At 38.8% G+C, this 1,153,433-nt stretch overlaps 41 protein-coding genes and 3 long non-coding RNA genes across 103 annotated transcripts; 21 read left to right on the top strand and 23 right to left on the bottom strand.

Moving 5' to 3' along the window:
* Window positions 1-26,557: 26,557 nt before the first annotated feature.
* Window positions 26,558-49,624, bottom strand: LOC143351740 (thiamine transporter 2-like). 4 transcript variants are annotated; one of them, XM_076783581.1, is made up of 7 exons: window positions 49,206-49,624; window positions 48,540-48,924; window positions 47,887-48,294; window positions 46,829-47,021; window positions 46,604-46,742; window positions 46,340-46,537; window positions 45,454-46,255 (listed from the first exon to the last, which is right to left on the bottom strand). In XM_076783581.1, exons 1-6 carry the CDS (start codon window positions 49,326-49,328, stop codon window positions 46,355-46,357), a joined length of 1,431 nt encoding a protein of 476 aa, XP_076639696.1. In that variant the 5' UTR covers window positions 49,329-49,624; the 3' UTR covers window positions 45,454-46,255; window positions 46,340-46,354. The 4 variants fall into 4 exon arrangements, with proteins under 4 accessions (XP_076639694.1, XP_076639697.1, XP_076639696.1 ...); XM_076783580.1 differs by having other exon boundaries at window positions 45,454-46,537; window positions 49,206-49,623; XM_076783579.1 differs by lacking the exons at window positions 45,454-46,255; window positions 46,340-46,537; window positions 46,604-46,742; ... (1 more) ...; window positions 47,887-48,294; window positions 48,540-48,924 and adding exons at window positions 26,558-28,693; window positions 31,485-31,860; window positions 32,280-32,633 and having other exon boundaries at window positions 49,206-49,502.
* A 348-nt stretch (window positions 49,625-49,972) lies between these two features.
* On the top strand, window positions 49,973-52,258 carry Tmem43 (Transmembrane protein 43). 4 transcript variants are annotated; one of them, XM_076776730.1, is made up of 7 exons: window positions 50,008-50,050; window positions 50,310-50,385; window positions 50,609-50,791; window positions 50,863-51,095; window positions 51,170-51,470; window positions 51,533-51,738; window positions 51,823-52,258. In XM_076776730.1, exons 2-7 carry the CDS (start codon window positions 50,371-50,373, stop codon window positions 52,103-52,105), a joined length of 1,221 nt encoding a protein of 406 aa, XP_076632845.1. In that variant the 5' UTR covers window positions 50,008-50,050; window positions 50,310-50,370; the 3' UTR covers window positions 52,106-52,258. The 4 variants fall into 4 exon arrangements, with proteins under 4 accessions (XP_076632827.1, XP_076632845.1, XP_076632835.1 ...); XM_076776712.1 differs by lacking the exon at window positions 50,310-50,385 and having other exon boundaries at window positions 49,973-50,050; XM_076776720.1 differs by lacking the exon at window positions 50,008-50,050 and having other exon boundaries at window positions 50,158-50,385.
* A 2,085-nt stretch (window positions 52,259-54,343) lies between these two features.
* Window positions 54,344-66,854, bottom strand: LOC143348434 (thioester-containing protein 1 allele R1). 4 transcript variants are annotated; one of them, XM_076778649.1, is made up of 29 exons: window positions 66,568-66,854; window positions 65,226-65,548; window positions 63,206-63,281; window positions 62,880-63,072; window positions 62,578-62,802; window positions 62,229-62,479; window positions 61,876-62,034; window positions 61,106-61,277; window positions 60,835-61,026; window positions 60,638-60,739; window positions 60,361-60,494; window positions 60,147-60,267; window positions 59,924-60,067; window positions 59,723-59,842; window positions 59,589-59,643; window positions 59,206-59,341; window positions 57,866-57,983; window positions 57,586-57,772; window positions 57,335-57,495; window positions 57,088-57,226; window positions 56,851-56,969; window positions 56,624-56,763; window positions 56,326-56,545; window positions 55,873-56,250; window positions 55,648-55,800; window positions 55,413-55,588; window positions 55,159-55,330; window positions 54,932-55,034; window positions 54,344-54,845 (listed from the first exon to the last, which is right to left on the bottom strand). In XM_076778649.1, exons 3-29 carry the CDS (start codon window positions 63,268-63,270, stop codon window positions 54,643-54,645), a joined length of 4,338 nt encoding a protein of 1,445 aa, XP_076634764.1. In that variant the 5' UTR covers window positions 63,271-63,281; window positions 65,226-65,548; window positions 66,568-66,854; the 3' UTR covers window positions 54,344-54,642. The 4 variants fall into 4 exon arrangements, with proteins under 4 accessions (XP_076634764.1, XP_076634739.1, XP_076634756.1 ...); XM_076778624.1 differs by lacking the exon at window positions 59,206-59,341 and adding an exon at window positions 58,543-58,765 and having other exon boundaries at window positions 66,568-66,853; XM_076778641.1 differs by lacking the exons at window positions 59,206-59,341; window positions 65,226-65,548 and adding an exon at window positions 58,543-58,765.
* Window positions 66,855-67,390: 536 nt separating this feature from the next.
* On the top strand, window positions 67,391-72,230 carry Rpi135 (RNA polymerase I subunit Rpl135). Its single transcript, XM_076778061.1, has 16 exons — window positions 67,391-67,468; window positions 67,553-67,885; window positions 68,003-68,242; window positions 68,321-68,643; window positions 68,974-69,233; window positions 69,313-69,555; window positions 69,665-69,942; window positions 70,009-70,206; window positions 70,277-70,384; window positions 70,452-70,628; window positions 70,701-70,915; window positions 70,995-71,133; window positions 71,207-71,363; window positions 71,440-71,693; window positions 71,755-71,919; window positions 71,998-72,230. Exons 1-16 carry the CDS (start codon window positions 67,400-67,402, stop codon window positions 72,205-72,207), a joined length of 3,369 nt encoding a protein of 1,122 aa, XP_076634176.1. The 5' UTR covers window positions 67,391-67,399; the 3' UTR covers window positions 72,208-72,230.
* Vhasfd (V-type proton ATPase subunit VhaSFD) lies at window positions 72,216-76,799 on the bottom strand. 5 transcript variants are annotated; one of them, XM_076778083.1, is made up of 11 exons: window positions 76,629-76,799; window positions 76,289-76,370; window positions 75,961-76,150; window positions 75,662-75,880; window positions 74,192-74,287; window positions 73,625-73,830; window positions 73,472-73,556; window positions 73,009-73,415; window positions 72,812-72,925; window positions 72,601-72,718; window positions 72,216-72,523 (listed from the first exon to the last, which is right to left on the bottom strand). In XM_076778083.1, exons 1-10 carry the CDS (start codon window positions 76,690-76,692, stop codon window positions 72,625-72,627), a joined length of 1,557 nt encoding a protein of 518 aa, XP_076634198.1. In that variant the 5' UTR covers window positions 76,693-76,799; the 3' UTR covers window positions 72,216-72,523; window positions 72,601-72,624. The 5 variants fall into 5 exon arrangements, with proteins under 5 accessions (XP_076634198.1, XP_076634205.1, XP_076634188.1 ...); XM_076778090.1 differs by having other exon boundaries at window positions 72,216-72,454; XM_076778073.1 differs by having other exon boundaries at window positions 72,216-72,718.
* A 746-nt stretch (window positions 76,800-77,545) lies between these two features.
* Window positions 77,546-97,775, bottom strand: Hr39 (nuclear hormone receptor FTZ-F1 beta). The gene is made up of 8 exons (XM_076783438.1): window positions 97,075-97,775; window positions 85,980-86,527; window positions 85,364-85,785; window positions 84,833-85,195; window positions 84,027-84,708; window positions 82,701-83,578; window positions 82,230-82,520; window positions 77,546-81,964 (listed from the first exon to the last, which is right to left on the bottom strand). Exons 2-7 carry the CDS (start codon window positions 86,317-86,319, stop codon window positions 82,254-82,256), a joined length of 2,952 nt encoding a protein of 983 aa, XP_076639553.1. The 5' UTR covers window positions 86,320-86,527; window positions 97,075-97,775; the 3' UTR covers window positions 77,546-81,964; window positions 82,230-82,253.
* A 3,520-nt stretch (window positions 97,776-101,295) lies between these two features.
* On the bottom strand, window positions 101,296-118,374 carry LOC143351648 (GTPase-activating Rap/Ran-GAP domain-like protein 3). Of its 3 annotated transcripts, none has more exons than XM_076783435.1 (17): window positions 116,635-118,374; window positions 107,950-108,016; window positions 107,443-107,526; window positions 106,684-106,765; window positions 106,445-106,563; window positions 106,145-106,209; window positions 106,006-106,072; window positions 105,836-105,938; window positions 105,671-105,769; window positions 105,302-105,514; window positions 104,910-105,181; window positions 104,455-104,701; window positions 103,926-104,371; window positions 103,515-103,851; window positions 103,358-103,444; window positions 102,631-102,900; window positions 101,296-102,497 (listed from the first exon to the last, which is right to left on the bottom strand). In XM_076783435.1, exons 1-17 carry the CDS (start codon window positions 116,997-116,999, stop codon window positions 102,250-102,252), a joined length of 3,171 nt encoding a protein of 1,056 aa, XP_076639550.1. In that variant the 5' UTR covers window positions 117,000-118,374; the 3' UTR covers window positions 101,296-102,249. The 3 variants fall into 3 exon arrangements, with proteins under 3 accessions (XP_076639550.1, XP_076639549.1, XP_076639551.1); XM_076783434.1 differs by having other exon boundaries at window positions 104,455-104,740; window positions 116,635-118,373; XM_076783436.1 differs by lacking the exon at window positions 116,635-118,374 and adding an exon at window positions 109,955-110,325 and having other exon boundaries at window positions 104,455-104,740.
* On the top strand, window positions 112,568-132,828 carry LOC143351651 (uncharacterized). Of its 2 annotated transcripts, XR_013081789.1 has the most exons (6): window positions 112,568-112,699; window positions 113,629-113,783; window positions 113,856-114,038; window positions 128,156-128,312; window positions 130,277-130,366; window positions 130,470-132,828. It is a non-coding gene; the product is annotated as an uncharacterized LOC143351651 (long non-coding RNA). The 2 variants fall into 2 exon arrangements; XR_013081790.1 differs by having other exon boundaries at window positions 130,277-132,828.
* On the bottom strand, window positions 118,781-133,950 carry Pot (zona pellucida domain protein papillote). Its single transcript, XM_076783437.1, has 7 exons — window positions 133,779-133,950; window positions 128,781-128,858; window positions 126,278-126,362; window positions 125,633-125,969; window positions 125,378-125,534; window positions 124,945-125,302; window positions 118,781-124,861 (listed from the first exon to the last, which is right to left on the bottom strand). Exons 3-7 carry the CDS (start codon window positions 126,281-126,283, stop codon window positions 122,669-122,671), a joined length of 3,051 nt encoding a protein of 1,016 aa, XP_076639552.1. The 5' UTR covers window positions 126,284-126,362; window positions 128,781-128,858; window positions 133,779-133,950; the 3' UTR covers window positions 118,781-122,668.
* A 13,803-nt stretch (window positions 133,951-147,753) lies between these two features.
* Window positions 147,754-149,146, bottom strand: LOC143349126 (mitochondrial import inner membrane translocase subunit Tim17-A). The gene is made up of 2 exons (XM_076780115.1): window positions 149,054-149,146; window positions 147,754-148,248 (listed from the first exon to the last, which is right to left on the bottom strand). The coding sequence occupies exons 1-2, from the start codon at window positions 149,144-149,146 to the stop codon at window positions 147,754-147,756; spliced, it is 588 nt and encodes a 195-aa protein (XP_076636230.1).
* Window positions 149,147-159,543: 10,397 nt separating this feature from the next.
* Window positions 159,544-163,124, top strand: Fd102c (forkhead domain 102C). Its single transcript, XM_076783583.1, has one exon. The coding sequence runs from the start codon at window positions 160,721-160,723 to the stop codon at window positions 161,942-161,944; it is 1,224 nt and encodes a 407-aa protein (XP_076639698.1). The 5' UTR covers window positions 159,544-160,720; the 3' UTR covers window positions 161,945-163,124.
* Window positions 163,125-204,260: 41,136 nt separating this feature from the next.
* LOC143349585 (ubiquitin carboxyl-terminal hydrolase 3) lies at window positions 204,261-214,481 on the bottom strand. Its single transcript, XM_076780933.1, has 6 exons — window positions 213,925-214,481; window positions 210,181-210,328; window positions 207,755-208,547; window positions 207,306-207,548; window positions 207,039-207,232; window positions 204,261-206,478 (listed from the first exon to the last, which is right to left on the bottom strand). The coding sequence occupies exons 1-6, from the start codon at window positions 214,013-214,015 to the stop codon at window positions 206,316-206,318; spliced, it is 1,632 nt and encodes a 543-aa protein (XP_076637048.1). The 5' UTR covers window positions 214,016-214,481; the 3' UTR covers window positions 204,261-206,315.
* An 853-nt stretch (window positions 214,482-215,334) lies between these two features.
* On the bottom strand, window positions 215,335-216,342 carry Rps17 (ribosomal protein S17). The gene is made up of 3 exons (XM_076782837.1): window positions 216,210-216,342; window positions 215,764-215,915; window positions 215,335-215,644 (listed from the first exon to the last, which is right to left on the bottom strand). Exons 1-3 carry the CDS (start codon window positions 216,210-216,212, stop codon window positions 215,404-215,406), a joined length of 396 nt encoding a protein of 131 aa, XP_076638952.1. The 5' UTR covers window positions 216,213-216,342; the 3' UTR covers window positions 215,335-215,403.
* Window positions 216,343-216,379: 37 nt separating this feature from the next.
* On the top strand, window positions 216,380-623,157 carry Fur2 (furin-like protease 2). 2 transcript variants are annotated; one of them, XM_076782798.1, is made up of 18 exons: window positions 216,380-216,614; window positions 216,693-217,568; window positions 231,798-232,293; window positions 603,436-603,540; window positions 606,276-606,479; window positions 609,206-609,500; window positions 611,533-611,705; window positions 612,641-613,306; window positions 614,040-614,256; window positions 615,847-615,926; window positions 616,041-616,312; window positions 618,072-618,259; window positions 618,548-618,796; window positions 618,989-619,457; window positions 619,945-620,144; window positions 620,261-620,542; window positions 620,674-620,891; window positions 620,997-623,157. In XM_076782798.1, exons 3-18 carry the CDS (start codon window positions 232,111-232,113, stop codon window positions 621,102-621,104), a joined length of 3,909 nt encoding a protein of 1,302 aa, XP_076638913.1. In that variant the 5' UTR covers window positions 216,380-216,614; window positions 216,693-217,568; window positions 231,798-232,110; the 3' UTR covers window positions 621,105-623,157. The 2 variants fall into 2 exon arrangements, with proteins under 2 accessions (XP_076638913.1, XP_076638911.1); XM_076782796.1 differs by having other exon boundaries at window positions 615,847-616,312.
* A 4,922-nt stretch (window positions 623,158-628,079) lies between these two features.
* Window positions 628,080-637,233, top strand: LOC143351200 (peroxisomal acyl-coenzyme A oxidase 3). Of its 4 annotated transcripts, XM_076782802.1 has the most exons (13): window positions 628,080-628,308; window positions 628,830-628,967; window positions 634,079-634,225; window positions 634,291-634,413; window positions 634,489-634,647; window positions 634,755-634,902; window positions 634,982-635,272; window positions 635,347-635,510; window positions 635,582-635,825; window positions 636,029-636,262; window positions 636,342-636,496; window positions 636,570-636,863; window positions 637,039-637,233. In XM_076782802.1, exons 3-13 carry the CDS (start codon window positions 634,100-634,102, stop codon window positions 637,129-637,131), a joined length of 2,031 nt encoding a protein of 676 aa, XP_076638917.1. In that variant the 5' UTR covers window positions 628,080-628,308; window positions 628,830-628,967; window positions 634,079-634,099; the 3' UTR covers window positions 637,132-637,233. The 4 variants fall into 4 exon arrangements, with proteins under 4 accessions (XP_076638917.1, XP_076638916.1, XP_076638918.1 ...); XM_076782801.1 differs by lacking the exon at window positions 628,080-628,308 and having other exon boundaries at window positions 628,755-628,967; XM_076782803.1 differs by lacking the exon at window positions 628,080-628,308 and having other exon boundaries at window positions 628,759-628,967; window positions 634,066-634,225.
* Ir68a (Ionotropic receptor 68a) lies at window positions 629,976-632,917 on the bottom strand. 2 transcript variants are annotated; one of them, XM_076782799.1, is made up of 9 exons: window positions 632,813-632,917; window positions 632,558-632,738; window positions 632,354-632,502; window positions 631,811-632,119; window positions 631,645-631,747; window positions 631,298-631,584; window positions 630,860-631,198; window positions 630,353-630,734; window positions 629,976-630,260 (listed from the first exon to the last, which is right to left on the bottom strand). In XM_076782799.1, exons 1-9 carry the CDS (start codon window positions 632,860-632,862, stop codon window positions 629,976-629,978), a joined length of 2,085 nt encoding a protein of 694 aa, XP_076638914.1. In that variant the 5' UTR covers window positions 632,863-632,917. The 2 variants fall into 2 exon arrangements, with proteins under 2 accessions (XP_076638914.1, XP_076638915.1); XM_076782800.1 differs by having other exon boundaries at window positions 631,298-631,575.
* On the bottom strand, window positions 636,649-640,705 carry LOC143351296 (beta-1,3-glucosyltransferase). Of its 5 annotated transcripts, none has more exons than XM_076782813.1 (10): window positions 640,335-640,705; window positions 639,804-639,880; window positions 639,614-639,723; window positions 639,331-639,513; window positions 639,135-639,262; window positions 638,863-639,043; window positions 638,513-638,648; window positions 638,279-638,426; window positions 637,764-638,040; window positions 636,649-637,640 (listed from the first exon to the last, which is right to left on the bottom strand). In XM_076782813.1, the coding sequence occupies exons 1-10, from the start codon at window positions 640,340-640,342 to the stop codon at window positions 637,485-637,487; spliced, it is 1,404 nt and encodes a 467-aa protein (XP_076638928.1). In that variant the 5' UTR covers window positions 640,343-640,705; the 3' UTR covers window positions 636,649-637,484. The 5 variants fall into 5 exon arrangements, with proteins under 5 accessions (XP_076638928.1, XP_076638935.1, XP_076638939.1 ...); XM_076782820.1 differs by having other exon boundaries at window positions 636,650-637,640; window positions 639,804-639,912; window positions 640,105-640,705; XM_076782824.1 differs by having other exon boundaries at window positions 636,650-637,640; window positions 640,105-640,705.
* Window positions 640,706-641,335: 630 nt separating this feature from the next.
* On the top strand, window positions 641,336-649,169 carry Mbd-r2 (PHD finger protein MBD-R2). Of its 4 annotated transcripts, XM_076782641.1 has the most exons (15): window positions 641,336-641,952; window positions 642,324-642,840; window positions 642,935-643,069; window positions 643,280-643,306; window positions 643,957-644,057; window positions 644,201-644,286; window positions 644,758-645,160; window positions 645,245-645,646; window positions 645,882-646,607; window positions 646,757-646,888; window positions 647,043-647,126; window positions 647,360-647,783; window positions 647,861-648,261; window positions 648,332-648,568; window positions 648,641-649,169. In XM_076782641.1, the coding sequence occupies exons 1-15, from the start codon at window positions 641,616-641,618 to the stop codon at window positions 648,763-648,765; spliced, it is 4,137 nt and encodes a 1,378-aa protein (XP_076638756.1). In that variant the 5' UTR covers window positions 641,336-641,615; the 3' UTR covers window positions 648,766-649,169. The 4 variants fall into 4 exon arrangements, with proteins under 4 accessions (XP_076638756.1, XP_076638762.1, XP_076638766.1 ...); XM_076782647.1 differs by lacking the exon at window positions 647,043-647,126; XM_076782645.1 differs by lacking the exon at window positions 643,280-643,306 and having other exon boundaries at window positions 641,337-641,952.
* Window positions 649,170-649,566: 397 nt separating this feature from the next.
* Window positions 649,567-675,851, top strand: Msn (serine/threonine-protein kinase msn). 13 transcript variants are annotated; one of them, XM_076784151.1, is made up of 21 exons: window positions 649,567-650,249; window positions 651,209-651,274; window positions 654,237-654,293; window positions 654,366-654,410; window positions 654,495-654,780; window positions 654,872-655,083; window positions 655,185-655,413; window positions 655,577-655,837; window positions 655,971-656,149; window positions 656,654-656,674; window positions 657,426-657,611; window positions 657,901-658,004; window positions 658,619-658,710; window positions 659,012-659,085; window positions 660,007-660,792; window positions 667,199-667,348; window positions 670,701-670,914; window positions 671,025-671,245; window positions 671,321-671,638; window positions 672,029-672,328; window positions 672,407-675,851. In XM_076784151.1, exons 1-21 carry the CDS (start codon window positions 650,184-650,186, stop codon window positions 672,488-672,490), a joined length of 3,951 nt encoding a protein of 1,316 aa, XP_076640266.1. In that variant the 5' UTR covers window positions 649,567-650,183; the 3' UTR covers window positions 672,491-675,851. The 13 variants fall into 13 exon arrangements, with proteins under 13 accessions (XP_076640266.1, XP_076640271.1, XP_076640269.1 ...); XM_076784156.1 differs by having other exon boundaries at window positions 655,968-656,149; window positions 670,746-670,914; XM_076784157.1 differs by having other exon boundaries at window positions 649,569-650,249; window positions 655,968-656,149; window positions 657,474-657,611.
* An 8,198-nt stretch (window positions 675,852-684,049) lies between these two features.
* Window positions 684,050-813,539, top strand: LOC143351345 (lachesin). The gene is made up of 13 exons (XM_076782827.1): window positions 684,050-684,253; window positions 684,659-685,076; window positions 685,742-685,834; window positions 685,933-686,084; window positions 718,462-720,005; window positions 779,536-779,648; window positions 784,873-785,161; window positions 794,860-795,021; window positions 804,902-805,051; window positions 809,643-809,793; window positions 810,144-810,292; window positions 812,666-812,725; window positions 812,842-813,539. Exons 5-13 carry the CDS (start codon window positions 719,849-719,851, stop codon window positions 812,967-812,969), a joined length of 1,359 nt encoding a protein of 452 aa, XP_076638942.1. The 5' UTR covers window positions 684,050-684,253; window positions 684,659-685,076; window positions 685,742-685,834; window positions 685,933-686,084; window positions 718,462-719,848; the 3' UTR covers window positions 812,970-813,539.
* A 5,964-nt stretch (window positions 813,540-819,503) lies between these two features.
* Window positions 819,504-822,568, top strand: Hd (humpty dumpty). Its single transcript, XM_076782805.1, has 7 exons — window positions 819,504-819,713; window positions 819,917-820,549; window positions 820,634-820,962; window positions 821,022-821,239; window positions 821,297-821,500; window positions 821,559-821,745; window positions 821,819-822,568. Exons 2-7 carry the CDS (start codon window positions 819,918-819,920, stop codon window positions 821,992-821,994), a joined length of 1,746 nt encoding a protein of 581 aa, XP_076638920.1. The 5' UTR covers window positions 819,504-819,713; window position 819,917; the 3' UTR covers window positions 821,995-822,568.
* A 1,498-nt stretch (window positions 822,569-824,066) lies between these two features.
* Window positions 824,067-842,919, top strand: LOC143351260 (uncharacterized). Of its 3 annotated transcripts, none has more exons than XM_076782808.1 (6): window positions 824,067-824,678; window positions 833,839-834,079; window positions 834,625-835,016; window positions 836,771-836,989; window positions 837,671-838,060; window positions 838,597-842,919. In XM_076782808.1, exons 2-6 carry the CDS (start codon window positions 833,860-833,862, stop codon window positions 838,858-838,860), a joined length of 1,485 nt encoding a protein of 494 aa, XP_076638923.1. In that variant the 5' UTR covers window positions 824,067-824,678; window positions 833,839-833,859; the 3' UTR covers window positions 838,861-842,919. The 3 variants fall into 3 exon arrangements, with proteins under 3 accessions (XP_076638923.1, XP_076638921.1, XP_076638922.1); XM_076782806.1 differs by having other exon boundaries at window positions 824,069-824,678; window positions 836,771-837,040; XM_076782807.1 differs by lacking the exon at window positions 824,067-824,678 and adding an exon at window positions 832,744-833,028 and having other exon boundaries at window positions 836,771-837,040.
* Window positions 842,920-843,065: 146 nt separating this feature from the next.
* LOC143349194 (putative G-protein coupled receptor CG31760) lies at window positions 843,066-877,414 on the bottom strand. Of its 6 annotated transcripts, none has more exons than XM_076780258.1 (19): window positions 877,217-877,414; window positions 864,088-864,245; window positions 861,923-862,090; window positions 861,547-861,751; window positions 858,636-858,870; window positions 855,737-855,871; window positions 855,050-855,200; window positions 854,545-854,677; window positions 854,337-854,469; window positions 853,212-853,365; window positions 853,023-853,132; window positions 852,652-852,866; window positions 851,440-851,578; window positions 851,256-851,361; window positions 850,956-851,099; window positions 850,689-850,871; window positions 849,923-850,339; window positions 849,693-849,738; window positions 843,066-849,212 (listed from the first exon to the last, which is right to left on the bottom strand). In XM_076780258.1, the coding sequence occupies exons 3-17, from the start codon at window positions 862,067-862,069 to the stop codon at window positions 849,944-849,946; spliced, it is 2,586 nt and encodes an 861-aa protein (XP_076636373.1). In that variant the 5' UTR covers window positions 862,070-862,090; window positions 864,088-864,245; window positions 877,217-877,414; the 3' UTR covers window positions 843,066-849,212; window positions 849,693-849,738; window positions 849,923-849,943. The 6 variants fall into 6 exon arrangements, with proteins under 6 accessions (XP_076636373.1, XP_076636392.1, XP_076636407.1 ...); XM_076780277.1 differs by having other exon boundaries at window positions 849,923-850,336; XM_076780292.1 differs by having other exon boundaries at window positions 855,737-855,829.
* Window positions 877,415-881,982: 4,568 nt separating this feature from the next.
* LOC143350350 (PDZ and LIM domain protein 3) lies at window positions 881,983-885,025 on the top strand. The gene is made up of 3 exons (XM_076782445.1): window positions 881,983-882,231; window positions 883,158-883,286; window positions 884,714-885,025. Exons 2-3 carry the CDS (start codon window positions 883,188-883,190, stop codon window positions 884,900-884,902), a joined length of 288 nt encoding a protein of 95 aa, XP_076638560.1. The 5' UTR covers window positions 881,983-882,231; window positions 883,158-883,187; the 3' UTR covers window positions 884,903-885,025.
* Window positions 885,026-886,183: 1,158 nt separating this feature from the next.
* LOC143346620 (dual 3',5'-cyclic-AMP and -GMP phosphodiesterase 11) lies at window positions 886,184-972,336 on the bottom strand. 4 transcript variants are annotated; one of them, XM_076774905.1, is made up of 16 exons: window positions 971,922-972,336; window positions 942,023-942,127; window positions 898,901-899,144; window positions 897,622-897,994; window positions 896,775-897,173; window positions 895,502-895,750; window positions 894,670-894,780; window positions 894,429-894,526; window positions 894,260-894,323; window positions 893,858-894,093; window positions 893,687-893,786; window positions 893,228-893,482; window positions 892,732-892,841; window positions 892,085-892,490; window positions 891,618-891,701; window positions 886,184-891,306 (listed from the first exon to the last, which is right to left on the bottom strand). In XM_076774905.1, exons 3-16 carry the CDS (start codon window positions 899,107-899,109, stop codon window positions 891,133-891,135), a joined length of 2,868 nt encoding a protein of 955 aa, XP_076631020.1. In that variant the 5' UTR covers window positions 899,110-899,144; window positions 942,023-942,127; window positions 971,922-972,336; the 3' UTR covers window positions 886,184-891,132. The 4 variants fall into 4 exon arrangements, with proteins under 4 accessions (XP_076631020.1, XP_076631011.1, XP_076630994.1 ...); XM_076774896.1 differs by having other exon boundaries at window positions 898,901-899,141; XM_076774879.1 differs by lacking the exons at window positions 942,023-942,127; window positions 971,922-972,336 and adding an exon at window positions 929,471-931,456.
* Window positions 972,337-973,351: 1,015 nt separating this feature from the next.
* Window positions 973,352-977,422, top strand: Kel (kelch protein). Of its 2 annotated transcripts, XM_076782660.1 has the most exons (9): window positions 973,352-973,786; window positions 973,929-974,075; window positions 974,276-974,680; window positions 974,755-975,008; window positions 975,104-975,331; window positions 975,411-975,583; window positions 975,655-975,795; window positions 976,052-976,307; window positions 977,082-977,422. In XM_076782660.1, the coding sequence occupies exons 1-9, from the start codon at window positions 973,716-973,718 to the stop codon at window positions 977,270-977,272; spliced, it is 1,866 nt and encodes a 621-aa protein (XP_076638775.1). In that variant the 5' UTR covers window positions 973,352-973,715; the 3' UTR covers window positions 977,273-977,422. The 2 variants fall into 2 exon arrangements, with proteins under 2 accessions (XP_076638775.1, XP_076638776.1); XM_076782661.1 differs by lacking the exon at window positions 973,352-973,786 and having other exon boundaries at window positions 973,964-974,110.
* On the top strand, window positions 977,346-981,484 carry LOC143350589 (uncharacterized). The gene has a single exon (XM_076782664.1). The coding sequence runs from the start codon at window positions 977,483-977,485 to the stop codon at window positions 978,887-978,889; it is 1,407 nt and encodes a 468-aa protein (XP_076638779.1). The 5' UTR covers window positions 977,346-977,482; the 3' UTR covers window positions 978,890-981,484.
* A 1,276-nt stretch (window positions 981,485-982,760) lies between these two features.
* LOC143348209 (uncharacterized) lies at window positions 982,761-987,216 on the bottom strand. The gene is given in 4 exon segments (XM_076778195.1): window positions 982,761-983,009; window positions 983,012-983,063; window positions 984,349-984,526; window positions 987,168-987,216. Coding segments are annotated over 4 exon segments (477 nt in total). The 3' UTR covers window positions 982,761-982,811.
* A 1,457-nt stretch (window positions 987,217-988,673) lies between these two features.
* Window positions 988,674-1,004,425, top strand: Spz3 (Spaetzle domain-containing protein 3). The gene is made up of 7 exons (XM_076783464.1): window positions 988,674-989,028; window positions 990,981-991,464; window positions 993,813-994,047; window positions 1,001,165-1,001,289; window positions 1,001,608-1,001,901; window positions 1,002,240-1,002,365; window positions 1,003,001-1,004,425. The coding sequence occupies exons 2-7, from the start codon at window positions 990,995-990,997 to the stop codon at window positions 1,003,191-1,003,193; spliced, it is 1,443 nt and encodes a 480-aa protein (XP_076639579.1). The 5' UTR covers window positions 988,674-989,028; window positions 990,981-990,994; the 3' UTR covers window positions 1,003,194-1,004,425.
* On the bottom strand, window positions 1,004,426-1,009,579 carry LOC143351667 (UPAR/Ly6 domain-containing protein crok). Its single transcript, XM_076783466.1, has 3 exons — window positions 1,009,231-1,009,579; window positions 1,007,699-1,007,857; window positions 1,004,426-1,005,889 (listed from the first exon to the last, which is right to left on the bottom strand). Exons 1-3 carry the CDS (start codon window positions 1,009,289-1,009,291, stop codon window positions 1,005,648-1,005,650), a joined length of 462 nt encoding a protein of 153 aa, XP_076639581.1. The 5' UTR covers window positions 1,009,292-1,009,579; the 3' UTR covers window positions 1,004,426-1,005,647.
* A 2,772-nt stretch (window positions 1,009,580-1,012,351) lies between these two features.
* Window positions 1,012,352-1,015,430, bottom strand: LOC143348202 (uncharacterized). Its single transcript, XM_076778186.1, has 3 exons — window positions 1,014,894-1,015,430; window positions 1,013,564-1,013,725; window positions 1,012,352-1,012,563 (listed from the first exon to the last, which is right to left on the bottom strand). Exons 1-3 carry the CDS (start codon window positions 1,014,940-1,014,942, stop codon window positions 1,012,352-1,012,354), a joined length of 423 nt encoding a protein of 140 aa, XP_076634301.1. The 5' UTR covers window positions 1,014,943-1,015,430.
* Window positions 1,015,431-1,015,553: 123 nt separating this feature from the next.
* Window positions 1,015,554-1,021,493, bottom strand: LOC143351599 (UPAR/Ly6 domain-containing protein CG9338). The gene is made up of 3 exons (XM_076783287.1): window positions 1,021,152-1,021,493; window positions 1,017,423-1,017,656; window positions 1,015,554-1,017,056 (listed from the first exon to the last, which is right to left on the bottom strand). Exons 1-3 carry the CDS (start codon window positions 1,021,210-1,021,212, stop codon window positions 1,016,824-1,016,826), a joined length of 528 nt encoding a protein of 175 aa, XP_076639402.1. The 5' UTR covers window positions 1,021,213-1,021,493; the 3' UTR covers window positions 1,015,554-1,016,823.
* Window positions 1,021,494-1,028,269: 6,776 nt separating this feature from the next.
* On the bottom strand, window positions 1,028,270-1,034,897 carry LOC143351601 (uncharacterized). Its single transcript, XM_076783290.1, has 5 exons — window positions 1,034,475-1,034,897; window positions 1,033,691-1,034,428; window positions 1,033,244-1,033,339; window positions 1,029,183-1,029,317; window positions 1,028,270-1,029,024 (listed from the first exon to the last, which is right to left on the bottom strand). The coding sequence occupies exons 3-5, from the start codon at window positions 1,033,299-1,033,301 to the stop codon at window positions 1,028,804-1,028,806; spliced, it is 414 nt and encodes a 137-aa protein (XP_076639405.1). The 5' UTR covers window positions 1,033,302-1,033,339; window positions 1,033,691-1,034,428; window positions 1,034,475-1,034,897; the 3' UTR covers window positions 1,028,270-1,028,803.
* A 967-nt stretch (window positions 1,034,898-1,035,864) lies between these two features.
* On the top strand, window positions 1,035,865-1,040,762 carry LOC143351600 (uncharacterized). The gene is made up of 3 exons (XM_076783289.1): window positions 1,035,865-1,036,235; window positions 1,038,962-1,039,129; window positions 1,039,687-1,040,762. The coding sequence occupies exons 1-3, from the start codon at window positions 1,036,181-1,036,183 to the stop codon at window positions 1,039,899-1,039,901; spliced, it is 438 nt and encodes a 145-aa protein (XP_076639404.1). The 5' UTR covers window positions 1,035,865-1,036,180; the 3' UTR covers window positions 1,039,902-1,040,762.
* Window positions 1,040,763-1,042,105: 1,343 nt separating this feature from the next.
* On the top strand, window positions 1,042,106-1,048,496 carry LOC143351515 (uncharacterized). The gene is made up of 5 exons (XM_076783081.1): window positions 1,042,106-1,042,695; window positions 1,042,835-1,046,059; window positions 1,046,465-1,047,339; window positions 1,047,439-1,047,582; window positions 1,047,667-1,048,496. Exons 1-5 carry the CDS (start codon window positions 1,042,464-1,042,466, stop codon window positions 1,047,886-1,047,888), a joined length of 4,698 nt encoding a protein of 1,565 aa, XP_076639196.1. The 5' UTR covers window positions 1,042,106-1,042,463; the 3' UTR covers window positions 1,047,889-1,048,496.
* Window positions 1,048,497-1,048,790: 294 nt separating this feature from the next.
* Reps (RALBP1 associated Eps domain containing) lies at window positions 1,048,791-1,055,020 on the top strand. 3 transcript variants are annotated; one of them, XM_076783283.1, is made up of 6 exons: window positions 1,048,791-1,049,085; window positions 1,049,207-1,049,523; window positions 1,050,954-1,052,196; window positions 1,052,282-1,052,346; window positions 1,052,563-1,052,770; window positions 1,052,857-1,055,020. In XM_076783283.1, exons 2-6 carry the CDS (start codon window positions 1,049,350-1,049,352, stop codon window positions 1,053,039-1,053,041), a joined length of 1,875 nt encoding a protein of 624 aa, XP_076639398.1. In that variant the 5' UTR covers window positions 1,048,791-1,049,085; window positions 1,049,207-1,049,349; the 3' UTR covers window positions 1,053,042-1,055,020. The 3 variants fall into 3 exon arrangements, with proteins under 3 accessions (XP_076639398.1, XP_076639399.1, XP_076639397.1); XM_076783284.1 differs by having other exon boundaries at window positions 1,048,791-1,049,523; window positions 1,052,668-1,052,770; XM_076783282.1 differs by having other exon boundaries at window positions 1,048,791-1,049,523.
* Window positions 1,054,855-1,058,142, bottom strand: LOC143351598 (glyceraldehyde-3-phosphate dehydrogenase 1). The gene is made up of 5 exons (XM_076783286.1): window positions 1,058,081-1,058,142; window positions 1,056,587-1,056,680; window positions 1,056,266-1,056,505; window positions 1,055,921-1,056,175; window positions 1,054,855-1,055,821 (listed from the first exon to the last, which is right to left on the bottom strand). Exons 2-5 carry the CDS (start codon window positions 1,056,662-1,056,664, stop codon window positions 1,055,393-1,055,395), a joined length of 1,002 nt encoding a protein of 333 aa, XP_076639401.1. The 5' UTR covers window positions 1,056,665-1,056,680; window positions 1,058,081-1,058,142; the 3' UTR covers window positions 1,054,855-1,055,392.
* A 252-nt stretch (window positions 1,058,143-1,058,394) lies between these two features.
* Window positions 1,058,395-1,060,339, bottom strand: LOC143351597 (glyceraldehyde-3-phosphate dehydrogenase). Its single transcript, XM_076783285.1, has 7 exons — window positions 1,060,182-1,060,339; window positions 1,059,978-1,060,101; window positions 1,059,661-1,059,776; window positions 1,059,222-1,059,485; window positions 1,058,924-1,059,084; window positions 1,058,659-1,058,853; window positions 1,058,395-1,058,576 (listed from the first exon to the last, which is right to left on the bottom strand). Exons 1-7 carry the CDS (start codon window positions 1,060,257-1,060,259, stop codon window positions 1,058,459-1,058,461), a joined length of 1,056 nt encoding a protein of 351 aa, XP_076639400.1. The 5' UTR covers window positions 1,060,260-1,060,339; the 3' UTR covers window positions 1,058,395-1,058,458.
* A 282-nt stretch (window positions 1,060,340-1,060,621) lies between these two features.
* LOC143351454 (uncharacterized) lies at window positions 1,060,622-1,062,622 on the top strand. Its single transcript, XR_013081750.1, has 3 exons — window positions 1,060,622-1,060,865; window positions 1,060,976-1,061,172; window positions 1,061,251-1,062,622. It is a non-coding gene; the product is annotated as an uncharacterized LOC143351454 (long non-coding RNA).
* On the bottom strand, window positions 1,062,614-1,066,134 carry LOC143351452 (putative hydroxyacid-oxoacid transhydrogenase, mitochondrial). Of its 3 annotated transcripts, XM_076782951.1 has the most exons (8): window positions 1,065,927-1,066,134; window positions 1,065,311-1,065,419; window positions 1,064,691-1,064,954; window positions 1,064,378-1,064,610; window positions 1,063,993-1,064,226; window positions 1,063,530-1,063,692; window positions 1,063,072-1,063,353; window positions 1,062,614-1,062,767 (listed from the first exon to the last, which is right to left on the bottom strand). In XM_076782951.1, exons 1-8 carry the CDS (start codon window positions 1,065,977-1,065,979, stop codon window positions 1,062,684-1,062,686), a joined length of 1,422 nt encoding a protein of 473 aa, XP_076639066.1. In that variant the 5' UTR covers window positions 1,065,980-1,066,134; the 3' UTR covers window positions 1,062,614-1,062,683. The 3 variants fall into 3 exon arrangements, with proteins under 3 accessions (XP_076639066.1, XP_076639067.1, XP_076639068.1); XM_076782952.1 differs by lacking the exon at window positions 1,065,927-1,066,134 and having other exon boundaries at window positions 1,064,691-1,064,964; XM_076782953.1 differs by lacking the exon at window positions 1,065,927-1,066,134 and having other exon boundaries at window positions 1,064,691-1,064,938.
* Window positions 1,066,135-1,066,630: 496 nt separating this feature from the next.
* Gp150 (leucine-rich repeat domain-containing glycoprotein 150) lies at window positions 1,066,631-1,086,306 on the bottom strand. 3 transcript variants are annotated; one of them, XM_076783458.1, is made up of 10 exons: window positions 1,086,135-1,086,306; window positions 1,079,338-1,079,558; window positions 1,074,072-1,074,409; window positions 1,071,097-1,071,407; window positions 1,069,744-1,070,327; window positions 1,069,248-1,069,590; window positions 1,068,763-1,069,128; window positions 1,068,415-1,068,588; window positions 1,068,039-1,068,255; window positions 1,066,631-1,067,964 (listed from the first exon to the last, which is right to left on the bottom strand). In XM_076783458.1, exons 3-10 carry the CDS (start codon window positions 1,074,399-1,074,401, stop codon window positions 1,067,557-1,067,559), a joined length of 2,733 nt encoding a protein of 910 aa, XP_076639573.1. In that variant the 5' UTR covers window positions 1,074,402-1,074,409; window positions 1,079,338-1,079,558; window positions 1,086,135-1,086,306; the 3' UTR covers window positions 1,066,631-1,067,556. The 3 variants fall into 3 exon arrangements, with proteins under 3 accessions (XP_076639573.1, XP_076639572.1, XP_076639574.1); XM_076783457.1 differs by lacking the exon at window positions 1,079,338-1,079,558; XM_076783459.1 differs by lacking the exons at window positions 1,079,338-1,079,558; window positions 1,086,135-1,086,306 and adding an exon at window positions 1,075,231-1,075,250.
* On the top strand, window positions 1,080,434-1,083,231 carry LOC143351668 (uncharacterized). The gene is made up of 3 exons (XR_013081792.1): window positions 1,080,434-1,081,758; window positions 1,082,441-1,082,634; window positions 1,082,921-1,083,231. It is a non-coding gene; the product is annotated as an uncharacterized LOC143351668 (long non-coding RNA).
* A 24,387-nt stretch (window positions 1,086,307-1,110,693) lies between the features above and the next one.
* Window positions 1,110,694-1,140,312, top strand: Wdp (Leucine rich repeat protein windpipe). Of its 2 annotated transcripts, XM_076783462.1 has the most exons (3): window positions 1,110,694-1,111,031; window positions 1,131,863-1,131,912; window positions 1,135,907-1,140,312. In XM_076783462.1, exon 3 carries the CDS (start codon window positions 1,135,924-1,135,926, stop codon window positions 1,137,919-1,137,921), a length of 1,998 nt encoding a protein of 665 aa, XP_076639577.1. In that variant the 5' UTR covers window positions 1,110,694-1,111,031; window positions 1,131,863-1,131,912; window positions 1,135,907-1,135,923; the 3' UTR covers window positions 1,137,922-1,140,312. The 2 variants fall into 2 exon arrangements, with proteins under 2 accessions (XP_076639577.1, XP_076639578.1); XM_076783463.1 differs by lacking the exon at window positions 1,131,863-1,131,912.
* Window positions 1,140,313-1,141,090: 778 nt separating this feature from the next.
* LOC143351663 (uncharacterized) lies at window positions 1,141,091-1,146,056 on the bottom strand. Of its 2 annotated transcripts, none has more exons than XM_076783460.1 (6): window positions 1,145,715-1,146,056; window positions 1,144,941-1,145,244; window positions 1,144,381-1,144,609; window positions 1,143,626-1,144,221; window positions 1,142,981-1,143,383; window positions 1,141,091-1,142,582 (listed from the first exon to the last, which is right to left on the bottom strand). In XM_076783460.1, the coding sequence occupies exons 1-6, from the start codon at window positions 1,145,901-1,145,903 to the stop codon at window positions 1,141,961-1,141,963; spliced, it is 2,343 nt and encodes a 780-aa protein (XP_076639575.1). In that variant the 5' UTR covers window positions 1,145,904-1,146,056; the 3' UTR covers window positions 1,141,091-1,141,960. The 2 variants fall into 2 exon arrangements, with proteins under 2 accessions (XP_076639575.1, XP_076639576.1); XM_076783461.1 differs by having other exon boundaries at window positions 1,141,091-1,142,579.
* Window positions 1,146,057-1,153,433: the final 7,377 nt, after the last annotated feature.

The following is a 1,153,433-nucleotide window of genomic DNA, read 5'->3' as shown; positions in this document are numbered from 1 at the left end:
AGGATGTCGCGAAAAATTCGCCAACCGTCGCTCGTAAGGTCTGCGAACGCAACATCGGTGTCGATACACCATATATATCGCGTTAATAATAAATACGATCGGTATTGTACGATCCTATCTTCGTTTTCATCTTCGCGGTAAATAACCGTTCCTTAAAATTTCTAAACTCGTTTACGACTTTCTATTCATGTTTTCCGCGAAACGTTTTCTGATTATCTCTACCAGGCTCACAGGGGATAACCTCGACGCTCCTTTCCCAAGTATTTTTTAACCGTTTAACGCGTTTGTTAATGTTAACTAGCAAAAACTAAAAGTTGAAACCTTAAGATGAAAATAAAAAACATTTAATAACGCGTTCTTATAGTGGAAGATGATTGTATTTATTTAGTAATATGCATTTCTGGTGTTATTGAGAAACGAAAATTACAATATCAAATAGCTGCTTCATTTAACACATTAGAACCCAGTTTTCTCACGGTTCAAAACCACTATGTTGCTAACGACTCTTCTACAGGGCGCTCCGTTTCTTTTCAATCCAAGGAACATTCACAGAGTTATTCGTTTTGTACGATTCAAGTTGACGTGTTTCTGAATATATTTTGTTATCAATGTACATTAAATTCGATCGATATATCGATACGAATATATATTCTGATTTTTAAGAAAATCGTATTTTAATATAACCGTTAAAATAACAAGTTTCGATCAAAAGTACGTGCGTTCGATGTCTGTAAATGTAACGTCAATAAAAATGTTTGCTTATCAGAATATTTACTCTTCGAATAGAACCGTCTTCGCGTACCTTTGCAACGTAGATATTCCAGACGCACGCGTTAAAGGAAAGATCCTGTAGTCGAAAGACTAGTTTCCATACGGGCAGATCTCCGAACGCGGCGCATGAAATTACATAATGCAACGACCACGTTCCTATCGAGAACACGAAACTAAATATTAACGGCCACGGATACGTTAAACTTAAGGCACTAAATGGTATCTTAAGTAAAATCAACGATAAATCATCCTCGAGCCTAAGTACCCGCCCGGTTTAGCGTTAACGATAAAACTGCCGTAAAACATACGATCTTGCCAGTGTTTTCTCTCCTCCCCGCCTGAATACGAAAAGATCGATGCCATTTCGACGAGAGATTAGGTCTTTCTATCGCGAACGCGACGCTGAAAATCGTGGCTGTCGTGTCTTGCGCGTCTTCTTCCGACGAATTCGTGATCGTTCGTGGCCTATTTTTGCCTAATTGGAGCGACCGTCGCTTTGAATTTTACGGCCACTTAATTGCACGGAAGGAAAGTACGCGTACGCGTACGATGCATCTGCTACGCGGGATCTTTTAAGCAAATAAACCGACGACAGAAACGTCTTTTCTCTCGAGGGACACGCGCCGATCGCTTACAGTTACTCGTACCGCGCGTTTATGTTTGCATTCTGCGCTTACGTACTCCGGTGTCGGTAATTATAGGGTCGATGTAACATTGTCCAGACGTTCTCCTGGAAAACGGAGATCGTAATGTAGCAATTATGTCCTGGCCGTTGACTAAAAACACGTAAATCCTCGTCACGAACTCCACGTAACGGATCGGAGAAACTCAGTCTCTTCGTGAAACCTACCCTCGGAGGCTGCGAATGGATACAAGTTCAAGCTATTAGGTCGAATAATAAATTACGACGATTCACTATCTGGAAACTCTATGTTAACTGCGATGGGTTAACGCATCAATTTTAAACGTGGTCCAAATGTACCTTACTTTTTCGTCGAAAAAACAAAATTTCAAATCGTTCTAGAAAAATTATTTTTAGCTAAGAGGGTCAATTACAATCATTTTTGGTGAAGAGGCATACCCTCGAAATCCTACGCATTTTCGAGAAAAAAATTCAGGAAGGTGGACAAATTTTTCAAAAATTTCAAGTCGTTCTGAAAAAATTATTTTCGGTTACGGGGGTCAATTACAATCGTTTTTGGTGAATAGACATACCCCCGTAATACTACGCAGTTTCGAGAAAAAAATTCTGCACTGAAGATATTGTGTGGTCAGAAATGTTTCCCTGAAATCTCAGCGCGAGAAATATTGCTGGGAGACGGAATTACGAGCGGTTAATTTAGGAATATTATTTATGACGTCCCACGTCAAATACGACACGGTGAGAAACTATGAGCAACCATCGCTAGCGTCGCGAGAGACCGTTGAAACCCGAGGAATGCGAAACATTCCGTTCACGAAGATAATTCCGAGCCAAGGGATCGAGAAATTTGTTGATCCTTGTTTCCGTGTACCCCTGTCTGAAATCGTACGGATTAGAACGTTGGACGTTTGCGTTAATTACGCGGCGAAATGTGAAAATTTTTACGTATCATTCTATTAATTAACAGTATTTCATTTTTCCACAGATAGACTTGCGTTTCAAAGAGAATACAGTTTCCATTTTATTTCCAATATCGCAACTCGTAATAATACAATTACAGTATGTGGGTGAAAATTCAGTAAAGTATCGGTATCAGTTAAGATTCGAGGTCGTTTTTGGGGGTTTTCTGGTTGCTTCTGTAAGTCGAATACTCTGTGGCGACGGGAAGATGAAGAGGAAAATGGTCAGGAGTAAGCAACCGGTCGTCGAGGAAAAGAAAAAATCTCATATAGCGGCGTTCAATTTGATACGACAGCGACTCGCGGGTCGATCTCAGGCTGATTAGGCCGCTCCGTGGTGCACCTACTCATTAATGCGCGTACCGGCGGAGGAAGAGGAGTCGGGCACAGTCGAGTCGCGTTACTTTAATAGACGTAGCAAAACTAATGGATGACGGGAATAAGAAAGTCGGACTTCTCGTGGCGCGCACGCTCGAACATCGCAAAAAACACGCCGGCTTATCGCTGCCTTCATCTTATATTCTGTTTTTGCCACGAATAATTGCAACAAACTGGCATACTCCAACAACCCGTGGACGTCTCCGGTTTCTCGAATCCGTGGCACGAAACCCCGTGATTTCGATGCAGACGGCCAAACGCGAATCAACCATGTTAAATTAAAAACGTCGGGTCTTCGGGGGATCTTATCCGCGCTGAAATCGCGCGTATTAGATGGTCATGGCGGTTGAAACCGTCCGATTTGATCGCTTTATTATAACGCTGTTCCGTATCGTTAATTAACGTCTCGAAATGTATAAACTCGACCGCTTTAGTGCAACATTTACCTCGCGAGCGTAATTAGAGTCCGGAGTACTCAGAACGTTTAACCGAATTATTGCGTTCTGACTAACGCTGGGGCTATTTATACATTTTTTATCGAGTACCTAGACTAATTTTTTCATGGTAGATATTTTTTGTAATTTTATTCGTTCGATTCTCTTCCTTCCCGGAGAGAAAGGATTGGAAACTTTGGTATGGCTTTGGCGGCTGTTATATTATTAATATGAAATTGCCAATAGAGTCGCTCGTTCCTGGAACGGTACTGTCAACGCAAAAGCGGCCATATAATTGGTTACTTTACAAGCGTATTGAAAGTACAGCTTTCGTTCGAGTGCTCCGACCCAGAACTTGTGCGCAAGGTTAATGAAAGGCACCCAACTTCTTTCGACATGTCAGCCAGACGAATTCCGCGGCATTTCCTCTTGGCTCTCGTTTAATGGTAAACGTTATCCTCGTTAACTGATCGTTATTGCCGTCTTTAGTTGCAATTTCAGTTCCGTTTCGTTACAATGTCGGTACACTTTCAATCATCTTTCCAACGTCTTAATCGCTGTGAAATTGTTACGCATGACAATCGCGTTAGATCGTCGTTCAATTTTTCTCTTTGAGTAGAAACAATGATCTTCGCGTGCCTCAAGTTATTGGAGACTCAATAAATGTCATCGGATTAAAATAGAAGATTATTTAAATAATTATTGGAATTCTTTTTAAGGAGCAGTTAATGGAACTTTTATAGGTATGTTTATTGACATTCAAGCTTACCGTCTGAATTCCTTCAACGCGTTGTAATAAATATTTTAGTGGCCCACGTTATGTCCAAGCAAAGTTTTTAGTGCCGACACGAAACGGTGGCATTTTGAAGAAGGATCTCGTTATTATCCCAAATCTGTCCGCCTTTCAGAGGATTTAACAAATAGAAGATTTAAAGACATCGACTTTGGTCCGCTAGGGGCTGGAAACAGACCGATTTACATACGAAATTTCAAATCGATCGATTCAGTAGTCCCGAAATATCGCGTTGACAGTTCCGAGAAATGTGGTTTTGCGAAAAAAAAAAACGCTGAAACCTGCCAGACGATGCGCTCGAGCAATCTGACAGGCTCTCGAAAATATTCTGTTACTTTATAATTGTTTTTTTTTGAACGTCAAAATGAAACTTCAAAAGTATATTTTTAAATAATCAAACATTTAATTGAATAAAGTTCGTAGAATATTTTAAAGGACCGCTAAAAATTTATAATTAAATTGATAGCTGTAAAATAATTCATTCCTGTAGAAGTTTATTAATCGATAATAACGATCTTACCAAGAAGCATTTCCTTGTCTGGAGGATGAGATAAAGTTCAAAGAGGGTTGTAAATTCGATCGTTTCGAGATCCTAACGCAATCGAAACGTACGAATTAATAAAACAAAGTGGAGAAAGCGGAAGACAAATAGGGAGAGACACTCGACGTTACGGCACAGAATTTCCAGGAACGAAATGTTCACGATCGAATAAAGTGACTCTGCCGCGGATTCCGTGACTCGATATTGTCCGTACATTTCGCCGCGATCGAAGGAATTTTCGCTCGGGACGAAGTTTCCCCTGGCGAAGTAGGAAGAATCCGTTTCTTGCTTGCGCCGCTGGGCAACATACCCACGATTAAAAATCTTTCTTTTCGTTCTTTCCGTTCCAACGATAAAATAATGCAACGATCGACAGTTCACGGGTGAATTTCAGTCAGAGTTTAAGAAAGAAGTTCGTCCATGTAGCGCGAGCTATTAAAATATTTATGAGCACTAATTCGTAACGCAACGAAACTAATTTTCTGCCTTTTTATCGAAACTCCGAGCAAGGAAACATTCAATAACGAATTTCTTTAACATTGGAATGCAGATCCGTGCTTGTTGAGAATAATCAAGACTTTCTATTGAGTCATTCAAGCATAAAATTGTATTAAACGTAACGTTTCGATTCACCTTGTGTCTCGCTTCCTTGATAAAAAATTCTACCAATTAAATTAGAAGATCAGAATATTGCTTAGTAGACAAACTTAAGAAGAAATTGGTTATTTATGTTGCTATACGAATTCTGACCCACTCCGCGACAATGATGGCAAGAACCATCGAACTCGCCGTAGCAACCCGACAGAAACGAAACCGGAAGTCAGCAAACTGTTTCTCCCGTAGGAATCTGTGCGTACGGCGCATCCTTAACCTTAATGAAGCTGTTTTTTTGCAGCTCGTTAAAGTGAAAACATTTCGGAGAAATTAATTAAAGAAGAAAAATGAGACGTATTGGTACTCAGAGGAATTCAATACACGCGCTCCCATGACGAATGGAGAGAGACTGACACGGGGAAATTGTGATTTAAAAATTATGTATTGTTTTATAGCTCTAAAAAAAACGAAAATTCATCGTAATTCCTGCAAGGTTAATATTTACCTTAATATTTTGAATTATCAAAAGAGAAATATAAATATAATTACTCTACTAACGATAATGGAAATTAGTTATAATTAAAGGTATAAAGTAATAGTGAATAAAAATGTAAAGTTTGTTGATTGACCATAAAAGATATTGCACGTGTCTAGTAGAAAATTTAAACTAAAGTAATATTAATTAACATCTACAGACAGAAGTAATAATGCTTGTTTATAGGTCTTTATTCTGATTACTTTTGAAAATTGGATTCGAAAGCAGACAAGCTAAGAACGGCGTTTTTGTTATAAGTTTTATACAAACGAAGGCTGTATAAATTTTTTTATCGTCGGTGATAGTTATTTCAGACTAGTATAAATTGCATAACATTACGCGGTACGTAACAAGCCTTTTGAAGCTCGATTAACCAGGACCTCGAGGAAAACGTGACCCGCGATAAAGGCGGCGTAAGAAGTAAACATTTTTCTTCGATGTAACAATTCAGCGAAATGCCAGCAAATTTATCACCGCAATTATTTATGACCTCACACTGGGTGTCTCTCGATATCGAGGCATTACGGGTTCGGACAGCCAACTACCATAGGAAAACCAGATCCATTATTAATTGTTAAAGATTTTCCTTTGTCATTCGGCCCGATGGCGAAACGCATTACATAATTGTAAATCACGATACATTAGTCACTTGTTAATAATCTTTTGACGCTCAGGAACGAAATGAATTACTGCGTGTCTGTGTAATACGTCATATTCTACTAGTATCGCTATTTAGAACAGCTCCTGCCCCGGCAAAAAATTAATGAGAAACTAATATCGATATATTCTGACATAATTTTCATTTCGTCATTCTGTCTACTGAATATTACGTCCAATGAAATATCGAGACACTTGAAGCGATTGCTCCGCGATTCTATGTGTTTTCGAAACACGATCACGGTAACAACGCTGCCCGATTGTTTTTATATCGTTTAGCGTTTCAGCCCGTTCAGACGATGGTACTCTAGCCACGCGTTGAAATCACCCGGTTAGCTCTTCGTATTCGTTGCGTTTACGATTTTATTTGTGGCTCGATTTCAAAAACGTTTTATAAATTACTCTCGATGTTACTTTAATAAACGAGGGGTAACAGTGTCTTCGTTACAAGAACAACGTGACTCCTCCGTTTCTTCTCCCGTGTGGCCGTTACGAAAGAAACGGCTCGCAGGTTGTCCTGATTTCGACATTACAAGGCGCGAGCCCGTCGAGACCACGTTACTTATCAATAATTTTTTCGCGTTATTACGGACCGAGTGCTCGATGCACAAAAAAAAAAAAGAAATTACACCGCGATAAACAGCTCTTAAAGCGTGTCGTGTGTCCAGGTCTCGCGAGTACGCGCTTCGAATCCGCCTCGCTTATCGATCATTTTTTGTCCGCGTAATAATCGTACGGCGTGCACCGCTAAGAAAACCTTACACCGATTCTTGCATCCCGTTTACGCAATAAAATAATCGCTGGACGAACGAGCCGCGACGTTAAACATCGACTAATTCGCGGGAACGACGAACCCGGTTACGCCACTTTAAACGAGTAACGAATTATTTATTAAATTCGTTGCTCTTTTAATCCCCAATATTTCGTGATGTCTATAAATTAAATATCGAAATGTGAATGAAATTTGGTATAAAAAGCATCGACCGTTATCGAGTTAGGCCTCTTTTAGACGGCGAACTACATGAGCGAGTATAATTTTCTCTTTCTCGCGTTTTATTTCGTTTGGTCTTTTTTTGCTTTGGCTTGCACGATCACTGGACTTGACATCGATTGGACACGTGTGGGCAGGGCCGTGCCTAGGTATTTTGGCGCTCGAGGCAATAATGGAACACGACGACCATCGTTCATTCGCTTTGCAGCATAAATATGTATACACGAGCATGGGTGTTATGCATCGACATAAAAAAAGAATTTCGATCTAGAATCTTCGGGGAAAGATACGATTATTAATATAGAAATGTAACAAGACGAAAAAAAATCTTATTCTAAGAACAATAGTTATCTTATATTTGTATAAATATAATTTTATGGAACAAGTCGGTTAGAAGCATGATTTCATAATGATAAAGATGTCTGTATGGCTTTCGGTTGGAAGTGCGTATTTCAATGTTGGTAACAATCCTAGTAAGATTACAAGGTAATCCCCGAGTTAATCCGTCACGCGGGAAATTTAAATCTAATACTGTATTTTATGGGAGGCACGATATAATGGAATTATCGTCAACAATAATTCTGGTCAATAGCCCCATTCCTATTAATGCTTGATATATTCAATTACAGAACAACGGTCCCCGGTATTATTTATATTCAACAATGAATCATCGTATCGATCTAATTTTAGGTTATGTTGGTTAACAAAACGGCGGACGCGCGCATGCGCAGCGACGCTGGGACGATTACATTAGAGGTACGGCGATGGCTATCGTTTCGTACGCACGATTAAATTGATTTATGGGTAAACGTTAACGGCGGCGTTTATTTGTAGTTCGTAGGTTGGCCGGCCTGCCGCCGGAGAGTGGGTGAGCCCGCCATAGGAATTCGATGTTATCTACGGACAGATACGAGATCGACGGTTGCATGACGTGCTTTTTTTTCGTTACGATCGCCCGATCTTTCGTTTCCCCCGAGCTCGATCGAACGATCGTACGTGCTCACGGAATCGGAGAGGGAAAGAGAAAAGGTCGTGACAAAGAGAGAGATACGAGGGATAAATGAGAAACTGCGAGGACGTGGACGCGACGTCGCGGCTGGAAAAGAGATAGAGAACTCTTGTACGCGAGTATAGCGAACGGCGAGGGGAAGGGGGCAGATAGAATTCGCGCAATTTGCATTATAAAGAGCGCGAGAAGTCACAGACCATTATCCACCGACACCGAGTCTGCGCGGAACTGTCCCTACGACGATATCTCGTTGACTAGCGGAGATTATGACTGTAATAACAATAATGGTAATAAATGAGAACGAAACGAGGGCGAAACAGCCGCGAACGATGGGCGTGTGCGACGCGTATGGAAAGGCAGAGTTCGATCGTAACCGGTGGACAGCCGGGCGACTTAATTGAGAATCGAACGATAAAAATGTGAAATAATCTGTCGACGGCGTAATAGCCGGGTCACCGGCCCGTCAATCCGCGTCCCGGAACGATAGCGGAATGTAAAAAATTTCAGTCGCGCCTTGTTTCGCAACGATTTATATTATACGTCAAAGCCGCGTGAACTTCTCGTCCGTCTTAACAACGAACGATGGAAATATCGGAGAGGATCGATTAATTTGAACGCGATTCTGTATTTTGCCTAGCACGTACGCTACCAACGTTCCTTGCTGTAATGAATAACCACTAGAAAACTTTAGATTTATAGAAGTTATCGACGGTAGTTGAGTCCAAATGAAAATATTGAGAAATATATGCCTCGTTAAATGGAAAGGACATGGGAGTTCGTTATGTAGTAACTGTTGTTTATATATTGGCTCTGTTAACTACAATGTTTGAAGAACTTCTGCGCGTCGACAGTTTGATATTAATTTCTATTAAACTTATAATGCCATCAGGATCGTATCTAGGAACTTCAGCGTCCTGGGGCAACGATACCATACCGGCACCATTTTGCCCATTTTGAGCGTCTTCGTTTAAGTTCGAAGGTATGACCATAGTTCTTTCAGTAAACAAAAATTAAACTATGATTTTGAAGTTTACGATGAACGTTAATGACATTCGTAAACCTTTCACGGTATAGTACTCATGATTTCATGCCTATTCATAAAAGTAAAAAGTCCATTAGACTACGAACGACTTAATGTTAAAAAATCACGCTATTGAATATGATTGAGAATATGCACCTGCATAAGTTATTCCTGAACTTTTGTCCGTAACTATGTATGCGACTCTGATCGTTTTTCATTTTATATCCGTATAAACCAGTATTTTCTAAACCAGTTTTCCAATCCCAAAGGGCTCGAGAAATAGAGAGGGGCGTGGAAAAAATTAATTTAGTATACAGGGTGTTCGGCCACCCCTGGGAAAAATTTTAATAGAGGATTCTAGAGGCCAAAATAAGACGAAAATGAAGAAAACCAATTTGTTGATGGAGGCTTCGTAAAAAAGTTATTAACAATTAAATTCAAAAACTTCAAATCGTTCTGGAAAAATTATTTTCAGTTGCAACAATCGATTACAATCATTTTTGGTGAATAGACATATCCTCGAAATCCTAACCAGTTTCGAGAAAAAAATTCGAGTAAGTGCTGAAAGTTTTGGGTGAAAAAAAAGACTTTCGAATCGTCTTGGAAAAATTATTTTTAGTTGCAGGGGTTAATTGCAAGCATTTTTGGTCAACAGACATACCCCCGAAATCCTACTCAGTTTCAAGAAAAAAATTCCTTACCGAAAATCTAATGTGAGGTCAGAAATGTCTGTCCGAATTTTCATGTGAATCTTTAAAACGTCATAACTTCTGAACGGATTGGACGATTTTAATGTTTAAAAAAGCAAACTATGCGTATTTTGACGGAGAATATGTATAAATCGCAAAAATATTCGAAAAGTTGGTCCTTGATTCCGAAAAATCAGGAAAACCCAATAAAAATGGTCCAATTTTCAAACAGCCATAACTTCTACAATAGTGAATATATTTCAATGAAACTTTTTTTTAACGTAGAGCTCATGGATACCTACAGAAAAGTATTAGACAACTTTTCCGTAGCGCGTCAAATAAATTTGTTAAAAACGAAAACCTAATATTTGAGAAAAATCGACAGGGGGGTGTGCCTAAATTTTTCGACGAAAAAAAAATTTTTCAAATCGTTCTAAAAAAATTATTTTCGGTTGCGGGGGTCAATTACAATTATTTTTGGTGAATAGACATACCCCCGAAATCCTGCGCATTTTCGAGAAAAAAATTCAGTACGGTTGGAACTTTAAACGTTAATAACTGTTTAACGAAGCCTTCATCAACAAATTGGTATTCTTGATTTTCGTCTTATTTTGGCCTCTAGAATTCCCCATTAAAATTTTTCCCAGGGGAGGCCGAACACCCTGTATATCCTTTTTCCAAAATATTAATCCAAGAAAATTATAAAAATATGTTACTTGAATTTAATTGGAATTATAATTTTTAAATATATTTTCGTGTTCAGTAAAAACTAAAATCTTTTGTCAATAAATTGGAACTTCAGAAATATTTGGAAATTCTTATAAGTGAATGAAGTACGAACTATAGATTCGCGAGTGCATGACTCATTCAAAATATTCCGTTAGCCTATTTAATACATTTTACGTCCACATAGTTAACGCGTTGACTGTCAATCTTCGTAAAGGCGCCAGCTTCGAGATAACTAGTTATTTTTATTTATCTTTTTATGAATGAACATTCAGTTCTCTAATGCATACTGATTTTTATTCTTCCTTCGAACGCCCACTACTGTCCATTATGTGCTCGTAAGTGGCGTCCGGTGACACGTTATCACCTACGAGCAAGCTCGTGCTTGGCAGTATGAAAAAACATATTGAAAGCATGCACTGTGTCAAATAAAATTGCTACAAATGCAACGCGACCTATGACGAACGAGTTAGCGAAATAATGATACTAATTTCAGGATTCGTTATTACATTGGTCACAGATTGGAGGGTTTATTTTAGAAATTAAGTATGAACGATTTTACTCCTTAGGGAATATCCTAATTTGTCTCATCGAAGCGAGACTTGCTCGCAGCCACTTGAGTAAAATTTTCACAGGTGTGAAAAGGCTTTCTAAGCACAGTTCTGAAGCGATGATTTATGGCTGTATCGTATTGGCTCCCCGCTGCGTTTATGACAGTCACTACATTTGTTCCACCGAGTATACAGACGTAGAAAAACGAAAACTTGTATCGAACTCTTATCCAGACACAAATTTCATACGATGAATAGAAAAAGTAAACGATCGTTTTAATTATAAAATCTGAAGCTTCGGTCCACTCATCGGCGATAAATATGTTTACACTTTTTTAATGGATTTTAAAAACGAGGTTTCCTAATAAAATAAAACTAACTTTCGACGTATCGTCGAAAATCTCGAATCACGGGGACTGTAAATTTACAGAAACGATAGATTCTTCCGTTTCGTTTTGTCAGGATTCTGGGATTTTCGATCAGCACGCCTCAGATCGGAAGCGGTACGTCGAAAAGCGAAATGAAATTAGGGGTCTGAGAAGGGACCAGCAAAAAAGTCGACTGTTATTTCTCAATTAAGCCGCCGACAAGTCTCGAAGGAAACGCGCCTCGCACTCCTGTCGCTCCCTCGAACGTTTCTTACCATTATTATCGTCGCTGCCCTCGTAATCTACGACAATCGGACAAACAGTGGGGTCAGACTATCGTAAATTCTGTGGCTGGTCGGTAATAGCCGGTGATTTGTCGCCTCTTTTATAATTATATTAGAATTTATATTGCCCGGTCGCGTAGGTTTCTTTTGGCGGTGTTGGCTTCGTCGTGAAACGGGTTACGTGTTACGGTTCGTATGTCGGCGATATGTCACTTCTATGCGTCCAATAGTTCAAAACATTCGGGAATATAGGCGTAGTAAATGTACCAGACCTACAGGACTCGATGGAAATGACTAATTTGTAATTTGAAAAGCTGCCTTTTTAAACAGATCGCGAAAATTAAAATTAAAATGAGAAAACAAACGCGTATATAAAATAATCGTCTTCAAACCGTTCGCCAATTTTTTAAATATTCTCTGGAATTTCGATCAGAATAAATATACGACGCGTTCCAGTTTCGTGGACCGTTGGGCGAATAAAGGGTCGATTTATAAATCGTAAACTCGTCCAACGTGAAATTTACTCGACGGTCGTAGTCGTTCCGAATGTTCACGCGGCGGATCAATCGCGGATAGAAATTCCCATGGAACGATTAACGCGTGTTAACGTAAAATTTTAACAACGCGTTAATTGGCGACGACCAATTAAAAGGAAACAGTGATTAAGTCGTGTGCTCGCGAGTAACTGCGGGGAAAGAAATCGAAACGAGACAGAAGCGCAGGCAAGATGGAGAAACAACACGAAAAAGAGGACCATATTTATTTATAACCTCAGTTTCTCCCGGCAGAGACGATTATCGGTCGCCAAATGTCCTCCAAAATTACGCAGCCCTGGTTCGCGTTCCTATCTGATGCAGAAATCGCTGTCCGCGCGGTTGTTTGTACGATGGACACGAATCGTTTCCAGAAATAATTGACCACCGAGCTTTCTGTTGGTACCGAACAACCGAATATTGCTGTAAAATCAGATTCTATTACCGGTTGATTTAAACAGTTGAATAATATCTAGGCTTAGGAAGGTGGATAAGAAAATCGAATGCAATCGTTAAAATTCACTACTTGTTTCCAAAAGAGAATTTTAATTTCCCCTGTTCTATAAATCGTTATAGAATTACGGCATTTAAGAGTACTGTTATCATATTTTTCTGATAAAACAATAACACTTACGGTTGAAATGAATTGGTTTGACATTAAGACCAACGTCGTAGTAAGTAGTAAGTAGGAAAATTATCAGTCTCTATACAAGCGTTTGATAGTTGAGATAACGTTTATCAAGATGGGTAATTTACTCCAGCATCGAGATATCCATTACACGGATCGACGAGAAAGTAGAATGTGCAGAGCTTAGAGTAAATTTTGCTCTGTAAAGGCTGACTGAAACGTCTGACCCAATACGGTTCGCAATCCCTTCCAGGATCGACTTTTCTTCCTCCGTACAATATATTTAGTTCGATTCATCGACGACTTAGAGAAATTGGATCATTCTTAACCTGTACAATTGTTGCGTCGTTTCTGTCTCCTCGATCTTTGATTACAACACAATGCTCCGTGACTGAGTGTATTATTTGGTTTGCGCACTGACAGTTAGTATGGATCTGCACGTCGTTCGATTTAAAGAACTTCCAAACGAAGATTGAAATACGATGCAGGTGGCGTTCAAACTGGTTGCAACGATCGTTTCCGTGCCCCGCAATATAAAATTTTTATGAAAACACATTTTCTGAAGCTACGATCTCTCTTTAGACGTAATACATACATTTCCACTATTTTAACCGTTTCATTCGAAATATCTTGTTATATTATAACGTTTCAAAATTTAAATATAAATACTACACGCAATTTCAGTGACTACATTCGTGTACACGTAAGCGTATCCTTGAAGAACAAGTAACGTCTATAAAATTTCGTATAGAAGTTAGCAGTTAATAGATCAAGGTAGGGTCTGTCGCGCCTTGCTCGCGAGTCCATTAGTAAACCTGGAACGAAGCTCTACATTCGTTTAACGTGTCTACATCGAACCTATAACCGGTTATACAACGTCCCTACACTTTTATCGACGATCATAATTACCAACGGATAATCGTGCCAATTATTCAACGAAAGATCTTTGCGTCCGTGGCTTTGATAAAGTATCCTAGCTTCTGCGGTTCGACGAGTCCGGACGACGCGCGAAAGGCGGTAAAAATCACCGAAAAATATGGCGACCGCGATAAATCAACCGATGGACCCTTTTCGCGCGCAACCAGCAATTTCAGTGCGCAGTTAAGCGCACGTTACAAGCGTGTCCCGTACTGTCGATTTCAATATACGCCCAGGTACCGTGGAGGGTCGGTATTAAGCGCGAATAATGGATGCACTTCGCGTCCAAGTGTTTACGACATTTATTAACGCCCGCGAGGATTCGAGAGTGGCTCGTGAAAATTCCTGGACGGAGAAGCGCGCTCGACCAGGTGTCCTCGCGCGTGGAAGCCAGAGGAAGACACCTTCCGCGTCGTTTCTCATTGTCCGTTGGCCCGAACGGTTGCGAAAACCTGTCGACGGGCCGCTTTTTACGCACGGTAGCAGATATTATATGCTCCTCGGTCGCTTTATTCCGGTGCCCGCGCGTAGACCCTGAGGACACGTGCCTGAACTGCCCAAAAACGCCGACAAAACGTAGCTAAATCGATGAAAATAGTAGTGATCGTCTATGGATGGATTTCAGACTCAATTACGTTCGTTAAAAATTTTCCTTTGGTCACAATAAATTTTGATCGAAATAGCAGAATAATTAGGGAAGTGGATACGAAAGGGATAAAGTATTTTAGACTCTGCTTCGACTTTTCAACGTTCGAAGTTTCGACGAAAATAGTCAAATTACGAAAATGGTTCTTGGCACGCGAGGAAGGTTCGATGAAGTGTGTGTACACGTAGATATCGCGATAGGCGAGCGTGTTAAGCACGGCGTTAAGATGACAAGCGGTCGACGATTTTCAGATAATAACTATGTCTAGAAATTTCCCAATGTTTCGCAATCTTTGCAATTTACTAGACGACCGGCTGGGATTAATTATTCACGAGGCCGTGTATTTTACACGATGTCGATCTAGTCTCGCTACCGCGCCCGATTATGCGTCCGGGGAACCATGGTTCTGCTCCCCGGAGTTCGTGACGAAAGTTTCGGAGTAAGGCTTCGATCTTTTAATTTTTTATTGACTGCAACGAGCTAAAACCGGAACGGAAATAACGTTTCATTCGATGTTCGAATATAGACTGTGAAATAAACAAAATACTTACTTTGGCTATCTACGAAAAATATTAAAGTCGTATTATTATCGTTAATTTACACGATACAAATTTTGTTGAATTTTTAATGACTATCGACGAGGCTTGTAAAGTCGTAAAGACGTCTACGTTTTAGTTTATTCGTTATCGAGAATGTTGTTTTATTTGTGAAATTGCTTTCTTCGATTAGTATCAAAGAGTTTTATCGAAAAGTATTGTGACACACGCATCTCTGTTAATAGCTATTTATCCCGACTTAGATATATCTAATCCGAAGTGTAAACGACTCGTGTAGATACATATGGAAGTTTAAAAAAAGGAGACAACGCGGCAAACGTGTTAAACGATCTTGCATGTCTTTTGAAAGTTACGGGATTGAATTTGAATAATCGTTACACTCGGCTGTTCATAACGTTATCTAACGACGAAAACTTTCGTAAGTTCGAGTGATCTGAAACGAAGGTAAAACAACTAACGACCGGAAGAAATAGTTTTAATAACATTTCCTGCGACGGCGACTGAACGTGGCTGTGGCATGAAAACGAGGTCGAATGGGACAATTTTATTGGAACCTGTATAATATGTTTGTGATGTGGAAAATTCAACAATGGAAGCATTTTATGAACTTAAATTTTATATCTCGGTAAAGGGGGGCTAAGAAAATATCGCGAAGAAAATTTCTAGAAATTCTAAATGAAAATAAAAATATTGGAGTTTCACCTATATACCTTGCTATTTAAAGATTTCATTAGCTGTAAATTAGACGGAAGATATTCTAATTTCAAGAGATAGCTGTTGGATAACGCAATCGGAAGTAAAATAAATAACGCGATAAGTCCGAGATAAATACAGCGGAACGTATCATTATTCCGTAAAACGAAGCACGTTGATTACCAGTCAATCCAGCTATTCCCCACTCAGATCCAGCGTATGATATTTAATATATATTTAGATATACATAAAAAATGCTTATATACAGTGTTGTATATAATTACCAGAATATAAAATTAAATTGCTTAATATTTTATTCCAAGGAAAAAAATCGCGAACATCAAAAGCAGTTTCCTAATTGCACGCGAGATCTTTAAACCCGTTTCGTCTTATTGACAGTATTTTATAAATAATTGCCAACTCCAGAATGAACGATCATTTAAAGTAAATAATTCCGTTGGGTACGTTTTGTGTCACGTTTATTTACTTTGTTTACCGATTAAAACTTCACGGAAGCGCGTGTTCTGTTATTCATACAAAACTAACGAGACGTTAAATCGATCTTTAGAAATTAACAGTTGGTACCAATCTTAATGATATAGCGTGTGCGAAGCGATTATGCTTCTTATCGTTGCAACAAAACGTACAAAGTTTAATTTGATGGCTTTAGAGTAAACGATAGCTATAATCGTTCAATTTTCAATCCTTCAGATTACAAACGACGTCCATGACAGTCTGTTCCAATTATAACCACCAACTTACCACTTTAAATGACGTTATTCATATCTCAAGTACCGAAACTAAAACGAAGTTTTCTCGCTCTTTAAGACACAAATGAATTATGTCGGAGCAGTCTCGCTGTCAGGTCCTCTCGATGGGTCCAAATAACAAATAGTGCAGATTTCGCGAAGACAACGTCTTTCGCCGCGTATCTGTTATCGAATTAGTACCAGAGATAAGAGCCCGTGAGTGTTGCGATATCGGATCAAGGCTTTCCGCGGACGTGCGGGCTCGTTCAGCGCGAGTGGAAGGCTGTCCGGCTAAATGTAACATTAGATTGGTCGTGCTACAGGCGTATAATTATGAAACGTTAAAAATTTACAAACCAGCACGTACGCGCGCGCCTCCGTTGTAAACGTAATTACGGGTGCAGCACGCAGGATTATGTTCGGTCAGGAGCTGAACCCTGAACAGATAAATGGCCGGTCCGTGGCTTGTCGCGGCGTATCACGGTTTCTGCTCAGAATGCAAATCAGCCCGGCGAGAACAAAAACGCGGCTTTATCTACAAATCTAAAGACACCGCGACACCGTTCGATAATATTCGTATTTAGCGTCGAACAGGTGAGAACACGGACCAGCCGAGCGAGCGTGGATTTATGAAATCAGCCGATGACGACTGAGAGTAAATATTCATTGTCGGTTCCGAGTAAGCCGCCATAATCGGACCGATATAAACGATATTTAGTGCCTGGAGTCGCTTTACGAGCAACGTTTTATATCGTCGACGCTCGTTACGTTGCGTTTCGATCCATCGTTGGTCTTCGTTCGAACGGTTCATTCGAAATGTAATAAGGTTTTTCGCTTTTTTAAAATTAATTAATGCTACGTTATCTTAAATTGTCAAAAAAACGATAAAACGAGAACTATATAAATTCATGACAACTTCACCGAGGGAAAGGTCACTCGAAACATATAAAGGTTTTTCGTAACATATTTGGAAGTGAACAAAATCTATGAGAAATCTTCTGACAGCCGTTCTCACGTATACGTGACTTCACCACTGCTTAACAAATTGCACAGATTTTCTTTTCCTTTCTTCCCCGGCGCTATAAACGCCCAAATGAATTATTGATTAAAGTAAATAAACCGAGTTCTAAAGTTTTCTAGCCCCATCTTGAAAACTAAAGCTTGTCGCCAATTCGTTCGAAGGAAGAAGTTGCTCGAAATATCGACCTTTGCAGCATATTTAAAAATGTAAAGCAATCGTAAAGAGGATTATGTATGGATAAGTTCGACAAATTTCTTTAATATCGTCGAGTAGATGTTCCCAGAACGGGACAGGAACAAAGCGGCAGCGATCTCGTGGCGCTCACGCGCGTCCGCGCGAGACTTTATCGGACTCATCGGATCGCGAAACAAGCGCGAGTTCGTAAATGAACGTGCAATTATAAAAACGACGCGGATTTACTCCGAAGCGTGTACGGCCGACTATCATTAGCGGAACAGCTGTTAAAGGTATGTACCATTTGCTTATCGTTAAATACCATACGCCGCGCGTTTTTCTCGACCGTTTAACGTCCATTATCGGCCCTATTATCTCGATGTTTGTTCTTCGTTTTCCGTTCGAACGATTTCTCGACAGCAGCCCGGAATACGGTAATCAAATTACGCGTATCTCACGGGGCGCAAGGTATCGGCGCTTATCGAAGCGAAACCGTCGACGTTTTATCGAAAAACAGTAACCAATGATCCTTCGAATAACGATTCCATCCGATTCGTTCCGATGATCGGGTCTCCTGTTGCGTCCAGGGATCTATAAATTCCATCATCGAGCGCTATTGCAGCTCTGAATCGTCCGGTTACGCTATTGAAATCGATTCGAAGTAATGGTAGGAAACTGTGGTAAGAAACGTGGATACAAAATTGGGGCTGGAACTGTTCGACTCGATTGTATTCTTATTTGAATATCACCATTGAATTTTCCGTAATTTTTTACCTTATCCGCGCGTTGTTAGGAAATTTCTCGCGACTTCTAAACAGATGGCAATCTGTAGAGTCCGGGTGAGCAAGACGGATGAAGAATGGAGAAGGAACCTCGTAGCCCCATTGTTGTGATTTTTTTTCGAGATCTGTATTGCCACATGCAGTGTTGCGTTATCGTGACGCAGAACTAGCCCTTGACATCGTACCGCTGTCTACGAAGCAGCTAGGTTTAATAAATCGTAAAATTTCTCGTTTCACGATAATGGATCGTACGCCGTTAAACGAAACGTATTATTTTACGTATATTTTTATCCGCGAAATAGCCATTTTTCTTACGAGTTCCCATCCATCGCATTTTCTGCAAATGATCGTAGTTTGTTACACAGCCGTAGGAACGTATTAAGGTTTTCCAATATCCTTAACTCGTTCGCAGATATTCGCTTGTCACTGTTGGCGCGTCTCGGTCGAGTACATTTAAAAACGAACGCCAGCTTTATCTACATCAAAAACAGTTAATAGAAGCATAGGCAGCGTCATTATTCCCGCGAAAGCATATAGACAGTGATTAATGCACCTTAACGTTCCGGTGGTGAATCTTTACGGATAGGAACGCGCCGGTAAGAACCATCCATTCTGTGGCCCCTCGAACAAACAGTTATGGAAAGAAAAAATAATCGTGATTTAATACGGTAGCCGCGTCGCGGTTCTAATTTGAGAAACGAGATAGAGGCCGGTATTAATTCGTTTCGCAGCGATATGTAACGAAGAAAAATTGAACGTGTCGTGCACGCCGGCCCGATGTTGTCTGTTAGGCGTCGAACTTCGCGCCAATCTTGTCGATTCATCGTAACCACCGTTATTCCGGATATTGTCTTCGTAATAAATATGCGCAGAGGCGGTAATTATTTTAGCGAGCAGTAGCGGGGCCCCGTGATTGCACATCGCAGCTAATGGAACGGTGAATATTGAATTTTAATTCCGTTTAATGCCGGCACCACAATTTTACTATGCTGTTTGTAATTAGCGTAACGGGAACCAGGCACAATGGCCCGCGAAGAAGTTATTAAAGCATTCCGCGGACGGCTACGTTCGCTCCGCGGTTGACAATTATCATTTTTCCCCCCTCCCCCTCTGTCCTCGGCTAATTAAGCTCGGCTTTCGATGATTTATCGATCGCGCGTCGTATAATTACCGACGAAACTATAAACGAATCCCATGGCGGACGCCGTAAACACGGAAGATCGTAAATACGAGGAAAGAGATTTCTTGGAAATTGAAGATTTTCATCGGGATTCGAAGAGTACAGGGAATCGCGCGTAAATAAGATACAACTGATCAAAATAATGTTAGAGCCGCCTATTTCTTACGGTGTTACATCCATTCTAAGCAATAGAGTGATTATACTATTTTAAATAATAGACGAATACTTCGAATAAGGTTTGAAATAACTGACCTGTTACGGTTTCATTTAAAATCACATTATAGACGTTTGGAAATAATAGAAATATTTCAACTGTGATTTTATTTTTTTAAGTAACAGTAAAGTATTAGGAAGAAAATACTGCAGATTTTTTCTATTAAATATTTCAGCAATATTGCATATTCGGAACTCGTCGGTTGCTTTCGAGAACAATTACCACGTCGTTACTCCAACGAAATTATTATTTTGAAAATCGTCGAACAGGGACAACGTAATTTCATCGAAAGAAATAAAATAACAGTGAAATAAGATTACACGTCGTTCGAAATAACGTTTCTCACAGTGTTATTTTAAAAGTGCCCGGGTTCTGGGCGCGAGGGAAAGATATACACATCGTTCAGAACATTCTCGTTCGGTTTTACGAGAAGCTGTCAGACTCGATGCATATTCTAATGGACGTTCAGCGAGATGCCATAAAGACGAAGAGGCGATTATCTGGAAACGGAACTGCGAGTAAATAACCCAGTTGCATCTTGGCCGTGGAAATCAACCTTGTTTCTCTTATCACGATGCAACGTCTGGAGGATGAGACGCGCGTTATAACTCAACCGTCAAAGGAACGATATCCGTTGTTCCATCCCGTTGGTACGATCGTCGGAAAATCGCTTACCGGTAATTTGACTTGTTAATATTTTTTTTTTTTCTCGCCGCGAAACCGATTTATCTGACCGCGTGAAAGTGCAAGAAAGTTCCGACCGTAACTCCGAATCGTTTCGCCGATTCGAACAGAATAGAAACGAACGCCACGTGCTTGCCTCGGAATTAAAACAATTTTAAAGAAACCATCATACCAAAAGTGTTAAACGACGAACAAGAGTATTTTAATTATAAAAGAAAAAGGAATAATGTTCTCGATCGTTCCACCTATTTTCATCGGTTTCAAATCTCGACGTTTCGATCCGTCGTCGAGTCGCGTTTCATCGCCTCGATACGATCCAAGAAAATAACTAATCAAGAAACAGTGGAATCGGGTATCGCTATAAAACGTTTTGTTGCTCCGTTTACAGAAGTCTCTGTTTCGCGTCAATTACAGCGCTTCCCGTTTCTCCGGCGCAATCAAGAGTTCTTGTTATCGGGAACGTCGCGATACAACGTTCAATTTATATCCTTTCTCGCGTCATACGTTCGAAGACAAGAGCTCCGCGAGCCTCCCCTGGAAACGAAATCCACACTTCGATGATTCTGTGAATTAATGCCCGTAATTTAATTCGTCCCAACGAGACGGAGGAACGCAAGCTCGTAATTCAAGTACTGTGCAGAACTGGAAAGACGATGAGCGGAAGGTATGTGGGGCCGCAGTGGATTGATCGCCCCTCCGAGCGCACGCGTTTCCGCTCGTCGTTCAAACTTATTAAATTTATTATTACACGGATAGCAAAAGCTGTTCGTCGAATTTGCGTCAGAATTTCTCGTTTCTCGTTCCCGACGTGAGGCAATATGGGTCAAAACGGACCTAATCTCCGGCGGACGCTCGACGTCCTTACGCAACCTCACGTTTCTCAATCGAATAAATTTAATCGTCGCTAATTGCATCCTCTCGCGGATCAGCCCCGCCGTATCTAGGTTATAATTCAATTTCGAAAGTCTCTCGCCACCGGGCGTGCTTCTTTTTTACGCCGACGACGGTAATTGTCGTAGTTCGCGGGGATTCGTGGAAGTTACGCGGGTACCGACGACCGTGGTGGTAAAAAAGTAGGCCTGTTACAGCTTCGGGAACTGCGACAAAGACTTTTTGACGCGCATGGCTGCTCTCCGGACCGCGTCGTAATCGTTCTTTGGCACATACCTGCCGGGGTCTGCTCGACGGACGCTGACGTCTAAGTATTTAGTACTCCAGGACAGCGGCGCGGACTGCGACATTTCGTTAAGAACAGCTACACCGACCGAGTTCGCGACACCGAACGTGACTTGCCGCGTTTAATTTAAAAAAACCATTTTCAACGAATATAATTCTAGAAAAACGCATTTAAAGTTTGATTGACATACTATGACTATTCAATTCTTGAATCATTTGGAGTGTATCCTAATTTATTTTGCAATACTCAGTCGAAGAATCGATTGTCTACATACGTAACGAAAGACTTAAATTTCATTTAAAAAAATTTGTTATAATCGAACGACTTCGTGTTTCTTAATTTTTAGTGTGAGAATTTTCAATTACGAACTGTCGATTCATGGAGAAATAATTTGTCCAATTTTTTGGTCGGGGAAAAAGGACAACCACTCACGTTACATTACATTAAATTAAACGCGAATATCGCTTATTGCCAAAGCGAGAAGGAAGAAGGATATCAGAATGATTAAACCGTCCTGCGACCGAATATTAAATGTCGCGACGTAAAAACTGATAAATAGGTGTCGCGTTTCGGAGAAAACTGGTTGTCGCAAAAATCACCGACACCAATTATCGGTAGCGCGAAAATAAAATGAAAAGGAAGTCCCGCTCGTTCTTTTTTTCCCCCTCCCCCCTTTCCTGTCGTCCTGCGCCCGTGTAAGTGCTCCTTTGGTATAATTAAGCACCGACGTGCGCGAAAGACGTCGAAACTGGGTCTTGTCAAGGAAGTGGTTTATGTGTTGCACGTGCACCAGCGTAGCACCGTGGCCGTGCGTCCATTAATACACGCTGCTTGTGAATACGATACCTCGACACGCTAGAATTTCGACTCCGTAAGGAAACCCGCGAGCAGCGACAGAATTCCATGGGAAACTGGCTGGGCCAGACCGTGCGACCGATAATTAGGCTCTTTAACGCTTCGACGGCGCTGGGACCGCTCGCCACGCTCGTAGAAACCATGAAAAAGCTGGTAAAAATCTCAAGATACCCTTCGATCGACATGAAAATTCCAATATACAAATTTCTAAAGATGCTGATCACGAATGGGGGAAAAAAGTTTTATAGTTTCGTCGCCTTTTTGGTGCAACTACGATTTAAAAATAACCTTCTATAGAAACCCACGTTATAGAGATTTCATGAAATAAAAATTGCAAATATCCAAAGAACTATCCGTGCCATAAGAAAGAACCATTACAATATTGTGACGCCTCTCTGAAAATGGGGGAAGGAAATTTTATATTTTCGTCGCCTTTTCGGTGCAACTACGATTTTGGAATAACCCTGTATAGAAACGATACGTTATATATTTTATAACCGAACGATATGCGGTTTAATTTCATTTCACTCTTAGGGCGCATAAACTGGAGAGGAACGTTGAGGTTAAAGGGACGTTGAAAATTTATCGACGAGATTTCTTAATTAGCGAAAGAGAACTGGTAATCGAACGATAGCGATCATAACGATCAGGAACACCCTGTAGCAAGCGAAAAGGAGGGTCAGTAACGGTCGAGACCGGAACCGATTTCGATGGAAACGAAATCAGTTGGGTTTACCGTTAGATCGTCTAAGCGTGGAAGCACGTGTTCGCTGATCTTTGCAACGGGCTTGTGCACTTGCCGCGAAAAAGGAGGAAGGAAAGTGAAAGTATCCAGGGAAACCTTAACAATGTTTCCACGTTTACCGAGACTGTCAAGGTTGCCCGATCAACGCCGAGGCTCCGTTAGAATTTTATCTGGCGATCGTTAGAGCGGATGCTTTTTCAAATTGAACGTTATCTGGACGCTGGATCGCGCGAGATTACTCATAAACGGCCGGTCGTGTCGGATCCATTTGTTAATCCCTCGAAGGGATCGGTAACCCAGAAATCGGATTTATGAAAAACACGAGTTAACGCGTCACGTGTCTTTGCGCGGGAATCGTACGATTGCAAGGACGACGGGGACAAGAATTGTTCGCGCGCTGTTGCCGCGGTTTATCGACATATTTGTGACTGCAGGATTTAAAAAATAATAACAAAATTCAATATCCATACTGTCGATTAAATAATTTAAACTTCTATAATAAAAATTATTAGTAAACGATGGAATATAAATTGAAAGGTAAATTCCAGCAATTATGAACTTTTAATTGTACCCACTCTAGTATAAGATATCGTAAAACAATTGTATACTATTGCTTTAAAATCAAAATTGTGACATATTTATGGTAGAATGAAATCAGACTTAAAAAATGTAGTTTACGAAGAGTTAATATATATTTCTTTGTATTATTTGCAATCCTATATATTATTTAGAAAATACTGGCGAGATTCATCACTTTTCTAATGAAAAATGATAGCCTGATTAGCACGATGATTTTGCATCTTTCTCTTCGCGATTCGTACCACTGTGCGGCGATTACGCGAAGAAAAACCACCGAGAACGACGCTTCCCGCACGCCAGATCGAATTTCATCGACGGTTGAAAATTAAAATTTGTATGGTCATTATTTACAATGTTAACGACCTCGCCGATTTCAGTGGTGTTAAAGTGTGCCAAAGGAGAGAGGTTCATAAGTGCTCCGTAGCAAAAAGTAGTGGTCTAGGTTAGGTCTGGGTCTAAGATCAAAACAATAATGACGAATAAACATTTCTGACATCGAAGTAAAATTTGTAGCTGTCAATTATATTTCTTTTGCATTTGAATGCCTGGAACATCAGAACTAGATGCGACGAGCAACCCGTAATCATAGATCGAAGTTACTCGATGATCTACCGCCCTCGACGTACTTCGAGATCATTAACATTTGTCAAGACGTTGATGCGATATATAATTAGCAGTTTTATATTCTTCGTAACGTCTTCATGGCGGTGTTTGTTCTATTTAAATTTGAGAATTTCCATAACGTTCAGGAAAATTATCCAAAAACCCATTCGCGAATGTCGACGCGGTAACAGCATACTTTGCCATCGAGGATGAATGAACAAAATGTCCGAGCGGCAGTTCGAGTGTATGCATTGAGTCAATGCACGCGTAATTACCGGTAAGATAATCGCGATTGAACGTTCACCTATCGAGTGACAAATTTATTCGACAAGATTAATCTTGCTACGGTGAAATAGCCACTTAAGGTATAGTTGCTGGAAAGGCGGTGAATCAAAGACATTTTTTTTCCTCTCCGTAGAGGGAAGTAATTGTAGTTCGATTTCAGAAACCTTCAGCGCTATGTGAACTATCTATTTTATAATTTTTCGACGTTTCATATCCAAAACGTCAGTGAAAATCATTTCAGACCAATCGTAGAAGGCTCCACCTTCGACGGTAACTAAATTAAAATTTAGAGCACTCTATTTTATATTTCACGCAGTATTTAAAGCAAACTCTTTGATCTTCTACGATGGAACATAGAAATATCAATATACTAAAACTCGAGTGACTCGATTAGCATTATACGTACGCGATACATTGGAAAAAAGAATTTATTAGATTTTACAAATTTGTAAAAAGAAAAGTTACAATTTAATAGTAACAACGTTACGAGTAACCCGGTTTGCGTGGTTCCCGGCGTCCGTTAATCGGAATCGCATCTCGCGTCAACGCGCCGGATAAAAATAGAAGAGAAAACCGACCGAGCCGCTTCGATAAGCCCGACGACGATCCGTCGAACCGACGCGGAAACGCGATCGACGAGGATGACCTTCGCTCGGCTTCCCCGACAGCGAGAAAACTCGCGTCTTCGTTGGCCGGGCGATAAGCCCGTCCAGGATGGAGCGAAGAGGCAGAAAAATAAAAAAAGAAAACGAAGCCTAGCGCGGAGATCGATCGACGAAGATTCCGTAGTAAGCGCAATACCGTTCGCGAGCGATCAAACTGGTCGGCGGAGTCGTTCCATCGAGGAAGCGCGTCGAATCTCTCACGGATCTCGGGTTTGCTCATCTCTCGGCGGGATCGAGGCCTGCGTCAAGGACTGCCAGACACAGGACTCGGATGATCCCCGGCGTCGGCAGGCCCCGAGAGAGCCGTTCGTTCATTCGCGAACGAGCGTCCGTGTGCCCGTTCGCTTGTATCGACGCGTGACGCAACCAGATGCCAGATTCTGCCCCGGAGGATCGAGTTCTGCGGACGCTACCGGCTAACGGTCGACAGCCGCGCGCGCGCAAGCGTTCATCGGGGACCTCGGTGGGCCCCGGTGACGTCAGACCGCCGGTGAATGGGACCGTGGGCCCCGAGGACCCAACGCTGCTTCCAAGCGCGACCAACCGAGGCGCTACTTGCCGGTCAAGTCTGATTTATTGTTCGTCGATCAAGGAAACGTACCGAGCAAAACGCATCGTGACCACGGATATTCGTACGATTTTTATATCAATATTATGCCAACGAAGCTATACCGAAATACTGATATTTACCTTTCAATTTATTGGGCTTTTATTTATTGCAAAGCACCGATCAACGTTTACAGTAACGGTTCCCAAACCATATCGGTGGAATGTTCGTGGGAATTAGAGGTATTGAAAATTTTTCTTTTCTGTCGAACAATAAATACTAAGATTCCTTATTTTTTCTTATTGAAATTTAATTTTTATCTAACGTTTAACCTCTGACCACGAGTCTCGTCGAAAGGGAAGGGAAACTTCCTGAACGTTCGTGACTATAAATGATTTACTTATCGTTAACTTTATGATGTCTTACACTTACGTTGCACTACATTCTTTCATTTTACAAGCAATGATCGTCATCGTCTTTATTTTATATCTCGACTAGTCTAAACGTACAAAAATTTCTTTCCGTTCGATAATTTTCTCGTCGTATTATTTATTTATATCTTCCTTTTAAATATAGATGTCGATTTGTACGTTTCTTAAGATGGTCACAAATAGAGGGAAACGTTTAATAATAAATGGTTTCTTACGACAATCGTACGTCAATGAGCGTTTCTATAATTATTCAGAATCCAGAAGGTTTCCTCCTTTTCTGCTCTAACCAAATGATCATGCCAGTTTCTGAACTTGTCACGCATCCAACACACAAACCGCTCACGATAATGTTGTCCAACTCGGATGAACATGTCCGCGCACGCCTGAATCATTGGTTGCGTGTTAGGAACGAGCCAAAACGTTTTTAAATTTTTGGCATCCAGAGAAAGGTAGATTATTAAGGGAATTAAGGTATCGATCGATTATTTTTAACCAATTTACGTAATACGTTCTATCGTACTAACCTGTTTCGTAAGCTTCTAAATTCATTTATTTCTAACAAATAATCGTGACAATTAATATGACGCTGATAAACTTACAAAACGTTTGTTAAGTTCATAACGTCGTAAGAAATTTATAGAACATGATAATACTAATGAATTTAAAGATATTTATAAATACATAACAAACTGATGTCAAATTTGTACGTTTCTAAAAGATGTATCGATTTATAACAAACTCGTAACGAATTAAAAAATTTAAGACACGTTCACGTACTCTTTATCAGTTTACAGAGGATCTATCGTTACTTTGTAAACTTATAAACAATTTTTACGATTAGAAACAATTCATAAAGAATCATTAAAGTTAATACATCCGTAACAAATATTTGCAAAAGAGTTTCAAACCCTAACGAAACTAAAACAAAGATGAATCACCAAAGTCCCTGACGTCGAGTGCAAATTGTGATCAATTTATCGTGGACCCGGGGCATTCTTTCATCTCCAGAGACGAAGAAATAAAATTAAATTTTATACTTATTTTTTCCATAACAAGAACATAAATTAGTGACATTAACGTCGTTATAGCCTTTATTATCATTATCGTCAGGGTTAATATCTTTCTTTTTCCCCATTTAATTTGAAAATGAATAACGCGAAAATAATTCAGTGGAGTACTTGCAGAGTATAAAATTTTCAAGCCCACAATTACAGGAAAAAAATGAAATAAAAGCCTGAATAAAGTACCTCTATCGTCGCTATAAACGTTCGCCAACCGTCACTGACAAAAAGATCACGCGTCCAAAACGAAACGGTGCCCCGACCAATAGATCGGTGCCTAGTCGCCTAACTTCCAGAGCTTTTCTTCCGAGAGGACTACGATACACGTGCACACAAAGCTCTCGCACGCTTTCATCTTGCACTCGCTTCGGAACACACAAAGGGCAAACGAGGAACGACGAAAATCACGCTGACTCAAACATATTAAGCGCCAGTCTGCGCGTTGTTCTGCGACGGATTGGGCGCGCGATAGATCCCGCTGAAGAGGATCGTGCGCATGGGTTTGTCGTAGATCAAGTAAAGGAACGGGTGATTCGCGTTAAAAATGGCGGGCTGTAACGGCCTGCCCGAGCGGAACATGAACAAGGCGGTCGCGGCTGCTGCGGTGGTGCCCTCTTCGGTGACTTCGATTCGCGCGCGGTGAACCGCGTCGCCCAAGTGCAACGGTTTCTCCCCGTCCTCGAGGAATCCCCGCAGATCGGCCGCGTTCGGAACCATCAACTCTCCCGCGCCCAACGCGTTAAGCAACATGCCCAACGGAAGCTCCCTCTCGATCTCGAATCGTGGCAAGAAGACCTCCACGTCCCGTGCCGGGACACCGTAATTTAGGATATGGCGAAGCTCCGCGGATCCTTCGTCGGTGGAAATACGTTCGATCAACTGACGAACGCCATCCCCGTCGGCACTGTCAGCGCCGTTCACAGCCCTCGCGGTGGCGAACGGAGGGAGCATCACGAACATCGATACATCCTCGCCCTTGTAAGGAAGCTCCAGTATATGCGCACCTAGTATCTCGGAAATCACTGCAAAGAAAAAACGGTTTTTAAAGAACCGAAATTCACCCCCTCCCTCGGATCTCTTGGGTTTCTTGCAAATTTTGCGCAATTATTGTAGCAATTTCTTGGTAGATGACGAAAATGTGTAGATTCTTAAGATGACGTAGTGATCTTTACTTGGAACGTTTTAATAGTAAATTAAATATAAATTGACAAATTCATTTTATAATCTTTAGTTGGTACCATATTTTGAATGTAATTTTTGTTTGACCATCCTTTACCTTGGCTAAAACCGTTAACAAATTTTATAATATTTGAGGCTGTACCATCGAAAACATTTAACAAGGTTATTACTTACGAAATTATCCGAATTGTTTTAATAAACAGTCTAGTAACGTGTATTGAAAGTACTCTAACTTTAGACGAGTGCAGTTCCGAAACTATTAGTGTTTTATTAATTATTGAGCCACTGTTGGAAACGGTAAAGCCTCCCCTTTAACACTAAACCTACTGGCACTTCATATATACCCCTACCATGACCGGTCAAATGACCAGTCTTTCTTTTTCTCTTTTACGAGGCAACGTACTTCTAATTTTTGCATTATATGTATAGAAAGTTGCATTTTGATGTTTACTAGTAAGATATCCATCTCTTTTATGTTAAAAAATTATTAATTTTCATCGAATAGAAGATAAAACACCATTGAAAACGAATTTTGTTCCAAGTCGATACCGTAGTTAGTTCTAGAAAAAACAACTATTTAAGAAAAAGTGCTGGCTAGTAATTACGCAAACATCCTGTATCTAAATTCATTTTCAATTAAATAAACAATTTATAATAAAGTTTTATCCCACATCAGTCGTATGATCAATAGGAATTTCTTAAACTTCTTTAAACATATAACGTCAAAGTAAATGTCAAAATAAACATGGAAGACAGCCTAAATTATAGTAGGTGTTACGGTCATCAGATAGAGGATGAAATGCCCTTTAAAATGAGCGTTCGTACGAGTCGATAGCGTAATTAGTTCCGAAGATATGAGGATTTTAGTTTCAAGTCGATGCGGTGGCTAGTTACGGAGATATAAGGGTTCGAAGTTTGTTTACGTTTCACTGTTGCGCTCGCGAGTTCATTGATCAATGCGTAGTAAATTCTTGGAAATACTACGCCCCGAAACTAGGTCACGAGAGTCACGTACGCGGGGTAGGTCAGCACCACGCACGTGCGACAAGGAGGTCCGACTCCGCTAGACGAAGACAGAGATAGTCGAATTAAAAAAATTACCATTTACATAAATTGCGATATCTTCGAAACGAAAAGTCGGATCGACAAAAACCAAAAGCCATTTTAAAGGGGAGGCTTTGCCGCTTCTAACAATGCCTCAATAATTAATAAAACATTATTAGTTTCGGAACTGCTCGCGTCTAAACTTTTAGTATTTTTCATAAGCGTTAATAGCGAGAGATAGCGGAATTTAAAAAATTACCTTTTACATAAATTACGATATCTCGAAAACGGAAAGTCGGATCGACAAAAACCAAAAGCCATTTTAAAGGGGAGGCTTTGCCGCTTCTAACAATGCCTCAATAATTAATAAAACATTATTAGTTTCGGAACTGCTCGCGTCTAAACTTTTAGTATTTTTCATAAGCGTTAATAGCGAGAGATAGCGGAATTTAAAAAATTACTTTTTACATAAATTACGATATCTCGAAAACGGAAAGTCGGATCGACAAAAACCAAAAGCCATTTTAAAGGGGAGGCTTTGCCGCTTCTAACAATGCCTCAATAATTAATAAAACATTAATAGTTTCGGAACTGCACGCGTCTAAACTTTTAGTATTTTTCATAAGCGTTAATAGCGAGAGATAGCGGAATTTAAAAAATTACCTTTTACATAAATTACGATATCTCGAAAACGGAAAGTCGGATCGACAAAAACCAAAAGCCATTTTAAAGGGAAGGCTTTGCCGCTTCTAACAATGCCTCAATAATTAATAAAACACTAATAGTTTCGGAACTGCACGCGTCTAAAGTTTAACTATTTTTAATACGTGTTGTTAATCTGTTCTAAGACAGTGGAAACTGATACATCGGAAATTAACCAGAATTTGGTACCAAATTTTGTCCAGTTCAAATATAAATCAACCGGTCAGATGACAGAAAACGAACAATAAGAATAGAAGTGAATATTGTACAATTCATTGTATGTATACTATAAGAAAAGTCGTGAAGTTAAACGGTGCTAAAATAATACAGTGTGTTAGAAATTCTAAACGAAATTTTGAAACTGGTCATTTGACCGATCGCGGTAGGTTTAGTGTTAAAGTGGCTTTTAGTTTTTGTCAATCCGACTTCCCGTTTTGGAGATATCGCAATTTATGTAAAGGGGTAATTTTTTTAATCCGACTATTCCTGTCTCCGTCTAACGCGTCTAACCTCTTTCTCGCAGGTGAAATGAATATACGAATATACGATATAATATAAACGAATATACCAACTATTATTATTTATGCTATCTTCTATGTTTATTTTAAAGTCTACTTTGACACGATTTACCCAAAACAGCTTCGGCAATTCCTATTGATTATATAACCGGTGCACGATGAACCCTGAGTTATAGATTGTTTATTTAATTGGAAATGAGTTTAAATTTGTACACTGGGTGTAGCCAGTACATTTTTTTTATCGAGTTGGCCCGTAATTCGTTTTCAAGAGAGTTTTAAATCGTTTAAGGACGTTTGAGATATCTGAAATTCAAACGATGGAGATTCTGTTGTAATATTTTATGACTATAATTGTAACCATTCGACTTACGATGATTGAAAGTCCCCTTTTGCCGCATGAACGTCACCATGGAATTCTGTGAGCCAGAGCTGTAGAACAGATCTTTCTTGGATTCGGCTGGATCGAAACGACTCTGCCAGAGGCGTTTGAAGTAAACTGCGTTCGCCAAAACTAGATCAGTGTCCTCGGTTATACTGTCCGGGGAAAGAAGGTCACGAATCTGTCCCTTCGTCGTGTTGCTGACCCAATCGTTAATGCGATCGCGAGCTGCGGATGGATTGCTGTGGAAATCGGTCTTCTCCAGCTGATCGCCGAAAAAGTCCAACATACATTCTCGCACTTTTCGCGTGTCCGTTATCCACAATCTGTTCGCCGACGTGTAGTCGCCTTCGCTCGATGAGTTACCCTAAACGAAGAGTAAGAAATCAATTGTGGTGGCATGTTACATTTCTCTAAGATACCAGAAACGTAGATGTAAAGTACCATTGGATAGACCCTATTTTAATTTAAACGATTTCAAAATTATATCAAATTTCAACGCGATTAAAAAGCATTTCTCTGTATAAAAACAAATTGTCACAACATTTGTCTCGATTAAAAGTTAATAAGCCTCCAAACGCAATTTTGTAATTTTTCATTTGCATCTCCTAAAGGATTGCTCGACCGTGAATAAAGATACGAATCCTTGCTTATTCGATTAATAATATTCGAATAGCGGTATATTAAAGAATTTTACATCCGGTTGTCGGATTACGTGGCTCGCCTTGGAATCGTCGATCGACTTTGTTAATGACGCAATCCATAGAGCAACGAGAGTCTTCTTACCTGAGATTCGAGTTGTTGCCTAAGGGATTTCTCGTAAGCGTAGTATCGCTGCACGTCGACCTTGGACAGATCGTTCGGAATACGCAAGGCTTTCCTCAAGGACTCCTCGGTGGTACCGCGAGCACCAAAGTACGCCAGAGTCAGAGCCTGATGAATACTGTGAGGACTGAAGAAAATGTTGTCGCGCGACTCGATCATCGCCGTTTTCTTCAGGCTCTCCAGGGCGAAACTGAATCGAGCATCGGTCAACGCCTTCTTCGAGCCAGGATTCATCATCGCAGGATTGTCGTCAGCGGTAAGACATTGCGCCGTGACGCTGCTCAGCATGAACAGCGCTGGTATCACCGACATTGCCTAAAAAAATAGAACGATTAGTTGGAGAAATTGAACTTAAAAGCACGCGAAAAAATATAATTTTATCCTAAATTTAATTCTAAATAAACATTTTATTCTGACAAAATACACCAAGAAACAAGCGTTCTTTAAAATTCGATGTCCGTTCGGAAAACTGTGGAAAATTTACAATAAAATTAAGATGAACCAACGTCGATCGTATCGCAAATATTAACTATTAAAAGCGAGCGACGTTTAGTCAACAACCAGTATTTTAATCGGTAAAGTTTCGCAACCTGAACCATCGAGTCGAAGAATGGCTATCGATCATTTTACGACCCGACACGCAAGAAAATTAATAATAATTACGAATCGAAGACTCTCGGCGAAGCGAAACGTAAATGAAACTCGCATCGACCGGAACGCGTGCATAACTTGCGCAAAAATAAATTGCACCTTTTAAAAAAAAAAACGTTCTGGAGACGTCTCGAGCGATTTCCTGTAACGTTACAAAATACCCACGAGTAAACGACATTTCCATCTTCCGCGACCCACCGTTGCGCCTTGATTGGCAACATAATCGCAGTTATGCGCGCGAACCGTGCGAAGAAAATTCGAAAGTGCGAGCCGAGCGCTACGCGATTTAAAATCGCGCTCAAATGTGGAACAATGCGTCCCAAATAAATGCAAACCATTGCCCATACCTAACAACGAATTTCACAATGGCGTGCTTCGTTTAGCAAGTGTTGCACGGAGCCATAAAGATCTGGGAAACGTTTACGATACCAGAGAAATCCCTCTGTGGTGCTATGCTAGTCATTACTTACTACCATTCTTGCTACAATTCGTACAAATATTAATTAATATAATCTACAACAGCATTATAACTTAATACGAATGTATAATATATTTTCACAAAAACTTAAAAAGAATTATACCTACACCCAAAGAGGTCGTAATTTAACAGACCTGAGCAAATTGAAATAAAAGTAACAAATAACTGTTTGCAGTAATTTATTTTCAAATAAATAATTTCAGAAGTATCTAGGTCTACTTAATCATTATATTTTATCGTGACAAACATAGTTTGTTATGATGTAGAAAGTCCAACGATCGTGCTTGGCTAAACAATTGTATCTACGATGCCAAATAGAGCAAATATTGAATTTTCATTATTAAAAGTTACTTTCGCGAGACGCGTTATATTCGTCGAGTCTGCGTCGCTAAAATGGCACGGAACGATAATTTTCTGATACGGGAAAAATATTGTTTCACTGATAACGTATCGATCGGAGGAGCAAATAGGGAGCCGGTTTCGAAGAGAGGACTTTCTCATCGACGACCGGAGAAAGCGACGAGATGCTCTCGAGCCGAGGCGATACGAGGAAAAAGAAATTAAGAACAAAACAGTAACAAGAGCAGCTCTCGTACAGCGTCAGGATTTTGCAATCGGCTTCATTTCGGTCACCGGCACGGCCGTGACCTCTGATAGTAATTTATGCGTGTTTCGAGATCACGCTGCGCGCGAGGTCGACGCCGATACCGGCGAACGAATTCACTAAACACGTCATCGCTATCCGCGACATTTTTTATTCCGTGCAGGAGTCACGGTCTGATTACTATAACTAGGCGTTGCGCGATTACAATAGAACCACGTGAGTATTTTGGCAACGGACAAGCTTTTTTTTAGATCTACGAATTGCAAATTGGGAGATTAGAACGTTGTTATCCGTAGTGAACGAAAACGAGTCGATATTCGTAGAGTTCCCGGGAGTTTTGACAAATTTTCGAAATACACTGTTTTGAAATTAACCTCCAGAGTTATTTGAGAAATAATCTATTTTGAAATGACTCTAGTATCTAGTATGGAAAGTGCTTTTTTTAAACGTTGTAAACATCGATAGCATTCAATTTGAACAGTTCTTTTAAATAAACTAGATACAATAATATATACATGTACAGAAGATGATACAAATCCAAGTGTTCTTGTTCCTGAAAAACTACGATTTATTATAAATTAGACTACTTTATTTGTCGGCTTGCTTTACGTGGAATTTTATTGCAGCGAACATGACATAATTACGGAACCTAGACTTCCGTTATGTATCCCTATTTATGTCAAACGTAACTTGAAAAATTTTTAATTTTATTAAATATAAAAGTGTCCACGTGGATGTACGGCGGTATTTGCGTCACGACGAGGAATTCGGCAAAAAATTTACGATCCACGATCGAAAGAAAACCAAACATCGGGACAGGTGAAAGTAACGGCCACACCGTGACATCATAGAGTCCGACTTTCTTGTCTGAAATTAACGTGTGACGGGTTTCATGTGACGAAAGCAAGAGAAAACCACCGCGCCTTTACGTTTGTTCCTGATAGGATGACCCGGACGCGTGAGAAACTCGCTTGATTATTCCACTTTGGTATCCCCTTATGCAAATAACAGAACGGATTTTACGTAATTTCGTATGCAACTTTCCAGTTCTTCGTTTGACAACATTTAATTTTATCTATAAATTGTATATTCACGGAAAACGCTTGACACTTTGATTTGACACTATCGAGCGCGAATTATCTCTACAACTTCCCTTAATATTTTTTTTTCTTCGCTAACTCTCTATTTCACTAGCACATTTTCAGTTAAGATATTATACAACATGTTTACGTTGATAAGGAATATTTAACGCGTATGAATTTTTCGATTCTAAGCAGCGTGGATTGTACTTGCCATATGCTAATGTATAAAATAAACAAACAAGCTACTGAGTGTGAATACATTTACATACAACCGTATTTATATGTTTATGATAAAAGTTCATTGATATCACTATTTTATATTGAACAGAATCTAAATTGTCAGACAAAAAAGCAAAAAAGTACACTTGTATTTTATTTATATTGACCATATATTGAGATATTGTATGTTAAAGGGCGCCCAAATTAAGAATCGACGCGTTTATCTAAAAATAAGCTTGTTTCGACCATGTTTACTGTAAATATAACAAGCAATAGATGCAATTAGACTACTTTTAAATTAAGAGTCGACACGTTTGCGTGCAAAATAAATAGCTCCAACTACGCTTGTTAGCATTTTGTTTGAACGCTGTTTCACGCGACTAGCGTTTGTTATTTTGTCAAAGGAGCTTCGAAATAGCGTATAATAGGTTTCGCGTAATTTTCCAGATAAACAGCGTGAGCAAGATCGCGCCGAATATCCGCCAATGCCATCAGAAACGACCATGGCGTGACAAGTGAATTCTTCGCGCACGTACGTGTCCGGCTTAACAAATGAAGCACGTACGAGATGCGTAATCGGTCGCTACACCATCTGTCAGCTATACACAAAAACTGAAATTAATATCTAATCATCGACAACGATTAGCCACCGTTCGAACGTAGCCTTCGCGACACGACCAACGTTCGAAGTCTTCGCGGACGTTGCGACGGATGAGAATTTCATGGTATCGTCGCATTATCGGTCTCTTAAAAGCAATAAAAATTACAGGAAATTCGAAAACTGTTCCTCAAGGTCCGCGAAATCTCTGACATGAAGCGACGCGTGAAACGTTTTACAGTTTTCACGCTGGAAAATCGCGATCGAGATGGACGGAATTCTTATTTGAAATGTTTCGTGAACGACGTAGATATTCAGGTGAATAGAATTATAATGCAAGCATTATAGTATGCAATTTTTACGTTTGATTCATTTTTCAAATTGTCAATTTTTTTATAGAACAAATAGAAATCTGTTCGATCGAGTAAATCGTGAATCCGTTGATTATATTTGTTAACTATCGTTCGAATAAAATTTTGCCCATCTCCGAGGATAAGATTAACGTAAAAAATCAGAAAATACATGCAACGCGATAAGCTATCACAGTTTATTTTCCTGGTACCGAGATAGCCAAGGGTCATGCACCGAAAATAATCTTCGCAGATCGTAGGAGACGCTTGAAACTCTGCGAAACGATTGTCATCGACGACTAATTAGACATGTTTTCCTGTCTGACATTCTGTCGGCACAATATTAATGGTTAGCGCCTATAGATAAAGAGGAGGAAGGCTATACGTGGAATTTTGATGATTATTCAGTATTTACCAACGAATAACAAAATCGATTGAAGCAAATAAAAAGGGCAAGCTTCCGTATCCGCTGATGCTATTACGAAAATCATCTAAACTTGATTATAATGGGCACGGATGTGGCAAGATCACGGCCGTAACGAGCGATAGGCTATGATTTTTATTGCCATAGAGCAGTTCGTGTTGTCGTATGAAAAGTTCAAGGAATATCAAGGTGAAATCTTCAACAGGAACATCTGTGTTCATTGTCGAATAATATTGTTTCAGCTCAAGCAGATACGTTAACACAAATATTTAAATATGTAAATATATTGACCCGTCCATCTTTTATTATTTAACGTCGCTGACACAGCGAGTTCGATCGTACTCTACATCGAAAATAACAAACTGGATTATTTCGCAATTGTGAAAACATTTTATATAACTGTTACTAATTTATCTAACTGCAACGTCGTTTCGGATGCGTACGCGAACGTTCCCGCTAACTCTGTTCGTAAACAACGCGTTCGATACAGAGATGGACAAAACAATATTCGAATAAACCTTTCACTTTGATTGTTATTCGACATATTCTATAAATTTTGCGCGTTTTGCTTCGCTAACTTTCGTTTGGATAGAAGAATTTCGGCCATCTCTGGTTCCAACGCGATCGCCGGAGGGTAAAGATCGAAAGAAATTGACGCCACTCACCGGTTGTAGACGCATCGTAGCTGATCCACGCGTTTCGACCCTTCTGTTTGCGACGTTTGCTCCACACGAAAAAACGTCCGGTTATTGCTCGCAACGAAGCTGAACTGAATGCACGATGGAAAAGTAACGCCGAGATGCCAGCGAGTAACTGGCTTCACGACCGGTTCCCCACCACGGTTTTACTCAGGGAGTCGGTGTCGCGTCTACTCATCGGGCACGAATCCTTTCCAGCCGAGCCCGATGTTGATTCTACGATAGTGGAAATGCCCGGTCGTAATAGCTTCATTGTCAGGAAATCCCAAACGAGGACGGCGAGGAGGGGACGCGACGCACGTCACGATTGGAAATCGTTGATACAGTTCGCGGCGTACGCACGTACGCACGATCGCCCACTGGGTCAAAATCCTTGAAACATGACCGAAATCTGTGATCACGAAACTCCTAAAACAGACGTAAGGAAAGTACGTACTCGAGTCCTCGTTTATGCTAGTTCGAAACTAACGAGTGGCTGTCGATAGTGGATCCCTCGAGAAGAGGATCCAGGAGCTGACGAAGAGGAATAGGGAATTTCCTGGGATCTCAAACTATATTTGGATTGACAAAGTGTCTTCGAAATCTCACGAAGCAAAGTATTTTTTGGGACATCGTTGGTTTCGTAGATAGTTGCGTGGATGTTATGAAACATCCTGTACTGTGCGAACACCGGCATTCACATTTTGTGTTATAGCTCGTGGCATAAATCCATAGCGAATAAAAACAGAATGACTAATGGAGTAGAGAAGGGGCTAAGAGAAATCTAAACCCTGATAAAATTCCTCTTTTAGAGGACCTGGTGTAAACGACCGATTGTATCGCGTCTTCTTCCATGCACAATTTAGATTGGTAGTGTCTAAACTTTTTAAAAGACGCCAATCCGAAAGAAAACGGAATGTTCCCGCGTGCAAGAATAAAACGATACGAGAAAAATATACTTCAACAGTTCTTAAACTTCGGTGATCGATATATTGATATAAAGGAATTTTTAAATTATTCGAAATGATTCGATACCATTCCCACCACCGATAATCGCATTTTCGCGTCGAATCGACGCAATTTGGATGCACGAGCGTTTCTCTCCGCTCTTCCGGATTTTGACCATCGCCGTGAATAACAGGCGAGTTCACTTTTACGACGTTGGCCGATCGCCAGAGAAAGCGAATCGAAAAGAAGCTCGTTCGGTTATTCGCGCGAAAATTCTCGAATCTCGCTGGCCAGATCGGAATCATTGACGGGTCAAACGGTACAACGAGCAATTTAAGAGAATAACGCTTAAAAAACGCAGAGGCCAATTAAGAGATGCTGCGTCTTAATTTATGATTCAAACACTCTTACCCTGCGGATTTCTATCCACTTTTGACCCACCGAGTTTAATTCGTTTAAAAAATTTTTTAATCCTACCTTGGAATGCTACAAATTGACTTTTATAGAAGTGGAATTGATATTAAAGTGCATTTACGTATCGAAAAGATAAAATCCTCGATAATTTCAACGTTGCACGATAAACATTGAAGCATCATTTTTATTTAATAGGTACGAGTGTGTAAATCATGCACGGCCGGTTCTGAAACTTGAAATAGCAACTTGTTCCTGCCTCGAGAAATTATTTAAATGGTTTTCTTTACAAATTCTTGAATGTTTGATAGAGAAGGCTTGAAATTACATCCTGAATAGCTTATCTGCACGAAAGTTTGTTTAAGTAAAAAGTTAAGAAAGACTTGCTTTTAAAAATAGTTAAATGGTAATCTCGAATAGCTAACGAGTATAGAATTTCCATAATTGGTTTTACAGCGCCTTGCTGTTGCAGCCAATTAACTATATCGAATGAAACATTGAAACTCAACCGTGGATTATGTAATGTAAGATTACACACGATTGTATTCATTTTGCGGAATTCAAAGGTGATCGTCGTTTCTCGGATTATATCTGAATACATTTACTGTGCAGCTAAAAACATCGCAGAATGCTTCGATATAACTCGCACCGCAAATTTTCATAATTGTTTTGATGAAACGTCAATGACGTCTAATATTCTAGGAATTACTTGCGTTTAAGACCTTTGAGAGTTAATAAAAAAAGATTGCTAGTACGAAACTGAAGTTTTGCTCTTTATCCATTATACATTATTCTTTCTCTTTATGTGACCTTAAAAAAAACGAACGATAAATGATAAAATTTATCGCGCCATCGTTTACGTTTATTCTTATTTATCTGTTCAAACGTCGACTAAAAATCAATACGCATATCGTAACATCGGCGCCATTTGCAGATACAAAGCACACATTAGTCTGATCTTGATACTCGATGACATTTTCCATTTCACGATTGTCAAAGGCGATTAAAACTTATCCAATCAGAACACTTGCCAGTCTAGTTATAATAATACAAAAGGTTCGTTTCGCCAAATTGTAATTTCTTTAATAATGGACGCGTCGATACCAGCCACGTGATTCTGACATCTATAATTTTAAGTTCTGTATTGAAACGATAATTAAAACATTAAATTTTCTGTGACGTTTCAACGCGAACAACAGAAACACGAGAGTTTGTCAATTTGTTGTATTTAAAGAATGTGTTTGGAACTCGTCTTCTTAATTCCACACACGGGATCTTTATTATTCCAAACACGGTGCTCATTCTTCCTGAACTTGACTGAAAGAAATACGACTCTTTGTCACAACTGTTGCTTTACAAGTCGAGATTATGTATTATGCAAAATTTTAAACAAATAACTCGTTATTTCATTTCAAATTTTGCATTTAATATTACTTTGTTTATCGTCAACTTATAAAATGAAAATTTGGAATAATATAAAGTGTTTATTACCTATGATAGCGTCTTAAGATTCATAGTGTATCATTTATTTGACGAGTTAAATTTTCGACATTCTGTTAAGACGTGTTCGATTGTTAGAGTCGAGTTGCAGTTTTCGCAACTTTCCTTTCTTTTATCATTTTTCTTACAATCGACGGCCATCATATTCCCGGAATTCGTGTTTATCGTCAGTACGATCCACGTTGATCTTTAAATGAATGGATTTATCTGGGAAAGTACGTCGGTTTGACATGAATTTAAATTATCTGGAATTTGAATGAGTTCAAGAAGATCATTGAAACGTTTCCCAGAAGAATGTTGATAAAATATGTTTACACGATTCGAATTTACACCGGGGTTACACTGGTCCATCACCGATCAAAACACTTGCTCTGAAGAAAAGGAGGATTAGAAAAAATCAAAGATTCTTCGGTGTCCTCGTTTACTTTTATCAATCAATTATATCATCAAAGTAAACGAATGGTAAGTACTGAGATCTGTGACCTCTTGATTATTATAGTTGACGAATGGTAACACTGTTGACCACTAGTAACTAATATCACTAGAGGTATAAAACAGCGACGCGTACAATGCTTTTTTCTATTACACTGGAATTCAAATTTAGCACTTTTAGTCCTTGACAATAATTTTTCTATATAGAAAAGGCGTAAATTAAATATTCTATTTGATATTCCGCAAGGAATAAAATTCTAATTGTGAGAAAGAAATAATTTTACGTTCGACGAAGAAGAACTTTTCTATCGTGGGTAATACCGAGCTAATGGCCACAAATTTAAAATGGTACCGTTAAATACTGGATAAATGTTTTAGTAACAGTTAGTAATAAAATTACCGATTTCAGTAGATCAATTGACTGTAGTTCCCAAGATCATCGTTCTTTGAGCGAAGAGGTCGCTCGGAAACCACTGGTTTTCTACCAGGTCGGTATTTCAGTTCGCATAAGACCAACGTTTTATTTAAATATTTCTAAGATTTTTACTTTCAAGAAACTTATTTAGATACTATCTTTCACGATAAGGCTACATAATACCAGTCGTTTTTATATAAACTATTTTGTATTATTTTCTGAATTCACATTCCTTAAGTAACTAAAGCGCCAGTTGACTGAATTACTATACAGATTATTAAAAAACGGCAAATCTTACAGAATTTTATTCCGTGAATTGTGCAGATTAAGCCCTAAATTTAAGTAATAAAAATGGATACGTTGCCATTGCAATATCGCGTTTCGCTTGCGCGAGAATTTGCTGTCACTGCTACTTGTGCTAATATTTTTGCATTTTATTATCATCAGTTTAACGATTTTGCTATCGTGACATCTTGTGGGAAATTCCTCTTTCTGGTATTCTTGAAACCTGACACGAGTCGATTGATAGTTCTTGCATACTATGCGTATCGATGAAGGATACGCTTCGACCAATAATTAATCGATAGATACATAATTCTTATTAATTTTTAAAAACAGTTATTTATTGAACCTGATTCTACTATAAATGGATATTAATGCTATGAATTTATAAAAATTATATATTTTGTAAGCGTTAAACCAACAACTCCCGAACTCCGGTGAGCAACAGGCAATTATGTGTAACCTCTCGAACTGTTGACAAGGTCTAAATTGAACAATAAAGGAACGTCTACAGACCGCAGACGTTACGTTTAATTTGTGAGGTCAGTTCTCTTATAATAATTTTCCTACATCGCCGCATCCTTTTCATCATTTTAAATATTTCTCCTACAACTTTTCAATTATTTTTAACGAAATCCGTTATCGCAATCGAGCCGTGTACGAACACGAACAATTGCCAAATTCATGGCCCGCGTCGAATAATCTTTCAGCCCGATAATTCGTAACCTAATCGCAGTACAATGATCAAACGAGTCTAGCGAGTTTTCATCTAGTTAATATAAGATATAAATGCTACATCTTGTATAAGTAGTCTATTAAACTCCACGTTACAAAAAATGTTCGGAGGCCAGCGTCACGTACGATGATAAAAAATTTCCCATGAACTCTGTTAATCAATGCTGAAGCACTTAATAGGAGTCGAATGTATCTTGGTTTGTACGATTATGTTCGATCCCACTTTGGCCAAAGCAACCAAGGCCAACGAGCCTACGAAAAAGTCACAAGTTAATACAATCGTCGTTTATCGACTGGTCTTCTGGGAGACCAAACCGATCGACTCCAATTTTTATAAATTTCTCAATGTTTTAATTAACGTTTCGATCCTTGCATCGTTTTGCAGCAGGTCCTTTTCAAGGTACGAAAGACTAATTTAAATCTATGGAGTCGATCAATTTCGTTTCCAAGAGACATAATTATCGGACGTACCTTCGAAAAGCATAAGTGATATTTTTTACGGTGACCTCAGCGACAGGAGGATTTGACCAAAGAGAAAGAGTCGCCCACAGAATTCCCCAGCTTCAATGACAGAACCTCGCTAAAAATGTTGGACGATATCACGGCAAAGGTATGGCGAGTCTTACCTGTGATCGACATACCTCGTAACTGGGTACTCGCATACTGCATGAAATACATCGAGATTTCCGAGGAAATAGAAAAGGCGACCATGCAATGCCAGCACGATGGAATTGATTGGGATTGCACGTTCATTGAATTGGTACAAACTAATTACACTCTACTCCTGTCGTAACTTTAGCGATTATTATATTGAACTATCGTAAAATACGTCGCAATACTTTCCAACGCATCCACCATGTTCTTTCTTTTCAATAATGTAATATCTAGATAATTTCCTTTGTAAAATTTTTAAAAAATTTCAAAGTAAAAGATATCGTCGAAAGGTAACATTAAATTTGCTAAATGTGAACGAAAGAGAATGTACTACGATGTACACAAACTTGTTATTTTAACAATTTGCCTCGTCGATTTACAAAAATATTTTGCTAATCAAAGAGTTGCGTAACAAAGAAAAGAAAAATGATACTTTCTGGCGCTTTTCCATTGAATTTGTGATTTCAAACGAAAACAGTTTGTTTTGGCACAAACCATTAAAAACCAAAGGGAATGGTTTGCCAGAGTTAACTGGAATAAAAACAAGGAAATAAACGACAAGGCAGGCATGTCGACGAGCGCGGTATTTCATAATATGAAAAACAGGAAGACACTGAAAACGTCATCATAAATTACAACTATAATCACGAACACAGTCCCAGAATAAATACAATAGTATTTTTACTCGACCCTTAGTTTGTGCGGTAGAAATATTTTCCAAGTACCACTGCTTTCCAGAAACTTGAGGAAAAATCAACGAAATAAATATTGTTATCTAATTGTAATTTTTATATCAACTTTGTTTCATGCTACTCAACAATCTTATTCGTGTAATATTACAATTTGTGACCAGGGCGGCGGACAAGACGATTTTAACATGGGTAAAATCGTTTCCTCGTTTCAAAATCTTTCCGATCGTGGCTTAAGATCGAAGCTACTTCGTGGAACCGAGATTTGCGGTAAACTCTGGCAAATATACAAACGCGTTCAAGAGAAACGATTAATTCGCATGCGTTTAAGCAGTCACGTGAGTCGATTGATAAGTACAGATAAATATTCTGCTTAAATATTAAACAAGTACTGATAAGCAAAATTGAATACCAATGTTTTACTCTTAAGTAACACAGAATGTTTCACTTTTAATGCTTATTGATAAGTTTTCAATTAAAGGTAAAAAGCAGGAGGAAACGGTACTTAAAAAAACATCGACGCTCGCGTGGTTCGAAAGCTGCTCGAAAACATTCGAAGAAGAAAAAAGAAAGCGAACTGGACGAAGAATTAAAGAAAGCTAGACAAGCTGCTAAGGAAATGAAAGCCATTCGACGATCGCTAATGAACAAAATAACGGAGCTTGAAAATAAAAGTAAATATTCTACCACTGGTATCATTGTTTAAACGAGACTTGTCGACTTTTTAAAAATATCGTAACAAACATTCGATTCGAGTACGATACTGCAGTACGTTGTTTAACCAACTGAAAAAAAAAGGTACATCGGTACCCTTAAAAAATGCATGCGTTAGTAACAAATATAAAAGAAAGGAATCGTCTTATTTGTGCAGTAATTCCATATCGCGATTTTCCAGAACCTTTAACTCCCGAGGAAGAAACTGAACTCGATCGATTACAGTTAACAGTGACGAGAAAACACCGTGCCAATATAGATGAATACCCCATAGCGGAAGATCGATTAGAGTTAACCCGTCTCGAAGAGATCGGGTTCTGTTTATCGCAACAAGCTGCAAAAGCTTGTGAATCTCTTGTTCTCGATGCGGTTAAAAAATTAATATAACTTGATTCTACGATTCGAGACGCTAATTTTTATTCTGTGACTAACTAACAAAATATTATTTATCTTTTATTCGTTATTTGACATTTTAACTACCAATACGTTCGTTATCGAAGTTTAACAACTGTAAAAGTACATTTTCATCGCGCCATTTTAAATTAAGCATTTCTCATTTAATAAACAACTCACATTTCTTCTGTCTGGTCTTTTGGCTGAAGTAGAATTTAATTATAAGCGCATAGATTACTATGGTATCGATTTTATTGTTTTTACAATTTTAACCACCAATACGTTCATTGTCAAAGTTTAACAACTGTAAAAGTACATTTTCATCGCGCCATTTTAAATTAAGTATTTCTCATTTAATAAACAACTCACATTTCTTCTGTCTGGTCCTTTGGCTGAAGTAGAATTTAATTACAAGCGCATAGATTACTATGGTGTCGATTTTATTGTTTTTACAATTTTTGATGAATGACGCAAATGTTTTTGAGAATGTCTTTTATTACATTTAGTTTACGCGTGTCATTATCTTATCGATGAATTACACAATTTAATAAGTAGATAAAATTTTGACAGCAGCCACGAATTACTGTGACCCGTCAACAAAAACTCTTATTCTTAAAATAGTTTCATGATGATAACGCTACTACTAGGTATGATAATTTCATTAGTATTCGAATAATTTATCGAAGATATTACGTGATGTTGATATAGGCATACCGTTGATATTATTGAGAAACGATGATCGTGCTTCTGAAATATCAAGTATAACGAGTAAAGAAAACACCGATGTAAATACAAATGTTGATCAATTAGACACGAGTCTCTTCGAAACATATCCTGTATTGGTTTCGCCAAACTTGGTAAAAAAAATTTCACTACCGATCGTATGCATTGTTTTTATTACTTGAGAATATATTAAAATACATTTTTTATTCGTTACAATAACCACTCGTATAGATATTAAAAATTTGTTTGAAAGACACTGCGTTGCTTGACAAACTGCACGTCAACATTAACGATTGTGACGATTATCCTTGTATGTTTTCGAAAATAATTGAGGACGAATCAATGAAATCCATTTCGTCTATAATGCGAAACGATACATTGGACAATATCAGCCAGGAATTCAAACAGAGTATTCAAGATTGCTTAGTATGGTGGAAGTTGTTCAAACATTTCGATAAAAATGTAAATCCACGCCGCGAACTGGGAAGGTGTCTATTTCAAACGTTTTCATCCGTAAGCGTTTTCAAACAATTCAAGGAAATAATAATAACAACGTGAACAAATTATATACGAGGAAGAGCAGTTTTAAAGTAAAAAAAATCTTTTATATTCTAGAAGTGTAGGGAACCTGTTTTGGATAAAATAAGGTTACTCTTAATTACCACAGAGGCCAGATAATTGAATATTGCCAAAAGAGTATTTGGACCGATAATGCTTATAAAATAAAGTCATATTTAATAACAAAATCAATATATTTTTTGTACGTATAACAATGACAATAGTAATAATATTTACATCTTTCATTTGTCTAATTTACAATAAGGTAAAAGAATAACAAAGTACCTACTATTATTCGTTGAAAAAAACATTTATTTTAATGGATGCAATTTGAATGGTGTGAATATCAAAATAAATAATAAGGAACTGTTTAAAATACATTAAAAATTCTTCGAACTATCTAAAAAAAATATATCAATTGAATACTTAATAAACGATAATTTTATGGCTATTCTATAGCCACATATTAAATTAGATTAATTACATTTCTAAAATGGAACTACAGCTTTGTCATTTTCACAATTTTTCTATCATCATTAGGTTGTGTTCCTCTTATGACACTCTCCTCCTTTACCCATATGTTAAACTTCATACCGCTTTTAGAATGCTGTACAATATTAAATATGCCCATTATCGTGTACAGCATTCCTATCACAATGAAATAACCACCATAGATAATGTACTAGAAAAAAAAATACAAGATACAAAATTAAAAATTCTAAGTAAATACCCAAATGGTTAATCTTACCTGAGATCTCAGAGCTAATCCTAAATTTCCATTTACTACTATAGCTGTTAATACACTCTGTAGTAACAGTGCAAAAAAGGTATTTATGCCAAATATTAAACCATAACTATCCTCTGATATACATTTTGCAACTTCAAAGCTGTAAATTATTCATATAATCTCATACAAAACCTATGGAATTATTTTGTAATAAAAGGAAATAGTTGGATTTAAAATGATTTGTACCTTGCAACAGTAACCATTGTCTGATAAATGATTCCAAATAATATATAAGAAACATATAATAACCAAATACTGTAACTGTATGAAGATAGTACTAGCAATGCACCTTCCACAAATGACATAAGTGATACTATTATATCCCCTAATAAGGACCAATTAAGTGGTACTTTTCCTATACAAAATACAGTGGTTGCACCTAATAATAGAAATCAGAATTATGTCTGTATTTATCAAATATAATTACACAATGGTAATACATGCAATAATACTATATTACATAGAGACTTTTATTTCAACTCAATTTTTATCAAGAATAAATTCTGAACTCAGAATACGTATCTCTCGTTTAGAGAACTACAAGTTTTAGATAAGGAAATATCCATCTAATTATTATTGAGTCATACTGTTGTTACGAACGCGAGCGCGAGATCCTAGATTCGATCGAGGGCAGTACTCGACCGATGGTTTTAAGTATGGTTGGGAGAGAGAAAGGAGTTTCGGACGAACCAGGGGGTCTATACCCTGGGAGCCACGGGGTTAGATTTATAAGGAAAAAGTATGGTTTCACGGACGAACCAGGGGTTCTATACCCTGGGAGCTAAGAGCAATTAATTATTTATGGTGTACATACAGGGTGTTCGGCCACCCCTGGGAAAAATTTTAACGGGAGATTCTAGAGGTCAAAATAAGACGAAAATCAAGAATACTAACTTGTTGATGGAGACTTCGTTAAAAAGTTATTAACGTTTAAAGTTCCGCCCGTACTGAATTTTTTTCTCGAAAATGCGCAAGATTTCGGGGGTATGTCTATTCACCAAAAATGATTGTAATTGATCCCCGCAACCGAAAATAATTTTTCCAGAACGATTTGAAATTTTTTAATTTAATTGTTAATAATTTTTTAACGAAGCCTCTATCAACAAATTGGTATTCTTGATTTTCGTCTTATTTTGGCCTCTAGATTCCCCCATTAAAATTTTTCCCAGGGGTGGCCGAACGCCCTGTATATTGCTTAGCAATGTAAAGTAAAAAATCAAATTGTATTTACAATATTTGCTCACCTATAATGGTATAAAGAGCATCTACAGCTCCATTATAGACATTATCTCCAGAAGAAACTGCAGTTCGCCAAAGTAATTGTATATAACTACTAATTTGCAAAAATCCACAAGTTGAAAAAGCCCACCATAATGACCATTTTACAACATGACCATTTGAATATGCTTGTAAACAGTCTTTCCATAATAAAATATAGGCCTGTCTTACTTTTTGTATCAATAAATTATCTGTTTTAACAGGAGTATACCCAATATGCTGTTCAGGTGTATGTGATATGTGACTTTGTTGTTCCAATGCTATTGTCATGTTACTATTTGTTACCAAAATACGGTTTTCATTCTTTGCATGAAAATAAATAGATTGGCCAACAGAAGGTAAAAAAAATGCCCATATCGTTGCCAATACAATAGCTACAAAATAGAATTTATTTTATGTGAAACAATATAAATCTTTTTAAATAGATTAAGCATATATATTGGTTGGAAATTTAAAATATGCTTAGAATGTAATAATTTGAATAAAACAAACTATTTTCTACCATCTAAAAACATCTAAATTATTATAAAAATATGTATATTTTTGAATGCTTCATATTAATATAAAAAAATTATTACTCTAATTATATAAAAATTTATAGCTGTATAAAAATAAATACCCGATATTGTGATATAATTTTGTTGATGATAATCTAACACATCTAAAGATATTGTTACTTGTGCAACAACACCAGCCAAACAACGTCCAACAAGAAATGCTGCTTTTGTATGGCTGGTTACTTCTTGATAATGCTTCCTGTCGACTTTAGCATAAATATACGTGTAGTATGCTACCTCGGTGGAAAGAAATAATCCATAAAAGAATTCCATAATTTGCATAAGTAAAACATTTTGCCCAAATATAATTAAAAGATAAGTGATAGTTCCAGAAAAGCCACACAAAATAATGATGGGCTTATATCGTACAAAGTCTGTTATTAAGAATATAACAATTAAAGTGGCAAAATAAGAATACGTAGAAATAGGAAAAATTTCTTGATTAACCTGAAAAATTATTGTACTTCTATAAGAAACTTAACGAAATTTAACTATACTGTACGATGCTTAACCCTTTGGCTGCCAGGCCCATCTATGCAGTATATTGCGAAGACTACCATGGCCAAATTTATAAATTGCTTTATACATACCTCAGAGGAGCGATAATCTGAATGCAAACACACAGGACCATTGCACTGACCAATGACAGTTTTTGTATAGGTACGCTGACAGCCAGAGTTAAACTGACAGTATTTACATTTTAAACATATAACAAAACTTGTACTTACTTGTGTATCTGTAAAATTTTTCCACGGGCCGGTTAAATAATCAGTCACAAAAGATTCCGAAGGTCTGAACTCTTTGAAGCATCCAAATACACACAAAATAAATGAAATAGTTATCCACCTCATGTTAATAACGTTTTACATGTGACTCTTCTTTTCTTTCTTGTTCTCGGATTTTGTCCAATTAACATTCTTTAAATATTTTTGTTATATCACATGTTTGTAACAATGAACCGATAACTATTTCACGACAAACGTCCTCACATCACGAGGCCTGAGTAGCGAGTGCTGCAGCACTGCTTCCCCCACTCCTCGCGTAGCAAGAAGGATCGAGCCCCCACCTACATTTTGGTTCAATCAACGCCATTTATTATAATTTCTCAATGCAACTGCATGTGATTTACAGCGTCATCGACGTCAGAGATGCCAGATTGTGCACTACTCACTCTATGCCAAATCACGCGTACGTAAGCTCGTAGAGTTTCGGAGAGTCGACAAAGGTAAACTGACACATGCTCTCTTTCTCGATTCTCCGAAGCTACCCGAAGTAATTTCGAATCGCCTCGTGGGAGTCGAGAGAGCCGCCCAAGTTTGCCTAGTATAGTTCGTTATTTTCAACGTCAGATGGCGCTTATTTATCGACCTCAGGCCCTCTGGTGCTAAAACGCCCAAGTTTATCGAGAAATCCATCTAGCGTGGACGATACGAACTATTCCACGACAAACTTGGGCGGTTTAACTCCAGAGGGTTTGAGGTTGTGGCGACAGGTGCGTTTTCTATGGTGAGGATTCTGGCATCCTTGATCGACGTTACAACAAAAGAAAATGAATGCAGTTGCATACAATAAAGTATGTCACTACTGAAATTGGAATTTATTTAAGAAATTTCCAGTTCATTAAAGAATTAACTACATTGTCGTATTTTTTATTCAATTGTACTGCAATCTTTGCCTACACTTTTGTACTGCACTGTATATATAATGCGTGCAATTGATTGGACAATATTCATAGTTTAATTTTGAACATAGTTGTTCGTGAATGAAATGCGCTTGAAATATACATATTAAACCAAGACTGATCTAAAATTACGTATAAAATGTTACTTTAGACAATACCAGTTTCAGTGGGCAAGTTGAGCGTTATCACGTCGTATAATGTGATCTATTAAAATGTATCGCGCAAATGTAAGCATGAAAATATCTTATCACATCGTGTAAATAGTTAATTATCTATGAATATGTTCTGAACCTTTATTTGAACTAATATAATATATATTATATAGTATTTAATTAAATATAGATTGTATACTTCGTATGTATTGTTATCTAAACAGCTATATTTTTATACATAACCAATCATCACGAATATTAAAGTATAATTTAGATGAAAGCAGTATAATATTTTTAGCAAAATGGTCAACCTCAGAGGGTGAATGCTGAACCAATTCATCAGAATTTAGCCAATGGAAGACAGCCTGCCCCTATAAATACTCCAATGACAGTTTCCGAGCAATTTAGAGAATCATGGCTTACTGCTATCATTGGACTCATTATGTTTGCAACTGGCATGTGTCTTCTATTTTGGAATGAGGTTTGTAGATATTCTAAATCTTATCAAAATGAAAGAATTTGTATTATCAAGGTGCATTTACAATATTACAGGGAAGAGCAGTGAAAGTAGCAAATTCTTTAGATGAAGCTTTACATAATGTAGCAGTATTTCCAAACTCGATAAAATTATTACCTGAGTACGAAGGACGTTTAATTTATTTATCAGGACCAGTGGAAATATCAGAACCATTAACAGAACCTGACTATGGAGTAATTGTTTCAAGTATAAAACTGAAACGAAGAGTTCAGATGTACCAGTGGATCGAGATCGAAGAAGATCAAAGGTAATTTAATAAAGTAAGTAAACAAACAATTCGCCATTTCCTGTATATTAATTATAACAATTATTGAATATCAGTTTCGGCGGGGTGGCAGACGAACACAAGCATTATTATTATACGACAGAATGGAAGGATAAACTTATAGATTCTGACGGTTTTTATATTAGAACTGGTCATGAGAATCCAAAAGAAATGCCCTTTAAAAGTCAAGTACAAATTGCAGACGAAGCTAAAATTGGAGTGTTCACCCTTGGGACTGAATTGAAAAAAAAATTTAATGATTTTATAGAAGTTACCAGCGATGAAAGACCCGAGCGTAAAGATATCAAGATGCATTCTGGTTTATACTATCATAGTTCCGATTTATGGAATCCCCAGGTATAGTTTTAGTATTATTAAATATTTAGCAAATGTTAAAGAATCAATATATTTGTTGATAGGTAGGAGATATACGTATACAATTCTCCTATGCAGGAAAAGGGGGAGAAGTTTACTCTGTAGTTGGTATGTTACAAAAAGGAACTATTGTACCATATCTTACATCTCACGGTGAAGAAATTTTACTACAGAGAAAGCATAAAGTATCTGTAGACCAAATGTTTCATTTAGAACATGTACACAATTACTGGCGTACATGGAGTATCAGGTAAGATACCCCTTATGAAAAAGCGCTTTTTAATATCTTTTAACTTTCTTGAATTTATTACCAAAATATTCTTATTTATTTCAGAGGTCTTGGCTGGTTAGTCTTGTTTTTGGCAGCAACGTGTTTAGCAAATATACTGAGAACAGTAATTTTAAATTCAGCATTCTTATGCGGAATTATTGCGATTGAATCAATAACAATGTCAGTATCCATGTCTATTAGTATGTTAGTGATTGGTTTTGCTTGGGTATGGTATCGACCAGTAATAGGTCTTTGTCTAGCATTAACATCAATTTTACCATTCATCTATTCAACATTAACATCAGGATCTCAATCGCAACAACGTGACACCTACAGAAGATTATGAATTTTAGTTAAGAAATTGCAATTTATTTATGTACATACAATAATTTACAAAAAAAGTTTTCATCGTGCTTTATATATTATTTTTAACTAGTCTTATAACAAGTACAAATCCCCTTATGCTTATATTAATAAAAAATTAAAATCATAGTACATATTTACCATGCTTTTTATTTACATTCTCCTTTGCCTTTCCCATTTATTTCGATTATCCCTTATAACTAATCGCAATATTATTCATGTAATTAATTAGTTATAAACGATTACTAGAATCGATAGGTGTTTCAATATTGCGCTAAAAAGTGACAAACTATAGTATCGCCATCTAATAACGGGATTCGAACTAAAAATTTCGTGCCAGGATCACAGAATGTTAAAGGAGGTATCCGGAGTACAGGTTCCCCCACTCCTCCTACTCCTGGTACGCAGTATCTTGATTATTCATTAATAACTCCTTTTCTGGGATTAAAATATAAACTTTTAGAATTGAAAAATATAGTATAGACCCCTGGCAACATTCAAGAATAGTTTTTATAACCATTCCGCCAGTAATTAAGACGTTATTAACGAATATCGGAAGTCGGCACACTGTTTTGAACGATTTGACCTCACACCTTAGGGATCTATCGCTAATAACTAATTAATTAGAGCAAGGAGCGTAGCAAAATCGGTCCTTGAATGTTGCCAGGGATGTCGACTTGGTTCCCTAATAGCGGAAATATGTGTGTTGTTGTTGAAAACTTGATTATTTATCGATTAAAGCAGACAGTAATACAGCTGTGAATGTGTCGACTTCCGATATTCGTTAATAACGTCTTAATTACGGGTGGAATGGTTATAAAAACTATCCTTGAATCTAGCCAAGGGTTTATACTATATTCTTCAATTCTAAAAGTTCATATTTTAATCCCAGGAAAGGAGTTATTAATGAATAATCAAGGTACTGCGTATCAGGAGTAGAAGGAGTGGGGGAACCTGTACTCCGGATACCTCCTTTAACATTCTGTGATCCTGGCACGAAATTTTTAGTTCGAATCCCGTTATTAGATGGCGATACTATACGTTGTCACCATTTCATGGGGGGCGAGAGGGGATCTGTACTCCGGATAGTACGAATCCCTGATATTAGATGGCGATACTATACGTTGTCACAATTTCGTGGGGGGTGAGGGGACCTGTACTCCGGATACCTCCACTAACATTCTGTGATCCTGGCACGATTTTAGCAGTACGAATCCCTGATATTAGATGGCGATACTATATTTTGTCACTTTTTAGCACAATATCGAAACACCTATCGATTCTAGTAATCGTTTATAACTAATTAATTACATGAATAATATTTGAAATAGTTATGAGGGATTATTGAACTTCAGAATTTATAAAAATTAAGAAATAGTAAAATTAAGAAAAGTGGGGGAAGTTTAAGCCGTGGTTTGAAAAATTAAAAGGGGTGAGCAGGGGGGTGATTAGGCTGGTCTCCAGGCTAAGGGCAAATCATTATAATCTCAAACGGTCATTGGCAAGGAAAGGGATGATTAGAGACGGAAGGTGTGAGTGTGGGCAGGGGGAGGAAAGTGTGGAACGTGTAATGTTTCAGTGTGGCTTGTATAACTTGGAGAAAGAGGAGATGCGAGGGAGGTTGAGGAAGGAAATAGCGAAGGTAGGGGAAGACGTGGTAGGGTTGCTGGCGATGAATAGGACCAGGGTATATAGGGTAATGAAGGGTTTTTTAATAAGATAGGGAAGGATTTGTGAAGAAAGAAAAGAAGATGGATGGAGGAGTCGGGTCGCGAGATGCGAGGAGAGATAGGACGAAGAGGAGAGGAGAGGAGGATGTTCCTAATGAGGTAGAGATAACTAGTAATTAAGACTAGAGATTAAGTTGTTTTATTTTAGTTTTATTTTCCGATTTATTAGGTTAATTTTATCGTTAACTTTAGTTCTAAGCGACGGCTGGGGTTGTGGGAGAGGGAAGGGAAAAGGAAAAGAGGAGGGGAAGGAGTAAGAATTAAAAGAGTAAAAAAGAGGGGAATAACTGAAAATAGAAAATTCAGAAAGAAAACGAAAAATGGTGTTATTACAGAGAAATAGAAAAATAGAAATATTAATTGAAGTATAAGGAATAGATATTTAATCTTCGGATAGAACCGTTTGAAAGTCTTATTACTGAAGGAAAATTTAGGTAAAAGAATTCATATTTTTTATTCAAGCTAATTATAAATAAATAAACAAATATAAATTAACATGCTATAAATAACAACTAGGTATATTTACTGTAACATAAGAAATATCAATATACAATAAAGATTGGTTTATACTTAATTTGTCAATATACAGTATTTTCTAATGTATTTAAATGTTATTTAATGCGGAATTAAGAAATTTCAATCATCGAATTGAAAGTTTTAATATTAGTTTACTTAAATGTTAAATAATAATTCTTGCATATGCTGTACTTTGGTTGCAAGTTGCTGTGTACACAAAATTCTATTGTTGTACTTTTTAATGAAGCTATACATCATTTTTGGAAAGCTATAATTACAAGTAGTTAAAATATTGAATGCAGAAGAGTGGAAGTAATAACTGTAGATACACGCAAGTAGGTAAGTATGAAGCCGCAGATTGCAGAGAATGCTTTCGTTTGCCAAATTGTGAAACGCATAAATCTTCACAGTCCTCGTTTTCGCATATATCGCAAAGTGTTGCTTTCTGTGGTTCATAAAATACTCTTGCTCTTCTTGCTGAAAATATAAAAAGAAATTATTCAAATATTAAAGAAGTAAATGTTATAAATTAACAATCTTTGTTTAGCAGTCGAATAACTTACATGAATCATAATAGTCATATATGGAAACTGGTACTGGTTTCTGTTTTGCTACTTTGTGCGTTCTGAATGCAGATACTGTGGGGCAATATTCTTGTCTGTCCATCTGTAATTTCAAATTTTGATGTTTAAAAACGACGTACCTACGTTAATTTTTCTTCGTACAAGAAATTTGTATGTTTTGATATATTCTATATTTTTTAATCACTATGTATTTTTGTTCCATATACCTTGTCAAAATATAATATTACTACTGTATCTCCATTTTTCGTTTCTACGCGTTTCACGTTTTGCGATACCTCGAGACTAGGTAGCGAATCTCTATCCACCGTAAAACCAGACGGCAAACTAACTTCCATCACAACCATATTACTTTCATTTGCTTCTTTAGTTGGGACAAATCTATTACAAAAAAAGCAACGTATTAAGTAAATAACATAATTGTAAGCGATATTTTCGAAATTTTAAATAAACTGTAACATACCCAGAACAAATAGAAAGTTGTAAGTGATTGGCATTGGAGTTTTTATCAACTTGAGGGTCTAATGTAAAGAGCGGCCATGCTCCAGTTACGTTCAAATTATATTGAAATGAAATTTGAACTAAAGCGAATCCATTTCCAACGGCTGTTATATTAACCAACCGTACTTTTCTAGGTAACTAAAGATTAAGAAATATTAGGAATATTATTTAGTACAAAGCGCATAATTTATACTTACGACTTGTTTCTGAAGTATCATAGAATTATCGGGATTTATATTCATATGACTCTGTCCACCACCTTCGTACATGAACGTTATCGATATCGAATTATTCTTTGATGCTAGTTTTTCACCTAATTTTGCTAAGGCTTGTATTCCAATTACTGTATCCTAGAAATTGTATTAATGAATTATTCGAGCATTATATTTGTATCATTTGGTATTTGTTGTTATAATATTCACCTGCGTAGATGCAAAACCACCTTCAGCATTTCTCTGTTTTACAAGCCATTTCATTATAGGTATAGAATCAGTGACGGCATTACGTCTTAAATAAGTCAACAAAGTGTAGGATGTCATTTCGACGTCAACGGGTCGTGGTAAGGAATACCATGGATTTTTATCGTCTTTTGGAATAGGTTTACTCCACCATTTAAGATCTTCTTTCGTTATGGCCTTAGATTCTAATAAGTTAAATGCGGTGTTCTCGTATGGATGTTTTGCCAAATTTAAGGCATATGTGCAGATACTCAAAGCATACGTATCATCTAGGTCATTCATATTACGGATAATGTAATCAATTCCTTTATTTATTGTATTTCTGTATTTTCCGTTATTATTCTGTAAAAGAAATGAAAAAAATTGATATCGAGTTTATTATTTCCATAATCTTAAATTAATATTAATTGAACTTACCGTATTTTCTAGAAAAGCAATAAGAGTAAACGCTGTCAACGCAAGACCTTTTGCAGCTCCACCTTGCATGTCGCGATGACTGACCTTCCCTACTTCCGGAAAGCTTCCATTTGGAGCCTGATTATTCGCTAACCACTGAAAAGCTTCATCTATTATTCTATTTTCAATTGGAATGTATTCTACAGCCTGATTAAAAGCCTTTGCTACAAAAGCAGTAAGCCTAATGAAAAACAGAGTTATAATATAATGAAAGATATTGTAATATTTATGAACATAACAAGTAAACAGGTAAGCATACCATGTACTTCCATTACTATCTGACATGCCAAATGCACTAAACGACCCATCATCGTGCCTGTAAGTCAACTCCCGTTGATAGCCTATTTCCATATACTTTAAAGCTTTACCCTGCACTGCTTGCGTTAATTGATTTGTATTCTGAAAATTAATTTTTACACTAATTGATTTTTTATCAGTAAACAAATTATACATTTTGTTCTCTTTTTGCATTATAGATTCACTTACTTTCAGATAATTTAATATCATTATGTTTGGAACAAAATTCAACATATTCTGTTCTCCGCAACCGAACGGTATCTTAATTAAATTTGCCAAATTTAGAATACTTGGCCCCAAAATATCGCCTAATAGAAATATTATTTAACGATCAACGCTTTCCGCTTGTAATTGAATTAAAATTACAAACAAATATATAATAGTTAATTTATTACAATTACAAATTTTAATAGTGAGAGGCCTTACCTACTGCAGAGATTTCAACATGTTCAGAACCTGGTACAACATTTTTAGGTATATCAATTGTAAAATTGGTTGATACGGTGGCGGCACTTCTAAGATCCAAGAAAGATGCTTTGTTTACATACTGTGTTTCCCCTTCAGCCTATGTATATATATACATATATATAGGTGTGTGTGTATGAATATTAATAAACAAAAATTAAATGTTATTTTCGATCAACAATAGATAAAACAATATGAAACACGTTACTTTAACAAACAGTTTATGTTCAACACTATCGCCAGCTAATACACTATTTGCGGTTGCTTTGATTGTAATGTATCCCAAATCTCTTGGAATTATCATGAAAGATACACTAGCACTAGAATTAGCTTTCACGTCTACTTTCTTTTTACGGTACAACTCCAATTCTGAAATATTTAAATACGATTTACGCCTGTTTTATAACATAAATTCTACAAGTTATTTTTAATTATAAAATTTGTCTATTTAAATCTTACTTGGTACATCGTGAACTTCGTTGGAAATTTCTGCAAAATCGAATTGGCCCTCGTGTGTTAGCAAAACTTCAGCCGTTACACTTTTGCTCATGTAATTAAATACTATGATTTGTATTGCAACAATTTCTCCTCGAATTACAGAGTAAGGGAGATCCATAGCAATAAAAAATGGCCTAAAAACCTTTAACTGTAAAGAGATCAATTTCTCTTGTTATATTTGGTATTACATAAATTCACATTATTATCTGTAATTATCTTTAGCATATCATTTTGTAATTACCTTTCGCGGCTCTTCTATAAGACCTAGTCCATGAACGTCATTTACAGAAAATGCAGTTAGCACCCACGATGTGATTGAATCAGGTACATTTCTTTTCAGTTCGTTCTTTCCGTCATACCTAGTTTTAACGTGTATACTTATTTGTTTGTTGAAATTAAATTTTTTTTTATATTTAGAAGCCATACGATTTATAGCAAACATACAATTTAACTTATTAAAAAAGGAAATTTATATATCGTAATTAATCTAAAAGAGTTGTCTAATATTATAAGAAATTAATGTAGAAATTTGCTATTACCGCAATAAATCTGTTCATAAACAAATTCTACACATAAAATCATGTTGATAATAGTCATATTTTACAGAAATTCAATCACCTTATCAAAACTAAGCAATTTACTTTATAACAGTATGCAAGAATGAATGATTGAAAATACGATATAAAATTATGATGCAATGTAAAATGCAAAGAAAATAGCAACGATATGTTATATATAATCGCTGACTATGTGTACCAGTCATATTATAAACACCCAAAACAACATCCCAGAGCTATAATTTACACAGAAACGTTCTGTACAAAACAAAGCGATAATTACATAAACGTTATTTATTAAAGTACTTACTTAAAGCGTGTATATAAAGCTTTGTAAACTGAAAGTATATAAGATAAATACCCTGAAGAGAAGTTTGTAAAAAGCCAGGTGTTTAAAATGTCATGCATTAGGAAAACACGGGGCTTATTCCAGACAGGAGGTGGGATGCGAGAGAAGGCATAAGGACCTGCCAGTGGTGGTCTTGTTGCTAGTTTGTGCGTAACAGGTGGACCAAGGTCTGGTCGAAGTGTGGATGCCCCATGAGGCGAGCCTGTTATTCTACCATCCAGTATTCCCGGTTGTCCTGCAATCCAATTCTATATATTGTAATTATATCAAATCGACCAACGAAAAATCGAAGAATAATATAACGCTACTAGAAAAATATATTTCTCGTTAAACTCTATTCAGAATACGTTAAGAAGATAAATTTGTTCTGTGATTTTTATAACTTTTAGGAATGAACAATAGTGATTTCTACTTTTTAGTATTATTAGGAGAGTAAATTGCAGAGAGAAAAAATGAATTGTAATAAAGCCGTTACCTTGTAGCGTTAGTTACGTAAAGCTAAACACATATTCTCCACCTAATAAATATCGATAATTTAATTTAAAAAACAGTAAAACATAGTACAATACGTGATTTCAAATGGTTAGTACGTAGTATTAGAGTAATATTTCTATGTACTTAACAAGTTATACATTAACAAATATTATTAGCAGGTAAAAATTTCAATGGCATTACCCAGCATCAAGCGTTTGCCAAAGCCAAGTTTCAGGAAAATTCTTGCGTATTTTCATCTTCTCTGATGGCAATACAATTGAACTTGAACTTCCAACAGCAGTTGAAAAGGCGCCCTCTAAACCAGATCTGTAGTATACTATACAGACATAAGCTTTGTTAAATGATAAATACCTTGTCTGATCAGTTCAAGAACTGATAGTAACTATTATATGGAATGCTGGGCTTGGGGATATTACTTTCATGCTACGTTATGATGAGTCAAAAAATTATGGACTATGTTACTACATCAGAAAAATCTTCAGGATCACGTATAATGGAGAGTGTAAATTAATATTAGTAACCAACTTAATAAGCCAAGTAAAAACTTGTTTGAGTTTACTTACGAATTGCAACATTTTCATGAACATATCCATTTGTTATTATAATAGCACCGCTCTCCTAATAAATAAATATACAGATCAACATTTTTAGCAAAAAAATAGATAAAATATTAACAAAAAAATACTGATTTATTTACGCTAAACGCTTCCTTCGCTGTAGCCGATCCAGGGCTCCATAGATATCGATCAAAAATTGAGTCAATGTACGGTGATTTCTGTACTATATCATATGATTTCAACTCTTTGTATACTTGTTCCTGCACATAATCAAAATACGTTACAACGATTGATACTTTCGGTAAGACATAAATTCATGAAATCGTTAAAAAATGACTTACGAACGAAATATCGTTACCAGACTTAAGCAAAATAGATCTCTGATCCACACCTAATAGTCCAACATATGAATTCGGTTTTGTAGTAATAATTAAATTGACTTTTTCTCCTGGCTCAACTTCTTCAGGTGCTACTTCAATGTCAACCTTACATAACAAGTATAAAATCAATAATCACATTCATTAATTATGTTTTATTGTTATTCAATTGTTTAGATTAACTTACAAAATTCTGAAGTATTCCTTCGAGTTCAACATCCAGAGCATCTGCAATAATTTCTCCATCATTTCCTACATAATATACAATAACATGTACAGTAGGAGCCATAACATATGTTGCCAAAAACCTGAAATAAAAAATTTATTTATTATTCCAGACTATGCAAGTAATTAAGAAAGAAATTAAATAATTTTATGTTTAAAAATTCATAAATATTTACTTAAATGTTGTCGTATATTTATTTTGTACATATATTGAACCAGCATCTAATATGTCACCGCGCCCAAATATTTCGTAACTAATATATTTCAGCGGTACAGTGGAATTTACTTCCATTTCGATGTCTTGATTGACCTTAGATGGAAATAACACTTTTAATATCAATATTAATATACAGATTGACCTTAACTTTTTTATGTAAAAAGCATTCTTTGAGATTTAATAATAACGAAACATAACGCATACACCCTGTATATAAAGAAATTAAAAAATCATACCATGGGGTTTTCAGTTTTTAAAATAACTTGTATATATTCATTATTCAGAGACATGGCTTGGTTTGTAGAGGGAAACCACTCGTGAAGATTCAGATATTGTGCCTATTTGTAACAATGTTTTTTTATTAAATAACATTAATTTATAGTTTATTAATCACTGTTAACAGTACTTCTATTATTTATAATAATAGTTTTACCTCGATATTTAAGGGAAGCGAAATATTATCTTTGCTTTTCGGTGGATAGAAATCTAATTTTACCATTCCATTTTCATCCAAGATACCGGTAATATTGGTATATGCAGATTGATTATAAGTGTACCCATACATTATCGTAACAGGATTTATTTTATCCCGAACCGGTGTTCCATCGTGGTATGTTAATTTTATCTATAAAATGTTTGTTTTCATAAAACAACCTTATACGAAAATTTAAATTTATTCGATTAAAATTATTTTGTGCACGTACGAACGCTGTATACTTCAAATTAGGTTTATAATATTCTGATGTTTTTATCAAGTCCATCGTATATTTATACTTATGTAATGTTATTTGCATAGAAGTATTTTGTCTTCTACCAGTTAAAGATTCCTCGACTACAACATCAATCATAACTGGCCTTTCATAGTCATCTGTTAATCTATAGAAAATATATACCGTGTTAAGATATATACTTGCATAACAAAATTATGAATATTATACAGGGCGTTCGGCCATCCCTGGGAAAAATTTTAATGGGAGATTCTAGAGGCCAAAATAAGTCGAAAATCAAGAATACCAATTTGTTGATGGAGGCTTCGTTAAAAAGTTATTAACGTTTAAAGTTCCGCCCGTACTGAATTTTTTTCTCGAAAATGCGCAAGATTTCGGGGGTATGTCTATTCACCAAAAATGATTGTAATTGACCCTCGCAACCGAAAATAATTTTCCCAGAAAGATTTGAAATTTTTAAATTTTGTCGAAAAATTTCACACCTTCTCGAATTTTTTTCTCGAAAGTGGGTAGGATTTCGGGGGTATGTCTATTCACCAACAATGATTGTAATTGATCTCCGCAACCGAAAATAATTTTTCCAGAACAATTTGAAATTTTTGAATTTAATTGTTAATAACTTTTTAACGAAGCCTCCATCAACAAATTGGTATTCTTGATTTTCGTCTTATTTTGGCCTCTAGAATCCCCCATTAAAATTTTTCCCAGGATTAGCCGAACACCCTGTATTATGCAATAACACATACTTAAGTTCAGATTGAATGTCAAAATCGACCGTCACTTTCCCGTCGATAGGAATTACTTTCCGTACAGGTTGTTGATAAATTGGTTGAATAACACCAGAAAAAATATCAGGATAAGCTGTAATTGTTACCTCACCTTTCACTGGCTTGCCATAAGTATACCTAAATGATTTGCACTTTAAAATGAATAATTTTGGTCAAATTTTTAATGGGAATATTAAGATATGAACATTAAATAACATCAAAATCTCTGCTACAGATGTGGAGAATAGGAATTCTAGATACAATCTTTCACGTGTTTCTAAACATCTCAAATAAAAGGATACAAATTTATCTAATTGCTAAGATTTGCTTACTTGGCATAAATTGTTGCAACAATTTTCGAGTCTTTGAATGTAAAATGTTTAGGGGCATCAATAGTTATTTCAAAATTGGGAAGGACGTATTCAGCAACTTCAAAATCTTTTTCAAAAATTTGATCACCGATATTGGCAGTGATTTTCCAAGTACCTAAAACTGGTGATTCAGATAATTCAATTTCTCCATTAAAGATACCATGTGTTACAGGTGGGCGGATCCACTGTTTAATTCTATTTCCTTTTCCATCCTATACAAATTTTATACATAGTATATAATGCAGTGTTATAAGCAAAGTAAATTAAACAAACTAGTTTAATTTAATGCCATTTATCCAAATATATTTACCATAATGTAAATATCTATTAATCTTGCGAGTGTAGGTTTAAGTCTAGAATTCAACAAAATGCATCTAAACATGACCTTGTTGCCAGGTTTATAAATTGCTCTATCAGTTTGAATGAAAACAGAGTAACTTTTATGAATGTATTCAACTGGTTTAGAATCTGAAAATTCGATTCCTGATAGGCCACGCGCGATTAATTGGTACTTGCCAGGTACAATATCGCCAATCTAAAATTTTAAAGATAATTGGTAAATGGAAACTACTTTTATTATGAAGAAATGTCCAAAATGTTAAACGAATTTACCTCTAGCTGTATCGTTCTTGTAAAATACGGCTGTACGCGTGTAATTTGTGAAACATTGAATGTATCTCCATTATCAAGAAATCCATTCAATTCTATGTATATTGTTGATGTTGTTGATATACCAGTAGTACTAACTGCTACGTGATATTCTGAATTAGGTCTAACCACTTTTGGAGCAATTATACTATAATACCTTTCAAAATTAAAGAAGTATTTCTTTATGAAACAATGATGAAGATAATAACATAATACCTAATATTTGATACTTAAAATATTAATCTATTAAAATAAATAAAACAAATGTATGTATGTGAGTATATACTTACGGTTCTGCAAGTATGTTTGTTATTATGCAGGATAGAAAAAAAAAATGAAACCACTGCCAATTCATTTTTATGGCTTCTGTAAAATACATATTGATGTAATTAATTCATATAAAAATATTTACTCTACATTCGTCCCTGCCATACTAATATAATATAACTATAATTTTGTAACTTTTACTTCACAATAATTTAATTTATAAATAAATAAATAATGTATAAATAAATTAAATTATAAATGATTAGTATACTAATTCATTTACCATATAATAATATTGCGATAATATACAACATATTATATAATAATTGTATGGTACACAATTATTGTCTATTATACAACGAAAGATGTCGAAATAAGATAATCTAAGATATACGATGCATGTAAATGGCAATTATTTTGTCGCATGATTATGTTCTACGAAATTCTCTTGAACATTATAAATTTTCAAACTCGTTTCTTCATCATCGCTTAAACATTATACATACATATATCGGCTCCTCGATGTACGCGGCAAATATATTTCAGACCGATCAAATTTATTAGTAGAAACGAAAAATCCGTTTATGTTACAAATTGTTTATTTTACATTTATTTTATTAATATCAAGAAGAATTTCTATCTTGTTGGCTAAAAAAAATAGGTCATATTTAGTCAATTTTTGTTGTTCAAACTATTCAATAGATTATTTTTTTAAATCTATTTTAAACATTTCTAAATTCTAAAAAGTAATTAATCTTTCCTCAACTAAACTTGACTACAGTCATTTACCATTACCTATAGTACAGCAATTGCATAATAACTTTTGTTAAAATTTTAACACCAAAAGCAGGTAAATATTTTATCGATCGCATATAAATAACCATTATTGACCGCGTAAAACGATACCTGCATAAATTGGGGGACCAATTTTTGTCATAAACAGAACAAAATGTGAAATGTTGCTAATAACCCCATAAGGGTTCCATAGTATTAATAATAAAAAAAAACTTGTTTTACGCTATGAATTTATATGGACAATAGTACATCATGCACGGTGAACACCTACGAGCGTTCAATTATACAATTGTATTATGATTTAAATACATCGTATTGTTATCCAACCATTATGCAACGATAAATTTATTTTTTTGTTTATAATTCCTAGAAACATTTGTTACGTATAGTACAACATTGCAATTTGATATTATGTAATTACAAGCCTTGCAGAAAAGTTTGCGAGACATCGTATCTTCGTCATATTTGGTCATCAATGAATCAACGATTATAACACTCGATCGTTTTTTACATCAACAATAGGCGATTAAACGATATTTAGGATTCTTTTTAAATCGTTATTTTTTGTATATTAATAATGAAATAATTCCTTTTTGTAATATAATATGAAATATTGCAAATTATGTACAAGACTATTTTTAAATTAAGCAACTGTTACAAATAAGAAAAAATTTGTAATATAAGAGACTCAGAATATATTAAAAAATTTATGATGTTCAAAATCGACTGCAATATTATTAGATTTTCATTCAACGCGTTTGAAATAATTACCACCGATTATTCCAAAACATGTTTTACTAGTAATTTCATGATATTATCAATTCTTTAATTATTTATTTCAATTCTTTTTGCTGGACGTATAAAAATAGATATTAATGTATTACTTTTTAAGTAAAAAATATTACTTTAAGCGAGAAATAAATTAGTTAATGGTTAGTTTTGAAAATCGTCTGGTCAGTGGAATGTGCTTGTTAATTAGAAAGTAGCACGACAGAAGTTTACATTCTGCCAGTTCTCAAATCCCGATTTGCCGTTAAGATTCGTGTCGATTTTCTAATAAAACTGTAAATTCAGAAAATATCAACTATCCCGTGGCCAATTAAAAAAGAAAAAGTTTCCGGTGATCTGTTATTTTTTTATTATGCGTATCCTCGGCAATAATTCGAACTCAATTCTCGACTTGTATATAATGCGAAGATCAACGGTAAGTCGCGTCATCTCGCAAAATAATCATGGACGATGACTCACCTCGTCAAACAACCTGTTTCGTGATATGTTTTAGGACGTCGTGTGTCAGTTTCGCTGGTCGCATGCGACCGCGAGTTGTACTTTTCTTTCGAAAAATTGCAGATAGAAATATAAAACGTGAAGTCACTAAACTTTCGATGCAACAGTTAGACGAATACTAACGAATACCACCAATCATCCATCCAAGAAACCGAGCAGCGCACGGTTTCCCTTCCTCCTGCCTGTTTGCTTCTACTGTATCTGTCACGCTTTTACCGTTACAGAAGTAACAAACCAGTGGAGTACCACTGCTGTAAACTCCGGCTGTTAGTTTGCACGGATTTCTACAAATTAATTCCAATGCACAACTTACAATTAAACCTATGCCAACGATTACGCACGATGTCATCATCTTTAATTTACAATTTGTTGAGATTGTACAGTATTACTTTGCATTGACAATGAAACGAGAAAATACATATGTATTTAAAATGTATTTATATACATTTATAAATACTTTACAGTAACAACATTGCGTCGTCGGATTTTTTAATAATATACAACAATTCCTGTTGTAAAACTTATTGAAATTTCGACATTTTCAACATTTTATTAAATCTACTGTACGTTACTGGATTTTAGTGGAATCTTCATATTTTTCAATGCACTAAAAGTCTTAGTAAAAAAAAACATGCTAGCTTACGATAAAAAGCAGATCTTTTCTATTTGTCATTGTTAGAAAAATAAATTTTTTACCAATTAACAAGTAATAATCCATTGATTTTTGTACGAAATATTAAAAGACTTGTAAACCACTGGCTGTGTATTCTTAATACCAAAAAAGTCGTTCGCCGGATCTCATGGTCAGTTTTCGCGTAAACATCTGACATAGTTTAATGTGTGTCATACTTAACGATGTATTATTAAAGAAAGCTGTCATATAATTCTTAATATATGCTTAGTACCTACCCAAATTTTCATATTATTAAATAATGAATATTTTCCTGATACACCCATGTTATAAATAGATCGTTAAATGCCTTATTATCATGAACGTTTGATTTTTTACACACACATCATAGAATAATAATATTAATAATAAAATAGTAATAAATAAAATATTGTTTCGCAGAAAGATTAGATTTTAATTTATAGAAGTAACGTTTAATAATGCGTAAAATATGTGACATATTTAAACAGATTGACAATGATGTCAACGCCCGTGTGTAACATGATTAAAGTAGTTTTCAATCAAATTTGTTATGAATATATAGGAGAATTGCGTTATATCGCTTCGTAATATATTGTTGCTTGTTCGACTTCTCCTTCGCATGTGTTTCTACGTATGTATGCATTTACTTACATGATTGCCGCTTTCTCAATGCAGGAGTATGAACTCGACGATGCAACGACATAAATGTCAGACAGCAGACTGGTTCCCTCAGGAAATTGCCCCTCCACTTACACACACTAATGCATAGCTTCAAGGAGTTGAGAAAGAAGGCGAATATCTCTTTGTCACTTTCAAAACACTCCCGGTTGAGTTGTCAAAAAACGGCATACGATTTTCGCTGACTCGCTTACCTTTGTAATCAGTAAACTTTGCTACTTTTTAAATAACGTTGTGTTGTTTCGCGCCTACGTAAACTATTACCGGAGTATCCTAGCCATCTGCTACACAACTATTACTGAAAATGTGGGATCTTCTCTCTTAGGATTAATGTATCATACAGGCATAAATCGAAAACTTTTTAACCGTTTTTCGATTCAAGGCTTCGTTACCGAGATATAAGGCTTGAAATTTATATGCAGACGAGCGCGCGACTGCATGCGACCACACACTAAACCCCAAAAGCATTGATCGATATGCACCACGTTCGAGAATCGGAATCGATATTATAACTATTTTCAATCCAAATTTTGGTCGTTAGAGGCACTTACTCATAACTAGGAAAATCTAGTTCAACTTTCCTTACTTATCACTATTAAAATTCTGAAAGATACCTATCTATGATAATTATTATACCTATGGTTGAAATTCTCCACGTGCTTCACCGTGAGGTGAAGAAATGTTTTGAACTGTCTATAGTCTGTGCTATGCATGTGTATTCTACAGTGTTACAAGACCGGGCACTGGGTAGCGTGTATCGTTTAAATTATACGCAAGGTCTTTCATATTTTTAAACGGTACAAAAATGTTGATTGAGCCGAAATTAACAAACACGTCTGAAAATTTCGGTAAACCGCCCGAAAAGCAAAATCCTGTAAGTATCGATATTTTTAAATTAACCTCAAGTTTTGGTTTTTTGGAAATGTTAAGTCGAACTAAATTATTTGGTATATTTTAGTTACTGCAGAGTTTAGGTTCTCCACATGTAGATTCCTTTAATTATATGTTAGAAGATGGCCTCTCTGAGGCCGTTCGGGATAATCCACATGTTTATATTTATCTTCCAAATGGAGACAAAGTTGCCCTGTGGGTCGATGATGTATCTATTCATCAACCTACTGTTCCAACTGGTACAATCGGAGTAAAAAGTTATAAGATTTATCCTAGTGAATGTCGACAGCGAGGATATACTTATAAAGGAAAGATAACAGCTAAATTGGGTTGGTCCATCAATGACAAAATACAAGAGGCTCTAGAACGAGATTTAGGAGAAATACCGATTATGATTAAGGTATGAAACAATGTCCTATGAACCAGCAAAATGTTAATGAACACAGCATAGCATGATAGCATCAACACAGGGAGATTTTACTCAGGCACTAACTAAAATTCATATTTTATATTGTAGTCTAATCGATGTCATTTGAGTAAAATGAATCCAAAAGAGTTAGTTAGTCATGGAGAACATGAACAAGAGTGGGGTGGATACTTTATAGTCAAAGGACTCGAAAGAATTATAAGAATGCTATTAATGACAAGAAGAAATTATCCTATTGCTATTAGAAGATCAGGATGGAAAGCTCGTGGTATTCAATTTAGTGATCTTGGTTTACTTCTAAGATGTGTACGTGATGATAACACTGCAACTGTATGTATTTTGTATACTAAAACATCTAATATTTTCTACAATTTAAACTATGATACTATAAAACTATATATTTTACAGAATAATACATTACATTATGTAACTGATGGTTCTGCAAAGTTAATGTTCACATATAAGAAGATACTATACTATGTTCCTCTGATTCTGATGTTAAAGTGTTTGGTCGATGTCTCTGACATTTTTATTTATAACGCATTAACAGCTACTTGTGAGGATGACCTGTATTATAAAGGTTGTATCCTAAATATGCTACGAGCGATACACATGCAAGATTTACATAGTCACGAAGAATGCAAAACTTACATAGGAAGGATGTTTAGAATAAAGTTTTCCGAATTGCCTCAAGATGCTACAGACATCGATGTTTGTGATTTTATTATTAAGTAAGTTTAATAAACATAGTAAATACAGTAGTGGCCACTTAGGTGTCCGCAGTTATCCCCACCAATTCTTGGAAGCCAAGCGGCTTCGACATCGAGCGTATCGACCGTAACTTGACGCCGGTCGTTATTGATAAATTGTATATATGTAGGTATATGGTTTCGGGTACCAGCTATTGTATCTCACTCGCACTTATCCTCTTTCCTTATCTCCGTTAAATTCTGAGAAATAACCATGCCCACTTAAGTGACTGCGGCCAGTCCCAAGCGCGGACATTTAAGTGGGCACTACTGTACATGTTGTTCTATATGGTTCATATATATTATTTTCAGGCACTGCATAGCGATTCACCTTAACGAACCATTGGATAAATTTTATTTACTTGTTTTTATGACAAAAAAACTATTTGCTCTTGCAAATAATAAGTGTGCTGTCGAAGGAGCTGATGCTGTAATGATGCAGGAATGCCTACTCGGTGGACATTTGTATTTACAAGTACTGAAAGAAAAGCTATATGCTTGGCTAATTGGTCTTAAAATAGGTATCTTAAAGCGCGCGAGAAGTGCGGGTAATAGATACATTTTAAGCGTGCGTAAGTATTTAAAATCCTAATCTACGGGTTTTTCATATTCTGGACGTTAAATAAAATTATTTTTTTTTTATCGGTACAGAGGAAATGTTAAACGTAATGAAACATGGAAACTCAATTGAATCGCAGATGGAAAATTTCATATCGACTGGAAATTTAAAGTCGCCAACTGGTTTAGGACTGATGCAAAATACAGGTCTTACGATTATCGCTGAAAATATTAACAGAATGCGTTATATGAGCCATTTTCGTGCAATACATAGAGGTTCCTTCTTTCAAGAAATGAGGACTACCGAAGCTAGACAGTTATTGCCAGACGCATGGGGTAATAGTTTATTTATTTGAATCATGTTTGAAATGAATTCGGGAAAGTAAAATTTTACTATGTTAATATAGAAATAATTAATGATAATTTATTAATTATTAAAATATAGGTTTTATTTGCCCGGTACATACGCCCGATGGTGCACCTTGTGGCCTTCTAAATCATTTAACAATGAATTGCATCATTACAAAACACCCAGATCCAAAATTAAAATCCAACATTCCTGTTATATTAATGGACCTTGGAATGATTCCATTATTGATTGCTGACAATTGGAAAGACTCATATGTTGTAATATTAGATGGAAAGTTGATTGGACTAATAGGTGACAATATAATTGCTAGAGTGACGGACAAATTGAGATTACTTAAAATAAAAGGGAAAGAGGTAATGATATCATGAATTTTTTCGATCGAGTAATTAATTTAGATTGTGTTCTTAAATTGTTTTTAGATCCCGTACACGATGGAAATAGCAGTGGTGCCGAAGAAGAATGTCCCAGCCCAGTATCCAGGATTATATTTGTTTACGAATCCAGCTCGTATGATGAGACCAGTAATGAATTTGGCTGCTAAAAAAATTGAATATATAGGAACGTTTGAACAAATTTATTTAGATATCTGCGTGACGCCCGAGGAAGCCTACGATGGAGTAATATATCATTTCCTCTTATGCCTTTTACATATTACTCTTCACATTCCCATTCAATTTATTATTACAGTTGACGTCGCACCAGGAATTGTCAAAAACGGCTTTCTTAAGCAATTTAGCAAATCTCATCCCAATGCCAGACTGTAATCAAAGTCCACGAAATATGTATCAGTGTCAAGTGAGATATTTTACAAATTTTCTTTTACTTGAGAATTTTGTGGAAATTTAATTTCGCTATTTTTCAGATGGGTAAACAAACAATGGGTACTCCGTGTCATACGTGGCAATTACAATCCGAAACTAAATTATATAGATTACAAACACCTGCAACGCCATTCTTTCGACCTGTACATTATGACAAAATTAATCTTGATGATTTTCCTATGGGTACTAATGCAATAGTTGCTGTTATTTCTTATACAGTGAGTAAAAAATGAAGTAAAATATAGAATGTCAAAGTATGTATTTATGTAATATGATATGTACATTTATAGGGATACGATATGGAAGACGCGATGATTATAAATAAAGCAGCGTACGATAGAGGTTTCGCACATGGAACGATTTACAAATCCGAATTTGTGGATTTGGCAGATCAAAAAAGTTATTTTGCACGAAATCCAGATAAACCTGAACTTGCAGAAAAATTGGACGCTGACGGTCTTCCTATGATAGGTACTGTTATTAAGGAAGGTGATATCTACTATTGGTGAGTTATTTATAATATCTTCGACATTTCGTGCAAAAATTGTTAATTCATTTTATGTTAAATGTTAACACCTGAACAGTTATTATGATGCTGATCAATCAACGTATATTACTGGTAAATATCATGGCAAAGAGGATGCTCATGTTGACAATGTAAAACTCTGTGGCACTTTGCATGCCCATATTCCACGTAGAGCTTGCATTACCTTTCGCATTACCGTTAGTAATATAATTTTGTAACATCTTGTAAGCCAATGCATGTTACAGTTACTAATTGATATTTAACATTTAGCGTAATCCAAGCGTTGGAGATAAATTTGCTTCAAGAGCAGGTCAAAAAGGTATTTGCTCGCAAAAGTGGCCAGCGGAGGATTTGCCATTTACAGAAACTGGTTTAATTCCTGATATCGTATTCAATCCCCATGGTTTTCCAAGTCGTATGACCATAGGTAAAATAATTGTCTTTTAAAATGTTGCATCTATGCTCACGCAAATATTCAAATTTTTATTTGTATACATTAATAGCTATGATGATTGAAGTGATGGCTGGAAAATCAGCAGCCATACATGGTTTGGTGCATGATGCAACGTCCTTTCGATTTAATGAGAATGAAACCGCGATTGAATATTTTGGAAAATTATTAGAACGTGGCGGTTATAATTATAATGGAACCGAAAGAATGTATTCGGGTATAGATGGGAGAGAAATGACAGCCGATATTTTCTTTGGAGTTGTACATTATCAACGATTGCGGCACATGGTTTCCGACAAGTGGCAGGTTGGTTAAATTTCTGGTATTATTCTACAGTTTGCTTTTAAAATTGTGCATTTTTTTGTAGGTTAGAAGCACGGGTCCAATCGACATTCTAACGAGACAACCTATAAAAGGTAGACGAAGAGGTGGTGGTGTGCGATTTGGAGAAATGGAACGAGATTCGTTGATATCTCATGGCTGTTCGTTTCTACTTCAAGACCGTCTTTTTCACTGTTCAGATAAGACTACGGTAAGTTTGAATATTTTCGAATTCGCATTATTCTGCTTTTAATAAGATATTTAATTAATGACAATGTTAATATTTTAGACTTCGGTATGTCAAAAATGTGGGACATTGTTGGGTCCGGTAATAGAAATGTCTATGAACGTGTCAAGATTAGATGACAGAAGAAGATGTCGTCTTTGCGGTGATGACAAATCTGTAAGGGAAGTTGATATACCGTACATCTTTCGATACCTCGTAACGCAACTGACGTCTTGTAATATTAATGTGAAACTAACATTTGCGGAAAAATAAAAAGAACATTGGAATGTATATATTTTTATACTATTCTCCATTAATAATACTTTATTTTTTCTAACATTCCATTAAATATTGTAATTATAAATTCCATTAACATTACTCTATAAACACATTCGTCTCATTATCGAGACGACAACAATGTATGACGATTATGTACATTTTTTGATCTGTATATCTAAGATGTCGAACGAGTCGAATTTATTCGGAAACATTTCTTGTATCTATTGTACATGTAACTACACTGGAATACAAAGTCAAATGTAGTTACGAAGTACGTCGTAATTGAAAAAAGCAGTTGTTATACCACTCTCTACGCGCAATGAAAATAGATCGTTTGAAAGTAATACAGAGAGAAAATAAAATGTATAGATTTCAAGCTAAACTTACAATTAGGAAGCTTATGAAGATCATCTAAGCCTTTGCTGGGACTTGCGCACCAGGTTTAGTTCCCGGAGCACTCGATGTTCCAGTTTGTTCTTTTTCCAATTGTTTTCCTAAATACTCCCTATGAACAAAATCCCTCGTATCAGTATTGGAAGATTACGATTATTAAAACCAAGAGAATTTTATTAAAATAGTATGTATCTAAGTCACGTACCAATTGTGCACCATAAGTTTTTGAACAGCAAGAAGGGCTTCGTATCTCACATTAGGATCTTCGTGACCCAGAAGTTGCATTACTCGTTGCTTACCTCCAAGCTGCTCAATTATACTGAAACAATTTTCAAAACACATTGAATAATAAATAACAATGTGTAAAAATAGTTGTAAATAGAAAAATTTCGATAGACATACTGTTTACCACGCGGATAGTGCCTTACATATTCTCCCACATCAAAGCTAGCGACACTGAGTACTAGGGGATCCTTACTAGTTTCCAACAAATGAACCAAAATACGCAGCAGTTCGTAATTCTTCTCGTTAAGACGATTAGCGTTTTCCCGCCAGAATTTACCAGATTTGTGAACAGGAGACCATTCAAGGCGTCCAGATTTTACTTCGGTCGAATACTCGTCGAAGGAACTTAAATCCTGTACAGACGCTTGTAACTTATCGTTTAAAAATTCAATATCGCCGGTAATATCTTCGTCGTCAAATTTACGTTGCCCCAGTATTGACAATTGTTTCAATACTTTGCACTGTACCATAGCGATACAATGTTCTTTAGCAACTTGTCCATCCTCTACTTTTTCGATAAGATTCTACGAAATATCGAAAATAAATAATAAGAAGTGAATATTTCTATTATCTAACTTACCCTAAATACTGCTAAAATAATACGTGTAACTTTCTCCTTAACAGAATCACTTAATATATCTGCTAAGATAGGTATGACATTAAATCTAAAATGTAAAAATTTAATGTTAAATTGACATAATATCTTCCCACGAATTAGACACGACATACGTACTTGTTCATCTTTTCAGCAAGTAGTGGATTAAAAGTAAGTACCCATAAGCAAAATATAAGTTGGTATTGTACTTGAAAATTTACTCTGCCTGTCAATACACTTAGCAAGGTAGAAATTCCATCAACAGATACAAATGCAAAACGATACTCGTCTATGCGAAGCATCATTTGCAAACAGCGTGCCACAGACTGAATATACTCGTTATTCTACATAAAAACAGCGAAATGTATGATACTTGAAAAATATAACTATATGAGGAAAGGGATTAGAATTATGTGTGCGCACAAGAAAAGTGAAATAATGCATTTAAAATATCTAATTAATATATATACCCTACATTGAATTATTTACTTCTCAATCAAGAGTAATTTCGTATACTTACGAGAACATTTTTATACAGTATAATTACATACGAACTTATTAAACTGTTCCCTCTGTATTTGCATTAAAATTTATTGTTTAATATTAAATAATTTATATCGCATGGTTGTGTTTTATATTTGAGATTGGCTCAAAATAATTTAGTTGTGTTATATTTTCGTGTCAGCAATTAGATATAAGACCAACCGGATTTATTTGTTCGTGTAGTTCATTCGCCTCCCTGTCCGTACCGTTGCCTTGCTCTACTCCCCCATGCAAGTCTGTGTCCTGAAGAGCATCAAACTAAAATCCGGCGTGACTTGTTCATATTTTCAAATAATCATACAATTTAAGAACATTTTTTGTATATTCTTTACTTTGCATCAAGCAACATGGACCTGCTGTATGGTAAGTCGCGACACACTTTTTATGTTCTATTGTTAGTTGTCCTTAAAATTTAGTAGTCTGTTTACGTTGTTCTTTGTACAACTGTTCAAACGTGTATACGTGAAAGATATACAGAAAGCATATGTATGATTTCACATATAATAACATGTAACTTTTCAAAGGAATATATGTTTGAAACAGATTTCTAAAGTATGTTGTATGAAATTTGTGTAACTACATAATAAATTTGATCGTATACATAACGAGAAAAAACCATTACCCATATTGTGCACACACATAAATATATTTTATAAAAATAAAAGCAAAGCGACAAATAAAAAGCGCATAAAATTTTAACCATTTTGGTACGGATGTCGACTACGCTCGATGGCTGTATCATTTCAATTCCATCCAGAATATGTAGAAATCTTATCTACAAAATTATTCTATGTAAACTATTACAGTAGTGCCCACATAAATGACCGCGGTTATCCCCATTAATTCTTAGAAGCCAAGCGGCTTCGAAAATCGAGCGTGTCGAGTGTAACTTAATGCCGGTCGTTATCGATACATTGTATACAGGGTGTTCGGCCACCCCTGGGAAAAATTTTAATGGGGGATTCTAGAGGCCAAAGTAAGACGAAAATCAAGAATACCAATTTGTTGATGGAGGCTTCGTTAAAAAGTTATTAACAATTAAATTCAAAAATTTCAAATCGTTCTGGAAAAATTATTTTCGGTTGCGGGGATCAATTACAATCATTGTTGGTGAATAGACATACCCCCGAAATCCTACGCACTTTCGAGAAAAAAATTCAGTATTGGCGGAACTTTAAACGTTAATAACTTCTTAACGAAGCCATCATCAACAAATTGGTATTCTTGATTTTCGTCTTATTTTGACCTCTAGAATCTCCCATTAAAATTTTTCCCAGGGGTGGCCGAACACCCTGTATATGTGGGTATATGGTTTCGGATGCCAGCTATTGTATCTCACTCGCGCTTATCCCCTTTCCTTATCTCCGTTGAATTGAGAGAAGTAACCATGCCCACATAAATGACCGCGATCGGTCCCGAGCGCGGACATTTAAGCGGGCACAACTGTAATTTCTTTTGTGTGAATATGAATTACGAACGAATAATTTAAAATACGATACACTACATGAAATTATAAAAAATAAGTCAGCTCCTTGCGCGTATTAATACCGTCGCTCGATACAGAACGACTCTGCTCATTGTACCAAAAAGGTTAATTCATACATGTAAATAATCATGTTTTTTTGAACTTACACTGAGTTTCAACTGATCTTTAAGCCATGTCAAATAAAACTGAAGATCTGTCTTTTCCATTAAGTCATGACTCCAACAAGCAAGTTTGGCTATAATTCGAGATGTCATATTCATTATAAATCCATCTTGTCTGTTCAATAAGTTCAAGAATGGTCCCCATACTGATTCTCGTTTACGATTTGAATGTTCTTGGAAAATTTCTACACGACTACGATCCTCCTAATATTAAAATACAACTATTTAGAAACATTTAATTGTCATAGGTTGTACATTACCTTATATCAAATAATTTTATGTACCTGAAGCATATCATCGATCATTGTAAGAATATACTGAATAGTCTGATCTTTTGATACATGACCAAGTAAATTAAGAAAAGTTTTAGCAGCTTGATGTGGATCTTCTTTTAGTTTTTCTTCTCGAACGCTAGCATCATTGGTATCAAAAGCAACTATGAAATCATGGTCCTCCTTTGACATCATTTGAGAACTATAAAATATTAAATATTATGTACAACTAATTTACCCTATATGCAAAGAAAAACTTATAGTACAAATGCTATAGTACAACTAAAAATTTTAATCTTTATAACATTACTATATTAAAATCAATAGTGAAACTTCTTACTGTAAATATGTATGCCAAGTAATCCGTTGAGTTCTAATATCAGCTGCTTGTTGTTGAAGAATGCTTGTAGCTGCTAACATATCTAAAATGTTTTCAATATTATTAAAAGAAAAAAAACGTTTTTTACAAAGTGTATTCAAAGTATACATATAATTACTACCTTGAATTAATAAACGAACTTTTTTACCATGACTAATTTACTACTTTTACAATACATAAATGTAAACAAGAGGAAAAAAGGAAAATGATGTTATTCGTGTTTTTTAAAGGTATATAAACACTGACAATATTGGGAGGGGCACTGTCATATTAACAAAAAATTGTATTTCAAAATGTTTACCAATTTTCTCATCCGGCAAAGCCGGTATCATATCCTTAATGTTCGTGCGGTCAACCATTTTCATTTTTGTTCTTTAAACTTTGCGTATTTCAAATAAAAACTTTGTTCAAAAATTAAGGTTCCGATCCTTACACCTTACACTTCTCTTTAACTGTATGGTGTCACAAGACCAACCGATAACCAACCTCGCTTAAAAGTACGCACAAACAATCCCTAGTTACATATATGTTTTCTTGGTTATATAAAATATAAATATTCCTAGGTAACGCAACACAATAGATTAAGAGTACAAATATGCATTACAGTATAAACCTATTATTTAATGCACTTCCGTATTGTTACGTAGAACCTTAATACTTCTGTTTTACACCCAATGAAAGATATAATAATTATTTCTAAAGCAATCAAAATCAAATGATTATCACAATTTTTATTATTCAACCTCAACATATTTTTATTTTTAAAATTGTATTTCTTAACAATTCTAACACTATTTCTTTATATTTTGATGTAAATATTTATAAACTATATTTAGTATTAACATTTGTAAAATGTACATTTATACTAATAATGAATTAAAATTAGTCTTATAAATGCTTTTTATTTACCATTCCATTAATTCCTTAACTTCTATCATTCTTTGTAACGTCATAAATATAATCACTTCCAAAACTTATTGACAAAAATTTAATTCCGGACAAAATGTCTACGAAAAGAGTCCTTGAATATTGCCAAGGATCTATACTTTACTATCAAACATTTCTCTATATTTTCAGAGATATTTTAATGGAAAGATTAAAATAGCACCTTGTATATGTATTTATTTTTATATTAATGTCTTAAAAACTATACTGTTGTTCTTTTATTATTACAAGCGTAAAATAATCTTGCAGAAGCAGAGGTTAAGAAAACAATAGTTTATAAAAATTTGTTTATTTCGTAATAATCATGTTGTATGTATAAAACTACCTTCTAATTGCGTTTAAATAGCCATCTTTCTATGTTGGAAGTATGAAATATCCTTGGATTACATTAGCGCAACCTGTCTTTTCCCGATCAACTAACTTGACAATTGAATACTTTTAACAATAATGATTTTGCAATGTACTTGTGCTGAAAATACAAGAAACGTTTGCTTGTCATTAAAAAGAAAGGAATTATAAACAATTATGCGGAATAATTTTTGCAGTAAAACAAAATTAATTCAAGTCAGTTCATCGTAAGCAATACAAAATTTGTTAACATTTTTACATCGTTTATAAATATATCCGTTGCATTGAATAATGCACCGATTAGAAAAACTATAGGCAAATATCTATAACATTATTTCTAGAGTTCGATCTCTTTCATTTTAACATGTGTGTGGGTATGTGCGTATGCGCACGTTTCTATTAATTATTGTTACAATTTGTTGTATTTAAGCTCTTCGATTAATATATATTATAGATTCCACAGCATTATTCAAATATTGTCATGATTGGCGAAAAAATCTTGATAAATTTTTTTCTCTGTTATTATACGATTAAACATTAAGAATTTATGTATGAAGACCATATTCTTGTAATCGGAAGACTATGCATATTATATCTTGATCAAGTATCAAATTGAATAGAGCAGTTAAACCAAACTCTGTATAACAATCACAGTTATGCGAATGTCGAGTAAAATCGATTAAGCGATCGTTGATTGAATTACAGATATTTTGCAAACGTTCACTTTTTGTTATCATACGCAAATTAGTCATCTTTTAACAAGGCGAATTATCAATTTCTTTAGAAATGTATTTCGTGCTCTTCCGTTTTAATCGAAACTACGTATTCTTATTTTCTCATTCTCTCTCTCTCTCTCTCGCCCGTTTATTCGATCGATCGATTGCTCGGTCTTTCTTTCTTATTTATTTTCCACACACTCATTGCAACAAAATATTCTTCTTCTCTGTATTTACAGTGTTATTTACTTCGTATTTCCTTAACTTTTAATCAATGCCGCCTAATTGTTGATTTAAACTTGCTTGTACTTAATTTCTCCATAAAGTCATTAACTGTTACTTATTTTCGAAATTAAATCCAAAGCAAATTAAAGGTACTGATGAAGATTTGATGACGATACAATAAACGCAGCACTAATTAAAGGTAAAAGTAATTCGATATCTTTCCTCAAAATGTTTTACTCGATCACGAATCCTCGAGAATACTTGCTAGATTTTATTTTTCTCACTATTTAAGTTATCGATTATTACCAGTTTATTTATATTCAACTGAATAGAAGAAAAAGAAGGTTGTTTCATTGTTTTTTTTTTCTACGTATATAATATGAGCATATACGACTGTTGAAAATATGTATAGAGTAATTAGATGTGCCGCATCGGTGCCATTCGCTGTTATCTCAATTTCGTTAAACTAAATTTCATCGAGTTTTTGATAAATTTAAAAAATGGGAGTTAAAAGCAACGATCGATCCAACATTAATTTCCTCGACAAAAAAGTTTTCCTGCATCGATGAAAAATGCGCTGATTTCGATGGTATTTTCAATTCTCGAAGCTTATCGAAGCTTCGATGAACTTTTCGCAAGTTTTTTTTTTATTATTAATCTTAATCAGACTGTCGATTATTAACTCTATATAAAATATTTACATTATTTCTACTCGTTTCTTTATTTAGACCTCTTTGCTTCCACGTTGCATCACAAATTTTATGACAAAGTTTTATGAAAGGGTTAAAGTACTAAATTTTATCGAAGGCACAAATATTTCAGTTTTTATAATACTCGACTAATTACTGTGCTAGTAATACTACTTTGAACAGAAGAATTTCCCATAGATAGCTTCTACAAATTTCGTTTCACGTTTGACGGTGCATCTACAATTTGCTGTAAAATCTTATATATTTTTCAACATAATATACTCTTTACTTTCTCTTTAAATAATTATAATGGCAGTACCAAAAGAATTTTTTTTAAATAGAGATAAACTCAATTATCAAAGTTATGCTTATAATTGAACGTCGTATTTTAATTCTGTTTACTTTATAATACTTAGCAAAAACTATTTAGTAAGATTTCCTTAAAAGAAGGAGAATAAGAAACCTGTCTACTGCAAAAAAAGAAACATCATATATAATTGAATAGTATAGAATTACTTTTCTTCTACAGCTTTCAAATACATTCATCCTGAATTAGATTGTTATTGAATTTGTTCCCCAGTATGCTTAAATATTGAAATTTGAAGAGTATGCAACATACTAAACGGCTAACATATTAATGCGGTCCAAATTTAAGCGTACAGAATTTGATACTTATTCGGGAAACTCGACTTGATAAACGGAACCTTGTATTATTATATGCTGCTCTATGCATACGTTATGTATGCTTACACAGAGTGTCTCATTAAAAGTGACAAGCAAAGAATTCCTTTATTAAAAATTCCATTAAAAGCTAATGATTTGTCGATTATTATATCGAACTGAAATCACGTAGGCATTCGTGGGAATAAGTATCGATAATTACACAACTGCAGTTGTTTATTTGACGCTTTGTGGAACAATAGATATGATATTCCACTTGTACGAATAGTTAGATTTTAATTTGAAAATTTTACAATTAATTTTGAAAAATAAGCAAATTTGTAATGTTATTACTAATGGAAAGTGTGCTTTTCATTGTATTTAATGAATACTCTGTGTACGATAAAAGATCGATTTACTACTTTTATATAAAAAGACCTGGTATAAAAATGGGAAGACGATTCTTATAAATTACATTACAGATTAAGTATTGCGTGTTGTAACATTTTTACCAATGATTCGAAAGAGATGTAATTGTTGCTTTAATAAAAAGAATAATGCGTCGATATGACAGTCTCATTAAAGTACCAACGACAGAGATGAGTATTCTTATTTCTAAACTAGAGACTCCAGCTCCATACTGTAATTGATTTTTAATAAAAATTTGTGCATTTATTTGAATTTAAAAATTGCACCAGTATATGACTAAAGCGCAGTACTTTTTCTTTTTCACTTACATTTGTTTGTAAAAAAAAATTTCTGATCACCGGTTCTAACATTTTAACTTCATTACAAAAAAAATACAGATTTTTAACGTAAACTTGTTAAACTAAATTTAAACCACCTTAGTTTTTCAAGAATAGAATAAACATGAAATTTTACAACAAATAAACACCACTTTTATCAAAGTTTTTTCAATTTCTTTTATAAACAAATGTTTTAAAATAAAATTTATTTACAAAAAAAAAAAACGTCGCAAGCATTTTTTGCGGTATTTAACAAAAATTTATGTTTACCAACATAACACATTTTTCATCCGTCGTTGGTGCGCCATTAAAACATTTACAGAGCACACAAAATGTATTTGTGTAACAGATAAAAACCATAATATTCCACTGATAATATGCAAGGTAGACGTTATTAACTAATAACACTGTCTAACAAATAAAAGCCTTTCTTATATTTTGCAATATTTACTGGGTGACTCTTATGGAATTTCAGAGGAATTCTGATTCCTTATTCGTGTTTAGGACGAGAAACTTCACAAGGCTTACCCTGTAGTAATTGCGAAATAAAATTCGTGTTGGACAGTGTAATTATTATATGATTAACTGTTCTATAAGTAAACAATTGGTCGACTCATATTTTAAGTACACTTTCATTACCGGGATATAAGACAACATTTAGTGTCTTATTCTTAAGTAAGCGCAGAACAATACAAAATACTGGTTGTTTTATCATTATATTAATCATTAAGGGTAAAACTCTGTATTCGCCGTTCATTTGAACAGATCGAATGTTATGTAATAAAATTTTGCATTTTTATGCTATTTGATACCCTCTCTCTCTCGCTCTCTCTCTCGCGCGCGCTCTCTCTCTCTCGTTCTCTCTCTCTCTCTCTCTCTCTCTCTCTCTCTCTTGCTCGCTCTCACTGTACATCGTTATTATTGTAAAAGTAAATGCTCTGCATCCCTCCTTTAATCATACTTTCAGTCTCTTATGCATAGAAATATCTATGCTGAACATTTCGAGCATACCATAGGCCGCTTCGAAATTCGTGTGTTTCAAGGCAGGCTTGTATTATACAACATCTGCGTGGAAGCATTTTAATAAGAAAAAAAGAAGAAAAAAATATAGATGGAAACATTATTTCTCATCTGCTTTTTGCATAAAGTAGATAGTCCATCTCTAATCAGTTCTATAAGAATGTAGTCCCTTCACCGAGAACTAATGTATGATGACTATAATGTTTGTAGTTTCTTTCTAAATTTTTTGCTTCTTGATTCTATAATATATCCGATTCCTTAAGCTTATGGACCCTATAAGCATGGAATCTGAAAAAAGAAAAAAAAACCCGACCTAAAGACTTGTAGTTTTGTAATTGTTTGTCATCGAAGTGATAATAGAAAGTTATTTAAATCGAGGAATGATAGATATGGATTTCATGTATACGGGCAATGCTGCAATCGAATAAACGTTTACAAACTGCTATTCAGTGATTCGTGAATCTTTCTTATTGTGTTATGAATCAGTCTCTAAAATATGTCCAACTTACAAGGATATATGTATACTGTATAATATGTTTATTAGCAAACTTACGGCATTATTAATTGTCGTGACAATTCAGTGATCTCCTCTCAACAGTTCCATTAACAAATTAAATGAGCTGCCTTCTCCTTCAGCACGTTTTGCACTTAATAATTCTTTTCCCGCCTGGCATGTTCTTTGCAAATCTGGAATTCTCAATAGCAGTTCGCCGAACTTAGCAGGCATTTCCGGGTACCTCGCTATGGTGTACTGTTGCAATGCTTGTAAAGCCTTTTCCTGGGAGGCTCTAACCTTTTCAGGTTCCTTTAGTTCACTCGTGTCCGAGGTCAACAGCACTATTACCTTCATGTAACAGAAATTTACGAGAGAACAATATAAAACTGATTAATTATGTTAATACACGTATTACAATATTTCCTCTCATAAAAATCATAGAAATTGTTTAAATTATAACCGATAAATAATAAAATACTCTTTTAAAGAGAAAGATATGTATAGTGCAATTTATTCGAAAATAATTACCTTCATTGCTACGTATTCATACTGATCGACTCTGAGCCTTCTCAGATTGTTAGTAAATGCGAGCATTCTCTCGATGCATGTCGCTAAACCAAGTTGTCTAGCCTGTTCCAAAGTAATCGACTTGCCGAGAGATACTCTAATTTCACCGGGAGTACTCATACTGCGAAAACAACACGAAAAGAGCAGCAATTCGCACCAGGAATTAATCAATAGACATATTTGATCGTCGATCGATATGTTTTTAAATAGCGGTAAACTCTTGCACCACTTGACTATTTTGTAGAGCCGATGATCAGCAATGTTGCAGAGATTTGAAAGAAAATCAGGATGTTGAGTCGGATTGCCATTTGTATTATTACTGATTTGGGAACTGCTGTTGACAGGTGCACTGCGTTGTTCGTTGCTGACGCCAGAAATAGTGGGGCACGGCCTGTTATCTCTCCGAGTATTACTGAGATTTCCATTTCCTGTGGTACCGTTCGAGGGACATTCGATACCTGACCCACCATCGTTTCCGGCTCCAGACCCGACGCCCAATAACATACCATCGTTACTTCTGGCAACGTTTGTTCCTTCAGTTTTTATCCCAGACATACGATCATTATCGTTGTAGTGCCACAAGTGCTCTACATCCATGATATCCTGTAGAAGTTGCGGCACTACTTGCATCTTGTGTGAATGATTCGAGTGATGCCTGATGGAGTAATGATGCTCGCTACCAGCTGGAGCTGGACTGCAATTTCCACTTGCAGCTAGCTTATCGCTAGTCATACTGCACGCTGGACTACCAACGAGGCTCGCTGGAAGAGTGTAGGTACACTGATAGGTACTTCTTCCACCTCTGGTACGATCCTCCCTAATCGCCTCCAGCTTCATACCTGTTAGAGATACCGTATTTAGGCGCGAGTCCCAGCAAGTCACAGTTTTCTGGGTGCCGCGCACGTATAATTTAATGACATGAAACAATTGACTGCACTGTCTGGTAAGTACTCAATGTCCGGTAATGTAATCCTTGTCTCTTCTAATACAAGCTACGTAGTCAATGTTTTGTGTTGAGAAATAACTTTACGTCGAATAATTTTCGTTTTGATAAGTCTGCTATGTTATTTTCATAATATTTAAATACTTTTGTTCGATATTCTTCCTAATACTTAGTAAATTCATCCCCGATCGGATAATTAAAAGCATCACTTAGAAGCGGGCAATGTAATCTAACAACGTAGTTGGAAGACGCGGATCCTTATGGACTTTATATGTCAGCCAAGTAGGCCCCGAACGGGTAACAAGGGTAGGAGTAGTGAACGTGTATTAATTATCTAAACGTACCCATGTTGAGGCACTTGTCGAAACGGCAGGCTGGGCACTTCTTCCTGGTGGCGACAGTGACCGGACAGCCCGCGCCTCTAAGGCACACATAATTCTTCCGATTCTGGACGGTGCGTTTAAAGAATCCTTTGCAAGACTCGCAAGAGAAAATTCCGTAATGGAAACCGCTGATCTTGTCTCCGCAAATTGGACAGGGACTATTGATCAGCTGCTGTCTAGTAGAAATACCAGAAGGTGCCGAGGGTATTCGACAGTCTTCCTGATCGTCTGTGGTAGCATGTCCTTCGGGAGAGAGCTCGGAACCAGGCGCAGAAGGAGAATAATGATGCGCAACGGCAGCAGAGGCCGTTGCTGGTAGATGAAGCGGACTTCCTTGGGCTACTTGGTGCTGATGATGCTGCGGATGTCTTGGCTGCTGGACGGGTGAATGCGTGGGTGGACTAAGAGAACCGTAGCTGTAACAGCTGCTCGAGGCGTCTGAATTGTTTCTCGAGAGCGAATGCGATAGCGACAACGATAACGACGAGGTCGAGTTGTTGAAGCTATGACGGGAGAGAGAAAGCGACGAAGACGGGACTGGACTTCCTGCTCCTAGAGCAGAGTGTCGAGCTGCATGGGGACTCTGCGTTGGCGAGCTAAATACACTATACGCAGAGTGAATTGCGGAATCGGGCGACGGCACCTGAAGAGATGGATAACAAAAAAAGGAACGAATTACATATTTACCGATAACCACTATTAATCGATCACAACTGCACAACTGAATGCAATTAAGGTTCATCGATACGGTTGCATATCGATCTCACCTGTGATCTCGTGTGGCTATGCTTGGTCAAATGATGCCTGGGATTTAACACCGGACTATGATTTGGAGTTGAGCTGTTGTAGCCGCCAAGTAGGTTCCCCACGAGAAGAGGCAAATCGCTTTGTTGTGTCTGTTCGAGGCTCTCGATGTTCCGTTGTTGTTGTTGCTGTTGCTGTTGCTGTTGTTGCTGTTGCATCTGCTGACCGTGAGCCAGAGATAACCCTGTATCGTGGAAAGAACCTAGCCCGAATCCCGGACTGGACCCGAAGTCTGGCTCCGGTTTAATGAGAAACTTCTGCTCCACAGGACTGGGACTCGTGCCGCATACTTGGACACCTTCCATCGACGTCTCCTCGTGCATGTCCTACGGAAACGATCTCAATAACAGCCATCGTAGTGGCGAAAAGAAGAACTATCGAGGTTTAATTGAAGATTAACGAAACCAATGTCCAATGAAACCGTGTATATAAATCTTCTACAAAAAAACTAATTAGTAATTTTATAAACAGGATCGCGCTTAAGCAGCACTTACTTGGTTCGTGATCGTGTTGGAAGACATTTCTTGGTCGGAAAGTTCTCCTTCCCACGACATTGGTCTCTCTGGCTGTTGGTGAGACGTATCGTTCCCGTCGTAACAATTTCCATCTTCAACGTCACCGTCGCCGATTTTCTCGCCGCTGCCCAACACGTCGCGCTTTTTCTTTGTGCGTAAATTCACCCCTCGGAAATCGATCTTGCTTATCTCGCCATCGCTATCTTCGGCGTCGTTCTCTGTCTTTTGGGCCAAGACACCGACTCCTATCCCGATGCCGATGCTGTGCGAGCCGGTGCTGGTGCCGATTCCTGTCGTTGACACAACGTTCGTGTTCCCGCAGTCCAGCACGGAACCACAGCTCGAAACTACGGACACCGTCACGCCGTTTTGCCCGGCAAGATACTTGCAGATACCCTTGCCTGGAATATTCAACAGTCATCTTCGGCTCTCTGTTTTTTTGGGGAAGATACACGCTATTATGTATATGTATGCAACGACTTTTAACGTTCGTTTCGCGTGAGTTTGTTTGCATTTAAATATACGAAGCGATAGGAATAGTTGTTGGATCGTTTAAAGGTTGAAAGTAACCAGGAAACATTGTTCGATCAATTACCGTCGTGTATGTCCTGATTGGGCGGCACATTAATCGTAGTGACGGAAACGTTCTTTCCAGTTTCTGAGGAACGAGCCGCGGTGATCGTACATGAATGTCCGCTAGGAGTCGAGGAACAGCAGCTCGACGAGGCAGTGGCCGAAGTAGTAGTTGCCAAAGAGGAGGTAGAGGTGGTGCAGGATGCAGAGACGGAGGTGGAGTTGTCTGGAGCAGCAGAACCGCTGGACGAACAAACAGCCGCGCCGGAGTTTGTTTTCCAAGACTGCGAAGCCGGCCACCAGCCAGGACTTGGCCCCGGGCCCGGTCCTGGGCCCTCGCTGGGCCCGTTTTGCTCCGACATCCTCAGCTGCTTATCCCGTCGCACGTTCGTGACACGACTCGGACCCTCTGGATAGTCGCGAAACCCTGCGACATCTTGGGAACAACTTCTCTGGTTCAGGTAACTAGTTTCCACGATTCGTCTATCAACTTTCGGCGAGGTCTATCTGTTTTTCACGTTTGTTCCAATCAGAGCATCGAGCATGGAACATCAAGCGACGCGATTGTGTCTGCAACCAGAGGATCGCGTCTCGTTAAAATCTTTTATTATTTACGTACAATTTTAACGCAAACATTTTTTTAAATCTAGGATTGGATCGAAACCATGCTTTAGAAACGTCGTGCTATACGGAATGTATAAGGTAAAGGAGTCAATACTTGGACACTAGTGTATATAATGTTGATTATTATCTCTAATATTCGCTATGTGTAGTGGGATTGTGGAATCAGGACACTGAATTGGATCCCACTGTTTCAGTTGTACAACTATCGAGTTAGTCAAATAGTTGTATATTTATTGTATTTTACAGATTGTTATTCAAGTCAAGGATCCTTTTAATTCTTTTAAAGAACAATATAAACATGGTTTACCATATACTTGGAAAACTCTATAGCGTCTCGTTTGCATCTTGAACCTCCAAGTACGAGATTACCTGTACTCTCAGTTTAACTACTTCGCGACTACGCGATATTTTTGTAGTATCGTGCTGGGGATAAGGTTGACGAGCGCGGTCTGTACAACATCGCTACACTAGCCACTGCACAAGGGTTAACTATGAAATAATAATTATAATGGAAAAATGTCAAGTTGTAACATGACGGCATTGCAAGAAATCGTATCGTGGTTGCGCCGCGCCGCCGCGTCGCATTTACCGAGTGTTCGAAAAGAGCCTGTGGAAGCGGCTACACACATCCAAGTTCCGCTAGTGTGCGCTGACGGTCATCCCGCAAGGCCGGTCCACTTCCGGTCTCGCAGAACCACCGATTGACCTTCATGCGCAAACGTAAACGCGCTTCAGCATTCCCATCTTTTGTTTATAATTGATCACGCAACGCGATATAACACACCGAGCAGGAAAAACCCGGTACAAAATCATAACCCTTGTCCGTTACACCTACGCAACGCGTTAATCGTGTTAGTTAATTATTATTTCCAGAGGACAGCGGAACTCTGTTACGACCAAGTAACTTTTACGATCTACAACTATGTTGCTCCGTCGAATACGCTTCAAAGAAGTAGGAAAATTGCAGCAAACAACGCGACCACTGGGGAATTTTTTAGTACATTCCACTATATTTCAGTGTTAACATGCACTGCTCAGTATTTTGAAACCTAAAACCGTGCAATGGTTGCATAGGACAAAGTTACAAAAAATGTTGACCTCGACAACATACTTAAAAATTATTAATAATTGGTAAGGATTCGTTAGCGTTATCGCGTAAGCATTTTATGTTCTTTTTTTTCAAGGTCATTGGGACTCGATTACTCGTTTTTATTATTTTCCCCGTTATACGCGCATTCAAATGTACTATGTAGGTATGTACAGTATGCTTGCGACGAGGAAACACTTTTCTGCACACAGGCGAGCTGCCTGCCGTGAAGATTAACGACCTTCGCAATCGTACACAGAAATCATATTCAAAGCTTTCTCTCTTTTGACAAGTATATTCCGAACAATTCATAAAAATCCAAACATTTACGGAGATTCTTAAGACGCTTGAAACATAATTAGAGGGTCTTGAAACTTTGCTTACGACGGAGGATTTCAGTTCCCCTTATGGATTTAAAGAGCGTTATCTTTCGATGAAGTTGAAAGATCGAGAAAAAATTGGTCCAAGCAACGCGAGGGAAAGAAAAAGATACCGTCTTATGGCCTCGCTAATAACTACATATTAGGTAGAACATTCTGTAAACGAGTCAAGACGTTTCGAGTACAATTTATTTAAAATTAAATGTTCTTGAATTTTTGTTTCGTTCAAAGCCCAAGGTAAATCAACCAGTCGAACGATGCAACCTGATAAACAATTTTACTGAAATCGTATGTCGCGTGCGTACGATAGGAGTATTTTTCTACCGGACCTCGTCGCGACTATGATTTTCGGTTGGGATAACATTACAAATTACTCGAACCCTTTGCGCGAATAAATTGGTTAAAAAGTTGCAACAAGAACTGTTCGCGAGTGGGCATAATTATACGAACATCAAGCGTCGTGCAGCTGTATTGCTCTGTTCTCCCGGAGGTTTGTAGAGGCCACGACGTTGGTAGCTACAACTACGGCTGCGACGCCGCGCCGCGCCGACGGTAAGGTCAAGGCCCTCTGCAACCGCCCTACCCAACTCCGATGTATATACCTTCGAAGTCACGTGACGCGACTCAAGGTCTTTTCTCCCTACTCTGATCCAGCACACCGACCACGCCACGCCACGCCATGCCACGCCATGCCACGCCATGCCACGCCACGCCACGCCATGCATGCCATCCGCCACAATGCACCTAGATCGCTCTTTTTCGTGTGCGTGGACAAATGTAGGCTTCCCGGTTTGCTTTCCTCGGAAACTTCACAAACCATTTCCACGTTCGATTCTTTCACATGGTTCGAGGTAACTTTAACCACCCAACATCACCTCTATGTATCAATCGATTCGAACGTTGACTCTCGTAATTAACCGAGCTTGTCTAGAAATTATTTATAAATATCGCTACGTCCGGGACAATTAAGAAATTCATTTTGGGTCTCCGGGTATATCGAAACGTGTTACGAATAGCTACAGGTCAACGACATCGCTCAACGGCAGCCTGCATTAACTCGATAATGGAAAGAATAAAATGATTTCGAAAAGTTACAAACGGTTTACATCGTTGTTTATGGGCGCAAAAATTATTCAATGTATTCAACGATTCACAGTTCCAAGCGTGACGGGTGAATCTTGATCATCGAGATAGAATTCTATGCTAACGATATCGATGTTTTAATCGTTTGCAGTTAGAAACGATTTGTCTCAAATTTTATCGGATCGAAGAGAACTAGCGAATTTGGCCTTCGAACGTTAGCTATAAAAAGAATTATGTATTCGATGGGCAGTGTTCTAATGGCTAATAACGTGGGAAGCGTATCGATATCAATATCTCGCAGGACATTCCGTTCTCATTAGACGACGTGTGACGGTGTGAATCTTCATTGTAAGAAAAATATGCGGTTCATCTATTTAAACTCAAATAAATTAAAATTAAATGACAATTTCATTTAGTTGCTTAAATATTTGTTCAAGTCTCATATTAATACACGTTTCAAGAAAATTTTACCTACTCTGTTTTCCATCATTAATGCCAAACAACAGAAATACACTTTATCGGAAAACGATTTTTGTTTGTTTCAGTGTATATACTTATTTCCTACTCGTCTGTCGCGCGATGCTATTATGTCCATGCCTTGATAGTAGGTGTAAGCATGGCAGGTGACGCGGAAGAGGGATCGATGACCTTACGAGTACACGCCGGCTCTATTTTGAGCGTGTTGTATACAGAGTGTTTCATGAAACTCGGTCAGGCTATAACATCGACACGATTTCAGGGACGAAAAAAGATAAGGCTACTTTTCTAGAAAATGGAGAAAATTTTTGGAAATAATCAAGCACCATAACGACGCCAATATGGATACTGGTTACCGTTTAAACCTCATCCGCAACAGGTTCTTCTAAGCGTTTTAATTTCTCGATTCTATATTCAAAACAACTCCGATTAATGTTTGAATTAAACTTAAAGCATATAACACGCGTCAATATTAGTGTGTCGTTCGACTCGAAGAAGGCAGCTGCAATGTCGGCAAAACTGGAGAAGGTGGCAATATGGATTACTGTATTTCTTTTGAAGAAAACACATATTAAAAAAGCTAAAAGTACATTAATTAGAGATGGAAATCAATACAAGACGGGAAGTGTCTACAAAATGGTTTTGAAAACATTTACTCGTGTCATTCGTTAATTTTTCACATCACCAATGTTCCTAATATTTTTTATGTATCACATAACCGATTACAAATGTATCGTTGATGTTTTTAAAATATCAGTCACGGGTTAGGAGATAAGACTGATTCATGTATGCGACACGTATATGATCTGTACAGTTACATATACAATACCTACGATCTTTGAGACCATTTACCATTTTCCCTTCAGCAGTAGTGAACAATTTACTTCTCAAGATTCTTCACATTTACCGATATTAGATACTTTCTCTATTTCAGTATTTATTCGAAATCGTGGGCGACGCAAATATTTTATTAAACCGTTTTTGTAACGCGCATTATACGTGTGGGGACGGTCACCATCGGTATTTATAATTTTGGAGTGGTTGGTTAGACCCTAAAAGTTTTAATTATCAAATAAAGCGTGTTTCGCAGAAAGACCCGCGTATCAGCCATTGCGAGAGGTCGTTTCCACTGGGAAACGGTCTCCACTTTCTAAAACGATATTAACGGAGGATAAATGAACGTAACAGACATTAGACTCTATTATCAAGTACCGACAAAAATTAATCGTACAGTTTGTTTATTTTATACATAATTTGGAAACGGCACGGGTGAAATAAAGAGGGAACGTTGTCTAAAAATTCTTCCGCGTTGTTTGCGTGTCACGGATTTTCTTACTTTTTCCACGACCGACCGATATCCGCGCCTAGTACGTAATATTAGTTCGTACGGCCGTCCATTGCACGGTGAATATGCGTAGGTATTCCATGGAAGCTTTCCTTGTTTCCACCGTTGCATATATAGGTACGAAAAATACTCGCTTCGATGTAAAATCTTTCTCTCTTTGTTTCGCTTACAAGGTAGACGCCAGTTTTCCTTTCACCTAGGCCAGTGGGCCTGAGCGGACCCAACCGTGCATACGTGTAATATCTCATCAATGTATTCACGTAACTTCGCACGCGTGACTCTGTAACTGTACGCGGTTACGAATATGCTACACCGTATTCATTGAGAAGGATAATAAAAAACGTATTATATTCAAACGTATATCTTAATTTTATTTTCGACGCGACGTTTTTCTTTCCAATTATGTAATAAGCGACAAAGAACCGGGAACGCCGTTAACGCTTACATAAAATAAGTAGACAAGCGTGGCGATAAACTTTTTCGTTGTGTCACTTGGCTCGGAGACTAGAGACTGGTAACAAAATGAAAATTCGCGGTTAGCGAAATTCAATCTGTTCTTATCTCCCCCTCGACGCGAGGTTTACACTGGAAACAAGATTGGGAATAGTAAAAGCAAGCGAGACACAATGAAATTGAGTCAGATATAGTTAATAGGCGATCGTTGGTAACTCATTAGTAACCTGAAACACCCTCGGTCGCGTGTTGGAGATAACGCCGAGGCTCGCTCTCGAAGGCGCAAAGTTCCAGGAACTGGCGGGGATCAGTTTGTGACACAACGAAAGGTGAAAATCGTGACACGATGGAAGGAGTTACCGTATTTATTAACGAGTATGCGAAAAGTATCAAGAATGTTCCTTTTTCATTTGCCAGATATGACACCTTGTACGAGCCAACCTGTACGTATATATCTACACGTCGGTCGGGGATACTCAGTGGTCTGGTCTGGGTGTCAATTAAAATTATTATAGCCGGTCGAGGGACATTTTTGAGCAGCATCGAGAACCGGTTCGGTCCTGGACCGGCTGCAACAGGCAGCTACCGTCTCGTATAGACACTGCCCGCATTTTGTTTTCGCCTGCCCCAACGAGATCGCGTCGGATTGGTTCTGCCCTCAGATAACAGTAACATTCGCGATAGAAAACAATCGATTGCTAGCGAGGCTGTCGTTCCTTTCGATGCCGCGGATCAAAATTCTCATAACGCGACAAACTCCCGTGTCGACGTTGCAGGATACATATTTATACTCGCTTACGATCGAGACATAACCTCTTTTTTTGTTTTTATTCTCTATAATAGACAATTATCTTAAAGCGTCTTTAATACGATGATTCGATGATCGATAATAAATGTGAGCATTTTAATCACCAAATAGAACCCTATTAAAGTCGAGAGTAGCATTGTAGATACGTGCAAAGGCGAGCGGGTATCCCTACTCTTCCACTCGGCCTCTCGCAGCTACGCCAAGTGGTTCTCAATATATTTCTTATAATCGATGTCTTCTACGTGTTATTCGAGTATTTTTAAATATTTTTTATTTACGACGTTACTTGTTGTTACCTATCGTTTTAAGTGACATTTTCCCGACCGTATGAGATTTCGAAGGCAATGTTAAACATAGATCGATGCACGGTGTTCGGTGGTACGGAGAGTCAGCGCGTGCCAAGAAATAGTAGTGGGACGAAGAGGAATATGTGACCTGTGGATGCCTACGATACCGCTCGCTGTCGATCGTAATGTCGTTACGTTTAATAGAAATCGAACTTAATCCCAACGATAAGCATTGGTAATAATAAACTAGTAACTATTAAGAGATTAATGTACGACGTATTGTCTAATGCAGCATTCCGATCTCCGGCGCTTTATACGAATATTATAGGTTATGTACGCATACGCGTATCCCAGAATGACAGAACCGAAAGGCAGTCAAGTTTCATTAAAATCAGCATAGTTACAGAACGTTGATATCTTCCATTCTGTGATCGAGCCTACCGATATTATTTATAGAAAAATTAAGTTGAACGCAGAATTTTGTCGAAGATACGCGTACCGATCGTCTTACTTAACTCGTCGCAAACTTGTTTTATTCGACGACCTTTAGAATGCAATGTTCGCGTATTTACAACAGCTACAGTAATTCTAGATCAAAGCCTTGAATTAAACTGTTTTCCACTGCGTGTTAGAATGGAGCGCGAGATATTTTTTTTAAAACAGGACAGAGTTGCATACACATGCGGTGAGTCGGTCCCCGAGTATGCACACGTTTTCTTATACGAACTGCACGCTCGTAACTTCTCAGGTCTTGCACTCTCGCGATACCGTGGGCACGCACCGAGCGAGCGATGTCGGTTTTTCTGTTCGAAAGGTTTGTTGATACGAACACACTCGATACTCGCGTATCAACGTTTATATTTATGTATCTTGTTTATCTTAAGGTTAATTACTACGCGTTGCAAACTTTGTATGCAAAAATATTTAGTCAACACTACGAACGATAAATGTCAATTCGTTTAAACATTTTTCTACTCGTTTCTGCGCTTAAGATAATTGCGTCGATTCGACGACGGGTTAGATGAAACGTAAATAAACGTGTAATCGAGAAGACGTCGAGTTTGGAAAGATTCGTTCAAGAGGGACAGGAGGAAGAAGAGAGGAAGATCGTTGTCGAGTAGGAACGACGAACGATCGAGGTGCGGTCGGGCCGGGCCGGGTCAGTACGTCGAGAAAGGTTCATCAATATTCATAAGTCGCACTAGGCCTATCCGTGTCTCAAGGATCTAGGGAGTTTCCACTACACACTCTTTCTCCCTGTCTCTTTTTTTTCTCTCTTTTCACGTGCAGAGTGTGGGACTGCATATGCACGAGGAGAGACATTCACGCGACATACAATTCTCTACGTAACGTGCACATGTGCTCGCCTAGTTATTTACGTTACATTCTACCTGCACATTGTCATATCGCATTACTACTCTTTACCAAACTTGATGGAAGAATTAAATAAATAAAGTTAAACGACCCGCGATCTAAATACACATACGAAATAGGACATGATGTTTCGATCAATTTTTCTATCGATGAAGTGTTACTAAAACTTAGGACCTTGTTGACTAAGTTATAACACTATGTTTATCAAGACTTATTCAAATCTGGCGCCAAGTTTCTTCATACACCCTATATGTATACATACCTACTTTAACGACGTTTCTTCGTTCGTTTACGCGCACATACTACACGCATATTTGCGTTGCACGTACATGCGTGTCAGTCGTATATGCACGTGTAATATATACATTCTGCGGTCGTGATAAGATCAAGAAGCTTGCGCAATCTCGAGTAGCGATTACCACGAGAGGCAGTGTCGTGGACGGACAGACCCGTCGCCGCCAATGCTCGCGGCTTTTACCTGCATATTCCACTCGGCTTCGACTAATGACAACAACCACTTATTACCTTTGAAACAACACTTCTCATCATAAATACCTTTTATCATATTTCATGGGAAATATATTTCTCGAATTTTGTTAGGTTATGTTAATGTTTAGCGACATATAACCAGTAACAAAACGATGTTAATTTCATCTTATTAATGTTATGGGACCTTTATCGATAAATATGTGATCTCTACGCTGTCAAAGGGTTTTATAAAACGTCAGAATTATATACGTCGAACTGAAACATAGAGCCCGCCCTTTTTCTAACAAATATTGTCCGCAGCTCTGACGACATTTCTTGCCGCCAGTAACACTAAAGTATGACAGTCTTTACATCAGTTTCTTTCTGAACACTATCGTTGATTCCCTGCCTGATTTTTAATAATTAAAAATAATTAATATAGGACAACGTAAATGCAATAATACACACCGATCGACGACTACTCTGTGACTGACTATACAATTTCCACGTTTCGATATAGTCGGTTATGTGTAAACTTTATACCGACAGGTGTCGCCCAAAATAAATTATAACAGAGTTGTTATCAACCAAGGATAACTTGAAACTTTTTTCTCTGTTACTAAATAAAAAGAGTTTTTACATTAGAATATATCCTGTATTAAAAATCCTAAACCAAAGGATAAATCAGTGATTCTAAGGGAGTGGTTGTTGTATAATTACCCCAGAGTATTTATGATTTAAATGCGATTGAAAATGCGTGACACGAATTAAAAGATCGAATTCAACAACATTGCATTACCAATAAGGAAAGAAAGTTGCTTACAGAATTTACATTCTGTATTCATTCATATTTTCATTCTATTTTTCTCCTTCATTCCCGCACGTTTTTTTCAACTTATTGTCTTCTCAATAGCGAATTAAAAAACTGTTGCGTCCAAATTCTATTACATATAAAAATAAGGAGTAAATTAAATAAGAAATAGTAATAGTAAGTAAATGATGATAAAGAAAAACACGTCTAATCGATCTAGTGATTCATACGTAGAAACTACGTTCTGAAAAGAAAATGAGATAGTATAATAAAAATAGTGGGACCTTCGGTAAGATAAACCAACTGATAAATCTGTATAAAAACTGTTAGCTTTTCTGAAAGTGAACAGTTATTTTACTGCTTTGTACTATCGTTTGTTGCTTTTACTGTTTCTAGGTGTTAAATATCGATAAGGTAAATTAACTAAATACTGATTTCCATCGATCAACTTGAATTTCAATTTAGTACGAAGCGTCTCGTAGGTAAAATGTCGGACTTTCGTTCGGTTTGAAGTTCCTGAATCAGAGATAACGCGTCTACGTGCTAGATTCCGTGTTCGACCTTCGATTTGATAACGACAGGATAACGTTTCGACGAGAATGCATTTATCGTTGCAACTAAATGATCTAACATGGCTGTAATTTGTCTGGGAATAAAAATGAAACGACGCATTATCATTTCTTGAACACGTAGAGGAGCGAAACTTTGGTAGTATGTTAAAATCTGTCGTACACGGGCACGAACACGAGCACGGGCACAGGACACGGACACGTGTTTAACGACGAGATAATTCGTCGCCTCTGTTTAACGGGTTCGCTCGGAAGACGAAACGTCCATATGCAGGCGCGTAAGTACGAGAGAAAGAAGTTGATGCGAGCGATCGAAGAAAATCTCCCAGGCACAAACATCCTGCGTTGAGGAGCACTGATTTGCAGTGTATGTATATCGTGTATTAGTTCGATGGTAGGGATGGAGGTGAAGGGTGTAAGAGGAGGACGCGGAGGGGCTCAAGGCCGGTCACGCTGTCAAGCCAGAAAGCCTGCGCGCCGAAATATCAACATGACTGTTCAACTCGGTTAGCATCGCTTGTTGCTTGCTCCCGATTACCTCGCCACGTTCGCAAACGCGTCCGTTTACATCGCGTTTCTTTGTGTACCGAACAAAATATCGCTAAATCATGAAAAATTTGTGTCGTACCGCACCATCATTTTTATGCCCGACGAAAAGTAGACGCGGCCGGTAGCAGCAGCGGCAAACGGGGGGGTTAAACGCAAAGTACAGAAAGGGAGAGGAAATTGACTTTCGGACAGGTGGTACAACTACGGAGGCTGACAGCTGATAGTTCGTGACTCTCGTATTGAGGGAGGTTACGAAACTCGTTACCACGAGAAAGGCTACGACACGGTCTTTCAGGAAAGAAGCGGAATACGTTGGTGTGCAAGCGTGCATGTGCAAGTGCCTCGGCGGCTCGCGGACGAGAAAGAGAAAGAGAAAGAGGAAGGAGATAGAGAGACAAAAGGGAGAGACGCTGAAAGCGGAGATAGATTCTACCGATTTACAACCGATCGAGTTCCCGATCGAAATTCCACGTTCCGCTCGGTTATCGAGGTATCGCGAGTTCCGAGTGTCCGATAAAACTTGAAAACGGTTTTCCATCGGTCGGGAAACGTTCACGGAAAGAGGAGCAAAAGAAAAGAAGAAAAAAAAAAGAGGGAGACGCGGGAAGAAGTGGGAGGCAAGGCAAGAGGGAAGAGAGAAAGAGAACGATACAAGGAAAGGGGGATAACGAGGAAAAGGAGGAGCGAGCCGAGGGGTCATCGGGAAACATAACCTCTGTACGCGCAACGTTCGTGTACTCGAGCAACCGATTTTAGACATTATCATCGTTTTTTCTCTACTTCCGTGCGTCATGTTTGTTACCTTATGTTCTGTGCGATACGACGACCGCGACAAAGATCATCCGAATTTTTCGTATTCGAAGGCAGCGTCTGGGACACGACACTCTTGACAGTTTTCCACGGCGATGTACGTTGCTGGTACAGTTTTTTCGTTGACACACGAGGGTGGACAGGCCGATAGATCACAACACTATCGACACTTTCAATACGCGACACTACGGTAGACTAGTGATCGGGCGTCTTCGGACGGAGTAACAGGCACCCGAAAGAGCTTGGCACACCTTCGCGTCACGTTACAACGAGTTACAACAAGCCACAGGCAGCTACAGGCACGGGCTACCTCGAACTCTCTGTCTCCGTCTCAGTCTTCGTCTTCGTCTCCGTCTCCGTCTCCGTCTCCGCTGTTGACTGGTGGCTACCTCACACCACAACCTCCTCTCGTACCTGTGTCTCTCTTTCTCTCTTTTTCTCTTTCTATACTCGTGTGCGGAGCCAGTGCCACTAGTACAGTGCATCGCCACCAGATGGTCGACATTGGCGCACGTCGATGTATATTAATATAACGAATCTGGACGAAATTGATTTGAAACGATACTTGAAAAATAATTTTCAAACAGAAACTAAACAGGATTCTCTTAACTAACTTTCCTCTATTGTTTTACTCATCGAATTAACGAAAACGGTGTAGTATAGAAAAGTAATAACAAATGTATTTAACGAGATAATGGATATTTCGGCACTTGAATATATTCTTCTTTAAACGAGAATATAATTTAATTTTCTTATTTAATTATCGATGTGACGAAAAGGTTGAGATATCTCCTTTAGAATCCTTTAATGATAGTAGCAATTATTTCTTTTACACTTTTGAAACCGTTTGATATGTATAAATTCGAGCAAGTACACGATTGTAGTTCAGTGGCGATACGTTCACGCAAAAACGTTAAAACCGAACTTCTGACCGAGTACGTAGATCCATGGAGCAAGATAAAACGAATCACATACTAATTTAAATAAAATTAATTATTCAACAATAAATTGAAGATAATGTACTAATTTTCTTTGCTCAAAAAACTTAATTTGTTAATGATTAAAACAAACAAATCGCATTGATCTTTCAGTACAGCGAACGTACAATTTAATCCAGCCAAAGCATTGCTACTAAATCGAATGTGTACATACTAGATTCTCGTTGGTCGACTACGCTTTCGGAATACTATTATACATACCTAACTGTTACTAGTTAGTATCTTCTGTTTATAAACTCGAGTAAATTGCATGTTTTCCACTAGAAAAATTTTGTTTTAACAATATTTTATTAACATTATATTTAAGTTTGACGACCATGTCTTTCCACATACGTTTATGCAACGTCGCTACTAGAAACTAGAAACGTCCTTACGCATGGTTATGTTACTGTTAATATGGAATGTTCAAGGATACATTCAAGTTATTGCCAAAACTAGATAACCTCATTTTTTATTATCTAAGGAATAAAGAAATGAAATTTTCAACACCCTTCATTTTTTTAAATTACCGGTATATTCGTTCCATATATGTTTTATGAGATTTAAATATGCAATCATTTCCATCCGAGTTGGTGCAATTTTACGATATTAGTGCTTCTGTAGAAGAAAAGGGTTTAAACGATAAAATACAAATCTGTAGAGAAATAAGAAATCTTTTCAAGTGGGTGCATATACCGGTCGAAATCGGATCGCTGCGCCATCTAGCGTGAAATATGTGAAAACGTCGCGAAATCTAGTCGTTGACGATAACGTTTCTTAATCATGTTTTTTGGCAATTTCAACTTTTCAGCTGAAATATCTCTGCTCTTGAAACACGTAGGGCAAATGCAAAGACATTTTTTCAGTATAATCAGAGTTTTAGCAATCAATTTAACTTATTCGAAATTCTATTGCTGTGGTTCTTAACTTGCGATCCACGAATGTAAAATTTCGAAAGTTTGAATACTCGAGTAGTTAATTTAATTTTATGTTTTGAGCAGAATACAGGTATAGGATCACAATTAGATCAATTAGATCTGTAGCTCGTACATCTCGGAAACTAAGAATGTCCGGCGATCGCATGTACTGGGCAAAGTTGTCGAGAATATTTAAAAAATCATAGAAATAGGTGTCGTACCTCTATTTCGAATATTCGCCTAATTTTCATTAATATTAATTCATATATCTTTCTTTAATAACCTACGTTTGAAACAAATAATTACATTGTATTGTATAATTACTAAGAATCATATATTTATTTTCAATTAGATCGAGTAATAAAGTTTGAATGTCGAAACACAGATATACAGGGGATTCCAAGGCGAAGATTGCACGTTTGATCCGTGGCTCTTGTCTAAAAGATTTGATGCGATCGATCGTAGGATTAACATAATTAAACTTTGCATAACCGTCTAAAGATTGCCGCATTACGAATTCGAAGTGTGAATATGCGAATAAGTGGCACGATTAATTGATGCATCGCAGCATCACGGTCGCGATGCAGCTACGGATTTAACACGAACACTACACGATCGAACGGCTTTTCATTGTTTAACTCACAAATATTCTGTTTTAATCCAATCTCTGATTTTCCAAATTATTACCGGTGAAAGCAGGTAGGTTCACATCACGGACGAAATCTCGTAATTTATTCTCTTAATAAACTCACGAATATTGAGGTTAAACGAGTTTCTCGCGTATATCAATACGACGCACGGTAACAAGCGCCAAGCGATCGACCACGAACAATCGAAATTCCGGTTACGACGCTTCGTCTTTACTAGCTGATCTTGGAGACTCGCTATTGCGCATAGACTATAAACGAATATAAAGGAAACTCACTACGAGTACAGCTTGTTAATAGTGCCGTTGTTCTCCGTTTGAATAACCGATCCATGATCAATTAATTATTTAATAATTAATTTCTATGGCTATGGGCCCATCTGGGATACAGTGGTACAATTTAAAATAATGTAATTTACAAATTCCATTATTTTACATTGTATCATGTTGAATGTATGCAATGCACATACGGGCACCAATTGAGTATCAAAATTTCGATCAAATAATTTAATTTGAGAGGATTGTTTCGATCGTTAGGTGCCAGTAATCAGTAATTTTATACCGATAAGAATGGGTAGTACGAGGTGTGACACTATGGAAAAAGTAGTTTATGAATGAAAAAGTAATGAATTCCTGCGCGTTTGATTTACAACTGCTCTACTTTGATTCGAACGAATTAGTAGATACGCCGGTAATTTTTCGTAGCAAGAAGGAACTTTTCAATATGATAATGTTGCACACTTTATACAGTAAGGGAATAAAAATCTAACTATCATATTACAACGCTTCGTTGATAGTGGTACAAGTCAAGTAAACGTAAATCATCATGGTTCAATGCTCGAGACTGACCGGGGTCGCCAAAGCATTTTGCTTTAGCTCCGCTTGACAGCGATTGGCATCTATAATTCTCGGCAGCGCGGCAAAAAAGTCACGGAATGCGTTTGATTCGAGCCCGTTTGAACGCGTTTCAGGAAACGTGAGCTAGTCCTTTCCACCGTGACGATTATATCGATTCGTTCGTTCTTACCGAAGTTATTCGAGTAATTGGGTCATTCCGCGCGACAATCGGATATTTTTTTGGATGTAAGATCTCGGATTTAGCTGAAACTTAGATGCGTCGTAGTCTTTTTAAACAATTTTGATAATTGCTCTTTGAAATAGAGGCCAAATTATGCAAATGGGGCTGGAAAATGAATTTGTTGTAATAAAAAGAAAGAAGAGAAGAACAAAGAAAAATTGTACAAGTAAATGTTATTTTGTTTGTTACGAGCTATTCAAATGATAAAAAAATATTACTACCTAGTATTAAAAAAAATCTTGGAGACCTCCTTTTCCCTCCTAAACACTTGTTAGCCTTCGTGAGGACGGACAGTAACGAAGAACTGGAAAAATGATCACAGAAGCAATTCCATCCGATCTCCGTTTTTGATGGTCCTCTGGTCACCACTATTTGGTCCTGGTAGTTTGACATAAAAATAGGTCGGGGTTTAGTAGATGCGATCACTTTGGTCAATAATAAACAACGATCGAAAATATATGTTTTAAACAAATAGTGAATAGACAAGTTTGTGAATTAGTCCGTTTTCACTATAAAGTATCATCGTATCAACAGAATAAAAATAATAGCAAAATCGCAAATTATATTAAGAACGAAAAAGGGACGTGATGCAGAATGATGTTGAAATTTGAAAGAACTTTAATTGTAGGTCACTTTACAAGATTTAAGAATAAAAGTTTCATTTCATAAAATACAGTTTAAGAGTGCAGAAACCCTTTTGTTTAAATTTGCGGTTCCGTATTAGTGGTTAATACACATTCGTAATAGTACAACCCTTGTAGTATTTTTATTTTATTTATAATGGATACATACGCGTAGAAACGGAATAACTCTGAATAAAATAGGATCGATCGCAAAGCGATTTAACGGCGTGAGCAACTTTGCAGCGGAAACGTCATCAACGATGGTATACATTTTATTAATTACTTTTATATGTACACGTGGTCATATTATACATGACTTGCCGATACAGTTGCCAGAGTATTCTAGAGGAAACGATCGACGTAGTTACGAATTCTTTTAAAAATAACTGTATACGCAGCACAGCCCAATAGACGAAGATCTCTAAAAAGTAAATGGAGCTTTTTTCGTTTCCTACCTCCATTATTATTTATATTTGATCATCTTTAATATTTCACGAAACCTTGATGATTCGTTTAATAATAATTTGTAATTCGAATTTTTTTATCGTTTCGATCAGGGTTTCCGGGAAGTCTGATAATGAAATTAGCATCGACGAATTTCCGATGAATGGGGCGATCCGTTTCCGAAGGAAAGTATTTCTATTTAAGAACGAAATTAGATATAACTCAACCGTTTTTGCATTATTAAAGACGTCAAGGTCACTTGTTGCACATGCGGTTACATCTATAGCAAATATCTTGATCGCTGTTGCAACGGCAGTAAATCTAGCTACGATTAGCGCAGAGTATAGCGCGGAGCCGGATACGACGCGACGCGACGCGTCATACGCGGTTACTATTTCCTTGATCGATCTTACCGAGATCCAAGGCGTCAGGTACCTGCAATCCGTCGTACAACCTTCGACAAGATATCGTCGCGAATCGATTTATTTTCTTAATTGCGGTGGCATCAGATTTGTAGGTGTTGGGGTTGGACTGCTGCTACAGGATCTGCTCAACGCCCTGTGAGGCTCGACGGTGAGGAAACTTCTGTCGGTCGTTGGGGGCGCGGAGATGACTTCCGGTTCAGCCGGACTGGGGCATCGCCTTTGGGCGCTGGTCGACAGGGTGCTTCTAGATAACGTTTGCAATGGTATCTGATAGATCCTTATCGGCTTCCAATCGTTCTGGCTGTCTGTGAAAGGAAAGGATACTCGTTTCGAAGAGTCGTGTTTCTTTACAAGCAGCGTTGCGTGAATTACGAAATCGGCCAGGTTACAGAAATAGAAATAGGAAAATTATGATTTCTCTTCAACGAGTGTACATACTTTGCGGGTTAGATCGAGAGGACGAAGACTGTGCGAAAGGAGGCGGACTGGAAACCGGTTCTTCTTTGTCCAAAGGTTTCGCGTCGAGTCGAATTCTTTCGCATTTCCCCGGCAGGAACTCCGGGGCCGTTGTCGTGAAGTAAATGTCCTGCTTCGACGTGATCAGGTTCAGATTTGGCATAGCCATCGTGTGTACCAGATTTCCGTTGATTATTAACCGAATCTCCATGGTGTCGTTGGTAAAGGCAATCACATAAGGGAAGGCACAAGCTAAAAATTCAGTTTAGGTCTGGGTTAGGTACTAGAACCTCCAGAATCGTAAACTATTTATCAGTATAAAATATTGCAATATTTACTTGGAGGAACAAAATAAAAGTAATAATCATAGACATTTGTCAGCTTACAATGAATTAATATGTATTGCATAATCGGTTAGAAAGTGAATTTGGTATAGCTTTCCACTGTGCGTAGGTATGCAAAGGTACAGAATTAAATTATATTAGTTGAAGTTTCGAATCCATCATTACACGCGCTTGTAACATTTAAATATTTAACTAATAACTTTTTGAAAGACAATAATGTGAAAATAAAAAAAAATGTCCTGCGTTTTGGACCATCTATGGCTAATATAAATACAGTTGACACGGGTCTATATCTAGTGTCCCATACCAATTTTATCGACCCCCTTTTTGTCAGAAGCGCCAAGAGTAGATGAAAGCTGCTTTACCTATCGCTGCTGGCACGGAATTCCAGTTGAAATCGAACTCTGTCGGTACGGTACTCTCCTCCGCCAGCTTTTGAAAATGGCACGTGTCTAGAGGCGAGATATACGCGTTAAAAGCTGTCGGATCGAAAAAAAACATTCAAAGGAACGCGCTACTAACTATTGTAACAAAGTAGCAATTCTGGCTCTTCGTCTTCGCAAAGATCCAAAGCTGCTACCAAGTGCGGCTTTGGTGTCCCTTCGATATGAAGAATCCTCGTACTTCCAGTCGCGGAGATTAGTTCAAAATGATGCCGAACACCACAGCAAAGCGTCCATTCGTTTATCGAGTCCGTGCTTTCGATTATCGTCAGCATCGACGGAGCTTCGCTGGCACTGAATTCCTTTAACGTGAGAAAACCGTCGACCGTGTCCGTGTCGGCCGCGGCACACCACGCGGTCCAAGCAGTGCTGTGTTTCCATTGAAGAACCGTCAAACGTCGACCAACCGCTACGCACTGCAACAAATTCGAACGATGATACGGAGCACACGTAGCTCGAGCAAAAGAGTAGAGTAGTGTAGTCAACGTACCATGCGCAGATGAGAACCACCAGGCATGGTGGTGGTGTACAAATGGCAGCCCCGTGTTCTCGGTAGCTTTCTTTCCTTTATGTGGGCTCGTCCTCTAACGGCCAGTGGACGTACGCGAAGACGGCCCTGCGGGCGAATTACAGGCTTAAATTTTGCAGTGGCCCTAGTAAAATTGTCGCAATCGGTATCCTCGTTCTCCTCGACGTCGTCGTCCGCCTCGTCTTCGTCCCCGTTGTCCTCGCAATCCAGATCGTCCTCGTGTTCGTTCAGTACCTCCGTAGATCTGTTGCTCGTGTTGCTCTCGTACTCTCTTAAACGGAACACGTAGACGTTGCTCTCTTTACCTTTGTCACCGGCGCGAAACAACAATATGCCGTGTTGTTCCACCACGGTTAGCTGCTTGATCTGCACGGACTCGTCGAAAATCAGTCTGTGCGACAGATTGTCTGGAACGGTAAGCGGATCGCGTAACGGTGTTCATTTCCTTTTCTTGACACGAAGGCATCGACGGTCGCAAATATTCTCTTACCTTCTATTAGAAATGTCCCGTTCTCGGTAGCAAGAATCACCTTGTTGTCCAACCAAACGTCCCCGCAGACGACTTCGTGGGGGAAGTCCGGATATATGCATCTTGGTTCCCATGGTCTAGGCTTCAAAGGACCGGCTGTAGCCAATGAAGTTGGCGCGAGCCCACGCACGATCGCTTCTAATTTTAAGGCCTGGCCGACGCGCACCATCTCCACGGCACGCGTTTCCTCGTGACGTCGACCTGGAGCCTCCACCACATCCGACAAAGCTCGTCGGTTTAACATACTCTGTGGAAATTCGATCGAATTCTTTTCCACGGGGGAGTGGGGAACGCCATGCCAATACACAACCGAAGCTAACTTTTAGACTTTTAACTCTGACTGGAATTAAAACGGTTTTTTCTCCCTGCTAAGGAAACTTTGGAGCCGGACAGGCACGCTCTCTAGATAAACTTACGTTGCTCTTACTCTCCTGCGTGTGTTCTTGATACATATCGCGCAGGAGAGCATCCAGCGTTCTCTCCCGTTTCCGTGAAAACGTTGGAGTGTTGAATGTGGCCTTCTCGCCGTTAATCAGCTTAACAAGGAGAAATTCCCTTAGGGTGTACGGGTCCTCGAACACAGGTGGACAGGGTAGACTGGGTCCAAATAAAGGAACGCTTTCGTCGCAATAAATAGCCACGCGCCAACCTTTGCCGTTCTCTTCAGTCGATACCACAGCAAATACGTCTGCAATAACACACAAAACCAAACCAGGCTTTTTTAAAAGCCAAAGTGTATTCGCATTTTAACGCTTGCTAGGGTAAAGTATTATTCTGAATGCCCCGTACAAATGTTGAAACAACTCACGTGTAAATTGGCTCCTAATGCAATTTGGGTTGAAAACGTCTATAGCTTCAGGATCGTCGGTATAAACGATATTAACGATGTCGTTGCCGATATGACGCTTTCTCTCCAGCTGTTGCGGGTTGTCTTTTGAATAAGGAAGCATCGTGCTCACATGATACATAACTTCGTGTCCCGCATACACCGTATAGTAACTTTCTTTTCCGGTCATGTCACCTAAACATTTTTGTCGAAAAAAATGATGCACGAAAATCGGCGGAAATGGGAATATTTTACTTTTATTTAAAAGCTGCTACAAATATACCGAAGCAATAAATACTAAGAAAATAATTTTTTAATATTTGCTATATTTTTTCTGTTATAGAAAAGCACCTTTAACGTCCAGGCCACCCCGGTATTTGTCCCAATTCTTCAGTTGTATTCTCTCGCCCAGTATCTCGAGGAAATTTTGGAAACTTGGACTACCCTCTTCTGTAAAAGGACGTTCACATATTACCGAAAATATTTACGCAAAAGTTTAAGCTTTAATCGATTTACCATTAGACAGCATTTCGTCGTCGGTTGTTTGTCCTTTCTTCGCGTATATTACGCCAAATTTGAAGTTTACCGAGCCCTCTTGCTCTTCCAACAGCAGTAAATCCTACAACGCGAAAGTTTCTACATAGATCCTGATCATTTTTACGCTTGAACGGACGTTCGGAACTTACTTTTTGTATCTCCGGCGTGAAAATTTCGCGCGGTGCTTTGTCGAGCTTCTCCAGCCCGAAGAAGTTACTGAAATTTGAATTGCCGGTCACGAATCATATTAAGCTACTGACTTTCGATCCAAGACACGAGGATATTTACCTCAGGATTTGCCTGATCGTTAGCGTCTTGTTTGCGGAGTACGGCAGTGATATCTTCTGGGCGCCCTAAATTGCGTGCTCTTTTATTTATTCTACTTTAAGCCGCCATAATTGATTTTCATTAAAGGGTGTATAAAAGTAAGATAAACATAGCATGAAATTATTTTCAATCGATTAAGAAATTCGAGAAAACCCAAGTGAATGTCTTTTTTAATAGGACTTTTAATAGAATGGAGGGTTAACAAAAAATTTATATATCAAGGATTAGAGAATTCCACTAGGCGAAATGTAGAAAACTCACAGTTTTTCTCCAGAAAATCACTCTGTAATGCGGCACACTTTGGTCACCGACTTCGCTCGTTGCAACCGATAAGAACAAAGGGTTCCTTTCTTGATCCACAGCAACGTAATTCTGGTGTACTGGGGGCAAGGGTCAAGTAAATTTATATAAAAATATATGATTCGTCGCTCTTGTTATCGAACGACCTACTCAGACCTACGTTGAAAATCGTTAAAAATGTTAGTGTGCGTTTTACTCACGTTTTCCGAGAAAGTACTTGAAGTACCAACGCGTTTGGTACTCGGGATTTTCCAATATCGGTGTACTCGGCGAACCGAACATCTGAACAAGTTGAAAATCAATTCGATATGATCTAACTTAATGGAGAACGAAACAGCAAAAACGTAAAGTTGGAAAGAGTCAAACATACAACATGGTAAAATATACAGTATTCGGCCACCCCTGGGAAAAATTTTAATGAGAGATTCTAGAAACCAAAATAAGACGAAAATCAAGAATACCAATTTGTTGATTGAGGCTTCGTTAAAAAGTTATTAACGTTTAAAGTTTCCTCTGTAGAACGGCGATCTGCGAACAGCTGCGTACGCGTGACAGTGATTCTCACTCACAAAACTGTAAAACTGTCGATACGTCACTAAGTAGAGTCTCTCTTGCCGAGTGAGAACCACTATCGCGCGCACGCAGCTGTACGCAGGTTGCCTATCTACAGGCGCAACTTTAAACGTTAATAACTTGTTAACGAAGCCTCAATCAACAAATTGGTATTCTTCATTTTCGTCTTATTTTGGTCTCTAGAATCTACCATTAAAATTTTTCCCTGGGATGGCCGAACACCCTGTATAGAAAGATGCAACGTATCTGAATTTTTTATTGATACATTCCGCCCTACTGTTTCAATGTTTTTAAATTCGGTGTAACAATTGCTGTACTTTCTACATACTAAACGATACAGGCAACAACAGATGGCATGCAAAGAGACGTAATTACATGTTTCTTACTTCTTCTTTCTCGCCTGGAGAATCGCCATTCTCGACCCGAAATCGTCTCCCATTATCCGAGCCATCTTGCTCGATCTGCGGCAGCTAAAAAACGATTTCGAAGCGATACATTAGAAGCCGTCGAAATCGTGTCTTTCGAGAGGCCGTGTTCCAGTTTCAGAGTGGCTACGTTTACGCACAGATAGCCGGAAAAACGAACCCTCTTTCGCGACCCGTTTTCACCACTCTTTGGTAATTAACTTTTATTGTTCCTCGCTTCTGTATCCGTTTTTCTCGATGATACAGTTCGTTGGAGCTCAGTTTTTTGCAAACTTTGATTTTATGCGATATAAATAATCGTATTTTTAACGTACACCCATTTGCTATTATTGTAATTTTAATTTTGGCGCACTTTGCATATTCTTCGTACATATGTACATATATGATAACGATATGTATGTATATACAATTCAAATTCTTTAAACAATTTGTAAAAATGTAATATTAATATTTATCAAATACACTTACCATTTCCACGCTGCCATAATATCGCCTGGAAAGAACTCCTCGTCTGGAAATTGTGTCCGTGGTAGATCTGGAACATCGTACAAATTCGAGGATCGAAGACAATAAAATATAAAATACTGTATTTTTTTCCGAGCTTCCGCCAATGAATGCCTTGTCTTCTTTTTATCACAGGAATATCTAGGTTAACGAGGACTTGGACGATCTGGAGATTTTTTTATCAATTGTGAATGTGTTAAGCTTTGGATTTATACAAAAATTCACACACTGATCGTTCTTTTCTTCCAGAATAATTTCTTTGTGGCAAATATCTATGCCTAGTCTATTCTCTGAAAACTGTACTTTCCTAAAGTATAAAATCCCTATTTTTAACGGAAATTAATTTGATCCAATCACCAGTTTGAGTAGGTAGGAAAATTTTTTTACCCGTAAGCTGGCGCCTCTGGCGGATAAATTTCTCAATTAATAGGCACAATTTTTAATCGCTCGTTGTAAAGAGGACAATGTCATACAATTGGCGGGAAGACATGTGCAAGAGTTGTGATTACCATTTTTTATATTTATAATTAAAATAAATTATAATTGGCCAAATGAATATTATATAATTATTCGTACGTTAATGAAATAGTTTTAAAGTTGTGAGCATTGTACGAAAAGAAGCCCAGAGCGATTACAATTGTGTGCATTAGTTCCAGACTTTGGCCGCTGGGCGCTAGCAGCGTTACTTAACAGCTGGAGAAAGCTGGTTTTATTTGGGCAGTGATTATCGGCGATCTTTTTACTTTTCTACGATGGAAAACCTCTGAAATAGAAGACGATGAGACATGCACGCGTAACAACATACGAGATTTCCATTTAGCAACGAGCATTGTGGCGTGGTAAGTGCTTTGTTCTCGTGTTTCTTTCTGGTTCGTGTGCAATGCTAGTAGACGCGTCGCGAGCGATGATCGTCCGGTGTAGGAAGCTTACGTCGACCAAATGCCAAATCGATCAACGAATTGGAAATTCGCATAAGATATCGCGATGAACAACAGCAGTTACGTAAAGTCGCAGGACCACGTGCAAGAAATAACGAGAAGAATCGCGTATTGTCGCCGATTGAGTAGGGGGATTGTCGTCGCATTCAGTGTGAATTGCATAGCGTTTACAAATATCGAATCTGTCGCCGGAAACCGTAAAACACACTTACGTATGTATCGAGAATTAAGCGCCATTCGGAATCGGGACCAAGTTAGAACCGAATTAGAACAATGGCGTCGGAAAATCGTATCGCGTTCATCAAACCCCGGGAAGAAGACGCGTGATCTTTGTAACGTAAGTATGTACTTCGTAGGAAGCAATACGAATGAGAGTTTATGATGTAACATATTTCTGCATACAATAAAGGAAATATAATACAGTGCCTAACAGGCAAAGTGGCGCTCGAGTCGGTTTACCGACCAACCCTCGTACTTTGTTCATACCACCTTTCCCACTCTTACTTTTTTAACCTATCCTCACTTTTCCTTTTCGAAATTTATAGGACAGAAACAAGAAACCTGACATTCATCAGTTGTAAAGCGAGTTTATTCCGGCTGGAAAATAAGCAATTATCGTAACGGAAAAAAGGTGTTAAGCATCGAGCAACTTGTTGAATATGACGTCATCGAGAGAACCCTACATCGATAGAAATCGATACACATTGGAATTATGGAGAACCAATCGTGTAAATGAATTCTGAAGAAACGTTTGTTACGAGATATACAAAGGAGTCCCAGCTAGAACGTGACAATTCTTAACATTTTACTGCAAGTCAAGGGTACAAGCTTACGTCTTGTACGCATACACGAAGAGATGGGTTGTTTCATTTGCAACGGTTCTTGTGACGGAATCTACGACAGGAATATGCATATACGTGAGTAGTTTTCTAGTACATATTTTTTAGAATACATGAACCTTGATCCGCGGAGGCAGAATAGCAAATGTTCTACTCTGTCACTTTGAAGTTAAATAATATCAAGCAACGTACACGTGATGACTGGCCCGTCGATGCAGATGTCTCAATTGCGACGATGGCAGCGCGGACACGCAAACTGATCTGGATCTATTTCTCTGGATCATCTCTTGACCGACGGGCAACGTTTCCTCTTCGCTGTCGCTTTCTGTCAACGAGTTCCCATTTCCAGTGCTCTCTCTTCTTCCTTTGCTTCGTTTGCACTTCTCTGTAGAGCCGGTCGTCGATGAGGTCGAGGTCGCCGTAGAGGGGACCGGTGACACGCTTGTAGACGACGAGCCACTCGTCAGTGAAACTCCTCGCAACCGGGAGACCAATTTTATGTCCAAACACAACATCTTTGCGTAGTCACCGTACGAGCGTTGTTTTTCGCGTTTCAGATCGCTCTCTGGGACTTTAAATACACGACAACATTTCTTTTCAACGAGTTTGGTACCCTGCACGCGCACCACAGCCAGTTGATACGAGTCGCAGATATTTGGCCGTGAAATTTGGTCACCGACGACGAAACTATTTTACGACGTCGCTTATTCGGCAGTTGCATGTTCGAATAATGGTACTACAATATAAATTTTTCTTTAAATACCGAGTTGGAAACGGGACATTTGCTACCATTCTAAATTGCTTTACTTAAAATATCGAATAAGCCTTACAGAGTTGGATTGAAAAAACTACCATTTCCTTGCCAGCGAAAGGGAAAACACGATAGTAAAGAAAATGCTGTTATTGTAGTAGATGAGTTATGAATATAGTAAAATAAGATTTACCAAAGGAAGAACATATACAGAAAAAGCAACGTTATGTTTAATGAATTGACATTTCGCAACGTCAACGTGGAATACAGAATGCACAGATGTTTCTCAGTCGTTTCGTCCGTGAATGCTAAATGTATTACCATTTCATATTCAATACCTGAATAAGTAAAGAATATATTAGTAGCTTTCAAGTATTCAGCACACTTTCATCTAGATAACGAATAATTTAGGTGTCTAAGTCACGAGTACACTTTTATACGGATAAAAGTTTACTTGGACGACTTATCTACATGGGTGAACATTTATACATTCTGCAAAGAACAAAACTAGTTTTCTTATATACGCGCGTTCTTATGTTCACGATATGTATATCTAAGGTTTGCATATGGCACTTGTTTGTAGCGTGCAGTGTCTGGTTACTGTAACCTTGTACCGTGCAATTTATGTTTTAGATATATTTGTAAAGAAAAACTAACCACGCTGCAATGCGTACTACATACATGAAAATATTCTTTTGTTTTTTATTTTTATTTTGTTTTTGTGCTACCCATTTAAGCGCGTTCTTCCTTATATGATACTCAATTCACGACATTACTATATGTATGTACGTATGCATCAATATCATTGACCGAGTTCTCGAGTTTCGGGGGTCTCCACAACCCTTCCGAATATCACCGACAACAACAGTAAAAACCGATAATAATTATCGAATTTTTTTAACTAATGTTTTTAATATTCTAACTAAATTCATACTGGTTGAAAGATACATGATAATAAAGAGTAAAACTTTGTCTCTTTGTAATTAAAGAACAAAGGATTAAAATATTATTTTGATCTCTATTACGTTTGAACTTAAACCATTATATTTCTATTTCTTTGTCATTACATATACGTGTGAAGTATGCATGTATGCGTGATTTCCCTCTCAACTGTACTTAAGGCTTTTCCGATACTAGTTTTTGTCTTTTGTGGAAGAAGTTCAGAAACGAAAAAGAAATACAATGTCCTTTGTTCGCCGTGGCTACAGTTTCTTTCACCCTGATTTATCAGGCGCCGTGAAACTGATACTGGCGATAATTTAATAGAGAGCATCGACATAGAATTGTTTTCATCGCGAGACACGTACCTCGTTCTAACAAATACATTTTTCTCTCTTATAGGTCGAAAAATAAAAAGTCGAGTTTTATTTAATCGAATGCCCTAAAAGGCGTCGAGACGTCCAACGACAAATATTCGTTGGATGAAGTACGGTGTATCTCTTATCGCGTTATTATCGTTATTCAAGTCGAAGAGCGAAGACTTAGTGGAAAGAAAGAAAAAAGCTAATTTATAGAGTAAGTTTGTCAAGTCACGGACAAAATTAAAACGCGAGGAACCTTGAGACGATAATTTAGCATTTAATTTTTGAGAAAGGTACACCCTCTTACGGCATCCCGTCCACAGTCGCCAAAGAAGCTCCAACCAAACAGTTCACCGTTGTACATAGCTCCGGTGGGAGCAGTTTTTCACACTAGTTCGAATCAAGCGTCCAATCGTCGATCAACAACAGCAACAAACGATCGATCCAAGTGTTTTCGCCGAAAGACACAGCCACCGTTTCTACGAGTATAGATCAAGTCCGGACCACGACCCCAATTACAACGGGAGATCAAACAGTTTACCCAACGAATAAACAAAAAGAAAAAAAAGTACAGTGAAATAGGAAGAAAATAGAAGGCACGATTAGCGGTATTATCGAACGGTTGATCTGAAAGATCCAGAGAATATATCGATTAACGAGGAGCAAAGGAAGAGAAAAGCAGCGAACGATGGGTTTGCCTCGGGTCTGCAACCCCTACTGACGGTGGCGGTGGCGGTGGCGGTGGCAGGACACGACCCTTTTCGAATGAGGACACAGCAACCCACGGCGAGAGAGCAAGTACTGGTAGTAACACGGCGACTCCACGACTGGCGCCGCGTCGTCGAGCTCATTGGCTCTCTTTTCAGCCCCCCCTCTACGCCGATGGTTCGTTTCACCGACGTTTTCTGTCTTACTGTAGCGTTGCTTTTCTAACTTGGACTCGTCTGGTGTCTCGTTTCACCCTTCATCAGCTTCAAACCAGACGTTTTCGCTCTTCTTTCGCCTTTCAACGTATTGTTAGATCTGCGTCTTAAATACACGTATATACTCTTCTTCTTCGTCTCCTTCTTCGTACCCTAGGCTGATCTTTTTCCTTTCGATTTACCTAATTCTAGTCTCTTAATTTCTTCCTTTATATTTTCAATTTACGTTCTGGAAACCCGCCACTTTCTTCTTTCTCTATTCGAGCACTTTAATCTTTTCACTGGCCAGCCCTCGTTTTGTTTACTTTACCGATTGCCTCTTTCTATATTTTCGACAACCGATCCTTTTTTCCAACGGTTCCTTCTCTTTATTCTTTTCATTTTTTACCGCTTCGAACTAGCTATACGTTTAACACCTTTTGATTCTTAAAACGTTTTATTTCAATGTCTCATAATTACTTTTTACCGAATTTTCATAACCGAATTTTCATAATCGTTGCCTTCATAACCGAAGAATAACAAGCTTGAAAACTTGAAGTTTCTTGTATTGAAAATCAATGCAGCGTGAGAGGGTTGCGTTAAATTTACGGTCGGCAATATCTGTCGGACTTATCCGCACTTCCGCAGCTGCAAAAACAAAAAACAGACGAAATTCGTCTGTGCTTATCGTGCTTAAAATTAACCGGGGAAGTACTCGGAATTCGTTCTTTGATTCACACGGTGTCTTGCGGATTGTTTTACATACGAAGAACTCGAACTGATAAACTCGCCGCTTCTCTGAATCGTCGCGTCCTGTTACTCGAATTTCGCAAAGTCCCTGTATGACGTAACGCATAGAAAACACAGATGTTTTCACATTGCTCAAGTTCTAGAAATCAATTATCATTTTAGCGTCACGTGCAACGTAACCGACAAACTCTCCAAGCAGATCATGGTGCTGTACGCGGTAGGAATTATAATTTAACAAGACTTCAGTTCGTGCGACACCACCGACGAGCAGAGTTCGATAAAATGTTATCTGATTATATTTGCTACGATACGAGCAGGTATGTACATATATGTTAGCAACCTCCAAAAGATATGCCTGAAAACTGTCATGGCTGATTTACTTTCATTAGGAGTGTCAACAAAGTTACTCAAGATACAGGATGTAAACTACCCTTCGAAAATCGAAAGAGGAACCCTTCCCCATCCGTTGCATAATTGGAGACGCGACGACTGATGGTATGAAGTACGGAGTCGTCATTCGTCCGGTGGGACTCTACGTAGCAAGGCATGTCGGCAGTCTCGCGTCTATTAAGGTAACCCATAAGTGGATAATACAATTATTAATTACATAGTAAATGATATGAGATAATCGGCTGCAATCTTGTATAGTTTATCTTAAATATAGCTATGTTTCTCAAGATTCCAATCGATGAGATAACTCTTGCTAGATTTAGTTTGAATTCTCATGGCTAATAGCGCTGCAATCCTATTCGACTTGGAATCAATAATGTAGGCTTTGACACCAAAATAGCAAGAAGACGACTATAATAACCGTTTTTCAGAAGCATTGCAACCACTATATCATTTCTACACGTCGATCCCGATTTGAATGTTTAAAATAATTGACGACCGGTAAATGGAACACGTGTAGTTCCTCTAGCGCTGCAGTCATATTCTTTTCTGGATTGGTAACGTCGCATGTGGCGCGATCAATAATGGTGTAGAGATAACCTTCCGCGCCACACGATATGAAAATGCATTGGATGATAGATCTATAGATATATTATACAAGTTACAATATCAAGAAAACTCTTGAAATATGTAAAAACGAACGCGTAGAAAGTATTCGCGATTTCCTTTGAATTTTATGATAGCTTTAACTATACATAATAAAAAAGGAAACCGGTTAAAGTAAATGTTATTTGGTTCGACAAGAGGTACACATATATTGTATATGAAAAAATGTGGGTCCTGTAAAAAACAGGCGTTGCGATAGGTTGGTAAAAATGCTAAATGGTTATTTAGCCTCGCGTCTATGGAAGTTTGGTTATAGAATACACGACAAGGTCGATAGACGTGTATACGTGCCTACGGATGCGGGCCATCGAGATGACGCAATTCTCGATATGTTCACGGGACAAAGTAATCGGAAACGGTCTAGTTCTCTCGCGTTTTTGTGCGCGCGTGCATTATACATTAGAGTTCCTCCGAGTGCATTTTCAACTGGAAATATTCGAGCTGAGAGCGGTTCGGTCCTTACGAACAACTCGGATATACGCACATACATAATTTGAATAGTTTGCTAATTTTATCCAAGCGACTCGAAAAATCGAGTTGATACGGTTGGATGGCTAGTCTTGTACCGCGATATCATTCCTTTCTTAAACGCATCGATGCAGTTGCGCACGTTTTTTTTTTTTTTAAACGGACTCATGTAATTATTTAGGTACAAGTCGATGACTTGGGTTATTTCTGTGCAAAGAGGATTGCCCATGTTCCGGATCATTGCTCGTTGTTCGTGTTTCGGTTCATTGGTCACCGATCAAATTACTTTTTATTTGGTCAGTGGAGCAACGGGACAAAAATGTTGATGTTGTTAGGGTGTTCGAGTATCTCAGCGCTTCTCTGGAAAGTACTCTTCTATCTTGGCGATAATATTTGTATCGTCCAAAAGAATCCTGTGACTGGTAGTTTGTGTTTTGTCATAGGCGATCGAGTGCAACCATTAGTGTTCTTTGAGTCGTATCCTCGCGAGCAGGGTACTCTCAAGGTCACTCGAGACCAGAACTAAAAGAAATTGTCAGCAAAGGGACCGCTCTCTTACAAGTGTACGCATCGAATATCCCAGGGACTAAGGCAAGGCCTGTTAGGATCGATGAGCCCACTATCAGACCCAGGACAAAACGCTCTCCTTTCCTTTCCCCCTTTGATCTGTTATTCCTTGTATTGTTTGATGTTAATCAGTGTCTCCCGATTATCTGAAAGCTTGTTACGTTCGTCCCCTCCGTGGAGCTCGGGTTTCGACGATATTCCGGCGTGTTGTTGTTATTCCTCTCGCGTCTCCCCTGCTTCTTTGCTATTTCGTGTCGTCCGGCGTCGTCCCGTTCGGCCCCCGATCTCTTCCCTCTGTCCACAGTTGAGAGATGCGCCGCGGTCGATTTCCACTTGGTCGAGCATGTGATCGAAATTGATCTACGCGGCACAAAAGGGAAACCGACGGTCGAGACTCCGGTCAGCCCGATAGCAAAAGAGTTAATTATAAAGAGGAGGCGAGCGTCAAAATCCGATACGTCGTCGCGCCGCGCCGCGCCGGCAGCCAATGAAGCCTTATGCGTCCGCTCGATCGCGAATAGTCAGCGATTATCGGAAGAAGATCGATATAGGCCAGATAGCCAGGGAAACGTTCGATTTCATATTAAAATAGAAAGCTTGGAGTTTGTTGTTATTGCTGCACGGATTACTCACGAACGTGTGACACTGAGATACTTTCTTACCCGTGTACCTTATTACTTTTTCCCGATTAATTCGACATTTGTTAAGCACCGTGCGATAGAATTTTACAATTCTGAGGATTTCTCAATCCTTTTACTTCTAATCTGCATATCTACCATATCTACATATTTTTTTAAAGCTTTCACACAGATTTACTGTATAATATAGTTGTACAACGAAATTAACGACGAACAAATGTTTTTAAAGAAACGAAAAAATTGATAGGAAGGTTTGGGTTGTGCAGTGATCGGAGGTTGGATCGAAGCTTGAATATACCTACGAAATTTTGTATCTTTTCCTAAATTCTGGTCTCTTATGTTTTAGCGCATCTCGAAGAATTGAACGTAGATACACACGTATTATGGTCGATGGTAGTGCCAATAGAAAATTAGAATCGAGGATAGAATTTGGACTTACCGCGCTGTCCATGGTAAAACTTTGGTGCCTTCCAGGCTGATGCTTCTCAGCTCGTATTTGGATCTGTGTCGAAGGGGTGAACCCGGTGCGGTGGTCGCGTGGAGAACGTTTCTCATACTCTTGGAATTGATACCAGTTAGCGCGTGCCGTCTGCCAGACGTGCCCTCCCTGGTCGACTGATTCGTCGACCTCCTCAGCGAGTTCATCTTCGACGCCAACATTTTATCCCCGAACGATACCTCTTGCATCTTACTCGAGATTTGAATTTTCCAAGGGATCCTTTCACTCTCGAGGATAAGTCGAACACATGTTTCAAAGATTTCGTTTAAAATCGATCGATCGAAATCGAAATCGGCAACGAGCATCCGTCAAAACTGTTCTACGTTCACCGTCGCGCGTAAATTTTGTTTCTTAAGCCGTCGTAACCGGTCCACGTTCGAAAAGCGTAATCGGAAGATCGGAAACGGCGTCGTTCATCGATCGAACTCTTTCTGTTCTTCGTTTAACTTGTTTCTCCATGCCTGAATTCCAACCGTAACAAACTGTATCCGAAGTCGAAACTTGATCGTACGTTCGTCCGGCTCGCGAGCTTTTTGCCGTTGTCGGGTGGATGTACACTGAACTGTCGGATGAACCGGCAACCATAAATGACTGCGCCACCTTTCAACCCCACCATCCAGCGTTGTTCGCCACCATAACTGGACGCAACCGTCGTACCTTAACAACCCCACCATCGCGTTTCACCGATCCTCTGATCATCGGACTTTTTACCCGGCCGATAACCCTCTTTTCAACTACGTGCTCCACTGATCCGAGATCGATTCGCGCAAGTTTCGAACGCTTCGATTCCTCGGCGTGTCGCCGTCGTGGTCTTGGTTCGATTAAACGAAACCGAGCGTTCTTTTGTGCGTTCGCGTGCTGATTAAACAGGCATGGACCTCCTCATCGCTTACCAAGGCTTCGGAATTTTTTTCGCCGAGTTACACCGGTTGAAATATCGACAATTTTTCGATATACGATTCATGATTCTTCAATTTTGGTACATAGTGTACGTAGTGCCCTTAAAAAATATATAGATACCCTTGAAATATAACATGTTGTGTCCCTTCGAATGTAGTAAGATTGCTTTATTGCAGTTTTTGTAACACGAACCTCGCTAAAACCAATTAAGATTTTAAGATCGTTCGTTCTGCTAGCAGCGCCGTTAAAAATCGACTTCCCATCGAACGAATTCCACTGGCCACGTGCGTACCACAGAGGCCGCCAACTTGATAATTTTATTCACCAAGAACTTGTTGCAATCTCTTATTTCGTCCCGTCGACGATCCGTTTCTTCCATCACGTTCGTTTCCCGGAACAGAAAGTTATATCGGCACGAGAATTATGTTCACGACCGGCACTTTTGTCGGGGAGATTCGATTTTCCAAATTCTCTGTTCGGTACTGTGATTACCTTGAAACGTTAAAGTTGATAAGTTTCGGTACCGAAACATCCATCGACTTGCTTCGTTGCAGAGTTTAAGCGGTCAGCTGTCCTTGAACTCCAAACGAACGTAATTTGTAAACGGAGAACGCGTTGTATTTTAGCCGAAAGACAGTCGAGACTAAGTATACAGAAAGACGTGTTCTTTTTCACCGTGTGACTTTTATGTTAACGATAAATGTTTGAACGTTAACGCGTGTTCGATAGGTAGTCGGAGCTCCGTGGTCGAAGCGGTAACAACGAGACTACGAGAAATCGCAAATGGACGCGAACGAACAGTGAGTCGTTCGTTGAAGACTGCTCGATTCAGGGCCAAGATTGTTCCGCGATGGGTAAAAGCGCCGCGACGCGACGCGCCGCGTGGAAAAACGCATGCGTCGCGCCGATCGGAGAAACGCAGCTTCGCGAGAACTTGTTTTTCGAAAAACAACACCATCCGTGGGATCGAAGCGTTCAGGGTTGAGACTGGACCGTTTGTCGAAATTTTCTGGATCGGAATATTCGAAGCAGCCATTTTTCTTCGTTTTTTACTGTACTGTTTTTTAATTTGGGCAATTAAGTCGAATAATGTCAAAAATCGGTTGTAATTTTCAGTTCATTTTTCTACGTATATTGATTTAGGGATGTGTGAAATTGAGAAAAGCGAAAAGAAAATCCATTGTTTGTTTGACAATTTTAATAGTCTTTTTATGCATGGACCTGAACAATTACTTCGGTCTAACGTTGGAAGGAGATGCATTTTTGTTGTTGTTAGAGATCCTCTACATTTTTAAGACCTCTTCGTTAGTTTTACGCAACGGTAAAAAATATTACAGTAAAATTTAAAACGTCGGCTTGCCGCCATCTTTTGTAAAAAAAGCATACAACATTCTTGGCTTGGAAACGTTGATTGGACGGAAAATTATTCCATGGGAACGATTACTCTTTGTTAATACATTTATATATATATATATAGGATGTCCCATTTTAATCTTTCCACACGGTTAGTTGCGAAACTATTGATCAGTTAAACGAGTGTTTCGGACTAAAGCCAATCTATTTCCAGTAGAACACCTCATGGTCAGCCTAATTATTTTAGGTGTAGCTATTTTACAAATTTTTATCTCTGATGCTAGAGTTTTTCAAGTACCTACCCATTTGTTGAATAAACATTATAAATTAATTTGTACCATTAAGTGATACTTGACGTTGAACGAATAAAAGCTTGTACCCGAATAACTGTTTAAATCGAGGAAATAAATTTTTATTTGCCATATACAGGGTGTTCGGCCACCCCTGGGAAAAATTTTAATGGGAGATTCTAGAGGCCAAAATAAGACGAAAATCAAGAATACCAATTTGTTGATGGTGGCTTCGTTAAGAAGTTATTAACAATTAAATTAAAAAATTTCAAATCGTTCTAAAAAAATTATTTCCGATTGCAAGGGTCGATTATAATCATTTTTGATGAATAGATATACCCCGGAAATCCTACCCAGTTTGGAGAAAAAAATTCGAGAAGATGTGAAATTTTTCAACAAAATAAAAAAATTTTAAATCGTTCTAAAAAAATTATTTTTGATTGCAGGGACCAATTATAATAATTTTTGGTTAATAGACATACCCCCGAAATCTTACCCACTTTCGAGAAAAAAATTCAGTATTGGCGGAACTTTAAATATTAATAACTTCTTAACGAAGCCACCATCAACAAATTGGTATTCTTGATTTTCGTCTTATTTTGGCCTCTAGAATCTCCCATTAAAATTTTTCCCAGGGATGGCCGAACACCCTGTATACAAACGTAGCGAATTTAGTTTAAAACGTTTATATAAATGACAAACTGTTTCGTAGAGTTCGTGGGAAGATTCAAATAGGATACATTTCAAATCGTAGGCTCACAATCACAAATAAAACAGTTTTGAGTGATTTCGGCATAACTCGAACTACGATTTGTTCAGTTATCGATATCAACGATCCAAGCTATACGTAGGACGTGTAATAAAAAGAAAATATGTGACTTTTAGCGAGTGTCTTTAAACTTGAAAGAAACATTCGCGAAATGTTGCCGATTTCGAGTCAAGTTTAAGGGGTGAAACCAGCAGCTAAAAAAAGGAAGTCAATTTGTAGTATACCTGTGGTACGATTCACGTGTATTATTATTATTATTATTATTATTTACTATATGTACATTTTACAAATTGATTCAAACCCATTTTACATTAATTCCACAAAAGTAATTGTAGATATATCGCGCTGATCGTAATGCATTTACGATACATTTACTTTATTATAAAAGTCGAATTTCGCGAAGATTGGTTATCAGTCTTGGAGATCGTTATAATTACTCGTTTCGCGTTTTCTTATTCAAATTCAATTGCAAAGAATATCATTTTCGAATAAAATAGAAACTTTTACAAACCAATTATAAATACAGCATAAAAATATCTCACTGTCTCGTCTTTATAAAAATTCCAAGAGTAAAAAGTCGTATAAGTGTTCGTTTGATTTTCTTATTAATCTTGCGTACACGCTAGTTGCATATACCTTCAACGATAATTTCCAAGATAGCATTAGAGGATTGAAACTTTGAAGGGTAGTTTTACCCCTTAAACTTGAGTTTACGCAGTTAGAAAAGAATACGTGTTTCTTATTCTTGGCTGCTCCGGTAAAAGTGGAAAGTTTCATCGACGTTGGTATCGAACGGTTCGCGGACGTTTCTCGTTTAAAAGAACGAAAAGCGCCTTCGATTCGTTGTACATTGTACGTCGATTGGATTTTGACCGTCGATAACCGAAGGAACATACACTTGTTCGGTATATTTGTTTCTAAAGTTGTGTTATTTGTGGCTCAGGAAGTTGTTACGAGCACGCGTTGCGAGATATCCTGTGTATAAGTAGATGGTTGCGAACAAACTAGTTATTCGCGTGCACGTCGCGCTGCGCTGGTCGATATCTCTCCGGACCAGCACACACACTCTGCATATAGGATACATTTAACTCTGAGAAGATTAACGTACGTCTTGAAGAAGGGAGTCAATCCTATTTAGCTATTGTTTGAAGCGTATAACCCAGCACCGTATGTTTCGTTACGTATTTAAATAGACTATTATCGCAGGCAGCGGTACTACCGACCGAATATTTAACACTTTCGTTAACTCGGTTTACCTTTGTTATTCCCATTGTTTTCTAGTTCAAATAGTCAAGAAGCTCGCTGTTGCCTCTGGGAAGATAATCAGTATAAAGACAGAAGCAGCAGACGATCGTCTAGAAGAATAAGGGTATTATTTACGCAGGGTGTAATAAGGCCAGGATAGATAATGATTATTATTCTGTTCCTCTTTTTCCGTGTATTACTGCGGATGGTTTTCTTTTCGAACTACATACTGTTACGAAGTTCCTTTTCCGTTGGATGTTGCAGTAATTTAAGCAGAAATAATAGAAGGTTGCGATGTAGGATTGTTGCAGTTAATTGGAAGAAATTGTAGCTTTTGTTGGATCTCTTGGATGGATCATGCTTGTGCGTCAACTTTTCTCTGTGGAGATCTGCTGGTTCGTTTCGCTTTGTTTGTTTATTAACCGAGCTTATATCCGAGAGAATTGCGTGTCTATCGTGGATCGAGTAAAAAGAATTGATAATGAGGAGAAATTGAAACTCGAAAACAACGCGGAATGAAAGAATCGTGGTAAGGTTGGTAGCGAACGTGTTAAATACCGCTCCAAAAAGTCATGGTGAATGGACGTTCGGCCATTCGTCGATCGTTAGGAAAAATAATTTGTTGCGTGGTTAATTGTAAATATTACCCTTTAACTTGCTTGGAGCGAATTATTAATTTATGGTTAATTCGATACTTTTTGCTATAATCTACAGTCCCACTCGTTCGTTAAAGTCGCGAATACCTGTTATCGAACACGACTTTCTTCTATTATATTTCGAGTGGCGAGTGTAGAGAATGGCTATCGTTTTTCAACGCATCGACTGCCGTGTGTTAGTGTCGATTAATGTCTTCCAAACATTAAGCTTTGTTATTGGCTGGAACGAAACGATGAAATTACTAACGTTAATCGCTAGTTGTCGGATACGTCCGTAAACATTTCTGTTCGTCGGCGTACTCGAGAAAAACTATCCCTCGTATGGCATCGTCGAAAGCAACCGTTTTTAATCGCGGCTTGGAACGTATAAAATATGGCGGTCGACGCGTTGAGTCGTATAAAAATATTCGTTGGACGTTTGTAGAGACGCTGCTTCCAGCGAAAAGGCAGACTTTCGTTCTTTTGGTCTGCCGGGCGCGAGGAAGAAAAAGGCAGTGAACGTTAACGAATTGTTCTTGTAACCAGGCAGTGAGACAGTTGGCCATCGAACTGGTGTTTTAGATAACAACTTGGTTAAAAAAAAAAAAATAGAAAAAAAAGAAAAGGTATATAGGTATGAAGCGAATACAGAAGAGAGATTAAAGAATAAATATGCTTGTCGGAATGTAGCTATCGAAAGCGACTCGTGTTCTGGCTCGATCGTGGTATCAACGAAACGAGAAGAGCGTAATGAAAAGACACTTGTGAAGAAAATTGGCAGCTCAGATTTGCATCTCTGGCTCAGAATCGTCGTGGAACCAGTTGGTGGTTCTTTGACTCTCGGACACGCGTACGCTGGTCAGCTCTCTTTCCATGTAGCGACTCGATCTGGTCGCCGAGGAGCCTGGTCCAACCGGCGGTTGTCTTCGATCCTCGAACGAAGCGACAACCTCCAAACGATCGTTTCTTCGTACGACTCTGGGCGTAGTTTCGACGGAACTGGTCCCCTGTTCCGCGTCCTCCGCCGCCCACGGTGGAAGGTCGAGCATCCCCGACGGTATACCCCAGTGTTCGGTGAACTCCGAACCGCTTCTGGCTAAGCTAGGCTGACTGAGAGACCTGACCAACGAGTCGGCACCCTCGAACGAGCTCAAACTCGTCAGGTCGTCGCGGTCCACTCTGACGAAATCTCTGACCGTCATCTCGGACATCGACCTGACGTCCACTTCGCTGCTACCGCCTGCGCCTCTGTGACTCGAGCCTAATCTACGCAATCGGCTCGGTTGACCCATCGCCGTGGCCGACTGCGAGATCTGCAACCGGTGACCCTGGCTACGAGCAGAGCTACCTCCGTCGCTCTCGTACTCGTACAGAGTCGGCAGCGACGATCTCCTGGACCTGGTGTCCCATTCAGACGATTTCGACCTCTTGTATCTCTGTCCGTGATTCTTTCCATGATTGGAAGATGACGTGGATCCGGCTTGCGTCGAATGGGGCCCCAGGATTCGAATGATCACGTCCCATTTCGCCGGTGGGAAGAGATTGGTGTATCTGGCGTCTTTGCGTATCAGCTCGTAGTCCTCTTTGACGACAGCTTCGGTCAACAGCGTCCTCAAGGTGCTGTCCGTCGTAATGATCTCCCGCCATCTGGCGCGTTCGTGTTCGGTCAGTTCGGTGGTGTAACGCGGATCCAAGACGCGGGACAGCCTGGTGAACCAGTCGGCGTCGGTCTCGTCGATCGAACGACGCGACGACGGAGCCAGTCTGCAAGGTATCTCGGCGCGAGCCGTGTACGTTGGCTCGATGTTGATGTCGGGCTCCTCGTCCAGCGGCGCGTCGACGTCCGCTTGGATTCCGTTCGTTTCGTTCGTGATAGTTAGATTGGAAGTGGAACTGATGTCGGAGAAGTTCTCCCACTCCGGCGGGGGTGGCGGCAGATTCTCTTGCGGATAGTTCCTGATGGTAACGTCCCATTTCGGGTCGGGCGGCGGTTGTGGTCTGGTTCTGTATTCGGTCACCTGGCGACGATGACGCTCCACGTCCTCGATCGTCTTCTTCTCCGTCACCGTTTTCAAGAACACGTCGTCTACTTCGTGTGTCGTGATCTCTGGACGCCTTGGGGCGACCACCTGAGGCTCGACCAGCGGTTCCGTCGCCTCTTCGCGGAACAGCCGATGTTCGCGGTGTTGTATAGCCGTGTGGGTCGTCGTGGCTGTTGGAACGATAGGCGGGGGCGGTGGCGGCGTCGGCGCGAGGATACTGGCCACTTTGTACTTGGCGTGAGTGTGGTCGGTCACTTCGGTGAGGGAACGCGTCTCCGTTAATTCGGTGTTCAGGGAAGTCAAGGATCTCGGTCTGCGTATCTCGTGGTGTTGAAGAAGAGGCGGTTGTTCGACCGGGGAACCCGCAGGAGAGGGAATTCGTTCTTGTACGAGGCTAGTGCTGGTCGTGGTCGTCTCTCTTTCTGCCTGTTTCCTCAGAATCCTCGAGTAAACGGGCGGCGTTTGCTGGCGGGATATCGTCGAACCGGAAGAGGCTCCTCCCGGTGGTGGTCCATGATGATCCGGAACGTAAGAGAAGGTCGTCATTCTACCGGCTGGACTTTCCAGACCGCGAGTAAGGCTGGACTCTTCCTTCTCTAGGATCGTGGTCAGGTTTCTTTCCAAGGCAACGCTTGCCACGTCGGATTCCGACAAGAGAGACAGAGGGCTAGGCGGGGGCGGCGGAGCTCTTTTCACTCGCATTTGCACGTCGAACTTTGGCTCGAGCGGCATGGCCATCATGTGTCGTGGTATCGCGGTTCTCGAAGCGTTCGCCGCTGTCATGGACGACGTTTCTACTTCGGCGGCCACCGTCTCCGAATACAGGGAACTGTTGGTGCGTATTTCTTGTCGTTGATGAGTTTCGTGGTGAATGAATGCCTTGTTGTCGTACGAGCCGGCCGAAGAGACTGGTAGCGAAGGTTCTTCGTCCACCTGTGAACAAACATTCCAAATTAATCACTCAAATAATTACCCACCATTACTAGCCAGTGTAGTTCATCAGCAAGTGAGCTCACCTCTGAACTTTCGCTTGGGTAATCGCTAGGCAAGGAGTGATCGATCATCAGATTGGCGTCGCTGCCCGTAGTAGACGGAGGTGCGTGAAGAAGCGCGTGAGCCCTAGGTATTTTCAGACCCTCGAACATGGTGATGTTGCTCAGAGACGATGTGGAGAGTTTGGTTATCTCGGAGCCAGAGCTACTGCCGAATGGATGCCGGTGGATGACGCGAACGTTTCTACGTTTCAAGCACATGTACGAGCAGCCCAGACCCAGCAGGAGCAACGACAGAAAGAGGATCGCGCAGATGATCAGCAAAATCTGAAATCCTTTTAGGGGTGGTTCGGCCAACGGAGCGGGCGTCGCGGTAGCCAACCTGTAGGTACACGACAAATAAGTTTTTTAGCTGTATTAAAAGATAAGCTACAGTTGTTTTTTGTTGCATACTTACACGCTAGCAGGAGGCGCGGGTGCTGCTTGCACCACTGGAGGAGGATATCTGCAGACTATCGTAATAACTTCGTCGCCGTCCATTTCGAGGCCCGGATGAAAACGAACTACAACATTATTGGTGAAAACGCGTTGAGGATCCTGCCTCGTGCCACATCCTGCAACATTAACAAAACACAGTGTTGTAGGTTTGCTTCTATCGAACAAGTCAATGGAACCGGACTCCGTAAATCTCGAGCAAGAATATTTTACGTACCTTTTAGAGGTAGTTCCAACTTAGCACTGGTCGCTCCGCGTCCTTTGAATATGCAGGCGCTGTTACGATCGAAATCTGCGTAGGCGACACCATAAAACGGTTCCTCGAACTTCAGCTCGACGTGCATGCTACCCTGGCTGCAGTTCAGGTACGCCTTCGTGCGATTCAGAAATATCATCGACGAGATGTCGTCCAGTTTGGTCACCTTCCCGTCGAGGACCGTACTCGGTGGTAAACCGGGCTGATACTCGATGCTGTTACCGTGCGACGCATAATTGCTCTGCGACAGCACCAACGGAAGTGCTGTGCAGAGCACGGCCAGCAACTTGGACAGCATCTGACGATAAGAAAGGTAGAATGAGGTATTCGTTCCATATGGGATACAAGGATTTCGTTTCCACGTTTTCATTCCTCGAAAGCTTTTGTGGTAAAGTAGTAGTATAAAAATTGTTTCATTTTGTAAGCCGACAGAGGTAAAAAATTTGGTGTCTCGTACACCATAAGTGTGAAGATTGGTCGCGACTATACTGTACTTCCAGTAATTGCCAGACGGATCGTTTGTACTGCACGTGTTCGCGTTCGCTTGAATATTTTAGACACTATCTTTGTAGAGCTTAAAATTTAGTTATTAAGCCACATACGTACAGTCATGGCTCGCTGAACTGCACGTGCATAATCGACCAACTTCCCTTTCCTACCTCTGACGTCACTGGAATTTCAATCGATCTCCCTACAATACCGGAACTGACATTAGCAAACTTTAATTGTGCTCGTATCTCGACAAACGAAGCCTCGTATCGCTGAATGGTAAAGAGCTTTTCGTTTTTAAACACGGTACATATTTGGTTTTGCAACGCGGATCTACGTGGATACGGTTTGTGGGTGGTTGGACGTTTCGAGCATTAAATATTTGATACGTTCTAAAGCGATACCCGGGAAAGTTGTTTCCCATCGACGTAGCTAGCTTCGGTTGTAACCGATGATAACGTTGACGGTATTATTTTGAAAGGCGTGAGTTCGAACTGCTTTGTTCCTGTGCCCGGATCGAAACTGCACAAAACTAGCGTGCAAGGTAAGAACGGCAGGCACAACCGGACCTGGAGCAATAACTGGAACGACGGAGACTGTTCTCCGATGTGTTGTGTCTCTCTTGGATACGTAAATAGCCGTGGCGAATAGCAAACTTGAACGTCGGATCGGATTGTAATGTTTGCGGGTGGAATTCTCATTGTCAGTCGACGTTCACCGTTCACGGCTTCCGAGCAACGCCGAGCATAGTTGCTGGACGTAATTTCTATTACGTTGCTAGTTCCTACGCCAATGTTTGGTAAAAAGAGACGGTATTTGTCACGTAAGATAATAATAATTAACCCGGATCACGCAATCGATGTAGAAGTACAGAATTTCTGACGTGTTAAAGAAAATTATTGTTTTTATCGGGATTGAAATCCAACTCCTAGATCCGATTACAGCGGTTAAGTGGATGTATATCGATAGGCGAAAATGCAATTTCCATATGAAACAGACCGTGCGTTGCTTACAACCGTTGTTTGCATTGTCTTTGATTATTTAAAAATGCACAGATAGTTGATAACGTGCGTATAAATAGCCGTTGATATAATTAAGCAGGGACATGGCGACGTTGCCAATGAATGCATAGGCGTACGATTTACTATTGTCGTCGCTTCCGAATTCATTTCCTGCATGCGATTCGTCGATACGATCGGCTGAATCGAGAGGGAAACTTGGAAAAAACGTTTATCAAATATCTTCTTACGTGTCCAAAATTTTCAATTAGAACTCGAACTGAGAAATTCCTAACCTGGGTCGAAAATTGTAACAAGAGTATGTCTCTATACTCCCGTGTCTGATGGATCGGTCGTTAGTTCCGTTTAAAGTTGTTAGGATGTAATAGAACGTTGCTGCCAAGAATTGCGTGCAACCTCGTCCACTACGAAATTCTATCGCATCTCTGTCGTATTCGTGGAATACTAATGCGCGAAAATCCCAGGAAATTTCAGCCAATGTCGTCTCGCATTCTTTGAATCCTATTTACGGTACATCTGCACGGAGTCACGACATGTCAGTTATCGAACCAATATGTTGCCCTCGAGACGTTGCAACACTGGTTTAGTTTGATAAAACGCTTCTGGTCCTTCTTCTAGTCTCTTGACTAATGTTGGTAGATGTAAATCTAATATCTAGCCTCGTAGGAATATCGTTGTGAACTACTGGTTTCACAGTTCCCTACAGTACGACGGGTCGACCAGAACAGGCCGTTCGGTATTTGCACCGCGTCTACGTTATGCTTTGACACGTACTATGAGACAAAGATTTTGTCTCATGAATACCAGAGCAATGTTCCCAGTTTGTTCGTTAAACAGGGAACAGTGGTTTACTAAAGTCAAGTACGTCTAACAAGTGGTTAATGGTAGGTGTTCGTTATCGTTCTGTAAACGTAAACCTATCGCTCCAAGAACCACAGAGCATCGTTAAAGGATGAAATTTCTTGTTCCGCGTTAGGTTCCAGCAGAGGTCAGACGACAGAGACGATGACAGCAGCGGGTTGATAGTTGGTGACTTATCCGAAAGCCTCTGCTCGTTGCGTAGCGTGATACCTGGAGGACCGCGAAGGAAAGTTCTGGCACGCTTCGATGCACTCGCACCGTTAGATGCCGAGGTAATGTTCGTTCGCTCTACACAGAACCAGTAACGAACCAGTATCTACGTTTTAGCTATTCGCTTGACCTTCTCCAGTTGCGATACCATCGAAAAGGCATTTATTTATGGGATTCGTCGTCGTCGTCGTTCGTTGGACGAGATTAAGAAGATATTCGCGTCGAACGCTTTCGAACGATCGTAGTTTCGTTCGGTTGAAAACAAACACGAAAACTGGAATTTAATCGCAAGGCCGATAAAAGTCACAAAATTCGAATCCGCCGAAGGATTTTCGACGAGTATGGTGGGTGATTTTATCTCGATCCGACTTGGAGAACGAACGTAATAGAATGTGTACAGCAAGTGTGACCGACATACTGATATAACTAGCGATCGATGGAATCGTTAAACGATTAAACAACAATTAAAAAAAATAAGAATCATGCTATTCCGTGCGGCAAAGTGTTTGGATAAGTTTCGTTCAACTTACATTGATCGTTGAAACGTTTCAGATCTCTTCCCCTTGTCCCTCGATTCTCGTCTGCTATAACAATCGCATGCCGGCGATCTGTAAATTACAAGAAAGCAGTTTAATTAGCATTAAGCGTGGATTTTCGAATTAGCCTGATCGCTTCTTATTCTCTTTTTATTCGCAAATCGTTAGATAACTTAGCGATACAAAGAATGGACGCTGTATGTATCGACCTCGACTGTTTCCTGTCACGCATACACGCGTACGCTCTCTTCTCGCAAAGGCCTCGACCGATTCTTTCGAATTCTATATTATATTAATTACCTTTTGTCTAGAAACGATGGACAGTGTCCTAAACAAATAATAATTTACTTCTAAAGATTTAAATCTCTTCTCTAAATAGAACAACATAATATTTGTTGGTCGATTTCATCTTTTTCTTTTTTTCTGTACGTTCAAGATTGCATAATTACTTTCATTCCTGGTTTCGGGATTTTTTCTCGAGATGAAAACACGAGAATATTGTTTAAAATATTGCGAAGCTTTCGGCGGAAATTTAAACGTTAGGAATGTTACTCGGAGATCCTTGAAAATAAAGTTTCATTCGAACGGTAGGAATATAGAGAAGATTTCGCTAAAGTGAAATTCGTGTTGAAACTCTGAACAAAAATACCCACGAACGAACGAACGATTTGGACAAGTTTTCCGAGATCTTGAACTCGTCACCGAGACTTTCGCGATTCTTAAAATGTCAAAGGCGTCAGGTTCGTTCGTTTTTGAAACTTTCAAGGCCTCGAATTACCTATAGATAGTACTGTTCTTACACAGAAATGGTAACGTTGCAAGGTTCACGGTTTAAAGAAACGATGGTATGCAATGGAAAATTGGACGGTTCTTAAAAATTTGAAACGTATGACAATCGAGCAAAGAAACAAATTCTCTAGACAGCGAAGGTAATGACCTCTTCTCCTTCATCGTTCTGCCTTCACTTTCTGCGTACTTTCGAATCATTAACGTCTTTCTTACATAATAATGTAAAACGTTACACGATGGAACGAGGTTTTAAAAGCAGAATTTCAGCTCCACTTTTGTTTTTACAAGTTTATATTTACCGAAAATCCGTGCATCTTCTATGTGTTAGAATGTAACCAAGACTTTACGCGTCTTGTGGTAACTAAAAGATTTTTATTGTCCTGGTTCGATCGGTTGACTTCACCTTTGGCTTACTTTTAACGTCGACGGTCGAGCAAATCGTAAAACCGCAATATCACTGTCTATTGCCTGCAGTCAAACCTTTAATCGGTATAAGAAACTAGTGAAAAAAGTGTGTAAGAAACATAAATTTCTGTTTTTAGAAATATCAAAGAAGGAAGAGACTGTGATGTGCAATTGACCGGCAACCGATCGTTTGTTGCAAATTGTTTCAATGTCATTTTCGATAATTTGTTGGTAAAAACGAAATTTTAAACGTTGCCAAGAAATTCTGATTTTCATTTGGTTTTTTTTTTGTTTAGAAAGAATCCCGAAATTCCACTGTGTCTTGGAGCCCATGAAGGTACTTGGATATAACGCGCCCCTGAAGAGAGAGGCGTCGCGTCGAGCAGGTACTAAATAGCACACAACTGAAAGAAATAATCATGTTGTCGATCACGTTCCAAGCCTCCAAATCAGCTTAACGCATCGGTTATACATGTATTTTTCGTGTAGGAGCTGCGTACGTGTTCGTAATTCGCAATTCGCAATTCAACGTGGAATGTCATGTTACGAGACTGCTCCCACACGATTGTTTCTCTTCGGTGCTAGAGGTCGGTGCATCTTGTCCTTGGTATAAATTCTATACCGATGTAAACGACAGATTTCGTCGTGATTTCGTCGAACAAAGTGGGTGAACATTAGAATTTATAAAATGAAATATTTGTTTCTCAAGCGTGCACGCTTAGATCTAACGTTATAATTAAATTCGTATCGCTAGTATCGGTAGAACGCTCCGTAGATCATTTACACCTGACGTTGAATATGTTACTGTAATGGGGCCACCGCCGGCAACCAGTGTAAATCTAAGTTCATTCGCGATTTAAACATCTTAGATGAGCTGCACTTATTCATTTACCGTGTTAATAATTTTATTTTGTTTGGTTTGTCGCTAATACAGAAAGAGCTTTTGTCATGAACCGGTAAAGCAGGGGATTCTGATCTACGCGTAAGAGAGGAAGTACCGTCGAAGAAAATATCGATTCGATGGAAAAACAAACGCGGCGAGCGTGACAAGAGTGACGTTAACACGCAGCACGCTGGTTGAAAGTCTAGAAGACAAGCATCGAGCCTTTAAAGTCGAACCAGTACCAGTACCAGTACCAGTAAGTATACGAACGAGACAACGTCGTCAGATTGCGCAAACACTTTACTTTCACTGGCCACGCACACGCGAAACTCTGGCTCGTGCATGCGGCTGTGCCCTTGCACGCCAAACCCCGCTTAATGTGTACTATAAACCCAAGCAACCAATTTCCAAATACAAATCAATGGCCATTCGACCGACAATTTCTAACCACTCGATCAGCGAGTTTCATTGCGAACGTTCGACGAACGCGTTTAATGAACGCGATCCATGAGCGTAGATGCACACGTTCAGACTGTAAAAAGGTGGATATACAGCTCGTTGTTTCTTACGTAAAAGTATATAACTGTTTCCGCTGAGAGATCATTAATTTAGTTCGCTTTTAAAGACCAGTCTAAGGTTTTACTAATTTCGTACAAGCATTACGAAATTTAGGTATGCGCATACTATTAATGTACTGTTTAATTGCACCGCAATTAAAGATGGAAGAATCAAATAACGTACCGAACGATATAGTCAGTGGAGTGCGAAATCTTGTAATTACTTTCAGCAGCACAGTTCCAAACGGTAGTGCCTGCTCGAAGCTTTTTCGAAGATTTGTCGGTCATGGTTTTACTTTGCGTGTTTCGGTGATGTTTGCGATGGATGTTGCGCGGATAAACTTTTACCATGTGGAAAGAACACCGAACGGAACAGTAATTAAGAGGAAGAGTCGAGCGTTTATCCATTATGAAACTCTGGCGCTCGTGTTTCAAGATCAAATGTTTGCACAGTTAAACGTTGACTGTCGGTATTTTTTACCTAGTAAAATTTCATACAAATATGCGTATATTTGCTATAAATGGCTGGGTACCGTCGTCGTTCCCCTGAACTCGAAAGAGAAAATTACGTAGAACTGGCAAGTTGGGGCGAAAAAGCTGTTACGTACCGTTGCACGAAACTTTTCGCGTACTTTGACCAGATGCATGCGCGCGAAAGATGCTCGAGGCGAGGTAAGGCGAGGCGTTGCTCGAAGCATTCAAAATATGCCCTAAACTTGTTCCTCGGAACTCTCGTTTATGGAGTAGACAGACAGCAAGTTGCACGACTTGGATTCCAACAAGATCGCTTAAGATCGCTGTCACGGCTGTACACACGCACGCAGATGTGCGTTGTTCGATTCACCGTGGTCACGGCTTTTGACCATTGCTCGTTGTTGACGTTACTCGGCCGTTTCTTTTATTAACGATCCTCGAGGTGATGTATTATCGTCCTCTTTTCCTCGCGAATGCGTTTCTACCATTGCTCGTATAGTAGAATAATGTTGTTAGAGGTAACGGTCGAGTACACAAAGTACATATTTCGTTGCTTTCGGTTGGGAAAAGAAATCGTAGCGATAATTGTGTAAGTAAAATGGAACGAAGCTGGTAAAACGCTTTCCTACGAACGACAATAATGTACCGTTCGTCTATATGTAGGTACGACGAAAATTGTAAAACGGTAAAACGAACGACGAGACAACGAGTGCCTGTAAAAGAACTCCTTGTTTATCCTTGGAGCGATCGTTGGTATAGAAAAATGTAACCAGTTATCGTGTAAAATTTACTGAAAAGGCATAGGCGCGGGACCTCGAGCAACGAGTATCCCACTGTTTACCGGGCGTTACGATTCGTCTCGCGAAGTGTATAATCGAAGTCGAAGAGCACGATCATCGAGAAACGAAGCCCTTGAATATTCGGTAAAGTCGAAGAAAGCTGGAAGAAATATCAACGGGCCGTCCCGAGAAGCGTTAGCATTGGATGCACGTTGCGATACGGCCTCTGTTTCCATCTCTAGTTGCAGCTAGAATTGAGCAAGCGACCGTGCCTTGTACCAATGACGTCATCCCCGGCGGATCCAAGATGGCGATCGCGTGTTCGCCAGGCAAAATCGGCTGGCAGCGGCGAGCAGGACCGGTTTTCGACGGGGGGCGGGACTCGGAGCCGGGTCGTTTATCCGCGCGGTTTCGTCGTTTTGCGGCCGAAATGTAGAAGCTGTGAAATCCCAGGGACCTCCCTTCGTCTCGTGTTCCGTATAATAGCCGTACACGTAGGGATTATTCACCGATTCGGTCGCAAAGTAAGTAAAGCCCAGTGGCGTAGCCACTTTCGATCCTTTTGCGTGGTTCCTCCGTACCGACGAGTGAAAGTAATTAATGTTGATACGTAATCCGAGTACTTTCACGGACGGCTCCGATCGCGCGTTACGAAAAATCCCGTTTGACGCGGGACAGGCGTAACGAGCGTAAATTTTTGCCAAGAGAACGACGAATTGAAAAGCAAGTCGCCCCAGCCACGCACCCGAGCGGACAATAGAAAAAGTGCTGGTAGCACGCGGACTCGTGGATATCGTTGGTACGCCTCGAGGAATGTTCGGCCAACATTCGCGAACCGAGTGGGTGTTTCCCCGCAATGCCGTCATCCACGCAGATCACCGAGTATTTTTATAGCGATCAACGGAATCGATTCGCGTCTCACGCCCATATCGCTCGGACCGAACCTTTCGTCTTTGTGTTCGATGCTTCTGTACGTCTGCTAACCGAGCGTGGAATTGGGCGAACAACGATGGACGCGCTACGTAACGAAAAGCGAAGTTGATCTTGTATAATAGCGGCGAGTCCAGCGATCGACACGCGAGGAAAAAAGGTAGTTTGGTCCTACCTTGTCCGGGTAGCTAGCACGCAGCTAACAGTGCGAGGAATACGGTCTCGAGGCACTCGAGGTTCTCGGAGCCGACGCGACGGTACGCTCCTGATTCCCAACTTGCACGCGCAGGTAAATATCATCCAACGCGATCGCGCGGCCGCGACTGAACTCACTTTCCAGAGGCGGCGTTTTACCTGCGACAGGAGAGACCTCTTAACAGCCCGAGCTGTTCGGCTCGGCTCGGCTCGGTTCCGTTCCCTCTCTTTCCGTGGCGTGCACAGCTCGCGGCCTCGCGTGTACTGTGTATCTTAGTGCCACTCGCGTTCTTACGGCTATCCTTCCTGCCTACCCAGCCACCCACCTATTTACGCCTTCGAGTGCGTAGCCTGGCCTTATGTCGCGCTGCGGGACCTCGAGCTACGCTACCTATTCTCTTGCTCTGTTCTATGTATTAGGCCGTCCCATAAGTTCGCGCCGAGTTTGCAATATCTTAAATATATAATAGAATTTTACGAAAAATTATAATAAACCAGGTTCCTCTTCGGGCGGGCATGTAAAAATCATCGCTTGCGAACCTTTTGACGATGTACCTATGTAGGCTTTTTTAGTAAGATACAATTTTCGATCGTCATTGTCGTGCATTTGTTATTCGCTTGTTCGAGTTACGTGATAGTTGTACTCAATAGTGGTTTACGAGTCATCGTGGAGACATGCACGGTTGGTCGACGCGTTGAAATTATTTATCTTTCCAAGCGAAAAAAAAACGTTAGGTAATCGCTTGCGGTTGGAATGGTTTGCGTTGACGCGTTAAATCAGATCGTCGTCGATGTATTTGCCAGTGAATCAACGCGACGCGTGATGTCGTACGATAGTATTAGCCTGGATCTTATTAATCGACGAGAGTATATTATTTTTGTAGCAATGCATCCCTGGTAACGCCTCTGTCGATGGAAGACTGGAGAGAGCGAGTTCTCCTTGGACCGTTTATACGGGGGTCCGTGTAGCGAGCAGCAAAGAAATGAATTTCAAGGCAAAGATTTTCTCTTTAATTGGTTTATTCAAAAATATATACACGTACAAGGTGTCCGAATGTCTTGAGATCCGATGTTTCGCGGTCAGTCGTCGACTTCTCTATGTAGAATCGAACCGAGCGAAAGAATCACGTGACAGAGTTGAATAATCGCGACTCTTTGCACTCTTGGTACTAAACGAGCTAACTTTTAGTCGTTTGACCTCGTTCCAAAGAAGCGTGTTTAACAGAGACATATGTGAAAATTGTTATAGTTCCTTGGATGGAGCGAAAATACGCAAAGGTGCAAACAACAGATTCGTAAACGCTATCACCGAAACATGCTTCGTTTGTTCGTCTCTGTTCCACTATAGTAATCCGTCTCTGTCTCGTTCATTGCCGCGGCTCTCTATGCCCGGTTTTACATATGGCCGTAAAAGGCGAGCGGAAGACCTTGAGACACCCACGCCCAAACTTTTCTTCTCTTTTCTTTCCATAACACTTTCTTTTCTCTCGTAGTTTTAATAAATTTAAGCTACTTAACGCACAACAACAATTTCTTGCTGTTCGTCTACCTGTTTCTCAGCTCGTTTTTCGTTTAATTCCATTCGATCGACTCCTTTGAGCCTGCTGCGCGTTCCGATGCACGCAAACTAGCATTATTCTTTATTGCAAAATAATTAATTTCTTGGATACTTTCTCTCCATCGCCGATGCGATTTAATGTAGAGTATCGTCGATACGTAACTGGTGTCTCGAACAAACCCCATTGCTGCTAATTGTAGTGAATATCGAATGAGGCAGTATTAAGCCCGATGCATTAGAAATTAGTCAATTTGTTCTTAACCTTAGACGATGCAGAGAAAAGGCGGGAAGTAAAGATCGATCGATAGTAATTAGCATAACAGGATCCGAATGTAGTAACGATACCAAAACGTAATCGACACGGAGAAATATGTGGACAGTGAAAGGGTATAAAGGATCCTTTAAATGCCAATATGTAAATACTTTCGGCGAGATTACGCAGGAGGAACACGTTCACTGCCGCGTCGCGCCGCCTTCTTTTCAAGCAAGCAGTTTTGCGAGCATCGCGTCGGAGGGACCAACCGACCGGTTGCTCCCCTTCGTCGCACTTCCGAATATGGCAACGCGCACACCACAGCCTCCTGATCTTCTTTTCTCGGTTTTGCCACTTGCCTGCGTTCAATTGTATTTACACAGGGCGGAGCAGAAATTCCGTCCACCCGAAACGTTTTTCTCAGTGTTATTATTTTAAATTTCAGTTTTCATTAAAAGAACCTCGATTTAAACGATCCCACATTGATTGTATCGATATTAACGATAGCTTCGAGAATTACTATGTTCGAACAATGTTAATTCAGGGAAATCGTATCGTCGCTCCATCGTTTTCTATGACCTGCTATCAATTTTGAACAACCTAGTATTATACTTTGTTGAGAATCATCTAAGTAGTCGCTTCTCATAATCATAATCTCATTTTTTTTTACTATTTTCGTGGCACAATCTGACTGCCATACCGACCTGAATGATCGGAGGTGATTTTAGCGTCCTCTTCTCATGCATGGCGGTCAGTTGAGAAACTATTCACTGGATTAGATGATGGGGAAACACACCTCGATGTATCATATGGTTTATAACAAATTTGAGTAATGTAAAAGTATCTTGACTTTAGAACCACACGATCGTACAATGCATAAATAATTTTTGATTACAACTTTTGTCGATATCGCAACGGAAGAAAAATTCGTGAATTTACTAACGTTACCGACGTCGACATTCTTTCCAAACACAGAGTGCGCTGTGAAACTACTGATTCTTTATGTGATTAGTGTTTCGGTTCGTTCGAACACAACCTCTTATTGAATCGGTGGTATAAACAATATCTAATTAGCGATTAAACGATTGTTAAACTATTATAAACTATTGTAATCTAGATACAGTGAGTGTTACAAAATGTGTAATGTTGATAGATCCATGATATTCTAACTTTGCAATCGATTGTCATTATCAATAAAATTTGTTTCTTTTGTTAGAACAGAAATTCTTCGATCGACGATCGAATAGAAACGTTTGTCGTCTCACGTACGCACTCTATGTATACGAGTAGATCTTTCACCTTATGGACTTTCGTGGCTCAATCTGTCTGTCATACCGACCTGAAAATTCGGAGGTGATTTTAGCGGCCTCTTCTCATGGATGGTGGTCAGTTGAGAAACTCACTGAATTAGTGTGATAGGCAAACAGGCTAGTTGTGTGTAAATGCATATGAATTAAGAAGTACGAATTATTCGTGATTCTTTGATTAGTTAAAGTTGTAAGTAATTTGCATGTAATCATCGAAGTGAATAATGTTAACAAATTCAAGAATCCTGTCATCTGCATATTATAAATCGACAAAAGTGTGAGTTATATTTAATTTGTACGTTATATGTATCGCCATCCATCAATATGATTCTAAAGTCAAGGTATTATACGTTGTTCTGGTAAGTAACCGAGAAATTTTGTCCTTTTTCCTACCAAGTTGTGAATTCTATCCTCGTCCTTCGTTCATTTGTTTGTATTCGTGGTTTCTATCCGAGGCATTCCTCGGATTCGTAATACAAGCTTCGCGAGACATCGGCCCTTCCCCCACCCCGTCCCCCAATTCGCGAGCGTTACCGAGGTGTCGCCATTTGTACTCTGACGATTAACGTGGTAAGACGCGTCAAGACGTACCGGCGTTTCGCGACCGAGGTGCGTAATTCTAACCTATTCATATTTCGTCATTATTACAACTCGCGTTTTAATTACGATCTCTTGTCATACGGTTTCCATTTATTACTTAATTACAATAAACGTTTATGTACTTTAATGGATCTTTATTTCGTTTCTGTTACAGTCTCTTATTGGAATTCGAAATGAAGAAATTCCCTTTCGAAATACAAGATGTGTCGGTGTATTGCGACCAACGAAGTACGTATTTCTAACCTTTTGATATATTGCCTCATTATTATCAATTATTGTTTAATTATGATTTGATTTGTAGTTTATTTCTGTTGCAGTCTCTGATTGAAATTCGACGCCATGGGAACTTTTATTGGCGCGTAAACGACACCATACAGATGGCAGGCAACTCGACAAATTTTGGAGGGAATATTGGTAACGTTTAAACAACTATAACAAAAATTAATGGGTATATTAATATTTATATATTTTTATTTCTTTATTAAATCATTCGTTGCAAGCATGATTATAATTTTCTAATCGGTCATTGTTAAGATAAAATACGAAAATCGTTAACAAACTTTTTATCCACTTCGATACATATCGAAGTATACAGAAATGGCGTCGGTAGATATCAACGATAAATTGGAATAATTTATATTTAACTGTATTCTGACCGCGATTGAATATTTCCGAGCGTTATTTATTTAATTGATTGTTTATATTCCTTTCTTTATGAATTGTTGTAATTGCAATTTCCATATATATTTCGATACAAGTTTCAGTAAATGTAGTAACTGCGTAGTTGGAATATGCTATTCAAGCATAAATAACCAACAAATTTTAATTCTTGCAAATTTCGGAATATTTATAAACATTACAGGATATTCTCACATTCGATAAAGTAAACATAATCATGCTCACAACTCTAATTATGATATTTGGTGATATAATATTTATAAATTGTAAATAATATTTTATCGTTGAAATTCTCATTGATTGAGAACATTTCGCCTTTGTGGCATTAACCTTTTACATGACAAACTGTGTAGAGTACAGCAGTACTAAGTAAAGCAGTATTTCTGTTGTCGAACTCTAATAAGAAAAAGAAAAGAGAAAAACTGATAGGAAAAGCACACGTGTGCTTGTGTATTTCTTCTCTCCTGTCCCTTTCTTTCCAGGAAATTTGTTGGCCGCGCGCAATGCGGCCGGTAGATTCAGTGTTTGTGCGTAGCAACAAGTTTGTTTCTCGGGGCGAGTGACCCTGAGTCATTTTTGTGTTAGGTTTCGCGATAATAGAATCAGTGTTTCTTACGCAGTTTTAAATTACTTCCAGAGCATCGTGGCTCTCCTTGTTTCCTGAATCGCGAAAATAGAATCATTTGCTCGCCGATTTCAATCTTCGGTCGCGGTACTCTAATTTAATACTTTCTAATCAAATTAATTATTTTTTCAATTTGAAATTTAAACTCCTCGTTACCGGAATTAGAATCAGTGCATCACCGAAGAGGACTATTAGGCGATGCTCCACGAGCAAACAATGTAAGTATAAATTTATACTTTCAAATGTTTAATTAGAAATCTCTAGAGTTTTAAGAATAGATTCTAATTGTTTTTTTTTACAGTTTTCTTACAGTCTCGGAACGTGATCTTGAAAAGCAGCAGCAGTACCTGGGGGGTATCGGGTGATGGGCCACGAGCGAACAACGTAAGTATAAATTTATACTTTCAAATTTGTTAATTAAAAATCTTTATAATTTTAACAATAAATTCTAATTGTTTTCTTGTATTTTTCTTATAGTATCTGGACCTGATACTGAACCTGAACCTAACCAGCAGGACCATACTGACTGATGGATGACTTCAAGAACTTCCAATCATCATTAGTGAGTCGCATGTGACTTTTGTTCCTCTGGTCCCCAACCATGTTGTAGGATGAAAGATCCGAATCAACACGGGTGACCAGTTGTATACTTGCTATTTTTGACGAGTTAAGCGACCACGGGTATGAAAAATACCCGTGAGTAGTAACATCAACTGTTATATTTTTTAGAGCAGGTTTTAGGGTCTTCTTGCACTCGCGTTTCTTAATGCCACAACTAAATATTACACATTATGATTATTATAAAATTTTTACAAATATATATAATACAATTTTTATAAAATATATGAAATATTTTTATTAACTTTGTATGAATTGTATGATTGAATAGAAAATTAATTAATATAATGTGAGAAACATTATATTTATCACATGATCGAGTAGAATATGAATGATAATATGACATTGTACAATAATATTTACAACATTAATATTAATTATTAAATATTGATCGTTTATTTAATCAATACATCGTATGATGTATTTAACGTGCAAGAAGGCATTTCGCGACAGGTCGATTTTCGAGTCAAAGTAACATGCATTTTATACTAGTTTGATCTTTTAAAAAATTTACTTTGACGACAGACTCGACCAAGGATAATTGAATATTTTGAATAACAATTTAATGAATTCATTTCAATTTTTAAAGTAAATTATTTTATCATGAAATATTAATTAAAGTCTTTCATTTTAAGTAATCAAATTTCAATCATAAAAGTTTTTTTGAATAATAGTATTTTTCAATATTAACGTATTTTATTATTGATATATTACATGTAACAAGTCGAGTCATTTTAACTAAAAATTAAATACGAAATACCGTTTAGCTATTAACCAGTTTTTCTAGTTAGGATTTTCAGACTAATTTTTCCGTGTTCGTTGCCCAAGTTCATGCACATGCCCAGGTGCTATTTGCACGAGCGAAGGCAACGGGGCACGATGACTTTATTTATAACAATTCAACGACATATTGGCGACTGACATTGGTTAGTGAATCGTGCGCGACGTACTATCCACATGTGTGTGTTGTGGTTAGGTTGCGGAAGTGCGTCGTTTCAGATGTTTTTATAATTGTAATTTACATACAGAATTTTATAACATTAGATTTTTATCAGTAATAATATCAAATTTCAGTTTACCATTTATTTGAAAATTGTTGACCTTAATTGATCTCAATCTTAATATTTTTCAATTCTCTATAATGGTACATACATTTTATTAAAGTCTAGATTCCACATATTAAAAGGTTCTATACAAATGTTTATCTATATAATATAAGTACGCAAAGATCACTAGCCTTTGCCAGTCGATTTCAGAAAATGGTACGTACATTTAGAGTATGAATGGAGTGTTATGTCCGGGTGTCGGAGGAACCTCGGGGAGTCCTCTCTAGTTTAGGTCGCGCCCGGACATTGAGAATGAGAACCGTGGAGTGATTGTTTGCTTGATTGAGTTTTGCAATTTTTTAAATATAGGGTTAGGTAGGTAGGTAACTTTCTAGTATGTGTGTTAGATTTAAGTAGGTAGGGTCAGGGCAGGACTGTCCACATTAGTAATTCGGGCAGGCGCGTTTTCGTGTGGCAGTCCTGTTCCTGTAGTTACGATTTCGAAAGTAGAAATCTTGCTGATCCAAACGGTGTATGCTGTTTGTTTCGGCTTTATTTTTCACTCCTCGAATCGCGCGACTCTTAAAGTCGCTCTCTCGCGTTCGCGGTCGTGATTAGGTCCCTTACGAAACGCTCGTCCCCCTCGAGATTCACCACGTATGCTCGACCAACAATTCGTATATTGTTGGAAGACTACGTATTGCACAAAATCTCGAGCCAAGTCTTAAGTAAGTTTCAGGTATCGGCAGGACCGCCGAAGAAAGAAAAGGCTCTGTATGAGCTGAAGAGGCTCTAACAAATTGTTTCAAGAGTGGGCTACAACAAATGGCTTTTCATCTTCATCTTTGGATAAGGATGGAAAGTCATTCCTGTTACTACTTTGTCGCTTAACTCGTCTGTAGTTGTAGTTAGTTTATTTTTTTGGCTGGCTCACGTATGCATGTACTTGGTACATGATTGCACCATACATGCCAGCCATGCTTCCCCTGTATTCTGTTGGCTGGTTCACGTATGCATGTATACATGATTGCACCATACATGCCAGCCATCAGGGCAACTCGCGGTTTTAATATCCATAGAGTTGCGAATGTGCAATAATCGCGTTTGCTTTTAGAGTTGCGAACTGTTATTTTTCGCGTTGGCTTTTCAGGGTAGTGTTGCGACTTGACACGATACGCGATTGGTTTTATGCAAACTTAGGTACTAAATGTTTGCTTAAAAATAGCGTTGCGAATTATTGATAAACGCGATTGCTTATAAAGTTGCGAATTACCATTTTTCGCGTTTGCTTTTCAGGGTAGTGTTGCGAACAATCACGATTCGCGTTGCTTTTTTACTCTTTTATATATGTATATAATGGATGTCAACCGCGTTTGCAATTTTCATACTATAAATTAGAGTTGCGTTCTTGATTAATCGTGCGATTTTTTCTTTAGCGTTGCGATACTTTAAATGCCAAAATTCGACCCCAACTGTAGTATTAGAAGTAGTTAGTTTGTGGCTAGTACATGTGAATTTACATGTACCATCACACCCTGATTTAAGTTAGGGTTGCGAATAATATACAATGTTCGCGTTTGCACGTAGAGTTGCGACCAAAAATTTATCGCGTTGATGTGTTAGTGTTGCTTATAAACACGATTCGCGATTGATTTTATGCAAACCTAGGAACCGGGAGTTTGCTTTAAAAATAGCGTTGCGAATTATTAGTAAACGCGATTGCGAATTAGAGTTGCGAATTACTATTTTTCGCGTTTGCTTTTTAGGGTAGTGTTGCGAATAATTACCATTCGCGGTTGCTTTTCTTGTTACAAATCGCGTTTGGAATTTTTCTATTATAAATTAGCGTTGCGATTGTTGATTTATCGCGTTGTTGCCCTGTAGTGTTGCGATATTAAAACGTCTAACTTCATCCCCATATGTGCCACTCTATTGTAGTTTGAAGTAGCTTGAAGTAGTTAGTTTATTTCGTGCATGTATGTTGCAGCTACAACTGAAGACGCCAGCACCCGATCCAGCATTTTTGGGCAACGCGATTTGCATTAGCGTTGCGAAGCATAAATATATTTCCATTAAAAATAGAGTTGCGAATATACAATAATCGCGTTTGCTTGTAGAGTTGCGAATTCCTATTTTCCGCGTTTTCTTTTCAGGTTAGCGTTGCGAATTCCATACGCGATTGCTTTTATTGTTATTTAAGAATAGTGTTGCGAATTAATTGATCGGTTTGCTCTTAGCGTTGCGAATTACTATTTTTCGCGTTTACTTTTCAGGGTAATGTTGCGAATAATTACCATTTGCGGTTGCTTTTATTGTTACAAATCGCGTTTGGAATTTTTATATTATAAATTAGCGTTGCGATCTTGACTTGTCGCGTATTTTACTAATTAGAGTTGCGATCCAATGCCCAAAAGCTGGCCAAAACGCTGCCCACTGCACCTAGGATCATCAAGAAGCAAACTGGGATTCTGCAAAGCCTCGAATGGCTCAACATCGTTATTAAAATTAGTGTTGCGTATTATTGAATATGGGTGCACGCGATTTAATTAATAAGGGAACACCCTGTGTGTTTCATTTAACGAATAACAAGCACCACTCGCGTATACTTTTTTATATTATAAATTAGTGTTGCGAAAGAAAGAATGGTCCACTCACGGATTCTTTGAATTTAAGACGAGTGGACGATTATTCTATGTGAAATGCATCTTTTCTTTATATGTTTGCCAAAGGAAATACTGCTTGAAAGTATTGTTGTAAATAGACGAATTTATAACGTGCTTAAGTCTGTAATCTATGTGAATATATTTTTATCATAGATTTGTGATGCATTTAAAAATGCTATATTATGATTAATTTTATTGTAGATTGAATTCATGATTCCAATATATATATCACTAACTATTCATTATTAGAGTTGGTAATTTTTACGGGATATAATAACTTTTGCAACTCAATTGTTATTTATAAATAGTGAATTTTTTTATAAATATTCTGTATTCTTTGCATAAATCAAAGTTTGTTCGCGATCATTGTTTTAATTGATGGAAAATAGAATGCTTGCATCAAAAGGATATGCAAATTGCAATTCGATATTTCATATTGAGAGTTAATTTCCGCGTGGAATCGAAATTTTTGTTCGTTATTGCTTTGTTTGTACGAACCTAATTTAGTTTTCAATACAGTAAAATATAATTATTGCAATGTATACGTCTTGAAAAATTTTTCATTTGATAAACGAAACGAAAAATAAAATCTACGGTAATAAATGAACAAAATTTTCAATCTATTTCGTATTTATCTTAGAACTGAGACGAGTTTAATTTTTCATTCAATTTCAATTGCGTAATATTTATGTCTTTCAATTTTTTAGTATCAATTTTTACTCGTGGAAGCTTCTTTTTTTTCTGTGCCCATTAATACACTTTCATTTCAGCTATTAATCCTTTGAACAAGTTCTTGTTACAGAATATACATATAATCATTGAAGAATGGAATTGGGAATGGTACACGGATTCTATCTTGATCGTTCTTAGAGAAATATTTCATACAATTTTATTTATTGTCTGAGTTTCTGTTTCAGGGAAACATCGTGGGATTGACGAAGACACCAAGAAGAAAATATTTCCTCGTATTTCTTCGTTTTATGTCGGTTATATTTGTTGTATGTGAGTTTCTATTTTAGAAAAACATCGTGGGATTGACGAAGACACCAAGAAGAAAATATTTCCTCGTATTTCTTCGTTTCTACAAATTGCGTTAGAATATAAGTACAAGTGTACATAGATTATAAGATAAAGAAGTGTTCCCCGGCGTTCTATTAAATATTACCGAAGCGTGTGTGCACATTTAAGTATGAATGATTACTATTAAGGTACATATTGGTATTCTAATATGCAAGGTCCGTATGTGCAGTTGCACATTCCAATTTTGTTTCTAAAAAACATGTGGTGGACTAGCTCACATGTATCAACATTTTGTTAGGTTTTCGATCTCTTCATCAGAGTTCGTACGTGCAGTTGCACATTCCAATTTCGTTTCCAGAAAACATGTGGTGGGCTATCTCACATGTATTGACATTTTGTTAGGTTTTTCATCTCTTGATTGAGTAGTTCTTTTAAGAACTCACTCATTTCTAACTTTCCTGTAGCTTCTCTCTTAGATAGGTATTCGAATTCCTCGCCAAAGGTAGGGTGGTTGGGGCGAGGCTAGGGTGGGTCTCCTTACGCAGCAACCTCCGCGCGGTGAGACCTGGGGATTATTATTTACTATGCAATTAATATAATTATTAATTACATAGCAAATAATATGAGCTAATGGCTGCGTTCTTCTTATAGTTTCACATACCTTCTTCGCCCCGGTTTGCGGTCTGATAACACCGATTTCGAGTCGCAAATACATTTTTACCGAGTTATTTTTTAAATAAACGATACATTACAATTTGCGGCGTATTTATCAATGAGATACATTCTTACGTATTTTAATAATCTTGATATCTTTAAATGATCTTAATCGATTGGTTACTTCAATGAAATTAATCGATTGGTGCTCAATTCTGGACTGTACAGCTTTCATTTCGTTAAAAAATACTAAAATCTCTGTAATTTCAATTTCTGTCTCACTTGCACTTGCGTTTATTTCTAAATCTGTTGGTAACATTGCGAATGACACGAAAATGGTAATGGGGCTCTAGAGCCCCAGAAAAATGGGACGAAAAAATACATTGGGTGAAAGGTCTATTCGTATACCTCGTCTGTGGTCGTACAACTTTCATTCCGTTAAAAAACAAAAGAATTCTTGTAATTTCATTTTCCGCCATAGTGAGTGCTATGGTTGCGTTCTATGGGGTGTCGATAACGTTGCGAGTCTACTCGTGTACCTCGTCTGGTTAGCAGTCTCATTCTACTTTGTCGGTAACTGCTTGTGGGGGATTTATCATGCTTCCATGGAGACGCTAGAGGGCATGGTTTGTACGATCTATTTATCAAAGTCATAGTTCTTATGACACGTACAAATGACACAATACTCAGAAGTTGTCTCCCTGGAGCGTGACATGTTCAAGTGCTATATTTAGCACTACTCGAAATAATTAAAAAATCGCACTTGGATAAACCAGAGCAGTGAACCCTCGAGTCAATGAATTCATTTTCCCTTGCGCAAATTAAAGTGATAGAAAAATTGATTATCCGATGCAATTTATTTCACTTGATCTCTGTTCTGCGTTAAAGTATTCATTGTTAGTGTATCTAAGCGAGCAGCCTTCCACGCTGTAGATCGTCAAGGATAGGTACTTAAACGACGTTATCTTAATTGCAAAAGTATATTTGATCGTAAGGGCGTTTCCTCTTGAAGCGACAGTTCCAAGAATTACCACAGTTTTTCGCAACGATACTTAGAAACTTTTAACTTTGAGCACGAGTGAACGAAACTCTCCAGTATCACGCTCGACAGAACGATCCCCAGATTCCCAGACCGGCCACGATGATCCAATTCCGAATTATCCACGCCATCGACGGATCTCCCATGGAAGCTTTTCACGTGTACCACGCGCCCTTAATCGTTCGGTTCGCGCCAACGAGGTACAATAACGATTTCTCATTGTCGTCGTTCAATGCTCGCCCCAACTAAATACCTATCAAGAGCAGTCGAGCACCCCTGAATTGGCCGGGGCTCCCCCCGCGTGTGTCTCTTTCGCGTGGCCCTCAGCGACGCAAAGAATCGACGAAGGAACCCCCTGTTCGAGGGCCAGAATCAAAATTCAAACTTTCAACCCTGTCGTAGCGATCGTGGAAAAGAAATAGTCAAGTAACAGATTAGATCAGATTATATTCAGGGGTCGAGTACGTAATAAAAGTTCATATAAATTTATATTAGTGAGACCAACCCTGGAAAAAATTTCAATGGGAGATTCTAGGGACCAAAATAAGACGAAAATCAAGAATACCAATTTGTTGATTGAGGCTTCGTTTAAAAGTTATTAACGTTTGAAGTTTCGTCTAGTGGGAACCACTATCACGCGCCGTTCTACAGGTGGAACTTTAAATTTTAATAACTTTTTAACGAAGCCTCGATCAAGAAATTGGTATTCTTCATTTTCGACTTATTTTGACCTCTAGAATCTCCCATTGAAATTTTTTCCAGGGTTGGTCGATCACCCTGTATAGTTTTTTATATTGAGAAACGATTTTTCATCGCGTTTTTCGGGACGAGACGAAGCATTTTTGAGAGCTCGAGTGGGCCAAAGCTTTTCAGTAGATTTTTCGAAGGGCCGCTGACTGTGCTGACTCAATCGAGAAAGGGTTGGGAGGGATCGGCTGAGCCTTCGGTAATCCGCAGCTTACACGGGCTTGAGTGTAAATATTGATTCTAATCTGGTGTCGGCAACAATGGCGGTCGGAGAAGAAGGTAGTACCTACGGGATTGTCCGCGATGGTACGAGCGCGAGCCGCTGTCAAAACAGTCATTACCACCTTGCGAAATAAACGATTTCTCGAGCCATCGAGAGTCTGCCGCGTTATCTTTGGGATCTGTGTTCCTCGTCGTCGATACGGAGACAGCGAGAATAATGGAACGCTGGACAATCGTCTGCTGGTCAGCCTTTTCCGACCGTGCATCCCTTCTCGCGATTGGACAAAATCGAATCCATCGAATCGGACAGACGCTTTTCTGAGTCTCCGCGAGAGTCGATCAATTAACTGCATCGCTGTTGAATTAACACTTTGTCAATCGTGTTTTCGTTTCTATTTATTGTTTGGGGTGCAATATGCAAAAGCTTCTTGGGGAACCTCAAAATAAACCACTGCTTTCTAAACAAGAGTTTATTCAAAATTGAAAGGATATTAATATCAAGGTACAAGTAAATTATTCCACAACGTTCTTATAATGTTAGAAACTTTCAAGTCTTTGTATACTCTTTGCCGTCAGTCGGACTTGGGTAAATTTTACTCTTAAATACACGAATAGAAACTAGCTTCTAGCTACGCTTTCGCTCGTCTGAATATCGGTTTAACTCAATGAACGAATTTACGAATCTAAAATTTGTATTAGTTATTCGCGAATAAAATCGTGTACTACCAATTTAATTTTCACGGATCCAAAAAATCGTCCTCTCGAATGACTTTTACCAGAATGCGACAAAACGACAGGAATTTGTAAAGACAGTTTCTTTCACAAAGTAAATTCACAAAAAGTACAATTACAATCTCGGTTCCATGCATAGCGCGGAGCTTAGAGGGTCGTAAAGTTCACTAAAATTCACCGACGAACGAAAGTCTCATCTGCCTTTGGCGATTCTGTCAACGTCCATGCCGTTGGTACCGTTTATCTGTCTGGGAGGGATCTCTTCCGCGATCGGTGCCCCGCCAAAACCCACCCTCGTCCTCGGTGAGAGTCCGTTGAACTCCGGTAGGTTTTCCACGTCGAACATATGCATGTCCTGGGCGAAGGTGTCCGCGTGCAGTCGCGTGGCCATGATACCGAATCCCTCGACGAGCGCCAGGAAAATACCTCCGACCGTAGCGCTTCCTATCATCGACGGGATCCCTGTTCTGGCAGCCAGGACGCCGCCGGTCAGAGCCCCGCTCAGTATCGAATTCCACGGATCGTCCTTGGAACGACACCGTATCAAGGTGCACTCGATCGCGGAGAAAAGACCACCCCAAACGGCGAAGTTCCCGGCCACTTGAGGCACTCGATTCTTCACCGCCATCAGCCCTCCGCCGAGCCTCCTCTTGATCCCCGACGGCGCGTTTCGGAATCCAATAACGCTCTAAAACCAGAAACAACCCCAATACACGGGTTTCTTTATACCATATTGCAATCATAGCGGTGACCCTATATCTAGATATTCTCACAATTACGATTACGTTCTAACTAAACGGACCACACTTGAACACCGCAGAAAAGTAGCCTACTCTTTGGTAAACAGGGTAGTTAATGGTCTGATCTCGTTTAGATTTAATGTTCCTCCCCAGAATACTACGTTGTTCTGAATTATTTTATGTGGAGCATCATCGAACGCTTTAAGGCTTCTATAACCCTTATAATCGTTTGTTCATTCAAATTTTAATACAGGATTCTAGAGGCCAGAATAAGACGAAAATCAAGAATACCAATTTGTTGGTGGAGGCTTCGTTAAAAAGTTATTAAAAAATTAAATTAAAAAATTTCATATCGTTCTGGAAAAATTATTTTTGGCTGCAAAGGTCGATTACAATCACTTTTGGTGAACATATATACCCCCGAAATCCTGCGCATTTTCGAGAAAAAATCCAGTACGGGCGGAACATTAAACGTTAATAACTTTTTAACGAAGCCTCCATTAACAAATTGGTATTCTCGATTTTCGTCATATTGTAGCCTCTAGAATCTCCAATTATAATTTTTCCCTTCTATTTCGAGCGTTCACAGTATTTTTATCGAGTAAAAATAATACAAATTATGCGAACTACAGGCCCTTTTATACGTACACTCATTTTAACATATTCGATTTTTCTCATCCATAGCTTTCCAAAAGTGTATAGTCGTCGTTGTTGACTGGGTTTGTCATTCTGTACGTTTATGAAACTACTTACTTGAAAGAGTGATCCGCAAATGGTGCCCATAGTGAACGCGCCTCCGCAATCATCCACTATCCTCCAGGGACAGGGTTCGCGATTATATTCCATTTCGTAGAATCCTGGTGACTCGTTAATTGCAGGTTTCCTTCGGGCTGGTAAATGACATAATCGAACTGTTGCACGGAATTGTTTTAGTCGCGTCCACGGACGTATCCCTGACTCATCATTTCACGTTAATTAATCGCGAAGTAGCGACGAAACGTGTTCTCTGAATATTTATTCAAAAAGAAAAAGTAACGTTATGTATAATATTTATATAAACCATCTGAACGTAACTGTTGCGACGCTAATTACACGAAGTTTACAGCGTGTCATTTTTGTTGCGTTTCGTCGATTCGATAACTATTCGTATACAGGGTGGTCGAAACAGCTTGTTTTCGACGAAATCATTGGAAATTAACGTTATTTGCTTTTGGCTGTGCTTTCGACCGTTTAATAACCGTTGTTAATGAATGGAAGCCAGCTAAATGTATTCGAGAATTAATTAGTTTCATCGATAATTACGAACAACGAGGGATAAATGCGTCATGTTTACAGTTTTGTTCTACTATTCATCGTCGACGAACTCGTCGTTCCATTCGTAAATGAATAAGATATTTCTTCTTACAAGGCAGATTTTCATGATCTTATGCAATGTTTTGCGATATAGTCGTGTAGTGTAAATGGAGTTTAGCTGCAAACGAAATTGAGAATCGTTCGAAGGAAGGCGATACGCGATATTTTCGACACTTGCTCGATGGTTTGTCGCCCTTTCGAAGGGGTAAGTCGATCTTCTCGAGCTCAGCCGGGAACAAATAGACCGGTGAGCATCCTAAGTGAATAATAAACATCGCTGTGGGGTTAGATAGCCGCTGGTGTAGCAAGGGGGTGCTGTTCCGCGTTTAAGGCGCCCATATTGGTCCCCTAGCCTACGGGCTCCTTTCTTATTTATCCTACTACTGGTCGCGGCGACCCTCCGCGCAGAAATTATTATTCGGCTATTATACGATGATTACCCAATAGTACGTGGGTGTAATACGAGAAATAAGTGTGCAGTTTCATGCCACGTCGGGTCCGGTGACAGAACGAATAAACCCGTCGAGTGTTACCACCTATTTAACGCCACGTCGAAACACATGTTCGTACATCTGTCCACGAATTTGTCTCCTTATCACTGTCCCCCGAGAATGGTCCATAGTGTTTTCAGAAACGACCGATCGAACATTGACTATTTTGTAATTGGGCAGAATCAGAATCTTTTTCTCGAATGTTCTTGAATATTAGTAAATTTGTTCGCCTATAGATTTCGAAGAAACGTTCTTATTTAGTCTAGAGGAGAATTTTGTTTGCCTTCGGTAAGAAGTACCTTTTAGGGTAGAAAATGTAAACAAAATGGCCTCTTGTACACCGCGTAAGAGTCGACCGTGGAAGAAAAAGTTGTACGCGTTGGCCCCGGCAGGTTCTTCGTTACTCTTTTAAAATTCAATCTCACGAACCGACGTGGTTTATGGCATGCAAATTGGGTTCGACCTACTCCACCGCCCTTTCTGCCAAATCCTAATCCAATCCGCTTTCGCGCAAAGTCTACCTGTCCCCGCACTTTTATACGAAACACCAACCTGAGGAGCGCGAGCACGACAAATGTCCACACAACCGTTTCCCTTGGATTCTTTGTATCGTTGGTTAATTTTTACAGCTGCCAAACCGTACTTGGCGCGCAGATGCACGGTCGTATTCCACATTTCCGTTATTAAAGTTTTAGATATTAATTGCGTCGTTTCGATCCTTCTCCATTTAATTCGTAGACTTTAGTCGGCAAGGACGATTAGAAACCGAACGTATCACAAACCAACTGTTTGGTTGGGTAACCTTTCTTCCATTTGACAAAACTCATCACCCGTTTAATCACGATACTTTCTACAGTTTTAATCTCGTGATCCGCGGTCGGCGTTCTATTACAAAGAACACTATGCACGGTTTGCTTGCACCCTGCGATATGTCCGCTCGCATGTACATATTTAACGTTACCGAGCGACTCGTAGTAGGACCCCTTTCAGTTTCCATTATGGAGAACGATTAACTAAACAGGGGATCCCCTTTGTTGTCGACTTCGACCAGGAGACGACCGCCGCTATTGAGGACCGCCGCGGCACGCGACAGCTGCCTCGATAATATCAATGTCCTTCGATCGCGATATCAAGATATCTACCATACACCGATCATGCTCCTTATCGACCCTCATTAGTCTTTTCTCGGTTCTGTTACTTTTTATTATTGTTCCCCGCACGGGTCGTTCACGGTGACGCAGCTCTTTCATTCTACTTTGTGTAAGACATAAACTTAAACGCATTACAAAATAAATTTGAATATATTTTTCAGTCTAAAACTAATTTTAATCTTGGTACACGCAAAATTTCAAATATTTGAGATAAAACATTCCATCTTAGCAAAAGTCACCATAAATTCATATATTTGTACCAGTACGGTGTCTATTTTAAAGAAAAGTATCTGTAACCCTTTGTTTTAACGGACTTGGTAATATCGAGGGGGCAGTCTTGGTATTTCAGGTTTAGAATCGAGATTTCTGGTCTTTCGAGTTATTTTAACATCGAAAATAGATTCGATAGCGTAACATTTAATTTACAGCGCGTAGTAATTTACACAGTCGAGTTTTCCGGCATGACACGTTCCGATTCTCGAGAGGAGATTCGCCGGACCCGATGAATGGAGAGGTTCGAAAGAATCATGACACTCTCGAGATAAATACACGTTATTATTAACGGACCGCCGGGAGGATACAATGGCTGGAACAATCTGAAACATAGACACGGTTGTGGACGGCTGTCGCAACAGCTCGAGTGTTTTCGTAGGTTCTCTAAATACGAGCCACAGTGGAGCTCTCGTTGCTGGCCAGAGACCGATGCTCTGGCATCCTAACTCTGCAGGAATAACAGTTTCGTGGGTCCCGATGGCTCTCGTTCGATCTGAGAACTGCAACGTCATACGTGAAAGCGACATTATTAGATTGTTGCTCGTACTAAAACGATCGTTTAATCATACGTGTTTAGCTTCGTTTTTAACCAGATAATTTCTCGTGAATCTCAAATCTCGAAATTCTTCGGGAAAAGTTTTCTCAACGTTAACGACTAATAATTATCAGGGCACAACGGTGCCTAATAACAATTTTCTTTTTCTTTGTCGGCTAGATCGAAACCCCCTTTCGTGTGATTTGCGTGTGCACGTCGTCAGCACCCCATTTCCAACTTAACCAACCGCTTAAGCACCTCGCGCGAGCGACAAAAGGGTTTCATCCCTAAAAGTCCCGGACGTACTGATAGATTACACAAATGCTCTTTGCGGGAACAACATGGGGGGATTGCAGCATCAACAGGATCCCATCGACGGCGGTTATCCTGAAATATTCATCCGAAACTTCGCTGTCGTTGGCGACATTTGGACGTTAACCATCATCGCACCGCGGCTTTGATCTTGTATTCCGAATCGCCGATCGACGAGCTATATCTAGAGAACTATCGTCCATTTTTTCCACCCCTCTTTGCAGTCTCTTCGATCCTAGATCGAAGCATGCCTTCCTTTTAACGAATTTAATATTTTAAATTCGAAACCTTTCGACGAAACTCGCGGTGGATGTTCCTAATAATTTTTCGTAGGATTCTTAACTGTATTGTTGATACATGGATATATGTACTTCAATTATAGTATTGTATCGTATATTCAAAATTTACGATAATCGTTACGATAGGTCTCAAACTATTTAACACGTTACAATTGTCCCGTGTTACTATTGACCCTGGTCTCTTAGTGTACACGGTGTCATCGTTTTATCGAATCATTGTGAAACTGTCATTCACCGTAAAAATGAACGTCGACCAATTAGTGGACGGTTAGCGGAGAAAAGGGATGACAGAAGCGTGGCAAATTCGAGAGTCAGTCGAACGCAGCGAATTAAGTATCGGGGCCACGGGGTCCTTTTGTCGCCGAAAAGAGACGAAGAAAGGAAAGAAGGTGGCCGGTTCCCTTTCAAGCTGCAACTCCACGCCCATCGTTTCGCGCGACAATGGCCGCTGTCCGACAACAAAGGCTAAATACCAAAAATATTGGCGGAAATCCTACTGTTGCGGTCGCAGAGGACGCAAGAAACCGAAAGGGAGAAAGAGAGGGGTAGAAACGGTCGAGCCAAATATCTCGAATTTAATCTATCCCCCTCTAATCCTGTTACACGGCCAAACGGTCACGTTTCGGCCGCAGACTGGACCGCGACCGGAATCAAGAAGGTGCACTCCGGAGATCTCGAGGACTTCCGCTACGGTTCCGACGCGCCCACGCGGCAACGTGAGCCTCTTCACAATGACTAAATTTTCGTTTCGACCTTCCCCCACTCGTGCCATTGGCCCGTTTTCTTTTCGACATTGGCGACCACAATCCGGGGTCTCGACGCCTCCGCGGACCACCGTTTATCCCCGAAGAGTCTATCATGCTTCGTTAAACTCGAAGGACCGCCGCTGTAAACACAAATGGCGCCCCGTCGAGGCTCGCTTCCGCTTTCGAGTGGCAATTCGTTATTTTGTCGTTACTCGCGACCATCCCCTTTTCGAGAGCACTCGTCGCCTCGTCGACTTGAAAACGAACTGCCACAATCGATGCTCCTCCTGATGGGTTGGGACTCTTCGCGACGAAATTTTTTAATACCTTCGTTCGAATATGTGTTTAACATTTTCTAATTGGGGATATTTACGATATTCTGTATTTTGAATAATGTATCCAAACTCTGAGTGTTGTAATACGAAGTAGATACGGTTCTATCTGCTACGCGGAAAATTGAGACATTGCTGGCATCGGTTGTGAAAGAAAGTTGCTGAAATCTCGAGTCGCGGGAACAGGGGGAAGCTCCGACGGGACGATAGAGTTTATAAATTATGAATATTTAAGCGGAGGATGGCGCCGAGCTTCGCGGAAACGATATTTTCCTACCCTGGTGCAATAACGTCGCAGCGTAAAAGGTATGCTTAGGAAACAGGATGGTACACGTCGCTAAAACGGGAGCATCCCTTTGAGAGAAGCGTCAAAGCTAATGGACCTTCTCTCTTCGGCCTTGTCTACGTTCTATCGTGTTTCTCTTCCTTTGGTTGGTACCTTCCTTTGCTCTCCAACCACCGGTATTCCTTCTTGTTCCCGCCTCTGCAACCGGTGCCTCGTTACAAAGGGGGTCAGAAGGACCGAGTCCCAGAAGCCCTGCTAATGTTTAGTACCAGTTGATTGCAAGCTCGTTAGAATATGCATAAAGCATCGTTGTTAAATGCTCTTTCTCTCTGCGCGGGAAAGCCGGGGAGAATTTAATGGATACATACGTACGTCACGTTTGTATGTACTGCGTATGCAGCCGCAGAAACGTCGACGCCATTTGGGTCTACCTTTCCTCGAAACGGTTCGACGAAACATCCAGATATCAGGACCGAGGCAATTAGTCTCGATGCTAACACCCGTCCCATTCGAATCGCTAGACTCCGGATGTTTATGCGCTTGAAATATGTTGATATCGATGTTAATATCACCAATCGTGATATTATCATGAATGAAATCGTTTGTAATTATCATTTGTTGCAACTAGCTCGAATTCCAAAGCAACGCGTGTTAGTAAAAGAATATCGAAGAAAATATCGCAGTCTGAATTTCAGAATAAAAGGTTATATTATAGTAATGATGGGTGGCGCAAATTGTTAATAGGTATGGAGGGGTTTCATGAGGTCCAACATTTTCTGTCCATAGTTCCTCTGCAAATCGGAAAATCGCATTAATCGCATCAAAGACAGGATAAAGGATACCAATTACTGGAGTCCAACTAGCAAATCCGGCATGAAACAATCCTAGTTTCGCTAATGGACGTTTGCTTGATTTTATTAATACACGTTTCCAAATTACTCTTGCAGTTTGATACGGAATCGTACTTCCGTCGGAACGGTAACTTATTTAGAAACACTACAAGAAAGTTTGCGATATATAGGTTTGATTTTTCCCCGCAAAATGATAGGAAAATCGTGTGACGTGTTTGGAGGAAATTTGACCGTATTAAATCCGATTTATGCGGTCAGTGGATTTCGTAGGATTTCGGAACCCGTTTCGTCAACGCGAAATCTTGAAGTTTGGTTTATCGGATCCCTACGTTCGCGAGCGTTTGGAGAGTTTGAAAACCGATTAGGAGTGTATTTGGAAGTATCAAAACTAACAGATACCTTGTGCAGTCCGGCTGCACGAAACTCGACCGTTCGGGTTTCAAAGTTGCCGGTTGCCTCGCCGCGACATTTATTAACCTCGCCATCAAAGTTAGCCATCGGAGTATCTGTTCTGCCTCTGGATTACCGGGAGTATCGGGAAAGCAGAGATTAACGCTTCTCGATTTGACGAAGTTATGAGCAATAAAATCTATTGCCAGAAGCTTTGATCGTTCTCTCAAGCCCCTTACACGTATTAACTTGATCGCTTGTAACTTATAAAGTCTGGTGCATACGTTACTATCCGTAATATCTATGTAAATCCAATCGATGATACGAGTCCACTGACTGGAGAATCGCCCTATACATATCTCGTTCTATCTCCTCGGGCTCGTGAGAAGCTACGCGCAAACAAGGAACCAATTGCTCGATAGCGACTAAACACGAGCAAAACGATGATGTTAAACGACGAAGGGTGGTAGGGGGAGGTTAACGAAGGAAGGCAGAGCATGGGGCTCGAAGAAAGAAATCGGAGAAGCTGTCAATCGAGGGCCATGCATCTGCCACTTACTCGGCGCACCGCCACCCTCGATTACGGTACCTTTTTTCCCCACAATGACGCTCCATTTCGTCACAATTATCGCCATTATTCGGCGCGAGAAGAGCATTTTAGCGACGCCGCACAATGGACCGGTATCTATATACATACATACCTGTGTGTATATATATACAGGGTGTCCCAGTAATCATTGCTCAACCGAAAAGTAGATTGCTCGTGCGAAAACAGTCGATAGAACGTAAAATAAAATCTTTTTGTACGACCTTTCGTTATCGAACAGAATAACTTTGGGTAGCATTGTGGCCAACATTTTAATAGAATTAATTTCACGAGGTAGCTGTCAAAACATTTTAATTGAATCCGTTGTACGAAGATACTCCAAAATATTGGAGGTAGTTACGAACTAATTTTATCCCACACTTTCGACTTGTATTTGCATGAGAAATGTACGATCAGTAGAACACCCTGTATATGCACGATCCGGTGGTAGTATACACATTTACCAGCGGTCGTGGGTTACGTGGATCCCGACCAGAGAAACCGACCACCGATTCTTCCTTTGATCGCGTTTTATTGTGTTTTGACAGGCACGAGACCGATTTCGCGCGGTCGCCATTGCCGTTTCCCTGACTACTGGCCACCCCCGAGAACCGATCTTATCCACGAGTTCGTCGCGAGACACCTAACGCCTCATTATACTCGTCCTGGCCGAGCAATCGTATCTGATCGGACCGAATATAAAGTTACCGGTTCATTGGGATAAAATTTAAGACGGTCGTCGGTTTTCCGAACGCTATACAGAGCTTTTCATTTCGAGCTCCAGTTTTGCGCGATCTATATCTTTAAAACGCTCGTATATTAGTTCTACGCACTTCTTTGAATTCCTGTAACTGAAAAGTCCCACCGAAGAAAGTGTCAACGGACTTGTGTCTCGAAACTGGTAGTGGTCCAGGTTTTGTTCCATCTTTGTAGCGTTTTATAAGCGATTTGTGAGGTCTGTGTACGGTATTGGGGCGACTGGTTCGATCAGTGAAAGATTGAAGGCTTCTTTCGTCACCGTGAACTTTGAACGAGATGTAGGTACGAGAATATCGCGATTACATTCGACGAACACGTTCGTGCCGATTGATACTAGGCAACGTTGTATTTCCGCGGACGGGTACACAGAAACGGAAGAACGACTGGAACGGAGTGTGGTAGGGGTCGATCTGTAGGGGAGAAGGGCGACGAACCAGCGACGAGGGTCGTGGTGGGGCGCGGAGGCTGTTATTTGCAATGAAACGCAACAATTGCAATCGGAGTCGATGCACGCAGCCAGCGTTCGTAAACGCCATATTGCAGCTGGGGCCGGTCTGAAAAATAGTGTTTTTGTGCAAGCCGAAACGGCAGATATGAAACCAGCATGGCGGATGCTTACAAATAGTTGCAGGGCGGCGCCTCCATATAAATGCGAGGCCGGTCTCTTTTCCTTTTGTTCGCGAATCGAGCAAGGACGAAAAGGATTCTGTTGAAAGAGGCTCGCTGTTGCGCGCTACCCGGAGGGAAGAACTGTGGAAATTTCTCGTACCTCCCCTACGGAATTACCCCTAACTGACTGCCGACCCGGAGACTCGGTTTCTTTTTTATAGTCATTAACGGGAATCGTCCGCGTACACGCTGGAGTCGAAAAACTTTGGTCGAAAACGGTCGAACGATACAAATTTTCTGCAAAAAATAGTACCAATACAGATACTCTGCTTGCATATGAAATAGAAGACAAAATTGTGCGATTTTTGTGTTAACATATACAGGGTGTTCGGCCACCCCTGGAAAAAATTTTAATAGAGGATTCTAGAGGCCAGAATAAGACGAAAATCAAGAATATTGGTGGAGGCTTCGTTAAAAAGTTATTAACAATTAAATTCAAAAATTTCAAATCATTCTGGAAAAATTATTTTCAGTTGCAGGGGTCAATTACAATAATTTTTGATGAATAGACCTACCCCCGAAATCCTACCCGCTTTCGAGAAAAAAAATCAGTACGGGCGGAACTTTAAACGTTAAAAACTTTTTAACGAAGCCTTCATCAACAAATTGGTATTCTTGATTTTCGTCTTATTTTGGCCTCTAGAATCCCCCATTAAAATTTTTCCCAGGGGTGGCCGAACACCCTGTATTGTGAGACTTGTCGATGTGTTCTAAAAATATTGAATTTTTCTTTAAGAACAAATATGGTGATCAAGCTGATGAGTAGAGTGATGAAATAAAATTTGAATGATGGAATCATAAATTTCTTATAGGTTGATGTAGGATTTTTACGATATTTCAATTTTCTGTTTGATCTATGCATAAATAAAGAACTTGGGGATTGAATAATCAGTGTTATTGTCTTTGAATATGGGTTTTCAACATGGGGAAAATGTATTTCGAAAAGTATTCGAGAAAAGAATAAGGGAAACATCTCAATTATGAACATATTTTGTCAATAATCATCACTTTGAAGAACAACAGAAAATTTGGGGTATTTACCTAGATCTTAATACGATAATATAGAGAATTTTATGAATTACGGAACAGTACAGTATCTTTTCCTTTTTTTCTGCATAAATATTAGTTCATTTTGCGTTTAAATTGATAAAGAACAAGTCACCAATGTCTAAGAATTCGATTAGAGACAATTTAGTCATATTCATATCGATACAAAAGTGTTTAAAAGTTGTTAAGGGAAGTATAATAATTGCTCGTTTACAATTTATTTGTAAAATTCCCTCTCTAGAGTCAAATCGTGCTGCTTTTGCATCTGAACTTTTCAGTTGTGTCGCAAGCCTAACCTGTTACACTTTTTGCAATCTTATTACGTTGTCATGCGTAACATAATGATTACAGTGCTGTCTATCAATAAATATAAAGCGTATAATTTACTAAAAATAGAAAACACGATGTTTGTACCAAAATCGTATCGATGAAATTAATTGAAAGTGTCGATTACTGGGTTAATGTTAAGATTAAGTACAGTTACTTTATCTCATTAATTTATATCATGAGTTATAACGTAACTACTCTCGTAAATACTCTCCTTGCTTGCTGTTAAGCTAAAAACGAATTTTATTAAAAGAATTCCTGAAAGGATCCATAAAGATAGGTTGAAGTTTACAATCTGATGAATCAGGATTGTTTATATAAGATTTTTCTACTCGTACCTTTCGAATACAATCATTAGACTGCGTGTTAATTGTAAAAAACAAACAAGGGATGATGATTTGTTGATTAGTTGCTTAAAATCAATGCTAAATAGCTATTTGTTGCATAAAACACACGGCGCGTATAAAATAATATCGTAAACTGAATAATTTCGCAAAGTTATTAGTAACTGAAGGATAGAAGGAACCAGTGGTATGAAATAAGTGATAAAAACAGTGTATTAGTGAACAAAGTATAGGATAAGGCGGTTAAAACAGAATAAAAAGTAAGTTATTTGATCTCATTTTCTTATTTGATATTCTAACAATTTATAAAACATGTTTGCTTCTTTAGTTTTAGGGGATTGTTAACAACATAATCAGAAAATGTTTTTCTCACTACTAATGTGGATATTGTTGGTTTATTTACTTCCGGAATTTAACAAATCATTTAGTTTTCCAAGCAATTCAGTAACATGGAAGTATACTCCAAAGCATATTCCAAAGCATACTCCAAAACATGCTCCAAAACATACTCCAAAGCATACTCCAAAACATACTCCAAAACATACTCCAAAACATACTCCAAAACATACTCCAAAGCATACTCCAAAACATACTCCAAAGCATACTCCAAAACATACTCCAAAGCATACTCCAAAGCATACTCCAAAGCATACTCCAAAGTATACTCCAAAATACAGTAGAAGTATATAAAACAAATGTTATTTGTTGTTTACGTGCTATTACTTTAGACAAACAAAGTATTTAAAGATTCGAGTATAGTTGCAATATACTTGACTCCATCTACCCTACTGCATTTAAAATTTTTCAAAGACGCCGAAGTGAATAACAGAATCTAACGAATGGAAGTTGAAGTGTAAAGAAGAAGAGAAACCGAGGGACGCGTGTAGCATAATTTATCATCTATGGAGGAAACAAATGAGCCAGAACGGAGTACCTTTTGGTCAGCGATCCTCGAAACGAGTCGACACTAGCCGGAAACATCTCGTCGCCTATTCCTGACGAAAGAGGAAACGCATCGGTGGTCCTCCCGGTGTACGGATCGGGTATGATATCGAGCTTTGTAGCCGGCCAGATAAGAGACAACGACAGCGTTAGCCAGCACCATGACAAGGCGACGCCGTCACCACCACCGCCCCCGGGTGGTAGATTACGGAATGCAGGATCAATATCCATCGTGGTAGGTGTGGCGGATGGCAGAGGGTTCCATCTTCGGCCGCCCTCTCGGTGCTTATTGGTCGGAGAATCGGTACACGGGTTCTGGTTTCCCGGCTGAAACCCGTACACCGTTCTGGGTAAACGGGCGGAGCCTGCCGTTTCTCCCCGAGGATCTAGTGGGGAGAAGCCATCGGTGCTCCTGGCAGACGGCCGAATCGTAAATCATGACCAGTCGGTCGCACGAAGCGCATCGTGACAAACAGCCTGAAAACCGTTGGAAAACATCGAGGCCCGCGATCGATCGCCGCTACGAGGCAATCTGTAATTTCGTTTCGTTAACCCCGTCGACGGTTCGCGCGATCAGTGACGCAGGCCACCCACGCGATCGTCGACGAATGCCTCGAGGAAACAGATCGTGAAGTTTAATGTGAAACTTGTGAAAAGCCAAGCCATAGTGATCGATTCTTCCGACCCGTCGGGAGATCCGAACGGGAGCTAGGTTCAGAAAGAAATCATGTGCAGCAACGAGAGTCCACCCCCGGCGAAGGAGCCGCTGGCCGTCGGTCTGGGCAACCCTATGGCCGGCTTCCTCCCTGGCCTCGAACACTACCGACTTCAATTGTACCATTACGCGATGGCGGAGAGGTTAAGACTGGCCCAGCAACTGCATCCCCAGCATCCGGGGGTCGGTCATCCGCCATCCAGTGCTACGACTCACCTGGGGATGAGTCCCGGATTCCCGGCGCCGTTGCCTCTCTACCCGGCGGCCGCCGCTGCGGGCTACCCCAGCAGATTGGCTCTGTCCATGGCTCTGCTGCATCCTCATCATCAGCGAATACCGGAAGAACCGAAGCCCCAGCACAGCTATATCGGTTTGATCGCTATGGCGATCTTGTCCTCGCCGGAAAAGAAGTTGGTCCTCTCCGACATTTATCAGCACATTCTTGAGCACTATCCCTATTTCCGTACTCGTGGTCCAGGCTGGCGGAACTCCATCAGGCACAATCTATCTCTGAACGATTGCTTCGTGAAGTCCGGCAGAAGCGCGAACGGAAAGGGTCACTATTGGGCGATCCACCCCGCGAATCTCGAGGACTTCCGACGGGGTGACTTTCGCAGACGCAAGGCTCAGAGGAAGGTACGCAGGCACATGGGGTTGGCGGTCGACGAGGAACCGGACAGTCCGAGTCCTCCGCCTCTGCCAGCCACGCCGCCCCCGCCGGCGACCCTCGGACCCGTCGCCTCGCAGCCCATACCCGGCATATGGACACCCCATCACCATCATCCCCATCACCAGCAACAGCAGCAACAACAACAAAGCCAACAACAGTTCCAGAGCCAATCTCTGCGACAATCGTCGTTCCAACCGGCGAGGAAGAGGCAGTTCGACGTGGCGTCCCTCCTAGCGCCGGACGACCAGCATCAAATCGAATCCGATCTCAGGCCGGTCAAGTCGAGGAGGTTCAGCTGCAGCGAGGACGAGCTCCACGATCTACAGGAGCCCGACCAGGACGAGGAGGACGTGGACGTGGACGTGGTCGCCGAAACGAACGCTCTACCCTCGCCCAACACGCCGTCGGCCAGTCCGGACGCCAAAATCATCTCATCCGACGGCCACTGGACCAATCAGGGCATTCAGAACTCCAGCCCCCAATTAGCTGGATTACATATCCACAATCATTTGCAAGTCAGGAGTTACTACGTGTCCGCCGCCTCGAGTAACGGGTCAAGCGTCTAATGGGCCCGAAGGAACCCGCGCCAAGTGTTCCGGATCCGTCGTTGTCGAAGTGACAAAGGTGGCTCGACCTAGGGAAATTCCTCTCGTTCCGTTGCTAGTTGGTGCCGACTAGTGCCAAATTATCGAGTTGCTCCGATATGCCAATTCAACGTTTACCTCGGGCCTAAACGACAGTGCGAGATTCGTTAACGAGTGAACTCTGGCGCCGAGCAACGAGATCCTCGGTTCCCTCGAGTCCCATGTATCGTGCAACATGTGTTAGGGAAAGAATATATGTGTACTATATAAATAAATGTATAAGGAATGTATGTATGTTCCCTGGAATTCAGGGGTAGAATTCCACCTGAAACGCCCCGGGTGCATTTTGACGATCCTTAAAGTTAGCCTTTCACGGCTACGTTCTGGGGAAAAGAGCTCGCGAAGGAACTTTTCTGGGCCCGTTGGAAGAGATTTCAAGCCGTGAAAGGTTAACCGCTGGCCTCGAAAGAACACGTTCGCGGCTGCCCGGAACGCGCCGGAGCCGTCGCCAATGAGCTCGCGGCGTCGAATCCTCGCGTTCCGCCAATCGGAAGTCGGTACGTTTTGCGGTGGGACGGACCAGTTTGTTTGAGGCCGGTGTCTCGGTGTATTTATTCGCGATACCGATGTGGTAATCGATATCGGCGGTGCCAATCGTGGGATTCTACCCGCGAGTTTGGAGACTCGTGTAAATAGAAGAGAGAGAGAGAGAGAGAGTGAGAGAGAGGGGGAGAGAGAGGGAGAGAGAGAGAGAGCCGCAAGATGATCGCGTCGTCCGCACGAAAACTCGTGGGGGTCACCAGACTGAAGCGAACCCGACTTGTTCAAAGTGTAATATAAAATCGTTTAAAGTTTAATATAGCTCATCTTTATTATCATCCGTGTACCGTTTCCGAACGGTACAAGAACGTGCACGAAGATATATTCTGCGCGAGCCCTTGACCTTCTGTATGTATGTATGTATGTATATGTATCTATATATACGTGCTTACGTATAATTGAAATGTATCACGGTATTACACGCCTCGGTACGCGAAGATCGTGATACGGTCGTCCCGTAAGCAAGTAAGACATCATTTTTTAAAGATCACCAACACGTAATAAAATGTCGTCGACCTGTTTGGATTCTCAGCGTGGAAATGCCGCGCTAGGTACAATTGAAGTTGAATAAAGTTTCTGTTCCCACGAACTTCTTCGATCATTCTCACTGTTTACCTGCTCCATTTCACGCGTACGTCGTTTGTCGAACGAACCATGGCAATTAAAAGAAATTTAAGATATTCATTGGACGAAAATTTCCATGAAAACACCGTCTACTTGCATCGTATTGTTTAATGCACTCTTCGTGTGCCCAATCCTTGCACTCTATGTATTGCATCCATTTTTCATTTGGTTTACTAGAACTTAAACCAATCTATACACTTGAGGCAATAGTATTGTTTGTTTCTGCTGTTAGTTTTCGTTAGTTTCTCTTTCCAAATTCGAGTTTAGTGTCTTTTTGTTTCCTTCCAACGCGAGATGACGAGGAAAATTTAAATAATTCAGTGTAAAGAACTTCTATTTATTTCACAGTAACAATAATAAAAAAACATCAGCAGTTTGAAAAAACAGTATCTAATAAGGGAAACATAAAACGAGTTTTTATATAACTGAACGGTACAAATAAAGAAGTATCTTTCGCTTTTAAACATTTTAACGTGGTAGATAATCTTGAATTTTAACACTAGATTTAGAGAACCTATATTTTAATGTAATCGCCAACATGACAGATTTCAATAATAATATGTGCAATCAATGCACGTAAATCTAGTGAAAAAAAAAAACAGAAAACACGAAGTTGTCGAGTAACGTTGGTAAGTATAACTTATATAATACATTTTAACTAAGTTTGCTTAGTGAAAAATTATTTCCTGATAAAAGTAATAATTCTAAACATGACTTACACCGATACCAAAATCTAAAATATATAAAACCCTCTAAATCTAGCGTTATTAAACCCGTTAAATCAGTTTAGAAATGTTTTCGATCGAGTATGATAACGAGGTTAATGTGTTGACGGATGCTTCGATATACGATTGCACGGTGGTACTCTTGACACGAATACCTCAGCTATATATCTGACTGTTTCAACGACGCAGAAAAATGTAGAAGTTGACACAAACATTCCGTGTGGATTTGCGCACAGATGGAAAACGTGAGGAGACCGAGAATATTATTTGTCCCGATAACAAACATTCTGCCGTGCCCATTAGTTATTGCACGCGAGAAATCTTGAAGATTTCCTGCGTGCAAAATATGTAGAAAGTTTTACAGATTATGGTTGACGGATACAAATTCCATCAGGAAATAGCAGCAAACGATAAAAATTCAAATCAAGGACTCGATGGATTAGATAGTAGATTAAATAGATAGATTAAGTTTGCTTGCTCTGTACGAGGATACAGTATAAGATGTGTTTTACAACATATAGTAGGATTTATTTAGTTATTAGTTATGATATTGCGAAATAGAGTTTTCAAAAACTAGTCAAATCTATGAAAATCGATATTAATCGATGCAAATTCAACGTGGAAAGGCTTGATTTCAATTTTTAAATACGTTTAAGTGATAAATAGTGTAATTTACATTAAAACAAGGAAGATAGGTAATGTCGTACGGTCAGAAGTTTTAACGAAGCGTTCGTGATTTTTGTGCTCTTCGGTGTTTTCTTACTTTTAATCATAGTAATTGCAAATATACATTTCATCGTCTTCGTCAGTTCCGCTACACTTCTCGCGAATCCAGTTTCAACATTCAAGCAAGCTATTAACAATCTAAACATAGGTTTGAAAAGGCAGATAAAACGTGATTCAGACAGCATACTTGTCGTTTTATTATTTGTCTTAATCTCAGAAATTGACAAAAATTACCATAAATCTATCGCAAAAAATGACAACACAGTCTTTAACCTATTCAGCCTCCATATTGCATATTGTTTTCGATATTTTATCTTTATTACAGTTGGAACCGATTTTCTATAGGATATCGTTTCGCACATTTTGCAATAGTTTCCAGTAGACATTCTCGAACGACGAACGCTACAAATACGTCGAATATAATAAATATTATTGTGTCATAATCGAAATTTTGCATATATTTAAAAAATATAGATATTCTTTTAGTGTTTCGTGTTCTATTCTGCGGAGTCATCGCTAATCGATCATTCATTTGCTTGTACTTTCAGTCGTTGTACATCGTAACGCGTCTTTTTAGGTAATCCTGTCAGTCTTCGGGCTTCGATAACAGGATCAGAATATTAGAAATCGTATGTCAAAATATTTTAGCATACAAATAGGACAGATAGCGAGAAACGACGTTTGAAACGATTATAAATAGCAAAATTAGCTTGTGAAAATAAAATAACTTCGTATTTCAAACTGGAAACATTTAATTTCACGTTCGTTGTCGCGTTTTTGAAAATATCCTCGCCGGAAAATCGTGTCCCCGTCGCTTATCCAAGACTTTTCCACCTGGTTACCGCTTAACACTGTTCGATTTGTTTGTCGCAAATAATTCTGCCAGCAAATCTGCCCTAATGGGGAACACACTTGTCCCAAGGCTGTTGCTTGGAAATCCATAAGACAAATCCGTCGGTAATCGGATAATCTGTTTTCCTCGAACGTTTCTTCCCTGTTTCGCTTACAATGGGAACCATATTTAATCAGATCCTAACATTAGCGTACCACGAATCTATCAACCGTACGATTACGGCCCGATAAACAGCAGTCCTTGTAAATAAATTATAGGATAATTCTCAATTTACTTTCGTCCACCGTTGCAGACGGGGTACGAGGATTAGAATTTTGTGGAATTACGCGAAAGCTGTCGCGAATAGAAAATTAAACCGCCCTTCTGTATGACTTTCGTACGATCGTGTTCTTCGACGACAACAATGCAAGATTTTCCGGATTCTGTCACAAAGTGTTCCATTGTCTCCCGGTTCATCAAATGAAGCCTTAAACGATCGAATTGCGAGCGTCAACTTAATCTTCTATGGTACTGCGCCGTAACAGAGAAGGGAAACCTAACGACGGGAACGAAAGCAATTTGTTAAATATTGCTTCCGACGATGTAAACGACACAAACACAGGACCTACGATGGTTCTCGATTTAAGAACACTGACAAATAATTACGTACACGATTATGAACAAACAATGAATAGTAAAGGATGGTAAATAGTGTCCATAGAATAGGAGTAAATACAAATTTTCTTCAAACATTATCTATACGAGGCATTTTTTAACAGATCCTATCAAAATTTATTTTCTGCAACTTAAATTATACGTTTCGTACGTCGTTTATTATTCGAATAAAGTTCTTCTCATCTCTGGTAGTCGCCACAGTCTCCGAGGATGAAGGAATTTTCGCGTTGACGTAGATCGCGCGATCCTTCTCGTACGATCGAGGTTCCCAGAAAGCTCGGTCAGAAGTCTGTTTCCCAAGCAGGGTGTTAGAAAAACAGTCAGAACGGCGTTTGCTTGCTCGATGGCCCATTCGAGCTATGCAAACTCCGTTCTGGTTTGTTGTTCCAAACCCACTAAGCGAACTATCGTTCCAAGTTTTCGAATATTTAACAAATAATGACGCAGCAACGCTGTTTCGAACGAGATCACGAACTCAAAGATGGATCGAGCGCCGACATCCCTCGAACAACACAGTCCTTCGGTAACCTTTTGTCCCAGGATGATAGATCGAAATCATCTTCGCGTGTGTAACTCCGTTTTCAATTATCGCGAGCGATATTTTGCGCACTTTCATCGTATATTTGGTATTTAATTTCTCCATTGCAAATTGCAGCATTGGAAATTAGATAAGGCGAACGTCCCTTTTATAAATTGTTGAGGAAACATTTAAACATTTTTTAATGTATTTATTACACATCAAATCCATCTACTATTCTGATACATTTAACGTTCGTAAAATAGCATCCAAGATTACGAAAATTGCAATATCCTTAAACGATTCTCGTACTTTTACGATCAAATACTTTCCGACAGGGTTAGGTACATTGTAAACGTGCATAATGGGCATATGGTAACCACAGTATCCTTCTCAGGAACTAAAAGAGCTAAAAATCGAACGTACACCACTCTCTGCGTACACCATCTCGAATACAATCGTGATTGGCAGTTTTATCGAGCGATTCCCTAAGTGCACGCAACAAAAACTCGATACCATTACTGCAACCATATTGAAATCGAACAAAGACCTTCCGAAATTTGTTTCCCCGTACAGCGAGCCAAGCGTAAATACGCTCGCCATCGAGGATTTAGATCGCAGCGGTCGTTAATGCTTCGGTGCAAAGAAATTCCCGCAGGATCGCGACAAACAGGAAGGAAAGTGTCGGTTCTGCTCTATTTTCACGTCCCTCAAAGTTTTCTAGCGACGGAACGGGTCAAATTCGCGACTAGATCGCGGCCACGATATCCCTTTCCCTGGAAATCCTTTTTCGAATTTTCACCGGACGTACAACCTCCTGGCAGCAAGTTTCCGATCGTTTAGATTAATAGAAATTTCACACATTTCGTTGAACACGTTTCTACCTGTATCATTCAGAGACATTTGAATCCCACTGTTCGTTTAATTGCTTCGAATTGACTCTCCTCGTACTCTTTGCAATTTTACATAGTCTTCTATCACTTGGTAGTTCCTAGAGGACGAGCACAAATTTTACTATTTAGAAACACTGCACTATTAATGCTTGCAACTGAAAACCGTCTGCCAGGAGTTGCATTTAGATGAGATCGTCGGTAGTTTTTTACAATTTTACATAGTCTTCTATCGTTTGGTAGCTCCCACGAGGACCAGCAGAAATTTTACGATTAGAAACACTACTGGTATTAATGCGTACGATTGTAAACTTTCTGCCAGGGGTTGCATTTAGATCAGATTGCCGGATCGAGCTTGTCCGCGTTGTTTGGTACACGCTCGCAACGCGTCATGCATATACATGCACATAACCGATGATGCCAGCCGTGGGCAGGACGCGTGTAAATGTGTCCGAAACTGGCTACGATGCAGCGTCATGCACACCGGATGCGTGGTTGTATGGTATAGTGGTGTCGGGGTTGGTAGCGGTCGATCGCAGATGCTACAGAGGAAGGGGGAGCGGAGAATCGGCTCGGTGATCTTGTTACCTCGATAGTTGTTACACTCGCAAAATGGATTTGCGGCTGCGCAGATTAGGATCGGTCCTGGACCGGTCCCAAGGATGTTTCCACGCCCGATACAATGAATTGCGTGCCGCGATGCTTGACAGAGTCGAAGCACTCCACGCAGAGATTAACCCCTGCCCCCGACGTAAATATTACGACACCTGGTATGTTTAACCCTTTGCCCGACCATTCAATTTACGATCGGTGACGTGGTCCGGTTCTTAGATCATCGAGAGTTAGAAAAATTGAGGAAAATTAGAATATTCTGACTCGATATTTCAAGGAATTAGGGTGGAATATTTACGAGCTCAAAAGAATTTCTTATTTGCTAGAAGGAAGAGTCTTTGGGCCTTTCTTCGTTATTAGGAAGTTGGAATATTTTCTATTTGAGAGCCAGATGATTACCAAATATTATTTTGTTTATATACAGTCGAGTCTTTGCTTTTCCATTCTTAGTTTAAAAATTTATTCTTTCTTCGTTACGCTTAATCTTCGAATTAAGAGGTCCAGAACTAGGATTATTTGTTACTATATGAAAAAGTCTTCATTTCACGAGATACGAGTTACGTTAGTTGAAGTACTGTTGATTGAAATAGTATTAAAGCGACGCGTCGGATAAATTTTTACAAAGTTCATAAAATTGGTACAGTTTGAGGGAGATTTGGCGTTGAATGTGGAATGGATGGAAGGCGTTTGAGCGCGATTCCCGGTCAGATATCCCGGACACACCGGTTTTCCGTGGGATTCGGTGGCGAAGGCCTCGGTCAACACTTTTGTCCCGCGGCGCAGGTAAAATATTAGCCGATCCTTCGAGTGGCAGACAGAACACGTAAAATGGGATCTCCCTCGTTGTTCGTTGCGGACGGAGGCCCTTCGGAATGCTGGCCTAAGTGCGAGTATCCGAACCCCCGAGCCCTCCTTGGCAATCGTGTCAGGTGTTGCGCGCGATTCTAACGCCTAATAATCCATTTATAGTGGCCATTGTTGGACGTCGATGTCCTGCGATGTATTTTTAGGATCGATCCTCGTCTGAGGATCGACAAATAAATCGCGATTCCCTCGAATCGGGAGCAACACGAGACTCCCTCATCTGCCTACTTACGCATTTCCGGTGCACGTGAGCCAACGTCCACGTTCGATGAAACGGAAACCGAAAAGGAAAATGTAAACGCTGGGGCGTGAAGGAAAAATAGAGTAGAATACCAAGTGTCCTCGAAATATACTTATTTTCTTTTTTCCTTCCCTATTACCTTATGTTAGCCTCTCTTCGATGATCCGTAGCTCGTACGAAATCATTTTTACTTGAAAAACCGTGTATACTCGTAACTTTGCTAATTATATCTGCAGAATCCCAACACAATCTGTGGATTTCTTTAGACAAAATAAAAGAAACCAAAGCTTAAAAATTGCACGTCTAGATTTACCACCTTAATAACGCATGTGTGGAAGTTCATTTTGGGGCAGATAACTGGTAGCGGGAACGGGGCAACCGACTACAGCAATCTAACGTTTATGTTCAACATGTCTGCCATCAAATCACAATATTGTTAATTGGACGCGTCGAAGCGCGAAACGAGCGTCGCGTTCACTCGTGGCACGGTCGCTTTTGTCGCGTGTGCGCATTAACGTTCGAATTTCGCGCAATTATTTTTCCTCCAGAACGATTCCGTTGGCCTCGATACCTCCGAACAATCGGCCCATTCCGGACTTCCGAGAGAATCGCACGGGGAGTCCTGGACCGGATCCCGCGGCGACACCAGCTGCTCTTCGAATATATTCCTTCGCGAAATACAAATACGCCAAACGTCGGCGACAATGGGCCGAAAAACATTTCACGGAGCACGACTGTTGCAAACCACTTTATTATCGCTCGTTCGTCTCGAACTAATTTCTCTCCACAGGCTGGACGAATTTCTTTGATCAGCCCTCGAACCAAATCTAATTTCACGATTCGACGTGAGAGTTTTCAAAGGAGGAAACCGGCATTGTAGTAATCGCGTCCGAACAATCAAATTCGTGAAACGGAGGCGTTGAACATAAGTGTATATATTTATTTATTTACTGGCTAAACTCTCTGATAAAGAGAGCAATTTCATCTAATATCGAAACTGGAAATATTACCTTATTAAACTTGGAGATTTAAAGAAAAGTATCTAGACAAACAGAAACGAAAAAAAAGTAACAAATCACGTATTGCAGAAGCGACAGAGCATTCCAACATAGCAATATTAATATAAATTAACGTGATTTCGTTCAAGGAATAGTAAACGTTGCATTTGCAGAACGAAGTAAACTTGGAAAATGAATTTTCGTATCGATGTTGTATTTTAAGCTACACGAAAAGCCAAATACAAGTTTCGGCTGTTTTGTTACACGGTCACGCGTACATACACGCGTAATAAACTCTATTTTCATAAGCCGTTGCTATACCGGGGCTAGCCATAATTTCATAACAATAGTTTCATGCTAAATTTCCTCTACACGGGGAAAATCGGGTTCAGCAATGGCGTGGAGCGAAACTGCGTGAATTATCTTACAGTCGCCAATTTCATCGCCCGCATATGTAGATCGCGCGAAGCGTTATCGCTCATGCGTATCGTAAAAAGTAAGGAACTTTCATTCTAAATTCGATTCTACCGGGAAATATATTAACTTGGAACTCTTGCTGCTTGCCTCGATGCATATAGGAAGAACAATTTGATAAATAATTAGATTCCTTATAAGATAAATGGGGTAAAGGACGGTTGTAACACTTTCTCTAATTAATAACTTGCGTATTACTTAACGTACAGAAAAATTGTTGAGACGATCAGGTAACATTTTCATAAAAAAAATATTCTTCCAGGCGTAATACTTTTTGAGTTATAGTATTCCAAAGTCAAAGCGTTACTATTGATTTCAGACTTCCCTGCCTACATGCATAATAATGTCGTTTGATAATAATAATGAGATTATTACTGTACGTACGTTTGAGCGGAATCGTAGAATATCGGTAAATTCAATGGCTATCCCAGGCACACGAAACATAACTGTTACCAAATATTTTCCAGCGACATTCGCATTATGAAGCGCGGCCGTGTTTTGCGAGGATTCGGCTATTTTGCAGCCGACGAATTCCAAACGTGCCAGTATCGACGCCATTATTTATTTGTATCCGGCGTGTTGGATTGCTCGAATCAATCAATGGCCGCGTTCAATTCGAAACGCGCATTTGCTGCCATTGCGACAATGCGCCGTCGTGTATCCTGTGTGCAGGCAAAGCGGTTTTCAAATTTGCCAAACCTTTATTCCTAGTATTATCGTTGTCGCGCTAATGCTTCGCCCGAAACTGCACGATTTTTCAACTGCCACCGCGGCAATTCAAATATGGACCGAGACTATACAATACACTCCACTTTTAAAGAAAAATCGATTTTATTTATTTCAATTTCTGCGTTAGTGCTAAAGCAGTGTGTTCTCGTGCACTAATCGAGGTTCTACTCTACGTGCCCAATATTTTTGGTTGGCTTGCTCGAATATTTAAAAGTCACGTAACTCGTTCTATCGATATTTAGGAAAGTTTCGAAGCTCCTCGCGACGCGTCAAGCGTTTCCCCCTCCCATCGTTGAATGTCCAATCGTGCACCGTCTCCGCGCAGCGCCAGGACACGTAGGCATCTTAATACACTGGGGTGTTTACGGGAATTCGAAATTCAGGCTGCATAGAGGCGTCGGGGACAATCGACCTGCGGCGTGTGGCCCTCTCGAGACGCTTTCTACGGGCCACTTTGAATCCAGCCCGTTAGGCTTCACGCACGGTCGAATCTCATTATGTCGTAGGAGACAATCCGTGGTGACCCCCTCGGTGGTCCCTACCCCCGAGCCCTTCGACGTCGAATTTGTTTCCGATTTATTCTCCGAGACCGAGAAGAGAGTCCTCGACGGGCCGAGTCACCACGACTGTGGTTCGATCATGCGCTCGGTTACACCCTTAAGTACGGTGCCCAATCGAGTGTCCTCGAATACCACGCGAGTGCCCACTTCTCGAACCTGACGGAGGAAAATTCGTATCGTCGCACAGCGGGACCATTAGATTCACATAAACGCGATAAAAAGTCAGTTTTAAACATTCTTCCTACCCATGAACAATTTATTAACAACCTCAGCTCTTCGCGTTTAAAAAACTAAGTCGAAGAACCCCTATAATAATTCTTCATTTGATGCGTTGATTCCCCTGTGCATACATTTTTTAAGGGTTAACCCCTTGACTTGCGATTTAATTCCAAATAATTGTTCAAACATATATCATTTAATTTGTTTAAATTTGTTCGTACAAGGAATGCTCACGAAAAGAATTGATCTATTTTACGAGTGCCTCGTGAATGGCCTCATAATTGTGAATTACTTCATTGTATGGCAAGGGGTTAATTGGCGAACATAACACCAGATGATACAGAGACGAGTAATGATAATTTTTCGAACCTGACCCTGTGTTTTGTCTCAGTCCAAGTCGAATCTATCGAATAGGAAAGACAGCGAGGAAGAAAGGGGAGGTCGATCTCGCAATGAGTGAAGGAGTTCGGATTTCTGTGGGACATCTATCCGGGGCTCTAACGACGGGTGCGCGATACTCGAGACGTTTCAAAAAGTGAGCAAAAGACAAGAACGCCACTTGTACGATATATATGCACACGGTCCTCGTAGGGCTGTGCTTCTGGCTGTGTTTGCCGTGCGGCTCCCGGTAGCCATGCAATCGAGGTGTCTTCCACGGTATTTCTTTGCACACGCACGGCTTTCTTTGCCCCTCGAGCGTGTACTTTTCCACACGCAGAGCGGCGAGAGAGGTCGAACGCAACCGCGTGCCCGGCTAATGGACGCCACTCGAGACCACTTTGGCCGCGGCAAACATCGACGACGTTTCTTGAAAACCCATCCGCGACTCTTGCCTTTTACCTTTTGCCTCTTGCTCCTTTGCTTCCTGCCTGTTGCACCGAAAACGCTTTACTGGTGACGTCGCAGCCCGTGCTGTTTCGATCGAGCGTAAAAAGTCGATTCTCGAACCTTGGCGACGACAGCTTCAACCTTGCGGAGCCACCACCCTCTTTCTTCTCGCGAGCCACACGCTAACCAACCGCTAGCAATTTCCTCTGGTACGCTTGAAATCTGGATGAAACTATTCAAGATCGGGACCAGCTTCGCGAGCTTTGCAATTATTATATTTAATTACGGGAAAACTCGTTAGCAAAATGTACAGGCAAATAATAACAAACAGTTCATGTAATCGGAGTCAACTGATTATTTAGAGTAGGTTCCCAATTATGGCAAGTAGTAGGTGTTATGGTTGATGAATACGAAGGAATTGAAGATCGAGTTTAATTTGTGTAAATGTTTGCAACCGTCAAGCTTCGTTTTTTAAGTAAGACGTTAGTTTTGCCCGGTTGGTCTACGAAACTCGATAGTCCGATTTCGAATCGAGGTGCTGATCGTTTCCCCCGGGGAAGTTGGTTACCGAGCCTCCGGGCAAAATTTTACCCTCCGCTCCCTGGGGACCGCCCGGGCAACGAGCATTTAGGCCACTAATACGCGCATTACGATCTGGCTACTTTGTGCCCTGAGCCATTCTTTGAACTTTCTCACTTTACCAGAAGAAATTAACCCGTTCAAACGTTCGCGAGTCCATGTTTTCACTTGGAAAATTAAAAGTAATAGAGAAAAAGTAAACGAGCCAAATATTTTGATAAATACTTAAGCAAGTTGTAGAGTATTCGAAAATCAAGGCAACCACTTAAGGAAACCTGTATGGAGTTTCTACGCGGCGATTAAAAGTACTTGGTGTAGGTTATAGTACAGACATTGACAGAACGTTTTTGCAAAAGAGGGATATTTAATTGTTATTTAACATGATGAAATTCGCTCGAGATTAGATCAGATTTCCCGTCTGGCATTTCTCGATCGATACTGATTGCTCGTGCTGTTGCACGAAGCATAATTAATCAACGCGATGTCATTGCACTGTCACAGGAGAGTAGTGTTCCGCGATACTCGAAATCTTCTAAATGGTTCCTATTAACTTGGCGCAATACATTGTTAATTGCAACGGCGAGAATGCTTTGCATCGTTCGATTCGTATTCTTTAATACTTTCGATTCACATATGATTTAAGAAAAATTCACGAGAGTCTAAATATATTAGACTAAACATATTATAGATATTCGCCGGTACAATAATAAATAAATTTCTCATCCGACCAGCAGATCGATCGTTTCTCTTGTCTTGAGTTTTAAATGTCGTGTCACCGTGTCGTAACGAAGCGACAAGTCGCACGTACATTCGCACCTGCTGTCTTTGCAGATGCAGTGATCATATTTTTATACTTGTCTCTTTCTCCTCTGCTCAGTGACATTTGCGACCTAAGCTGCAGGCCGTCGGTAATTAATATTAACGTCTTTACGCCAGTCAAACGAAAGGTTCGCCGATGTTCTCCGGCGTGTGCGATCCGTGGTACCGAAAAAAAAAATCTAATGACTTTATTCAACGTCACCGGTCCTGTAATTACCCGCAGGCTGGCGTGTAAGAGGAAACGGCAGCTCCCCTAGCGATTAGCAATCCCTCGGTGATTACCAAGTTAGCCTAAATAGGGTATAGTGTTTAGGGAGAGTCTACGTGGACCCAATGCTAATCGCCGCCAGTGTGTAAGGACATACGCGCGCAGGTCCTCCGAGGGAATGTCGTTTAACTATTGTTTCGAGGAAACACGTCCGTAGATGGCTTAAAGAAAAATGAAACAAAGATAACAATTTTCAATAAAAATCATCGATTTCTTACTCTTTCGATCCCCGATCTTCTTGGACCCTCGCTAATTTAAATTTAAAAATTTGTGAGTACACGATACAAAAAAATTATTTTTTGTCATTTTTACAGTTGATCGGTATCGAAAGAAGCGACGTCAAGGTTCTAGATAAACGACCCGGGGTCGTAATATTTGCGCGGGTCGTCGTGTTATCTCGGGTAGAAAATCCGAATCACAGAGACGCGCAGGATCGAAAGGACGCGAACTCCGCGACGTCTTGATCGTGCCAGTCGGTCCTCCGGCGCCGTATCCCTTAGAAATTCCGTTCACGTGCAAGATGGCGGCTGTAGTTTGCTCCCGACATGCACCGCCCCTGACTCTGTCTCCCGTTTCATCCCGTTCCACGCTCTTTCTCCCACGATCCGCGTCCCTCCTCGTCCTGTAGGCCTTGCCCTTTGAACGATAGAACGCCAGGACGTCGGCGTCGGCGTCGACGCTGCTCGAATTCTGCGCCAGTCCGGCGTCCCAACAGTTTGCAACGACATTGCCAATTACACCCGGTCCACACGGTGCCACAAAATCCCTCGAACTTACTTTAAGAAAGCCAATCTTGGCACTATCTATACCCAAGATGTCAAGAAATTCCTTTTCAAATTGTAATTTTCCATCATTTTCTAAATTCAATCGCTCTTCCTCGACTGATTCTTCGATTGTTCCTGTAATGATGATTAAATTAAATTACTGGTATGCTCAATTGCATAGAATCGTAAATTTTCTATTCTGAACAGTGAACAAGAAGAAGAAACTAAATTACAAAAAGATAGTCTTACATATTAATTTATATGTTTGGGTATGCAATGCTTGGCTTTTCTTAGTAATCGATAATATTCGCGAGTATCGACGAATCGTTTGGATTTAGATGTTTTAAAAAATTTGCCCCGTTATGTAGCTTGTTCGTCGACCGAGCGTACTATTTCCGGAAAGTACGCGGGGGTGTTGGCATGGAAGACCCACGTGGGCGAACCTATTTGCTGGTCTTTGTAAAATAAACGCTTGCGGATACGTCCCTGCATACTAATTCCATCCCCGCACTCCCCCTCGGAATCGGTCACGATTACTCGCCACCGACCTGGCTTCGATTCTCCCGACGCTCCTCCGTCTACGCGTCGACGGAAGTTGAAACAATGAGGGCCGCATAGTCCGGGGATGGAACGGCGAAAATTATGTACAAATTCGCCAGGGTGTTTAGGGCGTGATTTAACCGGGCACCGTAATATTTGCAGACTCGAGGAAGCTTAATGGGCCGGCTCGCTGAATAGGAAGCTTTCGTCAAAGGGTTCGTAAATATTTGCAGGGTAAGTGCTCCAGTAGTTTGCCATTTACAATAAAAGATGCTGCATTTGACGTTCACGATGAATAAAATAAACGGGGATCGAAACAGAGGAGATCGATGGTCGCTTTGAATTTAATATGGGATTGTTTAAAAACTATTGCACTTAGAATTACAATTCTTGTACGAGATTTTGTTGTGGGTTGAGGAATATCTGAGTCATTAAGTAAAAATGAGATTTTAACAGCGACATATGGGAATTGAAGATTTTAGAGTGGTTTTAGAGTTACGTGTGCCACCGTGTGATCAATTTTGACAAACTTTGCCCCGTGTTTATACAATTCTACAACGTCCGAGTTCCCCACGTTTCACCGCGGTCGTATCCTTGAATATGAATAGGTACGAAGGTATGTTAATTAGTAAATGCTTCCGAATCGCCGAAACCGCTCGAGTGGACGAACGTCGAAGTTTTTGTAAACGATCCACCAAGCTGGTTGTATACAGAGCACACACGAGCAAGGCCCGTCCAATAATGCGCATGTACGAGGAGTTGGTCGGTCGCTGGGATCTTGTTGAACTTTCCGGGGACGGGTTAAAGAGCAGAGTGTGGCGAAATGGTTCCAGATTGCTCGCGTACGGGTTACGAACGTCTGAAAAATATGGTCGGGCATCCGTGGATACGTGGGCACACAAGCGTGTCGAAATGGTCCGTTTGTCGTTTTCATGGGTGCTACCGCCGCGTAATGGAGTGTCCACACTTCAGATTCATGAGTCACCCCGCGGAACGATAATAAGGAGACGTATCGGTAATAATTTCTACGAGTTCACCGATCGCCAGCAGATTTCAACCAACAAAGGACACTTATAGCTATTCATCAGTTATTTAAACACAAATAATTAATAAATAATTTTTCTCGGGAAGAAAAACTCTGTAGATAGATAGCTATAATATTTCTCATTTTAACATCTAGAATTGTCTATATTATCGAAAGGAACGATATAGTTTACTTATATCCCTGCATCGGAATTGTGCTATAGTTTCGCGTTACTCTCGGTGAAAAATCGTGAAAAGCGGAAACGAAGAGATTAAACCAGATTTGGCTTCCGTCGCGTTGTTAAGAAGGATCAGCGTTGACGGAGCTAACCAACCGTAAGGATCTCTAAGAAGATCTCACGCGGCCCTTAAAACTGCATAATCCTGTCGCTTTTCTCGATGGAAAGATTTAGTTACACCAGACGCGTAAAAGGGCTGGGTTCGAACATTTGGACGAATCGGAAAACCTGCTCATAAGTTATAAATTTCAACGACGGACATTAAACGTTTTAGTAGTTTCGTAACCAAGCCTTTGAGACACTCTTGACTCCTGGCTGCTCTTTAGATTCGTTTCGTCGATTAAATTTTGCTTCTGTATATTCCGAAAGCGTCTAGCGTTCCCGAAAAAAGTTTCCTTCGAAGAGTAATTATGGACGCCCGCAATTTCGAGGCTAATGATAGAAAAATAGACGGAGGCGTTCGGTCGAGTTGGAAATTAAAAGAGTCGATAATATCATAATTATACGTCGTAAATGATAGCAACGCGCGAATAAAAGACGCAGGACCGCAGGCAATAACGTCGAATCATTGACAATATTGTCCGGCTGTTATTTTTATTCGGAGAAACACAAGCACGGATTCTACGGACCGGCAGAAGATATTTCTAGCCGCGTATATCCCTTTTGTGCGAGGCTCGAAGCAGGCTTATATCAGTGTCAGATCGGGGACTGGTACAATGGGACGAAAAGAAAATTTCAACTAATTCGACGAGATGGAACCCACTCGACTGGGTAATTTTGCGCGATGAGTCGGGAGGTTCTACTCGGTTTCGAAACGGTATTTCATCCTGGTCGGTTTGCTTCTACGCGTCCACGTTCAGCTCGGAACGGACTCTTCGAGCATCGTAAACACCACTCGAAACGATTTTCCTTGTTTCGTCAATACTCTCGAAACCGTCTCCTTTTTTGGGGCTTTCGATCCAGCATCGACTGTCGTGTCCAAATATAGGCGAGCATTCCACCGTGATCGTTAATTTTCAATGCGATTTTTGAAAGTTCATTGACAGCAAATTGATAAATTTAGATAAACATTCCAAGACTTTTATTCGTCTTTCGTCGATGCTCGATCCTTAATTTATAAAATGAAGAATTTCGTTCGTCATCTCTGAAGAAATCGTTAAAAATTACTTTATTTTCAAAGCTATCAGTAACAAAGACGAACGAACCGCCACTAAGAGATGCTATCGACCGAAAGAGGCTTTAATTAATAATTTTAATTAATCCGATAATGAAGATATGCAGGTCCGCGAGAGGTGGCTCTATATTAAATATATCCTTTATGCATGAAGGATGATGCGCGTTCAATTATAATCGCGGCTGTACTCTCAGGAATTTGCCATTCCGTTTCTTTTGCGGCCAGGAAAGGGGGGGAGAGAAAAAAGGTTGCGCAGCAAATGAACGCGCGCGTACACATCCACGCGTATCGACTATACTTGCATCGGTGGTAAATTCACTGTTCGTCAAATGCAGCCATACTTCGTCGCGGTTTTAATCAACGCCGCGACAAATCCTTTCGGCGTCGACTCATTCATTTTTTTTTTTTTTTTTTTTACCTTTCTTTTTCCCCCTTTTTTTTATTTTGGTCTATCGGAACCTCCTCTTTTTTCCTTTCTGTTTTTATCTTTTTTCAATTTCATTAGCGAACAGCAGCCGGATTACGCGGACTCGTAGAATCCCTCTTTAGGATTACCAAAGCTCGGAAAAACTGCGGGAAATGCGAAAAATAGCGGATGAACGGCCCACCGGACTGAAAGCGAAGGAAGTCCGAACGACTTTGATGACTCGGGGAACATTTTTACGAATTTCGTCGCTGAAAATTTTCTTCGTTGGAAATATGCGAATCATTTTGAAAAGCAAAGTAAGTACAGAAATTCTGCTGTATTTCATTTATAAAAATCCGTCTAACTGTATTATAGAAGAGCTTTCACCAAACCTACAATTAGAATTAATTGGTCTGCAACGTAATGACACGCAAAAACAAAAATATCGAAAGAATATTCTAATAGAATTCATACGTTTGTAGGGAATGCAAACTTCGAAGCACAATTAAAGAATTCCACTCTTCCCATTAATAAATATGTAATATACATACAATTTCAGTCTCTTCTATTTGAAAGACAAAAAGTATGTAGTTTCTAGCTCTTCAGAAAAATAGTTTACCAACTCCCAGAGAACATCGATAGAAATAACGAGCGTCGAAGATACTAAATTTCTTCGGGCGATAATCGAGCATGTCGATCCACATCCCTAAACAGAGTTGTAAAGCGATTGGCAACCCTTCGATCGACCGTGATGGTTTTGCGTCCGCGATGACAGCCAAGAATGGAAAAAGGTTTGAATGCCTCAACAACGATTTTCCGGACTTTTTTCGTTTCCCACTCGGCAGAGACGTAAATATGGCGGGCGAAGTTTCACCCCCCTTTGTGTCCCGGGGGCAGCGGCCCCGCCCAGGCTGGTATTCCACCCCTCGGCAAAAATAAAGGAACAAACGCCGTGGCACGCAATCGTCGAAACATTTTTGACGCTGGCACTCGCACGAGGGGCTGCCGAAGAAGAGGGGGGCGGCAGAGGAGCGGGGGAGGAAGAAGCAGAAGAAAGACAGACAGGGGCGAGGAAAAACGGAGAAAAAGAGAGAAAGAGCGACAGAGAGGAGGAGATCGGTAAAACGCGGAGGAACCCGATGTAGGTGGAGGCGGAGGGTGTTCGAACGAACGCAATTTGCATGATTTTGCATGTTTTAGCGCGTCCTGGCTGCGCCCATCGGGTTTCAGCTTTCTGCCTACGTTTTCTGCTTGCTTTTCTGGCTGCACCAGCCGGGGCGGAGGCGTCAAGGGGTTGGCGAAGAGGGAGGTTACAGGGACAGGCCACGGTGGCCCCGATGAGATGGGAAATTATTTTTCTTGGTTTTTCTCGATGGAGCTGCTCCCCGAAACGGAATGTTAATCGCTCGCAAAGACGAGCAACCACCCCCGGTTTAAAGATGGCTCTCGTCGCGAATTATCCTGAAAAACTTGTCGCCTTTGGTCTGCGATCTTGGAGGGTTGTTTAGGCGAAGATTCCTCAAATTTATTAATTTACTTCCCTTTTAGAGTATTCTACTTAGTGCTTTATCGAACAACATAGTCAGTAGTAGTATACAATAAATTACTATTATTTTACGATTCGTCGAGGTAGCAAAAAATATAATTCTAGAAGCAAACAATTACCAGAGTTTCGAGGAACGCTGGAGGTTTAAAATTTCCGACGTAAATCTGGAGTAACGACGGTAAAGCACCTGTCGAATCGCCATAAGCGGCGTCTTAGATGTTTGTAATGCGAACGAGTATCGAAAGGTCACGAGACGGGTACCTGTCGCATGCTCGACGCAGTCCTAACCCGGGAGCTTTTGGCTTCGTAATAAAGAATGACCTGCACTCGGAACGGGGCCTTCGGGATTAAAGCGTAATCGGCTTTGCGGAACAATAAATCGCTCTTAAAATCTAAAAGAGGTGACCCACCAAACAAACCTCATTTCGCCAGCGGAACGACAGGAAAAGAAGCACTCCATCCGGCTTTGCTAATTTCCTAACTTTCCCGGCTCCTCCGTACCTCCCTCGTCCTACCCCTAAATGCTCGAGATTCGAGATAAGTTGTACAATGGCCGAAATTGCCTTCGCGATTGAAGTTATTTACGGGACGGAGAGTGCGAAAAATTGTCCTGGAAATTGGTGTAACCGTCGTGATACTATTTCTGGACGGTCGCCATGAATTACCAAGAAAATTAAAATATTCATTTCTGTTGGAATCTATTATCGAACGAGTCTCTAAACGAAAACTTGAAGATTAATACTCTGAGAAACTTATATTTTATATTTTAAACGTTACCCTTTTTACCTTGGGAAATCAACTTAAGTTGCCCGTTTAATAATTAACGCTCAATTTATGAAAGCGCTATTGGTCCTCGGAAGTTTTATCCATCGACTTTTATGGCGGAAAGAGCAGATTTCCATCTTCGTGCAATTTTAATATAAATTCGCCCTCGCGTAGTTGCATTTTCGATTTTTTGGAATGTTGTTTGTATACAAAAATATTCGCCCATTTAATCTCTAGTCTGTTTCAGCACATCTTTGCAATTAGTGTAAATTTACATATATGATCTCGATACTTGCATCTTATAACAGTTACATTATTTAAAGTTTTAATAATTAGCGTTAGAGTAGTTTTGTGAGCCTTCGATCGATGTTTCGACGTCCGGAAAGATTCTTCGGTGTATCGTGAAGGCTGCAGTAAAAAAAAAATGGCGCGTTTCTCTCGGAATGACCTTGTCGTAGGCGCGTGGTTGGAAAAGGCAACGAGGAAAAAAGGGAAACGATAGGTCGAAAGACGCGTAAGTTGTCCCAGGACCATCCGGATTTTCTGGATCGTGGCACATAGGGCGGTTCGCGGGTGATTTGCGCGATTACCTGTAATGACGCCCGGTCTCTCACGGGGGTCGTGACTGATCCTCGTGTGTGGGTACAGCTCCGTGACAATGGTCGCTCATTATCGGCTCGCTATTGGCCTATTGTTGCCGGTGAGAGAGCCGGAATACGGCCTTACCAACTGCGGCGACGAGTGATACCGGCTCCACCGCAGGGTGACTCGTCCTTTTTCGACTTGCCGCCAACCGAATCGTATTCCAAATGCTGCGCGCCGATACGGGCTCGCGGTGAATGATAAAAGGCGAATTTCAACGATCTATGATTTTAATGTGACATACCTGTCCCCCCACTTCCCTCTCTAAATCATACGAAGATAACCACCGGGGCCGTTCGACGGATAATTTTGTAACGCGCGCCTAGGACGTAACTATACTCGCGAAAGTGTATCCCTCCTACCTCTGATAAGACTTCAGGTTCTAATTTTAGACGAGATTCTATTAAACACGAATTTTACTCGTCGATATGCTCGAGGTTTTATCGTGTTGCTGTATCCACTTCCTGTTTCCTTTCTCCGATGAATTTTCTCTGGTCCTTTCACAGCCTAGAGATTGAAAGCAGGTCTTGAGGTCAGTCCTAACAGCGAGTGAAATCACTATGATTTTCACTTCATGATAGCACTGCATGTATTACAGTCACACCTTCGTTTTAATACTCCCAGCATACTTGTAATTTTCTTTCTTTCGTTTATTGAAACTTACGAAACAAATGCTGGCTCCTATATATTTGCGACACTCCAACAACTATGAGAATTGAAATCTCTATCTAATATTGGATTAACAACATGGAGTTTATTTACAAAAATTAATCTCTTGTTAGGAGAGCTAGTTCTTAGTACTTGGGTTCCAGGACCGAGAACCAGGATGTTTACAGTAACAAAGATGAGGGCCCTAACGAATCCTATCCTCAGTATTCGGCACGTGGAAAGTTCTTTTAATAAAGATACTTTCGAAAGGCACGAAAGTATTCCCCATAATCCTTATAAGAGAACCCTATACCCAGAGCTCTGTTGTCCAGTGTATCTTCGTTCGCAAAGGGTTGATTTTGATTCGAATAGAATTGATCTACACTTTGCCCAACGAGACGAGACAGCAAACAAAAACAAACGCCCACGTAATGAAACGTCTCGTCTCTCTGGACAAGATATAGTCTGTGCAGATGAATTTCTAAGGGCTTTATACACGTTAGATGTTTGATGGGATGACTGGGACAGTGTCAGTGACAAACTTATTTTGAATGTATGGATCTGTACCGAGTCAATGACGTAAAGATGGTCATCCAAGGTTCCCAATTCGGTGTAACCCGGTGTTCTGTTACTTCTGGCTGGCAGTGTACTGTCGATATCATCGGGGAAAAGGTTAATGACGAGCAGCCATAGAGGGTAACGGAAAGGTGAAGAAGATGGCTCGCTCCTCTTCATTTTCCCTTCCTCCTGCTCCCTGTCTCCCGGGCCAGCGTCTCTTTTTTTTCGTCGTATCCATGGTCGGAGACGGAGGATGACTTGCGTCTCGAATAGCGGCGAAATAGAGGTGTCCAAGATGAGAGGGCGGCGCGCTGCGTTTATTTATCCTGCCTGCTCAGAGTCTCGAAGCCTCCCTTCTTCATTCTTCTTGCTTTCTTTCGGTCTCCGGCTTCGTCTTTTCTCTTCATCCCCTCTATCGTGTTCCGCGGGGTTTATCCTTCGCGGGGTCCTCCTACTACTCCGGGCACGGCCAGTTCTCTTTTACTTCCTCGTCGTCCTTGTCCAACCTCTCTGTCCCTTCTTTCGGTCATCCCTGTCTTCCCCGAGTTTTTGAGTCGCTCGAGTGCCGTATACGCGAGCCTCGTCGTATCGTTCCCTTTCGTTTTCTCTTTACAAGTGTAAACTTTGACGGCCCAGCGCGAGGAACGGTTCTCGTACGCGTGGAAGAGGTTATTTTAACCTCTTCAGGGACACTGGCACGTACAGTGAAGTTATTTCAAATATTCTAACGTGGAAGTAACCACTGGAACGAACGAGCGTTCGGAATTAAACACGTAGCCCTTGACGCGAGATCGATAGGTTCGAAGATTAGGATACAATCATACTCGAAGAAATTCAACGTTTCGGCGTTGGACGTCCCGCATAATAAGTTGACGTCTCTATAAGGATCAGAGGATTGTATTTGTTCTACAAATTAATTCTTGGCTCCCACGTTGTAACATTTATTGTTCAGCCATGTTGGAATCTTAAAGTAGCCAAGGCAGAGGCAGAAATATATTTGAAACTCGTTAAATTGTCTATCGTGAATCTAGCGTCAAGGAACAAGGGTGGATGATAAGTTTGTTAATTCTCTACGTTTTAATTAGTCCCAACAAGCGATGTCGTAATACCAGTAGAAACTGAGTCGAAAGACCCAAAGTATAATAAAACTGAACAGCGCGAAAGATCGAGCAACGTCGAGCGAAATATCTCGGAAAATCAGCGTGCGAGCGGTTGGAAACAAGGAAATTATTAACGTAATTATTAAAATTCGCCTCTGAATGGGCCGTTGGCGCAGCATTGCGCGAAGAGAGGCACGGTGTGTACGAGGATGACGTTCTATCATGACGGCGGCATTGGCGGGTGATTACAGGCCTCGTCCCGCCGGTCGAGTTGCAACGTCGAAAGCTCGTCAAATCGGACGGAGAAGAGAAAAGAAGCTCGTAAGCAGCGGTGTCGGCGGATAACGCAAGATAGTGATCAAAACTGGCACTTTGACCGCGTCGAAGAAAGAAAAATTTACTCCGTGACGCGGAGAAAGGTTGGAAAGATCGTCGGAGAAATAGAGAAGATAGTTTGCAATGAACGGAAAGAAGCTGGGAAGATCATTCACGGATTAATTAATAAGACGATTATATTCCTGTTTGATGAAACGGAAAATGGAAAAAACAAATACTAATTATTACGAAGATTGTTCGTGTTCTTCCTTTTTACGTATAAAGTTTACCGTTGAATCGATTACTTTTTTAAAATAAAATAGACCGTTCGCGATTGGAAGTAGTATTTTTACCTCTGTTCTACAGGAATCGATCTGCTCCAGAAATATAAATCCCGCTCCGAAAAGGATTAATCTTGGTAATTGTTTAAGGAACAAGCTCAACTCGAAGAAAGAAATGAGCAATGATTAAAACAATCCTCCCGGTTCGTACGGGCGAGCCTTTTTAATATAAAACAGCGCGCGCTTGAAGCGTGGTCCGACAGTGGGTAATCAGATTTGAAGCAATTTTGTTCCTCCGCGCGTAAGAAAGAAGAAAAAGACTACCTTAGATTGCTTTTAATTAAAGCAATCCATGGATTTCTGGTGTCCCCTTTGCCCCTCCCCGACCGACGAAACGAGTCGAACGTCGAGACTCGATCGAGCAACAGAGCGAGATGCCTAGGGTTTCGAGAGAGGATCACCGACCAATTATCTGCTTCGATATGATCTTCCGCGTCTTTGCTCTTGCTCGCCTCACCGAATGGGCTTCGAGCGGCCTTTTAAGCTCCCGAGGGAAATAAAGCTCCTCTGGGTTTCCTCTCGTTATTATACACACGCGCCACCCGTCGAATCCCGGGTTCCACTCAACTATCATCCTCGCTGAATACGGTGTATCTATAATATTAAGAAACCGTTATGGTTTCGTGCGATTAATGCGATTAGCTTACGCGAACTCCGTCTGCTCAGGATTCGTCTTTCGAAAGCCAAAACTCTCTGCTTCGATCACATTTTCGTTCACGACAGTTACGAGCAACCAAAATAAATTTTTCGTACATTATATATACATAGTATCTAAAATGATAAAAATTGAGGAGGAAAGTATAAAACAGTAAGAGAATATAGTTACGTTTGGTCGTTGGCCGCCTTCCTTGCTCTACGCTCGTTGTATATTCCTTATTTAATTAAAGTCAATCAAACATGTACATGCGCGTTATCATTTTCATCGTAAGAACCCCGTAGATTCAATTAAAGCTGTCTTCTAATGATAAAGTGGAAAATATAAGAAATTCTATTTTTCTGCTTCGGTAGTTATGGTTTGCGTACAGGGTGTGTCGTGTTGTAAGGATCGAAGGTACGATCTTTAAACAAAAGTAAATAGTACACGTCCGAAAAACGACTTAAATCGTCAGGGGGTTAATGGACATTGGCAACCAAAAGAGAAGAGTCCAAAAAGTTGAATAAACAGAACGTCAATTTTGCAGTACGCTTGAAACTTTGCAGCTCTGAAAGCAACAAAGCGCGAAAAATCGAGTGCAAACCGAAAAAGAGGTACGAAAGTAGAGAGTTTCTGGCCGGGGATCCATTCGACGCCATTGTCCATGCGTGTACACCAGGACTGGATCAACCATAAGCAAAATAAGCACGTACAAAGCCCATCAAAACAATCAAATAATACTAGTACCATTATTATTACATTGAAGAGGCCCAATGATATGTTTTCAACTTTGGAAGTTAAATTAGCTTCAGCCTAGAAATAAATTCAATAGTCATCCTTGACGGGTCAGACCGAAAAAATGAAACCGTTCAGGGGCTAAGGGGTGTTGACCCGTGCTTAGGGCCACCATTGGCAGCGATCCGGTCCTGGTTTGCAGAGCAGAGGAGAAAATGTTGCGCTGGTGCGTGGCTACATCCAGAAACGCGACCATCGAGAGGGAAGCGTAAAGACTCGTGAAAGCTTCCGGAGAGACAAATTGGCGTGAAAACGCATTTCGAGGGCAGGGACGTTCCGCCGGGGGCGAAAGGGCACCTACCCCCGTTGGCTCCCATGCCCGTTCGCTAATGTCAAACATTTAGGTCGAAGCGTTCGACTAAATACACTCACTCGTTGCTGTCCTATCATTCCGCGCGATCGCTCGCGAAGAATAGCGCGATGATGAGCGGGAACATAATATATTTTACGGACCGGTCTTTGCGAGGGACTTTCTTTCGACTCCTAAGACTCTTCCGGGCAGCTAGATTTACAGCTTTGCCTAGTTTCTCCTCCTTTTACAGGTTGTATCGACACTACCATCCCCCCGTACAACACGATAGTTAGGGCCCAAAGTATTCTACAAGGACACAACAATAATATTACACAATATTTTTCAAAATATCATCTTCTGGAAGTGTCAGCAACCTCTTGATTTCTCTCTGCTTTCTTCGGAAGGTCTGCCAACTCTCAGGCTTACTAGATCATAGTCAACCTTGTTTGAATTGAATTTGGAACTTTAAGATTTAAAAAAGGAGAATCAATCTTTGACGTGTCGACTAGGGGCATTCTTACCTAGCGTTCGAGCAAATCCTATTGATTAAAACACACGGAGGGGGAAAATGTGCCCGAATTAAAATGAGAAGACGATCGCGGGGAGCAAATATGAGTATCTAAAGCAGAAGGGAATCGAAATAGTGGAGGATGACAGGTATGGACGAAGCTGAGTGACCGAACGAAGCACGGAAGGGTAGCCGGAGCATTCGTCGGTCCGTGTCTACCTCTCGGCAGCCATTAGTCGCACCCTGTAAATTGAGTGGCGCCTGCTAGATACGCGCCTGATTCCATTAAAGACATCAAACGGGCAAAAATTACATCAGCAGCCACCCTCCACTCTACGCGGTACTGTATTAACCTGCCATGCAGGCATCCTCGCCGAACACACGCGCCTAGGCACGCACACGCGCACACACCCGCACACGTACACGCGTTTACTCGCACGCTATCTCCCTTTTTCGCATTTGCCTTCGTCGCACACTCTCGCGTACCGACGCCGACTCTCTGTGGAACCAGCTCGCGTTTAACACGGCCAGAGACGATCGTTTTTGCTCCCTTTTCACGAGCTGCTACTCAGCCAACGACGAAGGCCAAAGGAAAATCCTTTCGACGACTCTGGGAACGGCTAACGGGTTCGAAAACCACCTGGTGCCTGAAATCTCTGTAATTTTTCAGCGACCCGTTCGCTGGGACCTATCTTCGAACGGTGTTAATTGAAGAAACGTCGTCGATCATTCGGTTCCAAACCCTTTGTCGAGAACGTACTTTCGACTTTCGGTATCGTTCTTGGGCTCGGAGAGCAGTTAGGGATACTTCTTACCGGTCGACACTTCGGTAAATCGCGAAAACGTGACCAAAATTTACTAATTTATCGATTATCGTGAATTTTGAGTCGTCACTTTCGAATCACCCTGTGTAACCGTGATTGTAATTTTGCGTCGAACGAGGGTAGGTTAGGTTGTAATAGCAGCATTTTAGATAAGCGTTATTTCTGACTTATGTACATCTTGTTTTATTCGTTTTTATTATCGTGTATCTGGTATCCTTACACTCGTAATAGAAGAATTAATTAAAGGAACGCCCTAACAGCGCTTTACACCTTCCCTGGACTGAATATATCGCAGATACGAGCGATAGCGTGTTATACATATTTCATCTTTCGAACGGCTATAGTTGTCTCGAACTGACCCCACGCATTTCTAACCGACTTGTAATTTATTTTTAATTAATTCCACTGGCGATTATAATCTTCTGAATTAAACACAACGCGGCTTTTCCGTTTAATTCTCTTGTACGCAGCGAAACGGATAAGATCTTAATTTGCGAACTCTTTGAACAACCACGGCAGTCCATCTGGGCGGAAGTCATTCTAGAAATTATCATTTGCTACGTTGGTCACCGGTGACCGACGATACAGGGACGAAATTGAAACGAGTTTCGATACTATCGGACACATTTACGTTGGAGATCGATGTTCTCGTATCTAATCGTCGAACGTCTTCGATTCGAGACGTACGACTATCGTGTCAATGTCCATGAATTTTACGAAGTTTGATACCTGTTTAGTTGTATCTGCAACTCATCGGAAATAAGAGAACCCATGCAATACGGGGTGAATAACTTGATCACCTTGAATATCTGGTTTACACTTTGTAATAAGAAAAGAAGTGTCAGAAATTATTTTCAAAACAGGCAATATTTGTTATCGAAAAATACCATTATCTGAAAATCTCGTCAAAATACAAGAGGTCGAAAAATTATTGGGTATGATTAATATTTGATTAAAAATTGTAGGATAAATTGTTGTTTCCTGTCAATACTTGTCGAATGCGTTTCTTCGATTCGTTAAAAATAGGCAAATAATCCAGATGGGGTTGTTTGAAGCGCTCCCCTCTCTTTATACCGAATAAAACTAAAAGCGAAATCGGAACCTACCTATGAAAGTACCGGTATGCTTGTACAGATAGATTACTATGTAACAGTTTTATCGATTTCTAGCACCAGAATTTGCATTGATCAGAATTTAAATGCCTCTTTTGATAAAAATATGAAAGGCTGAATGTTAGAGAGATCGATACAAATTTTTGCAGCGTCGAAAACAGGTGTATCCGAAAGCGTGCGGGGGTTGATTTGCGGCTGTGAATTAGGGGTGTCCGTGAGTATGCGGAACGAAGGTTTTCACGCAATTTCCTACACGGAGCGAGGCTGCCGTGATGCCGGAGAAAGAGCCCGGCGAATTAAATTCCCGCTCGCTTTATTTGATCATATTTTATATCGGCTTTTGACGCCACCCTCGGAAGGCACGCTTTTAAAATACATTACACGCTGCACAGGCTTGTAGGGTGCGCAGAGAGATATGGCGGACGCGATAAATACGCTACGTTTGAGCAATAATTTTCGCGGGTCTTCCATTAGTCGTTCCTAACGACGTTATTTGCCCCTTTCTGCGAGCAGCCTCTTTCCCTCGCGTCTAGGCGATTGCTTCGCGAAAAACGAGAACAGCTACTACCAGATGAAATTAGACCGTCGCTTTGCAGGAAAAAATTTTCCTCTTAATCGCGTTATATTATGATTCTGCGATAATTGTTTCAAGGTACAACGGAAGTATTCTCATTGTAACGGGAAATTTAACGAGTTGGTTGATCAATTGTTACCGTACACATCGAATTCCCGTTTCAATGTTTTACTATTTATTGTCTACCGTGGAACTTTCCAACCGTACAGCAGAGAAAAGTAAATTAATAACTCTTGGGCTTAGCGTTTCGTTTATCTTGCAAATTAAATATTCGAGAAGCTTTCGTTTCTTTTTAATTTTTTGTTCATCTTATGAGATTCTACTCTCTTCGATACCAATCTTGATTGCGTCTAGTCAATTACGCTTCCAATTCATGGTTCGTTAATTCTCAGACTCTAGGTGCTATTTTCAAACATAGAAAATATTTTTTAGCAATTTCTGTCGAGTTTCACTCGAATCTACTGGCGGGAATGTTACTCTGATAGATTTCAAATTCCAGAGGCGAATAACGCCTAGTTGTTCCCTGAAAGAAACTCTAATTTTCGACTTCCTCGGCACAATTGCATCCCCGAGGAAAGTTTAAAAACCGTCCCCGTTTAATTGTCTCCATCGCGCACGGCCGAGGTTTCGTGCAACGACGTAGTTTCGTATATCACTCCCGCCTAAGTAACCCAATTAGCTGCTGTTTTACCGCATAAAGTCCTCTTTAATCGCAACCGGAGGTGCTAGACGCTCGCCGTGCGTCCACCGTAAACGACGCTCCGTGCCCCGAAATGGCGTCGACCAAGCGACCGACGTGTTTCGCGGCGCGAAAAATAATATTTTATTCATAAGCCGTAGACGACGACTTTCGTTGCCTTCGTGCCGCTAACATACAGTCTGTCGCACAACACCGGTTCCCGTTATGCTCACGAAATACTGAACGCAACCCTTACAAATACACGCGGAAAAGACCATAGGGTACACCTAATTTCATCCCCTAGTCGTCACAATATGAAAGGAGAAAAGAGGACCAAATGAAAACAATTTTGTGTTATCTTTGCACCAATCCATAACTTTTAAGACAAATAGATACCTCCTAACTGCGGCTACTATGTTACTGTACAACTCGTTTCATCCTTTTATGTATATTAATTTTCGAACGAGAACCAGAAAACTTTAGTGGGAATTTGAACGCCTCTCATATTGTTCGTATATTCGGAGACTATTTACAAGTTCTGTAACTTACAGCGTCCGATGAAATTTACGAGTTCCGTAAATCTATATAGCGTCGAAAACCGAATCCTTTCGTGTTCCTCAAGGTAGATTAGTTTACCCGACGCGACCCTCAGAGAACGGCATCGCACGGGTCCAATAAACGCGCACGCGAATGGCCGGAGTCGAGGGTGGATTTCGACGCGGTTCGATTGAACGTGCTCGTAGAGATCCAGCGAATCGCGAGCGGTCGCGAGAGCCCAGGAGACGGAACAATGCGACCACTCGAGCGCGAGCATTTAATTGTTTCCGTTTCTGTCCGCCGTCGTTTTCATTCCTGTGGAGCGTCTCTAAACGCCCCCACCCATCCCCCTCTGGGCTCGTTAGGGAGTTCCTCTCGGAACCGGAAGATGTCGATGCTAAGCCACCCTCTCGCTTCGTGCACCCCCGGCATCCTGATCGTCGGGGCGGCCTCTCGAAAAGACAGCCGGGGACAACTTAATTTCCTTGTTTCGTCGGATGCGCTTTTGCGGCGAATCGCGATAACGACGTCGAAAGGTCCTGCCGTTGGGCACAAAGGACGAAACGCCAACGATTTTTCGGGATCACGGCTCCTTCTGCGAGTCTCTCGAGCGGTTTAGTTAATATCGAGTCCCTGATCTTAACGTTGGGTCGCGAGTCGAAGAGAAGTTTAATATTATGGGCTCTAATAAGACGGAATTGGATACAGACGAATATATTTGAAGAGCTTGCACTTTTACCAAGAGAACTAAATCCCATAAGGATGGTCGATGCGAAGAATCGTCGAACATAAACGATTCAATGATGGTCCGCCATGATGCTCGTTCGTCGACGGAGCGCTTTGCCGGTAGCATTACACGTATTTGGCAAATGCAAAACCGTCAATGGAGGAGAGCAAGGGCTAAATTACGTATGCCGCGCGTAAACGGGGCCGCGGTATGCAAATGTGTACAAAGTGTCTGGAACATTTTGCCAGCCGTTATTCCCTGGCTTATGAAAACCCGACCGTTGGCGGATCCAAGTTCCACCCGGAGGTTCGCTTTATCTCCAACGTTTCCGCGAAACAAGCCCGAAACCGTTCGATTCGCTGCACCTAACAAACCGTCTGTGGGTGTCCCGGGGCACCGGGTGGCGCGAGATTAGAAGTTGAACGAAGTCTAGAGGCGCGCAGAGGCCGAGCGAAGGAAGTCGGATTTCACACGTCGCCACGCACACGCGAAACGCGGTATGCAAATGTGTACAAAGCGTCGGTGGAACATTCTGTTGGACCCCGTCGTTCTTCCCTCTGTTGCCCTCCTCTTTTCCTCGCACTTTGAAACGCGCGCATGCACATACGCAAACACAAACACGTACCTCTGTTCTCCGAGGAAGATACAGAGGCCAACCATCGCCCAACCCATCGACCTCTCCTCCTCTCGGCATTAGTCTATCGTAACAGGATTATTTTCACGACAATTAACTCGATAAATATATACGTGACTCCGAACCTTGCGGATTTTTCTCAATTTTTTAATACTTCGAGTCTATTTTTTCGGTGCCCTATTTCATTAGCGAAATAAGAAGTGCAACATTATGAGATAATTATGTGGAAATCTGAGTTGAACACAACATTTGACACGCCATATAAAACGCTTTTACAGAAGAGGGTGATCCGTGATCGAGAGACCATTCTATTTTATATGGTTCAATAATCGGTCAGAAATGTCTGCCCGAATTTTCATGCGAATCTTTAAAACGTCATAACTTCTGAACGGATTGAACGATTTTAATGTTTAAAAAAGCAAACTACGCGTATTTTGGTGGAGAATATGTACAAATTGCAAAAATATTCGAAAAGTTGGTCCTTGACCCCGCAAAATGAGAAAAACCCCATAAAAATGGTCCAATTTTCAAACAGCCATAACTCCCACAATTGTGAATATATTTCAATGAAACTTTTTTCTGAAGTAGAGCTCATGGGTACCTACAAAAAAGTATTAGACAACTTTTCTGTAGGGTGTCAAACAAAATTACTAAAAATGAAAAAGTAATTTTTAAGAAAAATCGACAGGGGGTAGGTGTTCAAATTTTTCGACGAAAAAAAAAATTTTTAATTAATTCTAAAAAAATTATTTTCGGTTCCGGGGGTCAATTGCAATCATTTTTGGTGAATAGACATACCCTCGAAATCCTACTCAGTTTTTTTAGTAAACTTTAAGTAACGGGACAGTAAAATTTGACATAAATCTCCCAGCAATTAATGGTCGCGCAGAGATCGGTCGTGTCTCGATCAAGCTTCGCCGATCATCTCCAGCGAGACCAACGTAATTTGCGTCGGTGATCTGTGAAAATTCATTCACGGACGCTCGTGTAACTTGCTTAAATAAATGCTATAGATTCGAGCGTAGCGGCACGTGGCGGGCACAATGTAGAGAAATCTTGATACTCGAACGATCGAACGTCATTTGTCAAGGTGTATGAGCACCCTATGAAATCATGACAGAGATCTCATTCTATTAAGCCTGGCGTCACGTGGCTTGGCGAGGACGGCTGACCATGTTTCACGGCATATGTTTCGACAGCTTACGTTTCGTAACTGTTACAAGATACGTATTAAGAGTTACGATACGAAGATCTAATATCGTTAACGATAGGTGAACGCATCGATTAAACGTTCGTCCCGAAAAATCACCAACGATTACCGAGGGTTAAAATAGAGATTCGAACGCGACCAAAGAGAAGCGTTCTCGGCGGGAATAGAAGCGGGAGCCAAGTTGAAAATCGCAGGCATTCCGATCGAGACGCAAAAGCAGCGATCTGGGGGATCTTTCGTTTCGATTTTTCAATGATACGTCTGGGGGCAAGCTCCCGGAGCAATGAGAATCAGTCTCCCCCGGGATTTCCGAGATGGCTTCTTCCTAGCTTCCGTAATCGAGTCTTGCTCGGTAGGCGCTTGCGCGCCACGCACACACTTCGCCCGCTCGGATACATGATTCTATACATCCCTCAAATCCCGCAGACTGTGTATAACCCGTAATCCGCTGGTCTATTCTGCACGATACGCCGCGGCTTCGTGTATCCTGACCCGGTAATATACGTGCGCGGTCCATAATGTGGATCGACGTACGCGAACCTGCACGTTTCACCCTCAACCCCACACATCAGGACCGGGCTCTATACAACCCCGGTACCACCCCTTCTCCTCTAACCGGCTATACACGGATATTCGAGTGTGGTGCGCGTTGAACTCGTAAAAAGGAAGACCCTGGCCTGATCCTTGCGTCTGTCGTTGCACAGGTTTACCCTGCCGATCGCGAGGATCCAATAGGCCCGCGATTCAATGTCCTCCGAGACTCTGCCTTTATCCCGTTGATCTTGTAAGAAGAAATTGTAATATCCGAGCTTCAAAAGCCCCGGGACCCGTGATTCCGCCTCGCGGGACTTTTCGTGTTATTCGCGGCCACCGCCGATTGGGGGATGGAACTACGATCAGCCTAATTGCTCCACACGCTCCAGGGCTTGTCCCCTGGCCGGTACTTTTTGCCCACTGTGACTGAAAGGCAGTTTCTTTTCATTACTAAGGCGAGTATCCTCGTTACTGACTGGTAAATAGAATACAATGACGCTTCAAAACTAGTTGCGAGACTTCAATGAGTGCAAGGTTACTTTACTTATTGTTGGATACTATTGTATATTAGTAAGGAGTTATTAGTTTCGAGCAATCGGTATTCTTACGTGTTTCTATAATGTTGGACAATGTTGGGTACTTTAATGGAAATAGAACTTCCAATTGTAATCGCCATATTTCTTATTCTGATCAAATCAAGCACAAAAAGTCCTCCACCCTTCGACTGCGGTGCACTCTACTCCAAAACCATCGCTTTCATCGAAAACGATCGTCTTGCGACGGACAACAACAACAGTCCGGTTCGATAAAACAGTAAATCTGACGTTGAACCGGCCTGAAAGACAATGGATCCAGCGCTGCTTGCGACCAAGGAAGAGTCGAGAAGGGGGCGAGCGAACGGTTCGTTAGAAGTTTCCATGAAACCGGCCGGAAGTCTCGCGACCGAAGGAAAAGAAAAAGAATGGCGAACGTTCCTTGGGCAGCGGAGCCCGATGCAGATCACAGAGCGCAGAATGCGCCTGCAGTCGGTTCCCCAACGTTCCTAATTCCGTCGGTCGCGCGGACGTCAAACAAACAACCGGCAATTAAATGCAAATACGGCTAATGCGTTCTGGGTCGAATGTGCAAGTCACCAGGCTCGTTATGGAGATCCACCCGCGGCCATGTTGTTTCGGCCGGTGTGTTACGCGACCTATACCGGCTATACTGGTTCACGTATCGACAGAACTGGCCTCAGCGAGAGATGCCGCCCACGGATAACGCGGCACCAGAACAAATATCCGAAAATATCGATCCGTGGATCCTACGAATTCCGGTGTTCCTGCCACTCCTTTTGTGTCTTCCGCGCCTCGAGGGAACCCTGAGCTTCCTCGAGGATAAAGGAGGCCCGCCGGTGGCTCTGTTGCCCCCGTCGAAAACGAACCTGACGTTAGACACGTTTTGTTCGATACGTTCGGATGGCCCCAGTGACGAGGGATCAACTTCCTCGACGTTCTACGCGGCGTTAGAAGGAAAGGGTTCACGGGGTATAGTATTCACTAAACTGGACGATAAATGCTTAGTCAGCGGGAGTCGAGAAATTAAGTTTGTCAGGGTTGGAAGATGCTACCAGACCGTTTCGAGAAATTTTCGATATGTATTGTTTGAAAATTAAGCATCCTGTTATCCGAGTTTCGTTCGAGATGGTGAATTTTACGGTAGAGATGTTTCCTCTATGGAACGTAAGCTATAACTTCATTTTTTTCAAAAGTTTAATTACGTTCCGTGCGATGATTAAATAATTGAAGTTAAATGTATGTGCAATTATCAAAACGATTTATGAACTTAGATATTTATTTGCAAACTGGTAATCCTTTATTTTAAAAACCATATTTTAACGCATGAGTCAACACGACGGGTTTCGATAAAAATATGCGAGCAGTCAGTGTCCGTGGATCTAGTATTGAATGGGGAAAGAAATATGTTTCGTACGTCTGACACGTAAGTTATTAAATCGCCGGAGGCATAAATCACAGAGCTAATCCCGCACTCATCAACGATCAACTACAACTCCGTCAAACCTTTTTGCTCCCGTCAACAAACATTTTTCGCCAGTGCCAAATAAACCATCGTTCGGCAAAAGTAAAGAGTAAGAAACGCGATTCACCGTGCCGCCGTTAAAAGGTTAATACACTTATCGTTGGTGTAACTTTTTTTCCGATCGCTATCGGCATCGAACAGAGCCAAGCGGTTCCAGCCGTCTTCGCGATCGATTCGCACCCAGCGATCGGGGATTTCGAATACCTTGAATCTTTACGAAACGCCATATTAAAGATTTAAAACGAGACGGAAGAATTATACTTGCTAAAAGAGAATTCAATCACAATTTTAGAGTAGCAAGAAAAACTTTGGATACTGAAAAGTTATTTGCTTACAAATGTCATTTTATATTAACACCTTGATACCTGAGATAGTGTTACAACCGTCATCAGTTTTCTCTAGTACAGTGTGAAGGATTGAAATAATCCACGATACCAGTTGACACCTCTAAATCTATCCAGACCTTCGACACTCAAGGCATGGAAGACTTTCGAGAGTTCCAAGCTTCGCATCTTCATAGTCTCAAAAACTCCCGGAACCGTTTCAAAGCCGAGATTCGGAGCCCAATCGCTATACACGTCCAAGTCCCGACGAAATTTCGTTCCTTGCTCTTTTTTCCCTCCCACGACTGGCTCCCAGAGGCATCCTCGTATCGCTTATCATTACGAAGTTGCACGTATTTCGTCCGACGTATAACGGTGGATCGGTTATATAGAATCCTAACTGAATCTCTTCTCTCTGAGGATCTCTTCTCGTTGGTTCCCTCCCTTCTCTGCTCGCCGTCGCACCACACCACGCCACACCACACCGTCTCGTCCTCGTCCCTGTCAGGTTATCTTTGTCACTTTCATAGTCTTCCTTCATCTCGTCTCTCCTTTTCTCTAGCGTTCTCTAGCCCTCTCGCTCGAGCGTTTCCGGCAGCCCCACCCGTCCCTTCGGGCAACCAATCCCGAGTAAAGTTTGTTACACAACTCGGCGAACTTTCGAAAATGGTCTGCCTCCGCCAAGTAAGCTGTTCTTGGCTCCCTCGTTAGGTAGACTTTCCTCTTTGCCATGGGACTTGCCAGCAACCGCGCCGGACAAGATATACTCTCTCTTCTCGCGACGGATACTTTAGTTTAGTTTCAAGTGTTCCCGTCCTCGGGATCCTTCGATCATTCGCCACGAATTGCGGCCATTTTTCCTCCGCGCGTTCCCTCGACATCCGTTCATTGTCCATTTGGATTTTGAAACGCAGACGAAAGCTCAAAATTAAACGTTGATCCTCGAGTTGGTATCGTTGGGTCACAGACGACCCGGAACTGTTTCAATTGTCCACTTTCTGGTTGTTGAGAAATGAAAATAGTTCTTATTTTTATGGTTCTCATATTTTAGTAACTCACATCACATTTCTCTCTGTAATTAAAAGTTGATTCATTCCATTTTCTGTTTGCTCGTGATATTATAAGACCCGACTGAAAAGATTATCGAGACCAAACCTTGGAATTCTATTTTACAGCCATAAGGTTAAAAAGCAAAGTTCGACGATGCGAATTCGAAGGAAAGAAAATTGGAAATAAAATGATGTTGCATTAATATAACGTTGGCTCGTAATGGGTCAATATTCCAGCGCAAATAAACTAAACTTCGATTAATTTTAATGACGAAACAGAAACGAAGCTATTTTCAATCCACGTCTTTGTGCCACCCTAATTGCAGATTTCGTTGCGCAGGATGTTCGCGGAGATGCGAATATGTTTTTGTATAATAATAAAGAGCGAAGTCGGTCCGTTGTGTATAAAGAAATACGCCGCGAAAGCCGGAGCTGGCTCATCAAGATAATCGTGACTGGTTGCCATTAGCTAGTTCCTTTAACCGATGCGTCCATTAACATAAGTATCAGATAGATGCGTTAAGCGCGTCCGCAGTTGCTTTCGTGCCCGGTGCATTATGGAAATCGTCCATTGGTCTGATCTTCTTGCGCGATACTTTCTAATTTTATTAATTAACCCTCGACCAACGAATTCCCATAACGATATGACCCAGAAGAAAACAGATCTCTATCGTTCGTACGACGGAGATTTTTATTCTGGCAAACAGAAGTTATAGAGGTTTTTGCACATTGTCGACGCGAGCACAGTCGACCTCCGTACAACACGATTTTATTCTGATAGCTGTGATAAATGTATCCATTATAATTGATAAAATAAAACAATAGATTTATCAATCGATGAAATTCTTACTAATCTGTAACACCCTATAATGGGGAATTTTTTAGAAACGCAATGACCGTGTTGTACGAGGGTTGACTGTACCGTACAGAAACGCCCCCCGGTAGCTTCCGAGAATCTCTGCTGACATCTGTCGATACGAAAGCGACGTTATTCCGGGTTAATTTTAAGATAACATTATAATATTCTTTGCAAAATAATTAGAGATGGAAAAGAAACTGTGTATTTTAATATTTTCATTTTTTGACTGAATTATTTGGCATATTAGCGTCAGAGGATAATGCAGATTAGATTCTTTAATTATTTTAAATACTTTGTTGTGTTACCAACATTTAATAAGTCTAGTTACTTTTGTAATTTACACTAGAACTTGAATATAGCAGATTACTGTATTATCAAGCGCTGATAATGTTCTAGTGTCGCCTCAAACGGAGCACAGAATAAACTAGGGATCCTAACTGTTGCAACCAGAATAAAGAAAAGTTATTAAAATATTTCCGCCGTCGATAGTGGTTCACCGAATTAAATTCGCTAATAATTAATCGAATATTTTGCAAGAGGCCCCTGAAGGACGAAATTAAATCGAAAACGTTCGTAATCTAGTTGTTTCGATGTAATAAACGTGTTCTTATGTTTCCTCGCGGAATGTGTAAACCGTAAATCTAAACGTTCTCCTAACCTTCGATATTCAGTTTCTTATGGACTCGATATGTTAAAAAACGAAGACAAAGCTCTAGAGAACACCGATATAAAAACACATAGTTCCTTGCCTTTTCTCGCTGGTATGAATTTATTATCAAAAACTTTGAACCCATCCTTCTGTCTCTTTTTCCTCTCATTGTTCATCGTTATATTTAACTATTTATAATACACTATTAATGTCTCGAACAGAATAAAAGAGAAGCAATAAGATTGCTCGAATACGTATTAAAAAATTATTTACATGGCTAATTAATGTTCGAATAATCGAACGTGACGAATTAATGAAATGTCAATTTACGGTGTCATCTGCCTCATAACCTCTGACATTATGTCAATTAATTGCTTCCCTCGTCGAAGTTTACTGTTTATGTTCAATTTGAAAGTAATTTTGAACCCTACAGCGAATGTCACGATCATTATTTTAACGTCCGACTTTAAATGCTTAACGAATAAACAGTGGACGTAACCCTGATGGTGCAGATCACTCGTTCGACGAAGAGGAAGAAGAAAAGTCTTTGAAAGACGATAGCAGTTCCGGGGGAAGTTCTCCTTCCGATTTGAGAAAACGACTCCAGGGTCTGCCCTCGAATCAGACGGCGCAGCTAGGGGGTCGCGATATCGGCCGTCGTCTTTCCAGAAAACGAGATCTCTATTTGCAGGGCATTACGAATCGCATCGAGGAAAACGACGAGAGAGAAGAGAGAGAGGATCAAGACTCGCAATCGTCTTTATCGAAACTAAGCGCTCGGGCGCGCAGAAGAGCCAAGAAACAATTGGAGAATATAAGAGATCGAACGATGGGTGTTTCACAGCCGACGGAAGACGATGGATCCGGATCGAAAAATAACCCTAACAACGACAAAATCTCAGCTACAACTACCATAGTTGAGAATAAACCAATGGCGGAAGGAAACTCCGGACAGTCGTCACCTTCGGTAGTCGAGATGCCCAAAAAGTACTCTAATCGGTATTCCCCGCTGTCAGGAAGGTCTCAGACCACTATAGCTCGCCTAGACGATCTTAACGATTCCTCCAGGTTAGAAAGAAATTCACAGATCGACAGAATCGAGTTACGATCGCTTTCTTCGGCCACCCTGACTCGAACCAACGCTCGACCGACCAAGTTCGGCGGATACAGACCCCATTCTGGCGTGATTCTACAGAATCTTAGTTCCGGAAGCGAGCCAGAAACCACGGATGAAACCGGTTCCATTTGGAGAACCGATCCCCCAATGGTGGCCACTACTTCTATATTCGGTGGACCGTCCAACGAGACTCCAGTCTCGTCCAGAAAGAGTATTTTGAACAGTTTGTTCCTGCGGGAAGATTCGAACGAGAATTTCGTCGAAAAGTTACCCAATATTTCTGCGAGAAAGGACGCTGAGAATTCGAACGACCACTCAATACCGACGCCTATGTCTTTCTACAGGTGCCTGAAGACGCCCAAAAGCGACTCCCTTCGATACGCGAAAGACAATTCTATCAAAAACGTTAACCAAACATTTCTCTCTGCTAGAAACGACACTCGCTACGAGAAACAGAATGTTCAGTCTTCTATATTTGGAACGATTCCTAACACGGATTCGATGGTTCCAGGTTTGGGGGATGAAGTTGAACACTATAGCGTCACTAATTTTGAGGAAGAAACCCCGCGAAAGTATCTGAAAATCTACCACGAGGGAGAAGCAACAAACGATGAACATCTCGTAAATAAACAGGAGACTGCGTCCTCTACGCCTGCGAGTCTTTCTTCCGGTTTGCAATCGCCGGAGACTGTTTTTTGGGGTTCGAGGTTTAGAAATTCTCCGGAACTCTGCTCGCCAAAAACGGATTCTCCGATCTTTAAATCGACTCCATCCAAACGGTTCATCGATCGTGAGAGCACCAAAGAGATCAGGTCTCCGCTAGGAGATTTTCTCCCCTCGAAAAAGGGTTTGCAATCCTCAGAAACTATCTCTTGGGGTTCCAGATATGGACATTCTCCGGAACTCTGCTCGCCAAAAACGGATTCTCCGATCTTTAGATCGACTCCATCCAAACGGTTCATCGATCGTGAGAGCACCAAAGAGATTAAGTCTCCGTTACTAGTCTCCTGTAGCTCGAAATATGGAAATTCTCCGGAACTCTGCTCGTCGAACGCGAATTCTCCAGTCTTTGAATCGATTCCATCCAAACGGTTCACCGATCGTGGGAGTACTAAAGAAATCAGGTCTCCGCCATCAGAGATAATCTCTTCGCGATTGTCCGCCAAAGACGACCAAGAAACCAGCGACCGAGACTTTAGCGATTCTAATCAAAGGGAATACGCAAATGTTCCAACTCTAGTTTTAAACTCGCAGGAATTGTCGCCAGTCGCTGTGACTCGCTCGGGGAAGCCTATAAACGCAAACGATTTGATAGCAGCGTTGTCGAACGTGTCTCTAGCGCAACGAACGAACGATGGTTCGATGTACAGCTTGTCTCGTGGCGATAGCAACACGGTTTCGAAGCCAGAATCTTCCGAAAACAACGCCAGCGACAGAAGTTTCAACCCAAAACCGCAGAAGTCGAACGCCTCCACCAGATCCTTTTTCAGCCTGCGTTCTAAAATACCCGTGAAGGTGAGCGACAGGAACAGAGTTTCTCCGATCGTGAACAAATTCATAGAGCAACCAAGTTCGACCGAACAGACGTTGAGAAATACTCCACAGGGATCCGAGAAACTGTCTTTTTTCGAGAATCACACGTTCCTAGAGTCCGTTAGAGAGAACACGTCGCACAGCTCTGGAAGAACGCATGTTTTATCGAAAGACGGCTCCGATTCTTTGCAAACGCGGACGAACAGCGACGATCGACGGGAATCCAAAGAGAAAACGCGGAATTCGAGGAACAGTGGCAACCTGAGTGCCAGCGAACAGTCTTCGATCGAGCAACTGACGAAAGAAGACGAGAAGGAAGATTGGAACCCCAGCGAGCCAAGAGGCAAAGCCCTGTCCGCGAAAGAAGCCATGAATCCTGATAACTTCGAGCTGAGAAGCAACTCTGCAGATTCTACGAAGAAAAAATACCTAAACGCTGCTCACCAGGGTGACGTTTGCGAGAAGACTACAGAGCTGGTCAGGCCCAAGCTTCAGAATCGAATCGGAGACGGTCTCTGTCCAAGTAAATCGCAATTCCAGTCTTCGAGTTCGACCCCGGAAGCCAGGAACAGTAAAACGACGGACAGGGTTCGATTTTCTTTAGAGAAAATGGCGGCTGAGCATTTTCGACGGAACATTTGCTTGGAACAGACGAAGGTTGTGCAATCTGAGACCTCCGCTTGCGCTACGGAAAAGTACGAGATTCCGTCGTTCTCTCAGCCGTATTCTTCGATGCCCAAGTTACGAAGGGACTCGCCGAGGTTCAGGAAAAGCCAGGATCGATTTCCGTTCACCATATCGGAGAAGACCAGCGCCGCGTCGATGAAGTTCAAGAATACTGGTTTTGAGAGCCTGGACGAGGATTCTCTGGAGAGAACCTACAAGCTGGACATGCATCCTAGCATAACCAGACTGGCGGGATCTGGATTGTCGGACACGGTGGAGGATATCATTTACGCGGCTTACAGCGAGCGGGAAGATCGAGCTCGATCGTCGGGAATGAGGGGACTGGTCCAAAAATTCTCGGCTAGGTTGAGGAAGCCGAAGAAACGGGAAGAAATTGGAAAAGATACGAAAGCTACGAGCGTCATCTACGAGAATCGTGATTATCGCGAGGAATCCGCGGAGAACAGTGACTCGGAGTCCTCTTTGATGAAGAGGTTCAAGGTGTATGAAAATATGTTTGAGAAGAGGCGTGCGATCGATGACGATCCGGCTGACGAAAAATCCTCGATGATTCCTGATAGCAAATCTCCCAACGATGGATCTGGTACCCAGGATCCTCAGCATTCTAGCGAACAACGCGATCTAAGAGATCGTGACGATCTGCTGTGGGATCGAGGACTCGAACAAGTCGATGGTAATTACTATTTATTCCTAAAAACTGACTATACCTTAACGTTTTGATAACAATAGTTTATGAGTAGAAAATAGGGCTTTCTAAAATATTCGTCGATACTTTCACAAGTTTTTTTCGATCATTTATTTCAATATAAGGGACACCATTGGTCTACTTAGGAATTTAAATATGGCGACTAAATCAGTAAAGTTCATTTTTGTTTTACATTCATTAAAATATCTCAATTTTGATAGAAATTATAAAATTCTATTCAATCCTATGCATTTGAGGTATGAAGGTTGCTAAACTTTTATTTAAATAATAGATAATCTATAAAATGTTTACTCGATCGATAAGTTAAAATTCGTTCGTTATGAAATATTTCATTGTGTTACAATTAATTTCATCGCGTAATCGATTAATTTTCTTACAGAAATTTCAAAAAACTCGGATGAACGTAAAATACGGGGGGATCCCTATTCGGTGTTCTTCATCAAAAGCGCGCGGGGAACACCGGAAACATCTACTAGATCGTTCTTACCAACCGATAAATCGAATCAAGGTGAACGGAAACGAAATCGCGTGAAATTTCGTGGGAGTCCCTTAGGCGTGTTTTCGAAAGATATCGACGAGAATGTGAACAAAGCACCGATTAAACGTAGAAATTTTGAAGATTCCAGAACGAATAGAAACGAGGAAAACGGTTGTTTGTGTTTGCGATTTTATCGAATGATTATACCCATCTCGTTTGGATCGATTCCCAAGTATCGATCGCGGGTAAATCGAAGCGATAGCGTGTCGTCGTTGAAGAAGAGATTTCGTTTATCGCTGAAGAAAAGAAAGGGATGATGGTTTCCCACTTCATTTCATAGACATAATATCGAGAGATACTGTACATAATCATTAAAATCAATCATGCTAACTTTAAGCTTTCGTCCTTACCTTTATCCAAAGGTTTCTATTTGTACATACATTTGTAGAATTACGATGGTACCTATTTTAACGAGTCTTCCAGCCAATTTCCATCATCGATTACGTTAAAAATACAATTTGTACGATCAAAACTGTTCTCAGTTTTACTAATAAAATTATGGATACTCGTCAACAAAATCTATGCTCAAAACCAACAACACGAGTCGTGATAAATAAAGCGTATGTCGTCGTTCATATTCTTTATTTATACGTCGTTCGTACATATCTCATTTATTCTCAATAATAGTGTTGCACGCTTGCTTCCATCTTTTTACTTTTTTTTTTTTTCATACGAGTGAGTCTTTTACCGAAGATGCGCATTATCGAGTGTTTATCGCCTTAATAAAGCGTTTCTTCGCTACGCTTTAACTTATTATCGTTATTATCGTTACCATTATAGAAAAAATAAGTCTTTAAATAATCACATAAGAGTCGCCGAGCCGTTGAGAATCGTGGGAAAAGGGAAAAAGAGAGAACGTGTTTTGTATACATACATGCATGCATACGTGTATTTTGTAAACACACACATGTAAACGATCCGTGTATATGTAAATTGTGTTTTCGCGATACGTGTGTGTCGTCGGGTGTTAAGTATCCAAGGAATAAGGTAACATGTTTTCCGAAGTAACAAGAGTGGTTGGCTCTATATGGTATTTTCGTTTACCAGCTCCCTTGAAATAACGATGTTCGCGCTAAGCCTAGAAAAAATCTATCTACCGAGAAGACCAGTCGTTTTCGCGTTAAAACTATATACGAGGTACGCGTTACGCGTTATTCCGCTACACGGCCCGGAGGAGCTTTAATCGATTCGATGAAGGGAGGTGGTCAACGACCACCGAGACACCGGCGAAAACGAGCATAAAGAAAATCAACGCTAAAGGCAACGCGTTTCCGCGATCCACCTCGAGTACTCTTTTTTTTTTTCCCCCCTCCGACCGTTTCTAAAAAAGGAGAAGAAGCTTAGTCCGCAGTATGCCCCTACATGTTCACGGCACAAACAGACGATCCGGTAATGGTATTTTTGTCTACCGTACAAGGTCTACCATCCAAATGATTAAATATCTTATAACCCCTAGCTGCGTCCATAAAGTTCCAGAAGAAATTAAAATTAACCAAACTGAACACACAGACTCCCCCCACTTAACTTCTTCGTTAGAAATAATTTTTCTACTTCTAGTATCTTGTAAACGAGTTGCCGCAGCATTGTAATGCTTCCGTTCTGGGTGAAAGTGTCGAGGTGACACGGGTGTTATCGCGTCCTATATTGTGTCTTGTATCGATATCCGATAGCTTGGCGTGGCCCTTCGATTCGATTGATCGCACTATTGCATCTAAATAAATCAAACTACCGGTGATCTTGCAATTTTGTTATGTAAACTCCGAAATATTCGTTTTAATTAATTATGTTCAAGTATCTCTATCCTACGTCGTACTTTCTGTGTTTAGAAAGTCATTTTCAGTCGATATTGATAATAACGAACGAGAAAAACACAGTCACAAGCACACTAACCTATAAGGTTGGTTATCGATCAATATTCACGAAGGTCGTACGTACGTATGTAAAGTAATTTCTCTAATTTTCCGAATCGATCAGACATACGTAGGTTTTGAGAGGCTATAACCGGCTCGTTACAAACTTTTTCACACCTTATCATGTATCTTGCAGAGTGGAAACCCCACTTTGCATTTTATCCATGTTCTCGATAAATAAGAATATCGAGCTTGTCTTTATTATTTCTAAGATAATTGTATCTAAATGGGATACTAAATGACCTTGAATCGTAACTAATAAATACAGGTTAATTGCAAAGATTTCTGAATGTATTTTGATAGGGAACCTAGCAGAGTATAAACCTTTTCGAATATTGAGCTTCTTGTTATTGTATTTCACTTTGACCACAATTCTGTGACTTATAACGGGATAGTAAATGATCTTTGAACTGTAACCAATAAAGACACGTCCACCCAGATTAAAAATTAACGTGTAACTTTCGCGAAAAATCTCTTTTCGCCGTGATATTGCAAACAAAAGTTAAGTGGGACGCCGTACAAAATAAAATAAAAGCTGTCGTCCAATTTGTGGACAATTAGTATTCGCTTCGAGCGACGGAAAGGGCAAACTCGATTTCCAAAAATGTGCTCGTATATCGTGCTAGTCGTGACGAATTGCTATACGATGTCGAGCAGACAGGAAATCGTCAATTTCTATTCTCCGGTTCCGGTAAATGCAAGTATCCGTAGCATGTTGCGCCCTCGAAATTCATTCTATCGTTTGTCGCAACGGAAACATAATTTTTTATATACAGTACTACTTAACAATGCTACACAATTATTCGTTTGGAACAGATGGGTCATGTTTTCTTCCTTCCTCTTTCAGAAACCTCGAAATAGCGTGTCTCCTGGTTCCTCCGTTTGGCCCGTTCGCTGGTACCGTTCAACATCCGTGTTGGAATCATCTCATTTCTTTGCTCGCTCATCGTCATCGTCGTCGAAGCTCGTGCCATCAGGACGGGACTGGCTGGGGAAATGACGTCACAATGGGGGTGGAATGGAAAACTCTTTTCGCACGTAGAACAGAATATACGGTTTGCACTTGGCCACCGCGTCCGTGGTCGCCGGTCGTACGGAGCTATCGTTAAAGTGAAACCATTGTCCATCGTGAACGGCGAAGGCAGTGTAATGTCCAGTTCCAGCACTAAAACAAAATATTCAGTACGTATAATCAAAAGAATACCATTATTACTCGATATAACGGACAGATCTATAATAACTACAGTACCTACGAGAGTGTTGAATACTTTTTGGAATATTGATTTACACCTACACATTATTACGGTGGTCTTAAATTTAAACAGGCAACCGTATATTTGAATTTTAGATACCTTCTTGCAAGGTACAGAACATAAAAGGGTAATTGTAGAAGTTGTGCAAGGTTCATGACAGTTGTGGCATAGTTTATTCTGTCGTTATTATTAGTGTCAGTCTTGAACGCACTTCATATTAATTTAAACATGCCTATGGTTCTAGATGTTCGATCAAAGTTCCAGAACAAACAACCTCGACTAGAAGGACCAGGCGTTTGGTGCATTATTGATTGGACCGAGCGAGTCTGCTTCCCCCAAGGAAATACATTCTTACTGACTCCGTAATAGTGAAAAATATTGCCAGTTAAGAAGGTATTAACGGGTCGAAAGGACAAGATTCACGTTGGTTCCATCGGGGACTGGTTGAGAGTAAGTAAAATAAATAACGTACCCAGAACCGTGGTGCACTATAACAGCAGCCAAGTCGTACAGATGGCTGTTCGAAGCGCCCAGCTTTGTTCCACTCATGCCACGTACCGTAAATGCCGACATGTCGAGCGATTTCATGGGGAAATCCACTTGCGTGTCCACCTTGGAGCGATAAGAATTGCACCACCTAAATCTTTTAATGTGAAGGCACAACACCTAGAACAAGTACATAATAGTATCGCGTGCACGAGAAAGTAGTTTGATACTTTATCCGGGATAAACTACTAACATTAGGCAGCCTGTGTATCCAGAACCTCTTGGTGGACCTTTGCTTCCCCATACAATTGTCGCAAAAGTACAGTTCGCTGTCGGCCAGTTCTTCGTCTTTGAAGAATCTGGATAGACTGTAGGTGAGACTGCATACCTCCTCCTGTTCTTTCGTTCGTCTTTGCAGTCGGTCCGGTATGTCCAGCGATAGATCCTGGAAGGGCTCGTGCGTCTTGGAATCTGTACGGCAGTTCATGCAATGGACCTGCGCGAGGAAACGCGATCCATAATTCGTCCGCGCTTCTCCCAAGAAGAAAATGAATAAAATGACTTTCCAAAAAGAACGTTCATTTGAGAAATAGACACTCCCACCCGGTCGTTTCGTAATTGGAATAATAAAATGCAACCGGCAATACGAGGTACGAAACATTTGAGAATCTCTCTCCGAGGAACGATGGCGGCGGGACTTACCACGCTAAGGAGGGTGCCTCCGAACACGGCCGTGACGATGCTTTGCTTGCCCCGCAAACCGAGGGGCTCGTGTCCCAATCTGGGAAGCAATTGCAACAGCTCCGTGTGCAGTCTGTCGAGCATGTAGGTGAGAAACTCGTGAGCGTCTTGCTGTTGGTAGCCACGAAATCTGGGCACGACCTTCCAGATGACCAGGAAGAGACACTCGGGCGAGATCGCCTGGCCGTTCGAGCCGCCCAGGTTCAATCCCAGAAGCACCTTCCTCAGCTCCTCGGCGAGCAGGGCGTCGCTCATGCTCAGCTCTTTCGCCCGTCCGGGCGCGACGATACGTCCCCTGTGCGTGGGCGATTCGTCGAAAGGTATGCCCTCGAGGCACGGCATCTGCGTTAGGTACTCGCAAAAGTGGCTGATGTTGTTGAACGATTGCAACACCACGTTCATGAAACAGGTGTTACCGAGATTTCTTAGGCCGACGACCTTCTTCTCTTTGGTTATCTTTGAGCTCCTACGCTTGGTCGCCGGCCGATTGTCCCCACTCGTACCGTCCAGTGAATGTAGCCTCTTCCGTGCCGTTCTCGGTCGAAGGTTCCTCACGACCACTTCCGCTTTCCACAGGGCATCCGCGTCGTTGTCGTTGTCGCTGTTCTCTCTCCTCGAGGACGGCGTCGTAGACGGTGACGTGTTCCAATTCTCCTCGTTCTCTTTGTGTTCATCCTTGCGGAAGGTGACTCGACGTATCTTCTCGATTTGACCGTTCGTCGTGTCGTTAACGACATACTCGTCGCACATGTAACTGAAAACACATTTTTTCGTACGATCATTTTGTTCCGGGCTTACCAAACGCGGGTTTATCATAGTCCTCGAGCGTTTAATTGCGGCAGGGACTCGGGACGCCATCGTGCAATTATTCTGTTTATCGTTTGGAATTCTAGAGGAAACGACGCTTTTAAGTATGAGTGTTGTGTGTGCGAATATTCGAATCTGTGTTTTGTACGAAGAAGTCCAAAACGTTTGCGAGCAAGACGTAAATACTATCCTATACACTTGATTATTCTCAGCTGAAAGAGTCACGATATTTTCATAAAAACATAATGCAGTGTGAAGTATTTTATCGTGGCAACGAGTATTTATCATTGTTTGATACCGATAATAATTCTGAGCCGCATTCGTGTAAAGAATGTAAACAGCCAAAGTTAACTCGAGTATTAAAGAAATAATGCTCGGATACCAAGGAGAAAACAATTTTCCGATTTTCGTAAATTTTATTAAAACAATTTAGAAAATATGTTTTCTACCTAAGAATGTGTACTCGAAACCTTTTTTTTTAGACGGGGTTTAGTTTGCGAGGAAATCGAGTTTGAATATTTGCCTAGTGTGCGAGCACTTGATTATGTCTCGACTTAACGAACCTCTTTGTAGATTACTATCTCGGCTTAGGTTTATGTTTATTGTACCGAATAATTAAGGATACGCGAGCATACAGAACATTCACGCTCGATAAGTTTTATTATTTCAGAAATGGTTGAAAATGTCGGCCATTCTGTCCGAATACACAATTCCAGCTGTTTTAATTTATCGAGCGCTAAAATAATTTTTCTTTAAAATAAATAGTTTCTTCGAAATAGATAATTCATGTAGCGTGACTCGGTAAATAAAAATTAAGTAAGGAGATCGTGGTGGCTGTTATCCCACCACGATACTATTCGTAACGAGGAAAGTAAGACAGCACGATACAAAACAATTCATGACACCGGGAATGTTTATAAATACAAATCTTGAGCCGAGACGGTAATTTACAGCGAGATTCGTTAAATCGAGGCATAATCTCTGCATGAGTAACCGACGAATGTTTAAAGTCGAATTTCTTGAGACCGGAAAACACAAGAGGCTGGTCGGCTGTGCATAATCGTTACGTAAGAGGCGGGTTAAAAATGACCCAGGTGTTTTGTTTCCCTGCAAACACGACTAACGATAAATCTATGACTCCATGGTGCAAAATCAATCACCAAACCATAATAGAACCGTGTCACTGACGTATCACTCAGGGGTGGATTTAGAAGACCACCCACTCCTCACAGAGTTACGAAATCTTAAAGAAATATATTTATTAGTCATCTTACATTACATTCTATGTTTTCGAGTATACACTTGCATAAATGACTAAAATATTAATAAATAGATTACAAGCAAATTTCAAACCGTGCAGAAGAGGGTTGAAAAATATTTACAAATTTCACCCTCCGCTTCCTGGATCCACCCGTGATGGGTGGAAATATTCCAAAACAGGGTACCGATAGCTAGGAATAAATCGAGTGAAAGGCAAGTTTACGAAGTTAAAGATTAAGTCGCATGAAAGTGGATTTTGCAAAGTTAGTCGAAAGAAAGAAATTTGCAAAGTTAATAATTAGTAAAAACGAAAGACTCACCAGAATACTGCCAGGTTCTCACAGTCGATGCAAACGCAATGTTGAGTATTTTGTTCGTGATGCTGTAACGCATGGCCAGACACATATCGTCCACAGTGAACGTCCCCACAGTACAGACAGAGCCACGTACTTTTCTCGGTGCCACACACTATTAACAACAACAAAATTTATTTGTGTCGTCTCTAAACATGACTAAATCTATATACACAGTTCCAAGATTATTCGTCTATAATTATAATAAATATTTTATATCAAAGATTGCTCTAAAAACGGTGACGCTTAATGGGAATACCTCCTTACCTTTCGATAGTATTAGAAACAATACTGATTATTTATATACATCGTAACTGCAAAAGTGGGAACATTTAAGTTAATATCGTTGCATTTGTGTTATTTAACACGTCTATACATAGTGGCACCGTTTTAATAAATATCCATCTGCGATGTATAGTTTCGGATATTCGATAAACAAACGCGGCGCGAAAGACGTTCGATCGTTACGAAATAAAGCGAGTTCCGAAGCGGTGCACCATCATTTTGGCTCGTCTCGGCTTACGTAATTCTCAGGAGAGCGCGTAAAACCAGGGTGAATGGATGGAAGGCTGTTCGACACACCCCCTTCGCAGTCGATCAATCGCGAAATGTCTCGCGCTTCTATCGGGTTCGAGATTTTGCATGCTCGATTTTTTCTCTATACGCGTTTTTCAGACAGTTCGAAACTAAAAAAAAGGTCTTAGACCCGTGCCCGTTGGATTAACCGATCCCATTCCCGGGGGCACGTTTTAATCAAGATGGAGGAAGCCGGTGAAAACGGATCTCGCAAAAATGTCTCGGGCTCCGTACAATATGGATATTCCTAACGATTTCCAAATGTTCATATCTCGCGTTGCGCGATGCAAAACTATTTTTAGTTGGCGAAATAAACGCTGTACGGAGCGGTAGAAAAAGACGCGAAGGTTCTAGCGAAAAAGGTACGATTGCATGAAAATTGAGACGTCGGTTGCCCGCACGAAAAGTGCGAACTGTAACCCGATCCTCTGGAAGGTCGCTTCGAGGTATACACACGCGTTTATTTCACAATCGAGCGCAAAAAATGGTTCAGTTTAAAATTCTTTCGAAAGCACTTCGATCTAATAGTATCGAGGAAATCCGAACGTGCTGCACACGTCGATAAAGTATGTCGATAAGATTAATAGTCCTCGAGCTGTACGAGAATACGCAGAAAACTCTAAGCTATTTTTAATTGTTACATATTTGAAACAATGCACGAGTTCTCTCTAAAATTAAAAAGGTATTATTCGCTATCGAACCGAAGGAATATTTCTTTACCCTAGAACAAAAAAGGTGTTTAAAACCTGAACTATAAAACAATAGATTGCTAGAATAGATAAGAATAAAAACGTTTCCGGAACGATCGGATCAGTTTGCACTGTATCGATGCGATAATTTAGAATTTATCTTCCAAGCGAGACGTCTGGCTATATTTTTGGATGATCGAAACACGGTGCAGCCTACGTTTTTTACAGTCGCACGCAGTAATCATTCATGTACAGCATCTAGATGAGATTCGAATTTCAAATCGTCTGATCGAGATTCCGTCGTCGTAAAAGGCGAAAAAAAAAGAATGTCAAAAGATAACTGACAACAGTGAAACAAGAACGCGTCTCTCCTTCGCTCCTTTGGCTCTTCGGGTCACCTTTCCATCTCTTTCCGGCCTGGTAACGAACGATTCGATTCGCCACGCCTACTGCACTTTTGCGTCGTCGAAGAATTTCGCGATGCATTGTCCGCGCAACGAGATAGATAAAGGGGAACCGACGACACCCAGAAGCCGGTCCACGGGTTCGTGGAAAAGAACGGAAGTAAAAAATTCGTTGGAGCGATGTCACTCGTATCGAGGCATCCGATTAGCAACGACGCCGTTATCGATTTTGCAACGTCGTACCCGAACCAGCTTGCAGAGCGCAGGAAAAGTGGTAGAGGGAGAGGGGAAGGTGTGGAACATGGGGTTCTTTTATAGCCCACGAGGGACGATTTTTCTCCTGCGAGCGGCTTGGTAATTCTTACCAGCGTCGCAACTCGCTAGACCACAGGGATATTTAAATTGATCTTGCGACTTGGATACGTTGCGATTCGTCGAGCGTGAACGATCTCTCGAGAGTAACGGCCACGGACGACGAGCAACGACGGGGAATTGTTTGGATTGTATTTCGCCCGTGGACCGTCCGATGAGAAGTCAGGAAATCGCACATAACGCGTCACGAGTTGGGCAATCAAACGTTCGCAAAAATCATCCGTATGACTTATTGCTGCTAGAGTACGCTTCTGAAATGCTCTACGACTCTCTCCTTGACTATTTGTCTCGTTCCTCTGTTCCCCCACTCCTGACACTTTCCTCTTTCTCTCTCTCTCTCCTCGCGAGCGTGTTGTTGGGTAAGATGGACATGTACGCCTCTGTTCCGAACGTTAAAAATCAAAGGGAGAATTCGTTTGGCATCGAACGACTCGTATAATGCTTCTTCTTTCGGCGGTTCGGCCGTAAGAGGTCGCTGCAGCCCGACATCGATTACCAAACGCAATCGAGTCTCGATTAAAAAATTAATAATCGATGAGTTCGCGAATATTTATATCCGGAGGCCTGGGGGGCAAGGAAAAGAAGGATTTGGAGGGGAGCAATAAAAGTATTGCGCATATTTCGGATAAATATAGTACTAGAGGCTCTGCAAAGAGAAAGGATGAAAGCTGTCTGCGAAGGAGGAGAAAGCACAGATCGGAAATAAGGGAAGAACCGTGGCGTACGAGGCTGACATTTTTCCAGCGATTTTTCAAATGCTCGTCGAGGAAACGCGGAGGCAAGTCGTCGAGCGGAAACGGGGGGGAAAAAAATGGAGAAGTAAAAACGGGGAACGTCCAGGAACGACGAACACGTTTATCTGGCGAGTTCTAATGACAGATCTCAGGCCAGCTGATTAGTGCCGTCTGGTATTGATTTTCCAATGACGGCCGCGCCGCATACTGAGAACTCCCAGCAGGACGATGCACAGCGCACGTCCACGACGCTCTCGTCGGCCCGTAGAGAACACCCATGAACGGAAACACATACACCAACTATTGCACGTATACGTATGCGTCAAGGAGTGGACTTTCACGTACGCCCGCACACGCGCGTGCAACTTGCTCATATTCGCGCACACGAACGCACAGACACACTCGCGTCTATATCGCGAAGAGACACGTATGTAATCGCACGATGACTTCGATCCGCGATACATACGAACGACACGTAGAGTCGTGCGTCCAACCGAGCACATATCATCGATACCGTGTATCAACTGTGAAAACAAAACCGTACACATCGTATCTTTTTCAAATATGCGTTACTTTTTAGAGGGAAATAGAAATGGTTCGCCTCGTCTTGTCGGCTACGACGACGGCTCAAGGCCGCGAGAGGAACGGCCGGGGCCTCGGTCACGAGAGGTAAAGAGAGAAAAAGCAATGCGAGGAACGGAGAAAGAGAACGGATAAAGAACGCAAAAGAAAAGAGAGTAAAGAAAATGGAAGACAATAGAGCGAAGGAAAGATCGAGATCGAGCCCAGCGAGAACGATGCACAAAATATAACCGAACCTGCGAAGAAAGGATCGGTCGAGGAACAGAGAGACAGAGGCCCAGGTTCAGCCTCGGACACAAGCTCCTCCTTGAAACTGCTGTAAGAATAAAGGTCTGGGTTTTTGTGGGCTCCTACCTGCACAGACGAACGGTAGATCCTTTGTACAGCTTGCTTCTACGTCGTTACCACCGAATTGGACGCTTTGAGCAAGATGTGGACACTCCATGTTTTCCTAGGCACGATTCCACGGGGCCCTCGTGGCCCCTTCTTCGGCGAGTGCCTGCGTATGTACGTGCCTGCGTTTACAACGTGTTCTTTCTCTCTCTCTTTGGGCAAAGGAGAGTAGTAGCAGGCAGAAGGATGGGGTGGGAATGATATACAGAAGTCGGGGTACGCTCGGTGCCCCGTAATATCCGTCACATAGCGCGAAAAGGGTACGATTCGTTGTTCTTAACGAAAAAGAAAGGATGCAACTGATCTCGATGCGCAACGACGACGGACTGAGGAAAACGAGCAGACCGAAAAGAGCAGTGGAGCGCCCGACTGGCCCCGACTACCGACCGAACGCAACCGAGCTGCGTCGGGCTCGGTTCTGCGGTGGTCGGGCTACCTCCAGAGTCACAGACCACTAATAGTCGACTGACTCGCCGGTTCTACAGTCTCTCCTCCCTGCTCCCGAGAGTTCCAACATTCGCAGGCGTGCGATTACAACTACTCTCTTCGTTTCTCTCACTCTTTCTTCCGAACTTCGCTCCGTCGGCCAGGTTGTGCTAGGCCACCTAGCCTTGGATCGTGCTAGGTCGCGCAGCCTCTGAACAAGTCAGCCAGGTCCGGCTTCATCGTGTGGGCGCCTAAGGGCCGATGCGTTTCACCATAATCCGGACGCGGAACGAGCTCTTGCAAAATATTTAACGTAGCAAACTCTAGTCCACAAGCTCTCATCTCGATAGTCGCAAAACTATCCTCGAGGAATTCGATATCAGAATTAATACCGCAATATTTGGATACCTCGAATCTTCGGAAAGAAAACGGAAAGGATTCTGGAAATTTATTCTACATAAAAATGGCAGACATTTTTAATTAAAACCTTCCAAGATTATATCCAATTTTAATTCCATTATTTCTAACGAATCGACGAAGTTAATACCTCGATAAAGGGTATCAAATATTAATTAATGCTGCGGGACTAAATGATATTGTAAAAATCGAATGACGTTTGCATTTGTAATCCATTTAACAATGAGAAGCAGTATAGAACGCATGTAAACTTTTTCCCGTGCTTCGATTAAAATGGCCGACTTTCACGCATGCGCGCATTGACGTCTTCTTTTATACATCACACGAGTTTTCCGATAGTATACTTTACGATGTAATTTCACATCGTACTAAAACTTCCGATGTTGTTGCAACTTTTTAAATAACGTACTTGTCTGTAATTGCATTTCGGAAAATAATTATTCTGGTGCTAGTAACAAACGAATAAGCAAATTATACGATCGTATGAAAATTAACGTGGTAGAAATAATCCATAAAAAGAACATGAAATTTTTAGAAAGTCAGCTTGCAGTTTTATTAAAAAATGCAATGCCAACAGTCTTATTTAATACAAATATTTTAAGAACGTCTGCTATATGGCTGTAGTTGAGATTGTGTGAGTTGAAGACCAGGGATATTATTGAATCCAAGCATCTGTAACATTTCCTTAGTTTCTGGGTCAACTTCGATGATATCGTGTTCCAGAGCAGAGACTTCAGGAACATAGTTGTCTCTGCGTTCACGCTCTTCTTCTTGCAGTTTGATGGAAATGCCACGAACCTGACTATGTCTAAGACGCTTCATCAAGTGTGTAACAAATCTGTTGAACAAATATTGAAGCAAACAAAATCAAATGTTATCTTAATTTCAATATTTCCTCATCAGTAATACTATGTTGTTATTTTCACAATAATCATATATTTTTGAAAAGTATATTACCCAGCGATTTTGTTTCGCAGAGATTTACTTGGAATAATAGCAATTTCTTCGCATATCCTTTTATTCGTGTGGAAATCCATGGTTAATCGAGTGTAATATTTCTCGATTATAAGCTTCGCAGCCTTCTTGATCGTCTTAGTCCTAACGCGACTCTGGAATCATAAATAATAGGATTTCATACTTACGTGTGTTTTTCATTAAACTAGATTTTCAATTCCTCGGTCGCGTGTACAAAAAATGATCCAAAAGCACTAGCAACACTCGCACATAACCTTAATTTTTGAAAGTAAATAGTCAACTATTGTAACACGTTCCAGGAGTTAATGTTTGAACTATTGCGTTTAATACGTTTGTTAATATTTTGCTATACGATTCGTTTTTATGTGTAACGACGGATCGCTACGATATTTCCCGATTATTGTTAGAATATTTCAAATTGTACGCACCATGATGGTAAGTGTGGCGGAAAAGACATAAACCAAAATGGAAGAGAGACACTACCGCCACATGAAACCATCAACAAGAGCGGCCATATAGAAAATGATATTACTGGTTTCGTCGAATTGCGACGCCAGAGACATCTGTAGATTCCATTCCCAGAAGTATTATTTATATACTGGTGGTAATTGCAAAAAAATAAAAAAGTAGGCCGTAAGTTTGTTTATAATGTTTAAATTCACGCGATAACGAATAATTTCCTACCAGTTGTTACTAAAAGTAATCTAATCGTATTATGAAATATGTGTGTATCTAGATAATACAGAACATAATCAGACGTTGGTATATCCGTTCAGACCTAACCGCAAATAATATGATATCTTACGGAAATCATCAAATATCGGCAGATTTAGGTAATAATGGCAATTCCTAACTTGAAAAATGTTTAATATAGTTATCTGTAAATGATATTATGCGATGATTGATTACAGAAGGTGGCACCAGCGACATTGGTACGATACGCAAAGCAGTATGGAACATCAGTGACTCAAAACATGTCGCGCGTTGCTCCGCGACGCGATGGAGCACGCTTAAACAGGTTTCCATTTTATGTTCCGCGAGTGACATTCGGTTTCTTTGAAAGTGCGAGCGCTTTCGATCACCAGCCATCGTTCAATTCCGACGGAGCATCCGTAAAATGTCAGAAAATCGAGAACGCTAGGTGACAGGGTGCAAGTGGTCCGCGACGCAGTAGTGGGGGGAAATGTGTGGTGGCAGCACTGTGCCGTGATAGGAAAAGGGAGGAGCGAGAGAGAGATAGACCAGGTGGGACGAGGTTAGGGCGATGAGAGCGAGATCGTGCCATATTGCGAACTCCTCGGCGCGAGAGAGACCGAGATTTCGTTCAACCGCACACGGTAGTCGGTGTTTGGCCGTTCGAGAAAGACAGGAAACGCGATGAAGAAGGAGAACGGATAGCGAGAAGGAGGGCAGACTCGCGAGGGAGAAGCGACGAGTTTGTTTATCGCCTTGGTGAACGGCGAGAGCAGTCAGTGCGGTGCTACACTTGGCCTGTAGTGGTTGGGACGATCGGTGGTAGTTCGGCTCGTAACTTCGGTCTCTTTTTGACAATTTACTTCGGAATAGTTGTGCGCGGGTGCCCCGTCGTGTGTTCTCCGTCGCGCACATGTCAGCGTCGGTTTAACCTTTCGAAGACCTCGTGCCCGGGAAGAACATGCCGCGAACCGCTGCCAAAACATAGTCGTTCTGTGTGCATCGTGTGCCAAAGTCTGTGACAACCGTGTCGTAGATCGCTGGAATTTCACCGACCAACTGGAAATCCCCATCCCGGCCGTGATACTTAACAGGTAAGGGCGATTTATATTTATCGCGACGAAACAGTGGTTACGTGGTTACTAGCGAACAACCTGTCACTTTTACGTCGCTGATGCTTCGATATCGGTACGTGTCTTTGTTTCTGTCAGCTGACATCCCGTCCTCGTGTTCCATGGCGACTTTCTCCTCTCGTGAAACTCTTACCTCGCGCGTTAGGTACATTCTCGGTGAATCTGTAACCTTTAACACGAGCCTTTAAACCGTTTAAACGGAAACGCTCGTCGGGACAGTTCTCCGTGACGATTGGAGGGGTCGTTGATCCCCATTCTTTCACTTTCATCGAAAATACACGCCGATCGCGATTCGCGTGCGAATAGTACACCAGGAGTGCGTTGCTTCGTCGCCGTTGTAATAAAAAAGCTGTGAAAGCAGCGACTGGCGTTAGCGTATAATTTGAGCCAGTCGCGAGCGGCGATATACAGCGAGTGTGAAAAGTGTTTCGCACTATACTAATACCGATACTAGTTTCAAACTCTCTCCGATTCTGTTTGTCGTTTAATTCGCGGTAACGTGAATAATCTGTTTTCTAACGTTAACTCCTCGACATCCCTCGTGACATATATGGACACGTTAATTTGACAGTTTGTTCGCTCTAGCCAACGAAACAACTATATCTTATATTAACACATATACATTGCTTTCTTAACATTATTTATTGTTTATAGGTAGATTAAATAAACAATCATCTCTTATTCGTTTTTTCAGTATTTAACCAACGGTCAATAGTTGTCCTTAATAAATTCTTTTTCATAATTTTCCTATTGTTGTCTGAACGTTAAGGGGTCGAAGAAAACTGTAAAAACTCTTTGTTCCGTATTCGTGTCTGTAACTTTGCCTTTTCAGAGTTGAGTTTTGTCGACTCATTCGGTGAACCTCGCCCTTTCACTCTGCTTGGTCTCCTTATATTTTACTTTTCCGTTTTTAGTTGGTAAACGAAGCAAAAAATACGTGTAAGTTTACGTCATATCTTAGATGCTTAGAAAGTCGTTATTATTTACGTTCGTCCTGAGTTTTAAGATTCTTAAAAAACCCAGTTGAGGTTGGGTTAGACACGTGCTTAGCGAGACTTCTTAAGAGGGTGTTCTCATTCGGCGCCGGTGTTTTCAGATCGATATTTGGTGTAAAGTATTTCGTATAATTGTGGATCAATAGTAGTGAAACTTTGCATATGCATTTGGTCATGTATCCAGATAACACGAGACCCTAATACTTTTATACTTTATATGGCAGTTAACGTTTTATTAATTCCTGAAATCGTAGCCTGTTAGTAATTTCTCTGATTGCATAAAGTTAAAATAATTCTCCTCTGTTTTTCGATTATTTCTAATGACTCACTGAAATGGGGAAATTATAATTTTAGTGTCACTAGACTCGACAACATCTGCTGTTACGAGCTACGCTTACAATTATAGTGATCTTCCTAACGTCTCTTCCTGGGCGTTATGTGTAACTGCCTCCAGTTTCCTCAGCTTCGTAATATTATCGTCGCCTAATTCTGCTGCTTTATACAATCCTGTATGTTTGTATAAACGTTGGAAGTTTAGTTTTTAATTTATACAGAGATATAACAAAATTCCATATCGCAAAAAGTAAACGACGTAATTCGATTTTATTTAGCTCGAATTTTATGTTCATTGCTATCGTAGAAATGAAACGTTTGCAATGATTTTCTTTCATTCGTGTTCCTTGTCGATACTTATGCTCGTTGTTGTATGTGTGTGGCGTGTGCTCGGTATCGTCAAAGAAACGTTGCGTTGCTGTTTTAATCATGTGGGCTTGAAAAACCTTTTAGCCACAATTAACGCTCTTCGCCGCCTCGAAACTAATTACGGTATCGCGTTATGTTCAGAGAACACATCACTACAGCGTTTCGTGACGATTCCCGCCATTTTTTCCCTTGCTTCGTTCGCGTGTAATGTTGTCTTTTCACGAACGCGACACGCAATACATAGGATACAATTTTTCTCTTTCAATCCTGGCGACGGTCTTACGATCAAAATTCTTGCATCCTATCGGAAAATACGTCGTATATTGGTCAGAAAACGTTGTACACTGGTTGATTATTGTAAAAGTTTAATAAGATTTATACAGGGTGTTCGGCCACCCCTGGAAAAAATTTGAATGGGGGATTCTAGAGGCCAAAATAAGACGAAAATCAAGAATACCAATTTGTCGATGAAGGCTTCGTTAAACAGTTATTAACGTTTAAAGTTCCGACCGTACTGAATTTTTTTCTCGAAAATGCGCAAGATTTCGGGGGTATGTCTATTCACCAAAAATGATTGTAATTGACCCCCACAGTTAACAATATTTTTTTCAGAACGATTTGAAATATTTTAATTTCATCGAAAAATTTCACACATTTTCGAATTTTTTTCTCAAAACTGAGTAGGATTTCGGGGGTATGTCTGTTGACCAAAAATGCTTGCAATTGACCCCTGCAACTAAAAATAATTTTTCCAAGACGATTCGAAAGTCTTTTTTTCACCCAAAACTTTCAGCACTTACTCGAATTTTTTTCTGGAAAGTGGGTAGGATTTTGGGGGTATATATAATGACCAAAAATGATTGTAATTGACCCCCGCAATTGAAAATAATTTTTCCAGAACGATTTGAAATTTTTGAATTTAATTGTTAATAACTTTTTAACGAAGCCTCCATCAACAAATTGGTATTCTTGATTTTCGTCTTTCGTGGCCGAACACCCTGTATAATCAACGGAATAAACATGTTAATCGACATGTAAAGAATTTTGTTCGTCTCGTCTGAGGAATGGGAATTTCCTGTGTTATTTCTGCTTTATTTTGTTTTGGGGGACAAGACGCGACAAGGAAGAAGGAAGGGAGTCAAAATCACAATTTAGTGTAGTGTATGTTAGCGTTAAGCCTTCGAAAAAGAATTAGAATTTCGAACTCGCGTAGTTTTTACCCAATTTGAGTCCAAGTTGATGATCGTTTCGCTGAATGGACACTGAAAATGGGAATTTATTCTAAAACGCCACGAGTTTGTGTAGAACGGTTCGAAAAAAGAAACGCGTTTAACAACAGTTTTCAGTATTAATAGTCACGCGAGAAATAGTATCGACATTTTTGATTGAAGCGCCACGCGATTGGTGAAAAGCAATATTGTCACCGTTGATTCAAGATGCAACATACGTGATTTGTGACGGATAAAACAATTTCTATCGATACAGGTTTTGTAAAATGGGCGCTGAAAATTGGAAGTTTGTGGGGAAAAACTGAAACGAGTCTAATTTGTTGAAAAATACGTTTCCCATCTTTTCTGTATTAGTAATCAGGTATAGTCTTCTGTATCCTACGTAAATGCAGTTCATGGAGAAGATAACAAATTTCATATCTCGATTACGTAATTCGTTCGACTGGAATTTCCTTTATATCTTTCAATGTAAGATTCATTATATAAATCGCTCTTAGACACAATTTTATTTGGAGGCAAACAAAATGTAACTCTGTCTATTTTTAACGTTGAAAAATTTGTGTTTGTTATTCGAAGCTGTAGGGGAGGCGCCAACTATAAATCCACGATATCTCTGTTACCGTTGCGTTTACCACATAAATGTATAGAATGAAAGTTATTGCAAATTGAATTTGGAAACATTTTTGTTCTATACAAATTTTCTGTGGAATTGATAGCAATCGAGATATCGAATCCGTGCAACGAATCTGCTCCGAAAAAGAAAACGAGCAACTTCGTAGATACGACAATCTGGTAAAATTTTATTTATTTACGCACGAAACTCTGCAAAAGTATTCTAAAAATTAACGAGGCATAGAATTTTAGAATTTGAATTGAGAAAGAATCACTTCACATACGATGAATTAAATTTCGACACGGAAGAGCGTCGTATAACATGATTGTACACTGTCCCAGTTCTGATACATGATCGAGAGATCCCTGAATAATAGGAGGTGAGATAATCGGGAAACCGTGGTACTATATTTACTATATTAAATATTCTTTCGTCTCTGAAAAGTTTCATTTAATTCTAATCTGTAAAGACTACAAAATGTACCATTATCATAGTACACAAATTAAATAGATATTTAGAAAATTTCCAACAGTTTTAAGTTCTAATTGGGTACACATTACATAAAGATATTTGTTACTCGTACACGTTACTTAACAATCTTTATGTAAAAGTAACTATTAACGTAGTCACGCCGATAAACGTTTCGTTCTTTGTAATGCAAATTGTTAAGCGTTAGTCGCGCAAAGAGTCAACTATTATTCAAGATTAGGCGTTCTTTGAAAACATCGAGCAGTCTTGAAAGGCTTAGGAAAATTTAAGGGAATTAAGCGTCGCAGAAGAAGAATAATTTAATTTTATAATACGTTGATCTCTAGTTTTTGGTAAAATAAATCGATGCACCTTTAGTTTAAATTTCTAGTTTCAAAATATAAATGTTGGTGGATCGTTAAATCTTCAGTCACGATGATTATTTCAACATTTCTCTTTGTTAAACAATTTCAATCTCTCTCGAGTACATTTCAACGTTCCGTACCGTCAATTCGTTGATCAAAAACAGAGTATTTCAAGAAATATTTAGGATTACTTTCGTTCCGTGAAAAATATTAAATTCTACCGTTGGTTTATTAATTTAAAATTTACATGCTATAGGTTAGTAACATCGTAACTGGTACACCGAGTTGTCAGAATGAATGGAAATGTTAGCACAGCTGTTCCTAGCGGTTAGGGTTAAGTAAGTGAAATCATTGCAACACGAAGACGTAAGAAACACTTGATTATTCGTCCATTTTTATCGTAGAAACTGGGTTAAACGACGCTATTCTGAAAATTACTAGGAAGAAGATGGTCGACAATGTTAATCGTTTGGTACGATTAGTCTGTTTTCAATGTTAAATGAACCCAAAGAGGAAAACACAAGCTGATGAAAATTGTTACTTAAAATAGACGAATTTTTCCCTTGAAAATAATCAATCATCCGCAATGTTTACAACGAATAGAGTAAGGGTTGAAACATCGAAGAAACCGACCTAGTTGCTCGCTCATTATTCGCGTACGTAAACGAGGCGTATAGATCGTTATTCGTGGGTCGCGTATTCATTAGTATAGTTGTCACCGAGTCGTCCAGACGTGTGTTTGTTCGATGTTGTCGTCATCAGCGTCTTCCTGGTGAGTACTCGTGTCATCGGTAATTGAATTCAGTACGCAAGACAGTTGTTCGCAGATGCACGTGACGCTGAAACGCGTTATATAGGGCGTGCCAAAATATGACATACCTTTTCTGGGCTGCAGTACTCCACATTGATTAAATATGTCAGTTACCCCGGAACTAGGTTACGACAACCATCTGGAAAAATTGAATTTATCGTCCACGAACGAATGAATATTTCTTGCGATTCTTTCGATTGCCAAAATCAACTCTTTCCAAGCAAAAAGTCCAAACTTACAGTAAACAGAGTCGATAATTTATCCGAATAAATTCTTTGTACTTTTCGTTTAATTTCGTTACTCTATCGAGAGTGCAATATTTTTGTATTTGGTTATTTATTCGGTATCTCTTCGTTTGGCTAAGTCAGCTCTTTTCTATAATTAAATCCTATTAATATAATTAAACTTAAAATTAAACGTAGTCCGCAAACAGAGTCGTAAAAGTTTTCCGAATAAATTCTTCGCATTTTTCATTTGATTTCAACGCTTTGCTAATTTATCGGGAATGCAATATGTATTTTTTTAAAACAGTTTGTAAGCTGGCCGTCGCGTTGCCACCTGGATTTAGCTATTCGCAGTATGGCCGTGTCCTGGTGAGTTTTTATTTTGCACCGTAACGGAGCCCGTGGAATTACAAATGCGTTTATTTCGCGGAAAGTCTTTGAACAAAAACTTCCTTTAGCACGATGTAACACTCTTTGATGCATTTTTACTCGTAATTTGCTTTTACGTAACCATTTTATTTTAACGTTTACCGCCGGGTTCAGAGCTATTTTTATTCATTGCATTTTTAAGCTGTCTCGTTGTTAGAAAATTTATCGCGATGCCGGCGACAGGTTTACTTGCGCATTTTATCTCACTTATTTATCTCTTATCCCGTTACATCGTACATTATATACTTCCTTGCAGAATTCCGTCATCCTTTGAGACACGGAAGACACTAAATCTCTTTGATCGTCACCTAAACAAGATTATCTTTTCGTTCGATGATTGAAAATGAGAATTCGAAACGGCTAGAGACTCGACGAAAAATTAAAAATTACACAAATACTTCGAATCGATGATCCCTGCTGTTAAAAATACTATTCTTTCTTTCTTTCATACTCGAACAAGCAGTAAAAAACGTATCTCGACTCGTAATATCGTAATGGTTAAACGAACGAGATTATTATCTGCTAAATTAGTATTTTTACGCACGAATTTTGAAATAAAATATTATAGTTACGAGTCTGTGATCCTGTACAGCATAACCCAAATCGAGATTCAAGTTCTTGAGACGTTCGAGAGTCTCGATATTCTTAATCAACGACATACTTTCGATGTCTCGTTTCGATTCGACATTTTCGAGGCCTGCAGACCTTGAATTACAGCGTAGTTTTTTTTTAAATTTTACTGTAGGGTGTCTCAAGTTTGTTCACAATTTGTTTTCAATTTTTTAGTTTAGATCAGTGTCATCGATCTTTCCATCGATAACAAAACAAAATGACTAAAAATGAAACGTAGATGCACGAATTTAAACATTAAAACGCGATGCATCGTGTAATATCAAGTGTCTATTCATAAAATCGGACATTTTCATTAAAAATTTGACGGTTGCAAAGAACTGCCCACGTTATTCGGGTCACGCTTTGAAAAGGTCGCGAAGCACTGTTTTCGATCAATATTTTCATACTGTGAAATTCTGAAAATTAACATTTTTACACGCAGCCCGTTTATTTAAGAGAATGACGAGTCAGACAATTCGTTAAGCAAGTACGTATTTATGTTCAGTACGCGTTAAGAGCTTTGGCCTGTTCTTTTAAACGAATTATAATCAGAATGAAATCAACTCGTCGCAAAATATGCAAAAAGTCAGAGTTCTTGTATAGAAATACGAAATTCTGAAATTGAGATTCGGACCAAGGGTTAAGTGCCCGAAATTTAGGTATCTTTCAACGATTCCTATTAAGTGCTTTGGTCCCGAATTGCTTGGATATCACAGATTGAACCAGCCTTATCACTAATCCCGATCGATTAGATTCGAACTTTAAACGAGATAGATTCGAATCTCCTATGAGTACTTCGGGAAACAAAGACAGTACTTCTGAGCATCGTCAAACCCTAATCCAAAACCTTTACGAGAATTTAAGCTTCGACTGTGGGGTATTCTGGGATATTTCGACTCCCCAACGATTACATCAATTTATCCATAAATAGTATTGTGCTCTTTCATTGCACTTGTTCTTCAAATTCAATCTCACATAAATCGGTTCTTAAAAATTTCAAGGCACGACAGTTAAAGACGCAATATTTTGTATTTTATTTTTGAATTTCATATTCGTCACGTAACACCGATGACCGTGATTATGTGCGTCAGTTATGCAGTACAGTATTTATAAATATTATTTATCGTCTCGAGTCGTGTTACTTTTCAAAGTTTATTTATTAATTGTCTCGGATCAAATTCCAATTAATAAAACTGTCATTTTCTTTTGGCAATTGTAGTGGACATTAGAATGGAATCATGTTGCATTGCATCGAATGGTCAAGTTTTATCAACTATTTCACTTATATGTATTAGTGTTTATTCATTCTCGAAAGTTTTATTTCCTCTGACACCATTTTGGTCCCCTGTTTTTTCACGCTTCATCTGAATTTTTTCTCCGATAAAATTTTTTGTTTATTATCAGTTTGGGGCGACGTTCTATAGAATTCCATCATGTCGCTGCAAATGGGTAGATAATTACCGGTGCTTAATTGCTTGAAAATTGGAAGATTCTGCCCCGACATTGCCCGCCGTTTCCCGTGTAGTGGCAACACTTGCACCACCGTCAAACAAGTATCGATCTCCTCTATTGAAATTTGCGTGGTTTCCGTTTCGAATTTAACTCGTTAACTAGTTTCTACGCGGAATAAATTGCAACGCGACGTCGAATCGTTCAGGAAAAAATTATAATCCCGTGTTTAATTTTCCGCTTCGTTTCGGGTCATACTTTCGTAATTTGTGTAACTTCTCCGTTGCATAATTTTTTCCTGTGTACGCAACGACGACAAAAAAATACTCGTATATTCTAATTATACGATGTAATAATAATTAGCATCTTTGTTTTACTTTATTATAATTCACCGAATTATGCATGAGATACTTGTGTGCTCGTTGGTATGCAGGCATCTCAAAATATCTCCGTTGCTTTTTATACTAAGAAGCACTATTACATTTTTAATATCCTTTGATTTTGTTTAAATTCTCTTTTAAATGTAAAGACACGAGTTAATTTCAAATACGTTTTATCTAATATTGTTCGATTATAAACGATAGAAAATGAAACTTTAAGGGTAGATTTTGATAGAATTTACGTTTCGAAGTCATTGGAATTTCTCAAAATTTTAATATCGTTTTTGCAAGATTTTTTAAGTAGGCTTGAAATTTGGGGATTCAGGATCCAGGAATGCATGGTCCAATTGGTGCAAAGAAAGGAGGGTTGGTACGCATAATCCGACATACTGTACGGTCGAACTCGTTTCGTTGCTCCCTTTTTGTTTAAATAACAAATATATTCCTTGCAATAATATTGGAATTACTTGTACAGCAAAGTATATTAATTATTTATTTGCTCGAAAACATTTATAACATATAATATAACTGCTAGTATCATGTTACAATTTCTGCCTATTGGAGGGAAAAACATCGATCTGTTTATTATTATACTCTGATATAGAGCAGACGATAAACCAGATAATAACATTGTACTTCCAGTTTTAATTAAGTTGCACTCTATAGCTCATCCTTCATTACATTTGCATTATGCTACTTCGATGTGTGGATGTTTAACGTTACAGAAGGTTCACGTTATCAAAGAAATATCTATCTCGAAGAAATAGTGCATAACTCGCTGTTCTTATAATCGCTTTCAGAGAATGCTTTGTAGCTTACACGCGAGGCGGATATGCTACAATTTTCATTGCGATTCGAACTATACTACGTTGGTGAAATTACGTATTATCTCTACGGGTGATCCTCTCTACTTGGGGGAAAGCAATTTTTTAAGAATATTGTAATAATGCACAGTGGAAGATATAAAACACGAAATTCGTGGATTAAGAAATTCTCTGTAACGGTAGAAGGATGGTCGTAATTTTTTGGTACGCGGAAAGTATTTCGAATCGATTAGTTCCGTGCAAAACTATAGTCATGGGGATCCGTTATGCACAACTACTAGAAAGATCACGTGCAGCTGTTGTTGAGGACAGACGGGGTCTATTGACCCTTGGTGTCCTGCTTTTACACAACGCACCATTTTACGGAGTCGTGTGTTCCCCAGACTGCATTTCACGCGTGGGGGTTCACACAATTCAACCACCCCCGTGTATTCTCTAGATTTCAGGTCCCTAGCGATTATTTCGTGGTTTAAAATTTCTAGAAATCTTCAAAAGGACAAAATAGACAGCTTCTTTTTTATCTTTTCTGCCTCCAGAAGCTACGATTAGCATTTAATCCTAGATTTATAGGGAACCCATCGATTGCAGATTTCCATACTCGTATAGAAATCATAAATATCATTTTTCTAGCAATTTACGTTGAATACGATAGACGCAATTATAAATTATAGAATATTTATTTGACGTTTAATTACTGTTACCAAATTAGTGATGGGAACCGTGATTATTGTACGTTGTGCCCTGAATATAAATACATTTACACCGCGAACGAGTTCGTCGATTAATCACAACATTCTCTACCGATTTTAAATAATCTGCGCGACTATTTTCGTGCTTATGGCTGTTAATTACTCGTTAGAGCGATAAGGGACGCGAGAATTTCTTCGTAGTCTACTTCCATATACGTTATCGCGGCCGGCTGTACTCCGAGCAGACAGAAATACTACAATATGTAGATCTATTTAAAGAAACATCGATGACCTTGATAACTCTGAATAAAGTAGCCATCGAGGAAAAAGATTATGCTTCGATCACAGTAGAACAACAATCGAAATTCGGTTCTCAGCGTTTGGCTAGTGATTTCTACGATTGTAGATGCAATCTACCAGAAAAAGATAGTTTATCATTAATTTGACTATCTCGGCGAATGGATTTAATCTACACGTATTCTCGTTCACCAGTCTATTATTTTTATTTTTTAATTATATAAATTGGAAGTAAATTAGATATATATTCTGGAATAAATAATATGTTTACATACAAGCAATGCATCTATCACTGACCTCATACAAAAAGCAGAATACGTGTTCGGATAACTGAAACTACCTTCCACCTCAGTTTGGATAACAGAGACTCAGAGGTTGTATATTCTAAATTCAATTAACAGTAATTCCCAAATATTTGTAAGAAAATTTAGTTCGACTTTTGGGAAATGGCCAATTTTCGCGAATTCCTTTGGCTAGCGATTCGCAAATGGCGCCCAGCGAGTTGACGAAAAGATGAAATTAGTGGTTCCTCTGTTGGTGGCGAAAAGAAGGATGGAAAACACATCTTTCACGCGTCGCTCAAATTTCCCCGCTAAACTGTTGCGCGTAATAGCAATTTCGCGAGCGAATCCAGTTAACTCGAAGCCACCCGAGTAGAACTCGATCGGGCTTTCGCTCGTTTGGTAACTATCGACAATACGGGGCCGCCGTCGACTTCTCCTTTTGCCCAGAACTCCCAGCTACTTGCCGAACTTCCGCGAATATAGGGTCGTTTGAATAGAGTTCGCGATCGAAATTAGATCATCGATCGGTACCCGGCAGTTTCGTCGAGTCACATCCGAATTCGAGGACAAATTCCGTCAAATTTCGCCCGATTCCCCCGGCAATCCTAACCGATTCCATTCGCGCCGTTCGCTGGTGCATCGATAATGATCGTCCTTCGATACTTGTTCGCGCCTACTTGAGAATTTTCTTACGTAGACACGACGCACGGTCGAGGAAGAACGTTTCTAGTACCGGTTTAAGAGAAAGAAAATATTATGGCAGACGGTAGGTCAACTATACGAACCGTATTAGTAAATTTATTTATCGATTTTACGTAAACGAACAATTACCAAAATAAGTATCTGCTTTATTTGTGGGAGAAAATTCAATATAGAAAATACACTAGGACCTACTTTCGAAGATAATAATTATTTAATCGCATAGTTATTGTATTCACTCGATTCATTATATCGAAAGGATTTGAAATATTCATCGGGATTAATTATTGATATTATCGATTATCTAATCTTAAAATAGAATCGATTGTATATTCATTCGCGTTGCAGATCGGAGATGGGTATACTAACAATTTGAATACGGTAATTATTGGATGGAAATATCATAAAAGCTAGAAAGACCAAAATCGTTATTTTTGGTTTCTTGGTTAGTCACAGGGAATTGTTTTTTTGAGAAACGGAAGAAATTTTATCGAAGAATCGATTGTACAATGGAGTTCATAAAAAATAGTATATTCGTAGTATTAAAATAAGGTTACTTGATGAAACGAGTCGAAAACGATAGATATTAATTCCACGTAGTTGCTCTTAAGTAAATTCGGTTTTATTTGTACGAGAAAACGCTGATAAAATAAACTTCCCTGGAAGAACTCATTATCTGCATCAAAGAGTAACGAAAATCTTTAGTATATAGTATTCTGGATTTATTATACCTTCAAACAATTTGTAAAATTATCGTTAATGAATTTTATTGGTACTTATATTTATACAATGGAACTATTTACTCAGAATACGAGATATTCCACTTTGTTTCTTGGTACAAATTTCATTAAAAATGTTTGAAATTTCAAATTTTATCCCCGTAATATTAACGAAATGTAACAATTAAAATTAAAAGATTTTTCTTTATTCTTTACGTTCTTCGGAAGAATCACTAAACCTTGTACAATTTTCTTGGAATCATATCTTCTACTTTCGTTCATAGCAGTTTGGTCCACGAGTTCACTCCGTATGACGCATTAAGGGGAATACTATTATTAGTCGAAAATTAAGTAGAAAGCGAAGAAGACTTTAGAAAGAAGAAAGCCGTCCGTTCCTCTCGATAAAATAAATTGCCAGTGTGACCAATTAAATTCCATCAATCTTTCTCTAGATAGCCTCTGACATCGTCGCGTCCGAAAGAAGAGGTTCCAAGAACCTACAAATTGGAAAGTTCATGATACCGTGGGACGGCGGGGGGTGGTAGGGAGGGCAAAAAAATATCGTAGGCACGCTGTGACCGAATAAAAACACCGAGTCGATTGTAATTACGCGGGGAACGTGCAAGAGTGTCGCGTGAAGTAAGCCACCGAGGAACAGCTGCACGATATTTCTGTTCTAATTACGGAGCAACTTCGGAGCAATTTAGCAAACATCCATCAGAAAAAGTTGCCTCGATAAGACGTATCTAACCTAAACACCCACCGCGTCAAAACCCGATACCGAAATTACCAGCCGAATGCGATCGCGGCGAAAATTTTAACACGCCCCCCCCCCCCCTCGCGCTACAAAACCTTTCTCCACGGACGATTAACCCTTTGGCAACGGACAATGGCCCATTTTTTTACCCCGCCATTTAAAAACTTTGAAAATTATTCGGATAATACACAATCTTCATTTTTAGCTGAAAGAAACTTGTACTTTTAACGAGAAGCAGAAAAGACAGAATCAACAGTCTGTTAATCAGACAATTTTATTTTACTATCCTTTTTTATTTTTGGTTCCAACAGCGATATATCCTCAAACAACTTTTCGTAGAAATTTTCAGGATGAACTTTATTTTTCCTTATTTTTGTTCGTACAAGAACGAGACACGCTAATGTTAGAATTTAAGATGGCGAAATTTTCTTCGTTTTTGATTCCACCAGCGACGTATAAGCGTGTTATTTTCGATGACTCATCGGGTGTTCGTCGAGTTGGATTCTGCAGAGGTCCGTAGAATCGAAAGAATTTCATCGATGACTTTAATACAGTTTTCGAAATCCTTCTCGAGCACGCTCTTCGCCTTTACGTGGCGCGGGTGGCGAAGTCCGTGGCGCACGGAAGCTTTTGATTTTATTAAAAGTTCCCGTGCACGTTTTTCCGAACTTGACACAAGCGAAACTACGGAAGAAGGTTTTATCGGTTTCCAGTTTTTGAGTCGACATTTTCCCGATGGCTCCGCGAGTAATTGTCCGCCCGGTTGTGACTCAATGGCGCAGCAATATTGATGCGCATTATGCGCCCGGGCAATCGTTTTACCAAGGAAATTGAACGGAAACAAAAGGATAAGCGAAGTCTGTTAAAATTCTTTCTTTTTTTATCGATTCGCCTGGCAAACCTCCAACGCGGCAACTTAGGGATTCTACGAGCGATTATGTTTGAGACCCACCGATAAGTTTCAACCTATCGATAATATTTGGCAATTTTTTTTCTCAACACTTTTCAGGCCTTTTCAGGTAACGTTCCTTCAATCGAAAGACCAGAACTTGTTATTTTTTTTATTTGAAAATATTACAAAAGTATTGAGTTACGAAAAAACGTTTCGTTACTCGATAGTTCAAATCTGACCTCGAAACAAGGATTTTGACAAGATCAATTTTTAGACTGTGAATAATTATCGTAGAAATGACGCTACTTTGATTAGGGATGCTGTAAAATAATATCTAGAATTTACTATGGGGGGAAATAATGGATAGTTCCTAACCCCGCACCAAACGATGCAGATTTTATTTTACACATATCATACATCATAACTAGAAAGACTTGCATCCCTGTTACCGCGAGAACTAGCTTAGGTCTCCATCAAAAATCAATTTTCGTTTTTTTCGTTCATCTGTTGGTAATATTGTGGTAGTAGTGTGAAACAATCATTCAAGTAACATTTAAACGAAAATCGGAAACTAGCGTCGCCAAGAATAATACTAGAGAAAACATAGAAACTTGTAGTGTATTTGTGAACCATATTTGGAACACGAGGGAAATCCTCTCGATAATTACAGTCGTCGTACCTGAAGGACTATAGCGACGCTGGATTGGTTCGCACCAGCCAGTAACGTGGTTTCCTTTTTTTTTCTGTTACAGATAAGGCGACCAGGGTGACCGAAATTTCGCAGTGCCGTTTCGAGCTTTCGCGTCTCAGCTTCGACTCGCGTTCCTTGATCCTTGTTTATCTTTTTTTTTCTTTTCGTTCTCCGTCGATCGTTCGGGCGGTATGTTCGCGGCGATGGTATACGGGAATTAAATGAAAATTCGCGAAACGGGTCGGATTTAACGGGCGATTTGGTTTACGTACATCGGGATCGCGTCGCGTTGGTAAAATTTGAACCGCGAACGGTGATCGGTAGAACATCAGTGTACCCAGAATACATATTCTTCGTCACTTCCCGTCGACGAGATGGTCGTCAAAGCGAGCTTGTTGTGCGTTCTGATGGTGATCGGTGCCCTCGTGAAATCGGAACCTGTACCACGCCTGCGATCCACGCCAATCTACACCAATCAATTTGCGGTTCACGTGCCGGATGGACCGGAAGCTGCCGCCGAGATTGCCACGAAATATGGATTCGACAACTATGGACAGGTGAGTGGATTTCTGTGCATGATTTAATGCAAATTTCCGCCGATTCGTTCGTTACAAGACACCGTTTACCTAGCAAAGCCCGAAAGTAACCGACATCTACCACCCACAGGACAATGGGTGTCGAATCTTACTAACGCTAGAACTATCAAAGCAGTCAAAATGATTCGTAATTTCTGGTAAAGATTCTAAAAAATTTACTCGACTGGTCTTTTGAAAATTTATCATACTTTTCCAGAAGAGAATTCTAAATTTACAAATAAATACACTATAATTGTCGGTAGTTCTAATGTTAAGGAGGCATTGCTGCTTAAACGTTCGTTTTGTGATTTTTTTTGTAATATCAGCTACATTATTTTGTATCGAAATTTTCTAGATATGTTTGTTCAACTCATATGCATGTACAGTATTTTTTTTCATCCGAAAATATTGAAAATTGTGGTTGATATCCCTTCTCAACGATTCTCAATTATTTTCAGTGTTCTTCAAGAAACGATGACCATTTCTTTTAAATAGAATGCTATGTATTTTTGTACATTATAGTTGTACCGATAAGGCGTATCGTGATAACAGTAACGCAACTGTGACTTCGATTAGCAAGAATGCATTTCTGAGTTCTGCTGAGCACGCTCCCGGTAGGTTATGCGAACGTTGCAATAGATATGGACATTTCTTTGATGTTAGTTTGCAAGTTAAATTTCTCGACAGCATAGCGACGAATTTGTAATTCTTTTCTCGTCTAACAGTTTTTAATTGAAAAATTTGTATTCCCCGTTCGCGAATAAAATTCAACTCTGGCGAATATGGATTATAGTTTGCTTCCGGACGCTGAGCAATTTAGCTAAAGCGCAACGTTTATCCATTAAAAATTTTATCGGGTCGTCGTAAATGTTTGAAACGTTGATTAAGAAGAAACCTTTGGGTTGTGGAACGTTGACGTAAGAGGATGATGGACGATCCTTTATTATTGGTTTTTACGTTTCACGTACAACAGCTTAGCCCTCTTCGGGGACAAATGAAACGTGTTTTCCTCTGCTCGAAAAAGTTTTACCGTAGATAAGTCGACGAATCAATGCGCGAAGCACCAAAGAAAATTACGAAAGACACAATATTATAGAAAATATTAACTGTGAATTCCAGCTTCAAAAACATATGTACAAAATTTCGTTCAAAGTTTTTTAACGTTTCTAATTTTTCGAACATCGTCTTTCCACGACTCGAAACTATTAAAAAATGTTTGCAGAAAGAAATCAATTTATTTTTCGCTAAATCTTTTAGGAACGTGTTTGTGTCTTCAGTTACTCAACAGATGTCGCGTCCGTGTCGTTTCGTAACCGCAGATAAGACTATCCGGAGTGTTTTTTCTTATTATAGTTAGAACAGTCCCAGCGAGTAACGTTCGCTTAACAAACGCGATATAAATGTCAAGTTATAATGCGTTTAATGTGTCACAGTGCTAAACTACGGAACGTTGATTAACCGGTTTGATCGGTACCGCGGCAACTCGGATAAATGGAACCACATAATCTAGACTCCGAGGAAGAGTGATTAATGATATCCATATTTATTTACGAAATCAATTTATGCGTGTCGCACGCACGCTCCTGCTAATTTGACCCGCGAAAGAGCTTCGTTTCGACCCCAACAAACCTTCCGATTGTTGGGTGTGTCGCTTTACGTACTCTGGAATTCCGCCATTTCATCGATATTTATTCTTCGAATAAATAAATAAGATTCGAAAATAAACGTTTTGCCACGTAGGATATACAGGGTGTTCGGCCACCCCTGGGAAAAATATTAATGGAAGATTCTAGAGGCCAAAATAAGATGAAAATCAAGAATATCAATTTCTTGACTGAGGCTTCGTTAAAAAGTTATTAGCAAATAAATTAAAAAATTTCAAATCGTTCTAAAAAAAATATTTTTGGCTGTAAGGGTCAATTACAATCATTTTTGGTGAATAGACATACCCCCGAAATCCTACGCACTTTTTAGAAAAAAATTCGAGAAGGTGTAAAATTTTACGAAAAAAAAAGTTGTCCTAGTAGTTTCATAATCTTATTAAAATTTATGAAGCCTATTAAAATTTATTTTCTTCAACATTTCAAGTTGAGAATTAATTGTTTTAGTTCTACTGTTAAAAGTTCTGTCACCTATATATGGGCGACGCGACAGCCATAGTGTTAAATATGGACAATATAGAAATACAGAAATTTTAGTAAAACTCTATAATTGGAAGCTCGTTTCCTTGATATTCGTGTTACCAAGGATCGTGGCGAAGGTTTGTTTATATCATGCGTCCAGGCACGTTCCGTTCCAAGAAAAACAATTACTAATAAGAGGAAAAACTCTTGGCCTCGCGGAACGTTGACAAAAACCATCAGACGTTATCGTAAACAGTATTTCGACCAAAGTCCTTGCGAACGCGAGAGGCTCGATCGCGTTGAAATATTATTCAAGAGTCGAAGTACTTTGAGAAGCCTCGATGGGCCTCGAAAAGATTTACCAGAGCTCAACGAATATAAGTATCGAAGAAGAGAACAGTGGCAATACACAGGAAATAACTGCACGTAATAATTAATAATTTTATTCGGAAGGCTCTTAAAGCCTCCAAGTACTTCGAGACTTACAAATATGCTGAAACATTTAAGACTTTCGAGGCTCTCCGGGAACTTTGAAGAACATTGAAATTCGTTAAACCTATTAAGTCTCGAGATTTTTCAAGACTTTCAAGAACTTCTGGCTTCGAATAGAATGGGGGGGAGGGGGGACGGTTCTCGAAACTTTCGCCTCGTGTCGACGTCGTAATTCACTATCTCCCGTAAAAAAGATGCGTTTATAATTTTATTTCAATCGTATACAATTATTTCGAGAGATACAAATTTAAATAAAACGCTTTTTTATTTAGAAAGTGAAACTAAGAAATCATGCTTACGTAAGGCTATCACGATGTTCGCTGTATATCTATAATAATTCGTGTTTCGCGTATACGCGTTTCGATTAATTTATTTCGTTTGCAAATATCTTTCGTTGCAAGTGAATCGAACACACTGATGAACACGATATCGTGGTCCACGTAGATTGTACATAGAGTAGTGAAAAATGTCAGGACGAGTAGGTAATTACAAGAACTTTCGTCGTTAGAATTACCATCAAGTGGTAGGTCTGGATTAGGTCTGGGTTTCGATTAATTTATTTCGTTAGTAAATATCTTTCGTTGCAAGTGAATCGAACACACTGATGAACACGATATCGTAGTCTAGGTAGATTGTACATGGAGTAGTAAAAAATGTCAGGAAATTACAAGAACTTCCGTCGTTAGAATTACCGTCAAGTGGTAGTAACCTAACAATTTGCAATTAAACGTATAATTCGAAGACCACGCTCGCGTTAAATTCGCCTCACCGTCTTATCGTGGCAATCAAATTCATTATAAAACTTTTATGGCTATCGTTTCGGATTGACATAGTTTGCTAATGGGTCTCCGAGCGGTTTTACTTTCGCGTGATTCGAGTTTAATGTTCGTCCTATCGCGATATCGTGTATTACAGAAACTTCCAGGACATTGTAGCCATTTCACAGTCGAAAGTGTTTTTAATAGTTGCGCGGTGGTTTCGATAAGAGCAGCCTTTTTTTCCCAGACAGGAATTCGCAGCTTAAGTCGCTGTAAAAATTACAATTTCCCCATTTTATCTTTTATCGATTAATCCGTACACGTAAACTCGTAACTTTGCCAGTTGTTTCGTTTAGTTGTTATTATACAGGTTAAAAAATTAGTGTACGATACGAAAGATATTTCCTCGTACAGAATAATTTAATTGTAAGTTGTAGATCTGGGTTTCAAATTTTCGCGCCAGAAAATTCGAGCTTGAATTTTCCCAATATTTCATTTAAATAATAGAGAATTATTCTTTTACGAAAGTTAAACCTCACTGTTCATTTTTTGAGAAATTTAACCATTTTTTTTCAACAATGAAAGGCGTCTATAACTCCAATAAATGGAGTTCTATTGTACTGTGAAAGGTCGTTGGGAAATCGCGGTTACCCTTTGTAACCTTTTGCTCGTTAAATCGATGACGGATATAAAGTCTATCGAAAAATTTTCCTTTAGTTTATCTTTTACATGTATTGCATACTTTTCGCCGCGGGAAGCAATGAAACTTTTACTTCCGGCTGTAACTGTTGCGTTCTGGTGGATCCCGAACGAAATTTTACATCGACGCAACGGGTTTAAAAAAATTTTACTACTTTTCGAACGACGATATCCACCTTCGACCGAACCGGTTATCGCCACTTAAAAGTCGCGGGATCTATAAATCACGTCTTTGTTGCGGTGTTCGTTGTTTATTCGTTCGCAGTTTCGTTCGCTCTGATACTTCTGCCTTGAAAATCCTCCACTAGGTTTACAATTTATTACGTTTAAACTGTTAAAAAAGCTGGATCTTCAGAAAACGGTCGAAGCTGATCGACGGATCATCGATTCGAAGGCGTGGACGTGGCGTTGGCTTTCTCTGTAAACTGTACGTGATCCATTCTTGACACGCAAGGCCCAAAATTTAAACGTTCGACTCTTCTCGGAATAAGTTTCTCGACTTCTGCTTGAGATGGATATGGCGTCGCCTAGCGGGGCTTACGGTTTCCCTTTATATGCAAATATTCGTTGGAACAAAGACGAGCCACGTGAAAAGTGAATGCAGCTGATTCGTATTCCGCGAATGATCGCTGAATATTGACGGCGTAGCAATATGTTTGATTATTGTCTAACTAAATTGCAAGACCGTCCTATCACAATAGAAGGCTGACAAAAATATAATTGACTATCGATTTAGGAGCTAGAAAATTTAATTTATTCTAGAAAAATAGTAACTTCAACTACTACAGATTTTTTATATTCAGAATCTTTGATCGATTTTTAAATTATTTTATAATATCTCATTCAAGGGTCATATTTTTTAAATTAACTCAATTTCAATCTCGTTATCAGCGTTCACTAATGGTCGCATAATTTTCTCGAAAAGAGACAATTTTGACTATAAAGGATTAAATTGGAAATTTCCTTTCGCGTAAATTCAACGTTCGCGGATCTTGGCGAGCAGAAATTTTAATATAATTCCACGTCAAAATTCCGTGGAAGTGACAAGAGTAGACGTTCGCTACGGGTTCAGCAAACCGTTCCGCATCCGTTGCGTCATAAAAAAATAAAAATAAAAATAACAAGAACGAACGTTAGTTTCGCGACAACGGGAGCACAAAAGCACCGAGCGCGCACGTATTCACGTTCTCCATTGTAAACTACGCGTGTATCAACATTCCCACTTTCTCCTAAGCGACAACCAGCAAATAAACCGCGATCGTGTTCATTATGTAACGACAACAATGGCCGCGGACGCGCCGTAACGTTATTCGATGAAGCGTTGGAACGAATCTCGCGTCCGCGTGCGCTTTGTGCCCCCCTGTTATCAGTCTTCCTCAGGCATCGGCTATGCAATAAGTTCTTTGTACGTCACAAAGAGCGCAATCAAGTCGCCTGTATTTGCACTAACTCTGAAACACGGGTTCCCGGGGGAACCGAGATTGCCAGATCATCGATAGAACGCTCTTACCTTATCCCACCATCTTCGAAAACGAACGAACTTGGTACGTCCAAATGAGAAATAGCTGTTAACCGAAAGCAAAAATTCCATTTATTAATTATCGAATCGATTCGTCTGAACGATCAGTCGACTGTGTGAGTTTTCATCTTGTTTGGTGCAATTGGTATATGGTAAATGGAAATCAACATTCCCTTGGAGCATTTAAATTATAATGAACTACTTGGAAGATTATGTAAATTTTCAAATAGTTACATTGACATATATTAAATAATTATTAGTTTAACAATAATCTACTCAAGGGTTAAGCTAGTCAGGATTTATCGATTCGTCTAAACGATCAGTCGACTGTGTGAGTTTTCATCTTGTTTGGTGCAATTGGTATATGGTAAATGGAAATCAACATTCCCTTGGAGCATTTAAAAAATAATGGACTAATTGGAGGATTACGTAAATTTTCAAATAGTTACATTGACATATATTAAATAATTTTAGTATTATTTTACCGCTCAAGGGTTAAGCGAGTCAGGATTTATCGATTCGATATTTAAGAACGCGATTTCGGGGAACTTTGAATAGGAAGGGTCTTCTTTTCTCGACATGTGCCTTGAAACTAATTTGAAAGTTCGATTATCGTCTACGAGGTCTGTTTCGATGCTTGTTTGGCCACAGCGTTCGATCGTCGATTCTCGTCGAGCGTGGGGGCATTCGATACGGTCGTTGGAGGCGCGGGAATCGATTTAAACGTGTTTCGATCGTCGCCGCGAATATATAGGTCGGGAACGTGTCTACGTCGCGGTGGTTCGGTCCAGAAAAGTTGGCTCGATGCAATATTAAGGCGAGGCCATTCGCGGAGAAAGGATTTCGCATAAGGTTCCCGGGGTGTTTCTCACGTGACTGGGTGTGGGTGTTGGCCAGGTATGCACTGGGCATACTTGTTCGTCTATATTTCCGAGCGCGAGCCACGGCTCATACTTTATATTTTCCAGCTATGTACTCACCGACGGCTACAGACCGACGGAAAGTTACTATATTTCCTGGCCGAAGAGAAGTTGTCTCGCTTTCTTCTACTCTCTTTTCGCAAGAAATGCGCGCAGAAGCCATTTACCTTCGGTCCCGAGACGATCGTAAAACATCCGCCTGTAATACTGACGAAATTATTTTAGTCTTCGAAGTAGACAGCGAAATCTTAGCACTTCCTTCGTACTCTTTCGCTTTCCTTGCGGCTGACAAGCACTCACGCGATGATGGGTAACGCCATTTCCTACCGGAACGTCCTTTCTTTCGTTAAACATTACTATCTTAACCCTTTGAACTCCGCGAAACGCATCGATCCACGAATCTTTTTCCATCGATAGTTTGTACGTGAAAAACGGAATATTCGAAAACATAAAGCTTCGACAGTTTAACCTTGTAAGAATACTGTTTTAGATTTTACCTAATATCGTACGAATAGCTCACGAAATAAAATCGTAATAAGAGTGTTTGTACCCTTCGATAAAATTCCTTTCGGTGGTCCAGGCTCCAGGGGTCGTGTACCTCGAGGAACGTCGGATTCGCGAAACCGGATGCCGAGGACATCGACCTCCAGGAACCGCGTATCTTGTTGGGTCTCGTTTCACGAATTGCGATTGTACTCGACGGTTATGGGAGTCGAGGGACTCGAGGTCCTGTCGATACCGACGAGAAGACCAAGGGAAGGATCTGTGAAAATCGTTTTCACAACGACAGTAAATGCAAGGTGTCACGAAACCGTGAAAGCATTCGTCAAAATGGGTCCTGGGTGTTCTGGAAATTCCAATTAAAAGTGTCGGGGACAGAGTATTTGGAGTTTGCAAACTTCGAACCGTAAAATCATCGATTATTAAAATTTTCAAGTCGAAGACTTTCCAAGCTTCGAATTAGATTCCCAAATTTCACCATTATTCGCGAATTGAATCGTCCGACGGTTGCGAAAATATCCCAAGGGCGGTTTCTGTATCGAATTCTACGGGGTTCAAGAATAATTCTACAATCTACATGGAATCCCATGGCTTCTAGAAATATCTGTGTCGCGACCCACAACTCTGTGGTCGTTACTGTCGTGTCCCGAAAGCGTTAGGTCATCGACATCGCATCCCATAACCTCGAGGTCGTTGCTACGGCGTTCTGAGACCCCAGGGTTGTCGTTATGGGGTCCCATGACCCCGTTATCGTCCATGTTATATCCCATAATTCGCGAGTTATTGGTACCGTGGTCCTACGAGCAGGGATGGTCGGCATGGAAGATTATACAAGATTTGTGCAGAACACAATGTGAAACGAAAGCAATCGCAAGTTCGAGTAAATTAAAGACACATTTCCTTTCCGTGTGTGTACGTATCAATGTCATCGGATCTTCTGTTTAGTTTGATTGCGATTTTGAGCAATAGGGACCAAAATCTAGGAACCAGGGAGGATGGTTCTGAATTTGTTTCTCTAAGAAGTTCCTGAATGGAAAGAGCGTCGTTCCGAGATCTTCGGTTAGGATTACTCCGGTAGGAGCTTCAGAAGGTATTTACCTTATCAACGATCTCTCGAATAATTAAACGCAGATCAACGAGAATTGTTCACGAACTTGAGTAACTATTTCTTCGTTACGAACTGTTGCAAGTCGACCTGGGAATAGATCATCTTGCAGAACTCTCAACCCCCTGTAAAACCGTTTAACCCTCCGTAATTCAAATTATACTCTGCATTCGGCAAAAAGTATACGATCGGAGACTAATAATTGGTCGCACGCGTTAATTAGATCCACAGAGCAGCGCTCGAGTAAGCTCTGACTCGTTCGCCCGTACGAAACTGCGTGTAATTTGTTACTTTTAATTAATCGCAACGACGTCAGAGACGATTAACAATTAGAAAGCCTGTCTTAAGGTATGCACATAGATTTGCAAGTTTATAAGTTAGGCGTAACGTCGATGAATGCACGAACATGTGTAAACGCGTTATTAAGAAATCGCGTGATATAGTTAAAGTTAATATTGTTACGCTTTCCAGTGCAAATTTATTATGTTATGCTGCGCTATGATTTTATCGGATGAAAATTCCCCAACTGGCTTACGAACAGAATCGATATCAATGGTTTCGACTACTCTTTAAACCGTTAATCGAAACCAGTTTTTAAAGTTGAATATTCGTGAACTTGAATCTTGTCGATAGGGGCAGATGGCAAGCTTGGTATTTTCTAAGGGGTGGATCGTGGAAATTTAGGGGGTCACGATTTTATGGAAATTTAAGCGTGCGTTGCTGTGTTGAATTGCAATTTAAAAATATCTTTTTCGATTGTAAGAAGAATCTGGAAATGATTATAGAAATATTTAAATCAATCCTTTTCAAGTTGCAAGAGAGTGCATTTTTGAAAAATGTATTCACGGAAGCGGTCGTTTCGTTCCATAGTGATTTTCTACGTTAACTTGCCGTCTTTATTGTAATGTGCTTACAGTCTCGTATTATACAACGCACGGAGCAAACTTTTAAAGCAAGTTCGGCTGCGGTGACCCACACGGAGTGAGTAGAAAGTCAGAGGACGCGGTTAGGCTAATGGCAACTGTTGTAGCTGGTCGAACAATACCTAAATAATAATGTGTGACAATTGTGTTTCGTGTAGGTGTCTCCATTTTATGCCACAATAAACTCGCGATGGGTGTAAAAATAAATCCGAGGATCGGGAATAAGAATAGCAGACAAATAAAATTGCTAAAATGAATATATAAATTCGTTTTAATAAACCACGGAACAAAATCATGAATATTTTTTTTAACTCGATGGACAGGAATTAAGTTTTCCTCAAGGTAAATCATTGTTAATTAAACAATTTTTTTACAATGTTAATTCATCTGTAACGTGGAATGAAGATTACTAGCAAAAAAAAAAAAATAAAGTACGGTTCTGGAGAGGTAAAAAACACTTGTATACTAGTTAAGTATGTAGATCAAGGTAATATATAAGCTAATGAGAGGATTAACATAATCTAACGTGATACTAATAATAGAGAAACTGAAGCAAAGTGGTATCAGTTGTATAAGCAGAATATATGTAGTAAATAAATAACACTGCACAAAAACGACGACCAATTACTTTGCATTCAGAAATGTAAACGATCAAGTTGGACAATTTTCTTTGTTCGACCTCAATACGAGTTAATTTTGAGAAATTAAATTTAATATTTAAGCTTCGTTCGTAACCTAATTTAGTTTTCAATTTGCCCTTAATTTAACATTTAAATATTTAATTCCTCAAAGTTTGCTTTCCTTAAGATCGAATGAATTTTACTGTTATACCTCTACTTACATTACTATTCTTCAGTTTCTTAACTTCTAAATTTCGATATTGAACGAACCCCAAATTCGAAATTTATTTTCTCGATATATTGAAGTTCGAACGTGAAGAAGAATGTTTTGAACGCCTAAAACGGTGTATGTGGAGGGTTAATACGGTGGAGTAAGATAAGCGTGATTGCAAGGCATGGTGAAAAGTAATAAAATGAAAGTAAACAGGATGATAAAGTAGAGATGCGAGAACCAGTGGGTTTCTTCCGGATACGGTCGTTAACTAAAAGAGACCGTAGTCGCGAATCCCGTTAGCCAGTCCGACATCACCGAGTTCTCGAGCAAAAATTTCTACGAGCCTCGTCGAGTTCCTCTCGCGAGGAGAAACAAACCAGCTCTCCGCGTGACGTGGCTCTGGCGGGGCCCGTTCGTTGCGTGAACGGGGCCCCGTATATGCTGGTGCTGGAAACCGGTAACCTCGGAACCAACAGAACCCGTTTACCGGCGATATACCGTTGCGGCTGCTACAGATGCGATCGAGCTCCGAATTAAGGGGTTATTCTTATTTGCAGCTTGCAAAGAAATCGATTTCTTTTTACCATTTTAATTTACCGCCATCTTCTATTATTTGCGGGATATTTTTCTATTTATTTTAGAACAGAGATTATAGTTTAAATCAACGATTCTGAATTTTTTTCTCTCCGATTGACCTTTTTGTCTCCCTTTAATTCAATTGGAAACAAAAATACACTCCGTTCAGACTCCTTCAAAAACTAAATGTGTGGAAGTATAACATTTTTACATAATCAGAAAGTAAGAAGTTACTCTTGTTACTTAATAGCGTAGAACAAATATTTTTTACTTTCTAATTATATAAAAATTATATCTACGTCTTGGACTGAGGTTTAGTTTCTGATGAGGGCCCCAAACAGGATTAAAATGTGGATTTATGAATTACTGTTTTTAACCTATCATCAACGATATTTACACTTTTTGGAGTTTTAATATAAATTTTGTTATATGACTATTTTCGATGTTTCGACTTCTCTGCCTGTTCATAGTAACACCACATTATTAGCTACAATGTTCTTGTTTAAAATTAGCAGAAATTATACATTATTTTCTTTCTATTTAACGGTATCTCTTTGCGATAAGGTACATTATGCATTCACACATGTGTACACAAGGAGTATGTTTCAATCAACTATACGCAATTTAAAATAAGAGATAAGACGAACAGGCAACAGATAAGAGTTTATTTTCAAAGGACATAAATATTTAACAGTTGTATTGCTAATCTTACGCAAGTGCTTTTAGTTTCTTTCGTACCTTGACCAAGTTCGTAAGATTCCTTACTAGAATTTACTAAAACCAGTTATTTAATCGCAAATTGTCAAACAATTAAAATCATTCGATAATCAAAGGCATAAACTTAAAATTCAACTCCATCGTACATAAGAATTTCAAACTATCCTGTAAAAAAATAATATAACGAACGCCTCTTTCTGCTTGCGAATGAGAATACACCCTTAAGCGAGGCTCCCGTTGCTCGTGACGAGAGAAAAAGAAAATCTGCCCAGGGACTTACCGTCTACAGTGTCTACTACCGACGTTTCCTTCCATTCTCCTTCCCTACTTTCCCTTCTTTCGTTCCATTTCCCCCCCTCCCTCTGGACTCTACTCTCGATTTCTGTTTCATTTCCCCTCCCCCTCTCGTCCCCCCTTCCCCCGGTCACTTCTTGGTTCTCGTTCCACTTTTCCCTCTCCGTTCGACCGTGTTCCATTTCCCCTTTGCACGCTCTTCGTTCTCTTTGTTGTTCTTGTTCCGGGGGGAGGGAGCTCCGCTCCACGAGCTTTTTCCTCGCGTTCGTCATACCCCGGACTCTTTTGTTTTTCCTCTCGTTTCTTGTTTCTTGTATCTCCGTTTCTCGTGTTTCCAATCTCTTTTCCGCCCCGTTAATCGGCGGCCACGACTGCGGTGGTCTTTCTTGGCGCGAGGGACTGTGTCGTAACGAGACAATTCGTCCCACAGGGACCATTCGCACGTACAGGGTGTCCCGCGAAACTGGCACAGGTCGTAAGAAAATACGAAAGTAGAATAGGGTTTCTCAAATTTCGATCGTGAAATATTATCGTGTATCGAAGAGGGTCAAAGAACTATACGAATTGCGATTTTCAAAATGGACGATCTTGGTCTCTGGGGAGCCGCCATGGTTATCGGCGAGCACGTTGGGATAACACTTTTTAATATATTTCGTTTTTAGTCGTACCTGGGGACGCGTTTGCAATATTATCTTTTTAATGAGTTTGTTTTTACGGATTCAGGTACGAGTAGAGATTTTGGGGCCGTAATCAATTTATGAAGCCGGAGAGATAATATATGGGGAGTGTTTGGAAATAAAGATAAAACCAGTAATGTTGTTATGAAATTGTTGCCTTCTTTCTGGTATCATTTTTAGTCTGCACAGAAAGTATTTTGGAAAGTTCTGCTCTTTTAATGCCAGTCAATCAAACTTTCCATAAATATTCATATTTTGTAAATATTCCTTTATTTAAATCACTTGGCTCGTTTTGGTCGACATCTAAACAGAGAAATAGTTTCCAGAGGTATGTCTGATATTTCCTACGATTTTTCTAGTCGAACACCGACATTCGTATCCTATTATCGGTCGATGCCGTTATTGTTGCCGAAGTTTTGTTATGCATGCAACTAAAATATTATTTGTTAAATAATCGGCTTCCAGGAACTCTGTGGGAGCAAACACGTGCTTGACTTGCGATGGGAGCACCGAAGGGTGCAAGTTAGGTCGAACAAAGTCGCGCTGAGTCTCATTTTCAGCGGAAAAACTTGGCAAATCCCTTGATAATACTCTTAAATAGGCATTGAAAGCAACACAAAATTATAAATTTCATTAAATTGTTGTTGCTTTCAGCCTAGGATAAAAACAGAAGGTCTGATCAGAATATAACTATAACTATTATAAAACGTAGAGACGTTAAAATCCGCGTTTTTTAAAATAATATGATTCTAAAGAAAATAGAAGATAGTGCAGTTTATTGTTCCGATGCATTTAGCGAGTCGATTAGGGGATTTTGTCTTTGTATGGACCATCTGTGGTCCGCGTCTGCAAACAGTAATATTTTATGGCTTTTCTGTCTGGCTGCCCGGGCGGTTTATACGGTCTTAGCATTCTAAATTATTCTATTGCACTTTAACCGTCGTAGCGTTTCGTTTCTTCGTTAGACAGTTAATTGTTATGCAACGTTACGATCGAGACCACGGTCAATCGTTATGACTTACGCGTTCGTGCCACGTGGTTGTACGGTATACCAAATAAATACAATAAAATTATGTATTGTACCTGAAATGAAAATATATTCCGATCGAATACGTGGAAAGTTTGTAAATTATACGTGCAGAGCATACAGTAAAAAAATTCTATGATGCATCGAAAAATAAATAAAGAAAGAAAAGAAGTTGAATTGAATCGTGTTCCATTTGATTCAAAGTTTGAAATCAAAATTTTTGTCTCGCAGAAAATTGTACGATTTTGAATTTTCCGAGAAACCAGAAAGGCTTAATTCAACGGGCCCAAAGCAAGGGATCGTAGAATAAGAGCGCTGTATAAGAGTGAGATAGACTACTCGAGAAATACAGCTAAATATGAATACTACTCGTGGAAACTCCATTATCCGTGAGCGCGGTAAAATGTAGATTAGCAGCTGCTGGATTGTACGGTTGAAATGCAGCGCGGAAACCACTCCTGAGATCTCAGAATAAAAAGAAACGCCCACAGTGAGCTAAGAAGCATGAGAATTGTACTTCGAAATTGTGGAAAAATGTTTTATGGAGTAATGAGTAGGAATTCCAGCCCCAAATAGACAAGTTTTCTTTTCCTGGTCTAAGATAAAAAAAATGATAATGCATCGTGCTCACGGTTACACATGGCGCAATGGCTCGATCTTCGTTTTGGGGGATGGTTTTCCTATGAATAAGTTTAGCCATCCTAATCACCCGATCTTAATCTCGTCGAGTCTGGAAATCCTCTAAATTTGATTGCAAAATTGTAAATTGTACATACCATTGAAAATCAATCAGCTTTTGTCAAAAATATTTTTTTATACGATGAATAGTATATTACGTAAAATATGCAAAATAAAAAATATGTTCTTAACCTTCTTCCCATAGAAACACAAAACAGATTTCAATTCGAGTCTCGTGTTTCTATCCATCTTCTATTAAAATATGCGTTTACACACAGTTTACTGATTAGCAACACAAATCTGCAATAACCACGCGTAGAAACCCACTCGCGAAGGCAAATCACTATGGGTGAAGTGTACAATTTACATGTGGTGCGGGTATGGCCTGTTCGTTATGCAGTATTCTCCAAACAATCGCGTGACCCAAGTTCTACATTCTTGCAATCATCCTATCTCTATCATTCCGCTCGACGTCATTTAGAAGCTCTTCAAAATCTACGGACGATAAAATCACACTGACAGCTCAAACAATTTTCAGATTACTTTTTCGAAGGGATGGAAATTTGATTTTCGTAATGGAAGGGACAGAGTACGGAGGTTCAAGCTTTAGCCAAATTTAAAGAGAAGCATTCAGTACTTAAAAAATCGAAGGTGCATCAAAAATTGCGTAAAATATGTAAAATACAAAATAGGTTTTTATTTACAGTAAAAAGCGGGCTGTGTAACATTAATTTTCTTATTGCAAACATGCTTGTACCTTTCGTAGGAAGTGAAATACACAAATCACCAATCTTGTGGTTCGATCTAGTCTATGTTTATGTATGTTTGCATTAATCTAACGGTTCGTATAGTTAAATACGCGAAGATTTATGCATAGATCTAGCACAAGGATTGTTCGTGGTGTCCTATCGCGAGATCACCCGGATCTTTAAATTCGGATCCAATGGATTTTTCCACGCGAAGTCTGTAGCTTACACTGTGCCACTAGATATCGTTCAACTTGTTCGCCGAAGTATCGAGGAAAGTTGTCAACGCGACGAAACAACATCAGAAACTTTGGAAGATATCGGAAGATCGATTCGAAGATGTTCAGAAGCACTTGAAACATGGCCTGTTTATTTTGAAAACGACGCGAGGCCAAAAATGTAGAAACACAAATTAATTTTAATAACCATTACGCGTTGGTTTCAGCCAAAATGCTCGTTTCCGTGGCCTTTATTCAGAAAAAGCAATTTGCTTGAAAGAATTAAAGTTCAAAAAAGTCTAGTAAAATGGCCTCTGTTGCAACGTAGTCCCCATTCGGTAAAGAATTTAGCCAGCAAATTGAAACAACTCGTTCGTTTGATCGCATTATGCAACCGCCATTACTTTAAACATAAACTGCATTCGGAAATTCATGCGTCGGATTAATGCCGCGGCGGCATAATTCCTTTCGGTTTTCGTGTTTGAGTTTCTTCCCGTTCCCGAGTGTAACGTTGGAGAAGTTTTATATTTCCAGTAGTTTCTCATTTAGATTTGTACCCGTAACGCTTTTTAACGAGTTACCGGGAGATAAATTACGCGCACTGGATTTTATATCGCAATCGTAATACATCGGGTCGCGCTTTGAAATTATTAATTATTCTCGTTCGTGTCGTTTTTAATTGCACGCGAACAATGGGACGAAGAACGGAGAAGGGGGGAGGGGGCGAATCTTTTCGAAATTAAAGCGTACGTCGCGACAGGCGTGTTTCGTTTCCTTTGAAGCATTTTCGTTTTTGTATTTTAAAATCAGCTTCAGTCGTCGATGCTTTTAAATGCAGTCTAATGTAAACCACGCTCGATATATTTACACGTGTTTCTTTGAACTCACTAATTTCACGAATTTGTCTTCTCTTTGTATAATGTTCAAAACGTGAAAATGTGTTTTCGGTGTTCTTGCTCTTGTCGTCATCGAACGTTCAAAGAGCTCACGTTTCGTCGCTACAATGGACGAAAATATCAAAATATGGCGAACCGTTTCGCCAGTGCTTCGCGAGCTGTAATTATTTCCGCGCAATTTACCTGCAGGCTGCTTGCAACGCACGGACGAAAGTACAAGTTTAAATCAATTATACGGGAAAATTACTTGCGACGATAATTCAGGCGTTACTCGAACCAAAGTTCGGTCGCCATTATCGACTTTGCAGCGCATAGTTGTATAATTGTTGAACGTCGTTCGCGGATTTTCTATGCCCGACGTCGCAGTTTCTATTACCATATGTATACGCGGTTCGATCGCGAGAGCAAGTCTCGAGTTTCTGAAAATGACTTTCACTTCCTTCATCCGGCTGCCGCCATCTTACTTTGCTCGTAGAGTCGTGGATCGGAGTAACCGGAACAAAGGATCTCGTCGTTTTGTTTTCGTCGAACGATCGACGCCTTTTACGATCTACATTTGATTCTTATTCACGCAAGATGGTATTTTTCTCGCTGTGAAACGATACAGGGTGGTTCGAAACTGTTGTAATTTTCAATCGGTTCTGATAAAAGAATCACTTTCAAACAACAATTTTCAAACTCACAGATCGGCCTCTGATGTCGATACAATAAAATTTAATAAAATTCCATCTATCTTCACATTGAACCGCGGGGGAAAGCTCAAAACAACGCAGTTTGTTCCACGCGAAAATTAATTTGTCGGTCATATTTGCTTATACATAACTTCAACTTTTTTTGATAAAAATGATACGAGATCTTGTACGAAACGAAGATCTTCGATCGTTAAAAACGAAATATTTAATGACATTTTCATTCTTGCAAAGCAATAATAGAAATAAACATAGATCGCTTCGATATTATCCAATAAGCAGAGAAGTCCTCTCCAAAGATTCTATCAGAATGTAAATAAAAAATAATTTTTCTTGGCCTCCTCCCCTCTCCACGAGCTTAATCTTCTCGCCATTGCTCCTCGGTCCGCGAAGCTCGCCGTTTTTGAAAGAGTTTGCTGATCCTTGGTTTATCGGATAAAGCGGGCGAAATCCTTTCTTGAAATTAAATGGAAAAAATGATTTCATTGGTGGAAGTAAGGAGGTAAAATCCTCGCGCGGGGGAGGCATCTTTCACGGACATCCGTTTTGTTTTCCCCGAAAACGTCGGATCGTCGGTCGATGGTGGAAACACGTCTTCCCCGCTGTTTGCGCGTACTCTCGAGAAAGCTGCTGGGTAAATAATTCAAGTCGCGAATACCCGGAATAAAGGAGAGCCTTGGATATCCATCCGTCGACGAAACGTTTGAAACCTCTCGAGTGCCTTTTCTTACAGTTCGTTGGTCCGACTTCCCCATCACGTACGCTCGTTTTTATTCCCCGCGGATGTAAGAGGGGGTTGGGGGGGGGGGGGTTGCGTGATCGACCGCAAATTCTCAATTAAGTTCTGACTCTCGTTAACCGGGCAGGATGTTACGCCGAAGCATCGACCTTTTACCGATATTTATATCTATATTGACGAAAAACTCGATTCCGTGTACACGGCTGCTGAATTTCCGCCGGTCTAAATTAGTTTTCACCCAATTTCTCAATTTCCGCGAAACGCGGGTTCTCCTCGTTCCAGCGCGCGTGGACAATCTTCTCGCAGGACGAGGAGGAAGTAATCTGGACTTTGTTTAACGAGAATTAATAAATTAACAATTTTCCTGCGAAGGGTTGGATCTTGGGCGGTCGTGGAATCGACCGAGTTTGCTTTTCCTATTTTTCTCTGGGAAGTAGTTTCTGAGATAGTTTCAGAATTTGTGTAGAAACATTAACATTGCATGAGATTAGATTCTCGTTTTGCCCGAAAGATTCTCAAGTAAAATTCTACGGTCAGCAACTTTGCAATTCTCACTTTGGCGCTATATAATTTTGTGTATTTGGTTTCGTCAGCAACTTCAGTGAACCAAACACATAATATCACATAAATTTCAGTCTAACGATGATTAATAAGACTCGACAGAAACAGAATTATGAATTGTACAAAATTATATACCTGATTGCAACCAGGAGATTAAGGAGATTAATTACCAGAAAAAGAGAATCCATAAGCAGTGTGAATAATAACTGGTTCTCTGTTGCAAACGAGTGCTTCAAACGTTACAACCATAATCAGGATGGCGTCTAGATATTTAAGTCAGGAAAATAATTAGTTCAGAAGATCAGTTACAAAGATGATTAATACGATGGCACGTTAAGATCGCTTATTAAATCTAATGGCCCATATTGTCAAGTTAAATATTATAGTTTGGGCCGTGATATAATTTCCTAGTGTAAATCTCACGAAATTATATCCTCAAATAGCTAATTTAGAAATAATATTAACATTAATATTACGCTAAACAGAAATGCAGCAGCTTCCATATTATGAAAAGCTTATCACATATATGAGAATAGATAATATTTCCGCGTATTAAGATAATTTGAAGACGTCGTGTGTTATTTACAATTGCAAATTAACGAATTAGCTTTTAAAATTTGTTCGAAGGAATCAATTTAGTATGTTATTCGTGCAAGCGTCGTAGTATACATATCAGTCTTTATAATTAAGCAAGAAGTGTTTTCTCGCTGGCTTTCAGAATAACGGCGAAGGTAAGAGATGCATATTCATGATAGTATGCACGATGAATTTAAAGCAGAGTATAACGTAGCCACTGCCGCAACAAATATTTTTAAATTTTATGCCCCGGCATTATTAAATATTTCAACTCGCTTTGAACTACCAAAAATACGAAAATTATTCGATATTTCGACGAGATTGGCCGAATTTCAAATAAAATTTTAGCGTTGCTCAAAATTATAATTATTAAAACTTTTTTGAATATCAAAAAAGACCCTCATCGTCATTTTCATTATATTCCTGTGCTATTACGGTGACTGGCAAATATCATTAAGAGACTATTAAATCGTTATACTTCGTTGGAGACAGCATTTTCGAATTATCCCAAAACATTTACGATTCGCCATTAACGCCGAAAGTTCACGTTTATTATTGGACAGCCGCGATTCATAATACATGACGCAGAGGCTTAGCGAATCAGTTTATTGTTCACTAAATTAAAGTAGAACGTAGACAGTAGAAAGCAGAATGCACGCCCAACACAGATGTTCATTCAGCCTTGCATTATTAAACGATCCTCTGAAAAGCCTTGATCGCCTTAGTGGAACAACAATTCGGTGATATTAGACATTGAAAACGAAATCTACTAGTCCTTGGACAGATCCGCGTGTGATTTGCATTTTTTTACAATTTTTTATTAGAATCTACGAACGAGCCCAGTTCGGTAGTTGCAGCGTCAAAACGGTTAGCGTACTATTATTCGACATCCTCTTATGCATCATGCTAGTTCGACTAATGGAAGGTCCCCCACGATCCATGCTACACATGTTATTTCTCTGCTCAACAGCTATCAATGAATCACTCAGGTGACTATGTGTTCCGTTTCTCCTGGAAACGAATTCCTATTAAATTAAAGTATAACTAGAAACCACTTGTGTCGAGGCCGTATTTATGGTTTTGCACGCTGCGTCTCATGCGACCCGGTTGCTCTTTCGGCGCAATCCCGTCTCCAAACACGCCCTCTGAATCCATTCTACCGGTGAACTTTCACGCTCGGCGAACATTGATTCTACGGGGAATTACGATTTCCCGGTCTTCCCTGAAATTCCTTTGCATTCGATTAATGTACCAGCATATGCCACAAATTTGTCGCAATCTGGTAGAGTTCTGGTAGGATTCAGATTCGTTCAGACCAAATCTGATTTGGGCAAATGTTTCCGAATCTGCATATTGTCACGCTTGGCTTTTTCGTTAGAACTTTAACAAATCTGTTGAAACGGTCAAATTTGATGGTATTACACTTTATAATATTTCGGAATTAAATGTTTAGTGATTCGTGAGAAACGTAAAATATATGGTAAACATTTCTATTAGTTACCTATGATATTACGAAATTATAAAGACGAAAGTATTGATCGTTTAGAGTGTCGTAATTCGTTTAATATTTCTCGTTAATTATTGTACGATTTTTGTATTCGTAGAGTTTTGTGTGACAAATTGACTGCAAGAGGTGTTGTGATTTATTAGCGAAAAATTTCTGATGGGAGTTAAAAAAACACATTTCATACTAGAATGTCCCGTTAAAAGAAGGTCTCGGTTCCCCGCAACTGTTTTGCAAGTGGAATATTTTGAATTTCGTGCGCGTCCCGTGCGAAACTGATGCCTGGAGCGAGCTATGATGCGATGCACACGTCCCCAATTTGGAAAAATCGTGTCGCGATGACGTAATTCGGCTTTGACCGAAGTTTTGGCGTTCTCGTGAATTTTTTAAGAGCGTTCTCTGTATATCGGGCGTAGAACAAAATTTCAAATTTCCCGAAGCCTGATTGGAATTTTAAAACTTTCCGCTCGTGTGCAGATAAATCGAGAATATCAAGATACAACACTGGGTTTGGTAAAAAGAATACTTATTTCCTAATTCTGGAAACCAGACGTTTTTGCCAATGATTTATTTTTCGGTCATTTGTGATCCATATAAAGATATTGTGGAAACAGAGGATGACTACGTCTTGGAACTTACATGTATAATTAATATGTAGCTATCTGTGAATGGGGTAAAAAACATTCCACGATCCAAAATCTACGCTGTGGAAAATGTTCTTGATAGAATCGACGTGCTTCGCATTGATTTCCATTGGCAAGGCCATACGTGAAACGCATGTCGGTCATTTCAATAGAACTGTACATACGTGACCATTTTGCTGCCTTTACAACCACACTAAACTCTCGAGATCGAAGTACAGACCCGTGAATTTAGATTATTAACAAGTCCTACAGTCAATATTATTTCAAAACATTACAAAAACAATTGAAATACATTGCAGGCTTACTTTGTTAAAATCTTTTCAGTCTTAATATCGTGTTCCTTTATCTTTATCTTATATTCATTTACAAATTTCATTAGTCCTGACCATTTGTCTCATATACAATAATGTTAATACGATTTTCTGAAGTAAAAATTATTTTATTCTAATTTAACTTGCATTATCTATTTCCCACACGAATAGAGTTCGATATTACAACGTCGAGTCTAAAAAGACCTAATTTTCGCCGTTCCAGGGTTAAGATATTCCCGCGGATTCCTAAAACGCTCGTAAACAAAAAGGTATTTATATCTCGGAAGGGAAGAGTTTCTGGATCCGTGTTGACATGACCTTTTTCCATCTTTAGAAAGAGTAGAACACAGCACCAAAGTTGGACCACCTATTTCTGCGTTGCCCTGTATAATTCAAAGCAAGAGAGTTCTGAGCGGCAGAAATGGAGTCCAGCCCCCGAGCGTCCACTTTCTCGCGAATGGTCCGTCGTTTAAGGGTTAACGACTTAAGAGATTTACGGGAGAGGGCCCTGAGAATCCTACCGAGCATGATCAATTTAGACCCCCCGTAACGAAGAACGGTTGTTCCATTCGTGACAAAAATCCTTGCCTAGATAGTCCTTCGATCGTTCGAGGCGAACATTTACTTCGATTGGTGCTACAAAATTCTTCCTTCTTTTCAACCTTTCGGTATACCACGATTCTATTTGTCAAATTTCACAATGATTAGGCTGCACTCGTCAGTGTTAAAAAAAATTCTGAAGTTTTATTTTTGGTTTATAGTAGTGTTTCAATTAAAAAAGCCTCCAGTAGCCAAGCACACTTTTCTAAACTCTGTTTTTATCTGATCGAAGTCGATGTTTTCAGGTTAGTCTCGATGTTTAGATTCGCGTATTTGATCTACCGGATTCTTTATTTAAAAAGTTCGACGAATAGCTTTCTTTACTCGTGTTGAATTACTTTTGTTGATTCAGGAACTTCTTACGAGGAAACAAATTTTTCTAACTCTCTTAGAATCTAGATTAGGCCAAAAGAGAGGGCGTTTGAGAACGTTCGTGCCTAGTTATCAAACAACGAACGAAAGGGTCGTCTCAGTTTCGAAAAATGAATTTTATCGTTAATAAATTGCACGTGAAAAAATTGAAACGATCCACCGTCGTCTCGCGATATTTTCGGGAGGATGGTGGATTTCGCGTTTAATTCGAGGGAGGTAAAAATGGGATTGAATAGGTAGAAAGAAAAGAGGAAGCAACACATTTTCACGGCGAAAACATTCAGACAAGAACCGACGGCGCGGAAGGAAACTGATTTTCCTCGGTCTGTCTACGTGAAAGGACCGGCGGAAATTGTGAAGAAAGCATAAATCCGACAGTCCCTCCTACAACGTGTATCGCGAGACGAGGGTGCACTCTTCTCTGGTAGCTCCTGAAGCTTTTTACACCGTCGAAATAAAAATGGTTCTCGATCCGACTCGATTTTCCCGCGCTGTCATCAGCGCGTTCGATGATATCGATCGGAAAATTGATATCACTTTGTTTAAGTTCTTTCGTCCCACCGAAAATTTCCCTGTATCCTTAAATCGCATGATTTTTACGTAAGGTTTGGAAATCGATATTATTCAGTCGTGTTGCTTCGAGACTTTATTTTCAGTTTTACTTTATTTTAAGGAATAAAATTGTGTATATGTGTTATTTTTTGTCTCTTCCGATTATTTATTGTGTTTTCTGAAATCCGCGATCGACGACCCGGAAACAAAAGTCGCCGTCTTGTACGGGAAGTCAGCGATGGGTGGAAAACCAAGATAATCTCGTTAAGCGATTCTGTACGTCGTTCCATGCTGTTGTAACAGCTTTCGAAATAAAGCTCTCTGGAAACACCAACATCTGTTATAATTTCTCGTATAATTTTGTTAGCATAAGATCTGGGACCAGGGTTCGTCGAACTGCTCAAAGGAAGCGGTCAAATATAATTTATGTTGTTCCTTAACGTTCCTGGCCCTCTTAAAAGTTACAAAATTATAAAAATATTTATAAGTTTGATCGACTATTCAGGGAGTTTTTTTAAACGAAGCTTTACCAAGAGTAAACGATTTTTGAAACGAGTTCCTTCGTATTACGATTTCTGATATTTAATAAAATTTCTTTACCTTTCCAGAGTCCTGTGTTACTTTATAAATATAAATTTCTTTCCTGGAACTCCATATAAAATAACGAGCGAATTAAAACTGTCTCCAGTGTCCATTAAAATTTTCAGAATATTTCTCTATGTTTCTTTATCCTCGAACGTTCCAAGTATAAGTCGTCTCTATTTTTTTAATCCACCAACGACATTTTCCGACTATTTATTTCTGGTAAATCTTTTAATCGGACGATTCGAGGTTGATGGACATGGTTGTTTGACCGAAAGTTTCCCCAACGTAAGCGCAGTTGTTCACGCGTTTGTTCGGCGTCGCTGGATCGCCTAATTTCGAGCTAAACTCCGTAACAAATTGCAACGTAGCAATGTCTGGAAAGTCAGACGTATGCCGGTCATTTAGCAGCGAGGTTTTAAGCGGCAAGTAAATTTGACGCACCTGTCGGAATAACGACACTTGTCCCTACGATCGCGTAAATTTACGACCGTGTTTCAGGTGAACTACAAAGTCAAGAGCCCGTCGTTGTGCTTTATTACGAGACTTATTTAACGTCCGTTTCCGGCAGCGTCGCTCGAGATAAATCCTGGCAACAATTTAACTGCCCCTCTTGATGGATCGATTCGAATAAAAGAACCGCGTCGACGATTATGAGAGCTCTAGAGACTCCGTCGCGAAATAATGCAACTTTTTCCAACGCCATACGGGTTCGAGTTAATTAATTTTTTGGGGGTAACTTCTCTCCAAACGTGGCCAACGACCGCATCGAGGTTTATCGTCGGAACTTCACAAAGTACGTTCGTTTCAAACGCATCACAAATATTTTTCGCTCAAACAGCCGCGATTTACGCCTTTTACAAGCTCGTACCGAAAACAAACTTTGTCGTGTTCCGCGTCGAATCGCTAAAATCGCCCGGCTAGCAACTTTCCGTTAACAAAGTTAAGGCTTCTATAAACATGGAGCCACGTGTTGACAAAACGAATTCATCGCGGAGAGTTACCAGCGAGTAATTGGAAACTGTTTATCTTAGCACTGTCCAAAACCGAAGTCACTTTTCCAATAGAACGATGGACACGATGTCGTTTCGTTATTTCGATTAAAAATCGGTATACACTGGACGAAAACGAATTTTACGTAGCTATTTTCATAAAAATGAAATAACAAATAATTTATTTCGTCGATTGGCAAACGAATCCTTCGATTGGAAATACGTTGATTAATTTTCCACGCGAAATGCTTCGCGAAATAGGGTTTTCGAGTAAATCCGAAAATTAGTTTCGAAATAATTCTGTTTCGGAAATTTTTCAAAAGTCCGTATAAATTTATTATCGAAGATCAGTATGAAAGGAATATTGATGAGTTTTCATCGTATTTAAGAGGAGATAAATCAGCTATGGAGACGAATGGCAAAGACTGTATTTCGCCAGTCAAAAATTAATGCAAACGACCGATAATTACGAAAATTTCGTTCTGCTTTGGTCGACGAATCCCCGCAAAACACGTTTCCACGCGTATTGGAAACTTTCGTCAAAGTCGAATTTAATGGATTTTCGCGTGCACGCGTTTCTAAAAATATGCGACCGAGTATTGCGAGCATGTTGCAACGGATACGCACAGCATTTAATTACGGGATTTTACTTTCACGACGCGATATCCCGTTTGATTTTTCGAGTAGTTCGTGAAAATGAGTGGTATTCTATTTGTTAACGATCCGCCATCGATTTATCGATCTCGCTGGCTACCCTTTGATTATTCGTTTCGACATTCTATTCATTCGTGAGTTCATATGCATATAAAAATGCTGCTTTCATCCCGATATTCAGGGCATAAATTCTACTCTGCGTATTCCTTTGTTTTTACTGTGTAACAATTGGAGTTTTCGCCGAAGTTCGACTTTCTGTTACGCGTTATACAAATTGCATTCTCGCGAGAATTCAATCAACAATTATTTCTGTTTTTCTTTACACGTGCAACATGTAATTTCTAACACTGTGTTTAATAATTCCTCTTTTCTTTGGCACGGTGTAATAGTTCAAAGTTTACTTTTTAAAACTTTGATGTCAATACATAAGATCGACGAAAATCAATTTCTCTTCTTCGAGACTATCGAAAACAACATTTTCAACAGTGAAATGTTAACTTTATACGTACATAAATTACGCGTACACTTGATATTATGCAACGTTCAAGTCGAAGGTCTCTCGTACCCTCGTTTATCACCAACGATACTTTTAATCATTTATCAAATACAACGCTGCAAGTACTAACGAGGTTGGCTTTTACAACAATCGCTACTTCGTCTTCGTAAAATTGTGTAATTATACTGGCACGATGTTTCTTTCGGTCGTAACAATATTGATAAATTGGCTCGCGCCGGTGATCTTCTGGATCTAATTGAAAGCGCGCCGTTTCTAAGGGATCGCCACGGATCTTATCTCGCAACGAGGGAACATGTGGCCGGGGGCGTACGAAATGAAAGAAAATTTTTAACTGAAAAGCGCACGGAAGATTTTCTTCATCACGGTAGATTACCGCGACCCATAGAAGCATCTGCCTTTTCGGGTGGTTCGAATGAACGTGATAGGAATTGAAATAGCTATTTACGGCGAGGTTAACCAACAGGTCGATCACGTGTTTCTCTTTGAGCGAATCTGGGACGAGACGACGGTAATGTTGTCACGACGAATCTCATTCACGTACAGCGCTGTGAATAATTATAAACCGAACCCGTATTTTTACATTCTTCGTAACTTCGAAACGAACGGCTTCGTTCGAAAGCGGAGCAACTCCATGTTTGGACAAAATTTATAGATCATTTAGTGTCAACTTGTTATTCGAGTAATTAAAATTTGGATTACACAGGGTGTTCGACCACCCCTGGGAAACATTTTATTGGAGGATTCTAAAGGCCAGAATAAGACGAAAATCATGAATACTAATTTGTTGATGGAGGCTCCGTTAAAAAGATATTAACAATTAAATTCAAAAATTTTAAATCGTTCTGGAAAAATTATTTTTGGTTGCAGGGGTCAATTATAAGCATATCCCTGAAATCCTACCCACTTTCGAGAAAAAAAATCGGGTAGGTGTTGAAATTTTTTGGCAGAAAAAAAAAATTTTTCAAATCGTTTTAAAAAAATTTTTTTCGTTTCTAAGAGACGATCGCAATCATTTTTGGTCATTACGCATACCCCCGAAATCTTACGCATTTTCGAGAAAAAAATTCCTTACCGAAAATATAATTTCTGGTCAGAAATGTCTGCCCGAATTTTCATGGGAATCTTTAAAACGTCATAACTTCTGAACGGATTGGACGATTTTAATGTTTAAAAAAGCAAACTACGCGTATTTTGGTGGAGAATATGTAGAAATCGCAAAAATATACGAAAAGTTGGTCCTTGACCCCCTAAAATAAGAAAAACCTCATTAAAATGGTCCAATTTTCAAACAGCCATAACTCCTACAATAGTGAATATATTTCAATGAAACTTTTTGCTAAAGTAGAGCTCATGGGTACCTACAAAAAAGTATTAGACAACTTTTCTGTAGGGCGTCAAATAAAATTACTAAAAATAAAAAACGAATTTTTAAGAAAAATCGACAGGGGGTAATCGACAGGTGCCTAAATTTTTCGACGAAAAAAAAAAATTTCAAATCGTTCAGGAAAAAATATTTTCAGTTGCGGGGGTCAATTACAATAATTTTTGGCGAATAGACCTACCCCCGAAATCCTACCCACTTTCAAGAAAAAAATTCAGTACGGGCGGAACTTTAAACGTTAATAACTTCTTAACGAAATCTCCATTAATAAATTAGTATTCTTGATTTTCATCTTATTTTGGCCTCTAGAATCTCCCATTAAAATTTTTCCCAGGGTTGGCCGAACACCCTGTATATATATTTAATTTTTTATTTTGAAAGTGGTGTAAGTCCAATTATTCATTGGTTATTAGATCTAGGTTTTACACTTATTTTGAGACTTGCTTGAACGAAAGGTCCGAGTAGGTATTTTATTTTGCCAAAAAATTCGACCAAGTCTCTACGTAATGTATGGTCGACGGTTAGGTAGCTTCTTAAAACCGCGAGGGCCATTTTTTTTTATGTGGGTCTTGCGGAGCCCAGGATGGAACGTGTTCCGTGATAATTAGCGTGAAACGGGGTAGTCTGGTAGAATAATTAAGGTGTACATCGGTCTCTCTTGTTCCCTGGCGCACGTATTCCCTCGTTGTTATCCCACAAATCTCATTGGCATGCGAGCGATCGGTTATTACTTCCGAAATTAGCATAGCAAATGCGACGTGTTTTCGAATTTCGCGGCGGCATAAATTCGTATTAGCGAACGGATAGATTAATAAACAATTACACGAACAGGCGCCGCGCATTACGAACGAATAGACACGCAGATAAATATTCCAAAATTTCGACTGGAAACGTGTAACAATAAGGGCGGACTGTGTGTCAGCCATGTGTCGATAACATAATCTGATTGATGTCGACGCATTAGTCGTTGTCACGTAACACTATGAGATTTCATAACCGGCTGTTAGGCGTCTGGTGGTTTTGTTTTCCACCATTAATCAATTTATTATATAATCGTTAATTCCTCTTCGCGATCAATCTCTCATATTTTCATTAATATTCAAGATATCTCGGAAAATTCGACGATCTTTCCACCTGGAAAATACGTAGCGTACGCGGATAATTATCGCTCTTTTTTTTACTGGAGAAATATACTAAGGATGGAATAGTTTCTGAATTTATCGAAGAATTAAGCAAAATTAAATCTGTTTTTTTTTTAGTACAATTTGAAGTTATGAACAATTCGTAGAAATACTGATACAGAAACGATCGTGACGAATAATGTTAGAATTAAGTCGGGACAGATGTTAACTAAATTTAAAAAGTATGTAAAACGCGCGAACGTAAATACGGAAGTGCGGTGAAGTGATCGTCGAGTGAGCCGGAAGTAAGTAGAGCGAGCCACCTGTTGATGACTCTTGGCGCGGGAGTTTAAATATGTGCGAAGAGAAGCTGTCACTGTTTGAACGTTCAAAGCAGTGGTTACCAACCTGTGGATCGGTTATTCTTAGTTGCAATTATATTTGTAAAAAATTCCCTCGCGAAGATTCTCTGCATTCAACTTTTGCTGAACGAAAGGAAGGAAATATTTACAAGATATTAAAAGACCCACTGTGTTCACTGTGGCGTGAGTTTGGCTTTTAGTAAACACTGCGAATTTTAAAGCTTAAATTACGAAAAACATTGAGAAACACTGATCTGGAAGGAACACTTAATTATTTCTGTTGACTCTGATTTTATGTTGTTCCAAGATGGTATCGTCAGAGTGTAATTATTTATCTTCTAGATTTGTGGTGGCAATTATTAAGCACTGAATTGTTGCGTTTAATTTTTTAATTTTATTTATTCTATTGACTTTAATTGAGAACGATGTTTGCAGATATCTTGCGCCATAACAATGCATTCATCAAGAAATTCTGGTCGGGCGTACGGGGAAAGTTTTCTGGCACAGTGCGTGCATTTTTTTCGTTAATTTGCTCGTAATTAAGTTCGTCGGTGAAGCCATTTTATCGGCAACGCCCGGTGTGCTCGCGCGAAAACTAATTCAGAATACACGGCGGTATATATTCCAGAGAATGTTATTTATATTTATACCTGAAATTTTGTCGGAGCTACTACCGAAGATATAAGATTCTGAATATCGGGAGAGTTATACGCGACGTCGACGAGTGATTTATTCCTGAATGCGTAATTTTTCAACGAAAGAGGAAAACAGTAAGGAAACAACAACGGAAAGCGACGATAAAGTAAATGGCCCATTACACGAAGACATAGGAGAACCACGATTTAGAAAACAAGAATACTTTATTGACGCGTTGCAAGAAATTACACCGAGCACGAATCATCGTTGGTCGTTTTAGTTATCCAATTCGATCCATTTTTATGCGCAACACAAAACATAAAATATACTGTTAACAGTATTTACCTTTTTGCTATAGATTCAGCAAAAAATCTTCAATCTCCCACTGTCGCTTCTCCCTTCGAGCTTTTATTTTGCAAATGCCACGGTTAACATAAAACGAAGTTTATTTCGAACAGAACAGAAGGGGTAATAGATCAGCTATCAAAGCTTTTGATCGACTAAATTTCTCGAGCAAAAACAGCGCTGCCACTTAAAGGGAATCTGCCTGTAGACGCTCGCGGAGGGAAAAAAGGTACGCTTTACAAGATTAATCAACTCCTGAGTGGTATCGTTTCCGACATTCTCAGGGAACCCGGGTACTCGTTTCGTCGGTTTATCCGGCTTTCCCGGTATATACGAGCACGTGAATCGCCTGGATGCACCTCGTCTCGCCGAACATCACCCTCGAAACCGGCCTGGCTACCTATGCACGCGAAACGATCCTACGCGAGGCCGATAAAACAAGTCGTGTCGATCGACGATAACGATAAGATGGCGGCGCACACGCGCTATGATTTATTTCGGTTCGCTCGTAAATTCTGCCCTGTGTATCGTTCCATTCACTCGCGGCGACAGGGTGTAAAACAGGACCGGATCAATGCCAACCGATGCCCTAAGCGCCATCAAACGATCCACCCTCGCTTAGGAATCTTCCACCATCCGGTTTACGATTCGATCGTTTGCCGGTGATTTTGGATTTGTTTGGTAAGATCATTTGAAAAGTGGAAGCTGTCAGAAAGATTCGATGGAACACCTTGGAAACTATAATACTCGAACGTCATTCATAGTTTAATACTAGCGATCGAGTGTTGATTATGAATAGAATTAAATATTTCATGTGTGTTATGTAATAGATTTTAATTGCTCTACTGACGAGATAATTTTACATAATCGATTCAGTCCTGATGTACAGGCAACCATTCAGAGTGGCCACTGAGACCTTTTCTCGTAAAATTAGAAAGGGCATTCTTAAAAGTGAGACATAATTAATCATATCTCATAGCTCTCATAACTCTTATTGTATCTTTTAACTTCGTTCGACGTATTAGACGCTAGAAACTCGATTTAAGTAGGATCACAGACTAAAGATCGTATTGATTCGTAATAGATTTTCCCTGTATTTTGATGGGGAGGAATTGCTCAGCCAGGGTGCAGTTTTAGCCGAAGAAGGGTTAATTTACCAACCCTTAGATCGCCAAAGAAACTCTGAATTTACAGAAAAGTAAAGTTCGATCAAAACGTCTTAAACGTTGTGTATTTTAACGACAGTCGGATTGCAAAAATAAAAAATCCACGCGTCGAGGAACGGTTTAGGTGTAAAAGTTTGTCCGCGCGCCGATGGCATAATCCCTGGACAGCGGCTGGGAATCGGTGCCAAGGCTCGCATAAATTTGCGGAATGGAGAGGGTCTAGAAGAAGTCGTTTCCTCGACGGTCTCGTTGCCTGGCTGTCCTTCTTCCATTTGTTCTTTCCAACGGCGGAGCTTCCGGCGCGACTCCTCGCATCCACGAAGCATAATTTATCTCCTCGTCGCGGTTCGCGCGTTGTTTCGTTGCACCGTCCATCGAATTTTCATGAGACCTTCGTTATCTCGACGCGCGTTTATTTAGACACTCGATTGCTTAGCGCGGATTTATGCTCCTCGAATGGGCACCAAACGCCTCTAACGCTAAATTTACTGGGACATTGACTGCTCGTATATTCAGCGAAATCCGCCATGTTGTGACTTTTCTTTTAATTATGATCCACGCGGTTGCGTGTTAATAGTTCTTTACGAATCTTCGCTTTAATAAAAGTTTATGATTTCAACGATGAAACAAGAGGAGAATCAAGAATATCAACTTGTTCATTGAGGCTTCGTTAAAAAGTTATTAGAAAATTAAATTAAAAAATTTCAAATCGTTCACGGAAAAATTATTTTTTGTTGCGGAGGTCAATTACAATTATTTTTGGTGAATAGACATACTCCCGAAATCCTACTCACTTTCAAGAAAAAAATTCGAGTAGGAGCTAAATAAATAGCGAGATAAATGGGACCATCTTTTTTTTTATCGAAAGAACAATTTACGCCAAGCTTCAGATTTTATTTACACAATTTACGTTATCGATTTTTTTAAAAACATATTTGACGCGATTGTTTGGGGATGAGGATGGTCGCATTAGAGTCGAAGAGAATCTGGGTAAACGTATACACGATTTGGATGGTTATAGCGAGCGGAAAGTTAGTGGGAAATCAGTTGGTCGTTAAAGAAAACCGTTTAGAGGAGACACGGAGAGGAAGAAACGCAAATTGCTTGCCTCGTTGGGTACCGTGGACGAATAAAAAGCTCGATTACGGGTGATTTTTATTCGCGGTTCCCGGGCAAACGGTTTTTGAAACGCGCGTACGTCCCGCGTGGCCGTTTACACGTTCGTCAATTACGAATATCAAGGGCGATAAGTTCCTATTGGCGATCGACTATCCGGGGGATCAAACCATTACGGTAAATTGAGAACGCCGGGGCGTCGGTGTAATTTGAAAGGATCGATTTCGTTCGTTATCGCGCCGCTCGCGACCGTTAACGCGCGGGAAAAAGGACAGCTTAATTCAGTGTTGGATCTCGCAATTAGCATCATTAAACGCCCGTGCCCTTTTGCGTACACGCGTGTAATCATTCTCCGCGAGCATCGGGGGCATAAAACGAAACTCTCGGTCGGGATTTCGTATTTAAATCCGCGTTTCTGCAACGGATTACGCCCTGGTCAACACATTTTCAATAATAATCCTTATCCCTCGTAACGATGCTCTTTATTATACGCGTCTAATTGGGCCAGGGAAACGACAAAGCAAAAATTTGCTTGGCTCTGCTTTCAAATATTGTATATTCATTTATATTTCGATCGTACGGAAATTCATACGAGCTACAGCTAATTACTAATATTTTTTAAATACGCGATTTATAGTGGAGATTTGCCATGTATTAAAAAACTTTAGACTTCGACGCGTGTTCGATCGAATTATTCGCCTCGCACCCGTGAGTTTTTTTTCTTCTGGCAGTGGTCCATATTATTCTCGTTCCATTTTTTTTTTTTTTTCAACTTCCGGTGTACATCGATCCCCCGATGCACGTTATAACCCAATTCTGTCGCAAATTAGATTATGCAGTATAAAATGTACGGGAATATTCAGCGTATGCAAAATTTTACTTAGTCGAGAGATATTAAAATACAGTAATTCTCGTTTTCGAGCGACAAAGTCGCGAACGTCGGTTCGCCCGATAGTTCCAGCCATTCCGTTTCATAATTGGCGGAATAATCGTGCCCCGCGTCAACGTCACACCCTCGTAAATGTAAAGATCCGTTTCTAAAAATGATCTCCGTGATGAAAATATATAACTGCACGAGATATTGACAATTTTTTTACTTTGTGCTCTTTGTAAAATAAATTGCATATAGAAATCTAGTTTTTCTTTAATCCACGGCGGATTCGAACGGTTTTCGATCGCGTTTGGAGTGCAATGGCGGCCGTTAACTGTCGCGCGACGCGAATCCGTGTCATCAAGCGTACACCACGCCCGTTAAGAACACGGCGCTCAGAAACTTCTGGCCTCTTAATTTGCCGTATTACGCGAAGAACCGCGAGTGCAATTAGCTTTGTCTGTTCGGCTTTGAAATTCGCCAGGATGCAATCCTCGATTTCCTTTCGCGAGTTTCGAGCTTTGATGCGTTCCGCCAGGGAGGTGGGGGTCTTTATCTTTATCACGGGCATTATTTCCGCCATATTTTCATCCCCTCCTCCCCCGTTGATCTTTCCCTTTTTGTTCTTATTTCTCTCGGTTGCTTACCCTCCTTTCGCGTCCCGTGCATTTCGTTTGTCACTCTCGTCAAAGAACCGGTGGCCTTAACTCTCCGTCGCTTGAAATTGCGCGTCCTGGATTCTCGCGATGTCACCGACGAAGAAACACACCGTCTTTGTTCGCCCGCAGCCAGTGTTCTGGTTTCTTTTACACCTTTCTTCCCGTCCATCTGTTTCTGGGGTTCTTGTACCGCCTGCCACGCCTATCGGTCCTAATAGATCCTGTAATTGCCCTACACTCAACCTCATCGGGTTAGGTTTATCGCGTATCGAGACGTTCGATGATTCGGAGACCGCGAGAACGCGAACTTAATCTCTTGGTGGCTTTAAATTTGGTTGATTAAAGATGTCCTCGAAGCTTTTACTTAATTAATATTTATTTTTCTGTTTCAGGTATGTTGCGTGGAAGTGTGTCGAGGACCAAGGTGGACACGTGAGTTGATCTTGCAGTATAAATTACCATCAAATTACCACTAAATAATTTTTTATTTACTCGAACAGTCCACGAGTAGGATTTTATTAATTTTCTTGCGCGGGAATTAGTCGGTGCAGATTTGAAATCATCTCGTACGATTAAAAAATTACATTTGCGGTTGAGAATCGTGGAATTTGGATAGGAGAATCGACGGTTCGAATTAGCAAGGTGAACGCAACGTTGGCCCAACAAAGGGAAGAACGATCAATTCCCATCAAAGGGTAAGAATAACCAAGCGATCGTCGAAGATGTACCATTTGGACCGGTTACCAAGTTAAATTGAACCGTTTCATCGAAGGTCTGAGCAAAGTGTCAATTCCGGGCTTAGGTCGACGACGTCAATGTTGTTCCAATAGACCCTGGACCGTTTGTACGTGTAGCCAGGGAGAAACTTTGGTTGTGTATGCGTTCCTTACTTGGGTGTTGGATCGTAGGTAACTGGCATAACTGTCTCGATCGTAGTCCCTGGTAATCAAGGCTTTCGTGATCGCACACCTACACGGCCGTTTCCACGCGTGTGTGTGTGTCCGGTTTGCATCCGGAGTGTCGAAGTTACACCACGCCGCGGAGATTTAACGTCGTACATATTCGACGAGTTAAATGTCGTGTCTGTGAATTCCAACGAGACTCGCGATAATCTCGTCTGTAATCTTGCTCGACGTTTGTACTCGCGGACTGGCCAGGATTTTCAACGTGCACCGCGATGGATCTCGCTCGACAAAAGTGAAACGACGCTCTCGCGAACGGTAGTAGAACTTTCGTTCGCGATAAGAAACCTGTTAGAAATAGTACAGAAGCATCCACGACAAACGGTGAAATGATTTAGTAAACGAAACACGATATGCAACATCGCGTATTGGTATAATTTGCTGGGAATCTCCAGTTGGAAAACATTTTTTTAAAAATTGTTTTAATAGCGTAATTGTAAAGCAAGTTGCGTGATATTTATTCTACCGAGTAATCAAAGAACGAGCGCAATTTTTTCCGGGCAAAAAATTCGAGTTTGAAAACGTTCCACTTTGCCTTGTCGTTTTTGGTGAAATTTGAATTAAAATACAAATATGGGTGGCAATATACATTGTTAAAATAACGATAGGGGAAATTTTTTTGGGGCTAAATTTCTTGATCGGAACTTTCGAACTGTCCGATCGATTTATGGAATTTCCGATACCACGAAAATATGATCCGCGTGAAAGACAAAACGTAGAACGAACGGATGAAATTACCAGGAAGGAAATTATCGATAAATTTAGATTGCATCGCTTCGACGGAAGCTGTCGATCAGAAATCAGAAATGGTACGGTAGAACTACAATTATCGGGGTTAATAGCGGAACATGACTGTACGAATAAGGAAATTTTCGGATAATGGAAGAATCGGATAACTCAACCTCCGCGAAAACGATCGGTTTCTTGGCGCTGATTTTTCTACTTTTCTAAACAAGTTGCTCTTCCATACGAATAGCTCAGTGGACCAGTCTGTAATAAATTTTAATTTGTTCTTAAAGGGTAATGGAATTAACTATTGGTCCAATCAGCGAATGTGTGCACAATGTTTCGAAAGCGAGAAAGAATGTAAATGTTCAGAAGTAACGTAACCCATCGTTAAACCGAAATGTTGCTTCATTATAAGCCACTACACAGCAATATCTAAAATTGGCAACGTAACGGTTTAAGGAAAACAGGTCATCGTGGCTCGGAATACGGAGCGGATCAGCTATTCAAAGACGACTGACATAATGTTTTTCCATCCACGCTACATTTACTTTGACGTTTGAACGACGACTTTGTTCTAGGTATTTTCAGTTTCTTATTTAAACTTCGCGTTAAGGGGAAAACTTTCAGAAAAAAGACGAATTTCCCTCGCATTCTAAACATCACTCGCGAACATTCTTTATCGCTCCTTAGAATAATATTCTTGTGATTGATGATTGGCTTTTGCCACTCCTTTGTCTGCGAAATATATGTACGAAAATAAAGCAATTCGTCTAAAAAATAAATAAAGTGACCATTGAGAACTAGGTGAGAAATTTTGTTAAAACACGATCGATACTTTCTTCAACGAGCTTCCGGTTTAGTAAAATTGAATCCTCATTTTTTACGAAGTCTCGTGCCCGCTACATTCTATTAAATCCCGAGTATTAGGCGATGCATCACGATCAAGTATTCATTAAAAGCAAAAGTTAAAGGCAAACTCATGGGAAGTTTGAAAACTCTGGAACTTCTACTTCATCCATATTCCCCGATCGCCTGCAACCGCCGTGGAGCATTATGTAAGATGTTACACCGTCGGTTTTCAAGTTTACAGCAGCTTTAGCGTCTTTCATAGTCCCTGCTAATTCGTTGTAACTCGGGTCAGGATATAAATAATAAATCTCGTTAACGTCGTTCGTAAAAATATGCAGATTTGCGAGAATCGACCAATGAATCGACATACGAATCGATTTTGAATTCTTAAAGAGGTGAAATTTATTGTAAAACGATAAATTTTCACTTTTCGATTCACTTCTTCGATGCCACTCAATAGAACGACCTTATACTGCATCGTGTCGTTACAACGACGCGAATGATTTAATTAGTATCAGCTTGCTCGTTAATACACACTAGAGTTTTTCTTAAACAACTCGTATGAATCAAAGCGGAAATCTAGGTCATTACGATAGAGAACAAGGTTACGTTTCTTGGGTCAATCTTCTTCGAAGAGTTCAGAAGGTCAAATCTACCATCAAAACATTCGAAACGTCTAAATAAAATTTTATCGAATCAGAGAAAAATAATAAGAGTTACAGAGAAATCACAAACATTCAGATTTTGATCTTTTTAGAATTTATTTTTAAATTTAAATATCCACCATTGACAGAATAACTAATCAAATTTTGAAAAAGTGTAATATAAATTAAAACACGCACCGGGGCCGGGAAACGGGATAATAGTTGGTTAAAAATTTAGTGATTAAAAATGTTTTAACCGATAGTTTTTAATTTATGGTCGATCTTTGCCGACGAAAAGGAATTTAATCTTCGACGGACGCTTGCCATAGTAATCGAAGGAACTCCGATATTTTTCAAACGAGAACTTTGGCGGTGGCAGGCTTACGGTGTTTGGTGTTTTTTTACCCTTTTAACGGCACACTGTAGGCGTTTCCGACGTGGATGAATAGCGAGAGGCGGCCGCGCATAAACGGGGGGTTGCCAGGCACCAATTACACCCCCGTCGCGCTACGAATATCCATTTTTTAAGCATTAAAATTTCTTTTTAACCCTAACAAGACAAAAACGCTTCCTACGCCGCGTTTAACAGTTGCTCCTAAGTTTTCAGTCCGTCCAAACGAAGGATGTTTATTACAAATAAAGTCCCTAGTCGTTCGAACGATATACAGAATCACTACTGGACCACTTCGATAGGCACACAAAACTGGAATAATTAAGTTACAGTCCTGTACACACTTTCTTATCCTCTAAGGGACTCGTGCCTTAACCCCTTAACGTTCATATTTTTCCAAGAATGATCAGTTTTCTGTATTGGACTTGTTTCTAAGCTATATAAAAATGTGGTTTTTGTTAATTACAATGTCGTATCTAACGTATAATTTGAAGGAAAACAAGTATTGTTATCCCTTAAACCGTTAAATTAAACACAAATATCGTTTTTCAAAGCAGTCAAACATGAGCGTTAAGGGGTTAAAACTACCAATTTGAAAGTCATACAAATTTAATGTTCTCTCAATATCGAAATTAGTTTCCGTAATAGCCTCAGGTGTTTTCGAATAGCAGTACCTTTTGAATTACTAATAGAAAATATGTACAGTGTAGTTTTATATTCATAATTAGTTAAAACGAGTCTGCATTTAGTTTTCACTCTTCCAACGAAGTCCATAATGACAGAAAAAATGGTCGTTCGGAAGTTTCCGGGATTTCGGTGAAAGCGGGGGTCCGGGGTTGTTCCGCAGCTGTTCGACCTTTGACATTTATGAAAATCCTCCGCGGAGGAAGTTTCCTTAGGAAAACGGGGGGATCTCGGTCGTGTCTAGCGTAGACGCGTACTCGACTAATTTACAAGTAGTATCACGGTCCTTCGCCTCGAGTTTTCGCGAAGACGGGGACGAGTTGGCGAGCGAGTTTCTCGCGCGGCCGTTCGTGTTCAAGAAGGATCGGGGAATACGGGTTTTAAGGACCGCGCCAGGAGCGGAATATCTCGTCAAAAGTTGACCGGAAGCATCTTTGGATTTTCCGATGCTTCGTTTCAGCCATCGCGTTGCTGAAAGCGACTTAAAATCGGCTCACGGGCCTGGGCGAAAGTTAATCCCGTACCGTCGCTCGGGGTACTTTCGGAGGTGTAACGTTTGCTGGATGGTCGAGTAATTTCGTTCTCTTTCGCGTCTTGCCTAGTCCCGTTGCTTGTTCGGGCTTTGAAGACTCCTGCCACTCAATCTTCTCGTTGACGATTCTATTAAAATGTAGATGCTATCGATTGCAACTCTGCAACGTACAGCACGATCGTGTCAAAGGTTCTTGGCTGCAACGGGCTCTAATTAGATTAGGACAGAATAGAGTGCGTGTTGTCGCGAGATGGAAAAAATCATTCTTTCGAAATCTTTGGAAATCGACCGTCGACAAAGTGTGTACATTATTGACGAAAAAGAATATACAAAATAAAGTGTTGGAAATAAAATAAATAGGTGAAAAATTTACCCAAGCACTTCGAACGAGTCAACAAAACTATTGGAAACAAATAAAAAAAAAGCCTCTCGTGGTTCGACAGTATCCCCCAATCGACTGATAGATAATCGTTAGTGAAATATTAAAATTAAACTACTTAGAACCGTTCGATAACTTCGAAAACACGGAGTATTGCGCGAACTTTGGCAGAACAATGGCGGCTTGGTCCGCGTCGAATTTTTTTCCGCGCACGTCGCATACTTTATTGCAAATAACACATTGTCAGGCGGGGCTTTTGTTCCGTGGTCGTGATACATTCTGAAAAATGTCGACCACCCTGCTCTCAATAGTGGAGGAACAGACGAACGATGACCAATTTTTTGACAAAAATACCCCTCCCCCTCGTGATATCCACGGTGAAAACGAATTATCTTCTATATTTTAGCGGCGCCCCGATCCTCCGTTTTTCCGGGCGAATTATCCCAATAATCCAAACGATGATAAAAAGTTTTTTCCACGACGCTTCCTCCCTCATTTTCGCGGCAGGGGATGTTCTGATAGATGCGATCTACTCGTTCAACGCCGACGATTGTGTTATTGTACTCCGTCACTGCTGCAGGGTGGTTTCCCTATCCTCGTTTCTCGGTTTTCCGCGTCTTTCATTTCCATTATGCGTGCGGTAAAAAATAAACTATCGGTGCTTCTTGTCCGTCCACTCGACGATATTAATTTTTCAACCCCTCGGAAAATTCCTGGACTCGAAGTGTTCCTAAAGTCTCCCCTAATATTTCCATCGACGCTAGAATATTTCAGATGCTATCTAGAAAAACGATTCACTGTAAAATTGAAACAGATATGGCTGAAACTAGAATTCTACTATTATAAATTACCCATATATCGTGACCATATTTCGATCTGTGGTTGGACTAAAGTTTCAGTAACTGAGAATTACTAAGAACTAGAAAAATGATTTATTAAAATTTATTCCAGCAAGGGTACAGCTCTCTATGTAATGTTTATCCATTCGTAGAGAAGTTACGTCAAGGCTAAAATGTAAAGTACATTTTTGATTCGCGAACGAGGGTCGAATCGAAGGGTCGAAGACAAGTGTTCGAAAGGAATTTTGTGATGCTAGTTTGTTAAATTTGGGTGTAGCTTTGAAGTTGCATGACGACTAAACTTGTCATTTCCGGTTGAAAGGTCGAGACGATGAGTCGCGGAGCGTCGAGAGCAGGTGGGGGATGGGTATTCTGACGGGGAAGAGATTATTCAGGTATAAGAAGGGGATGAAAGCTCGGTCGAGATTAGAATCGACGACCGTGGGATCGGCTTCTGGGCGCGCAGCTCGCACTTTGTCGATGTGTTTCGTAGCATGAGTCGAAGAGCAAGCGCACGATAAAGGCGAATGTATCGATCCCCGCGTCACGGGACCGTCTTTCACTTCCTTTGTTTCCTGTTTGATCCTTTCTTATATTCGTTTTTCTTATCCATTTCTCCTTCCGTTCGTACTTTCTCTTTATCCGTTTCCTCCCGTCTATTTTGGCGTTCCCTTTGGCTCTACCAGCGCTCGCTCACGGCACTGATCTCTTTTCCGGCGCCTACTTTGCCAGTGAAAACTGAAGATTGGAGTTTTATTCATTTACCATGTTATCCTGTGATAAGGGCGCGACTGTGTTCGAGAACCTTGTACGTGTGCGCTCGGCAAATTCCGCGTTTTATCTCGAGAGCTTTTCTGTTTCTCGCAATACCTCTGTGCTTTGATATGTACCGGAAGCTATACGAACATTACATCGAGCTACCTCTTATTTACGAAATTTTATCAGAAATATCGCTCCAATCGCTAATTACACCTATAGCAAATATGCACTCTTCGTTCGTGGCGTAATTTGAAAATTTCTTAAATTCTGCAAACACTCACACGTTCGTGAATTAAAATAAAACAAACTTTTCTGGGTGAATTCTACAATCTTCAAAGAATTCTCAATCTTCACTATTTTCAAATATAATATCTTATACATTTGCGAATGATGAATAAAACAAAATTTTCTCGGTGAATTTTACAAGAATTCTCAGTCTCCACTATTTTCAAATATAATATCTTATACATTTGTGAATTATTAATAAAATAGAATTTTCTCGATGAATTTTACAAGAATTCTCAGTCTTCACTATTTTCAAATATATAATATTTTATACATTTGTGAAGTATTAATACAATAAAATTTTCTCGGTGAATTTTACAAGAATTCTCAGTCTTCATTATTTTTCAAATCTTACTCACGCATCCGTGAATTAAAATTTTACAAGAATTCTTAGTCTTCACTATTTTCAAATATAATATTTCACATGTTTGCGAATGACGGATAAAATAAAATTTTCTCTGCGAATCTTGCAAAAATTCTCAGTCTTTGGCTGAAAAGTTTTTAATCGTTTGCAACTGTACGAACGCGGGATGAAAGTAGCGGAGAATTTATTGAAAATGGGATTTGCCGGGACTTCTTTTAATCGAAAATGTGCAATCTTTCGTAGCATGAGAAATCATCGAGGCTCACGGTTCCCGGAGACATCGGTAGAATTACACGCGAGTGCAAACAACAGGAACAAATTCCCGTTGCCACAGAAACTCTCTCATCGATCCTTCAAACGATATTGTTTCTTTCTTCCGCCCCATCCACGGCTGCGATTCTTGCATCCACCGTTTACTCGATGGCGTGTTTCATTAGTCTCGGTCTTTTTTCTCGTGTCCACGTATCGAGCCTGTTACGAAACATTTCCTTATTTCCGAAAGGAGACCACCTATTCTTCCTTTTACCTATTATCGACTAATTCGACGATTTTCTCCGCTAAAATACACTGGAAGCCTCTTTATTCGAAGAGGGACGGTGCAGTTCGATTAATAGGGGCTTCGATGTTCGCTAAACTGGAGGTTCAAACACGTTAAAAAAATACTACCATAATTCTAAACTCGTTGGATTAGTTTGTATCGTTCGAAACTCGTCCTGTTTATTATATCGAAACTGGGAACATTTAAAAATGTATAAATATCGAAGAGGAACGTGGATCGAAACAGTTGGATTCGCGTAGGATTTGCTTCGTAAAAATATCAAGGGGGAGGGAAAGCAAAATACGAAAGAAAATAATGAACGAATCACCCGTGACAGGGGTTTTTTCGCGGTAATGGAAGGCAAAGAGACTGTGAAAACTTTTCGATTCGACGGTTTTTTCGAGCCTCGACTAATAAAAGAATTAATTGCCCGAATAATTAGCTACACGGAGTTATCGCAATTTTATTGCGTGCAGTTTCGTATATGATAAACACAGAGTAATTGCAGAATTTTGCACAAACAGCGCAATTTATCGAGTACGTTTGGTTTTTCAGAATTTTCTGTTTGCTTTGTAAGATAGGAAAATCATACGTTTTTAATGCCGTGCTACGAATGGCAGTGAGTCTCGGGGTTTATAGAACTTTTCCAACTATCTGATGCTTATTTTACTTTTACAGTTAATCCGTATAGATTTTCCGGTAAGCGAATAGTTTGATAAGGTACGTATTTATAACGAAACACAAAATATCGATATTACAGCGATATTTTCCGGTTCGTTTGGGAACCATTCTAGAAACGAAGGTATGAAAATACGGATACGACGTCATACCGGTTTACAAACATGCCGATATATGTTTATTTACCTATAAGCAGAGCCGGATTTGCTTCGTTTACGATCACAGGCAGAAAATATTTTATCAACCCATTTCTGATAATAAAAAAAAATTTATGAAAAAGATACGAGTGTATTTACATTATTTCAAATTTAACGTATGTTTTAGCTATTTTTCGTAAAATCATTTATTACGTACAGTGTAAATTTAGTTTCTGAGTATTCAAAAATCTGAGTATGAATTAATCGAAATAATTCCGGTTTTGTGTCTCCGATCGATAGGTCCATTTCACCATTTTCATAAAATGCGCGTTTCGCTTTCAACACGCATTACCCTTTTTGTCAAATGTGTACTTCACTCCGAACAACATAAAATACATTATTCTCCATTTTTACGTGAACATAAATCCTTTAATTTCGCTACCAGCAACCTTTCTCCGTAACACGTTTTAAAATTGTATCCCATTCGTGTTCTGTATATTTAAATTTCGTTTTTGTTCATTTTCACCGGCACTTTCACATTTTATTTTTATTATTAATATCTGTTGCTAGAAAGGATCGTCCGCGTTGTTCAAAATATCTTAATTATTCTATGTTTTGCACATACGTACTAAAATACTAAAATTCCTACGCGGAATATTTTCGTTCTTATTCTATTTCACGGTTTAATAAAAATACTTCGAATCGTTGAGAAAACTGCAAATTAGAAAAAATTGATTTCATAGAATCAGGCTAAATTTTATTTAAAAATGCTTAGATTCATAATTTTAGTAAACTTGATTTCTATTATATTTTTTACAAACGTCAATACAATTTGTCCAATTAAAAAAGCTAAAATTCGCAATTCTGCTCGCTTGTATTTCATAAAGTTGAAACATTCACGTTTCGTTTCTTCATTGCGTGCAAAATTACGTTTACACGACGGTTAGGTGTATTTTGGAATTCGTTATGAAACATTATGTCTATAAATAACGTTCCTGTTATGCTGTTATGAACGCAAATGTTTCTTCTGTAAATAATACGAGCAAGATCGGCAGTAAAATACTATTGCGAATCAGTAAGAATTTACGGTGCACGTAATCTCGTTTACGATGGAAAAATTTTATTAGAATTTAAGAAAAATTATTATAAAAATACCGTTTTACATTTACCGAAACGTGAATAAATTAATATGCAAAAATATAAGAAATACTTCGAGTGAAGCTCTCATTTCCTTAATTCTATTAGTAAAAATCCGCAGTCTAATAATAAATCGCTAATAAAGCGTTAAAAAATCGAACGTTTCACGGACCATTTACACGCGTTTCACGAAACCTGGAAACGGTTTTTGGAGGGGGTTGAGGGGGGTTGAATCGAACAGTTTGCAAGGCAGCTAGCCATCGGTGGTTTACCTACGGATGTTATTTGCAGTAGGTCAAGGAAAACTTGGCACGTATCTGTTAATATTTGCGAGCCGCTTTCGAGTTTGAAGGCATTTTCAGAAAATGTTCGTTCAAGGTAATGACCGCAGTTAGGGGGTTCGAACTTTCCTTCGGGGTGTGCTTTCCGGAAGTAGGCCGAGCTCTGGAAGCAATCCGGCGAGCACCAGAGAGACTGGAATAGAGGGTAACGCCGGGGTTAAGATTATTCTCGACCCTCCGCAATCCTACGGGCAATGTTTTTTCTCTCGAAAGCAGAATAGCGACTTTCCTCGGACCAGAGCTCCCGCCGTATCGAATTTTTCTTCCCTCAAAGACCACGTAGGAAAAGGAAACGCTAACGAACATATTTCCCGGCGAACGCATTGGCTCCGGTGACTGAAAGAAGCTGAAAACTTGGCACCGATCTCGACCGTTCCGTGTGCATCTTTTTCGCGTGCAACAAGAAAGCATTCGAGGCGAGCCGTTGTTCGGAAACGGGTATACGTTTTTACCGCTCGCGACGAAATGACAAAACACCCGTTATATTATTTATGTCGTATTAACGCGTGCAACGTCTGAACAATCGCGGGCGTCTTTGGAAATGGGAACCGAAAGCCACGCGTTTTATTTTCCTTCGATTCATTTGTCAAAATTGAAGACAAATCTTAACATGCAATTTAATACAAATTGACATTTTTGAATATTTATCGGTTCCTCGGCAAATTTCGTCGATTAACATGTAATTCAATTGTTTGTTAAAAATTAAATAACATCAGTAATTAGTAATTTCTTATATATAACTACAGAATACACTTCGTATGCAAAAATATAAGAAACACTTAAAATAAGATACGAATTATTATATTTAGGGGTTGAGGCAACCCTCTACGAAGCTTCCATTTCATTAATTCTATTTAACCCTTGATTCACGATTTAATTCCAAATGATTTTTCAAACGTATACTATATAATTTTATTTAAATTTGTTCGTACAAGGAATGGCCACGAATTGTTTTACGAATACCTCGTGAATGTGAAAATGTGTTGATTTTAATTTATAGAGCTTGATGACGAGAGAGTGGCCTCATAATTGTGAAACTTGTGAAAAAAATATGAATTTGCGTAAAAATCCGTAGTCTACCTATCGCCAACAGTGTTCCAAATATATTGCTTTTAAATTACAGGTAAACCTTACCAAAATGGTGTCCCGAAAGCGTAAGATAAAGACGCCCACATGAAACGGGGAGCTTTTGTATCTTAATCCCGGGTTCGAATCGTCGCCGTAGCTTTGAATCGCCTTTCCACGGTAACAAATCAGTCCCGATTTTCTTTTGCCTTGGCCCGTGATTGCATTTGATCCGGGGGACAGCCGGGTAAACGAATTGGAAGGGCCGTGGAAATCTGGGAAAAGTTCTAATATGATCATCGAATTACCGGAATCGCGCACAAAAGCGAGGACCCGTTTGTCGCGCGGAGTTCTGTTGCTTTTGCTTTCTTTCCTTTCGAGGAACATCGTCTAACGAACGTTGCCAGTCGTTAATTACTATTCCCATTCGTGATCTCGGTTACAGTTCCTGTGAGCCTTCGTCCTTTACGGCGGGGGAGGAGTCGTTCTTTCGAGAGAATATCATTTCCGGGCTGGCATATTTAGGCCGATGGCCTAAATGAAATTCGTCCTGAAAATCAGAATAATTACGCGAGCCTCCTCGCGTATGCTAAATTGCGGTTCTCCGATCGATTTTGGGAATTCGTTTGACCAGTTGGAAATTAGATTATACCTGTAACGTTGCGTTTATCATTCGAAATGAAATAAATGCGTGGTTATTTTTTATTAGATTCAACGATGTTCATTTTAAAAACGACGATACAATTTTGTGATATTTTGTTACCTATAGTATACTTGTCGCAAATTGCGTTGGAATTTCATGCATTTATGGCGCACGCTATTGTCTGCAGAACGCGCGGTGAAATCTCTGGACAATTATTTTCCTATTTATTCCGTGGAGAGAAAAGTAACCTTTGAAAACGAAATAAATGTTTCAGTCACATACTTTCTGCTTGTAGCTTATTGTACGCTACTTTGCCTCGCTACACTTTAATCCTGTGTTCCTCGACACATGTTTTCACTCCCTAAAACCGAGCTAGAGAAAATCAACTCCGCGAAAAACTTTTCGTACATGGTCTGGTAAATGTACGTAATAATTCATTTTTCATAATTGCACACATTCCCTATTCGACACATTAAAATCTGAATTCGACGTATAATCGTTAACAAATAATATTTACAGAATTCTGTCACTTTGAATGCTACAGAAATGTCTGATACTTTAATGCTCGAGTTGCATATTTTTATTTTCATGGTGGAAGGACGCTCGTGCACGTAAAATCAATATTACAGTGAAGTGTACGTCAGTAAAAGACCATAAACTACGGGGCTGTAAATAAATTTACATTGCTTGAATCCACAATTCAGGGAAGTGGATGTCTCGTATAATGCAGTATTTTATTCGTATGATAACCGTAAATCACGAAATGTAGGTTGTCTAGTTTCAGGCGTATTTGTATTATTCATCCTGACACCAAGCTGTAAATAAAAAAAGAAGCTCTCCCGTGCGCGTAATCTTTTTTTTTTATCGCTCTGACGCAATCAGCGAAGAAAACAAACGATTTCTAAGCTCGAAGAATCGTTTTAGATCTTTGAAAGTTTCTTCCTTCGTCTCGTTTCAAAAGTACTAAACGAAAGAAAAAGCTTATTACTGTTACGCTTCTCGAACTTCTAAAGTTTACGAAATGCAATATAGATTCTTTCGTCCAAAGTTTTTCGTCCACTATTCAAATAATTATTTTCCTCTATGAAAATAGTGTGAAAAGAAGTACCAGTGGTAGTGAGAGTACTCGACTCTGTTAATTTCCCTTTTGAGAAGCGTCCATCCGTTCTTCCTGATTAAGGTTAACCATTTCCTCAAACGGTGTATCGTTTGGATCACTTTGAAAATCCCTAAGCCACGTGTCTGTTGAACCATACACCCATCTCGGCGAACTATCGATCGCTGCTGCACCTGATATGCCCGTGATCGAGAGCACATAAACGGATTTGTGAAAATTCGGTATCGATCCTTCGTTCGTTTCTTACCGAAACGTACAGTGTCTGCATTAGTGAGTCAGGGCATAACTCATGGCAAACGTAGAAAGCAAACCGTATCGACAGCTTTATTTACCTGAGCTTCGTTCGCCAGCTTAGGTGCATCGGATTGCAACTCGCTTTTTATTAAAAGACTCTACTCTACAATACTTTACAGGTTCATTGGAATTTCTTTAAAGCAAGATTTAGATCTATGTTCGAAGAATATACACAATTTTTTCCATTAAAAAATTCGCAATATTTTAGAAGCTACGATAAAAATGGTGTCTCCATGGTTGGAGACCAAATTAAAAAATTCAAACTTAAATTTGTCAGAAATTTCCAGTTAATTCAAAATTAGAGAATTAAGGTTTAACTATTCTCTTAACTATTGTCGTTAGAACTACAAAATAGAAAATTTTTTGAACTTTGAATAATAATTGGCTCTTTGAATTGTTTCACCGTGTTCGTGATCGATTTTCGTGGGATTCGATCCGATGTATAGTGGAATCACGGGTTATTCAGAAATTCTGTCGTCCGAAGGATCCAGCTACAAGTTTGGATAACGGAGGTCGGACGCGTACGCGTTTCGAAGAAACTCAATTTCCTGGCGGATATTCGCGCCAGGCTTTGGCCGCTTCGAACTTTGTTTGAAGTATCATTCGATTAAGCGATATTTACGAGCGTAACGAATGATAAACGAACCGAGGTGCGCGTATCATTTTCGAAATTGCATTTCTAGCGAGCCGCGCGACGGCAATGTTTTTAAGCGCCTCACCGACTCCCGAGAAAATAGGATGAGAAAAGCTATGCTAGAGGGGGGAGGCTGGCGTTATCACGATAAACGGACGACCATATTTTTCTGAGACGTGCTGGCTTCCATTACACCCTCTCGTTAATGTTCTTGTGCAGAAAGTGCAACGGTGTATCGTAACGGTCCTGGTTCCAGCACTTTATTAACTTCTCATCGCAATCAAGCGTTACCCTACCTTTTCGAAGGAAAATAAAAACAACAAACAACAGCTCTGCCATGGATTCGCGTCAGTCACGATGGGTATCGTTATTTAGGAACAAATATTTATGTTTTAATAACTGGAAAAACCCTGATGAACCTTTATCGTAAACTCGATTATACCTTTTTGTTAAACTTACATTTACAACATTCGTGGACGTAATTTTCTGCCCGGCAATTATTATGGATTTCGAGCTGGGGAAAATAAAAGTTATCTACTAGTTGGAAATTTTCCTGTAACGACGATTTTTAATCGATGTTTGCTAATTGCTGGAACGTGTCTTATTATTTAGAAATTAATAACCGTCAAATTTACGGATCGTCGACATCCGCCAGTCAATTAGCACGCGTTTATGGGAAAGTTGCAGGAGTTACGCGTCGTCGCGCCATCGGCGAATGACATCAATTAGTTTTCATAAGTCGAGTGTGACGAATACGAAAAGTACTTGGAACTTGTTCGAAAGTTACCGAGCCGATTACGAAGACTTCGCGAGAACTTGAGGCTAGGTTAAAATTTCAATCAAAAATGGCTACTGCACGACAGGACATCAAAACGACAAGTTACATAATAGGATTTCGACCCTTTTAGGCGAACAGAACCATATACGATGCTCCAGTTTGGTTATCGTCATGATACGATGTTAGCAATTGCGTCGAATTTTATTAATGTAACTGTCCTTAAAAATGGAGAATTTGTCACCTTGAAGGAGCCTCGAAATCCCATTGTCCATGATAAAAAACTATTTCGAGTTAGAAAAATAACCGAGTTAAGTTAGGTGAATCCTGTATACTTGCAATACTACTTATTATTACGAGGCATTTGGTGGTAAGGGAGGGTCGAGACATATCGTGCCTTCCGGCTATGGTTTCCTTAATGATCCAGGTAAATGAGAATGACTGGCGGTTAAAGTGCAATCGCCGGTTTTATAGTGAAACTGTACGTGCCCGGCACGATAAGATATCGGCGTCGTTTGTATGAATTCCGAAAGTACAGTGAAGTCTTTTCGTAACGATCGAGTGATTTAAGGGAGATCGTTCGTTTGACGTTTTTACGCTGTGATTTATACCGACGGCAATCCCTCCTCGATACTTTTTGAAAATGGATCTGTTGCTGCGCGTGGGACGATCGCGGGACACGCCTGTCATTCTAGTTTACTGCCCGTCGTTTCTTAACTCGTTCACCGTATTGTTTCTTCATCGGAAATGTCCCTTGATCAACGACCGCTTAAGAGGGTAGCTTATTTTGTTAAATTTTCGTTTCTTTCACAGTAATTATAAACAAATTTAAAATCAACAATTCGTAGGCGATTATTCGTGAAAAAAGAAGTAAAAAATGTAGAGTAAAATTTTTCTATACGACCTTCCGTTGTCCAGAGAAATAACTTTGAAAATTTGAAGATTGCGGCGCAGGTGCCGGCATAGTTATTTCGCGAGTAACGAATTTTATTACGGACTGTGATCGATCGACGCTTCCTAAGAATAATTTTATAAAATTGCCCAAAATATTACAAAACACTCAGTGCCTGGAAGCTATTATGTGGCTCCCGTGCGCCGCAATCTTCACATTTTCGAAGTCGTTTTTCTCGACAACGGAAGGCGTTACGAAAAAATTTCTTTCCACATTTTCGACTCGATTTTGCACGTAGAATCGTCCAGTTTTCTATCTGGATTACTCGATGGAAGAAGCTTCTATATTTTACCGATGATCGAACGAACCCGTTATTTTTAGGAAAGCGTGGACGTTAAAATATCCCACGGTGCCAGTTAAGGATTAAATTGGTTTATTATAGCAGGAGGGCGGTGCACCGTGTGCGAGGCCAGTCATGGTCCAGCAACGTGTTGCAAATTACACAAGCGAATCGCTTTCACTTGGCACATGCTGTGCTGTCGCGTTTATGTATAGACGTTCGCGTGCGTCTATTGGACGTTGTGCTATTTCGGTGTTCCCTGTCCCTTACCCGTTTTCGTGCGCTAACTGTGTATCGGGGCCAGGACTTACGGTGCACCCGTACGTTCCAATTTAACGTTCTAATTTGACGTAACCGCGTTAGAGCTCTCGGTCGCCGGCTATAAGTGCCCGGCTAAAGCTTACGAACCTAATTACGGGTCTTTAAAACGAACCGTGGAAAAAAGACTGGAACGAATCGGCGCGTATGAATCGGCTCGAGCACCTACAACCTCTTTGCTACTTCATCACTGTGTCTAACAAAAGCCTTTTCACCTTCGAATAGTTATTCGTACCTTCGATACGGCTGGCCATTTCCTACGAACTAATTACAATTTATTCGCCCTCGTAAATACCGTTTTCCAACTTTTCTCACCGAGGAACAGTCACGCTTTTCCTTACGTAGCTCGTAATTATTATTTATTTAAGCTGACACATTTTATTTGCGATCGATAAATTGAACCAGGTCACGCAACGTGGTTCAACGCGATGGAACTCGATTCATTTAACCCTTTGCACTACGAGAATTCGTTCCGATTGGATGCTACTTTCTGGGGCCCGTTTTCGAGAATTGAAATTTCCCTTTCTCTTAGAATAGTCGATGCTCGTAATTTAAAATTGTTTCGTTATCATTCGTGAATCTTGAATCAAATTAACATTGAAGTTAAAAATTTATTGGTTGCAATTTTCTGGGATCATTTTGAAGAAGTAAAATTACCCTTTTCCTTCTTAGAGTAATTTATAGATGCTTGCAATTTAAAATTATTTCCTTACCATAAAATCTTGAACCTTTGATGGATTTGACATAACACCATCAGAGTACAAAGAATTAATGTTAAAATTAGAAATCACTTTATCCATTGTATTTGTAGAAACAGAAATTAACGATTTCCAGCGTACGAGGAACCATATTTTTCTACGTCGCGGTACCTCTGTGTTCTCGATACGTTGCGCAAAAATAGCATTGCAATATTTAAACAACTAAGCTTCGTTTACCAGCCGAAAAGCCTCGAAGATCGATGATTTCGATGGGTGTTTCTGTTTCCGAGTTGAGCACGCCACCTGTTTCCGAGTTTTCGGTTGTCGCTTTGTTTTGGTGCGCGTACGCCGTAAAAGGATTTGACGATCGTCGAGTGGTTCTGGCCGCGAGTGCGTCGCGCGCTTTTCCCTGGAATTATTCAGCGGATTCGTTTCGACTTCATCCTGAAAGCGTCTCGCCGGAGCGGGCGTATTCTATAATTGGTTCGCGCGACTATGCCGGGACACACGCGATGCGCTCCAGTTTCGCGTACGCTCGTTTCGTCCGCCCTCTTAGCACGAATCTTGAAACGGTCCCGGTCGTTGGAGACACGGTACCCGGCGTGCTCTGCAACTTTCATGATGTTCGCGATGATAAAAAAAAGAAAAAAATAGAAAAGGAATACCGCGTTTACGTGGCTGCGACTGGGGAACCGTTGAAAAGGGTCGATTTTTATGAGACGACGCGCACGGAGGAGCGCAAACTATGGTTCGTTGCGCGCGTTCCACCCACGTTCGAAACCAATGTTTATATTCTATTTAAACGGGGCCCTTGCTTGCCACGAATGCGTCTGGTCCTGATTTCTTTCTATTTTTATTCCGTTGGGCCCATACGACCATGATCCAGAGATCACAAATGCTAAATTTACCCTCTGGGCGTTCTATAGAGAGGGGTGAAGCCTCGTATCCCCTCTTAGAAAGTAACGTTTATATTCTATTTAAGGAGGCCACTGTTTGCCTGAAATGCGTCTGGTCCTGATTTCTTTCGATTTTTCTTTCATTGCAACGCCTAGGGGTCTTTTGAGCCCACACAGCCATGATCCTCGGAGATCAGAAGCATCAAATCTCCCCTGGACGCTCCACGCTGGGGGTTAAAGACCTGGAATTATTGGCTCGCACAAAATTTTCTGTATCATCAAGGAGGGGTTGAACGACCCTATCTTGACCCCTTGAATACTATTATTCTGAATGAAAATGTCAAGAATCTTGATAATAATATCGCAGAAATGCTAAGAAATAATCGAGGAATAGTGGAAAGCAGGAGACCAATGTATAGAATATGAAAAAAATTATTTTGTTTCTATATTATATGTTTAAAAAGACACCTTTTGATCGATATAGCTGTATCTAAAATTGAGATAAAAATAGTCTTAAAGCACTTTTGTTTCACTTAGAGAATAGTCGCTTTGAAGTTAACATCTTTTATTTTTTATTTGTACATGTACCGAACTTCAAAAATAAGCACAAGAACCGTGGAAAACCAAGTTTAGACCGTAACTTAATTTTCACCTTATCTGATTTGATAGAGACAAGACGAAAGATGCTGTTATATTCGAGAGGAAAATGTTGCGCGGGAAATTGGTAGAATTTAAGAGTGATCGGTGGGAAACGGAAGTTAGTTTACGATCGAATCTAAAATTTGTATTCGTTATTCGCGCGTAAAGTTCGCCCCAACTCTGTTTATACTCATCGGTCTCTGCAATTTCAACTTCGTCCTGTTCACAAAGCGCTCTCTCGGGTCGTAAACTCTCCTTGTAAGTTAGAAGTGGGGTTGTTCTATGATCGAGAAACCATCATTTGCATAATCTCTGTTCGTACAGAATTTTTTACACCGTTTCCCGGCGTAGATTTCCTCGCGAACGTCCGTTTCTAAGTTACTTTGTTCAATCTGGACTCACTGTATCTAAACGTTCTTCGAATACGATATGAATTTCAATTATAATTAAATATAATCGACGATTTATCTTTTCCCTTTGTTTGTGCAACTGTTTACTTTGTGATTTTTTTAAGTCTTGGAGAAATGATTCGAACAAAAATAAATTCAACTAAAAAATCGTTTCGTTTGAAAGTCGAGCAACGAGAAATAATTTAGAGAATCGCCTCAAATAACATCGAGACGAACGAAACTTTGTATTATATTTTGCGTAAATATTTATGTGAGAAGGCTGACGTGAGCTTGAGTGTAAAAAATAGAAAAGGGAAAGGTATTTGTAAAATGGCGAAGGCACGAGGAATTTGTCGCGAATGGCACGTACGATTCCTCTGGCTCGGCCAATGTTCCACACATGCTCTCGTTTACTTGTTCCTGTTTACAGCGCGATCGCTATACCGACTGTTGGCTTTTTGCCGACGAGTTTGTCACGGCACGCTTTTTTCCCTTGTGTTCCTATCGTTGTCATTGACACAAACCTTGTTACTCGATCCCGGACTCTCAGGTTGGAACGTTCACCGCGGAAAACGGTCGCCTTCCTGCAATTAACGTCGTCTCGCGTTTATTTCGATTCCATTAATTCGTTCGAATTAATCAGCGACTAGAAATTTCCTCGATCTACGTCCTTTCGTGGACAGTGACGTGTTGATTCCTTGTTTCCTTTGTCGCTGAACCGTTTCTTTTTTAATCGGATTTTATCAAATCTAAACATGTTAAAATTGCATCTTTAAATTTCTGTTTCAAATCCGTACGTGACAATTGCGATTGATTGTTCGTATTCTAGAAATTCTCGAATGTATTCTGCGAGTTTAGTGAGTATTAATGATAATTTATAAACTTCATCATCCCATAATTTTTCTATGGATCTTTGAAATTGTCTTTGACTTTGTTTTTTGAATCGACAGTTATTTTACGGTTCGAATAAACTTGAAGCGACCTGATTGGCCAACTTTGTGCACCACTGTCCTAGACATACTGAACCACACGCCTGATTTACCCGTGTCAGTCTTGAACAGCCTCTTCTTACAGAATCTTCTTAAACGAAGAAGAATTCAATGAGAATTTTAAGATTTTTTAGCACTAGTGCTTCTGTAACACAGAATAATAATTGAAATAATTTCAAGACTGTCGATAATCTTGTTAGAATTATTTCACCAAATGTGCTATAAACGAAGAGGATATCGAGTGTTTGTTATCGTAAATCACGAAAGGATAGATTCAATTCCTTTGGGACTAATTCGAAGAAACAGTGTTGTTCGACGAGGCAGTGCATCTAACCAACCGATTACTAGCAATCTGTGGTGCTTGGAGTTGGATAATGGTAATAATCGTTGGCACTTCGAGGTGGATAGTGGCGATAGTTCGTGGTTCGCTGGAACCAGATAGTAACTCGTCGATTATCCGGCAAAGATTATACACACATGAGTTTAACGCATCTAAACAGGCTTCTGTAACTCTTATATCAAAGAATATCTTTTGGAAATATTTTTACTGATCGTATTTGTAATTTTGTGAGATTTTAAATATTCTGAATGACTAATTTCCAATTCTACAGGCTTTCATTACTATAAAAATAATATTTCTGTAACATCAGTATCACACATTGGACTCTATGTCTATACAGGGTGTTCGACCACCCCTGGGAAAAATTTTACTGGAGGATTCTAGAGGCTAAATATTAAATTCTAGATATTAAAGGCTAGATATTAAATTCAAAAATTTCAAATCGTTCTGGAAAAATTATTTTTGGTTGCAGGGGTCAATTATAAGCATTTGTGGTGAATAGACATATCCCTGAAATCCTACCCACTTTCGAGAAAAAAAATCGGGTAGGTGTTGAAATTTTTCGACGAAAAAAAAAAATTTCAAATCGTTCTAAAAAAATTGTTTCTAGGTTCTGGGGTCAATTACAATTATTTTTGATGAATACACATACCCCCGAAATCCTACCCACTTTCTAGAAAAAAATTCGAGAAGGTGTGAAATTTTTCGACGAAATTAAAATATTTCAAATCGTTCTGAAAAAAATATTGTTAGCTGTGGGGGTCAATTACAATCATTTTTGATGAATAGACATACTCCCGAAATCCTATCCACTTTCGAGAAAAAAATTCAGTACTGGCGGAACTTTAAACGTTAATAACTTTTTAAGGAAGCCACCATCAACAAATTCGTATTCTTGATTTTCGTCTTATTTTGGTTTCTAGAATCCCCCATTAAAATTTTTCCCAGGAGTGGTCGACCACCCTGTATATCATAACTTTAAATTATTTGTCGCTGAACTTGTTTTTCTATTTGGCATCAGGGTCCCGTCAAAGCCCAATGACTAATTTTTTGCTACAGATAATAGTGAATATCCATCTCTTTGGAATATACAATCGATGAGACTTGAACGAAAAGTACGGAAACAGTTTTATCTGGGTCAAAATGGTACCGCGATCGTTGTACGCGGTTTAATAGCCGCCTTAGAGGGGCGGTCGTCGAAACATCGGTTTCCACGCGAAACATTTTTCAAACCAGGGAATAAAAAATAGTCACCGAGTGCCAAGTCCGGGCCGAAGCGTGGATGGTTGAGCTCCCAGAATCCGTACTCCCACGCAGCAAGCCTTGGCAACCTAAGCCCCTGTGCTCAAGAGCGTTTCCGTGAAAGAACAGCACGCCCCGGGATAGTTTCCCACGTTACTTTTCGATTGCTCTTCCCAGAGTCAAAGTATACTCCACCATCGTCGCGATTATTTATTTCGTATCGAATGCAGCAAATTCATCGTCAGCGTTCGTTTTAATTGGAATAAATCCACTCGAGTCACACGAACAGTTTATTGAAATACAATATACTGACACAATTTTGGGACTTCCCCCTTGCTATTCACATCCTATAGTTCTGACACATTTCAGTTTAACATACTCTAAAAATCACAAATCGTTCGAGTACACCGTTACTTATTTCTACTTCATATTTAATAAATTTATTGTAAATACAGTATACACGATCGAATTACTTTATATTTTTACTGACACAATTTTGGGACTTCCCCCTTGCTATACACATCCTATAGTTCTGACACATTTCAGTTTAACATACTCTAAAAATCACACCGTTACTCATTTCTACTTTATATTTATTAAATTTATTTCAAATACAATATACACGCTGGAATTATTTTCCAATTGTACAGACACAATTTTGGGGCCTTCCTCTTGCTCTAAACAACACATTGTTTCAAATACTTTTTAATACGCAAGTTTGATGTTTTAAAAACAACCCAGATCTAAATGGTGGAATATTTTATTTGGCCTCCCGTTTTTCGAAATTAAACGGTATCGAATTCGTTTGAGGGAGCATGTAACGAAGAGGCGATTATTTCGTGGCGGAGATTCAATTTCGAGGGAGTTTCTTTTAAAACCACGCCTACGGCCACGTACGCTTTTTACCGCTTATGCTTGGACGAGCAGTTTTCCAATCCGATAAAGCGTTCCGCGAAGGACGCATTTCCGACGTCGTTGAAATGTCGTCGAAGCGGAAAAGAATTTTCCGTGCAGAAGGATCGCGATTCCTTGCATCGTATTATGCGTTGAGGTATTGTAGAGAGCGCGTTTCATGGGAATTTTTTTTCGAATTATTCGCAAAAACGCGGCACCGGGTCCTCCTCCGTTACACCGTCCGTTCCGCGAGCATTTATTCCCCTCGAATAACAACCGGAATAGAACATAAAACGTACGTGCGGGAAATATTTCGAAGATTATAAAAAGGAAACACTGTTCACGCAACGATTTTGCCGTGGTAATAAAATTTTTTGAATAAAGTTCTGCGATGCACGGTCGAACCGTCCAAGGGGGAGCTTCTGTTGCATGAAATCGAACCAAATGACCTAGAATCATCGGCAAATAACACGGATAAAGCCGGTTGCAACAATGCACAGCATATCGTGGCACGAGGACTGTGATAATGCTGATGTAATAATGTGGTTTCGATAGTGACGTCCTATAATAAAGGGTAGAACGTCCGGCACTCCACTTTGCGACGCATGAAATCGACGCAAACGAGCTAGAATCAACGGTAAATAATATAGATGAAGTCGTTGCAACATTGGACAGAATATCAAGGTAACTGCGATGAAACTGACATAATAGAACGGTGCAGGCTCGACGACAGTGATAATGATTAGGTGCGTCTGTTCGACGATAATATTGTTTACAACGCCGGGTTGGACACGAAATTACACTTCCTACTTTCGAAACTAAAGTTTCCTTCAATTTTCTCGCTATTATAGAATTTTTTTGCGTAAAATTTTGTTTTAAATCGAAAGCTAGGAGTAAAGTTTGTTCGTTCGAGGCTTCGTATTCGAGAGAACGAATTTTAGATAGAAACCAAGTAGAAATACCGATTACTGGTCAGACGTACCAGGGAAATCGTATGTAATCGCATTTATATCGAAAAAAATCACTTCCTCGGTGATTCTATTCGACAAAATAGGTCGTGAATGTGGAATAAAGTATCTCAATCGTTTCTAAAATAATTGAATTTCAAAATTGATCGATTCTCGTGCGAGTGAATGCGATTTCCCTGGCGCGTCTGACCATTATTCGATATTTCTACTTAAATTTTATTCCACGCGTATTCCGGTGATATTTTTGCAAGCAAATTTTAATCCTGGTAAAATTAAGTCCAAATCCTCAGTTTACCAATAAACAAAGACATTCTTAACGCGTGTAAAATTACGTTAATTTCTTCTAATTAGGGGCTCTAATCGAAATGGAAAAACAATTAATTTTTGCCGACCAAAGTGTTTCTACTTACGAATAACGATCACAAATGACATTGTATTTAATTGTTACATTTGCATCGAACAATTAATTATCATTCCACGATATTCGTCTATTTCGGTTCTAACAGAGTTTCCGGATTTAAAGCAGCATTCTCCTAGCAAAAAATTCTAACCGTTTTAGAAAACTATCGACTAACGGTTTTCTACCATGCATCGAAATAAATTCTTAAAGTTGAATCAGTGTCAAATCATAAAATCCATTTACACGACGTCCCGTGAAATATTTCGTGTTTCCTGTTTCCTTTCCATGGAGCCGCGTTCGTGTTTCATAGTAAATCTTAGGAAACCTTATCTATTGGTGGGGAAAGGTCCAAGAGTGGTCGTTCTGAAAGAAGTATGGCGACAAGCCGGACGGGAAGCGAGACAGGATCTGAATTAATTTTTAAAGCTGACAGCTGAGGTCTCACCTACCCGTACGGTAGATTAAGTTCGCCTCTGACGCTTCCTGTAACTAACGTAAACATAGGGAATGGCTCTAAGGGCTGATTGATCAAAGACAGCCATGATTGAACGAATAGGAATATGAAGGCTCGCGTGGAAATTGATTCCGACGAAAAGCACTAATTGTTATTTATTCGCTCGAATTGCTTTGACGCAAATGTAAATGTTGTAAACGTTACATGGGCTTGGTTATTAATTACATTATAGGTCAGACCGGTGAGATTCATAACTATTTTATTTGATTTTCTAATAATTCGTGAATACGCGACGAGTAAAAATAGAATAATTTAGGAACGAAAATAAACGTCTATACAGATTTTATTCATCGTTTCTTGAGAGTATTTTAGAGCCATCGTGTACTCCCGGATAAATATTTAAAGATGGACGATCAGAAAATTAATTTGCCCCCAGCACAGGATCCCAAAGAAAAGTTGCGTGTACATTATTTCAGCTTCTCCGTAGTTTCTATAACTCGTCGAGCAGGCGGATAAAAAGCGTAGGAAAGTCAGTTTCGTAGCAGCCTTGTAAAAAGTTCGACAGATAACAAGTGAGATATCCACACTAAACTCCGAAGTTGTTAGTCGAAGTTTCGCCGTATAATTTTCACCGGTCGTGGAAGTTTAATTTAGCGTGTGACACATAGGTCATTGCGACCTACATGCTGCTCGCAAAAATAACCGGATCGCGTTCCGATAACTTACGTTCGATTTTCTTGCGTCGATGGTCTCCGTCCAAGAGTCAACCCCCAACCGATTACATACTCGGTAACGTTTTGATCGACCCCGTCCAGTCGAATACGTCTGACGATTACTAACTTACTGCATACCCGTTACACGCGGTGATTCTGTTCGTTATTATATTACAAGGCGTTTCGTTTATGTTGAACCGCTCGTTCGTCGGGGCTTCGAACGAAGCTTAATAATTTCCTGCACAGTTTCCTGGACGCTCTATCAATTATCGAACATTCCTATCGATTCGCGTAACAATTAGGCTGCTGCGTTTACAATAAACGCAGAAAAATATGCAAACAGATTTCAGAGACAAAAATAAATTCTTTGTTGTATAAGAAGAGGAATCGGAACTAGGGTAAATGATCTTCTTCGAACACGTTTATAATTATCTTTCTATTCTCGACAAATTGAAATTATACTTCAAGCACATTTTCAGAGATTTACAGTTTGCAATCGGAGCTCAATTAAATAAAAACCTAGTGAAGGGAAGCGTTTGATCAATTAAACGCAAGGTAAAGGCCACTCTGTGAAACATAACTTCTTTGTATGATTTGTGGTTTTCTTCGCAATATCGTATCTCACATTTCTCAAAAAGCATATCTAGTATGTCTCAGGCGCGAGCGTTGAAGAAATTAAAGCTACTTAATTTTCTAAATTAGAATCCCTCGATAAATTTCTTTGTGGGTTCAACGACCCCCAAAATTCCCTCGTAGTTGTTCGAACGGGGCAGTGGATCCCCGCAAAGGCTCAGCGAGCAATTCCTCGACATTCATCACATCCCCCCTTTTCGAGTCGCGGGAATCCCTCGAACCCCCAAAATTTCCCGTCCCACGGGGATGGTCCTGTCTCGCTTATGAAACAAGCGTCTCGTTTCCCGGAGCAAATAGCTGCGGTAGACGAGGTTCGTGTGGCCAGGGAACCGCCACGACGCCGGCTACATACGCCTAAACTAACCAACCTCGAAACTAACCGAGCCACGGTAAGCCTTGACTGTCGCTGGACAGTCAACAGAGACTGGTCGTGCACAGCAACCGGGGAAACAGGACGAAAGGACCCTGCAGGACCTATACAGTCCCGGACAAAATCTACAGGACTCTGAGATTTTCAATGTCTCAAATAGTAAAACGAAAAACAATCACGGACTTGGACGAGCAATTCGATTTTTATATTTCACTCCTAAACCTGGGTTTACCAGGACTGCGGATATTTATGGGAAATTTAAATTTTCAAAAAATTACAAAATGCACTCAGTATGGAAAAATATAAGAAATACTTAGTCAGATACGAATTATTGTATTTAGGGGTTGAGACAAAGCTCAGATTTCATTAATTCTATTAATAAGAATATAAATTTGTAAAACTATGAATCTTCCTACGATAAAAAGAAAATTTGAATGGAAACCTTGGGAAAGTTTAATTTAAAAAGAGACGTTTCGATGTTCCCTGGCTTTTGTTACCCCGTTAGCTACAATATTTTTTGCGTAGGGATCAGTTCGCGAGGCCACCCTTTGGAAGAGATTTTTCTCGGGGGAAATATTTATTTTCATACGTGAAAATATAACATAACGTAATATTTTTTTCATGGCTTGTCAGTTACACATTTCCGACAGGAGGGAATTTTCGACACTGGCTCTCCTCGGGGGTGGGTTGTGGTGGGTGGTGCGTTGTTCCTGCCTCTCATTTTCAAAGGATTCTTGGACGAGTATTTCATCAGAATTTTAACTGCCCAAACAGGAACGTGTAACGCTCTTTCGACTCTTTGTGTAGCGATTCCTCCTCGACGAAGCTTTTTTTCAATATTTTCTATTTTTGTTTTCGTAGTTTTCATAGTGTTCCTTGTTTTTCCTCTTTTGTCTCCCCGCCAGTTCGTTATTTGTTCAACTTCTCTGTTTCTTGCTCCCTTCGATCCGCAGTGAAAATATTTTTAACGAAGTTCACCGGAAATAATAGTCGGCATCTTTCCTTTCTTTAACGATAGAACTTCGATGAAAAGGAACCTTTTCAACCGGATTGTAAACGATACTCAAAAGTGTAATAAACAGGAGTAAATGCTTCGATGATATTTGTAAGGGCATTCGAAGAAACTTAGTCCGTCGTACAAAATTTTCCAAATACTTTTTTCTAACTGTCTCGTTAGCGTTCTTATTTTTCCCAAAATAATTTTTCATATTCGCTATATTCGCTGTATTTCGCTAAACATTAGTCACCCTGTTCACTCTATTCGAATCTCGACCTTTCTCCCGTGGAATTATTTAAAAGAATTCATGCAAATTCTACAAATTCTATGGAGGATCTGAGACGGCAAAATTAAATCCACTAGTTCTCCAATCTAGCGATCGAGTACATTTCCAAAGATTTACAATTAATATGGAGTTTAACACAGTAATGGGAAGCGTTTGAAATGGCTACATTTATTCTCACGACGAATAGAAACGATCCAACGTTAATCTGTCTCGTCTCCGTTTGCGGTTAAGTTCGAGGACAGTTGGAACGAGTAAATTTCGAGCGTCGATGTCTCTTGGTGTGCACGCACAAGGCGTCGCGTGGGCCGAGACGACGAAGAGAAGAGCCGTGGGAGGCTACACGTTCGACGACCATAAGGGTGGTGGTGCTCGCTCGTTTTCCGGTTTGCGTCGCGCCGTTACGAGCGTGGGAGTATCGAGCGCGGTAAACCGATCTCGCCCGAAGTCCACAAGCCGGTTCGACCTTCTGGGGTAGGGAAGTTCGCCTCGCCTTAAACGAGACCCTCGAGCCACGCGTGCACCGGAGAAACCACCTGAGCTCTTAACCGACAACGAGCGTCGGGGCTGGCTCGGCTGTTTCTCTTAGGAATCGGTAAAGGTGGCCCTCGGAAAGCGATACGCGGCCCCGGTTTAACCCCTTAGTGCTCGGTTTTATGGTCGCGATGCTGTAAATGCATTAAGGGAGGCCGATACGCCCAGGCAGCCTCGCTATTGCCGCCTGGGAATTACTCGCCTCCGTGGACCGACATTTTTCGGTGCCCCGATATCGGACAATAATACCGCCGCTACGGAACTTTTAAACAACCCCTCGAAAGCTTGTGGCGATTTTAAATCCGCTACGCTTTCCCGCCGTTCTATCTCTCGATTATCGTCTCTTTGTTTCGAAAAGATACTGTGCTTATGCGAGAAGTTGGCACATGGGGGAGGGGAGTTCTTAGCTTGCTCCGCCCATCTCCACTGGCCATTGGTCAGTCGTTTGTAGAGGGGGGACACAGGCACCAATCACACCTGCATTCCTTTCACCCACAATTTGTCATTGAATTTATATTTATTTTTCTTTAATCGCCCGAATACCGGTGTAGTAATGTTTATCTTGCATAAAGTATTTGGGAACTTTAGTGTTTCGAGTAATTAATAGAGTCTTAGTAGAGATTGTGGCATAGGGAAAATTGTTCCAGTACGTTATATAATAATAGTTCTCGAATTAATTATTTCACGGGGTGTAATTTTTCTAGAAATCTTTTTCCCCGGGGTTCTAAATAAACCGGCAGATTTATAAATGGCGCCAGTGAAAGCTGAACTTCCTAGGGCAGCTGCTGCCAATGATACCCAAACCATCACCGATTCATCTCCATGTTTTACGATTGAAGTCGTATTTTTTAATTCTAGTTCTCGCGCCACTTTTTCCGCGCCCTTTATCTCCCGTCGGAACCAGAAACATTGGATTTGTTTTCATCGAGAGATAGAACCGCTTTCTAAATTTCTGATCCCGTTTTCTGCTTTTTCGATTAATATCGCTGAGTAGTTTTCGTGCATTGTATACGAATTTTGCCGGGATTTTTTATGTTTAATAAATATCTCTTAAAATTTTATTCTAGTAAACTTCCAATATAATGGATAAACTGAGTGTTATTAATGAATAACAGCAATTCGTTCCAAATACAAATTTATTATCAGAATAACTTTTTATGCGACTAAATCTTCTTTAATTTTATTAATTCGTCTTAATCCTTTGCAATTTTCAATTTTTCATGCATTTATTATAGACGTACGAAGCGTATGAATATTAAAATCTTCGCAACTTTTCCTATACTTGTAAATTCATGAACTGCTCGAATGTACAATATTTTACATTTTCCATTCTAATTATGAATTTATAAGAAATGCACGAACGAGCAGTAAAAAGTTGGGAATTCATGCATTTTATAAAATTACAAGAATATATGAAAATTACAGAAACGTGGAAATTTACATCGCGTATGTTTGTACGAAAATAAATAAAAATGTTATGAAACTTTGCAGTTAAAATACGCAGCTAAATCAGATAATATGCTTTTTTCAACAAAAGTTATTCGAAAACACTGCGATAGTAAACATTTCCGAGAAAGTTTTTACGTTTGTAGTAACAAAGTCGCTTCAAAAAATTATATCCGTACCGTAATTCACAGTTAAAAAATAAAACCGAGCGTGGTGCAAGGAATTTTTCGAATCGTTTATGGTGTCTCCGAAATGGAAAATGCTTTTCGTTGTTTGCCATGCAAGTATCGATCGGGGATCCTCGGAAATCGGCTTACGAACTTAATTGCTCGAACGACCCGGGTTCTGGAATGCACACGAAGTTCACAACCGTCCAAGAATCTCGGGTTAGGATGTTTCGAAGGCAATAAAGGTAAGCCCGAGGCGTGAATGTCTTCACAGGACCCTTGCCTATCTAATTTGCGACGCAACACGCGTCTAGTGGCAGTAGTCTCCTGGAAATTACCATTTACAATTCCAAGGACCCGCGACTCATTACCCTTAAAAGGGCGTGTTGCAAGAACCGATCAAATTAGATGGAAACCTTCGCCAACGAATAAATTTGAATTTACACCTTTTCCATTAAAAAATGGAAGAATTCCAACCATTTGCAAGGCCAACTCTCGCCTCAAGCCATTTACATATTTATTTACCGTATCTGCATATTTTCTTCTTCGTCCATTTAACTATCAAGCCTTATCTTATGTAAATAATTAACAACCATGCTGGTATAAATTGGAGTTCGTTAACATCAATACCGAGATAAGTTTCGTTAGAAATAAATTTTGATTAGATATAGAAAAATAACGATGCTACTAGTAATACAAAACACAATTTTCATGTTATTTTACTTTTATCACAACTTAAGTGGAAGGTAAAGAAAAGAAATTAAATTAAATTAATAAAATATCCATCGAAAAATTGAATTGAATATTAACTTACACGGATTGTCCCGTGGGCAAATTAGCTTGATTATTTTATGGTAAATATAAACACTGTATTGTTTACGTGCCAAACAAACAAGTAAATTAATTTGTCGATTGAAATTCGTTCGATATAATATTTTTAATGAAAATCCATAATTGCACGTGTACCAAAATTGTACCAGCATCGTTAAAATAAATAATTTTTATAACGTGCGTTAACAGAAATTTTTAATGAACTTTTAAATTTATGTGCCTCTGGATTTCTAGATTGATCTTGTTTACAGTCACTTTGACGTCCAGTGAAAGGCTCGATGATACTAAAGAAACGGTGGCAATGGGATTCCTGAACACGTCTGCGATTAACTATAAAAATACGTTGCGTGGTCATCGACTGTTCAAGAATTTCCAGGTTACGACGGTCACGGGAATTATATAACTGGTATTCTCCTCGTTCTTCGTTAGCATCGCATGCTTAATTGCGCCGTAATAAAGTGTGGGACTGCCGGAACCCCAGTAATTTGCATCGTTATTCCGCTCGACACCCTCAGAGACGTAGCATAAGCCTCATTGTTTCGCCTATGCAAATAGAGATTCATGTGTCCCCAAAAATTAATATTAGTAATCCTGATATCAGACAATTTACAGAATTACAGAAACGGATAACGCGTTATAATAATTCAACTTATCGTACAGCGATACAAAATATTTTCAACACTAATTTATACTAATAATTTCTTAATATTATTAGAAAAGTTTCTGTGATTCCAAGAAATTTTTTTGACATTCTTTGAGAATTTTTTGTAAACAAACTATGAAACCTTTTGCCGTCAAATTTACAAGGTTTATTTATACGAGCTCGGAGAACATTTCAAAATTATTTAGGTCAAAAAGAGTTAAAATTGGTGGCACTGGATCCTCTCAAAAATAGTCGCTTTTAAGAAAGATATTTCTACGATGTCCATAACTGTGGATGGTTTTTATGACTTTTTTTCAAGAAAAATATTACAACACATAGTAAAGAAGAACATATAGCACTATTAAATGCTATTATAACGCTTCTATAGAACGCCAAAAAATTGATAAAGTAAAACAGGGGTTTGTATCGCGTGTGGTAAAGTTTAAACTGATTGGATATGTTTAGGTGTCCTTAAATTGCTCCCTCTTCTTCCCAAGTTCGCACCATGAAATATGCAGTGACTTATGAAATGGTCTGATACTTGGTAATTTGGGTTTATGGATCTGATGGCTTAGAAGGCCGCAAGTTATGGCTGTTATACAGCCCTCGTGTCCTTCCGCTGCGATGCACTAGCTAATGCCTCAACAAAGGCATACCGGTAGATCACTCCTGACATACCTAAACAAATTTACTGAAATTACTCTACCCGCACACAATGGCGTAAGGTAAATACAAATTCTAACTTTGGTGAATTTTTCATTTAAATTTGACTCGTGACAATTTTGATAAATTTTCATAATTCTATGTTCCATTCGATACCCTTTATTCGCTATTCATTTGTTTCTTAAGGAACTCAAATTATACGTGTCGATGCTAGCCACGAATTTGCACGCTTCAAAAAAGTTTTTCTCTTTCCATCAATTTAATTTTCAAAATAGCTTTATAATTCGAAAGAATTTCGAAAAGCAACATTTGTTCCCGACATATTTTTAGCGGGAATTTCGCCAGGAAGTTCCTTTCGATCGGCAAACAGATTTACGTATCGGGGAACAATCTGTTCCTGTAAATCCGAGGCGATAAATTTCGCCGGTATATTTATAATGCAACTATAATACACGCATCAATTTTGACTTTGAATAACTGACTGTTAGAGGGAAAAGAAAGGTTCGAAAACATTTATTTCACGGCACGGTCGGCGCCCGTGCTTGCAAGAAGGTTGAGAATTCTCGACCGAGCGTATCGCGTGAAAAATGACGGGTCAGTTTAATAAAAACGAAGTATTATACGTGCGCTGCACATGGTAGAGCTATTTGTCTAGGTCGCCGCGATGTCGAGAGACATTTGACAAGTACGAAAGGCCAACTGTTCAACGTGAAAAGTTTTAGAAATATTTCCCGCCGTTCTTGTGTATCGATTTGCCTGATCTTCCGTTTCTCGGTGTTTTTGCTTCCTCTAAGAAAGAAGTTGCAATAACATTTCTTTCCGTCTTAAATGGACGGTTTAGGTTCGCTGCACATTCGGGGCAGGGTCGATGCAACGCGTTTCGGCGTTTTATCGTCGTCAGGTTTCTCAAATTTCCCGGTTTGGAAAATATGGAATTAGAAAAAATAAAAATTAAAAAAGGAAGAAAATAAATCAGTTTTAATTATCGAGCTTCGTATTTCTAATATTTACGTACAAAATTAATTTATATGGAATTGTAAAATTTCGTTTCGATATTTATTGTGCAGATTTTAATTGAGACATTTGCCTCATTCTTTGTTTAACAGAAAAGTCGAAAGAAAATTTGCCAGGCTAAATAGTATTTCACGCGGTTGATTTCGATATGATACTAATGTTGAACGTGTTGCGAGCCTACAGGACCATAATCCCAAGGTTCCAAGCGAAAGTAAAACCACGAGCGAGACTCGCGCGACGAAAGACGTCCCGCACGCGAAGGGTTAAAAATAGGAAGAGGAGCGTCGCGACGTCTAATGAAATATTGATAATACACTGGTGGGTCGGGTTTAAGACGTCCATAAAGACGTCGTTTTCTTTTCATCTTTGTGTCGTTGAATTTTCGCTTGTTACTTTCGAGCAAATCCTTTTCCACGTTCGATTTCTTTCTCGTCGCTGGTTAACGGTCTTCGCGTTTACTTTGACTTGACGCACTTTCAACGAGTCCGGCCATTAATTACCACGATCGTGTCACCGTATAAATTTAATGAAAATTTCTGTCGCGTAAAGCGCGACGATTGACGCGCGATTGCATTGTCACGACTATGCTAATGAAATCGGGTAAACGACACGCCGCCGCGAGCGACCTTTGTCGCGGGCACTGCATTTTCATTTACGCGTTTGTGCGAATTTGTCGATACGAATACGATCACACTCGAGGAATGTATCGCGATAACGCGAAAACCGCGGCGTCCGCAGTTCAGCGAGTGATGTTGCGAGATTCTACGTTCTCATTAGCTCGACCCTTTGAACACCCTTTCGAGTATCTCGCGATATGAAAATGACACCTACGCTTTGCCACACGCGAGATTTCGTATCGTTTTAAATTACGAAATTGACAAACTCGGTTTATGTTCAATTTTTAATACGTTATCGCGAAGAGCTTTTATAAGATCGCTGGGTTTCACTCATTGTAAGATCTACTCTTACCGACTGTGGGGGTGTTATCGACTGGACAAATAGGACAGAGACGAAGATAATTTTTTACATGAAATATCGCTTCGACGGAAAATGTTATTCCATGGAATTATGGAGATACAGTAAGAATAATTCAAATTTCATCGGAGGGCACAGTCGTGTGATTTTTTTTGGGCGAGAGTGCACACTCCAATCCACCTCCCCGATTTCGTCGACGGGGCTCTAATGGCCGCGAGCCCTTTCATTTCGGCGAAACAGCGGCGTTTGGAAATGAAAGACGCGCAAGGGTCGTGGACAATCGCGGTTCGAAGAATTAAGATCACCGGATTACTGTATTCCGGTGTATAAATTGCTCCCCTGCAATTACACGCCGGCGGCTGAAAATGTCAGGGCAACGGGAAAAAGGGGAACGAGTATAGAAAACGAGAGGTAACGGGTCCTCGCAGTTGCACGAGCGATACGAAATTGTTTCGTTAACGTTAACCGGTGGCCCAGTTCGGGTGAAATTGTCGCCTAATGCGAGCCACGCGTCGACCGGGTGCCGCGACGGGGGAAAATGGAAACGAGGACGGGAAAATAAGTTGCCAAAGGAAAAGACGATGGGCAGAAGAGAAGGGTAAAAACGTTTACGGCATTGACTCGTCGCGAAGGGAGGCCGCGAATAGGGGAACAATAGTTCAGCGCCGCTCGTTAAAGCATTAAAAGCACTTTTGTCTTCCCGAAAAAGCGGCCGCGGAGCCCGACGACCGACCCAGCGTCACCGTCGGCTCAAGAACTCTTCTCCACCCTGGGTCCCCTAAGTGTTTTTACCTTCGAATCCTCCTACGCTTCGCGACGTTGCATCTCCGTAACAATCGCGACACCCCGACTTCCATTTTCTTCTTTCGTTCTCCCTGAAATGGCCGCTCCAACTTTCACGGATCACAGGATATCTTTTAGGAATTGGAAAGTTTTAATTATTGCTTTCTTAATATCAGTAGTAGTGTTAGTCATTATAATTGGTATGAAAGGGCAAAGATAACTTTTATCGAGACTAAATGTAAGAATAAATTGTCAGAGTTTTGTCAGTGTTTGCAGAGAAAAATTCTTTTGAAAATCAGATTTGTAATAGGTTTTGTATTTCTGTTGAATTTTTTAACATCTTATGTAATTAATTTGGGAATATTGCCTCGTACGTATGAACGTCTCAATTAATTTTCCTTGGTTGCGATGTTTAGTTCGTTGAAACGATTTGAAACTTTCATTTCGATCAGTTTGTTTCAACATGCTCGACAAAGTTATAAACTCCCTCGACGATATATTGGTCCTCTTCCGGTTAAAATGAGTAAGGTAAATTGATGTGTATCGATTATTGCTAATATCCTCTCGAATCGGTATTTTGTGGAATATTTACGATACTCGTGGAATCTACGTTCGATAAAGATAAATATGATTATTAATTAAGAGGAAGTCGTATTTCTCGTTGAACGGGCTGATTTCGATTTTAATAGATTCCGCTTTTCGATTATGCGAATATCTACTTTGTTTGTAACAATTAATACCTTTCGCTAATTAGTATTTGGGACATAGTAATTGCTACAACGAACCGATTTAGTAATTAACCGTAAGCCGATCAGGAAACAATACCGAGAGCAAAATATACTTTAACGAGACGAAGCTTCGAATTACAAAATTTAAAAAATTTATTTTTCCACAAAATAAAGTAACAAGTTCTCCATTTGTTATCACAAATGTTCTAATTTTGTTGGTGCCCAAACCGTGTACGATAGAACCTCGATAGTTGCAGAGAAGGGGCGAGAAATTTCTGCAAGAATCGAGGTTCCATCCATCCCTTCCACTCGTCGACACAATGCAACGAACGAGGTTCTCGTGCAATCATCGGGGCTCCAGTGCATATTTATTTGCCAAAGATATCCTCAAGAAGCGGTCATTACAATCAGTCCCGCGTTTCAGGACTGACCAATTAGCAAAATGGTCGTCCCCGATTCCCCAATCGCTAAATAACAGTGAAATTTTCCAATCGCGCGTTTCGCCTCATTCCTGGCAGAAAAATTCGACGATATATATTTTATTAATATATTTTAATCATTAGATTTGTGGGAAATTTTAATTCCCAAAATACCACAGAATGCACTTAATCTGCAAAAATATAAGAAACACGTAAGATACGAATTATTGTATTTAGGGGTTGAAACGATCCTCTGCGAAGCTCTCATTTAATCAATTCTATTAATAAAAATCCGCAGTTTAGTGATCATTATTCAGAATAAAACAACATTGTTACGATATATTTATTTTCTTAAATAAAAATAAATATATGAAAAATAAAGAAGGAAAATGGGGGTTCCTCGCGCGGGAAATATTGCTCGCGAGGAGGACGGGGGCGCCGCGGCGCGTAATCGCCGCGAGAAACCATTAAACTCGATTGCTTCCGATGAAATCTTCCGTGGCGCCGTCAACTTGTAACGAACGTAAACTGTTTTTACGGGTGGAAGCAAATCGTCCCGACAGTTTCGAAGAGTCGAGAGAGAGAGAGGGAGTAAAATTAGGGGCGAGTTTCCCGGGCTAGGCAGCCGTCGAACGTGATGCCACTGGCACGAACTGCCAGCGAGGCTGGCGCCGCACTTCATAAAGTTAGATCGAGATTTCGAACTTTTGCGAACGGTGACCCTACTCGAAATCGCTCTCGATAGGCCCGGCTTCTTCGAGTGCCAAGAATGCTCCTAATAGGACGAGTTTTCTCGCGGTAAGTTTTGTTTTCTGCCTAGACGAACATCGCGCCAATCAAACTTTTTACCAGGAAAAATTCTAGACTTATCCATCTTCCGACCGTGCTCGATCGCAATCTTTTTTACATTCTCCATAGTCTTTCTTCCAGTTATCAGTTTTTATCTTCCGAATTTTACTTTTACATATTTTTACTTTCAAACCTTCGATATGAAACTATTCTATAGTTTCGATTCGAGTAGTTTTCACCCAAATGCAAAGGCGTAGAAAGACTCAAAAGGGACACACAAAGCGCTCAGAGTTTACGTTTCCCGGAAAAATTTTATTCTCCATAATCTTCTATCTATTTATCAGTTTTTATTTTCCGATTTTACTTTTACAAAATTTACATTAAACCTTCGATTTCGATCGCACTCGAATGCAAACCGAATGTTGCTTCCCTCCAACCGTGTTGCATCGAAATTTCTTTTAAATTCTCTATAATCTTCCTTTTACTTGTCAATTTTTATTTTCCCAATTTTACTCTTGCAATTATTACTTTGAAACCTTCGATTTGTAATAATTCTATAGTTTCGATTCCAACGATTTATACCCGAATGCAAAGGCGCGGAAAGGCTCGGGAAGGTAAACGCGAAGCGTCACGTGAGTTTACGTTTTACCGGATTGCAGAATGATTTGTCGCCGAACAAACGAATCTCGTGCAATAACATTCGTGCCGATCCCAGCAAGAAGTCAATTTCCAGCGAACACGGTATTAGAGTCTCATCTCGTTTCCCCGCGGAACAAGCTTAACGCCGCCCATGCGAAACAGCTTCTAACAGGCTTAACGAGAGTATCGCGGCTAGGCAAATGACATTAGCGACAGCTGACGGGCGTGAAGAACGATTGTTATTGACGGATCTATGGATCCGTCGGGGGTTACAGGGAGACAGAGGAAATACCGATCTTGTAACGAACGCAGGCAACTGTGCTCGTGTTCAAGGATGACGTTTATTAGGTGGATTACGACGAGGCCGGGCCACGGTATTGGATAATTCGCAGTAAACTATTCCACGGGTTCGGATGTATCCACTAATGAGGATCCCTCCGGTTCTAGCCGCGTGTGCGTTTGTGCGTGTAACGCCCGATCGGCGAAACGATGAACTTCGATAAGCAGATTCGCGTGTGCAACTCTCCCCACCATCCCCTCTGCCTCTTCCATCGGGCCACAGTTGCTGGCGTAATCGACGCGGATCCGCCCTTGTGACATAAACTGCGCTAATATTCCAAAAGGGCAATACGCTCGCAGGGAATTGCTGGGAGATGTTGCGACATCAATGACTCCCTAAGCTTGTTTCAACGATGTCGTTCCACTTACGGCCGTTCTCATTCCGAGTTTCAGAAAAATCGATTCCAACGCCGGTCAAACGGCCGAACGAGAGGATCGTAAAAGGCTCGCCGTTCGAGTCAAAGGAGCGGTTTCCGGTTCGCGCGACTTTTCTTCGCGCTTTGCCTCCCCTCCCACGCGCGCGTAACCATCGATAAGCATTTTTACGCGTGCTTAAAAGCTGCGCTATCTCGCTTTCCATGGGAACGCCTTTGAGAGGAAGCTTTGTATCGTGAAACTTGGGCTTTTAACTTTAAATTTTACAGATATTTGTTGAATTCTTCCTCGAGGCTTCAGGGTGAATAATTGTATGTTTTGAGTTACTTTGTTTTTTATTTTTATGTTCATATTTTAGGGTTTAATAGAGCCCCCTCAATACCCCCTTGGTTTATTGCAACCAGGTATACTGAAGATGGTTTGGTCATCAAGCATCTTCATCGAGAGATAAACTACCCCTAATGGTTTAAATGCATATTCAGAAGAAAAATTTTAAATTCCATGAGAAATAATTAAATATAAATTTTATTATGTCGCATTAGTGGCTTTATAAGCTTCTGTGTTATAGATATTTAACAATTTGTAAAGCATTCTATGAAAAATTGATTCCTAAGGGAACGTCACTTTTTTGTTATTCTGCATTTTTATCGAGATTCGAAAATTACCTTCATTTTTTTGAAATGAGTGATCGTTGTTACGACGAATGATGAATAACGAAACGAGTCATTCGATACTTTCGGTGAACGCAGCGTTAAATGAAATTTGCATTTCCTGTGTCAATTTGTAAAAGACCAGACTCGAGCGGCCGAAATCAATATTTTTCGTTTCAATAGCGGCGCCATTTTTATTTTATAAAATTTCTCTGTTCCCATTGTTTGCGCCACGCCAATAAAAACAACCGAACGAGTCGATATCATATTTTCGTTATTCTAGACAAACAATAAAGCCGATCTCGTCGCGATGATCGACAGAAGCGATGCCCGGGGTTCGGTTTCTGAAAGATTTTTTAACGGTATAAATTGTGATACTTCTTTTTTACTTGGTATCTGTTGCCTGCTTCGATTTCAATTTATACTGAAAGCTAAAAAATTTTCTCTGCCACAAAAGCGTGAATCTTTCATAAAATGTGTATCCAAAACTTAAAATCGAACAAAATTATTCAACTATTTATATATATATTGATCACTCTTATTTTAGTAATTTAATTTATACTAAGTTTCAATGTTGTATTATTTTCTCAATATTTTAAAAAATAGCCAATCTTATATATTATTTATCTTCTTCGTTGCCAAGAAGGCCACACAAACAAACGGTTAAAAAAAATGTAAGTACGTATCCTTCAAACAAAATCAGATCGATCGTACGTTTAACTATCCATAAAGCATAGTACATAAATCAGAGCTAATTATAGCGTATAAGCAAAAATCGAAAGGACTAATTATCTTTGAATGAATATTTGCACGGAATAAATACTGACTCGAATAAAACTTTCGACGGTCACGAACGAATCGTTAATTAGCCTTGCTTCCGATCCTAGATGCAGCCGTGGCTATCCCGAACAAGAACCTAATTATATCATCTGGTAATGCTCATAGTTATTAATTTACCTTCTTTATCTGCCTCTCTAAACTGTCTAAAGAACCACAGTTTTTCATAAATTCATAACCATATCTTTCATATATTTTAAATTATTCCTATCCTTGCAACGTATATTTTTCTACGTATTATTATTCCCGTGTAATATTTCACGTGCTTTGTTAATAGTTCCCCAGAGGGTTACATTCAATAAAAACGTTATTTTAACAGATCAGCCACGGTTACAGAAAAATTTTGCCACCGGTGTGTTTGCGAACGGGTCTGACAATTTCGCGGTCGGTTGTCCATAAAATTGGCCCCGAGTCTCGGAGGGAATTATATCCATCCATCTCCCGAGGCTAATTATCCGTTTAATCGAAAGTACCCTCGCGTCTACCGCGAAACCTTTCGCCACTTAGAACAATCCTCCTCTATCCACTTTTCGAGACGTCTTCCGTGATTCCCTACCCCTCTCTCCTTTTGTGTTTGCCGAACGAGCAGACGGTAGTCGAGTGAACTTCGCCGGTCGATTTAGATTCAAGTGGGATCCGGGGATATAAACGAAAGTGCGGGGCACTTAACCGCAATGAACCTGTATTTATGAATTCGATCGTTCGACGAGTGTAAACAGCCGAATGAATTCCGATTGAGATTTCAATTTCGGCGCCGAAATTGCTTGCAGATTCAGGAACGAAGGAGAGGACTCTGCGAGACCGTTGTTTTGCTTCGACAGCACTCGATCGTTCCTGTGTTTCTCTTTCGAATACGACGCGGGATTCGAATACGTCGAACAGCGTTCAAATTTCCCGCTAGAATAGTTAGCTTCGATCTATGTATTTTTCGCGAGCATTGAAAAGAACGAACACGTGAAAAACGGTGTTCTAAAGTTTCACTTAAAGTTGACTCATTTTTGTTTAATAAAATATATTACACGAAATCGTTGCAAATTCCCATTTCTTTTATACGAAATTTCTATTGATTTACGATTCTTATTAGTTTGACTGTTCTATAAGCCCGTGCAAAAATGAAGAAACTTGGTTCAACGATAGTACTTATTTCGAATAACGAACGAAAAATAAACAACTTTCACAGGAAACAAATGGAATATAATTCCATGGAACGTTCAATGTTTCTACGCGTGTAACGTAACTTTATCCAGGTTTCTTTTTATCGAGCGTATAATTAACTTTTCGTTCCCTGAATTTGTTAGAGGGCCAGGACTTGAATCGGCAGCTCCATTGTTTCGCGAGCTATTGTAGAACACCTGCTTCATTCAGCTGCCATTTTGATAATTCGTGACATATTGTCCGAGGCTGTTTTAGCGAAACAGTGCAAGGTTTTAGTCGTTTCGCGATGGTTTTCAGTTCGTGATTAGGCGCTGGGAAATTCTCAGAGAATTCAAACTGAGAAACAACGTCGATACGATTTTCGAATATTTGATTTTGCTTCAAATCGACTCTCCTCACCGAAAATGCAAATTCTCAGCCGACGAGGGGTTTGAAAATTAAAGGGTCGTGTAATAAAATCCTAGAAATATTTGAAGAAACACCGGTTGATGCAATTTTCGAATATTCCAGGTACCCTTTTGTTCTTTCAATTTTCCCAAATATCCCGTCTCACGATTCGCCCCCAATTGACCCTTTTCCCCAAATGCATGTTGTCATCCGTGCTTCCCGAGCGCGTGCACATGTATACCGGCTGGCGGGAATATAATGAACTACTCGAGGCACACTCGAGTGGTATGTAAAGCAATACTCTCGAGGGTACAAACCGCCGAATGTGTTTTTCGCCATTCATTACAGGGCTGCGTCGGGTCGCGACCCCATCGGTGTACCCAGATATTTAACGTGCTGTTTATCCAAAAGGTATACAGAATTCCACCGCGAACCCTCGACTCCTAGCATTCGAGTGCTCTGCCAGCTTCATCCCTCATTGTATTAACGATCCGTCTATACTTATTTCCCCAAGTATACGCGTTCTCTTGTTCATGCAAATAATCCTTACCAAGTTAATTAACCCTATACCGTCTTATTAAACAACAGATCGTTTCCTTTAAATGATTTCAAATAAGACAAACAATGCAATACAAACTTTCTGATATCGTAAATAATATTCGGTACAAATTTTAATTTAATCCCCTATTGGTATGGTTATCGTTTTCTTTAAATGATTTCAAATAAGATAAAGGCTACAATACGAACTTTCTGATATTAATATCGTGAGTAATATTTAGTAGCCTCTATTGGTACGGTTATACGTATTTTTCCAAAATACAGAGTATTCGGCCATCCCTGGGATAAATTTTAATGGGGGATTCTAGAGGCCAAAATAAGACGAAAATTAAGAATACCAATTTGACGATGGAGGCTTCGTTAAAAAGTTATTAACAATTAAATTCAAAAATTCCAAATTGACCTGAAAAAATTATTTTTAGTTGCAGGGGTCAATTGCAATCATTTTTGGTGAATAAACATACCTCCGAAATCCTACCCAGTTTCTAGAAAAAAATTCGAAAAGGTGTGAAATTTTTCGACGAAATTAAAATATTTCGAATCGTTCTGAAAAAAATATTGTTAGCTGTGGGGGTCAATTACAATCATTTTTGGTGAATAGACATACCTCCGAAATCCTACCCAGTTTCTAGAAAAAAATTCGAAAAGGTGCGAAATTTTTCGACGAAATTAAAATATTTCGAATCGTTCTGAAAAAAATATTGTTAGCTGTGGGGGTCAATTACAATTATTTTTGGTGAATAGACATACCCCCGAAATCTTGCGCATTTTCGAGAAAAAAATTTAGTACTGGCGGAACTTTAAACGTTAATAACTTTTTAATGAAGCTTCTATCAACAAATTGGTATTCTTGATTTTCGTCTTATTTTTGCCTCTAGAATCCCCCATTAAAATTTTTCCCAGGGGTGGCCGAAAACCCTGTAGACGTCTTCGCGCAAACAAATAATTTTTACTAAGTTAATTGAATCTCCAGACAGTTTAATTTTACGTAAGATCCTTCAATACAATTTCATTCGACGAAATATAGCGAAGTTTTCCAATATTGATGTCAAATACGAATTTAATTTTAAACATATCCGCTCCGAATGCTAAAAATTAAACTTAGTTTACTACTCGGTTTTGCTAACCGATAACTTCAGCTGAAGCAGTTTGGGACGAGCAGTTTCAATCGGCGGAAGTTAAAATTGTTACAAAAGTTTCATAAATATGTTTTGCAACACTTCGCACAATAACTGGTTTCGGAATAGCACGGACAAATATACTCTGCAAGGCACGAGCTAAGTATATTTTGCTTGTGTCAGATACGTCATAGTTACACGATAATGTGTCTTATTTATAGTTAACTCAATTAAATTCCATCTGCTGGATACAACGATGACTAAACCGGAAATAGATAACCGATTTAACGCCTCGCTTTTAGCTTTCCATTTGACGGTTTAATTGTTTCTCTCCGGGCATAGAAACCCGTCAATTTGCGAATATAAATTCTCGTTGAGCACGTCAATTGTCGGATTTTAAAATCAATGAATAATGAATGAATGCTACTAAAACGTATAAATGAACGAGTTAATTGTTCATCGAAAACGTTCGTCCGTTCGTACGGTCGAATGTTTTTCTTTGATCGTGCTCGAATGTCAGCGGTTCCCGAACCGACTTAATATAATTATCTAATTAAAGGGGCGAGGAGAGATTTCGGTGAACGGAAACTCAAACTGGCAAACTTTTCGGAAGTCCGGACCGGACAACTGCTCGTTTTCTTAATATCTACGGGCGTCGGAAGAACATTTGCCCAGGGAACTTTGTAACTCGTTTCTGGCCGGAATTTATTCCAACGTCCGTTTAAAACGGAACTGCGAAAAACACGGTATTTAAATACAACATCGATTTTTCGCCATCGCGATGCATACAAATGCAAAATTATCCGCACTCTGTGTTTACGCGAACACGATGCATCAAGAGATATATAAATTCGCGACCGTTTTGCAATTCACAATCAACAAATTTATGTACCGGGGGCCGTCCGCGTTTATTAACCCCTTCATTCTCAAATTATTGAAAAGTCAAGGGAGGAAAAAATATTTCTCTGCGTTTCCCCGCATACCATATGAATAATCGATGCGCGAATTGATTTTCGGAAAATATTTAATCACCCCCTAAATCAACGTGACTCCGAAGTCACCCATTATCTGCATTTTTTAAGTCCGTTTTATTATCACATAATTTTTGTAATTATTTTGGAAAAATCAGAATTGTGAATATTTGTTTGGAGGAAAGTTTTCCTGCAACAATCATTCGCGAGTATATTGAAAAACTTGGATAAAATAGGGTAGAAAATAGAAGAACTTAAATAATAGAAAGTTGAATGAATTTAAGAATTTTAAATAAACACCTCGATAAATTTGATATATTTGTAGCTCATGGACCTTGCAATCAACCGAGTAATTTAATATATTTGTTTGAAGTCGATATCGTAGTTGGTTCCAGAGACACTTGTTTGGGTGCACAGAGTCAAAGTAAATAACAAAATAAACATAGAAGGTACACTCTTCGGATAGAGGATGAAAAGCCCTTTAAAATGAGTGTTTATTCAAGTCGATAGCGTAATTAGTTCCCGGAGATATAAGGGTTCGAAGCGTTTATTTACGTTCCATTGTTGACATCTACGCGAGGTCAATGACCTCACTTGATCGTAGTAAACAGTAAATAGTAAAATCTACCCCATTGCATAAATTACGATATCTCGAAAACGGAAAGTCGGATCGACAAAAACCAAAAACCATTTTAAAGAAGAAGCTTTACTGCTTCTAACAGTGGTTCAATTATGGAGAAAACATTAGTAGTTTCGGAACTGTACGGGTCTAAACTTTAACTACTTTTAATACGCGTTGTTAGATTACCTAACCAGAATTTAACACCAAATTTTGTCCAGTTTTTTACGAAAAAAGAATAAGTTTTTTACGTTTGTTCAATCGAACGTGGTAGATTTAATGTTAAATAATACGACTTTCCAAGTGGAAAAATCCAGAAAACATTGGTCGGAGCGACGATAAATGCTACCGTACACGTACAGGCGAAAAGAGAACCGTGATCAGGTGTGTGTTTAATTAGTTCGTGAAAACGGGAACGGAGAATGACGAGGACGAATTTTCGTCTTGCCCGGATCGATGGTCGTAGTCGAAGAGAAGACCAAGGGGAATGAGATCCGGTCCGATGTTATCCGGACTGAACGAAATCAATGGAAAATTCTCCATCTTCCGTCTTCCGAGAGACTTCGTGATCCCCCTTAGATAGCTGTCCGAGGGTGTTTCAGGAGATCGTGAACTTTTTCATAAGTTTAATCGAGTCGCTCAGACCCCGTCTCTCCGTCCTGACTGCGCGCGATTAAACAACAAAACGCCACTAAAAGTGGAGCCTCAGCCTTCCGGATTAGTGGATAATGCTTCAGGAGCAATGAGCCGTCACGACCCTCGACGAGAATTGCACATTTATCCAGCCAGCGGAGGGGCCTCTTCGCCTAGCAGATTTTACTCGTTTCGTGGAAAAAACTTCACTCTTCCTCCGCTCAAGATACGCCGTACATTTTCCTTCTGGGTTTCATCGACACGGGTTAATCCCCTCCCAAAACTATTAACAAGACGCTGGAAAAAGTACAAACTCGTATTCGTAGATTGTAATTCGCTATAAACGAAAAAAAAATTGTTTCTGAAACTGGTCCATTGAGATATCTACGGATCTTAGCGTGAATAAATTAAATAATGCGTGATAGCCACGATAGAAACAGTAAATCTGAAAACTATAGAAAAGAAGATACTATAACACTGGTCGCTCGAAGACTGAAAAATCTACTAAAAGTCGTTTGTTGCAAGATAGATTTCGATAAATTTAGCTTAGACCAGAAGAGCCTCGATACAGATAAATATATATACAGGGTGTTACGGAAGGTTCAGGTGTTCGCCAAAAGGGAAGAAAAGGATCCACGAGGGGGGATGTTTTTGATATTTTTGTTTGCGCAACCAATTGGATTTCGGAGCGATCGTGTGTCGGGGGGGAAGCAAAGTTGCAGAAATTGGGTGGGTTCCACGAATCGAGAGGCACGTAGCGCTGGATTCCGCCGTCGACGATTTGCCTTCCATGCATACGAATGTAAAGTACGGGGCAACGGTGTTCTGTGGTGCTAATTGCTACCAGCTGCGGAATCAAGCCGTACTCTCCTTCTCTGCGTCATAGCTCGGTCGGTTGCGCGTGTATACGTATAATTTTGGACGAAACGCGCGAAGGGAAACGCAAAGGCTTGCCTGCCAGTGCACAGGCGTCAAATCTCGCTGGAAGACGGATTCGCGTCTGACGTTGGTATTAATTCCCTTTGTGCGGATTGCGGTCTGTGTTGCGTCTGGATGGAATATCCACCTCCGTGGAACCGGCAAAACGTCGGCATATCGGATTACCTGCGAACAAAGACTCCAAGTCGAATCCCCGAAAGGCAACCTCTTAATTCCCATCCACTAAGAAGCTCCGTACAATCCGCGAATCTATAATTACACTATTATCCATGCATCTGTGCATTGTGAAGATCTTCAGATGTTATAATACTTGCACGATTCTTGATCAGAGTCTTGAGAATATTGTCGAAGCAAATCTTTGAATCGTGTATTAACTGATGTAATATAGTACGCAATGTTTTCGATCAGAATCTTTGTGTTAAGTTCACATTGATAATATTTGCAAGATTCTTGATCAAAGTGTTGGGAACCTTGTGAAAGCATATGTTTGGATCTTTGTGGATCGTGTATTAGCTGATGTAATATAGTACGCAATGTTTTCGATCAGAATTTTTGTGTTAAATTTATATTGGTTGGCTCAGTACACAGAGTCGAATGTCCAAACCGGTTTAAATATGATTTTGTGTAGGAGCAACTTGTTTTCGTCGACACAGTAATTTTTCTTTTGCCAAAGCTGGTGTTTCTAGGTTAATCTTTGCTGGAGGTATTTGACCTTATCAGACTTTAATATCGGTTTCTTATTTTTAAAAACTAGCGAGAGCAGGTATTTGGTTTCGTTTGCACCGTTTATGTATCATTTATTAATATTATAGCTACGAAGTATTATTCGTATTCCAAGCCACCTTTCGAGCGTATGAAATATTAATTCCAGAGATGTAATTTAAATTTCTTACAACGTTTCCATAAATATCATAGGTTTTAATGCTTCTGCAGAAAATTAATAATTGATCAAGGAAATTATACTGCCCGTAACAAAATACGAAATGAATTTAAATAAGCTACATCATGGTAACCGTACCTGCAAATTACAATTTTAATATTTTAACCCCCTATTCCGCCACTCGAACCTCATTCGCGCGAAACGGAGAACAAACGCGCGGAAAGCAGCTAGCTGCCTCTGGAATTAAACACTTCGGAAGAAATAAAACAGGAGGCATAACTTGCTTCGATTGCCTCATTGTCGCGGGCGAGCATCGAGTAAACAAACGAATAAAACCCCAAAGTACCAGCGTGCGAATTGAGAAAACAAAGCGAAAAACGATGCGTCTATTAAATAAGCAACCAGAATGCAAAATGTCCGATCTAAATACAATGCGTCCTCAACTGTCTACCAGTTTTGTGTCCAAAGATGTTATCGACGTTCCATCAAACTGTAATGAGAAAAAAAAATATTCCATCATTCAATTTTACAAGTATTATTTAATATATTTTTCCATTAACAATTATCCATTCTTTAGTAAGATATTTTACTTGTAATTTATTTAAAATTGTGTGTTTTCACTGGGAGGGGCGAAACACGAAAAAATTTTGAAGCTTGCATCGATTCGAAATACTCGATCAGTCAATGGAGCCAAAAGTAAATATTTGAAAAACAATTAAGTGTTCCTGTCACGATACATTTTCGCGAGCAGGACGAGTACATCTACGAGCAACGTTCGATCTAAATCGGTGACCCGAAGGACCCTCCTCATTGGACGAAGGATTTTTGAGAACTTAGACGTCGGCGTTTCGCTCATTTTCGGCCAGGAAAAGTCCGGGGTCTAATTAGAAACTTGGATACCTTGAAGTTCCGTCGTATCGTAAATCCAAGCGAACGTCAGAGTTGGACCAGGCCAGGCTTATCCAAGATCAGTTCCGGGCGTCAAATCGCCACCTACGCGCCGTTTTCGTTCCCGCCACGCGAAAATGGCCGCTGCTCCACCCCTCGAACGAAAAAGCAGCGATCAAGCTGAAAAATAAACAAATAATTTAACGATCTGAAAGAATTAATTAAACGCCAAAAGACGAGTTATCGTAGCATTAAGCATATTTTGTCGAATAATATTTTATTGCAAGTACCTAATATATTCAAACCTCTATAATATCAGTGTTTTTGCGAGCCAAAGCGAATGGCGTGCTAAAAAAGAAATAAATTATAAAGAAATCGATGTTCTCTAAATTCTAGATCGCGATACGCCCCGAACAAACGAGACACGTGAAAAATCGGTTAGCTCTACGGTAAAATAACAATCGTTCGATAATCGTTGGACGGTTATCCGGCCGGGTTGGCTAAAGCATGCGGATTTATTTTCGATCTAATCTATTTTACTACGCGTCGCTGCCAATGAACGAGGACCGATCCTTTTAGCGTGAACGAGCGCCCGTCCTCTCCGCTGGGGATTTCGGACTTCAGGAAGACGAACGTACGACGATAACGCTACGACCGGCTGGGATCAGCCACGACAGGCTAGAAACAGAGTGCTTCCAATCACCAGGGATTTTTTCACCGAACGAATCATCCTATCCGCGTTACGTGTCGCCCTAATATCTATCTAAAAAAGTTCACCGATATCGGTTCCACTACGCGACGAGATAACGATTCCGCTTGTCTTTCACGATTTATACGATTTTCATGAGAGCGTATAACATCGAAGATAGGCCACGGATCCATTCGAAAGGATCGACGTAATTTGCAAACGAACGTTCCGACATTTTTCTTCGTTAACGCGTATCTACGTCCGTTTTTGCGCCCTCTTATCCCGCAAGCAACAGTCTCTTTCGTAGGCGTTTGTCGCCCACTAACCTAATTTCACGAAAATAAGACTCCGCTTTGTTTGAGTCCAATCGGAAATTTTTCAAAATATTCCGTTTATATCGCGTTAAAAATTTGAAACAATGTGTGTACAATATTTACGTCTGGTCTCGAGATCGACCCTGTCATTATGATAATAATATTAACAAAAATATTAGATATGCAGGAAAAATAAAATAAATAGTTCGAACATATTTTTAAATGGGTTGTATAATTCTATAGATTTCGTAAACTATATTCTTTCGACGCGAGCATCCCTAAATATTCCTAGAATTATAGTCGCTGTCGCCAGACTTTTGACGAAACAGGTTTGCAACGCGAAACCACGGAGTTATTTTTCAGTGGGACACGGCTTTCATCCGGAAGCCTCCGGGAGTTTTAATTGCAAAAATCTGCGCCACGAAATCCCAGACGGATCTCGTAGGCGTTTCTTTACGTCGAAAAACTGCAAATTTCGCTTCGCGCGATTTCCTCTCGCTTGGTACGTCCGCTACGACGCCAACGGAAAATCTAGTAACGCTAATCATCCACACAGTTCTTTATATTCATATTCCGCAACTAAAAATTCTATTTCGATCGCTTTAAATGTTTCCTATATTTAATTCGAACAAATGTTACGCACGTGCAAGTTCTCACTTTCCTTTTTCTGTTCCAGGTGCGTAGCAAACATCTTTTAAGGAACGCAGCTGCTGTATACGTGAGTAATCAAACAAGTACTCGAAACAAATATTTATCGAGTGATTATTTTCCTCCGAAACACAGGAGTCGAGGAGTCAAAATTAAGTTGGACGAGCGAAACCTTGACCGTTAGTTTGTTAACAAAAAGAATCGTCGAGCAAGAAGCGGGAGTGTCGCGAGCACAATGGGCGATTTAAGTACCCCTCAAAATTAATTAGTCCATTGTGAATAAATGGCCCCCGCGGGGCGTTGGTGTTGGTATTCTTTTACGGGTGTAATAATGCGTCGCGTCAGCGGACGGTTTTGCAAAAATCTCGCAAAAAAAAACCATCCACGACGCCGCGCGTGCATTATCGCGAATGGGCCCGCGGTACTCATTGAAACTGACCTGCCTAACGACCCACCGAAATTTGTAGTAATTCGCATTAATATTCGGACACCGTTTCGCTCGTTATTGCTTCGTGTATAAACGCGACACCAGCTTAACGAATTAATTCTTTTTTAACGAGTTAAAGCACTCGTGCTCGACGCCAGAAACATAACGTCGACTCATTCCGGCATAGAGTCGGGCAAATTTTATTCGCGAATAACGAATAAAACGTTATCATTCGTTTCTAACGAGTCAAAGCATTTGCACTCGAAAACGTGATAAAAATTTTTTGCTTTATTTCAACGCTTGGAACAGAACACACCCTTGATCCGGGGGAGGCTATTCTTTCTTTCTCCGTGCAATACATCCGCGAAAGTGGAAATTGATCCTCGAGAAAAGATGAGTTCGACGCGAAGGGACGAAACGAAGAAAGAATTCGTAAAGTGATTGACCGAGATTGAACAACGCAATCAATTTAACGCTGTCATATCGGTTCGGATTCTTCCGCGAATTCTTTCGCCGGAAGTTGTTGCCGAAATACTTGGAAAAGTGCCTCCGGACTTTCGGGGCGGAGATTTCACGATCCATATCCCCGATTATGTCGCGATCGATTCGTCAACGTCTTCCGCGAGCGATATGGTTTTCCTTTTTTTTTTTTTCTTTCTTTCGTTCGTACGCAATTTCGAGAGATTGCGTTCTATAGTCGCTCGACGAACGAAATTCGAGCAATTAGGAAGATGAGGGTGTATAAAATTCAAGGGCAATAAAAGCAGAATTGCTTCATCGCGGTAATCAAATTTTTTAGTTAGCTCGGTTACCTTTTGCTCGATTTTCTTCGAGCAGAGAAACGGTCAACGCTCTAACTTCTGGACGTGGCTTCTGGAACAAAGTTATAGCCACCATTTTGTCACTTTAATCGCGGCGACGATCGACGATGATGTAACTTTCGGTCGGATAAAACGTCTGCTCTAGGGACTCTGCTGTAACCAGAGTGGAAAAATAATTATTACGAGAGTTGCGAGTGAAACTTATAAGATTATGCAATTCAATTTAAGAAACATGAGTCTCGCCATTTATTTTTTATCTCTGTTCCTAGCATTTCAAGAAAGTTGATGAGAATGAAATAGTTGAAATAGCTTATAGGATTCTGAATGGAAGAGTAACTAAAAAAAAAATTATCCACGTCACTTACGTTGCTTATTAGTTTTTTCCCCCCCGAGGATGGTGTATGAATGGCAAAATGGACTCGCTAGTATATTCGAAACTAACAGCACGTTGCGAATTAGATCGTAGCGGACTGTATCGGTTGGTAAAATTTTGATGCGGACAAGTCGTCGGATCGGCGAAAAACACAATAAAACCAGATAGTTTCCGATGGAAATTCGATCTGCATGTATCTGTAAGCTGATGTACGCCGCGTTCTGTCGAATTTTTGCTGTTCCGAAAGCACGGCCGACGTTGTAGCATTCGACGATAAATGTCAGCGCTCGTTGCATGAAAATCCGGGCGCAATCGATTGTAACGGTGATTACTAGCTATCGATGGTTTATAAATTGCATCTTTTTCTTTCGGTGAAAACGATGCCTCTCCCTTTTCGTAAGAACGTCGCGTTCCCACGAGCAAATCATGCTTTGTTTATTTTGTTTCGAAAGTAATGTTTTGCATCATTTTATAATAGTCGTCTCATCGATCGAAAGTGAAATTAAACAAGATGGACTGTCTAACTTCATCAGATTGCGGTCATAAATGTCAAGATAGTTGGTGAAAGTTTCGTGAAAACAGCCTTAAAATCCATGATATTATACAGCGTGTTCGGTCACCCCTGGGAAAAATTTTAATGGGAGATTCTAGAGGCCAAAATAAGACGAAAATCAAGAATAATTTCTTGACTGAGGCTTCCTTAAAACGTTATTAACAAATTGAAATAAAATTTTTTCTTATAGTTCTGGAAAAATTATTTTTGGTTGCAAGAGTCGATTACAATCATTTTTGGTCATTATACATACCCTCAAAATCCTACGCATTTTCGAAAAAAAAATTCCTTACCGAAAATCTAATTTCAGGCCAGAAATGTCTGCCCGAATTTTCATGCGAATCTTTAGAACGTCATAACTTCTGAACGGATTGGACGATTTCAATGTTTAAAAAAGCAAACTACGCGTATTTTGATGGAGAATATGTACAAATCGCAAAAATATTCGAAAAATTGATTCTTGACCCGGCAAAATGAGAAAAACCCCATAAAAATGGTCCAATTTTCAAACAGCCATAACTCCTACAATTGTGAATATATTTCAATGAAACTTTTTTCTGAAGCAGAGCCCATGGTACCTACAAAAAAGTATTAGACAACTTTTCTTTAGGGCGTCAAACAAAATTACTAAAAATGAAAAAGTAATTTTTAAGAAAAATCGACAGGGGGTAGATGCCTAAATTTTTCGACGAAAAAAAAAAATTTCAAATCGTTCTAAAAAAAATATTTTTGGCTGTAGGGGTCAATTACAATCATTTTTGGTCAATACACATACCTCCGAAATTCTACTCATTTCCTAGAAAAAAATTCGAAAAGGTGTGAAATTTTTCGACAAAATTAAAAAATTTCAAATCGTTCTGGAAAAATTATTTTCGGTTGCGGGGGTCAATTACAATCATTTTTGGTCAATACACATATCCTCGAAATCCTACCCACTTTCTAGAAAAAAATTCAGTACGAGCGGAACTTTAAACGTTAATAACTTTTTAACGGAATCTCCAGCAACAAATTGGTATTCTTGATTTTCGTCTTAGTTTGGCCTCTAGAATCCTCCATTAAAATTTTTCCCAAGAGTTGCCGAATACTCTTTATATTAATTGATTTAGACGAAACTTCTTTTATTTGGATAAAAGTAATTCTGACAGGACTGATGGTATTCGAAAGCAGAAAAATTATCGTTGTCAGTTTTAAGGGAATGGTTGCAAAGAGGAGGATTTAATTTTTAGCATTGATCGGTGTAAAGTCATACTCTGGCCACGGATGACGTCAGTACGGATTTATCATTTTGTTCTGCAATGGTTGACCGTCTCTGGGAGTCAAACACCTGGTAAACACGTCTGGAAACTATCTCCGAAAGTAGAACACCCGCTCTCTTGTTACGCTTCAACTGCGTCCTTGGAGAACCTCAGATACTTAAACGTAGGTTTACTGGAACGCCAATTAGGATTTCTTGGCCGATTTTATAAATTTTGCGTACGATCGAATGAAAATAACAACGGTAAACGCGCGATTCAAAAATGTTCTGCGCGCCCTCAACCGATACAATATAAATTTTATTATTTACACATCGAATCAAAATTATTATAAAACACAATTTTTTTACGGGTATCTAGGTCCACCAAAGGAGCCAATATTTATTTAATAAGTAAATCTTGAAATATATTTTTTTTTGTTTGATTTATATAGATTTATAATAGTTAAATCAATTTTTTTCCATTTCGGTTACGACAGTTGGGGTCTATATATTGGCACACTATGATTACGTTTTTTTTTCTGCGGATCAAATGTTCTTTGGCGCGACCCAAATACCGGGTATTCGAATTCATCGATTCAAAGGACTCCTACCGTTCGATTTTTATGACTCTTTGCCCACTCGAACTCTATTTTACGACTTTTTGACGAAAACAATGGTTTCCTGACATATACGATCGTCCAAACCGGCGGCTCTTGTGTGTCCTTTCAACGTAGTCAAGTACACTCCGAATTCAGTCTATTATTAAGGTTTTACAAGAACTCTCGTGGCTGTTAGCAGTTTTACCCGCTTGCAAATGTTTTCAAAATGCGCTGAACGATAATGCAATCCATCGCGAAACTCGTTTCTTACATTTAAAAAGTTTCCTTACGAATACTTTTACATTCGAACATTATTCGAAGTAGCAACGTTAACAAATAATTCATCGTTCTGTTAAATATCTATTTAACAGCAATAACTCTTCCGCACAAAAGACTGTTCTTCTAGACCACGAAAAAAGTGTTTTTTTTTCAAGATACAGCGATACTCGGATAACTGCGAGTCATTTCGATCGGATAAGTGAACGGTAGTCGTCGATCCAAAAGTATATCGTGTTTGGTCTTATTTTAATCAGAAAAACGTCACGAATATATTAACGAAGGTCCAACTGGAAAAAAAAATAAAAAAATTTCACAATGTTGTTATCGTTATCTATTCGTTGTTTTCTTCTACGTTTAGCTTGTGCCTTTTCAGTGAAATTGACAATGTATTTCTCTCGGTTAGTAAAGAAAATAGCTGTAAACGATAAAGGTGACGTGCCTTGTAAATGAATTCTATGCATTTAAGTCGAGCTTATCAGCGACCGATGCAAACCGTTGGCGTTAAATGCACGTGTCAGCCGGCCATCATACCGGTTGGTCCCCGTCGACATCGACGTTGGATATTCGCGTATACACGGGCTCACGTAGACGCTTATTTCAGAACGGATTGCCTGCAGATTAAGCCTACAAAATAAGCCAACACGCGCGCGAACACGTGACAAGCGTGTGGATGCTAGCCCCGCGCAGTTATTGGAATAATGAATTTAATAATTCGCCTACCATGTTCACCGAGCAATTTTCCTTCTCCGTGTCGCGGTTTTGTTGAGTGTTAACGCTTCGAATTAATACTCGTAAAAGATAATCGTCTTTTTCCACATAATATCCCCCGGCCTCTATCGAGGTTTCATAGTGGTCGTACGATTATAATAATTGAGATATAACGCGTCCTCTGTCCAGTGAAATTCGCGGATTTCGAATCATTCGTAATTTTTAAAAATCAAAGACACAGACAAAAATGAAAATTTATTATTTTCTTCAAATTAAATTTATGAAAGTATACAAATGCGTTAAAATCGAGTTTATTACCGTTACGGTACGTTTAGATAAAATGTTGGGCTAAGTTGGGAACATTTTCAGATATTCATTTTATTCTCAGTCGTGATCGTCCTGGTTTTGACAGATTTTTAAAATTAGGTGATCCGTGTTACCAAATTAGGTCGTATCTGTTACAATAACGACAACAACTTGTAAGAAAGGTCAAGCTGTTATTGTTAAATCGGTACTATCCCATCGGAGTCGTAAAGTTTAGCAATATTTCGAAATTACGCTCGGACGTATCGCTAGTTATTTAAATTTTACTTGGCCCGGTCAATATTGCTCGAAATAGGTGTCTAGACTACTTTAAAAACCAATATGACCTCGACTCGAAAACCGATGACACGTAGTAAATTGAAACGTTAAAAAATAAAATGACGTCTGCGTTCAAATTTCTTCGCTCGAGCATCTTTTATACAGGCAGCTTCGTGAAAATCTTATTCGATGAGATATCGAGCAGCTTTCGAATCGTTACACATTCATTAGGTTGTTCTATTTGACTACTGTACAGCCCTCTACAGGATAATGAAATTGTTTAAATGCAAAGACAAACGAAAGACATATTAATCAAAACATTTTTTTAAATACTTTCCTCTCGGAACTTTGGATGATTCAAGGATATTCCTCGTGGATCCGACTTGTGAGTTTGCTATCAGCCAACGAAAGTGATCGACGGAATATTAGAAATCTGTGTCGTTATTGGTCGAGATTTCGTAGGTGGTGCAATGAGGAAACGAGTAGAGATGGTAGAAACTTTCTAACTTTCAGGCCTGGAAAATGTCTTAAGTGAAACTTCAACCAAGGCTATTGTCTCGTATTTTCTCGAAGGCGACCGACTGTCGCTGCGAAAAACCAGACGTCCGTTCACCAAATGCTGGAAGACATTTGCCAGAAAACTCTTTATAAAACCCTGCTTGAATTGTGCCTGAGCATCGTTTCTTACAGTTATCGTTAACCGAAACATCGTGTCATGTTCGTTCTTAAAAGTTACTTTTATTTTGTAATCGTACGAACAGCGATTTTTCCTTTTGACAAAATGTTTGGGAACGCCGGAAATCCATTGTGAGAAAAATGGTACTAAGTTTTGGCGCGTTGTTCCCGTTGGCGCGAAAGTACAATATTTATTACGGTAAAATATTTAACCGGCGGAGATTAGTGCGTTAAAAGCAAAGAGTTTTTGTTAATGCGTCGTGTACAGGGTAAAGCGAAACACTGATTAACGCGTTAACGCTTGTTTGTTTTAGTTAACGCTGTCTTGAGAAACTGCAACTATGCAAGTTCTCAGGAGTCGCTAGATATTGTTAGAAAGGAGATCGAAGAGATTAATATTAAAACAGATGGAAAAAAGTAACTCTCAACCTTTCTGTACAGAATTTTTTGTTTGAAAAATATGATTGTAATTGACCCCCGCGATCGAAAATAATTTTTTCAGAATGATTTGAAATTTTTGTTTTTCACCGAGAAATTAGGCACCTACCTTCTGTCGATTTTTCTTAGAAATTTGTTTTCGATTTTTAATAAATTTGTTTGACGTCGTATGGAAATATTGCATCATATTTTTTTGTAGGTATTCATGAGCTCTATTTCAGATATAAATTTAATTGAAATATATTCACTATTGCAAGAGTCATGACTGTTTGAAAATTGGATTATTTTTATGGGGTTTTTCTCATTTTGTGGGGTCAAGGATCAACTTTTCGAATATTTTTGGAATTCTACATATTCTCCACTAAAATACGCGTCGTTTGCATTTTGAAACATTAAAATCGTCCAATCCGTTCAGCATGAACTCTCGGGGATAAATTTCTGATCAGTTATCAAACCCTCTATTACAGATCATCTTATTTTTGTAACAGTGTTTTATATGGCGTCTTAAATATTATGTTTAATCCAGTATACTACATAATTTCCACTCTTCACTCACGATCAATTTCCTGTTTGCACGTAAAAAATAAAATTTTAAATTTTAAATATTCTATCTCTTAACACGTTTTGAGATTGTAAAATCTGAAATTTCCCATCTTCACGTTTCGTCGTGAACGATCCCTTTCAATTGTTTCCATTTGCATAGTTCCGCCAAGAAACATGATCGATACGAGGAAGGATCGACGATTTGACGTCGTTCGGTCTCGGGACAACAGCCAGATTTTTCATCCCCCAACGATCGCCTCTCGTAATAGATTCGCCGAAGACTTTCCCGACATCGACGTTCAAGGCGTTTATATTTTCCCTCGCCATTTTATCGTCTTGGTCATCGAGACACATTCGGAGGGCAATACGAGCCCGTGTTCGGGTTTTCCAACGAGCAACCGTCGTCGATCTTTCCTATCGTGATTCGGTGATACGTAGATTCGCCAGAATCCCATCCGCTGGCGTCCATTTTATAGCGTCGGATTATCGACGGCACCGCCACGTTAAATGCCGAAAGTCCGAGTTGTGTCATTCGCTGATAACCGACTCGTATTTTCACCCTTTGAATTTATCGTCTTTGAGATTCGTCGATCGTTTCTACCTTTCGACGCGTTTATAAATCCACTTGGACAGATTACGATTGCCCGACCACAATTTCCGGTTGTCCCTGGACGCTCACACATCTTTCGAACTCAACTGATACGTCGTACGTATATCTTGAATTTGTTATTTTTAAAAAAATCTCAATCCTTAAACATTTCTACCATTCCTTTTCATCGAATAAAATATGCAAAGCTATTCAAAAAAAGAATTTACCATTGCGATTTATTTGACAACAAATCATTTTTTTTTTAATTTAACGAGTCTATTAATTTCGATACCAAACAATTTGTTCGTTCCACTCAGATTTAATTCCCTTCCTCCGGAACAAAGATTCCAATTTATTTGGCGGGTTCTTCCTTTTTGGGACAACGAATAAAAGATTTAAGATTGGTCGGTAAATAAAATTAGCCGAGAACAATCGTCGTGGAATGTTTGGTAAAACAATAGAAAACGTAAGTAATAAGATCGACGATGAATTGTATAATATTTCGTCGGGTCGAATCCGCTTACAATTTATCATCAAGATAATTAGATTTCAGCTGCTTAATTTCGCGAAGGCGACTGCTACAAGTACATATAAATTGAATAGCTTTGTTATAAACGTTTCAGGGGTCCGGCAGAAGTTAGTTTCGCCGCGGTGAATATATTACAGGCGGAATCGCATTGCCGACTATACCTTCGTGTTTCACATCTCCAAATAGGTTTAATATCATCCTGCGAAACACTCTTGCGGCACATAATTCAGAGATGCAAAGTTTGGAGGGGGGGGGGGGGGCTGACGTTGCACACTGCGGATACATTCTTAGAGCTGGAACGTATGAATTCGTAATCCGTTAGCCCGTTCCCTGTGTACATTCGCCCAATTAAATTCAACTATCATCCTTCCTGCGCGAAAGTAGCTTTAAACATGGAAATTTTCGTACCCTCGGATGGCATCGGTCCTCCTTTTTTCGACCAAACTTTACAACCAAACGATCCACCACTCCCAACGTTTGGTACGCTGAGAAAATTGCATCTGTCGTTTTGTCGGGTTAGGTCTGGGTTATTTTTAGGGTAATTTTAACCCTCTGAAGCCCGCAAGTGCAGCAATTCAAAAAAAGATTTATTTATGAATGTATCACGAAGAGTTTTATTTTAGTAAAAGGTTAGAAAAAGATAAAGGGTAGGGGCGAAACTAACGTGTTTTCGATTTTGAATGAAAGTCAGATATAATTAAAATATGTTTGCCCGTGATGTGATTACGCGTTGTGACACTTTGTCGCGCTATCTATAGACAAGATTATCCACAGAGAGTGTCGACGAGCATTTCCATTAGCTTATGGTACTCTTTAAGCCCATTCTCGCTACGAATAGTGAATACGTGACGCGAGTCTGCGATGCATGTATGATAGTTCGGAATGCAGAACGTGTGAGAAGTGGGTTAGCTCGTCGGATCAGAAGAGTTCCAAAGTTTACTATATTTGGTTCTGTTTCGGATCGCCGAGTATAAACTACGTCCATTTGCAAAATGTCCCTAGACGCGCTTAACTTCGTTAGGCGTTCGATGATTCACTTCGAAGCGATGCGTCGCGAGTCTTACTGTCTGATTCGTCGACTGCAGAAACAGAATTTTGAACTTCGAAGACGGTTACGTTTTCTGATCAAAATTAACTCGATAAATAAAAAGGAATGTAAAAGCTCGACGAATTTAGGCGGGAATTTTGAAATCGATATCCGGAACGATCAGTTTGGTCTTAATAGTCAAGTGACTCTGGATTTCCTAGTTAGACGTTGCCCTAATCGCTTAACGCTAGGATCCTCTTGTAATTAACACGTTCCCTGTTCACATATACAGGAAAGCCTGTCACTGACATGTCCCAGGAAGCGATAAGGCTCTCGGAGTCAAAGCAATTCTAATCCACATATATGTCACGGATTTCTAAGTGGGAATCTATCCTGGTCCACATGTGGGTCAAGTCACGAGCGTTAACGTTTCATCGCAGAAATTATCCGCTTTGAAAGTTATTTAACGAAACGGAAAAATAGAAACAGCTCCAGAAACGTTTCCCAATTAATTTCGTCCAAATTGCAATTTTTCACGATACGAAAAAATTATCGACATTTATCGATACGTAAATGTTTGATGCAGCGTTCCAAGGGCGCTGCTGTAATACACGCAACCATAATATTTCCCCCGTCCGAAATTTAGCGAGCTTCCTATCCCGGGGTTCGCGAAGTTAAAACAGTTCTCAGAGAAAATTCCTACAACTTGAAATTACTACTCCGGCGTAAAACTTTAGCGTCGCGACGTTTGGACACCAAGTTTCAGCACCTCATACAGTTAACCTGGTGAAGCAAGTAATTAAACCTTTTTCGCGGAAGCGTCCGTTACGAGACGCGACACCCTTTATCCGTAAACATTCGTAAACATTTCGAGAAGCAATCTTTTACCTTTATTAACGAGGCCACTTTCCGTTGGTTCTTCAAACGCGTCAAAGCCACGATGGCGGAACTTTTCTACTTGCATTTCGATGTTCAAATTCATCTTACAAATAATACAATTTTTAAAAGAATCAGAAATAGAAATTACGATAGTGGTATAGATAAATTCTCTGTAGAGGATGGCCCACTTAAATATCTCTAATTGTGGGGGTAAATGATACAATTTTTAAAAGAAATAAAAATCGTAAACTCATACGATTCAATGTAAATCTTAAGATACTGGTGTAGGTAAATTCCCTGTATAGGATGGTCCATCTAAATATCTGTAATTGTGGGGATACAAAATATATTTTCTGCAATATAATGGCTCTTTCAAATAGCATACAAAATATTTTTCGTACCTCCACAATTAGGGGAGATATTTAGATGGACCATCTCCTGTACAGGGATTTTACCTCGAATTGTGGGGGTACAAAAAACAGTTCTTGCAATACGATGGTTTTATCAAACCATTTATATATCATACAAAATATTTTCTGTATCCCCACAATTAGGGGAGATATTTAGATGGACCATCTCCTGTACAGGGATTTTACCTCGAATTGTGGGGGTACAAAATACATTTTCTGCAATACTATGGCTCTTTCAAACCATTTAAATAGCATACAAAATATTTTCTGTACCCCCACAATTGGGGAGATATTTAGATGGACCATCTCCTGTACAGGGATTTTACCTCGAATTGTGGGGGTACAAAATACATTTTCTGCAATACGATGGCTCTTTCAAACCATTCAAATAGCATACAAAATATTTTTCATACCCTCAAAATTTGAGACATTTAGATGGACCTATACACTTTACATTCTATGCAATACAAACGACCCACAGAAATAAATAAAATAAATAAAAAATAGAAGCGTCGCTCGTCTCTCGGAAATATCGACTATTAAAGTATAAATAAAAAGTTGTGCAATGCAAAGGGAGGAACGGGGATGAGATTGCAGTTCGAGCGCGTTTGGAGAGTGTTTGCGCGACGAATGGTCCGATTTGCGGTAATTAAGCAAGGTCCAGGTCGGGCGATCAAAGTACGTCCGAACAATTCGAAACGTTGGGGGTTGGTTTCGGGGGAGTGTCCGAAAGCGTCTACGTATCCAATTACGAGCCGAAGATTCAAGGTATTCCCGATTCGGGCAAGGATATCGACTATTTGGGTAGACGCGATGCAATTTCGCGGCTCGACTCAATCTTGAGGAATGGCAATCTGCGCGTTCCGGTTCGACGGACGTTCGATAAATTGCGCCCCCGGTTTCTCCTACGGGGTTATCCTACGGAGTCGTTTGACCGCGTCGCCCGGAGCTTTCGTCCCCGGGTTGGAAATGTAATTCCCGTGGCTCGCGAAATGCGACAATAATGTACGAGCGACAGCGCGAATCGTCCGCTGATACGCGACACGGTCGCGCGTGAATCAGATCTGGATTATTGCCCGCGGTGGCCGGTGCTTCCCTTCCGGCCTGTAATGCGTTTCCACGGGGGCTGTTCGAAACCCGCGACCGAATGAAAATGGCTGGTCCTGGGCATCGTCGTTGCGGCACCCGCGATGTCTCGCCCACCTATTATACCATTATTCGACCGCGAACACTATTTTCGAATCGCGGAAACATCCGCGGAGATGGATACCCGCGCGTCGCGTTAACTGCCACCCCGGGTCGAATTTAACGACAGACGACGAGGAAAACGCTCGGGGTAACTCCCTCGAGTCCCCACGGAGCGATCCACGATGATGACTGCTTGGGAAACGGGTTGCAATTTCGGTTTCTGAACCGTGAGATATTCTTTCACGTCGTTTTTACGCTTGAACGTGTGCTCGAGGACTGCGGCGAGATCCAAAGATTTCGTAAGGGTTGTTATCCCCTGATTCTACTTATTGGTAGTGAAACGTTTCGAGGTTTGTGTTTATGTGGGATTTTTAGCACCTCTTGCGAGGATAAGCGGATATGGTTGAATGAGAAACTCGCTACAGGAGAGCATACTGAAATGGGATATGTGTTTAGAGAAACTGTGTATTTATTGGTAGAGTAAGGATGTTTATGCATTTATGGGAAATTTTAATGCACTTAATGTGGAAAAATATAATAAAAACTAATTATTATATTTAGGGATTGACAAGCTTCAAGCTTTACAAACTCCCATTTTATTAATTCTATTAATAAAAATATGAATTTAACCTGTTAAAATATGAATTTTCCTGTTGAATCATCCTGTTAACTATCTGTCTAGCAGATCTCCGTGGCTCCTTATTAGTTCGAATAACGATATCGTGGTATTGCTCGACCGGGTTCCGTATTTTCGAACGTCGGAGATACAGAAGCGCACTAAGTGGGACGAGCCCTAATTGAATGCGTCGCGTTCATCGTTGTCTGTAATTCAGTTAAGACGTCGACGATGCAGGATGCTGGGAATCAGGTTGTGATTACTGTTTGGTTTCTCGATCGAGGAATACCGGGCGTCACAGTATTCCCCCTATTCAAGCGATCTTCTTCGCCCCGGATTCAAGCATCGGAATTCCTGAATATCGTCTATAGCAGCGTTTTCGCGAATACAAATCGTTGAGAATTCGCTACTGTATGAAATTGATGGTTTAATCGGCACGTTTGAAAATACAGCCACTTCTCTTCCCGTATCCGCCACTGAGCGTGCATAAAATGAAAATTGAAACAAACTTTCCGCGATGAACGGATATAAATAAAACACAGATCTGGAGTTAAAAGTTCCAGAGAAAATATTTCCGCAACGAACATTATGATATTATTTCGTTAATGGAAAGTCGCAAATGTGTTCGGAGTTACGCGTACTGTGTTTAAAAACAGAAAGAACAATGCTTTTAATACTCGAGCAAAAGTTCCTGTATCTGTTAATAAAGTATTATTGCATGAAAACGAAACAGCGTCGATTGTAAATGGTAAATAATCGCGGTAAAAATTCCAAAAGTTTCGATAGGGAAAGATAATTTGGAAAAACCTGATTACACTTGCTAGTTAGTACTTTCTATAAACGAATAGAGTTTCAATATTTCGGTTGCGTGATTCAACTTGTAATTTTAATCGATCGAACGACGGATAAAAAGTTTCTCTTTCATTCGTGATTCGAAACTTTTATATAGATGAAAATTTACTCTTTGTTTTCTTGAAATTTTGAGTCAATATATGGGGCAAGTTGATTTTTTTTTTTCGTACGTGTTTAGGAATCATCGAATGATCGCAGAAATTGTAAAAAAAAATTCGTAAATCTGTAACGAGACGTAGATGCTCGATAAATTTGTCGCGGATAGACAGTTTTTCCTTTCCATAGATCTCTCTTGTTTTTGCATGATTCCCAAACACGACCATTTGTCAGTTCAATCTCCAAAAATACATTCAGTTCCACGCGTTTCGCTGGTTTTCGCGCTTTATTTGCTTCGATTCTATAACATTCATTTGCTTTTTGATCTATACGTGTAATCATAGTATCTACGTTTCAACTATTGATAAACGACTGAAACACTCGTTCCTCCATCGTTCCTTCGCTTTGAAATTTAGTCAATGCGTTTCCATTCTTCAACTGTGCCTGCAAATTTAATTCGACGCTTTAAAAATATTTTCACGTAAATTCCATTGTAAAATTCAGTACATCAATTTTCATTCTCAATAATTTTCTCGATATCAAGATACAAAACATTGATAATATTCACCATTGATAAACGATTGAAACACTCGTTCTTTCGCTTAGAAATTTAGTCAATGCGTTTCCATTCTTCAACTGTGCGTGCAAATTTCATTGGACGCTTTAAAAATATTTTCACGTAAATTCCATTGTAAAATTCAGTACATCAATTATCATTCTCAATAATATTCTCGATATCAAGATACAAAACATTGATAATATTCACCATTGATAAACGATTGAAACACTCGTTCTTTCGCTTAGAAATTTAGTCAATGCGTTTCCATTCTTCAACTGTGCGTGCAAATTTCATTCGACGCTTTAAAAATATTTTCACGTAAATTCCATTGTAAAATTCAGTACATCAATTATCATTCTCAATAATTTTCTCGATATCAAGAAACAAAATACTGACAATGTCCCTCGCGAGCTAATAACAAACTTCCCGCCAAATTCTGTCCCGGTTTCCCATGATAATATTCCGCTTATTCGACCGAAATTCGAGGGTGAACTTTGGTGAATAATACGAAGGGGTCCATAGCGTGAAAGGTTCGAAGAAAAAATTGTTTGACCCGTAGGTCTTGGCCTGTTGGTTCGCGAGTGTGGGGGATTATTGTCCGGGTGCGGTCCGACGCCATTAAAAAAGTTGCGAAGCTCTCTTCTAGATGAGACTACCCCCTTAAGCTTTGGGCGTGTTCTAACATCTGGAATGATAAAATTCTCGTCGCCGGTACGCTGGAATAGATCCCGGTCTCGCGAGCTCACGGTAATTGTGTAAAGTTGAAGAAACGGATGGCGCGGGTTGAACTTTCCTGCGGCGGCAATTTAAAGGGCCGCTACTCGGCTCCGCAGGAAAATTGCATTTGCTCGAAGGAAGTGGCCGCCGGCTGGCTACGGCTAGTATATAGTACCGCATTATCGCGTTATGCCTCACTTTAAACGACTACATTGTACGTTTACACCGGAAGATTTACGGGTCTCGTGCCCCCATCGCGGCAATAGCCTCGGCCTAAATGAAAAAAACTGCACGGATTTAATTCACCCGATGACCCCGACCCCGGGGGTTGCATTCGTTTCACGCGCGACGGGCGTTATTAAAAGTCCGCCTTAATGTTTTAAAAATGACTCGTGTGCCGCTGACGTGGACGGATCGGGCTTAGAATGCGTCTGATCGTCGGGAAACTTTGGATCGACTCTTTTATGCACTCTGAATGTGTGTTTATTAATTTGGGCACGTAAAAATGGGATTATCGTTATGTTCTAGTAAAACGAAAGGAAAACATTGTTAGATATCATCGTTTGATTTCTTAACCCCTTAATGCTCATATTTTTCCAAGAATGATCAATTTTCTGTATTGGACTTGTTTCTAAGCTATAGTTAAATTAAACAAATATCGTTTTTCAAAGCAGTCAGACTCGGGCATGAGCGTTAAGGGGTTAAGGTGTCTTGTTCATGAGTACAAATGGGAATATTATTACTGAGTTTCGATGTAATACTTGAGACGAGATGAAAACTATTGGAGAATTAAGTTTCTATAGTTTTGCACCGTGACTATGTGTTTGGGGCATGTAGGACAAAATGGGATTATAAAACATATATTAAATATCATCGTTTAATTTCTTAAGGTGTCTTGTGTGTTCATGAGTACAAATGGGAATATTATTACCCAATTGTGATGTAATATTTGAGGCGGGATGAGAACTATCGTAGAATCAAGTTTCTATAATTTCATTCTACAAATGGCTGGTGGACTGCAATAGACCTATCGCATGTCTGTTAAATATTGATGCATCAATGTAACTACCATTAGTTTCCATAACTCCATTCTATGAAACGGAGTGGCTTGGAATTACTGTGTCGAATTCAATATTGAAGTAGCAACTTGATGTCCATTAATTTCTATAACCTCCCATCTTGTTAACAACAATTAGTTTCTCTGCGAATGAGCGTGAGAAAACTCTCTGAGAATTACTATCGTGTGTCAACCTAAGGTGCTAACTTTTGTCGTTCACGTGTTGCAAATCTTACAAGTACAATAGATCGAATCTATTAGCCTCGACAAGATATTTCAAGGTAATCGAAGTCCGGAGCAGCTCGTGAATCGAAAAGGAGTCGTTCTCCAACGCGACCGGATGCAAGAAACACGCGAAAAAAGGCTGCACGGTTTTGGCCGGGGGAATTTTACAACATCCATCTTACTCCTCCAGCCATCCCACCGTCAGATTTCCATTTATTCAGATCACCGGCGACGTTCATTGTAAGGAAAAAACTTTCGAAACAACGAATGTCACTTGTTGTAGTTTATGACACACTTTGCCGCGAGCCGAACCAACTTTCTGCACGCTGGTTGAATAATATTGCACCGCGGAAAACGTTGGATGTAAAAAAAAAGGGTCATCATAAATATTTTTGGTATTATACAATGAATTGTTATTTTTAGAAATGCATACTCTAACAATTAAAAAAATGATCAAACACAACCCTCTTCGTCTCACATGTTAATGGTAAATCATAAACAATAAAAACAGTAAAAAAAATGAGATAAACTTACAATTCTGTCCAGCATTGTGTCTACTAATGACAAAACGGTATTCGCGAGGGAAACTATGTAAGATACCGAGCACAACCGCCCAGTTTCCGGTTCCCCTCGATGGCGACCGGATGTCGTTCCGCAGGACCAGGTCGTCGAATGTTTGGAAAGTCGTTCGCCCGAAGGCTCGCGTAATCCGCGTCGAATCTTACACAAATCGACTGATACATTTTATGCCTCACGAGTGCAAGGTCCTTCGAAGTCTTCGTTAAGTAGAAACAGCTATAAAACAACCATAAAATCGCGATTCCCGGGGAAGCGTTCCGACAGATACGTCTAAGGCGACACTCGAGGACCAGCATCGCGAAACTTATACAAACGAGTATCATAAAGATGTTTCGCGATCGTTCGTCGTGGGATCCGCCATTTCGATGGTCAACGAGGAAAATGGCGGCCGCAGGGGTCCCCGGTTCTCGTCCTGGAGCGTCGTTGGTGGGTTAGGTTCTGATTTATCGCGGACTTCTCGCAGTTACCGCGCTTTTTTCCACCTCCCACCCCTCCGCCGGTCTGCAACCCGTTTCGTGGCTCGCAGCGGTTTGGTAGCGCAAGTTGCCCGAGTATCGTCCGTAATGCAGTCATTTAAAGTGAAGCACGACGCGATAATACGGGCACGATAGCCAAGCATCTTCGCCGCCGACCGAACGCAATTTTCTCGTACGGCCTCGGCCGGCCTCGAGTGCCCTCGGCCACTTTTAGATTCTTATCCGCGGAAAAGTTTGCTTTGCGACGTCCGTTTCCCGTTCCTATCTTCCTATTGTTGCCCCCCACCACCACCAACCCCTGAAACTTACGTTGCTCTACCCTTTATTGCGGTTTATTCCGGATGCTCGTAAATGTTAATGCAACTTGGCGAATTATTTCCGCGACGAGCCGGTTTTAATGCGACCACCGGTAACGATAAGTAACCGGCTCGCGATAGGCCCGGCAGGAAACAGGGTTCTTTCGCGACGATCATACCTCGTACAACGAGATGAGACAGCAAACTCAGCCAAACGCGATTAAACGAATCGAACATCGATATTAATGGTCCATGTACGAGGGCAGGATTATCCGTCTGCTGTTTGCTCTTGTTTGATAAGGTGTAGTTTGGTCTAGAATTTCGAAGAGATTAATTTTTTCCATTTATTTTTGTTCAAGTAAATGAACTATATGTTTGCTGTTTGGTCTTGTTTGACAAGGTATGTGTCGGTTTGAGGATAGGCAAATCTAGAATATCGAAGAGATTAATTTGTTCCATTTAGTTTTCTTTAAATAATCAGGTCGAAGGTTCTTATTATCGAAGACAGAACTATATGTTTGCTGTTTGGTCTTGTTTGATAAGGTGTGGTTTGGTCTGGGTTAGAGTTTGGTCTAGAATTTCGAAGAGATTAATTTTTTCTATTTATTTTTGTTCAAGTAAATGGATCGTACGTCGATATTAACGGAGATAGAACTATATGTTTGCTGTTTGGTCTTGTTTGACAAGGTGTGTGTCGGTTTGAGGATAGGCAAATCTAGAATATCGAAGAGATTAATTTGTTCCATTTAGTTTTCTTTAAATAATCAGGTCGAAGGTCCTTATTATCGAAGACAGAACTATATGTTTGCTGTTTGATCTTGTTTGACAAGGTGTGGGTTGGATTAAGGATAGGCGGATCTAGAATTTCGAAAAGATTAATCCTTTCCATTTATTTTTCTTGGATGAATGAAGATAGAACTACATGTCTGCTGTTTGTTCTCGTTTGACAAGGTATGGGTTAGTTTGCGGATTTCTCGCGTGTTTTAAGGGGAACCTGTGTCTTAATATTGCGAGTTAATACTATTAGATTTTTATTGTAGATTTTCAGAAGATAAAAAGAGGATGACTATAAATCCGGAGTTCCGATGCAACATATCGGATGTCAATTAGCGACTCGAGCTTAGGTTATATTTACCAGTTAATTAGAAACCGAGCGAAAAATATACCAGTTAGCGGAAACTCCAATTTTACGTTCACTGTCGGATTTAGTTCCGCTGGAAGTATCGCGCCATAAATCCCAAACGATATTTTCACTTTAATCGTGCCGCTGCTCTTTTGGTAAATTAATATCTCGAGAGGCATACAGTTGAAGGAGTTGTAATTTAATAGCAAGTTATACGGAACACACGCGTGGGCGGTGAAACTGAGTATATGTAAATAACAAAAACAAATTAACGCGATGCTTCGAATATGTTTTCCATGCGATTTCCGTGAATCGAATTCTGACCATTGGAAAGTATCTGTAGATTTTTATTGCCCAATATCAGCGTTCAAATAATATTTTTCGAGGACTTTATCAGAGTATAACCACCGAGAAAATTGTTTTAAGAAACAAATTCTGCAAATAGTAACTGTTTTAAACTGAAAGTGGATCTGATATCCTAAAAAAGTCTCTAAGGATTCTGATGTTTCTCGTAAACATGATTTTCAAGAATGACCTGTCTAATGTCTACGAGTTCGAGGAAAAGGCTCGCGTTAGAAGGTCAAAACGAGATTCGTGGTAAAAGAAAGCTTAAGAACCGTCGGTTCCAGGGTCTCGTGGGCCATGAATTTGACACCACTGGTTCACGAGATTCCACTAAAAGGTTCTTCCCCGTCTCTCGAATCCGCCGGTGCACCTCAAATCCCCAGAATCGTTAGCCCAGCGAAGCTACAACTATCGTTACACTTTGTACTCTAAGACCAGAACGTATCGCCGGTACGTTCCATCGTTTCCAAGTTTTCATGGCTGCACCAGGTAGCAGGTGTTTCTCTTTATGTTACACGGTCAGCGTAGGGATATTTGTCACGCGATTAGGAAGGAATCCTGGAGACGGACGACGATCGTTCGATCCTGGGTCTCAATCGTTTCCTTTAACAAGCAAACTAAAATGTGAAAATCGCATTGGAACGTTGGACTACTAGGCGTTAGTGTGTAAAAATTGGGACCTAAGTACTATTATAATGTTTCTTCTTAATATGACTTGACCTACAGATATAAATAATATAAAAAACTAAAATACAACAAGCATGTGTTTTCGTGCACAAGGAAGTCATATTGAACACCTTGAAAAAATATATGACATATTCCATTTAAAAAATTGATGGTTTCCTTCATTTCTTCAGGCTTATGTTAATTTTGTACACTTATGAGAAGAGAATTTTTATTGTTTTGAACTTCTGGACCTATTCTATTTGCACACAAAACGAAATAATAGATCCCACTGTAGATTTCTGATGAGAATTTTGTCTAGTTTCGAAATGATAGGTTCCGATCGATTTTGAGTTTTCACGGATGTGTTTATGGTACCTGGTCAGCGCAAGGATATTTGTCACGCGATTAGGAAGGGATCCTGGGTACGGGGGACGATCGACGGGGGTTCCAATTGCCCTAACATCGCCGCGAGAGCCGTGTAACTTCCCTTTAAGTCGTAGCGATATCCAGGTCACGTATGCGCGTGGATACGGGCTGCTCGGAGGCTAGAAACAAGGGGACAGTCGAACGCCGCAGGGAAGACAAGTAGTCGTGCACATCCCAGCCTCGTTATGCGAACGGGTACGTCGCTTCGTACATGTCTGGTATTATTTGCGAGATCGATAACGATTACCTGCGGGCGTCACCCCGGGGGAAAAAGAGGAGGACATCAGAAACGTGTGCGATGCATATCGCCGACGACGAACGGACGACGTAGCCGCGGACCGCTCTGGGCTGTTCCTCCGCGTTCCCATCTCCTGGTCTTGATTTTTCTGCCATTTTTCTTTTCTTTTCCGATCTCTCTTCTTGCTTTTTTCCCTCCCCCCACCCGCCTCTTTCGCGTTCTGCTCGTCTCTCCGACTTGGGACACGGAGTCGACCGTATTTGAATCTTTCGGTAGACGCAACAGTATCGGGACAACTTCGAATTTTCTGCAGTATTTTGAATAGGAATTTTAGAGATCCTTGAAATAAAAAATGATGGACTTGGTACGTACGTAGAAAATTTGGCGCTTAGTTTTGGATTTTATTTTATTTATGACGAAACGTTTCTGTGGTGAACGTTAGGAATTTTTCTTTTTTTTTGGAATGCATTTTTATATGTATTATATTTAAGCCTTTCGAGTAATAATTTCAGTAAAATCGAAGAAACGCGAAGACCACATTGTACTGCTTATTTTAATCTCCGGAGCTTCTATAGAATATTCATGGGGATAAATTAGTCCGAGAAATTAAAAAAAACGACCGTGGCTTCAAAGGAAATATAAATCAAACAGCGACCAAAGAATGAGATAGAACGATATTGGAACGGAATATTCTTTCTGAATTATTTGCAACGTGTCTCAACGTTTGAAAGAGGTCACTCGTCGAATATAATATCGGGGGGAATATTAAAATACTGTGTATTTACAGAAAGCAGTGCATTAATATTAAACTAACGTCGAAATTAGATATCCTTATGTCCTAAAAAAAATATTGTCGATCAAATAAACGTAATATATACTCAAACTATTTTTATCCTCCGTCATGAACTAAATTAAAAATCGACAAATTGAGGATATTCTGAAGTTCTGAATGAAACCTTAAACAGCACAACTAATACTCCTAAACAGTTATAGAAGTAAATCAAGAATCAAGGAAAATTCACTAAATAATAATTTTTCCACCTGTTTGGAATTTTTAATTTTCAAAGAAAACAATTTTAAATCTTTTGTTGTTTGCCACTTTACGAAAATACATAGACGATTTTTCTAATTTCTGTTTGAAGAAAGTACAAAATTTAGAAAAACGATTTACCGTGTAATTATTCACAGTAGATCGCGAAGAAGAGACACAGAGCGATCGCTAAGAATCGAAAAGCAGGGATCGAGCGGGGTGGGGCGACCTGTCGACCAATCCCCTCGTCCCGCGACGAGAAACTCGTCGAGCAGAAGGCAACTTACGATCTCTGCACAGTAAAAGTACGACCGTACGCGGGATTGGATCTCTACAAATTGTTTGCCGTGGCGACGAGGCGTAATGGTCAACGTTGGACTCCAGTGTTTGGTAAATAGAATATTGTAAGGAGAAAGGAATCGGTTTATTGGATCGGAACAAATCCTATAATAGAGACGGAGGGAATTGGGCTCTTCAAGGTCACCGCGTTAGTCTTGGATTCTCTCCAGACTCGGTTACCCCGTTCACATGACTTTATCATTCTTTGGAAGTAACGTAATCGAAAGTGCTCAGTACCCTTTTCAGAACTCGGCTCGATCCCTGTGGAATCTCGACCAATGTCCAATTCGTCGAAAATTAGAAATATAGAGTTCGAAATAAGATCAACTTACATAAGAGTTTGCATACCATAATATTAGCCCCTTCGAACCCAAGCAAAGGCTCACATTTTGTTCCATTTCGAAGATTAATATTTCTATTTCAGATTGTCAGTTTAAAGTATCCAGAAATAAAGAACTTAATAATTAAGTTTATTTCGATTTAAAAATATCGTACCATTTATATTACACACTTCGAGGAGAAATAAAGTTTAAATACATATTCCGGGCCTCTATATTCGTTCAAAGAAAATTATCGCTGGTTACTACGAATTACAAGTCGCTTGCTCGAAAGTTCCATGGTGCTCTAACGCCATAATTAACGCGGAACGTCTCTCGAAACTTCTGCTCGATGTCGTCGGGTTGCTTACGGTCGCTGGGAAAAATCGAGAAGGCAAACAACATTTTTTCAAATGCTGGTTTCGCGTTTCGTTCGTCGAGGGCTCGATTTATGGGCGTTTCGCGTGTTTGGTGCTCGAAATTCGCGAACGATCTTTCGTTGGCCGGACGCGATTATCTTGGATTAATGCCCGGATTAATTAATCATCCCTACGAGCGCCTTGAACTTTTAACTATGCTCTTACACAGCTTGTTAGTCGCGAGTTATCCGTAGCCGTGCACTCCGTTAGTTTGCGCGGGAATAATTGTAAAAGTACAGGGGGATGAGCGTGCATTATTAACAACGACCGGCTGGGATGCATTTACGCTTCGGCACGCCATTGTTCGAAGCGTTCTGATGACTGCACCCTCGCGGAGACTCATTGTTAACCGATGGCTGTAATCACGATTACATCGAGGTCTTTTCCTTGCGCTGCGAGTGATCCCGCTGGGTTTCATCCTAAACGAGAACCGTGGATTACAAATTATTCGAAACGCACGGGCGAAGCCAATGGGAAACTTTTCCGCGTCGTGTTTCTAGCAACCAAGGCCATTGAAACGGTTCTAAAACAACTTTAACACTGAACCTACCACTACTGGTCGAACGAATATTTTTTACATTCCATTTGGAAGTTCTAACGTACTATTTTAGCTTCACGACTTTTCTTATGGTATTCGTACAGCGAGATTTTCCATATCTTCAGTTTCCACTGTCTTAGAACAGTGTTGCAGCGCGTATTAAAAATAGTAAAAGTTTACACAGATACAGTTTCTAAACTACTTGTGTTTTAACTATAATCGAGGTATTGTTAGAAGCGGCAAGGCCTCCCCTTTAAAATGGTTTTTGAATTTTGTCGATCGGACTTTCCGTTTTCGAGATATCGTAATTTATATGAAAGTGTAATTTTTAAAATTCCGCTCTCCGTCTTACGAAAGCCCATTAACGCGTATTAAAAATACTAAAACTTTAGATGCCTGTAGTTACGAAACTACTAGTGTTTTATCAATAATTAAGCCACTGTTAGAATCGGCAAAGCTTCCCCTTTAAACTGGTTTTTGGTTTTTGTCGATCCGACTTTCCGTTTTCGAGATATCATCGTGTAAAGACAATCGTAATTTTTAAAATTCCGCTACGCGTGACTCTCCGCCTTACGCAAGCCTATTAACGCGTATTAAAAATACTAAAAACTTTACACGCGTACTGCTCCGAAACTACTAGTGTTTTATTAATTATTGAACCATCGTTGGAAGCGGTAAACCTTCCTCTTTGAAATGGTTTTTGAATTTTGTCGATCGGACTTTTCGTTTTCGAGATATCGTAATTTATGTAAAAGGTAATTTTTCTTAATTTGACTATCTCTGTCTCCGTTTGACGCGTCGCGTTGGACCTCCTTGTCGCGCGGGAGTCGAGACAGTCACGTGATCAGGAAGTCGTAGTATTTCCAAGAATTTACTACGCACTGTCTACAATTTACGCGCGCGGGGGATGAATGAACTCGCGCGAGCGCATCGAAATGTAAACAAAACTTCGAACCCTTATATCTCCGAAACTAGCCACCGCATCGACTTGAAACTAAAATCGTCATATCTCCGGAACTAATAAAGCTATCGACTCGTACGACCACTCATTTTAAAGGGCGTTTTATCCCCTATCCGATGCACATAACAACTATTATTTTTTACGCTGTCTTCTATGTTTATTTTGCAATTTACTTTGACGCTACATACTTCAGAGAAGTTTCAGCAACTCCTATTGATTATACGATTGACGTGCGATAAAACTGGACTATAAATTGTTTATTTAATTAAAAATTACTGTAAATTTGATACAGGATGTTTGCGTAATTACTAGTGAGCATTGTTTCGTAAACAATGGTTTTCCCTGGAACTATCTACGGTATCGATTTAGACATTAGACCGGGCATGGTGGGAATGGGTATACACGAAGTGTCGATAGATTTAGTGTTAAAGAATCGTTTCTCCATCTCTTTGAAACTTCTTTGAAACTGAAATTTCTTCCTGAATATTTTTTTTTCGACTTAATTTTGATCTCAGACATTTGCACCATAATTTAAAGTAACTTTGTCAGAATTTACGAATCCCATCAGGATTTTATTTCTTCCAGTACCTCGACTTGAAAATTGTTCTTCTAGTTCTCCACTCCTGCGACGTGGCAGTGTTGATAGTATAGTCCGTAAATAAAAATATATTCATTTTTAAAAAAAGGTACCTATTTCAAATTTAACATGTTTAAATTCATTTTTCAACGAATACCCTGTGTACATATTATATTACAAATTACATACTCCACACAAATAAATTTCGTATTTAATTATTTGTAATATAATATTTTCCAATTAACGTTTGTCGACGTTTATCGAGACCACAGTTTGTACAGTTTCCTTTAGCTCCAACCCTGTGGCAGCAAGGTCTTTGATTGCAAGGACGATCCGACGTTTCAATTAGGCGTGCCGATTATCCCTCGTTAACATTTGTCGTCGGGCGTATTCCGAGGTGGAAATTCGCGGCTATGCACCTCGTCAAGCCCCTGACTATTAACAGGTTCAGTCAATGGCCATCGCGATTATGTACACGCGATATAAACCTCACGCGCGTAAATGCTGCCCGAGAAAACGCGCTCGCTTGGATCTTGTTGAAATAGGTTGAAACGGAGAGCGAGAGAGCAGTGGATGACTCGTAATCAAACGAGATTCGCGGTAGCCGCAGATGCACGGCTCGATAAATTTTAATCTGTATATTTTGGATCGTCGAGCCCGTTACTCTAAAAGCAATTGGAGAAATATCGTTGAAACGAAGCCGTGGAGAGAAGTAATCTTCGAATAGAAGAACCAATCGATTTCCCTCCTTTTAAACGCCAAGCAGACTCTTCTGCTTTACGCGCAGAAAAAAGCCAGAACTTCAATTTTCAAGTTACGGAATGGTCGAGGGAAGAATCTTCGCCTCGTTCTTATTTCTTTTTTTTACTATTGTAAGAGATATAAGAATTTCATCTACTAGATGACACAGGACATATATAGAAACACCGTTTACGTAACACAAGACTTATTGTACAAGAGAGCGTGAAGTGTAAAACAATTGTTATATTTTACCGTACGATTCTCCAATTAGTTAAACTAATGATTAAGTGGATGTAACGTAGAAAATTGTGTCAAAGCTCAGAATCGTTCGACCAAGCCCCAGTCGCGTCTGTCGTCGTTCGAAATTAACAATTTCCCCGCATCGTCCGGTCAAACAACATTATTCAGGTTGTTCCATCGCCTAATCCCGAAAACGATCAGTATGATATTCGTTGGCACGAGCGTGAGTCGAATCATTCCGAATTCGTCGTCACGCCTCGGGTAGGGTAAATATACGGATGATGTCGATCGATTCTCGCGCGATTAATTAACCGCGAGAATAAGAGGGAACAGGAAACGGCGATGAATGGAAGAAGCAATAGAATGGAGGATCGGTGGTTGCAGGGGGTGCCCGGAAATGGCATAATTTGCGTCGAATCTCTGTGAACGCGGGGCAAACGCGAACGAGCAAACGTGGCTTACGATAGTCACCCGTTGTTTGAACGCGGTCAAACGGAACACTCCCGCCCCTCCCCCACCCTTCATATATATATTCTATGCGTGTGTGTATTACGCGCTCCGATGTACAAACGACCTGCAAACGCGAGATGGATCGAACAGTGTCGCGGGAGCTCTTTGATCTATTACACTTGCGGATAGTTCATCGGGATTCGGAGTTATTTGAGGGTTGGCCCCGACGAATCTTTCCACGTGCGCGACGATTTCGACAAAGTGCCCCTCCGCTCGCTCCATTCCACCCCGTTCCGACCTTTTCATCAACGATTGCCCTCGAAAATCTCGTCACCGCGAACGTTACTCGTCTTTTAACCCCGGTGGGTTCTGAAAAGTTAATAAAATCATTTGATAGTCGATTAAACTCTGTTAAATTCCACTGATATTTCCTGTTCTCGAGTATCAGCTGCTTCCCCCAAAAATGGGAGGGAATTGTGGAAGTCGGGGGAAAAATATTGCGAGTGTTTAAATAAATATTTTAGAGCCAGAAATCTGTGGAGTTTAGACACGCATGAAACTTTGATAAAATTCTATTTATGATGGTGGCGCTTGTTCTAGAGTTTTACGAGAAATAAGCGAATATATAGAATATACTCTGTTTAGTAGAATTGTGCTGGTATTAAGTGAGCTAATAAAACTTGATTTCGAGCATAAGGAAAATTAAGTGGTTAAACACTGTGATTGAAATGGTTCCCCAAATATGGGAACATTTCCGACCACTATGCAGAACGAGGCTTGCTGAGCCCGCAGCGCGACCATTTTGGAGAACCTGTGGCTGTTAGGTGGTATAGTATTCGCGTATTCCAAACGTTAATTAACCAGGATAATTGAGACAAAATTAATGAAAACTTTGATTCACTCGCTTCTATTAACTGTACGGATTAGTATTCCCTGAACGTTTAGATTATTGGACAGGAAAGAAACAGTTAAATTCAATTTGGTAGAACCTTTCTATACTCACATTTATTCTTTTGATTAAAAATATTCGAGATTCTGAAAATTGAACCGAGAGTGTTCAGAAAAAATATTCTTCGAAACGAAGTAATAAAAATAGAAAAATTGTTGAGTACGCATGCAAACCCGTCTATAAGCACGAGGAAATTCCAATTAATTTTAAATTGGCTGCCTTATAAATAGAAGAAATCTTTTCCTGGGCACAGAATATTTGCTTTTTGGTAATTAAAAAAATTCTATTCACGACTTTATCCTCCTAAATATTTTCTTACGTATGTATTATTTTCTGAAGTGTCTTGGTCGTTCGAAAAACGCTGTTTTGAGAGAAACTGTTCCAAAATTTCATGTTAGGTTTCCTAAGTATATAATACGGATCTCTCGAAACGGCTCTACAGGTCTCAATTTGTTGAATTCTGACTCTCAAACTTTTCGAACGCATTCTTAATGCTTGAAACTTCGCGAAAAAGTGAAAAAATCGATTTTCCACCCCGAGGTAGAGAGCCCCATTAAGATAACTTCGTTGGATGTAATACTAAGCGTTGGACAAATTTTATCGTAGAATTACGAATCAAAATTTTAATGTATAATCCAATTTTCCCCTGTAACTATGCTCGCATTAACATTGGTTTAATGGATTCTGATTAACAAATGAATTCTGCAAACGAAAATTCGATTACGAACGAATTCACACTCGTTATTTGCGAATAAAATTCCCCCGTGATTAACGGTTCAATTATATGGATAGAAACTTAAATTGCAGTAAAAGTGCGTCGTGATTCGATTAAAATCCATCATTTTTCTAATCTGAAAGGAAGGTGTCCAAAGCATTCGTATTAAAAAATTATAAAAAGGTTGCTAATATTTCACTCAATAACCACACAATCCCATACACTTATTGTTTGGTTTATAACAAATACATATAAATGGAAACATTGCAAAACCTTCGTAGATTGGAAAAGTATTGATTATGTGATTTACTAGATTGGAATTCGACTCCGAATCCTCTCGTTTTTTGCATGAATGCTGACCCATCGAATTATTTGGAGTATTCGACAGTTTGGAGATCTTTTCTCTCTGAATACAAAAAATTACAGTCATCGGTATACTGAACTCTCTAAATACAGAGTCCTTTCACGACGAGAATATATTTAAATTTTAACAAACGTTCCTCAACACTTGTCTCCGATGTCGACTCATAGGGGGGTGAGAAAACGACACTTTTCGATATTGTAAATGTTTATATTTATCAGGATGTTAAATTTGAGGGGAGACTCGATGAAAAAGTGCTCCAAGGGACGGTAGACTTCTTTAGTTATTTGTTTTGCTCGGCCATATATTTCCGTGCAGCCGAATATCCGCGGCGACCAAACTTTCTAAGTCAAACTTCTCAGCGAGGAGATTTCGATATTACGATGATATTGCTCGAAGAAAGTTCGTGCAAAGTCTCGAGCTTTCATTCGACGAAACGGACGACCCTCCTTTTTCGCGTAATTACATCCAGATTAACTCAATTACCTGGATGTTGACGTCGAGGCCGCAAATACGAGTAGCGTCGTCCAGTGTTCTATGCTCTTTCCTAATTTCGCCAGTCTCAGAAGTTTTCGACGCGTCGAATCGCCTTTATTTTGACACGCAGTGGCGTCGCGAACAATTTTACACAACTAACTTAGCGTCTGAAATTTGTAAAAACTGCCACAATAAAAGGATAAAAGAAGAAGGAGGTTCGTTCGATTTCTCAAAAAGTTTTCCGGACGATCGCGGACGGCGGCGCAATTTTTTTGGCAATTTTCCAAAGTTTTCGTCGAGCACGACGTACCCGTTGCGAAATAAACAAGCATCTAATTCCGACGATGCAAATTTTAAACGACTTCGCAGATTTTTCTATCGCTTCCGCGATACGTTGACTGCCATTGGCAACGGAACGAAACAAGAAGCTTCGAAGTATAATTAGAATTTGTAATTTCCTCGGTCGTAAACGCGCCAACTAACGACGAGTGCGGCGGCGAAATAAGATAGAATTTATTAATCTCCGAAGTAGCGAAGAAATCACGTCCGTGTCATAAATCCAACTCCTGCAGTGAACCGAACAGGTGCGCTGTTTTCCTTTTCAAACAGATTAAAACGTCGCGGCGGTGGATCTTTTTATTTAAATTGCTCGTTCGCTCTTGTACGTTTTATATGTACGCGAAGAAAGAAATTTCACGATCAAATATTAAGAATAATATAAGAAGAAAATTCATAAATCTCAATTATATCAATCAGTTGACTAATAGTGTTCCTCGTTCATTAGAAGTTTTATTTTATTGGAATAGATTTCGTTTTCTTCATTTATTTTCAAACCAGGTTATTCGATTCAGAAGACAGACGTTTATGTCCTCCTTCTATAGGTTAATTGTTTATTTATATATAACATATATGTATCAACAATGTCAATATAGACATTTATGAATTCTCTTCTTTTTTTTATATTATTCTTATACTTTTTCTCTTCTGGATCAAGGAAGATTAAATCTGAAATTTTATACTAATTTTTGGTGAAAATCACGAGTCACATGTAAATTACAGTTACGCAGAAGAACGTTTATATCTAGTTTTTTTTAAATGTGACTACATTGTAGAGTAAAACATTTCCAAACTTAGAAAAATTCACACTAGAATTCCTCCTTAAATATTTTATACCTCGATTTTCCGCGATGGACTGAAAGAAAATGAAATATCGACACAGTTAATTTTATATTAAGGCTCTTGATAAGACGTTGTTATTCGATATTTTGGTATTAAAATTAGGAATAGGAAGGTCGAAGAATTTCGCAGCACGTTTCGCGCGGTCGCCATTTAAATGGCAACGCAGGGGGTTAATATAGCTCTTTGTGCCGAGAAATCATTTACTATTTTTAATGTATCCTCGAGTTTACCGTTTATATATACGCTTTGCACTCGGGGGTTCGAAAAGCGATTGAAATTTATTGGCAATACATCACAGTTTTTGAAGTACAAACATTGATCGGGTAAAGCATCGGCTTTCAACTTGATTTGAAATACGCGTACCTGTTCTAACTGGAGATTTTCACGTGCTCGGCGCCATTTAACAGTCACGCATTCGCGCTCAGCGAACACTATACAGGGTGTCTTGTCAAACTTAAGCATCTTGAATATCTTGTTTATTCAGAGGGGCCAAATATTATATTTTACTATAAGCAAACAATTTTTATACGAAAATAGAACAATCTTTCCACTGTCTCACCTCGTTGAACAAAGTATTATAATCCTATTTGAGATCAAATTATATCAATCTTATCTGAGTCAGTTGTCATTATTTCCGTCTAATTTAATTACTTAACTCGATAAAAATGTCAATCAACAAAAGCAAACGTCGATGAATAAAAATTGCCAACTATTCGTTTGTTGTCTCGTCTCGTTTCGCGAAGTATAAATGTAACACCCTGTGTGCGTCGCGAGCGGTTCTCCCGTAGCCATAAAAACACCCTTTTTACGTCTGATTTATAGATTTCGTTAGAAAAACGTCCTCTCCCGTCGCGTGCGTGGCAGCGATTTTTCCGGGGGCGGCTTTCGCGAATGAATTTTTTTGTCCCGTAAACCAATGTTGTTTCAGGGACTGTTAACATATTTAACATCCCTCGTTGCCGTGTACGGGCCGCGCGGGGGGTGGGAAACACGCGAACGAACAACAATCGGGTGAACGTAGCCGGGGCGAAACGGAGCAGAAAATTCCCTCTCGCTGTTTCAAATATTTATCGGCCGATTCTTGCCGCCGGGAAAGATCATAAGAGAAATATCGTATTAACCGACAAAGTCCAGAGATTTCACCCTTCGCTCCAGGACCCCACCAGCTATCCAGCTTTCGGATTTCGATAATATTTGGAGAGCGATTGTACCGCGATATTCCCACGGAATGTTATGGTTGTTTCGAAAATACATGCAAATATCTCTGTGACGTGTGACTATAAAAGCAATTTTCAAGAATTTTTTGGGAATAACTTTGAAACTTTTTTTGAAAAATTGCTTAAACTTGTTGTAAAAATTTCGTGTAAAAATATTATCATTGTAGACATTATTCTAGAATCTTTCAAGTTTTGTTTTTGTATTTGATTTGCTCGTACATCCCCTATAATTGTATTATGAAAACACAGGCCTCCCTAATCATATCTTTGTGGAGTACTTACTACCCCCAACGCCTCCTATGTGTTCATACGATATTTGTTTACATTTTTCAGTGTATTAATGTAATTTTTCAAACGTATACTACATAATTTTGTTTAAATTTGTTCGTGCAAAGAATGGCCAGGAAACAGAATAGATTTGCTTTACGAATATCTCGTGCATGTAAAAATGAATAAAAAAAATAAAAAATTTTTGGACGGAAAAAAAATTTTTCAAATCGTTCTAAAACAATTATTTTCAGTTGCGAGGGTCAATTACAACCATTTTTGGTCATTACACATACCCCCAAAATCCTACGCACTTTCGAGAAAAAAATTCCTTACTGAAAATCTAATTTCTGGTCAGAAATGTCTGCCCGAATTTTCATGCGAATCTTTAAAACGTCATAACTTCTGAACGGATTGGACGATTTTAATGTTTAAAAAAGCAAACTACGCGTATTTTGATGGAGAATATGTACAAATTGCAAAAATATTCGAAAAGTTGGTCCTTGACCCCCTAAAATGAGAAAAACCTCATAAAAATGGTCCAATTTTCAAACAGCCATAACTCCTACAATTGTGAATATATTTCAATGAAACTTTTTTCTGAAGCAGAGGTCATTGGCATCTACAAAAAAGTATTAGACAACTTTTCTGTAGGGCGTCAAATAAAATTATCAAAAATGAAAAACGAATTTTTAAGAAATATCGACATGGGGTAGGTGTCTAAATTTCTCGGCGAAAAAAAAAAATTTTGAATCGTTCTAAAAAAATTATTTCTAGGCTCTGGGGGCAAATACAACCAGTTAAGGGATGATTCTAATCCAGAATCTTCGAATCACACCTTTTTTCCATATCATTCGTAACTCGAAAATGGCGAACTCAATAAAGATCTCTGAATTCGTCCAAAGTTCCTCGTTTCATTTTCCTACATTAACTTCTATTTTTGCAAGATTCCCATCACGGGAGAGCTTAAAACTATTATTCTTACCGGTAGAGAATACGGTAACGCGCGCGACGCGTCTAATATTTTTGTCCCGGTAGCGTAAAAGCTCGGTTGTAATCGCGAGGCGCGCGACGGGGGGTTGAATCCCGGCATTTTCGTTGGTCGATTCGAATGCGGTGCACGTGAACGCGGACGCGTGCTCGCGACGCGCAACAACGTTAGTCCGCGGAACGTTATCAAATTATTCCGCATATTATCGAGCGGACGCAAGAGCGCTTAAAAGCTAACAAATCGACCGGGAGACCACGCGTATCCGGCTTGACGCCGACAATCGCGTCGATTATCCCCCCGTGGCAGGGTCAGGTATTGGCCCGTTGTTTCGTTCGAGTGGCGCAGTGTCTCGCTTTGATCGCGCAATTAAATTTCAACGGGATATTCAATTTTAATTAATCCCGGCATAACGGACGACCCCGAAACCGTAGAATCCGGGGCTGGTAATTGAAGTAGAACGTGCGCCCAGGTTTCGTTTCACCCGCCCGCCGCCCCCTTCGGATCTCCGCCGTGTATTTCATTCTTTCCCGCCCCGACTCGCGTCTCTTTTTATCGCCGCTTCCTGTCCTATCCATCGTTTCCGATCCCTTCGTTCTTCGCCCCCCCCTCCCCCCTCTCGCGCTTTCATCCCTCTTCCATTTATTTCACGCTCAACGTGTACGTACACGTGTTCCCGCGGTCGCACGAACGTGCCCTACCCACGGATATCGACTTTTCCTCCGTATTCCTCCGGGGAACGAACGACATCTCGAGAAGGAACGTCGCGATTATGTTTTCTCGCCCCCCTCGTACAACCTCCTCGACGACTTTGCGTTCGCATCTGCGACCGATCGTCTCGGATTTGCTCATCGAATGCAACAGCTCTTGAACCGGTGATTGATCGTTTTCATAAAAAAAATTATAAATATTAAGGAATATTTCCCCTTTTGCGTAACAGTTGAACGAAACATATGACAATATTCTTTGACTTGTTTGAGAAAAGAACCAAAGACTGTATATGTGAGGTCAGTAACGGTATATGTTATATTATACTACTTGGATCCGCAAAATTAAATTTACAATTAGTCTACTTGATTGAAACTGAAACATAATCATTATGTAGAAAATTACACATCACAATACTTGTTACCTCATTTAGGAAAAGAATTACTCTGAGGTAAACATACTGCATACATTATCCCCTACCTGGATCTACAATAAAATGATTTACAACGATCTACTTGAATCCTTCATCGTTCAATCTGATATGATTACTATCCCTGGGGGCTCCAATCAGGACTCCTATCGTTGGCAGGTTCGATGAATAATCTGTTATCAGAGCGTTTTAAGTAATTCCTTTATCCCTGTCCAAGCTCCGAACGTTTCGGGCTCGCTATTAACGCGTTTATTGTTTTCTGACGAAATTTTACGCTCCACGGGTGCCAATCGGCCCGAAAAATCGAATGTGTGTTTTGAAAGACAATGGATGGTTTTTATGAACGGGGGAAAAGTATACGTTCGCAGTGCAGTCGAGCATCTAGATTCCGTCGCGTTGTTTATACGAGCGAATGCGTTGGAGAATGTTTCCGTCAATCGGGGGGAAATAAAAGAAGCGAAACCCTCGATGAAGTTTATCGACGTCGACGGCGACACAAGATGCGCGTAACTACGGTAAGATCACTTTTTTTACTTTTTTAATTCCGCGCCGTCGAACGAGAAGGTAAAAGAAATTCCCATTTCCTCGGGGAACGACGTTACCGTTGAAAAAAGAACGACGCGGTTGCCAGAGAAAGAATTAGAAATAGAAACCTTTGAGCATCGACGCTCGCTCGGACTTCTTTCCCATATAATCGTTTATTTATTTATCGGAGTAAAACTTTCGAATGATTAGAACAATGTATTATGTTCGATAGTTGCAAATCCCGGTTTTTGTCTTAATTTCACGTCTCATTAACGATACACGTTAACAACGGATCTGCTGTAAACCTTTGCTTCGATCGTCACAGTTGTACACGTATCGCGCACAACCATACAAATACCACACGTGCCACACACGTCAAATACCACACATACCGCGCGCGTCAAACACAACACAACCTCGACACACACATTAGAATTATATATCCACGCGAAGGATAGTTTTATCGTTTATGAATAGAATAAATATTTGCTCGTCGATTGAAAATGATTTGAATAAACTTTTGTGCAGATATTCCTTCATTTTGATTAACAAAAACAATGTTATTCATTATACCATTCGTGAGGCTCCTCGAGAGTCTACTCGTGGTAAACTTCGATGTTTGTAGCTGACTCTACTAATGTTTGGGTAGGACTGTCTGTGACTGTTTGCAACTGTTTGCCGGCGACTGTTTATTTGCGATTAACTTTACTATGCTCTGTGTGATTGAATCTGCTCTCCACAATGCTGAAGATGTATCTGTCGTCAACGATTCCCTGTGTTCTAAAAGCGAATCGTGTCGCGGAAAAGGGATGTTTTTTAATTTTCTCCGCGAGTATTGTTCTGGAATTCCTGGAAATCGTGATAAACAATGGCTGAAAGAACCCCCCTGGTAGGACTTGCGGTATAAAGCTGTCCAGGAATCCCTGTTTATGAGACTGCAATGAATGAATTCCAGGTTCCTTGGCGCCCTCGAATGTCTAATTCGCGACTCCACGATTATTCTTCATACCCTGCTTTCGTGGATAGTTAATTTCATTGCACAACTCGAACACTATATTTGTCATCGTTCTCCAATTTAATAACAGCAGAAGTTACGAGTAATAAATAATTGGTAAAATAATTCGTTTCACAAAAGTCCTTGTATCTTGACAAATAGCAAACATTGAAATTTGTAATTCTATGAATTTTTAATGGTTGTTCTTGGCCATGGACGGTGGAATAAGCGATACAACGTCATCGTTTCCATCGAATCACGAAGCTTTAATACTCGATCGCCCGAGAAATCGGCCAAGGAACAACGATATCGGATCGCGAGGATTTCTTGCTCGTCGTTGAAATTCGACGCCCGTAGCCAGAAGCGAGTCGAAGAAACCACCGGGTGTTTTCGAACAACGCCTTTTCCCTTCTTGCCTCGTCGCATTTTCCGTTCGCCTCCTCCATCTTGGCGCGGAAACGTTTAATGGAAATTTCTGAAGCAAGTCGTTCGCGGGCGCTATATTCAATTATTGCGCGGGTCCCTCGTGAATGTAAACTACGTTCGGAAAGTGTTTGGTTATCGCGTCGGAAATCATGGTTATTTCCATGATTTGTTTCCGTGTAATTTGGTGATTATACGAAAGCGTATAATTGTCTTCCTGTCGGGGCTCGTTGATTAAGTAGCCGCTTCCAACGCGTGTATGTATATAAAGTTGCGGAGAACATCGATTAATGCGTTCATTCGAGCATTGATTAAGCGATTATCTGGTCGTTATCGATATTGAATTTCAACTTAATTTTATTTTTTTAGGATCTTTATGAGAATTCAATCTATAGTTGTCAGGGTCTGATACAGTTGTGTTTTATATGATCGATTTTATATTATTATCCAGAAAACTGAGAAGGGTTTCACGTGATTAGGGTTAGAACATCCTTGGATTTAAAGCAGCAGCTATACCGAAAGATGGATGGGTTTACTTTATTGTATCTTCTTGGTTGGAACTTCTTCGTTATTTATTATTAACGTTGTTTTTCATATTACTTTTCGAGTGTTTCTGAAACAATAGCAATATTCTCTTTCATCGTTGTCTTTGAATAACACATTTCTGTATCTTACATTCAGGAAAAGCAACCAGGGTTACAACAATAGTTCAGGTTTGACAAAGGTTATGAATATTCCTGGGTTAGCCACAGTACTATAATAATAAACCCACTATAAAGATTGCGTTTTTATCCTAACCCACAAATACTACGGAACAAACCCACATTTGTACTCGTAGAAATCGCAGAAAAAACGGGATCCACGGATTCCGGGTTTCGAACCCACGATCTTCGGATTACTGGTCAGTCGTCCTCCTCATTGACCCAACGTCGCACCACTCCTTTGTCAGTGTTAACGAATCCTTTTATTTTTTGTGTACGAAGGCTCCCTCATCCCACACATTCATAACTCCAACACCATCTACGCAATCTCAGTAATAATATAACGGGTGATCCTATCAGAATTTTATTTTCATCAGAAGAAAATTGCTTTTAAATATAAAACCTGCACGGACATTCGCAGTTTTTGGCCGGAATAGGGATCCACCACGCGAAGCCACTTGCGTAAATCAAAATGGCGTAACCGGGTTAATCCTTTTGTGAACTGAGAAACCCGGATTACGGGTTCCGGGTTCCGGGTTTCGGTTCGAATCTCAGCCGGAAATCCGTTGGTGGGGAACGAATCGATTCCTTTTCGCCACACGAAGCGTTTCGAGATGCGGAATAACGGATGCCTTCGTTCAGCGCGGGACGAGATATTTGGCCGTCAGCGAGCTATGAGCGCGTCGTAAAAATGCGATGAGTCAGTGCCGCGGTGTCGCGACGTATAGGTTATTTTTCGCGGCGGTTTCTGCCGACCTAAGCCCGGCTCCTTTTCTCTTCCCTCCCCCTTTGCGAGGTTCGTTGTCCCAACAGAATAACCGCGTCGACGGAAACCGGGGATAGGAAAAACCGTCGGCCGTTGCGAGGAAAGTCGAAAGGAAGTCGGACTTCGTTACCCCATCGAGCGCTCGGATGTTTTCTCCGCGAAGAATGACTATTTGGCCTCGTATTGGCCGAAATTGTCTAATGATTCGTGCGCTGGATGTTTTCGAAGGCCCATCGAGAATTCTGCGGGCTATGCATTATTCTTTACGTTCGATAGAAAATGTTTCGTCGACATTAATACTCTATTTTTGTCATTTTGAAATTTATATTCGCGACTTAAGGGGATTTTCTATCGTAAACCGCCAATTCAATTTCTTTTTGCATTGTATTAAAGGATATAGTCTCAGACTAGCATATCACCGAATTCTTAAAATTAAGGAAGGTATACGTATTGTTCAGTCGAGTTATATCTGCTGAAATCTGTTTTTCTCAAAACTGTCTTTTCGTTCAAATTTGGCGCGTGTCTTCAGTACTAGAATAAAGTCAAAATCATTATTCTCAGCCAGTTAAAGTTAAAGACAAGAAAAAATCAATATTTCCACTTTAAAATATTGTTATCTTGTATTTTTGTCTTTGGACGTATCTTCTACATTTCTATAGTAGATGGTTGGTCGTTATGATTTAGTTGCATAGATTATAAATTGCTTCGGGGTTTTTCCATTATAGAAGACCCCCTCAATCTGTTTCAGTCGCCGTGGGGTAAATTATCGGTTGCAAAATTGTAATTGCATAGGACAAGTTTTGGGTTCGTTTGATTTCTCGAGGAGCTTTCGTACGAAACAAGCAATCGTGGGAATTATTTTGCGGTCAAGTGGGCGAAACGGGGAGAGCATAAATGGTCAGACCGAGAGGAAGTTGACGCTTCCTAGGGGATGGACACAGGTAACGGTCTCTTTGCCACCTCTTCCGGTTCTCTGCGTCCCTTTTCCTTCGCCTTCGTGGGCCGTAATATCTTACGTGATAACCTCGCCCCGGAAGGAAACGAGGATGATGGCGAAAGACAGCACGTACGACCGAGAAGTCTTTCGAGACACGTTTCCCTTATATTAGAGCATCGATCGGGTGGCCCACTCATTTTGGATTCGGCCGAGAGCTTTGATTACCGCATTAAATTAACCCTCTTGTCTCGGGAAGAAAGGAACTGTCACGTGCGTTTCATCCAGTCGCTTCAGGAAAGCTCGAGATTACGGTAAATCCACTTCGTTTCGACGCAAACTCGATCATAGACCCTTTCAATCTGCCTCGTTAATACGATTATTATCAGTTTCAAAGAAGTTTTTGCGCTCCCTTCGCGGCTCGAAGTGGTTTTTTCAAAACTTCGAAATATTTTTTTAGACTCGTATCGCGACCAAAGTAATCACTGTCGACGGTTTCGTTGCATTTTACTCTCGATCGCGTTAATTAATTGCACGCAAGTTTTCCCATAATTATCAACAAACCTAGTGTTAATTTTCAACGACTAAAGTTCCGCGTTGGAGAGTAACTCCAAAATGGCGTTACGATGTTAGGGCGTGTTTTGTAACAGTGAACTAGTTAATTACGAGTTACTTTTCAACGTAACCGCGTACACATTGATAGCACGATGAAGTTTCGTTGGTGCATACCGGTACAGTGGTTTATCCGAAATGCATTTAATCGTAATTGTAATGCTCGTTGCATACCGGTACTCATATATATTACAACCAATCGATTACGAGCCATCGTCGACGCTGTTTGTCGTTACAGTCACATTAACCGGAAGAATAAACGGGGACGGTCGGAATCCATTAGCCGTCATTGTATAATAAAGTACGAGAAATATCTGATTTTCATTTGTCGCGATACATGAAAATAATTCGTCGCGTTGAAACGTTCCGTTTGACGTTCTGTCGTTGTCTGAAATTAATTGGATCAACATCGTTTGCAAAATGGCCATCGTTCCCTCTGCCGTTGTAAATCGTAAGTTAAAAATCATTGGAAACACGAAAGTCACGAGGAACAAAGGTACGTTATTTTTTGTTCTCAAAGATTTTAATTTCTTTCCAAATGGAACGACGTGTATTGTACATAGCTGCGTTTGTTATCGCATAAACTGCAGACCTGGCGGAACGAAATAGAATAAAATTCCAGGAAAAGGATCCAGGGATGACCCAGATATCTCGAAAGCACCGTCATTTGTAGCAAAAGCGTGTCGAGTAGAAAGATGCCCCCTTCGAAACAGAGTAAATTTCATTTGAAACGTTTGTTTGATTAACCAAAAGTTTGGAAAGTAATCGCGTTGGAAGATTGAAATGGAATACCTTGTATATACAGTGTCCTCGGAGGAAATGTCAATACTGTGCCCGGTGGATGCACCAGATAATTCGGCGAAAAATTTTACGGTAACAATCCTTCCCACTGGTTAACCAGAAATTATACAGGTTGATTCTACGTCAAAGAAATTTGTTTGTTCGATTTTAAAAACTGTGTTCTACATTTTAGAATTAATCTTTTATTTAGAATATAACTCATGAGATACGCGTCTGACCATCGATCACTCATTCTACTTATATTCTACTGCATGCTAGGTGAATATTTAGAGTCGATATTTTTTAACACGTTGCTTGGTCTTGATTATATTTTATATAAAAGGTATTTTATATTCGGTACATCAAAATAAAATCCTTTGATGTACCGAAATCCCCCCATAAATCTTCAATTTAATAAACTTTGGGCAAATCAATTATCTTGTTTTCTGACGTTATTGCAAACCAAGCTGTCGAAAGGCTAGAAACATTTCATCAGGACCTACCCGGTACCGGTCAGTCGTGATTAGGTACGAGCAAAGGTTCCTGTTGGATCAGTTTTTTTACCTAAACTCGGAAGCGGGCTCGTTTCTCGTACTGTTGGCGAACGTTGCGGGCTCTTAATCGCTTTCTTTGATTTATACACCGCCGAGGAATCGGCGGAACGGGTTAAAACAAATTCTACCGCTTCGCAGACGCGTGTTTTCACTTTCTATGCGATCGCATTTATGCAGGCTGCACGCACGCGGAGAAAGTAAGCGGAACGAGCGTTCCTCGTCGCGAATTTCCACGATTTATCGAGCGTGCTAACTCATCGAGATCTCGAGACGAGAAGAGAAACGAAGTATTTCGCGAGGATCGTTCGTCGAGCATCGACGAAACAATTGCTGGATTAAACATTCTTTATAATTTCTCTACTTTTCGATTTAAGCTAAGATTTTTTTATAATAGTGACAAGTTCTTTCTTCTTTCGTAAGACGAATCCAAGTCTCAACCCTTTAAAAGATTCCCATTTAGATAACACCGTAGTTTATTTTTCTGCTACTTTTACTAAAATTTATGCAAAATTAATTTCATCGAATTCTGTTTATTCTAGAAGGTTAGTAACTTTCAGAAATGTCAATATACAATGTTATTGGTTATTCTTTGTTTCTTCGAACGCAGTGTTGATTGATTTGATCGAAATGTTGTCGAATGGTAATCACCGGGGTTAGAGAAGGGAAAAAATTTGCGAGGATAATTTTCCAGAGAAGAACGTTAAAACAATCCGTTATTTGCAGCCACCGCTGATTACACACAAACACGCTCGCAGGCATCACAGATTGTTAGAGCGCTGGTCGTAATGTCGCCAACGGTTTCATAAAGCCCCCAGAATTTGTACAAAATTAACTTAAGTACCTGAGAAACGAGTATACGTCGCGATAGAATATCACAAAGAGAAGCACGCTAAAATGGAGGAGGAATACCTAAGCGCTCGAATTCGGTCAAGTGTTGCTTTAAAGTGGAATTGCGAATATTACAATTTTCCATAGTTGATCGTTCAAGATGTTTCGCGTTTCTCTAACATCAATTGACCGAGTTATCGTTTTCGAGATCGGTTCTGTCCCTAATCCTGCAGGTCAAGCCAACCCTATGCTAATCATCTCAGTCATTTCGCTCATAAAGCGTCAACTTCAGATTCAGATTACACTAGGGGGTTGATAGTAATTGTTTTATAGAGTTTACTCTTTGACATTATTAAAATACCCAGTCGTCGTGCGAGTCGAAGTTAATTAAAAGTTATAATTTAAATTGTTTGTTCTTTTCAATATTCGCGACAGAAGCAATTAAAAGCAATCTGCACGGTGCATTAGATTCCGGAAATTATTTCCATTTCTACATGGAAGATACATCCGTAGAGCAATCATTTTCGATTATTATGTTTAGAAAGGATGTGTCTGTCGACGGCCTAGATAGCTCATTTGGCAGAGTTGCCCATTAAACGGAAGATCCGGCTTCGAGTCCCGTTTCATCAAACTCGATTGGTCGGTTATTTTTCCTTCCTACACATCTAAACATGTAGAACACGTTTAAACATCGGAGAAAGCAGTATTAGACATGCGGTGCACGTTCGGTGCTCGATCAAGGGGCATCAAACACATAGTCAATAATATCAAAGCGTTCTATTTACCACTGTTATTATTCCAGACCAAAATCGTGTCACGAAATATCGGTCGATTTCAGGGAAAATAGTTTCGATCTGTCTCTCAGTTCCTACCGTTTATTGATACTTTTTCATTTATTGAAAATTAACGATATCCCTCAAAGCAATTTAGAAGCATCGTTCGATCCGTTTTTAATTCGACTATAATTGGATCTCTGCTCGTCCCAACAAACAATTATCATACAACACACGGTTCGAACTCTCTTCGTTCAATGAAAAACGTATCGAATATACAACAAAGCGTCTGACAGTATCAATTTTTATTTCTATTCGTCGTAGGTTAACGCGAGCCTCGAAAGGGTTAACGTTTTTGTGGATCGAACAGAAAGCTTTATGGATTTAGCGGTAATTGAAAAAGCGAGTAAATTTGCAATCCTTGGTTGAACCGTGGCTCGAAAATCCACCCCCAGCCATAAAATGCTGGCAAACGAAATTAGTCCGCGAGAGATCGCGAATCTGGAATGAGATCTAGAAACCATAACGAGTTATAGAAGGTCTAAATCACTTGGTTCCATTCTCCGTCGAAAACGGCCGGAGTATATCCGCTTTATCGCGGTTTCGCTTTACGCCAAATCGTCGGATATCACCTACAGATTTCGAAAATCGTTCGAGTTCCTGAGGTAATAGGACAGATATGGCCCATATCGAGGATCGATGCCTGGCATCTTTCTGCATCGTCGCTACCTTCGCGACATTTTCCTGCGGATTATGGTCGTCGATCGACTTCAAAGGTAACAATAAGAAACCGAGACAACGAGACGTCTCCGTACATCCTACAAATTGCAACGCGAATTTCGTTGAAACACAAATTTTCAACCACTCTCGCTCCACTCTGAGATATTACAAAATTGTATATCGATCGTTCATTACTTCAATATTTTAAAGAATCTTCCTCTGTTAGGAGTTGACAAAGATTGCGTTCTCTGGGAATTTTCGTCCCGAAAATATTCTTTATTCGAATAAGCAGATTTTAATTTAAAAATATGCACAAATCATCAGGTTGCACATTACTAAAGCGATGAAAATCGTGTTTTATATTTTACTATGTCTTCAACTCGAAGGATAATAAAATCTTTGTCAATGATTTTTCCCTCTGGATTCAAATTTTTCGAATAAATATCCTCAAGGCTACAGAGGGTTGAAAATAACAATTCAAATTTTCAACTACTCTTGCTCCACTCTGAGATATTCCAGAATTTTATACCGATCGTTTATCACTTCAATATTTTAAAGAATCTTCCTCTGTTAGAAATTGACAAAGATGGCGTTCTCTGGGAATTTTCTTCCCGAAAACATCCTTTATCAGAAAGAACAGACTTTCTTTAATTTAAAAATATGTAAAAATCGGGTTGCACATTATTAAAACGATAAAAATTCTGCTTTATATTTCAGGATGTCCTCGGCTCGAACAATAATAATTCGAACGATTCAAGTTTCTCGAATAAATATCTTCAAGGCTGCAGAGGGTTGGGGATACAAATTTTGGGGGAAGGTTTCTTGGCGAGGAATAAAAATACGGTTGTTGGGGAACAAATACGCGCGGTATGACGCTGTGTCGTTGACTTTTCCGCCTTTTTGCGGGCGAAGAAAATTAATGACCGCGGCTGCGTTTCAGGTGCCATTAATTCCGTGGTAGCCGTCACGAACCGAAGCAAAAATACGACGCGTTGACTATCGGGACAATTATTTTATCTTGGCCGCCGGGAAAATAACGTTAATTGCCGACCGCGTAAATTCCAGGGCCGATACACATTTCCCGTGTATGTTTTACAGCGCCGGGGATCCGCGAGGCGCGATTTACGAAGTGTGACCTACTTTTTGTATTTTTTTTTTTTTTTTTATCATTTTTTATTTTTCATCCAGATAGCGAAGCGGTAAAATTTTCACGGAGAGATTCGCGATAGGCCTTATCGCGCTATACACGCTTTCCTCGTTTCGAGATAGTTACGCGTTGTGGGAGGAATTCGGGGCACGATTAGGCTGTATTAGATTCCGACGTATGACGGATTTCCGGTGGGAAAATTATTTCGGTAACGTTCGCTCGCTGTTTCACCAGCTGCGTACAAATACTCGTTTTCAACAGAAATTATTCGCATGAAAAGAAACGAATTATTATACGTTATTTGGAAAATTCGTTCGAGTCGTTATAAATATTAATTTTTCTTTTAATTAGGTAAAAAGAATTTTCGTACTGGGCTTTTATAATTAATACTATTTTTAACGCATCGAATGGGTGATTTTCTACGAGCGTTATTATTTGGAAAGCACCGATGTACGTCCAATAGTCGCGTTATTAATATTTCCGAATTTCCAAATATTCGAAAATAACTCGAAATTAATTTCAAACAAAATTAATACGTTCGTTCGAATACCTTCGTTTCTAAAACCATATGGGCGAATATTTATTGCAAATAAATAGGTTGGTATTCTTCGAAATTTCCGTCAATAATTTCGAGGACGAAGTTTTTTATTTATAAATTAATACCGTGAACATGAAAGAACTTTTTTCGCTTTTCCGGGAAATATGAACTGCTATAATTTGAAGCTTCGCTCTGCTGTTTAACAAGTTGCCACAAAGGAAATTAATGAATTCTGGGAAAGGAATTTAGAAGCATCGTTTTAATAAAATCTCGGAGCTTCGTTAAACATATTCTTCGAATAATTGTCTTTGTCAAAGAGTTCCCCGCTTCCGGTAAACACGTGCTGATTGTAAAATTAAACTCCGCTTCATAAACTCCGTTTAAAATTATTTTTAAATAGCAAAACACGCGGCGGAAATAACTCGCAGCCGTAACTTTTTTCTCTAATCCGTGACTTTGCATAAATAATAACAATTCTTTATCGAACAGGCTCATTTGTATAGATTAAAAAAAGCAGAAAATTTCCATAAATATACAGAAATTAATACGAATTCGTTTAGATCATCGCGTGAAAAAAATCTTCAGATGTCGCGTAAGGGTGCTCAAGGATATTCGATCTGATTTTAATTTCGGGTCAATTATACCCGATCGTTATCGTCGTAACAGTTATTTGAACAGCACGCATGAGTTGAACAGAACACAGTCCATTGAACTTAACCGGTAGATGTGCTACCAGCATGTCTGAAAATACGTGGATAATTACACAGTGGGTGATTAGGCGATTCCCATTCGTTACAGTTTGTTATTCACGTTCTGATAGAGCGTCTCCAGATAAGTTTATTCATCACGTTGATACGCATTCTGTCGATCCAGCAATTTTTAAGTAACGAATCGTTCATTTCAACGAAAAGATAATCCGTTGACTTTTATTGGCGAGCAAACTGGAGGCTACCTTTCCGATCGCTGATAGTTTCCTCGAATCGCATATCCGTGAGGTATTAGGTAGCAAAGTACCTGTCGGAAACATTGGTCAACGAACCGACGAGAAATGTTCCGCACGAGGGACGAACAAGCTGAATTTCTCTTTGATTTCGCGTCCTTCCGAACCGTTTCGTTTCAAGCTGCGCTCGGTTTCTAAGGATCGTGAAATGGGGGAGGAACCGTGCTGAAATCGGTCAACGATCGCCCGGGTTTTCAATATCTACGAAGCCAATTTTGCTACACGTAGGCGATATCGTACGGTCCATCGAGCCAACGGAATCATTTGACCGGTGTACTGTTAACTGGTTTGCGGAACGTCCCTTCTGTTGACTCGACACGGACCACGGAATGTTACAAATGTCGGTCGTTGATTGATATTTCGCGAAATCTCTCCGTCCACCTTTCCGTCCGTTCGACGATCGACGTTAATCCGTGCAAATTGACGAACGCGATAAAATAATCAGATAACAACGGGGATACAAATCTACGGAACAACTTTTCGATGGTTCAATATCGAGATTCCAGCCTGACCCAAATTGTCAGTTTTACCCAAATTGTCAGCTTGACAGCTTGGGAAAGACAGTCTGTTTTTATTTTCGCTTTGTTACGCGTTAGCCGTGCATATATGAACCACCAGGTGATTTTACCGTGGGAAAAATTGTCTAGTCGAGTCCAGAAAATAAGATTCATGAATCTTAACGAGATTTAAATCACGAGGGTCTAAAAAATTGAATTTTAAGTTGAAACAGAAATAAATTCGTGTAAGGTCTGTGAATCTTTTATTTATTATTTTTTGAGTATGCAGTTTGCAATTGTTTGGTAGTTTTAGTGTATCCAAATAATAAGGTTTATGGATTGTAATAAGATTTAAATTATGAAAGCCTAAAAACTCAAATTTCAAGTTAAGATGTTTAAAAAAATAAATTTGTATAAGATTTGTGAATTTTGTATTTTTTATTTTCTGAGTATGCTGTTTGCAATTGTTTGGTAGCTTTAGTATCAGTGTCCAATAAATAAGATTTATGGATTTTAATGAGATTTAAATTATGGAGACCTAAAAAATCAAATTTCAAGTTGAGACGTCCAAAGAAATAAATTTGTACGAGATTTGTGAATCTTTTATTTTATATTTTGTGAATATATAGTTTGCAATTGTTTGGTAGTTTTAATATCAGTGTCCAAAGAATGAGATTTAAATTACGAGGGTCTATAAAGTCAAATTTCAAGTTGAGATATGTAAAAAAATAAATTTATGTAAGATTTGTGAATTTTGTATTTTTTATTTTCTGAGTATGCAGTTTGCAATTGTTTGGTAGTTTTACTATCAGTGTCCAAAAAATAAGATTCATGAATTTTGATGAGATTTGAATTATGAAGATCTAAAAAATAAAATTTCAAGTTGAGACGTCCAAAGAAATAAATTTGTACGAGATTTGTGAATCTTTGATTTTCTATTTTGTGAATATATAGTTTGCAATTGTTTGGTAGTTTTAATATCAGTGTCCAAAGAATGAGATTTAAATTATGAGGGCCTATAAAGTCAAATTTCAAGTTGAGATATGTAAAAAAATAAATTTATGTAAGATTTGTGAATTTTGTATTTTTTATTTTCTGAGTATGCAGTTTGCAATTGTTTGGTAGTTTTACTATCAGTGTCCAAAAAATAAGATTCATGGATTTTGATGAGATTTGAATTATGAAGATCTAAAAAATAAAATTTCAAGTTGAGACGTCCAAAGAAATAAATTTGTACGAGATTTGTGAATCTTTGATTTTCTATTTTGTGAATATATAGTTTGCAATTGTTTGGTAGTTTTAATATCAGTGTCCAAAGAATGAGATTTAAATTATGAGGGCCTATAAAGTCAAATTTCAAGTTGAGATGTGTAAAAAAATAAATTTATGTAAGATTTGTGAATTTTGTATTTTTTATTTTCTGAGTATGCTGTTTGCAATTGTTTGGTAGCTTTAGTGTCAGTGTCCAATAAATAAGATTTATGGATTTTAATGAGATTTGAATTATGGAGACCTAAAAAATCAAATTTCAAGTTGAGACGTCTAAAGAAATAAATTTGTACGAGATTTGTGAATCTTTTATTTTCTATTTTGTGAATATATAGTTTGCAATTGTTTGGTAGTTTTAATATCAGTGTCCAAAGAATGAGATTTAAATTATGAGGGTCTATAAAGTCAAATTTCAAGTTGAGATATGTAAAAAAATAAATTTATGTAAGATTTGTGAATTTTGTATTTTTTATTTTCTGAGTATGCAGTTTGCAATTGTTTGGTAGTTTTACTATCAGTGTCCAAAAAATAAGATTCATGGATTTTGATGAGATTTGAATTATGAAGATCTAAAAAATAAAATTTCAAGTTGAGACGTCCAAAGAAATAAATTTGTACGAGATTTGTGAATCTTTTATTTTATATTTTGTGAATATATAGTTTGCAATTGTTTGGTAGTTTTAGTATCAATACGGGGGGCAACGTCGAAGCCGTAATAAAATGTCAGTTTACGTAACATACTACAGACTTTCGAGCACGCTTCGCGTACTTTGGCGTCTGTTACGGTCACTTTCTATTGCATGAATTGCAAATGATACCTTGCATTGTTGTTTCCAATCGTCGACCTTTTAATTGGGCGTGTCTCGCTCGAAAACGAACCGAATCTGGGTCGATTTTCAAGAGAGAAAGACGGAAATAATTTGACAGATTTTATTAAACAGATTTTGCACTGTATTTAAAAATTCTGTCCATCGGTTTTTATTCTAAAATAAATAAATTTATTACAAAATCTTTCAAAGTCCCCTAAACTTGTAAACCCCTTACTTTTTAATCCAAGTTTATTTGAATATCATACATTATACGTTAAAATTAAAAATGACGACCAAAACTCCGAAATTCTTATCATCAAAAATATCAGAAATGCTCCATTTTAAACAATTTTAACTTCGATAAAATTTTTCTCTAACCAAGAGAACTCCTCTGTCTCGATCGAAGAAATATCTTTTATATTTTTGTCCCATAATAAATAAAAAAAAAAAAAAAAAAATAGAATCGAGAATCCCAGGCTGGTGAATTCTGTTCTCGGAAGACCGGGATGGAACGAGAACGGAAATTTGTTAAAGAATCCGCAGAATTCTCCGAGACAAGATTCTCGGGAGCACAATCGCTAGTTAGACTAACGCCCACGCGTGTGACGTGGTGTTGGTTCCCACGGACGGCGGGGAAAATTAACGTGATTCAAGTTCGAAGAAAGCGCGGCTCGGGTCTCGAAATCGTCACGGTGTTCAATTTGCGCCTAACGATCCGCGAATAATGGTCGCCTGGGTTCTTTTCCGCAGTTAATGGTCGCAGCTGGGTAGAGTCGAATCGATCGAAGGCGCCGAAGAAATTTTAAAACGTCCAACGTGGAAGTGTTCCCTTCGATTACGACCCGCGTAATCTGGTCCGTCGTCGAATACCGCTGGTCCGGGTTTCGTTTACCAAAATCCGACGATAAAGTCGAAAGAATAACGCCTGTACCCGCCTCGATCTTTACGAGCACGGTGAAACTTTTAATATCGCGCGAGGCATTAGGTCCAGGCTGTTGTTTCCCCCGGAGGTATTTGTCGTCTGTCGCTGAAAAAAACCACCATAAATTTCTTTTCTTGCGTTTCGGGTGATGTATCGTACATTGTACTTGATAAATTTGGCAACCGAAATACTTTCCCGAGGAGTTTATAGACTCTGACCAACTTTACGCTTCCAGTTTTACGCTCCCCGTCTTCGGAATTCCTGACAACTTTCATAGATCACGGGAATTAATCGCGTCTCTCGCTAGGCAGATTCTGATGGGGGATTTTCAATTTCACCGTTGGAAAACTTTTAAAAATATTACAAACGTGGACAAATTTTTTGGCGAAATTGAAGAATTTCGAATCGTTCTAAAAAAATTATTCTTGGCTATGAGGGTCAATTACAATCATTTTTGGTGGATACATACACCTTCGAAATTCTACCCACTTTCTAGAAAAAAATTCGAGAAGTTGTGAAATATTTCAACAAAATTAAAAAATTTTAAATCGTTCTAAAAAAATTATTTTTGATTGCAGGGACCAATTATAATAATTTTTGGTCAATAGACATACCCTCGAAATCCTAACCATTTTCGAGAAAAAAATTCCTTACCGAAAATCTAATTTCTGGCCAGAAATGTCTGCCCGAATTTTCATGCGAATCTTTAAAACGTCATAACTTCTGAACGGATTGGACGATTTTAATGTTTAAAAAAGCAAGCTACGCGTATTTTGATGGAGAATATGTACAAATTGCAAAAATATTCGAAAAGTTGGTCCTTGACCCCCTAAAATGAGAAAAACCACATAAAAGTGGTCCAATTTTCAAACAGCCATAACTCCTATAATAGTTAATATATTTCAATGAAACTTTTTTCTAAAGTAGAGGTCATTGGTACCTACAAAAAAGTATTAGACAACTTTTCTGTAGGGCGTCAAATGAAATTACTAAAAATAAAAAACTAAGTTTTAAGAAAAATCGACAGGTGGTAAGTGTCTAAATTTCTCGGCGAAAAAAAAAATTTTGAATCATTCTAAAAGAATTATTTCTAGTTTCTGGGGTCAAATACAACCAGTTTTGGTGAATACGCATACCCCCGAAATCCTACGCACTTTCGAGAAAAAAATTCTTCAAAATTAAAAAATTTCACACTCTGTATAATCGAGAAGTGCTCATTTGTTACAATATCATTCGATATAAAGAGGCATGTATTGCACTGAACGGTGGAAATATCGCCGAATGTATACGTCGTGCGTTCTAAATAGCCCACGCAATACACGTTTGATCAGTGTGGCCATAGACACCGCCACACGGTTGTAAACGTTCATCGAATACGTCGCTCGAACACACGATGACGATGCGTCGGTTAAACCGCGAATCACACGTCAAAAGACGCACGAAGAGTCACGCGACGCACCGCGATACAAACCGCGACACACCGGATTACACGGCCGCGTCGCGACGCGTCGCACAGCTGGTCTATTACGCGCTAAACGCGCTAAAAAAAACATTTCTCAACCGAAATCGCGTATTTTATGTCTCGTTTTGCACTGTTCGAATGTATGTTTGAGACCATCCTCCCTTTTCTGTACTGTTCGAGTACTTGAAATTCAAACCAAAACAAAATTCATTCCGTTAAACGAAATATGATTGACCAAGTAACTTGAATGTTTGATCAAACTTGGTCAAACTTGGATGTGTTTAAATGTTTGAATAAACTTGATCGTTTATATATAATGTGAAAGCATGTGAGAGTATTCAATTATTAAACAATACGTAATCAAGTTTGTTTGAGCAATCAAGATCAAACAATCACATACAGTACCACACGTTTCATCGAGTATTATCGAGTATACTATATTTCTCACAAATTTGACAATTTCTCGTCCATTTTCTTCTTGTGAAATTGGAACAAACATCCCCAAACTCTCACATATACAGACACATACATACATAAATTTAAATTACAAAATTCGATGTGTTCGCGTGTTTGAACAAACTTGGTCATTTATACATAATGTGAAAGCATGTGAGAGTATTCAATTATTAAAGAATACGTAATCAAGTTTGTTTGAGCAATAAAGATCAAACGATCACATACAGTACCACACGTTTCATCGAGTATTAATTTGATAATTTCTCGTCCATTTCCTTCTTGTGAAATTGTAACAAACATCTCCAAACTCTTTCACACATACATACATAAATTTGAATTATATAAAATCACATTTACAATGTAATTTAAGTACACACGTAGTATGATACGCTTACTAAATTTAAGATCAAGATATTATAGGACTGCGAGCGTTTGAAGACGACTTTTCACCGCGTCTTTCGAATTAAGCAGTTGCTGGATCGCGTAGGTCACCCTTGCAAATGACGAAATGGTCGTCGTGGTTGGATCGCAAAACGCGATACCGCCGGAAACAAAGGAAACAGAATCCATCACTGTCAATCCCGGTTCGCGGGTAGCTCCACGGAGAACTGCAAACGAAATTTCGCGCGACCAACCGACTGTCGCTGAAAGAATCGGGGTTTGTTACACGGCTTTGGTCGAACCTATTTTTCTTTTTTTTCTCTCCTCCCCCCCTCCCACGGCCAGTGTGTTACGAACGTGCGGTTTAAAAAGAGCCCGGCGAGAGCGGTGCATATTTTACGAGACGAAACGTAGAGCCCGAGAGATGAATTCGGCCGGAAAATAGAAAATCCATTCGTTTCGAATTTATACGTTGCAATTTTCTATCGTGCATCTTTCACGAATATTAAATATTGACTTTAAACGTATACATTTCGCGGGAATTTGGGGAACACGATCTTCCAATACTCCTTTACGCTAGATTTACGGTACTTTTATTCAGATCAGGAATTACATGTGTTTCGAACTGTTATTTGAAGGTTCTGTAAAAAATACGATGCGGAATCGTTCGTAGACTCGCTGGAGAGGGAAAGTCTTTATGGAAATTTATGTTTGACGCCGGGGAAAAGATTATTGAGCATCGAGTAATTATGAAATAAATTTTAATCGTATCCGAATGAATTTAAATTAAATTTCCGTGAAGATTTACATTTCGATCAAAATTTTAATTCTTGGAATGGTTGAATAAATATTAACGTTTAAGAAAGGAAATATATTTTAAAGTAACGCGGTTTTTACTGTGATTTAAGCCTTTAAGAAAATGGAGTGTATTTTTACGAAAATCATTCAAAATTCAACTTATTACTTTGTTTTTAATAAATATTTTCGAAGTACACGTTCCAGAATTATAATTAAAAATGTTTTAAATCATACGGGATCTGTAAGCGTCGAAGAATAGGTTTCAGATTGTGAATAGGAGTTTAAAAATAATCGTGGAGCACGTATTTTCTTGTTGTTCGAGTCGATACGGTTGTGGTTGCTGGCGAAATTACGTAAAATTACGTTTACATGTCCACGGTAACGTTCTAATGTTTAAAGAATTTGTTCGTCGAGCGTAGCACGCAGAAAAAACTAAATTAGTCCGTGCTTGAAATGCAGATGAGCACGCCCACGCTTCGGATTCGAATCCGGGTCATCTTCGTTTTAGGAATTTTAATTTTACATTTTAGTAGAAAACGATAACGAGTACGACGGAATATACATTCTATGTTTTATAAAGGGTATTCTTTCCGCGAGCTTGGGTTTCATTTTCAGATGGAAATTCGTTTCGAGCAATTTCTCGGTTCATTGACCGCGGTGGAACGATATAATGTAGAAATGGACGAAACTTTACAGATTTTTCAAATTTATGATACCTTCCTCGGTACGCGAAATTTCATCGCAGTTATTTCAATGAAAATCAAAGGTGAACGGGAATTTATTTATTTACTTTTATACTAGATTGTGTATCGTATAAAAATAAATAAAATTAGTTTGTATAAATCATAAAGATCGATGACACATATTTTTAATTTTCCTTCGAAAAATAGATTTCACCGCTTTATCAATATTAAATTATATGACATTTTTGATCAGTATACATTTAATACTTTAAATTATTTCAGGATTATCACTGACATTACTGTCATAATATTTGTTATGCATTTCACAGAATGATTCATACTACGCAAAATGTAAAATCTATAGAGGGTGTTCGGCCACCCCTGAGAAAAATTTTAATGGGAGATTCTAGAGGCCAAAATAAGACGAAAATCAAGAATACTAATTTCTTGATGGAGGCTTCGTTAAAAAGTTATTAACGTATAAAGTTCCACTCGTACTGAATTTTTTTCTCGAAAATGCGCAAGATTTCGGGGGTATGTCTATTCACCAAAAATGATTGTAATTGACCCCCACAACTGAAAATAATTTTTCTAGAACGATTTGAAATTTTTTTTTTTCGTCGAAAAATTTCGAACCTTTTCGAATTTTTTTCTCGAAAGTGGATAGGATTTCTAGGGTATGTCTAATGACCAAAAATGATTGTAATTGACCCTAGAACCTAGAAATAATTTTTTTAGAACGATTTGAAATTTTTGAATTTAATTGTTAATAACTTTTTAACGAAGCCGCCGTCAACAAATTGGTATTCTTGATTTTCGTCTTATTTTGACCTCTAGAATCCCCCATTAAAATTTTTCCCAGGGGTGGCCGAACACCCTGTATACATATCTAAATATTTATTATCGTCCATTTAGATTTATTGGTATTTTAATTTCATTAATGTCTCGTTCAAATTATATTAATATTTCTTATCGGAATTTACATTACGTTGAACGTGACGTGCGTCACGTTGAACGATAGTTATCAGAGTTCTAGCCTAGTTTAGCAGCGGGAAAGAACCGTGCCGGGGAAAATTAAATTGAAATTTACTAATGACAGCGAGTCGGTCGTAAACAATGAAATGCGTGGGCGAAGAAAAGGATAATCCGACCAAGTTTCACTACCATTGTTCCTCTCCACCTTCAGCAGGTACTTCGAAAGAACGAAGACAGACAGCAATTACATCGTAAAGGAAAACTTCGGAAAGTTTTTATCCGGAATCGTTGCAATCATTTTTCCCGTCCACCTTTTTTCCTCTTACTTTTCATTAATACGCGTTGTTCGTTACAAAGCCCTCGAATTGAACTACCTGCGCGTGCTATCTTCTTCCATGTTCGTTAACATACTTTCTCGTCATAGAACTTCTAAATTTTTCAAGATAGAAATTTTGGAAGAACGCAGTAATTCAATTCAGCGATAATAAGAAATCCAATGAAGTTTGAAAAATATTTCTCTGGAGTACAGCCGAATTATCGTTGGAACGGTAGTTGAAATTTTATTAAAATTGCACCTAACTTTTTCATGGGTGGAACAACACACGCATAGATGCGTGTCGTGTGGTTTGAGCCTGTTTAATGTGCCTGTACTCGTATCATGGATCATTGGTTACCAATCACTGAGCCTATCTCATGGGTCACTGGTCACCAATCACAGCCGTTTTAATTGCTCGACTGAACAATTAAAAAACTGAGAGAAGAACGCGCCACGAACGCTAGTTTGCGCTTCTATTGATGGTTTTCGTCCGCTTCATTATTTCCAAACCGATTCCCTATATTTTCACCGCGAAAATATTTGTTTAATATCGCGATTCGAGCGTCCAGTGTCTCCGCGGCGACAATAAGTATTCGGGCTATTTACTTTTATAGGATTGCAATTGTTAAACTTTCGAATTAACTCGCTTTGCGCGAAGACATTTTCAAGCGCAACGAGTTTACTTGTCCTCCATCGGTTAACGAGTTGAATAATCCGTTTAAACCGGTAGTATTTCATCAACTCGAATATAACGTTTCGTGCAACTCCATTACCACCGACAATGTTTGCAACTTTGGAATCTTAAAAAGTTAATGGACGAAAGGAATTGTCTTCCGGGGGGGGGGGGGGGGGGGGGGGGAAAGGTTTACATTTTTTATTACACGTTTCTGCACAGATTTAACTAGACCTCTAAATTTAATATAATTTAAATGTAATCAGTGTTATTTCATACGAATTATTGTACAGTATTTTTAGTTTATATTTGGATTCTCGTTTCTGAAGGAAAACTTCAAAATCGGAGACTTTATTCGAGACATCTAATGTTACGTTTTTATTTAAATAGTATTAATGAATCAATAGTGAAATATTGAAAGGAAGTACGGGGAAAAGGAATAATTTACAGACTCTCGTAGAAAGCATCTGTTTACCAGATCCCTGTCCACTAGACATTCATTCAAATACCCGACTACTCAGGTTTATGGATCCGTTGGTCCCCGAAAGGCGCCATGTTTCAGTGGTTTTACAAGCCTGTTGCTCTCTCTCAGCGACTGGTTAACGATTCTAAAAAAGGTTTCTCAAAGAGACACTCGATTCGCATAAACCCGTAGTATCCGTGCAAACAAATCTAAAAACGTTGCTTTTCGCGTGCTTAGCGCTCGTTAAAACGAACTCATAATTAACAGGGACCGATAGTTTATTTCTAATCGACAACCGATTATTCAAAATTGGAAAATTAAATTCAAATTTCTTACCCTTGGAGAGAATCTCCAATTTCTTACTTAATTCGTTTCAGCCCCTTACGATTTAATTCCATATAATTTTTTGAAACGTATAATACTTAATTTTGCTTAAATTCGTACAAGGAATTGTCACGTAAAAAATCGAGTTACGAATACCTAGTGAATGTAAAAATGTGTATATAAAACTTGAATGACCAGTAGCTTCATGATTGTGAAATTTGAGATAAAGAATTATAATGAGATACGTTATTGTACGTCGAGGGGTTAAGGGATGATTCTAGTCCATAATCTTCGAATTACTCGTCGTAACTCAAAAATGGCGAACTCAATAAAGATGCGAATTCGTCCAAAGTTCCTCGTTTCACTTTCCTACCATAACAACTATTTTTGCAGGATTTGAGTATTCTTGTGTTTTCATAGGATATAAAAGAAAAAAGGAATAAAAATAAAAGTGCTTAGGGTGGTTTTCCAGCCGTGACACGCGGTTCTCGTATAAAGCGAGAATAGCGTTGGGAATTCCGATGGTTCGACAGATGGGAGATCGAACGAAGGGTTGCCAACGCGACAACGATGTTTCCACCAGGCTGACCGAGGTGCCCGAAGCCAGACGTCGATTCGTCGGCGTGAAAGATGACGAAAGGATTAGGCGAAACGGGCCGATAAAAGGCAGGAAAGGGTACAGAAAGCCCGGATGCAGGGGAGGATCAAACGACGCCACTGGAACGAGCAAGGGGGTTGGTGGGTGGAGGTGTACGTGCTCCAGCGGCGAGATAGCACGTGTATGTGTGTAACGAGTTCGTGTGAAACCCGCAATCGTGTCCAAATTCGAGTATTTGCCCTGTAGCATCGACTGCGACGGCCCATGGAAAAGGATAATGAGGGTGGCAAAGGGTCCATGTAACACCATCCCCCGAATCTATCCAGTAAATCATTGAATTTCGAGGTAGCTCGAAGAATGTTCGCACGGTACGTTTCATCTCCCCAACGGCGGCTCGTTAATGGTTATTCGTACCAGATTAAATAATAAATAGTTTGCTTCCCATTCGACAGGATCGAACGCTTTTTATCGCGATTACGATTTTTGCGACTGTTTTTTTTTTGGCGGATTTGTTTCTTTTTTCTGGTTGGTATTTATTTGGTGAAATAAGGGGCCATTTTGGACCAAAAGGGAAAATTATTTCGCATTTCGGTGCAAGGTTTGTGGTGGAATTTTTTTGTTTACGTATTCGTAAATTAATAATGTCGATAGTAATTTATTTAACGGTTCCCCTTTGTGTGCATTAAATAAATTTCAGTGCAGGGCTTCTGGAGGAATTTTTGTGTTTAGGTATCTGTAAATTACTAACGTTGATTACAAGATGATAATTTATTAAATGGTTCCCTTTTGCGAGCATTAAATAAATTTGAGATTAATGCAGAATTAACTTGTTTTGTAAAAGTGAAATTTCTGTGAGTAGCGTTCTGTGGAAGTCAACGATTTGTAAAATAAAATTGTTACAGCGTTTCATCGACAGGTGTGCGCGGGAGATTAAAAATCTTCGGTCGTGTTTCGCAAGTAATAAACGTAGCGTCGAAACGAGATCGTCTTCGTGACGCTCGTGCGTTTAATTAATTCGTGACGCAACGTTCAGTAATAACCTAATTTCTGAGTGTCGAAACTGCAGGTGCAATTCGTTGCCCTTGCAGGTTTAATTTGCGCAACGACAGCATCGGTTGCAATGGCTCGTGGAAATAACGATGAGAGCGGCAGAGGGAAACAGAGCCTACGAATTTATTCCCGCGTGTCAGCGGTTCTCAAGCTGGGAGCTCGAACGAGAATCCAAAAGCCCTATAAAAGTCTAAAAATTATTTGAAGCGTGTTGAAATGCACGCCAAAATTAGTCGAAAAACAACTACGGTTTTCGGTAATTCGAATTTCGAGACAAGAGAAAACATCGAACCATAGTTTTCAATATTTCTGCCTCTGGAAAAATTGTAATTATAAATCAATAGCAATGTGCAAGCTTGTAATTTTACAAATTCAACAAAATGAAAATTAAATAAACCTCGAATTGGAACGCGAAACAATAAAATTCAAATAAAAACAGTCTCCACTGAATTCATTGTAACTCTCATAATTTTTAATATATCGCCCCAGAAAAAATTGTGGTTGCTCCTGGAACATGGGGTTGGAAACTAGTCTGAATTGAAATGGAATGAAACAAATTGCTTCGTTTGAAAAAAATTAAATAAACCTCGAATTGAAACACGATACAGTAAAATTCAAATAAAAACAGTCTCCACTGAATTCATTGTAACTCTCATAATGTTTAATATATCGCCCCAGAAAAAAGTGTGGTTGCTCCTGGAACATGGGGTTGGAAACTAGTCTGAATTGAAATGGAATGAAACAAATTGCTTCGTTTGAAAAAAATTAAATAAACTTCGAATTGAACCACGATACAGTAAAATTCAAATAAAAACAGTCTCCACTGAATTCATTGTAACTCTCATAATTTTTAATATATCGTCCCAGAAAAAATTGTGGGTGCTCCTGGAACATGGGGTTGGAAAGTAGTTCGAATTGAAATGGAATGAAAAAAATTGGCTGGTTAGAAAAAAATTTGCAAAAAACACTTAACGAACTGGGAGTTTTGAGAAACGCTGGCATATATCGGGAAATCGACAGCTCGTTCGCGCCTAGCGATGAAAACGTTGGAGGGAGCAGTGATTATGGTGTACATATAATCCGAGTGAACGGAAATTATACCGTTTGGAATTCGCTGACGAAACCGCGCTCCGCGCCCTAACCTCCGACGGCTCATTACGATTTTATTAACCCTGCGCGTAAACGTACGCTCGAGATACGTTTTCATTTTCCAACGAGGGGGAGAACAGACGGGGGGAGGAGACGGGGGATGGAAAAACAGAGAAGGTTGCCCGTTGGGCCAACGGGTGCGGAGGGGTGGAGGCTTTGTAAATCGTTCTCGATTCGATGTAGTACACGGGATCCAGCGCTGGCAGCCGCGTAAAATCTCCTAGAATTGGTTCGCGCCTACGACTCAATGGGAGATTCAAACGTCCGTGTACACTGCAATGCTCACGCGCCCTTTAATTTTGTATAGGGTGCTCGGAATGTCGAGTGATTTTTCCGGATCCGTGGAAACGCGAAAAAAGCTGTCGTTGCACTGGGGCGGTTGCGAGGATCGAAATTTGTTGTCCAAACGCAGCGCGCGGTGCGAATATTGATTCCTATCGGGGATATTTTACGATCGAATTTACCCCAGCGTGTTCTACAACCGAAATTATAATCTACCTTGTTATACGAAGCACGGTGGGGAACTATCATCCTGCCTGATAGACGGACAAACTCTATTTTTAGTAAGTGCTGAGTTTTGGGTGCAAAAAAAGATTTTCGATTCGTCTTGGAAAAAATATTTTTAGTTGCAGGGGTCAATTGCAAGCATTTTTGGTCAACACACATACCCCCGAAATCCTACTCAGTTTCGAGAAAAAAATTCCTTACCGAAAATGTAATGTCTGACCATACCGTTGATATGTTTCACTGAAATTTCATGTGTATCTTTAAAACGTCATAACTCGTGAACGGATTGGACGATTTTAATGTTTAAAAAAGCAAACTACGCGTATTTTGATGGAGAATATATACAAATCGCAAAAATATTCGAAAAGTTGGTCCTTGACCCCGCAAAATGAGAAAAACCCCATAAAAATGGTTCAATTTTCAAACAACCATAACTCCTACAATTGTGAATATATTTCAATGAAACTTTTTTCTGAAGTAGAGCTCATGAGTACCTACAAAAAAGTATTGGACAACTTTTCTGTAGGGCGTCAAACAAAATTACTAAAAATGAAAAAGGAATTTTTAAGAAAAATCGACAGGGGGTAGGTGCCTTTTCTTGGCGAAAAAAAAAACTTTCGAATCGTTCTAAAAAAATTATTCTTGGCTACGAGGGTCAATTACAATCATTTTTGGTGAATACATATACCCTCGAAATCCTACGCATTTTCGAGAAAAAAATTCAGGAAGGTGGACAAATTTTTCGGCGAAATTAAAAAATTTCAAATCGTTTCAAAAAAATTATTTTCAGTTGCAGGGGTTAATTATAATCATTTTTGGTCAATAGACATACCCCGGAAATCTTGCGCATTTTCGAGAAAAAAATTCAGTACAGTTGGAACTTTAAACGTTAATAACTGTTTAACGAAGCCTTCATCAACAAATTGGTATTCTTGATTTTCGTCTTATTTTGGCCTCTAGAATCTCCCATTAAATTTGTTCCCAGGGGTGGCCGAACATCCTGTATATTTACGCAAACACTTGTAACTAAAATTAATGTACAAACAGTACGATTGGTTACCCCGTTATTTACAGGAGTCTCGATTTCTGCATTTTTAGTCCCCAATGAATGCAACAAGCGAGGCTCCACTGTATGGACTTTTGTGAAATTTATGAATACAAAGTAAACAGAGATTGTAACTCTTAAATTCTGTAAGCAAATTATTAATTCGAGCATGACCTGCCGGAGAATCGATAGTTTAGGCATGCAGGAAGATCGCAGTTCGCGTCGAATTGTTTAGATTTCTCGACTACGAACCGGGTACAAAGCTTGTTTTCCTCGCAGTGTCCCGACCTAGAGGTGCAAATCAAGATGAACTTGGGTTTGTCTACCGAATCGAGTTAGTTGTCTTTTGCCCTGCGCGGTGGTAACGTCGTTACCGTGTTCCGTTAAAGTGTCACGTAAAAGGCGATGAAAACGAGGGAGACTGTTGACTCTACGGAATATAGTTCGTGCCTTTACGTATACGTACCACGCGTATTTCAAGGCGAACAAAGTACTATTCGATCCGTCGTGCAGCAAATATACGTAAGTACATCATAATTTCCATTGCCAGGCGAGGAAACACGCGATAACAATTTTAAAGAAATTTATAAACCAATTTATACGAATACGAGTTTGTACAAGCCTCTATTAACGTAAGTTTTAATATAAACTCATTCTTCAAATAGTCTTTCGAACAATTAACTTGTCCAATGTCTTTTTCCAAAGTCACGAGTGGATCGCCATTTTAAAAATTAACAAATCTTGCAATTATTTCATCAGATTATCTAATACAGCGAAAATAAATACTGGCAGTATTTTATTTTTGCTAAAAACCATCCGTTAAAAAGTTTCCATCATCGGCAACAGAACCGAAAAGTCGTCGAAAATTGAAAAGCTTGAAAAAATTTTAAAAACTACTGAAATTTTATTCTATATAGGGCAGTACGGGAAACTGGGACGAGCCGCGGCTCTTTTCAGATTGCAATTAGACAAAAATATTAGAGAGAGGCGAACGATTCAAAGAGGACTACATTTCCAGGACCATATTTTTCTTCCTAAGTGCAGCGACGCGTGAGTATTTTACAAGTGCGCCATTTTTTTAAAATGGGAACGTGTATTTTCACCCTGATTCTAACTCTTGCACGTACAATGGAGGTCTATCGGGATAAAGTGGTCGAAAGATGATTAGTTACTTAAAAAATGAATGCTTGTTTCATTTTTAAAAGTAACATCTGCGTCTCGAGATCAGGGAAATTATTTTTTTTATGATAAAACACATGGTGTCTTTACTTGTAAAACTATTGTGTGAAAAATACTTTTGACGTAGTTTAGTTTCGCCGGAGTCGTGCTCGGAGTGCAAAGAAAAATATTTGAATTCTCTTCGTCAAAACAAACAAGATTGTTTGATCATTTCGATGTTATTCACTCCAATGGTTTCGTAACTTTCGAAGTCAATATGGCTTCCAGAGAATTTCTATTTTCTTTATATGTTTATAACACTGTGCTAGAGATTTGATATTAAAATTTCAAATAATAATATCTCTTCTTTGTTGGATATTCCGTTCCACATATGTTCCTTTCATTTTCTCCGATTTTTTGCAGTACCTTCATTCCTGTTCTATTAAAGCGACACGCGGAATTTCGATTCATCGAAGCGATACAGAATTAAAAGAAAATTATTTCAATACGAGTCTTACTTTTCTAAGTCTACTTTTTATGGGTTTTTTTTCGTTTTGGGAGTCTACATTTACATTTCGTTTTTGACCATTTAACTCGATTCACTGTACTAAATATGCCCGCAATATTTGATATCATAATTTGAAATAATATCTTTTCTTCATTGGATGTTCCATTTCACAGTTGTTTCTTTTATTCAGTTTTTCTCCGTTGACTTTATTCTGGTTCACAGAGTTTCCATCCACCAAAGCGGTACAGAATTACAGGCGATTAAAAGAATATTATTTTGATAGAGGTCAACGGTCCCCAGTCGGATGCATTAACATCAATCCCATAGCTTTGATGCGAAATGCTACGGTAATTCGTACAGTCGAACGCTGATGAATTCTACATATTAATCGCAAATATTAAGATTAATTATAACGCACACATTACGACTACGAACGAGTGATAGCGTGATATTTATCGATACTTGATCTCCCAACGAGCGTTACACTCTGCAAATGGTTAATTAAAATTTGTCGATCAACGTTGTAAAACTACGGCTCGAAAGGTGGGTCGATTCCTGGCCCTAATTTCGTTAAATAAATTTTCCATAATTTTCTTTTTATACAAATTGGTTCGACTATTGTTGGTTCTCAAATTCTGTGGATCTTTAGCACAGAGATTCGATCCAAGAAACGTAGTTCCTTGAAATAATCATTTCGTCGAATTCTCGCTCCGGTGAATTGATCGTTTCGACGGCTGTGTGACACGTCGCGCCATTTTGTTGGAACCGCATGTTTGTCAGATCCGTTCCATTCGATTCGTGCCAAAAACAACCGGTCAACACGGCACGATAACATTGCCAATTAACTGTGTATTCCCATCGACGAGAGAAATTTATTTCAACGATTATTCCTTTCGCATTATCGATGTTTGTCGTCGGCGATGCTGGACCAAAAATTGCATTATCGCCAATAACAAAGCGCAGTCTAATCAAAGAATTATTCCCATCCTCGTAAAAAAATAAAAGATCATTATATCGAAATAATTTTCTTTCAATTCTGTGTCGCTTTAAAAAAGATACTGAGTTAAATAGTCAAACGTGAAATGTATTATAAACGAAGGAAAAAAAAATATAGAAATTTTCTGTTCGACAGTTTAATTAACCGCGATAATTTCGACGAGGTTCTCGAGAAGAGAGACAGGTCCTCCCTTGCTTAAAATTCCTCTCGAAGACCGTGAAAAAAAAAGGGTAGGAAGAGGAAGAAAAGAGGGGGGGTGGAAAAGATGTAAGTAGATACTTCCACTCGTTTTCGAGACAAAAGGGACGAGTGGAAGAATCCCGAGTGGACTGTATTCGTTGGCGAGGAGTTCTTTGCTTTCAAAGGCACTCGGTGAAAATAGTTTTGCCGGATGAACGAACGGACGGCTCGAGAAAGTCAAACAGGGGAAGATTCGCGGGGACACCGATCCGGCAAAGGGTACGACTTCCACGTACGTATCAAGGGATGTATTAACTCGTACGCGACGCAGGGCAAAGGAATCGCGTGGCACGCAAACACACGAATGCGGACGTTAATCCATCAGAAATAGGATTCCCGTTAGTGTGTACACTCGGTTCAAACGATTCCACTGTCACGTACGCACTGGAAGGCGCGATGCTTTCGATTGCAATACCGGATCGGCTGATACGCGTCATGGGAAAATTGTAACATTATTTAAGGGATTAGGTAACTCTGGCGGTATGGAAAACAAGGGAATTTTTTAAGCTACAATCAAGAAAAAGTAAGCAGTCAATTATCCTGAGACTTTCCACTGTATTTATATTTAAGCCTACACAGCGTTATGTTCCCGAGCCACTTCATTTTTTGATGCCTAACTGGTGTGCAGGATTATGGTAAAATGGTTGTCGAAATATTCCATTAACTATGATAAAAGTCCTTAGCACTGACGATGAGACATTTCAATTTGTATAAAAATGAACAATATGGCAGATATTTGAAACCTAAAATCGAGTTTTTATTACTAATATTTTGCAGAATTATTAGACAATTTAAAAAAAAACGGATCGTCAATGCTTAATAAATATAATAGTAAATATAACTGTAAATTTTCAAAGCGATTGATTAATTAGAACTGGAGTAATTCTGCACACCGTTTTGTAGAACATAGTTCCGAGGAAAATGCATTTAAAGTTTGTCTTGCAAACAATTTTAGGATTTTAGACTGGCAGTCAACGTGTTAAGTAATTTAAACTACTATTAACACTAGATTTACGGAAGCTGTCAATTTGACGTATGTCAGATTCCATATTTAAAATTACAGAACGCGTAAGGATTATTTTTTAACAAATTATGTTGAATTTTATTGATGCAATGGCATGAATACATATTCTAATTAAAAGAAAAATCGTCAACACGAAAGGTATCAATAAATACATGTGCGATCAATGCCCGTAAATCTAGTGTTAAATTAAATTGATAATTAATTTAACTAATATTCGCTAAATGAGGTCCGTTAATAAATGTTTCAATGGTCTTGATCGATGATAAAAATAGTTACATTTAAGGTCTTCCGGACGATTTAAAAACAACACGTATCCCTGATTTTTCTGAATTTTTTGAATTTCTGTTTCAATATTAATTTAAAAATATTTTTAAAATAGTTTGATCGATAGCCTTACTCGATCAAATAACTTTATTTCAATCTACGGTCATCCATGCTGAATATCGAGAAATAATTGATTTAATTTATATTAGAAGGTGGAAAGGAAATAATTACCGTTACAAAAATAAATTGTACACGTATAACAAATTTCTACTATCGCGTGTTTAAGTAAATATCGGGTTACTGAAACTCACTACAGCTGTGTATCATGTTTGCACGCGAAACGTAGAAGCAGTAATTTATAATTAAAATTATTTTCTGGCAATAAATACTAAAAGCGTTTCGTAATTAAAACGCAGCATTGTTCAAATATAATAAATCAAACGTGCGGGTATATTTTACGGAAGTTTTTCGCCATTTGTCATCGCGGTACTTACGATAATTAATATTTCGAATGTAAAAGCGGTCTTTTTTAGGAAGCAATTATTACCACCGATGGAAATTATATCGTGAATTAAATGAAAGAGGAATAGTTTCCTTTTGCTTCGAAAATCGAGATTTAAGAGAAGGAAACACTGCAAAGAAAATTGTATTTGAAATGTTCGATTATTTGTATAACTCGGTGGTTGACGGAGGAACGTTCCAAGTGCCCGAGCAAAACTGCTTATATTTTTAAAAACGTACTCCACGGTGAATGGTATCCAACATAACCGAGAGAACAGGACATTCCGAGGAAGACTTTTGGCTCGTTCAAAGATATGCAGAGATCCACTCGGAAACTCTTAAACTTTTTCGAGTTCCACTTCGCTAAAAGTTTCTTCCACTTTGAAAATTATTGTACGCCCGGTGCTCTCCGTGCCACGTACACACGCGCAAAATTATACTCCTGGCCCGTAGTACAATGTTGCGTCGAAGTTTTTAACAATGCACTTATTTCGATTCATTCTTTGGGAAAACACCGCCGCGCTGCGTCGAATCTTCCATGGGAATTAAATAGTAAAATAAACTTTAAATCGCGCACGATGTTACGCGAACTTTGTACACTTTATAATTACCAACTTACCTATTCTTAAATGACTAATCGAAAATTTCACATTAAAAAGAAACGTAAAACGATACTCGAATCGAACGTTTATATTAATATCGTTTATAATACCGCGACTGTTTTCAATTCGATTGATTATACTGCTTAATGGTTCTGGTACGATATTTGTGGAAAATCCAATCTGCTAATTGCTCTTCTTGGGTTATTATAACGTTAATATTCTTGCATTTTTCGAACGAGGAAAAATGATTTCTTCTGAAAATTCGACGTACCGTCTTACGATCGAAATCGATCGAATATTTCTGTGTCGTGTCAATCAGATTTCGTTGGGGACTAGATTCGAGTCGGATCGAAAAGATTAATTAATTAATCGCGAATAGCGTGACCCGAAATCTGTGTGATTTCCAGGACAAATGAGACAATAGCTCGAACGTACACTTTGGTCTGTGCATGCGCGATTATCCTCAGCTATGAAGCACAGTGTAATCAAATTAATCGTGCTGGTTTGCCGAGTTAATAACACGAATTTAAAACCGGCCCGGGGTTCGTACGCGTACATAAATGCGGCGACGTAATTAAATTAGCGACTGCTCCCAGCCCCGAATCCATGTGCCAAATCGAAAACCGTATCAAAACGGGATTCCGCTTTAATAAAAACGGACGCGATGAAATTCTCGTCTCTATCGACGAGTCATTTCGTCAGAAATTACACTCTGTACTTTGACGCGCCACGTCGAATCGAATTTAATACGAGAAAAAACTCGGTTCGCGTCGCGATGCTGCGAAACTTTTTTTTTTATCGATATTTATTTCCTCGAGGCTAAATAAAATTGCGCGAATATTGCCTTATCTCGATAAATTACTAAATCCTTGCTTCGTAATTGTGTAACGACGCGTGGAGCCGTTCGAAGATGTTCGACGCTCGGATTTTAGGCGTTTGAATTTTCTATTAAAAACTTTTCGAATAACCCGTGTGTGTTCTTGGCGCGAAACGAAGGTGAAAACTTTGAAAAAACGAAAGGAGCGAAATGATAAATCGATACAACGCTGATAGGGGCGGAGAATAAGGGACAAGGTAAACAATAGTTCCTCGAAACTGCTACATCGAATTCGTGATATCGATTTTCTCGATGTAAACTGGAAACTCGTGGATCGTCTACCAACAAACTTGAGCAGCAACTTCGTTCAATGTCTCGAATCGCCCCGGTCTCCACCACCGGATGAACACATGGATACTTCATCGTTCTATCCCTCCCCCCCTCCTACTGTTCGTTCTGATCGGTTAGTTACGAACCACGCGAATCCTTCGAAACTATCAACGAACGATCACCAAACTCTGGACTCCCTGACGACGGGGACGAAGACGCTCGCAACAAAGGATGACACTGACGCAACACAACGCAAACTAATTTCTAAACCGTGATCCGTTCGTCTAATTCTGGCTGAATCGAGCGAAACACTTGGAACTTTATTAAAAAATCATTTGAAACAAGTTCGAAGCGGTTCGAGGACGTTCAGCGGGCTAAAAATGACAGAACGTTTCGTTTCTGATAAAAATTGCGGATGAAATCTTGCAGTGGGGGTTAAGTGGTTCGTCCCGGAAGTCGTTTGGATTATAGTACGACCTCGAAACAACCGTGCAAAATGAATTAATAAATCGATCGTTATGTATTCTTTCAATGCGCCCACTTGCTCGTAAATTGGAGAAAAAGTGGAGCTCGAGATGGAAAGTTCAATCTAAATTCATTCGATCAGCTTCGTGTTCTTCCCGGGTCTGAATTACCTGGCCTTAGTTCCACTCCTCTCCCCCAGGAACTTCTTCAGCGACGGGAAAAGAAACGTCCCGGACTCTAATGAAATCATGAATTGTTCTCTGACGAGATAAAATGAAAGACACTGAGGAAGTAGCGTGGCACGACCGCATTTTCGCAGCCCTGTCCGACAGCCAACGGGCAACGTAGATGATTCACTGCAACACAATTTTACCAACTGATAATTTATAACGTTCCTCATTCCGCGGTACGATAATTTATCAATTTTTATCAGTCGTAAAACTGAAACTTTATAGAGAATGTACGGCTACTCATTTTTTACAGACCGTGGTGTTCGTCTTTATTTTTCTTTTTTTCCGACGGTCTTTTATGACGCTGCCGCATGAAATATCGCAACTATGCTTTTCTTCGGCGATCAAACTTTATTTATGTACTCTTTCACGTTCGGAGAATGCGTTACCTGCAAATGATCGTCTTTCCTATTAAACACGAGATTGAGAAAGTAATAGCTATTTTTGTTATTTTTTAGAAAGAGAACGGTTCATTGATTTATATTGGAATTTCGTGTATATATTTATCAGTGTATTGAGCATACTCGGTATTTATTTCGAGTAAAAATAATTAAAATTGCACGAGCTACAGATCATCCAATAAAGTCCCTTTAAAATGGTATTCTAGTTTAGACATACAAGTTTTAGGTTGCCTTTACGATTTTTTAGAAAGAGAACCGTAGATTGATTTCTATTGGAATTCCGTGTATATATTTATCAGTGTATTGAGTATATTCGGTATTTATTTCAAGCAAAAATAATGAGAATTGCACGAGCTACAGATCATCCAATAAAGTCCCTTTAAAGTGGTATTCTAGTTTAGACATACAAGTTTTAGGTTGCCTTTACGATTTTTTAGAAAGAGAACCGTAGATTGATTTCTATTGGAATTTCGTGTATATATTTACCAGTGTATTGAGTATACTTGGTATTTATTTCAAGTAAAAATAATGAAAATTGCACGAGCTACATCCAATAAAGTCCCTTTAAAATGGTATTCTAGTTTAGACATACAGCTTTTGTTATTTTTTAAAAAGAAAATCATAGATTGATCTATATTGGGATTCCGTCTATATATTTATCAGTGTATTGAGTATACTTGGTATTTATTTCAAGCAAAAATAATAAAAATCTTACGAGCTACAAATCATCCAATAAAGTCTGATCTTTTACAAATTCGTTTGAAAACATAAGCTTTTTTCGTATATTTTTTACAAGAGTACTGTGAAATTTTTCCCTGCAGAAATTCTGCTTACTTCTTTATTCATCTTTAGAGGATATCCGTGAATTTTTTCAATCGAAAATAATGAAAACTGTGGAACTTATTCCATTATTTAACGTCTGTCGTTTTCCCCGGTAAAAAGGTTTGTCTGGTAAATAAGTAAATAAACAACCATCGTGAGAAACACAATACCTCCGAGACAGATACAAGAATGAGCCGCTGTGAATTTAGCCCCCCCGATTGTTATCGAGCTAACCTAATAGAGAAACGTCCAAGCAAGGGAAGAAACGGGGCAAGAAATTTGAAGAAATACAGGCAGCGATTCGTTTTCGTTCGAACGAGAGTGCTGCATCGGTTCGCTCGTTCTTCCACGTCTAACGAATTTGTCGACGAAATGCATGGCTTCCGCGTTAGCAAATGCGGAGGAACAGGGGGCAAAAAGAAATACCAGCGAACGGTGGGAACGTTTTGCCGCCAAATATTTGGTACAATCAGATGTGTGCAAATAAAAGCGCGAGGAAATTCATGAGACACGACAGTGGCAACGAATTGACCAAGTCGTTGGAAAAATCGTTGCACTCTCGATAGAAACGATAAAATTTGTTTAAATTCAAGATAATCATAGAATAAGGAAAAAATAAAAAGAATACGATCCATGGAATTTTAAATGCAATTATATATACATATAGAATAATAAATAAGAATTCTAATTATTTCTGAAAGCACCAAAATGATAAAATTCGAAATAAATATTTGGTTAATCTATTGCAACTTCGTTTGCCTCGTCGTTTCTGTTTTCTAATAACATTTAATTGATTTATTTTGTTCTAGAAAAGAAGCAGGTTATGTTTGTCGATCAAATCCCCGCGATTTCGCGGAAACGTGAATTATCAACAAGGACGAAACCGTGACACAAATATTAAACGGAAAGCACTTAACGCAATTTGTTATTGCAATCGTACGCGCCGCGATGAAACATAACTGGTGTATGTATTGCTCGCGATCTCGATCCCGAATTAGAAACAACTTACAATCGTAATAAACGTAATAAACGTACCCGGTGTTTCCCGCATTCAATACGAATTCAAACTATTAGGCGAGTGCATAAATTTTGACCGCTTTACCTGACGTCACGTCCAAATTGCTGACCCATCTACATTCGCACGGGTAATTGACGAATTCCGATTGTCGAATACGTTATAACGACGAACGAACCACGCCAAACTGATTGGTCTTTGATTTTTCTTTCGTTTACAGACGTTTTGAGGAAACTATCCTCGCCAAACGGTAGCTCTTGATACGATCAAACTAAAAGAATCTGTTGCACTAACAAATAGAGTCAACTTTTCACCAGTAATAAATTTTCCTTTAAGGAGGTATTGCTGTCTAGACTGTCAATTTCACGGCCCTTTTTGTGATTTTTTTTTCTAATGATAGATAGGCTGTTTTGTACTGAGACTTTGTAGATATATTTATTCACCTTATAAGCATGTACAATATTTTTTTCATGGAAAAATATTAAAAATCGTGGGAATTATAACTTCTTATTTAATGCTAGATCTTGAAATATCATGTAAGCCAGTTTAAATGCGTTTTTTTAAACAAGAAGCTATAACTCTCGCAATTTTTAATAGTTTTTTATGAAAAAAATACTATACATACCTACAAGACAAATAAATATATCTGCAAAATGTCACTACAAAACAACCTATCTGTCGTTAAAAAAAAAATCGCAAAAAAAGGCCGAAGAAATTACAGCCTAGACAGCAATACTCCCTTAAGTAAGCTTCTTTTCGAACTACAAAAATATTTGTTCTAGATTTTTATATTTAACTTTGACATCCCTCATATGCTGAATGTTTAAACTATTTAATGTCCTTACGTTGGTTTCCGTGTACTCCAATTATGATCTACAATCTCGTACCAAAATGATGCGGATTAATGTTACTAGAAACGGTGGAAACTTGAAACCAAAACGTTTAATTGTAACGCAGCATAATGATACTTGTGCAGCTATTTTCTCGCGATAATAACAAAGCTAGTTTGCAAATTAAATTAACTGGTATTCAGCCATTGTATTTACCGTAATTTTACACTGAGACGGGATCAAAATGTTTGACACACAGACAGCAATCAATTCGAAGTTGACTTTCCACGAAGTACGTTTCTAGATCGAGAATAAAATTTATTTAGCAAAAATTATCGTCCTCTCAATTACGTCTCGATGGGAAAGTAACAGAAAATTGATTTCGACAGCGTGTATCCGTTCTATAAAAAAATAATTTACGAGTTATTTGAAGTCGTTATGTTTCGAAACTCGTCCCGCACGCAGTGTACAAGTATTGCATCAAAAATATTCCGAACAACAAGAACGAAAGTATGTGGATATACCCATTCACACGTGGAAACTATAATACGCAAACTTTACAGCTCGCCGCCACTTCACACAAACCCCCTCCGCGTTTGTTTGAAACGGCTGTAAACACGGATCTAACGCGTTGCGATTTACTCGAACGAATTAAAACTAGAATGCCACCTACGGAAGTTAAAACAAACGTTTGTCGGGCAATATAAATTCCAGAAGATTTGTTTATCGCCGTTGTGAATATTATTGATCGATTTATTGCTTCAAAGGAGAGATACATCGATCGAAATTTTTATTAAAAATTCATCACTCTCCACGAATTCTTTAATTAATTTAACGTCGTTGCAAAAAACGAATATAGAAACACTTGAAATTCTGTTTTCAGAATTGTAAGAGCTGCAAATGAATAATTTTGATCGATAAATAGAATATTTATACTGTTAAATAAAACCTCTGAAAGGCAAAGAATTCTGTAAAGGCTGCGAGTTAAATAAATAAAAATTAGCGAACCTGTCTACCGCGGGGTGTATGCAGTATTGATCGCCACTATAATGGATCGAGTAAAAGAATGGAGAGAGTGCATTAAGTTTAGCGTTAAAAATGGAATAATCGGCGCAGAAATTTAACAAATACCAAGAACCGCGTTTCGCGAATACTGCCCAAATGAAAAGGATTTAAAATGAGTCGAGAACCATCCAACTTGTAATCCTAGGAGAATATTTGACGACCTTAATCGCTTAAATTGTAAAAATGGCGCTCGGTGAAATTGTAGTTCTTATTTTACAAAAAAATTTAATTTTAGAAATCTTTAAATTATCTTTAGTCTGTAGTAAAATGATTTGGTACGCTATCTCGAAGTTACCACGCGAAAATCGTCAGGATTTTTGCACTCACTTTCCGCAATGGCGTCAACGATAAATGATGTTCAAAGTCCAGGAACGATTATGGTTTGTAAACACTGTTCATTTTTAAGGAGGGACGCTCCGTAAGAGTCGGAATAAATACGTGCACGATATCACCTCGTTTTCAGTGTTCACGCATCCTTTTCGCTGCGTCATGGCGGCAGCATAAATCACTAAACGAGACTATTCGTACGTGTCCCTCGGATATGTTGGGACACGGATCCATTGATCAAACCGGAGTGCATCTCCGCAGATACGCCTACCGTCGAACCAATAAATTCTCATGTACCGGGTGCTTCGCAGCAAATTGAATCTAAGTTATCGTTAACACCAGATAGTCTCGATAGTCCGACAAAAGTAGTCCGTGACACTCGAAAGACGCCTTTCAAAATTGATATTTAAAATTAGTTTCCAAATTAAAGTGTTTTTTCAAATACTGCCACCGAAAAACATTTGTCTCTCCTGTAATTTAATAAAAAGAATTTTTATTATTCTTGTACTCGATGGAAGAGACGTTCTACTGTAAAAAATAAATTGCAAAATCGAGCAGTTTCTCGATTCTCAAAGAGCTTTGAGAATTGCAATCGCCACGTGTTTGACCAAAGTGGAGGATCAAGGAGTAACTGTTGAAGTTTGGAGTCTTTGTTTCTCTCGTTCTCGACAGCGAGCGTGTCACAAACCCCGGTGTTCCAAAGGGTAAGATAGAAATTAGTTTAACGATTATTGGGAAACGTTGCGGTTGGACGCAAGATTCGGTCTCTCCAGGAAATTCCACATCGTTATCGAAACTCCGTTCACCATCGTAGAATAGGCGAACCTTCCAGGATGGGTTTAAAACACACGGATTGTTAATAAATCATACCGAAAACCCAGAAGCAGCCAGATTTCTGACGGTTGCTACTCTGAAAGTCTGGGTAGTAGGAAAGCTGTAGAAAATTTAATTACAACATGCGCGACTGCCAGCTCGGTCCGCGAGGCTTGGATTTCTGCATACTTGACCACACAAATTTTCATTAACATTTCACTAACAGTGAGAAATCTTCACCAATGACTAACTAATCGAATTCGTATAGAAAAATAGTCTAAATTGAAACGATGTTAAAAATCTCGTATCAGTGTGAAATAATTTATAAAATCACAATTGTGTCTGATTTGTGATTTATAATTAAAATTTTCTTTCAGCGTTCGATCATAGAAAATAACTAGGTCGATTTGAAATTTCTTGTTGAGAAATAATTTATCGTTCAGAGAATTAAAGTGGGAGTTAAACTATGATCGAACAGTTTGCATCGAGATGTCCAACCTGACTGTTAGATTCTCCCCCGTCAAAGGTAACGCGAGTTTGACTGAATCGAAAATACAGGTACGATTTCAGCAACTTTACTCTGTATGCATTATTCACCGGAATAAAGAATTGAAAGTTTGAAAGGTGCTTTATTGGCACGATATTTCCACGTTGCTGGTGATCACGCGCGCTTCTAGCGTCTTACTACTTCGCCCCCAATAGCGATTGACGTATCATAAATCCTCCGCGTGACACTTGCAGCAGTGGCCCGGATAGATGTGTAGACCCTGTGCCCAATTTTCCTGGAACTTTCTGCATTGCGGACCTGCACGTCGTATGTGACAAGGTACGCGGGTTTCCTCGACAAAGTCCAGAAATTTGCATTCTCGATCACCCGTTGACGGTTCGCGTCTTTTAAATTTTTACGCGTCAATTCGATCACATTTCTGAGAATTCTAAAACCATATTTGCAATAAGATTTCCATAAACCCTTTTTACAAAGCACAAATATATCGTTTCCAGCAGAGGTAATTTTGTATATACTCGATGTATACAACGAGGATTATTTTGTTTCTAACAGCATATACATGGTTACTTTTATCTAATCTGCATAGTCCTGTCTCTGTTATCGTCTCAAATTTTCACACGCCAATTCGATCATATTTCTGAGAATTCTAAAACCATATTTGCAATAAGATTTCCATAAACCCTTTTTACGGCTGTTACAAAGCACACTCGATGTAAAGAACGAGGATTATTTTGTTTCTAACAGAATATACACGGTTAATTTTATCTAATCTGTGTAGTCCTGTCTCCGTTATCGTCTGGGAAAAATTGCAAGTTGTATTCCAAGTCCTCAAACTATTTTCTCGACGTGATTCGATGTTTCAAAAATATTTTACGTAGTTTTATCACGAATCGTGTTCCTCCGTGAAAAATTCTGTCGTCTGTATCGAGTGTGTTGCTACGTTTCGTAGGGTTCGATCGTTGCATTTCCTCTACACGATGTAAACGCGACGCGTGTTTCGGCCGACTATCAGAGAAATAGTTAAAGACACGCGCGAATATTTAAAAACGGTATCGCGAGCAATGACGAAGGACATTAGGCAAAACTGTCTCGTCCCGAACGGAAGTGTCATAAACCATGCACATCCGGCGGTTCTTATCTCGCCAGTTTCTACTATTCCCCAGTGCGTGCTTCCGATTCGTTAACCTTAATGCACGAAGTCTTTACGTCCCCGTTTTTCCTAATGCCCTCCCCTCCCCCCCATTTTTTTGACGTTCGTTTCGATTATTTACAAAAGCACGTGGCTCGATTTTTCCCCATGGTCTCTGACGTCTTCTTTCGATCGTTTTCGTGCTTGTTCCACGATTAATTTAATACTACGAAGGTTCAAACGTGACGAAAGCTTTCGAAGTATATTTTTTCTTAAATTTAACTTCACTCCTTCCCCGCCATCGGGGTAATTAATCTTCGTTTGCTGACATTTGCATAATACAAGAATATTCATTTGTTCACAAGAACGTATTTCTTTTTGTTTATTTCTCGATTGATACGATTCATCTGGCGTCGCGGTGTACGGTGTTAAAAAAAAAAATTTTTGCAACGCACCGCTAAATTGCTCGCATTTGTTGTAAAGATTACTTGACCGTGTAACTGGTCGTTACAGGCAGTCCTTTTTGACAGACTGTTTCCTATTAGTTATTTTAATGGCCACAGTACGTTTGAATAATGTTCACTTATAAATCAGTTTGTTCCTAATGGGATAATTGCTTCCTGCTCTTTTAAAATTTAGATTTCCTTTCTGCATACATAGTTTTGTAGAACCGTCCGTATTCAATTGGAAGCTTTACATATGTATATTTGTACATACAGGGCGCGCCGTGTTTCTGTCTTGTTGCGTGATTAGTTTTCAACTCGTCTCGAATATATTAAAAAGTACAAGAAAGGAAAATTAGTCGACGTTGCTCGAGAGTGACAACTGTGAATGTTCTCTCTAATTTCAAATAAGTGCTAGCACGGTAATTACGTGAACATACATTATACATTAACTAAGCAATTTATAATCCAGTTCTGTCGCACACCAGTCGTATAATCAATAGAAGCTGCTGAAACTTCTTTGAGGTATGTAGCGTCAAAGTAAATGTTGCATTATACATTAAATAAGTAATTTATAATCCAGTTTTGTCGCACACCAGTCGTATAATCGATAGGAGTTGCTGAAACTTTTTTGAGTATGTAGCGTCGAAGTAAATTGCAAAATAAACATAGAAGAAAGGGTAAAAAATAATAGTTGTTATGTGCATCGGATAGGGGATAAAACGCCCTTTAAAATGAGCGTTCGTACGAGTCGATAGCTTTATTAGTTCCGGAGATATGACGATTTTAGTTTCAAGTCGATGCGGTGGCTAGTTCCGGAGATATAAGGGTTCGAAGTTTGTTTACATTTCGATGCGCTCGCGCGAGTTCATTCATCCCCCGCGCGCGTAAATTGTAGACAGTGCGTAGTAAATTCTTGGAAATACTACGACTTCCTGGTCACGTGACTGTCTCGACTCACGCGCGACAAGGAGGTCCAACGCAACGCGTCAGACGGAGACAGAGATAGTCGGATTAAGAAAAATTACCCCTTTACATAAATTGCGATATCTCGAAAACGGAAAGTCGGATCGACAAAAACAAAATACCATTTCAAAGAGGAAGGTTTACCGCTTCCAACGATGGTTCAATAATTAATAAAACACTAGTAGTTTCGGAACAGCACGCGTGTAAAGTTTTTAGTACTTTTAATACGCGTTAATAGGCTTGCGTAAGGCGGAGAGTCAGGCGTAGCGGAATTTTAAAAATTACGATTGTCTTTACACGATAATATCTCGAGAACGGAAAGTCGGATCGACAAAAACCGAAAACCAGTTCAAAGGGGAAGCTTTGCCGATTCTAACAGTGGCTCAATTATTAATAAAACACTAGTGGTTCCGGAACTACAGGCATCTAAAGTTTTAGTATTTTTAATACGCGTTAATGGGCTTTCGTAAGACGGAGAGCGGAGTTTTAAAAATTACCTTTTACATAAATTACGATATCTCGAGAACGGAAAGTCGGATCGACAAAAACCTAAAACCAGTTCAAAGGGGAAGCCTTGCCGCTTCTAACAATGGATCAATTATTAATAAAGCACTAGTAGTTTCGAAACTGCACGCGTGTAAATTTTTCCTATTTTTAATACGCGTTGTAGCACTGTTCTAAGGCAGTGGAAACTGAAGATTCTCTCTTTTAATACTATATACATATTTCCTATGTATGTCGTAAGCTAACCAGAATGTAATACCAAATTTTATCCTGTTTAAAATCAAAATATATAAAAATTAGTGTTTAATAAATTTCTACCATTGTCCTTGAAATTCTCAACCATTGTAGAAAATACTGAATCGATAATAACGTAGGATGACGATGGCTTTAATGCGATCAGCGTGTTTACGATGCTCCACAGCAATGCGACGACCAATTTCCACTAATTGCAGTGTATTTTGTGGGGACAATAATTTTCTGTTGTTACATTAAATATCTTTCTAGCGCAAACGTCGGAACAATAATTGTTTCTGACAAATAACCGCGGCATTTAGCGACAGAGAATAAATTATCGTTTATCGACCATTGGGTCGCCCAACATTTGTATGTTGCGTGAAAATATTACGAATTACTATCAGTACACGTAATAAGCGTGGAAAGCTCCGATTCCAAACGATTATTTGAGTGCCGACGCGCTGTTATAGTCTTTCGTTATTCGCAGTACAACGTAATAAAGTTGAATATGTGAAATAAAATTTGTCATTGCAATGCTTCGTTTCGAGAGCTGGACTAAATATAAACGACTGAATTAGGTTTGGTAATACCAACGAGAAAGAGATAATTCCGTTCTGAAATTAATATTTAATCTAGAACCTTGGAAAAATCGATTTTTTTATATTTTCTGAAAGTACAAGCTCCCGACAATATTTCTAGCGATGGATATTGCTGAATTCGAAAAACGAACAAAGTTATAGACGGATATAAATTCGAATGTAAAACTTCAAATGCGATTTTCTCGAAACCACATTTTTCCAAATATTTTCCACGATATTTCAAGCTCCGGTCGATCGATTGGCATCAAATTTGAAGGAAATTTTCAGTACGCGTGTCTTTATCGCCCGCTATGAAAACTCTCAAAATTCGATGCTCTTTACTATTTTTATTTTTAACGCACGCAAAATGGAACAAAACAGAAAATCGATAAACCAGCTTTAAATTGTTGCTAAAATTTTATTTTCGAGTAAATTATTTAAAATTAAATAAATCTAGTATGAAAGCACAGGATACCATATAAAAAAAATTAATTTATCCGTCGAATCCAATAGAATAACAGGGAACGAATCTCGCATTAGCGATCGAGAACTTCAAAGCGACACACCGAACCGTTCGCCCGGAAATCTTGGAACCAGAAATGACCCAGATATCTGGGTCTTTCAGTTTTGTAGACTGTGTCTTAATGACACACTTGAAAGCAGCGACGATGAATTCCATTTGGACTTTTAGGGCACTTCCTTTGACGTAGACAGCGATAGCTTCCTGATTCTGATACAGTGACACGATTAAAATTTCCCAGCGGCGAAAGGAACTGGTACAGGATAGAATTTTCGACATAAAATGAAATCAAACACGTATTAAACTCTATTATAAAAGTTCCCAATACGATTTTTTAGAAATTAGAAGTTTTTAGAAATTACAGTCGTCTCTCTCGTAATTAGAGCTTGAGTATTATACAGGGTGTTCAGTCACCCCTGGGAAAATTTTAATGGGAGGTTCTAGAGGTCAAAATAAGACGAAAATCAAGAATATCAATTTCTTGGCTGTGGCTTCATTCAAAAGTTATTAACAATTAAATTCAAAAATTTCAAATCGTTCTGGAAAAATTATTTTCAGCTGCGGGGGTCGATTACAATCATTTTTGGTGAACACACATACCTTCGAAGTCCTATCCACTTTCGAGAAAAAAAATCGGGTAGGTGTTGAAATGTTTTGACGAAAAAAAAATTTTTCAAATCATTCTAAAAAAATTATTTTTGGCTACGAGGGTCAATTACAATCATTTTTGGTAAATACATATACCCTCGAAATCCTATCCACTTTCGAGAAAAAAATTCAGGAATGTAGACAAATTTTTCGACGAAATTAAAAAATTTCAAATCGTGCTAAAAAAATTATTTTCAGTTGCAGGGGTCAATTATAATCATTTTTGGTGAATAGGCATACCCTCGAAATCCTATCCACTTTCTAGAAAAAAATTCGAGAAGGTGTGAAATTTTTCGACGGGAAAAAAAAAAATTTCAAATCGTTTTGGAAAAATTATTTTCGGTTGCGGGGGTCAATTACAATCATTTTTGGTGAATAGACATACCCCCGAAATCCTGCGCATTTTCGAGAAAAAAATTCAATACGGATGGAACTTTACACATTCGTAACTGTTTAACGAAGCCTTCATCAACAAATTTGTATTCTTGATTTTCGTCTTATTTTGGCCTCTAGAATTCCTCATTAAAATTTTTCCCAGGGGTGGCCGAACACCCTGTATATTGGATGTAGCATAGAAATTGAACTTTTTGTTCGAACAAAAGGCCCTCGTGACGTGGAAAGACGCATGAAATCCAGTGAGTCGTCCAACGGAACAAACTAATCTCGAACGCACGGAACGAAAAGATACGTCTACTCGAAATCGACGACGACAAATGTCATCGAGTCACGAAAGGATCCCGGAGTCTAGTCGATTGCATTCGACCCTGTCCACGCTTATGCACATGCACGCGGCCCCCTGTCGTGCATAGCAAGCGTACGCGATCGAACTGAAGTTCTCTCGACGGGCTTTCGAGTATTCGTGTCAGGGAGCAGTTTTTTTGACAAACTGGCACGATGTACGGAGAATATCATGGGCCGCGAAATTAGAAAAAAAAACAAGGGATTACGAGAACGTCGAATTGTACACGCAAATTCGACGTTCGTTGTTCCGGAACACGACATTCTATTGGAACAAACAGTGTTTGAGTGTAATGGTGTTGGCCTATCGAGACACAGAGTGGAGAATCGTTCCAAATGGTTGTCGTGACAATAGGCCAGCGACCGTGGAAAAAAACAGAATGCCAAGCATTCTATTCGAAAACGTTCCCTGGAATCTTAAATAATCGCAGAACACACTGTACAACGTAGGGGAAACTATTTAATATTGTAGATTTTACGATTGATATCGTCGGGTTTAAGTAATTTGTATCGCGTGATTGCTTGCATTGCAGAAAAGTTATATAATCGATTTGTTACTCGACGGAAACGATCAGGATGCTGCAAAAAAATCGATCGTTTCCAGAATTAGTCTATCGCTAGTCTATATTCAGCTGTCCAGAACGATTGATGACTTCCTTCTTCTCTTAATGTTAGAAACTATTGAACGCATACTGTATTTTTTTCTTCTCCGATACTTAATCGAGTCTCATTAAGGTAGAATTGCATTTATACGAGCCTAACGTGGGACCAATTTCCACTATTTTTAATCTTGCGTTCGAATAACTACAATTCTAGTTCGGATAAGTAGATGTAATCACGTCAGGTTATAGTAATATTACAAGTTTGGGTAATATACAGATCTCTCGTGTAAAAATAAATCGAAAAGTCCTTTACCGTTTTGCAATACGAGGCTTCGTTTCCGAGTTAGGAGCAATTAAAGTCGATGGTGTTCTTCACACGCGCCATTTTGTTCCAGTCAGCTGATCGCGTGGCGCCACAGGCGTATATTAATGACACTCTCCACATCAAGAGTTTAGCTAATTGTAACTCGAAAACGAAGCTTTGAATTACGAAACGGTAAAGGACTTTTTGGTTTCTTTTTATGGAGAAAATACGAATCCTTCGTCTTGTTCCCCTATTTTGAAACACCATATTTATAACCTTGAAAACGGCAAGATAAACAATATTACGAAAGGGGAAATAAGATCCACGATTCTTCCGTCCAGTATAAATTCTCTCAAAAGATTCGTCCACAAAATTGTTATTTATCGCAATTAATCTTGACAAAGTTGCACGGAATTAATATAGCGCTTGAAATTGTTGTGCAACAATATAACGAGAAAAAAAGAACCAGAGTGCATATATCTAACAGCAGAGGAACAATTACTGCCATCGTTTTGTCATAATCGCATGGAACTTTGCAAAGAGGATAATTGCGTGAAGCTCCATATAGAAGATAATTGCATAGTGCATCACATAAAAGATAATGCCGAAAAATTGTTCGAAACAAGTAAAATACGGTTTAATCCGGCGTTAATGAGTTCGTTCGCCACGCAGAAAGGAGGGCGAATAAATTAGTATTTTGCGTTACATTAATACACGAATGCTCTTGAGTTTGCTTTAATCGTTCGTCAAAAAACAATATGCAAAAATCCTCTTTTACACGCTATTAAATCACTCGACGTAACGCGTGTTTTGTGAGATTAAAGTTGTCGATCATTTTAATTTATACAAGGTTCATTGTTCGTAGTTTAAATTGTTTTAAACACATTACAATAATGATCCTCCAATTTTTCCAGCGAGTTATAACAAATTTCTGTTGACACCTCGTCGTTTCTACGTTCATAGTGGGTGTTTAGAAAATGGTAGACCAGATACATTTTGCTTTGTTCCACGGTGAAGACGTTCGGGAGGTATCGTTCGAGCGAAAACGATATTTTCAACGTGCCTTTTCACTCGGGGAACAATAGAATCGCGAAACGTCATTCTGGCGAGTCAGAGTCGACAATCGGCGCGGTGGGTTCTAGAAATCGGCCATTTTAATTAGCGGAAATGTTCCGCGGACGCTTTTTCCCGACGGAAACGTCGGTCTTCCTCCATCAGAAAATCGAAGGGCGAATCACGTATCACTAAGCTCTAAATAATCGCTACCAAATCCACGATAGTTATCGTTTCTTTGTCCACATTCGCTTTAGTAAATTATAATAATAAAATAAAAAACAGCCGAATATTCCGTGGGTCGATTTTCACCCCCTGCACACTCCCCACCCTATCCGTAAAATGGAGTTCCGGAGAGTCGGTTTGTAAACAAACATTACCGCTCTACCAACGCTGTGCAAATTCTTTATTCATTACCCTTCCGTAGCAGATATCCAGAATCCATCTCCATCGACAGATTCTGCAAACCCAGTTAAGAAGAAAATTGCCATGCTGCGAAATAGGATAGAAAACTGCCAGGAAGTTTTGTCGAGAAGGAAACTTTTAGTCGATGTAAGCTGATCGCTAATAGTCTCTTTTAAAGTAATCACCCGTTGCATGGTGGCCCAACGAGTGGTCGTTTCGTAACCGAAAGTCAATTTTTCAACCCGCGTACTCTACGAATATTTGTTTTGCCATCGAACCCTTCGAAACTTTGGAATCGAGACTGCATTTTTCAATCGACTTTAGAGAATTCGATATTTTAAAAAAAAATTAAATTTTTTAAAATCCCGACGGTGCGGAATCGCATGGGGAATGATCTTGATGTATCATTTAAAGAATGATTAATACGTAGACGCGAGCAGAATCGATTATCGGCGAAAGCTAACGTTATCGGACCAACGGCTATCACTAATTGCAAAACTCTGTCAAGCATAAAGTACATGTGTACTGCGTACGTGGCTCGAGGTCATTTGTACTTGTTAGTAAGTTTATTAATTATCTCTGCAAACGATGGCTCTTAATTTCTTTTTCCACGGGTCCTTTTCAATTTCTAGCAAATTTTTAGTTCTAAGATGCAACTTCGATAGAATTTACAAAGAATTATGCAACGTTTCGGGCGTTCCAGAAATTCATTTCTTAAATACACATTGTTAAAATTGGAAAGTGTATAATTTCACAATTGGTCGGGCCAAGTTCGATGACGTAACCGTGGACGAAAAACCTCATTTTATTTCCCCGCAGTTTTAGCCTCGCGATTCCATTATCGGCGTCATTCAATTTCGAAGTTAATTCGTTCGACGTCATTTTATTCCTCCCTCGTTTCGCTTACGTTTAAATTAATTTGTGTCGCGCCCGGGGCGCGGGGAAGTTAACTCTTTTATTGAAAAATCGTTATGCCAGAAATCGGCAATTTTGCTCACCTTATTACCGAAATTCAATCTGCGGGAACACGACTGTATAACTGTTACAAAAATTCTACACCCCGCGACGATTAAATAAAATTCATCGTCGAGCATGCTTCTATATTCCAAATTACTTTCTGTATAACTGGTAACTTCGTTGCTCGAGCCAAAAATCACTGGTAGAATTAGGATTACTCGAAGATCGTTAACACATAATTGAGCCATTTATTTTGAAAGAATCGAGATATTGAAGGGTTTGCGTTGGATTAAATTTTAAAATATGGTTAACAAATGTCATAATAGAATAATGTTTTTGGGTTTCTAATAGTGTCAAATTTATCATCCCAATTAGCATAATTAACATTATTTAAAAAATAACTTTCAAAGTCAATGAAATGACGTTTTCAATTCTTAAGAAAGCACAAGTCCATAGGAAAACTAAATCTCCCTTGAAATAAAAATAAATGTATACACTTTTGTGTTATAAAATCAAAAAAATATTCAACTTTAATTCTTTGTTAAATAATTTTTACATTAAAATTAATATTGTTTTATTAATTATTATTCAGTCTTCTCCAGTTTGTGTATGCAGGAGGGATTTAAAATAACTATGTTGGTATAAAATGTAATAAATCCATTAAGTCCTTGTATTTTAGATTTCTGAGTGGTCTCGTTTTTTTTGAATAGTGGTGCCAACTTGATATTATTAAAGTTTTTCGGGCTTTCTGTGGACAGACACTGTTCTGTGTTTATAACAAATTCATTGCACATTGATAATTCAACTGCTACTTCGATAACACTATGCAACAAAATAAAAAAGCTGGGATTTCATAAAATTTTATTGCATAATATTTTCCATATCCATTTGAAACTCTCACAATGGGACTTACGCCACTTTCAAAATAAACTTTTTCATCGCTTCGTTAACCAGCAAATTTTCGTGTTATCTTAATGATTTTAAATATATTATAACGATCATGTATGAATGTAACTATTAAGGTAGCCAACTCGATTTTTTTGGAAGATGGATTTACGCCACTTTCGAAATAAACGGCTCAATTATCGAGTGAAACAAGACTGTAACGTTTTGCCCATCGAGCAAAGTGTTAATGCCGAATTCAATAACGCTCCACGTTCGCCCAGGGTTGCATCGTTTTATTCCATTTCGACCGCCCGTTATTTGTATGATCCGCCATATAAAACGTCCTAGTCGAACGAAGGTTAAATCTCGAGCCCCTCGAGGGATTAATATTTGATCGCGATCGCGATAAATCCCTGTAATTGATAGCGAATAATTTGGTAATCCGACGATAACAACCGAACCGTCCCCGAAACCCCCATCGTAGTAGCCTGTCCGTGCCCTCGGCTGCATAATTAATTCCCGGCGTTATCTTTCTGTTTCAGGTGAGTCTAAGCCGACGAGGAAACGAACGAGCCACTCTACGGGGGGTCTTCAACCCTTGGAACACACCAACGCGTGTTTCCGTTATTTTCTAGCGCGAAAATTTACCGCTGAAAGCCGATCGACGTAAGCCAACCCCCGGTTTTCCAATAACAGCGATAGAACTGCCGATCGAAGTAAAATGAAAACCGCAAAAGATAATCTGCCGCTCGTTATTTTATTTTCACCGCAATTTCGACACTACGCGGCGAAATCTTCGATTACACGACGTGATCATACTTGAACGATCGTTTAAAAACGAAAAATTAACCGAAAAATACACCAAAGAATATTCGTAGTGTCATCTGTTAAATATTTGCTATTGTATCGTGACACCTTTTATATTTACGTTTATTGGAATGTTATTGAACGCTTCAGATTCCAAGTAATTCAGGATAAATGTAACTTTTCAATGGTTTGTGGTTTGTTGGAATGAACAGGACTTAATAACAAATTTAATGGCGTCGAGTTGTTGTTAAAATTTCGAGTTCTGAAATGTTGTTGGGATCGAAGGACTACGTTAATAAATTTTAATAAACCCAACGCGTTGGCTAACTGTGGTTCTTCCAAATATGTTCAACGATTGAAAATTCTATGGCTTTTATTGGAAAATCCCCATGTCTGACGCGATTTTTCTAACGAATATTAAATTTTCCGACCGAGCGACACTCGTTTCAGTTATCAGGAGGTACTGCAACTTCCAATCGAAATTTTTTTGCAACTAATTGGACATCCGTGAGACCACCTAGAGAAGGAAATTTATTAAAAAGTTTCGAGAATCGTCGAACATAATCGCTAATTACAGCTGGATCTCTCTTGTTTCTCTTATTCTTTCGCTCGTAGCAGAGTTATTAATTTTCTTCATTACTGGAAACTTCAAGAAATTATCCAAGAAAATTCTCAAAAATTTATAAATAATATAATAATAATTTCCATTGACTGACAAAGCTTGACAATAAGTAAGAACCTTTTTTATTACAACTAACAATTTTGTCATTTCTCAAAATGGAAGTGTTCTTGCTTCGCACTAAAATTTGAATTTCTATTCGTTCATCGTGACCATAAATGAATATCGAAACGAAGTATTTTTCATTTCGAAGTGACGTCGATCGATCAAAATGATTTCACTCGTGATTTAGATAATTTTCGCGATTAAAATTATATAACAATTAAACGAATGACGTGTGAATGACGATAGTGAATGGGCAGTGCCACTTATTTGAAAGACGTATAGTCCTGCGCAACCCTTCGTATCCGATAATAGATCGTTAGCGATGCAGTCGTAAATCGCCAAAGACGGGCAATATGTTCCTATCTTTGCTGATAGCCGCTGATAAGATCTAAACGATGAAATTGATTTCCTTGATACCGTGCACGTAATATCCGCAGGATTGAACTTTGCGACTGATTTATACTAAACTGTTACTTCCCGCGAAATTCGTGAATCCGATTATGCGAGGCGTCAGAAACAAACGTTCCACAAATATTCATAAAAGCTCTATCCACTCAAATTCTTCGTTAAAATTCTCTGTGGTAACTTCAGACGATAAAATTATTTTAAAAAGCGTGATAAATTTTCAAAAATTAATACACATATATTTAAACGAAACTTTTTTTATTTGAATACGAGTAACTCTAATAATCGATAACGTTCGAATACGATCGATTTGACTTTCGTGTTCGTTTGAAACGATATAAATTCGAAGCTCTGAAGTGGTCTGGAAGCTCGGAGTTCGTGTCCGTGTAGTTTGAAGGATCGAAAAGTTCGGAATTCCGAGACTAGCATGTTATATACCAGCAGGAATTTCCTACGCAGAGGTTTCTAATTTCTCCCTCCGAAACGATTTTGAAGGGTCGCAGGCCTAGGGTGGGGGGTGGCGCTGGAATGTCAATGAGGACTCTTTGGGCGGTTATTAATTTTGCATACGCCAGGCTGCTGCGAGGAACATGCAACGCGGGAACGTTGCTCGCGCCCTTAATTTCACAGAAAGTTAACCGGTTACCCTAAGCTCAAACTCTGAAATCTGACGTTCTCGTCGTTTCGCGATACGTCAATCGCTTTGTGGAAACAGGAAGAAACTCCGACTTCCGGTTACAGCTTCCAGTTTTACTGTCACAGCCCCAAACTAAAATTAACCCTGACATATTGGCAACTAAAATGTCACAATTCGACTGCGATTGGAAAATTCAAAAAGATTTGAAATTTTCTAAATTTCCTTCGTCATTGATTTCTTACAGTCTAATAATTTTAAGCACTGAGAGGATTTCAATATTCTTAAAATTCATATTAATTTTGTATAAATGCAAGGACCCCCACAGATTTATTTACAGAGTCCAGGTATCTATAGGCTACTTAAGAATCAATATTAAAATTTAATTAGCGATTCGAAGTTGGAAGAGAAAAAGAGCTGTAAAATTGAATTTATTTCACAATCTATGAAAATCACTTTTCCTAAATTTCGTTTCCTGCGATGTATCCATGCACGACGTATTGTCTCGTATCGATCGAGCAATTTTTATCTGCGATCGCGAACGGACGTCGAAAGGGATCGGAGAGTCTGGTAACAATCTTCCTTACGCAAGTTCTCGCGATACGTTCGAGCGCGTAAATCCTTGACCGAAAGGATGTCTTGGAAGGATCACCGGTGCTCTGTGTTGCGTGAAGTAGGTCGTGCGTTATCTCTGGTTATTTAAACGCGACCGATAGACAGGTGTGCAGACGCAAGGAACGGTTCTAATGCCTCCTCCGTGGGTGGATAAAAGGATAAACAGAAAGGGCGGGAAGTTGGAGAATCCTGCTGGCTGATAAAAACCCAAACTCGAACGCGAAAAGTGGCCGAGATAAAGAATCGAAAGAAACCCGTGGGCACGGAGATAGAACTTCCGTTCGATTCGGGAAACGCTAATAGGATTATTTTTATTCGATTTTATCTTACACGAAGATTCATTTTTCAGTCACACCGCGTTAAAATCCTGCAATTTTCATTTATGCATTTAAATAACACGGTGATTATACTCGTTATTTATTCGCGATATTGTATGGATTTTCAATGATATTTAATAACGTTTATCAGTTTTGCTTCGTATAGGAATACGAAATTTATTTTCGATTATTGCAACTTGTTTACATTTTTTGTTTTTGGACTCAAAGAACAGAATGACATAATTTCTTCACAGTTTAATCAGAGATGTAAGATGATTTCTCTTACGGTAGCTAAATTTTATTAAACGTATAATTTTAAATATGGAAATTTCGATTTAATAAGTAAAGGGGGCATAGTAGAAAATTTTTTTCAAATTCACCGAGGCAATTCAGAAGATTGTTAACCTTTGTTAAGAGTGATGCAATTTTTGCACGATGGTTGAGGTTAAATATTATAATTTATTTAATATTATAATATGTACAAGTTTGTAAGTGCTTGCTTCGTTGAATAGTCGTTTTGGTCTTCATGCTTAGTCGATTTTACTTAATGTTCAAAACTGATGGTGTATTGTCGAATACTAAAACATTATTATAGAAAGGTTCCCAATCTTATCATAAACCATACTATTCGTAATTCTTATCGATCTATTTGTCTGTACTGTATTATGTGTATATTATTATGATTTTTTAGGCAAAATTTTCTGATTTTCGTGGAGTCCTCGCCCAGCTATTGTAAACCTAACATTTAGAAATCCTAACAACCTTATCATAAACCATACTATTCGTAATTCTCATCGATCTACTTTTCTGTACTGTATTACGTGTATATTATTATGATTTTTGAGGCAAGGCTTTTTGATTTTCGTGGAGTCCTCCCCCAATTGTTATACAGAGGGGCAATAAAAATTCTGGTACGCTCGTGGCGATCGGGTCAGGCAATTAGGGGGGGAATAATAAATCCGCGGCAGTGGACCGGCCGCGATATTTCCCTCCGGTCGTCCCGACAAATCAGGCGCTGATCATTTTTGGGTAGCACGCTAATTGGATACAGAGTCGTTGCCTCTGCTCCGCGTCTGTTCCGCGCTGAATTTACCGATAATTCTCGGCAAAATGCTAATTTACCGATAACTGTGCCCCGGCAATTTCGCGTCGCTTCGTTCTCGTATCGCACGTGCCATTCGCGTCCCTGGAATATGCATTCGTGTCTGATGTGCGTTGATATCGCGCGTAACGGTGCTGTACGGAGGTATGCGCTGAATGGAGAATACGATACTCTCTATTCCCCTCGCGATACCTCTTTCACTTTCGCCGCTCTTACTTTATTGGAATTCCTCCTCTAACTCCTCAACGAACCGCGATAAATTATCACGACGAAATATTTCGCGGCGAATTTTTTTAAAATCGCGAGCTCCCCTGCAACGAGGACGCAGAGCTTCACGCGTAATTTTTTTATTATAACGATCTTTCGCTTGTTTGGTCTAGGAAAATAAACGTGGGAGAAAAAGCAATGTTTCATTACGAAATATCGACTATAGATTCGTTAGAATATTCGAAAAATATTTTAATTATCTCGACGAAATATTTCGCGGCGAATTTTTTAAAATCGCGGGCTCCTCTGCAACGAGGATGCAGAGCTTCTCGCGTAATTTTTTGTTATAACGATCTTTCGCTTGTTTGGTCTACGAAAATAAATGTGGGGGAAAACGCAACGTTTCGTTACGAAATATTGATTATAGATTCCTTAGAATATTCGAAAAATATTTCGAGAATGGTGTCACTTTAAAAAATTAAAGAAAGGGAACAGAGAAAGTGAATTCATTATTTTTAATTTTATATAAATTAAATAAACTTATTCGAGTTTATGATGATTCGTTGAAGTGTTGAAGTGGCATTGATAGGGAGGAATATCGTGGATAAAATTCGTAAAAATTAGTAACCTGTGGACGATTTGTCAAGGGTTGAATTACAATCTTTGCTGCAACGAGGATATAGAGCCTCGTTTTTCACGTAACTTTTTATAATAGCAATGTGACCTTCCGCTTGGTTGGCTCTACGAAAATAAATGTGGGGGAAAAAGCAATATTTGATTACGAAATATTAACTACAGATTCCTAAGAATATTCGAAATATATTTCGAAAATGTCAGGATTCCAGAATGGTGTCACTTAAGAAAATTGAATAAAGTGAGCAGAGAAATTAAATCCATTATATTTAATTTTATATAAATTAAATAATCTGTTACTTGAATTCTTGATCATTCGTTGAAGTGTTGAAGCAGCGTTGATGGGGGAGAATATCGTGGACAAAATTCGTTTGGAGTGTCGAAGTAGCACAAATATCGCCTTACAAAATTGAAGAGAGCAGAGGAATTGAATTCATTATTTTTAATTTTCCATAAATTAAATAAACTGTTACTTGAGTTCATGATCATTCGTTGAAGTGTTGAAGCAGCGTTGATAGTGAGGAATATCGTGGACAAAATTCGTTTGGAGTGTCGAAGTAGCACAAATATCGCCTTACAAAATTGAAGATAGCAGAGGAATTGAATTAATTATTTTCAATTTTCCATAAGTCAAACAAACTGTTATTCGAGTTTGTGATGATTCGTTGAAGTGTTGAAGCAACGTTGATGAGAATGTCGTGAATAAAATTCGTTTGGAGTGTCGAAGTAGCACAAATATCGCCTTACAAAATTGAAGAGAGCAGAGGAATTGAATTAATTATTTTCAACTTTCCATAAATTAAATAATCTGTTATTTGAGTTGATGATCATTCGTTGAAGTGTTGAAGCAGCGTTGATAGTGAGGAATATCGTAGATAAAATTCGTTTGGAATGTCAAAGTAGCACAAATATCGCCTTACAGAATTGAAGAGAGCAGAGGAATTGAATTAATTATTTTCAATTTTCCATAAGTCAAACAAACTGTTATTCGAGTTTGTGATGATTCGTTGAAGTGTTGAAGCAACGTTGATGAGAATGTCGTGAATAAAATTCGTTTGGAGTGTCGAAGTAGCACAAATATCGCCTTACAAAATTGAAGAGAGCAGAGGAATTGAATTAATTATTTTCAACTTTCCATAAATTAAATAATCTGTTATTTGAGTTGATGATCATTCGTTGAAGTGTTGAAGCAGCGTTGATAGTGAGGAATATCGTAGATAAAATTCGTTTGGAATGTCAAAGTAGCACAAATATCGCCTTACAGAATTGAAGAGAGCAGAGGAATTGAATTAATTATTTTCAATTTTCCATAAGTCAAACAAACTGTTATTCGAGTTTGTGATGATTCGTTGAGGTGTTGAAGCAGCGTTGATAGTGAGGAATATCGTAGATAAAATTCGTTTGGAATGTCAAAGTAGCACAAATATCGCCTTACAAAATTGAAGAGAGCAGAGGAATTGAATTAATTATTTACAACTTTCCATAAGTCAAATAAACTGTTACTTGAGTTGATGATCATTCGTTGAAGTGTTGAAGCAGCGTTGATAGTGAGGAATATCGTGGACAAAATTCGTTTGGAATGTTAAAGTAGCACAAATATCGCCTTACAAAATTGAAGATAACAGAGGAATTTAATTAATTATTTTTAATTTTCCATAAATTAAATAATTTGTTATTTGAGTTGATGATCATTCGTTGAAGTGTTGAAGTAGCGTTGACAGTGAGGAATATCGTGGATAAAATTCGTTTGGAGTGTCGAAGTAGCACAAATATCGCCTTACAAAATTGAAGAGAGCAGAGGAATTGAATTAATTATTTACAACTTTCCATAAGTCAAATAAACTGTTATTCGAGTTTGTGATGATTCCTTGTAACGTTAAAGCAGATTTGATGGAATGTCGCGGATAAAATTGGTAAAAATCGTTAACCTGCGTTACGATTTGTCGAGGGTCGATTCAACGACGAGGGAAACGGGCGTTGTAAATTTCGCCACCCGGGCGTCGCGATTATTCCGAAGTAAGTTTCCCCTATCCAGGGAACTGGGGTTTAAAACTCTAACCGTTGGAAGGTTCTCCAGCTTCTTCCTGTTCCCGGAGGCGCGGGACGAGCACGCCGCCGTGGATTCCAGCCAGGATCGACTCATCGTGCCCGCGAACGAGCCGCTCTAACGTCCAATGGGTCCGAGGCTTTGCCAAAACGCGAGTTCTAGACCTACCATTCCCGGGCGCAAACTTCCGGACAAGAAAGAGGAAAGTTCCGTAACCCGACTTACGTCGAAGAGACGGGCGAAATGCAGTTACCCGTAGGCGCAAGAATTTCGCGAGACGTCCTCCACGGCGTCCGTTATCTCGAGAGCGTGTAGGGAAATTGAGAAAAACTTCTGGTTCTCTACTTTTTGGTTAAATTCCCTAGAGCTCCCATTTTTAACTACTTTATCTGGTCCTTGATACGCTTAGCGTAGCACACAGTGGACGTGGATGATGTATAAAAAATAGTAAAATTCTTAAACCACAGGATATACGAATTCTTATTTACTTAGAATCGAAATTTATTTGAAAACAATGTGAGTGGAAAGTTGCAAACACACAAAGCCCTAAAATTTAATATTTTATGAAATATAATATAAATGTTATTTATAATTATAGATCGCGATGAGCATCTGGTTCGAACGTAGCAAAGAACGTTCTTTTTACGAGAGTGACACGGAACGTTAATTGTAAATGCGAAAATATATATCGTCGCGTTAAACATTGACGCGTAAAATAAATTTCGTTTATTATATTTCGTATTCGTGATATCTCTTGGAGGGTATAAACATCGATGATACCCGACGCGAAGCAAAGCTGATAAACGTCATTAAATACCATTGAAAATCTATGCAACATTGCAAACGAGTAACGAGTAAGATATAATTATTGTGTTATGTCGATGCGTGACGCGTGCATAATTTCCAACGCGCAAATCTGATTTTCCTGCTCATATATTTCAGTAATACCGTAACAGGCGCGTTATTATATCGCATTGTCAAGAATTTGTTGCTATCATTTTCCTTATCAAACGTTCGAAATATTTATTACTTGTCCCATTTTTCTCGAAAAAATAATTCGGGGTTCGAATCGAAATCGACACCGATCCATATTCACTCCCAGTTTTAATAGTTGTTTTAGTTTCCTAGTTGCAATATTTCAAATACGAAAAAAATACACATGTGTCAGTATTCCTGACCAGATTAAATCAATCTTCTCGTCTATATTTTTGTTATTTTACTATTCCGTTCACGCGTTCCGTTTATACCTCGTGTTTATACATCGTAGTGTACTTTTGTATTTATCTATACAGATAGTCATAGTTCTATCAAAACAACTGGAGCGATTCCAGCGAAACGAGCGCATGCGTTGTATGGCCGGACTTAGAATGACGTTTTACAATGTATCGTTTACCAGGCTTTTGCAAAAAAAATGCGCATGCAAAATGTTATTGCAAATCAAACTTTAAAACGTCCTCGTACCGTACGAATTTTCGACACGATCGATACCGTGTCGATACACGATCGAGATATCGACTCGGCCCTTTCTGCCTTCAATGTCCTGCAAGGGGTATTGTTTTTTTTTTGCGTTTCAGCAAACAAAATCGAAAACGTTTGTATATTGCGACGCGTTGCAATAATTTTTGCAGTCGACAAACAATTTCTGTCCGATATAATAGCAAAAAGAGAAAAGAAACACATAAAAGTGTGTTTGCTGTTTTCATTAAAATTAACTTTTTCTGCGATCCTTTACAAAAAGAATTATTAGGTGAATTAAACAACCGTAGTAATATATTCTTAAACCTACCGTTTATCTCGAGTCTAGAAATTTTCTTCTCCTCCGGTAAGTTTCCCAGAAAGTTTGAAAATCAACGATGCAGAAAACACGACTATTTTTGTTTAAATTCCCTGGCACGAAAGTCCGCCACAATTAATCACGAGAACGTCTGGCGATGCATTTATCATAGATTTTTCCACCACTTACATTATTATATTTATCATGCATATCGTAAACTTCGGAACAGATCGATGGAACGAGGAATAAGTTTAAATTATCTGTCCAAACTTTCGTGGAACAGAATCACCAAGTTATTTCAGATAACACTTTCTGGAAGGCGTCCATTTTTATGTATCTCGACGACGCGTTCCGCGGCTATTTGCTACGAATATTAAAATTTAATTGAAACGGTAACGATAATATGATACAACAATACTCGCGAATCTCCGTAGTCGTTGCAAAATATTCAAATGATTCTGTAAACCCGATCTCGTGCAATTTATTTAAAGAAATACTGGTTGGCGTTACAGAGTTTAATCGGTGATGGATACTAATTGTAATTACGGATATGAATGCACACCGTATATCAGGTTTCTTGGCATGCATCGTTATCGGCGTACCAGGGCGACTTCCGAGGAAACGCGAAGGGACGTTATTAATCTATGAAACGGAACTCGGTTGCCCCGCCGTATATCGAAAGTTAATGTAGTTCCCGACAGTCTCCTCCTGCTCTTTTAGCTCATACTTTCCTCCCGGTGTTAAATCATATTCGAAATTCACATTTATCAACGTGACATTCGGCACAGGGGATGTTTTGCGGCCTGGCCATGCCATCTGGCACTGTTACCCCAATCTGCTTGACAAACGAACCTCCACGGGCTATTCTTCTTTGTTAATTTTCCATATCGTGTTAGGAAAAAGCTGGTTATTACCCGAATCCCTACGATCCTCCTTTCTACTTATGCGTTCGTCCACACAACTACGCGTCACAACTGTAAAATCACTCCGAAACTCCCAATTCCTATACCTTGCTGTCGAAAGAAAACTGATTTATTGTTATTTCGTAACATAATCATTTGTAAGCCCTCCGTAATCTCCAAGAATCATAATGAGTCGAGTTTTCATATTTATCAGAGTTTTTCCTATTGTACTTTGTACGTTAAGCGAAAAGAAATCGAAAAGTCCTTTGCAGTTTTGCGAACGGTGGCTCCGTTGCCGAGATACGAGCAGTTATTGCGCGGGAATCGCGTCTGCGCATGCGCGCGATCAGCTGGGAGCGGAGAATGCAAATGGCGCGCGCCACGAGTCGATCGATAAACTTTTACCGCCAGTATCTCGAAAACGAAGCCTCGTATTAAGAAGTGGCAAAGGACTTTTCGACTTGTTTTCGCGCGAGGAATTCGAATTTCTCGTTCGAGAAACGCTCCGTATTGCAACATAACTATAATCTGAATCGAAACTTGGATTATTTGAACGTAGAAGTTAAAAAGATTGATTCCCATTGCTCTTTTAGTCTGATTTAAATAGGTAGATTGTAACCGACTAGTTGGGAAGGTCTGGTACAGTATAATTCCTTAACCCACAAGTTCAAAGTGGCTAGTATTGGTACCTACGAATCTCTGGGGTTTTGTATATCGAGCCCCAAGCGTCTGATATCTTCTATTTCAGTCCTTTGATATTAGAATCGTTAGTAACTCAACTTACATGCTCGGGATCGTCTTCTATTGGATTCGAACGTGGTTCCTGCATATTTTAAACGCTCCTGTCGGTGAACCAGAAGCATAGTGTTCCAATTACCTTCCACCTTCACTAATCGATACAATTACCGATAGAAAACTAAATTCCAGAAGAAATAGCATAGAACCCCAACACTCAGAATTTATTTTATTATTCCAGCAAAAATTGCACAAAATAAAAACGATGCTTTCTAGTTATTTTAAACACACGATAGCAATTAAGTCTCGAAACAAAGATTAATACCGACGCAAGGCGAATCAGGGACAACGAAAAATATATATCTTTTTCCACAGATCGATCGTCGAATTCCTAGGCAATCATGCGTCGGTGAAAAAAAAGGTAAAACACACCGGACGCGATTGGACGTCATCTTCCGCGATCGCTTAATCAATCAGCGGTGACAAAAGTCCCCCAGTCCTCTTTGTGCTCGCGCGCCAACTATACGCGCGAACAGTTGACGAATTCCGAATTACATTTCGCGACAATTTCTCACCGGGGGTGTCGACAAGACGCAAGGAAGCGATCGACAGCCAGGCATTTGCCACGGCCGCGAAAATACGAGTGCCTGGATAGATGGCAGCCATTTAATTGAAACGCCGATACGGGCTACGTATTACAGGAACGACGGAAGGGAGACAAGAAACCGGAAACCGCCATAGTTGGGCTCACTTTCCTTTTTCCCTCAACGTTCTTACAAGATTAATATTACTTTATTTCGCGACGCTGTCCCGTTCGATACGACTAATTCACGAGGGGAACGAAATACGATCTTTTTTTAAATAAAAATAAGGTAAACATAGGAGGAACTCATCGACAGATTAAATAGGTCATTTGGGTTTTCTGTGATCCATTCGATATAATTAATTCATGAATGGAACGAAATACACTTTTTTTTAAATTAACATAAGAGGAACTCATCGACAGATTCTTATAGTAAAATAACCGACGTCTGGAATGTTTCAAAATAGAATTAGAAGCAGATCATTTGGTTTTCCAGTGATCCATTCGATATAATTAATTCACGAATGGAACGAAATATACTTCTTTTTAAATTAAAAGTAAGGTAAACATAGGAGGAACTTATCCATAGATTTTTATAGTAAAATAACGGATGTCTCGAATGTTTCAAAGTAGAATTAAATAGGTCATTTGGTTTCTCTGTGGCCCATTCGATATAATTAATTCATGAATGGAACGAAATACACTTTTTTTTAAATTAACATAAGAGGAACTCGTCGACAGATTCTTATAGTAAAATAACCGACGTCTGGAATGTTTTAAAATAGAATTAGAAACAGGTCATTTGGTTTTCTGTGATCCATTCGATACAATTAATTCATGAATGGAACGAAATATACTTCTTTTTAAATTAAAAGTAAGGTAAACATAGGAGGAACTTATCCATAGATTTTTATAGTAAAATAACGGATGTCTCGAATGTTTCAAAGTAGAATTAAATAGGTCATTTGGTTTCTCTGTGGCCCATTCGATGCGAGTAATTCATGAATGGAAAGAAATACACTTTTTTTTAAATTATCATAAGAGGAACTCATCGACAGATTCTTATAGTAAAATAACCTATCTCTGGAATGTTTCAAAATAGAATTAGAAGCAGGTCGTTTGGTATTCCAGTGATCCAGTCGATGCAATTAATTCATGAATGGAACGAAATACACTTTTTCCAAAAATTAAAACTAGAGTAAACATAGGAGGAACTTGTTGTGTGAATGTTTGAAAGTAGAATTAGATAGGTCATTCGGTTTTTCTGTGACCCATTCGAATACAATTAATTCATGAATCGAGCTAAATGCACCCTTTTTTAAAATTAAAAATAAAGGTAGAGGAATTCATTGACATTGTGCATTCTTATAACAAAACTTTCAAACTAGAATTAGATTTTCAGTTACCTCGTACTAAAGAAATGTGCTTTGTTCGTAGCTCCCCTAATACGATTTAAAACCGTGCGCGTCCGAATTTCCAGGTGATGAATCGCGCGGGGGAAGAAATATTGTGGGTAATGCCGGCCGTTGGAGGGTTCGATAGAATCGACGAAATAATTTGCCGGTCGTACAAATGGCCGCCGGGCCGTTCACGGGTCGACGATTCGGCAAAACGTTGGCGACAGTCTCAAATGAGAGTTCGCAACAGTTTCCAGAGTGTGGACTGTCCCGTTTTAGAATCGATTGGACGATTTTACTTAAACGCTATCGAACCGTGCAAACTGCACGGTACAAAGCACTATCCAGCCATCCTTTTCACTCACGGGACACTTTCAATCCCGCGTTACCTGTTTATAGCACGCTCGCCAGTATTTCCAGTCATTCGAACGCACGATATCGGACTTTGGTTCGTTCGAAATTTAATTAAGATTTTCAAATTTCGGGGAAAGTTTCGACATAGCTTTCAACGATCAGCTGTTAACTAATTTTCAAAAATTATTTCCTCGCGTATATCGTTGGAAATAATAAGCAAATGCATTACAATTAGATACTGTTGATTACACAAGTGTTTTATAATAGAGTTGGTGCTGTTCGAAATTATTCCATTGGGTATTTAATTTTGCAGCTCGAGTAATTCGCTCGGAATTGTCATGGAATCGAGTTATGGCGGTGATAATTCCATAAAAGATTTTCCAGTACCTAAATCAGTCCCTTCCGCGAATAGTTCCAGGAGCCAAACCACATCGCCCACTCTGTCTCCGTTACCGCGGCACAGAAATTATGGCTAATGCAAAGTGTATGTGTGAGAAATGTGTTTCTGGCCGTGGTTGAATTTTTAAAATCGTTCGGCCTTGGGTAAATCAGAGCGCTGGAAAATCCTTGCCAAGAGACAAATCGAACGAAATGGATTTTAAACGGTTACGCGGCGATAAAAGTATCCACCGAATCGCGGTTTTATTTTCCACGAAATTATCAATATGAAAAGTGCTCGTCGATCGGGAGGATTTTATTATGTCGCGAGAGGGTCGAGAATGTTACAAATTCGTTTTATGGTACCGACGATAACTTACTCGAATACCTGTCTAACGTGGCACGATTCTTGGGAATTGATACGTATCAACCTAAATGGATACGACATTGGATTGATTGCTTCCATCACTAATTAGGCCCCTCCCCCCCACTGTGCGTGTTACGGCTTCATGATACGTCAATCGCTATTAATGACGAAGGCGTGAGATCAAACGCACGCGATCGATAGAATGACGGAAGATTTCTAAGAATACGAGAAACGATTATAAAATAACAAGAATAATTTTTTATCATTTTAATTCTGGTTTTCGATTAAAGTTACATTATTTCAACGAGGAACGATTTATAATTTCGTAATAAAACGATCGTTTATTAATTTTACAACAGTTTACAATAGCTTATGCGAGGATTATTGTCGTTTGTATAATCTCATAATTCAATCGTTACATCTTGCAAACGAGCGTGAGGCTTCGAAGTATGATAATCAGCCATCTGTTATAATCAGTTTGTTGTTACACTAAGCCAGCAAAAGGCTCTTTCACCAGCGAGTCAGTATCTTCGTAACACGTCAGTGCGGTGAAATTTCCAGTTCAAAGGTCAATTTCGTGCCGTGTCCGACTTCCATTTCACCTAGTAACTAAGGGCGAGGATGATCTCTAAACATTCCAGAATACAGGATAATTTTAGCAATTGGGCCAACCTGTGCAATTTTGAGGAAATATAAAATTTCAGATCTACAAAGTCTATACAGGGTGTTCGGTTCCCTGGGAAAAATTTTAATGGGTAATTCTACAGGCCAAAATAAAACGAAAATCTAGAATACCAATTTATTGATGAAGGCTTCGTTAAACAGTTATTAACCTTTAAAGTTCCAACTGTACTGAATTTTTTTCTCGAAAATGCGCAAGATTTCGGGGGTATGTCTATTCACCAAAAATGATTATAATTGACCCCTGCAATTGAAAATAATTTTTTTGAAACGATTTGAAATTTTTTAATTTCGCGCGAAAAATTTGTCCACCTTCCTGAATTTTTTTCTCGAAAATGCGTAGGATTTCGAAGGTATATGTATTCACCAAAAATGATTGTAATTGACCCTCGTAGCCAAGAATAATTTTTTTAGAACGATTCGAAAGTTTTTTTTTTCGCCAAGAAATTTAGGCACCTACCCCCTGTCGATTTTTCTTAAAAATTCCTTTTTCATTTTTAGTAATTTTGTTTGACGCCCTACAGAAAAGTTGTCTAATACTTTTTTGTAGGTACCCATAAGCTCTACTTCAGAAAACAGTTTCATTGAAATATGTTCACAATTGTAGGAGTTATGGTTGTTTGAAAATTGAACCATTTTTATGGGGTTTTTCTCATTTTGCGGGGTCAAGGACCAACTTTTCGAATATTTTTGTGATTTGTATATATTCTCCATCAAAATACGCGTAGTTTGCTTTTTTAAACATTAAAATCGTCCAATCCGTTCACGAGTTATGACGTTTTAAAGATACACATGAAATTTCAGTGAAACATATCAACGGTATGGTCAGACATTATATTTTCGGTAAGGAATTTTTTTTTCGAAACTGAGTAGGATTTCAGGGGTATGTCTGTTGACCAAAAATGCTTGCAATTGACCCCTGCAATTAAAAATAATTTTTCCAAGACAATTCGAAAGTCTTTTTTTTCACCCAAAACTTTCAGCACTTAATCGAATTTATTTCTCGAAAGTGGATAGGATTTCGGGGGTATGTCTATTCACCAAAAATGGTTGTAATTGACCCCCGCAACCGAAAATAATTTTTCCAGAACGATTGGAAATTTTTGAATTTAATTCTTAATAACTTTTTAACGAAGCCTTCATCAACAAATTGGTATTCTTCATTGTCGTCTTATTTTGACCTCCAGAATCCTCTATTATAATTTTTCTCAGGGGTGGCCGAACACCCTGTATAAACTTCTTACGTACTACATAAAATTACAAATCACAAATGACATTATAACATTCTTCGACAGTCACAGTACCAGTAATAGTTCCAAGTTCGAGCAGCCAGATGTCACTCTCATCGAAGAAACGTAACCAATGGTGGAGAGACGGTACTTTCGCTCACGATTAATGGAACGAAGGGTCGATTTCGGAATTTTGAGGCCACAATTAACCGCCGGGAATACACAGCTGTAAACAGTAGTAAACATAAAATTATAAATCTCAAATTACATTATAATATTCTTCGTCGGTCACAGTATCAGTAATAGTTCCAAGTTCGAGCAGCCAGATGTCGCTCTCATCGAAGAAACGTAACCAGTGGTGGGGAGACGTTACTTTCACCAGTTATCCGGTGCGGAATCCGTGCAGTTAACCGAGCACAGCTGTTTTCGTTCGCGATTAATGGAACGAAGGGTCGATTACGGAATTTTGAGGCCACGATTAACCGCCGGGAATAAACAGTTGCGATTCGAAGCGCGTTATCGGCGAGCTCCGACCTGCGCTTACATTTCGTGGATAAAGCGCCGCGAGGGGACCAGCGGAGATTCATATTTGTCCGGTCGGCCGGTCGGTAATTAACACCGGAGAGGTCTTAACGAGTTAAATGGACCGCGTGCCGTACGTCGGCGTAATTTGGGTCAAGAAAAACAAACACCGCGAACGTATGTCACTTACAGCGCAACGCTAACAACACCCGGTGATGTATGGTCGAAAAGTTTATAATTCAGAGCATAGGACCGGCCAGCGTTATGATAGATCGCGGGACGGTTTTCCGAAGTTGCAAACGAGTGGATTAGTTCAATGGCTGGCAATGCTTTAAATAGCGTCGTGCTGCACGAGTCCAGGACCTTAAATTGGGCGCGAGATATACGTATCTGCTCGCGCTGGCTAACGTCGACGATGCTAATTAATTTTTTCTTTTCCCTTTTGCGACGTTTAACAAACCTCGATGGCCATTAGCGAGACTACCAGCGACGTTTCGACGCGAGGGAACGAATTCTTTGTTCGTAGCATCGATGAACCAGGGGAGACGCTTGAAAACTGAATATATTTTATAGAGTTATATCCAAGAATTTTGTACATATCGTCTTTCTGACGAATATAAGTAAATTTTCCTGGTATACCTAATCATATTCTCCGACTCGTGGTTTCTTGACGAAACACAAAGACTATGGTTCTCCACCGACTCCCCCGGATTTGCAGTTGCAGACGCTGTTTCTCGTTTCTGAAGTTAAAATCCACCCTCGGAGAGATCGTAGATTTCAAACGGCTAGAAGGGTATGAAAGAAAATTTGGTAGCTCCCAGAGCTGGAAACAACGACTGGCGCGATCCATCAATGATGGAAAGGATTACTCCGAACGAGACAAGTTTGATTAAGTTGCGAGAGAGGCAATAATTTTTCTAAAACATATGTTCGGTTTCCTTTCGGGCAGATATTGTATTTGACGGGGGTACGGGCGCTCGTAAGAAAGTAATTCCGTGAGAGTTTCGGCGGGAAAAATGACACCCATCAATTCACACCCATCCCATCCGTTCCCAACTACATCCAACCGTCCCAATCCACTATTCATCCGTGTTTCGAAACCCCTAACTCCTACACGTCAGCATTCTGCTACGATTTCCTCGCCTCCGATATTTCTAGCTACCAGACCTACGTTTTCCCATACGCTATTCAATATTTTCCACGTCTTCTGTCAACAAATTAACGTGCATTTAAAATTTGTTATTTCTGTCGCCAATTCTTCTTCAATCATTCCACCAAAGTTTCAACGTATCTTATGTAATCGTAACATTAATAGCTTTTTAAATACTTCGATATTCCAAATTACCAATATCCTTCTTTACACGTTTGAAAAATATCTAATTAAATTGGGGTTAAGCCTCTAGAATCTCCCATTAAAATTTACCCCAGGATCGAACACCCATAGAAATAGATCGAGCACTCGTGAGAGAGAAAGGTCCACCGTAGCCCTCTACTGTAATCGTAACATTAATAGCTTTTTAAATACTTCGATATTTCAAATTACCAACATCCTTCCTTCTTTACACGTTTCAAAAATGATATTTAATTAAATTGGGGTTACGTCTCTAGAATCTCCCATTAAAATTTACCCCAGGATCGAACACCCATAGAAATAGATCGAGCACTCGTGAGAGAGAAAGGTCCAGCGTAGCCCTCTACTGGCGAGCATGGGAACTATCGTCACAGTCCCAAGCCAATCTAGCTACGAAAGAGTAAAACGATGTTTATAAACGCGAATAGGATGATTTTTCGTTGCTGTTTACCGTTCTCCGCGGTTACCACGCACCCTGAATGCAACGATATTCCTCACGATCGGAGTTTTACGCCAGAATGCATGACCTCGGATAAGAAACGAGCGTCGTACGAAACGTACCGAGAGTTTCGCCCTTCGATTCGTTCTTCGGAAATTCCTAACGTGCCGAAATTACGAGCAAGAGGTAGGGGGCAGACGAGAGGAAGACGTTTAGGGCGATGGTATGCAAAGTAGAAACTCCCGGTGGCTAGGCGAACGGTAAAAACTTTTGCTCGGTCTCCGGAGCAAACTCCTCGAGGCCAGCGCGGTATTTCCACTCTGTCCTGCTTCGATTTGCAACTTCATTACCCGGGACGATCTTCGGTCCGTGTACCCGGGGAAAAACTTGTCTACTCTCTTACGATTCCTCGATTAAACTTCCTTACGCCCCCGTTACTTTGTCAACTTGCCGCGGTAAAAGAGCAGAACCGTACTCTATCCATGTCGATAATTTAAGTGGCCACCACAGCTAAGCAAATGCTGTTCTTACGGCGGCAAAAAGGTTTCCGGCAAATTAGTGGCGGACGTCCGAGGGCAGTCGAAACGAACTTTTTCTCCGTATCCGCAAACGTGTGCTATTATTTATTCGAATCATTTCTTTTTTTTTTTTTATCAAATTAAAGTATTTTACTGGAATTTACAGATTTTCAAAGTGGTTTTTTTTCGGTAGTGAAAGATGTTAGGGAGAAATTTTATTCCACATTTTCGACTTGTTCTTTTGTGAAAAATCACTTATATTTTGATTGCATTATGATTATTGGAAGATATAATAATAATAGATTATTGAAATATCGTGTAGGTTTGTTCGTTTTACGACGACGTACCATAGTAACGATTTTTTACTATACGACACAAGGAGTTTGATTTAAAAGTAATGGTTCTATATTAACAATTCGATTTCAGTGTTTTCATCGACGTCCCGCGCAATATTGTATCGAATGGAGGCTTAAAGCGGACTCCAACAATCCTGCAGATTTCGATACTGTTTCAAATCTATTTCAAATCTGACTGCAGTTTATTGGAAATATAGTCAATAGTATTATGTTTCATATTTCTCTATTGTTATGCGCTATATCCTTCGTTCCAGTGTATATGCTCGATTACTATACTCGAAATCGCAGAATACCCGTATTTACTTTGCACAATAAAATTTAACAAGTTTCTAAATAATTTAAGTTATTTACTTTTCCTGTATTTTTAAAACTATCAATGCTTTCATTCATTTTTCTTTTAATGATTCTAATATATTTTTCGATATTCCGTTTCAGCTCGTTGCTTGTGCTTGAAATTCTTTTTATAGTATTCATTAACTCTAGACTCGTCGTGTATCTTCCGAGACTCGACTCGATAAAATCGACCGAAGGCAAATTGTAATAAACCGTAGCAACAAAGCATTATCGTTCGTATTTTCGATCAACAATGGTCGATTGATCGCCATTGAGGGGGAAGCCGCTGAATTCGCAGAATTCACGAATCCCGGGTCTACTTTGGTGGCTGACGAATAATGGAGATTGAAATAATCCCTTACGAACCGGTCGATTAATTCATAGTGCTGTATTTATCGAGCAGAAGTCGCGTGGGACGCGAATAACAAGCGAAGAAACGGGGCTATTCCGATAATCCGTGTCATAAATAACGTAACCGGAGCTACGGAATTTCCTCAGCCATTGACATAAATGTGTTACGAGGGGATACGGAACCTTTTAGGCTCGAACGGGAATTTATTCGCGAAACACCGAGAGAAAAGTTTTCCACGTATGTATTCGACTCGCTCGTATCGCGGAACGTTCACGCAAGACCTAAATAGTTCTCTTGTTCGCGTACGCGAGAGAGAAACCTTTTAGAGCCAATTTTCCCTCGTCAATGAAGAATTTTTTTCAAATTGCTACGAAACGATTATCATTACTTTTGATCTCTGTCTGACACGGTTGTTCATTTCTTAAAAAATTGTCACGCTTCCTAACAGGTCTCTCGGAAAAGAAGTCGAGGCTTTGTTTTTTTCGAGACAACTCCCGTTTCTTCTCTCGATTCCGGTAAAACGGATCCCCCCTCCAGGACGCAGTCCTTCAATTCTGAGAAAATGTGGAATCCTGTGCCAAGTTTGGACCGTGCAAGGGATAGGGCAGAGTCTTCGAGAGCCAAGTTCGCAATTACCCTTTCGGTAGCTCGTGAGGTGCGAGTTCTGGCGTTGTCATGTCGCGGCGGAATTTCCTTTCCCTACTTCCGAACTCTTCGTAATCGTTCCTTCAAAATGAAGTCGTGGAAAGTGATCGTTAGATCCTAGTTGGGAGAGGGGGGAGGGGGCAGAGAGCGTGAAGTTCTTTCGCGATGGTTTCGTGAAACTTGCTCGTTGTTTGCAGACTACGAAAGAGCCCCCGAAACCATTTCCCTGTTTCAGTTAGTAAAGTAGCTTCGACCGAGGTTACGGGGACGAAGTCATCGCGCCACCCACGCTTGTATCTTTCTTATGATCGTACAAGGAAACCTAATTACACGATATTCGTCGAACACTATTTCTACGGTACTCGGAATGATAGTTAGCAGCTTGTGAAATGCTTTCGGAAGTCGTTATGAAAATTGTGGTAGGATTTAATAGGACAACGAATATGCTGACACTCCGTGGACCGCCATTTTGGAGCATCGAGATTAGGAAACGTTTTATTTTTGCTGTACTTGGAATAATATTACCTTACATGATGCTTTCAAAAATTCTACAAAGTAAGGTTAAGATTTAAGAGGACATTGAATGTTAGACTTTGGAGGCGGCCATTTTGGAGAACCGGGTTAGGAGACGTTAGTTTTATTTTTGCTGTACTTGGAATAATATTACCTTACATGATGCTTTCAAAAATTCTACAAAGTAAGGTTAAGATTTAAGAGGACATTGAATGTTAGACTCTGGAGGCGGCCATTTTGGAGAACCGGGTTAGGAGACGTTAGTTTTATTTTTGCTGTATTTGGAATAATAGTACTTTACATGATGCTTTCAAAAATTCTACAAAGTAAGGTTAAGATTTAAGAGGACATTGAATGTTAGACTCTGGAGGCGGCCATTTTGGAGAACCGGGTTAGGAGACGTTAGTTTTATTTTTGCTGTACTTGGAATAATATTACCTTACATGATGCTTTCAAAAATTCTACAAAGTAAGGTTAAGATTTAAGAGGACATTGAATGTTAGATTCTGGAGGCGGCCATTTTGGAGAACCGAGGTGAGGAATCGTGAGTTTTATTCTCAATGCCTTGTGAAATTAGTTCCAAACGTCGAATTAGATACAATTTAATAAGAAATTAACAAACAACGGGTTTCAGATATTGTTTAAATTATTGACCACCAAAATTTTTAAAATCTGAAAAACTATTATTGCAACAAGTACACTAGAATGTACGAATTTACGATGACTTTTAACAGGATGAAACAATCGAGTATAAATAGAAGAAATTTAGTGAATAAAAAGTTAAGAAGCATGGTTATAACTGGGAATATTCAAATATATAGCCTGTACTTCTTAACTCTCGTTCGTGAGTGCAAGAAATGAACTAGAATACACGAATTTACGATGACTTTTGACAGGATGAAACAATCAAGTATAAATAGAAGAAATTTAGTGAATAAAAAGTTAAGAAGCATGGTTATAACTGGGAATATTGAGATGTATAGCCTGTGCTTCTTAACTCTCGTTCGTGAGTGCAAGAAGTGAATTAGAATACACGAATTTACGATGACTTTTAATAGGGTGGAACTATCGAGTATAAATAGAAGAAATTTAGTAAATAAAAAGTTGGAAAGTGTGGTTATAACTGGGAATATTGAGATGTATAGCCTGTGCTTCTTAACTCTCGTTCGTGAGTGCATATTCGCGTCTGTTTCAACGTGTACAAGCGCCAGGATCAGCGAAGTAGAGATTCGAGCCCCGCGGCCATAATCCCGCGCTTGTTATAAGTCAGCCATCTCTTGTTCCCTGTAGATCTATCGATTTCGAGATACTATACTACGGTTTACCGACTACTGTACGCAACCAGATCGCGCGGAAACTAATTTGTATACTCCGTGGAAAGAAATCCCATTGCAACGGGATACGACATCGTTAAGTTACAGTTTATCTACGACGAGCGATGCTCCAGCCAATAGACTTATGTTGCAATAAAATAGACTTATTAAATACTGTATATTAATCTCGTTGACATTGCGGTCTTTAGTCACTTTCTAAAAAGAAGCAAAATCGAGAAATTTATATGATCAAGTCCAGAACTTTCACAACTTTTCTATTTAAGTTAATTAGCAAGTGCATCCAAGTAATTGGGAGTAAAGTCCCTTTTCTGACGAAGTTAATAGAAGTTTTGCTCTCCACCTTGTACAGAAACTGTGTCGAAAATTGAGGAACGATTATCTCTGGTAGGAAATGTAAAAACGTGGTACGATTCAGCATCGCAACGACGAGACAAGCGCTATTAAGTCGCGTTGGGAAAAGTGTAGTGAAACAGCGCCGTGAGAACTCCTTTACGTTTCCTTGTGACTCGTTTATGAATGAACTCGACCATTGTTGGCGTTGTTCGCTAAGAAAGATGCTTATTATCCCCGGGTCTCTTAAACGTAAGTGCGTGAGATATTCTTAACGGAATATGACTAGCCTGAAATACCAAGTAGCCGTAAAATGGTCTCTTAAAATGCTTAAAGGATCGTATAAGGAAGCTAAGAGCTCTTACAAGCCGTGCAACAAATTTCTGTTACGTGGTCATTAAACGGAAGCTGCTGTTGAATGGAACATTCGGGGTCACGACACGACTTGAAAAGCACAACTGTTCGCTCGGAAACGTCATGAATTTGTTATATTAAGAGCCGTGCAAAATTAAATTATTGTCTAGGCGTTTGCTACGGAGCATGGTTATTCTCATTTACGGTTTAAGCACGCTTCTGTAGGTCTCCTAAACGTTGAGAAGATTATTTTATTTTGACGAATTATTTGCGCAAATTATTTTCCCCCAGTATCTAGCTGTCTATTATAGTTTATTCTACAATATCAACGTTGTGGCCAGGTGAATTATTTAATCCTCGTTTGGGGAACGAGATTTCAAGCTCGACTTCCGTTCACGTGTTGCCTCGAAATATTTTTTAGTTTAATTATAAGATATACGTATAAAAAAAATATTTTGTTCCATTTTAAAATAGAATTGTACCGCGTGACAAGAGGCCTGGGTACATTTTATTTGAAATAAAATAATCGTCATTTTTATATGGAGATTATCTGTCACGATATTTCTTGTGGATTATTGAGTTTTAAGCCCCGGGGGAATTTTTTTAATTATTGTTATTTTATTATTTCGCTCGGAGTTAAGCTAACAATAATAAAGAAATCGATGAGTGTAAAAGAAGTTTCGCTAGAGTTAGATTTTATTGATAAAAATCGACCGTACGCGAAAGCAGGTTTTCCTTAGAAAGCTGCGCAAACTTTTTCATTTCCTTTCTTCCTTTCATTTTAAACAATACTTGCGCCATTGTGGTGGCGTCTGCAAATACTACAAAGCGCCGCGGAGAATCGTCGGCCGAAGCGTTTCCAGCATTAACAATAGACACGGGTATATTTCAGCGTCGCTTCGTTTACAATCGTTTTAATTGAAATGCGAACGTGTTTTCATTAACGAACGTGATATTTCAGGCTTTCGGTTCGTCCCTCGTAATACACGTTTGGAGCAATTTCTCAGGCCGCGTCAAGATTGGATTCAACGCGAAAGTGGTTCTAAGTTATCTAATTGAAAGTACACTTGGATCTCTCTCATACAAATTCCCATTAATCAAACGATAATCTGAGATATAACGAATATCTCTAAATTTAACAGCGAATATTTGTACAGTTAGTTTCGATGGAAATCACTTTATAAATGAATAACAATAATTGATTTATTAACAAGCTATATTCCGATGAAACGTTTCAGCAGGGAATTAAAGGGTGAGGATTAAATTCGAATGTTGCTACAAAAATTTGAAAGTGATCGAAGACTTTACGACGAACGTTTGTTGTTTATCTCCCTCTTGAGCCCGTTTTGGGGCTGTAAATGCACGTTAGAGTCACAAAGGAGACTATGAATTCCACAGGGGAGGACTGCATAAAATGTGAACACAAAGACGAAGGTTTCTTTCACCACCGTCGAGCGTAATTGGAAATAACACATCCCTCGTTAAAGTTTTTACAAAGCAGAGGTTTATCTCTTCCTTTTCCCAGCAAAAGAGTAAAGAATAATTTCCGGTGGAATTCTACCAGGGAACTTAATGACGCCAATTAGACACTCATTTTACCATGCACCACTTGCTGGGCCAGACAACTGCTTTGTTCTTTTCGCGAGCTTTCGAAGGAAATACTAATTTTTGATACTTTCGAGTCACGTTTTTCCTTTAAATTATATCCAACCGTGAATTTGAAAAGTATTTCTTACTATTATTTGCATCGTCAAGATACATTATAAATTTATTTTCATTTTAACGTTCGAGAATACTTTATTTACTCCATCAAAAAATCACAAAAACGATACTCGAAAGGATCGATCGTTTGCATAGTTGGAACGCCGCAACGTTGCAACGTAAATCTGCCGTTCAAACTTAATAGTTTTCGAGATATTCGTCCGAATATATTTTTCATCCCTCTTGAGGCTTGTTTTCACGCGATCACCATAAATCTGCGCCGATAGAAAAAACAATATGCGCGGAATATTTTTAGTTGTTCCGCAAATTTGCCAACAAAGGGGAATATCGAGCCCCGCGGGCGTCGATTTTGACAAAATTTATGGGTGAGATTGTTTTCGAACAAATATTTTGCACGTATGTTTTTTTTTATCGACGTTTACTTCGAAGGGATGAAAGGAAATTAATTAAAAAATTCGAATTTTTCCATACACCGTTTACAAAAGTGAACGCTTTTTTTTTTAAATCTTCTTTCGCGATTGAATCTTTCGCAAATACGCACAATTCAAAAAAAAAACCATCCGCGCCTAGTTCCCGAAATATTCCAAAATGTCACTCGTTTTATAGTGGATTTCAGCCGATAAAAAAATAACACGTGTCAAATATTTTTTCGAAAACTACCTCTCGCATAAATTTCATCAAAATTGGTGTGCGTGGGTTCGATGTAATCCCTTGTAAATTCCACGAAAATTAACACTGTGGTATAGCCCCTCATCGATAAAAAATCTATTACCAGAATTTTAATCGTTCTATAAATATTGAATCACCGAAACTTTAATATTTCTTGAATCCTGAAAATCTCAAATGTTTCGCTCTCTCTTATCTGAGAAACCATGTCACAGTTTTCAGTAAAAGTGCAGAAGAGTCAAATACAATGCTTGTTTTATGGTTTCGGGGCGCGACAAATCGAAAGGATCGCGGACGATAAATAAACAAACGAACTTATTTGTCGCGGTAATTCCATCGACAGTTTTTTACGCGGTTGAATTAATAGTACTAGCATTCGATGGGCTGTTATCGGGTCGGGAAAATATATTCCTCGCGGTTATAACTCTCCCCATAATCGATGCTGTTCGCTACCGGAGCAATGAGTTGTTTAATTTATTCGACATCGGAGGAAACGAGACGCGGAAATTAATTTTAAACAATGTAGCGAGCGAACGTTAATAGCTTCCGGGCCGCGTGCAAAATGAATACTCGTTACGAGTTGTTTTCGTTCAGTATTGCCTCGCTTCTTAGGCGAATTTGCGTCGGGGATGCAATACAACCTCGATCAATGCGCGAAAGTTTCGCTCGTTGTACGATATTTGCAAGTAGAGGGCTCGTGTGGCACTTTTCAGTAGAAAAAATGGATCGAAGAAATATTTTGGATATTGCGTATAATACATAAAGAAATACTGAAGCGCAAAAATTCGCTATACAGTGTGTTAATAAATATGGATCACAGATTCTTCTGTTTCTAATCCCAAGAGAGTGGTTTGCAATGCGAATTACGTTGGTTGGTTCAAACGACTTCGTTTTTGGGCAGTCGGTTAAAATCGATACTGTATCCTGGTTCTGTAGACTCTTCGGGAATTGCTGGAACGCACAGACAATGCATGCAATGCAATTGCAAATCAGCCGAGAGTGTGCGAACACGCGTGACGATCAATGATACGACGTATCGACGCGTGGGTGTTCCTAATTAGAGCAGTTCCTCTAGAAATCGTCGGACAGCTCTAAATTCGAACGCGAAAAACTGTATTCATCGAATCGAGCATTTTGTCATTCGACCCTCAAATTGGCTCCCAACTGAATTATTTTACTTGATATTGATTTTTACTAAATTAGTAAATGGAAATCAACTTTGAAGCATTTAAAAAATAATGAACTAATAGAGGATTACATAAATTGGTATATATTAAACACTGTAGGGTTAAACAGTAACTGAATATTAATTTAAGCTTCGATTAAGATAAGAAAATCTCTAGTGATCTCTTCTGTAGTTCAGAGATTTTCAAGCAACTCCTTTTCATCGATACTCTGTTTATCGAATGAAACAAGAGAGATCGAACGGGTAATATTTGATTCGAAGCTCCGCGGGCACAGCGATTGAAAACGGTGCAGAGGGAATAAAGAAGAATGTAAACGTGTCGCCATTAGTCGTCGTTGGAAAACAACTGTTTTCCGTACGCTTTGGTACCCAAGTTTTCCCGGTTTCTTCTCCCAGCCAGAGATGCCAGATTCAGCACCCGGTGCTCTATTCACACATACCAGATCACGCGTACGTGAGCTCGTAGAGTTTCGGAAAGTCGACAAAGGCAAACTGACACATGCCCTCTTTCTCGATTATTCCGAAGCTGCCCGAAGTAATTTTGGACCGCCTCGTGGAAGTCGAGAGAGAAAGGCTCACATTTGCCTTCTCGCTCTTGAACAACTGAAATCTGACCTCACGTCAACGGCATACGATTCGGAATCTCGACTGTCCAGGTATTTTTACTTGCCTTTCCTAGAGTTCATTACTGAATTCTGCAAATTACTCCAGGTTTCTATTTGCCTCTGATGACCTCTGATGACCAGTGCTGACAAAAGTACAGAACTCCCGACAACTTTTGACACCATACAGCGACTGTTACTGACTGCTCCTGATTACTGCTTGCCTCTGCTGGACTCTGCTGACCATCGCTTATATTTCTGACCACCTATAACGATTACTACTGACTTCTGCTAACCTCTGTTGGCCTTTGCTGATCTCTGTCAGCGTGTGCTTGTCTCTGCTGAACTTTCCTGGCCTCTGCCGAACGCTACTGACCACTGCAGGTATTTCTGATAATGTATAACGATTAATACTTACTACTGCATGTCCCTACAAGTCTCTGCTTGCCTTTGCAGGTTTCTGCTTGCCTGTGCATGCCTTTGCTGGCCTCTGCTGAACACTGCTGACCACCCCTGATGTTTCTGACATCGTATAACAATTACTACATGCTACTGTTCGCCCCTGCTGATCTCTGCTTGCCACTGCATGCCTCTGCTCGTCTCTGCTGACCGCTGATGACCACCTCTGATGCTTCCGACAACATATAACGCTTACTACTTGCTACTATTCGCCCCTGGTGATCTCTGCTTGCCACTGCTGGCCCCTGCTGACCACCGCTTATATTTCTGGCAACGTACAACGATTACTACGACTCCTGCCTTCCTCTGTTAACCTCTGCCAGCGTCCCCTGGCCTAAGCTGGCCTCTGCTGGCCTCTGCTGACCGCTGCTGACCACTGCTGACCACCGTTTATGTTTCTGGCAACGTACAACGATTACTACTGGCTACTGCCACCCTCTGCTGACCTCTACCAACATCTCCTGACGTCAGCTGACCAGCGCTGACCAGCGCTGATCATCGCTGACCATCGCTGACCGCTGCTGACCGCTGTTGACCGTTGCTGACAGATTGTGACACGATGTGATATAATATAATATGTTTATATGTCTTAAAGTGTTGTATAATGTAAATCTATGGCAATAAATGATATAATTTCAAAGAATTCTATGTGTTCTCATCATTTTTACCCTTCTTTTCCTATCGAAATCATTCCCTTAGTTATAAGACACTCCGAATCTTTTAAAATTTTCTAAGTTCCCCGGAAAGATTTCAAATTTCCTGCCGCCAGGAATTTTTGCGAATTCCTAGAAATGACGGCATTACGTAATATTACGTAATATTACGTAACATTACATAATTTTTGCCGAAAAATTCCGGCCGGAGAAATTTTGAAGAGCTATTACGTAATATTACGTAATATTACATAATGTTACGTAATATTACGTAATTTTTGCCGAAAAATTCTGTCTGGAGAAATTTTGAAGAGTTATTACGTAATATTACGTAATATTACATAATGTTACGTAATATTACGTAATTTTTGCCGAAAAATTCCGGCCGGAGAAATTTTAAAGTGCTATTACGTAATATTACGTAATATTACATAATGTTACGTAATATTACGTAATTTTTGCCGAAAAATTCCGGCCGCGAGAAATTTCAAAGAGCTATTACGCAATATTACGTAATATTACATAATGTTACGTAATATTACGTAATATTACGTAATTTTTGCCGAAAAATTCTGGCCGGAGAAATTTTGAAGAGCTATTACGTAATGTTACATAATATTACGTAATATTACGTAACGGCTTTTTAAAATTTTTGCCGAAAAATTCAGGCCGGAATTTTAGCCGCTGCCTGAAACTTCTTGGAAATTTCAGGGATTCCGAGAAGTTTCAGGGACGCCGGTAAGTTTCAGGGATCCGAGAATTTTCAGGAATTCTTAGAAATGACGTCATTTCAATTTGGAGAGTGAAAGAGGGGTAAAAAATGATGAGAATACATAGAATTCTTTGAAATTATATCATTTATTGTCATAGATTTACATTATACAAAACTTTAATACAAATAAACATATTATATTGTATTACATCATCTCCCGACGTCAGCAATGATCAGCTGACGTCGGGAGATGTTGGCAGAGGCCAGCTTGGGTCGGGAGATGCTGGCAGAGGTCAGCAGAGGCTGGCAGTAGCCAGTAGTAGTCGTTGTACGTTGCCAGAAATATAAGCGGTGGTCAGCAGTGGTCAGCAGCGGTCGGCAGAGGCCAACGGAGGCCAGCAGAGGCATGTAGGGGCAAGTAGAGTCCAGCAGGGGCAAGCAGTAACAAGTAGTAATCGTTATACGTTGTCGGAAGCATCAGGGGTGGTCAGCTGTGGTCAGCAGAGGCTAGCAGTGGCAAGCAGAGTCCAGCAGGGACAGGCAGTAGCAAGTTGTAATCGTTATACGTTGTCAGAAGTATCAGGAGTGGTCAGTAGCGGTCAGCAGAGTCCAGCGGAGGCAGGCAGAAGTCAGTAGTAATCGTTATACGTTGTCAGAAATATAAGCGGTGGTCAGCAGAGGCCAGCAGAGGATGGGAGAGACTAACAGTAGCCAGTCGTAATCGTTATACGTTGTCAGAAGTAACAGGAGTGGTCAGCAGCTGTCAGCAGAGGCCAGCGGAGACTGGCAGACGTCAGTAGTAATCGTTATTCGTTGTCAGAAATTCCAGAAGTGGTCAGCAGCGGTCAGCAGAGGCCAGTGGAGACCTGTTGACGGGAGGTCGGATATTAGTTGTTCAAGAGCGAGAAGGGAAGCGTGAGCCTTTCTCTCTCGACTCCCACGAGACGGTCCGAACTTATTTTGGGCAGCTTCGGAGAATCGAGAAAGATGGCATGCGTCATTTTGCCTTTGTCGGGTTTCCGAAACTCCACGAGCTCATGTACGCGTGATCTGACATAGTGTGAGAGAGCACCTTCGGTACCTTTCTGGCATCTCTGCTCCCAGCTTTATCCATTCGTCGACTGCCATCCGATCTACTTTCGCGGAGACAAGGATTACACAGTTCGAATGCCTGGGGTATGCAGGATTCGCCATTAAAATTTCATGGCCACGAACGAACGATCTAGTAACTGGCAGTTAATTTACGAGGGGAAAACCGACGGAAGTTGGTTTCGGTCTTACTATTCCCGTCGACGGATTTGCTATAGACTTCTGTGACGATCGGAGACGGCTACGGACGAGGCTTTAGTCCATCCCTCCCCGTAAACTTGCTCCGTAACCGAATGGCTTTCTCACCCTCTTCTCGCATCCACACCTTTAAGCTTTCTCTACCCTCTTTTCCAGCTTCCTTCTCGACCAATTCCACGATCCTCCTCTCGTAGACAGAAGTTTCGGATTATTCAACGACTCGGCTGTCTCGCGACGCAATCCTCTGCCCCTCCATCTTACCGGATATGATTCCCTGTTTCTCGTTACGTCGTGTTGTTTCACTTTGTTGGCTCCTGTTGTCTTCTTTATTCAATGTTCCCGACCGTCTGCGATGCAGTTTCCGGTATCTTTTGTCGTCTGAGGAATTAACCGCGTGACGAGTCTGCCTCGTACACACTGCCGTGTAGGGGGTTTATTCCACCCCTGGACCGCAATTTTTTATATTGTTTCTTGGTAATTTTTATTGTATCTATGTCTCGAGAACATTCACAATTTTATTCAATATTTATAATCACAGGAGTCACGTTCTATACTTATTTTTATATGTATAGAAAACTAATCGAACTGGGTATCTACGAAACACGTTACACGAGAAAAATAAATCTTTGTTTCTATTTTTTTTAATTTTTGTATTACCTACGTTTTCTATACTTGAAAATGGCACATTTATTATTAGAAACAGACAGATTTTATATTTGCAATATTCCAATTTGACAATCCTCTACATTTGTTCCTGTGAGACTTTTTACATCGTATTTTTAATACATATTTTGCTTGGAAGTTTTCAAATATATTTCCAAAATTATTACGCGGATACGAAAATCCTCGTCAAATAATTTTACACGCGTATATTATTCTTGTAACCCATATCGATACCTAACGTAATTAACGAATTTGTAATACAACTGACAACAATGGCGATCGCGAATAATTATGAAAGCGTAATTGAGATTCAAGGGGGACGATTCTACCCGCGGAATGTCCATTTTATTGCGTTCATTATTTTCGTTAAAATTGGATCGCCGAAAATGAGTTGTTACAATCGTACTGTTACGTATGATTTTCGTTTCTCGAATCAACTTGGCCCCGTTCCGAAAACCCGCGTTCATTTCTATGGAAATTTATTTAATCCGTATACCGCGTTTAATTTTTTTTCTAGCGTCCCTGCATTCGGCTTATCTGTTCGCGATTCGCGGAAAGATCCTATCGAGCGCCGGGGCTTAGTACTTAAATTGCTTAATAAGAACTCAATTATGTTAACGATAAGTGCATTCACGGTGTGCTACGGAGCTGATTTTATCACGGCGATATCCGCGGAACCGCGAACCACGTTTTTACCCGGAAGTTAAAAATTTACTCATAGGAAACTGGTGGATTCTTGTTCTTCGCTGGTGGAAAAAAAAAGTTGGACTTAATTCCCATCGTTTCGTTAACGCTGAACGTTTTCTCGAACAGCTATTTCACGAATAAGGAATCTTTAAAAATTAAATGGAAATAAGAAGAAAATAAAAACCTCAAATTCGCTAACAAAAAATATCGAGTCTTTGACCCTGTAATTATATTTTTAAAATGTTCCAGTTAAATGGGGGACTCGAGGTTTTTGTTAACAGAGATGATAATCTCCGACATTATGCGGGTTAAAGTGCATCGAATCTTCTGTAACAAGGCGCTGAGAACAATATTGTAATGGATCGATTTTCCGTAAAGCCGACCCGATTAAATTGCAAAACTCCGAGCGTTGAATTCTCGATGGAACGGTGGAAATTAATTCTCGAAGCAAAGATATGCTCGCGCCCCCTTGGGCGGTATTGTTCCACAATAATTTCTAATAATTTTCTGCCACTACGGGCCTCCTAATGTGGTTCTATTAATATTGTATTATGGTACACTCGGTCGACAAAGTCTCGGTTTGCCTTAGAGCTCGTTGCTTCGGAATAATTTTCATTCTTCTTCGGTAAACATTGCTTCTGTACTTGGTATTATTTTATATGGTATTATATTATTATTAAATCTTAAAAACAATCACTGACGCTATTTTGAAAATATCTTTTACATTATCTATCGATCGCTGGAATCGTCGAATAGCTTGTTATATTTTGTTTCAAATTTTTGTACACCCAACGAATCAAAAATATGCGTGAAAAATGAGTAACTCTAAATAGCGGTGTGTACAGGTAGACTTATAATTTATAATTCCAGAGTCGTCGTATGGCGTCTGTTGCACGTTGCGAAAAATGTCAATCAAGTAACTTTTTAGACGAACGACGCGGAGCATAGTGACTGGAAAATCCTGGGCCACTCTGTATACGTACACGCGATATTCCACCTACTTTGGGAACACGGCCGTCCTATGTACCTTTTTTGATGGAATATTTTTTACCACCATCCGCGAGAGTTCATTTCCAGAGCCCATCTCTGCCAGATAGATTCCGCCATGGATCGCAAAAAAATAGTGTTACACTTTGTTACACAGACAAACGTGGAGGAATTTTTCTGCGAAAGTTGTGTCGATACATTACGTCCAGAAACGATACAGTTCGCAGAATGGACTTGGTTCGATGTAGTGGATAGAAAGAAATTTTTAATGATCTATTTGGCTCGAATCGATTGATTCGTTCTGCTAAAGTTGCAATCGTGGATTATATAAAATTTAAGGGCGAAAATTTGTAAATTTTAATTTGACTTTCGCTTTTGTAATTAGAGCCATGACAGAGACTCGATTACTTGGACGAGATGCTCACCAGTGTTATTCTAATTTACGTTTTAACAATTTCCTGCTAACAGAATATAGCAAGATGAGTTATTTCCCTTTTCCCCCGGGGATGTCTTAAAATTAAACCTCGTATAAGACGTACACAGATGGCTGACCCGTATCGTATAATATAAGAAAGCACACGTTAATATCCCCAGTGGTTTCAGACCACTGGATATAACAGTTTATACGAACTATCCAATATGCAGGGTAATATGTGGGTCCCTCTTCAGGGATGAATTTACCACTTAAAGGCAATGAAATAAGTTCATATAAATATATGCGTCGTTCGACCTTGTTTCCAAGTTACCGAGTTTCCTGTTGCAATAACTCTTTCGATAAACTCAGTTTGGGAACTGTATTCTCTGTCAGGTTGTCGCGAAGTTATCCCCAACACCTTTCACTGTTTCTCAACATCCTCCGCGACGTACAGGACGACCTAAAATTAACGGTACAAACGCGAACAAAGGAGATTCTGTCGCTCCAAATCATTAAAAACGACCAATTGGAAATTTTTTTAAAATTCGATCCTCGTTATTTTATTACTTTCCATTGGGTTCGAAATTAATTTTCTCGGATTAAATTGCACCCGCGCTGTCGTTTCGAGCGAAATACGACGTACGGTTAATTTTCCCCAGTGTGACACGAGTCGTTGAATTTCCCAACGAGAAGAAAAATTGTTACAACGTTAATGATATTCTTCTTTGACTTCCGCTTACCGTGACGACGGGGAATCCTTTTTACGAAATTTAACGCGACGATGTACATTTTGTCCAGTGGCTTGCGTATGAAAACGAGCTGCTAATGAAATTCATTTATACGACTCTTTAACGCCATCTTCCCTTAAACTAACCTGGACACGAGCTCCTTATTAATATTCAAAGAGATTTATGCGCCGTATGACCGCCACCGAATACGTCCAAGGAATTACCGATTATTTTCTCTCGACGCCCATTTCCTAATCGACGAGTGTTTTTAACAAATAACGTGAATTTTGGGAGCGAAAAAGTTGAAAAATATTTCCATCACGGATTATGGTTACGAACGATGAAAATAAAAAATTTTCTCGTCGATACCTACTATTAGCAGCCGAGGGAGGAAATGTTAGTCACATATAATGATTATTGCGCATCCAAAGCATCGTGTACAAAACAAACAATTTATTTTCGTATAAATTTTTAGGACAGCCGTTATTTTTGGTCACTGATTTTAAGAGGCATTAGCTTCGCTTCTGAGGACGGGCAATTTCCATGGAAATATGTTTCGACGCGACTAAATCCGCGATATTAAAGTCCACGAAAGGAAATGAAATACTAAATGGGGGCTATAAAGTTCGATTTAACTCTGTATCGCTTTACGGTTTCCCGATCACCGGTTTAAAGGGTCGTTGGCCTCCTTCTGGATTTGCAAACCGTGACATCGCGCACCATCGGACCGGTGCAATCTTTTTTCGAAATATTCGTTCTTTGACGGTACCGGTGACCTTATGGTACCCGATACCAACATCCTCGGACCCGTGGGACACGTTGCAAACCGCTCTGGAATCGTGGACACCCGATATCGAGATCTTCAGACCCGTGGAAGACGATACAGAGACACCGGACTCGTGGAACACGAACCAATGCTTGGAACGATACAGGGTTTCCGGAAATTTCGGAAGTCCCTGAGATTCTAAGGGTCTCGGGTGTCTCAAGGTTTCCCCGTAGGACGAACCTCTGTCGTTTTTTATCATTCTTGCAACGCGCATCAGGCGTCAGACCCTTTGACGTCCAATTTCGAAACGGCCCTGGGCAAAGAAATCGATTCCATTTTAAAGAAAGACGTTGTACCCTACATCACGCTTTAAAAAATTTTGCAAAAGAAGTTTAATCTTTTTGGAACTCTGACAAAATTTCAAGACGAGTTACAATCGAGTGGGAACCTTTCGAAGAACGCCATTTTTCACTGAGTTGAAACTTCTGGGCTATCAACACTGGAACTTTTGAAAATTGTGTATTTATTTGTATTGCAGAGATTAAAACGACGAAAAATTATTTTTGATTGCAGGGGTCAATTACAATAATTTTTAGTGAATAGACATACCCCCGAAATCCTACGCACTTTCGAGAAAAAAATTCGAGTATGTGCTGAAATATTTTGGCGAAATTAAAAAATTTCTAATCGTTCTGGAAAAATTATTTTTGATTGCAGGTGTCAATTACAATCATTTTTGGTGAATAGACATACCCCCGAAATCCTACGCACATTCGAGAAAAAAATTCGAGTAGGTGCTGAAATATTTTGGCGAAATTAAAAAATTTCCAATCATTCTGGAAAAATTATTTTTGATTGCAGGGGTCAATTACAATCATTTTTGGTGAATAGACATACCCTTGAAATCTTACGTACTTTCGAGATAAAAATTCTTTACCGAAAATGTACTGTGTGGCTGGAAATGTTTCTATAACTTGTTAACGAAGCCTCAATCAACAAATTAGTATCCTTGATTTTCGTCTTATTTTAGCCTCTAAATTTTTCCCACAAGTGGTCGAACACTCTGTATAAACGCTAATGGAAGATTACCTTGATACTCAAAATCCAATTTGACTGTTCACAAAATGCACGTAGATGATAATTAGTAGATTGAATAATAATTCTTACCTTGTTTGCTCTTAAACGAAACGTTTTCCTCGTCGAATGGCGTAACAAAGGATCGCATTAGTGTCGATAATTGTTTTAAAGGCGAAGATGCTCCGGAAGAACTCGTTCTCTCGAACATCCCCGCTCGATTTAATGGCTCCTTAGAAAACACTCAGCGTCCCCGCATTTCCGAATATCGTCGCGCCGAGACATTCGACCTCCGAATGAAGCTTTCGAAAGTTAACTCGCCGCTCCAACGGCACACACGCCCACACGCACGCGTGCACACGAACGTATCTTTTTCCTGTTCGTCATCAACGAGTGTTCTACAAGGAAATGCACTTCGTGCTTGGACTTTCGTACCTGTTCCCAAGGGACGACGAAAGCAACGACGACGACGACGACGCCTTTCCATCCGCAAGAGATCGTCCTACCTGACGATTTCTGTTTCCACCGACGTCCGGCGACCGTTATTGTCACGCATTTTATTGCCCTCTGAAATATATACGAGGTCTGGTAAAAATATACTTTTTTAGTTTTGTGTGTGTGTGTGTGTGTGTATCGTCATCGCAACGAACAGCTGACAGCACTGCAATTGTCATAATCTTTTGCGTAACTGACTGATTCACAAATTGTTTACATCTTGTTTAGTTTCCGAGTTATTGCTATTTGAGTGCAACGTGCTTACAAGAGCAACGATGCAACATTTTCGATGTGAAATTTTGCGTAAAACTGGAGAAAACATTCACGGAATCATTTACCAAATTTAAAAGTGGTCATCAATCAATTGAAGATGATCCTCGATCAGGAAGGCCTTCGAAATTTTATACAAAGTGTCCCAAAATTTTATCCTTAAATTTCACAAAATTGGAACAAGGTTTTCTACTGAGAAAAGTGAAGGAAAATAAAACTACTACGACGTTGAAGAATTCGTCTGGAAAAAATGTTTCGAACTAAATAGGACCCTATTTATTGTTGGAAAAAAATTCTAAAATAACAGAAGAATATCGATAACTGGCTGGTGGCGTTGAGAAATTCGTAGTACTAAACACCACCCTATTTATTGTTAGAGAAAAATTCTAAAATACCAGAAAAAAATCGAAAAATGATTGGCGACGTTGGAAAAATTCATGATACAATCCACCAACATAAAAGTAGACTTGAAATAGAGAAATAAATAATTGAGAACTTGAAAGTCCACTGTGTAACCTTCGATTATAAAAATGTACAGTTTCCTAATTGCAACAAAAACATGCAAGATTACTCGTCGATCCAAGGCGCGATTCAGCTCGACAAATGGCCTCGAGAAGATGCGAATAAAATCGAAAAAGGGAATCGTAACGGAACTCGCGATGTTTGGGCGCCGCGTCCGAAAAAGTTGGTCGAAATCGTGGATAAAAGTCGGTGGAATGGGCGGACGTCAGTCAGTGTCAGGGAAGAGTAAGCAACGGAACGACAGTTGGCCCAGGGAACGCGGAGACAAAACACCAGCAGCTTATCGTCCTATTTGCACATATAACGCGCTATTTCGTATCAGTCTTATCCGTGGGGGAGGGTGGCGCGGGATATGCAAATCTCGCTCGCAGCTTTCCGCCCGAAAATCCGCGCTTAAGTTCCGCGAACGCTCGGTGTTAACGGAAGTTTCTCAAACGAACTTCGTCCGCATCTCCATGAATTTTCGCCGCGACTCCAACGACGCCCGCGGATTTCTTTTCCCCCGTGAAAACACGCCGAATTATGCAACCGTCTACCCGTGAATTTCAACAATTAAACACTCCCCCCGTTCTCTCGGTTTCGCAGTTTCTCCGTAAGACCTGAAATAGCTGGGACCGTGTACGCGTACGGGCGTTCGGTTTTGGTTTGACTTAATGAAATTGAATTCTACGCGTTGAATTTGCGGATCTAAATTGAATCCTGGAAAACAGCCACTCGATTTCAGCACCAGCCCGATGCATTCCGCCTATCCTCTTACGAACTTATTCTTCTTATCTCGCGGCGAACCTCCGCCGTTTCTGCGTATAAACGGCTCCCTTCTTCGTCGCGCTACATCCGGTTCTTTCCCCCGAATTAGACCTACAGCCGTTCCGGCGCTCTCGTGAAAATCGTAGATTACAAACGTTCGTAACTATCGATAAGGAACTTGCACCTTCACTGTTACAAATTTTTATTTTAATATTGAAAATATCACGAGAGCGTTATTTCTTTTAATTGCAATATTTGTATTTATTAGTTTTGTCTATGACTAGGCAACGAACCAACAGAAATAACAGTAAATCAAAGTAGTGTAACTATTATGCACTTATGTTTTATGTATCATAAATCTTTGTGATAGATTATTTACCGAATAATTGAGATTAATTTTAGTTACGATAGACCTAAAAAAACTACCCCTAGTCTTATATTATCTGTGTACAAAAAATTCAGAAATACGAGACACTCCTAAAGCAATTAATCAAAAATCAAGCACGCGTATAAAAATATGTCAACTGGTTAACAGTAAATGAAAGTAGTATAATTATTATACACTTAAGTTTTATGTATCATATATCTTTGTGATAAATTATTTACCGAATAATTGAGATTAATATCTACGTGAAATTAATTTTAGTTACGATAGACCCAAAATACTACCCTCTAGTCTTATGTTATCTGTGCAAAAAAAAAATTCTGAAATACGAGACACTCTTAAAGCAATTAATCAAAAATCAAGCACGCGTATAAAAATATTTCAACTGGTTAACAGTAAATCAAAGTAGTATAACTATTATGCACTTAAGTTTCATGTATCATATATCTTTGTGACAGATTATTTACCGAATAATTGAGATTAATATTTACGTGAAATTAATTTTACTTACGATAGACCTAAAAAACTACTCTCTAGTCTTATGTTATCTGTGCAAAAAAAAAATTCTGAAATACGAGACACTCTTAAAGCAATTAATCAAAAATCAAGCACGCGTATAAAAATATGTCAACTGGTTAACAGTAAATCAAAGTAGTGTAATTATTATGCACTTAAGTTTCATGTATCATATATCTTTGTGACAGATTATTTACCGAATAATTGAGATTAATATTTACGTGAAATTAATTTTACTTACGATAGACCTAAAAAACTACTCTCTAGTCTTATGTTATCTGTGCAAAAAAAAAATTCTGAAATACGAGACACTCTTAAAGCAATTAATCAAAAATCAAGCACGCGTATAAAAATATTTCAACTGGTTAACAGTAAATCAAAGTAGTATAACTATTATGCACTTAAGTTTCATGTATCATATATCTTTGTGACAGATTATTTACCGAATAATTGAGATTAATATTTACGTGAAATTAATTTTAGTTACGATAGACCTAAAAAACTACTCTCTAGTCTTATGTTATCTGTGCAAAAAAAAAATTCTGAAATACGAGACACTCTTAAAGCAATTAATCAAAAATCAAGCACGCGTATAAAAATATTTCAACTGGTTAACAGTAAATCAAAGTAGTATAACTATTATGCACTTAAGTTTCATGTATCATATATCTTTGTGACAGATTATTTACCGAATAATTGAGATTAATATTTACGTGAAATTAATTTTACTTACGATAGACCTAAAAAACTACTCTCTAGTCTTATGTTATCTGTGCAAAAAAAAAATTCTGAAATACGAGACACTCTTAAAGCAATTAATCAAAAATCAAGCACGCGTATAAAAATATGTCAACTGGTTAACAGTAAATCAAAGTAGTGTAATTATTATGCACTTAAGTTTCATGTATCATATATCTTTGTGACAGATTATTTACCGAATAATTGAGATTAATATTTACGTGAAATTAATTTTACTTACGATAGACCTAAAAAACTACTCTCTAGTCTTATGTTATCTGTGCAAAAAAAAAATTCTGAAATACGAGACACTCTTAAAGCAATTAATCAAAAATCAAGCACGCGTATAAAAATATGTCAACTGGTTAACAGTAAATCAAAGTAGTGTAATTATTATGCACTTAAGTTTCATGTATCATATACAGGGTGTTCGGCCACCACTGGGGAAAATTTTAATGGGGGATTCTAGAGGCCGAAATAAGACGAAAATCAAGAATACCAATTTGTTGATGGAGGCTTCGTTAAAAAGTTATTAACAATTAAATTAAAAAATTTCAAATCGTTCTGGAAAAATTATTTTCGGTTGCGGGGGTCAATTACAATCATTTTTGATGAATACACATATCCCCGAATTCCTACCCACCTTCGAGAAAAAAATTCGGGTAGGTGGTGAAATTTCTCGGCGAAAAAAAAAAAATTTCAAATCATTCTAAAAAAATTATTTCCGATTGCAAGGGTCGATTGTAATCATTTTTGATGAATAAATATACCCCGGAAATCCTACCCAGTTTGGAGAAAAAAATTCGAGAAGGTGTGAAATTATTCAACAAAATTAAAAAATTTTAAATCGTACTAAAAAAATTATTTTTGATTGCAGGGACCAATTATAATAATTTTTGGTCAATAGACATACTCTCGAAATCCTAACCATTTTCGAGAAAAAAATTCCTTACCGAAAATATAATTTCAGGCCAAAAATGCTTCCCGTAAATTTCATGCGAATCTTTAAAACACCATAACTTCTGAACGGATAGGACAATTTTAATGTTTAAAAAGCCAAACGCCGCGTATTTTAGTGTAGAATATGTAGCAATTATAAAAATATTCGAAAGGTTGTTCCATGGCCCTATAATGTTAGAAAAATCCTATAAAAATGGTCCAATTTTCAAACAGCTATAACTCTTATAATAGTGAATATATTTCAATGAAACTTTTTCCTGAAGTAGAGCCCATAGGTGCCTACAAAAAAGTATTAAACAACTTTTCTGTAGGACGTCAAGCGAAATTATTAAAAATCAAAAACTAATTTTTAAGGAAAATCGACAGGGGGTAGGTGCCTAAATTTTTCGGCGAAATTGAAAAGTTTCAAATCGTTCTGGAAAAATTATTTTCGGTTGCGGGGGTCAATTATAATCATTTTCGGTGAATAGACATACTACCGAAATCTTACCCACTTTCGAGAAAAAAATTCAGTATTGGCGGAACTTTAAACGTTAATAACTTCTTAACGAAGCCACCATCAACAAATTGGTATTCTTGATTTTCGTCTTATTTTGGCCTCTAGAATCTCCCATTAAAATTTTTCCCAGGGGTGGCCGAACACCCTGTATCTTTGTGATAGATTATTTACCAAATAATTGAGATTAATATTTACGTGAAATTAATTTTAGTTACAATAGACCTATAAAACTACCCTCTAGTCTTATGTTATCTGTGCAAAAAAAAAATTCAGAAATACGAGACACTCTTAAGGCAATTAATCGAGAATCAATATCCCGTGAATCTATCGTCAAGCACGCGTGCAAAAATATTTGAACTGGTGGTCGAATGTTTCTCCATGAGAGTGTGTGTCCCCCGTATCGCGGAATTGCCCCGAAGAATAATAATCCGGAACGATTCGACGCTTCGCGAGGAGAAAAGGCTGAAATATGGAGAAGGTTAGCTGGTTATCGACGCGAGGGGTTAAACTGAATGCAGAAATAACGCCGGTATTTTCTCGAATATTTTCCATTCGCGCGTCGGACAACGAACGGGCAGCTTTCAATAAATAAACGGCCAGCGGGCGTGTAAGAGTTCGAAGTCCACGGGGTCCGGGGCGAATAAATCAGCGAATGGCAAATGAAAAGACCGTTAGAACGGTGGGTGGAGGGGGCGAGTTGACACACGGCTACGCGGATGTTGAAATATTCAGCGTGCTTTGAATTAGGCTGCCGGCGCGGAATCGACGCGGAATCACGTCAGGAAGATAATTTATCGCCGGACAGCAAACACCGATTTTGTTTCCCGGTCCGCGACGAGTTTCGACGAGTCCAGCTGTTGACACACAAGCGCGTTACCGGGGGCCGGGCAAACACGTTTTCGAGGATTAATAATTAAGGCGCGGAGGAGTTGGAAAATCCACCGATAAATCAACGAAGCCGTATGATCTTCCCAGCAACCGTGCGGAATGGAGTATCTATGCTATCGCTGGAAAATTGATAAAACTTCCTGGGCCAGCAGCGCGACCGCGTATACATAAATATTTTCTGTTGCATGAATGCTGATCACACACCGCGGTTTTTCAGGAAGCCTTACGCTACCCGATATTTCAATCGCTCGCATACGAAGTCCAAGCATTGTCGCGCGACTGTATCCGCGTCTGTCTTTCTCGCTTTTTCGTTCGCCCCATAGACGGTTTTTTTAGGGTTTCCTTCCGCTGGAAACTCCCTTCACAGGGTGGGAAACGTTCAGCGACTCTGATAAGACAATTTTCACCGGGTGGAAATTCGTTATCCTTCGTTAGTCGCGTACGTCTGACCCTTTTACGCGATTTCCATTAAGGGGGGGTTCTCGCGTAACGACTCTAAAAGTATTTATGAATTTTTCTTTTTGGAGAACGTATCGTTAATTTGGGTGGAATTCTTTTTATAGGCACAAGAAGACAGTTTTGAATTATGGAAAATAATTTTTAATATTAGAGTCTTAAACTCAGATTTAGAAAATGAAAAATTGAAAAATTTTGACGAATAATAGTCGATAATAAATGGGACGATTCGATGCGTTTCTTGGCAAAATTGTAGTCGCAGCCGTAACCGTGGCGAACCGTTGCAAGGTTCGCCCCTTCGCGCGTTAACCGCAAGCAACCGTAATCTTTCGGTGACCATAAGTACGACTAATTGCTCAGTAACCGCAGGGAGCGCTGATTTTTCTATAATAGCGATCCACTGCTAATTTTCTATAACCGCTAACGCGACTAATTTTCTCCAGCTACGACTGAAACGACCACAAACGTTACAGTTTCAGTCGCCACGAATCTCGAAATCTTCTGGATCAAAATAACATAATATAAAATTAAAATCATCGATGAATAATTTAGCGAATTATCACAGAAAGTAACCAGGGTTGGATATTTTTATAAAATTTTTATAGAATTACACTATCGTTGGATTCTATGGTAATCGATCCGTGTTGTTCGACGCTCAAAATTCATAGAATCTTGGAATTCTGGAGATTGCTTATGTTTTTGTAAAATACACAAGCAACGGTTCGTTTGAAATGAAAAATATTTCGAAACTTTTTAGAAAATATCAGAATTCTTATTTTTCTGAACCAATAGTATAATGATAAGTTTAATGAAAACAATGTTATAAAAGGTTGATGTAAAAGAAGATATAAATACGTGAAGAAAAAAATTGTTTATGTAGTTTCAAGCTGTAATACACAACACAATTTTGTGTTTTTTACTGTGCAATTAAATTTCAGTATTGCCAAGAAATTGTGTATTAACCAGCAAATACAAAAATAATGATGCGTCCGAATATTAATAGAACGTTTCATCGTAAACCTCCACTATATTAACAAAGTACAACAAAAAGGGCTCGACGCTTTTTACGCCCCTGGTATTAGTATAGTCGCTATTTGAGAGTTTCTCGTTATTAATAGGGTAAAAAGTACCCGCATTTTTCTCCTCCTCGTCGAAGAACGTTCTTTAATACAGATTATTACAGCGGCCTAACAAAGTCTCTTTAATTTGCATCTCGTTCCATGCTCTTCCTCCCTTCTCGTTAATTCTTTCTTTCCATCCATTTTCTTTCATATACTCTTTCACACCCTACTTCAGCTCACACTCGTTTTTCTCCGTTTTGTCGAACACTCTTCAGAAGAGTGAAAAGTGTCGTAACAAGGGTCAAGGAACTAAGATTTAGAATATAGTATTTTGCACAAAATAAAATATTACTTTCCTTCCTCGATAAAAATCTGAAATATTTACGTATTTACAATTTCGAAAGAATTTCAAATTGCATTGCAGTTTATTCTCCTCTTGTTTCGTATTGTATCGAAAACGTGTTGAGCAAAGCACAGAGATATAAATCAGGGGAACGCGTTTCGTGTTATATCGAAACCATGTTCTCGGAGTGCTGTGCTATATAGAAACCGTGTTGAACGAAACTTAGAAATAATACAAATCCGAGGGATGCGTTCCGCGTTATAACATACAAAGTCATACTAGACCGGAGATGCTGTGCTATAACATAAATTTACAAACATACAAGTAGAAAATAAATGTGTCTCGAGTATACATTCTTTAACGAGCTTAACAGACGAACCAAAGAACTTCAAAAATTTTGTATTATATTTATAATCATTCTTCCTTATGGAAACGCCAACGCACCAGCATGTGATTATCGCGACATAATCTATATTCGCTGCTCGTAATTTTCGCGACTTTGGACCTTCGATTTCCCAAGCTATTAACGGTGAGGGCAGGTTCACACTGTGAATGACATCCCTCATGCTCCTTTGACGTATATTCCAGGAGATACAACAAAATTGCAGAGGAAAATTTTGTACGGTTTAGTGACCTTTATTACGGTAAAACGACTGTTTGATACTTTAGCGCATAAAAGGTTTGAAGTAAGATCTAATGACTCGTAATTACAATTACAAATTTTTAAAACGTCTTACGATATCGAAATATAAAATGTATCAATGAATCTTAACCTTCTTAAAGGGACTTTCTTCAATGATCCATGGCTCACACAATTTTTACTATTTTTACTTGAAAAAAATACCGTGTATACTCAAGAGATTGAAAAATATATGCGTGGGATTCCAATGCAAAGTAGTCCACGGTTTTATTTAAAAAAAAAAATAACAAAATCCCAAAAATTGCACGTCGATGTACCCGTTTAAAAACTTTCCATTGATTCCAAAAGCCCAAATTGATTTCATTGCACATTTATGTACAATTTGTTCGTTCGTATCCAGCTTGTTTCTTCGAGACTAGTTCACAGATACGTTTCATGTTTCAATGCTTTTAGTTTTCGGTTTTGCGCGTTGGCTCCATGTTAATTTCCTGTCCAAACGGAGCCCCAGATATTTCACTGGTGTTGCTGGCTGTTGTTATACAGAGTGTTCGACCACCCCTGGGAAAAATTTGAATGGGAGACTCTAGAGGGCAAAATGAGACGAAAATCAAGAATATCAATCTCTTGACTGAGCCTTCGTTAAAAAGTTAAAATTAAATTAAAAAGTTTCAAATCGTTCTAAAAAAATTATGTTTGTTTGCGGAGATCAATTACAATCATTTTTGGTGAATAGACGTACCCCCTAAATCCTACGCACTTTCGAGAAAAAAATTCAGGAAGGTAGGCAAATTTTTCGGCGAAAAAAATTTTTTTTGAATCGTTTTAAAAAAATTATTTTTAGTTGCAGGGGTCGATTACAATCATTTTTGGTTAACAGACATACCCCCGAATTCCTACGCGTTTTCGAGAAAAAAATTCCTTTCCGAAAATGTAATGTCTGACCATACCATTGATATGTTTCACTGAAATTTCATGTGTATCTTTAAAACGTCATAAATCCTGAACGGATTGACGGATTTTAATGTTCAAAAAAGCAAACTACGCGTATTTTGACGGAAAATATGTATAAATCGCAAAAATATTCGAAAAGTTTGTCCTTGACCACGCAAAATGAAAAAAACCCCATAAAAATGGTCCAATTTTCAAACAGCCATAACTCCTATAATAGTGAATATATTTCAATGAAACTTTTTTCTGAAGTAGAGCTCATGGATACCTACAAAAAAGTATTAGACAACTTTTCCGTAGCGCGTCAAACAAAATTACTAAAAATGAAAAAGGAATTTTTAAGAAAAATCGACAGGGGGTAGGTGCCTAAATTTTTCGACGAAAAAAAAAAATTTCGAATCGTTCTAAAAAAATTATTTCTAAATTCTGAGGCCAAATACAACAATTTTTGGTGAATACACATACCCCCTAAATCCTACGCACTTTCGAGAAAAAAAATTCAGGAAGATAGTCAAATTTTTCGGCGAAAAAAAAAAATTTCAAATCGTTTTGGAAAAATTATTTTCAATTGCAGGTGTCTATTACAATCATTTTTGGTCAATGGACATACCCCCGAATTCCTACGCGTTTTCGAGAAAAAAATTCTTTACCAAAAAATATACTGTGTGGTCAGAAATGTTTCTATAACTTTTTAACGAAGCCTCAATCAACAAATTAGTATTCTTCACTTTCGTCTTATTTTGGCCTCTAGAATCTCCCATTAAAATTTTTCCCAGGGGTAGCCAAACACCCAGTATAGTTTCGAGTCGGTTTTTCGAATGGCGAAGATGATGTGTGCACATTTGGTATTTCGTATTTAACCCTATTAGCCCGGATAGCTGGGTCGATCCTGTGGTATTCGTTCCGCCCCGGTGCTTCGAGGGGATATCCGGCCACGGACTGCGATTAATCTTTCCTCCTTATTCGACGCGTATATCCTCCTTTCTTCGGGGGAAAAATATTCCGGGCGATGCCACTCGGCCGCCGTCGGTTAATTTATTTATATGGACCACCTAATATCGCGCTCGTGTATTCGACGGAGACCGAGGAACGGTCAAATAAATTTCCCTTACGCTTGGCGGAAAAAATACCCCCCCGAATGATTGAATACCCTTGCATTCAATTTATGTTTATTTTCCAAGCGGACGCCGTGGAAAGAAAACGGTCGTTAGAAACTGTTACGAAGCTATAAATTTAAAACCTAACAATTACTGCTACTTTTATGCGAGTTCTGAACACACAACCTTCGGAACTGATGAAATACTATGAAAAGAACTATGTTGCGTGCCCCGGGGGATTGGGAAAATTATGATCTATATTTTAAGAATAGTCAGTTTTATCGTTTCTGTCGGTTAAGCAAGTTTCATTGTTTGATAATTTTTTAGAAATAATTTTTAAGAAGCATGAAAATTTAGTTCGGTGGAGAAGATACAAAAATGTTATGAAGTTAAATAATATTCCAACTGAGGAATAAATTGTGGGAACGGGTTACTAATTAATTTTCGAATTGTTTGAATTCACGCTGAAATTTTTCGCGTGAAACTTTCTCGTCTTCCTGCCTTCGTTCGCCTTATTAGGAAGGGAGGAAACAGCATTTTCCATGGGGAATAAGGAGAAACGTCTCCGCCTTCGTGGCCGAATTTCCTGGCGAATGACACTGCCATTATTCATCGCGAAGTAAAAAGGACCACTTTGTTACTATCTTTTAATCCATTTCAACCTAATTATTAGTCGCCAACTGGATTCACCGGCTATTCACATCGGTTCCAAAATAGTTTAGAACCTTGGAATTAAAACGAGGACAGTCCTTTTCTCGAGGAAATGTGTCTGTTACTCTGAAACTTTTAAATTAGCTTTCGAGTCGCGATAACAGATATTTTCTGAAGTGACCCGGCGTCCATTGACAGGATTTTTGGAACGAGTTACTTCTGAAAGGTAAGAGGTTGAGTAACATATAAATAAAATAACGCAGAAATTAAATAAATCGATTATAGAAACCGAATAAATGAATTTTGTTGAAATTAAATAAGCCAGTGTTGCTTTATATCAATAAAAAAATACACAGCGATAAAATAAAACAAATTTGTTTTACAACATCGATACGTTGAAATAAAATAAATAAATTTTGTTTTATATAGTTCAATGATACATATAAATGAAATAAATGAACAGTGTTTTACAGCTTTGGCGATCAAAGTTTAAGAAAATTTGATAAAATATTCGAATGCTATGGAGCACACGGAACAAATGCTCCTATCGTGCTAATTGCGTGCGTATTTTAAAAAGGAGCCCGCAGACAATGGCGCTGAATTAATTATTTGTTTTCAACCGTTCTTCTTCGAGTGCTTACTTCCAAATAAGGCAAACTCAGCGGTGCGAATTAGTTTCGCTAGGATTAATCGTGTCCGAGGTTAAGGTAACCGCAGGATTCCAGACTACCCGCTGAAACGTATCCGTCTCTCGAAATCCGTCGCTGGAATATTAGACAATGTACTCCCCCGCACTGAAGGGGGAGGAAAAAATAATAATTTCGACTAATTACGAAAACCATTCCGAGTTTTGTCCGCTTCAGGAACGGCGATTTGTCGAAATTTGTACAAACTTGTCCGTTCTATCGTTTACACAATCATATTAAAATTACCATATTTAAAAGTTTTGTGAAACATTCTATCAGCATGTCGAAAATATGTTGTAGAACTTCTAAACATTATCAGCAATCTACGTCGAACGTGATCAATTTTACTTACACGAAGATACAAGGTGTACAAGAATTTTTTCTCCCCCAATTCCACCCCATTCGCGAAAATAATTAAGTCGAGTTAGGTGATCCAGAATATCACAATTAATCATAACAGAACCGTCAAGGCGACGAGTTTTAATAGAAATCTGTGGAATCAATTTGGCGTTAAACATACCGCAGAAACAGCGTACGAGGGGAATAATTTAGCGAGCGTCGATTAAAAAATGGCACAAACCGTCCAATAATGTCAACCGCGCGCAAATATTATTTATAACGTCGGAGGCTGCAACCAAAAACGTTTCATAACAAATTTATCGCCCACCTCGACATTAATTAGAGTCGCTCATTTCGAGCGTGCCTCTTTATTAATAATACGGGCTTCGTTCTTCCAGCATCAATTATTATGAGTAAATTACATCGCACCGAAAAATACGACGCGGTCCAGGCACCTACGCGCTACGGCGTTGACGTTTCGAAAACATTCGAAATCCATTATCGAGATATATTAAATAATTTTCGAATCAACGTCTCAACGTCCCTCGAGACACTGTATTTTGCGGAAGAGATCCGCCCAACGGGAGGCGGCGGTGTTAAAAGGGACCCACGCCTAATTAAAAAAATATATATACATACAACACAGGCGAAAATACGACGGCGAGGCTCGTTACGGCGTGGCAGAATTCTTTTCTCGATTCATCGTTTTTCTATTGAACGAAACGATGCGAACCCCCTTGTTAGCAACAACCCTCTCCGCGACACCCAAGTCCGTCACTTCCATCTATTCATCCATCCATCCGTCCATTCTTTCGAACGGCTTCAACGCGGAGTCCCTGTGAGCGACAAGCTGATAATTACTCGTCCCGAGCGAGCGAGAGCGCGAAAACGACCGACCGAAATCTCATTTTCATACGATTGGCCATATTTTTGGCCCCACAACGGATAACGAACGAAAGTTTATCCGAATCAACGGTTCTCAACGTCTGCTATGTTTTCGACACACAAAAGAGAAAGTACTGTAAATCACAGGTGAACTGTTTATTCGCAATTATTTTACAGTTATTTATTAAAATATAAATAGCACAATAAAGAAAAGAAAAGGAAACGGCTGTCGATGCAAAGTGTCGCATTAAACGAAGGCAAAGAGCGCCACTCGAAAAAAAAAAAAAAAAAGAAAAGCAAACGGATGTTGTGTTCGAAAGCGACTCGAAATCTCGAGATTCCCCTCGAAGCCATCTGATTATTTAGAACGTTTCGTTTAATTACCCCGTCCCGGGGCTCGTAATTGCTCGAGAAAACCAGAGACGAGCGAAAGTGGGCGGGGCAAACGATCCGATTGTTCCAGAATCTTAAGTCCGTGGCGCGCGCATAGCGAGATCGCGATCCATTTGCTCGGATAAAGCGATTCCGATTCACCTCCGCCATCGAAGATCTCGAACGACCGGAACGGTCCCCGCATAGTTGCAAAAGAATTTTCGAACCGAGGCGGAACTGTTTTCGTTCCACCTCCGTCGGTGCTCTTGGAGAGTTCGCAATTTTCGATGGAATTTAGCTAGACGCCGGAAGTGGATCGACCGCGCAACGATACCGTGAAAGTTTCGGACAGGCACGAGGCGTCGCGACGCGTTCGACGCGCCGACGATTCATTTATCACCGGCAGGGTAAACGTAACAGTGGCTAAAACAATACGCGTTTCGGTTGAATGTTTTCGAAATTTTTATTATCGCGATTTGTTCTTCTCAAAGTACTCGTCAACTTTTATTCCAAACATTTTTTTGTAAGATCAGTGTAAATGCATCACAAATCGGCGTGATATTTTGTGAAACGTCATAAATCACAAAATAAACATAGAAGACAGAATAAATAATAATAGTTAGTATAGTCATTGGATAGAGGATAGAATGCCCTTTAAAATGAGCGCTCGTACGAGTCGATAGCTTTATTAGTTCCGGAGATATAGCAATTTTAGTTTCGAGTCCATCGCGTGAGTCCGAAGGGTCTGTTTACGTTTGTTTACGTCGCGAGATGAATGAACTCACGTGACCGTAGTAAATAGTAAACGTGACGTCACTCGGTCACTCGGTCAGTGGGTCAACGTGTGACAAGGAGATCCGACGCGTCAGACGAAGACAGAGATAGTCGAATTAGAAAAATTACCTTTTACATAAATTACGATATCTCGAAAACGGAAAGTCGGATCGACAAAATCCAAAAGCCATTTTAAAGGGGAGGCTTTGCTGCTTCTAACAGTGGCTCAATAATGGAGAAAACACTAGTAGTTTCGGAACGGCAAGCATCTAAAGTTTTAGTATTTTTAATACGCGTTAATGGGCTTTTATAAGACTGAGAGCGGAATTTAAAAAATTACACTTTCATATAAATTGCGATATCTCGAAAACGGAAAGTCGGATCGACAAAATGGAGGCTTTGCTGTTTCTAACAATGGCTCAATTATAAGTAAAGTACTAGTAGTTTCAGAACTGTACGCGTCTAAAGTTTCAGTATTAATACGCGAAAATTGTCCTCGTTGAATTCATGCACCTCTAAAGTGTGCAATTCATCACTGTTTTAGCGAACTGTTCAAACTGTCATTCGTTAAAAATTAATGTAACTCGATATTCTAATTTACCGTATTTTCATTCGCGTTCGGCGACACGAAAACGATTTACGAGCGAATCGACTTTCTCCCCCAAGCATTCCTGCAGTAGGAATATTTGTAAAATTAATTTAAAATTGTCGAATTACGGCACGAATGGTCCCGAGTGAAACAGTTCGAAACGGTTTGTCCATCAGAGTGAACCATGCTACGTTCGAACGTTACAGGCATTACATGTCCTCGAATAAAACGATAATTGTTATTCACACTCACCAAGAAGCCGTTATTAATAATTGTTACGCATTCATTTGTATAATTTCCATGCGAATTGCTAACATTTCGGTACATTCAGCATGTAATTAAGGAAGTTTATTACATGGAACAAAATTAATCCCTCGAAATCTCCTGTATCTGATCAATTTTCCACTCAGGTTTTTCAAGCTTTTTCAACCAGATGCACCGTTCGAATTATACGAAATACGTTATGCAATCATGTTAATAAACCATTTTCAAAACTTCAAAAGCCCGCGTTTGCATTTATATTTTCGAGTAACACGTTAATTCGTTCGTGGCGATAAGTAAGTTCAGTATTCTGAATGAAGTAACCTATCTAACATACTTGATACCTCATTCTCTTGTTAGAAGATTACAAGAACTAGCTGTAGAATTTTTCGAAAGGAAACAAAATCAATGAAAAAACATTACAAAAAAAAATCACCTTCGGAACAATTCACCATTAATTCGAACCATCGTTCCCAAACTAGGTCACTGCTCTCACAAAACGAAAATCTGAAATCGTTCCCCAAAAAGAACTCGTGGGAAATATAACAGAAAGGTTGGCGTGAAATTAATGGCGAAGTACTAGAATAACAATGGTCTTCAGAATTCCACCATTAATTCGATCGTTTCCAAACGAGTCTCATCCTCGAAACTCAAAATATAAAATTGTACGCCACCATCGCGTCTCCTTTCGTGCATCGATTACCGTGACACCAAGTGCACACGTTCGTACTCGACTGAATCGCGGTATAATTAATTCGAGCGTGCCCGGAATCTGTAATTTTCTTATTTGAAGCAATGAAATTATTTGTTCGCCGTCGACTTTCGAGCCCGCGAGCAAAGACACGAGCGTCGCTCATTTGACGGCATTCGTCCGCAAAGGGTTAATTAATGTAGCCACGTGTACGCGACACTTCCGGGAACCGTAATGCAGCTCGTCGAAACGCGAGACATTTTATACTTGCCAGGCGAAGGGAAATGTGCCGTCTGCACGGACTCTGGGAAACATTTCGCGCGGTTAACGAAGTGTCGGCGCGAAGAACCGGCTGAAAACGGGTTACCTAGACGTTCCTGGGGAGGGGTTAAAGTGCAGGGAAAGAGTAGTTGGGTAGCCCGAAAAGTGCGCCGGCTCGTTATCGCGGGAAACGGGCCGTACTTGTTCGTTTAGGCTCGCGAGAAGATCAACGACGCCTGTCCAACGAGACCGTGCGCCCCGTAATTTCCAAACGGTCGATTGCAATTAAATAAAATCGCGTTCAATTATTTTCTTCGTCTTCGTGCCACGATGCATTTTTAACGGCACGATGCTCGGTCTCCGTTTCTTATCCGTCATAGTCATTGTTGAGCATGCTATTCGCTAATTTGTCCGCGCATTCCCGGGGCAACGATCGCTGTATTACCTGCATTTGTCGAATTAATTGTTTTAAACTCCACACGGTCTTCAAAAGGAACGTACACTTGGCAGTGAACCGAATGAAAAGGCAGGAAAGTGAAATGAAAAGAAATACTTGAATCACTCGACTTCCAAAGAATAAGATTGTCAAAGGGTGCGATTTTAAATTTCAGCTAGAAATTCTATTCTAAGTTGGATAAAATTTCCTCGATAAATTGAAAATAATTTGTATAAACACGTCGTTTTGGCCCAAAAATCGCGTTGTTAATAATATTCGATGCAAGGTTCTTCACGCGTCCCCATTTGATCGACCATCCCCATCGAAAATTGGACCCGCTGCTGAAATTTTACTGTAATATCTTCTTCGTGCGTCGAAGAAGATATTACATACCTGGAAACATTACCGGGCAACGTACGCGAACATTAATCTTTCTTTTATCGTCGGTCGGAGGGAAACTGAGATGTAAATGAAGATGAAACCGGTAAGAGTGAACCGGATGGAGACGAAGGAGGAAACGAAAGACGAATGTGTGACGGTATGGACACTGGGGGCACGGGATTAAAACATCCAGGTGAAATTTAACGGATAAAATAGGGATAAGAATGGGTGAGAAAAAATAAAAATAATTTATCTGGTAGCCGGAAGTCGGGAAATCCGTTATTCGACGAACTCCATCGATAAATACAAATCACACGACCCGTTTAACTGTCGCTATGGAGCTGTTTAGTTTCGGGATGAAGTGATTTCGGTCCGCGCAGTGTTAATCTTTTAATTGCCAAATTTTTCGAGCAGTATTTTTCCGAGTAGCGTTGTTTTATATACCGGAGGAGAAATGTTACTGTACCCGGCGCGATCCATCGCTCGACACGGGTCGTTCAGAAATACATATACGCATAATCGTGCTTTTGTATCCACTTTATCCGGGCACGCGAGTATTTAAGGCGTTAAAAATGGGATTCTAGAATTTAGGGTCGCGAATAACTCACTAAAACGAACCAAAAGCTACTTAGTCAACGGTGGTCCGCAAACCGTGTACGTATGTCGTAGTGGAAAGGATTTTCTGTTTCAGTAGTTCATGTGAAATGAGGATTCATGTATCCATAACTCGAGGCTGTAATACTCTATCCAACAACAAGGATATTTTCCTCCGTTTCGCTCTTAACGGAAACAAATCGCAAGAATTATAATTAATAACATTACTATTCCTCTGAATATATTTAAAGGGACTCATCAGAATGTTTAAAAAGTAACTGAAGTAGTTAATTCCTATTTTCATTACAAATAAAATTTGCTCGGGGTCTGTTTGAAAGGCGCGTTTAGAAACCGTACGTGATTAAATTATAATCTTTTTAAATATCGAGGGAACGATCTTCCGGGAGTGTAAATAACTCCAAAGCGATCATTCGCGAGCAGACAAAATCCTCGAGCGCCGATGAGCGAGAAACAAAGCCGAGTTTTCGTTTTTCGTGCCATTCGGGCGAACTCGTACTCGACTGACGTTATTCAGGCACGCACTTAACCGAGGTTATTCAGACGTTTCGTTTGAATTTACCACGATGGATCCGGCGGTATACCAAAAACCGCTTTATAGCACAGTTCGCGGCCGGATCCAAGAGCGCTTATACTACTTGGAGCCGGGGCTTCAATGAAATTGTACACTTTTATAAATAAGAAGCTATTTAGCAAACTTTCGACAACCAAACTCATTCTGCTTCCGCTTTAAGTCGACTCTCAACGTTAACGATGTAACTCTGTTACAAGAATTCGATTTTAACAGGCATTTTTAAGTAAGATATAAACAATTTCAATACAGTAATATATTTCAGGAATTCTAACTGTTATAACCATAATAAAAACAAATTATAGGATATGTTTTCAGGGTAAATAACGATTACAAGTGACTGAAGTTTCGTTTTCCCTGACGATAGCTATCAGTGACGAGGGAAATTTATTTCAATAGTTTATTATAATTATATTAAGAATATTTCGTGACGCATAGACAAGAACATTATCCGTGAATTTCGCCGCGATACAGCCGACCGTAAACTTTTTGCAACGTGTTTCATCCCCAGCAAATTCCTCTAAAACGTCGAGTGGGTCGAATAGGTTCGTCGGTAAAGTGTACATTCGGTGATTGAAAATGCCGCTTGCTCGATGATGCGATTTGAGGGAGATAAAGTGCCGTGGCTGTCTTGAATTATGCTAAACCGAACGAGCGGAACGATTCCAGTCACGAACAGTATGCGTTCGCGGTTCTCAGACACCGGGAGTAGAACGCTGGCGAGTAGTCCCTCGCTGTGAAAATTGAGTTTACGCGAAACTTACTTGGAGTTTCAAGGGATTTCTGGGCATCCAGAGGGAGGAGGGGGTTGGTTACAGGGAACAGGGGCGGTCGTGTGCAGCCAGTGGCTGTCCGAGAAGGAAGGGTAGCGACGCAAAGTTTCGCGCACAGAGCTGCAACCGCCTGGTTTATTTCTATCCCGAAAAGCCGTCCTCACGCTCTTATCCGATTCGATTCTTATCCGAACTGTTTTTCGTTCGCTGACGGAAACGGGATCGATCGGGGACGGACCGGTAATTCCATTACAACCCGAGAACTTCGCGAAACACGATCGTTCACGGTCGATCAACGTGATCTTGCTTATTGTCCAGGACCTTCGATCCTCAACGGAAACTCTTTCACTCCTACCTCGAAACGCAAACTGTCTCAACATTCGCACAACCCTCTCCAAAATCTATTTTTTCAGCATTCGTGACCACTGACGATTTAAACTGTTTTACGTGTCTGTAAGAAAAATGAGATTTGGTTCAGGATAGTGGTGGGACGTGGACGTTCTACAATTCTGTATTTCTGTATCCTGACAGAAAACCAGGGTCGTGGGGGCACTCTTGCCCTTTCCTTTACCAAGTACCCTGACCGATCCTCCTTTAAGAGGAAACGCGCCAAGAAGAAACACGTCTCTTATTACTAAAAACAATTGACGTTAGGTCAGAGGAAAATGGCGCTTAACGCGACGAAATCCCACGGGAATCTCGTTCCATCGGGCCGAAAACGTTTCCACGAAGCGATTCGCGAGTTCTGTCGTTCGCGACTCCAACGCGGAAACGGTCTCCCAGTAAAGATAACAACAGTAATGATCCCCAGGATGAACGGCCGTGAGATAAAAATCTCCCAGCGTCGCGAGGGGGTGGACCGTTTTCCGGGACCTTTGTGTATCGCCGCGAAACGGCACGGAGTGGAAATAAAGTTTGTTAGCCCGTTATCGCTTCATCCGCGTTCGCCGGGTCGGTCAGGGTATCGTTATTTCCGTGGCCTGGCGGAATGAATCGTCGGTCCGCGTTTCGTAGTAACCTTTAATCGCCAGGTTTACACAGGCAACTTCCGGCCCGGGTTTAGCGCGGCCGATAACGCGGGTTCCGCAACGGCGTCAGGTTACGGGTACCAAAAACGCCCTGCGGCTTGTAGAGAGCGCGCGGGAAACATAACCGTATCGTTATGCGTTACGGGTATATTGTGACGTAGTTGCATTATAGGCGCTGTAATTGCAAATTTCGCTCGATTACGACCATCAGCGACGCGCGTACGTGCCTGAATTTGCGATTGGATTGTCGGGATTTGCTTTTATTCGCGGCTCGGGCCGTTGTCAGCGTTCGTGTTGTATCTCCAAAGTAGGGGGTGTATGCCTGGGCCGCGATGCGCGGATAATCGAGGTATCTTTCGCGCTGCCACGGCCGACGACGCGACGTGCGTCGAAAACCAATATCGCGTCTCCGCCGCGATTAATCACCTCCCACACGCACAGGTTGCCACGGATCTTTGCAAAGCCCTGCCATTTCGATGCCACCCAGCATCCTGCGTTCTGATGTAATCACTCGTGCATGCTGATTCTGCAAACCGCGACGAGGCGCGATGCATGGCTAGCGTTCGCCAAAATATGCACGGTTAACTTTCAGCGGCCAGTCCCTCCCTCCGGTCCACTCGGCGTTTTGAAAAGGAGACGGGGTACCGAGAATAGGAAGATAATAATTAACAAAAATTATTAGTCTTGGTCGGTGAAATAGTTAGTGGAACAAAAATAAAACATACAGTTCAAATACTTTTTAAACTGAAGTTTGTCTTTATTTGAAACACTTGGAAGGGCACGTCCGTTCAGTTTGGAAGAAACTGCCAGATAGAAGAAAGTTCAGTGATGAAAAATCTACGGCAATAAAGCAGTAGCAAGTGGTAATCGTTATACACTGTCAGAAACATAAGCGGTGGTTATCAGTGGTCAGCAGTGACCAGCAGAGGCCAACAGAAGCTCGAAATATCTCTTCATCCAAGCCTAATTCCTGTCGTCCTTAACGAGTCTCATCCAAAACGCGTACTGCCTTCCCCCCTCCCGGACGAAAAGATCGCCCCCTGAAAATCCCCGGTTTACTTTCCTCGGGAATCCACTGTAACCAGAATTCCTGGCTCCCGGATACCGCGTCCCTCTCCTCCCACGAAGAAAAATTTCTCACCCTTCTCTCGGAATCGGCGGTGTTTGCGGTTCTATTAGCGACCCTTGGGCCTTCCCTTCGCCCTCCGTGACGAACGAAGATTGCGGGGAACGCCGTGACGACTCCTGGAGGAGGGCTCTGCCTTGCTCCAGGAGTCCCGGGTACCTTCGAACCGCCGGTTCCAGCACGTCTCGCGAATTCGCAGAGCCGGGCGCGGAAAAGGAGGGCAGAGGTTGAAGTCGCGTCTACTGTAGCAAAATACCGTATGCATTATGCATGGAGGCAACTCGGTGCTCGTGCCAAGTGTGTCCTCGTGACTGCGTGGCGACTGCATGTAATTTAATTTAACAGCATCGTAAGAAACCCCACCTACCACCGGGGGCTCGAGGCTCGTTTGTTTCCGGCACACGCGTCCCTTCCGTCGGCTGGTCGCGATATTTCGATCCACCGAACACCGTCGCTCGCCACCTTTATCGTCGCCTCCCCGGTCAACCTTGGGGGGCCACGCTCGAATGGAACTGTTGTTTCGAAGGCCTTGAATACTCAAGCGGAAGGACTTGTGTTTTGATTCGGTGATTCGACGACGAGACTCGTTCGTGTAACAGGTAATTGTTCGAGGGTGCGAGATCGTCGGAGAAACGTGTTCACATCTGGACCAGACCCCTCTAATCGTCTACAAGAAACTTTATTGTAGACTACAATTAAGCTGCGCTTAAATTCTGCTTATATTTTGCGGTATTTTTTTAAAGTTATATTCCCTGTGATTGGTTCTGTCATAATTTTGTCCCTCATTTTTTATATTTGCGGAAATTATAGATTTTTATTTCCTTAGACCGTTTCCGGTGAATATGTAATTCGCCATCGAATTATTTGTACATCGTTAATACGCAAATTAAAATCGAAATTGAAATATTATTGTACTCGTTTTCCAGGGAAGGGCTCGAAAAATCTTTGAAAATACCTCCCAGTTGAATAACAGATTCATGAATCTATCATCCCTCATCGATCAGTCAGACCACCCGGAAGCAATCACGTTTCCAGTAGTTAGACAATTAACTAATCAGCTTATGTTGCGTACGGTGGAAATAGATATGGGATTGGAAACTGAATCATGTACCATTGATTTCACTTCGTTTCAAATTAATTCAAATTACTTTTTTTGGCGTAAAGCAGCACGGAAATAAAAATCTTGAAACACAGCATTAAGTGCTAAACTTTAAACAGGTATAAATGTAGCACAAAACTAAGTCTGAGCGTACCATTTATTTCATAACATTTTCGAAGACAGTAAAGTTATTTGAAACTTCACAAATACTACGTTCGTTCAAAATATTGAACAAAAAATCGCGAGTTTGAAGGAATTTAAAAAAAAAAATAGACAGGGGAAGTAGTACCTAATTTTTCGGCGAAAATGAAAATTTCAAGTTGTTCTCAAAAAACTATTTTCGGCTCTGGGGGTTGATTACATTCATTTTTTGTGAAGAGACATACCCTCGAATTCCTACGCGTTTTCGAGAAAAAAATTCAGGAAGGTCGACAAATTTTTCAAAAATATCAAATTGTGTTAAAAAAATTATTTTCAGTTGTAGGGGTCAATTATAATCATTTTTGGTGAAGAGACATACCCCCGAATTCCTACGCACTTTCGAGCAAAAAATTCATTACCGAAAATATAATGTCTGACCATATATTGGTTTGTTTCCCTGAAATTTCATGCGAATCTTCAAAATGTCATAACTCCTGAACGGATTGGAGGATTTTAATGTTTCAAACGGCAAAGAACGCGTATTTTGGTGAAGAATATTTAACAATTCTAAAATTCTTACCACGAAAATGATAATGGGGCTCTAAAGCTCCAGAAAAATGGGTCGAAAAAATGCATTGGATGTCTACTCATATACCTCGTCTGTCGGTGCATCGAAGGTCGATAATTATGGCGATCCCCCGTCAGGATTATTAGTATAAAAGTAACACGCGAGTCAACTGGTCGAGGGCTCTCTCGGGTTAATGGACGCGGGGCGCCATTTTTCTTCGTATCGAATGCCCGGAGCGCGGCCAGCCGTTTCCTATTCTGGCATCGGGGGCCATTGTTCGCCAAGTGCCGTGTCGTTTCCACGATCTTTAATTTTCATCGCTTACAATAAGCACTCGGAAACCAGTTTAACGGCTGACTTACTTGTCAGTTCGAGCGGCCCGTGTTTTAATTACTGCCGCGTCGTGAAATTTTCTTTGGGAACGAACGACCCGGGAGAGAACTTCTTTGTGCCCCGCAGCCCGAAGGCGCGTTGTTCTTTGTACTGGATTCAATTACGATTCATTATTTGATCGGGCGACTTTGTTTCGGTCGTTCTTTCAGTTCACCGTTGCATATAGAATCGTCGTTATTCCGGTTCAGCGACAGCGGATAATTGTTTTTACGGAAAAATTGTCTGGGGTATGTATTAAACGCGCAAAAAGATGGCGGGCTTCGAACTTAATCTAATTTTTCGAAGCTGAATTTGAGAACAACACATTTTTGGCAAAAATGTTAAATTTACAATAATATTTAATAAAACAAAAATTCAGTATTTCATTTGTTTCATAAAATCGTAGGTTTTTCTTATTTCCTAGTATTCAATTAATTTCTGAAAATAAATAGTCCGTACTTTAATTTTTACATACAGACATTAATTTATGAAGATGCATTTAGGATGCATTTTTTTTATAAATGAGAACGAATTGCACACCGTAGACATTATACGTGTTTTATGTAATAATGGCATAAATATTTATCGAAAGCTTTGAATCTTCGATGCTTGGAAATAGGTTAGGTACACAGACTACAAAATGGGCGACAGTAATAGCGTACAATGTCGTTTCAATGAGCAAATACTGTCATGACGGTAATTCCAAAATGTTCCAGTCACTTCCGTCGAAAATATTGAATAAAGAAACTAATAAATTCGTTGTGTTACGATTGCAATTATCTTCTACAACGCTGTAACATTTCTTTATCGCTCTTCTACCCAACTTAAAATTTTGTTATTAGTAGATTTCTTTTGTTTGTAATTTTACGAGGTGCATTCAGTATTTTAGACAAAATAATTTATAGCGATTTATCTTACGAACTAAACGAAACTTTGATATAGCTTTTTATTAACGAAATTAGAAGCAGGAAGTGACGCAAGGTGACGGTAGACCGGGGTTGAAGAATATAAGGTTATACGGGGTGAGCCATATAAAGTATCAGGAAACTTTCTTCGATAAACGTTATGAATCGTGTCAAAATTCTTTTACGATAGTTTGAAAGTTCTCTGGGACCTTTTATGTGATGCATGAGCAAACCGCTCGCAGGCACACTAACGAGTCGGGACATTTTTAAATGGAATGGCACATAAATTTTAACACTCCCAAATAGTTCTGGTCGATGCATTCTTTTGTAACATTATTTTCTTCTCTCACGATTTTTGCAATATTTATCAAAGCGTCTGTCACGATCCATTTTAGAAGTATAATATTCCCCCGGTTGCACAGGACAATCTTTCTCGTGAAAATAAGTAGAACCGGAGGAAAGGAACGGTGCTCGGAACGATCGAATCTGCGAGCTAGCAGTGGAAACGGCTGGCTACGTTTCAACTCCACTAATGATCTTCATTTACGCGACTGAAATCGAATTGACACACATCGCATTGTCGGTCCCTGTTGCGCGTCGGAAATGCGTAGAGATTCTCTCAGTGAATACGACGCATTTACTTGGTGGAAGATTACACAGAGTCGCGTCATTGGCACAACCGGGACCAAGAGAATTGCTAATCGCCGTCATCTGACGGCGCTAAATAATTTCTCTACCAGTCGTCTATGTGCCTTCCGCTTCCTAAACGACCCGGAGGCCTCGCGAATCGACACGTCGGTACACACCTGCCGCCTGATTAATTGTGTACGTTTGTGGGAAAACAATCCCTCGAAATGGCGGACGCGGAACGCTAACGAATTTCATTTAGAATTATGCAACCGACCCATCCAATCTTCGATAGCTCCACAGAGGCGCTCCTCGACGTCCGCAGTTTAGAGCAGCCTTCTCAATTGATATCTAAATCACCAACAAGTATTCGATCTCGTTTATTTACTGATAATTTGAATTATATCAAATTTCATTTTCACAAGAATTATGCATTCGAATGTTCAATAGCTCCAGAGAGTCGTTAATTTAGAGCAGCTTTGTCAAGTAGTGTCTAAGTCATCAAGTATTCGATCTCGTTTATTTACTGTTTATTTGAATTATATCAAATTTCACTTTTACGAGAATTATGAGAGAGACGTTCCTCAGCGTCGTCGATATAAACCAGCCTTCTCAATTAATATCTAAGTTACCAACAAGTATTCGATCTCGTTTATTTACTGATAATTTGAATTATATCAAATTCCATTTTTACGAGAATTATGCATTCGAATGTTCGATGGCTCCAGAGAGTCGTTAATTTAGAGCAGCTTTGTCAAGTAGTGTCTAAGTCATCAAGTATTCGATCTCGTTTATTTACTGTTTATTTGAATTATATCAAATTTCACTTTTACGAGAATTATGAGAGAGATGTTCCTCAGCGTCGTCGATATAAACCAGCCTTCTCAATTAATATCTAAGTTACCAACAAGTATTCGATCTCGTTTATTTACTGTTTATTTGAATTATATCAAATTTCATTTTTACGAGAATTATGCATTCGAATGTTCGATGGCTCCAGAGAGTCGTTAATTTAGAGCAGCTTTGTCAAGTAATGTCTAAGTCATCAAGTATTCGATCTCGTTTATTTACTGTTTATTTGAATTATATCAAATTTCATTTTTACGAGAATTATGCATTCGAATGTTCGATGGCTCCAGAGAGTCGTTAATTTAGAGCAGCTTTGTCAAGTAGTGTCTAAGTCATCAAGTATTCGATCTCGTTTATTTACTGTTTATTTGAATTATATCAAATTTCACTTTTACGAGAATTATGAGAGAGATGTTCCTCAGCGTCGTCGATATAAACCAGCCTTCTCAATTAATATCTAAGTTACCAACAAGTATTCGATCTCGTTTATTTACTGTTTATTTGAATTATATCAAATTTCATTTTTACGAGAATTATGCATTCGAATGTTCGATAGCTCCAGAGAGTCGTTAATTTAAAGCAGCTTTGTCAATTAATATCCAAGTCACCAATAAGTGCTCGATCTTGTTTACCTGTCATTTACTTGAATTATACCAAATTTTATTTTTACCTGTCCGCAAGTTCTCGTCAGTCGTATCTAACTCGCGGTTAGAATAAGGAAAGGAGGCAACGACGGAGACCGACGCCGACAACAACGATCCGTCACGGCGTCCAACTTGTATTACGTACACCGTGTTTCGTGGCTTTCCGGGCATGATTAAGGTTTCTCGCGAGAGGAAGCAGAGTGGGGGTACCAGCCGCGGCGAAGTATAAGAGCGAAAAGAAAAGACCGTCTACGAGTCTCTTCATCCGGCAGAGTGGAGGAAGAAGAGACGAAGAAAAAAACGCGCGAAGCGACTGTAAATCGTTGTATCCAAGGCGGCGCGCGGACTCTTAATAAAAGAAAAATCGCTAGACTTCCCTTTTCTGAAGCTTTCAGGGCAGCCCGGGTAGCGCGCCGTTGCGTGGAACGCTATGGTCTGACGTGCACGAAACGCCGTGGCGTGCGAGGGTTATGCGAAAAATGAGTTTGAAAAGGCGGCAGCTATGCTAAGAGAAACTCCGCGTCAAGTGTTGCCTTCTTCTTTTGCTCGCTGTCCCCCCATCACCCTCCTCCCGCTCTTCATATGCCCCGGAATTTCTCTCTTCTTCGGTCTGATATACCTCTATGTTTCTCTCAGCCTTTTTCGGACCACGTACTCCCACTTTAACGCCTCAAAGATTTGGATTTTGCCTTCTTTGTCCTCCCTGTTCATGCTCCACCTTTGCCCAGAATTTCTCTTCTTTGACGTATATATTCTGACCCCCTACTCCGGCTACAACACCTCGGAGACTCGTGGATGCTTTCTTTCTTGGTTATCTTTTTCTTAATTTGCTCAGAATTTCTCTTCTTTGGTCTAATATCTCTTGTCCCTGGAACTAGCTGGTATACTTAGCGACACGAATGTTTCAAAAATGGTAGATTCGAATCTTAAAATGCAGAGTAGTGTATATATAGGAATCGATCGAGTACTTGCGAGAGAGAAAGGTTCAGCGTAGCCGTCTGGTGGCGAGTACAGGAACGATTGATCGACGTAAGTCTATTTGAAGGTGAAAAGAGAAATTTTAAAGGAATTTATGTCTGTATATTTCAACCACAAATTCCTTATACGAATGGAATTGTCTATTTACACCACCCCGAAATATTAAAAACTGTCTGTCACGTTGGAAAACACTGGTCTGCGCTCACCTCCGAGTCCGTCGATCTTTTTGCTGGGGTTTTTTCTTCCCCGGTGGTGGCCGTTTCGTTCATCCCTTCGTTGTCATTTCGCCCTCCCCAAGCAGTGCAAGGGAAACTTTTCCCTTGTACTCCGACGCTCCTCCTCCCCCGTTAACTCCGCGGACTTCTTTTTTCCGCCGTCTCCCGTTCTTGCACCCTTATTTTCATTTTCCCTCGTCGACCAAGTTCCGAACACTCCCGGTTATAGCAAAATTCTTTCGGTAAGTAGCACACTTCGCGGAACCTCCCCGGGAATTGGAAGGGAGATTATTATTTTCCTTTCTTCGGGTCTTCGGTTTCGATTCGATTCGTGACTCGAGTCGGTATTAGGGTGGATCGGATAAGATTATTCGAAATTTGCTCGGGTAAATGCAAATGCCGCTTCACGGTTGCTCCGTCGATGCTCCGGTTCACGACAATGTAATATAGAGTCGTTACAAATTGATTGTCGATACGCCGCGACTTGAATTAACTCCCATCTTTCATACAGAATATAAACGGAAGGGTCGTACGACCTGACAGGATGATTCTACTCTTTAAAAATATGTCGAAAGAAAGGAATAACTGTTTCCGTTAGAAAATTTGCGATTTTTCTTTTAAATAGGATACAGATTCGTATCGTTGCATTAATAGAAGTTCTCTTAATTTGAATATGAAATCTGAAAATCGACAGGTTCGTCCGACTAATTAGTCTGCTCGTAATAAAATTCGATCGATCGCCACGATTCCGATGAGATTTATTCTTTGAGCCCACTGTGCTTTTCACTCGTGAGAAATAAAATTCCAAGACCCGTGGAAGCATTACGGCGTCCCGCCGAAAAAGCTTCCGAAGCTGCTTCAACTTTTCGATGATCACGGCTTACTATCCCGCGAGAAGGAAAACTCGAGTTTCTGGGGAGGGAAAATTAGAAAAGGGACGCCGGAAGCTTAAGTAATTAATTGCCAGGCCCGTAAAAGAGCAAAGAAATAAAGTATCATCGTTTTCCACGACACGCGTAAAAAGGAAAACAAAAGGCAAGAAGGAGAGACGAATTTATGACTGAAGAAACACTTTGCGCCGGGCAATCGGAAATGACGCCAGCCAGTTGGAGAAGCAAAAGAAGAAGATTGAGGTTCCGGGAACGTCGCTCTCGCGGATTTTCAAGTCGACGCGGCTCTTTGACCGACTCGAAAAAGTCGGAACTTCGTTGGTTCTCCGAGAACGATAATAAACGCGATTATTCAACGATCATTGGATTGCAACGGTTTATTTGTAGCAATCAGGGACTGCGTTGTAACCAAAATGTAAGAAAATCGAAATATAATTTAAGAGACACGAGCTCTCAAATCGTAATTTTCAAAGCTGAAAAGCCATACAGTTGAACAAAACTTGTTTCGAGGTGCAAGATTACGAGTTGCTTTGATACCAGTAAGAAAGGTGGCTAATTTTGACACTGAGACAAGGTTTCGAGAGAGAAAATAGTAAATCTGGCAGCTTATTATACTAGGAAAGAGACTCTATAATGCTGCAACCGTTGGAAGCTCGAGGTCGAAAAGGAACGATGAGTTATGGGAGTTTCTTCTAGACAGGGGGCTTTCGTGCAACATTTCTGCAGAGGATGAATGCATCAGATTCGCGAGTGTTGCGCGTTCTGATAACTGGCGCATCTACCGCCGCGAGACATAGAGCCCTCGATGGGAAATCGATTCGGAATTAGGATCCGAACCATTGGATTATTTATCTATCAACCGACGACATTGAATTCTATGGATAACTACCTTTCCTCGAGAAAAGGTATTCGCATTCTAAATAAGATCTAGACTCTCTGGCGACTGTCGCGAGGCGAACTGACCTCCATAGACTCGCATACGTCCACGCCTAGATCACTATAACTGCCTACCTTTCGAACTCGCCGACATACCCGTTCTAGCACGGAGAAACGTTTCGTAACGCTGCCATTTTTACTCGAATACCAAGGATTTATAGACAAGAACAATTACTCAATTCCCAAGTGGCTGCCAGCTATTTTCGACCAGGGATTCATGATTGGAATATTCTCGAAGCAGTAAACAATATACAATTTCTGTAAATTAACTATAAAATTATTTTTGTAGGCTCCCGCTATGTTCGTGGGGCCGTTTTATTTAGTAAATAGAAGGTTCGATACTATTTGCAACACTTGAATTTATTTACAAATATCTACATATGTATGAACAGTTTACGTTTCAATATTCTTGGTTTTTGTAACGGTTCTTATGGTGTTCTAACTGGTAAAGTCCTATGCCCCGCGATTTTATACCTATTCCAAAATAGATGGAGATACAGTATCGTCGATCAAACCCTTGCTCATCCCCCGTGGGCCAGTCTTCAGACATTCGAAATCCCACCCTCTGTGGCCCTAAGGGGCAAATATGATCCCAAAATACGGTGCTTAGCGGCTTTATAATACGACAATTTTCTTTGTACCATAAGATACTTGTCAAATTGCTAATTAAGTAATTTAAATTAATATTAACTAAATGAAGGGTCTGCTAATAAGTGTTGGTTGAAGACCAATATCAGAAATTAATAAATAGGAATCACAAATCAAGTCTATTCCTAATTTTAAGTTCGTAATTTTTTTTTAATAGGACTTCAAGGCTCGAATATCGTGAAGGTGCGTCTGGTCCAATTTCTATTTACTCGACTCGACGCAGGTTTTCAAACGAGCATTTAAGGATCCCATACGCAGCGCCATAATGCATAAACGTTCGCTGGTTGGACGTATCGATATAGAATCTGTCTTATCCTAAGATACATGGTGACATTTAACTGAAACTTGTTTGCACCACGTGGATCGTGCCTTGAACGCTGACTAGGTACTCCAGTTGCACTGAATAGAACACCTAAATATGCCACGCTTCTATACCCCGCGTGGCGTTTCGTGTTATATATATTTCATTCTTCCGGGTATAAGAGATCGATCCGCGTTATCGATGTTGTGTTGTTGCCATCGGCGCTGTTAACATCATCGTCAACGTCAACGTTGTCGGCCTCTCGTTCCCGCGGCTGTCTGTCTTGCTCCCCGTGCGCTAGAAACTATACCGAAACCATCGGCTAGAATTTCTATGCGTATCGCGTAAATGCTGATTTCACGGGAAATTGATATTCTTCGTTTAGATAATGACGCGAGAAGTCACGGCGTATCGATCCGTACACGGTGTGCCTTGTTTCTCGATCATCGAAATCTTTTCGGGATGCCCCTCAAAATTGTACCATTAGCAATTTATTGTAACTTCAACTAGCTCGTGTTATCAAATCGAGTTTGGAATATCAGTATCGAAAAGGTTTAATTTAAGAGACTATGAAAAAAAATTCCAGTCACTTACGATCGTTAACTAGAAACTTTTTTTTATATCGAATCTGCTGTCTTAAAAATTATGGAATATATCTAGTTGTCGGTTGAAAATTAAAAACTTTTGGGTAAACAACCGACTCGTCTATTCAAATTTTATTGCTATTCCCATCCCCGATCGTCTCAAAGCCAGGTGCAATTTAATCATGCAGATCAGTTGCATATCAAGTGCAACAGTTGCGCGAGGATCTAAAACCAAACAATTGCGAGAAAACCGAACCAGGCTACATCTAGTTTAAAATTGTATACAGTTGCTTCCGTGAATAAATAATTTACGTGGGAGCTTGTTGGTATTCACCCGGAGCAGTCGCACAACATTAAGTTCGCGTGGAACGGAAAGAAGCGAGTGCCTGTGATGTATCCAGTATGCAAGAACGCGTTTCCAGGATGCAAGAAATGCTACGTACTTAGTATAGTAATATTTTCACTGAACGCCTGACTGGAACAACGTGTTGGCGTTTTTGAAATATTAAAATGCCACTTTTAATCCCTCGTTGTGTTTTAAAATAATTTTATTTCGCGTTTGCTTCGATCATTTACGTTCATATTATTCCTTGTTTCGATAATCTCAGCCCATTCAAAATATCTGTTCGAAGCGCACATTATTTTTAACAATTCCGAATATTTAACAAAAAGTAAAATTGATACGATAAAATAATTCTGACGTTGTTCTAGAAAAACACAGTAAAACGAATGTTTTAATTATATTGTTTGTGTTTGTTGCAGGTGGGTACAGAATACTTTCTAGCGTAAATCCCTGGCGAATGATAAAGGGTGAGTAATATTAATATCGATCGTACATTCTAAACTGGCAGAGAGACACTAAATTCTGTTTATTATACAGGATGTTTTATGCAAAATAAAATAAACTAAAATAAGTCGAAAATATAGAATAAATTTTGTTCGTATGAAATATTTTTTCCAAAGAAATCAATTTTAAATATTCGTGGGGCAAATAGAGTACGACTTGGACAGCGTAAGTAGAAGCAACGAGTAATGGTCGGACATTCCAAACATAAGGAATTTACATTCTCGAATCCATTTATCTTGGAAACAAAGAATTATATAAAAAAATTTTATTTTATAGTAATCCGTGGACAGTGTCAAAGAAATTATGGAGGAATAACACTTATTTTAGGCCTTGTTTCTAAGAAAGTCGATATTAAGTAGAAATAGCGATCACAGTCAGACACGCAAAATCCTGCCCCACGAATTTTTAAATTCGTTTATCTTGGAAACGAAGAATTATACAAAAAGCGTTATTCTACGATTATAAATGACACCTAAGTTTCATAAAATAGTCAAAACAATCAGTGAATGATATTTAAAGCTTTTTCAGAAATTCTGAGCTTTAATGCCGATGTAGGCGAGATTAAATAAATTAGGAAAGAATAACATGTAAAGAAACAATTATCTATAAAATAACACGAACAGTTCATAAATATGTTGCTGGATAAGAAGTGTTGGGTAATTAAAACAGTTCAAGAAACACTCGCAAGAAAATGTCTGAGTGTTTTGCATCAGATTTACCAACCCTTATTCCGTAAAGGTGTTCAGAACGAGCTTATAAAGTGGTACACTGTTGCAGATAATGAGAAAAATACACAAGTGATTAAATAAGAATAAACGTTTTCTGTCGAATAAACATATGAGAAATACGTACCTGCACGAATTGCTATAGCTATCTGATGAAAAAGTAACTAACCCTTTGCACGAACTCGAGAAATTCTTAATCGTATAGGGTTATACCTGTTAATAAATAATAGTTCATCGCGATCTTGTTGATATTCGTACACGGCGTGTCGCACAATATTAAGCTGGCACGCGACAAGACGAAACGACTTCTTTTCCATCACGGAACACAACTAACCGAGCAGTAATCCCGTTTTATTGTAATTTCCTCTCGCGATGGTTTTCGATAATGTCTCTGTCCGAATATTTGAATATATTTATAAGAAATTTCGTAAAATATTCGAACGGCGTTTAAAATATCTTTCGTCCGCGGTGTTTTATTTCATCGAATGTAACGAGAGACAACAGAAATATATCGCTTGAATAATATTAAAACATGATATTACGCCAGTAATATTTGGTTACTGGTTTTCCAAGTATTAATCGCGTTGGACGTGTGGTTTACGTGACGAGTCGTAAATTCGTTCGACACTGTAGGGTATCGCGGGACACCACTAATAAACTATCTATACTAACAATTACCACGCTAAAACCACACTCAAATCGAGTTACCACCGATTGGGGGAGGGGGAGGGGGGAATAGAAACGAGTTTTATCGCGTCAGCTAAAAATAAGATTTGTTTCGCGTTACTGATACCGGGTTGTTTATCGTTCGAACCAAAAACAAAACGTTTGATTGGAAAGTTTGCAACTGAAAAGGTAATTAGTTCAGGGAAGAATTATTAAACATTTTTCGAATATTGGAGCCCTTTTCTTTGTGGCAACGTGTTATTTTGCTGGATCCAGCGTAACAATATGTTCGTACAGAATGAAATTTCATTTAGAGTTTGCTTTCCACGCGGAAAAGAAATTCTTAGAATTAATTCCCGCGAAGAGCAGAACAGAAATTAATTAACGAGATGTTGCGGTATCGGTATCTCTCGGTTTGTAAAAAATTCATGTCTGTAGGCACGGGGAAAGAGAATTATTTGTCTCTGGTCGCAAAAAACTATGTAATCTATTCTGTAGTGGTAGTATTTAATCTGCTATACAATATTTGGCTGGATTTTTTCATTCGTTTCTTTGTTTTTCTTTCTGAAACTCGTTTTTCCCCACAGTGTGCACACATAACCGTACCGATTTTTTGCGGTGCAACAAACATTCTGTGTTTTATTGTTTGTGACAGAGCAAATAATTGTACCAGCAATTACGAAATAACCCAAAGTTAATATTTGTCAAAATCATTTCTCGCACTATCGTAATGTAAACGACATATTTAACATTTTCAGATTTTTCATTTAAACGAAATGATGTTTGGCTTCTAAACAAAAATAACAATTGCCATTAACGAACGCTAATAACGATAAACACAAATTTTTTAGTCTAGTCCGGTGGATGGATTGTTTATAGACCGTACTATAGCTTTAACATCACAATCGACGCACTGACAATAGGATTAAATTCTATTATTACAATCAACAAATGGAGGTAATGGATATACTGTTGAAACTGAATGTGGGTTAATAATAATTGCTCGAAGTTCAAAATAAAATAAATACACGCTCTTAAACCGATATAGTGGGACATTTAGATTCTTCGTGACAGTTATTCGGAACAGCATTTTATTATTTTCATAACCTTTTCACCTAAGCTTCACCCGAAGTATCATCCATCATTAGTCGAGGAATTACGAAAGAATCGCCTCGTGGTTATTTCTTTCTGTTTAATTGGCAATGGATCACGTTGGACAAGCAACACGGAATAATCCTGCCCGGGTTAGGCTAATCGGTAATCAGAATGGCGAGCAGTCGGCCGCGATGCAAGGCCGACAGCAATCCGTAACGCTATACATAGCTCCCTTTCGTTCTCTGGGATATGTTTGGCGTAAGTGGGACAGCGCCGTCATACTTCGCTTGGCAGGATAATAATAATAATTATCGGGAACCGAATCTGGAAACCATGCACGTCAACGTTCGCGTACGCTGTACAAGGTAAGGCGACAATTGTTTCGAAACGTTCCCAAGCCGCGGCGTCGTTCTGAAAGGAATTGGAAACAAAGGAGAATCCCAGCCATGGATATACACGGTGTGTCTGTAATGTGTGGCATTTAAAATAATTACTAAACGGCGGCAGACACGCGAGGAGACCCGTGGCGACATTTTCTTCGTCGCTTTGCTCATTTTTAACCCCTCGCGCCTCGATTGTCTCGATCTTTGCGAATAGCTAATTACCCGTCTTGGGGGACAAAAAAGAACTCTGGGATTATTATTAAGATATTTTCACAAATTTGTTGATTTTTAGGGGATCGAAGAATGTAGGGAGACCTTTGGTATTTGGAGTTGATAAATGATATTTTATAAGAGTGGTGTTAGGTTCCCGTGACCTCGTGAGGCAATTTATTAGTCCACCACGCCCGATCCTTCGATTTGGGAACGCATCGTTTAGCCACCTCCACGCTATTAAAGCATAATGAGGCGGAGTGCCATCTTGTTAGGTGGTAATAACAGACTGCAACAGCGTTTAGGAGCTGAAGGCCGTAATTCCAAGCGTGGCCTGTAAATAAAGTAAGTCAAGTAGCTGAGAAACTTGATACTCGTGACTTTTCGTCGCTTTAATTCGTTCCATTTCTCCCACGATTTTATAATCCCTTCAAACTCTTTTCTGAATGTTTTATTAACATTGTTGGAATATCAGTCGTGGCATTATTTTTGATAAATTTCCAAATAGATAAATCTAGGTTACAAATATTCAAAAATACTTGAGGATAGATGCAACTAGTACACGACTACGACGAAGAAAATTTACTTTAACAAATACTAAAAATGAGTCTTTGTATATACATTAGAATATTTAAAAGGAAAGAAATAAAGAATATAACCGTTGTTCCATGTTAATTTTGCCTCAGATATTTTATTTTTCCTATTATTATCAAATTGCTAAAGTATTAAGTTTGAATAAATGGTGAATAAATCGCTGAAATATTAAGTTTGCGGTAGATTGGGAATATTTGTGCATAGATTCGATAAAAGAGAGGGTTCGATGAATGCGTGTGCATGCGATTCGCGTTCCTCAGTTGTATCCGTGCTGGTCAATTTCGAAAACCGGCGTCACACAATAACGGGGACACCTCCAGGAATGATCGATACGCGTACCTAGGGAATGCACGGGCATACCGGTGGCCCCTTACGCGCCTGTGGTGTACGAATCAATGCACATTGCGCCACTTCCCGATTTGCTTTTAAACCTTTGCGGTCTGAGTTATCGTCGGCCATCCGTTCCAGTTAGTTCGCGCGCGTTTCCACGGCTCTGCGGATCGGTTTTTCCAAATAAAAACGCCGACGACCGCGACGAAAATGAAACCACCGAAACGCACAGCCCGCACGCATTCGGTATAAGATATAATTCGATGCGACAAAAGCCACGTCAAAACGGGGTCTTTCGGTTCTCGCGAAATTTTCGAAACCGTAACCGACGACACGGATATCCACCAGGGTAAATAGAATCATATTAGCTCGAAAAATTTGCAAACAATCCCCACATACCGTAACCATAACATATTTCGCATGTAAGAATGCGAACTATTTCATAAGCACAGTGTTCTTCTTCATTCATGGCAGGGGAACATATTTCTCAAGAATTTTTTAATCAATTCTGGTTTCGAACAATGAACCGAGGTATTACAATACATTCGTAAGACGATATTTTCCGCGTCCCGTCTATTTCACTATTGCTCTTTAATTGTTGTTACTTTACGCGAAATTCGTTCGCAGCCAACTTTAGTCAAATATTTGAGAGCTACGTTCGGTGTGAATTTCGTTAAAATTGGTTATCCTCCCTTGCAAACCTGGTACCCATATCGTAGGATCGCTAATTCGATTAATTAGCTGAGCAGAAGGGTTTCTCTTTCAGTATTTATATGAACGAATCTAACACGTGACTGGTGAAACGCGTTGAACGATAACTCTTAAACTCGAACTGTTTCGAAGCTCTATAACTTCAAGTTTTTAACTCTTTTTCACTCGTTACACAATTCCCTCTTCCACCCTCCGGAAACCCTGTAATAAACTTTCTCGCTAAGTCTCTAACTACAACTATGACTCTCAATCGACTAACGAACAGGTTAACCATCCATTACACCGCTCTTCAGTCGCACTACGCTGTTAATATTCTCACGCCTGCAACACGCACTCATGCTACCTGTTCTCTTGCGTCTGAACCACCCACATAGTCAATATTTTCATTTAGATGAAACATTTCGAACGACGAATCCAAGAGAAATGTACGATCCGTTGTTAATATTTTTTCTGCAATTTCTACGGTATCAAAAGTACTAAAAAAAATATTTTTCTGCCAAAGTCATACTTTCGAAGTTTCCAGTTATCGAAATGCATGACAAAAAGAAATTTAAATTTCAAAAGAAACCTTAAAAAAGAATACACATTATTTTGTCAATTTATAGTGTCGAGTAGAATTATTAGGAGAATTTTAAATATAAAAAGTTGTCGATCAAGTGCTTTGACACTAAAATTTAAAAAAAAAAAAACGAAAAAGTTAATCGCTTTGGCCTGTAGGTTGCTCTATTTTAAATATGAAAAGTTATGTATACCAATCAAGTGTTTCGACACTAAAATTGAAAAAAAACTCTAAAAGCGGAGTTTGTAAACGACTCGATTGAGTCCTCGATAAATTTTAATAATAATTAGTTTCCGGGTTCGGAACTTCGAAACGAATCGTTATGAAAATTGAATGGCGTTTCGTGCGAGCCTTATTGGCGAGATTTTCGGTTAACTTCGCCTAGTATTTATAATCATTTCATTTATTTTCCGTTCGAGACTGAAATCGTGCAACCAGGAAGATCGCTTGCAGCCGTTGTTGAGAACAGACGAGGTCTATTGGCCCTCGGTTTCCGGTTTCTCTATGACTACACACACGGGGTCGTGTGTTTTCCAGACTGCATTTTACGCGTGCGGTTTTGGACAGCTCACTCTCCGCATTTTCCAGATTTGATTCCCCCCTCCATTATTGTTTGTCTCCGCGTTTAAAGATACGACTCAAAGGGCCGTGATTTAACGCTGAAAATGAGCTCAAAGAGGTTATCTTGACCTTTCACGAATCGGTTCTCCACAGCTTTGGAACATATGAAAAGTAGATTAAGAAAATAATTCTACCGTAAAACACGTATTTTCATATCTACTGATATTTTAGTAATTGGTAAACTTTGTACAGTCGTCACAGCGTTAATAAAATGTGTCAATGTTTTTTAAGTAGTATAGATATCGTTGGCAAAGGAAGGCTCATTTTAATTTCCATCTGCCTGTATCTTTCAAGGACTCCAATCAGGGATCTTGAGAAGTCTGCGTAGCATAAGCACGCCACTCTTTTCCGTGCAGACAAAGGTCAAAGGGTTGGTTAGTCAATACTCTCAACATAATGACAGAACCTTTTCGAAACTGTGTACGATCTGTCTCTGTCTCGTAAGTCTAATGAACTGTTAATTGTAAAAGTCAAAGCAACTCCTTCGATACGATACACTCCAAGGGCAACAATTTTCTTTTCTTTCATTTTGTACTAGTTTATTAATTCGTCTAATTATAAATGATCGCAATAATCGAACGAAATGCTGTGGTAAACGTATTTCTGCATTTTAAATTACTATTGTATAGTTCGAAATTTTATATAGGGCGAATCGCGAGAAACAAGACTCCCAAATATCTCCGCTATTTATCGCCGTATCAAAAAAGTTCTGAGAGCAAAGTTTCGCTGTTTGAAGAGGCGCGTACAGCCATAGGAAACAATATCGGTCGTAGACATCGAAGAAACTTTGAACTACCTCCGCTCCGATTCTTTCCGGTGAATCTTTCAACGAAAGCCAGGAATATTTTTTCCGCCCCGCGCTCGCTCGAACAAACCCGCTATTAGATTTTAAAAGCGTTGAACTTAATTCCACAACCCGGAATCCAACAACAGAGCCAACCAGAAATTTGCGTAAAGTATATATTCATAGCGAGTTCGTTTCGTTGCGTAGGAGGGTGGCGGTTGGCGGGAGGGCGGCGTTAGCCCGTTATTCAAATGCTCGCGTTACCCGGCCGCGATAATACCGTTGTATCCCTTACTTACCATTCATATTGTATCAGGATTACGCGGCTACGTCGGAAAACAGTGGTCCGTGCAATAAGGTACGCGCTCGCGAGACGCGGAGAGATCACACGAGCAAGTTGCTCTAATTGCAATTCCGAATATTCAGGACGGACCAGGGCGCGGACTATGAAGCTTTTAGCTCGAACGAATTGGATTGTCACGCTCGCAGCATGTATTCGCGCGGCTCGGGGGGTAGGTTCGGCTGCCTGATGTTCGCCCATCCCCCCGGCGTTCTACGTTCGAAAACTGGCGCCGCGGAAGACAGCTTGAGACGTCTGTCCGCGTACAAGCGACTCCATTGTTTCGACGGGGCTCTGTACACACACGCGTCACTCGACTCGCGTAGATTTTCAACTGCCTCGTCGGACGACCGTTGAATTTTTCAGGGGACGCCCCCGTTTGCCGCTGGCGATACGATATTTCTCGAGGAATAAAACGATCGACGGGATCCTCGAAAAACTATTCCGGAACTAAATTAACCCTTCGAGCGCGACGAGGTTTTGAAAAATACTGTATTACGTAATGAATATTGCTGCTAGTTTGAATTATACACAACGATAGCTGTCTAAAAAGTAAATTTTACTTGAAAGAGACGAAATTAAATAGAAAGTTGAGTAAATTATAAATAATATTTAATTACAAGGTTATACTGGTAAAGTTGACTGTAAAAATGATCGAAAGAAGAAGGGGTCGAGCCTAGAATAATGCCTGGAGCCAATTTCCCCCAACGGAATCGCGGAACTCGTTTCGACCCCGAGGGTCCGTTAATTTCCACCGATAATTCCCTCTCGGACGTAGGTGAATTAGCCTATTCTTCGAGCCCCGGGCTTTCATTCTCCTTTCTTTCACGTCGACGTAGGAGGATACGCGCGTCGGTCTTCGGTTCAATTTTCAATTAGATGATGGGTTCGTGGTCCGTTCGGGGCAACCACCGTTAATGACACGTTCGGACCAGAACTGTATAACGGACGAAACTTATTTCCAGCCAGATCTCTCGCCTCGCGAGCACCCATGGAATCGAGTAACCGAGTGAGGGGAAAGGACACGAAAAAAAGGAGAAAAGAGGGCGGATCCATTACGTAGGATCTTTTCACTCGCGGAAGGAACGAGGCCAACCGAAGGAAACCAATTAACGCGGACGGACAGACGTTCCCCGCTCGTTGTACGCCTCCATTTTGCATTCGACACACGTCCTATGTACACCTTCATGAACACGACCTGGGCACGTCCCGTTTCAAACCTTATTTATCTTCTTTTTTCGTCGTTTCACGATCCCCCTCGTTCTCTCTTATTATCCGTCTTTCCGACCCCTTTCGTTCTTCATCGCGGTTCCGCGACTTTTACCGTTTATCGTCGAACGTTGGACGAATTTTCTCGCGTTCGTAAATAGTTTCCAGCCGTGTAAATAGGAAGACGGCGCGGGGAAACGAACCGGGAACCGTGGCCGCCGCGCAACGACCGTAAATCACGTAAAATTTCCGGAAAACCGGTGGTTTCAGCTTCGCCCGTGAAAGGGATCGCTCTGGCCAAATTAGCCGAGCGCCACGGCTCCGAACCGTTTCCATACCATCGTAATTGACGTTTTTTCTTCCCCCCTATCCGCCGCCTGGCTACTCGTCCTCCAGCCAACCGGAGATTTTAAATCGTTTAAAATAACATCGGCGGATCTCGCGGTTGCCTCCGTCGGTTCCTCGACGCGTTAAACGAAATCGCGCGGGTTCGGTTTGATCAAGACGCGCAACGTTTATCTCGTTACCGGTCGGAATCAGCCTTCCTGTTTTAATTAGTAACAGAATCGTACTTTGAGCCGGTACCTGGCGGATCGGATTCGATTATCACCAAATGGCTAAATATTTATACGCGATAGTGGGTATGCGAAATATACTGTAAAAATCTGTATCGTAACACGTAGAAAGTGCAATATGTTTCGTAATATTCTTATTTCGAGAAGCAAACGACGCGTTAAAAAGTAACGAGACACATTAATGTACGTATTCCCGTGGCTCGCGCGGGACCGAGGAGTGCTGTTTTGAAGGACACGGAACCAATTCTGCCCTACGAGCCGACTCCGCTTATTTCCAAGTCGTTGGGCTCTAAAAGCGACTACCGACACCCAGGGTCGAGAGTATCAGAGTATGGGATACGGTTGCAAGATTCTTACATAACTCAGAGGGTACAGTCTCCGAGAGTTAATCGGAAAATTCGAACCAGATTTAAAAGTTTGTGCCGCGAACGTTAACGATGGAACAGTGTACCAGATCGATAAAAGACAATCGATACCATAGGGGTTTTATTAAGTATCGAGTTTGTCGAGAAAATGGCGGTGTCGTGGATACAGGAAGTGCTCGAAAGACATCGAACGTGCCTTTTCGTTAATCCCGAGGCCCGATGCACGGAGGCTCGTTGAAAGTTTCTCGCGGCTCCGAACTCGCGTAGACGCCTCTCGCGTACCCCGCTCGCTGTCGTAAACGTTTTTCTCGCGAGGACGTCGATCGATGCTTCCGGTCTAGCGAGTTTCGCGGGGAAACTCCTTTTCGCGGCTGGTCGATCGGCCCGGGCCTCTTCCAGTTAAGAGTTCGAAACTCGTCGAGCGCGCTTTCGAGCCGCCTCTGCCCCAGTCTTTCGGCAAGGAAGCCTGTTGGAAAGCCCACGTTCCCGCCCCCCCCCTCCCCCCGTAAGACGGCTGAAAGTTCACCTCGACAGCGTCGCGGCTAAAGCCTCCCCCCCGGGTTGCACCGTCGGCGTATATACATATTTTATTCTCTCGTGTACACTTCCACCGCCCACGGTTCCCGCGCTTTGCATAGATCGACGTCGGGGAAAACCACCCCCGGCGTCGGTTTCCACCCTGCCCCGCGAACCAATCGAGTCACAGGAGATTTTTACGCGCGATAGTTAACGGAATCCCCCCGGATCTGGCAACCGCGACCCGTTTTCTACCCCTTTTTTCGTCCGAGCAGACAACTCGAGGCGCTCGAAGGGGGGAGGGCGCTGCTCTGGTAAATTTCGCTCGTCTCTGAGCAACCATCCCTCTTGTCGGCTGCCACCGAAGCTAAGAGGGTTAAACGGGGGAGGAAACCGGAATACGCGACGTGTGCCCGCGCGTACGGTTATGTATTAGGCGCTGAAACTTTCATCGGAGCAACTTAACCGTCGCCCGGGGGGAGTCTGGTCTCTTTCAGGACCGTATGAAAACTGATTAAACCTCGCTCGTCCCGGCATTCGTTGACGCGTATCGATCTATCTGTGTTTAAGAGCGTTAGGGGGATTTCCAATAAAACCGATAGGATTTCGTCCTTTGCAGTCGCGACTCGGACTTGCGTTTTAATTGGTTCGGATACAGCCGACGCGGACAGCCTGTGTTCCGCGAAATATTTTCAACAGGTTCGATTCAAATTTCAAGCGTGTCGAAATCAACTTTTTCGATCGATCCTACGGGGGACTAGGGTTTTAATCGAGCTGGCCATTCAAAAACTTTGAACCCATTGTTTCACGATCGAGCCATTGTTATTTTTGTTATGTGCTTTTAGACTTTTCGGAGGATGCACACATTATAATTAAAAAATAACAACCAGCGTCCAGTGACTGAATATTTGGCAGAATAGACGATATTCTCGGGTATGTGGAAGCTCGTTCGCAGAATTTGTCAGACGTCTGGGTGTTATTAAAAGAATTTGTCAAAACCTTTGAATAGCTCTAATTCCACGCGAAGAAGTACTCGACGATTTAAAATCGTTTGTTGCTAACGCGACAGGTCGCTCGCTTATTAAATAACGCATGCAATGGCTATGGTAATATACGTTGAAAGATGCAAGCGAGATATTCGAGGTGATTTCATCCACCCTGAATGTTTTAAGACCATTCTAATAAGATTTCGTGAATATTGAATTTAGTCATCCCTCGAACGGCTAAGAATCAGAGTTCATAGGTCTCTCCCCCAGGTTCTCCGACGAGCAAACAATGTGAACGGGGGTGGAAACGGCGCCTAAACGCGTAGAACGAAGCACCCTCGTCGCGAGGAGGGCACAAAAGGGGCAAGCGGAACAGAGAGCGGAAAGCGGGTGGCAGTCGCCTTAATTTTTCTCAAATAAAAGTGTATCTGCGCGCATTAACCGGGCCGAATGATACTTCAACGTCCGTTTTCCACGCACCGAGCCAGCCGTAATTATCGTGCGTCTCCGTTTCGCGGCCCTTTCTCGCGTTTCTGTCCTCTTCTTGTTCGGGGCGCAAAAAACATTAATGAAAAAAAAAAAAAGAAAACGCATTACCCTTGTAACCTCTCGCAGTCGTAAAATTCCGACGGATGCAGAAAATTGCATGCGAGAAGGAACAAGGAAAGCAACGACCAGAGGGGGGGGGGGGGCGAGAGAGAGAAGAAAACGATGTTACGTCTGGAACACGTAATGGCGACCGTCGTCTTCCCGAGGGAAACTTACGCGGAAGTGTACCTTTTACGTCGCATTCTTTCCTCTCTCCGGGCCCTGCGACGTGTACGGAAACCTTTGTACCTGTGGCTCGGCCATTAGTATCGTTCTCGACGATGCGATGGAGACCAACGACAAGACGCGAAACGCGAAAGGAGAAACGATTCCGATGTAAATGGGCGAGAATCCTCCCTCCCCAGATCGCGAAAAGATACGGTGAAATTCGAGCAACGTGTCTTCTTTCCGTAAATAGCGACGACTTGGACCTTCTGGGACCTAATTTTTCACCATTATTAAATTCAGATTTTTTATAATTAATTCCACTTAGAGATTCGCAAATTAAATCGATGTCGTCGCGTCTTGATTTGGTATGCAACTATTATTCGCGGTATCAGATCTTTTCTTGAATTATGTATCGTGGAACGTTGATGAGCGAAATGATCGATCATCCCTTTATGCGACGGAAATATCACGGAAACGTTGCAACGCTTAGGAAAATATTCTACGTCATCGAGAAATGAAAGCAATTGATTTCGATTCTTGAAATCCTACGAGTCGTCGCTTACAATTTTTAAAAAATTCTTAAAATCGTGACTCAAGAATTTAATAAAATTCATACAATTATCTCGTTCAATCGTTGAAGAACTCCATTTTATTTGAGAGGAAACAGCGTCGATAAATATTACTTTATTCGCTAACAAGATATAAACTCTGGTTATCGTCAAGACAGTTTCGATAAATAATTGCGGGAAACGAAATAATTGTTTAGCGAACACCGTATTTTATGAAGTATAATGTTTCGAACGAATGTTGCAGGCATTCGTTCGAAATAATCTGTTTATTTGTCACTTCGTTCAAATAAATGGCTCGTTGTTTGGCGTATCGGTCGTATAAATGTGCACTTAAGCTTAATTGCTCGTTATTGGTATAAAATTCATGCATTCTGAATATTAATTGACTGAACTGATTCACGAGCAAAATGCATCTTCGGTTCAATGGAAACTGACTTCTTGGAAAACCTGAATTCTCTCCTGACGGAATTAAATTCCGAATAAAAGATCGCTTTCGAGCAAGAAATAATCTTGCTACGAGATCGGTTGTTAATTTTCTGAATAAACTATTCTGGCATTTTTATCTGTCTCCGATTCTTTCCCTGTGTTTTGTAATAAGCAAACGACCGTTTATCTTTTTAGAACGAACTCTGTTACAAGGCGAGTTTATTACAGGAAGTGGTGTTCAAACAACGTTATCTGAAAAAGTATTCGAAACGTACCAATCTGTTTTACGCGAATTCTGAAGGGTTTATCGGGTAGTATATTACTTGTTTTCCGCGCGATTAAAGTTTAACGTGCCGGAGAAGGGAAAGGAACGATAACAGCCACGAGACAGATTAGGATAACGAGTGTTGTGGGGCCCGTGATAGCGGAAGAATTTCGAGAAAGCTTACAAATTGTCGCGTTATCTGCGGAACGCAATTTTGAGCCGCTCCTTGGTTAACGATATTGGTTAGCACTAAATTATGGCCGCGATGCGGTAGACACCGAGCGTTCGGTGTTCGCCCAGCAAAGTTTATTTTGGGTCATTGAAGCACGATTTACGTTGACGCCCGATGTGCGGAGGAACGATAAATTCTTGGCGCTAGGGTAGACCCCGATGGGAAAACACTAAGAGGCCATTTCATACCAAATCGAACAGCTCCTCGAATAACATTTACCGTCTCACTGAAATTTCGATACGTTTCTGTTTTTTTCACGATATTCAAACGTGCCTCCGTTGCTAAAATTCATCGAGTTCGCAGTCGATCGAAGAATAATTCAATCTTTTTGGAATAACGCTTCGAAACTCGATAAAAGTCCAATTCGTGTTTCTAGGGTCGAACGAGTAAACTTTTATAAATAAAAATTAAGGTAAACGTTCCATTTGAATATTCACTTTCACTGATATTCCACAATTTTAGTATTATACTAGCTTTTGCCCGCGGCTTCGCTCGCACAGGAAACCGTTTAGTTCCCTCGGAAATTGATATTGTTTCTCCATAAAACAGTGGATATTGATATTGTTTCTAATGGGCCTCGACATACAGAAAACAATTAAAAAGACACGCTTAGGTGAAATAAACAACGAACAAAATATGTCCCATAGAATCGTTGCAACCCCCTTTCACCCCTCCAGGGGTAGAATTTTTTAAAATGCCGAAACAGGTGTTTGATTAATTATGTCAAAGAGCATTAAGACCAAGTTTCAAGTAAATCCGTCCACAAATAAAATATTCCTCGTACAAACGTTGCAACCCCTTTCTACTCCCTTACGGATTGAATTTCGAAATATCCTTTCTTTCCAAACCTCTGTGCAAAACTTCAGCTTTTTATGTCCAAGGACTTAGCTTGGGCGTTGATGAGTCAGGCCTTTCATTTTAGATTTAATCATATTATAGTAGTGAAAAGAGGAAGTTTTCGAAAGTATTATAGAAATTAATCTCGTATTAATTCACATTCACGGTGGCGTATCTCCGAACTTCCATCTTGGTTTTAAGGTTCGAAATACGTTGGGTTTCCGGGCAAAATTTGTTAAAGAATCTCGTTGAATGGATGCATGGTCGAATTCGTAGCAAACCGTGATGGCCGGGAGTAGTTTTGCTCCGGTTGGTCGTTTTATGTAATGTGCCTGCTCTAATCTACGCTTGGCTTCTCATTTGCAAACACTGCGTCGCTCATTCCCGTAAACGCTGTATCATTCGCGCGAACTTGACGTTATCCTAGCTTCCGTGTCCTTCATGGAACTTCCATCCCCCTATTTCATCGTTCTCTATCCCGCGTTCAAAGTCCTTAAAACCCATTGCACATCCCTCAACCCTCAGCGATGCGTTTCTACATCGACGTTCACGCTCCGTAGCACCGACTGATTTCTACGTCGACATTCAACCGCTGTATATTTTCCAATATCTACGTCATTAATATCTGTACAGTTCTCGTTCAAAGCCATGGCTCTCCTGGCGTTACTGTAACGTCAAACATATTTATACGTTTCATACAACCCCTCAAGCAACTTCAATTTTTTAATTTATAAGCATGATATGAGGGGCTACGTGGACAAACTTTTCGATGAAATTAAAAAATTTCAAATCGTTCTGAAAAAATTATTTTTAGATACTGGGGTAAATTGCAATCATTTTTGGTGAATACACATACCCCCGAAATCCTACCCACTTTCGAGAAAAAAATTCGAGTAGGTTCTGAAATTTTTTGGCGAAATTAAAAAATTTCTAATCGTTCTGGAAAAATTATTTTTTATTGCAGGGGTCAATTGCAATCATTTTTGGTGAATAGACATACCCCCGAAATCCTACGCACTTTCGTGAAAAAAATTCTTTACTGAAAATACAATGTCTGACCATATATTGGTTTGTTTCCCTGAAATTTCATGCGAATCTTCAAAATATCATAACTCCTGAACGGATTGGACGATTTTAATGTTCAAAAAGCCAAACGCCGCGTATTTTAGTGTAGAATATGTAGCAATTATAAAAATATTCGAATAGTTGTTCCTTGACCCCGTAAAGTGAGAAAACCCCCATATGAATAGGCCGATAAAACTACTCGTATACCTCGTCTGTGGTTTAATATCCGTGTAGTATCTCGTATGGATCATTTTCAAGAAACGCCGGGTGTGTCAATGCCATTAATCTTAATTAACCTTCTTTTCCGCTCTTTATCCCAAAGCCAGAAATCATCACTTTAAAATTTCTTAAGCCATTTCAGAATAATGCGTTCATTAATCATATTGCAACCACGCGCGCCACAAATATTTTTTGTTCCTCTCGTCGCATTTACTCCTTTCAACGAGGCGTTATTAAATTACGAGGAAGAATTTTCCGCTTACGTGTATTCAAGCGAACACGACTGCTTCGATCTTGAATCGGAGTTCATTCGTGTCGAATGTTGAATTCCTCTGTAATATTATGGTAACGTTCGATTTACAGTAATCGGCTTACGGTGAAACATAAGTAAAACGCAACGTGCAGCAAACAATTTGATCGATCGAATACGACACGAAAAATATATTAACCAAGATCGTGTAAACCAAAAAGTTTGGAGATCGACATTTTTTTAATTATACTGTTTTCTAACAAATTTTCTTCGATTGTGCTTATTCACCTCGACTTAAGTAAAGAACAACTTGTTATTAATGGTTCTTTTCACAGAAATTTTTAATGTAACCGTTATTTTCGTACTCTGAACATATTTTGGTCAGCAAATATTTTTCTACTGACGGTGGAAGTTCTGATTTGTCCCAGATCGTTCTTATCCTTTGTTCTTCCCCCGAGTTTGGCGATAATCACTGAAGCGGAACGAGAATTTCGCACGCGATTCACGCTGCTTATTTTTCTTGGTTCAGCACCTTCGTGTACGATCGAGGCCGCGAAAAACGACGGACAGTTCCCTTGCTTCGTTTCGAAGTGGGTTGCTCGTTATGTCTCTAACTCGTTCCCCTATCCTAGTTCCTACTTTTCCGTCGTAAAACACGATTTCCTGGCGAGTTAGGGCCTGGTTCTTACGAGAATGGCAGGATTGCAAAATGAAAATTAATTCTCATTTGATCTTTACATTTTTGGAATAACTGTTACATCTCGACACAAAACGCAATAAAAGCACCATGATAAATCGTCGTAGAAGTTTGAAATACAATTGCTTCGACTGTTCAATTTAACATTTTTCGAACATATTCCCTGCAGCGCACTCTTATGCACGATATATCTCTTTAATATGATTTTCACCCGCACCTCGTTCGTTTGCAGTCGAAACTTTCTAGCTATTGAATTTTCCTAGAATTATACCACACGTAGATAATAAATTCTCAGCTGGCAAGATTTACTTTAATTTAACGTCCCCTCAGATCCAGATTTTGTCTGCCCTTTACGGTGAATTCTACTGTGAACCTTAAAAAAAATCGATTTTTTTGATAAATAAACTTTGTAAAATTTGTTGCAAAAGATGTGCTCACATCACTTTGTTTCGCATAAAATAATATTCTATGAAATATTTGATTTGTATAATGAAAATGGTATTTGATGTTCCACGTCTTTTTGGGGGAACGAGGGGTATAATAAATAACTCTATAAATCGACCAAACATAACTAAACTTTCACAATAACAGGTTATTTACACAAAAAGGGATTATTGAAAGAAGACAGGCGAATAAAAACAGAAAATACGAACAAAAACAATAGTAAAGGGAAACGGTGAAACAGAGGGCGGAAAATGTTGCAGGAGGAAACAGAAAGGTAAATAAAGGGAAGCGTAATTGTCGTAAAAAAAATAGGGAGGAAGGGGTCGGAAAGCCCAGGTATGTTTTTAATCGGAAATTTTTATCGAAAACATGTTTATCAAACTCCAATTTCGTTTATTCCGAGGGAAATAAAGTAGAGATACCTTTCCGTAACACCGAGGCATTCAATTTATTACTTTTTGTCGAACTAACGCTATCGACGATAAATGATCATACCCACGGAAGAAATTGCGTCGCGGTTTGCTCCTAAATTATAATAGAATGATCTTCGATATATTCGAACAACGATTCTTGGAAAATCTTACGAAGACGCGTCGTATGATTATTTATCGTGAAAACTAATCATTCCTTTGAACGTGAAATATGAAATTTATAATTATATATACGTGTTTAGTTGTATCTAAAAACCTAAACTTATCAGATAATTATAATAATACTCAATTCATTCGCATAACAGTCACCAACTGTAGACTGACCCAAGATAATTTTAAATATCCTGATTTTATACAGGGTGTTCGACCACTCCTGGGAAAAATTTTAATGGGAAATTGTAGAGGCCAAAATAAGACGAAAATCAAGAATACTAATTTGTTAATGGAGGCTTCGTTAAAAAGTTATTAACGTTTAAAGTTCCGCCAGTACTGAATTTTTTTCTCGAAAGTGGGTAGGATTTCGGGGGTAGGTCTATTCACCAAAAATGATTATAATTGACGCCCGCAACCGAACATAATTTTTCCAGAACGATTTGAAATTTTTTTTTTGTCGAAAAATTTAGGATTTTTTTTCTCGAAAATGCGTAGGATTTAGGGGGTATGTGTATTCGCCAAAAATGGTTGTATTTGGCCCTAGAACCTAGAAATAATTTTTTTAGAACGATTCAAAATATTTTTTTTTCGCCGAGAAATTTAGGCATCACCCCCTTGTCGATTTTTCTTAAAAATTAGTTTTTCATTTTTGATAATTTTATTTGACGTCCTACAAAAAAGTTGTCTAATACTTTTTTGTAGGTACTCATGAGCTCTACTTCAGAAAAAAGTTTCATTGAAATACATTCACAATTGTAGGAGTTGTGGCTGTTTGAAAATTGGACCATTTTTATGGGGTTTTTCTCATTTTACGGGGTCAAGGACCAACTTTTCAAATATTTTTACGATTTATACATATTCTACACTAAAATACGCGTAGTTTGCTTTTTTAAACATTAAAATCGTCCAATCCGTTCAGAAGTTATGACGTTTTAAAGATTCGCATGAAAATTCGGGCAGACATTTCTGGTCTGAAATTAGATTTTCGGTAAGGAATTTTTTTCTCGAAAACGCGTAGGATTTCGGGGGTATGTGTATTCACCAAAAATGATTGTAATTGACCCCCGCAACCAAAAATAATTTTTCCAGAACGATTTGAAATTTTTTAATTTAATTTTTTAATAACTTACTAACTTACTAACGAAGCCTCAGTCAAGGAATTGATATTCTTGATTTTCGTCTTATTTTGATCTCTAGAATCTCCCATTATCAGTTTTCCCCAGGGGTTGCAGAACACCCTGTATTATTAACTTATTTTTCCCCGGTAGTTGAGAATCTGTAGTCCAGACCCAGTTTCTTGAGACACCCTGTGAATACGGTAACAGAGACGAAGCACCGCAAAAGAACGAACTAATGAACTCCGGTGGTCTCTCGCGTTAGGAATAAAATCGTCGAAGATGCACCAAGATATAGTAAAAACGGAGCCTAAGTTTTTGCCGATAGACGCCGGGTCTGCGGCTGATTAATCGTTTGATGCGGTAACGCACTGGAAACTCTGCTTTTTCCATCCACTTTGGCCCTTTCTCTGCCCCGGTATCGATGCCAGAATAATGAGGGAGCATACTGTGCTTTAATTTACACGGGGGAGAAAAAATTAATTTTTCGAGTCGATGCCCGGAGATACGATTCTCATTCCACGGTGATTTACGAGGCTTCTATTAAAATGATTTATCGCGCATCGGAATTGTTTGCATCGCTGTGCGTCTAACCAGCCAGGAGATCTCGGAATAAATCTTATTTTATGCGCGTTAATCGCACTGGGAATGAAATGTTACACCGAAAAGTATCTGGCATTAGTTTCTGCAAATCTTCCGCGAACTTTGACGAATAAAAATTCGTTGTTTGGGAACCGAGATTGAATTTATCTTTCCGTGTAGGAGTGGAACTATCGATTATCGATACTTTATTGATAGATCGATAATAACGTTAAAAATGGGAAATGTGGTTCTGTTGATATTTGTATATCGTTTGGTATTATAAAATATTCGTTTGTACCTGTTAAGGAAACAAACGCGAAAGTAGTAATTCACGGAATTAGTTGTGTTAAATATGATACACGCGGGTTTACGAACGCGAGAGAATGTCGAGGGACAGGAGATAGAAAAAACGGAAAATTGTTTAATTTTGGAGGCACGCGCTCCGGGGCATACATGTATAAAAAAATAAAATGAGAAATGAAGTTACAAATTTTTTAAATCAAGGAAAAATCTTGCTCGTTTGCAATTCCATTTATCGCGAGCAAATATGAATCTCGCTATACGAATGCCTGATTACAATTCAATTTGCTATTCGGTTCGACTGGGTTTGATTAACACTGAGCCTTTTATTTCAATAACGGAATGTTAAATCATAACCGGCGAAATGAAAATTTATTTACGCAGAATCTACATCCCCGAAAAAAAAAAAAAACGTTCTCTCTTTTAGACGAAATGAATTTCAAAAGTGTACGATACCGCCGTTTGTAATAATAATATGACAATTGTACACGCTAAATATGAAATCTGAAACTCGTGAAATTTACGGTTTCCCGGAAATTTAGTGTTAATACCGAATGTACCAGGTCGAAGTGGAATTTTGTTAGCTCTCAAATAATGCCAGATTAAGTTTCAACGGGTTCGATCGGTATATCAACCGTGAAATCTACCGTTTTACCCTTCCAATCAATTTCTTTAATACCATGGTTATGAAGCATCTGTTCTTTAAGGGTCTCGTTACAAAAAGCAATTACTACGCCATAACAGGAAAACTTCATATTGGAAACTTAGTACGCGGTCGTGTAATCGAAGTAACCCGAAGTTCGTTTTAACTTACAACGTTAGTTTTATCCGGATGGAAAAATTATTAATGCATTGCACAACGATGACGAAATCTGGTCACAATCTTGGTACCATAATTCGAAACTTTAGAGGGGGCGAGAAAAAAAAAAAAAAAGAAACGAAGGAAATAAATAAAACGGACCCTACTTATCCTTCTTCCGACAGGATATCTTTTATTTAAAAAATGATACGCCGAGATGAAGACCGTTCCACGTATTACGATGTAAATTCCAAAGTTTCATAATGCATAAAGGAACAGCAGACGTACTTTCCGTCCTCTTTTTCATTATTTTTATCGAATCCCTAGCTACCAGTGGCGTGTGCATCTCTGTCGGTGAATGTAGCATTGTTTAAAACTTCGTAGCTCGAAACGTTCGGATTAACCTATTTCCATAACTGCTGTTCCGCTTCTAACGACTTTATTTATTCAAAACGTCACTTCTTGTTGAGCGGTAAAGTTACGCGCAGGCTTCCTGATAAACTAACTTTTTCCTTTTTTTTTTTTTTTATTCTAGATGCGCGTTAAATTACAACCCAGATTACACGGGGAAGTTTCACGGTAATAAAAAAAAAAAATATATATATAGAAGAACTTACTTAATATAAGTTTCCACGAAATTTTACTTCGTTCCATGAGAAGTGTGAAAATTTTATGTCGCGTAAAGTTTCAAATTTAAATGAAACTTCTTTATTTTACAATCTTATTTTATTCTGCGATTTATACCCGAGCGTATTATTAGAATTTTTACGGGGAAAATATAAAATATCTATTTCGAGAACCTATCGCGTCCCGAGTGAAAATAGAAAACCTTTTGCAAGAAAATGTGAACGATTTAACGAAATCCTCTAGTCCCATATTCCCCTTGCAAGTGTTATAATCCTGTAAAGTGCAACTTTATCACTAACACCCCTATAAAAATTTTCCATATAAATAGAAAATATTCGATGCAGAACTTTTTCAAAGGGAAATACAACTCTCCCATTTATTTTTTATTTGTTAAGAGTTTACAGAGGTGATTTGAGCTCGTCAACTATCGGGTTTAGTTTGGTTTCCTTTTTCTCAGAAATGAAAATAATTGATCACGAATCGTTAATTTCCCACAGATTGTTCGCGCGGCGAATTTACAGAATTAAATCAGCTTTCGATATAAGCTCTCCCGAGAGGACAGAATTTATCCTATTTCCGTTTCGCGGTTGCAGCCACAAATTCCTCCCTCTCCCCCCCCCCCGGTCGCTCGCCGGAAAATTTCCAACGTGGCAGCGTTTTTCCCCTAGACGCCTCGTTCTCGGAGAAGGTTATAGAATTTTCGGGGACCGAGGGTGTGTCCTAATGCTCGATTTTTCAACGCGAAAATCATGGATAGCTGATGCATCGTAAACTAAGCATCTTAGGGGATGAAGGTGGCTGCCTTGCTCCGAGCAAAGTGCACGGTTCTTGGCAACGTATAGGGTGGTTTGCTAAAAACAATCTTCAACCCGTTGGTTTTACTTATTCATTTATTTTTCATCTCGAGCCAACCGTAATTTATATAAAAAGAAATTAAAAATAAAATCCAGATAAATTCGTTTTGTTTCTGTACTTATCAGAAGATCTATAAATATTTATAGAGCAAGACACTGATGAATTTATGAAAGCAACTTTCTAACATTTAAAATACTTTTCTATGAAAACTTATTTAAAGACATTCTAGGTTTGTAGACTGCTTATTTTGCCAAAGTTACATTGTACGTAAAGAATAACCGGGAATTCTAATATTTTTCGAGTGAAAAGTAATCAACTAGGAAAGGAATGTTTACTAGAACACGAAATTTGCAACAGCAAAATATTTACAGATGCTGCTTTTAAAGCTTCGTATTTTGTTAGGTTCTCTCAGAGACCAACGGGATCGAATGTTGTTTCGAGTGGCAGTATTCAGTGGGTCACCCTGTATTGAGAATACAGAGCTAAAAGGGATAACCGGGAAAGTAGAAAAGTCCTGCGTCCTACATCTTGCGGTCTCTCGCTACTTACGCTGTCATGGCTCCCATACTCGTGCTGGACGTAATAAAAATTCAACTTACCCTTTGTATCATGATTTCTAACCGTCTTTCGAGATTTTCCTGAAACTTTCATTTTAATAGTTTTCATAGCAACGCGTACAGAGTGTTCTTTTTAAAGACTTACGGTCGGAATACTTCGAAAATAAATTCTTATTTTCAGAAGAAGCATTCGAGACAAAAGTCTCTCAAACATGTTACCAGAAATGAATAAATAAAAATTATAAAATCAATTTTAATCTTTAAATTCAGCATAAACCTTTTAATACATTTACAGACCCTTTCAGTCATGAATAAATTTTATAGTCAATATTTTATAAGTGCACAAATTTAACGATTCTATAAAAATTCATAAATAACCCATCGTGTTTTATAAATTCATTAATTTCGTTATTTATTAAAATTTAAGAAGATTCGAAACGCGTCGAACGCAGAATTTAGTAAATTCATTAAATTTGAACTGGGAATTGTCTGCAACTACCAAAATCCTCATTAAAATATATAGAAATTCTTCATTTTCGCAATCTCTTTCGAAGGTGAATGACATTCAAAATGATGTATGAAAAAGGTACGTTTAACGAAACATTGCTGCAGCAGAATCTCATTAGCATTAGCGTCTGTTACGGTCCGGTTTTTGCGTTATTGATTTCCTGTACAAATAAGCCATTTGTTGACAACTGTCGAAACTGTCATGTCATAGAAAATAAAGCTAAAATAAAAAAACGAAACTTGTATTTCGTTTGGCCGATCTCATTGAAATCGAAACTCTAGAGTACAATCGAAGCATCATGCGTGGAAGAGCGATTTTAATTAACATTCGGTGTACATATTTTCCATTTAGCGTACAAAGCATGTCGGTTGAAATTACGATTTTACAGCTTCGCGATATATTTGTTAAAGCCTGTGAAACGTTCGCTCCTACGATTCTGTTGACACGGTTAAACGCGTTTATTTCGGTTACTTTGAATTATTCTCCCTTTGGTTAACGAGCCGTCACCGAACAGTTTTACACGAAAACAATACGCGTCGTATATTAGTTTTTTTTTTTTTATTTTAGAGCTACAATAAATTCCGAAACGTTTCGAACGTCGCGCGCAATTTTCGAACGATTTCCGACGCATTAATTAAAATGAAATACGAATTTCGCGTCTGACGAAATATAACGCGAAGCTATTGGCAAGCTGTTGATAAATTTCACTTGAGCTCTTTTATCTGAAATCATATAAAATTCCGTTGCGCAAAATTTACCGTTGTTTCGGCGCTTGTTGTTATTTATTCGGAACGTGATACTTTAAAAATGTTTGACGTTACGGCGAAATGAATTACGTTGCAATGAATTGCAATCTCTCGAAAATTTAATACCTATCAATGTTATGTGTATTTATAATTGGTATGTTCTATATATTTTTTGGAGTTGAAAGGTATCTCAATTCGAACAACGATACTGAAATATATTATGGAATTTTTGAAAGTATGACAAAATTTTATTTCGTAATATGTACAGAGTGTTCCAACTTTAACGGTTAAAATTTTCAGCGTATTCTTTTGGTCTGAACGAGAAAAAAAAAATGTTACGTAAACATGTGTCGTTTAGAGGTTTGCTGGAAAGTAAACTTTTTTTTTCATGAAAAGTTTCGTAATGCCGTGTATCTAATCTTGTTCTAGAAAATCTAATTTCGTTTGCGGCAACATGCTTTGAAGACACGTCATTACGCAGCAACTCTCTAACATCACGTTTTTCACATTCACGTGCTTCGTGAGTTTATAACTTGCGACGCCAGCTGTAACGGACATGCTAGATTCCCGCGAACGTCACACGAAGAAATACCCCAGAAATACCCTATATCCGAGGGTGTCCGTTAGCTCAGCTAATTTTGCTCAAACTGATCGATTACTCCGATAGTTAATCGTAAAAAATAATCGACTGAATCAGATTAATATTTTTGGGAATACTAAAACTAATGTTAATTCAGTTGCAATATCTACTATTATATTTACTCTTTAATGTAATTTTATTAGAATTAAATAATATGTTATTTCGAAGCCCGTCAGTCTCGTCTTGCATAGTTATTTTCAATTATAAATAATTGAAAGGGTTCTAAAGGCCTTTGAAAAATGTATGATTAAAAGCAGACTGAACGACGTCGCGTTTGGATTCACTTCCATTGAGCGAATTTTCCGATCCTCCAGGAATACGAAGACACAACGAGAAATGTCACTTTTAATTTTCCGTAGCGAACGACAGAAATGGAAAATATTTTGTAAACCAAACAAAGATACTCCTTAAACAAATACGAAAATTTCAATTACAAAATTAAATATTCCACGACAAATAACATTTTAACTGCACGATCGAGTAAACGGTTGGTTTTATTGGGTTATCCGTTATTCCAATAAAATTTTGCCTGCCTCTGTCAACATGTCGTTGCATGGTAAAAAAAAAGCAGTGGGAACGATACTGTTTTTATTTACGCGGGGCGAAATTGTTTCCTAGAAACGGGAAATACTGTGTGTAGTTTCGCGCGATTGATTACTGTAATCGAATCGACACGCATTTTTCTCGAATTTGTTGTACCCCGCGTAAACAATAGATCGGCGCAACAATAAATTCTCGCGTTACAAGATAAAACAAAATGATTTTTTGGTGATATTGAAACATCAATTTTCGCGACATCAAATCGTGTCAGATTTATTTGCAAAACAGAAGATAAAATTAACCGTTAGACTTTTTCTTTCAGCGAAATATGCAAATATCTAAAGTGTCTAATCTATGAAAGATAGGATTCTCCAAGGTGTGGTGAGCCCAACAACCCCCCGATCGAAGATCACAAAGTATTGTTGCTCCAAGATTGGATGGAAGAAACCGATATCGGCGACGATGCGGTGTCAAACCATATCGAATTATACGAATCGGATATTTGGTAAGGAAACGCGATATAGCAGCAATAATTGTCACCACTGGGAGCAACGGGGTTCCTGGGACGCGTCGGAGCGACGTGGAATCATGCAAGAGATCGCGAATACTAAGAAATTCAATAGCCGCAACGTACTCACCGGTTCGAGTGTCATCGTCTTTTATAGAAACCGCGTACGCGGGTCAAAGAACGGCTTCAAGATCGCGTAACCCTTTGATGCCGTAGCATATTTCATTCCGTGCAATAACTGCGCGAGTTCCCTTTGTTAGACGACCCCGAAACAAGATATCCTCGAGCAGATGATCAATTAAATTAGCTTCGAGCATAAACTTCAACCTTTGCTCCGCGAATCGGCAGCACAGCTTCTCCCAATTTCGATTATTTTACTTCTATTCACTTTATTATTTTATTTCAAACACACTTTTCCTTACTAATTTTATTTTCTATCGGTATTAATTGGAATTAATTGAAATTCGTGATTTACAGAACTCTGTAGATTTGTAAACGAAGCCAGAACAGAGATACGAGCCATAAAAGAGGCGTTAAAAATATTTCACCGGAAAACGAAATTGTATATTTCAATAAGCACTTTCATATTTTAGTATTCGACTATTTTATACCTACGATACATGGAATTTATATTGTATAAATTTGAATGCATTTCTGAAATTTTATTCCGCGCACAGTAATATACATATATTCTGCATATGCTAATGGAGTATGTTGCGATATGTATCTGTATATAATTTCAATAAAATATGCAAAGTATAGGCTAGATGTGGCGGAATTCACTCTGGAAACGTAATGAGATACATTTAACGGATTCTACGTTTCGGCGCGATCCTGCATTCTATGATTGAAAGGTGGGAAATTTGTTTTAAAATATTATGTTCACCACTGAAAGTTCTAATAAACTTAACGTAAACGTAACAAATTTATCAAACGCAGGAGCGTTGTTGCTCTGCTTCGAAGATCATTTTTTATTAAAAGATTATACATTTTCCTACTAGTAAATCAAGTGGATAAAAATATTGAAAATATTAATACACAAAATTGTGAAAGTCACCGATACACATTACTAAAATGAAATAAAAAAAGTAATCGAATACCTACCAATATCTTCTACTGTAAATATTGTTATTTTGAATATAATATTTTATACTATATATTGAAAATTGGACCAGTTTTAGGGGTTTTTTTCACTTTACTATAATAATACCTTTTTAATGAAGCCTCAGTCAAGAAATCGATATTCTCCCATTAAAATTTTTCCCAGGGCTGGCTGAACACCCTGTATATCCTTTATCCTTCGACGGACTTTGTCATTTTTGCGAATTTTACTTTAATATTTTAGTGGGGGGACATTCTTAAAACCCCCAAGTATTGAAAAGAGATAAAAACAAAAATTTCGATTCATTCAATCCATCACAGTGGTTTCCCCCCGTAAGTTCCAAGCGTTTCTCGAATCCTTGCATTTCTGTCGACTGAAAAAAAATTCTGCAAGGTTCCTCGAAGCATTGCACGCATAACGCAAACGTAGTGGGCGTGTAATTAACTGCAAACAGTCTGGATACCAAGGCAATAGGTGGCATCGAACCGTCGGGGGCACACAATGGCCTGCTATCCGTTTCGATTTCACGGCCGCAAAATCGACGACAATGATCCGAATCCGCCTGGGCGCGATGACTATGTGTGCACTTGAGCAAACCGGAGAGCGTCGCGGAGTCAATTAAGGTGACAACTATCGATCCAGGTGCATCGTTGCGGAATGAACGCCGCGCCTCCGGGCGAGAACGGTTCCGTACCGACGGCGTTTGCCTGCATTTGTCGCGCGTCGCGACGCACTTAACTCGCCGTGCAATAAACTGCCAACGGAATCCTTTGTCGCTCCGCCGCGATTCGGGGCGGCGAACATCCGATTGGTAGGCGTGCAACTATATTCGAGCAATCGAGCAGGCAAACGACTCCCTCCACCTCGTCGAATAATGGCGGAAGGCTCGACGGGAAGCAACAGGTTCGCGGCATAAACCGTTCGCCGCGTATTCGTTCCAATTAATCGAGAAATTTCGGCGATCCCGCGATCGATACGGCCAGAGGGAATCGTACGGTTGGCACGATGACGTCTGCAAGGTTATTATATGCCATTAACCGGGATGATTTTCAACGTCACCGATGATCGCGTGTCTTCGTCGCGCGGACGGTCTGTTTCGGTTCCGAACGAGATAATCCGTTCTATTGGATTAGCGTCGTTGAGTTCGTCTGACAGCCGACTCGGTGAATTATCACTGTTCCCTGATGGAAATCCTCTAGATTTTCTCTTACGGTAACTTCACCGAACCTCCGGCCCAACTGTTATAATTTTCTGAACTATTCTCTCTGTATTCGTAAGTTTTATAGTCCCAGGAAACGGGTTTAGATTTTCTGTTGTCTTTCATTTTATCGTGTATTTATCATTTTTTGAAGAGTCTACGTTTTCAGAGAGAATCAACTTTCTCTTAAAAACTGATCCAAGCGTTCGAGGTACGGTGGTTGAGACACGAGTTCCGATTAAAAGGAGGGATTTTTATCTCGAGAAAAATATCTTATCGAGAAATCCACTAAATTTATTTTCAAGCTTTTGCTCCCGGTTCGATACATCCGTTCGCTGAAACGAACACGATTCAACTTCCGTAACTTTCTTTGTTTTCGAGACAACTTTCCGCGCCTGGTAACTTCGCTTCCAACACGGGGATTATACATCGCCCCTGTGCTTTTATCAGCGAGAACCCTTCGGTTACGTATGATCGACATGCTCCCACGGAGAAAGCCACATGCCCCTCAGCCAGAAGAGCAACAGGTTCCGTAGATCCTACCAAAAAGAGGGCGCCATCCCTCCGAGGAATAACTATTACTTTGAAGATGTCCTCGCCCCGGACCGTGGAGGGTCTCGAAATCTCGGTTCGGAACTCTACTTTAGCCGCGAAGACCGAGTGGAACTCGTTCGAATCTATTTCGACGATCATCAATAACTCTTGTCATCCTGGTCAATCGAAATCCCCCGTCATCGAAAGCAACGAAACACGGAGAGTCTCGATCCCAGCCCCTCTGCACGTACAGAGTGTCCAAAACAATAAAGAAGCTTATATAAGCGTACACTGGATTAAATGTTTCTTAATTAGGATACACCACCGTATTGAATAATTATCACTTATGAAGATAGCAGGCTACAAAATTGTCGTGGTGGTATACTATCTATGTTTCTAATAGTTTAGGAGATATACGAGCAAATAAGGCTGCAAAGAAAACTTACAAGAGCCAGATAGCATCGATGTACGTTCTACTATCACCGAATACACAACTACCGAAGGAGATATAAAAAGAATAGATTGAATATACGTTTCTAAAAATGTTTTGTATCGACGAATCGGTTCCCAGACAGTATGGGGAATGCCCTGTGTACGAAGTGTGGCATCGTCGCGTGTAGAACTGCCGATAACGCGAAAAGGAAAGGAGTAAGCTATTCGGCAGTCGCATAACGTCAGATAAGTACGTCGATAAAAGTTTCTGTCGCGCTACGTTCTGAAGATAGCCCAGAAGACTGACTATACTTCCAGATATCGTTTTCCCCCGGTGATGAGCATCCAACCTTGATTCAACACGAAGTTCAATCGCTACCCTCGTAGAACGCCTTCTCCTTTCATCGTCCACTTCTCCGTCCTTCACCCTGACCCTCTTTCTCTCGCCATTTTCACGGGAAGTCGATATCCCCGGCGCCTGTTGCTCTGTCTTCTTTCGTTTCACCTTCGACCTCTTGGAAGCCCCGGTGTAGTCACGACAAACTGGAGAAGGGAGGGGGGCACCCTTTTCTTCGTAAAACACCATCTCGGCGGGCAGGGATTGCGACCAGATTGGAGGGGCAATTCCGCAATTTTCGCTCGATCGAACGATCCTTTGCGTCGCGATGCACCCCGGAACCCGTCACGTTCAACCGTCGATAATCCAATCAAAGTTTTTTCTGTTGCCGCGGCCGTTGGCGCGAATTAATTCCATCGACGAGTAGCTTATTAGCCTCCGTGATAACGGTTAACCCTTTGGGTTCGCTCTTGGCGCCTATTCGCTGCTTAATAGAATAACAAAAGGGTCACGTCGCGGTAACCCTGTCCGCCAGTTCTTTTTTTTTACATTTGGAAACCGATAAACGTGGACTATCGAACATTTGAGGGAGTTCTTCGGAGTCGAAAAGAGAAGAAAACTATAATAGTATTTGATTTTAAGTAGTTTAGGTATGATCGTTGCCCGTACGAACGATGCGTGTGGGGCAGAATGAAATTCACGTTGTTCTCAAAATTGCATCGAACACGATGGCAGCAACGAAAATAGCGTTCGATCATTTCGTATCGAATACCCTGTGAAATCGTTCACGTCGAACCGTGTCGCTTTCGTGTTACTTTTATTTTCGCGTTTGTTCGATATTTAACGAAGTACAAGTTATTTCGAAATTCGTCAGTTGCAATCTACCAGTTTTATTCGATCGAGAATCAATTTGCATTAATTTCGAATTAGTCGTACTACTAAATGTTGCTCATCATTTTAATATCGACGTCGTTTTGTTTGATAGAATCCAATATCGATAGATGCATAATATTGAAATACTTATTGAAATTTCGCGTCGCTTTTAAATAAATAGTAAGCGTATAATTAATTACGTATTATACAGAAACCACGAGGGAAATATAAAAACGGAAAAGATTTTTTTAATTATGCCGTAGGAAGCGTGCAAAGCACGATACATCGCTTCTATCACTTAAATTTAAACTTTGATTTAAATTTAAATTAAAACATGTATCAACGTAATTACGACGACAGGATGTCGAGCGTAGTTTGATCATACTTTTAATACGATATGAAATTCACAACTGGTCGGTAGAAATATTTGTTATAAGTGCTCGAGTTAAACGGGCAATACCGTGTCTAGATGAACAAAATTAAATAAACTATACGGAAATTCTAAATTTCAGCATTGAATAAATTAAATCCAGCAAAGAATAGAAAGAAAGAGTAACATTTATTTCGATAATTCCTTTAGTCCTGATTAACTGTGAAAAGCGGACTTCATAATGAACAACGTCAAATATTTAATAACACGGAATTAAAAATTAACTGAAACGGATGAATATTGCAGTTAATTTTAACATTTATTTGATCCTCCAAATGTTAAATGCAATGTATATTTTAAATTGATACGTACATATGTGTATTTGAAGTGAAACTAAGACATTGAAATAATTTTGATGTTTCTTTAGAAAAACATCAAGTAATTATATTATTTATGTTTGTTGCAGGTATGTACGGAATAACTTCTACTATAAACTTCAACAGAATGATAAAGGGTGAGTGATAAAAGAGACATTAAATTCTGTTTAACACACAAAGGGTTCTGGTATCATATTAAAAAATAAAAATAAGTCGAGAACAGGGAATAAATCTTTTACAGGCGAGACTTTATTTTCGAAAAAATCGGCTTCAAATATTCGTGGGGCAAATAGAGTACGATTTCGACGGCATAAGTAGACGCAGCGAGTTATGGTCAGACGCGCCAAGCATATGGAATTGAAATTTTCAAATCCATATATCATGGAAACAGAGAGTTATACGAAAAAAATGTTATCCTACATTTACGACTTACTTTTTCACCAAAGTTTCAGTTTACATAGAGAGTACCTATACATATTTTAGTACGGATATCTAAACCTGAAAATTCACCGAGTTCTACTCGACTATCGGCGCAAGTAGAAATAACGATATATGGTCAGACGCGTGGAATCGTATTCGACAAATTTTTAAATTCAATTATCTTGGAAATGAGGCCCCCATTCGAAAAATGTTATTCTTCTCTTTCGACTTACTTTTGTGCGTGGAATCACACTGTATATTATTTTCAATGCCATTGGGCGTCGCTATACCAGATAGATGTTCATAAATTTTTACGTGGAATCGTTTTCTGTTTGTACCACGGTTACTGTGACACCCTGTAGCTTGAACAAAGGGACACAAACGTCTACCTGTCGCACCGAGGTAACGTTTAACTTCGAAAACTGGCTGTTGACCGAGATAAAGTGTTGACTTGCATAAAACTTACGTATATTTGAGTCCGATTAACTTCCAACTAACTGAACTAACCGGTAAGTCAAATACTGGCTGAACTTGTAGATTTTGCCTCTACGTATACTGACAATTTGCGGGAATCTGTACGATTGAAGATCAGCGTCCACGATAATCTAAACATCATATTTATGTTCCTAATATATTCGAAATTTCAAATATTCCACTCGTGGGATTAAAGATTACTAAGAAGCAAAAGATTCTAGCGAATAATAAAACTATTTTTCTGGTTTGGTAACACCACTTTCTTACAGACTTTCAAACATCAGTCGTGCTTTATCAAAATTAATTCACGTGTCCAACAATTTACATTTCTTTTGCTTTCTTCTTTATTTATTTTTTTCTAAGCGTATCACATTCAATTCACTACTATTATACAGGGTGTTCGGCCACCCCTTGGAAAAATTTTAATGGGAGATTCTAGAGGCCAAAATAAGACGAAAATTAAGAATACTAATTTGTTGATGGTGGCTTCGTTAAGAAGTTATTAACGTTTAAAGTTCCGCCAGTACTGAATTTTTTTCTCGAAAGTGGGTAGAATTTCGGGAGTATGTCTATTCACCAAAAATGATTATAATTGACGCTCGCAACCGAAAATAATTTTTCCAGAACGATTTGAAATATTTTAATTTCGTCGAAAAATTTCACACCTTCACGAATTTTTTTCTCGAAAGTGGGTAGAATTTCGGGAGTATGTCTATTCACCAAAAATGATTATAATTGACGCCCGCAATCGAAAATAATTTTTCCAGAATGATTTCAAATTTTTGAATTTAACTGTTAATAACTTTTTAACGAAGCCTCCATCAACAAATTGGTATTCTTGATTTTCGTCTTATTTTGGCCTCTAGAAGCCCCCATTAAAATTTTTTCCAGGATTGGCCGAACCACCTGTATATAGGTACGAAGTCCAGTTTGCAGAGAAACAATAATGAATTTGTAGAACAAACCAATCTTTGTCGGTAATTGTGAACTTCCACTGAATTTTCCACGTAGCTGTTGAAAAGTTATTCCGTGCATGGAAGCGCGTGCGTAGAATGTAACGGAAGTAGAAGTAAGGCGGTTACGACGGAAATTCCTTTTATCCATAACGGCCGCGCCGGTATAACGTTATGGCGGCCCGGATTAATAATAAAAACGCGTCGGTCTTCTTCGTCGGTGCTTCCCGCCCACGCGACCCGTCGTTTTTACGAGTGAAATCATTCGGTCGCATAACGAGATTACGGGTCGCGTACCAGCGTGTCTCGTAACTCGATTAAGCGAACCGTGGAAAGATGGCGGAAAATGTCGAGCACGCGGACGCTGTGTTTCGGTACCGCGTAGAACCGCCAAAAGGGATCCAGTTTCCGGAAATAAATGCGTACGACCTATCCGCGAAACGCGATCATGCGTTCCCGGGATCGAAGAGTGATCGAAATACGAGATGTTTTACGAACTCGAAATACAATGGGAAGCCAATTAAAATGCAATCGCGGTCCCAGTGATTCCGACACGATGTCGATTCGCGTTTCTAGGATCCAGTATGGTTGTTTTACGGTCTGATCCCCAGGTTGGAGTTTATTGTCGCTCAGCCCCCAAAGTATAACTGAAATGGTGCACATAAAAAAATCTTGTTGATACGATTCACGGTGATGGAAATACGGTAAATTATTAAACGTTATTTACGCGCGTGAAAGTGAAAGAAAAACAATGATGGTCGACGAACGGAGTGTCATCGAACGCGAACAGATTTCATTTCACGTGGCTCGCGAGGGGTTTCGTTAATGACTAAAATTATTTATCTGAATTCGCTATCGTACATTTACGATCACTTAATATCGTCCTCCTGCGAATATATGTATTGACGCATCAACGATGGCCGTTTTCCGTTCAATGTACCGTTTAAACCGGTAATTATCGTAATGGTCATTAAGCGTGCGAACAAATAACGTTCGTTATCGGGTTTTCAGCACACGTGTACCAACGAACATAATACAACATTAGGACTGGCCTGAAAATTTCCCTGTTCTGTTTATGTAATATTCGTATCGAATGTTTGTGTCCCCATCAATGTTACGAAACAACGGCACTTTGTAGCGACGTATTCGTTAACAATATTAATCATCGAACTCTAAAGACTCCATTAACTCCATCGAACCTCCTACGAGACCGGAACTTCCACATTGAACAATTTGTAAAATTCATTAAACTTTAGAAAATTTATTTCTTTTAACAGACGAGAGTTACTGCACGACGGAAGTTTCCAAATTATTTTTCGACGCGAGATTTTTTAAATTCGACGCGTCATAAATATTCGAATATTTACCATGCGTAGCTCGGGCACTAAATAAACGAGCAAACGTCAATTTTATTAATTCGCATATCCCGTCGGGCATCATCGTAAATTTGCATACGCTATTATAAATCGAGAACTATTTTTAACGATGAACGATTTGAAAGAACTTTCTGGCTTAAAGTCACGTAAAGATGATGGATTATTTTAAGAAACTATAAATTGCAATGAGCGTGGAACATGAAACTGGGACCTGAAAAATTCGATAAGTTGGATAAATGATAACATCGCGACTCAAAACAGCAAAATTACAAACGCGTGACAGTGTCGTAATTTGATAACTGGTGAAGTCACGCGCGCGTGACAACGGCCGTTAAAGTACATTCTGGTTCTTTCCTGGATTCTGCCCGGTACCAGTTCGATGGAGACTTGCTCGACGACCATTAATACGTGTCGCCCAGGCGTATTTAAATTCCGTCCGAATTTCGTAATTTTCCTACGTCGACGTTACGTGTACATTCACTGACCGATGTCCTGCAATTTGTCGGACGTGTGAAATTCGATGAGAAATTATGATATTCCACCATTTACGAAACACCAACGCTTCGAGAGAACCGACGTCGCGAAGTGTAATGGCTGCTGCTGCAAATATTTTCCTAACGACGGATGCCATTTGGAAAACCTCGAAAAGATCGGTTCCACGAGACTGCAATATACAGCCAGTTTTTTATTTTTATTCGTTGCAGATTAATTAGAATGTAATACATACAGAATTGAACATATAAATTAGAACTTTCTCTTGTGAAATTTTTAATTTCTCTCGTGAGAATTAAAAATTACAAATGTCTACGAATAAAAAGAAATCATTTATTTACAATTTTCGTCGGTAGAGTAGTTCTTCATTATACTTTTTCAAGTACTGTTACTATGTTGCTTACGTAACAAGTTTCTGTGAGATCATAAGAGACAATAACCACGTTCATGTTAATTAATAAGTACTAATAATGGTCCCTGTCTGTGTTCCTATTTGTTTGTGTCAATAGCAAGTGTTGTGTGTTTGTGTGTGATTATTATATCATGGTGTCCTTCTGGCATTCAATCCATGCAGTATTTTATGTGGGTAATTTATCTCTCGCCGGAAGAACGCAATAAGTAAAAAGAAAAATATAAGTTACGCATGGATATTACAATGCCACTATAGCTTACGTAACGTATTTAAGAAGCCCATCGTAGCAAATTACGACTTACGAAACGTTTCCTTCGTCAATCCTAATTCCACGTTCCACCTTTTGTGCGTAACGTCTGACCCACTTAGTCGAAATTAAATTACGAGTAGAAAGAACATTTGTCAGTCTCTGATACTTTCTTCACATTGTGGAATTGAACTGTCAAGGATAACGAACGAGAACCTGAACGACCATCAGCTTTGCTTAGATTTTGCGGCGGCTTTGTTTAGCCGGCGGTTATTGCATTACCTCGTAAATAAAATGTACAGCATTTTAAAATAATCTACCAAAATTTCAAAGTCGAATTCGTAAAAGTAACAGAGTCGCAAGATATTTTGTAAAATTTATAAAATGGTAGCAATTCGAAACAAATATCGACGGAAACGTTTCAAAACGGAAATAACGGTATTATTTAATGGAACCTGAAACACTTCTATCGAACGAACGAAACGTTGCATTAGTTGAAACTGCATCCACTTCGTGGCGATAGAGAATTTTGGGATACAAATGAAATTTTCGAACGTGGCAAATACGAGTTTGTTAACCGAGAGGGAAAGTGGCGTATTATTTAGGAATATACCTCCGTTACAGAGTATAAATTCGCGTATTATTAGATCGCTGGCATTAAACTACGCCGACGTTCGATTAATTAACGTTAGACGGCGATATATGATTATGATGCTTTTTTGGAATCGTGGCGGTCGTTAGAAAGTATCCTTAATTTATCTCGCTGCTCGACTTCTTTCATTAGTGTTATTATGCAACTAGTTGTTTTCGATGCTTCGTAACTTGTCCGTGAAAAATTCGAGCAATGTTATAAAGTGGAAGAATCATTATTTCGAACAGAAACGGAGGCATAATTTGAATAAGAATAAGTCTTGTTTGCTTGCAAACAGTTACGTTTACTTTACTCTTCTTCGCAAAAAGAAAGCTTAAAATTTGTTTAGATACCGGGTCCTCGGTTGCCTTTCTCAGCAACTTATAATTGAAATAACTCGCCTACGGACGATTCGAATGTTAATGATAAACAAAACTTCGACAAGAGAGATGCAGGAATAATGTAAATGTGGACTGAAGCTTGCCTGGTTTGAGGAAGCAACTTCTTGAAAATAACGCGTTAATTAAATTGTATCTTCTGACACACGCACAACTGAGTTACTGGTTGTAGTGTTGTTTTTTTCAGAATAAAAATTTATGTATAAACAGTGACACAAGAACGTTTCATCTAGAATTGTAGGATCACACGTAACAATAATATATTCACTCACCGACAGGATGGTTTCTTAAAATCTTTTACCTCTCGTTGCATCGTCGTATTATTCGAATATCGATATTTTAATATATATTCGAATTCGACTGCGTTGTAGTCCTGACGCCATATTGGAAAGTGTTAAAAAGTAATCGCAACGCCATTATCGATACACTTGGCGCACAATATACTTGTTAGCGTATAAAAGAAGTAAATGTTTTATTTATGTATCTATATCTTCCTAGGAGTATTGAAGACGATGGTCGAAACTTAATAAATACAATTTTAGATAAAAATACATCGTCGTTCGTCTAATGAAATATCGTTTTAGATGAAACACGAAAGTTAAATAAATTAAAATATGACTCGTACGCGGGCAAATGGCTTCCACTGTAGTTAAATAGCGAAAGTTCAAAAGCGAGCAAAGGTGAAATCGTCGCGAGCTTTTCCAGTCGGTTTGAGGCGGAAAAGGAACTGTTGCCCCGGAGGAAAAATTGTCGAAGAAAGGTCGGGCTTCTCCGAATTGGTTACGTTGAACGTGGAAGACGTTACTTTACGTAAAACCGTCCTCTGAAGAAAAAGAATGCGCGGAGTTCGATGTATCGACGGCTACTGTGTCTTTTCTGCCTCCCTGCCGACAACGAAAAATTTCAATCCCTGCGTGCACGTGACAGGGGACGATCGAATGAAATCGCGCTGATAAATTCCAAAAGTACATCCATCGATTCTGAAATGGATTGTCGCACGTCTGGAGGAATTTTCAAACTCCGCGATCCATGATTTCGAATTAACGAAAAGTTTAACCGATCGAAAGGAAAAACGACGAACGATTAAAGATAACCCGAAATAAATTCCAGATAAAGTTCTCTATAAATTTGACGAATCAATTTTAAATTGTTTCGGTAAAAAAAAAAAATACAAATAGAAAGGAAAACGAAGAACGACCAAAAACAACCTCGAAATATTTTTCGTTTCTTCTCTGTAAATTCTCCACCGTGTGACAAATCAATTTTGAATTGTTCCGGTAAAAAGCACACCCGTCAAAAATGTAAATAAAAAATGACTGAAAATAATTTTCACCTCTCTATAAATTCTCCGCCCGGTGACAAATCAATTTCAAATTGTTTGTTTCCATTATTTAGTTTGAGGATGAAATTAAAGAACGACGCGAATGATTTGTTAATTAAATACCTCCAGATATCGTCGTAAAATTATTTACGTGACCATTATAGATGCATCAATATATTTTAACATCTGTTTATTTTGAACATTCGATACTCTGTATGATTAATCTCCCTCATCAATAATGATTATCATTTGTAATCGCTGTTCGTAACCCAAAAACATTCTAATTGAACAAATAATTATTATCCTACGATTTTTACTCTTCATTTTGGCCGTAACAGTGCCTGCTTTTGATCGTTAGCGTGTCTCTAGATCGTCATGCTTCCATAATGTGCTTTCACGGTACGTCGCTGGCACCCGAATGAAATCTTTCAAAGGACATCATCGTAGCTGTAATTCGTTTGCATAAAATTCTCGGACCGACCCTGCATCCAGCCGGATGTTATGGAAATGACTGAAACTTTCCAGAGCAGAATTTCGTGCAACATCCGAATTCGCGCGCTCATGAGAATTGTTGTTCGCGGCTTCGACAATGTAATCGTTTTCAACAGGAAATGCCTAGACGTCATTTATCCCACGTAACAAAACGAATAATAACGAAACGCCATTTCTAAACGCATAATTTTTAATTTTGCCCTTGCTTGCACGATATCGTCGTATCGTTTGTTTCTTAGGATAATTTCTTTCTTAGCTCGAACATCTCAAAATCCATTGGGAGGATAATTGGCCAGTTGCAAAACTTTCTACCTGGTTCTACAGTTCTTCCTTTCTGCGTTCTCATACTCTTATTCCATTTCAGGATCTACAACTTGGCAGTGATTCTGCGAAGTGGAAATAATGGTAATGCTGGTAGGAAAGACTGTCAACGCCCTCTGCCCCTCATTTTTCAGATATGTCCCCAACTATCCCATTAGATTCCTCGTGAAGCACTCGAAAACTCAAGTTCTGGCACCACTTCCAGCCACCATTATCAATCGATGTTGAAAATTGACATTATTCTCGAAAAATCGCCGCATAATTACTAAAAGCACTTCACGGTTTTAAACATTCATGTTTCCACGTCCGAATACTATATTCTTTTCAGGATAATTGTTAACTGTCCACCTTAATTTAAATTTATTTTTACATGCGTTATGTACAGAGTAGCAGAAACGGATAAAAGCAACGGATAGCAGATAATGGATAAAAGCAACGTACAGCAATTTATTTCGAATATCTATTGATCTACTAATTGCATTATAATTATCGTCTTCGTGATGATAAACTAAATACACCTAGACATACGCGCTCGAATTTAAATTTCAAAAGGTCCGACGTTTTTGAATAACTTGGGATAAATAATCGAAATGGATTTATTGTAGGATCGCGAAAATGAGCTTTGAAATTCGCGTTTCAATGTAGCAATTACGAACGGGAACGTTCTATCAAATGGAATTCATTTCGCATTAAAGGAAAGGCACGAAATGATTGCATTTGGGTAAAGGGAAATTTACTTCTCCTTTACATTTACATACGAGGTACATTCCCACTGTTATTAGATTCAACTCTCGAACCACGTTTCTCTATCTCAATGGAATGCGCTGTACATTGGTAGGATTTGGCAAACGCAATTTCTTTATGCGTACATTTCAAATCTCACGTCGAGCGCGCCATATTTTCCTCTTTCCGCTTCATTCGGTTCGAAATCAAATTAACAATCTGCAAATCAAATTACTCTTGTCTTTTGCACAAAATTGCACGGCGGAATATCGATACGCGAACCTTTTAACAATTTCGGACATGGAATTTATATACAGGTTTCTGGTCGGGCTTCGACAAACTGAATTACCACGGTTAATTAGTACAGGACCAAACCCTCGTCTCAAAGTTACATACGTGATTTTCAGGGTTACGAAACTTTAAATTTAAGCGTTTCGAGAAATGGAAACTTACATTAAAACGTAATAAAATTTAGAAATTAAATAATAGAGTCATTAAAGGAGATGAGACTTGGTTGAAAAAGAAACACATTAGGTACTTCGACTTCGATCGTTATGGTCGAATCTTTGAAAGAAATTTCAGAATGACCAACTGTGTGATTTGTCGAAGATCGACGTGGAGGCTTCCGTAATTGGTACTTTATTTTTTCCGTACGCCGTTTGCAAATCTGCCATTCGCGCTTTCTCATCGTACACCTGTACGCGCGGCAGATAGCCGCGTATGCTCGTAGCAATTTGTAGGTATGAAATACGACGCGGACGTTATAACTTACTGGCTGCGAGCGGAACGGTCTTATTGCTTCGTCGGTTTGTCGTATTTCCCAGTATTTCCGACCGACTCCACGCCCACTATCCTGTAACGCACGACGCTTCGAGGATTGTCGCGAATTTCCATACGCACCGCGCCGGGAACGACGCCAGAGTGGAATTACATCTCTATACAGGGTGTATCGTAGCATGTGGGGCCCACTTCGCCGATAGGATAGATACGGAGGATACAAAATCAATGGGAAAACCGTTTCATTCGAACGTGTTCTATTTTATCTTCGTTCCCAAACAGTACCCATTCTTGTACCTCGGTCGAAGCTGGATTACCGTGCTAACTAATGACCAGTCCAACGATACACCCTTTAACCCTAAGCTGGTTCACCCTGGGTCACATTTAATCTCTATCTTATAGGCGTCGTTCAATAGTCTGGGCGTGTAAACAATGTTACGTCCGTTCGATACGATCTTTATCGGTACTGAGGGTCCAAAATGACCCAGGGTTGGCTATCGACCCTCATGGCTCAACTCCTTAATGCTTACGTTTTTTATTGGATTTGTTCCTAGGCTACGTACAATGTTGTATCTTACGTTTATATCATGAAATTTTTAGCGTGATGTAGAATGTAATTAATTTTCATCCCTTGAACGGTCAGATTAAACAGAGATCGTTCCTAAAAGAATATCTACTAAGGAGTTAACTGACCATATATTAATAAAGGAACTACCTTCTTTCTAGATTAACAAGCAAGCGTTAGTACAATATATTTGACAAGTTATTAATAAAATATAACATCACGGTCCGCATTCAAAATGAAACTTCAAGTGGTAAGGGTCGATTCAATATATTCCAGAAATTATCAATAAAATATGAGACAGTGGACCGTGTTAAAAATTATTGAAATACAAAGCTATAACTTGGGTATGACATTTAATACGAACTTTTGCCATTGTTTTCGCGTCCTCGATTCGCAGCTGAAGTAGGTCCCACACGTTACTATGCACCCTGTATATTTTTTTTTGGATATCCAGTTGCGCGCGAACGATTTGCATCTCGATTTGCGTGTGGACTCGAACTTTTTACTTCTCGATCGTTGCTCGCGTTTGTATTTTCAGTACGCTCGTCGCGAAAGCATAATGGTCCGAAGAGGAAACAAAGAGGCGACGATGCTCAACTTCGAACAATAATGGCTCTCGATGGAAATTTTCCAATATTTCGTGGACGAAATATTATCTCGAACGTCCAAATCGTTGCTCGTTCGTCAAAAGTGGACACACGAATTGAAAAATAAATAATTATCGTCGTTTGCTCGCGCCGTAAAACATTTTCTTGGAAGGACGAATTACGCGGGTCGTTTAGAAGGACAACCGATCCAATTCATTTGCAATGCTGGAATAAAAAATTCCAATGCATGCTTTCACGTTAATTGCAGGTAGTCTTTCACAACTGTCTGCTAGAAAAACAACTTCATTGGAAAGCCTTTTAAAACGTTTCTGGACTACTAAGTACTTAAGACCGTTGACTGTCAGACACAGGAAAAAAAGGTGGTGCTGTTCGAGTACTTGAAATTCGAATCGAGATAAAAATTAATTCTTTCAAACCGAGTACTTGATTATTCAAGTACCTCGAACGTTCGATTTCAGTTTCAAAGCTGACAGCATCTTTTAAACGTGTATTTTCGATCGGGAGGTTTTTCAAATGTTTTTCACGTTTTCCCCCGCCCATTCGAATATGTTTGACACGCCGTTGGCTATTTTTCAACCCACTAACAACACAAATAAAGTTTCCAGTTACTTGCAAATACGACATTTTGCTTTGTAGCTGAATTGTTTGGTCTTTGTATGCAGGATGAACAAAATTCAGGATTATTCAGGGTTTAAAATAAAAAATGCACAGCATCGAGCATCGAATAAAAATTCCTCGCGATTTCTTTGGCGATGCAATTTAATTCGTGGTCGCAGTTATGTTTCTCTTTGTCCCCGTGTTGTTTTATAGCATTTAAAATAAATCGCAACTCGTTCAACCGTCCACTGTAATTTAGTACTCCGTGGAATAATTTCACGATGCTCGAAAGAGCACGCAATTAATTTCTGTGATTACACGGTGCATTTGACAAGGATCTAATCGCTTTCCTCTACATAAAGTCGACTTTGGGAGCAAAACATCGTTAGTATTTTTCGCAGTGACAAACTTAGGTTAGGTTTTAAAGCGGCCCCAAGGAAAACACGGTCGAAACTAGCGAGGTACACGCAATTGGTCGCTTTGGGAAGTGAAAATCCGTTCTCGCGATAAACTGCAAAAATATTATAATCCTCGTATCGCGCAATATACGACACGCTATACTTTATTGTGCTATATTTATTCCTCGTTCGTTCGTTTACCGAAAATCGACAATTTTCAAAATAAAAGTTTACGTATACACAGTGACACGAGAACGTTTCATCTAGAATTATAGGATCACACGTAACAATAATATATTCACTCACCGACAGGATGGTTTCTTAAAATCCTTTACCTCTTGTTGCCTCGTCGTATTCGTCGAAACAATCTTATACCTAACCTTATCGAAGGTGTCTTGTAAACACTGGCAATCTTCCGTTTTTCAGTGTGGAATCTGAAATATGTCAAATTGACGAGTTCCGCAAATCTAATGTCGATAATCTTGTAAAGAACGGACTTATCACCTAATATTTTCATTCTGAATTTGTATCTTTTTGTAGTTATTCCGATTTCGGTAAAGAACAATGTCGTATATGTTGCGTGTGTACTTACCATGCTGAGAAGTAGAACTCTCTCCTTGTATCATCAGTTAGGTCGATCGAATGCGTATAATTTGTTTAACTAAACACTTGAACACCGATACGTTTAAATAATGTACAAATAATAGAAAGGAAGAACGAAATCCAGGAAAGACACGTGTTCAGCGTTGCTGTCCTGACGCCATATTGGAAAGTGTCGAAAAGCGGGAATCGATTGCAGCGCCATCAGCGATATACTTGGCGCGCCTTATGATTTCGTTTGAATCGCAGCAATACACTTGTTAGCCTATAAAAGGAGTAAACATTTTATTTATTTATCTGTATCCTACTAGAAATATTCAAGACGATGGTAGAACTTAATAAATACAATTCTAGACAGAAATACATCGTCGTTCACAAAGTAATAACGTATTTAATTTAGAATCATTATTTAACAAATTTTGTTTCGATTCAGGTCTATAATTGAGTATATATTTCCATATTTTGAAACGTAATAGAAGGTCAAAACTGTGAAATTCGTCTTCCTTGTGATAAAATATCATTTTAGTCGGTTATATTGCCAGAAAATTCAATCCTCGGGAAGAAGGACATTTCGCTCACCTCGGTTTGATACAAACGTTCCGTAAATTAACGTTGTTTATGTTTTAAAGTTGTCGAAAGATTGCGCAGAACGAATGTTTCCACAGACGGAACGTTACAACTGGCAAAACAGTTTAATTTAGTTTCACGTGCTTCGAATTTTGCCGTACTTACTTTGAGTTTCATTGTCGGCGTTCGGAACGGTCAGAAGTCTCGCGTAGCTGAATTTCTGGATAAAACAGTTAGTTTGCGAGCGTAGGCTAGTATCCCTGTCAAAAACTGCTGCACCTCGAGAGCGGAATATCCGCGTGTTCTGCCGGAAGTCGTGCAATGCGATGCAATACATTAGGGATGCCCCGAGGCAATTACTTTCGCGTTCAATTTTGATGCTGGGAGTTAATAAAATCGTTCCATTTTTAACTAGACGTTCGCAATCAGCTTCGATCGAATATTCTAATAGTTAAAATTACCGTGGCTACTAATTATTAAATCGAGGATTTCTTTCAAAAAAATTTCTTTTTTATATTGATAAAACAACTGTTATTTTTAAAAGGAACTTCCAGAATCAACGTGATCTCGACTTGCAATTAACACGAGTGAAATACGTGTCAAGATTCGATACAGAACAAAGACGAAACCGTTTCAGTCGATGTCACTATCATCGAGCAAATGAAAACTCGTTTGCTTTTCAACGAAACCAGGCGATTGCCAGACCAACTACCACGAATACGAAGTGCACAAACTGAAAATCGACTGTGAAACGTTCGAGAAGCCACGATCAATCGTGCAACGACTGAATCGTGGGCTCCGGAGGCGAAAAATGGGGCACGATAGCGAAAGGCTCCGTTAAAAACCAGCGGCTCGAAGGTCGCCTTAATTCGCCATATTTAGCGAAGCAACGGTGCAAAACGAGCCGTGATAAGCGACGTTTCCGCTTCCGCGGCGAAGGATGATCGCAAAAACATGTGGGACAAATGAGCGAAACGGATCGATTCGTCTACGGGTATCACGAGTCGCGTTTGTTCGCAATTTCTCTTGAAAGGGCCACGTTCGGAACCGGGACAAAGTAAAAAGCACGAAATCTTGCGCCGGAAAGTTTCCCTATTGCTCGAGCATCGACAGAGATCTTTATACCACGGAGCTTTGCCATTCAAGACGACCGTTATATTTTTGCGCGTCGATGAATCCATACAGTGGCGCGGATCTCTTCTTTTTACGATACTTGAAATTCTTGCCGTGGAATACGCGAAGGCTCCCTTTCCGAGAGGCTTCGAGCAAACGATATTGCGCGTCACACGTTCGAAATCGTTAGTCAACCTGTGCTGTCGCTCTACGAGATATTCTTGGTCTTTGCATTCTTCCATGACGTAATTGTCGTCGTTACTAACCTCACGTTACGTTTCGTTTCAAGCAAACAAAAATTGCGAATATTATACTCGGATTATTTACTATTAATTGCTCGAACGAAGACCAATCGAAATACTCGTGACGTTCCAGTTAACATCGGTTGAAACGATTACTTCGAAATTACCGTCTGATATAAGTTTCGTCAGGGTTCGGTTATCGAGTCCGGCCTAACTGATTGAAATTGATATCTGGCGAACGGGAACTCCGCGTTAAAATCCGGATTCAATAATTCGCGAGGCCGATTCTTTTTCCTTTACATTAATTACGCGGGGATCGCTACCGTTCGATTCCGACAGTTTAATTAAAATTGGCCCGACAGCGGGATAGAAGGGAGAAGAATTTCTTCGGATGTACGCTTACGCGAGGAAACGAGGGATAAAGGAAGTGTTCCGACGAGTATACCGCAATTCAAAGAATTTCGCGAGATTGTAAATTTCGCTTCAAACGGGATGGTATGCGATTGGCTGTCTCGCGACAAATTAATTCCGAAAGAACGACGTATCGTAAGTAGAATGAAATGGTACAAGCAAGGGTTCAAACAAAGAGTGATAATTTAAAAAGAAAAGAAAATGAAACTACCTTAGAAATTGAAAGATGGTCAGAAAATGAAGAAACGTACACGTTATTTGTAAAAAGATGCTATTTTAGTTTCCAGAATAGTTCATCCCAGTGGCCGCGTGTTGGGTTTAAATATTGTTTGTTTTCCTTTTCGACGATAACGCGAACAAAAGTGATTCTTTGTTATTCTCAAGGTCCTTGTTCTGTGTCACGTTCGCATCGATGAATTCTCGGGAGGGGTGAATGAAGTTTTTACCTTCCGCCTGATATCGGTTTTGCACGTCGTTCAGAGTTCGTCTCGCGCGGTCTGCAGGATAGAGTGCATGAAACTTTCTTAAAAACTTGCCGACAATGTTGAAAGTTCACCCGGTAATGAAATTCTATCTTCGAAACCACCAGGCCAGACACACTTCGTCGTCGATCAAATTCACTTCTGCTGTCGATAGACTTTTAGCTTCTATCAAAGCGTTAAACATTTATAGAGACCGAGGCTGGTCGACTGAACTTTCGCGTCTTTAATTTTTATGATCGAAACGATTGCATTTTGTTAACTCGTTCTGTATTGAATCGAAAAATCTTTAGCGACGTTATCGAGACTTCTACTTTTATTTACAACGATACTGTTGACACGTTGAATGATATCTGCATTTTGCTCTTTTCGCAGTTAGGGCCTCTCAGAAAATTGTTTCAAATATTAATTGTTACGCGATGTAAGAGTCGATTAATGAGAATCCAAAGTTTAATTATCCCGTGTTTGAATAGAGATGGATTAGCCTAGATTCAAACAATACTCTTGTAATTTAGGTAGTGACGTACGTTCGCCATAACTTGATCTATGGGACTAATTATACTGATTAAATTAGAGAGTCGTGTACCGTAACCTTGTCCTATTGCCAGACTGCAGATACAATCAATAACACGTGCGACTGACAGGAGGAAGTTTCTGTATGTGCCCGCGTGTGACAGTCAGATAAGGGAAGAATATCGAACGAATTAATAAATATAATTAATGTAAACGCAACGCAGCGTATGGAATTAATGCCAAAAATAAACACTATTAATTATTTCTGAATTTCGGAACGAAGGAAGATTAACGTTAGAGATATATTTATGCATGCCTATATAATTTTAAATTTAAAATGAAAACTAACCTTTCGTTTTCTCTTGTTTCAGGTGAGTACGGTGTCATGGAAGATCAAAGTTCATGGTAATTAACTATGTAATCCTTATACTCGTTAATTTTTAACGAAAAAGACTATTGAAGTACATAAGAGTATAAAAAGAGTATCGAAGTACATCGGTATATCATAAATTTACATCAGACTGGAACGTTTCGTCAATATAATTAGCAAAAAGAGGAAAACGAATTTTTTTAAAAGTAGAATTACAAAATTACGACATGCAGGATTCGTATAAGAATATTTAAATATTTCACCTTTCTTTGGAGATTATCTTTTACATTTAAAGCCACGTTACTCAACAAATTACGTCCGATATTAATCTCCTGAAATGTATCGTAAAAGGAAGAAGTATCTCCCATTTAAAAATTGTAGTACTACGCTTACATTAAAAAACACGACAGTTATTAATAAAAAGAGATGGAAAAAATTTTATTGCAACGTTAAATAACCAATCAGATCAACCTATAGCAGTTAACTCCGTGACATTTATTCAATCAAAATAAAAGTTTTGTATTTATACACTGTGAAATATTTAATTTTATGAAATTTCTATTTTTTATTTAACTGGTAAAAAACAATCTGGGAAAAAATTCGGGAACTCAAAAATGTTTAAAATTATAAATCTTTGTGTAGATATAAAACAGTGTCATAATTTGTTTTCGAAGGGTGAAATCTACCCTCAAAGAAAGAGTAAAATCTTTCTCGTCGAATATCTCGAGAAATATTGCAAAACTGTTATCTTACGACTCGTTTCTATTTTGATTATAATAGTTATGGTCCCCGTTTGTATTCGTACGTTTTTCCGTCGATGAGGATCGTCGCCTGGTACCGGAAATTAGGAATCGTCGTGGTTTCCTTACCGAACCCGAAGCTATTTTCAGAAACAGCGTAGTTCCGGGGCCCGTATCGTAAACTTGGTTTAATTCAATGTCTTTAACACAGTCGAAAGCTTTCGGTGGGAGGCTTCTGTATCAGAGACGACCGCAGTAAAATCAACATTCGCATGCGAGGCTCCGTTGGAGATCGTTATGGTCGAAAACCGTCGGCGATTACGTTACCTTTACTTAACAAACTTCTTTAAACACCGAGGCTTAAGCTTCGTACTTAGATCGTCGACGGGGCTACTGAATAATTTCGTGATCGTAGGAGGAATTTCCATGAAAAAGCACGCCCGGATACACGGCGAAACTATGGTCGCGCGTGTATGCGATCGAGCATGCGGCCAGCGTTTCCCGGTGCTGGTGCCATAAATGGTACTTGGCGTTTCTACATTTAAAATGAGCCCACGCTTTGCATAATTGTGCTCGCCGATCTCTCTGCACGTACGCTTCACTAATACGTTTCTTCGGAACGGTTCTACCGGTCTCTTTTCCCCCGTAGTATCGAGAGCCTGATGCAACAATCTTTTCCCCATTTTATACGCGAATTTTTTTCCATTTTTAGGGACATTCGCGTTAAGATTGAAGAAATAATACGTCTGCGAACCCGTTCGATAGGATTTGTTTCGTTTTCCAACGACTCTTTCCGTTTATAGTCGCATTTCAGACTTCGAAGGAACTTTCTGCCGATTTTCACGCCTTTCTGCCCGAGTTATTCCCTCCATGCATTTGTCTACGCTCCATTGGCATCATTGCCGGCACAATTGCCGATGCGAGGCTTTGGAGTTCAAATCTTCGAGCTTTTTATGATGTTTATCGTCCAAAATTAATAAACATCAAGTTTAGCAGGTCGATTATTCATTAATGGGATTTTTACTGTAGCACTACGTCTGGTTTATATTTTCTCACATTTAATAATTCGCACGCTGAATTCTTCCGTGAAAATACGTGGAAGCGAAAATTTGTCACGTACAGGCGAAACAAACTTTCGAGACGATTTAATCTGCAACCCAACGTTTCAACGCAATGGTTTCAGGCATTCTAAAAAATATTCTGTGACATTTCCCATGCTCGCCAGCAGAGGGCTACGCTTAACCTGTCTCTCTCGCGAGTACTCGATCAACCATTCTTCCTTCTACAAAATAAGCTGCCACAATTCTCACATTTAATTTGGAGAATACAAAAATTTAATATATTATAAAAGGAAAAGTCTCGAGGATTTTCTCGGACCAAATGTCCACGAAATTGATTACGAAAACGAATTGTCTCCCTGTAAGATCCGGAAAATCGACGTTCAACTCTGACATAAAGTTACACGATCAGCGTAATACATGTTTACACGTAGTTGGAAAATCGCGCGGTTGAAAACGACGGGGTTAAAGGTTGTCTGGCGAAAAAAATATAAAAAAAAAAACTGAACGCTGGGGGAGAGTTTGAAAGAGTTTCTGGCTCTGGATTGGACCCGTTGCTCGCGTCGGTAGACGTCTGCGAAGGAAAAAGAACCGCGAGGCAGACGTTATTAAATACGGATGTATTCCGTCGCGTGAATCATTAATCGAGCGACGGCACCGTTGCTTGATAATAATGTCTCTTGCCTACGGGATAGAAATTGAGTCGACGGTGGAAAAGCAGAGCCGTTTGAAATTCTCGTCGAATATATCAGGGAGACAGAACGGACCCCGAGATGTGCGCGCTCGGCGTCGCGACGCGGTTATATTATCAAGGCGGAAGCGGCGCGCAGCCGTGTCGCGCTTTAATTACGAAGATCAAAGAAGTCTTTCGGTCTTTCATTGACCGAAAAATGTTCATTTCCGCGATCAGCGTCCGTCGCGACCGATCGTGAAAGCGGGGAAAACCGACGGCCGGAAATCGACGAAGATCGGAACGAAATTAAGCGAGGACATTTTAATTACGATCGATTTTACACGACCGACTCGTCGGGGCGTTATTTGCCGTGAAAAAACACTCCAACGACGGGTGAAATTTACATTTTTCTCGGAGGTGAATTGAAATATTTGAACGAAGGTGCTAATTGTATTATTTACAAAGAACAGTGTAACGATATTGATATCGATAGAAAACTCCGACGAGTTTATAATAAGGAAACGTAATTTTCTTCGCGAGTTAATTGCAGCCGTTTTCCACCGACGACGGAATCGTTGTAATCAGAAGAACTTGTTACGCAAGACGCAACGATATAAATCGAGCACGTAAAAACAAATTGTCCGTAAGGCTGATTAAAAAGAAACGGGCGCGTAATAGAGTTATATAAGGTGAACACGCACTATTACCGTAGTTGGAAATTATAGTCCTGCGAAGGCATCCTTGAGAAAATAATTAAACACGCGATAAGTCCCGCGAGGATAGTGAGAATCCTCTCTTCGTATTTAGCTGGGCGTTACGCAAGCTAGGAACTGAACATTTTTCCAAAGACAGGCTTTTTCCTTCTCCGCCTCGTTATCCTCGACCGTTCCGCGCGATTGGCTCGGTCACGCTCTGAAAATTTCATCGGATCGATCAGCGTTTATGTCAATATACGAACGGGAGAACACAAAATGTTTCGTGTCAGACCGTAACATCGACTTTGTTCGATTCTTCTGGAAAAAAGCAATTTTTTTGGTCACTTTTCCCCCGAAGAAACCGTGGAACCTTGTAGCGTGGCGATTTTTTTACACGTCGATACACGTTCTGAGAGCGTTCGAAATTTTTTTCAATAGAAAATACTAGCAATTGTAAAAGTTATCGAAACATATGTACGAAGAGTTTTACAAAATAAAACAGATAAGTCGCGAAGCATCAGAGGGTTGTAGAACATTGAAAAATCGTGTAATCGTTGAAATAAAATGCAAATTCAGTGCCCGGAGAACGAACATCTATTACGCGGAGGTGCAAAATTAATTACCTATCATAATTCATTTTCCAAACGGTCTAGATCGCGAGCTAATCGACCGGATTTCCTTTCAAATCCTCTGGGGGGGGGGGGGGGAGGGGGGGTTGTAAGGCCCCAAGATCTACGTTCGTTGGAACAATCATCAAATTAATATTGAGTGCTGATGATTTATACGAACTTTTTAAATTATTACACTGCTATCGATGACGATAATTAACGCGGTTTATTGTCTACATTAAAATATAAACACGAACGATATTATTCATGAAGTTCGAAATTTCAAATTACAGTTGTTGCGCGATTTCGTTCTATAATTCTATTATTAGCGTGTAGAAACCACGTAGTAGACCTGCAATTAAATTCTGGAATCTGGGTTGTATTATCAAATTTACGTCACGCTTTGTTCCGCGGCAAAAAGTTAATAAATACCTGCAAGGTACGAAGGATTGAAGGATCAACTGCGGATGTAAACATCGATAATATCGGAAAAATATCGAAAAGAAAATTACTAACGCGTCGATTGCCAACCGTGGTAAAAAATCGCACGTATTATGATCACGCCATTGTAGCCGGGCGAAGGGCCCAATATCAATTTTCTGGTCGGAATTCCCGTCAATTTGAAAGAATGCGAGCGCGTGACGTTAACACGCCACTCATTAAGCCGCACGTCCATAATTATTTTTTTTTTTCCACGGTAGTTTCGTTCGTGAGACACACTGTCGCCACCGAGTGTTCCTATTGGACACGTACGTCCAATTAAGCGCTTAACGAGCGCCTGTAATGCTTTTTTCGCGAATTTGTTTCCGATACGCATCGCGGATATTAGAAGTCGAACACAAACATCGATCGAAAGTGATCGATTTTACACGGGTCGTTCGATCCGTAACTGCAATATTTTTCACGTTCGATTACGCCACAATTTCGAGGACCAATTAACCCCCTGAAAAGGTAGTAACGTTTTTATTTATCATATTGTTGATTCGAAATTATGGCGGTTGAAATAATTTTTTAAAGCGACAGAAACTAATATTCTGACCACATGTTGTATTTCATTCTTTCTTGCAAGCAATAGCAATTTTTAAGAAGCAAACTGGATTATAAATGTTGATGAAAGGAGACATCGATCGGGTATGTTCGATATATGGGTTCATTATTTTGATTGATTACATTCTGGATCAGTCTTTTAGGGTAACAATCGCGTCAGTTCTTGGACATTGCTACATCTGCTGATCTCATGCCCACCATTCGTTCTTAATTCGAGGATCGATAGCGGGATTTTACCTTTTTCCTACGACGACGTCAAAGACTCGATCACCAGGAAAACGAGGGTCGTTAAGGGGGAGATTGATGTACGCGATGACGTTTCCAGGGAATATAAAACCATCGTCCCGTAAACGAGGAAAGAAAAGTAGGACTCCGACGATAGTTAATGCTTCTCGCTGAAGAATCGATGAACAGAAAAATCTTACTTAGCGATCACTGTTTCATCGTGATTGCTTTCTCTAGTTAGACATAGGGGAGGTTTGAAAGAAAGAGATAAAGTAATTTCTGCTCGAGAAGAAGACGAATCAATGGATAAAACGAACGGATAAAGTACAGTTTCTTCTTCATAATCTTCCTCTGTGGGACGACGGATCTTCTAATAGACACGGTCGATGGACTGGAAGAAATTTTACCTTGAAGAATATTACGTTTCTAATAAGCGACGGGGCTGGTTATCTACGAGAAAATTGTCTTTGTTGGAAGTTGAATTCTGTTTCTGAAATAGGGGTTGAAACACGATGAAACGTACAAAATTTTTACTCCAGTATTAGTTTTAATAATTCCAAGAACTGAATACAGTTCTTCACTTTGGTTAAGGCAATTAGTGTTCCTATTTAACAAAGATAAATATTGTATTTGCTAGTCTCGTATATTACGAGTCGTTGGATCGCAATGAAACTGTCACCGAAGAGCTGCCTCGTCGGAAAGAAATATTAATGGAAACTAAACTAGCTCTTGTAAATCGGAAGAATATGATCTTATCGCGTGTCAAAGTACAATAAACTATTCCAGAACTTATACAAGGCAGAGTTGCCTCATCTTTCACATTCAAAACGAAATGATACCACATTCTGCACCCGAAGAATATTTTTCATTCGGGTCACGCGACACGTACGAAACCATAATTGATGAATTACCAACACGGTAGCAATACGTCATAGAAAATAACGAATTCCTTTTAAATTAAAGCAGTCGCGAATACGAATACGAATACTCAATAACGAAAATTGATTGCTCCGTAATTTTAAATACATTTCAAGACGTCCTATTTTTTATCATATTTATTCTTGCACATTGTCTTCACAAAATATACAGTAACCATTTAAATAAGATAAATTTCAAAATAGAGATACATAGATACGTTTTAATTATATTAAAAAAAGAAAGTAGGATATAATTGAACTCTAAAGTTTGAGAAACTCTGTTACAGTTGTTTGCATGGGTTTAAATGGACCCGTGGTCCGCAGAGGGTTAATTACAACCAACAAAAGATTCCATTAAGCCAGCGACGAAGAAACAGAGGATTAAGCAGGAAACTGTTATGTTTCAGGGACCTCTCTATTTCACGTTTCCGGCGAACCTTAAACCGCCAAATTACGATTTGTTCGGCTTAGATGGAATTACTTTCCCTGCCCACGTCCACCACAACAAACGAAACCGAGTCTAATGTTTCTGTTTAGCAGCCATGACACCCGTTGATTGGACACTTTAGGTCCACGAACGCGATGGAACATCTCGTGGCTTCCGACAAACTTCGACGACAAGGAACTACTATCTCAATTGCCACGATCGGCGTTAAATATCACACGACAGATCGTAATAAAGCGGGCAATAAAAAAAGAAGCTTTTGTGGCCGAAGCCATCTTTTCTTTTCGCGTTTCGAACGAACTCATTGGCGTAGCGAACGCTACGTCGAACTTGGCGTATACATCATTCTCGAGGACCGATTTAAGAAGTTGATAATGCCCTTTACAGTTCCCAAGTGCGCCGAAACAAGGAGTCGGAAGTTACCACGGTCGATACTTTATACTTTACGGAAGTGTCGTGCACTCTGAACGCCGTCGATCGCGCGGTGCAATCCTGGCTGGTATCGACGCCGATCGCAAAAGGTAATGAAAACGTTCAACGGCACGTTCCGAAAGACATCTACGAGTTCCCTGCAGTTTAACACGCAAATTGTCGGAAATCACGCGAATCCTCTCCGAACTACTTCCGCGCTGTAACCACCCGTAACAGGAAATTGGCCATATGTATTGGGGGTTGGTCCATACCTTCCTACGGTTTTTCAGTTATCCGATTTTCGTTGCAAGTTACTGCACTTTTCCTATCGTTTCGAAACGACGAAGCAATGCACACGAATTGTTTGTCGTCAGTCATGCGTTCCAAAATTACCTTGAAATCGTAAGACTCGTTTCTGTGCTTTAATTTTTCTCGTATTTTATAATATTCGATGAACTCCTTGAAAAAGTCCCCTCCCCATAAATAAATTTATCGATTGCTTTCCAGATGTTATTAGTTACGTGAATATTATTTTAAACGTCTTCGAATACGAATCACAGATGAGGTATACGAGTAGATTAAATTAACAAATTTAGGACAAATTAACAAATTTGAAATCATTCTGGAAAAATTATTTTTAGTTGCAGGAGTCAATTACAATCATTTTTGGTGAATAGACATACCCCCGGAATCCTACGCATTTTCGAGAAAAAAATTCATTACCGAAAATATAATGTCTGACCATAGCATTGATATGTTTCACTGAAATTTCATGTGTATCTTTAAAACGTCATAACTCGTGAACGGATTGGACGATTTTAATGTTTAAAAAAGCAAACTACGCGTATTTTGGTGGAAAAAACGTACAAATCGCAAAAATATTCGAAAAGTTGCTCCTTGACCCCGTAAAATAAGAAAACCCCCATAAAAGTGGTCCAATATTCAAACGACCATAACTCCTACAATAGTGAATATATTTCAATGAAATTTAGTAGTGAAGTAGAGCTCATGGGTACCTACAAAAAAGTACTAAACAACTTTTCCGTAGCGCGTCAAATAAATTTATTAAAAATGAAAAACGAATTTTTAAGAAGAATCGACAAGGGGGTACTGCTGAAATTTTTCGGCGAAAAAAAAAATTTCAAATCGTTCTAAAAAAATTACTTTCGGTTGCAGGGATCAATTATAATCATTTTTGATTATTACACATATCCCTAAAATCCTACGCACTTTCGAGAAAAAAATTCATTACTGAAAATTTCATACGTATTTGTAAAAAATCATAACTCCTAAGCGGATTGGACGGTTTTAATGTTTCAAAATGGAAACATTTTTTGCTCAGTCTTTTAGAAAATGTATAGTACTTTAATTTGTAGATGTTTTTAACGCGTGGAATAAAATTTGCAGCGACAATGTAATTGCAAGTATTCGCGAAGGAATGCGCGACAACTACGAGTTGCATCGAATATTACAGAGACGCTTTTAATCAAATAGAATTTAGCAGAGGGTACAGCGAGTTTGAACTTTGCAAACGAACCGCCCGCCGACGAAAACAGGGTGTGGATGTTGTGTTATGCGTGCTCGTCACGAGTAACACCGCGACACTCGTGTCTCATTACGTCTGTGTCAGCCAACTTCCGGCTCTCCTGCAAGAGCAAAACTGACGTTTCCCGATTTCCGCCAAACTTCAAGGAAACATGCATCGAATACGAGCTGTCGCGCATGATTTCAGGCAACGTAACGGCGAAAAAGTTTGGAGGTCGACAACTTACGTCGTTTAAACGTAACACCCATTGTTTTAAAAATCGAAATTGTCTCTTCGTTCATTGTTTTCGCGTTCGAAGACTTTTCTTCGATCACAGTTTATTCTAAGTATTTTCAACGATCTTCAGAGTTTGTTACAATTAAAATAAGCAAAAATTCTATTTTTTTTAGTGATGCTATGAAATACACGGGGAGTTCGCTGTTTATTTCCTTATTTAAAGTTTCATATTGTAATTCGAGTTGCGTCAAAGTAATGTTAAATATTATTATTACAACGTCTGTATTATGCAAATTAGAAGAAATTCTACACGTCATGGCGGAGTATTTGCATAATATTAACTCGCGACAGGTTACGTGACTTACATATCCCCTGTATAGATTTTAGTTTCGAACGTAGAAGCCCTGATTAGTTGTCTTCGTATCTTTGAGCGTTAAGTTGATTGTTTACAATTTTATAAGAGAATCTTATATTTTATTTGTTGGCAGAGATTCGATCAAATAGTGTCTTATTAAAGAGACATTAATTTTCAAATGTCTGTGTATTTTGTCAAAATTGTCAACGCCAAAAAATTTGTCATTCCCGGTACTAGACTTTGTCTAAAGACTGGTAACTTAAAGCATAGTTTTCATACGTTCGATAATAGTTTGTACCAGCGACCTGGCGGGGCTTTCAGAGATTTTGTTTACAACTTTCGACAGTGGATGCACGAAATTAGAAACTTTGACTTCTTCGAAGAAGACTACGGACCCATTTGCGGGTTAGAAACTTAGCAGAAAGTAGACTCCACGTAGGTAGATCGAAACTTGCAAATTTGAACGGTTCTTGTGATCGGTAGAACTTTTCGTTCAATTTCCAAAGGTGGTGATGAACAAGATACCAGAACGGAGCAACTCTCGGCCGAGGTATATGTAAGAGTTCCAAATCACTAAAGTAGCAAAGTGTTCATATTACGTTACACTATTTCCAAAGTTTTCTCTCTTTCGCTTCATCCTCCATTTTTGTATCGCCTTGGAGCTTCCAAACTACACGTATAATATATTCTGACGTTGTAAATTGTTTCTACTCTCGCTACTCGTTTCGATGTAACTTTCTATTCTTTGTATTATCTTTGAGTTTCCAAACTACGCACACACGCGGGAAATCCACAGAACGTTGCTATGATTAATATCCTTCGACGTTGTAGTTTCTTGCCACATTCTTACTGTGTTGCCCGTCATTAATAATATCGACGAAAAACGCTTAATTACCGTGCCCCGTATCAGCCAAATAACTTCGAAAGTTGCCGCTATAAATAATTCAACTATCTCGCGTCATCAGCCTCGTGCGCGATAAGGTACTTTGGATACGACGTGCATTCATGATTTCAGCGTTGCTTGGCCGCGTTCTTGTCACACGAAACAACGAAATTTTCTGCAAACTATTTCTCACGCGTTGCTCGGAATTCTAATTTATTAAATTATTGAAAACTGTAGCGAGAAAATAATGTGTTTCGACACAAGGGTTGCAGCATCCCTCTCAGTAAAATAATTGCGAAATAAAATTGAAGTTCGCCAATATAAAATTTTTATCGTTGGACCTTATTACTTTCAAGGGTTGCAAGAATCGGAAGAAAGCTAAAACTATATCGGTTTCAGTTACTGCCCTTCGGAATCAATGTTATATTACTTAATATTTAAGTAAATAATAGTCTGAAATGGCCTTTATTCCGGATACAATACTGTTCACTCGCTTTCTCGACTGTTTTCTTCGCGTGATTCGTTGAACTGATCGATTATAAAATATTTTCCAAGCATCCAGCGTTATGAACATAGCCTTGGAGAACGTTCACGAGTCGTCACTATTAATTTTTTAGAAATTAATGACCACTCTCAGCCTTTATTCCGGATACAACAACACTGTTCACTCGCTTTCTCGACTGTTTTCTTCGCGTGGTTCGTGGAACTGATCGATTATAAAATATTTTCCAAGCATCCAGCGTTATGAACATAGCCTTGGAGAACGTTCACGACTCGTCACTGTTAGTTTTTTAGGGGAATCATAATGGTCAGAAATTAATGACCACTCCCAGCCTTTATTCCGGATACAAAAACACTTCACTCGTTTACTCGACTGTTTTCTTCGTGTGGTTCGTGGAACTGATCGATTATAAAATATTTTCCAAGCATCCAGCGTTATGAACATAGCCTTGGAGAACGTTCACGACTCGTCACTGTTGGTTTTTTAGGAGAATCATAATGATCAGAAATTAATGACCACTCCCAGCCTTTATTCCGGATACAACAACACTTCACTCGCTTTCTCGACTGTTTTCTTCGCGTGGTTCGTTGAACTGATCGATTATAAAATATTTTCCAAGCATCCAGCGTTATGAACATTGGTTTGGTGAACGTTCACGAGCTGCCAGTGTTAGTTTTTCATGGAAATCAGACCGTATCGATCGCTGTCGCGCGGTATGCGACACAACATCCTCCCGGAAACGAACGAGGAGATCGTAGGATTCCTTCGGTAGGTTGCATACCGTTGGCTTGCAAAACGTCACCGGCATACACGCGACATCGGCCCGCGGAGGCAAAGGGAAGAGCACGCCAAACGTGGATATACGTATTTGCTCCCGGGTGTGTTCGAGGCTCTCGCGCAGCACACGGCCATAGATACGTGTTCGAGCGGCAAAGCACGTTTTGAACGATTCTTTCATGCGAGTCGCGCGGCTTTTTCGCTCGAGCAGCACTCGAGCAAAGCGATACGTCGGCGTCTAGAAGCCGAGCCGGGGACCGGCGATGCTTTGCCACGATACGATCGATGGAAAGGAAACCGAAGAGAAGCTGGCAAGACCGTGACGACTATCCACCCGCGATGTTTCGATTTGTCCACGATAGTTGGACCAGCTTTCTCCTCGTCGCCGTTTCCTACTGAATGTGTCACAAATTAAGGATTCTTACAATTTTTTGCCGAAGGATATTTTTTCTTTTGATCGATTTGAACCCTTATTTTTAGCTCTGGACTTCAAGAGTATTCACAATTTTTTTCGTGCAGAAATATTAAAAATTGCAGAGGTTACAGTAAATCTAACGAGGACCTTGAAAGAGAAGTGTATACACAATTGAGGGGGTGGTACTTAGAATTTTTTATTGAAGGGGAATATTTTTTCTTTTGGTCGATCCGAACCCATACTTTTAGCTCTGGGTTTCAAGAGTATTCACAATTTTTTTCGTACAGAAATATTCAAAATTGTAGGAGTTACAGTAACTTTAGTCAGTGCCTTAAAAGAGAAGCCAATACAGGATCGAAAACTCTTGATAGCAAATTAAAGTTTTATTTTATTATTATTCACGTTACGTTAAACCCCTGTATTTTATCAATATCAACTACGCATGACAATATTTTACGATTTAAAAACAACAATATTCTTCATAAATTTCGCATGACTGCGTGTGATCGAAAACTTTTTCTTTCTATTATAAAATCTCAAAAATCCGTTTGTATCTCCACTAGAGTGCCTCCATATTTGGCTTCGAACAGGTTAGCAATCTCTGGATCGAAGTAAACCGTACATAGTGCATAACTTTAACGCGTAGCACGATTTAACGCGACGGGAAAATATCGACAAATGACGTAGAAGTGCAACGAAACTCATCGTAAATACTCCTGTGTTATAGTTAGAGGGGTTCTGTTCGCGCGAGAGTTTATGTTCGCGACGGGGTTACGTTATCCACGCGTGTAGACGATCCAGATTAGGATCAGACAGTGGAAAGCAACGTGATTAAGTGTAAGGTGAGTTAAGGAACTCGTTAAACAGGGGAAATGGATGTGGGCAGGACAGAGAAAACAAGATGGATCTTGGATCCGTTTTTCATTTCCGTAGAATCCTGCTTCAAAGGGTGAGATATCCCCTTCGAAACAGTGCATGTTTCTTCGTCGCTATGTATATACATAAATGAACGACGATACGGAGAAAAAGTTTCTACGATCCTTTTAAAATCCATGTTTCTCATTGTGAAAGATTAGTCTCAGAAAGAATTCTTTTCAGTTCTAGTTGACTTTCCCGGACACGATAAAATTCTGTCGGTTCTCGCTTCGACTAATTAGTTCACGGGTTGTATTAAACGTTTTATAAACTTTGTGCTCCGTTCAGACGGCGAAATTATATTCATTCGGTTGTTGCGAGTGGCAGTTATGTTTACTTTGTGGCTAGAAGTGGCAGTTAGCAGTATGATTGTGGCATCACCTCCCTCATTAGCCACTAAATAGCTTTCCATCAGTCCCTATACTTGGAAGTTCCCTCCATGTAGCTTCTAATTCCCTCAAGTATATCCTTCTCTCTAACATCAAACGTTTTCGCGTTTCTCTTATTGTGATCGAGACGAGTGGAGGATCAACGAGCTCAGCGCGTGACGATTTTTTATCGGGAAAAATATCTCCAAGTCAAACTCGACGACTTCTTCATCATCCCCAATAATAAACAGTGGGAAAATTGGTACCTCGAAACGATTTAAAATTATTATTGGTAATTTTGAATATTTCATGGGCAGTTGGAAAATTAATTTTCGTTTAATGGAGTACGATCCATAAAAGGTTGGGAAACACTGGTTTTGATATTTCATAAATAAAGAATTTCAATTGACTAGAGGTTGTTCAGTTAACCAATTAATAGAAAATTGAAATACTGCTCTATATGGAAATATCGAACAAATATTGAAAAACATGTACGTCGAACGCCTAGGTTTCATTTTTGTTTTCGAAAGTGGCAGAATTATTTAGACGATTTTATTTCGCGGTCCAGTTCCGTTTGTTTCGATTCCATTCATACTTTTCCAGAAATATCATGATTGCGTCGCCGCGGGAACAGAAGAGAAAAAAAAGAAAAATGGATGCGTCCCTTTCCGACGTCACATTTCTGGAATGTAATTTGGAAGGTATGCACCACACCACCGCCGAATCCAATTTGAACAACCACAACTCCGTCGTTCTTCCGACTCGAATATCTCCAGTCGGTAAATTTTCTCGTGACTATACTCCGGAAAGAAGGACGAGAGGGAAATGTGCGTAGACGTAGTCCGGTTCCGTTATAATTACGTGCACCCTTCAAAGTCAACGTTATGCAGTGTCAGGTCGTTCAAATCGAATCAAACCACCCAAACGTCTCCCATTTTTACTAATACGAAAATCATTCTCGACTATATTTATTTTATCCATCGATTAGTACCTATTATTTTTATAAAACGAAAGTTTCGCAGTAACGTTATTCGTTAAAATTCTATTTTCTGTTTATAATCTCGAGATTCTACCCAAGAATGAGGAAGTCTCGAAATTTTTACGACGTCGTTTAAATTCAGCTAACTTGTGCTACGTGTGTTCCTTGTTGTTTTAAATTTGCTTGCAACGATCTAAGAATTTGCATGTTATGAAAAGTTACACGTATGCTGACCGGCTGGAAGCTTTCGAAACACGTGCCGAGGATTACCATAAAATCACATTCTTTTTACTTTAGTACATTATTACGGTGTTATATTACTTAGAGCGCGGAACGCTGATCTCGTTCTACGTCTAAGTAAACTTTAAATCGAGCATCGAATTATAATATCGTTGAGAAAGGAAAAAATAAGAAAATTGCATCGATTGTTTTTTCCATCTGTATGTTTATATGATGCTGTCGCGCTGTGAGGAAGGGAAACGCTGTTGATTTTTTATTTTTTATACCGTAGGACAATCGCGTTTTCAGTTTTAACGCGAACCAACGTAACGGAAGTCAGAAAACGAAGAAGAGCCGGATAGAAAATGCACGAAACTAATGGTCGGTTAAATTTAAAAATACAGAAGGCGAATCTGGTCTGTCGTACGCATTACAAACGCGTCCCGCTGTGGTACGGACTGTTTAAATGGGTTGCCACGAGGCCAGTTATAAGTGGCTTACCGGTATTGCTAGCGTAAGCTCCATTATTCGACTTCCAACGAGCGAGAGACTTCTCTCGATCGTGCTCGTTCGACTAATACCGTTAATTACTCTCTCGTTGAGGACTACTCCGTGGCTGGAGCCGACTAACGAACGCTAATTGAACGTCGCCGTGACATCGTAATGCCAAGAATACCCACCAATCTGTCTGGCTACCCCTCTTTCTGGTCCAGCTCGTGGGTCAACCGGCGTGGACCTACACTACCCAACAGCACCCTTCGATCGATCATGCATCAATCTTCCACGTGGCTCTCTTTTATCATCTAAACTCGTTAACGCTAGATCCATGGAACCCCTCCATTCGACCAAGATTCCATTCTTATCATTGCAGAACTCGTAAATAGACTTTTTCAAGAATTAATCTTTCCCATAAATGCATACATTCCTGTAAAACTACGGAATGCACTTAATAGGCGAAAGTATAAGAAACACTTAAAGCAAGATACGAACTATTATATTTAGGGGTTGAGACAACACTCCACAAAGGAAGTTGTCTTCCATTTCGTTAATTCTATTAATAAAAATACGAATTTGCGTGAAGATCCCTAGTCTACAGATAAATATTATTTGTCAGCAATTTTTCTCGAATTTTATTCACCCGTGAACTTTAATCAAACTAAGTTGTTAGACTAACACTAATATACAGAGTATCCCACGATTTAAAAACTAAACTTTGCCAGTATATTCTGTATCGCCAAATAAGAAAAAGTGTTACGTAAAAATTTTAACAGTTTCACTCGACCCTTTGCTTGGCAAACCCTTTCTTGGCCATTGGCTAACGAGTGCGTTACAAATCGAGCACAGATTCTCCGTTTGATCAAATTTTTAATTAAAACTTCGCAAATTAGATTTCCGCCGTCGTTAAATTCCACCGCCATCATTCGCAATTTCAAATTCAAATCGATAGCGATGAGTTCGCGTCTGGCAGTTCCTAGTTATTCAAATCCATTGGGTCATCCCCGAAGCGTCCATACCCTTTAAATATTTGCATACTTACGAGACATACAATTAAACTCATAAACTTCCCCAAACGTTTCGAGCATTTAACCTGGGCTCTGGCTTTTCCCAAATTTTAAACTCGACTTTGACATTTATTCTTTAGTTGTGCTTCTTACTTCAACGTTCGTTTAATCTTTCATGGTGTTACTGAATTCTTCGTAGAGTAAATATTCGTTCGAGAAACAACGGAAGTTTGTTTGAGACTGTATATCAATTTTTGTTGACTACTTTCATTGGTTTGTTCTTCGAAGAGGAAATATATAAAAGAAAGTTAGTCTGAGACTGTATATCAATTTTTGTTACCTACTTTTATTAGTTTATTCTTCAAAGGGGATATATATAAAATAAAGTTCGTCTGAGTTTGTATATTAATTTTTGTTGTCTACTTTGATTGGTTTGTTGCATTCTTCGTACAGTAAATATGTAAAAGGAAGTTCGAGTCTGTATATCAATTTTTGTTGGCCACTTTGATTGGTTTGGTGCGTCCTGGACAATGCAAATGGGGTACATGGCTACGAAGGAAAACATGGCGTTCGATCTGATCGGATAACGCGCGTAACTGGTCCATAACTTTGACCGAAAGTCAAGCAGGTCGCCCCCGGTGTGAGCAAATAACTTGACGAGATCCGGATGCGAAACGCGGGCCCGCTTGTCCTTTCGACGACAATCCCCCAATCGATCGAGGAGATTGTTCGAGGAACCATTGTCTCTTAAGAGATAGATACCAGGTCGATTGATTACGTAACCTCCGCCCGTAACCTGTAAGCCCTCGAAAGCTTTAACCTTCGCCGGGGAGATCGCGAGCTTTGCACGCAGGAGTTTGATGGAACGTCGGGATTAAGCAACCATTGTGTAGCGTAGCCGGCGCGGACATCGATGAATCGTGCAAACATACAGAACCGCACTATACCAGCCTCGCAACATTCACCAGCCGGTTGGAAAATTGAAAAAAGAAACCGGAAGAACCGTCGTTTGTTTCCTGTTGGAGCTGCGAAAAATCGCCGAAGAAAACGCGTCGAAGGAGAATACGATGGAATTAATAGAGCATCCGTGGGTTCCAACAAATTATTTATAACAAATTTCACTGGGGAAATTGCGAAACAGTTGGTAAGTTCACTTAAAAACTGATTGGAACTCGTTGGGTTTCGATCAATGACTTTAAAATGGATGAAATGTGAAAATTCGAACGTCATTTTGTAAAGGAAATTAATGACGAGTATGGAATCGAAAATTCGTGTTTAAAACCAGCGTCCAAAGATATCTCTAATCGATTCTGAGGACAATCAAAGTGGCCACTGTGTGAAATCTTTGCTCGTTGTTGATTTAAACAAATTTTAAGGGTTGCATAGATGGTAAGAATTACGGAGACGAACCACCGAATATCGTAACAGTTTGATTAACTTTAGATGTTAACGTTCTTGTTAGAAGAAAGATACCGTGCTACGTAATTTGAACTCCGCCGAGATTGTTTGCTACTTCCTGAATAACTTTAGTTGTTTTGACTAAATTTCAGCTGAAAACGATCTTGTAAACTGCGAATCAGGTTCGCGATACCAGGTTAGTTAAAGTGTACGGTTACAACGTGTTCTTTTCAAAATTAATAACATCGATAACGTCCAAATTTTATTCTCGAATATCATAGTCAATTGATCGAACGAATAATAAAATAATAGAAATTCGTCTTGGATAAAATGCAAACGCGAGGCTCCCGTAACGTCAACCGAAGTTTTGGAAACTTTGGTCTTTGAGTTTTCGGAGCGCTTAAACAAAGAACGATTAGTATTTACGAAGAAACTTCATGATCAATGTCCTCATACGCGCAACGAGGCTCGCGAAGTTTCGCTATTACTGCGATCTTGTTAATTGCGTGTACGTGTTGGGTATCAGGCCAGGCCAGGTGATGCAAAACAACGCGTGTTCTTGTTAACGTTAAGATTAGTTGTCCGCTGCGAAGTGGAAAGTTTACTTTTGCCACTTTGGTAGACGGTAACGCGATCTTCGTTTTAAGAACAGATCATAGGACGCGACAGGACTACCTTCCCGTGTCTTTCTAATTAGTCGTATCTTATTACGTCTCTTACTAATTGCGTAATTACACGAAATTACGTAAGCACGTAATGGAATTTTTCTAATTAGAAGAACGGATTTCTCGCTACTTAAAAAAGGGTCCGCGTGAGGGCAACGCCCCTTATCGCGTCTAAAAATGGCCACAGGACTGAAATTGGTCACACGTCGTTTTTTTGGATGAGAAAGTTATTACAAAAGGGATTGAAATGGTCAAAATGTTAGCTGATATTCCACTTTTTATCATCGCCTAGGAAGAAAAAAAATGGAAAAAAAGGAAGAAAAAAGAATGGGTAAAAACGTATTAAACCGAAACTTGTTTGCAAGCATGTAAACTATCCAAAAAAATAATTAAATTCCACGTAACTTTAAAATCGTATTTTCCCATTTTTGCCATACAGCTAATTTTATCGTAATTTTATCGTATTTCATGGAATATTTAATTCTGTATTCGAAAGAACCGACAGTCACCAGGAATATTCCTAAATTCTATTATGGACGAAACAATAAACCTGTTTTTGAAAAATTTTGAAAAATTGTCTACACGTAGATTCCTCTTCGAAATAACTTTGTTACTAAAGTATGAAAAAGTAATTATCGAGGGAGAAGTTTTAGCGTTCGTTGGAGTTTTGTTGCTGTTTGTATTTTCCTTTCCAATTCCTTTATGGCCGTTGGAGAAGAGGATCAAGCATACGTGCACAAGAAAATAGAAAGTGCGGGCACGCGAGAGCGTAAACAAACTCGTTAGGCGTCGCATTCGGCTAAATAGGGCGGAATCGTTTAATTTCCTTTGCAAATGCCGGAACAGAGGCAGAAGCTGCCCTCACGATCCTGCGCGTAGTTGTTATCCTTCCGGCGGTGAGAAGCGAATGCGACTACACCCCTCTGAACTGCTGTTTTATTACCGGCGAGGGGAAATACGCGTCGGGTGCTAAAAACCTTGAATTGCAAACGCAAGTACGGGAGAATACGAGCCTCGCAAACCGGAGGACATTCGGATGTTACTGCAAAGAAACGTGTGACCGTAGAATTGCATAGAGCATTAAAACACACCCTTTACTCGCGGAGGACGATTAACAAAGGACGTTCGACGATTCGAAAATTAAAAAAGATCTCAAAATATGCGCGAATACACTTCAAACGACGATAAAACGATTTTCAGGGTGACGTAAATAGAAAATAGATCCTCGAATGTTTTAAATAGTAAAAGTAGTCTTTGATTTGTGTCGATTGAGAAGAATCGTTTCTAAGAAATGGCCATTACTGTAATAAATCTTCAAAAGATTGTGTCGGGGTAACTAATTAATTTATCGAGACAACACAGAACTAATTAATTAAGTTCAGCGTATAGTGTGAAAGAGAATTCCGAGATTTTAAAAGTAACAGGTAACAAAAATTTAATCAGGTAAAAAAGTAACGCAGAAATAATGGCAGAGGAAGATTGAAAAATTTCTAAACTGATATATATTAATATCAACGGTACCATTTAATTAGTATTCCGACGAATAATTGTATGTGTTGAAAAGAATATTTATAGCCACGATATACCGATGAAATATTCCACAGATTTAGAATTCGTAATTTATCCTCGATGAAAACGTTTTGTGTACGTTTCACTCGTACGTTCGCGGATCTATAATACAGGATCGAATATTTGCATTCACTTTTCATTAACTTTTTACTTTCTCGTTTTACTTTTTCCAGCTAATTGAATTCCCCCAGTACGAAATCTCCATTCTCTCCAGTGACTTTAATTCCTGTCCCGCAGTCGATATTAATATTACTCGTCGCGATACGAATTTGCCTTCCACGCAATATTTGATTAACTTTCTATAGATATTTTTCCAAATAATCGTAATAATTTAGTAAGCAACGCAAACGTCGATTTCGATAATGTTTTTCGTGCATCGTTAATCCTGCAAACGGATAATAGTTTCGATTCTAAATCGCAGAACTTACAATTTTGTCCAACAGCGGACAGCAAGGAAATTTTCCAGCGGATCGTTTGAATAGCCGTCACGGTAATCTCGATCGAAAGTTACAGCGCAAGTTGTGTTGAATGAACCTTCGGGTTACAATAGCGTAAGGGACTTATTATGCATTGTGCCATACGTTTAATTATACGGTTGTTCGTGCGCCGTTGATCCCAGGCTTACCAAAGACAATCGAGCCAAGGCTCGCTTTAATTCTCTTTGCGGCTGAATAGTGTCGCAATTCGCGTCGTTTGCATGCGAATTTCTATATTGGGATAAAACATCCCTATAGCACGGTTCCGCGCTATAACCGATAGTTTCGTCACGGGCGACAGCAACTACCAACAAAAGTTGTCGAAATCAATGGGAGCCGAACTCCTCCGGCATTTTGCGTTCGAAAACCGCAAATCGATATGCACAATTGCCTTGTTATTGTTGCAAAGACTTCAATTTGAACGACTCCCGGTGCATAAATGCTTGGTGCATTGTTTCTCCGTTCAGCTTGTTCCAGATATCGATTCGATTACACCGTTTTCCTCCGGAAATAATGAAAATCTTCCACGGGTTGTTCAATTTATAATACTCAATACAAGCTCGACTTTTCATACTTCATTCTCTTTTAAGTAGATATAATCCCAGTGTGAACTATTCATTTTAAATTTTTTCGAAGGATTATGAAATTTGCATTAAATTCACTCTCACGATAAAAAGAAGTTTTTACACCTTTAAAAAAATTGTAGAAAAGTCATGCGTTTATACTGACTTTATATAAAACAAATTCTACTGTAGTTCTTCAATTTTTCTCGGCGTTTATTGGTATATTTATTTATTTTAAACGATGGACTTTGTGCTATCAAACGAAGTCTAAAAGAATTGATTATGTTACAGGGGAAATAAAACCTTTTAGGTAATTTTACTTATCAATACTAATTATCGACCGCTTAAACAAAAAACATTGCATCGTTGCATAGAACCAACGCATCCGGTATTCTTATCCCATTAATGGGGACGTGGAAATATTGTTCTTTCCTAACATTTTCCATTCTTGGAGCTTGGAGAATGAGCTTTGTTTGGTGGCCGTACATGTCACGTATGCGTTTATGATTTACACGTTAACGCGATCGCACGCTCGAAGTCTTGACACGGAAATTGGACATGTAGAGGCGCCAGGGAAACAACTGTACTGCACAATTGCGACTCGCACTCGATATTACAGAATTGCGGTGAACTCGGAAACACGTTAACCCTCTGGTCACATTGATAACAATAGTCATCCGCGACAATAGAAACTCCTCTTCGGTGGTAGTAAAACTGAATCGTGGGTCCGATGCCACGTGTTCGAAAGTTGTAATTGAACTCGTCCACCGTAATTGTGAATGTACAGAGTAATACGTTGGAAACATATGGCTCATTATTCCGGTCCGTGCAAAAAGTTTCCGGTTGTTTTCATCCCGGTGTGCTCCGAAATTGTTTCAACGAACTTTCCACGCCGTGTTTTATTAATCGTTTTACGGGGCGAAGAGTCCCGCGAATCGAACCGACGACGATTTGTTTAAATTACAATGCTCGATTGTTCGTTATAAACACCAAAAATAACGGTTACTGTAGTAGTGAAAAAGCATTCTATATCGCATATATTTTTCTATATTAATCATTGGCAAGTTCTGTATTAGTATTGATATTAGTAAAATAAGCATTGAAAACGAATTTTGTTCCAAGTCGATACCGTAGTTAGTTCTAGAGAAAACAATTATTTAAGAAAAAGTGCTGGCTAGTAATTACGCAAACATTCCGTGTTAAATTAATTTTCGATTAAATAAACAATTTATGGTCCAGTTTTATCGTACACTAGTCGTACGATCAGTAGGAATTACTAAAACTTCGTTAGGTATGTAGAGTCAAAGTAAATGTTAAAATAAACATAGAAGACAACATAAATAATAATAGTTGATATGGTCATCGGATAGGGGATGAAATGCCCTTTAAAATGAGTGGTCGTACGAGTCGATAGCTTCATTAGTTCCGGAGATATAGCGATTTTAATTTCAAGTCGATGCGGTGGCTAGTTTCGGAGATAGGGATTAAGTTTCGTCGTTGCGCTCGCGCGAATTCATTGATATCGCGCGCGCGTCAATAGTAAACAGCGCGTAGTAAATTCTTGGAAATACTACGCCCGAAACTAGGTCACGACAGTCACGTACGCGGGATAGGTCAGCACCACGCACGTGCGACAAGGAGGTCCGACTCCGCTAGACGAAGACAGAGATAGTCGAATTAAAAAAATTACCTTTTACATAAATTGCGATATCTCGAAAACGGAAAGTCCGATCGTCAAAAACCAAAAGCCATTTTAAAGAGGAAGGTTCACCGCCGCTAACAATGGCTCAATTATGGCAAAAACACTAGTAGTTTCGGAACTGCACGCGTCCAAAGTTTTAGTATTTTTAATACGCATTAATACACGGTTTTAAGGCGGCGAGACCGTGGATAGCGGAATTTAAAAAATACCTCTTTACATAAATTACGATATCTCGAAAACGGAAAGTCGGATCGACAAAATCCAAAAGCCATTTTAAAGGGGAAGGTTTACCGCTTCCAACGATGGCTCAGTTTTGCAGAAAGCATGAGTAGTTTCGAAACTGCACGCGTCTAAAGTTTAACTACTTTTAATACGCGTTGTTTGACTGTTCTAAGACAGTGGAAACTAAAAATTCTCTCCTTTCGTCTTTGCTATACATATATTTCCTATTTATATCGGAAGCTAAACAGTATTTGGTATCAACTTTTGTCCAATTGTTTATAAAACAATAAAAATCATTCAATCGGTCAGATGACCGGTCATGGTGGGCAAGACAGACTACATATATTCCTCAGAAAACAAACAATAAGAATAAAAGTGAATACTGTAAATCTATTATACGTATACTATAAGAAAAGTCGTGAAGTTAAATGGCACTAATATAATATTGCGTGTTAGAAATTCTAAACAAAATTTTAAAAACGATCATTTGTCCGGTCGCGGTAGGTTTAATGTTAAATAACTGACCTTCTACGACTATATCTAAGATTAGATATACAAGCCTGCAAGGTATCAAATAACTAACAAATGGAAAATAAAAATTGACGAAACTGATTCAAGGATTTTTTCAAATTCCACGCTTGTTTATCTCTTATCTAACTGGTCATCTACGGTTATAACTTCGGTCAAGATTGTTGCACCCACGAATGTACAATCCTGCAAAATATTGATAAAATCTGTACCAGTTGTGATTTTACGTTTTATTTTTTGTCGCATCCACGAGCTGGAGGGTGAATTCGTTGGATCGTCGAGGCGTCAACGTGCAAAGAGCGTTTCGCAAACTCGGTCCGTCGTGGATAATAAATCAACGGCCTAATGCCTGGCCCGTTGCCGCGAGTACGCAGCTTGGCCTTGCACTAGCCCAGCGCAGCTCCTCATTGTCGGTGACGCACGTGCGTGCGGTTTCTGCGTGGAGAGAACGCGGGAACGTGTGCACACACGGAAGAGTAAACGGCCGAGCACGTATGCGTCGGGGGTGAATTATGCGCTCGGTCTCCGTGTCCACCGTCACCCCGTAAATTTACATCGCCCGTACGGACTGCAAACCCCTACGACTTCCCTGTCTCTTCGCCCTCCCTGCCTTCGATATACGCGTCGCGTCTGCGCCGCGACGTCTTTCGGACGTCTTTACACGAACCTCTACGATCTACTATTTCAGGGACGAGACGTCCACGAACTCTGCAAACTAAATTCCCAGACTGACAAGCAAGGTTTACGAATTCTTCTGGCTCCTAGGCCAGAAAGTAAACTTACTTTTTACAGATGCCATTTTGGTACCAGTGTGTTCAACACATCTGTGATGTGACTGCCATCGTCATCGATGGGTGACTGGACTGTCCAGTTGTGGATCTGAAACAATTAATTCGCTAGTTAAAATGTTAGAAGAAGTAAATTTGAGTGCGATATAACAGTAAAAAATTTTACTGTTTCTAAATTTGATCTAATCACGTTCTGAATAATCTGGATCTAACAAGGAGACGTGCCGAGGCCTGACGCTCCCTTTTTAATGAGATTTCAATCATTTTTTAATTGCATGTTAAATATTTTTGGCTAACCTTCGAATATATTTTTTTTCTAAAAGTTGAATTTAACTGTTATTTTCAATGTACGAACTACAGGAGTCTGGATGGTACTTTTCGTAAACACAGTTAAAGCATAAAAGTTTCAGGTACGGGACCTCTCCTTGTAAGACTAAGCTAACCCTGAAAAGAGAGGCGGATAAATAATGGTGATCTTGGTTGACCAGTTTGAGATTTTTGAATGGCCTTGTACCGATAGGATGGAAAACCGTGAAAAATTTATTGCTCTTATAGCTTGTTTCAGCGCGACCAACGAAGGTCGATGGGTACTTTTATCCATCGGCAGTTAGACCCGTATCCATCCATATCCATTTATAGACCCATGGCGAAATCTGGCAAGGACGTCATGTACGGTCGACCGAACGAACAGGAGATTCGAAGATCGTCGAAATCCGATGGATCTCGATGGGTCTTCTATTACGTTGTGACGTAACCTTGGACAGGGACGAAAGTAAATCTCGGGATAAATGCGGAATCCCGAGTTCGATTCAATATCCCTTCGATGGAATTGATCACCGAACGTTTTAAAAATCACGTCGAACCAGAAACATTGTTATCGGTTCGACGGATTTATTTCGTTCGTAACCTAAACGCGACAAATGAAACGGAAACTTTTATCGAACCGGATTACTTAGTTTTGGACAAATGGTGGGTAAAAAGAGAATGTTATGACTAGACTGAGGATCTTTATACAAATTCATATTTTTATTAATAGAATTAACGAAATGGGAGCTTTGCAGAGTCTAAGTATAATAATTCGTATCTTATGTTTTTAAATTTATCATAAATGTATAAGCATCCGAAGTCCAGTAATAACAGTAGTAATTCAATCGTATCAATAACTGACATTGAAATTCATTTTATAACGATATCAAAATCTTATATGAATGTTCTTGGATAATGATGAACTAACACAATAAATATGCCGTTAAAAATAGTATTTCGATTCCATTTAATTTCTCCAATCAACGAATGACGATTACTTACAGCGAGTTTTCCACTATTTATTTCGTTTTAATCATTTAGAACCAAATTAAAAATTTCAATCGATACTCAACACTGCTAATATTATATCAGAGGTTACAAACCAGCTCCATTATTCTTAGAATCTTTTGAAATCCATGCGGAAAACCGATTTCCGCGCGTCCAATTGGGAACACCGTTTTCTTGTTTACGATCGCGGGTTACACGAAGCGACGTTCGCCAACAAAACTCGGTTCCGCGATTAATAATCCAAGAGAATTGATCGACGCTCCCCGGTAGCCAGGATTAATATCCCCGCTTGCGGAAATTCTAATTACATCTTCCAGTTCCTTAACTATGTTTGTCTTCTGGCAGCGAGCGCAAATAATGTCCCGATAAATTTCGGTGCATCGCGCTTCCCCCCCCCCCCCCCCCCCCCCGTCCGTCGTCTTCTCCCGCGGATTCTCGAAACGAAAATTAAAGGATGCGTGGTCGGACGTTGGGAAAAAACGTGTCTTGAAACTCGTACATTCAATTAAAATGCTAATTTCGCTCCGTCGGTTGCCGCGAACGCGCGTAGCCACCCTCGTGTCCTCGTTTCCGGCGTGGATTGCGCTCCGTGGCGGGCGTAGAGACTTCCGGAGCCACCAGATACGAATGAATCGATTCCTGACGGAGCTGTTTAGTTCACAGTACCGTTAGTTCGCGCCTCGTGACTACAAAACCGCTTTGAAATTGTCAATTTTTATTGCCGTTGGAATAACGAACAGTCTCGTCCAGATTTAACGTCGAATATGAAATAATTATTTCCCCAAATTGAAATAAAGTTTTCCGTCAAAAGTGTTTAAATCAGATTTATCTCGGAGAAGACCTTTAATTTAATTTCGTAACGTCGGCTAAAATAAATACACGCGACGTTGCTCTAGAAACCATAAAGAAGACGGCATTATTTCCGAGTTATTAATAGTAAATGAGGATTAGTTTTTGTCCGTGGCAAAAGTAGCGAAATGCTTTTTAAAGATTTTACTTATTCTTTCACTGAGAGCACCTCCCTTAGAACTGGAATTATAGTAACTGGAAAAAAGAAGCTGCTTACGATCGAAAGATGCAAAAACGTTAATTATTTTCCCATGAAAGTTTCAATACTGTGTAATATCTTGAGTGGAAATAAAATTCGGAAAATACTTGAAGCGACCGAACATTTGAATATTCTAAAATCATTTAGGATAATAGAATGGAATAAATATAATTGTTATTTTGGTTATTTGGTTATTCCTCGCTTTAATTATACATTTTTAAATATGTGATAAATGAAATGAATTTTGCACGCCTGGCTTTTAATTTTTCTGGATTCGTCTCATTCTTTTTGTTATTGTACTGTTAATGAACATTTCGCGCGATGAGAGAGTAGCGATTATAAACAAATTTCCGTAGCGAGAGATAATTTCCTCGAGTCGAGGCATCATGATTCAGGACCCATGTATGAACTTTCTACTTTAGTCTTTGAGAACTTTTACTTTACTGGAGGTCGTGAATACCAATACGCCATGTTGAAGAATCCCATGACCTATGTACCTAATTTCTAATTACTTTACCAGTAATTTCTATATTCCATCGATTTTCCAAGAACACAGATTTTAAAATTATAAACGTGAAACTAATTCCACGAAATCGTGTCCCACTTTCACTGGACATTTCTATATTAATTCATTGTACTTCCATCCACAGCATTACAATCAAAATATCTTCTAAACTAATCCTTTTTTTGCCATAAATTGTTCAGTACTTTTATGTAGGAAATAACCAATTGCACAAACTAATGCATTAAGAAATATATGACCTTCACGTGCCCCCTACACATCCATTAAAAAAAAAATATATTTGCATTGTGTACTCTGTAAAATCATTAAACTTTTACTTTTAAAGTATTAAGTTTGCAACAGTTTTAAAAATATTTTTACGTAGATTCGTACGATGCAAATGGGTTGAGGAATACTGTCGCAGAGTGGAAGATCCCGAACTCGATAATGGCGAATAATTCACGATCGTATTAGGACCCCAATCAGTTACGAACGCTAACTAGAGGCGTAGAAGATGGATCTTGTCGACGGTTGGCTCCGTTAGATAGTAAGAAAGAGGGAACCATGGTCGTTGTAATTAGTTTTGGCTCCTGGCCAATGTTTGGGATCACGTGCCTCCCACGGACGGTCCAGCAGACTATAGTCTTTAACACTGCTGGGAATCCCCTGATCACGAATTCCACGGTCTTTGTCGACCCAATCTGATTTCGTCCTTGTTACTAGAATTGTTTCTTCTTATCTTTGACTGCCCCCATTTACATTCCACGTTATCTGTTTCCGACTCCAATTTTCTATCTTCTTAACAACCGATGATGATATTGTTGCTGTAATAGATTGCTTACTCGAGTGGAGGAACAGTTATTTTCTCGCAATATTTGTGATAATTACATGTTACTATAACATTCCATATTTCCCGACGATCTTCGACACAATAGGAGCCTTCTGTATTATATTTCGAGGAGCAGATATGAAAGGAGAAATGGTTAGATGAATAACGCGTATCGTATCAACGTGGAGGCACTTGTACGTTATGGCGTTTCAATGTGTTATTGCGTTGCCTATTTTATCGATGCGTTTCTCCTTTCCATTCACCTTCTCGTTGCTGGAAAATATCCAAATGTTCCTGTGTTTTGAAACGCAGAAAATACGAAAGAAACTGCAATGAAACGAAAACATCAATAAGAAGTTTACTTACGATATTCTCTTTTCGTTTCGTGGGTAATGACATTTTTACTAATATTTTTCTACTTTCGAAAATTCCACTCCGTAAAATTTTTAATTATTATTCAATTAATAAGTATGTAATAAGTAATAAATTCGATTTATAATTTGCACGAATTATTATATTTTGCAATATCCACACTCTGCGAAACTATAGTAGTCAATTTTATAATCCCCAGTTTATTTTACTTCTTACTATTTCAGTCTCTGAATATGATTTCACTCGACGTCCGTGTTCCTCGAACTAATAGTGGCGGAGTAGTTAAATGGACTCAGAAACTATAGCAATAATTTCAAAATTTTAACAGCCAGCATTTATGAAAATTACCCGATGAAACTATGAACACGCAGTGTACATTGGAAACGTAATACATTTGCATAGTTTACTTTGTGCATATCTTATACAGAAATTGTAATCCGTTGTTCCAGAATTTTCTCGTAAATCACCCTGGAGGGGAGAAAAAAAAGGAAAATACAAGCTCCGGCTTCGCAATAACCGAGTAATGTGTCTGAAATATTAAAGTAGGTGAAAACGTTTTTCCCTTTTCTCGGTCGGAAGCGTACGGACGAACATAATTCATAAATACGCACTTTTCAGGGATTCCTAAGATACGACAATCTGGTTATTTCCGATCAATTATATTTAGATTTTCTCCAAAACTCGAATCTCGAAAGCATTCTTTGGAGAGACTAACCTTTGGAAAATAAACTAGAAGCAAGCACAATTTTTCACAATTTTTGTCTCGATAAGAAAATAAAGTCTCTTAATAAAAAGCAAGATGGCAAAAACTAACGAGATTCGTTCATTGTTAATTTTCGAGATACTCAAGTTTGAACCATAACGTTTTGTCAACAGTTAATTATTTGTATTATTCGTCTGTAAACTGTACATCTTGGCACTCGTCGTATCTCAGAGACACCGAAGACTGAAAGCAAGAAAACGGTCGGAGTTTATGATCATTCACAGCACTGTGTGTCCCCGAAATCCATAAAGTTAAGGGTGGGCGAACCGCGAAAGGCGGTGCTGTACGTTTGCACGTCGACGAGGACCACCCACGCAAGCTGGTGCACCCGAGACGCGGAACTTTCGCTTCCGTGGCTGCTGACGTGCAACACACACGCACGCACAAGCACGGAGACGAGAAAATTACGACGTAGCTTCGGGATTCCATACGTGTGCGAGCCATCCACTTCCGGTAACGCGTCCTCGAGTTATACCCGTGTTAATTTACGCACTCTCCGAGGTCGCGACGCGTCGCGACGTCTCTCGATTTACCGAACTAATTGCCCGTTTCTCGCGACGCGTCGCACAGAAGACCATAACGCGACAAAAATTGTCCATATTTCAATTTTCCAACGATTTTCCTCCACCATCGACCGACAAACTCAGCCGAAACAAATTATTTTTCTGACTTGAAATCTCAGGAATTTCTAATTAAATATCTTTGAACTTGGATTTTCTAGAGGTTGAAATAATTTTAAAAGATTTATGGATTACTCATAACAATTCCATAATGATTGTGTAACAATTATTATGCGAGCATACATTAAATATTTACGCTTTCCATTTCCTATTTGTTTTTTCACGAAAGATTAACATGAAATAAATTAAATGAATTCAGCGAGGAGTAACGTGTGTTTGTTTCGGAAGAGAAAGTTGCAAATCATTAATATATTCCGTGCAATTAAAATATTTGCGACGGGGGACCTCATTCGATCGTTTTTGTTGTTACCGTACGACGAAACGAGTTTCCTCCGACGAAAGAAATACGATTTACAGTAATTATTTTCTTTTATACCTCCAATCGCCTTAGCCCGAACGTCGTTTCCCTCCGAAGATATTAAGGAACTAATTCGACAGAAGCTATTTTCTCTAACATCTTGCTACGTCCCGGGCGGAAAATGAAATTGAACTCGTTACACATTTAAATTAGTCGGTTCGCTTACTAAGCTTTCGTACGCAGGTACAACGAAACCAAAAAGAAAATTTCATCCACTTTTCGAATGAAAGCGAACCGGTCGAAACTTCGCGAAATTGTCGAAATACACGACGAAGCTTTCAAAATCATTGGCTGCCAAATTGTGCACCGATCGAGTATAGAAACAGTATTTCGAGGACCCTCGATGCTTACTTCCTGTGTGCTTTTAATAGCCGTAAAAAAAATACTAGATCACAGCATATTCCCCGTTTGGCAGTAATTAAAATGAAACGATATCCAGGTTCGTTTCTTCGTAACCCATATCCATATTCTCTTAAAAAAAAAAAATTTCTATGTGTAGAATAGGTATTAATAATAACGAGACATTTTTATAGTACAAATGTAAAACGGTAAATTAAAATATTGTAAGCTATTTCAACTAGCTTTTTTCAGTGAAATTTTGTATAATAAAATTTGTTGAAAATTTATGATAGAATGAATTAAGCTGTGCAATTTGCATTTTCGTTTCGTAGAATTCCGGTACAGGGACGTCGTATTGTCATTGTTATTGAACTTTCCTTTCCCCAGACGCTCTTGAAAAATAAGATATAAGCGTTATTGTTACGAAAGCGTGTACCGTGAATCCAGCTTTCAATAAGCCCCACAATAAACGACAAAATACGCGGAGGAAAATTCGTGTGGTATTGCGACGGAGCATCGCGGTTCTTTGCATACTGTTGTCTCGCGGAATATAACAGGTGCTCTCTGTTTTCCTCTCTGGTACGCGATCGTTATCAATACTTTAATGGTATCGTAAAAGGTACGACACTTTACGTCGCCATTTACTGAACCGGTCGTATCCAGGGAACAAATTGTACTTGTTTGTGAGAATGTTTTCGAGGTAACGATTACTCCCAGTCGTTAAAATTCTCGCGTCTTGCGAACCTACTACGCCGCCATGATCTTCTATGAGCTTGTTCGATAAACGAGCAAATATATATTAGCTAACAATTGCGAACACGGAGTGGAATCGACCACTGGGAAATCTTAAAACTCGCGAAAGTTCGAGAAATTTAAATTTCAAACTTTTCTTTATTTGCAAAGAATATAAATTCAAACAAATTAATCAGAAACTTTAATTTGGATAAGTTAAAAAATGATTTGTATCGAAAGTGTTTGAGAGTGACGAAATGTATGACGAGATATGCGAATTATTAAAATTGATATTTGTGTGTTTGCTTAATGATACAACTATGTAAAGCGTTCTATCGAAAATCGATGAGAAATTGTCGAAATTTTAGATTTAAATCTGAACTTATTCGCACGATACTCGGGGAAAAAATAGAACAGATTCTTTTTCCTTCCGCCAACGAGGCCACCCCCTTAAGCGAAAACGTAAATCCTCTTTCTCGCTGATTGTCCATAAACCCCTACCCCCGCAGCTACTTTATTGTCTCTTTGCCGACAGAAGTTCGTTTCCCCACTCAAGTTTACCCTTCGTCCCACGGCGCGGGGAATTACTCTAATTTATTTGCTGAGCACCAACCAGTCCATGTTGCGCAGCCAAGCACCCCCTTCAGAAGAACAACCCTCGATGACTTGGCTTACCGCGATTTTAAGACTTCTGCCGTAAAAATACCTTCGTCTCGCGAACGAAAGACCGGGGGTATGGGGATGTTTGCGACAGTGCCACCTGATGCGTCGCCACGCGATCCACGGGCCCTTCTTTTCATCCCCCTGAATCGAAAATAACATTACAACAATTTAGATGGAGAAAATCATTAACGAAAACTCGAGTACTTCTTCCTAACTATTCATGTATAAACAAAAAATAAACCTGTGGCATATTCACCCCTAATTGGTGATAATTATTTTCTGTTTCAGGTGAGTCCGACTCGTGGGGGAAAAGTGAAAGATCAGCTTTTAAATTTTCGTAATAAGTATAAACTTTTATACATTTTTAGTGAAATTTATTAGAATGACTGATTCACAATTTGAAATAGAAAAGGTAAAATAAAAACAAAATTTCTCTCGTCGATAACTGTTGCAAAATACCAAAATAAATTTCCCCTATCGATAGTGACTATCGGCAGAGGAAAAATTTGTTTCGTCCTTTATAATCGCTATTCGTTATCGAAAACATTTTAAATTAGCAAATAATTAACTCTTTTTTGGTGGATCGAATCGAGGAGCAACAGGATCACTCGTCGATCCGTGCAAAAGGAGACGCGATCGAAATTAGCGGACATCGTCGACGCCCGTAATTCGCATTCTTATCGAGCACCCCGACGCGTGCAATTCGCGAGGGAAGGACACGGTCGGTCGCCATTTATAACGTCGGCGTCGCGCCGCTAAAAGTCGTTAAGTTTGAACCGCGATAAAGCGGTCGCGTGCTCGGTAAACGGGAATTTAAAGCGCGCTGAATGGCTATTAATCCTGATACGAAGAGGGATATTGTTATTAATGTCGCGCGACGGTGAGTAACTGTGTCGCTGATGAACTTTGTCGTGCCCTTTACAATTACCGCGATATCGAGAAGCCTTTGGGGCTTCACGCTTGATCGTAAGTGCGTGTAAATTAGAAGGCAGAACGCGTCCAGCAAATTTCCTCGTACCAAACCGTCCACGATCCACGTAAATCGGATTAACGTGTACGAACGGAATTACGAAATTCCGAAAATTTTAACAAATAACGTCAAAATTAAAGTCAACACAAGCCTGATGAATCTCCATTTGTACCCTCGCTATTTGCGATCTTTCGTTCGAATAAAGCAGCTCTCGTCGATGAGTGGAATGTATAAATCGTTAATTTAACTTGGTCTTCGGATCGCAGTAATATTTCAATCCGTATGAATTTATAATTTAACAGACTTGGTAAATAAATTCTTCCTCTGAAAGTGTTGAAATTTGAAAATGTCGTTCGAGGACTTGGTAAATAAATTCTTCATTCGAAAGAGTTGAAATACTACGAATTCTTTTCCTCTTTTTTTAATTCGAGTTGGAACACGAATAATTAAAATCGAAGGTGTCTTTCTATCTTTTTCGAACATAAAAGCTAAAAGAAATTGTCGAAGATCGATATTTTGTATAAGTATCCTTGAAAATTATTAGCCTGTTGATTGGTAGAGTTAAAAATTTAACTTTCAAACTTTTTCTTACCACCCCCGATCGCTTCCAAGAGATTCCGCGAGGAGGAAGAAATAATTTTGCCTCTCGAAACCGTATCACGGCACAAACGAAAAACGACTCCACGTTACGGACGAAGTACTCTGTTTGCACGCAATGTTTCAAAAATTTTCAGAATTTCAAGAACTTTCCTTGTTAGTCGATTTATCGCGGCAGAACGGCGAGCTCCCGTCTGTCGACGAACGCTATTCACGTTTTAAAACAGGGATAATGAATACAAGGTCCGAGAGAAAGTTCTTCGTTCGCGTTATTTCACGTAATTACTGACTACAACGTTTCTTTATAGTATTCGCCGATGAGAACAGGTCATCGTTGATTAAATGTTATTTTAAATCGTAATTGCAGCGAAATAAATTTAATTTCCAAGGAGTTACTGGAACGAAGAAGTCTCTGGTCGTCGACCTTGTTTTCTGAAAGTCAATCGCGCGAGTGGGGGTGGATGAAGAGTGTCAGGATCATTCGCGAACGCAATCGACATCCGCTAGTCTGGCAGTCGAATTGGCCGTACGATGATTTGTATGCCGTGAATACCCCGGGTGACAATCCTTTCGCATTTAGGCCATAAAACACACAGAGGGAAGCGGGCCGGGTCGCGTCGGGCATGTCATCATAATCGCACTCGCGAATAACATCGGAAAAACGAGTCCATAATTCACCGGCCGTGCGCGACTCCTCCGGCCCGTGGCTGACGGACGTTGTTGGTTTTCGTTCAATTTATGTACCACACCACTCCGTCACGTCAATTGATGCCGTACACATTCACCGACAGAGCCCGGAATCCTCGAGGAAACGGCTGTCTAATATATCTGTCGAGAGATAATCGATCGGTCATATCGGTCCTCGCGAAAGACGCGGCTGCGTATTTCACTAGAACTACTACGGGGGGAAAAAGAACTCCTCCCGGATTCGGTGAGATTTCAATTCGCCATCCAGGGACGAGATTCTCACCGAAGAGATTCCGAATTTCTACCCAATCGTCGAAACATTCGTGGATTTGTCGAAAAATGACAGAAATTGACTAATTTTTTTCATCTATCATAATCCAACAGATATTTTTTAACTTTGCACAGTTTTTTTATTATATTGAATACACCGTTGGAATAGTATTCAATCCCTTGTATATTTTTTATTGTATCGTTCACGGAGTATTAATTCTATTTTTTTATGGTCAATGATACACGATGCAAAACGAAAATAAAACTCCATAAATTTATCTCTTAAAAAAATACAACATAAAAAATTGACTGGTTTGGACGTATGTGAAACTGTGTTTATTATACTCGATACAATGAAATTTTTGGATTGCTGGGAGTATTTACGATCTTGGGTCGCGAGGTGTGCCGAGTTGCCTTTGCAATAGCGTAGACGATGAAGTGGAATAGTATGTCATGCTCAACAGTTTAAATTGAAATTCCTTTGTTCGGTAATTAACGACTATGTTAAATCACGTGTTTACGAATACGGAACCGTTAAATCGTCGGCTCGTTCCTGGACCTTCACGGCTCGGTAGTTTATCTACTCTGGGAAATAAATCACGAATCGGTCTTCGATGAAAATTTAAAAAATTTGGGATTTTCTGCAGAATCTTTACAAATTTCCACGGTTGATACTTCTCTTAGTCAACATCGTAATTACAGAAAAAATATAACAGCAGTAAGTAATACAGAAAATCATTAAAAAATAGATCATTTCGATAAACAAAAACCTTAAACAACAATAGTACTTTTAAAACAAAAATATACATGTTAAATATATTTATAAAAACATTATACGCCACATAGAATTTAATGCAGAGTCTCCTATCAGTCCATCAATATTAATGATGTATTAATAATAAATAAATTTAGTAAGGTATTCCAAAAATAAAGGAAATAGCATAAACAGAAACCGAAATATTCCCAGAAAATCAATTATTAAAATTCAAGGGACTTAAGAAATATTTAAGAAATAGGTCTGACCAGTATTGATTATTTCTACTTGCACCAAACTCTAGAAACATTAACAGCGCTATTTTAATCTCCTGCCAATTGTGTTTAGAAATGTCAACGTCAGTAGAAATAACAAATAATGGTCGGACTCGTCGACCAATTCGAACTGGATAGCACGCGAAATTTTTAAACTCAATTTCACGAATTTGAAAACGAATCCTCGCGCGGCAAAATTTTATTCCGCATCTCGTATTTATTTTCAAAAGCAATCCTGCGTTCCGATCGCTCTATGAATATTTTGGGTAACAACGATGTATCGAGATTGTCGCGTTTAACGGTCGAAAATAGAAATATCTGCTTTGTGTGTTACTGGAATGTTTTATGCGTCACGGTATTAAGAGATCAAACGCTGATTTAGATTTCACTATCTCTCTTGTATGAGTTTTACGTGACACGAAGGGTAAAGTAGGCTAATACGCTTAAAGATGGAATCAGCTCTTCCATCCAGATGCTTCAACGGTAATTAATGCTTGGAACGTGAGTTTATAATTAATCCAATTTCCACTAACGAGCTAATTACATAGGTAATTTTTTCTTTCAGTAGAGGAATTATTAAATGATGCAATATATTCGCCGGCCTTTGCTTTAATAAGACCTATTGAATAGAAAATATGCAAAACAGTAATGAGAATAAAGTCGCGTAATAATTTGTACAGGGTTGAATTAATAATCATTATTGGTAAATGATTCTATCTTTTCTGAGTATTTTAATTAATTCTCCTGTTTCAATATCATTTAGTAAATGATCCGAAATAACGAGTAACTATAAATATTGAACGAGGTATAATATTTGCAGCCTATTTCTGTTCCTGTAACTAATTCATTTAACATACTTGAATATTTTATTCTACATTTTTATTTATTTTCTTTTTTACATAAAATCACTCGAAATTTTGTATTTCTATAATCTACTGACAGGATTCATTTGCAAATTCATCAAATTAATCTCGAAATTCCGCGCGCGTGATTGAATTCGAATTGGCTGACATGTCCGACCATTATTTGTTATTTCCACTTGCATCAACGTTTGTGATCAATAATGGCGAGTATATATTATTGATTGCAAGTTGCTTCTTAGTCCGAGTAATCAGAAAATAGTAAGATCGACGGTAAATAGATTAAAATAGTTTACTAATAATGGTTTTAGGTCGCGATGCAAGTAGAAGTAACCAATAATGGTCGGACACGTTTCCTAAATCGAATCGATGAGACCACTGGAATTTAAAAGTTGATTTTCTAGGAACATTTATTCGATACTTTCGGCATATTAGGTACAAATATTAGAAGCTTTCGTTTACCTACAGATTGAATAATTATTAATGTTTCATTTGAATTAGTCAATGTGGTTTTATAGTAATTAATCGATGAAAGGCATAGAACTGGGCTGAAACAAAACGCAATGTCGAGGCAGATTCGATGTGGAACCGCAAAGGATTGATAGAGCCAGAACTAATGACTATAATCTGGCTACATCATTTGCACGAATGAGCATCGGTGGGAACCTATTATGTACGTGGGTGGAAGGCAGGTTTTGGATTTAAACCACACATTGTGGTCCTGCTCGTTGAAGCACGCAACGAAACAATTAAGGAGAAACGAATGGAAATCTTTGAAATCCAACCGGAAATGTTCCTGAAGCCTAACAGTTTTCAAATTCTACGATATTTCCCCATTTTAAGTACAACTGTTAGATTCTCTGGTCCTACTATCGTTACAAAATAATATTTATGACCTCTGAAACTCGGGGTACGGGGAATTGAAACGCTAATCGTCGGTTTTCGTAAATCCAGCGTTAAAAACGAACCAGTTGGCTCGCTTTAAAGAGCCCCATGCATCCTTGGCGCGGTTCGTGGAATAATGGAAGAAAATGTTTTGACGCCGCGCCCGTTCTTATCGCGTGACAAACCGTGGAAGAATCGTAATCCAGCCGGAGTAGACTATGCTAAGTACCAGAGAGAAGTGGTTTATGTACGTAGCTTTGAATGTTCTGGATTACCCGCAACTAATTCTTTCCGCAGTTTAAGCGGAACCACTTTCTACCTTCCGAGAAGATCGTCTCCGTTCCGAAGAAGAAATTAGATTCATACGGAAGCATAAAATAAAGGCGTTCTAATAATCTACTCTTAGTAAAAATGCATCTCTAACTTTTCCGAGGCGCCCTAATCGAAGATGAGAAAGTCTGAGAACCCTGGTGTTCCTTTTAAAAATCTCATTCTCGATCTTGATCCTAGATAACGAATTGTGTCTCACTCAGAATTTTTAAAACCGGTTGAAAAACGTTTGACCGATTTTTAAGAAAGTTGTTAAGGGGTTCGTATACTTCATTAGATTGGTAATAGAGGTTCGTGGAAGGAAGAGGTTAAGAACCACTGGTCTAGAATCGCAACTTTCTCCTTAATCCACAGCTGGTAACGTTTACCCTCGGTGATTTAACACCGATACGCGGGCAGAAGTGCGGCCCGGTTCAATAACGGAAGGCACTTCATTCCCTAACAATAAATTACGCTCGTCGGGGGGCTATTACGTGATTTCCATCGGTGCTCTCTCTGCCCGTGCTATTCCACTTTGTTCGAATCACGTTGCGAAGTTAAATGAACCCGGAATAAGAACGATACATGAGCCATTAATTCTTGACTCGTTTCGTTCGACTGCGAGCACGGGCCGCGGAAATATTTGATATCCACTTGACGTTGTAGCGACCGGCGAACGAAACGTTTGAATCGTGTTCCTACGGCCGGGACGAATTAAATAGGAACAAAGATGTCGGAGCGGCCCGGGCATTGTGAAACTGTTCGAAAGTTAAAAAGAAAGAAACGTCGATTCGATAGCTCTCCATTGTCCTGTTAATTAACGAGTTGAGCTCACGTTCAGAGAAACGCGTTGCCGGACGGACCCGGACTCGTTCCTTTCGATTTTCATTCTCCTCGCTCTACCGAGACGTTCTCTAGCAATCCTAGACCCTGATACATTGATATTTATTTATTACGAAACTATTCAGTTCACTAATTAATTATCTTCGACGAGTCTATAACATTTATCCTCATCGAACTTTTTTTCGTAATGACGTCGTAAAGTAGCTCAAAAATGGAGTAAAACATGCTCGTTGCATTTCGATTGGAAAAAGATTCAATTTTAAGGGAAGATATTGTGTTCTATATATTAAATCTACTGAAGATTTTGCGAAAGAAATTTCAGTCTTTCGAAAGGAGGCCATCTTGGAACCGTGGACTATAATATACTTCGTAATGGCATCGTAACCTCAAAAAAGAGTAAAACATAGTATGTATGCTCGTTACATTTCGATTAGGGGAAAAAGATTCAATATTAAGGGAAGATATTATATTCCATGCATTAAATTTCAATCTTTTGGACGGAGGCCACATTGGAACCGTGAACAAATTCGAGAACGAGTTATAATCGATTGAAATATTCATCGTAAATAAATTTAACAATTAGAGAGCATCGAAAGTATACTTTTTCGCCCATTTTCCGTGGAAAAATTAGCGTGAACGTTCGATAGTGGCCAGGATGGTGTCGGTTTCCCCGAAACCGATCGCAGGCACTCGCGAAACGCCTCGCTGGAACGCTAACAGATTTTTCTGCTATCCATCAGTCCCCGGGTTCTTTTTGCCAGATTCTGGACAGGGTGGGGGGTGGAAAAAAAGCTCGACGCGCGGCGTATTCATATCGGTGGTTCTTTTGCCGCCTCAGACAAGGGAACTGAATTAAAAAACACACGTGCACACTGCGAAACGATCCACGTACGCCAGACGCACCGTCGAAGAGACAATCTCCGATAATGGACCGAGCGAAACGGAACGTGTTTTTGGTGTCCCTTAATGGGTCCATTGTGCCGCGTATCGTAACGGTACGGCCGGAATCGAATACAGTTTCGTTTAAAGCATGACCAGAGAGCGTTGGAAGAGAAATCCGTGGAGAGTCGTTGCGTATCGCACGCATCGGTTTGATCTGGAATGAGGCTCCAGGCGACCGACGCCATTGCTCGTTGACGAGGGAAAACGTCAGACGTGACTCGCGCCGATTTCAACGAAATTTACTCCGATAATACGTCTGTACGTGCCGGTAAACGTGATTGCAATTTTGACCGCTGATGATCCACCGATCAACTGAAAATTAGATGCAAAATTTGGCGCATTTGAATTTTGGAAACTGCTTAACCGAAGCTACGTGGACTTTTCTCGATTCAATTTTTTAATGGGGGTAGTTTTATGTTTCACGACGTAATACGTATTCCTTGTTTATTTCAAAAATTCTTTTTCTGTGTTTTAAAGAAAATTTTCATTCGACAATACATAATTTTATTACTTCGAACTCTGGGATCAAAGTGTCATTCTAAACTCATTATACAACTTTCTTAATATCGACAGCAGCAGGTCAGTTTCTCTGGTTTCTCACGAGCTATCAAGGATGGTGCAAGCTTAACAAAATCCCAGCGAATAAATTCAACCGCGAATATTTAACAAGTAACTGACTGTGATCCGATTGTACCGATCGAAAGGGTCCGTGTGTTCTGTAATGGTATGGGCAGAATTATTGGGCCCGAGCGTGCCCTTCCGGAGGCATTCTTCTCAGCCGTCCGACGATACTTTCCGTTTCGAGCCGTGCAGCTTTAAAATCGACTCGCCGACGTAACGAGATCGCTCCTGGGGCTCGTTATTCCCGTTGCCCGGTTGTTCGCCAGTCGTTCAATGTCGCCACTTCCACAACGATATCGAAGTTGCTACGAAGTCTGAAACACGTTCCGCCGGGCGTGGTGAAACAGAGGAAGAGCAAAAGGTGAAAAGACCCGATAGCATACGAAGACGGCGTCTCTGTCATCGTAACTTCCGGTTTCCAGGGAATGAAGCTCGTTCCACGGAAGTAATGGTTCTGCTAATCGAGCCCCGGCTCCTTCGGGATCACGGGATGCCTCAAAGTACTGTTTTCCTCGCGTCCGTCTCTCTTCCCTTTCTCTATTTCCGGTCGTCCCTTCCTCCCCTGTCTCGTCCTTTCCCTTTTGATACCAGACGAATGCTCTTTCTCCTCTTTCTCCTCTTTCTCCTCTTTCTTCTCTTTCTCCTCCAACCCCCCCTTTGATATCAGTGCTCGTCATTTTCTTTCTACCGATCTTCCTTTTTGTTTTATTACCGCCGAACGTCGAGAGTTCTCTTATATTCCCTTTTTTCTACCGTCCGGGGGAACCGAGAGACAAAACCGCCTCAAAGGCTTCGATGAATTATCGATTCCACTTGGCAACGAGACGGCCCTGGAGAACGCTCGGGGAATATCGTTATCTGCTCGATCGGAGACACGTGGATTTGATATCGCTCTAATTGTTCGAGAAATGTAACTTTCCGATAGACTGGCAAGGTAAATGCAAATGGGGATATCCGGGAATCCGATTAACCCTTTCGTTGGCTGAGGTCTCGGACAATGGGCACGCTTAATTCGACATTTCCAGTCAATGTCGATTGGTCTAACATTTGCATCCGGAAATGAACAGCGAATTAACACTTCGATGGAAAAAAATTAACAACGAATCAATACATTCACCGTCGAACCAAAACTTCGATTTTAATAATTATGACTCGACCTAAAATTTAGTACTTATTTTTGTCAAATTTATAATTTTGTCTATATTTGAAAAATTAATTCTCTCTGTTCCATAGGGATATCGTTAGTTTCCAGGGCGGAGGAAGACATTTTTAAATTTCATTGAAATAAAACATAGAGTATCGAATGTATTTCGAATGAAATAAAATATCCTCCCTCCCTCTATTGCTTGTGTTTTGTTAGCTTTAAAAAGTTTAATAGAATGGATTCTACGCACGTTTGCACACGATTTCCACAGTTATGTTCGCATGTATACTCATGTTATGGTCTAGCCTTCGGCCTTATTGCTGATTGACCAATCAGCATTGCGTATATGTCTAGACTGTTTCTGGAGCAGACGTCTGTCAGACGCACGCACTTAACGCAATTGCTTAAAGGAAAATTGTAATATGCACCTCCGTTGCATTGGAAACCCCTAAGTCCACCCTCGCATAATACACTCAAAAAATAATGTGATTAAAATAAGGAAATAGATACAGCGAACAGTAAAATTGAATCGATAGTAACCCAGTAGGAATAATTTATTTGCATGGTTGCTTGAAAACGAAAAATCGAATTCTAAAGCGCCAGACTACCCCCTTAGACACGCCTTTTCCTCGAAGCTTTTCCCCCGCAGTCTGACTAAATTTCTATCGAAATAACATCGACTAAGATGGCGGCCATTCCCTCGAAGAAACGCAACGATTTTGCTGTTTCCATTCGCAGCGAAGCCTTCGATGCACCGGATCGTTATCCACTCGGAGCGTTCGGTACATTTACGGCCGAACCACTTTTCCACAGAGGGTATCAGACCTTTTTCGTATAATTTAATCATGCGTGGAGGATTTAAAATGCCAGCAACCACGCACAGAGTGTGAAAGCCGCGGAAATTCGAACAACCCCGAACGCGAACCTTTATTGGATGTTTAACGGTTCGTTAGATCACCGCGTTTTTTTCAGTAAGACCAAAATTTTCGTATTGGAAGTAATATCCAGAAAGTGAAATCACCCGTGAAAACGATACCATTTAGCGATGGTCAATATCAATTCGAGCTTGTACCTATCATTCGTTTCTCGATAAATTCTGTTGGTAACGGAAGATTTAATTAGAAAAATTCTATAGATACGTTGCCTGACACGCTAGTTTTCTAAGCTACCCTATACGAAACGTAAATAATTTCTCGAGACAAATTCGATGCTGAAATGTTAATTATCTTTCAATCGACAGCGACTCGACTGCTTGTAGAATAGTGGTGTGACCTAAAATCTAAGCAATCTACGACAGTTTAACGACATTTGGACGCTCTTTCCGAGGAGACCCATTCCCTAAAGGGTTTAGGCGATTTTTCAAGCGTTTAGAAAGCATCGACGTCGAGGAAGCGTGTGCGCTATCGTGCATCCCTTGGGTTCTTTAGAGGTCGTGTAACCTGCCTTGCCTCGCACAGAATATACGTACAGGATACTTTAAATCAAAGTATTTCGAAAACAATCTCTTTTTGCAAAGATATTATATTAAATATTTTTATAAATGTATTCCATTAATTCTTGTCTTGTATTAATTGGAATAAGAATCTTTCGATCTCCATTTTGAAAAGACAAAGCTACCCTTTAAGTAACCTTGAAAACGTTTCAACAAACAACAAATAAAATATATTTTCCTCTTCGAAACTAAGAAATTTTTCTATTTAACATTTTTGCCATGTATATCGAGTTGAACTACTTAAAGAATTAAGCTTGCAACTTTTTCCTGCACAAAACTGTACGTTTTGATAACATTTCCCTAGATATTAAATAGCAAAGTGAAAGTATTTAATAATGTAGGTATCTCAGGCGCGCAACTGCAAGATATTTGAATTAATGTTACACGAAAGATGGAAAGTCCGACCTTTTATGAATTTCTGTAATGCATGCGGAGTAAGATGACTTCACCTTCCGGTGATATGAGTTAAAATATTTTAAGATTAAACATTTAATGGGTTACGGGATTAAACGCTGATAATTTCGTTATGCTATGCTTTATGAGAGTGTGCGAGTTCAAAGAATGAAAATCGTGTGTGGCTAACGTAAACCCATAAAAGTTTTCACGAAGAAACATATTACGGAGACAAGTATATTGGGAAAATGTACTTATCCGAAATTTTTTATATTTTTTATCTTCGTAAAATCTGGGGTAAATAAATTTTTGAAACGGTAGATGCAAATATTATTTACTGATAAATACTTTCGATTTCTTAAAAGCGACCACGGATAGAAGTTTATAAATAATGAAGTCTATGTTTCCGGAGCGTCTAACGCTTTTATATCCGAAGAGAGATGTTTACTTTAAAAAGTCCATCATGAATTCCGTCATTTTACGAAACCATTTCGTAGCTGCGGTTATGATCGATCATCCGGGGCCAAGTGGCAAAGGTATGCTTCTTGAAAATTTTCTATAGAGAGTTTATACGGCCATAAATCGAGAAAGTAATCGCCGTGGGAAGGACGTAGGGATATTGCAAATACTTTGAGTGCATGAATCGCTGATCCAGCGCCATCGTTGGCTCGTGATACATTTCTGATACATAAACGGGGTTGGAGGTCGACGACATGATAAAACATTTTCGCCTTTACGCGATAATTTCTTCGACGCGCCAACGAAATACATTTTCAACGACAATTCTAGTCATGGGCATCATAAAACGTTGCAGAGTTAAATATTTCATTTGTTTTTGACGATATAAATTTTTTGTAAGGGGCGGATATTACGATAAACGCACAATTTTTGTTGAAATCATAATTGCAGAGATTTTGAGACCATCCACGCTTTTTTTTCATAAAACGACTATTGTATCTAGCAATTTAATTGGTTCAAAAAGACAGCATTTTCTGGAAAAACATACAAAATTACACAAAATTATTTCAACACCATATTCGATCAATTATGTTCCAAAAAAAATATAATCTTTCTCTGATTTTTGGTTGAAACAAGCGTTTATAGAAAGGATAGAGATATTTTAGATTTCGCAGCCCAGGTGGGCACGATCCGTGTTTTCGAGGCGCCCCCGCCTGTTTCGGATCGAATTTCGATAAAAATCCTTTTCTGGCGAACGTTTAGATTCGTGACCCGTTCGGGTAGCGGGTTTATTGTGTATCGTGCGATACCTTGCGAATTAAACGCGGCAAGAAGTAATTTGCCGCTCTGTTTCCTTCATGGTGTACATACCGGTTTTTTTCGAAATTAACTCACCGGAAGGGTGGCGCGCGGTACGCTTCACGCTCGACCGGTCGCCGTAGACATAATTGGATCATAAATATGTATCAACGCGTGATCTCTTTCTCTTCCGACAGACTGAATTATGTATTTTAATTAGGAGTGTTACTAAATATATGGTTTTTTCGCGTTTCGGCTCGGGTAAACAAATTAACGACCGTTACAACCCCCTCGTTTCCTCCCTTTCTCGGTTCGTCGAAACTAGCTAAAATCGCCAAATTGAATATTACAGTAATAAACTTGAAACCCACATTCTGAACTTGATCAATTTTCAAAATAAACATTCTCGAAGAGTATAAAAGAATTTTATTTTTTATTCTCTTCGAACGCGATCTATTTTTTTAATTTTTGAATGTCATCTATTTCCTAAGGTTCAGCAAATGCAGGGCATAGCACGAGCTACTCGCCTTGGCCTAACTTCGTTGTTTAGAAGGCCCAGGGGATGAAAACGGCGAGGATTCTCAGACGAACGAGCGTGCTTTTTATTACGGTTCCATTTTCCCCGGCCCCCGTCGGTCAGCGTCCTTATTGCTCTTCGCTTTTTTCCCCTGTTCCGCCCCGGCATCCCTCCTCATTCTAATGGAATGGGATTTACGTGTCTATCTTTCCAGGCTGTCAAGAGAGCATCGCGGGAGGCCACGGTGTTGTTCGATTTCAAAGAAACGCTCTTAGTTTCCAGGCCGGGCTCAAAGCGATAAATAAATCCGCGAGGTTTATTGTGAAACACTCGCTCGAAGGGAATTGAATGGATGTGCAGAGCGGCCGTCCGGGAAGTGCTTTCAGCGGCAGGAATTAAGAACGAATAATCCGCGAGAGACACGGCCAGATCTTACCCGGCCCCGTCTTTCATCGAAGTTTATAGTCTCTACGTAGCTGGCATTCCGTAACGAAATTTTTATCCCCTCCTGGATATACCTCGAGGATCGAACCAATGGATTTACGCTCGACGCCCAGGAAACTCGAGAACGGATCGCCATAGATCCCGCGATCTATTCGACTAACCGTTATTTTTAATCAACCGTCGGTCGGGTCATTTTTATCCACGATACAAGCTTCGATACCCTCTTTTTTATTATATACCTTTGAAATACGATAACGTTGACAGAAAAAATTCTTTAATTTTTGTCAGTTTCATTCAGAATTATTTTACGGATCTTACGGTGACACGATACTTCGGATCGTCAGCTCGTCGAAAATGAAAACCTGGATTTGTTTAACGTTCTCGTTCAAAGTAAATATTTATATTTATTCGCGACACCACCGTAAATATTTAGATTTATTCCCGATTCCAATTGCAAATATATCATATGTATTTACCATTCTCCTCACATCGATCACGTTCCAATTTAATCGTCGAATGTAGACTGTCAAAGTACATCTAGCCGATCAAAATATGTCCAATTTGCTTCCAACTTGCATTATTCACGGAACGATTTCTTCCCGTCGACGATTGAAACGCAAACACTGTTGTTTTTAATTTCCTATCAATTTGTAACAAGAGAGGTTTTTATTTTCACCGTAAATCCTATCGGTCAAAATTCATTTTTAATCGTTGTTCGCGACCAAAAAACATTTTAACCGTGCAAACGATTACTGTCCCACGATTTTTATCCATTTCGGTTATAACAGCTTTCAGAGTACCTGCTCGCGCCAGAGGACGAAAGGAAGCGTTTCATCCGCGCGGAAATGGATCGTGATTCGCCGTGTAAAACGGAAAGTTACGAAATGTATGCGGTGCACTATCGAAAAGTACCGGCCACTCAACTTCCCTGGATTACCTTTTCTCTCTGGAGCTTCCGGTTTCGTCGACGACTCAAAACGCGACACCGCGATCAATCTCCGCTTTTTGATTTTGCCGTCTTGCTACACCCACGCGGTCGAGCGTCCTGCCCACCGTCCGGAAATTGCGAATCCATTTTTTAATTTTCACCCCGTCCTGTCGTCGCTTCCGTTCGAAATACTTCGCGATCGTTCTGTCACGGACAGGGGGTATAAAAACAACGTTTCGAGAACGCTTCAATTCCAGAATCGACTAAGTCTTCTCTACTTGTAATATTCTGCTGATAATTTCAGACGGGATGTGTCTTCGCGGGAAAAGTTCCTCCGCGTTCGTTCTGTTAGTTTCCCAATCCACTGACCGCGATAGAGAACTTGGTCGTTCTTTCGTGTACGAAACTATTGAGAAGTTGGACGTATTTGCAGTAACCAGAACTGAGAACTTTCATGTATCAGTTAATCTCCACTCCTCGAATGGAACGTAAGTAATTAGTCCCGTTTGATAGGGATATCTTGAATTTTCGTATTTATTTCCTGACACTTCCACGCGTTTTCTTTAGTGTAGTTGATATATAGTAAAATTGACGAGAAGATACGATATTTATTAAGAAGCATACGGGAGATAAAAGTATTTTTACAACATTTGCGGCCCCGTGAAAGGGTTAAAGACGCGAGGCCAAAGTATAACCCCAGACGTTCGAAAGTTTTTATTATCGTGCCTTGAATCGCGTAGATTAGAAACGTTATCTCCGTTCGTTATGAGCGTCGATGTGTCGTCAAAGAGAGAAAACTAAATTATCCAGAGCAATCCAACCCGTTCAGCGACGGGATTGTATTCCATCTCTAGAGATTGGTCACAGAGGAGACGAGTACAGATAGAACGGATACAAACACTAGAGGTAGAAATTGAAAGACACAGAGAAGAGATAGATTCCGCTTTGTAGCGAATTCCGGCGACGAGGGGGGGGGGGGGGGGGGGGGGAACAAAGGCTGATTAAAGAAAGGTGCCCTTCGATCCATCGGGGGAAGGGTGAAACACGAATGTTTAATGGTTCATCGTCGAAACACACAAAAAATGGTCCGAGTGCTTGACCCCGAACGCAGAGCGTCGTCGACGAGATTTAAATTAATTTCCCCCGGCGTTGCGGCAACGAGAAGAATTCATCGTATCGTGCGTGGCTTTTGAAGCACGAAAACCCGATAAACCCTGCCTAAAGGAAAATGCTTCTCCCGGTCTGACGCGTTCTGGAATTTCGAACGATACACGCGCTCACGCCGTATCGGAGATTCGATGGGGTTTTAATCCTCCCCTGTTTTCCGCGATGAACTTTAGGAATTCGATGAATAAGAAGGCACGGGGATTGCTAGAGGCAATTATCACAATTACCGGAACCCGTTTATTCCGTACGCTGGACAAACACTGCGAAAATAGAACCGTCGACGAAGATTTCATTTTGCTAAAGAAGATTCAATCTGGGGGAAAAATTGGTCCACTTTGTATCGAAATCATAGAAACGATTTTTTTTTTTTGGTTAAAGTTGACGTGAAATATGGGGAAAATAGAAACAGTATCGAATAAAACTTGAAATTTGGTTAAAAAATTGGAATTTTCTTCTTGCCCCAATTTGATTTACAGCTTTGTCCAAATAAAATTGTACTGTTTTGTACGTGGAGATACAACTTAAAAATAGTCTTGTGACATTATTTAAATAAATCTGAGATAGTATAATTTTTAATAAATTTCCCAATCAGTTTTCAGATATGGTATTTGAATATTTTAATTGTTTCATCCCGAAAGGTCACGAATAATGCGATTACTCGATGACTGCGATTATTATGATTGGATCGAGTAAAAATAGAGTCGATCGCTGGCCTCGTGGAGTGCGTTGAAGCTTTCATAAGCACCGCCCGGCACCGTGCTTGGCCGTGTTTTACACAGTGCCGGAGCAACGTTATATTTCAACAATTTCATTTGCAATTTCATACGGAAAACACACTCTCGCGTTTGAAGTTCGCGACGCTGTGTCAACGGGAAAGTAAAGTTGCGGATCACAGGGCGAGAACTCTTTTAAAGACCAGAGAGCGAAAGAGTGAACAGAAATTAATTTAGTTTCTCCCGGGGATGGTGATGGTTCTGCAGTTTAATTTTTCATTCCCTCGAAGTAACCGCGTTACAGGGCGAGTCCTTGCCTCGAGTAGTCTCGAGTTAAAACTTGGACCGAAATCCAGTTAAAGCCATTTCTTTAAACGCAATTAGCGCGCGAACATTCAAGTGAGAAAACAGTCGCACGTGTAATGGTTCGTCTTTGTCGCGAAACGATAAACTGCCTTTCGTTTTCCTGTTTCAACGGACACTCGTTCCGAGTTTTACGGAAAACAGCCAGAATCCTAGTTTTCTGGGGAAAATAATCTATTAATTTGAGAAAAAACCGTATCGAATTAATTTATAGCGCAGAACCTGTGTAGGCGAAATGTACGTAAAATCTGCGAATGCAAGATTTGTAAAATGGTTGGTTATTGAAACCTAACCTCAACCAACGTATAGTTTATGTGTTGCGGTCTGTATGCGTTAATTATACCGAATCCGTAAAAAGTATTTGAAAGCCGAACCGCGTGATTAAAATCGTGATTAAAAATCTCGTCAAAACCGAAAGCAACATAGGCGAGTATTCAGACATGCGGTTTTCAGGCTGCCTATCGGTTTGCAAATTTAAATGGATCGAATCGATGCGATCCTTCCCGTCGATTGATCGAAGCGTCCGACGCGGGAAATACGATTGCCTCGGCCGTGCTTTACCCCGGATTGCCACGCTGTCTAATTTAGAAATTGACCTCGTTAAGTCTCTCTCGACATTAATCGAGTAAACGTCTTCCGTTGCTCGTATCGACGCTGAAAAGATTGGTCACCCTCCATTTTCTTTCCTTCTCTTTTTCTGCATCTAGTTCACCGACATCGAGATCATGCTAGTACTCGTGCTTTTCCGATCCCTAAAACGCACGTAAATGGAATTGCTTCTAATTGGATGCAAAAAGTAATCTTAAAAATTATTACTAATGTAAAATCATGGTATTGATCGTAATTAGCGAGCATGAGAAACAATCACAGTCATTGTTATCGAAGATCGAATTCAATAATTATTAATCTAACTAAAAAAAAAGTTAACTGATGTTACGACTAAGTAAATAATTTATTTCCAATAATAAAACTGCGAATTTATTTTGGAGAACACATATTTATTATTTAAACATTGTTAATATTGTTGAAAATTGTCCAATAATGAAACAAGCAAATGGTCTGACTTGATCTTGAGTCGCACTACTTGCTCTCGATTTAAAGTAACCTTTCTTTAGTCTCCTCTATTTTAAAGTCTTTAACAACATTTTTAATCTCAAATCCCTGATTGCTACATTTGCATCGTATTAAAAAGTAACTCAACAAATCCGATACCGTTCTGATATAAATCTTCGAGTGAAAACTCGAATTAGAAATGGAAAGTTCGTAAGGGCGAGTATTATGATCGAAGACGAAGTATTGGAAAATTAAAATATAATTAACTGGAGTGGCAATTTATTCTTGCATTTTTCAACGCTTCGCATTAATGGAATTGTAGGAAAGGGTGAAAGAAAAGGGCACGATGGCGCCTTCGACGCTCGAAGAATATTTCCTCGACCCCGATTTTTCCCGGAACTCGAACGGAAAAATAAAACTTGATCGTCGACGTCCGCGACGATCGACGACGGATAAATCTTACTTCCACGTGCTTCGACTTAAAGGAAGAAAAAAATATTATTAATCAAAAATGAATTAACAATGTCATATAGCTGTACCTCGCTTTTGGACCAAAATTTATTTACAATTCCCTCTTTTCAACGATTCGAACAGAACATTTCAAAAGTTCATGAAATTGAATTATTAAAATACTTTGAATAACAAATTAAAACGCACACGATTTAATTACAGCGAAAATGCGTTTGTAAGAACAATTTTCTACGACTCGTGAACATGAATTTATGAACAAACGCATTATTTGTAGACTGCCAAGAGTCGCTTACACTCGCTTGTTAAACTTTCCTAAGTATTATTGACATTAAAATCCACAAAGAATATTTTTCAATTCCACGAACGAACTTATTTATTGGATCTTTTCAGGGAATTAATGAGAACGAAATGCTAAAATCTCAGTCGTTGAAATAAACAAGAAAGACTCGATGGCGACTGGTAGGAACAAACGATCAGAGGAAGAGGTACACAGGGTGTTTTGTTATTCGTAAATTGCTAGTAAATAATATTTATTGGTTCCTAAAATCTGTCGAATTGACTGGTTCCGTAAATCAAAGGTATCTCTGGCACATCGATTTCCAGAAATATCAAAATGACCACCGTGCTTTGGTCTGCATTATTTAGTGGCGGGAACCATAATCGAGTAAATGTCCACGTACAGGCACGATCGGATCGCAATTAACGAAATGGAGGAGATATAAATCATGGTCCACCGAGGTCTTTACTTCCCCTATTTAAAGATATTCAAAGATTTATTATTCCCGTTCTTCCGAGGCAAACTTTTTGTCCTTCCGCATTGTGATTTGTGGACCATTACCCCTACCCAACTATTCGTTCCTTTCTCTCTCATACTTTTCTGTATCTCTGTCGCTCGATCGCTCCGCTCGAAAAGAACGGACGGTCCGCATTCGAGGAGAGGGTCCGATCTCGGTCGAAGCCCGAAGGCTCTTCCGGGTTATTCATTACGGGGTCAGCGGCTAAAACCACCCTTTCTCTCTGGTCCCTTTTTTTGTCGTCACTTTCATCCTTCCGAGGCATCGACCTCCCTTGCTTTTTACCAGTTTGAAAATTGAGAAAAGGGCGATATCGGATGGGATACTCGTCCTTAACCCCCACCCCTCTCTCTCTCTCTCTCTTTCTTGTCAATTGTTCACTCTAAACTGACGACGTCTCGCTTAACATTTTGCTCACAATTGTTGAGAACAGTGAATTCTCAATTGAAGATGTTCTAATAAAACATGGAGTTTATGGTCCGGAAATTGAAGGCAAAGAAATTAAAGTGACGGTCACAATCCAAGACATAAATAAAATTCTTAGGTCTGGACTGTCACAGACTTTAGTTTAACGATCCAGTTTTTTCTTTGAAATTCACAAATTAAATGGGGGAAAGTATGTTGGAAGTACATCCTTGTCAAAAATTTGCAATAAATCGCCAATATACATTTGGACTTGTATGGAACTTGCATCAAACAGATTTTTCTTTTACCCGTATTAGATATCCATCGTAAATAAAAAATAGTAAAAAATGGAGACGCAACCTGCTTGCTGGAACTGCCAAAGCGTTTCAAGCTGAGTCAATACCGAGCCGTCGCGTCAAATAAAATACAAACAAGATAAATCCCCACGAAGGGGTGGAATTAAATCGAACGACGCGCAAAGGAATCCGCAAGGGGAAGGTAAAGGGGTGGTTCGGTCCCAGTGGCTAGGAAAATGGCGCGCAGACGGCGGTAGAAAAACATCGGGATTCGAGGAATTGACAGTAACAAGCGCATTTGTCGAATCGTTTTATCTCCGTAAATAGTGGTCGATGGCGGTCGGGGGTGGCATACGTGCAACCCACACGGGATTCCGCGAACGAGTCCTTGACACGGTCCGTCGAATTCCATCGATACCCACCCGTCCCCCTTTAATATCCCACATTAATATCAGGGTGACGCGGTCGCTCGTTTAAACCCGTTTTCCAATCACCGAGTCGGAACGATTTTCCCCGCGAGCGCGACATTCCTATCACTGCGAACACCTCCGACAGTTCAAAGAACATGGGAAAAATTCCCTTTGACGGCTGCGCGCGCGTTCCGAAATTCCCGCCGCCAGCGAAACAAATGAAATTTAACCGCAATCTCGACGGAATTACATCGACCTGCCTCGGGAAACGAAGTCCACCGGTGCCCAGTATTCGTTCGGAAACGATCGCGCCGTTGGATCCCGGAAATTTCCGGTCCGATGAAATGGCAAATGATCCGTAACGACGCACAGTCGCGCGCTGTTTCCGCGTACGAGTTGACGATGAAAAAAATTCACGCAATCGTTCAATTTATCGCGAAAAATACGTTCGATGTAATCATTTTAATTTTTAGCCACATCGGTTTCTTATGTTCGATTTCACAGTGGACCGAGTGACTCGAGTTCCAGTCTACCTGGCTATTTTTCAATTTTATCATGGTGCATCGAATTTGCTATATATTTTGTGTAAACAATGAAATAAAGTACCCTGACGTTGTGAAAATCTTAGAAAAATTTTAATCAATTTTCACTACTGGTAATTTCTGCTCGATTTATTGATTAACTTCCGGTTGAAACATTTTGGTATTGGTTTAGTAGGAAACCAAACAAGAAAAATTGACTCAACAAATATTAATAATTTTTTCAATTAAAACTCGGTGAGCGTACTGGTGTTAGTTGGTCGAGAATAACTAACAACCTATACAAAGATTTGTATCAACATTGTCTCTTGTTGTGTAGCATCGCTGCAAGCGTATATTAATTAATTTGATTAATTGTGAAGCACGATCATAATACGGTGTATGATATGAAATTGTGTAATACGATGTGTAGTTATGAACGTAATTAATTACGAACGAACGAATCTTCTAAATTCGTGACAAATATATTTAAACTGAGAATTTAACGATTTCATGATGAACTGAACTCTGTTTTGCTAACAAAAATAATTCATTTTTTGTTCGCTATTCGTTCGAGAGATTATTTCGAGAGATATAACAAATGATACGTTTGTTTTTGATAATTTAATTCTATATAAAATTCAAATCTACAAACGCTTGCAATAAATAAACTCTAACGTTCATTTTTAGAGTCCTATTTCAGAGTTCTGATCCTAAACAGAGAAAACTAGTGGAGTTTTGTTTAAATAAAGACTATTTTTGATTAAAATAGAATCAAAGTGACGCGTCGAAGTGTATTGTGAAGTAATTGTTTCCGTTAATTACTTTAGGTGACGGTTGAGGGATTTCAAAGTGACGCGTGACACATTTCGATACGACCTCTTATTCTTCGTACATTTTATTTACCTGCACGCTGCCAGTAACTCCGAGTGAAACATTTATATGTCCTTCTATTTCTGCTTCACGTTATTTCAGTCCATACGCTGCTGCAACTTTGGAGTTTCCTTGAGGAACGTTGTATTTGCGAAGGATATCAGCTTATTTACAAAGTAACGCAAATATAAAGGACACGTTTCGTGCTCCGATGGAAAATATTTGTGCGCGAGCATGTGTCTCCCTTGCAAATGTTATGATTATGTATTACGATAATAGCATCTCGTGGACCGTTGGTTCGCCTTTTACGGTATTAAACCGGGGGCCAAAAATTTAGATAGAAAGAATCGTTAACTAAAACTTAATTATTGTTTGAGTCGAAGATTCCAGCCATACAATGCAAGGAAATTAAAAAAAGGAAACGCGTGATTTGAAAACATCGATTTTTACCGTTTAAATTATAAATAACGATTATAATATACAAATTTTACCAATGTTATCAATGACAGAAATTTTGTTTCGATCATTTCGATTTTTTCCATTTTGGTTATAACAGTTAGGAGGTCCCTAGTATAAACACAGTGAAAATTTGGAGTAATTCGGGTTAGCATAGCTGGCGTTGGTGTCTCCGTCTCCGTTTGACTGTCATTCGTTTTCATGGCTTGCAGTCTCGTTGCAGAACTGTTTAATGTGGTTGGAACCGGACTGCAATTGTAATTAATTCAACGTGAAATGTGTGGCCAGCTCAACAAAATTAATTGGCCCTCTATTGCTGCGTTGAAGCTTACAAAAGCACGGGCTAATGTTATTTCCAATAATTGATTTGACATCGTGTATCTGTAGTGCAGTTACTCGTTGCAAGACATTTGACCTTAATTAATTAGGAAGTCGAACGTTCCCCACTCTAATCGCAAACCCACGCTTGGAAGTTACAGAATTTTAAGCACGAAAGAAACGATTTGTGTAAAATTAAAATTGTTAACTTAATTATTCCTTCACGTAACCTGTTTTATCTGCCTCGATAAAACTTTTGTTTATTCTAATCACTACTGTAGAAAAGACCAGTGTGTTTTATTTTTCTATTGGTAGAGCAATTATACTTTTATAGAACAATAATTGAATTATAATTGGATATTAGCGGTTTGGTAATATTCGATATTTTCATAAACCAATAATAAATTATATAATTTCACAGTAATGTAGTCGTTGAAAATGTATCACTCGATGTTTCATAATTTGTATGTCATTTATAAATTATTTATAAAATTAAATTTCATTATGAAGAATTTCTATTCTGTATTTAAAACGAAAAACACAGATTTTACTTGTTTTGAAAGATATGATATCTACGCAGAATTGATTTCAATCATTTTTAGACACCTTTTTCAAGTGTTAAAATTAAATTGATACGTTATAAAGACTCTATCCGGCATATTTAACACACAACAGATAATAACAGTGCAATTTGAGCCTGATTGCTATCCAAACCGATTGACACCGGTTCGATTAAGACGAACTGAAGATTGATGGAACCTGATTGCCCCCTTCTACCGACTGAAGCTTGATTACCTTCAATTATAACTTAGTACTCACTGTTCGGGAGCCAAATTGCTTCAGGAGTGTTTGACGACTAATTGACAACTAGCTGTTTCTCACAATATCTAATTGCTGAAACAGTTTCAGCATCGTTTTTAATGTACGATTTATGCATAACGTTTAGAGTGAATCTACCATTTCTATTCGTTATTCGAGAGTAAAATTTGCCCGACCCTGAACGAAACTTCTACCTCAAATCCAAACTGTTTGAAATATTTCAAATTTCGCAAAGTTAAATATTAAAAGATAATCCAAGCAAAATTCAAGGATCTTTCCCAAAAACGACTATTAATTTCATAAGGATTCTTCAACATGGAAATTTTTCCATTTATGTAGCATCGTTTGTTACGTTATTCCGAATCATTATCATTCATTAGCGCAAGACCAGTTGTAAAATTGGAATTAGTCGAGTCTTCAAACGTCTCTCTGGATTGCAGGCTTGATTAAGCCCTTAAACTTGTAGTTTCAGATTCAGAATAATTAAAACTTCCGAGGCTTGAACTCCATGAGCCCGCGGACGTAGAATTGCTTCGAGGAACGAATTTCAACGCTTCTATACTTTGAATTTCGAAACACTTTAACTTTTAGACTTTAACCCCCACGATGGGGGCGAATGTGTGATGTAGACTCTCGTTTCCACGCGCGGTTAATTACTGGAGCACCAACATTTAGCTAGAACGTTGCACAAATGTTTAGCCTAACCTGACAACTTGATTTTAATTATAACAACCAAAATATTAAATCCTCCAATGAGAGTTTTTCTCAAAAAATTAAGAGACGAATCGTTACTGTTTTTTATCGAATAAAAAATTGTAAGTGTTCTCCCAACTGTTGCATTAAAAAATCCCGCGATTTCTTCAGAAAAGAATCACCAAAAATGCCAAAAACAGGAGACGCACGGCGATGAAACACAGTGTATCGTATCGACGAAATAGAGCATGGTCGTTTAGGGTGAACCGACGAAGGTATCCGCAAAATTTCATCAAAATGTGCGTCCGGCGGTTCGTGGAGTCTTCCCCCGTTGGAGTCTGAGCGTGTCAATATCTAATTTCCCGAGAATAGGAGCGATTAAACCGGCAGTCATGCGCCAGGAACGCGGCCCCAATGCATCAACAGAGGTTAACACCCATGGCAGCGTCCACGCGCGGAGACTTGGTTCAATTCCGTGATAGGAAGTCGGACGTTAATAATAGCGCTCGTTAATATTCGATCGGTGGTAGCCCCGTTTATACGCACTGTGCCTGGCGTTAATCGCGCGGCCATAATGTCGCTCGTCTGCAAGGTCCGCGTTGTCTCCTCCTTCTACGGCGCCAATGATTCTCCGAAGAGACTGTTCATCCCCCCCATTTGTGCTTATTGTATTTCTGCAGCGTTACTCTGCAGCGTCAAAACGTCAAAGATAATATTGTCAAGGCTACGACGAGTCGACAAAGTTGGTCAAACGAGAAAGTTATTTCAGGTGGATGTCAAATAGACGCTAATTCCTCTTTTCTCGATGATACAGACTCCCTTGGGAATTGTTAACGCTTTATAATCTAGTGTGACTCTGAAGTTACGTGCCCATGTAATGTGTGACCAGAAATGTTTCCTCGAAATTTCATGGAATTTTCCGGCGAAATTAAAAAATTTCAAATCGTTCTAAAAAAATTATTTTTGGTTGCAGGGGTCAATTACAATTATTTTTGGTGAATAGTCATACTCTCGAATTCCTACGCATTTTCGAGAAAAAAATTCTTTACCGAAAATATATATATTCAGATTTTTGAAATCTTCTCAGTATGCATCGATTGTGATTTTAAATAGTATAGTCTACAAACTGTTTACCATGCTTATTGTATTTGCGCAACGTTACGGTGCAGCAACAACCGTATCCCATTTATAAAATATTTAATTGTTTAAGTCGTACCTGCCGACACATTTCTGCTCGAGGGCCAATTTGCATTTTGCTTGCGTGTTGCCAGCCAATTATTTCACTATAGTCAAAGATATTTTAAAGGCCGTTTTTTCAATTGTACCAACCCCCAACGGAACGTTTGCAGAATTGTAATTGAAACAATAATTTTCATGAATATAAGCAAAGGGATTTGCAGAAGGTTCCTGATACGTTAACGATAAAATTTCACTTTAAATAGTATTATTTCATACCTTTTGATAAAGCTTGCGTTTAACTCATAGTTAATCGTACAAAGATTTATAAAATAAATAAATTCTGTGTACAACATCCAAAGAAATTAGACAAAAAATTATATTTACCTGTTTATCGAAAACATGTCTTGCTACAGTATTTTTAATTAAAACGTACGAAAGAATTAATAAAATATACATATAAAATTCAAATTTAAATTTCAAGTAAAACTGATTAATTTTAATCGAGAGTCGAGAAAACTTCATAGAATTTTGTACGTATATTACAACTATTAATATAATTAACAGCTACCCACAGATAATACGCAAACGACGAATAGGGAGGTTTGGTAGGCCAACAAATTTAATGAATTGCGTTTTTATCGTGGCTGGTATAAATTCTCGCGAGTTTTTGTACAGACGTTGGTTAAAATATTTTTCGCGTTAACCAAAACACGCGTACCTTTCAACGTGTAAAGTTATTTTAACGAAGAAGGGGATGTATGACTTCTTTAATACCGAATTCTTCCTCACGGGAGGGGCGAATAATTAAAAGCTGTCACAGAGAAGGGCAGGAAATTCGCGCGCGTGAATAAGTCTTATTCACGAATAAATGACTCTTCGGGTCGCGGAATGAAAGGCACAGAGTTAATATGACATAACGCTGTACGGAGTAAATCTATTTGCTTCATGGGAACGCACGAGCACTTTGCGCGACCTTACGTCAGAGCTACCGCTCGTTACAAATTAGATTAATTCTGTAAATTTTAAATTCAATTAAACGTGTAACGCGATTTCGCATTTTTCTCGACGCTCGTACGGTAAAAATAACGCGGCGCGATTCAATTTGTTTACTGCTTCGTAAATGTTCCTTCTACCGGCTTATTATCCTTGAATTTGTCGTTATAAAATGTCGCTATACAAAACGCGTGAAACGTTTTGAAAAAGCAGTATATTAATTGCGGGATGCGTAGAATCAATTATCAAAGTATCCGTGCGGTAAATGGCTGAATCGATTAACGGGAGTATTCTTTGAGAATTTTTTACGTGCAATCTATAACACCGTTTTCAGTCAAGTTTACAAGGTTTATTTACACAGGTTCGAGTAATATTCTGTAATTTTTTGACTCAAAAAGAGTTACAATTGGTGGCACATCAATTATTTTATATCGAGAGGCTAATTATTAAGGAAAAATATTTTACGTGTAAAAAGTTTAATGAAAAATTCAAAGAGTCGTGTGCTATTAGACAGCAATTTGACTTTCCCATTCTCGTCTTCTAATTTCTCGCGTAATTACTTTTTATTGTTCGGCACGATTATGCAGATCTTTTTTTCCCCCGTCGGGAATTATCCTGTAATGGCTACCTATATCGGATTCCGTGGTCGCTTCCGGTGGTCCCAAAACCGCACGCTTATCTTTCCCGTCGTCGTCGTTGCTCTTTTTCGCCAGCTAAATTAATCGATCTCGAACTAGTTTTTGAGGCCAAACTCTATCGCGACGAAAAGAACGACACGAATATCATATCGACCGGTTGTTTTTAGTCTCGGCTAATTGCAACGAATAAACTCGTTATATGGTTTACTAATCAGAACAACCTCCACCAACTTCAAGTTCCTTGATAAAATAAATTTTATAATATACTTGAAGGAATTTCAAAACTGAATTTTCCGCTGGATAACCAATATAATCTGTGTTATACGTTTGTACAAAAATTTTTTATTAATTCTGGCCATTATCCTAAGTGAAATTGCAACAAAAAATTTTTAAATTTCTTCCTGATTGGAACCATAACACGACGTATTGTAATTCGTCGTTCTGACGAATCGAAGCGTTCGCATTATGGAAGAAAATCCAAGTTTCCCCGGGGGATCTAGTGCCAAGCGATTTATCAAGTACCGAGCAATAAGCATTCGATACAGGCTCGCATAATAAATACATACAGAATGGGTTCGATATGGTAATTTTGACAATAGAATACGTGGAATGATCATACGTGCTATTCGAGTACCATTCGTCTGAGCGCGCGAAGATTTAAATGCAACCGTGCAGCAGACACCGCGGCCGTATCTACAAGTACGACGAAGGGTTAGGCAGAACAAACGAGATTTTAGAAGCGACCGCATTGCAGGAGTAGCTACGACAACCGACAAGAAAATATTAATAAACGGAAATAATAAAAACGGGTGCAACGAACGAAGCCAGACGTGCTCCAATAATCGCCGAGATACGACAAGAATAAACCGGGGATAATACAGTGGCGTGGCCGGATAAATAATTCAGAAGTTCGTGTTCCGTTATTTATTTAAACCGTACGACTTACGCTAGACTCGTTATCTTTTACGCGATACGAATGTTTACATGGTTACTCTGCCTTGTTTTGGTACCTAGTCAGCCAAAACGAGGCGAGCATTTTCTAGATGACATTCGTGCTCTCTGTAATGCAAATCTCCGCTCTGCAAGGAGGACGAGCTGGGAGACAGTGAGATACCGGACAACGATACGTAACGTTTGAAACCAAGAATCTTGCGTGACTTTGAACGTCGATATTTAAAATAATAAATCAAATAGAGTGGTAGAGGTAGTTCGAAACTCGAGAAATTTATAATTCCTAATGATAGTTCTCAGCACAAGGGTACGCTGACGACAGTTTCGAGTACAATAGATTGCAATGCTTCTATCTCGACACTGTTAGTGGCAAACCTCGTCCCGAGCAATGCATTTAACGCGGGAACAGTGTACTTCGAGAACCGCCATCAGTCCTCGACAACTCTGCGGGTAAAAATGGCGTTGCCACCGATCCCGAACCATCGAAACTTGGGGGGTTAATTTATTTCTTGACATTACGGTGGATAGAACGGGCTGGGAATCGCCAACAATAGTTGTCGTGTCCCGATCCGTCGACCAGGAAGAGCTTGTTTTCCACCGATATGATTCTCTCGTTTGCGCGTTAAACGAACCGCGCACGCGGTTTGCAATTTTTTCTCTCTCGCTCTTGCTCGAAAATCGTTCGATCGGTCGACGAGTCGATTCGAATGGCGGAATTGTACACGCACGCGTAGAAAAATGGCTGATGAGCGACCGGTGAACCGGAACGATTGGACTGTCAGGTCACGCTACAGCCCATCGGCGGCCGTACGACCGAGATAAATTCTATTACGTAATAATTCCCGGTAATTTGCGCTAATTTCTCTCCTCCCTTCTGTTTCTCCAGCCCCTCCCCCACGGGCCAAAGTAATTCTACCCCATCCGTCGCGTTTTCCCCCGTTAATTCGCCCCCGTCACGATTTCTTCACCGCGCCCGGGAGCCTCGTGTCGCGTCAGTTTCGCAGCATCGGTAATTAGAGATTTTAATTATACCGGTGTACGGCGAAAGCAATCGAAGCTGCCTTTTATTCCGTCCTCGTTCCCGTGCCTTTTCCTCCGCCGTGTCGAGGAACGTATCGCTGGGGGTCTAACGACCGTCTAAGGGCGCCAGCCAAACTAACTATCGGAGACTGTATTTTCCTCCGATCTCTCGCGAAATAATAATTATACTCTCTCGTCGCTAGATACCAATCAAAATTTCTTTTTTAGTAAGCTGCAATATAGGATGTTACGTTATTCGAAGCAGAGGGTGATGATGGAAAAAATTCTTTTATTTTTGCAGAGTCCTCGACGAGGCTCGACATGTATTTTGCCTTTTTGAAAACGACACGTAACTAAACAGTACGGCGCAAACTCCCGTAGCTTCGACATCAAAATTATTAGTAATGTCTTTGAGAGCGTCGCAAGACCGCCGTTAACAGCCTCATTTTCTCCATTACGAGTCGACCGTACTCTGTCTTTGGTTCTCCGACGGATTTCCATTTCGCGACATTCGGTTCTAAATGGCGTCGAGCTATCGTTTATCCTTTGCGTCGTCGTCGCCGTGATTACCGACACCATCGCCGAAATAACTGCGTAATTATCGCGAAGTCACTACGACCCGCCCTTTTTCCGCCACCTCATCCTTTTCGATTTCACCGGCTAATTACGCAAATTTTTACCCCTCGTATAAGTAGACGATCTTAGTCCCTACGACCTTAATCACAAAAATGAATATTAAACTTTAATTTTTCTTCCAACTAAAAGGGGAAATTTTGTAGACTTCAAAGAAGAGCATTTTTGTATATATTTATGTCTCATATCGACAGTATTCTCTGTTAGAGTATTCTCAGTTTCAATACTTGAAATTAGGACCTTTTGGCACCTGATCTCTTGGTTTCTTAATATTTAAGTCAGTAGCAGATAATTAGTTTTCTTGACTCTTCGTAGTATTCATTAGACGAGAATACAATTGTGTCTCTTGATGTTCTAGTAGTACTAATAAAGTTAAAATGTTAAACAAAGTTCGTTCATAATTTGCATTTCCACAAGAACAACTTATTCTACGTCTCTCGGGCTGATTTTCTATGAAGCAACGCTGAATACCCTCGTCTCTCCTGTCTAACCTATAAAGTTTTGACATCCAAAACTTCACCTTACCTCGGAGAACTACTATATTCGAACTCACAAATACGCATAAGTCACTCGATAAGATATGCCTCCGACTTTGCTCTTCCAACCCCGAGGCTTGTTAAAATTTCCTGGCCCTTTCCCTCCCTTTCCAACTTATTACTCTATGTTTCCAGATTTGAAAAATTTTCAAAAATTCTACTTCCTCGCGTATCTCAACTTTTTTCTACCAATTCTTACGAATAATCTCTCTACTCCAATTTATTTATAGTGTAAACATTGAATATACGAAACACTTGATTTGAAAAATTTACCAAAAACACATATAAATAATTGAGCGTGCAAAAATTTGTTTTGAAATTATAATAAAACAAAAATATCTACTATGGAATAAGAATCTGTCGACTTATTTTATTCCTAGATCTCTGTGATCGTCCGCAGTGTTTTATTTTGGAATTTTAGATGTAATTTTGCATAGTAGGTTGCGTATTTATAATCGCGATTTTCCTGTTTAGGGACGAATGCGTCACTCCGAATTACCGGCACGTGAATAAATTAATTCGACGAGTGGAAAAAATACGAAATCCATCAGACTTTGAACCGCCGTGGCGTACAGTTTAATACCGGCTGTTTTCGAATACTTTGGGAACAATGGGGTGATTTGTTTGCTCGAATTTTTCAAGCATGCCCGGTCCATTCAAAGCGGCGTACCAGAAAACCCGTGGCGGCTTTGTTATCGTCGTGATTTCGAGGCTTCTCGCTGACAATAAGAAAGTCGGTTTTGTTGAAAGTGTGGGCAGAACGGGCGCACGAAGATCTTTCAGGGATCTCGCGGCAAGGAAAATGGTGGCCATCACGGCCGAAGAACGAGTATCGTCTGGACGGGAGAAGGTCCTTTATTCTCTATGTCAAGTCCCGTACATTTCGTTCCCCAGATTGGGAGCGTGTTAACCTTCATTCATGGCGGATTAGTGACACATGGATACGCGCATTCAAAGCCCCCACGTACTCGTTTTCGCTTTACACGCCACGAAGAGACAACTAAGGTTTCTCGATCCTATTGTTCGAATATTAGGAGCGTTTTAACGCAACGAGGAACAGGTTACGCGAAATGCTACTTTTTCTCTTTTCCACGCGTCTCAAGATGCTTTCTTCGACGTTCTAATTCGTTCGATGGGGGATTTTTAATCTTGCTCTGTTACGTACGTATATCTAATTCGCCTGAAATTTGTACTGTTTACAAGAACAATTTTCTGATCGTGCAAAGTATGCAAATGGGTTAATTTGGAGCGCGACGCAAGATAATCTCAAGAGAGATTGGAATTTCTTGAAAAGAAAATTCTTTCGCGTCGAGAATGAACGTTTGCCCCTAGTCTTCGAGCGTAATTCATACGTTGTTATGAAATACGAACCGAGTTGTAATTAATGTTACGATGGATGAAATAAGCTGGAAGTAGCAGACCTCGCGCAGATAACGGTCGTAAAATATAAGTTCAGCGTAAGTAAGTGCGCGGAGCGTAAACAGCCCTGTAAATACGTTGCAAAGACTGCCGCGACTAAATAGGATCATCCATTAGAAAATAGCATAGAGATTTCTCCAAGGACCGCGGAGAAAAACCAAGACACGGGATTGCTGTGTCGTTACACGTTGGCGAAAACAGAAATGCTGTTTTGTTGCCGCCAGGCGAAGAATGATCAATCCTGGTGTCGCGGTCTCTCGAGGACCAACGTACTCCTGAATTTATAATTTAAGAGAATGCGCAAGATGCGTGACGTAAAAAGTTGTACAATTTATTTGGAAAATGAGCTGAGACATTGTGTTAATATTTACCCGTCTGCTTCGTCCTGCGTATTATGACACTAAAATCCTGGATGGAAAGTTTCGCCAAAATTTTGAACGGAACTTTTATTCTTCAATGATTCGGAAGAGATGTATTCACGTGCATCCTGAAATTAAATAATCGAGGTGTATTTTAATATTCATTCTATTTGATTGATGTTATGAATAATAGAATAAAAAATGATGTTGAAAAATAAGTTTTGGAGAGAGGTTTTATTTTAACCATGAAATATTAATTTCCGCTTTTAGTTTGTGTTACACAAAAACTGGAGCCAATGATTTAATTTGACTTCCATTTCGTAATTAATGAACAGGAACTGCAATTAATTGCTTAGACGAATAAATATTCCCTGTTGACCAGCGTTATCGGAACGAATTTGTCTCCCCGTTAAAACAACGTTGATAAATGTCGCGGTTTAGTTATCGAAGCGTGATGTACGTGAAAAATAAAGGCACGACATCGTGTTAATTAATAAGAAAAACAATATTGTGTGGCAATATGCACGGTAACGTTGTTACGAGATTTCGAAGCGATGTGTTTGAGTCGATGCGTGTGACAGTTGGCAGAAATTGAATCGAGCAGCGGGAGGGGAAAAAAACTAATTTCATTTGAGTTTGATTCGATCGAAACAACATACGCGCTTGGAAAATATTGGATTTTCATTGGATTTCAATTTTTCGGGGGTGGTGTACTGTTGTTGGAGACAGACGGCAAAATTTTAGTATCGATGAATCGAAAACAAAAGGGAAGCGAACGAACAACACGAACATTCTTGTAGAATAATGATGACGTACTATTAATATTAAAAAAGAATCGTAAAGAGCGACGTTAACACGGAAGATCATTAAGAGTTCCACGAAATTTTCCGGTTCCGCGCGCAATACGTACGTCTCGATACAATTTGTTGAACGAGTAATGAGGTATTACTTTCCTCTTAATTAGTGCACGGTGCAAATTAAAAATTTTCGAATGCGCGAACGTGTACCAGATTTGTTTAAAATCCTGTCTCGAAAAATTTCATTCTCCTTTCAGGCACGTTACGATGTCGGTGTTACGGTGTTATTTCGTTTTAATATAATTTGAAAACATCCTATCAATAATTATAAAATCATAAAGATTCGTTAAATTTTGTACATAAGCAGCTCTTTGTTTCCATTTGGATGCGCGAAACAAGATAGGACTCTGAATATTTATAAACACTGAGCTTTGTTCAGAAATTTTCATGGTTTTTTTTACTTTTGATTATTATATTGTACAGGAAAATGTGTCTGTAGTAAAATTCTTGGAATTTATTTGAAAGCACCGGTGCCTTTATTAAAATTTTAATTATTAAATTGTACAGGGAAACGTATCAGCAAGTCAGACTACAGCGGATTAACGGTCGGACGGAGCTAGTTCTTGATTAATTAATGCAACATTTAAATCCTGCCATTTGCTGCTTTGATCAAAAGGTTTCGCGGAAAGTACCGGAGCATTCGGGCTTAACGTTACTTTTAATGAAATTCTTTTTCATAATGTAATGTAACGGCTCAAAGCGTACCGGCAGGATAACAACAATGAAACCAGACCGTGGAAATGTGAAAGAACGTTGAAGATTCGATGGATTCGCGTAATCGCGGATAATTGGAATATATGGAAGGGACTTTTCATCGATTTCGTTACGGCCAACGGGCGGATCTGTCGATTAGACCAAAACGCAGATAGGAAGTATCTAGGATACTTTCATTCCAAATCGTGGAAAGTCTAAAGCACTCGAAAGAATTCGACGTTGCTAATCTTATCAAATATTTGAAAAATCAAGAATACTGGGGGGAGGCAAAACACTGTCAATATTTCATCTATTGATAGATTGTTTCCTTACTCGATCAATTTCAATTTGAGATTATCTTGCGTTATACATTTGCACGGAAAGCTTTGTACCGTTGTTCATTAGCAATTTACTTTAACTTTTTCAAACCGTTTATGTTCGAACCATTTCCCATTTTCGAGAAAACTTATCTGTGCATAAATAAATGAAACGCGAGTCTCGGTGGATCCAAAACAGTTTTCTTCGTAGCAAAAACGTTAAAACTACAAAACTAACCTTTACACGCTGAAAGTTTGAACAGTTTCGGTTCAAAATCGAAACGTTGACGGACCATCTAGGTACCTAGGAGAATTCCAGCGCAATCAGAGCCCCTCTCGCTCGAAGACTCGTGTCCTGGTGACTTTTAATTCCTCCGAAAGTTCCCGTTTCTCGATTTCGGTCACTTTTAAATTAACCGGGGATTAATGTTTCACCAGAGCCAACGTCGAATCCCAGGATCGAATGTTTGCAGGGAGATTCGAAACGGGGCCAGGCGAGGTTCCCGTTTAACTTTCGTCCAAGTTGGATAAACGTACCTCGTCGGCTGTTCTTGTATAATATCGCTTCCGTGGCCGAAACGTAGACCGGGATTATAAATCGCGAGGGGAACGGAAGGAACGTGGGGGGGGGGGGGCATTAACTCTCGCGAATTCGCGCGCAGAATGGTTCCTCGAGCGTCGTCGTGATATGGAAGGGAAATAAAATCGAAAGGAGGAAAGGTCCCGGGATAAAAATGAGGAAACGGGACCAAGGAACGAGCCAGACCTGCTGGATGGAATCTACGCTCGGTTTCCTGCCGGAGTGCGCGGCAACGATCCCTGAACAATGAAAATGATGCGGTAACTTCTCCTTTTTAACGGTTCCTCTTCCCGTATCACGGCCATCAGTCACAGTTTCGAAACGCTACTCGAGTATTTAGGAAGAAAATTAACTGCCCAGTATCGAGATCGATAGACGTCAGTTTTGATTATATAAACTCAGATATTTTTAAATCGCACGAAACGTTTTTTTCATCGTGTTGTTTTTAATTGAATTTTATATTCGTTACGATATACATTGTACTTGGAACAAGATGATCTACCAACTCGTGCATTAGGTTTTTTATTTAGTTAGAACAGGGGAATTTAATTCCTAATGCGATGGATAATTCGAGGCGTATAATACGCATTGTGAAATTACAGGGCAAAAAGCGTTTGTCCGATGGCTTGTTTCGCCCGACAGTGTCTCTTATTTGCTCTCAGGCGTTCGTTAGTCGATTTTCTGAGGATGCCGCGAGCTATGGGATTGCGCTCGGAGTTTCTCAATTAGATCGTGCCATTTCGCGCCCTCATGAACATTAATGTCGGTGACACGAGTCCGGGCGAAACTCGCGAGAACCGGCTGGTTGATTTTCCCCCGACGGAAACGCAAAATGGATCGCAGCCGTTCGGTTGGCCGCCCCGTCGGCGACACCGTCCGACTACCAAGCACATATTCCACTTACGAGTTTCGTTTCGTTCGGTTCGTCCTTTAACGGTCCTGGCCCCGTGTCCTGTCCTTTGCGAATTGTAAATCGTTTGTAACCGTTAACACTTTTGCGGTCGTTTCGCGCCGTTTCAATTACGCCATTTAACGGATGGAAACTAACCCCTGACAACGGTTTGTCATTAGAAATCGTAATCGTTGAATATGCGCCGCTTGAGACCAGAAAGTCATCATCGACTTTCATCGTGGACGAACTTGAAACGATAGAAAGCAATAGACGAAGGGGGGAAAAATGTTTACAAAAGAATATTCGTCTGAGAAACTTGTCTGTAACCCCGATAGTTTTCGAGATAATATCAGTGGAAACTTCGAACGGGTAATTTCGTCCCCTGAACTTGTGTTACTAGAGTTAAACAAATACGTGACCATTATATACAGCTACTCTATGGAACTGAGAAGTTTCATCAAAATCGACATGGGACACAATGCAAATGTTACTCGGTAGACACTCGCAATTAGTTACAGTTATTTGAGTAGTCGAAACTTTCGAGTAAGTCGGCTCGAGGTCATCGGATGTGTACTCCTCGAGCAGAACTTGTTCCTCGAACTTGAAAGAATTCGAGTAGAATTCTTCGAGCGATTCGTTTCCAAATTGATCGAACAAATTTAGGTATTCAGGTGACTATCAAGTCGACAAAATTGAAGTAAATTGATCGTTCGAACGATTTGAAAATATTCAAACAGAGATCGCTTTATCGAACAATTCCAATAAATTGAAGTTTAATGTTCGAAAAAATTCGAAAGAATTTAAATGGTTGAATTATTCAAAGACTGAATTCTTGGCACGTGAATACTGTAAAAAATTATCGAATGTTTTACGGATTAATACCAAGTGCTCGATTCCAATGAATGTCGGTGAATTTCATGGCTGCAAACGTGTAGAAAAAAAAGGACGAAATTAATGCATAGCGAGGGAAGATCGATCAGCCGTACGCGGCCAATAGCTGAAGGACTCATCAGTGGCTCGTCTGTTTTGGGAATCCGTTTTTACAAAATTATTTCGTATTGAAACGACACCGTTTTTCCGCCGGCGTACGTATGGGTGTTTGTTAACAAATACCCGCGGCGATCTATCGGCACCAATTAACCTCCTGTGCGTGTGTTTTGTCGCTAGCTGTGTTCCATCTAGCCACCGTAGAAGCCAGGATAATGGAGGTTTCGGAGCAATCCCGATTTTGCATAAATCCCATTGGCGCGTCCTGAATTTTATTTCTTCCATTCCCGCGACAGGAACTCTGCCAACTAGGGGCAACGCGAATGTTCGGATGAGGATCGAATTTCGATCGGACATCCGCGCGCGTATGAACGTCAGGTGCATATTTATTGGCAGTTTGATGAGAGCGTTGTCTCGCGTTCGTTTTGCAGTAAAAATGCTCTTCAGAAATATGCGACGCTCGGTTGTATACAACCTGAAGCGTTTATAGATTTTCAACGAGATATTAGTGTCGTTATTAACTGGAGATTGCTCGTGAAATATGGCGAAACGTAAAACACTGTTTTAGGAGTTTATTAAGTAATAGTCTACCAGCGCATAAAATGATATTTTATGTATTATACCCAGCTGAGGTTGGAATGGCGTCGTAAAACTTTTAGACGTATTATATATCTTAAACATCTAACGATCAAAGGCCTTGAAATCTTTTTGAAATAGAGAAGTATTCGGGAGTTTTAAACTCGAAACACTGAAATTTTGTTTTGTTCGCTAAATGAGTGCTAGAAATGTGTCTAAAATTTTGGATGAAAAAGTTGGATCGACTGTCAGGCATTGTGACGAGTCCAAGTCCATTTCTAATACGTTTCTAACTATGATCAACGATGGACACGGGATTCGAAAAAAGCTTTGACACACGATGCTTTCGAATAATATCGTGAAATCGGGGACGATGACTGGAAAAGACTTTTCCAGGAGTTTTTATTCCCCTGCAACCATCATAACCTGGGATTCTTGAATCGAGGACCAGGTGCACGCTAGAAATGACCAATGATTCGTTTTTACTGTTACTCGGAGGAATCCTAGAGCTCACTATAAAGAAGAAGAAGCAGAAATCTTGCTCATAGGTAATAACACTATCGTCTTTATTATATGGTATAAAAGCGCATGGCTACAGGAGCGATGTAAAAAGCCAAAGGTCGTCTTCGCTGCTAATAAACCTGACACGTATTTTCTTTCTTCGTGAACAATAGCTTATTTTTATACGCGCTTGTCGACAAAAAATTATATAGACTGTTACGATCGAACGGGGGGAAAAAAACAATTTATCTACAAACGAAGATGTTCGTACGACGCCCGGTATCATTCATAAATCGCGACAGAAACGAAACATGAATTATCATTTCGACGATTTAAACGTGCACGCGCAATCGGTGAATGTAATTTGTATTAAATGAAATGAATTTTCGATTGATGCTTCCAGTACATTCGTTGCTAATTTATCGTCGATTTCGTAAACGTAATGTAGCGTCGTTTATTGACGAAATTTAAATTGCAAAACGCACCTTGCATTCGTAACAGTCATTTACCTTGCGCGCGTAATAATAAGAGCGACTTAATTTTGGGTATCGAATTCAATACGCGTGGTCTTCGAAATTAATATATTATTAATTTATTTTATTCGTGACATTGATAAATATCTGTCTGGGTTTCTCATTTGTTCCTTTTTCCCGATTTTCGAGTGGTACTGAAATTTAAAAAAATGGTCCAAATGGACCTTTTTTGATCTTACGATGGTTTTCCTCAAACCATACAAATATTAAAAACCGTTAATCCTTGGACCACAGTTTGTGACCTGAATTAATACTGCTCGATCGATTTTGAGAGCCTCAAACATCCAATTGATTTACGTATGCAACGATCAAGTTAATTCCATTTATCTGTGGAACCATAACGTCTAGCAAATCAGTCGAGTTTAATCGTTCGTACTTAGGCCCTAAGAGCAACTTCATATCCTGTTGTATATTACGCATACATCTAGCATTGTATACAGTATCGTGACGAATTAATCAGATGCAGACGCAGCTTAGTTACAAATACGATGGTTTAACGTAAATCCGTCGTTTAAATTGCAACTCCTTTAATCCCATTGTCATTGTTGCAGTGCATACCACTTAATCCTTTCAATGTTGTGTAGACTATGCGGTGCAAAAGACCTGTCATTGCATACAGTATCGCCGACACTGTAATGTTGGTCAACAATGTTTCGTAGAATAATTATGCTGCAAAACGGGATTCATTACAGATTTCTGTAGAAGAGCAAGAAATCAATTTAGGGCCCTAAGTAAACGTAAGATGCAAACGGTGTCCAGTAAAATTATTTTTCACGACGTTTTAAATTCGCAAACGTTTTACGGACGAGAGCGCATAAACGTTTAATCGGCTGCATAATTCCTAGTTACTTTAACGTCGTTACGGAGATCGAATCCACGCGTGCGGGGGAGGTTGTCGACGATGTAACAAGCGACTATCGTAGCTTCGAAACCGGAATTTCATTTCGCTTTAATTGAACGTGGTGTTGCGTTCCAGAGCACTAGTAACAATCCACGTCGGGTTACGATTTCACCTCCTTTCCGTATTCGCATTTCCACCGGGTACACGCGTGCGGTTTTATACGCAGGGCCTTTGTGTGCATAAGCAAATGAGACAAACGTTTTCTGTACATTACACAGCAGCTGTATAACCTCAGCCAGCTGTGAACGCACAAACTACAAAGAGAAGGCCGCGAACGGAACATTCCACCTGTGTCTAAGAGACAATTTCAAATATACTAGTCGAAGATACTTGCTTTGGCGTCTCCTCCATGGATTGATTTTACGAATTTCTTTACTTCGTCTCGACGAAATAAAATATTTCCCTAACAAGCAGTCGCGAGTCTGTTTCCAAATTTTATGGAGATTGCCGCGTACACGGGGCCGTTGAGAAATTTTATTTCTTTCGTAATTTTTTTGTTCAAATCGCCCTTAAACTTCTCCGCTGGATGGAATATATTTTATTCCGTTTTATTGCGTTTCTCGCGTGGGGTGTATCGAACGATGCACGATTTACGAGAAAACCTTTCGAACGGAGATCTTAACTCCGCGAATGTTCGAGCAATATGGGCGTATGAAATTCTGTCGTCCATTAACGTATTCTCGAAGCTTAAGCATCGCGAAGAAATGCGTTTCTTTGCGATGTCGCGCGCGATGTTGCGTTACATTCTGCTCGTCTTATCGCGCGATACCAAAAAAACGAGCCAATTTACTTCCGCGAAAGGAGTGACTTTCATTGCTGAGTTCTGACTGACTGCGTCGACGAGACGGAATATCGAACTTTCAAAGTCGAACGGCTTATGAATTCTCCTTTCAATTTCTTTCGCGGACGTTAATCCGAAACGTCGGTTTACGTACTTTTCATTTGAACCGTGGAAGGTTCTACGAACCGTGCACGCGTTAGAGAAAAGAATATTTTATTTCTCGACCATAAAACTGCGAGAAATTCTTCGCGAAAAAAGGAACAGAATAATTCGAAAGAAGACAATGCCATTGAAAACTTTGCAAGGAAATGTAATCCATCATTTTTATCGTATTGCAAAGTTTGCGAGTGTCCATTGCGATCGAACGTCAATCTTAACCAACTGTTCCGCGCTATCAGTCGGTTCTCGATGGAGCGCGTAAGTGGTTGCTTCGTGGTAATGGTTACAGTCGATATAGGGGGTCTCCAGTAATTTCCAATAATCCATTTTGGCAAGGATAACGCTCCATCGATGCGGTCGATAATCCATCCGTGCAAAATCTGCTAGACGATCATCACTTTATCGTTGCTACTATGGCACTACGTTACCAGAGTTCTTCAAACCTTGTTCGCAAATGGCAAATCAAAATTCTAGGTAAACTAATTCTTTCCTCGGATTTCGATTTCAAAAATTCGAGCAAACTTTTATCGTCTCTTATAATGTCGTACTGCCAACTATTTAAGCTACATCAAATATTCTGATAAGTGTCTATCATCTTGGCCGACCCTCTTTTGTTAGAAAAATCCACTGAAGTGGGAATGTGCCTTTAGGTGGCTAGATTCAAGGCTTGACTCGACTCTAGATGAACCCTAACAGACTGCACTGTTCCCTCTACTGGCCATCCTTAAGGACTCTCACTCTCGCACATGTACACACAGAATCACACACACTGAAAGCCGCCACTCAGCCACTTCAACGCCTGCTTGCGTTCCTAGACACCTTACACCCGAACATCTCAGTTAATCTCTTCCGCATAATCCCTCGACACTTGTAATTAGCACTACTGTCGCCCCAATCCCGTAACACACAGATTTCGCACGCCCCCACAATGCGAATTCGGATGCGAATCACTGTCGTTCTACGCCTAGGATTAAATTCTTAAATTTTTCATCTTGATCGACTACGTTTCCCTTTTGTTTCTTTTTATGGATAAAGAATAAATTTAATATTTATCTCCGTCAATTTTTTAAGCGTAAACAACTTCCTCTAGAATGCAATCCTAATGCTGGATACTGTTACTTACCAAATAATTACAAAAATCAAATCAATTTTCAGCATTATTTTTGATACTGAATAAATTAAATCGATAGAAACTCTAAACAGTATTAAAATCTACGTACATCGACGAACATTTGAAGCTACGATAAGCCATACGTTTCCTCAGCGTTTCTCAGCCCTAAATTTTTCCTAGCCCTTCGGATGAAAGATCAACGAAGATCGACCGTTTCCCGCGGAAAATTAATACGTTGGTCTTCCAATTTCTCTACGATTTTTTTCAGTTATTTCGACCGGCGATCGGACGAAAATATTCATTTCGTCGACAAAATCAATCGGCGATCCCGTCAGCGAGAAAGTTTGCTTTTTCTATCGGTTGAAAACGTGGACGAGATTCAGTCAACCCCCTCCCTCCCCCCGCGACACCCGTGGCGAGTCTATTCAAAAAGCCGTGCTGCGTTCGTCCGGAGTACGATGAACGAATTATGAGCGTCCTTTGCGCAAACATTTTCCCCGACGATAAGCGTAAGGGCAAATAGACGGTGCAATTACGCGTTTCAGCTAATGAAGCAATCTCCGCCTCGTCCTTGTTATCTCGTTGCATCCGTGGTAGCGCATGCCCGCTCGTATTCAACCATCGAGACGATGGAAGATTTCCCGCGGGCCCCCTCATATTCCTCGGTGCCCCGGAGACCGGCAAACGATAGTGGGAGGGGGTTCCAGTGCACCCGGGGTAGATTTCGGACGCGAAATTTAATAGGTACCTCGTGTCCCAAGAACGCTCGACCAACGGTCCCGGCTATTCTAATAATTAAATTCATTTTCATACGATTGCCCTCCGAGCCCGGCGGAATTGCACCCCCGCGCCCTCTACTGAGATAGATCGTCCACGTTTCCATACGTGGACGAGCTTTGACTCCTCTCGCCAAACCCTTTCTTTCTACCCTTTTCATCTCCGCTATCTCCCCTTAGCGTATCACTTCTATTATTGTTATTATTTACAGTGTGTTAATAGTCTTGGTTGATCATCGATATTTGAAATACATATGTCTCTCCCTCTCTTAATACAATATTCAATCACGTTCTGAAAAAGTATAATATAGATGAGAAGAAATGAAAAAAATGAGTGCAATATAATTTTCCAAGGAACCCCAAAATATTTAAAATCGCCTTCCCGGTGGGATGTGGGCCCCATGTTGAGAAACACTGCTCTGAACGCGCCCGTAAGGTCGATGACAGGGTTTATTAAAGTTTATAAAAGCCTGAGAGCAAGTAAAGCTGAGAAAGTAAAGAGTACAAAATGAAAGTAGAGTTGAAAGCGCAATGAATTGAAACTGAAGAATGGTTTAAAGTGTTTATAAACGTTGCACTTTAACGTGGTTTAATTATCATTGGAAACGCCCGGTGTTATTACGGCTATAAACGGAACTCTTTCCACTAAACGATCTGTCTTGGTTCTCGCAATGTCTTTCGCAGACTTACCGATATATTAAATAACAGTTAAATTACTCTCGTATAATAACTTTCGGAAAAATTGAAAAATTTAATAATATTTACTAGCAACGCTTTCGTATCTAGCCAATCATGATCCTCCGTTCGACTGCAGGTTATCGATCCCTGACCTAACCCGTTAACGAACACAGTTAATAATTAAAATAATTACGCAACGTGTACCGGGCGTTGTAATTATTTATCGCGTGTACTTCGAATCTTCCGGCAATTAAAACCGAAATCCAATGTTGTCAAAGAAATATACCTTGATCTTCCTGACAATTGGACAGAAGAAAGGACCGGAAAGGGCCGCGGTTCGCAATTGATAAAGAGAGAAAAGGAGATTTCATTTTCCCCTAAGAATTTCATGCGCCCACGAGTCCCTCGATCACAAAGCAAAAGGAATTCGTAAGGAAGTTGCGGTCATTTTGTTGGTATCCTTGGAAACTTCTAACCCCTCGCAAAAGACTTCTTTCGCCTCTTCGACGACTCCTTAATTAGGAACGAACGGTTCAGTAAACTGCCGCAAACAAATTTAATTATTCGCCCTTCTGTAAACGTGATTCTAACTTACGGTACCTGGGCAAACCTCATTTATAATGTCAGTATGAAATACAATACGTAACATTTTACTTAACCAATGCATATGTCGTAAAATTAATAAACTGTCGCAACATGTATTTCTGATATCGAAGAAAATTAAATGTTCAAAAATTTTGAAATGTCTTTACTTCTGTTGTAACATAATAGTTCGTTTCTATTTTATAATTTCTCGACTTTCAACTTCATTTGTTACAATTATTCTGTTCCACGTTAATATGTTCTTTATTTCCTACCATTATATGTAGTACATATTTGTAGTATTTAACTGATTTGGAGTTTGCTATTTACTGCTAGCCTGGTGACAAAGAACGATATGTGTTAAAGTATAGTAGACAGTAAGATAAAAGAGAATATACAAATCGCGTATTGCAGTGTTTCAGGAAAGCTGTAGCCAACATTTTAATGTGACTTCCACTTTCGTAATTACAAAACAGGAACTAGAATATTTGCTGCCGGCCAATATAATTACCGGTGCTTTAATTTTACTGGCGACTATATTTTTACGTGACGGATGTTCTTAAACCCGAAACGCTGACACGGCAATCAACGTGTTGATGGATTCCCTGGAAATTGTTACTTCTGCTCGAGCTTTCATGTTGATAAACACTGGTAATGTTTACATTCTAGCCTCGATCGTAGTGTCTGTTACGTCTACCGTTGGTCTGTTTCTATCAACCAAGCTATCACGAAGCAAACGCGAGTACGTACACATGCTGTTTGCGTTAGGAGCTTGTAATGGAAATTCTATGGCAATGGCTGGGAGTATTACAAGCAACTATTTCCAAATCGTCGTTATTCGGACGGACGCGTGAAACGGAATGGAAATTGATCCACGACGTTAGATCTTCGGGGATTTTTTACAAACATTTCTACCCGAAACGCGACACGTCGACGTTTTCCTTTTAATCAGAGCCATGGAGTCATGGAGTTGTTCATTATTATTACATTCAGTGAACAAGTTACCAGATACTTTGTCAAAAATAAAAATTTTAATTCTGTGAGAACCAACCCCAGTTTTCCTCTGCGTTGTTTTTAAAGATGGAAGGAGCTGAGCCGCGAATCGAGAATTCTTGAAGGGCCACGCGTGAATAAGCTCTCTGCGAGCATACAAGATAAAACGATATAGCTTCGGGTGCACGGCAGACAATTTCCTTCGAGAGGCGCCCACCCACGCCCCCTCCAACGAAGACGAGCGATGCTCACGATGCGTGTCACTTCCAGAACGCGAGATCGAAAATCAATTTCCGGTAAACGAAACGGAAAACAAGGATTTGATGCGAACATTACATATAAATACGACCGTCTGTTAAGAAAACGGACATTCGAGCTCGCGTATCGCGGCAATTTTCTTGTCGGTTTCGATTATCTTCTTGTTCCAACGAGTCGTCGAGAAAACGGACAACTCGACGTATCTAAAGTCTTCTTATAGCAGTTACTTATCCTGAAAACTCGTTATGTAACGTTGAAAAATACGGAAGATACAGCGTGCTTCGAAAAAATTTCGAAAATTATTTTATTACCTAAGTTTTGTGAAGTGTCGAGAGAGCGACGTATTCGTTTCTATTAATTTTTAATTGCACTGTGAATCGATTTATTTTTTGGCCAAGAGTCGTAACTGCGATTTCTCGTACGAGCTGTTATAGTTCCCATTTGATGCGTTAATGGCAAACCGCGCAAACACAGGAATTATAGATGCGTCATAGGCGAACCGGGGGGATTTCCGATTAAATTCTCTTGGGGTTATAAGCTCCAAGATCGACCACCTTAAGCGTGATCAGCTGGCTTGTCGTCGGCCAGTTCAATATTTAATTATTCGTTTCCGCAACCGATGAGTCGAAATTCAATTCTTCGATTCAGAGAATGATTAATTTATAATTTATTTTAGTTCAATAGCTATCGAAGTATAAAACAGATAAAAGTATTATTCAAAATTTCTGTATGCAAGTTCGTGGATCCCGGATTAGGAATCGCTGTTCGAATAGACCATGTCGAATTCATCAATCTCGATAGACAGAAAGCTGATCCTACAAGGGATGGGGGGAGAAGGGCTATGACAGAAATCAATTTCTATTTTTTACGATTCACGCTCGGTTAGGATGAAATAGCGCAGAAAGAATGCAGCGAGCGTTAGTTGGCGGTCGCGGGCAACGTTAGACACGTGGACCGCGTAAAAAACATCACGAACCTCGCTTAACGCTGGAAACCGCGTTTCCATTTACGAGAGTACCCCGGGGTTATCAAGGATTCGTCGTAAATTTTTATTGGTCGACCAGTTGCGGATTCGACGAACGTTTCTCCGCGATCGCGGGTTCGACAGCCTCGTATTTTCGATCAAAGCCGAAAACGAGGATGAAAAAAGAACGAGGAACGGGAAGAACTGTCCCGCCGAATCCGACCTAAGCGATTCCACGCCGCTTTCCAATTGTTTTCGCGGCCTGCGGAACTATCTGAATACCGCGCGGGATATTCTCAAATCTTGGAGAATCGGCGACGAGGAGCGAAATTGTTATCGACGAGATCGGGTCGAATTGCTTTTTTCCCACCCCCATCTACAATTCAATACCCGTTCGCTAGAGTTCCGTGCAGATTTATAATTAAGAGGGAGCGATCGAATATTAACATTAAACCTAGTACCATCAAATGACCGTTTCTTTAAAAGTCGTTTAAAATTTCTTATAGTAAACGTACAATTTTTCAACATTCATTTGTATTCTTATTGTTTGTTTTCTGAGAAAAAAATATAGTCTTGCCTACCACCACCGGTCATCTAACAGGTTGAACGGTTTGTATTTTTTTGTAAAAAACCAGGACAAAATTTGGTATCAAAGGTAAAAAGAGAGAATCTTCAGCCACTGTCTTACAATAGTCTAACAATGCGTATTAAAAATAGTTAAAATTTAGACGCGTGCAGTTCCGAAATTACTAGTGTTTTATCCAAAATTGAACCACTGTTAGAAGCGGCAAAGCCTCCCCTTTAAAATGGCTTTTGGTTTTTGTCGATCCGACTTTCCGTTTTCGAGATATCATCGTGTAAAGACAATCGTAATTTTTAAAATTCCGCTACGCCTGACTCTCCGCCTTACGCAAGCCTATTAACGCGTATTAAAAATACTAAAAACTTTAGACGCGTGCTGTTCCGAAACTACTAGTGTTTTATTAATTATTGAACCATTGTTGGAAGCGGTAAACCTTCCTCTTTGAAATGGTTTTTTGTTTTTGGCGATCCGACTTTCCGTTTTCGAGATATCGTAATTTATGTAAAAGGTAATTTTTTTTAATTTGACTATCTCTGTCTCCGTCTGACGCGTCGCGTCGTACCTCCTTGTCGCGCGTGAGTCGAGACAGTCACGTGACCAGGAAGTCGTAGTATTTCCAAGAATTTACTACGCACTGTCTACAATCTACGCGCGCGGGGGATGAATGAACTCGCGCGAGCGCATCGAAATGTAAACAAAACTTCGGACGCTTCTATCTCCGAAACTAGCCACCGCATCGACTTGAAACTAAAATCCTCATATCTCCGGAACTAATAAAGCTATCGACTCGTACGAACGCTCATTTTAAAGGGCGTTTTATCCCCTACCCGATGCACATAACAACTATTATTTTTTACCCTGTCTTCTATGTTTATTTTACAATTTACTTTGACGCTACATACCTCAAAAAAGTTTCAGCAACTCCTATTGCTTATACGACTGGTGTGCGACAAAACTGGATTATAAACTGCTTATTTAATTGAAAATGAATCTAAATTTGTATACAGGATGTTTGGGTAATATCTAGCCAGCATTTTTTCGTAAATAATTCTTTTCTCCGGAACGAACTATATCCTCTATCTAATGAAAATTTCAACGTAATTTGTAAATTTTCCGTATCTAGTTAAAGCACTAAGTATATCCATTTAGGGAAACAGTTTTTTTCTTCATGATTCGTCAACGTGTATTATCAACGTTAATACGTAGTTTATAGTCACTCTGGAAAAATGGGATCCAGCCGTAAATTCCTCGCGTCGAACCGATCGGTGAGAGACGGGCGAGCAAAAGGTCTCGAAATATGGCGGAACGTATGCAACCGTAACCTCCCGACAAGGTTACCTCGCATGAAAATCCATGCAGATAGAAATGCTCCCGGCACGCTTAAACTCGAGGGATGGCAAAAGGATCAGAACGGTGCAGGCCTCGGAGCTCCGCCGGAAGATACTTGAGGGATTCCGAATCATTTGGAACGATTACCTCAGCAGTTACTCGAGACCGTCCTGCGTCGAACGTACATATATCATGCGCGATACCTATGTACCGGTAGCACACATAATGTACTCCGTTACGTTCGAGTATACGAGCGCGACGACGAAGACTGATCGGCCGACGTCGTCCCGGATACCGTCTCTGCGATTGAGTTCGTCCTTTATCTATTTACTTTAGCCTTCCCCGCCGACTTTGCTTCACGATTCCTCGCTCCGTTCTGCCATTTGTTCGCTCGCGCTCAATTTGATGCGACTTCGAAAGAGACCGGCCGTGGCACCGGGGAGCAGAGCAACCGATTTCATTCCGTATCGGGTCACCTGACAAGATCTGGGTCGCACGATCGCGTTTTACGATCGATCGCCGGGATTTCACGGAAATTGAAATATTATATTCCGTTAGGGGCTACGCGAAAGTTTCCCTTCGTTTTTACAGATTTCTTTATTAATACTGCGCACTCGGATCGCCCACCAACAGCTCCAGCACGCTTTTTTACGACGCACTGGCGAACGAATAGTTTCTGATCAAAGCGTTGGAACCAATTATATTTTTTTTACAATCTTATAAATACGTAAGAAAAATCAAAGTATTATATTTTTTCTAATGTGCGACAACTAGAGCAAACGATACAAATGAAATGCCCAATTTAAAAATTACCCTTCTTTTAGAATAAAAGAAATTCAACATTTCCTTTAGTATCCAGGAATTTGTTGAAGTATTAATACCAGCGAAAATGATACCTCTTTCGTGAAAGAAAGAGAGAGGCGAGAAAGGAGAAAATGATAGTTCGAAATTGGTTTTCGAAGCGGGACAAACTACAGTTACAAGGTTCCACGTTTTCGATTGAAAATCGCCGCTTACTTTCGTGTTTCGGAAATTTTATTCCCCTATTCGTCGTCCTAGTTTTTAACCTTTCACCCGTTGCAAGCTCTGTCGAGCGTTATTGGAGGCCGGGTTATCTGATACCGAAATACAAATCAAGCGTCGCGTCGTTAAAGATTGCTAGACGTGGCCTATAAAACATGTCGAACGCGTCGCGCTCTATTAAACGTTGCAGTTGGTTTGTTGTTACGCACGAACGCTCCAATGGATCCAGTTTGTACCTGGAGTTGTTTAAACGCTTACTCAATTTCCTCTCTAATAGTCGCGGACGTGTTTGTTAAAATTTCAAGGTGAAACGTGCGAGCAAACATAACGATTTTGTAGACACGCAATGTTCATTATAAACGCAGTTTTTATAGAAATTAACTTGTTCGAAAAGCTGACGCATGGCAAAAATATTTTGCGATCCGACTCGATACTAGTTTTACAAAAAATTTTAAATAATTCAAAGATATCTCCTTCAGAAATAGTTCAAAGTGAACGTTCTCGTTTCATTTCAGTTCGTGATAAAGAACCTCTGAGAAACTTGCAGAAATATCTTAACTTTTTTTATTTATAATACTGCTACGTAAGTTCGTTATACAAACGAGTGGCTCCTTCAAGGCGGGGACGTTTATTATACGGTCGCGAGAAAAATGGGAAAACTAGGTCTCGAAGTGGAAGTTTCCAAGGGGGCAGTCCTTTGGAAACATTTTGGAAGACAAGCAGCACGAGTCACCGTGAGCTCTTAGGTCATCATAAACAAGGATTAGCAATCCAAGTCCAACATTCACGTTCGAGTCGACGAAGAACAGACTCTGGTTAGAGATCCGTACCGTCGTAATACCGTGGAAGTTTATTATTAAAGTTCGTAACACCTAATCCGTCTGTAAGACAGAATGAATTATTTGTTGCTAACCGGCGTCAAGAACTTGGATTTAGTTTGGGGGTTGCTAGTTCGTCGCGGCCGAACATGCTATACATGTTGAACACGGATCGCGGAATGCAAAATGGAATTTCTCGACGCGTGCAAACATCAAAAACCTCGGGGGAAACGTGACTCCGATGCATGGACCGTTTATTTTGAGTGCGGTTGCGTTCGATTTTTTTGGGGGAAAAATTTATATATAATTTAACACCAACTTTTTGTTCTCGGTTTGCCTTACGCGTCGTAATTGTAAATCTAAAATTGCCGACTGTTATGTTGTTAAAATAATAAAAAGCAGAGTACGGCATAATTTACAATGTTCTTACTGGAGAAATTGTGAACTAACTTAGAGTTAAAAAAACGGATAATAGAAATAAAGCGTGACAAGAAGAAACAGCGAAGCAAACAAAAAATGTTGACGAAGGTGATTTTGCACCAAAAGACTGAGTAAAGCGAGGTCGAAAATCCCCGGTGTAAAATGGTGTTTTGACGAGGCAAGTCGAGGCTGATCGGCGTCAATCGACGAAGGATGCTGCAGGTGCACTCAACGCATAAAAAACAATCGTTGCCGATCATTTGAAACTGATGGTGAATGGGAAAAAGTTCCATGAACGTGCGAACCGTAACGCGGCGTGGAATTTGCAACTCGTTGCCAGCGTGCAATGAAAATAATCCATTTCTGAAACAAATAGTGACGCGCGACAAAAAGTGAACATTGTACGATGGCCGGAAAATGGCTGGAGAGCGATTAAACCCGGATGAAACGCTAAAACGCACGCTGGAACCATCGCTTCGTACTGAAAAGATAATTAGAAGCTCGACAATGCGGGGGCGTTTCTAGACGTGCAATTTTTAAGCCTTCTTTGCTATTTTTTAAAAGGAAAATCGTACACTGCTTTCTATTAGGATTTTATACACGTATTTACTGGTGTTTCGAGAATACAAGTTATTTTTTTCAAGTAGAAATTATGAAAATTGTACGAACTACGAGTCATCGAAGAAAGTCATTTTAAAGGGGTATTCCAATCTAAATAAATTTTCAGGTCCTCTTTGCTATGGTATTTTTCTAAAAATCTTGAAACGGAGATTGTTTAGCTTTTTTTTCGTCTTTGCCGTAAACGAGGACGTAATTACGAGGATACGATTCGCAAAATGGAGGAGCTACGTGAAAAGATACTCCGCTGGAAAGGAACGGAATGACCGTTTCCGCGTAAACGAGCGTATCTCCCTTGCTTTCAGGTATACAAGATGAATCGTCGTGCGACAATCATACGAGACAGCCAGTCTCCAGTCAACGGAAACTTCATTCAACGTGCTGCTAGAAATATCGATTCGCTTTAATTAAAATCGATACCAGAGACGAAAGAATTATTGAGTTCGTACGACGGACGGATGACAGCGCGGAAGACTAATTTATTTATTCTTATTTGTATATATCAACAATCAAAAGGTATCAGATAATAAGGGATTCTAACCGATTCAAAATATTTTTTATCGTATTATATTATCAGTATTTTTCTCCTGCGTTTTGTTTGTTACTAATTTCAATCTATAGAAACAAGCAAGGATAAAAACAAAATAAAATCATTTTTATGATCGATCGTGGTCTGATTTACATCGTGTTTGAAGGATTTGGGGAATGTTCAAAAGTCGTCAAATGCTCGCAATTTTGTTCTAACCGAGTTTCTCTGATTTGTGGAATTATCCGCCGCGCAGAAGCGGATCAAAGAGAAACGTATGCGACGGATTACGCACGATTTTGCGTCTGATAGCTCTCCGACGTGGAATCGCGCGGGAAAATTCGAATCGGGGACGTAACAGTCGCAAAAAGCAGGAGGTCTTTGGCGATATCAAAGGATACGACGGAGTAATGGAAGAATAGGTCGGTAATTTATTTTTAATTAAATTCAGCCAATCGGCGACGTCATTCCGAGGCATTTCGTTTCCATTCGACGGAGGGAACGAGTAATTAATTACACGATGCCGCGTTGCGGTTTATCGCTTACTACACCGACACGAACAAAACGATATCGCTTTATTTTTCACTCTTTTCGGACTTTGTTCGTTTGTTTATTTCGTGAAACATTTCATCGGGGCTTATTACAATAATACTGGACGCGTGAAAACGTTTTCGTTTAAAATTATAAATAGAAAGTTGGTTAATAAAACTTCGACAAGCCGAAACCTCTGCAACTCGAAGACTGTTAATTTAAACTTTCATTCTGCAAATTTATTGTATATATTTTATTAATCGAAAGCTCCGTCAACTCCAACGCCAAGTACCGATGGAACATTAAACAAAATTGAAAGTGCGAGAAGCAATAAATTCGTCGGATACTTAAAGAAAACGATTGTTTCAAACTTCCGGACCAGAACGCGGCCCTAATTGCCGGTCCAATTACACCCAGTTCCAGTTTCCTAAATAAAAAGGGGTTTATCGTGGAATTAGCACGATCCCGTTTCACAATTTTCAACCGGTTTTTTACCCCTTTCACAAACTTTCGCCCCGGAGATTCTGTTCCAAGCCGTATAAAATCATACACACAACGCTCGCGCGGAAATAGGAGACAAACGCGAGGCAGCAGCGACACAATATTCTGTGTACATACGCACACGCGCGGCCTAATGTCGTTTCCGTGTTTCTGCTCGGCTGCCGGGGGTCCGTTAAAATGTTTCTTTGTCTGGAAATGAAATATCAAAAGAAAACGTTACTCCTCTCTCGCCCAAGTTTTCTCGCTAGCACCGCCGCCTACTTTCTCCGTGGAAAATGTACATGCGCGCGTTTAATGACCACGCCCTTTATGCGACAGCTGGAAACATTTTTCCGACCCGTCTTCTCGCGCACGACTTTCAATTCGCGACGTTCGCCCTCGACGAAAAAAGGAACTTACCCCGCGGAATAAGATGCGCGTCTTCGAGCAGCCGTGCATTTCCGGTCATTAGATTCCGTACGCTCGCGCGGTGAAAGACGAACCAAGAGAATGGGGGATCGTTAGCAAGGTACGTGCCTTTCTCCAGCAACATTCAATACTTTTAACAAATTAAGTGCTCAGGATTTCGCGGGGAATTTTTGCCAAACGGATGCGCGGCTCTTTGTCAGACGCAAATGTGAAATCTGGCGTACGAGAGACAAAAATATCAGTTTTACAAACGACGTTTATATGTACCGTTCTGATTGTCGCTAAGAGTTACAAATAACAGTTATGAATGCATCGAAAAAAATTGAGCATGAATCAGCAACTGATTACTAAAAATTGTTCTGCACCACAATTTTATATTAAATAAACTGTTTTCCACGAGTGAACTTATGAAATGATCTGACATGAAGTAAAAGAAGATTTGGATGAAAGTAGAACACAGTGAGGTCGCTGACAGGAAACCGTATGTGTTCTCCAATTCCGATACGAAGTGGGTCGAAACAGACCCGGGTCTGCGGGGGATCGAGCTTCGATACGTTACTGTATTATTCGCGAACATAATCGCGAATGCAGCGCGAAGTCTGGAGCGGGTATCTCGAATTCTCGAACCGCAATTTCCTTTCCTCTTCCCTTTCAGCCGCTTCCGGTACCCTCTTTCCCGGCAATTCTAACCGTTTCCTCTTAGACTGCTTATCTGGTCTCTTCGTGCGGTTCGGATTTCGCCGATTCGAAACAGAACTCATCGTCAGCTTATTTGCTACGTGGCTGATCGATATTTTCTGTTCGTACGGAGAGAAATAGTTACGCCTCGACGGTTTTTCGTTATACGAATCCACGGATCCGCCATCTTTTCGCTTGTTCTTACAGAAGCGATAAGACACTGACTGGCTACGTTTTTTAATCGTTTGTGCGGACGAAATATCATTACGAGAGTTGTGATATTTGATAAGATTTGACATTTTTTAATTATAATTCCTGACACAATTCTAACACGTGTCTTGTGATTCGAAGCTTGGAACTATCGAAGCTCTTGATAGATTCGCGATCGTTGTAGAATAAAATCGAAAGAAACTTGTTTTAGAATCATGTTTGCCTATTTGAAAGCCATCTTACTCTTGAACGGTAGACTGAACGTATCAAACGTATCGGTATCAAAAGTTATCGCCTCTATAAAGCAGTTACGTATGTGCTTCGTTTCTATTAAACAGCAAAAATATTTTAGCCGTAAATCTAAAAGGAACGTTACGTAAATATTTTAATGGTATAGAAAATAATGGCAGGTCCATTTCGTAATCGAACAGGCTATTTGCCGAACGTGCGCCCGCCAGGAGGATTTTATATTCCCTGTAATTTAACTGGGACGAACATTTTTTCCGGCTGGAACACTTTTCGCGAAAAAAATTTCCCTGGATATGGCGTTCCAGAAATTTTTGAAAGGATCGTCGCTGAATAAATCGACCCTTTCATATTGGACCCGTTTGGGCGGGAATCGCAATATACGTTCCTTTCCAAACCTGTAGTTTTGTTCTTTTTTTTATTATTTTAATTAAATCAACCATTCATTCACTGTACCGGTGGTTCCTAACCCATGGTCCAAAGACCCCAAGAGGAACGAAAATAAATATTATAACTGGAGGGATCCGCCATCATGTTTATAGAAATTTTTAATATTTATTTTCAATACACAATTTATTGATTGATTTAACTAATATTTAAGAACGCTATTTTGAGGAAAATGGCCCTCGAGTTCCATTAAATTGTGAAAAAGGATCCCGCAGAAACGAAAGGTTAAGAACCACTACTCGATTTGATCGTTCTTATTTGAAATCCTTTTTTCAGCGAAGACATAAATGAGCAGAGCGTTCGATTCCTTACATTTCGTCGTAAACGAACATAAGTAAAGTATTTACGGTTATTTTATTTCCATAGTTCTCATTTACTTCAACGATAAGGAGTTTACTCGATGGCGAGGAGAAGATCTAAAAGGATGAAATGCTTCTCGATCTTCCTCGGTTTATCCGCAAAGGGACGAAAGATGGTTTTATCAGGTTTATTATTTGAATTCAGTCATCTCTGATTAACAATAAATGCATTATCGTAATAGTCTATTAAACCTTCTATCGAATTCGTTTGAATTGAATCAAAAGTTTCTCAAAGATTCTGTACCTCGGATAAATAATTTTATAACCTGAGCAATTGTGTTTTTATTCATTGGTCTGCCGATTGTACTGGAATAGCTTTTGTCTTACATTTTTAACTACATTCGAAGCTACGAAATGCGAAGAAATGAACTGCGAGAGCAACTCCAGTTAGAACTGTCTTTCATATATCAAATTCTGGTTCGGCGTGTTCCCAGGGGCTAACCTGCGTCATCTTCCATTTTAGACACACAACTTTCACGTGCTCTAACGCAATCGAGACAGGATATGGAACAGTCAGTAAAATAGAGCGACAGGATACGAAAATATTTAGTACTAGACATGTTTGTCTTTCACGAGCTAAATCTTACGCGCATTCAACGATAGAGTAATTATTCTCGGTTCATAAAAATGTTCAAAATTATATTTAACTACTGTATAGTAAAACCGTAACAGCAAAGAAAGTAAAATCTCTAGAGATTCGAGATCGAAGATATTGGTGGAAATTCTGGAATATCTAAAAATTTAGTTAATTCGATGCGACGAGTAGAAATAACGATACTTTGAAAGAATCGAAACTGTTCTACAAAACTGTAATCCTGCTCGATAGAACGAAAAGAAAAGGCAATAAAGGAATAGTTCGCAAATTAACCATTTTCAAGAAACAATGCCTATTATTTGAAACAAAAGCTTCTAACAATACTGGATTCCCCATACGAACGCTAAAAGCAAGCGTGTAGAAGCATTTAAAAAATGTACGAAACTTTTCAATGCACGCTTTTCTCTTTCTTTGTCTCTTAGGAATTTTTCATATTTTGTTAAATAACGTTTAACGCGTTCCTCTCAAAACTATACTTTTTAAACTAATTTCCATGAAATACAGGATGTCCCAGTAATCTTGATACAACTCAAAAGAAATTAATACTAACACTTTTTGGTGCGATACTTGATTGTCGAGATAATTGAATTCGAAAATATGTAGGACACGCGTTTTTTCGCCCAGGCTTCGAAGACCACTCTAAGTTATTGCAATACTCTGTAGTAGGTGTTCGAAGTGGTTTTATTTGACCACACGTCCACACGCGCGTCGATACAGTGCATCATTGACTGTCGCTCGCGTTCGAACAGTCCTGGCTGATTTCAAATTCAATTGCATGTATTGTCTATTCGTTTCTGTAATTCCTGGAGAGTTTTTACCCGAGACCAGGTTGGAACAGCTTGTCTACATTCGTTCTAAAACAGCAGACCACCGTATAACACAGAGGTTACACAAGGAACCGTGTCACGCGAGACTTACACGTCGCACAGAGTGTGAAAATACATGGTTTTGGTCCCTGTAGGGTCGTGATAATAAAATATTTTGCATTTCAATAAAAAACAAACACTAGATTTAATTATTAATTTACGATTTAGGAAACACAATATTTTTGTTTACCAACAGTGCACTAAGAACCGAAAATCGAAGAAAGCATTGCTTCTATAAACAAACCGTAAATAATAATTAACGTACGTCGTCTACCCGCGCGTAGTAATATTTATGAACGATTATAACGCGAATTAGCCTTTTCCGCATAGAAAAATGTTCTCGTTGCGGATATTAAGTTTCACGCGGTCATGCCATAATGCCATCCGTGTTAATAAGCGCAGCGAAAAATGCATTAACTTATTATAAAGTAAGCCTTTGTGCCACGATAACGGCACAAGTATCGTTACTTTCATCGTTCCCTCTAGTCTGTTACAACGAACGCGAACGAACATGATTGCCTTATGCTGTCACTTAAATTTGTAACCCAGTTATTATTATATTAACTGCAGAAACCGGTACCCAGGCGCTCGTAGTTGTGTACAACGCATGCGTAGGACGCTTAAACGTGGGGTACAAAGTGTTCGTAATTCGAGTAACATTTAGGTTTCGCTAACTTTTTAACGAATATCGTTATTATAATAAAAGTGGACAGAAAGCAAGTCCATTTTCCTTTGTTTCGATCGAAAAAATTTGAGGAGTTCTACTCAGTTTGTACAATTGTTTTGTAAAATACTTAGTACACTGTATAGATTTCGACACCCTCTTTTGTGTTAACTCAAATATTACTGTAAACAACAGAAACGGCTAAGAAAGCGTGTGCAATTATAGCTTGTTACATGGAAAAATGTAAACATGCAAACTGGAAGTCATTCTAAACCTACTAGACAAGGATTAAATAAATAATTCATTCACATATTAACGAATGTAATGAAAAGATTGCATCAGTGCTACTTGAAAGTGATCTATTGGAGACAAAGATGTTTGATCGTGCCAGAAGATTTTCAAGGATACCACAACCCTTCAACTTATAGAGTGTAGGTGGAAAACGAGTCCAAGAGGGGAGACGTGAATATAGGGCGGATACCGTAGTAGATAACGGGGTAAGTTACCACAACTAGGGAGGAACTACTAAATCAAACCAGCCAAGAATGCCTTACGATAACCTCCAGCATACCATGGGTCATCGGTCTGTTGGTTAGCTGGCGTCCTTCGCCTAGGCGCTTTACCTGCATTATCGTCCTAGGACAGGACCGAATTAAGGTAATTCGAGAGGCCCACAATAGCTTGGAGTTTAAGGCCTGAGGATGGGAACAGAATTTCCGTTAAGTACCGTACACTTAAGCGTGGCGCCATAAGGTACTCGGATGGCTTCGCTGAAATTCGTGGACAAGCTTGGAACGCACTGGGTGGCTCCTTAAAGTATCCACTTTCGATCGAAAACAGGATGACGAAGTCGAACTAAAACTAAAATTATAAGCAAAAATTAAATTCGTTTTCGCTTGAGGTATTCTAGACCTTCATTTGATCGAACAATAGAATTTTTGCGAAATATTTTATCGTGCGACTGAAACTTGTATTTTTATTCAAGGATTAACTTAACTTGCATATACTTGTTATTTGTAATTTTTCGATCCAGTTGTGACTATAAAAAAAGCATTTTCGTAGGTAAAAGGTCAGCGTTATGTTGATTCGGAATTCTGCGAAGCTTCGATACTCGAATTTCGATTCGAGATTTTAAAAGCCTTGGTTATCCGAGCAGTCGCGAGCAGAAAGATATTTTCGAGATTTTGTGTCAGTTTCGTAGTCGAAGCTCTTGACGCGATCGGTTTCTGCGAATAACTGGATTTGGACTGGACGCAAAAATTTCTATCCACGCGAAATTTTTAAAAGAAAAGATTAAATAAAATCTTCATCCAAATAAATTGCGCGTCATAAACAATAAAAGACAAAGCTAACTAACTGAGTTAGTGCGCTTGTGAGATTACCATTTTATTTATACTAATATATTGCATTTTTCTTATCGCGACTGTTATATTTTAGCAATGTCAAAGCGGATTTAAAACAGGAAGTGAAACTAGAACGCTATACTGATATAGAAATAGCAGCATTCAAAAGGGAATAATATAATTTGTACGGTTTTTTTTTCATTGCAATGTCACTTGTTCTGCTACAACATTTTCCCAATCGCAAAAACCTTTCAATTCCGATCGCGTTAATATTCAACGTTTCATTGTTCATAGATTTCTTTTATTTCGTGTTTGCTCTGTAAACAGTCGCTCGAACCTGCGCAATAATCGTATAAAAATAGAAACAAATGGACAAAAAAGAATAATTATTAATCTATCGTAATTTCACTCTTTCGTCACGCTATTTACTTTCTTCACGCTGTCTTTATGTTCATTCAGACCCTCAACGTTTAAACAAAATTTCAATCGAAAATATCGGTTTCGATCTAAAATTATTTTATGGAAACAAAAAGACTCCAATTAGTAAGTTCAATTTCACCTTTCGCGGGAGTCGAAGGTTACAAGATAGTGTCTGACCGCATCATCGCTCGAAAAAACGCCTCATGACCGTCGTTGAAATGTAATCAATCATCCGCTGCATTCTCCTGACACGGTACCATCTGTTTCTGCCATTAGAAAATTTTTTACACTCTAAAATATTCAGTCGTCACGAGTAAGTCGTGAATGCAATTTCCATCAAAGGGCGCGAACTTTTATGCAAATATGATAAATAAGTCTGGAAAATGATTAGCGTGCACTTTTCTTATTTTTTAAAACCAGTAGCTTCGGTTTTGAGGATCCCTGGATATACAGGGTGATTCATAAATATATATTCATGAATCTACGCGTATCTAAACACACGTCCTATATTCCAAAGTTTTCGAGTTACAATGATTAAAGAAAATGTATACGTGGTCGTCGGATGTGGAAATTTCCATGGCAATAAAGCAACTTCTTTGGCCGTAATCCCCTACTTGCAGATGGTAGGAAACAATGAAAAGAGCCGCGTATCGGGCGATCCTACCGTAAACACAGGTTTGGAAGTCCAAACAACGATACCCCAAACATGTTCAGTTTGCAAGTGTGGATCCAGCTTTACGCTAGTCCGTGGCGTTTGTGTTTTCGCATGGAACATGCAGGGGATGGTCTACCGATCAACGCAGAGGTACGGTTTTATTCCAGGCAGTCAGCACGCTCCTCGTTTCTCGATGTATCGAGCCACGCGGTTGGAGAAACGCGAATGCTGGGCATCCGTTGCCTATATCCGGTCCGACGAAGAGGGTGAGGCCATGATATCGGTACTACGTGTTCAGCATTGCAGAGAGGGAAAACCGACGATCGTGGTTTCGAATTAAACGCGAACCGATGACGAAGTTGTTGCCGACAAACGCGTCGTTATCGTCGAAAATTAAGTAAATTTTGCGGATGCCTGCGAATGCTTTGCCGTTTTCGTCCTTTATCCTGTCATGGCGGACACGATCGATATCTTCGATCTACAGGGCGACCTATAACTCGCTCCACTAGAGCCCCGGTACGGCTTTTCACCGAGGAAAATTAATAGAAAATATTACGATTCGTGATTACTGAAAATTCAATAATTCTTGTAAATGAGATTGGCAATAACTTTTGACTTGCGTTCGAAAAATCCTCTGGTGAACCTGACAAAGATGTCGGAGCAAGCCTTTGATTCACGAACGAATAAAAATTTTAGACTCGTTCGTGAACTAATTTTTGTATTTAATTTTTGTATTGTAACGTAGAAGTTACAGTTAGTTTACGAGTTAATGTAAAATATATGTTCGTTGATCGCGAATGTGCCCAACTCTGACCGTATCGCTTGTCTCGGTGTCTGACCAGTACGTGATATTTCTACTTACGGCGGTCTTGTTCGATCGTGCGAATGAATGTTACTCTCTGCTTATTTCTGAATGGGGAAACGTCCGATTGACGGTTATGCCAGGAATAGGGCACCGTGTGTATATTTTTCAATTAAGGCCGTGCGATTCATAAGCGTACACCAGCTGCAACAATGGAGGCAATAAACGACGAACGCTAACTGCCCCGCGGTATTGTTGTTTCGAAGAGGCACTCGTGATAGGTCACTTCTGTCGATACGGGAGCATAGAACCGCGACCACCGGCGCGGCAAAGCGTGTCACTAAAAGTAAAAATATCAACAACGACAGATTCGATATCGACCGGAATCATGATCGTTCGAACGAAACGCGGCGACTCGGTAATCGATGCGCCCCGAAACGTTTCAAAAAATCGCGAACGGAACACCGTATTTTTACTTTTGTTCTTTCTCTAAATACAACCACCTTTGGTCGCGATCGACACCGTTTTTCGGTCCCGAAGACCGATGCGTTTATTTATCGAAAGCAGGTCTTGCGTGGTTTCGACGCTGAATAGAAAAACCGTCCTTTTATCCGCTGAAATTTGATCAGATTTCAAAACTTGATCGCTTATTATTCCTCGTAACTTTAAAATGGACTTTACAACACAAATATATTTCGAATGTTTTGGTAAAAACTTAAATTTGTGTTTTATTTTAAATCTGAACTAGCAGAGGTCAGTCGACGAAAGAATCTAAAACATTTATTCGTTGTTTGCGAATAAAATTTGCCCCATTTTGCCGTTACTGACTTCCCGAGAATTTGTCGCGGAAAGTTTCTTTTAAAACCGACGGCAACACTCGCGAGAGGAACTGTATATCGTCGAAATTATAAGCTTCTCTTTTACTCTCTGCCTGCTCTTTTCGTTTTCTGCAATTTTCCCCCGGTCGCTTTATACCGCGTCCTTCGTCCGTCTTTTATTTCCCCCGCTTTTATTGTCCCAGTTCCGTTCTTTCGACGGACGTCTTCCTCTCGCGCGAATATCCGCCCGAGATTACCTGGTCGTCGAGGTGTGGATGGTCGTCGCCGAAAAACCACCAAGATTCAAAGATTCGAGGAGAGCCCCGCGCACCGAAGTGTCTTAAATCAACGTGTCGAAGCGTAAACAATATCGGCGTTTCTCAGAGGCTGCGTTCACTCGTGAAACGGATTCCCGTGCACGTTGGGAAATCAAGCCGGCAACTTGCAACGGCCACGGTATATTGGGTTAGCTTTTTACTTCGAGCCCGCCACCGAATCGATCCGGTCGTGCAAAAACGTGTAACGACTTCGACCCCGTAACTAGCCAAGTCCCATCGAAACCGCTCTAAGCCAGGCCGGTTAAACTCCGACCGCAAGAACAGGATCGGGCAAATTTTATTCGCGAATAAAAAATAAAAGTATCTCGTTCGTTTCTAAACAGTGATACGGTTCAAACGATTACGAAAATAATTGGTTCTGAACTGTTACATATCTGAGTTCGAACAATTATTACGAAAAAATGTCAACTGTTACTATATTAACCGTGATTATATTTCTGTGGTGAATTCAATTAATTTTTATGGAATTTGTGAAAATATTTCAAGTATGGAATCTGAAATCCGTCAAATTAAAATCCGTAGATCTAGTGTTAAAGAAGTTTATTTAGAAGAATTATTTTCTTGTCGAATTTGACAATCTGGTAAATTATAGGTTACAGTAAACAGTAAATGGTCTCTCTAAACGTTGGAGAACTTATTTATTCGGAATTATATAATATCCAATAGAAGGAAATCTAAAAATGAATTAGGAGAGAGGCTATCGGGTTCGGACAATCAAGCTAACGAATAATCAATAATTCGGACTGCATTGTTAGTTTGAGGAACAAAGAGAGTGAAGCTGTAATAGTCGAGGTAAACGACCGACATGTTAGTTAGCGAGTTCTAACGAATCCGTCGATCCGATTTAAATGTTTAGAAATATCCACAAATCACGAAACTCTTCATTTTCAGTATGCACCAGTTTGAAATTTTTCTGGATTTACTAAATCTATTGCAAGATGCATATTTTCAACATGGAACAATTATTCAAAGTTATTGTTTACTTTGCCCAAAATGCTCGTTTTCTTTGTGGCTCACCGAATACTTTGGGGTCAAGTTTCCTCGAAAATTGGACTAGATATTTATAAAACTTTTTATTGGATCCCGATACGATCTTCGGTTCTTAGAATGTTACCGGTCGAGTAAATATGACGTGCTACAAAGGAAGCACTCGAACCCGGAAGTAAAGAGGAATGTCCTCGACCAACTACGTTTCAAATAGGATAGACACTCGTCGAGGAATACGAATGTTGATACAAGACATTTTCATTGTTGTCTTTTGTTCCGCAGTCAATAATACTGAGTTCTCGAACTACTAGCAGAAAAGAGAATGGATATACCTTTTAAAGTACTATTCCGTATGATATTCTCTATTTTGTTACTTAAGAAAGTCGCAAACAAACCTTGAGGTCCTTCAAACGTACCATTAGGATCCATTAAGGAACGCGACGAACGCTTACGCGATCTACGTATCACTGAAAATTTATTATGATTCATCGAGTGCATTTCGAAATAGATTATTGTTCAAGTAACTCTGTAGATTAATTTTCAAATAACGTATTTCAAAAATCTCTCATGGTGAGAAAGCATCGAAGGCTGGACGTAAAAATTATCTGCGAAACACGGAAACGTGCCAACGAATCTTCTGGAATTGAAACTATATCGTAGCATTACCAGCGAAACGTGCCCTATCAAAGTCTGTAAAAATCGCAAGATAAGGGAAATTCAAATTCTTTCCTTTTCCTTTCCTGCCTTTTCCGCGCTCTTATCTTTTCCCTCGTTTTCCATTTTTCTTCCTGCTTCCTCGACCGACCCTCTGCCATTTTCCGGACTTACAGTAACGATTATGACGACGCTCCAAACGATTGTAGGTTGAACCAATACATAGCAAAATTACAGCGATGTAATAAGAATCTCGTTTCTTCTGCATTTTCTCAAAGGTAGCAAAAGGTTATTACTTCCAGATCTATTTTCTTATCAAACAGTGATTTGAAAATATTGCGTATCGAGCGAGAAAAGGATTTCCAACGAACCTAAACAAACGATAACAGTTTGTTTTTCAATAAATCTTGGAAAATTCTGTAATCTCATAACGGGAAAAATAACAGAAAATTATTAAAGAAAGGTAAAAGAGTCGACATTTTTGTTAGACATTTGGTTAAATTTCAAGTTAGTCGAGCATCGACGATTCAAACACCAAAATTCAGTGGCACGTCGGTATTGTTGGACGTTTACTGTTAATTATGTTGTAATTTTCGTAACGTAGAGTTGAAAACCGTACATCTAGATTATTCCTCCTTCTACTCGCGCCTAACATATCTCTATCTTCCCGACGCAGGTCTATCGCATTAATTTAGGACAATGCATGGCCGCAACATCTCACATTATACCACAGCGTTGGTAATCGCATCAGCTTCATCTTCGCGGTACCGACACTCAACAAACCAGGTTTAACGATTTCTGCAACATATCTCTATTACGTTTCTGGTTTAGGAAAATAGATGTTTGGTTTAAGACAGTGCTGTTTATAGCTGGAACCACTTAAGAGGCTTTGTCCCCCATCTACAGTTTGAGTCATGTTTGTGCGGATTTAGGTAACGTTGGGTAAATGTTATGGTGGGGATAGTCCTTCGGTTGCCTTGAGCGGCCAATTGATTTTGCCTGGGCATCTAATCTCCGTTGGATTAATATGTACTCTTGTACTTACTTACTACGCATCCGCCGACGAATTCAATGCTACGGAATGGTATTAGGGTAAACAAGAAGTGGACGTGAAACCTACTGTATCGCGAGGCAAAATTTAAACGAACAGGAGAGTAATTTCAGTTAGTTTTATTACACGCGTGAAAAAAACGTAACGCGAGAAATGGTTTTTGGCTCTTGAAACTAAATTACACGTTTTTCTGACTTTTTTCACAATTTTTATATTTTTATGTACGCTCATAATTTTTCTGGCTATTTAAAATTCTGTTACGTATTTTTCTATTATTTTTGTAGACTGAGGTATTTAATTTGCGTAAATATTAAAAGAAAACAACGTAAATACGTATGGTAAATTTTTAAAAATCCCTTGATACGAAACTTAACCATGTTTGGAAATAATTATCTCGAAACTTTCACCACTACAATTTATTAAATTTAAATTCACCGACTGTTTGTTTCTACGAAAACCTCGTTCAGGTGAACGAATATTATCTTCTTTGCGCGACCATTTTTGGAGAGTCGTTGACAAATATCGACAACTTTATTAGCAAATAATTCACTGGTAGAGTATAACAGAATTACAAAGCCGCGGAGAATATTCTACGAACACTTCCTTACGGTCATCCATAAATCTAACTGCTCAAGTATTTCATAACTGATAGAATATTGCTTCGAAGGGGAACTAGCAAGATTTATCAGATGTCTCCGAAAGTAAACTTCCCTTGCAAATATTTGGACGATATTCCATCTAAGAAGCGGAACAGTTTTCGCATCGGGAAGTCTCGGTAAATATCTTTGTGTGTCTTCAATTTGAACGTATTTTGGAGTCGTTTCTGGCCCAAAAAAACTTCCTCCGTCGAACAGAGAAAATTTCTAAAATATTTCTTTCCGATGCTTCTACTGCCGTTTTATGTTAAATAACCAAAAATCAAACGTAGAAGGAATTTCCACAAATCGACGCTCGTGAAATTTGCACACATTATCGTCGCTTCATCGAGTAGCGTGAATTTTCAACAGTTGTCTCGAAAGCTCCTTTAAAGTCGATTCAGAATTAATGAGGTGACAGCGATGCCGTCAACGTCGCAATATAATTCGGAATTGTTTCGATTCGCCAAATTACTATCTGACTATTAAAATATTTAAGCGTCTCTCGCGTGGAAAATTACCGGGTCTGCAGTCTGGCATTAATTGGTACGGAATCGCGGGAAACATTTAAAATGCATTCGCAAATAATGCGAGCGTCGATACGCGCGCGGAAGAACGCTGAAGAAAAACGAAATATTACAAATATTTTTAAACGCGTCGGCAAAACATATATTCGATTTTCGATTGGAAATGAAAGGCCAAAATAAATATAATCTGCTCTGTGTATTTGCAAACGATAAATTCCGAACTTTCTTTTCTTTTTAAAAATTCCGTGGTATATGGGATTAAAGAAGAGAAACAATAATTGTAGTGGATATTCTTGCAAGTGTTTTTAAAAATGGAACATTAATATTTCCCTGGGAAAAATTTTAATGGGGGATTCTAGAGGCCAAAATAAAACGAAAATCAAGAATTAAAATTTGTTGATGAAGGCTTCGTTAAACAGTTATTAACGTTTAAAGTTCCGACCGTACTGAATTTTTTTCTCGAAAATGCGCAAGATTTCGGGGGTAAGTCTAGTCACCGAAAATGATTGTAATTGACCCCCACAACCGAAAATAATTTTTCCAAAACGATTTGAAATTTTTTTTTTCGTCGAAAAATTTCACACCTTCTCGAATTTTTTTCTAGAAAGTGGGTAGGATTTCGGGGGTATGTGTATTCACCAAAAATGATTGTAATTAACCCCCGTAACCGAAAATAATTTTTCCAGAACGATTTGAAATTTTTGAATTTAATTGTTAATATCTTTTTAACGAAGCCTCCATCAATAAATTGGTATTCTTGATTTTCGTCTTATTTTGGTCTCTAGAATCCTCTATTAAAATTTAGTTCTAAGTAAAATTGTAGCGGTGTTACGATAATACTGTTTAAAAATTGGCGCACGGGGAAAGCGAGAAATTAACAGGAGCTTCTGTTTATTTGCAGATTGGAGCACTGAAGGAGTACTTCCTGTTTGCTGACAAACGACTTCACAAGAGATCCCTCTCTACCAGCGAATCACACCATAAGACGCTAAGGGATGAACCGCGGGTAAGTGATTCCATCTTCGGTGTCTCAGGGTTAAGGCGCGCTCATCAAACTCCAACGGCGAATGCAAAGCCCAGACACAGGTGCAAAACACAGAAGCCACGTAATTTCACGGTGTCTGTTATGGAGCAACGCGCATTGTTTACTTGGCATTCTAATTTTCTACCGTTCACGAATAGTGGCACCGGTGCTTCTTGAAACAAACGACGAACTCACGCAGTTACATAATGTCGTACGTGTGCTGGTGTAATTCAACAAGAGCACGACACCGTGAACAATTATACACTAGTGGACAAAAATATTAGACTCATAACTCTACATTTTTTATATTTAAAAGATTTTTCTGAAGACTGAACTTGATTTTTATGTTTTCCACGTTAGGTATCATTTTTGTTAAAATTGAAATTCTGTCGTATTCTAAACGAAGTTTCCACACGCGTGTAATAATCATTTCATGTACTGGTTTTTATTTTCACGTATAATTTGTGCGTTAAAAGCAAGGAAACAATATTAATTGGCAATACAAAGTAAACTATTAATTAGCAAGATTGCAATATTTGAATGCCTTGCGTTGCAAACACTTTTCAATTATTCTTGTATGTACAAATCGCCATATACAAATCAATTATTGTGGAATCCAATTATGAACCAACAACTACTTTAAAGAATTAATGAAATTCTGCCGAAGGATCTTTCAGTTGTGTAAAATTGCATATAATTTAAAGCAAATTTGACAAAAAACGCTTGAAACGAACTTCTATTATAGTTTACCATTTCCGAAATCAATAATCATAAAATATGCAGGAAGCAATGATTCATTCTGACAAGCAGAATTTCCGCGAATGTGCGTGCCCGGTCCCAGTGATCGACAAGCGTTTGACTGCCACAAAATTACATCCCGTTAAGTGAAATATCTAATTTAAAAGGGGTTGCGCGCGCATGTCACGCAAATTGCCAACGCGTGACAGAAGTTATTATAAGTCAAGCGTGTAATGACGTTAAATGATTTGCTATTTGGCGGTAAATCTGATTAGATTGCACCGTAACAACCTTCTCGTATAATCTGATTGCCCGAGGAGAGATTTTATCGTAAGTGTACGTTCATTCGTCGAGTTTTAAACACGCCAACGTTTCGTCAATTAGCACAAACTAATGTTTTTTATAGCAAAACTTATAATTAAATATAGTAATAAAAATATATGCAAATTCAAAGAGATTTAAACAACCAAAAATATCGATCTGTGGCTTTAACGATGTAATTTAATTTACTATAAATTACTTTATTTTTAATCGTGATTAGAATTTTGATAAGATCGATGTACATAATAAAATATATTTTGTACATGGAACGAATAATGTATTCGTCAAGTAACCATTCGAGACTTCCGATAGAAGCTTTCACCGCGAGCAAAAACACGGAAGACTATCACCCTGTTTTCGAAGATAATATTGTGCTTGACCCATCTTTCCAGGCTGCTGTCTTTTTCTCGGCGATAAAGCACCTCAACTTTCGATAAAACTAGACTCAAAAGGTTTCTTCGACAAATACCTTAAAAGAAGCTAAAGGCTAGAGAATACGTGTAAAAGCACAGAGAATGATAAAAAAGGTCACTAGGGATTTTTGTTTAAAATAAAAGTGTCAGTGTTCTAGAAACCTACCGTTAATTCTTTCGAAGCAATTCATTGGCGATGCTAGACTAATAAGAAATTATCGAGCTCCTCGATACAATGTTCGTTTTAATCTATGTGCATTTTATTTATATAAATATATAATCGTTCGAATACTTTCGTGCGCTCGTATAAGCGGGGAATAGAGGAATTGTCACCCGTAGAAACGAAATAACAAAAATACCTCGGTACCGCAATTTTTTATCGCGTTTTCCGGTTATCCGCGGCACCGTGCGTCGCGACGCACGTGGCGTGCACGACCGTGACACTTATCGACGCGGAACGCGAACGAGCCTAGGGATTTTGGAGGCTGGCCAGAATGCAAGGCCCGTGAATTTCCCATCCGTGAGGCTTTAACGTCGAGTCTGTTCGACGATATGAATGAAACGATGACCGAGGCGTCGCGCGTTTCACGCTCGGCCGAGTCGAAGCCCGGCCGCGAAAACGTTTCTCGTTGATGGCACAATTTACAAGGCGCCATACGGGAAAATCCGTACTCGCGAAATTTTCGTTTCGTCGACGATTCGCTCGTGAATATTCCACGATAAATCGCGGACCGATCTCGCCTGCGTACAGGGATCGTTCCAAGATCCATCCGGCCGCGAAAAGTGACCGCGAACGGTTTACGTTTTTGGCTGTTCTTCCGAATGGCACCCGCGATCGATCGACATGAAATTTCGAGGATTCGGAGGGTAGGAGTAATGGATGGTGAATAGAAAATTTCAGCCTCGGGTATTTAACAGTTTCCGAAATACTAAGTTCGATTTGGCGCTTATTAACGCTTTGCACTCGGCTGCCCCCTCTGAAGAGACATCCAGCAAGGAATTTCTATGTACCCTCTAAGGGAACACAACGATATTACTGTTTTAAAATACATAAGCGTAGAATATAAAAAAAAATATTTCCTAAGAAAGTGTATTTGAGTTAGTAGTAGGTGGTCAAAGAAAAGTCTCCGAGTGCAAAGGGTTAAATAGTAATGTCCCGTCAGTTAGACGATTAAAGAGCGTATAGTCGTATTTTGCCCCAAATACGAGTGTCTATTGTTTAGAGAGATACTATTGTTGTTCCAGGTGCGATGGTTCCAACAGCAGCACGAGAAGAAGCGCAAGAAAAGGGACTTCGCGCCCACGTCGTACGCGTTCGGCGATTATCCGTCGTTTTTCGATGAGTTTGGCCCACAACCCCGACAAGCCTCGTACCATCGTCAAAGAAATAGAGGAATACCCTTCCAGAACCTGTTCACGGATCCGCTCTTCAAAGAACAGTGGTACCTGGTAAGTGGGCCTTTCGATTCTACTGCCTTCGAACCAACCAAAACGAACTACATACGTGATGCGACTGCATCACCGACGCCGGCAGACTTAATGACATCCGATAACGGTTATAACGTATTCGGGATCCAGTTCCTACCATTTTGTGCCATTTCGATTCCTCCCGATTTTACTCGCACTTGGACGGTGTACGTGTCGTCTCGAATCGACGTCTGCGGGAATTACGATCGATAGCCACACGTGACTGAATAGCACATTGACTGCCACGTGAAGGTTTCAGCGGGACACAGCCGTTCAAAAGTTTCGGACCACGTGCAAATCAGACAATAATTTGTAAATTTGGGTCAGTGACGACGTTGCATCGCAATGGCCATCGACGTTTTTCTAAGAATCGAACAATAAGCCACAGAACCCCACCCACACGAGTACACACCTATAAATCTTCTATTCCGCCACCGTACAAAATACAGAAACCAGTCACAGACTCAATCGAAAGCGTAAATATGTACACACTTTAAACAGAACACCCCTTCGAATACCTATGTTGAAGGTAAACAGGTACAATGTTTTCAAGAAGAAATTTGCTATAATGGGGTCAAACAGAGAACTTTTGTTATTGCCTTCTTGTGTAGAATTCATCTCTGAAGTGGGTCCCACATGCTATGGGACACCCTGTATTTCGCACACGTCACAACAGAAACATCCTCTAAGAAGTGACTACTCAAAAAGTGTCTTACATTTTTGTTCAGTACTGTACTTGGACCGAACACGGTTTATTTTAAGATTTCTCCATGCATTTTTTTTCTTTTATTCGGTGGTAAAATTTAGTACGGGCGCTAAAAATCGGACAATCGTGAATTCTCCCCTATAGTAATTGTTTCAATATTTTTTTTTTACGTCGTCGAATGGAAACGAGTGTCACCCACTTTTAGACAACGCGGGTTTGAATATTTTACCGTGCCCAGCGTCAGATAAAATTTTCAGCTCGCGGTTGAATATTTGAAACGGAGCCTAAAAATTCGCGTTACCTTATTTAAGTACAGGACGTTGTTTCCGAAATGGTTGGCTTTATGCTCGCGATCGAATATTTACAATAAAATAGGAAATTCAATGAAGCGACAAAGGAAGTCCTTTTTAACATGAATTTTTATCGAACATATTACTGCGGCACGGTGAATGAATTTTTGAAGAATGCTTTTCTCCATCGGAACATTGTACCTGTACTACTTTTATAAATATTCTAACACCTACAATTTCAGACGTTTCCAATTGGAAACTTTTTTCCTATTTTTATATAAAAGGACGATTATTTACTGGTCTCGCTCAAGCAGAGTTTTATCGAGTTTGCACTTTTATACATAATTAATAAACGCGTTCGGTTTATCGAAATATTGATAAATAAGTTGTAAACAAATTTCAGATCGTGGGGGGAAAAAAATTCGATCGTAACGAGGTCTGTTTTAGTATCGAAACTATTTTTGGAAACTCTGCTTTCAGCAGAACGATTAAACGGTCATTCGTCATTCGAGAACGTCCACTCATATCCAATTGCTCGTGCGATTGTTCGGTTCGTTAAGTATCAACGCTTTAAACGACTAAATCATCGAATAACGATACGACAGACGTACGCGTACACCGGGATTATCCCGAAGGGCGTGCTTGTTTCGAGCCCAAAATCCTGTTTGCGAATGAAAAACATCTCATTATTAATACGTGCTCGTATATCCTGTTCCGCCGTTAATCCTAGAAACGACAAGAGCAGCGATCGCCGTTGTCTATACCCGCAAACGATCGTTCGAGGCGACGCGCAGAGAATTATGTACAACAGCGCGCGAGAAAGGTTCGACTTCCTCTATTGAAAGGCCGATTAAGGGAGGATTTCCAGTCTAGGCATGCAATTTCCAAGCCTTTTTATTTTCTTTTTAATGATAGATAAGCTGCTTTGCACTGACATTTTCCTGATATATTTATTCACTTTATAAATATGAACTTTGAAGTTCCACCATTCGTTTATTTATCGAAATTTTGAATTCTCCCTGATTTGTACCATAACTATGCACTTTTTAACGAAGATACTTTTTCTTAAATGAATTTTCATACAATTTTTATTATTTTTACTTGAAAAAAATCCCAATGCAAAGCAGTCTACGGTTTTCTGTTTGCAAAATAACAAAGAAGGCCTAAAAATAAATGTTACAGGATCCTTCCTACAGAAACATTTCGACAAAAATGAGACATCGTGTTCGCAGTAGTCGAAATTAATTAACCCCTCTAATAAGCGCACACCAACGTGACGCAATTCCTTCAGCGCGCAGAACTCCAGCAATAACAATAAATCCCTCCACGCGGCCGTCGGATCAATAAATTATTGTACGATACTGTTGGAACATTTCAATATGATTTTAATAAAATGCGTGCTCGAGTGACGAATGGCCATCGAGGATACGTTTTCATCACCGCTCGTAAACATACGATTAGAGACGTTTCGCGATGATCGAGCGATTATAAGCGTCATGACGGAAAACTCCGTCGTAAAAAATGGAATTTGTCAAGAACATTTCGCGAGCAACGATTCTATAAGTGTGATACTTAACGATAAATTTAATTTGAATGGCTGGACTAACATGAAAATATTTTAATAGGCTTTCGAATAAAAAGAAAAATGATTTTACAGTTTTTGCAAGTCATCGATCGTTTATCTGATCGCATAACGGTTTATGGTTGTGCAGAATGGTGGAGCAAAGGATGGTTACGATATGAATCTTGGCCCGGCGTGGCAGAAGGGTTACACCGGGAAGGGTGTTGTCGTGTCGATCCTCGACGACGGCATACAAACGAATCATCCGGACCTGGCGTTGAATTACGATCACCAGGCCAGCTGGGATATCAACGGCAACGACAACGACCCGATGCCAAGGGACAACGGTGACAACAAGCATGGAACCCGATGCGCTGGCGAGGTAGCTGCAGTCGCTTTCAACCAATACTGCGGCGTCGGCGTCGCCTACAACGCCAGCATCGGTGGTAAGAAATTGCGATCTTTCCAACGACCGACAGACACCCTAACTGTTATAACCAATACGAAGAAAATCACATTTTTTATTAAAAATAACGAGTATAAATTACCGAAACAATTCTTTTCCGTCGCTTTATTGCATTTATTCGACAATAAGCTACTCCGTTAGGTACTGCAGTAATTTTATATTTTAATTTCTATGTTTTAAATTAGTTTCCGTGCAGTTTGCATCCTCCGAAACAAGTTTTATAGATTTCTATCAATCAGTGTTCGTATGACATATTTTACACGATTTTCATTTGCTCGAACGCTTTCGCCGCGTAAAAGAAGGGTGTAACGATAATGTATTTATTCGAATAAGTAAACATCACACTAGAATGTTTCTGTAATTACTTCGTTTAAGCACGTTGGTACCTCACAATGACATATTCATTAAGCCATGTTAATGTAATTACACGCTGGTTCAATCGCATTAATTACGGTCCATTGCAAACCATTGTGCACTGTTTTATATTTTCGTTAGCAACGCGACGCATTATAACAATACGGCCGCAGGATTTTGTAAACGCATTAAACATTTCTAACGAGGCGATGTAAAATTATTTCGTAACGACGTGTAACGTTGTTTAATTTAACTCGGTAATTTCTTAATTATAACTGCGTTACAACTAGTTAAAAAATCCGAAACTAGTTCTCGACTTGCATTCAACTGCTTGAAAGCTGCTTGAAACTCATTTGAACTTTAGAAATTCCAATAATATTCGGTTAAGCCTGAAACGAACATTGTTATCAAACGCTCTGAGGTGGATTAATCAATATTTTTTTCATATTTCAGTGCACAATTGACTAGAATGGTGGTCACTGGTGACCGGCGCTCCGAACTTGCAACGTTTCTTTTAAATATTTTTTAAATAATTCTAGGGTTATTAGGAACATTATACAATGACAAGTATACCATCTATCGAATATTTTTGATTTTACTTATCACAGATTGCTAAAATTTCAAAACACAGAGCAATTATTTTCAGCTTATAAAGCCAAGGGTGGCCGAACACTCTGTATAGTCGCATTGTTCATATTTCAACATGTTATAGGTGCATAAATATCCGCAGTCTGTTAACAAAGTACGAAGGGCCAATGATTTGGTAATTAAAGGTCCGGTCGACGAAGAAAACTGCTCGAGCCCACTAAACGCGAACAATTTTTCTTCCCTTTCCGCGGCATATTTCCGAATAAGAAACCTAATAGCTTCCCGCGCGTATTTAGCCACCGCTTTCCTACTTCGGAATTATTAATTCTCCCATTGCTTTCAACAAATTTCAATCATCGCTCTTTCGTTCCATTCGCGCCGTTTAATTGCGCGTCGACAACTTAATCTCCGTCGCGACGTTCTTCCTATCGGTTCATTTTTATTTTCAATTTTCCCTTTACCGTGACAATTATTAAAACGTCAATCATGTGCGAGCTCCGGGGAGGGGATCCTTATAAGTCGTTCCACCAGCGGACTGTTTCTCGTCGGAATATCGAGTTCCGATAATTTTACAGGCTCGTTTCCATTAAAATGCGTGTTAACGATCCGCGTACGATTTAACGAGTTCCGCCATACCTCTGGATACCGATCGCCTGTTCCAATCTCGGCTTTAAAATGTTTCTGAGCTTTCAAGACTTTGAAGATACGAATCTCGACGGTCTCGAATATCTTAAATTGCATCTGAAAAATCTTTATAGATTTGAGAGTGGTAAGAATTTTGATAGCAGTTGAATAATAAAAAATTGCAGGTTTTGGCTTTTGTGTCGTATTTACTTCGAATTTAAGATTTTGCATACTCGTTCTATAGATAAAATTATATTTTTGTGTAAAAAGTAAAGGGTCGCTAATGGGGGGCCCCTAATGGGGACTCTTGGCTTTTTGAGAACGATACGAATCTCCATAGTCTTAAAAAGTTTACACCACTTGGAAGCTGAGGTTCTCGTGAAAATCACGACGCATTTGCAACGAGAAGGAAAGCTATCTGACGCTCATACCTTCCGTGTTCTCAGGCGTGCGAATGCTCGATGGCCCGGTAAACGATGCCGTCGAAGCCAGAGCACTGGGATTGAATCCTGATCACATCGATATATATAGCGCTTCATGGGGCCCCGAGGACGATGGTAAAACTGTCGACGGACCTGGCGCTCTTGCCAGAAGGGCGTTTATTTATGGCGTCACAAGCGTAAGTTGCATAACTCACTTCAATTTTTCTATCTGGTTTCTCTGTCTCCGCAAGGATCGTGTTCGCTACAACTTCCGGCGTGTCTCGAGCAAACCAATGTATTCCATTCTTATTTAACTCATTGACTGCATACTTAATTATTTCATGGATTTACTCGAAGTAAATTTCGAACGTGAACAAGCGTGTTAAATGTGTTCTGGGATATTCCGAGTACGCGTTAAATTAAATCTCGGTCAGAGTTCCTCTAAGAACACCAATAAAAAGTAGTTTGCCAATCTAAACATTCCGATTTCGACGAGATTATATTGGGAAACTTGTTTGTAAAAGAATATAAAAATATACTTATAAGAAGCCATTCCGTTCCCGAAGAAATCTAATCTGATGGAATGAAAACACGCCTCAAAGTGCTACGCGTGTTATCAAAGTTTTCCTCTCGTATTTCTATATAAGGGGTGATTCGCAGAAATTGATCGATCGAGGTATTTCCGAAACTTAAACAAGTACAAGTGAACAGGTTACGAGAAAATATTCTATCTGAAGTCAAGGCTATTTCGAGGTCAATTTAACTATTTACGATGAACCAATTTTTATGGATCTGACAAAGTAAAAAATTATTCAAATGAATCATAAAGAAATCTACCAGATTCGTGTATAACTCAAGCCCAAACCTCTTCTATTCCTTCCGTAAACCGAGATAACCGAGAAAATAAAAAGTTGCCCAAAGTTTCGCCGTGGTTTCCCCCGCGGAGGCTCGTCTAGATCGGAAAATCCAAGTTTACGCAAAACACGCCGCGCAAACGTCTCGGGTAAAGGTAAAAGTCGATGCAAGCACGGTAGCCATTGATCGCGACCGAGCTACAAATATTTGTAAGAAACCACCCCTTAGAGCAGGACCGGTTCGTGGCACTAACGATGTTTAAATAAACGCTGCGAAGGGTCGTAAGGGGAAGGGCTCGATCTTCGTGTGGGCGTCGGGCAACGGGGGCCGTCACACGGACTCCTGCAACTGCGACGGCTACACGAACAGCATTTTCACCCTGTCCATATCGAGCGCCACGCAGGGCGGCTACAAGCCGTGGTACCTCGAGGAATGCAGCTCCACCCTTGCCTCGACTTACTCCTCGGGGACGCCGGGCAACGACAAGAGCGTCGCGACGGTGGACATGGACGCCAAGCTGCGGCCTGATCATATTTGCACAGTCGAGCATACCGGAACCTCGGCGTCGGCGCCACTGGCGGCGGGGATCGCCGCCCTGGCCCTCGAGGCGAACCCGAGCCTCACCTGGAGGGACATGCAATACCTGGTGGTCCTCACCTCGAGATCCGGGCCCCTCGAGAAGGAGCCCGGATGGATACTGAACGGGGTGAAGAGGAAGGTATCCCACAAATTCGGTTACGGGCTGATGGACGCCGGGGCCATGGTCAGCCTCGCCGAACAGTGGACCAACGTACCGCCTCAACATATCTGCAAGTCCGACGAGATCAACGAGGAGAGACGCATCGATCCGACCTACGGTTACACGCTCAGCGTCTATATGGACGTCACTGGTTGCGCAGGGTCCTTCAACGAGGTTCGGTTCTTGGAACACGTGCAGTGCAAGGTAACAATAATCCCTCGTTAATGATCGCTACTTTCTACCTCGATAAAAGTTCCCTGTATTGGACCACTCAAGAAGGTATTCGAAAGTAACCGAGAAATGATCAATTTTCATAAATTTTTCCAAGATTTAAATTTATTTTGTATTTTACTCACAAGGAGAATGCAGGACCTTCGGGTCACCGATTTCATTGAGATTTTGAGCACTGGTAGATCTTGCTACCCCATTTACAAACATATACCATTGTAGAATTGGATACTCAATATTTTTCGAGATATTTATTATTAAAAAGCTTCGATCTAACCTTATATATTTGTAAATGAGGTAGCAAGATCTACCAGCGCTCAAAATCTCAATGAAATCGGAAACCCGAAGGTTCTGTACTTTTTGTCAGCATAGAGAACTACGTGTCTATAAATAATCTTTGTACCAAATATTGATACTATTGTTTACCACGGTCAATTATTTAAATGTCTCCCGCGACAACATTTTCGACTCGTTCTCCGACGAGGAGTGAATTTACCGTCCATTACGGGTCACCGTGTATAAAAAAAAAAACTCTGTTATCGACTCGACAAAGAAGCATAAAAAGAGAAGAGAAACGTAAGTCCATAAAGGCTAAAAAGAATAATGTTATCGTACTGTCAGCCGCCGAGGTGTTGACAGACGCTTCTCCCCCCTCTCCCGAGGAACGACAAACATTTTTTAAGAAAGACGTCAAACATTTCTCGCGCAGGTTTCGTTAAGGTTCTTCCCGCGAGGAAATTTGAGATTACTGTTGACTTCGCCGATGGGCACTACATCGACTTTGCTGTTCGAGAGACCGCGGGATATTCTCAGCTCGAACTTCGACGACTGGCCCTTCCTCAGCGTGCACTTCTGGGGCGAGAAAGCTGACGGTCGATGGACGTTGCAGATCATTAACGCCGGAAATCGTCACGTCAACTCGCCAGGCAAGTCTCGACGCCCTTTTACACCGCGAAAATCTCGACTAACTGTCTAATCGTCGCTTGAGGAGGTATTCTAGTAATCGTAAGAAATCTTTGAAATCTCTAAAAATTTGTAGGCTAAAAGAAATGAAAATAGAATTCTAGACTTCAAAATCACTACACTACGGTTATCCTTGAATGTATTCATTACTGGAATATATCTAACTAAGCGATTTTCCCAAATTTTTTTCATAACTAACTGACCATCTACGGCTATAGTCTCGCTTACGATTGTTGTATATACGAATCTACAAGCCTGTAAAGTATCATTAAAATCGTTGAGGGTCGGGTCTGACATCCTCCTTGTAAGTAACGCACGAAAAGGGTTAAGTGTCCCGGATAAGTGAAATCCTATAACGAGCGTCGAAAAACATTTGGCGGTCGGGGACTTTCAAGGATATCGCTTTACATAACACTTGAGTGTAACTCGAGTGTATCTCATTATATTCCTTCCTTCGAGTACACGCTATGGTGTATGAAGCAAATACAGCGAGGTACTCGAGACACACTCGAGTGGTCCGTTAAGTGATACCCTTTCGCTGGATACAAGCGACCAAATTGTGTTTTTATCCACTGGAAAGCTGTCTGTTGAGTACAGGAGCTCGCGTAATGTATCTGGGTTAGGTTCACGCCTTTACTCTTTTGTCACGGAACTTTCTATTTCCATTCTTTTGCGGTTAACGTTTTTTTTCAAGAACAATATCATTATTTCTAGATCGGTTTTGAATTCTTCAGACCTGGGCGAAATTTATTTCAAATAGTGTTAATTGATACTTCGCGAATATTTAAATTGATCTTAGGTTCTTCGTTTGGTCAATTAATAGTGAATTGAAATACTGCTTATTTGGGGAAATGACACTTATTTCTTGATTGAAAATTCTTCTTTCCAAATAATTCTATGACTGTTCTCATAACTATGCAAGCTATAATAATACGTTCTAACAATTGAAATAACACTCTGTCGACTAAAACTAGTAATAACAATTGCAATAAATGTAATTATCAATGTTATGTTGTACACAGGCTGGAGGGTTTCGAAACACGTACCGGGTATCGATTAAACGTTCTTTTTTTTAATTTGATATTTATTTTTTCAGGGATCGGGTGTAATTCGCGTTCGCATCATCGTACAACTATGTAACAGGATAAAAATGGCGAACGAGTAGACAAAACTTGTTTTTTCTTGGCACGGATATACAAAATTAATGGAACGTATCGACGATGTTCAAAATATAATATTCTGATACTTAATGAGATTGGTTCTGTGTCGTGGTATTTACGTTTCCCAAAAAATGGCGTATCGTAGAGGATTAAAAGGTTGCTAAAAAGTTTCTCCAATCGTGAGAAGCAAAAGTAGATTCCAACGACAAATAAAACTATTAGTTATGAAATAAATTGAGTTGGTCGAGTTAGATGGTCCTGTATAGTATGTGGCCCTTCAGAAAACTATTTTACCCTGTGTAATACGAAAGGACGATAAACCGTGTACGATAAAACAAAAAATACCGAAAGGACCGGTTTGTTTATTCTTGCTTGTGACATCTGTTGTTACAGGTATCCTAAAGAAGTGGCAGCTGATCTTTTACGGAACCGCGACGAATCCCATCAGGATACGAACACGTCAATTTAACCCGGTACAAGCGCATTCTTCGTACGCCTCCGTGCAATACCCATTCACAGTAGACGATGAACTAATAGCACTGGGCCATCGCGGCGACGTCGACTTCTTTCCTTCGTCTACCTTTCAGGGCTACCAGGGCCCGTACGTTGGCGCTGGTTCCAACATCCAGGCGTCCGTGGCCACCCTGGACGGCTCATCGGCCCCCATCCTGACCAATCGACTTCCTGGCGACACGTCGTCGGCTTTCGATTCGCCATCGTCCTCGTCGCAAGTCGGCGACGACTCCCTCGACACCACTAGAAAAATTCTACACGACTGTGATCCACAGTGCGATTCTCAGGGTTGCTACGGAAACGGACCCACGCAATGCATCGCGTGCAAAAACTATCGACTCGACAAGTAAGCGATCCCTTCTTCTCTTTCAGTCCTGTGCTTAACTTTACTTGCTCAAACTTTTGAATTGTGTGTGCAAAAACCAGGGGAATCGAACGATTGGTTAGTAATAACAGTAAGTGTAGGCGATAAGAGATTTTTATCAAAAGAAAAGTATTGGCACAATCTGTGTTGTGTCAAAACTTGTTTAAAATACTGCCTTAAACTTCTACAGGGTGTTCGGCCACCCCTGGGAAAAATTTTAATGGCGGATTCTAGAGGCCAAAATAAGACGAAAATCAAGAATAGCAGTTTGTTGATGGAGGCTCCGTTAAAAAGTTATTAACAATTAAAATCAAAAATTTCAAATCGTTCTGGAAAAATTATTTTTGGTTGCAAGGGTCAATTACAATCATTTTTAGTGAAGAGTCATGTCACCGAAATCCTACTCATTTCCTAGAAAAAAATTCGAGAAGGTGTGAAATTTTTCGACAAAATTAAAAAATTTCAAATCGTTCTGGAAAAATTATTTTCGGTTGCGGGGGTCAATTACAATAATTTTTTATGAATAGACCTACCCCCGAAATCCTACCCACTTTCTAGAAAAAAATTCAGTACGGGCGGAACTTTAAACGTTAATAACTTTTTAACGAAATCTCCATCAACAAATTAGTATTCTTGATTTTCATTTTATTTTGGCCTCTAGAATCTCCCATTAAAATTTTTCCCAGGGGTGGCCAAACACCCTGTATATTATGTGTGCATATGATCAATAATGTCTACGTTTGCTTCCGAGAAATTAGACAATTTTCAGGCACCATATTGCCATTTTTATATTTCGATTTTTATCGGTGTACTTGTCACTGTATGCTGTAATGTATTTTCCAGTTATTTTGTAAATATTTCAAGCAACAAGACGCTACTTTTTGCGATCTTCTAGCGACTATTATTTCGTTCCATAGATTGCAGAAAATGGACTTATACCCCTTTCAAAATAAACGATTATGTAATTCCATTTACTAAATACCAATTGCTTTAGACGAACGAATATTTCAAGATTTAAATTATAAGTTGTCTATAAATTTTTTCCTTCGCACATGGACTTACATCACTTTGAAAATAAACGTTGTGCAAAGGGGGAAAAAGATGTGTTTGAGTTTATAATTATTCACAGCACAGTAAGTATTTATACCATATTGGTTCGAGCACAAATTCGTATTTTTGCGAACTTTTAACTCGAAACATCCCCATTATACCGTGTAAATATTTAAATATTTAGTTTTAACGTACATTTAACGGTAATGGTACTTTACCTGTAGCAGCCTCCACTAAATGCTTCCATTTTTTTACAGAGTTTTAAATGCTGAATACAGTACTTTTTTTTAAATAAAGATGTCATTTTAAATTCCCCCCAAAAAAAGCACTGCTAAACCTTGAAAACTTACTACCGTCGCTGTTGCGATTTATTTCGTTTCACGATACATTGCACCATATTCATCGCGTGTCGCAACCATTTACCGCAGACCGTTATTTAGAGTGATACTTTTATATAAAAATACAACAAAGGCTTTAATACCGTTTTTCCTGCTAGACAAAAAAACTGCCTCAGAACGATTTTTTTTACATTTAACAAAATATCAAACGGTAAAAATAAAGATTGGAGTCAGAGGTGGGCAAATTTTGCTCTCGAATAACGATCTCAAAAATTCGTATTTGTTATTCGCGAATAAAGTTTCCCTAACTCTGTAGTGGAAAGTAGTTTTTATTTACGAAACTGCACTTACAGTACTTGCGTGAGTCGATGTCCTCCAAGAAGCTTCCCGAATCAAGGTGGAGTCTGCTGGCCCTGCCATGAGTCCTGCGAAATTTGCGCAGGAGCTGGCCAGGATTCTTGTCTGTCCTGCGCGCCCGCTCATCTTCGCGTCACCGATTTAGCAGTATGTCTGCAACAATGTCCAGAAGGATATTACGAGAGTAAGTGAAACGAGTTAATTTAATAATCAGAACATATTCGATTATTCTATCTGTTGCACCATCGATTAAACACTGCCTTCTACGATTACAAACAGAAGATTTTCTATTCTACTAACAATCCAATGTACGATTATTTTCACAAAAACGTAGTCATGGTGGGTGTTAAATTGCTTTCGTAGCATCCGAACGAAACGAACACAACGTAGACAGTGGAAGTGTCGATCCCGACGATCGATCGCTTCGATTCGAAGGGGTCAAAGATTAGACGAGACGCTTTCGTGTTTTCAGACACGGAGAACAGCACGTGCGTGCCTTGCGAGGCGAATTGCGCCAGTTGCCAAGATAGGCCGGACAAATGCACCAGTTGCGAGCACCATCTAGTTATGTTCAAGAACAAGTGTTACGCGGCCTGTCCCCTCGACACGTACGAAACACAGGACTATAGCTGCGCAACGTGTCATTCCACGTGCGAGACTTGCAACGGCACCGCCGAGAACCAATGCATCACCTGTAAACCAGGACTGTGCGCCCTGAACGGTACGTGAACACGAAAAAATAACGCTACGAGACCAATTTACCAAATTGTTACGATTATTCAGAAACATGCCGTTTTCCAGCTGGACGAAAGTAAAAGTAAAGTAATAAAATTCAGATTCGGGATCAAAGTGGACCCAGAGACGGGGGTCAACAGTGGATTAGTGCATAATAATTGCTTTTTCTAACCGATAGGAACGTGTCTGACGGCTTGTCCAGCCGGATACAGCGCGGACAGAAGACGACGAGAATGCATGCCGTGTCCCCCGGGATGCGCGACTTGCACGACATCGATTTGCACGAGCTGCATCGACGGTTGGAATTTGAACGAAGAGGGATTGTGCGCCCCGGAGCACCGCGATCGGTGCGAAACCTCACAATATTACGATAACGAACTGTGCAAACCGTGCCATACGTCGTGCAGAACTTGCGCGGGTCCTACGGAGGACTATTGCATCTCCTGTCAAAATTCCCTGCTACTACAGGGGAAACGTTGCGTCTACCAGTGCGACGACGGTTATTATTCCACGGCGCAGCCGACGAGACCCGTTTGCGTGCCTTGTTTGCATACTTGCAAGACTTGCGTGTCCCGATTGAACTGCACCGCCTGCCAGGACGGATTGCAGTTGCAGAGCGGAGAATGCAGGTCATCTTGCGCTCGAGGGTGAGTGTTTTTCTTTTACTCGAAACGTAGCATATAACAGGAATGTATCAAAATTGAACATTTTAACCCTTAAGTGGATTATTGAGGCCCTCCACAAGTTTAAACTAATATTGTATAATATAATTTTAGAGGGAAGTTGATTTTCATTTACTACTTTGGTAAAACTCAACATTAAGTAAAATAATTCAGTCGAGATTGAGAATCTACTTGAGGATTAAAGTGGTTTTATAGTTACAACTAGATGTTTATGTAGGTACAGTATGCACTCAATATGCAAAAATATAAGAAAGACTTAATGTAAGATACGAATTATTACATTTAGGGTGAAAACCCTCTACGAAGCTCACATTTCATTAATAAAACTATAAATTTGCATAAATATCCGCAGTCTGGTTACGACAGTGTATTTGTTGTATCAGAAAATGTTTTCGACAGTAGTGAGAAATGTGAAAGGCTAATCGAGAGAAATAATTCTTTGTTCGAGCAGGTATTATAGCGATAGGGGTCAATGTGCCAAATGTTACTTGTCGTGTAACACGTGTTCCGGGCCTAGAAGGGATCAGTGCGTAACGTGTCCTCGAGGTTGGCAACTGGCAGCGGGAGAGTGTCACCCGGAGTGTCCCGAGGGATTCTTCAAGTCCAACTTCGGATGCCAAAAGTGTCACCACTACTGTCGCACGTGCAAAGGTAAAGATCGTCATATATTCCACGTGTAACTCTTTTAGTAATACGAAATTTCTACGAAAACACTAGTCTCTCCGATAGAAAAAGTAAAATATTTGTAATAATCGAACGCGTTACAGGCGAGGGGCCATTGGAATGCACTTCCTGTCCACCACACTCGATGCTAGAGGGTGGATTGTGTATGGAGTGTCTGGGTGCACAGTATTACGACTCTTTGACGCAACTTTGCAAGAATTGCCACACCGATTGTCGAAGGTGCACCGGGCCTGGTAAATTCAGTTGCGCGGCCTGTTCGCCGCCGTTGCACCTGGACAAACTCAACAATCAGTGCGTGCCTTGTTGCACGGGCAACGAGAAGGGTCCGCAAGCGGAAGAATGCTGTCTATGCGACCCGGAAAGTGGTAAGATAATACACCATAACTTCACAATGATTACATAGAGTTCGAAGGTTGAAGAATTCAAATGTAAATACAATTGCAAAGTTTCTATGAGCGTTTCTGTTTTTTCTTCTTTTTTTTTTTGACAATTTTAGGTGGCTGCAGGAACAGCTCACCGGCTGGTAAAAGAAGAGTACCTGGAACAGAGTTTGCCTCGGCCGACACTGCCATTTCGGAAGTGTACGCGAATTACGAAGGAGTGACCGACAAAAATGATTCAGCGTCGCTGGCCATAACGGCGACTACGACCATAGCCGTCGCCATTTGTCTGGTGTCGGTAGCTCTGTTTGCAACAATATTCATCGCGCTTCAGGTACGATACGGCGCGAAACTGTGAAATTAGGATGTTAACCCCTTCTTGTACAATGACGAGCCTGACTACCGCGTTAATTAAACGAAACAATAATTGTATTTATAGGCCATGTCGAGAAGAAGGGAGGCGAACAAGGGTTACACGCAGTTGGCTATGGGGGTGGAACCTCCGGACGACGTTGACGCGGACGACACAACGGAGCTGATGACCTAGACCCATTAAATCGAGCCAACCAATGACAGGACCTATCGTCGAAAAGTTTGACGAAGGTCGACCCCGAGTCTCGATCACGATAGATCATGTGTTTGCGTGGTATTAGAAACGTGTGGCGGTTAGAGCCGAGAACAGCTGCGCTCCGTTCAGATCCAGAGTGGTTCGAGATCAAAGGAACAACAAAAAAAAAAAGAAAAAAAACATACTCACACACGATAAAAAGAAGACAAAAAGAAAAACGGAAAAAAAAGATAGAGAAAAATATAAGTACACGATTGGAGGAAGAGAAGGAATCCGGGGGAAGAAACGGGAGTGGTGAAGAGAAATGACTGGAGATTAAAACGGAAAGGGGACAATGGAACAAGAAAATTCGTTCAAAACGTGATAGTAAAGACTTTATTTTTATTTTTTTTTTTTTTTTGTTTTTTGGGCGCACTGTACGGGAGAGAAGCGTGACTGTTGTTCACTTTATTGATAGTGCGGTTGCGTGTGCGCGTCGTGTGAATGGCGGTGAACGAGGTGTTTAGGTATACTTTTTATTAACGATTAGGCGCGTCGCTGATTCTTTCGAGTGCGTATGCACTAGTGTGTAATAACTTTAATGGGAAGTTAACAAGAACAAAAAGGGTGACGGACATTATAAAGTGCCTGATTTATAACGCCCTTTGACACCGCTCTTCCGTCTGCCCTTTTTCTCGCCCCCCCCCCCTACCCCCCGACGCCAACGTTCCCTTCAACCAGGAGGCGTTGCTATCGAGTATCGATATCCTAACGATACCTAACGATACATCGATAATATCGTTGATAACAATTTCTTTCTTTACGGCCTCGTTTTCGAGAAAACGAAATTTAGAAATTCAGACAGATCGCACTATGATAACATTTAATTAGCTCATTCCTGTGTTTAGGATCGTGCAATTATCAATGTCGTACTCGACAAAAGACAAAAAGCCATTAAAAGCTTCAATATTTACATTCAAATATCTTCCGAACCGATTATTTTTCACTGTGTATTAAATGGTGTATTAAAAAATATATGATTCCATTTAAAAGGACGTTAATGACCCTCGAAACCGTTTAATTTTAGTCCCAAAAATGTTCCAATCTCATCCACAGTTTCGAAGATATTTGAAACGGTCGTTTCCAGCACCTACTCGACCCCTGATCATTGTCAATAAAAAAAAAAACTCGAAGGTCGAAATCGACTGCTCGATCGGTGATTCGAGAAATTTTTACTCGTAACGTGTATCGTCGAATTTTGTAGTCGCCTCGACGTGTTGATTTGAATTATGGACCAGTTGAATTGTAACAACAAGTGCATATTATAATAAAGTGTCATTGTAAAATATTTACGCGAACAACACGGCGATTATGAATTCGCGACGACGGCGGGCGAAAACGTAAAAGGAAGGGGGGCAGACGAAAGAAGTAAATAGGAAGCTTAACGACGAAAGAGAGAATGAAAGCGATAGAAAATAGAAGCGAACCGAGAATTTCTATTCTCCGCGAGAAGGTTTGTACAGCTTCGTTTTCGTGCAACGAAACGACATCCCCCCACAACCCCTACCCACCCCACCCCACCCGTGAGATACGAAAACCAACAATGATTTCCAGATAATCCGGCGCGTGTTATCAGTCATTCCGTCATTTTCAACCAGTCGACAGCCAACTGCATTTTTTTTTTTTTCTAACTATTTGTTGTTATTGCTACATCGTCTATGTATTTTTTTGTTTTGTTTAGTGACATAGGGTATTTTTCCGCGTTGATCCTTCGCTTCGTTCGTATTGTTTGTTGTAGAAATGAAAAAAAAAAAACCAAACGTTGGCGTTTACATAAGCAATTGGACCGTTGAATAAAACGAAGAAACATATAACGCGAAAAAAAAACAGAACACACGAAAACAGTCCTCGGTAAATCGGTACCTTTAAGAGCTACTGTCCGCGCCTACCGTGTGAATATTGAATTTCTCCTCGTGATTTGATATAAAGCTATTATTGTACTTTTATGATGAACGCGATTATAAATATATACATATACATATACATATATATATATCTATATATACACATACTCAGGCGTTTAAATATATTCTGAGTTCGTGTTCCCATTGAAATATTATTATTAAATTGTATAACATTTCTATTCCCACAAATTAAGTCTCTCTTGCGAAAACTATCTTCTTACAGAGCCGTTCTAATCATCCTACTACGACGATCGCCGTTTAAGGTAAGTAATTAACCAGCTTCCAGCAATTACTTAAAAGGGAATTCTCGCGTAACAGATCCAAAAGTATCCGATACTTATGAATTTTTTTTGTTCAAGCTATTATCGATATTCGATTGTACTCTTTGAAATTTTTCAATCGGTGAGTTCTTATCTAGGATTTTGGTGATCGTTTAAAAAAAAAAGAATGGAAAAGATACCATTTCTAACGAATACGCAGTAATGCTTACACACACGAAGTAAACAAATATTATAAACGATACGAACACGCGACAGTTCGTTACGCGCGGAGATTTATCTGGACTTTGAGTCGTGGATACGAAATCTCGGTCCACCGTGAAATCTCCTATTCATTCGACGTTCGCGAATTAATTTTCTGCTAGCTCGCGAAACACGTAATTTTTCAAGTGTGTCGTATGCTAACGGAATTGAAATATGATAAAAATCGTGATTTATCGAATCTTACCGAAGGGAGGACGCAGCCCTTCTTTGCGTTTTCCAATGCATGAAGAAGCTGTTGAAACGAGTGAAAAATCGAGGATTATACTGCTAGCAAAGCCATGATTTATCGTGCGCCGTCATGGGTTCACCGTCTGCTAGATTTTACCAGTATTTCGTCATCGCACGGAAAGTATCTTCGTGCATTAATCATTATCCTATCTTCGCTCAGAACAAAACGTCGAATTTGGCGGTTCGAAGAGTATTCCAATCTAGGATATTACTTCGCAAAATTAACAAAGTTAATCAAACAATTTCTATCTTTTAAAATTTTCCATTTTAAAGTCTTTCGCTGTTTTGATAAAGATTATGGTCCTTTCGTATAATCGAGGAACGAAACATCCAGAAAAATAGAGAAATCGCGAACAGTTATGTAAGAACGATCGTCTGAACCCAACGATACTCTATTCACTATGTTATTCGGGCAATAAAAAGCCTCTTGGTGCTTCGATAATCTTGACTTTTATTCTTCGAGTCTTTGGTGCTTGTTTATTTCTAGATAATACGTTTTAACACTGAAAAACGACACAATGACGGAACAAATAGTGATAAAGTTACTCGAAACGCGGTCGTGATACAGGCTATGACGATATACTGATCGAGATAACGGAATAACCGATAAATTTGGTAAACGATAATTCGCGCGGCCCTACTTTTATCAGTCTGGATGTCGTAACGTAAGCGGATATCGTAAATTCGCGAAGGTAAATCTCCCTTCAGCATGTGCAGCGGTTTTATCACGTTATCTCTGTAATTATAACATGCGCGATAATTCTCTGTCGTTCTTTTACAATTTTTGAAGGATCAAAGAGAAAAGAAATTAGTTTGAACCAAAGAATGTCGATCTACAAAATTCTGAATTACTTTTCCGTAACTTAATGTTCTAAATTCGAATAATGAAACAATTATTTGGCGGTTAATACGGATGAAAAATGCTCATAGATAATATAAAAGTAAAATTATTATGTATTTATAATGTAGTGATATAAATGAAATTTGACGGTTGAAACAGATGAAAAATGTTCACGGATAATATAAAAGACAAATTATTATAAATGTGTCTATTATGTATTTATAATGTAGTGATACAAAAAGAAGAATCTTTCTAAGTATAACAGAAATAAAGTTACCATGTTTCAATCTAAATAATATGAAATTAAAAGTCAATGTTTATGCATTTATGGGAAATTTTAATTTTCGAATAACTACAGAATCTAAAGAAAAAATACAGATATATTTAAAGATACGAATTATTATATTTAGGGTTTGAGATAAGCCTCTACGAAGCTCCCATTTCATTAATTCTATTAATAAAAATCTGAATTTGCATAAAGATCCGCAGTCCAATTGTAAGTCCAAATCCATAGAACCAAAGTCATACGTACCATCGATATTCGCGAAGCACTTCCTACACGTTCTAAAATTTTATCCTTCGTTTCCTCCTAATATTCGATTATGCGGTATAAAACGTAGAACCCGATAAGACGAGCTCGCGTAAAAGGAAAATCGTGCGCTTTATTAGGGCAGTATCGGACGGAAACGACTCGAAAGAGCACCCCGGAATTTGCAGCGAGCAAAAACGGGGACGGGGAAGGAAGCGAATGCGATCAAATCGAAAACAACTTTAGGAGATACGAAATAAGCACGGGGGGCAATAAAAGCGGCGAGCATTCAAGCTCTCGTGCACGTTGCAGAAGTTAGCGGTAAAAGGTTGCAGAGTATTATTGGTCGCATGTACGATAATGCAGCCGTTTAAATTCTTTCACCGAAAGTACGACTTCCGGAATGCTCGTTCTTACCGAATGAACTCGGAATTCATGTATATTTTTTTAGAATTGCATTTCAATTGCAAGAATTTTGCGCAGATCGAAGACACAGAACACGTTTTAAGATTCCATCCTTAGAACGGATTAAGATTGCGGTTTCCAAAACTCTTAGGAAAAAAGAATGTACGCCACTGAAAGTATTATGTCGACCGTAGATTCACTTGAAAATCTGTGGCTAATAATACCGTAACCAACCTATACAGAGTGTTCGGCCACCCCTGGGAAAAATTTTAATGGGAGATTCTAGAGCTCAAAATAAGACGAAAATCAAGAATACCAATTTGTTAATGGAGGCTTCGTTAAAAAGATATTAACAATTAAATTCAAAAATTTCAAATCGTTCTGGAAAAATTATTTTCGGTTGCGGGGGTTAATTACAATCATTTTTGGTGAATACACATAATTCCGAAATCCTACCCAGTTTCGAGAAAAAAATTCGAGTAAGTCCTGAAAGTTTTGGGTGAAAAAAAGACTTTCGAATCGTCTTGGAAAAATTATTTTTAGTTGCAGGGGTCAATTGCAAGCATTTTTGGTCAACAGACATACCCCCGAAATCCTAATCAGTTTCGAGAAAAAAATTCCTTACCGAAAATCTAGTTTCAGACCAGAAATCGTTCCCCGAATTTTCATGCGAATCTTTAAAACGTCATAACTTCTGAACGGATTGGACGATTTTAATGTTTAAAAAAGCAAACTACGCGTATTTTGGCGGAGAATATGTACAAATCGCAAAAATATTCGAAAAGTTGGTCCTTGATCCCGCAAAATGAGAAAAACCCCATAAAAATGGTCAAATTTTCAAACAGCCATAACTCCTACAATTGTGAATATATTTCAATGGAACTTTTTTCTGAAGTAGAGCTCATGGGTACCTACAAAAAAGTATTAGACAACTTTTCTGTAGAGCGTCAAACAAAATTACTAAAAATGAAAAAGCAATTTTTAAGAAAAATCGACAGGGGGTAGGTGCTTTTTTCGACGAAAAAAAAAATTTTTAATTAATTCTAAAAAATTATTTTCGGTTGCAGGGGCCAATTACAATCATTTTTGGTGAATAGACATACCCCCGAAATCCTACCCGCTTTCTAGAAAAAAATTCGAGAAGGTGTGAAATTTTTGACGGAAAAAAAAAAAATGTCAAATCGTTTTGGAAAAATTATTTTCGGTTACGGGAGTCAATTACAATCATTTTTGGTCAAGAGACATACCCCCGAAATCTTGCGCATTTTCGAGAAAAAAATTCAGTACGGTCGGAACTTTAAACGTTAATAACTGTTTAACGAAGCCTTCATCAACAAATTTTAATTCTTGATTTTCGTCTTATTTTGGCCTCTAGAATCTCCCATTAAAATTTTTCCCAGGGGTGGCCGAACACCCTGTATACGTACATATTCATTTGTTATATTTAATTTTCGTACGCCTATTACATATTACGTATTACGTTTTAATATTTCATTCTTGGAACAAATTAAAATTGTGGTTTTCAAACTTTTGGGAAAGAAGAATGTACGCTACTGAAAGTATTATGTCGACCGTAGATTCACTTGAAAATCTGTGGCTAATAATACCGTAACCAACCTATATATGTATATATTCATTCGTTATATTTAATTTTCGTACGCCTATTACGTATTACATATTACGTTTTAAGATTCCATTCCTGGAACAGATTAAGATTATGGTTTTCAAAACTCTTAGGAAAGAAGAATGTACGCCACTGAAAGTATTGTGACGACCGTAGATTCACTTGAAAATCTGTGGCTAATAATACCGTAATCACTCTATATACGCATATATACATTAGTTATATTTAATTTTCGTTCGCCTACTAATTTATTACTAAAATTCCTATTACGTTTTAATGAAAATAATACTCATGAACGTTGTTACATGTACTTTATCGAACACCAAAAGAAATACATACGTATCGACTGCCGAAACAAGCTAAGTGACATAAACAGACGCAGATAAGAACTCGAACTACGAGCAGAACTTTATTTACTTTATTCACTTACCATTACGTGCTCACGTTCAACGCAAGAATGAATTACCATCTCTCAACAAGGACAGCTTAGTACGGTCACCTATCCAGAGCCTCGTGTTCATCACAAAAACAACCTCAACCGGCGGTTCTTGCGAAACAAAGCGTGGATCCTGCCATGGAATCGTTAACAAGCCAACCTCACACAGAAAGTCGAATCACTTTGTAAATACTTGTACACACTATACGCAAAATCGACGTTTTAATGGCAGAAGAAACTTACGACCACGCTAATTCGTAACAACTGCAGTACACCGATTTGTTTTTTGAGAGTCCGTGGCGACACCACAGCCGCCTTCTTTATGAACTGCATCAGGGCGACATCTAACCGATGCATATGAAACAAAAAACAATATATAGATAGGAACAAAAAGAAAGAAAGTACACATGTTGTTAAAGTTTGTTATTTCGTGGTATATTTGTATAACAAAACATAGTTTTATATAATTCTTGTATTATTTTAAGTGTACAGTAAGAGAATAGTGTACAAAGATTTACAAACTACGTTTTAGTCATGACACCAACCTGTTGATCGTGGAGATCAAGTATTGTTAGTTGTCGTGGTAGTGTTGTGTTTGTGATTCAGCAAAGCATACTGCTCGTAGCTTTTAACTTGTAAAATTTCACTAATAATATTACTAAAAGCGTTGCTATGATTCGCCATCTAACGTTGTAACATGTTTATTGCCAGACAAATACCTGTAAAATTTTCTACGAGGCTAAAATTTTATTTTTAGACAATTAAAAACTACGTAATCTAAAATTTGTTATAATATCTATCTCTATGACCTTATCAAAATTTATACATCCTATCCAGATTTACTTTCTTTAACATTTCACTTGAGAATTAATACTTTCAACAAAATTAAGCAAATTTTATTAGCGAATAATGAATATAAATTTTAAGTCGATATGTATTTATCTTATAGAATTACTATTTACGTACAATAATTACAGTTCTGTAATGAAAAAGTCAATAAGAGAAAATATATAAAAAGATCGAATAGAATAATACAAAAAAAAATAACAAATCTAGTTATGACGCACTCTTAAACAAGTAGTGGATCAGTGAATTGTTGTTGCAAATGACGTTTGGTTTACATAAGTTTAGATCTCATTTTTGCTGTGGTTTGTAGAAATTTTTACGAAGTGAAAGGATATACGTTTGACGTGTCATAATGCTTCCATCAAGTGATTTATAGCATCAGTAACTGTTTCATTGTGGGTGACATAAATAACAAAAGAAGAATACATACAGTTCTACTTGTAATTTGGTACGTAATTTTTGCATTATTATACAAACGACTTATAAATTCTTAGATATGTTCATAAATACCAACTATATTACAGCAGTTACGTTGATTACGCGTGTGTTTATAATCTATAAACGAATGAAATTTGTTATAATCATTCCAGTCTAGCTTTACGTTTCTAAAAATGTCATTTTTGACACGTTAAGTACCGCAATTGATACCGGTATCACTTAATCTTTCTGTTTAGGCCGTGTCGGTCACTGGTGACACACGAAGCATAAAATATTTACTGTTAATAAACTCTAATAGTCGTAAATTACTAAGTAACATTAATATCATTAAGAATACTATAAAAAGTTAAAAATTAAACTGTCAAATGTTTTTAATCCTTACATAATTTGAACAAATGTTAAGAATAATCGTAAACTCTTCAAGGGCGTTCGACGTGTATGAAAACGTATGAAAAATTCACAGGACACTTAACATTAATTTTATTGTGTTGTATCCGTATATGTAATTGCTTTTTATTGGACTTACCTGCGACCCGAGACATAACTGTTTTAAAATTAGCAAAAACCTAACCTAACTTGATGTAAACCTTTGAGAATATTACACATTTCAACCAGAATTATTTATTTGGCACTATGTGTGTTATTATATGAAATTCGAAATTAATATTTTCGTCGTTATTCTGACTGTGGGATTAAAAGTTTATTCACTATTGGAATAAATAATTTTTCAATCGGATATTGAAAAAGTTCTGTTGAACCCAATTCCATTATATTACATTGATGAAGCTTTGCATAAGAAACCAATAATTTATATCATCAAAGACAAAAAAGTACCAGATATTATTCTCTGTCTTCTATGAAGAATACATTTGCATCTTATATTAGCAGCATATTTATGAACAAGCTCATTCTATTGAAAGATACTTCCTTCGTATATTATTTTGCTTCATTCTTTGAAACAGAAACATATTACATGAATTTGGACATTATAGAACAGAGTGCCATTTGAATTATTTGCTTATATTTTAGGATTAACAGAAATATTATAGAATGCATCTAAATGATATTTGTCAAACTTTGGATCCTTCAAAACAATATGTTTCCAATATAAAATTTCTCCTATTAATACTACGAAAGCTAACATATAACCTGTCGCGATAGCAATGAAAGCACCTTGAAGTTTGTGAAGGTTAACCAATGCTTTTTCAGATTTGGTTTCTTGTCGTATCTCAGTTATTTTCGACCATTCCATAACATCGCTTAACCATTTCTCGACCAAACCAGTTTCTATTGCATGCCTTACCTGGATCCATTTTATATAAAAAAAAACATTGGCGTTAAATAATCTTCTCATTTTTCAATTTTATGATAATTGTTAATAAAAATAAAATGTACCAAAGCATCGACGCGTGGCTTTAACGGTGAATTCTTTTCCATGCCAATAGCTATGGGCATTTTAATAGCACATTCTTCCATGATGTGTAGATTATGTTTCAACCATAAATTCTCTGTAGTTTTATTTTCCTTTTCTTGTTCCTTGATTATTTGCCTTTTCACGCGAGCATGCCGAAGCAAATAAGAATTCTCGTAGTAACAGAAAGATCCATTTACAACTTTCTCGATAGCTTCTTCTTCGTTTTTGACGAATTGAAACTTACCGCCAATTTCTTGACTATTGAGATCCGACGATATTAGGAAAAAATCTTTACTGTCTTCGTTCCATCCTCCAACCCCGATCGAACTCTTCGCAAGTTGAGCCAATGTATCGATGGTAACTCTATATGTAAGTTATAATCGATTTCAATAGTCCAATAGACCACTGGTTGTTTCAAAAGCAAAATGTAAAGACTCACGTTCACATTCTTTCTCGAATCCCCGAATATGTTAAAAATTAATTTTTACCTGGTTACTGGATTTGCAAGGGCGGCAGTCATGCTAGCGCGATAGGCAACTGCAACCAGAATACTATAAATCCACCACCACGCAATAAATACTCGTACGGCCCAAGGGTTTGGCAACTTGGGTAAAGAAACTTGAAACAGCATGCTATAAGTATATAATATACTATTTTGTATTTCTGTAAACAAATACAGTCCCTTAATGTTCTTCTTCGTCGATTTAGTCTGAGTGCACATTTTATTGTTGTAAAAAATTATATGTTTCTTATAGGACAGTGATAAGAAGTAAAACGCAACGCTTCCAAAAAGTAAAGTGAAGATAATCGCGATCCAAGTGTATAATCTGAAAAGGAAAATAAATATATTTTTGTTACGTTTCATGTATAGCGCTGTACAAACATTTACAATTATAGAAACAATTGATTTCTGTTTACTCGCGTACTTGAATGGAAGTATTAGAAGTTTCCACGAATTTTCAGTCAGTGATTCTGGCGTTAGAAAAGTAAGGCATTCCGTGTTGTACGGTATAGTTAAATCAAAATAATTCAAATGACGCAACGTATAATGCAAATCGCCCAAATAAAATGCAGCTCTTCCTTCTACGGCCTCGCTTATGAGACCCGTGTACGTTTGATTGTCACTCTTGACACCCCATTTCTCGGAAGTTATGTTCGGTGGCATATAGTACTTTGGTTTGAAGTTCATTGCCTTCGATATGATCTGTATCAACTAAAATTAACTATTACCGACACGAAACGTGAAACGATAAATGCTTCGTACAGTACATACTTCGAATTCTATTCCTAGAGCTTCTGTTCTTTCGCTCGGTCGCTTATCATAATAAGCTCTTGATTTCACCGTCACTGCCGGGATGTGTTCGAAAACAGCGATTCTAAAATTGAAATAAAAGCATTAACAATATCTTGAAATTGCAATTAATTTTTTTTACGCTAACCGTAAGCTCTTCTTTTGTAGATTCGTTGTTTTCTCTATGAAATGATTGATATCGTGGCGCAATTTTCCTCGATACCAAGTGTCTATGTATTTAGTTGCAGTAAATATCTTTCTGATAGCTGGAAAATAGACAGTGTTGAGGTCGATTTTTTCATTGTATACTTTTCCCCCGGAACGATGCTTGTACGTATCGTATTGACGCACGAAAACTACGTTGATTATTCTATTCCATATGTGGTGCAAATTTGGTTGAAACAGACGGTAATCGTATAAGAGTAGGAACAACCCTCGAGTGTTGATCAGACGTTCGCTGAAAACGAGAAACGATGATAGAATTCTTTGTTTGTTAGCATAAGTTGGTGTAGTCGTATTTTAATTACACTTCAGTTTAATAATTAAGCTCAATGTTCTCCACATATTAAAACAAAAGAAAGATAAATACGAATTTAGAACAATTGCACAACAATTCTAAAAAGAGTTACCAAATAACTCATTCTGTTAACTAAATACTGTATATTAATAAATATTAATACTGTTTATACACCTTTCTGTATATAGCAAAAATTCAGATGTCAAGAAACCATTGGCAATCAGTATAACGTACGCATTGCAACCGATCATTTTGCTGTCGATTAAAATTTTTTTAATTCGTTTTCTCGGTCTGGAAAATTGCTCGTTGTCGCGTAGTATTATCTATAAATAAACACATGTATAGAAAGAATTTGCATAACATTTGCATTAGTCTTACCTCGTATTTGGATAAAAATAAGGAACCCTGGACGTGGGCAATGTCCACAAGCGTTCGATAAGTAGAATCGGTAACAAAAACAATGCAACTACTTTTCCCCATGATTTCTTCTATTATCTTTTCGATGACGGATTTCAAGTTTTCGTCGCTTCTCTCGCATTGATGCTCTCTATGGAATCCACTGTATAATAAAAATTCCAGTTAATTAAACGTTTTTTGTTACGACTTTAAGACAGATTTTATAGTTGATAATACCTTATCCCAAACACGAAGGTGATTTGAAGAAACAGAACAACAAGGATCATTGTTCAGACTCGAATAAAACTTTTCAGGCAACGTACTCCAATATGTATCGACTCGATGACCTTTTTAATTTGTTCTATCGATTGAGTAAATGGAATTATTGAAGAATCTCGTTTCCAGGCAAATTAAGTCGCATAAACGATGCAATCAATAATACAATAGAATTTAATGGTATCGTTCGTGTAAGTTTCGAGGAGGTCATGGGTCGTATTCATTCTTATTTCAAATTGTAAAACGACCTTACGACCCGTTGAATACTTTATCGTGTAACTTAATATAGTTTCATTTTGCACGGATTATCAAAATAAATAAGGAGTCAAGAATAAATTATAGATGAGTCTCTCTTAACCGAGGTGCTAATTGGTAGGCGAAATTGAAAAATATTTAGGTATACGAATAAGCAAATCTACTATCAAATGAGTACTTAGACACAATGATTACCATGGATTTATGGAACAAGATGAGGAAACTGAATGAAAAGGATTCGTTACAGAATTGCTGGTAAAACTCTGATGATACATCGTTTTCTTCAAATTAATCGACTATTAATGAAGTGACGAGTTCGTTAAGTCGCGTCCATTACCAGTTTATGTATTATGCATACGTAAACGAACTTTCGACGCAATCTAAACAGACTGATACTCATAGTATTCAGTATACTTTCGAATAAGCTACAACTTCGTAACGGTTAAAAAAAGTTTTTTACGATAAGAAAAAAATCGTTCTTAGAAAGAAATAAATAATATTCCATATAAATCTTTCTTTTGGCAGTAGATTCGTTTATTTTTATACCTAAATATTTTTAAAATCTGCCAATTTTGGTACACCGTTCGTTTCGTGCATTCAACTTTTTGTCCGATATTATTTTTAATTTGTTTGATACACGATTGTATTTTTTTTAACTTTTAATTGTACATTGAATCGTACTCTTGCTTCTGCCAACAATTTTTGAAATTTCACTACAACTTTCCCCATTGTTACAATAATGAATAACTAACTCGCGTTCCGCTGTAACTATTTGGCTTTATTTTTTATTTTCATGGAAAAAGTGAAGCCATAAAAAAAATAGACATTACCATATCACTTAATTTTTCTTTCTATTGTTTTTTTCCGTATCTCTTATCGAATTCGCGATACAATCGGTCGAAAGTTCGCGACGAGTCTCGTCAATCAGAACATTAATATCTGCGTTAATTTTACGTTAGCTTTAATGTGTAGGTATTCCGAAACATAAACTCGATGACGATGAAATCTCTAATCGCTGACTTTCCGAAGGGTCGGTTGGATTCTTACAGAAAACGTGCAACGTTCGACTGGAAATTATTAAAACTCAATTTAGAAGGAGAGGAGTTTGTGAACTATCAGGTATGTCGTAAACGATTCCGTCATAATCGTAGATAATCTTCGGTATCAATCCGGTATAATTTCAGAATACTCTGTGGGATTTTATTAAAAAATCACCGATATTTCAAAGACGCGTTTGTCATACGTTGGACGAGGAACGAAAACTTTGCAATGCTCGAATCAGGGCGCTGAGAGATAACAATATTACAGTAAATAGTTATTAGCATCATTATTACTGATAAAGGAAGTATTAAGGTACCGATTGTATGCAAGTTTTTTTACAGAATCCAATCACCCATACGCACTGGTTCAATATTCTCTTCCAGTATGACGCCTCGATACCGATTAAAGTAGGTATAATGCAAGGCTTGGTGCCAACCACATTTATCGCTTTAGGTTCAAAGGATCAGTATGACATTGCAGAGAAGATTGAAGATGGAAAGGTAAGCACTCAGGGAAGTGAATTTGTTAATCGCGTTTGCCATTTTTCGACTGAAGAATCCTGAAGTAATTTCGTCTACTTTATAACGCCTAACACTGTTTCCTTTAGTACATGTGCTGTTTCGCGTTAACGGAGATATCCCATGGAACAAACGCAAAAGGCATAAAAACCACGGCAACGTACGATCCGAATTCGAAAAGCTTCATTTTGCACTCCCCTGACTTCGAAGCTGCAAAATGTTGGGCCGGTGGTTTAGGTGAATAGAATGAAAATACTTTATAGTGCGCGAAGTAACGTTTTCGGACGAACGAGCAAAGTAAGTTTGGTATCTTTAGGAAAAACTGCGACGCACTCTATCATCTTTGCACAATTGATCACGCCGGATAGTAGAAATCATGGCCTTCACACCTTTATCGTGCCTATCCGTAATCCAGAGACCCATATTCCTCTGCCGGGCGTTACTGTCGGCGATATGGGTGAAAAAATTGCGATGAACGGCGTGGACAATGGATTCATAATGTTCAATAACTACCATATCCCTCGTAAATGTTTGTTGAATCGAACGGCAAAAGTCACGGAAGATGGAAATTACGTGTCGGCTGTGAAGAGTAAAAACAAAAGATTTGGTGAGAACCCGAAACGAAACGTGCGCCAGTCGATTCGTAATTTTAATTGCAAAAATTGTTTTTAATTCGTGCAGGCGCGTCGTTGGGTGCATTGTCTTCTGGTCGAGCCACGATCACGTCTATATGTGCAAATTTGGCCTCCGTTGCTATAGTTATTGCTATTCGTTATTGCGCGGTAAGGAAACAATTTGGACCGTCAGAATCCGAGGAATGGCCGGTTATAGAATATCAAGCGCAGGTATTTAAACGCGTCGTATAAAAAGCCCGGCAAATAAAATGAAATAATAAAACTTTAATGCAATCGTGCAGCAATGGCGACTGTTCCCTCACTTGGCGGAGACGTACGCGTTAAAAATATTTTCTGCCAAATTTGTGCAACAGTTGTTCGAGTTTCAATTCAAACTCGTGAATCCAGAAAACCATGATGAGATCGATATCGAAGGTATGGAAATTCATGCATTGTCTTCTGCGACCAAGCCGCTGTGTTCATGGACTAGCAGAGATATTATTCAGGATTGCAGAGAATCCTGCGGCGGACACGGATACCTGAAAAGTATGTAAACCATGAAACAAATATAGTTACTGTTATGAACAATAGACAATGGTAGTTTCTCTAACAGTTCAGGTAGATCGAATGAACAAATTTGAATTTTGTTTTCGACTTATTTTTTCGCGTAGAATTTCTCCTAGCTCGGTTACACTCTAAAACATTTTACGAGTTTGTTACGTTATTCAGTTTTTACTTATTGTTGCTAGTGTCGCGTCTGGGTGATTTGAGAGCTGAAAACGATGCAAATTGTACCTACGAGGGGGAAAATAACGTATTAATTCAGCAATCCAGTAATTGGTTGCTGAACCAATGGTCGAACATGCTCAATGGAAAGCCCATCAATTCTCCTCTTAGGTCAATAGATTTCCTAAACGATGCCAAAGACATTTTACTGCAAAAATTTTCTTGTACAACAATTTATGAAACGTTAAAACCAGAAAGTATGTAACCATCTGTACTGTTCCAAACGTTTATCAGAGATTTCTCAATGCTATGCTCACGATGATTTATTCCCTACAGATTTATCTTTATCCTATAAATGGCTAATATGTTACTACTTAAAAAGAACGTACGAACATGTACAAGATTTAAGAAGCAAAGGCTTTAATGATTTCGAAATTAGAAATAATACACAAGTATTCTTCGCGCAGACTTCGTCTCTATTGTATGGACAGGTAATGTTTTATTTTCAGCATCAGAAACCGTCTGTTATATATCTAATATGTTTCATTGGGATTTATTTTGCAGCATTCCGTAATGGAATACTTCATGGAGTCCATACAGAATTCCGCGTGGAGAGCAGAGGAGCGCAATGTGTTAATAAAATTGTATTCACTTTACGGAGCAGTTGCAGTGGAAAAAAGATTAGGGGACTTTTATGCCGGTGGTTATGCAACGCCTAAATGTAACATGGATAACTTAGTACGAGAAGGCATTGTGACCTTGTGTAGAGAATTGGTTCCAGAAGCTGTGGCTCTAGTCGATGTTTTGGCCCCACCAGATTTTATCCTAAATTCACCGTTAGGAATGGCCGATGGCGAGGTACGTTGGTATCTATTTATTTTTCATTGTTTAACACATTGATTGACATTTATTTATTATATTATTATAAATAATAAATAATACATGAAAAAATTCAGCTATAAAAATTAATGTAAATATTGTCTGACAGTCAATGTGTTAATCCGCTCGTTTGCTAATATTATTTTCTACATAGGTGTATAAACATATGAAAGAGTGGATTTTCAAAGACAAACAAAACTTCGAACGGCCATCATGGTGGAAAGAAATAATACGATCGAATTTGTAATATGTATATACGTATAAATAATTTTTTTATTATATTTTTAATATTTTTATGTTACATTGATACATCGGGACAATAAAAAATCTATTTTACTATAGTGTTCGTACAAAATTTATAGAAAGTCTTATTTAATTCGCGCGCAACAGCCTCGAGAAAGTAAGGTATAATAAATGCTTTTATTTGCATTGTTTAATACTACTTTTGAATAATCGTATTTTTTTTTTATTCTTAAGGGGGTATTCTAGTCTAAAACCTTAAAAAAATCGATGGTTTTAACGTCTAAATTAAAATACCCCGTAAAGTACTGTTATTAAGTACTGATTATATAATAACGTATTATAACATCGTAACTGACGTCATAACTCCGTGTGTGTTTTACTTGTGATTAACGATTTGTCTGCTTCTGCAAACCATTCGTCGTAAACCGTTTCTGGCTCAAGCATCCAAAACTTGTGAAAAGATATAGGTTCTTGCGAAGCAAGATAGGCAGTTGCATAATCTAAAGGACGCGCCTGTAAAAATTATATTATGCTAAAAAAATTTTCCCGTGGTCCCTTCTTTTGTGACAAAAATAATAATATATAATTTTATAATCGTATCACAATCTATCACGTCTGTCAATAATTACGACGTACTTGATGGAACAATGGTGAATGTACAGGTTGTACTCCAATTCGTGCTAAACATATACCAAATAGATACATATCATCCGGAGTTGTAGATGTTGGACAATCACATCTGCCTGGTTGTATCATTTCACGAACTAAAGATTTGGACAAGGCAAGACCAGCCCCGCTCGTTAGGTATTCGTACCCATAAAGATTATCCCACAATCGAAAACCGTATCGTTCTCCAATTGCAATTGGAGTTTTTGGGTTGTAGCATGTCAGTAAACGTAACAACCGCGCTACGCTAATATTAAATAAACAATATGCTATTAAAATCGTATATTGTTTAATCTATAAATCGAGTCTCACAACAGGAATAGTTTAAAGAGCACTAAAGAGTGCAAATGCGTTTTTCTCAATAGAACTGCATCTTTCTGTACTTGAATCAACTCTTTGGGGCATATTAAAAAATTTCATTCCAAACTTTCGATATAATTTTGCACGAAGAGTCGCCCTATGTGCTACATAACGAAATAATTTACCTAAAAATTGTATCGTCGTCGCTAATTATCAACCAACTCAAATCATTTTTCTCTAATATTTTGTCCACCTCTACTAGAATATTATAAGTCTTTTCACAGTGTCCGTGTGTTGTGTTTGGCACAACGAAAGCTTCGGGTAAATGTTTGTCTATACTAGAAAAAGGCACATCACTTAACAATGATCAATACACGCAACACATTATTTAATTAGCCGTATAATAAAGTTTATCGTACCAATAACGTCGCTAAAATACCCAATGTTTTTAGTATATTTTGCCCATGTCTTCTTAATGACTGAAACCCTCTCGACGTGATATTTTGCACAGGTTTTTACAGCAAAGTATACGTTTTCGGAAGACACGGACGAAAGCTTCGTTTAGAATAACATAATATTCAGTAGAATAATATAATTCAGTAACTTAGAAAAGATTTCATATACTATAATATCACTGTTTATTTAAGTGATCATTTTGTTTGAACCATATTTGATATAGTTCGCTTGTTCTATTATACTTTGGTCACTTGCTAGATTTTTTCTAAATTGACAAGCTTTATAAATAGTGTATATAAAAATATTGACTTACACATGGATGAAAATATCTTGGATACGTGGCACAATTTGTACTGGATACAATACACAGTTCAGATGCATGCGTTAATCGTACCCCTTTATTAACTTTCAAAACAAAAGATGCAAACTCGTACGACGCATCGATTGAAAAGTCATCTTTGGGTCTTTCACCTTCATCAATTTTTTTCACTATACTGAAAAAGAAAACATTTTCATGTTCATTATTCAAATAAAACATATAAAGCACAAAATATGTGATAAATAAAATATTCTTGTGTAATGTACCTGTTTCCCAAAATTGATGTTATTGCAAAACCTGATGCAATATGTGGATATTTAAATTTTTTGTGGTCTGCAAAATGATGTATGATAGTTGGTTCATGATCATACAGTGCATGACCAATCCATATATTCTACAATAAGAAATTGCTAAAATAATTGTTCATAAAATTAACACATTTCTTGTGTTGTAATAACATACTTTATTCTCCTTGTATTTAGCCAGAGTACTCAACAGTTTACTCAGTCTAATTACAGTGTTTTCCAGACAAAAGAAAAACCACTTTGAAGTTGAATATGTATCTAATAAATGATTTAGTAATGGTATTATTGTCCATGACCCATTAATATTTAGTTCATGAGACAATACAATTTTTGGAGGATCCTAATATAAAGATAAATTATATTTAATATACTAAAAATTGGTAGAATGAGATAAAAAGTTCAAATAACATAAGTATAAAATACGTATGTATTACACATACTTTATCAAGGATATCAGACTGTTCCAAGATACCCTGCTTTAAAATATCAGCATGTGCTGCATGATAGCCTTCCTTTTGACTTAATATCACAATTACTATGTCGCTAGGATCTACATGGAAACATGGTACATATACCTCATTTATACAAAATTATACAATTGTCTTTTTTAAAAAAACAGACACAACTTACTTAAAATATTTGTGTCTGCCTTACCAAGACATAATACAAAAAGTATTGTACATACAACATGTGTGAAAGACATTGTCCTTAAAACAAATATAGATTATTCAATGTAGTCCTAAAATTTTCAATGAAACGTTAGAAAATAGATATTTAGATGTTTTAGATCGTCATGGTGAATCTTTTTTTATGTTTAACTTATTTTTATAAATAAATTAATTCGAAAAGCACATGAAACTTCAACATTGTTTATAACAGTGTTTAAAAATTAAATCTGGTGTGCAAAATTAATATTGAAATTTCCGTTAACCTTTTCGGTAGTAATTAATAAGGTAGAAAATTGGGCTGGGTAACCGAGCCATTTTTGATACTCATTGCAGAAGTAATAATATACGTAATTTATATTCATATTTATTCAATTCAAACATTAAAGGGATTACATATTATCTTTCTATTATCTACATATATATGTTAGCATTATACATTATAGATTTCGTGCTGGTTAACGAACTTTTCTTCAAAATGCAACTTATAGACTACCTTTGCATTTCGACACTTTTTCAAACTTTAATAAACATTCACAACGATTCAGAATCAAAAACTTAATAACCACATATACCTAGAGATATTCAGGAAACTTTCATTTATTTTTTAATGGTATTTATCGAGGAAGGGAACTTCACTCGTAGTAGCGTGAATTATCTATAACATGTGGACTTTAGTTAATGGAAGTTAGCGTTGATTAGTTTTCTTTTTAAATAAAAGTTATATATTTAGATTAATTGCGCAGCAATTGCGTATTATATATATATATATATATATATATATATATATATTACATGTATATAGTCTAAGGTCAAACCACGATATAATCCTGGTTAAAAACACAGCAGATCAATGAAATTTTCTCTTGCAACTATGTGGTTTTATTTACATGAAGTCAGTGTTGAACGTAGTATAGTTAAAAAGTTCAATTATATTTCGTTCAAAGAAAAGTTAATTAAATAGGGTCACGTGATTTGAGATAAAATTGAAAAGCTGTGTTTCAAATAAATACAGAAGTTATATAAGTTACTATTTATGTATAATATTTATAGTCCTGTAGTGAAAGAGTCAATAAGAGAAAATACATAAAGATATCAAATAAAATATATTTATTACATAATTATTGACTATTCGTCGCATCTATTGTACAATATATTCCTGGTCAGACACAGCGGACCAATGGCGTACCAATAATTGATTCTGTCGCAATCACGTGGTTTTGTTTATTCGAGTTCATATTTTCATTGGACGAAATACCTATACGAAATTGTTTTATTTGAAATTTTGTATTTCAGTTACGTGTTTCAATACTTTTATCAAGAATAAATTAGTATAGTATGAAAAATATTATAGTTTAACGAATATTTTATTATGCAATAATATAAATGGAAGACATATTAAATGTTTCGCTATTGTAAAATATATAAGTTTGTTTTCATGAAAATCAAAAGGGGGCGCTATATGACCAGAAATTTATTTAATGAGTAACTTATGCGTATATACTCGATTTCTCGCAGCGACATCGAAATACATTCGAGTCGACGTTGCTTGAACGTGTGAATCGATTAGTACGGTGTCCGTAGTTGCATCAGTGATTCTAGTGGTTTTGTGAACGTTACAGATCGACTAAGTATTCGAGTTTCTTCCAAGTCAGAAGGGTGCGTGTCAAGGCAATCGAGCACGCAATTTGTTCGTCTTGCGGCCACATCTTATTCTTACGACGCGTAACTTGGCAAATGTTTTCTTGTGATACGTTGCTATGTAGTACCGGTGTAAATGAAGCGGCGGCGTATACCGCGGTCGCGTGGTAAAAGAATACCGCCTGTGGGGGCGATGAGAATGGCGCGCAAATGTTGTGTGCGTAGCTGCGAGGCTGATGTACAAGAAGCGCGTGCTAAAGGGTTACCGCTTCATAAATTTCCAAAGGATATTGCTCTAAGGAGCAGGTGGTTGACCAGTGGTGGATTTGAAGCGAGTTTCAAACCTTCACCGGGTCAGGTTGTCTGCCATAGACATTTTAAACGAGCTGATTACGAAGCCGCTAAGGGGCATAAGTTACTTCTACGTAAAGGCAGTGTTCCATCGGTTTTTGCAGATTATGATAATCATCCGGGTACGTACAGCATAATACAAATTTGATACTCTTTATTCTTCACAAAGGAAGTACACAGTATTGTCAAATACAAAGACTCAGGCTATTCTGTACATCTACAAACCACTTTCTTACCTTCCTTGTATCCAACCTTGCTTTCTTATTGACTGTTTCTATTTAGTATCATACATCGTGTTCCATTTACACGCGGTATTTTTAAATTTACCAATTGATGAATGTACACTTATGCACATGTGCTCATAGAAAAAATTTTCATTTTTTACTAAATGGAGTTTATTAAACATTAAACTAATCGAAAATATTGTCACTCAAATATATTTATTTTTTTTTTTAACTTTTCAATTACCTGATATTTAGGTTTGTTTTTACAGATCCCGTGATTATGTCTGTGAAATCATCAACTTCGTATGCACAGGAAGATTTAGATCTTATTAATTCTGAAATTTTAAACTTAGAACAATCTATTTTGCCACAATTATCCGAAGCAAGAACACCAAAATCAGGTAGCTGTGAAGAAACATGTTCTTCTCAACTGGATTCGTCTGCTGCTATTCTCAACTTGATAGACCCAACAGAAATAGTTGATAATGGCTGCAAAGCTTTAACTGCAAAAGTAGAAACTATGTCTTCCATAAAGAAAGAAATACATGAAAATTTAGAAATGGAAGTAAATACTATGGCTGTCCAATTAGGAATTGTAGAATCAGATGTAGCAATGAAACATATACACAAAGATTTGGTTATTAAAGAAGAGTTAAAACATATTAAAATAGAAGATGAGAAAACATTTGGTAAATCAGAAGACTTAAAGGCAAAGATATTAAATCGTGATGGATTAACATTTTTTCCTGGAGCTAAATTAGAAGCAAAAGATTTCAATGAAAAATGGTAAGTATCATTAGTAATTGTTAATTTAATTATGTTTCTTTTCCATAAATATCAAAAGCAGATTGTCTAAATGATTGTTGTTCTTATGTTGTAGGTATTCGGCTAAAGTAGTTGAAACTGATTGGGAAGAAAGAGAAGTCTTGATACATTTTGACAAGTGGAGCTCAAGATTTGACGAATGGATACCTATGGATAGTTCTAGATTACGTGTGTTACAATCACAGTCAAAGTGAGTAGACAGTTAAGGATTTACTAATCATATTAATTTGTGAAAATCTGAATAAAGTTATTTAACTTGATAAAAAGAAAGAAAGTAATAAAAAGATTCCAATAGAAATGTTTTGTAGACTAATTTATTTTATAAGTTAAGGTATACTTTCTATAACTTGATTGTGTGTGGTTTCTTTTTTTTTTATTTATTTATTTATTTTTTTTAAAGCGAACAAACTTGGGATCAACCATCTCCGTAAGTAGGTATTGCATAATTATCAAATGAGTGAAAAATTTGTATCTTTAAGGGTAACCATTGCTAAATTATTCTGTTCTTTATAGGATTTTAAAAAGCTCTGTTCTTTTCTTACCTTTGTATTTAAATCTGTGCATTTCTATCATATTTAATTATGAATGAAATATTTATGTCAAACTATTTAAAATAGAAACAAAAATGATTTTGTTTACATAGTAACCTACATTTTATTTTCAAATTATTTATACGTATAAAACTATCCATGCACATATACACATAAATTGAGATGTTTAAACTATTTTTTTTCTTCATGAAATATATTAATATAATAGTTAATTCAATGTAAATGTAAGAAGAGTTTTCAAAGAACCATTTTCTTTATTGGGTTTCCTTTTTATAGTAGCAAAAAACAAAGTATAATACATATAATTGGTATTAATGTCATAAATGTGGAAAAACTAAATATAAAATAGAATATGTGTATGTTAAATTTTTATAAATACCTTATTTTTGCAAAGCAATTTCATTTCATGAAACAAAATTATTGGTTACAGAAGAAAATTGTTTCTTTAATGTTTTTATTTAATATTTATCATAATGGCTGACAAAATATTTTCGCGAATGATAATGAAAAGATTTAATACCTTTAGGGAAACGAAAATGAAAGGTTTTTCAGTGGGAGAAAGGATTCTCGCTACGTGGGCCGACGGGAGAAAATATCCAGCGAAAGTAAATGCGGTGTTAGGAAATGGTAAGCGACCTAACCTTAACTATGTACGTGTGAAAGAAACAGACTGTTCCCTACATTACTAGTTTGACATTTCTTACTTCTGGCAGGATATTTTTTAATCGACGACTAGTGCTTTTTTAATGTAAAATTAATTATTTTTACAGATAGATACGATGTACTCTTTGACGATGGATACACAAAAACTGTTAAATCGTCAAAAATGACAAAAATCGCTGCAACATCCACAAAGGTATAAATTTAGTTTGTGAGGTTATGTTGTACTATCATTAATATAAGATTTAACAAATTATGTTTAATCATTTTTTTAATACGTTACTCTTACAATGTTTTAAAATATAAACAAAGTTGATTTGATTTATTACTTTAAATAGTGAACAAAGTATTCATTAAAAGTCATTTTTTCATGGGCTTGCAATTATCATAAAAGTAATTAGAAATGTATTTTACAAATGTTTTAATATTTATTACTGAAGTATTTCATAGCAGTATGAAGTTTCACAATTTATAAGCTTAAATGAATTTTTTTTTTCTTTATAATTTATATAATTTCAATGTAGTGATTTTCATGGTAATTGAAATAAAAAGATTCAATATGATAAATTATGTTGTAATTACAATAATAGTTTAGAAACTGAATTATGGCATTAACTTTTAGTAGAAACAATAATATGGAAAATAAAGTAGAAGTTTATTTTAATAGCAACTGTCTCAAACTGAAGAGTACATAGGAAGTAAACAAGAAAGAAGAGATAAGAAACGGAAGCATATAGTGATGGAGTTGTTTCATACACACTCTCGTAAACGGTTAAAAAATGAAGCAGATAAATTAACAAAAAAGGAAGGAGTCGTGATGAGTGAAAATGGTGATTGCTTTCAAGAAAATAAAATTGACTTAGACGGTACTTTGTTTGGGCCGTGTTATGATCCAGGCACAGATTTATTGAGAGGATTTGATACTAATGTATCAAAAGTGAAAACTTATGTAAAAAAGAACAAGAAAGAAATATCTAAATATGATATGGACCAGGAGGAAGATGTAGGACCTGAATGGATAGATGGAGAGCCTCAGGGCACCGAATCTTACATAGTAGATGGAAATGATGGTATATTGAACAAAATAGAAGATTTTATTTAAGATGTAAATGTAAGTTTCACATTTTTGTGAACATACATGAATGTGTTTATAGGACCACGTCGCTCAATAATAGTCGCGGATAAAAGGTTACCACCCGGATGGCAGAAACATTTTACTCAAAGAAAAGCTGGTACATCCGCGGGCAAATGGGATGTTTTATTTCTCCATAAATCAAGCGGGAAGAAGTTCAGGTCGCGAAATGATATCAGGGCTTTCATGGAAAATCAGGGACAATTTGACTTCGATCCTGAAAAATTTGATTTTTGTATTCATCGAAAAAAGAGAAGCTATGGACATAAATTAAAACAAGACATTGTCACCGATGTACCTAAAAAAATTAAGACCTTATTACCGAAAACAAAGACAACACCAGTAATGGATTCGTTGCTTATATCAGCAAATACATCAGTTACAACCTTAGTACCTGCACCAACAACGTCAATTACGGATGGTGGTGAGATATTATATTCCTTCTTTTTATTATTTTAATATGTTAATTACTTTATTAGGCTTCTTACTTTTTCATGCTTATCTACATTAGGAGCAATTTATTGTAAGTGTTAGCAAAAAATTTCGGAAATATTACAATTTAAAATCAATAGATTTTAGTGGGCGACTGCATCTGAAAAATATCATTGTATAAATTCTTTCTTTATTATTAACAAGTCCGGTTTTTTATTTTCAAACAGCTGTTTTTATTGGCGGATTACGTGTAGAAATGGAGGATAGTGCTTACAAATGTCCAAAACAAGGATGTAATAAAACATTTAGGAAGGAAAATCTTTTACAAATGCACATAAAACATTATCATCCAGAGTATTCAAAATTTTTGGGATCTACTCCAAATGTTGCAGACTTGGCTTATGCGAGAACAATTGGAGAATCTATTGATGATATTATTCCGAGAAAATCAAATAATTCATTAGAAAAATATAACAAATTAGCAAAGAAAAAATCTATTCAAGATAAACCACTTTATGCTGCATCACTATCAGTAACAAGTTCTACTCAACCTGCATCTCCGATAGTTTTACCAACAGTCTCAGAAGTTGAGGACGAATTGGACCAAATAGAACAATGTAACGAAGTACAAGCAGAAGAGGTTAAGATAGAAAGAATTTCTCCAATTTCTAGTCATAGTATAGATATGGATGATGAAAATGAGAAAAAACGCGAAGATTCGTGTGCAATGTCACCTGGAACATTATTTGACATGAAAATTAGAGAAGAAAAAACGCAAAGTGGTATTAAAACTCTTCTTCCAGTGAGACCGACTACGTCATCAGAAATACAGAGAATCGATAGATCGAAATCGTTGGATGAAAGTATTCACATCGATAGAATGAAAGGTCAAAGAAAACGACAATTATCGGAGTATAGTTCTGATGTTCCAAGTAGGGGTAAAAGGCGACACGGTAATAATATATTTGGTATTTGTAAATTGTTGTAAAATTCATTTAATTCACTGTATAAAGAAATGGGTGCTATAATTATTTTACTTTGTTGATTCTTATACGCCAGTGGTTAAGGGGACTATTTCGCAATAATTATTACTTTATAATAGGTATGCAAGACATTACAGATGATTACGGCGATCTAGACGACAGTGCTATGGATACCGAAGGACCGACGACGCTTGTGTATAGATATAGTCGTCGAAAATCAGATTCAAGAAGTGATGAAAATAGTCAAAGTAGTAAGTCTTTTTAATGATTGATATATCAATTTCAGTGTAAATAATTTTGTAATATATTTGTTATTTTTTAATTTTGTGTATTTATAAATCATTAATTTCTCTTCAGTGTAAAACACGTAATAGCTTACTATTTTATTATTTCATTATGCTTTAGGTCAACTAAACGATTCTCGTCTTGAAAAAGATGATCCCTTGAAAGGGGAGATTACTAAAAGAGATACAAATAATGATGGGGAAGGTATATTCTTTATTTTTTTTTTTGTATCTTTTTCTTAATTTCGTTTTATTAAATATTGATTTATACTGCTCAATGATTTTGTATTTAGAACTTGTTTGTTTTCTTATGCTTAATATTTCAATAATATATGTTTCATAATGTTTTGAATTAGAAGAAGTATTTACATATGTATTCTGGTTTTATTAATAAGATAAAGTTCCTTCTTTCTGACAATACATAAATTGTATTTTTAGAAAATGAGGGAATTATGATGATGATTAACGGTGAAATGATAAAGGTGGAACAATTACGTAGAGAAGAAATAATAAATTGTACCTGTGGATTTATGGAAGAAGATGGCTTAATGATACAATGTGATCTTTGTCTGTGTTGGCAACATGGTCATTGTAATGCAATAGAGAAAGAAAAAGATGTTCCCGAAAAATATGTTTGTTATATTTGTCGGAATCCATATCGACAGCGACCATCCAAAATGTATTTTCACGATCAAGATTGGATGAAGGAGGGCAAACTACCCACATTATCCAATCGAACAAAAAATCAATATACAATTAATCAAAGGACAGCTATGTTAAAGCGTTCTTATGATTTAGTTGCAGCTCTCTTGCAGATACAACAAGTACTGCACAGTTTGAGAATAAAAGTTAACGTGGCTCAGTAAGTATTAGAATACTGTTGCAAATGAATTGCAGAACATGGAACTGTTATTAAAAATAAAAAAATGTACATTGTAGAAAAAAAGATCATCCAAAATTATATCTTTGGGCAAAAAACTGGGAGAAGATGGAAATACAAAAACCAGACGTAACGCCAGTACCAATTATAGAAATCACGAAAGTAACGAACGATTCTGGAGACACCGTAACTGATGCATCTCGTCGAGTTGAAGTAAAGACGGAAACCAAGTTTACCGTAAAAGATGATCACGATGAAAAATCAATAGCTTCGGATTCAGAATTAATGAAAATTTTGGAAGAAGATAATACAACTTCCGATGAATCTAAAGTTCCTTCTAAGAAAGAAGATTCAACAAATCAAAATAGGAGTCACATTCTTCTCGATGCTCTCACAAAAAGTACTACTTCGGGGGAGAAGTGCAACACTTCGGTAACTTCGGACGAGAAAGTAGATACAGGTAACAAAGGGCGTAAATTATGTTTTCTCAATAACAGCAAAAAATATGATTTTACATTTTTCGTATATAGATTTATTATCAAATCAAACGGATGTGTCCGATAACGATGTATCTGAAACAACTATATCAGCGAATCAAATGCACGAAGAATTAAATGATCACGAAATATCAACATTACAACCTTTTATACCGCAACCAGAAGCACCAATTGATCCAGGAGAATGTCGAATGCGATTATTAGAACACATTGAGCATTTTCAAAATCACATAGACGCAAAATTAACATCCATTGAAGCACAAGTTTGCGGTGTGTGCATTTCTTCGTTTGTACATTGCATATATCAGAAATCAATGTTTAATGTTTAATATATTCTTGCAGCACTAGAAGCCATGGATCCTGAAGATGTTGTACCTATCCCAGATGTTCAGCCTCGAACCAAACAAACAGTTCAAATGCTTCTTCGAGATTTAAATATAGTTCGAAAATTAGCTGCTTTGTGTTAAATAACTATGCTCGTGAAAATTTTTACACGAGTTAGATCAATACAATCTATTTTTTATTAAACTCTATTTTTATTTAAAATCCACAATAGCAAATGTCATATGGTCGTATTTTATAGTGTACATATAGCGAATATACGTAATTCATAGTTACGGTTATAGAATGTGAATAATAAGTTACTGTACTATAAAATGATATTTAGTTCTATTTAAGTATAAATTACGACTGAATTCATTATAATATTATTTATAATTATGTTATTATTACAACAAAATTCGTTGTAATAACATGTAGGCGTCTTTCATGTAAATGAAGGAAACCAGGTGCGTAAAAAAAAAAAATGTAACGCAACGGGAAGTTAGAAACGATAGTATTGTTTTTATAAAATATATTTATTTATGAGAATAAATTTATTGTCTTTATTAATATTTGATTATTTAGTTTATTGTGAAAAAAATATATGAAACCGGTAATCAGTCATTTTTGTATGCGCGTGATCATACTTAATCAAAAGATATGTAATTGTGTTTAAAAAGATTTTAAATTGCACATAGAATGCCAACAGTATGTATTAACATGTTTGTTTATAGTTAGAGAATTAACGTAGTAACGACAAAGTTGATTTTTGGTTCACTTTATATACCTAACTATAAGAAAATTAGGAAGGGGAAACTCGCCGCCATCATGGTCTAGCCCGGCCGGTGACGTCAAGGAGTAGCGGTGTGCAATCTCGCAGCGCACGAAAAACAAAGACGGTGAAAATATTTGTTCTGCATAAAGAAGAGAGAAAAGAAAAATATGTGTGCGCACGCTTAAGAACGAAGAAGATAAAGCGAGACGAGAGAGTGCAAAGGGGGGAGAAAAGAGGCGTGCAGTAAGCAGTAAGACAGGACGTAGAACGGCCGTTGCCGTTGTGTTTGGGCTCGGCTCGGTTGTGCCGCTTCCGTTATGACGATACGATCCAGCGCTTGGCGCTGTGACCGGGCAATAAGTTGTTTGTGATTATGCGTAACTGACGTGACTATATTTTATGAAAAGTCCAGAAAAAACGTGATGGAGGTCTACATGGTTTTCCAATTTAATTGGTGAATTGATTCATCGTTGATCGTTAAGAGTTCCCGTACGCCATGTGCTATTGCCACGCGCGTTTCTTCTCTCTCTGGACTATTCTCGGTTAAATTTCCATAAAAATATCGCTGGATCGTTTAAACAAGAATTATCACTTGTGATCATAGTGTTTCATGATAGTGTAATTGTGGGAAGATACATTTCTCTTTCACCACCTCTGGCATTTTTGGTCCTGCTTGTACCGAGAGTCAGAACGTGAACAACAACGGGAGACGTAGAAAAAAGGATAGACGGCGAATTCTGCGAGCTTTAATACAAGAGATAACGCGAGGAGCGCAAGTGGTGTATCAAGATGGCGCATAATTTGGCACCGAGCGTCAACTGTTCGCTCGACGACATTGATCTAAACGCTTTGAAGGTACGTAAATATGTATTACTTTCATTCATCTTATCGTATAGGGATTTTATATTTGATACTCGATGCCTCTGAATACGGCAGTTCTTCGTGCACTTTAAATAAGTCTAATGTTCGGTAATTAACCTCGTAAGACAGACGATGACTATTTCTTCTCGGTAGAACAACGGGAGGGAGAAGTTCTCCTTGAATTTTTCTGTCATTAATATTGTGTTTGATAAAATGGAAAAACCTGTACACGTTGCGGATGTGCTTTATATTTTACTGACAATCATTTCGGAAGTGATTTATATATACATCGTTAAACTCGTTGACGTATAATATTCTAAATAGGTATTATAGTGTACAGTTTTTGTTTAAAATGTCCATTCTTAAATAGGTATAATTATATTAAGAACGAGCATAATTGAAATCATGGGAATTACAAATTTATCAGTAACTTTCATAAATTTGTTTTAAAAGTTGTCATGTCATATATAGAACATATTGTACATAATTATTAAAGTTTCATTGTTCATTTTTAAGACTATGTGTATATTGTATTTACCAAAATTTTTTTATAGATTTAAGAAAAATGATTGTATTTGATACATTATTTTCTATCACAAATGTAAGCATTAAAACTTCTGTCACTTTTAATTACAACATTTTATTCATTAATGTCTATTTCAGTATAATATTAATGATTTCCATATTTATATAATTTATTAAGAGTGTTACAAAATGTATGAATTTATGACAAAGTAACAAAGACATGATTTAAATGCACTTTCTTTTATATATATATTTTTCTATGAATATTAATGTTTCAGAAGTTTGCATTTGTGTAGATATGTGTGTGTGCCTAACTGTGCATTATAATATACTATGTATAATAATATATATGCTAGGTATATGTACATTATAATATATCATGTATATACATTATATTTCAGAAATAAATTTGTATTTTCATGTTATAGGAACCTGCAGGTATCTTTGAGCTGATTGAAGTAGTTGGTAATGGAACATACGGTCAAGTTTATAAAGTAAGTGCATAAATTTTATTAACACTAAGATTATGAGTATTGTTCCTTCCTTTTATTAGTAATGTTTAATGGGAAATTAACAATTTAATGATGGGGAAAGTGAAATTATTTTGACAATGAAATGTGTTTTGATAAATTTTGAATAAATGATTGAATTCATTGAATTAGTTTGTGATTTTGAAAGTTTTAATTTTTGGTATTTATTGAACTTATGGGAGTCACCAGAAAAGCTATCTATAGAAGTATTACATGTTTAACATTTTTGTATCTAATGAGCTATAATTACACATGCTTTCTTACCCCTTTCTGTTATTTATGGTACAATCTAATAATTCTTTGATGCTTACATATTTTTACAATTTTTGTCTTTGATTATTACATGTGCATATACAGAGTTTTCTAGTAATACACATGTGCACATTGTCTAGTATGAAATGTGTAAACAATATTTGTACATATATGTATGTATATGTACTTTCATTCATGTACACAGACACATTCTCATATTAGTTGAGTACAAGGATTAAGAAGTATCTAGTCTCATCTGTAGTTGAGATTAAAGGAGACTGTGATTCACCTTGAAAAAATTCTTAACAAAGTTGTCCTTAAATGGACAACCATTGAAAAACAGTTGTGTATATAAAAGATTGAGAATATCAACCAGAAAAAAAATGAAATAGCTTTTACAGATATATGGTCTAATCCTGAAATTAGTAATACTGTTAATAAACTGATTGAATCGATGGTATAATGAATTACTGATGATATTAAAGCATATGTGATAAATATATGCATAACATGGGAAGCAATGAAAGTAAACACAGATCAAGGCAGTCTATTTATAGCAACAACGAAAATCCTAATACAAGGAGTGTAGCTCTCTATCATAGAAAATGGATCATTAATGCTACAAAATTTTTGAGTTCAAAGTCGTTTCAAGGTCATAATGTGGTATACTGTTGTAGTAGTGTCATTTGAAAAGGTCAAACTGACCTTGACCTTTCAATGTGAAAATCATTTTTTGAGATTTAATGATCCGCGATCATATAGCCCATCAAAAACTAAACTTCAGTTTTGCTTTTAACTTAACAAAAATCAGTGTCACGTTTAAATAAATATGTAACTTTCCCACCAAATAATCTTGCAAATCAATCAAACATTAATACTTCCTTCCACGACCTTGGTCACGCCCATAGCGAACTTATATCTTTTGGGCAACCGTGATACCAAGCACAGATACAGCAAAACCTTTCCAGATATAAAAAAAAAACTTTGAAAGAAATACCAAGATCTAAAACCATAGATTACAAAGTTTTATTTTTCTTATTCATGCGTATATCAACCCCAATCAATTCGCCTAAGGTGGAACATAACGTGGTCTGCACAAAATATTTTATCCGGTCCTCCGAGCCGGATATCAGCAAAGAGTTCCACACATTCCGCCAGAAGAAGAAACGCAACTTTGAACACATACCTCCTCTGAATCAATTTGGAGAACAGTAACTCCTCATCCACGTGGAATTCAACGATGTCATCGCGTAATATTGGACATAGACTCTCTTCGGGACGACCGAAGGGATAACGAATTATTTGTCTAAGTGATATTTCATTCTGACGGTTTACAAGTGCTTATATGATCCGTGACAATTCCTGGCAATATTGCATTGTCGATTTCCGGCGTGAACACCTGAGTTGTGACGCAGAATTACCGCGATACCATTGGAACTGAACCACGAGGCAGTAGTTTGGGGAATTGCTACATCCAGATTCCTTCGACTGGCATCTAAGTGGGAATCCAGATTTTTTTATTAATCATCGCAGCATATCCGATGAAAGTCGCTAGTATATCGACGCTTGATAATCTTAATCTTAGTACGCTCTCTATCTTAATCCTCGTGCATAAATCCTTTTCGTTAACATCGTTGAGAAACCATCGTCGAAGAAATTAAAAATCTCAAACGCCGATGCACATACGCGAAAGCGTAATTAACGCATATCCGAAGCTCTTTGAGCGACTCATTAGATTCGTCTGCGATAAATATTAAAAAGGAAAAATTGAGGAATTGTAACATTCGTTTAATAAAGTGGATCAGATATTCTGATGGATTTTACGATGCCAGTGAGAAAACATGGCGCATGCGTATATATTCGATCACGTAGCCCCGATGGCCTAATCATAGTTCGATTAGTTGCATGAAAATCACGCGTAGCGCCGATCAAATCTGTATAAATCCAGCGAAATTATGGTTTATGGAAGGCTCTTGTAAAATCATTCAAACATCGTTTGATTCGGTCTGTTGTTAATCATTCACGTACGAGCAGTTAAGTACGTATATAATTAAGATCAAGGCGATATTAAACTCCCGGCCAGTAACTCCTATTTCATCCGATCCTAATGACACAAACGCCTCGACTCCTGCACATCTCATAATAGGTGATTCATTAATGAGCATGCCTGATAAAGATTTGCTGCAAATAGCCGTTAATAGATTGTCAATGTGGCAACGCATACAAAGGGTGAAACAGCATTTCTGGGCAAGATGACACAAAGAATACATCAACCAATTGAACGCATACCGCAAATGGAGAACATCCAGCGGGAAATAACTTGCTATCGGAGATCCCGTAATCTTGAAGGAAGATAACGTGCCACGTATATTCCCTTTTTTTTATTGAGTTGCGAAGGTCACTTTAAATTTTTTACTCATAACGTGTAAAATTTGACTCTACTGTTGGAAAGAGTATGTAAAAGTAAGTAATAAAGTATCGAGCAATGTGAGTCTAAAATTCAAGACTTACCGAGATATCGATTAACTTATGCCGGTGCAATCGGTATTTAAGTCCCCGATTATACGAAAAATCGAAATAAATAAACTTCATTTCCGTGTGATTAAATCATTGAATATCACGTTGTAGCGCACTGCCGTTATTTATGATAACGACATAATTTTCTATTTTGTAGGGTCGACATACCAAGACCGGTCAGTTGGCAGCCATTAAAGTTATGGATGTTACAGAAGTGAGTTAATTATAATTTGGAATTGCGGGTACCGATTATTACTTGTTTATACTGTAATTTTGTGTATTTCAGGATGAAGAGGAAGAAATCAAATTAGAAATAAATGTATTAAAACGGGTGTGTATTAGTACTTAAATCGTTTTCGAGTATAAAGACGTCGCGTTGAAAATAAAATGATATGGTTCGTCGTTCCTGTTGCAGTATTCGAACCACAGAAATATAGCAACGTATTATGGTGCCTTCGTGAAGAAGTCATCACCTGGGAAAAAAGATGATCAGTTATGGTTGGTTATGGAGTATTGCGGAGCTGGCTCCGTTACGGATCTTGTCAAGTCAACAAAGGGCCAGAGTTTAAAAGAGGAATGGATTGCTTATATATCACGAGAAATATTGAGGGGACTTAGTTATCTTCATAGCAATAAAGTTATTCACAGGGATATCAAAGGGCAGAATGTCCTGTTAACCGATAATGCTGAAGTTAAACTAGGTGCAATATTTTTGCTCATGTTTTAATGCCTCTGATGTGGATACTTCTATTAGTAAATCACGAATTATTAAATCGGTCTTTTGTATTACAGTTGATTTTGGCGTTAGTGCACAGTTAGACAGGACAATAGGTAGAAGAAATACATTTATTGGAACACCGTATTGGATGGCTCCAGAAGTCATAGCCTGTGATGAAAATCCAGATGCCACATATGACAATAGAAGTGATCTTTGGTCACTCGGAATCACTGCTTTAGAAATGGCTGAATCACAACCTCCGCTTTGTGACCTTCATCCAATGCGGGTAACTATTTAAAATTTTTGCAAATTCTTTTTTCACGGTATGTTATTGCTATTGTATATGAAGATAAAAATGCTTGATTTTCGTTTTTATTCGCATAAAAGGCTTTATTTCTGATCCCACGTAACCCGCCACCAAGACTGAAGTCGAAAAAATGGGCAAAGAAATTCCATGGTTTTATCGAAACAGTGCTAGTAAAAGATTATCATCAACGACCGTATACGGAACAGCTTCTTAAACATCCTTTTATCCGGGACCAACCAACCGAACGACAAGTCAGGATACAACTCAAAGATCATATTGATCGCTGTAAAAAACGTAAACAAGAAAAAGGTACGAAAAATTACGAGAGATCTAATGAATAATTTTAACGTGTTGTCATTACATTCTTTTCTCTTTGTCATAGAAAGAGATGATTATTGATATAGCGGAAGCGAGAGATCTAATGAATAATTTTTAAACGAGTTATCAGTACATTCTTTTCTCTTTGTCATAGAAAGAGACGATTATCGATATAGCGGAAGCGAGAATGAAGAAGATGAGCCAGCATTGGCTGGCGAACCGTCGTCTATCGTTCAAGCTCCTGGTGGCGATACATTGCGTAGAAATTTCCAGCAAATTCAGGAGGGTAGGACTCTAACACAAGAAGTAGTTCCTCAACCACCTGCTGCTAAAGAAAAACCGAGTGGCAGATCTCAAAGAGATATACCAGAACCAGGGCCACCTGCACGACCTGCCATTCCTCACAGACTAATCGGTGCGTTTAATAGTGTATCTAGTATTCATTTGCTCTTTCGTTCTAAATGAAACTGTTCTTAAAATTATTGCAACGAAACAGTTTACTATTTATCGTGAATTTCTTACAATTGCTTTTTCGTGTTTTATAGTAGTTCCAGATCCACAACCACCGTCTCGGCCATTACCACCGACACCTAGAGACGATCCACGACAACCGCATAAAGTTTCTACGCCGCCTTCCAATCATCAACCACCCGTTGCTATTAGCGGTAGTGGAAGCTCTGGTGGACAGTCTGCCTCTCAAAGAAACAGTCACGTGTTTAAACCAATGGTAGGCCTCTTTCACTCATGTTTACTTGAAGAAACTCTATATCTGTTTCTGTCTTTCATATTGTAACTTCTTTTCGGCATTTTACCTTATACCAATAAAAAACTAATATATGTAGTCAGAAAACTACATTGGATTATGACAATTGTAGAAAGGCAAATGCTAGTTTTGTTTTACTTTGCCATCTTGCTATCTCTCACTGATCCAACTCACTTCTGTGTAATACATTTTGTTATGTATAAACTCTTGTGTCTCCTTTTTTGCTGTATTCTTATACTTGAAATTGCACGCGAAATTTCGTTCTATTTTTGCCATTACGACGTGCACGTTTATAGACGCGCAAGTACAGACGCACAATTGTTTCTTAGTGCGCTCAAAAACAATCGCTCAAACACACGTACACACACCTACACCCACGAAAAAAAACAATGCACGCGCGCGCGCCTAGCACTCGAATTTGAAATTATTCGGTTTTTATTTTTTTTTCCATGTTCACACGTACCGTAGCTGCCGCCAAGGAGGCCGGAGGTAAGAACACAACACTTAATTTTTTCTCTACATGTTACATTCTTAACTTTAAATTTAAACATACGATCAATCACACTCACTTCTCTTTTTACACGTAACATTGCAAATTATGTGTACAGGTAATTTACGAAACAATCACTCTACATAAGCCATAGTGCAATCTTTTCATTTTACCACATGCAATTCGCTTGTTTTAATTTCACGCAGAATACTAATCGATTTTTAAATTTTCTGTCTAACAAGTTCATCCATCACCATTTTCTCAGTGTTATCGCTTGAGCACAATATTACATTTTGGTATGCTTCACTAAAATCACCTGAATGTATGTTCTCACTTTGGTACAATTATACAGTGTTTAGATGTGTAAACACAACATGTTTCTCCATGTTTTGAGAAATGTACTCTTTATAGTTTTATCAAATTTTAATGTATATCAAACTTGATCTAATGGAGACTATGATATACTTTCATCACTTCGATATTGTATAAACGTACGTTTAAGCGTTTTATACAAATTAATATTAATTAATGTCTACCACATCGAATATGTTATTCATGATCATTTCTACAATACTGATCAACATTTGAGTGTCAATAACGTCGCTTAAGTGACAGATTCTGTTTTTTCTGCCACTATTTTTCTCGTTTTGCCTTGCCTGGCTGTTGTTCGGTGGTGGCTTTTAGAACATTTTTGGAGGTGTCTCGAAACAGTGACTAACGGGGTTGTGCGTGTGTGCGTGTGGGTGGTAGGACTTGGACATGCTGGCCGCTCAACTCAACGAGCTTGGTGTGTCACAGGGCCCAGAGGCCCCGCCAAGGCCAAACAGACAGCATAAGGGCCCTGCAGCATCATCAACATCGAATTCTGTTCAGCCGGCAAGCAGTAACGATCAAAACAACAAACAGATGCCGCAGTCTTCTAGTATTCTTGATCAAGTAAGTGTTACAATTACATGTTGGACTTTTTTTCCTTTGGTAAATATTTATTTTAGAGAACATCTCGTCGATTTCGATAATTTCGAAATATCGTAGAGGTTTCTCCTAAAGTAAATTACCCTTTCTTTTACTCAATTGTTTAATCCGCTGTTTACTATGTATTTATCTTTTCATCGCGTAAAACATGTGCAGTATTTTGAAGTTAAATCAGAGTGTATGTAATTGTTAATGCGTTTCATTTTACAGTGTGTTATTGAAATCAAAATAAATACATTTGCTCCTCTTACAGGCTTTGTCTGTTGAAAGTGATAGCGATGACGATCTCGAAGATGCAGGAGGAAACAATGTGAGGAACGATGGTACTCTACTTGCAAGCGACCCACCGAAACCTTTGTGAGTAGATATTTGAGTTATCAAACATTTACTGTAATTAATTGAATTATAAACTTCTTTAATGTTGGTCTCTGGGAAAATAATATTAAATGTTCGTTACGAATTTCCACTGAATACGTATGGTAATTATTTGTTAATTAAATACACTACAGAATATTACAAATAAGTGTTACTGTACTTTGAAGAGAACCATCTAGAATTGCAAATATTTCTGCTGTGCCCTTTGCGAGATCATGCACATTTAATTAATCTTTTAATTAACTCTAATGTACTAAAAAAGAATTATGTCTTTTGTTTGGTTACTGTTCTAATTTTGGGAAAAGTTTTATTAACACCCAGAGACCTAGAAATTACTAATTTAATATTCAATTAAAAATAAACATTTAATACGATACTCGAAGGAAGAGTATTCCATAGTTATCATTATAAACATATTTTCTACATGTGGTTCTTAAATTAATCATACTAATGTCATTTCGTTTCATCTTTCATTACGCTTCAACATATCGCTTCGCATTGACGTCTTCGTCGCATCGCCACACAACGTACGCAACGCATTCCGTATTCTTCGTACGCCATCACGTGTCTCCACATTTCTATATCCGTTGCTGCAGACCCGAATTTTCTCCTTTCAGACCATCTACAGATCCATCGTCGATGTCTTCGCATAATGTTCAGAACTCACACCACCAAGGTAAGTTTAAAGGTAGGACATGAAACAGGAATTCTTTCTCTTCTGGATACAAATACATAATGCTCAATATGAAAATGAAGTGACCATTTACGTACTTTATCTTTTTCTTCTTTAGTTTTTCGCAACTTTATATTGCTCTTTAATTTTCGGTAATTAAACGATTTTAATTAATTTAAAGTTCGGTTACTTTTGGAACAAATCGTGTATTTAAATTGACGTGCATCAATCACAATCACACGTTTCAGATTATTCTTTCTGCTATAACTTATCAATGAGTTTATTCGAGATGTTAAATTGCAAATGTTCTCTTTAGGCGGTGCACCAAATCGACCACTTCCGCCAACGCCTGATGAGGAAGAATCAGATCGTACACTAGTCATGAAACGGGTAAGTACTCTATTCGTGTATATAATGCAAGCAGAGGTCCACTGTTTTAGTCTCATTCTGATACTATCGTTTTTGAATGTTATGTGAGATTTATTTACATTTCTTAATAACGACATGAATCGATATCTCCATGTACTGACTGAATGTAACCTCCTCTCTTATGTTATTTAATTATGTTTCGATAGAGCAGTCGTTGTATTTTTCTTTACTTTTTCCGTTTCATAAGTCTTCTTAATATTAAGATTCGATTTAATTACGGACGAAAGAAGGGAAGGAAATACAAGCGATTGCATTATATATTTGTTCATTTTATGTATCTATATTGTATGCTTATTGGTAACCAGAGATAAGTCAGTAATATTTGTTCACCTATGTGTATTCATTACAAATTCTTGTTGTAATTGAATCTTGTGCAATTACGAGGCACCATGGTGCGTTGTCTGTACATTTGCTGTTACACGATACATTTCCACACAGTTGTATACAACTGACGAGTATGTGTCACCATAGGTACTGTTGCTACGGTGGTGAAATCTTTATGAAATGTTAAAACAATAAACGAAGAACAAAAGTTTGTTGTGAAGAACGGGAAACATATATTCGTGAACGTACAAAAGTATTGTTTCGCTATAATTGACTGTTCGATTCTAATCTGTAAACGAATAGGTTTTTGCTTAAGAAAGAAACAATACCAGAGATAATAACTGTATAATATCAAAGTTATTACGCAATTTTATTGTTCATTTGGTTATAGCATCGCCACCGTCGCAAATGCAATTACATTAACTTAATTATTGCATTGCACTGTCATCACAGCTACCTCACGTTATGTATCGCCGCACGCATTTCTTTTTCTCGCTTTTGTGTTATTTTTTTTTTTTTTTTTGTTACCATATTATTATTCTCGTGCGCGCTCTTTAGAAACTTAGTCAGATGTCAGACGATCGCGCAGCGGCTAGCAGCAACCGGCGCTCCGAGGCAGACGAGCAGCTTCTCCTGAAGGAGTGGGATTTCACCCGCTTCTTCCAGGGTTTTAACGAAAGGTTGGATAAGATGAAACAAGAACATCCGCAAGAGACGGCTGATATGAATAAGTCTGGTAGCGAGGATCTTTCTTCGTCGTCTACCGAGAGAACTTTGAAGAGACAGCAACAGTTGTCGCGTAGGAAGTACGAAAACCATCAGCAAGAACCGCAGCATCATCAGAAACAACAACAGCAGTTAAAGCCGGCGCACAGACGACAAGAAAGCGATTCGAAGCTTGGCAATACGTCCAGCGCTTTTGCACGTGCTTTTCGCCGTGAGAATTCAGATTTTTTTCCTTCCGCGAGACACTCTGCATATTTACAGAAGTCGGATTCTTCAAGGTCGAGTATATTTGCAAGTGGTAATCGGCGCGGAAGTGAGATAAGCGTTGCCGGTATCGCTGGTAAAAAGGGCAATGCTGTCAGTACCGGTGAACCGGTTCTTACAGACTTCTCTTTCGACTGTGATGGTCTTCAGAGGCCTAGAAGAGAAAAGACAGAGAGCGAGATCGTTAGGAGACACGGGACCAGAAGGTTCGACTTTGGACGCGATAAAGATGACACAACGAGGAGACGCAGTTGTAGACCATCAGATGCGGTTTCTGCCGCAGTTGACGAAGCAGGAACTATAAAATCTACGGCCAGTACAACGGCTAGCGAGTACAGCCCCATTGTCACTCAGGTCAGTCCCCCCCCTTCCCCTTATCAGTCCTGCCTGTGTGCTTGCCTGAGAAATACCTACCACGTTACCTTTTGTCTATACCTTCGGTCTGTACCTTCATGGACTTCAAATTCCACGACATCCGTGTATCCCCAGATGTCTGTCGATATATTGATATACTTTTTCAATGTATCTATTTTAGTAAACCGCGCGTCGTTTCTTCACAAATAAGCTCAGATTTGTGACTCGATGAATTTGAGCACAAAATATTTGTGCGATAAAATATATAGTTCACGTGTTGCAGATGAATTTACCGTATGGTTCGATGTAGATTTCTGTGAAACCCAGGCTGAATAATTCTTTATATCATTTCATATTTTTACATCGTTTTAAATATCATAATATATACAGTACAGTAGAAAAATAAAATGCAAGTTGAAGGACGTACTAAAAAGAAAATCTCATTTGAAGTCTTTGAATAGGCAATTGAACATAAATTTAGTATTCATATTTATGTGAATTTTTAACATATTTACAAATATAAATCATCCAAAAAAGAATATTGACAGACATTTTTCCCACTGATCTCTTACATCCATATTCCGATATCTAACAGCATACAAAAATCAATATAGAAAGCTAGTCAGCTACGCTCGAATTTTAGGCGCATTTCCCAATTTCCTATACCTTGTCTTCATTATTTTCTTTAACATTTACAGATATGAGTAGGAACGATACATGACTATTAGTGCTATCAGTATTATTCTATTATCAGTATTACTATTATCTTCTCTTCTATTTTACTAGATCGTTCCTTGAAACAGAGATGCATAAAGATTCATAGAGAAATGTTGGTATATCATTAATTTATACTTTGGTATAGTATCAACAACGACTCGTTATTACTAATAGTATGATTTATTATTATTCAGAGTAAGGATGGGAAAATTTGTACACGATTAACAAAACTATTCTTGCACATTTTTTCACTACATTGTGAACAGAAACTTAGAAAACGAGAACGATACGCTATCGCGTAGTAAATCATTTCAAATAACATTTACTTTATTCTTTATTTATTACTTTTTGCTAATATTTAACCCTTTACTGCCTTTAATATTTTCGCATTTTATTCATCACTGGATCCAATTTAACTTTTTACTGACGACGATAATGTGCCTGCATTAGCAGGTCCATTTTTGTGTAGTCAGTTGTAATATGAACACACATGATAAATCACACAACAATTTCTCACAGAGAATTACGTAGTCGCGTGTATGGGGAAATGCATTTATGATTTCAAGTCCCTGCATAGATTATTGATGTAAATGAATATACATAACACGAGACAGAAAATATTGAGAAAATATAATTTCTATCTTTCGAAAGAATGAAAAGATGAGGAATAGAGTATATTTTTGTCCCGTTTTATAAATATAGCTCGATCAATAAGATGTTTGATTTAAAAATATTGTGTAGGCATCGTGATATAAATATCGTGTTAAAAAGTGACCTGCAAAGGTTTAACATTTCTTTTTTAAACTTGTATACCGACGTATTATTTTATCATTACTATTATCATTGCCATTATTACTTCTACTTCAATAGCTGCTGCCACTATTATTGTTACTAGTACTATTACCACTATCACTAATACTAAATTACTATTACTAACGAATTATCTTTGAGTTTCGATACTAATTGGGAAAGGAGAGGCTCATTTAAGTTACAACCCAGAAAAAAGATAGCACACTGTATTCTAATCTTCTAATAACGACTTCTGATTAAAGCTAACATTGTCCGAATGTTTTATACGTACATGTATCCCCCATAGATACGAAAGTTGCGTATTTTTAAATGATGAACAATTCATTTATAAAATATTCGATAGTGGTCTGAATTGATAATCTTTGTTTCTTGATGTAGAAAAAAAGTGTGTGTTTCCTTTGAAGAGGAACACATCTTTCCCTACAGCAAAAAATGGAGACCACTTTCTTTATTTAAGTAACAGATTAAAACTTAATACCGTAATACGAAATATCAATATTTTGATATTTTGAAAAATAGTAATAATTATATATTGATCGTTGAATTCGTCTCGACGTTACTTACAATGCTACTTTCTTTTTTATACAACTTCGTTATAGTTTTAAACAAATTGATATGTATCAAAAAAAGAAATTACATTTCTTATATTCAAGTGTAAGAACGAAGGGATTAATCTACCGACGTTAAGTTCAAAGAACATGTTGTTTCAGCTGGTTTGAAGCAGGTTTTGGTAGAATGTACGGGTATAGTAAATTAAGGGGTCATATACACTTATAAGAACCAAGTATAGGTCAATGTTTATAATTTTTTCGTGGTTAAACAACTAGATTTTGGTTGTTTACAAGTACATATTGTAAGAGTAAATTAATCATTCGTTTATTAGATGTTTATAAATTTTGATATTGTCATCGATATTGTCATGTTTATTATAGTCAAATAGAGCACAGTATCTTTGCTAACTTTTTATTAATTTCGGTTTTTTTTTCAATCTTCTAGGTGTATATGCCCTCTTCAAGGTCGTCAACTTACGCGAATCAGGTGTCCTCACTTCCAGGAATCCTAATTTCCGTTAACCGAAGGCATAGATCGAACGTGCGATTGCTACTACATAATCATCACCACACCACTAACCTTTTGTTACATCGCTATCGTTTTCTAATACTATCGCTACAATTCCGTTTCTTCTGGCACTAATCCTCTCCATCCTTTCGAGTGATGCATATTACTTTCTATGCAGAAAATGTCAGACATTACTTCTACGACAACATTTATCGTCATTTCGAATTCCGAGCCTAAGAGGAGGATTAACCGCATGGAATTTCTTTGAGGATATTCGTCTTGTTTCTACGTAACACCATCGTATGAGGGGAAACTGCTAGTGTTGCTGCGATCATCGCAACAAAACATCGCGGGATTCGAGAAATGAGCGGTTAAAGATTTGTGAAAGTGTGTCTCATAAGATGTCGTACCTGTTACGTTCACGTCACGGATCTCTACGCAGGTTCAGTGATATAATTCCAGTAAAACTTCTTTACCGTTTAACGTAAACAGAGCAACCAAAGTGGCATGCATTCGTTCTGTTAACCGGAGACCGGTAGTAGAAAAATCAGATTTCAGATTTGATCGTAAAATGTCTCTGCGTAAGAAACTTTGTGATGTTAAAGTGACCGGCGCGAAAACGATCATGAGAATTCATTTTTAGACTAACACTTTTGCTGAATTTTACGTGTGCTTGTATTTCTACATTATTCGATAGCTTCCTTGCCGTGCGCGTGTATCTGTGCGTGCGTGCGGATGCGTGTGTGGGTGGATGGTACATGCAGGGTTGTTTTAAAATGATGGAACGATTCGAGATATAGAAATTTCTCATGCAAAAATATTGAAATGTCCTCTATCGAGATTATAGGAAAAGAAGGATTGAAAAATAGATAAAGGACTTTTCAATTTTTCTTCTGATAGGAATTTGTATGTTTTGGATTGCTCCATCATTTCAAAACATTGTGTGTATACTAACGATTTGTCACTCCTTGTTATAGAAGAGTCCAAAGTCAATTTGTCTGGAATGAATTAATTCACGTAGAGATGAATGTAGTACAACTGCTTTGAAATTTTTTTTTTTTTATTTTTTTTTTATTAAATAACATTTACACCAATGCAAATATTGAGTTTCTGTTAAAAGTTGTTGTATGCACAAGTCTTGGATTCGAATTCTGAGAAGATCGACACGCTTTTTCTTTGGTGTTTAACAATATTGTTGTGACGTACTAATGGTTGCTTTGTAATACCTCTACACGACTGTTCACCATAACTTCTATGTTTACACAAACGATAGGTGTGTGATTAGTCTGATAGTCTTATCTAATGCATGTTTGTTCAAAAGTTTTCTGGTCTCGTGTTTGAGAAGAAACAACGACTTCGCATTGACGCGGATCATCTCATAATCCTCTCGTGATCTTTCATGAAGCTACTTTCTCAGGCGCACTTTTTATATCGACTGAAATTCTTACATCTTATGAGAGAGAAAAGGAAATAAAAATGGAAACGATTGATTATCGATACGGAGTGTGTGCGTGTGTCCTGTGTTAACAGATTTTAATATCATCTGCTTGAAAATTGCACGGCCATGAATGAAGAACGTTCAAAGTGAGTAACATGTCTACGAAAATAAATACTCACAGAGAAATAGAGTATAGAAAGGAAAAGAAGTGCGACAGTAGAACCCAGGATAACGTCGAAAAGAGCTATATTGAGATAAAAGGGATTATATATAAATATATAACATATTATATGTATATTTATATTTATGTATACACGTGTATGTGTATGTATATGTATATGTATATACATATATAATATGTACACACAGCAATCAACGATTACTGTTGGATCCTCTCCTTTCGCGAGAGCGTACGGAGTTGTATACTATGACCGAAATTCATTGTTTTGCATGACGCTTATAGCGTGCACAATGTGTGTGACGTATTACTTGTATTGCCATATCGCAGCATGTGCCAGGCATGCTTTAATACGTGTGTACCTTTGGTCATGGTACGAATTGCCAATTTGTGTCTTTTTTTTTTTATTATTCTTAAAATTACTGTATGATAAAAAAAAGCTGAACATTTTCATACTTGTGTTAGAAACTGATGCTTGAAAGTAGAATTGTTTGTGTTAAGATATATAATAGACATGTACCTTCAGTTGCGCTTGTTCCGTATTATTTATTTATTGAAACATTGTGCGTAGTTAATTTTTTTTTTAAGTATGCGGTGACGAATGTTTTGATCACAACGGCATTTTCAGCACTTTCGATCGAAGATTACATGTATTTTTAATATCGTTTGTCGGAACGGACTATCGTGAATAATTTCGAATAACTCTCCTTTAAGTCTAAGCAGACATAATTCTTATTGATAACGTTAATAATATTACTTAAAAAAAATAGTTATCTGTTCCTTGCTATCTTGATTGCAACAAACCGAGTCAAAGTCAGTACTTTCGTTTCGTTCAAGTTCATTTTTACAACAAAATGATACATGGACAGTAGTTGAATACTTATCGTTCGAGGAAATTCTTAAACAGAATGTAATGCGAAAGGTTGAACTATGAATGTAGCCGTCGCAAACTGGTGCGTTTATATAAATCGATGTATAATAATGCGATACTTGCGTAAGATATTTTATATTTTACAATGTTGCACGTTTCCCTAATGTTATAAACGTAAAATAGAACTTGAATCTCAAGTTACATAATAATCTGCATCCGTTGTTACTTTCGAATGTTTGTATCATTATATGTTTTGCGTAGTAGACTGACGAAACGAAAGTTGAAGCGATTTTTTTTTTTCTTTTTGTTAATTAATCCACATTCTGCATGCACTCATTTCATTTATGTTTTGCACTGTATTGTGTATTTAAGTATAAGTTGTTTCTTTACCGTATGCGTATGCGAAAAACAAACGTCCAAAATTTTTCTTAGGCTTATTACCGATATAGGTATAGGCGTGTTAAACTTGATCGCGTTATTTAAATTTTGTTCGGTAATTATTCTTTTAATTGCTTTTTTGCACCATTCTTCGGTTTCTTTTTTGCGTTTGTTCATACCTTGCTTGCGTTTTTTTTTTTGTTCTCCAAAGCTATTCTAATGTCCAGTTCCTCGTACTCCTTCGTTTCATCGTATTCCCTCCATTTCCGTCCTGTGTTCCTTTATACGAGTTTTCGATTTGTCCTCTTACGAATTATTTACTTAATTTTAATCTGTTCTATGGTATCAAGGCCTGAATTTATGTAAGTAATAAGAAGTTGGCTATTTAAAACATGTATATAATTCTTACGCGATGTTAAAATTTTCTTTTGATATATCAAGAAACAACAGGAAACATACGGCTAATTATTTACCAACTACAGTTTCGATCATCACGTTGAACGAAACGTAAACTCTGTCAATACTTACATTGTTAATTTCTCTTCTCGTATTATATCGTAATATTTTTGTTTCATATTTATTAATCTATGTGTTTAATTCAAGGTTTATGTATAACTGAGGACTATGCAACCCGATGACTGAAACGTAACTAACAAATAATTAACTCTATGTTTCCAATTGTTGTTAGATATAATCGAAAGAACAAATGATATCTGAATCTATACTATTATCAATGAGGTGAATCGAGAATAGAACAATCAAAGGAGAAATCGTGCTTGTGCAAAATATGTATTTGGGAAGTGTATGTGCTACTTCATCGTTTCGTTTCTTGGCCACAGGTTACAGTATGAAAAAGTTCAGGTCTTCATCCTTTAGCAGTTCTTGTTACCTTTTACGTTTGGCACCTGTTTGTCGCACTGGCAATCCTTTTAATTGTCGAACGATTGTTTTGCAGAACCGAGAAGGTGGCGATCGGCCAAGAGGCGGCGGCGGAGGTGATTTCCAGAGGTCAGACTCATCGCCAGGGTCACGACCAAGCTCTGTTCTGCCGGATCTTCTCACTTCGTCCCCAAGTCAACGACAGGACAAGTCAACCAGCGAGGAGGTTAGATATGCATCAACATTGTTCACTTTGTTTTCGACCGTAGACGCCAATGCGCGTATTCGCATACATCTAATCATGTTTAACATGTTTGGTGCCACGTGAATCATTGATAGTCGGTATCGTTGAACATATATTGGCGTGTCTGGGAATTTATGAACATGATTACCAATGGGGACTATAAACGTAAATATGGAATACACTGTTGAGCAATTAAATGTTTTCATATTGACACTGTTTAAATTTAACACGCTGACTAGCAAACTATATTTGTAAAATTGCCTACGACCAGAAAACAGCGATGGACTTGTTACATACTTATCGAGATATCAGTTATAACGACAGCGTAAGTGCATAATGTAATTAGTAACAGACTGTCATGATTCTCACGACATCGAACGTGTTAATAACAGTATTGCAATATTTCCATGACAGAACTTCAATAGTGCGTGCGAGCGCACGTTTCTTCTTCCAACAGTACACCCTTTCCCTGCCCAATTTTTCTTTCTTCGTGGCACTCAATATATTTAAATATGTGTTTTTATCGAGATACGGATTTCCTAAACGTCATGATCTATTCTCAATTATTGGCTGCGTTTATCGGTTTAATACTCGTTATTAAACTTTTTATTGTTTGTACAGTGCAAATGACCTGTTCCATTGGTCGAGTATGAATTGAATAAGCGCAAAAAATAACGAATAGAAAAAGCATTTAGGAAACGAAATACAAGCATGGTAAAAAGCAACGGTTCGAAGAACGGAGCCAATAAATACGTGCGTAGATATGTACGTGTATGTTACTGTGTTAACCCACGAACTTGAACGGACACGGATTACATATTTGCAATCGTTCTCGATAACACTGACGATAAGAAATATAATATAATAGCAACGTGAAACAAACATTAACGATTTACGTTGTCAAGTTTGAGGGTTTACACATAGGACGCCTTTTGCTTTGTGTCAGTACCTTGTGAATGCTTTGCTTATAGTTTTCTACGTCTGATAACTTGTTGAAGCGAACATGGTACTCAGTTCACGGTACTTGTAATTGTCGTTTTAGTGCAGCAAATCTGAACTATATATTACGTAGACGCGTAGTGTTCTAGTAGTTTTAAGGAAAATAATTTATGAATAAATAGGAAACTTCTTAAAAAATAATTATTATACATGGTACGTGTCAATACGTAGACAGTATTGCAAAGATAAGGAACATAATCTGTAGTGTATAGAATGTACATTTTTGTACATTTCCATAGTATGGTACTTCACAGTAGGAAGAAAGGTTCGAAGACAACAAAACGATAAAACTAAAATCATTAGAGTGGCAATGTCTTTTTTGTACATATTATTTTTTAGGTAAGGTACTGATCATTTGCAACAAAAATTAAGATTATTAAAAGAACGCACGGAACCACTTCATTTTTTTGATATCCAATATAATAGATGTCGAAGCATCACTTCAGAGAATAAATAAATTCTCTACTGACTTTTAGTTTTTCTTTTGATAGATTCTAGATAGATTTTGTATTGTGGTGGTCTAGTAATATCTCAAAAGTGTACCTCTTTCACTCGTTGGTTTATTCCCTTCACGTGATCCTCATTTCATCATTAGAAAAAACATGGTTTTTCTTTATTTCGAGATTAGATAGTTGGATTATCTCTGTTGACAGACATGGAAAGTAATTATACTTTCGTTTTGATTGTCTTCTTTGGTTAGTGTGTCAATTAAGATAGAGAATAGTCTCATCTTTCAATTTCATTGATGTTTTTTACCACAACATAATTATGTGAATAATTATGAAAATTCATAATTTCTGCAAGCTTGATATTTATTAATGATGTTTCCAATTACAATTTTGGTCCTTACAACTAAATAAAAATCTATAAACAAGGAACGTTAAAAATGAGAATAGTAATATTTTTGTTCTTTATAGATGTCCAAAATAATTTGAAAAGTTGACATACTTGAAGAACTTGAATCAAAACAATTCAAATTTGTCAAGCTACTTAAAAGGACATCTATGTAGTTTTATACTAATTTAAGGTTTCCAAAGTATCAGATTATATTAATGTAAATATCTTTTCTGGTAGCTCGAGGAAATTAGGAATCCATTATTTCGGTTAAACGTGTTCAATTATTTGGACAATTGAATTATGCGAAACTTTTAATTAATTCGAGCTACTAAAATCGTTCGATCGGACCGATTCAAATTTATTCGCCCGCTATAGAAAGAATCTTTCCGTGTGTTCGGATAATTTTAATCCATGCACTGAAAACGGTTGTTTAATAATAAATTGTTACGTATCGTGTCTCTTTATATTACGCGAGAATCCGCGCAAGCGGTCACATTCGGTTGTCAGCGTGACTAATTCAGGATTCTGTTGTGTGTTGTGGGACACGTGGGAGCTCTAATCCGAAGGGCAGGACCCTTTCTACTGACCATTCCAATCCCAATACTAATTGCAATGTAAGTATTCATTTATCCATTTATAATTCAGTGTCGCTTCTGTTTCCTTCTTACCAGAATGTTCCTATCGTGTACAGACGAAAGAAAACACAATAATATCCTTTCTTTTTCTCTTAACGTTTGATTTCTTCTCGTTTTATTCTCGTGTGCAGCACGATGAATGTCATATATTTCTGTATGCAAATCTTTCTACCCTCCTTTTGGTTTCTAGGTACTTTCTTTGGTATAAACGAAAAGTTCTCAGCACGATCGCAATTATACTGCTTTTATTAGCTCACACATGCGACAGATACAAGAGAGAAAGAGAGAGTGAGAGAGAAATTCGCACACATGCATCTCCTTCTTTTTAACTTCATGATTTCTTATACTCGGCAAATACGTAGGAACAAGAAAATATAAATTTCATGACGAATTCATGATCGTTTAATTCGTTACTTAGATTTAATAACAAAAAAAAAAATCGGAAGCATATTAGCGTTGATACATGCATATTACGTTTGTTCTTTGTAAAATGTATCTAGACTCTTTGTTAAATTACTGTGCCTCGGCTTGCGAATTTACGTTTGTCACTTGAAAGTTTTTATGTTTATGCAATATTTGTTTGCGGTGTATGTAATGTGCATATCACTTTACCGTTTGACGCAAAAATTCTTTTACACTTTCTAATTTTTGTACGAATCTTGTACTTCTTCCATTGCATGTTCCTCTGTACATTTCGTTGTTTCTTCTAATTTCTTCTTAAACCGTTCTACTACTACCTATCAATTATAATACTTTGGTTGTTTCGTATTGTTAGTTACAGTAACATACACATCTCCTCGACGGTACAATTTATGTCGCTCCGTTTTTATCGGAGCCGAATCTTAAAATAAATTTTGTTGCAGTATCGGCAAGCGGTTAAATCACCACCTCCGTTTGCGCTTCAACAGAAGCAGAGATCTTTTCTCACATTTGGATTCGGAGCTGGTCCAGCCAGGAGGGAATCTCACGTGAACGTTAACGTAACACCGACCAGCCATGACCTGGCATCTGACACGCCCGAAATACGCAAATATAAAAAACGTTTCAACAGCGAAATACTTTGCGCTGCACTGTGGGGTAGGTACATTACAAACCTGTACAATTCCTAAGCAACACGCACGTGTTACCTTATTTTTGTTACGTATACTTTGCAAAACTAAAAATGTTGTTCATTTAAATTGTTACAGGAGTAAACCTATTAATTGGCACCGAGAATGGCCTTATGCTGCTAGATAGAAGTGGTCAGGGTAAAGTTTATCAGTTGATAAGTAGAAGACGATTTCAACAAATGGAGGTCCTCGAAGGTCAAAACATTTTGGTCACAATTAGCGGAAAGAAGAACCGGGTACGAGTGTATTATCTTTCGTGGCTGAAAAGTAAGATTTTACGAACTGACGGACACAGCGACGTAAGTATTGCACTTTTCGAACGATACGATACTTGTTAAAATAGGTTTAACGCGTTGAACCCGTACGTTACATAGCAAGTGGAACGACGTAACGGTTGGATTAACGTTGGCGATCTCCAAGGGGCGGTACATTTCAAAATAGTCAAATACGAGAGAATAAAGTTTCTCGTTATCGCGCTGAAGGACTCCATAGAAATTTATGCATGGGCACCGAAACCTTATCATAAATTCATGGCTTTCAAATCGTTCGGTGAACTCGCACACAGACCACTTCTCGTGGATCTCACCATAGAAGAAGGTACACGATTGAAAGTCATCTATGGCAGCGCTGATGGCTTTCACGCTGTTGATTTGGATTCTGCAACGGTTTACGATATTTATCTACCAAAACATGTAAGGGCGTATCAACGATAAGATCGTAACCCTTTGCACTCCAAGAATTTTGTGACGCAGAGATGTTTTTGTGATGGTGCTTTCAAAAATGAAATATTCTTTTATCTGCCTTAAATAAAACTTGAATGTTAAATTGATCTGTATAATAGATCGAGTTGTGCAATAAGTGACAAGTCAACAGAAATGGGTATTTTTGACACCTGTATTTTTTCTTCGACTTTTGACGACCCTGATCGAACTCGCGATGTTACACACATTGTTACGGTAGCAGTATTCGTGAGTCATAACACGTACAGTGCATGTCGCCATAGCGGTGCCAGTGGAGTGCAAAGGGTTGAAATAGTTATCGACGCCATGTGCTTACAGTAAAAATGACTATTTCAATTATAGACTCAGGGTCCTATTTGTCCACATTGCATTGTCGCATTACCCAACAGTAATGGTATGCAGCTACTGTTGTGCTATGATAACGAAGGTGTATATGTGAACACTTATGGTAGAGTTTCCAAGACGATGGTCCTTCAATGGGGTGAAATGCCCACGAGTGTTGCCTATATTGGTACAGGACAAATAATGGGCTGGGGCAATAAAGCGATTGAGATTAGGAGCGTAGAAAGTGGTCACCTCGATGGTGTATTCATGCACAAGAAAGCTCAACGGCTCAAGTTCCTTTGCGAGCGTAATGATAAGGTTTGTACAGATTGACACATTTTAATTTGGTTCATGTATTTAAAATGCATTTTTGCATTGTCTTATTATTATTTCTAGGTATTTTTCTCGTCAGCAAAAGGCGGAAGTTCGTGCCAGATTTACTTCATGACATTAAATAAACCTGGCATGGCTAACTGGTGATCCCGAATGTGGCCAAATCTGGCCCCAACATTATCTTCGCGTATAATGATACAAAATCTATTGCGTGTATCAGGATATATATCTTTGATAACTCGTTCTTCACTGCCAAGATTAAACAACGCCATGGAAAACAGAAAATGTTTGCAGCGGAGTCAATATCATTCTCAATTTTATTATAGTCGCCGTCGTCATCATCGCCATTGTCGTCAACATTGTCGCCATCATCATCATCGGCATCGTCACCATCATCGTCATCGTCACCGTCACCGGCTCCGCCAATGACATTGTTATCGTCATCGACATCATCATCAGTACCATCACCATCACCACCACGACCATCATCGTTTTCTTCGGCAAGATCATCATGGTCTGTATCAACATTTTTGCTCGAATAATTATACATTAATTCAGGAAAACGTAACCTATGGCGAGGAATCCCGACAGAATTTTCAACAATTTTTGCAGAGTACACAAGGGACACTGATATTTGTAAATCTTCTTGTAAAGAAATTTCTGTGCTTTTTTAACCGTTTATTATTCGTAATACAGTTTAGCGTGTGAAAACGCACGTAGATTTTTTTAAAAGATGGTTCCTTCCTCACACCGATGTCCCTTTTCATAAAAGAGAATGTAAGTAGGATCGAAGTATATGCACAAAATTCAGTTATACTTTTTTGATAAGATTTATTATCATTTTATCATTGCTCGAGTATTTTCAACACTATATATTTGATCTTAAGTCTTGGAAGGCTTGTCAATTTCGCGAGAGAGAGCATTACAACAGTATGACATTTTAAAAGTAATAATAAATTGGTCGTATTAAATCCAATTTTTAATGCGAAACAATAATTTCTTGGCCAAGTACGTGTAGATGACTAATTGCCAGCGAATCGTGACAATATCGTTGTACCGTATTGTTATTGTAGATGCAAAGACTTGCGCAATATTGATGATTTGATTTGTATAAACAAGAAGACCTTCCGAAATAAGTTTTTAATAAGTGACTAAACTTTTTTATCATAACAGTAACTACATTAAATGTCTTGGTTGCTCCAAGAACAGATGCGCGAGCAAAATATGATATGAATGAATGTTTGCGTTTTGCACTGAAAAAGATATTATAGAGAAAGCGCGCGCACGTGAGTGAAAGCGAGATTAATGGAGAATGTACAGTGTATGTTTTTTAAAATTATTTTCCATTGAATCTTGTATTTTTTTATAAAGGCATTGGACGTAATTTCAATTTATTTGAAAGTGATTGCTTCCATGGAATACAGTTAATTGTAATTACGTATGTTATCGCATGATGATTTCGTTAGAAGAGTCTTCTGAATGAAGAATGTTCGTTTATTTCTTTTCTTTCTTTGATGACAAGGTATTGAAAGAAAATAGCGGTGAACTAAAATTGAAGATGAGGGAAATAATTGCTGATGTTATTAATTGTATAGTTCATAGTAGTCAAAGGACTTATACGTTGATTCCTGCAATTCGAGATGACGATGATGATATGGCGATATAATGCATGGCGTCGGATAAATTGCATTATTACAATTAATAGATTTATATTAAGATTTTTTGACACGTATAATGATAAGATGCAAAAAAAAAAAAAAACATTTTCATTTTTAAGGTATTTACAAGTATATATCGTACGTTTATTTTACACTTTCTTCTTTGCGAAAGATGTTCGTACTGGTATAGTCATGGCGTCGTTTATTCTTGACGATTAATGTAGGCGAACGCAAAAACGCCTTCAGCTTTTATAAAGAATTTATAACTTGATAAGGCAATGCGCACAGGAAAAGGATGGTCTTCCTCTTCCTACTTCTTATTCATTTAATGATGTATGCGAATCAAAAAAATTTCTAATTTCGCATATCAATGCATTAAAACTTAACTCGTAATAGAATAGTCTTGCCGATTGTGTTAGACTATCTTATGACTGACTAGATTTGACTCGCGAGATTTATAACTAAAACAGAGCATAGGAACAAATTCTAGTGTATTTGAAGAAGTTGTTAACGTTCTGACTTTATTTACTATTTAGCAACACATACTACTATGAATGGTCGTAAGATTTTCACAGAACTTTCTGCTAAATATAATTTTAGTTTGAACTGTTCAACATATAGTCTGAAGAGATTTCTCAAGATATTTTACATTGTATTAATAATCCAATTTAAATTGCATTTTTTTAAGGCCATATGCTCCCTATAATTGTGTTTTTACGATTCATGTAAATTTTAAATATATATGAATTGCGTATTGTACCATGTATATTAGACAAAAATAGTTCATATTTGCAATTTAAAATGTTGTACAATCATGAACAATTAGTTGTAGAAAATTGTTGAATAATTTTTGAATACGAATTGCAAGTCACATTTTTTTTTTATACCAAAAAAACTTATCGAATACATGTTTGTCCGTATATCGTTGGAAATAAGGAGTAAGAAATTTGTAGCAATAATACATTAACGAAAGTGATTTTCGAATTTTTTAAATAAATACGTGATGTGCACTCATTTATTTATTTGTATATAAATATATGACGTGATATGTGATAAACGGATAATACGACATGCTCATTTGTTTTCAAGCATGCGTTTCAAAGCTTTTTACGAATATATTAAAATAGAATGGTTAATTTACAGATGCTATAATAATTTGCAATATTTTGAACGGTAAGACGTAGAAAAATAGATTCGGTTCAAGTAGGTGCAAAGAGGAGGACGTCCCACAAGTGCAATGAAAGACTGTTTTTTGAATGAGAAAAAGATTTCTATTCTGCTGAAATAGAAAAAAAAGAACGTAGATCAAGAAGCGAGCTTCGAGTGCGCGCGCGTGTGTGAATAAAAGAGAGGGAGAATATTCGGCGAATGAACTACAAGTATGGACGATTATTTACGAATGACACGAACTCTAATATTATAACAGTAATACTAATTACTATCTTAAACAGATTCACGAATTAATTTTTGTGCAAGAATTTTTCTTATTCCTTCGTCTCTTTCGGTTCCTTTGCGTACTTCTATGTTCCATCCATTATCTTTACTTGATCGTCTTGCACATTATTTCCCAAAGATGGTAGTGATGATTTCTTAATATTATAATAATTATTATTGCTGTAGTTTATGATTGCGATTATTATATCTATCCGTATGTCATTATGACCATCATCATGCGGTGTATTATGATTATAATGATTAAGATTACTACTATCATTATTATTAGTAAAGTCAAATATACAGACAATTTGTAATTGATGCGGCAGTCATTTCTTCGTCGTCCTATCGCAACTTATATATAGATACGTGGATACATATACTGTTTGTCATCGAAATAAAAAAATAATTGTTAAGAGTTCTGTGTTTTCAGGTGTTTGAAAAAATGTGTTTCTTAAAAAGGACATTGCTACAGAATTTTGGATTTCAACACCGCCTTAGCAAAGTACAACTATCAACATCTGAAAGTTTTCAAATACCTCAACTTCTACGTTTCTCTTCTATATCAACAGTTTAGCCAAGAAAGCTTGCAATTTCTCTGTACGATATTTATTCTAGTTGAATGTGTATACAACGAATATTTAAAATTTCTATGTGCAAGTTTACGGACTCTCAGATATTTATCTACGGTCCGTATACATATTTCCTGAACGATAAAATCTCTGAATGCTTTGTGTGCATTACGCAAATGCAGCTGGGTTTAATCGTTTACCAATTTCCGACCTCTCTGTCTACTTTGCCGTTTACGAAACTCTCGGGTCTCTGCCGGAAATAACCATCCGTGGTGGAACAATATTATTTTCTCAGAGAAAAGTAAATTCATCTTTTCATGTTTGTGCCTCGCTCAATTTTATGAGACATAATAGGAAATAATCATATTTGTAGGATTTTCGTATCTCTCGAAGATATTAGAAGTCTACTATAAAAACGTCTGTCATGTTTGGAGGTTTCGAAAGCGTCAAAGGTAGGGACAAGCAGAGCAAGCCATTACTCATTTTACCCCTGCGACCGTACCGACTACCAACGTCTCAGCTCACAATAGTAAACAAGACTATTCTGGGATAAAATGTGAGTATATATTTAAAATGTGCATTGATACAATTTGTTTTCAAAACTACTTGTTAAATTTCAGATTTATGTTGTACTAGTTCGTATTACCCAAAAGGATCTGGTTACGTCGTATGTTGGTTCCGTATCCTCTACCCTGGATAATGGGAACCAAACCTACTTTTTTATGAATAAAAAAAGAAAGTATTTCCTTTGTTTGTTGTTCAGTTTTCACGATTGCTGTCTTATAGCTAATTAGTTACATTATATGAAACCCCAAAGTTTTAATAAGAGTTGATCATTTTATGATTTTTTTTCTACTTTTTCCTTAGGTGGTTGCAAGTGTTTCCATGTTCTACTTTCCAAAGGGGTGTCTACAAGTACCCCAGGTGGGTATTTATTCGTAAAACAATTTCAAAACCAACCAGACTGAAATTCATCAAATACATTATTGCGATACGATTGTAAGGCGTAAATCATGTTTCTTTGTAATCAAAAACAATGAAAATTGAAAGAATTCCGTGTGATGCAGCGAGGTTGAAAGTAAGCTGCGGTTTCGAATCGAAAAGCCGTCGTTCTATCCACCTAAAACGATGCTTTAAGACGGCTTAACGAGTCGACGTACAAAGTCGCCGGATCGAATTACCGAAGCTTACGTCGAAACCACGTTCGATCGGCCGTTTATTCAGGACAATGAGCCACGAATACCAGTTATATAGGTACTTGAGGGATATTAAACGATCATAGGATAGAAAATCCATGCTCGCGGAGATAACGATGCTCGGGGAGTTTCCTGGGCTACCGGCGTATCGCGATTATACAGTGAATTTCTGGATGACACGTATAATGAAAGTACAACGGATTACTGCATTCGTTCACTACTGCTGTAAGCAGTTCCCTATAAATCTATTTCGTCTAAACTATTCATCTTTCCAAGCGTACCTACGCAGATATTCGTAGAAAGGAACGACGTTGTCGTGTATTAAACCGCTCGAAACAGACTTTCCAAAACACTGTCATAACTCAAAGCCATTATATTTGTAATACTACAGTATACAGGGTATTCGGCCACCCTTGGGGAAAATTTTAATGGGAGATTCTGGAGGCCAAAATAAGACGAAAGTCAGGAATGCCAATTTGTTGATTGAGGCTTCGTTAAAAAGTTATTAACGTTTAAAGTTCCGTCTGTAGAGGCAATCTGCGAACAGCTGCATACACGCGATAGTGGTTCTCACTCAAAAAACTGTAAGGCTGTCGATGAGTCAGTAAGTAGAGTTTCTCATGCTGAGTGAGAACCACTATCGCATGCACGCAGATTGCCGTTCTACAGGCGGAACTTTAAACGTTAATAACTTTTTAACGAAGTCTCAATCAACAAATTAACATTCTTGATTTTTGTCTCATTTTGACCTCCAGAATCTCCCATTAAAATTTTTCTCAGGAGTGGCCGAACACCCTATATAATACGTTTTCATTTATACATAGAAGCATGTAGTATTGTCGAGTTTCGTTAATACATGAATTTGATTTTATGTTTAGAGTACAGTAGTTGGGTCGTTTGTCCTGACAGTAATTGGAGTATTAGTAATTTGGTCCAAAATTGTTTTAGGTGTGCCAGCGATAGCTCTCAAAACACACGAATATATAAATAACAAGAAGAAAACCCTATGCTTTTGATTGATGAAAACAGAACACTTGGAACACCCGAGAACCCCGGTTTTTTAACGATCGTGAACATTTTGATTAACACACGGATTAAGAGACGAGTAACTGGGAAAGATAGCAGACCGACGGAACTATCGAGAAGCAGAAGGCGAAAGGAGAAGGTGCACGGCACGCTCGTTTACCGTGCGCTGGTGACAGAGACAGTTAGAGAGAAAGGTAAACGAATGTGGATGAAGCAGAGACAGAACAAGATAGAGGTAGGTTCTGTTGCTGGAGTTAATGGTACGCGAACGAGTATACGAGACTGTGACTGTGGTGTATATACGTGCGTGTGCAAGAGGGTGGCGGGAATCAGAGAGGGTCAGAGAGGATCAGGGGCAAAGTGGCGGCGGAGCTGTATCGATGTCCGGGCGCGTTCACCATCGTTGGCACACACGCCGTCAGTATCCTGCAAACGAGTAGCGTCCTGCCTCGCTTCTGCACACACTTGAACCTAACCTTAACTCACCACCACCGATATCCCACGCTGCTATCACCATCGCTGTAACTGCCGCAGCCTTTCTTTTCACCTGTAGAGGTATCCTTTGCTTTTCTACTTACTCCTGATGCTCGTCCGTGCTTTTCTATAGCCTCATCGAAGACCCCTCGACCCGCCATTCTTGCTGTCCGCGCGTCTGCAAATTGTCAGTCGTAACTTCCTTTCATCCGGGCCTCGGTTTTCTGTCCCTCTTCCCGATTCTTTGCCCCGTACTCGTTCTTTTTCATAAATTCCGGTCTAATCCCTTCTTTCACGCGGCATTAGTCCCTTCGAGTTGAGATACAAGAGGAGCTCGTAAATATTGTGTTAACACATTACTGCTCGGCGTCGCAATCACCTAACCTCTTGTGGCCGACAAAATATTGCATTGGCGCGTCGTTACGTTCATAGAAATTGGACACATATGAAATTTTCTGTCCAATCAAACCCACAGATTTTTAATTTCAAATTAATAATTATTCTTTATTTTAATCTTTTGTGATACATTTTGATGTACGTTCGAGGCTTGAAACGTGACCTTGACTGTACGTATTCTTGATTGACTGCACGCTCCCGTCGACTTTTTATAATCTTTGTTCTTCCTCTGATTCTTTTCGATTCTTTCGGTTCTACGTTCCTACCTACAATTTTCTGGCTCTGCTCGTACGCTCTTTCCTTTCCGTCGTCTTGGCCCTTTTGCCTTATTCCCTCGTTGAAAGCCTTGTCCGTCGAGATCGATTTGAAGTTTTGCTGATGCAATCGTGATATCTATTGTTCGTACCGGCGGGGGGTGAGGGGTGCCGTTGCTCTTATCTTGTTTTCGTTCGAACGTGTGCGGATGGTTAAGAAAGAAAAATCACTTATTGTTGCAAGAACGAACGTATACCTAATAAGCTCAACCGAAGTTTCAAGGAATGAACACATCGCAGGTAGAAATAACAATCAATTTTGCTGGTACGATGCAGTTCTAATCGAATGTTCTAATCACTGTCAATATCGTTATCGGCGAAATATAGCGCTCGTGCACACAAATCGACGCTTATGTGTGTACATCCTTGGTTGCGTGCATATGTAAAGAGCTCTCGATCGTACTTCTCTCGCTCGTGTACACAAATATCGCTCACTGAATGTTGTGTGTAACATACGTTTACAGTTACTGTGCAGAATAACTTGTTAGGATATTTATGTTAAATAAATAGACGAGATAAATCATAACGAGATAATATGTAAATCAGTCTCAGATGTTTGTTCTCTAGATAAAAGAAGTGGGAAAATATTTTGTCAGATTGGTCCATGAAATACGTACTTTAGTATTTTGACGATATTAGGAAAGATAGTGATTAATACTACTTGTAAATTCACATTATGAGGTCAGAAACGGAGTCAGTATTTTCAACGAATTATGCCCTTTTCGAACTTCAACTGACACGTCGATGTATGATCTGAATAGTGCATTTATCGGATAACCAAATGGCCGACAAAAGCGTAACGCAAACGCTGTATCGCTTTTACTGTGCATTCTGCAATGCACATTCATATATCATTGTACAAACTGTTTAAACGATGTCGAGTATATGTACGCGTTTCGCCGTTACAACGAATAACAAAACCTGTCAGGTTTTTTAATGGACATTTTTAGTTTTTAGATATCATAACATAATAATTCGTTGAATCCTCTCACCTTGATTCCTTTACTATTCTACAAAATTACTGTTCTAAAAGATGTCAGAATATTTCAGGTTGTATCGTTAGTTTAAAAGCACCTTATATTATTGCAACGTTGTTAGATCATCCCTCTGTTCACAATATTGAAACGGCGAAGCAAGAAAATTCTTTCTTCAATTTTATTAGCACCCCAGGCACTTTCTTTAGCAATCTATCTTAAGCTGTTAAATTATCCTGCATTTCTGTAACGCGATGTCCAAACCAACTGCAGTTACCCCAAATGGATCCATCATCCGACGTGAACTATTCATCTCTAGCACGTCAGGGAATCGAAATTTCATATAAATGTACACATTTTCCTAATGCTTAATCTACGAAGAAGAAAAATACAGAATGGCGCAAGTCAAGTCTTCATAAATGTTACCAGGAGCGTAATCAACAATTTCAATTTTACCGCGAAGTGCATAGGTATTTTTTTAAATTTATTTTCCCAAATTTTCTTTCTTTCTTCACAAACATAATCTCGACACAACTTGCTATTTTTTTTTTTTTAGACGAACGGATTCTAGCTTCTACATCACTGAAGAATATCCGCGATTAATTTCACCTAAGAATACTACCGGAGAAGATACGTACACGGTAATGAAAATTACTTTTAATCAATTAAACATCCCGTCGGAATGACAACGGATGGAGCTCGAGCCCAGTCTAGTACGAAAATTAGTCCTTAGAGATTATTATCCAGAGACGTAAGAAAAATTTGTAACGTCGTGTAACAAAATTGTAACGATCAAAAAATGGACATTTTAGCACGAACGGGGGCGTAATTGCTCCGTTGCATTTCCTCTGGATGCGATGGTACACCGTCCGAGAATCTCCGAGCTGGATGGTAGCAGACTCCCCCCCGATTTGGATTCATCGAATAGTTCCGATTAAATGTCGCGAAGAAAATTTTCTTTTTCTCGCATCTGATCGGTAACGGGTGTGATTGGAATTTTCAAGTGGGCACTTCTTCGGTCGACGACAATGTTCAAGTGGCGTGCTGCAGGACCCTCGGCGAGATCTGCGAAATTAATGAAACTGAAATTCGTCGAGCGTTTCCTTTCGTCGGAAATCAGGGAAATGTCTATCGATTTCGCGGTGCGGTCTCGAACCGAGGGGGTGTCCTCTTCTTGTCGTTGCAATTAACGAATCACGAAGACTTTACTCTTTTATGAGCCGAAACGGCAGGAATCCCAGCCGACTGCGCAGGAAAAAGGGGGTTGTCGAGTTTGTACAGTGGCAGGGGAGCCTCGTACGAATCGAGGTTGAACTGGGCTTCGGTCGAAGGGGAAATACGAAGTAGAAACTAGTTGTTGCGGAAATCGATTTTCACTGTCAGTGCGGCATTACCCAGCGGAATTCGTAACTTAATATTATTCGACGTTACCATTCGGCCGATTGTTACTTAACAATGATGGTATCTGCCGATCGGTCGCCCTCGCTGGGAGATAGGATACTTCCTGTGACGTTTCTGCGCCGCTTGCTCGACCATTCCGACGCGTACACGTTATATTAACATGCAAGTTCGCCGATAACGATACCAGCGCTTTATAAATCTATGTCTTCCATACATATTCAAACCGTTTAGTCGATTTAACTTTTCGTTGGAACGACCTCGTTACCGATAGAAGGAAGGCTAATTCGTTTATTGCTAGAAACAACGATCGCGCTGCAAAGTATGATATTCCCTGACTCCCCGTGTACCCGATTTATCCGGATGCTAACGGCTCTGCATCCATTTCGGGCAGAGCGTATATCGTATGGTTATGCCTCGTAGGTTCGTTGATGTTTCGCCGTTTGATAGGCACACCCGACAAAATTAAACCTTGAAGCTTCACTGTTCTCTTTGCTCGGATTTAGCGAGCCCGGAAGCTACTGAAATCAAAGCCGGTGTCTGTGAAACACGCCACGGTGTGTCGCTCGATAATTCCAATAACTATGTTTACAACTCGATTTTCGAGGGGGGTATATTGATACGAAGGAAAGAAGGAAATATGTAGCGGTACTTTATATCGATCTATCGATACGATTGCATTTTTCTCCGCGGTACAACGTGAACTATCTCCGCATCTGTGTCAAAGCTATTTTCATTACTTGTTCGGATATAAATTCCAACCTTTCGAAACACCAACATCTCGTAACAAATTCCTCTATCGTTTTCAGAATGATATACGTCGGCTCTTACTCTGCTTTAATTAAGCAAAAGTTTAAACAATGTAATCGGCAATAATATTCATTGCTATCGAAAATAGAAATTTTCTTTCGATCACAGCGGAACGATGAATTTATTTTTCTCGAAGTTCAGGGCGCCCGGTTCCTTTGAATCCCTTTAAGCGTTTCCGCCGCTAGTCGGCTCCAGAGAAGATCTGTAAACAGGACGATACGTAGGACCCCGTGGCACATATCGATCGATCGATATCGAAATTATGTACGTGTCTGTAGCTTAGCTACTTACATTTGAGACGCCTTACTCCGATTCCTCATGTAAATTGCGTCGTTTCCGGTTGAAGGATCACAGTCGAACGCGGAACGTTGCATCCCCTACGTACACGAAACACTCGAATCGATTCTAACTCCTCATTCTCGAGCTCACCTTCCGCTTCCCTTTTTCCTTTATCCCCTGTTCCTCTTTTCACGTTCCTCCTCATCCATCTGCTAGTAGTTCTGCTCGCAAAGTCTTCCTCTCGCCTTTACGTCTCTCCGGAATCATCCTCCTGTTCCTCCCTATCACCTTTTCCTCCGTTTTCCCAGCTTCTTTTGATGCCAATCTCTTGCTTCTGCTCCACGCTACTCGTTTACGACTTTTGCTATCCAATACTTGCAACGCGATCGTACATACTATCGTATATTTTATCAATTCCGCCTGGAGTCTTACGCGTCTCACAATAAACAATTTCTTCCTCTGATTCGCAACATTTACCGATAGTATAAATTAATTTAACGCTTTACTCGTCTTATAAAAACAACAGACTTAAGAAATTTTCGTAGTTACCCCGAATCTAATTGTTACTTTTATATTTAGCTTAGATTATTCTATTGTTAGCGAATTTGGAAATTAATTCGAGGAAATGACTGTATTCGAATTCAAAGAAATGTGACTGTGGTATCGAGTCGAGTGTACGTACTTACTGAAACGTTCTTTGAGCTACAGTTCAGATACTTAGACGACATCTAATTTAACGAAAACAAATTGCCCCGTCGTTAGCCTTTCTAGTGTACACACTGCCGACTGTCTCTGCCAAACTACACTTCCGTTCAAAGTTCATTTTTGTTCGCTCACCTTTGATATTGGGTAATGTCGACTGCATTTCCTCTTTGCTCGTTCATAAGCTTCCAGCCAGTCAAAGAAATCGCTCGTCAAGCCGCTTGGAGAACGTCGAAGCAGCCAGGTGCAATCGAAGCGTCGCAATGTTCCCTTTTCGTTTTTCCTCTCTGATCCTTCGTTCCTTTGGATTTATCCACTACTTCCTCTTTTCTATCTACTTGACTTTTACTTGGTCGTTTTGTGGCCCAAAGTGCGTGAATTCACCGTTTATTTACATTTTCAATTATGAAACGTTACCATAGATAGAATTTTATTTGCACGGGACACCAATGATTATAAAATCCAGGTATCTAGGAACCTTTTTGAATGGTCCTACTGACAAAGGATACTTATGAGGTGTTCGGTGCAAAATTTGTTCTTTATCTTGGATAATATTAACGTTATTTTAATATTTTCTAGGTATTCTATCGCTGTCTTGATTGTTCTAAACACCATGAAGAGACCAACGACGTATTCTACAGGAGAGACAGGCCTTACATCCCACGAATTTGCACATAGTAATCTTTTAATTAATTACAATAACACGATTTCATTGTCTTGGCGCGATTCGGTGAGGGTACCGCGCTTTGTTTCTCATGATATGTAATTAGTATTAATCCAGAAATCGATAGCCTCGACTTCAATTAGAATACCGAACGACATTAATAACGGGCGGGCGAGTTCGGCTGTTATTAATTGTGCATGACTAAGCCAAGGTGGTGGCCACGATGGTCAGATATCAGTACGTTATAACATGTTGCACAGGAGATTCCTCAAATGATTGGTCAAACGTTATTACCGCAGTAAAATAATTCTACAATATCTATAACAATTGTGACGAATTGAACAAATAATTTTATTCGCGGAAAAATCAATGGAGGATACTCAACTCGTGCCTGACGTCGTTTCTCTGCATTTTATAGTTTCGTTGGCATCGGGGAAGCGTGGGCAAGAATGAGCAAGAGGCGCGAACAAAAAGCAGAGAAGAAAATCGAAGACGGGAGGGAGAAAAAGAGAGAAAAGACGGAGATCTTAGCAGGCATGCTTAAATCCCCGGCAGGTCTCGAGTTCTCTGTACGGGGAAAATAAATTCTGCGCCGTTCGACGGACGGGGAAAGTTCGTCGGGTGGAAAAAGGACGAAACGATTGTACACGTGAAGGAAACGGAATAAAAACGGAGGATGTAAGAGAAAGAGAAGTAGACGCGAGTCGGTCGCACACAGACGGAATCGGATTAGCCGATGTGCTTCTCTTAGGGGCCCGCCCAGGTTCTTTTTACGCCGACCGGAAAAAGCAACTAGCCTCGCGAATACACACACGTGCAAACGGGCACAAACACAGGTGTGTACATGCCCGTTGACACCAGGGGAACCCAATGACTTGTATTGCAGTTCGAAAGAGACACGAGGGGGCCATGCAAATGAATTTAACCCAGTATACCGTTTCGTCCTTTCTCGTCTCTCAACAACCTTAATCCCGCTCTCTCTCTCCATCTATCTATCTCTAATTCTGTACTATAATTTTCTCGCCCGCCTTACCCTCCGTCCACTCGGTTCCAATTCTTTTTACTCCCTCTCTTAGTTAGATAGTCCACGGCAAGAACACACTAATTTCTTTCGTTACCATTGTATATTTTCTTTGGGCGGCTGCTCAATTCCGAGATATAAACAGGAGGATTAGCTTACTTTCGCCCCTGTACTCCAGATAAACATCCGATTTCTGATAATGTCTTATGCTGGAAACGAGCCCCGGTATAATGAACCCGAACTTTTCGCGAGCACGGTTAACCTTCTTTCTTTTTTTTTTCTTTCACAGCGATACTGCTGCAGCACGCCCTTAGATTTAATTCGGCGTTCATTAGCATTCGCTCGATATATCAGGGAAAATTTCAAACGTTTCTACCGAATACAATTGCAGTAACAGGAATTACAAAAGAAATCTGAAGGTTTCTATTATGGAACTTTTTTTCTTATAACAAATTACGTAAAAAATCGTGTGGGTTGCAGGACATCCCCGACTCCTCTGAGGACTCCAACGCGACAGTTCGGGACTTTGGAGTGCTGAAATTAATGATTCAGTGATTGGTCCAGCTGCTGCCGGTGAGTATCGTGAATTCGAACGCGTGGACGGTCGGTTTATCTCGGTTCTATTTTCTTTTTATTTCAATTTACCTTATGCCATCGTTTCTACATTGCAGCCGGCGGTCCCTTAAGTCACTCCGTTATACGGAATCACGATTAATCCGAGCGCAGGTGAAGTAGATCAACACCAACCCCCGTGCAAACTTTTAACTATCATGGAGCCGGAGCAGGAAAGCGGCAGGAAAGTTTCATGGAGTTCGTCTATCTGGTAAGTTTCGAGAGTCCGAGATATCGTCAAGCCATCAGCTGCCCTCCTCTCTTCCTTCTTCTCGTGCTCGTTCCCCGTACTACTACTCCCTTGCAGTTCTGACGTCTCTTCTTCCGTTTCTTCTTCTTAGTATCGTGTCCTTTCAAGAACTAAATTCATGCCGGATGTTAGTAGAAGAAACCGTAACGCGCGTTCCGTGCGCGGGTGCCCCTCTCGAAAATTCAGAATACGTACACGGCACGGCGCGTTAAGACGCTCCGAAAGTATTTTCTTCTGCCTTAACTTTCCTCGCCACCTTCCTTTTTCTCTCATCAGTTCCTGTCATTACGCACGATATTGCTTTTCTTCTTCTGCCCGTGTACCGTTGCTGAGTTTCGTACAGAGTGTGCGTTACCATCTGCATCCTAATTCCCAGCGCTGTTGGTCGAAGACACGCCTTTGAATGTTTCGAAAGTGTTCCAAACGTTGGGAAACATTTCACAACTTACGAGACTAATTTATGGCTAAAGGTGGAAACGTGGAACTTGTTACGAGAGGAACTGTAAGAAGAATTTTTTCGACCAATTTTCTATTGAAAATTTTATATAAGGATTGTACATACATGCGCGTTTACGTTTGTTAATATTACTTTAGTTTTGTATACAGATACTTTGAAATTTAATTAAGAGGAGAATCGAAACTACGGTTAAAGTTATTTAATTTTTATCGATATGATGCTTAGTAATAGCAATTTTTAACGTTTACCGCAATGCCATAGTGCCGTTTCTAAATGTCATTGCGTCGAGGATATTGCATCAAGTCTTCAAAACTGCATATTTACTCGATTTCGTCGCAGTACAGTCGTAGCTTCAAATAGCAGCCATTCCAGTTCACATTATGTGGCTTCATTCCATTTTCAAAGCTATTTCTCACGGCTCTGATTGTGTGCTAAATGTTCGTTTGTTTTGTCGTTGATACGTTTAGGTTGTTTCGGTGTATTCTTGTGCATAGCGCAATAATACGCGCGAGATAACGAGGACACGTTCCATTTTCTGATGAAAGAACAGTAGGAAAAGTCGATTAACAATTCAAAACCAAATAAACCACCCGTTTCCATAGATATATTTCTTTCGGGATTTTATGGTTTAATCACTGTTATATTAACAGATGTACTGTGTCTGTGGTCGTATAAATCTGTAAAATTACTTTCACGTGGTTTTTCCGTACAAGTTTATACGACGTTTTCACGTTATATCGTCTAACTAAACGTTATTTCAAAAGCCACTGCATGTTATCATCAATTTTGCTACGTTCGTGACTGCTGAATTTTAGTTAATATGGTTTGTTTCTCGTTACTTCATTGTTCGAGTTTTAGCATTAAAATGTATACACACGCTGTTGCCTGCCCGTAGAAACTTTCGTTAATAATATAGATTCGAACATTCATTACATTGTTTCATTTTATATGTAAAAAATGAAACATTACGAGTAACGCGAATAATGCAATAAATGTTACAATTTATATTATTAGCGCAAATTTCCATCTATCCTTGTATGCCTGACGAAGCTTCAACGTCGGAGTAGGAACAATGAAGAGGGGATTTTGGGACTAGGCTAGTGGGCGATCGTGTTGTCAAAAAATTTTACAGAAACCGTTGCATCGGTGACACGGCTCCAAAACTTTGTCCAAAACTTTGTCTTTGTAAAAAATTATAAGGGTCTAAATATTTTCATCAGAATTTTCACGTAAAATTGTACGTTCGATTGGACCGTCGCGTTAATCCTTCTTTTTTCGTTTTTGATTAAGCGTCGCCTCATGCAAACGGTGTTATTAGTGTGGAAGGGAGATAAGAAAATCGAATGGACGTAAAATCGATAAATCGAGCTTTGTTCGAGTACATGTCGCGCGGGCCGATCGGGTACACGTTTTCTTCGGCACAAAAGGCACGTTTCGGTTAGTCGAGGAGACGAAGAAGTAAAATCCATCGATCGATCGATGGTTCCCCGAGTCCAGTGTCGGTTGTGAATGCGTCCCATCCTTGGCCGAGGTTGGCTTCTCTGATAAACCGTGTAATACAGAAAGGAACTCGACGTGGAACGGTTTCGACACGGGTCCCCCTAAGAGACCGCGAAAGCATCTCTACCATTGTAGTGCGGACCACCGTGCAGATAGGACAAGCATCGTAATCGTTCTCTGCTTTCCGTTTTAGTATTTCCATTTTACGGTCCTCCGTACGCTGCATTCTTTCCTTTTCGCGAAATAAATTTTTCATCCACCGCGACAATGGCTATCGATACTTGAATTATTTTAATTAACAACGGTTCTTATTATTAAAGAAATACGTAAAGAACGTTCTTTGTTGCTTTCGATGTGACGCTCGAGAGAACTCCTCAGGATTTTCCGTTGTTTAATTTGGTCGAATAAATCTGTGGATCGTTTCTAAGAAATTCGTTATTCCACGTCTAAAAATAATATTAATGTTTACGTGCATTGTACAGAGGATATAAAGAGGTTATCGAAGGATATGTTAACGATGGCGTAGGGGTAGATTACGGAAGAATCTCATTACAAAGCACTTGGATAGGTTCGGTTCGAGGTTATTGACTCTGTACCTGGTTTCGAGTTTATGTAAATCGAATTGGAGCATTTGAGCGCCGGGCTCGTCGTCTAAATTTGAGGAATAATTTTAAATAATCGGCATACGCCGTGGCATTTGCATAAGAAAAATTGCTTGCAAGATCGTTGACGAGAACGAGAAAAGGTAATGGCTCTGGATACGAGCACGCGGAGTGCCAGAAGAAGCACTCAAATTATCGGAACAATGATTAAGAAACCTAACGACTCGTGTTCTGTCACTTATGCAGCCGCATAATCAAGACGGACGATTACCCGGGAAAACAAAGGAATATAGTATGTCAGGTAAAATGACAACGTCGAATTATTCTTGGTTGTTAAATACTAATAGATTGGTGTTCATCTGCCCTGAGTTAAAGTTGTGTTCTCAACATTTTTAGCAGAAATAAGCATTTTCATTCGTTAATTGACGTAGCTCTTATAGAAAGTGTTAACGTTGCAAAGTCATGGTCTTTCGTTCGAAATTTCTATAACCGGAAGCCACGAGTCGTCATATTTTCCCCCCTCCCTCTTTCTTCGATTCTCCTTTCGACATCCGCCTTACTAACCTCTGTTCGCACGTAGCTGCCCCATTCTTTTCGGTTTTCTTTATTTTCTCCGGCTTTCTCCAGCGTTCCCCTACCTTTTCGAGTTCGTTCTTCGCACGAGTTACAGCACGTAAACCGTGGTAGTTTGTTGGTCACGGTGTGCAATCTCACGGAGAGTCAGTCGAAGCGTGACGTCGTCCTTCTATCCCCTTTGTAGCCCCCCCGTAACACTCGAATTCGGTTCATCCACGCGCATGTGGGTACATTTAACACAACGGATCGCAGCGGATATATATCCTCCACAATGGCGGCCGTGTACTTTCGCGCGACGCGCGAGAATAGAGGGACGCTGTACGCAGAAATACGTTTGCACGGTACGTTGTGCAGGTAAGCAATGTGTGCGGTGAAACACAAACACACAGCTGTGAGGCTCCTGGTATGGAAAAGTTTATAGACTTTGCGCGCAGATAAGCGTACTGATAAGCCCTTAGCGAAACACGGTTCTGCGGAGAACGGTTTGTTTAGAGAGACCTTGGAAATTGCACCAAGCAATTCGTAAAAACCGTGCATCGAGGTAAGCAACTTTGCGTCTCGGGAGAAATTTCAAGAGGTTCGAATAGAAGACGAATATAAGACGATACGGTGCTGTATTTTTAATCTTGATCTCAAACACTGTTTTCAGCGGTTCGAAGACGTTTGAACAAGTGAAATTTCCGTCGTGTCTGACGATTTAGCTCATTGATTCATTTTCGAAACGATTTTGAGAGGATCGAATGTAAGACGATTCTGAAAAGTATTCGTAATCTTCACTTCAAACATCACTGTCTTCAGTGATTTAAAGTCGTTCTTATATTTCTTATTATTTTCTGCAAATGTTTTTGAACTCTGTAAAATTGGTTGCATTTAGAGAGCCTTGCATTACGACTTAATTTAATTTTTTTTTTTGTAATGTCAATTTCAATCGTCTCGCGACTCACATTTTCCCGTAGACTGAGTGTTATCGGTTTTAATAACGATGCAGCATAAGTGATGTAATTACTGTGAGCAGTCCCCTATATCCGGTCAAGTCCGTATACCCAAGGAGAGTACAGGTACCTCAAAGGGTTTTGAAACTCGATTGTTTAACATCCCTGGAGTCGCGTAGCCCTCGGCACTGTGCCTCAGACCTTGGAACGTGGATACATTTAGACTAGTCCCACATCCTGAACTAATCCTCGAACACATAGCACCTGCCAGGAAGTGAAGTGCTCACCGACGCAGACCCCCAGCGATGATTACGACAGAACTTCGTAAACTATGAATCGCAACTCCCAGGGGGGTTAAAGTTCATTGGTGTCGCGATATTTGACATTTTTTTTTATCGTTTCGAAATATCGCGTTTCGAATCAGCGACTGTTATAATCGATAGCAGTTGAGGTACACTTAGAGATTAAAATGGGACACGCTGTATATTGTATGTATTCGGCGGTTGGACCAGGCAACCCACTTGCCCCTCTTTCGTGGGCCAAAACGGCAATCCCCGTAAGCGAGGAAGTTCATTTCGGGTTTTACGTCCGTCACGAGAATGTTCCTCCACTCGTGCCATGGATTTAGCTCAGTAACGAGGCCTGATAAAGCCACTCAACTACTCGGTTCGAGCCACCGCGGAAGTCACGATGGCCGTACAGTTTCTATATTCCATTTTCAGCCCCGGTTCACCCGTTCTTTTCCGCCGTGTTTGGACGAGGCACGTACCCGAGCGATTGTCGATTGAAAATCGTTCATGGATTGGGTTAAATCCACTCCGACGTACGATACTTTCCCAACGTTTATTCTTTCCTCGCGTAACGAAGTTATGGTTAAAGCAAACGATTTGCATGATTTTTAGGTCGATTCGATTCGGGTTAACTGTGCGTGTGTGCATTATTTCTAGAATCGTGATTGAACTCTTTCAACTTATAGCGATCTCGTTAAATAGTACAGCATTCAGTGTTCTCAGAGAACCTCAATTGTGGATTTGAAATAGTAGAGATTTAGGGACCCTCCGTGGAACCAGATTTCGCCATTTTTTCCGACGAAAATTTACGTGCAAAAATCTCATTAATGAACTATCTGCAAATGGAAATATTCACGGGAATCGTTTAACGGCGGATACGTCGAGGTTTATTACGCGTCGATTAACCCGAATTGCATAAATATTGTATCCAAAGTAGAATTTATATGGTTTCGATAAGGATAGCTAATTTCACGTATAGAATTTACCGTAGAAACTAAATTTTCGACATCGATTTGCGCGGGAGTACATTTAGGTTAATTAAGAGTTACTCTGAATTTCGATTAACGTCGGGTGAGACTGATTCAACCGATAATTGCGGTAGTTGGAAACTTATAAATTACCAGGTAATTTAATTCTTGATATCGATCGAACCAATGCCGGAGATTTGCTAACTTTAGCTGGAACTAACCACACGTATCTGTCTATTTGTTTTTGTCGCCGCCTTTTTTTTCCGTCCAGATTTCGCGCCCGGAACACTGCCCGGAACGGAAATACGTACTGCGCCATTGTGATTCCATTTTCGAGTTTTCCATAATAAAGAAGGGAACGCTGCCTCGATGCATCCCGGTAAAGGTTGCTCCATTAGTAACCATACACGAAGAAACAATTCAATTTGCATTTAAATTTATTTTAATCGAATGGTCAGCTTCTTCTAATGAAAATAATTGGACTTCGTTAGGACACGTACGTATGCGTGGGAATCTTATATACAGGGTGTTCGACCACCTCTGGGAAAAATTTTAATGGGAGATTTTAGAGGTCAAAATAAGACGAAAATCAAGAATACCAATTTGTCGATGGTGGCTTCGTTAAGAAGTCATTAACGTTTAAAGAATTTTTTTCTAGAAAGTGGGTAGGATTTCGGGAGTATGTCTATTCACCAAAAATGATTATAATCGACCCCCGCAACCGAAAATAATTTTTCCAGAACGATTTGAAACTTTTCAATTTCGCCAAAAAATTTAGACACCTACCCCCTGTCGATTTTTCTTAAAAATTCCTTTTTTATTTTTAATAATTTTGTTTGACGTCCTACGGAAATTTTGTCTAATACTTTTTTGTAGGTACCCATGAGTTCTACTCCAGAAAAAAATTTCATTGAAATATATTCACTATTGTAGGAGTTATAGTTGTTTGAAAATTGGATCATTCTTATGGGGTTTTTCTCATTTTGCGGGGTCAAGGACCAACTTTTCGAATATTTTTGCGATTTGTATATATTCTCCATCAAAATACGCGTAGTTTGCTTTTTTAAACATTAAAATCGTCCAATCCGTTCAGAAGTTATGACGTTTTAAAGATTCGCATGAAATTTCAGTGAAACATATCAATGGTATGGTCAGGCATTACATTTTCGGTAAGGAATTTTTTTCTCGAAAATGGTTAGGATTTTGGGGGTATGTCTATTGACCAAAAACGATTGTAATGGACCCTCGTAACCAAAAATAATTTTTTTAAAACGATTTGAAAATTTTTAATTTTGTAGAAAAATTTCACACCTACTCGAATTTTTTTCTCGAAACAGGGTAGGATTTCGGGGATATATCTATTCATCAAAAATGATTGTAATTGATCCCCGCAGCCGAAAATAATTTTTCCAGAACGATTTCAAATTTTTTAATTTAATTGTTAATAACTTTAACGAAGCCTTCATCAACAAATTGGTATTCTTGATTTTCGTCTTATTTTGGCCTCTAGAATCCCCCATTAAAATTTTTCCCAGGGGTGGCCGAACACCCTGTAGAGGAAATTGAGAAGCGTCGTTGGCTTGTTTTTTGTAAATAAGAATGTTGACAAAAATGTAGAACTACATTTTAAAAACATAATCTTGAAATTTCAAAAATATAGTTTTCATACAAATTTTATTTTGTCAGTATATTTGCCTTGTCAAACGGTTCAACTTTCATCTCTGTTTTTTTTTCTATATAATCGCGAACAATAAAAATATGTAAACATTTTCATTCGAATTAGGTCACGCGGAGCTCGTAATTGGATTGCGTTGATAAATAGCTGAAATTAATACAATTACCTCATTTATTGAATGCGTTTCCACAGTTGTTATTATAGTGCGATCTGTAATTAGTTTTCGTGTTTAGAAGTGCAATTGTTGAAATCTAATTTTGATAAAATCAAATGCAGTAGAATTCTTTGGGGTAAATAAATGTGGTACAAATATTGGATGCATTTTTTTTAAAGAATTGTCTCTATTGCACCAAGATCGTATGTACTATGAAATAGAATATCGAAAATGAGGAAAAGAGAGGAAAGTAGAGATAAATAGAGCGAGTAATGATGTACGTGCAACATAATAATTACTGGTAATAATAACAATAAAATGTAAGAGTGACAATTATATACAGTGTTAATGAGAAAGCTTAAAATTACGCGTTTGGCTTTTCATTTAACGATGTTTAAGGTTAAGCTGTGGTTAAGCTTCGTTTCCGCGCAAGCAATGCGCGGTGCAGAGCACACTCGAGGCACTTGAAAAAGGTTCCCTTAATGGGTCAACGCGCACCGAAGGCGCCAATTTGCTCGCGAGCGCTCGCGCGCGTAGATCTTGAAAGCATTCCAAAGGAATATACAATTTTAATAGTGAAAACGAAACGAAATGTTTTGAAAAATATTTCGTGCGACTTGTTGCTACTACATCGAGACTGAAATCATAACTCGAGAGACGTCTAATTGAAATAAAAATTTTTTCCATTAAAATTTACCATTACCACTGTTCGTTCTCGCTCATTTAATTCATAAAAAAAAGTAAAATATTGAACAAATATATTTAAAATCGTCCTGTATTCGAGTTAAACAAATTGTATTAGAATATACGTTATACCTCGAACCTGACGACGAGTCCAGAATTGTTATAAACGTCTCTAAGAATCTTCGACAAAACTTCTACGACCACAATCTCGTCGACGTGGTTGAAAAGGACCATTTTCTAAAAGGCTTCTTTCTATTCGTAGTATCGTTCTCCGATCGGGAATCCTTCGATTAGGGTATTGCTCACGAAATGAATTCCCCTATTGAATCAACCCATTGAAATTGCTCATCGTTTCAATTTATACTTCTATTACAATCTTAGATACGATCAACTTTGCCAAGATCAAAGAAAACCTTCGCAAAGAAACCAATAGCCATTTGATCTTTTGGTTTCCATTGACGTGTAAGACTTGTTAACATACAGTGAGAGACTTGGACGAAGTAACGAAGAAAAAAAGAAATCCATTTTAGCGAATATACGATGTACTTGATATATCCTCACTTATTCTACTTATCAACTATTCCTACAGACCAGCTAATTTCCACATTCTCTGTACGTATTTCCTCGCTCACTCGATACTCGGTCTAAATCTCGTTACCAAGTTTCCGTTTCTCTCCTTCGAAAACCCTCTGCGTTTTTATATTACGTAGTACTGCCCTCTACCCTCTTAATCCTAACCTCCCTCCCCTATTCTTGTATTTCTTTGTCCCTCCATTTCCATAACCTCCTTTTCCCTCCTCTCCGCCCCCGACGCTGCTCATAGAAGCTTTCCCTCCCTCCGTTCCCCTCCAACCGATCATTCGTTCTCCTTTTAATTTTCTCCCAGCAACTCCTCGCAATCTCACCTCCCCCCTCTTCTCTTGGCCTCTTCGCCATTCTCAACGTTCTCCTCCCTGCTTTCGCTCTTACCTGTCATCTGTTCGTTTCATCCCTCATCATGTACCCAGGTGTGCACCCATCCAATCATACCATCGCGTTGGGAAAACTGTATACAATGAATCCTGTCAAAGCGACCTTTGCGTCAGAATCGTGACACTTATCAGAGACAGGTACAAGTAATTTGATCTCACTCGCGTTCGAGTTTTTCACGTAGTCTGTTACACCTTGTTATATTATTTTTCGAGATTTTGTGATAGCCGATATCAAGACGAATCCAACAACTCGCGATACTGTGATTTCAATTACGAAAAAGCGTTGATGCAAATAGCGAAACAATCGTGAGAGGCAGATTGTACAAATGAAACTTTATTTTAACGAATGCCAAAAGTATTTCTGTAATGTTTCTGCATCACTAAGGGAAACGGGAAATTTTCAATCGTCGGTGTATGCGTTCCGCGTCGTTGAACGCGATCAAAAGTTGCATAATAGATAAAATGCAACGTGTTTTTAATACCGTTGGAAATATTTTCTCGGGGGCGATACGGAACGTACGATGTTTCGTCGGAATTGGCAGTTACTTCAGCGAGGCAGATCGCGCTCACGGTGTATCCGTCACAGAACAGCGCCATCAGAAAATCCGTCACCGTTGATTTGTTTCGGAATTGTTATCTGCAGACAGATGAATTTACGTCGAAGTGATACACGTGAATCGGATTGTTGCGAATTCGAATGCAAACTGAAAAGCTCGAAATACGAAGTAAATCTGTTACCAAAAAAAAAGTATTCGATTTTCGAAACAAGAGACGCAAAGGGAGGCAAATGGAAACGGAGTTCAAACAATTTCACAAAAATCTCGAAAAATATTGTTCCCCCTTTTTTCCGTTCGATTGGAATTGTAACCGTGCGTGCCGGGAGCTACGAACGAGTTCGAAATTCTTTTTTCTCGAATTTAGAAATAGAAATCGCTCGAAACGATTGAAATTTAAGGAATTCTCAAAGTTCCTATTTTTAACCATTCTCGAATCGACTCTCGCGGTGCTGTTTTCGTGTCGAGTATGTCTACACGAAGAAATCGGAAATAAGAGAAGACGCGTTGACGTTCCAACGTGGTAATTTCGTTACAATCGTTTCCTCGTCCTTTAAAATATTCAACACGTCTGAAAGCTGCATCGCCAATTTTCATCCCACGTTGAACGAAGGTCGTAAGTTATATTGACGTAAAGTAAGTGCATTAGACGGAGTACTTTTCAGCTGGTACGCCAATTAAGTATAATTGAGACGCTGATTATCACGTGACCGGACAATGCGATTAAATGCGCTTACCTAGAAATAACCAAGGGTCGATCGATCAGCTGTAACGAGCGTGCAAATCGATTTTAATTAATTACGATAATGAAGCAGAAAGAATTGTAATTGAATTTTTCGGCAGCTGCGACCCGCACTTTCTCTTGATTGCATGCCCGCTGAACAAATTTCCATTAACGCTCCCGACAACGGTGCTTTAATTTTACGCACGCTGGACGTTCGATTGTCACGATTGCTATGATGTTTGAGGTAGCTTCGACCGTTTACCAAAACCGAAGTAATATAAACTCGTCGTCGAATTCGATTTGAATTCGTGTTTTACAAACCGTGGGAGTGGATAAACGATCTCTTTCAGCGAGAGTAGTTTGTCTAACTTGCTGTTTTATTGCCAGCTTACGGTTCGAAACGAAAATCAACTGGAAAGACAGATCAGTGACGAATGCAAATGACATTGCATATACTTACAGCGTTCACTTTTCCCATCAGCAGGAATCGTTGTCACTCATACGTCCCGGGAGGCGATAAGGCTCCTGAGTCAAAGCTGTCCTGACCTATATATGGGTCAGGGATTCTCAGGAAGAACTATTCTTACCGATATATGGGTCAGGGAAAAGCAAATGTTAATAATAGCCAGGGCGAGAACATTAGCGCAAGAAAAGGTTCGAACGATTCAGGAGTGAAATAGTCCAAACGCCGTTTTTAAAAACGATGTTTAGGATAAGCTACAAAGTAGACAGTCGATCGAATTATTGAAATATCTGACTGATTTATAAAATATAATAAGATGTGTTGGTAAAGGATTAATATCAAACATTTTAACGTAATAAAATTGGATTTGAACGAACAAACGTTAACGTTTCGCGCTCTCAAGTAGAAATTCACTGTGCACTTTGGCAGAGTTCTACATAGAGAAATGATTTAATATTCAAACACACGAGAAACAACATCCCAAAGCGTCTCAATCTATTAATATTCAACATGACTTCGAACAGATGCTTCAAGGTAGTGTTACGTCTTGGGACGTTGGGTGACCCGCCTGTAGCAGCGACTTCTTCGATAAAATCCCTCGATGTAACGGGAGAAACTAGGTTACGGCGATTAGTTTATTTAAGTTAGTTTGTTACGAAAAATAAAATCGACGAAATCGAAGTCGAGCGTTTGGAATTCTACCGGTGGTCGTAAAACCTTGCAAAATTATGTACATCTGTTTTCAACTTGTTGACAGTTTTGTCCAACGAAAATTTCGACCAAAAAAAAATCAGAAACATCCGCGTACGGTCGAGTCTACGTTTTTCGAACCCGCATTGTTGAACAGCCAACCGTATTGGTTTTTATTTTATCGTGTATCTCAAGTTTGCCAGAATAATACGATATTACAGCGTTTTAATAAAAAAAAACAACGTTTGTTCGATGTTTATTGGTCCGGACTGGCTCGTGTACGAATAAATAGTAGTAATTGGTCCCGACTTCTATCGAGATTTTGTAAATTCCATCGGAATCGGTCGGAGTAAAAGTGCTGTTGGAAACTTACAGGAGCTTTCTAAATTCCCGGGGTGAGTTCGCATCAAAATTCCGAAAGGGGAGATTGTTCGAAGATCGCGAAGAAAGTGGAAGCTTCCTTCTGGTGGCTGTTGAAAGCCACAGCAAGACAATTGGGAAAAGGTTTAAGGAGACGAAGGGACGAAAGGAGGAAGAAGGAACGTATTGTGAATCGAAAAAAGAATGAAACGGGGGAGGATGCAAAGAATGAATAGGTAAAACGAAAACGCGAATAGCGGGTAAAAGTATGGGATGAAAAGAGGGGACACGTTAAATGGTGGTATTGAAAGGAAAGACGCGGGAGAAACGAGTACGGAAAATATAAGATGCCAGAGAAGTATCGCGAAAAAAATAAAAGTATGGATGACGGAATTCCTTCTCGAAGTGCAATTATTTTTTGGGTTGGTCATTTATTTGCAAAGTTTTGAACGTTAAAATTTGATATCTATAGCACTCGAAAGGAAAGAAAAATATTGGGATAATTCTGGCTCCGCTTTTAAGCAACCGAGGAAAACAAACTTACCTTGGTTTTTTCCGTGCAATCAGCTTTCTCGCGCAGTCAATGAGTTGGGTTGAATGTTAGAATTCTTAATGCTAGTCCCGATCCTCGAAAAGTCTTTTCCCTTAACAGGGAGCGGAGCATCCTTTACGATTCAGCTCGATCCTCTTGTCCCCACGGTCTCGCAATATTTTTAGGTTCTATCACTTCGTATTCTAAGGACTACAGTTTTAATGCATAAATTTGTCCCCTGCATCGGGGTGTTTCACGAATTCTTATTTATCGTTTTGCATTGAATTTTATCCAAATATGATAGCATCGAAGTTGATTTTAGAAACAATTACGTCGGAAAGTAGGAAGAGAATTAAGAAGAAATTAAAAGAATCGATCGAATCAGTGAAAACATTTTAGTCGAGCAAATTAATTGTGAATTGTAACTTTACTTTGGTTATATCAGTTAAGTTCTCTTCGTAACTGTTTGGAATAAAACCTGTTGGTCACTCAGAAGTTTCCAGTAATTAATCGATGCTCGTTTCCTGCGATCGAATGACCGATTCTTATTCAAACGACAAAACATTCAGCCAATAGCGGCCTACAAAACAGGCTCGGTTTATCCGAGAGATTTCGATCGATGATCGGAAGTGAAGTCGTTCAAAAAGGGAAGCTTGAGCCGTAAAGCTTGTTTCGATCCTCAAAAGGAGGGGAGCCCATTCTTACCGAACCCGGATATTCTTCAAAATTCAGGATACTTCTATTCTTATCCCGTACCAGGGTGTTTTGGGCTTATTCTTATACCTCGCTAGGATATATTGGATCGTTGGATATGAAAAGAAGACAATCGTAAAGCTCGCTGGAAATGTGGGCGTAGCAACATTATAAAGGTCACTTGCATTCGGTACGTTACCAGTTATTTATTTCGAAGAATGTCTGTTCTTCTCCGGAATTAATAAAATTTTATCGTTAACAATTTTGACCAAAATATAAATATTCGAAAGCTCGAATGATCCTCGACGAACGTGGTAGAATTCAAATTTCGAATTGTCGTTTCGTACAAAAATTTTATTCGTCGTGTATCGAATGTGTTATTAATCGAAAAAAAATATTATACTGGAACGCGTTTCCGTCGTGTAGGTATCATTATAGCGAGGGAGTCGCGTATTTTTCGAAGCAAGTTGGCGGAAGGAATCTCAATGAAAGCTTTGGTGGAAAGCCTCGTTTTGCGAATCTAGTTCTGAGGTAAAACTGCGCGGAGTGTTTGTGAAGAGGTGACGAAGAACGAAAGGCGGGCGAAAAGAAGTTTAGGGGGAGTTTAAAATCGATCGCGACGGTCGAATCTCGCGTCGACGGTTGTCGATAAATCGAAGATTGGAACCCACTGTCAGGCCGAGCGAAGACGACAAACCCGCCTTGGTCTCCAGTAGCGATCAACTGCTCTTGCGGTTCTGGAGTCGGTGGGCGGGTGAGTTTCTGCTTCAGAGATTGTTCCGCTTCTTGAAAGGGGGACACCTTTTACTCGGGCGAAGTAGCGTTCTTTAAAATTCGAGTTCGTTCTCGCGTTGCTGGCCAGTGGCGACCTTCCACCGTATTACACACGTTTCACGTCCGCCATGGCGACTGGTATCGAATTAAACGCGACTCGAACAGTGTCTTATTACCGTTTGCCCCAAAAATGTTCGTATCATTAATCCTTTCCATTTGTGCATTTTACTCGAGTCCCTTCGTTTCGAAAGGATAGCTTTAGCCACTCGAAGAGTCATTACGAAATAAATCCGTATCGAAGGGAATTCTGTAGCGTAGATAAAACTATAGACACATCGATGGAATAACAAAGACTGAGAGTCGGGATCGGAAACGATAACACGACATTGGTAATGTTTATGAATACGAACGCAACAAAAACGAGTTGCATGCGCTCGATAAATCTTCAACGTCGATTTGTTCGACAGTTTCGTACGAAATGTTACTCCATATTTTCGACTTATTTTTTCATGTAGATTCGGTTACGAGGCACTCTGTATATTTTCAAATGTTGCGTTTTATCAAGAGACTAGCCATCGGATCAAATCAGAGCTAGAGATAACACGTTTAAAAGAATTTCGTTTGAATAAAAATTTAATAAATATTATTCTCGCTGCTTTAGCGATTTTTATAATTTTCAAAATTGCTACGAAACCTTACGTTTTTACTCGGTCTTGTTTTCCACGGTGTAAAAGACGGGGTAACAAGTTCTGGTTAAAACTTGAATCGACGGCTGTTCATTTAATTATTGTCAGAATCTCTTTTCCTAGGCGTATAGTTGGGAAATTATTGTAAGCATGTGATAGACGCGCAGAAACGAGGTCAGGATTCTATCCCATCACTCTTGGTTGCTCCAGCCTTCGTCTTCTCTTAAATTCTAAGCTAAGAATTCATATGGAAATTTCGGAAGGCTACATTTTGTGCGAAGGGCTTTGAGACGATGCTTGGTGAATTGGATTTCTGAATTTTCCGTCCTTACATGTTTGCTATTTTATATTTATTACCGATATCTTATTTCTTTAAATATGCGTACATTTATCAAAGACAGTTCAAACTATATTTTCCTTTAAAGTCTAACATTTTCTCGTTTCGAGATATTGAAACTTCAAAAGAACCATTCCATCTTGCTTTCGCATATTAATCAGTTTCTCACCTTTGATTCTTCTTTTCTGTTTACCGTGGTCATAATTTCAAAATTGAAAGAAATGCATATATTAACAAAACAAAAAGGAAAATTAACAAGGAAGACGGACAAAATATATATGTGCAGGTAAAGGACGTATGTTTCTACTTTTTCATTATTCGATGCTAATATTGTCCCTCTTCCATAAATATTACAAAGCAAATATCTGTGCAAATTTCGAGATGCAAGATCCAGTACGAAGTCGAGCTGTCTCCAGTCTCCACTTGTTTGTATTCCACCTAAAGTTCTTCTACCCAGAAATTAATTTTTCTTGGGAATAAAATGCAATTAATTATTATTTCCTTGAATCGTGATTTCTCGCCGTATATTTAAAAGAAACGGAGATATTCGAGATGCTCGTGATCGAAAAACGAGAAACGTCGTGTATATTATCGCGGATAATTCGTGACCATTATTCCATACGATTAATAAATATGAAAATGGTAATTCGAAAATTGGTAATCCGTCCAGAGAATCGATAGTGTACCCCAGGAAATTTCTATCTTTCCAATATTCTAATAGGATTCCCGTTCTCAATCACAAAAATCACACGACACTTTTATGTCATTTTGTAAAGCTCCCTCTTTCCCTGGTATTTTCTCGTATATTCTAGTGGCACGTGCACGGAAAGAGAGAACGAGGTGCATTTTTTCCTTTTCCCTCTATCCCTTTCAACGATGTCTCTTTCTCGTAAATACCGCGGTAAGAATTTACATGCAAATTTTAGATGCTTGCGTTCAGCACGGAATCACGCCTAGTTTTTCCTTCTCTGTATTTCGAGACGTTCCTCTTCCCCTTTGCGTTACGTGTTCTATTGATTTTTATTGATAAATATACGCGAAGAACTTCCTCAGAGTTGTACACTTCTTACATGTAATTCACAAGCTAGAAAAGTATTCAATTGGCACGCGTGTGGCCGAGGATCGAACTATATTTTTCCTCCCGCTGGAAAATGTCTGTTTCTCTTAAATCTTCAGACAAGAATTTACATGCAAATTCCCGACAGCAGATGCGCCATGGAATCAAATTGATTTCTTCCCTTCTTTGTCTGCATCTTTCATTTTCCGTTCCCGTCCATTCGTTCTTTGTGACACTAAAGTTTTACGATCGATCATCATCGAATACCGTATAATAATAATACATCTTACTGTCTCTAATGTTTCTTCTGTTTTCTACGATTTTTACTTTAATTTATGTCGTACTCTAAATACGTACGTTTTTTAAATAATAACGAAAAGTATCAATCGTAATCGGTGAGATTAAACAACTCATGTTTATTGTAGTTAATTTACAGTTTCTTTAACTTTAAGCAAATCTTAGAGTACACATTCACTGGTCAAATTAGTAAAGGTATTCGCTAGTAATTATAAAATTGATAAAGTTTCGTTTATCCTTATCCTCCTCGAAATTATTAACAAAATCATTTGAATTTCCTTCCCCGAAAACTTGATTAATTCGTGTTGCTATGAGTATCGTAGATCATTCGGTTACCGAAATGTTGCCGCGTTTCATCAGAACCTCCGTTAAAGGCGAATTCACGCTATCAGTCAGCCAAACGTTCATGCAAATATTTTTCAATGGGATTCGCATGGAGGTATTCGCGCTGCCCGCCACAGGTTTCGTGTAGTGATCTCTTTGACGGGCTGTCGACGTGTGGTTACCCAAAGGTTAGTGTGAATCTAACTTTATTTTGTAACGCACGATAAATCTAGACTCATGGTATACTTCAGGTAACCGCACGTCGACTGTCCATCAAAATATTCTTCAAAGAGGCCGTCAGACGATAGCGTGATAGACACTGTGAATACCTCCACGCAAAACCATTGAAGAATGTTTCAATGGACGGTTAGTTGACTGATACTGTGAATTTGCGTTTAACAGAGATTCTGGCGAAATGCTTTGCCATCTCGTTCAACGACCGCATGATCAAAACTTTGATACTAGTATGAAATGATAGAAGTATAGGTATGCAATGTCCATTGCCATAATGAGAAACAAATAGCAAATATGAAAGGAGAGAATATTCAGTTTCCACTGTTTTAGAACAGTCTAACTGTGTATTAAAAGTACTAAAAACTTTAGACGCGTGCAGCTTCGAAACTACTAGTGCTTTATCAATAATAGAGTCACTGTTAGAAGCGGCAAGGCCTCCCCTTTAAAGTGGTTTTTGATTTTTGTCGATCCGACTTTCCGTTTTCGAGATATCATCGTGTAAAGCAATCGTAAATCTTTAAATTCCGCTACACCTGACTCTCCGCCTTACGCAAGCCTATTAACGCGTATTAAAAGTACTAAAAACTTTAGACACGTGCTGTTCCGAAACTACTAGTGTTTTATTAATAATTGAACCATTGTTAGAAGCGGTAAAGCCTCCCCTTTAAAATGGTTTTTGGTTTTTGTCGATCCGACTTTCCGTTTTTGAGATATCATCGTGTAAAGACAATCGTAATTTTTAAAATTCCGTTACGCCCGACTCTCCGCCTTACGCAAGCCTATTCACGCGTATTAAAAGTACTAAAAACTTTACACGCGTGCTGCTCCGAAACTATTAGTGTTTTATTAATTATTGAACTATTATTGGAAGCGGTAAACCTTCCTCTTTGAAATGGTTTTTTGTTTTTGGCGATCCGACTTTCCGTTTTGGAGATATCGTAATTTATGTAAAGGGGTAATTTTTCTTAATCCGACTATCTCTGTCTCCGTCTGACGCGTCGCGTCGTACCTCCTTGTCGCGCGTGAGTCGAGACAGTCACGTGACCAGGAACTCGTAGTATTTCCAAGAATTTACTACGCACTGTTTACTATTGTCACGCGCGCGCGTTCATGGATATCAATGAAACGTAAACAAAGCTTCGGACCCTTATATCTCCGAAACTAGCCACCGCATCGACTTGAAACAAAAATCCTCATATCTCCGGAACTAATTACGCTATTGACTCGTACAAACGCTCATTTTAAAGGGCATTTCATCCTCTATCCGATGACTGTATTAACTCTTACTATTTATGCTGTTTTCTATGTTTATTTTCACATTTACTTTTACACTATGCACCCAAAGAAGTTTCAACATTTCCTACTAGTCATTTGATCAGTCTCGGTAGGTTTATTGTTAATGTCTCACAAAAGGAGGCGATTCTTCGCGTAAAAATAAATGAAAAAGTAAAAAATAATTTTTTTTAAGTTCGTCAATATTTTCGATCGTACCTCCTATTTTATCGACACTAATCGCGAGGCCCTATACGTGTAAACAACCATAACAATCATCTCAAGTATTCATCCCGTAATTTCAGCCACATTTTGTACCTAATAAATTTGTTTACGATTGTTTCGTACACCTATCCGTTACAGAGCCCAATTCGCTGTATTCTTGTTCTCGTATCACTGTTTCAATCGCGTCGACTGCAATTCATGTATTCGAATTTCTCGATCGATGCAAACAGCCTCGATATTATTTGTAAAAACAGACAAAAAATGTGTAGATCGTATAAGATGTCAAATCCGTTTTCCGAGAATCCTATTTCAGTTCTATGCGATAAAGAAAGATTCTTGCACGGATCTCTTTAGGTGCACACAAAAGACAGGATATTCTATTCTCCTTTCAGCATTCTCTGCGAACGTATAGATCCATTTAACTTCCACTGTAAGAGTTTACATAGTCATTTTAAAGCGAAAGGTTCTCTCAAGCTTCAAATTAATTTTCATTTTACTTTCCTTTTTTTTTTTTGCTACTGTTTGAGGGAGAGTTCTTTATGTTCCACGAGCAATGTCGATCTAATTTATATCTTACCGTAATATAAAGGCAATATGAAGCCGACAGTAAGGAACTTAGGTACGCACATTATACAAAAGTTCTGGGATTCGTTTCCCTCCTTGCTTCGTCCTCGAGCAGCCTTTATAATATCTCTCTTACTACATTCGTAGATATTTTGCAGAGACAGATAATAACATAACGGTTTGAGTCGAGCATTAATTCGTTATTTCGTTCATTTTATTCCTGAGAAATACTCATGGCTCGAAGGCGAATCTTCTTTGTATTTTTCCATCTCGCGATGCTTTATGATACCTCGGATTAATATTGCTTGGTAGTGTAATGACTATAGACGTATATATTTTAAAGTAGGTTTTACTAGTTAATTTTTCGGTAGTACAAAAATTGTTCGAGATCTCCTCTGTGTTGGATTAATTCGTTCTACTTTGGTAGCGTAAATATCTCTGTTATACACTTTCCTAAGTTGTTTACTCGCTTTTCCAGCAGTTTTCTTGTGATTCTTGCACGTTTTGGTACCACGTAGCTGCCCAGAACAGCCATTTGAGCGTACAAAATTTCGTTGCTAAACACATGTACTAAATCTTCCGGTTTCCCTCTGGAGTTTTTGTATTTTTCACCTTTAATTTTTATAGTTCCTTCTATAAAAACTCCGCAGCTAGCTAGGGGTGGTCTTCCCTGTAATTTTTACGGTTTCGATATCCGTGCAACGATATTTCTAACGATGCATTTTCAGCCACTTTCGAGCAAATTTAGCTACAAAAATGAAAGAAAAAAATAAGGTCGATGGACCTTAGCATTTCTCTCCGTTTCCGCAAAGCTCGTTCCTTCTTGCTGAATCCCGCGGTGAGAGATCACATGCAAATATCAGGACACGAGATTTCCACGGGATCCCGAGCTAATTTTTCCTGTCTCTCTCTTTTATTTCCTGCCCTCCGCTTCTTTCTGCTTTCTTTGTTGATTTCCAAAGGGGGGAGGGGGAGCACCATGGAAACCCGCTCGCAAGACGAAGGTAAGCGGCGTTAAATCGTCCGTAAAAATTCCAACCGTAATTGGCCACTGAACTATTTTCAATTCTCTCAGACTGCTTCCGCCAGTGTGTTGACTTTTTTTCCTACGATATTCTCCGTTTCATGAATGTAATACAGAGTTTGTTTCCGTCCCCTTCATTAATTGTTCTTAAAAGTCATCGCTCGTCGTTTATACAACCCCGCTGCAGGGGCTGTTCGAGATTATATTGGCGAATTACAGCCAGTCACAAAATTATTTGCTCGAATACTTTCATAAAAGAAATAATAAAAGGAGTTTAATATTCTTTTATTTAGCGATCGATAAGATTGTCTAGCAGTCTGTAAAATAAAAATGTTAAGTTTATAAAATATTTTTTCATCCGTGTCTTTTTATAAATTAATCTTTGGGTGAAAATTATCGTTTTCTTTTGGATTGTTGTAACGATGGCTGGTATCGTTGAAAAATAATTTTGTGGAGAATGAGTTCGACGCGTCCGTCTTGTTCGATTCGGGTATTCGATTACGCTCGTCCGGAATTATATGCTTTAAAGGGCTGAGAGCTTTTCGAGGAAAAAGACGAAGAACAAGCAACGACAAAGACTCCTTTCGCGGTAACGATATCAAAACGAATTCCACCTGACGTGTTTTTGTACACTCCTATCCATTCTCGCATGAAATTGCATACTCCAAAGCTGGGCTTTTGCAGCACGTATCGCGCCGTCACGAAAAATCTGTTCCCAACGCACATGCAATGTAAGGCCAAAAATTGTTCTCTATATTTAGTCGTTTCATATACAGAGTGACCCGGTTTAATCGTTGAATACATTTATCTTTGAAAGCTAAATTGGTCGAATTCGTCGACAGAATTTTCGTGGAAAATAACTTCTAAGCGGAATCGTTCAGAACACTTTTTTTTTTTAACCCGAATATACGTATCTTTAGACCGTTCGGCAATTTTCCCACGTTAAATTTTGTAGCAATACCAAAGCTTTGATTTCATAATCGTAAGCCACGTACGTAAATTAAAATTTGTCTCCTTATTTTCGTAACCTCGTTGAAATTCACGGATCTCGTTCAAATTTATTTAACGTTTCGCCGTGAGAATTGATTGTTTTAGTTCCAAAGCGTAAGGATCTTGCCATCCACTAGAGGTCGAACACTTTTGGGTGGAACACTTTTGTGGGAAAGTATATAAAGTGTGGTATCGATTTGTCCCACGGCACTGTACAATGGAATATCATCTCCGGGAGCGATCGTCGGTTTTCATAAGAGCGGTATACTATAAACGGAACAAGTAAGTGCATTCGATCCACGGGGTTCGATTCGCGGCGGATCGTAGGATTCGATTGTCTCTTGTTGGCGGGTCCGGTCAGGATTCGATTAGAACTTAAGTGGATTATAAACGACGTACTTGCAAATCAGTTCTGCTCGGCAATAATTAACTATCGGCAAGGTGTTCGCTTTAAGCCGTATACCTTGCGCGGGTTCCCTATCGTGATTACCTACGGACGGAAATGGAGAGCTCGTTGTCGTTGTCGACGACGATGGACCCACTCGACGATCCTATGTAAACCTCGTTTCGATTCTACTGGCTGGCAAACTCGGCTGGACGTTGCGCGCATTATTAATTAAATAATTAGAGAACATCTTGCACGTGTCGTGCCTGTCATTGGGATCTTTGAACAGACCGTGTACTCCATTTGAAAATTGGAACTGAAGTGTCTTAATTGACGTCGACCCAAACGATACCGAAGCTCTCTGGTAATAAATTTAGCGAAATTGAAGCTTCTCCGTTCGATTCTGTGGACATTTCCAGCAAATTAACGTACCATTAGACACTGTGCATCGATCACAATTTAAACCAAGTTCCATTCTGCGCTGGAAAAGTTCGTAACATGACCTGTACTAAAGTTCTTTAACGTTAGCTTTCCTTTTTAAGCTTTATTTTCGTTCGCTGTGCTGAAAATTTAAATTTTAATAACGGAAAAATGGAAAATTCATTTATATTTTCATATAACGAATTTCTTTTATTCTCTTCTTTTTTAGAGAAAAAATAAAAATAGTTTATTTCAGTCGCCCATTATTTACATTTTTGTAGATAAATATTTTACCAGGATACAATTGGAGATTTGTGGTAATTGAAATTTACCTTTCAATTTATATTTCATGTTTATCAATTAATTGTGTATCAATTATGAGGTAATTAATTATTTTCACAAGTCAAACATAATTCAGGTTATAGAGAAGTAATGTTTTCGCGTAAAATCCAATTTCCTCTGGCGAAATGGTTATAATCAGAGCGACTAATAATAAGCAAACGCTATACAACGCTGTCCGTATTCTCCTTACTCATAGTAAGTACAACATCCTTCTTAACCCGGAGTTAGTCATTATCTTTTTCCCTATAATTTCTGTTCCTTCCCCCGCCAGCTCGTTGCTAACTGACGTTCCAGTTGTCAACGCGACGCAACAAACGAGGCTTTCATGTAAATGTCGCGGTTGCTTTTATTTGCATAGATTTGTAATTTTTATCTGTACCTCTCTTCTCGTTCGCGTACGCACTCTGTACATATTTTATTATTACTTTGTATTTAATACCAAAGCAGGAGTTATTCGATGTTATTTCGTTGCTCCAATAGCCTCTCAGTATTTTCAATAAGGATAATACAGCTTCGAACACTGTTACTTTTTAAATTAATGAATTAAAAATGAAAAGATTCTAATATAGAATTCAGGAAGCACAATGATACTATTCGTATCGGGTTTAAAGCATCGAATGGGAAATTTAAAAAAAAATAAATTGACTTAATTGTATTGAGTTCTCAATACAATTCGTGTTTTTTGATAAAACATACTGATATTAATGTGTTTCTTGTAGTTTGAGTCTACTTATGGCGCCTGTGCTCATATCATGGGTGATTGATTTTACCAATCATAGAGTTCGTATCATATTCAGCTGAATAATTAAAACATCTCTGATTGGTGACCAGTGACCCATGACACGAGCTTGGTGATTGGTAACCAATGATCCGTGACATAAGCACGGGCACTTTAAATAGACCTGAACTACACGCACACACCGTTGCCAGCGTGACATTTGATCCCTAAAGAAGGTAGCTGCAATATTGGCGAAACATCGGAACACTTTTCTCAAAGGACACGAACCGTGAAAGCCTCAAATATCTTATTTGGTCTGTCCTGGTCTCGCGGGGATCCCACCTGCGCAACTTTTGAAAACCAACAAAGTGTTAATCACAATATAGAACAGCTTAAAAATTTCAAATGGAAATTGTCGTTCGAACAACTCAGCGAAATAACTACTTTTGTACTGTTTTTGTGCTGTCCAAATGCATTAAATCCTTCAGCTCGATCGTTTGAATAAATATTTTTCTGCACGGTGATTAGAAACTAGCCCAATCTTAGCGATCTAATTTATCGTCTACTTTCCCTTTAAAAACTGTGCATGTAAATGGGAGGAAGGATGAATAAATACACCTGGAAAACATAGAAATGAACCACCGAATAATTTAAACAAGAAAAATTACTAAACAAGGCACAAGCCTCCCTCAAAGGAACTAAGACAGTAACAAAATCAATTTGTTTTAATTCTATTTCCCCTTTTTAAAGTAACGCAAGGAAATTTGGATCTTTTTGAAAGTATAGCAGTTCTGTTTTAACGAACACAGAATGTTCGGGGTTGTGAGTGACACTAAAATAAAAGAAGACTATTTCGGTGCAATTGCCTCGTCCTCTTAAGGATCGAGAGCGTTCATTGTTTCGTTGTTAGGAGCCGATAAACGCGTTAATTTTACAAACGCTTTGGTCCGCGACTGCACTTTTCCGGCGGACACGCGGAAAAGAAAACGCGGATCGGAGACGGGTGGAAAAAAGCATTTAGCACGATAAACGTCGTAATAACCAGCATATCGACCAACCAATCGAGCGTCGCGGCGCGTCGTTAACGAAACTCGTTAACGGCGAGGTATCGAATATTGACGCGGCTATTAAGCGCGTGGGAAACAATTAGAAATTAAACACTTTTGCCTTGACTGGTGAACGGCTGAAGGTTAATTGGTCTGTTTCCTCGTCACGCGTGACAGGCGCAATTAATTACTTTCACACGTTTCGCCGTTGCCGGCCTTCGCCCCCGACCTCTGTTAATTATATGCTCGTTGTATTATGCGAATACGTAATCGAGTTTACGATTGGTCGAGATACAAACATATCGGAATACACGATTGTTACGAGAAGGAAATTTAACCGCGAAGCGTTTCGGAATTAACGTTCGCGTTATGAGTTAATACACGCTCCCCCGGTTATACCCGGGTACCCTTTTGAATCGTTTATGTTGCCGCTCGCGGAACGTTGTCTCCCCCCCTCCCTCGCCACTATTCTTTCACCGAGCCACGCTGTCGGTTTAATATTTTAACGCATCTCTTTTAATTCTTCCCTTTTGTCCGCGACGGGGGTCTTTTTTTGCCTCCATTATAAGGCGAGCGTCTTTTCATTCGCGCAAACAGCAGTTCGCCCGGTCCGATGCCAGACAACCGCCCATAAAGCACGGGAATTTCTCTGCTTCAAGACGAAAGTATAAATTGACAAGAAACGATATTGCATGCACAAACGGTGGCGTGCAATTTCTCGCGGCCATTAAACCGCGAATAGAGAAGTTCGACGCTTATTAAGACCGGGAAGTTTCACCAAGAATTAATCGAAACAAAGCTTTTTACAGTCGTGGAATCTTTAGGGGCTATTTAATTTTTCGGATTATTAGTTCTGAGAATTTTTGCTCAAATGCTTCCTTTGCACATTTTCAATTTGTAAATATTCACTCCCTCTTCTTAATGTAAAGAAGGTAGAAAAATTGACAGTGTAAATATATAGATATACAAATGGGTAAATTCTTGGTGAGGGGGAATGTTTATTCCATCGATCACTCAAATCAGTGATGCTACTTTTTTCATTCCAAATGTCATTACAATATTTTCAGTGCTTCAAAAGTCGTCGATATACTTCGATGTTTATCTAAGATTTTTAAAATTGACAATGTGAATGTACAGATATGCAAATAGGGAAATTTTGAAGATTGGGAAGATTTGAGTGATTTGTAACGAGGACTTTTGCAAGTGCATTTGTCTAAGATTTTAAAAATTGACAATACACAGATATGCAAATAGGGAAATTTTGAAGAGGATTCTTTGGCGTGTGGGAGGGGGGGATTTGAGTGATTTTGAACGAGGACTTTTGCAAGTGCGTACGTTTATTGTCGAAGACAATTTAATCGATCAAGTGTGATCGGTATTGTACCGACGTCTCTCATTGTCACTCACGAGTAAATCAGACGGAGACATCTTGTTAGCGTTGCTCGTGTTGTGGTTATGGGGACGTTGTTGACGGTACGACGCACAGTGTCGCCCGAGGGAAGTTGGTGTTCGAGGAATTGAACGATTCGAACGAGCAATATATTGTCGAAGAGCGAGAAACAGGGCGCTTTAGATACAAGGTTAATATTAATTAAACCATCGAGTTTATAAGCGAGTGACCGAATAGGAATCATACGTGATCATACCTAAGTTTTCCACTTTTTTAAATAATATTCCTGCCACGCGCAAGGAAATATCGCGAAAACTCCGACTCGAACGTAGCTTTGAAGGTTCGTGGAATAGTAAAAAATTTAACTTTGCTAACTTAAGTTTGAGAGAAACGTTTCGACGAAAATTCATTTCTAGCGTATTGGAGTTGAGATGTTCAAAGAAAGTTTTAAAAATTCTTCCGTATTTATTTAATTCAACGAATAGTATTTTTTATTCCAAAGACAGTCGTATACATGTACGCGTCCTTGACCAAAAATTGTGTTATTAACGTAATTTTGAATCTCGAAACCATGAAATTCCTCGCACCAATAAATATGAAACAGTTTGAATTTCTGACGAGGAAATATTTGTCAAAACACTTGTCCCTGAAACACCAAAACGATGTTCAATTTGTCGACAATTCATCTGGAAAGCGTTTGCTGCTTCAGCCAAAACAGCAATTTCTGACGGCTCTCCAGTAGCAGTCTTAAGTTGTTCCTTCCGAAAGGCCAAACACTGCCAGTGTCACGAAACAATTAAACCAGTCGTGGCGAAAGTTTGTCGAGTAGCAGCAAGATTTTTATGAACACAATCTCGCTTTCGAAACCCACATACGCTCGTAGTAAATTTATTGCACAGTTATTTAAATTTGTTTTTTTTTCTCGCGTTTAATTGTACTCTCTCGCGCGTAAGCATTATTTGCATCGCGCGTAATGACGATATTAAAATATACCAAATTTATTGCCCATCGTTCGAGTGGCCTATTTAAAGCACGTCGGTGATTTTACGTCGGGAAAATAAATAGAAAATATATATCCGCGGAATAAATTATACCTTTTTTTTTTAAACGTCAATGCTTTGGAAATTGTCGCGTACGCGAGGTTGACGTTGAAGTACGAAACGTCTGTACGGTGCATCGAGTCCGCGAACGAAGCCTGGCGATACTAAATCATTGGGTGCAAAGATGAGTTATTGTTCCGTGAACCTGGACTTAATTTACAAGCACCGAAGGCGCACACATATCCCGATACACGTATAATTCCTGCAAGAATGAATTTCAAACGCATGAAACGGCTTGCAATTAGTGCCTTATTATGAATTGATATCCGACCTGGCTACGATGCATTTATCTCCGTTTCTCGTTCTCCTGGCATTCCCCCGTTCCGTTTGTCGACTGCAAGCACGGGATATAAGCATATTCGTACTATGCACTTGTTAACGTTCCCCCGTTTGTATATCTGAATTCATTTAGCTTAAGTAATTTTTTTTCTTCTTTCTTTCTTTGTTCCTTTTTCCTTTTGCAACGTAACTGGAAACGAGACTGCGCGTGATATATGCAACAACGCGATTTAATTCTGTTCGCTTGGTTATTTCTATAATTACATAACGCGTATTATGATTCCCGGAATAAATTCTAAATTTACTTTCCGACATAATCCGACAGACTGCTGGAAGGTAGGGAATACACTTTTTTAAGCGAATTATGTTTGCTTAAATTCACTCTTACGCGTGCAAGCGTCGTCGAACGGCACGAATTAACGAGTTAATATTCCTTTCGATTGTTCGGATCGAATATTAACGGACGAAAACACAATGAATGGATGATTATGGAAAAATGATCGAACTCGTGTTTTTATTCATTCTACGATAAGATGGAATCGTCAGATTCTTATGATAAGACAAATAAACTCTAAAATCATAGAACGCTTTGGTAGTTTCAGTCACGATCGTTGACTTTCTGTTCTTGGATTGAAGTTATTATTGGTGCACGTAGCGTTAAATAGTAGATTATAAAATAATATGCATATTGTTCTTTCAATTTTATATAGATAAAATATTTCCTCTCTTATATCTCAATTTATGTAAGTTTAATATTTCATATCTGTTCATTCATGTGGTATATTCTTCCTTAATCATATTTGTGCCATAAATTTTAACTAAATATTCATTTACATAATTTTCTGAATGAAATATGCATTTATATCGTACAATATTAATATGTTTTTTTTTACATAACGTGCACGTTATATAAAATTGTAATAATATACCATTTTTTCATTTTCTACCATGTAAATATCACAAGTATTGTTATCACATTTATAACGTTTTCATCCGTATTTATATTGAAATTGCATCATTACCATTTACCAGAACAATTTCGAATGAATTTCCGATCGAAGTTGTTATTTTGTTCCGCGCGATTAAAAAGTGAATTAAACTTCGCACTTCGGGCGTACTTTTTCAGTTTAATTTTTAATTAATAGCCTTTCCTCGCGTGCAATTTGACACCGACGAAAAGAATTCGTCGGTTTTGCAACACGTAACGCTGAAATTTACTCTTTATCGTTTCATGCGATGTAGGGTCGCGTTATTAATACAAATGAGGAATATCATTATTAAACTTCATTTAATGAAGGTATTTGCGGTTGTTGTTCCACGGAAATGTATTCAATGGTGGAAAATGTTACATTTTCGATTTACGACGCCCCCGGGGTTTTCTCTTCAGGATCAGACACAAATTAAAAATGCATTTTCCATTACATATTGTTTTATTAACGAGGAGAAATATCATGTGCTTAATTATCGAATAAAATGACACCCGCGTAATTAATCTATAATTTATTTACATTGATAAGGTTAATGCGAGAGATATGACGTTACAGTGAAATATTTACACAGATGTACCGATGCAATGCAAAGTGCAATTGCACTCTTTTTTCTTTTAACGACGTTACTTAAGCCGCTTAGCTCCAGTAATTTCAGAAATTTTTCGGATTACAGAATTTATTTTTAGCTACATGTACATAATAAAATATAAAATAAAAGTGAATAAAAAAAATTGACGCTGTAACGCGACGAAGAAGAGCAAATACCTCTTATGAAACCCAATAGATGGCGCCAATAAGGACATTTTCATCTTTTTTTAAATAATAATCATTGTTTAACGCTAACTCATTTATTATTTATCTTCTGGACACGTAACTCTCAGACGATGAACCGGATCGAACGTCAATATTAACAGTCGACGAATAAAAATAGAACTGTTCGTTTGCTAAGGTATAGATACAGTAATCCTCGTTTATAGTAACAATTTTTACCCCGAATTCAAGAAACGAAATAATCCTCACCACTTTTTATATGCATTCAACGCGAGCAACTAATCTCGAAGGAGTAAACTTTAGTCGCTAATGAAAATGCACATCTTTCCCTCATCTATTTCTATATTATTTATCAGTTTAATTTTCACGTCTGTTACGATTAAAATTTCACTTCTAAACCACATAGGTGGAAACGTGAAACAACGATGATTATTTGAAGTATTCTAATGTCTATAAAATATTCTATTAATTCGAACTTTAATTCAGAAGTTGAATTACCAAGTTCTCTGAGGCATCAATCGATAGAAGAAAGGCTGTAAGGTTCGAAACCACTACGACTCGGAGAACACTCCTGGTATAGACGGTGCCATACATTAAATATATGTCCACCGTTTCAGTATAAGTTTATTTAGTCGTTTCATCAATTCCAGAACACAATTGGCGCGTACGCGGACGGTCTGATACTATACCTCAGAGATAACAAGATTGTTTGTAAATATTGGATGAGGTAAAGATGTGATCCTATCAGACACTGAAGCAAAAGACGGGCACCGAGTGTTTCCTTCAATTTTCTATAACTCGGAAAATATGATACGCACAACTTATGTACGTTCATACAACATATTTCACTCGATGTATTCTCCTAGGATGGGCTATCCTCTATCCGATTGTAAAACTATATCTCACGTAAGCACGAAAACACTCACGTTTGTTTTGCAAATTCCAAAAGATAGACAATAAATTTTCCGAATAAAAGTTGCTCCTTTCAATTAGTTCTATCGAACAGAACGCTTAATATCTTTGAAATAGAATCGATTTAATTATTTTAATTTATAAAATGTAGAAATGAATTTCTTAAAGCTGATAATTCTGTGCCGATAGAGAGAACTCTAAGAGCTTTTAAGAATTTACATATTAAGTAGAAGGAATTTTTTTTAACAACTTTATTAATCAAATAAAAACAAATAGAGTAAAATTTACATAGAGAAGTATACCAAGCAGGATGAAAAGGCGAGGTTCACCGCATAAAGCTGTTTTGCAAACAAACAAAAGTTCAGCGGGTGTTAAGGAAAGCTAGAACGAAAAGATCGAAGCATAGTCAAAGAACTACTACTTACAAAAGAATGTATCGATATGGTGATTAAAATTGGCAAAAAAATATGAAAATCGTACAGAGGAATTTTGGTCCGATGGAATCCGAGTTAAAAGAGTTGGATGTCAAAAAACGGGTTTGAAAAGGGTCAAACAAAATATTATACACGAGGTACTTCTCTACGACAGTCAAAATTACGGCAAAAAATATTATTCGGGTTGTATGATGGCTGAAATAATATTCATAAAGTACTCGAAAGAATAACCAGCGTTAATATTTTATAAAATAATATAGCGAATATTTAATTTTAAAGATAACAAAATAATGGTAGTGGAGGTCACAAGTTTTGAATACTTCGATTGGCAATTTCTCGATTTAAAACTCATTGAATATCTATGGGATCGATTCGTAAGATTGCTTGCAGACTTCAGCCCCGAGAATATAAATCATTAGGAACCATAGAAAAGGTGGGAATGTAATTTCCTCATAAATTAAAGGATATAATTGCCTGAAAAATAGCGAAATTAGAAATTTTTACGAAAAATAACCGCGGAACGACGCAAATAAAGACATTTCAAAGCTCGAAGCCTCGGATTACCAATCCTATTGAGTAACTTCTCGGACGATGTTTTTCCAGACGGATCGTACCAAATCGTTTAAAACCACAACTTTGAGCTTATTTACGGAATTAAAACAATTTTGTCTTCAATTTATATTAAACGAGTATCAAGCTTAAAAACTCTCCCTATTTCTTTTCTCAGAGATATCTTAATTTAAACCGATATCTATATTTTTCATTTGTGTTAAATATGGAAAAGGTCATTGTACTATTTTTGAAATTTCCAACGCACATTCCACGTATGTATATTCCGTACACGTTCCAAGCTTATTTCAGACATGTTTTAACGCATTTGTTCCGGGTAGAAATGTATCTAATCTGTTTTTAAAAATCGTATAAACATTGGCAAGAAACAAGAATTTGAATAAACGTTTACACGGACGATCTCAGAGGAACGTCTGCGATTGTTACGTTAAGAGTGTCGTTCAAATAACTAAGCAGAATACCCCTTATCGAGGTAACTCAAGGTCAATTATCCTCCCTTGGTAGCTCGTGTTACATATCGTGGACTTTTGAACTTACTAACGAGGGCGGGGGATCGTACCTCGTAATTTTCGAACAATCACTTCCATCATTCTAAATTCCGCCTCCCGTATTCTCATAATGTCAACTCAGACCGCTCCGACTTACCTTCTTCGTGCTCGTCGCGTAGCTTCCTAGCAGTAGGTCGTGATCTTCTCCTGGATGCGTGGAATTGTCGCAACGAAACTCGTTATCTCGTGTCTAGAAACAGAACAGGCTATCTAACCGCGACGTCGGAGAGAAAAGGACAGAGATTGATCAATGATATAACGAAAGATAATTACGATCGTCCTACTTGGGACGTCGATTCATAAGCATTTTTATATTTATAATTTAAATAAAAATTTATAAATACTTCGTCAACACAATGACACTTTAAATAACGAACAACGTTTCGTACCTCGTTTCTAAAATAAAACTGAAGTTAATTTAAAATTAGAACAGAAGTTATTAAGATTGGGACTCTAGAGAGGGAATGTAGAGTTTAAGACTCTATATTTTGTAAGGAAATAAATTTAGTTCAGAATCAGAAATAGGTAAAATTGATGTTGGCTATGTCCGGGAAATATATTTAATTTAATTATCAGAAGTAGGCAAAGTTTGGCCTGGTTTCATCGATTGTTTGTCTTCTATTTTCTTTCTTTAACCATAATAATGTTGACTGAAATGGCCCCAAACGATTCAAGTTCGAAATATTTAAACCGACGTTGTTTCTCTAATTTGTTTTTCACCTTTACTGGATTCACACTCAATGTAAAATGCCACTGCACAAAGCGATAACACAAATTTTCGCGAAACTTTGAAGTCATCTTCAATTCTCGTAAACAATTAGTCGCATCAATGTTAAAATTACTTGTACAGATAAACGACACGCAGACACGGCACGTCGAATATTAAATCCTTTAGAAAAACTAAATTGGTTTGTTAACAATTTTCGACGTTTGAAATGACAATTACACGTATCCGTAAATTAAAAACAAATTGTTCCCTTTTCTACTTTCACGCATATTTTCGCGATCGTTCCCCTCTTTTTTTAGCTCCGCGTCCTTCTCTACGTTCGCACGAAAAGATCGACAGACAATTTGTTTCTAAATTGTTTAAAATTTTTCTTCCGCGGATCCGTATCCGGAAATTATCGAATTCATGAAATGTAAATTTTCGATACACGATACCGTTAATTCAAACGTTCGTAAACATTTTAATGACGCGTGGATTGATACATTTTTTAGGGAAGATAAAATGACTTGTTAATAATTTCCGACGTTCAAAGTTACATATATCATAAATGAAAAGGAATATCTTTCTCTAATTTTCCTTTTACTACATTTACACAGACCAGACAATTCGTTACCGAAATTTCTAATATTTCAAATTACACGATCATTTTGTATATCGGTAGAAAAAAGGAAGTTAATAGTAATCCTCTTGGCTTACTTTCGTAATTAGACTGCGGATTTTTATGCAAATTCATAGATTAATAGAATTAATGAAATGCTTTGTAGAGGGTTGTCTGGACCTATAAATATAATAATTCTTATATTTTTGTATGTTAACCCCTTGGCGTGCGATTTAATTCCAAATAATTTTTCAAACTATTTGATTTTGTTTAAATTTGTTCGTACAATGGCCACGAAAAAGATTTGTTTCACGAATACCTCGCGAACGTAAAAATGTACTGATTTTAATACACAAAATATTAAATATGAAGAACTTGCGACGCGTCAGATTCGTCATTTTATGGCAAGGGGTTAACAGCATTCTCTAGTATTTCTAGAATAAAAATTTCCCATAAACGCACAAACGTACGATCTCTCTATATTCCTCTTTCGTTTTCAGCCAGGGCTGGAGCCCGAAACGTATCCTCTGCTTTTGTACGTGACGCGATGAAAATTAACCGGGTATCATAGGCACGCCATGTCAGCGATTACGATGGCCCGGAAGTCGCTGGAACGAAACTCGTTACCTGGTACCAGGGACATCCAGCAGGTAACAGGGATGCGGCGAGAGCCGGTCGACCGAGCAGCTGTAACGAAGAAAGAAACAGGAACTCAAACAGCACGAGTTCGAGGAGAGACGAAGGCTAGGGAAGAAGGCTTCCACCTACGTAGCTTAGGAAGGAGAAAGACGAGAACGCGGGGAGCGCGGGCGATAGGCGGAGGAGCGGGGGTGGTGAGTCGAGGCATAGACATACACCGACAGAGAAAGAAACGAAGGAAGAAAAAGAGGGATGGCGAAGAAGAACCCCGAGAGCGTGCAGAGAGTAAGAGAAAGAGATTCATCGGATAGAGAGAAAGAGGCAGCCCCCTTTTAGGGGGTGGTCGAAGCGATGGTTGGGGGCGGAGGAGGAGAGATTTGTGAAGGTACGAGAAAGCAGCAGAGGTACCAGCAGTGGCAGCAGCAATGCCCGGGCATCAGGGCACAGTTCGCTAGGCGCAGGCGCCGACCGGTAGACGGTTCCTGGTGCGGGCTGCAGGCGGCAGAGGGTAGAGAGAAGCGAGGGAGGTGGATGTCGGAGGGTGCCCGTAGGAAGTTTATCGGCGGCGAGTGGCGGTGGGTGGAAGTGGTGCCTTCGGAGGTGGGGTTGTAGATGGACGGTGGAGGTGGAGGTGAAAGCAGGAGCATACTCCGTACACCGAGGATTTCCAGGCAGCAGACAGTCTACGGCCCGGGACAGAGGGACCAGGACCAGCCTCGGGGGGTGAGAGCTCGTCGTGGACCCTCTTCCTATCGATACGTGCGAGTTACGTATTTTCGAGTGTCGGTTGCCCTTGAAAGTTCCACGGACTCTGGAACGGGGTATTTTTTTTTTTGTCGACCCGAACTCGAGGCAGACTTTGCGAAACGGTGACGAGATCGGTCTTCGGGGACGTTCGCGCGGAGCCAGTGCATCCACGGAGAGGCATCCCGATAGAGATTCCACGCTTGTGTGATCGTTAACGTTACCATCGCGGAGAGGGGAGGAAAACGCAGCCGATCAGCGGTAAGGGTAGAAGAGGCCGAAGAGGAACAAGAAGCGGAGATGAACGCAGTCGTTTGGCCGGGGACTGCTCGGAGCACGTGCCTCGCACGCAGAAGGCGCTCCGAGCGGCATCAGGTGCGTTAATCGAAGACCGATCTACGATAGAACCGAGAAATCGGACGCTGATAATCATCCCGCGAGAGTAACGTGTGTTTGCACCACGAGTTTCACGACGTTTCACTTATCCGGGTCGATCATCGTCTAATGAAACGACAAGCAGGAATGACCGGTCGTGCCGTTCACGCATCGAGGACGATCTCGATGATCGGTTTGCTGGCGTTTCTGTTGATGTTTCTTGGATTCGACAGCATGGGACACGCGAGTGGACACGATGCTGACCGTGCTTCGAACCATCGACAGGGTAAGTTTTTTTTTGAAAATGAGTTTATTTTGATCGTTAATTTTAGCTCGTTAAATAGTCCCGTGTTTCGTCGGTGCGTGGAGCGTACCGCGCGAGTAATTCCGTGCTACGGAGTCACGCGAGCGACACAGGATTAAATTCGTTCGACGTGGATTTATTTTAAACGATGATCATTTCGCATTTGTTCGTACGATAATACTAAACTTTACCTCGGATTTTTTTTATTGGAGAGAGAGATATTACCTGTAAATTGTTGGACGTCGTTGCATTTAATAGACACCGTTGCTCCGGGGTGGATTGATTGACGTGGATCAACGATCTATCAGCGCATGATAACGTAGCGTTAGAGCTGTTATTAATCGCCACGTGAGAGATCGTTTTAAGATATTCGTGCAGTTTTAATAGCGTGATGAAAACGCATAAAAGGAAATGTATGCGTTGGTCGTGGTAGGCGGTGAAAATAAAAAATCTCGATCGTCGTATGTATAATCGAACAATTACGGAGGAAGGAAGTAAATTAAAATTTCATTTCCATTTTATTTAATGAAATATCGTTAGAGTAAAAATACATTTAGAAATTACCACAACGAGAGATGTTTAGATAAAAGGCCAAACTGGCTCCAACTGTTTTGGAAGCTTTCTCAGTTGAACGATAAAAGAGAAAAAGTACAAGTGTTGGGGATCGAAATTTCACGAACGTGTCTCGTATATTAGTCCAACAAATCGCTTTCTAAAATCTGCTGTGTTCGCCGTCCCGAGAAAGAATGACCCTGGGTCCTGCTCTCGCGCGGTGATCGATGTTCCAGGATCGATCTTCCTTTCCTGGATCATTAGGCCCTGTAACATGTGTCTACGTTATTACAGGTACTTGTTCCAGTAAATAAACACGAGAAAGATTAAGGTGCTCCTGCACAGATCTTTCTTGGATCGTTAGTGTTAGGTTCTTGGCGATTTAAATAAACACTAATATTTTCTATTAGAATTGTTTAACATAAATCGTACGGTAGTCCAAGAAATACTAGAATTATAAAACTGATAGTTAGTTTTATCCCCTTTTTTATAATTGAAACATCTGAATAAATTCTAGAATCGTGTGTTTCGTAAACGATCTATTTTCTCTGAGTGTTAGGATATTTAAGGTAATCGAAACAAACAAATATCCTTGTCCAGGCAAATAAACAGCGTTAGATAGGTTCTCGCCTATGTAAATAAACTCGAGGTATTCTAAGGGTATTCCAAGACCGATGTTTTCTTTTCGTTGACCATCAAAATGTGTAACCTACGCTGGTAAAGGTTCAATTTCTACATAAATAAATGGTACTACATATTTCAGGATCTTTTCCCTTCCTCAACGTGAGCTTACGTCAGAATAACTTCTTATTTGAGTAAATAAACTCTAGTACTACGTGTTTCAGGATCGATCTCAACATACCTTGAACCATTAGGACTCGTAACTTACGTCCACGTTGGGATCTTGCATAAATAAACTCTAGCATTAAATGTTTCAAGATCTCCGCTTTTTCCGAACCACGGGACGCGACGCAAGAAACGCAAGTACGACATTTTGATCGATATTGTAATATTAAAACCGAACTTTGATGATGTTATTCGCGTTAGGAATGTCTATTTTTTTCGTAACAAGCGGAACATTTTCGTTCCCAGTGAAAAGTCGCCTATAACTCGCGAGTACCGGGTACGCGCGCGGGACACGCACGATAACGCGTATCGACAGCTAAAAAACAAATTTTTGACACGCCATTCGTGAATGTCTATCGCACCTAAACCAATTCGACAACGCTTCAATGGGCCAGCGTGTAAAACAGGACTAAAAATTCCTATTTATACTGCCGCGGTTTACACTTGCCTCGCAACGAACATCCCCCCGCATCAAAACATCAGGCCGCAATTGTTTTTCGCGTAACGTATTACGTGCTATGTTCGCCAACCATACACGATTCATATTCGAAACGTGTAGGGAACACGCGTTTCATCGAATTAATACGCGCGTTACAGCGTGTGCGACACAAAGAAACGTATTTGACAAAATCGAGCGTATCCTAAACAGGGATGGGGCTCTATTCGAATAATTTAATATTTATATACTTTGTGGGTATTCGAATGATGGAGATACTATTTAAATATTCCAAAATTGCTGTGTAACCATTAAGCATCTGGATATTTGTACTTGAATGTTGTTTGATTGGAAAAGTAGTTCCAGCCCTAGGGAAAATAGTGTAACTAACTCATTAATCGGACAGATGAGAGAAAATAGTGTTCCATTTCCCAGAAAGTAATTAAAACAACCGATTTTATCATCGACAGGATTATCTTATGAGTTTTTTAGTGAATAATGGTTAAAAAAAAGGGCAGAAATATTTTGACAAATAATTTGCATTAAGAAAATCAGCTAGAGTAATTAATATGGAACATAGATTCAGTCTTAGTAGTCTAGAATCAGTAAAAATTAAAAAATGAATCGACTTACTTTGAAACAGACAATTTTGAGGAATACGATATAATTATTTTTTGGGTAAATAAAAAACACTTGAGAGGTAAAAATATTGATAAAAATCTACGTGTCGAGATAGTCGAAAGATAAGAAATGATTGTTTTCCCCTTGGAGACTTCGTTTTCGAGACAATCGAGTTCGAAGATTTGCCTGGCGCGTCTGACCATTAATCGTTATTTCTACTTACGTCGACGTCCAAGTCGTACTCTATCGTACGTTTACCAGATGATTTTTTAAATCAATTTTCTGGGAAACTTTCTCTACTCTTCTACACATTTTTACATGCAAAATCATCCGTTGTTTAGTCTTATAGAAGTGGATCCAACTTGAGACTCGAAACTATGGTTATATCACATAGATATCTGTCCGTAGCAAAACCTTGTCACGATACTGTCTCCCAAAGATATCGACATCAGTATCCCCTTTTGCAACAGTATATATAGAGAATGTTTAATAACGTTAATCCTTCCAGGAGTTACTTATATAAGCAAAAATAAAATTTCGTATCAGAGTTATTAATTGCTGACAGAGCGAGAGGAAACAGATATTTTATTCAGATTTTTCTCTCGTAGAGGAGATAGAGTTAGTCGTGCATCATTTTACGTAGTATTGACTTCTCTCGAGATTTTTTTAAATAATTACTACTCACGAACACATGTTAGTGTTAGACTTTCTAACTATCAATTTACGTCAAGTATTGCACAGTTCTTAAGGACGTTTTATACATGCATAATGCTTCCACAATGGAGGATTTAGGCAGCCACACCGGAAGTTGACATCACCAGGCGCGATTTACACGTACAATACTCCGAGATTGCAATGACCTGCCCGCGCGAGTAATTAAAGGTTAAGTCGGCGACCCGAGCTCCCGAACCGTGTCGCGAAGAATACGCCAAGATAACGGGAATATTCGAATCCACCGAACCGTTAGAATATTCGAACGGAGAGAACCGCGCGGCAATTAGCTGCCCCGATGTTGGATCGGTGGAAACGTAACGATCGGCCCGGTAAACGGACAGCGGAGCTATAACGGACGTACTACGTTGCATTTCGTCGGGGAAGGAAAACCGGCAGGGATCGCCGTTAATTAAGAGCAAATAGCGGGCCCGACGGAAAGAAAAAGCGCGCGGAAAATTGCGAGCCGTGGAAGTGTCATGATCCACGTAAACGCGCGGCTTAACGAACGATTCGAACTCTCGCCCCTTAATACGTAAGGTCAACTGGCGCCCGAAAAAAAGACCCAAAATGTACTCCTCACCCGGGGCGATCGTTGAACCTCTCGTCGTTTCCTGCCCTCCGGCAAAAAAGACGTTTCACAGCCCCGGTACGGTTTTTTCTATCGTCGACCAGCGAAAACGGTAGCCATGTGCCGCGACTGCTTACCGTATTTCGCGTAGTTTAGCACCCCCTTGAACATCTTTTTGTCTACGCTTATTTTTATTTTTCCTCTGTCCTCCTCTCTCCTCGCCGCCCCGACCCCTTTTCCGCTTCCTGTTTCGAGACGCGTAAACCCCGGGCGCGATTTACATCGTCCGCTTGTATCCCTGTCGGCTGCACGCGCTTTACTGTTTCCGCGGCCAACGAAATAGACGACAGTCGGCGGCTGCAACGCATACTCGGGGACATTCCAATTCATAACTAAGCGACTCTTTGTTCCGTTTGTCTTTTTAGTTTGTCGCGTAGGAGTGATTAGTACGGAACACCGTGTAACCTTGGCGACAGCTTTCACAGTCTCTTTCAAAGTCTGGAGACGTTGTTCTTCGTTCGCAGCTGCGACCCCTTCTATTGTCTTCGGCTCTACGCGATCCGGTCTCCGCGTTAATAGATCTTTTTCATTCATGATTTCGTCGCGGTGATACTCGTTTGCCTCGTCTGCTTTTACTCTTACGCTTTGTCTCGCTTTTTAATCGTTCTCGATTTATCGAACCTCCACTCGTCGAGTTATTAAGATTTAAAATTCGATACTTTTTTAATATTCTCAAATTTAAAATCATTTATCGTGGATTTTCTAAATCGATGGCAGAAAGAATTATTACAGAATTTTTTGGGGGAAAGAAAATGTTACGTGGTTGTATAGAGGACGTGTTCCCCGTATAAAAGTCTAAAATACAGGGATCAAAAAGTAATCGGGAAGCTTGCTACGTCGAGTGACTGTACTCGAAATCGAACTTAAAGCACATTCCAACAAAAGTGTCCCGTCTAATCCTACGATTAATATATACGCGAGAAGGCAATACTAAAGGAAAGTTAACTTGTCAAGAAACTTTTACAGAAAACTAGGTTTCTCAAAGTCGATTCGAGAAGTCCTATTGTAAAGTTTTCAGTAGCAGTTCAAGTTCTTACTAGGCAGGTCTTATTGGTTGCATATCCTATTTATTCGTTCCCTGAACTCCGCGGATCTGCTCGTGTTTATGTTCGTTTATTTTATTCTTTGTACAACTTCTGCATCCAGTTCGGTAATTAAGCAGAAACTGGACGCGGAGTTAAACAATTCCGCTGAGAAAATCTACTGTTATCTCTTGTAGCCTCTTCTCTGCGATGGAATATTATATTCGAAGTTCCGTGAATTTTGTAATTAAATAACAAGGACGCTATCAGTAGCATTTATTACTTTCTTTTTAAAATACAATTTTTCTGTTACGAGACCTTGTTTTTGAAAGATTCGACTTTCAATACTCCCCGAAATTATGTCGTGGTTGAACGTGTCGTGGATCTCGATATGGACCATGTATCGTTTACAAATACCATTAATATCATGTACGATGTTGATTCCTTCGATAGATGCGTGACCACCACACGCAACCCAATGCAAGAAGCACATTCACGTATTCTCGACTACTGTATCTTATCACTGTGACGGATTGATGGAAACTGGTAGTCGAAACCAAAAGATAATAGCATAATAAGACAATAGGTTATGACACTGTATCAAGTGCATACGACATCGTGTCAATACGATTGTACGTAAATGGGAAATTAAATGCATCGAGATTCGTTCGACTATAATTAAGAGCATTTGAGAGCATTCAAAGTTAATTTTCTATAAATTGCAATAATAATATGCAACACGAAGTTTGTCCATACACTTTTTCAAAGTAACTGACGTTGAAAATTCGTTGGATACGCGATAAAGTATGACTTACCTAACGTGTCTCCCCATTGCTCGATATTTTCACTTGTTTTCGTGTTCATAAGCATTGGTGTTGACTCAATATTATTTATTTCAACTGGTTGTAACTAGTTAAACACGATATGATCAACGGAAAATAAATAATATCGTACTATATCAGAATTAGTGTTTAATAATACGATGCAAGTAGAAATAACGAGTAATGGTCAGACGCGTTCGCTATGTCGTATCCTACGAAGTGTAAGAATTAATTTTCTCGAAAGTATCGTACGAAAAATATCATGTTTTACATTTTCTGCTGTTTTTACGAAAGTAAATATTTTTAATAAAAGCGTATTTGAATTTACATAGACGACTGTTAAGTAAATATAAATTTTTCGAAAGGAAATAAAAAAACGAAGAGCTAATCACGAAGAGCGTTCGCGTTATTTTATATTATACACAGTAAGTTCCACTTTCGAGCGACACAATGGGGATCGCTAATTGACCACTTGAAAGCAGGGTAGTAATTTTTATTTCGAATCGAGGCTAGTTAGGATCGAGCTTGCGACTGCTTTCGCGCGAATCGATGTAAAAATTGACACACGTAAGCGGGAATTACGCGGTCTAGAGCGGATTCGATGTGAGCTATTATTTATTATTTATTATTGAAATTGATACGTTAGTAGGTGCCTTTCGAATATATTCGTTAATTCTGAAAATAAATTCGATGCATTAAATTTGTTAAAATAGAAACAATTAAATGCGATATCGTGTCTTTACGGACTGAATGTAATCAAGAGTCGAAATTCACGTAAGGTGTTTCATAACATGTGGTTTCTGCTTTAATGTTGGACAAAGGATATAAAGACAATGAAAAAAAAGTTCATATAAACATGTGTCCTATTTAACCTTTTTTCCGAGTTATAGTCATTCTCGTGCTCCAGTATAGCTGCTTACTTTTATAGGAAGCGCTTAAAATGGCCACATTCAGTCTGAATGGAACCTCGCAGCCATGGTGTCATAGACTTTTTCTACAAAGACACCGTTTGTCGAATTTTTTGGCTCCTTCGTTTCATACCTTAATTAAATAAACAATTATCAAAATAAGTATAAAAATGAGAATCTAGTGAATTTGAACAGTCGATTATTATTTTTTTAGCCTTTGATTCGAGGTTTTAAAATGTGAAACAAGTCAATATAAATGCACATATAGTAAAAATTTAAATTAACGAATTATTAAGCGCATTTCTCGAGAGAATGAACTAGGTTGACTCGAGAAACAGAATAGTCAACAAGGTCGAGAGATAGCAAGAAGTTCTCGAGCGTTGTGTATGTTACCGTGAAAGTGGATGGTTAGTATACGTACATACTTTCTGTCGAACGTTTACTTTCGCTAATTTTATAAGTAAATGTGTACTTTAACGTTTTCAGTTCTCATTTTCTAGCGAAAGTGTACTCTAGCTACTCGTCGTCAATGACCGTTTTAATGTCTCTGAGTAGACGACCGAAACAACTAGACTAATTCGGTCCATTGCAAAAGTAATTGTTTCAGTTGGAGAGGTTATAACAAAAACAACGAATAAATTAAATAAAATAAAAATATAACTCTGAAACGTTGTGCGACAAAATTGCATGATTCTCGAAATGAAATAAATATAAATATACATACGTTCGCCAAAATCAAAATAGTAAACACTAGAAACTTTAACAATCGCTAAGTAATGAAATGCAATGCAAACAAATGACAATTTAAATCAACATTCACTGAATACACAAGTGATAGTTTGCAGTGAGTAGTAACAGCAAACAATTACTGAAACATCCACGTTCATAGTAATATAGTACGAGTTTTGGTAAAATTAGTTGCATTGCCTACGTTTATATATCAATATGTACCTTTTTCATTGATTTTGTATCTCCTGTCCATCAATTTCTTTTCCATAAAAGTTATTTCTACGTTTCAACGTGGAAAACTATTGAATGCATTCCTAAGATGCGAAATTTAATATTTTGTAAAATGATACCCATAGCCGTACGTTTTCCCATAGTCGTGACTTCAAATTTTTACATCCAACAGAGTATCGCGATAAATAAAATAAATATTTAAGCGAGTCTTGACCGAGCTAATATTCCAGCAAACTCCGCAACTTTTTCCCGCGTACAATATTTTCTTTCATTATCATACCACTAAATTTACAATTAATTCCATTGGGGAATTTTTTTAACAAACATGTTGACTCGAGTAGTATACTGGCGAATACATAGGTTGAGATATTAAATAACAAGTGTGAAAGAAATACAAAACAAAGTATAATATTAACGAAAAAAAAAAATTCGATTCTTCATTATTATTAAATGTTGTTACACCGTCGTATCCAAAGCGATTAATAAGGTCGTGTCGTTGCTTTCGCGAAAGGACTACACAGTGCATTCAAAATTCAAGGTAGTCGCGACAATGTTAATTACAAATGGCCGGGGTACTACGTGTTGCTTTCTTCGACAAACGGGGCGCGGCGGAATATTTCCCAGCGAATTCCCAAATCGCATGCAAAACTGAAACACGCCTGGCGTTCGTTCTACACGCGGGGACACATCCCCCTTTTCATTCGACCCGCGCACAGTCGCAGGTCGCATGTAATATGTATTTTTTCTCCGGTCGTTTTTCCATACGCGAGGAAGCGTAGCGTCTCTCTTTCTAGCGCTTTTCTAAACGCGTGCAACTTCGCGCGCGGGAACAAGTTGCACGGTAAGACAGCAGTTTATCTTGCCGCGTTACAGAAATCGCTGCTAGAAGCGGCGATGGTACAGGATTGAAGAGGCTGCGAACGACGGGGGGAGGGGACGGAGGGGACCCGGAAAAGAGGGCTAAGCGCGCGACGTAACCGCGGGAAATCGCGTGCAACGCGACCTACTTCGAGGAACAGCCGGAATTCGGGATTCGTTATTAAGAAAACTTCCCCACTGGACGGCGGTATGAATTTTTCCAGATTTCACGACGATAACTCGCGGCTGTATAAATTGGACGGCGAGTTTTATTCGGGGTCGACAAATTTATTTCCAGCCTTTGTCGATGCAACATTAGTCCTTTTGCTGGACCATGGTCGATAGAAATGGTCGCAGTGTCATTTTTAAACTTTATATGCTTCCACTAACAGGATAGTCACGATTTGATCGTACGTACCTACGTGTAAATCATGTATAAAAAATTGTACAATGATGGAACAGCCTTCGTCTATATGAAATATAAGAAATAGCTTTTATCGATGCAACATTAGTTCTTTTACTGGACCATGGTCGATAGGATTGGTTACAGTATCATTTTTAAACTTTATATACTTCCACTAACAGGATAGTTACATCGTACGTATCTACGTGTAAATCAAATATAAATAATTTACAATTTTTTATATTGTAAATTGATGGAACAACCTTTGTCTGTATTAATAATTTCTCGTGTATCACAATGAAGAAATAGCTTTTATCAAAACAGATGAAAATCTATGCCTAATTTTTGACCACAATACTCGTTTATAATTTTCAAAGCCTTCGTGTGTAACCCTTCAATAAATTTACAAATCTCATACGGTGGATTCCAGTTAACATCTTTAAATTTGGATAACATATCTATAATATAAATCTAACATATTTTATGCAATCAAGTAGCAATATCTAAATATCGCGTGCCAGTACAACCATCACGAATTAAACACATCAGTTTGAATTTAATATTAATTCGATGTCTTAAAAAAGAAAACTTTTCTAAATATCGCTTCTCGTACGTACGTACGTCCACAGTAGGGAAACCACTTGAGAAAACTTTGGGCGTTGATCGTCGATATGAATTTTCCGAGGTCCCCGGGAACGCTGCAAACGAAGGGAGGAAGAGGGGCAGGAGCAGTCGAGGTTGTCAAATTTATTTGTGTCGCGCGGCCAGACTCCGTCGCGTGTTTTTTTTTTTCGTTTTCGCGAAAAAATCGGAAATTTCTCGGCGCTCGTAGTGCCAGAAGTTCGTCGATCGAGGGAAGTTTTGTTCGCCAGGAACCGGGGCTCTTTACTGCGGAAAGTTTAATTTACCAGAATCCATCAGCTTCCCCGAGTTCCGTCTAATTGTGATAATCAACCGATCAGTGATCGCTACCGGTAATCAATATCTATGGGAATTAAAATTGAATTTAATTACTATTCGCGATACGGTATCGCGAATCTGCTACCTGCTTCTCTGAAATCCGTCGTCGTTGTTCAACGTCGCGATCGGATACAATTTTCTTCTATACTGTAGTATCGACTAATTCGCGATTGAAGATTGACTGTTTAATGAGAATCTTGATGAGGAAATTTAATATCGCTCGATATTACGGTCCACCTACATACAAAAGGACCTTGTTCGCGGGATTGCATGTTAAAGATAACGCGGATTCTGTGTACCCCGCTGGTAATCAGTTTCGCTTTATTAATTCCGTCGAGAAAATTTTATTGAAGTTTCCGACGGACGTTTAAGTCCCACCGTCAACACAATAAGACGCGGAAAGTACATCTTCGCGTTCCCTGCGACTTTCTAATACGAGACGAGGCGAGATATTAAGCCCCCGACCGTCCGGGAAACCGTTCGGCCAATTTAATATTTAAATGTTTCATAGCGAACGAATCGAAAAAAAAAAAGAAAAATTGTAGAGAAAAATTCGTGACGCGCATTGTTATATATTCTTGCTCGTCGAAGCTCGTTGCTTCGCCATTTCCTTTGAATCGTTTCGTCGCTCGTTAAGCAATATCGCTACAGCTCAGACAAACGTAAATTAATTATTTATACTTCGAAGTTGTATCACGGTTCAGGGAACGAGGAATATTTCCCGGCGAGCGTCCCGAAGGCGCGAACTTTGCATCTCCGCGAGCAAAACTCTATCCGTTTTCGAATTTACTACCGGCATTCCGGACAAATCGCATAATTTTACGTCGGCTGACTTCGTTTCTTCGAAAGAGAGAGAGAGAGGGGTGGAGGGGGGAGGGAAAGTTTTCCGGGCGATGAGCTAAGTTACAAGGAATTTCAAACTTCTCGGTTTGACAAGGATGTCCCGGGCTATTGTGAATTTCGCGCGAATATATATTTTTTAATATCTCGAAACTAATAAAGCAACACTTCTGCGGAGTTCTCGTAACAATTTTATGCCCCCCCCCACACTTTGAGAACGAGAAGGAAAAGATAGGAGAGGAAGAAAAGGTCTTATATTACACGCTGTTGCGAGTTTCTGTGTTTCATCAGGCTTGAGATTTACGTTTCCCTTTGCATTATTTTTTTTTTCTCCCACTTTCTTTTTTTTTTTTTTACTCCGTGCGTTTCTTCCAGCATTTGCATTATTCATACTCTATACGTAAAGTAGGTTTCTTTTAGTGCGATATAAAACGTGCCGTATTAACCGCGCAATTCCGTAGCAATAAAATGACAATTAAACTGGAAGGAATTTTCTAACCAAGCAAAGGGCGTAATTACGTTCGAGTCGACTAAAATATTTAAACGCGTAACGCGTGGTTGTGCTCGTTTAAAAAATTAGATCGAGAATGTAGTGTTCGCGTAGTTCGTTAACATAATCTTTCTACTCGACGTTTAGATCCTCTTCAGTATGATTCATGGAAAGAATAAGCATTTTTACGCGAACCTAGAGCCAAAGGAAAAGAAACTAACGCATGGGAGGGGGGCAAAAAAAGAACCTTGCATTATAGTTGTTCTGGTATAGTCACGACTTATTCGAATTATTATTTATTATTCGAAGTTATTTAAGAACGAATGGATAATGTTTAATGATCAATGAAAGCAATCAAATGATATATTATTATTTAAAGTAATTTAAAAATAAATAGGTAATATTCAGTGATCGATCGCGTCGAGTGAATCAAACCGTGTTAAAGCTTGATCATACCCGTAGAAATGATCGATGAAAGCAATCAAATTATATCCAATAAAATTTCGAAACAACGTTTCCGATCACGTTCCGGCCCCGATTACGTTCTAACCTCAAAATATAGATTGCCGAATGAAATGACTGACTGGTGAGACAGTTATTGCGTTAACGCGTACCGCGTTCGGTTGTGTACGTAGAATAATACGCGTCTCTGCAAGAGAGCAACCGAGCAAATAAACCCGGACAAATTACTACGGGAGCAAATATGCCCGTGAAATTTAATTACCCGCGGCTTCGAATTTAGCGACATCGATTTCTTTTTTAAATTGAAAATGCACGTGCCGCGACCCGGCGAAGGCCTGATTTCTCTCGGATAAAATTCACTCGAGACGAACAATTCCATCGGGCCAATTCGGTTAATTGAAACTTCGTCGAAGAGATTTCATTTATCGAATATCGTGCTCGATCACCTTTCCCGTCATTCTCATTCTACGCGTCATTCCTCTGGCGATCTTCAGGAATTTTTATTATAAAATATGCACGAATCGTTGTGCAATTATCTAACGCATTAAGGGAGGAGACCCATAAATGGTAAAACGAAAAGTGATATTTGATAATTTTTTTACAGCATAAGGGTTTGATGAAACTCTTTGCCACTTTCCATATATATTCTTTAACATTTTAAGATACAAATATTTTTTTTTCGTTACGTTTTATCGACTTTGGATGAAACAATAAATGTTATTACGTCACGTTAAAGAATATATGTGGAAAATGGCGAAAAGTTTCATCAAACCCTTATCTTGTAAAAAAGTTGTGAAATATCACTTCTCGTTTTACCATTTTACATGAGTATCCTCCCTTAAGTTATTATTAGAAAAGTCTTGTCGCCGTATTTACTAAGATCAAAAAATAAACATGTATATTGTGTTTTTATGGGTTTTCGAGGAACCAAACTTTGACTTTGCGAATAATTTCTTTGAACATAGCACGTACAGCTCACGGATAAGTATTATATTACAGAGTTTCATATGATGAAACAACGCCACGCTTTAATTGATTGAGAGCTCCAGGAACGTCGAAGGAAATATCGACTGTGGGCGAACAATCACTTTGACCCTGCTCGTCGATGTGTTTCTATTCCCTCGTGCAGAACTCGTCCAAGTCTCGTTAAACCAAGTTACTTTCTCCACGCAAGAAAAGTTGTACTTAGCGACGTTTAAATTAAAATATCTCCCAAAACGTTCCTCAATACTATCTCATAAAGCTTCTTTCCTAAAAGAAATTCGATATTCAAATACCATCCCGTCCACGTATAGAAATATTAATTACAACCACGAAGTCTTTTTCCAATACAGCCAGCAATTTCGAAAACATTTCAACCCTTAGCCCGGGGCTCGTTCTATAATATCATGTCAGAGTAACGTGGTCGTATGAAAAATAACTCGAGACCTTCGGTTTGATTAATCTTTTTGTTGCCATCGAGATGGATAGAATCGTTTTACAAAAATAAATCGTTTCGGTTAGTCTCGTTTTAAGGATCGCGATTCATGAACATTTTCGAACGTTTTTAAGAGAACGTCTAATGAAACGGCTGCTCCCCGAACCGGGTCAGTTTGTATAATGAAAATCGTGGCGAAGAAGTTTCATACGGTTCAAAGTCGCTTGTCGCGCGGCAAATCGCAGAGGCAGGAATTGCACGAACGGTGGTTGTGCATACTTCGCCAAAGCATATGGGATTCCAGATTCCGTTATTAAGAAAACTTGAACGCGGAACCCACCCGTAGTATGAATATCTCGGGTTCCTCGAGGGAAATGGACCGTTTGCCAAATTTATTTTCGTCGTTCCGTGCGCGCCGCGGACCCCGTCGTCGATCGATCATATATTTTTCTTTTTTTTTTTCTCCCCCTCCCCCAGCCAGCGAAATTGTACGATCGGCAATGGTAACTGGAACATTCGTCTATGTTCCCGTGCGCCGTTGTGTTCAAAGTTGGAAATGATTCATTAGTAATGGTACCGGCGGTACGAACAGTATTGGGAATTCAGTGCGTTCCCCGACAAGTTTTCGATTAAATCAATCGCCGCGAAGTTTCGACACGGTGTTATTTGAATCCAGCGCTCTGGCTTTGCTTAAATATCTTTAAACTTTTGCCCGCGATATAGCCACCTTTTTTTGTACGGGGGAACGTTTTCTCTTACATTGTACTGCTTCTACTAATTTGAAAGAAAGTTGACAGAATCGTAAGTTCGATTACGTTTGCGTCGACTTGCGGTGAAGCAAGAAATTTCAATTAATTTTTTTTGTTTAGTGTACCCGTTAAACAACCATGTTTGATTCTGCGTGTTATCGTTCGACTCGTCGGGAAATATTCGCGAATTTACTGCGTTGCGATCTTAGCGACGAAAAACCACACGCAAAATTTGTTCTTCGTTCTGCAGCCACGTGCAACCTTTTTTTTTGTATTTGTCAATATTACGGGGGTAAACAATGGTTGCCTGGAATTCAATTAGCGAGCAAGACAACAGCCCTGGTTGGTGTTTATATCTCCCGACTTCAATTTGCTGATTGTTGTTACGCATACAAAGCCTGTGGTGGCTGTGTAGACCTATTTTAAAAGTGTGTACCTACGTTGTGTCGTTAAAACGAAGGGACGACGAGCGTACTTTTCAAGCACGGTGCATAATACGGCTGCCCGTAAAATTGAATTAAATTATAACGAAATGACAATTGGAACTTCTAGTAGATCGATCATTTTATTGCTTAAATTAATTTATATTATTTACGAAACTATGAGCTTAAGAATTTGGTGCTGTGATATAACAACTTCCCGAAACAAAGTCCAATACTTCGATAATTTAATAAACGAGCGAACGAAACTGGTTTTAAACTGATGAATTAATAATGAAAACAGAAATAGATAGATTATACCTTTGATTTTGTGTAATTAGACTTCTTGAAAAATTGGTACGTTTAAGAGTGATCATGCAGGTCGTTAAAATTCTTTGCCGCCTCGGTTGCCAGTTTGTCGACGTCTATTGTAGCCATTGTGTACAATAATTCAATTTGCATTGAATTGTATCGGACGCGGGACGTGCAAAACGGAGCAACTAGGCGAAAGAAAAAGTACAAATCCATCGACAGGTTTCATTTATTTCGGATTTACGTACAATAGCGTTCTCTGCTTCTCGAAAATAGAAAAATCTACGACAACGTGATCCATGAGCACACGAGAGTTTCTCTATTTTGGAAATCAAACATTTTTACTGTGCCCTTTAAAGACCTAAAAAATTAATTATTTTACAGCGAGTCTAAGAAAACAAACTCGTAGTTAAGTCAACCACAGTGGTCACAGAAAGATACATAAAATATACAAATATTATAATTAATTCACACGTTAATAAATTGAACTTTTCCCTCCCAAGGAATCTATTTTAAATTAGTAGAAATTCAAGTTCCTCGAATCTAATTAATAAACTTCCTACATTAAAAATATAAAAATTGGAAATAGAAGTATGATTACATTTAAAGGAACGTTTTAATTTGAAAGATGGATCGTTTTCGAACATTGTTCGTTTGGTTCGTTGTCGAAGCAATCGATGAGGTCAAACGGTTAAGTACTGCGTTATTGAATTGCTATCATCGATCCCTAATGGTATCAGTACCGTCACTGTTCTCGATAGCGATTGACGTACCCATAGACTCGCATGAGCGCCAGATTTTGAAAGCTGTCGGAAGAAACGCGAGCCAACGTCCCGAACGAAGGACACGTGAAACTTTGCGCATACCTGTTCGATCCAAGTAGTACGAAGCTTATGGAAAATTTACGCTATCGCTCTAAAAATTTCTCGCTGGTGTTCTTGCGCAACCGCCTTTACTTGTAACCTTTCGAGAATATTTTAGAGGGTGACTATAGTCTCGTTCGTTCAATATTAATTTTAGCTCTTAGCGTAAGAACTTGAACTTTTGACCCTTAACGAATGAAACGCGAACTGCAAGTATTGGCAATTTGCAACGCCTCTGCAGACACTCTAATTCATAGTAAAACTTTTTAATCAAACGTATAAATAGTATTCTCAGGGTAGATCGTTCGATTTTCAATTTTCTCTCGATTACACGTTATTTATTTTATGCGTGTAAATATAAGCAAAAGCATGGCGTTCGAAAGGTAAAATAATATTTTGCCTGAACAAATTTCGTTGCAAAACCACAAATTTCTCATAATTATATTTTCGTGGAAAGTGTATCAGTACCAACGAATGCACCCAATGTGTCGCCATTGTTTTTAAATAACGGCATATTTTGCACGAGCATTTTGCGCCCGTGTACGTAACTGCAAATAACGAGTGAAGCCTAATCCCACGCGTAGCGATAAACACGCGATGAGCGTTTCGTTGCGGCAAAATTTACGGATAATTACGTTCTATATTAGCGTACATTTTCTACGGATCGATAATGTCGAAATAGAATGCGAATGAAATTAAGAATGATTACCGATATCTTTGCCACGATAAAATCCAGGGTTCGTTGTTTCGTAAAATAAATTATACGCGTTATTTCTCCATCTACATTACGCGCGTTATATATTATCACGGAGCTCTTACATTGGATGGAAATCGAATACGTTTTCAGCGATGGTCAAACCGATAGAATTTTCATTGTCTTCACGAAAATAAGCGTCGTAATATTTGATGCTTTATAGCGTTTATTTCTAACGCGTCTACTGCGGTGACTATTTCTCGCGAACTGTCGTATTTGATAACGCGAGTCAATTAAATCGAATCTGTGTCGCAAATAAATGCAGGATTTCGATGAAATTGATACTGGGTTGGTGGTTCTGTATCTATGGAAACTGTAGATGTAATATTAGCCGAATATGTTCATAAACTTTTAACAAAAAAAGAGGGATAAAAATTTAGGAAATTCCGGTTGGTCAGTATGGGCTAGTAACCGTACTGTTTCAACAAAAGCGTTCGTAGCGTAATGGCAGCGTAGGCTGCGTGCCAATTTTTTGACCCAAATTCAAATTCCGCTGGAATAAATTTTCTTTACTTTATTAACTTACGATAGATTAGTTATCGAATTTTATTCAAATATTTTAACGACGAGACGCGCGTATAGACCGTCGTTCCTTTAATGTTCATAATTAATCGAAAATTTTCACGCCGAAAGTGTAATCATCCCATCGATTTTAATAATAATGAGTTCCGGGGTTTGTTTATTACAAAAATTAACCCCGAAAATTCATAATGATTAAAACTGATTGGAAACGCGTCGCGTCGTGTTTTTCGATTAATTATAGTGTCTCTACGAACTGTTATTTTGAAATTCAATTATATTATTGACACCGACTTTCGTCGACACTCTTTATTCAGCGACTCGTTTAAATCGCCAACAAACGTTGCCTGGACGTCGTATTTATCCATATTAAAGCGTTCATAAAAACAATGAATAAAATTAAATTGCAAATTCAAATATCTCGTAAACTAAAACCGAGCAAAGGTTATACAATAAGAAAAACTTGTTCAGAATGGGTTCTCTGTACTAAATAATCATTGTTCATTTATTTAAAAGTCAATCAGATTTTTCCGAACTCCGTTATGTAATATCGACCCAGACCATAAACGAAAAGAGTCAAACACGTTCGAGTACATGTTCGTTTCGATGCTCGTCCATAAGCTGTCGCGAGACGGTAGCAATGGAAAATATATATTTGGAACAAGGTAGAGGCAGGCCGACGGGGTGGCGGAAGGAAGGGTTGAAAAAAAAAAATTGGTTCGAGACTGTTTTGCGCGGCATACAACTTTCTGGTTCCATATGAGGTCGAACGTGATGTTTCGCCCCGAGGTGTTCCCACTTTTTCCCCCGTCTTTTCTCTCTCCCTCGTATATGCAACGTTCCTCCCTCGTACACGCTCTGCCTTTCCACGTTCCTTTCCTTTCTCTTCGTTGCTTCTTTTTCCCTCTCGTCGTCCCGCGATCGTCTGTCGCTCCTTCTTCCGCGATTCACAGCCATCGGCATCGCCCACGCGATTGCAGTACTGACTGATTTGGGTTACGTTGTCACTGAAATTTTAGAAAAGCCTCATTGCGTCGGTCTATTTGCAGCGACGATAACGACGAGTATTATCGCGAGACCGATCCCCGCGAACCTGTATCCGTTTTGCACGTTTCGCAACACGGTGGCTCAACTCGAGGCCTCAAAAAAATTGAAAACTTCTCCATTCGCGAAACGACATGAATAGACTTCTAGAAATGAACTTCTGCTGAAATATTTTTCTTCAACGCTAAAACTAAAGACGATTATTTACTTGTACCAAATTGAAACGATAGATGCTCGAAGAAACGTACAGTGCAATGGAAATAAATGTATATTCGTTCTCTAATAGAGAACCATGGTAAATTTGATAAAATCCAGTCGAGTAAATTTTTTAGAATTTTTATTAGAAATAACGAATCATTTTGACCAGTAGAGTAGTTCTAGATTTTTTAAATTCTTGTTTCTTTTTTTTTTTTAATGCATAGAAATTGGGGTAGTTTATTTAAAAATATAAAGAAAGAATAAAATATAATTTTTGATAATAGAGACTGACCCAGCAATTATGGTACAATTGGGAAGAGGACGATTCTAAAAAAAAAGAAAGGTGAAGAATGCGAGATAAAAATTTTTTTGGTGCAACGCGCCAGTTTCGGGATAATTGAATTTGACAATTCGTCGGATACGCGTGCGATTGAATACAATTCGTCGCGTTTGTCCATTACTCACTCTTTCACTTGCTTTATTGCATACCGGATGAATTTTTAGAGTCAATTTTCTCAAAAATAAGGTCCCATGCGAAACAATTTTTATTCTATATTTAATTTTCACGTACCTTTCGATCGGTTTAGTAATCACTGAAAATGCCCTCTTTGTTCGTTTCTAATTTCGAAATCATTCTGTATATTCGTACGAATACTTTTGTGACACGCTACGGTAAACTGTGTTTGTTAGCGAGGTGACGACTCTAAATCATCGAAAATCGTGTTTGGTCCGTGCAGCAATGACTGTGGACAAAAATTGTCCGGTCGTTTCGTTGCCGTTTCTAACAGTCAGTGTTAAAATTCGTCGCATTTAGAGTGACGTTTATGAATTTACAGCGGCCATCGATCTCGCGCGTCTAATTGTGACTTTCGCCATGATTGATTGTTGGCCCGCGCCGTTTCCCCGGGCGCGATTAAAATTGTTCGAACGCGTTTAGCAAATTATATCGGGATAGACTCGATCGAACGAGTGTTTACGATCAATCGTCTATTTTCGTCCCTTCGCGAGTACTCTTTCAGTAAATTAATAAATGTCATTGAAACATTCACGATAAACGTTGCATCGCAAATTCCGCGTATCAATTATTTACAAAATAATGCCAATAATATCTCTACGTAAAGTGGGAAACAAATTTTTTATTAATAAGTTGTTAATTCCATTTCGAAAACCCTTTCAGCCTTTAGGATGGTCGAACGAACTGCTTCTTTAGGGCAGTCTGGATCGATATTTGTCCAATCTTGTAAAAGTACGTTCTTCATTTTAGTTTTGCTCGATACATGCCGCTTTCTGATTCGTTTTTTCCATTTCATTTCAAACATACCTTATTGGATTTATGTCCGAGATTTGTGCCGGGGTTTACGAAGTGTAGACAGTGGTAAAGTAATTGCGCTGGCAGTCGATAATACGTTAATAGTCAACAGATGCGAGGCGAACCTTCTTCGAACAATAAATGATCGATAGGACCAACGTACAGAAATTCACGACGTTCGTTCGAACTATTTATATTTATAATATTTAAAATTCCCCATATATTTATCGTCGAAACTTACCAAACTCGTAATAAACGTTAACGTGTCTAACATTTTATTTTTAAACCTCACATAATCGGAAAATCAACGGCCAAGCCGAGAGTTCACGTTCGGACAATTTACATTTTTCGTTTCGTTTATAGTGTCTAAAATTTCCCATATACTTATCAAACTCGTAATAAACATCGCCGTGTTCGACATATTATTTTTAGACTTTACATAATCCGAAAACGAGCGAGCCAAGGTGGTCTCCGTATAGTTAACGTTAAAACGTCATTGTTGCATTATCAATTGCTCGGTATCAAGTCGTTTCTCGGAGACTGTAAGTTCCGGGTGCCCATTAATAATGTCCAAATAAATTACTCGATGCACGGTATCTCGTTGTCTCGGCGCTACATACACTTTGGAAACTGAATTACTCTTAGCCCAGTTGTCAGTTTTCATTCATTTAAGTTTTCCATTAGTCACTTGTAAACGTCGGGACCATCAAACGAAGGTACCCGTTCCATCGGCGAGGCAAGGGAATCCAGGTCAGTTTAAAATACTGCACTCCGATTCGTACTTTCATCGACCTTAGCCGTTCGCTTAGCACTCGGCACGATAGTAAATTATAACTGAGCCACGCTTGGGAGTGGAGGGGAAGGGGTGAGGTGAAACTGACGGCATCAAAATTAATTTCGTGTCTTCTTTCGTGCTGTCCCCTTGGCTCCGGGAGCCGCTTAGACGGATGCCTGCGTTTATTCGAGCGGAAAATATAATGGCGCCCCTCTGTCCTTCGTTCCTCGAAGAGGGGGGTGGATCGCTGGAGACGTTGAATTTTTGCGCCGGCGAACGACGATCTTCAGCCACCGCGACAAGGAGGAAGAAGAGAGAGAAAATTGTTCGAAAACGTTGCGATTGTAGAGAAAACCGACACTGCGAGAGCAAAAAGGGTGCGAAAATAGGAAAAAAGAGGACGAGCTTGAGAGACCGTATACCGTTAAACGGGCTTACATTGTTCCCTCTTTGTCTCCGATGGGGGAGGATTCGCCAATTTCTCTCCGTACATTTTAATACTGCTCGATCGCGCGAGAGAAAAATTTTTAAAAGACTTTCTCCACAACGAATTTTATATTATCTTTTTTTTTTCACTCGTTTCGTACGATCCGTTGGAAATTGAACAATTGGGACAGATGTTGACAAAATGACGCGGTAATGGAGCGACTCGAATTTAGAACCGAAGCCGAAGGGCTGCATTGAGGGGGATGCAATTAGTTGGACGTCGACCTAGAAATGAATTGGTACCGATATAGTGGTTGAATGTCGATGGAGAAATTAACTGGTATTAACCAAATGTCATATAATGTCTTGAAATATCTTTCTTTCGGTATTATTAGCCCGGAGAAGATGGCTAATTCGTTTTATAAGATTTGTGAATGTTAAGAAATTAGAATCGCGTGAATTTATAGTACAAGGTGTACACGTAGATACAATAGATGGAGTTATATTTTATCAACTCAACTTCAAGAGTATTAAAAATAATTACAGAATAAGAAAGAAGAGAGTGAGATACAATAAAATAAAGTAAGCTGAGGATGAAAGAAACGGGACGCAATAAACAGCATGAAACGAAGCTCAGAGACAAAGTAGCAAAAAGAAAACAAGAGTAACAAAGGTCCCTCTTTGACAGTGCAAATCTACGGTATTTAATACGTTATATCAGGCAAAGTAGTTTAAAATTCATAATCTCACCCTGCAGGAATCTATAAATTTATCTGCAGAACTGGGAAAGCTATTTGTGACGACTCAATCTAGTAAATGCCACCTGTTTTAATTTTGGATATAATTTGGTGAAGTCAGACTTCGAACTATCTTATCGTCCTTTACTTCGTTCGTGTAAAATATTTACGAACAAACGTCTGCGTTTGCGTTTCCAGTGATGAAGACGTCGAACGAAAAATAAAAATAAATAAAAATGCTCGATCGATGCAATGTTCGCGGGTGAGAAGTCATGCGCCGATTAGAACCAGGCGCGGTACAACAGAAACTGTAAGATAGCTTGTATAAACAACCGAGGGAACGGGGAAAGTAGCCGGGTAAAATGGAAGAAAATGAACGAAAGAGAGCGGAAAAGTTACGGTGAGACGGGAAAATACGGAATCCGGGGAAGCTCGAAATAGTTGAAATAGCAGACAGATGTACGTCCTTATCTGATGTTTCCGTACTCCGCGATAATCTCCGGACGTTTACACCGAGACCTGCCTAATTCCTTCTTCAAGGACTCCCTGATAGGTCCGATGGCTACACCACGTGGATGGATTAATGGAAAGAACCGTTCAACGTTTCTCCACGCGAACTCCCTGCGACCCTGTTATCTTACTCCTGCATTTACTCGTCGAGCTTCTTGTTGATGGACCATAATATAGAAGGTGTTCGGTCACCCCTGGGAAAAATTTTAATAGAGGATTCTAGAGGCCAAAATAAGACGAAAATCAAGAATACCAATTTGTTGATGGAGGCTTCGTTAAAAGGTTATTAACAATTAAATTCAAAAATTTCAAATCGTTCTGGAAAAATTATTTTCGCTGGCGGTGATCAATTACGATCATTTTTGGTGAATACACATACTTCCGAAATCCTACCCTCTTTCGAGAAAAAAAATCGGGTAGGTGCTGAAATTTTTCGACGAAAAAAAAATTTTACAAATCATTCTGAAAAAATTATACTCGGTTGCGGGGGTTAATTACAATCATTTTTGGTCATTACACATACCCCCGAAATCCTACGCACTTTCGAGAAAAAAATTCCTTACCGAAAATGTAATGTCTGACCATACCATTGATATGTTTCACTGAAATTTCATGCGAATCTTTAAAACGTCATAACTCGTGAACGGATTGGACGATTTTAATGTTTAAAAAAGCAAACTACGCGTATTTTGGTGGAGAATATGTACAAATCGCAAAAATATTCGAAAAGTTGGTCCTTAACTCCGCAAAATGAGAAAAACCTCATAAAAATGGTCCAATTTTCAAATGGCCATAACTCCTACAATTGTGAATATATTTCAATGAAACTTTTTTCTGAAGTAGAGCTCATGGGTACCTACAAAAAAGTATTAGACAACTTTTCTGTAGGGCGTCAAACAAAATTACTAAAAATGAAAAAATTTTTAAGAAAAATCGACAGGGGGTAGGTGCCCAAATTTTTCGACGAAAAAAAAAATTTTTAATTAATTCTAAAAAAATTATTTTTGGTTGCGGGGGTCAATTATAACCATTTTTGGTGAATAGACATACCCCCGAAATCCTACCTACTTTCTAGAAAAAAATTCGAGAAGGTGTGAAATTTTTCGACGGAAAAAAAAAATGTCAAATCGTTTTGGAAAAATTATTTTCGGTTGCGGGGGTCAATTACAATCATTTTTTGTGATTAGAGATACCCCCGAAATCTTGCGCATTTTCGAGAAAAAAATTCAGTACGGTCGGAACTTTAAACGTTAATAACTGTTTAACGAAGCCTTCACCAACAAATTGGTGTTCTTGATTTCCGTCTTATTTTGGCTTCTAGAATCCTCCATTAAAATTTTTCCCAGGGGTGGCCGAACACCCTGCATACCTTACATTTATCGTTACTGTTCTCCATCGCTTTTTATACAGGGTGTTCGGCCACCCCTGGTAAGAATTTTAATGAGAGATTCTAGAGGTTAAAATAAGACGAAAATCAAGGATACTAATTTGTTGATTGAGGCATTGTTAAAAAGTTATAGAAACATTTCCGGCCATACAGTATGTTTTCTCTACTAACTCAATTATAAAATTAGTACGAACTATTTTCAATTCAACGTAGTCGTGAACTTTTCAGAATTCGAGAAACTCGATTAAAATTATGTTCGAACTTATTTTCATAAAGACACAATGAGAAGCACAAAAATTTTATTTCGTTATGTAATCCGAGCTCCGTTGATTGTTCCATCTCGCTCTCTCTGGTTAATTCTCTCGAAGAGTTCGAAATAAAAAAAGAAAAGCCCATCGTTCTATACACAATCGTTAAACTTGGATTAAATTTCACCGATCCGTACGATGAGAAAACATAAAAATTCAAAGTTTCGATCACGGAGACGTCGAGTAAAAAATGAATTTCGTTATCGGGAGAAAATATCGACGTTTCCCGTTTGCACGTTTGCTCGGGGTGCTCATCGTGGTGTACCTTTTCTGCAAATAAAGTCTCGCGATTGTAATAGTTGTAAGAATCTAGTTAAGAAGTTTAACGAGCGCCGCGAAAGACGTCACGAGGACGAGTATTCCTTGAAGTACAATTTAACAAGATCGTTAATGTCCCGCGGGGCCGTTACTCTCGCTCGACGTTCTTGTAATTTTCTGCATCGCATCGATGTTATTGCGCCTCCCGATAGTCGCGAATAATAACGTTCGCGAGGACATTAAAGATCAAAGACAGTCGGGGTTAAAATTATTCATTGGATGACCGTGGAAGATGGTCCCGGATGTAGCAGCGAGCTTGATCTAAGGTAAGATTCGGCTAATTCGTTCTTAAGGGATTCTCGGATACATCAGAGACTCTATCGCGTGGACCGGTTAATGGAGAGGAAGGTTATCCTTTGGGACAAAGGGACTTCTCGTTAGGTCGCTCCTTTAACCGTTTCACTAAACTCTCGTGACGTCTTGAGCTTAAAATCCCGTCGGGCTGCTTGTCACTTCTCTACTTTCGGTTCGCTCGCTCATCCGTCCTTCTGGCATCTCGGTTCTTCAGTTCATCACACATTCCATTCTGGTAATTGAGAAATCCTCCGAGGTACCGCCCGTTTTAGAAGGATTTCCCTATCTACGACTTCTTCCCTTCGTTTTCTCCGTCGAACAATTCCGGATTACTTTTAACCTGTCGCCCGGAGATTTTCTAACGATGAAATCCACTCGCCTTCGATTTCATATTTATCCGCGATGTTAATGGTTGAAGCGGTCGAAATCGATCGTTCTTAATTCCTAATAAAAATTATAGAAAATTCACTGAATTTTTTAAAACCGTAATTTTTTATGAGAAAATAAATATCTATCGTTCTAATTTATTCGGTACGAATAAGTGCATGTTTATTTGAGAAATTAAAAAAGTATTACTAAATACTATTATACTGTTTATTTATAGTGTAAATAAATTTCGAATCGCGCGAAAGAAGGAAGCTCAAAAATATAAAAATGTACAAATAAATGCACCATAATTGTTTATTTGAGAAATTTAAAATGTACTACTAATATACTATTATACTATTCATTTATAGTACAAATAAATTTCGAATCTCGCGAAAGAAGGAATCTCGAAAATATATTGTGTACAACACGGGTTTAGAAAAGTCTTTACTGCATAAAATTGAAAGTTGATACGGTTAAGTCGCGCGCGTGTGTGGTCGTAACATAATGTAAACTTGAGAAAATTTGAGAACTCCGGTAAAATAGGATGCTTCTTGGAAAAGATGGCCTCACGTAGAATTACCGTGCAAAATACTAGTAGTCGAGGGAAGTTTGGGTTAGGTACTTGGTACTTTAGAGTACCTAGTACGAAGTGACCGGTATGCCGAGTTTATGAGGAGCGCATAGCAGACTATCCCTCCTAATCCCTCCTTTAAGGCTGTTTCAGGCTTTGCATATTACAATAGCTGCTTAAAATAATGAAATTCCAGATCCCACTGGCTTATCTCATTCGATAGTACTTTTATTCTTATGAAACTTTAAATCCCCTGTTCCGTGTAACACCGGTATTTCGCGTAAAGTATAAAGTTGAGGATTCGTTATCGCGCTGACTTCGATCGAACCGCCTTGATCTTTCCCTTAAAATACATAAAAATATCGTAATGGAAAACCTATGAGTGTTAGTGTAGTCACGGCAATTGATCGTATACTGTTGTCTATACCTGTTGAATTGTTCATCAGTTTACTAGGAAATGTCAGTCGGATATTCGATCGAGATTAGTCGAGTACTACGATATTTATAACAAATTGAAATACGGTCGTTCGCGGCGAGTTGTTGACGAATGCGGAAGTATCGAACGTAATTAGTAAAGGAACTTTCAGCTGACAGTTAGTTGTCACGGAGTTCCTTCTTGGGGTGACAAGGAGTCAGGGCTTTCTATAACTGTTACCCAAATACCGTATAATACAGGTATACATATACAAATTCTTCCAAATGTATCTATGGTCCGTTTAGAGTCCGCCAAAGATGGATAAATAATTCTCGAGTACCGAATTGTTCCTAAAATAGTTATTGTGACCCGTAAGAAATTAAATACGAGCTTTAAAAAAATCCTCAATTTGATTGTGTAATAGCCCAAAGCTCTTTGAAGCGACTGTGTGTTCGATTACTAACTAATTAATGGAGCTTAATCGGTCCCTTAAACTGTTCGATGTTCCAAAACTGACTGTTGCTAACCGAGGGCAGAGTGCCCCTCTTATTGTTTAATAATTTCCAACCGACGGAAACCCAAGTGCTTCCGGGTGTACAGATTGTCTCTTGGCAGCTGCGTGACTAACTATTGGAAATCTGGTTGCTACCGAGTTTTCTGACACGGAAAGTTCCCGATCCCGAAACAACTTCATATTAACGAAATTACGAAACATGATTTTCAAAGGTCCCCGAACAAACATCAAACAGCTTCGATTTTCTAAGTAACGATGGTGTAGATTTTAAAAATGAATATTTAATCTTATCGTAATTTTGAATGTTCGAAGGATAAGTTTAAGTACTGATAAATCGAGCAATGTAACATTATGAATAATGCAAAACGAGTATTGGCTTTGGATCACCAATATCGGATTTGCACGCCCAATACGCATTATTAATCCTTTCGTTCCCACTGTAGCCATATGGCTACGTATATAGAATTATTGAATAAAATATTATTGTTATCTGAATGTTCAAAGCTGTGAATACGTATTAATTCTTACTCTGCTCCGCTGAACTAGAATTTCGTATTTACGTACCCCCACGATAACGGGAATTACGTTTCCATAATCAAATATATTAATTATAAAGTACGGTTGGATAAAAGCTTGGGCGATTCAGGCACAGAAATTTAAAGAAAATTTCAAGAGTCTTCGTTCGCCTCGAAGTTTATTTTTGACGGTTTTTGAGACCGCGTCGAGGCAAAAAATAAAGGATCGAAGAATTAAACGAGCCGAGAAGTGTGAACTGGAAATATGTGCGCCATTAAAGAAAATCTTTCAGGTTCTCGAACACGATGGAGGACTCGCGAAACGGTATACTCCTGGCCCTCTTGAAAAGAGCGTAATCTGTTTAAAAAGTCGAATGTTTCCTGATTTACACGCTCGTTCCTGTATTCCCTCGGGGTGACGGTATGGTGGGAGGAAAAGACGAAGTGCGAGGGAAGATTTGCGACGAGAGAAACTTTTCCTTAGGAAAGATTAAGGTGCTGGCATCCTCTACTCCATATCTTTAAGTTCACTCGTCGCTTTGGCCTTTACGGCACCTTAAAAAGACACTTTCCTGATACTCTGGCCCGCGACTGACGAAACTTCGTGATTAAATTTTTACCGGAAATTCGAAATTAATTACCACGGCGCACGAATTTGTTTTCAACGTAGTTTAGCGCAACGGAGTCAAAGGAGAAACGCTCTTTGGCGAATAGTATCACTAACCTCTCAAATTCTAGGCGAATTTGTCCATAATCGTACACAGAAGCGAAACACGTGTTCTTCTTAATTTGAAAATCACGATTTTTCATCGCTCAGTCCTCTTTAAGTTTATAGTTTCGTAACGTGAAATTTTTAGACGTAAAAATAACTATTTGATGTCATTTAAAATGTTACATATCAACATAAATTCTAGTCTCATCACTCTGTTTGATTTTTTAGTATATATCGTGTAAATTCTCCCTGTGTGTACTTTATGGACGCGTTTTAAATGTCTAAACTATCGACGACGTCGAATTCGTTTAGAATTTACTTGGAGCCAGTAATCATGAATTATTCACATTTCTATGAAGCATTGTTCGATTATTTTCAGTTTCGTAAAAATCGTTCAGCAGAAATGATTGACGAGCTCGTTTTTGTTCCAAAGTCTTATCCGATCTTTCTGCCCTCCGGAGTTATAATATTTTTCTCGCGCGCTACGCGACAGGACATTTCGCTGCCGTTTCACCTCTTGCGCGTATATTGTTGTTATTTTGTTGTTTTTTTTTTTTTTAATGTGAATTTTACGACGCGTATTTTCGCGCTACACGCTTTTGCTTTTTATTCGATGGTCGTGAAACATTTCGTACGCAACTGTACGAACAGTCCATGGCGCGCTGGACCGACAAATTATACGTATCGCATTCGCCTATTTAAAACGCGCACTTATACGGGATCTGCTAGCCTGTATGTGCTTTTCTCTTGCTTTCGTTCCGTTTTCTTTGTCGATTGAATAAAATATGGCTCCAACCGCTCGTAGGGCGTCTGTGCTCGACGAACCCGAGCTTTCGTTTTCGTTCCCCGACGTATTTCTCTTTAAATCCTGGAAATGTATAACTTTCATTAACCGACGGCATTCTCTTACTTTTCCTTTCTGCCTTCTTCGACATTTAGTAGAGTAGAACATCGATTATCGGGAACAATAGCGTGACAAAACATTCCCGATAAACGAATTTTCCGATAATCGATCCACGGAAACGCGAACAGGAGATTTCTAATAGGAGAACGTGACAATTGGTTTCTTTAAACGATAGTTATTCAGCGATATTCGACCTTTATTCATTTCGAGATTGCTTGGGAGGAACCACCTTTGGTTATTTAAAAAAAAGTTACTTTTAAATTTGTCTATAAATACAAGAAAAATTTCTGTGACGACTGTTCCTCTTAATTTAGGAATTAAACGACTTCTTTTTTTTTGCTAGAGATTTTTGAGAAAACCGTTATTTTTGGTCCCTGGTCTCGTCACCGTTTCTTCCAAATTTACTCCGCCAGTTAATAAATCAAGATCGCGCTTATCTGGTTTTGCCTTCTCTCAAACTGGAACTTTTCTTTCGTCTACCTCTGTAATTCAACGGGAAGTAAATTACGACGTCGCGAACGACGAAGGTTTTTAGTATCTTTTTCATCGGATAAGAAATATTCGCCAAGCGTCCGACGCCAATTTTGACAAAACTTCGCTGGTTTATAGCACGGACGAAAATAAAGGATAGCTATTTTTTACCTGTACAGACTCCGGTTTAAGCGACGAAATTACTTTGCAGTTTCTCCTTTCTATTTTGAAAATTATAAATACAAAGATTCGTTCAAACTTTCTTTTATGGAAATTGCCCTCGTAAGACAGGGGAGCCAATTATTCTTATTTCGAATTTGCAGTCAGTAGTAATTAGAGATCGATCGAAGCTAGATTTAAAAATTCGTGAAACTCGAATTCTCCTCGAAATTTGAACTTTTATCGAGCAATTTCTGTGTATCTGAGAATTGGAAGTCTTCAGATCCATGTTTGTATAATCTTTTGTCGGACTTAAGATAAGCAGACCCCGCTTCTAAAGTTTGACTACCAATTTCAATTAAACTCTGTGTAGAGCAGGGATGTACAAAGTTCAGCCCTCGAGTTAAATTCGCTCTTTCGTTAAGTTTATTCGCTTCGTGAAATAAAGATTGAAAGGAGATTCAAATTTTTTTTGCGAATGATACGAAGATGTACCTATTGTTATACCTGAAACTTAATTTCCTTCGTTCGTGATTTTGTTCTTGTACAATAATATTTTACAAAAATATGTTACACAGCTACTTGCATAAATTGGTACAAAAGAAGCATTTTATTTACTGTTTCAAGATGTTTTACTAGTAAAAATTATGCATCTAAGAGTTGTGTGCTTCGAAATACTCTTCATTTTTGAAAAGCAACATCAGTAAGGATAATTTAAAAGTGTTCACGGAGTATAATCCGTCGAGTGACCCTTTTCATCTTCCGTGCAGAGTTTTAAAATTATTTTTCTAGCCTGGATAAACAGGAAAGACACGGATTGGACCTTCAGCGTCGCCAGTATTAGTTTATTTAGCCCTCCGGGCAAAGAAGGTTGCGCGCCACTGGTGTAAACATAGGAAGCAACCGGATATCTCTTAATTCCAAATCCTACCCAGACCTAAATCTTCTTCACCGCCATTAATTTGTCGTCGGAGATGGGAACGAGTAGACATAGGCGCTATCGGCGCACGTTTGATCCTTTGCGCAACGACATGGTCGGTCAAAATAGTTAGATTTCTTGATCAGGACCAGAGAACTGCTAATTGCTGATTTAAGGGCTCTCACGGAGGAGCCAATTAGCTGCGGCGAATAGAGTGGAAGGGTTTGAAGATCCGATGATCCAACGTAGAGTCCTCTTGTACTGTTCGTGAGGACGTTTCCTGACATATCGTAACTCCAGTTTTTGTTTCCTTCACGAATTAATACTAGAGACACGAAAGATTAGGAATAGAATTAATATGGAAGGTGAAAAACATTGTAGCTTAAAATATATTTCGTTTCCACTGTTTTAGAACAGTCCAATAGCGTATTAAAAATAGTCAAAATTTACACAGGTATAGTTCAGAAGCTACTGATGTTTTATTAATAATTGATTTTATCGATCCGACTTTCCGTTTCGGAGATATCGTAATTTATGTAAAAGGTAATTTTTCTAATCCAACTGTCTCTGTCTCCGTCTAACGCGTCGGACCTCTTCCTCTCTCTCGCGCGTGAGTGACGTAGTGTTTACTATTTACTACGAGCACGTCAACGACCTTGGCAAGGCCGTAGTGAAAGTTCATTCACCTCGCGACGTAAACACTGAAAAGTACACAAACTTCGAACTCCTATATCTCCGGAATTAATTACGCTATCGACTTGTACGAATGCTCATTTTAAAGGGCATTTTATCCTCTATCCAATGAATGTAACAACTACTATAATTTATGTCGTCTTCTATGTTTATTTTGAAATTTACTTCAACTGTGTGCACCCAAAGAACTTCCAGCTGGATCATAGATTATTTATGTAATTGAAAATGAATGTTGTATATAGAATGTTCGCATAATTATTAGCCAGCATTTTTTCGTAAATAATAACTTTCGAAAAAGCGAGTTAGCTATAGTAGAATAATCCGTTGGAAGAGCGGGTTACACTGCGATACCGAGGACCAAATCGGGATTGGGTTATGCTTTGGAATCCCTGTTGTAAAGCGTACCTTTTATTTCATAGGAAAGGAAGCAGTTTCCTCTGAAAAGTACGAAACGCGTTTTCGCGATCGTTAATCTCCTCGAAGCTTCCGCATCAATTAATGACTCGCAGCCGTGTTTGTCCACGCAAACCTTTTCACAGTGTTCCACACTTTTTTCGCCCTTATTCCGCTGTTAATTGATGCGAAGTGTTTGGAAGTGTTTGCAGAGTAGCGTATTTGGAGTGTCTGCACAGTTGTTAGAGACCAGAATGACGAGGATCAAGCTTTGCCTTTCATGCTTAGAAACAATGTAATTCCTTCGTCACTTTTATTTACCGCCGACAAACAAGGAACTTACCTTCGATACTGAAATTGATAAATTCTTCCTCGACTCGTACTCATTTTAAATAAATTTTAAAATTTACAGTCGTTCCAGCCAATTTATTTATTGTTCGACGATAATAGAATCGTAGCCACGATCAAGATTAAATCAGTCATTACCGGTAAATAAATAAATTGGTACGAATGTTCGTAAATTTCAATTGAAAGATTATTACGTACGCCGAAAATACTTTACAGAAAAATGGAGCGAAATCGGAAAAACAATTTTATTAAAAGCACGCCATTCTGATAATCCATTAAGCTTGTTTTTATACTGATAATCGTACAAATACTCATACTGTACGCTGCGATCGGATCATTTATGCTTGACGATGATTAAACGTAGAATCGCGTTTGAAATTAATATATGATTTAATCGCGAATCAAGAGTTATTTCATTATTTATAATACGAGCATTCATTAGCCGCGTTATTATATTCTACATTCATAATATCTCCCTTTATAGGGCCACGTACGCTTAGCAGAGTATGTAATTAAGATATTATTTGCAATAGCCTCGATCGGTTTATTTATTGTTACTTCCCGCGCGTGCAAACAGATGATTCGACGTAAATTTTGATCGTTTAGTACCATTTAAATATCAATGCCCACTAACCCCGTCTTTTCCCCTATGAATTTTCATTTAAAAAAAAAACACGTTTACGCGATTGGCCCTAAAATCGAAAAGATTCCACGGTTACGTACAGTGTATTTTACACAACGCGTACGCTCGAAGAAAACGGAAATATTCGTAATAATTTTACGACTTTTCGATACTCGGCGTTGTAACGCGTAGATCCGTGCAGCTGTATTTCATGGTTCTTTCTTTTTTTTCGGTCATAGTATACTCTGAAAACTTCCATAAAACGTGATGTCGAAATAAACATCCGTTTTATAAACGTGTGCTTGCTCCGCGAATTTATACACCTACACCCGCATACGTAAAATATTTACCTGCACGCGGTGCATCAGTCCCGCGGAACGAACGCGAAGTTTTTAATTTTTGCACATATGTACATCGAACGTTATGCATTGCCGCGCACAGGTGCAAGGATCCCCCTGTGCCTCGAAATAACAAAGTCATTTAATATTTATGAAAAACTGTGTTTGCTTCACGTTGAAATGCGGTTCCAACAATTGATGCGTGCTCTCGATGTACAGCTGGTCGCAAAAATATCCGCGGTCCGTGAACTTTTGTATTCAAACGACCGGTATAACGCGAGAGAAAGATACTGTTTCGTCTAAAAGTAAATGAACCGTACGAGTCCAAAACTAGAAAACTCTAGGAAAAAGAACAGTCTGTCTGTTATCACAGTTATCGCAGAATTCATAATATATTTTATATCTTGATACCTGCTAATTCTATTATAATTATTTTCCTGCATTATACTTTTCGCAAAATCGTCTACGTCGGGAATATCTATTTTCCGCGTTCAGTGAAACGCGAAACAGAGTTTGGTACAAAGGTTAAGCGATTCTGAAAGAAACGTCGTATAATGAAAACATTTTTATTTGAAATTCAGACGTTACGGAAGCAAGATCCGTCGTCAGATGAAAGCTTGCTGTATTGTATTATTTAATTCGGATGGTCGCATTATAACGTGCACGAAGCGAAATTCAGCAATGCACGACGTGAAAAATGTAAAGCCAAACACGAAGAGTGGAGGATGATCGTGCTCTTACGGGATTGCGTGGCTGAAGAAGTAGCTGGAAACATATTTATCGATTCTCTTTCGAACGATAACAAATATCGAAAGACTTGCTATCGAATAGTAAGCTAACGAACATGAAATTAAAAAAATATTTTCGGAGCAGACAAGATACAAGATTTTAAAGACAGCTGTTATTTAATTTGTAACACGAGTTATCTGTTACACGTCGTTTTAAATAAAAAATTCAAAGGGTACGAAACGACTGTATGACAGACAGTACCGAAAGCTTCGAATTAATTGAATGACATGTTTAGCGAAGATACCATGTATGTTTTAAATGCGAATGTCAATGAAACAGAAATTCATCTGGCAGTTCACGTAATATATAGTTTCCTACATATAATAACAGATCCGGGAGAACGAACGAATTTTATTTTCACATGCCACTGCTCAATTTCAAACGTGCTCACCCTATTTACCTCGTCAACCTCTTGATTTTTGGTTTGTTTTTTTTTCCAATTACTGATTCTGCGCTGCGTTTATCTACTCGAGTTTCCCCGGCCAATAATTTAGTGGAGCCTATACATATTAGTGAACTCTCGACAGAAAAGCTGAATGAGTTCCAGTTATCGGAGAAAAGCAGAAAAAAAAAAGGGGAAGGAAACGTTTATCCGGTGTTGCGCCGCGCTACAATTTTTATTCGTTTTACGAGTGCCTCGAGTACTTCGAGAACGAGGTGGGAAAAGAGTGGAGACGAGTGGAACAGGGTACGTATATTCGTGAACATTAATTTCGCACCGAAAATTGTCGTACTTTGCGCGTATATCAAAGAAGTAAAATTGGGGCTAATAGCTCGTACAGAGAAGGATGGGAAATAAAAGGAATGCTTCTAATATCAAAATTTAGATCTGGTAATCGAGTCGAGGAAGCTAAGAAAAAAAGAAGGATATAGATCTTTATCAAATTATAGTAATTCCTTCCATCGTGTCAAGATTTGTACCTTCCATCGAGCCACAAAGTTATCCACGTGAGTTTCTGTAACGTGTGAGCGAAAGTGTCTCAGATTGCTAATGAGTTATCGAGTATTAATTGTATCTGCCTTGTTTTCAACATTTCACATATACGTTACCATTAAAGCCAGTAAAGTCAGTAAATGTTTCACTAATTTAATTAACGAATGCGTGGGTACTTATATAATTTCGGTTTACATTCGATAGCGAAAGTGACGTTTCATTGTTCGTCGTTAGTGAATTTCGGTTAGTTTGAATATTCATTTGTGTGTACGTCCAGGGTAATAATTTTCAGGTTATAATTTCAATATCACGGCACGTGTTAATGGAAGCAGTTCCTGTCAACTCGTTAACACGTTCCAATTAATAATATTATACCGTGGAAAGTATGTTCCTACGTTTCCGTTTTATGTAATTGCGTTTCGTGCTTTTTTATGTCGATGATTATTTTCTCGTAAACCAGCTCAGACCGTTAAGTGCAAAAAGTAAACTAAAATCGATTAGAAAAAGGCAGAGGCTCGAACATAATCACAATCGTACGCGTTCACCAAAATTTCAATGTTCCCGTCGAATTGCCAGCTTATGAATTGTTTATTTACCGCGAATCAACTTCAAATTTAATCATCTCGAATTTGAAGCTCGCGTGGCTCGAGTCATTATTCCAGGGCACTGATATAGTACCTGTAGCAGTATTTAACGTGCCAGAGATTTCTAACCAGTAAAGTCAGTTGAGAAGTGCTCTTCTAATTAGTTTGATCGGTATAATAGTACTCCTACTGAATATGCAGTTTGCACAGCTTAGTTGGTCCTCGCACAGTACTGAATGGCGAATGGTGAAATCACTCGCACCGACTTCCTATTTTCATACTTTGCGAAACAAACGCGATCGGACATTTAATTTTTCACTCGCGAAATTCATTCATACATTGGAAATTATATAATGATTCCGCTAAATTCGTAATTGAAAAATGCAATGAAAATTAAATATATTAAGTTAGGTATAAGTCAAGAATTTTAAGTACATACTGTACTCGTTCAATTTAAAAAAGCAAAACAATTATAAACGACGATTTGGAGATCGGCTATTTTGAAGCAATGAACAAATAGAAAATCTACACATGTTTAACTAACTATTAGCGTAAAAATGTTTCGTTCTAAAGATACTTTGAAGAAATGATTTCTTCCCACCTTTTGAGTGTAAATATTTCATTGTTGTCACACATATATGATGGCAACGAACGTGTTTATGTAACGGTTTTAAGTAGCTGACCGACATTGTATATCAAGCAGCGTATCATGCACGACCGTAAGGCTAATATATTCCACAGGCTGTAATTGGAGAAAATATTACATTCGTACAGGTTCTCCGTGCGCAGTAGGCAACAAGGAAATTTTATCTGCCTCGAGTTGGCCTTATTTGGAAGCACGGAACCGCGATATCTCTCAGGTTCGACGAGGACTGGGGTTGCGGGGGCGGCGGGGGGCCGTTCGCGGTGCAAACTTTGCTAATTTCTTGAAACTCTGAAACTTCCTTCGGTTACTCGATACTCTTAATTCACTTCTGCGAGTTTAAACATTCTCTCGCATTTAGCCGCAGTACGACGTAGGAATTCAATAAACAAGTTACAAGCTGCACTCCTTTGATTTCGAATTTCCTTTCAATCGCGCGGATTAATTAAGGCCACGCGCTGAAAACTAATTAAGGGTTTACGTTTAGCCGGCCCGTCGACACGCAGACCCAACGAAAATTCTCGGACAATGCGACGTGTCTAGACTCATTGTTGCAGAACTTAATTATTTAAAGTAAAATTTGTTTAATATTGCATAGTTTTAACGAAAGAGTTTAGTTGTGTTCGTCGATTGAAAAATCATAAAAATATACCGTGTCTCTCGCCTAAAGTATTATTATTACTCGTGTATTGGAGATTGTAATAATTACGTGTGCAGATTAGGAGACTTTTCGAAACTTTTGAACTTTCTTACATATAGGTACATTATTAAAATAAAATTACGAAACAGGAACGATATAACTAATGCATTTTATTGTTTGTTAGTGGTTTGACCTGGATCAGTCGATTCACGATGAAACTTTTGCAGATTAATCTTTAATCGACGTTATAACCGCAATATAGTAGTATCGGTGACCCATGACACGAGTTCCGTGATTGGTGACCAATGATCCATGACGTGAACACAGGTACCTTAAATAGATCTAAACTACCGCGACACACGTCAGTGTCAATGTGTCGTTTGAACGTTGAAGTAGCTGGATAAACGTTGGAACACTTTTCCCATAGGACGTAACTTTTATTTATATGGAAGCTTCAACCGTGGAAGCCTAAAATATTTTGTGTGCTAAATTTTTGAAAAGCTGAAAATAACTTTATTAAAGTGTCCTGAAGAAGCTTCCAGTTATTTCTTCTCTCTGTTGTGACATTAATATTCGTTAAAAGCGTCTCATAACAAATTAATTTCTTCCCAATAAAAGTTTTATCGTGGAATAATAGATGTTTAAAAAATCAAGCTACATTTCTTACTATGAATTTGCGTACGAATTAGTATCATATACAAGATAAATCGTAGTATGTGGCGAAGTATAGGTGACTCTTCCCCGTGATAATCGAGTTAGACGCGATGATTGCAAGGAGAATAAACTTAACTACGCTCGTATTACCTCCGGTTCTCTTCCACGTAACACGAATCACTTGCGAAACTTCGGGAGGGCTGATCCGTAAAAGGGATAATCCTGAACGTTTCTTCATTCGGGGAGAGTCACCTCGGTGTCGTATCCGGTTTCTGCAATTATATAGGGTGGTCGTTTCGACTTCCTGATTATTTCCTACTCGAGGTTCGTTAAAAAGATGTCGAAGATCGACCGTCGTTATAATGGTCGATCCATAACGAGCAAGGGAAAAGGAATATTATCGAGATTTAATAAATTCCATTTTTTCCCTCCCGCCTGGAGGGGGTCGATTCTAAAACGTAAGCTCTCGAATATTAATAAGATTTTCGCGTACCGGTAAACGAGAACCCCCGTTTCTTAAATCTGAAAAGCTGGATGAAAATCCATCGTGGAACGAGAAACGTAAAATATTTCCGACAGCTTCATTTTTCGCGGAAAAAAAGTTTTAGGGTCGGCTTTTGACGGCCGCGCTGTTTAGTGCGGTTAAAGTTATTTACGGGTTAGCTCTGTATTTACTGACCGGCCAACAATTCCGGGGAAAACTCTTATTTTCCGCGCACATGCGAGCTTGGCCACTCGACTGTAGCTTAGGCCGAGTTACGTTCCAAACCGACCAGAAAATCGTACAGAGACCTCTTTTTTTTTAAAAGTCCTTCCGACGAACTTTTCGAATCGCGAATTGTTTTCAGTCGTCGAGCGATTCCGCGACAACCGAGTTATTAACCCTTTTAAAATACGATCACTTGTAATTGCATAATATATTTATGGGAAATTTCAATTCTCAAAAATACAAGAAATATTTAAAGCGAGATAGGAATTATTATATTTAGGGGTTGAGACAGCCCTCTATGAAGCTTCCATTTCATATATACACACTGTACAGTACGCTATGATTTTTAAACTGTCGAATATAATTAAATTAAATCGCTTGCAATTATCTTATTTAACGAAATTTTGTTGTGTTCTTGCGTGGACGAGGGGGCTGGAAACGAGAAGAGAAGAGGAGATATATCTCGATCATTATTGCTGACGTTGATTAATAATGTCGTTGGTTAATACTACAGTCGGTCAAAACTGGCGTCGACGAATTCTGGTCGGGTGAAATCAGTGACAGTCGTTTGAATGGGATCCAATATAGGCGCGTTTAGATTGGAAGTTATTAATATAACAAGTCGACGTTATACACATCGATTTCCAGAAGGTTTTCGATTCCGTTAATTATGCAACACTCGTCAACAACTCCCAATAATGGATATTCAAAGCTACGCACACTCGTGAATTTCCAACTATCTGTACGGGAAATAATTTATAGCCAACCCTGAATACCAGCTTCTACAATCCGTATACTATTAGAGATCAAAAGTTTGGAATTACCGATCTCTATTAAGATCGAATATTTTTGTGAATTTTTCTCTGATCAATCAGTATATCAAATGTTAATAAATGTATTTTTGGTATTTTCTTATCTTCAAAGTAATACACAACGGGAAGAATAATTTTCGAAGCTTCAAATAGAATTTAAATAAATTAAAACTTAAGAGACTCGTGTAAAATGGTAAAACGAGAAGCGATATTTGATCATTTTTTTACAGCATAAGGGTTTAATGAAACTTTTCGCCACTTTCCACATATATTCTTTAACATTTCAAGATACAAATATTTTTTTTTATAACGTTATTTTCATTAGACTTTTCACTTTGTGGACCATAGATATCCGCGAGTAGTTTTTGATTACAAATATGTTTAGAAAATTCAACATTGCCTCGATGTATTATAATATCCAAAAAATAAACAAACGACATTCCCAGTTTCCGTCGAAACGTCGAGATTGGTAGATTTGTCGACAATGTATTCTAACTTAACCGATCAGAGCAGGGGTACCCGAGCTGACGAAGCAAATACTGTCAATCTAACTTGGATTGTCTTACGCTATCCATGGTATCCATTGCGTACCGAAACCTTCATAAAATATACTAATTTATTGAGCATACAACAAAAATATAAAATATCTATTCAATAATTGATAATAATTCTAATTTTTATTTTATATTCGCTAATAAATCTTGGGTCTTATTTCTCATTCTTTGTTCCTCATCCAGAATAAAGTTTGCTCGATCAGAGGTATAATGAATATCTTTTCAACTATCCGGGGTGGGAAATTGCTTCGCTTACGCGGAGAATATTGTATATCGGGTGTTATTTTTCTTTCGTTAAAGCAAACTATTAAATAAATAGTGGTTCAGCGAATTACGATTACGATTTATTCGGTTCGCGAGAAGATTTGAGTTGCGCACCCCTGTTATAGATTCACCCCTCGCGGTGAAACGACAACAGCGAGGGACGGAGAAAAGAGTCGCACAAAGGATTTTGTTGTCGTGCACCTGTAGATTCCTTTTAGTCGCGGTCGTCGATTTTCTCGTGCGTACAGAGACCCTTCGACGAACTTCCACGTTTTCAGCTTTTAAATCAAACCACACAGAATCGTCTGTTCGCTGCTTTGCTTCTTTACAGTCCGCCATTGTTTCTGCGACATTCTGTACGCTTTTTGTTCCGGGGCACTGCCGGTTGGTTTCTCCCGTCGATTTTCGGCCGAATGCACATAGAATGCTGCGTATTCTTTCGTCGCTCCTTTCCCCGGCCGCGGAAGAAATTTCATTCGCGAAATAAATCTGTCCGGGCGAAAAGGAAAAAAAAAAAAGAAAGAAACGGAAACGTAATCGCTTACAGGTTTCAATTTCCCCGGCAGCGCAGGATCCTTTTAGCTGATCGAGAGAAAATTTTCGTTTCTTGTCACGTAGCTTCGGAGCGTCTTTCACTCTTTCAGCGGTTTCGTGCTTCGCTGGTATTCTATTGTTCTTATACTGTTCTCTGCAGTTTCCGTTGCACCTTCGTACCTTCGACCGCGCTCGTTTCCCCGGATTTTTTCCTTTTTTCGTACCTTCGCGCGTCGTTACGTTCGCACGAATGCGAAATCTAGCTCTAACAAATCATTTACGGGCAAACACTCGAAAGAAGTTTTGCCTGTCGATCTTGTTTCATGTTCTCGCGATGATCGATCGTTCCTTCGCGTAGGGAACTAGGAACATCGAGAACAAGTTTATGTTGGGGCAATTCTTTTATGCTTGTGTTTCACTTTCACTTTTGAGAATTGTAGCAATGTAATCGATTAATAGAAACAAAGTTATCGAAAACAATGTTTAGGAATTTTAGTTCTAACATGATAATATTATACGTATCGATATGTTTTCTCGTTCAAATTTTAATTTTCTCTTTTTGGTGCAAATAATCCTGTTTTTAATTTAAGTTTTTGGAAAACCGTTGTGAGAGTCGAATAAATTTTTTAATACTGCGAAGATATTTATTCTATAAAAACAGCGAACAATGGAAGTGTTTTCCGATAGAAAGATGCAAAATATAAAAAATTTAATTTTCTCTGCCGCGTGAAATTCAATCCCAGGTTTGTGCTTTATCTGTGTCGCCAACAACTCGCTCTCGCTGAGTAAATAATGATAACGTTAGGGATGGCTCCGGGGTTCAGCTAGGAGGGGAAAAATTCGATCAATCAGAAAAGTAATACTCTATACAATTTTTCAACACCCAGTTCGTAGAAATTTAAACAAGTTAGGGCAAAATTCCGAAATTTAACGTTCACAAAACCGAATAAACTTTTTAATTCGAGTTTCAGCTTGCAATTATACTTTTTTTTTTATAAAAATAAATATTTGTTGCATTCGAGGCACGATGAAATACTTTCGAAAAATAGCGTTTATCGATACGTAGAAAATATAAATATAGAGCGCAAACATTTGTCATGATTTTTAAGGGATTTACGAATCGATGGATCGGTGAAAGACCAAAGTACCGATGGATTAACAACCCGTGTCGTTGATCGGTGACCGAAGTGTTAAAAATATTGCATTCGAACGATGAATGTTGACCTACTCTCGAACATTGATACGCGTGGAAGTAAAAATTCTAAAAGCATCGTCAAGCGAAGGCCCAATCAGCGAAACTAGCTTTTCGGTAAAATAGATATCGGCTTCTAGTGTGATTATCGAACGAACGCGATATTTGATTGCCACAAAGTCTGTCCAATTTGAGCTGGGAAAAATGATGTTCCACACATTTTAACAAAAAAATTATTAGACGTGCCAATCTCAGATATTTTTATTTTAATAAGGGCGAAGATCTTTGATATTAAATATCTTCGCGATTGAAAGTTAAAAATGATTACCAATAAAACGTTAAATTGACAAATGTCGTAAAATTAGGTGTGGGTTCAACGCTGGTCGTTTTAGTGTTAAGAACACAGTGTGGTCCTGACGCGCTGGAGCGTGTGTTTGAGTACTTTCAACAGGAAGAACCTACTACAGAGTATTATCTCGCTATCGTCACGATACGAATTGTCGTACGCAAGCTGTGGACGTGCATAACAGTCTTCTCAACGCGTTCACTGTCAGACCAAATCCGTAAAATTCTCTAAAAAATCAACATTTTGTTTCCAGACAATTTGAGGGGAATTTAAAATTTTAACTCTCCGATACAAATTTTTATCGTCCCTGTATGAACGACGTGGCAGTCAACGCGTTAACCAGTTTTTATCGGTTATTTTAATTCGTACATAAATTACTTTCCTCGGAAATGGACTTCCCGACGCGATTCTGCCATGTAAAATAAGATATTACGAGTGGCACGCAACGAGATACAATGCTCGTAAAATAAATGCACATGCATACGATGCAATAGAATTTCAGATTACTCGGGTTGGTTTCGTGGCCCGTGTGTCGTAATTATCGCGAAACGATTTGTGTTTCTCGAACTTCGAGAGAAAACGTTTTTTCACTCTTACGAGTGTCTACTTTATACGGCGTAAATACGGCGTAGAATTTAATCTGTTCGCGTTTGATGCATAACTCGCTGGTACGACAGCGTTGGCCGCCAGCAGTTTATGCGTCAACGTACACGAAATTTCGTACAACGGAGCTTGGAACGTGTAGAAAATTCACAGGCAAATGTGAGGAAGTTTCGCTAAATCGGTCATAAATATACCAAAACATGTAGCGCATAAATTGCATGCGCGGATAATTGTCATGGTGCATAAATTCTACAGAGTGCTCGGAGCTGTTAAAAACGAATATACACAGGCGGGGCGATTGTAAAATAATTTTGTTTCGCGAAGAGCTTCGACCGCGAAATAAAAAAAAAAAAAAAAAAAATACAATTTATTTTCATATATTCAAACGGTATCGTTTCGCGACAGGGTCAACGTTTCGTTTGTTGTAGAAATCGATTTTTCCCATCGTGCGATAGTTAATTTTGCAAAATCGTCCGTCACGTATTATTGTAGAAAAATTTTCACACGGTAATCAACGTTTCGTACCTATTATTCGCGGCATGATAAAAGGGGTATTAATTAAAATGGCTGGTGGTAAATTTTTTACTCGGTTATTCGTACTCTTTCGAAGCACGAACATTCGCAGTCGTGTACAGTATTTTACGTTTGGTGTAAATTGAAAATGACAACAATGAATGCACATGTAGTCCAGAACAATGAGACTGTACTAATTAAGACTATTTTTTACTCTTCCATTTACGAGCAAGGGAAGTATTGTATTCGAGTAACATACATTTCCAGTGTAAAATTCATGAAACTGTAAATTAAGACATTTCGAGCCACGAATTAAAGTATCGTATAAACAATAAATAAGATATTTTAACACGAAATGCAACATAAAATATTCGAAGATTTTCCAGGTACGGTATCACATTGTTTTTATATAATACATGATTTATTTTAATAAATTAATTTAGTCTGTATTAAAAAATAATATTAATGTCCACGCAACTATTGCAAACGATTATCTGTTTTTTTAAATGGGTCGCACGAAGCTGAGAAAATATTGAATAGCACTCAGTTATCATTACAATAGCACAGGATTGTCTAAATCGGGTCAACGAGGATTATATCGTGACATAGTGACTATCATTATTGTCTACCATGACTAAAGGATTATCCCGTTAATGTACAATAATAATACTGAAAGTAACAATAAATGAAAATGGCAAATCGTTAAAGTTTCTCCTCGTAAAATATACACGGGCTTGCTCATCCACGTGATCTAACAAGTACCTGAAAGTAATGTGAAAACTGCGCTAGCGAGGCGACGCTATAACTTCATTAAACGCTTGGTATCGGTATAAATTAAATTCACGCCAAATACACAAGTGCGCGACTGCGTTTTGGGATGAGCGTAAGGTAAACGCACCAGTGGTTATTTAAAAATATATAATTACCAATAATTTTCGTAGAATCTCGAATTCATTAAATGCAAAATTTATCTACGAAAACAGCTCTCCAAAGCATCGACTTAAATTGTATACAGGGTGTTCGGCCACCCGTGGGAAAAATTTGAATGGGGGATTCTAGAGGCCAAAATAAGACGAAAATCAAGAATACCAATTTGTTGATGAAGGCTTCGTTAAACAGTTATTAACATTTAAAGTTCAGACCGTACTGAATTTTTTTCTCGAAAATGCGCAAGATTTCGGGGGTATGTCTATTCACCAAAAATGATTGTAATTGACCCCCGCAACCGAAACTAATTTTTTTAGAATTAATTAAAAATTTTTTTTTTCGTCGAAAAATTTGGGCACCTACCCCCTGTCGATTTTTCTTAAAAATTCCTTTTTCATTTTTAGTAATTTTGTTTGACGTCCTACAGAAAAGTTGTCTAATACTTTTTTGTAGGTACCCATGGGCTCTACTTCAGAAAAAAGTTTCATTGAAATATATTCACAATTGTAGGAGTTATGGCCATTTGAAAATTGGACCATTTTTATGGGGTTTTTCTCATTTTGCGGGGTCAAGGACCAACTTTTCGAATATTTTTGCGATTTGTACATATTCTCCATCAAAATACGCGTAGTTTGCTTTTTTAAACATCAAAATCGTCCAATCCGTTCACGAGTTATGACGTTTTAAAGATACGCATGAAATTTCAGTGAAACATATCAATGGTATGGTCAGACATTACATTTTCGGTAAGGAATTTTTTTCTCGAAACTGAGTAGGATTTCGGGGGTATGTCTATTCACCAAAAATGATTGTAATTGACCTCTGCCACTAAAAATAATTTTTCCAAGACGATTCGAAAGTTTTCCTTTTCACCCAAAACTTTCAGCACTTACTCGAATTTTTTTCTCGAAAGTGGGTAGGATTTCGGAACTATGTGTATTCACCAAAAATGATTGTAATTGACCCCCGCAACCGAAAATAATTTTTCCAGAACGATTTGAAATTTTTTAATTTAATTGTTAATAACTTTTTAACGAAGCCTCAGTCAAGGAATTGATATCCTTGATTTTCGTCTTATTTTGACCTCTACAATCTCTCATTAAAGTTTTTCCCAGGGGTGGCCGAACACCCTGTATATTGTGCTTGTCTCCCAAATTGTTACTCGATCGAACAACCGAACCCAGTGACTTCGAATTCTTTCACTAAATCGTTGTTAGAATCGACTAAGAATTTTAATAATAAACTTTAAGAATTTCAACGCATATATATCTTCGTGATGACAAATATGGCGTCGATAATAATTGGAAAAATCTATCAGAATTCGGTGGCTGACGTTGGATCGTGTATTTTTTTTTGCGACCACAACGATCGAAAGGCGAGACGCACGGCGCATTAATTTACAAAATACGCGTCGAGCTGTGCTATTTTTATAAACAGGGGTATAGTGCGAGGCAAACGACGCAGCCCGGGACCCGCCAAGTATGGAGGGCAATAAAACCCCGTACGCGGCGCCCGGGAAACATCGATTAGGCGGTGGACTCTACCAAAAACCGTATAAAGGGGGACGTTCCTGGCAGAGATGTCAGTTGACTCCGGTTAGACGAGCTAACAGGGTCTGCTTCCAGACTCTGGACGTTCGATTGGTAAACTGCATGAGCGCTCACGAGCCTATTTGGCACCAAGACACTCAGCCAGTCGAACGGTTCCGACTTCCACTATGACCTGAGTCATCGTGAATCCCCCAACTTTAGCGAAGGAAAGAGAGAAGAGTCTCTTTTACCCCTAAGTAATTTCAGAGTGTGGCCAATATACGAGGGACGTTGATTAAGAAACGTTTAAGGTGCTCGAGACACTAATGGTCAAATATATACAACTAACAAAACGAGCATAATTAGTTTACGTCAGATTATATCCACGAGGAATATAAATGAAATTTATATTGTCCATGCAACCTCGCTACGCGAGATATATTTACGATATTAACTGTCCCAGTCGTATTACGTTTTTTTTTATTTCATAGAATAAACTCTACTATAACTATATTATCCGCAATTCCCTGCAGTTAGTCGTAAAAGTCTACATACATCGTATAACTCGTGATATTATAGGCAATACAAGAGTTTGGGTAATCCTATGGGTATTAACCCTTAAGTAGGCGCGTGGGGTTACAGCAGACCCTACTGGAATGGATTATGTGCTGTTTGATGCGGGACGAAGCGTTTCATAATTAAACTTGAAAAAAACTAAATACCCCATCGACGGAATAAAAATAAATTTATTCGCGATTTAAAAGAAATTTAATTCCCATGCCCGAGTATAAAAATTAATGGAAATATTAAAATGTATACAAGAAATTGAATCGTTTGATTCCCTTCCGATTCTGTCTTAGGTTGCATTTTAATAATTTTAATTACGTTTCCTTTGACACTTTCAGATTAAAAAAATTAATTTTCGAGTTCGAGATGTTGGACAAAATAAATTTCTATGAATTTTAACGAGAAAATTAAAATCGAAAAATTTAGGTCTTCCAGATAATCATACGGTTTTGATCTGACAATCGACGCGTTAAATAATCTTAACATCAGAATGGAAACGTTATTTGTAAATTAGTATGGGGCCTGGAAAGTATTGTCCAAGGCGCCATTGAATCCCGCTACGGTGGAGACGAATATGACGGGTCAATGACAGTTTGGATTTTTGTTTCGTTCGAACAAAGTAATTTGTTCTTGAGGATGTTAAATTGCTGCTTTATTTACGTGGCCGCGTGCTACTAGCGTCAGGTGCTGCATGGGCGCTTTTCGACTGGACACTGCAGTAGCGAAAGGGCAGGACAGATAAATGGAAAGAAAAGAGATAATAAAAGTACAATTTATAGCCGCCAACACAGGGCTCGCAACAAATACACAGAATGAGAGACCTTTCTACCGACTCTGCGCAATAGCTCGCCCTAGCACACACTCGTTCGCCACTAGAGATGTCTTCTCTCCCCATACTGGATATACGTTCGCGATTTCGGACGTCTTTCTTATCTGTCCTCGACACACGTTCGCCGATTAGGGTCGTCTTCCTTGCCTGGGATCGCTCAACGTAGTCAGTACGCTGCTCGGATCAGCTCGATGCCCGCAATACGCTCGGTATTATTTGTCGAACACTTCTATCAGCTAAACTGAACTCAAACATTTACAAATTCTGGATCATTCCAGCCGAATCCGAGCGTGAAAGAATTGTTTCATAATTGAAATTTGATATTTTTAAAATTAACGTAAACACGACGTAGTTCCATACCTCGTAACTCATAGTATGAAAACATAGTCATAAATACTAATTGGAGTAAATGAAAATCAAACGTAAAATATAAAAACAATTCATTAAAGAATAACAGAGTTCGAAGCGTGAAATTCCAACGAAAGTGGACATTAATTGTATAGCTAACCAAATCTGAACCTATAAAAGGAACACGCGTCAAAATAGATAACAAAATTTATCGAAGTTTGAAAACAGAAAAATACACGGTAAATCAGAGATATTGTTACAGCGATTGGCACGACGATACTAATATTGGCTAAATTTATTTCAACAGAAATCATTACTACGGCCTCTTTATCCGCATTTTCACGGAAAAACGCGAAGCTGAATAAAACGTTACGAGCGTATACATATTATTTTAATACGATAATACTAAAAACAAATCTTTTGTATCGAAGGGCGAAACAATATGAAAACACAAAACGTAGAGATTTATGTTATAGAATGTAAATATAAAGCAATGTACGTTTTATATTAAAAATCTCATCCAGTTGTGCATTTAAACATTTTTATTATTCCCGAAGGTACGGAATTACGTTCTTCGTTATTTTCAATAACAGTTATTAAATTCTGCAGAGTAAATAAAAATGAACGATACAAAATTTGCTCTTGATCTTTTCGGACAAGGTAAATTCTACAGTAATTTCTTTTAACAGATTCCTGCCGATCAAAGAGTGATTCTTTTTTCCTCTACACGATTAAAAAAATATTTTTCTCAGTGAAAACATTATTTAGAAATTCGTCTCGATCGCGAGTTAAACGCGAAGTTAAAACGATGAAATAAAATTAAAAGAGAATTGTGTCCACCCTGTATATATACGCGTTTGAACGATCAAACGATCCTAGTTTGCAACAGGTATTCGTCAGAGCTCGAAGTTTCTCTCGGTTTTCGTGGGACACGGGAGCAGTAAAAGCAGCAATGACGTCGTAAGAAGATCATCCCATTCGGCCAGTCGGGTAATTAAATCCTGACTGTACACCTCTTGCGATAATTTGGTCTGACTGCCATCGAACACGCTCGATGCTCAGATGTTTACCTCCGTTCCGCGCAGCGTCGAGCGTAAAATGGACACGTCGGATGGATTTCTCGGGATTACAATGAGTTTCGAATTACCCGCACCTGTGGAGTGGAGAACGAATTTTGCTGCGGGAGATCGGGTGCATCAAGAGGTGCGTTTCACGCAAACTGGTTTCCCGGCAAAACCGATGGAATTCTCCCTTTGACTTCCGATAAAAAAAAGTTGAAAACGGTTCCGACAAAGCACAACTCGAACATTGATACGAGTACAAATACCTTTTTTATTTTATTGAATTCCCACTGTCTCTCGTATGTGGCGCGCCATGCTGTGACGCATTAACACTAAATCGACGCTTTATGTGTATTTGTTCCTATCATGATCGGTTGAATGACCAGTAGGAATTGCTGAAAGTTTTTTGTGTGCGTAGAGTCAAAGTAAATTTCAAAATAAACATAGAAGACGGCATAAATAATAATTGTGGTTACGGTCGTCGGATAGAGGATAAAATGCCCTTTAAAATGGGAGTTCGTACAAGTCGATAGCTTTATTAGTTCCGGAGATATAGCGATTTTAGTTTCAAGTCGATGCGGTGGCTAGTTCCGGAGATATGAGGCTTCGAAACGTTTGTTTACGTTTCATTGTTGACATCTGCGCGTGGTCAATGGCTGCACGTGATCGTAGTAAATAGTAAACATTACGTCACTCGGTCAGTGGGTCAGTCGGCCACGACTCACGTGCTGGAGAAAGAGTAAGAGGTCCGACGCGTAAGACGGAGACAGAGATAGTCGAATTAAAAAAATTACCTTCTACATAAATTACGATATCTCGAAAACGGAAAGTCCGATCGACAAAATCCAAAAACCATTTTAAAAGGGAGGCTTTACCGCTTCTAACAATGGTTCAATTATTAATAAAACACTAGTAGTTTCGGAATTACACTTGTCTAAACTTTTAGTATTTTTAATACGCATTAATAGGCTTTCGTAAGACGGAGAGTGAAATTTTAAAAATTACGCTTTTCTTTACATGATGATATCTCCTAAACGGAAAGTCGGATCGACAAAATCCAAAAACCATTTTAAAGGGGAGGCTTTACTGCTTCTAACAGTGGTTCAATTTTGGATAAAGCATTAGTTGTTTCGAAACTGCACGTGTGTAAACTTTTACTATTTTTAATTTGTTAGACTGTTCTAAAGATCTTTATAAGATCTTCGTCTTAGCTTGCGAATTAACCGCGTGAAATTGAAACGTAGAATACAGTAATTCGACAAAATATTCCGTATCAATATAATTATAAATATAAGTTTCGAGAGAGAAAATCTCATAACATTTTGAAAGAGATAACGGTACACGTGTTTTATCGTTCCGAGATGTACTCCGGCACAATATGCAGCGTTCTGCTTCATCATACTTTGCGATATGGTTGGTGTTTCCTGATACACGATATTCTTTAGTGTTCTCTGGAGAAAAATGTCCGGCGGGCGAAAGAATGCAACGGAACGGGGAAAGAGACACGCGGGAGGAAAACGTTTCCTGGATATACCCGGAAGAAAAAGGAAAATACCGAAGGAACAAATATGTAGGAATTTTTCTGTTCTGCGTGAAACCGACAGTAAACGATGTCGTCTCGCGAGGATGTGACCTTCGACCGGCGGTATGGTCGCATTTACGTTGCGGTTGGCAATCTTCGAATGGAATCCATTTCGTGCACTTATTGCAACAATGTTGTTCGAACCAGAGATGAGCAGAATTCTTATCTACGTATAAAATTTCGAACGTGGAATTTATACTATAATATTTATATCCATTAGTTTGAATGTTGGGAAAACTGACGATAGGTGGTATCCATTTACGTGGAAAATTCCACGTAGATCAGAACCCCGATTATTGCACGAGAATCTCGCTGATTACATCGCGTTCGCTGTTAGATCATTATTGTGGAAGGGTTCACTTAGCAAGGAATCAAGTTAGAGAGGATATAAACTGGTTGGTAGCGACCATAGGTAATGAAGATAGTCCGTGTATGTGGGATCCCTTCTCGTTGGACTGTTTCGATCGTTGCGCGAGACCTCGCGATCGTAGCAAGAATTTTCAACTTCGTTTTCCCCGCGATGATCGCGATCCTGTTGCAACCGAGCGACGAAAACAACGAAACGAAAAGTTCGATCGTGCCCAAATCGAGAGAGCAACCGTGAAGATCATAAATCAAACGCGTTCCGCGTACCTCGATACGGAGCTTGTACAACGAATTCCGGAAGTTCCTGAATGCGTTGGTTCGCGCGCAGTTCATCGAGAGCTCCTTTAACGAGCTTACGGACGCTTTCGAGCTTAATAAATACAATATCGCCGGAAACGAACGGTCTGGACGCGAATGGTTCGCTGGTTTGAAAAATAAAAAACGTTGCTGACTAATTTCGAGGATAAAACGTTTCGTAATGGAGTGTTTTATTATCGAAAAGAGATCCCTACAGCCGAGGGATGAATCTATGGATCGAGAGGTGTGTTTATGAATAGTTAAAATTCGAACTAATAACTATTTTTACATAATTTTTGTTTAAACTTGTAACACGAATGGCAAATATGAAATTCGATCGTACAGTTAGAAGAGAATGAGGAACTTTGTAACTGATGGATGGGAATGATCACGATAATTACGAAAATTCTAAAAGCTAATGCATTCTGGCTTTTGTATAAAATTATAGTGCATGTAAAACGTACATAAAAAAATACATTCCAATATGCATGCAAGTAATTATAGAACAGATATATTCAAACTGAATTTTTAATAATGTTTCGCGTAGAAAATGTTCAAGAATAGAAGAATACAAAGCGAATCATTTAATTAATGCAGCTAACAAGCAATGTAAACTAAGCCAGTTATGCGCAGAATAAGTACAAGACTGTTTAAGTTTGAGATCAGTTGTAATTTACAAAAATGACGTTAAAAGATCGTATTTAAACTGTGATACTATAGATACACAGTTATTATCGAAAGAAAAATTTTATCTTTATCTCGAGTCCCGTCGAAATTTTTCACAACCCACATTTATGTTTCTCTATCGAAATGTTTATAAGCCATAAAAATGGCGCGTACGCGTATTTTCGTTTCGTTTGTCGCTGGATACTTGGGACAATAATAATGCTAATGGTAATAATAACAATAATCATAACAATAACTGCAATCTCGAGTTATACAGAATTCGACGCGAAGTTTTGCGAGTCTCGTATTCGCCTAGGTAATTGTGCACGCGAATGAAACTTTCCTGCACGACCATTGCCGTGTATTATTTTCCATTCTTGCTTCCTTTCGAAGCAAATACTATAATATTGGCCGCATGGAAATATCTGCTTCGAACGCAGCCACTGTCGCGTTTAAGGCAATTTTGTTTCTATCAATTTCAGAAACGGAGAACCTACGTTGTTCTTTAAATATATAAAATGTACTTTTCAGAATAATTCAAACTGAAAATTCGTTATTTTTTAAGCACATTCATTTTGTTTTTCAAAGCAATTGTATTTAATATTTTATTCGACTCGAGGTTTTTGAGACTCCACGATCAAATATTCAATTTTTTGTCGCGAGTCTCCATTTTTCAGTGTCCACCATTTCCCGGTCGACGTTACATTTGCCTTTTGCATCATATAGCGAAACATCTTTAATCATACGAATTCTGGGGTTTGACATTTTGATTAATGCAAGGGTCCACTGTAATGGCGACTGTTATTGCTGAACCATGTGAATTCTGATAGCAGAGTAACCGAGGACGTCACCGAATCCTTATACAGGATGTGCCAAAATCGATGGTTCAAGGTTTGGACGTATACAGAGTGTTAAAAAGAAAATCATTCATAAGAAACTCACTAAATAAAGAAATCATGATCGACTCACTAGTTTCTACGTGTCATTAAAAATTCAAGGATAAAATACATTTGAAATAACATTTTTAAGAAATTCGAATAACCTTAATTAAGACTAAAATACATCCAAAAGCATTTTCTGTAGCTTTTGTGTATCCACTCTGGTTGCATTTAGCAGAGAATTCGTAGGTCGACGATAACAGTCTGAATTTCTGTAAATTTCCGGGCGCCTTTCTACGCGAATTTTACAATCACGTATTACTTAAACGTGGTAGCCCGATAATTTCGTAGCTGGATTCCAGTTTCTTGTCACAACTCCCCCTCGTACTGCAGCGTCATAAAATTATACCTTCGCGAGAGAAAAGGAGAGGAACCCGGTCACGTACCGGTTTCATTTAAGGGAGTATTGTATTTAAAATTGTCACGGCTTCCCTTACTCATTTGTTCAGAAATTGGTAGAATGCGCCAGATATCGTTGCTGCGCATACATAACAGGCACGTGACTAATTTTTTTTTCTGCGCCCTCCACGAGTCTCTGTCCCTCTTCGTTCGCCCCTTACGCGTTTATCCCGGAATCCAATCGATTGCAACAGGTAAAAGACTGCCGCCCTGATCGTCACGTAATCCTAGATTTTTGCAATCAGCAAAACGCTCCACGTAAAATCCTCCAACCCTGTGTGGGTGTACCCACGGGTCTTCGAAATCACGGTTCCCTTTAACTGAAAATTAAAAATATTCTGCAATTTTCTTTTCACGTTTACATGCTCAGAAAAAAAACAAATTTCAAATTGAAATTACAAATTTTCGATTTGCAAACGCGATCAAGTTTCGTTTCTATTATACGTAAAATTTGGAAGATTCCAAAATGTGGAATATTTTCCAGCACACTCCTAAATACTGATACTTTCGAGTTCTCGTTGAAAAGGTTAGCAAACGGCTATTAATAATTGCTCGAGAAAAAATTGAAAATGATACTGCGAGGATAGCAAGAGATGATTCCGATATATTTTCTGGCGCATCGCTAAGACTGGTAATAATTTCGAGTTTTCGTGGTACACAAGCGCATATGCCGTTCATTTCGCGCAGTCCCGTATTCATATTCTGCCTTCAGGACCGATCTCATTCCGAGCAGAAGATGTGTAGCTACGTCGGGCTGCAGCTCACGAGGGAAAAAATCGATCGAGGTCGGAAACAAGGAATTCCCGAAAGGGGATTTCCTTCTGCCCCACCGACCTAAACTTTTCTCCCCCATCATTCCCGTCTTCCCTTCCCCGCCTTCCTTCTTATATAGTCAACGGCGTTCGTGTAGCCTTCCTGTCCCTCGTCCGCATTTCAGAAAATAGAAAAAAATAATATGAAGGAGACACGGGCTGAGCGTCGTTGGAAAAGGTGCGACGCCGTGTACCGGGGGATCGTTTCAATGATTAAGGACGACATGGCCGCCTTTTTTCCAACCCTCGTGAAAAATGAATCTCTTGTAGCTGATACTACCTAACCCCTCCCGTTAGTCGTAATGGCGGTAATCTTTGATCGGCTGCTTCGAGAACCGGGGATCCTGTTACTTTCTAATGTTGACCCACGGACACTGGCCATTACTGTAGAAAACTACCCGTATCCAACGATTTATTCACGCTCGGTAGAAAAGAAACAATCCAAACGACTCTTTTTCGAATCCTGTGATTTTTAAACGAAGTCTTTAACAGATCAAACCTTTAAGATCGTCTCAAATATAAAAATGGACATAATTATTGGATTATAAACATAAAATACGATTTTAAATAAAACTATAGTCACTTCTTTGGCATTGTAAACAAGTAAGAAATTACCTGTATCCAACGATTTATTCACGCTCGGTAGAAAAGAAACAATCCAAACGACTCTTTTTCGAATCCTGTGATTTTTAAACGAAGTCTTTAACAGATCAAACCTTTAAGATCGTCTCAAATATAAAAATGGACATAATTATTGGATTATAAACATAAAATACGATTTTAAATAAAACTGTAGTCACTTCTTTGGCATTGTAAACAAGTAAGAAATTACCTGTATCCAACGCTTTATTCACGATCTGTCGAAAAGAAACAATCCAAACGACTCTTTTTCGAATCCTGTGATTTTTAAACGAAGTCTTTAACAGATCAAACCTTTAAGATCGTCTCAAATATAAAAATGGATATAATTATTGGATTATAAACATAAAATACGATTTTAAATAAAACTGTAGTCACTTCTTTGGCATTGTAAACAAGTAAGAAATTACCTGTATCCAACGATTTATTCACGCTCGGTCCAAAAAAAACAATCCAAACAACTCTTTTTCGAATCCTGTGATTTTTAAACGAAGTCTTTAACAGATCAAACCTTTAGGATCGTCTCAAATATAAAAATGGATATAATTATTGGATTATAAACATAAAATACAATTTTAAATAAAGCTGTAGTCACTTCTTTGGCATTGTAAACAAGTAAGAAATATTTAGAAAATAACTATCGATTGCGCGTTATATTTTTGTAAAAGTCTAATTTGCCTCAAAAGTATAAAAACCTGTAATACTTTACGTCTCTCGAAGCAAGACAATTCCCAACAGGATTCGAAGAAACGCCCGCGTGTCTCGCTTAAAAACGCATTTAGAACGAAAACGAATATAACCGAACTCGCAGAGAATGAAATTTGGAAACTTTTATGTCCCCGATACATACACATTTTCGATATATCTCGTCGTAATCGAGACATCGGCCCGTTTTTTCTCCCTTTCGATACGTGTCCTGGAAAGCTTTACTTACGCGAGGAGTTCTGAAATAATATTAACATTTCCCAATCAGTATTCCCTAGACCGGGTAATTCAGAACATCGACGTTTCAAGCTCGACCGCGATACCCGGGAAAGCATATGAAAATTAATCTAATACGTCGAGTGGAAAAAATTAATTAAAGTGCTAGTCGGTATTTATTCCCAATGGCGGCCGCGGGTATCGATAACATCTGCGTCCCGGCCGAAGACCTGATTACTTTAATGGTAAAATCGATTCGAATGGTATGTTTTTCGTAAAGGTACACATTTATCTTCCTTACATGAGCCAGGCTCGACGCGGTGTAGGTGTTGCCACGAGGCCTCCGACCGTCGAAGAGGAAATGGGACAGTCGTTACGCGTCGCCGATCTTCGTAATGATACCGCAATTAACTTCAACTCTATCGACGACACGTATTACCGGATCGTTTTGCTACCAGACGAGAAAACGTTGGCCTTATTATTTTTCAGACATCCTTATTCCCGATACCGGTTACTCTGACAAGTCTCGAGCAGATCGAATAATAATGTACTTTGCCCCGCTTCTTCTCCCTTTTTTGCGTCTCGTGGCTGCCCGCGGATTACCAACGGAAAACAATCAATCATCCCCCTCCCCACCTATATCTCGCAATTTTCCGCCTTCGATCATCCCATTCGCCCATTCCTAAACCCATTCTTTACTGAAAGTAACGTTGAACAAACTCTCGCCGCGGCGTTAATTCCCTTCCCGGGCGTTGCGTGCAATTCCACGTAACGCTAAAATGGCAGCTGTAACGTAACTCGCGGTAACAATGGCGGGATAAGAAAAGTTCTCAATTATACTCTCGCTCCGGGGATTAATCGACGAAATTTTCTGACAAACGAGCCCCTATTAATGGTTCACGTGTTCCCTTATAATGAAAACTGTACGATCGTCCGTACGGTTTTTTGCGACTCTTTCGTTGCACCATTGACATAAATTCTTTCGTTAGTCTAATTTTTGTTTGCTCCCGTGGCTCTAGCATCGACGATATTTTCAAATTCCCGGCTTAACCCCGGGATTATCGGAAAATTCAATATGTATGCGCTGTGTACTTGGACACGAGCGTTAAACGGTTAATCACCTTCCTTATAATGTAAGCGCGTTGCACGGGGATAGGCGTTAATGAATATGTATTGTGTTACATCGTGGAGTCTTAAATCGTTAGACGACGAATTAATATCGTTCGCAAGGCGTATATTTCAATCTTTTAATTTCGTGAAAACAATTTCCGTGCACTGTCGTTGGACGGTGTTCCAGATAATTTCGTAATTTATACCTTTGACCCGATGTATTCCTGAATACTTTCACACCCCCGTTAGATTTCTACACAAAGTTATTCGTATCTGAATGTCATGCTTTAAAGATGAAGCCGCGGTAACCGGAACATTAGTGGCATACATATATGCATGATGTTGCAGTCAACCTGTGAAATAAAATGATAAACCTGCGGCACGGATTTATTCTCTCAATTGGCGAGCCCTGCTTAATTACACTGATTTGGGGGAAACAAAAATATACTTACATTAGTCACCGTTGCAATTAGGTTCTGGGTTTGAATCTTACGAAACAAATTCTGAAATGAAATGAAAAAAAATTTTTTTAACGTGAAATTCGAACTCGAAACGAACCTATAAGTTCAAAACGATTATGTATCGAGCGGAGAGGTAAGCGTATCGGTGCAAGGACTTTTGTCGACCTCGCCATATTCGATTTCCGGTGTACTTGAAACGCCAGAAACGCGAACGAAACGAGAACGAATTTACGCGTCGATTGTTTCGATGCTTCCGAAACGACCAGTTGTCGCGTAATAACAAATCTCATCGTTTCGGTGACGAATGTCCGCCGCTTTACGTTCCGCCGCGATGGCGTTCGTTTTCTTTCCCAAGCGATGACGAACGACGGACCCGGGTACTTTTCTAATCGGGCAGTTCGTTTCATTTCCGCGACGATTTGTCCCGCAGGAGTACGAGTAACGTTAAATTCCGCGGAGGCAATTTCGATATCGCCTACATCGGATGTGACTTTTACTGGCCCGAGAGGACGGTGCCAGGAAAGGGGTGGAAAAGGGGCGAGAGACAGCCAGAAATACGTACGTCGCGAACGGGGATGCTTAAATTAATTTTAAACTGGGTCCAAACGGCACACGACGTCTCGACGATCAAAACGCGATTAATGCATAATAATCTGGATAATTATAATTTGAAACATTTTAAATCTCAACCTTCATCCTGAGCATTTTATTTGTATTTAGCTATACTATCAGTTTAATAGTAAGAAACAATATATTTATAAATTGGTTTGAATGTCACGTGGTAAATATTTCAACGAACGAGAGAAAGATAATAATCTGAATAATTATAATTTGAAACATTATAAATCTCGACCTTCATCCTGAGCATTTTATTTTTATTTAGCTATACTATCAGTTTAATATCAAGCAACAATAGGTATATTTATAAATTGGTTTGAATATCACGTGGTAAATATTTCAACGAACGAGAGAAAGATAATAATCTGAATAATTATAACTTGAAACATATTAAATCTCGACCTTCATCCTGAGCATTTTATTTGTATTTAGCTATACTATCAGTTTAATAGTAAGAAACAATATATTTATAAATTGGTTTGAATGTCACGTGGTAAATATTTCAACGAACGAGAGAAAGATAATAATCTGAATAATTATAATTTGAAACATTATAAATCTCGACCTTCATCCTGAGCATTTTATTTTTATTTAGCTATACTATCAGTTTAATATCAAGAAACAATATATTTATAAATTGGTTTGAATGTCACGTGGTAAATATTTCAACGAACGAGAGAAAGATAATAATCTGAATAATTATAATTTGAAACATTATAAATCTCGACCTTCATCCTGAGCATTTTATTTTTATTTAGCTATACTATCAGTTTAATATCAAGCAACAATAGGTATATTTATAAATTGGTTTGAATATCACGTGGTAAATATTTCAACGAACGAGAGAAAGATAATAATCTGAATAATTATAACTTGAAACATTTTAAATCTCGACCTTCATCCTGAGCATTTTATTTTTATTTAGCTATACTACCTGCTTAATATTAAGAAAGAATAGGTATATTGTTATATTATTGTGTTATTATATCGTGTAAACGATGGAAAGATTCAATTTTTGAATATAAGAAAAATGTTAGTATTCGAAATCCAATTTGTTCGAATAGTCTTCGACTTGGAACCCACCAAAGAGGAATTAATCGTCGTGAAAAATGCTAGGGGACGCATCAAGCTCCCTCTGGTCTCCTAATTTCACCCAATTCGTCCGGGGGGGTTAAAAAGATTAAAACTACGGAAACAATTTAGATATTACTTAGGTCGAGAGTGGTTCTCCGCTATCCGACCAAGTAGCGCCAGAAAGGAGTAACGACGAACGAAGGGAAAAAAACAGCTCGCGAAAGGCTCGTGTGCGGGAATAAACGAAAGTGGAAGGGCAAGAGTGGGAGTGAAAAAAGAAAAAATGTAACGCAGGGCGAGCTAGAAAGCCGCGCAATTGGAAACGGCTGTAAAAACAGAAGGTCTTTCAGTCGAGGAAACACGACACCGGAGAAAAGAACGAATAGCGTCGTATCGTTTCCGGTGTCCGTGGGTTCCGCCATCGCTGAACGTACGACGTTTCAATGTCACGGGGTTGCTCCAAACCGGGGGTGTACGATGTAAATCTTTGCCACGGGACGAATCATAATTAAGAAGATTTACTAATCAAAATAGAACGGTAAGAATTGGTTCGAATTTTGTTAAAATGCTGCTTTAATCAAAAATGTTTCTGGCGTTTGAGAAAATTAATGATAAAATTGGAGTCTCGTGAAGATTGAGTATGTCGTTATCCAGTAAAAACGATTTTTCGATAGCAATTTGTGTTACTTCGCATACGTGTAAAAAAAAATTTATTTGCTGAAGAAAAATTTGTGTTTCTTGTGAAAAGTATAATGATACACATGCAAAATTAGCACTGGGTACCATTGTAAGAACGTAGTAACTTCTCATAAAATGTAAGTATATAACAAGGGATTAATATCGACAAAAATATGTACCTAGTCCTGTTTTAACCTCATCCTCAACGACGTAAATAAACCACTGTGAAAAATCAAGTTTTTATTTGTCTCTTCTGACGCAATTTATGCAGAAACACGCTGGGAGTTGTTATGTTTTTCTAATGGCAGATATTCTGTTTATTAAATTTACGGGTAAAAACATAAATTGTTTAACTGGTTGGCTCGAGTGGTTATTAGAGGAAGGAACGAACTCGGTCTTTGACCAAGTGTAAATAGACCGTATAGCTTGATATCCTCCGTTTGTCATCCGACAACACGCCCGGGGATATTAAAGTCGGCTAAGCAATTCGAATAATATTCGCGTCGGGTCGAGTTTTCCGGCACTCGAATGCCAAGGAAGGATATCGTCGTTCCAGGAAAAAGGATTGAAAGAATGAAACACAACCCGCTCGCTCGACGAGAGAAAAGAAATGGTGGAAACGTGAAGGCGCTGGCGGATGGAGACACATAGAAATGGAGGTGCGCGAGCGGAAGACGGAAAAATCTCGGCCCGAAGCGAACGAGATAAGAGAAATGTCCCGCTGTCCCGTTAACGCTCGGGAAATATTTTCCCACGTTGCGAAAAGACGGGAACGTGTCGATGCAGCGATTTAGCGGCTTTAATAAACGTGTGCTTCCTCTCTCGTTCCTCGTCTCGTACCCATCTGACGTTTGGTCTGTCATCGTTTCAGCACACGGAAGTACTCGCGTGTACGGTAGAGTCAACGTGTTTTAAGAATGTTTCGAAGGCAGATAGACTGACGCTGTTTCGCTTTCGGGCGAATTCATGACTGCTCTGAATGGGGGCTCGACATAAACCATGCACCCTTCCGGTAGGGCTTTAGGCGATGCCTACCAGGGGCTGTTCAACCACTCGCAAACACACTACTCGAGCATTACTCGAATGATCGAGCCCCCGGAACTTGAGAGATCGAGTGCTTCGAAAGAATCCAAAAGAAAGAAAGAAAGCTATTCGGTACGAATTTATTCAATAAACTCTGCATATTAATCCTTTATTTTAGGTACTTTTAAACAGTGTACATAAACGTATATTTCTCTTTATTTTATTATTATCACAGAAGTTAATATTTTAATATGTGTACTTCATTTTTCAAAATTAACCACTACTAATTTAACTAAAACGATTCGCGTTGAACGTAACTGAATTTCTTTTAAACATCTTCCAAAATGTTTTGAAACATTTGGGATTAAAATGCATTTGAGACAAGTCTACGATAAATATGCATTTGTAAACGTTCGGTACATTTCTGAGCAACTACTGTATTAAATAGTAAGAAATTGAGTTTTCCCAAGGATTCGAGAAATATTGAATAACAACTAACTATCGTAACTACGTTAACGCGACCAGGACAAGCACAGTGTTGAGAATAAAAATTTCAGCAGAGGTTTCAACTATTTATCTCGATTCACAATTTCACCCATAACCAAATTACGAAGTTTCTTAACTCTTTGCCGAAGTTTACCGCAACTCTGATATTGCGTACTTTAACTCGTTATAATCCACTTATTAGTACAGATCGGGGGATAGATTCTCCTGTTGTTGTTTTGTTGGTTACGTGTACACATATTTGTACGTACGTGTTTGATCCTCATTAAATTGTATGTATTTATCGTACGGATTATAAGTGATATTTTATCCAGTATTGCAAACAATCCGCCTTGTATTATAGGTATAATTTCGATAATAATTTTTACTTATTATTAGTATATTCCCCTGTTCATAATAAATTTTTCCTGCAGCAGTACCATATGTTTGTATGTGAAATAATGGTAAAAGTGAAGATTAGCCCCTAGACAAATTGATCGACAAATGAAATTAATCTAATTTTTGAGAAATTCGAGCAAAATGAATGTCCAAGCAACGACGTGTTTCTGTTTGAAAAAAATCGACTAACATCGTGGTTATTTTTTTACAGATTCGAGTTCTGCCACAGTACCAGTATTCATCTCCCCGGTTGGCAATCAGACAGCCGCGATTAGCCGCGATGTCGTTTTTTCGTGCAGCGTTCGCAACATAGGAAAATACAAGGTAACAAAGTAGGAAATTGGCGATACGAAACGTAATTAAATAAGACGATGAGATTTCCATATATTTGCCACAGTGTCGCTACATGTAGAAATGAGACTTGAATAATTCACGACTATCCGCATTTGGGTACCGTGAAACTTTATTTAATAATTTAGATTTCGAGGCACTGGGAAAGTGTATTTAATAATTCAGCCTCGGCTAATTCGGTCTTCTTTATTCTTATTTAAACGAAAAGTGTGAAATTTCGATAAAATTGAATAGAGTACATGTCTTATAATTTATGAAAATATTACTCCAAAAATGGTAACTTTCTTGGGTATAATTTAACTGTTTATTGCTAATATAATACACGTAACAGAATATTTATTCATCATCGTATGGATCGATAGAAATAAATATGGAAATGGGTATTTATTATTAGTAAATATCTATGTGCGTGAAAAGTATCGATTTATTTTCTTAGTTTTTTTATTTGTTGAGAATACGAACGAGTCCCAATAGTTAAACACGATGAAGGGAACGAGATGGTTTAGGGTGCATTATCTGCACGAGGGGTTGGACCCTTAGCACTAATTGACGGCATCATGAAAAGTGGTGGCTATAAGAATAAAGTAAAGGAAAATATTCTGTTACATACAAAGAAAACTATGCCGCCTAATTGGCTTTTCCAACGTGACAATAATCCGAAACACACCGTAAAAATAGTAAAACATAGTCTATTCGTGGTCAGCTCCATCAACTGACCTAAACCTTATCAAATACATATATCGAGCGAATCTCTACTATTTGAAATAAAAAAAAACATATAGAAGGAAAACAGAACTTTTACAAGTGCTTAAAATCAAAGTGAATAAAATAATTTTTAATAAATTCTCTGGAAAAATCTGTATTTAAGAATTATGGCAGGGGCACGCTGCGATCGAAAACTTTTTCACTGTGTTTTTATTCGATTCGTGCCACGGGAAAGGTAATTGAGTATTCGTCTCCTAAAATGGATTTTCATCCGCCGCGATTTCGAAAGCAAACTTTTAACGCAAAGGAGTCCAACAATATTGGGCGATCAGTAATCTCGCGCGGCATTTCGATCGACGCGAACAAACAAGGGGAACGATTAAAAAACGCCACTCAAGTATTTGATGGTGACAGATACGCGACGAAATTGAATCACCAGGAACCGAAAAATTCATGCTTTTCCTGCTCTTTGTCCCTCTCCACCTCGCATTCCCTAACATCAACGATCACTTAATCTTCGTACGACAATCACGAGGCCACATAGCAGCGGAAAAATCAGATTGCGCAAATCGAAAGACGATCAAATTCCTTCGAAACAAAAATTTTCATTAGGAATTCATTCCAGAGAAATTATTGCAATATTTACTCTTCCAAATGATTGGAAACATTTGTAATTAACGTGGAACTAGTCAATGAATAAAATAAGCTCGACTGATTTAAACGTTCGGAATAAATTTAAAAAACTTTCAAGTTTCAATACGATGTTTCTAACGCCTGAGCTTTCAAGAAAATAAAACGACTTTTTTATTACGGCTAGAATAGAGGAGCTCTTTAATCTTCATACAACGGGTACGTGGTCGCGCAATCGCGCGAAAGTCAAACGGATCGCGCTCGATTCGACTTAAATCGCTCGCACGCCACGCGAAAAGAAAAACAGGAAAGAAAACGGAAGGAAGAGTAATTTCGTCCGCATTCCGGTCCTGCGTTTGTGTACGTGTTTGCGGAAAATTCTTCCCCATTTCAGCTGCTTCTCCGTCCTAATCCGACCGGGAGCAGCCTTCCCCTCAACGATGGCTATATTTGGTAATAAGTTTTTCGATCGGAATCTATACAAGGTGTATCCTAACGCGTGGCCACAATACGATATTCTTATTGCAATACACTCTTGAGACGTCAAAGATAACAACTGAATTTTCTTTGACCGTTGTTTAAAACCTTCACGGGGCTCAAATGGCCCAGGATAACATTGTTAATAACATTTTTTACCTTTTCCCCAACGATTTAGACATATTAGTTGAAAAATGTGCAGAGCCATTATATTAAACTCAACAGCGAGATAAATCTTGATCGTCCCAGTGACTAAAGTGATGATTAAACTATATTTATTGTAATATTGCACAATAGAAGGAGGATTAAAAATTAATTAAATCGATTTGCTCTTCGTAGAGGCTGAAATTGATATTCTTGGTCTTGAGAGTACCGGTATTGTGACGTTCCGTTTTACATCCGGATCCTGCCTACCAGTTGAAAGTCCTCTCCCGTATGTAGAGCCTTTAGATCAAACTCAGCAGCCGGGAAAATTATAGTAACAGCCCTCCGGGTGTCTAAAGTGCAACTAAACTCGAATCGAGTAGAGTATATGTTTATGGGAACTTGTTTTTTATTTTCATCGTGTCCCCAATCCACCGACAAAGTGAGTCCTACTAGGATACACCCTGTATATTTCAAGGATGAAGGATGAACGAGAAGAGTAGGAGGTTCGAACAGCACAGTGAAGAGTAAGGGGACGAAGGAGAAAAAGAAAGGGGTGAGAGGGTGGGAGAGATTGTGGCGAAAGTAGGAGACGAAGGAGACACATTTTCTCTAGCGACAGGTCCTACCGTAAAGTATCCACCGAGATGAAATATTCGGTCTATAGAAAGCCACTCAAGGCAGCTTGGCAGGCAGGGATGGATTAAGATAAGCTCGGCCTCCGTCGAGTCCAAATAGTTTCCAGGGATCTTTTCTGGGAGAAAATACTAGCCAAACTCACGAACGATGTTTTACTTTAATTTCGTTTTTCAGCTTCGGTGCCGTGGGAATAACTAGATTGCAATTTACTCGGGATAAAGGAGTAGCTTATTTCTCATCGCATTCTGAACTTTCTGCCTTTCGACTTTTCTCTTTTTTTCCTCCCCCTTCGCGACCGAGCCTCCGCGTTTCTTGTTCGTCTCCGCCCATACGGGGAAGAAAAGTGACAACGAACGAGCAAACGAGCCGGTTCCACTTTACGATCCATTCGATTGTTGTTTTCGTTGTGCTCGTGTTCGATTCGCCAAGCAATAATTCATGACAGTTGGAAGCGTTCTTTCTTATATCGTACGATTAATTATAGGAGTTTTCTTATTTATTTCCTTTGATTCTACGGGCAAAGTTTCTTTTACCCTCTGCTAAACGAACGAAGTTTTGTATCGAATGTACGGGATGTTTGGAGGCGTACGATGGAACTGGGTGGAAACGAATCGAAAATGTGAAATAAGATTTTGTCGTACGAGGCCTCGTTTCGAAAAGTTCGTCTTGAAATACCATTCCGGGGAAATCAATTTCCAAGTTTCTATTAAAGCATTGTTTGATTGACAAAGAAAATCCATAAAGAAAAACAAAGGTCGGTCTTTTCTCCGGTTGCAGGCCTTACGGAAGGCTGATCAAAATGTCTGACCCAATACGATCACCAATTTCTTCCACTGATCTTTCTCTTCCCACCAAACCGTTGACAATATTTAGGAACACGAGCAAAGGTAAAAATAATAACTAACGAAGAGATGTATGTTTCTTCGCAGAATATAATATCTATATGTTTTAAACGACTCATAAGTTTACTTATTAATGATTACAAAAAGCATGCGAGTCAATTAGCGTTTATCAATATTTATCAATCGATTGAAACGCTAAACCTTTTATATCTCGAAATAAAGATAGATCTATTCATAATGAATAGATTATTGATTTTATTAAAAACGAAGCCTCGTACGAATCATCTCCTGCCTGACTTCCTGCTTATCGGAATAATTAGTTGGTCTCAATTGAAACTAGAAAAATTAAACGAATTGTATCATATTTAAGATACGAGCATTACATTATACATTAGAACAAATTGACTATAAGAAAGAAAGTTGAAAAATATATATTGTTTAATACAATCTAGTTTTCTAAACAATTTCTTACAGTTTATACAGACTTCATCTGTGAATTATATATGCAGTACAATATCGAATGGAGCTTATTCCAATAGTTCGTTCAATTAATTACCGAATAAATTGACGTAAGCGTGACGCGTTAATATCCTATCAAGAATAACAGGTTGAATTCAATTATTGCCAATTATTACTACTCAATAGTGCAGCGCGTGCTTGATTTGCTCGACCTAGTTTCACTCGCACATTCGAATAAATACGTAAATTAAGTAGAAATAAGTTACTCGGTATTTTAGATTTTGGATTATCGGTATATCATTCGATGCATGTATAACTAAATTTTAGTTACGAGGTTATTGAAAATCGATTGATATTCAAGTCAATCTGTACAAAAATTCTATTCTCTCTAAATATTTAAGAATAGTTGAAAAGTATATTATTACAAAAGTATATAAACACGGAAAATAAGAAATAAAAGAAAGGATCGAAATAAATATTATTCAATTCGATAATAGCTAGTCAAATAACACCACCTTCTATTTTTAAAAATCTAGAGGCCCCCCCTTCTTCCTTGCAACAGTTCTACAGCATAATTTGTTACAAACGGGAAGATTAGCTGTTAAAAGAAAAAAGTCGATAGCTAGATTTCTGAAAAGAGAACTCGCAACACTTTATCCGGACCACACGGTATATTTTAGATGCAGTACAGAACAATTTCTGTTAGCTCAAGGCGGCCCAGATAAACCGAAAGGTCAGACATCCATGATCTACAGAGTTCGTTATTAACTTTGACCAGAAGCTACACTTTTGCACTGCTCGGAGACATGGTTGGCTGTCGGAGCATATTAGGCCATTCCTATTCCTTGCCTCTTCATCAAAGAGCAAGGTTGGTTACGTATGTATGACGGCGTCTGCTTGAAGTACCCTTTACAAGTGACATATAATGTTCTCTTTTCCATGTTAAGTGAATCCAGATAGCTCCAATTCGATCATACCCTTTTGATCCATCCGACTACCGACCATTGCACGAGTCTGACTTTTCACCCTCCTTTCATTTCTCCACTTTGGGCACGAAACTTTAAAGCTACCAATTTCCCACGAACGTTGATTCACGGGGCACGTGTGTATTTAAGTGTTTGATCAGATTTCAAATATCTCCACGAGTATTTATTTAAACGAGAATCTCGTCGTGTCGTTTTCGAAGGGATGCTTTGAGGAATCGTTAGGGCTATCTGAGCAACTACATGGAAATTCCTGTCGCGGTAACGAGTTGGTCGTTGGACACAGCAAGGCCAGAGAAATGACAATGGATTTTCCAGGTTGGCTGGCTACGTGCTTCGGACCAGACGATTCTCTCGATCCACATGAGGACGGTAACGCATAATGCACGTATCTCGGTCTCGTACGAGACCGACGGAAGTTCCGGGTCCGGTGCGGTATCCGGTAACGCCTTGGGGGTGACAGGAAGCAGCCAAGCCACGGAGGAAGTCGTCAACGGCACGTGGCGGCTCCACATTCGTAATTTAAAGGAGTCGGATAGGGATTGTTATATGTGCCAAATTAACACCAGCCCGATGATATCCGAAATCGGATGTCTGGACATACTCGGTAAGGACACTTCTTATCCACCATAATTTTATATCGTTCGAACGAACACGAATATCGGAGAAAAAAATTACTTTTGTCTCAAGATATCCCGGTTGGAAATATCAGGGAAGATCGGTAGTGATTTTTTTCTTACTTAATAACGTCTTTCAGCGTGACTAATAATTTTTTGTAAACACAATTGTGAAAGAACATTCACACTCAGGTAAAGAGATTATGTTTTGACCACGTTGTCGAGGCTAGGGATGCAACAAGTATCACAATAAAAATCGCGCAGGTATTTAGCTGGTCTAAATTAAGATATAATGGCGATTTAGAAAAATGTCTATAGAAATGTCAAGTTCAAAAATATAGTACAGGTTAGTATTACTAAAAGGACAATAAATATTTTAGTTCAGAATGTTTGATGTAAGTTTGAAGAAGATACTTGAAAATTTTCCATCCAGCGACAATCTCTAGTGCAAATTTCGAGAAATCGCAAGAAATACAAACTGCACGATACGGTCTACAAATCATCGTGGAATATTGCAAATGGTATCAAAGGTTTTCAGTTTCAAAAATTTATTCTCGCTTGTTTGAAATTTATATTTCACGTTCGATAAAATTATTTGAAAAACGCAGCGCGGCGCGGAACGTTCCGTGAATTATTCGTGATTTACCAAACGACATCGGAGATATCTATTTTAAAAATTTCTATTCGCGTTCTAAATTTACATTTTACACATCGAGAAATCCCGGGGACACATACGCCGCCCGGCACCGGGGCATAAAGCTTTATGATTTAGCGAACGACACCCGGCATTATCAATTTGACAAATTCGTATTCAGTTTTTAGTTTACCAACGGTACAGGCCGTTCCTCGATTTTTCACGTTGGTAATTGCGCGCAATACGATCGGACAGATTTTAAATCGTACAAATTATACATAGATTGCGCCCCGATGAAATATAACTGCAATTAGCGGTCGCTGTAATAAATGTTACCCTACGGAGTGACAGCGGGTTAATATGGTAATCGGGCATTTCATCTTTCTATTCGAGCGCGAGCGTAGTTCCAATTGCGACGACATTAAATTGTCCCCGTCGAAGCTCGGAGAAATTCTCGATGACCGGTTACTTGTTCGTTAAATTCTTCCGTGGTTGAATCTTCGAAAGTACTTAAACAACGAATAGCCTGTTTTACCCTATTGCCAATCGTTACTTCCAGAGCTCTTCAAACTTTCTTACGCGTCAAACTTTTTCTATTTGAAAACGTACTTGAAGCAGATCTCTCGCGACAGTCCAACAAATATTATTATTACTAAAAAGTAAAAATATTACAGTAATAAGTAAACGAATGATACACGAGTCTCGGTGGAAGGAAAAGAAAATTTTGTTATTTACTAATAGTTATTCAAAAATTTCAAACTCACATTTTATCGCGTAACATTATCAAAACTTTATTTAACAATAAACATTCCGACATTTTATGTATACCTATTCCTATCATGACCGGTTAAATGATCAGTAGGAACTGCTGAAACTTCTTTGGGTATGTAGCGTCGAAGTAAATTTCAAAATAAACATAGAAGATAGAAAAAATTATAGTAGGTGATGTGATCATTAGTTAGAGAATGAAATGCCCTTTAAAACGAGCGTTTGAACAAGTCGATAGCGTGATTAGTTCCGGAGATATAAGGCTTCGAAGCGTTTGTTTACCTTTCATTCTTTACGTCGCGAGGCCATTGACCTCACGCGATCATAGTAAATAGTAAACGTGACGTCAGCCAGTGACAGAGATAGTCGAATTAAAAAAATTACGATATCTCGAAAACGGAAAGTCCGATCGACAAAATCCATAAACCATTTTAAAGGGGAGGCCTTACCGCTTCTAACAGTGGCTCAATTATGGATAAAGCACTAGTAGTTTCAGAATTGTACGTGTGTAAAGTTTAACTATTTCTAATACGCGTTGTTAGACTATTGTAAGACAATGGAAACTGAAAATTCTGTTCGAGTGAATAATTTTGGCAATCTATAATACGATAGTTACATTGTTCGTACACTACACGCGGTGTAACAAATTTTTATACTCGAAACATTTCATTGAGGGGCACCATAATCATTAAGGGTAATTATATGTAGAGATATGCACAGATATTCAGGTTAATGTTTCAGAGCAGCACCGCAGGTTAATGTTTCAAAGCAGCGCCCACAAAACCGAGATAGTTATGGTAACAATATACTTGTGTACGTTATAAATTATCTGTAGTCGTATAAATAATTGTAGAACATTAATAGAACTATAAACTCACTTAAGCGTAACTTCTCTGCAATATATATTATAATAAATATAGTTTGTTTGATATAAAATCAGAGAATCAAGAATATACACGAGACGAAGGTGTTTAAGATTTACGTAAGAAGGAAGAAAAATGTAAGACGGGCTGAGTTATAATACCAAACAGAATTTACCCCAGAGAAACAGAATATTTATGAAATATTATGAAAGCCATGTATCGTTGTAACGTATGAGGTATTTACTTCATGGTACAAACACGGAGGCAGCCAAATAGATAATAAGCAAACGGGAAGTGTGTATACATGGTGTAACGTCGACGTGGTACAAATTATTCCATGTACTTGCGTCTGAATATTACGGTTGTTGTTGCCCTGAATTTCAATGTTTATTACCTTTACACGTTCGAACCAAAGGAACAGTTCTATTCATTTGCCAGTTTTACATTTCAAAATAAAATTAGGATCTTAATTATATACTAAAATATTTATTACTGCTGTTAGAAATTCGAATTTATCTTTTGAAAAATTGAATAACAGCAGATATCAGGGAATAAAAAACTCCTAATATATAAAGCAAAGTAAAAGTCAACGTATATCCATACACGATAAAAGGGTATACGGTTCAAATTTCGAAGCTCGATTTCATCTCTTCGGAGGGAATTCGAGCAGCAAACTAAAAAAAAAAAAAAAACAGTATTACTTATCAAAATACTCTGTACGTGCACGTTCCCGGAGCTTCATCATTTTTCGAATTTCCGTGTTTGAAATCTTCCCTCGTAAGTAGACTACACCGAACTAGATGCATACGGAACGCGAATAAATTGCAGCGTTTACCACCGTGCTCCCAACCAATTTACCGAAGCTTTTTCTACCGCACATTTCATCGTATAATGCTATTTCTGTGCTTCTCACGGACTTTCGAGTTCCGGGATATCGTTCGTAGCTTCGAAAATCTCTGAAATGTACACGCGGGTACTCGTATACCCCCAATTACCGAATTTCAAACCATTGATAACTTTTTACAATGCAAGCTTCGAAATTCCCATCGCGTTGAACGTACGTTGGAACAACTAAAATTTGAATAACAGACATCGTTGCAACAAACGGAAATATAAATTTTAAGCCGGACTCGGTCTCGTTTGTAATTTGAAAAAACTATAATTTTAATAGACAAACAATCGATATTTTGAAAACTCGTCCGCGTGCGTTGTACGTTCTCGAAACCTCGGATAAACTGGCAAAACTTGACATGTCGCTTAAAAATACATGTAATAATCGCGAGAGCCGAGATCCAGATCCAGATCCAGCGATTCCTGCCTTTCGACGTGGAAACACGCACGCTCGTTATACGTATAACATTTTACGAGAAAGTAACCGGGACCCCGTAGCCATATTTTTCTATCATCCGAGCTTGAGGAAACCGTGATATTTCCGCGCCGAGAAACGATCCTCGAGGACGCTGTACAAATATTGCTTTTTTCCATATTGCGAGAGGCTCATCAAACTGCTACCGGATCAACAATCGAAAGAGCTGAGTGGACTCTTAACTGAAATAATCTCTCGGGAGGGGACGGTAGCGATTTCCTGACGGGGAATTTAATAACGCAATCAGCAGGATTCGTTTTTCCGCGCATTACGGCCCGTCATAGGCTCATGCTCTGCCGCATTGTTCTCCGCTCTAAGGAAAACTCCGCTCTCCCTCTCTCTTAGTCGCGAGAGAAATATTTCTCTGCGGTGGTTCGCGAGACACGACTTCCATGCCTGAAAACAAAGCAAGACCAGAGTCATTGGGCCTCTGCCAACAAATCCATCCATCTATTTGTCTATCTGTGTTCGCAATTCTGGTTTGGCCGTCTTGTGACGCATACGGCATAATACACGGTGTCTCCGAACGGACGTACTTACGGCTGAGTGTTCTCGATCGTTAGATTTTCGAAACGTACAATCTACAGAATCGCGTGCAAACTATTTTTGCATAACAAACCCGTTTCGTATAATTTGATCGTGGGATACTTCGAGGTGCCACTAAACGCGTACAGAGTGGCGGAACCGTGGGAATTGAAACAACCACAAACATGAACCTTCGTTGGATTCTGTTTATACAGTACACGAACTATGTAAGATTGGTGTTACTGAAGATCAAATATTCAAATTTATTCCATTTGGCTGGGAGTCGCCGGTTCAATTTAGCCACTAGATGCCAGTTATTTATCGTTATCGAGTTTTGACCATGATTCTTCTTACAGGGAAAACATTTTTTCAAGGTTTGGACAGTTTTCCTTGTACTTATGAAAAGATATTTAAGAAAATTGAATGTAATTGAATGAAACAACCCCATAAAGGTTCTTGTGAAGCCAGTGACGAGTAAACAAATTATCGTACGTAAACGTTGGGTCCTCCGTTCGGTGACATTTTTTGTCGATCACTGTACCCTTGTAGGAAAATTAAGATTTCCATTCAAGAAGCAGTGTCCACAGCGAAGACTTATTCGCGAAAATGACATCACTCTGTTCATGGTCAATATTATTCTGAACCCATGCCATTCATTCGTCGACGCGTCCTTCTGATAACAGAGGTTTGAGTAAAGCACTCGGCCAGGAAACATTATTCTCTTTTAAACGCCGTTTTACGGTAATTACACTGACATGGGCGTTCTTTTCAGCCAGTAGAGCCTGTCCGTTACGCAGATTAACACGTTGAGTGTTTCGTAAATACTTGGAATTGTGAACACGATTCAAACGTCCAGAGAGGCGGTGATATTCCCCTGGCGATAAACAACCTACTATTTTTATATTTAATCGTATTATATTTTGTCTTAATTATTATAAATAGTTGTATGTTGTCCAGAATAAAATTACGGGTGTTTAGAGCTTTAAGAAAACTGGGTTATTCGTGCCTGGAATAGAGCGATCGAAAAATTGGTGAATTTGTTTTCGAATACCGTGCGCGTTTCTAAATCAAATATTTCGTTTGGCAAACATAGCTGCAATACTGTTTGCAGTTAATTATCGTCGGTAAAATGGTCAATACAATTGGCTAAACTTCTGTCCGCGGTTACGAGACAGATTCTGCCACGAGCATTAAAGTATAATAGAGTATCATTGTCAGGATCGGACGTTGAATAATTAAATACGATGAATTGTTAAATAGACATGTTAGATATAATCTCGACTACATGCAAAGAAGTTTTATTACTTGCAGTTCCAAGTTAAAGTGCCATTTCTTCCTTTAATAAATACGAAGTGTTCCCAAAACGATAAATTGATTAAATTATTTATATGCTTCCAAGACAGAACGAAATAATAAAAGGTTAGGTCTCAACAAGCTAAATAGAACAAACGTTTAACATTTCATTTCGAGTCCTTGCTTAAAAATAAAATTGTATTAATACGAATCTACGAAAAGAGAATAATATAAAAATAATTATCGTAATTATGATTGAAAAATTACAATATGTAAAGCGAGAATTACGATATCTCGCGTTATTTAATTTTATCTTTATACGTTTAGTATTTGATTGAATTATTATTCGATCGATTTAATTGATTTACGATTTCTTTATAAAAATGTGTTTTTTTTTTATTTTTTTTTCGCGATACTCCGATACTTGTAACGGAACAATCGCGAACGATTGGTAACCAAATTTACGTCAGGACTAGATACATCTTTTATTCTTACACGCAAGCATGAATCATTTATCAATTTCTGTCCACCTTTTTCTGAATCCCGTACACCATTTGCATTTATATGGAACGTTACATTCAATACTTTTTGCGGAACGTAATCTATTATAACGAGCGTACATCTTTCTCTTTTTACCCCACCCCCTCATCGTTCCTCTTTTCTTCCCACCAAGGGACTTATTATCGAGGGGCGTTCTTGGGAAGGATAATTATTATGTTCCCGACGTTCTTGAACATTAGCAATTTCTTGCTCTGTCCCTATCTCCCAGACCCTAAATCGCGTTTAATTATACCGACTAAACATTAAAGACCACCAAATTACGATGCCCCCTGACAGGGTATATTTTAAGGAAGTCAAAGGGCCTAAACGAGCCTTTTCGAAGCGATCTTTGACAATTTTCTCTTTGGCAAATTTTATTCGCGACTAAGAAATATCAATTTTAGATTCATTTATACACTAACTGAATTTTGTTACGTACACAAAAAAAAAGTACAGTTTTTTACTATTCTTTAATTTGCTATATTCGATCCGTCGACACAAGATACCTCGAAAGGAATATCTCTGATATTTTTCGCAAATAACGTGTGTTTTGATACCCGAGGAAGTAAAAAAAAGCTCAGAATATATCTCTATAAACTTTATAGCTACTAAGCCTTCAAACCTCCATATCTGTGGCCATTTTACGAACGTCGCTTTTATATTTTACCGCCATATTTCCAAGACTCTAAAGTTTAAGAAAATGCAATAATCTAACAATCGATTTTCTAAATCCCGTAGACCAGAATATTCTTTAATATTTGAATTACGAGCTGTTGCGTAATTTCTCTTATTATTTCAATCAATTATTTTCATTTTCCTTGTTCAGTGTCAGGAGTTAGGTACCTAAATTCGGCGAAATTGAAAAATTTTTAATCATTTTGGAAAAATTATTTTTAACTGCGGGGGTCAATTGCAATCATTTTTGGTCAATACATATATCCCCGTAATCCTACTCAGATTCGAGAAAAAAATTCATTACTGAAGATATAATGTCTGGCCAGAAATATTACCCTGAAATTTCGTGCGTATGTTTAAAATATCATAACTCCAGAACGGGTTGGAGGATTTTAAAGTTTCAAAATGCAAACAACGCGTATTTTAGTGTAGAATATGTACAAATTCCAAGAATGTTGGAAAAGTCGTTTTTTAACCACGTAAAAGTGGTCCAATTTTCAGACGACCATAACTACTATAATAGTGAATATATTTCAATGAAATTTATTTCTGAAGTAGAGCTCATAGATAACTATAAAAAAGTGTTATACAACATTTCCATACAGTGTCAAACAAATTTATTAAGAATGAAAAACGAATTTTTAAGAAAAATCGACAAGGGGGATGTCTCTTAACCACGTAAAATGAGAAAACCACGTAAAAGTGGTCCAATTTTCAAACGACCATAACTACTATAATAGTGAATATATTTCAATGAAATTTATTTCTGAAGTAGAGCTCATAGATAACTATAAAAAAGTATTATACAACATTTCCATACAGTGTCAAACAAATTTATTAAGAATGAAAAACGAATTTTTAAGAAAAATCGACAAGGGGAATGTGCTTTTATTTCTAAGAGTTGAAATAATGGCGGACGCGACAGTGCTCGCGTATATGGTGTGAATTAATAGGTCGCCAATAAAAGAATTAAACGTGTCCGGTTAGCCAATATCGAACGTAAGTAAGCAAGGATTTAGAGCAGCAGTCATCCATTTGATATCGTTAATTCTTAGCGATGCAACGACAAGTTCAATTTATTTCAGCTCGAAATTAAATTATTTGGATTTCACAAAGAAACGCGTGCGGGTGACAGTTTTATAATTGCGCCGCGTGAATTATTTTCCTGCGATTTCGTTCAAGTATATACGAACGTACGCGAGAAAAAATATTTGTTCGTTCTAATCTGTCCAACGGGGGCAAATTATTAACGCAGTCTTCGAGCGCGATTCCTTAATTAGAAATTTTCATTTTTCGTATATTTCTAAATTATTTTATTAGAAATATAATTAGAAAACTAGAATAAAATATTTCATTTTAATCTTCGGATTACCGTACCAGAAATATTTTGCTCGTCGAAATTACGCTTCTCCTTTAATATTCTATTTTCTCTATTAATCTTAACCAGCTCTACTTATTATATTTATATCGACTGCGTGAAGGGAGTGAATGAATTCTAAGAATGCACCCGGAGATCAGGGTGCTTGGTAGCACGTGACACGAGCGTGTCGAAAGTTTAAAACTGCAGTATAGTTGGAAAATCGACAGAGTTTTCATGATAAGTTCGCGAAAGTTTGGGAGACACAAAGTTTGCAAGGGAATTGTCGGAATCGAAATCTATTTTAAGCGAGCTAAATATATTGTTATTTTAAAAAGAGTACCCTACGCAATTAAATAAAACTTATTAATATTCTTCTGATTAAATAAATGAATTTGTCTAAACACTCCTTACGTAGCTGACCTTTTAATAATACATATTTCATATTTTAACTTTTACCCTGCCTTTTAACCTTTTATAGTTTTGATTTCCTAGATGTTTGAGCAAATAGGTTTCGTACTAATTGCTACTGTTGCCTTAAAAGCGCCGATTATCTCTTCGCGACGGTCCCTTGCGAGTTATTATTTAAGCAGCATGTAACCGTATCCCATTCTGGTCTCCGTTTCATACTCTCGACCCCGAGTGGTGGTTCGTGGAACAGAATCAGTTCCATGTCTATCCAGACAGTCCCAAGCGAGCGACGGAAATATGGGCATTATTGCACTACAGTCGTCCAACATAGGATACAGAGATATTTCACCATTGACGATAGAATGGAAATTTGACAATTAACCCAGCGTTTTACAAAATGGGAAATGCAACTTCCAAAGAGAAAGACGTTCAACCTGAAATATTCAGTTGCAAATCATTCCAACTCTCGTATTTAAGAGATCTCACTGTCACGAGATAGCGAAGCTATATCTAAAAGGTAATTAGCGTACTTACCTTATTGACCAATTACCCGAGAAAGCTCCAGGAACGTACAAAGGCCTCGAAAGTTTTCGCTGGAAGCTTCGCTGGGAAAATTTCAAGAACAGTTTCAACGAGTATCCGTTACACATGCTCCTTATTTCGTAAGATCCTGTCAGAAGTAGTTTACACCCCTTCTCGCGCGGTATGAAAAACAGCCTCGTAGATCGTGTTCTCCCTCAAAGAGCCTAAGGTATCTTTTGATCAGCCCGGTGAAACGAGTGACGATGAAGAAACGAGGCGCCGAGCAGAGGTAAAACTAATTCTGACAGTAATTATCGAGACCCGAGCGTCGATCTCATTCGCTTAATATGCATTTTTATTTGGAGATATTATTTTCACAATTGTTTTGTCTATTATAATTAATATTCTAAGGTTTCCATTTCGTTTGATTTTTATATTTTATATACCGACTATATAAGATTTTAGTCGTTAGATGTTTTTCTTCCGCTTTTTAGGTGCAACTGCCCCAGTTTTTGTCGGGTCGACGGAGGGCCAAGTTACGATTGAGTCGAACTGGGTTGTAAAACCGGCCGTATTCTCTGAATTTCGTTCTAAGGTTCCAGAGTAGAATAACCCCCGTTAGGAAAGTTGTCTCGTATAACTATAAGTACGATTTGTGCGAACGAACGTATTTTGTTAGATGGTAATTTTGATCGTGAATGACCGTTATCCTTTTATCATTGTTTGTCCGACAGTTTCACCGGATATCGTTTCCGGGGGTGATACCAGCGCCGACTTGGCAGTCTCGGAATGCGACAACGCGACTCTGAGCTGCAGTGCGACGGGAAGACCAACCCCAAGAGTGTCCTGGCGAAGGGAAGACGGAGAACCCATTCTTATAAGGGCCTCTTCTGCCGGTACATAATGACACTATAAAACTCGTGGATATCTCCGCGGACAGACCTCTTTCACTCGCTGCTTCGTAAAAAAGGCGGAGAGACGACGGCGGTGGTTTAATTTCGTTTGCTACTCGTTACTGCCTTTGTTCGTGTCCCCGTCACCACCCCCTCAGTTTTTCTCCTTCACTTACGCTACCGTGTTACGCGAACGGAGCTTTATTACAATACTTATAACCAGTAATCGCTGCTTTGATGCTTTATGTCGCTGGACGTCGATAGCGGAATGTGATATGACCAGCATCTGTGATTTCTTCTACGTTTTTCATATCGCGCGCGCACCAAACGCTCGATTATCGTTTTCCTTTTTGCACGGTAGTTGCGTAACAAAGAACGCTGTACCAACAAAGAAACGTATCGTTTATGGTAATACAGAAATTCTCTTCTCTGACTTTCGATATCCACGAAGAAGAAGGAAAAGAATTTCTCCTCGTTGATTTCCGTATGCTTTTTTTATGTAACTTAACCGTGAATTTTATTCTTTTGTAACGGTGATTTGGCGCCTGATTTCAAGTCGAATCGATTCACGATTTTTACAAAAATCATTTTACGTAGATAATTTTTTATTTTGACTACGCTCTGCAATCTACTAATTAATTTACTGTGTTTCGCCTTTTATAAAGTAACAAAATATTTTACAAATCGTGGAAAAGGATACTTGTAATACTATTCTATCAAATAAATGTGACAAGAGTTTTTGCTCTTTTCGAACCGATTGGATGGACTCGGAGTACAAACAATTTAAATCCACTGATTTTAGAGAGCAATCCGAATGATATTATTTAACATCAACGAGATTTCTACCTCTGTTTTTCGACACTTTCAAAAATTACGCGTAAATTTAAACTCCACGAAAGAATTGTGTCAAAATGTTGCGCATAAAAGCACGACCGAATTAGACATTAGACATTTTCAGTAGCTTTTCGAAATTATCGCATAAAAGCGAAACTGTCCAATATTACTTCGCGAGAACACCTTTCGTTAAACATTCTCCATTCTGTTACGCGATTTATTCGCGTTATTATAAATTTATTCGTTTCATTGTTTCATATTTTTTAATCTATCTATTTAGACATTTAAATTTCCTTGCAATATTCGTAAAGTCGAAACGCTAAATAACAATTTAAAGTGTCCAAAGGTCAAACCAATAAAAAACATCGGTTGAAAATATTTTCAAACGACTTGAATTTTGCAATTGCGTCAAAGCAAAAAATTCGTGCAAAAAAAAAAACGAGGATCGATTCATTTTTTTTTCTGGATCATGCACCGGAATCGAAACCGCGTGAAAACGAGAATTGAGTGTACTTAAAATCGTACGTTTCCAGTAGTTCTTTACGCTCTTAATATCGAAACTGTGTACCAACGTTTGCTGTCGCGCTGAATATTACCTACTATTTTAGTTGTTCCGCTTTGCCACGTGTTATTTTACGAAATTCTATATTCGAACATATAGCTTTATAAACTTGTAACAATAATATTTTCAGCATCAAAGTGTGAAATATTTTCAGGTCAGCCCTCGTAATATTACGTTATTTATCTGCACGTATTTAATAATACCTGTCCGCCGTACCGTGTATCGCAATATACACTTTAATAGTAAATTTACAGCATTCGACGAGCGTTCGCTGTTGAAGAATCTATACGTTCCATTCGCTCGAAATTGTTACACCCTTAAGGTAGGTAATTGCTTTTTCCATTAGACAGCGATAAACCTTTTGTACGTAGCTGATTATTAGTAGTACTAATTTATTTTCTTAAGGTAAATTTTATTAATTTCGTATTCATAGATATGTGTGTTTAATTTAACTTGTTCACTTTAGGACACGTGCTTATGACAATATAGATGTTATCTTTAATATAAAAAATGTAAAAGAAATAGGTACACCATAAATGCTAAAATATATTTACGAAAATGTTCCTATGATTATTTTTTAATCTTCGTTTACAATATATTCAACGAAGTAAAATAACTGGTCTAATCTTTTTTAAGAAAGCACCAGTTCTATAAAAATTGCAAAATAAACGACGAAAAATTGTAATTTCATTCGCAAAGTTGAAGACTCGAAGGTAAAGCGAACGTCGTATGGTTAAAGTTGAATGGTAGTTTTCGTTAGTACAAACATAGGTTGTCTGTACATGTGTATGATCCGTCGTTAATTAATGCTAGATGGTATGCATGTCGTTCAAAGTTTAACTACCGGGTTGTTCGTTGTCGTAAGTACCAAAGAATATTCGCTATTCACCGCCATATGACCCTACATTAATTCGGTATTAATAGGGTAATTAGGCGGCCCTAATATCCTAGTTATGTTGAAGTTCTCTTCGCGTAAAGAGGAGGGATTTACTATAATAATATGGCTCCACGGGCCAGGACGTAATTCATAGCAGAACCGACAAGGAAACGAGCCCGCTGGAAAGGAGCATGTCGAAAGTCTGGATTAAAATTCCTCCGTACGAATTTCGCTTCCGTGAAAGTCGAGCTCTTACGAATCGGGACGCCTTGAAATCTTATTCATCGGACGCTTGTTCCCATAAAAGATCGCGAATGGCGATTGGAACTATCTTTTCGCGGACAGACGTTTGCAAAACCATCAAACCACTTCCTCGGAGAGTACTTTTTTCTCAATTTTCGACGTCGTAAGTGATCAAAATATGTAGCTCCATTTTAACGTATAGTCTTTCAAAATAGCGTAGCGAAAGAAAGTGGAATCTCGACAAATGCAACTTCGACGATCAAACGAGAGCCCCGTTTCTTGCACTGGCCTTAGAAAAATCGTGAAATCGATTGGGAAAATAAAATGAAATTCGCCAGTTTGAAATGTAGGTCGAATCTTTCGTTAAAATGAAAACTGTACAGCGTGGAAACTACTCGTTGGTATATCACGGTAGTACTTAAAGGCGCGTTACTATATTACGTTCAGTTTCTTTTCTTGCCCGCGAATTAAATAATTAGATAGTATCCACTTTACACGAAACAGAGGTATGAAAGCTGCGAAATTCCTGTGGTTCTAATATAATTAGTGTTGTAAAATCCACTTATAGCATTACGGGAAAATATGATTTCCACCCTCCGCGCATCGAATGAAAGAAACGTTCGTACCGGAATTGCGTCAGTGGAAAAGTGCTCGGAAAATTTCTTCCTTTTTTTTTTTTTTTTCTTTTTTCTTAACATAACATGTGAAACTTTCGTTTACATAGTCCCGTCACGTTTCTTTTTATATTTCAGAGATTTTTCATACCGCGTCTATTAACCTTATTCCGTTAATTAACTAGGAAGGGAACCTTCGTATTCTGTACGCGAGATTTGCAACATTTCTACAAAGACGGGCTCGCATAAAATTTCAGTCGCTATTTACTAAAGCGAGCTACGTAATTGTAACATTTGTTCACCGTAAAATTTCGGGCGGGGGACGATTGTGTGCGCGTTGCATTTACATTTACACGTTACAGAATTTCCACGGCTGGAACATAGTTTCGGCGCATTCTGTACGATAAAGTTGGATTTAAATGTATGGAAATATTAATCTCGTCCATCGTTGTTTTGCCCACCAGCTCTCGCGGTTGACGCCTGTTGTTCACAGCGTACACAAGAATATCAAATTAAAAAGAAAATAACAATATTCCTTTCACCGGTGAAACGTTGTTTGTCAAATGTATTCTAAGGAAAGAACAATCGTGTCGCGAATATATCGAATAAAACGGTATTGTTGGACTATCTAGATCGCGCAAAATTATATTTGCTAAATTAAAACTTGCTTTATTCGTGACTAAATTTGTTATAATGAAATAAATTCGTTGACCGTTAATCGTTCGTAGTCTACAACGAGTCATCTACTAATTTTTCCATCAGTCTTTCATAAAAGTTCATTAATTTTGTATGAAAAGAATTCAATCGAGCACGTTCTGACTGCACCGTCAATACTTCTGAACTCCATTCCGGAGAAGTGGTTTTGCAAACTTCTGAATAAGTAATAATACGATGAGGACACGTCGGAGGAGCAAGGAAAGTGAATTTTTAGATGAGAAATTTTTTGTACCGCGGAATTCACTACTCGCGGTCGAGCGTTATCGCGATGAAAGAAAATACGTTTTCTATTAAATAAATTAGGTCGATTGTTTTTTTTTTTGGTCTGCGATCGTTCCAGTTACCGATAGTAAACTTCCGCGTCGATCGATCGCGCTTCCGCAGCCGTGAAATGGATTTTTCTTTCCGCATCCAACCGCACGGGAGACAATATTTTCCGTGGATGTGAACCCCGGTTTTCACCGGTTGTCCCGCGCGAAATCATCTTACTAGTGTCTTTCTACGCACAGATATGAGTTTGTTGTATATTTAATATAATATACAACGTAGTACAAATGGTAAAATAATTTCATTGACAATGAAGTCGTATTAACGAATCGAACCCAAATAACTTTACTTTCATTTTCGTTTCCCAGAAAGAAAGAGACGCGGAGGATCGTGATCGATAAAATCGGTTACGTTAATTCGACTGGCACGTTCCGTCGCGTGTATTGGTAAAAGTTAATCCCCTTCGCTATCGATAATACGTGTACCGTAGGGCACCAAGGCTGGGAGAGAGTGGAAAGTCAAGAGCCGTGAAATTTTCGGACGTGAGCACACAGATTGGGCGTAAGAACACGGGTAGAGTGGGTATAACGAGGCGGGTCGTTGAAACAAGTTTCACCTTTTGAACTCGAAGACAGGAATAGCGGGTGCGCCGTGTAAAGAAACAGAGGATGAGAATTCTCTTCATGGTATCTTGCGTCACGCACACAACCGCGACGGGACTTAAGGCCGTGTACGTACGACCGTAGCGACACGTGGTACCAACCGCCGGGGCTTACACTCAGAAAACCAAGGGAGGAAGTACACGGAGCACGCTGTTACGCTGCAACTGTGTTTGCACGTACATCGCGGATAACAGGGTGGTGTAGTTTCTGCTGCAGAGGCCCGAGTTGGCAAAACTTTGGTCGACGTAGTTGCGCCGCCGCGCGCCTACGTCCCCCGCTTTGCCCTCCCCTCGTGCTCTCAGATGCGGCTGAAACGCTCAAAGCTGAGCGTATTTGTCTTTTTGAATGTAGGTATTTTTCCTCGTCCGTGGTAGTTAACGATTGTCGTCGCCGGAGACCGCCATTAAGATTTACTTGAATACACGAGTAGACGTGTCCGTGCTCGAGGATTAATGGAGCGAACGTGAGTGTGGTTTCATTAGAATGATTAATCGCGGTTCTTTAACGGTACAATAGCGCTTCGATCAACCGTTCCACGTTGGAGACATTATAGCAGATAATTATTTACGAAAACCTGCTTCTCCATCGGCGACCTTGCTCTCAGAGACGATCAGTGCCTCTCGAATTGAGCTCACGAAATCGAAACCTATGTTTTTAAACATTTTTAAACTACCCACAATTTTAGTTGAACTTCGAGAGTGCTAGATTTGTGTTCGTTAACGTCTGATCTTGAGAATTAATCTTTTTAGCTCCTTACGATCTTCAATATCGTTATTCGATTACTCGAGTCTTCGATTTTCCGTGATCGTACTGTTCCGTGATCGAGACCGCTCTTTTTTCCTGCGCTTCCTGGCCCTGTTCTAATAAAGCTTTGGATGTTCCGGTATGCCTGTCCCCGATGTACGTTTTATATTCCGAACCGTGGAACTCCTCAGCGCTCGCAAACATTTCGAGCACGCCGTCTATCTCTATTTTCCCCGGCACTTTCGTCGTGATTGTGGTCTGTATCTCGGCCAATTTTTGGAATATTGCCATCAGACTTACCGAACATATTCCCCGGATATCAAGCTGTAAAATTAAGCAATGGAAAAAGTAATCGGATCTTCGAACGATTCGAAAGGCGCAACGGAACGCGCGAAACAAAACCGACCGACGTTTCCGTAAATTTAATTTCGCGTTACGATAACCGATACAGCCCTTTGTTTTTATCTCGTAAATTATAATTAACGTTCTTCGTATCGTTAAGAATTCTCGTATCTTCGTAGTTTCGGTGGAATTTAATAACGGGTCCGTCGTTGAACTCGATCGAATGATGCGACGGAGAATCGTTTTAGAAACAATGAACATTATTTATAAACAAGCGCATCGTATAACATAATCTCGTAATACCACAGCTTTGATGCATCGAACAATAGAGATATTGAATAATAGAACCGCGGATAATCGAGGTACCGTTAAATCGAATTCCGGTTAATCGAGGTGCTCTCGCGCATACCTGGAAAATAATATGAAATTCGTTGTTTCTAAGGAGTATCCGAGACGTTTAAAAAATATATGTAAACACTTGAAATTCACGCGCTAGAACGACTAAAAAGTGCCCTGCATAACTTACTGTTGGAGCTACGAACGAGTAAAGAAAATGCTCCTCAAATAGTCTCAAGTTTATAAAGGTATATTTCTATTTGTAAAAGATACTGTATATCCCAATACAAAGCCTATAGTTTTCTTTTGAAAAAATAACAGAGGCTTAAAAATTGCACGCTCAAATCAAAACACCCTCTTAAATAAAAATTATTTTGACACCTAGAATTACCTAAAATATTGCCCACCTAGGTAAACACGCTTTAAAAGACAAACTTTATACAGGATGTTCCGCCATCCCTGTGAAAAATTTTAATAGAGGATTCTAGAGACCAAAATAAGACGAAAATCAAGAATGCCAATTTGTTGATGGAGGCTTCGATAAAAATTTATTAACAATTAAATTCAAAAATTTCAAATCGTTCTGGAAAAATTATTTTCGGTTGCGGGGGTCAATTACAATAATTTTTGGTGAATAGACATACCCCCCAAATCCTACCCACTTTCTAGAAAAAAATTCGAGAAGGTGTGAAATTTTTCGACGGAAAAAAAAAAATTTCAAATCGTTTTGGAAAAATTATTTTCGGTTGCGAGGGTCAATTACAATCATTTTTTGTCATTACATATATCCCCGAAAATCTACGCACTTTCGAGAAAAAAATTCCTTACCGAAAATGTAATGTCTGACCATACCATTGATATGTTTCACTGAAATTTCATGCGAATCTTTAAAACGTCATAACTCGTGAACGGATTGGACGATTTTGATGTTTAAAAAAGCAAACTACGCGTATTTTGATGGAGAATATATACAAATCGCAAAAATATTCGAAAAGTTGGTCCTTGACCCCGCAAAATGAGAAAAACCCCATGAAAATGGTCCAATATTCAAACAGCCATAACTCCTACAATTGTGAATATATTTCAATGAAACTTTTTTCTGAAGTAGAGCACATCGATACCTACAAAAAAGTATTAGATAACTTTTCTGTAGGGCGTCAAATAAAATTACTAAAAACGAAAAAGGAATTTTTAAGAAAAATCGACAGGGGGTAGGTGCCTATATTTTTCGGCGAAAAAAAAAATTTCAAATCGTTCTAAAAAAAATATTTTTGGCTGTAGGGGTCAATTACAATCATTTTTGGCGAAGAGTCATATCCTCGAAATCCTACCCACTTTCTAGAAAAAAATTCGAGACTGTGAAATTTTTCGACGGAAAAAAAAATTTCAAATCGTTTTGGAAAAATTATTTTCAGTTGCGGGAGTCAATTGCAAGCATTTTTGGTCAACAGACATACCCCCGAAATCCTACTCAGTTTCGAGAAAAAAATTCGAGAAGGTGTGAAATTTTTCGACGAAATTAAAATATTTGAACTCGTTCTGAAAAAAATATTGTTAGCTGCAGGGGTCAATTACAATCATTTTTGGTGAATAGACATACCCCCGAAATCTTGCGCATTTTCGAGAAAAAAATTCAGTGCGATCGGAACTTTAAACGTTAATAACTGTTTAACGAAGCCTTTATCAAAAAATTGGTATTCTCGATTTTCGTCTTATTTTGGCCTCTAGAATCCCCCATTAAAATTTTTCCCAGGGTTGGCCGAACACCCTGTATAACGAAGAAAGTTTATTTCCATCGTGGATAATTATGCGTTTCCTTAAAGTTTAATGAAAACGCGATTTAAATAATTTGACTCTGACGAAGGTGGAAGTAATGTAACTTTCGATAAATTCAGGTTACAAACTTTCTCTGTTGTGCAAAAACAATTGTAAAGCGTCCGCTAATCGAAAGTGACGTAACCCGACTGCCAATAAGCAAGAATTAGCAAAGTGTAAATTGTGCAGGGTTTCTTGTAGACGCTGTCTATATCGGTGCGTTTCTTTTGAAGCCTGAAAACCATCTCTCGCATGCATCTTCCGTTACTGTTCCAACCGACGATAGCGCTTTTCTTACGAGCTTTGCAAACTCGTTAGCGTTCGCTCACTTAAGGAACTCGTTAGCTACCTAAGTAGTGAATTAAGCATATATCTTCTCATCTTTTCTTTCGCTTACTACGTTGTGTGCATCGAGCTTTCGACTTTCTCCTTCCCTCTTTCCTCCCCTTTCCCCGCGATCTCCTCTGTTCGGTTCTCCCTTGTTTCACGCGCGGCGTGCCTTCGCTTTCCCCATTCTACTTCGGAGGCAGTTTCTTCGTTCAATCGCATTAGTCTGCGGTTTCGACCTGGTTAAAAGTTCTACCCGGATTCGTTTAGATCGGAGCCCCGTCCTGGAAAGTTGTAACTTCTTGTCCCGAGATATGTTCTTCCCATTTCGTCACCCTCCGTAGGCAATCTTTTATCCTGCGCCGCTGCAACGTGCTTGCCACTCGAGCGCTCTTGGCTTGCGTTGCTTTCGTTTAATAATTCTATTTTCACTTGTTGCCTCCCGCGCGCGGAACGCTCGAGAAATGTATCCAATTTCGAAAACTGACGTCCCTGAACCGATTTAACGACCCCGCGCAGCACCGGCTCCCCAACGTTTTCAGACGCACCCTCTCCGAAGGAAAGAATTTACGCGCGGCTGGGATTTTTATAGACAACAAATTTCTGATACGATCGTTTTAATTCGCTCGAAATTCGATTCTACTAAAAAATATTTCACAGGTACATTTAACGTGTGCACGTTGAAAACAATAAAATTCATTTTACATCTTCGCATTTACGTTTCTCGTTTCCAGTTACATGATTGAAGCAACGCTAGGAATAACTTGAAAATACGCTGGATCGATCGTACGAAGCCGAAAGTACTTCGACGATTAAATATTTCACGGTAGACAATTTGTAACGCTATCTGAGGTGATTTCCATTAACTGACACGTGACAATGAATAATTGAGCGTGTTTCAGTTACTGTAAATAGTTGAGCAGCTACCGCGTGTGCATTAACGTCACATCCAGATCTTCAAAGCTAATTACTCGTTCAATCTAAAGTAACTTGTTGCGCTAAATGGCGTTGAAAATAACGGGGATATGAATGAACGGCCTAATTCGATCGTCCATCCGGTTGACTTCTCTCTGCTTGAAATTAATGAGACTGAGACACCTTGTTTACGTTGCTCGTGCTCCCAGTGAACGATATTGCAATTAAAAACTAATTGTAAAGTACGGTAGATTCGAAGTACAATTTAGAAAGTTCTTCGCGGTTTCGAGTATAATTCAAGCCGTTACACGTTGTTATTCGGTATCAGAGCAGGCTTTAAACCTTAAACTTTAATGCTGATCTTTACGTAAGATCTGTTTAATATCGAGAAAAAATATCCGAAGTTAAAATATTCGTCGTTGATCTGCGGTGACACCCGAATGTATCCCATTCACCTTTTCGTACATCTTGTATTATCTTGAATTTTTAAAAATCGTGCGAATGGAGGTTGAAAAAAATACTTGGATGCTCGATCCACCCCCTCTAGCATGGCTTTTGGGTCCGCGTCCACGGAGCGTTTGACTTTCAAGAAAATATCTAAGATAGAAAACGTTTTCTCTGCACACAGGTGGTAGCACTTTCGAGAAGTACGACACCTACAATGGTTCGCTGCTGCAATTCCATCGCGTCGAGAGGCGACAAATGGGGGCGTATCTCTGCATCGCCAGCAACGACGTACCGCCCGCAGTTAGCAAGCGAGTGACACTCGCCGTGAATTGTAAGCTCGTTTCCCTCCTAATCCCTGATTGTATCCAGCAGAAAGGCTCCCGTCGACGACAAAATGCGACGGTATCCGTCGTTGACGTAACACCACGCTCCACGGTGACGAATCGTTACGGCCGTTGACGCGACCGCCTGGCTTTTACGGTTTCTGTCGTCGTCGGTGAACCGCCAAGATCGAGCCAGTTTGCACCGAGCATTCCAGCAACCAGCGACTTACGATTTACTTTCGAAGAAGGATTACGTAATTCGAGCGTCGACATTCCCAATTCGCGATCATAGATATTTTATATTAATACGTTTATTAACCGTGCTCGGGTCTACTCTGACCCACGAGAGCCTCGTCGCAGTGCTCGACTCCGAGATGTAGGTCGAAACCGTTAAAAGCATATGCACGTGTACGTAATTCCTCAAACCAGTACATCGCTGGTTTGCTCGAATTACCAACAAATTTAAAATTCCTTTTAATTAATGCTTAAGCATTCTTCATGTTTTAATTTAACGTTAAAGTTCAGGTGCACGTGTATCGTCCAAAGTATGACTCTACTTTGAAGACGAGAGCATCGTCGTGGATAAGACGCTTTGCTTGCTGGGCCGATACTCTTTTTAGCCTAGATTCGAGCGTCGTTCGAGAATTTTTCCCCGGATGGCGTTTATCTTGTTGCTCGAGACACGGGTTATAAAATTAATTTTACATCGCAAGCGATGCATAGTCGTGCCTTAGAAAATAAATTCGCGCCTAATTTTTAACGTTAAATATCTCGAAAACTATTATCAGTTTCTATATTTCAGTAACAAAATCCCAATTTATTATCTTTGTTCCCTTCCGTTTTGCATTTTTTTTTGTTACGATATACTGTGCTCTTATTCTGTTAGAGTGACACATTTTGATAGAGACACGCGATAGATAATCGTGGTAATTGTTTCAACAAGTTTCGATACTATTGTCGCGAGTATTGCAAGAGTTCCTTAACGACCCAATATTTCAAAGAGCATCGCGGCGCGAAAGCTCGTTCAAAAGTGAGAGTTACAACGGGGAAGTTCTCTTTGTAAGTCGAAAACAATCGATCGATCTATTACGATGAATTAAAGCGATTTGGGTGGAGAGAGATAGCGAGAGAGGAGACACCGTGTCCTTTCCACGATCCGGGGGACCGATGTCAGCGTGCTAGATCTCGTTTTCGGAAGAAGCACTCGGAGCTCCGCTCGTGTCTTCGCTTCGTCGCGCCGCGATGCAACGAAAGAGATTTCAGATTACTTATCGGCCGCAATCGCGGCGAATTAAAGCGAACGATGGAGAAAAAGCGCAGCAGGTTGTTCGCGAATTTATCGCTCGGCGCAATAACGTTTATATCCGAGACAGAAACGCTTTCGTACTTTTACCGCGAACAATAGACGGCGGAATAGAATGGAAACTTGGTCTGAATTTTAACAATGCTCGGGAAAAGATAATTGATTGGAATACACATCAGCAAAGATTACGTCCACGAGAACGTCGGGAGCCTTTCTGACGAGATACCCAGGCTTCGACTAGGTAAAACAATATTTAATTTATTCATAAATTTATCCATAATAATGAAATAAGTAGAAATTTTAAACATTTCCAATATTTTTAGTCTGACCAAAGCAATTAGTTGATACTAGTTTCAACTATTTCAGACACGTAGTATTTTAGAAATTAAATATTTGTAAGTATATTTATAAAAAGCTGAGAATGTGAAAGGAATTTAACGATATTAAACCCATCATTAAGCAAAATTATTTGAACATGATGAAACACGTTGGAAGATAATTGTATTCTTGAATTTTGCAAATATGATTGCTCCACGAACCTAGAAAGTTTTCTAAAAATTGACACGAAAAGTTCGCGGATCTTCCGTGTCAGATATTTATTTCATTATGTCACTGTACAGAATATTTCGATGCTGTTGGGAGCCGCGTTCGTTCGAATATAAAATAATTTGTGTCGATCCGCAGCGATTCACGTACGTAACGATTAATCAGCATCAATTATTCGAACACAATAGATATTGGCTGAGAATTAATTACGGTCAGGTTCTCGTTTATGCATTACATATTTCATAGTTTTGCACTGGGCACGTGAAAGCTAATAATCGCGTACGTCGCTCTATTTTAACAGTGGCCATACTTTTAACGACGCTGGCAAATGTAATATCGGAACCGGAAGTATTGATTTCCGAATGTGTATTCCAGCGGGGAAGCCTGTATGAAACTATAATCGTTATTACATGCCCGTTGAAATATTAATGCCCGGTCTTCCAAAAGTTGTCGAGCTTTTCGAACAAATAAAAAACCGTATTATACACTTCGCGAATCCGTAACAGCGAGTTCGACAAATCATAAATCGAATACAAAATAGTTTATCGTTCTGCCGTTGGAATTTAAAAAAATATTAGAATGGGATTCGCGTGGATTTTTTTCTTTTTTGGTTATAACAATCGCGATACGCGTTTTACTCGTATCAACTTTTCCATCTAAATAAAAAGTCCGCTTTGGAATAGCTTCGTATAATACTCTAAATATTAACAAAAACACGACAGATAGTGCTACAACGTACGATATATGATATAAGCTGAAGTATGCAGGGTGTTCGGCCACCCCTGTGAAAAATTTAAATGGGGGATTCTAGAGGCCAAAATAAGACGAAAATCAAGAACACCAATTTGTTGATGGAAGCTTCGTTAAAAAGTTATTAACAATTAAATTCAAACATTTCAAATCGTTCTGGAAAAATTATTTTCGGTTGCGGGGGTCGATTACAATCATTTTTGGTGAATACACATACCTCCGAAATCCTATCCATTTTCGAGAAAAAAAATCGGGTAGGTATTGAAATTTTTCGACGAAAAAAAAAATTTTTCAAATCGTTCTAAAAAAATTATTTTCGGTTGCTGGGGTCAATTACAATCATTTTTGGTAAATACACATACCTCCGAATTCCTACCCACTTTCGAGAAAAAAATTCGAGGAGGTGTGAAATATTTCGACGGAAAAAAAAAATTTCAAATCGTTTTGGAAAAATTATTTTCGGTTGCGGGGTTCAATTACAATCATTTTTGGTGAATAGACATACCCCCGAAATCTTGCGCATTTTCGAGAAAAAAATTCAGTACTGGCGGAACTTTAAACATTAATAACTTTTTAACGAAGCCTCCATCAACAAATTAGTATTCTTGATTTTCGTCTTATTTTGGTCTCTAGAATCTCTCATTAAAATTTTTCCCAGGGGTGGCCGAACACTCTGTATAGTTCGGTTACGGTATTATTAGCCACAGATTTTCAAGTGAATCTACGGTCGACATAATACTTTCAGTGGCGTACATTCTTCTTTCCCAAGAGTTTTGAGAACCACAATCTTAATCCATTCCAAGAATAATTGTTAGCAATAATTTTGTTAATAACTTTTTAACGAAGTCTCCGTCAACAAATTGGTATTCTTGATTTTCATCTTATTTTGGCCTCTAGAATCCCTCATTAAAATTTTTTCCAAGTCTGGCCGAACTCTCTGTGTATTAGAAACACGAAGAATAATTATGAATTCTATTTAAAGACTATGATAAGTGATAAGATTAGTTTGAAAATATCCAAGCCCTTTGTGAGGACAGATTTAATTTTTGAATCTACGCGAATCCCATCGTGATCCATAAATCGTTTAAATTGTTGTGTTTTAGTCAACAAGTGGCATTGTATTTCTTTAGAATGTTGGCTGTTCGACGATAAAAATAGTGGAGCTGTGAAAACACGATTATATAAAGACAACGGGGGTAACGAGCCACATCAAGCTTCCGTTGACAAACAAACCTCGCGTGTTCGTAAATATGACGGTATCGACTAACAGCGAAACCATATCCTCCCTGCTTTGGCTCCCCAGTCATTTTTCATTTACTCTATGAACTTGTCCTTTCAAGCTAAATCCTCTTTCCACGTTTCCAGTGTTTTCATAAATGTGCAAAACATTTTCATCGATATTATATATTTTCTACATACAGGGTACTTTTAACGGAAATGCAATATGATGAAAAATGGATGAAACTTGAAAGGAAACCGTAGCATCCTCTATCCGTCGATGTTAACCTTAGAACTATACTCGAGCTGCGACATAAACTCATCTCTAATGTACTAAAAATTAGAAATTATTTAGAGATCGTTTATCTACAATTTTTTAAGAATTTCTCGCGTCAGATATAATTGGTTAAAAAACAAATTTCCGAGGAATGTTCTTTCCAAATTTTACCTTTATTATTATTGAACGAAAACGTAGGAATTTCCGAATAATTTTCCATCCCAAAATAGTATCGTTATAACTTAGCCAAAGGCAATCCCAGCGCACGGGGTACTAAGGGTTAACTATTCGCATACGCTCGTTAAAGTTCAAACATTTGCAACCGTTGGATTAATTATTGCATTAAATCACACATACCCACTGTTGAGAAAACCGTGTACAGAGGATATGTAATTGCGACAAATTATAGGTGTCTATATTCTACGCGGCAGAACATTAATCAAAATCTTGGTGGACCGTGTGTATTGCGATAAATCGGGCAATTAATTTGAAACCGCTTTCACAGTTGCACCTGTCGTCAAAGCACCTAATCAGCTGTTGGGAGCACCTTTGGGCACGAACGTGCAGTTGGAGTGCTACGTAGAGGCATTTCCAAATACTGTTAATTACTGGGTGAAGAACCGACGAGGGTCAGAGGATGAATTGCTGATCGACGGGTGAGACAGCCCCCAACTCTTAATTTTAACCCTCGAACGGTCAAAGCTTAATTTTTCTCATTGTATTTACCTTTCGTAAATGTTACACTTTTACAAATACATACGTGATTTCAACGTGGTCTAAACGAGCAATTAAACGTTTTTTTTCGAATACAATTAAGGATAATTAATATCGACAAAGAATATCGTAGCTTTAATGTCGCTCGAGCACGAAAGTATCGTGTATCGAGTAGCGAAGTCTAACATTCCGCAAGCTTAGGTCGAAACGATCGGTGTGGTAGCCGTACGAGGGTTAAATGTTGATCTGTTTCTCGATAGTTAGCGAGACTTATTGCCATTGGATTGCACAGGCAGAAGTATAACGTGCGAGAAGAACGATCCGGATACACAGTTCTGATGACGCTGTTAATCAAAGGATTTACCGAACAGGATACGGGCAGCTACAAATGCGTGTCGAAGAACAGTCTTGGGATGGCCGATGGCACTTTAAGGCTGTACGGTAAGTTCTGTGGAACTTCGTTAGGAAAGCACTTACGAAGGAAGTTCGACGACTGATACGGTCTGAAAAGTCAGAACGAAGTCACGCTGCTAATATTAGTATAATTGCTTTATTCAAATCCATTCGCGAGGTCTTGATCGGTCTTGAATTCTTCGTACGTGCATATTGAAAGTTTTAAGGATTAGAAAATCAGGAAATTCTTTTATAAAAAATTTATTAAAAATATTCATATTAAAGTTAGATGGCCCACCCTTGCGTAACAACTGCCAAAGTGCGTTTAATGGATTTTTGAGGTCTTGATTGGTCTTGAATTCTTCATACGTGCATATTGAAAGTTTTAAGGATTAGAAAATCAGGAAATTCTTTTGTACAAAATTTATTAAAAATATTCATATTAAAGTTAGATGGCCCACCCTTGCGTAACAACTGCCAAAGTGCGTTTAATGGATTTTTGAGGTCTTGATTGGTCTTGAATTCTTCATACGTGCATATTGAAAGTTTTAAGGATTAGAAAATCAGGAAATTCTTTTATAAAAAATTTATTAAAAATATTCATATTAAAGTTAGATGGCCCACCCTTGCGTAACAACTGCCAAAGTGCGTTTAATGGATTTTTGAGGTCTTGATCGGTCTTGAATTCTTCATACGTGCATATTGAAAGTTTTAAGGATTAGAAAATCAGAAAATTCTTTTATAGAAAGTTTATTAAAAATATTCATATTAAAGTTAGATGGTCCACCCTTACGTAACAGCTGCCAAAGTGCGTTTAATGGATTTTTGAAAACAAAATTTAATAGGGATCTTTATGATTCTATGAATGCATTCATTTATTTGAAGACCAACCAAAACTTTTAAGACCAATAGAAACTCCAAGACCTATCAAGAGTTTAAGACCGATCAAGACTTTGAGGACCGTCTGGATTCGAATCTGACCTCGAAGATTCGAAGCTATTTGATCCAGTTTGAGCCCGCTACCACTGTCGAACCTCTCAGGAGGACGGGCGGGGGGGTTTGTCTCATCACATTCTTCAACGGACACACAAAGTTCGGAGCTCTGAATAGCCCGTCCCGTTTCCAACAACGTTCGTACCAAATGTTTCTTTACGTTTCTCGCCGTTCAAGAGTTAGAACGAAAAACAGTTTCCAGAGAAATTTAACTCGAAACGATAATCGCTTTAAGCGGAGACCGCATTCGTAGTGCTCCAAGTCTATTTGCAAACATTGTTTCCGGCGATTACGCGAATGTTGATTATTCCAGTTAGTTTGCCGGTTAGCTTAGTTCGACAGCACAACAAATAGTTATCGGTGGTCCTGCAGCGCGAACAGGGATTTGAGAATGGTCAGTTAGAGAATGTCAACTAGCAGAGATGGAGCTAACTTCTTGCTTGAATACAAAATTTAAATGCAGACCAGTATTTTTAAAAATGATAATCTGAATAAAAGTTGTGACACTTTTCGGCAGGGAAAGTGGATTTTGAATATTTTAATTATTATATTGTTCCTGTTACGAACCACGAAACGGAAGGAAGTTTGTAACAAATGATGATACGATTACTGTATTAGTTCGACAGTATAATAGATAGTTATCGGTGTTCCTGCAGCGCCAACAGGGATTTGAGAATGTCAACTAGCTGAGATGGGGCTAACTTCTTCTTTGAATACAAAATTTAAATGCAGACCAGTATTTTTAAAAATGATAATCTGAATAAAAGTTATGACACTTTTCGGCGGGGAAAGTGGATTTTGAATATTGTAATTATTATATTGTTCCTGTTACGAACCACGAAACGGAAGGAAGTTTGTAACAAATGATGATACGATTACTGTATTAGTTCGACAGTATAATAGATAGTTATCGGTGTTCCTGCAGCGCCAACAGGGATTTGAGAATGTCAACTAGCTGAGATGAAGCTAACTTCTTGCTTGAATAAAAAATCTAAATGCAGATCAATATTTTTAAAAATGATAATCTGAATAAAAGTTGTGACACTTTTTGGCGGGGAAAATGGATCTTGAATATTGTAATTATTATATTGTTCCTGTTACAAACCACGAAACAGAAGGAAGTTTGTAACAAATGGTACGATTACTGTATCGACTGCAGTTACTACAAATCTAGGGTCCAGTATTCGGCAAATAGCAAGAGATAGCAGAATGAGTCGCAGTTCGGTCCAACGAATATTGTAGCTACGCCAATATCGGCCGTGCCGCATTATCGTTGCATCAACAACTGCTAGAAACCGATTTCACGCGTTGAACTTGATTTTGTACTCGATCGAGGCAGCAAATTAACCGAGATGATTCCTCCGCGATTTTATTTTACGAACGCCTGTCCACTTTAACTGTCTGATTTTCACCGTGGTCTGTTCGCAGTAATTAAGATCGGCTTCGACGGAACGTCGCGTGGCAAGAACCAAGTGTCCATCATCGGTGGTAAGTGGAAATCTTTCGCGTTCCGCTATAAAAGTACGAGAGAAACGATCGCCGGATGATCGTAGCGTCGATGGACGTGGGGAAACGATAAACGTGGAATTGAATTGTTCGTTTAGGTTTGGCCGAGGCCGCACAAAGTTCAGGTGCTAACAACGGCAGCAGAGGGTTCATGGGATATAGCAACAAATTGTCGCATTTCGTGTCGATGTTTCTCTTCATACCGGTGTTTCTCTGGCCGCGGTGAAGAAGGCATACGCTGTTGGTTACCGCTAAGCTGAGTGCCGGATAACTTTGTGCCAAAGGACAAGAATTGAAGCGAGAATGCTTGTGTATGTATGCGCGTGTATGGAGGCATCCGGGTGTGCGCGTGATCGCGAACGTGCACGCGGGGAATGGAAGAGTGATCTTGCCTGTAAAGAGGAACGGGATCGTTTGAACGTGCGTGTGAATGTTGAAACGGCGAACCAAAGAACGATACGAAACGAAGAGAAAAATAAAATAAATCGGAGGCTCGCGTTCTCTACATCTTCCTATTTCCCCTTCCCCACTTCCGAGTGTCGAAAACATTTTTAGATCAATGAATGTTGTCAATGTACGCGCCCGTTTGAATCTCGTTTCGTTGGGCGTCGATCGTCGGGTCGACGCGCGACTGATGGGACAAGAACCGGAAGCGCGCGAGCAGCTTGGCCCTTCCTAACGATGCTTGACAAGTCGTCAATAATATTAAGTTACGATCGTTTTGTCATTGGTATAAGCGTTACGGACGTTTAGATGTCAGGGGACTCGATGTTTCGAAATAAAAGTATGAGATCAAACGTTGTACGCTACCTGTCGTCAATCATTTCTACTCCCCCACGCCATAAAATTCTTAAGTGTTAGTCGAAGCAATGTTCCTCGATGTTGAAAATCCAGATTGAAAGTTTCCTTAGAGGATCGGAGATATTAAGTGATGGCGATTTTCTAAAATTTCAGATACCAGCAATAAGAAGATTGCATCGATTATATCTGTAGATTAATCCTCTACGAATGAAACTTCTTTGTGACGTGTTTAGTAGCTCATTCTTGGTCGGTTGCATTAACCGTTAGAATGATTAAGCGGTCGGAATCTGGGTTCCAATTCACCCTATCCACTTGGATTGGTTCCTAGCTTTGCCAAGGATGGGAGTTTCTTGGTCTCTTAGTTTCTGTTTGTCAGTATGGTAATTACAGTCGAAACTTGCGCATGTGTTCGTTCCTGCCGAGAAAGTTTTAAGTGGTACGAACGAGGCGCTGCGATCCTTTTGCAGCGTCATAACACGACGAATGTTACGAAGATATTAAACGTGTCGCCGAAACATTGCGGGAGACGAGTCCAAAGCTGTGAGGTGAGTGGGTACATTTTCAATAGTTGACAATCAAAGTGTAATGGTTCAAGGAGAAACGAAAACTTGTAATAGAGTCACAGATACAAATAATTTTAATAAAAAAAAAAAGGCGTGTAACATCTTAGAAAGGAAATGGTTTTTGAGTGTTATTAAACTGGAATTACTAAATAAAAAATTAACGAAATTTAAACAAGCAATAGTCTTCTTTTTGCCCCCCTCTGTGGCCATCAACGATGCCATATGCGGCCAGATACGCTCCAGGGGTTCTGACTTACAATTAGTCTAAACACGAGTGTTGTAACTCATGTAACTATGAAAAATATTTGAACGTAATACGCTCGTACAAATGGAAAAGAATTTATCTATTAACTTTCCTATGTTTCTATGGAAGAAACCCACCCTCTTCGTTATTTCGTAAGCACTCGTTGTACTTGTTTAAATCATCAATTACTGATGCAACGATTGCTCGAGTTACACAGTATCATAGATACGCGTCTTTGCATAAATTTAGTATGCTTGTATGTATTTACATATAAAATAAAGTTTGCTTTCCTTCAATTTACTTTTCCATACTGGAGTACGGATGGGTCTGTTTAATTTTAATTAACTTTGGGTAGCAAAGATTGTGCACCAAGTGTATTATGAAGCGAAAGAAAGATTAATCAGAAATTGCTAGTCGTATTGGGTCAGAGGTTTTTGTTAGCCTTTATTTATTTGTTAAAAATACTATTTATTTGTTATATGCAAAAACCTTTGAATAATCAATTTTAATACGTTACAAATTATCGCATTTCTTTTACATGTTCTTCAAGCCCCTAACAGTCTACAGAGCGTAGTTTGAAATAGCGTTTTGTATAAACAAATGAAAACAAGATCTGCGAAGTCGCTTGGTATAAAATTTTATTTCTGGAAGTACATACCCGCTGACATGGCAGCACCTACCGCACACTCGAGCTTCAAGCGACGTTACCAACAGATAAGTATACACAGTATAATAAATTGCCTTTTTATTTCAATGTAGCCATCAAATCTGTAAAAAATAACATTGGCGTTTTGATGTGAATTTTTTACTATGTACAGACAGTTCGCTTACATGAAATGAATCGAGATTCGAAATCGCATAGCCTCGACTCTACGAAACTCTACTAGTACACATGATCGAGCACAGTGGCAAAGTGTGCAAAAATGGAATGAGGAGTTCCTGACAGAGATGCCAGATTGAGCACCGGGTGCACTACTCACACTATGCCAGATCACGCGTACGTGAGCTCGTAGAGTTTCGGAAAGATGACAAAGGCAAACTGACACATACTCTCTTTTTAGATTCTCCGAAGCTACACGACGTAATTTCGGACACAAGTTTGCGTCGAATAGTTCATTACCTTCAACGCTAGATGGCGCTTATTTATCGACCTCAAACCCTCTGGTGCTAAAACGTCCAAGTTTGTCGTGGAATAATTCGTTACCTCCAACGCTAGATGGCGCCTATTTCCCGACCTCAAACCCTCTGGTGCTAAAACGCCCAAGCTTGTCGAGAAATCCATCTAGCGTGGACGATAGGAACTATTCCACGACAAACTTGGGCGTTTTAGCACCAGGGGGTTTGAGGTCGATAAATAAGCGCCATCTATTATTGAAAGTAACGAACTATTCCACGACAAACTTGGACGTTTTAGCACCAGAGGGTTCGAGGCCGATAAATGAGCGCCATCTAGCGTTGAAGGTAACGAACTATTCCACGACAAACTTGGGCGTTTTACCATCCGGATTTCCAAAGTGCCCGGAACATTTTCAAAATGCTGGCGGCCTTGCGAAGAGGTGGCATGTATTTTATAGCTAAGGGAATAATGGGGAGAGAAAAAGAAAGGTAAAAATGATGAGAACACATAGAATTCTTTGAAATTATATCATTTATTGCCAAAGATTTACGTTATACAAAGTTTTAATACATATAAATATATTATGTTATAGTATATCATGTCAGAGCATGCAGAGCAGAGATGCCAGAAAGGCACCGAAGGTGCTCTCTCACACTATGTCAGATCACGCGTACGTGAGCTCGTGGAGTTTCGGAAACCCGACAAAGGCAAAATGACGCATGCCCTTTTTTTCGATTCTCCGAAGCTGCCCAAAGTAAGTTAGGACCGTCTCGTGGGAGTCGAGAGAGAAAGGCCCACACTTCCCTTCTCGCTCTTGAACAACTAATATCCAACCTCTCGTCAACAGGTCTCCATTGGCCTCTGCAAACCGCTGCTGACCACGCCTGGAATTTCTGACAACGTATAACGATTACTACTGACGTCTGCCAGCCTCCGCTGGCCTCTGCTGACCGCTGCTGACCACTCCTGTTACTTCTGACAACGTATAACGATTACGACTGGCTACAGTTAGCCTCTCCCAGTCTTTGCTGGCCTCTGCTGACCACCGCTTATATTTCTGACAACGTATAACGACTACTACTGACTTCTGCCTGCCTCCGCTGGACTCTGCTGACCGCTACTGACCACTCCTGATACTTCTGACAACGTATAACGATTACAACTTGCTACTGCCTGCCCCTGCTGGACTCTGCTGACCACAGCTGACCACCTCTGATGCTTCCGACAACGTATAACGTTTACTACTTGTTACTGCTTGCCCCTGCTGGACTCTACTTGCCTCTGCATGCCTCTGCTGGCCTCCGTTGGCCTCTGCTGACCGCTGCTGACCACCGCTTATATTTCTGGCAACGTACAACGATTACTACTGGCTACTGCCACCCTCTGCTGACCTCTGCCAGCATCTCCCGACCTAAGCTGGCCTCTGCCAACATCTCCCGACGTCAACTGACCATCGCTGACCACTGCTGACCGTTGCTGACAACTTGTGACATGATGTAATATAGTATAATATGTTTATATGTATTAAAGTTTTGTATAATGTAAATCTATGACAATAAATGATATAATTTCAAAGTATTCAATGTGTTCTCATCATTTTTTACCGTCTTTTTCCTCTCCAAATCATTCTCTTACCTATAAGATGTGTACTACCTTCTTCGCAAGTTCACCAGCATTTTAGAAATGTTCCGGGCACTTTGGAAATCCGAATTTGACCTTGACCTTGGCCCAGTTTCGAAAGTGGGTCAAGGCCATTCGAATCTTAGAAAAATTCCGGGCAGTTTGAGAATCCGGATTTGGCCTTGACCCAATTTCGAAAGTGGGTCAAGGCCATTCGAATCTTAGAAAAATTCCGGGCGCTTTGGAAATCCGGATGGCCTTGACCCAATTTCGAAAGTGGGTCAAGGCCATCGAATCTCAGAAAAATTTCGGGCACTTTGAGAATCCGGATTTGGCCTTGACCCAATTTCGAAAGTAGGTCAAGGCCATTCGAAATTTTAGAAATCTTCAGGCCAACTTGGAAATCCGGATGGCCTTGACCCAATTTCGAAAGTAGGTCAAGGCCATTCGAAATTTTAGAAATCTTCGGGCCAACTTGGAAATCCGGATGGCCTTGACCCAATTTCGAAAGTAGGTCAAGGCCATCGAATCTTAGAAAAATTCCGGGCGCTTTGGGAATCAGGATTTGGCCTTGACCCAGTTTCGAAAGTGGGTCAAGGTCACCGGCATTTCAGAAAACGCTCCGGGCACTTTGGAATTCCAGTTTTAAGTAGAGAAACGGTTTCTTATAACTAAAGGAATAATGGGGAGAGGAAAAGAAAGGTAAAAGTGATGAGAACACATAGAATTCTTTGAAATTATATCATTTATTGTCATAGATTTACATTATACAAAGTTTTAATACATGTACATCATGTTAGAAGTTGTTAACAAAGGTCAGCGTGGTCAGCAGGGGCCAGCAGAGGTCAGCAGAGGGATGCAGAGGCATGCAGAGACTAGCCGGGGCAAGCAGTAGCAAGTTGTAATCGTTATACGTTGCCAGAAGCATCAGGGGTGGTCAGCAGAGGTCAGCAGAGGCTGGGAGAGGCTGACAGTAGCCAGTCGTAATCGTTATATGTTGTCAGAAGTAACAGGAGTCGTCAGCAGCGGTCAGCAGAGGCCAGCGGAGGCTAGCAGACGTCAGTAGTAATCATTATACGTTGTCAGAAATGCCAGGAGTGGTCAGCAGCGGTCAGCAGAGACGAGCAGAGGCATGCAGTGGCAAGCAGAGATCAGCAGGGGCGAAGAGTAGCATGTAGTAATTGTTGTACGATGTCAGAAGCATCAGGGGTGGTCAACAGTGTTCAGCAGAGGCCAGAAAAGGCATGCACAGCCAAGCAGAAACCTGCAAAGGCAAGCAGAGACTTGTAGGGGCATGCAGTAGTAAGTATTAATCGTTATAGATTATCAGAAATACCTGCAGTGGTCAGTAGCGTTCGGCAGAAGCCAGGAAAGTTCAGCAGAGACAAGCACACGCTGACAGAGATCAGCAAAGACCAACAGAGGTTAGCAGAAGTCAGTAGTAATCGTTATAGGTCGTCAGAAATATAAGCGATGGTCAGCAGAGTCCAGCAGAGGCAAGCAGTAATCAGGAGCAGTCAGTAACAGTCGCTGTATGGTGTAAAAAGTTGTCGGGAGTTCTGTACTTTTGTCAGCACTGGTCATCAGAGGTCATCAGAGGCAAATAGAAACCAGGAGTAATTTGCAGGGTTCAGTAATGAACTTTAGGAAAGACAAGTAAAAATACCTGGTCAGCAGAGGCCAGCGGGAGAGATTCCGAATCGTATGCCGTTGATGTGAGGTCGGATTTCAGTTGTTCAAAAGTGAGAAGGCAAATGTGAGCCTGCACTCGGCGCTTCGTCTGGCATCTCTGGTTTATACCAGAGATGACAGATCACGCGTATGTACGTGAGCTTGTAGTGTTTCGGAAAGTCGACAAAGGTAAACTGACTGCTCTCCTTCAAGAGTCACTCAGAGATGCCAGAAAGGCACCTAAGGTGCTCTCTCACGCTATGCCAGATCACGCGTACGTGAGCTCGTGGAGTTTCGGAAAGTCGACAAAAGCAAACTGACGCATGTCCTCTTTCTCGATTGCCTCGTGAGAGTCGAGAGAGCCGCTCAAGTTTGTCGTGGATAGTTCGTTACCTTCAACGCTAGATGGCGCCTATTTCCTGACCTCAAACCCTCTGGTGCTAAAAAGCCCAAGTTTGTCGAGAAATCCATCTAGCGTAGACAATATGAACTATTCCACGACAAACTTGGGCGTTTTAACACCAGAGGGTTTGAGGTCGGGAAATAGGCGCCATCTAGCGTTGGAGGTAACGAATTATTCCACGACAAACTTGGACGTTTTAGCACCAGAGGGTTTGAGGTCGATAAATAAGCGCCATCTAGCGTTGAAGCTAATGAACTATTCCACGCAACTTGTCTCCGAAATTACGTCGGGTAGCTTCGGAGAATCAAGAAAGCGAGCATGTGTTAGTTTGCTTTGTGGACTTTCCGAAACTCTACGAGCTCACGTACGCGTGATCTAGCATAGTGTGAGTAGTACACCCGATGCTCAATCTGGCATCTCTCTCTCTGGTTTCTGATGCACCCGGTGCCCGATCTGATAACATTGGTGTACGTGCATCTTGCTTTTATTGGCGGGTTAGAGAAAGTTTATTTGACTGACAACCCGATATGATAACAACATTTTAAATAACGGTGTGTATTATTGAATGTATGATTTTCTGTAAATATTAGTGAAAAATGTTTAGAGCCTTTAAATTGTTCGAAATTTAAATAATTTGGAACTTTAACCTATCATTCCAATCTGTAAAGAAAATTTTTGAAATGATAAATGAAATATTACTATTATCCTTTCGTTGCATTATTCAAAATGTTATCTCTGTTTTTTGTAATACCAGCATGACGAAACTTATTCTACACTCGCCAATGACGGATCCAGAAAATTTACACGCATCGGAATGGAAGAGGCCCGATCAAGTAATGCAGTTACATCGCTTAAAAGTGAAAAAGCGTGCGCTTCAAGCACGCATAAACAACATACCTATTAATAGAGAAAGTTTGCAATTGGAATCTACATTTGTACCTAAGAAATGCAACCTTAATTCTAGTAACTATGTATCTGAAAAACGTAAAAATCCTTTTGTGCAAGAGGAAACCAATAAAAGACTTGCTATGTCATCCTCAGACCTAGAAACTAGTAGTGATAATACATTGTTTGAATTATTGAAAATTGAAGTTCCAAAAAAAGAAACAGTAGGAAACTCGATAGTTGACTCCCCTTTCACATTTTGTAATGTACTTTCAAAGTTGGAAGGAAACAAGACTATTTCAAATCTAGAATTACCGAAAGGTGAAAAATATATTCCGGTAGACTGGACTTTAAAGACCAAAATGAGATTTATGTCTCCAAAACCATTCCCATGGAATTCTAAATTAAAAACTAGCGAAGAAGCTTCTGGTACAACTGGTTTTGTAAGATGTATGGATATCAGTGAGCAACATTCAACCTTAGATACTAGTCCAAATGCAAGGTGCCTTTTATAATGTTTTGCACATTCTAATTTAGTAGAAATATTTATTCAAATAATTATTAAAAAAATATTTGTTTTGGATAGGCTGCACCAATGTTGTTTAACATGGCAACATCCTTCGTTACCATGGTTAGACTTATTTCCTCGCTCTGCTGGCAAAGTGGGTGCTAACTTAACGAGTAATTCGTCAATAATGAGTAATGTACTTATCAAAGATGCTTTATACAAAGACTGGAGCGAGAGCTTTAGGTCGCTCTTCCATTTATTAAGAGCCCAACAATGTCCATACTTTTATGTTTGCGCAAATAACTTTACTGTATTATTTCGTGCTGCTGGAATTTGTGGGATATCCGAAGCTCATGCATTTCTGACTCCTACTACACGGGGTTTTCGACAATTGTTAAAACAAGAAGGTACAAAAGAAGTCAAGTAAGTTGTGTAAACATTTATAATATTTTATAATTTTTTCTAGAGATAGAATATTCAATGCCTCTTAGTAAGAATTTTAAAAGGAGATCAGGTACAATTGATTCAGGGTGTGAAACATTGGATTCTACTACAAGTTCCATAACACAATCAAAGAACATAGAAAACGAAACTCCCGAGGACGACGAGGATGAAACACAAGATGAATGGTTACAGAGTTTAGGAGTTGAAAATTCCGAAATCCTTAAAATTAATAATTCTCAGGTAATGCTATAATACTTTATTTGTCCGTATTTGATCGCTTATGACATTTTATCGTAGGTGCGAATGACATTAGAAAAGGAAACTGAAGTAGACAATTTGAAACACTCTCTTATTTTCGTCAAAGGAGTAGAGGCACAAGGTTTATTTAATTTTCTAATTAACTGCAAGTCTGCTATTACAATAACTGGCCCTTTAGCTGGAGTGCCACCAACTCTTTTAGCACCCATAGCTTTTCATGGTGCTACATTAAAACCAATTAAGGTACGTATTTAAATCTACTTATGTAATAGAAAATGCAAGCTACTTTTACGTTTTAAAGGTTAAAGAGAGCATAGTACGCGTAGAGAACGAAAGGTATTTTTCGTTGGAACTGAAAGGAGCCCTTTTACCGCATGTATTACCTTCTCTTTGCTCTTTAATGAAATCTAGTCAGTTAGAACAATTTTCTGCAAGCTGTGCTCAATTATATACAACAACTCCATTTTCAACAGCAAAAGATGGACTTGGTAAATTGTTTTTTCTTTCCTATGTTTACGACCACTCGTGTAATAATAATACGAGCAGTTCGTGATTTTACAGAAGGGACAGAGTCAGAAAATTCGATTAAGAAGCCGCTAAATGTATTCGGCAAAGAGAATTTGAGCGATTGCGGATTCAACGACGAATTATTAAAACACTTTTGCAGCCCAGATTCAACACATATTCAAATTTTAGAAAATATTAAATTTTCCAATAATTTGTATACGTGGTCTTGACAAAAAGTTTTATTAATTTTATTAGTAATATTTTAAACGGTAATGCATGAAACTTAATTTAAGAATTATTTTTATAGAAAATTTGAACACAATGACGACATTATTTATTCAACAATCAGTGCTATTTGCATAATATTTTTTTATAGATTAAAAGTATCGCCAACGTAATTAATGAAATCAAGTATATATTTAAGTATTATTATTATCATTATAATTAATTATTATCGGGATCATAATTATCGATATTTTTTTATATGTTATGACAATGCATTGTGACAAGTTCTTGAGTATATTCAATAGTAAACAGTAACCCAAGGTTTATTTTTTCCTTCGGAACAAAAATAATGTTACTAACATAGATTCCAGGAAAGTAATGAAATAATTTATGTCTGCCTTATTTTTAGTGTAATCACAAAACATTGTTATTTGTATTGCACCGGTAGACGATACACGTGTTCGTTATTTGTGACAATAACTCTGATACTTATCGTTAAATATTTCGAAAGTGTTTTATACCGTTCGAAAATTCAATGAAATTTATACTGAAATTATAAATAAAATTTGTTAATATCCATCGTTCGTTCTTTTAATTTTAGTTCCCTTTATCCCCTAAATTTTAATGAAACAAACTAGGCACGCGAAAAGTATGCATAACGAAAATTCATTAAAGATAAATTTTCGAACTCGCCAGCGGCGAAGGTGGGGTCCACGGATGGACTGCCCCTAAAAATAACGAATCGATATTCGCTCACTGCCCCCGAATCGTCGGCCGGTCACCTCGTACGCGAACAATCAGTTTATTGTAAGAACGAATTTTTCTCATATTACTTTAACGAACGTCAGATTAATTACGGTTATGTTCCTCGACGAAGTAAATAAAATTTTCCTGTTTCAAATTAAAATTGCAAATTATCGTGTCTAACCGATGCAAGAAACAGCTTCTAAAAAACTTTGTTGACGCGGTATGAATTGGAGTAGTACGATCTATTACGATTCGCGTGCACACGTGTATCTACACCGAGCACGGTCATAAATATACACGTACCCATGTGATGATTACGTCAGTACCCGTTGCAGTCTGTGCTCATCGTATTGCGACACTCTTCAACGAGCAGTTTCATGTTCCAAGGTCTTTTATGCGAGTTCACTTTTCGTCGTCGAACAATGCACTGGTAATATTGCCCCCTCGGGCCTTGCTTAGAGCGATACTTTCGTCGCAGGAATTTTCTCAGGTTTCCATTTGAAAATTGGGCTTTCCCGACCGCGGAGCCAAGATTCCTTTGCGATACTATTGTGACCGATATCGTTCAAAAAGATGGTTGAAGAGCCTTTGCTACGAATCGACAATAAAGTGAATGAACACGAACAAGATCGAGGAGTCGAATTGATGTATCTCGAAACAATCGTGATGACGTATCGTAGATAGAATTTTATTTTAGAACTTTATTTTTAATTCTTGTAAATTATAACGAAGGAGAATTATTAACAAATTTCTGAACAATTAAAACATTAACTTTAGAAAGCATTAACATCTTCTAAAGGGGGGAGGGGGGCGGATTACAGCTGTTATTCGTACCAATGATGTTCGAAATATTTTTAGGGCGCTGAATTCAAACGCCTCGAAGCGCGATTCGAGATACCATGCGTTGGATGAAATTTCTTCTCGAAAATAAAACAATGTCGAATCTGAAATGCGAAAAAAAGCAGGGTAAGGACGGCGCGGAGGGGCAAAAGAGAAGGTCCCTTCTTCTCGCGAACGTCCGATCAGGCTACCGAGAAGCAACCCCTTGTAAACGGGAGGGTTCAGGGTGGATAAAGCTGCTGGGTACGCGGGCGGTAAGGGGTTCGCGGCCAGGGAGGGTGCCAACGAATGCAGGGGGAGGGGGGAGTCTACGACTGTGTAGCGCGCGCGTGTGTGTTGTACACTTGGAACAGTTAGGTTAGAAAGAGAATGACGAGAGGACAGACATTTTGGTGTAGCGCGACGAGCGAAACAAGGACGGGAATTGGGATGGAAAGAGAGGCTCGTCGAGGAACGGAGACGCGAGCGGTAAAAGTGTGGGTAGAACGGGGATAGAAACCGTGAGAGCGAGAGTGAAAGACGTACGTAGGATCGTGGCGCGAAGGAGGAAGAGAGATGCATGGAAAGCGAGACAGAGAAGTCTCTCCCCATGATACGCGTACACATCCTGGTCCCTTATTCCCCGTGCGTGCGAAGGGGGTTTCGAGAGACCAGCAACGGTGGAGCCACGACGACAACGAGCCACAACCACGACGGCGAACACGACTACTACGACACCGTGTGGGGGTTGCATGAAGACCCCCTGGTGGGGTTCTGGCTGCCGACCCCACAGTCCCCCGCTGGAAATGATATCAGTCGCGACTCGGTCGAGGGAGCCCCAGCACGCGCGTGCCCCTTGCAGAGTGTGCCCAGCTCGTTTGCTCGATCGTCCACTCGCTGTACGTTCACGTTCGCTTTTCTCGTCGGTGCGCGTTATCGCTCGAGACTCGCTGTTCTGGGGGGCAGAAAGGGTGTACGGTGGACGTGCGGAAGGGACAAGAAACGTTGACACGGTGCACGTTCGGCTACCCCGTTTTCGGATCGTGCTCACTGGTTGATCCCGGTGGCCCCGTGACGTCGAGACTTTTTTTTTTGTAAACATTTACCATTGGACAAATAAAAGGTGAGTGATTTTGGGGAAAATGGCTTTCGCCTAGGGTGTAATCGTGGCGCGGCGAAAGTCAGGTTCACAGACGTGCGTTCACCTGCGGCGGAAATATCTGATTTCTGGGCTCGGAGGTTCGATCGGGAGCTCGTGCACGGTAATCTCGCGACGTATTTACCTTTGTGTTCGCGTGAAAATTTGTTACCGCGAGGCACGATGCCGTTTAAAGCGACGATTGGGTATTTGCGCTGACTCGTATCGGACTTAAGACCTCGTACGACATCTGTGGGCTGTTCCGTTGGAACTGCAACAGTGCCTGCCTTTTCCCCGTTCTGTTTACGATGATAACCCGGTGTTGTTAAATTGGACCGATGGCGACGATACTATTAATTCGTTCTCGATAGCTTCGCGATGGAAATGCCGGTCGTGTAATTGGACTGCGAATTGCACTCGTACATGCACGATGTGCACTGCTCGAAACAGTAGCACCTTATTTTCTCCGTCTCTCGTCCGTTTTACGCTTCTCGTTCGCGGGCGTTGCTGCGATAACGCGCTACTCGACGTAGAAACGGTTTTACTGTATTTCGTTTTACAATACAGCGTAGTTCGTGACTCTTCGCGCCGGTCTAATTGAAATCGAGCCAGCTGTGTCTGCCTTTCGACGTTTACGACCGCCTCGTTTACGACTGACGCGACACCAGTTTTTCCGTGTTTTCGTTCCGATAGCACGAACGATTCTCGGAATGTTACTCGGGTCTTCCTTCCCGTTGCAGATAACATTTTTCATTCGCACGCTGATTTATTTCCTTTTCTCGCTTGTTCGCCCGTCGTTCCCGTGAAAATAGATCGAACGCGTCGGTTTCTTTTACGTTTGCTTACCTCTATCGGGAGCGAGACGATTTTCACCAAAGGTCCGCCACGTCTGTACATACATACGTCTCTATATCGATGCGTACGTTTTTAAGGCGCGACGACGAGGCGCGGGTATTAATAGAGTCGACGCTGGGACGAAGCACACACGGTTTAAACCAACTCTGCTCTCTTGATCTTCGATGTTCTAGAGCGCTCTAACCAGCCACGGGAGATCTTGCGCATTCTTGGATATCTTAGTCACGCGAATAAGCGACCTCGATACGTCATTTGGAAAATTCGTCACTTTTCGCGGTTCTTTTACTAATCGTTTCCATCGCACGTTTCGAAATACGATTATTTTCGTCAATTCGATTTTAGGTTAATAACGGCGTGCAGGTTTTCATCTTTGGACGTGTACTTATTGTTTCCATAGATTATTTTGTTTTCCTTTTTCGTATACAATCTTGGTAAAATAAAGACGTATTATTATGATCATGTTAGTTGAGCTTGGTTCGAAAGTAAAATAAATACGAAATACACTGTATCGCGAGATTTCGTTTCTCGTTTTCACGCTGTTGGGAATTGGAGTTGGCAATTAGTGGAAACAGAAGTACATTTAACAAAATAGAATTATCCAATTTCCCATTTTTATTCCTGGTGTAAACGACGACAAAAGAATCGAAGCATTGTTTCCAAAGTTGTAAACTTTTTTCTTCCATCTACTTTGTCGCTTGGAAATTTAAAGAGAAGTAGAAGAAAGAAAAATATTTAATTTCCTTCTGTTTCGTTTGGAACTCTTAAGGAAAGTAGAATTTGTGAATATTTTATGCAGGCAGAAGGTTAAGAAAATTCAATACCAATAAAATGTGTGGTTCTTACGTTGTTATTTTGGTCGCTTGTCGAGTGGATAGAGCTGGTACGTTTATTTTACTTAGACGAGGATACAGATGGTACGTTCGAAGATAGCTGCGACATTCGAGTGTGAATGAAGCTTGCCTTCGGGAATCTTACAAGTAATAAGAGTCTTTTATTAGAAACGTTATTTCATACCTTGGTTGCTGTGCATTGTACGCACGTATGCGAGCAATAATGCTGCATAGAACAAAGCGACACCGAGGACGATAATACGTGGTAAACGAAACCAATTTCTTTTACTTAGATCGTTGTTTCGATAATACCGTATATACAATTTACTATTCGCTAATTGATCCTAAATCAATCTCAGAAAAATTCTTTAAGTTATTATACCTTTTATTATGTAACTGTCAGGTTACTTCATTACTTAAAATTAGTATTTATTCGAATACTATTATTTAAATCCAAACTGCATTTGTCATAATATTTGTTTCAGTTTTCTCGCAGGGACTTTGAGTTTCAAACAAAAGACCATTCATCGACGTTGAATTACATTGGAGTTTGTGTCAAGAATGTCTGTTTTTAATATCGCCTGTGCACCACGTTTCCGATAACTTTATCTTCGTTGCGTACACATATCTGTAGCGATGATCGCGTACATTTCGTATCGATCATTTCTTTATCAAACCGTAGCATTGTTAGATTAACATTACGTCGCGGATCGTTATAGAGCTCGTAAGTCAGGTGCATTGTAGGACAATGTACAGGGAAATATTGAATAAATGCCAATACGTAGGCATGCCACGGTTGCCCGTGTGAAAGAGCTTTTATTCCCTATACCAACTCTCAAGAGTAAAACTCTCAAGTGCAGACCTAGCATAACGCATCAATTATACTTCTGCAGCGACGCTCATCTCGGCCTGTATTTACTTCGCTTCACCTGCCTCTGTCTCTTTGCTCTGGCCTCTGCACGTGTCACGTTGAGCGTACTGCCATAAATTATATCGGTGTCGCGGCTTCGACGTCATTTTGCTCTGCATTATTCGAGTATTAGCGTCGGTTGTAACGTAACGAGATCGAGCAAACGCTCGTGCGAGGATTTACATACGCGGAAGAACAACGGTAACGAAGAAAGGACCCTGTCTCGTTGAGTTTTCGAGCTAGTGGCCTCCGCGAGGCGAGGAATTGATTTTCAGAAATAAAGCATCGCGTAGCCTCCCACGTGGAGGTATGCTCGTTAAGCTTCTCGTAGCATTGTGACCCATAACGTCGATGGGCGTCCTAGCGACGTCGAAAGATCCGCCTCCTCGGCGCGATAGCGAGAGCAATGTCAAATTATGATTGACAACAGTCGGCTTGTATCAGCGTCGAAGTCGCGGCATTCCAATCTGCCAAATGTATCAGCGTGCTCTTGCGTCAATTTTCAAAATCGTTTCCTCGTACCGTTGCTAGAATGTTTATATTAACGACAACAATTGAGATCTTAAATTACTGGGCGCTGAAAGTAATCGATGCACCATCTCGACTGACTGTCGCGTTCTATACTTTGGAACATCCATATATGGAAAAGAAAATCGAATGATAACGTAAATAAAATATACAGGGTGTTCGGCCACCCCTGGGAAAAATTTTAATGGGGGATTCTAGAGGCCAAAATAAGACGAAAATCAAGAATACCAATTTATTGATGGAGGCTTCGTTAAAAAGTTATTAGCAATTAAATTCAAAAATTTCAAATCGTTCTGGAAAAATTATTTTCGGTTGCGGGGGTCAATTACAATCATTTTTGGTGAATACACATACTTCCGAAATCCTACCCAGTTTCGAGAAAAAAATTCGAGTAAGTGCTGAAAGTTTTGGGTGAAAAAAAAGACTTTCGAATCGTCTTGGAAAAATTATTTTTAGTTGCAGGGGTCAATTGCAAGCATTTTTGGTCAACAGATATACCCCCGAAATCCTACTCAGTTTCGAGAAAAAAATTCCTTATCGAAAACCTAATTTCTGGCCAGAAATGTCTGCCCGAATTTTCATGCGAATCTTTAAAACGTCATAACTTCTGAACGGATTGGACAATTTTAATGTTTAAAAAAGCAAACTACGCGTATTTTGATGGGGAATATGTACAAATCGTAAAAATATTCGAAAAGTTGGTCCTTGACCCCGCAAAATGAGAAAAACCCCATAAAAATGGTCCAATTTTCAAACAGCCGTAACTCCTACAATTGTGAATATATTTCAATGAAACTTTTTTCTGAAGTAGAGCTCATGGGTACCTACAAAAAAGTATTAGACAACTTTTCTGTAGGGCGTCAAACAAAATTATTAAAAATGAAAAACTAATTTTTAAGAAAAATCGACGGGGGGTAGGTGCCTATATTTTTCGGCGAAAAAAAAAATTTTTAATTAATTCTGAAAAAATTATTTTTGGTTGCGGGGGTCAATTACAATCATTTTTGGTGAATAGACATACCCCTGAAATCTTGCGCATTTTCGAGAAAAAAATTCAGTACTGGCGGAACTTTAAACGTTAATAACTGTTTAACGAAGCCTTCATCAACAAATTGGTATTCTTGATTTTCGTCTTATTTTGGCCTCTAGAATCCCCCATTAAAGTTTTTCCCAGGGGTGGCCGAACACCCTGTATAAAGTTTATGTTACGATATGTAGGAACACGATTCGTGTTAGAATTAATAGTTCAAACGTTTTATTTTACTTGTTGGCGGTAAGAAGGCGACATCGAAATACGCTCCTTTTTCCTGCCACGATGAGAAACGTAATCGTACAATACCATTGTACTGTAAGAAAGAAAAACGACATAATGGAACGTCTAATGGTAAAGATTATTACATTTTTCTCTCCGATGCTTATGTAAACAGTCTCGGTAACGTTTTACGTTTCAATTATATCATTGAGTAACGTTCATCATTTAACTAATGGAACAATCTATATGCGTGTAACGGCGGTAGAATAAAAACATGAAACCACAAGAATAAGTTAGGCAATGTTGTGGCGTTTTGTGGAAATAGTTACGAAACGTTACGTAACCCTGCGCCTATCAATATTTGAAATACTCTTGGGAATAAATTGACGCGATAAACAACTAATTTGACTTTGTTTATTGTATTTTTTGGTAATAGTCGTTCGATTCGCGATAGTGTATCTTTTCTATTTATCTTTCGTAAATACGTAACCGTTGTGCATTGAATTGTGACTCGAACGAAACGTATCGCGATATCTTTTAACCTTTTTTTTCGAGCGTGCGAGCATTTATTTTTATTATTAGAACGGATTTTCAGCCACCGAGATTACCCTTATCGCGATTCGTGTCTAGAGAATTTTGAACGGGACGAGCGAATGTAAATCAAACTGGTTTAACTCGACTGTAACCGATACTTTGGGAAAATTGAATAAATCCTGTCCTTTTAATGCTCCGCCGTGCTCGGCAACGGCGACGATAAATTACAATTGGTATAGAAATTCCCTGCGTGTCTGTACAAACTTTGTATTACAAAGGAATTAAGTTATCGAGCGCGTCGCGTCGAAAATTTAGCTACGCGTATTCTCAAATGCAACCGCGACCTTTTTATTTATACAGAGGACATTGATCTTGAAGCTGCAACCTTAATTAAAGCGAACGATTATGGTTGATTGCGACGATGAACTATAATCCTTATGACGACAAATTAAATAACAATTGATCTTCATCAATTCGTACCGAGCGTGGACATTTTTATTTGGACGAAACACACTTTGTTATCGCGTTTACTCTCGATGCTTTACAACCATATTTTTCACATGGAATAAATCAGTAAACGGAACATATTAAATTGAACACACTTTCATTTACAACTAATTGTCGTTTGTCTATGGGATTTTTTGATCGCAGCTAACCCAGACCTCTATGGTGTGTCGTATGTAAACAAGCTACAAGTTGCGCTTCGAATATTCAGCCAGAAACATATACATACAGAGAAAATTTAAAATATCTTTTAATAAAAGATCGTTATATTTGAAAAGAATGTCGAATCGTATCATTTAAAACTCGATACGCGTGAGAGAGCAATTCTATCCTCAGTCTTTAACTCGGTAACTTTGTTCAAATACGACGTAGCAGCCATTTTTGATTCGCGTATCAAAGTACAAAATTTAACCTCGAAGCGAAACGTTCGTCGTCACCTGGCAACGTAATTTTTCTTTCTCGTCTTTTCTGTTCACCTTCGGCGCGCAAATTGTCCGGTATTAAAATTATAATCTCAAAGTTCTGAATTGCAAAGTTTTCAACTTTGAATCTAAGTTGCCTTGCTTTTTCCGCGAACGATTAAACGGTATCATTGGACTGCATAGAATTAACCGATAACTGCCGTTTTAATACAGACTTATTTTACTTTGCACTCCTTTTTAATACATGGATTAAAACGGTTGGAATGAGTTACGATTTTACAAAACGACGGCAACGTTTGCATACGCGAAATCGATTATACAAAAGTAAGCAATAAGATACAAATAAATACCAAGAGTACACAGCGTCTTATCTGACGTTTCCTCAAAGATATATGGAAATGGATTCCTGAAAGATATGTTACGCGTTTATTTACTACGTTACTCTGTCTTACGAAAGTTTACATGTTACGCAACGCGGGAGAACAAAAGAAACTTAACGAGGGAATTGTTTGTCAGAGATACGGTAGAGTACTGACGAAAATAGAGACCCAAAATTCCTATACAATAATTCAGAAATCCTCAAATTAATCAATTTCTCTACTTCGTAACGTTAACACTAGATTTACGGAAGCCATTTTGGTTCCAGTACACCTTCCACAGACCAATTTTCAAGTAACAAATAAGAGATGAACAACCGCATATCGTCGTTAAGTGAAAATTCGAATTTGCATTATAAATCGAAATCTTTCATAATGGGGGGAATAAGAACAATAAATAATTTATCGTTCGAATAAAGCGTGTTGCCCCACTCCGGTGCGAACTGGCTCGAAGTTTCGTCCGACGACAGAACTTGAAAACGGGATTCATAAATTTAAGCCGCGCATCTAATAGTAGGGGGGAATTCGAAGCAATTTCGTGACGCCCCCATCACGATATCGTTTCCGTCCACACTTACAGTGTTCCACGTGGCCGGGAAACGACGCGTGCTTTTTCCATCAAGCGATCCCGAGCGACGATCAGCGTCAAGACGGCTCCGCGACGTCACGAGGGGGGTCCTCTTCCGATAGTCGTCGATTTTCGTGGTCCCTACCCCCCTCTTTCCACCTCTCTCGGTAGTGACGTAGCTGCCGTGAAACCGTAGGAAAAAAAGGGTGCGTGCAGTCGGTACGCGAACGTAAAGCCCTTTGGTAATGCGTGATGGGGTCCACCAACGAAATTATGGATCGGGCCTAGATACTGCGTCTGCGCATGATCATCGCCGAATCGCTCTGCCCTTCTTCGTTCTGCTTTTCACCCCCTGCTCGTGTATGTACAACCACCCCCCTTCCGCCCCCAGCATCGTGTTCGTACGTATTTGGCTAACTCCTGCCCCCATATCCACCCCCCTTCTGTTTCTTTCTTTTCCTTCGTACATTATACAGCCACGTCGAATACGGCATCCTTGTAATCACGTTGGCGAATTTTCCATTTAACGTTCTCGTAGTGTTCCACAAATCTGGCCGAATACACCGAGAAATTGTCGCAGCTGGGAAGGGGGTAAACTTGGAGTAATTACTATGGTAGCTTGTCCTTTGGGATTATTTACGAAGCACCCTTTCTCTGGTATTAAATTCGAAATTTGGTAAATTATTATTATTGAATGAACCTGAAATGTTACATATTTTTTTTTTGGAAAGCATTAGTAGGGTAGTCCTGTTTTTGGGGCACTCAAGGTACGACTATCAAGCTCTCCAGTTCTTCTATTTTTTCAGTGGAATTTGTACAGTTCTGAACAGCCCCTTATTAACTATTGGATGAAAAAGCAGTACTCTTTTATACTTTAAAAGTGAAACTTTATTGTACGGTTCGGAAGGACGTCTTGACTCATTGTCAGTTAAAACTGAACGAGAAGTGAGGTGACGTTTAGATCCTCGAAAGGAAAATCCGGCGTCCACTTAAAGAAGAAAGAAACCATTGCCTGCATCATGCTTATTTCCCTGGCCCTCGACGACGAAACAGTCCCAGGCCCCCAAACCCGATGGTACTAATACGGCCTTCGTATGCACACAATGGACAGTGTTTCTCTGTTATTTATCAATAATCCAACATTAACAATATTTATGTAGAGAAGCAAAGAAAGATCGAGAAAAGTTTTATCGAAATTGAGGCTCGTGTTTTCTCTCTATTCCAGTTATTTTATTTGCACGTATCTAAAAGAAAAACGTCTACAAATTACTGAAAGAAACAGTCATTTGTATCCATTGAAACTGCTCATGACAGACTGGCGTTACTTATCCAATGACTATCAAATGTTCACACTGATTTCCAAGTGCTTCCAGCTGTTATTTCTTTCAAAACTAATCTAACATCTGGGTAATTATCCCCGTTAGTAATAAAGTAGTTAAGTTGACACGAAACTCTACTTCAAACACAGTCCAAAAGTAGTTAGACGATCATCATATTCGGATGTTTACACAGCGACATCAAGTTCTGCGACTTGCGTGCAATCGTTAGCTGTCGGGTATTATATGCACATCTCGACGTAGACGATTAGAATAATTGTACGCAACGTGTCAATTACGGTGACGTTTCACCGGTATCACTGTGTATTTCAATTATGATGTAACAATTATAGGTAAGGTAGGAAATATACCATCGTTGAATACTACACATCGCTCGTATATGCTGTTTTATTTGAACGTTTTTTCTTGCATCATGATATCAATAATTTTGCAAAATTATACATTCTGGCAGACATATACTGGAAAAGGGGTTCTCAAACTGTTTCTAATGACAATGACGTTATTCAAAAATTTACTGTACAATAAATTCTCATTTATTGCGAGCGTCTTGAAAACACGTTTGAAGCGCCGGTCACCAGTGACCCCCGCGACAGTCGATACGTTAAGGGTAAAAAAAGTCGACTTCTCTTTTAAAAAGAATTAAATTTTAAATAATTTCAAAAATAAATATACCGTATTCGCGTCGTTTTAGCGTACGTTGCCGAAAGATTTGTCTATTTATTTATATCGGCCCAAAAACGTTGTGCGGTGGTGAAACCGCAGGGGTCCAAAGCTGGGTGTGTCGCAGGTCGATTTTGCTGTTCCGCATAGAAACGCGCGATCGATGCAAGTGAAACAATTGAAAAATATATGTACCAACGAGCAATGAAAAATATTTGGTCGTTCGTTTCGTCGAATTTTATACGGGGCGAACCACCTCTATAAACGTTTACCCGTTTACCTCGTAAACGGGCCACGATCGATATTTTTAATAAATATGGTTTAATTCGCTGCATCGAGAAGCTAAGTCGATTGTATTTTTGCCAAAGGTGACCCGAATTACTGTAAGAATGGGCGAGAAGACGTTCAATCTTACTTGGAACAATCACCTGGCGAACTTGTCCGGATTGTTCGAGGGGCTGTACAAAAGTGGTTCCTTAACTGACACGACCTTAGCTTGTCAGGGTGGCATGCTGAGAGCACACAGATTAGTCTTGGCAGCGTGCAGTCCTTACTTCGAAAGAGTTTTCAAAGAACATTATGGCGAGCAGCCGATTCTTATTTTAAAAGGTGAGTTAATAATTCCTGATAAATCCACACTAAGGATCTAATACAAAGCTATTTATAAAGCTGTCTATCAGAATCGATTACGTTATACCAGCTTATTTACCTCTGAGCGTTACATAATTGTAATAGATCAAAACAATGGATGAAACATCTATCTCACCGTTTCCAGCTAACTTTGAATCGATATATCTGATATTACTTCTTGGACACAAAATTGTAAACAACATTACGCGTTTGAGTTATTTTCATACGCAACAATTTAACAGATTGTAACGAAATGTGTCGGAATAGATTTAGAGTGTAACGGTGAGGTGCCCAAAAGTATTTTCGTTGGCCTTATTTTTGTCTTACCTTAAGACTTGAACGCCTCAAGTAACAAGAAGAAGCAGTTTGTTGTAAACAGAATTGGTTATATTTCCGGATGTTAGTTTGCTCGTAAAGGATTTGTAGTTCATCAAATTGTAAGAAAGCCGACGTCAACGATAATCTCTAGAAATAAATTTTATATTCCCCAAAGATTGTTTCGTGTAACGAATTTCGAATAACAGGCGTGGCGGTGGAGGAAATGGAGTGTCTTTTGGACTTCATGTATCGAGGTTCCATCGATGTTGCGGAGGAACATTTGCCTTCTTTGATAAAGACCGCGACGGATCTAGAAGTTCGTGGCCTTTCGGGCGACCAGAGGAGCCAAGAGAACAACCGTAGCCCGTACACCAGAGTCGAGACGCGAATGCAATGGCGTCACATAGAGACCAGGGTCCACACGACCGAATACATGAAGGAACCGTCGGTCATTCCTTACTTACCGAAACAGTCTTCCGTAGAATCGTTGGAGGAACACATCAGAGTGGAAGAAATCGAGGTGGAGGACGATCCTATGGTGATCGACGGGCACGAGGACTCGTTGGACGAACCCCTGCGAACTTCGGAAACGCAAATCGTAAGTTGGAACAAATTGATCGAGCGAAATTAAAATTAGCATTAACTCTTTCCGAGAACGTAAATGAAAACAGACAAACAAGGGACTCTTGGGACTCTTAAGGGGGGGGGGGGCCTTCCACGCAGGGGTCCGAGGTTGAAGCTTTATTAGTTCCATGGTAGATCCGACCCTGTCCCCAAATAATCTAGCGATGTCAAGTATAGCGACCTTGTTAACCAATTTATTGTTCCACCACGCCCTATTCATCGATTTGGGAACGTATCGTTTAGCTGCATCGAAGCTATTAATACATAATGAGGCGGAGCACCATCGTGTTAAGTGATAATACTAGACTGCAATAGTGTGTACAAACCGGAGGTGGAAATTTCGTGCAAATACTGTAAATAAAACAAGTCACGTAGCGGGGAAGATGATTCTTGCGTTAACAATTTCTCTCTTTCTGCGATGTTCGATCGACTCGGAGACATTCTCAAGCAGTGCATCTAACGAACCGTGCACACGTATTTACAGAAACCCTGATATAAATTTTTAATTTTTGATCGTACGAATAACTGTGGTGACAATAGAATTTCAACGAGCATTTTCAACTCGCCAAAAGACGATAGTATTGCTTACCATAATATATTTATTTTCACATCCTTGTGCACGTAGCATAAACGAGGCTCTCTACTTTTTTAAACCGCGATAAGATACGATTCCGTTTCCGGAATAAACTGGTAGCGACTGGGAAACGCGAGAAGCTACATTATTAAGTCGTTTCATAAGTGTTGTACGTTATTTTTGTTTCAGTAAATTATGCTTGAAAAAAGAAGTAAAAACAAAACTCTTCCAGGATTATTTTAGCAATATTCTTTAAAGTCAGCCATTTTCAAGCTCTGAAACAGTCTCAATTTTAGTATGCCTAAAGCTTTGAGTTCTCAAAAGTAACAAACAGGAGGCTGGTTTTGGTTTTTTCGAAAATCATCGCCTAACTATGTCGGATGTTCGATTTCGTTTGAAATAGGAAATCTGTGTCGAAGCGTAACTTCGTTGTTACGAAGGATCCGCAAGTATTCATAAGGCGACACATAGTTGAACTTTCTTTGAAAGCGGACGAGAAGCGCCGACTTAATCGAGACGTTTTTTCCATTCGTTTTATCGTCCCCTCTCGACGTCGTCTAATAATTAATCAAGACCGAGGTAAGAAAAAAAAAAAAAACACGAGCTCGTTTCGTCCCCTTTGATCACTGGGAGCAGCGACGCGTCTTGAAAAGTTCCCGGCCCCGGTGCATAGAATCGTAAGTTTAGTTCAATTAATGGAAGTTAGTCCAAGATGTACGTGACACGGATGAACTAGTTAAGTTTTCATAAAAAAGTTTTTAGTTTGACTAATTCCAATACTCCGCGTTCCGTTGATATTAATCTTTCCGCTGCAGAATCTGCGGGCGATGGCTAATTTAATAGTTCAAAATATCGTTCGATATCTCGCGTTAAAAATGTTTATGCCAAAACATCTTTTTTCAAATGGAAAAGAATGTTTGAGGTAAAAGCTTGATTAGATGTTCGATTTCATAGGAAACATAGTACGGTAACGTTGTTTTACCAAACGATATGCAAACAAACATTATTCTACTATGTTGTAAGTTTGTTAGTACATGGTAAGAAAATTTGTATAGAGTTAGATGCGGCTGTAACGAATCCAAGAGCAAACAGTTAATTTAATATTCGATCGGTGATACGTGTATCAGTTTTCTAAATGTCTCTGAATCGTTTAGAGGCGCATGCCACCGCCAATTTTCCAAAGGGAAACCAGATTCAAAGGCCAGAAAAGAGTTTCGGTCGGACGTACCTCGAGGAGCAGTGAGTCAATGGAATACAAATCGAAGGAACGCGCGGCCTCGAGAGGCGACTCCGCAAGGGATGAAAGCTACGAGGATTTGCCAAATGCGATTAAATTCGAATCGAATTTCAACAACAGACCCACAGATCCCACGGTACCGGACATTGAGATGAACGACGACTTACAAGAACGAGCTGAGAGTCTGGTACGAAATGATGATCGCAATTGAGATTGATCCTCATCTGTATTTTAACATCCGTCCTCCACGAATGCACACGTTGATTCGATAAGGGAGGACTCGTGAAATGTCAGACTCTGATTTCTATGAAACATTGCAGAAACGTTCATTCGAAATAGTCAAAGAACCATCTTTCGTCGTTGCTACTTTTTTAGTGTAAGGAAGAAACCCTCTATATCAGGGTCACTCGTTTTATTCATAATACAACTTTTAAATTACAAAAGATATTTCGAAGCAAAATAAAAATAAAAATCTCTCAAAGACGAACTGTTTGTTGCAATTTAAGAATTATACAGGCATAAATAAAATAGTATGAGGGGTTGGTTTTTACTCAAAGACAAAATATGAACGTTGATGCAAAGTTTCCTGTACATCAGTGTCCAAGAGTTCCTTCGTTCCCTTGTGAAGGAAATAAAAATGTGTGAATCACATATTAACTTTTACCAACATTAATTTATTCCTCGATTCTTTGGACGCCCGATTCGCCTAACATTGCTTCACCAAGCGTCGTATTAATCCTTTCGATCGTTCTTGTAAGTTCATAATCATCGTCTTTGCAGTCTATCGTTCGCGTTACACTTTCTTTTCTACTTGTAGGACTCGTCGAAGAGCGCGGACGAGAGCTCTAGGTTATCGTTGAAGAAAAAGAGCGACGGCCCCTCGAAGAGGACAGGACTGAACGATGGAAAGGAGACTAGGCCCATACTGGTTAAATCCGAGAGGGCGCAATACAAACCCTTCTCCTGCGACCTTTGCACTCTCGCGTTCACGAGAGCTTCTCATTTAGCTAGACACAGGAGGGTCCACACGGGTGAGAGACCATTCGCCTGCAGCATTTGTCCCAAGATGTTCGCCAGACAGGACAAGCTGAAACAGCACGTGGACTCGCATATGCAATGGCCGAAGAGGAAGAGTACCATGTCGAGTACGAGTTGCCAACCGACTGTGGCTCCATCTGGCAAAGGAAAGAGAGGCAGACCGCGAAAGGTAGATATTATTGTACAGAAAGGGTTTCTGTAAGTAATTTTGTCAGTACAAAGTTTCTTTCGAGGTTCTGTTCTCCATTACCAGGACTCGATCAACCGATAAGCAAAATAAGCACATTGAGGCATCGAGGAATCGGGGGGCACCATAGAGTTTTCCCAGTGCTGCTTACAGAGTCACAAAAAAACAATAAAATATTACTAAAGTATCTGTAAATATCGTTGTAACATCGAAGAGTCCATACATTTTTCACTCTGGATGTTAAGCTAGTTTTGGAAGTAATGGCCTCTGGTGTCTTGATGTAACTGCAATGAAAAGAACTCTTATTCAATTTAAGCAATTAAAGGGTGCATCGGTTGGTCTTGATCCGGTCCTGTTTGTTAGTCATTCTATTTTTATCCACCACAAGCTGAAGGAGGATCGTAACAAATGATTACTATTATTTTAAATAAATGTAACGAACGTTTGGGGGACCATAGCTTAGTGGAAGCAAGAGTTGCATGAATGTAATTAAATGAAAACTTACGTGTTTGCGGCAGGTAAACTTAGAACAATCGGCCATGGAGGAAATACTGAAATTCGGTGAGTTCAGTTCGTTGCTAAACAAATCTCATTCGGCGAATTCGACGGATAAAAGCGACGATTACACGGCCAATGTTAAAGAGGAGAAGGTGGAAAGTCGAAAAGAAGATGGCGCCGACGAAAGGGACGAGGATATAGAAAAGGACATGGACACAGACACGGACAAGGATAAGGATAATTACGGCGATCAGAGCGGAAATGGCCAAGATGATAACGTTTAATCGATCCCCTCCGATAACTACGGAAGAAGCGTTTGTCTACGAGCGAGAGTATCCACCGTAACTCATGTTTAGAGAATGTGGGAAAATGTCGAACTTTTTTCGATCGATGACGCGATCCAGGTACTTTTTTCTGACTTTTTTTTCGATGCTATAACGGGTGACATTTTTTATCGGCACAGAGGAATACATCGTCCAAATATCCGCGCTAAATATTATAGAATTGGATATTTTTGTGGAGATCGATCAACCTCGGTATATTCGTTAATTGATAATACTTTGGTATTCGGTTGTTGCCTCTGGATATTTATCGTTTGAGGTCTAAGATGTGGTTCCTTTGATCGTAGGTATCGAAATTCGTACGATTATAATGAACTATAACATTAAGTAAAAGTTTATAGAATGACTGTCCGTGGACTTGTAGTAGAAATATTTTAGCTATCGACGATGCTAATTATAAACTACTGTTTCGGAGTCGAGTTCTCGATATGAACGTACGAACGAGTAGTAGAACGAACTATACAGGGTAGGGCGTAAGTCGTGGCACAAACGAGACAATTTCTTGTGAAAATCTAGTCGGAGGCACGAAATAATTCTTTTTTTTTTTTTAACTCGCTTCGAAAATATCATTTGAATACCTGACTATTCAAATCTCAGTCTTAGTACGAAGCAATTTAACGTCAAAATATTTTACTTTTTCTTTTCACGGGGAATCACACCACGAGGTTACACTATACCTTGTACAGTTATCGTAAAACAGATTTCGCTGGAACTTGAAAACTGATTTCACTTACGTACGCGACTTACGATAGAACATTTTACTCGGATCATCGATTCAATGTCCGACAGAATTCACGGTATTCAACGGGTTTGAAGCAGAAGTGAACTTTATAAATAAATGAAACGAAATAAATTTTTATACGTCTTAGCGCATCGAACGTAAACGAATAAAATTATTCGATGATGTCGTAATAATTCAATTACATCAACGATTGCTTGCTTAGCGTAAGTGATCTTCAACGGAGATACTATAATTATTTCGATTCTTATTTGAGAGACCCCTCGTTTCGCGTCATCTCCATTCGACCTGGCCGGAGATGCGGAACAACTTTGTGATCGATTCTATCACGGTTCTGGTATTTATTTATTTATTGAGGTTCAAGACATCCTTGTTGTAGATTCGACGCGAATTCGTTCGAAAGAGTACCTGAGGCACCCATGTTATTACGTATTAACTAAGTAATTGAGGGTGAAGACAGGCCATATAGAAAAATGATAAAAGTCCGAGACGACTATTTAGCCTACTGATAAATCGAAGTATACTACGATCCACCGTCGTACGGACGAAATTTATGTCGAACGATAAGATTAGGGAAAGGAACTTTACGTTGAAAACTCGACCAAATTACTTTAGCTTGAAGACTGGTGGTATGGTTTGCATTGTGAAACTACTCGACTGACCAAAGCTTAAATTATGGACTTCTTCCGCGTGACATTCTTCGCGCATTATTTAATATAGGATGTATGTTAATGCAAATTTATACTCTGTTGATACTTGGGTCGGTTCTATTAACCGATAATGTTATCTCCTGTATCGAAATTTACTTGAAAAACTTTGCAATACTATAAGTATGGCAGAACCTTCGTTGCCCGAATAGGTAGACACGATTAAAATGTTCGTATAATAGAAAATTCACTGTTTTAGGGAGAATAAAAAGATTTATATATATAAATAATACATAAAAGTACGCGATTGATGCGTACGAAGGAAACGTATTTTTTTTTAATTTACGAGAATCGTATCTGTTTGATTGTTAAATTGCATAAATTTTTGTAAAAGGATTCATTATAAAAGTAAACAGTTCACTTTTCTAATACTACGAAGATTTGAAAATCTTGATTATATTTGGATAGATTAAAATATTTTGTTATTTTAAAAGTTTAAAAACTCATTTGGAACATTTAAAAAATGTTGGAAACATTTCTGTACTTCTGACACCATATCTTGCGTTATCATCGACGTTAGTACTACACGTATCCGCCATGACCCCATTATTGTATATACTATAGTAGCTAAAAATATTAGGTAACTACACGAGATCTTGCCACTGAATTGTTCCACCGAATGTACAACTGATATTTCATTTAGAGAATTCGGATAACGACGAATCGGGCAATGGAGTTTCTGCTGTACTTTAAACAAACTTTCATCGAGTCCAAGTTACTTCTTTTGACCAGCTAACGAAGCTGGTTCGTGTCTTTTAACGAGCAGATTTAAACGTGGACCTAATAAATATTCGAATTACTTGTACGCCTAAATAACTTCGAATGTTCGACTATATTTTATCGGACGAGTAGCGTATCTCCGTTTCTCCTCGAATTTCTGTAGCAGGAAGTTGGAAAGATTGCCCCTGAATGGAATTCAAATTCAGTGATCAGAATCATCGAAGGAAAAATTATTTCACTATTGGTTAATAATAAATAAAAAAACGAAATGGCTTCTCTCCTAGACGATGGTTTTTACTTCTATTTTAATTAAGTAATAGGAGTAGCGGAATCTAAACTGACGAATACCACTCGTCAGAACAGATTCAGAAGCAAAAGAATATTTTTGAAACTTTTTTATAATTTGTTGATTAATATTTTGATAGAATAGTAACCTAAATGGTAAAGTCCACATTAATTGTTTATTTTTTAATTCCTCTGGATCCGCTCCGGGGGTAATCTTTACATCTTCGTGCAGTAGGTGAACGTAAGACAGTCATAATCTTGAAGCTAATTTCGTGTCATGGTTATATCACGTTTGTTACTACGAAACTCGTGCAGTCTGGATGCACGACAGTGCAAACTATACCCGCGTATAAAGCGGCTCAACGATCCTCGGAGCCAAGAAAGAAATGTAGCTTCGAATATTTTGTTATACACGCGATTGAAAATACGTCAAGTACAAATGTCCAAATATTAGAGTATACCTGTACGTAAGTGTGCGTGCCTGCCGTATAAAAAAAAAACGAAAGAATCAGCATACGCGTGTATCGCGTTCGTGTGCCGTCGTTTGCGCAAACGAACGTTTGTTGATACGGTTTCCTTTCTTTTTCTACGAACAGCATAGCTTCTTGTACCATCCCTGGTTGGCTAATGCTCTCGATGTTCTTGTTTTTTCTTTTGCGATTTTATAAATAGCCCGTAATCATCGATTCTAAAGAAACGAAACAATCCGATGCTCCAAGCATGGAACAACGTATTTACGTTTGCTGATTTTCGTTTTCGCTATTATTGGTAATCACGTCGAAGAGTTGTTTCTCGGAATCGATTCTCAATTTTTATTTGTTCAAAGGAAGAATTTATGATTCTGCAGTTAAATCCCTTGCACGCCAACGATTTTAATAATGCTGCTTTTAAAAATTAAAAGTATTCTTTTCCTTTAATTTCTTTATTTTTTTTTAATTTCTATTCCCACGAATGCAACTCGAATCGAGTCGTGGTACGTGTTCCCGGAGATGGGTAAAATTTTATCGTAATAATAAATAACAGCGAACTGTTAAAATTTTATTTAGTCGTTGCGAAATATTTCATTGTATACTTCGGATTATTTTTATCTAAGAATTTTTCCCATCTTCGTCGACAATGGCGTGCAGGGGACGAAAAGCGAATCGATTCCATCGAATCGACATACCGAATGTTTTGTGTTTTATCGAATTATTAATTTCGATTACGTTTTACGAGCAGTTCTGTTCGGTTTCTAGAATAACATAAGCGTATATTTGCATAGTATGCGTCAATGCCACGCGAAACGTGTTTTTTCTGTAACATTGTTGTTGTTGTTGTACAAACTATATTTTGTTTCGTTAAGTTCTTGTTACTCGACCTATACAGCGTTATATTATAACTTCCGTCATGGCGATGTGCAATTTTTTCAATGATACGACGATTTGATCTGCCACGGCAAGCTGCAAGTGAATTTCGTGCAATCTTTTAGAGCGTCCAGAATGGTCGCATGCGAGTCTTCATATCTCTCATAGTGTAAATTGTGTAGCCTGTGTAAATAAACTGTAAAATCAACGTCTTTTTTAATTGGTACCTTTTCTTGTTATTCGATGTTACGTGAAACACAGTTACTGGATTTCTACAGCACAATATTTGATTCTAACTCTGGTACTAGAGAGTTAGTAAACAAAGAAAGTTGGAAATTAATTAAAGGGCCTTCCTTTCTTTCACGTTAATCGCAGTTATCATTATATTCATCGACATTATATGTTACATTGTACATTATATCTTTACAAATTACATATACATTACATCTTTACAAATTAGGTTTCGCTTATACACAGACTTTTTGTAGGTGTCAGGTGAGAACGTGGCGGATTGTTTTCTCCGTTCAGCATAATCATACACTTCATCGCGATTTACGTAATGCCAAAACGTATCTTACAATTAGTTTCGACACTTCCGATGCCACTAGCAAAGAATCACGATCGAAGGATCGTCTGAGATCGAAATCGGCCTCGAGAGATGTCGGTTATAGAATCGATCATTGAACGCGATCTTTCGATGAACCGGTTATATATAATATATATGTTTCATGACACAGTTTCGCTTTGAAAGGTTTCCTTTTTTTTCCACTAACATTATTATGTCGAGTTACAACAGCAACATCGAAAGCATTGTTTCTCGTCTTCCACTCCATTTTCTGTCTATTGATTGCAATTTACATAGTTACACCACAGAACACGACGCGGATAACTTTAACAAACGTTCTAGCTGACAAAAGAATAGATTGCGAACGACTCTAGCGGACAGGATCTTACTTTTTTTTACCTGAATTCATGCAGATACCTTTTATCCTCTTCGAATGTATTACTATCGTCTAGATTTTACTTACATTTTCATGGAGGAATCGATGAACTCGCAACTGCTTTGAAACTTTACCATTTTCTGCGTCAAGTATCAAACAAGGCTGGAGACTACTCGAATCATCTGATATTTATATTTAAGTATTCGAATATCGTCGTTTGAAAAGAAAGTGTATGAAATTACACATTTAACAAAATGTAAATAATTGTAAAAACGTGTCAATGTATTATCCTCGGGAAAATTTTATAAACGAGGTTGTTGTTAATGAAAACTTGCGTTTAAAATGACTGCATGCAATTTGTCCTGGCCTAAGATATTCAAACAAGAACAAATTGAGAAAATAATTCTAGTACAGAGTTAAATATTGCATCTTGTCATTGTTCCCAAACGACGATTAATAATCTACGCTTATATAAATACATACAAATACAGTTGTATATAAACATACACAGATTTAGTATGCACAGCTGTTTACGTATGATTTATACTATAAAATATTTGAATGATATTCGAAGTATACTCGATGTTCGAATATTCGAATATAGAAAAGTTCGAGTAGTCCCAACTCTATTTTATACACGAAGTACTTATATAGAATGGGCCAAAATTCGTAAGTCGAGAATGTGGAATAATATTATTTTGCACGTGGCTTCGTTTTCGACAAAATCGATTTCGAAAATTCATCGAGTACGCGTGTAATTAAGGACTTTGTCTGATGTATTCTTGGCCCACCCAGTATCTTGCAAGAAGCTTCTCCTTTTTTGTGTTTCTGTAGTTTATCATTCACGTATTAATTAGGGTTAGAATTATTTGAATATTGTGCAGGTATTCGAACGTTACGAATAAACTTCGAATATTTAAATGTTCAAATATAATTGTTCGAACATTATTTTTCGAATATTTCACCATGGCTTAAATTAAGCTCCTTTACGAGGTCCAATCAACTAATCTTATCACGCATTATCAAAGGAGCAATAAACTAATTGAAATTATCTTTTTCATATTAAAGAACTTCGTTTACAGTCCACGTCACGCGATTCGAAATATTCGAATTCAGGTATTCGAACAATTTTCAGTCAAGTATTCGAATAGTATTCGAATCGTTGGAACGTTCGAATACAGAACAATTCTACGAGTAGTTTCAGTCCCAGTGAATTCGAGTATTTGAGTACTTTGTATTTCGAATTCGTTTGTTCTTTGCTCGAAGCTTTTTATCGATTCGACCAACTTTAGCGTTAAGTCTATCCTAAATGTCTTAAGCAACAACTTGGCTACTCTCGATTAACGTTTCCCTATTGTGAAACTACTTCGAGCTCGCGGGCAAATGCAACTAGCATTTGCATTGCAAATTATTTCTACATCTCGGGACAAACTCGATCGAGACGATCCCCAAACACTGACTTTTCTTTCCATTTTCCTTCGCAATTATTGCTGAAAAATAGTCGATCATACCATTATACGTATACAAGACGCTCGTTTAAAATAAGATGAAAATAATCGTGACCGTAGTTCCATTTTAAAAGTCCCTAACAAAAATTGTTTGCCAAAGTACTTGTCCTTTTAAAACAACATACTTTTTTCTATCGTCAAAAGTAGGCAACTTTAAACACCCTGTACCGTGTATATCAATCATTTTGATAACAAAGGAAGTACTTTGTCATGAATTGCGTCTGAGATTTTGAGATGATTTTAAATGAGAATACGACGAAGGAAAATAGAAAAACGTTCTTTCCGTTATATCGATTGACTTCGACAGAGATTACCTTAATTACAGGTGACGTATTTACGCGCGTCGATTAGTCACATATTTAACAATGACGATGTATACGATAAATACCTTAGACACAGACAGCGATATTTGTTGGCCGCGATCGGTCGCCCTATTGTAATGACGTCCACATCGAGAACGTGAACTTCTAAAATGATGTCGAGTAGTTTGGTATGTAAATTGATTCGCGATACAACGATCGCAACGATCGATCGTCCGGTCGTTGCTCTCGATCTATACATGTTTTTAAGTTCGACAGGCTCGTACGAATAATGTTGAACATTGCGTGATTCTAGCGTACGTTTTAACATGATATATGATTACTATTTATCATTATTTAACAATTAACCCCTCCGTGTAGCAATTTTGTTCGCGAATTCATAATAATTTCGTTTCATCTGTTCAGAAATATCGTAAAACCGACGGTATAAAAACAAACTCGATCGTATCGTGTATTTATGCGAATAGCACGTCTCTTTTTTTATATTATTTATAACGATCCGCGTTATGTACAATTTAATTCCAAACAATAGTAACGATTCGTTCAACTTGGACAATATAAAAGTACAAAGTTGCCACACACAGGAGCACCTAACAAATTTCTCGCAACGGACGCGTCGTTATTTAAACGACGGTTCGCGAAATCTCTCAGTGATCGGAACGAAAGCTTCCCACAACGAATTGTTCTGGCGATGACGAATCGTGAGCTCCTTGAATTATCAGTAACGAGAAAATATCTTAGATTTTATCTTATTGTCGTATAAAATGCGCGTTTCTTTATGACGTATTTCCAATTTAATTTTACGCTCCAATCATATAATAAAATGCTTTACGTGCTCGTTACTTATCGATACTTTGTGCGATACAACGATTTTTTTTTTTTTCTTAGTCTTTATGTACTTTCAACTGTCGCATGCCTCCCCTCATCACCTACCACCGCGCACCCCTAGTTTACATCGACATAAACTCCGTACGTGTAAATAATAATATCGAAAGCGAATCGTGTGAATCCGGATCGAATTGCATTGTTTACTTTCAGTTCGAACGTCGTTCGCGAAGTTTGTCCATTTGGGCGTGTAAAAAGTAGGCGAAATCATTACGTTTCGTTCCTCGTGTCGCGATCGGGGCGAAAATAGAAAGCGAAGAATCACGGAAATTGTCGTAGAAACACTTTGTCGTTCGACGGAAGGGACGTTGAGAAAGTCAAACAAGTATCTCTCGCGTAGAAAATGGCCGTTGATACGAATAAATTTTCACTGCTGAAGCAATCCTTGTACCCTTGATTCGTAACTGTCGTCGGTACGGTAATTCCTGGTTTTCAAATGATTTTTATTCCGAGGGTTAACGAGGATCGATCGAAAGCGGGGATTACAGCACGTCGATACCGTCCCAATCGTTTCTCGAGATTATTTCAGATTGTATTCGACGTACAATATTTAACCCTTTAGTCGGAAATATTACTTGTAAATGGATTCGCGCTAACGTGTCGCGTTAATTGGGACGAGTACTTTCAGGTTTGCTTTCAGTTCTCCTGTACCATTTGGTACAGAAAGGGGAATTCCTTGAATTTGATTTGGTGCAGCATAAAAAGCACACGTTTGATTCGACACATGTGAGTGTAACGAGTCGATCGGTGGTCGAGCGCATAAAATATTTTTTTCAATGTTTCTTTCGTTCGAATGCCACCGTAATGTCGCGAAGCAACTGTTGTGCCTTCGGACAGTTGCCAAGTAAAGGGTTAAGTAACGCTATCGATAAAGTGTATAATTGATAATTGCAATTCTTACACGTACTGTGATATGATTTTTCATTCGTCCACGCAAGTTCACGTAGGATTCACGCATGCACAGGAGACATTGCTCGAGGATGAAATTATTTGTAACGTAATTCATCGTCTAGTGCGCTCCAAGGTGAAAATGGCCTTCGTTTAGGGCTGGGACTATTCGAATATTTTATGGGTATTCGAACGTTACGACTAAACTTGTTATTCGAATATTACTATTCGAGTAAGAAAGTACTCGTATACTTGCAACCAGGGAGCTATTTGTATACTACGTTATATTCATACACTCGATCGTGCACAAAATATTCGAATTATTCGTAGGTTTGAATCTGCAGAAAAATTCGACCAATAGTCCCAGTCCTGCTTTGGGCTCGCTTTGTGCACCGTATTTCATTTGAACAACCGAACGTTGAATATACTATTAATTTGAGTTCAAAGTTTGCTCGCGGTAGTGACATCTTAGGTTATTTAATTCCATTTTGCAACAGCTATAATATCTGTAAAGAAAAGCAGAGTATTCTATACAGGGTGTTCGACCACCCCTGGGAAAAATTTGTATGAGAGAATCTAGAGGCCAAAATAAGACGAAAATCAAGAATAGCAATTCGTTGATTGAGGCTTCGTTAAAAAGTTATTAACATTTAAAGTTCCATAACGATCGGAAAATTTTTCGGCGAAAAAGAAAAATTTCAAATCCTTCTAAAAAAATTATTTTTAGCTAGTGGGGTCAATTACAATAATTTTTGGTGATTAAACATACCTCTGAAATCCTAACCACTTTCGAGAAAAAAATTCGTGTAGGTGGACAAATTTTTCGACAAAATTAAAAAATTTCAAATCGTTCTAGAAAAATTATTTTCGATTACGGGGATCAATTATAATTATTTTTGGTGAATAGACATACCCTCGAAATCCTACGCACTTTCGAGAAAAAAATTCGCATAGGTGGACAAATTTTATTAATAATTTTTAGCAATAGTTTTGTTAATAACTTTTTAACAAGGCCTCAATCAACAAATTGGTATTCTTGATTTTCGTCTTATTTTGGCCTCTAGAATCTTCCATTAAAATTTTTCCCAGGAGTGGTCGAACACTGCATAAGAAAGTCAAGGTTTGAAATTAATGTATTGGAAAACTATAAGACTCGTAAATTATTTTCTAAAGTATTCCATACGTTTCTTTGCACGAATTATATACTTCTGGAGACTATGTTCTGTAACATAAAAAACGATTAAGCTACACTGACTCATCCTGTATAGTAACGGGACATAGAGCGAGAAAAGCTCCATCACCTTCGGAGTTTTACATTATTCGAATATTACCGTGTACAGCACCGACAAATATTTATTTACAATTGTGTCAAAAAGCTTCGCGCGTTAACGATAGAAATTTCGTAACAAATGGATTTAGAAACATTTATCTAGACGTCTTTTTACGAAAGAAACGAACACCCAACTTGTGTCTTTAACGACGAAAAGCAATATATTAACCGTACTGTAAAATAACAGTTACTATTGTAACCTTTGGTTTTCTCTATTCTTGTTCGTCGTAATTAATTAAAAAAATGGCACGTATCGTTAAATCATTCATCTGAACGTACCGGACGCCACAATTATATTTAGGAATTCCTTCTCCTCTGTCAGTTAATTGTTCGTTAAAAAGTAACGTACCAAAATAATTGATTTTGCAAAACAACGAACTATAAGCTGTCTCCAGTAGGAGTTAGAAATAATGTCTAATTTACGATTTTGTCGACGCGAATCACCAGGATAATAACTGCAATAGCTAGTATGTACGATCCTTGTCATTTCTTCGTAATGGACATCTCGGTATAACTTTTACGAAAGTAAATTTAATTTTACTTCTCTTTTTATGCTTTTTATTCGCACGATTTGCACACCTCTGGCTTTTCCCATTCTTCTTACCGCACTGCATTCGTCACAACCATATCTGCGAACGATAATAATGTAAAACATCGTTATTACAAATATATTTAAAGTACAAACTTTTGTTTGTTAATATTGCTCAGTATTATTTCGTGTATCACGTATTATACAGGGTGTTGAAAGAAAGGGTCTAAGGCTTTATGGGGCTTGTAGTACTCACTGAAACGAAAAAAACAATACTTTATCAATCCTACAAAAATAAAAAGCAGAACTTTCCTTTCACATTTGTAAAAGACATTCGCTGCGTTTTCCTTCCATCTCGATACAGGAATGTCGACATCCATGAATAGACGTACACTTTCAAATATTCTTTCCGTGTTCGGTATACACATGCATGTTCTATCCTAAAAAAGAAATCCAGAGGATTCGAGCCTAGGGATTGACTACTAAGTACTTATTTTTTAACACCCTGTATATTTATGTTAATACTGCTACTACTTAGAACGAGAAGCTTTAATCATTCAGAACGATGCATATAACGTACCCAGTAATCAGTAGTAGGAAAAGAATCACTTTAAAGACCCAAGATTCTAAAAAGGATAAAAACCGATAACCGCATGAATGTTTGTTTCACAGATGTTTTCTTAACTTACGATTTTTCTGTTATATTATTCTAAAATAATCGTTGCAAGGCTGAAGAAAGAATCGATTCCTTTGCGACGGGAACGTTGGTTTTTCCTTCGGCCTAAGCAATAAGCAAACGAATCGTCTCACCTCTTCGCTATGTAGTACTAGTCAGACGTTTTCTCCGCTTGGTTCTGCATTTTTTTGTGGCGTTTTCTCTAGCTTTTCCACTTCCTTCTCCTTCTCCTTCTCCTCCTGCTTTTCCTGCTTCGACTCTTCCCCCTTTTCAATCTGCTGCTCCTTTTCCTTCTCTTGTTCCTTCCCCTTCTGCTTTTCCTTGTCCTTTTCCTTTTCCCTTTCGCCCCTTTCCCTTTCCTTCTCCTTCTCCTTCTCCTTTTCCCTGTCCCTTTCCTTCTCCCGTTCACGCTCCCGTTCCCTCTCCCTCTCTGCTTTCCGTTCCTTCAGGATTTCCATTCTGCGTGCCCTGTGCAAGCTCCCAGAAGGAAAAGTCGAATCCTCGACCGCGGCAGCCGCGGCCGCGCTCGCTCCTCGCTCCACGGCTGTCTGCTCAATAATTTACTTGACTGTATTTTTCAATATGTTCTCAGCGTGGAACAGATTACATGGAAGATTAAGTAAACGTCCCAGTGGTCGGGAAATTTTCATTATTTTGTTCAAAGAATTATTTTAATATTGTAGGAATCGAGGAAAAAATTGGACACACACTGGGGGGGTTTTGAACCCGCGATCTTTGGATTCCTAGCTAGTTGTCCTTTTTAAATTATTTATTTTTTTTATGTTTATAGAAAGCTTAATATTAATAAATATTTACAGCAAAGTCGAATCATCGGGACGAATCCAATCACTGGGACATTTACCTTAAACGCGTCTGGGTTAGAGCGACTTAGGTACATACTTTCAATATAAAACTGGCCGTTGAACTCTTGGCAATGGGACTCTGCGCCGAGGACGGATGGACGTGACCGTGGCCGTGAGTACTAAAGTACCCGCCAGCTTTTGGTTTTATGTGACGATTGTACATCTCCATGTGAACGATTTTCATGAATTCGATCTGCGCTGCTAGCTTCTGGATCTCCTCCTACAGAAGCACCAGCATATTTGGAATACCAGTTTATTTAAAATAAATATCATAGGGAAATCAAACAGCAGATAATTTAATTACCTTGAGTTCTTCATTTTCTTGAATCAGGTCTGTGGTCTCCTCTGGTACCAGACCTGTTCCATTTAACGAAAAGCTCGCTGTAACGCCACGAGCTCTAGCACGACTATCCCATTGATCTCCGTGGCCTCGTAAAACTCGAATTACCTAAAATCGTACAAAATATATTCGAATATTTACTTAAACAATACACGACTCCTACAGATGTGTGTTTGAAATTTTAACAATAAAGAAAACTGATCATTTTTGGGTTGAACAGTGTTCTTTATTGAATAGTAAAATTATTAAAGCGATATGGGTTACCTTGGGCCCGAACACGAGAAACACAGTTACGGAAGTGGAAAGTTGCGTGCGCAGGAAGCCCAGTAAATACTTGATATCCGGCCCAGCGTGAGGGAAAATGAAAAGGCTGCAAAGAAACGAAGGAATATTACATTTTAAACCTTCAACGTCGGGAGATGTATATTTCAAAAATGAAAATTCATACTGAATGGCTATCATGGTTATATTCACAGCAGCTATGTTGTAAATTGCATAGCTTATTAAACGGGCCTCGTTGAAGAGACTTTCTGCGTTGCGGACGTTGTAACACACTTTGATGCCCCACGCAAGGAACATAATCTCTCCTGTAAGAACGTGTCGATTAAAATTACGATTTCTTTCGTTAACACGAAACCTACCGACACTTCGTGTACACCCATTCCGACCATGACCGGTCAAATGACCAGTAGAAAATGCTGAAACTTCTTTGGGTATATAGCGTCAAAGTAAATGTAAAAATAAACATAGAAGACGGCATAAATAATAATTGTGGTTATGGTCATCGGATAGGGGATGAAATGCCCTTTAAAATGAGCGCTCGTACGAGTCGATAGCTTTATTAGTTCCGGAGATATAGCGATTTTAATTTCAAGTCGATACGGTGGCTAGTTTCGGAGATAGAGTTTGTTTACGTTTCATCGTTGCGCTCGCGCGAGTTCATTGATCTCGCGCGCGTAGATAGTAGCGCGTAGTAAATTCTTGGAAATACTACGCTCGAAACTAGGTCACGACAGTCGCGTACGCGAGGTAGGTCAGCACCACGCACGTGCGACAAGGAGGTCCGACTCCGCTAGACGAAGACAGAGATAGTCGAATTAAAAAAATTACCTTTTACATAACTTGCGATATCTCGAAAACGGAAAGTCCGATCGTCAAAAACGAAAAGCCATTTTAAAGAGGAAGCTTTGCCGCTGCCAACGATACCTCAATTATTAATAAAACACTAGTAGTTTCGAAACTGCACGCGTCTAAAGTTTTAGTAGTTTTAATACGCGTGAATAGGCTGTTGTACATGCGGCGGACAGTGAGATGGTCGGATTAAAAGAAATTACCTTTTACATAAATCGCGATATCTCGAAAACGGAAAGTCCGATCGTCAAAAACGAAAAGCCATTTTAAAGAGGAAGCTTTGCCGCTGCCAACGATACCTCAATTATTTATAAAACACTAGTAGTTTCGAAACTGCACGCGTCTAAAGTTTTAGTAGTTTTAATACGCGTTCTAAGACTGTTCTGAGACATTGAAGATTCTCTGCTTTCATCTTTGTTACATATTTCCGGGTTTTTAGAAAAAAAATATAAATTGTTCAACCGGTCGGATGACAGATCATGGTAGGTTTCGTGTTAATATCGTTGTGTAATCTGTAAAGTATCATTACCGATTGCTAAACTATGGTCCCACCAATTGAACGAACATTGATAAAACTTGAGACCATAGTTGTCGGCTATCACCTCGGCGGATGGCGGTGCACTTAACGTCCACGTGCCAAGGTATATTAACATCACTAATAATATCGGGACCATCCATTGCAGCAGCTGTTTGTCCGTGAGTTTTACTTTGTGCGCGCTTTTCACACGGTACGTGAGGGAAACTCTGTGGGGAAAGAATTTTCTTTAAATTTTAATTTCTGAGTAAATCATGTTTCGAGGTCCAAACTAAAAATAGCAAATTCAATACAGTGGACGGCGTATTAAAACTGGAGTCGTTGATCGTAAATATGAAGTTTGAAAATATCAAATTCAATATTACCGCCACGTTTTCATCAACAACGCCGTGTAAGAGATGCAGAAACCGAGGTGTCTCGTCCATTTCGTGGCGATGCAGGAGTACATATCCAATACGGGAAATATGGCGGCCATCTAAACGAAATATGAAACGACGATTTCGTTATATTATTGTTCTCGATGCAAAAGTGGCAATAAGAAATTTTATACGTACTTCGAGGTACATAATTGCACAACCTAAAAGTGTGATGGACAGGAATATCGGCGAAGCAACCTTGAACACTTTGAGCTTGCGGTGTTTATACATATAGGCCACGAGGATGATGGTACCGAACACACAGAAAATAGAAAACGATAGAAGGGTGATTCTGAAAACACAGGTTCGATTAGTTGGCAAAGTCTGCAATGAATTCACAATTTTTTTATTTCGAAAATTAACGAAATTTGTACAGGGGGCTGTATTTATTTTATTTAACAAACGCAATGTAACGTGAATGCACGAATATATTTTGCATATTCTTCTGGAAGATCATTATTGTCGTTTGTCTTCAAAAATAAGAATTCAAGGGATCCGTATCGAGGGATGAAAGCGGTCCTGTGGACCCATCCTGACTATTGAACTGAAGAAAACGTTTAAAACTTTTCGTTAAGAAAAATTTTAATAATTACCTAATTAATCAGCTTCTTAATAAGAATTCCCCCTTAAAAGACGATTCATAAATCTATTTATTAAAAGAAATATTCTTCAGTTATTTCGTTCAGTTAAAAGGCAATGTATTTTTAACCTTTTGCACTCGGATACTTTTCTCTCATTACCTAATACTATACCTCAAATTAAGTAGTATACCATTGGAAACGATTATTTTATTCGATTGATATTTGCTTTACAATCTTATAGAACATATTTATGAAAAAAGAAAAAACCTTTTACGCTTTATATTTCTCTTTTATACGATAACGTTTGAAACAATCTTCGAAAAGAGTAAGTAACACTAAAATAATTGGTCATTTTTTTCAATTTGAACGCATAAGTATTACGTTACATAAACGAAGAACTTTTTCCAGAATTTTATTTTGTTACAAAGAAGCATGAAAGCTTACGTACCCACCAGTTGATTTTCTCTTACGTATACTCGGGCACATTTTCCATTTATTTATTTACTTTTTCGTACAATACATCGTTTGCTAAAAAAATGTTCCCACACAGGGAACAACCAAGTGCAAAGGGTTAAATTTCAACTGTGCGAGATACTCGAATCTTTCACATTCGCAGTAGATAAATGTAGCAAATAGGAAATATTTAGAACGATTAAAAAATATTTCTCCATTTCACTCGTACCTGAACGGCCAGTTGTACGTGGCCAAGCAAGGCTCGGGTCCTTTGCACTTAGCGCAGCCAGGTGCGCAACGCAAGCAATGAAACACCTTTGCGTAAGAATCGCTTACGTTTTCTTGCATTTCTTTCCAGGCGGCTGAAACATTTACGCCCTGTGTGAGTTAGAGCACGTCAAAAATGTAATTCCCATAGCAGAATGTTCGCCACTGACCTTCAACGAGAATCCCATCAAAACCAGATCGATGTTGACTCGTGCTGTAATAGCCCTTTCGACATTTACATACATATGCACCCTTTGCCCATCTACCACCGACACCGACATTATATGGACTTTGATATTCGCACTGAAAACCATACCAAAATCGTACCAAAACCATTTGAACCGTTTAAATATGCATGATCCATACAGTCGAGGCTTAGGAAGCTTAGGAGGCTGTGTAATAAACGTAATGCAAATTATACGGATTCTGAAATTAATATATGACCCTAGAAAAACTAAGAAAGGAAGAGTAATGAATAAATAGTGGTTATGTAAACGATAATACTATTTTATTATTCCCAAGCTCGTTTGAAGCGACTATTGTTTGAATTTATTTTGAAATATTATAGTTATTTTGTATTTTTGCTTCGAATAAAGTTTGTCCAGGTGCTCGTTTTAGAGTTTAACTTTGAGTATTGGAATTAGTTCCTTTAGGAATTTCCTGTGCAATAGTTACCTGTGTAGTGTCGTTATGACACTTGTGAGTCCCTTTAAATGATGCTATCTGATTGTTTAGCGCTTCATTGTCAGTATCTTGCGACGATACGTCGCACTGGTTCACTTCTAATCCGCTTATGTCGATGTCCACGCTCAAAAATTCTCGAACCCTTCAACAAATTGCAATCTTATTACCATTTGTCATAACGAAACCACAAAATACACTACTGTTCGATGTATACTTTTCCTTCGCTATTTGCATTGGTTCGAATTTTCAAGTTAACGATTCCCCGTTTTGGAACACCGAGCGAGAAGGTTAACAAAAAGTAAAAGTTAGCGTTTAGGTCAGGGCGACGCTGATGGATTCGTCGGTGAAGCTTGCTTTAAACGCAGTTAAATTTTACCCTGGCTTTGGAGTTTGCGAGTCGAACTTTCAGTAACGAACTAAAGGTATTAACAACGGCCATTTGGCGGGGAATATAGGAAAAGGAAAATTCACCTAACTTCTCAGCCAGGAGCGATAAAATATCGAAGTTTATCGGAAGTTCGTTGCTTAAACGAATAACGGCAAAGAGTAATTTTATTAATCCCTAGTAAATACATTTTCCTAAAAGTATTTAATAAACGGAAGTTTGCTACCAGGATGCGATCAGAAAGCAGACGAATCGTATTATTTTAATTTATGGTAAATAGAATGTTTACAAACCCGTGTCGTGAGTCCAGTGGTAGTATATTAACGCTGTAGGAGATCAACCAGCGGTGACTTTTGCAAGAGAAATACGGGATGGTCCACCAACCCCTGTAGGATTCAATCGCCGGTGACTGCATGAATTTCGGTGACCTGAGATAACACGCAAACGCCACAAAACCGCCATAGAAACTTCGACCTTTTGGCGCACACGAGATTCGTGCAACCATCAATATAAGTTGCCTTCCCTTAAATTTCGTGGTCCTGTGGCACTTCACGGTCATTCGATAGACGAAAATTAATCGAATTTCCAACGCGTTTGCAATTATCGTCTGAATGCATCCACGTTCGAGGATTTAACTCTCCGTTAAATAGCACGTGCCACATATTAACGCGAACGTATTAATTCCCTGCAGTTTGATTAAAATTAAAGCTCGAGTTGGTAGACCACCGTGTACGAAGCATATTAGAACTTGTAATAAACGTTTCGACCTTAGATTTAGGCATTTCTCGTCCAAATTTAAAATATATCACGCCTAAAATGTGGCGAGATTTCTTATTCGTTTTAATAAATATTAATAGTTGATCAGAGCTCGTCTGCGCTGTTTAAATTTTACGTATTCGTGGCCGGAATAATTGTTCTAGAGCGTATTCGACAGTTCTACGATGCACGCTATAAATATTCTCACATGTACGTTGATATATGTATATTAAAAAGCTTCTAAGGGTACACCGATAGCGTATTGATTATCGCGGATGTCTGTTTAAGCGTTTATATCCCCTTTCAAACTGAAAATCATGTTCATGTTCCGTGCGTAGAACACTTTGTTGCTGACTTTCTCGATCGTGATTATCCAACACGATGATTTACGATTATTTACTAGCGTAATTGTCACGGTGACACGCGAGTACTCTGTTAAGATTAATTACTGTCTTATTTTTTCTAAGACAAACAGATGTAATGTTGATTAAGATTAAAGTTAAATAACAATTCGACTCTATTTTGATTGTTAGTAACGTTGTTGTAAATCCTCGAACTTCGAAACATTCAGACGTGACGACGTTCAGAATGACCGCGACTTTTCCGTCGAATTTGAGGGCCAAACCTGAAATCGCGTATCGTTTCTGCATTTTCGCGAATCGAGTTTCTATGACTTGACGCTCGTACGGGATGATGAAGGATGATGAATGATCGTGGAGCGCCTAAAAAATGCTCTCCTCCCGGTAAAAATGCTCGAGGTCGTTGCTATGCTTCAACGAAAGTTATAGGAAATCTACTTCGAAGAGATATCGCGTCTGTTTAAACGAAAACAGCAATTAATGCGTTTCGTTAAAATAATAATAGCAAGTAGTAAATATATCGTTTAATCGAAAATAAAAATATCAAACACGATGCTCGAATTAAAGAAAATACCAGGTATATAAACTTTTCGAATTTTTTAATTCTTTAAGCTTTACTAAGAAATAAATTTTTTAGAATGATTCTGCACAAAGGCTTAACCTCTGATTAATTAAGTAGCGAAAGGGTTAATCATCCACCATGTAGAAAACGTCTTTTTACCGGGAAGGGAAAACAAAAATCATGTATGAAGGGTGATGTGCAGAACAGAAAGGTGTTTCATACAGTCGGATAAAACTCAATTGATCGCTCAAGGCTATTTCCCCCACTGTGAATCGCGCCAAACATGCACCGTATTTTTGCGTTCAAAAGATAGGGGGCAACAATCTACACGTTTGTGAAAAAACAGACGACTGATGATCACAATACCTAAAAAAGAAAAATATATCAAGAGTGATTAATGTCAGATTATAAAAGAAATCAGGAAACACAACGATAATAAAGAAAGTTTAGATACAAACTTACGTGAATAATTTATAATGTAATTTGAGTACATTGATTAATAAAACTTAAAATAAATCACTACGTAAACATACAGACGGAAATTTTGTATTTACAATGACAAATACAATATATTTTTTTATTATTACTGGTAAAATTAATAGTAAGAATATCGTTCAGGTATTTTGTCTTGTGTGGGCCACTGTTTATAATATTATAAAACAAAAGAAAATCGTCATAGATGCTGTTTTCTACGTACATTGGAAATCTTGTATAGTTTGGAAACCACTGCTTTAGTGACTTCGAGCGATGAATTGATTTTGTCCTAACTATAGTACGTATGCGTGCGTGCAGGTGGTTGTCGTTTAAAAAGCAACGTGCGAATGTGTAACCATTTATTAATAAAACCCGACTAAAAGTACGAGACCTGGTTTATAGTAACTTTCCACGACAGTTTCGATATTTATTTTACTCATTACCCAGCGTTTCTAACGATGCATGGGTAATTATTTTTTAGGTACAGAAGCATTTTATATTATTCCGCTATTGTTATTTTATACGATACCAATAGTTAAAAATACCGAAGATAATAGATTTCCTTCTAGTTCTCTGTTTTATTTGCAGTAACGTAAAAAACACGATATCTTTGCCAACATTGCAACATGCTTCAAATTATTACCATGCAGACGAGAAATATTAAATTCTGCAAAAATTTCTGTTAACGTCGTTTCGCGATTCTCTACTGACAAAATATATTTATCGAAGAAATCTCGAAAAATACGAATCTTTAATAAACACACAAAACTCTGTAATCGTCTCTGATACCATTGTACATTAAAAAGAGACGATGTTTCGTCGATTTTTTAAACGTCGAACAAACAGATATCGAAATTCGAATTTGTCCTGCATTTCTCCGAAGAATCAGTAACTTTTCGAATCGATCATAGTATTGGACGTAATGAGTCCCTTCCTCGAGGTAGCTCGAAAGATGTGGCGCATGCAGAATATTATGAGAGGGTGCATTTAACACACCGATGTGCATCGGATGTTGGAAACGACGTGACAGATTAATCGAACCTTAACCCCGTGGTGGCACCCGCATTCTCGAACCACGGTAAAGTTGGATCAGGTGTAGATCCTGGCTGGAGCGCGTGGCTCTCGACCTTTGAGGGTTCACCGACGCTGCCTGGGCTTCTTTCCAACCGAACCGCGTTGATCACAGTCCCCGTGGACATGTTCAGCGCGATCACCCTCGTCTCCACGGCGTCGTTCACCGACATCAGCAGAGACTTCGCCAAAGCGTCTAAAAACACTAACCAATGTCCCATATAAGCCACTTTTCAATCTCTAAACATTTTACAAATCAAATAGCTTTAAAAAATCGTACGTCGATCGACAGAGAACGTTATTAACACTAACTTTACGGTACTCGTTAATTTGACGCATTCAGATTCTAAACTTAACGTTATAGGACTCATGAATATTATTTGTTAGCAATTTATGTTGAATTGAATTGATGTGATGATATGGATGTATTCTCTAATTAAAAGAAAAACTGCATTTTAATGCAACTGTCAACGTAGCGAATTATAATAAAAATATGCGCAACGAGTGTCCGTAAATCCGTCATCGCGTACAACAACGTATCGTACATGATTCGGGGACGACGCCATTTTTGTCCAATTGTCCAAAAAAAGAGTATCGTTTTCGTAGACAATTTGAGGGTTTTGGTGTTAAACATTTGGATGAGCTAGTAACGCTTATGTATTTTTAAACCGTCGAATAAACGTTGTCTGCTTTGTAAATGGATTTGTTTAGAGTCGAACCGTTCGTCGAGGAGATTCATTCGTTGGCGCGCGTTTGGAACAATTTACGGGCCGTTTGCAATATTAGGCTGCACGTGTAACTGCCAAGCTGTGCAACTACGATCGATGCGTCCCTATGGCGCGCATATTCTCGTTACCATTTCAGCCGATGGAATTCGGTTAGGCGATGATATACCAGGCCCTGTACAAATTGGACTGTTGACAATGTGGTTCGTCATCGCGCGCAGATTATTGGTAAAATCGATTTTACGTCTGCTCAGCGGATTGCCGCGGAACGAACGTGAATTCGATAACATCGAAGAAGATTTCTGCCATTTTCGAGCACCGTTTGTCATTCCCCGCGACGACTTTTCGAAAAGTACAGGGGAAATTTCCGAAAGAAAGAATCGCGAAACGTTGAGCTTCCGTAGAAGAGCGTAATAATGCAGGGATAAGTAATTTATTCACGATCTTTGTCTCGCGTGGAGTTTTAAAGGCTGTCTTTTGCTTAACTCGAGCACCTTAAGTGTCTCAGGGAATCTTTTGTCGTTCTTGACGTTAATGAACATCATTTTTACCATTTTCCTACGGATAATTAAACCAATAAACTTTCTCTGAATGGTCGGTAAAAAATTTTACACAAAGTAAATCTGAAGCGAGAAAGCCTCGTCTCGTATGTTTTGGCCGACGTTGGAACGCGTTGCTGGGGGCGTTTTAAAACGGCGGATTGAAAATTAATATGTATTTTAGTTAAGTGCAAGACGTAGTGACCCGAATAAATTAGAAAAAAGGTAAAACTTTGGCACGGATTAGCGTGCAACAGGTGCAGGAAAGAACCGTGATATGTAAATTATTTGGCGAGCACGGTGCTCGCGATACATTCGCTCAGGATAGGCGAGTATGGCACATGTTGCTCGCACGGAAAAAGTGTCAGATTAACTCAATTTAAAATGAAAATCCCCAGAAGAAATCGTCTACCAGTCAAGATGGTATCGTTTAAATACACGTTTTCAGTGTTTCAGAAAAACAAAAATATTCAACAGTTCTATGGCACTAACGTCGTTAAAAAATTAGTTAAATATATAGTTGATCCATTCTGAGTGTCTGAAACTCCTGTTTTCGGAGCAGCCATGCCCGCAAGGCTTTGATAGAATAAAATATTTCACTATTCGGGAATGAAAATTCAACGAATCGATCGAACAAATAAATTGCTGTACATTGATTTTTCGTTCGTTGTCTATTATTTGAATAAAATTGTACCCCTAGACGTGATTTCTACAGTTTTCCCGTCCACCAATCCCGTTGCTGATTCCGATAACGGCATAAATGAATATGGAGGGCATATTAATTCCGACATGAAAGAGAATACGTATACAGAAACCTATTCTGAAGTGTTCTCGGAATGAAAATATTCCATAAAATGAATATGTATACGCGTATGTATTATACGTAAATTTATTTTCTAACTCTCTTGCGTCGTAAGAATCGTCGAACGAAAACCATTCGACCACCAGTTTGTCTCTCATTATCGTTGGCTCGAGAATCGGGACTCCATTAACGATTCAGAATTTTTCAAACAATTGGAACTTAGTCTCGTCGGTCCATAAAACATTTTTCCACGTTTCGAACGTTTAATTTTCATGCTCCTCCGCCCACTGTGAGCACTCCTTTTTATTCCGTGGTCTCGAGAGCGGTTTCCGTGCTACGATTCGACCATGCAATCCAGCAGCTGCTAATCTACCCTTCACCGTACTCGCGGATAATGGAGTTTCCGGAGCAGTATTCATATTTGCCTGAATGTCTAGGGCTGTAAGCCGTCTATCTCTCCCCCGTCGTTACTTTTATTCTAAGATTCTTGCGTTTCGGTCGTTACTTAAGGCCTCTCTGACCTCTTCTGTGACAGAAGAGACCTAGTTTCTTCGGATATCTTGATACGATTTCTCTGCATTAATTCGCAGAAATAATTATTCGAACGATCCCAACGTAACCCAAAGAACAAAGATACGCGTACGATTGGGTATCGATTCTGCACGGTTAAACTCGATGGAAACGTTTCAAAGAAACTCTTCCAAATAATAAAATCGCTACGTATTCGTTAATTGCGTCGACAGTTGTTCGAGTATTCTTCGATTAAAACCTGTCTCGTTCGCGTTGCAATTTCCAGATCGTTATTTCCGACTCACCGTTGTGCCTCGATGGTCCGATAGTGCCAGAATTTTGGAGCGTCAGAGCAGTCATGTCGGCTTTCTGGCGTGCAGTGTCGTAACGTCGTGGATCAAGGGCTGCAGCAGCTGGCAAAGACTTAAATCCAGCAGTCGCGGCACAGTATTCTCCCAATGATCCGGTCGACGCCGCTTCTATCACATCCAAAGCTTCTTCGATATCCAACTTTAAAGCAAAGCATTTTATTCAAAATATTACAATACGTGTCTCCTTCGAAAACGAACGTTCAAACGAAATCTTTGGATCGCGGTATTTTGGGGTTTCTTTATGGAATAATTATTATTTATTCTAGACGAGAGAAAATAGATCGAAATTTCAATCGAAGCGGATATTTACCTTTTTCGTATCGACAACGTCGTTGTTGGTGGTTGTTGAGAGGGACGACGCCGAGGTTGGAGTGGCCGTCGTTACGGTGAAGTACGCCATCATTGTCATTGTCGTCATCGTCGCAGGAAACAGGACCAAGAGCCAAGATTTGCCCATCCCGCGTCCTGCTCATTTGTACTTGGAGGCAAACATGTTCGTATCAATTTAGTTACGATCGATTTACGATACTATCCGTGAAATACTGTTTCTCTGTTTGACGTCGTCTCGTATAGGTGCGATTTAAAAACGATTTATAAAACGATATTAAACACAACATTTGACACAGTTAGCTCTTCTCCAAGTCCTTCGAGTTGCAATTAAAATAACAATTTACTGAAAAATATTCCAGTTCATTTAAGAAATTTATTTAATCAAGCATGAGAATAGAATTCGTAAATTTATTCACTTGGTTTCTGTATCGTATCCGCAGTGAACATTTTACGATAAAACCTAAGCAACTCTACTACATAATTAAAAATGCAACCTCGATAAAATATCGCAGTTTTAATGTAACGATTATTTGCATTAGTTGAGAATACTTTCTCGTCTCCGGTTTAATCGTCGGTAGGGAGCATGTGTTGCCAATCAAATTAGACAAATTTTCCCCAAATCCCAAATTACAATACTGATGTAACATCGGCGACTGTTCAATTAAGGCAACTCTAACGTGCTGTTGTACATGTCTGAGTTAGGTGAGATTCGTGGCTCGACATTGTCGGATGTCTTCCTGACATTTCGTGTCAGTCGGTTCCCACGAACTCATGCGTGTGTTTCTACTCTACCACATACAATACGTGCATCTATACATCCAAAAGAATCGAGATACTATAGTTATTTAATCAACGTGCCGTGGAGAATTTATAACGAACACAGTTATTATACCTACATGTTCGATTTATACACTTTTTACGTACAAATAAATATGTCTATTTTCAAAAAATATAGATGCAATTTTCACGAGCTAGACAGAATATATCACTGTGCAATACGACCTCGTACAACGCGACGAACAAATTGCAATAATGCGTTCAAAACGTTTCCATAACGCGGAGGCAATTCCAAGTGCAGCAATAAAACGGTGCATCCACCAGTTGTGTAAACACTCGATTACGGATATCTGCGTTCTTATGAAGTGATTCCGTGGTACAACCTTCGTTCGCTTGCTTTCAGAAAGAATCGATCGCATCGATCTTTCCATTTTCCGACCTATAAGGAACGCAAGTGACGCAGAAAATTTCGAAAAAGCTATTCCGATTCGAAGAACACAGAAATCCACGAACGAAAGTTTTGAAAATAATTTTTTTTATAGAAAAACACTATTTAACGATCGATAATAAACCCTTTGAAATAAGTATAACAATTTTACTTTCTAGCATCGGTTTAATGATTTGTTTCTTTCAGCAGAACTTTCACAGACCTTCTAAGCAATTTTCTGATTAATCACTTCCGACAGTCGTACGAGGAAAGACATGGATGGCATGTATTAATTATGTGTGCTGTTCCCATCGTGACTAGGATCGCCTCGTGCGTACAATGTGTTCGATGCACGAGGGTGGCTCATCGACAGGGTAGCATTCATAATAATTAAAAACTATTTACGTTCTTGCCGCAGGAAAATTAAACAGATTCATCTATACTATACAAGATTATATTTTGGACAGTTTCGTGATTAATAAGTTAATTACGAATTTCGTGACGGTGCAAGCTCGAAGGGTGAAAATTACGATCTCGTTATTAGACGCGAAGATACCAAAATGTCGTAGAGGAAAATTACATATGATGGCCTTAAATATTCTGTGATACAAATTCTCTCTAAATCTGTGCATTTGATAAACGAAATTGCTCTTTTTCAAACGTTTCTTAGTTTAATTTTTAAGACAGCAGACAATCGACGCAATTCGTCAGATCCACGATCGCGTAGAACCTTAAATACACTTTATTTTTTTATATGGTCTGCATTAATTTAATGGACGAACGTCTTGGTCGAGGCCCTCGAGAAGGATAATCTTGAGCTTTACGATCCCAAGCGGATCCGTGCAAAGATAGCGACACAAACACTCTAACGCAAGTTTTAATATAGATATGTACGTGGTTACTTAACGGTATTAAAAGTTCCATATCACGTTCGAACCAACCTTTTTCTTTCGCATTCAAGTGGTGCCGAGTTTGAGCCCCGGGTCCATGGGGCGTTCATCCACTCCCTCCAATATTCTCGACATTTTGCGCGATGGTTCTTTTACTTTGCCTTGATTATCTGCCACTTTCAGCGATCATTCATGGCGAAGAAACGGTCCTGTTAAAACGAAAAGAAAAGGTTATTTTTTTTTTTTTACTTTTATGAATTATTACGGGAGAGAAGGCACTTAAGATGACCAGCTAAAATGACTTTTAAATTACAGTCAGGGGCAAAATTGAGTGGACACCTGTCCACTTTACGGTAAAGGTACTGCAATTTAATCAATTTTCCTGATTAACTTGCTCCTTAATTTTTCGTCGTTGTCTACATTGTCGTCGACGAATTTTGTTAACAGTTTCAGAGAATAACAGGCTTTATTTAAAACAAATATTAGTAATCACTGTATTCGATATTAATCGATCTTCACCGGATTACTTGTTAAAAGTTATTAAATTTCAACGACTCGATGACGACGATACTTGTAAATTTATTAAATGTTCCTCGAATTCTTGATGGTGCTGTAATTAACGATAACTCCATTTCGCCAGTTTGTAAAGCGCAAACGGAGAGGGAATTCACAGCGGAGCGCATTTTCGTCGCAATACGAATCACAGAGGGACTCTCAAAAGACCCAATCACGGGCTACTTTATTTAAAAAAACATTTAGTTTCGTTGCAGCGTCGAGCAGCGTGGACCTGGCAAACTGGTATTCCAGAATATTTTGCTGGACGATCAAACGGAATCAAACGCAATATTTATAAAGACCCGCGTAAATGTATGCATATAAGCAATGGGGGAAAATTTAATTTGAAATAAATTCTGTGTAAATAACTTTTACATCGTAAAATTATTTACTCTTTACGAATGATTATCGACGAGTGAAACGAGACGTCTTCTGTTTATATCGAAAAATTCTAAATATGCAATAGGCAACGGGACACAAGACCATTTTATAGTGAGCTTGGTCACGGTCAGGATTCCTGAGGGCAACGAAAGTAGTTCGAGGTCCTGTGTCGAGGAATGTTCATCAAATAGACCTTTATCGTGAGAACCTTGCCCATTGATTGCGAGGGAAGCATGCAAAGCGTACCGAGTCAAAGAAGATATAAATAAAGAATTATGGAAATTATTCCATTATAGAGAACATAACTTGATTCGTCGTGTCGAGGAGTTTTAAACGCAGTTCTAGTTACATTCTTAATGGTTTTATTCCTGTCTCGACGAAGCTAGAGTCACAAAGTTTCGAGCAGGTTTGAAACTATTAGAATAATATCAAGTAAGAAAACATACTCGTGAATTTTCTAAAATGGTGGGCAACGAATGAAATTACTTTCCCTGACAAGCTTTTTAAATATTCCGAGCAACGTCATCTATTATTCGAACAAAATTCTGTCCAACTTTTGCTACTTGACTAGCATTACTTCTGCATTCTTCTCGGTAAACATTTATGCAAATATTAAAATAATCTGAGATAGCGAAAACCTTGCAATTACTTATTCTTGAAAGTAAACGTCGAGGAAATTAATTTCAGCTTTCCTTTCGTTGATCCAAAAGGTCTTTATTATTCGAATTTTAATCGCTCAGAGCACAATTTCTTTATCGTTTAACCTCTTCCCGTACCATTTAGCTCGACGAAATCCAGGCCCAAACGGTAAGCGCCAACGCGCAGTAAACAGACCAGACTGATGCTAAACTGCTTTGTAGCAGAGGTTATAAGAATCGTGACCGACTCTTGTGGCGTACTGATAGAAACTAAAACTCAATCACGATCGTGATTTGCTGTCCGCGAGCCTGGCTCGTGATGTTTACATTTGGGCCGACTTTCCGTTCGCGAGTCCGGCTCGTGATATTTATGTTTGGGTCAAAATCTTTGTCGCGAACGTCGAACATCGAAACCTTAATATTATCTTAATATTCTTGAATTTTTACCTGATTTGGTGTTTTTTTTATAATGATTGGTGCTAATATTAGGATTCTGAATTATTAACTGTGGCGTTTCTCTGTATCTGATGGTACTCGGTTGACATTCCTCGATAAATGTCCCTGACAACCATACGTACATATCTCACGACGACGTTTAGGTATCTTCCGTGATATCGCTGTACCGCTTGTTTGCAATTTCCGCGACGTTCCGCCAATATTAAAATCATATCAACGATCTCGCTCGGTACGTGCCATTCCAGCGATCTCGGAACTTGAATTTCGGGAAACAATAACAAACTCGACGATATTTTATGTCGTACGCAAACACGAAATACCACGTTTATTAAATTGAAATCGTCGTTCTCAATTTCACAGTGCTCGACTTCGGAGGAAGAAAATCACGTATATTTTTTAACGAGCTACAAGTTTCAAATCAAAAGTTTAGTCCACGCTGAAATAACGATATTTCAATTACGTTAAGTTTCGCAAGGTTTCAAATAGTTAATAGGGAAACATCTTATTTTCCTCGATAATGTGTTTTCTGAATCTCAATTTTCCGATTGTGCATGGCTCGAGACTGGCTGATGCTTCGTAAAATCTTGTTAGCCCTGAGATTTTTTTTCACGCAACAAAAACGTGATCGATTTCACCCTGCCTTCCCCTATAATCATCCCCCTGTGCAACGTAGTGTCAGTTCCAAGGGACGCAGACGCGCAGGGATCGCATTTTATTAGCGAGACGAAAGAAATAAAGGATCGACTAATTGAAATAATGGCTCGTTATCGGGACTTATAATATTTTTCAGGAACGGAGGTCGCATCGTTCGCACAAGGACAGCTCTACAGCGCACTAGGGGCGATCGATGCAGCAACCGGCACAACCAGCCACCCCCAGATCGTACTTCCCTGCCTCTTCTCCTCTGTCTCTCCTCCCTTGCTCGTGGCATCTCTGTATCTCTGTTGCACATCGTGCTACTTTCCCTCCATTTTCATCCCGCCACCCTGTTTTCTATTTTTCTTTTGACTTCCCCGCGTTGCTACCAGCATCCTTTCCCTTCTGACCTCCGACGACGCTTTAAATTGTAAGCGTTTCGTGGACGGGGTGGGGCAACCACTCCACTTTGTATCTCCTTTACCGTCGACTCATTGAAAATGTTGTAATTGCAAAGAACACAGCGCGATAATGTTTCAAGATCGCCACCGTTTCTTGGTAATGACACCTTCAACCCTCCGTTTTACTATACACGATCTTCAGGAAAAATGATATAAATAAACAAAAATACATTGTCAAGGAAAGGAAAACATAATGATATCGACTGTATCCTTAGTAATTAATCCTTATAATTAAAAATAACAGTCATAGAATCGATATGATATAAATTAAACCAGGACCAATATCTCCATAACAGTTGTAGTGTTTATTTCGATATTATAGCCGTGTTCAACCCCTGTGTACGACTAAGGGCTCGACTGTCTCGTTGCAGTTTTTTTATTCGTCTACTTATTTACGAATTTCTAGAGACTGTATCGGTACACGAGTTTTTATTTCGCGTTTCTGGTATGACAGTGATACCCGGACGACATCTCTTTGATATTTCTGCCAACGAGACCGTCTAATGCGAGTCTCGCTCCCTGTCATTCTATTTCACTCGCTCCCGTTGCATTCCGTTCGCGTTCCTCGTTCGACGGTTTACGTGTGGCTGGGTCTCAGCTTGAGATAAAAATTGCTATTTAACCAGCTTTTAAACGATCCGGTGATTAGAGCCGTGGCAAATTTCATTCGCCAACAACGGACACGAATTTTACAATCGGTCGTAAATTAGATTTTTGTTCGCGGCTACGTTCAAATTGAGTTTCAAAAAATTTGTTCGTCCGTGGACGAGACGTTAATTTTATTTGTCCGGTACTGTATGTTTGCGTAGTAATTTTTTATACTAAATACTTTTAACTTTAATTAAAATATTTTCATATTTTCTGTAATACCATAATTCTGTAATACCCTGCTTGACAGATGAAAATACATAGTCATTGATTTCAAATAAATAATGCAGATATTAACGTTTACATTTGATTACGCTAGGGTAAAATTATTATAGGAATCTGAAGGTAACGTCGAGCTATAAATAAACGTTGGATATAATTTGAATAATTGAAATGGAAAGTTTAGAAATACCCTACGTATTTAACGATAAAAATGAAGCAGCTTATTAGTGGCTCCGCCGATGGTCACATCTAAAAGATTGCTGTCGCAGATTGGGTCATGCCTCGACAAATTGGCTTGAAAGAGAAGACTGTCGCCACTAATTGCCTACTCGATCGATTACACGAAAGAAATGCATGGTTACAACTGCTGTGCAACGATGAGTTGGTCATCGAGTCTGATTGGTGGCAGTATAATCTCCTTCTTATAAACCCGAGAAGGTTGGACCCATAAGAAGTAGACCATACTATAAATAAACAGGCTAACCACCTTATCTTTGGACAGTACGCGTACTCGATAATCGAACTCGGTTAATTAAAATTTTTTCTATTTTTAAATGCATCACTTGTATTATTCAAATCACGTAATAATAGTCGAGTAACAGTACTAGAATAACATTTGACGTTCGTTCGTCGCATTCGAACATCCCACTACAATTTTAATCTCGTTTCGTGCGGAAAACGCCGAAAGGCGTTCACGCGCGAGCTTACCAAATACGATAGCTGGATTTCCGCACACAACGCCACGACAAACATCGAAAAAAACCTATCAACGGAAAGCTTAATTCCGTTTAATACGTTGTTTATTTCCGTGTGTAACTTTGTGTTTATTCGCGTTGGTTTTTTATCTTTTAATCCTTTGCCTCGTCCTCTCCCACGCATCACGCACGCACAATTTCTGCTCTAATAATTCCGTATCGCGTCTCAAGCGCTTCTTTATCTATCCTTCCCCGGGGTCTTCTTGCGCCATTTTCCTCTCAGCCTACTGCATTTCACTCACGCTTCCTGTTTTCTCGCTACTCGATTTAACCTATTTTCTTTTTCTGTGATATTTTATGCGATGAACGCATTTTCTTCCCTTCCACGGCATGTAATGCCATTTTCTCGGCGCGTTTTAGCCTCTCCCTCGCTTCTTACGTTGCACGCTTTTTCCTTTCCCTCGTCCCTTCCACTTTGTTTCCTCAATTTCCGGGCGCCTTTCGATGCTAGATATTCAAATTGTTTACGAGTCATTTTATTTCCTATCTGAAAACGATGTGACCATTTTTTATGACTACACTGTCTATCTAATTTATACTGCATTATCTAGGCTACGTAAACAATTATTTTATATCTTGAATAAGTCGATAAACCGTGTACTGCATGCCATGCAAAATGCACGATCGATATGTCAACAGTGTTCAATTACTTCGACAAGTAAACAGAAAACTACAATATACTAGCAGCTATATTTGATTTAACTTTTAGGTTATATTTACTAAATATATTATTATAATTTCGTACGAAGAATAAGGGAAACTATAAATTTTTAAACGAACTATCCGATGTAGTGTAAGTACACAAATAAACAACACTTCGTATATTATTAAAGGCAGAAAGGGTATATCGGTTACTATCGATTCTATCGAAAATTTGTATGCACCAAAATGGGTTTGAAATTTAATTTCAGCTACTTCTACTACGTTTTTACTGTAAAATCAACGAGTGAAGCGAGTTTGTGAACACAGTAGTTTCATGGAAATTTTTTTTTCATGGAAATTTTAAATTGAACTACTTTATTGATCTTTCATTCGTTATTCGACATTTTCGACTAGATAAGAATTTTCCGTGCGAATAGTTACAGAAAGGGTTAACTTTGTAACAACCTGGGGGACAAGTAACAGTCTGAAGGATATTCTTACGATTCGAAAGTCAGACAAAACCAATTCCAGTCGACGAAGTAATTATACGAAAGTGTCCCAATTCTCTAACATTCGATTCCACATGCAGGGGAGAGGCTCATGATTCAAAATTCGAACGATTTGCATTCTTGTTACTTTGTATTACTTGTATCAATAATTTTAGAATGCAGAACAGCCAAGTTCGAAGACAACCAAAATTACCGAAGTTGTTAATCACAATAAGTTGGTTTAGTCATCTGTCGGTGCCAATAATCACTTTCCAACAATTGAAACGACTTTAATCTCAAGAAGAAAGTATGGAATCTTCGGCCTTAACGAACTTATAGTTGTAACTGCATTCGTTTTCCTCCGGTTCCTTTATGAGCCTCAATTTTGCTTACTCTTTAACTTCTGTACATTGGAATCTCGATAAACTTCTGCAACTCGAAACATTTTTCATTTCTTCTCAACTTCGATTCACCGAAGTCTGAGAATGTCTCTGTATTTGAAGACTCGACTGTTCAAATCTAATTCGAATATTTTATGATCTAGTAAATGGATGTTCATAATATTCGAATCGTTTTATTTTAAATCTTATTTCTAGTAGGTCAATTGTTCCATATATAATTTCTATTTCGATAAAATGGTTAAAATATTTAATTAATATTTCGCTGACTTCTCCAAGGAGTGAGACATTTATTCACGTTTAATTTCTATTTTTTGGAGGCCCGTGAAGATTAGGCACTACGAAAAAGAAAGAAAGAAACTGTGAAACTTGGGTGGTGAAAATTGAGCGCTACCTAGTAATATGGCTACTTGTACTGTCTGCCTCAATTAAGTTACGATTAAGCGAAACGTGGCCTAGTCACGCAAATTTACTGCTGGACACGAATACAGTGACAAGCTGCTTTGCGATATAAACTGATTATTGCTGCGTACTTCGTGGCCCCGAACGGCTCGTTTGCTTTTTCCGTTACAAAACCGCGCTGAAAAATATTATCGACGATGAATATCGCGAAACTTTATACGCTAATTTGTTCGAAAAATACCCTCGACGGATATCGATATATTTGGAAAATAAAAGAGATATTAGCAGGTGCAGCATTTTGTTCGATATAACATAAACTCGATAAAGTAAAACTGATTAAAATTTCATAATAAACCATCGTTCTTACTCTATTATTCCCATGACGACGACACGATTCTTATTCAAGTGGAATGAAATGACTGTGAAATCTACAATTTTTAATATAATTAATGGAATCTTGAATATCACTTATAACATTATGTACAATTAAAATACCATCGCGTTTCGAGGAGATTGAGAAGCACTGTTCCAGATCAATGCGCGACATTAGGTGCCATGTAAACGCTATTTTACACCAAAGTTACAATATCGATGTAATAACTTCAAGCCCGTTGGAAAAGAGAGTTAGAGTTACTGCATCGGCTTTAAAACGACGTGTAAACTGTTGCAGCGTAACGACGTTGGTAATACCATAAAATATTAAGCATCTTAACTCTTTGCTGTTTGTAGAGTTGGTTACTCAGTACTATATACTCGGATCGTTGCCACATACTAAAAAAAGAACGAAGAAGCGTGCAAGAAGCGTGAAACTTTAAAAAAGAAGAATAGAAAAAGGATATTTTCTAAAATTAAAAAGATAACGAGAAATTGTTAAGAATTTACATAATTATACTTTTTACATGTGTCGAGTACAGTATCTTTTAAATCTCGTATAACTTGTATGTAAATTTACTAATAGGACTATCGACCCCTCTTTGGCAGATAAACTCGCAGAGTTTTCTTTAGCATTTTTGTTTTAAATTAATTAAAAATCCCTTTTGCATAGTTTATTCGAGGCGTAAGATCCTAAACTCGATGAAATAATTGATAATTTCACTGAATGTGTGTTTAATAATATTATAAAACGCTTTAAACGTTGGCGAAATTGTGGTCACCTATCTTATTTGATCTAATACGGAGTGACTATCGGGTAGCATCCAAGACCTCGAGGCAATTCGTTGCATCCCACCAAGTTTTGATACACTTAATGCTGAAAATGGACTTCTGATCGCAGCAGGGTGGTTGTCGTTCTTTTACCGTTTCAGTATATCGCCTAACTATTGAACTGGCGTTCCACAAATTCGCAGCCAGCATGGGGTCGCTGTATTTCTATCGAGTTCACGTCCAATGTCAACATTATAGGGGCAAACAATATACACCCCCCCCCCCCAAACGAAATATTACCATACGCGTGCTACCTTTACTTTCTCGAATTGCAATTATGGTAGCTTGACCAAATATTGACCAATATGCAAACGCTACGATGCAATCGAAAAATATTTGGGAAAAAATTTCTGCTTTGGCGAGACATATTTTAAAACTTCAAATATCATATTTCTATATTTTTATCTCAAGACCAAAGTGGATATCTCCTGTTGATTTCCCAATATATTTATAAAATTCTAAAATATGTTTTAAGTCAATCTTAAGGACAATTATATTTTCTATAATAGATACAAAGTTAAATGAAATATTATTCATTGTAAGAAGAAACCATTAATAGTAGTATAAATATTGCAATCTATACACAAAATATTGTTCTTTAATTAAAGTAGTATTAAAGTGTCGTGTCGTGAAGTGTCAAACTTTTCTCCGTATTCAAGTAGTTGGCAAGAATTTGTAGCGTCTCGAGTTTTCCTCGGATTTCGTTGAGAATCCTGATGGCCGCGTGAATGGATACCTCGAGATTAACCGTGAATCAGTGCACGTTCTCGATCTTCCTTCTGATTAAGTTCGCGGTTTTTCGCGAAGCTCTACGACGAATGTATTTGCGTTCGAATTGATTTGAAAATTAAAAAGTTTATCGTCGAATTCCACCCGTCTGTTTTATAAAAACGCGCCAAACTCGTTGATCGATGTCGCCAATATTACTGGCACGGGTGGTTGGAACAGCCTTAATTTATAATAAGATCAACATCAGGGAACTCTTCCGGAATGGAGGCGAAAAAGTATCCAACATCAGAAAATTTATTATATACGAAAAATTAATACTATAAGCTCCTTAATAAATTTTCCACTATTCGCTACATATTGCTTCCCATCGTCGGTATTTTTCCTATATTCAATTTAGCAGTTTCGCGACCATATGGATTGCCCCAGCAATCGATTACACGTATTGAACTTAACTATGTGTATCGTAATTAATTCGGTACACGATGGCGTAACAATTTCTAATTTCATCCCAGAACCAAGCGCAGATAATTAACGAAGATCCTTATTAACTTCCATTTTCCAAGGGATAAAATCATTAGAAAATTTTGCGTAATTATTTCTTGCCCAACAAACTCCTAAACATTTAAAATTCATTTGCAAACGTAAACAAAAGCGAAATAAATTCTACTACAATTTTCGACACATAAAATAATTTTAGACATTGACATGCTTGTAACGTATGAAATATAATTTAAATTTAAATTAGAAATATACACGTACACAAAAATTATTCCTTGCATTACTAAAATTTCTCTGTACCGAGCGAGGCAACACCAAGTTATTAGAAGTTATTTTCAGAGATGCAACAAAATTTTGATAACAAAAGTTGTACGCCTCGAAATGGGTCAAAATATAACAATAATTTTTTGACAGTCTTTCAGAGATTTCAATGTCAACTTTATTTTATTTTTGACGGTTGTTTAGACGATTCAACGATCTATAATTCAAGGTTATTTTGTTATATTTTTGTCGAATCGGGTCTGGTTCGAATAACTTTGGAACAATACGCGAAATGTACGTCGCGACGTTTGGTATTTCATATGAACGTCCGGGATCATTTTACTCGTATGAAAAATGTTCATGTCCAATGCGTTTGAAGAAATCCTGGCCGTTCAAAGACAAGCTGGAATGAAATAGCGTCGACAGCCAGCTATTAAGGTCAACAACGGATTTCAGGAAAAATCGATAGACCGGATAGAACGACCCTCGATGAATATCGGCCTGTTGACAATCAAGGGCTGCATACAAGAACGGGGTAAGCCTTTTTTTAAAATTCTGTTCATTATCTTCACCTAAAGCCACAGTGCATATAAAGGAGAAACGAATGTCTGTTTTCGTTCCAACGACGTGCTCGAATTAATTCGAAACGTCTAGTTAAAATATTTTAAACATCCTATCATTCGTTCTTTCGTAGACAAAGTCGAACAAATTTTATTCGAACTCGTTTCCATAAACCGTGATAATTGTACAACAGCTATAAACTACGTGAATTTGAACGTTTAATGTAACTTTTTATCAAAATAATTTTTACAGTTTCTAATCATCGGCGAACGCAATTTGAATACAAACAAATAATAATTTACAACTTTTGCTTACGTAAAATTTTTTAAACGAAATATTGGAACATGGTCGAACAATATTTAAATGGACTTCGCGATTAAAGAGGATTTTAGAAACTCTTTTCCCAACCACACTAAAATTACAAGGATTAGTCACTTTGTTGCATTAAAGCCGCCCCGGAGCTTAATCCTTGCACGTGAATTGGACTCAATTACGCGAGCCGGTTGGTTTCTAAACTTTTAACGCTGCAAACTTAATTTTTAAACAAACTTCTCGACACTGTGCACACGCATACGTGTACAAATATTATTTACAGGTTCTATAATTGATCGAATTTAATAAATGGCCCAAATCACGTCCCGATACGATCAGAATTAAACAAAACAAGTTCTACGAAACTTTCTTAGACTTCCTTTTCCACTTTTTTAATTAATAGGAATAGATACGAATTTAAGACTGTTGTTTACGTAATAATAAAGTATACGTGGAAATCCTATTTTTAAACAGTTCTTTCGAGATACAACAATTCCGGTTCGAAACGTCGAAACGTAAATAAAGAAACGGGGAATAGCAAACGACGTTTCCAGCAATCAGTATTATTTCAGTGCCGTGAACGGGAAACGCCGCGTCGAAAACTATATTTTTGCGATTGGTTGCTGCTGCATCGGGATTAAATTTTAAAGCTGAGCGAAGTGTTAGCGAAATTAAATTCGCTTTTAGTAAAGTGCTTTGATACGCGATGAAAAATCCAAATATCAACTATCGAACGAACTGACCAAATTTTTATCGAGTCGAGTTCTACTGTACATTTAAACCTACCAGGGTGGAAAAAAGAACACATACACGCGTAATAACCATCGATAGGTACGGCGGAAACATAGAACGATTAATATGATTCTTCAGCCCTTTGACCGCCCGGTGCACTCTGACCCAGAACCATCGATATCCTACGATGCGATATTTACTCGATAACAGCTGTAAATCATTGCCACGCGTCGTAAGTTAATTTCTAATTATCGTATTCTTAATTTCTGATTGTACTCGATTTTTTCAACAGTGTAATATAAATACAAATCTTTTTATATTACTATAAAAAGGTTGACCATCACCTTTGACGCCAACTCAAAAATTGTTTTTACTGAAACTAGCTTTCGTGAGACGAATCTAAAATAAATTTTGTTTCCTGTTAGAGAACAGTGACACAATTTTGAATTTTTTCGTTCCACTCTCGATTCTCGAGATTAATTGGCTTCCACGTATCGAAATTTAGGGAATAGATCGAAACTTTGCTTGGAGGAAGCAGCAAGCAGTTTGAGCACTTAATAACTGCTCGATAATAATACGATTACGCGCCATGTACAAGGAGCTGCATCCACGACAGTGTATGTTTACTGTTTATACTCGGTCGCAAAGTATCACTGGAGTTCGTTAATGGTTGTCTTATGCTCTAACAGAGAACATTGTTACATCTGAGATCGACTTTCTAAGCAAGTTACCGAGGAAAAGAAACTGGAAGGAAATATTATACGGTGACACTCGATCCACTATCATATTATGTTTGCTTTCTGGAAAAAAATTACGATCCATCGATAAACATTAACGAGACACCTGTACTCACCTAGTGTCAGATATGGTAAAATAGTTGCATATTGATTTTTTCCAGGCGATTTGTTTCAAAACCACAAGTGAAACATAATGACAATAATAAAGGATTTAATTAAACTTCAGACATGCACTGTATGTGATTATTTATGATACAAAGTGTGTTTGGAAAATCGTGGCGACCATTACGCCAAACACGCTATATATGTTTATACGCGTACTGTAAATATTTCTGATATCACTGAAAAGCAAATAAATAACGAAAGGAACGTTCACATTGCACGGCAGAATGACATTCGTTCGAATAATGTTTAATTAATATTTAAATGCATTTAGGCAAACATAGACAGACGATATCGAACACGTTTACAACCTTTGGATCATTGACCACGCAATCAAATAGACATCCACGAGCTAATGTCACATTCGTCATGGTGCCCCGTATATTACAACCGATCAAAATGGATTTACGCACCATCGAACAGACCCAGTGCAAGAACTTCGGTGTTATTATTAATACCATACGTATTACTCATGAAATTCAGCAGAGTTGTTTTACGATCGCAGATAAACTATCAAACCTACAAACTTTGTTGCTCCGTGTAACGTTCTTACTGTTTAATCGCTCTGTCTAATTAGCGAACGAACGGCCCGTAAAACTAGTTTTCCGCGTATCGAGATTCCTGGGGGCAAACAATCGTACGACGAACCATAAGCTTTTCCCCGGTTTAGTCCCCCAATAATTCCCAGGATCGCGTCGAGATTAGTTGCAACTACCGAACACACGAAACTCCCATATATTTATACTTAATCTCGCGTTAATCGATACATAGGTACAGATTTAGAAAATAATTTCAAGCAACAAACGATCGTCCAACAACCACAATAATGCTCACTTAGCAACACCACCGGAACAGTCGAAACGATTTACTACAATTCCCACATTCTGTTCTCCTATCGTATCCACTTTATTTTCTATTTCACAACGATCGTGCAACATTCTATTCCATCGATCATCGCTTCTCGCGAGAACAGACACCTCCTCGCTGAATATCGTCAACTTCCATCACCTTTGCTCAAACAAGTTTACGTGTCAATCCCGTGCAAACAAGCTACAATTTTCAAACCTGTGCCCTCCGGAGGGGGAGTTAAAATCTGTTCGAATCGCGAGTCGCGAGCTACCCCGTCGAACTGGGCCTCGATTCGCTGCTAACCTGGCGGCCCTAGAGCCCCGAATCCGGAAATTTATAATAAACTCGCGCGTCCTTGGATGTATCGCCTCGTTTCTCGGTCAATTAAGCAGTCGACGGTCCAACCCTCGCTAGCTCCGAAGATATCGTCGAGCAATGGTGTGCGCGAACTTACGTGAGACAGCCCTGGTCCTCCACTCCCAAAAAAAGGAACCTCGACAGGTGCGTGGCGGCGAGTGGTCACTGGCACTGATCGCTCGAGGAAACACCACGCGTAATTCGCGTACGAGCCTGTACGGTATTTCAGACACAGTGAAACGAGAGGAACGACGGAGGAAAAAGAGGATCGCGACGTCTCCTGCGGCTGCGACGAACGAAGGCTCGTTCGTGACTGCTTAAAGACCAGTCGGTTGTGCAGCTGGGAGCGGGGCGTGCGCCCTCCGCAAAATCAAACTTTGCCTCCACTCGAGGAAATCCACCACGGATACAGGCTCTGCACCGCGCGCGTACCGAGCCTACGATGTGCTTTTTCTCCACCGTTCCTCGTGGACCCGTCCGTCGAAACGGAACTGGAACGATCTCGTTCCAATATTTTAAACGATCAAACGCCACGGAATTCTTATTTAAATTTGTATTCCCCAACGACGAACCAAAATCCCTCGTGAACCACGACGTCTTTGACTGCGACTCACTTGTGGAGGTAGAGAAATTAATTCTCTGATTGGTGGAGTTTCTGAATTTTTTTGAATCTTTCACGAGAAGTCAAAGAAAATTTCGTATGATTGTGGTAAATTATGGGACGACCTAATATTAGACGTGGATAAAATTTGTAATTTACTAAAGGGCAAACGAAATTTGTCAGTTCAGGAGATGTCGAAATTTTAAATATATCAACATCATTTATAGAAATTTGAATGATATAGATATTGTGTCAAAGCTCGAAGTTTGAAATCCACGCTGGACCCACGGAACGAAATTTTTGAGCCTGATTGGACGAATATTTTTATTAGCATGTAATAAAACCGAACCTTATAAGTAGATTGTGGCTATTATACAGGGTGTTCGGCCATCCCTGGGAAAAATTTTAATGCGGGATTCTAGAGGCCAAAATAAGACGAAAATCAAGAATACCAATTTGTTGATAGAGGCTTCGTTAAAAAGTTATTAACAATTAAATTAAAAAGTTTCAAATCGTTCTGAAAAAATTGTTTTCGGTTGCGGGGGTCAATTACAATCATTTTTGGTGAATAGACATACCCCCGAAATCCAGCGCATTTTCGAAAAAAAAATTCGAGAAGGTGAGAAATTTTTCGACAAAATTACAAAATTACAAATTGTTCTAAAAAAATTATTTTCGGTTGCGGGGGTCAAGTACAATCATTTTTGGTCAACAGACATACCTCCAAAATCCTACTCAGTTTCGAGAAAAAAATTCCTTACCGAAAATACAATTTCTGGCCAGAAATGTCTGCCCGAATTTTCATGCGAATCTTTAAAACGTCATAACTTCTGAACGGATTGGACGATTTTAATGTTTAAAAAAGCAAACTACGCGTATTTTGATGGAGAATATGTAAAAATTGCAAAAATATTCGAAAAGTTGGTCCTTGACCCCGCAAAATGAGAAAAACCCCATAAAAATGGTCCAATTTTCAAACAGCCATAACTCCTACAATTGTGAATATATTTCAATGAAACTTTTTTCTGAAGTGGAGCTCGTGGGTACCTACAAAAAAGTATTAGACAACTTTTCCGTAGCGCGTCATATAAATTTATTAAAAACGAAAAACTAATATTTGAGAAAAATCGACGGGGGGTAGGTGCCTAAATTTTTCGACGAAAAAAAAAATTTTTAATTAATTCTGAAAAAATTATTTTCGGTTCCGGGGGTCAATTGCAAGCATTTTTGGTCAACAGACATATCCCCGAAATTCTACCCACTTTCGAGAAAAAAATTCAGTACAAATTGGTATTCTTGATTTTCGTCTTATTTTAGCCTCTAGAATCCCCCATTAAAATTTTTCCCAGGGGTGGCCGAACACACTGCATAAAAGATCACAGAATGCACTAAACCCCTTGATATACAAAAATATGAATTTCCACAAAGATCCGCAGTCTACTTAGAAGAAATAAAATACAACTCCAGGCTCATTACTGGGTAAACAATTTCAAAACGTCAACGTTTCAATCAAAAGCGTTGAACTACATTTTCATAAAATTCCATTTATATGTTTAAAATATTCTTCCAGTAGAAAGCTCGGAATATACGACCTAATATAACTCGTCAGACTCGTCACTCAATTGCAAGGGATTAACCCTCTTGTCACAAAATATGTGACGCGCGGTGTCGATCGGTTGAATTATTCGAATAGTTCCGGGTCCTAATATAGATAGCACCCACACGTTTATCCGTTGATATCCAGTTTCAGTACGTAGTTCCACTCTATCGGATTACATCTGATAAAACAGATACAGGACTCTCGAGTGTTTAAGTACCGGTTGGTAGCAAACAAAAAAATGTCCACCGTAGAATAGGAGCCTTCCTTATTCGTTCGCGTACCGATCTTCGCGACGCGCACAATTAAGCGATACTCGGGTCTCAGGATTTCTGCTCCTTCGTGGCGTACAACCACCGGTGCCGGACTAAGGGAAATCCATAGCTGGAGGCGAGAAGTGTTCCCAATTACCTCGTGGTACCCCTCGCGGAACAGTTCGCTCGAGTTCTCAACAGCGTGTCCAACAAGTCTTTGTCTTCTCGTATATCTCACGGGCACTCGGACACCCGGATATTCTCGGATAACCAGTTCAAATCAATAGCCCCAGATGCAATAGCTCGTACGAATTGTATTCATCGATCGGCTCCACTTTCCTTCGGGGGTAAAAAGAAACGAAGGACGAGAACGATAAATCTCGCAGCCTTCGATCCCCTGGTTTTGTCTATCCGATATGTACGATTAAGGACGAAGGGACGAGAATAATTCTTATCGGTCATGACGGGTACGAATACTTTTCGATGGTGTCGAGATCCAAATACAGAGGTAGAATATCTCGAGCTTCGTATTTAAAGCGTTTTGGAAAGACGACGAAATTAATTTACTGTATCATCTACTGGCAAACGATGCAAACGTTGGTTGTATGATAACGATTTCGTGTGGGCGTGCTATTTTTAATGTTCCACTCTCTGTAGAAGTAGAACCGACTTGCTCGCCCAAGCACTGTTTACTCTTAAGTGTGCTCGGTATTCGTAGCTTTTACAGTTCCCCGCGAAGATGAAAGACGAAAGCGAAGAGTGCTCGCGTAGTCCCTAAGAAACAATTGCCGGCTCTAATTGCATCAGAACTTTCTCTGATTTCCGCCCCGTGAAATAATTTCTAAGTAAAGTTTATCCGGCGCGATGACGTTGGCTCCATCCTATTTCGTTCGTTCGAATGCGAAAAAAACACTGTTCGAAGCCGCCACCGCAGTCTCCGCCTTCTTTAAACGAAATTAAATGGTACGCTCAGGTGTGCTCTTCTAATTAAAAATGAAAATTTAATTACGTACTAATAATTTACAAACTTTCTTGAAGGAATACTTTTAACAAAAGAGGAGGGAACGAATATGAAAGATTATTTGAAGAATAAAGGTGGAGAAATTTTTCGGCGAAAAAAAAAATTTCAAATCATTTTGAAAAAATTATTTTTGGTTGCAGAGGTCAATTACTAGCATTTTTGGTGAAGAGACATACCCTCGAATTCGTACGCGTTTTCGAGAAAAAAATTCAAGAAGGTGGGCAAATTTTTCAAAAATTTCAAATCGTTCTAAAAAAAATTATTTTTGGTTGCAGAGGTCAATTACTAGCATTTTTGGTGAAGAGACATACCCTCGAATTCATACACGTTTTCGAAAAAAAAATTCCTAACCGAAAATATAAGGTGTAGCCAAAAATGTTTTTCAGAAATTTCATACGTATGTTTAAGAAGTATGGATATAGTTACAAGAGTCGATAAACAAGAATTCTGCCAAATACCTGATGTACCAGCGGAACCTTCAATAACGAATATCAAAAATCACCAATTACCAATGTTTAAATTATCTAGCGACCTGGAGTACGTAAAATTAAAGGATATCTGCTTCACCCAGCCACTATCTATAAAAAACACGAATTCCGTCGTTAATTTGATCGACGAAATGTGCCACGCTCCACTTTATACGGCTGCTTCTTAAAAATAAATATTGGGTACTCGCATACTTCAGTATTTTAATGAGATGCTGTGCCTAAGACGCGATGGGACTACTCAATGATGCTCTAATTATCTCCGAAAATTCAAAGAGGCAATAAGTATCACGGTATAGGAAAGTTTGCACGTTTTCGCGCGTCAGATAATATATTAAATAAATGTCAACAGTTCTGAAAGTAACTTGACAATTATTTGCGAGCTTTATTGTCTCTATACAAGATCGTTAAAAAACTAACACTTTTTCCTAATAACAGAAAAAATAACGTCTCAAATATTATCGAGAATATATGTACCAAATTTCATTAAGTTTCGTCGATCAGTTTTCGAGTTATCGTGTGCAACAATGCGATTCATAATGACGCCATTGTCTCCGTTATAAATAAACGTAGCCACTTAAAAAAAATTGTTTTCAAAAGTGCAAGAAATACTTCGTACGTGGTAAACGGATCGTTTCAAACAAACGCGCGCATTTTCTGTAAAAAATTCGTGAAGGTAGTGCTCGTTTGGTGCAATTACTTGGACGGCTGAAAGTATTCGGACGTTCGACGAAAAAGTAATTCGACGAATCCCGGTCGTAGCTCGACGCCAATGTTACGAGGCGGTCTGTATAGGAAGTTTGCCTCGTTTCAGGGGCACGTCACCACGCAGCCTTGCGTTGCATGCTGTGTTTCGAATGGTATGTAGGGTAATGCGCGTCTATAGATGAAAATTCGTGGACGGCCAAGGTATTGTACCTGAAGCGTTCGCTCTAGAATAGCGTCGGCATTGATGAAGCGCGCGAAGTCATGATCAATGTTCGAACATTGGCCGTCGTTTACTTTCGTGCACGCGCTCGTCGTTAAATGCCGAGCACGCGATCGACGGATATCTGTTCCCGCGATCTCTTGCTCGCTGCCCGATCGAGCTTCTCGGGAGTTCATCCTGTTCCGACGAAATTCGAGGAATTCTTCGGATCGCCGATCTACTTAGGGTGAGTAAAGGGAATTCCCTCTTCGTCGTTCTACGTGTTTCCATCGGAGGACAACAGAAAGCACTCGTGCGAGAGGGAATTCATTTTTCGAGAAGCAGAAATTCGACGAAGTGTATTAACTATGCAAGGTACAAAATTCGATTCGTGATACATAAGAAGACATTCGACGGTGCTTAAAATGGACTTTTCTCGTCGAGTGAAATAACTTTCTGGCAGCCGATACTTGAAGAAAGGCGAACGTAATACTGAAAAAGAATAGTTGACAATCGATGTTGACAATTTTAATTTTGAAATTGAAACGGAACGACGATTGGCCGAATAATACGAAGCGGAAAGGTACAGAATTTTTATACGATCGATGATGATTTAATTTTTAAACTGCAGTGGGACGTCGGATAGAAATAGCAAGGGAAGACGAATTTCTGGATTTGTTTATAATCGACAGGGATAAAAATGAAACGATCAAATATTTGAAAAGCAGGTACTGGAATACCAATAGCCTCTCCGATCAAGATTATTGCTAATACGAAGGGTCAGAAAAAGATTCGAGTCTTATCGGAAGAACTATCAAAGCACAAATCACGGACTAAGCAAGAATTTTTGTTATACTGCTTTACAAACGTCCTACGCCCACCTCCGCCAACACCTGACCTGAATCCCATCGAAAATTTATGGGACGAATCCTCCCTAAAAATTCGAGAAACTGCCATAAATTCGAGAGAAAAGTTAAGAAAAGTACTGCAGAAAAATCGTGGCAATGTTAAAGACGATTGTTCGTACGAAATTATTTTTAATATGCCAACGCTTTTACAGTCTTTTTGTAATCTGTCAGCCCGAACCTCCGTTAAAATTACATTACTGTATCTGTAAGAAATATTATATTTTTTATTGCAATTATTAAATGGAATTGGTATCTCTGTTTTCAGCATCCTTTTCCCAATCATTTAATCTCTACTATGGAAGTTGTCATAAAACTCTCGAGAAGTGACAACCAACCTTGGGGCTTTCGTCTGTCTGGAGGGGTTGATTTCTGCTTTCCCTTAACCGTTGTCAGGGTAACGTATATACATATATATATATAATATTAAAAATATTTCATACAGATATATTGCACGAATTAAAAAGGAAATAATATAATTCAACAGTAAAATTGTTAAGTAAAATACAAGATATAGAGATCGTACGTAAAGAGATAACCGAGAAATACCCAAAGAACTAACAAACGCAGACGTTAAATAATTATGTATCGATATTGAAAATAATTATTCTCTCAGGTTCACTAAACAAATGATTCTGTCATATAGGACTCGTTCAAAACATTTAATCGCGCCTAAGGCACTGCTGAATCAGCCTTATCAATCGAGTCCATCGTCAACCTGTAAACCCCCTTTCAAACGAGAACCCTCTGTTTCCATAGAAACTTCTTCAAAACTCTTTATAGCCCAAGTAGTCGAAAAAATATATCGATTCCCCTTAAAATTTCTATTTAAAATACATTAATGTTAACAGCAAGCATTCAACTATCATTAGAATCCTAAATATAAACATGCCACAAAATATTATTAGTTTTGAGAATTCGTTTTCCTTTCGTCCCCATTCAAGTATCTTACTTTTCGAACATTTGCAAAAAATTAATAATACACTTTCGTCTTCGTACAAAAAAAGAATCTATAACTTACGTCGTTTTTCAGCCAGTTTCCCTGGTAATTCCTTGGCCAACGAGGAATAACACGTTATCCTCGAACTGTCCTTTTCTCCCTCCATATTGGAATTCGATTGCCGTGAAAGTAAGGAAACGTTTCGCCGTCGACGCCCGGGCACGTTTTCGTTTTGAATTCGAAACGGCGGGGCGCGACGGTAATTTCGCGTGCACCGAAAAATTGTCCCATGAAATATTCGGATTTTCCGCTTTAGAGATTTTTATCGCCGCTGCACTCGTATCGGATCGCGTGACCTCGTTTCCCGTGCGGCCTGAATCCTGAAACTACGGTCGGTCTGGCCGAATATCGATCTGAAAGGAAAGGAAAAAAAGAAAAAAAAAGAAACAAAGTTATTAATCGAATCGCAGATGAGACGATGCCGCGCTCTCGTGATTTCTCTTTGCAGCCAAGCTCTGGCCATTGTTCTTGGTTCGCTTCGACGCCTCCTCTACTTTTTATCTCGTTAAAAATAGTAGTACGAATACAGAAAAATTCGAATACTTCCGTGTTTGGTCCCTGATAAATTATTGACCAGATAGAAAACGTCTTTACTTAGAACGGTACTGGGAGTCGAGATTGGGTCGTTCGAGTACCTTTCCTCGGTGATAGAGCGTCCAGAGAGTTGATAATTGTGGACAATCAGGGAGTAGATTTGGCGAATCCTCTGACTGAATTTTCCTGCAATGATATTAAAATGAATTAGTCGAAAAGTTTTGCATCGAGAAGCCTGTGTGCTGTCGCGGTACAATGTATCGAAGTGTATTTTCTTTTCTTTTGCAAAGGTGGCTCTTGGAGGCTTGGCAGATAAAGCTGGCGTGAAAGCCGGTGATGTGATCTTTAAAGTAAACGGGGAGACCATACAGCACCTGAAACACTGCGAAGTTCACGATCGTCTGGTCAAAGCCGGAAACGACTTCACGTTAAACGTTCTACGAAATCTGAAATTCGAACGGACCATTAAACAAGAATGACGAGTTCCTTCCGCCCATCATTTCCTTCTTCTTCGCTGCGCGCCTATGTACTCGCTCGAAAATGTTTATACGACTGTACAATTTTAAATACGATATGTAAATAAAACACGTATTTATTACTCGGATGGCTTCATAATATTTTAACGATTTTAGATATAGCTGAATCAGTGATCCAGACAATGCAACAACATAAATCTTCTTGGATTTAAAGTCTACCAAATGGACAATCTGTTCAAGCGTGTGCATATTTTCCTCGAGAAACAGGAACGAAATATCGTTTGGAAATCTCAAGAAATCTCGTGATGGGATTCTCGAGTACAATTACTAATTGCATGAGAACTCGTTGCAGTATGTTGACAAGTGGAAGGAACAATCACTTAGCAACGAATGAAGTTGGAGGCAGAAGTAACAGGTAGCAGTAATCATAGGTAGTGGCTATACCGTGTAACTAGAGCTCCCTGATGAATTGGTTACCTCGATAATTTCCTGAATCTCGATACCTGAAACTAGCAAAATTTCTATTTTAGATAAAAGTATCGAGCAACGAAGGAAAAATAAATGTCTAAAAAATAGAAACTGTTTTCGAAGAAAACACTGTTTTTAATTATTATAATTACAATTTTAATTTTACGAATGATTCCACAGCCGATATAAACACCGTTGTTTTATTTCTTTTAGTAAAAGTTTACTATAAAGACTAAACTGTTTCGTTGAATGAAAGTTTTGGCAACGAGAAGGTATTTGCACGGCATACTAAGCCTTCAAAATGCAACGCGACACGAAGACGCGTGTAATTTGTTCCGGATGCGAACATTGTTATTTATTGGCCGTTTTTCATGATGGATTTGGCAGCGGTAATCAAGGTCCGTCGAGGTCAGCTTGCAACACCATGTTGTCGTTGTCCGTCGCCGATTGACCTATATTGCAAAATACAATTTGTCAACTATTGATCCGGCCTCTTCTGCGATCGTGTATTCTCTGGCAATGAGTCATCGGCCTCTTAAAGCGGCATTTAAAATGCAGTTAGCCGCCTCGATTAAACGACGGATCGAAACTCTTAGATCAGCTGAGCGCTTGAGTGAAATAGAAAACGAACGAATAAAATATTACTTTGTACTTGTTGATCAAAATTCAATCGACCTCATGATCGACGATTACGATTTAATAATAATAATATAGATTTTGTTCGAACTAGCAACATAATTAATTGAGATTCGAGATCATTAATTGCAGGATAGGATTGAAAAACTGGCGAGTAAAATAAACGAAAGACAATAGATATATCACATAATTTAGTCTCGCTTTAATATATTAGATATTGTTCGGTATAATATATGACTCTCATACTATATGCTAATCGTAAAGGTAAACGACATACACGCTAAACATTTTCATTTTGACGTATCAATAATTTACACGATAACTGTACACTTGTAACGCTTTCTTGCCTCGTACCATTCACCCACAACGGCGACACACGCACACAGACATTTTTTATCACACTTCTTACACCGTATCTCCCGCCCATGGAATCAATAAAATTGACAGGAGACGATTCGATAATTAAAAATGAAAAAGACTCTTGGAGGATTAAAAGGAACATACACAAGATACGGACTATTATTACAAGTAACGATCACACGCGGACGAATGCCTGACTGCTTTTCCGTCTTCGCAAAGCCAAGTCTCCGCTTCAAGCATAGTCGATAAGTCGATCTATCGTTTAATCTCTTCGGTGCTGCAGCTATTTATAAACGCGTGTAAAAGTATCGGTATGATCCGTGCGTTGAACGCCCATGAGCGTTCCGCGCGTACGTCCAACAAACGTAACTATCAAGATTCCGCACGCGAGGCGTGTCGATCGTTCGAACCTCAGCACCGAAAAAATCAATGAAATCGAAAAACGTTCTCGAAAGAAGCAAGTAACTTTTAAACGATACATATGTTTACAAATTTTTATAATACTTAAATTCTTTACTCAAATCGATTGTTAATTATAACTATCGTACAATCACTTATGCAAATTATCGACAAACCGCAAAACTACAACATTTAAAAGAATGATATGTTCATCATTTGTTTTATTGACAATTTTAAGCAACATTTAGCGTGATTGTAAAAGGAACAATTTCTCTTCCCGAACCATTACCGAATCTTATTTTCCGTATTCCGAAGGTACAGCCTTGTGCGAAGAGGAGAACGATCATCCGAATCCAAACGATATTACGAAACGTTCAGAGTAATAAAAAGCAAGATACACAACGTACATAGGTATTCTCATTTGCTCCCGTTGTTTCTAACAACTAATTAGCACGTTACAACAGACAATTAAATTCATTGCCGTATCGAGTAACAAAGATCACGATTAACCTTGATGTATAAACGTACACTTTGGTTTACGAATACATTATCTAATTACACGCACGATTCGATTCCTGTTTGTACGAGTTCGTACAATGGAGAGAACTTCCGGTGCAAAACGCGATTCCAAGGCATAGCTAACTACCCTTAACTTGCACATACATAATTGTTTGGGAATTCTCTGACTCGTCGATTGAAGACCGGGCTATAGTGTCGAATAACAAAATTACTGTACAAACTCAGCCATTTAGAATTAACTCTGTAATTAAACAGATACTGTTTGTTGAAAATAATGATCTTTCTCACAATTTTAAACAGCGCCATCTACTATGGGCTCGTTTCCGCTATAACTAGAACTAGCGCGCACTTCCGCGCGTCTACTTCGCTTTTCCTATTGTTCCACAGACGCCACGTGTATTATCCCTCTATGTTACAATAAATTTCAGTTGTTTGTCTAAATATATAAAACCCAAGAGGCCACGAACCCAGTTCAAAATTGTGCTGGACAAGTTGTACAGATAATTTTGCGACAGTGGTCGAAAGTGTTTACAAGAAATGGCTGAGAAACTGTTAACCAATTCACCCACGCTCGCAAAAGACACAAATCAAAGATGGAAATTTGATACGATAGCGACATTGGGATCCAATGATCTGAATATCGTGAATGGTGTTAGACAGTTACCTTTTGAAGCTACTAAAATGCATGGAGAAGGTTCGACGTTAACGGGAGGTTAATAATTCCATCGAGAATAGACGAAGAATATCATGGAGCCATTCGATCATGTATGAAACAGCCTGAAGGTTACCAAGATGGTTGGAATAGAATCTGTAAACTACAAAAGATTATGACAAGAGCATGTACTTATTACTCAGTAACTGAAGACATTGAAACAATATCCAAACTATATGTTGATGGTGGAATACTTTGCTCTGCAGACAAAACTAGTTGAATCAATATTTAGAGCAAGAGTTTGAGATTCAAATGGAAGATGTCAGCCTGTTTGTAGGACTTCGAATCAAGAGAGAGAAAAATGGAACTTCACGGTTCATTAAGAAGCTTACGTGAGAAGAATATTGGAAAGATTTTATCATGGCAGCATGTAAAGCAGTTTCAACCATTTGCAGATATAAACTGGAAACTTTGTAAGTCTTTATCAACATCATACTGCATACCATATTACAGAAAAGCTGTTAGAAGCTTCTACTATCTATAAAACAGAGGAACATTTCTTGTTGAAACGTTCTTTAATTGACCACTAACTTCTTTTAGTGAAAATTCAGCAAAAGTAAAAAATTTATAGTCATTTGCATAGATAATAATTGTAGTTAAGAGGAAGAACGATGAATTATCGCGCGTCACTAACAGAGAAAATATTCACGTGAAAAAGAGTATTTCTCTATTATTACATTAAAAAAAAATTCTAGTATACTATCATTTTACGTGTTCTTCAAACGTAGACTCTTATAAAAAGATTTGTCATAGTAATTTTATTTAAATTATCGTGTCTCGTTAAACCTGAATAAGTATACTTAAGACACGATAAGCCACGAGTCTTCAATTCGTAACGACGAGCTTCTATGCTAGGAAGATCAGTTTCGCGATTCCCTTCGAATTTCACGTACTCTTTCGTCCCTTCTTCTTCGTCCTCTCTCGATATCAAAGTTTCTGCCATAGTAAGTATACGTACAATACGATCAGGTACAAGAGTAGCATCTCTGGGTTGATCTATTTTATTTCCAAAGAGAGGACGAAGCTTCCCGATCGTCTTAAACTAATCGCCTTCGGTCTCTTCGGGTCTCCTGTGGTTTCAACGACGAACGAAAAATTCACAGGATAATCTCGTCGACCGCGATATTCTTCCTTAAGACGTTCGAATTGATCGAGTAATAATTTACTCGCGCTAAATGTACACCGCGAGTCATGCGAGTACAGAACTCATGAACAATTGAGACTGACGAGCAACGTCCACCAAATGCACTCCCTCTCATTCCGATCTTGATGAAAGTGCAAGCTCGTAGAGTCGAAAAAGCTCTACGTATTCTTTCTAGATGTGATAACTCGAGTCGAGGGGCGATACGACGATTATTTGGAAAACTATTGGATGTACAAAGCAGTCTTTCAAACAAATTCTTTATGGTGTCTGACGCGAATATCATAGCGTGCACAAAAATTTTAATAAAGGATTTTAGAGGCCCAAATAAGACGAAAATCAAGAATACCAATTTGTTGATGGAGGCTTCGTTAAAAAGTTATTAACAATTAAATTCAAAAATATCAATTCGTTCTGGAAAAATTATTTTCGGTTGCGGGGGTCAATTACAATCATTTTTGGTGAATACATATATCTCCAAAATCCTATTCATTTTCGAGAACAAAAATCGGATAGGTGCTGAAATTTTTCGACGAAAAAAAAATTTTTCAAATCATTCTAAAAAAATTATTTTCGGTTGCGGGGATTAATAACAATCATTTTTGGTCATTACACATACCCCCGAATTCCTACGCACTTTCGAGAAAAAAATTCCTTACCGAAAATGTAATGTCTGACCATACCATTGATATGTTTCACTGAATTTTCATGCGAATCTTTAAAACGTCATAACTTCTGAACGGATTGGACGATTTTAATGTTTAAAAAAGCAAACTACGCGTATTTTGATGGAGAATATATACAAATCACAAAAACATTCGAAAAGTTGGTTCTTGACCCCGCAAAATGAGAAAAACCCCATAAAAATGGTCCAATTTTCAAACAGCCATAAATCCTACAATTGTGAATATATTTCAATGAAACTTTTTTCTGAAGTAGAGCTCGTGGGTACCTACAAAAAAGTATTAGACAACTTTTCTGTAGGGCGTCAAACAAAATTACTAAAAATGAAAAAGGAATTTTTAAGAAAAATCGACAGGGGGTAGGTGCTTAAATTTTTCGACGAAAAAAAAAATTTCAAATCGTTCTGAAAAAATTATTTTCGGTTGCGGGGATCAATTACAATCATTTTTGGTGAATAGACATACCCCCGAAATCTTGCGCATTTTCAAGAAAAAAATTCAGTACTGTCGGAACTTTAAACGTTAATAACTGTTTAACGAAGCCTTCATTAAAAAATTAGTATTCTTGATATTCGTCTTATTTTGGCCTCTAGAATCCCCCATTAAAATTTTTCCCAGGAATGGCTGAGCACCCTGTATAAAATATTGTTGAAATTAAAATAGTAAATTATATTGTCATTTCAAATATTTGCTTTGTATTAAGTTTTTGTAGCGATTATTCGCTCAAAAACCATAAACAATTTTAATCGATAGGTATGGAAAGACCTTTTATATCCAAAAATGAACGTGATCCTGCGATCTGCTCAGGGAGAATGAAGTCAATTGAATTCAATAAAGATATAAACACGAAACCTCCTTAAAGACTTACAAGTCGATACTTGCTATAGACTGGACATGTTATGATACGGCAGTCGATTATTACTGCTAGAAGAAAAAAACTTAAGAACATTTGTGTCAGATTTTCAGTCTTTTCGTTTTATAAGTTTAGCGTGTGAAATAAATTACACGAAAACAGAGGGTGCACTTCGTGGACGTTCCTCGCGAGTGACCCATCGGAATCTGAAACGTTCGTGAACGTATCTGAAGAACTCCTAACCGCAATTCTAATCGCATCTCATTGGTACCGACAATGTTCCGTAGTGATTAATATAAATTAATAAATTAACTCGCAATGCTTGTAATACCTAGTATCGAGACGAAGTTGCAAAGCGTTCCAGATTTTACGGTGCAGCGTTCTTCGTCCCGCGAACAGGTGAAACAACACCTATCCCTATATATTTTCTCTACTTGCTTGTATCGCGTTTTGTAATAATGACTATTGGTCCGCCTGCTCACTGGTCTCTTCGTTGTCGGATATCGACGGCATCCTGTCGTGATTCGTGCAATTGTCTGTCTTACACTTGAACTCCGCGATCTCCAACCAATGCTGTTTATTCTTTCTGACGCCATCGACCAACGGTTCCAATTTATCCGACAATAAAGCGAATGCCTGTGCAAAAGGAGAACGTACACGGAATTTAAAACGTACAATCGCTGTTTCTCTGCTCGAATTTTATTTACAGAGTAGGAACAATGTAGATTTGGTTGGAAGCGTCGATACAGATAAACGTTTTATCTGTATCGACGCTTCGACTCGAGATAAGTCTTTCGAAGTAATAAAACTGCGATGGAAATACAAAATTTATTCATAGCATTCAAATACTTATGAATCGATCGGATATTAAAATCATCGAATGATCTTAATTTCAACAAATACGATTTCAGTAACACTTTTCTATTGTCGATATCGTAGAAAGTTACCTCGTAAATGGGAAGGCAGATTGAATCGATGAAGCCAACTTGCATCATAGGCAGTTGATCCTCTTTTTCTCGGTTCATAATGTCCTGCAATACCAAAGGAGTAGTGTTGTTATTCTCTGGTTCTAAACGATAGCGTTTGTGTGTACATGTATACAACATTTAAACCGTATATTTCAAAGGAAAAGACAAAAGCAATAACATTAATACAAGAAACAACGTTAAGATTGTAATAGTTGTACGTTCCTGATGGGAACTCAATTCTTTTTCGAAATATTCTTTTGTATTACATATTATTGGTACGCCTACAAATGAGACTGAAATATTCGAATGCTACGAACAAACTTTGAATATTTCAGCATTCGAATATAATTATTACTGTCATCAATTTAGTTTTCTTGATTTATTTTCTTATTATCCAGCTATTGCTGTACGCTATGATTGTGTATCCATATATTTGTAATACTTACAATGGGGGTAATATTAAGAGTCCGCCTTTCAATGTCCCCTTGTTCAAAGAATTCACTGCTGACTAATTCTGCCACTCTCTTTTCGACATCCCACGGTTTAGTTATAGCAGCTAAATCACAGACGGTCATTAACATTCCTCTTAACAGTTCTCGATGATCACTGTAAGCCCAATTGTAGCCACCGCCACGCGCTAAACTAAGGAAGGCCCCTCTTTTCCTAAAGTAAACCGCCAGGTCCGTAGAGAGGATCGCTTCTTCGAGAACTTTTACCACGCGTGAATATTCCTCCGGGGATAGGTTCGATAAAATTTGATTCCCTTGGCTACTCAAGATCATTAGACACTGATCGAAATGATGATGTTCCATCGTCGATGTCGAGTAAAGCTGTGCCAGCGGCGAGGAGGCTCTGCAAGCAACAGATTCGTTTCTAATAGAAAATTTCTATTTTTCACGCACTCGTCATGTTTTGGTATCTTCACTTTACGAATTCGCGACACAATAATTCGCTTTAAAAATAACAAAATCAATACCAGTTACGTGGATAACGCCCTTTGTCGATATTAATAAGATATCGCGTCGATGCTAATGAGTTCAGAATTTGTAGGATTCAAGTTTAGATTATCGTTAAATATCAAATGTTTACTCACTTGATTTGGAAGGAATTGTTTGTGCCTCGATGATCCAGATCGTGACACAAGCAAGCGATGATTAATGCAAGACACTCGATCTCTCCAAAAATTTTCCACCACTGCGTGGCCTGAAACGTAACAATCTTGTCGCTTATTTTCGACACGCTTCTACAGGGGTATCCTCAAGTTGAACGACAGAACTGATAACAGCGTGTTCTATAAATGCAAATAAGACGAAATTGTTGTACGAAAACAATTAAATTAACAATTGTCTCGCTGTATCTGTTTTACTATATTATTTAATCCTCATTCTAGTTCTGTTTACTATTTGAAATTTTGAAGTATTTAATCAACAAAGATGGACGTATCGCGCTGATTTAGCTCTAGTAATGAAATTAACTTTTATTGAAATTACTTTCTTCCTATTTTTATTCGTAGAATAAATTATCACAGCTCGATCGTTTTACTCGGGGGCACCTTACACGCAAATTTACTCGCTAAAAAATTTGCTCACGGTCAAAATCGCGAACATCATTTGCGCAACGTTGAAAGCGTGGCGCCAATTATGGTAGGTGACGTTTCGATAATTTTTTTTCACGCTAAGAAGCCAACGGCACAGCACATCGTAATCGATGTGGAACCGTTCGACGAAATCGAGATCCAAAAACATTCTGAGGCACGCCGTCAGCGTCTCGACGTCCTCCATGTGAATGTCGTCGAATTTAAAATCGTGTAGCTGAAAATGCGCCGACGAAGGCACTCTTAAGCCCTGAAATCAGAGTCAAGAAAAGACTCGAATTAAAAAACGAAAAAGCAATTTGAAGAGTAGACTCAAATCGTCTGACTAAATATATTGTACGTTTTCAGTATCTAAAAAGCAGAGTACACGTATCAATACATTACTGAATGAAATAAGATTTATCAAGCAGAGGTGGGATTTAATAATAACGATCGTCTCGAAAGCGGAACCAACCCTCAGTCTTTGTGCGTCCTCCAACGAAGCGGAAGCGTGATAGCTCAGCACTTCTAACGTGACGCTTTGTTTGGCCATCGCTATCACAGCCTTCTCGTACCTGTTGGCAAGAAGAAATGAAAACTCGCTCGAAACGACGAAACGTCTCGCCGTTTCACGTGGTACACTCACATGTGCGTATTGTGAATACCCATGCCGCAGAAAATAGCAAACGCCTCGACGAAATTCTCGTCGTTCTTCGTGAAGGCGAGGTCGTCGAACTTATTGATCAGTTGGATGACGCCGATGATCTGACCCGACGAGTTCTTGATGGGCATGCAGAGAATGGTGCGATGTTTGAAACCGGTACCATCATCCACCGAAGGGTCGAATCTTGGATCCTCGTAGGCGTTCGGTATGTTCACCGTCTACGAAAAATTCAGCACGGCGCGGTTCATCGTAATACCGTGACTAAACGTCGCGTTACGTTATATAATTCCATTAATAACGAAACTGGGAATATAGAAAAAAGAAAAAGAAAAAGAAACAAAACAAAAAAAAAGTTTGAAACTATTGTTAATCAATGTTGCTCACCTCACCAGTCGTAGCAACGTAACCGGTGATACCGACATTTATAGGGAATCTGCTCTCGAATGGACTGCGTGAACAAAACCGAATACACATGTAAGGTTTCCGAGGAAATCGAATTATTGATGGTAATTGAATGAAGAAAAACAAGAACGTAATTACAAACTTCATTCACCTAGTGCGAGAATCTGAATCCTCGCCAGCGAGGTCGTTCGCCTCGAAGTCAAAGACTCGTGAGAAACTGCCCTTCGACGCTTTGTGCACTAGGAGAACCTGAGGAGAATATTTCCTATTACGTGCATCATCATCGCATGAAACTGACCACGCGAGTTTGTATCGCCTGAGTCATTTTGTTGCTACAATAATATATCGTACCGAAGTTTTTAGAGTCTTGAAACCCGGAAAAAACGACGTACCTGTACTCGTAGACACTGTATCAGGGACTGCGTGTGCGTTAAAATCCTCAACACCATGTGTTCTATCGTGCTCTGTTCCTCGAAAATCATTCTAGCCAAATCCAGGAGAACCTGCAATAATGAATCGATGCATGTTCGGAGTTTTTTTACCGATCGAACGTTAAGTAAATAATACAGAGAATACTGTAACGCGAACTTCAACTTTTTTTCAACGCGCAAATCGATTACGAACTAGAATCGTACAGTTAAAAATCAGGAGTTACAGAGTTCGAGAGTTAAAATGTTCTTTGGCGAATTAGAATAACTGAATTGCAGACCAACTTTTCGGCCAACTTCTTCGGTTCTCTTCGGGGGGTATAAATTTAATGAATATGTAAATACACGGGACTTATTGTATTATTGGTTGAATAAGAAGTAACAAAGAACTTTAAAAGTTAGTGTATATGTATAAGAAACTTTGTTTTGATTCTCATTTACATATTCATTAAAAACGTGTACCATCGAAGAGGGTCGCTGGAGACCATCTGTTCCCTTCAAAATAATTTCTTAAACTCTTCTTATAAAATATGTACACCAGATTGGCAGTTGTGCTTTATTATATTCCTTTCAAATTTAAATGACTAAAGAATTGAATTTGATCGAGGATACTATATGTCTACGATGCTGTTAACTTAAAAATCTTTCACAAATATTTCGTATAGATGGATTTTTATTTTCGTTACTTTAATTTTTTAAATGTTTGAACGTGTTTCTACTTACCTAGCACACTGATATTGTGCAATAGCACTTATCACGATCTAACGTATGTTTGGAATTTTATTCGTCTACTAACCTGATTCCTTTTCACTTCTAATTGACTTTTCTCGTAAAGTTGCGCGTTCCTCAGGCCAATTCCGCAGAATTGCAAATATCCAGCGAAAACTTTCTCATCTTGCGTCGTGAACTGACCTTCGCCCCCGAGTTTGTTGATCACTTGCGCAACCCCAATGACATCCCCATTGCAGTCCTTTATTGGCATGCACAAAAGGGCTCGAGTTCTGTATCCGGTTAACGCATCGATTTCACGGTTGAATCTCGAATCCTGCAACCATAGAAACACTTTTTTAACAAATGTGGACTCTCGAATCGCTTTAAAACTGTCTTGAGACCAAAATGGCGCGCCTAAAAAGGTAGATATAACATTGTTACTAAAATTTTATTTTAATTTACATTCCTCGTAAATCTTTCTTACGTTCGTTTATCATTTAAAATATTAAAAACTTGCAAGAGTCCCAACAATAACGTTATTTACGAAATAAGAATTTTCAATGATGTTATTATTGTTCTTCATTCTTAATCCAAAATTAGGAATTTTCATATAGGACATTTGAATTCACAATTCGTGAGAAATGTCGGGAAGCAACGTGTAACGAAAACCTATTTAAAGTTTATAATTGAAATTGGACTGTCGATCAGCAATTAATCGTAAGTGAACTTCTTCGATACTCGGAAGTTTGAAATTTTAACGAAATAAGTTGGAGGCAAGTTCGAGTATACTTAAACTCAGCTTTTGTTCGACTAACTAAAGGAACAGAACTATCGAGGTCTCCGTGAACCATCGAGAACAAAATCCATACCTCGTAATAATCCAATTATTTGCTTCCTTTACTATTAATTATTTTTAGCATTCGACGTACTACCTATTATTTATATGTTGCAAACTGATCCCGAGCGTATCCATAAACTGTTGTTTAGCCAATAACTATTTGCGATACGTGATATTTCGTTTAAATATAGAGGAACCGATTTAGCAGACACTGAACACGAATTGGCAATGTCGCCATAATTTACTGTACTATTTATACAATGATCCTAGCAATATTTAACAAGGAAATGCCAAAGCATGTTAATGCTTTTAAGCTAAAATTATTCGATCTGTACTAGACATTTTTGGATTAAAAAATCTTTTCATGTATACGAATAGACACTTATAAAGTGATACTCGATGATACATTGATCAAAAGAGTACGCAGGGAAAAGAAACGATAAAGAACCGTTGTTCCAAACAATATCTCGAGCGAAACGAACCGTACAAATGAAAAATAAAAAGACCAACGGATCCTTGCCTTGTAAGCATCCGGTATGTTGACAGGTTCCCCGCTCTCGGCGACGTATCCGACAATTCCCGTGCCCCAGGGAATTTTGATCTCGTCCTTTTTCTCCATCTCGATCAGCGTCGATCTCGAGCACACGTCGAATAGCTTCGAGACCAGGCATCTGCTTCTAGAATAATATCCCTTTTCGCGTCGCTCGGAGCGTCCATTGCCCGTTTTACCCGGACTCAGGATGCTGCCGGGGTTGCCCGACGTAGAGTCGTGATTTTGCGAGGAGGGCATGCAACCGCCACCCCTCTCCCCTTGAACGAGAAACAGGGAACCACGATCGGCGTGTAGCAGGGTGCTTACGTTCTGCAAGATCTTGTGACACAAGGACCTCACGTCCAGCTCGTTACAGATATCCTTGACCTACGGTTAAACCGATTGATCAGGAACTACCCCTCTTACGGTCCCAACTTTTCGCACAATTACATCTACGCCCCATAAACGAGGGCAAAACGAGGGCATTTTTATCAAACACAACGAAATTAAATTTTAGATAGAATCTAGTAAATATTTCGTGTGCAATTTGCATAGTATCCCAAAAGAAAAATTGCAAAGAAATTAAATAGGAATTAAATTAAATTCTAGATAGGAGCTAATATTTCGTATGCAATTTGTGCTCCATTCCAAAAGAAAATATTTTCTTTATCAATCACCTCGATTAAACAGGAATTTTAATTCGAAAAGTTGAATGTTGCCTTGAGTAAGCAAATTTTTCGTCAGTGTAACCATTTGAGAAAAATCGTACGATCTTATTACGAGATGTACAACTCAATTATCGTGATCAATGGTAAGTCTAATCGAGAGATCGTACCAATTCGAAGATGAGATCCGTTTCATCGAGATGCCTCAGTTCGTGTCTCGATCGCCTTTGGGGTCTGCCAGAGTTTCCGGAACCGACTGGCTGGCTTCCTGGCTGGCCCGAATCTCCTGGCGAGACGCTCAGGAACGTCGGCGTCCCGTCGATCGTGTTGACGATCGGTTTCAACAGACCGCCGCGCTCGAACTCGTGGGCAGAAATTTTGCGAACGGGCGTCGTGGCGCCGGAACCGCCGGAACCGCCCCGACCGGAAGAGGATCCGCCACCCGCGTGGATCGGGCTCGACAGCTCCACGCAGCTGCTCGACGAGGACGTCGGCGTCGCGTGCGACACTAGCCACATGTCGACGGTCTGTCTCGTCACTTTCCTGCCGATAGAAAATCATATGTACGTCTGTCAATTCGTCCCTGCGTTCGTCCTCGTAGAAAATTAGTACATGGAAGTCCTCGAAGTTAACTCGGTGTAAATTTTCCCGCGTGAAACTCCATATTGTTCAGACACGTCCAGAAATGTAAATTTATTGTTGAGAAATTGAAAATTTTATATACTTATGTTTGCAATTCATAGTTGTGGACGAATATAGTAGACAAATTGCGTGTAGACCGTTTGGTATATGGGTCATATCGTGAACTGAATAGTACTTTCTTTTACGCAGTAAAGCAACTAGTTTTTATTGAATCGGTAGTCTCCAATTTACGAGAAAGAGTACGATATAAACAAAATGGCGAATTTGATTTGCAATATTCACCACAGAAACTGCGAATAATAAAAGTTTCGTAGTGAGATTCGATCGAACGCGCCGAATGGGATGAAAGTTGATTAGTTTTAATCGCCCGATACGGAATAATAGAGAATTGGATGTAATTGCGGCAGTTCTTGGAACACGCGCGTAGAATTGACTGTAGTATTAATTAATTGACGTAGCTGTATCGCAAAGCATTGTTATTTCATAACGATTCACGGAATTCATCGCACGTAGATAGGTTAGTTCCGCTTGTAAATTCGATATGCGCAGCTGTCGGGCGCCCTAACGCGACGTATTGAATCGAGGGACCTGGAAATCGTGCTTGCAAGAAAGAAAAAATCGTTAAAAGAAACGAAACGTTCTTAAAATTTTGTTTGGAAAAAATGCTACGATTCACGTCGGGTGAACTTACGAGTTTATCGCTGCACGATGCTTACCAAACGGTTTTTAGGATTATTTTATCGGGCTGGTCGAGTAATATACATAATTTCGCGTAACAAAAGTCGCGGTATTAGTCGTGATAACAACCTGAGAAAGTAATCGTTGACGAAATCAGGATGTTCGTCGAGCCAGGCTTCCATGCGGGCGTATTCCGGATCGTACATGGCGGAAGTCGAGGAATAGTAACCGCTGGAGGACTTTCCATCTTGCACCTGTTGCAACGTGCCCTGTCCTGCCATTACGTTCTGCACCCCTTGCACCCCCTGTACACAAGGAGCTGCCGTCTCCGCCGTCATCCTCGGCTCCTCGATGCTCCGCAAGTGCAGACCTACTTGACGGACAAACGACTCGTTATTAAACAGAATTTTACGTCTCGATTCGCTGATTACAAATCAAAATTTCGAACTTTTTAACGCTTCGTGAAAAATAACAAGAAAATTCTGTTACTATTAACGTTAAAAACAAGATTCGAGTTCGAGGCGAATAATGTTTTATTTTAAGGCGATGTTGCTTCCTTGAAATTATTTAGTTCAGACGTTACACTTACAATAGCCTAAAATAAAAGAAATAAGAAACGCGTATATTCTTACTATCAGTTCGTAATTTGATAATAAATACTTAATATTATTGGGCTTTTTCATCCTAGACTCGATAATCAGCTTCGTCGCTAGGGCTGATCTAGCAGATCCTGCCTTAAAAGCGACGCTCTTAATCGTTTGAACAGTCTGACCAAACTAATTATGTACTAATGTAATAAACTACCGAGTAATTGAAGCCTGTTTCAACGATTAATAACGTCACTTAGAGCGGGTCATAATAAGAACCGTTCGCCGTGGTTAAATGTGCATTAGTTTATACACGACAAGAAACTTCACGATGAAAATATCTAATTATACCGAGAACGAGAACCTTAAATACCGATTATAAAAAGTTCTATTTCTAATGTTTCGTAATAGACGGAGCTTCTTTTTTTTTCATTTTCTTCTGAAACCTTCACGAGGAAAATGCTGGGAGCACCAATATCGGGAAAGTTCGCGAGCAAGTCGTGCATCGTCAGGCTCCTTTGAAAGGAAAGAAGTTTGGTAATCGTATGTTAGTCATCAAAGAATTTCATAATGTTTCGTGGGGAGGAAAGAAGAAAGTAGAAGACAAAACGCTCCAGCGCACATACGTTTAAGTAGTTACACGCCTCGTGACTGTCGAAGTTTGCCCAGTCAGCGAGACACGTACAGATACCGTTACTCGCGAAATTCTTAACAAATAAAAGAACACGCTCTAAACTCGAGCTTTCGAAATAATATTGTAACCAAAAGATGGGGAAAATTAGAGGAAAATTCAACAACGTAACTTTTGATGCTCTGTACCTGTGTTTACATTACATTATTCTCTATAGAATTGAATATTTTTATTATTTTTAATATCTCCCTGTGTAAGTTTGCCTAAATTCACCAGCTCTCGAATATTAATTTCTTCGATTTCAAAGCGTGTATTTTATTTATTAACAGTTTGGTAGGCGAGCGTTTCGATACTTTCGCGAGCAACTGTACGCACAGCTACGAGGTAGCTTCGTAAGGAAAGATAGGCCTGAAACTTTTAAGCGTTCTTTTCGTCGTTCTTTGACAAATACCCAAGCGTGTCGTTGTACGCAGTTAGTCAGAGGCCTCGCTAAAGAGTCGTACCAACATCGGAAAACGCAACATGTATGGAGGGATTTCACGGTTCGATAACAGGAAAGCAATGTCTGTGACTCAATCTGTTTCCACGATCAATTAGTTCGATCGCGAGCGATTGTTTCTTCTTGTAATATACTGTGTGTTCCGTCGTGACTGGCGAAATCCGAAATGGAACAATTTTAAGTTTAAAAGCAAATCGAAAATCTGGCGTAACGTTCTCTCGTGCGAGACTCTATTTACGAGAAAGCAAACTTTGAGACTCGCTTGCCACGAATTTCTTACGTAATGCTTATCTGGGATTGAAAGATTGCAAGTAAAACACTCTCTCAAAACGTCCAAGAGTACTTTAGACAATCGATCGCATGACACTCGATAGCTACGTGACTTGACGTCGCTTGGCGCCCACCCATGACGGTCATTGTTTATGTCAGGACCCCCCTTCATTTTCTAATCCAGCTGTATGCTGTTTAAAAGTCAATTAGCTTCGAGTTATCAACCTTCGAAACATTCTTAAGATACGTTCATGCTAGCACATAGCATCCCCACTACTTCCTTATCTATGATTCTCGCTTTTTCTCAATTTACTTGTGTTCCGTTAATGAAAATTAACATTTTGTATCGTCTAAAACTGTTCATTACGCAATTTAATGATGCGTTGTACGATATAATAGCGACGGTGATTAGAGAAGCAGACACTCTGGGCGAAATTTTAGCCTTGAACAGAGGATTCAACCCCCCGGCGAAAGTTAATGATAATTTTCATTGTTTCCTCGAATTCGCGCACGGATCATTAGCATTATTGTGTTTACAATATGGCGTACGAACGAGAGATGCAAATTACATTGCCTTCGATGGTTTGCATACGCATTTAATGTATTCGATCGTTCTTGGACAATCGATCATTTATATAAACGATTATTTGCCATTCGACGCGCGTCCAAGAGTCATTCGAAAAGGTCTTGCGTTGCAGACAGAAGTCTCGGAAGTTGGATCACCCGGGTGCCTCTCTCTCGACTGTATAATGTTTATGATCGTTCGAAGGAACATCAACAGTGCTGATAACGATTCGCGATAACGATTGTAGATAATGATATGCTTTTTAGATAAAGGCGGCGGTATAGTATTATCGATAAAATTAATTTTTCTTCTTAAACAGCAAACATAATACGGTACGATTATGAGAGTAAACGCAATATTTACCGGAGAAGAAACGTTACGGCTGAGAGAGGAGCTTGAAAAAATTGATTGTGAACGATATTTTCCCGCTCGTAAATTCAATTTTCACTCAGTGATTTTTTTTCGATGTACGTTACGTTTATCGGTCACGATTAATGATACTTCGACGGTATTTACTATAGATTATGTTCGAAATCTATGGGTAACGATTTCAAAGTTTAAGTGTTACGAGATTATTGACGAAATATGCATATGAGTTAGATATTTTGGAAAACTCGGGTGATTACTCCTGCCGGTTGTTGACACAGTGATACTGCGCATCTGTCTTGCGCAGCTGTCAAACGCACGTGGGTTCTGGTTGTGTGTCGAGTAGCACGATTTGATGATTTGATTTGAATCTGTTGTGATCACTGTATAATTTAAAAAGGGAGCAGTTATACGTTTGCACAGTGAGTTATTTTAATAGTTTGACTGTTTGCTAAAATATGATGAGAATCGAGAATAAATTGCATCGAAGACTTTTTTATTTCTCGTTATACGTATAAACTGTTAATGAATAGTATTTATAAATCCTGTACTTTTAAGTATGAAATCTGAGACACGTAAAATCGACGAGTTCCGTAAATCTAGTGTCGAGGGTACCTTTGCTCGTTATATCCGTCCCTCTATAGAATTCAGAACTGCAGATTGCAGTACAAAATTTAATTGGTGAGGAACGTTATACAACAGAAAATTCTTCGTTAACATCACCGTGTGCAACGGACCAACATCTTCTCGAAACACAAATCTGACGATCCCCAGTGTAACCTCGTTTTCTAGTTAAAATTGTTTCGACAATATTCAAACAGTAATGTGAAGAAGTCGTCCGAGAAGTTTTAATTGTTTTTAAATTAATTTTCACAGTCGTTTGAAAAATAATCTATTTCGAAGCGACACTATTATTTCGTCAAGTATTTCATATGGAAAATGAACCGATCGAGTGATTTATTTGCCGGATACAGAACTTGTACATACACAGAAGATCTTTGTGGATAAAGTAATCAGTATTATTTACGTCCCAGAGGCGACAGTTTCGTTCAACGTTAACATCGGGCTTGTCCAAATATTGAAATTTGCACTTTTCGCAACACCTCAAATTTTTACTTTAGGCACAAATAAGTTAAATATTACACCTTGTCTTTGGTCGATTATCGACTGGCAAAATCTAATAATCGAGCGAGAATAAGTTTCCTTTCGTGGCAGAGCCGATGAAATGTTTCCACCAGAATGAGTTTGCTCTAAAATTTTGACAAATAGCATCACACCTATTTACAGTTCATATTCGCGATATAAACGCATACTCTTCGTTTAATACGTTGTTAAATCAACATATATGAAGGCGTGTACTCATTTTATAATTTCGTTTTATGATCGTAAAAAATTTGGTCAGTGTTCTGTGCAGTTAACGGAATTCGTGTGAAACCAGCGAACAACTTCGCGGAACTAAATTTAACGATGGACGGAGACGGTCCTCGAAACTTTGGAAACCGCTACAACGCGAACCCATTTAAATCGTATTTACGAATTTCGAAATTTCCAGAGCAAAAAGAAAAAGGAGAGAAGAACTATGCTGGTGGTCGTTTGGTCCAATACAAAGACCATGGAAGTTTATTACCGCCAGTACATCCCCCTCGCGGTATAATCGGGATCCAGAGCTCGACATTGCGGAGAATCATGAAGCGTGCTAACTCATCCGTTATGAGACCGAGCGTTCAACGCTGAATTAGCATGGGACTTTTTTTGCAGTGGAGACAAGCCAGCCACGTAGGAATTTTACCCGGTAAGCTGTGTCCGTATTTTTCCACGAGTTTCGACGACTCCGCTGACGCTGCAGTCAATACTGTAATGGTCGCGATTCCTTTCTTCCGTCGTTTCGACTCTTCGACGCGTGGAGGGTTAAAAAATCTTCCACCTTTTCAGTACCGCGTTGCTCGCGAGGGGGATATTTTTCGACTCGCGAAAAATTAAAATTGCTAAAAATACAGTGGGTGAGCGTTACGTTGCGCGAAATAATCCTATCTTTATATATTGAAGTAGAATTTTCGAGCAACTTGGAATTCTTTCTATTTTAAAAATTCGTACCTTACCGTTTTCACGCGTAAAGAAAGAAAAGAATTGCGGCCTGAAGTTCTACGTTTCACGGATTCGAGTATCGAAAGTACGTATTTCCGAGGTTATCGATAAATCTTGAATAAAATGATAAATTGCGCGGGTAAAATCAACGTGCGAGAGCCTTCTAATACCATTGTTTGGGACTTTGGGGCTTTCCGAGTTGTAAAATTATTAATCATTTTTATCGAACGACCAAGATTAGTAGATCGACAATCTACGCGACGACCGAAGGCCGCGTATTTGTAAACATTCGACAATGTAATTCTTAATCAGCGGTGCTAACGGGCGGGCGTTTTTCCCGATTGCAAAAGTCTGTCGGACGCACGTGTATACCCGGTGACGCCGATCCCTGCCACGTGACTCTTTCGTAATCGTCGCACGATCGAATCGTCAGATGGCGTTGGTACCTCTACTACGGTAGAACTTCATTTACGTGAACTAAACGGGGAACGAGCAGTTCTTATAACCGGGCAGGCTCGAAACGATTATCCCCGCTACTTAAAATTTTTCTCGTTCACACGATCGGAGTTCTTATACGGATAAGTGGATTTAATAGCTCATTCATCGGAATATAGCTATATTACAATATTTATGAACTTGGAAATTACTTTTCTTTTTATTCAATTGTCATTAAAGTTGCTTCGACTCGAAAGGTCAGCAACCGCAGTTACTATTTGCATTTACATATATTACGAATTTATTGAATACTATTCTCCGTCCTTGAGGGTTTCTTTATTTCTTTAAACGTCACTATAATTTCGTCAATTTTAAAAAGAATTATATTCGTTTAAGGATTTTGCAAATGCTCTTTTAAATCTTTCAAACAATATAAATTATTTTTATTTGGTACTGAAATTGTATTCAAATATTTTGATATTAAGATTCAAGTATTATTCGAGTATCTAAGTATTTAAATAATATTCGAACGATCGTGTAATCGTATCATATTCGAGGTATAAAGTATTCATGTATTCGAGTATTATTCGACGAGTAGCCCCCCAAGCGTAAGTTGCTGTGGAACTGCAGGAACAATAATCGGAATATCTTGTCGCGCGTACACTTTTTTTTTTGCGCTCTCTCCCTCTGCTTCTCTTTGCACGCGCGTGGTGCACGCACAGCGCGCACGTACGAACGCAAGCGGATATTGCACATCAGAGGAAAACCGTGTAACGTCATTCATCGTACGGTCGCATCGCCGAGGACGGTCTGCGTCGCATTGCTCGCGTACAAAGTTCAATATTTATTGATCGAATTACTCGTGTTCCGCGTACGCGTAATGCTTCGGCCATTTCCAAATTTCCTACGCGAACTTCACGCGCCATTTTGTCACGACGCTGAGGCCGCGGTGGCGTCATCTATAAATTGAACGTTTAACGCGTTTGCTGCCTCGCGTCGCGTACAACGAAAGAGAAAAAAATATTCCTACGGACTTTTAAAGTGCACTCTACTTATCTCGAGGATGGAGGATGATTGCATAAACATGGTCTTCGGAAATTCGTCCTCCGAAACGCAAACAGTTCCTGTTTACGATGGAGTATGACGAGAATCATTGATTTATAGTTGAGAGTGCAGCAATTCAAGTTTAAGTGTTACTTGATTTGTTTGATTTTCATCTGGCCATGAAGTTCAATATAAATTGCTAACAAATAATATTCATGAGCTTTGCAACTTTAAGTATGCAATCTGAAACGTTGATTCGTTTACTTTCTTTTCGGGATTCATAGTTGTTTACAATGATTTTCTCTTGTTTAAAGAGCGTCTAAGACTGCATCTCTCAGCTCTTACACAGAAAATCTTTATTTTCTATCTAAATTACTTTATTTTATATTAATAATAATGAAAATGGTTGTACGTCGCTACCGTGTACGGTTTTATTTCTTGTTTCATAGTCTCTTACCCTCTAGCTCGCATTTTAACAATTATGCGACGTGACGTTTGCATTAGACGATCTTAGCGTCAATGACCAAATTGTTCAGCGGAAACGAGCCGTGGCAAGAAACTGGCAAGCATATTAAGTCGAACAAATTGATTGCACAACCAAAGCTGCTGTCTGCCTAGGAGAATTTCATTTCTACGGTTTCCGCGATTCAAAATAAACGTCGATTAGCGCTCCACTTCATTATCACGCAATTGCACCGACCACCTGCGGTAATAGTTTTGGAAATAATCCAAGATGGTGTGTAATGGGACAGACGACGAATAGTAAAAATGTTTATGGCGCACCGGTGGTTTTCTTGCCCATAAAATCGAAACATTTTACAGCGTAATCGACTCAGAGGCAAACTGCTTCAAACTTCAGAAGTGACTTTTATTAAACGTGAAAAGTTGTTTTATTTTCATTTGTTATCGGAGATAATAAAAAATAACAAAAACAAGCATAATAATAGAAATCAGCAATTTAGTGGAATTTAGAAATGTTTAACTTGCGAATAATATTGTATAAATCATCCAGTTGAATAATTTAAGTAAATAACAATTGAGTGATAATAAGCTACAACGACTGACCGAAAAAACTTTTTAAACATTTTAACACATTTAAAACCTTAGCACTTACGTGTTAATGAATAAACGATTACTTGCACGACCAAAATTAGCAAGTATTACAATATTTTACTTTATAATAAGTGTTGAGAATCTAACGAAATAACGTGATTATTAACGATGATGTGTTGTGCATAAATTATAATATCCTACAGCGAAATCTTGAACATATACGAATTTAATTTTTAAAAAAAGTCGAAAAAAAAGTCGACTCATTTTTAAACGAGATTTGTTTTGCACGTTCTCTTTGTTCAATTATACGAAAGACTATTCGCGGGACGGTTAGAAAAAATTTGTTAAAAAATGTTTAACGATCCGAAGTTAATCACGACGTTTGGCGGCAATTGGTAACACTTGACTCGTCAGTCAAATTAAATTTATTTCCCCTAACTAGCATAAACATTCTGTTCACTTCTTGCGACGTGTTTTTATCGAGAAAAGCAGACAACTTTCTCATTAATATATACAAACTCGCGTATCGTTTATTACGCTCAGCGCCAGAAGGAAGTGAAAACTCAAATGTCCATGTACTCGAACCACCGAACGGGTGAACAACTTTTTAATGAGATATTATACATCGTTGCATTACGCGGTCCCGTAACTTTCCATGACACAGAACGAAGACAGTGTTGGCAAAGAACCGATAAACAAACCAATAGATAGGATTTATGATTCATTATCGTCGACGGTAAAAATCTCTGCGCAAAAATTACGCTATCATCGTCGTTTGCTAATTTATAAACAAATGTACTCTATCGTGTACGTATGTATATTGTTTTATCGTAGATTGAAAGCAAACAGAAACATCTCCAATGTTCGTTTTCCAAATACGACAGTGTTTACGTAGAATAATAACCACAATTAAAATCGTTGTATTTGTTTAACGTTAAAATCTTTTTAGGTGTCCTTTCCATTGAAGTAAATCATTTTATTCGTCGTATTTGGTATTTACTATTATTAATACAGAATTCAAAGTCTGTATGTTTGTAATTTCGCTATAACTTCTACTGTTTCTGTCGAATTCGGATGAAACTTTGTTTGGTTGTTTTTTATGTTTCGGCGGAAAGCATGGGCTACTTAATTTGCATATGGAAGGTTTTCTTAATAAACCGGTACTTTCTCACGGGCAATTTTATATTGTCTTATCTCTATTATACTCTATATACTCAGGGAAGACAGGGAATAATGTAGTTTGTAAACAAAATAGAACTACAACGTCCATCAATCATGCTTAATTATACTACTAACGTAATACTTATAAATTTAATCATAAAACGATGAATTTGCGCGTAAAATATATCGATCGAGAATCTTGATTGTACGCCGTACGCGCACAGATAATTAATTAATTGAAAAGGGAAACCAGTCGGTTGTTCTTGCGCCAATTTATAGATCAAACATTGTTGCACAGTGGAAGGCACGTTCGGTGGTTTCCGTGCGACGAGGAATATATGCAGCGAGGTCAACGCAACCGATCGCTAATCGTAATTAATAACGGAGATGCGCGTTAGTCACAATTAATGGAGCACACTGTTTTACAGATCCTACAGTCACGAACACATTCCACGAGGAGCTCGTTCGCATGTTCGGCGCGACACGGTGCGTCGCGAGTGCACGAACACGTCGAACTTAATGAAGATGAATAGAGGGAATTACGATTTCGATAACGGTCGATGACGAATACGTATGTGTACGTACACGCGACATTTTAAGAGTACGCGAAAGATTTATTTGCGCCTAATCGAAACGCTTTCAAATACGTTTGGATTTAACTGGTCGGGGTACGAACACAGACGAGCAAATTTCATTCACTAATTACCAATACATAGGAGGATGTTAACCTTGCTCTTCCGTTCGGATTTATTTGATAAAATAACGCGTAAATAAATTCGAACTCCTTAGAACAAAGTATGTCTTGTAGATTTGTTTACGAGCTTTTCAAAATTCTATTTTGTTCAATTTGATTCTTAAAATGTTGTAATACAATTTTGTATATAAACTTTAGGTCGAATTTGAATTCGGTATTTTTTTAATTATATTTAGATCAAAACTGAAAAAACAAGGGTTCGCTTTTGATCTCTACACGCCTATGTTTTAAAATTTCAATTTTTCAATAATGATTTCTGAGATATTATAAAGGATCTTTTAGAATGGCCTCTGGGTCGTTTTAATAGATTGATTACCAGATTAAATCTTCATTGTAAGTACTAAACAGAATGAATTTCTCGAAGGACAGACATCCGTATGGATTTGCTGTCAGAACCAGATCAAAGGGATAAATTACGAGTTTCAACAGCACGGTACAATTTACATAATAGAATAATTATGTATAATAAAATGGCGACTGGTTAAAATGTTTTAATATACATTTTTGGGATCGAGTCGTTTCGATATACCAAAGGACACATTCCAGTTTCACGTTTAACCCCTTAGCCTACAATGTCGAGTTTGACTCGTTACAAGTTGTCAAGTTTCACAATCAGGGAGGCTGCTCACTCGTCATCGAGTCTTATATATTAAGATCAACACATTTTTACATTCACGAGGTATTCGTAAAACACTCTTTCGTAAAATAATTCGTAAAATGTTATTTTTCATGGCCATTTCTTATACGAACAAAACGAAATTATTTGATATTAAATCGAGCGTCGAGGGGTTAAAAAAGAAACCAAAATGGTGGACGTCTCTAGTTCGTTATTCTCAGTGGACTTTTAGCGCGATCGTCGGATTCGTCGGTCGGTTGCGTGGAATCCAAGCACTGCCCGTTACCGCTAATGATGACAGTGCCGGTCGCATTATGGTGCTGCCGGTGTTGAGTGGCAAGGAATAGTAAAGTAACAGCAAGAGCGTGCAACCGAGCGGCCTTCGTTCACCGCGACTCGGCTTGGTGGCGCCAAGCTGACCTATCTGTTCCACCAGCGCGGTTGCCCAGCCTGATCGCGTCGATTTCCTCGAGAATAACAACAATGATCGTTCCTCTTCAACGTAGCAACTCCACGTGGTGGCAGCGCTTCCGGTGTCTTTGGCACTGTGCATCAATCTACTCCGAAACATTGTTTTTGTTAGAGTTCAAACCTTGCCAATTTTCGAACAATTCATTTCTTTGATAGTTTAGAATTTACCTGAAGGGGCGATTAATTTAACAAAAAAAGATTGTAAGTTATAGTATTTTGAAACTAGTAATTGAAACTATTGTTATGGACCTTTTGTGAATCAAATTTGGACCGAAGCACCGTTTAATTAACGCTGTTAATTTCACGTCAAACGTCGAAGCGAAGCAAATGGTGATCATGGCGTACGATTGAGAGGGCGGGATCGACGCTGATCGTGTCCTACGGGGTGTAAGAGCGAATGGAGCATATTACGGAATGTTCCTACGCACCAAGTCCACATATTCGAAAACCGTGAGACTTGTTGATAAGGTCCGCCCACATTTGGTAGCACCACTACTCTAACAAACTTTTTCCACTAACTGTGCAACCCTTATTCCCTGACTGTGACTCGTTCTCAGATTCAAAGAACATACGTGACGCAAAGTTTCAAATATTGGTATCGTATTTAAATAGTAAAACGTCTGGTGGATCTCACTTGGTAGCAAAGTGTTAAAGATCTTCTCAGATGCTGAAGAACAACTCGAAAAGAATTTTGGCGAACAGAGCAATTTGGGTGTTTGAAATTGCAGGTATACTAGTGTCCAATTGTCTAAAAACAAAGTAGTGTCTTCGTGGACAAATTGATGGGTTTGGTCTGGGTTCTGGCAGTCGAAATATAGATATAACTCTTGAATTGTAAGGATGCTATAAAAATGAGTTGTATGAAAAATCGTGGGTATCCAGAGTTTCAACAATTGATATCATATTTAAATAATAAAACGTCTGGTGGATCTCACTTGGTAGCAAAGTGTTAAAGACCTTCTCAGATGCTGAAGAACAACCCGAAAAGATTGCAACGTTGTCCTCCGAATGGGGAATTTTGGCGAACAGAGCAATTTGGGTGTTTGAAATACGGAGTTTCGGGAGTTAAACGAAACATTAGTTCGTCGCGGTACGTTTCAGTGACAGTGACAATGCGCGGGTTCGGCTGATAGCGGTGGCTGGGTATCGAAGAACAGTAAGCCAGCAACAAGAGCATGCAACCGACCGGCCTTCACTCGGTTCGCCTCGGCCTGGTGGCGCCAAGCTGACCTATCTGTTCTACCAACACAACTCGCCTCGCATCGGCTCGCCTTGCTCGACTGGCTGCTTCGCAGGAAAGTGCAGACGTGCTCGCGCAACCATGTTTTTCACCGTGTATCGTAGGTACCCGCGGTACTCACGTGTGCGTGCCTCGAACGATTCGAGTACGATGCGCCGCGTAATCGCGCCAACCTCGCATAACCGACTTCTTTTTCTCGTGCGTGCACACAAGGTCCATCAATTGCCTCTTATACACATGCTGTTTCGTTGCCCCGAGGAATCGGTTTCTTGCTGTCCGCGTTCTGCCACGCATTTTCCTGACCCACTCGATCCAACGATAGGAATTAACCCTTCGAGAACAGTATTGGAACAGAGAACGAGGAACGAGGTACGGGATTACCCCTGGAACCGTTCGATGGGTCTTTCTCGACCCCTAATTGCTTAAAAACTGATGTAATTGATACTATGTTTACCCAGATGGGGGTTGTTTTTATAAGCAAAAATAAATTTCAGTATAGCTTTGCCCATAACTGCTGTTTCTGAATATATAAGAGCGTATTGGGTCGTAAAAGACCCGAAGATTGCACGAGGGTTAAATATAGGGGTGGTATATTTACGATAGTTTCGATAGTTATGATTTTTTGGATTAATAAAAGGTTCTATTGTATATTCCAGTAGTGTAATGAAATATTGTGAAAATTTGATACTTTCTTCGCAATAAATTTTTGAATATTTCTCCTTTAAGGGGGATGCTACAGGAAGCTGCAGCCACAGGCCCCATCCCTCAAAGGGACTCATTTTTTTTTGTTTAACAGTCCACAACTTTTTTATTAGACGTCCTTGAAAAACAATGCTTAAATATTAACCCGTTTTTAGTTTTCAAGGTGGTATACCACTTCGTGAGTACTCAATGGCTGGTAATAAAATCTTAATCGCTTCTAATGTGAGCTGCAAAGCCAATGTCCCATGCCCAAAGGCATCGACTACAAAGGCAAACGTAACGCATAATGATTACACGTTCGTTCTTTATTGGAGAACGACAATGTATGCTCTTGGCCTGCAAATGTAAAATCGTTTTGTTTTCGGCAAGTCTGACCTATTATTTTTGTAATATTTCATTACTTTTATTCGATATTCGTACGAAAGCACAACTGTTGATAAAAATAATTGCACGTATGGACGGTAGATCTGTACGATATCAACAGAGTTGAAGTAGTAAAACAAATTACAAATTATTAAGAATGACAAATTTTTTGTGTACTGTAAATATTTGCACCCTCGAACAATACATTTTTACTATCGTCAAAAGTAAGCAAATTATTCGAATGGCTTGTTTAAAAGTTAAAAATAGTACAAACAACTATCTGGCCTGTTAAAGATTTTATCAAGTTAATTTCGTGTCAAGTCCACGACCGCTTGCATTACCCTATTACTGTTTCTTCTGTTTTTATTCGTTGACCTACTTTTTTCTTCATAAATTATGCACACCCTTCTTACTCTTAACATCTTTCCTTCCGTATTCCATTCTACTTCTTTCAGGCTTACCTGAAGAATCTACATTGAACAATTTCTAACGAAATTCTCTTTTATCCATGTAATTGCTCCCTCGATTCTCGTAGTTTTTATCACGTCGAATTTAAATCTGATCGTTGAATTTATTTAACGCTTGAGAATTTTCCGAAAAAAGTCATTCGAGCCTGATTTTGCTTGCTATACGGGAATATCGATCAAATTTGAGATTTTTCTCGCTTATATCGTTGGATAATACTCTGCTTCGAATTCATGCATTCATATATTCTCGTACGACGTAGAAAAAATTATCGAGCACCCGAATCCTTTGAATTTTGCGCCAAAGAAATCGATAAAAACAGCATTTTTTAGGCACGTTACCTTCTTTGTTCCATTCTTTTGGTTTTCAAAACAAAAGAAATGAATACGTAAATTCCAATTTCAAAATCCTCAATGTTTTTGCCATCAACGTCACGTTAATGTCATTTCTATATTTCTATATGTTGTAACATGGTTCTCAGTTGTCATATCACTTTAATATAAAATAAAATAAAGTATATAAATAACAAGTTCACATTAAATTATATATAAATTTTTTTCCAAACATGGACTTGGTTTCAAGATAAGCATTCCTAAAATTGAACTTGTTTAACGAACAAAAAATTAGATTAATTTATAAACAATTAACTCTCCACAGAAAATTGTATGATTATGACAAGAATTTGATCGTTTTGTACCACGGGAATCGGTTGTGTATTTCCTGGAAGAAGCTGCCTAGGACCCGGAAGTTGGGTCGCGTCATGTTAATTCCCAACGTCGATCGTATAACTGCGATCACGCCAAGGTCGAAGGGATTGGAAAGGACAGAAAAGCGGAACGAACGGACGAAGGAGGATTTATCGCGTCTCGTGCGTCGATCTCTTTTCGTATCCGTTGGGGGCCCCCCACCCAATCTTCGAATTTATACGAACAGGCCACCGAAAAACCTGCTTTTCGACCGGTCGCCCTCAACGTCTCCACCCCTCCTCTTCGTGGCCCCGGTAGTACCGGTCCTCTTCTTCTCCCGCAAAGGCCACGGTACTTCGTCGTCGTGTCAAGTTCAGTGCTACCGTTTTTTCGTATCTTGCTCCCTTCTTGTCCGTTTCTTTGACTCGTTACCTCCTTCCTTCGACCAGGCCGCTATGTCTCGATTAAAAGGGGCTATTCTAGTTCGAACACGGAAAAACGAGGACCTTTTCGAAAGCTCGTAAAAGAAAAACTATACCATACATCCGTTCCACGTTTTGCGCCATCGCTTGCGCGCTTCTTACTAAGTTACACGAACTCCTTCCATTGAAATCATATAAAACATTTTATTTTTTAAAAATTGTCTCGCTTCATATGAGAGTAAAGTTAGATCTTCGTAAGTTGCAATGGACTAATACAAATTTTTAAATTTGAATCCTACTACGATATCGTATTTCGTTTTTATTCATTTGTTGTTCTAGGACAATTTTACTACGGTATTATTTTTCGAATTACGTTCACTCTGTACATTTTCGAGAGAGCTTGACTATGCATTTCCCTTTTCATCTCTTCAATTATCGTTTACGATATTTACTCTTAAATTTCAAGTTTTGTTCGGTGATCATTTTTTCAAAATCACCAAGTTTCCTTCGAGTACGATTTAATTGAGAAATTTTTCACGTGACCCTGTATCCTTCCTGCTCGTCTGTTAAATCTCTTCACCGTCTGTTCTTGGAGTCTCCGTTCCTCCATCGGTTCCGTATTCGCGATTTCCTACGGTCGACTACGCGAGTCTTCTTCTTTGGCGGTCTCTGTTTTTCCGGAGTGGCTTCTGTGCGTCAAAGCCTCCTTTCGTACGTCACTGGTAGCCAGCTGAGCAGCTGCCGTACTATCGACTAACATAATCTCTTTCTGCCTGTGATTCGCTGTTCGCGTACGTACTCGTGCGTGCGTGTTCACGACGCCCAGCCAAATACAGGATCGAAGCAAATCGAAACGACGATTCGAGAAGAAAGCGTTCGTTCGCGTGGCGGAGCTTTCTGCCTTTCGAATCGCGCCAACGCGTCGCAAATTGACCAATTTCTTTTCGCTATCGTCTCGCGTGGACTCTGTCTTCAACCCTTAACGATACACCGGATGTCTCCATACAGAAACGTGGGGACGCTTGTCCACCCCCTAAAATCACTTTCATTGACGATCTCAAAGCATTATTCATCGTATATTTGTGCATTACCACTTGTATTGTTAAGTTGCAATACTGATTTTAACGTTTCTATGCTCAACTATCTTTTGTCACATACTTTTATATTACTATTTTATACATGTAAATACGCATCGACTGCCAGAACCCGGACCAACCCCCTCAAATTGTCCATCAAAAACGATACTTTGTTTTTAGACAATTGGAAACTAGCATACTTGTAATTTGATGTAGAACTTATTTTTACAGTGTCGTTAAAATTCAAGAGCCCTATCTAGATTCATTGTCTTTGAGATCAATCTTGAGAATTAATTTTTCTAGCTCTTCTACATTTAACTAAAAATTTACTAAAAATATAACATGTCTACCATACTGTTACCAATCATTTAAACGAAATGATTTTCAAGTTTAAACGATTGGGTTTCAGTGTTGGAATCTCTTTACTATTTTTACCTCCAGTTCGTTCGCCAGAAAATTGATTCGAACCGAATCGAACGTCTTGTCCATTCCCCGTTAACCTAACGTATCTATCTGAAACCCTATCGAGTAGTGCTATATTTGCCATTCTAAAGTAAGCACGGTATTAAACGCACACGTCATTCGTATGCTTACCCGTGACCACCCACTATCAATGGTATCCCAACGCTATCGCGATTAATCGTGCCAAGTGTTTCGATAAGTTTCCACGCGTAAAAGTAACACGCATAGTATGGTTATGTATCATTTGTATAATAAGAACGTGAAAGTAAAAGGCGGTTGTAATTTTGGCGCGTTAGACGTTATATGAGATCGGCGAAAATATGCGTTTGAGAACCTTGAAAATGTATTAGATCGCTTACCGTTAACGGTACAACGTATGCGAGCATTGCATCCACTCGCGTTTCTCTCGTACGACTGCGTGCATATGCATGCACGGTAATCTGACATTTAAATGGCGCGCGCCGGAAACCGAATCCAGAAATTTTATACGTCGTTCCTCTTTCCGGTCTCCATCTTTCTTTGCATTTCGTATTATTAGAGAAAATTGGAACCAAAGGTAACACTTCGATTTTGGAATACCATTCTCTTAGCAATTTTTTTTACATCGAGGAACATGCAAGTTATTAATAAAAAAAGTATTAAACCAGAGTCGACACTCCTTGTCTACTCTGTGACCACCAACATGGCGAACAAAAAAATTGGTAGACCCAATAATGATGTTAAATGTACAGGAATCCTCGTTTTGACGTTATCTGGACCAGAGAGTTCGTCTCCTTGCTCGTTAAATAACCGTGGTATGCAAAAATGAGAGCGATAAATTAATATCGAAATGTCAAACTTGTGATATAAATAACGTAATCGTTTTGTTGCTCGGTTTGCTCGCTAAACGGGTGTCGTTGTCGACAAGGCGGTGCCGTTATACATTTCTTGGAGCGTGCATGTTTGTCTTTCCTCTTTTTCGTTTCTTTTTGCTCGTGCAATCGTGCGCTGTCTAACACGAGAGTTATCACAACGGCCTACCGGTGATCCGGAGCGGCGTCGTCGGGAGGTTACGGAAACGTGGCGCCAAGATATTTGTTAAATACATAGTCATCGTGCACACCGATATATAATTTTATTTACTGCACGAGCTCTTTCTATTTGCCTAATTTTAATTAAATCGTAGTTTTATGCGACGCGTCGAGACCGTTACTGTAATTCGTTTCTTAACAATGTTACATTCGCGCGACTTAATATCGGAGGAAACGGCACGGCGACAGCTCCCGTAATTTCTGTTAAAAAAAAAAAAAGAAAGAAAAAACAGTTTTACTGCAAACGAACCCCGGAATACGTACATTTGTAGAAACAGTGGCGGAAACGCGAGGTCGTGTTTGTTCACGTTGCGATGGAATTTTCATTCAAGCCTGCAATTAGTATTCTAAACATTCTTAGCGTGGACTTTCAACGCGTGTCTTTGAAATTCCTTTCAGTCTTATCGAATCGCGCCGTCGCAAGGAATAATAAGTTTACCCGTAAAATGTAGAGTCCTGCTGAGAATGCAGACTGCGACGGAACGCGACTAAAAAGCAACACGGGGACGAAACCAGCGTCTGCGCGACGCGTCGTGTTATGAAATTAAGTTTTAATAACGGTTAACCGCGCCTGGGAAACAGGGAAACAATGCAAACTGTAAAACTCTCTGATTTTGATGAAACCTCACGAAAACGTTGATCCGACCGTCTGGAATAAAAGTTCTCCGAAATCGAACTTTTATATCTAGGTGTAAATTGCAAATTCGTTGAAAACAAGCATCGTTAGCGTTTATTCGTAGAAGTTTCGTATTATTGTTTAATATAAAAACTCTTGTATCCGTAAGGATTTGTCAGTTGCAGATAAAACATATGCAGTAATCCTTATTTTTTCGAATGAGAAAATAAACACAATGTTTACACTAGGATCGAGAATAATAAATGCTTCTGCAGTATACATAATAACGTATGTGTGATAATTTTCACAAAAATAAAATTTTCTACGAGAAAAAAATGTAAACCCTCATAGAAGGATCGAACCTGCGACCCCGAGATTCGTAGTACAGTACGTTACGCGCACGGCTATTGCACTGTTCGAGATTTTTCTCGATTCTTTACTGATAACCGCGCCTTCTAATTCGACGAAACTTCAAAATTAAATATCTTCATGAACGAAGTCAATTCGCATGAACGCTCGAACACGACTCTAATTAATTTCGGTGTAGATTCGCCAGAAAAAGTTTGCTCGAAATCCGGGCGTTCAAAGTTCGTAAATTTATCGGTGTAAACGATATTTTGTTAAATTGTTACGATTGGTCAACGAGCTACGGGCTGTCCCCAGGCGTCTACGCGGTAAAATCCCGGCATGAAACGCATCTGGTTCGCATAGGCGCGACATCGTACCGAGACATCTCCCGTTTTAATTCCACGCCGACGTACCGTCTGGCACGACGGAATCGACAAGGGAAAAATAAACGCGTAGAACACGGACGAAGCAAAGGCAGGAGTCGCGGTGGCCCGTCGTCGAGGTCCACTTTCGGTATGCAAGAGGAGAACGCGGCACGACACGCGGCTATATTAAACTCGGTCGACAGCCGGTGTGCGTGCGTAAGCTGCTCGTAAGCTTCGCAAGCACCGGGCTGCTGGCTTTCTCGTTTAACTCCGGGTCAATCGCGTTCCCTCCGCTCGCAAACGCTCCCGATTTCTCTCCGCGATGCGAAAATTCCGCGGAACCGAATGCCATACCGCGCCGCCAGCACGCGGGGACCGTAAATCAATGCTACGGAGCGGCGAGGGGGTTGAAATTGCACCGCGTGTCGCGAATTTTTACGATACCGATCCTCGACCGATCAATTTCTCGATCGTTTCCGAAACTTCGACCTCTTCCGTCCTACGCCTTCGACGAAACCGATTCCGTTTATCTCGACGGCTTATCGACGTTTCCAACCCCCCCGACTACCCCAGAGTGCAGTCTTGAAAAATTAACGGAGACACGGTGCCTCGATACTATTTCTATCGTGGATAGTACAATTTTTATAAACATTGGGGACGTTCGAAATATTCGTGGAGAAATTTGGGTAATATTGGGACTCGGTGTATTTGTGGAAAATATTTTATTGTGTACTGTACGTATCGTTTCCATTGGATACTTTTTAAATTAACCCTTAACGATCCAGTTAATATATATATATTTTTTTTTAGAGTAATCAAATAAGGAACATTCGACCCTATGTTGAACTTTTAAGGGTTGATATGAACGATCACTTGAAACCTTTTTGTGGGTTCGTTATTAGCAATACTTTAGCAAATACTGGAGCGAATGAATAGTGAACAATATAGACAGTTGCAGGAATGATATTTAGGTCAGCAATTGGAAAATGTTGAAATACTTCACGGTACCAGTTAGGGGTGAAACATTAACACGTTCGGTTCGGTGGCTCGTCGGTTACTGGTGTCCGACACTCGACTTCCTATTCACGCCACGTCGCGATGTTCACGATGCCTCGAACATACGATGCTTCTTTAGAAACGTTTACCAGAAATAAACTACTGCTTCGACGGTTCTAAGTAACGTCAATGTCACTGGGAATATAATAAAATACCAAGTACTTCGTTTATCTATTAAATATTGTATCGTTTTCACGCAGTGATTTAAATAAATATTCGTGACACAAGAATGCCCTCGAAGGACATGACAATTTCAAGTGACTACTCGAATATTTAGATATTCGAAAGGTACGAATAAATTTCGAATAGTTAAGAACTCGATTAAATATTATTATTCTAATCAGAAATACATAGTTGCATAATGTGATTACTGATGATATATTTGACTTGAATGTACACCTAACTTCGTGATTCGATGCCCTTCCGTGTTCCAATAAGTTAGAAAATAGTTGTCCTCCCTACTACTACCGCCGCGAGCGGAGAAACGATGAAACACAACTACTATATCTGCGCGAGAGATCTATTGCGCATATAGTAGTTGTGTTTCATCGTTTCTCCACTGACGGCGCTACTAGTAGACAGAACAACTATTTTCTGGCCCATTGAACGCGTTGAAACTATAATCATTCATAATAATCGAGTAACACCACGCCCACGGAAATTGCTACAAAGACTCGATTCGTTCCCATACTCTGTCAGAGCAGATATGAGAATAATTTTCTTTTCTAGCGTTCAAAGCAAGTAAAAAAAATATTTTTTAAAAGCTTATCCGTATGTTTTATTCATGGAAAACAAATGCGTTTCGATTAGGCGTATAGTATTGTTACAAATTCCCTCGGTGTTGACGCTACCAAGGTGAAATAACCTCCTAAATATTACACACCCTCATCAACCGATTATCGGATCACGTATATCGATGAACCGTTGCATTGAGCGAAATCGATGATTCTTAGAAGATGATCAATATTCCATATGTACACTCTCGTCCTTAAGTCGCCGGACACTTAGCAAATTCAAAATAAGAACGAACCGACGTCGCGAAATCACGCGAATTATAACGTAAAACTGATGTTCGTTAATCGTTTACGTTATTTCTTTATTATTTAATTCCTGGTAAATTTAATCGATTTACGACAATTCAAAATTGATCTCCATAATATGTAAGGATACTTCCTCTCTAAGAGTCCCTGAAACAGACCAATTTGTGACGAAATACCAATTAATAACAGAAGAATTAATTCAGTTTGCGTTCGTTACCGATCCGCCCCTGCTGTGTCTCTTGCGTGCAACTTTCGGAAGTTCGAAATCCGAGACGCGTCTCGGAAATAACAAGATAGAGGCAACTTTCCTGATCCGCGGGACACTCTATGAAATCTTCCAGCGTCGAACTTCTTTGGTCGGTTTCCAAATCGTCGAACTAGTTCGCGAGAAAAAGGAACACGACTGCCAGGAAAGAATACGAGAGTCCTCAGGAAGCAAAGAACAATCAGACCGGAGTCCCCAGCGAGATGAAATCCCATTCTCCGATTATTTATTATCCTTCGTCGGCCATTCTTCAATATCGTATCACCTGCGAAACGTAGATCGACCTACGTGCATAGAATCTACGGTCAGCGATTTCCGCGGACGATCCAGAACATGGAATTACAAAACAGTTGGAACGTTTCCAGTTTATCGGGCATATGGACCCGAAATTAAGATTAAATGTTTACTGCGATCCAAAATCGTGCACGCCGGATACAACGAACGTTTCGGTTCTCATGGTACAGATTTTCGATTTTCAGACTCCTCGTCGCGTCGGAAGTTTATAATTTCGAGGAACGTTCGACGAAAGAGCGTTCTCGAAATTGCGAATTTAAATTTATTCCGCGCTTCGACAATGAATCATAGCTACTGTCGGAACGCATGCTGCGGATCACGAACGAATTGTTGTTCCTCGCAGTTTTTATTTTATTACTTCGAACGTAACGGCGAGAAGATATATCGTTTACGCGTTTCTCGATGTTTCCGAGTGGCTCGAGTTTAAAAAACTGAAGAAAAATCTATTTTGTTTGAAACGTCAGAATTTGGATTTTTTAATTTCTCGTACTTCTAAAATTTAAATGTATTTCGAATAGTGAATTCCTGGGGAAATTTCTTGGACTAAAGTCCTAGGAGAAGAGGGCGGTGTCTCTTCCGGAACGAAGATTTCTAACGAAGATTTCTAACGGAAACTTCTACGTTAATTAAAGTGGCTAATTCCAAGAAGTATGAGACAGTGTCTAGCACTGGTGACGGTTTACGATCATATTGTTCTGCGAGTAGAACGGTAGACAACGGTACATCGAAATTACAGGACGAACTCGAATTGTATCTAGCAGCTTGTACTCGCTGTAGGCCAACGCGCGAAAGATTTTTAAGTTCGAAAGAACTACTCTGTGATTACAATGCTCGTTGTTTTGCGGAATGGAACATAACTCATTTCGTAAGGTAATGTGAGTTTCTTATCTTGATTCGAGAATGTGGAACACCTAAATGCCTTGCACGTGGGTGTTGAGGGGATTTCTAAAACTATCCAATTTTAGTAATGTATTTTATAATGTATTCTATAGCCTTGTAAAGTTCAACGTTGCAGGAAGTGCTCGAGGAGGAATCCTTAGTTATTTAATTAAACTCTTATTTTTTAGAAACGAGCACACGATTGGCCCTAAAAATTTATTCTACGAGAAAAAGAAAACCATGTTGTTCTCGTTGAGAACAATATAACCGCCAATATAAATAATTCTGTACTTGCTGTGTTATTATATTTTGTAATAAAGTTATCTCGTATCGCTGTACACTGTCTACCGTAAATTAAAAATCTGTTGTTTGCGAAGGAGCCAGAAATCGAAACGATGAAGTAAGAGAATATACATGTACGACTCTCGTGTATCACTGTATTCGTGTATACATATTTATAATCCATGGAGATTATTATTGATCATTTTCTAGGAATCATCGATCACAGCTACTTTTTATCTGTATGTACCTGATAATCGACTTGTGACAAGATGTAATCTACGAAGATGTCACCAGTGTTCGTATATTTAAAATAGTACAAATAATGTGTAGAATTTCTTCCTGAATAATTCTACTGAAATATATTCTCAATTATTTGATAATTTGATTAAAAATCATTTTATCCACGATACACAGAACGATAGTTATTTACACTTTTACTTTCCTTATTTGTACTGATATTGGACTGTTTAAATATTCAAAGTTTTATTCGTAAATATTCGAATGCTCCAGGATATTACAGAGGAATGAAATTCCGTGGGTTCGTGCGAGTAAATGATAAATTTGAATTCAAATAAGCGAAAGGTTCGATCGACACGCATCGATCGGTCTTATCGTTTCGTACGGTTCGGTTGCTCGTATCGCACTGAATTAAATAACGCAACAACGGGCCCGACGATAACATTAATGAAAAATCATAAGACGCTGCGTGCACAACGTTTGAAAATTTACGTCCGTAGTCACACGTGATTGGTCGTCGAGACAACCAGCATTCTAGACGAATAACGTCGCGTATTTGCATTGCCCAAGGTAACCGTCGCTATACCATTGCGTAACAACATCGATTACGCGAAGCACCGAGACCTCGCCACTGTACTTTATTACGATTTTGACCAGCAATCGTTCGTCGATACTCCTAAATACTCGATTAACACGGTATTCAAATTGTGCAATTTCATTCGCCCCCAAGATTCATTTGATAATCTAAAAAAAAAACACTTTAAACATTTAAGAATATCTCTCCTTTTATTTTACTTTTTATTATTTTCGTGAGTAAAACTATTTGATCAAATATAATTAGAATTAAATAAACGCAAAATAAATTTGTAATTTTGTCCGATGATTGATCGTTGCAATTGGGTCGATTATGTACGAAATTGAGAAAGTTAAAGAAGCAAACAGAAAATGTTTATATTCCACCCCGAAGTTGTAAAAACACAAAACCAATCTGTTGTAAAAAGATATGGATTAAATGAGACACTCATAATTGACAGGATGTTATCGTTATGCGTACGAATAAATATTATGTATCCGTTATCGTGTGTATTTTGATACTATTCGAGTTATTTCATTCCTTTTTAGCGTATCGTTCCACCTTGAGCGTAACTTGGAAGATTATGAAATATCGCCGCGTGCCCAATTACGAATACGACGTTCCCTCCCCTAATTACACATTTTAGTTGTCGCTCGAAGATTAATTTTGAAATTTCATTATAGCTTGGAGAATATACAAGTAAAAATAGTTACTTTAAATTGCACATATTGCATTCAAATTATTCGAGAACATTGAACTTCTAGGTCAGTCAAACTATTGACTCATCGTCATCGAAGCATATCACGCGTATGCATAATTAATCTTTTTTGTTAAAAATAAATTAGTATATTTAGTCTATTTAATTACTATATGTTGTCAAAACCACCTAGAAGACAAATTTTTTCTCCAGATGTTCTTTTCAAAGCATCAAAAACTATTTCACGAGTATACTTTGCAACGATAAATTAGTTAGGTTCGAGGATCGTGAGATGAAACACGCGCAACAGAACCGTTTAATTCGAGCTTCGTCGAGCCCCCTTCGCGAGGGAACGAATCGAGAAACGAACGTGCGAGACCATGTTACGGACGATCGAATTGTTTACCGAATCGTCACGGAATCAGACCGAAAAGCGAGACGAAATCGCAATTGTGCATCGATTGTTGGGGAACTCCCGCTTTCGGTCCAACTCGTCGGCTCTGTTGACAGGGAGCAAATATTTTGTTCTTTGCCGCGAAATGATAAACGACTGAGTATCGTTTGCTGCATCGTCTGCTGCAGACGAAAATGACGGCTCTTCCGGCAGATGGAGTCGCGAATAGAAATTGAAACGTTTCCGGGAGCGTCGCGACAAAGTAAAAATCACGCGATACGCACGGTCTAGTAAATAACTAGACTCGACGTAATAACCAGTGAAACAATGTTTTCCTGCTTCCCTTAGGATATATCGTTGCTTTCTTCTTGTCAGTACAGTAGTGTCCGCTTAAATGACCGAGAATCTGTCCGCTTATATGACCACGAGCTATCCCCACCACGTTAGAATTCTTTCGTTCGATTCGAACTTCGGTTTATCTGCATCAATTCTATTTACGTATGACAGAGTGTACTATGGTTAATTAGAATATTCATACTTTTTTTTATTATATTCCTCATTGTGGAGAAACGTAAGTTGTACCGATATTTCGATAGCTCTCGCCGCGTTTACGCAGGAAAATAATTTTATCTCGCGCGAACGTAGATAACTCACTTTTCTTCGCAGTCGTGCCTTCTCTTAAACGTAAACACAGACTAACTGCGTAAATCGAACGATGCAAGTCGTTTGAACAAAGTTTATCTATAGTTGCGCCCTTACAGAATACGTTACGAGAAATTTTCGTATTAAATTATTTTAATTATTTTTCGAGCAACTTCACCAAGCATTCCGAAAGGTTAATAAATGCATTTTCGATTAAACGTTTCGTTCGTAACTTAATGAAATAAATGATTTGTTGTTTCGTATTGTTATCTGTTATTCGTTCCTTGGTTTTGATGAAAATATCTGGTTTCTTAATATGCACGTTTATGTTATAGTAGGTGTGTGGGCTGAAACTATCTCGAATAATATGGATTATAATTGAGTTTATAAAAAACTTTACAAAGGATCGTTGCTTATCGTCGTTTAACCGAAGATCTTGGCGCGACGTTCTTTCGAAAGAGAAATTTCTAACTCCGTATTCCCCAGATCATGCCCGCTCTTATGACTTCCTTTTATTCGCCAGAATCAAAATCGAGCTGAAAGGAAGAATATTTGATGACGTTGGCGTAATTAAAGCGAACGTGCCCAGGGAGCTCAACAGCCTCTCATTAGAAGACTTTCAGCAATGTTTTCAAAAGTGCTTAGAACTTTGGTGCAACTGAATATTATCAGCAAGGGTATACTTTAAAGGAACCTATTAGTGCATAGCTTATACTTGCTAAAAGTTTCGCTTCAAACAAACCTACTTTGTATTTTATTATCGCTTTTGTCTCTCGTCGCGGAGCAGCGGCTTCCGAACATTCTGGGGGGAATTAAAGATGACTCGAAAAGAATGATAAAAGAAAGTGTAATTACAGCAACCCCTTAATTAACCAATCTTCTCAAGTTTCTAAAACTTTTAATGCATCGTTCGATCTTTTGTTGTTTTATGCGTTGAAAACATTCCAAGGCAAGGAGGAATATAATTATACGATATGTATATGTAATATCAGAAAGTATTATGGATCACAATTTGTCTAGTTAGAGTATACTCCAAATGTATGAAAATAACCATTGTTGATACCATAATAAAAACAATGAAAATATGATTAGTGGCATGTTCGTAAGTATATGTTCGCCACTGTATATTTGCAAGTAAATGTCAATAAATCGGGATCAGAAAATACCTATAATTTTTAACCGGAACGGTGATTTAAATTATATACATATGTTTTGATAGTGCATCACTGGCCCCTGTATAATATTCCCCTTACGTTAGCCACTTTCTCACAATCACCTGACCTAAATCCGATTGAGTTCGTACGTTGGGAGTTCGAATAACGAGTACGAAAACATCGCGCAAAATCAAAAGAATATCTCGAGGAGATTTCGAAGGAAATATGAAACACTATATTGCCTTATTTTGCTTATAGAACAATTTTTATCTGCTACTACAACGTCTTCCCTGGGAGCAGCCAAACCCCTATTCTCGCTCGTTTGTTAGTTCAATGACTATTATATTTCGAAAAATCCTACGAGATACTTTTATACGAAAATGCAATTTTTGAAGTACAAATCAGCTCCTTATCCGTATGACATATTTATTGTATACATATCAGAGCATCAAATGCCGCTTGAAATTTTTAAATACAAAGATCGGTTACTGTTACTGTTACATAGACCTTCAAAGCTGACAAAGCTGAATTTTGTCCTTAAAATACATATACCTATGTAATTCTCTTGCCAAGATGCCATAAATCGTATTCTTTAATGCAATGTTAAATTAAATTTTCTCGTTTCGAGTCGAACAATCTTTTTGTTTAACATTTACTTTCATTGCAATGAAATTTAAATAGTTATCGAACGAATGAAACACATGTTATTACTTTTTGATATATCTCCGTTCAAGATCTTGTATGGGAATCGATCGAAAAAATGGCGGGTAAAGTCGTCGAAATTGGCACGACACGCGTTGGTAGGACGGTAGAAAAGTAAGATGGACCTGGAAGGTTGGTCGCGACCAGATAATCTCGAAGTCGTAACGGGGGAGCGAGTTATCCGAAAGGGATTATGGGTATTCGCGATACCTTCTGGTAACCTGTCGAGCTATTACGCTATTACGACCTGGGGGCCATTAATGGGGCCCATGCTGTGCACGAAGGAATCACGTTACGCACGCATGCGTGCCAGCTGAAAAGTCCCTCGTGTGCACGCGCCTCGTCCGCTCAGAAACGCTCGTCCATGCGCCGCGCGCGCGTTTTATTGCACACGAGGCGGTCGTTCCGCGCGGGGGAAGAAACGGTTATACGAAATACAATACTTTCGTACGTGACATTCGAGCAAGCTGCTGCATTTCCAGCGGGCCGTGATACGCCTCCGTTCCTACGCTCGAACGCACGAAACTTTTCAATCGGTTCGCGACGACGAAGCTGACGCGTGCTTTCTTTCTCCTTTTTCTCGCGCGGAGACGACGACGCTCCTGCACCACCGCGATTCGATTTATTGCCCGTTCGATCGCGTCGACCTATCGATAGCGTACCTGTTCGACGGTTATTCGCTTATCGAACATTCTCTGCGATCGCGCGACGCTCAAGGGGGCAGTATCGCCTAGACGTTGCAAAATTTAACCATCTTTGTTAATATTTTTAGAGTAAACGTTACACCCAACGCTACCATTCATTCCTTTGGGAATACAAAATAAATTTTTTAATCATTTTTATTTACTTTTCATGTTGTTATCACGCGTGCTTAAACACTTCGTTTCGCTTCGCGCGTAAGACATTTACTATGCAATTGATAATTACTTGTTTAGACAATTACTAACTGACACAACGAAATGTACTATTTTTAATATACAATCAGTTACTTTCGATCGTCTCCAAAAAATGTTCAATTATCAAGAGACGATCCTGATTTATAACTTAAAAAAAATCCCTTCGAAGTCGTTCAAAAGGTTATTCTATGGTTATCGACATTCTTTTCATATTAACACCTGTTCGTTATAATGAGATGTTGCAATCGACACCAAGGCAAGTTCAACGATCTGTAACATGACCTTCTTTCGATACCGATTACATTATAATTTTAAACATTTCATTTATTTCGTTTAATAAACGCTTTTATCCCGATTGCGTTTTATTTAAGAAAAATTACTCGAATACGTTATGGAATACGGATTTTCGTGACTCTATAATTGTGTACGCGTTACGTATTCGCAATGTAGAGTGTAAATTCTCGTTTTTCTGCAGGGGAATGCTACCAAAAAGTTTGGAAATCGCTGCTTTAAGGAATGCAGTCTGCGTCGCGGCTCATTCCACTGACCCGGCTAGATTTCGCCTTCCGGAGAGAGGAAATTGAGGAAACGATAGGCGCGAGATAAGAGCGCAGCTTCGAACAGTGTGCTCCGCGTAAGTATTACTTCGTTCCACAGCCGAGATTACACGAATAATTTATTATTCGAACGCGGCGTTGATATACACTTACGGGCAAGAGTTAAGAAACTTCAGACTTACACAAGTTACCATAAATAATAACCCAACAAATGGAAAAGAGCACGATAGACTGTATTATAGTACGTTATAATTGTTACAACATTGCTCTAAACAATAGAATATACTGGGACATAGTATAACTTCATTAAAACGTTACAAAAGCTATCTTGGATCCACGTTTTATCATCATGCAAAATCTAAGTTAAAAAATCTGAAACTATTTAAATCGAGTAAAAATTATACACATTCTTTGAAACAGTTTAAAATTAAATTAGTAAAATAAAGATTTAATTCCACTTTAGATAATCTGTGAGAAAATGGAGTTAGAGAAACACTTCCATGCTACGTCTATGGGATTACATAAAACGACTGTTGGGTTCACGGTTGCTCGCTAATAAAAATGAATTATTTCAACAAATCACGAAGCTATGGTTTCAAGGGCTAATGGATAAGTGTACGAAGTTAGTCGATCCAATGCCACATAGAGACCAAGCTATTATTAAAACGAAGGATTTATCGATACCATACGGACGTAATAAGAATAGCGTAATAAGAAAACAATTTTCACTTTAATTTCTGACCTTTAACGAAAAAAACAAAGTGGAAACGTAATACGTATGAAAGAGTATAAATAATATCTTGAAGTTTTACCGGTTAATTAATACCAATTTTAAAAATGTTACATTCACTTTGTCTCGTGTACTCGAAGCCATCCTTGTAATACACCGTGCCTCGAAGATTTTTAATCGATAATTACATTTTTAATGTTGCTAATAATACCTCCCCAAGACAAGATACGTTGCTAATTACACGGTACTCTCACCACTTTCCAACTTCAGGACTAGTTCCTTTACTTTTACAGCAATTAGCACACGTTTTCAGATACCCATTATTAATGTGCGAACGCGCACACTGTGCAAGTTTCATATTACGTTGATCAGATTCTTTCTGGTCGTCGTGGAATACTGTGTTAACAAGGAGAGAAAAAAAATGAAACGTCCGCGGCGCGGTGAAAAATTCAGGCTCGCGTTTATGAATAAAATAATAATCGGCGTAGCCTTAACGAGAAAATGCGACGATTTACGTTCCGTCTAAATTCGGGTCATTAATTACGTAGATATACGAAGCACAGCGATAAGTAAAATTAGGCTAAACTCGTTATTCGAAATTAATATATGTGACAAATGGCACCGTTTCCAGGCATTCGAACAAGGTGATTATTTGAAAAAGAAAAATCCATATGGAATATTAATTCTCGCGAATTCTTAGTATCTCGATCATAGCTTACAAATTAGGTCAACCTTCAAGTACGACGTTTCAGCAGCAAAAAATTATCGAACACGATACCTGTTAGTAAAAAAAACAATAAACACGATGCACACATGACGCAAAAACCCGGAGTAGACTATGATTTTAACGTCATTAGTCTAAACAGTTGATTCCGAACTCTCTCCCACGTGTTTCTTAACGGAATTATAGTTCTCGAGTTCGTGAAGTTCCATCGTGCTCTTTTTAACGATCGACCGATGATTTAATAATAATTATTATACACACGGCTTCGTATAACGATATTCGAACACTGGAATACCTATTTCGTTACTTTCGAATATTTATAAAATACTCCGATATTTAGGGGTGGAGGTATTTGACAATTTTTTTACAAGATAAGGGTTTAATGAAACTTTTCATCAGTTTCCACACATATTCATTAACATTTCAAGATACGAATATTCTTTTTTCGTTACGTTTTATGGACTTTGGATGAAATAATAAATGTTATTCCTTATGTTGACCTTTGATCTAGAATAAAAATGTTTTGTTCATAATAGTGGTACACGTCCTATGAACTAACAGCCTTCATAATAATAATTATTTAAACTATGTTGTATAATTATATTAGAAGTTTGTTGCAAGAATCATTTTTTGTGTTCAGAGCCGTGCATCTTCGACAATTTTGCATTTTTTAAGGAGGAACAAAATGTCGTTCGATTTTTTATTCTAGATCAAAGGTAGTAGATTCAATAGTTTAAGAAAATTGCCTGATTTCTTGTTTCACAACTTGTTTCTCATAAATTTTTGGAGGCCTCACACGCTGGTTCCTATCAAGGCTGTAATAATTAACATTTGCATACGAAATTTTTACAAGAAACAGTTCAAGAAACATACTTTCCAAAACATAAAACATTATTCCAAAAAAGTTTCATAATTACACCCAAAAAATTCTTGAAAATTGCCTTTATTTTCAGCCGTCATAGTGATTTCCCCCCCTCAAATAAGTCCTATTCCACGCTCGTTTATCACGAACGATACCGCCGGCGTACGTAGAAAACGCGACAGTCGAGCGAAACTCCCGGTGGAACTTTCACCCGTCAGAAATCGGTTTTAACGCGGTCAGACGGGAAACAATAATTCGTGACGAAAAAACGAAAATAAAAAAAACCAAACGAAGAACGAGAGAAGAGAGAGAGACAGTTGGTGGAAAGAACGGGGAAAGGAACGTAAAAATTGTCGACTCACATTGATCGAATATCTTAAGCATCGCTTTCTTCAGCTGCATAATCGTGCGCTGACCGTGGCGAGGCGCCTCGACGAAGTGGAGCAATCACGTACATAACCAATATCGTCGTCGTGTAAGAACCGAGCGTGGCTCGTTTCGCGCGAAACACGTCGTTTCGGGAACAGTTCATCCTCCGGGACGCGAAAACGGTGTCCTTCAAGGACCGATCGCGCGTCTCGCGGGACACTCGGTCGGCCGACAGGCCGCGATTCCACGCCGCGACCGCGTCATCCTCGTTCCTCGTTCTGTCGTTTCCTCTTCCCTCCGTTTCCTCCGTCCTCCTCCCCCTCCCGTTTGTCGTCCGTCGAGCCAACGGTCGCCGGGAGTCCGGGTACCCGGGGGTCTGCTGCGGTTGGCCTGGAGCGCCGATTCGCCTCGCAGGGAAACGTCGACGTCGCGTCTCTCGAGGAAGCGGTCGTTCTCGTCACTTCCGGCCTGCTGTGGAATTCGTACGACGAACGAGCTCGTTTCCTACGGTCGCTCCCACGTACGCGGTCGGATTTCTCGACGCAAATTCGCTACGACACCCACGTGGCCGCGGCGACGAGCAAACCGTTCGCGACGGAGACTTCAACGGAGACCCGACGGAAACCGACGTCCCCGCTGATCCATCCGATAACTGCGCGCCTCGACGCGCGTCACTCGTTCATCGCGGCGACGATCGTTAGTCGTAGAGAATGTTCAACGACCGATCGAACCGTTCTATCGTAGACGTGGCACTAATTATCAACACCTCACAGAATCCACTGTCTCCTCGACGATCGCTCGTACACGCTACTTGGCCGCGTTCGTAAAATCGTTTCGTAGAAGAAGCATCGACCGTGCTCGAACAGCTGACTTCGAAACCGTACCGCGCTACTCCGTTTCCGGTCGAATTATCATCCGACAAAGGGTACGAACGGGAAGCTCTGATTTACGGAGCATCCCCTCCGCCCGGCGTAGAGGCTTTTTTTCCATGCGAAAGAGAAAAGAGCCGTGTCTTCTTTCGACAGTTCGATTTCGTGGACCCGGTCGATCGATGTCACCCGACATCCGGCACGATTTCACGAAACGTGCATTCCCGGTTGCGCGCGCGCGCCTCTTGTTTACCTTCTCTTCTGTGTCACCAGACTTCGATCCGAGATCGAACGGGCATCGATCAACGTCGAGAGATCGCGCGAGGCTCGACGATACCGTAGCGTGTGCGCTATGGCGGAACCCGCGTCGCGAATATCTGTCGGAGCATCTTTTATCGCGGCGAGATCCCGACGGTTTGCTCGACGCCGCGTAGTAAACAGTTCGCCGATATTCGGTGTGGACGCGGTCGCGTGCAAGGCGATCCGATCTTAACGAAGTCCTCGCGCCCGGTTCGTAGTTTCGCGCCAGCAACGAACCACGGTGCCGTGCTCGAACGAAAAAGCTGACCGTTACGACGGAAGCGACACTTTTTTCACAACGGTCGCGTATGAATAATGCACGCGGCGCACAAATCACGCGCGAAACGTCTCCCGCGCGAGTTTAACCGCGACTGCCGAGTCGAGTCGAGTTACTCTCTTGCGGGCTCGAACCGAGCGAGGTTGCTGAAGGGGGGAGCTGAGCAGGGGGGAGGGGAGTACGAGACAGTCAGAGAGAGAGAGGGAGATAACAGACGGAAACAGCTGCGGCTAGGCAGAAAGAGTGCAAGATCGAGAGAGGGAAGATTTCACAGTCGACGAGGAGGAAGAAAGATTTTAGAAACCGCGAGTTGAAACGAGAGGGGAACGTTACGAATCGGAGAAAGAGAGAACAAACAGAAGATTTGGAGACAAAGGCGGACGCAACAAAGAACGCGAAATGGCAGGTACCGGTAGTCTCGGGCAACGAGAAATTTTCAACCTTTCTTTTTTTTTTTTCCTTGTAAAATGCGTATTTATTTATCTGCTAATAAGGAACGTTACTCGAGCGTTGTACTCCGATTTTGATGAAACTTGGTATAACTAGCATACATTCGTATTTAGGGGGAGCGGATTAGATGTGTGCAAATTAATGCACAGAGTCTGTCGATTAATTCGATTAATTGTCAGTTAAGAGAAATCTGATGAAAAATATTTGCAAAGAAACCATTTAAGCAAACACAGTAGAGCCACCTTATGATTTTTCGATATTTTCATTTACACCATCTTATTGTCCACGAAGAACCATACGTTTCTTATTTTGAATATTTTGTTCTACCTGCATTGGCCTCTGAGATACTTAAGGAAATACGTTTGGAGGGTGGAAAACACCCCCTACACACGAATGTCTGAAAAGAAATACGTGTTTAATATTTTTTCATGTTCTGCCGTTATACCAAGTTTCATCTAACTTGGAGTATAACGCTTGCACGATGTTCCTTGTAAGGAGACTCTCGGTATACGAAAGAGCTCCATTTAAAGACATTGTTATTGGCTTTGGTTCGTTGCGTGCATCTCCCATTTTTGAGCTTGCAAAATATATCGCCTACTTAATATTACGTCCATATATCGAATGTATCGGACGAAGCAACTCTCGAGAAAATGTTTTTCTAACGAGAACGTTTGGATATGTGTATAATTACGCGATAAAAAGTGTACCGATTAGAAGCGTGTACGAGCTTCCGGATACCGTGTCGCGGTAGAAAGCTGAAAATCAGGCTACCGACGAAATGGCAAAGTGTATTGGCGTCCCGAAGGCGAAAGAGAATGATGGTTCGAAGACGGGTGGTCAGATAAAAATTCTTATCTGTTTCGTTGGCCGTCGAGTATGTGCTTACATCGGCTTTCGTCTGATAACCACGCGGTCATTCGTCCATTTACGTAAGTATACGCGAGAGACGATGTTGGTGGTAGAAACGAGACCGATACGAGCAGACTATACTCTGTTCTCTTTCCACGAAAAACGCGCAACGAATGCTCGAATCGTACACCGAACCTCCTCGATAGATGTTCAAGTATCGACGAATGAACACCATTCGAAGTTCGTCTTGCGTTGAAACCTACCGCGTACCTTTTAACAAGAAAATGGTACGAGATAGAAACACTTAACTATATTATTAGTTAGCCATTCTTTTTTAAATTTATATAATTTTTTAGTTTTCTTAGAGTTACAATTCCGTGTAATATTTTACAATTGGAAAGTATAACTGTTCGTAAATTTCATTTTGACGCGTACGATCGAAAGCTTTTTGCCAGAGATTGTGGAAATGCTCGGGAAAATCGAGCGTGACCGTTCGATCGCATCGATTTGGCGCGCCATAGAAAAGTCCATAGAGCCCGTAAATGGACCGTGGACTGTACTTTGAAAAGGCTATTTCATAGGATACGCGCTAATGTCGGCGTCGTTTCCAGCGATATCACAAAACCCCTCATTTCCAAATCTACGCTCGTATTTTCCCATGATGCGTGCTGAATATTCCGATCTTCACGATTCCACGATCTCATAGTTTACAGCGGTTGGCACGCGCGTTGTTTTTCCGCGAATATTTCGTCCAACGTTTACGACTCGCGGTTCACGAAACCGTGTTTCAATGGAAAACGAAAGACGCGTGGCGCGAGATAATCTGCATAACCACGTGATGCCAAGTAATATGCAATTGACGATTACGATGGCGTCCGAGTAATTTAAGAACTTCTCGGTGCAATGTGCATTCGCGTTTGTTCGAGCGACAATAATGTGTTCTCATTGTTAACCCATATTGTTAATTTTATTGCACGATAACCTCACAATTAGACGCGAATTATTTTAATTCGCGACTTAAATATTTTGACGAGTTATCGCCAACGTTGTACGTACACCAAGATTTTATCTTTTCGCTAACGCATTCGATAAACAGTTCGCCAATTCTAACTAAAATTTGCATTACGTGATCGTGATATCAGTACGTTTTATCTAAATGCACGTTCGTAAATACGCTTTCCGCCTTCACCTTCTTTTTTTTCCTTCTTTTTCTTTACATTAATTTGATCTCTCGCGTCGTACATAAATGACTCGTTTCTTTTCACAGTATTTCACTTTTACTATAGAATTTTGAGAACCACGCTGGTCATCATAGTCAATGCACTGTCAATACAATTTACTATATCTTTTTAACCCTTTAACGTTCATGCCCGAGTCTGACTGCTTTGAAAAACGATATTTGTTTAATCTAATGGTTTAAGGGATGATAAAATTTGTTTTCTTTCAAATTATACGTTGGATATAACATTGTAAGTAACAAAAACTGTATTCTTAGAAACAAATCCAATAAAGAAAACTGATCATTCGTAGTTAACCTGAAAAATATGAGCGTTAAGGGGTAAAGAGAATTGTCAAAATGAGTCCAAACACGATCTGTTGGATATTAAAAATTACTTGACTAAGTGACGTCCAAATTGTCAACGCAACGAACGAGGTTTACGAGCAAGAATCGAGCCTGCAACCGTACATTCGTTTCTAGATCGAGTGTTTCGGTTCACCGTAGATTCTCAAGAATAAAGACGATCAATTTGCATCGACAATCGACCTTTCGCCACTTCTTTCCAGCCAGGAAATCCGTAATTGTCGCCCGGAGAAACGTGTGTACGCGTTTCTCTCAAACACAATTAAATTTTACGTTTGTACTTCGTTGCGTAAACGAGCGTGATTTCACTACAGAATCGGAGAAATTTTTATGACTTCGTTAAGCGACGACATCGTCAAACTTCCTTTAACCGTAGTTAAATATTTGACCAGTCGAGCATTCGAATATTAATATTCGCGGAATGCTTGAAACCGTCGAAGCGTTCAACAAGTAAATAAATAACGTCGATCCTAACGAAAATTTCGCCGACAACCCGTTCAATTAGTCGACCACGGATCAATTTCTCGAAATTAGCAAAGATATCGACGCGATTCGTAAATATCAATTTAACGAGTTAATAACGGGTTCTTTTTTCTATTTTTTTTTTTTTCTGCGAGTCTCTTTCCTTTTCCTTCTTCCGCTCGCGCCGCGCGTTTCAAGCAAATTGCGCCGCTCCGCGTGGGCGAGTTAATTGGACGCTTACTTACGCGTGACGAAACAAACACTGCGGACGCGCGGGACCGAGAGTTTTCAATGAATTCTAACCAACAAATCCCGCGCCATCGTGGGCCGAAATAATGTCACCGACGATTAGTCATCCCGTCGAGTGCCCTCGCGACAGAAGTGCCGCGATTCTGGCCTGCGAAATCTTCTGACCTTTCGCGAACGAGCGCGCGCGACAAGAGGAGGAGTCGCTCGCGGATCGCTTACAAGCCAAGTCGATTTTTCTGGGTTAACGAGCGCGTCCCGTGTACGCGTACAAGCGAAATCGAATGTAGCTCGACCGTTTCACGCACCAGAAATAATCCCTAGGCGTACGTTCGAACGATCTCCGGCGACCAGACACGGTTGGACCGGGTCAAACGCCATTTGAGGGTTAGTTGGCCGTGGCTGCTGCACACAACAGCCGCGTCAAATTTGTTTTACACCTTCCTACCACGTCCCTGACCGCTAATACACAATTATTTTACAAAATTTATGAACATTTTAACGCATTAAACCTATTAGGCGATTAGGAACATGCTCATTGATACCGTATGGCGGATGCTTTGCGTTCGTTGCTTAAAAAAATCCAGACAGATATTAAAATTACACTTCTACAAGCTTAGAAACGTGTTATGAAATGTTTCTATATAGAAATTGAAGGATGTTGAAATTCTGGAGTGAAATAACTATTGAGATGGACTTATTTCACTGTTTCAAAAACGGCGGGTTGAGAGACACAGTAGCGTAACTCATATTTTAGCTATTTCGTATAAAATAATGTTACAAAAACACATCTAAAAGTGTCGAAAAGTGTTAAAAAATATCTGTGTATGAAAATAATTGAAGGATGTTTAAATTCTGATGTTTATATTCTCGTATTAAGGATATTTGTGCATCTTCGTGAAGAGTTATGGTTCATTCATAGATGATTCTATTTAACATTAGCCTTAAGCATTTATTCTGAAACACGTGTAGTGGTTTTCTATTTGTTTTCGATGTGCTGACCACTCGACAACTCTCCTCTCTAATTTAAACCCCTAAATATATCAACGTATGAAAAAACAAACGACCAGCTTCGAAAACAACTCAATTCATAACAAACAATATTTTTTTTTCATTCATAGCGATTCACGTTTAATTTATAGCGAACCACTCGCGTCCATCCACTTCCGTATTCGAGCCACAGCCGTAATAAACAGTTTAAACCAATTTTCGAGACTCCATTATTTTTAACCGTGCGTAAGTCACCACAACGCGGCTCTATTATAGTAACATATAATAGAGTAAGTGTATTTGTGCTCATATACAGATACGAAACATTCCAGTGTCGAATTTATAACTCGTTACATCCAACGACACGCTCAACAAGCACGATCGAAGCGATTAGAGAAGTTTTGGAGAAGAAAATTACTATCGGATAATATTTTAACGCGATTAATTAGAATTCACTGGGTCCTGTCGATACTCTCATGCATTCTTAAATTATTATATTTTTATCCGAAAGATTAACAGACAAACGCTTGTTTTTATACGTTGTTCGTCACCGAAATGTCATAAATAAAAAACTAAGTTAATTTAACTTGATTCTTGCAGACGTCTATTTTCTACTATTTCATTCACCGACAAAGACTGGATTCGCTACAAACAAATAATCAACTTTCATAATACTCGCCATCAAGGTACAAAAAGAAATCACCATTCTTCGATCAAGTCACAAACAACAAATCAGTGTAAATGTACGGATAGAGATAATTGGCGATAATGCAATCGAACCTGTTTTTCCTGATAGGAGATTAACAGGTCAAGCTTATGTAAATTTCTTGAGTAATCAATTGCACGAGTTACTGAAAGAAGTTCCATTAGGTGTACGTCACAAGCGGTTTACGCATGACGGTGCATCATTTTATGTTAGCTAATTAACCGAAAACTTCGCAAACGAACAATATTCGAATGTATTAAATAAATTGTATCGAATAAGGGAGACTTTTAGGGCGCGTGAGAACAATTTTAAATATTTTTGTTCGCTAGACGTCGAGTGTTCATTGTATAAAATTAAGTTGTCAACTATGTGGAGCAAGCATGCTAAACACATGTTGGCACAGGAGCCAATTTGCATTTTGCTACCGTGTCGCAGACTGCGAACGTGTAATTATTTTACAACTAAAATTACTATTTTAATTAAAAATCTTCAATTATTTTTACCACGTTGTAGAAATACGATTCTATAAATACAGACGCATTCAAATAAATGAAACGAATAAGATTTTGTTGCATTTCTAACCGTTTTAGAGATACAGCTTTTCCCAGTTGCATGAAACGTCGCGATGAAAGTAATTTAAACTGATAATCATTTTGCAACCGTTGAAAGCAACCGCGTAAAAACGGCACAAAGATTTTGAGAACAATGATTCTGATTAGAAGGTGATCCATTCTGATCGACAGCGGGGGGGTTTACGAGAACGTTGCTGGTGTTCAAAGTATGATTCAACAATAGCTCCAGACAACCTGCAGACACATCGAGGACACGCTAAAGATTAATCAGAGGCGTGTCTCATTTTATACATACGTATGTACGTATCTCCATGTGTTAAACCGTAATCTCGAGTAAGTCAGTCTTTCGTACTAGAGATTTCAAACCCATTCGATTTGTTCCAAAGCTTCGTATCCGGATGCTTAAAAAAGTAACTTCATTTGAAAATGTCTCTCCTGTGCAGTTCGCGAATTGCAACGAAATTAAATTATCAAATAGCCAAATATTTGAGGGTCAATTTCCTGGTAAAGGAAATAGTTAGATCTTCGAAATAAAAAAATATACTCTCCGCGAGCAAAAATTAATTCGATACGTAAACGCGTACGTGCAAATTATTTAGGAGCGTATAAACGACTGGATACATATTTTTCAAAATTCGTTACAAGCGAGCCAGTGAAATACTGTATTCCTTTCCGTGGCAACGTGAGCGTCGTGTCGAGAAAAAATAATAGATGTGCCCCGTCAGCCAAACGTTATCGTCGCTGGTCGCGCGTGTTATGGCAACGAAGACGTTCCCGAAGCATCGACGTCGTACGGATCGAACGGATATCGTGGACAAGAACGAAGTCACCTCGAGAGACACCAAGAAGGTGGATGACGACACCGCGGAGGAACAAGTAGCTCATAAAGAATCGTGATATCGGCCACGCGCGCGACGCTTCTGCGTCTTCTTGGTCGTGCGAGCGCGAGAGATCGACGAAACTGTACGTTCGCGAGCAAAGGATAGAAAATCCGACGAAAAACGACGCTAGAGAAACGAAGAAAGAGAAAGACGACCGATCGGCTATATAGTCTGTCACGTTTTCGCGCGGTAAGCGCACGATGTACGTGCACACACATAACCTGCCAGGTGGTTCCCAGTCGCGTACCAACACGAGTCTGTCGGATTATGCAACTGATGAGTTAGCGTTCGAGGTATCGTGCCCGTGCACCGATCAACAGTCCATTGCTATCTCTGACGCTGCTTTTCATCAACGGAAACACTTGCAATAATATTTCGGATGTTCTCGAACCTTTAAATAAATTTTTTTTTCGTCGTGAACCCCCACGACTTAAATCGAGATTTAAACCCGAGCGTCTTACGTTTGAATCATACGATATAAATAAAGAAAATTATACACGTTTAACGCGTTCAACGCCGCGTCTGGGCGACGGCTATTTCGGGGGTGACTTATGGGTGGGCCTTCTTCGTCACAGTCGAGTAAGATTTTACAAGTAATTTGTAACAATTTTAATGGGATACGTGTGGATATAAAATATACGTACAGAGGTATAATGAGAGATTTTTTAATTTGCTTTCGCTTAAAATGGTTTTGCCTTTGTAATACTATATCTGGTCGTGTCGATGTCAGTTCAGAGGAAAAAAAATTACCCGAAATATTAAAGTTCGAAAAATTGAATTTAACCCCCGCGGGAAATTCGAGCGATTCTCGCTGGCCGATGGACGCGTGAAAAAGTAACATCGAGCGGTTTAGACGAACATTCGATTCGTAACGGAGACTCTAATTACCGAGTGTATTCGAGAAACTGTCGTTTTGCGGATTAAAAACTGAGATATTGATAGATTGACTCCGACCATTTTTCTATGTACGAGTATTGACGACTAACGACTAGCAATATAAAATTGAAAAGAGTTCCGAGTACGCGAAGAATGAGCGGGGAACCGGAATGACGTAATTTATTACATTGTCGCGGATGTCGTCGCTTTTGACGACTGGAATAATGAAAAACGGCTGGACACGCGGGCGTCGTTGTCCAGTCGTACGAGAAACGTCGGCTGCAGATCGAGAATTACCTCATGTTTCAGGAAACGATGCATTAACACAACATCTTGCACGTCCTTCCTCGACGGCTACGCAAAGCAGGAAAAAAGTGGACAAACTTGCTAACAGTTCCACCACGACGAAGCGTACAATGATATCTAATACACTGTATTTAAGTAAAAAGCGAATTTCGAAAAGAAACAACGTTTAAAAAATAGAGAAAGAATTTTGAAAATATTTTATACTTTGTGAGAAACATGGATTTGTTGGAACTTCCCTTTTTCTTTCGTTCTTATTATTTAATATCTCAACCTATGTATTCACCAGTATACTATTCATGTCACTTATTTACTAAAAATTCCCCAGTTGAATTGATTGTAAATTTAATGATGTAATAATAACAAAAAAAAGTGAGACCTCCCTTTTCCTTTCACCCTTATTATTTAATATCTCAACTTATGTTGAATAGTGTACTGGTGAATATTTACTAAAAATTCTCCAATGGAATTGATTGTAAATTTAGTGGTGCAATAATAAAAAAAGAACCTCTCAATAATCAATAGCATTTTCATCCATTTTGTCCAAACTTGGTGACAATTTCTAATATCGAATAGTTCTATTCCCCGATTTAATGCAGGCGTTCGAGGTGCCAAGACCAAAGAGTAAGATAGAAAAGGAGAAGATTTCTCCTCTAAAGTCGCGCGTTTCACGACCATTACCTCATGACCGGCAGTTGCAACTCTCTAATCGTCCAGGTAGTCGCTAAGGAATTCTCTTAGCAACGATCTCGTAATTAACCCGCGGATCGTTTTCTCCCCCGTCTCGCTGCCAACCGTCCATTCGCACTTCGCGTCCGTGAGTCACATTTCGTTTCTTAACTTTCGCAGACGTTGCATCTTTCCAGCCGGCTATTAATGATCGTTTCTTCCAACGCGGGACTTTGACGTCGCCGCCGTGAAACGAAACAATTTCGAACAAAAGCCACGTACGAACCACCGCGCAGCTAACGATTCCATCGCGGCGTTTCGAAACGCGATCCCCAAGACGTTCGAGGATAAAAGTTTTACCGCGAAACGTTCGACGGGTTACCGGTGCGCGCGTGAAAAAAAAAAAGAAAACACAAAAAAAAACAAACGTGTGAAATTTGTTGTGTCCAAAAGAACGAGCACGCTATCGGCGAAGAATGCAATTACTTTCAGAACGACGACGCGAGACCATAAATCGCCGCGCTTGAAATTACGTTTCGTTGCAGACGTCGTGTAATAAATGAAAGTTTTAAAGCGCGTAACACTTCCTCGGGTTAATATTTTCATCTTTCAACCCCTTTCCGGAACTTCATCCCCTCGAGATCGAAACAACGTCGCGACGCGCCAAGGTGAAACCGTCAGAATTCCTCGTTCCACGTTTGCGGCATCAACGAGATCCTTCCTCCGCCGCCGACTTTGATCCTCGCAGCTGCGCTTCTTCAAGCTGAAAACGCTCCAACGGATACGTCAATTAGGACGCCGCTAATTCACGGAGGTTGCGACCTTCCGCTCTCGGCCCACGTACGGGCCAAAGTAATAATAACTCGTTTGGAACGCGAGATATAACGGAAGACGGAAAGAGAAGAAAAGGCGGGAGAAAGAAAGAAAAGATCCGTAGCGTGCTTAAAATCGGACCTGCCATTGGCATTGTCAACGATGTCAATGCCGTGCGAGCGCGTCTTAATTTCATTTTATTGCTCGACTCGATAAGGTCACGGCGATTTCCACGTACCGCGATCGATCATCCTTCGTAGGTTATACTGTCATTCAGCGTTTCTCAAACCGAAGTCCTCTCGTTGAGTATCGATGGGAAAAATCCAAAGTTATCGTTCAAATTAATGTTTCCATCTCTGGACATCGAGCAGTAATTATACGTACAGACGTTGCGTGTCGATGCTCGCACACACGTTTGGTTCCCCATTCGCCATGAAATTCCAATAATTCGGTGTGGCGTTCGCTCGTTTCAGCGAACCAAAACGTTCTGTGTAACAAAGTAATTACGAGATCTGGTTTAACCGGAGCTTTCATCAAAACCGCGACAATTATGGTCGAAACGCGCATAAGCTGCCCCGATGACCTCACCCGCGAATCGGTACATTCGTGGACTCTATTATTAAACCATATAAAATATTCGAGCGTTTCGTGCTGCAATCCCAAAAGACCTCTACCCGGAGGTTCAGAATTGACTGACCGGGGACAATAAGCGCGGGTCAAACGAACGCGACTCGTATCGAATTAGTAGGTCGCGGAGAAATTAACCCTCGGGCCAATTGCCTGGTACGCGTCCCCAGCCCTGCCAGATGCGCGGGAAGGCCAAAGTGCCGAAGGTTCACGCGTACGTTAGCTTTAATTTCAACTTCGAACGAAGTACAACAAAGATCTGTTTGTGCAACAAGAGAAATCACGGTCGAATCTTTTGACAAAAGCAGAGATTCGAAATGAAAGAAGAGAAAACGTCCTTGTAATCCTACCATGTTGGTGGATCCAGAAAGTGGAAAACATTTTCGCGAGATTTAGATTAAAAAGTGACGGAGGACTGGATAGGAGAAACACCATTTAATTTAAAACACGATGTGGCGACGCTTCCAAAAAAAAAATTTTAAATCGTTCTGAAAAAATTATTTTCGGTCGCGGGGGTCAATTACAATCATTTTTGGTGAATAAACATACCCTCGAAATCCTACGCACTTTCGAGAAAAAAAATTCTTTACTGAAAATTTCACGCTATGTAAAGAATCATAGCTCCTGGACGGATTGGAGGATTTTAATGTTTCAGAATGGAAACAACACGTATGTGCAGCTTTCATTCTGTTAAAAAACGATAGAATTTGTGTAATTTCATTTTCGGTCTCACTTCCTCTTGTGTTCATTTCTGTAACCTGTTAAAAAAATACATTGGATGTAAGGTCCACTCGTATACCTCGTCTGTGATTAAACGATGTATTGAATTCTAATTTGGAATATAAAATATTTAGTAAATGGTATTCAGTAGTATGTTGGATATAATTAAAATTCTAATCGGTGGATATTCGAGTTCTCGTGGCATCCGGAATATGGTGGATGTCGCATGTTTTGTGTCGATCGCAAGATGGCGATTCGTTGAGGGGAGGAAAATATTAAAAATCGTAGTTTACGAGAATGGAAAATAGCATGGTGCCCTAGGGGTTGGGATAGTAGATTAATGGTGGACTCACCCGGCTTCCTGCGCGAGCTCCAAAGCACAGGAGGATGCGCGGAGGCGGCGACGGCAGCGGAGGGGTTACCGGCGGAGGCAGCCAGCTTGACTGCGTTCCGCGTACCTGAAACAAAAGAAAATTCATTGTCGTATGCGATTAAGCCACCGATAGCTTTTTCTCCCTGCCGGTCGTAACAAAACACGCCTTAATAAATCAAGCACCCACGCATTTAATAAAGCATCGATTCGTTTTCGTACAAAACAAAACAACCGACGAGATTCACCCTATAATTACACTCGAGTACGACTTTGAACAGACTTTATATAACAAATCTTACGTCAGTAACGCAATCGAAATAAAAAAAAAAATCGTGAGCTTTAATATTATACACATTAACGTGTACAGTAAAATTAACCACCCCTTAACAAAATGTATTTATTTTAAAGTGATTGTACGCTAATAATAATTGCAAGATTCGAAAGTATTACTTTACGTTGAGAAATAACTATCGCTTGTTCGCTTGACAAGCGCAAATCTTGCAACAGCAGCTTCCATATTTCTCTGTTTCTTTTTTTTTTCTAACAGCGTCGTCCGACCCACATTTTCCTCTACCGTATTATGAAAAGTGATCCGGCAGAGACAAACGGGTGCAGCCGCGCTTCGTATGCAACGATTATCCGTTTATCATTCTTGATAGTGAAACGGGACACGAGACAATATGTTGGATTACGTCGTCTGACATTCGCTTTAATGAACCATCGATAATCGCCGTGACACCGGTGGTCTACCGTGAAGATTAGCGATTCATATTCGATGGCACCGCGATCGTGTTACCGAATTTTTTTGCTTATCGTCGCGCAGCTGTAGACGATAAACAAAATACATAAAGCGTCGTGACGCTCACTTTAAATTCATCGATAAATTCGACGGTGGACCGTTGCGTAACAAATATCGTTTTACAAGCGTCAACGTTGATTCTAACTCAAACTTACCCCTAGACGCTAAAGTCTCAGTATTTATTTAACTCTCGATTCTAGCAGTATGTTCTACCATTTCTATAAATGTTAATTCATTTCTTTACACATCAATTAACCGTCGAATACGTTAATTCAGACGCGATTTTTTGTCAAACTAAAACAGAAATTTTACTGTCTTAGCATTTTCATGTGTTCGCGTTTGTAACTGGTTTTCCAGAACGTGGTTCGCCTTCAGCAATTTCTCGTCCTTCTCCTAGCGCTTTATGACATCGATAAACTTGTTCGCGTGACAATGTTTCCTCTCTACACATCTATTTCAACTTTTTATACGTTTCGAAAGCACCTTCCTTACGTTTCGCGCAAAATTTTATAGCGCACCGTTGCTCTATTTTTTTGGAGTTTTATGTTTTACGACGCACTCGTACGAGATAATGTTATTTATTTACCAATAACTCTGCATCAGCTGAACTGATTAATATATACACACCGTGAATACTCTAATGAACCTCACAGATCGTAGTTTATTTGTTTTCCAACTGGGCTATCAATCCGAGTTACATAGCGAGCAATCTCGTTGCTTTTCGAACAAGCCACGTACACGGTTATTGCGATAATAACCGCGTGTTTTTCTTTCGTGGATTATTTTTTAAGGCTAGAACGTTATTTGTAAATTGAGATTATTTTTAACACGATGACGAAACTAGTCGTGAAAGAGTTTCCTTGTTTGTTTAATTATTTTTCTCAAAACTATAAGTCGAGCTCCTTGGCCGACTGACACAAAATTTGATACAGTAACGATAATTTACTATCTCGTGATTTTTATATTCTCACTAGTTCACGGAAACGACAAGTTAAAAAATCAAGAGTCAAACGTCAATGCATTATCGTTTCTTAAATTACTGGCTTTTTTTCTTTCGTTTTGTAACCGATACTGACAAACTCGTGGCGTCCTAGAGTAGAACATAGACAAGAATAATTGTGGTAGAGGCGATAAGTGGAAAGTTGGAGCTGTTGCTGTTGCCCGTGAAGTTTTGACAGAAGAAACTTGAGACCAATCTCTGTGTGGAATGGCTGCTATCATGCTTCGTAGGAGATTGGTCTCAACGTGCGGTCCAGCGTGATGCAGGTGCAGCTTCGCGAGCGATAAATACGATGCAGAGAGTAAAGCCGCTGTGATTACCTACGGCGAATGTACACAAAACTAATCGCGTAATTATCCGCGGTTGTAGCTTAAGATTGTCGTAAACCGCACTATAACGGCGATATATTACTCGAACGAATAAAAATCGACCACCTCCATTGTTCCGTACGCGTTATCTCGAGTTGGAAGAAATTCGATTATGGAACTGGCCACGGCCACCTCGAGACATAATTTCCTGTTATAATATACCCTGTAATCGCTACCTTCTATCTTTCGTGTTTAATACCTTTTCATCGAACTAATAGCATTTCTATCGATCTTGGTACCTTCACTCGAATGATATATTTCGAAATTAATTAGACAAACCTGCATAGAATGTATTTTAAATATTTCTCGTATCATAATTATTATTATAATCTTTCCACTGAAGCGCAGGAAAGCGTACTTCCAAGAAACACGCATCAAACGAATCGCTCGGTGCATGTAGGTTACGTCGTTTATCAACGAAACATTTATGGTTTCCAGTTCTGCGGTATCGGAAACTCGATTACGGTCTTCGGATGTTAGCGGTACGACCTGGAAAAAATGTCCAGGATCTCGCGGAACCACAGCAAAGTCCACGCAATAAATTACAATGGAACGCTTCGATGAATAAAACTCTGCATCGACGTTTACTCTACAAAAACATTTTTTAAAATATCACGCATAAAAATCGACGATAAAACAATTTTTATCGCATCCCTGTCGTTACGATTTCCCTGTTAATATCTCAATAACCATCGAATATCCGCGCCCACGATACTACGTACGTGCAAAGTTTCGATAGAATCGGTGACTACGACTCCGGGGAGCACACGTTTGCGCAAACGTTTTTCGTTCCTGTTCGCCATCGAAGCTAATTCCACGCGTTATGAAATCCCCTGTAGATTCGTTCGAGCCGACAAAAAACTCAATTTGCATCGCGGAGGCCAGCGATTACGCGTACGCGCGCGAAAAATCTATCGGGGCACCGTTACGCCGAAACGCGCGCGAGACACCGAGCGAAGAAGACACCGACGTCGTGATAACGGGACTTACGAAAAGAGTGAATATTATCGTCGTTGTCGGGACTCGAGGCTGCGGTGTAGCTGCAGGTGCAGATGCAGAGGAGTCTCCTCCCGGAGTCACGACCGATCCGGCAACGACCCTGTCGACCGACTGCCATGGCGATCGTCGACGCGTCCAGTTCGATCGAGAGTCAAAGAGGGTGAACACGAAGACGCGACCGGGACTAGGAAGGAGGTGGAACTATCGGGCGAATTCGCTGCGCCCGGTTCGGCGACGAGTATTAAGTGGAAACGAAGAGCGGATGTGCGTGCCTCGACACGATTTCTCATCCGACCATCCTCCTACGTCTGCCAACTTGCCATCTCCGGGACACGATATCGATGTCGAGCTTGTGCTTTGACCTCGCGGTGCCTCGCCGCGGCAGACGGGCGCACTTTGCCGAATAAATAGTACCGATCTACTTACGAGCAGAGGGACACCCGGTGGTCGACGCTGGAACTGCGAGAAAACTCGCTATAGCTCGAGCTTCTTAACTGGCGCGTTGACTGTCGCGCGCGTTTTACGTGCTTTGTCCATGGCGTCAATAAGGATTATTATTGTACTATATCCTCATATATTTGAGATTCATAATCATTCTTTTGGTCAATCTGTTGAAAGACATAAAATTCCTTATCCTTTGTGCGTTGTCCGAAACGTTCTTCTGGACGAGGAGTTTGCCTATTTCCGTCTAAAAGAATGTTTCTAAGTATTGGAAATAGGTGGTGGAATAAAAAAAACAATTATAAAAGGAATAACTTTTAACTAAGCTTCTATTGGAAACACTAGGAAGGCACGTCTTAACGTTTTGAAAGGAACATACAGAATGAAAAGGTCAGTGACGAAAATTCGTCCCGTACCCTCAGACCCAATCGGTCCTATACTTTGTCTAAACAAGCCAAGAAAGGGACACAGCTGCACCCTCTTGACTTGTATCTCGAAACGCGAAACGCAACATGCGCGTCGATGGTTTTTGTCACGGAAAGAAAACTTTCTCTTTTAGAAGAGAAAAACCAACACTAAGCCGCCCCTGAATTAACGACGAGCCGCAATCAATGGCGTACTACTATCTTGGTGGTTTGTTGCTTTTACGATATCGCCTATATTTGTTCCCCCAAGTATAATACGATCGTTCGAAAACGCGAACGTCCTACGATTCCGGGTCCAGTTGCCGAGTTCATCAAGCTAATGGCCGCAATTGAAATTACCGGCTGGTGGCCGAGAATCCTATTTTCGGCATCGACTCCGCAGAGTTCGCCGTTCGAGGCAGGATGTACTGACCAAACGAATAGTTCCTGATTACGAGGAAGAGCAGGTAAACGTTAACTGGCGTCCTTCGAGATGATATTTCCCCATTTCGTGGCTACGACGGATTTACGAGAGCTTTGTTACCGCTGAATGGACGGAAATTCGGGCACACGCGTAACTGACAACTTCGAGATAAATTCCATTTGAAACCTCGGTACTTTGATTAAACGTTGTAATATGAGTATTACATATCGACCTTCTTTTTTTATACTTTAATATTTTTTAATATTCACTAGTTTTTGAAACCTTATTTTATCACGAAACGTAATATTGATCTTTGTATTTTGGATTACCAATCTCTTCCAACTGACAATGACAACGAACGATGCTTTTGTGCCAAAATTTGTACCAAAGTTAATGTAGCAAATGGTCCAGTATGATTCGTACGACAGAAAGTTTCGGAAGTATCACTGTTGGGGAACGTCATTTCGAAGATTTTCCTAGTAAAGTGTCCGTCTCATAATTGGGCAATCGGTACGTGGAACGATTTGCAAAGAATAAATTACGACGAGCAAAATTTTGCTTCCGTGAAAAATTCTAATAAAGAAGTTTCGAGCGAAACTTCAACGAGCCGACAAGCAATTTCGCAAGTAACGTGACACGACTCTGGGTTACTTCCTGGAAAGAACTTATGACGGCTGAATGCGCGTTGCTCGTGTATCACTGTAGCGTTGGATTTTTCGAAAAAAAACCGGATGGAACGTCGTCGCAATTCCTGGCACTCGAACGCAGCGTAAATTATATTGTTAACGCGTAACAATACAAATATTTTAAATTTTCACGTTCCGTCGTTATTATTTCGTGTTATGAATTTTAAATCTATCAAAGAGTAGGTGAGACAAAACACTCCAATATTTTGTTGAACGCGAAAATACCGATTTCTGCACTCATCAACGATATTCAAAGATCTGACATTGTTTACGTTCCTCGAAAGCCTTCTTGAATTTTTGTTTTGTTACCAAAACAAAGTGATGCAATTTTGTGTACGTTGCGCGCAAAATCATTGATCGTTCTTCATCGATCACGCGAGATTAATTTGACGCGCGACGTCGTCGTAGAATACTGAATTCTACGCGAAACAAACGCGCGTCGCTAGCCATCGAGGCGAAAGCGATACACGCCGTATCCGCGTGGCTGCGTATCAGTCGTTATTCGACGAATTCAAAAGGCTTGAGAAGCCAACAATGGAGGACAAGATTCGGCCATTACCATTGCCATTACCATGCTCAACGATCAGCGCCGCGACGTAAAACGATTCATCGTCAAACGAGACCTTGACACTAGCTTATTCACGAATGTGCACGCTGCTCCGCGTGTCTACTTAGACGCGCCACTCTCGAGCGGAGAAAATCGGTTCATCCAAAATAGGAATGTACCAACAGGGATTGCCATCGGTTGTTTTACATACAGTTTACATGATCGACCCGATACGTCGAACCCCGTGAATGCGTGGGCGCCAACTATGAATTTTTTCACTTTCGTATCGTGACCAGTTTCAAACAAATTACACCTCAACTTTATTATCAACTGTGATTTTACAAGACCTACGAACACAATCAAATATAATCAAACTATTTTATAACATCTTGCACTATGATGGAAACATCGAAATTTATTTTTCAATTTATATCAACTTGTTTCTTATGGAATTCTTTCCATTTATTTTTATAACCAAATGTTGTTTATTACACTTGATTTACTTCTATTTATAAAGTAGTTTTTTTTATTAACAATGAGTGAGCTTTAATAATAATATAAACACATTATACAAATCAACACAATACATGGTTTTTTGCAGCTGCACCTCACTGATTACACAAGAGCCTATGTCCCTAACGTATCAACATAGACAATCGATAAATTTTGTATTTAATTTGTATAAATACCTTTAAATATCTCAATATATGAAAACATGAACTTCCAGTTTCAACAACGACTCGATTCATAAAAAACAAACTATTTTTTCACTTATTGCGAATCACCAATATACGAATTAAGGCAGAGTGAAATAAACCTGACCATTTAAGGAAGAAGATACCACACATTAACTAAAATTAACTTCAAGGAAACGTCTTATTGGATTCGCTCGGATAAGTGAAAAGTCCATGGATTTCAACTAAACGTGACCAGAAGTTTACGAGCGAGTCCCCCGACATTTTTATACCATCATTCGCGAATAAAAATTTTTCTGGCTATCGAAAGCGACGGGGTACGCGGATCGACGCGGTGCTAGATCCGCGTCGATCGCGCGTCCAGTTTTCGGTTTGCGTTCCCGACGGCTCGACAAGTTCTCAGGTTTCTTATCTCGCTGATAGGTGCTTCGGGTTTTCCCTTTCGCTTTCGCTGTCGCCATCTCGCCGCGCAAAGTGCCCGATAAATATTCATCGAATCGCTCGCGTTAAAACTCTTATCGGGACTGTTAAATTACCGATAGATTAGAGACGACTCGTTACGAAGCGGCTCGTGTTCCGCGGCAGATTCGCGCACGCGAGCAAAAGAGCTCCCCCGCGAGTCGTCCGCGATCGGGACAGGTTGTACGCGATCCAGCGAGTACGATTATCAATAAAGCTAACGGCGAACGATCTCGATCCGCGATCTGCACGCGATCGACTATTATTTATCGTCGTAATATCAATTATCGCCACCGACTTGTCGTCCGTCCAGAAACGACGTTAACGAGGGGGGGAGGAAAAAAACGAAACGCCGGCGACGTTGCAAAATTAAAGTTGCAAAAAGCCTGGCGAACCGACTGCTTTCACCCGACAATAAAAGCGTCTGCGTTTTGTTGCTATTCGGGTGAAAGCGGCGTTACCCGGTGACGGTTAATTGCACTGCACCCGAGACATTCGTTCTGCTAACATTTAATTATCGCTTCTAGCGACGGGGCCGAGCGTGTCGCGAGTACGTCGAGCAACAACTGCTACGTTTACAAGATAGGATACGCAGAACGGAGGAAAGGTTGATAATCTATACTCTGTCGTTGCTAATACGCGCTTATTCTACGCTGTATGCTCTTGTTGCTCTTTGAACGCTCTTATTATCGGTCAGTCATGTTCGAAGACAGAAGACACTGACAAAATTCGTATCTGGATAGAAGATTTCCAATAACAAAGACAGGTAACTGTTTATTAGTTACTCATGGATTTGATGACCTGGAAGTATCGTTGGGAATCAGACTCGACCAGAATTTAAAGAGTGAAACTTCTTGAGAGCAGTCAACTTGGAGTTAAGATGAGTCTATCAATGATGTGGGGAACCTTGAGAGGTCTGATAGTTCTTGATCTTAGACTCCGGCAGTTGGTGGACCCAAGGAGTATCCATGCTTAGAAATCTTTGAATCTTTGAGATCATAGACGCAAGTCTTGGTACTCTGAAGCTGAAGACTTTCTGGCTTCTAGCAGTTTAAAACCGCCCATTTAAACTGATTCTCCTATTCCTAGGCCAGTACTTTGGTAGTAGCTTAGTGTGGAGCAATTCACTCGTATCACTTCCACACGAGGGCATCAAGACAAGCTGTACCGACTTGTTCGATACAGAGTGCAAAAGAGTAGGTGGTAGTTGGGATAAGAGCGAAAGAACTGGCCAAACATCGTAATCCAATAATCGTCCTCGAACCCACGAACTAATAAGTCCTCCACACAAAATACCATCAAAGACGTCCAAACGTACAAAAACATTGTCCCTTCTCCACCCATTCCTGAAACATCCGTGCACATTGAACTTGATCCCCCAAACTGGCTAAAATCATCGACCTCTAATTTAATTTGTTTCGGTCGTTCACCGCACTGGGGACTTTTCGTCGCGGTCGAGTGCAAGGAACAGAGCATCGGGCACGGACCTCTAGAAAATAATGGTCTACCTGAAATTGCACGTTTCCGTGTAATTACAGCTGAAATAGCAATCCCTTGCCGCGGATGTTCGCTAATCTTCCCCTCGGCACGGTCGTTCGCGAAAAAACGGCTCGCTCGATGACGCGTACGCCCGTCGTATCGCGCCTGAAAAGATCGCGGGTCCCGGCGTTGATAATGAGGACAGCAATTATTATTAATTAGTTTGTTTCGTGTAACAAGTTGCACAACCGACGCCGCGAGTGTGACGAACCGTTCGTTACGAAACGCTACACCGTTCCTTTCAAACGCACGGAATACCCGTGTACACGCGACACCGTCTCGAACCCGCGCTAATGATCTCGTTTTAAAGTCCGCGGAATTCCCCCGTAACGAGAACGCTCATAATTTAAGGGGGAAAACGGAACCGGGGATGGCAGGAAATGCTAGGAATCGACCGAGCGGCAAAAATTATTATTCCCTCGAGAGGATTGGGGGAAACTTCGCGAACCTGAGTAACGGTTTCCGCGACAGGGAATTCCTCCAATCGAATCTTTCGCTTCTAAAAAAGGCTCGAGCTAGCTTTTCTTTTTTATCTCAAGCAATTTTAATATAATCTCGAGAGAGAGAGATTATTTTACATTAGGAGTTCCCCTAAAACCGGACAGTAGCGATTTCTGTAGGGATAGAATAAACAATGATCAAGTTTCAAGTTTTAAAAAATCAGTTGATCGTTGCGTCTAATTAGAAGCTAGTGTATCGTATAAATTCTAAACTACTGTAGCTCTCAATTTTTGTAATGAAAAAACGCGTGAATGGTATTATTATTTCTTTTGTCAATACGTTCTGATGCACAATCGATCCCCGGCTGTACGTACGAAAGGATCAACGCAGATTCGCGGTCAGTTTCTGTTACAATTGCGAACAGGATTGCGCAAACGTTAGGTTTGCACGGCAAGGAACGACGCATCGTTCGAAATTGTATTTGCATCGACGTTAAGGTCGCCCCACGCGATTCAAACTAAAACCAGTCAATCAGAGTTGGGTAAATGTAGGACCACAGAGAGACTGCATTAACGAGAACCCGATTGATTCCTACCAGTCCGTTACCAAGTCTCGTCCCTGAGAGAATCGAGCAAACACCGATTTGAAAAGGAAACAGTAAAACGGAGACAATTTTTAGTAAGAATAGGTCTGTGCAAAATGAACTAGGAAATAATTAATAACTACGTTATTTACTGTTGTGCACTTTCACAAAGGAACACGGGTGACTGATTTGTCGTGAATTCACGATTTCCGGTATTGAACACCCTCTTTCACACATGCTTCTAAACGATTCAACCAGAAAGTGCAGCGTTCGATCGACGTCTTTTTCGTGGACAGTTTCTATTCTTGCGAAACTTCCAGTTCACTTTATTGTGTCTGTTCTTTCCAACGAGTCAGCATCGTCGGTTTTTCCAATTCACTTCGTCGCAATGTTTAGCATAACGAGAAGAAGAGATACTTTGTTTAAACTAACTTGTACGATAAAGGAAAATAGAAAGAATCCGTGCAATTTTCAACCTTGTAATTATATGCTGAATTTTAAATTCTTTTATCAATTGGAATTATTCGATACCACTTGCAGTTGAATTTTCTTTACGTTGGAAATCTATCAGTAATTCTAACATTTCAAAATTTTGATTTTTCTCGTTTAAACTATCTAATAGGATTTTTTACTAATATAAAAATGTAATTCAATGCAGAGCTTTACGAGAGTTTCTTATATTTTTAAATTATATCTGCTTTATTATATAAAATATGAAGTTCCTTTAAAAGAATTTGTCGAATTTTTGGATTCGATATTCAGTGAACGTAACGGATTTCAGGTTCGGTTAATCCGCAATGATTTTGTACCGCGATATCCAAGCGCAACTGGTTCCTCGTAAATCAACATCTCTAGCGCGACTGTCAGTCAAACAATACAGTATGATTGATAATGCTAGGGTTTATAGAGAGGAACGATAAAGAGATAACTAAAGTGCAGATTGACGTTAACTTTGTACAGTGAGCCACTTTATCGCGTAATATTTCATAGGCACATATGGTACGTAGGGAAAACAAAAATAATCGTTGAACCAGCTAGAAGACTAATGGTTATACTTCACGGTAGCGTTAAAGGGACACGGGCGTTCAAGCTCGACGGAAAAATTTATAGCACGCTTTCGAATCGCGCGAAATTTTCGGGCGGACCGCGAAAAATGTAAACAATTTCAAAAGTCTCGATAAAATAGTTCCGGGAATAGTTCGTCGAACGCGACTTTTTACATTTCGAACTCGGGAAACGGGACGTAAAAATTCACGTGCCGTTCAAAGTTCGAATGAATGAACATAAATTCCTAAAAAATATGCACGAGTACTACTACGGTGATAGAGGAAAAAATTAAGAAAAAAGTTGAAGCTAGTACGAGCGATAGAAAAAAGTGCCGACAGAGAAAAACGTTTAACCGCAGCACGTAATAAGTTTTTTTTAAGGATGCTGCGTTTGGACCCATTGGCGTAACGATCGTTCGGGATTTCCCGATGCTTTCGTGTGTTTTCATAGGCGTAACCACTATAGTTTTTAATTTATTTCCTGGTTCTATTTAAACTGGTGTTAACCTGTTGTACGTCTAATAAAATTTTGCTACAGTTCACGCTGTCATACGCAAGAAATGGTGGGGATGACTGGTGATCATGTGAGCGGACCAGATTCGTGGTCACTTAAGCGGACATTAGTGTATACAGTCGTAGTTATCGAACATACCCCCGTTCTGCTTTAGAAAAAGCTCTTTTAAAGTACGTTCCCCCGAATAAATATTTGCAAAATCGTCAGTCACCGTTCCGGAAACACTTAGTTGCCGTCGTACGTACAAAGAAAATACTGTACCATTGGCACAAAGCTTGTTATGTTTTATAATATAAATCGTGTCGCGTAGTAGAATGCAACATCCAGTTCTCCAAAGCCTATTTTACGATATGTTCGCGCTGTTGCAATCTACGTTTACATTACGGATGAATAATTCTGCATGTTTGAAGAATAATCTGCAAGAATAATGATTTACTGGGATATGTAGGCCCACAAAGAGGTATCTTGCTATCTCACCCGCTGGCAGTTACATTGTTGCGTCTTGCATAATGAGACGAACGTTGGAAAGTTATGAACGACGATGCAGTTACGGATCGGATGACTCGACGCTACGATGCATGTATAAACGATGAACATAAATATCGTCGAGAAACAACTGTTATTATCGAAACGTATGACCAACTGCCTCCAATGCGAACGAGATTTTTTTAAAACGCAATACGCTTTGTCAGAGTTCGAACTTGAAAATAACTAACTGGAATAAATCGACTATATTCGTTTTTCTTTTTAATTAAAAGGGGCTCTTGGAAGGAAAAAGGGCCCCTTAGATTTTAGAAAATGGACGGTATTTTGTAAAACTAGATAAAATTAACTCGAACCATATTTTGTATCGTGTATAGTCGAGGCGAAAAATTCAATTTTCAAGGGAGGTGAAATTATTTGTAAGAATTTTTATTCGCCCTTGCATTGATATTCGAGTTACAGTCGAAGACAGGAAGGCAGCTAATTATAGAAGTCCAGTGTAAGGTTAATTATATCTCGGTGCATTATTATGCAGGGTGTCGGCGTCCATGGTTGAGCCGCCCCTGGCTGCAACGCGACAGTCTAGACTACGCGGCAAGCTATTCTCCGTCACACAACCGTGTGTATCGTACTGTACAGTCTATGTAGTCTACACGCTATATAAAACCCCCGTAAAGAAATACTACGGTTTGTTCCCTCTCCACGTGCCATGAAACGACTATCCTGGAAGACTACCGAGGGTGAAACCAACCGCGACCCGATCGTTTTTCGCTTTGCGTCTGCGCTCGGAACTGCAACTATTCGAATAATTTAATGCTCCAATATTTTCTAGGTACTCGAACGCTACGAATAAATCTTCGATTATTTAAATATTCAGATACCATTGCCTGCAAATTTCACCATTTCAAATACCGTTATTTGAACATCATAGTATTGAAATTAATTAAAAATTGTCTAAAAAGGCAATCGTTCGCTATAAAAACTAAAAATATGAAAAAAATTGATGAAAACTGCCAATTTTGAGGTCGCGTGTTTTTTGAACGATTTCGAAAACAGCAAAATTATGACTCAAACCTCCCCTAATATCGCGTGGACTGCAACATATTTCAATTTGAACGAAATCCCTGACATGTACAAAAGTGATCGATAAGGCAATGATCCATATTCGCTGTTGCGTTTCGTTATATTCGTATCGTGTTATTTTTTATTTATTAGTACTTGGAAAATGCACGAGTTATAATTGAAAATTAGAGTACAGGTTGCAATTATCAATATTTAGTCTTGCGTTTTAGTTTACGTTGCACAGACGAGGTAAACATCAACGGAAACTAATTTAAATTTCGAGCCAGAGAGATCTGCATTATCAGCGCAGGTTAGCGGACAATTTTTCGTTCTCTGACAGTCGACAGGTAACGCGCCCCAGCGGTGTTCCCCGAAACTACAGGACGTTGTTATCCTTTATCAAAAAATGATAACTCGCCTACTGTAACGATTTAACAGTATCGATCATTCGAACGACACTCATGGTTTCTGATACATTTGGGGAGTAGGTAAATATTAGAAACAGAAAATAGCAAATAAATATTATGAAATTATTCGAAACAGTAATGTTTAAGTAAAAGAGCTTTCGCTCGAGTGCTAGTTTTTAATAAATAATGATAACAATAGCAAGCGAGCTTTTAAAATTAACGACGATATCAAATAAAGAATTTACAAATTAATATAAAAATTCAAGTAGAACCCTAATTCCTTGTACCAGGTGTACGGAATAATAAAATTCAGATTTAGATGAGAATGAAAAATTCTACGATTTACTAAAAGTCTCGTTATCTTCGCCGAGCAATAGAAAATTTAACATTGTTTTGGTTTCTTGAACGAAATAGGGCAGCGTAGAGTTGACCGTGAGAAAATACCGGTTCGTTAAGAGAAACTCCCACATGCAAATTAAGTAGCCTATACTTTTCGTTGGAACGTAAAAATCAACTAAACATATGATGTTCTCAACTCAGTCGCTCGAAACTTGCCACGCGACGCTAGAAACTCATTGTTTATGAATCGCAGTTTATCGTGGATCACTTGACACTTGTTGTGGATCATTTGAAACTTATCGTGGACCAATTGCAATTGATCGCGAGCTGCTTGAATTGTACCGTAAATCGCTCGAAACTCATCGTTTGCTAAACAACAAGTAATGTCGAATATAGTAGTGGAAATGGACTGTGTTATTCGTTCTATTGATTACCTCGATTATTGCAGGAATTTTTAGCTACGATTTCCTGCAATGATCGAGGTTTTACTTTATCGTAACATGGAAGTCGTCCATTAAATTGTAATTAAATTTCACTACGATATAGCATAGTTAAATGTTTTGTTTATTTCGAATAAGACAATTTGATATTATTTTCTTTCTTTAACTAAAAATATGGGTATACACACATTTCATTTTTAAAAAGGATTATTAATATAACAATATTTTCGTTTTTGGCAGAAGAGAAAAGAAAACAAAAAATATCTTTATTATTATATCTTTAGCTTTTATGCTTGGGAATCGATTTGAGGGGTTTTAAAAAATAACGATTAGCTCTTTTTGCTTATCGTTTATTACAACTTATCGAAGTCCCATCAAGGTCAATTTGTTAGAGGCCATTGAATTCATGTTCTTATCAACTGTAACGCAGTAGAAAAAAAAACACACACACACGGTACTGTTTAAAAAATTCAGGGTCAACTTGATATCTTCGTAAATACACGGTACAACAAAAGTAAAATGTTCTAAATGGGGTTTTTTGTGAACGTCGTTGAATGCAACGCATTCCATACGAAACAGGTTTTATTGGAATTAATATGTAACAAGTTATTATTAAATACAAAAATTATATAATTACTTGTTCTTTGTTTGACATGTGAAATTACGTAAAGGGAAGGTAATTCGTTTCCTCCTTGTTGCTATTTTAGAGGAATTGACGCACAATGTTGAGTATCGATTTATTCGAAACGACGTTTCCATACTTTCCCTTTTAAAATAATTTTTAATATAAGCTTTCCTTTCCAATAAGCAATTATTTTGTCAGAAATAAAATTATTTATCGAATGCAATTACATGAAAATGAAATTTATCTACATCTTTACTTTAAAAAACGAAATGAAATTGTTATACCTTCTCGATGTAAACGATTTATAAATGGATCGAAAAAATTGTACCAATTAAAACGATTTTAGAGTCTAAACCAAAAACAAAATTTACAAAGGTGAAAGAAATAAAAGTAATAAATATTCAAACGCAAATGCAATCCTATCCTTACCCAATAATATGAAATAAAAACAGATAAACACCTAGAAGTTTATCTGGCAATGTGTTGAGAAAAATATGAAAAATACAATAAAGATAAAAGAGGGAATAAAATGAAGGGAAAATCAGTTTCGATTCGAATAACAAGTAATTCGGTTACACGCTGAAATTGGACATGCAACGTATATAACGTGATTTATTACGAGCCCCATTTTGAATCTGAAGTGTTCCAAGGGAATGGCGAACGATCGGAAAAATAATGTGATAGGAGAAAGAATGGACGAAAGAAAACGAAAGAAAACGAAAGAACTGACCACTATTTCGATCACCGTGGAACGGAAAAACCAGAGGAACAAAGTAGAGCAACATAGTTACTTATTGACACTACCGTATCGATCCTCCTTCCGACAAATAACGCCTTCGTTTTGCAAATAACACGCAATTGAAGCACGCGAGTATATCACAGGAATAGTTGCTGTAGATAATCGTCCAAGCTGTCCGTTTATTGACGGATAAAATTAATTGATAATGAGACCAACGCGAAAACGTATTATCCTTTAAAATAAAAGTATAACAATTTTATTACATTAACGCTTTACGAGTCTAACATTTTCCATGTTTATTTTAATATTGTTTTTTACTTACGAAAATTTCACTCACGGGGTCGTGAAATTCCTTGCGAATTATCGTCACTGTCGTCTAAAAATGTCGTTGCCCTAACTTTCTTTCTCCCGCAGGAGGTTTTCTCCGCTCTTTCTTCATTAAAACGTAGTTTAATTAAATTAATCTTAAACGACGAGGTGCTCTTATCTTGTAATTCTTCTAAAACTTTTCGCTAAAGAGCCGAGCCACGTTGCAGCTTTCATTTAAACTTCCTACCTGCGCAATTGTGAAATATCTTTCCCGATAAGATTAAATTCTTTTTCGTCTATTTCGAAATATTACTATTTTTGTTCTATTTCTTGGTCGAACAAAAAAAATCGTACTATTTCTGATAAAATTACGTTTTGTATGGAGAAAACAATGATCTACGCCACTATAAAAATAAATATAGAAATGCAGCGGATAAAGAAAATGACAATTTCGTAAAGATTTGATAAAATAAAGTCTGAGAGAAATTCTTTCGTAATAATGAAATATAGTTGATACGATACGATACCAAATGAAAACCTCGATTGTTTTGGATTCGTGACTTGGACCACTTTCATAATAACCAGCTCGTGTGTCGGCAAAACTCATTTCGTTGCAATACGAGTTTAAAAACAATAATGCAACTACAGACGCTGCTCGGCGGTGGTAGACGCGATTCATTTCGAACTTTTTAAACCGAGCCAAACTATTGCAGCTGACATCTACGGTCGACAACTTGGCAGATTAAATGCAGCTTTGCTGGAAAAACAAACATCACGAGCGAAGGAACTTCGGTAAAGCTCACCCACGTGCGGCCAGAACGATATTGGCGAAACTTGTAGTCGAATTCGAAACCGATTTCACGTATTCTTTTTGAATGCATAAAACAAGTAAATTTCTTAGTTTTGTTTAAAGTGATTTCTCAATGAAATTTATTCACATTTGCAGAACATTTAAATTTAAAGAATATTTTTAATATATATTTGTTCTGTGAATAGTAAAACTATGAATGGGTTATTCGAGTCGATTCCCCATCGTTCACGATACGGGGAAAAACAACGATGTGACTATGGAATACAGGCAATAAACGATCCACCTTGCAGCCCACGTTTCCATCTCAAAAGGGAATTGAACTTTCTCGCGTCGGTTTTATCTACCTCTGACTTTCGTCTCCGCGACCACCTATCTCCAAATTTTCGTCTCCTTTCGCCGGAGAATACTTTTCGTGACCCTCGACTTTTTCGCTAAAACAGACCTCGACGACGACAAATTTCCACTTACCGAGTTTACTATCGATCTCCCTTCTCGTTCAATTCCGAAAGCTTGACAAACACTTCACGTAACAAATATTAAAAGGAGCCTTAAAGCTTATCTTTTACAATATTAACTCTACTAAAAAATCTACTAGCTGTTTACAATTATTTCAAATACCCATACAAGCTCTGAAAAATGATTTTTAAATTATTTACACCTAATATAAGCTAGTTATTCTTTTCTTTGAGTAAAATGAGTTTTGATACGTTCTATAGGGAACAAATATTATTTCAAAATATTGAAAAACAAACACTCTGATCGATAGGTTCGTGGGAGTAAACGATAAAACAGTTCGAATTATGTAAATAGACTTTGCTGAACGCGTTTAGCCCCGACAAGATCTATACTTTGCTCTACGGAAAAGTGCCTAACTGCGAACTTACGTGCCAACGTGACCTGGCGTGTTTCTTCTACACATGTTCTCTTGAAATTACAACGCAATTAATTAGAGTGCTGGCCATCAGTCCCATACGTTTATCGGCTATTCCCCTTCCCAGCTGCTTAATCGATTTGACGATCATGTAAATCGAGACGTCGCGTCGCTTATCCATTATTATGATCGATCATTTCGTCTATGAACCGTCAACCGTAACGAAGAATTTCGTGGCAGGTGTCGTGTTCTTTTGTTGGCTCGAACTTATGCGAACAGGGAAACCGATAGCACCACTTCTGACGGTTATCCATTACGAATGACCGGAGGTTTGTCTTCCGTCAATACACACTGCCAATCGACGACTTTTTTCTTTGAACGATCATCTTCCAAAGATGGCTCTTAACCCTCGTCAGTTCGCTTTCACTTGCCTTTAGCTTCTCGCCCGTTATCCAATATTTATACATTTTTCGAACTTTCTACAGACATTGTAAAAAAAATTAATTTCTTGGTTTTACTCACTTAAAATTATTCATTTATGCGAATTGACAAGGTTTCGACAAATACAAATGATAGGAATAAATCGATTGTTCCACATTTCCCACCATTTTCTCTTCTCCCATCTTTCTATTTAATCCAATTTCAGAGGAAGAACTAGAGACTCGACTAATTCTATACTTAACAAAAAGATTTTTATGAGATTATAAATCGTAAAAGATAGAGGGTAGTATGGAAATAGGATAGAATAACAAGAAGTATACGCTTCCGGGTTTCACCGATATTTTCGGGGAAACTCCTCGAAATAGTTCTCCAGTCACGCCTGATACGTTCCACCACGCATGGCGCATAACCTCTAACGCTCATGTCTTTTATACTAATGGCAGAAACGATCGGACGCGTTGATTTATTAGGTCTCGATGTACATACGTTGTTCGATCGAAAACAAAAAAACAGGAAAACATCAATTATCGGATGTTGTTTATCGCGAACACGAAATACATAATTAAAATTACACGTTTTATTTACTATTGTAATAAAGGAAAGGAGAATGGTATTTTTGAAAAAGATGTTTTTTTTTCCACTTTTTCGATCGATTTGATTTTTGGTTGCTGGTGTGAATTGGCCCTTAGTCTGTAAAATGACGGCAGAGTGCCGGGGACGACGGTATAAAGTCATCTAGAGAGGATGCAACGTGCACCGTGTTTTTTGCATCCCAAAGACACGTGACTGTGTCGCGTTCCCACATTTTATCGCGGGTACACGTCCATTTGCCAGAACTGATCGATCTTCAGGCCGATTGATTTATCGACTCGAGACACTCGCGCGAATAAAACGAGAGGGAGAAAAAACACTGCCCGGAGAAAGAAAAACGTCATCATACATAATGAATAAGACTCATTGGCGCCGCTCTCGATCGCCTCTGTTTCTTCCCGTTTTTCTTTCTCTCTCGCTCTCCCTGTTTCACTGATTTCTCCACGCGACGACTAAACAGTAAACACTCTGCATGCGTTGGACTCCTTTTCATGTAAAAGGGAGATTCCCTACGTGCCGAACGAATACGAAATTTCTGATCGAGATCTTCCCATTCCCAACAACACGTCCGCATCGCGCCATTAAAATACTACGAATTTCCTCCATTCAATCGTACGAGTATTTAAATAGTCAAGCAATCGAATTGTTAACTATATTTGAAATTTCCACTGCAAATGCAATTATTAAACTAACGGTAAAATTCTGTTAACTGAGTTTTAATTTGAATTTGAATTTTCATAGTGGAATATTTAATTTATTTTCCATGTCGAAGCAAACTTAGTAAGTTTGAAATCACGAACCAATATCGCGAATTAATTTCGATTTAAATCGTCAAGCAATCGAATTATTAATTTCCATATACAGGGTGTTTGGCCACCCCTGGGAAAAATTTTAATGGGAGATTCTAGAGGTCAAAATAAGACGAAAATCAAGAATACTAATTTGTTGATGGAGGCTTCGTTAAAAAGTTATTAACGTTTAAAGTTCCGCCCGTACTGAATTTTTTTCTAGAAAAGGAGTAGGATTTCGGGGGTAGATCTGTTGACCAAAAATGCTTGCAATTGGCCCCTGCAACTAAAAATAATTTTTCCAGAACGATTTGAAACTTTTCAATTTCGTCGAAAAATTTCACACCTTCTCGAATTTTTTTCTCGAAAGTAGATAGGATTTCGACGGTATGTCTAATGACCAAAAATCATTCTAATTGACCCCCACAACTGAAAATAATTTTTCCAGAACGATTTGAAATTTTTTTTTTTCGCCGAAAAATTTAGGCACCTACCCCCTGTCGATTTTTCTTGAAAATTAGTTTTTCATTTTTAATAATTTTATTTGACGCCCTACAGAAAAGTTGTCTAACACTTTTTTGTAGCTACTCATGAGCTCTACTTCAGGAAAAAGTTTCATTGAAATATATTCACAATTGTAGGAGTTATGGCCGTTTGAAAATTGGACCATTTTTATGGGGTTTTTCTCATTTTGCGGGGTAAAGGACCAACTTTTCGAATATTTTTGCACTTTGTACATATTCTCCACCAAAATACGCGTAGTTTGCTTTTATAAACATTAAAATCGTCCAATCCGTTCAGAAGTTATGACGTTTTAAAGATTCGCATGAAAAATCGGGCAGACATTTCTGGCCAGAAATTGGATTTTCGGTAAGGAATTTTTTTCTCGAAACTGAGTAGGATTTCGGGGGTATGTATAATGACCAAAAATGATTGTAATTGCCCACTGTAACTAAATATAATTTTTTTAGTATGATTTGAAATTTTTTAATTTCGTCTAAAAATTTCAGTAGCTACTCGAATTTTTTTCTCGAAAGTGGGTAGGATTTCAGGGGTATGTCTATCGACAAAAAATGATTGTAATTCAGCCCCGCAACCGAAAATAATTTTGCCAGAACGATTTAAAATTTCTAAATTTAATTGTTAATAACTTTTTAACGAAGCCTCCATCAACAAATTGGTATTCTTGATTTTCGTCTTATTTTGGCCTCTAGAATCCCCCATTAAAATTTTTCCCAGGTGTGGCCGGACACTCTGTATTTGATATGTCCACTATTAATGCCATTATATGAATGCAATTATTAAATTAAGGGTAGAATTCAGTTAACTGAGTTTTAATTTGAATTTGAACTTTCATACTAAAGTATTTAATTTGTTTTCCACGTCGAAGCAAACGTGTCTTAATAAGTTTAAAAGGAACGTTTGAAACTACGAACTAATATCGCGAATTAATTTCGATTTTAATATCAGCGAGGATTCGCCCTCGGAACAAAGGAAATTGAAACAGAGGGGCAAAGGAAATTCTCGAGGAAATCTCGTGTAGTGCCTTTATACGAGTGGTTAATCAGCCGTGTATCCGCTCGTTCCAATCACGAACTCTGAGAAATGTCACGATAAAACACGAAATTTCTAGCTTTTGCGTGTGGCAATTTTCACGAGACTATCCGCGAGCCATTATTTGTTTAGCGCCGTAAACGCCAGAAATTATATAAGCGTACAATTACACCGGGAACAAGTCTGCGGATATATCGATAATCACTCGGGATCATTACCGAGGAAGTTACGAGTGCCTCGAATGAGCATTTCTGCACACTGAAACCGACGAGCCGATCGATACCAAGTAACTTCGCATTAAAGCGACTGTTCCGCGGATAACTATTCTACGACCGGTAATTTGCAGAACATAATAGGCAATCGTAATTTACAATGAGCACAATAAACGCGAGGGAACACACACTCTGAGTAAACAGCATTTGTTCTGGGATAATACTTTTCCGGAAACTTCCGCGTTTGGCTCGTTGATCGACGAATACTTTTTTTTTTTTTGCTTCGAGCAGTATATGTTTAACGTCGCATACACTGCGCCTAGGTGGTTATTAGCGATGATGGTTTAATTGTCTAAGCTAGCGGTTCTCAACCTTGTTCAATCTCCCCCTTTACGAATGCAATTCTATTGTATCGACGATTCGATCCTTGACTTAAAATTAGCATTATTAAATTAAAAATCTGTACGCGTTCGTGTAAAATAAAATTTTATTCGGTTATTCTCGTCTATTTATTGTATTTAAGATTTTTAAAATTTTCACAATTCGAATATTTACGATCACGGGAATCAGGCGACTGAGAAACGGATACAATTCTATTTGTATAATAGATAACCAATCGAACGTGTAGCAATTTATTGAGACAAATAAGAATTTTCCCCCGTTTCTGACTCAGACCACATCGATCTCACACTGAAATAAAAATTGCTATCTACAACGTTGCGTCGTTGGTAAAATGACGAGTGTTATGCAAGCTCGCAAGTACGCTTCCACGATCTAAATGCCATTATCAAACTACTGTACGTAAAAAATTGTCGACAAACGCTATTTCCTACTCAAGATCACCTCTACGATCATGGAATTTACAGTGAATCACGCTCCTACTTTTACGCCGTACCAACCTCTTTGTCTGAGAGAAAAAAAGAGTGTAAACACCCTACTTGGCGGATTTGTGCCGCTTCAAAAGATTACCCTTTTTCCCATTTTCACCTGAGACGCTTGATAGCGTGTGCAGCTGCGCAAAGCGAACGCTCAAAGACGCTATAATAATTTCGAAAACCGCTAGGAAACTAATATCTTGTTTACTCGTGAATCTCTACGAGTTACTTTGACAAAGCATAAAATACAATATTTTATCTCGACAATTTAAACCGTAAAATAAACTATTCTTGAAACATACATGTATGAAAATTATTATACATATTCACGATAAAGATACGAAAAAATTCTGAAACATTTTCCTTTGACTTTGTAATAGTTTGGGAATTAAACGGTTTAGCAAACAGGATATCCAAAACAATAATAACATATGTATACAAACGTTGCTATCTTCACATAATAAAAAAGACTGTATCGTCTAAGATAAATTTCTATTTTAATAAAAATACTCCATACAAATTTTAGCTCTCGAGGCACATTGCAGATTTCAAACTGCATTTCGCATCCTAAGGTCGATGCAACATAAAGAAAACCGCGTAAAAATAGAATCTACGCGCGTTCCTATCTCATTGTTTTATTTGCATTCGTCGTGAAAGAGCCTGTATATTCATAAGCGCCGTTTTTCTTTCGATTATTATAATGAGCCGCGGGACGACACGGCTCGATTGCTAATTACGATCTGACGTAGCGACACGACATATGGAATTTCCGTGACGTAGAGAATTCAATGGCCATTCGTCGTCGACCGTCATAACCGGACGCGACAGGAAACTCGATAATGAATTTGAAAAGATGACTCACCGATCGATCTAACCGAGAAAGGTGCTCCGAGCAGGGGATCGCCAATTTTATCAGCTGCTCGCGTCCGCGATCCACGATCGAAATGAGGAACGGGCGAAGTCAATGCATTCATTTATACCATGCACTCGGGTCGAATTTCCTGCGCAATAAACGGACCGCTGTGTGTTTCCGGTAGGAAAGGAAACCGAAGTCCCGCGCAGAAAAGTAACGGATGCGGGCCACGACGATGTTTTCGAGCTGTCCATAAACGCGGTTACACGGAACTTTCGGCCCCGAATTCGCCCGATAACGACCGCGACGCCGACTGATAACGATACGCGTCCTATCCAGTATTATCTAAAGTGCCTTTACGACAAGTTCGCTGCACTCGTCCACTCACCTTCTGCAACCGAGTTTCCGTGTTCGACGCGGTCGTTGTCGACGTACAATGATTCACCAAAATCAAATACGCTCGTTAGAATTTTTATCGTATCGAAACGCGATCGTTAACTATTAATCTTTGGAAACTTCTTTGGTTCAGTGACGTTGACCATCCAGGAGCAAAACCAATATGGCCGCTCTCAATGATACAACATTACTCGAGGGGATATTGTGGCTTAAAATTATTGTTTTCGAAATCGATTTTGGTAGCAGAGTGGTATAAATTTTCTTTTAGTACTTTCACTGTACTTAGCTGTGGTGAGTTTATTATTAATTTATCATTAATACTGCACATGGTTTGATCGATGTTTTTAACCATCCAATTCTATCATTTAAATATTCTTTACTTGACATCTCCTTGTAAATATTCACAGTTAGTCTCATACTTCATAACATTCTATTTTGTTTCTTTTTTTATTTTTGTTATGTAACTATCTTCTATAATTGTACCTCTTTCTTTACTAATGCCGTGAATAAATAAACAGATAAATAATTTATCACACACATAAATCAAACGAGATTTAGAGAACAGAGCATCGTTTGGAAAGAATCAGACTCATCCTTTGTTTCTGATCATTGCCACTCCGAACCAACTTTCCTCTCCTTCAGAGTAATGGAGTGGAGGGAATATGTATGCTAATATGTGACCCACGCAGGTTTCTTCTCGTGTATTTTATCGATTTACGGTTTTTCCTAATGGCTAGACCATAATAAACGATCAATTTGGAAATGACACTATGGGTTGATTTACCTCCATCTTTTCCTCCTTCTTCACACTTACATTTCTGTATTAAATTTGCAATGGACATCGACTTCCAAATTGTTAGCTAAATATTCTAAAAATGTTATTTCTTCTGGATACTCTTCATTCCACAAGACCATCAACCTTGGATTTTACAAATCAACTATAATGCTAAGTTTACGTATCCAGAAAATATCATTTTCTCAAGTTTGCAGTCGTATAAAGAAATTACAAGCAATCTATTATTACTTCGTTTGTAACTTTGCTCGTGGAATATGCTTGTGTTGACACGAATGGATTCCGTTTGGTTCGGTTGTCTTAGATTATGCAAACAAAAACAGAGTTTATGTAATCGCAAATAGATACCGATAATGTATTCGTACGATGCGTCGACGAAACACCAGACACTGTTCTTTAGAAACATTAGTGTTGGACAAAAATATAGATCACGAAAACGTACTTCTTTTAAATATAGAAAATATAGAAATATGCGATGTATTTTATATTAATGTTCCCCATTGTAATTTTTCTAAATAATTGTTGTATCTCGATTCACAGGGTACCAGAATATTCGTTTACGCCACTGGTTTTTTGCCAAATACGTGCAACCACCTAAAGTGTCGGATTTCGTCGTCTGCACGCATCGCACGTACGTATACGTATTAGAAATTTCACAGTGGCTTCGTAAATCAAATCGTCCGACTTTCGTTTCCGATGGTTTCGTGGTCACCGAACCACGTCGAGGACGACACTGTCCGATGATTCGTCAAGTTTTTTTAATGCGTACAATACACCCGATTTTTATAAAATTCAATTTTCGCGTCCCTTTGCCAAGGAAATCATCTATCATTTTCTTTCACAATTTTTACCCAGTTAAATAAGAGTGCTCGAACAGATATACACAATAGGTTTTTACAACAAATTAACTCGAGTGTCTTATCAGCGATAGAACTACCGTAGAGTTTATGAAGTTTAAAAGATTATATCAATACACGGGGAGTCGAGGGAATAGATTTCCTTAATTTTTAATTTTGTTAGAAATTTTTTAAACGAGATATCGATACGATAAAAATAATAACTTGTTGAAATCCATTCTGCTAAATAGTATATTGACAGATTTATAGTTTAGCCTCGTGGACCGCATGATATGAAAAATGAATAAATACGATTTAATTGCGGCTTAATTGCAAGGTAAACAAGAGTATGACACAATTCGTGCTAATACAAATATTGTGATACATTTAGTGACCGGGATCTGTAGATGAATAAATAAAGAATCGAAAAAATATGAGGCGATACGAATCCAGTTGATTTTCCTTGACATTTTCTATTTCGATCTATCCATTACGATTATATCCGGTCAAACCTGCTCGTTTTATTTATTTAAATAGCTTTTTTTTGGCAACGTCCATGTTTTCGTTTCAGTATAATTCTGCAAGGTTTTTTCACTATAACTTCGTGTAATATTAAAATATTTTTAACAATTATTTTGATCTTGGTTCTCTTCCTCTCGAATCCACTGATAAATGTGTCTATGAAAATTTAGCGAGATGTCTTATCGTTTTATCCAGCAGCGAAAATCAGATTACGTTAATACCGAGTCGAGATAACTTAAACAGAATCGTGACGTCACTCCCTTGAAAATTAAAGCTGATTAATCGCATAAAGGATATCGATAATGATATCTAACGATGTTCTCAGTCCTCCCTTCCTTCGAATGACGTTGCTTTATCATTGTTACATGTCATTTTATCGTAACGCGTGTACCTGACGTCAATGTAGAGTACAGTAAACATATTTCTGCCTCTTTGAATTTTAATATATAATATAATAGATTTGAAATGTGCATAAAAATGTCAGTTTGCTAAGGTAGAGGTAAACACGCGAAGCAAATTCGCGAGCGACGAAATAATTTTCTTCAAAATATCTCGGTTAATCTAATTTTGTATTAAAACCACCAATCGTGTATTCTCTCAAGGTATGCTAAATTCGAGTTATTCTTGCAAACGGTATATTCTAATTGTTCTATTACCAAAATGCAATATATACTCTCAATTTTAGTATTGCACTTTACGTTTAAATATTTGATGTTACAATATAAATATCACCAAGAACGTTTCTGTATTTAATGAAATTAAGTTTAACCATTTACATCAACTGCAAGTATTAATTTACCTTGCTTAAGCATCGTCCATTGTTACGAGGTTAGACACAAAGCTTATTATTTTAAAATAAAGACCGCCGGAATTAGATCAATTTCCCCCGCGTTTAAGTTGCGAACCGAAGAAATTCGTGTGTCGATTAATTCGAATATGCAGATGCACGCGTTGGAATGTGGTTTACGCGGATGATTACGAGCATCGTCGCGATAAAAAACGTTCCTCGTGCGATTTCGACGTTAGTTGAAACTTGAAACTGAAAGGCGACAGTCTGGAAAGAACCGTTCATATTGTGCAAACAGCGAATCGTCGATCGTTTACAGTGGGGAAATAATCGTCCAGATACACAATGCACGTTGCGTGTAACCTTGCACTTGTAACAATGGTGCACATACACCAGGAACACGTTCTTCCTCGCTGTCGGCGCGTTTCATCGTTCTACGACTACGTCTATTTCCACTCTGCAAATTCTCATTTTGATCGTCCTGCTAAAAATGGAATAGCTGCACAGGTATCCGTTATATGAATTTCAGTTCTATGCATCCGCGAAACGAACCTAACACCGCTGTGCTTGGCGCCAAACGAAACTCCCCCGATAGCTTTTATTTATAAAACGCCAATAACATTTTAATCCCAAAGCATAACGAAGTTTCTGTAACAAATATCGATTCGGAATTTTGTTTTTCCTTTTAGAACGATTACGAACGAAATAATTCGTTGGATCTGTAAACGACGAAATATCTGATTTTTTGTTTTCGATAATTCAATTCCAGGAATCCGCGTTTTCGTTTCATTTACGCGTTATACAACAACAACTTTTTATCTGGCTCGATCGTTCGATTACACGGTAATAAGCAACGATCATCTGTGATTTTTTGAACTTCGATCGTAATCGACCATGAATACTTTTGTCCAACAACGTGCAGTTGTTTACCTTCGCAGGAAGTGCTCAAATGGCCACCTTCGGGCCAAATACAAGCCTGCAAATGTTACGTCACAGAGTTTCTCAATCTTTCAAATATTCCAGGTATTTTGTCGAATTCGTTAGCAGTCTTCTCATACACATTGCGGAATTACTCCAACGAGGTGTTGAATGAACAAATGATTTTAATGGGGCATTTGCCCCTCCCAAATAAATAGATTTTTCTAAAGTGGTCGAATTAGTTGAGACAACCTGTACAAATATAAAATATTCGTCTGAAATGCAAACTACAAAGTGTACGATAATAAAAATATTAATAAAGTAGTTCCTCGTTTTTAGTTTACCTATAACAGTTGATCCAATTTGTAAAATGAAATTGAAAGGATACCAAAAATCATTGAAGTTAAATTAACGAAATCGATCATAATTTGTTCGAAAATATTTACGGGTTACATGGATCGAGATTGTAAGAGTCACGTGATTAATTATTATCGCGCAGACTGCAAGGTACCAGTAAGAAATACCGATCAATTACGTATGCATAAATTTGTTGGCAATTTGTTACGTATTCTTCGTATCTTAAAGATCTATTTTTTTATTCACTGGAGTTTGAAATATTTCAATAATTCAATCTTCCAATGTTTCACTATTAAGAACAATACAACTCTAAAACTAGCCGTTTTCAAACATGGTTTTCAAACTTGCTCCGTTTTCGAAATCACCGTTTCAATTACGTTCAGTGAATATTTAAGTCATTATACGAATATTCGAACACGGAAAAACTCGAGAAATGGTCCCAACCCTACTCGTCAGCACGCTGTATTTTTAGCTTTATAAATATTGACAAGGAAAATGTTCAGAAAAAGAGAAACGAACGGAGCGAAACTATCGAAAGAAGAATACATTTATTGTACTTTAACGATTTAACGATTTTGGCGAATTTGGAGTATCTGCGATTTATTGAGGTAAGTCAACGGTTATGTTATATGTACAGACTGTATCTTAAAACACGTATATTTTGAAATGTCAGATAACTTGGTTGAGATAACGCAAGAGGTAAAAGTGTAATCGATGAAACTGGAACGAGTAATACGTGCTTTTAAAGTAATTACGAAACGAGATAAATGAGTCAATTTTTTTTTTAAATGTCGTGAATTTCAGTTTCAAAAACAATTAAGCTAACAGCTAATTTCAATCGCAGACCGATATCGCTTATTTATTTTTAACCAACTTACGATCAAGACAAGACTTGCATATATCTTTAATTGGATTTCGAGTCTTGAAAATATAATCGCGTAATATATTCGCCCGTATCTACGATCACGGAAACGTAAAACAATATTTTTAAATCGACTGAAACTTTAGACACCGTTTTAAAAAAGAACGTCTCCAATAATTATGCATAGAATGGAATACCGATAATACGTAATTTTCCTATAAATAATTTAGGTAGGCGTTACTAAGAATAGGTACTCCGTAGTTGACAATATACTGTATACTTTTCAGATATTATATGCTACGAACGAATTTCCAAAATTTGAGTACTCCATTATTAAATAAGGATAAAGTTTAAAAACCGCGTAGCGTTGCAGTATTTATTTTAATGTTTTTGATCGCTATAAACGCCTTCTTCAGAAACAATGTTTTCGATTCCTAGAACTTCAAATATCTTTTCTGCAGAAAGCACTCACTGTGATCGTAAACGTTATAATAATAAATACTCTCAGCATACACAATTTGAGCTATTTCTTCTTTAAAGAACGTGATTTACAGTTCATGTTTATAGTCGAAGAACTTGATTTATAGTTACACAGAGTCAGTGAACAAAATATTTATAACTTACAATTCGCTAAATTTTCATTTTATAAATGGTCTTCAAATTGTCTACGTTTTGCAAACGAAGCAAGATTCTCGCGAGAAGCAATTATGGATCTTTTCAATGCTGATCGACGAATAGATAAAAATTTATACATAATCTCTCGGTTCTATCATTAAGCGATAACAGCTTCCGCGAAACATCTGCATTTAAAATCAGGAAGCATCGTTCGCTTGGACCGTACAGTTTTACTGCGTGCAGAAGAAACTGTTTTTATTAACAATTTAAAAAAACAACGTTAAAACGCGATGCACTGTTAGAAAATAATTTACACCAAGTATAATCGATAAACAATAATCGATATGTTTCTAGCATGAGCTCGTTGGTTTTATTTTGTAAACCTGAAGAGTACCGTAGAGGAATGTCGAAACGTTTAAGTTTCTAGAAGAAGCCTCTAATATAGAAACGAATAACTTTCGACGTTCTTTTTAAACAACGTGCATTAGGGAAACGAGAACATACTCGGAATACTATGATAATAGATACTCGGTATATAGTGACGAAGAGTGCAAATAAAATAAACTCCAGGTTCCAAGAGATAGCGCTGCTCTCCGCGCGATGCAACTTCGAACCACGTGTAGTTCCACAAAAGTGCAAAGCGAATCGAAGTTCCCCGAGTTACGTTTAAAAAAAAAAACACATATACACAGACATCGTGCACACGTATATTTGCAACCAGCACGTCTCACGGCCATCGTCGTATCGGAATCGTACGCAATTGAGAATTATCACGTTCGTTTCAGTCGATTAATCGCCGATGAAAAATAGTACAAACCGATTGAAACACATAAGTGTCAACTGTATAAATTCAAATAGAAGCAACGGGACACAATTCGTAAACGATATATTTTTCCAGCGTCCAGCTATACATTTCTCGTATTTTTCAGTGTCAAATGACGAACTAAAGCGAACCTGAACATTTCTAAAAATACATACTCGAATAAGGAATTAATTTCGAAACATCATTATTCGACTATCCGTGTACTCCAATTTTACATACGTATAAAAAGGTTGCAAAAATTTGCCAATGATTAATAGCGATTACTTAGTCACAACCACGTACACAAAATTACAATTACTAATTTAATCGTGATCAGGTGCAACGCACAACAAATAGAAAATCGCGTATGATCGAGACCGATCGTAGACGAAGAATATAACGTTAATAAATACAGTAATTGACTTATACTTCACGGTTTTATTATTCGATCAGTTCGAGTATTCGAACGATAATCGCCGAATATTAGAATCGCGGAAATGATCGAGTGCTGAAAAATTTGATAAGAAACACCAGCCTCAACTGAAAGCCGCGAGAGAGCACGAGGAAGTGCGTTGCACCTCGAACACAAAGTAAACAAAGGAACCGAGAGAACGCAATAAGGATGTGTTGCTTGAAATCGACATACCTTTCGAAGAAACGAAATCGAGGAAAGTTACGGTGTAGAAGCTGCTCCTCGCCGATAGGATTCTGCGTCAGGAAGACCGGATCGACTTTCACGATCAACGCGAAATTCCTTCTTCCTCGGTTTCTCGGTGTTTTCTCCCGCGTCGGTGGTGCCCGGTCGACCATACACTGCGCGTACAGGTTCGTCCTCGCGGTAGTTCGAATTTCGAAATTCGAGACGCGCCGATTCTCGCGGCACGAAGGCGAGAATGAGAACGAAAAAATTGAATGAGAACGCATCGACGCCAATCGTGGCGCGACGAAACGCTTCCACAGCGGGCTGCCGGATGACTGACGAGCGGTATCGCGCCTATTGGCCAGCACTGAAACCGCGACACCTGGCGCCCCGAACTTCGAAACACTTCTAATTCCAAAGACATGCCATCCGAGAACACCTGTCACTAAAATGCCCGAAACTTCGTAATTTTGGAATAATTCATTAACTTACACGACACAGACCGTTTGAGGAATATTGCTGCAACATTGATAACATATTAGCAACTTTATTAATATTATATGTATTTGCCCCCCATTGAACCCCATTACATTTGTGTAAATATATTTCAATTTTGCGCTATTTTATCGTAAGAAACAATACGTCCTACAAACTCCATTTTATATAATAATGTATTATGTTTAATAATTTGTATTCGCTGCAAATGTTCTATGCGTCAAGGAGTTAAAACTTAATGTAAATATACAAATGACGTAGTAAGTTAGGTTAAATGGATGAACGCGAATAACGCAATGAAATTTTCTGACTATGTAGTTAAAATTCTCGTACTACATTTTACAGTACGAGACACGTAGGTATACTGTAGAACGATGACATAAGTTTGTACTTTGCTTCGCGACGAAATACGTTACAAGCTCTTATGTAACTAGTAACGTAGGCATTAGATTCTAGCGTGAGAATTAAATTGCTTGAACAGCTTTGGAAGTATTTTACCCGGATCATTTAAAGTTTTATATGGAATGTAAAAATGAAACTAAAATGTTGCCAAACAGCTAACAAAATATGGAATGAATTCACGCGAAGTTGAATATGTTTTTTCTAATGACTTTCAACTATAATGACTCATCAATTCATCGACTAAATTTAATTTTTCAAACAAGTTCAAGTGTTCTTTAAAATTATTGAACTAGATATGTATGTCTGTATGTATGAATCGAACATAATCAATTACTTGTGAAACTCTTATTGCAACTCGTTCAACAATTTCTAAAAACTACACAGAATCGCTAGTTCTAAATTCTAGCGAGTACTTATTGGACTTAAGCACTAAACAATGCAATGATACGCCAAAAACAGATACTAAATTAATATTTAAAGGGACAGAATAACTCGTATGATATCCAGCAGGTGTCAGTAGCGACGTATGTAATGAAAGCAGCGAGAAAGAATAAATGACGTTCGGAAATCAAATAAGAAAGAAACATCGTATCGTGTAGTCTCTACCCACATTGGCAAAGTATTATCGTTGGTATTTATGTAGTCTACAGTGTTCGTTACAAAACTTGTGTTCCATTTTTTCGATTCAATATCAAACAACGCGTTTATCGTTGTGACACCGCAACGCATCCGACGGATAACGTGAAGTCGGTAGCGTCATTTTCGTTTCTTTCGCACAGCTGATATCTGTAGTGAAAGGATGTTTATACAAACAAATAAGTCAAACGACTTTCAGTATTATTAATTCAAATTGAATTAAAACATATTAACCGGCTTTTGTAAAGGCTTTGCCAATCAATCGAAATGGAGTCGGCGGGACAGGGTCAGGTACAAAATTCCTCCAATAATACCGATAACTCCGAAAACAAGGGAAGGTGAGGTTCTATATCATATAAAATTAATTTAGTTTACTTTACTTAATTTTTGTCGATTTTGCAGTATATTTGCAGGTTTTAATTGTACAATTTACATACAATATCGATAACTAATAGACACATACGCTTTATTTCCTTTCAGTTGCTTGCTACTTCGATATGCTAGTCAGAATTCTTTGGATGAGAGTTCGCAGAAACATGTACCCCGAGAAAGTGGAAGGGACAAACCACCTTATAGAAATCATCATCATACAAATCAGGCCTTTGATGTTATCAATGAAATGCGAAAGTATGAAATGAAAGATATAACTCTTTTGTTATCTTGTAAATATCTTATTTTATTTTTAAATGAAAAATTATTCGGTTACGACTATGTAACATGTACATGTCCAAAATAGAGAGAACTATGTTAAGAGTCTCTTTTTGGATCATCTAGATTAATAATGTAATGTTAGAAATGTGATATAAAGTAAAGTAATCGTTCAACAGGAAAAATTTGTTGTGCGACGTAATTTTGGTAGCAGATGGAGGTATGGAAGTACCTGCGCATAAAATGGTTCTTGCTGCCTGTAGTCCTTACTTTTATGCTATGTTTACAAGCTTTGAAGAACGAGATCAAGAAAGAATAACATTGCAAGGTGTAGATTACTCTGCGCTAGAGTTACTAGTAGATTATGTATATTCTGCAGAAGTACATGTGACCGAAGATAATGTACAAGTGTTACTACCTGCAGCAAATCTTTTGCAATTAACCGATGTACGTGATGCATGTTGTGACTTTTTGCAAGCTCAGTTACATCCATCGAATTGCCTAGGAATTCGTGCGTTTGCCGATCTCCATGGTTGTCTAGAATTGTTATCACACGCGGATAGTTACATAGAACAACATTTTTCGTAAGCCAAGATATTCTTATTTCTATTCGTCGATATATTCGTCTTGATAGTAAAAATTTTATCGTTAAATATAGGGAAGTGGTGGATGGTGATGAATTTTTAACATTAGCACCACAGCAAGTTGCTAAATTAATTTGCAGTGATCGTTTAATGGTACCCTCGGAAGAAAAAGTATTTGAATGTGTGATATCTTGGGTACATCATGATTTGGAGAAGAGACAAGCTCATTTAGCTCAATTAATGGAACATGTGCGTTTACCTTTGCTATCACAGGAATATTTAGTACAACGCGTGGAAGAAGAACCGCTTCTTAAAGCAAACTTACAATGTAAATGATCAAACATATGCCCTTATATGTCATATGTGTGCCATGATTTAATGTAAGAGAATTAAAAATGGTATTTCTGTTAATAATATATCCAGGTAAGGATTTCTTGATCGAAGCTCTGAAGTATCATTTACTTAAAGGAGAACAAAAGTCATTGTTTAAAACACCTCGTACAAAACCTAGACAACCAAGGGGATTACCTAAAGTGTTGTTAGTGGTTGGTGGACAAGCACCAAAAGCAATTAGAAGCGTCGAATGTTATGATTTTAAGGAAGAAAAATGGTACCAGGTATCGGAATTACCTACGCGTCGTTGTAGAGCTGGTGAGTAATACTCGCATTTTCAATTAAACTATTATAACACACAACTATGCATTACATAGTATTATGTTATATTGTAAAGGTTTATCCGTCCTTGCTGGACGAGTGTATGCTGTTGGTGGATTTAATGGATCTCTCAGAGTACGTACAGTCGACATATACGACGCAGCTACCGATCAGTGGTCACCTTGTCCAGAAATGGAAGCAAGAAGATCCACTCTTGGTGTGGCTGTTCTTGGAAATTGCATTTACGCGGTACGTTTGATATTACAAAACTTTATTTTCTTCTATAATTTTATCGTTAAATATTTACGTATAAAAAATAGGTCGGTGGATTCGACGGTTCAACTGGTCTAAATTCTGCCGAAGTGTACGATCCAAGGACTCACGAATGGAGAGTAATAGCTCCGATGTCGACGCGTAGAAGTAGTGTTGGTGTCGGTGTCGTTAAAGGATTACTGTACGCGGTAAGCTTGATAATAGAATTTCTAAAAATTTTGAGAATCTACAGACAATATTGTTCGAAGGTTCCGGGTGTGAACCGTAGTAGTACGTTATCAGATAAACTAATCTCTGATAAAGCTGGTCGTAGTATCGGTAAAATAAAAATTACACCCGGAAACTCGATATAATATTAATTTGAAAATTCCAGGCTGTAAAAGTCTGGAATACCTTGAAAAATTTATATTACGATGTTTAAAATATAAAACTGTGTCTCTGCAGGTTGGCGGTTACGATGGAGCATCGCGTCAATGTCTTTCCAGTGTCGAGTGTTACAATCCGGAGAAAGATCAATGGAAACCAGTACCTGATATGTCTGCACGTCGTAGCGGCGCCGGTGTTGGCGTTTTGGATGGGATTCTGTATGCTGTAGGAGGTCATGATGGTCCTTTGGTTAGAAAAAGTGTGGAAGCTTTCAATCCAGATAGCAATCAATGGAGTCCGGTCAACGACATGGCTCTTTGCCGCAGAAATGCAGGTAACTAATTGTTTTCATTTAAAATTCAACCGTTCCGTCTGAAAATGCAATTATTTTGTCTCATAGTCAATTATTACGATCTTATTTCCGTTCGAATACTACGACGATTAAACTTTTATTCGGATAGAAATTTGCATTGAACTCGCGGATAAGACTTTGTAAGTTACGTTATTCGAATAACGAAGACGAACAATTAAACAATTATTTTATTTATTTGTGATATAATGTGTGTAACCTACCGAAATATGCGAAATTGTCCAAAGGAATATGAACCGAAAAGTTCGTTACCATTTTACTATTCAGAATTTAGCGTTCGAGATATCGATAGTTGAAATTCATAGGTCCGACTTTCGAGCGCGCTATTTAAATCACAATTAAAGCACGCGTCCACATATCGCGACACGTAAATGCACATTCATACGCGTGGACCTTAAAATTTGAGCTTAAAGAGCTTCAGATATTTGCAACACTAATTGGAAGCATAGTTGCGTAGTGTATACATAACCTATTGTGCACTCTTTGGAGTATTAAAGTTTTACGTTCAGTTATACCTGCGCGTGGTACATTTCAGCAGGCTATAACTTCGTTAGTTTTCCGAATTTCAATTTAATATTTGGTAGATATATTTTCGAGACTACATACTAAAAGAAAATGCAAAGAAAATTCAATTTTTTTAATCCCACAAAGTAGAAAGGCAACGTAAGATCTCGCATATTAAAGAATGCAGTTATTGTAATTTTTAAATTGTAAAGGGGATAAATATTTTCTTGATAGGCGTTGTCGCGCTAAATGGACTTCTGTACGTGGTGGGTGGCGACGACGGTGTGTCGAGTCTAGCATCCGTCGAAGTGTATTCGCCGAGGACCGATACCTGGACAACGCTTCAAACTTGCATGGGAATTGGCCGTAGCTATGCAGGGGTAGCGATAATCGACAAGCCAATGCCGTCTACGACATCGATGTGAGGATTGCAATCCGCTGGGCATGTGACAGAGCAGAACACGGACCCGGGTGCCGAGACGTCGGATCAAACACGGGAAGCCGGGCCCAGCGGTGTGCAAGTCCAGAATCCAGATCAGAATGTACTTCAGCAATATCGCGGCGCTGGTCATAATTGTCAAGGGCCGCGTTGCGTGTGCCAAAGGTACGAGAACGGAGAACTGGCAGCTGTGGTCATGAATCAAAACAGAAGCAACCAAGAGAGGGACGACAGTTATCAGAACGTGAGCCGTGGTTCGCGGGCCTTTCAAAATCGACTCGGTGGTTCGGTACAGGTGTACCCTAATCTAAATCCAAATTATCAAAATCCGGTGGACATTGTTCATAATTATAATCGGAATCGACAACCGCAAGAGCCCGAGGAAAATATTTACGAGAGACTGGACAACGACGACGACGACGACGAGAACGCGGACAACCGGGAAGTTGGTCGCAACGAGCCCGTGGCACAGAATAATCAGAACAACCTAGGCGACCACACGTACGAGAGAATAGACGATCGATATTCTTGCGCCAACAGAATGTATTCTCGTTGCTACAAATATCATATTTTGAATCACATCGCCGTACCGAATTTCTTGAACGACGTGGAGCCCAGGAACTCGAACCAATACGATCAACCGAGGCAAATATATCTGGATTCGTCCCGATTGTCCAGTCAATTCTGTCAGAATCGGTTGGGCAGACTGGGCCGTAACTGTTTCTCCACCGAAAACATTGCTTACGCGTCGGCCGGACGCACCGTTTACCCGCTTGGTTACAATTGCATGTGTTCGTTCTGCAGACACATGGACAGTAGGTATTTGTGCCAACATTGCCATAATCTACACAACAGACTACGCTATCAGGATGGACTTGCTGGCAATTCTAGACATTATATATATCAGTTGCCGAGGAACTGCAGGTGCCCCTTTTGCCGCGGTGAATATTCCTACGTGAAACTGCCCGTTACGTCCTGTCGATCTGCCGAGTCGTGGAAGATGGAATGCCACTGTAGAAATCCTAGCAATTGTACTTGTAGATGCAAAGTTCTGTCTAACTGTAATTCTACCACCCAAGTCGGTAGATATCTCGATTGGATCAACAGGTCTGGACCGTCGGTTAACAATCCGCTTTACGCTACGATCCATATTGGCAGACCTTGTGTCTCGGCTCTTGGAAACGCAGCCAACGGAGGAAACAGCGTGGAACCTGGTGCTGCTTCTACGTCGAACGCGTCAGCGTCTGCGTCCGTAGCCAACGAGCCTGGTACGTCCTCGAACGTCAGACCGATGTTCTCCTCGAACAATCCTTCCACTTCGCGCGCTTCCGTTTGCTCTGCTAATCGCACCACCGAGCGACAACACACGTGCGACGATTCGTGCATCAGAAACCAGAGCGGAAGCGTGGCTGGCATTTGTCAGTTTTTCGGCAGGTGCGAGAGAGCGGAATGCAACCACAGCAGACTATCCGTGCATTGGTGGGTCGTCAACAAATGGTTGCCATCTTGGAATCCTAATAATTTCGATAGGAATATGGACGCCGTTCCCGCGAAGGAAGAAGAATCCCGTAATCAGCACGATAGTGATAGCGACGAAGCTTAAACTCGAGGGTTTAACCTAACCAAACCGCAGTCATCAGATATCGATGTTTTATTATTCGAACGTCAATGATATTTCTGTATCGAGACTCTTTCAACAATACTGGACTCAATATCCGTGTCCCTTTATTTTTAACGAAAATACGATAATAAAATTGTTGCAATTTGTGATATTTGATAAAATAATATATACTTCTTACGCGATAGACAAGTTGTATCGACGATACTATGTTGAATTGTTTTTTTTTTTTTTTTTTTTTTTTTATATGACGACGAATATATATAGTTTCTTACGGAATGAATTGAAAATCGCCAGACAAATAATTTCTGAGTCCCAATGAGATTGAAACGATTTTTTGAGAGATATCGTAAATATTTAAGAAGAGTTCGTGCATGTATTGACAATAAGATCGCTTTATATGTGCTCTGATATTCACAGATATAATATACTTGAAGATGAAATAAACACGAATTACGGTCATACGTTTGTAAGTATGGTTTCGATTAAGCGTACGAATAATTTAATACTTTGAAGAAACTTAGAAACTATTTGAACTAATGATTTTTTATTCTTTTACAATAATTATCAATTGTTTTAATATACGGTACGAAAAGTCGCCAATTTATCCTGTTAATTATCGTTATAAGAGACTACGTGTATCATAGACTAACTTTAGGAGATGTGTGTTCTATCGAATAACAATATAAGATGTATAGAAATTGTAATTTTTATAATTCATCATTGATTCATCATTGTTTCTAGCATATTTTTGCAATTTTAGTAATAAAGATCTCTAAACAAGATAAAACATAAATATGTTTTTTTACAAAATAGTTGCATGACAAATATCAAAAACAGTATTCGTCGGTTTTACGAAGCGTCTGAAATTTATCATTTTTTTAACAGCGATTGTATATATCGAATTACGACAAGTTTTCGTTTAAACATGCTAATTATTGTAAATACAAGTTTTTAGCAATTATCCTTTATGAACGATATTAAATACTACTACCGGTTCAAAATGAACTGACCGCTTAAGGTCACTAAGGACTTGAACCCCACCTTTTCAAATTGAGAGTCAAAATAACGTTCTTGAGTGGTCGATTGATTTTGACACGAGCATAGTAACCACGCTCCTTTCATGCACGCGATTCACGTCGCGGAGAACGAAATATAATGTTAACTTGTAATATTTAAACACTGTGCGTGTATACTATTAGTCAGTATTAAATTGTCCTTATAATGTTTCGGCTCGTAGATGGAATATTTCATTTTTATACAGTTCTCGAATTTATGAATTGTACAAATATATAATGATCTTTATTCCGATCGATAATTTAAATAGACTTAGTTGATTGAAGCGAAGCATAGTGCTCGAACTTATAAGGACAGATACGAACATATCCTTACACACGTTATGACTTAGGAATTAATCCGTACGTAAGATTTACAACAGAACAGAATGTTTAGAGCCACCTGTCTAAATTCTAAGAAGGCATGCGTTAGGCTAGTTTGATGGAACTCGATGGATTTGCGAAATGTATATTTATTTTTTGTATTTACTAGTTCGTACTATATACACTCTGAAAAATGTTCAACCGAATAAAAAAATGTTACCGTAGAGAATCTTATGCAAAGATTGTCCTTTTTTCCAGACGACTCGAGTGTCGAGATTTTAATTAGAGGTACCGTTATCTTCGTGTTTTATTTAGGCTGTGTAGCTATTTAATGCGTCGTGGTAGCGAAGAAAATTTGTATTTTCTTCCGGGTATTTCCGGGCGGTCTTCGTTGTAAGAATTTCTATAAATACAAAAATTCCTAAGTGTTACTTATTTACAAGTTTTATTTCGCACGGGTTTACGAGTTGTGATTATTTTCATTACTCGAAACGTTGAATAAAAATGCCCGTTAATCCGTCGGTATTAGCTGATAATAATTTATTAGCACGTCAATGGCGGGCTTTGTGTCGGTTTCGAGCCGCAATACAATTATGTACCTCGTAACGCTTTTGCAAGAGCAAATGCCTCTACTATCGATACACTTATGCCCACTTTGAGAAAAGTTGATCACTCCCCCATGAGCGAAGGCCAACAGCTATCACTTTGGTGGTATAATGGCCCTAATATCAGCATGTTGTTGCGGTGCACACATTCGTGTCGCTAAATCTCTGTACTATCTTTCTATCGAGTCTATTAATAATTCTTTGTCTTTAATCTTTCTACTATACGCGTTGTTTTTGAACGTGGCATTTTCCGATTGTTGAATTTTCCAAATATATTATTTCAAAACAGAGTATCACGATCGTTAAGGTGCAATGAAATAATTCCGAATGGGAAAAGTGTATCATCGATCGGAAGTGAAAGTAACGTTATTGCTCAGTGATGCAAAAGATGAGACTAAATAACTGAAACGCGTGAGGAAAGAAAACGTTTATGCCACTGAATATTAAAAGCACAAACATATACGATGCGCAAATTTTAATTTCTGTGTTACGTTCAAATATTTTTGTAACAATTGGGTAGGATCTTTAATCGTTGATAGAGTATTATTATGTTAAATTAGCTGATCAAGTTTTGCACGTATTATATAATAAAAATAAATAAACGGTCAGTATTATGACAAACAATTGAATCTAGTAATAGTTTGATTTTGTAAAATTATATTTAAGAAAAATTTATATAAATTCTATTAAGTTTCAGTAAATGAAATGACAAAATATTAATTATTAATTGATGTTTTTAGTGCAGGGGTGGTGAACTGGTGACTTGCGAGCTAGTTGCGACTCCTTCCCCTACTTTCCTGTTCCGTTCAAGCGGTAATACTAACTAACATCGAACCTGTTCGTTTGGGTGGTAATGGGGGACTCTTGTGACTTCCGGCGGAGAAGTTACTCACCCCTGTGTTAAGGGGAAAAACCATTGTGACGGATTGAAAAAATTGAAATTCTTTTTTTATCTCATTTCAATGCTTGAGGGGTTTAAGAACGAGCCCCTAAAATATTAAAGTAAAATTCGTAAAAATGACAAAGTTTCTCCCAAGAGGTCGATGAGGTTTACAAAGTTTAGAGTTAGAAAAATAGTTTATATATAGGCCAATGCTCGAATACACGTTGAGAAAGAAACGGTGAAAAAATGAACCCTTATCTCTTTCTTGGTTACGTGTCCCCCATAATGCTGTATATTTATGAACAGAACGACTAGATCCACAAACGTGCAGAGCTTCAATAAAATCGGTGACCCAAAGGCCTTGCTCTCTCCTTGTTAGCACGGGTTGGCGTTAGAAATACTTTGGGAACGCGCATATTTGCTCGAAAGCGAGTTCCTCGAACGAGTTTGCCATGGCCATCCTCGGGACGATTGTCTTTTCGCGCGCCGACAACGAACACGACCCGCAGGAACGACAAATATTTCACGTTGTTGCGCGAGCAATGTAAATGCTGGAGCGACGATAAACGCCATTGTGTTCCCGCCGCCGCAAAGTACCAGCACACGTTTATAGGAACTTATCTTGACACCGCGGGTATTCAAGTATCACGGGCGTGGTCCTCATGGCTAGATACACTCGCGAGAATTACGGACCTTACACGCTGGTAAATTTGTCGAATTTATTCCGCGTGTATTCTTTTTTCAGCGACAAGAGTTCAACGTGTAAATGTGCCTTTTACATTTATAAAAAGCAACAAGAAATGTAGTTCTACCTTTGCTACGTGTGCACACCTTTTAAACCCAAAGACTTAATTTTGTATTTAGTTGTGCCATCGTTCAGTATGGTTGATATTTATAATGCTATTAGGAATTCGAAGATGTCGAAGTTGACTAGATGTCCTCGTACGTGCACGGAAAAAACAGACGATGGAGGAATGAACATTTAATGCACGAGACGTACACGCAGGCTCTTCGAAGAGCAAATTTACCGAATCAAATATTTATCGATCGTCTTGTTTGGAAAAGGAAGAAAGTGAATAAAGTTCATCGAGCGCGTCGGCGATCGAACGCTGTACTTCCTGTACGCGGACGTTTGATATTTGCAGTAAAAATGACGCAGAACATTGTTGCGTCAGAATCGCTAATTTATTATGATCGATGGCCGGAACGATACTTGAAGTATGTGGGCGTTGGTCCTGTGCTTGTCACCTTCGAATTCCGATCGGTTTGAAATAGACGAAAAAAAAAAAATACTTGAACGATTTACTATGAATAGATGCAAACAAAGGAGAAAATAACAGAATGGTAGCCGGAGGATCGATCGTGGCTGTCCGTGTACGGTTCAACAGAAGTTGATGGCCGTTGACGCGTTGACCGCCACAACGTTTTTTTTGTACGAAGTCCCTACGGCACCACACTATTATTTTCTGCTCAACTTTCACAGAACGCTATCGAACTTAGTTTGCTTGCTCGATAAACTTGGGCTCCCTTCGGTACAAAAACGTCAATTTTCAACGTTACCTTTCGCAGAACAACTATCTAACAATCGTCTATATATCAACATGGCAGCATTTTGGTTAATTACTTCAATAAAATTAACATTACATATCTTTTTTAATTGATTGTCTGACGAGGATCGAATAATAAAGTGTCCCCGCGGTTGTTTTGAAAACAACGTTAATAAAACTCGGCGAAACAGTCAAATTAAGTACAAAATGACGAGCGTTATGACTATATCTTTACTCTTTAATTTTTTTTATTCCGAATCGCGCGTTTAATAAAGTCGATGTATTATTTTTGTGAAATGCAATTCCTTCTTGAAAAATCATAGAATTGTTCGTTAACGTTCGATTTTCGAGCTTTCTTTTGGCCAGTACTGTATATCGTACGGCAGTATTCCTTTCATCCGCGAATCGACGATCACGGGATGGAAGAGTTATAAGGATCCTTATGCATTCATTAAAATCACCCAGCGAAGGATAATAAAAGATCGTATAGGTGTAGGATAATAATTTATCGCTACCGTTACGCGTGCATAACCATGCGTGAATCACGGAATTGTCGTGCAAGTGTAACGTGTTACGAAGGAATTACGAAATCTTCAGCCGTTGTGCCACGTGCGCGCCTTTTTTCTTTTTTATTCGCTTTTAATGAGGCTCTGGTTCCGGCTGCGTTTACTATGCACCGGTGACCGGTTAATTGTACTGGGATAGGGCAGCTAAACCGGGAAACTCCAGGATCCGTGATACAGACGAGAATTGATGATTCATTTCTCTCGAAATTTGCATTTCAGATTCAGTTTTATCGATTCGAACGGAAAATTTCTGCACTTTCTATAAAACGTTGGTGGATTTTAACGTAAAAATAAAAATGCAAACTGTACTGACGTACTTTCGTAGATTGAAAGGGATTCAATAATAAATATTGGTGACTTTGGCAAAAATTGGTATTTTGTTAATTTTTTTGTACTGACGTGTGATCTTGTATGATCTTGCGAAAAGTGTGGGAAACCCATTGCTGCATTTGCGTTTTGCTTACTTGGAAAGTGCTCGCAATAATTCTCAATCTCGTTCTGAGGCTTCCTTTTTCCAAGGGTAGAGAAAGGTGCATGCACGTGTTCCTTTCGTACTATATTGCAACAATTGCAACCGTTCGCTTATTGTTGATTGCAGAAGAAACCGCGAGACGTACACTACCGTCCATAAGTATCTAAACTCTATCGAGTTTAATCAAATAACAATTAACATTGCTATAATGCAAATATCTTCCAACGAAAATAATATAATAATAATACGATTTTATTGCGTAGAGGTGCACGTTAAAGCACGAAAGAAAAGTAAAGTTCTCCTTAGAATAGCTATTTGTCGATATTAACCTGCATGGAATGGATTAAATTCAACGCTTCGTAATGATACGTTACTCCTAATTGAAGGATATATCGTTTATAACTCTGACGCTCGAACGTGGTTAGATATCCTTTCGACAAGTCGTTTATGTATCAATGCAAACTTGTGGTCCACTCACGCGACTCTTGGCTGCAGAGTTCACGGCACGGCAACGTAAAAATAACGAAACCTTGGCCACAATATAGAATACGTTGCGCAAGAAACGTATTGATCGATATTGTTGACACTTTTCATAATACCGGTTTATATCGTACGATTTTATCGCGTTAAATAGCGGAAGAAACGACTGTATCGGTTGCGTAATTTTCGATCAATTTTACTGTCACCATACTTTGGTTGCCATATAGTTGGAACTACTCGAACATTTAATATTCTAGTCGTTCGAATATTGTAATTCGAAACTATATATTAAAGATAGAAGTCTATTTTTTCCTTGCTATTAAAAGCTTAAAATACAAAAGTTTATTAGCTTCCCTGTGATATGTAATTTTATTTCTTTCCATCTTGTCGGTTAATTCACGGCAAATATTAAATATTTATGAAATTAATTACCGGTGTCTCAGAAGTCATCGAGCAAAACACGGTCTTTCGTCGAGTTTTCTCGTTTCTCCGCGACGCAACGCCGGATCGTTCGATTTTATCCCGCTTTATCGCGGATTTAATTGTTCTTCGAATCGACAATAGGAAGTTCAGAAGTAAACAGGGAAAAATTATTCCGTATTGCGCGTGTGGCATAGATCTGACCCCCTTTCATTGTCAGCCTTTTCTTTGGGTTCACTGGCGTGTGTCCATTCACGCGGCGTGCACGTTCCTGGTTCGAGCGTTTTCGATGCACTTGACGCATACTGCATTCACGACCGTGTTTTATTGCCGCATTGTTGCTACCTTAACATCTACAAAGCCGACACTCCACACTCTACGGCAGTGTTCCCCAACCTGTTCCAGATTCTGTTCCACTTCAACGCATCGGAGGTTTCTGATGCCCCCTGGCATAATTGTCAATCAAGTTCTGACACAAAGAGATACGTCGAATAAACAAACATGAATGCAATATAATTCTCTATCCTAAAATATTCAAAGTTACCCCCTATGGCGCCACTGGCTCTATAGGGTTGTCTCAGAAATACATAGATTTCAGGGGGTGAATACACTAAAATAAGTAAAAAGTTCTCCAATGAGAATATAAAATAAAGAATATTTCTACAGTGATTAACTGTAATTAAAATATCTAATAATGTCTATCAAACAATAGTTTTTTAGAATATAGGATTGTAGAATAAGAATATGGAATAAAGAAGAAAAGAATACTGAGCTTACGAAGGGGGTAGGGGGAGGTTATAGTATCCATTAAGAAGCTCTGTTCTGGATTATCAACTTAACAAGTTTAATAAATTGAATAAATTCGAAATCCTCGATCCTCGCTATTCCGAGATCGTCGATCGGTCGAACCTTTGAAATTGAATTCCTCAAAGACAAATTACCATCGCGTGTAATTACTCGAGAGACCGATTTATCTGTTGCTTCGTATCTAACAGCGGACTTAACGGTATACATTCGCGATCAGGGTGGTCTGCAGCTGTGGTTCAGTTGCTAATTCAACTTTCAATTGTTAAGAAGCAATGTCGCAACTACGTCACACATTTGCGTTGCATAGAACGGTTCGAGTGTTTCTTCCCCACGATTTTTATACACTACGAGCCTTTGTATATTATTCCACTTTGGCTCGAATTAAACAGTCTCTGTTACCTTCGTTTTGGGGTATTCGATCTTGCACAATTTATCGAGCAGAAAAAGACTGTTCGTTGGATTCGTGTAACGATCGAGTTATTAAATGGCTATCAGATCGACGCGATAACGCGCGATCGAATAACGATCGTTTTTTTCCGTTTGCACGCTCGTAGTTTCCTGCAATAGACACGCCTTAGGCGGGCAAAGTCCTTGTCGAGTGGGTGGAGCAAGAATGGACAGGAAGTTCTTTGGTCATCGACAGCAGTCGATCCTTATCGAAGTGCCTTTCGTGCTCCGAAATCGACTGCGCGATAGAAGGGATCTCGAAACTTTCTCGAAAATCATCAACGATTATGAAAATTGATCGATTCGCTGACGCGCGTCCTCGACAATTTGTCTCGCGACGTCGTTAATCTGTCGATTTATTTTTCTACGTTTCACGGTTCACGAAGGTTTATGCAAACGAGTATTCAAAATTGCCAATATTCCATATATCCGTCTTGAAATTTTTCATTTACACGTAAAGTTCAATATTGCGAAAGGGTGATTCACATTCGAATATCGGTCCGTATACAGGATCGCAGCCTTTCGAGCACTTCCACTGCACTCATGAAATATGTGCAACGCGTTAACTTTCTCACTGCCAGACAGTTTCACACATTATATTAGGTTTTGTAATAATAACGGGCAACTGTTAAATAGATTTCAATTTGTAGCATTTACTGTAATCAACGACCAGGAACACGCGAGTTCTGTCCAATAATTCACTCATTTTTGTCTGAATATTGTACATCCTCGAATTAGTTTAAGTATCTTTAATAATCCGAGAAATAATTGCATACGCGTAAGAAGATCGCGGATGAGAAGTTATGCATGGAATGTCGCGTTCGATTTCACGTACAAGGTGTCCCATAGGTTTCAATTTTCAATTAAATCTACATCCACGTTTAAAAATTTTTTACAGGATCCAGTGGGACACTCTGCACGTAGCAGAACCGGATATCGCGCGCATAACTTTAAATCTGTAAACACTCTTCTCGGAACGTGCGAGGCTGAAAAGATCGCGAAGCCAACAAAGACCATTGGGGATCCATGGATCAAGGTACATACCTTCCGACGAAGAAGGTGAACGTAGGTGGACCTCCAGGAGATCTCGATACAGTTATACACGTTCCACGGTGCAGCGAAATGAAAGGTTCCGGAGCGCGGTGCACATAGGGATTCGAGCGGAGAAGGCACCTCGAAGACGATAAAAATGTCGCTCGAAGAGTATCAGGAGAATGAAAAAAGACGGATAGAACGATCGTGGCCACGTGATGGAAGCGCAATAATCGCTCGTTGCGATACGGTTCGACGTCGTGATTTCTTCCCTGGATCTTCGCCTTTTTCATTTTAAAAGAGTGGTCCATGACTAGCCATGGCTAAAATTTTATTCGAATAATACGTAATATAAAAATTAATAGATCGTCTGGATTGATACCTAGATAATATTGGTGTTAGAGTAACTTTGTTGTAGTTAATTTCAGTTAGTTTAGAAGCTTCCTCGAAACACTGCATATAATAGACTGTGGATCTTTATGCAAATTAATATATTTATTAATAGAATTAACGAAATGGGAGCTCTGTATCTTACGTATTTCTTATATTTTTGTATGTTAAGTGCATTCTGTAGTTTTCTGAGAATTAAAATTCCCCATAAATGCATAAACATTCGCAGTCTACATATTAACAACGACAACACAACGTAAACGTGCTCGTTTTCATTTTAATAAATATTTGTACCTGGAGTGACGGTTCGGATAACTGAAATCCAGCAGTTCAGAAAACCGGGTAGCGACGAAAATTTCGTTCGGCGAATTTTGAGAGAACTTCAAACTTGATGGACTCCAATCTGAAAAAACAATGTGCCATGTTAGGGTTAGAAAGTATAGCTTAAGAGTTTGGTCCTCAATGAAAATTCGTAGGAAAAACTGGCGACGAAGTAGGCAGTCTCGATCGAATTTGCGTCGATCCGTGAAGCGTTGAACGATCCTTCGAGAGAAAAAGGGTACAGCGACGATCGGGATCGATGGTAGGGGGCAACGTGTGAGAGGAGTAGAACACAGAAGGAGCGGAAAGTGAGAGAGAAACCCGCGGGTCACGCTACTCTTCACGATCGAGGGACACCTCTCTTTATCCCCATTCTGTACAGTCGGTTAAAACGCGTCTCTTTCAGTTGTCGCTCGCCAACGTAGCGTTCCGCGCGTCGTGACGCACGCGTCCCGGTGATTTCAACGAGCTGCTCGCGTTTCGCGCAACGGACGAGCACGTGTTCCGTCCCCGGCGACCGGGTTTGCCCCGCGAATTCGATTTATCGCCCACCCTTATCTCGCGAATCACGAATTACGTATAATTTTTTCTGTTTCTTTTTCACTCGTGCTCGTGTTTTTTCTTGTAAATTTCGTCTTCGACACCGGAGGATCACTTGGACCGAAAGTGAAAGCGAGAGAAGAGATTTTTGGTTCGGTGCATGTGACCGTGACTTCCGCCGAATCTGTCCAGGCCACGCGCAAACCATAACGCGAAGAATGGATCGTTGAATCAGGTAAGTCCACCCTCTGGTGAAACAAGGGTCGATGAAATTCTTCTAACGAGCGATCGAGTGATTGATAAATCGAGGATATCGCTAGTTATATACGTTTGCAATCCTTAATGACAGTTTGAGGTAGGAGTTAACAGTGTGCCCCATACAAAAACAATTATGGTAGTCGTTTAGAGTGGAATCAATGACGCCAGTTATCTACTAAACTGATCATCGAAAGCATTTTTCCCCAAAACGAGGCTTTTGAACGCAACTTCTGAAAATAACTTCTAAACTAATCAATTTTCGACCCAAGACTCTTAATAATATTTTAAAGAGGTTAATGCATACAAAAATATACAGCTTCGTTTAATGAATTGAGATGGATCTTGATCTTTTATTAAATAATATATTTTTGGCCAATTCTCACTATTAAAATTTCTAATATACAGCAATACTATAAAATTTATTTAAACGACATTATATAACGATATATTGACTCAGAGAATTGGTGATATTATTACAATAAACAAATGCTGATGTTTCTATGAAATCTGTACAATGTAACGGAGAAGCGTTTTAGCATCTTCTTTGACGGATACAATGATTTCAAATATCTCGTAAACCGACCTTTTTTCGCCATTTCTTACGACGTCGCTCCTCGACGACTCCATTATTGATAATTAGAAGGAATTGTTTTTAGAGAGTATCTTTTTACTGCGGTGATTTGACTATACCTCCAGAATTTTAATTTTGGTAGCACAATCGCGTCCTCGATCAATTACATCATACGTTCCGGATGTAGAACTCTAAAATAAAGGAGTTACAGAAATTAATTGGTATTTCGCCCAAGTTTTAACAAAAGATTTGATGTACCATCGTACCGGTATCTCGATATTTCGGTTTTTATATGGCTGCAGACAGTCATTTTAGCAGAGAGGACCGAGGGTACTCGAGTTCGTTTTCGGTGAAAGCACATTTTACATACCACGTCTTCGAAGAAAGTAATTTGGTGGGCGAAAGTGACGAGCGACCAAACTCGTTCGTCCATGGGCGGATTTTATCGACACGCGGGTAGACAGACGCAATCGGCGTCGCTTCAGCATTCAATGAATATCTTCCGGTGGCACGTGGTGTACACACGCGCAAATCTCTGACGCGTTCACGTACGATGATTTCTTTTACAAAGCCGTTAATCGTCATTTCCTCATTTTTAAATTGTACTTATTTTCTTTTGGGTCAAAATAGATATTTACGATTTTTCCCCCCGAGGAACTGTATTTGAATAGCTATATTTAAAGAATTTCAATTATAAGTTACACATATGAAAATCAAAGAAATGTATGCTAATAAGAATTACAGATATTTAAATTTAATATTGTAAAGGTATCGATGTACCTCGATAATAAATAATCATTAAGATCAATGTATAAAAATCTCTTTAATTGGGACCGCCATCTTAATTTACTCGCCGTTTCTCAAGCGATTATCCCTTCTTTCTCTTGATGGATCTTTTTTCATAAAAAATATATTTCTCTCGAGCAGTCGTATTTGCTTTAACGTCATTAGTCACTGTCGCCTTTGTCTTTCGGAACTTTTTCGTCGGATACGAAAACGTAACAGTTGCGCAAGCAGCATTATTAAAGCAATTATCCGAACGCAACGCATACGTCAATAGTAGCGAACGCGTTAAAGGGACTTTCACCTTTGCATCTCGTGCAAACAGGATACTTTAACGATTTAATTTTTTTTTTTTTACTGTAAATCCGATCGGTTTGAAACCGCGTGCGTGCAATCATACTTTTAACACGTTCCTCGCTACTCGTCACGTATCTGCAATTACGAGATCCTCGCGAGAGGCAAACAGCGTAAAAAGTATTCGTACGGTAATTTCCGAGAAAACTTTCTACAGCAACGTGTCCTTTTGCTAATTTTCGCAACGTGTCTTCGAGAACAATGCATATTTTTTTTTGCAGACGCAACGGTAGACATGTCGCTGGTCAATTTCACCTTGCCGTATCAGTCGGCGACGCCCACGCCGTTCTTCTACGGTCAGAACGGAGGACACTCGACGGCGAACAACCTTCGCCTGAACGCGGTACTTCCGCCTGCGCCCGCCCCAAATTTCAACGACCGAGAATCCTTCCAAAATGAGCCGTACATACCGCCAGCTGGCTACCAACAACAGAGACAACATCAACCAACGTTCAATCGACAGAGTTCGAACGCGTTCGTCGAGCAAACGTCCTTTTCCTCCACGCAGGACACCAGATACGCGAATTACAATCAAGATTTCAGGAGGACCCAGCCGAGACAACAACAGCAACTGAGACCGCCGCCCCAGCAATCGCAACAGTTGCAACAATCACAGCAGCAACGAGCCCAGGCGGAGAGGGATCAGGATAATCTCAGGAACTCCAGAGTCCCGGAACAGGAGAGTTATCCTGACAGACCGAATGGGTAAACGTTTCTACAGGGTTATCCAAATTGAACGTCACATCTTGCAACGATTGATACTGCTAAACGATTTGATTTTTCTTTGTTATGTTTCACTCACGTCATCACTGAATATAAACAAATCGTCATGGAATGCTACACTGTGCAACACCATGTACGAATTGTTGAAGATTACTATGAACGTTCAAGTTCTGTTCGAGCTTGTTTTCGACTAATTTCTTGAGGAGGAGACATCAACTGGCCCCCAATGGGGGTTTCTTAAAAAGTAAAGTTTATGTCAAAAAGCCACAAACGATAGCAGCCATTAATGAAATAGAACCCCAATTATGTAATAGTATAATAGAAAATTGGGTAAAACCAACCCCAAAACTAAACCCCATTGGGTGGACTTTATATTAAAATAGTGAAACCTGAAATATCTCAAATAGTTTGTGTTTCATTTCGATTTAAATATGTGACGCTCAATTTGGATAACTCTATATAAATAACAACAAATGAGAAAAGTAACGATAGATCTATCGGGAGTACGGAAGTCTGTGAAGTTTTTGGAGTCTTCGAGGTTCGAAAAGTTTGAGTATACTGGGTGTTAAAACGTTCGAAAGGTTTTGGAGAATGCTGTCAGGTGATTGTTAAGTATGGAATTCCTTCGTGTGGCTGTCTGCCCAAAACGACGACTGTCGCCCACCGTGTCGCGTGCGAACGGAAAGGACGCAGGAAGTTGGGCCCGTTGTCGTAGATTCTGCATGGTCGTTGCATTACACGAGTATCCCACCGTAGGTTTATGATACGTCAATCGTTATCGAGGACGCGGCAATAAGACGCTAGAAATGCACGCAGTCGTTGGAAGGCCAGAATTTCCTAGCAATAAAGGTGTCATTTCTAGGACACTATAGTACACGTTATTGTTAATAAGAATTGATTGCTCAAAATTAACTACTTCTTACCGATATACAACGATATCTTAGTGAAGTATATGTATACTTTCATTCTCATTAAAGTTTCTGTATAAATATTTGACCATTTATAGGAAAATTCTATTATAAATAACAGGTGTTGAAGCAATAATTGTGCTTTTATTATTACTATTTTCTGATAAAAGAAGATTCGTACGTGTTTCTTTGGCTACGATATAAAACATACAAAATGGCCAATTATTAATGTTTCATTTTCTGCGTCAGGCATTTCTTCAAAAAGGATAAGAACCACTGTATCAACGCATCCCAGGACATATTGCACACTTCAAGGCGTTAATTTATGATGTGATAACTACAACAAAACATAATTGTAAGCACGATGATCTATGATCTTTTGCCACCATTCTGAAAGCAATTGCATTCCTCTGCAATACCATGTTGGTTCTTTGGATGCAAAAGACTACGCGCATCTGCGTTTGATGTCGTCATCATTATTGAATTAGCTCCCGTTCAAAAAGTGTGCCATTGCTCGGATAAGGTGATTCAAAGATTGGACTACGCAACGGGTGAATTATAGTTTTGAAAGAAAATAACTATTATTCTAAAAACAAACAAAAAAAACACTAAAAATAAAATACCCTTCGTATTCGTCGAAGATTAAAAGAGCCTCGAACGTCAGCAACATCAATTTTTACTTTTGTGTTATTTTGACACGTTTAATTACCCGCTAAAAAATTGTTTTCCCGCGTGTAAACATTCTCTATATAGATGGGTTCGTGTTGATGATTCCATCGTCGAAGCAGCGAAAGTGGTTCGCACAGTAGCGTTAATCGAGCTCGCAATTATTTATGTAACGATCGGTTCAACGGTTTTTTTCTTACGCGTCATGCATTCCTAATGAATTTCTGACGAACGTCTGGATCATTCCTACGAGCTGGCAATTATATCATCGATCTCTACGATGCCGTTTCTTTCGTCACACGTCATTTCGTGCGAATGTATTTCGATCATCCATCGAGGCGTCGTTTTTGTCCAAATGACAGACAATTATCGTTAAAGACCTTCGCTTAATGTCTCGTTTTTCGTATTGGATAATTATACGTCACGTCGTATTTCATCGACTTCTGCGTCGATGTTAAATTCGAATTCCTCCGGAAATTCTTTACTCTTTAATACTTCGTTTTTGTGTGCGTTTTACGCCCTTAATCGTGGCCCATTATTACGTAACGGTTATTAATCGTGCGTATCGCTCACGATCGAGAAAAGAAGTAGTATTTTTACTTTTAATTATGGTACGTCTGTAAGAATAATCGTTATTATCTACTATTATTATCATCAACTCATCCTTATCTCGAAGAAAATCTGTGATAAAATTCGAAGCGAGGAATTTCTGTTTTTAATTAAAAATTTACACGGTGAATCGTTTTTTTCTCTAAGGTTCACGAGAGTTCACGGTCAAGATGGCGGTTCGGATACGAAAACTTCGGTCCACGCTGTCCTGGATTACGACGACGATTTCGAGGACTATTACGACGACGAGGACCAAGAGATACCAAGGGACGCTCACGTCACGCCCATTCAAGGACCAATTTTTTTGAAAAATGGCTCCGTTCCCGTGGTACCATTGTACTCTTACCCTCAGCTAAACAATGGCACGTTCGTACAAATACCGGTAAGAACGACATTTAGAACTTTCGATATCTTTGCAATTCAATTGATTATGCGCTGTTAAACGTTCTGACGTTCGTGCAAGTTTCACTTCCAGCGGATAATCCATTGAACGCGATACTTTGCATTTTTTAACATCCGCAAATAGTGAATTCTTTTATTGAAACTGTAATAAGGAAAAGTTATTTCCTCAACGTTGGAAACACTAGAGTTATTTCTCGTTTCGAACCACTGCGCGACGTAGCAACAATTACTCACGAGATTTGCATTTGATATATGCAAAGCGACTTCGCGAAGTGCGATATTATCTTGAAGTTCTACGCACATACGCACCGTCGGCAATTGCAATCGTTCAGAGCCGTGACACTGCGGATTCTTTAATGCTATTTTGTTCATGCAATTCTTACAAACGCTGAGTAACAATGGTGTGACTCATAGGCTGTTAGAGCGGAAGAATTGTGAGTAGAAAGTATACCGTGCTATTCACACACAAGCAACGATCGTAGAATATACAAGTAGATTTCGTCAAACTGGATCCTGTGTATCAAGATCACGATCACAGCGAACAACTTTCAATAAACCTTCCGAAAGTTAGTTTTTTAAATGAAATTTCTGTTATCGCAGTTACTCTAGCCAAAAAAGGAATTTGATACACGCGATAAAAGAATTTACCAAACGTCCAACGGACATATTGTAGAGCTGTAATTAAATTTTTAAGATACATGTATATTTTTTCTTGTCTTCTGCGGAACGTTTACTTCAATAACAAAGCATTTACCTTCGAAAGCTGCGATGTTTACCCATTTTTCTGCCAGAAGTTGAATTCCACGACGAAAGAACGCTCTCTGTCTTCCGAGCCAATCCATTTAGCAACCCAATTTCCGACTTCTCCGTAATTATGGAAATGTGTATCTTCCAAAGCGTGTTGCATCGATCGAAACAGATGGTAATCGCCTGGGGCCAGGTTCGGAGAATACGCTGGGTGTCTGAGAACCTCCTATTTGAGCTCCATCGGTGTTTGTTTCACAGCGTCATAGGCCCGAGTAAAGAAATCCAGACATCTGCATGTACTGACGACCAAGCGACCCTAAACAATGAGAAAACAAAATTAGTAGGGGGAGTAATTAAAAAAGTACTTACCAAAAGATATAATAATACCATTCACGCGTATGGTGAAACTTGATCACTGTTTATTTTGTCCTTACTATTGTTTATACGAAATAACGATCGCGTAGTGTTTGACACTTTAAAGATATCGCTACGGTCCCGTACTGAGAAATAAAAGAAAGAAAAGAACGATCGTTGGACGATCGAAAGACGATCGAGCCAGTGAGAAAAGGTTAAAATAGGAATTTAAAACGAAACGAAGTGCTCGTTCCCGACGTTGAATTAATTTTCCCCGTCGTTTTGCTCGCCGAAAGTTTCCGCGGACTAACCGAGTTACCTGTTCGGATAATCCAAGTTCGCGTCGTTGAGTTTATCGTGGCATCTAGCGACAGCTGGGTACAGGAGTTCTCCGTGGATATTTATGTTCCTCGAATACGTCGTGAGCGGAGTCTCGTACTTGAAAGACCATAGCGCGCATTCGTGGATCGTTCGAAAGGTGATCGAACGCGGCCGTGGGGCTACAGGAACGTTCAAAGTCTATATCACTGGCGTTGACATTTCCCCGTGACCCCGGGAGTATCTTCCCTAGAATCTCGCGAACGCTCGATCAGCTGAGTGCACCGGGTGCCTCGGTTACGCTCGCCCAGGTGTCCCGATCGCGTCCCCTTTTACCATTGTCGCCGTTTATTTCTCGCGACGACAGAAATTCCTGGCACGACATCGCCGTCGTCGGGTCAGCGGGGACACCCGGCATTGAAACGGTAACCCTTTGACCTCACCGGAAAGCTCTAACCCGTCGCGAAGAAGACAGCTTGAATTCTAAGTAGGAAAGGACGACGTTAAAAAATGGAAGAATTTTTCAAGTAACAAATATTCTTTCACAACGTGATTTTACCCTTAAGTGGACTCTCAATCTCGAGTGAATTATTTTACTTAATGGTGATTTTTACCAAATTGATAAATGAAAATTAACTTTACCTTGAAGCATTTAAAAAATAATGAACTAATAGAGGATTACATAAATTTTCGAATGTATGCCAACTTAAGGGTTAATAATGTGTTTTCTTTAAAAATGACTTGTAGAATGTTTTGAAACGTAAGGTTCGATGCCATACTTTTGACCAGTAGTGTATTGCCAGTTTCCTGTGTAGTCGATCGCGCGTGACCAGTCGTAATTACACGCAACAACATGCAAATCGCAATAACGCATTTTAGCATAATAAAAAGTTTCGTTTTCTGGTCTATTTAAATGATTCCACTTGAGAAAGTGACAAGTAAATTAATATTAATGGCGTTGCCGTGCTGCGTAAAAGCAGTGCACGTACACACGCGACTGAAGAAAACCTGGTTGTCCATTAGGATGAACGCGCATAAAATTATTATGCTCCGTTCGTGTAAAAAGGAACGTATGGAAATTAAATTTAGTCTATAGCGGAGCTAGCTTTTTACGTTTCGATCTATAACGAATTACTTTTCGAGACTTCCTGGTCGCGATGGACAAAAGTCTTTTACGAGCGTTTACGTTGATTTCATTACTTTTATCTTGAAAAATTCTGGACTAGTGGAAAGATTAACCCTATTTTTCTCGATATTATCATACGTTTTTTAATGTATCACACTATGTTATTTATGGCTATCCAATTGTCCCACACAAGATTGTGCGATGGTTCTATAAAACGAAGATAAATATTGAGAGGGGGAGATGGCTCGGCGCGTTTTATCGAGGGACGAACGCGACGTTTTAACGAGGGAATACAGCGTGCGACAAAAGGGTTCTCGTACCAGACACAGGCTATACACGGGCATACGTTTCAACATTTTTCGACCGAGTGAACTTTACGCGAACGCATCGAATCGTTCGTTCGATTTGCAAGGCGTTACGACACAACGACGACCAACAGAATCGAAACATCGGATCGCTTCCGAACCGATGTCCCCGATCCGTGAGAAAGGAAAGTCAAGGAGAGACACGGTTGTCCCTTGTACAGGACCTGGTCGAAATTGTGGTTGGAGATAACAATGAGTCGTCTTGCAAATATGAAACGCGCTGTACACGTCGATGAATAGAATATATGACCTAGTTGAATCACCGAATCTTCGCTACATTTCACTTCTTACGTCGCGAACGAAATATCCGTTACATCATAATTCACGGCGAAACCTCGCGCTACATTTTGTTATTCTATCCGCGAACCGTGCCTGAATCCAAAATCACGAGGCAGGAAAATGGTTATTCGTCGCTGGTTCACGGATGTACTCTCGTAAATTTGCTACGGGAATCGAAAACGGCGTCGCGAACGATTTCGAAAGACGTCCGCGCGTGGCCATTGATTTCCATTAGCGCCAGTGATCGTTTAATCGGTTCAATGTCGATCCTGGCCCGAGCTTAGAAACTGTTTCGCGCCAATGATTGCTCCTTTCACCCAGCCGTTGTACGTAGTTGTCGTCTTCGCACGAATATCGAGGATCCGTAATGGCTAACGAGATTATTTTCAGACGAATCGATTCGAACATCGCGCGAACGTTTTCAATGGGGCCGATTACGCGTCGTCTCGTGGATCCAGAGAGGATTCGAATCATTTTAATAAATAATTACGGCTCGAAACGTTATTTCAAAATACGATATGTAGACTGGGGCACGTGATACGTTCGATGAAAATAAAATTGAATAAATTACTGTATGTACTTCAGATTTATCGATCTTATAATGTGTTTTGGTCATAGGCAGTATACTGAAACGTGTGTTTTTAATCCGTCGAAAAATTCCCGAGCACCGAGGTCATAACGAAACGTGTCACATTTGTTACTTGCGACATCGTCAGGATTATATTAATTCCATCAAACGATCGTTCAACCCATTCTGTGATTATTGTAATGGGATGAATTCGTCGAAAAAAGTCTATAGAATCGTCTCCGTGGTCTTCAGTTCCAACGCTGGGAATTTACTGCTTGTCGACGTAGGAAAATTAATTAATTTTAACGAAGTTTCTGAGAATATATAGAACGAATGAATTTTTTTGTAATAAATTGGGACGTCACTATACAAGCTTCGTCTACTGTAAAAATTCGACGAACAAAAATGAATTTAGATACCGCGAGTGGATCAATTTGCAACTGGGAACGTTGCTCCATTTCAGTTATAAGCCCGTGACATGCAAGTTGATCTTTGTATTCAATTCGTACGAGAAATAGCGATTGACTCGCGTGGACACGCAGCATGATTCATTTCTGGCGGGCAATGCTCATACTTTTCTCGCGTATACGACTCGAATGAGTCGAGTCGGTGAATGACGCCTACCGTCTGCTGCCACGGAGACACGCGTGTAGGACGACGGTCGTTAACGGAGCCGACTTCCGGTTATAGGCAATTCCGCAATTACGTGAATGTTCGCGACGTTGACCGCGAACGTTGCGCGATGACCTCTGCGGCAGTTTACAATAATGAAAATCGGTCATCCATCTACAGTTCTATCGTCGAAATTATATAAATTACGTGGCCGTCGTAGAAACGGATATAATTGAACGGTTCGTGACAAAGAAATAATTTAAAATCGATCAGTTAACGCAAAAATACTACACGCGTATTTCTAGGAATTTCAAACTAATTTAAAATACGGAACCAGTAATTTTAAAAACACTTTAATAAAGAGAAGTATCTGATCAATTTCGTGACTCATCTCTTTAAAACGAAGTAATTGACTATTGATAGAGAAAAGAAAATATTTAAAAATTACAATCCTACGATACGCGTTTGTTGTTTTCATTCGTACACATTCCGATTACTCCTTTTAAGTTCAGCGTTAACCGCCATGTCAGTCTTCCTACGAAACGATTGTTTCCTCGTTGGAAACGTCCTTGCGGTCGATCGTGGGTGTCCAGGGAACGTTGCTAAATCCCATCGTATATACGGTGTCGTGTAATCCACGGTACACAAAATAATTCGTTCTTCAAAAATGAATCGAAAATGTGGAGCAAGGTTTGTTTGTGGGGGCTTCCATTTTGCACCGAATCGATCAGGTTTGCGATCGATTGATTTTAACGAAACTAAAGCACGAAATGGTCCACACGATATTAGAAGGGGTTTATGTTATCATTTTGCTGGCGTCGAATTTCTTTAAAAAATACAGATCGTTTGTTATTTTTGTAACTGTCGATCGTACCGAGTCGCTATTTTATTTGTTCCCGTGTTTCCAATTAATTTTTTATTTATCTTGAACAAACTGGTGTTTCAAATACGTTTCCTCTATTTGCGACACACATTGTAGGAAACTTCTCTGTTGTTCCATAATTTTTTACTTCGTCTTGAATTGCATAGCTGTTTCAAATGAAATTGGCGATAAATATAAACATAAATTCTAAAGTAATAATTTCTGAAATAATAGGTGCGCGTGGGCCTCTTATCGTTCATATATCGCGTAGGTGGAATTGAACCCTATGTCTCGCCGAGGGCAGGACCGTGCCTATATATTCTGGTGCCAGAGACAACAGTGGAATACAGTGTCCTCCGTCAACTTACTTTGCATTAGGTACACATGCTCGCTGGGTCAACGTTAGAATTACCAACGCTTCGATGCAATTTTCAAATTAGACGTTCCACTCTAATTCGTGCTACTAATTGGAAATAAATGAAATTAATACGCATTGAATAAGATATAAAAATATTTACACTATACGCTTCGTAATAATTTAATCACTTCCTGGTTTATCAATCAGTACAATATCTTCTCTATTTATTTAAAATAACTTTGTCTTGCATTATTGGTAGACGAAATTTTGAAAAAGCAACTCGATAGGTAAAATCATCACAACAAAAAAATACATGTTTAATATTTTTCAATGCTCTGTCAGTGTATCAAGTTTCATCAAACTCGAATGTCTCTTATCAATTGTACTTTCTTTTGCCCCTGTTTGCGACGGCCCTGGTTCGAGGTATCGTCTCTCGTCGATGGGTTGTACAGGTTCTGTATGCTTGCACGTTCGTTCTTTGGCACATTCGCTCGCCTCGCGTGTACAATGCAAATATAGTTCGAAACGGTCACGTATGCCTTGGGCTCCGACGAGGCGTGGTTGCTCGATATCGATCGTTCATCCGCTCCAAGGATCGTTTTATCGAGGAACCTTCCCTGCGTGCCTCGCGTTTTCACAGTCCCGTGATTTTCCACTAAGATATCGTAACTTTTGTTACCGGTTTATCTCTGAACTTTCAAACATTTGTCGATCGAGACCGGAGCGTGCCACATTGAAGGACAGGTATGCGAAATTTGATCGCTTCTGCAACGCACAGAGTGATCGAAAACAGGATCTGTAACTTTAAGCGCGTATAGTAATCGAGAGGACCAAAAAATGTCTAATGAACGAGTTAAAATCAATTCTTTCCATGTAAAATTTACTTTTAATATTTGCAAACATTTAAATTCGCGAATGTGTCTCTTTGCAGTAAATTGAGTATAAAGAGTAACTGATTCGTGAGTCACTGTATTTTCTTGTTGCTTTGGAATTTTTAAGAATTTTGCGTCGAACGACTTCTGAAATAAACAATAACAGACTGCACGCAGAAGGGGGAAATTCTTTCTTATAGTAATGTCGCGGAAAGCCATAAGCTCGAGTTGTCCTACCCACAATCCTGTCTGGGTTAGCTAGATGGTCGCTTCAGACGCCTGTGGAACGTGGGTTTGGGTCTCGACTTGTGCAGAATTTTTGTCCATACCAAACCTTTTCTTTCTTTTTTGAGATTTCTATGATTATTGCTTATGAAATATGTATTTTTATGAAATAAATTTCATTGAATCGCGACGAGGTGATTTGTATAGAAAATGTACTAGTATACGCTTTTAAATAAATTCTAAAAATTTGAGTTCCAGAAAATCAAAAGATGAAAATAAATGTATAGAATTAGAATAAGTATACATTAGGTACAGAGGTGGCTAGTATAACCTGTAAATACATTTATTAATTATTTCGATAATTTTATTTGAATTATTAAATTGTTAAATTATGTTTTCTGTATATTGCAGATTCTTTGGACCGCGCTTTCCGTTGCTCTGGGCGTTGAAGTGAAAGGAGACTTAATACGCGGTGTACCATGCATTAAAAAATATCATCAGCTCTTCTGTCCAACAGCCGGAAATGCATACCCAATGTAATTATTCTAACTAAGTATAATAACAGGCAATACATTTGTTCCAACGTTACGTTCCACTGTTTTAATGTACATTACTGATGTACAATATATTTTTACACTTATTTGAACCCCCCTGGAAGCCATTTAACATTTGTCCAAAAGATTTAGTGTCGATAAAAGTTTAGTTTCGACTGGCTCAATTTAAATGGTGCACTCTGCACGTCGTGTGTTCTTCTAATATTAATGGTTAAACCAAGAAACGGTGGACGATTTTCATCGCGAACGACCGTACAACTGCTGGTGTATAGTAAAATTGACGTAATGAAATGGTTTTAGAGAGCGGATAGAACGTTTTATCGACGAAAATAAAGCGTTAATGAAGAGAATGTACGGTGACTTTGAGATGAGTTCAGGATACGGTTCACCGACCAGAGAACCCGGCCATCGAACGCGCAGAAGAAGAAAAAGCAGGGAAGCTAGGAAACACGATATTCCAGATGGCGGTCCTAGTTTTCGGGACGAATTGGATCCGGATATCGAGGTTAATGGCGACTCATTTTTTGGTAATGTCAGGAAGACCAGGAATCCTAGACAGTCTCCCGGAAAGAATCGAAACAACGAGAGCGGAAGGTACGCGATTACACAAATGATAAAACTTCGTCTCGTGGCATGACTTTTTTAAAAACTTTCCTTCCATTTTCTGATCATACTCGACGAAGACACACGAAAGCACTTTTGAGTCTGGAAATCCAACGAAACGTAATCCAAACCTAACGTAGACCATTTCTAGACTTCAATTTATCTGAACAAGTTTCCAAAATTATTCGTTCATTTTCTCCACGAAGAATCATCCCCTTTTCGATTGGTGCCACGAATTATATGTTCTGCTTTCCACTCCGAGCAAATGATAATTGTATCACAAAGAAAAGTTTCATCTTGAAATATCGAGCGTTGAACATTTTTTTCAGAGTGGACGCCTGCGAGTCCAAAGTGGAAATCGTGACGCCATACTGGGCCAGCAATAGCGCCGGAAAAATTCGTGCCATCGTAAATACGCAGCACTTTGAACAGGCCATTCACCGAGAAGTTTGCTCGTAAGTATACCACGGAATATCGCTCCGCGGACAAACAAAACTTCAAATGTGCATCAACCCTTTTACGACCAACGCAATGCTTTCGAAGACTACCAGTCCCAATGTCGTCGAATTAACTTTTCTCGAACTTATTTTTCCTTATTTTACCCGTTAACAGCTTCTGCGAGTTCAAATGGTGGTAAACATGGCTGTTTCCCCTTCTAACATTGCTTCTTTCATCTTCCCGACGGAACTGAAAAATTAAAAAATTCAATTAGAAGAAAACTAAAATCTGTCATCGTAAATGTTGAAGGGATTTCTTCTAACGCCCTGTACGTTCACTTTTCAACACACTGTAACGGTATTATGCGTGAAAAGTGCCAAGAAATGCTTTGTGCTTGAATTGTTTACTTGAAACATTACTTCTTTCCTTTTCCCGACGGAACTGAAAAATTAAAAAATTCAATTAGAAGGAAACTAAAATCCGTCATCGTAAATGTTGAAGGGATTTTTGCTAACGTCCTGTATGTCCACTTTTTAACACACTGTAACAGTATTACGTATGAAAATTACCAAGGAATGCTTTGTGCTTGAATTGGGTGTAAAAAATTGAAACTACAACAGGGAAGTTTCAGAAAGTGACGTTTCTGTTTCAGAAAAACGCAAACGAACCGTTGCACCGGGGATTGCGGCTGCGAGCAGAAGTACAAATGGCACAGATTACTCGCGTACGACCCCGATAACGACTGCAAAGGAATCTTCATGGACTGGTTCCTGTTTCCCTCTTGCTGCGTCTGTAGATGCGATCCGATCGCCAACAAATTTTCCACGTCGAGTAGTCGAAATTGAAATGATTTCTCTGGAGCTCGAGTGTTTTCTAGGACTCTATCGTTGCATTTGAAATTCAATTGCAGTCACCGTGGGGATGGCAGTGCCGCGCACGAACGTAACTTCCGTCGGATCGCGGGGATCAGTTTCGTATTTCCGTTCGCGTGGTGCGCGCGTGAAAAAGGGAATCGAATTTCACCCAAATACTGTTTGTTGCTCTCCAGGGCTTTTCTAATCCGTCGCAGTGCCGTCATATTATTACACTTTTCCTCTATTATCAGTCAATTTTACCGATCGATCCTTCGACTATACTTTAAAGCGGCTACAACGATCGAGAAAATGTTGATGGACGTTTCTTCCATTGAAAAGACAGCGTTTTTCAAAAATTCATCGATCGATCCGTTCCAGATTTTTACCATTTATTTAGCATGTCCTTACGACGCAATAAATATTTCTTTTATATTGTTAGTTCATAAAGAGACCTTATACTCGTAAATTATTCGAATAAAATTTTGCTTGTTTTTGCCCTAAATATCCACGACAGTAGTACACACTATCGATCATTAGTTTATCTTAGCTAATAGAGAGACGAACCATTCCCAAACTTTCTGAATTCCATCCAAGCACGTTCTTTCAGGTTTCTCAGTTTGTTCGTCGCCCTCGAAAGTATTTATAACAATCGTATGAATCTTCGTGAAACGAGGCGTCGAACGATCCCAATGTCAGAAACTGGAAAATCTTGTCTGGCGGTATCTTTCAGTGGCATAATTTAATTACGGACGAAAAAAGGCTCCTCCGGCGCCGCAACCTTCGAATTTCGTCCTTTGTATTTGCTCGTCGTTTTTGTTTCTTTCTTAATTTAAGTAGACACGCGCGCGTGCAATCGAATGGAATGCACTTCCGCGTGTCTGGCAACCTCCGCAGAGATTCTGATGGTACAAAGAACCGCGAGACCGCCACGTTTGAACGTTCTGACCTTACTATAACGAATCACAATAAAGTTTCCATGTTTATCGACGCGTAATGGGAAGAAAATCAATTCGAATAAGAAAATATGATAATTAAACGCGCTCTTTAAATTTAGCTGTAAAATTTTTCTAGAGAAACGAACGATGAAATCTATTTTAAAGATTCTTTTAAGGAATAAAACTACAATTCATCTTGTCACCTCTTAAACAAGTAATCGAATGGAAATGTTTGTTAAGGTGGAAATAAAATAAAGACGCACGCGAAGGGGATAAGAAACGTTTCGATTCGGATATACAATAAATTTAATAAATTTTACAAAGTACATATCGCGACGATTGTGCTTTATCCTAAGGGAGAAAAACATAGCAACGAAGCGATTGTCTGTTCGCAGAGAGATATCTAATCTACATTAAAGATCAATAGAATTTCAAACAATTATAACGAAATGCTACTGAAACGAAACGCAGACATTCGCTGGCCGCGAAGCATCGTTAGAGAAAATTTCACGTTAACCTAAGCGTTGGACGGATATCTGATAAGCTACATTTTCCGTTTATTTTTGCCTTTTGAAGTAATTTCACAATATAAGAGATAATGTAGAAAAAAGAGAAAGAGAGAACGAGGAAAATCTCAGTACAGCCCCCAAATTTTTTTAAAACAATTTCTTTTTTCAGAAAACGAAATTTTTGGAGAATTCTAGTCCTCACCAATAATTCGCGATGTTTAATTACATTCAGAGCTCTATTTTAAAAATATTCTTAGAGTAGATGGTACAGTTTGCAATTTATCTTTCATTACTTTAATGCAATATTATACATTTCTTATTTCGTTTGAATTAAATTTAATTGTACGAAATTTGCTCGTGACTTTGAGGAAACAGTACAGTACCGAGAGATTCCATTAGTCAGATCAAAAAGAGCGTCGAAATCGAGAGGAAGGGGGTACTATCTACAACAGCGTGCGGTATTAAACGCGTATTTAATTAATCGACCAAGAATTAATCGTGACGTGACGTTCGCCAAAGAATCACCGTTATCGTAACTACGAGGCAATCCGAATTAACAGTTTCCCTTTATTGTACAACCACGTCACCACGTATCAAATCTATATACATATATTATATGGTACAAAAGTAAACACCTCGTTTCGAATAGTTTTTTTTCGCGAAAGTGTCGGGAGGATTAAATTAAGTAAAGCTTTTAACGCGTTAGCGTAACTAAGGAAACGCGCGTCGAATGGATTCTATTTAGTACGCAACTTACAAGGTACCTAACTATAAAACACTAACGAGTTCGTCCCGACCCTGTAAAACGATTTTTAACATAACGTCGCTGGAGTAACAATCTTTATTAACCGATAACCACTGCAAACTGGCGAGAAAGAGACTTCCGTGATACAGATTTCGACTCGCGACGATTCTAAACGACCAGTTTGGCTTTACTGCTTTCGAAATTGCGCCCCTTTTGAACACGATTTTTTTTATTCGCACGACGGGAATTCGCGACATTAAAGAACATTGTACTTTGGTTGGAAGAAACGAAAACCGACGACGGCCAGAGCGGCGACGTAAAGAGACTGCACGATCGATGCACTCGTCGCCGAATTGCAGAGATCGGTACTGCAAATGTGGCAGGACTCGATCATGCTGCGACCGGAAATCGCCATTGCGCTGCAGGGACCGTCGGTGATGTCAGCTTCGTCGACGTTCGGAGTAGAGCACTGACGTATTACCACTCGTTCGCCATTTTCTGGAGAAGAAAATCGGTCAGTTTCGATATAAAGTGATTCATGCATTCGTTAACACGAGATTGTTGCGTCAATTTATTTTACAATCGAAATAATAGAAAAACAATTGCGTGACTTGATTTGATTTGCAGATAGTATTTCGTATAACCGCTTTTTGCTTTCAGGATAGCATATGTTTTTCTTGGGATTCTATTTATCAGTGTTTCGCAATATTCTGTTACATTTTGAAATTTAAAGCATAGTTAAAATCGACTAGCTAACTATATTATTAAGTTTTTTCACATTTTTTTTGTACTATCTGCTTCGTTGTTTCGAATAACATTTCAGAAGCAGGTTCGCAAGTACCGAACCTGTTTAATAAATGCAGGACAATTATCGCCTACACGGGCAAATCCTTATCTTCGGTTGGCGTGGAATGGTCCATTCACAATTTCCGGTTAAAATGCGCAATCGACTGCGCAATGCAATGTTTCTGGCTTGTACCGGAATAAAGCATTGTTTGAACGATATAGCGCAACAGGTTGTGTAACGCTCGTGATTCAAAGTGTACCAAGATTCTCCGGAAGTAATTATGGCATTGTGCATGCAAATAAAACCTGGTTCTTTTGTATAGTGATTAATAATGTGAAACACACGCACCACGGCGATCGTTTACAGAAATTCTACAACGATAACGAGGAACGACGCAGGTGAATATCGTTCCGTAACTTAAGGTGGCTGATTAGTAAAAACCACAAATAATTGGAACCACTTCCTTTGAATGAATATTTTAAACACAATTACTGTTCCAATTTCTTCGCGAAAAATATAATTCATTAAATTTAATTTTGACGAAACACTTGTCGATCAAAATTTTTATTATTTGTAGTCATGAACAAAACCTTTTTTTTTGCATAGGAAATTTTGCATATCTTCTTGCAGCATATTATGCATCAATTACTGCGAAACGTTTGCTTTTCTTTACGCGGTATAATTATTCTTAACTGAATTATGCATACTCCGATAATTTATTTATTTATTCGTTCCAAAGAACGTTAACGTGTGATTTTAATAAAATTAATCGACAATGGAATAGACTAAAATGGTATCGTGGGCAGTAATATTCCGCTTGTTTTGTTTCCACATACGTGAATACGTGCGTCGTTAATCCCGTAATTCCAGTCACGTTAACGCGATTAACCTCAATATTCATGAACCTACACCGGCGAGTGATTTTTCTCTAACGCGGGTGTGGTTTCGACCTTGATGGCAGACAATTATCGCAATTATGGCAAAGGAACGAGTGCCATGACTCACGGACGCGACACTGCGCGCCACAACAATCGGTTCGAAGACGATGATCATCGGGTAATGCGACGATTTCATGCAACGAATGCGTCATCGTACACGTAAGGATCATGATCACGATCCTGCAGCGTATCGTTAATTTTATGACTGATGCCAAGAAACCTTGGCTGCAAACAAATTCCAACAAATATAGTCGATTGAAGTCGATGTACAAAAAATCTTTTTACTAAATTTTACCGGTTGAGTTTGATCTGTTATAAAAATTAATAACAGAATGTAGCATTGTTCAACAAAATTAAAACGAAAGAATAGTGATTGTCATAATACATCTAAAAAAAATAAGTTCTATACACGTTTCATTCGTAAACAGATTTATAGATCAGATTCATGAAATTTGAAATCATAATGGGACTTCGAAGTCAATAGTAACATTTTTCAGGAAATAACATCAAATAATGCGGGGAGATGGGATTTGTTGACTTTTTGTTTGATCGTTTGAATATTTACAAAGTAAATTCTTTTACCTCTTTTCACGATTTTTCGGCATATCGGCTTCGATGTTTCAAAGTAGCCACTTTCACATATTTTCGTATGAAAAGTCGATTGATGTTCCGTGATATTCATTGGGTCACCGCACAAAGCGTTCATATTGGATGCACAATCCCAGCATTTTAAAGCCGAACCTATCGGATGCATTACGAATTATTTCCTTGTTATCTCCTTATATAGTAATTTTCTTATTCCTATTTTAATCACGATTACTGTCGCGTCGCACTATGCATGCAAATCAAAATACAATTTAGCCCAACACGAGTGCAAGATTAAATATACAGGGTGAGTTACGTAACTTGTCTACCCAGAATAACTACTAAAGTGTGCGTTCCATAAAAAGATGTTTTATATAAAAATTATGTTTTACATAGAAAATATGATACAATATTTAGTTAAAATAAAAACTACTATCTTTGCCAAAGAATTACTGAAAGAACGATCAAAAAATTTTGAATACTTGTGTCGGATTAAATTATTTTTTAATTTGTACTTATACTTTACGTGCGTTTATTGAGTTTTTTATATCACGTTTCTTGCGATAGAATTTTTGCAAGAATTGCTTACGTAACGTTTGAACACGTTTCTTGAGAACTGTAATAATATCATAATGTATCTCATTCCTGAAAGATTACTCATTTTATTTTCTATCGCGGATCACGGAAACTCGTAAGAATGCAATAATTATGTAACTGGTTACTTCGCATCAAGAATCAAACGATCTTCGTTGTTTTGCAAATACGAAAAAAATATAAAAACTATGCAAAACGTAACGAAAATCGTTGTAATTAACTTTAATCACGATTGTTATGGAAATTATTATTATTGGTGTTGAGCAAATTATGATAATAGATGGTAACAATACGTCTGACAAAATGATAATAATATCACATAACGAGGCAATAAAACTAGCAATAAAGAATAATAACTTGAGTAAGAGAATACAAATGGTAATGTTTCAAGTGGAGATTCTAATAAAGAAATTACGTACTTAGGTTTACTCATGCTCTAGTAACCGGTTATTCAATGAGTCATGTCTAATGTTGTCTAAATATTCTCGAAATTAATAGGAGCATGTAATAACAAAATTTTATTTATGAATTATAATTTAAAAATTGTCAATTATTGAAAGTACTGTATTGCACTTGGAAATAGATTTCAACATCGAAAGTTAATTGTCAACACTATCATCACCTATTTTCTATATTTATCTTTCAGTTCATCCTTTGATTAATTCAAAACTACATTCCGTGTAAAAATTCTGTGCTTCCTAAGTAATTATCGATATAAAAATATATATTCCAATGTTCTAACTTCTATCTACACCGAAAAAGCTACGAAAAATATCCCCAGATAGAATTCAGATGGTTGCTTCTTCATTGATCGCGAGTTCTCAACGAACGATAATCCTATTCACAGTTGAAAAGAGAAATTTATTTCAAACGCACGGAATATCCAAGGGGTATTCTTCGTAACGGGGTTGCAGTGGACAGGATTTTCGACTCACCTGACCGTGCAAGAACGACCAGCCCGAGAGCCAGGAGCATCCACTCGAATCTGGAAGACATTCTGACGGGTCACTCGGAGATTTCAACGCTTTTCGAATCGAATTCGATCGATCGTCGTCGCCACGGATCGCAAACAACGCGGTTGCTCGATGGGCCAGAAAACGATATGTAATTGTCGTGGTGAAATAGACGGAAAGGAGCTGGCCAGGCGTCACGGAACGTGTTCACTACGGTACTGAAGAGGCAACACCCCCTTTTTGCCGAGAGCGTACGCACAGTCTCCTTTTTCCCTGGCTCCCTCTCTCTGGTTTCTTCGCTCGGACACGCGGCTAACGTGGACCAACGTAATAACGCGTGTCGTGCCTAATAACCCCGTAACCCCTCCGCGGACGATGTAACTGCCAGGAAGTAGGAGTCAAGAGCAAACAACCGAAGGAGGCTTTCGAGAGAACACGAGAGACGAAACAATAATGGCGGTTAGGGGAAGGGAGAGACAGAGACCGACATTACTCGCGGCCCTCATTGGTCTCATTAGAACAATTACGGGCTCGTCGAACGCTCTGGGATCTTTCGAGGTGGAAACCAGAGTATATGCTCAAAACTAGAGTAAGCGTTCGTTTCGTCTACGTGGGCACTCGAATTGCAGAGACGTTTCACGTGCCACGATCCCCGCTCTCTAGTAAACGAGTAAATACGCGAACGTTGGCTATTTTTATTAAAATTGCCATATTAATAGTATTTTTCCCATTTGAAAACACGTAACTACGAAGTAAATGTAAAGTCATCCCGTACGCATTGTTTTGAACGTTTCGTTACATGACAGGTACAAAATGGCGCCGATGCTATTTCCGTCCCATTATTACCAATCGTGCAACTCCCAACAAAGACATTATAAAAATTTCGATCACGACACGCGATGAAGCCGAGGCCAGTCACGAATCACATTTTACATAGACTGTTTACGAGTTACAATATCGGTGGAAACTCGTAACGCTTTTCCAATCGTCCACGGTTTCCCCGATTCGATCACTCTAACGTGGTTTATGGTCCCCGTCTTTCCTCCCGACCATCCTCTTTTATTCAGCGTATCCAAAACTCGTATCTTTGCGTTTCCTGCCGGTTCTTGCAAATTCAATCACATTACTCTGTACCGACGTTCTGGCTGACTGAGTACGCGACGGAGATGGATTCTCCGCTACCTTGTTTACGAAGTCCTTGCATCGAACACTATCTATTTGTTTAATCCGATTCCCTTCAATTTATCTTCTCTGTCTAAATCTGTCTGTTTTTTTTATTTTTATTCAATTGTTGTTCCAAGTGTCTGCACTTTTGAATCGAATAGCGAGCCGATGATAAATAATGCCGGTAATATCGTGATGTAATGGCGCTTCATTGAATTTGAATTTGCAATCGTCCGAGTTGCTCACAGATCTCTAAACGCAGGATTACAAAGTGAGGCTTGCCGACTCGTTAAGAAGGTCTTACCAGGGGTCAGGAGACCAGTTAACCCCAGAAGGCATTACCGAATTGACTCGAGCATTTGACCCTTTCTCTTCGATCGTACGAACGTACGCGCGAGTACGTGTGCAACCACGAATGCACGTTTTAATGTATTCCGAGTTAAAAGTTACTACCATCTACGCGAAGCTTGCATCAAACGGGCCATGTCTCCCTGTTCATTCATAAAGCCATTTAATTTCTGCCTTGGAAGTCAACAGCCGTTTCCGGTCGTGCGACGTCATCGTCTTTCCTTTCGATTCGATAGCTGAAAAACAAACTTCCCTAATCAACGCCGTAGCAAGCTTTGGTTCCATCTTCGAATAATAAATTAACCTTTTTTTATTATACAGGGTGTTTGGCCACCCCTGGGAAAAATTTTAATAGAGGATTCTAGAGGCCAAAATAAGACGGAAATCAAGAATACCAATTTGTTGATGGAGGCTTCGTTAAAAAGTTACTAACAATTAAATTCAAAAATTTCAAATCGTTCTGGAAAAATTATTTTCGGTTGCAGGGGTTAAATACAATCATTTTTGGTGAATACACATACCTCCGAAATCCTATCCACTTTCGAGAAAAAAAATTGGGTAGGTGCTGAAATTTTTCGGCGAAAAAAAAATTTTTCAAATTATTCTAAAAAAATTATTTTCGGCTGCCGGGGTCAATACAATCATTTTTGGTCATTACACATATCCCCGAAATCCTACGCACTTTCAAGAAAAAAATACCTTACCGAAAATCTATTTTTTGGCCAGAAATGTCTGCCCGAATTTTCATGCGAATCTTTAAAACGTCATAACTTCTGAACGGATTGGACGATTTTAATGTTTAAAAAAGCAAACTACGCGTATTTTGGTGGAGAATATGTACATATCGCAAAAATATTCGAAAAGTTGGTCCTTGACCCCGAAAAATGAGGAAAACCCCATAAAAATGATCCAATTTTCAAACGGCCATAATTCCTACAATAGTGAATATATTTCAATGAAACTTTTTTCTGAAGTAGAGCTCATGGGTACCTACAAAAAAGTATTACACAACTTTTCTGTAGGGCATCAAATAAAATTATCAAAAATGAAAAACTAATTTTTAAGAAAAATCGACAGGGGGGTGGTGCCTAAATTTTTCGACGAAAAAAAAAATTTTTAATTAATTCTGAAAAAATTATTTTCGGTTGCGGGGGTCAATTACAATCATTTTTGGTGAATAGACATACCCTCGAAATCCTGCGCATTTTCGAAAAAAAAATTCAATACGGACGAAACTTTAAACGTTAATAACTGTTTAACGAAGCCTTCAACAACAAATTGGTATTCTTGATTTTCGTCTTATATTGGCCTCTAGAATCCTCTATTAAAATTTTTCCCAGGGGTGGTCGAACGCCCTGTATACGTTTCGTTAACGAACGGAAAAAAAATATTTTTACTCGTCGAAAGATCATTAGGAAAAGGTTTACCGAAGCTTTATTAGTTACATTTTACAAAATTCTTTATAGCATTGGGTGATACGAGTAGGATAACAAAGTGTAAAAATTTATGTAATGTACAACTGTAATTTATAATACGCGTAGTTGTCTGTTAAGTAAACAGTTGGAAGAACGATTGGAGCAGTACGTAAACATTATACGAGATACGTTGATACAGAAATTAAGAGAAAAAAGTATATCGAATGCCACGGTATAAATAAATAATAGGATCCTTGACCGTTGCAAGCATAATTGTTGCAGAAGGAACACATGATGCTGGACTTGGGGAAATATTCCTCGTGCTGGCAGTATCCATCGATTTCGCGTGACGGCACGCAACCTCGCACCGTCACCAGGACGTCCCTATCTGCATCATTAAGGAAATAGTTGCTTCATAGCCCTGCCACTTTCAAGGCAACATTTTAATTGCAAAAACTCGAAGCTATAAATTCGACTAAAATTAATACGGCAAGAAACAGAATTGTTGCTTATCGCGCGATCTGAGACCGCCGAGGAATTTTAAGGTCGAATTCCAAACGTACTCTCCGACGTTAATATCGTATCATCGATCCGTGAAATGAAACAAACAAAAAAAAACGCATTTCTTTTAACAAATATTTGCAATTCACTGTAAAATTAAAAAATTTCAAATCTAAATATCGAATACCAAGTCAGTTTCAAAGTTTTGAAATTTGTTTTAAATAGAAACCTGTATTTTTATAATAGACTATATCTTGTTCAATGAATTTTTAAATGTAGGAATTTATAGTATCCTAAAGGGGATAAAAATGTGCTACTATTGAAAGAATTTGTGGAAAGGTTAAGTTTGAGAAACGCTATACAAGACCAGTTATATCTTCGACAGTTTACGACAGTGTTCTTGATACGCTTCGCGTAAATATCAAGGAATTTTTCTGTCTTTAACGTGCCTCGTTCAAATTCGTTAGTGCGTTCCGACGATTAGGCTACCGCGTATGTGGACAAATGCAATCGACGTTGGCGTAAGCGCGCACGAGGACGCGATGCGTGCACGTACGTAATAAAGGTCATCGCACGCAGGAGCAATCTAATGTTACGTGTGAAAATACAAATGGGACGAACACTTTTTGATTTAAATCAAATTTAAAGGGAAGATTATCGTGCAACAGCTCTAAAAAATTGTTTCTATTATTCATTAACTAACGTAGAATCTTGTTAACCTCGTGTAGCACCTGTCACACCTGTAAAAATATAAAAAATCGAAACATTTACGGCGTTTGAAAAGAAAATGAACTTTATATCTGTTCCATTTTGAGTTCTATTGCATCGTAAATGTGCTCGTCCCAATCGTACCTCCCCTCCTCTTATTAGTTATGCAGTATACGCACAAACAATGACGCTTTTGACACAATGATGAGTGCCATTTTGAGGACAAGCAACTAAGTCGAAACGAGGCGTTGGATTGTATGGGTCGTTGCACTCCGTTGTGTGGCCATCCCTTAAATCAGTGTTGCAGCCATAACACCATAAGGTCCCTCCACTTGCATACTCTGTTAACCAACAGCATGGTTTACAAATAACGAACAAAAACTAACGAATTCTTTCGTTATTACCATATTTTCCCTTTCAAATTGGCCAACTTTATTCTTAACGTGCCACTAATTTGATTTCGATTAACTAGAGTCGATTCATTTGTTTTGTTTTCTATATGCATATGGAGATAACTTTCAAATTTCACGAAAGAAGCTGCGTTACACGGAAGAATGTTATTTAGAGGACATTTTGCCAGGCACATTTAACGAGTTGTTTCCTCCCTTTCTTCAGATGCGACACAGTTACCGTAAGAACCAAAGCGGAGGCACTTTTCTCATTAAGAGTCTTTCGCCATAATAATTCCACTTTGCAACACGATTCGCCGCTGTATCCATCGTTCTTAATCGTGTACGAAAGTATTAAAAAAAAATAATGTTGTTTAATATTGCTTTTAAAAATTGTTCGCCGTGTTTGCTGTGAGAATTTAATTTGGAGGAATTTTTTAAGGAATTCTCGCGCTTCGTTGTATTCCGATTCGTCACGGTAGCCCAATTAATCACAGAATAAATTTACTCGGCAATAAATGAAATCGTTTAATCAACCTGTTTGAGAACTTAATCGACGGGATTATAACGGTCAATAAAAACAATCGAATTACAACGTTGGTTGCGGTTGGCTAATTAACGTGCCATTTGAATATTTTTGATCGACAGCCTGCGATCATTTTCAAAAGTTTTAAATTAACAGAACAAATATGTCTCCGGATAAATAAACTGAATCTAATTATTACTTACTTAAACACACACTTTTTTCTGTTCTTTTTTTCGTTACAACTACACCAACGTTATTGATTTTACTATAAGAAACTTTATTCCTTATCGTTTTAATCAATTTATACTTTAAAAGCGTGCCAAGGTTTATATTATGTTGCGTTAATTCTTTAATCTTACATTTGGACTTTTCTCCGAGTAAAATTAGTTACAATAGCTTATCGGTATTTTTTTAATGAACGTCTATAAGCTACGTAAACGGTTAACAAACGTTACATTTAGTTGGAGAAATTAATCTCGAACAATTTACCAAAGTAGACACTCAACGATTGTAATAAATTGCACGATCAGACACATTCGTGTAATAATTATCCGATAGCGGTAATAAAAATTACAAATCAGAAAATCTACTTACCGAAACTCATTAAAATGATCGCTATCGTTAAACTGTGCTGTCCAACCATGGTGGTTCCACCTTGAGATCTACGTCTCAAATCTCCTCGTTACCTGTTATCTTATCTCTCGCAATAAAAGCAAGAACTAGCATGCCACTGTAGAAAATATACGTATGGCCTTTCGTTTATGCAACGAAATATAAACGTTAACAGTGTTAAGTGTTGCGGGTGTTGGTGCTGCACTGGATCGATCGAATCGCGGTGAAACAGTTTGCGTAAAAAAAAATGTACGCATCCGTTATTGCTTCCAACAATGTTCAGATCTTGCTTTACCTTCTTTTTTTAATTACAATATGTAAACACCTTTGTGGTATTGCGTGTGATTTTTTAAAAAAGAGAGTAGACTCTGATTAATATCCTGATAACGTTGCTTTCGAAGCTTTCTTTTTGCAACAAACAAAAATAAACATAAATATATGAAGTGATCAACATACATATATATAAGTGAGCAGCAATATTATCTTAATTTAACTTTGCGTTACTTAAATAAAATTAAACGAAGGATAGGAAGGCTTATTAAACGATTCGTGTTATGTGTTTTATAAATATCTCCGTGCCTGTAGTTTGAAAAATCCTATTTCAGGGAATCCTGGATGTTGCTTTAACGACAATACGACGGAATCGTTCAATATACATTTTATTGCTCGTTATAATCTTCGTGTAATAATATTTTATTTGTCCTTGAGAAGCTCGATAGCATAATTTCTCTGTGCAGACGGTTCCATTCGAAAGTCACATTTTTTAAGCCCTCCCGTCTGCGCGACACACATACGTACGCATATAATTGTATTTAATAAATTTATGCTTGCAGCGTCGAGCCTCGTTCGAACCATCGATTCGCGAATGCACTTTAACGAATACAATAATATTCAAATTTTCATTTGCGAAAAACGCGGCCACGCGATCGTCGGGAATGGTTTTGATCGTTGTATGCAACTATATAGACCTCGTTTCGAGTTCAGCGTACAAAGTTTCCCGCGCGAACTTGTCTCGAACAGGGCCTTGGACCACTCGAATAATTCAATATTCGAACAATATTATTCGCGCAAGAAAGTATTCCATTATCATTACGAAAATAAATAAGTACTTAAATATCATTATTCAAACATTACTGCAAACGCAAGAAAGTGTTTTAATATTTTCATTTCAATAAAATATTATTGAAATAAGAAACGACATTATTATTTAAACGATACAGTATTTACATATCATTGAAACAAGAAATTATTAGAATGCTATTATTAAAATAATAAAAACGATCGAATACTCAAGGATATTTGAACAGTGTTCGAATAATATTTATCGAGTATCCGAATCGAGCATTCGAATACGCAATAATTCGGCAGTCCATAGTCTTGAAACGAAATCGAGCAGAATGTCACATTTCCGTTTCTAATTATTTTACGCGTCCCACTTTGCGTCGAGGAGAGGCAGAGGCGAGATATAAACGGCCCTAAACCGAATTTAACGAAGGAATTAGCCAGAAAATTACGTTACGAACTCCCCCGTAATGTTTGCTCCAGAAATTTCGCTTCGTCCGCCCCGTGATTTCGCGGAAACTCAACGATCCGTTTAACGTTCTTTCAGCCGAGGAATCCGGAAGTGCTGCGTACAAAAAAAAAAAATATATACGTGGACAAAATTTCAACGTGGCCCGATTCTCGGAAGAACTTAAAAATTTATAGAATAACAACGGTAAATGTTGGAATTCGATCTCGATTTCCGGTTTCGTAACGCAAGGGTTGTCCGCCGCGTGCACTTTGGTGAACATGAAACAACATGGAACATCGATGAACAATGTGTATATGGTGTTCGAGTTTTAGAATGCGCTGTGGAACGATCGTAACGCGTATTCGATCGCAATTAAATCTGTATACACGTTAGCGAAGGTTACGCTCTGTTGTAAAGACCGCCGAAAATTACAGACCCGACCAACGACAATAAAACGAGGAAAATCTTGGCGGAAACGGCGACCGAACCGTTGCAAGCGTCGTGCGTACAAAGATCGCAGTGTTCCAGACGGTACAAGTCGGAGGAAAACTTTCCTTGTATCGCTCTGCAAGGATCGATGGTTTCCGTCTTCGCTGTCTGGCAGTTTCTCACCGTGACCTCCTGTTTGTCCACTGATAACAGAAAGATTCGAGCGTTTAACAATGTTCGTCGGACGATAAGCCTCATCTCTCGACCCTCGATGAGCAGCACAGATGCGTGAGTAACGTGTGAAATAGTAAATGCAATTTCGATGGATGGATCGATCGATGAATAGCAGTTTGTATTTAATCGTGCCATGGAATGTTAATGTCGTCTTTACATTTTGGTAAATAAAAGGACTGATAATGTTAGTATGTATTTAGAGATTTTGTATAAAGCGGCGCAGAAACGTTTGATCAAATTAATATAAACGGTATGAGGTTGGACGCGTAAATTACGAAAACGTCGAGAATTTTATTTAAATTCGTCCACCGTGAGCGATTTAATTAAAAATTTACCCATAAGAACCATCTTCGCGCAGGCCATTGGCGCAGCAGTCTGGTACTGCTGCGAATTGTCGACCTCGAAAATGCGAGATATTGCGCTTAAAACTCCATACTGTTGAACGTTCAGTTGCCAGTCGACCATATTCTTCATAGTACATTCGACAGGTTTGATATCGTGTGCTTTTGGATCAGTGTCACAGCCCTCGTTCGTGAGCGAAGTGCACATGTAGCACTTCAATTTTTCGTCTGAAAAATGAAAGATGCTAGCGTAACGTGTTTCGACATTTCCGCTAGCAGAAACAACGTGTCGATATTATATTAATATCACGGGAGAACAATTTAAGTTTGACGCGTCGGTTTAAAAAATCCGTCGATCGGGTTGTGATTTACGAATGAACGCAAAACTTTTATTAGACATTCGTGAATAAAATACGTTTATTTAAAGTGAAATTACTTCCGTAAGCCAAATATAATTTGTCTTATAAAGAATTTCATATTAAATAGTAAACGATATTAAAACCAAGTATTCGTTTTCTGTTTCGCGATAAGCAATCGGAAAAAGTCATTGGCCGGTCGCAAAATAAGTAGAAAAATGTTTTTGCTGAAATTTTTATATCTAAATTATTCGCGTGATAGCGGTAATTACGATAAAAATAGGGAGTAAGTTAGAACTAAAAAGAATAACGACTACCTCGTGATAAAAATAAGTCGTACGTGCGAAAAGGAAGTTTTTCATTCTCGTATTCGTACACATTGCTATGACTTGGCTAATATATCTCTCCAGAATTCATTATTTTTACCGCTTCTTGTGCTTGTACACGTTGTCAGTGGCATAATTTCCATCCTACCAGGCCTACTAAATTATTCCGCTCTCAGTACCCGTCGAGTTATCGCGATAAGAAGATACAATTGAATATTAGGGCGGAACTATTTCTCGGTTTTATCACTCTGTCGCGATTAAAAAATAAAGAAACAAAGTTACTCGAAAATTGAGGGTACTAAAATTAGTGTCCATCTTTATAATTCCAACAAATTTTTGAAGGTCAGTATTTTCAACGATTCATAGTAATATTTTATAACAGCTTATCCCGGAAGTTTCCCGGAAGAAGTAAATAATCTGTTCCCTCTGGCGCCTGGTAGACGCCTCCACGACGCCGTGTCCCTTTCGACCATCACATAATTCTAACTAACCAATGGAGTGTGCTTTCGCGTCGTAAGAATGTTTATGGTCGCGAGTAACTTCCCAGCATCGCTTTTCGCTTGCTCTATGCTGAATACAGATATGCATTATAACGCATATCTATGTACAACGACGCAAAAAAAATCGAGAACGTTAACAAATAAAATGTTATTACTATTATTATACGTTCAGTCCTTATATTCCCAATATTAGTATATTTCAAACACCTTTTCTTTTTTTAAATTTATTATCACTCACGGTAAGTTACTTTTTATTTTGTTTCAGTAATAGTTAGCATCGTTGATTGCGATAGTTTTATCCAGAAATGTGAGAAACAACTTTTCGAGAAAAGAAAAAAGAATTACGATCGAAGACAGTAGCAAAAAGACTTGGACGTTCGCAGACTTTGCTACCAAACTCGGAAATTATGGTGAAAGGTAACGCACAGAACGTCCCAAGATGCTTTTGCCACAATACGAGCGTAAATTGCTTCGAACAGTTTCCAGCTCTACGAAAACTATAAACGATATAAGAAACGAGCGCAATTTATATGTTTCGAAAAGTACTGTTTACCAAAGTATCGCAAGAAATCATCGTGTTCTACGACGTAAAAATGAAATCAGCGTTAAAAACTCAAGGATGCCCGGAAAGAAAGAAGACAGATGTTTACCAAAGGAAACGTAAATCGAGATTAAGAGTATTTTTATCGCAATTATGTTAAGTCATCGTCAGTGGCGAGAAAGAAATTTAATTTGGACGAACCTGATAATTTTTTAGTCATGCATCGATACACGAACTTTATTGCGATCTTTTATATTTTATGACACGTACTTACACGTTCTGAAGCAAACTTTTAAAAAGAGCGCAGAAAAATTTGGGTCATTACGTGATTTTTATTTCCGACGTGACGATGATTTTAAGCAGAGTTTTTCAAAGGGTGCTCAACCGAGTTCTAGAGTCCCGTAAGATCCACTTGGAGGTTGGAGGTCAAAACTACTTTCGTAATTATCATTGCCGGTTATAACGAAGGCAGAAAATTGTTGCACGAACGTTTTTTCGAAACTAATGCCTAGAAAATGTAAATAGGCTTAATTTCTTTTTAATATCTTCAAAGACAACATAAAATATATTATTTTATATACCGTATCGAAAAGTTTAGTTTAATTTACGTATATCGTGATCGAAGATTTCTCTGTGGAAGTACTCTCTTACGTTGGAGAGCCACAGTGCGTAGTTATTATTTGGGTCGCGGCGTCGTGGCGCCGCGAGTCGCGACGCTACTCACTCTGGTAAGCTTCAGCCAATCGCAGTTCGACAAACTGCAGTTAACCTACTATTCTTCTGTTTTGAAGCTATTCGAAAACGACCGAAAATTTCAATGATCTTCAAAATTGCAAACATCACTACCCACGATCCTAATCGAGCAATCGGCAAGTATAATATCGAAACGTCCTTACAGTTTACTAAAGTGTATCGAGCAAACGTCAAATTTTATCATAATAGTATATACAGTTACTAAAACAGATATATTTAAAAATTAAAAAATGTAAAAAAATTCCAGTATATTGACAACAGGTAATCTACGTTGAATAAATGTTGAACTATATTTAGAAAAACTAAATTTCACTACTTTAACAAAATTTAAGATGTATTATAATTGCAAAGGCAAATGTTACTGAAAACAAATAGAAATCGCTAATGGTAATTAAGTAGTAAACTTGAACTACATTTCTATAAAATTTTACAAAATACAATGTTCGAAATATATGAAAATGAATAGGGGAATATATCTTCGGTCGCTCAAGAGTGAAAATTATTACGATAGCGAAAATGCCGTAAGTTTCACTGGAACGAAAGTAGTAATACATTTACTAAGTCAGACGGTGGGTAACTTGTTGCAGTTATTTCAACTCGTTTCGTGGATAACTTTTTCTCGGGAACAGACGTAACATGTAAATCGTGAAAATGTTCGACCGTAAAATGTTTCCGGCAATCGAATTCGTACGAAAAATAAAAAGTACAATTACAATAACATTATAATTAATACTCGGGAATCAATTTTATTATTTGCGTAAAATCTTTTACTTTATCCTGCTTAAACGTGCAATTCTCTCCGATATACACTAGGACTTCCAATTACATACGTGTATTACACCCTTTGACCCCTCGTGCGCTTCCGTGTTTACGTTCAAAGTGGCGCCGAGTTCATTTCATCAAAAAACTATTGCTCGTACAAAACATCGAAAATTCAACGATTTAGCAAGCATCTTAAGTGTATAGGTAAAGGTGCCAAGCGTGGAAATTGATAATCGAAAATAACCTACTACGAGTCTAAAAAATTTAAAAAAAAAAACACTCTTCGTGTCACTTTGACAGTTCGTAAGATCACTGATAATCGAACCCCTTGATAATTTCGTCACTCTAGGAGAGCAAACTTTCTTTTTCGCTTTCACTAACATCTCCTCACTAAATGTGGAAAAGAAAAACAAAATTTAAGAGGGAAGAAAAGCTCTCCGCGTTGGTCATTCTCTGCGCGGAAAGCGTATTCTTAGAATATTCACCTGAACGAACTACCAAGACGAGCGCGAAACCGACGATTAGCACTGGGATTCTTCGATTCATGCTGGCGGTTGCGTGTGACGGTTTCCTTTTCGTCGAATAAATTTGTCGTCGGCGAACGGAACGCGACTGCGATGCGTGACGGAGAGTAAAGCACTGGCTCCGTGAAGGGTTGTCGTCGAGTCCACGGCCTGATCGCGAGTACGAGATTGCGAGATTCGCCACTCACCACGCCACTCCTCTCCTATTTCCACCGTAACGTTTCTCACCCCCGCCAACGCGGGGCTCGCGTACTCGCGCAAGGCGCGTAGATTTCGCCCGCTTGGTGAATCTCTCGCTGGATCGTTGGGTGCGGATCAACGCGGCGCGTTCACCGTCCCACCGTATTTCACGAACTCCCTCTATACGTGTTTACGTTCCGCGCTTGAAAACACGCCGTCAGAATGGACGCCAATTTTCTGAAACGTACTAATTTTACGTTTCACGCGCGGGTCCCGCTGCCTAGAATCGCACGAGCCCCAATCTACACGCTTTTGTCCCTTCTTTTTGTCATCGTAATTCGCGATATAAATAACAAAAAGCGTTAATAGTAGTTCTACAGGGGGAAATAAGTCGAAAACGAAGAATAGAATTTTTTAAAATAGCGCTTCGTTTTCGAGATAATTGAATTTAAAAATTTGTACTTTATTGCGTAGACGATAGATTTTTAAATTCGATTTCTTGGAAAACAAATCCTCGAACGAAAGAATTTTATTCTTTATTCTCGATTTTGTTTTTTCCATGTAGAATTATCTCCTGCTCGGCCTCCTATCTTGAGTCAGATAAGGCTAAGCGCTCCCCCGAGAGCGCCACGAAGTTTCCTTCTGCTCGAATCTAAACTATACATCCCGACATATGGGAATATTGATCCTTTTACACGAATGTACGGTATTGCAAATCGATACCATGATCATTTAGAATTTTCCAAAGTGGCTGTTTACATTCATCACGGGGGATGTTTAATATAACAAATTGATTTGGTTGGATAAAATACGTCATACAATTTGATTATCTATTAATTCAGTCCACGAAATGACACTCCACCTTTTGAAAATGGATTTCATAACCAACACAAAGACGTTTGATTAACCATCAATGCATATTATAGACCTCGAAGACGCCATCTCGTGTAAAAGATTCGTCACGCCATAAAATAAAAATTTCATTCGCTGAGCATTGTCGTTTTTCAGAAGATTTTCTGCGCGCGAGCAATATGATATGGATATATCCGATTGTTATGCAATATACGACGAATAGATTCTATAGTAACATTATATTTAGAACTTAGATTCGCGTATTGATGCCAGGTGTGTTATTTGTATCCTGGAGCAGTGCCGAATTAATGTCTTCAGGCTCGAGGCTAAGGAACAATTAGAGTTTTTAAAATTCAAATCTTAATCTTAAAAGCGACTTTGCAATTATTCGCTGAGATATAAAGCTTTCATTGCCAGAAACCACATTTAATTGAAACCATACTATTTACAAAGTGCAGTTTATTTTAGATATTTAACACTACACCTACCATGACCGGTCAAATGATCGTTTCTTAAATTTTTAATGTACAATGTTATTTTAGTGCCATTTTTCAATATTCACTTCTGTTCTTACTGTTTGTTTTCTGAGGAAAATATGTAGTCTGTTTCGCTTACCAAATCGGATAAAATTTGATATAAGTGTGGTTAGCTTCCAAAGAAAATAGAAAATATATAGGAAAGATGTAAGGAGAGAATTTTCAATTTCCACTGTCTTAAAAGTCTAACAACGCGTATTAAAAATAGTTAAACTTTACACGCATGTAGTTCCGAAACTGTTAGATTTTTTTTCAAAATTGAGACACTGTTAGAAGCGGCAGGAATTGCCCTTTAAAATGGCTTTTGTTTTATGTCGATCTGCCTTTCCGTTTTGGAAATATCGTAATTTAAATGAAGCGGCAATTTTTTAAATTCCACTATGATCTCTCTGTCAGCCTTACAGAAGCCTATTAACGCGCATTAAAAATACTAAAAGTTCAGACGCGTGCAGTTTCGAAACTACTAGTGTTTTATCAAAAATTGAGCCACTGTTACAAGCGGCAAGGCCTCCCCTTTAAAATAGTTTTTGGTTTTTGTCGATCCGACTTTCCGTTTTCGAGATATCATCGTGTGAAGACAATCGTAATTTTTAAAATTCCGCTACGCCTGACTCTCCGCCTTACGAAAGCCTATTAACGCCTATTAAAAATATAAAAAACTTTAGACGCGTACAGTCTCGAAACTACTAGTGCTTTATCAATAATTGAGCAATTGTTAGAAGCGGCAAAGCTTCCTCTTTGAAATGGTTTTTGGTTTTTGACGATCCGACTTTCCGTTTTCGAGATATCGTAATTTATGTAAAGGGGTAATTTTTTTAATTCGACTATCTCTGTCTCCGTCTGACGCGTCGCGTCGTACCTCCTTGTCGCGCGTGAGTCGAGACAGTCACGTGACTAGGAAGTCGTAGTACTTCCAAGAATTTACTACGCACTGTTTACTATTTTACGCGCGCGAGATGAATGAACTCGCGCGAGCGCATCGAAATGTAAACAAAACTTCGAACCCTTATATCTCCGAAACTAGTCACCGCATCGACTTGAAATTAAAATCGCTATATCTCCGGAACTATTGAAGCTATCGACTCGTACGAGCGCTCATTTTAAAGGGCATTTCATCCTCTATCCGATGACTATATTAACTATTATTATTTATGCTGTCTTCTATGTTTATTTTCACATTTACTTTGGCTCTACATACCCAAAGAAGTTTCAGTAATTCCTATCGATCGTACGACTGGTGCGTGATAAAAACTGGATCATAAATTGTTTATTTAATTAAAAACGAATCTAAATTTGTATACGGGATGTTTGCATAATTACTAACCAGTATTTTTTTGTAAATAATTGTTTTCTTTGGAACTAACTACGGTATCGACTTGAAACAAAATTCGTTTTCAATGGCGTTGTATCTCTTATCCTATAAAAATTAGAACATCTCTACGTCGTTTGTAAATTTTCTGTACGAAGTTAAAGTACCAAGTGTGCACACTTAGTGGCCCAGGAAAAAGTGTGTGGCATCGATAGTTATGGTACCAACGAACTCTTCTAAATCCACCAGCCACACAACATTTGCATAATTTTCAATATATGCATCTGTTGCATCGCGTAAACGCCAAAAATGTTGTCTGCGATTTCGCCTATTTAATCGCGTATATGTACCGTCCGTGCAACGATCGCGTAACGTTTGTTGGATCAACACGATACTCCCTACCTTCGTTTCACGTTGGAAAGTGTACTGTTGAATCTGTTTGGCATGAATTCCGAATACTATCCTTCGAGACTTGCGTTGAAGCATCGAGGTGGTAGCGATCGACGATGGGACGAAAACATGGATACGTTGAACAACATTAATAGCCTATTGGCCTAAGTAGAGCTGCAAATATCCGTGACAGAGCCGTACTTCCACGGTCTGCGAACGTTGTAATTACGTGTCGCCGAAAATACGTCCGTTTCACACGCTTTCAGGGACAAACCACTTGCTTCCTAAATTTTACCGCAAACGAATTAATTTGGCACGCTTAAAATAGTTGCGTGCTTGCGATATTTCAACGAATTGTTAAATTTTTGTTCAAATTGTTAAATCCTGTAAAAGATCTTCGTCTTAGGCCGAAGCGTCAATCAAACACGTTTGTTGCACAACTTCGATAACCAAAAGAATCCATATTAATCCTATTTTACCTTATTATTCAACTAATCTTGATTCTTGCGAATTCATGTCGAAAGTAATATCCTTAGTCAGCGTTCAGCGAAGGAGAATGAAGAAGACGCGCCTCGCTGTATGTATTTACAATTTGACCGAGTCGTTCGGGCGTTGGCGTTAGACTGGCGAACAGTTAGGCCTCGTCGTGGTTCGACCGTCCTAGGAATCATACTTGAGATTTTCTTTCTAGGACGAGCGTCGTTTAAGGTCTACAATGTTTATATTATGAGGCGCCGTGCCACTCGCAGTCAGTTTCTGTAAACAACTCTGTTCTTGGTCAACCATCCACCCAGAAACGTTCTACTTTTACTTCTACATTTATATTTTACCCGGATGCACGTATACATTTAAACATGCCATTCAACAGCTCGATAAAAATGCATCGAATTACGCGCAGTTTGCATTTCAGTTTACCCTGTGACCTCTTTCTTTCGCTCGGATCGAGATTCTACGACGATGGGATGCATTTTTCCGTTCGCGCGAATAAGCGAAAAAGTTGAATTTTATACGATCGCGTCGCCGGTTTCCAACGGGCAGCATCATTAATCGTGCGTCGGCCATTTTGTTTGAATACGATGGATTCATAGTTGCGTAGATTCCGTTCTTCTGAAAATCAGTACGTTTTGATAAAGACAGTGGAACGAAGATGGAGAAGGATGAAAACGAGAGACGTCCGGCGCCGTGGCGCCCATCCAGGACGCCAACGACGCCGTCTAGCTCACAGTTTGGGGTTTAGCAATTACTAAGAGAATCCACCACAGTATCCTTCCTCTTTGCTCGTAGTTATGCTCTGTATTTCGATCTATCTTAATGCGTTCCCTCCTTTTTTTTGTATGTTTCAAACGACTTTCCGTAAAATGTATCGTTTCTCATTTTCTCCGTTTCTCCGTCGTCTCTTTAATTAGATCACGCACTTTTTCCAAGCTTCGTCTCCAGCAGACCTGCTGCTGATTACTATCGATGTTTCGATAAAGTTGAAATATTATACAATCTAAAATAGGGGCATTCGATAACGTTTCGACTTCCTTTATCCACAAATGTGACTACAAAGCAATATTTTTGCGTTATTCCATATTTGAGAAATACATTCGGTTATAGTTTTTAAACGGCCTTCGTTGTTTCGATTCATTTTCCTACGCTTTATTTACTCTCGTTGCGCTGAAATATAGTATCGTATTTATCTGACGTCATTTCTCGAGATCATAAACTATTCGGGGGTCGGAACGTGAATTTTCTTACGACCATCCGATGGACGATTTACCATTTTCATCCGAAGAAACTAACCTCCTGGACATCCTCTCACATTTCCTTATAAGTCAACCGCTCGTTCGTCTCGTAATTTAACGTCAGTTAGGAAATCATTCACGTCGCTCGACGATTTTTCGACCGTCTCGTCGGTCGAACGCTTTGATGCTGCTGAATCGAACATTTAAATTTAACGTTTTCGTTCCCGTAACGTAAAAGATTCGACGATCGTACGAATACCTTTTGTGTCTGTTCTATAAATTTACAAAATTCAATGCATAAATTATGAAACTTGTCACGAAGTTGTCCGCAAATTGTACAAATTTACGAGCGTCGGTGAATGCATACGAAGGTTCGAGCATCTTTTCAGAAGTCATAGTACGATACATCGTGACAAACCGATAAATCTTGAAATGTCACCGTTGTGGTATCCATTATTGTAAGTAGTTGCCCCCGCGAGGAGGGGACGCCTTATAATGCAGATAACAACCTTGGCATACGTTCATCGAGTGTTAAGTATCGTTTTCGCGCGCAATCAATGCATTTCAAAACACTCGAGCGTTTTTGTTCCTACGCTAATTACCGGGTAAAGTTTTAATTAAACGCTGGGAACTTTCAGCGACGAAACTAAGCACGAAACGTACCGTGCGTGTGAGTAGAAAGCAACTAATTACGAAAATTAAAGCGATGATTCGAAAGATGGGCCTAACGTTGCTTATTGATAGTTCTGTCTTTGTTCACCGACAAAGACTCGTTGAACAAAGTATAGGGTGAAATAAGAACTCTTCCTATTAACACGTTCACCGGACGAAAACCGTGCAACTTTCTTCAAGCCTAAAATTTTGATTTTAAACCATTGTAAACTGCACAACCTAAAATTTGTTTCGGTTAAAATCCTGTTAAGGACGTCCTAGTGTAAAGAACAATTATACATTTTGGATCTCGTAGCACCTAAGACCGACCCAAGTCGTAATCAATTGCGATTCGACGCGAACGTTTCGCGTGTTACCGTTTTCTCGATGTCTCGATTCGTAAAAGGTTATTCCACTGGTATCCCGGAACGTTCAATCGACGGTTCGAAAGCAAGAATCGTCGACGCGCAATAATGAAAGTGTGGCTGGTGAAAAGTGTCCGGAGAGCGTCAGGACGCTCGGCGCCACATTGCCGCGACCCAAATAGTAATAATACCATCGACGAAGGCGGGTCGGAGACGCTGTTGCGAACGATGAAGGACGAGGAAGAACGACCGCGTGCACCACCTACATTCCCGAGAATACTTGGATGCTTGGCCAGACCTCGTCTACGTTATTATCCGTCTAACGATGCAAAGACTTTTACGAGGCCCTCGCTTCCAACAGCCTCCTCTTATCTTTCTGTGGCCCCGGTCCTCCATATCACGCCATTTTGTTTCGCGCACACGCGCACACAGGACGATTACGGACACGTCGGACGTGTTTGCGTGGAATCGTTTCCAGAGTGAGAAATATCCTGTTTTCGAGGGAACCGTCATGCCGCGAGGAGACATTAAGGATCGCGGAAAGGAACTTTTCTCGCGCAGATAAATCAGCCGGTGTCGTACAAACGTTCCTTCGAGAACGTTCTATCAATTCGACGGCAACAATAAGGATGACGTGGGTGGCGGGGTCCGAAATACCGTCTGTCGAACGATTGTTCTTGTTAATTCGCTGTCGGCCCGATGGGAATGGTCGGATAACTTGCTCGCGGTCATTAAGACGTCGACTGCCATGTCACGCGGATATGGGTGACACGTAAAAGCCACAGGGGACGCGTCACCTAAATACTGGAGTGACGTTCGTATTTTACCGTACCGCGAATTATATTAGTATAAACGATGGTAATTGTGCAAACGACAAACGTGATTCATCGAAAAGATCTTTTAAAATTAGCAACCTCCTATTATGTTTTGAGCAAAGTAATAACAGAAAAAATATTATACTTGGATGTATATTATTTGTTTGCTAGTACTTGTTGACATGTAAGAGTTTTGCGGCTTTTATGTTTGACAGATTTTTATGACAATGTAAATATGTTCATAAAAGTCATCGATAGCTTGGACTTGCGTAGCAGATTGAATCAACATAATATTATCACGATGTCAATAATTTGTTTAAAGATGACATAGGCGCGTAGGAACGCATGCATCATGTTTATATCTCCAGATCAGAAACAATCGATGTATAAATAGACGTATAATCGACACTTACTCCGGTCGTTCCGAAGTAGTATGAAACTTCGATTGGCCGGGAGCCAACTGGGATAAAAACGACCATTTTCTTCCGTATTCGATAAAAAACCGACGGCACTCCTTACTCGTTGCTCGAAATGTGATAAATGCGAGCGAGCGTTTAGTTTTCGCGACTGAATCATTTATATCCAACGCAACCTCGTGCTGTCGCTACAAAACATCATTTTTAATCTATTGAAAATTGTACGACTACAGACATCGTTGCTGTTTAAAATAGAAATAATAGCACGCGATCTTCCTACGCGCTGACACAGCACCAAAATTGAATTTGTTAATCGAATCGTGAACAAATTGACCGTCTTCTAATAATATTACTTTTTTAATAAACTATTTATCAGATTAAAAGGAGAATAAGTACAATTTGACACAGGATACAAAGGAAAATCGTTGTCCTCGACGACGATCTCGCGGACCGATTGCATCCTACGCCATGGCATTCGCAAACGAGTTGATAACTGTCGCGCGTATAACGACCTCTGTAACAATCCTGCTCGGCATTTCGCCATTTTGCGCACTCACACACGGATATGTGTTCCTGGGGATCCGTGAAGTAATCTGAAAATCCACAGCGTTTATCTTTGGTAGACTTTACACGGATCGAAGGAGCGAAGAGTCACTGTTTTGTAAAACATTGATTCGATTAATGTTTTAAAACGTCATTCGACTTTGAAGCCAGTGACCATAGACGGAAAGGATTAAGAACGTGTGCTTACATATGTACACAGCTTTACGGCAAAATTTATGCGATGGCGGACACGGCTTCAAGTATTTAATGTCTACTCCACTCTCGGTGCAATCTTCGTCTTCTTTACTGTTGCATTGATAACACTCGATAGCTCTGGTTTCTTCTTACGTGTACCGATACATAATATATAAAAGTAAAATTAATATTTTCTTTTGTCGACAAAACAAATTTCATTTTCATGTAAAATTTACTAACAACGTAAACTAGTTATAAAACAACAGGAACACTTTTACGAATATTCTTAGAATTTCTAAATATTCTTCACTAAAATACGTGTTGTTTGCATTTTGAATTTTCAAGTCGGTATGTCAATCAGATTGGACCACGAATGTCTTATAATATGAGATACACTCTTCCAAAGTGGAACAAAATGTTAAAAAGATCACGCAACAAATTGTAAGGGGATCCTCGTAAGGAGGCTTTAATCTTCGTAATGAGTTTAATTGGTCGATGATCAACAATGACTAGCTTATGGTCACTGGTGGTCAACAGTGAGGTGGACATCAAGGTCAGCGGTCCAGCGAAGATCCAGAAATGGTCAAGAGATGGGACCAATCGAAATAGTATTGTTCTCTAGACCAAACGGTTCTTAACTCTTCACGTTGACACTCTCCCCACTCTTCGACTTCCCCACTCGAAGACTACCGCTGGACAAATTCTTCAGTACCCCTGGAGCATCCAGGGGAACCGGGTCTCGCGGGCCAAAGTCAGGCCATTCGTGGAGTGCTGACCACTGGGGGGACCAGGAGTGACCAGGAGTGACCAGGACTGACCAGAACTGACCAGAACTGACCACTACTGACCAGTGCTGACCAGTGCAGATCCGACTACTGACCACTACTGACCACTACTGACCACTACTGACCAGTGCCGGACCGTGATGACCACTGGTAAGAACTATTTAAAATTGCTCTCCCCACTTCTATTTTGTCGTTTGATATGGAACTGTCCAACGTTATGGAACTGTCCAACGCTTTTGCTAAATTACGAATCGTTTCTTATGTTACAGCTGGACCTTTGGTGCTCCCTTGGTAATGGTAACTAATGCTCAACAAGTAGTAAGCCCACTTTACTTATTTATATTATTATCACAAAATTGACCAGTTTATTTTATTTGTTTGGTCATAATTCGGTGTTGTTTTACTGTCCGGTTTTATCTGGTTATTATGTTTTCCTCCTCTATTTCTACTTCTGCCTTATTTTTTGAATTGGTATAATTGTGTTGAATCATGTACTATTTTTGTTTCCATATTATTTTATGAATTTTGTTTGTATACTATTTTCGGAATTTTGATGTTACTAATTAGAATAAGATTTTTATTCTTATTCTATTTCGCTAAGATATTTTGTTTAATTCTTGGGCATTTTCATTCTTTGATTTCATCGTTGGATTTTCAATTCTGGTCAATCTTTGTTTTTGGTCGTCTTTGAAATTTGTATGGTTCTTGAGATAATTTTGGTAATCGTTTGCTATTTTACTTCGACATTATACTCTCGTTACGCAAGTATAGGTAGAATACTTTAGTTTTATTATGTGTAAATTTTGTACATTTACTTAGGTAGGTCTAACATCGAGAATCTTATGGATTCTCACTCTTAGGTACATCGGCACGACTAATTATTCCATCGCTTCGTCTAGTTTGCATGATGGTTATTAAATTTCCTTTCGTATGTCACTAATATGGGTATCAATTTTAGTTTCAGATTATTCACAGGGACATCGAGGGAGTACGCCACAACCGCCGAGGGACATTTAATTCTAAGCTAATTAGTCTTAAGCTTCGTCGCGAATCTTAAAATTAACGTCGAAGATTTCTTTATTATACGTATCACCGCGCTCTACCAAGCAATTATTAAACAAGTAGCTTCTTCTCTCGTTCCCTCGTTCCTAGCTTCGATCACCGCTGTTTCATCGATTGAAACATGTGATCGGCCGTGTATCTGGTCCGAAAGATCTAATCGCCTTCCCTTGGTAAGCTTGATCGAGGGAAAACGGCACTTCGCTGGAAGGTGTGGAGTTTCCGTATTCTGCGGAAACGCATACCTTCCAGCGGAAGTCGACTATGTCTCAGGTACTCTCTCTTTGTCAGACAGCCTAAGTCGGGTCCTTCGGGCTCCCGGCGGGTTGCGTTGGGGAAATGGAGACCTCGATTCGGGGTTGCAGTTATCTGTTTTCTTGTTGAGATCGAGTTAACAAGGGCAGTAGGTTCGATCCTCGGATCCGCTGCACGGTTCAGCGTCGCGTCGCGTCGCGTATCCCACGATTTAGCTTCGTCCCTCTTTTTAACCACATAATTGCTTGGTACCAATAATTTAGAAGATAGAAGATAGGAGCCTCGTTTTCTCCTATCTTCTGATTTTAGTTCCAATTCTGCTAGCTCAAACTTCGACGTTAATTTTAAGTCTCTAGCGTATCTGCGTATGTGTCAAGCAATTGTTTACCAACTAGCTTCTCGTTCACTCGTTCCCTCGTTTCTCGCTTCGATCACCGCTGTTCCGTCGAACGAAACATGTGATCGACCGTCCAGTTCGTCCGAAAGATCTAGTCACCTGCCCATGATAGATCGATTTCTAGAAATAGAAATCAATCTACCAAGGTCAGTGTCGATTCGATCCGAAGATCTGCTGCACGGTTCAGCATCGCGTCGCGTCGCGTCTCCCAGAATTTAGCTTCAGCCCTCTTTTTAAATAAAACAATTGCTTGGTACAATTAAACTAGACTTAAGCGCCGACGATCATTGTACGCGTCTACGTATGTGTCAAGTAATTGTTCACCAACTAGCTTCTCTCGACTCGTTCTCTCGTTTCTTGCTTCGATCACCGCTGTTTCGGCGAACGAAACATGTGATCGGCCGTCCAGTTGGTCCGAAAGATCTAACCGCCTTCCCTTGGTAGCTCGATTGAAGGAAAATGTTTCTTCGCTGGAAGGTGTGGAGTTTCCGTATTCTGCGGAAACGCACACCTTCCAGCGGAAGTCGTTCTTGTCTCAGGTACTCTCTCTTTGTCAGACAGCCTAAGTCGGGTCCTTCGGGCTCCCGGCGGGTTGCGTTGGAGAAATGGAGACCTCGATTCAGGGATGCAGCATCCATTTTCCTATAGAGATCGAGTTAGCAACGGCAGTAGGTTCGATCCCAAAGATCCACTGTACGGTTCAGCATCGCGTCGCGTCGCGTCTCCCACGATTTAGCTTCATCCCTCGTTTAAACCAAATAATTACTTGGCACAACTAAACTAGAAGATCGAAGGGTCTTTGGTTCCTTCTATCTTTTTAGTTTAGTCACTCAGATTGTAAAATTGCGCAAGGGAGATCGATGGAACTTGGATTCCATCTATCTCCCTTTGGGTCTCCACTCGCAGCAACCTCCACGTGGTGAGACCTGGGTAATATTATTTAACGTTTAATTAATAATCGCATCACTCTTAGTTGGGCAATGCTATTATTAATTAAAAACTAAATAATATTAGCAAATTGGCTGCGATCTGCTTTGCATAGGTCATCATAAATATAGAGCTTCTTCGCTAGGTTAGTTTTGATTCTCATTTATTCATCAAAGATTCTAGAGTATTGTCACAGACGAGGTATACGAGTAGATCTTTCACCCAATGTATTTTTTCGGCCCATTACCATTTTCGTGTCATTCGCAACGTTACCAACAGATTCAGAAATGAATTTTAATCCTTTCCATAGTCAACTCACATGTATTTATGCATACACTAGAGCTGTTTGCCCATCAATACTAATTCAGTGAATAGTTTGTCAACTGACCGCCATCTATGAGAAGAGGACGCTAAAATCACCTCCGGATTTCCAGAACGGTATGGCAGTCAGATTGTGACACGAAAGTCCATAAAGTGTAAGGTCTACTCGTATACCTCGTCTATGGTGTAAGGTCTACTCGTATATCTCGTCTGTGCAATAACCACAGTTATAGATATTTACCAACTATGATTTCTTTATCGTTACTTAATAAGAGCTTATTTGACATTATCTGCGACCGACAAATACGGTATCTACGTAGTGAATCTTACCTCCTTGGAAAACGAACAAGAACAATAGTATTCGCAGTATATTTCGTTTCATCTGCATCGTTAATTTCTCTTTTTCATTTGCGTGTTTCACTTTACCTGTAATTAACCGACGATAATATTAGTTTTAATACCCGTTAGATTTCTAAAGTTATATAAGTCCAATAGATCACAATATATTTTGACGTTACTACGAAAAACACTACGAAAAAAAACTACGTAAAAACACTACGATAACGCGCGCTACTTTTATCAGTCAGAGTATTATCGTAAAATAAATAAGTTGCAACACGTTCTAATTCTAATAAAAATCATACTATCAAGTTCCTAGTATTGACCATTTGACTTTAAAATGGGAAACTCGTCAATAATAATGAAAATTATATAATCGATCGAACGTAATGTTTCACTTTGTTAATAAATAATAAAAAGTTATTGAACATAACTTACTTATGTTACGATCCAATGCTATCGTACAAAAGGTTATACCGTACTTTGACAGATGAACACGACGCCAAAGTGACAAATTCTGTGTCCTCTTTAGCCGTTGATAAATAAAAATATGTTACTTAATTCGATGCAATAATAAATTCGTCGGTGTCGCATGAGATTCGAGTTTAATTCATAAACTCCATCCCTCGTTGCAAACGCTACTCCAGCATGAACGTGACAAATAGAATCGATGTATCGCTATTTCGATACGAAGCGAGGTAGATAATTTTCGACTTTTCGTACCACAAGATGTTACTAAACATCTTAATACGCCGAATAGCTGGTCTAAAAAAACGCACACAAACCAGATACTTACCACGTAGAACGTAATCGTCGAAGACGTGTCAGGGACTCACCGTGTTGCTAAGTATGTTAAATGCTAACTGCGATAAGCGACGTGTAACGAGAATGAGACTAAATATGATGTATGAAAGAAATTAACATACACAGAAGGATATATAAAATAAACATTATAGTTCGATTCTTTCGGTTATTCTTAACACTCGTATCCCAAAAGTTATGATCGTTCAACGCGTGGATAACGAAGGTTTCCCTGTACAACGAAGGTAGTAACAACAAATCATGGCAACAAGGAGGAATCTCCCTTCTTCGTGCTGCATTAAAGCGTAATTAAGTTCAATGATTTTGTTGCAATCAGTTTCCATCGTCAGGACTGAAAAATAAAACGGGTTTATGCTTTAACGGATGATGTCAGAAGTTTCCTAACAACATGGAAGCGTACCTTCCACGTTCCTTTACGCGTATTGTTCGCGTGCAACATATTATAAGAGCTTCCATGACATTTCATGACGTTCAGTGTGTCACAGGAAAAGGGATATTATCCACTTAGCGTGTTCCAAACCACCACTTTACGCTCCATTTGAACATAAAGCTCTTCGTACCGCCCACGGCCTTCCCCATTTAACGTGCAGCCCTGCTTTATCCGTCAAAACAATCGTACCTTTTTGTTATCGGCGAATTAAGGACCTCCTGCTTAAGCTACATTGTCCACGAGAAGTTAAGATACTCGGTACTCCTTCTTCTTTCGAGTGGAAGCTCCAATTTTTCCAATGTATCGGAAAAAGCCAAGTTTCTGCAGAGCGATCATAGAAACTGGGGCGGGTTGTATCTCCTCTCTAAATGGAGATGGAGAACCTCGAAAGGAAAGTTGAACGACTCAAGGGGAGAATATCTCACCGTGATTTTATTGAAGCGTGATTTCTTCTTAAATAAAACCGTACGTCGTAAATCGACTCTCGTCTTTACTCTAGAACAGTCGAAACGTGTCTATCAATATTTATTATATTTACACAATCATTATTTTATGCTCAAGTTTCGCAATAACGTTTGGCAAGATTAAAGATATGAATACAGTCATCATTTTATTTCGTTAATAGTAAATAATAACAGTACTTGCTCTGATTAGATAAGTTAGCTTGTCGTACAAATTACGTACCAGTGAGTCTGTGTATTGAATCAAAGACATAATTCAACCGTTTTCTTAAAGTAGCGTAGGTCTAAATTTTCTTGATCCCGTTTCCTGATTATGAAACACGAACTCTTCTAGATTTCAATGTTTTGCGAAATTTGCACGTACACGTTTAATCGTGATTCTTTTGTGTTTCGACATTCTGGCTGGCTGAATTTCTAATTACTTTCCATTTAAAAAATGTGTTTAAACTGTTTCATCCCTGTTTCTGTTGATGTACCACAGTCGTCTATGCGTAGGAGATGATTTATTGTACACAGTACTTGTTTCATATATTTTGCGTTGTATCAAGCGCATATAATGTTTGTCCGCGACAAAAAAAATTATTTAAAGGGGGTAAGAATCGGTATTGTGCACCAAAGTGTCCTCTTGCAACCGAAGTAAAAGAAAAAAACACACCACCTCTGCGATACAGGAAAAATCAATCTTGCGCAGTGCGTGCTTCGCCTCCCCTCATAGTGATCGTAAAAAATATTGATTCTGCCATGAACACCGTCGTGAATCTGGCCATCGTCGGAGGCGTACGGGTATCAGCATCGCGTCTAAATCGTTTGAGCCTTGGGCTGTTCGTTGACGAGTCCGTTTTCATCGTTCGTCTCACCCCGTCTTGCCGACGACGATGTTCCACGCGCGCAATCACGTACTCTCGCGGTTCCGCTCGTTGCTGCGAGCATCGTCGCCTTAGTCGCGAGCTTGCGCTGCAATCGCATCGAGCAACGAACGACGAGCGTGAACAGTGCTTCAGCAGCTCTCGAGGCCGAATGGTTGGCCTCGCCAACCCCTAAATCGGTCGATCTCTCTCTCTTTCTTTCTTTCGCTCTGGTCCTGCTACTTCCGGTTCACGACCGCCCTGAGCGCCGCCCGGTCGCGTGCAGCCCTTCACGCCGGTTACCGCGGGAAAGGGACCGTCTGATCGTCCAAGGATATACCCCTAATCGTGCAAGGATACCGACGCCAACATGAGGCGCGCTTACGTCCTCGTCGTTTGCCTGTTGGTCATTCTTGGCTTTTATGGTAAGCGTCCTCGTGCTGCACCCCGAATTCCGAATTCAGTAAGTTGGCTAGAAAGTGTTTATCCGTGGAAATTGTTCGTTGGTAATAGTATTTGTGTGGGGGAGGTGTGTTTGTTCGAAAGCGTAACCTTTGCATCCAGGTGTTGCTGACGGACGGTAAGGCTGAACCAACAAACCTATCCTTAAACGCTAATCCTTCGAACGATATTCTGCTCGGGAGAATTCGTGAGCTTAGTTTTTACATGCATGGAAAGTAACTGGGGAATGTTGGCGAATTGGAACGTGAAACATTACTACCCCCTTGTGTGTAACGTTTTACCAGATCGGTTGTTTCGAAGTAAAAATTTCTTGGTTCGTAATTTTTATCGAACTGGATTCCCTCAAATGCGAGGGAAAGTGTAATGTAAAAATTAGTTGAATTAAGTACATGACGTTTCGTATGTAATAAGCCAATATTATTTGTTAATATTTATAGTGAAACGTTTGGGTCGATGTGTTTAGCACGCTATTTCCACTGCAGCTTGATCGTTCTGTTGACATTTCCGTATTCGTTGAAGCCTAATGTATAGAATAAGTAAACTGATATTAATTTTCATCCTCAGGAATGGCCTATTTGAATAACTACCACTGCGACTGCATTCTAAACGTGATTTTAATCTCAATAGCACAAATACACCTCAACTCCGCGCCATTTTTCTTTGCCCCAATTCAGTCTAGTTCAAACTTCAACATATGAAAGTAAGAAATAAAGAGATTACCTGTTGGCTAGCTTTTTTAGATTTCCTATCACTATGCGTCGTGTCTGGGCTCCCGTAGTTCAATGATCCCTAGGGAGGGTTTGTGGAGACTGCCTGCTATCGATCCCGTGTCCTTCTCTCGGCCCTAGTTTCCCTCTTCGACTACCCTCGGCAACAGTGAAATTGTAAATATTCCAGAACCGTTTGAAAACGAATTTCTTTTATAGAAGTCACAATTCAAACTCAGTTACGAGAGATGAATCTCCTTTGTTTTTAACTAAAACAATCTAAGGATTCGCTAGACTATCCTTATCTCTATCCTCTAGCGAATGCCTAGATCCTAACGAAACGCAACAATCAATAAAAATTACCTTTATTAATATAGACCTACCCAATGACGAGCAGATAAATTAATATTAATATCGAATAGTTGATTATCATGTATATTTATATTTGCACTATATGCATAATTTTGCCATTTCAATCCATGGATAGAGCCACTGTTATTGTTGGCATTTTAATTTTTTTTTGTGTCTACTGCAATTAAATAGTTTTCGAGCAGTAGTATACGTGTTTACAGGTGTTCTGACTATATTTGTGATACCTGTTACTTTTCGTGGAGTGTGAATAGCTATAGGGATGGTACGCGTCGTGATGAAAGTGGATCAAGTTACTTCCTCGTTCCAGAGGTGTCGAATGTTCAGGCGTAGTATTAGTGTTGCGACCGATTTAACAATGATTACGGAAGTGTGTAATATTATGATTGCTCGACGAGTCGATCGACGTGCCTCTGAAACGAGATAAAATGATTTATCATAGTGTTTGAAAAGTACACACCTTTCGTCTTTAATATATTCTATTTTTTCAAGTTGGAATAATTCTTATTATTTTTACAACGTTTGTCGTTCGTTATAAAATTCATTATATTAAAACAACCCCACTAATTTAGAAATGTTAACGTCACGCAGTATTATTGAATCGTATTGTCCCGTTTACTATGTTTGTTTCTTTAGTGAGAAATTGTCAGCTTCTTTCTCTGTTCTGTAATGTTCCAAGGCTGTCAATGATGACAGAAATAAGATTATAACGTGCAGACAGACGAAGTAAACTTATCGCTGTTGTCTTTCTGGGGTAGGTAGCTGCATTGATTTTTGTATCACATAGGGTCACGGGAACGATGAACTTTTCCTCCATCGGAATCTACAGTTTCTACGATACATTCAACAGACGACCAACATCACCTAATTGACAATCTTCGATTTTGATAAAACATAACGTACACGTAAACCATTGAGAAATATTACACACGTATTTTCTTTTGTCGATCGATATTCGTATTTATCTAGATAAATTCTTCGTAAACTAATGTAATTTTAATCAAATGTCTTATAAATTAATGTAGAGATAAAAAAAGATATTGTACATGAGAAGAGTTCGATTTTTGACTTTGTCTTGTAGAAAAAAAAAAAGATTAAACAAAATCTTAGTCTTTTTGTGGATTTTCCTCCAACGTAATTTCGTAACTCTTGCTTGCGTCCCATTTTGGCACATAGAATTGTTATACACGTGTTGAAACGCAACTTTTCACAGACAAATCGTTTGATCGTCGAATTATCTTCGTTTTACGTTGACCTATGTTATCAGCAACTCGATTCAACTCGAAGCGTATCTGTTTCAAATTATTAGGAAACCGAGAACGTATTATTGTATACAAATGAAAGACGATTCTATTAAAAAGGTTTACTATTAAAATATTTTATCAATATTCGAATATTGGAATGTTTGGTTATTCAAATACTATTAATGGGGGAAAAAATATTTGTTTACATAATACTCACTCGAAAAGATTCGAATAATATTCGCCAAATATTTGAAATGTCGAAGCGTTCTAATATTCGACTATAGAAAAATTCGACAAGCATAGTAACAGCTTTATAAACGTAATTTTCGATCGACGAATAATTTTTTAAATATCCTTACAACGTTACAGGTATACACGGGATGCAATGTTACTTATGTAACAGTCACAACGACAGTCGATGCGCCGACGACAATCCTCCGGATGCCCTTAAGAAAGATTGCTCCGACCTCAAGGACGGCGCAAAGTACACGATGTGCCGAAAGATTACGCAAGTCATTGAGTTTAGCGTTAATGGACGTAAGTAATACGCAAATTATTTCGTTAAAACGACACTGGCATTGCTATGGTAAACTTTAATGAGTTTCGTAAATATATTAATTCGTTGAGCCGACCATTAGGGTAAATTCCGTGGATAATAGGTTGGAAAAGCGACGATTACGGTTGACAATAATGCTCGATAGTTAGAACAGTAACTAGTAATACAACAATCTACCGCAGCAAGTTATCTACATTAACCCAGATTAATACAGCACCCTCATTATTCTATAGAAAGCTACCACGTATTGCCGAGCGTGCTACATCAGCTTGATTATTGCAGTGCATACTACACTATAGTAGTCGGAATTATCTAGTACAATGTAGGATCAAAACCTTTGAATAAACTTTTGGACTTTATAACGGCACGGTAATGGAAAAAGACACTTTCCCACGTTTCTATATTTTCTATACTTAAAAGACGGAAACGTAAAATCTATATTTAAACGATCGAAGTTGCTAAACTTATAATCGAAACCTAAGATGGGACCGTTGCGTTTGCTAAATAAAAGAAATTTTAACGATCGCGTTCGAAACAGTTCCAGCTGACACCCGGGTCATAAGAGGTTGCGGATGGGACGAGTCCAATTATAAAGGAAGATGCTACCAGCGAAGCGGTTTCGGTGGACGTCAGGAAGTTTGCTCGTGTTTGACAGATTACTGCAACGCGGCAAGGCCGAACGTTCTGCCGCCGACATCTTTGATTCTGTCGTGCGTTCTGGGCAGCGTTCTGCTGGCATTCATCCGTATTTAGAATGTTGACGCGCTCCCCGAACGGCCAACGAAGGGATGCGTTCGAGATCGTTAGTACCTAACACGCAGCATCGACCTCGCATATACTCGAGAAACGGACAAAAGAGACAGGCTGACAGGACAATGGATTCCAGAGGAAGTACTTTTGATCTCTCGTCGCTGATAAAGATGGACGCGCCGAGCAGCCATTTCACGAACGCGAGTTTTCCGTTTTATATCTTGGAAAACTAAACGCTGGCGATCACGGAGTACGTGTACGGATTACACGGCCGATAGAGGATTCGATCTGAAAGTATAGAACCGATACGGTAACTTTAGAGAGAAAAACAAATACGCGCACGCTGTTCCAGGTTACTTGTTTTCAAAGAAACACGTGTCGCGATCGGCGAGTTCCGGTCAGAGTTGCGAAACAAATTGGGCCCAAAGAGAGATAATCAAGAAATACACACAGATGTATCGCGAGTATCCGATTAAGAATAATTATCGTCGAATATTTAATGTGTTCTAACGAATGTCCGTACAGAGACATTCAGGAACAGTATGGTTTTTTCGTACTTTCTGCAAAAAAAAAATATACAGCCTGGCGATCATACCTCCGATCATTGCATTAATTCTTCTCGGGAAACTTCAACTTAGGTGCTGAAGGTATTGACGGCGGTCACATTGTGTTCACTCGACAAATTTTTCTGCGTAGAGCTTAAGAATGATATTACGCACGCAACAATCGCGCAACTTGTTGAGAATCTTGTCGTGACAATGTTCGCGGAACGAAACATTTGTACGATATATACATATATCTATATATATATATATGTTTTTGTGCGAAGCGAGGAAAATATATAAGAGTTGTCGTTGCAAAGAACTTGAATTTTCTGTTATTTCCCCTCATTTTCCAAGTTCATTTTAAGGGTCTTTCGACTCTGGATTGCTATATTTTACGGTGCGTGAACCTTAGAGGGAATCGTGATCCTAGTGGACGGGATCAAGATAATAAAAATAATCAAAATTCGAATGTCGAGAAAGATACATAAAATCGTGTGTAAAAGATCGAATCAAAAATGAGTGTTTTCACTATTTACAAGAATTTATCTAAAAATTATTGTATAGTAGATCGTTAGTTTCAACATCAATCACAATACTACTAAGTTAAAAATATGTAGTGCCATATTAAAAAATCAAGATGACATTTTTTTATCGAATTTATTATGGCAAACACCCTGCATAGTCGATAACGATGAACTCGTATCATCATTAATTCGCAGTTATTACTCGCGTCTCGAATCTCCGCAAGATTACGTTAATCGTGCAATACGTTTCTAAATAATTTTACAACGTGAAAATTATTTGAAATAACTCTTAGATCACAAGAATAATCGAATCAGTTCGGGAACTGCCTGAACCGTGCGTCAAATTTTTCTCCCGTTTCATTGTTCCGTGGAAATAATTTTGTTTCAGACCAATAGTCAGTAATCTGCCATTTTTCATCACGTTGTTCCTTGAATTATTCCGTTTCGTGGAACGTCATTCGATTTTTAATATGTACATACGTTTGGTTGTTTATCGTTTGTAATTCTGACCGTTTGTAACGAAAAAAAAAAAAAAGAAAACGATAACATGTGTGTCCGTTGACTCGAAAAGGGAAGAGCCGAAGTGATTACGAAAACGTCGATCAACGTCACGTTTTCTAATATTAATCGCGAGTTGATACGTTTAACGGTTTAAATCTTATTCTATTTCTGTTTTTCCGTGCGCGTTTTTCCAAGTTCGACATGATATTACCCCGTTGCCTAACGTCGCCGCGGCTGCAACTTCTCGTCCCATGACGTTTTCTCGTTGTTCGTTCTAACTGCTAAAATCATCGAACGCAACTGGCTTGCTCGTGAAAATTGAAAGAGTGTTTCAGACACCAGGTAAAATCTCAACGTGTTTATCGTTGTAATTAAATAACTCGAAACGAATGTACGTAGGTTAAAGGCGTGTCAAACACGCAGCTGTCATAACAGCTACGTTCATTCGGTTCGGATTAACGGCAGTGATTGTCTCGTTATAACTGTCATCTCTAGAAAATTTAAATTTAATTTGGATGGAGATTGAATTTTAATTTAGATCCCCCTTGAATTATTGATCTTAAACCTTAATAACGCCTTCTTCTTACGTCTAAGTATGGCCGTTTTGGTTGAACACGTTTACGTATAAAATCAAAATTTCATATCGATTAATATTAAATATTGCTCGCAAGACTCTTGTTATTATTTCTTCGGTAATATTGGCAAGCAGGGAAATAAAATTTGTACACAATCTTTAATTTCAGTCGGATAGATGATACGCTATTGCGTCGACGTTCAAGGAGTTGACATCTTTGACGATACGCTGAGAAAGAGAGGTAACCTTTATAGAGCTGAACGTATTTATGATTAATGATTACGAATAAAACGTTCCTTATTAAATGTTACTTATGGAACGACCTGATAACAAACAGACGTTAAGCAAATTCCGTGCTTGAATAGACTTAAACAAGTCCTGGCAAGAAGAAGATTACTTTTAAGCCGGGGTTAGGTGGATCATGCACCCTACAGCAGCACGATCCAGTCGATCATCTTTACAATCCTCCGTCCCATCTACATCCACGCCATCGCCGCTCCGGCATCCGCAACAGCAACAAATTCTTTATGGTCCCATCGTTAATCCGATGTTAACCCTTCAGCCGTGCGGAACTGGTTTGCATCCATCGTGTATTTATCCAGGAGCACAACGTAACGCTAATCTACCTAGCCCCGTTCCTCTCCAAATACAAGGTGTAAATACGCGTCCTTTTGAAAACCGACTAATCCTATACCGTGTTTAGAAATTCGAGATCAAATATTTTCAAATCGTATCGTACTCTATCAGCTTCTGTTCTCTAAAATACTCGTTCAAACTCACTCACGAATCTAGGCAAAAGCAACAGATGGCTACCCAAGAATAAACTCGTCCGAAATCAGCAATATTGTCAACAGCAACAGCAGCAGCAGCAGCATATTCAGCAACAACTATCCTACAACTTGAAGCCACTGGTCCTGTACGATCAAACGACGAACAACGGTCCGCCAACAGCACCAGTGACTTCGTTTTTAGTTGCTTCCTCGACGTACACGCACGGCTCCTACTCCAGCGACCAGTACAACAATTCCGGAGTCGCCTTAATACCCCAGCCCTACTACAAGCCCCCGGATGTGCCTGCCTACTGCGTAGTCCAAGATCAACAGAACACTCAGCAGCCACAACAACCGGAGCAAACGCCCTACTACAACATCTCGACTTCGAACAGTTGCAACCTGCAAACCGTTAACGCCCATTCGACGTATCAGTTTTCCAAACTTGGCCCTTATGCGCCCACGAGTTTCACGAACAACCAAATCACGGGACCCGTCCAGATCGTGCAGTCTCAAACCGTCCCAAACCCTCCAGCAAGCATAACCTATGGCGACACACAGAAGGACAAGTCATCCACGCTCGACGTATCAGCGTTCAAATGTTCCAAAAGTAAAGTGACCACCGTTAACGACTCTCAGATAGCACCGATCGCGTCCGAGAGCTACACCGAGTGGCCATTTCAAACGATCGGTTCCGCGGGCAGCAGCCTCTTCGACACGAAGCCTGTCGCCGATGACGCGAACCAAGAAACAACCGCGAATTCTCTGGAGAAGACGATCCAAAACGTGTCCGTTAAAACGCAAGAGGAACATTACTCCGACGAGTCCTCCGCCAGCTTCGATTTCACGATCGAGGCCGAGAAAATGGTGTCTGCGCTGTGCAACACGTCCCCGAACGACCTTTGCAAAGAGGAGAACAAAGCTAAGCCAAGCTCGGCGCCATTGTTCAGCGGCGCTGGCGACACGATCTCGAATAAGAACGACTGGTTCGCGGATTTTTGTGCGAATTACGGTACCTGCGCGTCGGTGGCAATTCAAACAGACGAACCAGGCTTGGATGGCACCCAGTACCCCGAATTGTTACGAAAGATCGTTTATTGGGGATGTACGGAGGCGGAAACGGTCTTGAACGACAGTTCCAAAACTAATCACAGGTCGGGCTGGTTGAAGAATCTGTCCGCTGCCACTAAAACGGCGATCACTAAATCGTCCACCTGCTTCCCAATTTTCGCCGGGGACCATGTCTTCGTTGGCGACCTGATAAACGCGTTGCTGCGCATCAGCAACGGCTGGCTGATCCTCGACAACTATTTGAACAAGCAGCACTATCCGAGCCTGGGCGAGAAGTTCGATCAGGAGTTGATCAGGTGCTTTCAATCGTGGGAAAAGAACACACACGAGCTGCTCGACCAGATCGTCCACACATTCCTGAAAATCAAGGGAAACATCGAGACCGCCAACGTCGAGCACAAATCGGAATCTTTCGGGCCCTTCTTTCCAGGTGACATATCGGTGTACACAAATTGTGACCTGTTCGATCCATCGCCAAACGTCGGCGGTCTACGAGGTCACTACGATCAGGAGAAACAGTCCCCGCGGAAGGAGTCTAAGTCGCGAAGTAAGTGGACAGTTGCCAAGAACCTGACGACGGTAGACAGCTCGAAATCCATGCCCAATATGTTCCTAGGGCACGCAGAGGTTGGCGTTAAAGCGAACGGAAGGTTCCGGTCACGCGGAGGCTCGTCATCCGCGAAGGTGGACGCCTCGGCGCAATCCCTGAACGCGGAATTCTTTCATCTGCGCAGCAAAGTGCTCACGGAGAACAGCCAAGACTATTCCAGACAGTGGACGTTCAAGAAGAAGAAGCAAGAATATTTGGAGGATAAAGGCACGCCTTGCGAGAACAACGAGTCCGTCTACAGACTTCGGAGACAATTGGACGAGAATTACGAGAAGAATTACGCTCAGAAGTGCCTATCGCGCGTGCAGTCCTCGTTTCTGAACCCGTCGATCAGCCTGGAGTCCATGTACTTCACGTCTAACAACGAGCCCGAGAACTTGGAGCCTAATTATTCCGTTTGCCCCTCGTACTCAGTGGATTACGGCGAGAAAAGTTTGAAGAACTTCGATCAGAGCCAAGGCAACAAAGCTAACGTGGACTTGGTATACGTTGGCAAGTCGTCGACGAATCAGATGGAACTGGCGACGGTGCCCAAGGACAAGATGACGTTGCTCAGTCAGATCGAGCCTAGCGTTCCGGAGAAGTCGTCCGAAGAGATGACCGCCAATCTATCGGCCTGGTTCGCCAGTATGAGGAATCCCGACAGTCGTCAGATGCCGTTCATGAATCTCGGGGAACAGAAGGCTGGGAACGTCGTGCCGCGTTTGCAGTCGCAGCAAGAAATGTCGAAGAACACGATGGACCTCGGGAACTGCATCAGGCAGCTGCAGATCGACGCGAACCGTCAATTCCAGACGCTGCAGAACATGCAGAGTATTCAGAGCGCGCCGTGGAACGCGTACAACTTGATCAACAATCGTATCCAGGTGCAACAGATGCCCGAGGAGTACGATAGCTCCGAGGATGGTCGAGTGTACATGAAACCAGGAAGCTACAACGTTCCGAAGAAAAGGCATCAAAGACGATCCAACCGTCGCGTGGACAACTCGACGGGTCGGAATCTATCCAACGCGCATCGAAATCACTATGTCAATAAGGAGAAACTGTTTGGTGCGATAGCGTCCTCGACACCCGAGTCCCGGCCCACGACAACCACCGATTTCTCTGGCGCCAACGATCCCGCGAACGCGACGATCCAGCTACCTTTTCCAGCGACTCCCATCGTACCTCCCCCAGCATTCTCTCTCGAAAATTCGCCCAGAATTTTAAAACGTTCGGACGCGTCCAACTTTGCCGGACCCGAGGACATCACTTGGCGAGCAGCCTGCGCCTCGGCTGAAATTTTGTTGGAAGCGTTGACCGTGAAAGACGACACCGATGTCAACAAGGAGAAAACCGATCCCAACGAGGAGCACGAATATGTTAAAAGCGATGACGCGACGCAAGGACCGACGCAAAATCAGGAAAAATTACAGAAAGGTTTCACGAAAACAGCGAAGGATGGCAACGACGACTACAATGGCACCTCTAGCTACGAAGCGTCCGAGGACGACTCGGGATCTACTTGCCGTTTCTCCCCAAACGCCAGCGCCAATGAATCTTTACAGTCGTCTGAGAATAAAAATGGTAAATAATTACGATCGTTGAAACCACTGTACCGTGTCGCGTAACCTGTTATTGTTATGTTTCGATCGAACAAAACTTGCAGGCAGGACTGTGCCTAGGTATTTTTTTTTGGCATCCGGGGCAATAATCTTGTACGTACCGCCATTTGCTCTGCTTTACGGCAAATACACGTACAATTTCGATAGAAGAAGAAGTTTGATTATTATTTTGGAAGTGTTGATAATAATCTTTTAGATATTAAAAATTAATTTTGCATCGTTATCGTAAGTTAATTTAATTAACGTAAGTTAATTTAAAACGTGCCCCTTATGCATCTTCCTTGTCACGGTCCTGAACAAGAGAAAAATACGTTCTGTTCTTACAGCATTATATTTCGCACCATTTTACGCAGCTGCCCGTTAACAGGTTCTAGTAAAACGAACGTAAAAACGGACTCGTGGTTAATCAGAACTCTGAACATGGCGAACAAGCAGAAACGCCAGGAAAACAATTCTGACAGACGCAGTTCGGGTTCATCGAACAGTTCGATGACGGGAGATATACAAACGACTCCCGCCATGTCGTTGGCGACCGCTGCAACGACGGTTAAGAGTATTCAACAGACGAGCTGCATCAGAAAAAGCTCGTGTACCATTTCGAATAACGATCGAACGATGTCCGAGGAATTCGAACGAGTCGCGGGAAAAGCCACTTATTCCGAAACCGTGAGACGCTGCACGTCGTTGAGCACGTCGCAATCCGAGAGAAAAGAGTTTTGCAAAAAAGGCAAATTAAATGTCGCTAACGCAACAGCGGTCTGCAATTCGGTGATACCGATTTCTGGACGCAAGTGTCAGAAAAAGGACTCCGAGAAATCGTATTATCTGTTGCACAACAGATCACGCAAATGTTCCGGTAAAAAGACGACGAAAAGTTGCGAGATCGTCAATCAGCAAACGGACGAAGCGTCGTCCACCAAATCCAAGTGTTCCCGGAACGACGCGACGAAAGAGAACTTGGTTGTTCCGTCCGCGACGTCGCAGACCGCCATTACGACGAAACACGGGAAGAAAAAGGATGGTTCCGGATGCGTGGAATTCTTGGACGGGAAATTCAGCGGGAAGACCAGCGATCGGGGCTGGTCCGTGTGGTTCAGTTCTAAAAGGAAGCAGAGTCTCAGTCCCCTTGCCCTCAGCAAGCTAGAGATGATTCATCGGACCGTTTGGCAAATGGAAGAAGCGGAAATCTTTAAGTGCCCATCTTCGGGAGATAGCGGCGGCAGTCAGTCCTCCGCGCACACGGTTAGTTTGTTTATTAATTCGGGCGAGCAAACTCGTTATTAGGGTTCATATTTGCATCTAGAGGTGAGAACTAGTGGATAATAAAATGGTTTTTTTCAGATTGAAGATTATTGTACGGTCATCAAAAGCCCAATGTTCCTTGAGACTGTCGAGTACAATCTGAAGAATCGAGTTTACCATAAAGTAGAACACGCGGTTCAAGACTTTCGTCGCATCGTTTATAATTCAAAATTATATCACAAGGTTTGTGTAAAATTACTTACGATGAAATTGTATTTTTAGCTATAGAAAATAGAAACATTTTCATGCCTCCTTTTTGCGTCGCAGAACGATCATAATCGAGTGAAAACGATCGAAACGCTATCGAAGAAACTGGAGGAATTATTCGAGGAACATTTCGCTAGCTGGGACTTTGATAATATTAGCGGTAGCCCGAGGGAAGTTTCGCCAGTGTTGCATCGATTTAAGTCGACTGGAAAAAAGACATTAACCGGACGTTATGGTAACGCGAAGAAAAGTCCGTCTTCTTTGGTCGTGGAAAATGTTTAATCCCCCTCCACGTGTGCACGCTTTTGCGTAACATTAAAGATTGTTCGAAGAATTATCGTACTTATAATCCACGGTAACGTTTCGTTATTGTATATCAGCAATTTCTATTACCATTAGATTGAGAAATAATCGATTGCATCTAATTTGTATGAGTTTGATGGATCCAAAGTCAGGTATATCTCTAAGAGTCCATCATCATAACACGCTCTAGTCATGCATCAGTTCATATAGTTATTATCATAAGCGTTCTACGTGTTCCATTGAAGCTTTTATCGTTTGTTCCCAAGAAACGCGAAAGTTTAAACGCTTGGTCTTTCGACGCGCCCGTATGGAATATCTTAAACGCAAGAAAACAATCATTTTCTTTTTATATTATTTAACATTTTACGACAAGAAATAGTAACAATAATAAATACTCGTCGATATTACGATGGCCAATTACTTGAAGCTCACAAATACGCAATTACTGTTAATAAAACATTTTGATTATCCTCTTTTGACATGGTTAGACTGAGATGAAACCAAAATAGTGCGAATATTAGAAATATATAAGGTAAAGTGATTGGTCGTTCGCGACGCGATCGATGTATATGAGAATTATTTGTCGATGGAAAACTGTAGAAATACTATAATATTAAATTGTACTGTTATACAGATAAAGAATTTACTAAATAAATTTATTGAAGAAAATAGATATTTAATGTAGTACTACCTAGGTACTTCGTTTGGACAATACAGACGCGATATAAGTATGCGATAAATAAGATTTCATTTTAGAAAAAATTAAATGCCCCGCGTTGTCATCGCGAGAGTAGTAGTCATGCGCGATGCGAACGTACCGTGCACGTAAAATTAATACGCATTGACTGTAGAAATGTCAGTCGGTAAAAAGTGTTACCAGATCGAGCACCGGGTGCAGCACTAGTAACGCCTCATTCCACTTTCGCACACTATGTCGGATCGCGTGTACGTGAGATCATAGAGATCGAGAAAGAGGGCGAGTGTCAGTTTGTCCTTTCTCGACTCTTCGAAACTCAACGAGCTCACGCACACATGATCGGGCATAGTGTACGAAAGTGGAATGAGGAGTTCCTGGTGCACCCGGTGCCCGATCTAGTAACACTGGGTGAGAATAGTGTATCCGTATAGATTATAGGAATATCAAATGCCGAGGAACGGAAAGATGGCGGTCGAGCGGTAATTTCGCGATGCATGAGATATAGTTTATAAATGGGGTGTCTCACGTTCCCAAGGGATACGTCGAAGCCGTAATATTACCGTGCGATGTGACCACGCTGATCACTACCATCCCGTGCAGCAAACCGTGTCAAGAAGAACGGAAGGACAACGAAGCAGAAGGACGGTGAAGAGAGAAGGAGAGTGTAGAAAGAGAACGGGCACCCAGTTTATACGTAACGAGTGTCGAAGCGGTTCATTGCTCCGCTGTGACTTGTCGCCAAGATGGATTGGGAGTCAATCACGTTGGCGAACCTTCACCTGACGACTAACGAGAAACTGTACTACGAAACCATTTTCGGTCTTTTATACGAAAATGCTGACACCAAGAGTGTGCCGGTGATCAAAGTTGTCGAGCTGCTACACTCGTCGAATATACCAGGAGCTGTCGTGGCGAAGGTAAATTATGTTCACTCGATATGCATTAACCTATCAGCTGTTGGTTTTCTGTCATACTCGCGAGCAAAGTATCAAGACCATGGTATACGGTTAATTACGCCAAGGTGGGCGTTCAATGTGTCATAATGTGTCATGATGTCGGCAAATTATGGAAACTCTAGAAGGTTAGGTCTAAGCAAAGATCACAAGTGAATTATAAATTTTGTTGTTAAATAGCGATTGAATGCCTTTTAAAAATGATGCCTCTCCGCCTTTAACCAGTTCACTGTTTCTGACGAGTATACTCGTCTTGAAAAAAGTGCAATATTTTGTGTTATGACGAGTATATTCGTCATGAGTAATAAGTAGTGACAATTTGCACTTTAAATTGCAATTTTAGTGAAAACTAAAATATATTCGTAAACTTCAAGATGTTTGAAATATTTCGAGGCCTGTCGAAATAAATGGAACAAATAAAAGTTTAGAAATAATTAATATAAAAAAACCGTATATAATATGAATTATTTTTCGTAAATGTATCGTTGTCTTTTATTAGTCATTACAGAAGCAATTACGGATTCATATATTGTTTTAGACTATGCAATAAGTGGCGCGCCTGGTAATAAAAAACGGGATGAGGATCCTTTCGTTTCCTTTTACATGTATTCAAAAGGTGGCGTTTTTTGTTTTTTTTTCGTTCAAATGCAAAATATTTATGTTAATTTAAGTAAATAAATAAATGTGAGTAATGAAATAAAAAAATAAAAATCATTTTATTACAACCTAATTTCATATTACACATACTCTGTGTTTGACGAGTATACTCGTCATCGTTAAATTTGTGCGGCGCAATTTAGATACGCATTTTTCAAAGAGGTCGAAACAGTTAACTGGTTAAACAGAACATGAATTGAATTTAGATTTTTATAATAATTATTTGTAGAATATCGCTAAGACGTGTAGTATTAATTATCAATATGTATGACTATAAAATTAATTGACAACGTTAGTATTCGCATAAATTATGATAGTTTCCGAAAAAAACGTATATCTTTGAAATGAAATCCATTTATAACTTAACTTGACATAAGATGTTACCATGTATTGAACATCATTTTAATATGATACACATAAACATATTAAAAATTAATGATAAAATTAGCGAAAAACCCAAAATATTGAAACGATTTATATAATAAATAAAATTAATTTTATGTTAATGGCTCATAGTAAAGTACAGTTTTTCTTTTGGACTTGTCTTAATGTTGTTTGTTTTGTTTATAAACAAACTTGTCATATATGTTGTTTGTTTTGTTTTGTTTGAAATATACTGTCTAAAATACAGAGCTTATAAATCCTATATTAAAAGCATGACAATATTTTTAACCATATTCAACATAATTAAGAATGTTATAATTATTATTGCAAAATGATTGATTTTCATGCTTTAGATATTGGATATATGTGTTGGACTTGAAGCAGCATTCAATGGCAGTACTCATATTGGACAAAAACAATTTTATGTGCTGCTCAAACTGGTAGCAGCACATCAATCTGGGCTTAATATTCGTAAAGATATGATTACCAAGCCTTTGGATATCCGTTTACCTGATTTTATTTGGCCAAAATCAGAGGATGAAGATGACAGGAAGAGTTCTGATTCGAATAGGGCTGTAAAAGGTCGACGTCATGCTTCCGAAAGTACTACGGAAAGTGAAAGTGAAGCAGAATCTCCGCGGGAAACTGGTGGTAGTACAGATTCACCAACACCAACAAATAGTGTGATACCAGAGAGAAACAATGATATAGGTGGTGAAACAATATTAGACTCTGTATCTGGGGGTTGGCAGGGATTATCCGAAGAATCAAGACAGTTGTTAGGAACGGAAGAAGAAAGTTCGGAACGTCACAGTAGTGACGAAGGCGACGGGGATGGTGACTATTCTCTTTCACCAGTATGGATAATGACCGACGCGCAGCGTGACTATTATGCCAATCAATTTGCGCAGCTACAACTTGATCCTGACGGACTTTTAAAAGGTCATATTGCTAGAACATTTTTTAAAAAGTCTGGACTTCCTTTGCACGAACTTAGTCATATTTGGCGGCTGGCAGATATAACCAAGGATGGGGCATTGAGTTTAAAAGAATTTTTTGTAGCCATGCATCTTGTTGTATTACGAAGAAATCATGTACCTCTTCCTGACGCGTTACCTCCAGCCTTATTAATCCCATTACTTAAAGAAAAGAGTCATCCTGTTCCACAAAAAAGTCCACCAAATTCTGTAGGTACTTGTGAAAAAAATAAAGAATGGACAAAATTTGTGGACTCACCAACTGGAACTAGCAGTTCTCTCACTATCCCTGGTCTGCAGCTAGTAAATTTCGATTTTCAAAAGTCGGCCGTCGAAAGAGATCCTAAAATTTTACATCCTGTACCACTACGTTTAACACCTGAAGCAGCTATACTTGCCTCTGGAGCAAATGGCAATAGTAATAGCTGTACCACGTTAGGGGACGAGGATCTTCAACATACCGCAGCATCGTTGATGCAACGACCTCTCATGAAGAAACCACCCGCATCTGTTGAAGAGGGTATAATTGCAACTCCAAAGAAGGAACCACCGCCTCCACCACCACCCAGACCCTATAGGACACACGCAAGAAGTTCTAGTCTTGATCTTAATAAATTAGGTACATATCACTACCAATACTCGGCAATACTTTTTACTCATGGCTGTGAAGGAATTCACATTTCAAAATCTGCACACTCTTGTAGGGAAGAATGGTCAAAGTTTCCTTGGACAACCTCCACTGGTTCCACCAAGAATCTCTCCTGGAATCGTAAGTGTTTACTTTTAAGCCATTCAAGTATTAAGCAACTAAACCAACATTATTATGGACAAGACTCGTGTTTAATTAAGCTGCCTATTATGGATCTGCACAGTAGATATCCCAGACATTTTACATGTTATATGTAATTATATGGATTCAGAATATTAGAAAACATAGACAAAATTGTTGCTATAAAGAAAAATTTGTCATATATCTCAACTACAGACTTCACCTCGTAAATTGGTTGGACAAAAGAGTGAGGGAGAGGGACAAAAAACCCTAAGTGAAAATCAAGATTTTGTTGCTGATTTTTCTCACTTTTCTCCAAAGACCGAACTACCTGAAAATCCACATTTGGAAACCGTTACATCGCAATCACAGCAATTTACCGGTGTCTGTGGTGCATTTCATATTTATAGAAAACCTAGTCCGAGTAAGTTGCATATTTCTTTTTGATTCAACTTTTAAGAAATTTCTGTGGATTTAAACAACTTTATCTCCATTTTTTTTTCTCTCAAGAACGAGAAGGAGGAGAGGAAGACCCTCCTAAGGACGAGGTAGAAGAGTCAAAGAAGTTAACTTTACAAGAATTGCGAGAAAAGAACGCAGAATTACGATTAGTTTGTGAAGAATTAACACGAGAATTAGCCAGCGCACTCCAGGAACGTATAAACCTTCGTGCAAAACTCTTACTTTTAACATGATGTAATCTGTTACCATTTGTAAACGCTCCAAACTGTGAAGTACCGATTTTTCCTAAATTCATCGTAATCCATGTATTTGATATATCATTCTAGTGTAGAATTTTTCCTTTTTCGATGAAATCTTGTATATTCATAATAATTAGCGTAACCAAAAGTTAATATTACAAAACAGATATCAATAGAAACTATATAAAATCTATCAGAAGAATTGACTATTCGATCTGTTTCCATTGATGTTAGTGGATGTTTAAAATATCAGTTGTATTTTTAACCCTTTGCGATCACAAAGCGCTCGGGTAATCGTATTCAGCTGATCGTAATTATTTTCGAGTAACTGACGTAATACATTAATCGATTATATAATGCGATTAAAGATTTAATTTTCAGAATTAATCATGACTAAGGTTAGTAAAATACTAAAATTAGTCCTCACAACAAGTTACGACTAGTTAAACTGTCGTTTAGAACGATTATCGATTGGTGATCGAAGTAATCGTAAATCGCTCTTGACGAAACTGTAACTTTACATAATGCATTACTGCCAAATTATTTGAAATTACTACCTTGATTAACATTAATTTTATAATTTGTAAAAGATAAAGACAATTAACTAGCGTGATGATTATTGCCGAACCGCTAAGGGTTAATATACTATAATGGTACATATTAATAAGGTTATAGACATTTAAGTTGCATTTCATTAAAAAAGTAGACGTTTTCGCGATAATTGAAAATATTAAATGTTACGGTAAAATTTCTTATGGTTACGCTATGATTCATGTATAATCCTTTTACGCCAGCAATTCCAGTATGCATTAATAAGTGCATGAGTCAAGTACCATAGTACATCTGCCACTTTCTAACATTCAAATGTTACAGCATTTTAATATTCAATTCCTTTTGAGAACTTATATTTTTTATGCATAGTACTGTGCTAAATTGCTAAAATATAGTTCTTTGTATATATAAGAATCTTTAAAGTTGAATGTTTACATCAAGCAATAGTGAAAGAGCTTGATAATTATTGTAAACTGCAAATTTATTATAGAAACATATTGTAAAAACGAGTGATAGATGTTTATTGTTTACGACAAACAAAATGAAACTGTATTTTCGTATCGCTGTACAATCAAATTTTTCACAGCATGGCATATAGTCGAGAATCGGTATTCCTGAAAAAGTGTTACAATGTATTTCATTTCGTGATAGTAACTGTACATAGTCAATAGAATTTAGAACAAGGAATGAGAGAAAATGAAGTCTGCAGGAACAGAACATTCAGAGAATAAATATACTTTGAAAAAAAAAAATGTTAATATCCTAAATCAATTTACGTGTTGCTCTACTTTTGCTTTACTTCACATATTATTTAATGTACTGCTTTTAATCTTAAAACAAAAAATATCACACCATATAATTTGCTATTTTGCTTACAAGGATTATATGAATATTATATTACATTGACATACAGACAAGCTCGATAGATCATTATAACCAGCAATAATTTAACATTGCTAAGAAAAGTTAAATGACAGGTAATTCCTTGTGCCATACAATACAACATATTAATAATATTAATAGCATAGCCGCTATCAATGGCTAACAAATAATACTGTCCTGACGTTAAAACTGTTTAAGAGATAAATGTTTCAATCAACAATTATATGAAAAAATCTTTTTCTAAATGTATAAACGTTGTGTAAAAATTATATAAAATTAATTGTTAATTTACTTATTCCTTTTATTCGTGTAATCCTGTAAAAATGTAACTATATATGCAGATAAACAAACGTCTGTGAAATAAAACAACCTCTTAGTTTCATAACAATTTTTATTGGTGTCAATGAGTGATAAATAATATTAATGTTACAAAAAGGAATCATAAATATTTTTATGTCCCTTTTGCGAATGTTGATAGAATGAATATAAATCGGATAGTTGTAACATATATTACTTGCATTTATGATATAACACAAAAATACAATAATTTATGTTACACATTTAGCCGTGTACCTTACATACGTGTATGTTCTACTTGCAACTATATTTTTAAATCAATAACGAATAGATTTGAAAACTGTAAACTGAAATTTGAGTGTTATAACAAATCCTAGTCTACTTATTTTGTACTGATTTTGGCGACAGATGTCTATACAACATTAGTTGTAGTTGCATTACCTGTGCAAGAACATATGTATGCTAAGTACCCTTTTTCTTTTACATCTTCGACTTTTGTTTCAAAAAAGCTACTGGCTAAACATAACGTTATTTAATCTGAAATATCCATGCAACGATATACATCATATGGACAAATTCATGAGTGTATTACACATGGGCATGTGAAAAACTGTTTAGTTGTCCTTTGTTTGTATATACTTAATCAAATCAACCACGCGGTTAGAGTAACCGTATTCGTTGTCGTACCACGAAATTAATTTAACGAAATTGTCGTTCAAAGGTATGCCGGCTTTAGCATCAAAAATACTGGAGTGGTTATCACCAATGAAATCAGAAGACACTACCTCATCTTCTGTGTATCCTAAAACTCCTTTCAAAGGTCCTTCAGAGGCTTCCTTCACCTTAGCTTTAATAGCATCATAGGTTGCAGGTTTGGCAAGTCGAACTGTCAAATCAACAACAGACACATTGTGTACTGGTACACGGAAAGCCATACCAGTTAGCTTTCCATTAAGAGCTGGAATGACTTTGCCAACAGCTTTGGCTGCTCCAGTGGCAGCAGGAATAATGTTTTGCGCAGCGCCACGTCCATCGCGCCACAACTATTAGATAATTAAAAAGAAAAAAAAAACATGTTTAATGCAACGAAAATATTAATTATGTATGTGAAAAATCGAGTAGCACAAAAATGTTTTACATACTTTGCCAGAGGGACCATCAACAGTCTTCTGGGTAGCTGTGATAGCATGTACAGTAGTCATAAGACCTTCAACAATTTCGAAATTATCATGGACAACCTTAGCAAGGGGAGCTAGACAATTGGTAGTGCAAGAAGCATTGGAGATGACTTTGAAGCTTGGGTCATAAGCCTCTAAGTTAACACCAACAACAAACATAGGTGCATCAGCTGATGGTGCAGAAATAATGACTTTCTTAGCACCACCTTCCAAATGAGCCTGTAAAAACATTAAATATGTTTCATATAAGAAATTTGTTCTAAAAGCTATGTATCAATAGTATTAACAATTATGCAAATTTTTACATACGGAAGCCTTGTCAATAGTAGTGAAGACACCGGTTGACTCTACAACATATTCAGCACCAGCCTTTGCCCATGGAATGGATTTTGGGTCACGTTCACTGAATACAGCAATTTTATTGCCATTAACAACTAAGCAACCATTTTCGGCTTTAACTTCTCCCTTGAATTTGCCATGAGTAGAATCATATTTGAACATGTATACCATGTAGTCCAATCCAATGAAAGGATCATTGACTGCAACAACCTATTACAATTATAATAATTAATATAACATTGAAAATAAAAAAATGATAAAACGTATTTAATTATCAAAATTATTACACACCTGGGCACCTTTTTCAATAGAGGCCCTAAGTACGAGACGACCGATACGGCCGAATCCGTTAATTCCAATTTTACTCATGTCGGTTGTTGTGCAACTAGAAAATTTTTTATACAAGATTCTTGAATCAACTGATAATTTCTGTGTTATTGGGGTAAGTATTTGACGGAAATATAATATAATTAATTTCATTATGAACAATGGTTTCTTTAAACAAGGTCAATATTTTTGTTGATATAAGATTTCGGTATTGGTTATGTCTCCTATATTAAAATTAGGTGGGTATTATAAATCTTGTTTAATTCTATAGTCCATGTTGCATATACCAATGTATAATAATTTCAATTGTTTGGTTACTAGTAATAACTGTGCTATTTAGTTATAAAAATTAAAAATAAATTTAAATTAAAAATCGAAAATGAATATTGAAAAATTCAAATATTAATTTGTGGTACAAGAGTTCATATATTCTCAAAGGTCACTCAAGGTTAAAAAGTATGGCAGCTTTCATCTTCGAACTTGTCCTTGAAGTCGAACGTGACCTTTTTCACGTATAGTGCAATCGGACGATTACAATCGACATAACCATTTTTAGTTTGTACATTATTAGGGCAAAATATATTTTATATTTGTAATAATATGCAGTTACATAATTTGACGTAATAATGAGTAATAAAAAAAGCAGCAGTAGAATATGTTGAATTTTACAATGATATACGACATATTATTGGGACATTTCCAAATTTCATAATTTATTATAATTACAATATTTCCTAATTATAAAATAAAAACATTATGTTTGGACATATCTTTTATAAATAGAAACTAATGTTCAATTAAATACAAGAAATATAAATTTTATAATTTTGTCTTCAATTTCTATATGAAGTCATAATTACTAAACACTTAAAGTGGGCAGTATTATCTTACTGATCAATAATTTCTGCAGTATGAAAAAAAAGACTAGACTATATACGTCACATTTGCAAATTAATATAAATTTTTTGCAAATTGTATGACTTATAATATTTACACATATCTATCAAGATATTTAAAAGCTAACCAAGTAGGTATAAAGTTTCTTTGTATTGCAAATGGAACTACATGAGAAATAAAATTAAACGAAATTCTAATCGAAAGAAATGTCTTTGTCTAGAAGTGAATTCCGCATGGAGTTTAGTAATGGAGAATTTTTCACAGATTAGCCAAATTCTGAATCTACCAATGTATGAATTATTGCGATACTCATTTTGAATGACGTCATATCAGCCGGTGTAGATGATACGTGTATGCACATGCTATGAAATTCCAGTTATAAGCCGGAACAATCTCGATTTCTATTTTGTGCGTAATGGATACAACCATGATAATGATCAGAGTATAATTGATAAACTATTGAACGCATTAAAGCAGAGATATACGGTGAAAATCTACTCATTTTACAAAAACACACTAACGAAATCGGTTAAAGAAGAAGTAAAAATTTGGAATACTCACATGAAAAAGATCCGTACGCTACGATTACCACAGAAGCAGTGTCATTTGAAGGGCAGAAAACGGTAATATAACCGGCGTCAGTTTAGGTGTATGCGCCGTAACAGTTTTTTACTTTCGTGTATCATCGACTAAACTCGGATCACGTGAGTAACGGTCTTATTGACGTGTCTATGAACCGCTAAATTCAAACTCTTCTTCATTCGAAACATTTAAATAAATTTGGTACTAATTAAAAATCATGATGTTTATGAAAACAATTATATTCTTAAATTATATCAAATATAATTAAATATGTATAAATTAGATATCACAATCATTTCATGTCAAAAATAGTACAAATATAATCTTGCAATATATTTTGATATAACGAACGAAGTATTAATTTTCGTTTTCTTCTACATTTTCTGAGACCACTGGTACTTCACCAGAATCAACCTTAAACATGTATTGCACCAGATCTATCACACGATGAGCATAACCGTATTCATTATCGTACCTGTAAACATTTAGATTTGTTATTTAAGTATTATAGTTTATACTTTTTGTAGAATATAAAATATTAAGTATAATAAAACTACCAGGCAACAATTTTGATGAATGTACTTGTTTGAGGAATACCAGCTTTCGCGTCGAAAATACACGAATAAATCGTCTTATTGAAATCAGATGATACACAATCATCATCTGTATAACCCAGGATCTCTTTTAAATCAGTTTCTGATGCTACTTTCATTACTTCTTTTATTTCGTCATATGTTGTTGGTTTATTGACTCTGATATTGATTATACATGACATAGTAATTAAAGTTTGACAATTTATTTCATATATTGTTCTTATGTTACCTAAAAGTCATATCACATAAAGAAACATTCGGAATTGGTACTCTGAAAGCTATTGCAGAAATCTTGCCCTTGAGTTCAGGAATAATTTTATCTAATGACTTAGCTGCACCAGAGGATGTTGGAATAATATTTTGGAGAGCACCTCTGCCATCTCTCCATAACTGTGATGTGGATGAAATTATAATTTATCTTGTTATAATAGTATAATGGAACTTAAAACAAATCCAGCCTAATAACTATTATTAAAAATAATGACACTAAATTTAATAGTTATGATAAGAAATATGATTATTATTACTTTTCCTCTTTCTATAGGACCATCTAAAGTTCTTTGTGATGATGTTAAAGCATGTACACTGGTGATCATTACTTCAATAACTTCAAACTTGTCATGCATCACTCGAATGATTGGTGCTGCACAATTTGTTGTGCAAGAGGCAGCTGACACTATTTTACTTTTTTGTGGATCATAACAAGTGTGATTTACACCATAAACCATCATTTGTGCATCAATTGAAGGTGCAGTAATAATCACTCTTTTAGCTCCACCATCCATATGTAACTAAAGTAAAGTAGACATTTATCATTATATACTCTATACATAGTGTATCTATAATTATGATATGATAAATAAGGTGATAATTTATCCTAATTGGATTACATTATAGTGTGATGTTTTAAATATTTATCACAATGAAAAATACTAAATAAGGGAAGATAATAATTTCATTTCTTACACCTGCTTTCTCTAAAGTATTAAATACACCAGTAGCTTCAATTACATAGGTTACACCTGCATCTTTCCACTTTATTTTACATGGATTTTTTTCTTGTGAAGTTGCAATTTTTTTATCTTCAATAAGAAAAGACTTGATTTAATTGGTAATATATTCAGTTTGGAAGTTATAGGATATATTAGGATGCGACATCAATTACGACATTTTAAATTATTTAATCAAATTACTTTTGTTTAACAACTAACTTCGTAAACTTTGATATAAATTATCTTATTAATTATCGAAGGATCAAATAACGTAAAAAATATTACATATACCTGCAACAATAATAGATCCATTTTCACATTCTAATCTTAATGGATAAGTTCCATGAGTTGAATCATATTTAAACAAGTATATCATGTAGTCGGTCGTAATATATGGATCGTTAATCAACGTAACCTAATAAAACGTATAATTACTTTGTGTCTGATTGATATATGTACATAGAAAGTGTACATATCTTAAATTGTTAATATTACTTCAATATTCTTTTCTATGCAAGCACGAAGACACATTCTTCCTATTCTACCAAATCCATTAATTCCTACAGTTGCCATAATTTGATGATATTCGGTATAATTAGTAATTAAATATTATTGATATTGAGTTGAGATACTTTTAAATTGAATGCAGATTTTGTATTCCATCTATTCAGTTGCTACAAGCATCTAAAAATCAACAGTGTGAAGTGTTTGCAAAGATGTGTTAATATAAAATTATATAAAATGTTGCGATGAAATATATTTAAAATTGGACAACTTTTACATTTAAATATGTGGTTAACCGACTTTCTATCAGTATTCTCCAATAATAGAGGTGACATGAGTACCAATGAATGAGAAACCCTGATTTGAGCTAAACGATCCGTGTCCTTTCATAATATTCGAAATTCAACGTAGCCTTGCTTTGAGTGAGAATCGTAAATTCCGTATATTACATTCCTTTTTTTTTTGTAAACGTACGTTATTACTATCATTGTGAAATACGAAGTTACTCGATATCGAGAGACAAACATCAACATTGGTAGTGGTGAAATTAATCCCAACGCGTTATTCACTCGTCAGTCTCGTATTTGCGGTAAGGGAAGTCGGTTCGAAATGGTATCAGAAAAGCCCGGATAAACGTTTATCGAAAAGTTATCTTTCCTCTACAAAAGTTCGATGGTAAGTTAATCACAATCTTTAACTAAAATATTTGTATTCATATTTGCACGGTTTAAAAAAATGTTGGAAATCATTTAAGAAATTTTCGTAACGTTACTACATACTTGCAGCGAGAAATGGAATACATATGTATACATATAAATCTTAGGTATTAAATGAAAAGAATTTTGTAACTAAGAAGAATTTTCAATGAGTTTCAAAAAAAAAAATATACATATAAGCACGCGTGAAATATTTGTGAAACATGGAAGGTCGACTACACGAGGTTAAAGTAAAAAAAAAATTGCAGGTCTTTTCATATCGTAAGGTAATTCATATAACATATATCAATAATTAAATTAATTAATTTCATTAAATTACTGTGAATTATTACTGTGAATTTCAGAATAACCATTTCTAATGATTACGAATAATATTAAACAATCGATAGCATTGATTAGAAGGAACGAAATTTTTAAAAATCCATTAAAACAAATGGCAATTTCAACGCGCAAAAATACAAGGAATATATTTTCTATTGCATGTGAAAAATGTGATTAGGGTATAATATGACGAAAGGGAAGAAGGAAAAGGGAAAGATATTTGCATTAACGAAGCAAAGGTCGATTTTATTTATCTCGTGAACGTGAATCATCGTGATTGCTCTGAGAAATATTCATCATAGTAAAACAGGTCAGTTGTATTATTTTCTTCCAAATGAAAAGCAATAGAAAATATATACGGTATTATGGCACATATCCACAAATCTAAATATCGTTTTTGTATATACAAAAATCGTGCAATACGAACATTGAGTTTTCTAAATACACGCGACGTATTTAGTAAAATCATGTCGTACAGCATAAATGATATTTGTATATTTCAGTGATATGGCATTTGTGCAAATACTGTATTTATATTTATATGCTTGGATTTTGGAAAGAAAAAACATGTTAACAAATTTGATGTAAAATATATTTCTAAAAGTAATTGCACGATGTTTTGTCGAAACTTAAATCATACGATACGATAGACAAAATTGTCGTATCCTTAGAATCGATATTATAACGTTACGGTCTAATATTCAATCTCAATTTCTAGTAATTATGTCAGTTTCAAGTTTCCTACATTTTTCGACGGTATGTACTCTAAGTAAAATTAATTGTCCCCGGGAAATTTTCGTGGCGAGTACTTTTCGTCGTCTTAGCGAATACGTAATTTCTTTTGCATGATAAAATTTGACTGCTTCAGATGTGAATTAAAATCTGTGGCTCTAACGTTCGGTTTTCGATTTAAAAATATAGTATTATAGTTTTCAATTTTAATGATTAATTTACATATACGATGTTTTGACGTAGGTGATCGTATCACATATTCTTCGACAGTTTATTAATAATTACATCGTCGACAAATAGAACTCATCGATCTCGGAGGTCCTTTTCATCGTTGCTGCAACGATGAACGCTTTGTAAAGGACTTTTCGATAAGATGACTTCATAAATATTGTCAACTACACGTTCGAACGCGCACAAAACGTTTGTACATTTCCTCGTAAGTTAACAGCCGATTTAATATATATTATATAATTATTTGTCAATGTTTTTCATACATATTATTTTATTCTTGGTTTTCGATTATTTGTTTAAGGTAATAAGTTTTTAAAACGATCACGCTTTATATAATTGTTTAACATCGCGAATTAGTAAGTAGATTTAGCGTTTATTCAAGAAAAATGGGTTCAAGAATAAGAAACGTCGCATGAAATATAATTCTGTAAAAAAATAAATTTTTATTCGTTACCCTTTTTCGGATCAATATTAGCAATAATATTGCTTCTTCTTAATAAATTGTAAATGAATTTTCAAATAATTGCGTAAGATCCTCCTCGGACTGTTCTCTTGGCGCTAACTTTGTAATGCGATGCTGTAAGTAATAAATAAGAAAATTATATTCGTGGGATGTGTAATTATAAAATGTATCTATATGTATATATAAATTGTTCTATAATATGTTTTCGCGGATGAATAATACGGTATAAGATTATAAAAATATGTATCATTAATATCACAATTATGAATTCGTCATAGATACGAGTATACGATGTTAAAAACATGGCGAATTTATTAAATTGTAATAATAATATGTATAGTGACCAATAAATCACTATTCCAAAGTTTGTCTAATCTTATTCGATCGATTCTAGTAAAAACAAAATGGTAATGCTTACTTGCGGCAGTGTACCCTGAACTAACGTGGGAATGTCTTCTTTCTTGAATCCCAGTTCCGTCAAACCGTTTTCGACTTTCATCAGCCTCATGTATTCTTTCACAGTATCCGATAGTATCTTACCTGCGTCTTCTTTTTTTGCTCGTTTGACATCAGCACCGAGTAATTCCGCGGCTTCCAGGTGCCTTTCTGGACACGCGTTTCCAGTGAACAAGAATACAGCCGGTGCCGATATAACAACCGAAAGACCGTGTGGCACTATAGGATGGTCGTTGCTATAACCCTGCAATTATGTAACCTTTTCTAGTATATCGTTAAAAATCATATAAAGTGCCATAAAATTTCATAACTGCGTCACGTCGTTTTCAATCGATATTGTTACAGACAAACATCCCGTATTAAGTTTTATTATTAAATATAGATTACTTAGTATAGATTAGATTATTTAGTACAGATTACCAAAGGTTGGAAGCTTCGCACGTTTCCGCTAATGGGATAAGATAGTCCGTGACAAAGGTGAACACCGGCATTACCGAATCCAACTCCCGCCATAGTGCTTGCAAGGTGCATATTACTTCTAGCCTCGAGGTCGTCTTGGTTGTAAACTGCTCTTTCAAAGTACCTACGCGAAAATAAATATATGTAAATACTATTCACGGAACGTCATAATTTTAATTCTAATTTTACTGTTTGCTGAATCAGTGTATTTTCTATTTGCTGTTGCTCGCGAAAGCATTGGAACGCTTAAATTCGTTGCAAAATAAAATTTTCTTTCGGAGAACAGAAATATCGTTCGATTCGCAGACTTATCGTGTGCTAAATACAACATTTTTATAACGTTAGAACAAGAAATGTGATATACTTCCCAAACGAATTAATACGGTAACCTTTTGCGAACGAATATCTGAATCGCTGTATTTACTTGCGCATAGTTTGAAGAGCATATTTTGCCCAAACATCGCTAACAGGATTACTGCCCTGGTAGGCCGGTCTCAGAATTGGATTCGTAGGACAGGGTGTCCTTTCTGTGTATGGTATGGCAGTGAAAGATTCGAGGGCATGACAAAGTACATCGAATCCGGAATAAGCGCAGACCCTTTCCGGCATCGTCAGCGTATGCTTTGGATCGATAAGGCCCAAGGTGGGTCTTAGGGCTCTGTTGGTGAAAACACATATTCGGATATTATTGCATATTTAAAATAACATTTAAATTAACTTCTTAGATCTTAAAATAAATTTTAAAATTAGCCTTTTCTCTCTTAAGCTATCCTAAAGTCGCTACTGTGAGCTTGCAGATAATGATTTACCTATTAGCAATTCCAGTTTTCGCTTTAAGGGGTCGATAATCGAAGATAGTAACACCGGTAGTTTCCGAACCAGTGCCCGACGTAGTCGGTACTGCGATCAGTGGTTTCAATGGCACTATGACTGGTTTACCTTTGCCAATGGGCGCGTTTACGTAATCCAGAAATTCTGCTTCTGGATCACAGCTGTAAAGATTTGCTGCTTTACAGGTGTCCATCACCGAACCACCCCCAACCTAGTAAAACGTGAATTTTATATTTATATCGAGGGTTTCTTTTCCTACTTGATTAATTACATTGTTCCCTAGCTCCTTACAGCTATAAAAGCATCGAATTTCCCGCGTTTAGCATACTGGATGGAATCTTCGAGACTCTGTTCCGTAGGTTCTACGCGCACTTTGTCGTAGACCTCGAACCCGATGCCAGATTTCGTAAGACTGTCCATGGCGGTCTTAACAGGCGGCAGATTCGCTAAATTTGGATCCGTCATCAAGCACACCTTCTTTGCGCCCAAATTTTGCATGTCTAGGCCCAGTTCTCTGGTAACGCCGACGCCATATCGTACTGTGGAACAGGCCATCTGCAATTACCTTCAATATTTATTGCAACGAAATTAATCAAACGCATCGAATGTGTCGATTTCGTTTCTGTAAGCTCGAATTTCTGTGTTATTTTTATATCTCGTTGAGTAAAACGAATCAATATCGAGGGTGTGCTTCCATGGAAACGTCTTTATTCGCAATCTCAGTAGAGAATTACGTAAATTAAATTATTACCAAAAATGTTTACGCGGTGTTTCGTTATCTCGGTACATCGACTAAATCAATATTTGCATTTCGTAATCGTAAGATCTATCGCATAATTAATGATTATCGTATAACCAGGTATCATTATTTTATATTTATGATCTTCGTGCCAAATTTCGGGAATGCATACCTCGAAAGCGTATTCTTTCGTGGGCGTAGCATTTGCGACTGTGCTACGAGCTTTTCCTAACTCATGGCTTGTCGTGCCCTCCAGATTTCCATGAGCCGGGCATTTACATCTACAAAAATAATAATTTCAATGTTTAAGGAATCTACATTTTGTATATACTTAATTTTTAATGTCACATAATTCGAATTATATAGGGCAACGGAGATAAAGCCACGACTAATTCAAAATAAACTATTTGTATACAATGTTCGATAATTTCTTGTTTTTCTTAATGAGAGTTTAACAGGTCAATCTTACGTCAATTCCTTGAGTAATCGATTGCATGAAATATTAGAAACAGTTCTATTAGATGTAAATGGTTCGCTGATAAATATATGATAAAAAATATATATGCACATGTATATACATAATGTATTGAATATTTTGTTATATGTAAATATATAATATGCACGTATATACAAATCTTTTACTACAACGTGCCATTGACATCACAAATATTCACAAATTTTGTATCAAGCTAATTATAATATCGATGCCACCGTTACACAAGCGTTTCATAACACGAGTCCGCTTTAAATGTCACGTCTCCAGAAATCCATTATCAGTGGTTACTTACGACTGAGCGGAAATAACTTGTAACAGCTCCACGACGCGTTTTCTGGGAAACATTTTTCGCTAATACGAACAATAATGATCAAGGAGTTCACTGATTTACAGACAAATTATCGATCAAAAGCGCGTGGGTTTTCGTCGTCGATTTCTCGTGCTCTGTTTTACATTAACTGACCGAGTACCCTCTCCTTCCATTCTTGTTATTCACTGTATGCGACGAGATAATTCCACATGGACAATGTCAGCAGTGCCGTATCAATTTTACTGTTCACATTCCTAAAAGGAAGCAAATTGTTTAATGAATTTAAAATATCGTTCTTTATTGCAAAACGTGTAGTAGAAGAGATCAAAATTGAAGTAGCGGTCACGTCTAATTGTTGTAAAAAAAAAGTACGAAAATATTAATTGGACCAACGATTTCGTTGTAAATGTTAGATATGGATCATATTTGCTAGCACTCCCACCTAGGCAAGAAATGTTAACCAATGATAAGATTTACTTCAATAGTACGACTTTATTTATATAAATTTTATTTATATAAAATCATACTGTTATCTCGTAACAATAAAGCTATATCTTTATATTTGAATCTTAGAAAGCTTGATTGAAAAAAGCATTGAAATCAGTTATTAAAAAAATACGCGACAAACGAGTAAAAAAAGGAACGACAACATTATTTGAATAACATGAAAATAAATTTGATAAATATTTAATTATTTATTGTAGTCAAAATTTTATTAAAACGTTATACATTATTTACATCATGTAGCATAATGCATAGTACATAATAACGTACTACTTATACTACGAAATGTTAGTTCCCTTAGTACTATATGTATTTTTACGTAGATAATTGTATTTTCATGGCTTAAACGAGACATTGTAGTCACTGCAATTAAAAGTCGTAAGTCTTATACTATAGCGTATGCATATATATATACATACACACGTCATATATGTATATATACATATACACACTAGTTTGTCTATTTCAGACTCTGTTTAGAATTTCTTTCATCTTTCGTATTTGGAATAATAATTAACCTGTCGCCCAAAACTATATTTCCACAATTATATTAAACAATAAATGTATATAATTATGTATTATTAATTAAATATACAAATACGATTAAATTATTGTGACTCCGTTCCTATTTTCGTATTAAAACTGATCACCTCAATAAAGAAACAGAATACTGATTGTTCATCCATAAACAAATTTTTCCATAAAATTTATTAATTTTCATATCACTGTTCAAAATATTCCTAATTACTATTTAAATCTTGCCGATGAAAAAATATAAAGCTCACTGGCTCCCATACTTCTTTTCGAACCATTAGATGCCTTTAATTATGTTTAAGAAGCTACATTACCCATCATTATATTCATCATTTACGTTTAAGTATATTTTACTGCTATAAAATCTTACATAGTTTTCCTGGATTATTTAAAATTGCAGAATATTTTCATCAAAAATGGATCGATGGCTTCGTACATTGCACGATTTTCTAAGTATACTTAACCTGCCAATCGAATTTATACAAAATGTTTCTTCGATAATTCCTCAACGTTATTAACATTCTAATCAAGTAGAATCGAGTCGAATGCCAGGTATTTATACTTGCAATAAATTTTAAATACTTTCTGGAACGATCTTGTCGTAGTGAAATGTACTGCTGGAATAAAAGCTTCCTCTCTTCGGCATATGAGGCGTAGCGATTTCTTCTTGAAGAGGCTTATAAACTAAGCCACAATTCTTGTTGTCTATCAGACCCTGACGAAGTATCATCGGCGGTCTGATAACAGGACCTCGGCCTCTTCGTCTCGCTAAATAAATTGCGACGTTCACCGTCAATAGAAGAATTATTGCCGTTACGAAAATTACGAAGATCACTGGCCAAAGGGAACTGGTGTACCAAGGATGATACTCCATGTCCGCTGCAACAACGAACTCTTCATATTCTTGATCTTGAGTCGTCCAGGCTTTATCGACTTCTTCGTTTGATTTTATACCATGGTCAATTTGGAATGGCAGTAGAATCTAAGTACAGAAAACATCGTTTTTGTGTTGTTTCATTGTTAATTAAAACGATTAAGAAATCTTTGATAACTCACGTCATTGCCATCAAAATCAGTTCTCAAAACAGAATCAGAGTCTTCTGAGTTTTCAAGTTCGTCGTAAAGACTGTTCAAGTTCTTTTTCCTTTGTGAAATTGACCTATCTGGTGGTCCGTCATTGATACCTTGACAGACTATTTTCGCCAAATCAGTCCACTCACTAATACCTTTAGAATCGTGGTACTTATCGCCACTGCTATAATTGTTAATGAATCTGTAAAACATTTCAGAACATTGCAAAACGTTTCACAAGATCATTATGTACGAGTTTTAATTCTGTCGTTGATAATTTTTTGTAGGAATGATTCTCTTCTTGACAGAATTACGATTTTTAGTTTATCTTCAATATATTATTTTAAAAATTGGTTCATACCGCATCTTCTCCATGGGAGATACACCGTGACTAGTGAGCCATTGTACTGCCTCGTTGAATTCGTCGTTACAATCGAAAGGATTATGCGTCATATCCAAACTGTCAATGTTTGGCATAGCCTTCAGCTCTTCCAACGTGATTTGTCGAAGATGGTTGTCGCGAACCGACAAGAATCTAAGATTACAATAATTTTCATGAAATTTCTAATGGTTACTATTACCGGTTACTAATACCGATACTATTTAGTCGTTAAAGTAAATGGAAAACATTCGTATATATCTATGGAATGCATTGATAATTAAGCAAAAAATAGGCAAGTTTTTAATCTAATAAAAGTAGTTTTCGTACCGCAGACTAGTTAAACGAACTCTAGCCTCGTTCCAAACTCTTTCCAAAGCGCATCTGCTCACGTCGAGCTCGGCGAGATTAGGAGCCACCAAGAATGGCGTCACTTGTAAAGTTACCAATGGATTACCCGCCAGATTAATTTTCGTTAAACTAATGGCACCGTGGAACATGTTTCTGTCTAAGGAGCTAATTTTATTATCGGAAAGGTCGAGAACTTGTAAAGTAGAGGTACGTTCTAGCAGTCCGTTTGTTAGACCGGTTAGACGATTTCTAGAGAGATTTAGTTGCGTTAACGCTGGCATGGCGTTGAATGTATCCTTCTTAAGATGGTCCAAGCCACAATTTGCGCATTCAAAACGATAGATGCTGCAAGACATTTAATCGTAAACAAGGTAAACGTAGGTACCTTAACGAAGCGTGTATAACTAAATAGAGTAAGTATATATATCGATGAAGAAAAAGATTAAGTATAAAACAGCCGTTACCTGAAAGTTTCATATTCAAGACCAACAGTCTTGAAGACCGGCAAGGTTTTTAATTCGGGGTTGTCGTTCATTAACAAAATTTGCAGTCTTCCATTTGTTCTCAGATGATGATCCGTCCAGGTAGTCAACCTATTATTACTGATATCGAGGTGAGTAATCTGTTTTAAATCAGCAAAGGTGTTCTGATGAATAGTTTTGAGATCGTTCGAAGAAAGTATCAGTTGATCCAATAAAGTCATACTAGACAGATCATCTTTCGTTATTATTTTAATCTTGTTATTAGACGCGTCCAGTATTTTCAGTTTTGGCGCTTTTATAGTGCTTAACGTGGTCAAGTTGTTCCCTGAGAAAAAAAAATTCTCGATATTGTTCTATTTGAAAATATATAATTTATAGATGCAATCTACAATTGCTCGTTTTCTAATATATGAAACCACTATTTGCTCTTAAAATATTTGTATTTAACTCGTTCTTTCAAACATCAACGGTCTCTTACCAGCAACGCGCAGCGTCTGTATCTCGTTGTTGTAAAACAGATCGACAGGAATTTCGGTCAACAGATTGTTCGAAAGATCCAGCTCATCGAGCAACTCCAACGAGTCGAATGTAACGCTGTCGAGTTCCCTCAGCTTGTTGTTCTTCAGATTAACGTAAATGACGCTTTGCATCTTCGTGAAAGCTGCGCGTCTCAGTTTCGTCAAACCGTTGTAAGAGAAGTCGAATTCGATGACGGACGGTGTATCGAACAGAACGTGTTTTCCCGATTTCGACTCTTGCGTGTGTTTCAGTGGGTTTCCAGAAATGGCGAGCATCGTCAGCTGCGTGTTATTTTTGAAAATGTTCGGAGGAATCTCTTGGAGACCGTTGCGCGTTAAATTAACAAAGTATAAGTACGGTAGGCCGTCGAACGCGGTTTCGTGCAATTCGACGATCCTCGTGTCGGTGATCCTGAGGGTTTCCAGTTTTTCAAGACCGCGTGATCGGAACGCTTTCGGACCCAGACGTATTTGTTCAGCATTTTCAATGCATAAATGGGCGAGGTCCGTACTAAACGATTGATTATCCACGAGTTTGGTACACCTGTACAGAAAAGAACAATTCGTTTTCACTCGAGTTCCTTCAATTGTCAGCCATCGAACTTAACTGCCATGCACGAATTAAATTGAACTAAACACGATTCGAAGCTTAGAATTTTTGTAAGTCTTCATAAGTTTTTAATACCGATGGGAACTTCGAAACTTGGAATTGTTTCAGAACAAGGATGTATGGATTGAAGATCACTGTCACGTATTCGTGATTTCGTCAGCCAGCTGCGATCTGCAGCTGTCGCGTTAATGTGGTTTTACTGTTCCTCTATGAAACCGTTTATCCAATTTCAACAAAAACACATTGAGAACTATTTAAAATTAACCTAACATTCAGACGATAATTCATTGTTTACACATAGACAAATTAACAAATTATATAGGCATTCCAAAGCTTTCTCTAAACGAAATAAGTCAGAATGTGTCAGTATTTAGTCATCATTGTTCCCCTGATTCAACGTCGGACCATTATTGGACAGTATTGTAACAATACCCAAAAAAGGAATTATCTTTGAATTAGATTTATAACGGACGTGAAATGGATTTGGTCTGAATTACGTATCGTAATTCTTGTTTTGGATTGAAGGTTTGTCGTTTAGAATTTTGTATCGAAAAGATAACTAAACGATACGAGATCAAGCAGTTTAAAATATATTTATATATATTCAAACTGATGCTCGTTGCAGAGTAAATGTTTTCCTTTGTTAGATCGTAAAGGAAATATATCAGTTACATAACGTTATGAAAAAAAATCCTAAACGTACGTTGCGGCTGCGGACTCGATGCATTTGCAGTAATCAGGACAATTTGTCATTACTTCTTCATCATCTTCGAGATCGTCATCAAAGACATCGCTGTCATTGTCGTTATCGCTTTCATCTTCTTCGTCCTCGGTCAAATCATTGTCGTAGGGCACATCTTCGGCTTCGAGTAATTTCTTTATGGCGCTATCTTGCTCGGTATTATTAATATCGACGTCGATTTTCGCGACTAATGGCTTAGTCATTGACGATGGTTTCAGCGGTTTGATCCTTCGAGCTTCGGCTTTAAATGTTTTTGCCACTTCATCCTGAGTCTATAATTATTAAAAAAAAATCCAATATAAACAAAACCTTTTTTTCTCATTTAATTGTGACATCGCTTTACGTGGAAAACATCTGAACGTTTAGTTCTGCTTAGTTCTTTGGTATTTTATCCGCGCTATACTTTATCTTAGATGTTGCTAATTTTCCAACGTTATACATTTACGATAAAGAAACTGCTGCCTCGTCATTCTTCAACCGTTCCAGGATATTTTCAACGAACTAGAATACGCGTTTGCGACTTATAAACGTAAGCGAGTTTTACGTAGCGAGTTTTGCTAAATTTTGATGCCGTCAATTATTGACATTAATCTATTAATATTAATTTATACGCTGAATATGAATATTCTATATACTTCAATATATGCATGTACATAAACATATGCAGTCTAATTGCAACAATTATGTAAATAAACGTTCATATTTTATACGGAAGAATGACTTTACACAAAGTATTAAGAATATTTATAAGTAAAGCTTTTTTAAATTCTATTATAAATTGAACCATTAATTAGATGTAAAGTGACCATTTAATTCATTTTGCATTCTCGCAGTATAAACTAGACGTCAAAACAACTTAGATTGGCAAATAATTCACAAGGCATGTAATGATTTTCGAGTTTAACCAATTAAGGACCAGTGTCAGATTTAATCATTCTTTATTAGTATTCAAATTTATTCGAATATATGTCACTTTTAATATGTCTGTGAAGAAATGAATAAAGTGCACTGTAATACTTTCGTAATCATATTGTTCAGAAATATTACGAATAAATAATTATCTTATTCAATGATTAATATTACTTTTCTAGTTCGAAATGTTTCTAGAATTGGGGTTAATAAAACCAATCTTATTTTGGAATAGAATATGATTTACATTAAAAATTTTACGTTATGTGATAGTTCTTTGAGTATCGTACAAGGTTTGTTACCATAAAAAGAGTGCATATACAGGGTGTTCGACCACCCCTGGCAAAATTTTAATAGAGGATTCTAGAGGCTAAAATAAGACGAAAATCAAGAATACCAATTTGTTGATGGAGGCTTCGTTAAAAAGTTATTAACAATTAAATTCAAAAATTTCAAATCGTTCTAGAAAAATTATTTTTAGTTGCGGAGGTCAATTGCAAGCATTTTTGGTCAACAGACATACTCCCGAAATCCTACTCAGTTTCGAGAAAAAAATTGTTTACTGAAAAGCTAATTTCTGGCCAGAAATGTCTGCCCGAATTTTCATGTGAATCTTTAAAACGTCATAACTTTTGAACGGATTGGACGATTTTAATGTTTAAAAAAGCAAACTACGCGTATTTTGGCGGAGACTATATAGAAATTCTAAAAATATTCGAAAAGTTGTTCCTTGACCCCGTAAAATAAGAAAAACTCCATAAAAATAATCAAATTTTCAAACAGCCATAACTACTACAATTGTGAATATATTTCAATGAAACTTTTTTCTGAAGTAGAGCTCATGGATACCTACAAAAAAGTATTAGACAACTTTTCTGTAGGGCATCAAATAAAATTATCAAAAATGAAAAACTAATTTTTAAGAAAAATCGACAGGGGGTAGGTGCTTAAATTTTTCGGCGAAAAAAAAATTTTTAATTAATTCTAAAAAAATTATTTTCGGTTGCGGGGGTCAATTACAATCAGTTTTGGTGAATAGACATACCCCCGAAATTCTATCCACTTTGTAGAAAAAAATTCGAGAAGGTGTGAAATTTTTCGACGGGAAAAAAAGAATTTCATATCATTTTGGAAAAATTATTTTCGGTTGCGGGGGTCAATTACAATCATTTTTGGTGAATAGACATACCCTCGAAATCTTGCGCATTTTCGAGAAAAAAATTCAGTACGGTCGAAACTTTAAACGTTAATAACTGTTTAACAAAGCCTTCATCAACAAATTGGTATTCTTGATTTTCGTCTTATTTTGGCCTCTAGAATCCCCCATTAAAATTTTTCCCAGGGGTGGCCGAACACCCTGTAATTAGTACATTGTGAGACAGTAGTATTAATAAACAGGCTAAATATAATCGCAAGTTTTTTTTAAACATTCTGTTTTTTCTATTGCCGCCACTACAAAGTGGAACGGCTGTATCAGAAGAAAGATCATTTCCTGTTTACAGATCAGAATTACGCTCATCGATACAATTATACAGATTGTTAAGGCAAAGATCAAGTTTTCTGTATCAAATCAAAACACACTTATGTTTATTCGGAAAAAATTGATTTTCTTTTGTATCACAAGTCGCAGCAAATGTCTCATATTTCTTTTAATAAGTTGCTTTAATTGATTGCATTAATGTCTATGGTTTCTATGGATAAATAAGTGTATTTCGAAGGTTCCCATACAGTGGCCTTCCGATCATTTGCTCACAATGTGCTAAATTTAGCACAACTCATAGCTGCCAAACGGGCCAACACAGGAGCTTGAACCCAACGTTAACAAATTTGAGACAATTCGGTGCATTTGTGTAATAAAAAATCAAATTTTTCATTTCAAGAAACGAACAATTGGCAACGTAGTGAATAGCAGGAAACGTCAACATGAGTTTGAAAAAATCGAAAAATGCAATTTTCGTCTCTTGTACGAGCAACGAACTGGGTAGCCATTGCGAGTAGTCACAATCAACGTAAATATAAATAGTCACCTTGTCTCTGGACGCCACCTCGTCCAAAGTATGAATTTCTTGTAGAAACGCGTTCTTAAGATCGAAGGTGGGTTTCGCGTGATCCAAAAATAAGGGATCACCGACAAACTCTGATGTCGACGTTAGCCTCTCGCTATCACGAGGAACGGTTTCATCTTTTCCTCGTATAATTGCTGCTGGCGTGGAGGAATATGAATTTTCCTGCTTAGCATTCGATGTCGTGTCTGGTCTGCTCGATAATTCTTTGATGGTGTCAGACTTTGGAACGCTTAACGAAGAAACGATTCCAACCGAGAAAGCAGTCAGCAGAACTGCTGCTAAGATCCTCATTTTGTCTCCTGCAAATAGAAATGTGTCTTATCTAAACAACGATAATGTTAAACTTATCCCCTATTTTCGGCCAATTTACAAATCTGCGAAGTTTAATTAAAACTCGAGGATGGAAAGAATGAGACGAGCGAGACGCAATTACAAGATAGGGAACAATGACACCGATCAAAATACGAGGCAATGGGTACATAAACATTTGTGTGCACCGTTTTAAAAATTAACTATTTGTCTTCAATACGATAAATACTAAAACGATAAGCAGTTTTTATTTTCGACTTATCTTCAATGTACACGTATTATCAAAAGTAGTTTATCATAGAAAATGGATCGCGATTCGCTATGTGAAACTACTTCAAATAATAATATTAAGCTTTCGACTTCGCAGACTTGTTAATCTGAAGTGTGACGCGTTAATATAAAAATGACTTTTTAATTTACATTTCAGATAAAGGTTCACGATAATTGTTATTTTAGGTTTCATTTTGTTTTTGTAGTACACAAATTATGAATTGAAACGTCTTCTTGATTATGAATTATTCTTGCTGGAGTAAGATTACGTAACTGTGATATTTAAAATTCTTACTCGAGCATATAATGAACTGTAGTAATTGTAATTGGTTAAAAGTGTGTCACCGACGAAGATAACGCCGAAACTCGAATTAGCAATTTTAGAAAGTGGCAGAGGTAACTTTGCGATATTGTGAAAAATAAAATCGTGACACTACGACAGAATTTATTCCACAAAAGAGGCGGAGTATATATATGTGTAAGTGGGTATCATCGACTCTATCACCTCGATAATTGCACGAATCTCGATAATTGTACGAACCTCGATAATTGTGTTTAAAATCTTCTTTGAATCAATTACTTAATTCAAAAGATCATGAACATTTTCAAACAGAAAGTGAATAGTTATCTGAGCACAAGCATCACAGAATTGCACATTGGAACATTAACAGACTGTTGAGTGGACTGTTTGAAACAGTGAAGTTGTTCGTGATATCACAGATATGTTATTGCCCCACCTAAGTTAGGCAACAGATAAGAATTGTTTGCAGCATTTCTACGTGTTCGAATAGATGATGGATACTTTCGGACAATCAAAAGTAGAGACGATAAGTAGAAAGTATTTTGCTCTTAGAGTATATTACGCTAGGAAATCCAGGAACAAAAATAGTTAAAACTCAATAAGAGAGTCTAATGTTACGTAAAGTTCAATCAGGTTACATTAGATTTCGTTTAAATTACGTTTCACACGCGGATCGTTGCACATAAAGTCTTCCGATTTCTAAAAATTCTTTTCTGTGTGGCACATTCACTTTTTATATGGCACCAGTAGGATAATTCAACAGTTGTCTCCGATATTTATAAAATATTTCAACGCAAACGATTTTCATCTAGATGTAACACAAAGCGTTATCAATCGCTGTGTCTTATCACTTTTGGCGATTTATCTTATGCAGAGGCAAAATTTGCACGAAATACGTCGAAACATAGTACATTATTTTTGCATCGATTACTCGTGACTCGAATAAAATGACAAATCTATAGTTGTAGCTTGCAACGAGTAGGATGTCCTATCGCTCGCATTGTCAGCTAGTTACGCATACTGTTGAAAGTTTCTTCCTTTAATAAAAAATCGTTATCTATCACGTCTCACATTATCTTGTTAAACAGTTCAGCTTGAGCGAATACTTTTATCAGTTTTGATTCTTGATTTCTCGGAACGAAAAATTAAAATTGTAACCGATGGAGAACAATGGCTTCTGTTTTCAAATACCGCAAGGATACTTTTTCCTTCGATTGCTTTTTTTACAATTCTTTATATTTACACAATAGCAATATATTGTTCTCCAACAATATGCTAATATCATTAGTAAAAAAATAATATATGCTTGTAATATATCCTTCGTATTTACTTTATGTAATAATGCATACTTGTAAATCGTCAAAACAATACAATTTTCTTAAATACATCCGTTATAATATTAATTATTTCACTTATCATAATAACAGCGTTTTGCGGCATGTTCTAGATAAGAATTAATCAATTCAATAACAATTTTATTTTTTTTCATTCAATTGATTACATTTCGTTAATGTCGCGGTTCTCGTTATGAAAATTGTCAAAATTCTTTATAATTCAATACTTTTAATTGGAATATTTTCGCTACATTTTCCCCAATGTATAGTAGTTATGCAATAGTTCTGTGTAATTCGAGAAGGTATACTCTACTCCGAGGAAACTCTCTTTTCCCGTTTATCCGAAGAGGGCACGGCCGGAATATGCTGTCTAAATAGCAAACAGCAGGAGCCACCTTGGACGGAATGCGGTTGTAAAGGAGCCGAGGACCCGAAGCAGTCAGGTACACGTGTGAATACCGCTTTAAAAGACGAAAGGTGGGGTTAGGTCGTGGAACGCACGAGTACCAGCTGGGCTCTTTGTTCGACCCTCGAATAATCTTGGCGGTCAAAACCAGGTAGAGTTACCTGTCCCCGTGCATAGCGCAGGTGGTCCCTTCTTTTCCATTCCGATCGGGTCGTCACGGGCTCGCAAGAAAAAGGACCGACTCTCTGTCTCGAATAGAATCTGTAAATCTCGGGATTGACGTTTTCGTGTAATGTCCACGGCCCACCTAGACGGTCGAACGGACCGTCGCGAAAATAGATAAATCGACTTAGGAAACGTTGCTAGAGACAAGGGGACGACAAAGCGACTACTACTTCAGGACGCCAAGGTTTGTTTACGAGCATTCTTCCGTGTCATATTCTCGAACGCGGAACCGTGCTTTTCTGTTTCGTTTTGTCGGTCCATGCCAAACCGGACGGTCTCCGCGGAGAATTAAATTCTTATTTCTTCACAAAAAAAAGTAAGAAATGCCTATCAACATAATAATAATGCTCCTTAGAAGACTGACAAATCCTATTTCGTATTACATAGAGTGGAACAGCCTGTAAACCTTTATTGCATAATTCGAGTAGGAAATAAAGGAAGAATGTTACGCGGAAGACAAGACTCTATGCGATACGTTGCTACCAACCAAGCAATACAACGTTCCATCTCCTAGAAAACATTCCGTTGGCGTGCGTTGGACGGTTATTCTAAAGCAATGTCCTTCGAAAAGTCGTGTTCGAGCATTCTCCGTCTAGGAATTACATATAGGTCCGATCGATTCCCTGATCGACCTGCATGATCGGTTCGTCGCGAGACGGTTAGCTGATTTCTTGTGAAACTAACCGGCTCGAATGACAATCTGTACGGAGAAGCACACCCGGTCGCCGTTAACGTAACGCTGTCATAATATAATCGCCGCAATCTAGTTTCGATAACAGTAAAAGTAACGATTTCGTAAACCGACGATCGGCTTCATCGATACGTCAACGCTTCTATTAACTATGAATAAGACTGTTTCTTGAATTTTCTTGCACTCAAATATTCGAACACTTTCAAATATTCAGAGAATAGAATTAGAACACTCTAAAATGAATTACCAGTGGATTTCAGCTATTTTATACAAAGTAATAATCTCGAGGATCTTCGAGCAGGATTAAAAGAAAAAAGAAGATTACGAGGAACGTGTACTCGAATCTCCAAGAAGAGAAAATCCCGGAAAAGTACAATCACTGTATACACATACTCATTGATACATGAATATTTGTTGTTGGAATTCTGCGTACTTTGAATTACCTAAGATAAGAAACCTTGCTAATAGTTAACGAGTGTTAAAAATGTTGAGTTGTAGAATGCTTTTGTAACAATTGTGTGTGTCTTCTTCGCCCCCCCCCCCCTGGGTTAATCGCGTCGTTCTCGTTTCGTCGCATAAATACGTTTGCATCGTAATTGCCACTTACGTAATGCGTCACTGTTGGGTGTATAGTTGGAATTAATGGTAGCACGCGCTACGCTTTTCATGGGTTCGATCTTTTTTAGCTCATCGTTTCGCGGAGACGGCCGAAATATAATTTATTTATTACGTTATTGCGTATGAAATAAAAGATATCACCAGGTGACACCTATTATACATATATGGATTTCAAGCTTCAAGTTAGGTAAAATGAATAATATCGATGGGTTGCTGATTGTTTTAAAACAAGGTGATGGAGTAATTTTCTTGTACGACTTCGAATTAAGACACAACGTATCGGAAACTTATTAACACAGCTGTTGAAGACTTAGTTAATGAACAAACAGTTTGGTGCTAGTTCGTAAAATTTCTAACTGAAGTCACTCTCAAAGAAGTGATCGATAACGATGAGCTTAATAGATCGTTAGTCGAGTCTGACACTGCTCAAAGTGTTCGTGGCATTGCAGAAAAATTAGGAGTTCATTATGCAACAGTTGGTAGTCTAAAAATTGTTAGGAAAACGAAAAATTTGGATAAAGTTCTTAAACCAATCGAATAATTATTTCCAATGGATAGTGCTCGAGGAAGCTGTTTACGCATTTCCTGTTCCGTTTCACGAGTACAGCGTGTTTAAAATTTTGTATAAACCATTTGTCAGTAAACCGTTACCGCTGCTTTATCAAGGAACATACGCGCATTTTTATCATTGTCTCTTATCAACGAGTTTATCTCGAATACGTTGATAACATGTTTGTTTTGTCTGTGACTACGCCATTGCTCTTTACGCCTTTGTATCTTTTGTTTGAGGTTGTAATTTGTTCACGTAAACATGCACCGTACCTTTCTGCATGTTTATTAGAATTTTCAAAGCTGTAGTTGTGGTTTCTGATTGTTATTTGAAAAAGTAACAATGGATTTAAAGAACTCGACCGATTCGAAACGTTATAATAAAATTAAGTTATGCTTGCATTTGCTGTATTTACTTTCGATTAATAACTAGCACTACCCATTGCTAAATTTTACGATTTTCGAAACAAAAGAGAATAATAGATATGTCGAGGTAATCCCAAATCGTAAATATCACCGATTACCTTCGATATTGTTTTAAAATTGCGCTGTCCTCGGATGACGCCACCTATGCAGCGATGATTTCTTCCACATAACCCCTTCGAGTGATGTATCGTGGAAAATAGAGTTAGGGAAGGTTTGTAAGCCCCGAAAGTTTACCGTCGATCGCACCGTTCCAACGTCTTTGGTCAGTTTACCAATACTCTTTCCCTGTCGTCGACCAAAGTCGATTCACGTCGTTGACCTTTGAAAATTTCGTGACGCGATTAAGAGCAAGACGATACCGTTCGAGTGTGTTTTTACTTTCGATAAGTTTACTTGCTACACATGATCGATACGCGGAGGCGACGATTGCAAACGATATCGAATCAAACAAAATTGGGCATCGAGTACAGTCGGTCCCCAACTTACATAACAGATACGTTTCTGGGCTTCTTGCGTAAGACGAGTCTCACATAACGCAGGAATCTCTAAATAAAAATACTACTGCAATATTGATCTGCAAAAATTACAGAAAACCATATATATCATGTCTCTTCAGACAGAGTTAGGCAAGAATTAATTACATTTTTAAATTGATTAATAAAAGCAATAATGTTCGTGATTATCGATCGATTAATCATAATTGGGATCGTATAATAATCACAAATTACATCTATAATCTATAATCGTGAAATGTACTCGAAAGAAAGAAGAATCGACCCACGCGTGGTGCATGTGATTCTGAGTGTTGTTCTGAACCAGAGTTGAGTAAAATTTTACTCAAACAATAGATAATTGATAAAACTAACTTTTTTTTGAGTTTTTTTTCAGAAAATAAATAAATAACTCTATTTTAGCAGCATTAATTTAAAATTCACACGGACAACCGTATTTGACAGCGTTTTATTCTTTCGATAGTAAAATCTTTCTCGGTCGGAAAATATCCTTTGTCTTTGCAAAGAATTAACAATGAGCCAACTTTTACGCGTACTTTGTACCAAATAAGCGATAAGTCTTGAACGGTTGCAGAAGACACTTGCGACATGGTATTTGTATGCAAAAATAATAGCGATAGTATGTGAGTCATTTGTTCGCCATTGAATTATCAAGTGTTTCGACAGCATCGGTGAGGGAGTTAATATTGGAACGGTACATTATCGAGCATTATTCATCAGAAAACGTTCTATATTTTCCCCCAGGAGGGGGAGGAAAATTTGGAGCAAATACACGCGACAACGAATTCACTCGTTTGTGTTATACAAGACTCGATAATTTTTGGGTAAAAGAGAAATTTATAGTCTCACGCAACTGGATCAAGCTAGGACTTTAAGACGATAGAAGATAGGGCCCAAACAATTGCATATTTATGGTTCTGGTATAAGAGGGAAATATGAGAGTGAAGTTAGTGGGAGAAGTAACTGGTAGTGACCATAGGTAATGGAGATGTACCGTGTAAATAGAACTCTATCGCGTTGGATTGATTACCTTCGTTATTGCGTGTACCTCGATGAAACAGGAATTTTCAAGCCAGTTTTCTTGCAATTATCGACCGTAACTTTCGTCGAAGCGATCGCGCGTCACAGTATTTGCTAACGACGAATAATGAAACATGAAACTCAAAACGTTCAAAAAATTCTACTTTCCACGATCGAAGCGTATACCCTGCCCGTAGTTCGAAGAAACAGCGAAGGGAAGAGAAAAAAGAAGATAATCGAAGCATCTGGCAAACCTGCTCTTCCACTCGGTATTTATTCATTCAGGGGCTGGGAACGATCGTTTCTGATCTTCACCGGAGGCATCGGGACGAGAATGAAATTATGGAGTATGAAATAGACCTATTTTAACCGAGCTTGGCTCGTACAGCAGACATCAGTAAAATTTTGTTCGAGTAACAAATAACGAATATAACCAACGCGTACAGCGATTTATTCTATACGTTCTAAAATAATTCTGTCGTTGAAATTACAAGTGTCGTTTCATCGAATAAATTGCTATACGTCCCATTGGTTATATATTGTTCGAATAAAATGTTGCTCTTCTCTGATCTAAACCAGAAACGAAAGATTGTTACGACCAACGTTATTGATTTCAATACAAGCTTCGTTCCGAATGATTCGATACGACTAATTGTGAGACCGACTAAGTTACTGTTGGTAAAGTCGACTATCAGTCACATGTCGCTGGTAACGACGCGACACGGTACGATGACACCTTGACCGTCATTCCGCGCGGTCCGTCCGCTTTCACAATCGCTAATACTAATGCAGAAGCTTGAACAGTATTTCCGAGCTTCTCTCAAACGAAAATAGATCGTCCCAATGGACGCGGACCTTGCTATTATGTAATCGTGCGAATCAACACAAAGATACGAAATATTATTAGAGGTGTAAACATTTTCCGTCGACTTCCATTGTTGTATCTACCATGTGGTAAAGTGCCAGGAGATAGCAGGTTTTATCAAGGTAAGTGCATTTTTAGGTTTCTCTAACTTCTTTAGAACTACTAGCACGTGCGTCTACATACAGTGACTCCCGACATTGATCAAGTGACTACTTCATTACAATTTTTATTTAATCAAACTGCAATCTCTGATTATACATTTTTGGAAACGTCCTTGATATATACCTTGTAGCGTTACATTAATAAAAAATATATTGAATATAATATTTACTGGAACAATAATTAAACAATAGGCGTAATGTTGGACGAATTGATCATTTAGTGTATCCATATGTAAGTCATAAAAGAACAAAGATAGAACTCGAGGATGTACTGTATGCTACAAAGAAATTGTCAATTTAAAATACCCAAACCGATACATCTATATTTATCTCTCGACGCAAGTATTATTTGATCGGTACAAGGTTTCTAAACGAGTTTCTAAAATTAACGTTAGAACATGACGTCTTGATTAATGCACATGGCTGTTCAGAGCCGGGATTCTCACGGTCTTTGAACTCACACCTGGTTCTCCTGTTTAGTTGAAAGTAAAAACACTTTACATCGCGGAGCGTCATAAACGTGTGCTCGATAGACTTTTTGTGCGGTTGGATTAACGCAGGTCGTCGAACGGCTTCTTAATCGCAATATTCATATACTGGGTGAGTCGATAAGAACTACTAGCTTATAACCATCAACTTTCAGGATTCGTTAAAGGGACGCCTTAAACCGATCGTTTAAAATGCAACGACGGGAGGAAAGATAAAAAGGTTCGATGTCTGTTTAGGCTCAGAGAGAGTAGTTTGTGTGATATTTGATCGTTCGATGCAGACGCAATGCACGATACGCAATACCATCGTTCTTAATTTGCGACTAACTGGAAGAAATGATATCAAATGGTAGGTTGTTGAATTTATCTTGAAATCAAACTTGAAAAATTGAACTTTCAAAACGAAAAATCTGAATAACGTATATCGGATTTATCGCATTGGGGGCGTACACGCTCCATACGGGCTGACGATCATTTGTTCCGATATTTCGGAATCAAAATATGAAATAAAAATGTCTTGTTTGAGACATCATTTTTGTGGAAGATCATTCATCGACATTTTGACCGTTTGTCCGGTTTTTTGTTTTATTTCATTGCCCGTTGGATTCACTATACTACACCTTTGGCCAACACAGCTGTGTCGACACAATGGACCAATGGGATTCCGATCATGCGAGGCAGTACTGTTAACATCCGCTCTATCTTTAAATTGAACGAGCAATGGGAACGTCTCTTCGCTGAAGCCAGGACAGATTTAAAGGGACCGGATTCTTTCTTTATTTCTCGATCAAACAATAATAAAAAATAAAATAATAAACAGAAATACGGTCAAAAGAAACAGAATAAGAGGGATTGGAAGATGTATTTTTGAGAAGCGTTTAAACAGCAATTAATCTCTTTGTCACTTTTTCTCAAACAGTTTTTAAAAATAAATCATTATCCTATCTCTACGTGTCACTTATTGTTTTTTATTCATTTATGATAAATACTACACGCGTATAAAATGTATGCCATGAACTTGTGGGTATTCCATATATATAATCTATGGATGTACAATGATGACGATAGGACGTGTGCATGGCTTACGTAAAAATATAGCTATCTCGCATTAATATTAATGTTCGAGTACTATGTTTATACGTAGTCGCATCAATGTTATTTAAATCGTATTAAAGTTAGCACAGCCATTTCTTTTGCAGTAGTTCTTTCGTTCTCTGCGTACGTCTTGTTTTCATTCTTATAAACATGCGAAACGGATTGTACAACAAAAATTCAAGTTTTTATCGATAGTGACGTTGAGAATGATTTCTGTTATCCGAGATTTAAGCGAGCGTTTTCAGATAAATTCAATGCCCACAGGGTTTCAGATAAGAGTATACGTACAAAGATAATGGAAGAAAGGGTAAATAAAATACAGTATAATCTAAAAATGATGAACTCGAGGAGGGTAAATTGAATATCGAATTCAAATTTATTCAAACTATTTTCATCTTCAGCCGTTTCTTATTACTCTTTTTCAATTATACCGTTAATCAGAGGAATATTTAACATGTACCTGTAATTTTTATTAGTGGAAGAAATTCAAGGCATGCTCGAGATTTGACACAACGAAAGTTTTTCGACTGATTTTCTAGGACGCACCTCCTCTCGTTTCGTATCTTTTATCAGCTCTATTGTTTCGCCAGTCGGTCGGCGCCAATGAGGGCGCAAAAATGCACGCTAATCTGCTAACGCTGATAAGCGCACAAAGGTATACAAGAAGAATCACACATCTGTGTCTGATAACGTTGCGATTCGATTGTTCTCTGAGTTGAAAACTCGTGTGGAATTCGTCGAATTGACCAATTTTTAATTTTTAAAATAATAAAAATGGCAAATAAACTATTCGAAGAACTATTATTACACGATTAATTCGTATTAATCAACCGAAACAAATGATTATGTCGACTTTGGACCAAGCAAAAAAGTGTAAGGATATGTGTGATATATTTGAAAGCTAACACAATGTTTGCAAACGTACCGACGATAAGTATTCGTTTAAATATGGTCGACGGTGTTTGTGTAATTATTATTTGGCCACGAAGTAGAAGTCGAAAAATCTAAAATTAAATTGTTGTCCGAAGACATTATTAAGTCAGTCACGTATTAATGTCGACGTATACTTTTACGTAAACGGATACGACAATGACGTTTAATCGTGAAAATTGATTCGTGCTGATTGCCCACGACTGTTTACGAATGTTGTACTTCCGTGACGTACATGTCTAATTACGTGATGGGAATGAAATTAATTAAATGTCTTGTGTCAGGTAAGACCCTCAATAATTTGTTGGGTTCTTGTAAGTCACGTTACTCGTTACGATAAACGAATTAATCGAAAGTCGTATTTTTATCGACTCAATGTTAGTTACTGTTGAAAAGTGTCGATGAGGCGAACGGAATACTTTATCGATGACCTAACTCGACATGCTTCTACTTAATATGCTTTTCCTCATATTCCAGTAGATAAAAATAGTAATAAAAGCTTGTTTTACAAGTTTCAAGCGGAACACAAAGAACTTCTTTAATTTTTTCATAAATTCAGACTCTATTTTATCTTGTTCCACAAACTTATGAATTTAGCATAAAACCATTAAAAATAAGCTATTCTTTAACGATATAGGCCAAGTGTTTGGCTGTTGTGGGTTTGAAAATAAAAATTCACGTAAGACCTATTTGTTTAAAACCTTTTATCAAATTATTTTATAAATCCCGATAAAATGTCAATAAATTTGAGTTCTTCGATACTAGAAATTCTCTCTCTCTCTATATATATATATATAACCCCATTAATTACAGTACCACTCCTATGTTTAACAAAGTATTAGATATCTTTGAGACTCCAATTTAGTGTTTGGTTTTCATCGGATTAAAATTTTTCCATTCGAGTGGAATAGAGTAAACTTCTTACTCCTCGTGTCACAGAATAAAATACCCATTCTGAAAATAACTTTTTCATCATAATACTTCCGGCTTAGTTTATGTTCAGCTTGAACCTTGGTCATACAAGATATTTATATTAATATTTTCTTGTTATAATGGAATACGAAATAACAAAGTTCTACATTTACGATTCGTTTTACACCAAAATTGCTTTGTGCGAATATTCGTTCGTAACTGTATGCGATTAAAGGTTACAAACGACTAAATGGTAGCCACGAAGGTGTGGTCACGTGTCCAAACAGTGCTTGTTAAATGTACTGTCGAAAAGAATGTGGGGATTAAATCGATACTCGGAAGATTCGAGTAAGAGAGAAAACGAAGCATCGAGACGATTTCTGCCAGTTTCCTACGTGTTCTATTCATCGAATGTCGCAGCAATGAACAGGAGTCGTGTGCGACCTTAATCAAAAAAACAGTCGGGGCGATCATTCTAGAAAGGAAACGTGTGTACAGAAGCGTGCTGGTGGTAGAACGAATACGCCTACAAAATATTCAACGTCCTCGAAGACGGGACGATACGACAGAATGTCCTTAGTTGGCGTGTTGGAGAACTTCCTCCTGCGTATCCGATAGCGGATTCGATGGCGCTTCAACATTCGACGATCGTCGAGTTTGACTCATTGAACGACAGGTATACCAGGGTGTCGAAGAGAATATACCTGAACGACGTTAAAATCCAGCGATCGGAATTTTTGTAAAAGGTTACTTCATTGTCGATCACGAGTTTCTGTCGCGAAAAATGAATAACGTCCGTATCGTGAAATTGCACTTCACGTAGGTTCTGTTGCATCGTAAACATTGCTCGGGGCAAATCTTTCTATGTTCCGTGCAGTAACGCGTGATAACGAATCGAGATAAATCGCTCACCTGTTCTCGCTTCTTGTGTTGATATTCCACGAGGGGACCGAGACACTAAATTAAAGCGCGCGTACGTGTGCACCGACGCGACGCAGTTGGGATGGAAGCGGCCACGAAAGCTAACGTTAGAAATCGGTTTCGCGCGTACAGCCGACGAATTTCTGAACTACGTAGCCCGTTGCACTCGAGCCAGGCGGCAAGTGGCGTGAAGCAGGAGGTGGAGGGAGTGGGGCCCCAGGGTCGGCGCAGCGATTGGTCGGTCGTTCGGGCCCTGATGCTAGAGCTTCTCAGGAAAAATTCAGGTAAACAGGTGACCGTGGTGTTGTGCCATCTGGCGAAGCTAGTACAGAAACATATCCACATGGGACATCTCGATTCTTTGATCAACGATTCGAGAATAATCGCGTGGGTGGGCCGATTCACGGCGAAGGATGCACGGATGACCGTAATTTCAGCTTTGGTCGTGAGAAGACTGATACCAAGACGCCGTTTTATGCGTCTGCTTTCGTCTCTCGTCTATTTTCGAAACTGTGTAAAAACACATTCCTTTGGGTATATTTGCTTTGCTTATTTACACGAGTTTACGTCCACAATTGAAAGGAAACAGATACGACGGGCGTGCATACGAATGGTTAAACTTCTTTGCGCGCAGGATATCGGTACAAGAATACAAAGACGGAAACAAGAAACGTTGGCGATTGTTTTATCATTTGGTAATAAATTTTTTCTTTAATAGTTACTATAAGAATACATTTAAGACAACGACAAGTTGTTCCCTGCTAAAATGTACTCCTATCGCATACTATGCAGATTAAGCTACATACGTGAAAAATATTTCCATTTAGACCCCCCAGTTTTAAAAACAATTTAGTTAACGAATGTTATTTAATTTTGCATACGTTCGACATTCTCACGAATATTGTTAGTCACAAATATGACATTCCAAGTGTTAAAATTGATACCATAACTGTTTAGTTATTGTGTCTGTCTGGTTTTCTTTTTATGTATGGATAAGACAGACCGTGGTCTGTGTTCATATCAAAGTTCGTAGATAAGATCAACACATAGAAAGGTTTATTCTCTTGTACCTTCCTTTTTTCTAAACAATAATCAATTCCTTTCAAGTTTATTGCCTATTGTATCACTGCCATCATGCTACCATCTAGTAATGGTATGAATAACTACACTATCAAGGTAACTAATGTTAAAAGTTTGTTAATTTGTTGCAAATAAACCACGTTAATTAAAGATGACTAAAAATATAAAGATTTTATTCCATAATCCTACAACTGTCCAGATAGATACATAAGAAAAACCTAGATGATTGTCACAGCTTATTTAGCATGTCCCCACTTTCATTTCGGTGTCACCCGCTACATTATCAACAGGCTATAGAAAACGATCATAGCGCTCAATATGATAGCAAACGAAATTACAGGAATTCTACTATTTTTTAATGGTATGAACTACAAACGAAGTATAGAAACACAGACCAGGTATACAAGTAGACCTTTCACCCAATGTATTTTTTCGGTCCATTTTTCTGGGGCTCTAGAGCGCCATTACCATTTTCGTATCACTCGCAACGTTACCAACAGATTTAGAAATAAACACAAGAGGAAGTGAGACAGAAAATGAAATTACATAAATTTCAGTATTTTTTAACGGAATGAAAGCTGTGCGGTCCAGAATTGAGCATCAATCGATTAATTTCATTAGAATAACCAATCGATTAAGATTATTTAAAGATTTCGAGATTATTAAAATACGTAAGGATGTACCTCATTGACAACTACACCGAAAATCCTTAATTTTTTATTTTAAATTGTAACACATCATTTATTTAAAAAATAACTCAGTATGGCAGTCAGATCGGATCATCAAAATCTATGAGGTGAAAGGTCTATTCGTATACCTCGTGTGTGTTTCGCATAGCATTAAAAGAAAAACGGTAGCTTGGAATGTTTATTGTATTTCTTTTATACTAATTTTTAATACTAATTCAGTGAATAGTTGGTCAACTGACCGTCATCCATAAGAAAAGGACGCTAAAATCACGTCCGAATTTTCAAGTCTATGTTAGAACAAACTATTTTAATAAAAACAAATTCTAAAGAAAAATCGATGGGTGGTAGGTGGACAAAGTTTTCGACGAAATTAAAAAATTTCAAATCCTTCTGAAAGAATGATTTTTGCTGCACGGGTCAATTACAATTAATTTTTGTGAAAACACATACCCCTGAAATCCTACAGGGCAATTCTACGAAAAACAAACACGAAAAATAGTTCGCAACTCTAAATAGAACTATACAATTAAGGCAAATTATTTGAAACTTTCACTAGAAAAGTAACGCGAATAATTTGTATTTCGCAACTCTAATAGCAAACCGTTATCGGTTCTTACTCGCAACACTACTCTGAAAGAAAACGCGAAAAATATTCATTGTTCGCAACTCTAAAACTAATAGCGATAAGTTCAAATTATGCGGAACGCTATTTTGAAAGCAAGCGCGATCATTCGTATTTCGCAACACTAATGCAAATCGCGATTTGCCCCGAAATGCTGGTTGTTGTGGTACAAGTACCATCTGAAAAACTACAACTACTACTACTGCTACGATTAGAGGCGAATTCAGTGACAAAGCAGTAACAGAGAATGACTTTCCATCCTTATCCGAAGATGAAGATGGAGAGTCATTTGTTGCAGCCCACTCTTGAGACAATTTGTCAGGGCCTCTTCGACTCATCGAGTCCCTTCTTTCTTCGGCGGTCCTGCCAAAACCTGAAACTTAATACTAGACTCGAGCACTCCGTGCAATACGCAGACCTCCAACAATTCAAGGAATTGTTATCAGAACACGTGTGAAGAAACTCGAGCGGGACGAGCGTTTCGGGGGACCTACCGCGAACGAACGCGAACGCGAAGAGCGACTCTAAAGTCACCGCTTGATTCCAAGAATCGAAAGTAAAACCAAAACAAACTGTACAATCCGTTTGGATCGGCTAACGTTTCGATTCTTCAAATCGAACTACAGGTATAGGACCCGTGACAGTCCTGCCCTGACCCTACCTACTTACATTTAACACACGTACCAGAAAGCAAGTTACCTACCTACCTAACCCTATATTTAAAAAATAGTAAAACACATTCTCGCAAACAAACACTCCACGGTTCTCACACATCATGTCCGGGCGCAAAAGCCTACACTAGAGAGGATTCCCCGGGGTTCCTCCGACACCCGGACATTGCATACAACATTCACACTCTAAGGTACGTACCATGTCCTGAAATCGGCTGACAAACACTACTGTTCATTGCGTATTTTCATTGTATGTATACATAAGCATTTGCATAGAACATTTTAATGCATGTGTCTTTAATAAAATATAATATATGTAAAATTGAGAAGTTAATCTATTAAGCATTCTATAATACATATTGCTGTCGTGTATGCAATATTTACTATTGCCAAATAAATGGTAAATTTGATATTATTATTAGAATTGATAAGAATCTAGTGTTACAAAATTCTGGAATACAAAGTAATGAACTTTTGAAACGACGCACTTCCACAGCCTAACCACACATACATACATGTAGAAAGTACGTCGTGCACGATACATTAGCATCGTCAGCCGCACACATATAGATTATTATTATAAATCCAAGTCATCGTGCCCATTGCCCTCGCCCACGCAAGCAGCACCTGGGCACTTGAGTGAGTTTAGGCAACGAACACGGAAAAATATCCTGAAAATCCTCAACTAGAAAAAATGATTATGATAAATGCTAGCGGATAACGAAATATTATTTATTTATATTTTCTTATTTTATTTCTTTTACTGGATTTACTATTTGTCATAAATGAAGAGCACAAGTTTAATACACATTCAAAATGAAAAACATTATTCGTAAAGGAAATTATTCTGCATATTATTAAACTATTTAAGAGAAAAGACTTTAATCAAGATTTTATGATAAAATAATTTATTTTGAAAATTTAAGATAAGTTACTAAAGCAATCTGATTAAAATATTCAACCCTCGGATAATTCTGTGGTCAAGGCGTATTTTTTAAAGATACAAATAATAAATAATGCTTGACTATAGAATTGATCCGTCGCGAAATGTTTTCTTGTACATGAATTCAAAACATTATATTTTTTAACACGTAAGGAAAACCTTTGGTATCTTTGGTACAAAGTCATCAAATTAAATTTAAATGCGAGACGTGAACAATTAATTTAGTAAAATAATTTATCATACTACTGGAGCATTCATTTGTCATATTAAAAATCGAGAAGTACAAGAAAACCCTAACCTAGACTAAAAAAAATATAATAGTCCATGTTACTACTCACGGGTATGATTCATACCCGCGGTCACTAAATTCGCCAAAAATACTAAGTATACAACTGGTCACCCGCGTCGATTAGGACCTTTTTGGCCTACGACGTGATTGGGGACCTGAGGAAACAAAATAGCATGCGACTCACCAATTGTAGAATGGAAGCACCCGGACGACGATGTTGGCTAATAGGTGTCATCGACAAAGTCAGCAACGAAGACAACATCAATTTCAGCAGCGAAATCGTCTGGGTCCACAAGCACGATGATGAGATGTCACGATCCTGTAGAAAGAAAGAGTAAATGTTTTAACGAAAAGGTTTCTACCGTATTTGAAAACTTGATGTATGAAAATTTGAATTAAATAATTTTTTTTAAGCGTACTCGGAACAAAATACGAAGGATACTTACATTTTTCACACGCAGGCATCGCCAAATACTCTTTTTCGCATAAGTACAGGCCTCCTGTCGAAATATGTTCACAAACTCTCAAAGCACTATGGCGTCACGTCGATTGCGTGACCGTAGTTTCACTCGAGCGTCCCATGTGTTATAATTGTAATTAGGGGCTATAACGGAAATAAAGCACAAATTTGTTAACCGACACTTATTAATATTGCATAAATGCATCGATGGAGAATGACGAACAAAATAGAAACGGTTAAAAATGAAAAATGCGTGTGACCGTAGTTGAGCGTCCCATGTGTTTGAGTTATAATTACGGACGTTAACAAAAGTAAAACACAAATTTATTAACCGACACTTATTAATATTGTATAAATGCATCGATGAAGAATGACGAACAAAATAGAAACGGTTAAAAATAAAAAATGCGTACCTAATTAGACGCGAAGCTGTCAACGCACTTATCACACCACTTTCCAGACGAAGAATGACGAACAGGATCGGACGCGTCTACCGCGCAAGGAGTGGGGAGTGGGGTGAGGGAGTCACGTAGTCCGTCTCGATTCTCGATGCACACTTCGAAGGAAAGGTTAAACCTTATATCTCGAATAACTAAAAATAAATAAAGGAAATACATAAAATAAATATAATAAATACAAAAAGATACCAGAGAAACAATTACTTAATGATTTATTCTCTTTATACCCTTGTGACGTCACGATGCGAAGCAGCCAATCAGTGGCGCTGCTTGAATGTCGAAATCGATCTATCATGCGATACGTACGTAATAAGTAAATCGATTGTAATATGTAAATTTATTTATATTTTAATCGAAATTAGAATCACTGCTTTTGATATAAATTTTGTGAATGCAACAACAGGTAAAAAATATGTACAGAATACACAATAACATTAATTTATATAAATACAAATGTAATAAATACTGTTCAAGTTTATTACACGTCTGCAACTATTTCTTGTGTATTCTACAATATTTCTTAAAAGTAATTTTATTCTTACCATTGCTAGCATTCGTAACCCACGGTTTGTAATCCGATACGCTTGCTATCTTTTGAACGCTTGGTTAGGTTGTGTTTATATTCTCGGTCGGCCGGCCGCTCGACTTCACCTTGGAGCTGAACTCACGAATTTTTTGTCCGTGTGACATGAAAAAGCATTGCTTTCCAGATCTTCACTGTGCATTGTCTGTGCCATTAATCCGTGTGTTACGTAAAAAATATTGCGTGTGACATCTACACGACACTTCGTCTATGCCTGCAGCAGACTACCAAAACTGTGTCAAGTTCAATGTTTCGCCACTGCGTCGAAAAAGATTGGTATGTAAATCTAGTGACAATTGGAACAAATATCTTTAGAAAGTTTAATAGAAACAAAAGAAACTTCTATATAAGAAACTGATTTACGTTTAAAGTTAATATTCACACATTACATGTTTCTATAATTGTAATTGATATATTTCACCCGATCTAGTAACATGTGCATCCAATTACAGATCGATATTCGACATTCAAGCAGCGCCACTGATTGGCTGCTTCGCATTGTGACGTCACAAGGGTATAAAGAGAATAAATCATTAAGTAATTGTTTCTCTGGTATCTTTTTGTATTTATTATATTTATTTTATGTATTTCCTTTATTTATTTTCAGTTATTCGAGATATAAGGTTTAACCTTTCCTTCGAAGTGTGCATCGAGAATCGAGACGGACTACGTGACTCCCTCACCCCACTCCCCACTCCTTGCGCGGTAGACGCGTCCGATCCTGTTCGTCATTCTTCGTCTGGAAAGTGGTGTGATAAGTGCGTTGACAGCTTCGCGTCTAATTAGGTACGCATTTTTTATTTTTAACCGTTTCTATTTTGTTCGTCATTCTCCATCGATGCATTTATACAATATTAATAAGTGTCGGTTAACAAATTTGTGTTTTACTTCTGTTAACGTCCGTAATTATAACTCAAACACATGGGACGCTCAACTACGGTCACACGCATTTTTCATTTTTAACCGTTTCTATTTTGTTCGTCATTCTCCATCGATGCATTTATGCAATATTAATAAGTGTTGGTTAACAAATTTGTGCTTTATTTCCGTTATAGCCCCTAATTACAATTATAACACATGGGACGCTCGAGTGAAACTACGGTCACGCAATCGACGTGACGCCATAGTGCTTTGAGAGTTTGTGAACATGTTTCGACAGGAGGCCTGTACTTATGCGAAAAAGAGTATTTGGCGATGCCTACGTGTGAAAAATGTAAGTATCCTTCGTATTTTGTTCCGAGTACGCTTAAAAAAAATTATTTAATTCAAATTTTCATACATCAAGTTTTCAAATACGGTAGAAACCTTTTCGTTAAAACATTTACTCTTTCTTTCTACAGGATCGTGACATCTCATCATCGTGCTTATGGACCCAGACGATTTTGCTGCTGAAATTGATGTTGTCTTCGTTGCTGACTTTGTCGATGACACCTATTAGCCAACATCGTCGTCCGGGTGCTTCCATTCTACAATTGGTGAGTCGCATGCTATTTTGTTTCCTCAGGTCCTCAATCACGTCGTAGGACAAAAAGGTCCTAATCGACGCGGGTGACCAGTTGTATACTTAGTATTTTTGGCGAATTTAGTGACCGCGGGTATGAATCATACCCGTGAGTAGTAACATGGACTATTATATTTTTTTTAGTCTAGGTTAGGGTTTTCTTGTATTTCTCGATTTTTAATATGACAAATGAATGCTCCAGTAGTATGATAAATTATTTTACTAAATTAATTGTTCACGTCTCGCATTTAAATTTAATTTGATGACTTTGTACCGAAGATACCAAAGGTTCTCCTTACGTGTTTAAAAATATAATGTTTTGAATTCATGTACAAGAAAACATTTCGCGACGGATCAATTCTTTAGTCAAGCATTATTTATTATTTGTATCTTTAAAAAATACGCCTTGACCACAGAATTGTCCGAGGGTTGAATATTTTAATCAGATTGCTTCAGTAACTTATCTTAAATTTTCAAAATAAATTATTTTATCATAAAACCTTGATTAAAGTCTTTTCTCTTAAATAGTTTAATAATATGCAGAATAATTTCCTTTACTAATAATCTTTTTCATTTTGAATGTGTATTAAACTTGTGCTCTTCATTTATGACAAATAGTAAATCCAGTAAAAGAAATAAAATAAGAAAATATAAATAAATAAAATTTCGTTATCCGCTAGCATTTATCATAATCATTTTTTCTAATTGAGGATTTTCAGGATATTTTTCCGTGTTCGTTGCCTAAACTCACCCAAGTGCCCAGGTGCTGCTTGCGTGGGCGAAGGCAATGGGCACGATGACTTGGATTTATAATAATAATCTATATGTGTGCGGCTGACAATGCTAATGTATCGTGCGCGACGTACTTTCTACATGTATGTATGTGTGGTTAGGCTGTGGAAGTGCGTCGTTTCAAAAGTTCATTACTTTGTATTCCAGAATTTTGTAACACTAGATTCTTATCAATTCTAATAATAATATCAAATTTACCATTTATTTGGCAATAGTAAATATTGCATACACGACAGCAATATGTATTATAGAATGCTTAATAGATTAACTTCTCAATTTTACATATATTATATTTTATTAAAGACACATGCATTAAAATGTTCTATGCAAATGCTTATGTATACATACAATGAAAATACGCAATGAACAGTAGTGTTTGTCAGCCGATTTCAGGACATGGTACGTACCTTAGAGTGTGAATGTTGTATGCAATGTCCGGGTGTCGGAGGAACCCCGGGGAATCCTCTCTAGTGTAGGCTTTTGCGCCCGGACATGATGTGTGAGAACCGTGGAGTGTTTGTTTGCGAGAATGTGTTTTGCTATTTTTTAAATATAGGGTTAGGTAGGTAGGTAACTTGCTTTCTGGTACGTGTGTTAGATGTAAGTAGGTAGGGTCAGGGCAGGACTGTCACAGGTCCTATACCTGTAGTTCGATTTGAAGAATCGAAACGTTAGCCGATCCAAACGGATTGTACAGTTTGTTTTAGTTTAACTTTCGATTCTTGGAATCGTGCGGTGACTTTAGAGTCGCTCTTCGCGTTCGCGTTCGTTCGCGGTAGGTCCCCCGAAACGCTCGTCCCGCTCGAGTTTCTTCACACGTGGTCTGATAACAATTCCTGGAATTGTTGGAGGTCTGCGTATTGCACGGAGTGCTCGAGTCTAGTATTAAGTTTCAGGTTTTGGCAGGTCCGCCGAAAAAAGAAGAGACTCGATGAGTCGAAGAGGCCCTGACAAATTGTCTCAAGAGTGGGCTGCAACAAATGACTCTCCATCTTCATCTTCGGATAAAGATGGAAAGTCATTCTCTGTTACTGCTTTGTCACTGAATTCGCCTCTAATCGTAGCAGTAGTAGTAGTTGTAGTTTTTCAGATGGTACTTGTACCACACAACCAGCATTTCGGGGCAAATCGCGATTTGCATTAGTGTTGCGAAATACGAATGATCGCGCTTGCTTTCAAGATAGCGTTCCGCATAATTTAAACTTATCGCGATTAGTTTTAGAGTTGTGAACAATGAATATTTTTCGCGTTTTCTTTCAGAGTAGTGTTGCGAGTAAGAACCGATAACGGTTTGCTATTAGCGTTGCGAAATACAAATTATTCGCGTTACTTTTCTAGTTAAAGTTTCAAATAATTTGCCTTAATTGTATAGTTCTATTTAGAGTTGCGTACTATTTTTCGTGTTTGCTATTCTATTATATTAGTAGCAATAATTACAAGTATTTTTCGCTCGCACATGCTGGAGGCGCCATCTAGTTTCGAGGACAACGGATTGTTTCTCGATGAACTTGGACGTTCTACCGTAGATGGCTGTGCAATATTTCGTACAACTTTGCATTCTTTTTTTATTACAGAAAAATAAGCTTTGGACTATGTTTATTAAATAAATCTACTGTAAGAAGTGTTGAATGAGAGATTTGTACAATTTAAAAATAGTAAAATTATTTTTAAATTGTTGTTAAATGCAAGGTTGTGCAATGATATGCCCAGGTGAAGTATCTAAATGTACTACAAGTATATCTGGTGTTCGATCATTTTTTGGCCAACATTCAGCATGTTATGTTGTGGTTAAAAGTAATATGTTAATTTATAATGTCTTATAAATATGCTTCGAGAGGTACTCTCTTAAGAATTTGTGACCAAAGATAGAAACGCAAAGGAAATTGTAACAGGTTAATTGTAAAGTCAGTATTAATTGGTTGAATGAACATTACGTCTAAAGAAGGATTGGTCGAGGAGGACCAGTTTGTTGGCCTCCGTGGTCAGCAGACCTTACACCATTAGATTGTTATCTGTGGGTAACTGTAAAGGAAAAATTCAGTATCAGACTCGTATCGACAAAGCAACATTTTGAAATGATAAGTTAGGTTAACGTTTCTTTCGTGTTTCTTTCCTGTTGTTCCATATTTTTATTGTAAATGTTTAACGATGGATGTTCGAGGCATATTTACTTAATATTTCTAGCCATAAAACATGCTGCTAACGTAAGTTGTATCTGTTTATTCTAATTAATCTGCAAATAATTAATAAAATGTGTTTTTCATATTGCAATCTTAAATCTCAGCTACATAATGTAGCCAATGATATTTCTAAAAAATATTAATTTTTAACAAAGGAGAAATTTCGGCGCTGTAGAGTTAATTGTAACAGGCGATTCTCGAAGCCATCTTCTCGATCAAACATTGTCATCCTTGGCATTCTTGCGCAATATCAGCGGCAAGTAGGAAAGGATTTTATCTAGTTTATACACGGTATCACGGGGATCCTTATCAGATAACGCAATTTATGTTTGTGTGTTGCAATGTAATGCACGTTTTCGACGATGAAAAAAAAGCAAAGAAACGTTGCTATTCCGCAGACACTTGATGCTGTCCCGATTACGAGGAAAAATATATATATTTATATCTTCCTCGTATATACCGCGTGAACAATACAACTTGATTAATTTCTTTCCGATACTATGTAGTACAGTTAGGTTTCCTTTAAATAATGATTGATGTTTTCGACGTGTATATTTTTTATTTAACAAAACTGTTTGGTTACTTAGTTACAAAAAGATGGTACATCATTATGCATGCTTCACATGCAACGCAATACATCCTTTCCAATACTTCGATTAATTGATTAGTCAAGAAATTAACATAAGATTGACGTGCTAATTTTTCATAGAGAAAACCGGTGTCGATAAGCTTGTCATTAATTACGCAGTCGTATATGGTTTTTACTCTTAACGAAGTATATCATTTCTCGCTGAAAACAAATCCGGCCGTAACAATGGCATACAGCGTTATACATACCGGAATATATATTTAAAAAATGCTAAATCCTAGTTAAGAACTGTCTAAAAATTCGAATTCAGGTACCACAATTAGAAATCGACAGACTTCCTTCGTCTGACAAACGTCTATCGAGAATACGATTTGCATACCGATGTCTTGCTTTGGTTGAATTATGTTTAGCAACTTCATAGATCAAATGCTTATCTGCTATTTCTTAGTTTGAATATCTACATATTCATTATTTCTTTTAACGCAAATTAATGAAATGTCCCGTTTTCTTTGCGAGAAAATAAATTAGGCCTATTCGTAGAACGGAATAATTAACAAGATGGTCGGTAAAGGAGTCAACAAGCTCTGTTTAGAAATATTGTTTCGTACAATCAATTCATTCGTCCTGATAACTAGAGTTGAGACAAATGGAGTTTGAGCAACCAGCTACCACGTGTTATGAAACACGCTGTATATTCTGACAGATTAACTTCCGTGCGTCTTCATCGAATGTCGTATGCTTGAATTACGCATTTTTGTTCGCGCGTCGGATATTATTTACGAACACCTGCTTTCCAACAGTGGTCGCAGACACGGTGGATCAATTTACAAGTGGAACTCCAATATCGCTTGCGTTTTCGCAAATGGATACGATGTGCAGTGTTTACTCGCGAATAATCGTAACTGCGCGCGCGACTGTTAAAGCTAATACTCTCGGTGGTCAACGATGCCCGTTGTTTCTAAAGCTTAATACGACATGACAAGTTTTACCGAGGGTCTCGCTTAATATCGGATCAAATTCGATTGAACTGTCCTTACGGATTCTGCTCAAGCTTCGCTTGTCTTCCGAAGTAGGCCAAATTATTCAGTTCCTGTAATCGAATATCGTAAACAATGCGTCCTATAATGTTGCACGACGTGGCAGATAGTCCGCGTCAAATCGATCGGTAAAGTTACTCTAATATAAATAATCGTTTTAACGGAAATATTTTATCTCGTGGTCGAAAGTGGTAAAATCGAGAGTTCGCCGCAGGGAATTTCAGCGCACGAGATTCTTCGAATAATTTACGAATCCTGTTTGTTTCGAATACGCAAATCACCGTTTATAAATAGATGGATATTGTTAAATTTTTTGTTTATGTACTATGCTTTGTCAGATTTAGCGCTGGTGTAGTAGTTTCATTATTTTCGTAGTTTCCGTAAAACCGAGGTACAAAATCGTTTAGTAGGTTGATAAAAATCTTGTCGATAATGATACTCGTTGCGAAATTATCTAAATAATCGCTTCTGCTCGCTGAATTTCTTGTCGTTAAAGAAAGGAAATGTCACTCGCTTTGATTTAGAAATGTGGGTAATTCCAATACGGTATTAGGTAAGAACAAGAAGAAAGTAGAGTGAATTCGGTGACCGTAGACGAGTAGTCAGCGGCGGTGATTTATTCATGATTCCAAGAAGATTATTTCCATGTGTTCCTTATAGTCATGGGAAAGCGTCATCCGATTCTTCCACTGTGAATCTTAACACTACTCCTCTTGTTTCAACGTAAAGTGCCAACAATGTAACTTTAATATTAATTTGACTTTCTCTTGGCAATATATTACGTAGTAAAGTATAATCAAGTAACGAAAGAAGAAAACTCAAGATACACGGAATAAAACGAAATTGGTATGCATACCACAAGTTATATAAAATCTGTATTCGATATCATAATTGAAATCGTATAAAGGCGACAAAGTCAATAAATAATCGATACTGTTTTGCTTTGCATATAGTCGATAGATTAATAATTGCGAGACGTTTGACGTTTCATTGCGAAATAGTCTGCGGTTTACGACACGAGGGAATTATTAACCGAGATCAGGTCTCATCGTGTTAACTGTGTTTTTTAACTGAGCATTTTGTTGCACTATTTTCAATACGGCACACTTTATTCGTTTTCCTCGTTTTGCTATTCATTTTCTGAAGTTCCAAAAAAATTAATACGCGGGTAATTAAAATCCATAAACGTTTGATAATTTTATATTCCATAACGTTAGATAAGAGAAAGATAACCTTACGATAGGAATATTTGAGAGTGGTACATATAGAAAAGTAAACAAGTAAATAAGTTATACATTAAATTGAATTATCATCTTTTGTGTTAACTTCACTGAGAAATCGTATATTAATTTTAATAATGATTTAGGTTATGGGGTTATCTGTACTTTACATTCATAACTGTACCAATATTTTTCAACTATCTGTGAATGATATGCCTTACTGCAATTCGAAATTAAATTATTTGTCAAAACTAATTTTTGAATTTTTGATTTATAAAAATATTGGGAATGTTCAGCACTCATAGTAGTTTATACGTAAACGATAGTGGATCTAGAAGAACTAAAAGGGAAAGGAGACTTAAAAAATCTCACTCTTAGAAATTATACATAAAAATAGAAAGTTTTTATAATTATTAAAGAAATCACTCGACGCAATTAAAATACAGATAGTAGATTGTTTTGTAACTCAAATCTCTGTAGCCCACCATGTAACATCGCGCGTGTCTATCGTAGTTTTTGCAAAGCTAACTTCTTTCATGGTAACTGCAAATTAACGTATGATTGATGTTGGAAGGCCAAGTGCACTTTTCTTCGCGGGAATGTCCACGATTCATTCAATTACACGTTCGAGACACACTAGATCACGAAAGACAGAAAGATGACTGGTGATGCGAGGTGAAACAATTATATAAGATAAACGCGACTGTAAATAGGCTCGTTTACTTTTACCTTGTAACAGTTATTGATCACAAACTTTGCATTTCGCAATTATTAAACTCAATATCTATATCGTGCATTCAATATCTGTGTATATTTATACTCGTTTTCGAAAAGTATCGAATAAGTTAACTAAATATATATTATTTAAGACTCTTGAAAGATATCGCGTGAACAGTTGTCAGTTGTTGATCATTTTCTCAAAATTCTCGTCTACTAATATTGTCATCTACCGTTTCCACCTGCGAAACCATAACTTGCTATTGTAATCTGTATCGTTTAACGCCTGATGCAACGTGATGTGGCAAGGGGTGGAAGATAGAATGTATTCAGCCTTAATATTCTCAAGACCGTAGATCATGGCATATTGTAGTAATTTTCTACGTTGCGAGTACTAAGATGCGGATCTATTGTTAACGCTTTTATAACAGCAATTTGCCGATCTTCGAACGGACGTGCGTTACGGTGTCGTTGTAAATGTCCTTGTCGGGCATGTACAAAACTGGTTAAAACGTTAAAAAAGAGTATTATTCGAATTTTAATCGCTTCGAGTGATGTCTCCATTCGTTGATGAACGTTGGACAATCATAGAAATTATTTATTATTATCTAAGGGTGGGATTTTCAAATCCTTGAAATCTCAAATTTCAGTTAACTCCATTCAATAAAAATGGAACCAGTCTGGCCCAGTTACTAGACTCACCCTGTGTAGTTTATTATTAGTAAATTATTGGTACTAATTATTATTTGTCCGGGTCCTGATAGTTTCGTATTACAAAAATGGTACAAAGAGCCCGACATTTTTGAATCGCGAGGGGTTTTATGGTTTCGAAGCGTTTCATCCCCATTTTCGATCGACACGGAACGACGCGACGAAAACGTAATTGTTGAAACAATAGAAATAACGAACATAACGAGATGAAAACGAGAAATTGTCAGCGTCGACAACGTGACAGACGGCAATGTCATTGCCAGAGGATTCGCTACGGCCGTTGAAACTCGTCGTGTCCGGGAAGTTGGTCCATTAGCTCTTAACATCCTCGCGTTAACGCCGTTGATTGCGTAGGCGGAACGTAATACCTTCGCGTGGACCGTTTTATCGGCCTGCACGTACTTGTAAGTGGTTGATTCGGCAATGGTCATTGTCAATTGTCACGCAGAAAATTACAAAACACACGGGAATTTCTGTGTTTCGTCGTTTATCTCTGGTCGATGAAAGATCGCGCTCAAGATCGATTCCTTCGATTCACCTATCGATCATACCGAGTCGATTCGACAATAATGTTGTAGCTTCGCTAATTTCGTTTAATCCTAGATTCATTATCGTTTTGTGATTCGAAGTGTTTCACTTACTTTCAAGAACATTTATTATTTTCAAATCTATTACGTGGAATAGGCTAACATAATTGTATTCTAAAAATAAAATAATCGCGATAGAAGATAGTGTATTATTTCAAGTACTATTTCTCAACGTATTTCTAATATCTATTGTACGATTAAGATCGAATAAACAAATAATGACTAGATTTCTATCGATGATTTTATGGAAGCACGCAAGTTGCAACAGTGGGCTGATTTATTACATTATAGTAAGCTACGTTTCGTAGTTTTTTGAAAAATCGATATAATTATGTACCACACTAGTATTTTTATAATTATTACATACGTGCAAGGTGTAAGGTGTGCGAAACTTTCAAATTTTCGGGTGTACTAGTAATAAAATGTGTCATGTTAAATACGTAAAGCGAAAGTCGAAGTCCTTGAAATCTTTTTGTCGAACAAAGTGTTCTTACTTGCTCGACGCGTATAGTACATTTTATGTTAAAATTATTGTCTATAAACAAACACATAAATGTGATTGCCCGCACCTGGACATCACTTTAAGCGTTTATTATCAGTGAACATCGATTTCAAAGGATACTTTTCCGCGCGTATACAAGATTAATGGTTCGTTATTGGCGACACAATCGAGAAAGTTTATGTGAAATTATTCTTCCATTGTCCATTATCCAGTAACAATGACTTCTTTTGAACGAAAGTTCCTTTAGTAGCTTTAAAACGTTTTAACTACCACCTTTTCGATTATCGTGTAAGACCTATTTTTCGTCAGTCGTTAAAACTTAGTCAAGAAATGATTCAGTTTTACGACGCAGTAGCGGTGCACTTGAAATTTCAATGAAACAAAGTTGCTTTTTGTGAGACACTTCTTGAGAGGCCCTATTTAATTTTTTCATTTTTCTAATTTTAGTTAAACGACGGATAACGCTTGAATGAACAACACAGAGTTCTGTGGCAATCTTTCGATTCGATTTTTAAGGTTCAGATTTGCCAATACTGTTTTATTTACGTATGGTTTATTACTAAATAGATTACAAAAGAATGTGGAGCACTTTGTTCAGGTTGTTGTTTAATGTTATTTTAATGCCCTCCAGAGACCCACGAGCTAGGATATTCTGATAATATGACATCCATAATTAATAATAAATTCAGTTTGAACATATACGAATGATTATTACCTCAGTGCCGTTATCGATGCAAACGAAATTTTATATGACGCTGCATTCCAGCAACAGGACTCGCGAGCTTCAATTACGGACACGAGTATCGTTCTAGCGCGGAACGTTTCCCGGTAAATGGTCTAATTAAACGATCGCTGAATTAAAAGCTGCCCAGAACGAATCACGTCGGAGGTTAATGCGTTGATTAAATTTTATCGACGGGCTTTCGCGTTTTTGTTGACACACAGCTGCTCGACGCGGAGTAAAAAACGAGTCGGGTCGCTCGATCGTTTCGCGCGATGACGGGGTTTCTGCAACACAATATTTCAGGTATTCAGCGGGACCAAAGTAGAGTCATATGCTCGTCCCCTAAATTAAATTAAATTATTTCGAACATCGAATTTCATCGACGCTATTCTACTTTATCGGTGGGGAGATTCGAATTTGAAAGTTGGTCGAGGCAATCCGTGACAATCGCCCAAAACGCGATCGTGTCCGTTTTCTCTGCAACAACGTGCGGTCACAATGTCGCGAAGATGACTCGCCAGATCGTTTCGACACTGGACTGGGAAGTTGTACCTCTTGCGCCATACTCACCTGACCTTGCCCCATCGGAATTCCACTTTTTTCGAGCGCTCAAACACAATCTTCATGGGAAGAAGTTTGACGATTAATCTAACCTCAAGTTCTTTGACTCGCTGCCGTCTAAATTCTGGGAAAGAGCCATCGCGTGGCTAATAGACGCGAACACGCGATTGATCATTGCGGTATATTGTTAACGTAAGTCGCGATTCAAAGCAATATAGTTTAAGCAAAAGTTGCACGTTTCGTAACATCATAAATAAATATTTCTCGATTCGATATTCTTACCATCGTACTAAAATTTGATCCGATTCTAAAAGCAGAACAGTACCTTTCAAAATTCATTAGCGACTGGCTAGACGCAGAAAATTTTTACATAACCTGTTTACCGCGTACATATCGTCTGTGAATTTTACTTCTCGCGCGTGTGACATCCACGTCAGCCAACTTATCGGGTAAAACTGAACGCTAGAAATTGCGTTCGATTTGCTCGTCATCGAGTGCTTGAAAATTCTGAGTGCAGATCCTAAGCGAGTCATTGAATGCTTGTGAATTTACGTATACGCGAAGTCCAATACACGATGATGTGGCGGATCTCTAGTTTGTTAGTTATGGTCGATAAAACTGAGAAATAGATGATTCCTCGCGAATAAGAAAATTCAAAACGAGCCTTCGTTCCTGAGTAAACAACTTCGAAAAGTCTATGTTTACAAATGACACCAGTGTCGGAGTATTAATTCTTTAAAGAAAAAAGTATTGTGACCTTTATTTTTATTTTCTTCTGAAATATTCGAGAAATAAAGACCTAAGAAAGAAGTTATCGTTGTTCGATTATAACGAAACACAAAATTATTACATAAAGAATTAATAATGATATAAAATGCCTGTGATTTGCTTAATCCTAACGCTGCCTGTGTGTCTTGAACCCTTCTTTCGTTAATACCTTGTATGTAACGAGTACAATTACATAACTAGAAGTTGCGATGCAAGACAATAGGAGATTAACCTTTTGCAGATGGTGGTTGGATACGCCAGACAACAGAGACGAACAGAATTATTATCCAGATGAACATTTTGAACAGTGAATAAAAGATAAGGAACTTTTTATCCGTTACGCGTTAAATGGAAAATTAAAATTTTCATTATCGAATCGGTTTTATCAATTTCACTGGTCTCTGTCAAACGACATACTTTTACAATTTTTGACATCGGGAAATTCTGTAGATATTTGTAATTAAAAAGCTACAAAAAGGTATGTGAACGATATTTCTTGCGTTCTTGCTCCAAAATGTCCTCAAAAGGTTAATAATGCTATTCTCGATAAACCATCGAATCCATTCGAGTAAAATTGCTTGGCTCGCTACGCTGCAAGCCATAACGCGAATAATTTATACCGAGTTTCCATGACTTGTCTGATAACATCGATATCGAGAACGGCTTCAAGTAAATACGAAATGTTCTACGAATCAGATAACGTGACTTTTTACGTGCCAGGGCAGATATATTTCTAAGAGGCACCGTTTCCATTAAATAAAAATGTACCCGTGTTCGATAGTATCGTACAGTTGCGGTATTACGGATACCATTATCACATTCCGTGTACGTTGTATCGCGACTTGGCTACTTATGGTGAAGAAATATTAAAGTGAAAGTGAAAATCAACGGACAACGGATCGCTGAAATGCGTAAAATGATTTTCGTAGTAATGCATGTTGGCTTAATCGATTAAACATCGAGGAAGTACATAGTTCGTCGTTGAAACTTTCGACGAACTTTAGATTTTCAGTTATCCGATCTTTCGTCATAGGAAACGTACGTTCCCTTGGAATTCTTCGAATTGCCTTCGACGAATGTTACTTTTGTTTCGATTATCGGAACGTTTTGGAGATCCTTTGCATTGATTTTATTTTCAAATTTCGAAAATTAATTTAGTTTATCGCTGGTATTCCCATTCGATGTCTTGTACGTCTTCAAGGTCAACCGGAAATTCGAAAGAGGTGGTCGGTTCTGGGGAATTAGCACTGACCTAGGGAAGGCCTCGAGGTCGTCGATGGCACACATTCCGAGTGTGTCTATATTAAGTTAACTGCTTCATAGCTGCCGATTGGATAGCTGGTTTACCATTGCCGATATATAGCTATACGCAGGGCATAGGCAATGCCAATTGCACGCATCCGCAAATTTGCCACCAACTGGCACGCTTATGTTATAGAGTTACTGCGGCTCTACCTAAGTGGCTCCTCTCTCTAAGACACCAAGTAAAGGTGTGCTCACAACGATTTCCTTCTTCCATTCTACGAGCATTAGTTTCCATAACTAGAGCTGGAACTGTTCTAATAGTTTGGTACTCAGATATTTAACAACGAACATAATTCAAGCATTCAAGCATTAAAACATTAGTATGCAAATATTATTATTCGAATATTAGAGAAAGTGTAGAAACAAAAATTTGACTGAAAAGATGGGAACGAATAAAATTAAATAATATTATAGGGAAGTTAATAATCTGTGATATTTATCTAAAAATGAAATATTTAGAAGAATCCAACAGGTGTATAAAGAACAATCTTACTATATTCTCATCGTAAAGGAAACGCGTCTTCCTTTAACACAGAACTCGATCGACCGTTTCGCAAGTCACAAACGTAGGCCTTAATGTCGAAGGAAACGATATTATATCTGGCTAGCACCTGCATCGTTGGTTGCTACGCATACCAAGGTTGCAGCGGGAAACGATGCAAGTATTCACTTATGATGCAGATTTACCTTCGATGATCCGTAACTAATGAGAATTCTGAGATTACAAATCCCACGTAGTCACGAACTGTTCCAGTTGGAACTTCGGGTTCGTATAAAAGAAACCGTACGTATAAGGATGGTCAACATTTAACGTGGCCTTAATCGCGTCCAGGCGCGTAGCTACGAGCGTTTCCTAAAGCAGCGATGCACGGATACGCTGCTCGTCTTTACTTACTTGTCAACGCTTATTTCCATCGCACCGATACGTTATATCGGGCGTCATTGTTTCGCAACAGCGATAAAGAATCGCTACAAGATCATTCTAAGCTCTCTAACGCGAATATTTCTAACTCATCGGTATCAAATACTTGGATAATATTTTCAAAACATTATAAATGCCTTTCTGTTGCTGTAAGCGAAATCAAATTTTTCATAAGGAAAAAGAAAATTACCTAACTTTCAATTACTTACGAAAGTCAACTCCCTCCCTTTGATCTCTTTTAGATCCGCCATTGGGGGAAATATTCACGGTAAAAAAAGCCATGTTTCGTATAAGACGTTGTGTTTCTATTATTAATTAATCGGGTATTTATATATTTTGCATAATTGTAGTGAAAAGGTCTGAAGTTGTACCCAATAGAATAAAGTACTATTTTCAGACTGATTTTCACGGATATTATTGCTCATACTTGTCATTCTAATAATTTCCTTCTGGTAGCAATATTTCGACATCGTATCGTGCAATAATCGTTCGTAGAATTAGGACGGAAGAAGGATTCGACCACGATATTTGACCTGAAATCGGAGCGAGGCATTTTTTGAATCAATTTTCATAAATTTTCATATTATTTGAATAAATTTTATTTATACGCTATATATATGTTACAAACGTTACACGAGTACCACATACGGGGTGTTCGTTTGAAAACTTTAAATCCAAGTACCTCGAAAACAATACAATATTGGGAAAAATGTTACATTGAAAAGTTTCTTAGTTTCAAGGGGGAAATATATCCGACTCGTTTATCTTTTATTTCACGAACGCTTTTAAGATTTTTAGAGTAACTTTGAGTAACATAGAGTTACAAAATTCTAATACATAGCGACTAACGTCGATGATACCAATTTTGATACGCGTGAAAATAAATCCACGCAAGGATAAAATTTGATTTGTTGATTTCAAAGAAATCTCGTTGCCCGGAATGGTATTTGGCCAACTCGTCCCGCAATACGTATGGCCCTAATCGTTGATTCGCAATGGTTGTATGCTTACCGGCAGTGAGGCAATAGACGGTGTTAGTCGTTTAGCTCGACTCGATTCGCTACTTGTCCCTCGTCTCTCCTTCTCCGCTAGCAAGAATCTCTTTCTGGGTCAGAAAATATACGACGAGCGTCGGTCGATATGACTAACAATAAGTCATCGACTCGATGCCACCTCGGAGAATTCTCCTCGCTTGGGACTGTGGTCGAGGACGACGGAGACGCGAATAAGTGATAATCGATAATCGAACAACGCGAGTTCGAACGGTTGTTCGTCGCGCGAGAAAACCGCCGAGGATAATCCAGAAATTAATGCGCGCCTCGACCACGGTCGCGCAGTCGGTTTTAACGGTTCGTTTTATCGCAATTCACTCGTTGCAAATTATGTTTTATGTGCTGGCAGTTTATCTTTAGTGCGATCTCGGGTGGACGTTACGATACCCAATCGCGGAGATTCCGAGCCCTGCTGGGAGAACCGAGCATTTCCCTTTTAATCGTATCTAGCTCTTTCATGCAACAATCCCCGGGACCGTTTATTTAATTGCTACGAATGGAAACGAGCGTCTGTTCTTATTTTACGCGATCGAAAAATAGATTTTCTTCGGTATTTTTTTCATCCTCCTCTTTTCTTCTTATTTCTTTTTGTTTCTTGGAACAGAAAGCGTTACGTAACGGCAACCGTTTAAATACCTTTTGCATTTAAACGACTTCTTAAAGTTGTATATCCGGTGATTTTCAACGTTTTTTGATTTCGAATTACACCTACAGAGATCAGTTACACACTTATCACAGAAATGGATATGATCGTGAATGATTAATAGGTCGATGGGATCAATAACTTCCGTCGCGCGATGATTATCTTTATCTGTCAAAGTCAACTATGTATGGTAATAGATTTAAATGTATGCTCCCTTTCCTTCTAAAAGCTGTTTGTCCAGAAGTTTTGGACAATTTTCTAAACAGCTTCGCGCGTTCAGTATTTTAGTGGATAAAATTTAAAAGTCCAGGGGAAAGTATGGACGAGTCTCCGAGAATTGTGCGTCACGCATAAATTTAATTAAAATTTAATGAAACATTCTGCTTGGAAATACGACAAATACGATGCTTTGTTAGGTCTATTGAGATTAGTATTAGCGAGAATTACTCATACATTCTCGAACCTCAGCAGGACAGAAATAGGCAAGAACGAAGAACCATTTTATTGGAAAAACCGATGATATGATTCATCAGAGAATCAATGCCATCCTGTACGATTCAAGAAATATATTTTTCGCGTTTTGTTTAGTCAAGAATATCGACGAACCAATAATAAATAAATCTTAGTTAAAATAATTACGCTCAAGAATAACTCTTTGCGCAAGGAACGAACGACTTTCGCAGGATTTCAGAGCGACAGGGAGTAAAGTGAAATTTCCAGGTTGTAGATTAGATTATTGTGTACGTTTACAATTTTTGTGTTAGAAATTCAATTTGTAGAGTCGAGAACTAGATAGGCAGATGGTGAAATGCAATGGATTAAGGGATCGTGACTATTATCGCACTGATTTCGAGTTACGCAACATCGATCTCGCGAATAGCGTGGGTCGCTAAGTGAATGATTAAACGTACCATTCTAGGTAATCTGTTGAGCAGAATTATTGCGAATGATTAGTTGCAGCCACGTGCCGAACCTCCGTGATTAGTGGTGAGTTTACTATAGGCGATAATCCTAACACTTGTAGTTAATTTGATATTGTTCGATTGTCTTAATCTCTTTCTCCGTTGTCGTGTCGAAAATATTAATGACAATTGCTATTTATTTTAGTTGTTTAATCTCTTATGTAAGAAAAAGAGGTCCTCGTCGTAAGAAACGAAGTAAATTTTGAATTTCATTCTATCGATTGAGTTGAGTATCAAACAATAAAACTAAAATCAATGCAATCACGCGTTTACCATTATATTCTCAGTAAACAAACGCTTAGTGTTTCGTGATTTACATTATCATAAAGTATAATAAATGCTATTCATACATTGAAAATGGTTAAATGCATTTAATTTATTGGATAATTAATCGAATGGATAGTTCTCTTTCATTAAAACGAACTTCGATATATCGGGCTTTATCTTCGTCAACTTCAAATGTAAGTCAGGGTCAAGTTGCAACCCTGTTCTATATTCATCTTTAATTCTATACTTAGCATCATAGGCACTAATTTAGAATATAGTACAATCTTACAGATACGTTGTACGATATAATCATATTATAGAAAAGATACGTTTCGACTATTAGAAATTTACGAAATGAAACGGAAATGTTGGATATCCACGCGAAAGATAGAAGCATGATTTTTCTCACACGAATTATGTTACGCAAGGTTTAGGGGAATTCTTTGTACTGTGAAAATAACGTCTTACACGGAGGTTATCTGCATTGACATAGAAAGATACACGTAATAAAACTAGTAGGCGAACAAAAAACAATCATTGCTAATATTAAACTTTTATCGTTTTATATTTATTATCTCGTACTCGAGTGTAATAAGGAAAAATGAACTTTGACATATTCGATAATAAAACAGTAGCAGGGTAGTTTGGTAGACAATCGGAAAAGTTTATTTTTAAGGCGTAATGCAATATTATCAAATCTATACTCACTGTTTTCAAGTATGTTTCGCGTTGATAGCATAAATGTCTCAGTTTAAATTGCGTTATTTGTGGATTTTTCACAATCCAATTTCGACAGATAAGACGTAAAAACCGAGGACCTACTGGGATTAGCATTGTTCGATGTACACCACGTGGTGTCGTTATTTCACACGTGTTTGTGATTATTCTGTCTAGTTCATCCAGTGTGTTGATATTACAATGTCAATGCCCTTGACTTACGCTTTTAATTGAGGCATGTATTCATGTTACAATATTTAAATTCAACATAAATTGTTAACAAATAATATTTACGAGTAAATCTAGCGTTAAGTAATGAAATGACTTAAGAGGGGAAACCACATTTTTCAAACTGGGCGGCTCAATAACTCAATTTTCATCCAATTTACTTAAAATTTTGTATGGTGGTGCCTAATATTATTCGTCGTGGTGTTAATAATGGTTATAATAATTAATACTTCTATACGAAATTCGTACAAGAATTAGTTGAAGAAACGTACTTTCGAAAACATTAAACATTTATCAGAGAAAGTTGCATGGTTACGCCCAAAAAATTCTTGAAAATTTGCCACAGTGGTTTACTTCCTTAAAAATATCGACGCGTTACCGGTAGAAAAATATTTCAACGCGTTCGTTTCGACTAATTTTCGGCTGCACGCCGTTTCGCGAGGTTTCTGGGCGCGTCGGTTCTGCGATGCGCGGTAGCGAGCGCGTTGCGAAAATGTAATAAAAATATAAGCCAGGGTTCTTTATCCTTCCAACGAGAATACCCCCTTGGGCGAGTAAAAAGTATACGAAACATCTAATTACGGTTCTCCGTCGGCCCGTGGGCAACGGCGTTAAAGGACAAACCAGGGAGGCCCGGCGCGGCGTTCCTCCGGAACGATTTTACCGGTTCCCCGAGACAGATCGCGCACACCTATCGCTACCAAGTGTGCATCGCGAAACGTGGTGGGGCCGCGAGAGCGAGCGGAGAGTTGGTAGGCTTGCCCGACTGACTACGTTCTCTCACCCGCGGTCTGTCAGAGTCCACAGTCCTAACTCGGCCTCAGGCTAAGATAGATCGTATCTTTCGTCGGGTTCGATCTTGCCCGCGAATTCGTCTCGCGTGCGCGTTAGGTCTCGCCGGCCCTGATCGACCTCCGCTTCTTAGCTGCGACCGATCGAACGAACCATCGAGTGTCAACGAAACCGTCTCCTTTTAACGCGCGTCGCGTCGATAACGTTCCGCCGAGACAGTTTCTCTCGGCTCGATTCAAGTGTCGGTGAACTTCCAGGATCCCGAGGATACTTTCCTGTTCCTAGGATACAATACCAAGAGCCAGGAACGCAGGAGGTAAGGGTTACCGGTGTTTCGAGACAACCTTTATAGATTTCGTCTACGATGGGCAACATTTATTTAGTAACCAATGGACATTTTTTATTTGTTTGTAAACTAGCCCTTGTCCTTTAAAAAAAAAAGTTCGTTGACGGATCTGGTTTACGTTGATCGAAGATGACCGATAGGGGGATGATTAAACGGCGATGGGGAAGGAAAATTGTTTGGTTTCTCTTTGGTAGTAAAAATGATTCTTGTTTTGGCTTGTTCAGTAAATAGAGATTGATTTACGAATGAATCGAAGATTTTTATTTGTTGTTAATTCGTTCAATTCGGGCGCGAGAATTCAAGCGCAGAGCGGAAGACGTTTTCGACTGGCGCTCGATCGCAGACCGTGGATAGAAATGCCATTCCTCTGTTAATTCGTCGCAGAGGTTTCGCATTGTGTCATTGGACACTGCCTGTAACGTCTTCAGCTTCGTATCAATTGTCATTTTTAACCGGACAGCACCGACGTATCACATTTATGCCAGGTTATTTTTATGACTTTTAATCCTGTATACACCTGCGTGCCTTTAAAGTCAGACAAATATCTACTATCTACATTTCTTAAAGCCTAGTTTAATCCTGTTATCGATATGAATCGTGGTTTTAAAAACTGAAATTTAAAATTTATTTTATCTGTTCCTTCGTTGCCCGCGCGTAACACGAGGGTCGAGATAAAGATTGACAATGTTCAATCGTCTACCATCAGAGAAATATTTGTTAAATTTGTCGAATACATTTTAAATACTTACGTAATGTAAAGAGATTTTGTTAAAGAAAATGGTTTCTGCCATTTGAATAGATTTCCTGTGGAAGATCTGCGGTTCAAAGGTCATATCGTCGAATCAACGCGTAATTTTAATACTGATTCAAATCTAGTTCCTTTCCAAACGAATACGTAACGCGATCCTTTATTTTATACTCGGTCGCTCTTTCTTTGCGATGGAGATTAACACGCATTTCTACCTGTGTCCCGTGCAGACGGGTCTCGATGCATATCACGCGCGACTCATGACTTTGGTAAAACTGTCCTTCCGGTATTAAGAGTCGAGCCGTGTTTCTCTAAAATTAGAACAAAATGTTAGAAATTGACTAACGTAACCTCGAGACAGTCAGGGTCGGGGCAACAAGATGCAGGTCGACTTTGTTTTGATCCGTGATAAACGTTGATAAACTTTATAACAAGCTCTCCTTTCTTAGTGAAAAACGAATAAACTGGAAAATATCGATGAAGCTATGGTAATTCAAGGAGAATATGGTTGTTCTTGATCGATACATAAATACTGTTAGTAATTATAAATACAAAATACAATTGTCGATATTCGATCATCCCAAAACACAAAATGACAAGTTATTTTGTATTTAGTATTTTAGAAGTAGGTAATTTCAATTACAAAATCATAGAGTCAATAGAAAATTAAATTTATGTAATGTTGTGCAACCTATATACTTTTATTAATAGACCTTTTCTTCAATCTTATCTAGATGTTCATTTGATAAACACAGAATTAACGCAGTAAATTACACGTAGAGTTTAGATTTTATAAGAAAACAAATCAGGGAGCTCGTTACGTGGTTCGGTAATTTATGTTCGTTACTTACGCTTGCTGAATAAACTGTTTCAGGCGTTAATTTACCAACTGTTCCTGTTCTTCTTGTCACATCATTATTTTTAGTAAATCGATGCTATTCAACTTTGTTAAAGAAAATATTTCACCTTAAAACTGGAAAGAAGCTCTTCAATTTATTGGACAGTCTCGGCTCTGTTATCGATTTTTGCTCTCACATAAAAAATTGTACAACGCTTATATTATTCGTATCGTCTGAGCAGGCAACGATCTAATTATTTCAACTCGCGTGTCTCTATTGCTATTAACTATAAATAATTTTGAAAATCGTGGAAATTCGCTGCATTATTGGTTTTCAATATTTCTCGTTAGGTGCAACAGTAGCAAAGAAACTTGTTACGACGTTGTCAGATTGACACACCTCCGTTACTCCTACAACAGCTTCATTCATTGCTTGCCCCCACTCTGAACACTGGTCGACTATTCTTACCGGAATTTCAACGTTGAGTAACAAACGTAACTTATCTTCATCGATACCTGTTTCATTCAGATTTTTACCGTCATCCTCTTCGTAGAGGATACTGACAAAATTGCAACATCAACGCGTCCTGAATTTATTTTATCGTTCGAGCGGAACTAATTTTCATCGTGGTAATTATTTCTATCACGGCATAGGGATATTTGTGACGGATTGACACGTGTAAGCGTGATCGGAGTGCCACGTATCTCACGATTAGTCACGCGCACTAAGATACTTCCCGTCTACGGCTTGGGAAACAAGTACGTTTGTAATCATTATCGCGGCATAGTTAATATCAAGGAAAACGTTTCTTTCAGTAACTTGCACGAGTAACTAATTTCGCGAAACGTAATGTCTTCGAAACACGTAAAATTTAAGACTATTCGTTTGTTTTGTTACGTTTGATCGCATGTTGTATGAGATGTTTTACACAACGGAGTCATTTAAACGTACGAAGTTTGAAGATACAGCTCTTCTCCGTTGACACTCTGTATACATTTCACAAAGTCCAAGAAAAGATAGTATTTGGGAATCCTATTGGTAGAAAGAGACGGTGAAGAATATTTTTTCGTTTAATTTCATTTTATCGAGACAACGAAACAAACAAATTTCATAATACAAAAGAAATATCTAATCTAGAACATTAACTCAGAAATAATACACGTATACCTAACACAATAAGTATTTTCTGGACTGAGACATTGTGTATCAGTTCATTATAATAAATTTTGTTCGTTATATTATTTTCAATAGAAATGATTTTAGAATGATTCTTCTTAAAAATTACTAGTTCTATTAATATTATAATAATTGATGTTGATTGACATACCAAACAATTTTTAATCTATACTATTTCTAGCAATCCTAAAGTCATTAAATTGAGACGAGGTCGAGCGTTATCCTTGCAGAAGAGAACCTCTTTCCCTTGGACGACTTGCGCCCGTTTCCTGTTAGGCCATTTATTTACTTGTTCTAATAGCTGACAGCAAATATCAGCATCGAAGATTTGCTCGGGTCGGAGAAGCTTATAATAAATTATCCTTGCATATTCCATACTACATAGATCGAAGAAACGCAAAAATTTTCTAGGTTCTAGTACTTTGTTACTCACCACTATCATTTTTCTAGAAAGTCATAAAATAATTACAAAATACTTCTCGTCGGGTTTTTAGTTTTTTCTCCAAAAATTCAATGACATCGATATTCCACATGTAAAGTAACGACAGAGAGCAAAAAAAGAATTACTTTTTGGTTTACAATAACTGTATCGCTATTTTAGGTATGTTGGTTTAATTAAATTCACCCTGGCGTACAAACTGATACTGTCACTGTCCTAATGCTTTCTGGTTATTATTATAAATCATTCGGGACTCCGTTTAACTCGATCCCTTCGCTCGGTAGCAAGTCACATCGGTTCTAAATGGCTCTATTGAGAGCGCGAATGTACTACCTCAAGGACAAAGATTTTAAAACTCTTAATTTTCTTAAGTGAGAATGCGATGACATTGGATTTGCTGTGAAGAGGTTTAAGCTTACAAGACGTCTTTAACGTTTTGTTGCGTAATATCTATCCACGTCGCGTGGAAGGTAGGTACCTAAGGTCACGCAGGTACTCGCGTATACCTAATTCTGAGTATGCGCATAAATTAAACCGTTCAGTTCCTTCCTTAAAATATATGTTAACGTACACGAGAATCTTTTACTATTATACCAAGTGTCATGATACAAGAAAAAATTAGGAGAAATTGAAGGATTTCGAGTGTGCTGAAAGGTTAAAGTAATTATTTTATAAGTACTGCTCGTTTAACTGTTACAGTATCCCATGTAAATTTATTTTACTAAACAAGCCACAACATAGTCCTCCGATCGAGAGAGTTACGCGTTCAATTAAAATAATTAACTGTTTTCCTCGAGGAAACTTCTCGATCGTCTAAAAGGATAGATTTCCAATCGCTTAATCGAGAGGATACTGATCGAGTGCAATTGCCGGCATTTAAACAATAATCGATAGAAATCGGTGAAATCAATTTGCGAATTGATTCATAATTGATATCCGAGAAGAAGCTTATAAGTTTCGTTCGGTTTTGTTTGAAACGTCAGGTCTATCGTATATTTATTTTCAAGCGAACCGGTATTCCGCGGTAATAATAAACTCGTTGGTAAAATATTTTTCCGAACTCGTAGTGGTTGCAGGATTAGGCCTGGAAGCTGCGGCTTGTTAAAATTCACAGCGTGAATTTCACACCCGTTACTTCCACTATAAAACATCACGTTTACAATCAACGTTTTTCTGGTCGTCCTTTTATGATCTCGGTAAATCAATCTAATGCAATGGCTTCTCGGTCGTTAAACAAATTGTGCATCGTATTACGTTAATGCAGATTTGTATCTTTTCTCTGTATCGCTTGAAAATCTGTTGTCTAATTAATTTCTTGTTACACGCGTGCAAGAAATAAACCCATAATCTCGGGATCACTTTGATCGTTCGTTCTCTTATTAAAGACTCGACGATAAAGAAGTCAGACGTTGCTTTTCGATATTCAAACAGAAAAGAAGATTTTGTGGTCTGGTTCTAAAAAGTTAACTACACTACTCTCTTTCGGAGAATTTTATTTTTTATTTCGCTTTTCTCGATTGTTTTCATGGATCACTTGGGTTTTCATTGGGGTTTCACAGGATATACATTTTATTTGAATATGCGCGTCCATGCATCAGATTCATCGCTCGACGCGTCTATACCGTCGTGATAACGAGTTCCCAGGTGTTTACGACCACGCGACGTCATCGTACCCACCTTTACCATTTCAGTTGCCTCGATCCAACGAATTGCATTAACAGAACCGTGTGTTTCGTTCCCGCGTTTCTCTCTTGCTCTCTTGGTTATTTCTGCCGCGACCTTTTAACACCACGCCGGTATCGTTTGAGTCACACATTTTGCCCAACACAACAGTCACGATGGTCGAAATGATCCCATGAATCGAACAAATTTTATTTACAATAATAAGTAATATTAAAATTATTAGATCTGTACGTGTTTCGATCTAGATTTAATTTTCTCGAAGCGTACCTTTTTAGATTTGTTTATATTGGATGCTACGAGTCACCGAAATAAAAAATAAAATTCAGGAAAATTGGTGCAAAACATTTAAAATAGAGTAATCGTATACGATTGAAACGTAAGAAATACTGTAAGTGTTCAATAGATCGCTGGTTACGTCAATGAAATTAAAAGTCTTTATCTGTGCAATACATAATGACGATTGATCAGTAACTTCCTGCTTCTTTTTTTTTTACTGTTCTCATTTTATTCTAGTAAGAGCGTGGAATAATAACAGTAGTAATGTTGCTAATTTCATGATAAGGTTGTTGAATCAAGCGATAAATAGATAAGAATATAACGCAGGGTGAGGTTAAACTTTTGTCTGTATTCTATTTTAAATATTATTTTCACAAAACGTTCTTCATAATCAGAAAAATTATTACTTTAGTGAGAACTTCCTTGCTTTTTGGTATCATAAATTTTCCAGTTTCGTTCGGAAAAGATATAGAAGATATAGAACATGTAGAAATAGTTCGTGAGTTGTGATAACGTTTTTAATATCGTTTGAAATAATGTAAATGTAAAAATGATCGTTGTAATCGATATAATTGAACATTTTTCGAAGAAAAAGCGCCACAATTACGCATTATCGTGCGCAATCGGTGCGATTCGAGTAATTTAAAAATTGTTTTCAGATACCTGTAGGCTTCAGAGAAGATTTTACGCGATTTTGCTCGTAAGCTCATCGGTACGCGATAACGTTATACATACTAAAGATAGAATAACGCAACTTTTATCTGTTTTCTTAACGTCATATCGCAAGAGTTCTTAGCGTCATTTGTACAAGTACACACATAGAATCTAACGTGAAATTTTGTTCTTATTCCGTTAAAATCTATACTCATTAATTTCTAGTTTTTCCATCGATTACAAATGAATCGATAATTAGTGACGCAAGTAGACGGTGTTAATTTCTTTGAAATGTAAAGTCGGTGAAATGACTGGAAAATATCAGACATTTCTGGTTACAGGTGCTTATTTTAAATTGTCTGTTATTGTTAGGTAATCCGAAAATTTTTTTATCCTTCGTTTACAACGATCTTTAAATAGAAGACCGTTACGTGGTAGTAAATTTGTGTTAGTCTCTTAGCATGTAGTATAACTGAAGAATTTTCAGACACTGAAAATGATAATTCTTATAAGCTTCTTCGCTTAATAAATCACTATTGCAAATTGTCGTCGTATAATTTCTTGTTTTAGCAATTAAAATCTTCCTGCAAAACGAAACGTTTTATCATTCGGCAATTAAAAGTCCTCGCATAAATCGAACGTTTTACCATTTGTTGTGCAATCGATATGTGACATAGAAATTCATTTGCGAGTCGAGCATTTAATTAAGCATGCTTGGAATTGTTTCAAGTTGAAAAAAAACGAAGTACGCATAGATTTATGAGTTCTTCTTACGATTAAAAAACAAAGGCAATAGAAATTGTAAATTGAAATTATATGAGCTAATTTTCAATTATCAGATGTATGCAGTTAAATTATTGCAATTATATTTTAAAGATTCTTGACCTACTTACCCTTTATGTCAATAATTCTGTACGAATAGCTTCATCAATTCGAGATCCATCCTTCTGCAAAAGTTCATTAACGGATGACAATTACATCTGTGTAACGCAGGGTTTGCTGAATAAGCATTACTAATGAGTTCATTAGCAGTGAGTTGCAATTTAGCGAGATAACGATATGTTTCTAATATCTACACAGTTATAATTTTTAACTTCTTGTTTCAATCAGTCAGCTGTGTTTGACGGCTGTATCCATAATGTAACATTTAGTTACTATTTGCTATTTAAATTGTAATTTTAGCAAAAACCAAAATATATTCGTAAATTTCAATATGTTTAGCATCTTTGAAGGTCAAAATGAAATAAAACAAACAAGTGCACGCTTTGAATAGAGGTGGCCACAGCTGACTGGTTAAAGAAACATTCATTACTATTTGTTTTCTCTTTAAAATAAAATACTGATTTTGCGTCTAATTTTGCGTACATTAATAATGATGTAATAACCAACGTGGTTTCCTCTTCCGCAAAAAGAAATATAATTATGTATTAATTGGAGCTATCACGACATGATTGATTAAGTCACAATATTATTTCGTTTACATAATTTCTTATTTTTGGTGTTTCAAAATTTTTAAATACAGACAGTTGTATGAGTTTTGTTTAACTCTAATGCTCGGTAAATTTAATCTTGTCTGTACCACCATTTATGATCCTGCGAACGAAGCGTGTGCTGAAAATTTTTATTCGTATTAGTGACTAAAAAAAAACATAGTGGTCGATTAGGTTACCTGAAAATTGAATGCGTTCGCGTCTCGGTTACCTGTGTTCTCGAATTTATAGGTAATCAATATAGAGATCGGTCAACTGCTCTTCCCTTTATCGAAATCATCTTTCGGTGTTAATTACACACCTACGATTAAACATTTCCCGCAAAACCGCAGGTCTGGTTATCCGTTACACCGCCTCCGCAAAAGGCAACATGGAGCCAACACCTCAAATTACGCAGAAATATGGAGCCGATTAGCGGAGTTTGTTGCTCGACCGAACCTCGGTTAATTCATGAATCTCCGTCGATCATGCGATGCACGTGCCGCGCGTGTGAATTTTCATGAGTGTCTCGTGACATCGCAAAGAAACAGAGTAACAACAATTTTCAGAACAGCGCATAAGAAGTAGAAGATAAAAACGAAACTGTAGAAGTTAATAAAAGTCGAAACGAGACGAATGCAAGGGATAAGAATCATATCATTGAAGTTATAACGAGGTCTGGAGATGCTACCGTTGCATGTGCGCAAGGTAGCTGCGCAAAAGATTAGTCTCTGTTCGCTATTACACGATAGAGATAATAGAATCGATACATTTTTGCCAAAAGAGATAGTATTATCATGTGTGATCTTCGTACGTCGAAACGTTTAGTGAATACTACAATAGCTTATCAGTAATTACGTCGACATTCATCTAACGCTAATAATATATCAACATTTTCGTTAACGTTTCCCATTTTAAGCAATTAATCTGCAAAGACTACTTGTAAATACTGAAATTGTTTATCCATCTGGCTAGAATATGTGCATAAGGTTAAAGTTGTTGATGCAAAGTTTCAAGATATCTTATTATCAAACAGAATCATAATATTTAGAAACACTTGTCTCTAAACGTATCCAGTGAATCGAATTTAATCTTTTAAATATATATTATTAAATTAGAATTAAATCCGAATATAACAAAATTGATACGCAGTTTTGTTCTTTAAAAATAAGAGGGTTGTTGATTTTAGTATAAAAAATAAAATTAATGTCGACGTCTGCAGTAGTTTCGGACAAAAGTAGCTTGTAAGATTTTATTTGGCTCACTCTGTACAAGATTACGGATAAGTATACGTTCACGGTGCATAGACGAGGTACTACCGTATGTTATTAATTTAACCTCGTTACTTCGTATGACTTGGAGGTTTAGCATTTCAAAGTTGACGGGCAAATTGTGTAAAATAATTTTTCATATGAACAGTTTTAATGGAAACTCCTAATGGAAACACATAGAAGTCTATAACTGTGGAATACTTAGTTTGTTTCTTCAATACCAAAAAGCGGGATATTATACGCAACGAATAACATCAATCTCTTCTGAATTTTTACAGAATTTAGTACGTATTAAAAATGTGCAAAAATTACGGCAAACCTGAAAAAACCAGTGTACCATTACAGGGTTAATGTAGAAGACAGATTTAGTTTCCTTCGTGGGTAGAGAAAATTACAAAACTTCAAGGGCTCATTGTTTAAGGTAATTAATAACATTGTAGTCGCATGAATTAGTTTAATGGATCCATTTGACAGACCGAGGGTTAACTCGTACGTGGTACAGTCCGAGATACCTATAGGATATACATTTATTATGCACGTTTACGTTCTCTAGAAACGTGAGTCTTTGTAATCGCTGAAATCTTGCACACGAAAGAAATTTCAACATCCTTCGTAACCGAAGAAGTCGATTAGCATAATTTCATTGAAACAATGTCGCAACAATATTTAAATATATACTCGAAAGACAGATTTTTTATTAATAAGTTGTTCTGTTAGCTATTTTAAGAACTGAACCATAAGCATGCCATTTTATTCGAATTGTTCCCTTTATTTTAATTTACGTAACTGGTTGAACTTTACACTTGCGATAACCCACAAAATGAATACGTGGTTACATTTTCCAGGAAAGTAGAATTGCTACGGAAAAGTCAGCCTCTGTACAAGGAAATAATTATTTTAAATAATCGATCAATATCATAGTTAAGGAAAAAATTTGTTTTCCAAGTTTATAATCAATCTACATTGATTATTGTATAATAAAATTACTCTTAATTACTTAAATTTTACGTTTTTATCGTAACGGTGACAGATTTGTGAATCACCGGGCTGTATAAAGATTAGAAGGGTGATTTCTTCCGATTAGAAAGTTCCGCCGAATAATGAGTCACATCGAATCTACGCGAATATCCATCATGGAACGTTTGCGCGAACCGAGAAGCGAACAAAGTGGACAATCGCATTTGATTTTTTACACGGTCGAACTGCAGAGTAGAAAAGGACGTTACCGATTGCGAGCAGCACGACATTAGCAATGCTGATAGGCCCCGAAGACGACAGAAATGACGCATGACCTCTGCGTATTTATTTAATCCCCTCGCTGTCTCCCGTTAGTCGTCTCCATTTTGTTCGTACATGTGTCCGTGCTGTTCGAAGCGGTTAGCGGCGTCGCGCGCGGCCCGCGTTACGTTTGCGGTCTGCGAAACCAACGTGGACGACGAAAACGATCGTTATTGTGGACAGCCCCGGGTCGTACACGGTGAAATTCTGACGTAATGTCGCGATACGGTGCGTTACGCAATCTACGAGTCGAACGATGGCCCGAAACGCGCTGAACACCTTGATTTACACGCCGTATGCCGGAAACGGCCGCGCAATCGTCCGTTCGACGAATACCTCTAACCAGAAGGGAAAAGTATAGCGTTTCAGCAACCTACATTAACCTGTCAACCCTTATATAAATCTCCAAAACCATCTACGAACGGTCAGTGACGGATCTGGAAAAATTCAAAGGGGGAGGATTCGAAAATCCCACCCCTAGAAATCATAGGTAGAAAAAGATTATAGTTTTCACGATCGTTCAACATTTAGTAACTTATAATATAGTTTTTTCATCACAGAGGTAGAGAGTCTTTGCAACCCTTTAATTTTTATTAAATTTTGTATTATTTACCTTCTTTTTTGGATATAAATTTTGTCATACAGTTATAGTAAACTTCTTCGAAAAATGACAAGGTAGGGGTAGGAGGGGCACGTGCTAGTAGAAGATTTAATTAATTACTGTAGCAATCTGTTTCACATAATTTGTGAAAATGTTTTTTTTTTATAAAATACCATGAATCTGAAATTCTGAAAAAGTGTAATCTCAAGCCAGTACTCTTCGGATGATACTTCATTTGTATTCTCTGGGGTAATGTAGATGTTACACAATTTTTCTTAATTTTCTTCGAATACATAGATGTCAGATACATAGGTCATGGTTATTCAACAACCAGGGTGTCCCAAGTGTCTTGTTGGGAGAAATCAGATACAGCGATGATTTCGCTCTCATACTTTCCCGAAGCTCTTACCTAGCCTTTTTACGACATGCTTCGTTGTAGTGGACAATACGTCAGTAGTGCACAGTGCATAGAAAAAACATAAGAATACAATACTAGATAAAAATATAAGACACTTGGCAATTTTTATATTGTTTATATTTAAAAGAAGAAAATGCATACATCAGCTGACTTTAGTTGGAGTATTTTGCAAATAGAATTGTTTGTATAACGAAAAAATGTTCATATTGATTAAACAAAAACAGTTTATTCGCGAACAAAAAGTTCCATAACTTACAAAACTCGTTGGATCAGAAGATACCTGATTAAACAATGCCATTTAAATACTCGTTCTTCTACATTTTCTAGGCGTTTAGTATCATTAAGCTTTAGAACTAATGAGCAACATTCTCACAGTGCGCTGTTCAAGTTCTTCAATTATACTCACTGAACTTGTTCCAGTGGGTAGACATTTTCTAAAATATGTGTGTCGTTCTGTTCGATATTGTATCGGCAAAGAATATTTCAATGAGATCATTTTTCGGTTATACAAACACTCGTTGTGCCAGAAAATACATTTGTACCGTCATTTCACGAAAGATTGTGCCAGATAAGATAAGATAAGATACGGCTTACACTTGATATATCGCTTTTCTATATACTGTATACTCTTTTTTATTTAAAAACGCGCAAACGTAACATGACATTCGTTCGTGTATTTATTAGAGAATTAATGAAACACATTTACGTAACAGTTAGCAGAAAAATTCGGTAGGTTATCGGTGTACCAATATCTTTATCGCGCGGAATATTTATTAATAAAGACGAAGATTAAATCGAATCGTTTGTCATCTTTTTGACAATGCGGGGTATCTATATGTTTTCAAAATCAGATACGTACCGGAATTTTTTTCTCGAAAGTGCGTAGGATTTCGGGGATATATGTTTTCACAAAAAATGATTATAATTGGCTCCTGTAACCAAAAATAATTTTTTTAAAATGATTTGAAACTTTTTAATTTCGTTAAAAAATTTCTGCATCTACCCTCTGTCGATTTTTTTACAAAATTCGTATTTGATTTTTAATAAATAAGTTTGATGTTGCACGGAAATGATGTTTAACACTTTTTTGTAGGTATCTATTAGCGATTGAATTAGTTGATCGACGAAAATAATTGTCAACCTTTGATTAGAGAAATTAATCGTTGAATAATCGACAATTGAATTAATCGATTGATGAAAGTAATCGTGAATAATCGATTGAAAAGACAATTAAAGTAGATTTTTAAATGAAAATGAACTGAAATTTAATCATTGAAAGATATTCGGATAAGATTTTAATATCACTACGAAACGAACTTCAGTAGTCAATCAATTATTTTTTTGACAACTGAATTACATAATGAAAAACGTTAACTTATAAAATATCAAAATTACAACACGATAAGATTATAAACTGTGTGTTATTAAATATTTCATTGGAATCTATATAAGTTGTGTCTATTACTTCGTACATTGTCGGATTTACCGTATGTGGAATTGAACTACATTTCGACTATCGAGCATGAAAACGATTGAATCGTAGAAATAACGTTTGCAGATCCAGCTGGGTCACGAATGAAAGTCGACCAAAGTGGATGCAGCCTGGTCACTGGATTCGACTTTATTGCTCGACCTTTCTTGCTGCAATGTGAGAATCGGTTGTAACGAGGCATGATATGCCTGTTTCCGGGGTTTAACTGACCCTGCGAGCAATTTAGATCGCACGAAGAATGTCGACGAGTCCGGTACTCGGTCACATTTTTCCTGCTTTGCTCCTGAGATTTATTTCGCGTCTTGCGGAAGTTTGAAATTGTTAATATTGAAATGCCTGCATTTAGAGAGCATGTAAGATATTTTTGTGAAAATGTCTTGCAAATACGCGAACTCAAACGGGTTTTGAACGTTTTCTAGTAAATCCAACGATCACTTTCTATAGATTCTGGAGACATGTCACAGGGGAAAGTAGTCGAATTTGAACGATTTCACATATTTTTAATTATATATGAAAAGTTATGTAATTAAAGTAATGGTTAAGGATATTTGAAAAGTATGTTAAGTACTATAATTTATTCTCTATAAGATTTTCGTGTACCGTTTTTTATTTTATTGCATATTCGCTAATGATTTCACTAAACACTATCTCAAAAGAGAAAAAGAAATCTAATTCTTTTCCCCCTCACTAGTTTCGATCGATCGAGTACGTTTGACACGTATCGATACAAACCCGGATGATCGAGTTTAAAGAAGCACTAGGTATACAAATATTGTGGCTTTTGCGAACAATTCTACAAGATTTTCTCCTCTTTATATAATTTTCTCATAAATTTATAAGTACGGGCATTATAAAATAAATTGTGAAATTACTCGAGCACGAAGGTTTGTACTAACTGTTGATTAATTCAGCAGTGAAAAGGTTAAATATTTGACCGTTAACTCACACAACGATATCGCTAACTCCCAACTGCAAATAATGACTGCCGTAACGAATTAAGTAGTTTCATCATCTACTTAGCAGTGTATGTAACCTGTGTTGCTAATCAAACACGACAGATTTTCTCCAAAGTCTTAATTCTTAATCCCAAAATAGCACACTGGGGGGTTTCAAGCCAGTGTGTTTAAATTTGATTAGAAAAAAATCACTGACAAAAGACTCGTTTCCTTAATAGTTTGTAACGTTTTAGTAATTGTCTTGCAGGCTGATTTCCAGAAACAAACATTTCTCGATAGGAGGGAAAATCAGGTTTCTCTATGCTCGGAGACCCTCCACCTTAAACTTGTAACGCCCACGAAATGTATGTACCAATCGTGTACAAAGGCATACTACTATAGCCATGTAACGTTCACCGATCAGGAAACCTAAATGTTAACGGGAAAACACAGTATGACACACTAGACACTCTAAGTGTCAGACAGTCAATATTCAGTCGGTTAAAAATATCCACGCATATCAGATAGTGGTGAACACACCTTCGTTTATGTATGCATAAAACCAATACTTGCACTTGGTTGTTGTTATCTAAAATTATATTAGTTAGCTTACGATTCTGTTTACAACGACTATTTGATTGAATCGTTCGTCACACGCAAATAATTCGAATTGTATATTTACAAATGTTACTATTATATTTGCACGTATAAATATCGCTTTTAATATGTTTTATAACATGCATAATTGTTTGAGAAATTTGATAGAGGAAAAGTATTTGTAGCAAATACTGTTATGTAAATTTTACAGAGTACAGCATTCTACTTCAATACGAAAAAATTCGACTAGTAGTGTTGGTTTTAGTTGAATCAGGTGTCGCGAGTTGTACATACATACGTCTTTTATTTCACAGGCGAACTGCTCTTAAAGCTAACACGAGAGCATTATACTTGTTGATCTTCCTTCTATACGAGTAAACAAAGGGTGAAGGTTGACCGGTTGATTGAACGTAATCGCGCGATGATCTTAAAATCAAGTCGTCGTTGGTAGGATAACGGACATGTTTTCAGGATATTGTCTGTGGGTTGAGACACAGACATCACGTTGACCTTGCTTCTGCTATAAAGAGTTTACTGACCCATATACGTACTCTGCTTAACCGATGACGCAATCAATTTATACGCTTCTAGAAATTTATTTTTCTTATTTTTTTTTGCAAAACTTTTAGCTGTTCCCTCATAGACATATTCTATTAGAATACTCTGAAAAGCGTTCTTATAAATAATTTAACGCTATACTCTCGTCAACGCATCGCGAATATGATTTAAAGCGTCTACGATTTATTACCGGTAACAGTTGACTTTTCGTTTTATTGTTACACACTTTGTATCACTTAGGTATATCTCATTGTCATTCACTTATTCAATGAAACTCGCGAAGTAATGAGACAACATCCTTTGACTATAATTGCACGTCAGAAAATAGAATGAAAAATGTACATCTCCGGCCTCTTGTTTCGGAAAGATAAATATTTTTCTCTCGATCTTTTCTTCCGACAGTGTGTTTCCGTTGCAAATAATTTAGTTAACTACGAATCAACAGTTATCAGTACCTATTACTGTGTTACAGTTAGCCAGCTGCTGTTATTAACCCATTATGGTTGAATGTCCTATTTATAGAACATCCAGACGAAAGTTTTTGCTGATCTCAAAGTTGATTTGAATATCACATAATTTTTTACATAATGAACATCAATTTAATAAGATAATTACTTTTGATTTTTATTTGCTGTATCGGTTGAAAGTGGGAGTGAAAATAATAATATAAATTATTATATTATATGAATACTAAGAAACTAAGATACTACCCTTGAATTCTAAAGTCAAGTGTGATTTCCATTGGTTATTCAATCGACATCTGCGTCTGACAGTAGACACGCCTCGCTCTCGTAGCCGATCGACGTTCGCTGCTTTCTTTCGCGCCTTTTGTTTCGCTGCGAAATGTATGTCACTGACCAGATATCGCTCTTAATTGATTCCATTGGTTGTCAATAGGGATTATTTTAGGAACACAGATCGCGCGATGCTCGCAATTCGAGCTGATTCCAAGGCAACTGCGCGACTACGAAATGCGTCGACGGAAGATGCACGGTTTTAACGTGTTGCCAACTGGCGTACCAGCTGGTGTGCTTTCATCAGTCGTGGAAAACCAGTTTGTCCCTCGATAACGAGATAATTTTTTTAATTGCGTTACAAACTACCTGTCGAAGCTAAGCAATAATCGCGAAATTAATAACCGATACATTGCGCGTGTGCGTTGGCGCGAGGGAAATCTTGTAGATTTATCCAGATGCGTGCGTCACCATAAGTTAGCAATACGGTCGAACAAAAGAAACGCCGAGTCGACGCTTCCTTTGCTTTGAACTTGCCGGAGATAAATATTTATCCTTTTAAAATTAACTTTGTTGCGAAGCAACGCTTGCCGTTTAAGCTCGAACAAAATCGGATGCACAGAATGCATTATTTTGACACTGCATTCGTGTACACCGGGCCTTAAGAGTACACGTTGAGTCGTTACTTTCACTTATTTGCAAGCACCATCAAGCAGGTTTTCTTTCGCTCCGATGTTGCCCAACAATCTCATCTTAATAATTATCGCCTTGCATCCTAACAGAATCATTGGCTTTTAAACGGGTAAAATCTGTTAGAAAGAATTATTACAATAGTGATAATTAAGCAATATTTTCTAATTCAAACAAATATTCAGATTATTAAGCAAACTGAGTTATTATCGTTGGATCGGTTACCTTGATCGTTGCAGAAACGTTCAGTCTCGGTTTCCTGCAATAATCAAGGTACTAGCATCTTTGAAGCAGAAAAAAAACAACGTTAAAGTTGTGTGCGCCCTTGAAAGTTTGCAAACGCACTATTTCGCTTGAAATAAAAACATAACGCATTACGTTTGCATTTTGTAAGGCTTTGCCGTGAAACGCGTTCAAACGTGTCCCTGTACAAATCGGATGGAACGTATGGTACGACCTGATATTACGTTGAATCGTCGAAGTCACGCGATCCGCTGATTACAAACATCACAAGAAATTTCCTCCTTGCATCAGGTAAAGTCCAACCGGGGGAAGTCGCGAACCGCAATCCAAGTCTCTCTTATTCATTTTTCTATTGCATCGAAGGGCACAGGAATACTTTTTGGCTAACCGAATATCAGTCACACGTGTCTAGAAAGACCCAAAATATAAACAAAATTTACGAATGTCACCCACGTTCAGGGCTGTTAATGATGTACTCGTTTTACAGTAATCTCCGCTTAAATGACCACGAATCTGTCCGTTTACATGTCGCACGAGTTATCCCCACCATTTCTTCGAATTCCACGCTAGCTTCTGTTATCAGATGTACGATTCTCTTTGTCGATCGTTCTTGTTTAGATCGTTAATCGAAAGCGGCAATTCATAAGTAGAAAGGCTCGTTAGGAAAGCGAATACGCCTCGTTATTCGCGATTATTTCGAGTTGATTGACCTGTCCTGACGTATGCACCGAGCCTGATTTCTGGTGCGTTACGGTTTGCTAATCGTTTCGCACGACCGGCTGCCATTGATACCACGATACCTGTGTGGTTAAGACACTCTCCTTGTGTGGCCTGTGTGTTGTCTCTCTTTTCTCCTCTTTCACTCTCTTTTTCTCCCCTGGGCACATTCGAGCCCGCATTCCCTCGCGCTGCTTTCCTTTTTCCTCGGTTCCGCTTCTACCCTTTCCTCTTCTTTTTCTTTTTCTTCTGTGTGTATGTGTGTGTGTTTTTTCATTGCTTCTCTCTCTCGTTCGACTCCTCGTCGCGCTTCACGCAGCCGGGGTCCTGATCGTGTCTTCGAGCTCCTGCCGGAACACCTTGGGATCCCTGTAAATGGATATCGCGAATGGTAGGTTCGCAGTTATGTTGCTTACTCGCGTAACGTCCGCGTAATAATTGCACAGATGCGCTGCTTGCATCCTCCGTTGAGCGTAATCTATTGTGCTGAATGAGTTGCACGGCGTCGCGGGATTTTATTATCGAGCGTGATTCAAAACTGGTAGAAAGAGAACGCAAGGTGTTTCAGGATCGTAGGTGTGAAGATCGATCAATTAATGAGAAAAGAAAATCTCTCGAGCGGGTATCCTCTTATTTCTCGTAAAGTGACATATTTGTATAAGAAATACACAATATTGTAATAATGCTATGACACGAACATGCATTTACAAAATAGCAGAATAGAGTGTTTTTTGATAAATATTGATCTTCGCCAACGTCGTCTCGTGGAAAACGCAAAAACATTCCGTACGACCCGACAGTTTTTTCAATTTGCAAGCCTGTATCTCCTCGTACAATTAAACGCATTAGTGGCAGGTATTCCGAGAATATAACATGTCAACAATAAATAGGCGGTGACTTGCAATGAACCTGTCTTGTTATGAACTGCACTTATTTGCATTATTACTTGAAGCGATCATAGTCGTTCCAGACGTACGTGGTTCCATATTTCTTGTCGTTTTTCTTGTCGTTTTTCTTGTATTTTTTTCCTCTACGTGTGTTAATTTTAAGCAGTTGTTTGCGCTCGTTTAAATGTAAACTCGCGAGGTATAAATCATTTTACGGTGCATGCAATCGCGCGAAGAATTACAGTCGTACGAGGTGAAAAACTGAATGCCCTCGTAAACGCTTAATTTGCGCACCTGTGCATAGTTAAACGTTTTTCTTCCCTTTCATTGGTTTATCGATCAGCGAAGTTCGGTATCCGTAGTACCGAAGCAATCTACGGCAACCATTTCGAGATCGTTCATTAGTTATTGACTCATTGAACTCTGGAGATATCAGTTATTCCGCGTAGCGTGTAATAAAAAAATTCCTGACTCGCGAGATAACGATGGGAGTATCTCTTAAATTATTAATCTCTGAATTTATTAAGACATCGTCGAGGTTAGGTTAATAACAGGATATAAACGTATCTCGAATGAGTATTTACATTTTATTTAATCGTATATTTGATATTATATACAGATTTTATCTTGCCGGTACTATATATTAATACTGCAATTTCTAATCGTATTTTTCATCGATTTATTACAATTTCCGTAAAGTGTGTTTATGTCTCGATTGCGAGCAGACCTTTGCAAAAATCAATGTTTATGTTATATTGGACAAACAAAACGCGAACACACGTATTAAAAAGCATATGTACGAAGTCGATAAGATTATTCTCCGAAGATAATGTAAACTGATTACTGTAAAACGATGCAAACTCAATCTCAATACAAGTTATTCAGAATTATTGTCTCTATTAGACTACGAGTACAATTATTTTAGAGGATGAAAAAGAACCCATAACTTTCTGATCGACGTATAAAAAATAAAAAGTAGGAACTCGGTGTACACGTCGGTCGCATTATCTTCGCGTATCGCATATTTGTTCGTTTCTTCATTTCGAACGATGTTTGTTCTCGTATCTCGGTATCCTTTCGCTTCGCGTTACAACATCTATTCAGGATTAATGATATCTCGGGTAAACACATGACTAATTACTAGAATGTTTGCGACACCGTTTCCGGATTATAATAGCGCTAGGATGTACGTAAGAATTGGAACGATTTTTCGTAAAAAATCGGAAATAAAAATGGAATTGAAATTTCATAGTCGAAGAAGTCTCGAGGACGAAAGTCAGAGGTTTATGAATGCGCGACGAGCATTGTCATTCCGGCGGACAAGAAACGATAGGAATGTAAGAACCCCGGGCGCTCGATGATCTTTTTCTTTGGTTTCGAGAAGATCGGGAGGGGAGATTTCAGAGATACTTTCGACTTCCTCGTATCGAAAGGTACACGACCTCCTCAAACGACTTCTGGAATCGCCGGTTCTCGTAGAAGCACGTGGTTAACTGGACCACGAGGCCGCGATGGTACCGTTAAGCACGCAGCCGGCAAAAAGTCCGAACCATGACCAAAGCGGGTGTGTATGCTCGTTGTCGAGTTCTTTATAACCTCGAATTTCCTGGTCAGCTGTGTTCTGGCTATTGTCGGCTTCTCTGTTCGTATTGTGTCATTAAAGATGGATTGACCTTGGATTCCATGATTTCTTCCGTCGACGGTGGCGTGCTTTTTACCACCAAATGCGGACGAAACGATACTGCCTCGATAAGAAACGAACATTGGCATTCGGTAGCCTTTTCCACGCGATCGCTGCCAAACATGGCCACGATTCTTATACAGAACTTTCGAACAATTAATAAAAGACAAACGACTGGTTTATCCGTTGTTTGAACAAAAATTAAAACGTCTATTATAGAACTTTCTTTCAAACTTCTAAAAACTTTGTTACTTGCTCGTCGTTTCCACTTATTAAGGCGGTGCAACTAACGATGTTTATGTCTATACGTGTTATTAAGTAGTTCGGAGAAATTAAATTAATGCAATGCACCAGGAAGTTGCCGACCGCATCATATCCTAATAAACAGTTAAAATGCAATGAAGCTGACGAGCTTACAAAAACTGTGACCGCGCGAAACGTCTAATTACGAAAAGAATTTATTATTTATACGTCTTTTATGTTAATCGTTTGCGTAATAGTAGCAAGTATCTGCAAGGGGACGGTAATGAATTATAAATATAATGCGCGCGGACTACACGCTATTATGTCTTCCGGTTTTCAATTAACGTTTAGACGGAATGATAGAAGATACATTTGATAACGATCGCAGAACGGAAACAAGTAACAGGTTTACTCTGCGCGTTTAAGTTTATCGTCGCGTAGGATGCCGTAATTCCGCATAATCTTTGACTAAAGTGGGTTACACAGTTATTAAAGAAAAAGGGAAGTACTTTTACCGTGAGTAGTGGCAACGCGTACGGCCAAGTACACGATACGGTTGTGTGAACGTAATTGCGGTGTTCTTTGAACTCGAAAAGAACTGGTAACGGCGACGCATATTACCACAAAATTGATAAATATGAAAGGACGTGGCTGAGCAAGAATCGCGGGAAACTGGCATGCATTCTGCAATCATAATTATCGCGTAATACCTTTTCGTGGTCGTGCACCACGCAGTGACCATTTTCACCTGCACGGTTTTTATAGCATGACTCATACTAATTGAGGCGTATGCATTACGAACTGTTTTCAAATATTTCAAATTTCACAATCGAAGCATTTCCTCCGAGGATGTCACGTGACAGTATTAATATTATCTTATGGATTGTGGATACACGGTTATACATTAAATAAATACTTGTTTTTCTTGATACGATAAAATAACGGATATAGCATTTTATGACCAATTTTATATCGAAATTTTATGGTTTAAAAACACGTGATAACATTTAGGCTAGTATTTCATTCGAAATAAGTTGCATAAGTATAAATATTGTGGACCTTACGAAAATTGTTCGCTTTGACAAAGAAAGATAAAGATAAGTAGTTGATTAAATTTTGTTCCTTTAATATTAAGAACTCCTGCAATATATATTTTTTATACTGTATTTCAGATGCTGTCGAAATTACGGCGCTGCTGAAGCTACGTCTGATCAAACAAGTTGTGAGTATCTCGTTACTGATTTTGTAACTCGTAATATTGTCTAATTGGAATTAGTTTTTTAGATTTCTTGTGTATATACTTTATACTCATACTATACAAGATAATTTTCATTTTTAGATTCTTTCCAACGTAACAACTCTTATGCTTTGGGTCCTCTTCAGAAACATATCTGTACATGTAATGTAATTATAATGTATAACTCAAAGAAAGATAATAACCAATATAGTTACTTCCAAAGTAACCAGGAAAAGCTATTAAATCGTAGTTTTATTATTAAAATGGAATATTGCTACGCTTCAAAGGGTAAAGAAAATATTCGTAAGAAATAAAGGCAAATTGAATGAAATAAAACTCCATTGCGCGAACGGAACAAGAAATTCGAAACTTTCAGCCGGTATTGTATATGCAAATGAAAAGTATCGTATAACACGTTTTCGTTTCACAAGATATGATCACAAATTAACTGCCTCTTATAAAAGAGTTGTAAGAGTTACTACCTCCGCAAAGTTCGCGTTTCGTGACGAGAATCAACTTATTGGTCGTCGAAGGTATTCGAGTCTATAAATGGCCAGATTGTCAGGTGTTCTTTCCTCGCGTCGACAGAACGAGGAATCGTGGATTATCTATTAAAATCTCTCAAACTCATTGGCCATGACCTGCCTCTACCCACGCGACCGAACAAAACACTCCTAGACTGCTTTGCGCAGCACGTAACTACTTAAGTCCTATTAGTTGCGTCTGTTTGCAAATTAGGCGCAGAAGATATCACTAGTGCGTCTGCCAGTGCGTGTACGCATGCATCTGCACGCGTCGTTTGAACATTCGACCCGATGGAATTACTAGACGAGCAACGAACAGATTTCGATAATATGCTTTGCGACAAAGGGCAATGTTAAGAATCTAAATCAACGTTAAAAAATTCTTTCACGATCGTAGTATGTCTCTATACATCCTTAGGAGCAAAAAGTGTAATATCTATTTTGTCCGAAAACGATGGGAAAGTTACGAAAAATGCATTTAAAAAGCCGATTGTATCGTGATTGCAATTTGTTCGATGTAATCCCGCTGTAATTACACTGTGATTTCACTGTAATCGCGTGGTAATTATCGTTTAGTTGTAGCGTAATCATAATCGTAAATCTTTAAAGCGTGCAATAACTGTCTAATTATCGTGTAACTACTGCGCGATAACGATGCAATTACAATGTGATTACACGTAATTGTATCGTAACTTTGTTACAAATTAGATACATTTCTTTTTTAGTTATGTTTAAAAAATAAACATAAAATATCAAATGTAAGAAACAATATTACAAGTTCTGTCATCTATTATACATATTTTCAAATTCAAATTTATTTGGTAACTAAACGAATGCTCATCGAATGATCTGTTGAAACGCGAACTGTTCATAAAACACGAATGTCTGCCTCAAAGTTTCCCATTCTACTAGACAGTGTGTGTACACGTAAAAATTGACACAAACGTGAGAACACGCGATGGTCACTCGCTAGATTATACGCCTAAGAAGTAACGAGAATGTGATTTTTACACACTAATTTGCAACGCTGGAAACGTATTGCGTCATCTAACTTGCGTGCAGCGATATTAGAAACAGATCTAGATTAGTTTATTGTTTGCTGAGCTAGTGCTATTATTACTTATTTCTATTTTAATGTATATTTTATATTCATAAAAGATTAAAATAATTTTATCATTTTCCTATTTGACGTTAACGCCAGGATGTAAAGTTAATAATATACGCGTAGAATGCGAACGAATGTTAAAAAAAGTAGATCGTACACGTAAGTATGTTTTTAATACATCTCCGACTCGGTTCGACGATATTCCGTACGTACTTTTTGTTTGCTTTGAGAGTTCAAAATTAACTGTAGGGTATTTCTGTATCATCGTTAAACGCGTATAAACACTTGAAGAGGGTTTCTTCACTAAACATAGATAAGAATGGTGCTGAAGAGATGCAGTCAATCGTTCTTCTTTATTTTAGTTCATGCGATCATAATGTGTTGTTCCCGAAGGGAGGTATCTATTCAGATACTTACAAAAAAAGTAAAAGGAATAGTTTCTCTAAATTTTAAAATATAAATAGATTTAGGCCAAAACCATTAAAGTGAATATTTATTGTATTGCAGAAACGTTAACTCTTTTATCGAGTCATTTGGGAGTGGAATGAAATTTAACGAATCGAACGATAACAAGAGATGAATCATGAATATCAAAATACGATCCGGAAATAAAACCACGACCAGAGGAAAGTTATGGTAGCAAATCAAAGGTCGATTCGATGATCATCATTTTTATCTATTCCGTGGAATTGTTCGCAAGAACTTTGTACCACTGAATAAAACAATTAATCAAGTAATATACCAACAAAGGAATTCTTTTTCAGTATTTAAATATAAATAAATTTAATAGAATCACAGTCAACAAAAAGTTCTATACGTTCTATAAATAACGAAATTTAAAAACTGGTTCGTTCGACCATTGGTAGATTTAGCGTTAATTGATAGTATTGATTACGCTTGCGTTCCTATCGATAACGGTAATTTTTTATCCGTCAAATGACAGTCAAAGTAACGGGCTGACGGCGATTACGATCGATCGGAAGAGTTCGATGCTCGTCGTGCATTCGCGCGAAAGTTAAGCCGCGAAGACGTTTCTTTCTTTCATCTGTAAAACGCGATGTGTGTATATGGAAATTACTGTCGACGTCACGTAATGTCGGCACCGAGAATGGCATGCAAAATAATGCAAATAACGTGCCGAAAGCAGACGGCTTGCCTCAGCTCTATCTATGTTTAGAACGATTGGGACGCCGGTCGAAAGTGGCATTCAAAGGCACGAAAAAGAGCCATCGCTTCTTCGTCGTTATATTTTCCCCGTTCTTGAGCCTGCTCGACCTCGGATTCTTCGAGGAAGGATCGTTACTTTCGGAGTAGATAGACATTTTATTTTGCCTTCGTTTGGATAAGAGTCGGTCCTGAGTCACGGCTGGGATTTACTTTTCCAACACGAACAATCTATGGCGTTTAAATTAAGATTAAGTTGCCGTTTCACTCGATCCGGTATGTTAATTTTCTATACGTGTCGGATTGCTTTCTAACTTTTTGCGATTGTTCGTTTAATTGAAACTTTCTTCCCTTTCTGATGAGATTCGGTCGCGAGTCGCGACAGGAAGCCACTTTTTAATAAATCTACATACTTGTATCCACAAATATCGACACTTTAGTTTAGATATTAATTATTGGTACTGAATTCTACACTCGTTCTTGCTACAAGGACTGATATCGTTACACAAAATAAATCGCTCGTTATCGCTACTTCATGTTGAAAATCGCCGAGTCAGTGATAATACTGGCACTTGTAACGATAGTTAAGATAACTACATGTTATATCTGTGACTGAAAATTGTACGTAACGTTGTATTTTTTAAACATCGGAACTACTGGAAGCAACATTATAAATTCTAACCCTTCATATTTATAAAATGACCCATGCAAAGTTTTAACGAAACTAACGAAGGTGTAACAATAACAATGAGGAATTTTAAGTATAAATTTAAGCTTACTTTTCTTACAGCAAAAAACTATTAAGTTTACTTATTAACCGTTAATTTTTATACAGGATGTTCGGCCATCCTTGGGAAAAATTTTAATGAGAGTTTCTAGAGGGCAAAATAAATTTGAAATTTTTGAATTTAATTTTTTAATAACTTTTTAACGAACCGTCAATCAAGCAATTGATATTCTTGATTGTCGTCTTATTTTGGCCTCTAGAATCTCCCATTAATATTTTTCCCCGGAGGGACCGAACACCCTATATACTTGTGTTTTTAGATTTATGTTTCCGAAGAAGACGTAACATAGGGTAAAAGAACAACGTTTGTAGCGATTCGATTATAAATATACGATTAAGTCAAATTTTATTCCCATCGACGTAACGTCATTTTAATTCTAATTCGTTTGTCTTTCGCAGGTAAATCAGATCGAAAAATGCAGACAGTGCAATCGGTGCTGTCGTTGCTCCTGATCATCCTGAGTTGCTCAGGATGGACTAACGGGCTCTGCAGCCTGGAGAACGGTACCGTAGCCCGTTGCAACGAGCTCAGGGATATCAAGTACATCGAGACCTACGATCTCGTCACGTTGAAGACTTACGTGCAGGAATCGGTTCTTCGTCCAGGTTCCTTCAACAATCTGACCAGCCTACGGCACTTGGACCTCTCGGGAGGCAACCTAAAACGAATAGAGGCCGGCAGTTTCCGAAAACTGAGCAACCTCAGAAGCCTGAACCTCGCTGAAAATTATATCGGGCACCTGGAATTCGACGTCGCGGACGATTTGCGTCATCTGCACAGTCTGAATCTTCGTAAGAACAATTTTCAGCATCTACCGTCGAGCATAGCTCAATTGAACGCTCTGAAGCACTTGGACGTTCATAATAACCCTCTGCGATGCGACTGCGCGACGCTACAGGCGAGGGATCTGATCGTGGACAAGGGGGTGAAGATCTCGAAGAACACTCTGTGCTCTGGTCCAGGCAACATGAAAGGAACGTCGTTGTTCGAACCGGACGCGACGATCGTTTGCAAGTTCGAGGAAGAGGATCGCGAGATGCAGAGGGATCAGGCTGACGTAGACCCCGAAGAGGAGCTTGGTTCTGGAAACGACAAGCTCGACGACAACCAGGAATACCATTCCATTGAAGTTCCAGATGCGTCCTCGGAGGCTCCAGAGACGGTAGAAATCGAGACACCGTTTTCCGAAACTCCTGAAATCACCACGTCTAGGACCACCACTCAGGAAGTGACGATGTGCTCGTCAGAAAACGATGATTGCTTTGAGAAGGCGATCGACAAAGATGGCGAATTATTCTTCGACTCGGAGGAAAGGAAGGAAACCACGACAACCCCGCGTAAGAAAACATTCAAGGACGCTCTGTTCCATCCGGTGGACGGTTCCGGGGAGGGAGAAGAAGGCTCTGGCGAGGGTTCCGGGACGGACGGGATCTTCGACGACTGGAAGAAGACCGACGAGGTGCTGGAACCGACCGAGTCCGAAGAGGAATTGTCGTCGTTGGGCAATAAGTTCTTAAACACCTTGTTCAACGTGTTTTGGAGCACCACGGAACTTCCGCAAACGAAGAAGGACCTGGATCTGGAAGAGGAACAATTCATCGACGCGTCCGTGACCAAAGAAGCCGAGGAGAAGACCATTGTGCCAAAGAAAATCGATTTAGACGAAACGATGCCACCTGGAGTTGCCGAAACGACCACTGGAGGAAGCACGGTCAGTGCTACCACCGGAGTGGAATTGGTGGATGGCGAATTGAACGATTTGTCGAAAACAGGGGACGTTAAGCTTAGTGACGAGGATGATCTGGCGGAAATGTCTTCGACGAAACAGTCGAAGAAAGGAATGGGCTCTTACGTCGTTCTGGCAGCTCTGTTAGCGATTCTGGCCACCCTCATCGTGTTCGCGGCCTACAAGGGCGACTTCTGCAAAAAGAAGAGGAAACGCGGCGACGTGGAGAACGGCACCGAGCTGAAGGACATGCAGAAAGCGCTTTTGGAAACGGGTAACGCGCTGCAGCCGAAGGTAGCTTCGAACGGAAACGTGGAGAGCGTTCCTCTGGTCGAAGACGCGACCATTTACGAGGATCAAAGAAGATCCAACGAGATCAAGCCGAAATCTCTGAACGGCAGCACCGATTGTATAGACCCAGTGAAACCGCCTAGAAGGACCAACGAGACACCTGTGCACGACATGAGCTCGTACAAAACTGACTCTTTGTCTGCGAGAGCGAGTCCTGTTGATTTGACGGATAACAATAGTCCGATAGCTCCATCGTCGGAAATCAATGTGCCACCTTTGAGTCCAGGTGCCCAGAGAGTGAAGATCACCTTGCAAGACAATCCCGACAGCGTGCCAAAAACGCCTATACTCATTACGAGAACGATGGCTGGTGATAATCTAGTCAAAAAGCCATGAAGTTGATTCCCGCGTAGATCGGACGAAAGACAAGAAACATTTTTGGATCGACCGCAATAATCGAAGACAACACGAACGCGGGATGAGGAACCTGAGATAAACACAAATGAAAGGTCAGCGTGATCGCGTGTTCCAATTCGAAGGATTCATAGTGTCGCCAGTGTTCCTCGAACTATGCGATATAGTGACATATGGGATAAAGTGAGATGTAGAATTATCGTTAAATTTTTATCTTGAACCGAATTGTCTTCGATGGAACGATCACGTTGATAGCTGTTCGACGCGAATTTGTTTAATCGAGAACGTTAGGAGGGACGAGCGATTCCGTGAAACGAGATTGTTTGTACATACTTTCAGATATATATGTATATGTAACATGTTACATAATATATTAAATATTATGTATATATAAACTTCCGTTATTTGTACAAGATTTATGGATGGAAAATATTTGATACATTTTATATACGTGTATACAATATTAGCACACTAGTCAGTTCCCTTAAGGATTTTCCTTATCGTGCAAGCTTGAATGGTATTCAAGTACGTCAAGTTCCATTAGAATCCTCTGAACTCGGAATACATCGTTAATTATAGAATTCGAGCGTAAGTTTAACATTGCTGTAATAATGAAAGTCCACGTATTAACGTTACAGTTGCTTGTTTTTAATGTTTCAGTGTTGATAGAACGTTAGAATTTTAAATGCCGTATAACTCTGATAATATGCAAATGTTTCGTTATTTGCTAGAGTATCAGCGAACGAATTTTATCCTTGACGAGCGAATCGGAACCATTCCCACCACTGGTTGCTTTATCGATTTCTGGAACAGAGTTGCTACCCGAATAATCGAACGGCGGAATCGATTCGCGTTCAGTTATCCGGGCGATAGCGTACTATGCAGAGATCGTAAGTTGCCAACGAATCAAATTTGCAGTATCGCCTTTATCTACACGAACTGTCATTGTTAGCTAACATTAGAAGGGATATCGAAACAGGTGAGGGGGGGAGGGAGATTTATGGAGGGAATTAGGCGAAACGTATATCACATCCTTTGCAAATTCTCTTATTCTCCTTATTTGTAGATTTTTTCGTAGGACAATAATAGTCGAAAATAAATTCTGCCAAAGGCAGTTAATGGGTTTAAATAGCAGAAAAAATAACGCGTACCTCCCCAAAATTTTAGATTTGTATGTAATTTTTACTGTGATTTATGAATGTTGTCCCTGAACTTTTTGATTAGACCTTGTATTAAATCTTTGTGCCGAATACAAAAAAAAAAAAAACAGGAATTTGATTTCTGCTAGCGGAACTTACTACTTAGTAACTAGTTGAAAAATTAATTTATACAATGTTTCTACCGTATAAATTCACAATAAGCATTCCAAATCAATCGTATCATCCTGTCCAATGGTCGTTGTCATCGATCGTATTTTTCATCGCGCTGTAAATCTTTCGTAAAGGTGACGTAATCGATTGCGCTCGTAATTAAGTATTGGAATAAACTATTAAGAATTATCGTTACTGTATCCTAGATCCTTCTTGAGATAAAATATATAGCGTTCGCGTGAAAATTTCCAACGTTTCGAACTTGTCTTTAACGATATACACAATCTTAGATAAAAAAAATACAGCAATAGATATTCTTAAATTACGATTAATCTGCTTATTGCAATAAATGTTACAAATATTGACGTTGAACGTTGTTCAAGGATTTGTTGAGACGTATTCAAAGCGATGGGAATATTTTTAAAAATTGAGACACGAAACGTACGAAACACGGGTTCGAATTGTTCTGTTACATATTTTTCTTCGAAGTTAAATATGTTTCTTAGAACGAAAAATGGAAATACGTGGGTGTAGAAATGTCTTTAAGAGTAATTCTTTGCAAATTACTCTTCTGATTTTTGTGACGAATATTCCCATCGTTTTCGTTACATTTGATTCTTTGCGGCAAAAGGTATGCTTCCTCGAACCAAATGCGTGAAACGTGAAGGCATCGACGATTAAAATATTAAAACAAGGCGGACATCCCTCGTAAGAAAATTCTTCCAAAGAAGATGTGTGCGTTTCTGTGCATCATTTATTGCATCATAGATTGTCCATTAAACGCGCAAAGACTTCGTAAAAGCGTTTCGTTTAATTGGCAACAAGAAGAGTTATCTCATCGATATCACGATTATCACTGAAACGCTAAAAAGAGTGATCTTTGATCCTTCATGATATCATCGGAACGTCGTCATTATTGTCGCCATTTTATTTGTTCCACAATATGTTGACTGTGCGACGTTTACGAAAGCGGAAACGCAGTCAACATAATTGTATGAATATATTTTTCAAGCGTTTATAATTTTAACCTTGAATGCGAAATAAAATATAAATATTTATCTGACGAACGTTTACCTCGAATACTATTTACCGACCCTATTTAAATATTAACACGTTTAGACAGCTTTTTGGGTGGCGAAATATTATTTATTTTCATTGGTAGTGGCAATGAAAGTAAATGGGTATTCTTTATATTCTGGTCGAGTTTTATTTATCATCAACACCACCAGGTCAGTGGACTCGTACAAAAGTTTCTATTCGGTACAATTTTCCCTTATAAATTTATAAACTATTCTACATTATCTACTGGAAGGAAGATGAATGGTGACGTCTCTTTTATATGCAATATTTTTACATTCAGTATCAATAAACTAAAGAGACAGGAGGAATCGATATTCCTTGTACCTTCTCGTTTTATTCTGCCAAACAGTTATTAAATCGAACGGACTAGGGAAAAATCGGAAGAGATGCAGCGTGAATCAAGTCGATCAACCGGTTCCTTACTTCTTCACGTATCCCACCGCGAACTACGGAAGTGTGGACACGACTTAGGACATCTATCAAAGAGAGGGATCCATCGCAGACAGGTGCGCGTTGCCACGCACTCACCTGCGGTCGAATGTATCTTTCCATTCGATCAAACCACCAGAGGACGGTTGCTGACCATTAGGATGAGCTACATGACCGGTCACGTGCTTCTTACAACCAAGAAGCGATAACCGTAGTGAGAAACAAGATAGCCAGTAAAAAAGAAGCAACTGATTTATAATTGCTTGGCAGAGTAGAGAGATTCGTTCACTATGGCATTAGAATTAGAATAAATAAAACCATTTGGGAATTTTTGGTTTTAATGCGTTGCTCTTGAAATAAAAGCAAAGTATACCACATTTGAAATCGCGTTAAGAAACGACATTAAAATTACTATAAATTGTAGATTTTAGTATGAAAGTAAATCTAGTTTCAACTTTGTCGCGCGACAACGTCGAAAGTAATCTAGGAGAGACAGGTAATTATGAGTCACACTTAGAACGAAAGGCGCTGTGTCATAATAATTTCACAGATAACACGTATTTCCAATAAATATGTAAGGTTACTTGGTAATGATATATTATTTTGTACTTACACCTAGTATTTGTTTGACGGTGTTGACTGTTATTTAAGAAATTAACACGTTTTGGACGACTTATTATCATTCACTTCGGTTCATGTATCGCGGTAAACGATACATTGATACGATCAGGTATATAATTGTGTTCAGCGCGAAACTGTTGTTAATCGTTACGGGTTGGCGTGAAATTACTGTAATTTTATACTTCTATGACTTTGTTTTTATCAGGTTTCAATCTTGTTTAAAATTTCCTTTTCGCAAAGAATAATCAAACAATAAAGTGAAATCACTTCCACAGCACGTGACGTGTAATGAGGAGTAGTAAGTTTTGTTGAGCGTTCAAACATATTCACAGAGTTTTTAATTTTGTTAAAATATTCTAAGATCGATACATTTCTGACTCTTTCGGAAATTTTCAGAGTACAATTTTCTCTCATATCTTAAGAAACGATTACTAAGCAACCATTAGCACGGCGTTACTCGCGATCAAGAGTTTTTTGGAAGGATTTTCGGTCGCGAGTACTTCAGAAATATCAAAATGTAACACTTCTTTATTTCACAAGAATCCATCGTGGGAATCATTCTTCCCATGACTTATGGGCTGTTACGAGTCTGGATCCGTGGGCTCTCTGTAGCCGCTTTTAGGTTCCCTACGAAGTTCCCTGATAACGATCGATCTAGACGAATGGACGTGTGGTATGTCGGAATCTTCGTCGTCGGACGAGTGTCCATCGTAAACCATGCGTCTTCTTCTTTTTTTCTTCGCGCTTGGTGTCTGTGGTCTGGATTGAAGTCTTCCGGTTCCAGAGTCTATGGAATCGCTCATCACGCTGTGCCTTCTAGGCCTCCGTGCCACGTAAGATCTGGAATTTGTTTGACTAGCACTCTGTGATAAATCGGTCTCGACATTACCAGCGGAGGCGTTCCTTTCCCTCCTAATTCTCTCTATTCGACGTTCTTCTCTTCTGAGTAAATCGTCCTCGCTGAGAATTTTCGTCCTCAGTCTCTTCGTCCTTCTCTGTTTGGTCCTTATATTATCCGCGGAACCCATGACACGTATAGACGTCGTCTCTACAGAAATTTCATCCAAATTGTCCAGAGAACGAACCATTCGTGGCATCTGCATAGCTTCCTCGTAACTGGGTGGGCCAACTAACTCGAGAGGGTGGATTCTGGGTTCCGAAGTCCGTTCTACGCGTTCCTCTTGTCGCACAACGTGATTTCTACTGAACAATCATCAATCGAACGCTTTTATTTCGAAGAAGAATTTGAATTGGAAACGATTCCAAAGATTCTTTATAGATTGATTTGGAATTTATTTAATAACGATAAAGTAGATTCCGTAGTTATTCTCTGTAGGTAATATTGTATACTGGGAAATATTTAATCGTTAATATATTTTCAATAATATATGCAAATCAGATTTCGCGTTAAAAAATGCCAAGTGTCATTTTGTATACAACTTTTTTTGTTACTGAAATGGTAGAAAAGAAAATTAGTTAATCAACTGATTTTCATATCGATGTTCTACCACAGTCGCACTTTTAAAAATTCATTAAAATCAAAAACAGATCATTCGATTGCTGCTTCAGTTTAAGTAAACAATCGAAATATAGATTCGTACCTTCTTTGTCTTATCAGTCTCAATGTTTCTAGATGTTGCCTCTGTTCTATAGCCCTTCTCTTGGCTCTCATCATGTGTCTGATGGAGACAAAACTTCCAAATAAAACGATAATCGTTAGAACAGTGATCATAACGAATCCCCAAGTCTTGTCTTTGCTGTAGTACAAGGATCCGTTCCACGCATCGAAACAAGCTATTTCCCACGAGTAACCGGACACATTCACCGGACTCTGGCAAATTAAACTCGATTCCGATGTCTTAGCTGGCGATTCCGTCAAATAGTTGAACAGGTCGAACAATTCTTTGCAGTCGCAAAGCCACGGATTATCTCCCAGCTTGATGGTGTTCAAATCTGGATTGTTTCGAAATATTTCTGGATTCAAAGCCCCCGTCAAACGGTTTCCTAAAAATGTTCACATCAAGGTCTTGATAAATGCTCTTTCAATGACTTCGAAGTAACTTAAACTAATATGTAACTAGTTTCTATGGCCAACTGGTTACGCTTACAAACCAGTGTCTGATATCGTTTCACTTGTCTTAGTTTTTAGATTTACCGTTTGAAATCTGGGTTCATTCGATGTTCTATTTACCGAGCACTCGTAAATCAGTGTGCATAATCTATCGATAGTTAATTAAACGTCGTACCTGATAAGTCGATCCTTATGAGTTGCGGCAAATGAAGGAAGGTGTCGTTGTCCAATCCCACCAATCTGTTCCGTTTCAGGTCCAGATTCTTCAGCGTTGTAGATGAGAGAGTGGGTGGTATTCTTTCCAATTGATTGTCACTCAGGATGATGCTCCTTATCTTTGGCATGTTCGTCAGAAAGTTGTTGCTCAGCTTGCTAATTTGATTCGACGACATGTCCAGAGACGAGGCCGACGACGTAAGATTTGGAAACTCGTATACGTTGTTGTAAGAGAGATTTAGCATCTTCAGCTCTAAGTTTTCGTGAAACGCCAACGGATCAATCGTTTCCAAGTTGTTAGCCGACAGGTCCAGCACTTGGAGCTTCACCAAACCTTCGAAAGTGCTGGCGTTCAGATGTTCCAGGCCGTTCGCGTTTAAGTATAGGAAACCGAGTTCCCTGTTTTTAGCAAAAATACGATCAGGCAACAATCGTATCGTGTTACGAGCTAATCGAGCGTGAGTCAACGACGGGAATCCATGGAGACCCGGTCTATCCAAATTGCAATTCGATACGTCGAACTTTTTCAACTTTAAATGGTTGAGTGTCTCGTGCCTGAAAGCAAAACGCAAATTCACATCAATTTTACTCTTTAACGCGAAATAAGTAAAGAAACGTTTTTGCAATTTTACGGTATTAGAACACTATTTGTTCCAATAAAATAGTAAATAAGTAGTAAATTAACACTTCGTATATTGTATATCGTTTGGTTACCTGGTGCTATAGACTAACGTGGGATTGTTGGACAGTCGAAGCTCTTCAAGCTCTGGAAATCCGATGAAAGTATCGGGACTTAAGTAATTCAAAAGGCAGTCGGACATATCGAGCCACCGTAGTTTTGGACTCCATGCTTTCTGAATGAATTTCAAAGGGTTTCCTACCAAGCTTAGCGTAGTTAATGCTGGCAGACCGTCCAGAGATGTATTACTAAGTTCTCGTATTCCTGTCGAACGAAAGCATAATAAAAATATTACACACGTTGAGTCAACAAAAGTAGAGTCACCATATGACAAGTCGGACATTCTTTGGGATAACATTTTTGGTTTTTACGAAATCCAATGTAATCCGCGACGTCTGAGTCATCGAATGAGACACTTTGTCTGTATTTCTAATCGATAAAAATAATAATTTACAATTAAATTCTTTTACTAAATAAAAATGAATTTTTCGAGGAACTCTTTAATCACAAAACGAAACGCGACAGAGAGGAATAAAAATCGAGCGTTAATTGTGGATAAATTTTCCGGATGTATTTTAATTGTATATCGCCATACCGCAATGACCAGCATCCAGAGCTTCAAGTCCATTGTTTACTAAACCGACTAAATCGAGTAACGGATTTTTGGACAGATAGAGAATCCTCAAAGACGGCAGTTGGTCCAGAGAACTAATCTTGACGGTCTCGTGTATTTCGTTACCGCTCAAATCCAATCTCCGCAGGCTCCTCAAGTGACTAATGTCGTCGGGCAATGAACTCAGCTTGTTCCTCGCCAGATTCAGGTACTGCAGATCTATCAGTCGATTAATATCACTCGTGATGTGCGTCAACAGATTGTTCGATAAATTTAATTGTTCCACCTGAAATGCGATTAAGAAATAGCTCGTTTATGTATTTCGCGACAAAGACGAATACAAATCTTAGATTCGCTTGTTTAAAAGATCGATTAGTGGATTCAAATTGCAAATGGAAGATAATTTAAAACGAATGAAAAAAATACGTATTCGTTTCAAACTCAGTTTCACGAAGGCCTCGTTAACCAGCGATTCGAGGAACATTAGAACGTGTACGGACGCTAATTTTTTTCCGTTCCACAAATGATAATTACAGAAGTGTATTGCAACATTCTCGGCTAGCGAAGTTATCTGTTAGATATTGGTGTCTTTCTTCGCCGGTACATTTATACAGGTGACTCAGTTCTAGTCACAATTTCAGTAATCAACGCGATAAAGTACAGAAAACGTCTGCAAAGCTGGCCATTTGCATTAAACTGGCACACGAGGGGAAATTCGTTAACACGCTCGGAAAACTATGATCGTGGTTTACTCACCACGTCGCTGATATTTTCGGGGAACGTTTCCAAGGCTTGCGTCGCGCACATGACAGTTCTCGGCTGTTGGGTTAAGTGGCAGGAGCATCTCGCGGGACAAACACTTTGGCAGACCGCGACAGAGAGTATTCCCAAGAACGTGGCTGCCAAAGAAATCGACGCACAGCCGGTCGTTATCCGTTTCTCCATGTTCTCTGCTATCAGACACGATCGCGTCGAGTTCCATGGAAATCACATTTTCATCCAACAGCGAACGCTAGTCCATTTCAACGGAGACACCGTGAATTGTTCTCGGTCGACATTGTATCATCTTCACCGATGAATTTCGTAATTAATAACGATTTCGAGCTTAATAAACGACGTCTGTACGGCGAGGATCGATGAATAGCCTAACCACAGTGCTTGGAACCGTCCTGAAAACTACCGAGTACTTATCTTTGATAAGTAACGTGGGATATGCCGCACGATATCTCCGTAAGATAACTCGAGCGCGCGGCGAGGTGTCGAGAACATTATTCCCCGCTGTGAACGAAAAAATTGAATAGATATACAATAGAAAGAAATGCACCTGTGAACTATTTAAAACTCGTCCGTGAAGTTTAAAACGCGTTCGAGGGGGCAGTCTCGTACTTTGAATCGGAAATTGAGGATCGTTTCTAATTCTCTTTGGTGCTAAAAAAGAATTGGAACTAAATTTTCGGAATGAAAATTTATAGAAATCTTATTTAATGTAGTTTAATTAGGTGTATATTATTTTCTCGAAACAATTTCTTACTGCTGGTTCTTAATGGTTTTGAATATAATAAAGCAAACTATTTTGTTGGAATAAAGTAGGTACATGATTTTAGGCGAAACGCTGATTAGAACATAAAAGATAAGAAGATTAATAATCCAGATCATGGATAGGCAAAATTTTGTTTTCATGATGGGAGATAACCAAAAAAATTAATTTATAGCAATTTATTCGTGATGTGATTGAATTTGTTAAATTTTTTAATTTAAATTCTCATTTATGTTTAAAGAGTAACGATTAGATGTTTATCTCTTATTCGTTACTCAAAATTTTGGTCTCGATAAGAAATAATCTGGATTGTGTTGGACTGAAAATGCATACCTTTTATTTTATTTTATTGTTTTTGCTACGGAGGAATAACTAGACTAGAATGAAAAATTAGTAGACACAAAGTTTCTTTAATTTCTTAACAGTTTTCATCAAATAAGGGAATAAATCTATTTCGATAGTATACATGCATCTGAAGTGAATCGTTAATCCGAAACAAAACTGATAAGATTATTAATCTAGATCAGAGATGAGCAAAATTTTATTCGAATAATAGATAACCAATAAGAGCAAAATCTATCACAATTTATACTCGATATTGATTTGTTCGAATATATTTATCTGTTTGTTGTGAAATATTTCGTTTTACAATTCATATTTTAACTTTTATTTAGTTGTTTATTGTTTATTCTTCGTACGAAATTTGTATTTATATTATGATCTTATACTATGGCTTTGTAACGAATATTATCAACAGTTTTGACAAACCATTCAAATAAACATAGGTAAATAATCTTATTAGTGTCGATGAAATACAAGAAACTTTTTTAAATGCTAAGAATAGTATAATTTATAATAGCGCTTCGTTCGGACGTTTAAAAAAGGAAACGAAAGAGGGTCTGCGGTGAAAAAACTCGTACATATTCCAGCGAAACGCGAATTGAAATTCGAATGGGCAGTCCGGTGGAAAATATAAGACATTAGATAAATACCTCAAGTATCCGGAAAGCCGATATTGAGGCGGCCATCTCTTCGGTATAAGTCTCTCTTGGCTGACCCATGCGGATATTTTCCCCTTTCCCCGACTACTCCCTCTGTATTACAACCTCTTTTTATCGTTCTTTCGATCCGACAGGACCGTGTCTAAGGGCTGCTCGAAGAATGGGACAACCGCGACTCAGAATTATAGCGATAACGCGTTTCAAAATACCGATGACACTCGACGACTAACTACGAAATTTCTATAAAGAATAAAGTTATAGTATGATTAGAGTTTAAATCAAAAATTTAATTTTCTGACGAGTTTATAAAAATTAAGGAATAAATAGTTTTAACGAAACTCTTTGTTATTTGAATAATTATTTATGAAAACAATAACGAACGACCATTGGTTTATTATTCGAATTTTCATACACTAAATTTCCCCCTAATTTGATAACAGAAACAAATTTATTGCACATTTTGAACATTGATTTAAGTTATGGTACTCTTTGTAAAAAATAGTGAAAATTTATTTTCTCCCATTCTTTTCTCGTGCCATTAACTTACAAGAATAATGGGTACTAATAACGCGAACAACGTGTGTCTAACAAAGACGAATGATCTTCCTCCTGCTTACCTTTGTAATATTTATCTTTGGGTCTTTTTTGACCCAACGTGATCTTATTTTATTTCTCAATTTTTACTGTTTCCACATATATTGAAATTTATACTCTGGATATTATATTCGAAGCTTATTGAAACTTATTGTAAGTTATATAAAATAATTTAGATTGTTTTAAAGAGTTGCTGTTAATATTCATGCGGAAATGGTACAAGATGAATGCGAATCTACGAATCATTCGTCGTCGTTTAGGATCATTTAATCTTCATGGACGACATGACGTTAAGAAACCATTAATATCTAAAAAAAAAAAAATGGAAGGTCTGACTCCGGTTTGCCCAAGATCATCTACGCCTGACGTTGCATCTGATTGGGCAAAAATAGTTTTTAGCGATGAAAGTAAGTTTCGATTGTTTCGATCAAGCGGGGTTCATCGCGAAACGTACGATACGGTCGATAGTCAAATGTTGCGGGTTAGAAAATGTCAATAGAAATTGATAATCGTACGAAGTTATGGACCAACCCAGGTCGAGTTCAGTTCCAGATAGAAACGCGAAAGGTTAAAGTGTTAACTCTTTTTCGCGAGTAGTATTTGTCGGGCGCGAATCAGACGAAACGATAGGAACTTGCTCGCCATCTGACCACAGAGCAGCGAGATAGCGATAAGGGCTCCACCCTTCGTGTCCGTAAATTTAAAAAGACTTTATCCGCGCAGGACTCTATCTCTCTTTTTCACACGTCCGGTTGGTCCAATGGGGATGATAGGTCACACCCTCGGGAGGGTGCGAGCGGTTTAGCCAGCGCCGGCGCTTAGCTAACGGCTTATCCAGTAGCGACAAGGACACGCTACTTCTACCTGTTGATATTAAACCAACCCCTTCGCCGAGATTTTGCAAATCCGGCGTTCCACGCTTCGTGTTCGGTCACGCCCTCCGGTGTCGATGTTTCGCGCAATTTTTCTCGCGATTTCCCATCCTGGAACGCCGTGAATTATTTACGCAAAAATTTCTGAGCTATTGGAATCTCAGTTTCGAAGACTACGAAGACAGTTGTCGTATAATAGGCTCGTGTCAAGAGCAGTAATGAAAGAAACAGATTAGAAGAAATTAATTTGTTAACATGTTTTGCAAATATGTACGCGCCAAACGAGCAGAATTTAAATAGTTCGTGGGCGAGGAAAAGGCACTCCGTGTCTCGACATTGGTTATTCAAAGGTATCTGTGTGAGTTTGATTATCACCCTGTTGTATCGATTTCCCATTGCTGATTTTAAAGCGCCGTCGACGGCCACTATAGCGGATAGTTGTAATTAAAAGTCGATAAAGTTGCATACCGAGAAATATGAGCAGTACTTCGGCGAACCATGAAATCCATATCGAAATATAACATTCGATGTTACGGATAAATAATAGTTTACAAAGATAACTTGCGCGCAGGTTTATATTTTCGAGTCGAATAGTAAAAGATAAAATAGTTTTGGTAACTGCACTAGGTTTTATATATCTTCCATCTTTAACTTTCATGAAAAAAAGTTTCATCACTTTTGGTCTGTAATATAAAAAAGGTCCCCAGCATTAGGGCAAAGAGCTCCAGAAGGGCGAAGACAAAATTCTTTAGTATATTTTAAAATGTTTTCCACTGTATCATAGCATAGGTGAATCTAGTAAAATTGTTCTCAGTCCACTATTAATTATAAATTAACCTTTTGAAAAGATTTGTTAAATATTTGAAAGCATGCTGTACATTTTTCGATTCAGTTATTAATAACGTTGTTTCTTCCAAATTGTATATTTCTTATTTTGGCAAATCTAGTTGCAGCTTTTATATCAGATTCTAACATAAACAAGTTCGATAGCATATAAAATAGAAGACTGTCTCAAATAATTTCTCGTAAGATGCAATAGTATTCGACGGAGAGTTAGGAATTCGAAGACACAGGGGGATGATTATATCCGCGAGCGTGTTTGCCGCGTTTCACGGCGTAAAATCGCTACAGTAGCGAAGGTATTGTCCCAGTGGAGGGGGCAAAAATTCATCGTGCGAACCGACTATCGAAGCCAGCTGCGCTAAACAGTCGCTAGAGAAGATATAACGTCGGTACTATCTGCGCCGGGAGACTCCTGGCTCGTACGTCTACGTGTATACGTCTTTCTATATATTTTTAACGCCTTCATTTCCGGCCGCGTTGGGACACCGGAAATAGCGGGACGATACCTCGCGGTGTTTCAGGTATTGATCAGTTCGAGGACCGGGTACAACCCACCCACGGTGGGGGGTGCATGCTCTGCAGGCTGGAGGCTTCGACCCTGCACCGACCCCCCTCTCTTTTACCCTCCCCCGCCGGGCATCGGCGTCTCTCGTGACGCCCCCAACCGCCTCCATCGACCCTCCAACCAGCCCCGCGACCCCCCAACGAGCCATCGAAGACGAATCTTTAGATATCTCTGTCGTCTCCGCTCGGATCCTCGGGTTACGCTCCAGTAGGCTCCTCGGAAATAAAACGGGAAACTAGTTTGCATCGGTGTCGTCGCTTGCGCGGTTCTTCCTACCCCCGACGAGAGAAATTCGGGGGATTTGGCAAAGCTGCTTCTTGGTCTGTTTAATTGGAAACGTTCCGGCGCAGGATTCCAAGATCAGACTGTAACTGTCGAGTGTGTTGCTATTGTTGCTACAGAGTTCATTCGATCGTTCTTTTTAGGGGATGGATCGTACGGATTATTTTTCTTGCTTTTATGGCGTACGCGGAATAATAAATAATGGAGACAGGCATGGTCGAGGGTTAGGATAAAATTAAATGCAAATATCACACCCTCTGTGGTACGTTAAGATTCTAATTACGATCTTTATTCCGATAGAATAGTAATCTCGAGGAACGTGCTGTTGCAGATTGCACCCTTCTTGGCGAGAACTTCATTCTTAACCTTTAATTACTTGCGTAGGGTCATCGCAATTTCAGAACTTTTATTGTACGTGTAAATCGTGCTCTGCTTTATCGATATGGAAGTCATATTATTATTAAGTTCGTTAGCCAACAAATCGAACGGAATAACAAAATATCGGCGTGTTACGTTAGCAGAAAACCGACGATTCCCGTAATTGGCACGGTCCAACAATCGAGTTTCCTCCGTGATCCTTTTGTACCAGACGCGGAAAAGGATACATTCCACGGGAGGGTTATACACTGGAGCTTCGAGATTCCGAAGTGATTTTATTTTCCCTAAAGCCATCCCCGCACCGCGGTGGTCCTTAAGCTCGGTTATAAATAACGGCTTATCTTTTGTCGGCTTCAACGCCGTCGCGAATCTGTACAAAGCCAAACTCCACTCTACCATGAGCGACCCTTCCCGCCACCTTTTATGCCTTGTAAGGGGTCGCGCGAAAGAAGACGTCGTTCGAAACGTGCGTCCGTAATTGCTCTGGCATGTATCCGAATTAAATCCATCGGTTTGTTGCGCGGTCGTTTTCGCATCGACGATCGCGTACAGGTTGCGTCCACGAATCTGTGCAATATTCTGGACGCTGGTCTATCGTTTAGATACCCTTGCCCGGATTATTTTCGAGGGTATTATAGTCCAGGACTTTGCACAAATCGACCCGTGTTTGCATCTTTACTTTCCCAGCAGTCATAGAATGTTAGTATACCATGGTTTTGATTCTACTCGCGTATAATATACAATTTAATTTTAGATAAATCGTTTTTGTTACTTAGTTTTTAATGTATGTTATTATGAGGTCTGGTAGTACGTTTTTTTTACGCAAAAGTAGTATACAGAAAGGAAATGTACAAGTGTTGAGTGAAAAAAGAAAGAAAATTGGTGCATGTAGAGAAAGATAAATGCGTTTTGAGTACTAAAGACTAGACACAAGAGCTAATGTTGTTATTAACCTAAACATTGCTGTCGAAAACAGGTTTTACTTTTGAATAACCGTAAGCTCTTGTTCTGCTAAGTAGAACGTAGCGATTATAGTCAGCCTTAGCTCCTACAAGTAGGCAAACTCTGTGCGGCACAGCAACAACGCATTCGTTAGTATTCAGATGCCCTAAAATTTTACTGGCAATCCAACGTTACATGGTTTGGAAATCTTCTAGTTGAAAGTTATTCGCTACATTTTTAAGATTTTCAAAATTTGTAATATCGAAGGTTTCGTTAAGGAGTTCTCCAAAAATAAATTACAGTCCATCTATCTGTTTGACAAGTTTGTGTTCATAATTGATTATAGAGTACAAAAATATTTTTGGTTCTTCTAAAAATTGAATTTTTATTTAAAATATCGTCCTTGTATACAGTGGTTTTTCGTAGATGGAATTACAATATGAATGCTTTGTCCTCCATAGATGTCTAATTAAAATTTTACGTTAATTTACTTGGACATAAATGTACTAGCAAAAGAAATAATATTTCCAAAACACAATAGGTCAAAGGTCATTAATGGAGGGTGGGGGTTTGGTCAGTAATAGAGACACTTGCCTAATTATTTAATGAAAAATTTCGTGTGCAATCTATTGTAAACATTCTGTAACACAGTTGTGTCCCACCTAATCTGACTCATCGTGAATAGGACTGGGGGCAATATCATCCTCGGTTTTTCGTTCGTTCGATCGACAGCCACCACCGACGCGACGCGTCGTTACTGTGGAACTAGCTGGCTCAAGTGTAGGTAGATTTCTCGTTGATATTTGAATGGATGCCGGCTATTTGTGGTTCAGTGCGTCCTTAACAAGATCAGAGACACCGAGGCGCGGAACCCCCGGCGAGGATGAGATGCAACGTACACTGTCAGAGACTCTTGTATTCGTGTCCCCAGGTTGCACGTACACGCTGGCTGAGGTATACGTTCGGCCCGTGACACCGAGCACATCTGTCGGTGCTCCCAAACTATGGAAGAAGAGAGGTGGATCGAGCGAGGAAAGGACACGCCAAACCTCAGCATCCTCGATGTTTCCGTAGCATTGTTTAATCGTCGTCCGTCTGTCCTTCGTTCCCTGTCGTTTCAACTCTCCTCCTCTTCCTCGTCGTCTTTCTTCAAACTCGTCTCCTTCTCCGTTGCTGGCAGACGAAAGTCCTCGCTCGAATTCGGTGCGAAGTCTGTAATCCCAAGACGCGATCGTCTCCACGTGGGTGACGATTAAAGGCCGCAGGTGTGGCGGAAGCTGCGCCTCGAGAAGGGTAGCCTTTAATGTCCTCGGTGTAAACGATCGCGTATTGTAGGGAGTAAGAAAGATCAATCCCCGGTTAAGTAGAATGTGGTGCTATCGTTAAGTATTCCGAAGAATATTATTGTACAGGATGTTTCAAAACGCGTGGGCGTAACTCGGGGGATGGGATTCGATACGA

Source organism: Colletes latitarsis, chromosome 2, assembly GCF_051014445.1.
Source record: "Colletes latitarsis isolate SP2378_abdomen chromosome 2, iyColLati1, whole genome shotgun sequence".
NCBI classification, from domain to species: Eukaryota; Metazoa; Arthropoda; class Insecta; order Hymenoptera; family Colletidae; genus Colletes; species Colletes latitarsis.
Note: the sequence above shows the minus strand (reverse complement) of the source record. Positions and strands in the feature narration are given on the sequence as shown.

Excerpts from the sequence above, each read along its gene's own strand:
- LOC143351740 (XM_076783579.1), bottom strand. The coding sequence starts at position 49,328 with ATGAGGTGGATAACTATTTCATTTATTTTGTGTGTATTTGGATGCTTC. Across the intron at positions 32,634-49,205 it reads AAAATTTTACAGATACACAA|GCAATGTCGGTGATACCAGC; the intron begins GTAAGTACAAGT and ends CTATTTTTTTAG. Across the intron at positions 31,861-32,279 it reads GGCAACAACTCGAATCTCAG|GGTAACTCATCGAGCGAAGG; the intron begins GTAAGAAGACTC and ends CTCTTCGTTTAG.
- Tmem43 (XM_076776712.1), top strand. The coding sequence starts at position 50,027 with ATGAATGCAGTTGCATACAATAAA. Across the intron at positions 50,051-50,608 it reads ATGCAGTTGCATACAATAAA|CAAAATGGTCAACCTCAGAG; the intron begins GTATGTCACTAC and ends TAATATTTTTAG. Across the intron at positions 51,096-51,169 it reads GAGATCGAAGAAGATCAAAG|TTTCGGCGGGGTGGCAGACG; the intron begins GTAATTTAATAA and ends ATTGAATATCAG.
- LOC143348434 (XM_076778641.1), bottom strand. The coding sequence starts at position 63,270 with ATGAATTGGCAGTGGTTTCATTTTTTTTTTCTATCCTGCATAATAACA. Across the intron at positions 55,801-55,872 it reads GTGGTTTTGCATCTACGCAG|GATACAGTAATTGGAATACA; the intron begins GTGAATATTATA and ends TACAATTTCTAG. Across the intron at positions 55,589-55,647 it reads TGATACTTCAGAAACAAGTC|TTACCTAGAAAAGTACGGTT; the intron begins GTAAGTATAAAT and ends CTTAATCTTTAG.
- Rpi135 (XM_076778061.1), top strand. The coding sequence starts at position 67,400 with ATGTTGATTGAGCCGAAATTAACAAACACGTCTGAAAATTTCGGTAAA. Across the intron at positions 69,234-69,312 it reads TAGATACATTTTAAGCGTGC|AGGAAATGTTAAACGTAATG; the intron begins GTAAGTATTTAA and ends TTATCGGTACAG. Across the intron at positions 71,920-71,997 it reads ACTGTTCAGATAAGACTACG|ACTTCGGTATGTCAAAAATG; the intron begins GTAAGTTTGAAT and ends TTAATATTTTAG.
- Vhasfd (XM_076778073.1), bottom strand. The coding sequence starts at position 76,692 with ATGAAAATGGTTGACCGCACGAACATTAAGGATATGATACCGGCTTTG. Across the intron at positions 73,557-73,624 it reads CTTGCTGAAAAGATGAACAA|ATTTAATGTCATACCTATCT; the intron begins GTACGTATGTCG and ends TTTACATTTTAG. Across the intron at positions 72,719-72,811 it reads AAACTTATGGTGCACAATTG|GGAGTATTTAGGAAAACAAT; the intron begins GTACGTGACTTA and ends TTTTGTTCATAG.
- Hr39 (XM_076783438.1), bottom strand. The coding sequence starts at position 86,319 with ATGTCGGAGCAAAACGGGCCCAGCGAGGGCCCAGGACCGGGCCCGGGG. Across the intron at positions 84,709-84,832 it reads ATAGCCACACGAGATCACAG|GTGCCGTCGCCCGATTCCGC; the intron begins GTGAGATCGATA and ends CCATCTCTTCAG. Across the intron at positions 83,579-84,026 it reads CGACAAGTGCCTCAACATGG|GTATGAAGCTGGAGGCGATT; the intron begins GTACGTTTAGAT and ends TATCTCTAACAG.
- LOC143351648 (XM_076783434.1), bottom strand. The coding sequence starts at position 116,999 with ATGCTCGTTGCCGATTTCGATTTCGATCGATCGATTTTAAACGAAATC. Across the intron at positions 108,017-116,634 it reads GTTTTACCATGGACAGCGCG|ATCTACCACGGACACAATTT; the intron begins GTAAGTCCAAAT and ends ACGATGTTCCAG. Across the intron at positions 104,372-104,454 it reads CGGGACATTTCTAATAGAAG|ACAATCTGTCGCACAGACTG; the intron begins GTAAGAGAATAT and ends TTACCGTTCCAG.
- Pot (XM_076783437.1), bottom strand. Across the intron at positions 125,535-125,632 it reads GTTGGAACTACCTCTAAAAG|GATGTGGCACGAGGCAGGAT; the intron begins GTACGTAAAATA and ends TTAATGTTGCAG. Across the intron at positions 125,303-125,377 it reads CCCGCGCCTCCTGCTAGCGT|GTTGGCTACCGCGACGCCCG; the intron begins GTAAGTATGCAA and ends GTGTACCTACAG.
- LOC143349126 (XM_076780115.1), bottom strand. The coding sequence starts at position 149,146 with ATGGAATATAATCGCGAACCCTGTCCCTGGAGGATAGTGGATGATTGC. Across the intron at positions 148,249-149,053 it reads TTTGCGGATCACTCTTTCAA|AGCGTTATTGGATTCCGAAA; the intron begins GTAAGTAGTTTC and ends TTCTGGTTTTAG.
- Fd102c (XM_076783583.1), top strand. The coding sequence starts at position 160,721 with ATGTGCAGCAACGAGAGTCCACCCCCGGCGAAGGAGCCGCTGGCCGTC.
- LOC143349585 (XM_076780933.1), bottom strand. The coding sequence starts at position 214,015 with ATGGAGTGTCCACATCTTGCTCAAAGCGTCCAATTCGGTGGTAACGAC. Across the intron at positions 207,549-207,754 it reads GAGGCACCCTCCTTAGCGTG|GTCCATTGCATGAACTGCCG; the intron begins GTAAGTCCCGCC and ends TTCCTCGCGCAG. Across the intron at positions 206,479-207,038 it reads ATAGTGCACCACGGTTCTGG|TGCTGGAACTGGACATTACA; the intron begins GTACGTTATTTA and ends ATTTTGTTTTAG.
- Rps17 (XM_076782837.1), bottom strand. Across the intron at positions 215,645-215,763 it reads CTGCGAAACAAAATCGCTGG|ATTTGTTACACACTTGATGA; the intron begins GTAATATACTTT and ends TTTGTTCAACAG.
- Fur2 (XM_076782796.1), top strand. The coding sequence starts at position 232,111 with ATGGTCGTCAAAGCGAGCTTGTTGTGCGTTCTGATGGTGATCGGTGCC. Across the intron at positions 606,480-609,205 it reads TCAAAGAACAGTGGTACCTG|AATGGTGGAGCAAAGGATGG; the intron begins GTAAGTGGGCCT and ends ATGGTTGTGCAG. Across the intron at positions 613,307-614,039 it reads TGGAACACGTGCAGTGCAAG|GTTTCGTTAAGGTTCTTCCC; the intron begins GTAACAATAATC and ends TTTCTCGCGCAG.
- Ir68a (XM_076782799.1), bottom strand. The coding sequence starts at position 632,862 with ATGATCCTTGTTGTTCTGTTTCTTCAAATCACCTTCGTGTTTGGGATA. Across the intron at positions 632,503-632,557 it reads TATTTTTATCCAAATACGAG|ATAATACTACGCGACAACGA; the intron begins GTAAGACTAATG and ends GTTTATTTATAG. Across the intron at positions 632,120-632,353 it reads TTTTTGCTATATACAGAAAG|CGAACGTCTGATCAACACTC; the intron begins GTGTATAAACAG and ends TCTCGTTTTCAG.
- LOC143351200 (XM_076782802.1), top strand. The coding sequence starts at position 634,100 with ATGACGATGAAATCTCTAATCGCTGACTTTCCGAAGGGTCGGTTGGAT. Across the intron at positions 634,903-634,981 it reads ATGTTGGGCCGGTGGTTTAG|GAAAAACTGCGACGCACTCT; the intron begins GTGAATAGAATG and ends TGGTATCTTTAG. Across the intron at positions 635,826-636,028 it reads CGGACACGGATACCTGAAAA|TGTCGCGTCTGGGTGATTTG; the intron begins GTATGTAAACCA and ends TATTGTTGCTAG.
- LOC143351296 (XM_076782813.1), bottom strand. Across the intron at positions 639,514-639,613 it reads AGTCTGATATCCTTGATAAA|GATCCTCCAAAAATTGTATT; the intron begins GTATGTGTAATA and ends TCTTTATATTAG. Across the intron at positions 638,649-638,862 it reads CAAGATATTTTCATCCATGT|CTTTCGTCCGTGTCTTCCGA; the intron begins GTAAGTCAATAT and ends TTCTAAACGAAG.
- Mbd-r2 (XM_076782641.1), top strand. The coding sequence starts at position 641,616 with ATGAAGCGGCGGCGTATACCGCGGTCGCGTGGTAAAAGAATACCGCCT. Across the intron at positions 643,070-643,279 it reads GTGTTACAATCACAGTCAAA|CGAACAAACTTGGGATCAAC; the intron begins GTGAGTAGACAG and ends TTTTTTTTAAAG. Across the intron at positions 645,161-645,244 it reads CATAGTAGATGGAAATGATG|GACCACGTCGCTCAATAATA; the intron begins GTATATTGAACA and ends ATGTGTTTATAG.
- Msn (XM_076784150.1), top strand. The coding sequence starts at position 650,184 with ATGGCGCATAATTTGGCACCGAGCGTCAACTGTTCGCTCGACGACATT. Across the intron at positions 651,275-654,236 it reads CATACGGTCAAGTTTATAAA|GGTCGACATACCAAGACCGG; the intron begins GTAAGTGCATAA and ends TCTATTTTGTAG. Across the intron at positions 671,246-671,320 it reads GAACTGACGGACACAGCGAC|CAAGTGGAACGACGTAACGG; the intron begins GTAAGTATTGCA and ends TACGTTACATAG.
- LOC143351345 (XM_076782827.1), top strand. The coding sequence starts at position 719,849 with ATGAAACGACAAGCAGGAATGACCGGTCGTGCCGTTCACGCATCGAGG. Across the intron at positions 779,649-784,872 it reads GCAACATAGGAAAATACAAG|GTTGGCTGGCTACGTGCTTC; the intron begins GTAACAAAGTAG and ends TGGATTTTCCAG. Across the intron at positions 805,052-809,642 it reads AGTGACACTCGCCGTGAATT|TTGCACCTGTCGTCAAAGCA; the intron begins GTAAGCTCGTTT and ends CCGCTTTCACAG.
- Hd (XM_076782805.1), top strand. The coding sequence starts at position 819,918 with ATGACGAAACTTATTCTACACTCGCCAATGACGGATCCAGAAAATTTA. Across the intron at positions 821,240-821,296 it reads TTAAAATTAATAATTCTCAG|GTGCGAATGACATTAGAAAA; the intron begins GTAATGCTATAA and ends ATTTTATCGTAG. Across the intron at positions 821,746-821,818 it reads AACAGCAAAAGATGGACTTG|AAGGGACAGAGTCAGAAAAT; the intron begins GTAAATTGTTTT and ends GTGATTTTACAG.
- LOC143351260 (XM_076782806.1), top strand. The coding sequence starts at position 833,860 with ATGGGCGAGAAGACGTTCAATCTTACTTGGAACAATCACCTGGCGAAC. Across the intron at positions 835,017-836,770 it reads GAACTTCGGAAACGCAAATC|AGGCGCATGCCACCGCCAAT; the intron begins GTAAGTTGGAAC and ends TGAATCGTTTAG. Across the intron at positions 838,061-838,596 it reads AGAGAGGCAGACCGCGAAAG|GTAAACTTAGAACAATCGGC; the intron begins GTAGATATTATT and ends TGTTTGCGGCAG.
- LOC143349194 (XM_076780258.1), bottom strand. The coding sequence starts at position 862,069 with ATGGGCAAATCTTGGCTCTTGGTCCTGTTTCCTGCGACGATGACGACA. Across the intron at positions 854,678-855,049 it reads GTCATAACGACACTACACAG|TGCGAATATCAAAGTCCATA; the intron begins GTAACTATTGCA and ends TATGGTTTTCAG. Across the intron at positions 851,362-851,439 it reads ATAACCATGATAGCCATTCA|CCTTTTCATTTTCCCTCACG; the intron begins GTATGAATTTTC and ends GTTTCTTTGCAG.
- LOC143350350 (XM_076782445.1), top strand. The coding sequence starts at position 883,188 with ATGGAAGTTGTCATAAAACTCTCGAGAAGTGACAACCAACCTTGGGGC. Across the intron at positions 883,287-884,713 it reads TTCCCTTAACCGTTGTCAGG|GTGGCTCTTGGAGGCTTGGC; the intron begins GTAACGTATATA and ends TCTTTTGCAAAG.
- LOC143346620 (XM_076774879.1), bottom strand. The coding sequence starts at position 929,510 with ATGCAGCTGAAGAAAGCGATGCTTAAGATATTCGATCAAT. Across the intron at positions 899,145-929,470 it reads GCTTAAGATATTCGATCAAT|TAGGTCTGCACTTGCGGAGC; the intron begins GTGAGTCGACAA and ends TTGTCCGTCAAG. Across the intron at positions 891,702-892,084 it reads CTCTTAATATTACCCCCATT|GACATTATGAACCGAGAAAA; the intron begins GTAAGTATTACA and ends TTGGTATTGCAG.
- Kel (XM_076782660.1), top strand. The coding sequence starts at position 973,716 with ATGGAGTCGGCGGGACAGGGTCAGGTACAAAATTCCTCCAATAATACC. Across the intron at positions 975,796-976,051 it reads TTAAAGGATTACTGTACGCG|GTTGGCGGTTACGATGGAGC; the intron begins GTAAGCTTGATA and ends GTGTCTCTGCAG. Across the intron at positions 976,308-977,081 it reads TCTTTGCCGCAGAAATGCAG|GCGTTGTCGCGCTAAATGGA; the intron begins GTAACTAATTGT and ends TTTTCTTGATAG.
- LOC143350589 (XM_076782664.1), top strand. The coding sequence starts at position 977,483 with ATGAATCAAAACAGAAGCAACCAAGAGAGGGACGACAGTTATCAGAAC.
- Spz3 (XM_076783464.1), top strand. The coding sequence starts at position 990,995 with ATGTCGCTGGTCAATTTCACCTTGCCGTATCAGTCGGCGACGCCCACG. Across the intron at positions 991,465-993,812 it reads TATCCTGACAGACCGAATGG|GTTCACGAGAGTTCACGGTC; the intron begins GTAAACGTTTCT and ends TTTTTCTCTAAG. Across the intron at positions 1,001,290-1,001,607 it reads GCCGGAAATGCATACCCAAT|AGAGCGGATAGAACGTTTTA; the intron begins GTAATTATTCTA and ends AAATGGTTTTAG.
- LOC143351667 (XM_076783466.1), bottom strand. The coding sequence starts at position 1,009,291 with ATGTCTTCCAGATTCGAGTGGATGCTCCTGGCTCTCGGGCTGGTCGTT. Across the intron at positions 1,007,858-1,009,230 it reads GGTCGTTCTTGCACGGTCAG|GTTCGGCTTTAAAATGCTGG; the intron begins GTGAGTCGAAAA and ends TGCATCCGATAG. Across the intron at positions 1,005,890-1,007,698 it reads CCGAAAAATCGTGAAAAGAG|AAAATGGCGAACGAGTGGTA; the intron begins GTAAAAGAATTT and ends TTTCTTCTCCAG.
- LOC143348202 (XM_076778186.1), bottom strand. The coding sequence starts at position 1,014,942 with ATGGTTGGACAGCACAGTTTAACGATAGCGATCATTTTAATGAGTTTC. Across the intron at positions 1,013,726-1,014,893 it reads GATCATTTTAATGAGTTTCG|AGTATGCAAGTGGAGGGACC; the intron begins GTAAGTAGATTT and ends GTTGGTTAACAG. Across the intron at positions 1,012,564-1,013,563 it reads TGTCAAAAGCGTCATTGTTT|ATAGGGACGTCCTGGTGACG; the intron begins GTGCGTATACTG and ends TTAATGATGCAG.
- LOC143351599 (XM_076783287.1), bottom strand. The coding sequence starts at position 1,021,212 with ATGAATCGAAGAATCCCAGTGCTAATCGTCGGTTTCGCGCTCGTCTTG. Across the intron at positions 1,017,657-1,021,151 it reads CGTCTTGGTAGTTCGTTCAG|ACGAAAAATTGAAGTGCTAC; the intron begins GTGAATATTCTA and ends TTCATTTTTCAG. Across the intron at positions 1,017,057-1,017,422 it reads CGCGAAGATGGTTCTTATGG|TGGACAAACAGGAGGTCACG; the intron begins GTAAATTTTTAA and ends TTCTGTTATCAG.
- LOC143351601 (XM_076783290.1), bottom strand. The coding sequence starts at position 1,033,301 with ATGCAGATGAAACGAAATATACTGCGAATACTATTGTTCTTGTTCGTT. Across the intron at positions 1,029,318-1,033,243 it reads CTTGTTCGTTTTCCAAGGAG|AAGAAACCAGAGCTATCGAG; the intron begins GTAAGATTCACT and ends GGTACACGTAAG. Across the intron at positions 1,029,025-1,029,182 it reads CCGTAAAGCTGTGTACATAT|ATTACTTCACGGATCCCCAG; the intron begins GTAAGCACACGT and ends GTGGATTTTCAG.
- LOC143351600 (XM_076783289.1), top strand. The coding sequence starts at position 1,036,181 with ATGAGGCGCGCTTACGTCCTCGTCGTTTGCCTGTTGGTCATTCTTGGC. Across the intron at positions 1,036,236-1,038,961 it reads GGTCATTCTTGGCTTTTATG|GTATACACGGGATGCAATGT; the intron begins GTAAGCGTCCTC and ends ACAACGTTACAG. Across the intron at positions 1,039,130-1,039,686 it reads TGAGTTTAGCGTTAATGGAC|TTCCAGCTGACACCCGGGTC; the intron begins GTAAGTAATACG and ends CGTTCGAAACAG.
- LOC143351515 (XM_076783081.1), top strand. The coding sequence starts at position 1,042,464 with ATGCACCCTACAGCAGCACGATCCAGTCGATCATCTTTACAATCCTCC. Across the intron at positions 1,046,060-1,046,464 it reads GTCGTCTGAGAATAAAAATG|GTTCTAGTAAAACGAACGTA; the intron begins GTAAATAATTAC and ends GCCCGTTAACAG. Across the intron at positions 1,047,583-1,047,666 it reads ATTCAAAATTATATCACAAG|AACGATCATAATCGAGTGAA; the intron begins GTTTGTGTAAAA and ends TTTGCGTCGCAG.
- Reps (XM_076783283.1), top strand. The coding sequence starts at position 1,049,350 with ATGGATTGGGAGTCAATCACGTTGGCGAACCTTCACCTGACGACTAAC. Across the intron at positions 1,052,197-1,052,281 it reads TCTTGATCTTAATAAATTAG|GGAAGAATGGTCAAAGTTTC; the intron begins GTACATATCACT and ends ACACTCTTGTAG. Across the intron at positions 1,052,771-1,052,856 it reads TTATAGAAAACCTAGTCCGA|AACGAGAAGGAGGAGAGGAA; the intron begins GTAAGTTGCATA and ends TTTTCTCTCAAG.
- LOC143351598 (XM_076783286.1), bottom strand. The coding sequence starts at position 1,056,664 with ATGAGTAAAATTGGAATTAACGGATTCGGCCGTATCGGTCGTCTCGTA. Across the intron at positions 1,056,506-1,056,586 it reads CTATTGAAAAAGGTGCCCAG|GTTGTTGCAGTCAATGATCC; the intron begins GTGTGTAATAAT and ends TAATTGTAATAG. Across the intron at positions 1,056,176-1,056,265 it reads CTACTATTGACAAGGCTTCC|GCTCATTTGGAAGGTGGTGC; the intron begins GTATGTAAAAAT and ends ATGTTTTTACAG.
- LOC143351597 (XM_076783285.1), bottom strand. The coding sequence starts at position 1,060,259 with ATGGCAACTGTAGGAATTAATGGATTTGGTAGAATAGGAAGAATGTGT. Across the intron at positions 1,060,102-1,060,181 it reads GCATAGAAAAGAATATTGAA|GTTACGTTGATTAACGATCC; the intron begins GTAATATTAACA and ends ACGTTTTATTAG. Across the intron at positions 1,059,486-1,059,660 it reads ATACTTTAGAGAAAGCAGGT|TTACATATGGATGGTGGAGC; the intron begins GTAAGAAATGAA and ends ACTTTACTTTAG.
- LOC143351452 (XM_076782951.1), bottom strand. The coding sequence starts at position 1,065,979 with ATGTTTCCCAGAAAACGCGTCGTGGAGCTGTTACAAGTTATTTCCGCT. Across the intron at positions 1,065,420-1,065,926 it reads CAAGTTATTTCCGCTCAGTC|ATGTAAATGCCCGGCTCATG; the intron begins GTAAGTAACCAC and ends TTATTTTTGTAG. Across the intron at positions 1,063,693-1,063,992 it reads GCTCTTCAAACTATGCGCAA|GTACTTTGAAAGAGCAGTTT; the intron begins GTAAATACAGCG and ends ATTTTCGCGTAG.
- Gp150 (XM_076783458.1), bottom strand. The coding sequence starts at position 1,074,401 with ATGAGGATCTTAGCAGCAGTTCTGCTGACTGCTTTCTCGGTTGGAATC. Across the intron at positions 1,068,589-1,068,762 it reads GTTCGTTTAACTAGTCTGCG|ATTCTTGTCGGTTCGCGACA; the intron begins GTACGAAAACTA and ends TTGTAATCTTAG. Across the intron at positions 1,067,965-1,068,038 it reads CTGATTTTGATGGCAATGAC|ATTCTACTGCCATTCCAAAT; the intron begins GTGAGTTATCAA and ends TTCTGTACTTAG.
- Wdp (XM_076783463.1), top strand. The coding sequence starts at position 1,135,924 with ATGCAGACAGTGCAATCGGTGCTGTCGTTGCTCCTGATCATCCTGAGT.
- LOC143351663 (XM_076783460.1), bottom strand. The coding sequence starts at position 1,145,903 with ATGGAGAAACGGATAACGACCGGCTGTGCGTCGATTTCTTTGGCAGCC. Across the intron at positions 1,144,610-1,144,940 it reads TCTGGATGCTGGTCATTGCG|GAATACGAGAACTTAGTAAT; the intron begins GTATGGCGATAT and ends TTCGTTCGACAG. Across the intron at positions 1,143,384-1,143,625 it reads CATAAGGATCGACTTATCAG|GAAACCGTTTGACGGGGGCT; the intron begins GTACGACGTTTA and ends GAACATTTTTAG.